Source organism: Prionailurus viverrinus, chromosome B1 (assembly GCF_022837055.1).
Source record: "Prionailurus viverrinus isolate Anna chromosome B1, UM_Priviv_1.0, whole genome shotgun sequence".
NCBI lineage: Eukaryota > Metazoa > Chordata > Mammalia > Carnivora > Felidae > Prionailurus > Prionailurus viverrinus.
Window position 1 is genome coordinate 158,378,780 of NC_062564.1, and position 1,153,433 is coordinate 159,532,212.

Here is a 1,153,433-nt window from a genome sequence, read left to right on the forward strand (position 1 = left end):
TAGGAATTACCTGACAGTTTTCAGAGGCTGTAATAAAATGATATAGAGAGTAGCGAGCAGTAAAAAACAAACAAACAAACAAACAAAAAACAAAACCTGAGCTAGATGGGTGCATGTATACAGAAGTTTGAGGATAGAGGTTCAGAGGAAGATGAATGAGCAAGATTTACAAGTTGAATGGACATACATTATAATAAGAAACTCTGAACCTAGTGATAGGGATACAGACATGTCTTGCCCAATCACTGAACTTTAAATATCACAAATTTTCCAGGGATGTACAAAAAAAATGAAAAAAATATCAGACAACCTCAGATTTCAGCATGGTAAAAGTCAATCATAAGAAATAATGAAATATAACACAATTTTTATACCCAGCCATTATATCATTTAAGTGGCAAGGTAATGCAGATTTTCAACTAAAAACCTATCTTTGGAAACTAAACAAAGCAAATTGATTGGTAAAGATTAATAAAGGAGCGCCTGGGTGGCTCAGTCAGTTAAGCACCAGACTTCGGCTCAGGTCATGATCTCACAGTTCATGGGTTCAAGCCCCATGTCAGGCTCTGTGCTGACAACTCAGAGCCTGGAGCCTGCTTCAGATTCTGTGTCTTCCTCTCTCTTTGACCCTTCCCCCCTCACATTCTGTCTCTCAAAAATAAACATTAAAAAAATTTTTTTAAAGATTAATAAAAATAGAGCATATGGGTGGAGAAGCTGTGATAAAATGACTAGTATGAAAGTATGGTTTTAGAAATGAATACTAGTGCTAGGTAGTAATAATATTTTTCCCAAAATCAAAAAAAAAAACAAAAGAGATAGATGTCTGTGAATGCTAATAACCTGTATTTCATAGCATAGAAAAATTTGCAACTAAAATATTTTTAAAATGCAGTTTAATGTCTCTGAATTATTGATGTTTTAAGTTGATTTAAACCTTTGAAATTATAGGAATTAATATCTCCTGGGTGATTAAATATATGTATATATACACACATACACACACACATAAATATATACATAAACACATATACATATATATGTACATATACACACACATATATATGTACATATATATATATATATACACAAAGTATAGCAATTCTTTCTATCTCACCACAGTTTTATTCTCTTATATTAAATGACAAACTAAAGTACAATTTAGTCTGACAGTTACATCATTTTCATTATAGGGTAGCATGTATTCTATATACTATAATATAATTAATATGTTCTTATCTCTACACACAAAAAAATGTAAGAAATAGTCATCCACTAATGCATTCAATATTTCATCTTCTTCTATCAATATGTATAATTATCCTCCAAGTACTGTAAAGAATATATACAAAAAATAGGAAATATACATCCTTTATATTTTACAGATTCATGTGAAAATATTAAATGCCAATGTAATATGATTTATTACTAGGTGTCAACTTACTACTACTACCAATATTAATAGTAATAATAATTACCATTAATTTACTAATTTATCCATTTAGGAAACAGATATATACTCCATCATCATCAAATTACACATCGTGGGTATGGAATTTGTAAGACTTGCAAAAAATGTAAGGAAGAAAATTCCCAGATTTTCCTAATTGTATTTTTATTTTTATTATGATAATGGTAACTTAATCAGTTATGCATTGGTTGGTTTTGAGCAATGAGTTCTTGGCCTAAAACATAAAGAGACATTTTTGATAATCATAATTAAAAATTCATCTAGGAGAATACAGAAATGCAATGAAATGATAAGTTTTATTTCTTCTCTTTCCTGTCTTCCACTGTATTTACTTCAACGCAAAGCTAGCCCTCTTTGAGAAATCAAAAGTATACAAGCACCTTTGGGATCTACATATTTCTATTTTTTACATCAGTCAGTAAAAAAAAAAAGAGAGAGAGAGAGAGAGAGATCTCCTATATGAAATGATCAGGACATATTTTTCTTCCTGAAACCATCGATGACTATTTCTCAGGTTTCTTGTACTCTGAACCAATTATCATGGCCAAAGAGATAAGAAGTACAGATCATCTTTGCTAATTTGAGATTTTTTTCTGGGTTTGAATTACATGGATTATTAGTAGATGATGGTGTTCACCAATGCCAAATTGGGATTTTCTCAACAATGGAAAAAAGAAAAAAAGAAATGACACAGACTGTCAAAAGTAGAAATAAAGTATAAATATATGCTTTCCTGATTCACTAAAGTCCTGGCTTATTGTTTTCAATGGCACAGTACACAAGACAACTGGTTTTATGTATATAGTCATGCTCAGTAAGACTCAATAAGGCTGTCAGGTAATAATAAGTTCAAAGAAGCCATTTATTGGCCAGTGGGATGAGAAGGTGAGTCAAGAAATGAGAGTTACTTAGATGTTCAAAAAAATTAAAAAGACCCATTGACTCAATAGATTTTCTTAATTTTAAGCTAGTTTAAGAGAAAAGTATATGAATAATGTTTTGTGCTTAGGATTATTATACACAGTTGACCCTTGAATAATGAGGGGGCTCAGAGTGCTGACCCTCCATACTGTAAAAAATCCATGTATAATTTTTGACTCTCCAAAAACTGAACTAATAATATCCTACTGTTGACTGGAAGCCTTACTGGTAAGATGAAGAGTTTATCAACACATATTTTGTGTGTCATATGTATTATGTTATTATATCATATATTATATTGCATTCCTGAAATAAGGTAAGCTGTAGAAAAGAAAGTGTTATTAAGAAAATCAAAAGGAAGAGAAAATACATTTATAGTACCGTACTGTATTTATCTTTAAAAATCATGTATATGTGGGGGCGCCTGGGTGGCTCAGTCAGTTGGGTGTCTGACTTAGGCTGAGGTCATGATCTCACAGTTCATGAGTTCAAGCCCCACATCAGACTTTCTGCAGACAGCTCTGAGCCTGGAGCCTGCTTTGGATTCTGTGTCTCCCTCTTTCTCTCTCTGCCCTTCCCCACTCATGCTCTCTCTCTGTCTCTCTCTCAAAAGTAAATAAACATTAAATTTAAAAAAATTAAGACAATAACAACAACAACAAAATCATGTATATGTGGATCTGCGCAGTTCAAACCTATGTTGTTCAAGGGTCCACTGTAGTTATGATATCTATAAGTATACTCATATCTATTTTTTCTATTAATTTGCATATGTAAGCCAAAAAAGACTCACTATTTATGTTATAAGGTTGGACACCTTAATTAAATTATGCTAAAATGTTAAATGGAACTTTTGAAAAGTTCCATTTGGAATAAACACCCAGAAAGTTTTATCTTATCATACTAAATCTAAACAAAAATAAATCATTCTGTGAAAGTGCTAATGTGACATTAAACATAACCTTTTAAGCAACTGATTGAAATGCAAGTTACAAAAAAAAAGCAGTAAGCTAAATAATGTCACATCAAATACTGTATCAATTTATGTCACTTTCGTTAGAAATGCAAAAATAAGTTTTTGGTTTAATGGATTATTAATTTAGAATATATGTTTGTATGGTCCTACATGTTTGAATTATGAGATGACTTACTCATCTGGGTTTTTTTATACCCATATGATTTTGATAATAAGTAGTTAACATATTGTGATATATGTTGCCTCAGATCCTAAACATAATATCCATGTGAGACTAGAATTAAGGTGCTAGGCTAAAGCTTCAAAAATCATTGAAATGAATACATACAGAAACACAAGTCATATGCATTAACACCGGACTACCTTAGATGAGATCAAAGATAACCTTTACCATGATTATTCTGAGGAAGCTGCTAAATACCCAATATCCCCAGAAAAATGTGTACACCTAATCAGCAACTGATTGTTCACTGAGAAGGGAAGAAGGCACAATAATCCGAAATAAATGTGTTGATTATGAACTATAGAAGACGATTTGCTAAAGAATTACATTGTTGATTCAGGGAAGGTCTATTGATGCTTTTAGGGAAGTAGAATTAGCCCCTGAATTGCTATACAGTTAACCTTAAATGGGAATTGTTCCATTCCATTCTATTCTATTAGATTGATGGTTTGTGTATCTCTGAGTAAATAATCATGCATAAATAAAATGTAAAATATTTTAGAAATTTTACTGTTTATATATTATTTCTTATACTTTGACTCCTTCATCTACTCATGGGTTAATTAGAATTTTCTTTCTCAATTTACTGTTATAAACATGAGAACACATACATGGAAAACTACATCTAAGATTCAGTGCATACTGACTTAGATATGAGAAAAATATATCTATATATCTATCTCTCTCTCTATATATATAGCTATATAATTTCAGGTCAGTTACCACTCTTTTATTTAGATTGGATCCATCAGCTGTTATTTCTTCATTCCTAGTGTTTCAACTCTGGGCTAAAGAAGGCTTACGACAGTAGTGGAAGATATGGAAGTAATTTACAGTTCAACAAGAACTCAAAATTTAAACTATATCTTGGAGTTCCATAGTCACAAAATATATATTTCTTAAATATATGGCATTCCAGTCAATCACAGAAATATGCTAACACTGTCTATTTGAATTTTAAGGACAGCTTCTTAGAACATTGGACTAATACTTTATAGTTTGAAAATTACTGTATGTGCAGTAGACTGGATGATATAAAGATATCTACAACACTATTCTAGTATTGGAGAAATATTTAAAAAGTGTATACATTTTTCTATTTTAAATAATGCTCCAATTTTTTGAATATTCTTGGTATTAAGAGGGTCGTGGCCATGATATTTATTTATTTATTTATTTATTTATTTATTTTCAAAAAAACAAACTAAACTGCTATTCTTTTTTTTGTTTTTTTTTAAACTGCTATTCTTAAGAAAATCCATTCCTGGTGCTACAGAAATTCTCAGTAATTCCTTTCAGTATTGTCACATCACAAACTCTTTCTTCTAACCTAAGTTTATTTTACTTTTAAAAGTATCCAATTTTTATTTCTTCTATTCTTAGCATACATCAGGACCATTAGAAAAAAAAAAGCCTTCCTCAAATAAATTCAGAATACTAAGGTGCTATCCAACATTCAATTTTCTTTTCACCAATGGAATACTTTTATATCTTTTAGGTACTTTCTCATTAAGAATTAGTTTTATTTTTTCTGCTGAAGTATTTCTTTCTCACTGGTCTTTTAAGCATCTCAAAAGCAAATGATATGGTATCATATGATTTCACTCATATGTGGAATCTAATAAACAAAATAAATGAATAAGCAAACAAAAAGCAGAATCAGACTGATAAACACAGAGGACAAACTGATGGTTGCCAGAGGTAAGGGGAAGGTGAAGGGATGGGCAAAATGAGTGAAGGGGAGTGGGCATACAGGTTTCTAGTTATGGGATGCATAACTCATGGGAATGAAATGGACAGGACAGGGAATATAGTCAATGATATTATAAGTGTATGGTGACACATAGTACCTATACTTGTGGTGAGCATAGCATAGCATATAGAGAATTTGAATCACTGGGGTGTGCACCTGAAATTAATCTAACATTGTGTGTCAACTATGCTCAATTAAAAAAAAAAAGCAAATAAAGTCAGGTCAGATCCTAGGAACTTACCGTAACTGAATGAAGTTGTAACTCATAGCTAAGTAGAAGTCAATGAGGAAGAGGTAGGTTTATGGAATACTATGGAATCTGCTCCTAATCATTTCAAATTTAGGATTTTTTGGTCTGTTTTTAAGTTTTTAATGCTCATCTGATAAGACAATATATATTTTCTGGTAAAATGTTGCTGATATGGCGACATTTTTCTCTTCTAATGTTTTTTGTAGGGATGTAATTTAGAGAAAAACAAATGGCAACAATCTAAATGGCAAAAAGAGTGAAAATAAGTATGTTTAGATTCATTTATAAAAGGAGATATGCTACTACTCAAATATTTATTAAAAATTGAAATAAAAAGTGGGCGCCTGGGTGGCTCAGTCAGCTAAGCATCCAACTTCGGCTTAGGTCATGATCTCGCATTTGCAAGTTCGAGCCCCACATCAGGCTCTGTGCTGACAGCTCAGAGGAGCCTGGAACCTTCTTCAAAGTCTGTGTCTCACCCTTTCTCTGTTCCTCTCCCACTCATTCTCTCTCTCTCTCTCTCAAAAATAAAGATTTAAAAAATGAAATAAAAAATAATTAAAAACTAAATGTAAAGCAATATGCAGTGACTCATAAATACCATGATTTTAAAATGTAAACAGGGAGTGGCAGCAACAAAATGGCAAAATTAGAATTTTTCACCAATTTCTGCCCCACCCCCCGCCAAAATAACACAAATTTTGATAACCATCTATGGATGAGAATCCCTTTGCAGAAGCCTGGAAGTCCAGTACAGAAGTTCCAACACACCCCTGGAGCCAAGAAAAGTCTGGGACAGACATGCTAGGTAAAATAATGATTTTATTTTACCCATGTCACCTTTCCACCAAGGCAGCAAAGCTCAGTGCCAAGAGAGACCTGCGTGGCTGGCAATTTCTCCCACAGTGGAGAATAAGAGCATGCAGTTGAACATGTGGTTTCTCCGGCTGCACATACAGGATGCTGCCAAAGAGGCCCAATTCTTTGTCATCCTGTCCAAAGCACTAAAGTGTGCTGCATTACTGCTGTGGGGAGGGAGAGCTGGGGACTATGGCTCCTGAAGGGATTGAATGGACTCATATCTTACAAATTGTGTGATGGATTACATCAGAAGCTAGACCAGGAAGCACTGGTATGCCTTGCCCATGGATTCCCACAGCTATAGTATGGGCACCTCCAATGCTGTGTGAATCTTACCTGCTTCCATAACACAGCTGTCTCCCTGTGCATGTTCCTTAGGACAGTGAGTGTGAGCTTCTGCAATTGGCTAATGAGTGTGCATGGAAAACTGACCCCACTCTGGGAGAAAGCCTGCAAGTTTAAGCATGCAGCAATGCCCTATGGTAAGTAAAGAGGACGCTGTCAGGTACTGGCCTGGCTTTGTAGGATTGAGAGGATATCCACCCAACCCAACCTTGTCAAACAATAAAAATACTTTATCGGGCAAAACTGTCTCTCAGAAATGAAAGGGAAAGAAGAATTAATACCAATCCTTCTCAAACTCTACCAAAGAATAGACAAGGAAGGAATATTTTCTAATTTATTTTACAAGGCCAGCATTACTTTGATACCAAAACCAAATAAGAATGCAACAAGAAAAGAAAATTACAAGCTGATATTCTTGATGAACATAGATTAAAAATCCTCAAAAATATTAGCAAACCAAATTCAACAATACATTAGAAAGATCATACACCTTGATCAAAGGGGATTTATTCAGGGATGCAAGAATGATTTAACATTCACCAATCAATGTGATACACCCATTAACAAAATGAAGGAGAAAAATCACACGATCATCTCAATGGATGCACAAAAAGCATTTGACAAAATTCAACATTTATTTATGATAAAACTCAATAATGTGGGTTTTGAATGAACTTATCTCAACATAATATAGGTCATATATGACAAGCCTACAGCTAACATCATACTTAAAGGTGAAAAGTCGAAAGCTCTATCTCTAAAATCAAGAGCAAAGCAAGGTTGCCTAAAAAGCAAACAAACAAATAGACAAGCAAACAAACAAGATTGCCTATTCTTATCATTTCTGTCAACATACTACTGGAAGTCCAGAAGAAGAATAGGCAAGAAAAAGAAATAAAATGTATTCAAATCAGAAAGGGAAAAGCAAAATTGTCTCTGCTGTTGACATGATTTTATATATAAAAAACCTTAAATACTCCATGTATTAGAACCAATAAATGAATTCAGTAAAATCTCAGGATACAAAATCAATATGCAAAAAATCAAGTGCATTTCTATATACTAACAACGAAGTATCAGAAAGAAAGAAGAAACACAATTCCACTTTCAAGGTCATCAGCAACAATAAAATATTTTAGAATAAATGTAATCAAGAAGGCGAGTCACCTTTACAGTGAAAACTATAAGACATTAATGAAAGAAATTGAGGCAGACACAAATAAATGAAAAGAGATCCTGTGTTCATGAATTGGAAGAAATAATATTGTGTGTGTGTGTGTGTGTATATATATATATATATGTATATCCTAAAGCAATCTGCAAATTCAGTGCAATGAATTGCCTAATGTAACCTACAGATTCAATGCAATCCATATCACAATACTATGGCATTTTTCAAAGGAATATAAAATATGATGCTAAAAGGCCTATGATCCCAAAAGACACCTCAAATAGACAAAGCAATCTTGAGAAAAAAGAAAAACCTGGAGGCATTACACTTTCTGATTTCAAACTATATTTCAAAGCTATAATGATCACCACAGTACAGAACTGGCATAAAAACAGACACAGAAAGCAATGGAACAAACTGAGAGCCTACATATAAGTTCATGCATATATTGTCAACTAATATTTGACAAGGGAACAAAGAACACACAATAGGAGAAAAAGAGTCTCTTCAATAAACAAAATTGGGAAAATTGACTATTCATATACAAAAGAATGAAAGTGGACCCCTAATGTACATCATTCACAAAATTTAATTCAAAATGGACTAAAGACTTACATTTGAGACCTTAAACCATAAAACTCCTAGGAGAAAACATAGGGATAAAACTTCTTGACATTGATCTTGGCAATGATTTTTTAGGATATGACACCCAAAGCAAACATAAGAAAAGCAAAAATAAACAAATGGAACTAAGTCAAACTAAAAAGCTTCTGCACAGCAGAGGAAGCAAGCAGGAAAATGAAAAGGCAGCCTATGGAATAGGAGAAAATATTCACAAGCCATATATCAGAGAAGGTGTTAATATCCAAAAGATTTAAAAAAGTCACACAACTCAACATCAAAAAAAAAAAAAAAAAGAAAGAAAGAAATAACCCAATTAAAACTGGGCAGAGAACCTGAATAGACATTTTTCCAAAGAAGATATTTGAATGGTCAACAGGTACATTAAAATGTGCTCAACATCACTAAGGAACAGAGAAATGCAAATAAAAATCAAGATAAAGTATCACCTCACACTTGTTAGTATAGGTTTTACCAAAAATACAACTGATAACAAGCAGCATGGAGGATGTGGAGAAAAGAGAACTTTTGTTCAAAATTGGTGGGAATGTAACTTGGTACAATCATTATTAAAAGAGCATGAAGTTTCCTCAAGCAATGAAAAATAAAACTACCATATGATTAAACAATCTCACTTCTGACTGTATATCTGAAGGAAAGGAAAGCAGTATAGCTAGGAGATATTTGTACTCCCATGTTCATTGCAGCATTTTCACAATAGCCAAGATATGGAAACAACCTAAGTGTTTGTTAGTGGATGAACAGATTAAGATGTGGTATTTATATTCAATAGAATTTTATTAAGTCATAAGGAAGAAGGAAATCCTGCCAATTGTAACAATATGGATGAATCTAGAGGGCATTATGCTAAATTAAATTAGCCAGATAGAGAAAGACAGGTACTGTATGATTTCACTTATATGTGGACTCTAAAAAAATGTTGATCTCATAGAAACAAGAGTAGTAAAGTGGTTACCAGGGGCTGTGGGGGATGGAGAGATGCTAGTCAGAGGGTATAAGCCTTCAGTTATCAGATGAATACATTCTGGGGATCTAATGCACAGCATGATGACTATAGTTAATACTATTTTTGTGTATTTTAAGTTTGTTAAGAGAGAAAACCTTAAGCATTTTCAGGACACACACACACAATCTCAAGTGATAGATGTATAAATTAACCTGATTGTGCTAATCATTTCACAAAATATACATATATCAGATCATCATCATGTTGCACACTTAAATATATGCACAATTTTATGTGTTAATTATACCTCAATAAAGCTGAAAAATAAGAATAACAATGTAAGCAGATCAAAATATGCATGAATAAAAGGCTAGAAGAAACATAGAAATATTGATTTCTATTGGGATTATTTTCTCTCTTTGTTCTACTTTAAATCCCCCAACTTTAGGGCAGCCCATGTGGGAGAACTTCTGCAGAAACCCTTTGGATTTTGGAGAAAAGCCCTTACATCTTGCAGATAACTTGTCTCCTTTTGAAAAACAGCTTTTGGCCTACAACTAGACGTTAGTAGAGAGTGAATACTTAACCATGGATCACCAAGTTATCAAGCAACCTGATCTATCTATCATGAACTGGGTGTTGCCTGACTCACCAATCCAAAAAGTTGGGCACACATAGCAGTATTCCCTCATCAAATGAAGTGGTAAATTTGTGATTGGACTTGAACAAGACCTGAAGGCACAAGTGAGTTACATGAAGAAGTAGCCCAAATGCCCAAGGTCTCCACTTTTGGTACATTAGCTTCTCTCTCCAAACCTGCACCTACAGTCTCATGGGGAGTCTCCTCGGATTATTTGACAGAGGAAGTTTGGTTTGCAAATGGTTCTACAGACTATGCAGGCATTAACCAAAAGTGGATAGCTACAACACCATAGTCCCTTCTCAGGGATATCCTTCAAGGACTGGGGTAAAGGGAAATATTCCTGGTGGGAAGAACTTCAAGCAGTTCACTTAGTAGTGCACTTTTCTTGAAAAGACATGGCCAGGTATGCAATTACATACTAATTCAAGGGCTGTGACCAATGGTTTGCCTGGATGGTCAGGTATATGGATGGCAATATAATAAAATATTGGGAGACAAGAAAACTTGGGAAAGAAGTACATGGATAGTCTTCTCAAAAACATGAAGATATTTGTGTCCATGTGACTGCTCACCGAAAAGAACTCAGCAGAGGAGGATTTTAATAATCAAATGGATAGGATGATCTGTTCTGTGGATACCAGTCAACCTCCTTCCCTTCTGTCATTGTCCAATAGGCTCACAAATAAAGTGGCAATAGTGGCAGGAATTGAGGTTATGCATGGGGTCAGCAATATGGACCTCTGCTCACCAAGCCTGACTTGGCTATAGTCATGAACAAATGTCCAATCTGTTAACAGCAGAGACCAACCCCGAGCCTCCAATGTGGTCCTATTGTCTGGAGTGAGCAGCCAGTAACCTTGTGGCAGGTTGATCATATTAGACTGATTCTATCATGAAAGGGTCAGCATTTTGTCCTGACTGCAGTAGAGACTCTGGATAAGAGTTTGCTTGTCCTGAATGCAATGCTTCTGCAAAATTATTAACTGTGGACTTAAAGAATACCTTATTCCCTGTCATGGTATTGCATATAGCATTGTGTGGACTCAAGTAACTCTCTCTTGACAGCAAATAGATCTTTTAAAATATATTGCCATTTTTAGTGGGTTGTTTTGTTTTCTTCTTAAGTTTCTATAGTTATTTAAATTTCTGAATATAAGTGTTTTATCATATTGTTAGTTTACAAATACTTCCTCCCAGTCTATGACTTGTGTTTTCATGCTCTTATCAGGGTCTTTGGAATGGCAGAAAATTTTAATTTTGATAAAGTTCGATTTATCAACGTGTTCTTTTATGGAGTGTACTTCTAGTGCTCTATCTTAGATATTTGCCTACACCATGGTAAAAAAAAAAAGTTTTTTTTTCCAATATTTTCTTCTAGAAATTTTATAGTATAGCTCTTACATTTAATTAAAAACCATTTTAGCTAATGTCAGCATATATTGTGAGAGTCTTGCAGTTTATTTTTGGCATATGGATATGCAACTGTTTCAGCATTATTTGTTGAAATTGCCTTTATACTTTGGTCAAAATTCAGCTATTCATATCTGTGTGGGTGTATTTTGGCTTGCTATTCTATTTCATTGATTTATTTGACATTTTTATATCACTACCACATTGTCTTGATTAGAATAGGTTTATAATAAGTGTGGAAGTCAGAAAGTATAAACATTCTAAATTTATTCTTATTTTTCAAAGTTGTTTTGGGTATTCTAACACCTTTGAATAGCTGTATGAATTTTAGAATCAGTTTGCTACTTTTTACAAAATAGCTTAAGAATAATTTGTCTGTATAAAGGTCTTTTATATATTTTATCAAATGTATTCTTAGGTCCTTCATATTTCTTAACATTGTAAAGGGTATTTTTAAAATTTCATATTCTGATTGTTTATTGCTAGCATATAGAAATCAATTTTTTAAATATTGGTATTCCATCCTGGAAGCTTTACTAAATTTCTTTGTTAAATTTATCAATTCTAGGAGCTTTTTGTAGGTACCATTGGATATTTTATATAGGTGACCATGTGGTTGGCAAATAATAATAGTTTCACTTCTTCCTTTCTAATAATATGAATGGGTTTTCTTTCTTTTTTTCTTACTTACTGAATAGAACCTCTAGTGGAATGTTGAGTAGAACTGGTGAGTACTGATACGCTTGTATTATTCATGATCTTGGTGGAGATGGGGGTATACTTCAGAATTCCATGATTAAGTGTGCTATAAGCTATAGATTTTTCCTAAATACACTTACCAGGCTGAGGAATTTCCCCTCTATTTCTAGTTGTCTGGAAATGTTTACAGAAAATGATGTTGTATTTAGTGAACTAATGATTTTGCATTTCCAGAGATATTCATATGAATTTCTTTTTTTTTTTTTTCTTTTTTAAGAGTCTTCCTGGTTCCACCTGGGTTCTTCTTCTCCTGAATTTCAGCCTGGACACGTCTTCAAAGCAGTAAATTGAAGCAATGGTAAGGCTACCTTTGTTGTTTCTTATCTTTCAGGAACCATTTGTCTTTCAATGTCTGAAGTCTGATGTCTTAAAAACCACTGATTCTTAATTTTCTCTGTTTTTCCCCTTTGTTCTGTGGTTTTTTTCATTGGAAAAGTAAGTCCAAATCTTGATACTCCCTTTTGGTTGTGTGCAAAAGCTTTCATTGCCTAGATATGATGATCACTATAAAGTGATACCAAATCTGGCATTGGGAAGCTGATTCTGCAAAAACTCTACATCTTGAAAAGATAAACTGTTGCCACATATGAGGTAGTTTAAAATAATACAATTTAGGGTTTAAGACAACCTTAAAATTAAAATTGATAGCCCAATCATTTATTTAAAAACATATTTAAAAACACTGAAAGAACTTCTGTGTGGGTGTAGAGACTCAATTATTTCAGATTAAGAAAAATACATCTGACTGTTGTACATCTGGGTTCTCCAACCAGCTGACTCTGAAACACAGTTCAACATATAAGATGTTTGCTAAAAGTGCCTTGGAACCGATACCAGTGTGTTTTGCAATGTTGGGGGAGTGAGATTGAGCAGAAGGAGAAGCTGAGCTGCAAAAAAAAAGCTCTGCTAAATCTTTGGCTAGCCCGACTGGGAACTCAAAAACTAAGGTGTTGTTTTGCTTTATGGTGGAAGGACAGTGGATGCAATCCCTGCATGAGAAGTAGCTGAAGGAAATCTGCAGATGGCTCTCCAAAATGAGGATCTCCATACTCATGCTTTAACACACACACACACACACCATATTCACCACTCCAGTTGGCAATAACTGCCTTATTTTCCCATGTCAGTGCACCTTCAATCATGCATTGAAATATTATTCAGCAAATTTCTTGAATGTGAAAAAATGACAGAGTCAAGCAACATAAATAACAATCCTCTAACTGTTCACTGCATAAGTAGCTTCGTGTCCAATAGAGGAGACAACAGCTATAAACATCTAGGGAGTGAATAACACTGATCTATATATCAGGGTTTCTCAGGAGCCATTTATTTTTCTACTTTGGGAAATGAGCCTTATTTAGTAATTTTCTGGATTCTAAAATATTTTAGATGAATAAGTCTAACATATTATTGGCAAAACCAAAAGGAGACGAACATTTATTGATTAATTCTATATCTTTTTATGATTGTGAATACCTAAACCTTAATATTTTGCACTTAAAATTCTGTTATTTGCTTAGATATGTAAATCTTCCCACATAATTCATCAGTCACCATCAAAATACTATATGCTTAATAAAAATGTATCTCACATAATTTTAAACAGTATATATTTCACAGGGTAAAAGTGTCAGCTTTTACAGGTAGACTGTTAACTACGTAAGTTTTAGTGGAGGAAGAAGTATTTGCCTCTAAGTCTTGAGTCACAGTTCTCTTCCCTAAGATAAAAAACAGGTAGAAAATCACCAATGTATTATTGTTTTGTTTTGTTAATGCTTCATTTAAAAATAATTTTAACCTACAAAAATTGAAAGAGGAATAAAATAAAAGTGATTATATTCTTTAATTGGATTTACCAAATTGTTAACATTTTGCTGTATTCTCTCATTATTCTCTCTCTCATTACTTAACACCTTTGTTTTATATACACACACCCCTCCATAATAATTATTTGCTATTTGAAAGTAAGTTGCAATCATTTCAAATTAAAATATATTCACATGCAACCAGTAAGAACCAATGCATTCATCCGTATAATGAATATATCATTATCATATCCAACAAATATTAGTAAAATAAATGATATTTAATAGGTACAGTCCATATAAAATGTTTCCAACTGTTTGTCACTTTAAGTGACACTTTAATGTCACTTTAACTTTTCTCCTCCATAATCCAACCAAGTGTCACTCAGGGCATTTAATTGCCATGTCTCCTAAGTATGTAATGTCTTTAGTTCCCCCCATAATAGGACAAGTGGTGGTTCCAAAAAGATATGTTATGTCCCAGAACCTATGAATATGCCCTTATTTGGGGAAAAGAAGGGTATTTTCAAATGTAATTAAACTAAGGATTTAGAGAAGAGATAATCTTGAATTATCCAGGTGGGCCCTAAAACCTAAATCCTTATCAGAGATGAAGAGACACGAGGTAGAAGGCTATGTGAAGACATAGCCTGGAGTGATTCCAACACAACAAATGGATAGCTGGAACCAACAGATGTTGTAGGTGGTGAGGAAAGATTCTCCCCTATAGCCTACACAGGAAGCAGGGCTCTGATGACACCTTGATTTTGGACTTCTGGCCTACATAACTGTGAGAGGACAAACTGCATTGTTTCAAACCACTTATGGTAATTTGTTAGAGCATCCCTAGGAAACTAATTACCCCCCACCTTCTTTAAATTCAATAGTATCATTCATGGTATTGGATTTTATTTGTTTTCAAACCCATAACTGTTGTCTAGTAGAATGTGTCAAGTGTACCTTTACTTTATTATTAGAAGTAATTGTTATTATTCTCCTATGTGTGAGATAAGACTTTTTGGTAAGAATATTGTATAGGTGGTGATGTGTTACTGTATACATTGTAAGCTCACTGTCCTATTTATGTGCCAAGGTTTTTTCTAACACACTTTTATTTTGGAATAATTTAGATTTATAGAAAAGTTTCAAAGACAGGTCAGAGTTTTCATATAATCTTCAACTTGACTGTACTGTTAATATCTTATATAATCGTAGTATATTTATCAAAAGTATAAATTGATACTAGTTTAATGCTATTAACTAAACTACAAATTTATTCTGATTTTACCACTTTTTCTATTAAGGTTGTTTTTTTCTTTTTTCTGTTCAAAGATACAATCCAGGATACAACATTGAATTTAGCCATTATGTCTCCTTAGTCTACTCCTTTCTGTGACAATTTTTTAGTATTTTCTTGTTTTTCATGTCCTTGACACTTCTGAAGAGATTTGGTCAGAAATTTTTTTAAAAGTCATTCAATTCACATTTGTTTGATGCTTTCTCATGATTATACTGGGGTTATTAAGTTTTGGGATACCATACAGATAAAGAATATATGGGAAGAAGTGAATATTATATGACAAAAACATTGGTGATATTAATATTGATTGAAAATCTGACAATTTTCTCCAACTTAAAGTTACCACTTTTGGGGCTCCTGGGTGGCTCAGTTGGTTAAGCGTCCGACTTTGGCTAAGGTCATGATCTCACAGTTTGTGAGTTCCAGCACTGCATCGGGCTCTGTGCTCACAGCTCAGAGCCTGGAGGCTGCTTTGGATTCTGTCTCCTTCTCTTTCTGTCCCTCCCTACTTGTGCTCTGTCTCTCTGTCTCTCAAAAATAAATAAATGTAAAAAATACATAAGTAAATTAATTAATTAATAATAAATAATAAAATAAATAAGGTTACCATTTTTTTCCATTTTATGTTCTATTCTTTGAAAGAAAATTACTTAGTTCATACTCAAGGGGAAGAGAATTAAGCTCTCCCTCCTAGAAGAGGAGCTATTTATCTTTTATTTGAAATTCTTGAGTAGGAATGATGCATCCCTTTTTCCTCACTTTTAAATTGTGTCAATCATTTGTGTCAGTATGGATGCATGGATAGTTATTTAAATACTTAGGTAATAATGAATTACTACTACTACTCTACTACTGCTACTATTCCTCAGATTATTCCAGATTTAATTATGGGGAATTCTTTCAGGTTGGCTCCTATGTCCCTTTGTCATGTCCCTAGTGTTTTGTTTTTAAGCATCTTCTCAATTGATAGAATAATAAGATACTCCAGACTGATTTTTTATTTTCTGTGCTAGAGTTCTAGAATCAGCCATTTCTCCAAGGAGCCTTGGCTCCTTTTTGGCATATAGAAACCTGATGTGCATATAGACACTTGATGTGCTTTTTGTTATGAAAGATGATATAAATAGATAGATGATAGATATTTTTAGCTTCTATCTGAAAAAAAATATACACAAAGATACACATCAAAATGAGTTTATACTGATACCTACAATTATAATTGCATAGAAGAGTTCATTTTAGCCTACACATGTTTTTATATGAAAAATTTTAACTAATTTTCAAACTGGTATTCAGAGATTGAATAACTTGACTTTGATATATTTAATTTGTTCAATCCTGTTATACAAGTAAAATGGTTTCATAATTTCTGACATGTATCCCTGTGTGTGTGTTTGGGTGCATGGTGGGGTGGGGGAAGTTTACACTTTATATTTCAGTGTTTATGCACATTTTATTTTGTCAATAGCCTTATAGAATCCAGTAGAAACATATAATTTTCCAAATTCGTATAAATAAGTGATATTGTATTCACCCTTCAGAGGCAGATAGACACCCTATCCTAGCCACAAATGGTTCCAATGTTGATTGATAACACCTCATATGCACCAAGAGGGTATGAAGAGATTTATTATTCTCATAATGAGGCTTTCTGGGAAGAATGGGGTTAATATCCAAGTAGGTTCAAAACCGCTGAGAGAAAGGAGGGACAACTGTGTGTCTGTGTGTATGTGTATGTACATTTAAGTGGTGGGGCCAGATTGAGAGTTCCCATATGACTATAAGCTGAAGCTTACATGGTTTGAACTTTCCACTGGTGTTAAGAAAGAGAAGTTGTGGGCTTAACAAGTTGATGTGGATATAGGACAAGAGGGGAAGACAGAAAGGTAGGGCTTGAAAGTGGTAAGTAGTGTAATGTCAAAACTGAATTCGACCTTACAACCACCTCCTTTTCCTTTACCCCCCATATTGAGATTGTAACATACATTTGTAGTAGAGTTGGATTCTATCCCAGGATCCCCAACATCTTGGTTGACTTTTTACTTTGTTTACATATATTATAGTTCATTCATTACTGGTTTCTCCATTTTACTTTTTATCTATCCGCATCGTTACATATGAAGTGGGTTTCATGTAGACAGCATAAAATTGGGTCTTGTTTTTTATCCAACTTGAGATTTCTGCCTTCTTATTTAGATAATTTTGTCATAAAAATATATATGCAAGATAAAATATATCATTTTACCTATTTTAAGTGTTATTTACTGGTTTCTCCATTTTACTTTTTATCTATCTATATCATTACATATGAAGTGGGTTTCATGTAGACAGCATAAAATTAGGTGTTTTTTTTATCCAATTTGAAATTTCTGCCTTCTTATTTAGATAATTTTGTCATAAGAATATATATGTAAGATGAAATATAGCATTTTATCTATTTTAAGTATATGACTTAGTTGCACTAATCACTGTGATATTGTGATTTATAAGAAATACATATTTAGTCTTTTTCTCCCTTCATGGCACAGAGCTCCTAAAACCCTTGAAATTTTTTAAGTGGTGAGAGAAATAAAGATGTCTTTAATTATGTCAATGAGGTGACTCTTCCCTAGGTAATTTAAGGATTAAGACTGGTTGCCAGAGGAGCAAACAATGTGATTATAGGGTTAGAACTTCTAGTACCTTGCTTCCCCCCAGCATCCGGAGAAAAGAGAGGGGCTAGAGAGTGAGTTCAATGACCAGTGATCAGTGATGTAATCAATCATATCATTGCAATGAAGCCTCCATGAAAACCCAAAAGGATAGGGTTCAGAGAGTTTCCCAGTTGGTGAACATATGGAGATTTGGGCAGAGTGGCATACCTTGAGGGCATGAAATCTTCTCACCCTTTCTCCATATCTTGCCCTATGCTTCTCTTCTATATCTCTGTTCCTAAGTCCTTTCAAAATAAAATAGTAATCTAATAAGTAAAATGTTTCTGTGAGCTGCTGTGGCAAATTAATCAAACCCAAAGAGGGGGGGCCATGGGAACCTCTGTTCTATAACTAGTTGGTTAGAAGCACAAGAAACAAAGTGGACTTTCAATTGGTGTTTGAAGTTGGGCAGGGGTGGGGGAATGTTTAGTAGAACTGAGCCCTTAACTTGTAGGATAAAACACTATCCCCAGGTAGATAGTTTCAGAATTGAGTTGAATTGAAAGACACATTTATGGTATCAGAGAATTTCTTGGTGTGGGGAAAAAACTCACACATTGAAATTGGTATCAGAATCATAATTACATTCACAATGTTGTGTAACTATTATCACTATTTACAAAACTTTTTCATCACCCAAACAGGAACTTTGTATCCATTTATTAAGTAATAACTTCCCCTCTCCCCCAGTCTCTTACAACCCCTACTCTATTTTCTGTCTCCATAAATTTGCCAATTCTAGATATTTCACATAACGTATTTCATTTAATCATACAATAGTTATCTTCTTGTGCATGGCTTATTTCACTTAGCACATTTTTAAGGTTTATCCATTATAACATCTATTATAGCTTCATTCTTTCTATAACTAATATTCCATAGTGTGTGTGTGTGTGTGTGTGTGTGTACATATATACACGCTGGATTTTATCTATTAATCTGTTGATGGATACTTAGGTTGTTTCCATCTTTTTGTTATTGTCAGTAATGCTGTTATGAACATTGGCATACCAGTATCTGTTTCAATCCCTGTTTTAAATAATTGAGACTATATACCCAGAAGTGGAATTGCTTGGTCATATAGTGAGTCTATGTTTAACTTTTTGAAGAAGCACCAAACTTTTGGCCAGGGTGTCTGCTTTACTTTTAAAGTATTGTTAACATGAATAGATTTATATCAACCATTTGTTGTTTCTTTTTAAACAGTTTTCTGCCTTCTTTGAATTAATTGAGCACTTTTTTTTATTCCATTTTATGTTCTTTTGACTTACCACTTACATCAAATTAATTAATTAATTAATTAATTCATAGTTATTCATTCAAAAACTATTTCCTGAATACTTAATAAGTTCCAGGCACTATCTAAATGCTGGGAACAAAATGTTTAAACAAACATGCACACACTTGTTGCCGTCATATTTGCAATCCAATGGAGGAACTGGATATGAATTAAAGAATCTTATAAATGTATAATATAAATATATAATTTAAAAAGAGATAAGTGCCCTGAAGAAAAGGAAGAAAGTGCTGTGGCAGGATGTGTTAGAAGAAATGAGTGGTTAATCTTATTAACATTTAAAATTACTTCTATGGGATTTATAATATACCTTTAAAACAGGTTGACTCCATCATTAAGTAATAAACTGCTTCTCAAATAGTGTAAGAAACTTAGAAAAAGTATCTTTCTAATTCCCCTCCATCCCTTGTACCACTATTGTCAAACATTTCGCTTTGATGTACACTACAAACATACATTTATTTTTTACTTTTATTGCTTTAAGCTGTCAGAATTTTTAGAGCAATTAAACACAATAACACATTCTATTTTATCTTAATTTATTCCACTTTAAACACTCTTCATTTCTTCTTGTAGACACAAGTTTTGACCTATAGCATAATACCTCTGCCTGGAAAACTTCCAATTTAAGCCATTAAATTTGTATGTAATTTATTATAAAGTAAAGAAAACTGAAACATCTATGGAGATGACTAAATTATTTTTATTTTTCTCTTGTTAATATGATGCATCTATATGATTATCTCAATAGATGCAGAAAGAGCATGTAACAAAGTACACCATCCATTCATGATAAAAACTCTCAACAAGTAGGTATAAAGGGAACATATATCAACATAATAAAGGCCATATTAAAAAAAAAACACACTTAACATCACATTTACTGGTGAAAAGCTAAAAGCTTTTTCTCTAATATCAGGAAAAAGGTAAGGATGTCTACTCTCACCACTTCTATTTGATATAGTACTGGAAGTCTTAGCCACAGCAGTAAGATAAGAAAAAAATAAAAAATAAAAGGTGTTGCTACAGAAGAAGTAAAACTTTTACTATTTGCAGATGAAATGATACTATCTGCAGAAAACCCTAAAGACTCTATCAAAAACTATTGGAACTGATTAATGAATTCAGTAAAATTACAGGATGCAAAATTAATACTCAGAAATCTATTGCATTTCTATACACTAATAGTGAAGTAGCAGAAAGGAAATTTAGAAAACAATACCATTTACATTTTTGCCAAAAATAATAAAATACCTAAGAATAGACCTAAGCAGAAGATGAAAGACCTGTACTCCAAAAACAATAAAACGTTGATGGAAGAAACTAAAAAAGACATAAACAACTGGAAAATATTCTAAGCACATAGATTGGTATAACCAATATTGTCAAAATGTTTATACTAGCCAAAGCAGCCAACAGTTTTAATGCAATCCCTATCAAAATACCAGCAGTGTTTTTCAAAGAGCTACAACAAATAACACTAAAATTTGTATGAAACCACAAAAGACCCCAAAAGCCAAGCAATCTTGAGGAAGAAAAACAAAACTGAAAGTATCACAATTCCAGATTTCAAGTTATACTACAAAGCTATATTATCAAAACAGTATAGCACTAGCATGAAAACAGATACATGGATCAACAGAACTTAATAGAGATCCCAGAAATAAACCCACACTTATTTTCACAATTAATCTATGATAAAGAGTTGAGAATATACAATGGGGAAAAGACAGTCTCCTCAGCAAATTGTACTGGGAATCCTGTACAGTTACATGCAAAAGAACGAAACTGGACCACTTTCTTACACCATATACAAAAATAAACTCAAAATGGACTAAAGACCTGAATATGACATCAAACCATAAATAAAACTCCTAGAAGAAAACAAGCAGTAGTTTTTTTTTTCCCATTGTCCACAGAAACATCTTTCTAGATATGTCCTTTCAGGCAAGGAAAACAAAAGCAAAAAAAAAACTGAGATAAACCAAAATAAAAAGCTTTTGCACAGTGAAGGAAACCACCAACAAAACAAAATGACAACGGGATAAGATATCTGTAGGTAATTGTAAATGATATGTCAAATAACCAAAATATTTAAAGAACTTACACAACTCACCCCCCAAAAAAAACAACAAACACACACACACACACCAAAAAAACCCACAAAAGAACCCCCAAAAAACCCAAAACACTAAATATTCCAATTAAAGACATGAACAGACATTTCTCCAAAGAAGACATACAGATGGCCAACAGACATGAAAATATTGAGGCACCTGGGTGGTTCAGTCAGATGAGTGTCTGACTTTGGCTCAGGTCATTATCTTACAGTGTGAGTCTAAGCCCCACATTGGGCTCTGTACTGATTGCTTGGGATTCTACCTCACTCCCTCTCTCCCTGCCCCTCCCCCATGCACTCCCCCCTCAAAATAAATAAGTAAACATAAATAATATGCTTAACACCACTCATCAATAGAAAAATGCAAATCAAAACTATAATGCGATAACACCACACACCTGTCAGAATGGCTAAAATCAAAAATACAAGAAACAAGTGTTGGCAAGTCTGTGGAGAAAAAGGAACCTTCATGCACTGTTGGCAGGAACGTAAACTGGTGTAGCCACTGTGTAAGACAATTTGGAAGTTCCTCAAAAAATTAAAATTTGAACTACCCTTTGATGCAGTCATCAAACACTAATTTGAAAGGATATATGCACCACTATGTTTATTGCAGGATTATTTACAATAGCCAAATTATGGAAGCAGTCCAAATGATCCAATGATGTGAATAGATAATGAAGATGTGGTGTATATATATACAATGGAATATTAGTCAGCCATTAAAAGGAATGAAATATTGCCATTTGCAAGGACATGGATGGATCTGGAGAGTATAATGTTAAATGAAATAAGCCAATTAGAGAAAGGCAAATATCATATGATTTCACGTATTGTGGAATCTAAGAAACAAAACAAATGAACAATGTGGGGGGAGGGGAGAATAAACTAAAAAACAGACTCAACTATGGAGACCAAACAAATGATCACCAGAGGGGATATGGGTTAGAGGATGGGTAAAATGGATTAAGAGGATTAAGAATACACTTATCTTGAGGAGCAGTGAGTAATAGAGGAAATTGTTGAATCACTATATTTTGCTTCTGAAATTAAATTCACATTGTATGTTAACTACACTGGAGTTAAAATATAAATAAATAAAATAGGGGTTCCTGGGTGGCTCAGTTGGTTAAGCATCAGACTTCGGCTCAGGTCATGATCTCAATGTTTGTGGGTTCAAGCCCCGTGTTGAGCTCTGTGCTGACAGCTCAGGGCCTGGAGCCTGCTTCAGATTCTGTGTCTTCCTCTCTCTCTCTGCCCATCTCCCACTCATGCTCTGTCTCTCTCTCTCTCTCTCTCTCTCTCTCAATAAATAAATAAATAAATAAATAAAATAGATGAATGCATAAAGAAGAGGTGGTGTGTGTATGTGTATATATATATAAAGAATGCAATCTTGCCATTTGCAACAATATGGATAAACCTAGAGGATATAATGCTAAGTAAATACATCAGATAGAGAAAGACAAATACCATATGATTTCATTCATAGGTAGAATTTAAGAAACAAAACAAAAAAGAGACAAATTCTTTTTTTTTAATGTTCATTATTTATTTTTTAGAGAGAGAAAGAGAGACAAAGCACGAGTCAGGGGAGGGTTAGAGAGAGAAGGAGACACAGAATCCAAAGCAAGCTCCAGGCTCCGAGCTGTCAGCTCAGAGCCTGATGTGGGGCTTGAACTCACAAACCAGATCATGACGTGAGCTGAAGTCAGATGCTTAACCGACTGAGCCAACCAGGTGCCTCCAAAGAAACAAATTCTTAAACACAGAGAACAAACTTGTGGTTGTCAGAGGGGAGGTGGTCAGGGGGATGGATGACACAGATGAGGTGATCTAAAGTTAGGGGCGCCCGGGTGGCTCAGGTCATGATCTCACAGTTCGTGAGTTCAAGCCCTGCATTGGGCTCTGTGCTGACAGCTCAGAGCCTGGAGCCTGCTTCAGATTCTGTGTCTCCCTCTCTCTCTGCCCCATCCCCACTCATGCTCTGTCTCTCTCTGTCTTAAAAATAAATAAAACATTAAAAAAAAATTTTAAATAAACTTACCATAATGAGCACTGGGTAATATATAGAATTGTTGAATCAGTATATTGTATGCCTGCTATAAAAATAATATTATATACCTAATATTAACACTGTATGTTAATTACACTCCAACTAAATATAATTTACATCTTTAAAAAGACTAAAAAGGAAAAAAAAAAGAAAACAAACACCTTTAGCATTAGGAGTATCGTCCTTTCCTAGCTCCCTGTTTTCCAGATCCTAACATTGTCTATATTACTATCAGAATTATTATTCTACAATATCATTCTATTTCCTTCTATATCTGATCATTTCATAATATTCTGTCCCTTGGGAATTATGGCACCATGAAGTATTTGCCATTAGAAATCACAAAGTAAAGTAAAGTAAAGCATGGTTCTCTCCTTCACTGTTTATATAATTCTTTATTAAGTTCTTTGATAATAATTTCTCTTGAGGGAAAAACACATATTTGATATTAATTATGAGGACTTAATATTTGTATGCCACATTGCCTCTTTTCATCATGCAATGTGCTCCAGCCACACCAGTGTGGCTTCAAATCTTCAATTTCTCAAGCCAGTTGCGTACCATCCAACTACATAAGAAACATTATTCTGCCACCAACAATGTTTCCACCCATCTTAAGCTCCTTCCTCTTAAGATCTAAATTTAATGCTCATTTCCTTAAGAAACCTTCCCTGACTTCTTCCACCATTTATTTATTCTGATGTATGCTATCACAGCACTGTCTTCCTTTCTATCAGAGTACTTATCTGTTCTTAAATTCTATTTTATATGAATTTATATTAATTTTATATGAATTTATATGAATTCTATTTTATATATCTATATATATGTTCATAAGATTATTTAATTCATATCTGATTCCTCCATCGGATTGTAAACTCTATGAGAGAAGCAAATGTGTGCATGTTTGCTTGACATTATATTTTTAGCATTTAGACAGTGCCTGGAACTTACTAAGTATTCAGGAAATAATTTTTGAATGAATAATTATAAATAAATACATGAATGAATGAATTTTCAGAAATCTTTGTATCACTCTACATAACTAAAATATAAAGCCCAAACAGCCAAGTTTGAATTAAAGAACTTTCCACTTTCATTGCTGGTCATTTCTTCATATTCAGCCTCTGCAAAATCATATCAAAATAAATGTCCTTTCTAAAACACTGCCAACACCCACAGCACCCAATAGATTTACTCAGACACATAAACAGAGGCAGTATTTTTTTTTGGTCAGTGAATAGAATCACATTGAATAGATATGCATGTCATCTAGCTACAGCCAATATAGTTATTCTGATAGAAATTTTTCTTCTTAGCTTGTGAGCTTTTGGAAATCAGGGAACGTGTATACTTTCTTATGGGTACCCATAATCTAATCATTTGTTTGATATATAGTTGATTTTCCATATGTATTTTCTGCATTGATAAATGCCCTTACACCAAATATAAGCAAATGCAATATAGGTTTTCCATAGTCACTAAGGGGCTTATTTATTTATTTATTTTTTTAAAAACTGAGTTGAATCCTCAGTAGCTTTTTTTTTTATTTATTTTTGAGACAGAGAAAGACAGAGCATGAATGGGGGAGTGGCAGAGAGAGAGGGAGACACAGAATCGGAAACAGGCCCCAGGCTCTGAGCCATCAGCCCAGAGCCCGACGCAGGGCTCGAACTCACAGAGCGCGAGATGGTGACCTGAGCTGAAGTCGGATGCTTAACCGACTGAACCACCCAGGTGCCCCAATCACTAAGGGCTTTAAAATGAGATTATGGATTTGTGCCCAAAGAGGGACCACACACTTACAAATTCTGGCTATACTGTAAATGTTGCTCCCTTCCGGTAACCTGTGCTAATAAAATATGACTTTTATATACACTAGTGTTAAACACTTCATGGTGCTTATCAGGTAATAAAATGTGTTTCGCTGTTTTCCACTTTAATCTTGATGGATGCAAATAAAATTATACAAACTATTTTCAGACTTTCCACCCACCATTCTTGTCATGTATAATAGCTTTTTATTGATGAATGTGGTTACTCCAGAGCATCTTAGGTCAGGAAATAAAGATGAATCGCATATATATTTGACAATGCAAAATGGATTTAGATTAATAAATATGTTAGCATTAGAATTTAACTAATTCTGGTAAAAATAAGTTTGTAAACATTTTTTTTACCAAGATAATCATGCTCCTCTTTCAGAATAGTTAAAAAGGATACTTATATATGATGATGATGGTGATGATGACATTTATAAGAACCCCCAGTTATTGATCATTTTAACTTTTTTTAATGTTTATTTTTGAAAGAGAGAGAGACAGAGAGTGAGCGGGGGAGGAGCAGAGAGAGAGAGAGAGAGAGAGAGAGAGAGAGAGAATCAAAAGCAAGCTCCAGGCTCTGAGCTGTCAGCACAGAGCCTGATGCGGAACTTGAACTCACAAACCATGAGATCATGACCTGAGCCGAAGTTAGATGCTCAATCGACTGAGCCACCCAGGTGCCCCTTGGTCATTTTAAATGTGTTTAATATACTACAGACCTTAACTTATTTAACCTTGTAAAATTTGACAGAGAGCTCAAGATATTTGGGTTCAAAAATATTAGGTTATTTGGACAAGAGGGTTAAATACTTGCTTTCAATGACAGGTCAAACAGAGAGTATATAAACCCACCCCATATGACTTCATAGTTGCCATTTTAAACATCTGCAGTGCTAAGAACCAAACTAGTTTAGTGCCTTTCAGAATTTGCAAATGAATGAGTACACAGTAATACCAATACATCACAAGAATGGCAATCACTGTATAACCTTACTATATTTGAGAAAAAAACACATTAATTTATTGAAATTAACATTCAAAGTGTCCTTGAAATATTGCATTTTTTTAAATTTGGACAATTAAAAAAATTTAGAGAGAGAGTGCAAGTGGGGGAGAGGGGCAGAGAGAAAGTGAAAGAGAAGCTTAAGCAGTCTCCATGCTCAGTGAAGAACCCACCGTGGGGCTTGACCCCATGACCCTGGGATCATGACGTGAGCCTAAATCAAGAGTCGGGCACTCAACCAACTGAGCCACCAGGCACCCCTAATTTGAATAATTTTTATAGAAATCCTGGAATAATTACGTAAAGGCAAACAGTGGAGTTTTTTATTTACACATATGTTCATCTCAGAGAGGCTATTTTTCACTTGCATATGACTAATCTCCTTAAATAAAGATCAGTTCCATGACTCCATTCTAATCTATCACTTAAGTTTGAATTCTAAGAATAGTCACATACAATTAATTAATATGAAATGGAGGGTTTTTTAAATTATTTGTTAAGTAGTCTCATGTTGTTTTTTTATCTCATTCTGTGTTAGTAGTAGAACAAGTTTTCTAAACCATAGGAAAGCAGAAACTCTTTTTTTCTCAGGGAAAGCAAAAGCGACAGTAATACTGATGAAAAAAATCATTACAGTATGTAGCCAAAAAATCAGGCTCTGTACAGTTGGTTTCTACGCAGTATACTGCCACAAAGGCAATTTGACTGCAATAACTCAGCTCAATTCTGTGCTGGTGGTGGTTGTATGATTGAAAGAACTTTTCAGCCTGCGAGACCAACTTCACCAGCATCGTTTTTATAGTACTGCAGAATCTAGAAATGGACTGACTTCCTAACTCACCCCAGAGATTCCTTAGCCAGTTCTCAAGTTTCCATTTAGAAGAATATTTGCATTATTTGCCTGGCATTTAAGAAATCCAAAACATGTTTCATAATTTCTCTGGTGATACGTCCTATATTTAATGCCATTCTCACAATTTCTATTTTATGGTCTCTAGTATTTGCTTACATATCAATTAACACATAACCAAAAGAGACAGGGATACAAGCTAATTATTATTCTGTATATAATGACCCTGAATACTTTTCAAGAGAATTTCCCTTCATCTATCAAGCTTTGAATCTTTCTGTGCAATAAAATTATATCAACTATTGATGTTTACCATTGATTGTTTGGTTATACTTTACTCAGATAAATCAACCAGAGGTTGCTTCCTGTGAAGACTGAGTCCCTCTGTTTGACTAAAAACCACACATACAGGAAAAACAAAACAAAACAAAACAAAACAAAACAAAAACATGGATACAAGAAGGACTAAAGTCAGATGTGTATAAAGTAATGAAACATTTTCCCAGATAGATCATTTGAAAAATGACAAAGTCTTTGGGTATATACGAGATAAATAAAGTAAAAACAAAGGAGACAATGGCAAAACAGGTTAAGCTAAAAAACAAAAACAAACAAACAATCAGGATAGGGTGGAATGAGCCACATGGCCAAAATATTCAATGAAGAGGAGCTAAGAGAAAATGACAACAAGCAAGGTAGGGGAGGATTCTGAACTGAATTACTAAAGTGCCAGATTTAGAGTGCCCACATTAATGGCAAACACTTGGGTTAAAATGTCCAGCAGCAACTATGGCCTTCAGTTATTCGATCTGCTGGGTTTAATTATGCTACTTTTGAGTATATTCCAGGATTAATATCTAAAAAGATAAAACTTATTTATATTATCATTTTTATTTTTATTTAAATGGCAGCTCACTAAAAGAATGGAAAAAGTAAAAACATTTACTTAAGTATATGAAAAGTGCCTTTTTTTTTTACATGAACTTCTTCAATGAACTTTAGCCTTGACATATACACCAGAATCTTGGTTTCTAATATGGTTTTGACTGACTGAAGGAAGTTATATGTTATTTGCCTGGTCAGATTAGTACATAGCCTAGATCTACTAGGTAGTAGAAAAAATGAACATCTCCTCTCTCAAAAACATATTTTCAGAATCCACGTCATGAAATAATAGCTAACATTTTTTGAATACCCAATATTTATCAGTATAATTTTACTTTAAGATCAGCATATGTCCCTAAACATGTGTTGGTTCAGAAACATTCTCTACATTTTTAATTTATGCACAATGAGTACACATTTTGTTTTGTTTTGTTTTGTTTTGTTTCCTGTATGTATGTTGTTTTGATCAAACAGAGGGACTCAGTCTTCAACAGGAAATGGCCAAGGGTTGATTTGTTGGAGTAAACTATAATCAAAACAATTAATGGTAAGCATCAGTAGTTGGTATAATTTTATTACACAGAATGAATCAAAGATGGACAGATGAACGAAATTCCCATGAAAAATATTAAGGGTCATTATATACAGAATAACATTTAGCTTGTATCCCTGTCTCTTTTGTTATGTATTAATTTATATAAACAAATACTAGAGAACTATGAAAGAGAATATGTGAGGATGGCATTAAATATAGGAAATGTTCCCAGAGATTATCACAAAGGATTTCACTAGTGCTCTATTAACACTTTTAAATATCAGTGTTCTATGAATACCTTCTTTTTTTAAGGCTTCAATTCATGTTGAATTAGGTTTGATAAAAGATTCACATTCATTTTAGAATTGATTCAGTCTTCCTTTTTCACTCACATATCTTAGAAAATCATATTGGAATCCTGAAGAGATAGCAAGGCACTTCCAACATTTCCTTTTTTTACAGCATCTAAGTTACTCAGAGTTTTATCTACAACTCTTGGGACCCAACTGTCCCAGTTCTGCTGAAGGTATATGATGGCCTGTCATGGTTCAAAGACACTATTTCTGATAAGTCACTGGTTTCTGCTTTTTCTCAGAAACTCCATACCACTGGGACTATACTGAACAGCATTTCATTGATTTAGTAGAATGTCATCTCTAACGTAACAAAACTGGAAGACTAAAATTGTGGGGCATCAGCCATAGTTAAAAAAAAGTGATATTTTAATACTATAATATGCATACAATGATATTAAAATAATTCCAGGCAAATCGGGTAGCATGATATCTCCCCCCACCAATTTTATTGATTCTAGGTTATTTTGCAAAATGTCATTTGTCTAAATACAAAACTTAACCTAGTCAAATGTAAAAACTAAAGGTTATTTAAATCACAATTAAAAGCAAATTTATCTTTTTATTGCCCCTCTCTTCCTGGGAAAAGGCCACGTACACGGTATGAAGGAGGAGAATTTGCAGCCAAGGACCTAGTGAGGCTGAAAAATTGGAGTGCCAACGAGTTAATGGTGGCAGGCAGTGGAGTGAAAGAGACAGCAACATGACCAGTGGTTGAGGCTGTGAAACAGACCGGAAATTGGTGCATCTAGGGACAATGAGCAACTAAATAAATATACTGAAATATTAGGAGCCAGGATCTATTAAAGAAAGGATTTACAAATGTAAAAAGGGACAAGGTGTTGGATTGGATTTGATTGTATTGTTGTCAGTAGATCTCTACAGATTTACACATAGGAATAAATACATGAATATACGTATAAAAAATGTGTAGTTAGCTTTGTCATCTAGAGGGCCTGGAGTCTAGGATATCTCTATAGCAACATGGACACTAAGTGCATAGATCTTGGTCCCTAAAAAACATCAACTAAAAAGAATCAAAGCTCTTCAAAAAAATGGCTGAATGGCTGATTTCAAGCAGGGAAAGTAGAAGATGAAACTAGAATACATGTTCATGACAAAAATTAAAGTTCACAAAGATGTATGGAGACATCAAAAGAAGACATAAGTAAGTTTCATGTTCCTACTTACTAAATCTAGGGAGATTTGTGCATAAAATGTGTCAATAGTAATGGCTCACATCCCATTTGATAAAATTATAATTCATAACTTCATACAGATATAAGTAAATAGAAACCTCAGCCTTATGCTATAGTCAAAATACATATAGGAAGAATGAGAGAAATAGAAAATAGCCTCGGGGTGTGTGGGTGGCTCAGTCAGTTAAGCGTCTGACATCAGCTCAGGTCATGATCTTGCAGTTCATGGGTTCGAGCCCTGAGTCAGGTTCTGTGCAGACAGCTCAGAGCCTGGAGCCTGCTTCAGATTCTGTGTCTCTCTCTCTCTCTCTCTCTGCCCCTACTCATGCTCAGTCTCTGTCTCTCAAAAATAAATAAAATCATTAAAAAAAGAAAAAGAAAATAGCCATTATAGTGGATATTGATTCAGGTAGGGAGTACCAATGTTATAAAGCTGGTGGGCAGAAGTTTTATGATAGACTATTAAGGCAGATTCACAGTAATTTACCCCCAAATATTTAGAAGTTAAACATGGAAAAAGCATGACTTTTCAGAAGAGAAAATTTGTGGAGAATTTTTCAACTTAGCCAGCTGATCAGAGAGGTATAGCTTCAGTGGAGGATGAGATGTCCTGTTCCCATGACGTGATGCACTGAAAGCCAAAGCATCATTGTACAGTATTCTTCCCAAAAAGTCATGAACTGGTACTATATATGAAGAAAAATTGCACAGAACCAGATTAAGGGAAATCCTCCAGATGGAAATCCCTTAAAAGAGTCTGGGTCGTGAAAGACAGTGTAAGACTAAGGAAATGTTACAGATTGAAGAAGAATGAACAGACATGAAAGTGCATTATGTGATCCTAGATTAGATTTGGAAAGGAAAAAGTCACACTGTTGGACTACTAGCAAAATTTGAATGGAATATGTAAATAACTTGTAGGATTAATTCGATTTCCAGATTTGCATGGTTGTACTCTGGTTATGTAGGAGAATGTCTTCTTTATGTAAAGTATGCACTGTAGTATTAAAGATTGATGGGGTATCATGTTTGGAACTATTTTCCATGGTTCAAAAAGAAAGAATGAGGGGCGCCTGGGTGGCGCAGTCGGTTAAGCGTCCGACTTCAGCCAGGTCACGATCTCGCGGTCCGTGAGTTCGAGCCCCGCGTCAGGCTCTGGGCTGATGGCTCAGAGCCTGGAGCCTGTTTCCGATTCTGTGTCTCCCTCTCTCTCTGCCCCTCCCCCGTTCATGCTCTGTCTCTCTCTGTCCCAAATAAATAAATAAACGTTGAAAAAAAAAAAAAAAAAAAAAAAAAAAAAAGAATGATAATAGGGGGTCATAGGTAATTCTCCATGGGTCTTTGCATTTCTATGTATCTTGAGAAAGATTTTACCCTATCACATCTTTGTCAGGATGTTTGTGTGGCAAATAGTTCTGAAAAAGAGCTAATGTCTCCTTCTGCTGGGAAGAGAGGTCTGTTTTATGACGAGGATAGCAAAGTTAATGTGTCTCCCTACTGTAAAGGTTGGACAGTATAGTTGCACTCTTCTTAAAAGATGAATATGTTTCAAAGTTTGCAATTACTCAGTCATAATAAAGACCCACTGTGTGGTATCATCCATCTCAGCCTGCCTTCTCCTCACCCTCCTCCTCATCATCTCCATTGTACTGAGCAAAAAGAACCAATGGAGGACATGACGCTAATGCTGCTTGCTATGTCTTGAGTAACAAGGTTTTGATGAATAATAATAGTCTCTGACCCAAGTCTCTTGATATCTGCCAGAGTCTATGAGAATGTAGCTGGAGAGGGACAGAGTGTGAGTGGGGGAGGGGCCTAGAAAGAAGGAGACACAGAATCTGAAGCAGGCTCCAGGCTCCGAGCTGTCAACACAGAGCCCCATGCAGGGCTCAAACTCACGAATCAAATCCTGAGATCATGAACTGAGCCAAAGTTGGAAGCTTAACTGACTAAGTCACCCAGGTACCCCAGACCCTTCATAATTCTTGACATTTATATTCAGTGAGTAAAAAAGTGATGATTAAATAAACGGGGAAAAATATTCAGGTAATCTGGGTGACGAGTATATGTATGTTCCATTGCAACATTTTTGTAAGTGCAACTCTTCTGCAATTTGTATGCCATTTGAAACTTATTCAAAAATAATTATACAAAAATCCATTTACATTATTTCTAAAATAAAATAAAATTTCTGTATTTTTAAGTAAAATTTTCAATTTTCAAGAAAAATGTTGTGAAAAATCATCTAAATCTTAAATTATTTTTTAGTCTGCATATATGCAGGCCTTATCTATCCATCAAAATAGAGCCAGATCAGTCACAAAGCAGTTGGGCAGTTATTCTCACTTGGCCTATAATATAATATGTAGTATAATATATACATCATACTAATTTTCAGCCTGCCACTTATACTTTCAAAACTAATTATCTTTCTACCATTCAAAGTATAATGAATATCTAGAGACTTGAAAATACCAATGACCATCTGGGAATTTATTTGCATTTTAATTTTTTCAAAAAGATGCAACACTATTTTAAAAAAGACTACACACATGCAAAACACAGATGCAGGTAGAGAATGAGCTGTCTTCTACAATGCTAATGTTTCCACTGTTTTCCCTTTGTAATCACCCTGAATTGTGCAGGCATACCTTTAGATATTTTCATGATGTCATAACTGTTTTTAATCAAGAAAAATATTGCCTTTAGAAAATACATAGTAAACATTAAACACAAAACATTAGTATTTTAATTTGCATGTATTAGGAGTGAAATATCCAAGGTGACAGTAAAGTGTAAATGTAGAGTCTGAATGGAGAGTGGAATTTGATCTTGTGCATGTTACTTCTCTCATCCCCAATTTTCTCACCTGTACAATGGATAATTATAAGGCCATGGAAAGAAGAAAAGTAAAGTATTTGGTACACTGAATTTGTATTTGTATTTGTATTTGTATCTGTAAAGTATTTGGTATACTGAATAAGAATTCAGCATATCATCTTTTGTTATACCTGCCTATATTTCCCTTTGATTGCATGTGGAAAATATATATTGCAATAGCACTGCTCCACCTTCTTACAAAATCAAATTTCCTTGCAGGAAATTCCTTATTCAGCACAGAAAGAAATCTGTTTCATTCCCTGGGTCTCTTGTCCAAAATCTCCACTTTAACTGAACTGTCTGATATGGTTGAATGAAGCTATCGTATAAAAGACTGATAGGACACCAAGTTAAAGAGAAGGATGAGCCTGGGAACAAAATAGACCATAGTAAGGCTGTTCTGAATTTAAATCTGTCTCTTTATCATTAACAAAAATGTCATGCAACATTTGTCACAGAACTAGAGCAAATAATAGTAAAATTTATGTCGAGCCACAAAAGACCCCGAATAGCCAAAGCAATCTTGAGAAAGAACAACGAAGCTGGAGGTATCACAATCCCAGATTTCAAGATATTCTACAAAGCCATAGTAATCAAAACAATACAGTATTTGCCCCAAAACAGACACCTAGATCAATGGAACAGAAGAAAGAGCCCAGAAATAAGCCCACACTTATATGGAAAATTAATCTATGACAAAGGAGGCAAGAATATGCAATGGAGAAAGACAATCTCTTCAATAAATGGCACTGAGAAAACTGGGAAGCTACATGCAAAAGAATGAAACTGGACAACTTTCTTACACTATGTACAAAAATAAACTCAAAATGGATTAAAGAGTTATGTGAGACATAAAACCATAAAAATCTGAGAAGAAAATAGGCAGTTATTTCCTTGACATGAGTCTTAGTAACATTTATCTAGATATGTTTCTTCAGGCAAGAGAATCAAAAGCAAAAGGAAATTGCTGGGACTAAACTATGGGAAGGAGAGAAGATATTCACAAATGATAAATTTGATAATATCCAAAAATATGTAAAGAACTAATACAGCTCAACACCAAAAAACCCCAAATTACCCAATTAAAAACTGGTCAAAGGACCTGAATAGACATTCTTCCAAAGAAGACATACAGATGGCCAACAGATACGTGAAAAAATGCTCAACATCACAAATCATCAAGGAAATGTAAATCACAACTACAATGAGATATCACCTCATGCCTGTTGGAATTGGTACACTCAAAAATATGAGATAGAACAAGTGTTGGTGGGGATGTGGAGAAAAAGAACCCTTGTGCACAGCTGGTGAGAATGCAAATTGATGTAGCCATTCTGAAAATAGTATGGAGGTCCTTCAAAAAATTAAAAATAGAACTACCATACAATTCAGTACTTTCACTACTGGGTATTTGTCCAAAGAAAATGAAAGCACTAATTTGAAAAGATATAAGTATCCCTCTGTTTATTGCAGCATTATTTACAATAGCCAAATTATGGAAGCAACCCAAGTGTCCGTTGACAAATGAATGGGCAAAGAAGAGGTGAGATATATACATATACATATACATATACATATACATATACATATACATATACATGTATATGTATATGTATATATATGTGTGTATATATATGTATATATGTGTGTATGTGTATATATATATATATATATATATATATATATATATTACCCTGCTGTAAAAAAGAATGAGATCTTGCCATTTGAAGCAACATGGACAGACCTAGAGGCTATTATGCTAAGTGAAATAAGTCTGACAATGGAAGGACAAATGGCATTTGATTTCACATGTATGTGGAATCTGAAAACAAAAAACAAAAAAACAAAAAACAACATCAACAAAAACAAATGAATAAACAAACAGAAAGCAGAAAAAGACCCATAAATGCAAAGAAAAAACTGATGATTGATAGAGGGATGGGCAAAATGAGTGAAGGGGCATAGGAGTTATAGGCTTCCAGTTATGGAATGAGTAAGTCATGGGGATAAAAGGCACAGCATAGGGAATATAGTTAAAGGCATTGTAATGATGTATGGAGACAGATGGTAGCTACACTTGTAGAGAGCATAGAGTAATGTATAGACTTGACAATCACTATTATGTATACCTAAAACTATGTAACATGGTATGTCAACTATACTCTAATAAAAATAATGGATAGATATAGATAGACCATACAATATATGTTCATCATGCAATTTTTTTTTGCTTACTTTTGATATTGATATATATTGTCTGTATGGCATGCTCTTTATCTTTTTTCCTTATTTTATTCATGGCAGTCTTATTTTTATTTTTATTTAGTTTTTTAAAATTTTTTAATGTTTATTCAGTTTCTGAGAGAGAGAGAGAGAGAAAGACAGAGTGTTAGCGGGGGAGGGCAGAGAGAGAGAGAGGTGGGGAGACAGAATCTGAAGCAGGCTCCAGGCTCTGAGCTGTCAGTTCAGAACCCAAGGCAGGGCAAGAACTCAAAGCCATGAGATCATGACCTGAGCCAAAGTCAATCACTTAACCAACTAAGTCACCTAGGTGCCCCATGTCAGTCTTATTTTTTAAAATTACTTATTTTTATTACTTCAATGTGAATTATCTCTTATTCCCAAAGCATTAACATTATCTTTCTCATTTTTTCCCTCAGAGTCAGAGAAAAAAAATGTGCTTGCTTTATTCTTCCAATGCCTTCCCTTGTGAATTTTGATTTTGTACCTCTAGAGAGACATGACAGAGGTAAATAATATTATCCATTTCAAATTAAATTAGCGATATATGTTTAATTATAGCTCTCTCTTAGGAAAAAAATTCACATTAAATATTTCAAGTGCTAAAAGCAGCTGCGTGTCAATATATATTTTATTTATTGACTTTCTTGACTACCCTTTGAGTAGAAGTGAAAGTAAACAGAAAAGAATGCCAGAGGGTTTATTAGAGAGGTAAATGAGATTCCATTTTCTTTTGTTCTCAACGCAAAATAAATGAATTATGTCAAGCTAGCTTTAGATACCCTCTGTATCCACCTTTTATTCTCAATTTTCTTACTACTACTGTTCAGATCTGAATTACCTCCTACTATTTGTGCCACCCAAGAGTCTCTGTACTCTCTCTCCACCAATATCCATCTACAGGGCCTCAGAGGTACCTCTCTATAATCCATCTTTAATCATTCTATCCTATCTCCTTGTATGTCCTCTGTTGGCTGATTAGTTGGATTTTTTTTAAGACTTCCAATCAATGTGTCCTTGTTTCCTTAAAATACACCAATATCTGACTGTATGAGTTTTCTAAATTTCCCCAGCTATACCATAAAGATAATGAGAGTACATTTAGTGCTTGGAGTTCCTGATAGACAGTCAATGTTCAACAAGTGTTAGGTATCTTTATGGCACACATTTAAATTAGAAACATATTGCATGTTGGAGTTTAAATTTGAACAAAAAAAAATGATAATAAGCTTGGCTTCAATTTTAAATTTTATAGGACTCTGTGTCTTTGTTCCCAGGTATTTCTGGTTTGCTCAGGTTTTCTCTAAACTTCTAGGGTGAGAATTCCCCACAAACTTAGAACATGCCTAGACATGTCTTCAGGGGCCTCCTTGGGAACTTCAGAGAAGGTGTACTCAGAAGAATATTGAAGATACAGCAGGCAAAAACTTGACCCAGAAAGGATGTTACTTTCTCTCAAACATAACAGAAGCTTTCATGGTTGGATGCCTTGTTTGTAGGTGATAGGAAATCTCTAATTCTGGCAACAACTTCTGTGTAAAAGACAATGAAGATTTATAACCTGCTACATTCTGTTTAAGAAAACATGTTCATTGAATTTAGCTTCTTAATAAGAAGCACACAAGTGCTAAAAGTTAAGTATACTTTAAAAATCCCAAGGAAATTTAATTGATCAATAGCTGTTAATGGTCTTAATTAAGATATGCTCCTTTCCTTATAGAGAAGAGTAAGCTTTCAGAACGAAAATAAATAGAGCCTTTATTTAATAAAGAGTTCACCATTTTTCTTGCTTGAAACATTATCCAATATTTAACCATTAGCAATGAAATACCTATGACATAATTCAACTATTCAATAGTACAGAAGTTTTTGCTGTAAAGCAAGTCCTACAGAATCCTAAGTTTAAAAAGTTCCTTTAAAATAAATTTTCTTTTAGACATACAAAAAATATAATTTGGTCTCAGAGAAACAAATGCCTTTCAAAACAGCTCAAAATTTCTTCGCATGCTCTGTAAACCTATTCCCGAACTCTTGGAAACACAGATAAGGGGTGCCTGGGTAACTGAGTAGGTTAAGCAACTGACACTTGGTTTAAGCTCAGGTCATGATCTTACAATTTGTTAGTTTGAGCCCCATGTCAGGTTCTGTGCTGACAGTATGGAGCCTGCTTGAGATTCTCTCTCTCTCTCTTTTTCTCTCTTTCTTATCTCTCTCACTCCCTCTCTCTGCCCCTCCCCTGTTCTCAACAACAACAAAAAAGAAAACACCGATAAATCCAAACTTCTTCAAAGCCTTAAATAATTCTTTATCTAACAAAATAGTTAAAATTACCATGCAAATTTTAAAAATAGTCTATTTTTTTACACACTAAAAATGAGATTTTTTGGACTATTAAAACAAATCAAGAAACAGTAAATCAATTAGTGTAATTTTAGAAGCATTATTATCGGAGTAAAAATATTTTTCAGTATACACTTCTACAGGTGGCTTCTACTAAGACCGCTCTCTTTTGCAAGACTCAGCTTTAGTTAAATGCTTTTCAATCATATTCATTTTTAACTTGCCAAATAAAAATTTTTAAAGAATGGTTTTAAGTACAAAAGGAGAAAGAATGAAAGAACACACACACACACACACACACACACACACATACACATGGAATGAGAAAGTCAAGAAGAAGGAATAAAGGAAAATAGAAAGGAAGGAAGGAAGGAAGGAAGGAAGGTAAAGAAGGAGAAAGGAAGAAAGGGACAGAAAGGGAAAGAAAATATTACATGATGCAAGTGTGGATCAAATCACAAGGAAAGTGCTTCCAGATTCAGTGTGTTTAATCTATCCAAAAATATTAACACATTTCCCAATATAACTTTACAGTATTAGAATTCTGATACAGTATAAGAAATATGTATTTCAAAAAAAGAAAGAAAGAAATTTATATTTCAAAACCAAAACTTCAAATTTGATAGGTAACCGGAAGTTGTGCTTACCAATTCAGAAACACTGCCATCTGCTGACCAAATAAAATTGATATGAGTTCTGTATTTGTTTTTTCTAAATGTATAACCAATAACATTGTACACTTCATAATGCATCCTACAAAACTTGTATTTGGTAATAAGTTACTAATGCAAAGACTTTAATTTACAAATATAACCAACTCTGAGAAATTTGAAATATGAAAAAGTGCAAAAGGAAGTATTTTGGTTTCTAGCAAAAATCCAATTAGGATTTTAATCAGTAATCCAAAATATGAATAAGTAATTTTTCTGACACTGTCCACAATTATGTAACAAATTAACAACTGTTTGAGCATTAACTCAAGCCACAGCATTTTTTGTAATATACTGCCCTGATGTAAGAGATTTCTTCTAAATGTTTATTATCCACTAAAAGTCTCAACACTCAAGAAAATGCATCACATTGATGCAATCACAAGACAAAGTGTCCAGATCCTTACATGTGGTTTTATTTCCTTCTTACGCCATCCTTATTCCCATATTAATCAGGGGAAGTAGTAGGAAAGTACAGATTTTGACATACTTAGGAGGTAAAGACACAGTGTTTTCTGGTAGCTCATGTTGGGTAAATGCATGGGTTATTTCCATAGTTTATGAAAGTGATCACAAAGTTACCAACAAGATTTCTTTCTGTGAGTGTCAGTGATGTAGGGAGTCTCCTAATTGACCTGGTCTTATGTGCAAGGTCTTGAATTGATACAACGTGGAGCTAACAGCATATTTATTCTCTGCGTACTGTTCTCTTCTTCTACATTTCCAGATTTATCTCTTGTGATACTAGTCTTGCCCTCATACTCCAGTTATGGGAATTTGCTTGCAGCTCAAAGGAAACTTCATATTTCACCTCTGTGCTTTTGTGTAAGCTGCTGTCTGTCTATGATGCAATTATCTTCCTGAGGATGTTCTGACCTGCTAACACCAGGAAAGCTGATTTTCTTTCCCCTCTGTTCCCAGCCTGCAGTGTTTATGTTTACTACTGCACTTACTAGGAGAAAGTGTTTTCTGTTTGTCAGTCTGTTATCCTTGCTTCCTAGTAAAGTCCATCATATGAGGGATGTTGACTTATTTCTCTCCAGATAATCTATGCATGGCATGACACCTTCTGAAGAGAATTTTTTTAAATCTCCCAATATTTTAAGAATTCATACATTTCCCTGCTCTTCATCATTTCTGCAATGACGGACACGTTTCCATAGAAATTATCAACAGCATGTTGGGTTTGGTAGCTTGGGCTATTCTGTTATATATAGTTTAATGCATTATCTTGTGATTAGAGCTTTCCCCTGTCCCAACTAGTCTGGAAACATCTGTGGGATTGGGCAATTTCAGACTGCATATTGCCCTCCAAACTGGACATTGTGGGGGATGCCGAGTAAATTCTTATCAAATATTGCATTGTTATATAATCTCAATTACATTAATAAAAACAATGCAAAATAACAGGTACTATACAATCCTAGTATATAAAATGAAAATGAAACGAAGAGGATGAAAAATCTGTTTGGGGAACTTCTTGCTTCAAAGTGAATCTCAAAGTATAGTTAGGAATGGACTGAATTTACACAGGGATTCTCTATAGATTTGGAAGAAGCAGGAAAATGTGTAATCAGTCTAGTATCTAGCAAATTGAACACAGATAGGAAAAATAAGAAAGAGGAGTGAGAAACATGTTGATGTTCCTGAATTATAAAAGTTAAAGAGAACATGAAAGTATAAGATGGTAGATATTTCCTGAATGCCTGATCTCTGGGTTTATAAATTGAGCCACATATCTCCAAGTTCTTTTGGGAAAGAAACATCCCAGATTAATCAATTAATTTCCTTAATACTCATTTTCAAGGTGTTGCTGGAAGTCAGTGCTGGGCACTTCATGTAGTCAAGGAAACAGGCAATTAATGCAGTGTTCGATGAGAAGTATGATAAGTTTTTTCTGCCTCAATGTGTCTTCCTTGCCAGGTCAGGAGTTCTTACTTCTATATTATGGGACTAGATATCAATGGCATTGTCATTAAATATTATTAAAATTCATAATTCTCTAGGAAGTGCTGTACCCCACACATCTCCCAAATTTTTAATGTTCAGATTAACTTGTAAAACTGGCAAGAAAGCAAGGTGGTCCTTAGGGGACTAGATCTACGGTGGCAAGTTTCTTTCTTTTTCTTTTATTGTCATAAAAACACTTAACATGAGATGTATCCTCTGAAAAAAATTAAGTACACAATTACAGTACTTTCAAGTATAGGCACTAAGTTGTACAGCAGATCCCTAGAACTTATAACTGAATCTTTGTATCCATTGAATTAGGCTCTCCCATTTTCCTCTTCCTGCAGGAGAGGGTAATCACCATTCTACTCCGTTTCTGTGAGTTTGACTATTTTATTTTATTTTTATTTTTTTTTTTTTTCTGAAATTTATTGACAAATTGGTTTCCATACAACACCCAGTGCTCATCCCAAAAGGTGCCCTCCTCAATACCCATCACCCACCCTCTCCTCCCTCCCACCCCCCATCAACCCTCAGTTTGTTCTCAGTTTTTAACAGTCTCTTATGCTTTGGCTCTCTCCCTTTCTAACCTCTTTTTTTTTTTTTTCCTTCCCCTCCCCCATGGGTTCCTGTTAAGTTTCTCAGGATCCACATAAGAGTGAGACCATATGGTATCTGTCTTTCTCTGTATGGCTTATTTCACTTAGCATCACACTCTCCAGTTCCATCCACGTTGCTACGAAAGGCCATATTTCATTTTTTCTCATTGCCACGTAATATTCCATTGTGTATATAAACCACAATTTCTTTATCCATTCATCAGTTGATGGACATTTAGGCTCTTTCCATAATTTGGCTATTGTTGAGAGTGCTGCTATGAACATTGGGGTACAAGTGGCCCTATGCATCAGTGCTCCTGTATCCCTTGGATAAATTCCTAGCAGTGCTATTGCTGGGTCATAGGGTAGGTCTATTTTTAATTTTCTGAGGAACCTCCACACTGCTTTCCAGAGCGGCTGCACCAATTTGCATTCCCACCAACAGTGCAAGAGGGTTCCCGTTTCTCCACATCCTCTCCAGCATCTATAGTCTCCTGATTTGTTCATTTTGGCCACTCTGACTGGCGTGAGGTGATACCTGAGTGTGGTTTTGATTTGTATTTCCCTGATAAGGAGCGACGCTGAACATCTTTTCATGTGTCTGTTGGCCATCCGGATGTCTTCTTTAGAGAAGTGTCTATTCATGTTTTCTGCCCATTTCTTCACTGGGTTATTTGTTTTTCGGGTGTGGAGTTTGGTGAGCTCTTTATAGATTTTGGATACTAGCCCTTTGTCCGATATGTCATTTGCAAATATCTTTTCCCATTCCGTTGGTTGCCTTTTAGTTTTGTTGGTTGTTTCCTTTGCTGTGCAGAAGCTTTTTATCTTCATAAGGTCCCAGTAATTCACTTTTGCTTTTAATTCCCTTGCCTTTGGGGATGTGTCGAGTAAGAGATTGCTACGGCTGAGGTCAGAGAGGTCTTTTCCTGCTTTCTCCTCTAAGGTTTTGATGGTTTCCTGTCTCACATTTAGGTCCTTTATCCATTTTGAGTTTATTTTTGTGAATGGTGTGAGAAAGTGGTCTAGTTTCAACCTTCTGCATGTTGCTGTCCAGTTCTCCCAGCACCATTTGTTAAAGAGGCTGTCTTTTTTCCATTGGATGTTCTTTCCTGCTTTGTCAAAGATGAGTTGGCCATACGTTTGTGGGTCTAGTTCTGGGGTTTCTATTCTATTCCATTGGTCTATGTGTCTGTTTTGGTGCCAATACCATGCTGTCTTGATGATGACAGCTTTGTAGTAGAGGCTAAAGTCTGGGATTGTGATGCCTCCTGCTTTGGTCTTCTTCTTCAAAATTCCTTTGGCTATTCGGGGCCTTTTGTGGTTCCATATGAATTTTAGGATGGCTTGTTCTAGTTTCGAGAAGAATGCTGGTGCAATTTTGATTGGGATTGCATTGAATGTGTAGATAGCTTTGGGTAGTATTGACATTTTGACAATATTTATTTTTCCAATCCATGAGCAGGGAATGTCTTTCCATTTCTTTAAATCTTCTTCAATTTCCTTCAGAAGCTTTCTATAGTTTTCAGCATACAGATCCTTTACATCTTTGGTTAGATTTATTCCTAGGTATTTCATGCTTCTTGGTGCAATTGTGAATGGGATCAGTTTCTTTATTTGTCTTTCTGTTGCTTCATTGTTAGTGTATAAGAATGCAACTGATTTCTGTACATTGATTTTGTAGCCTGCAACTTTGCTGAATTCCTGTATCAGTTCTAGCAGACTTTTGGTGGAGTCTATCGGATTTTCCATGTATAATATCATGTCATCTGCAAAAAGCGAAAGCTTGACTTCATCTTTGCCAATTTTGATGCCTTTGATTTCCTTTTGTTGTCTGATTGCTGATGCTAGAACTTCCAGCACTATGTTAAACAGCAGCGGTGAGAGTGGGCATCCTTGTCGTGTTCCTGATCTCAGGGAAAAAGCTTTCAGTTTTTCCCCGTTGAGGATGATGTTAGCTGTGGGCTTTTCATAAATGGCTTTTATGATCTTTAAGTATGTTCCTTCTATCCCGACTTTCTCAAGGGTTTTTATCAAGAAAGGGTGCTGGATTTTGTCGAAGGCCTTTTCTGCATCGATTGACAGGATCATATGGTTCTTCTCTCTTTTTTTGTTAATGTGATGTATCACGTTGATTGATTTGCGAATGTTGAACCAGCCCTGCATCCCAGGAATGAATCCCACTTGATCATGGTGAATAATTCTTTTTATATGCCGTTGAATTCGATTTGCTAGTATCTTATTGAGAATTTTTGCATCCATATTCATCAGGGATATTGGCCTGTAGTTCTCTTTTTTTACTGGGTCTCTGTCTGGTTTAGGAATCAAAGTAATACTGGCTTCATAGAATGAGTCTGGAAGTTTTCCTTCCCTTTCTATTTCTTGGAATAGCTTGAGAAGGATAGGTATTATCTCTGCTTTAAACGTCTGGTAGAACTCCCCTGGGAAGCCATCTGGTCCTGGACTCTTATTTGTTGGGAGATTTTTGATAACCGATTCAATTTCTTCGCTGGTTATGGGTCTGTTCAAGCTTTCTATTTCCTCCTGATTGAGTTTTGGAAGCGTGTGGGTGTTCAGGAATTCGTCCATTTCTTCCAGGTTGTCCAATTTGTTGGCATATAAGTTTTCATAGTATTCCCTGATAATTGTTTGTATCTCTGAGGGATTGGTTGTAATAGTTCCATTTTCATTCATGATTTTATCTATTTGGGTCATCTCCCTTTTCTTTTTGAGAAGCCTGGCTAGAGGTTTGTCAATTTTGTTTATTTTTTCAAAAAACCAACTCTTGGTTTCGTTGATCTGCTCTACAGTTTTTTTAGTTTCTATATTGTTTATTTCTGCTCTGATCTTTATTATTTCTCTTCTTCTGCTGGGCTTAGGCTGCCTTTGCTGTTCTGCTTCTAGTTCCTTTAGGTGTGCTGTTAGATTTTGTATTTGGGATTTTTCTTGTTTCTTGAGATAGGCCTGGATTGCAATGTATTTTCCTCTCAGGACTGCCTTTGCTGCGTCCCAAAGCGTTTGGATTGTTGTATTTTCATTTTCGTTTGTTTCCATATATTTTTTAATTTCTTCTCTAATTGCCTGGTTGACCCACTCATTCGTTAGTAGGGTGTTCTTTAACCTCCATGCTTTTGGAGGTTTTCCAGACTTTTTCCTGTGGTTGATTTCAAGCTTCATGGCATTGTGGTCTGAAAGTAAGCATGGTATAATTTCAATTCTTGTAAACTTATGAAGGGCTGTTTTGTGACCCAGTATATGATCTATCTTGGAGAATGTTCCATGTGCACTCGAGAAGAAAGTATATTCTGTTGCTTTGGGATGCAGAGTTCTAAATATATCTGTCAAGTCCATCTCATCCAATGTCTCATTCAGGGCCCTTGTTTCTTTATTGACCGTGTGTCTAGTTGATCTATCCATTTCTGTAAGTGGTGTATTAAAGTCCCCTGCAATTACCACATTCTTATCAATAAGGTTGCTTATGTTTATGAGTAATTGTTTTATATATTTGGGGGCTCCGGTATTCGGTGCATAGACATTGATAATTGTTAGCTCTTCCTGATGGATAGACCCTGTAACTATTATATAATGTCCTTCTTCATCTCTTGTTACAGCCTTTAATTTAAAGTCTAGTTTGTCTGATATAAGTATGGCTACTCCAGCTTTCTTTTGGCTTCCAGTCGCATGATAAATAGTTCTCCATCCCCTCACTCTCAATCTAAAGGTGTCCTCAGGTCTAAAATGAGTCTCTTGTAGACAGCAAATAGATGGGTCTTGTTTTTTTATCCATTCTGATACCCTATGTCTTTTGGTTGGCGCATTTAATCCATTTACATTCAGTGTTATTATAGAAAGATACGGGTTTAGAGTCATTGTGATGTCTGTATGTTTTATGCTTGTAGTGATGTCTCTGGGACTTTGTCTCACAGGGTCCCCCTTAGGATCTCTTGTAGGGCTGGTTTAGTGGTGACAAATTCCTTCAGTTTTTGTTTGTTTGGGAAGACCTTTATCTCTCCTTCTATTCTAAATGACAGACTTGCTGGATAAAGGATTCTTGGCTGCATATTTTTTCTGTCTAGCACCCTGAAAATCTCTTGCCAATTCTTTCTGGCCTGCCAAGTTTCAAAAGAGAGATCAGTCACGAGTCTTATAGGTCTCCCTTTATATGTGAGGGCACGTTTACCCCTTGCTGCTTTCAGAATTTTCTCTTTATCCTTGTATTTTGCCAGTTTCACTATGATATGTCGTGCAGAAGATCGATTCAAGTTACGTCTGAAGGGAGTTCTCTGTGCCTCTTGGATTTCAATGCCTTTTTCCTTCCCCAGTTCAGGGAAGTTCTCAGCTATGATTTCTTCAAGTACCCCTTCAGCACCTTTCCCTCTCTCTTCCTCCTCTGGGATACCAATTATGCGTATATTATTTCTTTTTAGTGTATCACTTAATTCTCTAATTTTCCCCTCATACTCCTGGATTTTTTTATCTCTCTTTTTCTCAGCTTCCTCTTTTTCCATAACTTTATCTTCTAGTTCACCTATTCTCTCCTCTGCCTCTTCAAGCCGAGCTGTGGTGGTTTCCATTTTGTTATGCATTTCGTTTAAAGCGTTTTTCAGCTCCTCGTGACTGTTCCTTAGTCCCTTGATCTCTGTAGCAAGAGATTCTCTGCTGTCCTGTATACTGTTTTCAAGCCCAGCGATTAATTTTATGACTATTATTCTAAATTCACTTTCTGTTATATTATTTAAATCCTTTTTGATCAGCTCATTAGCTGTTGTTATTTCCTGGAGATTCTTCTGAGGGGAGTTCTTCCGCTTGGTCATTTTGGATAGTCCCTGGCGTGGTGAGGACCTGCAGGGCACTTCCCCTGTGCTGTGGTGTATACCTGGAGTTGGTGGGCGGGGCCGCAGTCAGACCTGATGTCTGCCCCCAGCCCACCCCTGGGGCCACAGTCAGACTGGTGTGTGCCTTCTCTTCCCCTCTCCTAGGGGCGGGATTCACCGTGGGGTGGTGTGGCTCGTCTGGGCTACTTGCACCCTGCCAGGCTTGTGATGCTGGGCATCTGGCGTATTAGCTGGGGTGGGTAGGCAAGGTGCAAGGGGGCAGGAGGGTCAGGCTTAGATCGCTTCTCCTTAGGTGATCCACTTCAGGAGGGGCCCTGTGGCAGCGGGAGGGAGTCAGATCCGCTGCCGGAGGTTTGGTGGTTTGGCTCCGCAGAAGCGCAGAGTTGGGTGTTTGCGCGGAGCGAGCAAGTTCCCTGGCAGGAACCGGTTCCCTTTGGGATTTCGGCTGGGGGATGGGCGGGGGAAATGGCGCTGGCGAGCGCCTTTGTTCCCCACCAAACTGAGCTCTGTTGTCAGGGGGCTCAGCAGCTCTCCCTCCCTTTGTCCTCCAGCCTTCCCGCTTTCCGAGCAGAGCTGTTAATTTCTGACCTCCCAGACGCTAAGTCGCGCTTGCTGTCGGAACACAGTCCGCCCGGCCCCTCCGCTTTTGCAAGCCCGACTCGGGGGCTCTGCTTGGCCGGCGAGCCGCCCCTCTGCCCCGGCTCCCTCCCGCCAGTCCGTGGAGCGCGCACCGCCTTGCCGCCCTTCCTACCCTCTTCCGTGGGCCTCTCGTCTGCGTTTGGCTCCGGCGACTCTGTTCTGCTAATCCTCTGGCGGTTTTCTGGGTTATTAGGCAGGTGTAGATGGAATCTAAGTGATCAGCAGGACGTGCGGTGAGCCCAGCGTCCTCCTAAGCCGCCATCTTGCCCCACATCTCGAGTTTGACTATTTTAGATGTCTCATACAAATAGAATAATTCAGTATTTGCCTTCCTCTGACTGGTTTAATTCACTTAGCACAATGTCCACCAGGTTCAGTCATGTTATCCCATAGGACAAGATTTTTTTTTTCCTTTTTTAAGTAATAATATTCCATTTTCCATATATACCACATTTTCTTTATTTATCGTGGATATTTATATTGTTTGCATATCTTGGCTATTATGAATAATGCTGCCATGAACATGGGGGTGCAGATATCTCTTTGAGATCTTGATTTCTTGCACAGAGGAATTAGGCAAGTGAAAGAAATAAAGGGCAGACACATAAAAAAGGAAGAAGTAAATTATCTCTGTTTGCAGATGACATGACCTTATATGCAGAAAACTCTAAAGACTGCATGCACACACACTCACACACACACAACCTATTAAAATGGATAAAATTAACAAATTGGCAGGATATACAATCAACATATGAACATACAGAAATCAGATGAATTCCTTACACTAACAATGAACTATCTAAAAAGGAAATTCATGAAACAGTTCCATCCTTAATAGCATCAAAAAGAGTAAAATACTTAGGAATAAACTTAACCAAGGAGGTGCAACAAATGTAAACTGAAAACTATAAAACATTGATTATGGAAATTAAAGACACAAAGACATCCTTTGTTAATTAATTGTTAGAATTGATATTGTTAAAATGTCCATCCATACTACCCAAAGTAGTACGGGTATACTATATGTACATATGCAGCACAATCAGTGTCAAAACCCAGTGGCACTTTATACAGAAAACAAACAAACAAACAAACAAAAAACTCCTAAAATCCATATGGAACAACAAAAGACCTCAAATAGCCAAAGTAATCTTGAGAAAGAAAAACAAAGCTGAAGGCATTAGAATTCCTGAATCAAAATATTTTACAAAACTACAGTAATTGAGATGGTATGATACTGGCATGAAACAAATCTATAAATCAATGGAACACAGTAAAAAGCCTAGAAATAAATGCAGGTATATACTGTCACTTGATCTTTTAGAAGGATACCAAGAATACCCAATGGAGTAAGGATAGCCTCAATAAATGATGCTGAGGAAATTGCATATCCACATATAAAAGAATGAAATAGACTCTTATCTTACACCATACACAAAAATCAATTCAAAATGCATTAAAGACTTAAAAGTAAGACCTGAAATTGTAAAATTCCTAAAAGAAAATACAGGGGAAACATGTATGACATTGGTTTTGGCAATTATTTCTTTGGTATGACACCAAAAACATAAAGCAACAAAAACAAAAATAGAAAGTGAAACTATATCAAACTAAAAACCTTTGCACGGCAAAGGAAACAATCAAGAGAGTGAAAAGGTAACTTATAGAATGGGAGAAAAAAAATGTAAACCATATATCTAATAAGTGGTTAATATCCAAAAATACACTAAACTCCTACAAGTCAGAGGGAAAAAAACAAAAACAACAACAACCAAAAAAAAAAACCTTAATTTAAAAATGGGCTAAGGACTTTATAAACACATAACATTTCTTCAAAGAAGATATACAAAAGGTCAACAGGTACATCATCAGGAAAATGCAAATCAAAACCACAATGAGCTATGACTTCACACCTGCTGGGATGGTTTCATTCCCTATGTGCTTGCAGATCTTCAGAATGTAAGAGTGGAGGGGGGAAAAGCCAAAGAATGTGCTAAAGGAATCATCGAAATCACTTACAAGGACATATTGGTATAGAAAACAATCAAATGGATCCAGTTGCCCTTAGGTCCCTGGCCACTACTACTACTAATAATAATAATAATTAATTAATAATAATATAAATGGTTTTCTTAGTTTATGACGAGACTCAATATCCTCGAAATGGTTTGTAAAAAAAGACAGAGTACAAGGAGCAAGCAAGGGCAACAGACAGCAAGCTTCCACTGAGACACGGAGCGGTAGCAAATGGGTGAGGGAGAAGAGAAGGAAGGGTGCCTGTAGATGACCAGCAGTGGTAGTAAAGCAGGACTGGGATATTTTCAAAATTCTCTTTATTTCCTTCACAAAATGCTTCTTAGTGTATTAAAAAATTGAAATCACACACACACACACACACACACACACACACACACAAAAGTCTCTGAAAACAGAAGTGTCACCCCTGATTAGAAATGGCATAAGAAGCAGCAGAAAAGCTTTAGGCACAGCTTGAAGTCTTGGGGAATAAGAAAACCTTTCAGGAGCAAAAACAAAACATAGCAGAGGAAAGGCAGATTAGTGTGACTTCAGAAATGAGTTCCAAGACTACTGAAGCACAGTGTATTAGCTTTATGACGAGAGCCATTAGCTCTCCACGGACAGGCAATATTTCTAAAGAGCTACACTATGCAGAGAAGATGTGAGGGATCTAGAAGCAAAGCTCTGCTTTCTCACAAGTTATTAACCTCATTTATACCACTGAGTCCCTATCATTATGCTCATTGCCTTGACATGGTTCAGTGCATTGATATTTCATTCAGCAGGGTGCAAGTTGTGACGACAGACACGGGGAGCCCCAGAGGCTTGGCTGCAATTGCCTTTGTTATGACCAGCTGCACCTCAGATGAAAGTAAACGTTTAAGTAACTATTCTGGGAAAGAATTCCCTAAAAACATTTTCAGTCTTTTATCCCGAGGCCAATTCACCAAGTATCTGTGTATAAACCTCTGTAGGTTTCAAGTTCATTTTTTAAAAGCAGTTGTACATTTTCATTCTACAGCACAGGCAAACAGAAAGTTGTATTCTAGGAAAGTCAATGTGGATCTTTCCATTAGCTTCTTTAATGGGAAATAGCTTTCCATGAATTTGAAGAAATCATCCATGGGGATGGTAAATGGATTGGAAGGGTGGAGAAGGTAGCATTTTAGCTACTTAAAAACAAAAACAAAGAACAAATGCTCCCCATTTGAAAACTATCCTTTTAGAATAAATACCATTTGTTGGGATTTGATTAGCTTTAACGAATCCTAACAATGTGTGCTTTTGATTTTATGAGTATATTAAAAGAGGCCCTACAAAAGCAAGCAATATGTGTCTACTGAAGTAAAATTAATCATAATAATTGATTATCAATAATGATCTTTGATAATAGATCATTAACTCATTAAATGAAATATAAGATCATTTTTAAGTATAAACATGGTAGCAGCTATTTCCTACAAAATGAAACTTAATGTAAAATTGGAAGGTTTCTACTCATTGAAAATTCCTGACCAATCACATCTAATACAATTTGTAAGATGTCACTAGTATAGATAATTAGACTTGACCTTTGGAAATAACCTTATTTAAAGTTCAGGTATTCCTAAAAGAAGCACACTTTTGAACTTCAGTCCGAAATAATGTAAATATCTGCATTCGTGAAGGACACCAGAAAACCAGACTTCTGAGTAGAAGGTAAACATTACATCTATACGAGACACTACAATTTGAAAACTAATAAGACAACTTTATGTATATCTAATAAAAAGACAGTAATATGTGATGAAATGACAACATGAATAATTTGGCATATATTATGTGTAATACTAAAACATTGTTATAAATGCCAGCATTTCATTTTAAAAGAACTCACAATTAATAGGAAAAACCATGAAACTATGTTTAATATGGTTGAAATAAAAATATAAACTCATTATTCATATTATGCAAAACTTGAAATTGATTTATGATATATATTTAACATATCTTAAAGCTTTAATATAAATTACTAACCACTAATAACTCTGCTATTTCTTTTGGCTTCAAGCCACTTTGTCCTTTGGTCCTTAGAACAACTGGACCCATTTGGCTTAAATGCTTATTCCGCCAAATTTAGCTTCCCCTCTGTGGAGATTTTTAGACAATCTTTTCAGGGGTGTTTCTCTGCTCTGGCCAACAGATCTGCTCAGCAATTCCCCTTCCAAAGTAGCAACAACAATAACAAAAAATCTTCTTCATTGAAGGAAGAGAGTTAAAATGGGGCAACAAAATTAGTAAAGCTTAGTGGTAATGTGCAAATGAGAAGTCTGAGATGAGAGTCTCAGCAATGTGGGGTGCAGGGGGGGGGTAGAGGGAAAGGCAGAAGTGAAAGGAGGAAGGATTGGTAAAAGAGCAAACAGATTGAAGAAATCTCTTCTGCAGGATCTGAACCAATATCACAACCATAACAACAAACATTTTAGCCCCCTAAACTAGTAGTGTAGTAGAATACTGGAATACTAAAAAGCCCTTAATATGATCAATAATCATCACTTAAAATTAACTTTATGAATCGGAAAAAAGTATAGCATAAATAAGAAATCTGAACTTGAAGAAACTTCAGCTTAAGTTCCCTTAGGTAGTCAAGGTCAACAAGCCCAGACTTCTCATTCCTAACAGAAGATGGAGAAAACATTGATATCTATCTAGTTAGAGATGCAATGAGGGCACCTTGACTTATGTGTTTTTCTTGGAGATGTAATTCCCTCAGTTTCTTAACTCACCTCTATCTCCTTTGAAACTCTTTAACCGTACATCCACATTTCTGCCACTTGTGTTTTGTGTTGCACCAAAACTATTCCTCCAGTGGGAGACATAGTGAGTGAATTCTTCCCTGCAAACAGGTTATATTTAATGAGAATGGCTTCTGTGAAAAGAACATATCCATGAAAAAGGTACTATTAGAACCAGAAAGGTTCCTGAGATTTCATAAACAATCAAAGATCAAGACTGCCAGTCTTTTGTGGCACACCTGAGTGGCTTAGTTGGTTGGGTGTCTGACTTTGGCTTGGGTTATGATCTCATGGTTCTTGAGTTCAAGCCTGGTGTCAGGCTCCATGTTGACAGCTCAGAGCCTTGAGCCTGCTTTGGATTCTCTGTCTCCCTCTTTCTGCGCCACCCCCCCACTCATGCTCTGTCTCTCAAAACAAAACAAAACAAAACAAAAAAAAAAAAACAGACTGCCAATCTTTTGTGTACAAATTAAGTGAACACAATTGGCTAACAGTCAAAGAAAATTCCCTGTGACAATTAAATTCACAATTGCCTATTGTAACTGAGATCTCGAAGAGCAAGTTTTAAAACTTCTCCATTTGAATTGTGGTTAGATAATAATTATATAGTCATGTAAAGTGAAAGACAGCTTGGTGACCGGAATGAATTTGACAAAATGATATAAATGAGCTATGATGTAATTCCTACAATAATTTGGATTATGTTATTTTAATTAAGAAAAGATCCCTGTGGAGTAAAAAGGAAAAGAAATCAAAGAGAATATGTTTTAATATTAAATTTCCCTGCAATTCTTTAGCTAAGCAAATAATACTTTTACATGTTATATTAGATACTTTTCTTGATTTTACAAAATCATAACCCCCTGGTTTTAACAGCATTCTTAACTACTTCCAGATGTTTTCAACATAATTTATGCAACATTCTCCAATACAGGCTTAAGATTTTGATGAGGTTTCTAACATTTTTTTTATAAGTTAAAGAAATGAATTTAATGGCTAATATTTGGGAAATCATTTGGGAAAAGGCATATTTCAATGTTAATCATGGACAATTATATCACAACATAATAAAAATGCTGTTAATTAATAATGATAATACATTCCATTTATTGAATATTTTCTTGGTACTAGCAACTTCACACGTATTTTCTTATTAATTCATCATTAAATTTCTCTGATTAAGATTATTTCCTATTTTATAGATAAAGAAACTAAGGCTCAGACATTTTATGCAAATTGCCCAAAGCTACATGAAAAGTTTGGAATCTAAATATATGTATATCTACCTGAAACTTAACTCCTTCAAAGATGTATATGTAGTCTTAAAAAAAATGAATAGAATGGTCAAAACAAATATCAACAACTAGATAGCTGTCCAAATGCATTAAGTAAGGAACATGTGAAGGAAGGAAGGAAGGAAGGGAAAGGTAAAGGGAAAGGGAAAGGGAAAGGGAAAGGAAAAAATGAATGGATTTGGATAAAATTCATAGTAGAAAAGCAACATTTTAAATTCTTGGTTTTGATCTGTAAACATTTATTAAACTTCTTGTGTACCATTTTTGGCACTCAGAATATGCAATTGAACAAAACATATAAGCGCCCCTAAAACTGGAAAAATACAACTGCCATTGACTGAAATGAGAAGACAGCTTCCCATTGCACATAGAATAAAAGCTACATTTTCACCATAGCCTCCAAAACCCCAAGGATATGGCCCTGCCTGCCCATCTCTGCAGCCTCAAATTCTCATACTAGCCTCATGGCTCCTTCAGTATCAGCTACAGTGACCTTGTTCCACATCCTCAAAAACACAGTGCTCTTCTCTATCTTAAGGGTCATCTCACATTCTGTTTTCTCTATAGAATATCATTTCTTATCTTTTTTATTCTTTTGAACATCTTTAGGAACACAGGGTAGGTATTTCTTATTTGAAGAGAACTTCCCTAAACCCAAGTATAAAGCATCCTCCACTCCCTTGTTTTCCTTCTATTTTAATCCTTTTCTGTCACTTTGTCTTTTTCTCTATATTATGTAACACATTTTGATACTCTTTGTTTATTTAAAAAACATAAAGATAACAAATGTGTATTTTATTCTTCACTGTGAATCTACCATATTCCTTAGTGTTTGGTACCTGTCAGACAGTAAACATACATTTGTTGAATATTTGAATGAACAAATCTATATTGTTTTATAGTCTATTGGGGATTGAATATCCTCTTCGTGTCTTATATATTTGCAGTTTATATATAATTTTTGTAAAGCAGTTACTTAACACAAATAAAGGATTCCTTCACAGAATAAGTTATGGAGAGACATTATAGACTAGTTTATATTATAGACTAGTTTATAAACATTACATACAATATCTTTATATAGCGACATCAAATTAATGTTTTAAAAGAACTCTTCCATAGTTGTAATTTGATGTGAGTTGTTGAGATTTTTACATGGTGAGCATAATATACACCACTAAACGGTGATTGCCTTCTCAGCCAAGCAAAGCTTATTGAACAAAAGGAATTTATAATAAATCCAAAAAAAAATTAAGTTAAAAAAAAGGTTATTTCTAGCTTCTGCTTAAGATGCAGAAATCTGGAAAGAACATCACCCCCACTCTAATAACAAGAAAAAGCTCGAAGAAAAATTCTCAAAGTCGTAATTGCTTTAACCTCATCAAAAATCTGAAATCACAAGGCAATCAAAAGCATGAAATACAATGGCATACAAACCCCACCAAAGAGAAACTCAGACACATACACTGGCTTACCTGGGGCAGAGCATGGAAACAAGATAAGGGCACTATAGAAGCTAAACTTTTTAAAACAAATTTCTAAAAGTGTAATGAGAGCTAGTATAGCAGTATGAAATTAGTGGGAATTTCAGAGGCAAGTGGAACTTGTACCAGTCAAAGGTTTTTCTGTATGGACCTTAGTATATGCTCACAAGAAAGATTTGTGCAGAACAAGAAACCAGTTAAAGCTTTCTCAATGTTGCAGGCCTGAGGAAGGGGGACATTCTGCAGTGGGAATGGCAGAAACTCCATTTGGATCTATCACCCCAACTCCTCTGTGGAAAGATAAGACAGAAGGTACCTTTCTACTGACGGTAAGACAGAAAACCTTGTCACTCTCAGGGTATAGGTAAGGACCCATAGAAGCTACGAGAAGGGAATAAAAAATATCTTCTATCCAACTAGACAAAGGTAAGAACTACTATCCTAGGCTCAGACCATGAGAGGTTTTCTATCAATAGAGAAGAGGCAGAAAATCACATCCCTGAACCCTAGGGACCCCAAATATACCAGATTCTGGGTCTAAATCAAAGCACAACAGAGATTACCTTAGCCTAAGGCAAAAAAAATCAGAAATATATTATATATTTATAGCTTATGCAAAAGTAGCACTTACGACAATAATATCATTAATGATCAGAGGCAGGGATTGGAAATGTACCACTGTAAGGTTCTTACACTACACATGAAATGAAATAACAGTATTTAAGTGTATACCATGATTAACTAAGGATATACATTTTAAACGTAGCTTAACAACTAAAAACAAACAAATAAAAGAAAGTATAAAAAAGAAGCCAAGAGTGGAGAGAAAAATGAAAAATGAAAACAAAGGTTAACAACTAAAAACAAACAAATAAAAGAAAGTACAAAAAAGAAGCTGAGTGGAGAGAAAAATGAAAGAATAATTCAATTTAAATAAAGGCAGAAAAAAGCAAAAGAAAAATAGAAGAAACCAATAGTAGATAACACCAATAGAATACAACTAACAAGATAGTAAGCTTTAATTCAAATATACTAATAATTTAATTGCATACAAATGGTCTAAAATCAATTAAAAGAAATTACTAAGTTGGATGAAAAACCTAGACCCAACTAAATCTTTTCTAAACAAAATTCATGTTAACATAAAGATACATATGCATGCATACATGTTTATATGTATATACATATATGTACCTATAAAAGAAAAACTTGGGAAAACATACAGCATATAAATATTAATCAAAATTAGTCTGGAGTGGTCATATCATATGAAGCATTTTATAAATATTACCAGGAGGGGCACCTGGGTGGCTCAGTCAGTTAAGTGTCCGACTCTTGGTTTCAGCTCAGGTCATGATCTCATAGTCTGTGAGATAAAGTCCCATATCAGGCTCTATGCTCACAGAAAGCCTGCTTGGAATTCTCTCTGTCCCTCTCTCTCTCTACCTCTTTTCTGCTTACATTCTCTCTCTCTCTCTCTCTCTCTCTCTCTCAAAATAAGTAATAAACTTAAAAATTTTTTTTAAATATTTCCAAGAAAAGAGATGGGGCTCCTGGGTGGCTCAGTTGGTTAAGCATCCAATTTTGGCTCAGGTCATGATCTCATGGCTCATGGGTTCAAGCCCCATGTGGGCTTTGTGCTGACACCTAGGAACCTGGAGCCTGCTTCAGATTCTGTGTCTCCCTTTCTCTCTGCCCCTCCCCTGCTCATACTCTCTCTCTCTCTCCCTCTCTCTCTCTTTCTCAAAAAATAAATAAACATTATTTTTTTAAATAAGTAACAGAATAAATATTACCAGGAAAAGAGAGACACTACATAACTTTCTGACCAAGATTGTGCTTAACTAGAAATGAATTGTGCAAAGATATCTCACAAACATTTGGAAATAAAACACAATTCCCAATAACCGATGGGTCATTAGGAAACCAAAATGAAATTAAAAAATATTTTGAATTAAATGAAAATGAAAAAATATTTTTCAAAATGTGTGGAATGCTACTTCAGGGAAAGATGGAAGAGTAGGAGGACCTTAAGCTTACCTTGTTCCATGGATACAACTACATAACACCTACATCAATATACATAACCCAGAGAATGACCCAAAGACTGACCAAAACAGAATTTCCATAGCTAATGTAGAGATGGGGCCACATCGAGAGGGTAGGAAGGATGGAGATGTGGTTGGAAACTAAAGAGACCCACAGGACTATCCGTGAAGGGGAGGAATGTCATGGACATGGAGAGGGGAAATAAACAAGACACTCACAATAGGCACCCAGGCAAGGGGACATGCATGGGGAAGACAAATCTCCATAACATTTGGCTTTGAAAATTAGATGGACATAACGTCACAAGGTCTTACAATCAGTGGGGCTTAACACTTAGAACCTTAAAAGTCAGTGGGCATGGCTCTGGGAGAGCTAGGAGGGCAATAGGAAACTGACTCCCCATCCTTAAAGAGATAACAGGACAGAGTCCTGAAGAGATATAGCATAGAAGCAGCAGTGTGAAAATCACCTGGAGTATACAGGAGGAAGATATGTTTACTAATCTCAGGGCTTGCACCAGAGGGGTAGGGATCTTGGGAAACTTCTCCAAGGACAAAAGAGCTAGTGAGCGTCACTTCCCTCCTTGTCCCCCTAGCTTCGACACATGGACACCTGCAGAAACCAGAACAGAGCCAATACTCACTATCTAAATTGCTAACAGCATACCCTGCATCCAAGTTCTCCTGTTGACATGCTCCCTCCAGGCAGGCTGGGCTCCAGGTGGCCTCCCACAGGAGACCTGCACAAACCTTGCTAACACCAGAGTGCTAACACCCACTCCTGTGGACCTGCTATCCTCTCCAATAGGCCCTTGGTCAGAGCCCATCCAAAGTGGTAGCACAAATCTGAAATCATGCAAGCATCCCCAAAAAGGACCAACACGACTCCAGAATGACTTCTGCCCTGAGGAGTGGGAATGATAACCACATACACCACTCAACTGCACACCACAGTGGGCTGTGGGGAGACATCTGGTCTAACTGTAGGCCACACCCACCAATGAAACTTCAGGAAACAATAATGGAAACAATAAAGTTGCTACCACAACTCTGGCAAAGGCAAAAGTGGCTTAGACAATAGTAGTACACATGTAACACAAATAGGAAATGCCCCTGAAGCACTAGGTTCTAAGGGACAGGAGACATTACACTGCAGGGCACTACACAATCTCTTCATAAGGTCACTACTTTCAAGAGCTGAAGACACAGTAATTTTCCTAATACATAGAAACAGACACAGGGGGTTAGACAAAATGAAGAGAAAGGGAAATATGTACCAAATGAAAGAAAAGGACAAAATTATAGCAAGAAAGTTAAGCAAAAGAGAGATAGGTAATATGCCTGAAAGGGACTTTAAAGTAATGATCATAAAGATATTCACCCGGACTTGTAAAATGAATGGAGTGAGAGAGAGACAGAGAGACAGAGAAACACAGAGGGAGGGGACTCAAATGAACAAAATCAGAAATGAAAGAAGAGAGAAGAGAAATAACAATTGACACCACAGAAATACAAAGGATTATAAGAGAATGTTATGAAAAACTATATGTCAAAAAATTGGACAACCTAGAAGAACCAGATTAATTCCTAGAAATATATAACCTACCAAAACTGAAGCAGGAAGAAATAGAAAATTTGAACAGACTGAATTTCAGCCATGAAATTGAATCTGTACTCAAAAAACTCTCAACAAACAAAAGTCCAGGATCAGACAGCTTCACAGTGAATTCTACATTTTTCTTAATGTTTATTCATTTTTTTTTTTTTAATTTTTTGTCAACGTTTTTATTTATTTTTGGGACAGAGAGAGACAGAGCATGAACGGGGGAGGGGCAGAGAGAGAGGGAGACACAGAATCGGAAACAGGCTCCAGGCTCTGAGCCATCAGCCCAGAGCCCGACGCGGGGCTCGAACTCAAGAACCGCGAGATCGTGACCTGGCTGAAGTCGGACGCTTAACCGACTGCGCCACCCAGGCGCCCCAGATGTTTATTCATTTTTGAGAGACAGAGAGAGACAGAGCACGAGTGAGAGAGGGGCAGAGAAAGAAGGAAACACAGGATCCAAAGAAGGCTCAAGGCTCTGAGCTGTTAGCACAGAGCCCAACTTGGGGCTGGAACCCACTAACCACAAGATCGTGACCTGAGCCCAAGTCAGATGCTCAACTGACTGAGCCACCCAGGTGCCCTTAATTCTACCAAACATTTAAAGGTGTGTTACTACCTATGTTTTTCAATGTATTCCAAAAAATAGTACAGGAAGGAAAGCTTCCAAATTAATTCTATGAAGCCAGCATTACCCTGATACCAAAACTAGAAAAAGAGATCACAAAAAAAGAGAACTACAAGCCAATACCTCCAATGAACATAGATACAAAATTCTTCAACAAAATATTAGCAAATCAAATTCTTTTTTCTTTTTATTTTTTTTTCCAACGTTTATTTATTTTTGGGACAGAGAGAGACAGAGCATGAACGGGGGAGGGGCAGAGAGAGAGGGAGACACAGAATCGGAAACAGGCTCCAGGCTCTAAGCCATCAGCCCAGAGCCTGACGCGGAGCTGGAACTCCCAGATGGCGAGATCGTGACCTGGCTGAAGTCGGACGCTCAACCGACTGCGCCACCCAGGCGCCCTGCAAATCAAATTCAATAACACATTTTAAAAAAATCATTCTCCACGATCAAGTGGCATATATTCCTGGGATACAATGGTGATTCAATATTCACAAATCAATCAATATGATAGATTACGTCAACAAAAGAATGGATAAAAACCATATGATCATTTCAATAAATGCCGAAAAAGAATTTGACAAAGTACAACATCCTTTCATGATAAAAACCCTCAACAAAGTAGGTTTGGAGGGAACATACCTCAACATAATAAGGGCCATATAAAAAAACCTACAGCTAACATCATACTCAATGGGGAAAAATTGAGAGATTTTTTTCTCCTAAGATCAGGAAAAAGACAAGAATGCCCACTCTGACCACCCACAGCAATCAGACAACAAAAGAAATAAAAGGCATATAAATTGGTAAGGAAGAAGTAAAACTTTCACTATTTGCAGATGATCTGATGCTATATATAGAAAACCCTAAAGACTCTACTAAAAATCTACTAGAACTGACAAATAAATTCAGTAATATTGTGGGATAAAAACCAATATACAGAAATCAGTTGCATTCTATACACTAAAATGAAGGAGAAGAGGGGCGCCTGGGTGGCTTGGTTGAGCGTCCGACTTCAGCTCAGGTCATGATCTCATGGTTCATGAGTTCGAGCCCCACGTCGGGCCCTGGTGCTAACAGCTCAGAGCCTGGAGCCTGCTTCAGATTCTGTGTCCCCCTTTCTCACTGCCCCACCCCTGCTGTGCTCTGTCTCTCTCTGTCTTTCAAATTTGAATAAACATTTAAAAAAATTTAAAATAAAGGAGAAGAAAAAGAAACTAATAAAACAATAACATTTACAATTACACCACAAATAATAAAATACATAGGAATAAACTTAACCAAGGCAGTGAAAGACCTCTGAAAACTATAAAACACTGATAAAAGAAATTGAAGACATCACAGACTAATGAAAAGATATTCCATACTTAATGGGTTAGAAACTAATATTGTTAAAATAGCCATACTACCCAAAGCAATCTATAGATTCAATGCAATCCCTATCAAAATACAAACAGCATTATTCACAGAAGTAGAACAAACAATCCTAAAATTTGTATGGAACCACAAAATACCCCAAATAGACAAAACAATCATAAAAAGAATAACAAAATTGGAAGTATCACAATCCCAGATTTCAAGATATACTACAAAGTTGTAATAATCAAAACAGTATGGTACTGACACAAAAATGGACACATAGATCAACAGAACAGAATAGAAAACCTCGGGGGATGGGTAAACAACAGCCTATATGGCCAATAATCTTCAACAAAGAAGACAAGAATATGCAATGGGAAAAACAGTTTTTTCAACAAATGGTGCTGGGAAAACTGGACAGTTACATGCAAAAGAATGAAACTAGACCAGTTTCTTACATCACACACAAAAATAAACTTAATGTGAATTAAGAACTTAAAACATTAAAAAAAACCATAAAACATTAAAGACAGTGCAGGCATTAATCTCTCTGACATCAATAGCAACATTTTTGTAGATATGTCTCCTGAGGCAAGGGAAACAAAAACAAAAATGAACTATTGGGACTACATCAAAATAAAAACTTCTTCACAGCAAAGGGAACAATCAACAAAACTCAATGCAAAGCCACTAAATGGGAGAAGATATTTGCAAATGACACATCCAATAAAGAGTTAGTATCCAATATATAAGTAAGAATTTATACAACTTAACACTAAAAAACCCACAAACAATCCAAGTTAAAAATATGCAGAAGACACAGAAGACATACAGATAGCTGACAGACACGAGAAAAGATGCTCAACATTAAATAATAGGGAAATGAAGGTCAAAACTGCAATGAGATATTACTTCACACCTGTAAGAATGCTAAGATCCATAATACAAGAAACAAGCGTTGGAGTGGATATGGTGAACTGCACTGTTGGTGGGAATGCAAACCGGTGCAGCCACAATGGAAAACAGAACGGAGGTCCCTCAAAAACTTAAAAATAGAATTACCATATGATCCAGTAATTCCTACTGGGTATTCAGCCAAAGAATATTAAACTAACAAATCAAAAAGGAACATAGGAAATAACAGATGTTAACAAGGATGCAGAGAAAGGGGTACATCTTTGAACTGTTGGTGTGAATTAAAACTGGTGGAGCCACTCTGGAGAATAATATGGAAGTTCTTCAAAAAATAAAAAAGTAGAATTACTCTATGGCCCAGCAATTTCACTATTAGGTATCTATCCAAAGGATACAAAAATGCTGATTCAAAGGGGCACATGCACTCCAATGTTTATATCAGCACTATCAACAATAGCCAAAGTATGGGAAGAGCCCAAATGTCCATTGACTGATGAATGAATAAAGAAGAATGTGGTATATATCTACAACGGAATATTACTCAGCAATCAAAAAAAATGAAATCTTGCCATTTGTAACTACATGGATGGAACTAGAGTGTAGTATGCTAAGCCAAATATGTCAGTCAGAGAAAGGGAAATATCATATGATTTCACTCATATGAGGAATTTAAGAAACAAAACACATTAACATAGGGGAAGGGAAGGCAAAATAAGATAAAAACAGAGAGGGAGGCAAACCACAAGAGACTCTTAAATACAAAGAACAAACAGGATTGCTGGAGAGGAGGTGGCAGGGGGATGGGCTAAAAGGGTAATGGGCATTAAGGAGAATACTTGTTGGGATGAGCACTGGGCATTGAATGGAAGGGATGAATCACTGGGTTCTACTCCTGAAACCGACACTACATTGTATGCTAACTAACTTGAATATAAATAAATAAACAAACAAACAAACAAACAAAATATATAACAAAAATGTGGGAAATGCAGCTTTTATAGTATTAATGCATATATTTGAAAAGACTCTGAAATTGGGGCGCCTGGGTGGCGCAGTCGGTTAAGCGTCCGACTTCAGCCAGGTCACGATCTCGCGGTCCGTGAGTTCGAGTCCCGCGTCAGGCTCTGGGCTGATGGTTCAGAGCCTGGAGCCTGTTTCCGATTCTGTGTCTCCCTCTCTCTCTGCCCCTCCCCCGTTCATGCTCTGTCTCTCTCTGTCCCAAAAATAAATAAACGTTGAAAAAAAAAAAATTAAAAAAAAAAAAAAGAAAAGAAAAGACTCTGATATCAATGAACTAAACTTCCATCTAAACAAACTAGAATAAAGAGCAAATTGAAACTAAAGCAAATAGAAAATAAAATCACTAAAAACAAAAATCAATGACATTATAAACAAAATAAAAAATTAATAAAATGGATACCTTATAGTGAAATTGATCAAGTAAAGATAAGATATGTATTAGGGGCTTGGGAAATGGAGGGAGGACATTACAATGACAGACATTAAAATGATAATTATATATTAAAAAATTTATAGCTATAAATTAGGTAAAAATAAATGAAATGGGAAAATTTCTTTAAAAACCTCAAACCAAGCCTACCAAATAAAAATATATGCAGAATAATCTTACATCTATTAGTGATACTGATTTGTATTTAATAACATCCCCACCTTCCCAAACAAGCAAACAAAAAATCCAAGCTAAGTGACTTCACTGATAAATTAAATCATACATTTAACAAAGAAAGAAGACCAGTTAAACCCATTCAAGAAAATATTTGAGAAGGAAATAATTCCTAACTCATTTTATAAGGCCAAAATCATTTTGATTCTAAAATGAGAAAAAGGCATTTACAAAAAAGATGTATAGACAGTTATTTATAATTGACAAAATTCTCAAGAAAATATAAGCAAATATAATCTAGCAACATATATAAACAAAATACAGCACCGGAAAGTGGTGTTCATTTCAATCATAAAGGCTGGATCAATAATACCAAAAGTCAATCAAAATACCAACAGATAAAGAAAAAAATCATAATTTCACTAGATTTAAAAAATCATGAATTTTGTCACTATTTATCATTCATGACCAAAAGCCTAAGCAAACTAAGAATGGCCATGAATTTCCTTGGAGCAATAAAGAGCTTCTGAAAAAAACTCTACAGCTAACATATTTTAATGTTATATACTGAGTACCTTTTCCCTAATTTCAGGATTAAGAGTATCCACTCTAACCACCACTCTTATTCAACATGATACAGGAAATTCTAGGCAGTGCAATAAGGCAGGTAAATAAACAAATCAAAGGCATACCATTTGGAAAAGAAGTAATAAAACTGTATTTATTCACAGACAACACAATAGTCTATGTGGAAAACTATAAAGATTATTAAAATATAAAGAAAATAGTTTTGTTTCATAATTATTTGTGGACTAACTTCTGTGTTTTGGACTGTGTTCATGTGGTCCCTCTAGCTGTTTCCTTATAGCAGTTAATCTTTATACTCCTCGAAATTAGATCCTAAAAGAAAGAATAGATAGAATAAACAAATTTTCAAGAAGTTAAAAGTAATTTTTTTCAGGAAAATAAGCTGGAGAATATGTATAGGGAAGGTAGAGAGGTGGAGGGCAAAGTGAATTTTCAATGTGGTGGTTAAGGAAGTTCTCACAGAAAGGCTAACATCTGAACATGGAAATGAAATAGGGGAGGAAGCCAACCATGTGAATATTTAAAGGAGTTTCCTATATAGTGGGACCAGAACTTGTAAACGTACTGAGGTGAGAATAAGTCTTACATACAGACTAGTGGGAAGGCCCAAATCCTATTTCTTTTTCTTCTCAGTAAAGTCACTGCCCTCAGCATCCCACTCCATCATCAAGGAGGATCCAGAGGGACTCCAAATAATGAATAACAAATATGGCTCAAAAGAGAGAGGAAGAGAACACACCACAGAATGAAAACCAGAGGAAAAGACAGAAGTCTGCACTCTTTAGAGCAAGACCAACTTTAGCCTTTGTCTTGCTTTGTCTCAAAAATGCCTGCAGCCAGGCATACATCTCTTAGGGATTGAAGGACTATTTGCTGAAGGAAATTAAAAGTCTCACAGCAATATCTTCAAAACACTAACATTTAGAGTCCATAATAAAAAGCTAGATTATTACTATCTTCTCCTGTTACAGTGTAGTTCACATGTCAATTTTCTCTACTCAGACACGCAGACCTGTCAATGCATCATTAATGTCTCACTGTTAATGATGAATGGACCACGAATAAATGCAAACCATTAAAAAAGAAGTCTCCAACAGAAAACATAATCATGGAAAAGAGGGGAGGGGTTCTAACCCAGATGAAACAATCTTCATGCATAAGGAATATATGTACAGTGTACATCCAGGGAAAAGTGAGGCAAATACTGCATTTTTAAAGTAATGACAGGAATACATAAAAAAAATGAACAATCACTAAAAAATAATGAGGTCTTGGAAGTTAAAACTTTAATAGCATACAAAATTATTCAACAATAGGATCAGACGATAATGTATAAAAAATCGAAAAGAACAAACAAAAAATAGAACAAAATGGAAAAAAGACAAGCTAAAATAATTTACAGAATCAATTCAGAAGCTCTCATTTGACAGTTTAACAAAGTAAGAACAAATAATAAATAAGCACGTAAATTGTTATAAAAGATCATATTTTAAAATTGCCAAGTGAAGAAGTCTCCTCAGAGAAAAGTCTATCCTACTGTGTACCCAAATGCCCAACACAATGCATGAAATGATACATAATACATATACTATCTGAGGCACCTAATTATGAAGCCTAGAACATAGGAATATGAGGAACACCAGAGAGAAGTCATATTGCAAATCAGGAAACAAATGCAAATTGTATCAGATTTCTCTTTCACAATAGGACTAAAATTTCTGAAGGAAAATAATTTTGTTTAAAATTATTTACCCAAAAAAGTATCAGTCAAGTTTAAGAGTAAGAAAAGAAGATATTTTCAGTAATACATTCACAATACATATTTATTTTCCATTCTCCCTTCGATATGAAGCTACTATAAAATGTAAAGTCCAGGGAACAGGAAATGCTGACAAGAGACAAAGGATGATATAGAATTAGGTAAGAACAATATTAGAATGATAACTGTGCCATCAGCTATGAGAATAGCCAGGAAGCTTCCCTTCAGGAAGAAGGGAGCTTCTGAGAGGAAGAAAAGCCTTTGATTATCTAATATGTTCAGACACTTTAAAAACACATTGGTAGGTATCTACTATATCTAATGGAGCATATGGAAGCAATTAAATTAAGATACAAAGAAAGCCAAACAATTCAAAACACAAGGCAATCGCAAATGCCAGAAAAATCAGTAAGTTTTATATCAAAAAAAACCCCTAAATGTGCTTTAATATTGTTGCAGAAATAAATAATGTAAGCGTATAGTCAATATAAAAAAAAACACAAAGTTGTTGTTTTAAACAAAAAATACTCAGATAACTATACATAGCAATATGCAGGGAGTTGAAGTTGAGGGAGCAGTGGTATAATAAAAATTCACCTTCCTTAACAGGGACTTATAACTAATTTAAACTGTTAATCAAATTACTAATATGGCACACTCTTGGTAAATATTGGTAATTTTTTATGAATTTCTTGCAACTCTTTCACGCAATTGAAAGTACTATATATAATAAAATAATTTACTGCATTATTCTGAAAGCAACTCATAGCAATAAAATAATATTTTAAATGAAAACTTTAAAACTGAAAATTTAAAGCTTGTGACTGTCAAAAGACACAGGGAGGAGGCAGGAAAGGACAGGCATAAAATGCTTTTAAATATAAATATGATTGCATGCAAATAAGGTTGAGCGTTATCTTTATTCCCTGCCATAAACATTTCAATTTCTATTTCTGTAAGTATTCATTCATTTCCACATATTTTGGGGATAAATATTTTGAGTAAGTAAGGAAATAGAAATTTCTTCCTCTAAAGCTTCCTTGCAATTTTCTCACATTATTGCCACAATCTTATGCTAAATTATCCAGCAGTTGTACCCTCAAAACACTTTCAAAAATTTCCCCAATCTACAGTTGGCTAGTTTTCTTTAAGAATGACACTGTTAACCTTGACGAAATCCTAGTGTTTTAGAATAAACTGTGTGTATTTCCTCTAAGTGGTAGGAGTCTAGTTTGGTAAGCAAATAAACTACAACAATGAGAAAAAGCACATGATAGATAATCATTACTTACTTGCTAAATGAATAAATGAATGAATTTTCCATCAACAATTAAGAAAAACTCCAAGTGTGTATTACATTGTATTCAAATATCCATTTCCAGCATCTTCCTTTGGAAGCCTAGCAATCAGCTCAGCAAGTTATTTTAATCATGGGAGGTGGAGGACTGGGGGGAGACAATTGCCAAACCTAGTACAGAGGACCCACAAGTGAGTTATCTGGTTGTCATTGCTGAATAAAGAATTTATGTCAATAAAAAAATTTTGTCAATTTTTTTATAAAGGCAAGTTGTTTTGGAAGAAAATATAAAGTCAAATCTGACATCTACTGCTATGTGACATTTGGGTTATTTTATAATAATCATTTTCTGATTATAACACCTTATTTATTACAAAAACATTTACCTTACCTTACTATCTATTACTCTACAAAGAATACCAATAAGTAGAAATTCCTCATGGATCTGTTTTAAGTCTTCTTGTCATATTTCTCCATAAATTTAATCTGAACCATCTCACCAGATCTGAATTCACTTTCACCTCTGTTTGGCATGATTGTCAAATCTGTGTTTCTAGCTTTGACTTATGTGTTTTCAGTCCTGAATTTTCAGTTCCTGTTTCTGGGTAGCTCCAGATATCCTATGACTTCCTACAAAATATGATGTATCTTTCCTCTCAAACTTCCTTAGTTTCATACTTTCCTTATTTCTGCTCATGATACCCAGATCTACCGAGTCACCCAGACTCAAAATCTGTGTGTCTGCCTTACTTGTTGTCAATACAGTGTATTGCCAATAGTATTTTATCTTTCCTTCACAATATTTTCACACATTACCACATATTTGTTTCCATTCCTTCTCTCATAGTTTACACTTTTATAACCTTTCATCTTGTTTCTAACAATTGTCTTCTGGCAAGTCTCTAATGACTTCATTGTTATCTGATCAAAAATCACCAATGCTTCTTCAGCATTTCAAAAAGAAATGCAGTTTCCTTCCTTGTAATTCAAAATTCTCCAAGGTTTTGCCTCAAACGATTTCCAATCTCATTCTCAGGTGTCCACCTGCTAGTATCCTACTTCCTTGTTAAATTCTTTAAATACTTGTGCCTTCTGGCCTCACTTCTGCCACACAGTCATGCTGATGCTTCTGTTTGGCATTCTCTTTCACCCTTAGTTCCACCTAAACAACAAATCCAATCCATTTTCTCAGGCTCATTCAAATGTCAGTTATATCAAAGTTTTCTAGGTTACACTACTAAGAAATAGTTTTATATACATTTCAGTCCTCACAATAAATTTCATTTCCCTAATTGCCAGGCTTTTTATACTTTTTAATCTCCAAAGGCTAGGATTTATACTGGATTTCTTATGTGTTATTTATCATATCGAAAACACCTGCCACATATGTGATACTGTTTTAGGTATTAAGACCAGGCCCCAATATCATAAGGCCTTCATTCCTTTAATAGGAGAAACAGATATTCACCAAGAATGTGAATACAAATTAGATAATTTAGGAGAGTGGGCAGTGTACTGAAGAAAATAATGCAGATGAATATAATAGTATGTGTAGATAATTGTTATGAAAAAATTTGACTTAAAACAATACGATAGTATGGCAGGATAGAGAAGGGGAAAGAAACAAATAAGGATGCATAAATTGTACTTCTATCAAACTGTATGGGATAGTTCATTCATTTATTAAAAATGAGTAGTGTGCAGCTAGAATGTGTCTGAACTATTATAATCACTGGTAAATAAAACATCGTACAAACTTGAGTAGCTCACACGGTGGGGAGACTTAAGATCACATAAGGCTTCATGAAAATTTCTGTAAAGGCATAAAATGACTATGAATGAAGTTCTATTGTGCATAAGGAAGCAAGCAGCAATTAGTGGGTTTTGAAAAATCTGACGAACAAAGTGTTTGTCATGTTAGACCTTAAACAACTTAATGCTTAGTACTCTACCTTCCTTTCTGATTTATAGACATCCCCTCACTTCAACAATTTCATGCTCATGGAAATTTTAATGTATTTTTTTTTCCTTTTTCACTGCTTTCCTGGCCACATGGTTGGTCTCCAGACACACTTGTGACCCACACTACACTTAGGTCACAACTGCTTAGTTCCAGGATGGATATCTAGCCAAATCTGACCCTCTTTAGTAAGAATACTAAATTTGAGATTAAAGATAATAATACTGTGTTTCCTTCAATGACAAGGCTGACAAGTATTCATCAAAAGGCTTCTGAGAGTTTTATTTACAAATGCAAACAGGCTGTCATTCTGAAAGAATGAAAGGCACGTGAAGAGAGAAACAGATATTCGATAGGGAAAGAACCAGGTTTTTCAAAGATTCTGCTCATCCCTAACATTTAGTTTAATTCCTAAACTTCCATTGGTTTGATTTTTTGAACTTACATTTTTCTTCTCTGGTTCTCATTAGGATTGTGTTGTTTAAAGCCAAAACACGTCCACATTGATGAAAAGGAAAAGGGGTCATTCCAGGGAAAATAAGCTTTGACTTCATGGTTTGCCTATTACTCCTTCAACATTTTGTTTCATCGAAACTCTTCCCTGCTTTTCTTTTTATTCTTCTCAGAGACATTTTTCCCAAATCACCAATTCCACAGGAAAAGTCTTAGCGTTAAATTGATTTCTTAGGAAAAAAAAAGAAATGCTGGATTTCAACAAGAAAAGCAACACCAAGCCCTACAAAACAATTTTACGACATTGATTGGAAAGGAAAGGAAAATAAAGGACTGGCAAGAATGGTCAATTATATAGACATAAGTCTTGTACAAAGGTGGGTGTGGTAGGTTAGGATGAGAAAACACGTTTCATTTACATCACAGTTAATATGAAGTGATAATATTAATCTTTGTAACCAGTTGTAACTTACAGAACTTGAAAATCAAGGATCAGTTTACATGTGATGAGAGTAAAAGACAACACTATTTTATGTTTTGATTTTTTGTTTTTTACTAGACACAAAAAACAGTCATGACTCACCCAGAATGAGTACAGTATTATTCTCAGTTGAATTCAAATTCAAATTGAGTGCACTACCATTATGCCAATATTCCCTCATTTTAATTTTATTGGTTTCTGACTGCATGAAAAACGTTATATATTTTGTCTTGAACAATGGATTTTAAATACAAAAATTATTTAAAAAAACAAACCAAAAAAAGTAGACTGAAGCTGCTGGGAGGTACTGCAAAGGCATTACATTCATGCATCACAAAGAAAGTATGTGGTTTAAAAAAAAAACTGAATACAACATGCAATGTTTAGAGCTGCATGATATTCCATATTAGACTGCAAATCCGTGCTATAGGGAAAGCCTTGTTTTAGCCAACGGGACAGAAATTTGAAAATTAATGCACTGATGGCAGGAAAAGAATTATAAGCAAAAATATTAGGAAACATTTGAAGTATTTATAATTGCATTGAATATTTAGAAATTTTATTTACATAACTTTACTGATACCTATGCATTTTCTTTGTATTTTTGCACTAAAATTTTTGAAGAGGGATCTTTAATACGTAAATATTATAAAATCTAATAAACTAAAACTGTCATGATTTAATATTGCTACCTTTAGATAATGTAATTATTCCATGACACATTAAACAGATGAAAAAAAGGGGCTTCTGGGTGACTCTGTCAGTTAAGTGTCTGACCCTTGATTTTGGCTCAGGTCATGATCTCGCAGTTCTTGAGTTTGAGCTCCAGAGCAGGTTCTGCGCTGACAGTGTGGAGCCTGCTTGGGGTTCTCTCTCTCTCCCTCTTTCTCTCTCTCTCTCTCTCTCTCTCTCTCTGCCCCTCCCCCACTCGTCATCATCATCATCTCTCTCAAAATAAATAAACATTAAAAAAAACAAATGAGAAAATAATTGCCTACAGAACATGAATTGTTCAAAAGTCTTTGTCACTGAGACGTTTTCATAGTTGTCTACAATGAATACAGAAACAAAAATAATAATTTTGAAAATCTCGAATATGAAGAAATACAACTAAAGTCTGCAGTCAGTAATTAGTAATAAAAGATAAGTGAGAAATACTTAAAGGAGTTTAGACACACAGAGGAAATGTTTCAGAATGGACAGATGACACAAAAAGTGTGAAATCCAAAGTAAGCACCCTTCATCTTAGCAATATTGGGGGAAATCAGAACATAGTGCCACCAAGTATATCTCTCAATAATTGATGTCAGGTATGTTTCAGATGTCCAAATGACCAGAATGGTTGTATAATGCGTTTATTGTGCTGCCGGTTGTATTGATTCCACAACCTGTTTCCCATCAATACCCTACACCGGAGGATTATTTGGTTTGGGGAAAGCCTTTTTTTTTTCCCCCTGTTGATGCTTAAATTTTTTTTTAAGATGAAGCAGACACATAGTTATGAGAAAATCAGTAGAAATAATTATGAGATAAAGATAACATATGGACTCAAATTCACAGAATTACTCAGTTTACACCTTTCAACAAAGAAGTTGGGGAGGGCTTAATTATACATGAAAGTTATATACTAATCTTAGACTACTTTGTGAGTGTAAGATCAAATAGACCTCAAAACAGAGGATAGATGTAGATATAGATAGATAGATCTTCGCCCAGGTTTTCTTTGTTATAAATATTAAAGCTCAGATATCCTAGAATATATTCTCGAAAATGACAAAACAATGATGCACCTGGGTGGTTCAGTCGATTGAGTGTCCGAATTTGGTTCAGGTCATGATCTCACAGTTGGTGAGTTCGAGTCCCACATTGGGCTCTGTGCTGACAACTCAGAGCCTGCAGCCTGCTTTGGATTCTGTGTGTGTCTCTCTTTCTGCCCCTCCCCCTCATGTTCTCTCTCTCTCTGTCTCTCTCTCAAAAGTAAATAAACACTAATTTTTTTTTGATGACAAAATGAAAAATATCAGGTTTCTATGAAACTTGATCACTGTTTAGGTGGTCCAAATTACTACCCTGCATCCCAAATGCACTCATACATGAATTAATTATTCCATTCAACCAGTAATCATTCTAAAATAAAACTGGAATAAAAGAAAACAAAGCAGTTAAAACACAAGGTCTCAGTTAAAAAAATGTTCTTAAATATTTATTTATTTTGAGAGAGAGAGACAGAGAGAGTGAGCCAAGGAGGGACAGAAAGAGGAGAGAGAATCCCAAGCAGGCTCCACACCATCAGTGCAGAGCCAGATGCAGGGCTCAAACTCACAACCATGATGAGATCAGGACCTGAGCCAAAACCAAAAGTTGGACACTTAGCTGACTGAGCCACCCAGGCACCCCGCAATGTCTCATTTAAAGAAGAACAACAAAAAAGAAATGAAGTTGTGTGAGTAGTCTAATATTAAACAAAATTTTTAAAACAGTATTTAGGGGCCACCTGGGTGGCTCAGTTGGTTGAGCGTCAAACTCTTGATTTTGGCTCAGATCATGATCTCAGGGTCCAGCTGAGCTTGGAGCCTGCTTAAGATTCTCTCTCTCTCCTTCTGTCCCTCTCCTCCATTCATGTGCTCTCTCTCTCTAAAAATAAAAAGAATAATAAAATCTAAACATTTAAACAAATAAAATAGTTTTAATAAAATGTTCTTTCTGGCAGTTTTTATTAACTTTTTGACCCATTTGCAAATTGTTGTTTGTTTATTCATTTTTCTATAGTGGCATTTAAAAAGTTCATCATAGGGCACCTGAGTGGCTCAGATGGTTAAGCATCCAGTTCTTGGTTTCAGCTCAGGTCATGATCTCATGGTTTGTGAGTCCCAGTCCCGCACCGGGCTCTATGCTGACAGCATAGTCTGCTTGGGATTCTCTCTCTCCCTCTCTCTGTCTTCCCCTCCCCTGTTCACTCTCTCTCTGTCCCTCTCTCAAAATAAATCAATAAACTTAAAAAATTAAAAAAAAGAAAGTCCAATATAAGTTGCTTATGGTTTATGCTCACATGTAAAACAGAAGTGCAATAAAGTTGACAGTCAGAAATGAAAAAAAAAAAAGAAAAAAAGAAAAAGAAATGTAGAGAAGGAGTAGAAAGGCTGATTGCCCTATGAGTTTGAAGAGCAGTTACAGTGGAATAAATGAGTGAGGTGGCTGGAAAGAATTTAAGGTGAAGTCAGGCAGGTAAGTGGCTGAATTTATGACTACATAACAATGCAATTCTGGGTGTTGGTGAAGTCCCCAGTGGTGTTATGGGGATGAGTGGTAGATACCTTAGTGGTAAAGGTCACTGGAAACTTACAAAGATAGAATGCTAAAGGAAAAAAAAATGACAGTAATAGAAATATGATAAATCTAATTTTTTCATTTTACAATTCTAGCATATATTTCAGTAAAATTTCATCCCCAGACTCTTTAAATAGTCAACGTCTGCTATATGCCAGGAATTGAGCTAAGTTCTTTACACACATCACTTCGTCTAATCCTCAAAAATATCACACATAAAGACATATCACTATTACCTTCAGCTTATGGATGAGAAAACTGTGGATCTGAAAATGTGAGTAATTCTGTCCAAGTTGCACAGATGTAAGTGATGAAACAGAGTTCAAAGCCAGACAATCAGATTCCAGGCCCTATATTGTTAAGCATGATTGCATTATACTATTATATAAAAATAAAATCAGAAGGAAGGGCTTTTATTGAATATCAACAGCAGAAATACCAATTGTATTTAAGTACAAAAGGAATATTTTCCTGGAGTGTTTATTCAATTTTGGCCATTGCAGATCCATTAGCAAACCTAATTATATCTAAGAACATTTTCTAAAGAAAATGCACATACATATATGTTTAAAAACTGGTTTGTATAGTCCCTTTGAAAGACTACAAAATGACAAATATGAAACATTCATTAAAATGATAGGCACATAGAAAAGATACACAATTTAAAACATTTGGGAAAAATACTTTATACTTCATGAAACATGGGGAGATTTATCTACGAAACTGGTTACATTTTTTGTAGTCACTCTGGGCTTTAAGGATTTTAAAATATAGTTGTGATCAGAATTAATGAACTCCAGTTGACAGAGTCATCCATTGCATTATGATATTCTTTTATGTGAGACATGAAAATTCTAAACATCCTGTACTCTACTAAGGTTCTGTCTGGCAGGGGATTACCATTGAGACACCTTTATGAGTTGTTTGAAAATTTCTTTGCAAAGGTCAGTTCCCCACAGGATTGATATTGGTAATTGGCTCAAAAGCAAACCACTTCTCCAAAATGTGCCACTTTCTGTCTGATTAGAACTTAGAGGCCAAAACAAAAGAGGGTTTTAAATGATCTTTGTTTCTAAAACAGACTTGTTCAGAGTCAGTTTCAAGGGCACATGAATCCATATTCCTCAGCATATTGTTCTGAAAATTCTGTGGCGAGGCAGAGTTCTTACCTTGTGAGAATTATAGATTTCTTTTTAAGTTAAAATTGGCATTTTTAGAGCTTATCATTTGCTTCCCTCTGGCAGCTGCCATATTGCTATGAACATTACTGTGTCTGCCATCATTTGTGACATACTCTGTAGGAGGCCTGTCAGGAAATTTTGGTCTCAGACTCTACCGTAATGCAGGTTTAACAATCAGAAGAATCCTACATTTTAATAAAACATTAAACGCATTCTTGGCAGCATGAGGATGGAAGCAAGACAGTGGTAAACTCTGAGCTGTGTGTGGCATTCTAAGAGAATCAAAATGAGAGCACTTCCCCGATTTTATAGCTCCAGACATGGTCAAATCATTCTGGAACTGGTTTGTGAAAATATATATTTACTGTATGACCAAAATGGTAAAAGTATTTAAAATAAGCCATACATGAAAATTATAAGAATAGTTCAATTCTACTGTTATTGTTTCCAGAAGAATCACAGAAAGGGAAATAATGTCAATATGTTTCTTCTTCCTCCTTTTTATCCTTTAAATTATATGATATTTCATGCCAATTAGTACATTCCTACCTTATCTTCAAACGGTTACTGGGGAAACCATATGAAGAAAAGAAGATAGACTGAAAAATAAGAGTGAAGAAACCAAGCCTGAATCAGAAGGATATAAATTGACCACTCGTTCACTATTGCTATTAGTTGTGTAGAACAGAACCCAGAGACGATGAAAACTACAACTAAACTAGTTTTTAAAACTTAAACTGATCAAATGTATTTATTGTTTTAAGCAAATGATGGGAATAAAACAACAATATAGCCCAAGTGCCTCCCTTAGACATTTACAAATTCCTAGTATACCAATCAGGCTGTATGGAACGACTATCTGGGATTATAATTTGAAGTGATTATTGTACTTCAGAGTGACTATAATTATCAAAAATTTAATCATTGATACTGACCCTATTTAGGGGAATATTATGCCAGAAGTTGGTTACATGGTCTCATAGAAAAGGGTTATCCAATTTCCACAGATTTCCATGTGCTCATTCACGTATTTTTAAGACAGGTACCCTGAACTGAAAATATGAATTCTTTGGCTCTTATGTGGGTTATGGTATAAACATTGCCTGTATTGGTTTAGCCCATTAACTTCTGTTGTTCTATCTCTATTTTTAGCCTTTGATTATAATTTTTCTGACAAGGGAGCTCTCTTCTGTGTAGAGAAGATACTGATCTCATCATTCATATCATAGTCTCCTGGATGTTTTTTTTTTTTCCTCGGTACAAATGACTAGATTATAATTCTGTCTGGATTATAATACCACTATATGTGAAAATAGATAATATGATTCTTCTTCCTGAGAATCATTTGTAATTTCCACTTTTGGGGAAACAAAGAAAAGAAGAAAAATGTTATCGTGTTTAGAAGCATCAAGTCAAATTTGCAATATGGTTAATTCAATAAAGTATTCTCCATTGTTGAGAGGTGCATTGTCAGACAGACAGTCAATTAGGTCCGTCAGTACGTTATCTTTTCTTCATGACTCTAAGCTTTTGTGAACTAAACTAAGTCAATCTGGCCACTTACAATATTGATTTGGGGACATAATCATAGGCTTCAGAAATTAGACATGAGGGCTCTAATTCGCCTCCCCCACAATCTCTCTAAGTGGAGTACCAGATGAGAGCAAACCTCAGAATAAATTCTGCACCAGCAAGCAGGCAAAAACTGCCACACAATGTATTCTTGTGAGCTCAGCAAAGTGGCAGGCACTCCTAAGCACATGATTCAAGGCATAGGCCAAGGGTATTTTAGTAGAAAAAGCCAGCTAACTTTTAGTTGAAATCTCATTACAGAATTATCCATTAGAGGCAAAAAAAAAAAAAAAAAAAAAAAAAAAAGCAAAGGCTAAAGATTGTTATATTTTTGTTTATATGAGGGCAAATGTTCTTGAGCAATTTTTAGAGCCAATTCATATATGGAGAACAGCAAAGTTGAAGTATTTCTAACACTAATTTTTAAAAAAATCTTTATTTATTTTTAAGAGAGAGACAAAGACAGAGTACGAGCAGGGGAGAGGAAGAAAGAGAGGGAGACTCAGAATCTGAAGCAGGCTCCAGGCTCTGAGCTGTCAACACAGAACCCTATGCAGGGCTCCAATTCAGTGAGATCATTACCTGAGCCGAAGTCAGGCACTTAACCGACAGAGCCACCCCGGCATCCCTCTAATACTTCTTATGCTGATACAGTCTTGCTGTCAACCCAGCGATCATGATAATAATGTTGACTATCATTTTGCTTGAGAAAAGATTAAGTTGTAAGATTTGCCTAAATTTTCATCTCTTCAGCCTTTTTGTGCACAACATCCACTAAGAAGTTGCAATCCAATAAAATTATGGTTCAGATCCAGGGAGGTAGGGGAAAAGCTTAAAAAATAAAAAAAATTAAATTAAATTAAATTAAGTTAAATTAAAAAACACTCTGTGTTAGCACTGCCCAATTTCCGAGTGTCGGTCTTCTGAAGCCACAAGAGAGGAAAATAGTTATAATCTTGCTAGCTGGTTACCTGTGTTTTGTTTCACATCAGTGAACGGTTGGCAAACTAGGAAAGGCATATCTTACAAGACAGTTACTTTTACCAGTCTTAGTGAGGTGGCAGATTACTGAGGGATGAGCTAAACTTGATGCTCATGGAAGCAGCTTAGGAGACAGTGGAACCCTCGGGATCAGTTGCATCTAGCTAGATAGGAAGACAGTGATTCCTAGAACAAGCACGAAGTTGTTGATACCAGTGCTAACTCCACAGAGCTAGCTAGCTTCATCAATGTCAGCCCTTAGGCAGAAAATTGTGAACTGATTTGAAACTTTAATATCCTTATTTAGCATGTCAGAGAAGAACACAGTGAATTTTTGATAAGCCAATTACCACCCTCTAGCACAGGAAGATGTGTGGATACAGTAAAGTATTTTTCTTGCTTTTAGGGATAAATTCTGGGTTAGTGCTCCCGCAGCCAATCCTAGGAGACTAAAAGAGTTCTCTGATAAGGGGCCCCCATCTGCTCTTGCATCAGCCTGGCAAGGAACAGTCTAGTGGAAAGTCTATGCCATCATCCTCTTCATGCTGCCATGACACCTTTATGGCTTTCATTCTTTCTGTTTTGCTTTTTACTTCACTGGAAGGGGAAAAAAAAAGTTTATAAAAGGATTGATGGAAAGAGGGCAAATTTTCTTCTTCCACAGATCATTCTCTCAAAGCTGTGGGACTTGCTTCAGCTTTTTTTCTTTTTGATAAATAAGGATCTTCAATCTTAGGCACTTGGACCTTGGATGCTTTACGGCAAAACCTTCAGCTTCCCTCTCTTAGGATCTTTTTGGCTGTCCCCGGTGATTCTCCCCTTCCTAAATTCATTTCCTATCCCATTTCCCTGCTTTGTTCTAGGCCGCTGTTACTGCCCCAGTCCTAGCTTCCTAAAGTATTAATTAAAACAAAGCAAAAGAGAAGAGGTAAGGCGGTCCCTTCCGCAGTCCTGACTCTGCTTCTCTTCTATCATCCCCTCTCCCTCACTCTCACTAACCTTTTTCCAGAAAGGAGCAGAAACTAAATAAAAGCATGCATTCTGAATCGCAATTGTTTAAGTAACAAGTAACAATGCTTAGAGTGTGTGTTTCTGGGTGTCTTAAATTGCCTCCCTGGGATAGGTAGAGTAAAGCAAGCACTTTACATTCACATTGGACTCTATACTGAAGCATTTCAGACTAAACTAGAGCAATATAACAATGTCATTACATGTCATTTTCAATTTTAAATACATAAATTATACACTAATATTGTATAATAATTTCTTGATATCCATTCTAAATGCTTCATGAGTTGGTTCAGATTTTTTAGAATGGACATTGCTAGCTGTGAATTCATACCACTTGCTCTTCTAGTTTAAGATTGCCCAAATATACCAGACAGTATGACAATATGAAAATCACCAAAATAGATTATAGTTGGTTATTTACTTTTATTTTATTACTTATATAGTTGTGATTAGCTGTTAATTCAGAAAGATAAATTGATCCACTTGTATTACACATTTACTCTATAATCTAAAATACTCTCCATCTTTCCCATACTTTAACTCATTTAAAACATACAGTAAATCTTGCAGATCTGTAAGACACATTTCAAATAACAGCAAACTGATACTTATTAAGGATATATTTTTTAGAGACATTGTGAGATTTTAACAAGATTAAAAATAATGCAAAAATGAGGCTAAGAAGCTTATCCAAACCAAATTGTAAGCAGTTGTGACTAAATCAAATTCTATCCTTGGCAACGTACTCCAAAGCCTATATATAGGATCCTTATTCTACCTTGGTCTTTCTGTTTTGCAAAATAAAATATAAGGATTGGAAAACTAATATGCCTAAGGCAAAATCACTTCTTTAGTGGTAGAGAGGGTATATAAAACTGATTCCATATTTAGTGGTTTTCTACCTGTTTTAATACATTCCAGAATACTCCAAGTCAAACTAATAAAAATATTTATGCTCTTGTTTATGAGCCTGAAATTATATTCAATATTTTGCTGTGATTAGCACAGCTCATTTCAGGATACTACTTCCATATACTTCAAAAGTACCATGTCAATGCTGCATATAACTTTAAAGGTTATTAATCGATGGGCTTACCCCATAAATAAATAATCCAATAAAATTTAGTAAAAATGAATTGGCAACAAATTTTTCTATAGGGTCTTATAAAATGGAGCTATAACTATATAAAAAATAGTTATTAATCAAGGTTTTCAATAATTTTAGGACAGAGAAAAGGTAAATAATTAATCTTCTATCTGTTGGTACATAATTTCCCATGGGTCTCTTTTGTTTCTGTATATCTGGCCAGCGGAGGCACTGACAGCCATTGTTTGGGCTTTTCTTTTAGGGTTGTTTATATAATCCCACTTTGGAGTAGATGGCAAGGTTGTTGACTGTGCAGAATACTAAAGATGATGACATCTCCTGGATGTCTCTCCTGGAGCCAAGATTAGGCAGTTTTTCTTCAAATCCATTTTAAGATTTGGGTTTCCTAAGGTCAGGGTTATTCAGGTATGATGTAAACCGACTGTATGCACAACATCCACCTGGGCCCCTTCAAGTCATACATGGGACTTGGAGGTCAAGGGGAACAAATGCAAAAATAAAACTCAGGATGCTCATTGTGCCATTAGTAATAAACTCTCTTTGTCTCTGACCCAGGAGTCTTTGACCTCTGCCAGCATCCGTTAAACTGTAGAAAGCTAATTTGTGAGCTTGCAAGTAACTTACAATTACAATTACCTTCAGTTATTGACATTGTCATGACTAAATCTCTATTTTTCCCTTTTAATATAAAGCAGAGCTATATTATATGTAACACAAAAAAAGTATTAATCTCCCAAAGAGAAGAACAGAACATAAAATGATACAAGCATTTGATACACCCTTTCTAAAAAAATTTTTAGATTTTTTTTAACTAAGATTATCTTAAGTCCATAGCTCATAAACAAAAAGTTAAACTTTGACTTGTTTTTGAATGGTTTAAAATTATGAAGGTGAAAAAAAAATTATCCCACTTCTGTTGGGTATATCCAAGAGTGGAATTCTGGGTAATAGGACATTCGTATGTTTAGCGATGGTAGATATTGCCAACCATTTTTCCTGGGTGGTTTGGTAAAATTACACTCCCAACAGCAATGTCTGAGAATTATTTATGATACCTTAGAGGTGAAAACAACCCAAATATATTTTGAATTAGAGGAAAGCAGAGGGAGACCATCCTTCCATTATAAATGAATCAGTATCCCCCAGAGTATAAGAAACATTACAAATCTTAACTTGTAATCAGAAATCATGTCATCATATCTAACTCCAAATATTTACATTGTCATAAATAGGCATAAATGTGAAGAATTTCATACTTAAGCAATGCTGTATGACTTTTTAAAAAATGTGCATTTGTTTAAAAAATGTTAAAAATAATAAAAAATAAAAAATAAACTGTTACAGTGCTTAATTTTTCACAAATACCACCACTCTTCAACACAGGTACAATTAAAATACATAGTTGCCAGTCTTCAAAGATGCCCCAGAAATTCATCCTCTCTTAGAATCCTTGAATGGATTTGATTAATAAAAGCAATGAAAGTAATGTTCTGGAACTGCCAAGTCCAGGCCTCAAAAGGACTGGCAGCTTCTACTTCCTGTAATCTCTCCAAAACTAGTCTCCATGTTCTGAGTAGCCCAAGCCAAATGAAGAGGCCACATGGAGCATAACCAAAGCACTATTTTCAACAGCTCTAGATGAGCTTCAAGCCAACAGCAATAGGAGCCATATGAGTGAACTATTTTGGATGGCCTAGTCCTGTTGATCTTCCAGATAGATACAGCTCAACTGACATCACTTCCATCACAAAATTACATGGGCCAAATCCGATCACCCTACAAAACCATGAGGGATAAAAAGGTGGTTCTTGTATTCAGCTATTAAGTTTTGAGGTGGTTTGTTATTCAGCAGGGTAAACAAAATAACATATGTATATGTGTTTCTCAAACTAGAGAAATAAGGGAATTGATACCATTATATGTATGTACATACACATACGAATTTTGGATTAACATTTTTTTAATGTTCATTTTTAGGTATCTCCCTGGCAACATAGTTAAGGAACACTGACAAATGTCCATGGGAAAGCAGTATGATTACTCCCAGAATGATAGAAGTGATTTTCAGGCCAGTAACCCCCACTTTCAATTGCCATGTAATACCATGCTATATGCATGCATTGAAATTGATCTCTGTGTACTCAGATGTTTCTCAGATTTTAAATAAAATCAGAACTTGAACTATGTCAGACCTGCTGGCAATTAAGCTGCATAAGGCAGTAGAGGTATTACGTTTTGAGATATTAAGGGATACTTCCTTCACTGGAATTCTATGCTTCTTTACTTCTGTCCATTATTGGGCAGTTTGAACCATAGTGTTCATTTCTCCTGGGGAAACAGAAGAGGAAAATTCTTGACCTTTGATATTCAAACCTAATGTGAACACATAAAGTGAAACATTGAGAACATGATTTGATATATAAAAAGAAGAGAGAGGACAAAGAAAGAAGGAAAGGGAATGGAATAGGATGGAAGAAAGAGAAAGAAAGAGAAAAGAATGTGAGGGGAAAAGAATGGAAGGGAAAAGGAGGAAGGGAAGGGAGGGGGAGGAAAAGAGAAGGAAAGAAGAAGAAACTGAATTGAAAAGTTAGATAAGAGTATATGTATCAGATGTGAGGGTCTACTTCCTGTGAACTTCAGGCTCTATCAAGCCAAATACAGAGTGGGGTAAAGGATAAATTTGTGGGTCAAGGATGAGAGAAGATTTGTACTCTTAATTTGCAGAGAAGAACCCAGGTTGTTGATGAGGTTCCAGAGATTTCTGTTACTGAACTAGTCAGGAGCAGCAGAAAATAAACGGAGGCAGGTGAGTCGAATACATACTTAGAATGCAGTGGTTCCCAACTGGGGTGACTGCCAATGACTGGAGACTTTCTAATTGTAACGACCCATAGTAGTAATGGTGGATGGGATGGGAAGATTCTAGTGGGTACAGGCCAGGGATATTGTCTCCTTACAGGACAAAAGACCACAAAGAATTATCTAGCCAAAGTGTCAATAGGGCAAGGGTTGAGAAATCTTGTCATAGAAGTCATTCAAATTCCAATGTGCTGCAAATAGCCATGGAATGTATAATACTGTGGGCAAGATTAACATGAAGGTAATGAAGAGCTTTATACAACTGCACTCTTTCCTTCAGCTCCCAAGTGGATTGGGAACACCATATTTTTCTTTTGTTATCTAAGAAGGTAGGACAACAAAGAGAGAGAATCCTGAAAAGATCTTGCATTTTTCAACAGAGGAGAATGTGGCACTTGAGAAATACTGTGTAAAGCAGCACTCAGAACTGGGTGAAATGATATTCAATGATGGACAACATAAAAGATCCAATGGTAGGAATTCCCAACCCCTCCCCAGTGACTGCTACATTATATGAGGCGCTCATTATGGTCTAAAAGAAAAGGAGAGTGGGGAGAAACTCTTGCCTGAACTCAAGTTTTCATGACCAACAAAATGAGGGCTTGATCATGAAATTTTAGAAATTTTAGTTCAATTTTACAAAACTGAAGTTAAATGTTTAGCACTTGGGAATTTGTAGAATGAGTATCATATCTGTTTCTAAACTATCATATTTAGAGTTCAAATGAATGTTATCAGCTACACTGAGTCATCAACCTGTGCTGTATCTTTCATCGTCTTGACAACAGATTGAGAAATATTGATAGACAAATATTAAGATAAAAAAAAGATAGATCTGGGGCACTGTTGAATACGAAAAACACTCCATGTTTAAGAAGACCTGATCTATGATAATAAAAACAGAGTGTTGGTAGTGTTAATTAATGCCATGCAAGATTTCATTAAAACTGTACATAATTTTTCTTTTTCTTTAATCTACAAACATTTTCTATCTAGTTGTCTTTTGCCATTGATTGTTTCTTTGGTATCATGTTATATGTGAAATGAAAAAGAAAGGGTATGAATGAAATTGCTTTCAACTCGCTGGAATATATTTACTAAGTGCTCATTCATTTTTAATGGAGAGGATGTGCAAAGATAATGTGAGGACAAGGACCAGAGTGTGAAGTTACAGTTTCTAGGTGGACTAGGAAGGAAATAAAGTCAGTAGAGAGTGGCAGACTTTTGGAAAAGAGAAGAACTCAAACCAGCAGTTTAGAAAAATGTAAAAGCGAGAGAGGTGGGGGGATGGGAGGCTGCGGCTTGAGATTCTCAGAGCTCAAAATTGGTGGATACAGATGCTTTTAGTGATGATAAAGTTTAGAGCATGGCTGTGGGGTGGGAGGGGCGGCTACTAAAATAAAGCCAAGGGAAAATATATAAGAGAAAAGAAGACCAAGGAAGTCAATTGATGGAAATGTCCGTGTATTCTAGAAAATTACAGTTAATTGTGGCTGCATTATTTTACATCTATTAAAGAAAGATGTACAATGCAAATTTCTTTTAAAACTTTCTACCAGGAAAAATTTTTTTTCTCAGTTGAATTCTTTGAAATTAGGAAATCTGCATCATCTAAACATTGTGGGTTTTTTTTTCTTTTTTACTACTGTAATAATAATAATACAAATCCTAAAAAGTAAATGAGTAAGAAAGAGGAAAAGGAAGAGGGGGAGGAAAGCAGAGAAAGGGAGAGAGGAAAAGAGAGAGAGAGAAAGAGAGGGAATGAGGGGTGGGGAAGGGAGACAGAAATGGTAATATCCCTTCTCAGGAGCTCACAGCAGGCTGAGATAATGAGTCATGATAATCCTTCCCTCTGAGGCTGGGCACAGCTGAGGTTCTTCTCAAGTTGGTACTCTGGAAAATCATTACCAATTTACTGAATGTGGCAAGTGAAATAAAATGTATTTTCTATTGTCAGCACAGAGCATGAAGCAGGGCTCAAACTCATGAACTGTGAGATCATGATCTGAGCCAAAACCAAGAGTCGGACACTGAACTGAATGAGCTGCTCAAGTGCCCCTGAATTTTCTTACTTTTTGAGAAATAATTACCAAACAAAAACTGATACCTAGCTGTAATTATTGGAACATCAATTCACATTTTTGTCCTCATAGGTTATCAACATATACAAAGTCTTTCATATATTAAAAACACATAAGTCAAAATTCACTGTGCAGTATGCTTGAGATACACAGAATAATATGATTGTTCTGGTCATTGAGGAATTTAAAAACTAGTGTAAACAAGAGGTGGTAAAAAAGAAAGGGAAAGAGAAAGAAGAAATATGGAAAAGGTGAAGTGGCTACAGGAAGAAGAGGAAGAGAAGAGAAGACTATGCTTGAGCTGAACTAGGTTTGGGCCAGTTGGACAATGCAGCAATGACAGAGGAAGGGGAAGCAGGGAGGCGAGGAGATGGGGGAGAGAAGGAAATAACTGAAGACAAGAGGAAAATACTGCAATTTCAGCAAGATTTGGGAGTGTTCTTACTGGCACATCTCTATTCCTAGATTAGTACCTGGCACATAGTAGGTGCTCAATAGTATTTCTGACTGAAATTATACCTTCTCATATTCTCTTCTGAAGTAATTTCCAAGGTGAAAGGGAAACAAGAATTTAAAGATGCCTTTTCTTTGTTACCATAGTTTTACACAATGAATTTAACACTATTTTTTACACTGAGAAATATTTCAGTAGGTATGAATTTTAAGTTGTTAGTTATGCATAACTTTCATTATCATTTCATAACATTGTCAAGCAGTTGGAGAAGGAATTTACTTTGCTTGAGGCCTGGCTTAGTTCTGTCTGTGTATTCTGCTACTGGGTAGTCAAGCATATTTTTTTTTAAGCTATTTCATAGTGTTCTTCAGAATTGAGCAATACCCTAGGGAGCTGTCAAAGCATTGCCTGAGGTGATTTCATATGTTTGTGCTTATAATTGTGAAAATGTAACTGCAGTTGCACAGCATGAATTTGTACCGGGACAGGTCTGCATAGTTTTACATCTGCTGCAACAGTACTCTGCCATCCAGGAGCAAGAGAAGAGGGAGTGGGTATGTGAGTCATTGCAGCTGGGTGATTATTGCAATGGGCAAAATGGAGAGCCACTTGGGAGCAAGAGAGTAGTACTAAGGACAACAATGAAATAGCAATCTAGGCAAACACCAAGGAGAAGTCAGATGGAAGTGAAATGTCATAGGTAGTTGAGTGGATTGAGCAGTGTATCTATCACCCAGCTGCCCCATTTAGTGGCTGACAGCTCTCGGCTGAGCACCTCTAGAGGCATAACTCTCAGGCTGAGAAATACCAATCATCTAGTCATGCCCCTTTCTCCAGGGAAGTCCATATTCAAAGACTGGTACTAGAAAACTAGGATTGTTCTTGGAAACAAATATGGATGTGGTAGGACAGTGGTGAACTTGCCTCAAGGTAGGTCAATCTAAACACCCCAACTTCCCATGGACCAACTAAGCCCTCTGTGACCATATCAGTTCACCTCCTCCCTCTGCCCAATCCTACTTCTTTACTCATCCACTATGTATTGGGGTAAAGACAATCCCCAATACTACTGCCTATGGTAGTCTTGCATGCGTGTCTCTATTGCAAAGTCTGTTTCCAGGGAACCTGAACTAATACACTCAGTGCCAAGAATTATCTGATGAATCAGTCTCTAAGAATATTTGGAGACTGGCAGACAATAAGGACCTCATCACTGGTAGTAGGTAGAGCCCTAATAACACCTGGCATGCTGTAGCAGTACAGTTGTTAAAACATTTATTGGTGGAAAATTGATTATAAGACATCAGGGCAATGCACTGTACTGGTGGATGCAATATCTCAGGCCTTCAAGAGGTTTAGGACATTCTAATTATAAGGACAATGGAATCAGACAGCTATGTAGAGTGCCATTGATGCTTTGGAGGAAGAAAATGAAAGGCTGAGGGTGATTAATCATCAATTATAGATGCTTTAGCAATACTGGCTAAAAGTCAAAGTGACTCTTTGGCAGCATAAAAAGAGATACTTATCTCCCACATTTAGAGGAAGATCATAGGAATAGCAGAGCTCCAGAAAAAAAGATGAATTCTCAACCCTACCCAGAGTGTTTCACCAAGGTCATGGTTCTGATTGAGAAGAAGTGGGACACTGAGACTTGAGGGTGTGAACACCTGACTTAGTATTCTTGGAAATCTTGAAACTTTGCATCTCCCTAAACCTATTAGGTATGCAAAAGTAAGTCACTCTTTTCTCTTAGAGGCCAGAATTCCTGCCTCAATTAGAGATGATGTAAAGACAATAGGATCTAACCTCACTTCCTCTTCTGACATCTATTTGACTGCTAACTTTGGGCACATTACAATGTAATTCAATTAAGGAAGTGCCAAGCCTTCTGAGAGAAAAAAGGGTCTATATCCCAAAGGAGCTGCAGAACCTAGTCCATACATACTGGAAGGAGCTCTGAAAGTCTATATAATATTAGATCCCAATGCAGCTGTAGTAAGGTGGATGGAAAATAGGGGTAGAAAATGAAAAGCTTATTGATTTGAGAGTGTTCTTCCAATATAAGGATTTATACCCAGGATTTAATATCTTGGGGAGCTAATACTGCTAAACTGCCGTTATAATCTTGGAGAAAGCAATGTACCATATTAAGTATAGCAGATATATCACTGGCTACTTTGGTAGACAATAGAAAAGGGGTCAGAAAGGCTAATAAAAGTAAGAATGGATGCTCAAATCACTATACTTTGTGAGGCCAGAAAACCCAGCAACTGATTATGCTTCCAGAGGAGCCTAGATGACATCCCATTTCATAAAGTGATAAAACATATGCTAGTGGGAGTTGCATTGTGGGTACCTTAGTGAAGATCAAGAATGGTTGTACTCTTGTAGGTCAGGCTAACGGTAGGGGAAACTGTAACAGAACCAAGTTTGTTGAATTTGCAATGTTGATGGTAGGACTCTAACATAATAGAACCAAGTGTGTGAAAAAAAGTGAATGAATATCAAAATGGGCAGCAAGGTTAGGCCAGGCAGCTAGGAAAGCTTGATTCACAGATTGCTAGCTATGTAAATAGTAAAGAGAATATAGGGGCAAGGCTGATAGGCACAAAATAAGGACGTTAGTCAATCCATACAATCAAAATAAATAAGGATTGGATGATCAGAAAACTACATAGCAATCCCAATAAAACGTCACACCTTCTGAATTTAAGCCAGTTTTTAGACCTAGAACCCACTGGAGAAAGAATAGGCTAGATCCTCAAGAAACAGACCTGTAAGTTTATAGCAAGTGTATACTGTTTATCCTGCCACCAACAAAGAGCAAAGATGACAACTTCATATGATATTTTTCCTCAAGATCAATAAGCCACTTGGTGGTAAGTAGATCCAATTATACCCCTTCCAACCTGGAAATAATATTTCTCTTTGCGCATCTGCCAGCACCACTATCCATGTCAGTGTCAGACACACAAACATAGGATCTTGCATCACATCTGACTGAGCTAAGGAGCCCACTTTAAAGACACAGAGGTACGACATGGGGGCCAATGATCCTCCCGTATAACCTACCTTTCAGAAGCTGCAGGCCTTATAGCATGTTGAGATGTGGGATGACCTCATTAAGGTATAACCTGGGCTCCAGGTTAGATGATACTTGGCAAAGATGAGAAGACATCCTGCATGGAGAGGGATAAATGTATATTTTAATGAATATTTACATTTATAAATTATGTATGTATTTATAAATTATATAATTTGTACATTATATTATTACATTACATGCATATGCATATATTTGTATACATTATAATATGTATTTGTATGTATACATATATTTATACATATGCATATATAAATGTATATTTATACAAATATATATAATAAATATATTTGTAAATATGCATTATTTCATATGTATGTGTGTGTGTGTATGTATATCCTAAATCAATCAATCATAATTATAAGGTATTCCCAGTAGGTAGAATACATGGTTCCAGGAACCAAGGGGTAGGAGGCAGAGGTGATGATGATGTTCACCATCACTCCCAGTGGTCCACTTGTAGAAAGTTGCATCTTATCTGAACAACTCTGGGCAAATCAGATCTAGAGGCCTAAATCTTCAGATTTAGAGACCTGTTGTGAGAGAGACAATGCTTTCACAAGGAAACTGAGCAAGAGTCCTAATCCAGTCATTTCTGGATCCTCACACCATGAGTGCAGCTGATAAGAGGAGAACCACCTTCCAGGCAGAATTGTCCCTGATCATCAAGAAGGGAGGTCTGCTGTTCCATAGTGGAGGCAAACAAGAACATGTTTCAGATCCTTGTGATCTATTAAGGTTGTTCTTGATCTACCCTTGCCCAATTTTAAATGATAAAGAGGAAAATGCAGCATTCATGGCCTGGGAATGTTATGGTCAATAGAAATTCAGACTTCACAGAGATAGCGACTGAAGTCATCCAGCAGGTAGGTTGCCTAGCCCAGCAGAGGTGCTAGCTTGTGGAAGGGGTAGCTGTAAAGGATAACAGAGTAAGGTGGCCATTAGTATCAGTGGTGTCCTTGAAACAACCTGCAAAAGCAGAGTGTAGTTTCCCCTAAGGTTTTTCCTATTTTTAGTTTCCATAGGGAAATGATTGAAAACTTAGAGGAGCTTTTTCCAGAACTTTCCCATGAAGCAACTGGATCCAAGTTGGGTAAGAGGTACATTGTAGTGGTTATAAAGCATGTCACCCTGAAGTTCTCTGTAGGCCAGAGAAACTCCCATTGAATGGGTCTTAGGTGAGTCCTTCTCTGAGAATTATTCTTAGCCTAAGAGAGGCACATCACACATGGTTCACCTGCCCTAGGGCAGCTCACATTCAATGACCTGATCTGAGTATAGAAGGCTAAGGCCTCCTTACTCAGGGCACACCATTTTTTGAAGGGCTGCCAAATGTTCTGTAGAGACAGCTCCTTGCGTGGCCAATGCCTTTGTCTTGTTGCCCCATATAACGTTAAAAAAGATTCCAATTAAATAATGACAAATGCTCCTTTAGTTGTAAGTTTTATTTTAAAGAATTCTTTTAGACCTGTTTAGACTTCGTCTTTTAAATCAAGCATCATTATTGATTATGCATAGAAAGGAAACATAAATATACAATTGAGTAAGCAGCACCCAAAACATGTTTTCATTCCAACTCTGCCTCTTCTTATTCACTGTCTTACATAGCCATTGTTCAAATTTTCGTGCATAATATTCTCTTCCATGCTATCAACAGCTTTGCAGATACAGCATTTCTCAAAGGAACATTGTATTGTTCTCTCTGGGTTTCCCTTATATGCTGCTGACGATCATGATGCGGGTCTTTTTCCCCTACAACCCATATCATATCTGAGACGATTGTGAAAGTAGGGGACACAAAAATTCCCCCAAACAAAAAAAAGATGTATTTAAAAACAATATAAAATATTTGTATTGTGGGTCATTAGCAGGAACATATTTATACATATAGTTTTATGGTATGAGTATGTATAGAGAATCACTTTGCTATTGAGTAGATGATAGCCATGGAAAACAAACAAACAAACAAACAAACAAAATTAGAAGGCCACATTTTCCTGGTCCTAATATGATCCAAAGAAACTACATTATTATCTGCTTACCACTTATATTAATTACAAAGAACTCCTTAAATCTGAATTCTTATGGTCTGTCATTTCTTAGGAAATGGTCTGCTCCATGAAGGATACCTAGGTCCCTACATCTAAACTAAGTTAGAAGCCTTTTGTCTGTTTCTTTGCCCTCACACTTGTCTTTTTGGTATGAATATAGGTAGTTTGGGCCCACCTAAGGACTTGCTTGAGGCATATTTAGAATCCAAAGATAGACTATAGAAGAGGCAGTCTAGACTAAAAATAGCTCCATATAATCAATACATGGTCAATCATTAAGATTAGGTAAAGAAAAAGAAATAATCAGAAATGGTTCAATACGTGGCACAGCACAAGCAGGGGACAAGAGAAGATTCCAAAGTCAGGATTCCAGGACATCAAACAGCCAGAGTGAGCCTCGACACAGCTCCAGGAATCCAGAAATGTACACAAGCTAAACAACAGGCTAAATTAGATGGGGGTTGGGGGGGTGTCAGGAAAGACAAAGCAGAAACACATTTCCTGGAGCATAGACAGAAGCCTTATAATGTTGGGCAAAAGATCCTTTCTGGGCCTGGTTCTGGGCAGCCCTCGCAGCGCCCACTCTTTCAATGAGATGTCTGAGGCTTCTGACAGGGAGATGGATAATGACTGTAAAACAAACACTATTACTACTAATGCTGAAAGCGTTAACAATATTGCAGCTTAAGCCATAAGCAACCATGGCAACTGGGAAGTGTAACTCCAGATGCCTGCAGAGCTGTGATGGATGGGAGGCCGTCTTCTCAGCTGAGAGGGATTCACACTCCTTGATTTTTTCATTTAATCAACATTGATCGAACACCGATAAAGTGCCACACGCGTTCTAGGTGCTGACGTTAAAATTTAAAGATGAATAAATAAAATGTAAACTTTTATCTAGAGCCATACCTATAGAGCTTCAAACTATTCACTGAAAACAGCAACTCTGCACACACACTTTATCAAATTTTGTGCAGGAATGATCATTAAACTCTGAAAATTATGTAGGGAATGAATCATTACAAAATTCCTGGAACTTGTTTTGGAATTGTTCTATAGTGTTCACTGATATTCCATGTGAGGCTCTTTTCTTCCTGGGGCGGTGGGGGGTGGGGGGAGGGTGTATAAGCTATATGAGAGCAATGTAACTCATTTTTTTTGTCTTTGTCTCTCATGGAGTGAAGAATAGAAATTTAAAATGTATGAACAAGTGCTTCATCATTTTAAAAAGAAAGCAGATTCCTATAAACGTTAAGTGATGGAATATTCCTAACGATAATTTGCATTGAAAAACTAGGGGAATAGATATCTATGTTCTGTATATTTCCTAGTGGTTCAGTACACAAAGTTCTCATTTTAAATATGTAGACAATTATTATACATGACTCATTTATATGTAACTGGTTTGTATATTCCACAGCTGATCCAGTCATACTGATTACACCCTAATTTAATCAAGATTGGAAAACCAGATGGTTCGGAATTTACTTCATTAATAATCCATTTCAAACTGTTGACTCATATGTACATAATATTTTCCTATCTTTTGTTTGTTCTAGTTCTTTTTATAATTAGACACTTATATTTATTCAATGAATTCTGGGGAGAATAGAGAAAAATCTATCACCAGTATTTTAAACCAAGTTTCATAAAACGCCTTAATGTCCTTTGATATTTTGCAGCTCAACAAGGAAAAAAACAAAGGCCAAACATTGTTTCTTTAAACCTAAGCTCATAGATGTTTTTTCCCAGGAGAGTTTTCCCTAGTGGTTTATTATAAAGGACTCCAGGTTGAAACCAGATTCCTAGACAGACAGAAACATACCAGTAACCCTCTTTTATTTTCTTAGTACTCTAGAGCAATACTCCATTCTGAAGAGAGTTTCAAAAAATACTATTTGTTCACAACTTAATCCAATTTATTTTTAGTAATCTAGAGATGGTGAGATTTAAGGCAGTAGCACAAATGCCTCCAGTTGTTATCATCAGAAGTTTCCTAAGGAGGACAGAATGTATTAAACGCAGCAAGAAGACAGACTTCTCTTGTGCACATTATGGGAAGACCTATGTCTAAAGGATATATCATTTCACTTGTATCTCAAAATGCATGGCTTCTTCCACAAATGTCCCTCAAGAGAATTTCTTTGGTTTAAAAAAAAATTTAAAAAAGAAGAAGAAAATCACCAGTAGCTATAAAACAAAATAAAACAAAACAAAAAAACAGCTCCATGCTGCACATAGCTATTTCATTTTTAACATTCTAATTTTTTCTGTGTTTTCCTGCTGTGTGGCTTTGTATTCATCTGTATGAAGCTACAAAGTTCCAAAATGGCAATAGGCCGGTAGTACCAGGTGAATAACAGGGTTTAGAAATACAATTTGATTTTACTTTTTAGGAAAGTAGTGTGACTGCCATATACCAGTTGACTAATTCAGCATCTTTTTTTCTTTTAACCAGCACTTTGAATTAAGTTGTTTTGTAAATGATTCTTTTTTATTAACATGGGACAAGGGCTCTAAATGGATTCTAACACTGTATAGTCTGAAGATCATCACTTTAAGTATCTGGCATCCTTAAATAGAAATATATTGATCAGGCAATACCCCATACATAATCATAATGTTCGCAGGAAAAGGCCTTTCCATGGCAGGTAACAAAGATGGATGAGACAACATCCCCTCTTGGAGTTCTTTAAATGCTTATCCATGAGAAGAGCTTCAATAACTAAGAGACCAGCCAGGTTGTATGAACATGGTAAAAGCCACCTTTATATAAAATGCCATTGATGTAGACAAAAGAGCTGAGGATTTCCCTCTACCAACCTGCCACTATATTTATTGCATTTCCTAACACCAGAAAATACTCTGGTTTTAGTACACACAAAGTGATTTACATGCTTTTAGAGAGACCTTTCCACTGCAGGTTGTGTCTGTCTGGGTGTTTATATAAAATAGATGGGGCACATTAAAATTAGAATTATCCTAGAAGTGTTCAAAAAGGGACCACTTAAAAAGGTGTCATTTGGTGTAAGGGAACTACAAGAAATAACACAGTTGTCTGGGGCAGGGAACACCAAAATGATGGTTCCTAGAAACTAGAAGGAAAGTATACTATACAGAGGAGAGCCTTGAGAGGAGCAGTGACCTTCAGGAAAGAGACATGACAGGCGTCCCCTCAGCATGGGAGCCAGAGCAACACCTAATAATTACCCTGATCTTACTGTCTTCTCCCTCTTCCATCTCTGCCTAGGCTCACCATTGCTCTACCCTAACCTGAAGCTAGAAGTCAGGGGATTCGTTCACATATGTCATGCAAGAAATCATCCCAGGGCAGACAGCAGTGTGGGGGAAAGTGGGGAGCAGATCTGGAAACACATATGGACAATATCTGGAACACATAGGAACAAATGAAGGACACTTGGAATGCTTTCATTGCCTTAAAAATAATCCCTACCTAAGTAATCCTTGGTTTGTTTTTGTGGCACCAGACACTAGCAAAGGTTTATCCAGGTGAACTTAATGACTCCTCCTCGGAGGAGGTCTGTAGAGGGCCATCTTGGGCCATAATGGTCAGTAGAGGGCCATCTTGGGAAATTATGAAGCTGAAAGAGGAATACTCCTAGGTACCTAGTAGAACACATTTCTATTTCCTTACTAGAGAAATAAGGAATATGAGAATATAACTGTATATAATGTTCCATAGTGCACATTACACTGTACATGTAGACTGCACGGTTCAAAATTAAATGGAATATCAGAAAGAAACCTTAATTCATAGTCTACAGTATAAATTAAATTATGGTAGCAAATTAAAAGCAATCATCTTTAAAAATTTTTGAAATTAAAAAAAATGCTAGTTTTTAAAGGTTTTTTTTTATTTATTTTGAGAGAGAGTGAGATGGAGGGAGGGACAGAGAGAGAGAGAGAGAGAGAGAATCCCAAGCAGGCTTCGCTCTGCCAGAGCTCAATGTGAGGCTAGATTCCACAAATGGTGAGACCATGATCTGAGCTGAAATCAAGAGTTGGACACTTAACTGTCTGAGCTACCCAGGCACCCCAAGAATGCTATTAAGTTATGGAAAAAAAACTAAGCTTAGCCTCAAATTTATATTACTTCACAAATAGAATCACTGGTTTACTTTTATTCCCAATTTTCTTGTGTGTACATTAAAATCTTTAGGCTTTATTCCAAAATCTGAGTTTCTTAACTATCCTTTTAATAAGTTCTTATAGAGAAGGACCTTTGGATTTCTTCAGAAACATTCAACCTTAAATCCTTCTTCTGGATGGACTAGACGTATATCTCATAAGGTATATTCTTGTCTTATAGTCTCCCTGCCCCCACCACCAATTATAAGAACTTCCTTTCTCCCTGCCTTCAGTAATCTGTGTGACCAGAGTTTATGATTTGTAGACATATCTCTTCATTCACTTTTCCTCAAGGAAGGAAAGTTGTCTTATTTAATCGATATATGCAAAAGTAATGGGGCATGTGTGGCTCTGCTCTTCTATTTTCTCTATAGTGGGGCAGAGGGATAGCTGCTGAGTAGGAAGCATCGAATCCCACCTTCTAGGCTGGGAAGAAGGTAGTACTAGGCTGAGTGGGGCAAGATCTATGGCAGAAGCCAGTATCTAGGGGAGGATAATTTCAGCTGAGGGAGTGTTAACGTGACATTGGACCAGATTTATCAACCTATACCATTTTACTTTATCAGTAACAAAGTTGACATTTTGATTTCTGGAAGTTTGATTCTTGTCTATGTTTCAGGTGGTTCTGAATCCAGATGATATAAGAGGGTCCTATTTATTGGGCCTTACTAATATCCAAAATATCTAATATGTTTGGCTTGGAACCTGGAGAACATACAGGGGATAAAATTAAGCAGACAATGCACACAAGTGGTGACAGATAATACCTAGCTAGAGCAGCCAGAAACAGTGGCTGTAAGACTTAGCGGTGCTATAGTAAAAACAAGCATTGGGATTTCATGACCACGTCAGGTTATCAGATTACAATAACTTCTCTTTTGCTGTTTTTGTTTGTTGGTTTTGGTAATTATGCATTGGTGTTTAATGTGGCCTGGATGACTGACTTTAAAACTCAGTTACACGGAATTGTGACCTTGGCAGTTAACTGTAGCAAATAGCAGCGCTGACTGGCCAGACCAGCTACATAATTTGTGGTGCCCAGCGCAAAACGAAAGTGTGGGCCCTTAGTTAAAAATTATTAAGAATTTTAAGATAGTGACAGCAGAGAATTGTCTCGTGCAGGAATCTTCTGAGTGGGGAGCCCTATGCAATTGATATAGGCAGTGCTACACTAGTGGATCTTAGCCACACTATACAAATGATAGGGGGACCATGCTAGGTCTTAACGAAAACATGCATGCTGCCATGCTAGATAGGTTGTTAGGCCAGCTAAGGTAAAACATAGAGAAAAAACACTGTGTACATTAGGTTAGAGATGAACTTTTTTTTTTTTTTTGGTCACCTTTAGTATGTTTATGTACTTAGATTACAAACCAAAACTTGAAACAACAGAGATAGGTGGGTTCCAGGGTAAAACAGGTAGGAGTAGATGGGGTGTACCATATTCAAACTGCTAACGCAATCCCTAGCATTGAGCATTGTCAGGACCTAGCTTCGTTAAAGACGTGTGTTCTCCTTATCACTTTAGATTTCAGGCACACGCAAAATGGAGCCTTAACCAAAGAGGTATGCTATATTTTTTTTAAAAACAAACAAACGAATAAAGAGAAATGGAGGCCATTGTTTTAAGGAGTATAAACCATAATCTTAAGTGGATGTGAAGGGGAATAAAAAAAGCAAATAAAATAAGCACACCTAAAATTGAAGAAGACAATTTTAAGGGCTCTGGCAGAACATTTGGTTTCTCTGCTTTATTTTTAAAAAAGCTTTCAAAACATATGTGTTTCAAAACTATCTCAAGCACAGGAGCATCATAAGAATGAAAACAAAGTGAAGAAATGTAGGCTGATAAAAAAGGAGAGTAATATCTTTAAGATAAAATGAAATTAAAATGAAATAAATGAATAAAGTCTCTGGTTTCTTACTGATGTTAAACTACTAGAAAAGGAGTGGTATCAGAGATACTAGAACAAAAAAGGAAATTAGATCCCAAAGAAACATAATAAAAAATATGAATAAGATGTCAGAGACATGACTTACAACTAATACCAAAGGGAACTAATGTCTTGGCAGGAAGAAGTATTCTCTTAAAATTGTAGAGCAAGTGTCCAGGGTTATATCAGCTGGGAGCTGACCCTTAAATCAAGAAACAGGGGCACCTGGGTGGCTCAGTCAGATAAGCGTCTGACTTTGCTCAGGTCATAATCTTGCAGTTCTCGAGCTGGAGCCCCGCGTTGGGATCTGTGCTGATGGCTCAGAGCCTGAAGCCTGCTTCAGATTCTGTGTCTCCCTCTCTGCTCCTCCCCCACTCACACTCGGTCTCTCAAAAATAAATAAATGTTAAAAAAATAAATCACGACACATAAAACAAATAGCTCCAAAAGTTGGACATATTTGAAAGGAAAAATTCAGAATGAACAATGTAAAATAATCAAAGAATAACTGGGTGAGTTTTAAGGAGGAATAGTCACCAAAGAGTAGTGTGCAAGGACTTCCTTTATCCTGAGGGAGTCACACATGAAGTTTATGGAACCAAAACTAATAGAAGGCATAAGAATAAAGAAGCATATTAGCTTCTCTGAAAATTTACAACTTTCTATGCTTCTATTCTTCAGGATGACGTGAAATCCCTCATGAAAAATGTTATAAAAACACTGGTATTGACATTTTTAACCCCTACTAAAGAGCCTAACAAATGAAATTCACTGAGTTTCCTGTTTATACTTGCCTTATCTTTTGTCTCAAAAGGGATCTTGATTGAGTGAATGAATTAAATGTTCCTGAAGAATGTCAAAAGTTGATCACTTGGGATGTTAATATGTATTAATTAGGGAGAGGGAAAGAAAAAGGAAAACGGTGGTAATTGCACGCAAGGGCATAAATAAAGTCCTGCTCTTCATCAAGGTTCAGACAAAATCACAAATAAAGAGGCTTTGACAAATAAAATGCAAAGTCTATTTCATAAACTTTGTATTAAGCACTCACTCCGGCAATGATGAGTACCATAGACTAATTGGTTATTCATTGCACTTCTTAAATGTTCCAATACAATTTGTAATAGTTAATGGGTATTCACAATAACATGACTCCTCTATTTGTTTTCTAATTACATAAAAGTGATGACTGTTTTGCCTGTATCTTGCCCTTTATTTTACCACTGAGGATGATGCTTCTAAGCTGCTCTGATAATATATTCTGTACCTTATTTTTGCTGTAATTGGTCCTCTGAATATTTGTATGGCCGTGATTCTCTTTCTCATGCAAAATGCTAAATGTTATTGGGCATATTCCTTTGCTCATCTTATATTTTGAACTTTATTAAATATTAATATTATGGCAAGTTTTTTTTTAAATAATCAAAAGAAATTCTTGTTCTACTTCCGAAAGGAGAAAAAAATAAGAAAAATAACATTAAAATAAAGCTTCTTTTGTTTATTCTATTCTTCCTTTAGAAAAGTTTCTGAATTCCTCAAGTATTATTGCAAAGCTAACTAATGCTTATGGAAGAATACATCCTTTTACACTACTCCTGCTAGATCTCCCTCTGCAGTTGTGTGTCTTGAAAAAGAAACGCTTTTCATTTTGTAATTCACTTTTCACCTCTGCCTCACAAACCCAATCACTTTGGAAAGTATTCCTAGCATTGTAAGCTAAACTTCAATTGGTTATGCTGTAAATCTCTTTTATTTTTCAATGTATTACAATAATCCTCTTTCTTACTCAGTCTGTCTGTAGAAGAGCATCTTTTATATCCAAGGATATACATTAAATCAATTTTAGCTGGGCACAAGTATGCTTGAGATTTACCTGTAGCTGCCACACTTAAAAAGTTTCTACTAATGAACTTTTTGCTAATGTCAGAAGAGAAAACAATCCTTGATATATGAAAGTTTTTTTTTAATTAACTCTACTTTAAAAAAATTTTTTTTAAGGTTTATTTATTTCTTTTGAGAGAAAGAGAGAGTATGAGCGGGATAGGGACAGAAAGAGAGGAGAGATAGAGTCTCAAGCAGGCTCACAAACTATGAGATATGACCTGAGCTGAAACCAAGAGTAGGACCCTCAATCGACTCAGCCACCTAGGCGCCCCTGACTCTACTTTATGAAACTAAAATGTATGACAGGAGTATGAATCAGTGCCTACTATGTACAAACCACTATCAAATTCAAGTCCTTGTGATAGACTGTATGTACTGAATTAGTTTTCCATTGTTATGCAACAAAATTCCACAAGCTTGAAACAGCATACATATATTATCTCACCTATTAGATCAGGAGTCAAAGCATCTGAACATGGCTATGACCAAGATGCTGCCTGGGGCTGTGGTCTCATGTGAGGCTCAGGGTCTTCTTCCCAGCTCACATCCTTGTAAGTAGAATTCATTTTCTGGCAGCTGTATAACTACTGACAGCTTGCTTCTTCACAGCCACTGGGATAGCTTCTCAGCTGCTTCTGAGTTTTTACAAAGGGCTCAGCTGATTAGGTCAGGCCCACTGAGATCATCTCCCTTTGATTAAATCAAAGTCAGCCGAATAGCTTTATATCTACAAAATTCCTTCACATCTGCCATATAATGTAATCTATCATAATAGTGGCATTTGTCATATTCATAGTTCACATCCACACACGAGGGGAGGGATTATACAGAACATGTACACTAGAGGGCACAGTCCTCGGGCCCATCTTAGAATTCTTCCTACCACATGCCTCTTTCCTATAGTGGTCAAAGTAGCAGCAATAAATATTTTCAAACTTGTAATTAAAATATAAATATAGACACATATACGGTCAGTTTGTGCACACCTTCAATTTGAGAAATTTAGAAAAAATATCTTTGCCTATGTTCCAGTTAGGAACACATAAGCTCAAATGGCACTGAGTTCTTACTTACTATATCTACTGCAAAGCTATTGTTATTGTCAACTAGAGATGGAGGGATGAATTATGTAAGCATCTGGGTCCTCTTTTTCCCATCCAGAGCAATTAGAAACAACCAGATGTTCCTTTAAATTAACTCCTTGTTAATGTAGTCAAACCTGAGTACCTGTATTTCAAATACTCCTATGTTTTAAGAAAGGAAAAATACTACAGTTATTAAATATACTGATAAAGCAATTCATTTCCTTTTTATTTTCATCATTAAAAGGTTGTAGAGGATATGTTAACATAAAAATGAATTAATAAAAAATAATTTTGAAGACAGTCAATTAAAAAAAAATACCCAACATTTATCTTATGTTATTTTAAGAAATTCAAGTCAGATTAGAGTCTGGGAAGTTGGTGGAATAGGAGGACCCTAAACTTACCTTGTCCCAGAGATACAAGTCGATAACACTCACATCAGTATAAACAAACCAAAATATAACCCAAAGACTGGTAGAACAAAATCTACAGGTAAAGGTAGAGACTAGGCCACATCTAAGGGACTGTAGGGCATGCATGGGAGGGAGGGAGGGAGCTGCAGGCATGGAGAGGCTAGAGAAACAGACCCTCACACAGGGAAGCACACACAGGGAAGACAAATCACCACAACATCTGGGTTTGAACAATTGAAGGCCCAAATTTTGTGAGTTCTTACAACTAGTGGGGCTTAAAGCCTAGAATTTTAACAATCAATTAATTCAGCTATGGGAGATCCCTGAGGGCAAATAGAAACCAAGCCCCCACCATTAAAGAGACAGTGCAAAAAGCAGGCAGCAGAGATACAGCTAGAAGCAGCAGTTTCAAAACTGCCTGGGGCATATGGGAAGGAGCATTATTTAGTAATCTCAGAGCCTGTCTCTAAGGGACAGGATTCACTGAGGGACTTTTCTAGGAAGAAAGGAGCTGTCGGATGCCATTTTCCTCCCCCACACCCCAACATAAACACAGGGCCACCCGCAGGACCAGTGGGGTGTCAACACTGGCCACCGCAGATCTGCCCTTTCCAGTCATGCTTGCCTAAGTCCCAGCACTGGGTCCCCAAACCCAGAAGAGCACTACAAACATTGTCAATACCTTGTCTCATGACCTGTGCACTTTGTGACTCCTTGGTCCTGGCAGTAGTGATGGTGGCTATGGGGTGGCAGGCCCTCTCCTACAGAAGAGTTGGGAGCACCTTGTTAAAACTGTGTGCCCTTCCCTAGCCAATCCAGACTGGTTGCAGCACATCCACTCCTATAGGCTCCTCACCTGAAGCCCATTCACAAGGCTGGCAGTGTGCAAACCATCCTGACAGGGACCAGCACCACTCTGTAACCACTCTAAAGTTGATTCCTTCCCTAGGGTGAGAAGGGGATAACCACGCACCAGTCAGCCTGTGGCCCCAGCCATGGGCTGGGGGCAGGAAGTTGGTCTGATTATAGGCCCTGCACTCCAATGAATACTTCTGAGGGGACAACACAGGAAAAATGCTCAGCAGTTTGGAGATACTGTATCTCAGGCAAATTCCAGGTCTGACTAAACTAAAGCCCAAGACAGCCTGAGACTATTCAACTAACACTACAGGAACCAAACACTGCCCATGTCAGGCAAAGACATCCACTACAGATGACTAGACTGAATGAAAAAACAGACAAGACACAACAGCAGGGAATAGGCAACACATACTGGAGCCACCCTAAAGCTCTAGGTTCTGGTGAACAGGGGACACTGCACTGCAGAATACCACAGGACCTGTCCTCCATAAGGCCATTATTTTCAAGAGCAGGAGACATAGGAGACTTTCCTAGTACACAGAAGCAGATGCAGAGAGTCAGACAAAATGAGAAAACAGATGAATATGTCCCAAATGAAAAAAAAACAAAAACAAAAAACCAAAAAACAAGACAAAACCACAGCAAGAGACCTAAGTGAAACAAATATAAGCACTATGCCTGATAGAGAATTTAAAGTAACGATCATGAATATACTCAGTGGACTAGAGAAGAGTGGAGGATATCAGTGAGACCCTCAACAAAGATATAAAAAAGAACCAATTACAGATGAAGAACACAATAATGAAATTAAAAATACACTAGACAGAATAAAGGAAACAGAAAAACAAATCAGTGACCTGAAGGACAGAGTAATGGAAAGTAATCAAGTGGAATAGGTAAGAGAGAAAAAAAATTGTGAAAATTGAGAATCGACTGGGGTGCCTGGGTGGCTCAGTCAGTTAAACATCCAACTCTTAATTTAGGCTCAAGTCATGATCTCATGGTTCATGGGATCAAGCCCCACGTCTGTGCTAATAGCACAGAGCCTGCTTTCGATTCTCTCTCTCCCTCTCTCTTTGCCCCTCCCTTGTTCACACTCACTCTCTATCACTCTCTCTCTCAAAATAAGTAAATGAACTTAAAAACAAAAATAACAATAGACTTAGGGAACACAGTGACACCATCAAGTGTAGTATTCACACTATAAGGATCCTAGAAGGAGAAGAGAAAAGGGTGGGGAGAATAAAATTTATTTGAATAATAGCTGAAAAATCCCTAATCAAAAGAAGGAAACAGATATCCAGATCCAGGAGGCACAGAAGCCCCCAAGAAAATCAACCCAAGGAGGTCCATACCAAGACACATGGTAATCAAAATGGCAAAAAGTAAAAAGTAATAATAAAGATAGAGTTTTAAAAGCAGCACGAGAAAGAATGAAGTCTTGCCATTTGCAACTATATGGATGCAACTAGAAGGTATTATGCTAAGTGAAATTAGTCAGTCAGAGAAAGACAAATATCATATGACTTCACTCATATGAGGACTTTAAGGCACAGAACAGATGAACACAAAGGAAGAGAAACAAAAATAATATAAAAAGGGGAGGGGGACAAAACATAGGAGATTCTTAATATGGAGAACAAACAGAGGATTACTGAAGGGGTTGTGGGAAGGGGGATAGGCTAAACAGGTAAGGGGCATTAAGGAATCTACTCCCTGAAATCATTGTTGCACTATATGCTAACTAACTTGGATGTAAATTAAAAAATAAATAAATAAATACATAAATAAATAAATAAATAATAAAAATAAAAGCAGCAAAATAAAACAAAATACTTACATACAAGACAAACCCCATAAGGCTAGTAGCAAATTTTTTAGCAGAAATTTCGATTGCCAAAAGGGAGCAACATGATATATTCAAAGTGCTGAAAGGACAAAATCTGCAGCCAAGATCCAACAAGGCTATTATTCAGAATATAATGAGATATAAAAAGTTACCCAGACAAACAAAGGTAAAGTAATTCATGAGAACTAAGTCAGCCCTACAGGAAATGTTAAAGGGGACTCTTTGAGGGGAAATGAAGACCATAAGTGGAAGTAAGAAAATTAGGAAGCATGAAAGTAGTAAAATTAAGTATAGCTGTAAATACCAGTCGAAGGACTCACAAAGTAAAAGGATATAAATTATGATACCATATGCCTAAAACTTTGAAAGGAGAGGAATAAACTTAAGTGACTATCAACTTGAAATATAGAATCCTAAATGCAGAAGATACTATATACAAACCGAAAGGTAACCACAAATCAAAAACCAGGAACAGATATGCAAAAAATAATGAGAAAGGAATCCAATATATCACTAAAGAAAGCCAGCAAACCATGAAAGAAAGAAAGAGAAAAAAAGGATCAGAGAAAAACTACAAAAATAACCACAAAACAAGTAACAAAATGGCAATAAATACATACCCATTAATAATTACTTAGATGTAAATGGCCTAAATGCTCTAATCAAAAGACATATGGTGGCAGAATAGATTAAAAAAAAATGCTCATCTATATGCTGTCTACAGGAAACTCGTTTCAGACCTAAAGGTGCATCCAGACTGAAAATGAATGGATGGAAAAACATTTATCATGCAAATAGATGTCAGTAGGAAGCCAGGATAGCAATACTTATATTGGACAAAACAGATTTTAAAACAAAGACTGTAATAAGAAACAAAGAAGGACACTATATAATAATAAAGAAGACACTCCAACATGAAGATATAACAAATGTAAATATATATGCACCCAACATGATAGCACCCAAATACACAAACAGTTAATAACAAACATAAAGAAACTAATGTACAGTAATACAATAGTAGTATGGGACTTTAACACCCCACTTATACCAATGGATATGTCATCCAAACAGAAAATCAAAAAGGAAACAGTGACTTTGAATGACACACTGGACAAGATGGATTTAAAAGATATATTCAGAACATTCCATCCTAAAACAGCAGAATATACATTCTTTTCAAGTGCACACAGAACATTCTCCAGAATAGATACATATTAAACCACAAAACAAGTCTCAACAAATTAAAAAAAACTGAAGTCATGTCATGCGTCTTTTCTGACCACAACACCGTGAAACTAGAAATCAGCCACAAGAAAAAAAATCTGGAAAGACCACAAATCCTTGGAAGTTAAATACCATGCTACTAAACAATGAGTGGGCCAATCAAGATATCAAAGAGGAAATCAAAATTACATGGGAGAAATGAAAATGAAAAGAAAATGGTCCAAAATCTTTGGAATGCAGCAAAAGCAGTTCTAAGAAGGAAGTTTATAGCAGTACAAGCCTATCTCAAGAAGCAAGAAAAATCTCAAATAATCTAATCTTATACCTAAAGGAGCTTTAAGAAAATAACAAACAAAACACAAAACCAGCAGAAGGAAGGAAATAATAAAGATTGGGGGAGAAATAAATGATATAGTAACTAAAAAAAAAAAAAAAACGGAACAGATCAATGAAACCAGGAGCTGGTTCTTTGAAAAGATCATCAAAATTGATAAACCTTTAGGCAGACTCATAAAAAAAAAAAAGGCTCAAATTAACAGCATCAGAGATGAGGGAGGGGAAGTAACAACTGCAACCACAGAAATTCAAATGACTGTAAGAGAATATTATGAAAAAGTATATGCCAACAAATTGGACAACATAAAAGAATGGATAAATTCCTAGAAACATAACCTGCCAAAACTGCAGCTGGAAAAAATAGAAAATTTGAACAGACTGATTACCAGCACTGAATTAAATCAGTAATCAAAAAGAACACACAACAAGCAAAAGTGCAGAACTACATGGCTTCAAAGGTGAATGCTAGCAAACATTCAAAGAAGAATTAATACCTATTCTTCTCAAACTTTTTCAAATTCTAGAAGAGGAAGGAAAGCTTCCAAATTCATTCTATAAGGCCAACATTACTCTGACATCGAAACCAGAAAAAGACACTACAAAACAAAACAAAACAAACAAAAAAAAGTGAGAGAGAGGGAGAGAACTACAGGCCAATATCTATGATGTACATAGATGCAAAATTCCTCAACAAAATAGCAAACTTAATCCAACAATACATTTAAAAAAAAAATCATTCGCCATGATGGAATAGCAACTATTCCTGGGATGCTAAGGTAGCTCAATATTCACAAATCAATCAATGTGATACAGAACCTCAATAGAGGCACCTATAGGGGCACCTGGATGGCTCAATCAGTTAAGCATTCAACTCTTGGTTTTGGCTTAGGTCATGATCTCACAGTTCCTGGGTTCGAGCCCTTCATTGGGCTCTGTGCTGCCAGTGTGGAACCTGATGAGATTCTCTCCCTCTGTGTGTCCTCTCTCTTTCTTTCTCAAAATAAATAAGTAAACTTAAAAAAAGAGGAAAGATAAAACTATATGAACATTTCAATAGATGCAGAAGCAGCATTTGACAAGGTATAATATCTATTCATGATAAAAACCCTCAACAAAGCCACCAAAAGCCTACTAGAACTGATAAATGATGTTTAGTAAAACTACGTGATAAAAACTCAATGTACACAAATCCTTTGCATATTTATACACTAACAGTGAATAGAAAGAAATTAAGAAAATAATTCATTTATAATTGTATCACAAATAATAAGACACATAGGTATAAACTTAGCCAAAGAAGTGAAAGATCTCTACTCTGAAAACTATAAAACACTGATGAAAGTTATTGAAGATGACGCAAATAAAAGGAAAGATATTCCGTGCTCATGGATTGGAAGAACAAATATTTTTTAAATGTCTATACCACTCAAAGTAATCTACATATTTAATGCAAGCCCTATCAAAACACCAACAGCATTTTTCACAGAACTAGAACAATCCTCAAATTTGTATGGAACCACAAAAGACCATGAGTAGCCAAAGCAATCTTGAAAAATAAAAAGAAAACTTGAGGTATCATGATTCCAGATTCAAGTTATATTCCAAAGGTGTAGTAATAAAAACAGTAAGGTACTGGCACAGTAACAGATACATAGATCAAGAGAACAGAATAGAAAGCCCAGAAATAACCCCCCCCCCCACAATAATATGGTCAATTAATCTTCAACAAAACAGGAAAGTATATCCAATGGGGGAAAAGACAATTTCTTCAACAAATGGTGTTGGGAAAATGGGACAGCTATACACAAAAGAATAAAACTGAATCACTTTATTATACCATATATAAAAATAAACTCAAAATGGATTAAGGAACTAAATGTGAGATCTGAAACCATAAAAATCATAGAAGAGAGCACAGGCGGTAATTTCTCTGACATTGGCTGTAACAACATCTTTCTAGGTATGTCTCCTGAGGCAAGGGAAACAAAAGCAAAAATAAACTATTGAGATTACATCAAATAAAAAGCTCTGCACAGTGAAAACTAAACTAAAAGTCAAACTAAAGACAAAACTAAAACACAAACATACTGAATGGGAGTACATGTTTGCAATGACATATCTGATAAAGAGTTATTATCCAATGTATAGAGAGAACTTATACAAATCAACACACACACACAAAACAATCAAAAATAAAAACAAAACCACAAAAATAATCCAATTAAAAAATGGGCAGAGTACATGAACTGACATTTCTCCAAACAAGACATACATATGGCCAACAGACACATGAATAGATGCTCAACATCACTCATCATCAGAGAAATACAAATCAAAACCACAATAAAATATCACCTCATACCTGTCAGAATGGCTAATATCAAAAACACAAGAAACAATAAGTGTTGGTGAGGATATGGAGAAAAAGGAACCGTTGTGCACTGTTGGTGGGAATGGAAACTGGTGCAGCCACTGTGGAAAATGGTACGGAATTCCTCAAAATTTTAAAGATAGAACTACCCTACAAAATTGCACTACCGGCTCTTTATCCCAGGAATACAAAACACTCATTTGAAGAGACATATGCAGGGGCGCCTGGGTGGCTCAGTAGGTTAAGCGTCCGACTTTGGCTCAGGTCATGATCTCACGGTCCGTGAGTTCGAGTCCTGTGTCGCTCTGTGCTGACAGCTCAGAGCCTGGAGCCTGTTTCAGATTCTGTGTCTCCCTCTCTCTCTGCCCCTCCCCCATTCATGCTCTGTCTCTCTCTGTCTCAAAAATAAATAAACATTAAAAAAAATGAAGAGATATATGCATTCCTATGTTTATTCCAACATATTTACAATACCCAAATTATGGAAGCAGCCCATATGCCCACTGATAGATGAATAGATAAAAAGAAATGATGAATGGATAAAAAGAATATATATATACATATATATGTATATATATAATATTGAATATATATGTGTGTGTGTGTATATATATATATATATATATATATATTATTCAGCCGTAACAAAAATGAAATCTTGCCATTTGCAACAATATGGATGGATCTAGAGAGTATAATGCTAAGAAAAATAAGCCAGTCAGAGAAAGACAAATTCCATATAATTTCACTCATATGTGGAATTTAAGAAATAAAACAAATCAACATCATCAACAACAAAGACACAAACCAAAAAGCATACTCTTAACTATAGAGAACAAACAGATGGTTACAGATGGTTACCAGAGGGGAGGGCGGGGGTGAAACAGGTGAAGGTGATTAAAAGTACACTTATCTGTGTAAGCACTAAATAATATATGGAGATACTGAATTACTATAATAGTAATTATAAACCTGAAACTAATATAGCTAATATAACTAATATAACTAACTAATATAATATAGTAAACCTGAAACTAATATAACACTTTAATTAAAATTTAAAAAATTCAATTTAGCATATAATTATTTAACATCTGATATGTTAATGGTAATATCAGTTTTCATTCATATGTGTTTTAAGGCTTTTAAAGCTTTTGAAGAATCATTTTATTTTATTTAATTTTCATAGAATAAATTGAGAATTAACTTTATTGAGGCATAAAACTTAAAATGACCAATATTCTGCATTTTTAAGTCTTCTTGCAAAATATAAATTGGAATAGTATTTTCAAAGTCTTGTCTGTTTCATGTAAGGTTGTCTTTCTACCATTAGCATGTTTCTGAATTTGAAATGGATATTTCTTGATAACTATAATTCATGGAATCAGCAAGAATTCAAGTAGTCCCAGAAAATCATTTGGTCACTTTTTATTCAGGATAAACCAGACAAAACGATTATTGTGCATTCTGCAAATCAAAGTGTTACTTAAATAGTCATGTTTACCTTAATAGGCTGATCTAATAGTTCTTCTCACCTCCTGAAATTTTTATTTTATTGATTAAAACTTTTCAAGGAATCAAATTTATTTGAACATGTAGGAGGTTTTTTTTTTTAAGCTAATTCTAATCATTTGGAAGAATAAATTAGGTTTTTTTATATTATCTTGGTAAAATATTTCATGCAGCTGTGTCATCGAAAGATCATGGATTTTGTTGTCAGTTGGACTTTGGTGTGGATCACAATTTTATTATACTCTATCTGATAACCTTTGGAAAGTTATTTCTCTAAGACTCAATTTCCTTTTGTATAAACTGAAAGCAAAACCTGTTTCCTCTTGTCACGAGAATTACAAAAGTTCATCCTTTTGGAAAGTCCAGCATAATATCTGGTCCATAATGTGTGCCTAAGAAATGGCCTTCCTTTCACACTTTCTGTCTTCCTTCTCCCCTTCATATTTTTTATTTCCCCTTTTTTTAAACAACTTTATTGATATATAATTCACATGTCACCAAATTCACCTATTTAAAGTACACAATTGGATATTAAATACTTTTAGCATACATACAAAATCTGGCAACTATCATCACTATTTAAATTTAGAAGAATTTTAATGCCCCAAAAAGTCACCTTAACTCCCATTAGCAGGTATTCTAAACCACCTCTCCCAGTTAATCCCAACGACCCCTCCACTAACTTACTTTTTTTATCTCTATAGATCTGCCTTTTCTGGATGTTTCATATAAATGCAATCACACAACATATGACTTTTTGTGATTGGTTTCTTTCATGTAGAATAATGTTTACAAGGTCTATGCACATTGCACCAGGTATCAGCATGTTATTATTTTTCCTGGCTGAATAATATTTCATTGGGTATACCACATATGTTTATCAATTCATCAGTTGTAGACATTTGGGTTGTTTCCACACTTGGGATATTATGATAAATGCTGCTATGCCTATTTATGTATAGGTTTTTATGTGGATACATGTTTTCCTATAGGGATGAAGGGATATACCAAGGAGTATAATTATGGTATACCCATATGGAAACCATATGTTTAACCTTTTTCAGGATCTATCAAACTGTTTTCCAAGTAGCCATACCATTTTACCTTGCAACCAGCAAGAAATGAATGTTCCAATTTCACACATCCTCACCAACACTTACTATTATCTATCTTTTTGATTATAGCCTTCCAAGTGGGTGTGAAGGCAGTATCTGATAGTGGTTTTGATTTCTATTTCCCATTTTTAACTGAGTTGTCATTTTATTAATGCACTGCAAGAATTATTTATATGTCCTGGATATCAGTCCCGTATCAGAAATATGATTTGCAATTATGTTCTAACTTTGTTGCATTTTCACATTTTTGATATATTTTGTAGCAAAATTTTTTCAATTTTTTTGAAATCAAGTATTTCTACTTTTTTCTTTTATTTCTTATGTTTTGTTTTTGTTGTTATACCTAAGAAATCACCATTCAACCCAAGGTCATGAAGATTTACTCCTATGTATTCTTCTAAGAGTTATATAGTTTAGCATTTACATTTAGGGCCTATGATCCTATTTTAATTAATTTTTGCATATAATATAAATATTTCTTTTTTTTTGCGGTGAATATCTAGTTGTGTCAGCACCGTTTATTGAAAAGAGATTCTTTCCTCATCAAATTATACTTCCACCCTTGTCAGAAAACAATTGACCATTAGGGGCACCTGGGTGGTTCAGTCAGTTAAGTGTCTGACTTTGGTTCAGGTCATGATCTCCCAGTCAGTGAGTTCGAGCCCCATGTAAGGCTCTGTCTGACAGCTCAGAGCCTGGAGCCTGTTTCAGATTCTGTGTCTCCCTCCCTCTTTGCCCCTCCCCCACTCATGCTCTGTCTGCCTGTCTCTCTCTCTCTCTCTCTCTCTCTCTCTCTCTCAAAAAATAAATAAAGGTTATTTTTTTTAATTCAGTTCACCATAGATGTCTGGGTTTATTTCCATACTCTAATTTATATCCCATTGATCTCTATGTTTATCCTGCCAGTGTCATACAGTCATGATTACTGTGTTTTTTGCAGTAGACTTAGAAATCAGGGATTCCTAATCTTCCAATTTTATTCTTCTTTCATAATCTTTTGGTTATCCTAAGTGGGTCTTTTGCATTTTCATGTGAATTTTAGGAATCAGAGTGCCAATTTCTGCAAAGAACACATCTAGAATTTTGACAGGAAATGCACCAAATCCATAAATTAATTTGGCAAGTACTGCCTTAATGATATTTTCAGTTTAGAAGTCTTGCACTTCTTTAATTTATTTCTTAGTATTTTATTCTTTTTGATGTTATAGAAGGAATTATTTACTATTTCATTCGTGTTCACATTGTTCATTGGTAGTATTTAGAAATACCATGAATGAATTCTTATAATTTCTTTTATTTTGTTTTCGACACATTCCTTGGAATTTTCTATATACAAGGTCATGTCATTTGCAAATAAATGTAATTTTACTTCTTCTTTTCCAACCTGTATTCCTTTTATTTTTTGTGTTTTTAAGTGTGTTGGCTAAAATCCCTTCCTTCTTTCCATTTTCTAATAAGCCTTTGAAATATTTTTATGTGTTAGAAACTGAGATAGTTTCAAAGCATATGAAAAATAATTTTGATTTCCTTTATGAACTGATAGAGACTGAGCATGAACTTGCATGAGAAATTCCTAGAGGTGGCAGTCTTACAGGGGTCCCCACACTTCTGGGGCAGGGGGGAGAGGTTTACCTCCAGGAACCCAATAAGGTCCTCCTGGTGAAGATTTGGCAAAAATCTCTTACTGGCCCAGGCTCCTGGTTAGGGAGGAAAACAGGTCATAACAACATTCCATTCTTCAGAGTAAAATAATTTGCCAGAGCTTTGTAACACTTGGGGAAAGGACATTTCTAATGCCCTACTCCTTTGATTCTTTTCTAATCTAAAGGTGGGAGAAACCTAAACCACTGGGAAAAAAAAAAAGAAAACAAAAGAAAAACAAACAAACAAACAAAAAACCCAAACACTTGTGGAAGTCACAGCTCAGGGACACAGACCCACTAAGACACTGAGATTTAAACATTCAATCATAGAATGCTCTTCCTCCTTTACACCTTATCATCAACCAGTAGGCCTCAGTTAAACAGCAGTGTATGAAAACTCAAAGATTTTAATATCTGAGGAAGAGTACTTAGGAAAACCCAAAGTCAAAAGGTAAGATGAAAACAAGGACACTAGAGGAATTGCTTTTACTGGACCGGTATCCCAGACTCCTTGCCAGAGTAATGTAAATCCTCACACTAAAGGCCTTTTTACCGCAGTTTCTTTACCTGATACAATATGTCTGGCTTAAAATAAAAATTTTAAAAGGTACAAGGCATGTCAAAGGGCAGGAAAGGAACACGTTCTAAAGAAATAAAACAAGTATCTGAACTAGATTGAGTTATGACACTGATTTTTGGAATTAACAGAGAGAAAATTTAAAACAACTGTTATTTAATACGTTAAGAACTTTGATAGAAAAGGTAGACAACAGATGAGAACAGATGATAATGTGAGCAGAGAGACCAGAACTCTAATAAAGAAAAAAAGGGAATGTTGGAAATGAAAAACATTGTGACAGGATTGAAAAATCCTTTTTAGTAAACTGTGTCAGTAGACTGAAAACAAGAGTGATCAGTGAGCTTGAACGCATGTCAATTGAAACTTCACGAACTGAAATGCAAAAAGAGAGAGAGGGATTGAAGGAGAGAGAGAGAGAGAGGGAAAAACACTAATAACAGGTGTGTGCCAAAGAGACACAGAAGCAACTGAAAGACCTCCCAATGGCCAAAGCTGGAATACATCAAGCAACAAAAAATTGACCTAGTATTGAATTGTAACCCACGTATAAAATCAATATTCATGAGTCTATATTGACTCACTGACATAAACAAATGATGCAAAAAAAAAAGGGGGCAAAGAGAAATTTTCAGTGCAAAAGAATTTCAAATATTTTTTTTTTCCAGACACTCCATCCTCAAAAGAACTGGAGGGAGACAACAAACTGCCCATCATCTAAGTGTGAGCTCTGCATAGTGACTTCCTTCCAAAGAGTAAAGAATGTAAAGTGGAATAAAAAGAGTAACTGCATCATGGAGAAACCTGATAAACATAACCTCAGCCAGGTGAACAAAGTCAACATCAACAATGATAACCCATATTAACATGATGTTATGTGATGATATGATGTGATGAAAATGTCATTTTACCTACCTCTCCAAGTCTTTCTCTCAAAAATCATAACCTCGGTCTAACAATGAGAGAAATGTTGGCTAAATCCCAACTGAGGAACATTCTACAAGCTATCTAACCAGCACTCCTCAAAACTGTCAAGATTCATCAAAAAGAAGGAAAGTCTGATAAACTCTCACAGCCAAGAGGAGCCAAGGGAGACATGATAACTGAACAACATATTACCCTGGATGGAATCCTGAAATAGAAAAAGGACATTAGGTAGAAACTAAGAAAATGTGAATTAAATATGAACATTAGCTAATAATAATGTATCAGTATTGGTTTGCTAATTATAATAAATATACTAATGTAAGATCTTCATAAGGGAAACTAGGTACAAGGTATATGGGAACTTTCTCCAATACAGGCCCCCCTTTCCCCATGACATGGCTATCTTCCTTTGGGGGGGCATAATGTTGCATAAATGAGATGTCACTGCACAAAACATCATAGGTGTCTCTTACTACAGACACAGAAAAGCAGCTAGGCAATGTTAATAGCACAAGCAGACTGATTTTAACTAATTACGAAGTTGACACATTGTTCTTTTGGATGCTTTGACTAAGTGTTTCTGGTTTTCTAATTGAAGTGTTAAAGGGCCATGTGTGCTCATTCCTGAGGTAACACTAGTTTTCACTTTCTTCTAAAGTCATGGCTTTGTAAACATTTGCTCTTCAGGAGCATCATTTGTGTCTTTTTTGGCTGTTTTTTGTGTGTTTTTACATAACACTATTTCCAAATTTCTGCGATAAGACTAGATGGTGATCTTTTTAGGGTGGCAAAGCAATCTAAAATATTGATGGCTAACATAATATAAGCCAATACCAAATATAATATAAATATGGCCTTACATAATAAATTTCCTCAAATATACAACATTAATTAAAGTAGAATCTTAATATATTTAACAAAGGATATAGCTGGAAGACAGAATGAGATTCAAAATTTACATTTTAACATTATATTATTTATATTTATTAAAATGAAATAAAATACCCATGCACATATCCTGGCATAATAACAATATCTGACTGAAAAATATCCCACCATTGTGGTTTTGCTTTTTTATTTTTATTTTTATCTTTACAGTTTTAAAGTTTATTTATTCATTTTGAGAGAGAGGGAGAGAGAGCGAGCAAGCAGGGGAGGGGCAGAGAGAAAGGAAGAGAGAAAGAATCCCAAGCAGGTTCCGCACTGTCAGCACAGAGTCTGATGCAGGGCTTGAATTCACAAACTGTGAGATTATGACCTGAGCCAAAATCAAGAGTTGGATGCTCAACCGACTGAGTCACTCAGGTGCCATACGGTTTTGTTTTAATGTGCATGGGCACAAAAGAATGGACCATTTTGTTTCCTTTCATTCCCTTAATGAACACATCAGAGCATGGCCTTTGATTTCACAGACAGAGTCTATTTCCAGCTCCATCACTCAGTTGCTAGATCACCTCAAAGTCTCTTTGGGTATCTCTTTTACCTTATTGAGTTTCAGTTTCCTCATCTGTAAAATGTACTAGTAATGAAATAGTAGTAATGATTAATAGATTTGTGGCAAAGGTTTGCAAAATTTGTGTGTAAATTCCACACTACAGCTCTAACCAGGTTTTGTTTGTTTGCTTATTTGGCTTTGGTTTTATTTCAGAAAGTAGAGAAAGCAAGTAAGAGGAGGGTAGAGGAATAAGAGATTCATCTTGACTTTGAGCCCAAAAGACAATGGCAAATGAACACTGGTACCAACATATCCCTTTGTACATGCAGGTAGATCACCTGAAAACATTCTTCTTAGGTATTATATACTATATACAGAATGGATTTATAGATCTGTCCAATAATCACTGTTCATGTGGAAGCTCCCAAGTACCTAATGCCTGCTAAAAATGATTTGGCTATTTAGATCCTATCTCTCCGGTGAATTTTGTTTCTGTCCTTTCACAGTTGAAAGCCTTTAAATTTATCTTCTCAGGGCTCTGGAAATGAAGTGATTTGATTACCTTAGTTTAATGGAGCTGAAACAACCAAGAAAGTAAGAGGGTTAATTAATTTGTTTGGAATCCAAGTTTTATTTGTAAATTGAGTATAAAAGAAATAAGAAGCAAAAGCAAAACTGCTTGATCAGCATGGGACAATTTTAAGAGCACTAACTAATTAGATTATAAACCTGTTATGGCTTTGCTAGCTTGTAGAAATCTCTAAACCCAGTTGTATAGTAATGAGCCTTAATTGCATGCCTAAATCCACAATTTGTAGTCAGAGATTAACTGGAAATAGGTTGTCAGATATGTGTGCATTCTTATCTTTTATTATGGGAGATTTGGCCGTATACTTTTGAATTTATATTTTATATCTTATAGATTTTAAAATCCCTCTCTCAACCTTTATGAGTCTTATCTAAATTTTCCAATGATTCTTATAAGAAGTAATCTCAGTGAGTTGGATACTTAAAATATAAAAACTTCTGATGGAAAATAAGAAAACTAAGCAAAATGTATTCGATGAACATTTAAGAAATCCATTAAATTATTTTAATTAAGTTGTCTACTTTATCCTAAAGTTCTAAGTCTCCTCTATCACAGGGTATGGAAATTAGAAAAGTCTACTGATATATCTTAACATCAATAATAGTAGCACAATTAGATAGTAGGTGCATCTTGATGTACTATAAAGTGAATTCTTGACAAAAAAAAAAGTTTAATTTGAATCTAACCAATCAGTTGGATCTAACTCAAGTTTACATTAAATAAGAATACTTTAAAATTAGAACACTTTAAAAGACATATGAGAAATCAGACAAATTCAGAAGGCGGGACCTTCTAGAAGATAATCATGTTCTCTTCAATAAGTTAATGTCATGAAAAAAAGTGGCATTGCTTATATCAAAGAGATTTAAGGGACATAATAGTCAAGTGTAATGTGTAGATTTGGGCAGATAGTGGTTTGAACCAACTAACTGAGAAAGTACTTTAGGAAAATCTGGGGGAATAGGAATATATACTGGAAGTTAGATTATATCAGGAATTTTGGGGGTTTTTGATGGGAAATGTTCTGATTAGGTTACATAGGAGAATGCCTTAGTTTGCTGATATTCATATACTGAAGTATTTGGAGTAGATAACATGAAGTTATTTTAAAATATTATGGCAAATGAAATGAAGTTAATATAATGGAGAAGATATTTAGAAGTAGAATCTAGGACTATTTATCAAATGTAGGAAGAAGAGAAGAGTTCAATGTCATATAAATTTCTGACTTGAAAAATTAGGTAGATAAAGAGACTTTTAATGTTTTTCTAATGTTATAGTTATCTTCTCAGCAGTATCTAATTCATTTTTTTTTCAATTTCACTGAGGTAGAACTGACATCTAATTCATAATTTTGTTTGAATAACTGTATTTTCTGAATTTTCCAAGAAAATTAATGCCATTATAACAGTAATTTGTTTTATAACTAATTTTCTGAATAATTTTTATTCAAATTGCTATCTATATTGAAAAAGAAAACAAATGTCAGATATTATTTTTCCCTAAATGTAAATCTTTTAAGTCTAGTTAATTTTTCTTCATGAATACTAGTGGATTATATAAATAGCCCCAAATGTCACAAATCATAAAGCTCTCATCAGTTTTCCAAATGTACTAAATCAATGTAGAGCAATCCAGACAACTGAACTACAAAAGTGGAAAGTTGTATAGCCTTGATTTAGTTTTATTTGAATAGTACAGTGTATTGATTGACATTTGAGAAATGTAGCTTTCAATAGCTATTCTCCTGAGAAGATAAGAAATATCCTCAAGTTCAATAACACCCATTTGGACCTAACTGGGCTATTGCCTCAAATTTATCCTAAAAAGTTTGTGTTTTGATCTCAGGTTGATCTGATTATGTGAGGAATCCTACATTTTATTAAAGTGCAATGTCATCTTTTAACATTATTACATTTTTTATTGTCTACAGAATTTCATAACACACAAGTAGATATTTAGAGAGAATTTAAAATTTCATAAGTTTTTAGCTATGAGATTATAAAAAATATTCTACATCATCACTTTTCATATGGCTATTTTTAAAGCCTCTCTGTGTACCTGAGTAGAGGGGATAAAGCCTAGAATTAACTTTTCTTCTTACCACTCACTAGAGACTGGAGCAGCATTCAAGATTCTTTTCTATTCTTTATGTGCTTTTTCAGCCAGTGATGCTGGGCTTTGGGAGGAAAGTATTTTACTGCTCCTCACCACCACTCTGGATCTCCTTCCATTTCTTTGATTGTAAGAACCACAAAAATAACAATGATTTAATGAGTGCTTATTATATGCCAAGTTCTATGTTAAGCATATGGCAAACATTATCTCTGTTAATCTTACAAATACCCTGTGAGGCAGGATATTAGTTTATAGATGAAATTAGTTTGTAGATTACAAAAAGCAAACAAACAAACAAACACAACAGATGTTCATTAAGATCATATAACATGACCTAGGTCACACAGCTTGTAACAGAATGCTCCAAAATTCACATTTGCATACTTCTGATCATAAACTACCATGCTGTCCATTATTCTCATATTCCTTGTGTGAGTATTAGTTTTGTTAGCAATGAAGAGGGAAAACAAACAAACAAACAAACAGATTATTTGGAAGGATTTTAGATTTTCCCAGCTTGTAAAGGTTATCATGTCAATATCATAAAGAATGACACAGTATACCTTGAGGGATCCATTTTCATTTATGCAGTTTATTTAGATAGTATAATTTATGAGTAACTAATGGCTAGATACAATTTAACATTGAAAGGAAGAGTAATAAGAGGGAGAATGAGAGAAGGCAATAACAGAGTTTAATATTTTTGCATGCTACTTTTGTACAAAACTCCATAAAACTTTATAATCAGTTACAGTGTTAGAAAATACTGAATTCATTTAAACACTTTAGATTTTTAAAGCAAGAAAAAATTTTCTCTATATAATTAATGTATAACCAATGTTCTGACCTATAACTAACAGTTATTTTCCCAAGTGCTATACATGACAGTATTATTTGGGGAAAAAATATATGTATATATATGTATACATACATACGTATATATATATATATATATATATATATATATATATATATAGCAAAGAAACATACATACATATATATATATATAGCAAAGAAATACATTCCTTTGAAAATCATTTCTTAAAAAAAAGATTATTTCCTAAGATGTATTTTCTACTATAAAGCTACTTCAGAAATTTACTCAACTTTGAAATTTGACAGACAAAACTTTTAAAATATACTGATTGTTGAGATGGTACTTTGTAGGAAGACAGCCATATCATTACATTTAAAATTATTGTCTGAATAGATGTAAAATAATACACATTCTGGAACACAGAAGGCTGACATAAAAAAAAATAGGTATGCACATTCAGAGTTTGTTGTAATAAATGACAAAATTCCTATCCACTAAAGCCATTCATTGAAGAAAAGTATACTGTTTCTAAACAGATATTGATTAAAGTAGGAAGCATAAAACTGACAGGTCTATAAAGGGCAGAAGGAAACTGTTATAGGAAACAGATATGACATGAAGATATGATAGACAGATGGGAAGTATAATGAAATATAAATGGAATACAATGGAGCAGAAAAAATGAAATGTTGAAAACATATGTAACGATTAAAAATAGGAAAGCTTGTAATAAAGTAAGGACAAATTCTTTAAAAGAGTCTTTTAAAGGGAGGTGCTGGTGGCTTCTAACCAGATGGGGCAGAGAGAAATCCATCAGAGAGCATATGGGATTAATGAGTCTATTCAAACAGAGTTTAGGATGAGTTAAATCACATGTGTTGATTACAATATTTAGGACCATGAACTTCCTCTCTGGTTTGTGACCCCAGAAGCTGTGCCTATATAATGTACACTTGCTGTGGTACAAGTAAGCTATGGTACACTTACTGTGGCTATCAAAAGAATGCCAGCAAGAACACTGTAGAAGTATGAAATGTAACCCTTCCTTTGGTCTATGATTCTTAATTGTTAAATTTATATTTTTACCTGAAGTAGTACAATTAAAATACCCGTTGTCTGTTACCTTTGTTGTTAATGGTTTTCTTGTTTGGTCACTAAAAATGAACAATGCTAAATCTTCATAACACTACATTATATTGAGTTGTTTTTTTATTTTTCTTCTTTCACAAAATCCAAAATATTTCCAGTCAAAACAAACAAACAAAACAAAAAACAAGCAACATATTTGCAAGAGCTTCCTGCTTTCTCCTGTCTTAATAGCAAGCCAGTATCTGTCAAGTGGTAAACTGTGTGCAAGTTTTCTTGATCCTGTGTGCAAGTTTCCTGCCTTCCAGGGGCCGTTGCTTGCCTGTAGCTGGCTTGCTCACTGGTTTTCAGGCTCTAGGCTTAGAGTTAGGACCTAATAGATATGCTTTGAGTCTCACTGCTCCTTAGAAATGTGTTCCAGAAAAATGAAAAGGTCCTTCTATACAATCCACAAGTTTACTGAAATTATTTTAACAACAACAACAACAACAAAAAATTCTTTAAAGGAGAAGTAATTGTACAAATAAAAGATTTTTTTCTCATTAAGTTTTCACTCTCTGGGCAACAGTTATGATTCCATATAAGTCAAGATGACATAATGAAGAAATTTTGTACCATGGTATCTGAATGACTTGAATTCAATTCTACATAGACTTGAGTAAATCACTGAGACTTTCTTGCCTTTATTTCCTCTTCTGTAAATGAAGAAAATTGTGGAGATCTCAAACACTATGTGAAAGTTTCCAGTACAAAAGAGAAATTAAAACATTGTCTAGTGGAGACTGAACTAAAAATTTCCATACTGAGACACTTAATCTTCCTTTTTTAAACCAAAATTTCCAAAAAAGTTATAAATTTGTTTCAATTTTTTATTATTATAAAATGACTATGCAGAACTTAAAGTAGTAAGTATGGACTTTTATAGATAGAAAAGCACTCTCATGGATGTTGAGGCACAACTAAGGTCACATGAAATGTAATTCAGAATAATATCTCTAATTCCATATGCCAGTTCCTATCACTTCCTTAAGACGATTTTTTAAAAATTTTAGGATGAGGAAATTAAGCTTGCTAAATAAATATCAAATTATGTAAAAATTCTTCTTTAATAATTTGGAGAAATAATAGAATTATTGAATACTTATAATCTCATTATTTATATAGGAATTGTTCACATGTTTTTTAATTTCCAAAACAGAATGAGGTTTCTGAGGAGAGAGCTGCATTACTTGTCCAGCACCAACTTACTGTCAGTTTTAGACCTTGTCTTAGTAAAATAAACTTGTTTTAAATAAAGTAAATAAAAGCAGTGCCTGGTTGGCTCAGTCAGTTAACATACAACTCTTGATTTTGGCTCGGGTCATGATCTCATGGTTCATGGGTTCTAGCCCTGCATTGGGTTCTGTGCTGACAGCATGGAGTCTACTTGGGATTTTCTCTCTCTGTCTCTGCCTCTCCCCCACTTGTGCATGTGCTCTCTTTCTCTCTCAAAATAAATACATAGATAGATAGATAGATAGATAGATAGATTAGGTACATATCAGGGAGCTTTATTATTAAAAACAATGGCAGAATCTTTGGTATGTTTCAGGACCCAGGAGAAACTAGACACTGAAGCTAAAACATTTTATGAACCCAAAAGCTGCCCATGTCATCTATCATTTTCTCCAAACTAGTGTGGTTTCTTATCTCTTCACTTCCTTCACGCTTACTTAAAATATTGGCTGGCACACAGTAAGCATAATATACCTGTTCGCTAAAATAAAAATAAGTACTTCTTACATATGTTCCTTTTTCTTTTAGCTCATCAGGATTCACAGAATCCGCATTTCATTTTGAGAGATCAAATGACAGTAACCTGACTGATGTCTCTGAATCCAAATACCCAAGAGAAAGAATCTGATTGGCCCCACTTGAGTCATGTGTCCACTCCTGGTTAAATATACCGTGTTTAGCCAGCAGGATCAAGAAATACACACATAGACACACAAAGCAATGAAAAGGATGGGCTCAGGGCTGGAACTTCAAGAGATGTTTTACTGTAGAATGTAGTGAGCCATTAGGTCTATGTACTCCATCAGTACCCATGTGCCATGCAAAAGTAGAAAATATTCAATGGAAAGAAAAAGGAAAAATTCACTGGGTATCCCCTTTTTGTGTGTGTAAATTTTATAAATCAAGGAAATCTCTTAGATAAATTGTATCCATCATATTGAGCACAGAGAGCTATCACAAACTGTTAACAGCAGTAAATAGAAAACAGAGCCCCTGAAAATCTATTGCTCACTTCAGTTACATCAACTTCTGCTCAGTGTGTAGTTATATCAATGTTTAGCTTGTACATTCATAACACTAATTTGTGTGTGGTTTGTGGGTGTGAAGGTCTATGTGTCTCTCTCTGTGTGTGACTCCCAGCCCTTTTTAACACCAATTAACATCTTTAATTTTTTTTTTTTTTTTTTTGGTCATGTTCTTTCTCTTCTTTAGGTTCTTAGTACCTTTTTTTTTTTTTTTTTTAGGGGGAGGGAGTTGTTTTCTGTTTTTTAGCCAGAAACAGTTCTTCAGTATCCATTCCCTTCCTTCACATTCTTTTTTTCACAGCCAGATAAGTAATTAGACCTCAGGGTGTGACAAAGAAGTCATTTCCTTTTTGTGGGAGGGATCTTTTCTGGTCCCATAAGTCTATCTTGGGTGTTGCAGTGTTCACTACATTGAAAGGAAATTTTGTTTGTTGTTTACACCTTCATTATATCTTTTACAGTGTTGTGACTTTAGTACCTGTCTGAGAGCCTAGCACATTGCATGACTCTGAAAATATCTGTTGAATACATGAATAAACAAATCTGGAGAAAATATTTCAATCATATTAACTACAATGAAATCCAGGGAAAATAACAGTTCATATCACTGCACCTAGAGCTTCCTATAGAATTAAGTAATTATATAAAAATAATGTTTATCGATATTGTCATGGCAATCATTGGGTCACTGAGGTATTTTCATGTGCTAGACAGAATATGCTAAAACTCTTTATTCATTCTTATTTACTTATTCACTTGGATTTTTTTAAATAAGATTAGCCCTCTCTCATTTTCTCCAGAGGTAGAGTTTGTTTTTTTTTGTTTGTTTGTTTTTTCAGTGATGCTTTTTTTAAAAAATATATGAAATTTATTGTCAAATTGGTTTCCATACAACACCCAGTGCTCATCCCAACAGGTACCCTCCTCAATACCCATCACCCGCCCTCCCCTCCTTCCTACCCCCCATCAGCCCTCAGTTTGTTCTCAGTTTTAGAGACACTAAGTGAAATAAGCCAAGAGGTAGACTTAAGAATGGATTTGGATAGCAGTCATTCCTTGCATTCAAATTCCTTGCATTCAAAATCTCTATCCTCATCAGTAACTAAGACTTTGTTACCAATCAGGCTCATTTTGCTTATTTGATTGAATTATTTGTCAGGAGACTCTTTGGAGTCTCTTTCTCAGGAGTCCCTTTGGAAAATATACATTTGCCCAACAATTCCTTGGATTTTGAGATATTTCTGAACACCAGCAATGAAAACACACTGAATACCTACCTTCACTTAATGTATGTGTGTGTTTGCTTGCTTGAGGTTTCTTCTTTTCTCTTAGGTCTCATGAGTCTCAAACAGATAACATTTGGTCAGTCATAGACCAAATATGTCCACCATGTAAAAACCCAGAAATAAATAGGAATTCTGGAACATTATTAAATTTTAATCTCCTATTAGGCTATGATACCTCAATTAATCCTGGATCAGGGTTGTAAATGTATGATATGAGGGCCAGTTCACAAATTTAAAGAAAACAAACAAAAAGAACAAAACAAAAGAAGAGAAAAAAAGAAAGTATGGAAGGAAGGAAGGAAGGGCAGAAGGGAGAGGGTAGGAAGGAAGGAGAAGGAATGCAAGCAAACAAACAAGCAAACAATAACAGAAAATTGCCCATTCTAACTATTAACTTCTTAGAAGCAAGTATAATATTGTATTCTTCTTATAGCTTACACTGGAAAAACTATTGCAGTATGCGGGGCATATCAGCTAGGGCTCAACAAGTTTTCAATCACAACTGTAGGAAGTCAATAGGCTTGCACATTTTTTCACTCAGTAAACATTTATAGAAGACTTCCTTATGTTTAGTCTCCTGGCATATCTTCTGAGGGAGTAGGAGCTTACAGAAAAGAGCCAGTGTTCATCTAAATGGATCTAGGCAATATACAACTTTAAATTTCTTAGAAATTGATTCCAATAAAAATAAATGATTAAGATATCTTTAATACAGAAATCATTAGGTAAGATATCTGTAAAACAGTCCCTCATTCTTGGCGAGATATACCATACCGATTCTAAATTCTTAAGGTCATGATTAAACACATTTAAAGTAAAAAGAAAAAAAAAAAAACGAGAGAGAGAGAGAGAGAGAGAGAGGAAGAGACAAAATCCCCCCAAAACCTCCAAATCTAACTTAGTGAAGGATTAAACTGATTAGTTAAAAGCAGAATTACTTTTAAAAACTCAAAATAATATGGGGCTCCTGGGTGGCTCAGTCAGTTAAATATCCAACTTCAGCTCAGGTCATGATCTCGTGGTTCGAGAGTTCAAGCCCCGTGTTGGGCTCTGTGCTGACAGCTCAGAGCCTGGAGCCTGCTTCAGATCCTGTGTCTCCCTCTCGCTCTCCCCTCCTCCACTGTTTGTGCTCTTCTCTCTGTCTCTCAAAAAATGAATAAATGTTTAAAAAATTCAAAATAATATACCTCAGATATTACACTACATATTCTTAGAAATCAATGGGCAGCACGATAAAGTTTTTTCTATACCACTGGTTTCCTAACCTGATTCTTAGTTAGAATCCCCTATGGATCTTAGTTAGAATCCCTCCTGGTTAAAAGAGACATCTGGAGGGGCGCCTGGGTGGCTCAGTTGGTTAAGCATCTAACCTTGGCTCAGGTCATGATCTCACGGTTCCTGAGTTCAAGCCCCATGTCGGGCTCTGTGCTGACAGCTGAGAGCCTGGAGCCTGCTTGGATTCTGTGTCTCCCTCTCTCTCTGCCCCTCCCCTGCTCATGCTCTGTCTCTCTCTGTCTCAAAAATAAATAAAACATTAAAAAAATTAAAAAAAAAAAGAGACATCTGGAGATCCTGATATAGAAGGCTGGGGATGGTTCTGGTAAATATTGTAAAAAAAAGAAAAGAAAAGAAAAAAAGTTTCCCAAAGAATTCTCATAATCAGTCAGATTTAGGACCCAGTGCTCAATTACTTTCTGTAACATATTAGCAGCAAAAGATACAAAATAAATTGCCAAGCTTTAATCAGTTCCTTTGTCCTGTCATCAATCAGCAAAATCCTTAAAATATCTTTTTTACTTCAAATATTTGAATCAAAACACACTGTCCTTCAAATTTTCAATATCCCTTAATCCTGATGGAAAAATAAATAAATAAATTGAGCCTGGGGAAGGAAACATAAGATAGGTGTGCCTTTGACTCCTTCTTGCCTGACTTCTTGCCTGCAAGGTCAAAAATTTTGAATGCACAAGTCTGAACATGTGAACAGTTTGATTTCTGTATAATGTAGACTGGGACACTGTTAGGGGGATAACATTCTATTGTACCTGTGGTTTCCTTTTGTCCTATTATCCATGAAGCCACTCACACCTACAGCTAGACTTAGAACACCAAGATATCCCCAGAGCTCAAGCAGTTCTTTGAACTGCGGTCTGTTACTGTCTGGAAAACTGAGGTGCCCACTATCCCCACACACTGGTGACTATTCACTATGAAATGCTCACAATAGAGAGGTTAAGGGGTGGCCTAAAGACACTGTAACCCCAAGAACAATTTTGAAATGTGAATTAGATATACTTCGTGTATTAACCTCATGAATGAAGAACCTATCCATCATTCTAGACATGATGTTGTGGTTTTTTTGTTGTTGTTGTTTTTTGGGGCAGAGAGGCTGGTGCAATAAGCACAAGATTATCCTAAAATTCCCATTTTATTGCCAGTACTTTGTCTCTTGGGAAACCCCCAAATCATTTTCATACAATGTTATCCTATTTTCATCACTACAAGAGAAAGGCAGTGTGCAAGGGAGAGATACATAAGTAGCTGGAGGTTTAGTCATTAACATGTACTCAAATAAATTGTTGACCCTCACAAACAATTTTTCTGACTTTCACAAAAATTAAATATAAATGTAAAATCTACTAGAATAAAACTATTTAAATAAAATATTCAAATTCTAATATTAGGGTATAATATGAAAAAATCATGAGGGCCATGATAGTAAATTTTTGTACTGATTTAGTACCAATGTTTAATTTGAGATTTACAAATTATTCACATGTTTGTATGTTTACTGAATTAAGTTTTTGTTTTTCTTATGCCATTAGAACATGAAAGCATTTAAAATAGCTTATCACTTTTTCCCTATCCAACTTAATTGTGAAACTGAATAGATGGAAAACAAATATATATCACATTTTCCCCTAAATATAATTCTTCTGCACTTTATATCAGTGTTCAGTATGAAATATAATTGACAGGTAAGTAATTAAATTTCAATTCTTATACATTATTTTATTTTCTGCTTAACTTATGTGTTTCTTTTGTATATATATGCTTATGTATAATACTTTTCAAAATTGTGAATTCCACTTCGCTACAACTTTCTTTCAAAATATTAATGTCTGTATATTCAGCATTCCCTACAGACTCAGTCTTGTTCCCTGTGTGAGCATCAAACGTGCCTGGAACATAAGAAGCACTTAACAAATCATTGTGGTATAAGTAAACCGATTTAACCAAGATCCCATATTTTCAAATTTTGGCTGTTTTCAATTCCATAATATTAAAAACTGACATGTGATGACTACAGCTTATGCATGGAACACAGACATGATTACTTTCTTACTATTAATTCCTAGCTGCAGGATAACCCATAGAGTAGGTCTTACTGCTTTTAATATTTACATTTGAGCTGTAGTCACCATTGAGATATAAAAAAGACAATCTACATGAAAATAGCATTTTGAGGGAAGCTGGTTTCAAACTGAGAGCTGAGACTACTGTATGTCTTTTGTATTTCTAATCTGATTTACTGGTTTCACTTAATCCATGGTCCTTTCAAACTGGGGCATGCAGAGATGAAGAAATGAAAAGGTCCCTGCACCGCATGTTTAGATATTGAGCAGAGGCTGGTACTGAGTAGCTTTGCCAATTAACACCTGGGCCAGCAGTTCGGAGGAGACACGGGGCACTATTGAACCTTTCAGGCATCCAGTGTTTGGAAAGTTAAAAAAGATTAAACATTTCATTCTCAAAATTATATTGAGTTTCAAACAAATTGAAGACACTGCAAGGGGTATCATGTTCTGCATCCTTCAGAGATCCACAGTCTAGTATTTGTTTATTTCTTCCTACCCCTTAGATGAATGCTTTGATGTATTATATGAGAGCTCTAATTTTGGACTGGAACTGGAGTTCAAGTTACACCACTTAGTGGAGCAACAGGGTCTCAGCTGAAGTGGTGAGAACACTCATTGTCTATCAGTTACCTGGAAAAGCAGGGCTTTTCTGGTTGGCCTGCCTTCAGGTAATCTCACTTTTTAGATCTTTGTCACAAAAGCATCAGAGAAGAAGAGAGCAAAGCGATGGGGCAGAAATGAAGCAAAAGCGACTTTAAATGATACCTACAAAGCAGTGCAAGCTCTTTGAGGCACCAACAAACTTACCGTATCCCAATGAGAAAAGGAACAGGGTCTTTCGGCCCTGAGAGCAAGCTCTCTGTGGGAGTGCAATACACTTGTTCCTTTTAAGCTAGTCTATATTTATATTCTCATTTTCTCTTTGACTCCTTCTCTGTTCTTTCTTAATATTTATTGAAGTACATATTTGTTTGTTTATATTCATAGGCTGCATGTGCTGAGCTAAAATTGAATAAAGGGTAGAATTAAGGTACAAATGTATACTGAAACTACACAGTGAAAAGTCATGAGCTGTTGGGGTACCTTCATATTGGATTGCCAGGTATCAAAGTGTGAGAACTCCAAGAAGAGACAGTTCACACTGGGAAATACTGGATTGATTAGTGAGGTGTCCCTTCCCACCTACAGATTCATCTTTTAAATTTAAATAACAGAAAAGCTAAGTCTTATTATAAAAGCTGAGGCAAACAGACATATACATATAGACATAAATAAAGACAGTACAAGGAAATTTTTGGTATTTGCTATCCTGAATTACATTTTGGTAACATGTACTTACAACTTCTTAATCGAATGACATCGGGTAGATCTGGCACATTTCATTCTATTCCTCTGGCAAAATGACCAAAAGGGAATTTTTTTTTCATTCTCTAATAAAGAATAAACTGGGGGGCAGGGACGGGAAACGCCTGGGTAGCTCCATTGGTTAAGCTTCCGACTCTTGGTTTTAGTTCAGGTCATGATCTCACATGTGGGTTCGAGCCCCACATCAGGCTCTGTGCTACCAGAGTGGAACCTGCTTAAGATTCTCTTTCTTCCCCTCTCTCTCTCTGTCCCTCCCCCCTTGCTCTCTCCCTCTCTCTCAAAATAAATAAATCACTTAAAAAAGTAAACTAGGATAAGTTACACATTAATTATGAGGGTGGTATTTTCAAGATATGTCCCACAGAGCAACATTGAGACAGTAGATTTAGCTCCTGAGAAGCTAGAATTGCATAGATTATCCCTTGGTCCACACTATTTATTGATTTTGCAGGTGAGGGAAGGAGGGCAGCAAAACACAGACAGGGGTGAGGTTGGGTACACTTCACCTGGGAATAAAAAGGGAGTTGATGGCAAAGAGTTTGATTTTTAAAGATAAATGGTTGTGTGAAGTCTGAGTTCTCTAAGAGACACCGAGCTGAGAACAGAGCTGAAAAGGTTTCATAGGGTGACTGCGTGAAAGAATATGAGAAATCTGAGAGAAACCAGACCACAATGCAAGTCTGACCCAAGGGAAGAAGGGAGGGAGAGATGTTGCTAGAAGTGTGCTAGACTGCCATATAGTCTAAGGAAGGTTTGACAAGGTCTTCAGAAGCCTTTAAGCCAAATTTTTTTTCAAAAGGGTCCTGTGTCAAAGCATAAGAGAGTCTTAAAAAACTGAGAACAAACTGAGGGTTGATGGGGGGGTGGGAGGGAGCGGAGGATGGGTGATGGGTATTGAGGAGGGCACCTTTTGGGATGAGCACTGGGTGTTGTATGGAAACCAATTTGACAATAAATTTCATATACCGAAAAAAAAGGGTCCTGTGTCTCCCAGAAACCTGCTGCCTTAGTGTCCTGCTCACGTCCAGCTTTTGGCTGGGAGCAGCCTGCAGGAAGCATGCTCTCAGTGCTAACATGTCTGCGGATTTCCGAATACAGCAGCTGGGTCCTTGGTCCACACCACAACCTGTAGCCAGAGCTCTGTGAGATGCAATAAAAAGGAGGAGAGGAAGATCACCTAAGAATTTTCATTAAGTAATTTACCAAATGCCTTTCATGAGGGCTTCATATGAATTATTACATTTAATGGTTACAATAATCAATCGAGATCAGTACTTGTAAGTCACAATTTTAAAAATGAGGAATCAAACGTATGGAGAGGTCAAATAATTGGCCTAAGGCCACAAGCTAGTTAATGGGGGATAAGCAGGAGTGAAGGAAGGTCTAACTTCCATACCCAAGTTTTAGGTTCTGAAGGGGAGCGTGGGTGGCTCAGTCGGTTAAGCATCCGACTCCAGTTCAAGTTGTGAGTTTGAGCCTTGTGTTGGTCTCTGTGCTAACACCTCAGAGCCTGGAGCCTACTTGGGATTGTGTCTCTCTCTCCCTCTGCCCCTTCCCTGCTCACACTCTGTCTCTGTCTCTCTCAAAAATAAATAAACAAACAAAAAAAGTGATAACTTCTGGAGTTAAGTGGTTGAAAGACAAGGAGAAAAACAACCAAATGAACAAGAAGGTATAGGAGAAAAAAGAACTATAAGAAAGAAGTTCATGTTCATCTTTCCAAACACTAAATCCTTTAGCTAGCTTAGGTGAAGAAAAATGAGTGAAAAGAAGAAAGATTCCAATTTCATTTTTCGCTCAAACTGAAATTGTGAGGCCATTTCTGAAACGTCTGAAGAATTAAAATGTGTCTGGATGATGCCATCAATAGTTTTCTGAGGTCCTTCCCTATTTTCAGTATCAGTATCTGTCCAAAAGGAGAACAAAACAAAGCAACACAAAACCTCTGAAAATATTTTAAACACTTTGAAAGACTGCTAAAGTATTAGCCTATTCAAGGTTTCAAGGTGTCATTTTGTCTCAGGCAGACCTCCCATGGAGGGATGAGAAACAAAAATACATACTCCAAACACATTTTTAGATGTAGAGCCATCCTTTCTAATATATAGCTGAATGGGTGATTTTTAAATGGGTTATAATAAAATAATACTTACGAACTTTCATATTATCTTTGTAAAAGTAGTACTTATATAAGACAGTCTCTTAACTTTCACAAACCTCTGTTTTGTTTTATTTGATGAATTTAAAACTGTCAGAAATAAAGATGAACACTTTTTTATGATACAAGGTAGTAAAATTTACCTATCCTTTGCTAGACATTGAATATCTGATTGAGTTGTAAATAATTGTAGATAGATAGGATCATATTAAATGTAATCTTTTTAAAAGCAGTTTTGAGTTACCTGAGCTAGGGAAAAGAATAGATATGCAAGCAATTAAAATGACTTACAAGGCAGAAGAACAATGGCTAAATCTTAGAAAAACTAAGAACCAGGAAGAAGCCCTGTACACTGTAATGATTCAAGTGCACAACCTGACACCTGCTTGCCTGGGTTTAAATTCTGATGCTTAACAGCTACATGCTTTTGGACAATGTGCTTCAATCATCTCTACCTCATTTTAATCAACTGTAAAATAGAAACGACAATTCATGAGATTTCTGAGGCAATTAAGGTAGGATATAGTATTATTCCATCATGAAGAATATTTAGAGATAATTATTAGCAATGTAGTTTTAACAAAAAAAGGAGAAAGGGTTAATGTTGAATTCTAAATAGTAGTGAAAAGGATGGCCGATGGCTAAAAAAGTCTAAACTAACAACACTTTGTTGAAGATTTGTTCATAAGATATTTTTGAAAAGTGATAGTAGTAATAATAACATATTAAACTGATACCAGTAAGATAGGTTTCTAAATCTTTTCTCTAACTTGGATATTTAACAGTTCTTTCTATACATTTTGGTGTGTTTTTCATTCCAAGATGTGTTTTTTTCCTAGTTCTCAAAAAATTTATTTTAAAAAAGAAAAAGACAAACCTTATACCCACTGTTCAAAAAGTGTCAGGTATATCTTATTCACAGAATATTCAATTTGGGGTTTTAAGAGGGCAGTTTACCCATCAGTGTAATGAGTAAAGCCAAAAGCTAATTATTCTTGAATATAATGGATGTCTTTAAGACTTGATCAGTGTCCTCCAGAAAAAGACCACCAGATATACACCAGTAGTCCAACAATGTTGGGTTTATTACTTGTTTCAATGAAAGAAATAATACACTATGGAGAACAATGAATCATCTCAACCTGAGGAGGTTACAAAACATTGCTATTTCAGTATGATCATAGGTGATTATGACAGGTGATTCAAGTATATGGTCTTTACTCTGATCGGGTGCTGTCAGGAAGCAGAAACAATTCCATGATTTGATATCTTAATACATATTTTCTGTAAGACAGGAGAAATGAAAAGAAGTTACATTTCCAATTAGTAAAGAAGCAGCAGTCACTCCTGTTCCCTGGGGTTGGTGAGGAGAGGTTTGGTATTTTCGCGGGTTATACTGTGAACTTATGTTTGTTTGTACTTGGACAAGATCACAGCGTGGCCTTGTTTTTTGATTAATTTCAGCACAGACACAAAGTGTCCTTTTTGATTTTCTTGTTCTCTGAGATTATTTATGTTCTAAAGGAGAACACCTCGGCCTAGCTGTAAACATCTGGCCAACTCCTAACAAAACCAAGGACTAGATATTAGTGTTAGGTCATTTTCTGGTGGCAGGAGAAGCTTTTTTCTTTCTCAAATCCAAACAGAAAAATCACAATAGCATATATCTAAGTGGTCCGTGTATATTAGCTGCTTATTATGTGTAACAAATAACCCTGGAAGTTAGCAGCTTAGAACAATGAATACTGGTTATCTCAGAGTTTGTGTGGGTTACGAATTTGGGAGTGGGGTAGGTGGGTGACTAGGGCTCAGTTACTCTGTAACTGTATGATGTTACAGTGAAGATGTGGGTTGGGGCTACAATCATGAGAAGGCTTGACTGGGATTAAGGGATTAGTTTCCAGAATGATTCACACACATGGCAGTTGACAGAGTTTCTCAGTTTCCCACCCAATGCGCTTATCCATTGGATTGCTTGAATGTCCTTACAACATGACAGTTTGCTTGCCCCAGAGAAATCAAAAATCAGGATGAAGTCTACAGCATCTTCTATGACCCATTGTTAGAAGTCACAGTCATGATTTTTGTAATATCTTACTGGTTATTGATATGGACTGAATGTTGATGTCTGCAAAATTCATATATTGAAGTCCTAATCCCCAATGTGATGGCATTGGAAGGTGGGACCTCTGGGAGGGAATTAAGTTTAGCTCAGGACATGAGGTGGAGCTTTCTTAATGGGATTGGCATCCTTATAAAAAGAGGAAGAAACCAGAGCCCTCTCTCTCTGCCCTGTGAGGATACAGTAAGAAGACTGCCATCTGCAAACTAGGACAAACTCTCATCAGACACCAAATCTGCCAGCACCTCTCAGCCTCCAGAACTGTGAGAAACAAATGTTTGCTGTTTGAGCTACCCAGGTTGTAGGTTTTTGCTAAAGCATCCTGAACTAAGACAGTGATCCAAGTCACCTCAATTCATTGTGAGAGGGAACTATTTAAGCACATGAATACGAAGATTCAAGGAGCGTTGATGGCTATCCTAGAGGCTGGTTACTACACATGTCCCAGAGTAAACAGTACAGGAAGTTTGTACTATATGGTTTTTGGCATACAGCAATAGGTATTTTCCCTTAACAAAATGACTGAGTAGAAATCACAAACCAAGTGGGATCTCACAAAGCACAGAAACATATAAACAAGTAATACCAAAAGAATATATCTACAGTAATAGGAAGCCCCTATTTTTTTTAATATGAAATTTATTGTCAAATTGCTTTCCATACAACACCCAGTGCTCATCCCAACAGGTGCCCTCCTCAAGGAAGCCCCTATTTTAAGTAGCCTTGAGGATTCATAATGTATAGGATGATGATGTTTTCCATGTGCTGAAATGAGAACTCGGGCAGACAATAAAGGAGACTATCTGGGGATATTGCCTTTACTACTGAATTTATTATGTCAGTAATGAGCAAACCCAAACAACTTAATATGAAAATTAAAAAGCTTCCAAAGAACCTATCTGACTGACTTAGAGAGATAAAAGTTATTCTGATGGCATTTACCATTCTGTCACCTGTGCCAAAGGCTTATATTAGTAGCATGAGAATTCAGCATTAAATTCTAACAAAGGAATCCTGGACCACCCAAACTGAAATACATTTTCTTCCTGTCCCTTCCAAAAGCTGAAGATGTAAGAATGTTGAAGTTAAGCTACCCAAGAACAAAGAGACATGTTAAAAGGTGAACATAGTTGAAACAAGAGCTTATCTCAAGGGCAGTGAGAAATCTTATTATTCAGTATATTGGGGGAAGTTACAACACATTCACTTTCCTAGTAAACATATTAATGCCACAGGATTGTATTGTTCAAGCTTGAGGGATAGGAAAACCCCACTTCAATGGGAAAAATTATTTTCATGAATTCCTGAGTGCTGATTTAGATTATGTTTAGTTTAATCGTCTTAAAATATGTAAAACGACAAAATTAGGTGTAAACTCATAGCTCCTGTAAAACAGTTAAAATAAAACATGTTTTAAAATGGAACATGATAAAGTGCTTAGTATTTAAATTAAGAGAAGATGGTGTCCAGAAAGGGAATCACTTACAAAATAAATATTATACGGCATGCCATAGGACTGGTTTCATTAAATGCAGCACATCTCTAGAACCGCATGCCTTGAGATAACTCAAATGCTCCATTACTTCCTATATGCAGAGTATACATGTATCACAAAAAATTGAGTCTTTCTCTGTCTTTTGACAATAGCTTATTGGAGGTAAACTATTATCATTGCCAAAATAATTATAAACAAAGATACAGAGAATATACTGTGATGACATGATTTTAGTTAATTATAAAATGCTGATGCAGACATTATAACGCACACACACACACATACACACACACACATCCAGCATGTAATGGATATGTGTGATATTGTGTGTATATATTTAGATTGGCGTTAAAATACACAAATTTGGAAAATAAACAGATAAACCCTGATGATCCCTACGTATGTCTTTCAGAGGAAAAGCAGGGGTAAAACTTTTCCCTTTGTTTGAATTGAAGTGAAGGGGGGAGGAGGTGAAAGACTTAAAATTTCACTGAGGAAATAGTTATTATTAAGAAAATGTTAGGGTGAGAATTAAGATGAAATATATACTTACAGGGGTATTATACACAAAAGCTATAGCACCTGTGTCAGGTAAGTATCAACAACTGGAATCCGGTAGCAGAGTCTAGTTTTATACATATCTATATTTCTTTTATACTAAGTGTATTGGTTGGGGACAGATATTCTGCAAAATCCATATATATTATGATCCGTTAAGAAACTTCAGTGGAGAGTAAAGGGTAGAATCTGCAAACAGGGATTGCTTAAAAACTCACTAGATTTATATTCCAAAGAAAACCAATTCCATTTAACAGTGCCAGATACTGTATATACAGAATACCATTACATGTGTTGTTCGTGAAGCTGTTAAGTTCTAGAATTCTAGAATGTATTTTGGTGCTTTGTTTCCATTTTAAATTTAAACAAAAAAAAATGACAACCTCCAGGCTTCCTTTTTTATTTGTAACATCCTGCTAACAAAGCATTTCCCACTAGTCCAAATGACAAGGTAGTTACAACTGAGAAGAGTTCACAGGCTAGAGCACCTGTCAGAATTATATCAAACCAGCATCCAGCTCATTTACAATGGACAAAAAAAAAAAAAAAAAAAAAAAAAAAAAAACCCAGGAAAATCAAGAGCAAGTCTTTTCCTCTTACTTTCAGAAGGTTATGTCTTTTGAACCAGAGGGAGTACACACTTTTAAAACTTTGCTGGCAGTCACAACAGCCAGCTTTATATAGGAGATTCTCTAATATTTGTAACTCAGGAAAGTGGAAAGAACTATTTTTGATATAAGAATGCTGCCATAGTTGTGCCCTCCTGTATAGAAGCTGGCTTTAGTACAGCAATTTCCTCTGCCCAGTACTGTAAAAGGAGCTTCGGTTTAATGTGAAATACGCTGTTTACTTATAAGTTTTCTGGCTTTGAAAGCCTAATGTGCAATCAATCATCTAAAGGGAAGAACTTAAAAGATGGGCAAGTCTAAGTAGATGCCATTATTTTCACTGGCAAGCAGATGTCAATTTTTTTTCCTTGTATTTGAGTTGAAATATCCCTATTGTTGAGTAAAGTTGTGATTTAAGCATTCACTCTTTTAGCCTTATCTTTTAGAGAGATGAATTCTTGCACACTATGTATTTTGTGACAATGAACAAAGCAAGTGATTCAAAGAGGTGAATTTTTGTGTATTCATTAACTTAATTTTCATGGTTCACTTTTTAAGGATTTGGGGAAAAATCTTTTTTTTAAGATTTAAAATTTGTTTTTAATGTTCATTATTTATTTTTGAGAGACAGAGTGTGAGTAGGGGAGGGGCAGAGAGAGAGGGAGACACAGAATCTGAAGCAGGCTCCAGGCTCTGAGCTGTCAGACCAGAGCCTTATGCAGGCTCGAAACCACGAACTGTGAGATCATGACCTGAACTGAAGTCGGACGCTTAGCCATTCAGGAATTGGGGAAAAACTCTTTTAAACTGCATACACATATAGAAGCTTGAAGAAAAACTATTTTAGCTATTTAAGCATATTATAAAGAGTAATAAAATTATTAAAATGGATATGTACATTCATTTGTGAGATTCCTTACTTCTATGTCCATTTCACTTCAAAGATAAATCTAATAGTTTTCTATAGACACATAATGTGCACATAACACAGATTTAAAACTAAATTTAAATATTCAATTCACTGGCGTGCTTCAGTGGCTCAGTCGGCTGAGTGTCTGACTTTGGCTCAGGTCACGATGTCATGATTCATAAGTTTGAGCCCCACGTCAGGCTCTGTGCTGACAGCTCAGAGCCTGGAACCTGCTTCAGATTCTGTGTCTCCCTCTGTCTCTGCCCCTCCCCTGCTCATGCTCTCTCTCTCTCTCAAATAAAACATTAAAAAAAAATTCAATTCACTGTAAATTCACATCACCAGTCCTGGTTTATAAAATCATTTTTTATACCCTTATTAGCCAAATCAAATTTCATTGTAAATCAAGGAGTTGGTTAAAAAAAAGACACATTCAAATCTCAAAAATTCTCTTCAATTGTTATTAAACTGATAATAAATATAATAATGGTTCTTTGTCTTCTATGTTTCTTAGGTTATGCTTAATTCTAAGTCTTCTGATACTTCAGAGTATACACCTTTTTAGGGAGTGGCTAAAATTATCAGAAGGTCTGAATTAAACATTATACATACTTTTCCATGAATTATACTATTGCTATTTATTGAATCAACACAATTACCTTATATTTGGAACTAAAAAGTACAATTGCACCTCATTTATACAAAGTTACTTGGAAAGATTTTATAGAACTAAAATCTTACATTCTTAAGCAGCAAAACTTGTTAAAACGTTGATTACTTTCATAAAAAATGCATAAATGCAAAAACTTCTGTATTATCTTAATTCAAGTAAAATAAATTCCAAACAACACTTTCTGAGATTACTTTCTGAGAATAACAGGTTGCTAAACCACATGCCATCACCAAGGCATGCTGTTTTTGAGAAGGCCTGTAACTTTCCTGGGTCTTAGTTGCCTCATATGTAAATTATAACAGCTTCTATAAACAATTTTTGTATCTCTAAAACTATATATGATTTCAGTGACACCCCCCCCCCAAGTCTTGGGAAACTCCATTCTCTCTCTCTCTCTCTCTCTTTTTAATGTTTATTTATTTTTGAGAGAGAGAAAGAGAGACAGAGAACCTGAAGCGGACTCTGCACTGAGAGCAGAAAAAAACGACACAGGGATCGGAGTTACAAACCTGCGAGATCATGACCTGAGCCGAAGTGGGATGCTTAACTGATTGAGCCACTCAGACACCCGGGAAACTCCATTGTTGTAAAAGCAGCAAAGCACTATATTTCCTTGATGGAAACATTCCAGAATAGTGATAACATTTACTGAAATCTTAGTTTTGCCAGGCAATGTTTTAAGTAATTTACATGTATTAATTTGATTAATCCACATAGCGACTCCATGAAGTAAGTGCTATTGTTACCCCCAGTTTACAACTGAGGGAACTGAGATCTAGAGAGTATAGGAAGCATGCCTGAGTTCATACAACTAGTAAAGGGAGTAGCAATCTGACTCCAGAGCCACTTTATATGACTTCACTGGAAAAAAAATGACATGTTTTAGTTATATGTGTTATTATCACACTATTTCAATTCAACAAACGTGAACTGATTTCCAGTTATTCAGAGGTGCGATGGGAGACATAATGACAAAAAGCCATCTTTAAACTTGAGAATATCACAACAGTTGAGTTATGCCAATGCTTAAATGTGACAAGAGATCTGTACCAAGAGGTACAAGAACTTCCATCCCTGGTCCCTTGACTTACTAGCCAGGCAATGTTAGGGAACTCAGCTACCTTAACTACCTTCTCAACTACCTTAACTACCTTTTTTTTTTTTTTTTGCCCTCTGTTTTCTCAATGTGTGCTATGTCTAAAAACACATGCCCTTTTATTTCTACAAATATGCTTTTTTTTTAAGTATATTTATTTTGAGAGAAATAGTGAGAAAGTGCAATCAGGTCTCACTCACAAACTGTGAGATCATGAGTTGAGCCAAAGTCAGATGCTTAACCAACTGAGCCACACGGGCACCCCATACAGATATGCTTTTTTTTTTTTCAAGATTAAAGGAGGGAGCACCTGAGTGAGTCAGTCAGTTAAGCTTCCTCCTTTGGTTCAGGTCATGATCTAGTCATCTGTGACTTCAGACCCTGCATTGGGCTCTGTGCTGACAGCTCAGAGCATGGATCGTGCTTCGGATTCTGTGTCTCCCTTTCTCTTTGCTCCTCCCTTGCTTGTGCTCTGCCTCCCTCTCTCTCAAAAATAAGTAAACATTAAAAAAATAATAATAAAGATTAAAGGAAATGATGTACTTTGCAGAGTAAAAGGTAAATGTTAGTTATCTTGCTCTTAATAACAGTTATTTAATTACTAATTAACAAAAGAGACATAATGTAGCATACGACTTAAATTGGGAAGTTCAGATATACTTTCAATCAAGATAGCAGAAGTCTTTCCCCACAGCATTTAAAACGAAGTCTCTGAACTCTCTGGGACTTTCACATAGTGAAAGCAATTAAACTTATTAATTTATAAAGTATTTTGTGCTTCTTGGATGAAATTGATTAGGAAAACTTAAATTATTATAACAGTTTCAGATTTTACCAAACATATACATATATGCACACATTAATTTCCTGGCATTTATGTCATGCCATGACTTTTCTCCAAAGACCCCACAGCTTTTCATAAATTTGAATTTAATTTCATAGTTGTGAATTTTCACAACTGAAGAGTTACAGAAGCACCTGCAATGTTTTTTTGGTATAATTCTACTGCAGTATAGGTATCTAGTATTCTGCAAATTCATGAGGATCACTTCAAAGTAAACCGAAAATCCCTGTGCAAATGTTACACATGGCGAACTTGCAGATAGTGTAAGACGACTGCCATGTACTTTCTAAATCTTCACTTTTTCATGCAAAGTGCCCAATGCCTTTTCATCAGTGCGTCCTACACTTCAGACCTTTACCCTCTGGCCACTGTCCTAAAGACCTGCTCTGACATCTACAATTTCTACTTCCTTCCTTTTAATATAGGCTATAGAAACATTGACCTATCTAATTTTCCTCCCATACCTTGCTCTTTATCCTGCCATGCTATGTTGGTACAGAAAGGTTGGCATTACACAGTCCATCAGCTATTTACCATAGAAATGATACCGATCCCATTGACAAGCTAAACAAATTGTGTTCTATTCAAAGGAAATGGTTGGCTCCTACCCCAATGAGAAAAGAGTAAACCACTATACACATTTTGTATACTTCTTTACCCATAGTGTAGCTATGTAATACAGTCTTGATCAATGAGGGACAGACTTTGCCTCAGAAATTCTCAATGCTGGTCCATGGAAAAATAATTCTATTATATCCAGGGCCTAGCCATTTGTACAAAAATCTGCAGGAGTTTGAATGCACTCATTGCAACCCAAGGTCAAATTCCTTGCTCAGTTCCAGATATCAGCCAGATTTTAGATATGGAGTCAATTGTTTAAAGTTGCTATATCATGGTGAGGAAGGACCTCCCAACGCCATAAAAAGTATATACAATGATGGCTTTCTCACTCTTGGGGAAAGGGAAATAGCCAGTTATTTCAAGGATTATACACCCACGGTCTGACTTCACATTGGAACTAAGAGACCCAAAAAGCTATCACAACTGCCCTATAATGAGTGAGAGCTTACAGAGACCAAGTAATAAATGGGGTCCTGGCTAAGATTCTGGCTCAAGTGGGCCCACAAGGTCCATGAACCCAACAAGAAATCAGTTCCCCAGTCCCCAAATATATAATTGGAATGGATATACTTAGCAGTTAGAGTAACTCCCACATTGAATTCTCAGACTATGAAATAAGATAAAAATAGATTAGTGCCATCAGTAGACTCTTAAAAGAAACAGGACTGTGTCTCTATCATATCTCCACTTCATTTGCCACTCTGGTTTCCACAGAAACCAGATGATTACTGGGGATGCTACAGAGCACTGAAGGCTTAGCCAAGCAGAAATCTAGGCCCAGGTGCTGTACTGGTCATGGCATTTCTCATAGAGCACATTAGTAAAGTCTTATGTACATGCAGTGTGATCACTGACTTGGTAAATATTATTTTTTCCATTTCACTTAGATAAGAAAATGACAAACAGTTTACGTTCATGTTAGCTGGACAATAATTCATTTATAGTTTTGCTTCAGATTTATATTAACTCTCCCACTCTGTCACAATCTAGTCCAAAGCAGTCTGGACCATTAAGGGTTGTGTTCTGTTGGAAGTACTAAATGTAAAATATCCGATGAGTGTAGTAAGCAGTCATTTTAAGATGAAAATATTTTGTCCTGCTCTGAGCCTCCTAGGATGAGAAGGTATGAGTAAGCTGCATGATGAAATGCCCACACTGTGTTTGCAGAAATGGGGAGATTACTCTCTACTATTTGGGTGGGAAGATGGGTAGATTACTCTCTACTACTTGGGTGGGCCCTATCAAAGCACATAAATTCTTAAAAGGGGAGAATCTTTTTTTTTTTTTTTTGGTTGTGTTGAGAAGGAAGTATGACAATGGAAAAGCGTAAGAAGGATGTAACCTGGCTGGCTTTGAGGACAGAGAAAACAGACTACAAGTTAAGGAATGTGCAAACCTCTAGAAACTGGAAAAAGCTAGAAAACAAGCACTTCCCTAGAATTTCCATAAAGGAAGTGGTCCTACCAAGACCTTTATTTTTAATATAGTAAAATGAGGGTCAGACTTCTAATCTACAGAACTACAGAAGAATAAATTTGTATTGTTTTACACTGTTGACTTTGTGGTAATTTGTTATAGTAGCAGTAGAAAATTAATACAACTAGAGATAAAATCTGTGGTACAAACATGTGGATATATATATGAGAATGGGGGCACAGTAGAAAGATTTTTGTAGTATATGTTAAAGCTTATTAGAAAACATATATCACGATGAAACACTGAACAAGCACATTGACAAAATGACTTTTCCAGCTGATGTTAGCCAAGCATTTTCATCCACCATTGAAGAATGTACCCTCCAGGCACAAAAAGGGACAAGGTGGCAGAGACTGAGGCTATCCACCAGCATGAATTCTTACTAGCTATTGCTGTGTCTGAAAGACCAAGAGTTCAGAAAAAGGCCAACACTGAATCGATAACATAGCAATATTCCTCAAAGGAATCAACCAGCAACCTGATGGCATCTTGACTACAGAGGGCTCAATCCAGTTTGGACTCAGAAACCCATATTCTGAGAAAGAGACACATTATGAGTATGCATTTACCTTTTCTGCTTTCAAAGGGTGATCCAGAACCACTGTATAGGAGCTTATATAATACCTGATCTAAAGGCATGGAATCTGACACAGCATTGAATATAATCATTAGACTCACTTCACAATGAAAGATTATAGTACACAATGTACCATCTGGAAATAATTGGTCCCATAAAAATCTGGAACAGCTTAGCTTTTTAAATGCACAGCTGAACTACTATCTCAAAAGCAACAATGTGAAATGATGGGATGCTATATTTCCAAATAAAGCATACACATTGAATCTGAGGATTTTATGATTGTCGTGTCTCTGGTAGGAAGACTGCATAGATCCCAAAATATGGCTACAGATATTTTTATTCCTAAAGATCCATTAGGGAAATGTATACTTCCTCTTCCCACATCCCTGGGCTCTTCAAGGTTGGAGATCATCATTCACAAAGTTGACACACTCTTGTAAGGAAACACAGCAATGGTTCCATTGGACTGCAAACTACAAGTTACATCAGGGATTTTAGGACTCCTTGTGTTGGGACCTATATGAGAAAAGGAGAGTTGCCATGCTGGCATGGGAAATTAATCCTGACCAGCAGAAAGAAGTAGGGCTTCTTGTATACAACAGAAGAGCAGGATGTGTGAAACCCAGCTGATAAATTTTGGTGCCCCCCGATAATCTCTTGTCCTATTTTAACTGTGAATTTGCATATACAGCAACCCCATCCTGAAAACAAAATGACCCTGTGAGAATGACATTTTGGATCACATTACTTAATAAACTACCAAGATATACTGAGGTGATAGCTGATGATAATTGAACTTTAGCATGGATGATATAGGAAATAAAGGATGAGTACAGCTGCAACCCCAAGATCAAATTCAATGATTAAAACCAGATTGCTCTTGGGGTGCCTGGGTGGCTCAGTCGGTTAAGCGGCCGACTTTGGCTCAGGTCATGATCTCACAGTCCGTGAGTTCGAGCCCCGCGTCGGGCTCTGTGCTGACAGCTCAGAGCCTGGAGCCTGCTTCAGATTCTGTGTCTCCCTCTCTCTCTGACCCTCCCTCATTCATGCTCTGTTTCTCTCTGTCTCAAAAATAAACATTAAAAAAATTTTAAAAAAATAAAAAAATAAAACCAGATTGTTCCATTAACACCTGTCTGTTTTCCTTGAGGAAAAGAGGTACATGGATGGGAGAGCTATGGGGGAGCTATTCCCAAATTTTCATGTAAAATAGATCTTTTTCATAAAAAGAATGAATTATAACAGCCATGCATCTCGCTCTCCTGCTTCAGGGCGTGTAACTGACCAACAGCCCGAGGTGCTGCCCTCTGAAATCACTAGTATATCCACACTGATGCCCATGGACTACGTCCAACCAATGAGTGAGTATGCAGGCCTGGGTTTTTTAGTTTGTTTTTTTTTTTTGTTTTTTTCTGAGATATAGGACACAGTCATTGGGTGACTTTGACTTGAAGAATCCCAATCAGCTTGACCAAAGTTAGTGTTGTAGTCTGTGATTCTTCCAAACCCAATTACATTTCTTTCTTTCCCTTCCTAGGGTATGAATACCATGACAGTCTCACAACTTTCCCCACCTCCTGTGACTCTCTCTCCTTTTCCCCTCAAAAATATTTCCTCCAATAAATGTTTTACACAACTAATCCTGTGCTCGTGTCTTCTAAGAGGAAGCGAACGAACACACTGTGTGTGAAAGTACATGCATACACAGGCACACATGCACACACATTCACACACACTTATCCTTCTCTAGCATTCTTTTTCACCCAAAAATATGACTGAGAGATCTTCCATATTAGTTCTTAGAACTGCTTAATTTTGGAGTGCCTGGGTGGCTTAGTCAGTTAAGTGTTGTACTCTTGGTTTTCACTCAGGTCATGATCTCATGGTTCATGAGTTCAAGTCCCACATCAGGCTCTGCACTGACAGCGTGCAACCTGCTTGGGATTCTCTCTCTTTCTCTCTCTGCCCCTCCCCCACTCACTTGCTCTGTCTCTAATAAAATTATTTTAATGTTTATTTATTTTTGAGACACACACAGAGAGAGAGAGAGAGAGAGAGAGAGAACAGGGGAGGGGGCAGAGTGAGAGACAGAGGGAGACAGAATCCGAAACAGGCTCCAGGCTCTGAGCTGTGAGCACAGAGCCTGAAGTGGGGCTCGAACTCACAAACCATGAGATTATGACCTGAGTTGAAGTCAGACACTTAACTGACTGAGCCACCAGGTGCCCCTGTCTCTCTCTAATAAATAAACTTAATGAAAATTAAATTTTAGAACTGCTTTTTTAAAAACATGTGTATAATATGGCATTGTATAAATGTATTATAGTTCATTTAATGAGTTATATTGATAGAAATTATATACACTCTTTTATGGTATTAACATTGCTCCTATGAGTCTTAGTTTACATACACCATTTTGCTAACATGCATTACTATATATTTAGAATAAATTTGTGGAAGTATAATTGCTGGACTGTATACCTTCTCAGTTTGTAAATTCAAGCTTTCCTTTCTCTGTGGAAAATGTATGGGATTATACAATTAGGATTTTCTTCTCTTCCATTATTTTATTTCCTGCCTTCATAGACACCAATTACTCATACACTTTGGAACAGTTTTCAAATCAATCATTTTCTTCTCAAATCCCTTATGAGTCATTATTCATTTTCATTCTTATCTCAAGATTTCTGTCCATGCCATTAACTGTGTTTGCTCAGCAGTGCCTGTTCCTTCTGCTGCTTCCAAAGTGCCATTCATTTAGAGAACCTCCCAAAGCAAATAAGAAAAAAATGAATAAGAAATAAGTGCACATTATAACTCAAGTTGAATCAGACAGATCCAAAACACTATCTGAGGATGACTCCAAATACAAATACTATAGAGATCAAAGAGTGACAGAAGACACTGGGAGAGCAGTCCTGTGACTATAGATCTGCGATCACAGATCTCAGGCAAAGCTAGTAGAAGGTAGTAAATGAGGTGCACATTCCGTTTAGGTACAGCCTAATGTTACCTCCTTCTTTTGACTCAACAGCCCCTGTGGACTAGGATTCTCTCTCATTCTCTATCTGGAGTATTTTAATAGTTTCATCAATACTCTGCTTTCATTTAAAGCTCCAACTTAATCGGCCCCTTGCCTACCAGTTCTATATTTTATCCTTATATTTTCCCTCTACTTCCTCATACTCACTTTTAACTCATGGCCTTATTGCCTTTATTTCCTCTGACTGGAACATTCCTCCCACTGACTTTTGCATGTCCAATATCATGCCTCTCAAATGTGTAAAAAGTATATGCATTCTACCTATATAGTTGAGCTATAAATTCTGAGATATTCCAATAAATTAACTCATTAAATTTCAGGGATAAAGAAGTCTACACTTGCATAGTGCTTTCTACTTTATAACATGCTTTCATGTAAATCATATCACCATGTTCCTTTATATGAAAATCATTTATTTCCTACAACCTCTCTGTCAAGATGATCAAACAAATGTGTCTCTTTGCCAATGCTGAGGGTACATTTTTGGCAAATGCTATCCACCCAAAAGAAGTGCTTCAAGCTTTCTCTTAGGACCCTGGCCTTACTGCAAATATATAAAACTGATTTCAAGTTCTCCTAGTTTCATAACACTTCAATAATTCAGCATCATTTTCACTGGCCACTGCCCTTTGTTCGACCCTACATAAAAACCTGTATTTTCTATCTTCTTTCTGCTGAAGAAGCAACTCAAAAGACAAACATCAAAGTCACAAAAACCTTCTTATTCATAGATTGTATGAGCCATATCACATCTTTCCCCAGTAAGTACCTCAGGGAAATATGTGTAGACCCATCCACATAGCAGTACCTAGTTCAATTATGCTTCCAAATTTGAATAATAGCAATTAAAGGAAAATAGTCCAGGTCTTCTAGATAGTACCTGACATAGTTTAAGGTAGCCTATTATTCAGTAGATAATATATTAAAAGTAATATGGTATTTTCTAAATGTCTACTTAAAATCTTCAAACAGAATTTCTGAGTTAAAATCTTGATGCTGTTGATAAACCCCATCATTCTATGTAAGTTCAGTTTATTCCTAACTTTTACCCCAAATCAATTTTCTCTATATCATATTGGGGTTTTGATCTGAAACACAAAACTTCATCATTATAGAGATATTAACCAAATTTCTGGTTCTTCCCTTTGTAGGCACACAGTAGGATCTAAAAAGGCTAGGAGTAGCCAGTGAAAAGCGAGCTTTCATGGGCAGTCTTTAAAGTTAATGGTGTAGGGGCGCCTGGCTCAGTAGGTTAAGCATCTAACTTCAGCTCATGTCATGATCTCATGGTTTGTGAGTTCGTGCCCTACATTGGGCCCTGTGCTGAAACTGCAGGGCCTGCTTGGGATTCTCTCTTTCCTTCTCTCTTGCCCCTCCCCCACTTGCTCTCTCTCTCTCAAAATAAATAAATAAACTTTTAAAAAATTAAAAAAAAACTTAATGGTGTTCATTCACACAGTCCCCCACAGTGCCAGGCCATATTCCCAGGAGTAAAGGCTCAGTCATTCTGAATCCTTGTATAAGGACACTGACAGATATGTAACGTGAGAGAAAAATAAACACTTGTTGTTTTAAGAAACCAATATTCTCAGGCTTTTTGTTACAGTACCACAATATAATTTCTCTTGAGTGACTCATTAATGAAAATGAAAATTAATCATGTGTTGCAAGGAAAGTGTAGTAGACTGACTAATGGCCACCCAAAGATATGAGGTCCTAAGACCCAGAACCTATAAATGTTGCAAAAGAAAAAAACGTCATTGCTGATATAATTCAGTTGAAGATCTTGAGGCTAAGAGATTCTCCTGGATTATCCAGCTGGCACTAAATTCAATCAAAGAAGTCTTACAAAGTCTGAGGGTGATTTTACACAGACACAGAGAAGAAATATATTTAAATGGAACAGAGAAAGATGTGAAGATGATGGTCTTAAAGATTTGAGTGATGTGACTACAGTCCAAGGAATCCCAGTAGCCAACAGAAACCAAAAAAGCCAAGGAATGTGTTCTCCCATCAAGCACTGGGAGAATGGCTCTTCTGATACCATGATTTAGTGTAGTGCTATTGACAGAGCTTCTAGCCTCCAGAAATGTGAGAAAATAATTTCTGTTGTTTGAAGACATCAAGTTTGTAGTAATTTGTTATAGCAATCAGGAATCTAATGCAGAGGGTATATATTTCAATAAGCAAGCATTCCTAAATAAAATTTGTCTTTAAGTTTTTCTTTATGGTAAATATTAGCCTCACATAAAATTTATTAATATTGAATAACTTAGTAAGTATAAAATAGGACAAAACAATAAAAACGAGCTTTCTGGTTTATAGTAAGTGCTTTATTTTACATTTAGAGCAAAGAGATGTTACAAAATACAATATACGTACACATGTAATATTACCTCTCAAACCTGTTTTCAATACTGGCACTCTTAGTATACTGTAAGTGGCACTTTAAACAAATTATATTTCCATGTAAAGCCTTCTGGTAAAAGTGATCTCAATATAAATTGATAGAAAATATAGAAAGATTTTAAAAATATTTAATTCTGCTTTCTCTCAGTGTAGGTTTTCAGAGGTCTTTCACTAACCATTGCTAAATGCTTCCATCTGTCACAAATTACTGAAGAGTTTATGTTACTTCAGATCTCAAAGGAAGACTTTTCCCATGAGGAGAAAGACCTTATGTGTACAGTGGGGAAACAGATCTTCACTTTAAACAACCCAAGTCATTCAAATACCACTGCCTCTGAATTAAATTATTGGTGATAATGGCCCTATAAAAAGCATAAGGATGAGAACCTTGTGTGTCACTTTCACCAATGTATCATTAAAGCCTGGAAGACAGCATGACACCCAGTAGATATTCAGCAAATATTTATTACATTACTTTTTAAAAACCAAGGTGGAAATTATAGAGCAAAATGTAATTTTCATCTCTGGATATTTAGTTTCTTATTTAGGATATTCCCATTGTGATGGTTAATTTAATGTATTGACTGGAGAATATTTTTTAGCTGAGACTAACATTTAAATGGTGAACTTTGTGTAAAGCAGATTGCCCTCCATAATGTGGGTGGGCCTCACCCAATCAGTTGAAAGCTTAAAGAGAACAAACAGAGTGGCCTACCCTAAGCAAAAGAGAACTCTCCAGCAGACTGACTTCAGACTTCATCAGCATTGTCAATTCTCCTGCATCTCCAACTAACTGGCCTTTCAATTAGAACAGGAACACTGGCTTTCCTGCATCTCCGGCCTGGCAGCCCACTACAGATTCTAGACTAGCCAGTCTCCATAACCATGTGAGTTAATTCTTTATAATAAGATAATAAATCTCTATCATCATATATATTTATTTAATGTATAATAATTTGTAATAAAAATATAATAAAGTAATAAATATTAAATTTATAAATAAATATAGATTTCATTTCATTTACTTATTTAACTCCTACTGGTTCTATTTCTCTGGAGAACCCTGGGTAATACATCTTTAAAATGCTTTGTAAAGGAATGTTCTGTAGCTTACCTGACCAAACAGAATGATGATGTAAAATTGACCAGTAGCATCAAACCTATTGCCCATTCTCCCTTTTCATGTCTCACAGAGCTTTTCCACCACTTATATCTTTTTTCCCCCCAAAATATATTCTGGAGTATCATTGTGACATTTCTGGATAATATCCATTTTTATGCTCTCCTAGTTTAGTTTTGTCTGCTTGTTTGTTTATTATACTTTTTTCTCTAATTTTTAAAAATGTATATTCATTTTTGAGAGAGAGAGAGAGAACCAGGGTGGGGCAGAGATAGAGGGAGACACAGAATCCGGAGCAGGCTCCAGGCTCTGAGCTGTCAGCACAGAGCCTGAAGTGGGGCTTAAACCCATGAACCATGAGATCATGACCTGAGCTGAAGTCGGACGCTTAACCGACTGAGTCACCCAGGCGCCCCTGTTTATTATACTATTCTTATTACATTCACCCTAATTTGTCTTTCCTGATGCACCTGGAGTTGTAGTGTAAAAATAACAAGAGGTCGAGATAGAAGGACAAAAACCAGTTTTCTAGTCCCATTTCCATTGTTTATCACTGCTTTGCCTTAGGTACCAATTTCATCACCTGTAACATGTAACACTTGCCCTGTATACTCCTAGGATTGATGGGATAATTAGATAAAAAAATGTATGCTAATATAATTTACAAATACCTTTATAAATCAAGGGAATTAATTTTATTACCTCAGGGCTCTGTGTTTTGCTGTACCATCAAATATATATATATATATATTCGAATGTACATATACATATGTACATTCATATATGTACATATATGTATATGTACATACATGTACATATATGTACGTGCATGTATATGTATGTTCATATGTATATGTACATTCGAATATATATATATATACACACACACATATATATTAAAATAAAATTGAAATAAAATGATTAAACACAAGGAACTGATTTTGTTCTGGTAGAACACTAAAGGTTTTCTAAATTGCATGATATACCTTTCCTGTTTTGTCTACTCATGACTCACTATCTTTTTCTCCTTCCTCTTTATAGATTTGGCTTCTTCATCTTCAAAATTTTCTTCTGTATTGTGAATTCTCCTTTCACTCCATTTCACTTCCATCTATATGCACACATATTTTTTAATTTATCTTTGATACTTCTAACTTTTTCATATTTTTGTATTTGAATGCCAGGGAGGGAAACACATTAAAAATAATTGTACGTCTGTGGGTTTGTGTCTCCTCCATCAGTCTCAGAGACAAGTCCCATCTATCTATAGGAAATATCTGTAGTGCTTGTCCCTTTCCTTCAAATCTCATTGGCATCTGGCACATGAGAGCACTGCAGTAATTTCACAGAAAGGCTGTCAACTATGACATGAGAAAACGTATATGTCCTTTCTTGCTACAAAAAGCCCAAGGCCTAATGACACCCTAAATGCCTGGAGAAAGCGAGTGATGGCATGACTGCCAATAGAGGTTGCCTGTTGTCAAGTATTAGATGAAATGGCCGGAAGATCTCAGGAGGAGAAACCGCCCTCGTGGGTAGGGCACTTTCTGCTCATACACACATAAGCAGGCCAGCTATTTTATAGAGCAGTTACTACCGCAATACTTAGACTATGCAATTTCAGTATGACAGAGAACTCGAGGGATTGCTTTTCCCCACCAAATGGAAAACGCAGAACAGAGTAGAAAAACGTAGCCCTCGCAATTTCTTTTCACAAAAGTAAAATACTACTTTGCATTAAGTGATGTTTTGTCCTTTTCTCTCTTGTACACTGGTTTCCATTCCTTTCTGCCTCTTGCTTTCACCATTATTTACCTCTGTCTCCATCATCATCAGTATGTATTGTCTATAACATCCACCTCTTCCACATTCAATTATGCATTAATTTGCATCACTTCAAAAAAACCATCTTTCTCCCCTCAATACTACTAATTTCCTTCCTTCCTTTGACATTTTCTTTTTCATAGTGAGAAGCCTCTGGTGAATTCTTTGTTGACCTGAATATTATCGCTGGATATTTGGAACTTTTCATAGGAATTCCTGATTGGGAGGAGGGGTGGTAACAGATTTAACTGGGAGAATATTTTTCTCCCAGTTAAAGAGAGAGTCTCACATGGGACTGACTCAGCATAATTTGGTCAGAATTGATTCACAATAATTTGTTTCCTCCAGGCATTATTTTCTTTTTTCCCTGGGATCTGGGAGTTCCTGCCTCTAATTCATGAGCTTGGAGCCTTCTCTTAGAGTCTAAGGACTTATGATCTCCTCCATTCATCAATTATCTTCTGGTTTTGTTGCTCTTAGTCTTATTCTAAGCAGCTTTTTTTATTCACTTAGTACTCTCAATGAGCCATGTCAGATTTTGATTAATGTTCCTACATGCATGCTTTAATGTAAAATGGAATTTCATGTATTTTAAATATTTCTAGTTTGTTTTGGAGACTAAAACTTGATTTTTATAAGGTGTTTTGAAATAGGTCATATCTTATATATATACTCTTTTCAACCACAAAAGAAATTACAGTGTGAGGAAACCATGTGAACAAACTTTGAAGACTTTAGGGCTTTATCCTTATGGGCATAGGCACGGATCAAAGGGTTTTGCGTAGTGGAAATTCACAATCAAATGCACATTTTGCATTTGCATTCGGTGATATATACTGGGATGTTTTAAGAAGCAAAGAGAGGCTCCCAAGGTGGAATGCTGCTAAGGGATCAAATGACTCATTAAATCAAACATAGGCCATCAGTAACTTTAAAAAGGGTAGTGGAGGCAGATAAGAAGTCAGATAAGAAGAATTTGAGAGGTGAGGGGGAAAAGGGAACGAACGTCTAACTTGAATCATAAAAATTAAGATTCACAGCCCTTCAATCAATCCCCAGAGTTGAACTAGTTGACATACTCAATGCCCCATGGATGAAGAGGAGGTGGGGATCCCTTGAAGAAGGATCCCATTACACTGCCAAAAATGCATGCTGTTAATCTTTCTCCCACCTTCCCCAAAGGGATTTATGGCTTTTTGCCAGAGCAACTAGACGCTGGGAAAAAGGAAATAATCAGACCTTTTGGGGATTGCTGAACACTGGCTCTGAACTAGCACCGATTTCAGGAAACCCCAAACATCACTGTGTTCTACTAGTGATGGGGCTTATAGAGGTCAGATGATCAATGGAGTTGCAGCTTAGCTCCATCTCACACTGAGCCCATTGCCTCCTGGAACCCATCCTATAGTTATTTTCCCAGCTACAGAGTGCAGAATTGGATAGACATACTGGCAACTGGCAGACTACTCACAGCAGGGATTCTTCTCCTTGTTGTTCACCATTTTTACTCAATTTCAATTCTCACACTGAAATTTCAGTTCTGCAGAACATTAATCCTGCCCTGCCCTGCCCTACCAAATTATCTTAGATCTCTTTATTATGTGATCCCATAGCAGCTTCTCAATTTCTCCTTTATGCCATTTTGTCACCCATACCTTTTTAATCACTGGCTATTTTTAAGTGTTGTCTTATCTGCTAAATTGTACACTCCAAGAGGGTAGGGACCTATTTGCCTCATTCATAGCTAGACTGTAAACATGTGTACAGTATGTTTCAACAGGGAGGACATTTAATCAGTGTTTGTGAACTGGATGTCAGCATATATCATTTCAACAATTTCTTTTAAGCTTCAGCCATATGTGTGTGTGTGTGTATGTGTGTGTGTTTATAATAGATATAGATGCAGATACAGATAGAAATATAAAGAGATATAGATAATCACTTTCTATTTTATTCCAAGTTTCCTGTTTACTGCTCATTACTTGAATGTCTTATCAAGACTTCCATCACGTCTTTGATTCACTCTTAAGGATGATCACTCACTGCTCTTTGTCTCCATCTTGCTTTTATGGTCCCATTTGTACTTGGAGATGTTTCTTCTCTATTTAAGTCAATCTTGTACTTCTCTTTTTTCTCTTAAATATCTAAGATAGGAGAAATTGCTTGACTAGAGCTGAGGAATCTTGGAAGGCTGATAAAAAGGAAAACACTTCGGACAATATACAAAATCTGTAAAACATTCCAGTTCCAGGCAAGTGAAAGATTCCTCAGCTTTAGGAAACAAGCTTTAACACTTTCAAACCATTTCTTTCTGCTCAGGTAGACTCTTTGTTTGTTTGCTTTAGTTTTTCTGATTATGTCCAAATTTGTTTTTAATTCTAAACTCTTTCTTATTTACCTTGTACTGTCTCATCTTTTCCTATCATAGTTTTTTTTGTTTGTTTGTTTGTTTTAATTGATTGGAGCCTCACCTCTACTAACTCACTTCCATAGTACCTTACCATTGTATCATTCTCTCCTGATCTATGTGCTGAATCCTGTGAAGTGTTTTGTGGAAAAATATATTACACATCTTCTTGTAGAAAAAAAATTTTTCCTTTGCTTCTGTTTTTCAAAGAAGAATCAAACTGAAACATCTTACAAAGAGGAGATTGTTTCAGTTAATAGTGTGTGTTATGTTCAAGAGCAAATGAACATGTTAAAAACAACATAATTTTAAATCAATTCAAATAATTCTTCTCATTTTAGTACCTAATGTAAAAACTGAGCTGCTGAATTCAGTTACAACATATAATTTATACATATTATCTATCTTTTTATTTATTTGCAGATTACATTATTAAAGAGTTTCTTTCCTGTTCTCACCGCATTCACAGGATGCAAATGAAATGCTAAAGTATTCCCATTATTTGGAAGAAAATTTCTGAATGTCACTGGTACTTGGTTTCAGAATCAGTAGTAATAAATGCATGGACCAAACCTCCACATTTAAGTCACTGTATTTTTATGAAAATTTCTGAAAAGATTGTGATGAATTGCTCAGGTTGCTTTATAACCTAACTCTGAGTTCCCTGTTTCCTATACTCTAAATATAGCATCAGAATGTTATCCTTTAAGTGTGGCATTTCCAATCACTGCATTTGTAGATAAAGTATATATTCTTTGACGGAGAATATTCACCTTTGATTATTCATATAGTATAGACAGTCGATTACATATAATAACTTGTAAATGGCAGAATTTTATCTGTCACTTACCTGCAAAAGGAATTTTTCCTTGTTAGCCAATACATGTTTACTTATTATAAGCGGCCCTTGCAACCTTCATTAAAGAAACATAACTAATGCTTTGTAGGTAAATTCCAACCTGGAATTTTCAAGGTGGTTTAATATTTCTTAGATGTCTGTAGGATGTATTGAATAGCTGATTTGTATATCTGATGTCTCTCCATGTTTTAACAGTCTCATAAATCGAAAACTTGCATTATTCTTCTTATACAAGTAATTGTTCCTTACTTTAGAAGAAAAAAAAAATTACAGATAAACAACCACACAATCACCTGTAAGTTTACCTCACAGACAACCAGCTAAGTTTTTGCATGTAATATTTTGATTTTTGACTTTTTTTCTAATCCTAGCAATAACTTATAATGCAATAGTTGCTTAATACAAATAATATTTATTTTATTTAAATTATCCTCATCATGCAAAGATGTATAAAAAAGAGGTAATGCAAGTACATAGACAAGCAGATAAAAACCTCTTTAGGTGAACGAAATCTAGTGTCTGTTCAATAAGTATATAGTCCAAGTAAAATATCCACTTATTACCATTATGTTCAGTTCCAAATGATACTTGGGATAGTTGGGAATATTTGGGATACATTAGTGAATGAAAGATACAAAAAATTCATTATTTCCTGGAAATGACCCTTTAGGAAGGGACAAAGACAATAATTAAAATTGAATATAATTTAAAAAGTTGTGCCTGGTTGGTTCAGTTGGTTAAGCATCCAACTCTTGATTTTGGCTCTGGTTGTGACCTCAATGTTCGTAGGATCGAGCACTGCATTGGGCTCTGCACTGACAGCATGGAGTCTGCTTGAAATTTTTTCTCTACTTCTCTCTCTCTCTCTCTCTCTGTCTCTCTCTCTCTCTCCCTCTGCCCATCCTCTGCTCATGCATATGCTCTCTCCTCTCTCTCTCTCAAAATAAATAAATAAACTTAAAAAAAAAAACTTAAAAGAGGTTATGTATGTTAGAAGGTGATAGGTACTATGGAAAAATAAAACAGTATCAAAGGGGTCTGAATCATAGTGTAGGGTTGGAAGGGTAGTTAGCTCATAATTTAAATAAGGCATTTACACCAGAGCTCATTCAGATGATAGTATTTAAGCAAACATATGAAGGATGTGAATCAGTTGACCAAACAGAAAACAGCCAATGCAAGTTCCCTGAGGTGGGAGCATACAAGAGGTCAGTGAGATGGCAAGTAAGGTGAAATAGTAAAAACTGAGGTCAAAGAGGGAACAACACACGGTGTAGGGAAATAAATACAGGTAGAGATTTCTAAAATACTTAAAGAAACACATTGCATGCTGAAGAAAAGTAAAGTAATTTTGGTGTAGGTCCATTTAGAATACAGAAAAATAAATTTACATTTCCAATCTTCCAGACATTTACAGTATGGAGCACAGCTACTTAAAGAACAAGACTTTCACATTTGAACATGATCAGTAAGATGCTCAGTGACCATCTTTCAAGAAGATGAGGACCAAGGTAACCAATGTTCTCACTGCTAATATTCTATGAGTTTTTGAGGAAAATATTTGCTATTAATGGCTGGTAGGACAGAAACAGATACTATAAGTCTATCTCACTCTACCTTTTCTGAGTAGCATAATAAAAATTATATAACAAAAATATCAAGCAAGATCAAGTAAGAAACAATATAGCCATTTATATTTTAATACATGAAATATAATCTGAATTAGTTCTGGGGTTCCTCTAGTGGAAAGATATAAATTTCTATTACTGTTTGGTAATGCCTGATAAAATGAATATTATTCAACAAAGTCAGATAAATTAACAATTGGACAGAAATGGTAAAATGTTTTAGTGTAATTTTGACTTTTCATTTCTGTCTATTTTTAAAGAATAGAATACCTCTCAAGATAAATTGTGTTATTCTGTGCCCACTGTTTGGTTCCAGACTTAGAATATGGTAGACAGAACTGCATTATTATTAACATAAAACCTTAATCAGTAGCCCATCAGAATGACTCCTTTTTTAAAATGTAGATTACCTAATTCCCCTTCAGAAATTCTAATTCTATAATTTAAAGAAACTGCCCCATATCATCTATATTAATTTCTATATCTTTTAACATTCTATCTTTTTGAAGATGTGAATAAGGGGAAAGAAAAGACTTCCATAATTCTGTAAAGAATCTTACTGCAAATCAAGAGAATTAAGTTGGATTAGGAAGTTCAAAAGAACGGTTTACATATATTAAAAGTAATGACAAATGTATTCCTCAGAAATCAGAAATAAGTTTCAGTTTCAGTCTTTACTATCACCTGTGGGTAGTGATACTAAAGATCACTACGGGTCATCAATATTCCAGAAGCAATATGGTGGCATGATAAAGAGCATTGCCCAAGAGATCAGTGAGCAAGGATCTCAAATCCTGGATCTGTCTCTGTTGGTATTTCCCTGGGCAATTGATCCTTCCTACCCTCAACTTTGTATCAGGAGACAGGAGGAAACTCATCTAATTTCGTCACAGAGCTGTCTGAAGCATTAAATGAATTGGTAAAGGTAAAGCCCTTGGTTAGGTGCCTGGCGTATTGCAGGCATAATGTATATTCCCTATTTTATATACAATAGGAGAGTATTTGTCAATGGCTGTTAGACCAAAAATGAAAACAAAAACAAACAAAAATCTTCTAATAATTTCCTGTTTGTATATTTTAAAAAGATTTTATATGAAAGGAGAAATTCTGAGAATCTGAAGGTTCTTCCTATTCCCTTCAGATGTTTTTCATCTTTTCTGACTTTGAAGAGTGCACACCCCATAGGAGTACACAAACATACAGGCTAATCAACTCTAGTTGCATTAGGGGGTCTTCCTTCTCTCATGTAAACGTGACTTCAGATTTTTACTCATAAACATTATCTAAGGTTAAATACATAAATAAATGGTCCACATGCTTCTCTCTTTTACGTGTTTTAAAAATGTTCTCCCTAAAATGTAAGGATGAATTTTGTTACATAATAGAGATAAAATTCTACCAAAAAAAAAAATTTTTGATGGTTCAATTGTCTCTATACATCACAAGGAAAAAGAACCAGGCTTTGAGAGCTGAGACTATTATTTTAAGAGTCCTTCCTAACAGAACTCCTGGTTCCAGTTTCCCATTCACTATTTCATGTTAATACACAGGGTAAGGGTCATCAGTGAAGAAAAGTCAGATTGAATACAATTCCTGCCCACCCCAGGCCCTCACAAATGCTTGCTACACATCTCTATTTCAAGTAAGAAAATTGCATCCTTTGATTTCAATGTTTCCTGCTGAGATGCATGAGAATAAAAGCAATATTGCAGTAAGGTTGTCAACAGAGTACTTTGCCATCTATTTAGCTTAAGTATGTCAATAAGAATATAAAAGCACATTTTCTTCAAATGCGTAAATCACAGTAGAAATGTTCCTTCTGTAGATTGTCATACTTTTTAAAAGATGTATATGTCCAAAATACACTGGACATTTTAGATAGCTTTGCCCTAAACTTTTCATTTTTATCATTACCAGTAACCAAGAAAATGACTTTCTTACATTAATATAGATTCTTCCTTAATTTAATAATCTTTTATACTTGAGAATGGCCATCAAATATTGTTTAACTTTTTTTTTTCACTTTGCCATTTGCCTGATTATGTTCTCTTATCTTGGGGTAAAGATTTCCTCCAATTATTAAAAAATTTCTATTTCTAAATTATGATTTTTATACCTTATTATGATTTTAATGTCTTTATTTTCTTGAACCTACCATTTTGCTTGTACTGAAAAGGATTCAAGCATACTCTGAATGCCTTGAAAAGAGAAGCTTGGCATGCAAACCACTTCTAATTAATGTGTACTTTGAAACCAAATTGTTTTTACAAATGATGGCAGTAGAAAGACTTCTAGTCATGGCTAGGAGCTAAATGATATTCCAATATATTTATAACCTACAAAGGTACAATATTTTAGCGCAGGAAATAGAGCAAACAGAGAAACTTATTTTTTTTTAATTTTTTTTTTCAACGTTTTTATTTATTTTTGGGACAGAGAGAGAGCATGAACGGGGAAAGGGCAGAGAGAGAGGGAGACACAGAATCCGAAGCAGGCTCCAGGCTCTGAGCCATCAGCCCAGAGCCTGACGCGGGGCTCGAACTCACCGCGAAATCGTGACCTGGCTGAAGTCGGACGCTTAACTGACTGAGCCACCCAGGCGCCCCCAGAGAAACTTATTTTTAATGAATGGGACTTTCAGTTTTGATACAGATGGTAAAAGATGGAAAGATCTTTTGGCAAAAGATGAAAACAGATCTTTTCCTTTAAAAACTTAATATTACTGGGGTGCCTGGGTGGCTCAGTCAGTTTAGTGTCCGACTTTGGCTCAGGTCAGGATCTCAGGGTTCATGAGTTCAAGCCCCTTGTCGGGCTCTGTGCTGACAGCTCAAAGCTTCGAGCCTCCTTCAGATTCTGTGTCTCCCTCTCTCTCTCTCTGCCCCTTCCCTGTTCAATCTCTGTGTCTCTCTCAAAAATAAACATTAAACATTTTTAAAAATTAATATTACTAATAATTAAATAAATGCTCTATTAAGTCAAAAATTATGTGACTGTGGTAGATATGGTAAATTAGCTTTCTCTATATTTGCCAAAACTTCTAGTGGGCCTTGCTGAACTGCATTCACAGGAGAACCAAAACTGCATTTTTTAGGCTCCTTCTGGCTACATTTCTAGCATTCATTTGGAAGGTATTTACCTAAGTCCTGAATTCAGAACAGAGCTAAATGGGGAATACAGCAGGAAAGGACCATCCGTTTTACTCTACGTAGTGCCAGCAGACAGGGAATGGCTCCAGGACCAACAATTTTGAGGGCTCATTCTCTATGTTCATATTGCAGCTATGATATATTTGTGGAATCAGCACTTGTGTTTGGATATGTGTCATTGGCAGTGCTTCCCGATTATGACAGAGGTAGCAATTACCTTGTTGGGTGAGTTTTGCCATTGAAGGCTCACACACAATTTATTCTTCCAACCCTTGGAACATTGTTGTAAGTATTTCATTCCCAATAGCAAAATGCATTCTGATTTAAATATCTAGAATGATTTCTGTTTTCTGTGAGCACTAAATGATATGGTGATCCATAAGAAATAGCACTTATTGATTGAAATGATATGTTATCATAGCAATGTTGCTTAAATATAATAGAATACACAAAATAGACTTCATTTGAAGGATTCTGCTAAAGGAAAAAAAAAGTTTCACTGCATTACAACCTCCCTGAGTTATAGAAATACAAAAATACATCCTAGAAATTATTTTCAAGCCCTCTCATTTTTCACATGTGAAAACTGAATCCTAAAAAGGTTTGCAATTTGCAGAAACAAAAATAAATTGTGAATAGTCAAAGGAATTCAGACTTAGAACATTTAACAGCTCTTATCTTCACACTTAGAAAATAATTATAGAAGAAAGGATCAAACCAGGCAAGCAGGAAGAAAGGCAATGCAAACAGAGTCTTATTTGGTGCCTTTCTTCTTTTCAAATAATTTTTTTAAGTTTATTTATTTATTTTGAGAAAGAGAGAGAGAGAGAGAGAGGCAGAGAGGGAGGGATGGAGAAAGAGAATCCCAAGCATGCTCCACACTGTCAGAGCAGAGCCCAACGTGGGGCTCAGACCCATGAATTGTGAGATTATGACCTGAACTGAAATCAAGAGTTGGACATTCAACCAACTGAACCACCCAGGTGCCCCTCTTTCTTCCTTTCAAAAAAAACTCTTCTAGATATGTCAACAGAAGTGCTTACCTATATCTTACTTTGGTCACACAGTATTAACTAGTTAAATTTTAAAATGTGAAAAAAATACAATTACTTAGAAGATGTTAGAACATTATATTAAGTGACCCTAGTCTGCAATAATTCACTTCCCATGCCTTCCTCCAATTTCTCCTGCTTTGCCACTTCTACTTTTATTTTTTTATGTGATTTTTGCTCAGATTGTCTTTATTTTGTAAGGAAACAATCATTTCTATATTAAACTTCTGTGCCCTTATCAAAAGTATCAGTATGAATGGAAATACTGAACAAATGTTTAAGAACTTCTCTATACTAAGTAAGGCAGTAGCTCCCCCACCTCCCATTGCAAAGTATGTGTCATCTTCTTCCTTCCTTGACAAGCTAAAAACATAGTAGAAAGACATAAAAAGGGCAAACTACACCATGGTATGAAAGAATCAATCACATTATATTGAATCCTAAAAGAATCATAGAAGACTGACGTGAATAGACTGGTAAGAAAATAATGTACAAAAAGAAAATATGTTACCATGTGAGTTTAGGTAAGTATTCACTCATACATTGCTATGGAGCCACTACCTTGGCCTTCATGTTTTATGGAAAGGAAGTACACGCAATAGAGAAGTTATTTAATTTTTAAATCTTTGAAAGTCTACTAATGTATCCCTTCAAAGTGTCTGTACTCTTTATGTAAAAAATCTATGGAAAGAATTATCTTCTTTTATGTATTTTCTGTTTCTTTTAACTAGTTCACAGTGCATAGACTCTCTAGGCTATATTATTACTTGAATTGACATGTAATATTTATTTCTATATTTCTGGGCTAAATTTTCAGGCATGTATCAATGTTAATATATCAATACTGACACTTGTCCCTCATATCTCCTTATATTACATTGTATAGTAAATTCTTTTTACATTTATTTATTTATTTATTTATTTAATGTTTATTTACTTTTGAGAGAGACAGAGACAGAGTGTGAGCAGGGGAGGGGCAGAGAGAAAGGGAGACAGAATCCGGAAGAGGTTCCAGGCTCCAAGTCATCAGCACAGAGCTCAACGCAGGGCTCGAACTCACAAACCTTGAGATCAGGACCTGAGAGGCACTCGACACTCAACCGACTGAGCCACCCAGGTGCCCCAATTCTTTTTACTTTTAGAATTTAAAACTAATGTTTTGTTTTGTTTTTACTTTATTAACACAATAACAAGATTATAGCTAAGATTCTGTGTGACTTTATCTTCTATCTTATTGTATAGCTATGTTTAAGAGCCTTTATATGTTATAATCTTTTAAAAAATATATAACTCAAAACTTCTAGTAATCTACTTTAGCTTTGAAAACATTACATGATGGGTATTTATTGGGTATATATATATTTATAGATGATTCATTTCCTTTACCATTTATATATATGGTAAAGAAAATGAATCCTCACTAAATATCCTCATACACATCCCCACACATAAATACATCATCAAAAACAACCAAAATAATTCTGGGCACAGCATATGTTAAAGAAAATAATGCCAACAAATCTCATAGCAAGTAGAATCCCACTGTTACTGTTCAGGAATAATCAGAAACCAAAGTAAAACCAGTTTCTTATTTCAAATGCTTATGAATACTTTTTTTTTTTTTTACCTTGAATTCAAGAATTTTTATTTGGGCTGTACAGATACTTTCTGTGTAGCACCCTTCAGGAATGTGGGCAAGAAATACAGCCATACTCTGTGTGGAGTGTACCAGAAGCACAAAAAGAATATCCCTATTTTCATGAAGAAAGAAAGAAATGTCTATTTATATGTATAATAGCTTAAATCTTGTATGGATAAGCTTTCCATTCTAGACTTTAGAACACAATCCATCTGATATACAATGTATCATTGACTGAAGTTGAATTTATGATCTGATGGAATCAATTAATCTCATATCTTAAAGTTAACATAGGAAGGGAAACAAGTTTTCCTAGTGAACAATATCAATATTTACTTAGGAGAGAAACACTTTATATATTTAGTAAGTCTCTCTTCAGTTTTGAATCTTTCAGTGCATTTTCCTACCGAAACATTAAGCCACCTGTAAGTCTGGATATGAAAAATAAATCCTTTCACTTTTAGGTTAATGATTTCAAATTTTAAAAATTCAGGTTACCTTTTAGAATTATTTCCAATTCTCTTAATGTTAGTCAGTCATTTATCACCATATAGCACAAAGCTGAGCATAAAATATTGACAAAATTCATGTGCTTTATGAGCAATGCAAGTATTTACTGGAAGAAATCAAACCACAAATGACTAAGGCACTATTACACACTGAGATTATGTATAGAGTGTGAAAACTATGATTGAAAAGCAATTTCGGAATCAGCATTTTCTGGTACAGTAATACGTCTCTTTATATCAATTTCTACAATATATATCATCTCTACCATCGAAAACAAACCTCTCTGAGGCATGACAGCACCTGATACAATCAGGAAATTTGTGCTGGAATAACAAAATTGCATTGATAAATAAGCTTTCCAGTTTAGTGACTTCTCAATTTTCACAGTTATTTTTTATATCTGTTTCTGACAGCAAACTTAGTGTTGCACAATTAAAAAGATTAAATGCATTGGCTGATATGACTTTGAAAGACATTCAATTAGAACTTTATAGAGTTTCTAAGCAAGGGGGGAAAATGTGATGCTGTGACACATTTTCAATGTGCGTGGTTCCTAAACACTTGAAGAAAAATGGTCAGAGTTCAAGGCTGATAGACTACAACTATTGTAACACTGGCAAATCACAATGCAAACTTTCACTGGAATTAAGGTCAAGTATTTTTGCCTGCCTCTCTTTTTCTCTCAAGTTCTCACCTTTTGTTTATTGCTCATGTATTTTCTTTGAGGTTGAAAAATGGGTTCAGCCATTTGACTTAGATAGGCAGTGATGAATTCTATCATACCCTCTTTTGTTTCATCAAAGCAATAACAATTTTGATAGACCAAACAAGAAAAATATCATATTAGTTGTAAAGAGACAGAAAAAAGTCTGTTTAGTTCATTAAAAAAAAAAAAAAGGGTAGAGTAGCATCCCTTTGCTGCTGTGGCCAGTCTTAAAACTCAATTTAATGATGATGATGATGGTGATGGCGATGATGACGATGATGATTATAATGATAGAAGGAGGAGGAGGAAAAAGAACTTTTTTTTTTTAATGGCAGGACTGCCCTACCAGCATTAGCCAATTTTTTTTAAGCTTGATTATTATAAAAACCCTATGTGGAAGATAATTTCATGATGGCCTAGATTTTCTGCACATATTTTTTGAGACAAGTTTTTGAGGAACAATGAGTTAAAACATTTAGAAATTATGATTCTGTATGTAAGTGTAGGGTGAACTTAACTTTATTAATTTTCCTTCTGTTCATTCATCAATTTTGCATTATTGAATACCAACTACGTGTCAGATATTTTGTTTAGCACCAAGTATGTATCAGGTAACAAAACAAAAATTTTACTCACATTGAACTTACCTTTCAGTGTAAAGAAATAGAAAGTAAACAAGCAAAACACCCACATAAGGAACTAGGTTCTTTGATAAATGGTGGATTCCGGATCTGTGCCAGGGGAAATTTAAGATGACCCTGTAGTATCTTATACTGCCAGAATATGGGGAAATGCTAAACCAACCAACCAACCAAGAAAAATAAAGCACAAACTGATGGGGTTGTCAAAGCGACACCAGGGCCGGCTAGAAAGAGCCTTAAAAGTGGAACAATTTGAGCACTAAAATAAATAATGGTAGTATTTTATTGTAACCCAAAGAATAAAATAAAAATTAAAGTTTTTAAGGATATAAATAAAGGATTGAATAATAAATGGAGGACAAGAAACACATGGTTTCTTACAAAGGAATTCTAAAATCTACCTATAGATAATCTCCCTTTCAAGAGGTAGAGCTTAATTTTCCTCTCATTAGTTGTCGGCTGCACATGGACACTTGATAGAGTATAGAAATATAAACTCCACAATGAAGAAATATGTGAGAAACTATGTTGACCACATTTTCAAGGTTAGTGCCATCAGTGTAAGTCATGTTGATACCATGTATCTATGATATGAAGCTACAAAAGTTCTCCTCATCCCTATGGTATTCTTCCCAAAATCCAGAACCCTAGTCTAATCATAAGAAAACACCAGACATACTCAAACTGAAGGGTGTTCTATAAAGTACCTGACTCAATCTCTTCTAAAGGGTCAAGATTATGAAGAACAAGGAAAGAACTCAGAGATGGGAAGGACTAAGAATACATGATTTCTAAAAGTATCATGTTATCCTGGACTGGATCCTAGAACAGAAAAGGATATTAGTGAAAAAGCTAGAGAAATCTGAATAAAGTCTCTGGTTTAGTTAATAGTATTGTACCAATGTTAAGTACTTAGTTTTGACAAACTCTCATTATGAATGATGCTAATGTTAGAGGAAGTTAAGGGAAATCTCTATTACCCTTGCAACTTTTCCATTCATATCAAAACTTTTTCAAAATAAAAAAGGTTTTGTTTATTTTTGTAAGTGAACTATATCTCTCACATGATGATAACTGATATGGAGTTATATAAAACTGGAGAAAGTGCTAGGGAATGCTTGGTCACAAAAGCCCTCAGTGAGAAGGTAACACCAAAAAAAGAAGACACACAAAAAAGAGGAAGACACACAAAAAAAGGAAGAATAATCCACTCAGATGTCTATATTCAGATATCTGCCATCAGGAAGATAGAACAGCCACAGGAAGGGTCCAAAGTTTTTGTCTCTGCTGATTTATTCATTATTAACAACTCATTATGAACTTAAAGAAAGCAATCTAGTTTTCACACCACTGCTTTCAGTTTTCTTCAGTTCAGTCTTTACTTAAATAGAAAAAATATGTAATGAATCATTTATTTAGTTATATATATATATTTTTTTTTTTAATTTGGGGGTTGAGGTTGAACTATCTTTCTATTAAAAATTTTTTGACCCTTGAATTGTTTGTTTTTTATTTTATTTTTTTTTCCATTTTCAAGTTTTTATTTAAATTCCAGTCAGTTAATATACAGTGTAATAACTGACCCTTGAATTTTAAAATAATAATAAAATCCCTTGAATTACTCTAATTTTTCTAAATCCAGTTTAAAATAAGGGGCGCCTGGGTGGTGCAGTCAGTTAAGCGTTCGACTTCAGCCAGGTCACAATATCGCGGTCCGTGAGTTCGAGCCCCGCGTCAGGCTCTGGGCTGATTTGAAAAAAATAAATAAATAAAAATAAAAATAAACAAATAAATAAATAAAATTATAGCCTTTATTTCTAAACATACGCATATGTATTTTTTAAATATTATAATGTAAAGAGCAATTTATCTTTAAAATAATAAGCCTGAGACTAATGAAATGATAAGCCATCTGGCATAAACATGGATTAGAAGTGCTTGTTATCTGAGTTCTGGCTGTCTCAAAGCTTTACATATTTATTCAATAGCCTCTTCAGACAGCTGCCTATTAGTATATGTTAGAAATAGTGGTTAATGAATATAAGAACATTCATAGTAAGTATTGGCTAGCATCTCATTTGACTAAACTGACTTGCCGGTAATTGCAATTTTATTTTTGGTCCCAGTGACTATTTTTTTTTTTTAGGTATTAATTGGTTATCATTTGGTTGATGAAATAATTTTGTTTATATTCTTGTCATAGCTATACTGCAAAGCCACATCTATAGGCAAGTTTTTCAGAATCCCAGAAGTTATCAACACCCTAAATCAAAGTATTTGTGTTCTTCATAATAAATCTTTACTTCATTGCAATTGTAAAAAATAACCATAGATTTTTAAAAAAGTCCATTCACTTAAAAATTACAAATCTTGGGGCACCTGAGTGGCTCATTTGGTTGAGCATCTGACTCTTGATTTCAGCTCAGGTCATGATCTCACAGTTTGTGGGACTGAGCCCTGTGTCAGGCTCTGTGGTGACAGTGGAGCCCACTGGGGATTCTCTCTCAGGTCTCTCTGACCCTTCCCCACTCTCATAGGTATGTGCATTCTCTCTCTCTCTCCCTCTCAAAATAAATAAGTAAAATTTAAAAATATTATATATCTTCAACCAATAATACTGGGAGACTTGAATGACCAGATATTAAGGAATGAAATTGGACTTCCACCTTACACCATATACAAAATTTAACTGAAAATAATCCAATGACCTAAAAATAAGAGCTAAAATTATAAAAAACATTAGAAGAAAGCATATGGGTATAAATCTTTGTGTTCTCATATTTGGCAATAGATTCTTAGATTTGATATCAAAACATAAGCAACAAACAAAAAAATAGGTAAATTGAACTTTAAAAAATGTATCTCAAAGGATATTATCAAGACAGTTGAAAGAAAACCTCCAGAGTGGGGAAAATATCTGCCTAGGATTTGTAAAAAATATTTGCAAAAATATACTTGATAAAGATTTAGTATCCAGAATATATATATTTAAAAAAATTACAACTCAACAACAAAAGATAAAAGTCCCATTAAAAAAAATGGGCAAAGGACTTGAATAGGCATTTCCCCAAATAATTTATACAAATGTCCAACACTGACATTAAAAGAAACTCAGTATCATGACTTCCTAGACAAATACACATCAAAACCACAGTGAGATACCACTTCACACATACTAGAATGGCAAGAAAGAAAGAAAGAAAGAAAGAAAGAAAGAAAGAAAGAAAATAAGTGTTGGTAAGGATATGGGAAAATAGAAAACCATGTATATTTCTGGTGGGAATGTAAAATGATACAATCATTGTAGTTCCTCAAAAAGCTAAACACAGGGGAGTCTGGGTGGCTCAGTCAGTGAAGTGTCTGACTTTTGATTTCAGCTCCCGTCATAATCTCACATTCGTGAGATCCAGCCCGACATTGGGCTCTGGGCTGATAGTGTGGAGTCTACTTGGGATTCTCTCTCTCCCTGTCTTTTTGCCCCTCCCCCACTTGCGTGTGTGTGTGTGTGTGCATGCGCATGCGCTCTCCCTCTCTCTCTCTCCCTCTTTTTCTCTCTCTCTCTCTCAAAATAAATAAACAAATTTAAAACAAAACCTACACACAGATAATTCTTAAACACTGACCCAGATATTCCACTTCTAGGTATATTCTCAAAAGAAATGAAAATAGGTACTCAAACAAATACTGATTCATGAATGTTCATAGAAGCAATAGTCAGCTAGCCAATAGGCAGAAGCAACTCAAATGTCATCAATGGATAGATGGATAACAACTTTTAGTATTTCCATGCAATGGAATATTATTCACCCAAAATATAAATGAAGTACTGGTAAATGCTTCAACTTGGATGAATCTTGAAAATAGTATGGTAAGGGAAAGAAGGCATACATAAAAGGTCACGTATTGTACAATTCCTTTTCTATGAAATATGCAGAGTAGGCAAACCTACAGAGACAGTTAGCAGATTAGTAGTTAATAGAGACTAGGGAGGGACTGATTAATGAGGAGTTCATCTGAGATGATGAAAAATTTTGGAACTAGAGCCGGTGGTTGCATAACACTGTGGATGAACTAAATGCTACTAAATTGTACACTTTAAATGGTTAGTTTTATGTTATGTTAATTTCTAATTCAATTAAAAAAAATAGAGATCTTGAAGTATGATTCTGAGTTGTCATTTTATTTTGTGATTTTTTTTAGAAAAAAATCACCTTTCAATTAGAAATATTATCTCCAGATTGAGAAATAATAAACAGCCAGTTTTCCAAGGAAGTAATGATATATGAAATGACCAATTCAATGAGCGATTTAAATGTTGGACTCTGTTTTCACTGAGACTAAGACTATTTTACCTGTTTTAAACTACCTATAGAATACTTATTTCAGTATTGATCACTGAAATCTATTCAGTTTACAGATATTATCCTAAATCTCTCTTTTTTTTTTTCTGATGCCACCCAAAATAAAAATGAGGTTTCAGGGGGAAAAAATCTATCTACAACAGATGAGTCTTTGTTTTGTCACTACACACTGAGTCTCAAAGAACAGTTAGAGATGGGTCAAATCTTAAGTATTTGGTCCCAAATGGGAGAGAAGATAAAGAGCATAAATGGAAAGAGACCAATGTCCACCAACTGACAACTGGGTAAAATAGATGTAGTGTGTGTATACATACATATATGTATCTATACATATATATATATACATACATATATATATATATACACACACACATATACACACACACATATGTATATGTTATGTATATATAATATATATATATATAGTATATATATATGTATGTATATATAATGGAACACTACTCGGTGATCAGAAACAATGAAATCTTGCCACTTGCAACAACATGGTTGGAACTAGAATGCACTATACTAAGTGAAATAAGTCAGTCAGATAAAGATAAATATCATGTGATTTCACTCATATATGGAATTTAGGGAACAAAACAGATGAACATAGGGGAAGGGAAGGAAAAATAAGATAAAAACAGAGAGGGAGAAAAACTATAAGAGACTCTAAAATACAGAGAACAAACTGAGGGTTGCTGGAAGGGTGTTGGGTGGGGGGATGGGCTAAAAGGGTGGTGGGCATTAAGGAGGGCACTTGTCGGGATGAGCACTGGGTGTTATATGTAAGTGATGAATCTCTAAATTCTACTCCTGAAACCCTTACGACACTCCATAAAGAGCACAAAATCAGCACAACAAGCAACTATTTGCTTTTGACTCATTCATATCAAGTTTCCTCAAAAGCAGCTACTGTGCCCCGTCGTGGTCTAAAAATTGATATTATTACCATGCCTATGGATTAGAAAGTATTTTGTAGTATTTGTTAGATACACTGATTGAAAACTTTGATGAATGAATTTGGGGGAAGGATGTTAGTAGAAGGTAGAAGTTCCCTAGTTACTTAATAGAATGTGGGGGCTAGGACTGGAGGATATGGCCCTGTAGCATGTATATAAACACTTCTTTGGTTTATTTGATATTTATGGAACCTACCATAAAAAATATTTTTTCTTTCCTCCAGCTTTGACCCTCTTCAAAGAGGTGCTAATATATCTGCCTGAATCCTCACTACTGTCACTATTGATACAAATTACCATTTGTCACACATGAGGTCTCCTTTGGGTATGATTGCCTCACTTGCTGGTACCACTCCCTCCAACGTTCTAAAGGTGTTCAAGGTACAGTGTTCCATGGAAAAGTGAGATCTAGTGATTTCAGTGTTACACTCCTTTCCATTGTGTCATAATCAGATTTCAGGGGCTTTAATTTATGAAAGAGATCAATGTTATAATATTTCACTTTTAGGCACACCATTTCCCCTCTCCTGTTTTGCCACAGGATCTGGGGAACCAGACTGGGAAATATGACTGTGTTGGTATTTTTCCTTCATATCTGTCCCTAACAAGCAGCCTCCCAGTCCCTCATCCTAACAGATTTTTCAGGGCCAGATATACCATTTCAATAGTGATCAGGCTTAGGAATGCGTTTCCCTAAAACTTCATTCTAATTCAGTACAGAAATAAAGATAATACTTGCCGAGGACATGTTATAAATATAATTTTCCAGTAGTTTCAGTATATCAAGTGCTTTTGAGGATTTACTTGTAAAATTGTTTTAGAAACAGAGATCTCTCATCAGATCTAACCCATTATTTTTAGTGTGAATGATTAAAACTTTTAAAGACAACTTCAGTGACAAAGAGAATATCAAAGGAAATAAAAGAAAGCTATTGATTTGCAACACACATTGAGGGAAAAAACTGAGATGTGGTATAATATATAAAAAGTAGCTAAAAGAGGATAAAGGAGCAGCCCTAAGGTCCAAAATATATGTAGAGATTTTTAAGACATACACACACTCAGTCTCTCTCTCTCTCTCTCTCTCCAGGAGCAAGGAGTTTATATCTTATAAGAGTTCCAAAAATATCAACTTATCTCTACTTGAAGGCAAAGTGTTTACTACTTTTGCATGACAATCTGGGAATTACAAAAATTTTCCACATAGAAATAGTTTTACATTTGGTATTTTATCAAGTAATTTATTTCAAAAGCACCTCAAAAACTAGTATGTGTCCTTTCTTAATATCCCAATGTTCAAAGTTTAATACAATATAAGTTCTGTCCAGGTTGGCACATCTGATTACTCCCAATACACGTTGTCCATTTTTGTTTTCTTTTGTTTTGTTTTGTTTTTAGTAATAGTTCAACTTAGCTGGGTACATTGATAAACAGGTAAAATCTGCATTGCCCACTTTCTTGCAGCAAAGTATAACTATGTGATTTAATCTGATCAATGGTATAAAGTGAAGTCTGTGTGCAATTTTCAGGTTATGCTTCTAAAAACAAAGAAACATTCCAGATATTGAAATTCAAGAAGCCAAAAAATAAGAAAGCACCTTTTCTTATACCCTGGGGATGTCATATCTGTTCTGAAATGTTTATACCTTATTATATGAGAGAGAAATAATCTTCTATATTGTCTACCATCATTTTTCTTGGGTCTTTGTTGCAATAGCCAATATATAACTGATACAAGAGACAATAGCTAAGTAACTATTTTGTGGAATGTCTTGGAAATTTAGTTTCTGGAATTATAGAGTCCATAACTATTTCAAAAAAAAATTGCCTTTAGGAAATTTGCCCTCAAAGGGGCTTCAGTTTCACAAAATAAGTCAAATGCATTCTTATGTTCTTGGATAAGTAAATGCAGAGCTGCATATAAATGTTAGATATTGAGTTGTTATTACCCATAAGTATAAATTATAACTAAATAGTGAGACACATATCTGTTTGTGTTAATGGAGACTGTTAAAAACACAGTTACCCATGAAGTGTTCAGATATAAGAATTCCCCTGTGTGATGGGGAAAGTGGAGTTTTCTCTTTGTAGTTAGACAGGATATTTATCTAAAACAAAATCCCTTTGGGTTGAACATTGGGTCTGGTATTTAGGTGAATGATAGGACAACCTTGTTCTCTGGTACTGCAGAACTGTGAGGCTCTTCAGTGTAATATGAAGACACTGACATCTGTTCCTTCATTACAGAAGTAAAGAAAGCCTCTTGATAGATCTTTAAATTTACAAATTAAATCATTTGTAATCATGACAAACGATTCTCTAATTTACCCTCCATGCTATGTTTCTAATGTATGCAAAGTATTCAATGAAGCTTTATTAAACACTAGTTTAGTTTCAGGGATATTTTGGTGAGTGTAGGATAAACTACGCTTCAAGAAAAATACTGAGCTAGTAATCAGCTTGACAATATGACATATGAGTAATAAAGATGAATCTACAAAAGTCATGAATAAGCAATACTCACAGAGCTGTAGACAGAGCTGTGCAAGACACATAATGGTAGAACATACAAGCATTATGTGAGACTGCCTAGAAGAACTTGACACAGGAAATGACAAGAAAAATATTGGACATTCTGCAAAATGAACCAAGAACAAGTGAAGAAAGAACTATTCACTTGTAAATCATATTTAGAAGTTTGAACAATTCTGAGGCACCTGGGTAGCTCAGTCAGTTAAGTGTCTGACTTCTGCTCAGGTCATGATTTCACGGCTTGTGAGTTTGAGCCCCATGTTGGGCTCCATCCACACTGCCAGTGTAGAGCCTGCTTGGGATTCTCGCTCTCTCCTCTCTCTCTGCTTCTCCTCCACTCATGCTTTCTCTCTTTCTCTCTCTGTCTCTCTCTCTGTGTCTCTCACTCTCTCTCTCTTGCTAAATAAATAAACTTAAAAAAAAGTTTCAACAATTCTTAAAATAGCATTAGGGTGTGACTAACATACAAACCACATTTTCTCCCAATATCCCAATATAATAACCATAGGTACATGCTCTGTGTGTATGTCTTTTTCTCCCTTTCTTGCTTTTGATCTCTTGCTCTCTTTCCACATCTTTTCTCTTTCTCTCAAGCTGATTTTGTACAAAATTCTCAACTTTTCTTATGTTCTGTCCTTCTTCATTTTTAATAGTTTATGTTCTTTAGAATCCCAACACTTTTTGTCATGTGGATTACAAGCCTAGATCAATTTTGAACAGAGAAAGGATTTGCTTTAGGCATGATAATCACAGAACAAAGAATATAGTCTAAATAGCATGAAAACCTTACCTGAAATGTGTTCACTGTCAAGGATCTGGAGCCATTTGTGAGTGGAAGTCTTAAATTCTTCAACATAGTGGAAGACAATCACTGTCAAAGAACAATGAAATACTTTCTAAAATAACTTCATTCAATATTACTTATAGCTAATCTAAAGGGAACTATGCACTGCAATTTTGATTGATTGATTGATTTTTTTTTTTTTTGAGAGAGAGTGAGTATGAGTGGGAGGGGCAGAGACAGAGAGGGAAAGAGAATCCCAAGTAGGCTCTACATTATCAGCACAGATCCCAACACAGAGTTTGATCTCACAAACCACAAGATCATGGTGTGAGCCAAAATCAAGAGTCAGATACTTAACTGACTGAGCCACCCATACACCCTAGATGTATTTATTTTTTAAATAAAGAATATCAAACTAATGAAAAGGTGTTAGGGTAACAAATCTTTTAGCCAAAAAAGATTTTAAAATTGATTGTAACATATTTTAAATGTGCAGCCTAGTGTTTTGGAGGCAACCTTTAATGGTGGAAGCCCAATATTGGGCTTTTGTGTATGTGAAACATTCTAGGTTGTCTACCCTTTAATTTATTAGAGCCACACTCCATAACCATGTTTTCTATTTGCCAAATTGGGTTTTCTAGCCCCCATCCATTCTTTGCATCAGAGTCCCCTTCCATTTGGGATAACACAACAACTGAGAGGTGAAAAATCACTATTAACAAGAAAACTCTATTTACTATTGTAGTATACATTTCATAATAACACTAGAATTAAAATAGCCATTTCTCTCTATGCCATTTTTCACTTACAGAGCCTTATGTGCATTCCATTTGCTCATGGGAAAAAGTAGATGGGCCCAACTGATGAGCGCCTACACAAAGGCTGATCTCAGGAAGAGGAAAAGGGCAATTTTAAGGCATTTGTCAGACCAAAAGGAGTGAGGAAAGAAAGAAAAGATGCCAAGATGACTATCTAGAAGGTCCAGAATGGTTAACATACACTAGAATGGGCAAGTAATTACCCCATTAACACTCAACTTGAAGAAAGGGATCCATAAAAGGGAGGGGCAAAGTTCGAAGCCTACCACACAATGTCATCTAATACTGAATCACATCCATCATGGCCCTGGACTTTTTTGTCAAGGAAGGCACAATTTACAGGAGTGCACTAGATGGCACAAACTTACTTTCCATGTTTGTTTATTTCTGGCTTATACAGGAACAAACTTGCAAAAAGGCATCGGTTGCATTTGGCCTCACACATTGTCCTTTCATGGACACTTCAGTATTCACCTATCTCGATTTCAAATTTGCCTCTAAATTTATTCTTATTCAGAAATTACATAGCCTCCATTCTATGACTCTGCCTGCTACAGGATTTTCAAACGATTTCATACAACCTAACTACTTTCTCACACAGTCTGTCTAAAAAATACACTTTTTTTTTCTTTTCTTGGCATCAAAATTTTACAAATCTTTTTGATCTTTAAAAGATACAGGCAACATTTATCAAGTGTAAGGTAATATTCTATGCATTAATGATAGATTTAACCCTTCACAACTCTAAAATAGTTGTTATTATTAATTCTTAATAAATAAGAATTAATAAAATAAAAAAAATAAGGACACGGGGTTCAATTTGCTTAAAATTAGCTGTATTCTATTATTAACTCTTTCTACCTATTTTGATTATAATTGCAATTCCATTCAAATCATTCATTCATTTTGAGACTATAATTTTAGGAAATTAGGTCTGCTCATCCAAGATTATGGCATATCTTTTCATTTGTTACATTTCTTATTGTTTTTTGTTTAATAAGATACACATTTTTCATATAAGACCTGCAAATGCAATTGTGATATCTTTATTCGTATTTTATTTTTTAATTTATTTTATTAATTATTCATTATTATGGAGTATATTAAAAGCAGTGACTCAGAGTTGTTATTAGGATTTTATGAGTTAGTATTTATAAATACTGAGAACAGTAGCGGGCACAAACTATCATGTAAATGTAAATCAAACAATATAACCCCTTCATCAATTTTGGCTGCAACAAATTAGGTGCATCAATTTTGTAATATTGAATGACTGATGATCTGAACCCTACATAAATGAAGTATGCTGCTGGATATTTTTGCTAATATTTTATTAAGAATTTTGTGTCAATATTCATGAATACTTTACATAAAATTTCTTTCCTTTTTCTTTTTTGCTAATGACTTTATGAGGTCTTAGTGTTTAGTTTGGGCTGGCCTCAAAATTACATTGGGGAGATTTTTATCTTTTATGGTCTGTAATTTTTGAGTAAAATGGAATTAACCACTCTCTAAAGGTCAGTATATCCCAGCTCTGAAACCATCTTTTCCTAGGGCCTTTTTTAAAATGGTAAAGCTTTAACCACCTTTTCAGTATCTCTACTAAGCTATTCAAGGATTCTTCTTATTCTTAGATGTGTTCGTTTTGCCAGGAAAGTAGCCATTGTCCTTAGTGTTCAAATTTGTGGCCAAAGTCTCAAAAGTAGTATTCTCTCAACATTTTTTGAGCTTCACACACATCACTTATTACTCTTTTTTTTTAAATTTTTAATCTATGTAAATATGTTATCTTTAATTTCTACTCAAATTTACAAAAATTTTTTTTGTGATTTTAACTTTTTAAGGAGCCAGATTTGGGATTTATTTTTCTCCATCTCCTTGCTTTATTTCTATTGACTTTAGCTTCATTAATTCTCTCTTCATATCTTTGTTTTCCCAAACCTTACATTGAATGACTAGTTGCTTCATATTCGTTTTTCTCTTTGAGTATATATAACTTTGATTACGTCTCATTGATTTTGCTATGAAGTATGTGGGTGTCTCTTAAATGCCTTCATATTTTTATCCCTGTCATGATGACATACATTCTAGGCAAATGCTTCATTATTAATTTCCAGCTTATGAATTCACATTATGATTGTGCCCTTGGGACCACATCCCTTGTTTGTTTCATGATTTATTCTATGGACATGGTTTTCATTTGATTCTATTCTATTCAACCAGATTTTGTTGAGTTATTTTTAAAGAAAAATATTGCTTTATTTTATTCCTTTAAATAATTTCTATTTTTTTAATGTTTATTAATTTTTTGAGAGAGGGAGAGAGACAGGTCATGAGCAGGGGAGAGGGAGGGACAGAGTGAGGGAGACACAGAATCCAAAGTAGGCTCCAGGCTCCAGGTTCTGAGCTGTCAGCACAGAGCCTGACACAGAGCTCAAACTCTTGAACTGCAATATCACAACCTGAGCCAAAGGATGCTTAACCCACTGAGACACCCAGGCACCCCTCTCTTTATCTGTTTTTAAATCTTGTAGTCTCTTTTACTGTCTTCTGAGCTCATCTCTCTTGTTTGCACTTGCCTCCTCCTGGCTTTCCAGATTCTGGGTCTACCAAAAATTTTTATTGTCTCTTTAGAATTACTGTCTTGTGATGACTTGGAGTTATCACAGATAATGTCGCTAAGGCTGCATTAAGTACTGTGGTAGCATGGGAGCCAAGGTCAGTAGATGGAGAGAAGAAATGTACCAGTTTTGGCTTTAAACAGTGAACCTGCATTCAGTACTTTGTCATTTGACCATTTTAACTTTCTTTATCTTGCAGAAATTAAAATTTACTGCCTCCCACACATGATTTGACACACACAGCCCATCATATTAACTTCTGTTTTCTTTCTTACAGAAATGTTCACTACTTATTTTTTTTTATACTTTGTATTCTACTGCTATGTGTTTAGAGAGGATGACACAAATATTAACTCACTGTATCATTTTCACTAGAAGATTTTGTTATTGTTTGGTTCAATTATAATAGCAAAGAAACAATCTATTCCTGGAAGGTTAGTAAAAATGCTCATCTGTACTCCATTTAAAAACAAACAAATAGGGGTGCCTGGGTGGCTGAGTTGGTTAAGTGCCCAACTTCAGCTCAGGTCATGATCTCACAGTTTATGAGTTTGAGCCCTATGTCAGGCTCTGTGCTGACAGCTCCGAGCCTGGAGCCTGCTTTAGATTCTGTGTCTGCCTCTCCCTCAATTCCTCCTCTGCTCGCAATCTGTCTCTCTCTCTCAAAAATAAATGAGCATTAAAAAATATTTAAAAAATTAAAACAAATAAGAAAAGACTTCTAAACTTTTACCTTGATATTGGCAGCTTCTACTCTATTTAAATTTACTATTGTAAAAAGAAAACCATAGACCAAAAATGGCATCACTTAGGCCCAGTCACCAAACCAGGGTTTAATGCTTAACTTAAAGAGAGTTTCAACCTCCCCAGGAAATATAGTCTTAACTTGTCAATCAGGAATTTTCTGATCAGCAACAATGAGATACTCTGTCACATGAGCCTTCTCCATCCCACAATGGAAGATAAGAGCTCCCTAGAAGATAAGAATCCCTGCTCTTCCCCCTAAGGGAAAATGACTTTGCCTCAAAAAGTCCTATTTTCATTACTAGTAACTTCCTTGCCCTACTCTCATTTCCTATAAAAACCTTTCATTTTGTACAACTCCTCAGAGCTACCCTCTATTTGCCAGATGAGGTACTGCCTAATTCGATTCATGAATCCCTTAAAAAAAAGCCAATTAGATCTTCAAATTTACTCAGGTGAATTTCTATGCTTTAACACTTTCACATTATTGTTACATTTTACTTTCTAATTTTTCTCCGATTATATTTGAAAGTTTTATTTTTATGGAAATCATTCACTTTACAGATTTAAAAATTTATACATTATATTTATATTTTTTTAATTCAAAACTATTTTATAATTTAATTTTTCCATTGGTCTTATAAGGGAGGAAAAATAATTTACCCTCTGCTCTTCTAAATTATTGGCTGAGACATCCTGCCCCCAACCCATAATGAAAGACAGAGTAGCAGGAGAAAAAAAAAAAATTTAATAACATGTAGAACTCCTTTGTACTTGGGATAAACCCAGGAAAACTGAGCAACTCGCTGAAATGGCCCAAGCCACCACCTTAAATATCATCTCCAGCTAAAGACAAAAGAAGATGCTGGGGGTGGGGGGAAGAAATCAGTTTGGGGAGGTTACCAAGGAAAGCATAATAAATAAAGTTGTTATGCAGATTTAACTTCCTGCCCTTTCCATTCAAAGAGTTTCCAGAGATTTAATCTTCCTCCTCCTCCTGAAACAAAAGAGAGAGACACCTCCTTTACAAATAGAGAGTTCCCTCATAAGTGTAGATGTATCTTACAAAAAGGTAATTTCTATTTCTTTTTCAGAGCTTCTCCCCAATCAGTTTTTTTTTAATAAACAGCTAAAAATAATTCTTATGTCAAGAGGCAAATTTTGGGGTGGAATATTCTGTTTCCCTTTATTATTTTGTTTTGATTTGGTTGATTTTGATAGTCAATACGCTCATATTTTTGTTAGCTTTGAGGAGCTATATATCTATACATTTTTTTCATTTCTTCATTATATATGTATAATGTCTAATCTTTAGAATTAAATAATTTATAATTTACACATAATGTACATTATATGATTTATAATTTAGATATATGTTAATGAAGGGTCAAACTTTGCAAATATGCAAAAGATATTTGGCTAAAATGCACCTCTTTTCTGACACAAAGTTAAATATATAGTAAAATGTCTCTATGCATACATATTTTTGAAATCAAAATCAATCTTACAGAAAAAATAGCAAGAATAAGGAAATATCAAATAATACCATTATATCATTTAACCAGATATACCTATTGCTAACATTTTACTTTATTTTACCTCCTTTGCTTTGTTACTTGCTCTGTATGCATGTGTATACATTTAATTTATTTTTAATTATTTAAGATTGAGTTTCAAACATCACAGCACCATATCCCTGAAGAATAGTTCAACGTGTATTTCCTAAGTATAGGGATATTCTGTTACATAATCACAATACGGTTATCAAAGAAAATTGTAATGTTCTACTTTAGTGTCCATATTCTGATTTTTTTTTCCCCAGTTGAACCAATCATGTGCTTTTTTCATTTTTCCCCACTCCTCTAGGGGATCTGATTTTTCACTAGTTGCCATGTCTCCTTAGTCTCATTTAAACTGGAAGATATCAAAATCACTTTTTGTATGTTTTAGGAAAAACATTTTTTAATAGAAAGTTCATTATTTGGGGTTTGTCTGATATTTCCTATGAATACATTCAGATGATGTATTTCTGGACAAAGTACTACAAAAGTACATTGTGTCCTTAGTGTGTTAGATCTAGAGACACATGATATTCATCTACCTCTTATTGGTTATGTTAATTTTGCTCATATAGTCATGGTGTTGAGCAAGTTCTTCACTAGCTTATTATGTATAAGACCAAATAAATCATTCTTTTTGAAACAATTCCCTTATATTTAACATCAATGATTCTTGTCTAAAAAAATGAAAATTAAAAAAAGAAAGTTTTATTAGTTAATTGCAGAAAAAAATGATTTTACAACTTCAGCAGTCCCTTAACATTTAAGATTGACAGTAGGCATTTCATACCAAGCAAAGTCCTTCCTTCTCCTTCATGTCTATCTATCACCATAAAAAAGTATGCATATTAGTATTGGTATAAATGCAAAGATTTATATATTTTTCCTTTACAATGGTTTATGATTCATTATTGTACTTAACTTTTTGAAACCCATATTGTTCAAAATTTGGCTAATGGGGGACTCTTCTCATTTCACTGATAATGAAGAGAAGTATTGGGAGCTAGAATATCCTGTCCCCAAGGTCCTTGTAGCTGGACAAACATCAAATTGACATGAAACAGATTAACAGGAGAAAATCACATTTAATAGTACACATATAAGGAATCCACATAGACATGAAAATGAGGTATATATATTTTGAACTAAATTGAAGAAGGTAGGGGACTGGGTCTTCAAGGGGAAGGAAGGAATGCAATCTCAGGAAGAATGAAAAAGAAGTAAACAAATGTTTGCAGGGTCACTCAGAAAATATGGTTCAAAGAGAAGACTTTGATCAAAGTGGTTTTGCTAGGTAGTCCCTCTTTACCATACCTATTTCATATCATAATGTAGCTATCTATGGTGACAATTCTCTTCCCAGAGCAAGTCCTCTATCTGAATTTTTTTTAAGTAGTAGAGGGAAATAAAGAGCTTTTCTTCAGTAAGCTGGGTCTTGATTGTGTTTAACTCAAATCTTTCTACCAATAAAGATTGCCAGTCTTTTTAATCTTCCTGGCTGAGTGGCCCATCTTGGAGGTGCCTGCCCTTGAACCCTGTAGGAACAAGGTAAATGTATATAATCTGGGTTGTCATTTAGAAATGAGAATCATTGTGCATTCATTTTCTTTTGATTAGGGAGCAAATGGCAAGCTGAGGACAAAGCACAAGCTAAACACTGCAATCCTCTTTCCCCCCAGCTGGAGTATGTGCGGCATTCCTCAGGCACTCCTGTCCATCCAAGAACAAAGGAAAGGGAAAAACAAATGGCTAACTCATAGAGATCACAGTCATGCAGGACATGAATCTTCATCAGTTTGCAACTGTCTGAATGATTTACAAGAAAAAGCAATCTCCAGAAACCTATAGTTTAACATCACCCTCCCTCCATAGGACAGAAGATCTTATATAATCAGTCACTTCTCACAACCCCAATGCAGCAATTTCTGCCCCATGGGTCCTGTCCCCATGCTATGATAAAAACACCCTTTGGGCAACAAGAAGTCCCAAGAATTCTTTCATGGCTATTTGGCTCACAGACCCAAACTTGAAACCACATCATTTTAATTCTCAAAAACATCTAACTAAATAATAAAGTTTTGGGATACAGGGGCGCCTGGGTTGCTCAGTGGGCTAAGCATCCAACTGCAGCTCAGGTCATGATCTCATGGTTTGTGGGTTCAAGCCCCGCATCAGGTTCTGTGCTGACAACTCAGAACCTGGAGCCTGCTTCAGATTCTGTGTCTCCCCCTCTCTCTGTTCCTCTTCTGCTTGCACTCTCCCTCTCTCAAAAATAAATAAACATTTAAAAAATTAAAAAAAAAATAAAGTTTTGGGATACATTCAGATCATGTCATGTCCTTTAATTACAATCATCATGATCAAATTAAGCATTTAATTTTCTTTGTTCAGTGCCCATAAGTAACAAAACACCAAGATTCACCCAGATAGCCTAACATTTCCAATCCGGAAGAACAGGTATTCACACTTAACAGTGTTATTAAAAATATGTGGTCAGGTAATTTGAAAATTCTACAACCTATGGCATGCATTCTTACTTTTAATAATTTATTTAGTAAAAGTTATTTTTTTGAAAGAGAATTTTCTACTAAATAATGCATGCCTTGATTTTAAAAATCTGATATATTTATATATCATAATTAACAATTCAAGTTATTAGGCTATATCACATAGAATTAACATCTCTTCAGTTGGCTCCTTCTCTGTAATCCTATTTTAAAGTACTAAAAAAAAAGTATTAACTGCAAAAATTTATATTTTCAACTTTGGGCTGACAGAATATTTTCAAACAATATGTGATCTTTGGATGTAAGAAGACTGAAGTTGGAAAATAGATCTCAGTGTCCTTTATTGGGAATGTCCCTATTTATAAAAGTTGATGTGATTTTCTCTCAAGACTATGTAAAAGTGACGTGAAAGTGGGAAGACAGAGTTGAGTCTCAGTATATATGAAATTGAAATTGAGAATGAGATTGAAAACATGTTTTATTTTGTTTTGAGAGAAGCAGAGTCTGGGAATATATGCTATGGCATACAGTGACAAATAAAATAGTATTAAAATGTGTTATAAATATATTTATACAATTATATAGAAATTGAGAAACAAAGTCTCAGCAACTTATAGCCCAATAAACAAATTTGAAGACAAGAGTGGACTCACATGTAGCTCTAGGAAATTTCTAATCCAGATACATATTGTGGAAGGTACAATGTTTATTCAGGAAATACATCAGACCTTTGGGACTAATCCTCTTGCTGACAGAAACTTAAAATGCAGGATTAAAAGAAAAAAAATCTTAAATGAATAGAAGGCAGTAAGTCATTATGATATAAACTAAGATAAAGTAAGATTCTAGGTAAATCAGCAATATGGGCTTTGATACATTTTATGAGATACAGACAAAAAGCCTAGAATGCTGTCTACTACTATTCTTTCAAAACACACCCCCCCACCCCCAACTGGAAAGACATTTTCTTTGTTGTTGAATAAAGGAAAATATGTTCCAGAGAAACTGGAGCCAAAAGCTGGACTTTGCAGTCCCAGTTTATAATACCTTTGGGATCCAATTAAACCTTCAAATTATATACTTAGATTAATTTGATACCTGACTGGATGTGCCCCTATATACTTGGCAAAAGCAAGTGCATTCTCCCTAGAAAAACATGTCTTTATCCTAGGTTCCCCAAAGCCCTACAAATATTTTTAGCAGCCTACGGTTAAAAAAAAAAAAATCCCTAAATGTGTGTGAACGCTGCACCATAACAAAAACCAGCAGTAACAACAGACACCAAAAACAATCCGATGCACTATTATAAGATTTGGATTACCAATCCCAATTTAACTTAAAAAAAAAAATCCATTCTGTACTTAAAGAAACAAAAGCTGGCTTAAAAGAAATAGGATACCATAAAACTTCAGCTCCTAGATGAGAAAAGGAATTAAACAAAATTTCTAGGACATTCAAAAGAGTAATGAAAATTACAACAAAATGTCCAGCTTTTGACAGCAGTATACAGACATAGCTAAGGCGGCATTTGGAAAACTGGAAACAGGTCAAAAGCCATTATCCAGACATCAGAGAGAGACAACTGGAAAGAAAATATTGAAGAAATATTAAGAAATATCTACCAGAAAGGTTTTTTGTTTTTGTTGTTGTTGGTTTTAACGTTGCAAATGTTGAAGGAGACAGTATAATAGGGAAAGGTAGGATAAAACAGGCAGAGAGGGAAAGGATAGGACCTGAGGTCCCTGGGTGGGGAAAAACACCTATTTTGGAACAATACTGGCAGTGTCTGACCACAGCAAACCCCCTCAGGCTTAAGGTTCCTCTTAAGAATGTCACGGACACCACCTGCTACCCTTCAAGTTTCCCTTAGGAATTTGACAAAAGACCTGACTAAAAGTAAGTAGACCCTAAAGTAAGACCCACAAGGAATGATATGGCCACAGGCTACTCCTTGTACAATGGAAACAAGCCAATCAGGAATAGACAACCCAGCACCTAGAGTTGTCCAGCCAATAAGAGTAGAACCTAAGAAGGAACATGTGTGAAGGGAACACCCCCCACCCCAAAACCTTATAAGACAAGGACCCTTGACTGTAGCCCTCAGGCAGTCACTTTCAAATATCCCCTCTCTGTAAAGAGAGCTTTCCTACTATTCTTCCTTTCTAATCTTAAACTCTAATAAACTTTTGCCTGCTGCTCATTTTGTGTCCACCTCTTCATTCTCCGAAGAGGGGAGACAGCAAATCCCCAGTATTGTGGCAAAAAAATCCTACAACAAGAAGACAAAGGCAGTGTTTGAGGATATAATGAGAAAAAATAATGGCGTTTTCAGACCAGAAACTCAGTTTGTTATAAGTAAATAATGACTAAGGAAAGTTATAGTGACTCTTTTGATAGAAGGAAAATAATCACGATGGAAGTTCAAGTTATTTCAGACGGAAGGCATGGAACACAAAAAGAAATGCATTAAGGGGTGCCTGAGTGGCGCAGTCGGTTAGGCCTCCGACTTCGGTTCAGGTTATGATCTCACGTTTCGTGGGTTCCAGCCCCATGTCAGGCTCTGTGCTGACAGCTCAGAGCTTGGAGCCTGCTTTGAATTTTGTGTGTTTCTCTCTCTGCTCCTACCCCGCTCACACTCCCTCTCTGTCTCTCTCTTTTGCTCGCTCGCTCAAAAATAAACATTAAAAATTTTTTGAAAAAAAAAAAAGAAATGGATTAAAATCTGGTAAACTGGTAGGTAAATTTATGAATGGAAATACAGTTTTGGAGTTAAAAATAGTATAGTATGTTAATATGCTTTAGAGAAGTTACATGTAACTTGAGTGGAAAGCAAACAGTTAAATTTCTCAATAATTTTCTATTCGTGAAGATAAAGGTGCTGACTATGATGTTGATAACTTCAAAAGGCATGGTGTGATTTCTAGAATAATTACTAAAAGAACAGAAATAGCTTTCATAACTTCAAAACATATAAAAAGAAAACAAATAAATCACAAAATAATCAATTTGAAAGAAGGTAAGGGAGTAGAGAAAAAGAAGCAAAGAATTAGGTGAGACAAAAAGAAAATACAAACTGTTTCAAATTCATTATTTTCTACTTTAGATTTAATTATTACCTTTTCCCCTATAGTTCGGGTTCGTTTTATTGTTCTCATTTTAATCTCTTGAGTGCAACATACAATCTTTCACTTTAATACATTCTTGCTAATTAGCAAAGAAAGAAGTCTTCGTTTGAAGAAATGATTATTTTCTAAGAAATATAATTATAGTTTTGATTTCATTCCATCAGTTATTATTACTGTTTTAAATTTTTTCCAAAGGAATATTTTATTAACTTCAAGGTTAAAGTTATATTACATTTTAGAAAATATCTTGTGTGATTTCTGCTTTTTATCATGTATTGACTTTTTTCATAACCAAATACGCAATACACTTTCATAAAAGTTCTAGGACAAGCTGTGTACTACGTAAGGTATGAATTTTAAATGCTGAGTTATCACTGCTATGTAATTGGACTTACTAATTCTATTATTGAAATTTTGAGCAACATATAACTGAATCCCACCTCTGTTTTTTCTCATTTGCTTTCTCCCTGATTTCTATCCATTAAAAAAAAAAAACCTTAGATATTTAAATGTGCTTTTGTGATTGGCAGAAAGGTATTTGGTTTTTATACTTTTCATGTTTACTTTATTAATTTCACTGAACTATTTTTTTTAACTTTATTTACTTATTTTGAGAGAGAGAGAGAGAAAGAGAAAGAGTGATGGGGAAGGGCAGAGAGAGAGAGAATCCCAGGCAGGCTCTGCACTGTCAGCATAGAGCACAGAGACACAGGTCTCAAACTCATGAGCCACAAGATCATGAACTGAGTGGAAACCAAGAGGCCAACGCTTCACTAATTGAGCCATAAAGGCGCCCCTCACCGAAACTATTTCTTAAGGAATATTTAATGAATGATAAGGCTGTTATTAAAGTGTAATAACCTGTTTAACATGACTCCTAACAAAAGAGAACAGAGTACGACAGAGTAATAATGATTGAGTCAGGTGTGTGGGGTTCCTTCCATGCCCTGTAGAGGTACAGTCCACTCTACCCTGCACTCCTAGAGGCTACGTGCACTACCTATAACTCTCTTTGGTCCTCTGACTTAAGTTCATGCCTGCTCAATGGGAAGCACCAAACAGGAGATCAGAGAAAGGAAGAAAGTGAAATTAAAGGTATCCTTCAGGGTTGCTTCGGTTTGCTTCTTCCTGGTTGAAAGGTCTAAGCAGCCTTCACTATATATCTCCTCTCTACTTCTTCCCTTGAGGCTGAAGTGTGTTTATTTTAAACAGCTGTTCCCAACACAATGGCATTGCAATACCCTTCATGGTTTCCTCACACCAAGCCCACAGCTTTTGTACACAACACCTTTAAAAACAGAACTTCTCTTCAAACCTTGGATGTACCATCTGTTTCTGGCTAAGACTGATTGATACACCAGGACATTTTCCTGCAAATGACTGGGCCTTACAGAAACTATATAACTCTTAGCAGTCAGATTCTTGGTAATCAATCAGCTCCATGTTTGCTGAGAAGACGTTTGTTCCAAACCCACCATCTGGGGCTTTCTTTTTAGTATGGAAAATTAAAAACTCTCTTCCAGTCCTAGATGGATTCTAAATTTGAGTATTACCATTATCCCAAACACATACGTGTTCTAAATAATTTTCATTCTTTTCAATGGTGTCTCCATGTTAATGTATGAAAAAAGGAAGTAAAGGTTTTGGAGAAGAGACTTGCCATTTAAGGTCTCCAATTAAGTAATCACAAAGAATAAGACTGGATAAAAATAAGTCAAGAGGAAAAAGGCATTGGGAAGAAATAAAAAAAGGTTCTAAGATTTGAAGGAAAGGAAAAACTTGTAAGATAATGAAAGTCTCTAGAAAAGGCCACTGAAGATGGATAGCTGCTTTTAACAAAAGTGAACCATTTAAACATGAACGGGAAGAGATTAATTTTTTTCAAGGGCAACATCATTAGTATTCAAAACCTATAATGAAATGAGCACCAAGGCAGCTCAACTAATTATGAATAGGACTGATTCTGATTGGAAAAATGTTTTTTATTAGATAATTCAGAAACAAATAAGTTCCCATGTACCAATACGTAAGAGATACACCAAGGAGTCCTTGCTCTGATTTTAAAAACAAGAGAGATTTCCTTTTAGAACCATATTTATAGGCCGTATGCTTCACAGAATCTTTCAGGAATTTACATTTGAACAGGAACCTAACAAACCAGAACAAAATGACAAGTGTTTTGGTTTTCATTTTTTTTTTCTTTTTTGTACATAGGAGAAAGGCAATTTGATGGTTTCATGTAGCTTTAAAAAAAAAAAATTGTTTGTTTATTTATTTATTTATTTATTTATTTATTTATTTATTTTGAGAGAGAGAGAAAGAGATGGAGGGAGAGTGTGGGGGAGAGGCAGAGAGAGAATCCCAAGCAGGCTTTGCAGTACACTGTCAGTGCAGAGCCCCATGCGGGACTCCATCTCACAATTCATGAGATCATGACCTGAGCAGAAATCAAGCTTAACCGATTGAGCTTAACCGACTGAGTTGCCCAGGCGGCCCTGTATGTTATACTCTTAAATGCAGATGGGATCTGCATTTAATGGATCATGCTCTGGGTACAGCATGATTATTACTACAAATTGTAGTTTGAACCTTAGCCACACAGCGTAAATTTTGATTGCCTTCCCTTTTTGTATCCCTTTGTATTTCTGTTGTGTTCATAAAAGTTTAGTTCATTTTCACTTAGCTGTCTAAGTGTTCCAGGTGGGTTTACTCCCAACTTTCAACAGTCATAAAAATTTTCTCAAAATTGTCAAAAGCACAAATGTGACTAGTTTGTCTGTCTTCTGGTAGCATCAGTCATGAACTTATCAACCCTCCTGCCCCAAACAATATCAGTGACCCTAGAGGTCTGTCTCACAGATGACTTTGGGGGTTTAATGTTTCCATTGTTCAAGAAAATTCTTTTGCCATCTTTCTGTTGGATCCACTGTTTCCTGCATGTATTATCCTCCTATGCATCAGTCATGCCTTGTTTTCATGGAGCACATCTCCAGGAACTTCTGGAAAAAGGGTACATAAGAGGAAGTTTTGAAATGCCTGTGTCTATACCTTTACATTCCTTTATAGTCTATGGATAATTTAGCTAGTGTACAATTCTAAATTCCCTCAAAATTTTAAAGTATTTTTAATTCTCATTTCCCACATTTCTCTTAAGTTAATATGATTTTGATTTTTGTTCCTTCATATCATGATCTTTTAGTTATTCTGTCCTCTCTACAGAAGCTCTCAGGAACTCCTCTTTATCCTGGTGTTCTGACATCTCTTGGTGATACGCTTTGCTGTGTATCTTTTAAAATTCATTTTATTGGGTATCTATGTGGGTCCATTCAATTGTGAGAAATCGTCTTCTGTTATTTTTTAATGATCCATCCCCTCTGCCTTTCTCTTTTCCTATATAAATCCTATGATTAGATATTAGATCTCCAAGACTGAGCTTTGTTTCTTATGCTTCATACATTTTCATCTCTATTTCCTCCAACTTCCCCATACTCTGTTTTGTAAAATTTTTTAGAAATCTTTTCATTACAAATAGGGTCATGCCAGGGGCACCTGAGTGGCTCAGTCTGTTGAGCGTCTGGCTTCGGCTCAGGTCATGATCTCACGACTCATGGGTTCGAGCCCGGCTTCAGGCTCTGTGCTGACAGCTTCGAGCCTGGAGCCTGCTTCTGATTCTGTCTCCGTCTCTCCCTGCACCTTCCCCACTCACACACTGTCTCTCTCTCTCTCTCTCTCTCCCTCTCTCTCTCTCTCTCTCTCTCTCTCAAATATAAATAAACATTAAAAAATTAAACAACAACACAATAAAAAAAAACAAAAAATAGGGTCATGCTGGTAAATATTCGACAACCAGCTCTGTGACAGAATGTATGCATGTAGATATGCATGCATGTTTGATGTAACTTTTACGGCTTTAAATGATGTGTAATATTTAACTTACAAATAATGAAATATAAAATATCTTAATTTTTGAATTTCAAATAGCAATAGGTTCTCACAGAATGCTTCAGTTGATTTTTGCAGCTTATATTTGTATCAAATCTATGGTTGCAATATATAAATCATTGTTCTGATAGGAATGTTGTTTGATGTACTCATTTACTTTAATAAGTAAAACAAAAGTGAAACAGTAAAGATAGATGTTGGGAGCCTCCCTCATTCATCAATGACATGAGGAACTTCTTGGTTGAAGTGGGTAATTTTTTTTTCAAATACTAGAAAAATTGTTTCATAAGTTTTCATGTTATTCATAATGTAAAAACATGACAAATTTTGAATGTAATGTACATTCTTAACATTTTATCTATCTTTTTAAAAATCTAGACATTCTACAAAGTAATAAATCATGTCATGATTTATATGGTTTGCCAATTTCTATGATATAAATATTTCCACTACAGCCAATTTCAAGCCACCAACCTGAGATCGTGAATGGGTATGTGGAAAGAGATGTGTTATAATTCATTAGGAGCATTTCCTATATACTAATACAACTGATAAAAATAACATCAAGAGCACAGATAAGAGTGAAATGTAATAAAATAATTAGGATGATATGTGTTTCAAATGTCTTTTATCTTTCTAAATATAATTTATTTAACTATAAGTTTATAATTCAATATTTAACTGCAGCTCACAAAATTCCATGAAGATTTACAGAGTGGCTCTCATGAGCTGTTACAGCTGGTTCTAGCACAGCACTGATAACATTGTTTCTCTTGTTTTTCATTTTTTAAACATTTCAATTCCAAGAGCTATCAGGTGCTTTCTAAATGTTCCTTATAATAATATTATTTTCTGTTTTATGCACACATATTATATGTAACTTCTAGATCAGGGTCTTAGGATCTCTGTGTGCTTACATAGGGCTTGTTTTCTAAAGGGCTTTTTTATAAGGTGATGAGATAGCCAGTTTCATATGAAGATTTCACTCAGCACAGTTCCTTTGCGATCCGTCCAAGATTTTCTGTATATCGATAGTTTGTGCTGTGTGGTGCTCCATGGCAAGTTTGTTTAAGCACTGACTCATTGAAAGGTACTGAGTTTGTTTCCAGGTCTTGGCAATTATGAATAAAACTGTTTTGAATACTTGTGCACAGATTTTTGCATGAGTGTGGGGTTTTGTTTCTTTCAGACAACTGTCCAGGAGTGTGATTGCTGGGTCATATGATAATTGCATATTTATTTTCTTAAGAAACTGCCAAACCAATCTCCAGAGGGGCTATACCATTTTACATTTCCACCAACAGCACATGTTTCTCAGCATCCTCACCAGCATTTGGTGTTATCACTATTTTTTAAATTATGATTTTAGCTATTCTGATAGGTGAGCAATGATATCTCATTATGGTATTGATTTGCATTTCCTTAATGGCTAATTATGTTGAACATCTTTTCATGTGTTCATTTGCTGTCTGTATATCTTCTGAGTAAAATGTTTCTTCATGTATGTTGCCCACTTCTTATCTGGACTTGTTTGTCCTATTGAATGTCAAGGGTTTATTATATTCTCTAGATACTAGTCTTTTGTCATATATGTGGTTTGCAAATGTTTTCTCCCATTCTATGGCTTGTCTTTCTATCCTCTTAACAAGGTCTTTTGCAGAACCAAACTCTTTTTTAGCTGATAGGTTTCCAGCTAAGAATATATAGATCCTACTTTCTTTTTATTTCAGGAAGACTGGCAACACTGCACAATCACTCTGCCTGGCACCACCAGGAACAGCTAACTCGTGGCTGTCCCAGATAGAAGAAAAGAGGAGAGTGTCCCCTTCACCAGAGCCGTATGCCCTAACTTGAATCCCAACAGGTTGTTTTAGTTCACGACCCCAAATCCTGCAGCTTATATGGTCTATACATAGAAGGCAAAGAAATTCATGAAGTGTTTTTGTTCATAATATCAATGTTAGACATTTTCATGTAACTTAAAATGAGCTGTATTAATCTTGAAATAAGAAAATTTAAGTTGTGGAAACAAAGCTTAAACAAATAATAAAGAGAAAAAGAAATATATTTAAACAAATATCTAAAGGTTTTTTTCATCTAGACCACTCAGTAAAAATTTCAACACTGCCTACTGTGCTAACACAATTATCACTTTTTTAATGTTTTCATTTATAGCATTATTGTATTGTTATTTAATCTCGTATTCACTTTGTTATTTGGTATTGATGGTTTTTAAATCCATTGCGCCTATCAAGAGGTTTTTCTAGAAGTCAACATGTGGATATTCAATTTGCCATGTTTAATTGCCATGTCCAATTTCTTTTCTCTTTACTTTATTCTGGCTTTTATCAACACTAGTTTATCAAAACTGATTTTTAAAAAATCACCAATAAGCTATCTGTTGCCAAATCCAATGGACACTTCTTTGCCCCAATTCCCTCTAACTTCTGGCAATATTTAGCACAACTATTCTTTTCTTTCTTGAAGTTTATACTTGACTTATGTGACTTTTTTTTTTCAAATTTCTTACTGACTCCTACTCTAAATGATGTCTAACTATTCTTCTTTAAAAAATATTTTGCTCTCTATTCTTTTTTTCTTTGGAGATAGATCTTATCACATCAATTCACATCAATTCACAGCAAGTACAATAGTGATGACTCAAATCTCCAGCCCTGTACCTCTTTTCTGATCTTTGAATTTACTTGCTATCTCCAAATTGTATCACCCGAAGTGTTGAATGATACTCTTTTATCTTCCATTCACCTTTATCCCAGTCAATAGGATTCACCTCTCAAATCTAAAACCTGAAAATCCTGATTCCTCTCTCTCCATTAATTCCCACATTCAGTTCATCAGCAAGTCTACTGATGCTGTTTCCAAATACAAAACTCAAGTCTACTCATCTCTTACCCAGATTCTTGCAAGCTGTTATCAAATGTTTACTATGCTTCCCTCTTTCTCCCATACCCACAATTCATTTCTTCCATAATAGCATACGTGTTCCTAAAATGTCCCTTAACATGACTTATAACACAGAATGATTTACCTAATCTTTAGCTAGTCTCCCAAATTCATTTCTTTTCTGCCTTAATTCTTCAGGCAGGTCTCTGCTACCTTCATCTTGGCTCTTAAACATGACGGGCTATCTTCTTAAGGATTCTGTATATGGACTTTATTTCTTCTACTTTCTTTGTCTATAATTCTTTTTTCCTTACTATTAGAAGGACTACAATCATTTTATCTTTCAAGATTAAGTTCTCTTAGTCATAGAAACTACTCTTAAACATATTTTTTAAAAAACTTTATAGCATTTATCGTAACTTACAATCATTATATAAATATGATTATTAATGCAAAATCTTTTCCTGTTAAAGGTCCATCGGTGAAGGAACACTGTCTATCTAATATCTCATTTTCAACAATTAGCCCATTGCTTAATTCATAGTAAGTTCACGTCAAATATCAAATAATGAAAAATAGCACGTTTTGTCATAGATGAATGTGACATTGCATAATACATTTTGTATTGTAGCTATTAAAGAGGAGATCCATGTGACTGTGACAATTATTTGCCACTCCTTATTAAATAGCTCTTAAGTAGAGGGAAGTCATAATTGCTAATATAAAATATTATGTATTACTTGAACTTTCAGTGATCTGTGCTTGTGTTAAACTTTTCATTGGCCATAACTGGAAACCAATAGTTATTGAGAACAAATTTATAATTGTTTATATTGGAAAGAAAAACAAGCAAGTAATGTCTCAGAAAACTTGGCCTAGCACATTCAAGTCTATTGTGTCTCATGGTATAGTGTCTCTAGAGACAGCAAACTATTATTACTCCCTTTGTATAAGAAAACTTCAGTGAAGTTCGCAGAGTTAACTCTTGTGATTATCATCTTTCATTAGTGACTCTGAAAATGTAAAGAAGGTACTACTTTGAGGCATCAGTTAGAATTGCACCCATCAAGTTGGAATGCAGCTTACAGAATCTTACTGGTGAACAAATCTAATTTTTCAAAATTATCTTATTATCTTTCCTAATATCAGGTCTCTGCATACCAAATAAGTTTTATTGTTATCTACGTATCAATAAGGATGTTATCATCTTTAGGATCATTCTTTGAAAGAATCACTTTTTCATCGTACCGAAGTCTAGTACAAACTTAAGTTAAAAGAGCAATGTCTCAGAGCAGACACAACTTAGAGTTGACTTCTGAGTATCTGTCCCTTATTTTAACAGTGTAACATAGTAATAGTTTGGAACAGAGGAAAACTATGGCCCATGGGCCAAATATGGTTCACTAGCTATAAAGTTTTATTGGAAAAAATCCACTCTCTTTGATTTTATAATCTCCATGGCTGCTTCTGTGCTAAAACAGCAGAGTTGAGTAGTTGCAACAGAAACTGTATGGCTCATAACATCTGCAACACTGTCTGGCCCTTTGCAAAAAAAATGTTTGCTAATCCTTGGTTTACAACACTGGCCAGGTACCTCACTTGTGTGTATCTCAGTTTCTTTGGCTTTAACTAAGGGGTTGTGCTATGTGAGCTCCAAAGTCTCTGCCATCTCATGTGCCTTTATTTCATGCTCACTCATTCAGCTGTGTCTGGCTTTATGGATCCAGACTGCATTAACATTCACGTCAATGGTATAAATTTATTTTTCTGCATTTTCCTTTTCTAGTATGACACATTAAATAAATATGGTCTTCTTAGCAGAACAAATATTAACTGCAACAGGAATAAAGAATTGATATTTTCTGTCTCTAGTTTTCATTCTTTCCAGAAAGGAAAGGAGGAGATCTCAGGTAAAGACAATAAGTCAAAATTCAGGACATAATCATAGGACTATAGTTCCTGTTTATTTTCTTATCTTAAACATCTTTGGCAAAAGACACTACAATCAAGATGGCACTCAATATCAATATCCATTTATATTGTTTCAGTATGTAAAGAAATTATCCTTGTTCATCATAGGTAATATATTTGAGTGATATGAGTATAGAGATTACTTTTAGCAAACCTGTTCCTAAGAGGTGAGATTTTATATACACACAGTGATAAATTAACAAGGTTGACTACCGATAAAATGGAAGGAACACTTACAAGATTTCTATATAAAATGTTTGTAAATGAAAGGACCTCGAAATTCATGACAGCACAAAAATGGAACACCATATTACTGATTTTCAACATTTTTATTCCTTTGCACATTTAATCTTCAAGTTTAAAAGACAATAAAATCACCTATTAAATTATGAAGTAGAAGATATATTAAAACAATTCCCTACACTTTATATGCATGTAATCCTAAAACAATTTTTTGTGTGTGTGTTTTTCGTTGTTATTGTTGTTGTTGTTGTTTCTGTTTGTTTTTTAAATAGTGCTAAATGAATGGTTTGAAATTTGGCTTGATTATATCTGAAAGCTGAGGTCACATTGCACATAAAAGGATATGCCAAACCACGAGGGAAGAGCTATACTTCAACAAAGAGCCAAAAAATAGAACAAAGATCTCTTAAAGCAAAGATAAAATAAACAAAACAAACAAACAAACAAACAAACAAACAAACAAAAAGCACTGTTTCTTCAGTGTATAAGGGAAAAAAGAAGTAACTTTTCTTACTAGCAAACTGATTTAGAATGTCATCTTGACACTCTTTAAAACAAAGTTTTAACTATATTCTATATGGGCATGATTACACAAGCGTACTCTAAAAATCATCCTTCTATGGTTTTCCACCAGGAAGACACTGATTTAACAACAGAAACGCTACTCAGACTTGTTTGATTCACAGTGTTGGTTTTTGCTCTTCTCAGTGACTATTTTATCTAGTCTCTTAGCTTATTCTTGGATGAACAATGTTTTCTCTGACAAGCTTTGGATTCCTCTAAGAGATTAGAGTGATTTAGTGCAGAAGAGATTGGTGCTTTGCTGCCCTTAAGAAAGGAAGATGCAGATGTGAATGACCTTAAAGGTCTTTGTCCAAATCAGCTTCTTTCCCCCTCCTTTCCTTCCTGCAGGAGGAAAATCAGTCATGTCTACACAAATCCCAATTCCATTAACCTTTCAGCTACTGCCGAGACGTAGTTGTACTAAGGTCCCTAACATTATATATGTCAAGAATTGGCTGGCATGTCCTTTATAAGTCTCTCTTGTAATATCTTGACTATTTCAGATAGTTCATAGTTCAGTTACCTGAGAATATTAAAGTGTGATGAAATTTTTATTTCTAGAATTAATGCCTGAACTTGAGGTTCCCTGGAGGGGTAAAGAGGAACAAAAACACACTTTCTCACACACACTTTATATTTAGCTCATTTATGTTATGTTCTTGTAAATTTTCTATGTTGCAAAGTCATAGACAATAAAGAGGAAGAAGTACTACTCCAGAAGTCTCTCTTGGAAATGTGTAAACTGAAGATATGTAAATTGAGTCCTACTGTTGGGCAGCATACTATAGCAAATATGAGTGAAGACTGAAGACTCTAGAAACCAGGCTACTTAGCCTCTATACCAAATCTCCCTTTAAAAAAAACCAAAACAACAACAACAACAACAAAACAAGTCACTTTGGGATAATAAGCTAACTTTTCCACACATCAGTTTCCTCAAATATGGGGAATAGGAATAAGCCTAACTAGTGTAGTCACTGTGATGACCACATGAGTCAGTATTTGCCTAGAAATAGTCAACACTTCTCATACCAGGCAGCATGGCAAACATTAACAACTCAGGCAACAATAGATGTTGGTGAGGATGCAGAGAAAGAGGATCTCTGGCTGGTGCAGCCACTCTGGAAAACAGTATGGAGGTTCCTCAAAAAATTAAAAATAGAACTATCCCATGACCCAGCAATTGTACTAACACATATTTAACCAAGAAATACAGGTGGGCTATTTCAAAGAGGCACATGTACCCCAATGTTTATGGCAGCACTATCAACAATAGCCAAAGTATGGAAAGAACCCAAACGTCCATTGATGGATGAATGGATACAGAAGATGTGGTATATATATACAATGGAGTATTACTCAGCAATCAAAAAGAATGAAATCTTGCCATTTGCAACTATGTGGATGGAACTAGAGGGTATTTATGCTAAGCTAAATTAGCCAGGCAGAGAAAGACAAATATCAGATGACTTGACTCATATGAGGAATTTAAGACACAAAACAAATGAACATAAGGGAAGGGAAGCAAAAATAATATAAACATAAGGAGGGGGAGAGAACATAAGAGACTCTTAAATACAGAGAACAAACTGAGGGTTGCTGGAGGGGTTGTGGGTGGGCAGATGGGCTAAATGGGTAAAGAGCATTAAGGAGGACACTTGCTGGGATGAGCACTGGTTATTATACATAGGGGATAAATCACTGGCCTCTACTCCTGAAATCATTATTGTACTATATGCTAACTAACTTGGATGTAAATTAGATAAGTAAGTTAATTAATTAAATTTTAAAAAATAGTATGGGGCGCCTGGGTGGCGCAGTTGGTTAAGCGTCCGACTTCAGCCAGGTCACGATCTCGCGGTCCGTGAGTTCGAGCCCCGCGTCAGGCTCTGGGCTGATGGCTCAGAGCCTGGAGCCTGTTTCCGATTCTGTGTCTCCCTCTCTCTCTGCCCCTCCCCCGTTCATGCTCTGTCTCTCTCTGTCCCAAAAATAAATAAACATTGAAAAAAAAATTAAAAAAAAATTTAAAAATAGTAAACACTCATTAAATGGTAGCTATAATTATATTTAAGTATGATCACCAAAAATTTAAAAAATACTGATAAAGTTAATATAGCTTATTTTTAATAATGGATCATAAATATCAATTCTAACAGGATAAAAATAAATAGATTAGAAACTAAAAGGCAAGATTTTTGAGACCTTTCCAAAGTTATTACGATTTCTTATAATCATATTAACCATTTTGAATCTGATAATACTGTATTACTGTACAGATTACAGAACACCAAAGCATACTGGGCTTATAGTGGGATATTTGCATCTCCATTACTGAATAAATAATTGGGTAAACTGCAATGGAGGAAGTGGAAAGGATTCGTGACAGAAGGAAAAGCTGACAGAATGGGCCAGGGAAATATGATTTTTGCAACTATCCTATCATCCAGTATGGGGTCTCTTCTCTCACTTATATTGTCAGCCTTGTTATTCATGTAGGTCCTTCCTTCTCACCTGATACATACTATAAAGACTGTTCCCTTGTTGAAAGCAAAACACCACTTCTCATGGCCTGCACTCCATGCTAACATAGTCTCCTTTGAGTACAAACTGATTTAATATTAAGCTCAAGATCTAATTTTTCTCTTTACTTCCTAATAATCTTGTTTTCAATCTTAATAATTTATTGAAATTACTTTTTTCATGATCATTTTTTTTGGAAAATCAAATGAAAACTCTTTAAGTTTTATTATTTGCTTGTGTTTTGTTTTCATCTTTTACCTATCTCTAAGAGTTGTCTAGGCAACAGCTCATCTTGATAATCTATATTCCCAGTGTTGATGTCGATATCACCATTCAAGTTAGTCTCTCCTCCTGTGATTTGGTTACTCTTTCTCTCTCATTGCATAACATGTGTTTCCTCCTCTGGAGCCTTCAATATATGCAGCATCCACCAAGGTTATGAACGTAGTACTCTACACTTTAACAAATTATTCTCCTGTGCATTGCATACCATCCCATAACTTCATCTGTCACATCTATGCAAAGGACTAGAATGTCCCTGACCCATTATGATATCTAATATACTGTGTGACAGAGGACTTCATGTAGAAAAGACTGAGGCTTTGCTGCCCTTAAGAAAGAAAGCTGCAGATGTGAATGACCTTAAAAGACTTTAAATCAATTTCTTTCTCCCCTCTTTCTTTTCCTGCAGGAGGAAAATCAGTCAACAAGAATAGTAAGTAATGGCCCACTATTGTCTTAAATTCAAATCCAAATACATTATCTATCTTATTTCCTTTTTTGACTAATGGTTCTACAGTTACCTAGTGACTCAGGCTTTAAGCTTGGAGTTGCATTTAGTTCTTCTCATTTTCTGTTATGTTTAACAATTATTTGTGCAATTGAAATTTGGTTTACTCTAAATGTGTGCCCTACATTAAAGATAATTTAGGGGCTTCTGGTGGCTCAGTCAGTTGAGCGTCTGACTTCATCTCAGGTCATTATCTCACTGCTCATGAGTTTGAGCCCCACGTAGGACTCTGTGCTGACAGCTCAAAGCCTGGAACCTGCTTCAGATTCTGTGTCTTCCTTTCCCTCTCTGCCCCTCCCTTGCTCATGCTCTGTCTCTCTCTCTCTCTCTCTCAAATAAACATTTTTTTAATAAATTAAAAAATATAAGGATAATTTAATTATTGCTGCTATGGGATGAACTATATCCCTCAAAAAGCTGTTACAGTCCTAACTTCCAGTACCTCAGAATGTGACCTTCTTTAAGAATTAGAGTCATTGCAGAGGTAGTTAATTAATATGAGGTCATACTTCAGTAGGATGAGCCCCTCTTCCCATATGACTGGTATCCTTATAAGAAATTGAGAAACAGACACACAGGGAAAATGTCATGTGATGACAGAGGCAGAGATCATAATGATGCAGCTGCAAGCAAAGAACACCAGGGATTGATGACCATCACCAGAAGCTAGAAAAGGACAAATAAAGATTCTACCTCAGAGGCTTCAGAGGTAACATGGCAGTAACAACACCTTGGCTTTGGACTTCTAGCCTCCAGAACCATGAGGCAATGAATTTCTGTGGCTTTAAGCTATCCATTTGTGGCATTTTATTATGGTAGCCCTAAGAAATTACTATAGTTGCACTATTCATTTTCCAATCACAAAATAGTTTTGAACTCACATGGTATTCTGGACATTTCACTAAAATTATCTACTTGCTCTGAACTACAATTGTGATTTCATCTATTTTTCTTTGTAGTTTTATCAAATTTTGTTGCATGTATGCTGAAACTTTAATATTAAGTGCATACATGTTTATGATTATTAGGTTTTCTTGATAAACTGACTCCATTGTTATGAAATGATCCTCTTTATCATGTGTAATAGTCTTTTCTCTAGAATCAATTAACTACTCCAATTTTCATTTGATTAGTGTTAGCATGGTATGTCTTTTTCTATTATTTTAATCTATTTGTGTCTGCATATATAAAGTATCTTATAGGCAACATAAGATAACATTGTGCCTTTCATTTTTAATCCCATCTGGCAATCCCTGTCTTTTAATTGGAGTGTTTAGACCTTTTAAATTATTATAATTTACTTTACATAAATCATCTTGCTGTTTGTTTTCTATCTGTCCCATCTGTTCTTTATAGATTTTCTTTTTCTGCCAAATTCTACCAATAGCCTGTTTTAATAGTCTTACAATAACAAACAAACAAACAAACAAAACCTGTTTCTCACCCTTTTAAAAGGTTTTAAATAGGTGAAGGGGATTAAGGAATGCACTCGTGATGATGCATGGAAGTGTTGAATTATTATATTGTATACCTGAAACTAATATAACACTGTATGTTAATTAACTAGAATCAAAATAAACAGCTAATAAAAAGGTTTTAAGCAGGATAGAAGAAAAAAAATGCAATAGAGACCAAATGTGTTTCTCAAAGACTACTTATTCTCTAACCTTGACAGAAGATTCACAGTATATTGTTGTGATGTTTACTTTAAACAATACATTAACTTTTAAAGAGATTTAATATTTTAATGTCTTTTAAATATACCCACATAGTCACTATTACTGCTTCTCTTATTTTCTTTGTATAAATCCAGATTTCCAGTTCGTATCATTTTCCTTCTATTTGAAGAAAGACTACTTTTCTTGAAGTGCATGTCTTCTGGTGATGGCTCCTTTTCAATTCTGTTTTTGCATATCTTAGTCTGTATTTCCCCCTCATTTTTGAAAGGTATTCTCTCTAGGCATAGAATGTACCCTGTTAGTTGTGATAGTTGTTTTGCTTTGTTTTGCTTTGTTTTCACTCCTTTCTATACTATAAAGGACGTTCCTTACTGTCTTCTGGCTTGCATTATTTTCAAGAAATCTGCTGTAATTCTTGTATTCTTTCATTAGTATGTGACCCCCCTAGGCTGCTGTAGGATTTTCCCTTTATCACAGATTTTCTGCAATTTGATGGAGTTTTATTATTGTTTCTTATGATTATTGCTTGTAATTAGTGTTCTTTAACTTGCTTGTTTTGTAATTACCTTCAACTTTGGAAGATTTTTGACTCTTATTTCTTCAAACATTTCTTCTGCCCTTGACCTTCTGAGGAAATATTACATACATATTAAGCTGTTAATACCTGTGCCCCATATCTCAGATATGCTCTGGTGTTTTCATGATTATTTGTTCATTTTCTAGTCATTCTTTTTATTATCTTTTATTTTGCATCATTTTGATTACCTTCTCTTATGTTCACTAATCTTTTCTGCTGTAGTAACTAATCAGTTATTAATTCTATCTACTCAGTCATTGTAGTTTTCATCTTTAGAAGTTTGATATGGATCTTTTTTATATTTTATGTCTCTAATTCACATACTTAATTTTTCCTCTAGCTTTTTGAACTTATGGGAAACAGTTATACAGTTGACCTTTGAACAACATGGGTTTGAACTGCACAGGTCCACTTATATATGGATTTTGTTAATAAATACAATACAGTATTATAAATGTATTTTCTTTTCCTTATGATTTTATTAATAACACTTTCTTTTCTCTAGCTTATTTTATTGTAAAAATACAGTATATAATACATATAAGATCCAACATGTGTGTTAATTGCTTATGCTATTGTAAAGACTTGTGGTCAACAGCAGGCAATTAGTAGTTGAGTCTTGGGAGAGTCTAAAGTTACACAGATTTTTGACTGCATGGTAGATAGGTACCCATTGTTCAAGGATTAGTTATATCTGTTTTTAATCTTTTTTATGCTTATCATACCATATTTATCATTTGTATCAATTTGATTAATTGATTTTAATCTCATAATAGGTTATATTTTTTAGCTTCTTCACATGCTTGGCCATTTTAATTAGATGACAAGCATTGCAAAGTTTGTCTTGTTGGCTGCTGGATATTTTGTATTCAGACAAGAATTCTTCAGTTTTGTGATAGGAGCCATTTAATTCATTTATAAATAGTTTGTTCCTTTTGTAATGTTTTTACTTTTGTTGTTGTTGTTGCTGTTGTTAGTTGGATCAAAAGCAAGATTTATTCTATGTCTAATTTTCCTCAACTACTGGGGTAAGATTATTCTGAGTATGATACTTGTTTCTCTAAATTCTAAGGGTTTAGCCTCTGCCTGGTAGGAACAGGAAATATTCCCAACCCATAGGAGCTTCAGATATTGTTCCCACTAATCCTCATAGGTGATTTAGCACCCAATCCTGGATAGTTCCCTCACACCCATGGGATAATTAAACTCAAAGAATATCCTTTGAAGATTTTCAGAGCTATCTCTCTGAGCAATTCTGTCTTCTCAGATAGTAGGGCCTGCTAATTGTGGTTTCATTGATGTCTCCAAACTTTTAGCTTCATCTCATACTGTGAAGGAGAGTCTCAGGCTACAACTGGGTTTCTCCTCTCTGCAACATAGTTTTAAAATAATAGGCTGTAGCAATTGTCAGCTCACTTTATTTGTTTCCATATCCCAGGTATTATTGTCCGTTACTGCCTGCTAGGATAGTCTTGGGAACTATTGGGGGTTTTGGTTTCCTTTTTAGTTGTTTCTAGCAGAAGTATTAATCATATGTCAATTATTCCATATTGATTGGAATAATTCTCAATATTCCATTTTAAGTTTAGTTTATGGTATGTCATTAGTGTAGGCATGAAAAATATTACTTTACTTTCAAATTTAGATAAAATATATACTATTATACTTCAGCCTATTAAAAATATAGTAATGCTCCTAGAATACTCAAATGAATACTAGTAAGTCCATAGGTATAAGGAAACTACCAATGGCCAACAAAATCAAGGTAGAATTTTAGCATAATACAAATAAGAACAAATATGGTAACTTAACACATAATAAGTATACCAATCAATAAACACAATTCTGGTTTGAAGAAATGAAACCAAAATTGTTAGCCATTTAGGAAATGGAGTACAGAGCTAAGATGGAAGATACTTTTTTAAAAAAAAGTTCTGAAATAAATATCCTTGTCCTTTCTGCGCCTTTAACTACTCAATCATGTAGAAGAATAAAGTTGGAAATATGGTTTATTTATTAAGAAGCACAATTGTATGTGACTACCATTTCTGTGTAAATGGTTGAAAGTATCATTGAAATCTTGTTTTAAAATCATTTAAAATCAGAAATACTTATATAATTAATTCTTAAACAACTAACAAACAACAGATTTGTTTATGACAAATGGATGTTACTATATACACATTATATATTACTGATATAAAAGCAAGAGAAGGACCCAAATTAAATTTTAATATTAATTACACTTTAATGAGTATGGCTTTTTTCTCAATTTTTTTTAGAATTTTTAAATATGAAGAATTTTACTACCAGTGTTACTTATGATTTGAAATTAGATATTTCCCCTAAAAATGATTGAGCTTCAGCCTGTAGAAAATATGTTTTCAGTATTTCCTTTCTCTCACCCAAGACTTTCTTCTAATTTACACCTATCTGACAATACCACCTGTATAATGTCCACAATATAGAGTAAGAACCATAGCGAAGGGTTTGATATTAACCTGGAAAAAGAATATGCATTTGTCATGTCAAAAATCCAATCTTATTTCATTTTTACTAACATTTGTTCCAAGTTGTCATCATATCCTGATTTCAGTTCTGAATCCTAGGAGAAAAAGGCTAAGTTACATGAAAATCCTAAGAATTTCAGACTCCATAGGAGATTTTTATTAATAAATAGTTACCAGATAACCCAATGCATATTTCTCACTTATATTCACAGCACTATCTTCATTGATCTTAAATAATTAAATTTCATGCAAAAAGTATCTGGTTTTGGTAAAAGTTTTAATAGTATGGAGAAAATTACAATATAATTTCCTTTGTATTCCTCCATTTATTCCATAAATATCTTTCAAGAATCTATTTTGCCAGAAACATAATAGGTATTGGAGATTCAAGAATATCTTGCACTGTTTTAAATTCACATATCTTGCTTTCAGTGAAAAATAAATGTATTAGATAATTTATTCAATAAAGTATGAAAATGTTGACATAGGATTATATAAGATGTTATTGGAAAATATATCAGCATGACTAACCTTGTCTAGTGGAGTGAATCAAGGCCTCATCAAAGAAGTCATCATTTTTATCCACAACAGAAAAAAACTATGTCCCTGAATATGTGGAAAAAAGTTAGTAATGAAACTTTGAACAGTTCTTGAAAACTTTAAAACAATATGAAAACTTGAAAACAATGTACCTAAGATGACCACCATAATTTGATGATAAACCTTTTCTTTAATTACTTCTCCTTACTTCACGCTATTAGATTCCAGGTAACAATGAGAGAATCAATTAATATTCTCAGTTGGAGGAGTTCATTTCTGTTCTTAATATAAATATGCATGAAAGCAGATGGAAAGAATTATGTTTAAACTTAGAAAATCAAAAGGAAGAAATAAGACCACACTTACTATTTATTTTAGTATCTTGCAAATACTCTCACTTCTCCTTTGCCCAAATCCCATTATCTTAACTCACAACATCCTCACCTCCTCCTGTATCATTGCCGTGGCATACTAACTACTTTCCCTGGCTCCAATCTTCACTAATTCCAATTTATTTTGCACTTCATTGTATTTTTCTGAATTGCAAAGTGAAAAATTATTTCCCCCCATTGTCAAATAAACTTCAGTGTATTTTTCTGAATTGCAAAACGAAAAATTATTTCCCCCCATTGTCAAATAACCTTCAGCGAGTCCCCACAATTTGCCAAATAAAATTCAATCTCCGTAAGACGATACAAAGGGCTCATTAAAATCTGGATTACAAACAAATAGATGAAAAAAATAAATTAATATCTTCATCCTTGTATCCTCAGATGTTGGAATGGTGACTCCCATTGTAGGTGCTCAAAATTACTTGTATTTAAATGCTTGGATATTTAATGGATAAGGAATTTTCCTTGTGGGATTTTTAACAGGTTGTTTCAGTGAAGAACAATAGCAAGATTATTACTGCTGCAGAAGGCGAATGGAATATTTCATCTCTGAGCCAAGCACAGAGCCTGCCATATAGTTTGCACATCATCAACATTTATTAAGTAAATAAGTCTCAGGGGCGCCTGGGTGGCTCAGTCGGTTGAGCGTCCAACTTCAGCTCAGGTCATGATCTCACAGCTCGTGAGTTTGAGCCCTGCATCAGGCTCTAGGCTGACAGCTCAGAGTCTGGAACCTGCTTCAGATTCTGTGCCTCCCTCTCTCTCTGCCCCTAACCCACTCACATTCTGTGTCTGTCTCTCTCAAAAATAAATAAACATTAAAAAAACATAATAAGTCTCAATAAATTTTCAGACATCCAGGTAGATAGATGGTGAATAAGTGTGATAAAGCAATGGTGTGCATAACACCAGTTACCAAACTAGTAATCAGGGATAGGACTTAGAAACTTAGGAAAATAATTAGAATACTTATAAGTAATAGGGGGTGTGTATCAAGGCAAGCGTTTCAGGCAGCGGGTAGCAAGGTAGAAATGTGAAAGGGAATGAAATCTAGGTAGCTCATTAAAGTTGCCACACTTGACAGAGATTATCGCTCTCCAAAGATATATCTGATTATTTAATTGGTTAATGTAATTATATTCCTCGAGAGCGATAACACATTTGCCAGCTCACTTATTAAGGTCAGTTTATCTGGAAAAACTCATTCATTATTGTCCATTCCCACCACCAGAGGTTTCAGGCAATTGGACAAAACCCAGATGGATATTATTGCAATTACTGGGTGAAACTACTTGAGTATAACTCAAAGGGACCTAAAGTAGCCAGACACAATATGAATGAGGGATGCGAAAAAAAGAAAAGATTCTACTCAAAGTAAATTGTGCTTGACCTGGGAGTGGTACTGCCTAAAATATTAAGTAAAGCAGTTTATATTCTGGACACAGTACCATCCAAACAAATGTTGCCCACGAGGCCTCCAGCACAGTTAACTTCATGTTAATTCACGTTCCCGACAAGCTTATATAAAATAGCACTTCTCTCACATGATATCATCATCTTTTTGTGTTTCAACATACGTTGACTTGCTTTTATTACTTAGCATTATGTTGTACATAGGCCTTTATAAGTTTTATGAGTACAAGGCCTTTATAAGTTTATATACTACTGTATGTCCAGTAACTAAAATAGCACCTGGAGTATGTAAGTGTTCACTAAATAATTACTGAATGAATAAATAAATAAATGAATGGAGGTTTTTAGGGCCCTCCTCTTTTAATTTTTCATTAATTTCCATCACCATTAGAACCAGAAACTATACTAAGCCCAATTTAATAGACGGCATGAAAATTAGGAGACATAATTGTAGATGGAAGGCAACGTGTTTAGCATCACTGAAGATCACTGAAGCTTGGAAGTCATACCTTCAGGTATTTGATAACCCCTACAGCTTTTCCACAAGTGAAGTTCAAATCCTATGAAAAATCGTGCTTATTCTTCATAAGGAAAACTGGCATCGTCTAAGAAATATTAAATCAAACTAAGGGTCATCAGAAGTTTTGTTACCTTTGACATGGATATTGTTATATTTATAAAACTTTTACTCTATAATTAGGTACACTCTAAACCTGGTAAATCTACTAGGTCACAAGTATAGTCTTTTAAAAAAAAATTATAACTTATGTAATCAGTAAAGTTATGAGTCCACAAACACATTTAGACAGAAGAAATTTATGTATGTTTGATCTCTTTTCTTCCTAACAGTTCAATATGCTGGAAACAGGTATGGTAGAGAAAAGACAAAAAATAAGGTAAATCTACTTGTGATAACACTAGCATTGTGTTTTCATTATTAAATGCAAAGAGCTGAAGAGGAAAGGGTAGGAAACACTGTCATATGTATTAATTACTATACTGATTTAACTGCTTTCAGTAGAAAATATATTTTAGGAAATGTTTTCAGATAGATGATCTCAAACTTTTGTTTGTTTCTTAATAGATAACTGATGTCTGCCTTTAAATATGTAAAACTTATGAAACAAGCTACCTGGTGTATTTTATTTATTCAACTTCCAGAAGATAGGATTTTAATATGACAAGAATTGAAACACAATGGTATATATTTTTACCTTGCCTTGTGATTAGAAGGTTGATCTGTACCTATTTATTAAAAAATTGGGCTGTACCCATCATTCTGATAGAACTTTTTTAAGTTGGGAATCTTTGAAAACATACCTCTTATAATACTTTTATATAGGCAAAACTGGTTGAGCTATTCAATAAAATCTCTACCTAAGCAAAAGGGGGAATATTCAAATTAACATTATTTTTAAACATCATTTCTCTATTACATTATTTGCTGCATTACACTGAAGTGAGTTCATTTGCCTTTTTATAACAAAGGTATGCAAAGGTATGCTCACGTCTCCTTTATTTAAAAAAGGAAATCACTTTCATGATAGATTTTCATGTCAATCTCAAAATACCTTCTGATTATCACATATATTTAAACTTACATATACCTTAATTTCCTGTCCAGGATATAAAATAAACACTTTCAATGAATGGATTAATGTAAAATTACTGTGAGCAGTTTAGAGTGAAATTCCATTACATCCCCTTAGTGTTAATCAATTAGTCATTTTCATTAGCTACAGGTCATAACCTTGAGTGGCCCCAAAGAATTCAATCCCTAGTCTTATAAAACTAAAATATGCTTATAAATTCAATTTGATAAAACATGTCATATGTATGGTTAATGTAACCTTTTCCTTTTTAGGCTCACTCAAATCCTCCCCCTCTGCCCTTTGGGCGTGCACAAAAGCCTACCTCTGCACATCCACCTATGACATGTGATTAAGCGTGCTTCTAACTGCTGGCATGAGCTGTATACTAAATATTGTACCTATCAAGCTTTTACATGTTTTCATTTTGAAATTTCCATTTAAATGCAAATTCTGCCATTTAAATAGAGTCCTCGTGTGCTTTATTACACTATAATTACTATTTCCCATCTTCCTGGGACCAACTGCAAGAAAGGCCATAGGTCACTTTACCAGCCCTCTAAAGTGCAATTGAAATCAGAAAGTCATCATCGCCAGCGTTTGTGAGTGACACCCATTTGTTAAGGGAGACCTGAGGGACTGATTCAAACAGTGCCCTAAAACCTGTCCTGTCCTGTGATTTACAGGAACAAGAACAAACAAAGCCCACAGCTACAATTTCTTTAGGTCCATGTGAATTAAATAGCTTAGCCAGGATTTGGCACAAATAAATAGCAATTGAAATGCTGCCCTCATTTTGAAAGGAGACACATGCCAAGTGATACAAGCTAATTTCAATGTCAAGGGACAAGCAAGAAACACAAATATATTTAGATATTGTCAGTTCTTATTGAACAAAATGCAATCAATCATGGGTTCAACTGAATATAAATGTTAGAACTAAAATTTTTTTATAGATTTATCAATACTATAGGCACAAATATAAAGATATATATATATATATATATATATATATATATATATATTTGAAAGTCCATAGGAAATACAATGAGTTTATAGCATTTTTAACATTTAACTCTTAGCATTCAATAAAGCCTTGAAATTATATATTTCATAAGTATATTTTGTGGCATGTATGTTTTTGTGTGTGTTTTATGGTGGGAGGGAGCATGGATTGTGGATGACAACCAGGAAAAAAAAAGGTATCTATCTATAGGAGGTATCTCCAAAATGCTTGTTCAGTTTATGTAAATTTTCTCTTTGAGAGGCTATGTTATACAGTAGAAAGAATATGGATATGTGAATCAGACCAACATGGGTTCAAACAAGATTGCAATTACCAAATTAATGTCCTCAAGCAAGGTATTTAATCTCTCTCTCTGAAATTGGAAACTGAGAACATAAAATATCTCAGAAGCTAACATATAGAGGCATAGACACATAGATAGAGATATAAAGACAGGTGTAGATACAGATAACTTGAGATAATAACATCATTGAATACAAGACACATAACACCTTTGGATCTTCAGCATTCCCATGTATTTAGTTCATGGTCATTATGGCCATGCATTACTATTTGAACAGAGGGAAAAGAACCACCACTTTTCTCATATCTTGTTGATTCTTAAGCCTCTCTAATAATAACATGTTTTCAGGACAACTGAGTGGCTCAGTTGGCTGAGCATCCGACTTCAGCTCAGGTCATGATTTCACAGTCTGTGGGTTTGAGCCCCGTGTTGGGCTCTGTACTGACAGCTCAGAGCAGGTAGCCTGCTTCAGATTCTGTGTCTCCTTCTCTTTCTGCCCCTCCCCCATTCATGCTCTGTCTCTCAAAAATAAATAAATGTTCAAAAAAAAATTTTTTTGAATATGTTTTCAACCCATTTCATTGGGTTACAAATCCTAGGACCCTGAGTATTGACAGAGTTAAGCACAATCATTTATATACAGGGTAGGTACAATTTGAGCCCTGTCATCCTTGACACTATCTCTTTAAAGTGCATTAAATCACTAACTGGAAATACATTCCTTGCTACTGTTTGCTCTTACCTTGACTTCTTATGATCTTGTATCTAAAATAAAGGTAAATCAAGTTTCATTTTCCAAGTTGAATTTTAATATCATACTTGATGTAATAAAAATGTTAAGGCAATTTAAATGTTACATAGCTCTGATTTTGGTAATCATTGGTCCATGTTGAACTTCTTAAAGCACATGATGTCAAATTTGCTTGTTCTATCAACTATGTTATTTATTTTTCATTGTCATCTGGAATTATTTCCCATATTAATATTAAGATAGTTGTTTCCAAAATGTTCTAATGATTACTCTAGAATTTATAACTTTTCATTTAGCTAATCTATTGAAATTTAAAATGCACTTATGAAAATGTAAGATCATTTTATTTTATTTTTTTAATATTTATTTTTGAGAGAGAGAGAGAGCAGGGGAGGGGCAGAGAGAGAGAGAGGGAGACACAGAATCCAAAGCAGGCTCCAGACTCCAAGTTGTTAGCACAGATACAGGGCTTGAACCCACGAACCATGAGATCATGACCTGAGCCAAAGTTGGATGCTCAACCAACTGAGCCACTCAGGCACCTCTAAAATGTAAGATCATTTTAAAACTTAGAGCATTCCTCAGCATGTGATAAAACTATTTAGCAATTGATATATTTTTAAAAAGTCATTTAAAAATTCAATTCTCTCTTTAGAAGAGGAAAAAGGATCAAATCACTCAGGCTCCATATTTCTAACCATCTGGCTATACTTACAAAGCTGATAAGGTTGCGACTGTCAGAGCCCTTGGGGAACTTTTGGTAAACCAGCCCACAATGTTCAGTTTTCTACTTAATGTACAGAGTTGAATTAACAAAAAGTGTCATTCCTTGACTTAAATTCTATTCAGATACTGTCTGCAATGAGTGAGTCCTACAGGTTTAAATTTTGTTCATTAAATTTCCTCCTAGGATTACGTTCTGGAGGAATTTTACTTCCCACTTATAGAAATTAACAACATGGACCACGTACACATTTCTGTACAGAAAATAGATAAATATTCTTTAAGCCTTATGCTGTGGAGTTATCTTTACCCTTATTCTATTTTCTAGACAACAATATTTGAGCTCTGTAAATTGTTTCAGAATGTCAGCAGAACTCAATTGCTTTTGTCAAGATATTAACAGTATCAGTAATTGAATCTTTCTCCTCTGCATTCATGGTACTGGCTACATTATGACATCTCTAGTTTCTGGCAGTACACCATATTACCACTTAACTTACTTAAACTTCAAAAAGTGGGGCATCTGTAGAAGACTCTACTTTCATCCACCTGTATTTCATGCATTTATTTGTTCTTTCACTCAACATCAATATGTCTTCAGTGCCCACTCTATTCCACGCACTATTTCAGGCACTGGGGATAGAGGTATGCGCCAGTCAGATAATTCTGTGTCCTCATAAATTCTTAAATTTAGTGGAGAGGAAGAAATACAAAAGTAAATATATCCAAATGAAGATAATTCATGATGTCAGCCGTAAGTGTCACAAAGGAAATAACGAGGAGTGAAGTGAAAAAGTACTGCAGGTGGGCGTGCAGAGAATACACATGGAGTGTTCAGAAATGACTTTTACAAAGAGATGACTTTTGAGAAGACACCTGAATAAGGTAAGTGAGGATCTTTGCAAGTATTTGGGGGAAAAGACTGTTCCAGACACAAAAAATAGGGGAGAAACCTTGGAAGGATATTTGTTATGTTCAAAGAGCAAAAATGCTGGCTGATTGAAGATGAGTGAGCAAAGGAAGAGATCGATTTTAATGAGGTAAGGCTGTTGCCAAATGTTGAATCAAATGGAATCTTTGAAATCAAAGCAAAAGCTTTAAAATGTAGTCTCTGTGATAGGAAATATTTTCAAAAAGAGCATTTGGTCTACTATATGGAGAATTGACTTATCTGCCGAAGAGTGGAAAGAGTTACACCAGTTGAGGCTGTTGCAACAGTTGTGGTAAGGTGGTGATTATGTGGACAAGAGTGGTAGCAGTGTGGAAGGTAACATCAGAGGGCCAAGTAACTATATGTATTTAATGCTAGAGCTTTTAAGACATACTAGCCCTTTAGTTTCCCTGATCTTTGATTTCTTCCTTTCTCTCTCTCTCCACATAATTTTTATCAGTAAACTATCCTGGTTCCACCTACAAAATACAATTCGAATCCAGCTGTCACTTTTGCTTTACTGATACCAATATGGTTCAAGCCCATAGTGTCTTTTGCCTGGATAAATGCCTCCTCATTGGGTATCACCACCATATTCTCTACTGGCAACATAGCACTCAGGAAGATACTGTTAATATCATTAGGAAAGATCATTTTACTTTTCCACTCAAACCTTCCAAGCAATGTGGTTCATGGTTTCATCTTCAGTTAGTTCTTTGTACACTCTCCCAGCTCACTCCTCTCTTGTGACACTAGCTTCCCTATTGTTCCAAGGACACACAACACAGATCTTTACCTTAAGACCTCTGTAGATAATTCTCTTCCTTGCACATGACTCCCCATCTTATCCTTCTACCTAGCTCATAACTTTGTTCCCTGATTTACTATTTAAAATTATACCTCTGGACCTAAAGCTTGTACTCAACTTTTATGTTTTATTTTACTCTATAACACCTATATAATCTGTATATTTTGTTTATTTGTTTTCTTATTACATGCCAATGCCCATGTGGTAGTAATTTGTACTATTCACAAAGCTTACCCAGCTCTCAATCTCCTGGATACATGGGAGGATTACAATTCCTGGCCCTTGATCCTGGTTAGGATCATGTGACTGGCCCTGGCTAATGAGGTATGAGCAATCCTGCTGTGTATTATTTCTGGTCAGGAGCATGTGATCACTGGTATGAGGTCCTACATAGTTCTCTATCCTTCTTCCTCTGTGACTGGCAGAAACAACAGTGGCTACACCATTGGCCTTGGCTACAGAGTGAGTACATATAGAAAAGAGCCTTAGCCAACCTGCAATAAAGATTTCACTTGTATCAGAAGTAAACATTTATCCTTTTAAACTTCTAAGAGTTTGGACTTACTTAATATGGCAGCATTACCTAGGTCTATGTAGTCAGGGGTTTTTTTTCTCTCACTGTTGCATCCTTAGCAGTTAGAAGAGTATCTTGCATATAGTAACTTCTCAAAAAAAAAAAAATTGCTGAATGAATAAATTAGAAATTCAGTGACTACTAATTGCCAGACTCTATTTCCCTGTGCCGTTCCTCACCAAACACTACTATTGACCACCCACCTTTTTAGTTTCCATGGATAAAAGGTTTTCCATTGGAATATCTATGTGATTATAATGCTGAATAGCATTTATGATTTGGAATGTTTGTTACCCTTGGGGGATTATAGGGGAGCCAAAGCATTTCTTGGAACTTGATCTGTACAGTTGTACTTTCAACCACAATGACTACTGATGGAAAAAAAGGCTAGAGAAGATGGAATTAAATGAGAAATTAGGAATGTTTGCCAAGTGCCCTACATTCTGTTTTCAGATATTAGCAAGGAAAAACAAAACAAAACAAAACTTTGTTCAATGCTATAATCGCTATGGAGGAAAGACAGTCTTTTAGAACAAAAGACCTCACTCTGAATGAAGAGGCAGAGAGGACTGTGTTGCCCAGATTTAAAAAAAAAAAAAAATCATCTAGGAGGGGATGCTGCATACTGCTACCTAGGCTGGATCATAATGTTACTCTAGGGTAATTTTGGAAAAAAATTGTAATGAGCTATAAATACCATAGCTATCACTAGAAATCAGGCATAGTTAATGATCCAACATGACTGTGTAAATGATTCTAAATAGCCAGCTCTGTGGGAATAGGCACAGCTTGAAGCAGTCGGACGCACTGAGAGATCTCTGTAGCTGATATTAGAGACCACTGAAAGAAAACAGGGAATGATTCAGTTGCTTATGACAAGTTATTAGTAAAATCAGCAATTTTGTTTTTCTCTCTTTCTTATTCAGACTGCTTCTTAAGTCGCATTAATTTCTGATATTTCATTAGATTTTAAGCCACTGCTCAAGAGATGTTATTACAAAATGATGACAAAAATCACCTCTAACAATGTCTATATTTGGGTAACAGAAAGGATGTTAAACTCTGGAAGTCTTCATGGATCTCTGCATTGCCTGCATGAGGCTCCCTCATAAGAACAGATAACCTCATATATGTAAAACCACAGCCAAGCTGAATATAACATACTTTTGTTGTTGTTGTTGTTGTTATGGTTGTTGTTGATGTTGTTGTTGTTGTTTTCCCAAGTAAAATTCTGGATTCAGATATCCAAAAACTGTGAGTGGTGATATGGGCTGTATTTGAGAACCAAAATTGAAGTTCGCCCCCTAGTTTTCTATCAATATGCAATAGACTGAAAAATAAGTATCAGACATTTTTGATCTTAATTATATGGCATTTAGCATCATTCTAAATCATGTTGAAGTACAAAGGCCAATCATCTCTCCTATCTTTTTGTTATATAAATTTCTTGAATAAATTTTGGAGATTTTCAGTAAGTCTATCTTATTGAGTTAAACTGTGGATTTCTCTTCAATACTGTGTTTCCCTGCCCTGTATCCAGGTTTTTCATTCATTTCATTTCATGCATGTGTTGTTTGTCTTGTCTTTTTTGCTCATTTTTAATTTCTGGATATAATTCAGGGATTTCCTCAGTACTCTGCCTATTTTATGTTTCTTCCTTTTGAAGGCCTCACATGAGTACTGTCAAGGTCAAGGATCTCCCTCTTGGCTGAGCTTGTTTTACTGCACTGAAGGAGTCCAGGCTTGAGTTAGGTTTGTTCTGTCACCAATATACCATGTGTGTTTTCCTCTATGACCCTGAATATCAGGATCTTTGCTTTAACAGAGGCATAAGCAGAAACAGTAGCAAAGGCATTTTTTAGGGTCCTAGTAAGACATCTGTTTTAAAGACTGTGACTTCAACACACCACATGGTAACTGCTTTTCACAGAGGAAACCACCCAACAGGTCCATACACTGCAGGGTATCAGTCTTGCCTCTGAGAACCCTTAAAATGGGGGATAATTCTATCTGATACACTATCAACTGTCATGGGTTAGAGGGTTTTTTCCTGAGATGAGCACATTTCACAATTTATGCTAGAATTAAGACATATAATTTAATCTGAGATGCAAAAATAGGACTGGGTCAAGACATAATCAAGGATACTTTAAAAAGGGCCTCCTGGGAATGCAAGCTAGTGCAGCCATTCTGGAAAACAGTATGGAGGTTCCTCAAAAAACTAAAAATAGAACTACCCTATGACCCAGCAATTGCACTACTAGGCATTTATCCACGGGATACAGGTGTGCTGTTTCGAAGGGACACATGCACCCCCATGTTTATAGCAGCACTATCAACAATATCCAAAGTATGGAAAGAGCCCAAATGCCCATCGATGGATGAATGGATAAAGAAGAAGTGGTATATATATACAATGGAGTATTACTCGGCAATCAAAAAGAATGAAATCTTGTCATTTGCAACTACGTGGATGGAACTGGAGGGTATTATGCTAAGTGAAATTAGTCAGTCAGAGAAAGACAAATATCACATAACTTCACTCATATGAGGACTTTAAGAGACAAAACAGAGGAACATAAGGGAAGGGAAACAAAAATAATATAAAAACAGGGAGGGGGACAAAACAGAAGAGACTCATAAATATGAAGAACAAACTGAGGGTTACGGGAGGGGCTGTGGGAGGGGGATAGGCTAAATGGGTTAAGCCATTTAGCTATAAATACCATAGCTATCACTAGAAATCAGGCATAGTTAATGATCCAACATGACTGTGTAAATGATTCTAAATAGCCAGCTCTGTGGGAATAGGCACAGCTTGAAGCAGTCGGACGCACTGAGAGATCTCTGTAGCTGATATTAGAGACCACTGAAAGAAGGGAATTCCTTAGTGGAATCTACTCCTAAGGAATCTACTCTTGAAATCATTGTTGCACTATATGCTAACTAATTTGGATGTAAATTTAAAAAAAAGGGGGGGGGGGCTCCCTCTCATACTCCTGTTCTTTTTCACCAATTACCAAAACTTCTGACTCAGGTAGGTTAAGTCTGTAGCAGAGGCTTAGTAGGACTCAGCCAGTGCAGCACAGAGCAATATGGTTGAAAGTGCAAGCTCATTAATAGGCAGTGAAACCAATTAGCGAGCCATAGCCAAGAGAAGATACCCACAAGACCTACATTAAATTTCGTTCACACATTGAGACAGATGACCCTACACTAGTACCAAGAAGGTATGACAAGGTTTACTACCATATAATAAGATTTTATAGAGAGAGCAGGTCTGGGTCTAAAGCTGGCTTAAAATGGTTTAAGGAAGCTGGTAAATGAGATTGGCTTGTTTTTTATGGTGGTTAGTGCATGGGGCTCTGGGGGGGCTGGGCTCCCACTCTGGCTGGGACTTACATGGATTAAACTTCCCACTGGCACCAAAGGAGGGAGGACCTGGACTTTCTTATCAGCTTGGTAGATTTAGGCAGAAATGGAGAGGGGAGTGGTTAGGCTTGAAATCTGTCAGTCATCAAAAATGAGAAGCACATTGAGACTCATTATCATACTTAGCCAACTTTAGTTCCTTTTGTTTTATTTTCTTTCCCAAACCAATCCCCATAAATTCAACTCATGACAATCAAATTCAGCACAAGAACAAAATATATCATAATTCAAATCATTTATCAGTATCCTTAAGAAGACAGACCATCCATGTCACTACTGGCTCTCAGGTGTATCACATAACTGGTCCTTGGTTTCTCTTTTGTCCTCCTAAGACCAAGCATAGCTTAGCACTTACACAAACCCAGTTGAGCACAGAAAAGAGAAATAACTAAAGGTTCTTAAAGCAGGGAATATTGGGTAGAGAAATTAGATGCTTATAGAATGTTTGGAACAGCTCTAAGGAGTGTATTCTAGGCCAGATCATAAGAAATTACCTCTAAAAATATACAAATGACCCAACAAATGAGCTACAACCTAAAACCTCTTATTGAACCTATGCTTTAAAAACTATGTACCATCAATTTTCAAAATATGATTGCTGTAAGGAATTAAAGGAGTAATCCACATAAAACATTCTCTCATCACATTGGAGCATAGTAACAATGATGGCTCATTTTCTTTTTGCCAACCATAGTTTAAATCACATGAATGTTTTGCGGTATCTATTATTTTATTTTCTCAATTTTGAAATATTAACAGTGTAGTTTATATTTTTTGAGGAGAATATACCTCTTTCAGTCACATTGTTTTACTTCTGTTTATTTCAACATAAAATATTTTCCAAAGTATTTTAGCCTTGGAGATCTAATCAATCAACTTTCTAAAAGACTTCTTTACTGCGTCATATGCTAATTATTACTATATGCTGATTCACTTTATGGGTATGAACCTGATATTGCTGGAGAGTGATATTAAGCTTATATATTTCCCCATGTGGCCATTAAAGTTTAGAATTCTAATATTCTTTGTAATTTCTAAAAATTATTCCTGATAAATTGAATCATAACCTAACAATTAAAAGAAACAGCATATTAGAACATATCTTGTGATCTTGTCTACAGAAATAATATGGGGTTAGGAAATCAAAACTTAAGAGAAAAATGCCCTCACCTTCTATATGATAATGATGAATGCTCAAATCCAAATCTCTCTATACATTCTTCAAAAACATACATGTCAACATGAAAAGCAAATAAGTCCTTATATCACCAACGTCTGGAACATCACTGGAAGCAGAGAATACTTACAATTATATGTAGGCAGACATATAAACTTTCTGAAACCATCAGAGACATAAGACTTTTTTTCTAAACATTTGTTATAATGAATGAAAGCATATAGACTCTCGTTTTCTATAGCTCTTCTACTTAAATTATATGTTAAAAATTCTACATTAGCTGCATTCTATAGATTTGTATACATTGTATACATTTAGTAAGAGTATAAGTAGCAGACTTCAATTTAATTTAAAAAACAATAAAACAGCTACTTCTTGACACAGTTTGAATTACTCTGACATTTCTTGAGAAATGAAACTTTTTTTTCTTAATTTTTTAAGTTTATTTATTTATTTTTGAGAGAGGCAGAGAGAGAAACAGAGACAGAGACAGAATGCAAAGCAGGCTGCAGGTGTCCCGAAAAATTTAACAATTTTGAAGAAATGTTTAAATTTTCAGAATAGTTATTTTTCTACCTTCCATAGTAAGTATGCATCATATGCACACTTATGCAAAACTATCACTGAAATACAGAAGTTATATTTTTATCAAATATCATATTTTTACAGTTTTGTATCATTTTAGATATTATGGCAGATTACAGATCACCACAAAGTAACTTGCTCCCCACCCCGCAAATATTTATAAACTTTTCAAGTATTGAGTAACCAGCTAGATTACCAAATCCAGAAAGAGAATTAAATTTTTCCTGACTTTAAATATATTTCAATTTCTGAAGTTTAATTCCTAAATTCTGAGCAACACAATTCTAATTTCATGTTTAGAAAGAAAAAAATTACATTTAGAAAAGACCATATTCTAGTCTCATGAGAAAAAGGGTGTAACAAATTTCTGTGAAGGATGTGAATGTGAATGAAATTAACTGAGGTTCAGAAATATGTAGACAAGTTTTGATCTCCTCATAGCTAAGGTAGAAATAGGGCTGCTGATAAGAACAAAATGGTATTATTTAACACAAAAGAAAGGATTTAACTCATTATAGGAAGGTCACTCCCAGGACTTTATACAAACTAAACATAGAGAGTTAGGAGTTACATAGGATAGGAGATATGTGGAAAGACCTTTTCTGAGAAACTCAGTTGATGAGAAACTTCCACACTGCTTCCCCAGGAGGGCAGGGGTTTCAGAGTATGGTATAGTGTGGACATACATCAATGTGGTGCTATGGCTTTGATGTAGGTAGAGTGCAGACTCTATTTCTTGCTTTTAATCTCAGGCAAGTTATTTTACTCTCACTGGTCCTCTGTTTCCTCAGTATAAGAAGACTAACACTTACATTATGGATTAGTTGTGAGGATTAAAATATTCTCTGTAAACCATTTTACATAGTGGCTGGTATATAGAAAACTCAATGAATGGTAGACTGGTAAGTGTTTTATTTAGAAATTATAGTATTAGAATACATCCTCTTTATTGAAAGGAATTCAGTGTTATTTTAGTTTCAGCATAATTGTTTTCTTTACTTTAAGCATATTTTAGTATACTTCTAAATTAAATATTCTTATTAAGTTTACTGTCATTGACAGGCAAATATCTGTGCTACATTCAAAAGAAGTTTTTTGTTTTTGTTTTTGTTTTGCTCTGAATACTTTTGTTATCATAAGAGACTTAATTTTTCATTGCTTTGTGGTTGTCTTTGGCACAGTGTAAATGTAATTTAGGTACTGCATCACATCGATATTTATAGAGTATATTGAATTTTATGATCTCATAATGAAATGCAAGCATATGTAATCTAATAAATTTAATTTGGGAGAAAAACACACAGGCACAAATATACAACACTGCTTTTTATAGTCCCCAAAGAAATGTTTCCTGCTTGCAAACTAGCAACTGAGCATTGGTGACAGTCAAAATAGCATGAGAAAACTAACAATATTTTATGTCACAAATGGGAAAATAGTGAATCCAGGGTCAGAAGTAATTAAGTTATGTCTAGATTATTAACAGTGAACTAATATTGTTAAGTGATTTTGCTGAATGCAAACAGACATGGCGAACACACGCACAGCTTTTAGCTTCTGAAATTCCAACTAACTTACACAGTCCCATTCTGGTTTCAGAGATCCTTCCTTGGCAGATGTGTAAGGTTCCAGAGAACATTACAATATGACCAGCTAGTTTGACTTTATATAATACTGTGAATAGCCAGACGCTCAGTTACTAGCTACTGTTATTAGAGTCTGTTGGTTTCAACAGATTTGACCAATCCTCAAGCAAAGAGCTAATACTGTTGCAGGATTTTTTACCTCAATATCCAGAATTCCTTGTCTTTACCTCTTCAAAGAATGAAGAGGTAGACACAAAATGAGCAGCAGGCAAAGTTTATTACAGTATTAAGATCAGAAAGGAAGAATAGTATGAAAGCTCTCTTTATAGAGAGGGGGGCATTTCGAAGTAAATGCCCCAGGCTATAGGCAAAGGTCATTGTTTTATAATGTTCTGGTTACCCTCCCCCACCTTCCATTCCCCCTTGTTCCTCTTCAGGTTCTACCCTGATTGGCTGGACAACTCTAGGCGCTGGGTTGTCCATTCCTTATTTACTCATTTCCATTGTATGAAGGGTGGTTTATGGCCATATCATTCCTTGTGGGTCATAGTTTTATGGCCTACTACTTATTTTTAGTTAGGTCTTTTGTCAGATTCCTGAGGGAAAAACCTGAGGAGGAGTGGGGGTGTCTATTGTATTCATAAAAGCAGCCTTGAGCCTGAGGGGGTTTGCTGTGGTCAGACACTCCCAGCATTGTTCCAAAATAGGTGTTTTTCTCCCACCCAGGGAACTCAGGTCCTAATCTTTCCCTCTCTGCCTACTGAATCCTATCTTTTCTATCACAATATTACCCTCAAGCACAGCCATGCTATCCTTGAAGATGGAAACTCTCTGGCATAGTGGATTACAGAATTTTTTTACCCACATTATCTTATTTACACAAAGCCTTATTATTTTTCCTCTAACATTATGGAAAATAGATCTCAGTAGATAGCATGCAATATCTTAGTTTCCTCAACAAGCAAAGAATGAATTTAGAATATAAGCCTGGGCCTTCTAAGCCCACTCCAAGTTTATTTTCTCTGTTACCTTGCCTTTATTGTGGCTAACAAACACTAGACAACTCTGTTATGTGATGTTGAAAAATATGTCATCATTTTCCTACTGTTATGTCTGAAACAATATCTTTTCTTTCCTTAGATCCAGGATTTTTTGGGGGGGGCAATCACAGAAGAGCATATTTATATGAGAATGTTTCCTAATACAAGGACACCACTAAAAAACATGCTCATATCTGAATGTGACACCTGTATCCCTTTCAGATTATAATAAATGACACTCTTCTTTGTTGACCTGTGATATTGGAAAAATTATAATGCCATGAAGGACCAGCTACCTGTTTGCCTTGCAAACAAATTCTGAATTTTTTGACCCATTACTTTATTACTGGCTATAAATTACTTAACATTTTGATGTTGAAGATTAGTGGCAACGTTCAGCTCATTTTTCCCCTGGTGAATCAGAACTATGTATGGTTAGAGGTTTTTCCTGAACAATGCTTCCCTGGATCTGAGAAATAGAGAGAAACATAAGAATTACTTATTTTTATTCTTCAGTAACTACAATAGTAAACAAGGAGAAAGGAAAAATGAAGGTCCTTTTTCTCTTGTTTCTCAGTCCTAGAACAAGTTGTACACTTCATAAACTGTCTCCTAGGCTCTTAACTTACAGAGGAACAGTGATGATCTCTAGGCACAGCCACCTTTAACCAGGAAAACTACGTGCATGAATGCCTGTCCATGTGACCAAAAAGTTTCCTCCATCTGACAAGTCCTCAGCAGCATGATAGATCCTTCTTACTAAAGAATAAAAGCAATCTCTCCAGATTCTTAGTTTTGTTAAATCCTTCCCTATCTAAGGCTCCACTCTTATCATGTGACATCTGGATTTAAGGGCAAAGAGGGAAAGGTAGAGCATTAACAAATATAAATATGTACTTAAAGAATATATGGTTATCTCACTAATCTCAAATTATATTATTTTAATTATTTCTAATTTTATTCTGTCTATATATTTGTTATACATATTCTAGCATTATTAACCCCAGTTTCTGTTCCTATGCTTAACATCTTTTTATGCTTTATATCTACTTTCAGATCCCCTAGTAGGCTATAGAATGGTGTTTACAATGTCTACAATGGTGTTTACACTGAAATACATAAAAATTTTACCTGAGCATGCAGCCTATTGTTGATTAATAAACTATTTTCTCTTGGCCTTCATGGAAGAATGGCAATGCATACAGCAATTATTTCAATAGCAAAACCAAACAAACCAAAAACCAAAAACAAACCAAAAAATACACATTAAAAAAAAATTTTTAATATTATTATTGAGAGAGAGACAGAGTACAAGTGGGGGAGGGTGAGAGAGAGAGAGGGAGACACAGAATCTGAAGCAGGCTCCAGGCTCTGAGCTGTCAGCACAGGGCCCAATGCAGGGCTCAAACTCACAGACCTAGAGATCATGACCTGAGCCAAAGTTGGATACTTAACCAACTGAGCCACCCAGGTACTCCCAAAATCCACATTTCTATAAGGTACCTAATATTCGCCACGTTCTCTTGTGTTTTACAAATATTAACTAATTTAATCTTTACAACATCCATTTAAGGCAATCACTATTATTCTTCCCATTGAACAAAGAGAACTCTAAAACACAGAGGTTAAATAATTTGCTTAAGTTCATCTAGAAAATAAGCAGTACAATGAGATCAAACTCAGAAAATTTCTCTGAGGGCTACACTCTAAACCATTATACCAAACTCTAAATGGTAAATAAATTCATTTAAGATTTCGCAACCTCCAGACTGGAGAATTTTCTAAAGATCTGATGAACTGCTTTACAATAGAATCTAGCCCTGTCTTTCTGATTTTATATTCTACAGATTCAATTCTGTTTCAGTACAAATCTCAGCAAGTTTAAAAAAATTGGCAAGGCTGGTTTCAAAATTCACCTGAACAAAGAAACTACAGGAAACAAAATAATTTTGTCACAATAAACAAAGCTGAAGGACCTATAATACTTGAATTCAAAGTCTACTATAATGCCACTGTTATCAAGACTGCGTGGTATTTGTGAGAACAGACATGTGTATCAATGAAATACACTAGAGAACTCATAATACATGCTCACATTCGCTGTCAATTGATTTCAACAAATATGCAAAAATAATTCAGTGTATAAAAGATAGTCTATTCAACAAATGATGTTGAAGCAACTGGGTGTCTATATTGGAAACAATTATGAATCCCCTACTTCACACCGTTGAAAATATTTACTTGAAACTGATTCAAGTTCGTGATTATGAACATGAACCTAAATGAAAAGCCCAGACTTACAAAAACATCTTTGTCGCTTTGGAGTAGGCAAAGATTTCCTAACAGTACACAATAAACACAATAAAAGAAGAAAATTGAATTTAAAGTCTTATGTCATATATAAATCATAAATAATAGTAATACATATAATATTGGAATTTATCAAAATTAAAAACACACTCTTTGTAAGATATGTTCAAGGAAAATGAAAGCCTTAGACTAGAAAAATATTTATATCATTATTATAAATTAGTGAAAATTATAAATATCACTATAATTTATAAATTATATATAACAAAGGACTTGTATTCAGCATATATAATTATATATATATATGTGTATATATATATATATATATATATATATATAAATATAAGGACATACAAATAAGCAATGAGAATTCAAACAACATCATAATGGGGAAAAGCCCTGTACAGTCACTTTGTAAAACAAAATATAAAAATAACCATACACATCTGAAGATTGCTCAACATTATTAATTGGAAGAACTAAAATGTAAACAACTATCCACCTATCAAAATGGCCCAAAATAGAAAAAATTACAATGTCAACATTGGCAAGGATGTGGAGTAACTGGAATTCTCAGTGTTGTTGGAAAGGTAAAGTGATAAAACTACTCTGGAAAAAAGTTTGGCATTTTCTTATCCCAGCCAGTGTACTCTGAAGTATTATCTAGGTATCATCCTAGAGAACTAAAGATTTTAACACAGATTTTCTTAGCAGCTTTATTCTTAGTCCCAAATTGGCCATAGCCCAATTGTCCATGAACAAGTGAATGGATAAAAAACTTCTGATATAGCTAAAGAGTAGGACACTGCTCATTAACATAAAATCACAAAATATTCACGCATGCAGCAATATAGCTAAATCTCAAAAACACTTTGGTGAGTGGAAGAAGCTGGATACATTAAAGGCAAACTGTATAATTCCATTTATGCCAAATTATAGCGCATACTAAACTAATTTATAATGACAGAAAACTGGTAGATGGCAGGGGCCAGAGTCAGGTTGAATTGATAGAAAATAGTCAGAGGCATATGTGGTGATACAATATTCTATATCTTGATTATGATTATGGTTACTTGACTGATTACAATTATCAAAACCAATTGAACTTTATACTTAAAATGAGTACCCTTATTATATGGAAATTGTCGCTCAATAAAGTTGATTAAAACTGTAAAGTGAAGAACTCTGGAAGCATTAAGTGGAAAAAAATAAAGAGGCAAAAAGAAGGGAACTACCAATCTAAATTAGAAAGTTACTATGAGCTGACTTAAAATATGCCATTTATTTGGGCACCTGGGTGGCTCAGTTGGTTAAGTGTCCGACTTCAGCTCAGGTCATGATCTCACAGTTTGTGCGTTTGAGCCCCACATCGGGCTCTGTGCTGAAAGCTCAGAGCCTGAACCCTGCTTCAGATTCTGTCTCCAGTGCTCTCTGCCCACCCCCCACAACTTGTGCTCTGTCTCTAAAATAAATAAACATTAAAAAAAATTTTTTTAAATATGCCATTTATTTGATGTGTATAATTAAATGTAGATTTAGCCAGTCACCATACAGTTGGAACTTGCAGTGTGATAGCACGAATGGAAAAATACTAAGTACAGTTATAAATCATTTTCCTTTATGTAGTCCCCGACTCTTATTAATTTCAGATTAATTTGAAAAAAACAACTGATAGAAGCAATCTCTCCCTCCCTGTCTCCTAGCCTCGCTCTCTCTCTTTTTCACTGTTAAGAGTTTAGCAAAACCCGTCCATGATACTGTTGCCTCTGTATCCATTCTGAGTGGCTAAGTGGCCTGTAGCAGGCTTAAGTAGACACCAGCCCCTCCTGCAAGTATATGCCCTGGATTACAGCCCTCAGAGTCACAGGTAAGTTCCTGATACAAGTCCCTTGATGCCCCTTGTGATAAACAGTGTCTCTTGTCTCCTGGATTTTTCACCTTGAGCACCCCTTGGATAAGATTCCCTTGGAGTTTACCTATCTTTTTGTTTTGAATTAACCAATTTAGACTTTGCGCTTTTACCTCAGAGCACTCCACCAAAAGACCCTACTAAAGACCTGGATCCCAGGTCCTACTGCTTACTCTGCCTGCATGCTGCCTTGACCTCCCAGTGTGGCCCCTCAAGAAATGCTCTCAACTTCTTTAAAAAAAAATTTTTTTTAACATTTATTTATTGTTGAGAGACACAGACAGAGCACGAGCAGGGAAGAGGCAGAGAGGGAGACACAGAATCTGAAGCAGGCCCCAAGCTCTCAGCTGTCAGCACAGAGCCTGATTCAGGGCTTGAACCCATGGACTGCGAGATCATGATCTGAGCTGAAGTCAGACACTTAACTGACTGAGCCACCCAGGTGTCCCTTAATGGTGTCCACTTCTAAGATCTGTAATATGTTTCTCTATTTCACTTTCCCTTGCTGTATTTTGTTGAGCCTGTAGCTCATCATCCAACCTCCAGCATTCTGCTCAACAAATGTTAATTTAACAACACAACAAAATCACAATACAAACACACACACACACACACACACACACACCCCTCCAGATGCTCAGTGAATTACTGATGAATGGAGAGAAAGAAAACAAAGAAAATGATCAACTAAGTAAGGTGAGAAAATCCCTCTGATGCCAAGAAAGAACATGGCAAGACTATTTCCAATTCTATATATTCATTAAGTAAAATATTGGGCAAGAAAAACTGTCCTTGATAGTTCCGTTAGAAACAGATATTGAATACCGATTATCTCAAAGGACACTAAACAAATACCCAAAGCCTTGTTGAGTTACTGCAAGTCTACATTTTATTTTCAATATCCATGCCTTTTGTGCAATTGATTACATCTGACCTGGGCTAATAATTTAACCAGAGTAAGTGAATTTCAGTCAAATTATTTCTCCAAAGCTAAGGTTGACAGGTCACTGCTGCTCCTTCCTTCTAGAAGAAAATTGAAGAGACACGGGAGTCACAGAAAGAGAAAGTAGAAAGTACTTGTAATTTCATTCAGTTCAACCTGTTCATTCTGCAAGTAAGAACACTGGCATGTGGAGGAAGAGAAAGAAATCAAGAAGATTGTTTGGATAGAAGTTATGTAATTCCCCTAACGGCATATGTTATTACTAAGGCTTATGTCAGAATCCAGATCTTCTGATTCTCAATTCAGTATTCTTACCATACCTTGGTTACCAGGAAAATAGTTGTGTCATCTAGAATAACTAGCACTTTAAAGGTATTATTGTATTTTCTACAACATTTACATCAAAGCCTTAATTAGAAACTTCTTTGCATAGATTTCTTTCACAGAATTAATTCACTAAATATTCCCATTCATGTGATATACTTGTAAATGAAATCTGATATACACTGGCCTTACTCCATGTTGTTAACAAATTAAACCTTTGGGATTCTCTGTAGGAGCCTATTTGGTCCTTGAAGAAACCATACATCTGAGAATTTTGTAATTTTCAATGTTAATTGCTAAGATTCAGTGAATTGAATGTTGAATATGGTATAAATTTCTGAAGTAATCTAAGAAACTAAAACAGAGATTTGGTATCTCCCCAGGTGATACATTATTACATTTAATTATTTTGAAAATATTCATTATAGAAATGAGGAAGGCAAGGCCCTAGGACCTTAAGGGACTTTCTCTACTTATTTAGACAAAACCTGTGTATTCTGGTTCTGTTTGTACTGGCTACATCAAGGGCTTTCTAACAACCTAAGTTGTCAACTTCTATAACTTCTTATGTAAGTGTGAATAAAAAGAACTCTATGCCTTGTGTTTGTTTTTATTTCTCATCCAATCCTGAAAAAAATGGGAAAATTTTCATCTTTAAATGGAAAAGGAAACATCTTTCACTAGCAATAGAAACATGAAGATTATGAAACCCCTTCACTCAGCACAGATAATAAACTCTTTCCCACTCTTTGCTGTTACATATATAATGTATGCTTGGGAGATTTTTGGATTAGTGATAAGAAAATTTGTAAGAAAAATGTCTATGACATTAGTAATAGGCTGTGCTTCTATTAACTTTGGTGTCTATCTGTTTCATGTCAATGACAAGCTATGATACATTTCCCACAGCATCTTTTTTTTTATCTAAGTATTTCATTTTGAAAGAGAGTAGGAGCTTCCAAATTTTATCAAGGGTGGCATTGAATATTTTTTGCTATATAGCAAGAAAGATTCAACTAATTTCAGTAAAAATGATAACTAAATATTTATTTACAACTAATCTTATAATATTGTTCTGTCATAATATGTTTACATTTGTATCTCTACCAGTATACTTCTAAATTCTTGAAGGTAAAAATAATTCTTGATCTTTGTATAACAAGTTTCACGTACATATAAGATATTCTAGTGATATGCCTTTTTTTCCCCCAAGAAACTTTAGGTACACATGTGGGCATTTATAAAACAAAATGTCATGCACAATTGAGTCAAATTCCTGATAACATCATATTCATCCATGGCCAATTTAGGGTGGCTAAATGGTCCTTAGTTTAGATTACTTTGGTGTTTTTTAAGGATGTGTATGTATGAATGTATTTATTTATGAATCATATATGGTACACTGTTACAATAATGATTCTTCAATTTGTTCACACACCCCTGTATTAATGCAGCTGGATCGCCCTACTATACTGATACTTATATGCTGACAATTCTTGTTTGACCCATAGTAGAGTAGCAAACATAACACAAACAGTGACTTGGAAAGTGCTTTAATGCTGATCTTTGCTCTGTTTCTGTTCTTGAAACATTGTCATCATGTAAATCATGGCAGGCTAGCCTGCCAGAGGAGAGGAGACCAAGTGAAGTGATTCTCATTTGGGAAGTCAAGGCTAACATAAGCTAGTTGCTTCACACAGTCTACCAACTCATCACAGATGGGTGAACAGTAAACAGACCTAGCTGAGATGAGGTGAATGAGGTCCAGATGGGAACTTCCAACCACCTGGACCTGACACAAATTCCCAAATTCCCAAATTTTTAATTTGCAGAGATGTAAGCTAAGTACATAATTGTGTGTATGAGTGTGTGTGCTGTGTGTGTCTTTAAACCACTGCATGTGGAGTGGTTTGTTATGCAACCAATATTATCTGAAATATTATCTGTCTTCCCCAATTGATTACAAATTTTATTGGGTAGGGAATTTATCCATCTTGTTCTATTTATATCTCCAGCACCCAGAACAGTGCCTGCTGTACCACAGATTAAAAAAAAAATGCATGAATAATAGTGAATGAAAGAATAATTTAATATAATTCTGCACTTGATCTTGGCCAAAAGGACAAGAAATGATTATTATTCTGGATTCTTAAGATTCTTATCTGTTATAGAGGGATCAATAGTCATGTGGTTAATATATATTATTGTTTTTAAAATTTTTTGTCCTTAATTACACTTCCAGAAAAAAACTATGTGGCTTTTCAAAAGTAGCATGACCTCTTGTTACTTTTCTCAGGTTCCTCATTCTATTACCATACAGGATGGGGTAGGGCTGGGGAGTGTGCTACAGATGGTAACTGCTCTGTTTTGTTGAGTACAAATAAGAATACTTTCTTCCAAGAACAGTATTAATGTTTACATGGCATAATGTATAGGAGAAAGCATAGTTTATTTAATTGTTTAATATTTCATATTGTCAAACACATGGGAAACCATTAAAACATATATAAACTAATTACAGTTCGCCCTTGAACAACAAAGGTTTAAACTGCATGGGTCTACTTATAACATTTTTTTTTCAATAGATACAGTTTAGTACTGTAAATGTATTTCCTCTTCCTCATGACTTTCTTAATAACATTTTCTTTTCTCTAGTTTATTATAAGAATATGGCATGTAATGCTTATATAAAATATAGGTTATTCAACTTTATGTTATCAGTACGACTTTTCATCAACAGCAGGTTATTAATAATTAAGCTTTGGGGGAGTCAAAAGTTATATGTAAATTTTTAACTATGTGGGATTGGCACTCCTAACTATTGCATTGTTCAAGGGTCAACTGTACTGATATTCTGAGAGAGATAATAGTATGCATTGGTAAAGTTTTTAACATATAAAAATGGATAATTCCAGTTTATCAACCTCTTGATGCTTAGTGTTTTCCAGATTAGTTTAATTTCCCATGTTACAAACTCAGAACAGCTGCCACAGATTATCTGAATACTGACAGGAATATACCAGGAAGAATTTTTTCTGACATCCCTGTTCTCAGCTCTCACAACATTTGTGCAGTGATCTTTTGTTTTTTTAATTTTTTTTAATGTTTATTTATTTTTGAGAGAGAGCAGGAGTGAGGGAGAGGCAGAGAGAGAGGGAGACACAGAATCTGAAACAGGCTCCAGGCTCTGAGCTATCACCACAGAGTCCAACGCAGGGCTTGAACTTTGAACACCAAGATCATGACCTGACCTGAAGTTGGACACTTAGCCAACTAGCCACCTAGGCACCCTTGTAGTGATCTTTGACAATAATGTTCCTGGATGTGAGAACATGATTTTGCACAAGATGGCTGCTCTCATACCAGGGTTTGGCTTGTTATTTTACTTTGGGGTACATGTGGTTTGTTTTCTGATAACCTTTTGTGTTCTTTTAGCTATTTGTACATTTTATATGGTGATGTTATGGAACCTGGTTTTGATCACCCTGCGGAAGAACCAAGTGGCACTGGGAGATCTTGGAAGGCAGGAGGGTTATTTTACACTGGCAGGCTCAGAAGACATCACTCTCCAGAGGTTTGAGTCCTGAGCATAAGCAGAGGGAACAATTTATAGTCTGTTACTTCCACATTCCACATTAGTAGCAATTTGGTGTGCAGGGCAAGTAGAATAGGAAGAACCTAGAAGGGGAGTCTTCTGGTAGGGACTGGAATTCTCCTCTCAGACCTGTCGGCCATCTTATAACAGATTTTTCCCTATCAGTAGTACCCATAAGAGAGTTAGGCTTAAATCAATTTACATTTGAAGGATAAAAAAGAACTAGGCTCTTTATAGTGGCTACAGATAGCCAGGGTTTAGTTGTTGAAGGAACCCATAACTTCCTAGAAGCTGGAGACCGCTATGGTTGAGACTGAACAGAATAAGAATATATAGAGGACACCAATTTAACTACAACGCAGATTATAAAAATGTAGGTGTCTTGTCACTAAAAGCTCTCCTCAGTTTCTCTCACATATAGTATCTTCTACATGGACCCCAAAGACATGCACAAGAATGTCCATAACATCATTATTAATGATAGCCAAGTAGTTGAAAACCATACAAATATTCATCAACATTAGAATAGATAGTTGTATACTCACTGAATGGAATATTATGACAATAAAAATATATAAGCCATTGATACATACGAAAAAGGTGATGGATCCCATAAAATAAATGTTGAGATAAAAAACTTAGCAGTATAAAAACACAGACAACATAATCCCATCTCTATGAAGTTAAAAAAAAATGACAAAAGCAACCTTTAATAATGTTAAATGTCAAGAAAACTGTCATCCTTGGTGAAGATATAAGGAAAGCAATTGGATAAGGAGAAAAGCAGTGTCTTCAAGAATGATGGCAATTTTACATTTCTCATTATATTCTAATTCCAATAATTTTTTTTAGCTTCTGCACATTCTAAATCTTATTTTTATTATATTTCCTAGTCATTTTTTATGGTTTTGCTGTTTATTGTTTTAAGAAATATTGATATGTTTAATCTCTTTTTAGTGTATCTTTTAGTGTATCTAGTGTATCTTTCTAGATTCTGAAACTACAGATGTGATTAAACAGCAGACAACAATCAGAGCTCCACAAAACTTATATACTAGTTAAAAATAAAAACAAAATCAAATTGATAAATTATAGATTACACTAACAAGCAAAACAGAGATAAAGCACAGAAGGTGGAAAAAGTATGTATATCTAATGTGTTGTTTTAATAGGATGGTCCTATGCTTGACTGAGAAGACACCTGAACAAACACCTGAAGGAAGCAACAGTGTGAGCTCTCAGATATCTGGAGTAAAGACAGTCCAGGTAACTGGAAGATCAAGTGCAAAGGCCTAGGCTAAGAACATTCCTGGATTATAAAGGATTAAAAAAAAAAGCATGGAGACCATTGTGGTTTCAGCAGAGTGAACAGGGGGGAGAGTAGTAGATGATGAAGTCAGAGGAGTAATATACAGTGCATACAGAAGATTTAAAGCCTTGGTTTTACTTCATATGACTTGGGAAGCCATTTGAGGTGTTTAGCAAAAGATCAATGGGTTATTTCTTTCATTGAAAAATAGCACTCTGGTTGTTTCCCTGAGATTTGACTCAAGGATAAAGGATAAAAAGGCAAGGGTAAAAAGGTATAATGAAATGAGAAACGCTACCAAGATATTAAAATATTCCAGAGGGGCACCTGTGTGGCTCAGTTGGTTGAGCTTCTGACTCTTTATTTTGGCTTAAGTCATGATCCCAGGGTCGTGGGATTGAGCCCTGGGTTGGGCTCCACACTGAGTGCAAAGCTCACTTAAGAGTCTCTCTCTCTCTCTCTCTCTCTCTCTCTCTCTCTCTCTCTCTTTCTGTCCCTGTCCCCCATTTGTGCATGCTCTCTCTCTCTAAAATATAAATAAATAAATAAATAAATAAATAAATAAATAAATAAATAAATAATACAGAAAAGATGATGGTAGTCTAGACCAGGAAAATAGCAGTGCAAGAGGTAAAAAAAGGTCAAATTCTGGACTTATTGTGAAGGTAAAACTGACAAATGGCATTTGCTGACAAATTGTATTTGAGGTTTGAAAGTAAAACAGGAGTCAATGATGAATCTAGACATAAGCATCTGATCAGCTAGATTTGGTGTCAATAACTGAAACAAGAACAAAGGACTGGGGAGAAAATATACAGATCTTGATTTCCTGTCACTGGTTTTAAGATGCTAAATAAACACCCAAATGAAAGGATGAACAGGTGAAAACGAACCAGCTTGGAAGACTGAGACTGAGTCAATGAGTGGAGGGAAACTTAAGCAAAGAAAATGTTTCAAGAAGGAATGATAGATAGTACATGTCTAATGTCCAGATAGGTATACCATAGTTAATTTCTGTGATATGAACTGCTATCTATATTAAGATAACATAGTCATCACTTGTATACAATTGAGGACAGCAATGTCTCTCAAAGGCGAGACAGATTTTAGTAAGACTAAGATGGTTAAAGGAAAGATCTCAGAATATACTGAGATACAGGGCATTTTAATAACTGACCCCCTATTCTGAAGAAAGAAAAGGCTTAGAAGGCTGATAAAAGGAGGTGATATCCATGAGAATCAAGACTTTCTTTGAAGGACAGACACCAGCAGGGATAAAAGGCATGCTGACACAAGGTGCACACCTTCCTCTTCACTCTAGCCAACACTGACATAGAGGCTGAAGACTGAGGTGGGAGCCAAAAACATATGGTATTCTGTTGCTCCCACATCTCCTGTCTATGCCTCTGAACAGTTTTCCTCATGGATGCCTTTTCATAAATGTCTCAACTCCATTTCAAAAATATTTTCCTTCTGTTCATCCTCCTAAACACATCTCGAGTGTCAATTCCTCTGGGAAAACTTCCCTCAACTGATCCAGCAATCTCAGCTGTGTCATTTTTCTCTGCTTTTATCTCATAAATCATAGTGGTCATTTATTTCTATGCCCTTCCCATTACTTTGTTATCTACTGAACACACTTGAAAACCATGCTTAATCTCCACATCACCAATACCAAGTATGTAATAGGCTACTTTTTGAATAGAAGAAAAAATCATGTTAATTAAAAAGGACACACTTGAAAGTAACAGAGAACTATAAAAATGACCAGAAAATAATTAATACAATGTCAATAAATACATACCTATCAGTAATTACTTTAAATGGACTAAATGCTCTAATCAAAAGACATAGGGTGGGGTACCTGGGTAGCTCAATTCATTGAGCACCTTACTCTTGATTTTGGCTCAGGTCATGATCTCACAGTTCAAGGGATTTGAGTCCCACATTGGGCTCTTCACTGACAGTGAGGAGTCTGTTTGGTATTCTCTCTCCTCCCCTCTCTCTGCTCCTACCATATTTTATGCCTGCCTTCTCACATGCATGCTCTCTCTCTCTCTCTATCAATAAACATTAAGAAAAAAAAAAGTGACTGAAGATCAAAAAAAAATCTATATAAGTCTACAAGTGAGTCAACTTAAGACTTAATAACACACACACACTGAATGTAAAGGGATGGAAAAAGATATTCCAAGCAAATAAAAGCAAAAGAAAAAGAAAAGATGGGGCACCTGGGTGGCTCAGTCAGTTGAGCATCTGACTTCAGCTCAGGTCATGATTTCACGGTTCATGAGTTCAAGCCCCATGTCAGGCTCTGTGCTGACAGCTCAGAGCCTGGAGCTTGCTTCAGATTCTGTGTACCCACCCCCCCCCCCCGCTCCCACCCTGCTTGTGCTCTGTCTCTCTCTTTCAAAAAAGGAATAAACATTAAAAAAATTTAAAAAAAAAGAAATAAGAAAAAAAGGGCTAGGGAACCACTATTTACATCAGACAAAATGACTTTAAAACAATGATTGTAACAAAAGGAAAAGAAGGGCATTACATAATAAAAAAGAGATCAGTTCAACAAGAGAATAACAATTGTAAATATCTATGCACCCAACATTGGAGCACCTAAATATATAAAGCAAATATTAATTACACAAAGGGAAAATTGACAGTAATGCAATAATAGGTGACTTTACTATCCCACTTACATCAATGGATAGATCACTCAGGCAAACTCAATAAGGAAACTGTGGCTTTGAATGACACATTAGACCAGGCAGACTTAATGGATGTACACAGAATATTCTATCCAAAGAAAGCAGAATACATATTCTTTTCAAATTTACATGGATCATTCTCTAGGATAGATCACAGATTAGACCACAAAACAAGTTTCAGTACATTTAATACTGAAATCATAGCAAGCATCTTATCCAACCACAAGAGAATGAAACTAAAAATCAATTATGAAAATAAAAAAAAACTAAAAACAAAAACAATGTTTTTATGAAGGCCAAACAACATGCTACTAAACAACCAATAGACCAATGAACATATCAAAAAGAAAATTAAAAAATACCTAGAGACAAAATCTGAAAACACAATGGTTCAATATCTCTGGGGTGCAGCAAGAGCAGTTCTAAGAGGGAAGTTTATAGCAACATAGGACTAAGTTAAGAAACAAGAAAAATTTGAACAAATAATCTAACTTTACACCTAAAGGAACTAGAAAAAGAACAAAGCTCCAAATTAGTAAAAGGAAAGAATAAAGATGATAGTGAAAATAAATGAAAGAGACTAAAAAGCAATAGAAAAGTTCAATGAAACTGAGCTAGTTCTTCAAAAAGATCTTTAAAAATTGGAAACCATTAGCCAGATTTATCAAGAAAAAAAAAGAGTAGACTTAAATATATAAAATCAGAACTGAAACAGGAATTACACCAACACCACATAAATACAAAAGATTATGAAATTACTATGAAAAATTATATGCCAGCAATATGCACATCCTAGAAAAATTGATAAATTCCTAGGAATATACAACCTTTTAAAACTCAATCAGTAAGAAATAGAAAATCTGAACAGAACAATTACTAATAATGAAACTGAGTCAGTAATAATAATAAAAAAAAGTCCAAGATCAGATTGTTTCACAGCTGAATTTGACCAAAATTTATGAAAAGTTAATACCTATCCTTTTAAATTATTTTTAAAAATTGAAGAAGAAGGAATGCTTCCAAATCCATTTTACAAGGCCAGAATTACCCTGATGCCAAATCAGACAAAGACATTACAAAAAAAATTACATGTCACTATTCTTTATGAACAATAGATGCAAAAATCTGCAACAAAATATTGGCAAACCAAATTTGACAAACATTAAAAGAATCATTCATCATGGTTAAGTGGAATTTATTACTTAGAGATGCAAAGATGATTCAATATCTGCAAATCAATCAGTGTGATACACCACATTAAGAAAATTAAGTATAAAAACATATGATCCTTTCAACAAATGCAGAAAAAACATATAACACAATTGAATATCCATTCATAATAAAAACTCTCAACAAACTGGGTTTAAAAAAAATTTTTTTTTCAACGTTTATTTATTTTTGGGACAGAGAGAGACAGAGCATGAATGGGGGAGGGGCAGAGAGAGAGGGAGACACAGAATCGGAAACAGGCTCCAGGCTCTGAGCCATCAGCCCAGAGCCCCACGAGGGGCTCGAACTCCCGGACCGCGAGATCATGACCTGAGCCAAAGTCGGACGCCCAACCGACTGAGCCACCCAGGCGCCCCAACAAACTGGGTTTAAAGGGAACATCCTCAACATAACAAAGGCCATCTAGGAAAACCCCAAGAGCTAACATTATACCCAGTAGTGGAAGGTGACAGCTCTTCTTCTAAGATGTGGAACAATAGGACATTTGCTCTCATCACTTTATTAAACACATTACTAGAAGTTCTAACTTCATCAATCAGACAAGAAAAAGAAGCTAAAGGCATCTAACTTGATAAGAAGGAAGTAAAACTGTCACTATTTGCAGATGACATGATACTATATACTGAAAACCCTAAATATTCCATCAAAAAAGTTATTAGAATAACTGAATTAAATTGCAACATACAGGGGTGCCTGGGTGGCTCAGTCGGTTGGGCGTCCGACTTTGGCTCAGGTCATGATCTTGCAGTTTTTGAGTTCAAGCCCCATGTCAGGCTCTGTGCTGACAGCTCAGAGCCTGGAGCCTACTTCAGATTCTGTGTCTCCTCCTCTCTCTGCCCCTCCCATGCTCATGTTCTGTCTCTCTCTGTCTCTCAATAATAAACGTTAAAAAAAAATTAAAAATTGCAACATACAAAATTAATATACACAAACCTGTTGCATTTCTATACACTAATGATAAACTAGAAAACAGAGAAATTAAGAAATCAGTCCCATTTACAACTGGATCAAAAAGAATAAAATACCTAGGAATAAACTTAGCCAAGTAGGTAGAAGATGTGTACTCTGAAAACTAGAGGATACTTATGAAAGTAATTGAAGACACAAACAAATGGAAAGATATACCATGCTTGTGGATTAGAATAATTAATATCATTAAAATGTCCATTCTACCCAAATTAATCTACAGATTAAATTCAATTCTATTCAAAATACAAACAATATATATATATGTATATTTCTACAGAACTAAAAAAATCATCCTAAAATTTGTATGGAACCACAAAAGACATTGTTATTTTGCCAAAGTAATCTTGGAAAAGAACAATACTGGAGATATCACAATTTTAGATTTCAAACTATCCTACAAAGCTATAATAATCAAAAAAATATGGTATTGGAAAAAAATAGACACAGATCAATAGCACAGAATAGAGAGACCAGAAATGAACCCACACTTACATAGTCAATTAACCTATGGAAAAGGAGGTAATATACACAGTGGGGGCAAATAACAGCCTTTTCAGTACGTAGTGCTGGGAAAACTGGACAGCTACATGCAAAAGAATGAAACCGGATCATTCTCTTGTATCACATAAAAAATAAACTGAAAATGGATTAAAGACCTAAATATAAGATCTGAAACAATAAAACTCCTAAAAGAAAACAGACTGTAAATACATGGAAATTAGTTATACACACACACACATATTATATATTCACATATATTAGACATTTTATTTGTATGTTACATATATATATATGTATATATATATATATGTATACATATATATATATATATATATATATATGAAAAGCAACCTGAGTGAGAGAATATATTTATAAATGATATATCCAATAAGGTTATATCCAAAATATATAAAGAACTTCTTTACAGTTCACCAAAAAAACAATCCATTCAAAAAATGGGCAGAAGACCTGAACAGACATTTTTCCAAAGAAGACATACAGATGGCCAACAGACACATGAAAAGATTATCAACATTGCTGATCATCAAGGAAATGCAAATCAAAACCACAGTAAGATACCATCTCACATCAGTCAGGATGGCTAGTACCAAAAAGACCAAAACTAAAAAAGCGTTGGTGAGTATGTGGAGAAAAAGAAATCCTTTTGCTCTGTTGGTAGGAATGTACATTGGTAGAGCCACTATGGAAAACAGTATGGAGGATCCTCAAAACATTAAAATTAGAAATACCACCAGATGCACTAATTCCACTACTGGTTATTTACCTAAAGGAAACAATAACACTAATTTAGAAAGACATATGCACTATGTTTATAGCGGTATTACTTACTTACAACAGCCAAGATACAGAAGCAACCTAAAGACCCATGAATAGAAGAATGGATAAAGAAGATATGGTGTGTATATATACATATATACATATATATGTATGTATATATACATATATACATATATATGTGTGTATATATAAATATATACATATATGTGTGTGTGTGTGTGTGTATATGCCATATATATATATAGGTAAAAAAGACAATCTCTTCAACAAATGGTGTTGGGAAAACTGAACAGCGACATGCAGAAGAATGAAACTGGACTACTTTTTTACACCATACACAAAAATAAATTCAAAATGCATGAAAAACCTAAATGTGAGATAGGCAACCATCAAAATCCTAGAAGAGAATGCAGGAAGCAACCTCTTTCACCTCATCCAGAGTAACTTATTACTAGTCACATCACCAAAGGCAAGGGAAGCAAACGCAAACATGAACTATTGGGACTTCATCAAGATACAAAACTTCTGCACAGTGAAGGAAATAATCAACAAAACTAAAAGGCAATCAATGGAATGGGAGAAGATATTTGCAAATGACATATCAGATAAAGGGTTAGTATCCAAAATCTATAGAAAACTTATCAATTTCAACACCATAAAACAAATTATCCAGGCAAGAAATGGGCAGAAGACATGAGTAGACATTTTTCCAAAGAAGACATCCAGATGGCTAGCAGACACATGAAAAGATGCTCAACATCACTCATGATCATGGATATACAAATCAAAACCACAGTGAGATATCACCTCACACCTGTGAGAATGGCTCATAAGAAACAACAGGTGTTAGTGAGGATGCAGAGAAAGAGGAAGTCGTGAGTGGTCACACTGTTGGTGGGAATGCAAACTGGTACAGCCACCCTGGAAAACATTATGGAATTTCCTCAAAAAACTAAAAGTAGAACTACCTTATGATCCAGCAATTGCACTATTAGGTATTTACCCGAAGTATACAAAAATACAGATTGGAAGGAGTACTTTCACCCTAAAGTTTATAGCATCATTATCAACAATAGCCAAACTATGGAGAGAACCCAAATGTCCATGGACTGATGAATGGATAAAGAACATGTGGCATATATACAAATGGAATATTACTCAGTCATCAAAAAATGAAATCTTGCCATTTCCAATAACGTGAATGAAGCCAGAAGGTATCATGCTAAGCAAAATAAGTCAGTCAGAGAAAGACAAATATTATATGATTTCACTCATATGTGGAATTTAAAAAACAAAACATATGAGGCAACCTGGGTGGCTCAGTCAGTTGAGCATCCAATTTAAGCTCAGGTCATGATCTCACAGTCTGTGAGTTTGAGCCCCACGTGGGGCTCTGGGCTGACAGTTCAGAGCCTGGAGCCTGCTTCAGATTCTGTGTCCCCCTCGCTCTCTGCCCCTCCCCCACTCATACTCTGTCTCTGTCAAAAATAAACATTAAAACAAATTTTTTTTTTATTTTTTTTTATTTATTTTTGGGACAGAGAGACAGAGCATGAACGGGGGAGGGGCAGAGAGAGAGGGAGACACAGAATCGGAAACCGGCTCCAGGCTCTGAGCCATCAGCCCAGAGCCTGACGCGGGGCTCGAACTCACGGACCGCGAGATCGTGACCTGGCTGAAGTCGGCCGCTTAACCGACTGCGCCACCCAGGCGCCCCAAAACAAATTTTTAAAAACAAAACATATGAACATATGGGAAGAGGGAGGAGGAGAGAAGAGAAGGAAACAAACCACAAGAGACTCTTAACTTTAGAGAACAAACTGATGGTTGATGCAGTGAGACAGGTGGGAGATGGATGAGACAGGTGATAGGTATTAAGGAGGGCACTTGTTGTGATGAACACCGGGTGCTGTATGTAAGTGATGAATCACTGAATTCTACTCCTGAAACCAATATTGCACTGTATCTTAATTGTCTAAAATTTAAATTTTAAAAGCTCATAAAAAAAGTCACAGCCTGAAATAGTGTAAGAAAAGTAAAAGTTCATAATCAAATAAGGTTTGCACAAGATATTAATCAAGTTACAAATAGATTCTAGGTTCCTTTCAAATCAAGAAGTAGAATAAATAAGAAGTAATCTTAAAGCTTAATGCGAATTTAACAGGAAAATCTGTTCCAAATATGTTCTCTCTACAAGAGAGACAGAAAGAAGGAAGAAAATAAGGGAGAGAAAATCAGCATTAATCTGGATAAGTAAATCAAGCATTGACAAAGGCAAGTTGAGCTTAAGGTAAATATGAGACACAATATGAAGGTTTTGACCAATAAAATAAGCCAACACACTTAGTCTAGACATTCGATGTTCAAGGATACCAATAGTCTCATTAACACAATCATTTATATATAAACAGTCATTTACTATTATCCACATACTGTACTCTATCTTTTGAAATACTATGCTATTACCTGGGCCCTATTCATCTAATTCTTAAGATAGCTGTCTGAGAAATGTATTCTCATTTCCAGTCTACAGATAACAGCAGCAGCCATAGCTGACTTGCCTTAAGATCCACAGGGGTTAAGCAATAGATCCAAGACTTAAAGCCAGGAATTCAGAATCCAAATTCAGAATCTTTTCTGTAAGACAGGAGAACTTGCAAATATATGCTCAAAAAATAACCCTTTGAGAAATAATGAAAAAATGGTAGACACAAATATGCTAATACCAGTCTGTATACTAATTTTCAAAAAGGAGAAATAGACAATGAAAACTAAAGAATTAAAGCTATTAAGTTTGATGCCAAGCCCTAGTAAGATTCAAAAAGGACCAGTAAGCAGTTGCTTTCAAGGCATTAGAATAAAATATTAGAGGAAAATTACCAAATCCTGGCTTGTTAAAAATACAATGCAAACACTTTTAACATTATTCTTTAGTATTGTATTTTTATATACATATGTCTTTTTTTCTACTTGGGGTGGGGAAATGTTATAGATATAATGAATGTTGAAAAGACACTTAATTATTTTTCTCAATATACCTATATGGGTAATATGAAGCTGGTTATATAATTATTCCTAGGAAGTACTGAACAATAAAGCAAGGTCAATCTGCTTTAAGTACTCCTATAATATGCCTCAAGGATCCATTCTTGTATTTATCCTGTAAGTGTGAAATACATCAGAGGAAGAATGTGTCCTAATGTCCAACTAAACTATTTGGATAAACCACCTGTCTAATAATATCCTGACTCATTTCCTTCGGGAAGAGCTGAAATTGATTTTCATATGGTGTTGAAAGTTAGGATTAATTGATCTCTTACAAGTAACAGTGAGCTAACTCAAATGACTGGGATAATCATCTAAATGATATTAAGAGTGAGTTGGGCATAGCTACATTTCCAGGGACACAATTATTCTTCCCCTTGTAGTATAATAAAATAATTTCAAATGATTCTCATTTTCTTTAAAATGATAAACAACAAATGTAAGGGGAAAGAAAGGAAAAACAACAGAAATCACCCTTCCATTTTTCAGCATGGCAGCTTCTTGATATAAGTACAGCTGCTGCTGCAGGCAAACCTATTACAAATGCAAGTAAACTCATTTTTCCCCACAAATAATATTTTCATTAATTTCACAGTGTTTTAGGAATAAATCATATCATACTAGATCCTTTGGAGCTTCAAAGAAACAAAACTGGCCTTCTTAAATAGATTATTGACCAAACAAAAGGTTTATTGAGTATTAGTCTCTCTGTTATTACAAATTATGGGTTTTTATTTGTTCCTTTTTAAAATTACATTATCAGACTGGTCACAATCACTATAATTCATATAAAATTACTTACAGCATAGTTTTTATCAGAATAGGAAAGTGGGCAGATGCAGCAAAACTGATCATCTTAAATTCAAGGAAAGATACTATACGCACTCATATAATAGCCGTTTACAGGATTTAGAATATTTCACTTTAGTGGTAAGGAAATGGGATTTGAAGTCAGTAAGGTCAAGTTCAAATTCCTGTTCATTCACAGTTGTGTGACTTTGTACAAATTACATAATCTCTTTAAGTCCTCCTACTTCATAATAGAAAGAAAAGAGAAGAAAATAGTTACGCATATTGACAGATTTGTGGTATGGTCCTTGGACATTAAAATGGTTCCCATCTCTGTCAGGATTTTCTGGTTTGGTTTGGTGAAGTGGTATATGAAGTCATTTTTTTCAGAATGAAATAGTAACATGACTTATAGGAAGTTTAATGACAGTTGAAGGAGATTGATATACTTGTGGAAAGTGGAAAATGAAATGTTTTAGAAATATGTTATAGAAACACTTGCTTAGTGGAATTGGACACCTAGTTGAAATTGTTAATAATCCTTAGCTGCAAATATGCTCAATTGATTTTTCCCTCAGAAATACTCCAAAGCCCAGTTTTGGACAAGACAATGCAGATAGTTATCCAGGATTATGGTTTTGTTCTGTGATGTAGTGAAAGGATAAAGGACAAGTAGGGTTAGAGAGTAGGTGACGTGACAGTGAGTGCATCAGAACTGTGAACACAATAGAAGTCAATAAGCTAGCAATCCATAGGAATTGGGTATACAGTTTTCATGGGCATAAGTTTACAAAGAATTGAAAAAACAATACAAACAATGCAAAGCTAAGGTCATAAGGCAAATGTCTGAATTTATGGGTTTTTGCTTGTTTGTTTGTTTGTTTGCTTTCATGTTGAACAGTATAACAAAAGGGCTCAGTCAGTATATAATCATGGATTGTCTGGCCAAAGGATAGAGATAAGAAAAGTCGTGATATTTAAGATGTTTAGGAAATTGAGAGGTCAGTTTTTTGTTTTTGTTTTTTTTTTACAAGATCTCTATATACATTTAATATAGATTTTGAAGTCACTCATGATAGTTGGGGTTTCTGCAGAAAGACTATACACTGTACTAAATACTCCAAATTTGTTGAAGAGGATAAAATATATAAAGATGCTCTATGAGTGAGATAAAAGTGAGAGTCATACAGGCAAGATGCACAACTCACAAAGAAATGAGGTTTTTATTACAGAATAACATCACAATGTTCTATATTTGGTCAGTAGGAGATAGGTCAGTAGTAAGCAGGTTAGTAGGAGGATTTCAAATGCACATAAATATCATAAGACCCACACAGTATGAGAAAATTTACATTTTCAGCAGGAGGAAGTGTAATAAAAGTAGGATCTTCAGTTGAGGATCAAGTTTCAGATAAGTCAAGAAGGCAAAGGGAATATTTAGTTGAAGGACTGAAACAAAAGATATGTTATTAGTTTGCATCAAGTTTTGAAAGAAGTAAAGAAGAATGATTGGCTAAGAGGAGAAAAATAGGAGTAACTGCATAAAAATATGTGAGAATAAAAAGCTTTCTGTTTTGAATGAAGAAAAATGGTCCTTATGGGTTCAGTTACAAAATAGACATAAACCATTTTGTTGCAGTTCACTTTGTTGTGCTTTCCATATATTGCAGTTTCTTTTGTTTTGTTTGCCAATTGAAAGTCTGTGGCAATCCTGCATCTTGCAAGTCTATCAACACTTTTCCAACTGCATTTGCTCACTTCTTGTTTCTATGCCACATGATGGTAATTCTCCCAATATTTCAAGCTTTTCCATTATTATTATATTATAGTGATCTAGAATCAGTGATGTTTGATGTTACTATCGTAATTGTTTTGGGGTGCCACAAAAGGGTGACCCTTTAGGACAGAGAACTTGATAAATGTTGTATACTCTGACTGCTCCACCAAACAGCCATTTCCCTGTCTACTTCCCTGTCCTCGGGCTTCCCTATTCCCTGAGACACAACGGTATTGAAATGAGGCCAATTAATAAGCCTACAGTGGTCTCTAAGTGTTCAAGTGAAAGGAAGAACTACATGTTTCTCACTTCAAATCAAGCTAGAATGATTAAGCTTAGTGAGGAAGGCATATAGAAAGTTGATAGGCCAAAATTTAGGCCTCTTGCACCAAATAGTTAACTATGTTATGAATGCAAAGGAAAAGTTCCTGAAGGAAATTAAAAGTGATATTCCAGTGAACATGCAACTGATAAGGAAGCAAAACAGCCTTATTGCTGACATGGATAAAGTTTGAGTGCTCTGGAGAGAAGACCAGACCAGACAGACCATTTCCTTAAACCAAAACCCAATCCAGGACAAGGCCCTAACTCTCCTCAATTCCATGAGGGCTGAAAGGTGAGGAAGCTGTACAAGAAAAGGCTGAAATTAGCAGAGGTTGGTTTATGAGGTTTAAGGAAAGAAGCCATCTCCACAACATGAAGTGCACGATGAGGCAGCAAGTACTGATGCAGAAGCTGCAGCAAGTTATCCAGATCTTGCTATTTTAAAATAATTAAAGGGGTGCCTGGGTGGCGCAGTCGGTTGAGCGTCCGACCTCAGCCAGGTCACGATCTCGCGGTCCGTGAGTTCGAGCCCCGCGTCGGGCTCTGGGCTGATGGCTCGGAGCCTGGAGCCTGCTTCCGATTCTGTGTCTCCCTCTCTCTCTGCCCCTCCCCTGTTCATGCTCTGTCTCTCTCTGTCCCAAAAATAAATAAAATACGTTGAAAAAAATAAAAAAAATAATAATTAAAGAAGGTGGCCACACTAAATAACAGACTTTCAACGTAGACAAAACAGCCTTCTATTGGAAGAAGATGCCATCTAGGACTTTCATGGCTAGGGAGGAGAAGTCAATGCCTGGCTTCAAAGCTTCAAAGGACAAGATGACTCTTATGAGGGGTTAATGCATATGGTGACTTTCAGCTGAAGCCAGTGTTTGTTTACTATTCAGAAAGTCCTATAACCTTTGAAAATTATGCTAAATTTACTCTGCGTATGCTCTAGAAATGGAACAACAAAGCCTGAATGAAAGTACATCTGTTTACAACATAGTTTACTGAATATATTAAGCCCACTATTGAGATCTACAGAAAAAAGATTCTGTTTAAAATATTACTGTTCACTGATAATGCACCTTGTCTCTCAAGAGCTCTGATGGAGACATACAATGAGAAATGTTTTACATCTGCTAACAGAACATTCATTCTGTAGCCCATGAATCAAGGGGTCCTTTCAACTTTCAAGCCCTATTATTTAAAAGATACATTTTGTACAGCTATTGCTACTTGAGACAGTGGTTCTTCTGATGAACGTGGGCAAAGTAAACTGAAAATCTTCTGGAAAGGATTCACCATTCTAGGTGCCATTAAGAACATTCTTAATTCATATGAAAAGGTCAAAATATGAACATTAATAGGAGTTTGGAAGAAGTTGATTCCAAACGTCATTGCTGATGATAAGGGGTTCAAGAATCCATTGGAGGTAGTAACTGCAGATGTGGTAGAAATAGTGAAATAACGAGAATTAGAGAATGAGCCTGAAGATGCAACCTAATTGCTGCATTGCTATGATGAAACTTTAACAGATGAAGAATTGCTTCTTGGGAACAAAGAAAGTAGTTTTTTGAGATGGAATCTACTCCTGGTGAAGGTGCTGTGAAGACTGCTGAAATAGCAACAAAGGATTTAGAATATTTACATAAATTTACTTGATAAAGTAGTGGCAGGGTTTGAAAGATTGACTCTATTTTTTTTTTTTTTGAAGTACTCTTGGGGCACCTGGGTGGTTCAGTCAATTAAATGTCTGGCTTTTGATTTCAGCTCATGATTTGTGAGGCTGAGCCCTGCGTTGGGCTCCATAATTATAGCGCAAAACCTGCTTAGGAGTCTCTCTCTCCTTCTCTTGCTGCCTCTCTTCCTCTCTCAAAATAAATAAATAAACTTTTTTTAATTAAAAAATTAAAAACATACTACTGTGGGTAAAATGCTATCAAACAGCATTACATACTACAGAGAAATCATTCACGAAAGGAAGAGTTAATGAGGCAAACTTCACCATTGTCTCTTTTTAAGAAATTGACACAGCCACCCCAAACTTCAGCACCACCACCCTGTTCGGTGAGCAGCCGTCAACACTGAGCAAGGCCCTCCACCAGCAAAAAGATTATAACTCACTGAAAGCTCAGATGGTAGTTAGTATTTTTTAACAAATTATTTTTTAATTAAGGTATGTAAGTTTTTTTAGACATGATGTTATTGCACAATTATTAGACTACAGTATAGCATAAACATAACTTTTATATGAATTGGGGAACCAAACTACTCATTTGACTTGCTTTATAGCTATATTTTCTTTATTTCACTACTCTGGAACCAAACCTGGAAATCTTCAAAGTGCAGCTGCATTCCTAGAAAGTATATTCAAGACCCACAGAGTTAAACTATAGCCTAAAGAGAAGCTGGGTCATAAGTGATAGGGAACAACTGATCAGAAGCCACATTAGTTTTTAAATATAGATGAGCTCTAGCAATGAGCATCCTTTAAAAAAGTATCATTAAAAAACAAACCACACAAAAAACTTGGGCACACTGTGTGATGACTGATCATAAGTTTTAAGATAAAAAAATACAATTTAACCTCTCTCTTTGACACTTTCTAGCTTTAAAAAGTTCAAGAAATTACATATTCTCTTAGTCTCAGTTTCCTCATCTGAGGAGGGGGAGAATATAGACAGAGTTATTACACCAAGGTCAAATAACCAGCAAATAAGATTCTAAACCCAGATTTTCTAAATCCAAATTTTGTTCTTTCTGTTCTGCTATAGCACCATCACCTACAGTTAAACATCTAGAAAAAGTGATAAAGAATTCACGACTCATATGTAAGGTTTGGGAAATTCAGACGAGATTTATGTTAGTGCTTATCTCTACCAGCTGTCTTTAAATCACAAGACTAAACACAGGCAACAGTTTGCTTGGATTTTCCATTTTGGTTACTTAAAACATATTGCAAGAAGTTTCTGCAAGTTTCTGCACCTGGGTTTAAAGCACAGTTTAGTCAGTGGCAAAGACTAACTGTTCTTTGCAAAGAATCTAAACAAGTACTAGGCATTCCTTCAGTTTTCCATCAACTATGCTACATGTTTAAAATATAGTTAAAGCAACAGCAAAACTAGAAAAATGGCAGAATGTGAAGAGGTAGGCAGGGCCACTTTGCCACCACAAAAGAAAGCAGATGGAGTATCATATAACTAGAAAAAATCAGAGCCAGCCAGAGGACACAACAGAGCCAGACTGATGAGCATAATGCCAATGAAGTACACAGGCAGATTATTAAAGTCTACTGGTGCTGCAGCAAGGTACTAGAGACAGGCCATTGGGGAAGAATTACTCCCTGGGACTGTTAGACCATGTAGGACAGAAAGACTAAGAATATGCTAGTGTTAGAGCACGGCACAACACCGATGTTACATCCTCTAACCTGAAGTTCTTCCTTCCCTGGGACTCAGTGATCTATGCTTCAAATGTCTCATTCTTGCTCCTTATTAAATACCTATAACAAACCTAGGTGTCAGTAAATCTACATAACCTTGATGATTTAAATGCTCTCTATTTGTATTTCCCAATAAACAATTCTCAGGTAGTTACAATAATTTTTCACTGTGCTTTTCACTTACATGTCTGTCATTTTAACTGTTTAAGGTTACTGAAAGGACAAAAAAAAGTCAACAAATATTTCTAGGTGGAGTAATTGAATTATTATATATTAAAGGTAGTCTTCTAGTCCTTAGTTTACCAGCCAGTAAAGTATCCAATAAACCTAAAATAACCAGTCATATGATATGAAGGGCTAAAGACATCAACAATAACATCATCATCATCATCAACATCATAGTCATTTTGTGAAGCAATTCCTAATAACAAATATAGATTCTGTTCTACTTTACATAGCAGAGAGCCAATTACTTAATCTCTCATTTCTTCTTTTTTTTTTTTTTTTAGTTTATTTATTTATTTTGACAGAGACAGAGAGAGTGCAAGTGGGGGAAGGGCAGAGAGACAGGAAGAATCTTAAGCAGGGCTCAAACTCACAAAACTGTGAGATCATGACCTGGGCCTAAATCAAGAGTTAGATGCTCAACTGACCGAGCCACCCAAGGGCCTCTGCAATTTCCTTTTTAAATGACAACTGATTCTTCCTTCTACACAGATTATGTCACACATAGCCTTCTATGCTTTTCCAATTAAGTTGGGTAATGTTTGCGATGATTTCTTCACTTGACTCTACTGGTTATAGAACTTAAGTTCCTACTTATCTGGGAAACACAAAGAACCAGAGCAAAGTATCATCTGGTGGCTTATTATACTTTTCTATATAGTCTATTCCACTATTGTGACATAACTATTAGTTTCAAGTAATATTAATTTTTAGTTCTTTTGCAAATTACAGAGTTAACTACTACATACCAAATTTTGCATTTGGCAACATAATCAAATTTGAACTTTGTGTAGACCAAAAGCGGAAAAGAGGCACAGATACATTGAATTGATTTTGTTTTCCTCTCAACACTGTAATGCTTTCTTCTCTAAAACCTAAATCACTTAAAACAGAAATTTAATATTTTACAAAATTTTGTCACTTTGATTGTTGACACTAACAACCTTTCCTCCTACTTTAAACAGAAAGTGAGATTATCAAATTTAAAGACCAATTTTTGTGTGTATATATACACACCAAAACCATCTCTATTTCCCTGCATCTTGTCTCAAGTGGAAGAATCAAACTTTTTTTTACGACTAACATGAAAGTTTATACCTCATTAGGATTTTTAATTTTTTCTTCATGTTTATTTAGTTTTGAGTGACAGAGAGAGGGAGACAGAGCACAAGCAGAGACAGGGAGACACAGAATCCAAAGCAAGTTCCAGGCTGGGAGCTGTCAGCACAGAGAGCTATGCAGGCCTCAAACTCATGAGCCGCAAGATTATGACCTGCACCGAAGTCAGACACTCAACCAACTGGGCCACCCAGGCACCCAGGATTTTTCCTTATAATTTATCCTTTCTCTCCTGTATATTAGTTTCTCTTTTCCTCTGATATATTTTTTTCAGTTTGTAAACATGATCAAAGCATTTATCTCAAATGTCTCCCCAACTTGAGAACTCATCTTGATGTAGTTTAAAATAAGTTGTAATCTGGGGCGCCTGGGTGGCGCAGTCGGTTAAGCGTCCGACTTCAGCCAGGTCAGGATCTCGTGGTCCGTGAGTTCGAGCCCCGCGTCAGGCTCTGGGCTGATGGCTCAGAGCCTGGAGCCTGCTTCCGATTCTGTGTCTCCCTTTCTCTCTGCCCCTCCCCCGTTCATGCTCTGTCTCTCTCTGTCCCAAAAATAAATAAATGTTGAAAACAATTTTTTTAAATAATAAAATAAGTTATAATCTAAAGTAATGAAAATAGCCTATTATTAGAATACTAATTGATTGCCAATAAATAATCACTACTAAAATGTATACACTTAATATAAAATACAGAGGACCTTGAAAAATAATTGAAACCCAAAGGAAAAAGAAAAATTACTATTTGTAAAAAGATATTCTTTAATTTACCATCATTCAAAAAATATATACCAGGTGGATAAAGGGTTAGAGAAAAATATATATGTGAATATATATGTAAAATCTATTTGGAGAAAAAAATCCTCACTGACAAATTCCAATACAAAATAATATACACTTTACAACACAAATTTTCCTGAAGAAAAAGACACTGTTTTGAAAGTTAAAAGACATCTTAGGAGTAAAAAATAAAGGAAAAAAATTCAGTCTATTTTCCATATGCAATGCCTCATTTATCAACTGGAAGAGTGTATTGTGTATATGTGTGTATATGTGCATGTGTGTGTGTGTGTGTGTGTGTGTGTGTTTAGAAAGTTGTGACAATATTTTCTATTTAATTAATGCTTAGCATATGAATGATCTTAAAATGAATAGAGATTTGCCACTGAAGGAATTTGCCTAACATATTAACAGAGGTAATTTGATCTTATATACTACATTTTATTGATATTTAATAAAAGGAGTTGGTTCAAGAGAAAAAAACACATTGGGAATCTCTATACCCAAAGTAGTTGATTTTTCCATATACATCTTTTAATATTATAATATAAAGCTATATTTTTTTACCAACTTCCTAAACACTGGGAGTGAAGCTAATAAGGAAACTGTCATGTAAACTGTGATTCGAACTATCAGACATATGTGATACTTTATATGCATGTTGTCTTCAACAATTTGGAAGGATTATATAATTCAATTTCTCATTTTATGTCCATTTCTAAAATTTAGTAGGAAACAAATATGTTATTTTTATTTAGGATGTTTTATTTAATGAATAAAATGTCTGAGTTTTTCTGAACCCTGTAAAAATAATTATGCTTCATTATCCAATAAATAATGTGAACTTTAATATTATCTGCTTAAAAGAAATGGGCACTTTGTCCTTTACCTAAGTCAAAAGCATGCAATTTTTTCTAAGGATGGTATCTCTACCAGTAATAATATGTTTTATATATCAGGATAACAGCAAGAATAGACCTACACTACATAACTTCTCTTGAGATTTTTTTTTCTGTGAAAAAAAAAGAGCAATAAAAGGTATCTAATTTTCTAGAAGAAAATAGGAGCTGTAAAATGTGCTATTTCATTTATAATAATTCATCAATTCATGAACATGAGATTATAAACCAAGCACTATTCCAAGAAATTGGAAATAGAGCAGTCAAGAAAGCTGACAAAAGTCCCTAACTTTGTGATGTTTAGATTCTAATGGGAGAGGCACAAATATTGAAGAAACTAGTAAAACATATAGTATTATGAGGTAATAAAAAGAAAGCTATGGGCAAGAAAAGTGGATGATGGGATTGAAAAAGGGAAGTGATTTTAAGTAGGACAGTCAAGGAAGGCCTCACTCAAAACAGAATGGTTGCTCAAACACTTGAAGGGAGTGAGAGAGTAAGCCATGAATGAAAGTGTTTCTATAGAGTGAAATCAACTGGGAAGACCCCCAGTCCAAAAAAAAAAAAAAAAAAAGGAAGAAAGAAAGAAAGGAAAAAAGGGGGGTGGTAGTCCTATTGTGTTGTGTTCCCAGAACAAAATGAAATTCTCTGGGCAGGAGTGAAGTAAATGAAGGCGAACATGATAGATAAGGTCATGAAAGTCTTCAGGAGACAGAGATGGCTGGAGTTTGAAGATCATTCTGAACGAGACATAAAAGGACTGAGGAGTTTGAGCAGAGAAGCCACACAATTGGGACTGTTAAATTATATTAGGCTGGCTATTCTGTGGAGAAAACAAAGTATGCGGAACAGGGACAAGGTGAAGATTATTACAATAATCCTCCTGAGAGATGATGGTGACTTGGAATAAAGTCACCACAGAAGGCGGCAAGAAATAGTCACCATCTGGATATTTTTGAAAGTATGCTAATTGGTCAAGCGTTCTTTGAAAGATCATGGGATGAAGGGTAACCAGGAATATTTTGACATGAACAAATTGGAGGTTGAATTTGCAAATTATCAAGAAGATATCCAGAACTTCCCCTGGACTTTTATTTACATAAACAATTATATGCAAATAATGCACATAGGAAAACAATGGACCTGTTTATTTTTCTCTACATATTAGATGGCAATGCAAACTGACTATTGAACACAAACTAGAAACTTATAAAAACAGAGCTTAATGGTTTCTATGAGTTTCTCCAGAAATCAGATGGTAACAACACAAATTGTCTCTGTCTTCACATAAGCACAAAGATGTTTTTTGAAATTTCACAAGGAAAATTTATTTTAAAAACTAAGAATTTTGTTTTTAATTGTACTACCTCAGTTAAGCCAAACTTGGTGAATTTCTATGCATACAAATGAATTGTGAGATTTAAACATATGGGTGGACAGAAGTATATATAATTATTTTAGCTTTTGGAAAATGTTGTGGTTTTTTTTTTGGTAGAAAAAAATGATAAAGAATACTGAGGACAAGATAGAAACAAAGTTCACTAGATTTTAAAGTGTTCAGGAATAAAGTAAGGTTGTACTATATTTCCTCACAACGTCTCACTTCCTGTTTATATTAAGAGTATTGTGTGGGTTCCTTTCAAATATTAATTTGAAGGACAACATTTCACATGCTAAATGATGAATCACCCAACTCTGCTGATACTTTGTAACTATAGTGTTTTTCGTCAGCCCAAATCAACTTAAGTCAGTAGAAAAACAGTAACAATTTTTCATGCCAATAATATTGGAAGAAAAATTGGAAGATATTACTTAGAAATATTACCAGAGGGGCTCCTAGGTGGCTCAGTCAGTTAAGCATCAAACTCCTGATTTTGGCTCGGCTCATGATCTCAAAGTCATGGGATCAAGCCTCACATTGGGCTCAGTGCTGAGCATAGACCCTGCTTAAGATTCTCCCTCCCTCCCTCTCTCTCTCTCTCTCTCTCTCTCTCTGCCCCTCTCCCTGCTCATATGCTCTCTCTCTCTTTCTAAATTAAAAAAAAATGCATAGTAAACATTCAATAAATATTTGTAAAAAAGGGAAATATTATGTGAACTCACAAATAATGATCTGAACTTATACATTTTAATGAATCCTATGTATTGAGTAAAATTCTTACATGTATTACAATTCATTGCCAACTAAGTAATCTAATAACCATACATATATTATCTGATAGACCCCAAATCCTCCCTTTTAATCTTTAAGAAGAATATACTAGCATTTCTTTTACAAAATGGGTTTGTAATGATAGGTTTCATTCATCATTTATAATATTACTTTAATTTTCCAGACATTTATAAAGTTATTATTATTGCACTGTGATTTTTCCAGATAAGAATAGTGACCATTCAACACTGAGAGAATGGTCCTGGGAGAGAGATCTTTATCATCTTTAGAGTAACACAGTTGAGTCCCATCTATTTCAAATTATTAAACTTTCAAATAATGAAAGGTATTGTATGAATTTGTCTTAAATTAAACTCTCACACAGAAGACAACGAATCTATTTAACGAATCATGCTTCTTTCCCACCAGTATTCTTACATTATAGGTAGAGTTCTTTAATTCTTCTAAATCACTAACATATTTACACCTCTTCTACTGAAAATAATTACATATTGGGTTTTATCTTTGGTGCCATTTACCTGTTGCCTAACCCATAGCTAACAGATGCTAAAATTTTAAGTCATAGTTGTGAGATAAGGCTCAGGAATGAGTATTTTGCAAAGGTTTCCTCGACAATTTTTTTTTTTTTTTTTTTTTTTTTTTTTGGTGAGAGAGTGTGTTAGGGACGAGAGGCAGAAGAGGAGGAGAGGCAGAAGGGGAGAGAAAGAATCTTAAGAAGGTTCCATGCTCAGTGTAGAGCTTAATGCAGGAATCCATCTCTCGGCCATTAGATGTGAACTGAGCTGAAATCAAGATAGACTGAGCCACCCAGGAACCCCATTAGACACTTTGAGTAGATTAATACCCATGGTTTGAAACTACTGTTCTGAAGGACAATGATGAAGACATTTAACTTGAAACTAAGAAGCATGTTTGTGTTAATGTGATGAAATTGTCAACAACTTATTTTAAAATCTTTATTATGTTTCTATTTCCTATTTACTCTGTTTCCCACCAGGCTGCATACTAGTATTTTTTAATTTATTTTTTAATCTTTTTTTATTTTTGAGAGAGAGAGAGAGAGAGAGAGAGAGAGAGAGAGAGAGAGAGAGAATGAACAAATGAGTGGGGGAACAGCGAGAGATGGAGACACAGAATCCGAAGCAGGCTCCAGGCTCCAGGCTCCAAGCTGTCAGGCTCCAATGCGGGGCATGAACTCACAAACTGTGAGATCGTAACCTGAGCTGAAGTTGGATGCTTAACCGACTAAGCCACCCAGGCGCCCCATACTAGTTGTATTTTGTGAGAGGAATACATATATTTCAGCGCTCCTTTTCCATCTTGTCCCTTCCTTTAATGATGGCAACTATCCTTGGATCTAACTTATATTCATTCGTGACTTTGATCTATGGAGATTACAATTTAGTTATAAGAGATAGGAAATAAATGTACAATCAAATAATTATATGGTGTGTCAGATAGTGATAAGGACTGGGAAGAAAAGTAGAGTCATCTTGCAGTAACTGATAGAAAATGCCACCATTTAATGATGATAGAATGGCTTTTCAGCTCTGAAAGGTACCTGAACCAAAAGTTCTTTCTTGTTGTAGTATACTTTACTATTTTCATTCAAAATATTCACAAGATTTTAAGGATTGTAATTTAAGATGAAAAACAGTGTGACTATATTTTACAATTTATAAATGATCTTAATTTTTAAATGTAATATTAAGCTGAATCTTGTTTTATATTACTTTCTTTGTACTTAAAATTATTACCCCAAGATTTTTTTATTCAAATATTTACTATCTGTGCTCTGTATCATGTGAGGTCATTGTACTGTGCTCTGCTGGGCTAGGGAGCATGATTATAGCATAATCTACATAGTCAAATGCCTGGGTATGCCTGCATCAGATTCCTGGCTATGCAGATCACCAACTGTGTAAACTTAAGCAAGTAGCTTAATTTCTGTTCATTTCCCTTTCCCATCTACAAAATACAGATAAAATTAATAATAAAATAATGTTATTTTGAAGGATTAAGTGACATAAGTTATGCATTTAGAAACAGCCTGACACATGCCGAATCCTAACTAATTATTAACTGTCCTTATCATATGAGGATATATAACTAAACACTGCTTTCAATAATTTTATAAACTTATTAAGAGAAATCAATACAAATATTATGAAGCAATTAGCAAATGATAAATAAGTGCCAAAATTAATTAGAAGAGAAAGAGGACATAGTGAACACAGTACTGGATTGGTAGAACCGTGATAGATCCTGCACTGTTTTAGAGAAGGTTATTTTACACATGGGCTAAGCAAGTACAGTAAAACCTTTGATAGGGAGTAACTTGTTCTGTGAGTGTTCTACAAAATGAGCAAACATTGCTACTAAATGTTAACTTGATAAACGAGCTTGTCTTGCAGTATAAGTAGTACGTGATGCCGAACATCACATGATCACAACTGAGCCAACAATTCTTGAAATTCGCTTTGGATTACAAGCATGTTTCCAGAATGACTTATGCTCCCAAACCAAGGTTTTGCTGTGTATTTGTTTGCTTGGGCTCCCACAACAAAGTACTATACACTGGGTAGCTTAAAAACCAGAAATTTATTTTTTCAGAGTTCTGGTGTTGGCAGAGTGTTTGTTCTGAGGTCCCCCTCTGGCTTGGGGGTGACCACCATCTTGCTCTGTCCTCCTATGGTCATCTCTTGGTCATCCTAATTTCTTCTTTTTATAAGTACATTAGTCAGTTTGAATTAGGGTTCTCCCTAAAAGCCTCATTTTAACTGAATCATTCTTTAAGGGCCTTATCTCCATATACAGTCAGATTTTAAGGCATTAGGATTAAAACTTCAACATACAAATTCTGCGGGAACACAATTCAGTGGAACTCAGGAGTCTGTTCTCTCATCTCTAAATTGCAGATGATATGATACAAGTTTCATGTATATGCAAGAATTATAAAAATTTATGTAAGGCTTTTAACATAGTGACCATGACTTATTGCTCAATAAATATTAGCACCTCTATCAGTCATTATTGCAAAGGGGGACTGAACTCATTCCAGGTTAGTTTAGGGACATCTTATTTACAAAGGGATAATTGCAAAGCTGTTAGGGAAGTATAAGGAAAACTATAAAGGAAAATGGGTCTAATAGCCCAAAGCTGTTACCATCCTTAGCCATTAAGATATGAAGAAAGACACAAACTTGACTTCAAGTCTTTTCTTCCTTCAGATTCAATGCCAGCGTTCCCCACTGGGGGAATTCAAATGGAATCTATAGATTATGGGAGCCCCTTGATGACATGGTCCATACATGTCATTCTCTTGGAGTCCTAGAGAAGAGTGGAGAAGGAAGGAGAGTGTTTCTAGAGGAGCAATTGGAAAATAAGTAGCATAGAATATTTGACTAGGAGGAGGGAAGTGGAGAGAAGAATATCCTTAGCATATTTCTCTTGTTTTTTCTCTACATAGATCAATACAGATACAGGTAAATATAGATATGAATATAGGTATGGCATACATATAGATGCTGATATAGATTTAGAGAAATGTAGTAATATAAATTTGCATACAGATATAGAGACATAATCTATTTTAGTTCTTTTCTGAACTACTTGAAAGTATATTTTAGACATCATGTTTCTTTACCCCTAACTATTATGACATATAATTCTTAAACAAGGACATTAACTTACATAACCACACTATGGTGATACCCTTGAGGCAAGTTAACATTGCTATTATCTGTATGTTCTATATGTTTGTTTGTTTGTTGCCAATTGCTCCAAAATGTCCTTTATAGCATTTCCCCCCCTTTGATCCAGGACTCAAACAGTATTGTGCCCTAAATGTAATGGCCCTGAACTACTCTGCATTTTAGCAATGAGCATTCTGTCTCAAGCAAAAGTCTCTCCAGTTTTCACACATTTGAAAACCATCTTAGATTTCCATTGCTAATGCACATATGATTTTGTAGTTTATATTATTTATGTCTTTTCATTTTGAAATAAGAGACTGAGGGGTGCCGGGGTGGTTCAGTCGGTTAAGCATCTGACTTCGGCTCAGGTCATGAGCTCACTGTTCATGGGTTCGAGCCCCACATCAGGCTCACTGCTGATGGCTCAGAGCCTGGAGCCTGCTCTGGATTCTGTGTCTCCCTCTCTCTCTCTGCCCCTCCCCCACTTGCACTCTGTCTGTCTCTCTCTCAAAAATAAATAAACATTAATAAAAAAAAAAAGAAATAATAGATTGAGGAAAAGTTCTATGTCTGTATTCTAGAACTAATATTGTTTGAAAATGGTCATCAATGATCTAGAAGAAAATCGGTAATTCAGAATTTTTACATGACAATCATAATCAATCATGTATTTTGTGAAGCTGTTAATAGGACAACAGTGAGTTGCAGTGAATATATGCTGTACAAATCAAGTCTGTAAATTTTTTTAAATGTCTATATTTTGCTAAAACTCCTTTAGGATATGATTTAGGATATAGAGGAATACTCAGTAAGGTCGCATTGCATAGAGATTGGGTTTCTTTCATTTTTCTCTCATTTAAATATGAGTGGTTGGTCTTGGTCTACATTACTTTAGAACTAAATCATTTTTTCAATAAGTATTGGATTCAAGTTTAAGTGCCGTCATGTAAAATACGATTTTAGTAGAATAGTCAGATTTGGAAGCCTGAAAAAATGATGATGTTTGAAGTAGAAGTTTTCTTAGACTGTTAAGGTTAACTTTAGTAGAAAAGCAGTAAAAAGAACCTGAAATCTAAAAATATAGCTTTACAGACTTACATTTCATGTTTTTTCCTTTAAAAGACTATCTTAAAGTACACACATACACCACACACATTATAAAATATAATGCACTTAGTTTTGTCTTTTATACATAAAGCTTGACAAGAAACATACTAAGATGTGGGTATTAATATCCCATGGGGACTCAGTAAAAAGAATTTTAGAGTAAAATATATATACACTCTCTTTAAAATCAAAACTCCATTAGATGAATCTTTCTTTTTCAAGCCTTTAGAAAACCATTTTCTTTATCAAGTACAACTGAAAATATACTCATTTTGAAAAGTAGCAGTGGAAACATTAGTTCTCAGAAATTAGCAAAAATATCTATTTAGAATAAATATGTACATATACAAATTATTTTTGTTTCTTTTACAACTATGTCAAAGCTATTTTAAAATATTTATAGTCAATTAAAACTTATCAAATACTTCACATTCACTTTTTCTCAGAATCGAACCAGACATAAAAATGAGATAGATGGATGATGAAAACCGATGTGAATAAAAAGAGTAATGGCACAAAATTTAATGTATTGTGAGAATTCAGTGAATTGGCTTACCTTGATAAACAAGACAAAGGGTGTATTTTCCCTCTAACTCCCATCCATCTAAATTATTGGAAGAAACAAATTTATCAGCAGGTCCATTACTCTCCTAAACTTTAAAAGCCCTTCATGCTGAAGAATAGCTATTCATTAAAATTTCTACTACCCAGGAAGAGAGGAAAGCTTCCTGTCATATTTGCATGGAATGTCTCTGGTGACACCAGGTTCATGAATTTAAGAGAGATTATTACCCATGTGCAACAGTTGGCTATACTTAAGATTAGGGTTGAGAAGGACAGAAATAAGGAAAGGATTTCCAATACCTTTTCCTGGCTAAGTCTCCTTAACTGCAAGCATCTTAAAAATAAAGTATGCATTGATTACTTTAAATCCATGAAAACGAATGACAACTTTTTTTAGAGTTAAAGAAATATATGAGAATCTCTGAAACATATATATAAAATCTCTCATATAGTAAACTAGACTCTAAACATGATTATAATTCATCATATCTTTAACCCATGATTGGCTGATTTACAGAAGTTAAAGTATCTGCAATAGTCTGAACATCAGTGCTAACTAAACCAGTACCTTACTATTTCCATATTTAATCAAAAATTTAAGTGTGTTGTCTTTATATTATACTACACATGGCATATCACAATTGTGTATTAAAAAAAGGCAGATACTGGTAGTCAAATGAATTTTTTTATAATCAAAATATTATTTTTAGATATTTATTTTCGTATAATCTACCATCTAAAATGAATATAAAAAATATAGACCTGTCTATGTGTTCCTTGGGAAAAAAAAGAATTTAAGTGGTGATTTCAAGGTCATCCAGCAGCATTGTGGTCAATGATGACATTGCGCACAGTTGGTATTAGATGTCTCTAACTCCCATGAATGTTTGTTCTGGGATGTTTCCATTCTATATGGAGTAATTCTTCCAAAGGTAGCCTCACTTGAGTTCTATCAGAGAACAGACATAAAAAAAGACATTCAATTTCTTTAAAAATTCTATGAGTGTTGTTAAACACCTAGTTAGACATGATCAAGGAGGGATAAAGTAGATGGTGACCACATGCTCACAATCACCCCTTGAAGGTGAACAGCCTCATCTTTAGAGTCACCTCCAAGGTGCTAACAGAACACGGAAGTCTTGGCGACAGACCTGGGTCAAAAGCCACAAGAGGACTTCCAAGAGCTGAGCATGCACACAAAAGGTACAATTTGTTCTCAGGTTACCCTAAAGTCACAACAAAGCTTATTAGACACTCATATATACACAATACATAAATAAATACAATTATAATAATGCCTCACAGGTCATGGATGTACAGAAGCCAGAATGTTATACAACCACCACTGTCAATCACAAATATCAATCAAAGCCAAATTTAATATACGGAAAGCAGGCTTAAAAGGATGCAGCTAGAGTTTCTGGGACATTGCCACTCTTGCTCAGGCATTGGCCCGCTTTCTCTCTTGAAAGTGTGCTGTATGTATTTACTCAACAAACTCTATTTCCCCATCCTGGTCTGCGATCTCCAATTCTTTGGTACATCTGGGACAAGAACTGAACAACCCAGTAACTGATTATTTTAATCCATTGTGATATTTTTACAAATGTAGAGTTGAATGTGTCTGTTCCCTTCCATTTTAAGATGTATAGTGAAGATAACCTTGTAGTATTTGTATTAGACCAGCCCCTGAGTAAGCTTTTCAAACCAACCAAGAAAATATGCCTGTTGCATAAAATGAATTACTTTTCATAGGTTGAGCTTTAATTCTATTTTATTGATGATCGGAGAGTCACTCCCTTCTACACTGAAAAAAAAAAACCCTGAAATTTCTAAAGATAACTATTCCCACCATATTTATGTTTTATGACTCATACTGCATTTGTCTTTAATTTGTTGTATGAATATATTACATAAAAGTAATGAGTAACAACATGAGGGAGACTCTTCTGTAAAATTGCTAGGCACATAACCCAATTTCACAACAGCTTTTTCAATCACCAGAAACTGCTTACTCAGAGGCCATACGTGGCATAAGTTAATGTCAAATAGCCTCGAGTGTACTCCTTTTTTCAATTTGCTTCTAAAGTTTTTAATCAGGTTTATTTCCTTGAGCCTTCTTATCAATTGCTATGTGTTTATCAATTGCTATCACTACTCCAAGACCTCCTGATACAGATCCCTTTATCAAGCTGCTACAATTATACATCATTTGAATAACTTGTTTAAAAAATTGCATAATCACCCTTCTGAGGCCTCACCTTTTTCCCAAATTCCCATTTCAACTAATAAAATCATTCTCTCCAATAACCTTCATTTAACTGATCAGCAACTTTCACTGATGCTCTCTGGAAAATGCTGATTTTTTTCCATTTTCCTCATTGCACCTCTATTGACATGATTACCTTACTGCTCATTGCTAGTGTGATGGTTAATTTTATGGGTCAACTTGACTGGGCCCTGAAGTGCCCAGATATTTGATTAAATATTATTCTGAGTATGTCTGTGAGGATGCTTTAGGATGAGATTGCCATTTGAATAGGTGGACTAAGTAAAACAGATTGCTTTCTCTAAGGTAGGTGGTTCTCATTCATCAGTTGAAGGCCTGGATTGAACAAAAAGTACAACTCTCCCTTAAGGAAGAGGGCAGGCACTAAGCCTGCCTGACTGCTTTGAATTGGGACATCAGTTTTTCCCTGCCTTCAGACTCAAACTGAAACATCAGGTCTTTTTGGGTCTCAAGCCTACTGGTTTTTGGACTGGAACTTATACCAGTTGCTCTCCCTCCATGTTCTCAGGCCTTCAGACTTGGACTGGAACCACATTATTCACTGACTGCAGTTCTCAGGAATTCTCAGCATTTGTAATATGTGAATCAAAAATTTATAATCAGTCTTTCTCTTCTTCATCTCTCTGTCCTTCTCCCTCCCTCTCTTTCTGTGTGTGTGTGTGTGTGTGTGTGTGTGTGTGTGTGTGTACACACACACATACATACATACTCTGTTTCTCTGGAGAATCCTAACTAATATGGCTAATATTCTACTTAATCTCTTATCTTGCCTCCATACCCATTATCCCCTTTTTTCCCAGTCCTTTCTCTGAACTGTGGCCTGAGTTTTTTTTTTTTTCATATTGACACATCTGAATAGTTCATTCCCTTGCTTGTATTTTTAGCTTTTTTTAATAATTGTACACTGATATTATAACAGAATAAATCTGGATATTGAATATTTGGATATTGTAACAGGATAATATCTCCTTTGTACAAATTAATTAATTTACTAATTTATTCATTCATTCAACAAATGTTTATTGCATGTTTACAATGAATTATGCACTGTGCTAAACAAATACGTTATAGTAAGGTATATACAAAACTCCTTTCCTCATTGAACTTACATGTGGATAAACAGTAAACTGTTAAATAAATGAAATATATACTATAATTTCAAACACTGATTAATATTATGAAGAAAAAGAAAAGGTATAAGGGGATTAAATCTAATGGAGTATTACCATTTCAGATATAGTGGTCAGGAGGAAACTGAACAAGTAAATGATAACTGAGCAAAGGCAGAATATAGCCATATCACTATCTAAAGAAAGAATGACAATTCTAAGTAGAGGTAAAATTAGTAAAATGTCTTTCTGATTTATTATGATGATAATACTGAAGAGCAGTGGGAAATTGTGATCATCACAATACTTAGAAATGGGTCTTTTGGGGTTCTATATGGAAAGCCAAAATGAAAGTGCCTATAATATACTCCATATCCCCAGATAAAATTTAAGTATATTATACAGGGAAATCTTCAAAGGCACACTAAAAAGAAAATATAGGCAAGTGTCTTCATTATGTTAGTTCAGCAAATACTTTTTTAAACAAGACATAAAAACATTGACTAAAAAGTCAATGATTGATCAATCTGACTACATTAAAATTAAGGAGTTCTAGTCATCAAAAGAGAGTTTCAAAATCATAGAAAAGCAAGTGTTGAGTTTAATAATTGTGACCCACAAACCAACAAAGGCTCATATTCAGAATATATAAACACTACTATAAATCAATTAGAAAACAATAGTCACCCAGTAGAAAAATGGGAAGATTACTCAAAAGGGCAGTTCACAATAGAGAAAATCCAAATATCAAATAGCATATGAAATGTGCTTAACTTCTTGTAAGTAGGGGAATGAAAATTAAAATCAGAATGTTAGGTACCACTCCCTACTCACAAACATTAACCGATAGAACCAAGTATTAGAGAAAATGTGAAGTGATATAATGCCATTGGAGTAGAGATTGATAATATTTATTTGCAAAAGAGTTGGGCCCATTTTCTCAAATTGAATACCTCATATTTCACTAATTTAACTCTTTGTTATATAACCTATGGTATCGCATGCTTATGTGAGGCAAGTTAAATGTATAGACTATTTATTCATAATTACCCCAACTGGAAACCAACCAAGTGTTTGGTGGGAGAGTGGATTAATGAGTTGTGGTATAGCTATACAATGCTGTAACTACAGTGAGAGAAGTGAAAAAATATGTTTATCTATCCTCAATATACAGATAAAATTTGAAAACATAACTGCCACCAAAATCCAGAAAAAAGGAAATCCAAAACTGCATTGTGGCATGAATGTATTTACATAATTTTAAAAAAGCATCAAACTTTGTTTACTGATACATAATTATATAGGTATACGAAGTATAAAGAGAAGCATAGAAGTAATTATCACAGATATCAGAGCAGTGGTGACTTCTATGAAAGAAGAAAGATATTATGATGAAAACACACATAGGAGTTTTCTAGGGGTGCTGGTAATATTCTATTTCCTTATCTAAATAATGGTTACATGAGTTAGTTTTATATATTATATAAGATGCACATTTATGTTTCACAGATTTTTATGTTATATTCTACAATAAATTATTATAGATTGAATGTAAATGTCTCACTCTCAGTGAAATGGGGTGCTGTTAGTTGGCTACAAAGAAGGGATAATATGACTTTCCATTAATTTAAGCAGTATTTATTGACCAACTATAATGTTCTAGTTGCTTGTTAAAAGTCCACCGGGAAAATCATGAAAATAACTGCTCTAATGGTATTTACATGGGTGCGCTTGTGTAACCATAACATAACATATATGTAAATTATGTATTATGAGATTTGTTTGTTACAAGATTCAAGACTGAGTAAACATGAGGTGACAGGTGCAATGTTAAATGGCATGATCACGAAAAGCCTTTAAGTGAGTTATGTGTGAGCAGAAACTTGAAGAAAGTGAGGGAGTCTGCCACATGTGGTCTATAGCCAATGCAGACACTTATGCAGAATAGAATAGAGGCCCCCTCAAAATATATTCAAGTCCTAACCGTCAGTAGCTATCAACGTGAAATTATTTAGAAGTAGAGTTTTTACAGTAGCAATTAAAGTAAGAATTTCAAAACAAGATCATCCTGGATTTGGAGTGGGTCCAAATCTAATGACTGTTGTGTTTATAAGAGAAAAGAAAGGAGATTTGGGGCACAAAGATACCCAGGACAGGGAATCATGTGAAGATAGAATAGAGACTGGAATTATGGTGTCCCAAACTCAAATATCCCTGGAATCCCCTGAACCTGGAAGAGACAAGGAAGGATTTTCCCCTGGGGTCTTTAGCAGAAGCAAAGCACCTAGACACCTTAATTGCAGAATTCTGGCCTTTACAGCTGTGAGAGAATTTTTATTTTAAGCAACCAAGTTTGTGGTAATTTGTTATAACTGCTCTAAGAAATTAATACAAGGGGTTTGCTGGGAACGTTAATGTTATTCTTCATTTGTTTTCTTGATTTTTAATATTTGCTCATATCATCTAGAGTGGAAAGTTACTGGCCTGTGAAAACCTTTACATTTCCATATTACATTAAATATTTTTCTGGATATATCCATTTAACTCAGTAAAATATGAAGCGTGAGGACACAGGAGTAGTTTCTTAGTTATTTACTTATTTATTAATTGAACATTTCATGTAACATTGAATATTGAAGAAAACATACTGAATTTTAAATTTGTTTATAACCTAACCCTACAGAGGTCATCATTTTGGTATATTCTCTTCCAAATGTGATACTATATATTCAATAAAGTGATAGTGAACATAAACTTTTAGTATCTTGCTTTTTAACTATGAACATTTTATCACACAATTAAGAAATCTACAAAACGTGATTTTTAAATGGAAGCATAGTGCTTCATTCTTTGAATATAACATAATTTATTTAGTTAATCCTTTAGCTCTGAAATTCAGTTTTTTCCAGCACTTTCTTATTGTAAAAACTACTGTAATAATCCCCTTGTTTATAACCCTGTCTATAGCTTTTATCGTTTCCATGCAATGAATTCTTAGATTTAGAGTTATTCTTGGGCACCTGGGTGGCTCAATCAGTTAAATGTCCTGTCCGACTTCAGTTCCAGTCCTGATCTCAAGGTTGGTGAGTTTGAGTCCCCCGCCCCCGTGTCAGGCTCTGTGCTAACAGCTTGGAGCCTGGCACCTGCTTCTGATTCTGTGTCTCAGGCTCTCTGCCCCCACTTCCCCAAATGGCATTCTGTCTCTCTCTCAAAAATAAAGAAACATTAAAATTTTTGAATTATTCTATCAAAAGATATGACCTTTTAAAAGATCTTTTTTTTCATTTTCCAGGAAGTCTATCTCAACAGAAACTTACCCCAGAAGAAGTGCATGATGGGGCAGCATGCAGGGTTTCAAAAGTGACTTTGTAGTCTATTCAAATCCCAGCCATATCCCATAGTCTTTCATTGTGGGAAGATAATTGACCTCAATTTTTTTTTATTTGTAAATTGTAGAAATAATACAACCAACCACAGAGGATGTTTTTGGGGCTTAAATGTAATTCATGTAAAATATGTTGACTCAATGCCCAGAATATGAGTAATCTCTCAAAAAAGGGGTTCTGTCTAAAGAATTGTTGATCTGTGCCACATATTATTTTTTAATTTTTTTTAATGTTTATTTATTTTTGACAGAGAGGGAGACAGAGCATAAGTGGGAGAGGGGCAAAGAGAGAGAGAGACAGAATCTGAAACAGGCTCCAGGTTCTGAGCTGTCAGCACAGAGCCCGACGTGGCACTTGAACTCACAAACTGCCCCTCACAAACTGCGAGATCATGACCTCAGCTGAAGTCAGTTGTTTGACTGAGCCACCCAGGTACCTGGATCTGTGCCACGTACTACTGCAAGTGCCCTGTGCACTGTCTGTCTGCTGCCTGGCCCTTGGTTCTCTAGCACATTTGTCCACAGTATACACTGAGAGTGGCATCCTGTGGGAAACTTTTCTAGTTACTCTCAAGTGCCACTGCTGCTTCTTGGCTGATAAATTCGCCCAGGTCTCAGCAATACAGCAAATCTCATACTCCTTTCCATGGCTACCTTGTGTCACTCTTTTCCATGTGGATCAGGGACCATGGTGCATACCAATCCTACCATTTTCCGTGAGTTTTCATTTAATTTCTGTCTTCTGAATCTAGTAATTTCCACAGAGTAGATACCATTCAGTAGTTATTGCGTGAATAAATGCCAGGAAGAATTTTCACATGTTTGGAAAGCTATGACTAATGTCACTTTTTCAAAACTGCCTGCCATATATGCCAATAACTGAATGTTCTTGCATATATAAACATAAATACTTCACACTACATTGTTAAGGAAAGCTACATTTTTTTTCTGATAAACATGTTACTCAGGGAATAAATGTACTAAGGCAAATAGAAAGCATCCATGTTTTAAACAAAAATCAAAATAGTATTTTCTATACCCTTGAACATTTCCAGAAAGCTAGAAAAAGTAATACCTCATTTGAATGATTCAATAATTAACAGCTACTTCCTTAATTCTTATGGTTTAACCAGGGCTGTTTTAGACATCACACACGAACATCCAAAAGAAGACCAGACCTTTGTCTACTGTTTGATGATGCTCTAAGCCCAAGCACATTATAAACAAACAGAAATCCAGGGCAACCTCTCCGCTTTCAGTAACACATACCCAAACTGAAATCCATGTGGTAAACAAAAGAAAAATATCTGTGGTTGATTTGAACATAATAACAAAGCAGATTAAGGATACACAGAAGTAGTGACCACGATACACAAATCGAAATCTGAGCACAATGATCTCTTTCAGGTTCTTAGCAAAATGAAAGGCCCACTTTGCTTTATAAACTCATCACCAGAGAATGCTTACCAGACTCTTAAACTACTGCCCTCATAATTACTTAGGTGATATAAAATGAAAGAACATTAAAGAAAGGAGAACTGAAGAGAAAGTGATCCAAATCAAATGGCTTTTGTGGACATTTTGAAAGGGAAGAGAGAGAAGCAAGTGGAAATAAAGCCTTGACATCCTGATGTGTATTCTACACAGTCCCCAGCAGAACTGTGCCCCAGTTCCCTACAGAATCAACAGCTCCTTATACTCTATATGTTGCTTGACTCACTCTTCTCACACATCCGTTTCTGCTCCTCGGTATCAACTTCCATAAAAGCACCCACATGCAGCACTTACGTAAGCAAGAAAATATATTAAGTTACTCTGTGGACACAATGAAAAGCTTAAGATAAGGTTGGAAGTCATTCATTCTCTCCTTACCCAAATACCCAAAGCCATATACAGATAACAATATTGTGCCTGGGTACCAGAATTATGATTCTTCATTCCATGCTCTTTCTTCCTACATGTCTTTCTTCTTGAATATCTCTATCCATGCCCATCTGCCTCAATCCTGTCCACTTTTAAAATCCATTCTCAAATGTTATTTTCCTCTTCCTGTCAACTGGATGTTAAACATCAACCCTTAAGGTTGTATCACTTTAGAATACTTATGTTATTCAGCACCATATTGCAAACTTGCATCATTCATTCATTCAAGAAATTCATTCAAGAAATAAATACAAGACCTTGCTACCTGCCTGACAAGGATTAAGGCAGACTTTGGGGATAAAGAATAAGCAAAGCAGATATAACCCAGGTTGTCATGAAACTTATAGATTAATGAGGAAATAGATATTATTGGCCATGTCATAAGTGCCATTTTTGAAGAAGAAATTTAAAGTTCTATGGCATTAAGAAGGGGGACCAGATTTGTACACTAGCTCATGATCAGTTCTTTTTCATTAGGGAACTCTGTTTTGTTCATCACCATCAAACAAATACCATAGTGTCATGTATACAACAGATAATTTATAAGTATTTGAAACAAAGTAGTTAAAGAGTTAAGAGGCTATACAGCAAGGTAAGAGACTTACAGTATACAAAGGTATTCTTTGTTTTCTTTGTTCCTATCGATGAAAAAAGGTGGACAGTTTGATCAGTTTAAAACGCGTTTTCGCTGCGTTTTCACTTTCAGCTGAGATGGGATAGCAGAAATAGTTTTTGATTCTTAAGTTACATTTATGTGTAAATGTGCATTTTGTGTGTGGGCTCCACTTCAAATTTAGTATAGATTTTGCCATTGATTTTTGAGAAATGGGCTATAGGAATTTCTATTTAAAAAGCTAAACCACATGTGTAATTGAAAATGTTGCAGAGCCTCTACTGTATTCCTCATTAGATCACCCTTTGAATTAAAATTGAGTTTATCACACTAGGTCAATACCTCCCATACAAGTAATTAGAATTGTTTGGGCAAAAGGTCAGAGTTCTAGAGTCTAGACGATACCATCCATCAAAATTATGTTTTCAATTCTTTTTTATGTGTTAGTAGAAATATGAGAATCAAATTTTATAATGAGATTTCCACATATTAAAACAGAAAATAACCTGCTAGAAGACACCCTCTCCTGAGACCTTTTTTGTTCATTGTCTTGTTTTATATTTTCCAAGCTTCAATATTCATAAATGAACAAGATTAATGTTTTTCTCTCTGGAGTCTGGAAGGTAGATCATATGGCTATTGCCATAGCACAATCACAGAGTAGTAAGACACTGAACTAATTGCTAACACTGGAAGTTCCAACATTTCAACTTTACTGGTTGTGAATCAATGCTCTTCCAAGATTTTAAGACCCATACTGACACTATGTTAGTGCTGTCTCTCATGGTATTTGCCAGGGTATGAAACCTGTGCATCATGGGTGAATGTGTTCTTGTTATGAAAATTACCAGTGTTCAACTTTAACTTCTATCCCTGTTGATCCAAGAACTTCTCAATCTATTCCCATGCATATTCTCCCCACTCAGGCTTGTATATATAAGCTAGACCCTTCAACTCCTTTAATGTGAGGTCTCTATTCTCCTTTAGCAATCAGTCCATCCCTAGGATGCAATACTGGGATTCACACATGTTATTGCTCTGGTTGCAGGGGGAGGAGGTTGCAGTAAAAGTTAAGGACAAGCATTGCCTTACAAGGCACATGCCTCACATGAGGCTTCCGCATAATTGCAAATCAAGGGAGTTCAATATATTTTAAGAAGGCAAGTTAGCCATTTTTGTTGGTACAATGGGTTCAGGAGAATATAGGATTCTAAGGTTCTTAACTCTTTCTATCCAGTTGCATACATCCGAACTGTTAGGGTCTCTTTCCTTATTTTTACCCCGACTTTGGTGTAGAAGGATGCAACCTTAACCTAAAGTTCTGATACTCTCATAATTACCCTGAGCCTTGTATGTTCTGTCTGATCATTAATTATTGGAAATCAGTTTCCTAAACTGCTGCCAAGGAAACAATCTGACTTTCATATTTTGCTTGAATTGTTGATTAATTACACTGAGCCTCTCTTTATTTCTCTCTGTTGAACCTAATGCCACCCAATTCCACAGTTCTTATAGTCACTATTTCTTGATACTTCTCTAGTAACATATATATTGTGCCAGACGGTGGTGTTTTTTTTTTTTTCCTCAAAAAAGTATCCCAACCAAACTCCTCACAGCTAAAAGTTTCAACAGTTTCACTCTACCAGTAATAGGGTCCTTATTGCTAGCTGACTTATTGCTAGCCAACTGACAAATGATCCATACCCTAAATCTCATTTTTGAGTCTGTTTCTAGGACAATTTCTGGTGTCCGCTCTCTTACACAGATTTTGTTGAATCAGTGATGCAGTTGTGTGTGAAGAGGTTTGCTGGAGTGAGCTCTGGGATACACTTGTGAGAAAGTGAGGAGTGATGAGCAGAAAGAGAAGCTGACCTACAACATGGTTTCAACTGAGGGCTCAGGTGATCCATTTTGAGAGTTGTTCAAAACTGAGGCAAGAGAGCCAGGGTTTTGAATTCCTACATCAACCAGGCATTTTCTGGGAGCCTCCCATAAAGAAGCCTGTTCCCTAAATTGGGGGTATTCTTTATGGGGACACATCTGGGAGTCACCAGCAGGTGATAATCCCAATAACTGGAGGGTGAATGAGTTTTCCTATAGCGAGGAGATGAACAAGGGGACAGAGGATGTCAGTCCATTTGCGTTGCTATAACACAATACTAGAGACTGGGTGGCTTACAAACAACAGAAATTTACTTCTCGCAGTTGTGGAGGCTGGAAGTCTGAGATCAGTATCAGCCTGGTTGGGTGAGTGCCCTCCCATGTCACAGACTTCCTGTATCCTCCAATGGTGGCAGGGCCTAGGGAGCTCTGTGTGGTCTTTTTCATAAGAGAAGTAATCTCATTCATGAGGGCTCCAACTCATGGCATAAGCATTTCCCAAAGACCCCATCTTCTATGCCTGCACAGCAAAGGAAAGAACAGAGTGAAAAGGCAAGTTATAGAAAGGGTGAAAATACTTTAAACCATTTATTTTGTAGGGAGTTAATCTCGGAAATATATAAGAAACTCCTACAATAGTAAAAAACAAATAATTTAAAAATGGGGAAAAAACTGAGTAGACATTTCTCAAAGAAGATATACAAATGGCCAGTAGGTATATGAAAAGACACTTGTCATTAATCATCTAGGAAACGCAAAACAAATCAATGAGATATCACCTCACACCCAACAGAATAGCATTTATTAAAAAAAAAAAAGTAACACTGTGTGTCAACTAAGAAAAAACAAAACAAAATGTAATTGTTGGTAAGAATGTAGAGAAATGGAAACACTTGCACACTGATGGTGGGAAAACAAAATGGTGCAGCCACAGTGAAAACAGTACAAAGATCCTCAAAATGTGTTAACTAAAATTATCATATGATCCAGAAATCCCATTTTTAGATTTTAATCCAAAACAAATCAGGAATCTTGAAGGGATATTAGTGTTCTTATGTTCTCTGCAGTAGTATTCACATCCGTCAAGATTTTGGAAACAATAAATTTCCATTGGTAGATGAATGGATAAAGATAATGTGATATATACATATGATGCAATACTATTTAACCTTTAAAAAGAAAGAAACTTTGCAGTAAGGGACAACATTGATGAACTTTAAGGACATTATTCCAGTGAAATAAGCTAGTCACAGAAAGATAAATATGGTTTTACATATCCAAAGTTTCTAAATCATCAAATTTATAGAATCAAAGAGTGGAATGGTGGTTTCCAGGAGCTGGAGAGAGAAATAGAGCATTTCTAATGGAAGGACATGACATTTTAGTCAAGCAAGGTGAGTGTAAAATGTTGTGCCTATATTCAACAAAAAAATTATACTTGTACACTTAAAATTTTGTTAAGAGACTAGATCCCATGCTATGTTCTAATCACAATGAAATAAAATTAAAATATAAAATAAAATTAACTAATACAGGCTGTGTGTTCAAGATCCATAAAAATATCCCTTGGCCTAATAATTCTACCCCTTATCATAAATAATTTATTGTAACTAGAGAAATGTGTTATGGTTAAATATACAAGCAGGTGAATATCTATATCAAAATCACTTCCTAGAATTACAAAAGTGCTGCCACAGTAAATGTTTCCCCTTTTCAAGAAAAACGGAAATAGGGGCGCCTGGGTGGCGCAATCGGTTAAGCGTCCGACTTCAGCCAGGTCACGATCTCACGGTCCATGAGTTCGAGCCCCGCATGGGGCTCTGGGCTGATGGCTCAGAGCCTGGAGCCTGTTTCCGATTCTGTGTCTCCCTCTCTCTCTGCCCCTCCCCCGTTCATGCTCTGTCTCTCTCTGTCCCAAAAATAAATAAACGTTGAAAAAAAAAAAGAAAAAAAAAAGAAAAACGGAAACAAAAACAAAATAAAACACTACTGATATTTGACATTTGTGCATTGGACTGTTTTGATTGGCTAAAAAAGGTTTGGTGTAATCCTCGATAGTTTGTTATCTTTCATGCCACAGTTTGTGACGTGTAATTGTGGTTTCCCATTTAATTATCATAGCCAGTCAGAAATTAAAAAAAAAAGTTTCAATAAAAATACAAAGAACTGGTGAAGCAAAAAAAAAAAAAAAAGTATACATTTAAAGTTTGTAAAGTTTATTTATTTTCGAGAGAGAGCAAGCAGGGGAGGGGCAGAGAGAGAGGGAGAGAGTTTTCCAAGCAGGACCTGTGCTGTCAGGGCAGACCCCAACACATGGCTCGCATCCATGAACCATGAGATTGTGAGCTGAGTCAAAATCAAAAGTCAGACACCTAACCATCTGAGCCACCCAGGCACTCCAATTTTAAAATTTCTACTATTTCCCTAAGACTATATTCTTCACTTAAAAATCCAAACCCCTTATTTTTAGAACCTTTAGAAGCCTAAATATAAGATCGCTATTCAATATTGTTTATTGTACAAAGGCATAGCCTGATATTACTTAACGTGGCACGCTTTTATTTCTTATAAAGAATCATTACAGACTGTTCTTTGCATTCATTTTAGAATATGAATCACATATAGGAATATACAGAATACAGAACTATTGACATATTAGTAAAACTAGTACTGAATTCTTTGAGTTGGCTATTTTGTGTGGTCTCACACTTTTTAAAAAAATTTTTTAAGTTTATTTATTCACTCTGAGAGAGAGAGAGAGAAAAAGAGAGAGAGAACATGAACAGGGCAGGGGCAGAGAGACGGAGAGAAAATCTCAAGCAGCCTCTGCACTGTCAGCACAAAGCCCAATGTGGGGCTTGAATTCACAAATCATGAGATCATGACCTGAGCTGAAGTCAGATGCTTAACCCACTGAGTCATCCAGGCACCCCTAGGTCTCACACTTTCTTAAAGAGTCATAAAATTAATTAAAATTTATTTGCTCATTTAACTTCACCTCCCACCCTTTCCATTCATGCTGAAAGATCTCTTACCCTTTAACCTCTTCTCCATGACCATTTCCTCTCTTATGTCAATCTTATCTACTCTTGTGCGACCTCAAATTTCCAACACAATTACTTCATGCTGCCATCCTGAGTCCCATTCTTTGCTTTTGGCTTGTATTCATATCTTGTTTTTTTGCCCCTTTCTTATATGTTTTTTCTAATTAAAAAGATTCTGTATTTCTTGACATTTGTCCTTAAATTAGACACATGTGGTCAGTGGAAGTAGATTACCAAAGAAAAAAGTTTTTTCCTCTCAGTGCCGTATTCTCTCATGTCCAGATCCATTCTGGATTAATTTTATGTTCATAGTATTTGTGTGTGGAATGTTAGACTATAAGTTGGGAGATAATAGACATTTAAATCATTTGCATTTGAAACAATAAATAATCAAACTAACATCTTCCTTCTGGCTCCTCCAGAAACAGATAAAGACATCTATTTTAGAAGATGTTTCATCCTAACCATGGTACTAGCCAGGATACTGAAACATATTTACTGACGTTGTCTGATAAGAGTACACTTGAAGAGCATTGCGTTATATGAAAAATAGCACATGCATTTTGGGACCACTTTTTATTGCATTTTCCTAAAGTGCCTTTCTTTTCACTTCTCATTTAGCAGCTAACAAGAGCAAATGCCTATTCATAAAGTGGCACCCCTCCAAAAGAACACTTCTTTGGGATAAAACTCTGATGAGGTCATTAGAAGTCTTTTTTTCTTAATGGAAAACATGAAAAATTATAAATATATAGGATTATAGTTTTTAAAGAGATCATGTACTTACCTCTTTGTTTATCTGTTAGCTTTAAGGAAGAACTACATAGAGTTTTCACAAATAGGCTTATATTTCAAATACAGGGTATGGAAGACCTCTAATGGATTCAATATAGGTAAAAATACTAAGAAAATTTACTTTTGAAAATAAATTTTATTGATATTTTGTGATCTAAAGAAATCTATTCACTTTCTAAGTGAGTGAAAAAAAATATATTTACCATTAAACAAACAACTTCTCTTGTTTCAGGAAAAAAAGAAACACAGAAATTAATGGGTACATTTTAGGAAGTGTAAAGCAGGACATTGCTACCAAATATGTAAATATATATATAAATATGGAAATATACATATATAAATTATTTCATTTAACTTAGCAGAGTTCCAATGAGATGTCACCTATTACATTTTTTTTCTAATGAGAAAGAAACGGAAAGTTAGGTGGGTTCAATGGCTTATCCATGGTTACATAGCATAAACTGGAAGCCAGATTCATATACAAAAACTACTTGACTCCTACTTTAATACTGTTTTAAAAAATGTACACCACAATGATTCACAATGAAATTGTAAATGTTATGCTGAGAAAAAACATGCTAATGGCTATAATTTGAAAACAGTTGCACATGCTCTTTATTTGTTTTAAGTTTTTAATGTTTACTTATTTTTGAAAGAGAAAGAGAAAGAACAAGCATGAGCGGGGGAAGGACAGAGAGGGAGACACAGAACCTGAAGCAGGCTCCAGGCTCTGAGCTATCAGCACAGAGCCTGATGGGGTGCTCAAACTCATGAACCGTGAGATCATGACCTGAGCCAAAGTTGGATACTTAAGGTCCTCCAGTTGTACATGCTCTTTAATAATAATAGAGGAATGATAGGGACAATTTTAAAAATAGAGAATGGAGTTGCTAATCCAGCAAAACTTGAATATTTTGGACATTTTCCTATGTCCAAGTATCCCCCTACAATGATTTATCAGTGTTTGACATTCCATCATCAGGATATCATTCTTCATTCAGGAAGACCTTCTTAGAAGGAATATATTCCTTGTGGGACAATATATGAAGTATCCAATACTTAGCTGTGTTATGATTTATAATATTGCTGTTCCCTACGAGAAGAGGCATTAATGAAGCCCTGGGATGAGGAGGCACCTAAATAAGAAGGACAATCAGAAAAGAGAACTTTTCTGTGTAACATTGTGTTTCTGTCTAAATGTAAATAAAATGCAGCAGATCTCACCACAAATTACTAGCCCTTCCTGTATAAAAAAAACATAGACTTAGTCTTTAGCTCCTATCAAAATACCAAAAGCATAGTAAGTGGTGGCTAACTTATGTTTCCCTTACTTAGGGATATCATCTATACCTCCTTCCATGACTTATGATAACATTTACTTAGTTAACCTCTTCAAATCTTTAATACATCATTGAGGACATTGTTGTAAGATGGAGAACAAAAGGACAGAAGGAATATAGAGTTAAGCACAACATGAGCACTTTGGATGTTTATACAACACGTTCTTTGCTTATTACTATGAAACACTGCATCTAACCAATCCTCAGAAACTATTTCTCAGTTCCACACCCTAGCCTAAAAACTCTGTCCTCTTTGTGACAAAATGCCCCAGAAAACCATGGAAGAACATTTTCAATTGTTGCTATATAAACTTCCTTATGCTAGAAGTCAGAATCTATGTTCAAATAAGAAGCCTACGCTAAAAAGACACGGATGCCAGGTAAAGGGATAAGAACAGTGATATTATGGGGATGTTGCATGGCATTTGGCAAAAAATAAATACGTGTAACTATCCTAGATCATGATGCATGGGGAAACCTCTTGGGATGCAGGGACACACAATATTTTAGCACTTTGCATAGCAAATCCTTCACTGTGGTCAAATCTAAAAAGTATAGAGGATGGTACAACCAGGCTCCTGAATACTGGAGCACATCAAATCGGGTTCTAACTGGTCATCTGGAAACACAGGTGGTTCCAAACTCCAGAGAGATCTTAGAGGAAGCAAATTTGGGCCAACTCAAGCAAATTCACAAACTCAAGCAGATGCATTTGAATGCGATCATACTTAAATAAGGATCCTCCAAGAGTGTGAAAAAGAGTGACTAAAATAGATAATCCAACTTTCCCACTTTATGGGATCCAAACCAAGTCTCCTCTCTCATTTCCTCCAACAATTCATAGAGGTGTTTGGGTGAGAGCTGGGAAGAAAAGAAGCAGGGGATATAGTTAAAAAGAAATCTAAATGTATTAAGTCATCTTTAATTTGAGGGCTAGACCAAGTTTTGCCATACCAATTTTAACATCGTAACCACTTTTTCTAATTACACAGAACAAATGCTTATGCTTTCTATAGACCTTCTACTTGTTCATTCACTCTATTAAGATTATTATTTGAGACAAAACTTATCATCCCCGGTTTCTGTAGGTGGGAAATTTTGGAGTGACTTAGCTAGGTGATTTTGACTCAGGGTCTTTTAATAGGTTGCAGTCAAAATGTCAGCCAAGACTATAGTCAGCTGAATCTTGATCAGAGGGAGAGGATCTACTTCTAATGTGACACACTCACATGGCTGAACAATTAATGATGACCATGGGAGGGGGGACTTAGTTTCTCCCAAACAAGGTGCTTGATTATCTTTGTAGCCTGCCAGCTGCCTTTCCCAAAATGAGCAATGAGAAGGAGAACCAGGCTGAGCTACACCGTTTATAACCTAGCTTTCAAAATCACATTGCTTCACTTTTCCCAGATTATGTTCATTAAAAGAGAGTCATTAAATCTAAGCACTTTGAAGGGAAAGGAAATCAAACTCCATCTTTTGAAGAGTGGAATATCAAAGAATTTGTGAACAAATTTTAAAACCAGCACATTCATTCGATCAACATTCTGTCTATCCATTTATCCATTCAACAAACATGAATTCAAAACATTCCATACCTTCAGAATCTGGAATGAATTCTAAAATAGCAGCACAACACTGATATTCATCCCCTTGGTCAATCGTAAAATTACACTTCGCAACAGGAATGAACATTATCGCCCTTCAGTTGATCCCCCAAAGGTAAGATAATCCTACTGAGAAAAATCCAATTCAATAGTTGATTTGGATTCATTATGTCCTCTGACATTTTAATGGAAAAATTAGTAGTTTCTTATGTTCCAATTTTGATCAAGAGATGACCAAACAAGGTATAGAAACATAATGGGAATTATGAGGAAGGTTCTTTGTAGACTTGTATTCAAACTTCATAATTTTATATTTGCATAATTTCCCTCATTTTACAGTGAGCCCTGGAGTCAGACTCTGAAATGTCAAATAATCATGATCACACATAAACGTAAGAATTTACGAATCTGAAATCCAAACATATTTGTTTTCCAAAGTTTATGTTCTTTTCACTTCTCAGTGGACACAGGTTGAAAAAACAAAGTGGCCCCTTTGTCAATAAATTATTTAGCAAATATTTATTTTAAAATATTGGTTCTGATTTATTGAAAGAACTTTCCAAACCAAATCTTGCACCCTATCTTAATTGAGGCATTTTTCTAAAATACTACTATCTCAAACTTATAAAATGCACATGTACCAACTCTTACCATCCTAAGAAACAAAAGATTTTAACGTGATGAAGTGTACCTGCAATTTATCAAAAGGTCAAAAATAAAGTAAAGCAGTAAAACAGTAACAGATTAAGTGAGTGGATTGCCTTAAACAGTAAATTAAAATCAGAGATTAAAATCAATCTCTGATTGAATTTTAAAAATCATGGCGGCCCATTATCTTTATCAATAGCTCTTAGATGAATGGTTTTGTTTTTGTTTTAAGGATGAAGATATTTCTATAGAGATGAGTCAATTTATCATGGCCAAAGTAGAATTCTAAAAATTTTGTATAAATGATTAAATCTTTCTATTTGGAAAATGTGATCATTAAAATATATCCATTTTATTTCATCTTATAATATCTAGTCAGTGATATTTATGAGAGTGAAATCTCATGTATGTATGCTTAAAATATATGTGACCAGGTGACTCCAAATGAAGAAATCAGGAAAAAATGGAGTCTCCACACAGCATTTGTATATTTCTAATAGAGTCTGAATTCATAGGTTTCCAGAAAATGCAAGCATTTAGGAACTTATATGAACACATATGAACATTTAGTTCATGTTAAAACAAGAGCCAGAATTACAAGAAGTAATAAAATTAGTAAAAACTCTTTATTGTAGTTTCCTTTTAAATTTCTCAATTTAGGCCATTTATCATCTTTATTTATTAATACAATGAATGACAGCATAGATAGTTGGAAAACCATTTTTTTCTTTATGGATATGAATGCTTTTGTTATTTATTGCCATAGTTAGCATAATAAAGATAATTATTATTTATATTTTAATGTCTAAATGAAATGGATTCATGTATGAGAATAATTGCCAAATAAACAATACCTGCAAAATACTGTTTTTATTTTCTAAGCAAAGGATCTACTTGAATTTCTGTAACTCATTTCATAGCACAGAGAGTATACAACATTCTGATAGTTTACTGACCTTTACTCTCTCCAGAAATCTAAAACATCAACCAAATAACCATTAGAAGTAACAATGTATAGGTAGACAATGGAAGTAACCATTCCTTCATATACTCATTCATTTATTCATTCATTCTTCACAAGTGCCAGTTCATGTAGGAATATTTTTGGTAAGCATAACAGACAGGTGCTCAGTATTTAGGGGCTTAAAATTTAGGAAAACCCACAACTCAAAAATTCAAGTAATTTATCAAATATTTATACTAAAGAAGAAATTTTTCCCAGAAGCAGTTCTGATAAAAAAAATTAAAAATATTAAAATTGCTATCAACAAAAGAGAAAAACAGAAGTTAATTTAAACAAAAATAAAAGAAACAGGGGCATCTGGGTGGCTCGATTGGTTAAGCATCTGACTGGCTCAGGTCTTGATCTAACGGTTCAGTTCATGAGTTCAGTTGGAGTCCTGCACTGAGCTCTGTGCTGACAATTCAGAGCCTGGAGCCTGCTTTGGATTCTGTGTCTCCATATCTCTCTGTTCCTCCCTGCTTGTGCTCTGTCTCTGTCTCTCTCTCTCAAAAAAAAAATAAACATTTAAAAAAAAAAAAGAGCATAATACCCTCCAGTTCCATCCACATTGCTGCAAATGGCCAGATTTCATGCTAAGTGAAGTAAGTCAGGCAGAGAAAGACAGATACCATATGTTTTCACTCATATGTGGATCTTGAGAAACTTAACAGAAGACCAAGGGGGAGGGGAAGGGAGAAAAAAAAGTTACCAAGAGGGAGGGAGGCAAACCATAAGAGACTATTAAGGACTGACAACAAACTAAGGGTAGATGGCGGGTGGGGGAGAGGGGAAAGTGGGTGATGGGAAGGGAGGAGGGCACTTGTTGGGATGAGCACTGGGTGTCGTATGGAAACCAATTTGACAACAAATTATATTATATTAAAAAATAAGAGAAAAAATATAAACTTTAATTTTTACCCCTTTTATTTTATGTTTACTTATTTATTTTTGACAGAGAGGGAGAAAGAGAGATTATGCATGTGCAACAGAGAGTTGGAGAGGGTCAGAGACAGAAGGAGAGACAGAGAATCCCAAGGGGGCTCTGCACTGACAGTGCAGGGTGGGGCTTGAACCCAAGAACCCTACCGTGAGGTCTACCAGTTTACTGTGAGCTCTTGACCTGAGCCAAAACCAGAGTTGGAGGCTTAACCATTGGAGCCACCCAGGCACCACTACCCTATCATTAAACAAAAAATACATGTGCGAAAGATACATTGAGATAAATATATCAGCTGCTGCAGCAATTTTTAAGTTACAGTTTCGACTAGCTTTAAAATTTCTGGGTCAAAAGACTGTGATTATTAGGTAGCATAAAATATCTTATCTGTAGTTATAACTTAATCTTCTGTCTTCTTAACTGTAGTACATATCTTAACTTTGTGAAATTGAAATTAGGCTAAAGGAAATGCACTGGAAGATAAATGAGGGACAGGGAGGATGATATATCACGTAAATGACAAGAAGATTAGAATCCAAATTTGGAAACAGATAAAATTCAAGGCACCTACAGGATTTAGAAGGAATAACAGTAATAATGACTTCATAGCCACAAGTATACTATCCAGATACTGTCACATTTTTTTTCTCTTTTCAATTTCTTTGTCCGTTTAGTGATGATTCAAAATCTAATAATGGAGTATGCACTGACAATTTTGGGGTGATACGCCTATCTACTAACTTGGAGAATATATTTTCCTGATCTGCACTTTCCAGAAAACCGTTAGTTGGGTTACTCAGTTGACTGAATTATCCATAAATTTGATCTCTATACATTTACTGCCTTTCTGACATGATTCTACCATCTATTTCACCTCCTTGTCTCCTACAGATGTTCCTATAATTCAATTTTGACCGGGATTAGTTTGTCTTTTTTTTTCACCCTTGAAATATCTCCCCAATCTTTGCAACTACATCAATAGATTCTCTGTGTTGGCAACTCTCATTATCTTACTATCAGCTACTTCACCCAACTCTCAGTCTTATGGAATGACAATAAATAACTCTAGAAAACATTAGTGCTTGTTGCTACATTGTTACCTATATGTCTGCCACACAATTAAGATTTAAAAATTGTTTAGACATTCTGAAACAATATATATTTGAACTTTTTGGTATACTCTGTTTTACCTGATGCCTAGTAAGAATGTTTCCATTTCTAAAAGATGAATATACTTATATCCTTCTGCCTCACTGTTCAAGCAAACACTGTTCAAATGAACAAGATAATGAACAAAAATAATGTTTTTCTTAGGAGAAATATTTCACCCAAGACCACTGTTCTTTGCTTGGATTTGAAAGAGGCATCCTTTGGAAAACTCAAGTATTCCACTTTGTTTACAAAACTCATTCATATATGTGTTATTTTATAAACATAGACAATGTTCTAAATTATAAATCACCATTAGCTTAAGCCAAGTCTAATGTGAGAATTCTATTTAACATTTTAAGAGACAATTGCTGATGTAAAGGCGTTCCAAACTGGTTTTTAAAACTCACAGGATGTGAAATATTCTCTTAATAATTCCCATAAAGATACCAAAGTTCTTTCCTTAGCTTTTTAAGAAAGAAAGATATTGGCAAATGAAATTAAGGGTTTGGCAACTTAAATTAAGAATAATGTTGCCTGGGACTATTTGTTTGGCAGGGTACTAATCAACAATCTTGCCATTCTGAACACATGAATCAGGCTTGTAAAAATAAGGTATTTTTTCTAGACCACAGAAAATTCAGGCATAATATTTTCTACATAATCACTCAGTATAAACCTAGAATGTACAGACTATGAAACACATGTACTTGATTAGACAGAGCATCGATAATCACCTTCATGAGTATGTCCTAAAATTTCTACATTTCAAAGGCTGCTGTGCTAAGACTCACAAAATTCTAGACACCAACATACACAATTCTAGAGATTCTCATTCCCAATTGAAAAGATGTAGGAAGAAGAGCAATAAAAGCAGAATCTCAAATAATCATATAATCATGTTAAGAGAGATTCTCAGTCAGATCTAATCCTGTCAAAACCGGCCAAGAGGAATTAGTCACTTAAAATCATATAAAGTCAGGCTCCCATGGGGTGTGTGAAATAATCTGTACAGATTTTTTTTTTAACCTCTCCTTTCACCGCCTCTGATATATGAATAGGGTTTATTAGAATTAGCTAAAATTAGAATGCCACAGTGAATTCTTCAACTTCCTTTTTTCTTAGCAAGTTTCGCAGTTGTACAGAGCTGGGCAGAGAACATAAAGGCACAGCAGCAGTTGCAGAGAAAAATCACTTAAGATAGAGGCACCTAGCTTTAAGCCACTGAATAACCTAGCATAAAGGTAGGTCAGAGATACAGGCAGATTGGTAGGACAGCAAATTGGTCAAGTCAGTGGATAAATAGACCTCGATATAAGTAGGTAGGTTTGCAATGTCTTTCACACTGTATTCAGGTATCAATCATAAAATCTTCCTTATTAAAGTAGCAAGATTGAACACAAAAAAGTGCATCAATTTCATGATTTATCTAGTACTCACTAATCTAACAATTACTCATTAATTTCTATGCACATGCAGGACCTTCAATTAGATAAAGAAATGCAGGGTTGAACTAAAAAAAAACTAAATGTATTCTTCCATGGAAATTATACTTTCATGGCAAAAGACTGAGAGAAAATAAATGACACACAGGCACACACATCAGGTAGTGAAATACAGATATTAAATGTATGATATTCATAAATACAAGTATACTAGGAGTATAAAATATATAGTTGTACTAGGTATGTATGTATACATACATATGTGTGATCTACATCTGTATATGTACACATACATGTATGTATGTATGCATGTGTATTTATTAAATGTATATATATAAGGCATATGTACTATATCACAGTATGAATCAGGTAGCAACAATTCCAGTGATTAAAAAATAAAGCAGATTAGAAGAGACTGTGAGTTTTCTGTGGGTTGGGGGTGAGAGAAGTTTTTGTCATGATGTGATTCGATCACAGAATTGGGTGGAAGAGGGGTGCCTGGGTGGCTCAGTTGGTTAAGTGGCTGACTTCAGCTCAGGTCGTGATCTCACAGTCCGTGGGTTCGAGCCCCACGTCAGGCTCTGTGCTGACAGCTCAGAGCCTGGAGCCTGCTTTAGATTTTGTGTTTCCCTCTTTCTGCTCCTCCCCTGCTTGTGCTCTATCTCTCTCTGTCTCTCAAAAATAAATAAATGTTAAAAAAAGAAAAAAAAGAATTGGGTGGAAGATGTTTCAGATCCTATAGAAGGACCATGTATACAATGTTAAGAACTTTTGATTTTTGTCCTAGGTGATTATAGGAAGTCCTTGGAGAGTTCTGAGAAGAAAAATGACCGACTGTAAAACCCTTCTGGCTGCCTTGTGGAGAATAGATTATGGGGGTAAGTGTGCAAACAGGGAAATCAACTGGGGACCATTGTGGTAAATAGTCCAGCCAAGGGATGCTGGTGATTTGGGGAAGGCAATAGCTTTATGAACCTGTGTATTTTTTTAAAGTTCCGAACCTTCGCTGTACACAACTGTATGTAGCATACCATTTTACATCAAATGTTTCCTTTCTTCCCTCATTCAAATCTATACACTAAGCTATTTCTGTCTCTGTATAATTCCTTAAATATCTAATACTGAAATACATCTTACTTATACTACTATATGACTATATAAGTCAAGCCATGGCTAGCCTGATACTTCCAATATGTAATAATTTTATAATATTTGGAGGTAGAAATGAAAGGCAAATAAACATCATATTTAATTCTACCATTAGGCATTAGCATTCTTTTACTCTATATACACACAAACATATGTGATGATTCTGATCACTATAAATATACAATGTTGTGTTGATTTCTCACACACATACATATACGTTTATACAAACCTACCTATAATTAAATATCTCATGTTTTATTTTGAAAAACAAAATTATGGTTTGTAATATTAATTATATTTATAGATCATTCTTATATTTTTGATATTTTTTTTATTCACCAAATATTTACTGAGTGCTTCCTATAGACAGGCCTATTCTTGGCACTTGGAATATATCAGTCAACAAAATTTTATTAAAAAAATCTGTGGACACAGAGAGCTTATATTCCCATGCTACGAAATAGCCAAAACATAATAACAATAGTAAATTAATAAATTATAATAGCATGCTAGCAGGTGAAAATTATCCTGGAAAAAAAGGGACTGTATAAAAAGGATTACAATGAGGTTGAAGTGAGATATGATGGTCAGAGTTGGCCTCGTTGAGAAGGAATCACTATTTTTTTTCATTATAAAGAGCCATGCACATCTTTGTTCAGAAATCCTTATCTAAAATTCTGAAGTTCTTCTTGGATACATTCCTAGAAAGGGAATTAATAATGGGTTTAAGAGAAAGACTCTTTTTTTTTTTTAAACCAACTTATGCACATACCAGCAGAGTTCAAGTTATTATTTGAATGCCCCTTAATAACTACTAATCCTTAATCACTTTTAAGTACATTATTAATGTCTCACCACTTTGTTTTTTGATTGCTAATATTGGCATTTTCATTGCATTCCTTCAATAACTTTGAAGTTCCTCCAAAGATTTTAAGTATCTCAATTTATTATTTGGTGAAATGACAATTTTGATGTTCCTTGCTTGCTTTTCTATTATATTTTATTTTTCCAATTTTGATGTTCATCTGTATGCACCACCCCCTTTTTTTGCACCACCCCCTTTTTTCTAAAGTAGAATTAAGAATTTTTTTAAGGCTTTATTTTTAAAACAGCTTTAGGTTGCAACAAAATCAAAGGGAAGGCGCAGAGATTTCCCATATACTTGTCCATTTCTGATAGACGGGTATTAAAGTGTCCACTATGGCAGTAGATACATCTATTTCCCACAGTTTTTGCATGTACTTTAGACACTGTTTGTATCATGTACTTTAGACACTGTTACTAGGTGCATACTCAATGTCCCTACTCTGAAGCCTGCTCTTTCTGCAAATTAGCAACCCCCTTTTTTTTTGTTGGTGTTAGTATGGTTCATCCTTCTTCACTCCTTTACTTTAAACTGTATGTGTCTTTATATTTAAAAGGAGTTCTTTGTAGAAAATACATGCTTGATTCTCAGTTTTCAATCCACTCTGTCTCTACCTTTAAATTGGTACATTTAGGCCATTGATATTTAAAGTAATTATTGATAGATTAATAACTACTATATTTATTACTGTTTTACTATTTCTTGCCCTTTGCTCTTTGTTCATGTTTTTGGCTTCCACAATTTTTCTATTTTTTGTAGTTTTAAGTGAGCATGTGATATGATTCCATCTCCTCTACTTTAGTATAACAATGATATATTTTTTTATATTTTTAAAAGTATTTGTCCTAGAGTTTGCAACATACATTTACAACCAACCCAAGTCGACTTTTAAATAACATATGCCTCCTCATGGGTAGTCCAAGTACCTTATAATAATAAAATATTTATAATTCCTCCCTCTTCTTGCTTGCATTATTAATATCTTTATTTCACTTCTATATAAGCATATATAGATGCATAAGCATACATAATTGAATATAATCTTATTATAAACACATTGTTATCTGTTGGGTTAATTAAGAATAAGTTTCTAGGGGCATCTGGATGGCTCAGGTGGTTAAGCATCTGACATTAGCTCAGGTCAGGATCTAGTGTTTCTTGGGTTTGAGCCGTGTTGGGCTCTGTGCTGACAGCTCAGAGACTGGAGCCTGCTTCGGATTCTGTGTCTCCCTCTCTCTGCCCCTTCCCCGCTCACACTCTTTCTCCCTCTCTCAAAAATAAATAAAATATTTAAAAAAATAAAAAAAAATAAGTTCCTATTTTACCTTCATTTATTTCTTCTCAGATGCTTTTACTTTCTTCATGTAGATCCTAGTCTCTGACTTATATAATCTTCTTTCTCTTTAAAGAAATTCTTTTAACATTTCTTTTGAGGCAGATGTATTGGCAAAAAAATAATTCTTCTTCATTTATTTTTTTCTGAGCAAGTCTTTATTTCTCCTTCAGTTTTAAAGAAAAATTTCACAGGCACAGAATTCTAGGTGGTGGTTTTCTTTCCTCAACACTTTAAATATTTCACGCAACTCTTCTCACTTGCATGATTTCTGAGAAGTCAGACATAATTCTTCTCTTTGCTTCTTTATTCATAAGGTTGGTTCTTCCTCTCATTTTTCTCCTTTCAAATTTTTTCTTTACCTTTGATTATTTACAGTTTGAGTACAATACGTCTAGATTTTGCATCATGTAATTTTGAAAATCCATTTTACACCTTTAATAATTTATCTGTAAATTTTTTTTGAGATCATCTAATCTGAAATCTTATTTTAGAAAATAATTCCAATGAGTTCAAGCAGAACAGAAACTTTTCTAAAGAAAGTGACAGAACTAGGGTGGAAGAAACCTATAATATGTTGATATCAGTTTATTTTGCTTCCCACTAAAAGCATATAGAATGTGTTTCTTCATTTGAAAGTAAAGTAGGAAGCATACAGGAAAGTACTATTTTAATTTATTTATCAAAGATGTTAGATAACAATCTCACAAACAGCCAAAGACTTTGTCTATTCTAGAAGTAAATCTTAATCATTAATCTAAATATTAGTGTATTAAAAAAAAGCTTTCAATACTATTTCATGTCATTCAGAAAATTGGTTTGGTTTTACTGAGATGTATTATCTTTGTATTCATAAATATCACAGGCATTATTAGGTAATATCTTCATTAAAAAAACTGAGAAAATACTTTACTTATAGTTGCTAATTTTCAAATTGTAATAGATAACCAAACTGCAATTTAACCCCTGATTATATGTAGCCACATATCTTCTATCAAGGTATAATGTGCACATTATTTGTCTGCCTAAAGAGTTCTGCATTTCTTTTAGCATAGAGAATATCTGATACATAGCATGAAGCACTTAACATTTGTGTATAAATCCTCCTTGGATGACTAAATGCTTTTGCTATTCCTGTCATTATAATAAATTGTAAAATTTAATGTGGCTTAACATATTTAGTTCAACAAAATGGGGTTTCAACTGATTTAAAAATATATAATTTATGTTTGTATTCTAGTCCTAAATTTCTCAGAATTACAAGTACCACCTTCATTTTCCTTTAAGGTATCCAATGGTGGCTTTTGGGGGCACAGAAATAAATGATAACTTATTCTCTCAAAACTCGACATCACTGTAAGGTCTACCTGTGGAGATAATTTTAGATTGGCATGAAGAACAGAACAGTTACAAGTAAGCCACTTACCTTTCAGGATAAGTGTTGTAAATATTCTTTGACTGAAGTTAATTAGGAAATTTGAGGAATGGTCATTTATCTGTGTGGCTCCTTCTAGCGAAGGAGACAAACTTGGAAGACAGTTTCCACTTGTAAAAGAAATAGAAACTACAGACAATTTTTAGTGAATATTCTTAATCTGAAGAATGAATTAATATTTTATTGATGAAACAATTGTGTGTGTGTGTGTTTGTGTGTGTGTAGAGAAATTATACACGTTACATAATTATTTAGTTATATACATTATATGTTATGTTATATATAGAGACAGCAAGATAAGGTTTTATATATATAGTTATATATTTAGTTTTTACTTACATATATATGTATATATATATATATATATATGCAAAGATGAGAAAATAATCTGCTGTGCTTCCTCAAGTGTAAGCAGAAGGGGACACATTTTGATTTTCTGCCATATTATTTATATACACGATTGTCCTATTTGCTGACTTCGATTTCTTTGTTCTTCAACTTATTATGCTCATTTCAGTTTAAAAATTTTTTTAACATTTATTTATTTTTGATAGAGAGAGACAGAGCACAAGTGGGGAAGGGGCAGAGAGAGAGGGAGACACAGAATCCGAAGCAGGCTCCAGGCCCCGGGCTGTCAGCACAGAGCCCGTTGCAGGGCTCAAACTCACAAGCCATGAGATCATGACCTAAGTCATGAGATCATGACCATGAAGTCGGACACTTAACCAACTGAGCCACCCAGGCACCCTTGCTCATTTCAGTTTAAACGTCACAGTTCTTAAGGTTTAGCCAATCAAAGCACAACATGCATGATACTAACTTTAGGGTTAGAAAATCAATATTGATGTTTGAACTGAGCACATTTACAAAGCTTCAAAGGAATTTTGGTCTCCAAAGAATGCCAGTGGAAACTACAAAATAATAGTGGAAATAATAAGAAACAACCACATCTTGTGTTTTACAGAGGGCACATATATATAATGCTAAGAGTGGGTTTCCTATGTTTCAGGTACTGTTCCAAAAATTTTACATATTTTGAATCATTTCATCCTCACAAGAACCCCATGATATACTTGCCATCAATATTTTACAGGTAAAGATAGCAAAGCAGAAAGATTAATTCATTTGTCTAAAGATCTCACAGCAAGCCAGCTCTAGAGCTTGATTTTGATTCCCATCTGACTTCACAATCACCACACTACGTCACTGTGATATCTTCTACTGACTCCGTAGTCACAACCAGAGAAATGTGATCTTATAGGCACCTTATAGCTAGATGAGAACAGTTGTTTGATATGCAGTGACAGATGCTAAAGATTTGATAATAGGACTGTGTTGAAGATATTGATTTCTTATGACCATATCAAAAGACATGATTTTGTATAATAATTTATTGTTTTTATTTTTTTTTAATTTTTTTAACGTTTATTTATTTTTGAGACAGAGAGAGACAGAGCATGAACGGGGGGGGGGGGGGAGGGTCAGAGAGAGGGAGACACAGAATCTGAAACAGGCTCCAGGCTCTGAGCTGTCAGCACAGGGCCCTACACGGGGCTCGAACTCACGGAGATCATGACCTGAGCCGAAGTCGGCCGCTTAACCGACTGAGCCATCCAGGTGCCCCTATAATAATTTATTTTTAGATAATAAGGAAACTATTATACACGCTGATAGTAAGAGGAGTTATATTTTTAGGACAAAAATGTAATTAAAAATAAATATCTGCTTACATTCAATGGATAGAAATTATAGGTAATATGTATATAGGAATTTGTTTTATCAAAAGTGATCAAAATGTTATTTAGTAAGTTTTATATATTTAATTTTTTTTTCAACGTTTATTTATTTTTGGGACAGAGAGAGACAGAGCATGAACGGGGGAGGGGCAGAGAGAGAGGGAGACACAGAATCGGAAACAGGCTCCAGGCTCTGAGCCATCAGCCCAGAGCCCAACGCGGGGCTCAAACTCCCGGACCACGAGATCATGACCTGGCTGAAGTCGGACGCTTAACCAACTGTGCCACCCAGGCGCCCCAAAGTTTTATATATTTATATAAGCATTTCACAAAATAATTCCTGGTTAAGTTAAACTTCCATGGGTAAATTATTAAATTAAATAAGTTTAATACAGAACAGGTTTACTATTTGGGGGTTAAAAAGTTAACTCTGATATTATTGAATATTTAAAATAATAACATATAAAATTACTAAATTGTCTTTTTAAAATATAATTAGTATTATCAGTTGTTAAATAAATGACATATAAAAATGACAATACGAAGATTTTGGATAATTCCCGGACCAGAAATTGAAGTAAAAATAAGCTTTAATGTGAAATTAGAAAAAAAAAGTACAGGACACCTAAAAAGAAGAACCAAAAATTCTGCCATTAGACTGTGTACTAAACACATTTGAAAGCCCCAAATTAATTATCAACAATTGCTTGATGAAAGATTATCAGAATATGTCCAGAAGAAAATAGAATGAATTAAAATATGTATTAAGAATCAGGTAGAGAATACATATACAGTAAAACCATGGTTTGTGAGCATAATTCATTCCAGAAACATGCTCATAATACAAAGCACTTGTATATCAAAGTGAATTTCCCTATAAGGAATAATGGAAACTAAAATCATTCATTCCAAAACCCAAAAAATATTCATATAAAAATAATGTAATATAAGATAAAAAGAAAATATAAAATATAAAGGAAAATAAATTGACCTACACTTAAACCTTTGTGGCTGGTGTGAGGGAGACAAGAAAGAGGAGAGTTATTGTGTAGGATGGCTTTCACTATCGCTAACGGAATCACTGCTATTAGCTCAATGGAATCTTTTTCTTTTCATGAAACTTTATCCTATCCAATGACGTAGAATATGGCAAAGGAACCTATCCAATGACCTAGAATGAGGCAAAGCATTCCTAAGTTTACTCTTGTATGGAAAAGCAAAACACAATCCATAGGTGCTTTGAGGTGACAAAAAGTACACTACTGTCAATTGTGGGCACCTTCGAACGTTCAGAAAAATCACTTATTTCAACCAAACACCATGGCCTAAGACTGAGCATTTGAGTATGGAAGATGATCACCCACGAGAAAGAAAGAGAGAGAGAGAGAGAGAGAGAGAGAGAAGAATCATTGACTCAGTTGTGATCATTTGGTGTCACTACTATTGCAAGACATCGCTCATTTATCAAGTTAAAATTTATTAGAACTGTTTGCTCATTTTGCAGAACACTCACAGAACAAGTTACTCCCAATCCAAGGTTTTACTGTAAGTGTAAATATCTTTCATAAAGATATTCTATATGCCATATATGTGTTAGACTGTTTCCTAAGACTGTTATAGTGTATTCTATACTAGTTACACAGAGAATTTTGGTTCAGTGTCAAACTTTCTGAAAGTCACCACTTGAAAATGGAACACCAAAAGCAAACAAAGTAATGATATTTTTTTAACTTTCAAAGAATTGCTTATTTGTATGAGTTAGAATTAGGCTGTGTGCATATTTTTATAGCATTATCATATTCTATTAGTTAAAGAAGACTTATAGACATAAAGGTGATATTTTCTTTTCTTTTATATTTTGCTAAATATGTATACAGTTTAAAATTCTATTTAAATTTATTTTTATAGTACAATTACATTAATTTGTTGCAATAATTTAACCCTTGTTAAAATTCAAATACTGATTTTCAAAATTAAAATACTAGGAGTTATTGAAAAAATATGAAAACATGACTCTACAAAAAAGTCAACAAAAAATTGTGACTTAAGCATAGTGACTTGATATTAGGTTTTATGGGGAAAAAATAACTAATATTTCTAATTGGCCCATTTCATTGAAGTTTACTTCATTTTACCCTAGAATATACATACCCCTCACTAAAGGCAAAATGTATAGATGTCTCACTGAAATAATATTTTTTATCTTTTGGACTAAATTTAGTGATTTGATTTTATGGAATACAAACAGTGTAAGATCAGAAATTACCTAAGCATTATCTATGCTAAGAGAAAAAGCTTTGGCTTTTCTAATATTTTATTAGGGAAAAACATAAATTTGTGGTTATCAGTGTTCTGATTAGGAGAGCAAGTGACTAGATATGTCATATGTCCTCAAGTCAAACAAAAACTTCTTTAGCAGGAAGGTATCCGTATACAGTAACATAGGCTCTCTATTTCTGCTATTTTTTTTTTAACGTTTATTTACTATTGAAAGACAGAGAGAGACAGAGTGTGAGCAGGGGAAGGGCAGAGAGAGAGGGAGACACAGAATCTGAAGCAAGGCTCCAGGCTCTGAGCTGTCAGCACAGACCTCACGCGGGGCTCAAACTCACAAACCGCGAGATCATGACCTGAGCGGAAGTCAGACACTTAACCGACTGAGCCAGCCAGGCGCCCTTGTTTCTGTTAATATACTGGACATTATGCTATTGTTTCAAAGGCAACTCTGAGGAGGATCCCTTGCATAACCTCAACAAGAAGTGTGGCAAAATTATCTCAGTTCTCTGGTTTCCTTTTAGCATTCTTTGATATGTGAGAATTTGGCCTGAAGAGGAAAAAACAAAAATATTTCAACAACTTCTCCAGCTTGCATCTTTCAAAATTCTTTCAGGCCTGCACAGGCAGACCTTTCTTTTCTTCCACAACATCTTCTGATTCAACTGTCTATCTTTTACACACAATAAAACTGCTACAGCTCATTTTAAACTATATAGGAAACCTAAAGTTTCCATTATGAATTAATAAAATTGAATTATAGTTGAAATGCTTTTCTCAAAAATTCCAAGACAAGATAATAGAGGTAGTATAAATCTATCAAAAATACAGGAAAGAAATAATATCAAATCTACACAAATTAGTAAAGAATATTTTGCAAATCATTTTGTAGGACCAGTTATACCTTGGTACCAAAACCAGAAAAAGATAAGCAAGAAAAGAAAATTAAAGAGTAATATCCTTATAAGAGCATGGAAGCAAAAATCTACAACAAAATCCTAGTAAGTCATATTCCACAATATTGAAAACAAATAATAAATCATGATAAAGTGAGATTTCGTTAAAATTAGAAAATCAATTAATGTAATCCAGTATATCAATGGACTATTAAGGAAAAGGCATAGAGCCATTTTAATCGATAATAAAGAAGATTTGACTAAACTCAACACTCATCCATGAACATAATCTCATCAACTTCATTAACCTATCAAAGGGTTTGCTATGGGCTAAACTGTGTCCCTTCAAAAGACTGAATCAGGAAGAAATAGAAAATCTGAACAGATCCATTATAAGACTGAATCAGTAATCACACATCTTCCAACAAACAAAACCTCAATACCAGATGGATTCATTGTTGAATTTTACCAAATATTGAAAGATAAATTAACACCAATTCTTCTCTAGCTCATTTTTTAAAATTGAAAAGGAGGGATCACTCCTAAACTTATTTTCTGAGGCCAGTATAACACTGATGATAAAGCCAGATAAGGACACTAACATAGGTCAATATCCCTCATGAGTAGATTCAAAAATGTTCAATAAAATATTAGCAAAACAAATTTAGCAGCACATTAAAGAAGCATACACTATGATCAACTGAAATTTATTCCCTGGATGCAAGGATGGTTCAACCTATGCAAACCAATAAAGGTGATACATTGCATTAATAAAATAAAACATATCAATCATATGACCATCTCAACAGATGCAAAAAAAAGCATTTGACAAAATTCAACATTGATTCGTGGTAAAAACTCTTAAGTTAGATATAGAAGGAATATACTTCAACCTAATAAAGTGCATTTATAACAATCTCACAGCTGACATCAGACTCAATGGTGAAAATTTGAAAGCTTTTCCTTTATAATCAAGAACAAGACAAGGGTACCCACTCTCACCACTCCTATTCAAAATGTACCAGAAGTCCTAGCCACAGCAATCAGGCAAGGAAAAGAAGGAAAAGACATCCGAATTGTAAATGAAGACGTAAAACTGTCTCTACTTGCAGATCACATAATTTTATAGACAATCCTAAAGACACTACCAAAACACTCTTGGATATAATCAATGAATTCAATAATGGATTGAATTCATTACAAAATCAACATATAAAAATCAGTTACATTTCTCTACATTCACAACATATCATCTGAAAAAGAAACAAACAATCTCATTTATTTTATTTATTTTTTATGCTTAGTTATTTATATTGAGAGAGAGAGAGACAGAAAGAGAACCCAAGTGAGCAGGGGAAGGGGCAGAGAGAGAGGAGATAGAAAAACATCTTCTTGCTATGGGTCTTAACAATGATTTCTTTGGATATGATCTTAAACCACTAGCAACAAAATAAAAAATAAACATGTGGGACTACATTGAAGAAAAAAATCTGTGCAGCAAAAGAAGCAATCAACAAAACCAAAATGTAACCTATGGAATGGGAGAAAACATTTGTAAATTATCTATGTGATAAGGGGTTATATCCAAAATATATTAAGAACTCATACAATTCAATAGCAAAAAAAGTAAGAAAATAAAATAATAATTCAACTAAGAATGGTCAAAATACCTGAACATTTCTCCAAAAAAGAGATTTAAATGGCCAACAGGTGCTCAACATGAGTAATCATCACGGAAATCAAAACCAAATGTATCACCACACCAGTTAGAATGGCTATTATTAAAAAGACAAGAGACAACACGTGTTAGTAAAAAGGGAAACTTGTGCACTGTTTGTGGAAATGTAAACTGGTATAGGCACTCAGAAAAACCGTATAGAGGTTCCTCAGAAAATTAAAAATAGAACTACCATATGATCCAATAATTCTACTTTTGGGTACACATCCAAAAGAAACAAAATCCCAGTGTAAAAAGAGACATTGGCCCCCACCACGTTCACTGCAGCATTATTCTTGGCAATAGCCAAGACAAAGAAACCACCTAAGTGTCCATGGACAGATGAGTAAAAAAAAAAAATATTACACACACACACACAGAGGAATATTATTCAGTTATTCATGACAACACAGAGGGACCTTGAGTGACAGGAGTCAGAGAAGCACTGTATAACCTCACTTACATATGTAATCTAAAAATTAAATGAATGAATGAATGAATGAATAAACAAACAAACAAACAAATAAATAAATAAATAAATAAATAAATAAAATCTCAAACTCACGATGCTTCCCGGAGGCTGAGACCTACTGGAAAGACAACTCTGTGCTGCCCCGCTGGTGCGTGCGGGATAAAGAGAACGAGAGAGACAGAGAAACCCAAGAAAAACAGCCAGAGAGGAAAACGTTGAGAGGAGCCGCCCCCTTGTAGAAGGCGGTGCTGCAGCGCCAGTTTCGCGAGGTCAACTCCAGGATTGCTGTAGTTTATAGAACGCACCTGGAAAGGCTCCCATCAGGCCTCAGGGATCCAGGTGCGGCTCTGCTTGCCTCTGGTGAGTTCCTGCGGACCCGGACTAGGCCTGGAGAGCTCCCACCAGAGGCACAGCGGGTGGGGCTAGAGAGGGTGCATGTCACCTGCTGAGCTCCGCAGCTACCTTCCTGGAGTGGGAGACGGGGAGAGAAACCTTAACAATCCTCCGTTATTCCAAAGAGGCCACAGATACCTGCAAGTTACCGTCCTACTCTGGAAGTGTGTCTTCCCACCGGATGTAAAGGAGTACCCTAAGGGACAGGTTTACTTTTCTTCCTGATTCCACTGACAGTGGAACAGTGAGTGCCACATTAGATCAATTATATGGAAAATAAAGGAACCACATTTTCATGAAATGCGTGACTCTGGTGTGTTCTTTTTTAATTTTGCAAGGCACAATTTGTGTTAAAAAATACGGAAATGTAGAGTGAAAAAAGAAGTTTAAAAAGATTAATCTAGAGAAAAACTCAGTATTTGGTATATTTTCTTCAAGAAAGTACACAATCGTATCATGAAGTTTAAGTCATGCATTTCTTGTCTCAATTTTTATATTGAATGCTTTATTTTGAGTGTTTTTCCAATTCCTCAAATATCCAATGTCTATATTTTGACTGCATTCTTCATCTTCCTCCTCCCCCCAAAATAACAACAGAAACAAACTCATGTATTGAAGTCCCAACTTTAATACCTCAGAATGAGAGATCCATTCTCCATATTTGGAGATAGGGTCTTTACCGAGGTGATTCAGTTAAAGTGAGGTAATTGAGGTGGGCTTAATCTAGTATGACTTATGTTCTCATAAGCAGAGGCGATTTGGACACAAATGTGCAGAGGAAAGATGATGGGATGACACAGGGTAAATAGAGCAATATACAAACCATGGAGTGAGGTCTGGACACATCCTTCCCTCAGTGACCCTCGGAAGGAGCTGACCATGTGAACACTAACGTCTTGGACTTTTTACCCTCCCAAATTGTGAGAAAATAAATTTCTGCTGTTGAAGCTAATCAGGAAGTGGTACTCTCTTATAGCAGCCCTAGCAAACTAATATAGGCATTTATGAAAAACCTGTGATTAATATCACACTTAATGGTGACATACTGAATATTTTGTTTTGTAAAATCTGCACTAAGAGAAGGATACCTACTCTCTATTTAACAATTATAAGGGAGCCCCCAGCCAGGGAGATTAAAGCTAGAAAAAGATATAAAAGGCATAACAGTAATTGGGGAGGAATACTCTTTTCATTTATAGGTAACACAATTGAGTATGCAGGCAACCCTGAAAAATCTACAAAGGAGTTATTAGAACTAATTCATGACTATAACAAGGTCACAAGGTACAATGTCAATGTAGAAAATCGATTATTTTTGCCTGGACCAGCAATAAGCATTTGCAAATTATATAATTTACAATAACATAAAATATACAATATGTGTGGATATATTTACATAAATATGGGCAAGACATTGTTGAATCTGCAAAATATTGTTGTAGATTAAAAAAAATATATAAATGAAGAGATATGCTATATTAATGGACCAAAAGATTGTACAGGGTTAACACTTCAATTCTACAGAAATTGATACAGATTTAACCAAATTCCAATGAAAATTTAATTATACTTTTATAGAAATTGTCAAACATTTTCTAAGATGTATATGCAAATGTATATGCAAAAAATAGTCCTAAGGGACTAGAATAGCTAAACAATTAATATAAAAAGAAGTATGGGGCGCCTGGGTGGCTCAGTCGGTTAAGCGTCCGACTTCGGCTCAGATCACGATCTCACTGTCCGTGAGTTCGAGCCCCGCGTCGGGCTCTGTGCTGACTGCTCAGAACCTGGAGCCTGCTTCAGATTCTGTGTCTCCCTCTCTCTCTGACCCTCCCCCATTCATGCTCTGTCTCTCCCTGTCTCAAAAATAAATAAAACGTTAAAAAATATATAAAAAGAAGTATCTAGTCAGAGGACTTACTCTTCAAAGCTCACTGTACAAGTACAGTCATTAAAACAGTGTGGGATTGCAGAAGGATAAACATACAAAGGAGTGGGACAACGTAGAGACCTGAGAAATTAACATGTACATACTAAGTCAAATGATTTTTACCAGCAGTGCCAAAGTCATTCAAGAGAAAAATAATCATTTTTCAACGAATGGTACTGGAAGTAATTGAAAACAAAGGAAAAAAAAAAGAAATACTTAAAACTAAAATTTAAAGTGAAGCATAGACGTATATACATAAGTGGTGGACTTCAAAAATTGCAGAAGAACAAACACTTAGGAAAAACAAACCAGTGTTTTGACATTGAGTTAGAAAAGATTAACATGAGGGGCCAAGAGGTAAGCTATAATTTAAAACAAATATAAGCTAAAAAATAATACTAATAAAAAATGAAAGATAAACTGAACCTTATTATTATTATTATTATTATTATTATTATTTTGGTTTTCAAAAGATAACTTTAAGGAATTTGAAGAGCCAAGCACAACTGTGCAATTATATTTACAAATATAAATGGGTAAATCAATGATATCCAGATCATGAAAAACACTTAAAGCTCAATAGAAGGGAGATTTAGCCATAAACAGGACTGACATTTAACAAAGAAAACATATAAACAGTAATAAATAAATAAATATGTGATTAAGACATTTAATGACTGGGAAATTCTAATTGAAATGTCAATGTGATATCTCTACACGCCTAAAATAACAGTTAAGATTTTAAAAACCTGATAATACTAACTGATAGAGAGGATGCAGAGCAACAGAAACTTCCAGACACTGAAAAACTTTCTGAAAGATTTGTTAAGTTCTACAATTGCTGGGACTGGATTACTTCCTGCTATATCAAAATATATTATGTTTATGTCTGTGCCACAATTTAACAGTGTGTTATTTATTCAATGATGGTTACATCTATCTATGGAACAGAGTACATAGTAGAGAAATAATTATACTGCACAAAATACTTCATAATATTATAATAAATCAGTGATGATCGATCAGGTCATTCAGCTATGTTGAAGGGACATTTGAACCGTTATTTCATGAAAAATAGTGCTAAGTCAGCTCCTCACGTAGCAATTAAATATCAGGTATATTAAAGAGTAAAATAATAATAGCAAAAAGAAGAAAAGGACCACAAACAATAAATTCTAGATGAAAATATGTGTGATATTTGCTCTCAGGATATAGAAAATTTTCTAAGCAAGCTATACATAAAATCCAAAGAGAAAAAAACAAATCAAGGAGTTTCACAACATAGGGATATATTTGAGATCAACTTCTCCAAACTCTTTTTAAAAGCAAAGGAAAAACTAGGGAAAAATCTTTTATGTGTGTCATACATAGAACTATTCCCTTAATAAAAAATGGAAACACAGAAAGATAACTGGTAAATTAAAAACTATGTAGAGATTAAACAACAAACTTCTACATACCTCTGGCACTTAAAACTATAAGACTTACTATATAGCTACAGTAATCAAAACAAAATGGTTATCAGTCAAAGAAGAGACAAATAGATCAATGCATCAGTATAAAGAGCCCCAAAATAGACTCAGATAAACATAGTCTATCAGTTTTTGGCAAAGGAGCGAGGCAATATGATAAGGTGAAGACAGTCTTTTGCATAAACAGTGCTAGAACAACAGGACATCCACCTGCAGATATAGACACAGATCATACACCCTCACAATTTTGACTCAAAGTGGGTCACAGACCTAACTGTAAAATGCAAAACCATAAACCTAGAAGATAACATAGAAGAAAACCTAAATGATGTTGGGCATGGCAATGCCTTTCTAGTCCTTGAAACAGGGACTTCATTAAAATTTTAAAGTTCTGCTCTATTAAACTCTATATCAAGAGAATGAAAAGACAAACCATAGACTGGAAGAAAATATTTGCAAAGGAGATATTTGATAAAGGACTATACAAAACAAGTCCAAGGTACACAAAGATTCTTAAAATTCAACAATAAGAAAATATGCAATCCAATTAAAAAGCAGGTGAAAGATTTGAACAGATATCTTATCATAGAAGATATACAGATGGCAAGCAAGCAAACATGGTAAGATGTTTAACATCATATGCCCTTAGGGACTTATAAATGAAAAGGACATTGTGAAATTATAAATCGAAGCAATGAGATACTACTAGACACCTATTAGAATGACCCAAATCCAAAGCACTGACCACACAAAACACTGGTAAGGATGTGGAAGAATAGGAACTCTCATTCATTGTTGGTGGGATGCAAAATGGTACAGGTACTTTGAAAGAGACTTTGGCAGTTTTTTTTTTTTTTATAAAACTATACTTTTATCATTCAATCCAACAGTCACCCTCCTGGGTATTTATCAAATGAATTGAAAATTTAAGTCTATAAAATAGAGGTTTATTGCACATAGATTTTTATTGCAGTCTGACAATTTATAGCAAGTTTCAAAATTGGAAACAGCAAGATGTTCTTCAGTAGCTGAATAGATAAATAAATCTTTGGTACCTCCAGACAATGGAATATTATCTAATGCTAAAAAAAAATGAGCTATTATGCCATGATAAAACATGGAAGGACCTTAAAAACATATCACTAAGTGAAAGTAACAAATCCGTAAAGGCTACATACTGTATGATTCCAACTATATGGCATTCTGGAAAAAGCAAACTAAGGGGAGAGTAAAAAATTAGGGTTTGGGGAGAAGAAGGGATGAATAGGCATAGCATAGCACAGAGGATTTTTAGTGCTGAAACTACTTTGTACAATACTTCAATTGTGAGTACACGTCATTACTAATTTGTCAAAATCCCTAGATGTACAATAAGAGTAAATCCTAATGTATATTTTGGACTTTGGATGATTATGTGTCAATGTAGGTTTTTTTATTGTGACAAATGTACCACTCTGGTGCGGGATGTAGATAGTGAGGCAGGTGAAGTTTGTGTGGAGGCAGGGAGTATACGTAAACTGTATTTCCACTCAATTGTACTGTGAACCTAAAACTGCTCTAGCAAATAAAGTTTATTAATTAAAATATATTTATAGGTACATATATTTATATGTATGGTTATATTTTCGTGATTCTGGAACCGATTTTTAAATTTTTTTTTAATGTTCATATCTTTTTGAGAGACAGAGAGAAAGAGATTGAGACAGAGTGAGAGAGGGGGAGGAGCAGAGAGAGAGAGAGAGGGAGACACAGAATCTGAAGCAGCCTCCAGGCTCTGAGCTGTCAGCACAGAGCCTGACAAGGAGCGGGAACCCACAAACCATGAGATTGTGACCTGAGCCGAAGTCGGATGCTTAACCAACTGAGTCAGGTGCCCCTGGGAGGAATAGATTTTTAACAAGAACTCAAAAAGTGCTGACCTTCAAGGTACAAACTGAATAACTGGACAAGTCAAGAAATATTCTTTAAAGACAGCACTAAAGGAGATGAAATTTAACTCACAGAGTGGGAGAAGCTATTTTAACACAAATATTCAAAAAAGATTTGTGTGTAGACTGTATAAAGTAATCTTACAAATCATGAAGGGGGAATAAAGAGCAGACAAGAAAAATGAGAAAACCAACTGAAAAAGGAGGCTTATGGTTCAGATTGATACTTCACTCACACACACACACACACACACACACACACACGCAAAAGGACACTCAATAGCCAAAACACACATGAAACATGCTCAAAGTCAGTACCCCTGAAGGAAATGTAAATTAAAATAATATAACACATCCATATACACTAGCCTGACTAATACAAACCATATACTTCCAAGGTATTTTATAAGCCAGAGGAGTAACTGGAACATTCACATGTTTCTGGTAACAGTTTAAGTTGGAATGAACTCTTCAGAAACTACTTTGAATTATCTACTATGAACTAATAATTCCTAACTGGAGGACATACACAAAACACATGCTTAAATATATTCACTAAAAACATGTGCATAAGAATATGATACTAGTATAATATTTAATAGCCCAAAACTGGAAATTTCAAAAATGCTAATCAAGAGCCAAATGGATAAATTGTGGTATCATTGTACAAAAGAATCAGTGAAAATAAATAAATTATTGATATATGCAATGACATTTATGAATATCATATGTTAATGAAGAACAGGTTCAAAAAGAGCACCTGTTTGATTTCATCTGTATAAAGTTAAAAAGAAAGAAAATCTACTATTTGATAGTAGAAGTAAAAATAATGTTTCCCTTTGTGGAGGCTAGTGACTGTGAGAAGGAATAAGGGAACTTCTGGTGTGTCAAATATGTTGTGCATCTATGTGTGTTCTGTAAGCTCAGTGATTTCACTGGTGAATTCGCTTCTGAAATTCATCAAGTTTTGACTTCCAGATTTGTGCACTTTTCTACGTTTATGTTTTATAATAAAAATGATATGTGAATAACAAATCATAGCTCAATGTAAAACTGACAACCTATGCAAAAAAATATTAAAAAAGAATTATTTGAAAAGCAAATAAACAATTATAGTGTATTCTGTGCCATATATATGGAATATATACATATATATACATTTTAAAAATTAAATCAAATAAATTTCTCAGCCTAAATTTCATAAGAGTTGAATATTTGTTGGATGCCTCCCAACCATATTTGAGGTTAACCAATTTAGCAAATAATAAAGCATATAGATAAAGTAGAATTACATTAATAATTATAAAAATATAATCACTGGTTTATAATTATATTGCCCCATATAAACATGGGATATAGGTGTATCATCAACTCAGATATGATTTAAGGATTTTTGTAAATGCTCTGCTGTTCTGTAGTCTTCCAAAAAATGGTAGGTTCAAGATATTCTACATATTAGAAGAGCCACAAATTTAAATTCATCAAATTAGACTATTTCTATGTTGAATTACTTTTGGATAGCAACATATAGCATTTGCTAATTCAGAGAAACTTAGCCTTTATCATTTCCACTTAGAAAATACTCAAGTATCAGATAACCAGAGTCAAATGGTAACATTTGATATTTCATACAAAATCTAAGAATTAATTTAATCTGTGAGATCTCAGGTGACAGTAGTTACAATGACTTTTATAACTATATAGTATTTTGTATCATGAAGTTACAGAGCAAACATAAACAATGCTTTACTGAATTCTAAACCTCAGACTTCCTTCCAATTATCATTCTCCGCCATGCTTCAAAAACATCCATTCAAATACTTAATGCTTTTTGTAAGTTAAATGTCTTCCCGATATTCATGAAATGAGCTTTAGCAGCATAAACTAGAATGCATAAATTAGTTTGTGATTTATGTAAAGTACAAAATAGCAAATGTTTTCTAAATTAGGCCACTAGTCTCTAATGTAAACATATTAAAATGCTGAAAAAAACATCCATTTTATTCAGTGTAATGAAAAGAACATTGTTACTATATTTTGTATACAATTTATTATAACTCAAGAATAAATAATTCCTTAGAAAGAGATGCCATCTGAAAAGACAGTAAATTATGCTTCTAATTTTTTTATATATTACAATTAAGCATGGGTAAAAAATGTCTGTTTTACTCAGAAAAGGATAGAAATTATTGTAACAAGTAAAAGTACATATGTAGCTGAAGAAGTTATCTCTTTTTTTTCTTCATGAATGCATAACATGGGTATTACTATCTATCACAAACACAGCAGCTAATCTTTTTTCTATTAAAACATCCTGAACAAAGGATCAAGGGACCTAGCATTTATGAAGCATTTTCTACTTATTAGGCACTGGGATGTAATTAAATGTTGTTTATTCCATATAACAATCTTACAATGAGAAACTGATATTCAGGGGGAAAAAGTTATAATCCAAACATACTGCAGCTAAAAATTAAAAAAAAAATGTTAAACCATTGTCTGATTACAAATTTCACATTTTCCCCAAATATGCCATTCTAAATTTCTACACTAAGGCCCCACTAAGCTGATACTCATTCACATTAGAGGGTTGGCATAGTTAGACAACAGGGTATTTGGCCTAACAATAGACATCCAACCAAAAAAAATTCAAAAATAGATTCACATAAGCTATTGATTGCTTAAAAATTTTTTAATGTTTAATTATTCTTGAGAGAGAGAGAGAGAGACAGAGTGTGAGTGGAGGAGGGGCAGAGGGAAAGAGATACACAGAATCCAAAGCAGGCTCCAGCCTCTGAGCTGTCAGCACACAGCCCAATATGGGGCTTGAACTCACAAAATCTGAGAACCCACTAAATGCGAGAACCCATGAAACGTGAGATCATGACCTGAGCTGAACTGGATGCTTAAACAACTGAGCCACCCAGCATCCCCAACAATCCATTGATTTAAAGAAAGATGTCAATCCAAGAGGAAAGGATTGTCTTTAGAGCAAATAATGTTGAAAAATTGGATATACCTAAGCAATAACATGATTCCCTAACACCATAAAATGTATTTTAAAATCAATCAGAAACCTAAAGTAAGAACTACAATTATAAAACTCCTAGAAGAAAATCTTTGGTATCTTAGGCTGTACATAGGAATTACAAAGCCTGAAAGAAAAGTGGTAAATTGAACTTCATCAAAATTAAAAAATATATATTTTTTTTCTTAAAATACAATATTTATTAAGAAAGTAGAAGTGAAAACCAGTAATTGGGAGAAAATACTTGCAAAGCATAGAGATGATAAAGTACTCTTTCTAGGTATTCAAAGAAGTATCACAACACTAATAGTGAATAAACTACCTTATAGAGAGATATAAAGTCATATCTATCTATCTATCTATCTATCTATCGAGTGTGGACAAAATTTCATGCACACTTTACTCAAAACAAGCAAAGGCCAATAGGTATGTGAAATGATACTTAACATAATTTATCATTAGAAACATGCAGATTAAAACCATACTGAGTTACTACTGCATAGCTACTCTAGTGACTACAAAAGAGAACAAAACAAAAACAAAAACTTAACAATACCAAGCACCAGCCATGATTTCGAGCCATTCAAACTCTTATATATATGAAGAATATGTATAATATATGTATATCATATATATTATATATATATGAATAAATTTGACATGTAACAATGTATAAGTTTAAGGTATACAGTGAATTACTTTGATACATTTATATATTGTAATATGATGGCCAACATAGTGATACTTATATTACATAATTATAATACAATATTATTGTCTATGTTCACTATATTTTTTCATTAACTCTCTATGGCTTATTTACTACTCATTGTTTTTATATATTTCTCATGAGAATGTAAGTGGTACAGCCACTTTGGAGAACAATATGGCCATTCTTATGAAGCCAAATATATTTTCATCCGGCAATCTCAAAAATCCTTTCAATAGAGGGGAATACATATAATCACACAAAGATTTGCACTTTAATGTGTATAGTAAATTTGTTTCATAATAGCCCAAACTGGAATCAACCAAATAATTGCATTTAATAATATACTACTTGTCAGTAAAAAGGAACAAGCTGCTGATATGGGTGTCAACTTGAAATAATCTGAGATTATTATATTATGAATCATATAAATGTGATTTCATTTATATAAAAAATTTAATGATAAACCTATGGTGGAAGAAAGAACAGTGGTCAGGAACTGAATATGTAGAGAGAAAATTTTATGACAAATGATTATGAGGGAATTTCATGGGGTAAAGAAAATGTTTTACATAATGAATGCCATTGTGTTACTACAACTGTATACATTTTTCAAAATTCATGAATTATATATTTGAAACTGGTAAATGTTGCTATATGTAAACTTATGCCTCTAATACTGATCAAGAAACAAAAAGAAAAAAAAGGGTGAGGACAACTATTACTCATAGCTATGAACAGTGTCATGAGAGATTGGGTAAGGTAAGTTCAACTTTCTATAAAGCCTTGAATTTTCTGGAATCTCCACATAGTAGAAAGAAAGATCAAAACCCAAGAATATCTTCCCTTTTAGAAATCAGAGACTGACACATTAATTTTTTTTTTTTTACATTTTTTTGTTTGTTTTGAGAGAGAGAGCAAGAGCAAGCCAAGGAGGGGCAGAGAAAGAGGGAGAGAGAGAATCCCAAGAATGATCCATGCTGTCAGCATGGAGTCCAATGAGGGGCTTGAATGCATGAACCATGAGATCATGACCTGAGCCAAAACCAAGAGTCAGACATTCACCTGCCTGAGCCACCCAGGCACCCTTATTTTTATTCATAAAGTCTCTACATACAAGGAAAGTCAGATAAATACAAGCTATTTTCAGTGAAGTATAAAGAGAGATTTAAAAATATGTTCCTAATTTGATGTCTAACTAAATGATGCAGACAGGGAAAATGCTAACCTAAGAAATTATTGCTATGAAGTTGTTTCAATTTGAAAGAAAACTTCTAAAATTTCAGAGGATACTGGCACAGCTTAAACAATTTCCTGTAATTCTTTAATCATGTATTCTATTCTAGTCTAGTGGGTAATGACTGCATTATTTCTAATTACTCATCTGGTAGGATGCTGGACTAGATATTATAAATTGTTTTTTCAACGTTTATTTATTTTTGGGACAGAGAGAGACAGAGCATGAGCAGGGGAGGGGCAGAGAGAGAGGGAGACACAGAATCGGAAACAGGCTCCAGGCTCTGAGCCATCAGCCCAGAGCCTGACGCGGGGCTCGAACTCACGGGCTGCGAGATCGTGACCTGGCTGAAGTCGGATGCTTAACCGACTGCGCCACCCAGGCGCCCCTGGACTAGATATTATAAAAATATCTCATTTTACAATGAAATTAGAATACAGGTTATTCTATAACACAATTGTACATGTGTTATGACATAAGAAAGTGAATAAAATCTTGAGAAAAAGAAGGAGGCAGGCAAAAAATAAAGGGAGAGACAGAGAATGAATCTGGAAGGAAGAAAAAAAGAACACATGAGAAGAAAGAAAAGAAGAGGACGTGGAAAGGAGAGATGAAGATTAAAAAAAAAATAATGAATCAAAATAAGAATGAAGTGAGCTATAAAGACTCAATCTGGGACTATACCCAGGCATAAATGCTGAAACCCATAACTAGAGCTTCAGTTTATTACAGGTGGCCATCCATATGAAACTAGCACTCTAAAGCAACATCACATACCTAAGGACAGTGGCAAAGGCATAAAGGAAGCGGAATCTTCAATCCTCCCTCACACTTATTTAGCTCACTTATTTGGCCTATGCAGAAATTGGACAGCAGCTGTGGTGAATGGCATTGGATTATCAAAACAGGTGGTGACACCAATTACAGCTGCTGTTCCAGATTTTGTCTCTTTTATAGAGCAAATCCACATAGCCCTAGCACATGGTATGCAACTAATGAGCTGGCAATACTTTTTCTTTCATGTCGTTTAGCATAGACTACCAGAAGCAGTTTGGATGGACAGCAGAAACATGTCACTGTGTTACATAGGACCATGTCAATTCTTTCTCTGTCACTATCCAGACTGGAGTGAATCTGATCATTTTATTATTTCACAGGACATATTGGCTTCATGAATGGCCTCATGCTGAATAAACCTAGAGAAGAGGAAAGACCAAAAAGTCTTCATATACCGCATGCATGAAAGAAAGTGAAATATACCTTACCAAATTCTTTTTTTAACTTTTTTAATGTTTTTATTTATTTTTGAGAGACAGAGTGAGAGAGAGATACAGACAGAGCGAGTGGGGGAGGGGCAGAGAGAGAGAGGGAGACACAGAATTCGAAGCAGGCTCCAGGCTCTGAACTGTCAGCACAGAGTCCGACTCAGGGCTGGAACTCACAAACTGTGAGATTATGACCTGAGCCGAAGTCAGACGCTTGACTGACTGAGCCACCCAGGCGCCCCACCTTACCAAATTCAACTTCCATCTCAGTAGTTTCTACAGACCCAGTGTCTAAGTCATATTAAAATATCCCTTCATAATGAAAACTATAATAATAGTTTCAGAATTCAGTAAACGGACTTAAAATCATTGAATGTACACTCCAAGTGGATGGATTTTATGATATACAATTTAGGCCACAATGATTTTTTTTTTTTAAGTTATCCTCTCAGAGCAAAAGATAAAACTGTAATACCTACTGCTAAGAAAGAGTGACTATACTTGGGGCACCTGGGTGGTTCAGTCGGTTGAGCGACTGACTTCAGCTCAGGTCATGGTTTCACAATTTGTGGGTTCAAGCCCCATATCGGGCTCTGTGTTGACAGCTTGGAGCCTGGAGCCTGCTTCAGCTTCTGTGTCTCCCTCTCTGTCTGCCCCTCCCCTACCTGCACTCTCTCTCTCTCAAAAATAAATAAACATTTAAAAAAATTAAGGAAAAAAACAAAGAAAGAGTGACTACCTTTCATGGGCCTCTGGAATTTTCATGCAATATATATAATGTTATTTCAATATGCTGTGATGAACGATTTGTGAAATAGCGCATAAGACAACCAGTTTGGGGTTGGACTCAGAATAAGAAACAGTTTTGATGAGGATTTAAATCACTGCGCAACAAGTTCTACAAGTTTGGGCTATGACCTTGAAGATACAAGTGTCTGTAGCAGACAGTAATGTAATATGGAGCTTATGCTAACGTCAATAAGACAATCACAGCACAGAGCCTTATGGCATTCTTCTAGAGACAACTATTCTTTTGAAAAGCCATCCAGAGTTGCTGAGGTGCTCTTGCAGAGACTGGACGTCTCACTATGGAACCCAGAACGACCATGCTGGATGAGTGGTCATCCATGAACTGGGTAGTGGCTGAATCATCAAGCTGCAGAGTTGGTCTTACACAGGAGCACTTTCTTATTGGAGAATAATTATATATGATAGAGTTTGAACAGACCTTGAGGACACAAGTTCCGTAAATGGAACACAGATTCTCAGAGACTCACTTGTGCTTTCTCACTTGTACCTTTATACATTTGTATATTGCTAGGAATATGTAGGCTGTACTTTACTAATAGCAGCAGCAGTGACAGCTCCAGTGGCTTATGATAGTAAAGTAAATACCACAGAGTGAGATGGTAGAAATAAGACAAAGTATCTCATTCACCAAGATAGAGATAAATGGTCTAAAGTCACCATCTTAGAAATGCAGGTTTTCATATTGGATATAAGAAATAAATAAACCCAGCTAAATGCTTTTCAAAAATTACATACTATAAACATAAAAACACAGGAAGTTTAAAAATAAAGGAAATTGAAATAAGTTTTGAAAATCAGGATTATATCTACCACCAGGCTAATTGTAAAAATAGCATTGAACAACTATCTTATGTTTATTTTTATATTATTTTTTATGTTCTTATGTTATTTTTTGTGTTACTAAGGATGAAGAGAACCATACAATGTTCGTATAACGTATATAATGATATAATATATATATTATATATAATATATCGTATAACATATATAATGATATATAATATATTATATATTATATAATATGTAATATATAATAACATATATAATGATAAAGTCTCAGTTTTCCAGGAAATGTTAAACATTCTAAACTATTATATTCTGATAACACAACCTAAAAATAAGTAATGTAATAATTTATGAAAATGCAATGAAGAATTGACAATTTCCTACCATGATTGCATATTGGCACCTACCACTCTCACATAATGTAAATAATATGAGCTCCATGAAAGCTGAAGCTTTTGTCTCTCTATTTACTTTCAACATTCTCATTTGTCTTCGTCTATTTGAGCTGTTTTAACAAAATATCACAGATTGGGAAGCTTATAAACAACAAAAGTTTATTTCTCACTGTTCTGGAGGCTGGAAACCTGGCATTAGGATGAGAGTATGATCAAGTGAGGGCTCTCTTGCAGATTTCTTTTTGCATTCTTATGTGACAGAAAGGGCTAGGGAACTCTGTGGGGGTCTGTCTCTTTTATTTAAATGTATATTTAGTTGAGAGAGAGAGAGAGTGCCTGTGATCCAGGGAAGGGGCAGAGAGGGAGGAAGGGAGACAGAGGATCCTAAGTTGGCTTTGCTCTGACAGTAGAGGGTCCAGCTGATGTGGAGCTCTAACTTACAAAAAAAGCCCTGACATCAGGGGCCTCTGGGTGGCTCAGTCTGTTGAGTGTCTGACTTCAGCTCAGGTCATGATCTCATCATGGTTTGTGAGTTCAAGCCCCACATCAGGTTCTGTGCTGACAGCTCAGAGCCTGGAGCCTGCTTTGGATTCCGTGTCTCCCTCTCCCTCTGCCCATCCCCTGCTTGTGCTCTCTCTCTCTCTCAAAAAAAAACATTAAAAAAAAAAAAATAGCCCTGAGATCATGAACTGGGCTGAGGTCCACCTCTCAAGAGACTGAGCCACTTACATGCTCAAGGGTATCTTTTATAAGAGCATTAATCTCATTCATGATAGCTTAACCTTCACAGTTTCCTCCCAAAGGCCACACCTCTTAATATCATCATTTTGGGGGTTAGGATTTCAACATATAAATTTGAGGGGAAAAATTCTGAGGCCATAGTATCGTTTAACACCAAGAAGGTACTCAATGTTTATGTGCTAAAAGAGTAAATTACTGATGAGTCCCACACACAAAAATATTAATAGAAGTCTAAAGTATAGAAAATAAGCTTGATTTAATAAACATAGAAATTTCTGCATTCCCTTCTAAGAGGGTAAACAGTCTTTGTATGTAAAGTAGACTATTTACAAAAATTGATCATTAACCAAATCTTTGAAAGAGCTATCAAAATTTGCATCATAAAATGCACTTAAAATTCATGCAATTAATTCAGAAATAAATGACTAAAGTTAAAATTTAAAATAAAGCTTCAAAAAGAAATATTCACTCATAAATAATTCAGAAGTCAAAAATAAAGAGACTTTTAACTATCTAGAACTTAACACTATGTTAAACAATATATATAAATTAAACGTATAGCATTCACTGTAAGAAGTAAAGAAAGTAACAACTAAGCAAGTACGAGAAAAATTAGAGGAAAATAACGAAATAACAGAAGTGTGTAAAAATTAACCAATAATAAAAAAAAGACAAAATTGATGTTGATTATCAACAGAAACAATAGTTGGTTCCTTAATGATAATAAAGAGCAAAGTAAAACAGAAGGTGCAAATAAAAATTGTTAAAAACAAAAAAGGAAAAGGGCGCCTTGGTGGCTCAGTTGGTTAAGCGTCCTACTTTGCCTGAGGTCACAATCTCACAGCTCATGATTTCGAGTCCCAAAATGGACTCTGTTCTGATGGTTCAGAGCCTGGAGCCTACTTCAGATTCTGTCTCCCTCTCTCTCTGCCCCTCCCCCACTCATGCTCGCTCTCTCTCACTTTCTCTCTCTCTCAAAAATAAAACATTGATTTTTTTTAAATAATAGAAAAAATAAAAATAAAAAAAGAAATATAATTAGAGAAAATTTAGAATAAAATCCCAGGAATGTTATGACATGCATTTGAAAATTTAAAGGAAATAGGAGTTCTAAGAAAATATGACCCAGTAAGACTAATTTGAGAAGAAATAAATGTCAAGGTATTTTCAGTATTAAAAAAAAATAAAAGTATCTATAATTAAAGAATTCATTCAAAGCAAAACAAAATGGAAACAAAAAAAGGCACAAAGTTTTTTAAAATGTACTAAACTTTTAAAAAACTTATGATTCCCATATTATATAGACTTTTAGAAAACAGAAAGAAGATTCATCTACCTTTTAAATTTGAGGCCATTATGAACATAATTGCAACAATCCTAAACAAAATGTTAGAAACCAAATTCTACAAAACATCAGGTTCATTATACATCATGACCAAGTTTGATTCAAAGAACTCAGTTATTTTAATATTTAAAAATTCATCAGTATAATATACTATGTTAACCAATTAAAAGAGAAAAATAGTATGCTAAGTAAAAAGTGCAATTAAAGTATTTGAAGAACATACCTCCTCATAATTAGGAAAACATTCTTAATAAATGAAGACAAGAAAACTTATTATACTTAATAATGTGTATTTACAAAGAAAGTTTAGTTGATATCGCCCATGATGATAAAGTGTTAGAATCATAGCCCTTATAATCAGCAACTTGACAAGGATATCCACTCTGCTATCGCACATCTACCGAATATCATATTTGTGATTCTCACTAATGTTATAAAAGAGAAAAACAACAGGCACAGAGTTGAAATGGAACACAAACGACGTCATTATTTGTAAATATCAGTGTCTTCCTGAAAAATGTGGAGAATCTCCAGACAGAATATTACAATTCATGATAGGATTCAGATAAGCAGCTGGATGTAACATCAATAAAAAATGAATTATTATAGTCCAGCCACAAGCAAATAGAAAATAAAACTTTTTGAAACATTTTTGGAAGACATAAATGAATGAAGAGATAATATTCATACATAGTTTGGTTCTCTCCAAGTAGATCCACAAGACTATGGAACTTTACAATCTGTCACTAAAATTTATATTGAAGATCAAAGAGCCAAGAATGGTCAAGATATGACTGAAGATAAATAATTTTTTGTTCTCTTGCTATTCCCGAGAGCAAGACTTAAGACACGATGGCATTGACAAAGTAATAAACAAATAAACCAAGAGAAAAGAAGGGAGAGTCCAGAAGGAGCCCATAAATATATGGAAACCTGACAAGTGAAAAAACTCCCATTACAGACCAGTAGGAAAAGAAGAGGAGACTATATAATAAATGTTATATTGATACTATATTTACTGTTTATATTCTTTGTGAAAATGGATCCTTACCTTCAATGACATCCAAAAACACGTTTAGTGTAAACACATTTCATGTGAACACCCAAAACTTTATAATAAATTATTGAAGAATAGTGTAGAAATGAATAAATATTTTTTAAAAAGTTACTCCAATAAGTGAAAAGATTGGTAAAGTGACAACATTAAAAATAAATAAATACATACATCTATAAATGTAAACTTCTGTTCAACCCATTAGATTGGCACAGGTATGTATTATCCAAAATTGTAGTTGACCTAAACATTGTGAATGTCCCAAATGGCAAAATCACCAAGAGGGGCAGTAAAATCAAAGAATGTACAAAATTGCAATACATTATAAACATTAGGAAGACTACATATTGGCTGGATTCCCTACTCATCTTAATGTAATTTGTAGAATCAGGTAAGAAAAGATAAAGGGTAAGGTCCATGATAGGGAAACTGGCTCAAAATATGTGGTTTTCAGAGCATTGCAAAAGTAAAGCCAACCCAATCTGGGATTGACAGCTGACTAGAACATCTTGTTCTTCAGCATTTTACAGGATGCTCACTCTTTAAATGTAAATACATTTAAATGTAAATAATACCAAAATATAGTGAATCTCAAAAAGCAAAACAGTGTAAATATTTTACAGCCAAATCCACAGTAAGTAGTGACTAGCAACATTTAAATCAAAATTACTGTTATATCTGAATTTTTTCTAGACTATATTTCTGATAAATGATGCCTCTTTTACAAAATGGCTTTTGTTTGCTAATATACCTCTTTGTTTTTTTTTTAAATTAAAGATATTTATTCATTTATTTTGAGAGAGATAGAGACAGCATGAGCTGGGGAGGGGTAGAGAGAGATGGAGAGAAAGAATACCAATCAGGCTGCACACTGTCAGCACAGAGCCCGACACTGGGCTTGATCTCAAGAACCATGAGATCATGATGTGAACTGAAATCACAAGTAGAATGCTTAACCCACTAAGCCACCCAGGCGCCCCATCTTTTTGTTTTTCATTTAAGTTTTATTTATGTACTGTTTTCTAATGTATTTCTAATATGTAATATATATTATATGCAATGTAATAGGAGAAAATTCATATTACCTGAAAAACAGTCCCCATATTTAATACAGAATATGAGGTTCAATTTTTATTTTATTTTATTTTCCTCTTTTTGGTCTCAAAATCATGATATTTGAGCCTTTCTTTTTTATTTTTGAGAGAGAGAGAGATAGCACATGAGCTGGAGAGGGGCAGAGAGAGAGGTAAACAGAGGATCCCAAGCAGGCTCCATTCTGACAGCAGAGTCCATTGGGGGACTCAAACACACAAACCGTGAAATCATGACCTGAGCCAAAGTTGGACGCTTAACTGACTGAGCCACCCCAGGCAGCCCTATTTGAGACTCTTTTTAAAAGAAATAAAAAATCTAAAAAACAAAAACATTTAGTAATTTAAAATGTGTATGATAATTAATACACACAAATGCACCAAACACAACTTATATGCCAAAACACATGACTACAACACACTCCACATTATACATAAAATTCTAGAGTAATTATTCAACGTGTTTGAGATTAAACACAGTAAGATTAAAATGTCAACTTATTTGTTGACAATAGTTTGTTAATTATTAAAAGTGAAAACTTTAACTTTAAGGCCCTAGTAACCATTTAAAATACATATTCATGAGAAAAACTACCAACTAAACTATATTCTTGCTTAAGACACTAGTTTCCTTTTTCAAGTGATTGATAAAATATCCCTTGCCTGTCATATCATATTTTGTAGATTTAGAAAGGGTATGTTTTCAGCTGTCATATCCATGATACACACAATGCTTCAAATTTTAAATCTCCTTTTGATTATGTGGTATAAGACTACAGTCATTTTAATGTGCCCATTAGATATTCATGTGGGATCTCTGTGATAAACAGAATGACAAAATAAGAGTCACTTTGTCTTTGATATATGGGTACATATGTGTGTATATTTTTTGTCATGAGATAGATAATAATGTCCCACTTTGGAAAAGAAATATCCAAGATCAATTAAGATGATATTTGAATAAATACTTCTGCTAGATGATCTAAGCTTTCTTACATATTTCAACTGAGTTAGTCATGGCCCCTTTTCAGACTTCTCCCAAGCTAAATGATATAATGACAGAACTATAAGGACAAAATTGATGGTATAATGTACGTGCTTTTAAACTTGATGATGGGAACTGAACTTCATATGCAATTAAATGCATCTAGACACAGACCTTACACCTTTTACAAAAATCAACTCAGAATGGATCATAGACCTAAATGTACAATGCAGACTATGGAATTTCTAAAAAGTACCATAGGAGGAAATCTAAGTAACATTGGTTTGGGTAATGACTTTTTAGATTCAACACCAAAGTGCAAACTATAAAAGAAACAAGTGGTAAATGGGACTTTATTTAAACTGAATACTTCTGCTCTGCAAAAGATACTTTTAAGATAATTAAAAGACAAGCCACAGACTGGGAGAACTTCCAAAAGACACATATGATAAAGGATTTATATCAAAAAATACTCAAAAAACAAATATCAACAATAAGAAAATAACCCAATTAAAAAATGGGCTAAATATCTGAACAGATATCTCACCAAAGAAGATCTAGGAATGGCAAATAAGCATATGAAAAGGTGGTCCACGTCATATATCAACAGGAAAATACAAATTAAAACAGCAGTGAGATACCACTGCACACCTATTAGAATGGCTGAAATATAAAACACTGACAATATCAAATGTTGATGAAGATGTGGGGCGACAAGAACTCTCATTTATTGTTGGTACAATGGTAAAGTCGTCTTGAAAGACAGTTTGGCAGTTTCTTACAAAGCTAAGCATAGTCTTATACAATCCAGGAATCATGTTCCCTGTTATATACTCAAATGAATTGACAACTTTTGTTTGTTTTCCACACAAAAACCTGAACATGAATGCTTATAGTAGTGTTATTTATAATTATCCAAAATTTGAAGAAACCAAGAGGTCTTTCAATAGATGAGCCGATAATTAAACCATGGTGTATCTATATAATGGAGTATTAAAGAACAATAAAAGGAAATGGGCTATCAAGCCACTGAAAGTTACAGAAGGGAGACGCCTGTGTGGCCCAGTCAGTTAAGTGACCAACTCTTGATTTCAGCTCAGGTCATGATCTCACAGTTTGTGAGATCTTTTACTTTTACTAAGTAAAAGAAGTCATTCTGAAAAGGCTACATACTATATGGTTCCAACTATATGGCTTTCTGGAAACAACAAAACTATAAAGATAATAAGGTCAGTGTTTGTCAGGGATTCAGAGGAAAGGGAGGATGAACATATGGAGCACAAGTCATTTCTAGGGCAGTGATACTATGGTGTATAATATTTTAATGGTGAATACATGGCATTATGCATTTACCAATACTTACAGAACTGTATGATACAAAGTGAACTCTCATATAAACTGAATTTTAATTAGTAATGTATCAGGATTGGCTCATCAGATGGAAAAAAATGTACCACACCAATATAAGATGTCAATACCAGGAAAAACCACGTTGGGGGACAGTTGGTATATGGGAACTGTCTGTACACATTTTTCTATGAACCTAAAAGTGCTCTGAAAATAGTCTATTAAAGGAGCGCCTGGGTGGCTCGGTCAGTTGAGTGTCTGACTTCGGCTCAGGTCATGATCTCACAGTTTGTGAGTTCAAGCCCGTGTTGGGCTTTGTGCTGACAGGTTGGGCTCTATTATTGCAGGTTAGGGTCTGTGGAGTCTGGAGTCTGCTTTGGATTCTGTGTCCCCCTCTCTCCCTCTCTCTCTCTGTCCCTCCTCATTGTGTGCTCTCTCTCTCTCTCTCTTGAAAACAAATAAATAAACATTTTTAAAAAATAGCCTATTAAAGGGAAAAATTGTTAATGGGAAACAAAAGATAATGAAATGGCCCTAAACAAAATCGGAATTCAATGGAATTGGGTTGGACAAGTGTAATCAGTTTCCCCAATATTATGATAATTTATTTTGTGTGAATATTTCTGTAACCATAATTTTTTTAATCATGGGAACATTTCACCATCAAAGCTGAACACTAGTTTTCCTCAGGTGTGTACATATTTATGCAGTCAAGGAATGGATGGGTTTTCTGATGGGAAGTCAGAATTCTACACTACAAATGAGAAAGACAATGTCTGTACTTGCCTTTTTTCCCATCTACTGCACCCAGATTTTCAGAAAAATATACAGCATCACATGGGAATTTGGATGCAGAGTGATAAGAGATCCCTCATGCAAAAAGGCAAGTCAAAAACATGTAGGAATGAGACCAACAAGTCCTAGAAAATAAGTTATAATATTTAAGTTAGAATACTTACTTTTACATGGTTCTGTACTATATGTTTTCTCATAATGTCACCTACGGTGTTATTAAAAAAGAAAAAAATTAAAAATTAGAAATTAAGCAAAAAGAGCAACGGTACTTCCCCACTCACACACCCTTCCTGGGATCACCAATGTTCTGATAACAAGAAAGAAAAGAGATATTTTCAAGGTGAAAGGAAATCCAAGGGACAGGAGTCAGCATTTTCAGGTAGACTTGCCTGTCCTTAGTTGAAGAACATTCTCTAGAATTAGTAGTAGGGAGAAGCACTTTCTTTTAAATATATTGTTTATGACTTCTATTTTTTTTTTAATTTTTTTTTTCAACGTTTATTTATTTTTGGGACAGAGAGAGACAGAGCATGAACGGGGTAGGGGCAGAGAGAGAGGGAGACACAGAATCGGAAACAGGCTCCAGGCTCTGAGCCATCAGCCCAGAACCTGACGCGGGGCTCGAACTCACGGACCGCGAGATCGTGACCTGGCTGAAGTCGGACGCTTAACCGACTGCGCCATCCAGGCGCCCCTGTTTATGACTTCTAAAGAAGGTGAAGATTTCCTGTGTGGCACATTTTCCAGAGTATAACTTAGAAACCAGTCTCTAATGGCTAAAATTTCAAAAAGGCTTCTGTACCCTAAAGGTGTATAACACAAGAGACCCTAACCTGCAATAAGGGACTTGCTTTATTATGTCATCTGTACACAAATAGTTCGTCTGTTTGATTCACAGCATGGGATGGATCTGAATTTGGGTTTTTTTGTTTATTTTAAAAATTTTATTTTTTATTTATATTTTATTTTAATTCCAGTATAGTTAACATAGTGTTATGTTAGTTTCAGATGACAATATAGTGATTCAATAATTCTATGTGTTACTCAGTGCTCATCATGATAGATGTACTCTTAATTCCCATCACCTATTTCACCCCTGCCCCCACCCACCTCCCCTCTGGTAACCATCAGTTTTTTTTCTCTACAGTTAAGTGTCTGTTTTTTGGTTTGTCTTGTTTGTTTGTTTGTTTGTTTTGTTTCCTACATTCCACATGAGTAAAATCATATGATATTTGTTTTTCCCTGATTCCGCCTAGCACTATACTCTCTAGATCCATTCATGTTTTGCAAATGGCAAGGTTTGTTTTTATGGCTGACTAATATGCCATTGTGTATGTATACAACATCTTTATCCATTCATCATCTATCCATGGACACTTGGACTACTTTGATAATTTGACTATTGTAAATAATGCTTCAATAAACCTAGGAGTGTATATACTTTTGAATTAGTGTTTTCACATTCTTTGGGTAAATACTCAGTAGTGGAATCATAGAGTAGCTCTACTATTAATTTTTTGAGGAACCTCCAGTTTGCATTCCTACCAACAGTGTACAAGGTTGAGCTTAGGGTCCTCTTTTCCATCTTCCCATAAGTCCTAACTTTGTTTTGAATGCTTATTTTTGTTCAGTCTTCTACTAGATAACCCAGATTATTTAACTCCTATAATTTTCTCAGAACTTCTTCCTACTGTCATGAGAAAACATGAGAGAATTCAGAATAGCTTTCCTGTCATTTTTAGATTTACAATGAGATTTGAGTAAGTTTGTGAAGCTCTGGGGTTCGTAAACATGGGATTATTTTTGTATGGGTTGATCTAAGTGTGCTTTCTCAACAATACTGATCTCCAAATCTATTACACATACTATTTACACTACCAAATCTTTAGACAAATATTGACAATAAATATCAGTCAAGGGTCTGAAAATTTTTGAATATCAAATATTTGTTATTATATGGAGAATAAAACAAGGAAAAACAATCTATATATGTATAAAATAAAAAACTTAAAATACATAGAGATGTCCAGTTAATGCATAGAATGCAAAATGATGAATTGTATTAGAGAACTATCTATCCATTCAGTATATTCCTATTATAAAACATGAGCATGTGCAAAACAGGTAAAACAATTTTAATTAGTTGTCTCAGTTGCTGGAGATGATCCTTTTACATTTTCTGATATTCAGAAATTAAAATGTAATTGTCTCTTCAAAGCATATGAAGTTTCTAATAATACTGTTAAATTATTACCTTTAACATGACTTAATATACAATTTATTGTTAATTTCCTTTTTTCTGCCCATCATCTACTAATTTTCTCTTTGTGCATTCATGCTTTGATTACACATTTGCTAAGCAGGACTCTAAAGGCAGGAAGTGGTCAGGTTCTCTGCCTTTCTGAAAGGTGTTTTTACAGTTTTAGGTGAATGAATACTTGGTGGATCTATTCCATGCACGTTAAAGATATAATATAATCACAGTTAGGAGTTATAGTGATGATTTTTGTTCTAGAGCACATACAAAAGCATACATGCAAACACACACACACACACACACACACACACATGAGTTTTCTTCAAATGAAGTCATCTCCAATGACTTAGAAAGTGAACAAATCTGATTTAAATAACTCTAATTTTGAAACTGACCTCAAGTATTTATTAAACTATCATTTATTGAGCATTTATTTTGTGTGAGGTGTAGTAACGTTCTGGGAACGTAAGATGAACAATGCGTAATTACTGCTTTTAAGGAAAGGAATATCTAATAGAGAAGACATATGTTGATAAGTTATTACAATAGACTTTAATGATATACTGCTATATTACAGTTATGTTATAATAACCCTGGGATCCTCTTAAGGGATTAACTCTATCTTGAAAAATTCTTCACAAAGGAGTTAGTATTTGTATTATTTCTGTAGTATGGGTAGGTCTTCATGAAAATATACTACCACTCTAAGCAAAAATAAAGCATGCTATATAGCAATACCTAGCTTCATATTTAAGCTCGGCTTAGATGTAACCTCAGCCATGTTTTCAGATAAGAAAAATATGTCTTCTTCAATGTTATTACATATAAAAATAGGAATAATAGTAATTCCTACCTCATATAACTATAATTATAGAGTAATTATAGGTATTACTCTAGGTACAGGTATAGGTAGTTAAAAATGTGTAGACAAATTCCTGGAACATGGATGTTAGCTTTATTATTATTATATTATTATTATTATTAATTATATTGTTATTATTAAGTACAATAGATACCATTTTACTGCAGGTTACAATTTTGGCTCTGCCTTATTTCAGGCATCTTTCCAGACTCTGGAGAACCCTATACCAACAATTCAGACATCTTTCTTCTAGTTTGGTTGTATCCTTGTATCCTCTCCCTAGTATCAAGAATACTATTATTTTCTACATCCAAGAATTTAAGCTGTGCTCTGTTCTAATAAGTCTTTCACTGATTATCCTTTTTCCTTGGGTCCTTGCCATAATGAACCCAGATGTGCTATGCATTGTACGAAGCTTTGAGAAGACCATGGTAAGCACAAAGATATGATGTTTCTTTCTTCATGAATCTTAGAATCTAGTTAAGGATGTCTACAATATACTTAGACTCTGGCAATATAAAAAAATGGGAGGGCACCTGGGTGGCTCAGTCGGTTAAACATCTGACTCTTGATTTCAGTTCAGGTCATGAACTCATGGTTTGTGAATTTGAGCCTCGCATTGGACTCTGCACTGAAGGTGCAGAGACTGCTTGGGATTCTCTCTCTCTCCCTCCCTCCCTCCCTTTCTCTGTCTCTGTCTCTCTCTCTCTCTGCTCCTTCCCAGCTTTCTTTCTCTATCAAAATAAATAAGTAAACTTAAAAAAATGGATGATGTTATTACAGTCTATTACAGTCTATAACAGGTGGATATGACTTTCTAATTTCAGGGGATGTTTCTGTTAGGAAGCCTTAGATGAGATTTAAAATGCAATTTAGAATTTACAAGAGAAAGGGAAGAGGAAGAATGAAGAGGTCAGGGGTTTGCATTTCAGTCTTTGTAGCTACAAATGAGTAGATGAGGGGGAGCATATGGTGAGATGGGGCTGAAGGCGGCAGCCACGTTCAGGTCATGCAGGGTTTTGTAGGCAATGCTGAAATCTTTAGATTTTGCTATTATTGTTTTTGTTTGCTTTTTTAAAATTCTAAGAGTCCTGGGAAACAGTTAAAACTGTGTGTGTGTGTGTGTGTGTGTGTGTGTGTGTGCATATTCATGCATGCCTGGGGTAGAACAGATGACAAAATTAAATTTGAGTTTTAGAAAGCTCAGTATCCGACTTATATAAAACTTAGATCCCTGCAAGCTTTGGTCAGATTTCTTCAGAAACATAGAGGATTTGCATGTGCTGTATTCCTCTCTGGCTTCTTTTACTCTTCCAAATGATTAGAGTACATTCAATTCCCAAATGTATTGTCCACGTGTACCTGCAGACATTTCTTCCCATAGTGGGTATTGGTGACACCATCTTCAAAAGTACATCACTTAGTGTTTGTTATCACTCATTTGGGACACCAGTCTATACATGTCTTCCCATCTTTCCTCTCATCATCTGGTTTGAGTCCTGACCCAGATGAATCAGTCTAATTTTTGATATTCATATTTCTTATTTTAATCTACTTATCTCACCACCCACTTAATTTCTCAGATCCACTTTGGTATCTTGAAAAACCACTGATATCTGAGCTCAAAATATAAGTATATATGTTCCTGCTATAAAGGTTTTTTTTTCCCAATTTGTACTGTATGAGAAGACTTTTAACCTACTTTGCTGTATTTTTAAAAATCATTTAAAAGCAAGAATTGGAACAAGAGTAACTACTGAGAATTAGCCTAAATTCATGGAAACACTTAATTTTTCTGGATCTGATTGTAGCCCTTGGGCAATGCTTTTGACAGCATATGGTTTAGATTTGGCATAAGAGTGGAAGCATGCTGAAATTACTGCCTAGGGATTCACAGTCCTTTAATACAGAAGTGTTCCAGTTAGATTTGGTCAGAGATCACAGAAGCATATTTCCAGAGAATGCTACAAGGCGTGAAATGTACTAAAGAATACAGCAGTGAAACCCCAGGACCACAATTCAGCAACCATTATTAGGCAGCCTACTATATTTCAGGTAATGTATTACACATTGGGGACATAAAGATTTTGAGGTTTTGGTCCCCTATTACAATTACAACTTTGACCTAGTTCTTTCCTCAAACAGCTCATATTATAAAGGGACAAGAGATACCTAATAACAGAATGTGAAAGTACTAGCCAAGCAATTTTGTTAAAAAGGCTATGAGAATCTAGGGAAATAAGCTATTTGCTCAGACAGTGGGAGAGAAGGAAGGTATTACAGAGTAGTTGATATTTAATCTGTGATATAAAAAAATGAGCATGATGTTTCTAGGAGTGTGTGATGACATTTCAGGCAAATGGAGAGATAGGGGCCAAAGTAGGGAGATGGGAAATTGCATGGTCAGACAATATCATTCAGATGTACTAAAAATTACATGCAGGCATACAATCAAGGATGTGGGAGTTAAAAAGACAGATCTGTACCAGTTCGGAAGTAATACGTTATAAGCACGGATGCCTAGCTTTAAAATATTCTAAGCTTTGATTGGATAAAGGTGACCTTGGGTGCAAGTAACCCTAACTACTTTATAATCACACACAAAAATACATTCTAGAAGAAGATGAAAATATCCTAGGGCTCAATTTATCTCTATATCATTGTCAGTGTCCAATGCAAAATAAACAGGCACACAAAGAAGTAAGTTTTCACAATTGATGCCAAGAGCAAGATGGAAGATGGAGTTATCAGATATGGATTCTAGAAACTACTATGTTAGCTATGCTTGAAAACACACAGTATAGAGAGTTTTCACAGTTAAATGGAAACTATTTTAAAAATCTAATGAAAATTCTACATTTAAAAAGTTTATAGGTGAATTTAATCATTTAATAATGGGTTTCATATGGATTAGATGCAACAGAAAAGATGGTCTGAAACTGTAATGTAGGTAAGAAGCAAATAAGGAAAACAAAGCACAATAAGATGAAAGTTAGAAAATAAGAGAAAAGTGGGGCACCTGGGTGGCTCAGTCGGTTGAGTGTCCAACTTCGGCTCAGGTTATGATCTCGCGGTTTGTGAGTTCGAGCCCCTCATCAGGCTCTGTGCCAACAGCTCAGAGTTTGGAGCCTGCCTCAGATTCTGTGTCCCCCTCTCTCTCCGCCCTACCCCTGTTTGTGTTCTGTCTTTCAAAAATGAATAAACATTAAAAAAAATTTAAAAAAAAAAGAAAATTAGAGAAAAGTGAGAGAGATGTAGGCAATATCATTACTGGAATAACACACTGATAATCTAAGTCTTCAAAAAGAAGAGAGAGAATGAAAAGAAACAATATTTTAAGAGATTATGGCTCAGAATTTTCAAAAACACAAATGACAGAAAAATATAAAATCAAGAATTATTACAGACTCAAGAAGTATAAGTAAAAGGAAAACCATATTTAGATAGATTATAAGCTGCTAAAATATATTAAAAAAAATCTTTAAAGCAGCCAGAGGAAAAAAGATATATCTGCACATAAAAAAATAAATAAATAGAAGTGATAATTACCTTCCCAAGAAATAATGCAATTTCAGGGATTCCTGGCTAGCTTAGTCAGTGGAGCATGGGACTCTTGATCTGGGGGTTGTGGGTTTGAGACCCACCTTGGATGTAAAGAGTACTTTAAAAAAAACAAAGAAAGCAAGGATGAAATTTCAGGAGATAGCAGCATATATAATAAAAAGCTGAAAAAGTAACTGCCAACTGTAGGCGTCTCTACCTAGTGAAAAGTATTCTTAAAACAAAACTAAACCTGACTTCTGCTTCCAGCTTAACCAAGATTTACTTGGAATGGGATTTCTCTGCCGTCAGAATCCATGAAAAACCAAACCAAATTTATGACGCAGTTTTCAAAATCTGGACATCAGGCAACAAAGGAGAGACATCCCAGAGAGACAGGAAAGAAATAAGGTCAGCCTTACGGTTGCCCCGGGTTACTGTTTTGACACATTCCCAGGCTGTGGCATGGGGAGGTGAACACATGCAGATAGAGGTAGACTTGCTGAGTTTAGAAGACAGAGTTTAGGGTTTTGGGGAAATAAGGTAACTAGAGATTAGTGGACAGAGTACCAGAGATGGGAAAGCTGACAGAGAACACCAAATATTTGCAGAAGATCTACCCCAGATTTTCATCAGAGTATCCTTAGTGCATACATGTGAGAAAACTACTTGATGTTAAAAAAAAAAAATCCAAAAGTATCAGAAGAAACATACCTGCCATTCACACATGGCAGCTGTGCTCATTTTCACCAGCCAGATGGGAAGATCTCAGAATTCATTTGGCATGGGGCGGAGTACACAGAAAAGTCTTGCCTCAGTAGTAGGAAATAGTTAGGTCAAGATTAAACAATGATTGTCTTCTGCCAAATAAATCTTAAAAACAGACATGGAAGGATCATAAAGATTCCAAGGAAATTAATTGTGTTCTAGAACAAAACTCAAGAATATTTATAATAATGCAAAAGTATCTAACACCCTACTTCCCAACAAGGCAAAATTCACAACCTAATCATGTATCTAACACCCTAGTTCCCAGCAAGGTGAAATTCAAAACCTAATCATAGATTATCAGATACAGGAAGAAGCAGCAAAATATTTTAGGAGAAAAATCAATCAATCAACATCGATTAAGAATTAACACAGAGGGGCGCCTGGGTGGCTCAGTTGGTTAAGCGACCAACTTCGGCTCAGGTCATGATCTCGCGGTCTGTGAGTTCGAGCCCCGCATCGGGCTCTGTGCTGACGGCTCAGAGCCTGGAGCCTGTTTCACATTCTGTGTCTCCCTCTCTCTGACCCTCCCCTGTTCATGCTGTGTCTCTCCTTGTCTCAAAAATAAATAAAACGTTAAAAAAAATTAAAAAAAAAGAATTAACACAGATGTTAGATTCAGCAGATAAAGATATTAAAGCAGTTGTTACAACATAACTCAATATGTTAAAAAAGTAAAGCAGAAACATTGAAAATATTTATAAAGACCCAAAATAAAACTTCAGAGAACTAAGAGGTAAAAACTCCAATAACTAAGAAGAAATTGCACTGAATGAAATAAAGCCAGATAGAAAATTTCAGAAGAAAAAAATAGGAAACAGCAATAGAAGCTAAATTAAATACACAGGTTGGGGCACCTGGGTGGCTCATCAATTAAGTGTCAGACTTTGGCTCAGGTCATGATCTCATGGTTCTTGAGTTCAAGATTCTTGAAGCTTCGGATTCTTTGTCTCCCTCTTTCTCTGTTCCTCCCCCACTCACACTTTGTCTCTCTCTCGCTCTCAAAAATAAATAAAATATTTTTAAAAAAAAATTTTAAATTAAACACACGGGGCAAGGGGGTGGGGAACCTTTAAGAATAAAGAGTATCTGTGAACTGTGAGGCAAATTCAGGGGCCTGACAAATGGGTAACTGGATTCCCCCAAAGGACAGGATAGAGATAGGAGACAATAAAACATTTGCTGGAGAAAAAACAGCCCATAATTATCCAAATCTGATGAAAACTGTAACTTCAGATCTAAAAAGTTCAGTGCAACAAAGTACAGCACTTGAAATGATATAATGTTACATATGTACAACAAACCCCAAAGCAGGGGTGCTTGGGTAGCTCAGTCCGTTGAGCACTTGACTTTGGCTCAGGTCGTGATCTCACAGTTCATGGATTCAAGCTCCATGTCCAGCTTTGTGCTGAGAGCACTGAGTCTGCTTTGGATTCACTGTCTCCCTCTCTCTCTGTCCCTTCTCTGTTCACGTTCTCTCTTTATCTCAAAAATAAATAAATATTTATCTCAAATATATATAAATAAATATATATATAAATAATATATAAATATATAAATTTATATTTATAGAAAAGTAATAGCAAGATGATCAACTTAAACCTATCAATAATTACACCAAATATAAACATAATATATAATATATAGGCACAGATAGTTGAAAAGTAAAATAATGAAACATATATGCCATGTTAACTTTAATCAAAAGAAAGCTGGAATAGCTATAACAAATATAAAAAAAAACCCTAAATTTTAAGGCAAATAATATTGCCAGGGATAGACAGAGATATTCTATAGTGATGAAGGGATCCATTTATCATTTCTACCATAGCCACAGGCATCTGGCTTTAAATAGTATTAGATATGTCTGTATATTTACATGTTGTGATTCATATGTATCCAGTTATAAAATTTAATTTTATTCTACATTAAATTATGGACACACCTATAGATCATTTTATTATAGAAATGGAGCATTATAAAATATTTGCTACTAAATATTTGTGTTGGTACATCATAGATGAACCTCAAAAAACATTATCAAAGTGAAAGAAGTCAGATTAAAAAAACATTCTGTGTGGTTACAATTATATGAAATTTAAAAAAGATACAATTAATCATGGTGAAAGAAAGTATGTCAAAGGCAGTCTGGGAGAAGACAGGTCCCCACTGACTGCAGTGGAATACAAGAATACTTTTGCAGGTGCTACAAATGTTCTGGCTCATGATTGTTGTGGTGGTTGGATAGATATAAATTCACTTTCACCAAAACTCATTGTATTGTATGCTTACAGCATTTCCATTTTATCTTAGGTAAACTATATCTCAATAAAATTTATTAAAACATTTATGATAGAATAAATAAAAGGAGGGTGTTGTTTCTGACAATGGTGAAAGCTGTTGACTTAAATCTCCATATTCTCAGGCATTTATTGAACTTGTTTTTTTTTCTCTCATGTATGTTCACCCCTTTTTTTTCACCACTAGAAGTTGATGGAAAAAAATTATTTTCCTTTATTTTTTCCATAACAATATACTTCATTCCAGAAATTCTCTCCCATTCTATTTCAGAACAAGTACAATTCTCTGGGCTAAGAAAACTTCAACCACGTGATTTAAAATTGAAGTATATTGCCCCCAGTGATACAAAATAAATTATAAAAGGAAAATCAAAGTTGTTTTAAGAACTTTTGGATTCTATTCCTTTATATATACATGTCATAGACTCTGGGTCTAAAGTTCTTTCTTGTCTAGCAAGGAAGTGGGACGCAGGATTAAATGTGAGAGATGGCTAATGTCCGGGAAAAGACAAGAGCCCTGAATAAGGGTCCTTGCCCCATTTTTATTAGGATCAGAAGGCTTACAAACATGGCGATGGACGTGCACAAAAGGACAATGAATCTGAGAACAATAACTTATGGACCTGAGGGAAAGAAGGTCTTGAAGATATTCAGGTTTAGGGGTTTAGGTTAATACAAAACAAAATCTTGGCGCCTTGGGAGGCTGGGTGGAAGGTTATTTACAGGGGACATGAGGCACCACCTCTGTTTACCTTAGCTAGCCTAGGGGATGAGACAGGAAGGGCACATGACCTCAGGGTTAACAAGGCACCTTTTCTTTTGTTAATCATCTCAATCTGGGCTGCTTAACCTGCAGGGCAGGGGACTATTGCCATATTTACCTGTTTACCTAACTTGGTCCTTCCTTCCTGTGAAAGCAGCTTTTTGTTACAGTACTAAATTGGGGGGCGCTTTTGTCCTGAATACTTAGTCTTGTTTACCTCATATACCTTTGTATTGGGGGCCTTTGCCCCCTCTCTCTATTCTGGGGACCTCAGCCCCCATTCTCTATCCTTATTCACCTAATCTTGTTTATCCAGATTTAGGTTTGGGTGTGATCATCCTATGGCTTTGTACTTCTTTATGCCTTGTTAACCCATCAGTGAAGGTTCAGGGAATTCCTAAGCTTATTGCCCACATATACATACAGAGAAAAAGGCTTTATTTACTTTTATAGATGCAGGCAATGACAGAACACTGGTAAAGTATAAAACATAAGTAGTTTTGTGCTTTAAGAACTTGTGATTTACTCATTCCCCATCCCTCATTGTGGTCAGTAGCATTAATTTCCAAAATAGTTGTCAGAATAAGAAGGAAAGATGGCATATGCAAAAACTACACACATGGTTAATAGAGATCTCCATTCGCTCACTTACAGACACTTGCAGCTCAGCAGTGTTCCTTTCTAGATTGAACTTCTCAAGGAGATGATTATCAAATCAGAAAATGATGTCCCAGGTTTTAGCCTGGCATTTACAAGAACTGTTGAAGATCTATGATTGAAAATAATTGCAAAATATATCAGAATGATTGCTGAGCCAAGCTGTGCTGTAGCTGTCACCAAGTTACCACACATTCCAGATTAGTTTATACTCAGTCTTTATTCAAATTATGCTTGTGGGAAACATATTAATATATTTTTGATAAATGTTATCATGAGCAAAAACTCTGACATTCCAAATCAAATACAATGCTTATTAAAAATCATATAAAATATTAACTACATTCTTTGCTAACTGTCAACCAGTCAAACGAACAAACTGACCACAAGTGAACCTCATTTTAATCTAAAATCTAATGCATCCTTGGTGGGGGCTGACATTGTTTTGGAAAATTCCATGTGCTTGGAGGATAGAGCATCGCCATGTTATTCATCTTTAAAAGTACTTCTTAACAGAATTTAAGAGATTCTGGGATGCAACTTCTAACAGCCAAAGAAATTAACATTCTCATTTAACTGTTTTAGGTTTTGTTTATTGGTAGCATAAACCACTGAGCAGAAAGACAGAAGTATTTAATATGCATATGCTGGAATCTTTGTATGTTGATAGTATCAGAGATATGTGTTGCACATATATATGGTTAAACCTGTAATATATATTTTATTACATGTAATTATATTTCATGGGGTCCATTAATACCTGACACATATGATATATATATATATATAATCATATTGTAGCATATATGTTTTATATGTATACTTGTGTGTGTATGTGTGTGTGTGTGTTAAAATGTATCTTTTGTATGTTTTCAATTCTTTATATTCCATTGAATAGAAGTTTAAGGGAAAAAACAATAAAAGGGATAAGAAGAATGAAAAATTAAGACATATTTACTTTATATTTGTTATTTCATTTCATCCTTTTAACAACAAGGTGCTAGAATTCGATTTTGCAGATAAATAAATAGGGATTCTAAAATAGTTAATAAGAATAATAGAAGGCTTCAAACTCATGCTTGTAGGCTGCTATGAATTCCAAGCTAGGCAAGTACAAAGAAAGCACAGCATAGTGATTAAATAGGCTTGTCATTCAAGCCAAATGCTTAGTTCTTAGACATCTCCAACACTTGAAATCATCATGGCACTTCTTTCTAACCCTGAGATAATCAGAGCCAAAGAAGTTTAGTCAGGACACTCAATACATCTAAATGTTCATTAACAAAAATAAAATGTATCAATACCAATATCGGGGAACCATGATCAAAAGACCAAAGTAGATACTATTGAATGTCAGCATTCCAGTAAGATTAGGAAGACTAAAATAAATAACACTCTGTTATTACAACAAATCATTAAAGCTAGCATTATGTCTTTAAGTGACTACTATAATTTATAGCAAAAACATATGAAGGCTATCAATGGGGAGATCAGTATTGAAAATCAAATGCATATACATTTAATTACTTAATCAATTATTTATTTATTTTTTAAATAATGTATTCACTTGTTCTGGAATACTCAGAAGCTTCTGATATACTTCTCAATTACATCTTGTTCTCTCAACAGGTATCGTTAGTATGATGGAGTCCCTTGTTCTTTTCACTAATGTAGTGAAAGACTAATGTACTAAAGACTAATGTAATGGGCTCTATTTGGGAATGCCCTGATTTGAAAAGCCACCCAGCAGATAATACAGTAGACATCTATAATTTTTGTTGTCTAACTGTGTTCTTGGTGGTTGATGATTCTAGAGGTTTGCCTCATTGTTTGATACTTTACTGGGTCAATGAAAATAGACAATCTATGATGTCCATCTTTTTTTTTCCTATCATTTTAAGAAACGAAGTAGTATGTGATCTTTCCTGTATTACATTTTTGTGCCCATAAAAGTCTGTATTTCCTGGGCTCAGCATAATGACAATGTTTGTAGTCTGGTTATATAGCAAACATCATACAAATATTTCTTAAAAGAACTAAAGAGCACATGACAAAAAAAAAAACACAAGAAGTCCTCAGAAATGCACACAATCACATAAACATGCACATCTATTTTATTCAATTTTTGGCTTCTGTGGGTTTCAGTTGTTAGTTGTAGTAATTTTATGAAATTGTTTCTATAAGATTATCTTCTCTCATGGCTATCAGAACTTGTATAAAGAAAGAGTTAATGGCTTTAAAAAATAAACCATCAGTCTTAGAAAATAATTATAAATGAATTTCATATGTGTTCTGTGAACTTCACCAAATCTTTCACATAACTGCTATTGTTAGACTCATTTACAGGTAAGAAACTGGAGGCTAAGAGTCTGTGTATTATCTTTGCTCCAATGTAATGAAAATGTTAAGGGTTGAACTTGAATCCAAGTTTTATGTGTCTATAAGCAGCACTTCACCCAATGTAACATAAATAGAAATAGAAAATATTTTCTTTTTTCTTCTGTTCTTTCCTCCTTCCTTCCCTCTCCCTTCCTCCCTTTTTACTTCCTTGCATCTATCCTTTTATTGATGACGTTTTTGCAAACATCGAATAATATATACAGGTAAACTATATTTATATCTATATTGTATTCATTATTTATTAGGAAATAACTCTTCCATTCTAGGTGTTGTTCTCTACCCAGAATCTGAAATACTCATAAGTTTAATTTTAAAATTCTATTTATTATGAATTTATTCAGCTAGCATATGCAACCAGAAGATACTCCAAATCAAGGATACACTTGCATCCTCTGGCACGTAGTAAGTACTCAGTAAAATACAATTTAGACTTTGAACTCACCAGAACTGCTTAAACATAACAAGTCAGCTTTATCAACCGTTCCCTGGTTGATATAGTAGTGATAATAGAATATAAACTAGAGAGCATTAACTACCTCTTAAGGAATATAAATTGGCTGTAACAGAAAAGGTGCAAGCTAATACTATCGAAATACAAATACAATTCACTATTTTGATAGCGAATATTATCAAAATACAAAAGAGAGTTGTGCAGACACCAAATGCTATTGATTTATAATATAAGCCTTACATTTATGTCAGTGAGAAAAAAGTAAAGATTAATAGCTATATATATTCTCAAGTAAAGGATGCTACAAAAATGTACCACCCTATTGTCATCGATGCACAATATGCTTGACAATTTATTGAGTTTAGTGAAATATCAATTTATATCAGTACTAAAAAATGAAAGTTTTCAGTCAGAGGCAAAAATCTACTTATCTACTGCAAACTGATTGCATAGATCCCACTGAATGTCTCATGCCTTGATTAGGAAAATATCTACATGAGAAAAAGTAAAAAAAAAAATTAACTATAAACTTATCATTGTTATGAGTTTGTTCTTAGCATCTACAAATCTGCCTCAAACAGAAATGAAAGACAAACCACACACACACACACACACACACACAAATCCATCAAAATGATTTTGAAAAGTAAAAAAAAAGAAGCTGTCTTTTTCAGGTGTTAAATTCAAATATATTGTGATTTAGAATAGAGTTATACTTGTCTAATTTGATTTTTTCTGATTATAATGAAAAAATATGCCATAATCAGTATTGTTATTAATGTGTCATAATGAAATTAGGTTGTATACTTTTATCTATCTATCTATCTATCTATCATTTAATATTATTTTTTTCTTTTATTTTAGAGAGAGCAAACAGGGGAGGGGGCAGAGGAAGAGGGGGAGAGAGAATACCAAGCAGGTTCCACACTCAGAGTGGAGCCTAATGTGGGGCTTGACACGGGGCTTGATCCCATGACTCCAGGTTCATGTCCTGAGCTGAAATCAAGAGTCAGGTGCTCAACTGACTCAGCCATCAACCGAATGAGCCACCAAGGCACCTCATAATTGGGTTGTATACCTTTGGAGATACATTTTTGCTTCAAATTTGAACACTTTTCTGGCAAGTAAAGAGGAAGGTGAGAGATAGGTGGCTTACCTTTGGTTGGTTGGTAAAATAACACAATATTTCTTTCTTTTTTTAACATTGAAATATAAAGTACTGATTTACTTAACAATATTACTTATATTTCAATGATTCATGGTATACTAGTAATGTCAGCGTCCTTCATCACTTTATTCACTCTTAAATGACAAATTTGAAATAAAGAAACTCATATCACCATTTTGACTTTTGCATGTTCTGCTACTTCAAGAAACTCCACCCACAGGTCATATAAACATGATCAGGAATTAATGTTGGGGGTGGGATAAGTATCTCAGTATGGCATACAGTCTTTAGAGAATAAGAGAAATTACACAGATGAGTTCTTTTCAAATTGCAGTCTGGGGGTGGCTAGTGGATATGCCCATGGACACCTACACTCACTCACCAGTGGCCAATGGGAATAGACTAGAAATAGAGTGCAGAGCTCTTTTCTCCTGCATCCACTTCAGCCCAGATAGTTGCCCTTTACTATATATCTATATCTATATCTATATCTATATCTATATCTATCTAATCTATCTATATCATCTATCTATATAAATTTCTGGAGCTAAAAATCTGAAAACACATATTTAGTTAAATCACAATTACTATAAATAATACATTAGTAATTTTTATTTCTTAAACTCTTCAAATACCAGGAATATACCTATATTCTCTTATCTAATTTTGTGGTACTTACACAAATGAAAAGAGATACTATTCTTTCCATTTTCCTAATGAAAAAAAAATTGAGGATTAGAGAGTTTCAGTAACTTGTTGAAAATTTCACTGTAATTCCAGTAAGGCTGGAATTCCAATGCAGGTCTCTCTGATACTGTTTTATTATTATTATTATTATTATACCATTCTCCTATTACCTATCATTTAAGTAAATAACCCAACAGTACATATGACTAAGAAGTACTATCTGGTTATGGAATGGGAAATTCATAGTAATACATAATAGCACTTATATGACAGAGGGAATCTAATTATAGTACTAACAGGTGGAGCTTAGTGGCTCTGGAATTCAATTACATAAGACTGAAACCCAGCTTTGCCACTTAAAACTGTACCCTAAGTTAATACATACAGCCTTTAAAGAGTATATAGTATAAAGTGTTCCAAAAATATTATCTATTATTATTATTATTTTTTAAACATTTATTTTATTTTTGAGACAGAGAGAGAGAGAGAGAGCATGAACAGGGGAGGGTCAGAGAAAGAGGGAGACACAGAATCTGAAACAGGCTCCAGGCTCTGAGCTGTCAACACAGAGCCCGACGCGGGGCTCAAACCCACAGACCGTGAGATCATGACCTGAGCCGAAGTCGGACGCCCAACCGACTGAGCCACCCAGGCGCCCCAAATATTATCTATTATTAAGAAAGTGTTTGTGGGGATTGTTACATTATGCTTACTTTAATAGAATTCCAAGTATATGTGAATGGGAACACATAAGAATAAATTTTTCCTCTTAGTTTTTTATATGTATTGTATAGATATTTAATGAACACTAAAAAATAAAAACAGCCTCAAGGCACCCTTTAATTAAACTTGAATTAATAGGATGCTGACGTTGTCATTTCTAAACTTTTTTTTTAATTTATTATGGAAAACTTCATTTAACCAGTATTTACTTTGAGTACAGCTCTATGACACAAATGAAATAAACCTCCCAACATTTCCTTCCATTGATTCACGAAACATTGATTCAGAAAGTTTTATATAAATAGAATTCACTAATTTTATATAAATAGAAATCACTGGATTTTTAATCCTAATTTTATTTTATTTTTTGTAGTTTCAAGTTTTTATTTAAATTCCAGTTAGTTAACGTATGGTGTAATACCAGCTTCAGGTGTAGAATTCAGTGACTCATCACTTACATATAACACCCAGTGCTCATCACAAGTGTCCTCCTTAATACCCATCACCCATTTAACACATCCCCAAAGCCCACCTCCCCTCCAATAACCCTCAGTTTCTTCTGTATAGTTAAGAGTCTGTTTCATGGCTTGCTGTTGTCTTTTTTCCCCCTTATGTTCATCTGTTTTATTTCTTAAATTCCACATATGAGTGAAATCATATGGTATGTGTCTTTCTCTGACTGACTTACTTCGCTTAGCATAATATACTCAAGCTCCAACCACGTTGTCTCAAATGGCAAGATTTCATTCTTTTTGATGACTGGGTAATATTCCATTGTATACATACACCATATCTTTTTCATCCATTCATCAGTTGATGGCCATTTGGGTTGTTTCCATAATTTGGTTATTGTTGATAATGCTGCTATAAACATTGGAGTTCATGTATGCTTTTGGATCAGCATTTTTGTATACTTTAAATACCTAGTAGTGCAATTGCTGGATGGTAGGGCAGTTCTATTTTTAACTTTTTGAAGAACCTCCATACTGTTTTCCAGAGTGGCTGCACTAGTTTGCATTCTTACGAACAGTGTTAAGAGGGTTCCCGTTTCCTCTTGCACTGTTGGTGGGAATGCAAATTGGTGCAGCCGCTCTGGAAAGCAGTGTGGAGGTTCCTCAGAAAATTAAAAATAGACCTACCCTATGACCCAGCAATAGCACTGCTAGGAATTTATCCAAGGGTTACAGGAGCACTGATGCATAGGGCCACTTGTACCCCAATGTTCATAGCAGCACTCTCAACAATAGCCAAATTATGGAAAGAGCCTAAATGTCCATCAACTGATGAATGGATAAAGAAATTGTGGTTTATATACACAATGGAATATTATGTGGCAATGAGAAAAAATGAAATATGGCCTTTTGTAGCAACGTGGATGGAACTGGAGAGTGTGATGCTAAGTGAAATAAGCCATACAGAGAAAGACAGATACCATATGGTTTCACTCTTATGTGGATCCTGAGAAACTTAACAGGAACCCATGGGGGAGGGGAAGGAAAAAAAAAAAAAAGAGGTTAGAATGGGAGAGAGCCAAAGCATAAGAGACTGTTAAAAACTGAGAACAAACTGAGGGTTGATGGGGAGTGGGAGGGAGGAGAGGGTGGGTGATGGGTATTGAGGAGGGCACCTTTTGGGATGAGCACTGGGTGTTGTATGGAAACCAATTTGTCAATAAATTTCATAAAAAAAAATAAAAAAAAATAAAGGAAAAAAAAAAGAGGGTTCCCGTTTCTCCACATCCTTACCACCATCTGTTGTTTTCTGTGTTAATTTTAGCCATTTTGACAGGTGTGAGATAAAATTGCATTGTAGTTTTGATTTGTATTTCCCTGATAATGAGCGATGTTGAGTATCTTTTCATGTGTCTGTTTGCCATCTGTATGTCTTCTTTGGAAAAATATCTATTTATGTCATCTTCCCATTTCTTAACTGGGTTGTTTTTGGGGTGTTGAGTTTGCTAAGTTCTTTATAGATTTTGGATACTAACACTTGATTAGACGTGTCATTTGCAAATATCATCTCCCATTTCATAGACTGCTTTTTAGTTCTGTTGATTGTTTCCTTCTCTGTTTAGAAGTTTTTATCTTGAGGAAGTCCCAACAGTTCATTTTTGCTTTTATTTCCCTTGCTTCCAGAGACATATATAGTAAGAAGTTGCTATGACTGATTAGTGTCTGTGTTCTCCTCTAGGACTTTGATGGTTCCCTGTCTCACATTTACACTTTTCATCCACTTTGAATATATTTCTGTGTATGGTGTAGGAAAATGGTGTAGTTTTATTGTTTTGGAGGTTGCTGTCCAGTTTTCCCAATACCATATTTTTGAAGAGACTATCTTTTGGATTGGAGATCCAAGAATCATTGGAGATTCTTTCCTGCTTTGTCAAAGATCAGTTGACCATATAGTTGTGGATCCATTTCTGAATTTTCTATTCTGTTCCATTGATCTTTGTGTCTGTTCTTGGGCCAGTACCATACTGTCTTGAACACTACAGTTTTGTAATATAACTTGAAGTCTGGAATTATGATGCCTCTGGCTTAGGATCCAGTAATAGTGTCTGTTCTTACCAGTTTAATTGTTAATTTTAGTCTACCAGATAACTAATTCTTAGGACAAAGAATCTAAAGACAATATCTGAAAACACTATTCTGGATATAAGAAAATTTACCCTTATAAGATTACCTAATATATGTTGACTTACGATTTCTCCTTTGATCAAGACAACAGTTGATGCATTTCTAAAGGTTCTCAATCACCTACATCCAGGTTTAGGCATAGAAGTGAAGTGAAATAGGGATTAGTAAGTTTAACTGTTATTCACCTGGACAGATGTGTGTGTGTGTGTGTGTGTGTGTGAGAGAGAGAGAGAGAGAGAGAGAGAGAATGATCTTTTAGGATCATTTGGCAATATTAACCTGTGTTATTCTCTAAGCACCCTAAACATAAATTCAACAAACCTGAAATGGTCCATTACATCTTTGAGAATGGTAACACGGGGATACAAATTGAAATGTGTAGGCGTGTCACTGTTGTTCTTCATTGAGCTAGATACAGCAAACTGGATGAGTAGATCCGCAGATGGAAATCAAGTTCCTCTTTTTGAGAAAGGTATTTGGTGAAAAGATGACAATACATATCTATAATATTGTGAAACTTCACCACGGTTATGAAAGTTTACCAGAAAAAGAGGCAGGACTGGGGAGTCCATGTAACAGAAATTTAATAGAACATTAGTTATTGTGCAATTAGTGGGAGTAATGAGAAGGCGTGGGTAGAGGACAAATATAAACTCATATTGTGGTTAAAGAAAAGCTGCACTAATCTCTTGATTATTGAGGGAAGATTACTTGGTTAAACCGCAGCAGGCAGCTGATTCTAGAGCAATAATGAGGCTTCTGTTGATTACTGCTGTTTACCAGCCATGTGGTCCAACACCTTTGGGCTGATCCATATTTGTATCTGATGAGAGTAGAGGAGGGGAAGTAAGAGGTAGGAGGGGAAGTGAAAAGGAAGAACGGGCAAGTTATAATCAGCTGTAATCAGATGCTGCCTAATCATGGAAGAATCCCCTGTGTCTTAGCAGAGCTAGTTTGCATTCTTTAAGTATTCTATGGGTAAAGAGTTTGCCCTGTATAAGAATGCAAAATATTGAATTATTAACACACAGGACAAGGTAAGTTCTAGTCTTCTGAATTTCCAGGTGCTCACACACGTATGTGTTCTACTTTCAAATATAGTCTCCACAGGTAAATCTATCGACTCTAACTCATCTCAAATTCCTTTTTTGTATATCATATTTGCTATGCTAATAGATGGCAGGTAATTATAAATAATATGTAGCATATAAGGCTCTCAGAGCCAAAAATAGTTTTATATTTTTACGTTAAAACTTTTAACAAATTGGCAAGTCATTAAATCATGCATCAAAAAAGACATTTATTGATCCATTCAACAAATAACGATCATCCCTATACTTTGCAGCCAGGATCTCTGTTATGAGCCAGAAACATGGATAAATAAAAGAAATACGGCCTCAGTATTTACATAGATTAATTTTACTGGGAGAGATGAAAATATCAACAAACCATGTGAACAGACACATAAATTAATTACAAATTGTAATAAGTGAGTTATGGGAAATATGCTGGAAATCAGTTTGAGAAAAAATGTAAGGACCTACTTTGGATAGACTCATTAGGAAAAGACCATCTGAGAAAGTTTCACTGCCACAGAGACCAAATCATGAGATGGATCCATAAAAGATCAGGGGAAGGGGGAAAGCTACCTGCAGAAGCTCTGAGGATCTAAAATACATTACATTTCTAAAAACTTAAAACATACCAGCGAGTCTGAAGCACAGAGAAATAGGCAGAAATTTTGCCCAATATCATTAAGATTTGTCAAAGACTAGGTTCAAGTGTGATCAGCAGACATTTAAGGATTGTAAGTGGGAGTAAATCAATCAGATTGATACTTTAATGAAATAATTAATAATTAATTAATTAAATTATTCATATAAAAATTCATTAATAATTTAATGAAATGGTGAAATAATTAGCTGCTCTGGCAAAAAAAGAGCAAAAGAAGGGGACAAAAAAATTTAACCTTCTGAGAGATCAGTAAGGGAGTTACTGCTTTATGGTGAAGAGACATAAAGACTAAGCACCTGACAATGGAGATAGGCAGCTGTTGTGAAGTTGACATTGTTTTCAGTTAGAATCGGTATGAGCTACTGTTGGGTTGCATGTGCAGAATAAGGTAAAAGGACTCCTGTTTCCAGCCTGAGCACTGAAGTGGTGATGGCCATTGACTTAGATGGTGAAGGCTTAGGTATAAACAGGTTTGTTTTTATCTGTGTGTGTGTTGCACTGTGTGGGAATGTCTGTGTGTGTTGTTTAAGAATTAAGAGTTTAATTTTGGATGTACATTTTGACTTTTATGAGATCTCTAAGTGGAGATATCAAGTAGACAGCTGGAATGTGAGTTTCTGGAATTAAGATAACTGGTTGGGACATACATATTTTAGAATAGTTTGTTTGAAATGGTATTATGAGCATAGATGAGATCACCCATGGAAGAAATGGAGAAGGTAGTATAAATGAGAAATTTCTTTCTTTCTTTCTTTCTTTCTTTCTTTCTTTCTTTCTTTTCTTGTTAATGATAAAGCCAATCGCTGCTCAAAGACATAAAGACAATTCAAGATTACATATACAATAATTATTTATTGATTCAAACAGCTTCACCATTCTTTACCATGAATACACAAGTGTTGATGCTTCATAAAACCCTTACTTCTGATTTAGGGAAAACTTTAAGGGTACAAACACTGTATACTAAATATGCAATCCAAACTCTAGGCCCAGAAATTTCCCTCCAACTAAACTTTTAACATACTTACACATGTGCTGAAATGTGTATTTTGTCCACATGAAATTAAGAACCTTTCAAAGACAATAAGTAGATCTCAAATAGTAATATAAATGATCACCATAACTGATTCTGGTGTGTTTTCTCAATTTATTCAAAGTGAAAAATTGATAAAAATGTATACATTGGTTATAAATGATAACTACCTCTGTATAACTATTTTTATGCAAAACCTTTAGGAATTAAAAATTTTGTCTACTAGACAAAGATGATGTTTTTTTAAATCTTAGAATGAAGGTGTGGGTTTGGTTCTCAAACTTTGCTAATCATGGGATTCATGTGTTAGAGTTTTAAAAAGAGTGATTGCAGATGTGAGGGTCAATATCTCCTATTAAGATAAAAAATACCTCACAGATTTTTTAGCATACCATTCAGGTTTTAACCTCAACAAAATCATATTTCTCCTATAAGATTTAACAGGGCTATCTCATTTCCAAGGTTTCTGTACATATACTATGAGAGGGAGAGGACCCATCGGGTCCTGCAGAACATTTACTGATTAAAGAAACCATATCCATGTTCCAACATATTCCTAAATTGTTTGATAAAATTTTTTCCTGCCATTGACCGATCAGGCATACAGATATAGGGCAAATATAAATGTTTAATAAAGATTCTTGAAATCACACCAAAAATCCTAGAGAAGAGAAGTTCTTGAAAGTATCTATTTGTCCCATTTTTCTAGAACTAGAGAGGACCATTTTGAAGAGATTATGTTAAACTGCTTTTGTAAAAATGTGTGTGTCTGCATGTGTGTGAGTGTGCACACACACATGCTTTTAGTTTTTAAATCCACTGAATAGTAGATTAAATCTCCCGGTACTTTGTTCTAACCTTTCCTCACTAGCGTTTTAAGTTTATCCAAATATTCTTTTTTGTCTTTGCCATATGTGCATAATCACTTCTGGAGTTTAGTAGAGAAAAGAAAGGAAAAAAATAAACAGGTAAGTAATTGAAGTAATGCATTCTTTTTTTTCCCCCTAATATTCGTCTCAATCAAATTGTGAAGTGTAAAACTTGAAATGTGTAAAAGAGTTTGTGGTTATCTGGTATCTTCACACTTGGCCTGAAAATGAAACTATTTTCACCTAATTGCAGTCACAGCCCGCCTCCTTAAATGTGCTCTATACATCACTTCTACTGCTGATTATGCCCTAGGCAGCACCACACAGTATCACTAAATTTTCTGTCCCTAAAAATATAGATGCCTGGTGTAATACCAAACACTGTTAGAAAACAAATAGTAGGTTATTCAGCTGTCACCCTGACTTCCATGCTATTCCCTAAGAGAATAATTTTCTATTATTTGTCACAAGTATCTTACTCCCTCGAAATAAAACTTTCCTTGAGGTGTGAGTATATGCTCCCTCTTGAAGTCAATAGAATTTAAGATTGTGTGTTGAAGGGCATAACTTAAGTGGTGAATGCCACATCACTTTGCCAGTAACTATTAGTTTTCCCTGTGTCTTTGCTGCGTTCTTATTTTCTCACACTTTTTAATGAAATTTTCAAACAAAAACAAATATGATATGATATAATATAATACAATATATCAATGTACAGTGGCACCCATCTCTATCAAATATTAATATTTTATATATTTAATTTCCTTTATATATTTTATTTTATATTTTATATTTTTTCCTTTATTATTTATTTACTTTGAGGGGATAAGAGGGAGAGAGAGGGAGAGAGAGAGAGAGAAAAAGTGAGAGAATCCCAAATAGACTCTGTCAGTATGGAGCCTGACTAGGGGCTCCAAGTCACAAACTGTGAGATCACGACCTGAGCGAAAATCTAGAGGTGGACGCTTAGCCAACTGAGCCACCCAGGTGCCCTAAATTTCCTTTATTTTTAAATAAATAATGGATTACAGAATCAGTGGAAGTCTTCTCTACATCCTTTCCAATCCCATTGCTGCCCATGATCCCCTAAGTAGATTGCTAATATGAATTTAGTGTTTAAAATTCCAAATTCTACATTTATATTTATATATACATACACAACATATAGAATTGTAATATGTACGTTAAATTTTATGTAAATGGGAAGATGGCAGAGTTGGAACACACCAAGCTCACTTTGCCCCACGGATCCAACTAGATAACATCCACATCAGGGTAGATAACCCAGAAAATAACCCAGAGCCCTTGCGGCACAGACTCTCCACATCTCAGTGTAAAGAGGCTGCGTGGAGATGGTAGGACGCGCAGAGATAAAATGAGATACTAAACAGACTCGTGAACCTGTCTGCAGTTGGGAAGGAAGTCATCAGTGTAGAAAGAGGAAAAAAACGGACCGTCATACCAGTCACCCTAGGCACGGGGAAGACGAATCCCTGTAACATTTGGCTATGATATTCAGAGGGGCATAATTCTGACCATGACCTATAATAAAAACAACACATACTATATTATAATCCCTCTAATATATATGAGCACACTCACATGCAAACACTGAAACAAAATATTCATGGTATAATCATTATGATTATTTGTCATATATCCTGATATGTTATTTTGTATTTTATTTCAATAATATAATTACCTAAACTGCTGGTCAAGACCCATTCATTTGATTTATAACCCAGCAGTGAGGTCATAAGTTACAGCTGGAAAAAGACTGTTCTAAGAATAAACTTAGAAGAGACATTGCCTCTTCTTGTGATACACTTCAAATTGAAAGAAGGTATTTACAGACAAATTCTTCTAATGTAAGAAAAAGGTAAGGAATTTTCTTCCCAAAGAAAATTTAGTCCCAAAGGGGACTAAACTAGAGATGGAACAAGAGAGGGGCGGAGAGAAAGGAGCGAGAGAGAGCGAGAGAGAGAGAGAATTTAATGCTAAATATGCGACCTGCACATCCAAACAAATGGGTCTGCTGTTCATTTTCTGATTGAGTTGATGCAAAATTTTTGTTTGTTTGAGGTATTTTTTTTTACTTTAAACAATCTCTTACCAAAATTTTGAGAACTGATTGCAAGCAGAATTCGTTTTCTTTCCGTCCTTGAAAATACACTTCTTATCTAAAGCTGGAGGCATACCCTATCTACTGTATGACCTATCCTATTTCAAATGCTCTCCACCCCACAGCACTTTGTTTTTCTTCAACTTAGCAGAACCATGTTGTTTTGCTGATTTTTTTTTTTTCGGAACACCACACTTGATCAGAATTCTAAATTCTCTAGCTGTTGTTCTTTCTGGCCAGATAATATTAATGTAGGCATTTCCATTGTATTCTACAATATCACTAAGAACATATTGCCTAGAACAGTAACATTTTCATTAGATTAGTAGCTTTGCACTTGAAATGGAACACATTGTAACATTTGGCTTTGTCACAAGGCAATACAACATACAGCCCTAGTCACATTTTCCCTCCATGAACTTAAATCTCCACCGATTACAGACACAGGAAGTATAATAGTCTACATTCTGACAAATAGGTAATATGTAAAGTCTCTATATATCAACACTGTGCAGAATTACTTTGATTAATTTACATTCACCTCCCGTAAATAGTAATTCCCGATCCCATAAACAGGGATTTACATATACAATAGCACAATAGAATGGTACTGTCAACATGTTGATCTCATAGCTCTGCAATTTGTGGGTTTTCTAAGGCAATTATTGTAGCATGTCTATCATATTGTGATTATACTTCTGGAGAACAGGTGGCATGTTGGGAAAAGCTATATATACCATACAGAAATATATCAGTTCAGATAAAACAATGAATCATTCTCTTTAAATTTCTCAGTCCATCTTATTTTAATTTGAAACAATTTAAATGAATACAACATTAGTTTCCCAGTGATACTGCACTCAAAATGTACCATATTTCTCACCTGAAGGCATAAACTTTAGTGACATCCTAATCATTTTCACTGCTACCGATGCCTGTGCTATAAACTGAGGATTGAATAGTAGGTGGAAAATAAACAGCAGGAGCAGATGAATTCCTAAAAACAAATGATCTCTATTTGAATGCAAATATCCCCATTAATAAAGAATGAGAGAGGAAGCATTTTAAAAATCAGTAATATATTAAAGTGAATTATTTCTGAGCAGGTTATTTTCCAGCAGCTCTTTAATGAGCTATTTCTTCATATGTTGGTAACTAATTATTACATATATTTTGTATGTATTTTTAGTATCCATAAACTTGCACTTGATCTTTATTTCTTGTCAATGCATTTGAAAATAATTTGCAGAATCACATTTAAACTGTTGGGTTTCATGCTAAATAGAAAACAATGGATTAAAGACTTAATTTACTCTGTAAACTAGAAGATAAATAACAGTCTTTAAAATAACATAGTGAAAGTGAGGATTTGAAAAGCCTGTATCTCGCCTTCTTTGAAATATCAGAAGCTATTAAGTTTTACACTGGTAGTTGATGATGGACAACAATCTAATTAAAACAAAATGCCTGTTTGATATTTTGAAGGTACTATATTTTGGGTGAAATGTGGAACTTTTATTTGAAAATTTGGAAGAAAATTAGAATCATCACTTTGTTGGGGCGCCTGGGTGGCACAGTCGGTTAAGCGTCCGACTTCAGCCAGGTCATGATCTCGCGGTCCGTGAGTTCGAGCCCCACGTCAGGCTCTGGGCTGATGGCTCGGAGCCTGGAGCCTGTTTCCGATTCTGTGTCTCCCTCTCTCTCTGCCCCTCCCCCATTCATGCTCTGTCTCTCTCTGTCCCAAAAATAAATAAAAACGTTGAAAAAAAAAATTTAAAAAAAAAAAAAGAATCATCACTTTGTTAATTGCATATATTATGGTAGGAGACAAAGGAGGATGTAATGGATTTAGATGCTAATATTTTGGTTACCTTTTTGGTAGATGGTGTTATGGTAGTTCTGCTACCTTCACAATACTTTATAACCTAAATCCAAACCACATCTCTTATCTTGATCTATGTCTTGTCTTTTTCCAGTCTGAGTTCTTGTGCCTGTTGTTCTTTCTTTTTAAACTGCTTTCTCTCCTTTTCTCCTACTGCTGTTCATCTTTAACACCAAGGGTCAAAGGTAACCTTCTCATCAAAGGTTTCTCTGCCTGCAGTATACAATTATTTCCACTGATTGAGTGATCAGTAGATGATTCAGTGATTGGAGCTTCAACCATGCCTTTATTAGAAGATTTACATTTTACTTTAGATTTATCTGTATTTCTACCACCTAAAGTTTTGAATTCTTGAAGTGCCTCTTCTCTAGTTATTTGTTTACTCTAAAGAACTGTAATACAAACACAGGAAACAACAGATGTCGGCAAGCATGTGGAGAAAGGGGAACTCTCTTACCCTGTTGGTGGGAATGCAAACTGGTGCAGCCACTTTGGAAAACAGTATGGAGGTTCTTCAAAAAACTAAAAATAGAACTACCCTATGACCCAGGAATTACATTACTAGGTATTTATCTAGAGGATACAAAAATACTGATTTGAAAGGGTACACGCACTCTGACATTTATAGTAGCATTATCAACAGTAGCCAAATTATGGAAAGAACCCAAATATCCATCAACTGATGAATGGATAAAAAAGATGTGGTGTATGTATATACAATAGAATATTACTCGGCCATCAAAAAAGAATGAAATCTTGCCATTTACAAAAACGTGGGTGGAGCTAGAGTATATTATGTTAAGTGAAATGAGTCAGTCAAGAAAGATTAATACCACATGATTTCACTCATATGCGGAATTTAAGAAACACAGCAGATAAACATAGGGGAAGGAGGAGAAAAAAAAAAGAGCAAGCCATAAGACACTCTTAGCTTTAGAGAACAAACTGAGGGTTGATGGAGAGAAGGTGGGTGGGAGAATGTGCTAAATGGTTGATGGACATTAAGGAGGGAACTTGTGATGAGCCCTGGGTATTATATGTAAGTGATGAATCACCAAATTCTACTCCTGAAACCAATATTACACTGTGTGTTAACCAACTAGAATTAAAAAAAAAAATTTTTAACGTTTATTTATTTCTGAGAGACAGAGAGAGACAGAACACAAGGGAGGGAGGGGCAGAGAGAGAGGGAGACACAGAATCTCAAGCAGGCTCCAGGCTCTGAGCTATCAGCACAGAGCCCAATACGGGGCTCTAACTCATGAACTGTGAGATCATGGCCTAAGCCAAAGTTGGTCACTTAACCAACTGAGCCACCCAGGAGCCCCTAACCAACTAGAATTTAAATAAAAACTTGAAACAACAACAACAAAAAAGTAAAAATCACCTATAATACCACCTTTGAAAAACATAAATAAAAATTTTAGTTTAATTTTAAAAAATAGTCTGTAAGACATTGATGAAAGAAATGGAAGAGCACACATACATGGAAAGTTATCCCGTGTTTATGGGTAGAAGACTTAGTATGTAAATATGTAAATACTACCAAAGATAGCTAAGGATAGATTCAATGCAATCCCTATTGAGATTCCAATGGCATTTTTTACAGAACTAGAAATCTTGATTTTATATCTGCCTATTTCGCTCTTTGCTTACATGGCAAGGAGTGTAGATTTACTCCCTGAACATTTCTTTAATCTAGACATATCTTGCCATTTCTACTGCCATAATCATAGTTCAATTTATCATCATCTCTTAACTGGACCACTGCAATAGTCTCTTCACTGGTATTCACTAGGTAATTTTGCCTTATGTAGTTTCTTCTTAACACAGTACAGCTGGACTGAAATGTGAAATTGTAAATCTGGTATGAGGACATCACTGTCAGGAGTATTTTAATTTACTTTAATAGAGCTATTTCTTTGATATGCAAATATCCCTTCAATGGCCTAATTGTCTCTTAAGGAAAAGTCATCAAGAGGGAAAAGAGTTTTTATTGTATTGAATTAAAGAAATGCAATAATTATTCAAGTAAATGATTCTCTATAAAGTGTTTATGTATCCATCTCTTACAAGATATACTTGATGAATCTTTCACATGAACATTTGAGATCTTTATATTCTAAACACCCACAAAAGCTATCTAAGAGCCCTAATTTTTCATCCTGTAAATAAGTGGGATATTTTCCTTGGAAAAAAGTATTGCACTGTAGTCACATCAATATCATTAATACTTAAAATGTCATTTACATTTGTAAGCAACCTGAATAATTAAAAAAATGCAAATTTAGCCTACTTAGTAGTAATAACTTTATATGTAAGTTTTATGAGCTAAATGTCATTACTTATTCATGATATACTAACAATTAAAAAAACAAAGCACTGTAACAAAAATGTAAAAGTCAATCCATAAATAAGTGGCCCTATGGCAATTTAAGCAGAGTGAGATATTTTCTTTTTATCTATTGGGGAACAGAACTTATCTGGGAAATATCCTCTGCTTCCAACCAAAAGAAATTATCTTAGAAATAAAATGAAATTGCAGAACAATTTTCTTAACTCACTGTTAACTAACACTCAATTACTGGGCATGCTATAAACCATAAAAATATCAAATTTCAGAAAATTGAACTTAGAGGTAGGTAGCATTCTTTCTTTTTACTAACTTCGATCTAAATTTTACCTATTATTGTAGCCTATTATTTGAATACCATACTGCCAGATGAAAGCTAAATAAGGAGCAATAAATACAGTCACTTATATTTTCAAATCAATTGTGCTTCATTATTAAGGTTACAAACTACTTTAAGGGTAAAACAGAAATGCATAGTCAATTTAAAACCTTATCAATTTGTAACAGTCGTGTGTTCATCTTTAATGCAATTCAAAAAAAATGTTCCTCTATTCTTTAAATTGTTTCCTAGAAACTCTGCCAGGTTACATAAGAAATCCTATCAGTTCTGTGTTCTATGCTATTTTGTTAATATTCATCATATTTAAAATTATAATATTTTTCCCTGAATATTATCCCTATCTCCAAGCTACCTTCTCCTTCTCATCAACAACCATTTTTTGTCAAGATTAATACCTTCAATTTCTTCTCTATATAAAACCTCTCTTGAGACATGAATTTGATCACAAGCTGAAAAATAAACATTCCAGAGGATCATGATTAATGGTCCACAGATCTTATTATCTGTTTTTAAATTTAAAATAAGAGTTTGACTGGTTCTCTCAATTTTACTGAGATATTAGATATTAGAAGAACCGGGCAGCTCATCTCTTCTGAGGACAATGTACACAAAACCCTATAGACACCTCACAATTCAAAGACAGTGACTCCATTACCCTTGCCCCGAAAATTGTGCCCAACATGAAATTCACCACTGTTTTCTGTCATTAATGGAAGAAACTTCATCACAGCTGAGATTTGCATTTTGAAATCTGGAGATTTCTAACCAAGTTCTTTTTGTTAGATGCAGAGTATTACAAATTTCAGAATTTTCACTAACAAGTCAGATTAAGATAACAATGAATTCATAGTGATTATAAATATATTTTACGAACACTTAAATACATGTCTTTGATGTAAATCAATTATACTCAGGTTAATTAAATAATACGATGTGTTGGACACATTTTTTTTTATCTTTTACCTCATCTTGGAACAAATCCAGGAAGAAGAACAAGGATAAGTGGTAATAGAATATATTTCCTACTACTCCAGATGATTCTGCTTTTAGGATCTTGGAAATTGTTTATAGAGAGTGGTGGAGGGGAGGGAGGGAGAAGGGTAATATAGTACCTATACCTATTTTGATGGCACTAAAAACATCTATACGTTTGTTGAGTTTTTCTTAAGTTTCATTGATGAACTACTGATATATACAATGTGGACATTTCTCAAAAACATTCTGCTTGATGAAATAAACAGATTGAAATGAGTGCATATTATAGAAGTTTATTTTATTTTTTCATGGTTATTTATGTATTTTGAGAAGGAGAGAGAGAATACACAAGCAGGGGAGAAGCAGAGAGAGTGAGGGAGTGAGAGAACTCCAAGCAGTCTCTGCACTATCAGTGCACAGCCCAGTGCTGTCTTGATCCCCTGAACCATGAGCCAAAATCAAGAGTAGGAAGCTTTCAAGCTATACTACAAAGCTGTAATCATCAAGACAGTATGGTCCTGGCACAAGAACAGACACTCAGATCAATGGAACAGAATAGCGACCCCAGAAATGGACCCACAAATGTATGGCGAACTAATCTTTGAAAAAGCAGGAAAGAATATCCAATGGAATAAAGACAGTCTCTTCAGCAAGTGGTGCTGGGAAAACTGGACAGCGACATGCAGAAGAATGAACTTGGACCACTTTCTTACACCACACACACAAATAAACTCAAAATGGATGAAAGACCTAAATGTAAGACAGGAAGCCATCAAAATCCTCCAGGAGAAAGCAGGCAAAACCTCTTTGACCTTGGCTGCAGCAACTTCTTACTCAACACGTCTCTAGAGGCAAGGGAAACAAAAGCAAAAATGAACTACTGGGACCTCATCAAAATAAAAAGCTTCTACACAGCAAAGGAAACAATCATCAAAACTAAAAGGCAACCTACAGAATGGGAGAAGATATTTGCAAATGACATATCAGATAACGGGTTAGTATCCAAAATCTATAAAGAACTTATCAAACTCAACACCCAAAAAACAAAGAATCCAGTGAAGAAATGGGCAAAAGTCATGAATAGACACTTCTCCAAGGAAGACATCCAGACACATGAAGAAATGCTCAACATCACTCATCATCAGGGAAATACAAATCAAAACCACAATGAGATACCACATTACACCTGTCAGAATGGCTAACATTAACAACTCAGGCAACAACATATGTTGGCGAGGATGCAGAGAAAGAGGATCTCTTTTGCACTGTTGGTGGGAATGCAAGCTGGTGCAGCCACTCTGGAAAACAGTATGGAAGTTCCTCAAAAAACTAAAACTAGAACTACCCTACGACCCAGCAATTGCACTACTAGGCATTTATCCAAGGGATACAGGTGTGCTGTTTCAAAGGGACACATGCACCCCCATGTTTATAGCAGCACTATCAACAATACCCAAAGAATGGAAAGAGCCCAAATGCCCATCGATGGATGAATGAATAAAGAGGTGGTATATATATACAATGGAATATTACTCAGCAATCAAAAAGAATGAAATCTTACCTTTTGCAACTATGTGGATGGAACTGGAGGGTATTACGTTAAGTGAAATTAGTCAGAGAAAGACAAAAATCATATGACTTCACTCATATGAGGAATTTAAGAGACAAAACAGATGAACATAAAGGAAGGAAAACAAAAATAATATAAAAACATGGAGGGGGACAAAACAAGAGACTCATAAATATGGAGAACAAACTGAGGGGTGCTGGAGAGGTTGTGGGAAGGGGGATGGGCTAAATGGTAAGGTCACTAAGGAATCTACTTCTGAAATCATTGACTCACTATATGCTAACTAATTTGGATGTAAATTTTAAAAAATAAAAAATAAAGTTAAAAAAAAAGAGTAGGAAGCTTAACCGATTGAGTGACTCAGGCACCCCAGAATTTTATTTTTTAAAACAGACAAAACTAGTGAACAATAATATAAAACTGATTGGTGATTGTTTATGTTGGGGTAGACGATGGTGATTGACCACAAAAGTATGCTGATGTGATGGAATATTCTATGTAGTGTCTCAGTCATAGTGATGTGACTATATTTTTCAGAAGTCATCAAATTATACTTTTAAATATTTGCATTTTAATACATTTAACTTATGTACCTAATAAGTTATATTATATAAAATGTGACTTTAAATTTCAATATATTTTTGAGAGACGGCAGGTAGATGAGTGGTAATTGCCTTAATGTACAATGCAGGATGCTAAGATAATACTTCTTCCTAGGGAAGATATTTATGAAGTAGACTGATGAAACTTCATAGAACTTGAGCAACCACAAGGCCCTGACAACAAGTTATTACAGAAGGCAGGAATATGGTGCAGAACTACAAGATTGCAGAGAGCTTGATTCCTTAATCAAGTTTCTACAAATTTAATCAAGTTTCTACAAATTTACATTCCTTACCCATTTCTCCCTCTCCCTTTCCATTCTCAGATGTTTACCAAAGAGCAAATGACATGACTACAAGCATACTTCATTTTATTGTGTTTCACTTTATCACACTTCACATATACAACAGATTTTACAAATTGAAGGCTTACTGACAACCCTGTATTAAAGCAAGTCTATTGGTGCCATTTTCCAATAGCATTTGCTAATTTTATGTCTTTGTGTCATGGGTAATTTTTATAATATATCAAACTTTTGCATTATTGTTATCTTTGTTATGGAGATCTGTGATCAGTGGTTTTTGATGTTACTATTATAATTGTTTTCAGGTACCATGAACCATGCCCATATAAGACAGCAAACTTAGCCAATACATGTTGTATGTGTGTTGTGTGTGTTCTGACTGCTCCACCTACCAGCCATTCCCTCTCCCATCTCTCTCTCTCTCTCTCTCCTTGGCCTCACTATTCTCTGAGACGCACAATATTGGAATTATGCCAATTAATAACCCTACATGGTCTTTAAGTGTTCAAGTAAAAGGAAGAGTTGCACATCTTTCATTTTAACTCCAAAAGTGAAGAAAACATATTGAAAGCCAAGATAGGCCAAACAATTAGCCAGGTTGTGAACACAAAGGAAAAGTTCTTGAAAGAAATTAAAAAGTGCTACTCCAGTAAACACACAACTTAAGAAAGTGAAAGAGCATTATTGCTGATATGGAGAACGTTTGGCTCTGGATAGAAGATCAGGGGCACCCGGGTGGCTCAGTTGGTTGAGCACCTGACTTCGGCTCAGGTCATGTTCTCACAGTTTGTGAGTTCGAGCCCCACGTTGGGCTCTGTGCTGACAGCTCAGAGCCTGGAGTGTGCTTTGGATTCTATGTCTCCCTCTCTCTCTGCCCCTCCCCTGTTCATGCTCTGTCTCTCTCTGTCTCAAAAATAAATAAAACATTTAAAAAAATTAAAAAAAAAGAAGATCAAACCAGCCACAGCATTCCTTTAAGCCAAAGCCTAATCCAGGGCAAGATCCTCTCTTTAATTCTATAAATGCTGATACAAGTGAGGAAGCTACAGAAGAAAAGTCTGAAGCTAGCAGAGGTTAATTCATAAGGTTTAAGGAAAGAAGCTGTCTCCGTAAAAGTACAAGGTGACATAGCAAATGCTGATGTAGAAGCTGCAGCAAATTACCCCTAAGATCTCGCTTAGATAATTCATGAAGGTGGCTACACAAAACGATGGGTTTTCAATGTAGACAAAACCACCTGCTATTGGAAGAAAAAGTCTTTCGAGACTTTCATAGCTGGAGACAAGTCAATGCCTGGCTTCAGAGGACAGGCTAACTCTATAAGAGACTAATGCAGCTGGTGACTTTATTTTAAAGCCAACGCTAGTTTATCATTCCAGAAGTTCTAGGGCCTTCAATAATTATTCTAAATCTACTCTGCTTGTGCTCTGGAAATGGAACAGGAAAGCCTGGATGACAGCATGTCTGATTACAGCATGGTTTACTGAATATTATAAGCCCACTAGTTAAAACTAATACTCAGAAAAAAAAGATTTCTTTCAAAATATTACAGTTCGTTCACAATACACCTAGTCACCCAAGAGCTCTGATGGACATATACAATGAGATTGAAATGTAGTTTTCATGCTTTCTAACACAATAACCATTCTGTAGCCCATGTATATCAAGAAGTCATTTCAACTTTCAAATCTTATTATTTAATAATACATTTCTTAAGGCTATTTCTTCCATGTAAATGATTCCTCTGATGGATCTGGGCATAGTAAGTTGAAAACCTTGTAGAAGAGAGTCACCATTCTAGATATTATTGAAAACATTTGTGATTCATGGGAAGAGGTCCAAATATCAACATGAACAGGGGTTTGGAAGTTGATTCCAACCCTAAAGGATAACTTGGAGGTTCAAAACTTCAGTAGAGGAAGTAACTGTGGAAGATATAGTGGAAACACTTATTTGGAACTAGTTGACATTCTTTTTGATACCTCAGCTTCTATTAGTTTGTACCATTTGAAAATGTTATTTTTCAGGGTCAAAAATTTTTGACTATAACACTGGCATATAAGGCTTTACTTAATATTTTAAGATTCTAATACTTCAGATTTATCCTAAGTATTTGGAGCCTATGGGGCCACTAAAAACACATTTTCATCTTTTCATTAGACACAGAAATACTTTTCATGAATTTTGAAATTTCAAAAAGCTGCAATTCAATTATGTGTGTGCATATGGTGCTTAATTATGTTATGTTTATAACTTACCACAGAAATTTTGGTTTATTTTTATTTGTAATATGGTTATTTATTGACTCCACTAACACTTAGGAAATTGAGATCATGATAATTAATTTCTGATTGATGGAATTCTCAAAAAGGCTTATTTATAGAGGAAATGTTATCTTTATGCATTTTCTTACAACATTTTATGATAATTACATATTTTACAGAAGTGTTAATACTGGTTCTTCTCCATCTGTCTGAAATGTTTTTAATATCTGTTCATTATAAAATCTACACAAGGATATTTTGAGGATGGACTTTTCTTAAAAACCCAGAGCTTTTTCTTTCAGCTTCTTATTATTCCAAATTCTTGTGATAACATATGCACATACACAAAAAATGATCTAAAATGCCAGTGTCCTAAAATACTTTCTCTTATGGTAAATTTTCCATAAAACCATGCCTATTGTAAGAACAATTATTTGGGTAGAATTCTAAAACAAAATAAATATTATGTTTTTTGGTGAAAGAGAAAGAAAGTAATTATTCAAAATTTTGTTAAAAAATCATTTCAATCCACTGCCATATCTACGTTCCAATTCCTAATTGCCTCTACAAAAAGGCTACAGATGTATTCGCTACTGAGTTGACTTAAAGTTTTTAAAAAATAAAACAGTAATGATTTACACAAGGTTGAAATTTATGTATCCAATAAGGAATGTTTGGCTAGGAGTTATATCATTTGTTTGTTTCAATGTAACATTAATAGAATTTATAAAATATCTGCATTTAATTAAAACAAACTCTGTAGATAAGATTTAAGGCAATTTCCCCTTTAAAGCATTTTATCCTACCATGACAAGGTTTTGGTGGGGTTTTATTTTCTCTCTCTCTCTTTTTTTTTAAGTTTCTCTCTCTCTCTTTTTTGCCCATAGAATTGTGCTACAGCATCATTTATATTTGAGTCAATGTGCTTTGGAGACAGTCCTGGGTTTGCACGTCAGATTCACAACTTACTAGGTCTAATGACTTTTGTGTACCTCTGTTTTCTCATTTATAAAACAGTGATAGTATTCCCTCTCTCAAAAAGTTCTTATGAGCATGAAAAGAGGTTTTATGCATAAATATCTAAAATATATAATATATAGTATATACATATGCATATCCAAATATATCCATCCATCTATTCAATTATCTATACATCATCTCTCTATCTGTGGCACAAGTTATGTGACCAATAGCAGAATCTATTATAACCTAATTCCCAACATTCTCTTAGTTATTTGAAGTATCAGAGCAAGAAAAAGATTCCTACCTACTGGCTAATGCTGTCTCTTCAGTAGAAGGAAAACTGTCCTGTAACAAAGTAAAATGTCAAAATTATAAGCCAATTTCATGTTTTCTGGTTTAACTTTATCCTCTCAATTGCATTTCTAAAAACAGATTAAAGATTCCTTTCCAACCCACAGAACCAATGACACGAGGATGCCCCAGAATTGACTAAGCCATCCACAGATATGTTGAACATTATGTATTCTCAAATGAGTCACTGACTCATGTTGTGTCTGTTCTAAGGTACCATTCAAAGTGTAGGTTAACTCCATTATACAGTTAGAAAATTAGCAAAGATTTTAGATTACTGAGTTACCATAGAATTAAGATACACACACTTTTATATATTAGTCAGTGCTAATATTACAAGATACAAAATAAAAATACTAACTCACAATTGTCTGTATAGATGAAAATATGCAAGCAAATATGGCTCTCATGACCTCCATCTTCCACCTGGTGTAATAAAAGCACTTAACAGTGGCACAGGGCAGGCTCTTAAAGCAAATAATACTGTATTTGAGGCAGAGTAACATTTTAATTATACATTTTAAAATAATCATCCTGGTAGCAGTAGGGAAGACGGATAAAAAAAGGCTAAAGTTTGTTAGTGATCAATTTAAAGACTATTAAATACTGAGTCATTTTTTGAAGGTTATAATATATTTCAGTTTGAATTCCTACTACACTATTTCTTCTACCAGCCATCTCTTCACCTTGACCTCCAGAACTACTGACCCATGCTTCAGCATGGCTCCCCAAAGCCTGCACACTGTCTATGTTCTCAGAGACTTTGCTAGGAAAGTAAGGGAAAAGAGGAGACTATGAGAAAGGGAGGATGGGAAGGGGACAGAAGAAAAAGGAAAGATAGAGAGATGGAGGGAAAAAAGAAAAGGGCAAAAGAAAAAGCATGGAAAAAAAACAAGAGAAGGGAAAGTAAAGCGGGCAGGGGAAGAAGTAAAAATATAAATGGGACAGCTCAACAACTTTTGGAAAACTTAAGGTATATCAGAAACTTGGCATTCTGCACCCAAAACCTCGAATAATGGCAACCATTTCAGGGAAGAAACAATGTATTCTGCAGTTGCTGAAAATCACAAACTGACCTTGGCTTTGAGAACACATCTGATTGACACTGAGAACAGGAATAAGCTAAAGAAATATTTTGAACTTACATAAGGATTTTAGACTGTTAACTCACAATGGCAAAAAAAAATATTAGGGTTTCGATTCTTTGAACATTGATATGTTATAGTTCAATTCACCAGGTATTTATTTTTGGTTTTAATTTCTTTTTGAAAAATTGGCATTAGGAGCACTTTCTCAAAATCTTTCTCTTCTCCCCTTTTAATTATTGGAGTGAGTTAAGCCTTTGTTTTTATGTCTTAAAACCTTATTGAGATTATCTTATATGTTATTATGGACAATGTGGCTGCGTATCATTTGGCATTGAAACCAGAAAAGGGCTTACATTTATATTGTGGAAAGTAAACATGGGTTTGTATTTGAGTTAATTTACTATACTTTTCTAACTCACATTTGAGTTTTATAGGGTAGCATCTGAATTTCCATTACTAGTTTCAGAAGGATGCCTAAGAGAGGAGTGGTCAACATTGAAGTGTATGAATGTGCAAGCTAGAATGGTTCCATAGACTGCTGTCCTTAATCCTGAAAGTGCAGAATCACATCCTTGGTTATGGACGTTGTGTTCAAGGAGTTAAAAACAAAATTTAGGTAACATTTCTTCTCAACTGCTGATAATTCTTTCCTGTCAAGGGAGCTTAATGGGAAGGTGGACTGACAGGCTTATTTCAGAAATTTAGGAAGATAGTGTGCTTAGCTCAACTCCATCATTTTCCTTTCTCTTAGGAACCAGCCTGTCCAGTGACAGCATCCATTGTGTGTCTGTTTTTCCCAGAGCTAATGGAGAACATGCACATATTTTGTTATAGTCTAGGCTCTGTGAGCTAACGTATTTGGCTTTCACATCAGATTATAACCTAAATTACTGGTATTAATAATGAGGCAGTCGAGGAGGGCACCTGTTGGGATAAGCACTGGGTGTTGTATATAAGCAATGAACCACAGAATCTACCCCCAAAACCAAGAGCACACTGTACACACTGTATGTTAGCCAATTTGACAATGAATTATATTAAAAAATAATAGTAAATAAATCAGTAAATAAGTAAATATAATGAAGCTGATGGTTTGGCCTTTGTTGAGATTAAAAAAAGAAAAAAAGTATTAATGCTTAAATTGCAGTTCAATCAGGAAATCAAAAAACCAAAAAACACCTAAAATCATCCATATATTTAAGAATTAAAACTCAATTAATAAAGTCTCAAATTATTCAAACATTTAATAATTAAAAGTAAATTTAATTCCTAATGGATAAAGGAAGATATAATTAAACTTTAAGAATACTTTTTAAATTTTTTTTACATTTATTTATTTTTGAGAGACAGAGACAAAGTGTGAGCGGGGGAGGGGCAGAGAGAGAGGGAGACACAGAATCGGAAGCAAGCTCCAGGCTCCGAGCTGTCAGCACAGAACCCCACATGGGGCTCAAACCCACGAAATGAGAGATCATGACCTGAGCCTAAGTTGGACACTTAACCTACTGAGCCACCCAGGTGCCCAAAAAATACTTCTATTTAAACAATAATACAAATTTAATGTATCAGTAATTGTAGGAGAAACGTACCTTACATATGCAGAGTCCAGTTATAATTTCATATATTTATAGAAGGTTAAAAAAGAGGCTAAAATTTGGTGCCTGAGTGGCTCAGTCAGTTAAACATCTGACTTTGACTCAGAACATAATCTCATGGTTTGTGAGTTTCAGCTCCACATTGGGAAGTCTGCAGTGAGCCTGCTTGGGATTCTCTCTCTCTGTCTCCCCTTCTATCGCTGCCCCTCCCCCACTCACATGCCCTCTCCCCCCCTCTCAAAATAAACTTTTTTTTAAAAAGGCTAAAATTTAATAAACTAAACAACTAAACAAACAAGAAAGCATGAAAAAAGTAGCAGAAAAAAGCTAACCTGAGAATAGAAATTAATTAAATAAGGCATATTTTCTAATTTAGAGGATAAATAAAGCAAAGCATGTATTGGAAACACTAACAAAATAGATAAACCTTTAAAGATATTTCTCTGGGCTAGGGCCTACATAGTATGTTTTTAAAGTTCCTTAGATATTACTAATTTGCAAGCAGTTTTCAGGCCCACTGCCTTAAAAGAAAACATTTCTGAATTCTGTATAAAATTTTAACATGTATATTTATCAAAGCACACCATAAAAATTAAAAGATAAGTTATAAATTGGGAGAACATAATTATATCACATTAATATCCACATGATATAACAAACTTTTAAAAGTCTATAAAAATTATAGATCAAGCAATACCAAAATGGATGAATAAGCCTTTCATAAGACAGATAATACAAATTATCAATAATAATTTGAAACACGTTCAATAGTACTTTGTGTCCAAAATGCAAATTGCTGTCTAATGTGGTATAATTTATGCCCACCATATATTCTTAAATAAAATATTAAAAATTGGATCATAATAAATATTGACAAAGGTTTGGCATGAAGGCAATGTTTAAATATTTCATAGGAGTATAATGGTAAATCCACTTAGGAGATTTATTGGCAATAAATAAGTCTGAAGACACTCTTATCCCATTATCCTACAAAATATATTTTTGAAATATATTTTATGTATATGTATTTCATTTGATATATATTCTTTTCAGATAAAAAATAAAGATAAAAACTAAAATTTACTCTGATAAGAGATACTTTGCCTATTCTTCTTGTTTTTCTTCCTTTTTCACTTTGCTAAGGTTTGTCAGAATACAGTAATGACATCTTTCGACATGTCTTAGAGCATATTTTCAATCAGGAAGCAAGAGAGATTTTTAAATTTCATCAAACATAGATATTGTGTCACTGATGAATGATTACACAAAATGAATGATTTCTGACCATTCTTCATGGCTATCAGTTCTAGAAATGAAAATCTAAACTGATTTATCACAGAAATACTTTTGTAGTGATTGATGCTTCCAATTCAATTCCTCCATTTCTCCAAAACTTCACCTATAAGAAGAATAATGTTACTCATTCCTATTTAAAAATGCCTCTTCCAATTTCAACAATAATAGATTTTCCTCAAAACCTTTAATATGATTCATGCTATTGTATGTTTTTAACTCTTTAAAAGAATCAATATAGAGAAAACAAATCAGAGCACACAAAGTTTCTGAGAATTAAATGGCAAAATAAGTGATTTGTGTGGAAAGTAATTTTTAAATATATAATGCTCTCTTTAAGTCCTTAAAACCATTGTACACCTTGATTTAGTAGATGCATGTATCTCCTATTTCAAAAAAATATATACATATATCTATATACATATATACATATATATGTATATATATCTACGTAGATATATATATATTTTTTTTGAGAGAGAGAGAGAGAGAGAGTAGGAGAGAAAATACTCATGTGCGAGTGGGAGAGGGCAGAGACAGATAGAGAGAGAGAGAGAGAGAGAGAGAGAGAGAGAACCCCAAGCAGGCTCCATGCCCAGCACAGGGCCCAACATGGATCTCAACCTCACAACAGTAAGAACATGACTTGAGCAGAAATCAAGAGTCAGATGTTCAACCTACTGAGCCACCTAGGCATCCCCATGTATCTCCTACTTTTTACAGAGAACAGTCGATCAGGCACAATATTATATTTTTTTCATGTCATATATTTAGCTACATCAAACTACCCATCTTAAAAATCAGTTTCAAAGCTCATGTTTCACTCTATCACCCTAAATACATCCTTTGGTCAAGATATTTGAAGAATATAGCTTACATGTTTTGGATACCTTTCATTTACTTTCCAGTTTATGGCAATTATACTTCTGTTTGCCTCATCTATTGAAACTCTTCTCAGTTTTATTACCAATGAGAGCCTCATTGACAAACATAGTGGATTGTTTTTAGTCTTCAATTAAACTTCCTGGAATATTTGAAGCCTTTTCAACTCCTTTTCCTTGACACTGACTCTTCTACTTTGACTTTTTTGAAAGGTGCACCTTTGTTATTTGATTTTGTCTTTTCCTATTCCTTATTTCCCAGAATCCTCTTTTCCCCCAGGATAGTCAATTAAATGTTGCTGCTTTTAAGACTATGAACTCTTTTACTATTAAATCACTATAACACTGAGTATAATATTAGATGCAGATTTTTCATAAACATTCTTTACCAGGTTGAGAAAGTTACCTTCTATCTCTACTGTACTGAGAGTTTTTACCAGGAATTGATCTTGGAGTTTGTCAAATGATCTTTCTGATACTGATGGACTTTTGTATACTGAATCATATTTTCACTCCTGGAGTTAACCCCACTAAGTTTGGTTGTAGTGAATGATGCATCCACACCCACACACATTTTGTTTTATACAATTTGCTAATATTTTGCTTTGTTGAGGATTTTTGTGTTCATGTTCATGAAGTGTATTGGTCTGTAATTGTATTTTTTTTTTGTAATTTGCTTTATACTGTCTTTGTCCAATTTTGATGTTACAATAGTAATGGCTTCATAATAGAGTTGGGGAGTTTTTCACCCTCTTCTATTTATTGGAAGAGGTTTGACACAATTGGTGTTTATTCTTCTTTAAATCTTTGATACATTCCCCAGATAAATCATGTGGGCTTCAATATTTCTTCTTGGGGAACTTTTTAATTACAGATTAGTCAATCTGTTATAGTTATAATACCATTCACAAATCTTTTCCATCTTGTGTGAGTTTGGGTAGTGTGCATTTCGGGAATCGGTCTAGCTTATCAAATGTAGATGTGTCCATATTATTCCATAATTATCCAATTTAATGTCTGTGAAGTCTGCAGTCATAGATCCTCTTTCATTTCTGATTACTGATATTTGTAACTTGTAATTTCTCTGTTTTTTTTCAATCTTACAGAAATTTCATGAAATGTATTAATAAATAATTCAGAGGGTTTTTTTTTCTTAGAAAATTTATACATTGTGACTATCTGTTTTCAAAATCATAAGGGTAATTGTACCAAGTTTTAGTGCTGACACCATCTTTAAAGGAGATCCGTGTGATCTGCAAATGAAGAGGTTTTGGGTCTTGTCTTTCCTCTTTAGTTCTTTTCTCATCCTGGCTCTCCAGACTTTCAGGAAATTGTGTGAGCATACAGATATTCTTCAAATGAATGTACTTTCTGTTTAAGTTAATCAGAGTTGATTTCTGCTTCTGAGAAACTTGATGTGTAATTACAAGTTTGCATCATAATAGTTCTAGCTCTGTTTCTGGTTCTCATTATATACTTATATGCATCAATTATGGATTCCCAGTGGTAGAATATGTTTCTTTGTCTTTATCTTAGTGACTATTGCATAGAAAAACTGTCAATAGATGCTGGCTGAATGAAACATACTCTGACTCACACACACTAAGAAATAAAACTGAAGTAAAAACTTTCAAATAAAAATGCTTATGATGGCACTAAATGACTTCACTGCACAAATAGTTAAAAAAATGAATAAAAATAAAAATATTATGGGATTACTCTTCTTTACTTCAATTCTTTTAAAGTATTTCATTTCTGTACCACGACTCTATTTTCTTATATAAAATCAAAATAATGAGAAAAAATAAGGGAGGATATCACCATGCCAGGAGTTGAAGAACCAGGGGGAAAAAAAAACAAAAAATAAAAAACAAAAACAAAAACACACACACGCAAAACAAAACGAACAAAGAAAACCTTCCTGGAATTAAACAAAGGGAGGATTCAAGGAGATAGGAATACAGAGAAATTCTTTCCATTCAATACAGTTTTCTAAGAATCTATCAAGTACCACTTATAAAGTAATTTTACAGAAACTTTAAAGTTCCTAGAATATTAAAAAAAAACAATCCTGAATAAATGGAAGTTACCTCTATCCACATTTTATGATTTTTTTCTTTCATTTATACTCAGCCATCATGAGAGAAACAGAACTAACATTGTTTAGGAAATATAGTTAAATCACATTTTATCTAATAAAATACACATTATATCAGTGAAGTATGAGCATAATCTATTTGCCCTTCTGCTATGCAATATTTATCTTTGTTTCTCCTTATTGCATTTATGGGTATTTTTGTAATATTCTCCTACATGCAACACTCAGTCAAATAGATAAAAATTTCCAAGACCATTCCTGTGGTGATAAAACTCAATTGCCAGGAGAACAAATGCAATCACAGGATTTAATTCAAATAATTTAAAGTCTGTGGCTTCAAGCCACTAGTCCAATCACGAGTGACATCATAGCCAAGTAAGTAGGACAGCATAAAAAACAAAATGAGGCAGTCTTAATAGGAAATGATATCAACCCCTGACATTCAAAAAAATGTAAGTGCATACTCTAAATATTTATGACAGTAGTTTATTTTAAATATATGCATTTCTTTTAAAAAGTGCTTGTTGAATACTTGAATACTCTTTCAAGTAATTAGAAATCCATAATATGCTCCTAAAATTCTTTATCTTTACTGCTATTACTCAAAGAAGACCCCTTAGGCTAAGGAGAATTATGGAACTCCCAGGTGCTGTCCCTGTCTTGTAATATTATTTGATAAAAGCAGTATAGTCAATAAATTACCTCAATAAGTATGCTGATTTTGGGGCACATGAAAACAAAATTAAATTTTGCACCCCATCACATAATCTTTGGCTACTGGTTGACATTTCAATCCTGTACCTTCATTCACATCCTCCCCAGTTCTATTTTGCCCCAATGAATGATATCACTAAGTAAAAGAACTGGGAAAGTTATAATCAGAAAAAAAGACATTATCAAATGAGGTGATAGCTTCTGGTATGCAGAAGAAATGGGTTTCAAACTAATGAGGCTATATGACATATTAGGGTTGAGTTATTCAATAACGCTCCAGTTGGAAAATTGCCCCACAGCTACCACCCAAATCACTGCCCAGGGATGGCCTGGCTGTAGAGGTGTAGAGAATATTTTCTCTGAGATTTAGAGAGAAATTATGTTCTTTGGGAATTCTTGGAGTGCCCTTCCCTTGCTCCGATTTTAGCAGTGGAGTATTAAAATATAAAGTCAAAATATTAGACTGTGTCCTTTGAAAGGAGGAGGCAAAGGGCTGATTAGTCTCTGCTGCATGAATACAAGGACACTTTGAGCTCTGTATCATTCCTGTAAGGTAGAACATCTACCTAAGATATTAGAAGTAAAAGAAAACTAAAATGTTTGCTTATGGTGTAGATCTGTGTACACCTATATCAGGAATTTATGGCAACAAATATAGGACAAAAGACAAATGAGTAACGAGGGGGAAAAAAAAGAGGGAGACAAACCAAGAAACAGACTCTTAACTATAGAGAACAAACCGATGGTTACCAGAGGGGAGGGGGAAGGGGAATGGGTGAAAAACATGGAGGGGAATAAGGAGTGCACTTACTGTGATCAGCACCAGGTGATGTATGGAAGTGTTGAATCACTATATTGTACACCTGAAACTAATATCATACCGTTAACTACCTGGAATTTAACAACTTTAAAAAAAGTATACAGGAATAGCTGTATGTGTAAGTCATTGAAATTATGCTGTGAATAAATTTTCTTTCAAATAAGAAAAGATTCTGAATATTAGGTATTGGTCATTTTCTACATCTTTTTAGAAATACAAATGTGTTATTTGACCCCATGTTAAACACATATTGTTTCAGCCCCTAGTTTGCCTGTCATAAATCTGTCCAATAACATATATTTTCTGAATGTAGATATTAGCAAAACTATCTTCCTTTTGTATTAGAAAGGTAAGGTTGAAAGGTAAATTAAAGTTAAGAGACAAATTTAGATATATTCATTATGTATGTAATGTTGGAAAAGTCCCCATTAATAATGCCACTAGTAGTTTGATAGTTAATAAAGTGTCCTTGAATTAATCTTCTTACTTAATTGTATTTATATCCCTACATAATGAGGTTATATGGATAAATTCAGAGGTGAAACTTCAACCTAGTCTTTCTATTCAAAACATTTTTTCTGGGCTCACAGCCATAACACAACCTAGTAGTCAATTGGCAATACTTTTTTTTTTAGATATAAAAATATATCCTCAGATACTCAGGCACAAAAGTCCAACCTAGATAGGATTCAGAGCCTGTGACAAAATGAAGAGAGAGAGAGAAGTTCAGGATGTATATGTACTTGCAGTGTAGCTGGAGTGTGTGTGTGTGTGTGTGTGTGTGTGTGTGTGTGATCAAGGGCAGATGAATGCCAGCCTAAGCAGAAAAAAAAATTCAAACTAATAGATATACTTTAAAAGACTTCTTTAGTTTTGAGTCATTTTCTTTTACTTTTTCCTCATTTACCTGAGTCATTGTTTATCCCATATCTGCTAAATCTAGACTAAAAACCTGAAAAACCACACCAATTCCAAGTAAAGGTGAAAGGGTAACATACTGGTTCTCAAATTTAGGTAATAAGAATTTTGCAATAGATTGAAATAAAACTATTTCAATGTTAATAGTACTTAATAAAAACTCTATAGATACTAATATACAGAGTTTTGTCTTAATATAAATTTTCATTTCTCTTGGACAATACTTAGGATTGGGATTACTGGGTAGCATGGTAAATTTAAGACTACATTTATAAGAAATTGCCAAACTGTGGCTGTACCATTCAGCATGTCTACCAGGCATGCAAGAGGGACCAGGTTTTCTGTAACCTCACTAGTATGTGGTTTACTACAACTATTACTACTACTACTACTGCTAAGAACAGTAATAATAACAATATTGTTATTTTTATTTTGTTTTTGAAATGTTGTAAAAACTGTGTACTAGTATCTCATTGTGGTTTCAATTTGTGTATCTCTAATGATTAATGACGTTTCTTCATATGTGCATATTTGCCACCAATATAGCTCCTTTGGTGATTTGTCTAATCAAACATTTTTGTTAAGTTTTAAAAATTCCATTTACAAGAGCCAAGATATGGAAGCAGCTCAAGTGTCCATTGACTGATGAGTGGATAAAGAAGATGCGGTATGTATGTGTGTATATACATGTATATGTGTATATATATAATGGAATATTATTCAGCTATAAAAAAGAATGAAATCTTGTCCTTTCCAATGACATGGATGGAGCTAGAGTGTATAATGCTAAGTGAAATAAGTCAGTCACAGTACGACAAACACCATATGATTTCACTCATACGTGGAATTTAAGAAACAAAACAGATGAGCAAAGGGAAAAAAGAGCAAAAGAGACAAATCATGAGAAGACTCTTGAATATAGAGAACAAACTGATGGTTACCAGAGGGGAGGTGGGTTGGGGGATGGGTGAAATAGGTGATCGGGATTAAGGAGAGCACTTGTTGTGATGAGCACTGGGAAATGTATGTAATTGTTGAATTTGTTGAATTGTTGAATATATCAATTGTTGAATTGTTGAATATTGTACACCTGAAACTAATAAAATGTTCCATCACTGTTTATTGAAAAGGCTGTTTTTCATTGAGTTCTCTATGCATCTTTGTTGAAAATCAATTGGCTAAATACATGTAGTTCTATCTCTAGACTTTATTCTGTTCAGTTCTTCTATCATTTTGCTGATATTACACTGTGATCACTTCAGGTTTATCATAAGTCTTAAATAAAGAGATGTGTCTTCCCACTTTATAATTTGCTTTTCAATATGTTTGAGAATAAGATTGCTAATTTCTAAATATTCTTGTTGGGAAATGTGTTTTTTGTATAGATAAATTGGGGAAAAATTGATATAGTAGCAGTATTTAGTGTTTCAATGCATGAAAATAATGTATTTCTTAATTTATATTCTTTCATTTTTTTCATTTCTTTTATAGTTTTGACCACATAGGTCTTGCCTGTTGTATTTAATATTTTGACCCTATTTTACATGGTACTTTAAATTTTTCAGTCTAAAATTTCAATTCATATAAATGCAGGATAAACATACAAAAGCAAATTATAAATAATTTTATATATTTACTTTTTTTCCTACAAACCAGCTAAACTCAGTTATTAGTTCTAATAATGTTTTAGAGATTTTTTTTTTACATAGCCATTAGATAATTGCAAGTAGAGAACATTTTATTTCTTCCTTCAAACCCAAATGACTTTTGTTGATTTTTCTTACCCTATTGCTCTGGGTAGGACCTTCAGTACAATATTGAATACGTCTATCTTTGCTCCCCATGTGGAGAGAAACTCTCAACTTTCACTCTTTCTATGTCACATACATTAGACATAAGTTTATTGAAAGTGCCGTTTATTACACTGAAGAAGCTCTACTTTATTTTCAGTTTGCTTAGAGCCTGTGTATGTGTGTGCATGTGAGTATAAGAATGTAAAAATTCGCCAAATGCACTTTCTGCATCTATGGAGGTGATAACATCGCTGTTCTTTTTTAGTGTGTTCATATGGTGAGTTACATTGATTGGCTTTCAAATGTTAAACCAACCTTGCAATCTCAGGACAACCTCAATTTGTGACGTTTTATCCTTTTAACAAAATGTTGGAATTATTATAAATATTTTGTTGAGGATGTTTATATTTAAGTTAGTTAAAAATATCAGTCCAGGGGCGCCTGGGTGGCTCAGTTAGTTAATTGCCCAACTTCAGCTCAGGTAATGGTCTCATGGCTTGTGAGTTGGAGCATCTTGTGGGGCTTGTGGAGCCTGCTTCAGGTTCTGTGTCTCCCTCTCTCTCTGCCCCTGCCCCAATCGTGGTCTGTATCTCTCAAAAACAAATAAACATTAAAAAAAATTTTTTTAAATGTCAGTCTGCAATTTTCTTGAAATATCTCTTTTCAGTTTCAGTATTAGGGAAATGCTGGTATCATAAAAAGTGTTATCTCTTTTTCTTTTTTGTAGAACAGTTTGTATAGAATTGATATTATTTTTTAAGTGTTTGGGAGATGAGCATATGGACATGTTTTTTATTTGGAAGACATCTACATAAAATTCATTTTAAAGTAGATACAGGAATATTCAGATTGTATACATTTTTAAAAAATCATCATAAATTGTCTTTCAAGAAAAGTGTCCATTTCACAGGTCTTAAATTTATGAGCATTAGGTTGTTTTTGATATTCTATTATTATCCTAATAATGTCTGTAGGATGCAGTGATGTTGTCTGTTTCATTTTTGATGATGATATACATCTTTTTTTTCTTTTCTCTTGGTCACTTCTTTTACTATTTTATTAATTTAAAAACTAAGCCATTGCTTAATTAACTTTAAAAATATTTTCTCTGATTTTAATTGCCTTGGTTTCTGCCCTTTATCATTTATTTCCTTCCAATTTGGTTGAGTTTAATTTATTCCTTTCTTTATAGTTTCTTAATGTATAAGTCTATATCATTTATTTGAGACCTTTCTTCTTTTCCGGTGTAAGCACTGGATGCTCCTACATTTTAATATTTTATTATTTTTTCAATATTAGATAATATGAAGGCATAAAATCAGACTGCATAAATAAGACAATATCATGTTATAAAAAGTAGTTTCTCACTAAATCAAGCTATCAATTTAGTAATATATATATATATATATATATATAAGTTCACAATCTATGGTATAGATTTGTGGTAAACTTACAAGAAACTTGTTTGGAACTAAATAGCTAAGTTTTTGTTTGTTTGTTTGTTTGTTTGTTTGTTTGTTTTTAAATAGAAGAGCAAAACTGGAAAACTTACAATACCAGGTAAAAAGATACAAGCTACCAAGTTTTAGGAATAAATGTTATATGCTATTAAAGTAGAAACATCCAAGTAGCATAGAGAATCCAGAATACACTTGTGTATAAATGGGATTCTTGTTTACAACAGAGATGTGTTTATATATTATTGAAGAGGGAAAGAAATATTATAGTAAACTTGGGGAAAGTGTCTACTTTTATATATTAGATATATCTAATATATCTATAACATTTACTTATACTATATTAAACCATGAAATCAAAATAAATTGAATATAGAGTTTAAAATTTATTGAAAATAGAATAAGATACTGGTAGAAAATCTTGGGATAAGGAAGAATTCCTAATTGTTAAAAAATGCAACTGTGAGCTTTACTTCTACTTTCCTTCGGTTTGGAATTCTTTTCCCCTAGATATTCAAGTAAAGTGTATCTTCTCTATTTTTGGTTTTCTACTCATATATCACTTTCTTTGATCTCCTTTTATAAAGTAACACACTTGGGGCTCCTTGGCAGCTCAGTTGGTTAAGTGCCCTACTTGTGTCGCCCTCCCTCTCTGTCCCTCCCCCGCTCATGCTCTGTTTCTCTCTCTCTCTCAAAAATGAATAAACGTTGAGAAATGCTGGTGTTATTGTGATAGGTACTGCATTGAATATGTAAATTGCTTTGGGTGGTACTGACATTTTAACAATATTTGTTCTTCCTATAGAGGAGCATGGAATATTTTTTCCATTTTTTTGTGTCATCTTCGATTTCTTTCATAAGCTTTCTATAGTTTTCAGTGCATAGATTTTTCACCTCTTTGGTTAGATTTATTCCTAGGAATTTAATGGTTTTTGGTACAATTGTAAATGCTATCAATTGCTTGATTTCTCTTGCTATTGCTTCATTATTGGTGTATAGGAATGCAACCGATTTCTGTGCATTGATTTTATATCCTGCAACTTTGCTGAATTCATGGATCAGTTCCAGCAGTTTTTTGGTGGAATCTTTTGAGTTTTCCACGTACAGTATCATGTCATCTGCGAATGGTGAGAGCTAGAACAAACAATCCTAAAATTTGTATGGAACCAGAAAAGACCCTGAATAGCCAAAGCAATCTTGAAAAAGAAAACCAAAACAGGAGGCATCACAATTCCAGACTTCAAGCTGTATTATAAAGCTGTAATCATCAAGACAGTATGGTACTGGCACAAGAACAGACACTCAGATCAATGGAATAGAATAGAGAACCCAGAAACGGACCCGCAAATGTATGGCCAACTAATCTTTGAAAAGTAGGAAAGGATATCCAATGGAATAAAGACAGTCTTTTCAGCAAGTGGTGCTGGAAAAAATGGACAAAACATGCAAAACAATGAACCTGGACCACTTTCTTATACCACACACAAAAATAAACTCAAAATGGATGAAAGACCTAAATGTAAGACAGGAAGCCATCAAAATACTCGAGGGAGAAAACAGGCAAAAACCTCTTTGACCTTGGTCACAGCAACTTGTTAATCAACACATCTCCAGAGGCAAGGGAAACAAAAGCAAAAATGAACTATTGGTACCTCAACAAAATACAAAGCTTCTGCACAGTGGAGGAAACAATTAGCAAAACTAAAAGGAAACCAATGGAATGGGAGAAGATATTTGCAAATGACATATCAGATAAAGAGTTAGTATCCAAAATCTATCAAAAACTTATCAAACTCAACACCCAAAAACCAAAGAATCCAGCGAAGAAATGGGCAAAAGACATGAATAGACACTTCTCCAAGGAAGACATCCAGATGGCCAACCAACACATGAAAAAATGCTCAAATCACTCATCATCAGGGAAATACAAAACAAAACCACAATGAGATATCATCTCACACCTGTCCGAATGGCTAACATTAACAACTCAGGCAACAACTCAGGCATCATCAGGTGAGGATGTGGAGAAAGAGGATCTCTTTTGCATTGTTGGTGGGAATGCAGCCACTCTGGAAAACAGTATGGAAGTTCCTCAAAAAATTAAAAATAGAACTACCCTATAACCCAGCAATTTCACTGCTAGGTATTTATCCAAGGGATACAGGTATGCTGTTTCAAAGGCACATGCACTCCCATGTTTATAGCAGCACTATCAGCAATAGACAAAGCATGGAAAGAGCCCAAAGGTCCATCAATGGATGAATGGATAAAGAAGAGGTGGTATATATATACAATGGAGTATTACTTGGCAATCAAAAATAATGAAATCTTGCCATTTGCAACTGCATGGATGGAACTGGTGGGTATTATGCTAAGTGAAATTAGTCAGAGAAAGACAAATATCATAGGACTTCACTCATATGAGGACTTTAAGAGACAGAACAGATGAACACAAGGGAAAAGAAGCAAAAATAATATAAAAACAGGGAGGGAGACAAAACATAAGAGAGTCTTAAATATGGAGAAAAAATAGAGGACTACTGGAGGGGTTGTGGGAGGCAGGATGGGCTAAATGGGTAAGGGGCATTAAGGAATCTACTCCTGAAATCATTGTTGCACTATATGCTAACTAACTTGAATGTAAATTAAGAAAAATTTTAAAAAATACCAAAAAAAAGAATTTTAAGCAGAAAAAAAATGAATATGTTAAAAAAATAAAGTAACACCCTCTACTACAACTCTATATATTTACTGTGCATAATTTGTTCTCATAACTCTTATAACCACCTTATATATTTTAAGTTTATATGTTTGATGATTAACAATATCCCCACAAATATGTAAACTCCACTGAAAAATGGATTATTCATTCATTCATTCATCTATTTATACTAGTTATTTAAATGCCTAAATTTGAGCCCAGTCATAATGGCACTCAAAAAGTTATTTGTAGGGTTAATGAATAAATCAATGATGTGGAAATTTTTGAAACCACAGGAGAAAAGATTAATTATTTAATATGAAAAATTTGTTTATAAGTAAAACATTATAACATAATAATTAGGAAGGGTTTGGGAAATAAGAGTTCCAACATCTAAAACTAATAATACAGGGGTGCCTGTGTGTCTCAGTCGGCTAAGTGACCGACTTCATCTCAGGTCTTGATCTCACAGTTCGTGGGTCCAAGCCCTGCCTTAGCCTCCTTGCTGCCAGTTCAGAGACTGGAGCCTGCTTCGGATTCTGCGTCTCCCTCTCTCTCTGCCCCTCCCCTGCTTATACTCTGTCTCTCTTTCTCTCTATCTACAAAATAAATAAACTTTAAAAAAAGAAAGAAAATAAAACTAACAATACATTACTCTACATTTAATCCTGAAAACAAATTTTAAAAAGATAGGAAATATATTAGAAAAATATCCAAAAGATATGAATGACCAATATATAAAAAATAAGTATAAGAAACATTTAATAATGTTCTTAAAGTTATAAGCAATACAAATTTAAGCAACATAAATAGAATTTCAGTTCCATAAGGTTAGAAGAAATAAAGTTTGGTAACTCTAAATACCTGCAATTAGACAGGTATTTGAGAACACTTTGTTTCCTAGTGTGAGTGGAATTGCCTAGAGATAAGTGTGGAAATATCTACTAATATTATTGTGAGTTCTATACATTCTAGCTATGTTAAATTACATTTACATCCTGTAGAAACTTAAAAAGAAACTTACCTCCTGTTGAAATTCTTATGACAATATTGAAAGAGTTAGTAGGAATTTGAAGACAACATACCTGTTTATTACTAAGAGTAAGGATAAAAATAGTGTGCTAGATGTATAAAATGGAGTACCCTTGCAGCAGTCAAAATCAACTGACTAGACATACATAAAATAATAAAGAGCAAAATTTAGTGTTGAGTTGAATATAAGCAAAATATGTTTAATAACACAATACTAGTTATGAAATTAAAATGTAATTCAATACTACCTCTTCAGAAGATATTTAAATATCCAAGGCCATATCTTAAATAGACCAAAATAAGTTATATGTGGATGAGGACAGAATTGGGTTTATGGATGAAAGAAACCAAATAAATTTTTTAAATGAATAAATGAAGGTCTTTGACTAGACAAATGAGAGCCCATAACCTGAGGTTCAAATTAATTCAACACTTTGAATCTGTGGTCTTAACAATTTTTAAACAGAGTTTATATATCCAAGACAAAGAGAGACAAGTGCACATTGATAACATACCTCAGGGTGATTTAGGTGAGAGCTTGTCGTGTGTTGAGTGCTTGATCATTGTGGTAGAAAGATCACTACATCGAAGATGAACATGTCAGTCCATGTTAGATTTATGATACAAGCCATCAAACTACTTTCAAGTTACTTCAATGATCACTGAGCAAAATTCTGATTATAATTGGCTAAGCAGTTAGACTGGAATGTAAGGACAGGAAATGCTAATAAGTGAGCACAAGTGTCTTATGTGCTTATTATCCTTCATTTTAAGTAAGAAATATGACATTCATATTTAATTTTAGGATTTAAAAAAAATTAACGTTTATTCATCTTTGAGAGAGAGACAGAGCACGATCAGGGGAGGAGCAGAGAGGGAGGCACAGAATCCAAAGCAGGATTCAGGCTCCGAGCTGCCAGCACAGAGCCTGGCAGGGGCCTCAAATCCACGAATGGCAAGATCAGGACCTAAGCTGCAGTCAGAGGCCCAATTGACTGAGCCACCCAGGCGTCCCATGACATTCATATTTTAAATACATCTGTTTCTTATTGACTATAAAGTCCTTGAGAACCTTTATTTTTCAGTAAAATAATCCCTTATAGTCTAGGCTTGCAATGGTGAAGAACAGACACTGGAATTTTGGCCATACTTTCGGCAAAGCTGACTTTTCCCAGGTGAGATGTCCCCTTTGATTTCAATATTTCTATTCCATTTAAGACACCGTGCTCCCCTCTGCTTTGTGAGAATGAGGTGCAGGTAATATAGTCATTACTGGAATCAACATTAACTAACACTAGTAACCACTTCACACCTGAGCCAAAAAAAAAAGGTATTAAAATGAGAAAAAAAAAGATGAAGAAGAAAAAATATCAAATTATTTTTTTCACAGAGCTTGCCCAATAAGTTATCTGTATATACGAAGGGCTACACTCCACATATCCTCATTTAGCATGAAAATTTCTATTTATATATATTATTCCAACATTATGAAAATATAAAATCACAGATTGTTAGGAGAAATCTGAAAATTGATCTCTTATAGTATTTAAAAACTGGTGGCTTTTTGTCCAAGTTTGAAATGTATGAATGTTTTATATTTCTTCTTTTAAAACATTCAGACTGATATTTAAAATGAGATATTTTAAATTTAAAAAGTTACTGGACACATGGAAAAAAAATGAAAAAGTTGCTGTACTGGCCCAAATTGCTGCGTGGAAATAATTGCAGAAGATTATTTTTAGAAGGGATATTCACTCTTCAGTTTGCTGAAATAGTTACCTGATACATTTAATTAACTTAAATTACCTGTTGGATCCCTGTGGGTATTTGAATCTATGACTCGTATTCAGACCATTCCTTTAATTTCACAGGTGAGAAAGTAGAGTTTAATTGTGATTAGAAACAGGTGAGTTCACAGAAGACGGTGGTGATGGAGGCTGGCTAGGAAAGAAGTCTTCTGCTTTGATTAATTTTTGCATTGGCCATGGTGATTTCCCCTATTATGACAGCTTGAAAAATATAAGCAATATCTTTTAATTATTCTAACACATAAACTATATTTTAAGTGTTCATTTATTCATTTTGAGAGGGAGAGTGAACATGAGCCAGGGAGGGGCAGAGAGAGAGAGAGGGAAAGAGAGAGAGAGAGAGAGAGAGAGAGAGAGAGAGAGAGAGAGAGAGGGAATCCCAAGCAGGTTCCATGTGGTTAGCACAAAGCCCAATGCAGGGTCAATCCCAAGACTTGAGATCATGACCTGACCTGAAATCAAGAGTCAGACACTTAAAAGACTGAGTCACCCAGGTGCCCCAAACTGTATTTTAAAAATAGAAATTTAAATCTTCCTAACATTGTCATTCACTTTTTTATCATGAAGTGCTTGGCCAGTGCACAAGTGCCAGTTTCATTCACATAACTTAATGAGCAATAGACTAACATTCTGCATTTCTGAAATTCATAAAGATTTCTTATACTAACATGATGAGAGGTAAATTATTCTAGTATTTAATGATCAATGAAATTAGTTTTTTTAAAGGTGCACTTCATGTCCAGGCATATATCAATGAGATATGGGACGCAGGTTTTGTATTTTGTTTAGTTTTGCAGATGAAGGATTATGCTGATCCCATTTTAGACATTCATCTTAGTTTTTAAAGTTTTGAGTATAATTTTTCCTACTTGAGCCTTTGTACCGAGGAAAAGGTAAAAAACAGTCTTCCCAAAACACAGCAATTCACTTACTTTTAATAAGAGCAGCCGTCCTTTCTAAACCTGTGTTCTGTCCTAATTTAATGGCTAGGCAAACCTAGGTTACAGACAATTAAGTAACTTACCCAAGTTCACAAAGCAATTCAGAGTGCATGAAGCAAACAAACACACACTAAAAGCTTTCTCATAGCTCCCAACCATGGCTTCCAGTTTTCTCAAGGATTTTATTCTTTCTTCTTCCTCTGGACTCTGTCATCACCCAACTGAAGTGCGTTTCCCATAAACCTTCCTTCTGACTGGTTTGTAGATAAGTTTATTTCTCTCTGAGCTCTTATTTATTAATAAATGATACAAGATGATGTTTAACTCTATAATGATGTAATTTAACTTTAAAAAAATGTTTGAGATGAATTTTGCATTAAAAATGGTATAAAAAGTAACATTTTATTGTATTGCATTATGACCAGTCATTAGGTTTGGTGAATTGGTCCTTCTTGCTAATGTTTGTGTTAAATTAAAAACACTAAATTGAGATAATCAGGCATGAATCCTGCATGAAGCATTAACAACAGAATGCAGGAAACAAACCTGATATCAATTGCACTATAACTATTCAAAGGGGGAAAAGGCTGCAAGCAATGTATGATAATTTCAGTTCCTCTGGAAAGAAAAAAAAATGTACTGGTTCTACTCTAACTATATTAATGCAGTATAATATAATTAGGGGGGGAAAAGGTAAGTAATTACATTCAGGTGAACTGAAAACCAATGTTCTTATAAAATCATTAGTTTCAAATAATGGAAAGTGATTTAACTATGAAGCTCTGCTACTTCAACTTTTTAAAAATAGAAGATGAAAAAAAAAAAAGAGTAAAGGTAAACCCATAGCAGCTGAATCCCATGGCATGCTCCTAATAGATACAAATCTACTAATAATGCATTTGCCCTTGGGAGCTTTGAAAAAGTTTATAGTACTTCCTCATGCCAACAGAGTCATTTCATTCATCTGTTACCGTTTTGGTTGTTTTCCTGTCTACTGACTTTTAATAATTGAGATTGTATATTGCGCCTACTCCTTCCTCTGCAAACATTGACCCTTAGCTTCTGTGGCACTAGCCATCTGGAACTGTCTGCCCTCTTCTCTCCACATCACTGGAAACCTAATTCGCTGCTTGCTAAAGTACAAAACTCCCATTTAGCTCAGTAGGAGTTTAAAGAAAGATGAGTGGTAGATTGAACACTCATGATCTCCTGCGCAGTTTTGAAACACAGCCAAAATATTACCACTCTTGTGAAAAGAATCTGTTTGCCATGTTAAGGATGAGCACATAGTCAAAGGAAATATCAAATCAATGATATCATATATTCATATCATATATCACTTTCCTATCAGCCAATTGGAAACATATCCATCTAGATTGCAATTCTCTCGTAAGCAAGAATTTTATATTCAAGCCAGAGTCATAATGTCTCCTTCCTATGACCAAAGCAGTAATCCAAAAAACCACTACATCACAGAGTAAGTACCATAAATTGTGTGGGTCAGGTGGGTAGTCCCTTGTGATTTATTAACCACCACTATGTTTGTTTAACTATTTTGGATTCAAGGAAGGGGAGAACTTTCATGTAAGAAGACTTTTCTAACTATTTAGAAATGAATTTTGACAACACAGTAGATTTTTAAGTGACCCACAATAAGCAATACAACCAAGCCTCGAAGGAAGAAATAATCCGCAGTGTATCTGGGACTTTTAGAGAGTCTATCTTAAAGGATATTTAGAATTCATGACAGCTTTACCACATCAGTCTCTTTACCCTAGCACAAGAATATGTCATTAATTGTAAATTATGAAATAAACTAATTAATTGTGTTTCACATTTTTCTCTTGTTCTCTCTCCCTCCCTGCCCCTGTCTTTCTCTCTCCTCGCCTCTCTCTCTCTCTTTCTCCCTCCCTACCTCCCTCCTGTATTCTCTATCTCTGTCTCTCTGTGTCAAGCCCAACTCTAAAATGTGAGAGGTCAGGCAAATATTTTTTACCAAGATGATGGTCTACATCCATGGCCCATGTGAGTATGGAGATTAATCAGTAAAAATTTAGAATGATTGGTGGGAGGGACGTTCTTATGTATTCAATTACTGTCCAAGCCGTGAAGGTGAATATTCTTCATAGTGTTGAGATAGCATCTCTTCTGGATATTTATTGGAGAATACAAATTACCACAGGCTCTTGGCTAACTCCGTGTATCCCACCATAATGAAAAGGAAGCAATACAATTAATATTAACAATGCTATGACTCTTTGGTACTTGTTTGTATTAAAAGTATATATAGCTTGTCTCTGTTCCCTAACAAACACTATTTAATGCTGGTTACAGAATTACTTGTATGCTGCACCATTCATTGTGCCACCTATGAATTCTGCCTTCCACTGACTCTCTCAAGGGTTACTGCTCTGTGTTGACAATGAGCACAAATTCAATTCTTACCCAGAGTATGCAGGAAATACAGATGATTATTTTCTGTTGATGTATATTTACTATTTGGATTTTTTTAAAATCACAAATGCAGAACAACACATCTTCTAACCATTTCTTCTCTTGAAATCCTTAGACTGTAATCACTGCATTATGTTGAGAGAATATAATTCTCAGTATTGGTGGAATCACAATTCTGCCACCACTTGGGAGAATAAGGTGAGGAATTCATGGACAAACCAAAACTACCAGTCATGTTCATTCAACATGTTCATCTATTCAGTGTAGCTGAAGATCCTCCCAGTATAGTACATCATCACTGCACATATCAAAGATGAACATCAAGCAAACATCAATCAAAGGGCTCACTGGCTTTGGAAAGCTATGTTCTTGAAAGTCCTCTGAGGAAACAGATGTGACTTGAATGATTGTAGAGTCTGTGGAAAGATTGGACTAATTGCCCTGGGTGTCAACAATAGAGGACATACACAGTCAACATGGCCTTCCACCACATTTGCTGCTTTGGGCAGCCATAGATTGGAGGCAAGATTGCAATCAGAACACAGATGAGAAAGAGCCAAGCACAGGCCCACATACGTGACTGCATAACTCAAGCCCAAAAGTTGACAGTAAAATATTGGCAGCCATGTGCAATGTCCTCCTTTTTGCCCCCTGCCTCAGAACAATGAGAAACAATAGCCTAGGATGGGAAATCTTTCTCATGTGGGTAGCCATTTTAATGAGCATAAGAGTTTTTTTGGTCAGGTTAGAAGGAGAATGAAAAAATATTTATGGTGTGGCCAGCCTTCTCCCAGCTTTCAATTTTATTGCATATTTTCTCTTATTTATTTTTCCCCATTAATTTTTAGATTGAAATGCTGCAAAATTCATCATTAGGAGACTCTATTCCAGTGAACTCCATTGAGGCTGTCAGTATAACACTAGTAAAGCTGTTTGTTTGCCCTTTGTGTTCACATGGGTCAGCCTGAATCAAGGTTTTTCTATTTTTTAGTTAAAGCTTACTTAAAAACAATTGGTAAAGAAAGTCCAACAACCTAATATTTACTTGATACATGCCTGAATAGTATAAGCTCCTGGATACAGCAGGTACAAAAGGTTACTGTGCCATTTTGCTTCCGTGTAAAATGTAGTGTCATTCTCACAACTCGGAATCTCTGGACTGCCTTCTACCTACCTAATTTAGAGAAGCCTATGTATAAAAAGTTGTCAATGGGATCTTCGCTTTTCAGTACCCCTGCGTGGGATCCTTCTGGTTAAAGATGTAGAAGCACAAGTTTAAAGAGGTGGCTTACTCAGGCACTGCTTGAGATCCAGAGGCTCAATGTCATCAGAAATAATTTCCTTGCTCCCTACTTTCATCTATGTTGGCTTTATTCTCAGGCATTTGAGGAGTTCAGGCAACTGTGGACATATATTATCTTTACAATTAGCAAACTCTTTATTAGAGAATGAGAACATCTCTTTCTCATTGTCTGCACATGATTCTCTACATAGATTCATCCTGACAACTTTGGACATTGATCCTATTGGACCTAATTGCCACAACCTTTAGGATGAAAACAAACAAACAAACAAAACAAAACAAAATGAAAACCTTAATGATAGAGCTGTGGCATATACCCAAACATAAATAAATATATGTGTGTTTGTGGAGGGAAGGTTAATGAATCACATTAATAAACTAATTGAAGAAATGATGGTATCCCACAAATGATCCCAACTAGCCAAAACAATCTTGAGAAAGAACAAAGTTGGAGATATCACAATCCCAGATTTCAAGATACACTACAAAGCTGTGGTAATCAAAACACTGGAACAGAGGGGCACCTGGGTGGTTCAGTCAGTTAAGTGTCCAACTTTAGCTCAGGTCATGATCTCACGATCCAGTCTGTGAGTTTGAGCCCAACATCGGCTCTGTGCTGACATCTCAGAGCCTGGAGCCTGCTTCAGATTCTGTGTTTCCCTCTCTCTCTCTACCCCTTCCTTGCTCATGCTCTGTCTCTGTCTCTGTCTCTCTCTCTCTCAAATATAAATAAAAATTTAAAAAATTAAAAAAAATACTGGCACAGAATATGCACATAGATCATTGGAATAAAATAGAGTACAGGTAGGGACTTATGCTTACATGGTCAATTAATCTAAATCAAATGAGGCAAGAATATACAATAGAAGAAAAAGTGTCTTCAACAAATAGTTCTGATAAAACTGGACAGATACATGCAAAGGAGTGAAACTGGACTAGCTTATTACACCATACACAAAGATACACTCAAAACGGATTAAAGACATACATGTGAGATTTGAAACCATAAAACTCCTAGAAGAAAACATGGGCAACAATTTCTTTAACATTGGCCATAGAAACATTTTGCTAGATATGTCTCCTCAGGCAAGGGAAACAAAAGCAAAAACTATTGGAACTATACCAAAATAAAAAGCTCTTGCACAGTGAAGAAAACCATAAACAAAACTAAAAGTTAATCTACTGAGTAGGAGTATATATTTGCAAATGATATCTTCAAGTAGAGGTTAATATCCAAAATATATGAAGAACTGATACAACTCAACACCAAAAAAAAAAAAAACCCAAATAATCCAATTAAAAATGAGCAGAGGAAGTGAATAGACATTTCTTCAAAGAAGACATACAGATGGCCAACAGACACATGAAAAGATGTTCAACATCACTAATCATCAGGGAAATGCAAATCAAAACCGCAATGTCAGAATGGATAGAATAAAAAAGACAATGCATAACAAGTGTTGGTGAGCTTGAAGAAAAAGGAACTCTCATGCACTATTAGTAGAAATCCAAACTGGTTTAGGTACTATGGAAAATAATATGAAGATTCTTCAAAAAATTAAAAATAGAAGTACCATATTATTCAATAACTACTACTGGGTATTTACCCAAAGAATATGAAAACACTAAAAAGACATATGCACCCTCCATTTACTGCAGCATTATTTATAATAGCCAAGATATGGAGGCAACCTAAGTGTCCATCCATAGATGAAAGGATAAATAAGATGTGATACATACACACACAAAGGAATATTATTTAATAATATTTAATATTATTTAAAAAGAAAGAGATCTTGTCATTTGCAGCAACATGGATGGACATTGAGAGCATAATACTAAGTGAAATAAGTCATACAGAGAAAGACATATGAAATAAGACATAAGAAATAACATATGATCTCACTGATATATAAAATTTTAGAATCAAAACAAATGAACACACAGAGAAAAAAGAGACAGACTCTTAAATACAGGAAACAAACCAGTGGTTTCCAAAGAGGAGAAAGGTGCAGGATAAGTGAGATAGAAAAAGGGGATTAAGAGTGCACTTATCATGATGAGTATTGAGAAACATATAGAACTGTGGAATCATTATATTGTACACCTGAAGCTAATATAATACTGTGTGTTAATTATACTTCAATAAAAAAAGAAATGATCTCAAAGAGGAAATCAAATATGATTTACAGAAAAATTGAATAGGTACTGGGTTTTTTATTGCAACAAATACCTATTGTAAGAACTAAAAGTGTATTATGATAAATCATGTGAAAAATGTTAAATATTACACATGAAGATTAAGGATTAGTATTAGCAGTGTAAAAAAACCCTCTATATTCTATTCCTTACTGCATTGGTTGGCTAGTATTAAACGTTCCTATATAATTTGCTGACTCAGTTTCCAAACCTCCTACAGAAGAAATGAATCATAGAGACTGTAAAAAGTAGAGAAAGGGCTTCACTTCTGAGAACTTGTGAATGAGCTCTGTGATGTACTTATAAACCCTCAAGGGAACTCAGGGAACAGCTCTCCATAAATCAGTCAAGATATTCTTAGGACTGGTGTACAGGGCATGGATAGCACATTCACATATCAAAATTTCGTTATGACTTTGTTATGACATCCATGATGTCCCATCTAAGATTCTATAAATACTTTATTATCAGGGAGTTTGCGTGGCTCAGTCAGTTAAGCATCTGACTCTTGATTTCAGCTCAGGTCATGATCTCATGGTTTAAGAGATTGAGCCCCATGTTTGACTCTGTGCTGACAGTGCAGGACCTTCTTGAGATGCTCTCACTCTCTCTCTCTTTCTGCTCCTCTTCCACTCCCTCACTCACTCTCTCTCAAAATAAATAAATAAACATTTAAAAAATACTTTATTATGACATTTAAGAAACAGATGTTCTAGTAAACCAAGTATTTCAGATATGAAACTATCATATTTTTGTATTTTAGTCTTTACCAGTTAAAATATGAAAAAAAGATACTCAATATAAATATAATCAGCACTTAATGTGATAATTCATATGGGGATTTTTTTTGATGCAAGCTGGATGTTATTTACAGCAAACTATTGGCTACTATAGGTTTGTAAATGTGGCCTCTCCATCTCATTAATCCACCTACGTTTCTTGAAAAGTCACTCCTTTGTTTCAAGATGATGATATGTAATCTAGAGAAATACCAATGATGATGTCTAAACTAAGGAAATATTGTTTATGTCTGGTTTGCCTTATTTTTGAATATATCCTCTTTTTCCATAAGTAATGGCAAGCTTTCAAAGAGTATTCTTAATAAAATGGAATGACTCTTATCCACAAGAAATACATTCTAAGACACCCCCCCCCACAGTGGATGCCTGAAACAATGAATAGTACCCAACCCTATATATACTGTTTTTTTCTATGCATACATATCTATGATAAAGTTTTATATATAATTTAGGCACAGTAAGAGATTAATAATAACTAATAATAGAGTAATTATAATATACTATAATAAAAGTTATATATGATATGCCCTGTCTCTCTCAAAATATACTACTGTATGTTACTCACCCTTCTTGTGATGATGTAAGATGATTAAATGCCTATGTGATGAAGGGAAGCAAAGTGAATGATGTAAGCATTGTGATGTAGCGTTAGGCTAATACTGACCTGACAACATGTCAGGAGAAGGATCATCTGCCTGTGGATCACAGTTGGCTGTGGATAATGGAAACCATGGAAGACAAAGCTGCAAACAAGGGAAAACTACTGTATACCCAAAATTTACAGAATAGCAGTACCATTATTATGAAGATCAATTTTTCTCTACAATACAGTAGTGTAGAGACGTCGGTTAATAAAGACTGCTTCGTAATAAAATGTGAGCAGAACCAGTTTCGTATGACTGAAGTTGCACACTATTTTCTTTAATTGTACAAGCCCTAGTATCTTATCTTAATCTTATGAGTTTCTTAGTATAAAATTCGATGTTGTTAAGGAAGCAAGATAAGCTAGTAAATTACTCTGCATTACTCCACAGAAAACAAACAGATGGAAATATTTGTAAGGGAATAAGGGCGGATAGAGCAATGTAATGATTTCCACTAAGGGAAATGCTAATCTTCAATGCTTTTCTTCCTCAGCATCTTCTCCTTTTCTCCTTAGAATCCACACACAGAATGCCTATCATAGGATTTTAACTTGTTGCATATTATGATCTGCTCCTCAGGGCAGTAATAAGAATATATATGTTATACTTCTTGGGATTCTCTCATTTACATGCATTTGGATGGCCAGATTTCAAGTTACGAGAATTATTTTTTAGTGTTTTACTTTGGCTTTTCAGTTACATTTTTTCTCTTTTATGAGAGCCAACTTAGCTTTTCCATGCCCCCCAATTTGAGTGCCCTTGGAGGGTGCCACCTGGTCACTGAATATTGTATGGTTCACTCTAGCAGCTTAAGTACCTCCTACTTTACTCCATAGTTTGTATCATTTGTATTATTTTCATAATGTCTCACATATTTCTTCTTTTTAAGTTAAAGTCCCCATCATATAAGTATTGGTTAACAAATTTATGTTTATGCCTATTGTGTACCATTATTTTAAAAAATTATTTTATTTCAAATTAGAAAAATTTGTCTTGTGAGAAGTTTTAGGAATTATACTTGGGGGGTCTTCCTCCCCCAAACTGAAACACCAATCAAATTATGAGAAAAAAACATCAGACAAGTGTGTATGAAGGGACATTCTACAAGAAACCTGACCAGAACTCCCCAAAACTGTCAACGTCATCCAAAAAACAAAACAAAACAAAACTCAAAAAACAAAAGCAAACAAACAAAAAAGGAGTCTGAGAAACTGTCATAGCCAAATGTCATAGCCATTATATCTCTGAGGAGATATAATAACTAAACATATTGTGTTATTTTGAATGGGATCCTAGAACACAAAAAGGATATCAGGTAAAAACTAAGGAAATATAAATAAAATACAGATTTTAGTTAGCAATAATATATCTTTATTGGTGCATTATTTGTAAAAAATATAAGAGACTGATATAAAATGTTAATAATAAGGGAAACTATGCAGAAGACCTGGAAACTTTCTGTACTGTTTTCATAAATTTTCTATGAATTCAAACTGTCCTAAAAATCAGTGATGGGCATTAAGGAGGGCACTTGTTGAGATGAGCACTGGGTGTTGTATGTAAGTGATGAAGCATTAAATTCTATACCTGAAATTAATATTATACTATATGTTAACTTATTGGAATTTAAATAAAAAGTTGAAAAAAATTAAACTGTATTAAAAATAATAGTTAAAACATCGATCTAATAAGATCTACATTATAAGCGAATAATAGTAATGTAAAATGTTGAGGCTCCTGGGTGGCTCAGTCAGACTCTTGATTTCTGCTCATGTCATGATCCCAGGGTCATGAGATCAAGCCCTGCATCCGGCTCCATGCTGAGTGTGGATCCTGCTTAAGATTCTCTGTTTCCCTTTGCCTCTCTCCCCCACTCTTGCTCTCTCTCTCAAATAATAATAATAATAACAATAATAATTTAATAGTAATAATTTAATAATAATAATAATGTAAAATATCAAAGCAAATGTTAAGAACTACTTAGAAAAATTAAGCAAAATAAGATGTAAAAACAATGATTTTTTTAAGATTAACTTTACAACACATATTGATTCAAAAACATAATAATCACATCTAATCTATTTTTTTCTAAATATAATTTATTTTCAAGTTAGCTAACATACAGCGTATACAGTGTGCACTTGGTTTCGGGAGTAGATTCCCATGATTCATCACTTACATACAACACCCAGTGCTCATCCCAACAAGTGCCCTCCTCAATGCCCATCACCCATTTTCCCCTCCAACCCCCACCCCCGCCATTAACCCTCAGTTTGTTCTCTACATTCAAGAGTCTCTTATGGTTTACCTCTCTCTCTGTTTGAAACAGAGAGAGACCCCCTTGGTCTTCTGTTAAGTTCCTCAAATTCCACATATGAATAAAAACATATGATATCTGTCTATATCTAATAACCTAATAATCACAAAATAAGTAACAAAAAATAAATTACAGCTGGTATATGCAAAATGAAATATTCAAAACAATATAAACACAAAAATTATGCTTTGAGCCAAAGCTGAAAGTGCAGGATGAAAAATTTGGCTCCCTTCATGGGGTCCCTGGGAGTGGAGATGGTCAAACAGGCATTTCCTGAGTAAAATTCCAGAAAGACAAATTTGGAGGCAGAAAGAAAGATTTGAAGCCAGCTTTGAGTTTATGCTAGCATATTTTGCTGTGGGCGAATTTAGCTTTATAATGGTAAGATTTTTGAATAAGTGAGCATCACGAGTGAAGTTTATACCTCAGCCTCAAGCAGCCACCAGCAGGGAAGTGTGCTAAGAACCTCAAGGGAGGAAAGCACTTAGGCCATGTATGTACATACTGGCTGCACCGGCACAGCAGCTTTCTCACAGATAAGCACATCCTCAATGGGGAGACTAATGATGGATTTTGCAAATTTCTCTGTAGAAATACATATATAGTATCTATAAAAGGTTTATAGTCTGATTTTTATCCATCAACTTAGTGATCTTATCATACATGGATGTGTATGATATGCTGAATTGGGGGCACCTGGATGGCTCAGTTGGTTAAGCCTCAGACCTCTGCTCAGGTTGTGATCTCACAGTTCCTGAGTTTGAGTCCAGCATCAGGCTCTCTGCTGTCAGTACAGAGCCCACTTGGATCCTCTGTCTCCCTCTCTCTCTAACCCTCCCCTGCTTGCACTCTCTCTCTGTCTCAAAAATAAACTTAAAAAAAATGCTGAATTGTTCCACTACTGACTGCTTTTAAAGGTCTATATAGGTTTGTGTGTGTGTATTATATTTTTAAGCCCATACATGTATAGGTATATAGTATATTTTGTTATATATTATTACATTACTATATAATATACTATCAATAATATATACCATATATTATAGATAGTATATAAGTATGTTATATTATAGATAGTATATAAGTATATATTATAACATAATGTGTGTACAAGAGTTACATATATATTTATAAAAATCTAAGAAGTGTACTGAGGATCAAGGAAGTTGTATGTCTTTGTCCGAATATGACATTTCAGTCATTCCCAAGCACAAGTAAAAGTCTTCTAGCATAATCTCCTTCCACCATTCCACTCTGATCAGAGTTCATACTCAGGCTTAAATGCTTTCCAATCAATTTAAGTTTGCTTTATAACCAAGCATACACTTACTAGGTAGAGCTACATAGACTTTACAACTTTCAGAACATATATAATAAAAGTATTAGTCATAAGGAAATTAACAATAAATGATAAGTCAATAGCATAAAGAAACAATGTGGTATATATATATATATATATATATATATATATTTTTTTTTAGAGAGAGAGAGAGAGAGTGCAGGGCAGGGTGGGGGAGAGGGAGAGGGAGAGAGAGAATCTATCCAATGTAGATCTCAGTCTCATGACCCTGAGATCATGACCTGAGCTAAAATCAAGAGTTGGATGCTTAATCAACTGAGCTACAGGCACCCCACAAAAGTGACATATATTTTTTTAAAACTTTGAGAATCATATTTAAGCTTTGTTTTACATTCTGTTATATTCTTTCTTTAGAGAATATATTAACATTTCTCTCTTGTGTCGTTTAGGGTAGATAATATACATTCTCTCCATAATCAGTGGCATGTAGCTGACAATCTGCCTAGCTCATCCCTGCAACATTCCTCTAATCCACTGTAATGAAATGTTTAACTTTTACTTAGATATGTCTTGATGACAAATGCTCATTCCCTGGAATCTGAATTAAATAATGGAATTATAAGAATTCTTGAAAATTATCTAGCAATTTTTACATTTCCGGTAATGAGAGTGAATTCCAATGGTGATATGTGCAATTTCCAAAGTCTTATAGCTTGTTATTGGCACAACTGTCTGGAACCCAGGCTTCTAGCTATATTCACTCATTAGAACATCAGTTTTATTTGTAGCTGATACATATCATAATAAATATCATGCATATTTATAAGCATCTTAGTTTTATGAGTAAGTGAACTAATAGAAGAAAACTCACTAAAAATAAGAAAAGAGAGAATTTATATTATATCCCTCCTGCAAATGATATGACAGAGATCAGAACATAACTGTAAATAAGCAGAGAGCAGGATTTCTCCCTGGCATTATCTAGTGAATGAAAGGAAGAGAAAAAGGGAATTAAGAATGAAATTGGATGAATATCTCACACCATATGCAAATAACAATTCAAAATGAATTAAAGGCTTAAATGTAAGACTTCAAACTATAAAACTCCTAGAAGAAAACACAGGGAAAAAGCTCTATGACATTGGTCTTGGCAATGATTTTTTATTTTTTTATTAATTATTTTTATTTTACATTTATTTATTTTTGAGAGACAGAGACAAAGCACAAATGGGGGAGGGGCAGAGAGAGATGAGACACAGAATTGGAAGCAGGCTCCAGGCTCCGAGCTGACAGCACAGAACCGGATGAGGGGCTTATACCCACAAACGGTGAGATCATGACCTGAGCTGAAGTCGGACGCTCAACCGACTGAGCCACCCAGGCGCCCCGGCAATGATTTTTTAGATATGACACCAAAAGCTCAGGTAACAAAAGCAAAAATAAATGAGGGAGATTAAATCAAACTAACAAGCTTCTAGACACAAAGGAAACCAATCTACAAAATGAAAAGGCAACCTACGGAAAGGGAGGAAATATTTGCAAACCATGTATCTGAGAAGAGGTTAATATCCAAAATACAAAAGGAACACAGAGAACTCAATAGCAAACGGACAACCCAATTAAAAGTGGGCAAAAGACCTGAATAGACATTTTTCCAAAGAAGACATACAAATGGTCAATTGGTATATGAAAAAGTGTTCAACATCACTACTTAGAAAAATGTCAATCAAAACCACAATGAGACATCACCTCACAATGGTTAGGACAGCTATTATAATAAAAAAGACAAGAAATAACAAGACTTGCCTACAATGTGGAGAAAGAGAACCCTGTGCACCATGATGGAACTGTAAATTAGTACAGCCATTATAGAAAACAATATAGAAGTCCCTAAAATAAAAACTAAAAATGTAACAATCACATGATCTGGCTACCTCTCTTCTGGTATATATCCAAATGAAATGAAGTCAGTACCTTAAAGAGATAGCTGTGCTCCCATGTTTATCGCAACATTATTCACAATATCCAAGATATAGAAACAACCCAGTGTCTTTCAGTGGATGAATGGATAAATAAACTTTGGTTTATATATACAATGGGATATTGTTCAGCCTTAAAGAAGAAAGAGATCTTACCACTTACAACATGCATGAATCTGGAGTATAGTATACTAAATGAAATAAGCCAAACAAGGACAGCAAAAAACTACATGATCTCACTTATTTGTGGAATATAAAAAAGCCAAATATGTAGAAACAAAGAGTAGAATAGTGGTTACCAGGGATGGGGAGATGAAGTAAATGGTTGTTGGTCAAAGGTATAAAGCTGCAATTATAGAAGAAAAGTACATGCACAGATCTAATGTATAGCATGGTGGCTATAGTTAATAATACTAGATTAAATATGAGAAATTTACTAAGATAGTATATTTCCGGTGCTCTCATCACGCACACAAAAATGAATAACTAGGTGAGGAGAGGATATGTGAATTAGCTTGGCTAATTTCGCTGTGTATGTGGATACAAATCATCATGTGGTACCCTTTAAATATATATAGTTTTTATTAACAATAAGATTCAGGGGAACCTGGGTGGCTCAGTAGGTTAGGTGTCCAACTTCAGTTCAGGTCATGATCTCACGGTTCGTGAGTTCCAGCCTCATGTTGGGCTCTGTGCTGACAGCTCAGAGCCTGGAGCCTTCTTCAGATTCTGTGTCTCCTTTTCTCTCTCTCTGCCCCTCTCCTGCTCACGCTCTGTCTCTCTCCATCTCTCAAAAATGAATAAATGTTAAAAATATCTTTAAATAAAATTCAAAAAGAAAAAAATGAATGGATTTGCAGAGGAAAAAATAAAATAATCAGTAAGATAACATTCAGATTAATTAATCCAGTACTTACCATTTAAGGAACAACATAAATACGAGATGGAATTAGTGAGTTCCTATGAATTAAATTACGTTGCAATAATTGTGGGAAATTGGCATTTTGCTTTATAAACTTTGAACAGCATTTTTGTAAATACTACATAACTCTCAAGTACCTTTTTACCCACTAAGCAACTTATATGATTTAGCATCAATGTCAGCAAGCCATTTCATACTCATGAATACATTTTACTCCTCAGGACAGCTCTATTCATTGCAGAGTTTTAAGCTAACAGAACCAGAGAGAGTAATATCAAAAATTAACTTTTGAAAAATGAAGATTATCATAAGAAAAACTCAGTAAGGAAACCATTTAGGATCACACAGGAATCTTAATGAACAAGTGGAACATTTTGTACAACTTGAATAAATTGCTTCTTGGGTCAAACAAATCAGATGGGATAAATGAAAAGGCATACTAGACATTGCTTTAATTATTGAGAAAGAAAAAATTCTAAATTTAAACTTTTTCATTTCTTATAACTTTCTCACAGAATTGAGATAGAGTCTCCAAAGACCAGGCATAAAATGAAAAAGTTGAACACAGGTATTTATTCTCCCATCATTATTAGCCTAGCAGTACAGCTTATAAAATAGAGGTAAATATTTATTAGGCTTGTTATGACTTTTACTGACATCTAAGAAATTCTGCTCTTTGAGGCCAGCCCACAATTATTTTCTGATCTCTGTCAGATCATTTACTTGAAGGGCATATATAAATTTCTCCTTGGTATTTTTTAACTTTTTTTTTAATGTTCATTTATTTTTTGAGAGAGAGATACAGTGCGAGCAGGGAAGGGTGAGATCATGACTTGAGCTGAAGTCGGATGCTTAACTGACTGAGCTACCCAGACGCCCCTCTCCTTGGTATTTTTTTGTCCAGATGTATCACTTAACAAAACACTATGCATTTTGGTCTTAAATTTTCTTTGATTCTTGTATAAGAGAGTCCTATGATGCTCATGCAATCTTGTTCAGTGCCAAGTAGATCTCGCTCTATCCATTTAGCTAGCTAGAATCAGAGCAAAGTCTCTTTGAGCTTTCAGTTGACTGGCACCACAGCAACACCAAAATGAACTAAATGAATTATGGATTTGGAACAAAAGAGTTTATGAGCAATATCATTTAATAAAAGAAAACATGATACCGATTTGAATCAGCAATAAAAATAAATTAGTGTAAGTAATATATGATTCAAGTTATAATAATTATTTCTAAATAAAATGCTGATGGATATTAACCAATAACAAAATTTAAGATGTATAATTTCTTTTCATATGTTAAAAATCAGGTTAACATAATTTAATGTAGTAAACCACATGCTAACAAGTATGTGAAATGTTCATGAATATGCTGGGCTCTTTGACAGTGAATTGATTTTAAGAATGTTTGTTTCATTTACTAACAAATAATGGACTAAATACAATGATATCTTTATGTCTAGAAAGAATTGAAAAATACTTTAAAGTGTCTAATTTTCAAGGAAAATTACTTAGTAGTTTGTAGGTTCTTATTTTAGAACAAGGAATGATGAATTAGAACTAATCACAGACCAATGCTTTCATGGGCATAAACTATTTATAGTATTTCAAGCTATAATATTTGATTTTGATTCTAACTATGTTAGCTATGATTTTTGATATTTATAACTATAACACCATTTTTCTACATCTGTGGGGTACATGGAAAATTATTTCCCAATTTCATGCAGTTGGAAGCTGCATTGTGACTAGTGTTAGCCAATAGGGTGTGATCAAAGGTAGTATTTATTGCCTTTTAGGCAAAGTATTTAATTACCAGGTGAAGACCTTCCAAAATTCAGTAATCTGCCACATTGAATGGGAACATGATTCAGTGACAGGATAATGAAGACTTTCCTGGGATCCATGATTATTGTATGGAAGATAGATGTCCAGGAGTTTTGCTAGAATTTCATGAGTAAGAAACAGTCTTCGGTGTGCTATACTCAAAATTTTTGGGTTGTTGCATAACAAGTTATATCCTAACCTATCCTGACAAATATAATAGACAAATAGTAATTCAACTCATTTTTTGCTTAGTTAACATTATGGTATGGTAACTGCAAATCAGTTTATAAAAATGTAATTATACATACTTGGCTTCAGTTGTTATGGTATGAATATACTATGTGTTAAAAGCAAACTTGTGTTTTAATTATATTCATTTAAAATATGAATTACGCAGCACTCAGCTGGCTCAGTCAGTAGAGCATGCAACTCTTGATCTTGAGGTTGTGAGTTCAAGCCCTATGTGTGGTGTGAAGTTTACTTAAAATTCAAAGAAAATAAAAACAGAAGTATATTTTAAAATAAATAAATAAATACAGGTTATGAAAACATTACAAGATGGCTTATACAGAAAAAAAATCCATAAGTAAAGTGCAAAAACTGTGTTTCTTAGCTTTGATAATTTTGGTTTACTTGTCAATATAATGTGATAAATTATTTGGAAAGAGTACTTGAGTTTTACATAAAACATGTTTTAAAGGTAGAATTGTATGGTGGATATCAAAGCATTGCATTGAGGGTCTTATGTAACACATCTTGTTTTTTGTTTACTTGCAGTATTAAGCAGAATATAAAATATCCAAACAGATTAAGAATAAAAAATATCTTAAAAAATAATTCCAATTATGCAAAATATTTCAAAGTTTATAACCAGCGATATCTTTGCTTAGGAAAAAATTCCCCACAACTTTAGAAGGTCGGGAAACCTGCAAGCCACTGTGACACTGAATTAAAATGTACCATGAATGCAAACTTTAGCTGTAAGATTAGAGTATTCAGGATAACTGTTATTTTCCTACAGTGAAATTACTTGATGCCATAAAGCATGATGGCACAAATACTGTTCATTAATGTCACTATAAAGTGAACTTTACTGTGGAACAATCAGTACTACTTCTTATAATATCTAGGCTTAACATTACTAATTGTATCACTATAAACCAATTTTATAGTGAAATAAACAGTAGAGATAATGTTGTCAGGCTTTGGTATTAAAACCCCAAATAAAAACACTAATATATCATTTGACTATATCTCTTACAAACTGATATGCAAAGAACAGGTGGAAAAAAAAGCCAAAACAGACTGTTATAGCTCCCTGCAAAACAATATAGTCAGTGTCTATCTCTTTTAAATGTTTTGTATCACTTCATTTAACAAATATCTGAATTTATTTAACATGAAATGATGGCATACAGCAATCAGAGCATTCTTTCCCAGAAGTAGAGAAAAAGCATATATCTTCTCCTAAGTCAATATTTATTTGATTGGAAAGAACCATGATAATTACTTATTGATTTAAAAATTGTTTAGAGTAATCCTTTAAAAAATCTATGTCAAAAGAGAATGCAAGCCTTCAAGAAGCTATTCAAAGCTCACACACTTTCTAAAATCCTGTCCACATGGAAACAAAATTAAATTTAAGACACATGCATGAGTATCTACAACCATTGGTCATTTATTAAAAACAAAACACCTTGCTTATAATGTAAAGTATTGATTTACAGTTAGTCATCTTTTCCACCATTTGTGAGCTATATTTCAATTATAAAATGAAAAGGCACACTACTGAATACTACTTAGCTTGCAAAACAGAAGAGCATTAAAATAGCTCCACAAAAATTATGAGATATTTTGCTTAATACTGGCTATTTTCAGTGAGAGTCAAGGCAATCATCACACTGCTGTGGAATAAAATGTTATGAATGAGCAAGACATAGCTCTAAAAGGTGAAGTCTATGAAAAACCAAGCAAACAAAAAGCTAAGATGTGTTACACAAGAGCCTCAATGCAGTGTTTTGGTGTTCATCACGCATTCCCATCTTTAAATGTGTTTTATTTAAAACCCAAGTACTCTTTACAAAAACATATCACATAATACTGACAAGTAAACCCAGACTGTCAGAGAAGTTGGGAGACATTCCTAACGGCCACTTAGATTAGGCTTGAAATAATGAGCAAAACCTCCTTCATTTTTTATTAATGTTAGGCTACCAAGTCATAGAACATACAATGACATCTATTGTCTGAGGATAGAGGAGAAACTAACTGATTCTGGGTGCAACTGCTGCGAAAGAATATTCTAATGCAGTCCTATATTCATGGGGATTACAGATTATTAATATGATACCTTTCTTCAATAGAGGGTGTTTACAGCTATAAATATCCTGCCAAGTATTGCTTTTGCTGCATCCCAAAAGTTTTGGAATGTTGTACTCTCCTTTTAATTCATCTCGAAGTATTTTCTATTTTTTTTTTGTGATTTCTTCTTGGACCAATTGATTATTTAAATTGTTGTTTAATTGCCACATTATTGGGAATTTCCCAAATTTCCTACTCTTATTAACTTCTAATTGCATTCTGTTGAGATAGAAGAACATACTTTGAATAATTTCAGTACTTCCAAATTGCTGAAATATATTTTATGGCCTATATTAAGGTCTACCCTGGAGAATGCTCCAAGTAGACTTGAAAAGAATATATAGTTTGCTATTGTTGGTGGGAGTGTTCAGTAGATGCCCTTTAGGGCAACTTGGTTTACAGTATTATATAGTATTATGTTGTGTATATTATGAATCAGTTTTCACTTCTACAATCTATTTTATGTGTTATCTAATTTATATTTTCTCAGAATTGATTGAAAACTTGATACACTATTGTTGTTTGTTTTTGTTTTTGTTTTTGTTTTTTTTGCTTTTTCAATAAAGTTTAATTTTCCTTTCGGGAAGGTCACTCAACTTTGAACACTTACATAAGAGCTCGGTGTCACAACATCTGAAGAAAGAGTGGGGTTTAATATCACATGATCTGTATGAATGAAGCCATTTTCCTAAAATCCTAATATTTTGATTATAACAAATCAAAATTCTAATTGTATTTTCGTTATCACGATTTTCCATCTTATATCAATAAAATAATATTCTGTAAAATTAAATGTTTTAAAATCACAATAACCAAAAAAGCATCGCGAGATGCCTTCTATTAGCACTCAAAGCTTTCTTCCATTCTGGTATACCATTTTCTTCTTTTCATCATAATATCCTTCTAGCCTGATTTATCGTTTCTTTGTCCCTAAAACTTTCAACCCACTCTCCTTTGCACATAGATTGTGATAACAAAATTTCACTTTTACAATGTCTACTCTAAACTGAAACCCTCTACCTTTCACTCAGTATGTATTTTAATCCCACCCTCTCTGAAGCTTCTCTTAATTTCACTGGAGCATATGTGAGTTCTCACTTCTAAAGCTCTATGATCCTTTTATACTTATGAGACTTGTTACTATTATCCTAAAGGGAAAAAGAAAAAAGTATAGGGAATTAAAACCAAAATTAGTTCTCTGACTTTCAGAAAACCAGGTAATTCATGTATTTTTAACTGGCAATATGGCTGTATAAATAACTACATCTGGTTGTCAAATATGCAAAATGAAAGTATGCACATACATGTGATTTCAAACAATAATGAAAAGTTATTAATAGCATATAATATATGATCTATATGATCACATTTTATATTTCTCTATCTGTTGTACTTATCACTATGAATTACATAAATATTGGTTGATTCTTATTAGATGAGAAATATTATTTTCATAAGTAAATAAAGTGAGATATTGTCTAAGGTCCCATTATAAGTTGGATCCTTTAGAACTTATAATTCAGTAAAACTTATATATATGAATATAATGTGTATCTATATATCATATATAAGTAAAAATAAAATAGTATTCCAATATAGATTTCCTACCTGCTATTATGTAAATTAAATGTCAGAAATATTCATTTACAATCACCTGCACAGTTATGGATGGTCTGGTTTAGTATGGTAAGATATATAAGAAAGTTGACCTACAAACATTAATGGGACTTTTCATTAACAAAAGAAAAAGAGAAAGGAGTTGCTGACATCACTTTTTGCCATTCTTACTATCTTGAACATGTACATGAAGCCTAAGCTATGACACCCATCTTTCAATCCTGAGGTTACAATCACAGAACCAGAAAAAGGAAAAGGAATGTACACCAGAGTAAAAGGAACAAGGTTGTGTTATTGATGTTATCACAAAGCTGCTGCCAAGTCAGAAATGTCTACCTTAATACATCCTGAAATTTGAGCTTATTAAAATGTATACTTTATTATGGATCTCATAGTTATTTTGTTACATGAAGCCTAAAGAGTTTCTAACATATACAGGATCTTTCACAGTAATCCAAAATGAGCAATGATAATACCCTATGACATATACAACTTTTAGCTAGGACAAATTACAGAGATTGCATAAGCCTGGTCTAAAAGTATCTCATATGAAATATACTACAATGTCAGGAAAATAACCCTAATCATGATGGAGGTATATTTTGAAAAGATCAATCACACTGGAAGGTAAAATGATTATATATATTGTACAAAGCAGAACACTTTTGAAGTGAAGAAGTCCTGTAAATAATTACATAGTATAACAAGTGAAGCAAGTGAATCAAACTGTCAGGGGGAAACCAGAATATATGGTCTCACTAGTTTAGGTCTAGGATTATAATTCTTCCAGGATATTTTAGATGAAAAATATAGATTGGTATCTGGTATACACACACACACACACACACACACACGCACACACACGCACACACACGCACACATTTTTGTCTGGGAAGTAAATAGACCTTCTTAAATGTTTATTTATTTATTTTGAGAGAGAGATAGACCAAGCTGGGGAAGGGCAGAGAGAGAGAGAAAGAGAAAATCCCAAGCCAACTCCATGCTCCGTGCACTGAGTGTGATGCAGGCTCCATTTCATGACGCGAGATTATGACCTGAGCCAATATCAAGAGTAGGACACTTAACTGACTGAGCCACCCAGTCGCCCCTAAATAAGCTTTTTTAAAAATAAGGAGTTATTTTATTATTTTATTTAGTTACAAACTAGAGGATTCTCCAAGTCCCTGTACAACGACAAGCTCTGTCTTTACCTGTCATCAACTTGTGGTCCAGGTGGCTCTTGTTCATTTCTGTGATACATATATTGACATATATCTTTGCTGTGCTAAAGACGTGAGTTCTTATGATAATTATGTTTATTGGTGGATACTGCTCTCAACAATTGAGGAAAGTTAATGTTTCTGAAAAAACAAGCATAACAGAAAAAGAAAACTATTAAGCAGATGACAATTATAGGCAATTCAGTAACTTTATATAACAAACACCCATTATCCAAATGTTGTAGTTCCATATTTAAAAGTCACATGGAAAATAGAAGACAAGGAAAAAACCTAATGATTGCTAACAGCTCATATAGATTGCTCAGCTCTGACTCAGCACAGATTGACAAGACTAAAAATTCTAAATTACTATTGAAATCTACCTTCACCCAATTCCCACTGATCGTGCATTTGCAACTTGATTTTGTTATTCTGATATATAGTACTAAAATGTTAGTAACTAGGTGAACATTTTGAAATTAATAATGCTTTCAAATATCTTACATAAGAATGCATATCAGTGTTTTCCACAGATTAATATTGATCCTGTAGATCAAAAATAAAACTGTCTTATTTTATTGTACACATATCTTCAATATTCCACCAAGTTTTGGTAATATAATTGGGGAACCTGAATATTCACAGTCTACGTCAGGTAAGTTAAATCTTGATTTTTCCCCTACCAATTTTAGAAAGTTTCTTTTCATTAACTTATTTTCTCCTGTTTCAAAAATGTCTTGAATACTCTGTCTTGACTTTCATGAATCCTAAATGTTTAGCTTTTACTTATCTGTATCACAAATATTTATATTATATTTCCAATTATATAAATATGTTAAAAATACAAATATTTTAAAAATGCCTATTTTTCTATTCCTAAAATGAAAGAACCTCCATGAGTATATTTTTAGAAATGATGGGTTTTGGGTGGAGTTGTATATACTTTCTTATTAAAGAGATACAGTTTGACCAAGTAGTATTTTATTTATTTGTTTAATCTCTATCAGACCTTGAAATGTTTATCAACACTCTTGTCACATTAAGATAAGATTATTACAGCTTCCTCAGCTGGCTCCTCTGATAAGAATTTGTTTGAACTCCAGTTGGCAAGGATTTTTGTTGTAAAAGAGGATAAATCATTTTTGCCCATATTTCTGTCTGTTCAAAAGCTTCGCACCCTTTTGTCATTTGCTAGTGCAACGAAACAGCCACTTCAGAATTACCTCTCAGGCTTAAATCATTTTATGGCTTCAGTCCATTATATTTAAGAAACTCCTAGCTTCCTATGCTACGAAGACAGAATTTTCTGTTTATGTTATGTGCAGAGTTTGGAGAGACAAACCTTTTTAGGCCTTATGCATGCAATCTTTGGGAACTTCTATTCCTTTAAGTGTGCACACCGTTGGATTTAACTGCATTACACAGGGTCTCTGTGTTAGCTCACAGTAGTGGGTCAGAAGAGCTGTTCAGTTCCATTCCACAAAGAACTTTGGAACAGATAAATACGAATTTTTCTCATAAAATTCTTAGGAAAAATTAAATAGAATATCAAACTAAAGGTAATAACTACTCATAATTTCAAGTTTCTATGCTCAGTTTTATGTTCAGCTAAATAACTTATTAACAAAATCCCTTTTTTATGGAAAAGTATAAAGAGTAGAGGCCTGGGAACCGGAAGATTTAAGGTAATTGATTTTTTTAATTTTGTTAAAAAAATTTTTTTAATGTTTCTTTATTTTTGAGAGAGGCAGAGACATAGTGCTAGTGTGGAAAGGCAGAGAGATTGGGAGACACAGAATCTGAAGCAGGATTCAGGCTCTCAGCTATCAGCACGGAGCCCAACGCGGGGCTAGATCTGAGATCATGACCTGAGCCGAAGTTGGATACTTAAACGACGGAGCCAACCAGGCTTCCCTAGGTTAATTTATTACTCTCGTTTGTCACTACCTGGTTATAATTTCACTCAGAGGCTCCATTTTCAATTTCATCTGAGTGTTGGAATGCAAAAGTTTCAAAAGCCCATATTTCTACTGTTGTCATTGTCTCATCCCTAACAAGCGGCCATCCAATGTATAACAGAGTTGGATGTAGGGGGATACTTGTGAACATGGAAACATAACCTGTTGACTGCAAACTAGATGAAACAACAGTTTTCTCTTTCACATAGGAATGTCTTCAAATTTTACTTAGTATCCCATCCAAAGGGTTCACCATAATTGGGGCTTTACACATTCTTCGTTTCCATTTTGTAACCAATTCCTCTTTTTTAATATATTGTCCTTATTGTGTTCATCAAATCAGACCTATGACTCCCTGATGATCTAGTGCCAGGTCTCAGACTTCAGACTCTTATACTCACCAAAACTTTTCTAATTTCTGCATCTCTCCCCTCTATTAAGAGAATTATCCCATAAACTTGCAATAAATTCCATTTTTATTGTTAGCCAACATCAGTTTTTGCTGTTTACAATCATTGCAACTTGAGCTAATATAAAAATTGGTGTTTGATATAAAATGTTTGTATGAAAGGCTCTTAAATGTAAAACTGACCAAACTGAGGGGTTGGAAAGGGATAAATAATGAGGATTTTTCCATCTGGGGCTAGGAGGACAATCATGCTTTTTATGTTGTGGCAACGCAACTGTTTAAGAGATTGTTACATGAATTTTGAATTTCAAAATATATCTTCAACCAACTTGTTAGGGTAGTATATATATATATATATATACACACAAACACACATATATATGTTTACATTTGTTTATATATGTATATATAATTAGATACTTGTATACTACTAACTATATTAGATACTTGTATTGAAAAAATAGATCTAGATAGATAATAGATAGATAGATTTTTTCAATTCATCACAAATCAAGAAAATTTCATTTGCTTATGTCACTAAATGAACATCCTAAAGAAGGCCAGAGACTGGTCCAGAGTCTCTACAGTTCTTGTTTCTACTACACCACCTGAGGACTGAGGGAATAAACATCTGAGCATACATGTCTTAATTGGAGAACACTGTTGGAGAACTTCACTATAGAAACCTGATACAAAAGGTCAGGACACTGGAATGCTTGGCTGCTCCTTGTACCTTCTATGAGATTTTTCTACAAAAGGGCTACTTTCCTCACTGGCCTACCTGAGAGCAGAAAGGAAGAATAAAGAGAAACATTCGAGGAACTGATTCCACTAAAAATGCCTTTACTGCTCAGACCCGCTATTTATGAATGCAGTGGGGAAAGAATCCTACATCTTTGGATTATAAAAGCTATATCGAGTGCTCCTTGGTAAAATTAGTGTGAGACAAGGCAGAGAGGTAGAAAATTCAGGATGTAAGGTGAGCACTCAGGAAGACCCAGAGAAATAGAGCAAGCATGAATTTTCCTGGCTTTTCAAACTAATACTGTAGACAAACAAGTTCTCCTCTTTCCCTCCTTCTGAAAAAACCCTCGTGAATATTATTCCCTGAAAAGCATATCCATGGAAGTGTAGCCTTGGCAAAGTCAAAGGGAGATCTTCCAATTAACTGGGTTTGCTTATAGTTTCACTTTGCTGCAGGGCAGAAGTGCAAACTCTTCTGGCACTGATGTCTGGGGGTTGTAGAGACCCCCCCCCCCCACTGTCTTCTGAAGTAGAAATCCCAAAGGTAGGACTTAGGTTCAAATAAATCAATAGGCAACTGGTTTTGTTTTGTTTTGTTATTTTTGGTGTTGTTTTGCCATGGAAACCATAAACCTGTAAAAAGAAGTTTTATGATTGCTCCATTACTAGAGCAAATTTCAGGCTATCATAAACATGACAGAAATAATTTTGGCTGCTAAAGCTATATAGAATCCATTAGAAAAATGCTACCCAGTGTCCCACTCTCATGTGTCCACTGACAACAACCCCATGGAAAGGAAATCTCCCCAGTCATAAAGCCTGACCAAGGGTGTCACTCAACAATAAAGGAAACCGGCAAAATCCTGTTCAATGAGCTATGATATTTGAGTTGATCTATAAGGAATGTAAGATAGGATCGCTTCTTGTTTTGTCTACATAGGAGATTTTAACATGCTCGCAGTTTCTGTGGTACATATGTAGATGTGTATTTTTGCTATAGGTTGCCGTATCATGATAGGCCACTTCTAGATATAACTGGGAGGAATTCATACTGAGTTCATATTGTTGATTTGGTATTCAATGAGTTATTACATATTATTATAGAGACTCTATCTTTGGGGCTCATTCATGACTGTGTATTAGATAGTTGTATTGAAGTTGGGGGGGATGACTTTTTTAAAAAAAATTATAGTGAGAGAAACATATGTTTATGTATGTGGTCACGTGTGTTGGGTAACCAAGGGGTAACATGTGACTATTTTTTTTTCTGCCAGCATCTCCAACCACCAGTTTCTATTAAAAGAACTTACTTTTCTGACCACTTAGGGCTGGTAATGTGGCCAATGTTGTGAAAATCAGAGTTCCCAAGTCCCTGAACAAAATGACTGATCAAAGGTGTGCCTGAACCTTAGGCCATGACAACTGGAATTCTTCCATGGAATTTCTCTTCCTTAAATCCCCAAGAAAGTATTCTCCTACAATTCAATAACTGCCTGTAACTCTGCTAAAACACATATACTCAAAAGTCATGAGCATCAAGAATTAAATCAGAAAAGAGATGCAGACAATAACCCAAGTATTTAGTCTCTGACAGCCCTAAGGCTTCCCTGCTTCCTAAAGCTCTGCCTTTAATTATCTGAGTTATCCAGTGCTCTTCAAATAAAATGTGTGTGTGTGTGTGTGTGTGTGTGTGTGTGTGTGTGTGTTTAAATGATTCTTTCTTAGGTTGAATTGGGTTTCTGTCACTTGCAACTGAAAATTCCTGAATAATGAAGTTAACTTCTAACTCTGATTCTAGGACACTGTGTTTATCACTGGAGACATACCCAAGACTATTTCAGTATTCAATAAACATGAAAAGGTTAATAGTCAAAGGCAGCCCTTCCATAATTAAATTTGTCATTGGCCTTTCAGATTGTACTATATTTAGTGATTCAATCATAACAACCACCTGAAATAGCTATCTGTAAAAATGAAAGTGATGAAAACATATGATTAAAAAATTATTTCCTGCCTTTATTCATCTTCCTTAATCCACTTAAAATAAATTGTGAGATTAAGCCTCATTGGAATAATATAGTTGACTGTAATATTAATTTTTACTAAACTAATCTTTGTGAAGGACAAGATCACATCTGTTTTGTATAAGACTATGTCATACAAAAGACACTCTGTTAACATTTCTACAACTCATAAATTATTTTAACTCTGCTACTTGCCTTCTTGTCATCCTGGGCTTCTGACCTCTCTTGTTTGAGCCTCGGTTTTTTCGTATATAAAAAAGGATATAGGATAGTGACATGTTTTAGGTATTCAATAAATGTTTTCAATCTCAGAGTACAAACAATTGGCAAGATAAACTAATAAGGACTCACAGATCCATCTATCACTGAATATGTGACCTAGAACAAGTTACTTTATCTGTACCTTGTAAGAAAGATGTGGTGACTCTCTTTTATATTCCCTTCTCCATCAGTCTTGACATCAATGATTTATTTCTTTGGCACATGTACTTCTTCAAGAAAATAATTTCAAGTAGTGAATATGAAAACATAGAAAATTAAGTTGCTATATATTAGATTTTTTATAAAATAGTTTAAAAAGAGTTGCTATGTGGTTATATATTATAAATTACACGTGGAACTCAATATTCCTAAAATTAGTATTATTGATTTTTTTTTACCTATATAGATATAGGGTGAAAGTAATATACCCAGAAACCACAATAGAAATAAGGTAAGATTTACAAGGAATATCTTTGGAAGGATGAGTAAGAAGATAGAAATTAATATGATATGAATAAATAAGAAGCATCTCCCATTTTTAAAACTGAAGAATTGTGTGTGTGTGTGTGTGTGTGTGCGCACGCTTATTTTAGAGAGACATGCAAGCAAGCAAGGGGCAGAGGGAGGGAGGGAGGGAGAGAGAGAGAGAGAGAGAGAGAGGGAGAGAGAATGTTAAGCAGGCTCCACACTCAGCATTGACCCAGACACGGGGCTTGATTCCAAGACCCTGGAATCATGACCTGAGCTGATATCAAGATTTGGACGCTCAACCAGGTGGGCCCCCCAGGCGTCCCTTGTGTGTGCTTTTAAATTATTATTTCAAAAGTGGAGATATAACTGGAACACAATTTCTAAATAATCTACATATTGCAGAATTCTAAAAGATTGGAAGAATGAATTATCAGTCAACAATGAAGAGCAAATGTAGTAGATAAAGAAAAACTGGAGATATTTTATTTTCTCGTCTTGAACTGCTGAGTGGAGAGCAAACCATAGAGGAATATGACTGGAAGTAGATAATTTATGAAGGCATAACGTTAGTCTGGGCTAGATAGAGATAAGGGAGCCTGGGACTGGACGGTAAGAATGAAAGTGTTGAGAAGTAAATAAGTAAATGTTTTTAGAGATAAACTTTGAAGGTGGATCAAAACAAGACTTGTCATTGGATTGTGAGTTATAGATGATAAAAAGTGAGGAATAAAGTTTCAATTCTATGATCATGGCTTCATCACATATGTATGAAGCACAGATGAACAAGACTGGGAAAACAGGTCTGGGGAGGGAAAAGGAAACATAAATTCCTTTTTAGCTATCTTCTAGGTGGAAAATTCAAGTAAATGGATGTAACACATTAAGTCTAGGACTCAGGGGCAAAAATGAGAATTGTCATATGAATTTGGAAATTATCAGTATATGTAGTATTTGAAGCCTGAGATCAAATGTTATCACTAGTGAGAGAAAATTGCCCAGGAAGAGAGCCAAGGATTAATCCTTAGATTATGCAAACACTAAGAGATCTGTAAAAGAACCTCCCAAGAGAAACTTCAAGTGTCCAGAGAGATCAGAGAAAAATTAGGATAGTGGCTTTTCCTAGAAATCAAATAAAGACATTGTGTCATGGATAGTGTGTTTAAAATCTGTTAGAAGTCAAGTCATGATACAATGACATAGAATTGGCCATTGGATTTGGAAAGGAATCCTTGGAAAAACTGACAAGAACATTTCCAATAATGTGGTTGTATTATATCTTTATTGAAAATGGAAAAGGGAGATGAATAAGACTAATATATAAAGTCCATATATATAGAAAGTATTAAGAAAAAAAATTTTAAGATGGAAAAGATAAATAAGTTAGGAATTTGTTTTATGGGAGGGGTTTTTAATTTTTAGTGTTTCGTGTGAGATCACTTTGTGTGTATATGTATATACACACACACAGACAATCAGAGCTTGAGGCACAAAATCTTTTTGCTGGTAAAATGAGATTTATTCAATATATAACAGTCTCTGCTCTTAACTAGACTGCAATACAAATTTCTATTTCTTTTCCTTCTCCTCCTCCTCTTCCTTCTTTCTTCCTCTCATCCTCCTCCTCCTCCCCCCTACTTCTCCCCCCTTTCTCCTCCTCCTTCTTCTTCTTCTTCTTCTTCTTCTTCTTCGTTCTCCTTCTTTTCTGCAAATACTACATATACTGATAATTTCCAAATTCATATGACAACTCTCACTTTTGCCCCTGAGTCCTAGACTTAATGTATCACTTCTCTTTACTTGAATTTCTAAATTTCTATTTGCCTGAAAAAGGTAAATATATTGAGGTATACAATTCAAGTCCTATTTTGAAGCATTCCTAAAGTAAACCAAACAATTGGAAAAGCATGTCTTAAGTAAAATTCATGATAGCTTTCCTCATGCCTATGTAAATGTTCAGCAAACTGTTTCACTTTTGGATATGCCATTAATTATGTAAGTCCACAAAATAGCAAACAATTTACGAGGTACCTTTTTAATAATCTTATTGTTTGCTACTGATGGCATTTCCTCTAAATTACCTCTGGATGTATATACTATTATTTTTCTTAACCATATATGGGTAATGTGCTATAGACAAAAATGTAAAAATAAAAATATATGAAATATTTACTTTATGAAAATAAATGGAAGTACCACTGTCCTTACTTTTAATTAAGTTAATACTGGACATGTCCATATGTTTGAAGGCTTGCCTTTATACTGTGATCTGTTCAAATCATAAAATAAATCTATCATTGGCTTCAATGAGATTCTGTGATTATCGAATATATTGACAAGGTAGAACCATATGCCAACTGTATTTATACATCATTCTCAACTTAAAATGTTATGTTTATAAAAATGTTTCCTATCAGGTAGAATTCTTAGGAGAGGTAAAACATTCACATAGCAAAAGTGTTATTATATAAGTGTCAGTTAAATTACCATTTAGCTTTCAAAAATCTAATTAACCAATACCTTGACTGAAAGTACATATTTTTTAAGTGGACCCATATACTAGTACTTAAGTCCAAAATATTTTCTTTTCTTCTCCCACAAAATATAAAAATTATAAGTTTCAGAGGATTTTATTCCCATTTTATGACCTCATCACTGTTTATAGCCTATCTATATGAAGTAACATAGTTCCTAGACAAGTGAAATACATATGTTCTTTGTTTTAGAGAGTAGTGATCACCAGATACCTCAAAAAATGAATATCGTTGTTAAGTAAAAGATTTCCTTCACTCAAGTTTGCAATCTATTTAGTCAATGGACACTGTTAGAAAAACATTTTAGCCAAGTTTAACTTCTAGAGTAATATAGACTTGGAACATAGAAAAGATTTTAGGAAATGGGGAATACTGCTTTCTTTCTGATATTTTGTATAGGTTCTCTTTCTGCATGCAAACAGAATTTACAAAGTTATTAAGAGTCTAATTTTCCTTTGGAATATTTAACATAAACATATCTACTTTGAGAACTTCTTTGCCAAAGAAACTACCTTGTGCTAGGAATTTCCACAACCTCATAAAGGGTGTCTACGAGAAACAACTAAAATCATGCTTTATGGTGAAGGACTAAAAGCTGTCCCTCTAAGATTAGAAATAAGGCAAGAATGACTGCTCTGAGATATTCTATTCAAAATAGAACTGGAGACTGTAGCCAATGTAATAAGGCAAAAAAAGAAAGTGTTGCCTCTCATAAATTTTGATAGCTGTGTGCCAGTTCCTATTTAGTTTTAAGTATTTTCTACTTTCTTTTGTGAGTTTTCCTTTGGCTCATGGAACACTAATTATTATATGGTTAATTTCCAAATTGGGAATTTTCCAAATTCATTTGTGCTGATGGTTTCTAAATTAACTATATTGTGTTCAAAAAACATTTGAACTATTTCAATCTTTTTACATTTTTGAGAGTTGTTTTATGGCCTCTCTTGTGGTCTGTCATGGAGAATAGTTCATGTGTTTTCGAAAAGAATTTTTATTCTGTGTCACTGGAATAAGTGTTCTAAAGTTAACAGTTGTGTCAACATAGTTGATAGTTTTACTTCAATCTTAAATATACTTATGGATATTTTGTCTAGTGTCTCTATCAAAAATCAAGAGCAGAGTGTTCATATTGCACTGTAGTCACTTTGTTGTTTGTTTTTCCTTTCAAACACGTCACTTTTTGCTTCATGTAATGTGAAGATCTATATATCTTTATACTTGTTATGGCTGCCAAATACATTCACCCTTTTATTATTGTAAAACACATCTTTATATCTCTATAAATATTTGTTTTTTAAAGTCTGTTTTGTATGATCAATTAATATAACCACTCCTGCTCACTCACCATTTTTAAATGCTATTTTCCATTAAAAACATTTTCAAACATATTTGGAAAGATAGTTGGATCCTACTTTTAATCCTATATGACAATATCTGAGTTTACATGGAAATGTGTATTCTAATCTCATTTAGTATAATCATTCATATGGTTGTATTTATGCCTGATATTTTGCTATTTGTTTCCTTTATTGTTTATATCTACTTTGTTTCATCTGCTGATATACTAAATACACTGTGTTAAATAAATATTACTGGTATACAATTCTAACTCTTCTGTTGATAGTTTATCTATATTTGTACCAATTTTCTTAGTGGCTTATCAAGAAATTCCAATATCTGTCTTAATTTATCACTAATTCAGGTAAGTTATTTCTTTAAAAATATAGTAATTTTGTTCAAATGCACTACTGCTTCCCTACTTTTGTTTAATTATACTTATACACATTATCTATTTGTATTATAAACCCAACAAAATAGTGAAATATTTATTGATTTATATAATCTTATGTTACTTTAAAAAATTAAGTTTTTAGAAACTTAGACATTTGAAAATATTTCATGAAGTCTTTTACATTTTCCAATATATTACCATTTCCTTTTGCTCTTTTATTTTTTGCTATGGATTGGAGTTACTGTCCAGTGATGTTTCCTTTTAGCCAGAAGGAATTCCATTGTTATTTATTGTACAACTAATTTCCTAGTAACAAGTTCCTCAGTGTTTTTTTTTTTTTTAATTCTGGTAATGTATTCATCTTACTTTCATTTCAAAAGGATTTTTTGACTGATAGAAAATTCTTAGATGAAAATTATTTTCTTTCACAACATAAAATGTGTTATTCTATCGTCTTCTGAATTAAGATGAGATTTCCTCTGTAAATTGTATAGCTGTTCTTTTGAATATGACACCATCATCCTCTGTTGTTACAAAGGTTTTGTCTTTGAGCACTTTGACAATGATGTGTTTGGAGTGAATCTTTTTTGTGTCCCTCCTACTTGGGATTCAGTGAACTTAAATATTTATATTTTTTTAAGAAGTCAAAGTTGTTATTTCAGTCATTATGTCTTCTAACATATTTTTCCCTCTCTTCCTCTCTTCTTCTCTGGGAGACCCATTACACATATATTGTTATGCTTTTTTTTTTAATTTTTTACGTTTATTTATTTTTGAGACAGAGAGAGACAGAGCATGAATGGGGCAGGTTAGAGAGAGAGGGAGACACAGTATCTGAAACAGGCTCCAGGCTCTGAGCTGTCAGCACAGAGCCCGATGCGGGGCTCGAACTCACGGAGTGCGAGATCATGACCTGAGCCGAAGTCGGACGCCCAACCAACTGAGCCACCCAGGCGCCCCTGTTGTGCTTTTTAATTTCATCCACAGATCTGAAGCTCTGCATATGTGTCTTCAAAAGTGTTGTTCATGTTTTATAATTAATATTGATCAAAAGTCAAGTTCACTGATTCTACTACCTGTCACTTTAAATGTGTCTGGCATGATTCATATTTATCACAATAATTTGACAGGTGCTTACAGTAAGTTACAAAAAATAAATATATGGATAGGTTTATCCATAGCAAGCATAATCACAGGAGGGTTGAAGTGGGAAATTGTTACTCTCCTTTGAAATTGGAAAAGATAATGCTTAATTTTTCCAATGCTACTAAAAACTTGGAATTTTGTCTTACAGTGGAATAATCTTTCTATTTTAAGACTAATTATACACTTCATTTGGGTGGTTTTGTGCACAAAGCCATTATTTAATAAACATTTACTAGTGGCACATATATAGTTTAGAAAGGCATCTATTCTTTTATTTATTGGATAATATTAATTTTATCTTTTTTTAAAAATAAATCTGTGGAATCTTCAAATATTTAGGTATTTAGCCTATGATTAAATATTTCTGGTAACAAGAAATCAACTCTTAGAGTAATAAATCTGACGGCAGACACAAAATCCATTAGAAAGTCCTTTCTGATACTGAGCCAAAAATGGTGGCACCATTAAATTCCACCTGTAAATCTTTTCTTGAGCTTCTGTGACCATATATACTTGTGTGTGTTTGTGTTTTTTTATCTCAATTTCACAAAATAGACAAAGATTTTGGGAGAGGATCAAACCTTTTGAATCTCCTTTGTATTTCAAAATATTTGCTACTATGTTGGTTTTTCTTCAAAAGATTTATTTATTGCCAATAGCAAGGGAAAGGGAACACAATAATCCAGGAGGTGTTTTTGTCAACAAAATGAAACAGAAGATTCAACTCCCTTTTTATGAAATTTACACTGTTGTTAATGTAATCTATTATCACATTATCCACTTTGCTAAACACAACTTCTTTCTTCTTATAGATTGAAAATGAATCTAAGTCCATTTGCTTTTTTCCAGAAATATCTATGATAGGACATTGTATATAGTGTCAAGAAATGCTTTTGTATAATCAAATGAATTGTTAGTGACATGAATCTTGCCATCTGTGTGTGTCTCAGTCTAAGTCTTGAATTATTGAGCAGAATAGGCACAGAAAAGCTTATTCAAAGACTGAATTATAATAAAGAAGTGCATACTTAACCATTCTCTATTTTATCTGCATTATAATTATAGGCGTGTAAAAGGACCAGTCCACAAAAAAGAAAAAATGAACAAAGTTTATACAGAGCGTATCTGAGTGTTGGCAAACATACCAAGCATGTGGGCTTCCACCCACTGTATTCACAGCCAATATTTTTCAGATCATCTTCTGTCCTTAGCCCTCTTAAATATGTTCCTTTAAAAATTAACAAAAAAATATGTCTTTGTTAAATCTGAAGAATAAATCAGCTATGTTTGAAACATAGTAATTTATTCTGATAATTTCTTCTACATCCCCCTTACATTTTTACTTGGGTTACTTTAATAGTTTATTGTCTATAACCTGATTCCTGTCAATTTGTCTTCCACCAAAGTATTCATTATATATATACATATATATGTATGTATATATATGTGTATATATATATGTGTGTGTGTGTGTGTGTGTGTGTGTATATATATATATATGGCCACTCCATTATATATATAATTTCTCTAAAAGCGTTAAACAGTTTTAGATACTTACTGTACAGTGTCATTACTTACAACAACCCCTAAATGCAGGGACTATAGGTATTTCTTTTTTTATTTTTATTTTTTTATATTTTAAAATTTACATCCAAATTAGTATATAGTGAAACAATGATTTCAGAAGTAGATTCCTTAGTGCCCTTACCCATTTAGCCCACCCCCCCCCACAACCCGTCCAATAACCCTCAGTTTGTTCTCCATATTTATGAATCTCTTCTGTTTTGTCCCCTTCCCTGTTTTTATATTATTTTTGTTTCCCTTCCCTTATGTTCATCTGTTGTGTCTCTTAAGTCCTCATATGAGTCAAGTCATATGATTTTTGTCTTTCTCTCGCTAATTTCACTTAGTATAATACTTTCCAGTTCCATCCATGTAGTTGCAAATGGCAATATTTCATTCTTTTTGATTGCTGAGTAATACTCGAATATATATATATATATATATATATATATATATATATCACTTCTTCTTTATCCATTCATCCATCGATGGGCATTTGGGTTCTTTCCATACTTCAGCTATTGTTGATAGTGCTGCTATAAACATGGGGGGTGCAGGTGTCCCTTCGAAACAGCACACCTTTATTCCGTGGATAAATGCCTAGTAGTGCAATTGCTGGGTCCAAAGGGCAGTTCTATTTTTAGCACTTTGAGGAACCTCCATACTGTTTTCCAGAGTGGCTGCACCAGCTTGCATTCCCAACAACAATGCAAAAGAGATCCTCTTTCTCCACATCCTCGCCAACATCTGTTGTTGCCTGAGTTGTTAATGTTAGTAATTCTGACAGGTGTAAGGTGGTATCTCATGGTGGTTTTGATTTGTATTTCCCTGATGATGAGTGATGTTGAACATTTTTTCATGTGTCAGTTGGCCATCTGGATGTTTTCCTTGGAGAAATGTCTATTCATGTCTTTTGCCCATTTCTTCACTGGATTCTTTGAGTTTGGTAAGTTCTTTATAGATTTTGGATACTAACTCTTTATCTGATATGTCATTTGCAAATATCTTCTCCAATTCTGTTGATTGCATTTTAGGTTTGATGATTGTCTCCTTCACTGTGCAGAAGCTTTTTATTTTGATGAGGTCCTGGTAGTTCATTTTTGCTTTTGTTTCCCTTGCTTCTGGAGACATGTTGAGTAAGAAGTTGCTGCAGCCAAGATCAAAGAAGTTTTTGCCTGCTTTCTCCTCGAGGATTTTGATGGCTTCCTGTCTTACATTGAGGTCTTTCATCCATTTTGAGTTTATTTTTATGCATGGTCATGGTGTAAGAAAGTGGTCCAGGTTCGTTCTTCTGCGTGTCGCTGTCCAGTTTTCCCAGCACCACTTGCTGAAGAGACTGTCTTTATTCCATTGGATATTCTTTCCTTCTTTGTCAAAGATTAGTTGCCCATACGTTTGTGGGTCCATTTCTGGGTTCTCTATTCTATTCCATTGATCTGAGTGTATGTTCTCGTGCCAGTACCATACTGTCTTGATGATTACAGCTTTGTAGTATAGCTTGAAGTCTGGGATTGTGATGCCTCCTGCTTTGGTTTTCTTTTTCAAGATTGCTTTGGCTATTCGGGGTCTTTTCTCTTTCCATACAAATCTTAGGATTATTTGTTCTAGCTCTGTGAAGAATGCTGGTATTACTTTGATAAGGATTGCATTGAATATGTAGATTGCTGTGGGTAGTATCGACATTTTAACAATATTTGTTCTTCTTATCCAGGAACATGGAGTCTTTTTCCACTTTTTTTGTGTCTTTCTCAATTTCTTTCATAAGCTTTCTATAGTTTTCAGTGTATAGATTTTTCACCTCTTTGGTTAGATTTATTCCAAGGTATTTTATGGTTTTTGGTGCAACTGTAAATGGGATTGATTCCTTAATTTCTCTTTCTGCCACTTCATTGTTGTCACTTATTCATTGTTGCTGTCACTTCATTCTGTCACTTCATTGTTGTCACTTATTCATTGTTGGTGTATAGGAATGCAACCGATTTCTGTGTGTTGATTTTATATCCTGCAACTTTGCTTAATTTATAAATCAATTCTAGCAGTTTTTTGGTGGAATCTTTGGGTTTTCCATATAGAGTATCATGTCATCTGTGAACAATGAAAGTTTAACCTCCTCCTGGCTGATTTGGATGCCTTTTATTTCTTTGTGTTGTCTGATTGCAGAGGCTAAGACTTTCAATACTATGTTGAATAACAGTGGTGAGAGTGGACACCCCTGTCTTGTTCCTGACCTTAGGAGGAAAGCTCTCAGTTTTTCCCCATTGAGGATGATAATTGCATTGGGTCTTTCATATATGGCTTTTATGATCTCGAGGTATGCTCCTTCTATCCCTACTTTCTTGAGGGTTTTATCAAGAAAGGATGGTGTATTTTGTCAATTGCTTTCTCTGCATCTATTGAGAGGATCATATGGTTCTTGTTCTTTCTTTTATTGATGTGATGAATCACGTTAGTTGTTTTGAGGATATTGAACCAGCCCTGCATCCCAAGTATAAATCCCACTTGGTCGTGGTGAATAATTTTTTTAATGTATTGTTGGATCTGGTTGGCTAATACCTTGTTGAGGGACTATAGGTATTTTTATTTCATGAGTGAAAGAACTGAAGTATCAAAAAGTCATTTGATATGCAAAAGTTTTTTTTAATTTAATTTAACTTATTAAATGACATTTATCAAATGACAGAACCAATTTGGAATCAATGTTCACAGATTCTAGTACCTATGCTCCTAACCCCTTCTGAAAACTGAAAAATGTACCATTACTCTTTATAGTTAATTAGACTTTTAAAATGGAAACATATGAATCCAGTGGTATCTTTGGATTAAGAGTTATGTTGTATTAATGAAGCACTAGATCACACAATTAAGACAGGAAACACATTTCTCTTTATTCTGCCTATAAGCAATCCTGGCTTTGAAGTTAATTCATGACATGAGCTTCTCCTTTAAGACTGAATGGTAAAGATTCAATTTACCATTGATTGAATGTAGAAAATAAGTCAAAACTGCTTTGACACACAATTTTATAGAATGATGTAATGTCACATAAAATTAACTGAATATGTTTTAGTATTCATGAAATAGAGAAAATAGTAAAAATAGATACATGTAAAGATATACACTAAATTATTAAATGTGTTCCATACTGGACAAAGCTGGGTGGGAGTGATATATAATGACTTTCTCTTTCATTTTCTATGCTTCCTATTTATTATATTTTTTACGATGTGCCTCTAATACTTTTAATATTAAAATTAAAAATTTAAATTAATGAATACAAGTGACTCAAGGGAACATATAAAGTACATATAATATCTAGAGGGAGCAAACATATTTCCTAAGTTGACTCAATCATAAAACATGGTATTTCTTTCCATTTTTTTAAAGACTATTGTTGTTAATTGTGAGATTTTTAAAGAAATTAGTACATTTTGTTTAAATTTGCAAGTCAAGACATGCAGGAAAAATAAAAACAAGAATTACATGAAATATATATGAATAAACATCTTAAAAATATTTTTTCCAAATATTTTCACCCAGTTGGTGGGTTGTCTTAACAGTTTCTTTTGCAGAGAAAAGTTTTAATTTTAATGAAGTACAGTTTATTAATTACTGCTTTTATGGATTGTGTCTTTCATATACCTGAAAAGTACTGCCATAGCCATGGAGCCTGCTTAAGATTCCCTGCCTCACTCTCCCTCTCCTTCTGACCCTAGTGCACTCTCATTCTCTCTTTCTCAAAAAAAAAAAAGTATAAGTGAAGGAACAATAAAAAATTTTATTGCTTTATACTTTTTTTTTAAGTTTATTTATTTTGAAGGAGAGAGAGAGAGAGAGAGAGAGCACAAGCAGGGACGAGGCAGAGAGAAAGGGAGAGAGAATCCCAAGCAGGCTCTGAGCTACCAGCACGGAATCCAATGCAGGGCTTGAACCCAAGAACCATGAGATTATATGACCTGAACTGAAATCAACTGACTAAGCCACCTAGGTGCCCAAGTCTGATGCTTAAGCTAGTTGTTTGAAAAGATGGATAAAATAAATAAATCTCTAGATAATCCAACTAAGAAAAAAGAGAGAAGACACAAATTACCAATGTTAGATAAAAGAGAGAACATCAGTATGGTTCCTGTGGACGTTAAAAAGACAATAGCTGAATATTATGAAGTACTGTATGTCCGCATATTTAATCACTGAGGTTAAATGTACCATTTCCTTGAAAGATACACTCAGCTAGAATTCACAGAATAAATAGACTATCTGAGTAGACCTAATTTATTAAGTAAATTGAATAGATAACTAATGACTTTTCAAAACAGAAACAACCAGGTGTGGATGAGTTTACTGGTGAATTCTATCAAACATTTATGGAAGAAATTATGTCATTTCTCTGTATTGTAGTCCATAAGATAAATAGAGTGGGAACACTTCCTAACTCATTCTAGGAGGCTAGCATTATTCCAATACCTAACCCAAATAAAGACATTACAAAAAGAAACTTACAGACAATATGGAAATCACCTCCTTTATTCAGCCTGATTGAGATGGGACATCTCATCTTATCCTCTCCAGTACTTGGACTGCGAATGACATTATTGACTCCAATATTTCTCATGATTTCAAACTTTGGATGAATTATGCTCTGGATTGCCTGTTTTTTTCTGCTTTCAGATGTTAGATGAAGGGACTTATCAGCCTCTGTAACCACATGAGCCAAGCCCTTGTAATAACTAAATAAATTTCTCCTGCTGGTCTGTTTCTTTGAAGAACGCTGACAAATAGAATCTTCAAGTATTTTGGGATTTCCTACCTATCTTCCTGTTACTGATTTATTGTTTAATTACATTTGGTCTTCAAGCAGACATTCTATGATTTCTAATTCTTTAAAAATTTTTAAGCTTTGTTTTGTGGTTTTATGTGTATTCTGGATGAATAGCATGGAGCCTAACGGGGGCTTTATCCCACGAACCTGGGATCCTGACCTGAGCCAAAATCAAGAGTCAGATGCTTAACTGACTGAGCCACCCAGGTGCCCCTACTTATATCGTTTCTAATACTCTGTTTTAATTTATGTACATATGAGTTCCTGACCTATACTATTTTCATTCTCTTTGAGGAATTTTTTAAAAGATTTCTTGCAAAGTACGCCTACTTTCTACTGGCAACAAATTCCCTCTATTTTTTGTTTTCCTGAAAAAGTTTTTATTTCTCCTTCACTTTTAAAAGATAGTTTTGGGGCGCCGGGGTGGCGCAGTCGGTTAAGCGTCCGACTTCAGCTCAGGTCACGATCTCGCGGTCCGTGAGTTCGAGCCCCACGTCGGGCTCTGGGCTGATGGCTCAGAGCCTGGAGCCTGTTTCCGATTCTGTGTCTCCCTCTCTCTCTGCCCCTCCCCCGTTCATGCTCTGTCTCTCTCTGTCTCAAAAATAAATAAACGTTAAAAAAAATTAAAAAAAAAAAGATAGTTTTCCAGGGTACAGAATTCTAAGTTGCTATTTTTTTTCTCTCTCAATACTTTAAAATATTTCACTTCAGTATTCTTGCTTGTATGGCTTCTAAGGAGAAGTAATTGTTTATTTCTAGGTAACACATTTTCAACCCTCTGGCTTCTTTCCAAATTCCTTCATTTTTTTTATTTTCTGCAGCTGAAATATGATATTGTTACAGGAGGTTGGGAGAAATGCTGGTCCTTGTCTCATGGAGTCTAGAATGAATCTTATGGACAACAGAGAGTGAGCAAAGTGATAGATTTTATTGAAGGAAAGTATAAAGCTCTTAAGAGTGAGAGGGATCCCAGCTGGGTAGCCGCTAAGTATTTTTGTCCCTGGCTTTTTTTTTTAATTTTTTAAAATATTTATTTTTGAGAGAGAGAGAGAAAGAGAGAGGGAGAAGGGGTGAGAAAGAGAGAAGAAGACACAGAATCTGAAGCAGGCTCCAGGCTCCAAGCTGTCACTCAGCACAGAGCCCAACGTGGAGCTTGAACTCATGAACCACAAGATCATGACCTGAGTTGAAGTCAGACACTTAACTAACTGAGCCACCCAGGTGCCCCTATCCCTGGATTTTTACTGGGACTTTATCAGAAAGTTTGTGAGACTCCATGCATGGTACTTAGCCTGGGCAGGTCCAGAACACATTTACCTTATCCTCTTTTCCCCCCAAACTCCATTGCCACTGATACTTGCTCAGCTTCCTACTTGTAGATACACCCTGCCTCCCTGAAGGTCCCTTATCTTTCCCTGCCTAATGTTAAGTCTTTCCCTACTTAATATGTCTAGAGATAGATTTTGGTTTTGCTTTTCTTTGCTTCTTTCATTTATCCTGTCTAGTGTTCTCTGAGCTTTCTTGATCTGTGCTTCGGGGTCTGACATTAATTTGAAGGATATTCTCTGTCATTATTGCTTCAATATATATATAATATATATATTTTTTATTCCTTTCTCTCCTTTTTCTGCTTCTGGTATTCCCACTACATGTAAGTTATGGAGGTAGCTGTCCCACAGTTCTTGGATATTCTGGTACCAGAATACCGACCAACCGAAGTCGGTCACTCAACCAAATGAGCCACCCAGGAGCCCCTCTCATTGTGCTATCATGTCTACATTTTTTGTGTTACTTCTTATTTGTTCTTTATTTATGAATTTATCCTTCTTTCTTTTCATTTCGTTAGAACCCATTTCACATTACACTGCTGTCTAGTCATCAGATTCTACTTTCTGTCGAACTGCTATTTGAGTTTCTGTATATTTACCCTTGGTGCCACTTCATAAATCTGACTGCTTCATTAAAAACAAATGATGTTCGAAATATGTTACCATGTTTTTGCTGTGATTGAAACTTTTTTGGTGATATTTTATTATGTTTATGATTGCTCTACTGATCCTTTTAAATATTTTGCCCCAGACGACTTCTATGGAGCTTTGGGTATTCCTTTTCTGGCACTTGTGTTGGACTGAATTAATTTCTCTGTACTAATAGGAGGTTTCAGTGGAGGGTAGGAAGAGGGGAACTTTCCAGGATTCACAGTTTCAGGTCTCCCTCATCTGTCATTACAGTGGTAATTCATGCCACTTCAGTGTAGCCACCCCTCCTGTGACCCTTAGAACCTACTCAACTTCATGGGGACTTCTACTGATAAGCTAGGTTTCCTTTGATTTTTTTTTTTTTTTTACATTCAACTGCCACCAAGAGACACAGCCCTTTCTTCAAGTGTGAAGCAGTCACTTTTTAAAAGAGGTATTTGGTAGAGACTATGATGACATTAGTCACCTTTGGGCACTCCCACACACTTTTCACCTTCTTTGTTCTCAATTCACAATGGTGATACTACACTTCCTGCAGATTCCTATCAGGATGAAGCATTTTGTTTTCTTCTGGAAGTGAATATATGCTAGAGAGTTCTGAAATATGCAATCACAAAATGCTTTTCCTCCTCAAGGCCCTTCCTTGACTGCCTATGTGATCTCACTGGCTGGCTTGGCTTTTTGGCCACATTTTTACCACATATGGGATTTGGAGGCATTTCTGTGTCCTGATTTAGCTAAGAATGTAGTTTTTGAAATCATTTTCATTATCCTTGATGACCTAGTTGCTTTTTTGAATGAGAAGTGAAAAAATTAAAACTAAATTGCTGCTTATCCAAAGAGGTACATTTCACTTACAAATGTATCTAAAATATACATTTAAGTTTTGGTACAAACTTTCATGTAAGTTCAACCTATTTACATATATTATTCAGAAGAAAATTTGATATATTCTTAGCACTGCAATGGTTCAGGATAAAATGAAACCAAAGGCCAGATATAGATAGGTCCTAATTGCTCCCAACAGTCTATTATCATTAATGTATATATGTATGTAAGAAAAATTTTTAATTTTATTAAAAAGAAAATATTTTACCTCATTTATATTTATATTACACTTAAAACAAAATATTCAACCAGAATTTGTACTATTGAAATACAAAATGGAATTTACATAGTGGAGTACAGACAGAAATCTAGTCATGCATTAAATATTGGGATTTGGGGAACATTGCAACTATTCATCAGTCTGACTTAGAGTATTTTAATTTTATTAACTTGATCCCAAATTATTTTAGCATTAAAAAATAATATATTTTGGGGCGCCTGGGTGGCGCAGTCGGTTAAGCGTCCAACTTCAGCCAGGTCACGATATCGGGGTCCGTGAGTTCGAGCCCCGCGTCAGGCTCTGGGCTGATGGCTCAGAGCCTGGAGCCTGTTTCCCATTCTGTGTCTCCCTCTCTCGCTGCCCCTCCCCCGCTCATGCTCTGTCTCTTTGTCCCCCCCAAAAATAAATAAATGTTGAAAAAAAAATTTTAAAAAAAATATATTTTATTGGGGTGATTTTTCAAACTTTCTTTTTTGTCTTTCTTTCTGTATTTTTCATACTACTATACCAATTAATGTAGCTTTTATTACCAACCCCAATAATTTTCTCTCTGTCTCTCTGACTACTATTCTAATTAATGCAGCTTTAATGATAAACTGCAATAATTATCAGCAGATTTCAATATCATTCATCATCTTACATAACATATTGTCAAAAATTTAAATCTGTTGTCTTTGAAGTTACTTATTGAAAATTTAAATGGTAGACACAGGTAGAAATACAAATAAATTATTTAACAATAATTACTTTTGCCTAGTTTAAGTCATTATTATCCCAATAGCTTGGAAAATTCTTCAACTCACTTTTTGGCAAAGAATAGTGTTAAAATCCATAGTATCTCCAGAGGCAGGCAGATAAAACATTAATGGTAACACTAAAACTAAATTTTAAAATGTAATTTTATAGGGGCAATTGGGTGGTTCAGTCAGTTAAACATCCAACTCTCAGTTTTGGCTCAGGTCATGATCTTGTGGTACGTGTTTGAACCACGCATCAGGCTCTGCACTGATAGTGAAGAACCGCTTGGGATTCTCTCTCCCTCTCTCTTTCTGCCCTTCCCCTGCTTATGCTCTCTCTCTCTCTCAAAATAAATAAAATAAACTTAAAATATCACTTAAAATGTAATTATATATATATATATATATATTATACATAACACTAAAACTAAATATTAGAATGAAATTATAAAAATATAAATATATACATACATGTATATATATGTATTTATAAAACCATGGAGGAAAATAGTCATAGTGCTTTGTGCTTACTTCATGCTATATAATTTTAGTAGAAAGGATTCTTCATGTGTGTAACTCTCAATATTAGATTTTTTCATAATATTTTAAAAGATATTACTGCTCTTTTAGAGTTGAAAATATGGTATTTATAAGTTATATTATTCTGATGTGTACAAAATATAAAGTAGAAAGCTACCTGAATTAGCATTAGCATAAATTAAATTCTGTAAAATATCTAAGATGATGAGACAAAAGTTCTTATCATCTAAATACAAGTTAGGACAAAGGGAATTTCTAGAAAAATTATTTGTAATACTACGTAAAAGCCATCTGTTAATGCAGAGGTGGAGCTTAGAAAAAATATGACAGGAGGCCTAAGAACAGGTGAATAATATTGAACTCCACCTGATTACAGATGCTGAGGTCTAATTAAAAGAAGAAGAAAAAAAATCAGGCTAGTCTGAATTTTAAGCTCCAAAGACCACTTTCTCCTCATCCATAATGTCCATTCATCTGCTTACAAGCCTAGAAACTGGTTATAATTTGGTCTTGTCAGCATGGCTAGCTGTTTTCTTTCTGATCATTAGCTTGTTTGGAGTTTGGGGGAGATTCTATGTTCTTTTCTTACAAGGTAAAAGTGTCTTACATTTTTTTTTATTTAACTATAGTTGACACACGATGTTACATCAGTTTGAGGTGTACAACATAATGATTCAACAAGTCTGTATGTTATGCTATGCTCACCACAAGTGTTGTTACCTTTCATTTCAGCTTTATTTGTCCTTTTAATAATCAATTTAAATGAATGAAAGAAACATCATAACCTTTTAAAGAAGATAGGAATTATGAGTTTTTTCAACTTCATCCACCCAAAATGGCATTAGATAAAAACTCACCACTACGGGGGCCCTTGGGTAGCTCAGTGGGTTAAACAGCTAAGGTCATGATCTCCTGGTCTGTAGGTTCAAGCCCAGTGTCTGGTTCTGTGCTGACGGCTCAAAGCCCGGGGTCTGCTTCAGATTCTGTGTTTCCCTTTCTCTCTGCCCCTCCCCTGCTCTTGCTTTGTCTCTCTCTCTCTCAAAACTAAATAAACATTAAAAAAAAAAAACAACTCACTACTACTGATGAAATAAAAGGGGTTCATTTAAATTTAAAATTAAAACTCGCACAATTATTTCCAATGTTATTTAATATCCATAAGTATATATGACCCTCTTGGTTCATAAGATAGGCATCGTTCAGGAGAAAACCACATTCCCAGGGGTTGGTGACTTGTCTATCGTCATCACACACAGTATAGGAAGAAAAGGAATTGAAAATGAGGCTTGACTTAAGAATTCCAGTTCAGAATTCAGATCACCACAGTGATTCTTGAAATCATATTACTATAACATGATTTTGTTTTGGATTCTGTAAAGTAGCACTACCTTGAGAATAATCTGTCCAATGGGATTGCACCAGGTGTGTATAAAGACTACAAATCACACAGTTATTCTGTTTACCTCATATATCAAATAGCTGGCTTCACACATAATCTTCAGATGCTTTATAAGTACCTATCAGCATTTCTTATAGTGATGTTTTTGTACCATCACAGTTTTAGCCAGCACCAAACAAAAATCAAAGCTTCAATTTTTTTTTGCTTTAGAATTGTCTGGAGAGTAGGGGTGCATGGTAGATATAAGTTGCACAGACCTTTTCAAAATTTGTCACATCTGACATAAGCATGACAGTAGGAATTGTGGCAGGGTGATGGCAATTCTATAGTTGTTACAGCTTTCCTCTCTCTTTGGAAAAAGTAGTACTTCCTCTCCGGAGTTCACTAGGTGAGGAAAGATAGAGCTTTTACTTCAGAAAGCACAGGATTTTTATCCAACTGACTCCACTATAAACTTTAATAACAGTTTTTAAGAATATCTACCAATTCTCTGCCTGCCATGTCTTTTTTCAGAAGAATGTGAAAAAAAATGGTAAAATGTATAATATGATTATATGTTTGTCATGTTTTAGTGAAAAGAAACATCTTTCAAACATGTTCCACAATGTCAACGTACAGGAGTATTTTACTTGACAAAGAATTTTAAGTTAGAAAAGATGTTAGAGATTATCGGCAAACTCACCTATAGGTTAAATAGTTTCCCTAAAGTTTTACGATGTATTAGTAAGAGGGTTATGAAAGGAAAGTTGGTTTCTTGATTCCAAATTAGTTTCTTAATTATCTCCCAGTCTGCTCATTTATGACCTACAACGTTCAAAAAACATGGAGGAAAACACCAACAAACTGAGAAAAATAAGTTAATGACAAGGATTTTTAATGTAAAGGTAAAAGATAAGTAGAAAAATCTGTCTTGAGAAAAATTCCCTAAAATGTATTTCATACCTTGCTTTTAACCACAAGGGATGGCATAAGAGTGTTTTTATAATATTACAATTACAAATATTACTATATACGGTATAAAAGCGGACCCTTGTCATGCACGTGAAACCTCCTCCCAAATGACAAAGCAAATTCCAAAATATAATTACACTTGGATAGCAGATAAATAAAAAATTATTATGGGAAGGAGCTAAGTGATCTATAATGCCATCTAATCTCTCATCATTAGATGTTAATGTACCTATGGAGTCACCTATAAATAAAAACTGCATGTTAAAGCCACAAAAAATTCCACTTACTCAAATGTGTTCTTTAATGAAAGCAAAAGCAAAATTAAAGAAGTATTGAACTTGTACTTTATATGTTATATTGTACACATCAAAAATTAAAGACTATTCAGTGGATTTTCAATAAAATTCTAGTTCCTTTTCATAAAATTATTTAAAACCCTAAAAGGAAAAAAAAAACAATGCCTGTTTTCTTTCCATTATCCAAGTTTGGCTGACTTTTTCTTGCCTACCAATCTGACCTTCTACATCACTCTCTGCTTGGATGTTGATTTCTTTTAAGAACTTATTCTAAATATTTTAGGGTTTATTTAATCAAATTATTTCTGAATAAGGTTTTAATCTATTGATATTAATGGACACTTACCACTTCCAAAATTTAATTTGCAGTTAGTTCAGCTAGTTTTAAAGTTTGACTTTTTTCCTTTTTATAGTTTGCCTCTATGACACAGATATGAATGGGAGTGGTTGAGAGTTTTATTGAAAGGTGAAAAAAACAAGAAGAAGAAAATTTGTCTAAAAAATATCTTTTTTGCTTATTTATTTTTGTAGCTTGTTTATTTTTTTTTACATTTTTAATCCATTGAGGACAGGCTTTTTGGTTTTCACTAAGTTTAAGGTACTGGGGAAATGTTAAAAGTTGGTAGGGATGGGGAGGGGGAGTGCCACGGGGAGAAAATGGAGAGATTTTCCTTTATTGTGATCTGACTTGAAATTTTCCACATTGGGCAGAAATGTCATCAAGATATCATTTCTGAATAAACATTCATCTACATTGTAGCTTTAGAACATTAGTTTAGATGCTTTAATTTACATATTTGGCATGCTACACATTGGGATCTATTTACCAACTGTAAAATGCACTGTTAATACATCATATGTATTTCTATGTGAAGAGAGAATAAGATGACCACATTGGGGAGGTTAATGAGAACAGCTAACATTTTAGAAGTAGATGTTCAAGGTAATATTTTAATCATTTGGTGTGTCTTATGAATTTCATCCTCACTATAACTTTTTGAACTAGGTGTGATTATTATCTCCATTTTATAGAAATTGAAGCAGTTATATATAGAAAAAAAATCTAGAATATCAAAAGCCAAATGAATGCCTGAGGACCAAGGTATCTGTGGTAAACTCAGAATATGGGTATTTTGAAATATAGAATCTTTCCATCCATTCATAGTAAGAAAGCTTGAATGTATTCCAAATCTCCTAATGGTCTCAAGGCTTGTGTGGACAAAAATGTACCATGGTTGGCACATAAACTGGATGAGCTCATTATAAGCAGCTCTGGGTTCTGTAGAGTTTAAATAAGATTGAATTAATGACTGTTAAAGATGGAAGGCCCCCAGAGAGCCCTTGTACTACTTTCTAAATGTACAGATAACCTGAGACCCAGAGAGTTTGAATGTTTGCACAAGTCAAGGAGCTGGCTGGTGGTAAAGCTTTGATTAATTCAGATTTCCCATTTTAGGATCATGGATTCTGCATGCTTCTACCTCCCAGGTTAAAATTTGGTTGGAAGAATACTCCGGATATTTAGTAAAAAACTAGAGATTATAATTTGCTTGCAATGCCTCATGCAGTCTATTTCCATTCTTCCAAATGAAAGTTTCTTGCAAAATAAATGTGTATATAAGTTATAAAGTTTCTTTGCAAAATTAATTTAAAATGGAAGCTGTCAGGAGTTTTTAATGTCATGTATCAGAATTGTATTGAACTCCTTGACAAGCAATTTAGGCTTTCTGCTTCTTTTTCACTTTTAGGATACTAATACTAATAGTGGTAGTAGTAATATAATAATAGCTATTGATTAGAGAGATTGTGGGACTCAACAGTTAACATATGCCAAGTGCTTAGCAGTGTATTGGATGATATTAATTGCTTAGCAAATGTTAGCTAGTATCAATAATGTAAGGGTAAAATTAGACATTTTATCATCTCCCCTTTAGTGTGTCTCCTCAGAAGCATAATGGGCATGGTAGTAAGCCTGGTCTATTGTTTTTCAGGTCTTTTGGAATCACAGAAATGTAAACACAAGTCTCTGAAATAAACTCAAGTGTCTCTCAGAAGATACAGGAGACTATCACAAGGTACAATCATGTGTCTCTCAAGGATACAAGAAAAGTTTTCATTGTTCTTTCTTCTGTTTTACCTACCTAATGTGTGTAAAATTCTGTCTAAACTTTGTAGTCTCTTTTGCAGACTGCCTATAATGTGCATTACACTATACAATAAGCCATTTTGTAATAAAAAAGCTTTCTTTCTTTTCCCTGTTTTGTGGAGAGAATTCTGTTTTGATAATATTTTTAATTTCTTAGCACTATATTTTCATACATTTAAAGATCCATTTAGTAAAAGTTATGAGGGAACACCTGGGTGGCTCAGTCGGTTAAGTGTCTGACTTTGACTTAGTTCACAATCTCACAGTTCGTGAGTTCGAGCCCCATGTTAGGCTCTGTGCTGACAGCTCAGCCTGGAGCCTGCTTTGGATTCTGTGTCTCCCTCTCTCTGTCCTTTCCCCACTCATACTGTCTCTCCCTGCCTCTCAAAAAATAAATAAATGTTAAAAAAAATTTAAAAAAAGTTATGGGGAAAAACACTAAAAATTAAGAGTGAGGAAGATAATAATAATAAAAAAATACAATTAAATTGGGGGAAAAAACAGTAGAAGAAAGATGCCTTTAGCCAAACAGAGTTGTCAATTTAAAAGTACCCAATTAGTATCTTTTTAAATAAATTTTTAAAAAAAGTCCATACCTAATCTAATTATGATGAAATTTAGGAAAACTAAGACTTAAGATTCAAGTCTAAATATTCCCAGAGAGAGAAAAAAAATACTACATAAGAACAAGAATCAGAGTTTTATCACAATTTGGCAAACATTAGTTAAGGATAACAGACCCAATGGAGAGAAAAATCTATGATGAATATAATAATGTGGCATATGGATTTATTAATTCTTTTTTTCTTAAGCACTGGTAGAAATATTTTATCTGGGTTGACTAAAATAAATTTCTTTATACTCATATGACCTCTTTATCTCACTTCTGACAATATGTTTCATCTACTTCCATGCTTCTCCATTACTTTTTCATCCACATAGCTCTAGGATTCCTCAAATACAACACTCAATATTAACTCAAGAAAATTAGGTTCTATAATTAGGTAAAGGTGAAACTATAAATTAAAAAATAAAAACTCTTATCAATTGGTTTCTAAGATGGTTTTATTTCCTTCTTGTCAAATAAATATACATCTAATGTATTTTACCACATACTGGAGAGTGGTTTCTTTTTTTTTTTTTTTAAAGTATATTTATTTAGTTTGAGAAAGAGAGGGGGAAAGGAAGAGAGAGAGAGAGAGAGAGAGAGAGAGAGAGAGAGAGAGGAAAACAGGGAGGGGCAGAGAGAGAGAGAAAGAGGGAAAATGAGAATTCCAAGGTGGATCCGTGTTGTCAGCACAGAGCTTGACATGGGGCTCAGTACCACAAACCATGAGACCAGAACCTGAGCCGAAATCAAGAGTTGGACACTCAACTGACTAAGCCATCCAGGTGTCCCAGTGGTTACTTTTTAAATTTGTATTGTGGTCTAGTAGTTTTTTCTTGTAATTGTGCTTTTCACTGATTTTTGATCATGTTTTTTCTTTTGAAGGAATAAGTGGTGTTTTTCCAGGTTGTCTTTTAGAGAGGAGAATAGACTTGAGATAGCTCAGAGCTGAAAATAAATTTCTAATTACATAGAAATATTCATGCCACAATACCTGTTAGAAACTATCATATTTTTCTTTTATTTGGAAAGGCTCTGGGTAATTTTTAATCATTTAAGATGCATTTTCATGTCACTATCATACATAATGTTAGTGGACATATGTTTCTTGGTCAATATCCATTCCTTTAGGGAATCAGCCTTCCTGAACTCCATATGGTCTAAGATGATGTGTCAATGATCATCACTATCATTCTCAAAAGGGACACATTATCCCGATGGTCACATAATCATTTCAAGAAAGAACATCTGACTGAAGCCAAGTCAATTATGTGTTTTCCTCCCAGGGTTGGAAAGATAGACCCTCTCATTCCCATATTTTACAATGTAGATTGCATTTGAATTTGGACCATCTGAAATCAACTTCCTTACTGCATCTAAAGAGCATAATTAGAGAATGAAATCTACATACAGAATAAAGGTAGAATATAAACGAAATGAGTAACAAACTTTATAACATTATTTGAACTCCCAGAACCTGGCATTCTCAACCAATACAGAGATACTATCTCAATTTTACATAAAAAGAGACTAAGATTAAGAAATTAAGTAATTCTCAAAAAAAGAATTTAAATAATTATCTCAGAGTGCATACACTCATGAATGTAGGTGCATGAATGTACACTTATTTATCAACATCAATCATTTATCTGTTTTAAACATTCCTATTACCCCCAACGTTGCAGAACAAATATTATATAACAGACACCATGTTAGGTAGGCATCTATATTTCATAATCTAATATCCTTTCATCACAAAAGCACATAAAATAAATATGTTGATAGATGAATAAAATAATGTAATAACCAACTGATCATTTAGAATTAGTCCTTTCCCCTTTCCTCCAAAATAATTTAGCCATTAAAACCATCTTAAAACATTAATGTCTCTGGGGCACCTGGGTGGTTAAGCAATTGTGGCTCAGGACATGATCTATCTCACATTTCATGTGTTCAAGCCCCACTTCAAGCTCTGTGCTGACAGCGTGGAGCCTGCTTGGGATTATCTCTCTCTCCCTCTGTCTTTGCTCCTCCCCTGCTCATGTGTGCTCTCTCTCTCTCTCTCTCTCTCTCTCAAAATAAATAAATAAATTTTAAATTTTTTTTCATGTTTATTTATTTTTGAGAGAGAGAGAGAGACAGAGACAGAGCATGAGCAGGGGAGGGGCAGAGAGTGAGGGAGACACAGAATCTAAAGCAGGCTCGGGGCTTTGAGCTGTCAGCACAGAGCCTAAAGTGGGGCTCGAACTCACAAACTGTGATATCATGACCTGGGATGAAGTCAGACATTTAACCGACTGAGCCACCCAGGTACCCCATCAAAATAAATAAATAAGTTTTAAAAGAACATTAATGTCTCAAGATATACTGTAGTGAGTGGAATTTTGTTGGAAGATTCCTTAAAGGAATTATCCTGCTACTTTTCTCACTATTTGATACACCAGCCCAATTCCTAACAGTAGCAGCTTAACCCTTTCATGGTTTGTAGTATCAATAAATATCACTGAAATGTGGAATAATGAGACAGAATGTCCAGAGATTCACTTAATACCCAAATCAAATAATTATTTCTGAGGTCATAATTGGGTGCTTCCTCAGAGGATATGTCTTTATATATAGTTATTACTTAGCCCTTTAGTCAGATCTACTAGGAAAATACAAACCCTCATTTCTCACTCACTGGCTTTTCTGTGTAGAGTCTTTCAACATGTGTTCTTGATTTATGGGTTTCAGCTGCTTAATTCCATGGCTAGTCATGCCCTGTATGTTTTTGGATGTGGACCAAATACTTTACCACACTTGACAATGACACATGATCTCCCATGGCCCCAATATATTTCCCAAGACTAAAGTTCCTAAACTGTCTGAACTCCAAGTATTATAGACTCTTCTATGGTTTATATACATGATTTTCAATGGGAACATAGTGATTTACCTTTTCCAAATTGGCTTCCTTAGTCTTATAATATCGTAAGATCCTTAAAGTATCCACAATCAAATGCAACATTTGGCAATGTCACATATAGAACCAAGTATCTATCCTTGGAATTGAGAACTTTTGAAAATACTTTTGCAAAATTTTCTGCAAAAATTGTCAAATTTGTTCCCAATACTCATGCCTATCTTCAGTTCTATACTTAACAACATCTCCCCAGTTGAAGGAGTACACTTCTCACCACAATGACTTTAGGAAGAAACATGCATGGAAGGGACATAAGTCACATCTGACCCAACGTTCCAACTGGCAAGGTTTTTATTTCAGTCTGGACCTTGAATGAAGACTCCATAAATGGAGCCAATTTTGACCCATACCAACATATAAAATGAACAAGAAATAAATTTTGATACTGTTACAATTTGGGAGTTATCATTGTAGCATAACTAGAGAAAGATAACTAATATATTCATATTACTTACAATTCCCAGTGATTTATTTTTGGTGTGTGACACCAACTTTGGAAATCTCTTGGCAATTATTTCTTCCAATATTTTCTTTTCACTTTATAAATATTTGCTTCATCTCACAAATTTTAATTCTTATAGTGATTAATTACAGTTTTTGCTAATTTTTAAAACTATTGTGATTAGAAGGATCTGGCCATTGATGTTCTCTGATCCCTTTAAGGTCTTTGGAACATATCTGCTTTCATTTAATATTAGTGTTGGGGTGGTCTTTAAGAAGATGTGACCGATGGTTGTCCCCTGAGCTGGATCCAGGCAATTAGCAGCTCCTCACCGCCTCTCCCATCCTTGGAATGCATGTTCTCCTTACCTCTCCTGCTTCCAGAAGCTTCCCCGAGATGCAAGGATACAGCCTTGAGATAATAATGTGGTGGCAAGACTATCTGGACTGTGTACGTGACTGAACCCAGATATAAGGCATCGAAATTAACTTTTAAGATTCCGGTGGGCAGGTGCAGAAACCTACTCATCTTGTAGCCACCCAAGACAATTCTCATAAGTAAGTTCCTTTGCTTATTAAGCCTGCCACCTACCAATCTGGAGTGGTCTGCCTCTTTCTTCCATCTCCCCTGTCCTCTGCATACAGGGGCCAGTTTCATATTACACCCAGGAAGCTTATGAGGTTGAAAAGCAACAATAACAATTAGAGACATTTTCAGTATGCTTCTACTCATTCAGATTATACTACGGATTGTTCAGATTAATTTTGCAATTTACACTAAGTTTCAACTAAAATACCTAAGAATTTAACATACTTTCAGATTCCTATATTAACGTTTTCTGTTCTATACTCCAGAATGTCACAAAAGTGTTTCAATAGACTTCCCTATTAATATGTAGGGATTGGGGTAGCAATATTCTCAAAAATATTAATCAAGTTGAAGCTGGAATAGTCAAGACAATTCATTGGAAAATAAATTTTAATTTGTTTTGTCTTTTGTTATGTCTTTTATTTCAACTTATTTTGAAGATTATTTTATATTTATTTATTCATTTAGAGGGAGAGAAAGAGAGAGAGAGCACAAGCAGGTGAGGGGCACAGAGGAGAGACAGACTTCCAAGCAGGCTTCACAACATCAGAGCAGAGCCCGGCGATGCGGGGCTCAAACTCACATGAGATCATGACCTGAGCCCAGACCAAGAGTCAGATGCTTAACCAACTGCGCCACCTAGTCATCCCTGAAGATTATTTTTATATCTAATGTCATGATGTTACAAAATCAAAAAGCCTACAGTTTTATTCCATCTTTTTTTGGTGGGTAGTTACCTAGTACCTTCTACGTCTCACAGGTTATGTTGTTCTTAGATTTGTAAAAAAATAAAATAAAAAATATTCCTGAGAAAAATGAAAACCAATACATGATTCAGTGATCAATTTATAAGGTTAAGGCTCAGAGATTAACAAAATCTATGTAAGTATTAAGAGGCACATGTCATTAATTCTTCCACTAATATATATGTCATCTTGGGGAAGTCACATAAACTCTATATCGTTTAGTTTTTCCAAAATAAAAGAAAATGTTAATATTTTTAAGCTTCAAATAAATGGTTGTAAAGCAAAAGCAAATAAATATATCTATAATACATTCTAATATATGAATGCTACAAAAGAAAGCACAAATTATCAGATTAAATAATTTTTACTCTGGATTTTTTTTATAGTAATCTGTAAAGATGTAACATATGCCTGTATTCTTTATAAAGTAGTTTCAACGGTAGGGGCAGAAAGGTTTTCCTTTCTTCCCTTTTACATTCTTTGGCGGGTCTAATAATTAAATTGGCATAAGGCAGATTAATAGGAAAAAATTATGTATGCACAGGAGTTCATAAAAATTTGAGGTTCAAAGAAGTGACCGAAGCAGGCAGCTTTTATAGCTGTAGGACGAAGAAACAATATGTTTCGTGAAGAACTGATAAGACAAAGAAGTTTGGGCTTGGGGTACTGAATTAGTAAAGTAATAAGGTTGGTTTATACAGCTTCTCGGCCTTGAATTCTTATCTCTGTCAATAAGGATACCTCCTTTCCTCCTGGTACAGGGAGGGTACCTTCCACATGGGAGATTTATTTTCCACTTCCAGGGAGGTAAAGAATGCTCAGAGTCTCCTTGCATTGGCTATTTCTTAGTTAATTTTAGTTCCAAATAACCAATATGATAAAGTGGAATATTTGGGGGAAGCTTGCCCTGAACCCCATCCCAACAAAAAGTATGATGGAGAAAGTGGAAATTTGATTATGAAAATGCTTTCTAGTCCTGTGTGTATACATGTGCACATCCACACGCAAGTACCTGTAGTCTTCCAAGCATTAGCTTTCTAGAAACTGCCTTATAGACACACAACTCTCATTATCAAATCCTGAGCACTAGCACAGCTGTTCATGTCAGTATTAAAATGACTAGGTTCAAACAAGTTTTGCATGTGTAAAATGTAAAAGTTTTTTCTCTCATCACTGCCAAGTTTCTCACTAATCTACCCTCATTTTATTTGAAGTATGTCAGGATAAAACCATAAAAGGTAAAACTATGGGTTTGACTTCCAGCTGTTAGTCCACATATAATAATTAGAAAAAAATGTGAAAGAAGTTTCAATTTGTTCTCAGATTCATCGTACTAGGAGGTAGAGGATTATATGTACACAATTTAATACCGAGTTGATATATTTTAATCACCCCCTATATAAATGTATTTATACATGATAGATGCATATTTATGCATATATATGCATGTATAAATATGCCTATTTATTTATGCATAATACCAGAATGCAATATGCATAAATGATAATGACAACTTGTTACATTTTTATTCATGGTTACATTATTGTGCAAAACCCATTTTCCATAAGTAATGTTTTTCCTTCCTGGAATATATGTCAATACAAATTTTTCTCAGATCATGTTATTTTTCACTGTTTCCAGAAACCAACAATAGGTGACCTGCCTAATTGGGAGGTTGTATGTCAAAAGTACCTTTAATTCTACAGTATAGCTCTGCATTCTCTAGATTGCTTCACACCATTGACATTCCCTGGCAGATCTGAATGACAAGTCCAAAAGCCACCATTTTAAATTTTGTATAAAGAGAAGAAAAAGCAGGCAATTTTATAAATGTGTTTCTTCCTTTCCATAATAAATGGGGTGAATTTGTGCAGCCCAGTTAAAATCTATAATTAGAATGACATGGATGCATCAAAGAGGATTCAGCAAACACCAAGAAACCACTAAGTGTAGCTGACAGGTTTATGAATACCAAATTAATACCCACTATGGAACCACCTTTAAAGTCACATTTACTGAGAGAAATGTAAACTTGCTGAATATTACTGAGAAAGCAAACATTTCAAGCTCCAGGCATGAAAGTACAGAACATTAATAACCACCTATTTCTAGCTTTAATCCAAGCAATTAAAAAAGTCAAAAGTGTTAATGTTGAAAAAGGTCTTTTAGAAAGAGAAATAGTAGATGAGACTATAATTATTAATCATTATCAAGCAAAGTCCTGACAGCAATTACCACATGATCATAAAATAAGTATCTCAAAGGACTCCCAAGAGCATAAGCACATTTAATACCCAAACAAACTCAAATTTTACATTACTGAAGACATAAGAATGAAGGTGTATTTCATACATCTAACAGAACAATTATGCTAAGATTCGCAAAACATCTTCACAGATTGAGTGTTTAGTCTGAATTATATTAAATAGTGGTTCAAATGATTTTTTACTATTGATATGTTCTCTCAGAAGGTGCACTCTGCACAGGGCACAATATTTGCAAAAGCAATCAGATATTTGATTTGAGTTCATTATTACTGTAATCTTTTGGTGATGAAATGGCAAGGTTTCCATTTTAACAAAGAAGAACCTCAGGATTATTATAAAATTTGTGCCCACAATAAATCTCTAATTTAGAAAAGGAAACTCAACATTTAAATGTTAAAATACAAACTATGACTCTGAGGTGATGAATTTAAAGAAGTTAGAATTGTGGGATATCTTCTACACATTAGTAATTTCACAGTTTGAAAAGTGAAATAAGGAAAGAAATTTAGTAATGAACGTAAATAGTCATTCATTGATTCATTTACCTAGTGAGGCTCTACTATGTTCCAGTAAGTGTACTAGGCCTTCATTAAATACTTATTATACTCAATATGGTGTAGTAATATTGGATGTCAATAATAATATTTTTTTTTAATTTTTATTTGAGAGAGACAGGGCACACGAGTGGGAGAGAGGGGTAGAGGGAGAGAGAGAGAGAGAGAGAGAGAGAGAGAGAGAGAGAGAGAATCTTAAACAGGCTCCATGCTCACATGGAACCTGACATGGGGCTCCATGTAGGGCTCAATCCCACAACCCTGGGATTATGGCCTGAGTTGAAATCAAGAGTGTGACGTTCAACCAACCAAGCCACCCAGGTGCCCCAATAAAAATATTTTAAGAGTTATATAAAAATGTTGGATCAAACTTCATTAATTCAACAAACATTTATACCAATCATTGTGATAATTTCTAAGCATTAAAATAAAGGTAAAACAAACTCCCTGCCCTTAGGTAGCTCTAGTTCTAGTGAAGTTCATTGAAACATAATTACTTTTACAGAAGTGTGTTAAAATGCTGAGACCTCAAATGTTATTCTGCCTTAAGGTATCCAAGAAGGACTTTAGAGGCAATATCAGATAAGCAATTCAATATCAGATGAGTAACATCAGTAGAGGTGTGAAAACTCTGAGAAATAATAAAATTGGAACGCTAGAAATAACAACAAAACACTAAGAGATATTTTTTAAAAATTCAACAGAATTATCAGTAGATTCAACATTATTAAAGAAAAGAATTAGCGAATTTGAAGATAAGTCAATAGAAATTGCCCAAGTACACTGTAAATAGAAAAAAGGTAAACAAATAAATAAGCAAACAAAAACAAAACAAAATCCCCACACTATCCAGGAGTTGTGACACACTACAAAATGTCTTATTATATAAGAATTGGGAGGAAGAAAAACTGGAAGAAATAATAGTTGGGAAATTTCAAAAATTAGTTTCAGACTCTAATGTCTTGTTAATATCAGGTATTATCTAATGTAATACAGTGAGAAGGGCACTTCACCTCCCTGTATTCCCCAAATCCCATACCCCACTTTCATAATGAGAAATCACACAAAGCCAAATCAAGGGACATTGTACAAAATGCTCAACTACTGGCTCTTCAAAAGTGGCAAGGCTATGAAAAATAAGGAAAGATTGAGAAATTGAATACATTGGGATTTTAAGGTGACATGAAAACTAAATACAATGTGATAATCAGGATTGAATCCTAGCACAGTAAAAAAGGGACATTATTGGCGGGGGATTGGGGGGGAGGCGGAAGGGGAACCACCTGGCAAATTTGACATTGTACCAATGTTAATTTCTTGATTTTGATAAATACACCATGATTATGTAAAACAATAACATCAGGAAAAGTTGAGTGAAGGGTATAGAGATCTTTGTGTACTATCTCTGCAACTTTTTTGTAAATCTAAAATTGTACTAGAATAAGATGTTAAAGAAGAAGAGCATTAAAAAATAAACGATGCAAAATATATAATTATATGTAAAACAGAGGTACAATGACAATGAAATTCTGAAAGTTTTCCGTATTATACAAGCCATTCTTTATTTCCATATTTTTCTGTTCTAAAGACTAATATTTATAGAATATAATTAATTCTGTATTAAAATGTTTCTTTATTGTCACAATTTAATAACAATAACATTTAAGAAAGTGTGAATCAAAAGCCATTATCATGATTAGAAAATGTTAAAGTCTAGGGGCAACTGGGTTGTTCAGCTGGTCAAGCGTCCAACTCTTGATCTCTGCTCAGGTCATGATCTCATGGTTCCTGAGATCAAACTATGCCTTGGACTGCACTGAGAGTACTTGGGACACTCTCCCTTTCTCTCTGGCTCTCCCTTGCTTGCACTGTCTCTCTCAAAATAAATAAATTTAAATATATGTAATATTAAAAGAATATCCAATTTTAGTTCATTCTAGTTGTCTATGTATTTCTGTCCTTGTGCGTGTTCATTAGTCTTAAATAATTATTTATGTACTATAGATTTGATCATCTCTATATCTCTCAAATTATTTCTGCTCTCTTCCTGTTGCCATCTCCTATTAAGAACAATAAATTTTTTTCTGCAAAATTCAGCAAGATATGTGAATCAATAGTCATTGCAGAAACACATTTTTATACAGACAATGAGTAAGAAGCACATTTCTTCAAACATTTCTTATATCCACTGTTTCATATTCATACTGCTGAATTTTGCTAAACAAAGATAATTGCAGTATACTAAGAAAAATTAGCAGGGTATTTAACAAGCAGGGGTATCCTATTTGCACTTCATACCAAAACTGTTGGGCTTTGTCTCTTGCTTTCAAATCTTAGAGAGAATGCAATTTTATCACTGGTCTCTTTCATTTATCACATTCTTCAATATCTTTTATTAATTCTTAACTTTTCTATTAAGACTCAATAGCTCCTTAACTTTTGTCTGGAATTATAGCACCCATTGCCTCTGCTATTCCTATTGTAGCAACTCGCATTGGTCCTTGTACTGACCTCTTTTGTGTTTTACTGTGTTATTTCAGTTGTCATGTGACCCTGTTTCTACACATTGCTATTAACATCAGAATAGCTCAACTGTATGTAAGTGATGAATCACTAAATTCTACACCTGAAATTGATATTACACTGTATGTTAACTAACTGGAATTTAAATAAAAACTTGAAAATAAAACATTATGATAGGTCAAAATACAAATATGTAGTGGAATAAAAATATTATGTAAGACATAAGTAACTGTTGCAGAATACCTAACCCACATGGTTTAATACTATTAATTAGAATGTGATGCATATGTATACATTATTGGTGATTCCAGCATATGCCATGAGTGAAAAGTGTAATCAGTGACAGAAAAAATAATCTGTTGCATATATTGTAGGGCATTGCCAAACCACTTTAGCAATAAAACTGGCATTATTTGGGGTTTATTATTTTTTGTACATGCTCAACATTCTATTTTAGCCACTCAGAACCTTAGAATTTTCTTCATCAGAACATTCATTCCAAAGACATGTGATAGAAAGTATAATAGACTTATTTCAGCTCTAATGAGAAGGCAATAAGAAAACAATTGTAATACAATAAGAAAAAAAAATGGAACAAACTGAAAATCATTAACTTTCTCTGTAGTCATCAGGGAACTGAGGTTGCAGGGCAGACCCCTTCCTGTAATCTAGAGAGACAAGTGAATCCAGATTCACAGCCATGAACTGATTACCTTGAGCAGAAGTCACTGAAGCCACAGAAACAGGTAAATAGTAATTTTTCTAATTGTTGGAGGCTAGCTTGTGGACTAGCTTGAGAGTAAAGAAATCCCAGAGGTGACAGTGTCTGCAGGGGAGCCCACATTTTCATAGGTTTTACCTCCAAAAACATGTCACATTCTCATGATTAAGAGACAGGAAAGATGTCCTCATGGGTAGGGCAGGGCTAGGGATAAAGTAAACACTGTGAAATATGTCTAGAATGTTCTCCAAAACAAAACAAAACAAAAAAACTACTCTCCAGAAGAAAAGACTTTAAAAAACCTTCTATCAACTGAAATAAGGAAGTCCTCCCATTCCAGACCCCTCTAGTCTTCTGCACCTACAGAAGAAAACAAGGTAAGGAACATCCATGAATGGCACAGCTCAGTGAGAGGAGCCCACTAAATGACTGAGGTTTAATTGTAAGATCATAAAGCCCCTCCCTCCTCCACCTTTTACCATCATATCAGGACTCCAGCGTAATAACAGCAATTACAGCTGAAAGAATGAAAGAGTCATCCTGAGGAGAACTTCACAGGAAAGTCCAAAGAAAACAGAGGGCAAAAAAAACACAACAACAACAACAACAACAAAAAAAAGCCAAGAATCCTAAAATCTGAAGCCTCTGACACCTTTGCTACGGCAAACACTGAACAGTTCTCAACTCCTGACTAGATTAATGTAAAACCTCACACACTAAAGCCCAATTTACTCAATTCCTTTCACCTGCTACCTCATGTTTGGTTTCCAAGAAAAAAAAATCAAAAGCCATGCCAAAATGCAAAAACAAAAACAAAGAAAACACAGTTGGAAGAAAAAAAGCAAGCATTTGAACCAGACTCAGTTATGATCCCATTTTGGAATTATCTGACAAGGAATTTAAAATAATATCGCTTATATGCTAAGGACTATAATGTAAACAGTAGACAACTTGCAAGAACAGATGGGTAAAATAGCAGAGAGATGGAAATGCTAAAGAGAATTAAAACAAGATGCTAGAAATAAAAAAACTGAAACAGAACTAAAGCATGCCTTTGATGGGCACTTTAGTAGACTGTATGACTAAGAAAATAATCAGTGATATTAAAGAAAGAACAATAGAAACGTCTTGAATTGAAATGCAAAGACTTAAAAAATATCATAACAAAAAAAAGACCAAAACATCCAGAAATCACGTATAACATACATATATCTGTCGTACTAAAAGGATAAGAGAGAAGCAAAAGAAATATTTGAAGTCATAATGGCTAAGATTTTTTTCCAAAATTAATGACAAGGCACTGAACTTCAGACTCAGGAGTTTCCAAAAGTACCTATAACTAAGTTTATCATATTCAGTATGCATAAAACCAAAATAAGAAGAAATCTTGAAAGCATCCAGAGAGAAGTGTCGTAAAGACATATAGGTCTTGAGTGAATATGAATAAAACTAAAATTGTCATCAGTCTTGGCAATGATATTTTGGATATAACACCAAAGGCACTAGCAACAAAATGAAAAGTAAACAAGTAGGACTACATCAAACTCAAAGGCTTCTTCACAACAAAAGAACCAATCAGCAAAATTAAAAGGCAACCTAAGGAATGGGAGAAAATATTCACAAATTATATATGTGATAAGGATTTAACATCCAAAATATATAGGAACCCATAGAACTGAATAGAGAAAAAAATGTAACTCAGTTATAATATGGGCAAAGGATCTGAATCTGTGTCTTCCAAAGAAGACAGAGAGATAGCTCTCAGATATATGAAAAGGTACTCTGCATCACTAATCATAAGGGAAACACAAATCAAATCATATTGAGATATCATTTCAGACTTATTAGAATGGCAATTAATGGAAAAATAAGAGCTAAATCTTGGTGAGCATGTGAAAAGAAAGGAACCTTTGTTTACTGTTGATAGTAATGTAAATTGTGCAGGCACTATGGAAAACAGTATGGAGGTCCCTCAAAAAATAAAATAGAATTACCATATGATCCAGTGATTCTACTTCTGAGCATATATCTGAAGGAAATAAAGTCACTCTATCAGGAAGATTATCACCACCCCTATGTTAATTGCAGCATTATTTAGTTAGCCAAGGCACAGAAACCACCTAAGTATCTAGGGACAGATATATGGAAAGGAAATATATATATATATATATATATATATATACTCACATAGTTTAAAATGGAATATTATTCAGCTATTTGTGACAACATGGATAGCCCTTGAGTGCATTATGATAAGTGAAATAAGTCAGATAAAGACAAATACCGAACAATCTCATTTATATGTGGAATCAAAAAAAAAATTGAATCACTGTGCTTACCGAAGTTCAGGCACTGGAAAGAACATGCCACAAAGGCTCTGCTAGGCAGGGTCAAAGACAGGAGAGAGGAATGATACAGAGACAAAGAGACAGAGATACAGAGAGAAGGCTGGGCAGGCCCCACACTGTGCAAGGTCTAAGAGTAGGGGCAGTGTTACAGGGAGCCTGTTGTCTGTTGCAGGCAAGGCTCACAGGTAAGGCTGGGAGCTGCAGGGCCAGCTCCAGGCTTGCCCAGGCACATAGAAGACCTGGTGAGGTGTAACTAACCTTATTGTGGTGATCATTCACAAAATATACTTGTACCAAATCATTATATTGTACATCATAAATTTACACATTATATGTCAGTAAAGTTGGAAAAAAAAAACTTTTGGTTTTTTTTAGATATTTTTTATTACTTAATTTAGTTTTTTGAGAGAGAGAGAGGCAGAGAAAGAGGGAGAGAGAGAATAGAGAGAATCCTAAGCAGATTCCATGCCCAGCCTGGAGACCAACGTGGGGCTCAATCTCACCACACTGAAATTATGACCTGAGCTGAAATCAAAAGCCAGATGCTTAACCAACTGAGCCACCCAGGCACCTCCAAAAAAACTTTTGAAAAAGTTCACAGCAAATTTGAACAAAGGTAAAGAAAACGTAAAACAAAAATATCAGAGAAAACTAGAAATAGATATATATTTGGGCTGCCCCAGCTCCATTTTACTCAACAACAGATCAAAGAAGTGACCAGTTTGAAATGTTACTCTCCAATATAAGGAAGCAAAAGATCAGAGCAGCATCCCAGTGTCAAACTAGGCCTTTTTGTTACCGATTCCAAGAACATGCTGAAAGATTTGACCTACATTCCAATATCTCCCCTGACAACAAACACAAGAACCACAAAAAACTATGGGACTCTCTTGACAGGTCACAAACATAAAATTAGCTTCTAAGAGTATATTCTGTATTACCCGCTGTCTACACATCACAGGCTTGCTAAGCTCTGCATGTAGCAAGAGGTTAAAGCTGGACTGTATTTAGTGGTCTATTTTGAAATCTATTATCAAACAAATGTATATTTTCTTTAATAGCACCAGTATCATGAACATATTATCCAAATGACTTCACAAAGAATGGATTTTAAATCCTACTATTGACAGCTATGAATTTCTAGCATCAGTTTATGTTCAAATGGGAATATTCTGGAAAGTAATTTATCCCTCACAGAATTATTATTTTGGGCACATAAACTTGTACCCAGTTTTTTTTTTTTTACAATATGTTTTGAATTTTGTATGCAAATTTCTTCCTGGGCCCTCTTTACCATTTCTGGTATGTAGTTCTCATCTGTGGTATATTTGTAGTAAGCGATCTTTATTGACCAAGTAGTAGTTAAGTATTCCATGTCATTTTTCTCTGGATAAATTCTAATTCCATTAGAACTTAAACTCAGTAAGTAGTATGATGACTACAATTTTATTTTCACACTAACCAAAAAAACCCACAAAGATATGACTCGAGTATTAAATATCTATAGAAGAGCATAACTAAATTAGTTAATCCCCTAAGAAAGATTCATGCTAATAAGAAGTTTGAGGAACAAGTGTTCAAGGATCTTCTACTGAAATAACAGCAGATTTTAAATTTAAATAATGCTATACTTTTTAAAAAATGAGTGTATTATATGGTTTGATGTATGTGTATATAAATATTGATACAGATATACTGACCTTAATTCATGTTAATATTCCTAAATTTGATTTATATTAATAAATTACTATTTTTGATTATTATTAGAGAGATAAACTAGATGAGTGGTTGCCAAAGGATGAAGGGACAGAAGAATGGGGGTGGACTATTCCTTGGAGTGATTAAAAAAGTTTTGAAATCAGAGGCACCTGGGTAGCTCAGTCAATTAAGCATCCACTTCTTGGTTTCGGCTCAGATCATGATTTCAGTGTCATGGGTTCAAGATCTGCATTGGACTCTGTGCTAACAGTGTGGAGCTTGCTTGGGATTCTCTCTCTCTCCCTCTCTCTCTGCCCCTCCCCAGCTCATGTTGTCCTGTCTCTCTCAAAATAAACAAATAAACTAAAAAAAAAAACCATAATAATAACAAGGTTTGAAATCAGATGGCTGGTGATAGCACAAAATTGTGAATGTATTAAATACCTCCTCATCAAGACATGTATGGCCACTGAAATTTAAATTTCATAGAATTTTATTTCATAAAATAAAAATATTTCATGTAAAATATTTTTCTTCTGATTTTTTCAATCTTTTAAAACATAACATCCATTTTTGGCTGGAAAGCCCCTATAAAAACAGGCCGAGGACTGGATGCGACCTGGTCTATTTTGCTGACTCCTAGTCTGGAGACACAACATTTCTACATTTCTGGAAATAAACTCTTGTCCACAGGCAAGTCACTAACTCCTCTGTTTTCTCTACTTACGGAAGTTCCTCATGTTGAGGGAAACAAGTGGATCACTCTCATTTCTGCTGAGTCAGTGTAACTGCAAATCAATGCTCCAGTGTTATTGAACTTGCAAATAATTGCTTTAAAATAGAAAATAATGGGGCGCCTGGGTGGCGCAGTTGGTTAAGCGTCCGACTTCAGCCAGGTCACGATCTCGCGGTCCGTGAGTTCGAGCCCCGCGTCGGGCTCTGGGCTGATGGCTCAGAGCCTGGAGCCTGCTTCCGATCTGTGTCTCCCTCTCTCTCTGCCCCTCCCCCGTTCATGCTCTGTCTCTCTCTGTCCCAAAAATAAACGTTGAAAAAAAAAAAATTAAAAAAAAAATAAATAAAATAGAAAATAATGAGTTTGTAAATATTGATTTTTTTAAATAATGTAAACTATTTTCTTAATTACCTGTCAAAATGTTAAAAATTTTTAAAAACTTTATAAATTCATTTCTACTAATGTAATTCAATTTTTTTTCTACAATTGATTTTTTTCTACAATTAAATTGTATTGAAAAGAGAAAAAAATCCAGACCACCATCTGCCTACACCTCCTCTCCCATTTTAATTGTTGTTTTAGATTTGATGTGCATATTGAAAATTATCACTTCCAAGCATTGTATTTAATTAGGATAATGCTATATATACTTCTTAGCAACTTAGTTTTTATGTGTACTGGTCCTTGCACATCCCCTTGATAAACATTTCACAGTGTACAATTACATAGGTGGGTGGATGATTATTTGAATTAACTCATTTGGCTGTATGATCTATGCACACAGTATTAATGACTATATAGTATAGATCTTGCCACATACTAGACAACTTCCTCTTTTAAGGCTTCTTTTTCTGCTATTATATATATATATATATATATACACACACACACACACACACACACACACACACACACACACACAACCTTTTATTGATGTACATTTGTATAGTGTATGTCACCTTTACTGATTTACAATTGGGTTATTTCAACAGTTTTTATCACAAACAATGGTGTAACAAATATTGTGGTAAAAATATAATTGCCTTTTAGAAGTAGATTTACTAGGTAAGAAGATAGTCACATTTTACTATAATACCATTATCAAGCTTTTCTTGATACTGTTTTGAGAATAATACATAGATAAATCTCAATATCCCTAACATACAAGGTGATTCCTATCATATGCCTTTCTATTTTCTCCAAGAGGCCTTGAAGTTGAAGGGGCGGGTATATATAAAACCATTGATTATCATGCTTTATAATTTTGGGAGATTATCTAAATTGCATAGAAGCATTCAGATAAAAGTACTGAATCAAAACAAATATCATTTGAAAATAAACTTGACCCCATGATGCAGCATTGCTTCCGTAAAAAGAAGTTTGGAATTTAATTACAGAAGAGAAAATTTAACAGGTTTCTGGCAAAGGCCTTTTACAGATGGTTCTTTGTGAAAACACCTAGATTGTTTCATACCGAAATGTTTCTTTAGCAGAGTTAAATAAAATCACAATGGTAACAAAGAAATATGAGCCACAGCTAGAGATTCTAGATTCAGAGCCAGGTGGTAATTTTGTCTGATTGAAAAATACAACCACAATGCCTAGGCCCATTCAAAATCAGCTAAGCAAGAAAAGTAATTCAAACTGGTGACTATAGACATATAAGAAACTGACTTGCCTCCACCTACTGGCTTTCCACAGTGAACTTATAAATGATGTATTTTGTGGGTGGGAGGGGTTTCAATTTGTTCTAAGAAACTTCCAAAAATCCATTTTTATGTTTGGAATGTACATAATATGGTCTTTTATATCTGGAAACATCAACCAAAAATGTGCTCCTAAGTATAATACAAACACAATGATAGATATTTAAGAGTTAAGTGGTACTTGATTGTGTTACATATCATATCACTCAAATTGCATCTTATTAAAATTAAAATGTGTATTTCCCAAAGAAATGTAAATAGCAAGAAAAAGCATTTGAAGAAAATGCAGTAGTCTGATTATAAAGTGGAAAAGTATATGTTTCACTTGGTTACAACCAAAGTAAAAATGTTCAGAAACATTGCAGATACAAGAAGTCATATATATAATATAAACTTCAAGGACACTTCATGTAACAATTCATTTCTGTTTAATAAAGCAGTTCTCTACAGTCTTGTCTTTGTGATATTCTGTTATGGAGCATTCATAATTTGGCTGAAGCCATTAACATACTTAACTCAGATTAAAATGTATGCACAAAGCTTCAAAAAACTTACTGGACTGTGCACTGATTGTGAATCTAATAGTTATGAACAATCAAGTATATTTCAGTTTATTCATAACTCAATTTGAATTTCTTAACCTTTCTTCATAATACTCCATACATTTGGAATTCATGTTAAAAAAAAAGATGCCTAATACCTTTTTTTGTACTTGTTAAATGTATTTAGATTCGTAGTATTTTGAAAATAATAAAAACAATATAGACAATAAAATATATTTTTAATTTTTTTCACAGATGATATGGATATCTTGTAGGATACACCTGGTGTTTCTGCAATGTGGACATGTATTTGGGCATTTATTTTAAATTAGATGTTATTCATGTAGAAGACCTGAACTTTAGGGGCGCCTGGGGTGGCGCAGTCGGTTAAGCGTCTGACTTCAGCCAGGTCACGATCTCGCGGTCCGTGAGTTCGAGCCCCGCGTCAGGCTCTGGGTTGATGGCCCAGAGCCTGGAGCCTGTTTCCGATCCTGTGTCTCCCTCTCTCTCTGCCCCTCCCCCGTTCATGCTCTGTCTCTCTCTGTCCCCCAAAAAATAAATAAACGTTGAAAAAAAAAATTAAAAAAAAAAAGAAGACCTGAACTTTAGGGCAGAGGAATCCCATTATAATAAATTTTGATTTATAATTAAGATCAGATTATATTATAGTTAAAATTAATAATGTTTGAAAATGCTTAGTGCTTTTTAATTTTAAAAGTAATATACTAGTTATTTGAAAGTTTCAGAAAATTTTAAGAGAAAAATAAACAAGAGCAATCTTACCATTCAAAGGTAACCACTGCTGTCATCTGTGAAACACTGACAGACATGGGATTCCTGGGTGGCTCAGTTGGTTGAGCATCTGACTCTTGATTTGGCTCAGGTCATGATCTCACAGTTTGTGAGACTGAGCCCCTATGGGAAGCTGCACTGACAGCGCAGAGCCTAGTTGGGATTCTCTCTCTCCACTCCTCCCATTGTGCACTCTCTGTCTCTCTCAAAATAAATAAAACTTTATAAAATACACACACATATTGACAGACTTTGTGTGCTTCTTATTTCTTTAATAATAAATTTAATAATATACTCAACTCTGCAATCCAGGTTGTTCATTTCACATAATATTGTGTACTGCTCTATATTAATAATTACAGAACAATTCTGTATATTAATCAGGATTCTTTTGTTTGAATATGAGATAACCACTCACCTGGAAGATGCTAAGGGAAAGAAGAACTTATTACTTCAACCAAATTCTCAAAAAAAAAAGGTGAGAATGGGTAGCTGATTCTCAGGGATAACTACAATTTTGGTGTGTAACTTCTTTCCAGGAAATCCTGGAAAGTCTTCTCTTTGATGCTCTTTAACTTATATTTAGTTTTTACTGGACTTTACATAGGAAGAGGTCACCATTCCCATAGAAATTGCACAGCCCTACAACGACTGGCATCTTCATCAGGTAAGTCTAATTTAAGCAGAAAAGGTAAATTTCCCACCAGAAGGTTGTGCTGTTTCCGTATGATGGTGGTATGAGCAGCCTAACAATTGTTACCTATTATATTTAGCTACCGTTATTTTACCTACAATTGAAAAAGTCTTCTAGCTAATAGCCCTTTTCTATTCTAACCCCCACCACTAAATTCCTCACAAGCTACCAGAGTTGGCTTTTTAAAATATAAATCAGATTACATCACTTCTCTTAAAATCTTCCAATGGTTTTTCTTTGAAGCAAGAATAAATCAAAATTCCTTACCATTAATTGACATGGTCATATATGATTCTCTTCTGCCTACATCTCTGGTCTCATGTCCTTTACACCCCCAACCTCACTCTTTCTCATATTCCTCCTGCAAAATCATCTTGTATCCTTTTCTCATATACATTAACTCTTCTCAGGATTACGAATCTTAAATCATGGTCTTTGTACCCCTGGAGACACCAAGACATTTTCAAGAAGCCCTCAAGGTGAAATTTATTTTTATTGTAATAGTAAGACATTATATGCCTGCTAAGTTTCATTCTCTCATCTGTGAGAACTTTTCATGTCAAAATTTTCAAGAGTCTACATAAACTATGATATCCCACAGACACCTTCTATCAAGGCAGAGATTATAGAATTTTGAAAAATGCACTACACTGACATTCTTCTGCATACTTATTTCATTTTAAAGATATTATCATTAAGTTAAAAATATTATTTATTTTAACATGTAAGGAGTTTATTATTTTTAAATAAACGATTAAAATAATATTTTTCATTGTCAATTTTAATTTCTAATATGGCAAATAGTGATAGATCTATCCCCCAAAACAAAAGCTCTTTAGGTCCTCAATGATTTTTAAGAGTGGAAAGGAGATCTTAGGCCAAAAAGTGAAAAGCCACTGCATCAAACCTTTGAGTTTACTCTACTTCAGTTTCAAATATTCTTTGCTAAAATTTTCACATGGCTCTTTAACCATGCTATTTCCATGGATTATTTTTCAACATTCAGATCTCACTCAGATGTCAACTCTTCTGAGAAGCCCCTCCAGTGAAAGAATGAAGGGAAAGAGATTTATAAAAGCTGTTCCTTTGTGTCAGCTGAATGTGGTATAGATCTTCAAATCAGATATCATAAATCAAAGATAACATCTAGTATCAAAGGCACAAGAAATCAACTGTCATGGGCAAATCAGATTTGTGAGACTTTGATGGTGACTCCTGGTCCTTCACTACCACAGAAGACATTCTTTCCCTTAGTCCAGAGTAATAGATGAGTTCTCTAAGTGAAGTACCTGATTGCTACTGATACCACTTTATACATCAAAGCATTGCATAGCCAACACGGCATTTTCTTGGGATCCAGGCCTGAAAAAGTGTAGATTCTAGATTTGTTTACCATAAGCAATCCTACTCAGGGACATCCTGTTAAATCATCCCATGTAAGTATTCCCTTCATTATTAGTCTATGTGTTAGGGAGTCTGTTTATCAACATATTTACAAGGAGATTAGATGGGGTCACTTTCTTTCCCCATGAGTAACCCTCTTAATAAAGACAGAAAATAGGCATTAATAACTAATTAATAACTACTACATTAATAACTTTCCTCCAGCAACTGAAACGTTAGCTCTTAGAATACAAACCTAGAATATAGTCTTTATTACTACGATACTACACAAATCATTATTTCAATGCCCTTTTAATATTTCACTATGTAATTTAATAAAATTTGTGCCTTTTTAAAGACAAGTGGGGGCCCTTTACATACCATTGTGGTGAATATTCTTGCACATATTTCTTGGTGCATTTACCTAATTCTTTCCTTATGTTAAATTCTAAAAAGTAGAATTCTGGATCTAAAGACTTCATATTCACAGTTTTAGGCATGTGACAATCTGCCATCATAAAGATCATACCACTTTCCCTCTCTGTTAGTAATATATACAATTGTCTACTAAGTCATACTCTCATGTATATTGTGTAAGGACAGACTTTAAAAGATGCTAATGCTATAAGCCAAAATAAAGCAAGCTTTTAAAATGTGTATTTCTTTGATTACTGATAAGAAAAATATATGTACTGCATATGATTATAACCATCTTTGACTTTTATAAATTGTTGATGTCTTTTTTTTCTATATTTTTTCCTTTATATTTTTCCTTTTCTAGGTTTATATATACAATTTAACCAGCTATGTGCTTGCATACATATATACATGCATATACATTTCACTCTTTGTATATATATACATATACACACACACACACACACACACACACACATAGAGAGAGAGAGAGGATTTATAAATATACACACATACATACTTTCATCTGTGTTACATAAGAATTAAACAGAGACCTGGGGCAAGATGGCGGCTTAGGAGGACGCTGGGCTCACCTCACGTCCTGCTGATCACTTAGATTCCACCTACACCTGCTTAAATAACCCAGAAAACCGCCAGAGGATTAGCAGAACTGAGTCGCCAGAGCCAAACGCAGACGAGAGGCCCATGGAAGAGGGTAGGAAGGGCGGCGAGGCGGTGCGCGCTCCACGGACTGGCGGGAGGGAGCCGGGGCGGAGGGGCGGCTCGCCGGCCAAGCAGAGCCCCTGAGTCTGGCTGGCAAAAGCGGAGGGGCCTGACGGACTGTGTTCCCACAACAAGCGCGACTTAGCGTCTGGGAGGTCATAAGTTAACAGCTCTGCTCGGGAAGCAGGAAGGCTGGAGGACAAAGGGAGGGAGAGCTGCTGAGCCCCCTGACGACAGAGCTCAGTTTGGTGGGGAACAAAGGCGCTCGCCAGCGCCATCTCCCCGGCCCATCCCCCAGCCAAAATCCCAAAGAGAACCAGTTCCTGCCAGGGAACTTGCTGGCTCCGCGCAAACACACAACTCTGCTCTTCTGCGGAGCCAAACCTCCGGCAGTGGATCTGACTCCCTCCCGCTGTCACAGGGCCCCTCCTGAAGTGAATCACCTACAGAGAAGCGATCTAAGCCTGCCCCTCCTGCCCCCGTGCACCTTGCCTACCCACCCCAGCTAATACGCCAGATCCCAAGCATCACAAGCCTGGCAGGGTGCAAGTAGCCCAGAGAGGCCATGCCACCCCACAGTGAATCCCACCCCTAGGAGAGGGGAAGAGAAGGCACACACCAGTCTGACTGTGGCCCCAGCGGTGGGCTGGGGGCAGACATCAGGTCTGACTGCGGCCCCACCCACCAACTCCAGTTATACACCACAGCACAGGGGAAGTGCCCTGCAGGTCCTCACCACGCCAGGGACTATCCAAAATGACCAAGCGGAAGAACTCCCCTCAGAAGAATCTCCAGGAAATAACAACAGCTAATGAGCTGATCAAAAAGGATTTAAATAATATAACAGAAAGTGAATTTAGATTAATAGTCATAAAATTAATCGCTGGGCTTGAAAACAGTATACAGGACAGCAGAGAATCTCTTGCTACAGAGATCAAGGGACTAAGGAACAGTCACGAGGAGCTGAAAAACGCTTTAAACGAAATGCATAACAAAATGGAAACCACCACAGCTCGGCTTGAAGAGGCAGAGGAGAGAATAGGTGAACTAGAAGATAAAGTTATGGAAAAAGAGGAAGCTGAGAAAAAGAGAGATAAAAAAATCCAGGAGTATGAGGGGAAAATTAGAGAATTAAGTGATACACTAAAAAGAAATAATATACGCATAATTGGTATCCCAGAGGAGGAAGAGAGAGGGAAAGGTGCTGAAGGGGTACTTGAAGAAATCATAGCTGAGAACTTCCCTGAACTGGGGAAGGAAAAAGGCATTGAAATCCAAGAGGCACAGAGAACTCCCTTCAGACGTAACTTGAATCGATCTTCTGCACAACATATCATAGTGAAACTGGCAAAATACAAGGATAAAGAGAAAATTCTGAAAGCAGCAAGGGGTAAACGTGCCCTCACATATAAAGGGAGACCTATAAGACTCATGACTGATCTCTCTTTTGAAACTTGGCAGGCCAGAAAGAATTGGCACGAGATTTTCAGGGTGCTAGACAGAAAAAATATGCAGCCGAGAATCCTTTATCCAGCAAGTCTGTCATTTAGAATAGAAGGAGAGATAAAGGTCTTCCCAAACAAACAAAAACTGAAGGAATTTGTCACCACTAAACCAGCCCTACAAGAGATCCTAAGGGGGACCCTGTGAGACAAAGTCCCAGAGACATCACTACAAGCATAAAACATACAGACATCACAATGACTCTAAACCCGTATCTTTCTATAATAACACTGAATGTAAATGGATTAAATGAGCCAACCAAAAGACATAGGGTATCAGAATGGATAAAAAAACAAGACCCATCTATTTGCTGTCTACAAGAGACTCATTTTAGACCTGAGGACACCTTTAGATTGAGAGGGAGGGGATGGAGAACTATTTATCATGCTACTGGAAGCCAAAAGAAAGCTGGAGTAGCCATACTTATATCAGACAAACTAGACTTTAAATTAAAGGCTGTAACAAGAGATGAAGAAGGACATTATATAATAGTTACAGGGTCTATCCATCAGGAAGAGCTAACAATTATAAATGTCTATGCGCCGAATACCGGAGCCCCCAAATATATAAAACAATTACTCATAAACATAAGCAACCTTATCGATAAGAATGTGGTAATTGCAGGGGACTTTAACACCCCACTTACAGCAATGGATAGATCATCTAGACACACAGTCAATAAAGAAACAAGGACCCTGAATGAGACATTGGATCAGATGGACTTGACAGATATATTTAGAACTCTACATCCCAAAGCAACAGAATATACTTTCTTCTCGAGTGCACATGGAACATTCTCCAAGATAGATCATATACTGGGTCACAAAACAGCCCTTCATAAGTTTACAAGAATTGAAATTATACCATGCATACTTTCAGACCACAATGCTATGAAGCTTGAAATCAACCACAGAAAAAAGTCTGGAAAACCTCCAAAAGCATGGAGGTTAAAGAACACCCTACTAACGAATGAGTGGGTCAACCAGGCAATTAGAGAAGAAATTAAAAAATATATGGAAACAAACGAAAATGAAAATACAACAATCCAAACGCTTTGGGATGCAGCGAAGGCAGTCCTGAGAGGAAAATACATTGCAATCCAGGCCTATCTCAAGAAACAAGAAAAATCCCAAATACAAAATCTAACAGCACACCTAAAGGAAATAGAAGCAGAACAGCAAAGGCAGCCTAAACCCAGCAGAAGAAGAGAAATAATAAAGATCAGAGCAGAAATAAACAATATAGAATCTAAAAAAACTGTAGAGCAGATTAACGAAACCAAGAGTTGGTTTTTTGAAAAAATAAACAAAATTGACAAACCTCTAGCCAGGCTTCTCAAAAGAAAAGGGAGATGACCCAAATAGATACAATCATGAATGAAAATGGAATTATTACAACCAATCCCTCAGAGATACAAACAATTATCAGGGAATACTATGAAAAATTATATGCCAACAAATTGGACAACCTGGAAGAAATGGACAAATTCCTGAACACCCACACTCTTCCAAAACTCAATCAGGAGGAAATAGAAACCTTGAACAGACCCATAACCAGCGAAGAAATTGAATCGGTTATCAAAAATCTCCCAACAAATAAGAGTCCAGGACCAGATGGCTTCCCAGGGGAGTTCTACCAGACGTTTAAAGCAGAGATAATACCTATCCTTCTCAAGCTATTCCAAGAAATAGAAAGGGAAGGAAAACTTCCAGACTCATTCTATGAAGCCAGTATTACTTTGATTCCCAAACCAGACAGAGACCCAGTAAAAAAAGAGAACTACAGGCCAATATCCCTGATGAATATGGATGCAAAAATTCTCAATAAGATACTAGCAAATCGAATTCAATGGCATATAAAAGAATTATTCACCATGATCAAGTGGGATTCATTCCTGGGATGCAGGGCTGGTTCAACATTCACAAATCAATCAACGTGATACATCACATTAACAAAAAAAAAGAGAAGAACCATATCCTGTCAATCGATGCAGAAAAGGCCTTTGACAAAATCCAGTACCCTTTCTTAATAAAAACCCTTGAGAAAGTCGGGATAGAAGGAACATACTTAAAGATCATAAAAGCCATTTATGAAAAGCCCACAGCTAACATCATCCTCAACGGGGAAAAACTGAGAGCTTTTTCCTTGAGATCAGGAACACGACAAGGATGCCCACTCTCACCGCTGCTGTTTAACATAGTACAGGAAGTTCTAGCATCAGCAATCAGACAACAAAAGGAAATCAAAGGCATCAAAATTGGCAAGGATGAAGTCAAGCTTTCGCTTTTTGCAGATGACATGATATTATACATGGAAAATCCGATAGACTCCACCAAAAGTCTGCTAGAACTGATACAGGAATTCAGCAAAGTTGCAGGATACAAAATCAATGTACAGAAATCAGTTGCATTCTTATACACTAACAATGAAGCAACAGAAAGACAAATAAAGAAACTGATCCCATTCACAATTGCACCAAGAAGCATAAAATACCTAGGAATAAATCTAACCAAAGATGTAAAGGATCTGTATGCTGAAAACTATAGAAAGCTTATGAAGGAAATTGAAGAAGATTTAAAGAAATGGAAAGACATTCCCTGCTCATGGATTGGAAAAATGAATATTGTCAAAATGTCAATACTACCCAAAGCTATCTACACATTCAATGCAATCCCAATCAAAATTGCACCAGCATTCTTCTCGAAACTAGAACAAGCAATCCTAAAATTCATATGGAACCACAAAAGGCCCCGAATAGCCAAAGGAATTTTGAAGAAGAAGACCAAAGCAGGAGGCATCACAATCCCAGACTTTAGCCTCTACTACAAAGCTGTCATCATCAAGACAGCATGGTATTGGCACCAAAACAGACACATAGACCAATGGAATAGAATAGAAACCCCAGAACTAGACCCACAAACGTATGGCCAACTCATCTTTGACAAAGCAGGAAAGAACATTCAATGGAAAAAAGACAGCCTCTTCAACAAATGGTGCTGGGAGAACTGGACAGCAACATGCAGAAGGTTGAAACTAGACCACTTTCTCACACCATTCACAAAAATAAACTCAAAATGGATAAAGGACCTAAATGTGAGACAGGAAACCATCAAAACCTTAGAGGAGAAAGCAGGAAAAGACCTCTCTGACCTCAGCCGTAGCAATCTCTTACTCAACACATCCCCAAAGGCAAGGGAATTAAAAGCAAAAGTGAATTACTGGGACCTTATGAAGATAAAAAGCTTCTGCACAGCAAAGGAAACAACCGACAAAACTAAAAGGCAACCAACGGAATGGGAAAAGATATTCGCAAATGACATATCGGACAAAGGGCTAGTATCCAAAATCTATAAAGAGCTCACCAAACTCCACACCCGAAAAACAAATAACCCAGTGAAGAAATGGGCAGAAAACATGACTAGACACTTTTCTAAAGAAGATATCCGGATGGCCAACAGGCACATGAAAAGATGTTCAGCGTCGCTCCTTATCAGGGAAATACAAATCAAAACCACACTCAGGTATCACCTCACTCCAGTCAGAGTGGCCAAAATGAACAAATCAGGAGACTATAGATGCTGGAGAGGATGTGGAGAAACGGGAACCCTCTTGCACTGTTGGTGGGAATGCAAATTGGTGCAGCCGCTCTGGAAAGCAGTGTGGAGGTTCCTCAGAAAATTAAAAATAGACCTACCCTATGACCCAGCAATAGCACTGCTAGGAATTTATCCAAGGGATACAGGAGTACTGATGCATAGGGCCACTTGTACCCCAATGTTCATAGCAGCACTCTCAACAATAGCCAAATTATGGAAAGAGCCTAAATGTCCATCAACTGATGAATGGATAAAGAAATTGTGGTTTATATACACAATGGAGTGCTACGTGGCAATGAGAAAAAATGAAATATGGCCTTTTGTAGCAACGTGGATGGAACTGGAGAGTGTGATGCTAAGTGAAATAAGCCATACAGAGAAAGACAGATACCATATGGTTTCACTCTTATGTGGATCCTGAGAAACTTCACAGGAACCCATGGGGGAGGGGAAGGAAAAAAAAAAAAAAGAGGTTAGAGTGGGAGACAGCCAAAGCATAAGAGACTGTTAAAAACTGAGAACAAACTGAGGGTTGATGGGGGGTGGGAGGGAGGAGAGGGTGGGTGATGGGTATTGAGGAGGGCACCTTTTGGGATGAGCACTGGGTGTTGTATGGAAACCAATTTGTCAATAAATTTCATATATTAAAAAAAAATAATAAAATTTAAAAAAAATGGCTAGAACTACAAATTTACAAGAATAAAAATTTTTAGATGACAAAAAAAAAAATAAGAATTAAACACACAGGGGCACCTGGGTGACTCAGTCAGTTAAGCGTCTGACTTCGGCTCAGATCATGACCTTATGGTTCATGAGTTCAAGTCCTGCATCAGACCCTGTGCTAACAGCTCAGAGTCTGGAGCCTACTTCAGATTGTGTATCTCCCTCCCTCTCTCTCTCCTCCTTCCTTACTCTCTCTCTCTCTCTCAAAAATAAATACACATTAAAAAAAAGAATTAAACATGCATAATTCTACAAATTAATTGGTTAATATCTGATTTTCTTGCTACAATGACCATCATTCTATGAACTTTTGACAGTTAATTATACCATGAAATATGGCTTATTATTAATATGCATTGTCATCACAGTGTAGATATTATATAGTCATAATATCCTAAATTGTAATTCAGCTCTGGATTCTCCACTCATAATTTTATAGACAAATTTTAGCTCTTTAAAGTAGATTATTTGAATATTTCATTGTATTCCTGAAAAAAGTTATTTTTTACAAATTTTTAGAAATGGTTTTGCTTCTGTTCTTCTAAGACTTAAAAGAGAAGTCATAAATGCCTTCAGGGACAGAAAAATAGTTTTAATGTTTAAAAAAATAACATTATAAGGTGTGGTACTAATGGTGGCCATCTAAAGGATGTTAGGTCCAACTATGGGCAAATTCATTTTGTATAATTAATGTGATCAAACAAAATCTATTTACTGGCTGAATCCAGAATCAGTCCAATAGTTCTCAACCTTTAGAGAATAAGAATTCTAGACGTTCAGTGAAAATTGTCATTCCTTATAAATTTCATGGAATAAATTCCTCTTTGCTTTAAATAGCCACACAGGCACACACATACCATAATACACATGGACATATTTATGTATGTATATTCATATATATAAAATATTTTTACTATCAATTCAAGTTAGACATGTAGATATTTTTGGTCTTGGTATTCTGTATATGCTGAAATTTTGAAATTGGCAATAACAGAACAGACTAAAGCCTTACTTGCAATAAAAAATTTGGATGTGAGTCCATTTTGTATCCAACAGAAGAGTTTTTACATGAGATTCATTTGTGTATTTGTTTAATATCTTCTTTCCCAACTAGAATAAGTGAAGAAATCAACTACAAATAATTAATATTAATTGTAATTATCTCTCCATGTCTCCCTTAGATATCTTTCTCTAAATATTTGATTTTCTTTGCAACCACCTCATTGAATGTAAGTCATTTTTTTTTTACATTTATATATTGGCTTTTAAATGATATTCGTCATGGCAGGTATTCAGAACCTATTTATGAGATATCAGTTTGAAAGTACATGAAGAAATGTGGTATCTCTAGATGCCAAAACATTTGTTTGTTTTTTTTTTTAATTTTTTTTTCAACGTTTTTATTTATTTTTTTGGGACAGAGAGAGACAGAGCATGAACGGGGGAGGGGCAGAGAGAGAGGGAGACACAGAATCGGAAACAGGCTCCAGGCTCCGAGCCATCAGCCCAGAGCCTGACGGGGGCTCGAACTCACGGACCGCGAGATCGTGACCTGGCTGAAGTTGGACGCTTAACCGACTGCGCCACCCAGGCGCCCCTAGATGCCAAAACATTTGTGTACTTTAGTTATATAACTTTTCAGTTAAGTGCAGATTAAATTGAAACTCAGCAGACATGTCTCAAAAGAGATTTTTCTCTCTTTCCCAAGCATTTGAAAAACTTGCTATAAACTTCAGGTCTTCTGATAATCAACATTGGTAGCTAACTTGTTAGAAGGGTTGGAGTTCCTTGTACTTTTTCTTAAAAAATTTTAGCTTTCTAATGGCCTGAGAATGATTTAATCTTTGATTTGTGGTATACATAAAAAATATTTCCATTTATCTTTGGCTTTAACAATAACTACTGGGAGAAATAGAATGTTAGTGATTTTTTTCATATGGCATTTCTCTTTTAAACATGATATAAAATGAAATACAATAAAGATGGTTACATTTGACAGTGTTAAGGATAAAATGGAAATACGCACAGGCACGAAAGAATACACGCCAGTGACCATATATTTGAAGTAAATGAACAAAATAAAATAATAATCATAAAGAGATTTGACTCAATACTTAGATAACAGAATTAAATGTACCAATTTGGTGAATATTTATTAAATAAGAGTTAGATATTTATTAAATAAGATACTTAGATAGTCTTATTAAATAAGAGTTAGAGGCTTGCTCATTGACACTCATTTCTTTATTCCTTTTCTTTTTTTTTCTTTACATGGTGAAAAATATTACATTTATGTTAGTGATGTAGAATTTTCTAATTATGTAAAGATTAATGATCCTTAAAATGTTACACATTTCACATTTTTGAAATTTGGTATTTATGGGCCAGAAATTTTTTGAGAAAGAATTTGGAGGATACTTTCAGATTTGGCCAAAAATAATGAAATAGATCCAATAAGTTGGAGATCTGAACATTATTTTGACAGGTGTGGGAAATGAGGGCTGTACCTGCCTATCTCAGCCCTGGTTTTCAATGCTTCACTTGCACTGGCTTTCAGCCATTTTCAACCATGGTATGAATGAGGTATATAGTTAACATTAAGTGACAAGGTCACTGCTAATGATGTCCTGGAGGGCAGCCAGTCCAGTCCTAAACTGTGAATTGGCCATGTGGAAAGAAATGAGCATGAAACACAAAAGACTGCTGCATCTAAATTCAGTGCTAATAATACAAATAAATACATACCTTCTATGCTTTACACAGCACATTAACATATAGAACTTCTTGTGAGAGTCACCATTAAAACAATGAGGAAGCACAGTACTTTTAGCCATGGTTACAAATAACAAAACTCATGTTCAGAATGAAATGGCATGTTTAAAGTCTGAAATTAATAATAATAAAAGATGCTTTCTTAAGCAAGACAAAGAGAAAGAAAAAGGAAGGCCTGAGTGATAATTTGAGTTTAAGTGATAGCCAATACAAAATGTCAAAGTACCTCAGTACATAAAAAATAATAGTCTTGATTGTAGAAGAAAGTAGAGGGAGGAAAAGCCAAGGCTCTAGTGATAGTAAACCTGATGGTAGATGCCCTTTAAGATTCTGTTTAGATGTGTGATTCAGTAATCCTCGATTCTATGGTTTGTTAAAGAAAAGTCTGCAATGAAATAAAAATTACATAAATTTGACTTAATTCACTAGTATTTTCTGCAAGTCTACTAGCTGCTCTTTTTTTAAGTTTATTTATTTATTTTGAGAGAGAGAGAGAGAGAATGTGCTTATGAGTGCCTGAGCACAGGAAGGGCAGGGTGGGAGGTGGGGAGAGAATCTCAAGCAGGCTCTGGACTATCAGCATGGAACCCAATATGAGGCTGAATGTCAATAACTGTGAGATAATGGCCTGAGCCAAAATCAAGAGTCAGACACTTAACTGACTGAGCCACACAGGCTCCCCTAGCCTACCAGCTGCTCTTAACTGTTAACTATCTCTTCTTTGTGACCCTGTTGAAAACAAGTTTGTATCACTCTTTCACTGAATAATTACTTATCTGCACTGCAAACTATTGAGTTCCTGTCCTCTCAATTTCTTTTTTGTTTTAAAAAGGAAATCACTTAATTTTTTTTTTTTTAGTTCTTCACACAGTGACTTTACAAATATAAATTTAACACCTATGTCCTGTGGATTCTTAACTATCATTTCTTTCGCTCTTATTAGAAGCTGTCCTTTCCCTCCCATTTTGTCATAGGTTATATAACGTTTGAGTGGGAGAACCCCCAGAAACACTGAAGGCCACTCACTTTACTTTACAGATGAGACATGTTGGTTAAAAGATTAATCCTCACCTTAACTGTCACTCTAATAATTCAAAAGAAAGAACCCTCACATTCCAGTCACTATTGTGCCACTATTATATGCAGCATAGCACTGAAAACCAGGCAGCTAATTTAACAATTCAGGTCTGGATTTTTTCTTAGACAAATACTTAATTCTTCTTCAGCTTACATTAAGGAGGAAATATATTATTAACAAGTTAAGGCTATTATGTAATTCGGAAATGAAGGCACAGGCCTATTCTTGAGTGCTGAGTTGAGTGAGCCTGAAAATATAGGGCACTCAACTCACAATTTAGCAAAAGGCAAAAGATTTCTAAATAAACCCCAAAGCTAATCATCTAAAATCATGTAGATTTACCAACAGAATATGTAAATAAGCTACATATATAACTTTAAATATTCATGGCTATATGTGATCTATGACAACAAAGTATGTTTTTTATATCAAGATAGAGAAAATAAAAGCTATAGTCTCTCTCTATTTTTTTTTAATTTTGAAAACTTTACATTTTAAAAGAGAATAGAGGGAAACAAACCACAAGAGACTCTTAACAATACAGAACAAACTGAGGGTTGATTTAGGGAGGTGGGTGGGAGAGGGACTAGATAGGTGATGAGCATTAAGGAGGACACTTGTGATGAGCACTGGGTATTATATATAAGTGATGAATCACTGGTTTCTACTTGTGAAATAAATATTGCACTGTATGTTAAGTAACTGAAATTTAAATTAAAAAAAGATTTTATGTTTTAGAGTAGCTTTAGGTTTAGAGCAAAATTTATAGTTTTAAGTTTATTTTGTTATTTATTTTGAGGGAGAGAGAGTGAGTGAGCAAGTGTGAATGGGGCAGAGAGAAAGGGAGAAGGAGAATCCCAAGCAGACTCCACAATCAACACAGAGCCTGACATAGGGCTTAATCTCACAAACCATGAGATCATGACCAAAGCCAAAATCAAGAGTCAGACACTTAACCAACTGAGCCACTCAGGTGCCCCTTAGAGAAAAATTTAAAAGAAAATATAGATTTTTTTCCTAAACACCCCCTGATCCCACACCTACATTGCCCTCCCCATTTTTAACATTCCCACCACAGAGAACATTTGTTCCAATTGATGAACCTCCACTGACACACATAATCACTCATAGTCCATTGTTGACATTGGAGTCTATATCTGAGGTTGTACATTTTACAGATTTGGAAAGCTATATAATGGCATGAGTCCATCACAGGATCATAAAGAGTATTTTTCACAGTCCTAAAAATCCTCTGTGCTCCACCTGTTTATCTTTCCTACCCTATCCCACTCCTGATGACCACTGAACTTTTTACTGGCTCCATAGTTTTGTCTTTCACAGAATATTATATAGTTGTAATTATACAGTATATAGTCTTTTCAGATTGGCTTCTTTAATTTAGTAATATGCATTTAACTTTCCTCCATGTCTTTTCATGGCTTGATAGTTCATTTCTTTTTGTCACTGAATAATATTCCTTTTTTAGTCTGTTGATGTGATTCATCACATTAATTGATTTTTTTTTGGCTTTTTACAAATTTTAATTCTTGTTAGTTAACATACAGTGTTATATTAGTTTCAAGTGTACATGACAGTGGTTCAAAAATTCTGTACATCACCAAGTGCTCATCACCACAAGTGCACTCCTTAATCCTTCTCCTATTCTTTCATTTGGTATAAATCTCTGTCTTCTCATTTTGTCTAAGTCTCTGCGCTTGTTTACTGGGTTAGAAAAGTCAGTTATGTCTTCTGTTCTTGAGAGGGATGGTCTTATGAAGAGGAGATCCTGCAGGGCCCTGCCATGTAGTGCCTCCAGTCCCCAGGGACTAGAGCTTCCAAGAGTGTCTCCAATGTGTGCTGTATGTGCTCTGCTTCTTTGTCCTGGATGTTTTATCCTTCAGACAAGTCCTCTGCAAAGGCTGTCTTTGTCTGTTGTGTGCAGAGTTTGGCCACTGGCCTGAATATTTTAACTAAATGGGCTGTGGTCTGTTTGTGAAATGAGATCTACCACCAACTGCCACCAGAACCAAGATTCCACAAAACTTCCCAGTTGGATGACGTGATGTGAGCAAGGATTTGGGCTGGTCTTTTGGGGGAGGGAGACTGAGGCAAGCTTGACTGGAAGGGGCAGTTCCATTGGAGCCCAGGGGGTAGGGCTTGGTGAAACCAAGTTAGAGAGTGTTCCCACTGTTCTGGTTCTCACTGGTGGTACTGTGCGTATGCTGAGGGTCAGGGAAGGGAAATGGAGCCAACCAGTTCCTTTGTTCTTAGTGGGGTTTCTCCGTGGACACAGTCTCTCTGGTACACATTCCAAGATGAAGGGAAACCTCCCCACTGTGAGCCCCAGGCACTCTTCAGATTGCTGTTTCTACCCTGAATGTCTGCCCATTGTCTGGCTGTCTTCTAAGAGCAGCACAATACCCTGTGAGCTCTATCTCAGCCAAGTCTGCTGCCCTTTAAAACTTCAGGCTTTAGGGGTGCCTGAGTGGCTCAGTCAGTTAAGCGTCTGACTTTAACTCAGGTCATGATCTTGTGGTCCGTGGGTTTGAGCCCCACATTGGGATCTGTGCTGACAGCTCAGAGCCTGGAGCCTGCTTCAGATTCTGTGTCTCCCTCTCCCTCTGCCCTTCCCCCCTCTCAAAAATGAATTAACATTTAAAAAAAAATAGATAAAAAGAGAACAACTTCAGGCTTTAAAGCTTCGATGGTTGCAAGAACTCACAAAATTCACCCTCTCTCACTTTCCAAGCCAATTATTATGGGGATGCGATTGGGCTCCATGTTATTCTGTCTCATGCCCTTCTCACAACTGGGGTTCCCTCCTCACCACAGTGGCCAGGATCTGTTTCTCTCTAAACCGCATCTCTGCACTTCCTACCTTCTTCCATGTGACCTCCTCTCAACCCATAGTTGTAGAGTTTGTTCTGCCAGTCTTCAGGTGAATTTCTGGGGTATTTAGGATGATTTGAAGTTACTTAGTGGTATTTGTGGGATGAGGCAAGCCTAAGGTCCTCCTACTCCACCACCATCTTCCAAACACTCCTACATTAATTGATTTTTGAATGTTGAACTACCCTTTCATACCTGGGATAAATCCCACTTGGGCATAGTGTATAACTATTTTTATACATAATTGATTTTACTTGCTAAGACTTTGTTGAGAATTTTTGCATCTTTGTTCATGACAGATATTGTTCTGTACTTTTTGTTTTTTGTAATGTCTTTGTCTAGTTTTGATATTAGGGTAATGTTGGCCTCATAGACATGTCCACTGGCGACAAATTCCCTCAATTTCTGTTTGTCTAAGTTAGTCTTTATTTTACCTTCACAGGAGAAGTAATCTCACAGAATACAGAATTCTAGGTTGGACTTTTTTTCCCTCTCAACCCTTTAAATATTTCTCTCCACTCTCTTCTTGCTTGCATGTTTTTTGAGAAAATATTGGATGTGATTTTTGTCTTTGCTTCTCTAGGGGTAAGGTACTTTTTTCCTGTGGCTTCTTTCAAGATTTTTTATCTTTGATTTTCTGTAGTTTGAAAATAATATGCCTAGGAGTAGTGTTTTTTGACATTCATTCTGTTCAGTGTTCTCTGAGCTTCCTAAATCTATGGTTTGGTGTCTGACATTAATTTGGAGAATTTCTATCATTATTTTGTTCCAACATTTTTTTTATGTTCCCTTCTCTTTATTATATATCTGGTATTCTCATTACGTGTTTATTATACCTTTAGTAATTGTCCCACAGTTCTTTCTTTCTTTCTTTCTTTCTTTCTTTCTTGTCTTTATTATCTTTGCTTTTCAGTTTTAGGTTTCAACTGATAGATCCTCATGCTCAGAGACTCTTCCTTCAGCAGTATCCAATCTGCTAGTCATCCACTGGGATGGTTAATTTTGTGAGTGAACTTGATTGGGCTAAGGAATGCACAGATGGCTGACAAACAGTTTTTTTCTGGATGTGTCTGTGAGAGTGCCTCTAGAAGAAGCACGTGCATCAGTAGACTTAGTAATTAAGATTACCCTCTCTGGCACCATCCAAATGGTTAAGGAGCAAAAATAAGGGGAAGTGGAAGAGGAAGAGGCAGAAGAAGAAGATGAAGAAGAATAAAGAGAGATAGAAAGAAAGAAAGAGAATGAGGAGAAAGAGAAGAGAAGAGAAGAGAAGAGAAGAGAAGGAAAGGGAGGGGAAGAGGAGAGGAGAGGAGAGGAGAGGAGAGGAGAGGAGAGGAGGGGAGAGGAGGGGAGGGGAGGGGAGGGGAAAGGGGGGAGGGGAGGGGAGAGGAGGGGAGAAGAGAAGAGAAGAGAAGAGAAGAGAAGAGAAGAGAAGAAGAGAAGGGAAGAGAAGAGGAGAGAAGAGGAGAGAAGAGAAAGGAAAGAAGTCAAAGGAAGGGCTGGTTCTTGCTCTCTCCTCTTGAAATGGGAAATTCATCCTTTCCTGCTCTTGGACATTGGAACTCCTTTTTCTCAGACCTTCAGACTCCAGGACATCACAAGTGTCCCTTCCAGTTTTCACACTTTCAACCTTGGACAAGGAGTTACACCATCAACTTCCCTGATTCTCAGGATTTTTGACATGAGCTGAATTATATCACCAACTTCTCTGGTTCTCCAACTTGCAGAAGACAGATTGTGTGATTTCTCATCCTCCACAATCAGGTGAGCAAAATTCTTTTTTTTTAATGTTTATTTTTGAGAGAGAGAGAGAGAGAGAGAGAGAGAGAGAGAGAGAGATTAGGTAAGGGGCAGAGAGAGAGGGAGATACATAATCTGAAGCAGGCTCCAGGCTCTGAGCTGTCATCACAGAACCTGATGTGGGGCTTGAAGTCATGAACAAGGAGATCATGACTTGAGTGAAGTTGGACATTTGACCGACTGAGCCACCCATATGCCCCAGGTGAGTAAATTTCTATAATAAATCTACTCTTATACATATATCTATGTATTTTGCTGGTTCTGCTTCTCTGGAGAACCCTGACTAATACATGCACCAAAGGCATTCTTCATTTCTTTTACAGTATTTTTGACCTCTAGTATGTCTGTTCGGTTTTTTCTAGGATTTCCATCTCTCTGCTTATGTTGCCCACCTGTTTTACATGTTATCTACTTTATGCATCAGAGCCCTTTGAATGTTATTCACAGTCATTTTCAATTCCTGGTCTGAAAATTCCAGCATCCCTGCCATGTCTAGTTCTGAAGCTTGCTCTGTCCTTTCCAGTTCTGTTTTTTGCCTTTTATTAAGTCTTGTAATTTCCTTCTGAGAGCTATACATGAAGTACTGGGAAAAATGAACTTCTTTAAATAGGCCTTTAATAACTGGTAGTAAGATATAGAAGGAGGGGAAGTGTTCTATAGTCCTGTGATTAGGTGCCGGTCTTTGAGTGAGCCTGTGCCTCTGGACTGTAAACTTTACAAGTCTTTGTTGGGTTTTTCTCCCCCACCTCAGGTAGGACAGAATGGCTACAGTGGGCTGGAGTTGGATATTTCCTTTCTCCCACTTGGCAAGATAGTGCTGACTGGAGTTGGATAGTTTTATTCCCCCGGGTCAGTAAGGCTCTGATTAACAAATAATCTAGTAGGTTAGGCTCTGGTTAACTAGTTTCCCCTGAAGGTGTGCCTTGTTAGGAAGAACAGAATTCTCTTGTATGTTTCAAAATGTTTCCTTTTCTCTTCCTCCTGCAAGAAGCGGGAGGGGGTTTTTCTCAGATATTTACTGAAAGAAACTGCTTGAGCTCCTGGAGGTAAATCTCACAAAAATTGTGGGGGCATTTTTATGACACAGTCCCCCTGGAGTTGTCCACATTGATCTTACAGCAATTTATCAATTTCAGTTCAGGTTTCCCTACCTGGCAGTTCCCATTGCAGCATCCACTCTTGAGTCTCTGTTCTGTTGAGTTGTGCCTTCCTTTTTTGGTCTATCTGAATCTCTAATCTTTGGCTGAGCAGTTTGTCAGGCATCCTCCCCTCTTTTATGGATCCAAGATGAGTTGTTGAATTTTCAGCCTGTTCAGATTTTTACTTGTTGTTGGGATGGAGTGGTGACTTCCAAGTTCCTTAAATGCTGAACCAAGACCCAGAACTGATTTATTTTTTATAACGCAACTCTATGTCTCTGTAATCTGATTAGAGTTCTATGTGTCCATCCTCAGACCATTCACGTTCATGCTGACACTTGGATTGATTTCTGATATTACACATGTTTTTAACTTTCATTCTGATATTTGATGGTTTGGATGTTACAATTAATGGCTTCTATCTTGTTGACTTCAATTATTTGAAAATGTGCTCAAAACAAATGTTTCTCTGCCCCACTACCCAATAGGTATATATATCTTAAAATCTATTGTTCTTCAGTATTTTTAACCCAGTTGTCCCTTTTCTTGTCTCCTTTTCCTTTTCCTTCCGTGGCTTAGAATTTCTGGTGGCTGTTAGATCTGAGCTATCAGGAACTTGATTATAAGAAAACAACAGTGCTGTCACGGCACCATGCAGAAGCAATGACAATTGTCTCTATTGCCATTCAGCATTCAATCCCCCTAATATTTTGTTCACTCCATGCCAATAAGGGAATAAAGTTATAGCTCCATATTTCAAGGAATTTGGAATATAATAGTGGAATAAAAACATGTACATATTACTATAACAGAATGTCATTTAAAATGTGGGCCAACAAGGTAAAAGTGTTATTCAATTTAATTCAAGGAATACTGAGTGTATTAACAAGCACTGTGCTGCGGGCTCAGTGGAAAATGATGTTTTCTTAGCAGCTCTCTGTCTAATGAGAGAGACAGGAAAGTAAACAAACCATTATGATACACTGAGGAAAGTGCTATGATAGGAAAATGCTATAATAGTTCAAAATAGAAAGAGTCACATCCCACACACTACTCTGTTGTAATGCAGGTTTTTGGTTTTGTGTTTAAAGATTTTAGAATAATAGGGGCAAAAAAACTTCTAAAGATCCTTAATGAGAAAAGTTGCATTAGATACTTGGCTGAATCCAGAAAATGGTACATATGTTGACAAGTTCTTTTGCTAAGACTTACTGCTTTGAGAAGTGCAAACTCAGGCAGAAATATTCTCAGAGACTTTCATCTTTTAAGATAGCCTCAATTGTCTCTAAAACTTACTTGGTCAGCAAAATTCTATTAATCAAAACATAGAAGCTTACACATTTGCCAGATAACTTCTACAGAAGGATAAGCCATAATGTTAACTATAATCAAACACAAAATTTTAGAAGCATAAACAATTAAAGCATAACAGAGAGGGAGGGAGGCAAACCATAAGAGACTCTAGAATACAAACTGAAGATGGAGGGGGGGAGTGGAGGAGAGGGGAAAATGGGTGATGGGCATTGAGGAAAATGGGCACTTGTTGGATGAGCAGTGGGTGTTGTATGTAAGCCAATTTCACAATAAGTTATATTTAAAAACAATTAAAGCAGGAGGATTTGGAATAGATGAGCTGGAGAAGTCCTGTGCATGACACTTCAGCCTCTCAGATTTGTTCTTTATTTCAAGTTACACTGGACATAGCTCTAATAATTAATACTTGACATAATTCAATGAATATCTATATTTTTACACTTTAGAATTTATAAAACTATGTAATATAGGTTTCCTCATTTCAGTCCCATAAATAAACTTTGGAATAATCATAATTCCAATTTTATAAACAAGAATAGAGATTGGAGAAGATAAGAAATAGCAAGCTGGCTAAGTCACACCTTGAGCCATCTCTTCTAATGTCAAGTTCAGTGATTTTTCTAAAACATTTTATGTAGCTCCTGGCAAAATATTTGTTCTAGATTTTGTGATTTAACTTTAATTTTGATTTATTTTTACCTTATAAGCTGTTAGTTTTCTGCAGAAATATCTATCCAGTCTTTCTCATCTTATCATTAAACTTTTCAAAATATTAGTTGGGATAGAAATTTTCAATACATAAAACCTAAAATAAATAAAAGTTCTAAAGTACTTGAAGCCTTCCAAAAGGGCTTTGCATTAATTTCATGTAGATATTTCTTTCAACAGAAAGAAATTCATTAGTTTAAAAATGTATGTTTGTGACCATTCACCATACCCACATCCTCCAATTTGTATTGAATACTAAAAAAAATCCATTTGATTATTTAAAGATACTTAAGAGTGATCTAAAACAGTTAAACTGATTAAGGTAGGACAAAATGGCTTAAATGACACACCAAATAAGTTTGTTTTCACATTGTCACATTGGTAGACATTTGTATTCTCTAATTTAAGCACGAATGTTCAATGTGAGTGATACAGCTTCCAAGGGGACAAAAATTGGTTCTTGCGGTATAAAAAATGTCAGATATTATAATGATGTGAAGTCCTCCAAAGAGCCTCATTCTATCAACATATATACGTACATCTTTGGCATTAAGTGTTATAGAGATGGGCAATTAGGGGGAAAATGGTTAAAAAAGGCTAGTTGGAGAAGGGGACAATAATGAAAAAAAAAGGTTGAGATATATAGTTCTAAAGATTATACCTGAGAAGATCTCAGTGTTCTGTATTGTAAAAATAGAGGTGATGGTGGTGTCAGTTGTGGGGAGAGATTGCTTAAATTGTTGAATTTTATAAAATGGAAAAGACAGGTTCAGTATGCCGGTCTACTGTATAGTTATCACTTACCCACAATTCCAAAATCCCACAACTGCTTTAAAATTTAGAAGTTTTTCATAAGTTGATATCTAAAAAATAACAAATTTAGATATCCCTGAAATCTCATTTCCCACGTTTCCTTTGGTAGACTACAAAGTGCTGTTTCAGCAGACCTGAGTTAACTCAATAGAAGAACACACTAATAACCTCCAATGCTAGCTCCAGAGCCCCCACTCCTTGCCAGTGAAGACACTTCCTTGACCTCAGAAACTTCCGTTTCTTCATGGTCACCTAGATGTCCCCTGCCACCTGCACTTTTCATCATGTAAGTGATGAACATTTTGGAGGCTGGGGGCTTCTTCTAGATTTAATTCCACACTGTGTCCAGCCCAGTTATATCAGACTAAACATAACCCTGACTTGAATTGATGTGAGGCTATTTACTACCTATATTGATACCACTTAATGTAAAGAACCATTCCTGAGACACCAGAAAAAAAGAACATATTTACTTACAGAGTGCTGCTCCAAATGTCACTGGAATGTTATTAAATATATAGAATATCAATGGTAATTACCTTTCTAAAATTCAAAAAAATTCCTAGTTTCAAAACTCATCTGGCCCCAGGGTTTCAGATAAAGGTTACAAGCATGCAGAAAAAACAAAGTTTTGCTAGGGAACTTGAGATAACATAACAAGGTGTACGCGGTCCAAAATAGGAAAGGAAAGAAACTATTTCTGTGAACAGCGGATTTGTGCTCAAAGGTGGGTTGGATATGACCCCCAAATGTATGTGATATGAACTTTAGAGATTATTTCCTTAAAGCTATGGTCCTTTACTATATATATATATATATATATATATGTATATATATATATATATTCCACAGGCCTGCACACCTTCCAAGTGGTAGTATTTACATTGTTTTGCCTTAGGGTTTCCTCTGAAGCCAAGGTAGGTTGTTACCCCTCCTTAAACCACCAGTCTTTCACAGATGGCTGGCAGTATTTGCTATATAAATCTTCTGATTCCTTTCCTTTTCTTTTCATTTTTTTTGTTTTGTTTTTGTTTTTGTTTTTGTTTTTAAATAGGCTCTACTCCCAGCATGGAGCCTGACATGGGGCTTGAACTAGGGTCTCTGAGTTCAAGACCTGAGCTGAAATCAAAGGTCAGATTCTTTAACAGACTGAGTCACTCAGGTGCCCCTGATTCCTTTACTTTTTGAAGTAAGTGGGTTTTAATAATGTTCCCATGGGGTTAAATCCTAGTTACCCACAGCATAGGTGGCTTGATAGCATATTCTATAAGCTGCCTCACTGCCATTTTTACTTCTGTACTTTTTTTAAAATTTTGTTTGTTTATTTATTTATTTTGAGAGAGAGAGATACAGCACAAGTGTGGGAGGGGCAGAGAGATGGGGAGAGTGAGAATCCCAAGCAGGCTACACACTGCTAGCACAGAATCTGACAGGGGCCCGAACCCACGAAACCACAAGATCATAACCTGAGCAGAAACCAAGAGTCAAATGCTTAACTGACTTTTCTACTGGTACTTTTCTGCTGGTGTTTACTACCTCTTCCAAATACTATTTGTGCTTTCTTCTCTCTCAGTCTAATCCTGGGGGAACTCAAACTAAAACAAAAGCGTTTAATTTTTCCAGTTTTTACTAAGAACTGAAGTTCTTTGATTGAATCCCACATTAGTGTCAGGGCTTCTGTTACTTACAGTATTCTAATGTTGTCTGCCTGCCTGCCTGGCTTTCTAAAAACTTGATTTTACAGTCCTTATGATTTTCCATCTGCCCCTTAATGTTTTTGCAATATCACCTTCAGCCAATACTGTTCTCTTCAAACTGCTTGATTATTTGCCTGTTGTCTAGTCCCATAACCTACTGATAATTAATGATATACCAGCTGGATTAAACACCTATCAAGAATCTCCATTGGATCCAGATGCTTCTCTATGTCAGAATATCTTGGTTTCAACAGCATAGATTCAAGCCCAATAATGATCAGTTTGCTTTATTCCACTCTAATTAAGTGGGCTGTGTCTAGCCATGTTCTGAGATAATAAGATCTTATGAATCATGGTAATTATCATCATCATAATAAAAAAGTTATGGGAGACTTACTAAGTGTCATGACCCTTGTTAAATGCTTTACTGTTGTGTCTCATATCTATGAACCAGCTCTGTTTATCATCACACTGAGACCTAGAAAGTGAAGTAACATACTCAAAGGCATATAACTGGGAAGATAGAGTAACAATTAGCCCCAGGACATTTCATTGCAGAATCCAGGCTTTTAACCAGTATAGTGTGATATCTCTCTAAATTCTTTCAAAATAAGGAATTCTTGCCCCTTGGAAAAAAGTCTTAGTCCAGTGTTAGTCATTAGATGCCGTTTAGCCATGACCTCAGGGCCCTAAAAGACTCCTTTTATTCAGGATTTGCCAAGATTCCCAAGATTGGTAGCCTACAAATTTGACCTTTTTTTGCTTTTGCTTACTGTCTTTTACGTATCAACAGCAATAACCGAGCAAGAGATACAATTTCTACTAAAACTCCAGCTTTTGAACATTTGCATTATATGACTTATGAATAACACGTGTTAGAAGCAGTCTTAAGATGTTTAAAAAAAGAACAAGATAAATATGTCATTAAAAGCAGGGCTTATTTTGTCTCTCAAGACATTGTTGTATTACAAATGCTTGTTTAATAGTTTAATCATTACAAGATGCTTGTGTGATTAATATCTACTTATTATTCAAATCCTCAAATGGAGCTTTCCTTGCAGATAACCTCCCATCTAAACACTGATGTTTAAATTTTTTTTTTAACATTTTCGTCTATTTTTGAGAGACAGAGAGAGCATGAGCAGGGGAGAGGCAAAGAGAGAGGGAGACACAGAATCCAAAACAGGCTCCAGGCTCTAAGCTGTCAGCACAGAACCTGATGTAGGGCTCAAACTCATGAGCCGTGAGATCATGACCTGAACCAAAGTCGGACGCTCAACTGACTGAGCCACCCAACTGCTTCTAAACACTGATGTTTAGGGGCGCCTGGGTGGCGCAGTCGGTTAAGCGTCCGACTTCAGCCAGGTCACGATCTCGCGGTCCGTGAGTTCGAGCCCCGCGTCGGGCTCTGGGCTGATGGCTCAGAGCCTGGAGCCTGTTTCCGATTCTGTGTCTCCCTCTCTCTCTGCCCCTCCCCCGTTCATGCTCTGTCTCTCTCTGTCCCAAAAATAAATAAACGTTGAAAAAAAAATTAAAAAAAAAATAAAAAATAAACACTGATGTTTAGCACACAGATGTGTGATGAACATTGAAGCTATCACTGCATGCCTATCTTGAGTCAGACATTTTTACATACATTATTATGATAAAGCCTCCCAATAACCTTGGAGAATATAGATCATCTACATTTTCCTTTTCAGAGAAACTGAAAATGAGAAGATTTTGACAAGCTGCTCAAAGTCACAGCTTTGAATTAAGAATTCAGTTGGATTTTAAGTTTCCTTTTTAGCCAATGTTCCCATTTAAAATGATAATAATAGGGGCGCCTGGGTGGCTCGGTGGGTTGAGCGTCCGACTTCGGCTCAGGTCACGATCTCGCGGTCCATGAGTTCGAGCGCTGCATCCGGCTCTGTGCTGGCAGCTCTGAGCCTGGAGCCTGTTTCAGATTCTGTGTCTCCCTCTCTCTCTGACCCTCCCCCGTTCATGCTCTATCTCTCCCTGTCTCAAAAATAAATAAATGTTAAAAAAAATTTAAAAAAATGATAATAATAATTGTGATCAAATATCCATGATAAAAAATTCAGTGTTAACCATTTTTGAGTTTATAGTTCAGTGGCATCAAGTACATTCACACTGTTGTGCAACCAGCACCTCTATCCATCTCTAAAACAGTTTTTCTACCTTCCCAAACTGAAACTGTATCCAGTAAACAATAATTACCCATTGTCCCTCTCCATGGACCCTGACAAACACAACTGCATCCCCATTTCTATAAATTTGACTACTTTAAAAACTTCGTGTAAGTGCAATCATACAATATTTGTCTTTTTCTTACTGGCCTATTTCACTCAGCATAATGTCTTCAAGGTTTATCCAAAATTGCAGTAAATTTCAGAATTTCCTTCCCTTTTAAAGCTGAATAGTATTCCATGGTAAATATATGTCACATTGTGTTTATCCATTCATTTATTGACTTGCACACTTGGGTTGCTTCCACATTTTGGCTATCATGAAAAAAAGTGCTATGAACATGGGTGTGCACATAACTGTTCAATCACTGCTTTCAGTTCTTTTATGCATATACCCAGAAATGGAATTCCTGGATCATATGGTAATTTTTTGAGGAAACGCCATACAGTTTTTTACAGAGGCTATCCCATATTACATTCCCGTTAGCACTGTGCAGGTGTTTCAGTTTCTTCACATATTCATCAACGCTTTGCTTTTTTGTTGTTTTGTTTTGTTTTGTAATAGCCATTCTAAGAGGTATGAACTGGTGTCTCATTTTGGCTTGAATTGCATTTCCCTCATGATTCCATTCTAAGAGGTACTAACTGGTGTCTCATTTTGGCTTGAATTCCATTTCCCTCATGATTCCATTGGTCATTTTAATCTCTTGACAAAACCCTTTGATATACAAACATTTTTAATTTTGATATAATCCAATATATCTAATTTTTCTTTTGTTGCTCATGCTTTTGATATCATACCCAAGAAATCACTAACAAATCCAAGAGCATAGCCTTCCTGTGCTGTTTCTCTCTTTTGCTCAGGCCCATGGCACGGGAAGGATGGGCAAGTGTCACAGCCTTTGTGCTGCCAGGATAGCTCCATCCTGGAGATGAGATCAGAAGTGGCATGATAAACAGTACAAGAAAGTCAATTTGGGCACAGCCCTGAAGGCCAACCCTTTTGGAGGTGGTTGCCATGCAAAGGGAATTGTACTGGAAAAAGTAGGGGTTGAAGCTAAAAGTCCATATTCTGGCATCAGGAAATGTGTCAGGGTCCTGCTGATCAAGAATGGCAGAAGAAATCACAGGTTTTGTACCCAAATGTGATTGGATTTACTGAGTAAAATGATGAAATTCTGGTTGCTGGATTTGGTCACAAAAGTCATGATGCTGGTGACTCAAAGTGGCCAATATCTCTCTTTTGTACTTCTACAGAGGAAAGAAAGAAAGACCAATATAATAAGTTTTGATGGTGAAAACATGACAACAATAAATTTTCATAAGCCAAAAAAAAAAAAAAATCCAAGAGCATGAAGCTGTCTTTATTTTCTTTTAAGAAGCTTACAGTTTTAGCTCTTATGTCTTTGATGTATCTTGAGTTAATTTTTGCATATGGTATGAAGTACAGATCCAAATTCATTCATTTGCATGTAGATAATCCAGTTTTGTCAGAACCAGTTGCTGAAAGAACTATCTTTTCCCCTATTTAATAGTCTTGGCAACCTTGTAGAAATCATATGACCATATATGAGAAAGTTTATTTCTGGGATCTCTATTTCATCTGTTTTTGTTCCTGTTTTTATGCCAGTACTACCCTGTTTTGTTTACCTTATAATTAAGTTTGGAATCAGAAAGGGTGATACCTCCAACTTTGTTGTTTTCAGGGTTGTTTTTAACTATTAAGAGTCCCTTAAGATTCCATGTGAATTTAAACAGGGTGCCTGGGTGGCTCAGTCAGTTAAATGCCTGACTTCAGCTCAGGTCATGATCTCACAGCTCATGAGTTCAAACCTCACGTTGGGCTCTATGCTGACAGCTCAGAACCCGGAGTCTGTTTCAGATTCTGTGTCTGTCTCTCCTTCTCTCGCTCTCTCTCTCTCAAAAATAAATAAACTTTAAAAAGTTGAAAAGATTCCATGTGAATTTAAAAAATTTTGTAAATATTTTTGCAAAAAACACCACCAGGATTTGTATATGGATTACACTGAATCTGCAGATTGCTTTGGGTGTGTTGACATCATAACAATATTACATCTCCCAGTCAGTGAACCCAGGAAATAAACTTTCCACTTATATTTGTCTTTAACTCATTTCAGCAACGCTTGGTATTTTCCAGTGTACAAGTCTTTTACCTCCTTGGTTAAGTTTATTCCTAAATATTTTATTCTGTGATGCTATTATAAATGGAATTGGTTTCTTAATTTTTATTCAGATTGTTCATTGCTAACATGCAAAACTGCAACTGATTTCTGTGTTGATTTTGTATTCTGCAAATTTGCTAAATTTGTTTATTACTTCTAACTGCATTTTCGTGGAAGGTTATTTCTTTATGGCATATCATTTTGTTATGTCACACTGCCTTTACTGTTGGCTTGAATTCCAGTGACTATCCATGCAATTGTGGCAAAGACATAACTCTTATTTGTTTTTTAATCTTGGGACTATGAAAATAATGATTAAACAATAACAATAACAATGTGATTAAGAACATAGATTTTGGCAAAAGTTGATTCGGCCCTTTATTTGCTTTATTTCCTGAGCATCTTTTATTTATTTATGTTTAACGAGGCTTATAAGTATCGTCACTTGCTAGTGCTTAATATATGAGCCTCAGATTTCTCTTCTATTACTTGGGTATGATCAAAAGTTGTAAGGATTCAATAAAGTGTCTGGCTTATACATCAGTAAATGTTAGAAAATGTCATCTCACAGTATCCCCATATCAAATGAATCAAATGAAATAATATATATGAAAATACATTGTGACCCAATCAACTCTCTTATAAAATAATACTTTTTAAAGCATATATTTTTTAATTTACTTTTTCCCACAAGACTGCTGCAGGAGAAATGAGTTCTTAGTTCTAGAAGACAAAATGATCATTAAATATTCTCTGCTCTTGCCTTCTCCCACTGGACCACTAAAAATCACCCACTGATCATGAGGAACCCCATTATTTCTACAATCCCTCTGTCAATACCAACAAGTTCTTTCTAAACATGTAGCTACTTCAGGGCACCTGCGTGGCTCTGTTGGTTAAGTGACTGGCTTGGCTCAGGTCATGACCTTGTGGTTTGTGAGTTCAAGCCCCGTGTTGGGCTTTGTGCTGACAGCTCAGATCCTAGATCCTCCTTTGGATTCTATGTCTCTCACTCTCACTCACTCTCTCTCTCCCTCCCTCTCTCAAAATAAACCTTAAAAACATTTTTTTAACATGTAGCTACTTCCAATGAAAGCTACAAAGTACATAGTAGTTCATCCATAGCTTAGTATGAATTAATGAGTTTCAATTTGTAAAGTACTTAGAATGCTGCCTGATATATAGACAGTATTATGTGTTTATTCAATAACTGAAATAGTTATGTGAAAAGCTGTGTCCAGAAAACCCCAGGTCTTTGTGTTCTTCTTAAAGTGGTGTGATTTTGTGTTTATCTCTCTTACAAAATTCTAATGAAAAGAATATAAATGTCACAATAGAATATTTAGCAATTTTATTCTTTACTTCTATCCCCTCAGCCTTAATTGAGAAATAGCTTTATAATTTTTATGAAATATTTAGATATTTTACAAATTTTGCCTCAAAGATTCTAGAAGCTTCTTTTTTATCTCACACATCTCATGATGAGTTATGATTACTTAACTGTTTACTTGTAAATATTACAGCAGTTAAAACATGGATATTTATTAACCCCTCAGGGTTAAGCATGGGGTAGTTACCTATGGATCTACCACTGGTTAGTGAAGCAGTCATTCTGAAATAACAATTAATAAATTTAAGAGGAGATTTGGTCAGGGCAGGAAAAGTCAAAGTCTTGGGATTACCACAATGAAGTTTTGATGTTACAATTGCTAGAGAACAAGATTCCTCATTCACTTTATGACACTCACATAGGCTAAAATTATGCTTAGTGTACAGATAATCTCAGGTCAAAATTTGAGAGTTTAATAGGATGTTCAGCTCATAGAGTAGCTTATGAAGATGGAGAATGATCAATTTGGAATCACCTCATACTCTCAAGCTGCATTATGAAATGTATACTTGAAAAAAGCTTTAGATTAATGTGGAGAAATAACAACATAAAGAAGGAAAAAATCAAGCATCTCTCAAGGACACGTTTTAATGAGTCCTTAAAAGAACATCCATGCCGATATGTAAAATAGTTGCCCCTTCACAAACTACGTGTCCTCTAGGAAAAAAAAAATCTGAGACCACTTATATTAAGAAAAGGGATAACAGGTGGTCATACAAAATTTAATTTTTTTTCTGTGCATATAGGCAAGGTGAACAGAACCACTATTAACTTTGGCAAATGTTCACAGTTATTAGAGCATCTATGGTGAGCCTGAATGCTAGCATGGCTAAGTAGAATTGTGTTTTTTGTTTTATGATAATCCTTCATGTTTCTATAATAAGAAAATAAGCCACAAAAAAGAAACAGTTAGAATGTAAAGTAAAAATAGTTATTACAAATAAAAACAAAACAATTTAAATTTTTTTCACTGATGTGCCATAATAAAGATGTGTTTTTTAACATGCCTTGAAATTAGAAATGTCTTATGTTTTCCTAAAATGTAAGCCCAGCTGCCTATGTCGCACATAGTAGTCACTCTGTTTGAATGTCATTAATATTAACATGTTTGCTGATGTAATTTTTCTTCTAAGAATTACAAGCTAACTTCTGCATTAAACACTTATTAAGGTTCTATTTTACACAATGTCTATATAATGTTGTTAATATGGTATAGTTACTACATTACTACCATATTAATCTGTCTAAAAACAAAGTACAAAATTGTTGTTTATGAATTATAATTGTAAAAAATGAAAGTAAAAGCATGTTAATATAAAATAATCATAAGGGGAAAATATGAAACTCTATATCACAGGAAAATAATTCCAAAATAATTATAAAGAAAAAAAAAGACCGTGAATCATAGGGTTAAACAGAGGAAAGTAAAGGAAGATCATTACAGGAAGATGGTATTTATACAAAGATCATCAAAATGGTTGAGTCATTTACTGAGTATAAAAATAGAAAATAAAATTAAGGCACTCTAGAACAAGAGGGAGATAATCCAATATGGTATTCCTTTCAATGGTTCCCATCATACACAAGATAAACTTAATTACTTCCTTGGGGCCAGAAAAGTCATTCATGATCTGGCCACTGCTCACTTTTTTCTCTTCTATCTCTCACCAGTTCCCTCATCCTGCTGTGTGACCCACCTCTACAACGAGGCATATACACCCCACATTCCAATTTTACTGAGATGCAGTGTACTGGTAATAATAGTCCTGCGCTAATGTAGTCTCAGACTCTCATGCTGTTATACATTGATTTTCTCTGCCTGAAATCCCTTCTCTTTCTTCTCTGTTACTTTCTTGTCTTGGTTCTATTTGTGAGATACTTGATGGCAGGAGCTGTGCTTCATTCCTTTCTGTATTCCTAGATCAGCCCATATTTTAAAGCCTAAACAAATTAACTAACTAAAATCAAGTGTCTTATTAAAATTACCAAACAAAAAAGTAAAAGATATCAGAGAGATAGAAATTATTCTAATAGATACACAACACAGAATTATTTCAATTTAAGAAATAATGTATTTCAAGCTAAAAGGGGACTTTTGGCTGAATTACTATTGCTTATTTGGTCAAGTTTCTAGGAGGAAAGACTAAAAAGCATGGAAAGAGTTGGGATTTGAAATACCGGGGAAGTCCAATATCTGCTATTAACCAATTCTCTGATGAGGGAAATAATACATCATCTGTACCATCATGGAAAAAAAAATCTCCTATATGCCTTTCTTCATTATATATGAGTTTATATCATATTTCAGTTAAGACTATTGATTTTTACTATATCATAAATTGCAAGAAGTTTCATAAACAATAATGCAGTTAATAAATAGAAAATTTGAAACATTTCAGTTTTGGTTCTTTTCACATGCTTACTTTAATGATAAAATATGGTTGACAATACGTTATGTTGAAACAACAGCACAATTAGCAGGAGATGTCCAGAGTAGCCTAGGAGATCAATTTTTGATCTCTTAAGTTTGACATTCCTGTTATACTATGTGGGAGTCTTTTGTGCTACTCACTTACAAACAGCTTTCCACTCTTTCTAGATATATGGAAGACTGCACCTGCTGAATCCCATAAGTTTGGGTGTTTGTTCCATTAGCTATTGAGGTAAGAGAGGGAAATGTCATGTTATTTGCAAACTGTAACTTTTAATTCCCACTGTGATGAACTCCTGAGTTCTCTTTCCTCTGCTCGGATGATTATGGGAACACATGTCAGATGGAGCTTCATCAACTGTGTCCCTGAGTAAACAAGAGGGGAAATGAATAAACATCTTCTCAGTGCTATCAACCCCCAAAAAACAAACTTGGTTTGTTTATTTTAAACCACTGAAATTTTGAATGTGTCTAATTCCACAGCATAACCTAGTATATCCTGATTGTTAGGGAGATTGGTTCATACATCTGAAATTCTGACATATATAAAAGCCTAAAATGTGTAGCAGTAGATTAGGTGTTGTGAGGCAGGTGACAAGGTAAATGTTAGCAAAGGCTGGAAAGGTGGGAATCAGGCACAGGTTAAATATGAAGTTAATGAAACAGACTTCAGTTCCCCCTACCTACATAAGTCCATCCCAAAGCCATAGAAGGGAACCTACTAATGTGTTCACATGGATTTTACAAGCAGACATCTTTGCAAAATGTTCTAACTTTGGTACTATAAACTCACTTTATTAAGACCACTGTCTCTTTTTACTCTACTTCTCCATCACATTCTTTATGTTGAGTGAAATTAGTGTTACCACAATCATTTCTGGTATTTGTCTAAGGGAAAACTGAGTTGGAGATACATTTAGTTTGAGAAAAAGAGAATAGAAGAATGTAACAAAATTTATAACTAAGTTTTGTTGGTCATGCCAGTGGAGAAATGCTTTCCAGAATATTCCTGCCGCTCTCTGTGCCAATTCACCTGGTATTATGCAATAGCAATGTGTCCTATAGCATCTGTCACTGGAAGAATATGAGTTGTGGAGGAGTAATACGATTAGTACATATGGAGTTAGAAACTAGTATATGGAATATTTTTTCCAGTTTTCCAATTATAAAATTGTAAGCAAAAGATTTTTTTATAGAAGCCTAGTCAAAACTGAAGTTCTCTCCTGCATGTATCATGGAATAATGTGATATATATAACAATAAACACACAATGCATTTTTAAGTGGAATTATAGAATGTATCAGAATTACCTTATTTTGAAGGGCAAAAAGATGTACTATTACTACTAACAGTGAGTATTTCTATGCATGAAGTCTTATGTTCTATGTACCCAAATTGTCAAGAATTTAGAAAAGAATCTACCATGGTAAAGGAAAGATAGATTTACTCTTCTATTCTATGAGGGAAAATAATATTATAAAAATTCAATGTAATATTAGGATGCATTAAAAGAGGGGCACCTGGGTGGCTTAGTCAGTTAAGCATCTGACTTCTGCTCAGGTCATGATCTAGTGGTTTGTGAGTTTGAGCCCCATGTTGGACTCTGTGCTGACAGCTCAGAGCCTGGAGCCTGCTTCAGCGTCTGTGTCTGCCTCTCTCTCTGCCCCTTTCATGCTCATGCTCTGTCTCTCTCTCTCTCAAAAATAAACAAACATTTTTTAAAATGCAATAAAAGTCAAAAGGCAGAAAAATTATAGGTATATCATAAATAAGTTTTTAAAAATTTGTGATGCTTCTGGTATTTATTATATTTTTATTTGTAATTATTTTGTGATTTATCTTCTCGCTATAAATATTCAATTTTATACCTAATTTTGTGTTTACAATTTGGTGCCATTTTTTTTAAAGAGGACTTCTAAGCACTTCTCTAAAACTTCGATCCACACCATCATACAGATTCACATTTTACAGTAATAAAACTTTCAGCAAAACTTGTTTTTTACCATTTGGGACTCAGGTTATCTAATAAACTAATAACACTGGGCTACAGTTTGAAATACAAAATGTTAATAATGTATGTTTACTGTTATTGTCTACATTTGGCAAGGTATTAAGAGAGATGAACCCAGGAAATGACTGGCAGTAATGAATGAAAACAGATAAAACCCTTAAATTCAGAGCCCTATAGATGTTGGATGAAGAAACTGCTATTCAACCACAAATAGTAAAATGTACCATTTAGAACAGAAAAGAAAGATATTTTTGAATGAATATGCAAAGCAGTTTTATAAGCAATAGACAAAAACTAGAAACAACTCAAATGTCTGTCAGTAGAAAAAATAAGGGGGTACGTCAGTGGCTCAGTTGGTTAAACTGACTCTTGGTTTCAGCTCAGGTCATGATCTCATGGTTTGTGGGTTCAAGCCTCACATGGGGCTCCACAATGACAGTGTGGAGCCTGCTTGGGATTCCCTCTCTCCCTCCTTCTCTGCCCTTCCCGTGCTCATGTTCTCTCTCAAAATAAATAAAAACTTAAAAACAAATAGAAAAATTGATAGAAACATTTTAAAAAATGCTTAAATGTTTATTTCTTAATTTTGAGAGAGGGGGCTGGGAAGGGACAGAGAGAGAAAGGGAGAAAGAGGCTCCACACACCAGTAAGGAGACTGATGCAGGGCTTGATTCCATGACCAACTGTGAGATCACGACCTGAACTGAAATCAAGAGTCAGACGCCCAACCAGCTGAACCACCCAGGTGTCCCTAAATGAATAAAAACATTTTTACACATCCATAAAATTGAATACTACTCAGCAATAGAATATATAATTATGCTAAGTGTAATGAACAAAATTTGATTTATGTAAAGTAATAGACAATATGTACTATAGTCACAAAAATTAGATCAGTTGTTGCTTGGGGATTAGTAATAGAAGGGAGGATACATACAAAAAAGCCTGAGTAAATGGTTGCAGGTGATGAATATGGACATTATCTTGACCGTGGTGATGCTTTTGCAGGCGTATACACATTTAAAACCTAACAAACTATACATTTTAAGTATGTGTAATCTATTGTCAATTATATCTCAATGAAAGTATAAATAATTACTATGGGAAACAAAGGCTGATTAAAACTCAGTTTCATTACAAGGATCAAGTCAAGACTGTGTACATCCATTCACTGTTTAAAGTCTCTAATGAGATAGAATTGATTCCCAGAGTATCTTCACAAATGGAAACATGTATCTGCACAGAGAAAATGTACTGCATGAGTGGATTTCCCATGGAAGCCTGGGAGATGAAGGTATCTATAAATAAAGTATATGTGAGAGTGAGAAAAAGTGAGGGAGAGCAAAGGAGAGAGAATTGTATTCAAATGGATATAAATCTTTAAAAAAAATAAAATGAGAAATATTCTAGAAAAGAGCTTGGGTACGACCATTAGCATATGTTGCTGAGTTAGAATCAACTAGATGAGAGGTGCACTGAGGTTTTAGCAGTTTAACACTACCAAAGAAACATAGAACATAGAGTAAAAATGGGTCTATGTCTGAGGCATAAAACAATTTTTGATTCCAAACCCACAGAATGTACAACACCAAGAGTGAACCCTCATTTAAACTATGGACTTTAGGTGATTATGATGTATCAGTATAGGTTCATTAGCTGTAACAAATGTGCCACTCTGGTGGGCGGTGTGGATAATGGAGGAAGGTATGCGTGTGTTGAGGGCTGGGAGCATATGGAAAATTTCAGCACCTGCCCCTAAATTTTGCTGTGAACCTTAAACTGTTCTAAAAATAAGTTTTAATAATTAAAAAACAAAAACAAAAACAAACCCTGCACAACAAAAACAACAAACCAACCCTTGTGTTGCAACTTTTTACAAGCAGGCTGCCAGCTGAGAGTGCTCCTTACCTTCTCACAGCCCCCAACCCACCACTGCCACTCACACACAGCCAGGAAAGCATTCCCGTCGACATCTACTCTCTTTGTGTTAGATTAGTTAAATTGGCATTAAATTAATTAAACACAGAGTTCATCAGACTGAGATGGTGCAAATGTCTTGATAGCCTTTGTAAGCAAACCAAAATTTAAGCCTGTAAATACCTCAAAACTAAAGACAACCAATCACAAACAGACAACTAGACTTTAAGCAATAGCTAATCAATAATTCCCTTGCCCTGCTTCTGCCTTTTCTTTATAAATGTCTCTCCCTAAGCTCCTGTCATGGGAGCACTCTTAACTACTTCCAGTTTGCCACTGTCCTGATTGGAATTGATTTTGCCCAAATAAAGTCTTGAAAATTTTACTATACCTCAGTTTATCTTTTATAGTAGCTAACAATGTTCTCTTTAAATACACACACACACACCAGAAAAACAAAAAAGACAATGGGACAATGGTATGAAATGATGAAGAGTCTGATTCTGGTCTCCACAGGTTTGGCAAGGAGGGATTGGTGAGGAGCAGGAAAGAGGACACCCTCCCAGTACTTTGAATGGAAGAAACAAAGAAAGCAAACTACCTTTTCTTGGTAAACCAGCTTGTCAATTGGCTGATCCTCTTTGCCCTGCCTTTCAATACAGTAGGGAAAGAAGCAGTGATTCCAAGAACTAACAATTCAGATGAATTCTATTATAGGATTCACATTTAGTTTCTTATGGCTTAGAAAAAAAAATTTGATAAAACTATAGCCTTCCTGCCCTTTGAACTGACAATATCCTCTCCCTTCCCTAACTATATACACGTTCCCACACAGAAGCCGATGAAAAACAAGAGAGGTATTAGTTTCATTCCTTCACTTATGAAATATCAACATATGTTCATTGACATTAAACTCTCTTTCATCAATTATAAACTCACAGATTTAAGGATACTTTTATGACTTCTATTTATATGAATATACATCGAATACTCATAACAGGATACTATACAATATCATCAACGCTTAAAATTTATGCTTTAAAATAAGACTGACTATTTGGACATTCAGACTGTAATACTTATTGACTGTGTGACTTTGGATATGCCACTAAGCCATGTATGTCTTCAGTTCTTATCTATAAAATGAGCACAAGAATATTATCAAATATTGTTATTCAGAGGATTAAATGAAAAAAAGCAATTTTATGGGATCAGCTTAATGTCTGACACATAGTGAACACTCAAAAAGATACTATTATTTTTATTACATGAAGAAATAAAGTATTGAAGTTGTCAGAATTTTTTAAATGTCTCATATAATAAAATAAAAATTATCTTTGCCTATAGCCTACACACACACACACACACACACACACACACAGCCTAAAACTTTTCTTAGGAGAATAGCACTGTTGGATAGCTTCACTTTTTCATGAATTTCTTCAGAAATGAACTATGCTCTGAAGTTTTCTTTTTTATGAGTTATTCTGAAACTATCAGGAGGGTGAAGAGCTAATTAAAAGGCTTTTTTTTTTAAAGAAAATCTCTCCTTGGCCTAAAGCCAATAGATCAGAAAAAAAGGAAGACGCAGAGAAGAGATGATAGCCTGGTACTGATGAATTTCTAATGAACACTGAGGGTCAACAGGTCGGGCTACAAAAGTGTGAGGTGCCATAAATAATTTTTACTTGCTTGAACCTGCAGCCACTTATACCTTTTATGTTTTCTTCAAATGTGAATGTTTGTAGGTTTTGAAGAGTAAAATAATATCAACTTAAAATTCTACAGCATAATTCAGCTAACGATTAAAAATAAAAGATGTAAGTCAATATAATTATTTTGCCCCAAACATAGTGAGTGGTAGAAACAATATAATAATAGCAGTACATACAGATAGAGGGGCAAAGAGGACAAGTCAAATGCAATAACATTGTTAGCTTTGGTTGGGATTGATTCAAGGAATGAGTTTAGGATAGTTGTAAGAGATTTTTTCCCCGTGTTTTTGTTTTTGTTTGGTTTTGGTTTTTTGCCTTTAAACAATTATTATTTGTTATTATTATTATTTTGTAAAGAGAGATAAGGTGAAGCCCACATAAATTCAAGAAGGTCCATGATAAAGCTAAGCTGTTGGCCAGATCTGAATTAGAGGAAACTCATGGAATCTCGTCAGTAGATTTTGTGAGTCTTCATTTGAGGGTTTCTCCATGTTCTTAACTCATTTATTCCATATCTCTTCCAGCAATTGAACATGGTTCTGAATTCCAGGAATATGATTTGTAACAAAATGTTGCCTATCAACTCAGCATGAGTTGGAAGAAAGCAATGTATAAAATAAATATTCAAAGGTGCCTGAAATCATTCCTCATATGTGGGAATTCTAAGGTAGTAATAGAGAGAAGTTGTATATGAATTCATGGATATGAATTGTATATGAATATGTATATGTATATGAATTAATAAAAGGTGAGGTCTTTCCTCAGGAGGGTGTAGAAAGTCACAGACAAGAGTAATTATCTAAGATTAAGGTGGTGGATTTAGGATAGTGAAAACAGATCCATATTCTGAAACAAAATGAATAAAAGATGTAGATTTTCTTTCTCTCTTCCATAGAAAAAATTATTTTTGGAAATTGTTTCCAATTTCTATCCTTCCATTATCTCTTCAACTTACTCCTGTCAGGCTTTTATCCTTACCTTTCCACCTCGAAGGGTTTATCTGTCAAAGTTAGCAACAACCTCTACCTTGTTCAATCTCATGGCCAAATTTCAGCTGACATTTATTGAACTGATCAGTAGCATTTAACAAAATTGATCAAAAATAATTTTTTTACTGACCTTCCACTGTATTACAAACTTCTGGTTTGACCTGCTATGCTATGTCTCCATATGAGATAATGACAGTTCTATCCTTCCTTTGATTCAGGCCAAAGAGCTTGGACTTTTCTCATTTGCTCATGCCCTTCATTCAACTCATTAGCATGCCTTGTTATTTCCGTATTCAAAATATTTCTGGTGTCTAAACGTTTTTCAACAACTCCACCCACCACTTCTGCCCTGTTTACACCATAATTATCATTCATCCAGATTACTGTCATGGTCTCCCTCAGTTTCTTATGTGGTCTATTGTCAAGGCGGCAGTCTTTTTCTGTTGAAGACTCATCATAGCATGTTACTCCTCTTCACAGAATCCCCCAATGTCTTCCTTACTATGTCACTCAGATTAAAAGTCAAACCATTTACAATCTTCTGGAAGGCCCGACCCCACTCCTTACAGGCACTCTGGCCTCTTTTCCTCCTACTCACTCCACTGCATCCACACTGATTTCTCTGCTGTTTCTTGAACTTGCCATATACATGGACCATCTCAGATCCTTAGAAATTTGCTGTTTCAACTGCCTGGAATACTATTCCCCCAGTCATCAACATTACTTTGCTGAGTTTCAACATTACTTTCACACTTTGCTCAAATGTTACTCTGGGAAAGAGGGCTCCTTTTACTAGCTATCCAACTTAAATTTGCAAGTTCCTCACTTCTCAACACATTCTAGTCTTTTTTCCAAAGCATTCATACCATTAACACACTACGTATTTTACTTATTTTTATTGTTCAGTGTTTATATGCCACTATTTCAACATAAACTCCTTCAAGGCAGGGATATTTATCTCCTTGGTTTCTTTTTAAATGTTTGTTTATTTTGAGAGTAAGAGAGTGCAAGAGGGGAGGGACAATACCACAGGATTTCACTCTTAGGTGGGATTTAAGAAACAAAACAAATGAGCAAAGGGAAAAAAAAAAGGAGAGAAAGGGAAACCAAGAAACAGACTCTTCACTACAGAGAACAAACTGATGGTTACCAGAGAGGTAGGTGGGGGGATGGGTTAAATAGGTGATGGCAATTAAGGAGTTTATTTGTTGTGATGGGAACAGGGTGATGTATGGAAGCATTAAGTGACTATATTGTACACCTGAAGCTGATATATAACACTGTGTGTAACCTAACTGGTATTGAAATAAAAACTTGAAAAAATAAAAATAAAAAAACAAATGCACACAGTGTCCACTTGTCTAATAACCTAACATATTTGCTGCCTTCCCTTCCCCATCTCACTGTCTTACTGCCACACAAGTGTCTTAGGATCACTACAGACTATTCACTTTCCAATACTCTTACATTAGTGTTTGCTATTCAGACACACTGAGTCTTTCAGAGAATTTTGTAGATAAAACAGAACAAATCCAATAAAGTATTGAGTTTATCAGCTATAGTTTTCATCGATGATCCTTAGTTACTCTATTTTAATGTTAATAAGTCTATCTTGTTAAATAGGGTGATCATCTATACATTAATGAGTGCGTGCCACAAATGTCCGGTGCAAACACCACTTTAGTAGTGGCAGAGAGGAAATGAGTGCTAAAGAAATTAGCAGCCTACACTAATAAAAACGCAGCAGGCAAGTCTTTTAAAAGCTTTCTCCTCTTGTGCTGACCCTTGCTACCTCATTTGTGAAATTTGGTTTCATTATATCATCAAGTGGTATGGACAAAGGCCACATGGGGTAAATATGCACATTAAAGTCTTAACACACTACCATTGTAATTAATACTTTAAACCTTCCTAAGGTCATTTTATGTCATTTTTCTGTTTTCATAGACGGCTGTCTTAACACATAACCATATTTTTTTAATTTCAGTTTTACCATAAGTTTTTTTCACGTTTCACATATTTATTTTTCAAGTTTTTGAATTGTAATATTATAGATTGACTAATTCCTACTTACATTAATTGCTAATGAGAAGTACTTATAATTGTCCATATACAGATGATTTCATTCTTAATTATGTGACTTGGGATCGTCACAACCCCACCGTACTTTTACTGATAAAAAATAAACTTACCCATATACGAAATAAGGTGGGTTTTTTTTGAAATTTTTTTTAACGTTTATTTATTTTTGAGACAGAGAGAGACAGAGCATGAACCGGGGAGGGTCAGAGAGAGGGAGACACAGAATCTGAAACAGGCTCCAGGCTCTGAGCTGTCAGCACAGAGCCCAACGTGGGGCTTGAACTCACCGCGAGATCATGACCTGAGCCGAAGTGGGCTGCTTAACCGACTGAGCCACCCAGGTGCCCTGAAGGTGGTTTGAAGAAAAGTTAATTTCAGCAGAAACACACAGGTATATGTGTAAATCAAATTTGAGCTAGGTAAGTTTTTTCCTTCTACTTTTTAAAAATACCACTACTGAAACTTTCTGCATAGAAAACTGGCTAATCCTGCACTCATCATTCAAATGAGAAAAAGGAGATAATTAGCAAACACCGTATCAATTTAGTTTAATAAAAACCAATTTGGAATAATGGTTTTAGGGGCAATGTTTTTAATTTGAAAACAAAATCAGACTAGTGATTCCCAAGGCTCCAGAAAAGAAAGAGAAACCCTAACATTGACCAAGTGAAGCTATCTTATGTAAAGTATTTTGATTTCAGCATTGATTGCTCTAGAATAGTATTTCTAGAATATTATAGAAAGACAAATGACAGTAAATTCAGAATCTTTATTAAAAAATATATTGTTGAGGGGCGCCTGGGTGGCGCAGTCGGTTAAGCGTCCGACTTCAGCCAGGTCACGATCTCGCGGTCCGTGAGTTCGAGCCCCGCATGGGGCTCTGGGCTGATGGCTCAGAGCCTGGAGCCTGTTTCCAATTCTGTGTCTCCCTCTCTCTCTGCCCCTCCCCCGTTCATGCTCTGTCTCTCTCTGTCCCAAAAATAAATAAACGTTGAAAAAAAATTTTAAAAAAAATCATTAAAAAATATATTGTTGAAAAACACCCCATCTTTTATCTCATTACAAAATAGCAATGTAGTGATGAAAGAACCATTAATATAAAGGGCTCATTTAAAATATTCTATATTACTACTGCTACATAGATTGCAAAATGCAGTTGTAGACTATAGAACATTTGAGTTGAAAATAAAGGATAAGAGATTCATAAGCTCAGAACAGTTAAATTAAAAAATATCATTTTGTCATTACTTTTCCTAATGTATTTTTTCTCACTCAAAATGCTCAATTGTATTATGTTTTATATAGAACGAGAAAGAACGGGAAAGTGGGGTGCCTGTGTGGCTCAGTTGGTTGGGCATCGACTTTGGCTCAGGTCATGATTGTGAGTTTGAGCCCCACATCGGCTCTGTGCTGACAGCTAGGATTCTGAAGCCTACTTTAGATTCTTTGTCTCTCTCTCTCTCTGCCCCTCCCTCGCTAATACTCTGTTTCTCTCTCTCTTTCAAAAATAAACAAACATTAAAAAATTTTAAAAAAGAAAGAAAGTAATTTGGCATATTTTTGTATTGATTTTAATATTTAATTAAGATATCAATTATTTAATTAAGGATTTAAAATCTGTTTAAATTTTGTTTTTTAAACTTTGTAGTATTTTGTATATTAGAAACAAAATCCCTCAAAGAATTCTCTGTTAAATATTAAAATATGAAACATACTTATCTACTTTACAGAGCTTGTATGTAACCGGATTTCATTTTCATAAAAACAGATTTTCATTAAAAATTTATTCATCAAATACACTTGGGAAATAGTTGCAATAATTAATTCTAATTTCCTGATTCTGGAATTTATAAAACTCATTTATAAGCCTATATATTTGGGAAATTTCAAGAACGTATTATAATGAGCAACATCTTTAAATTTATTTGATTGAAAATTTTTTTTCCCTTTCTTTAATCTCCACTGACACCCAGTCGTTCAATGAAATACTATAAGAATAAAAATGTTTATAAATAAGATAGTTTGACCAAATAAAATTTTTGGAATATAGACCACCCATATGGCAGTGCAGAGAATATATTAGAAACGTAAGACACGGCCACCATCAAAAACAACAACAGGCTTGACCATTTTCTTTTTTGCAAGTTCTGCTTAAAAGTACAGCACATCACTTTGAAATGGTAGAGAAGTTGATACCTAGTATGCTGGTCTCAATTTTGGATATATCAGAAATGGAAACAAGCTTGTAACAAGGACATTTCAGTTAGAGGTGAAGATTTATTTTGTCGACAAGTTTATATCTCACACATACATTGCTCTCAATGTATGTGTTTAAACTCAATTGCCACAACACTACCTATAGTTTGGAAATCAAGTAGGATGTGTGATAGCTTCGTACTTACATATACATAGAAAGAGGTTTCATGTGGTTTGTGCTCAGCAGAAAGTAACAGCTCTCCCAGATACATGGTTCCCAAAGTATAAATCAAGAAAGAACTTCATCTGCAGAAATTGATGAAGAATTAGAAGAATTTTATAGTATATATTTTTTTCACTTAATAGACTATATTATAGCATGTGCAGTTACAGAAAGAAGTGATCCAATAATGCTGTCCCAATAGTGAAACTAACACACCTCTCTACATTAGCTTAACATCCATACACCTCTACAAACACATATGCACACAGATATAATCTTTGAATCTAAGTATAATCATTAGAACTGAGTAAATCAGCTTTCATTCAATTGTCATAATTACTTGCCTTATAATTAAATTAGAATCAATGAAATAATATGCAAAACTACTTTTGATTCACATTTAGAGATCCTTAAATCTTGGCACAGTCATCCATTTGTTAATTAATTGATAAAATAAGCATGGACCTAATGTGGCAGAAATATCCATGCCAAATTGTTACTTTGTGTACTAAGTAAGAAATGTGAACAGGACATTTCTTACTTATTTCATGATCTAGGTAGGAGCCCCTGAACTTGGTAAGATATTGGCAACTAAACATTTTCTAACAGTTTCTGACATTGGTGAATTTTTGAAATCTAAAAATACACTCTAATTTTAGGGTGTAAGACCATGTAAGAACATATTCTCCCAAACAGACTTCTCTGGCAGTAAGGCTGTTTTACTGAACTTATGGTAAACTTGGTGCTATTTATCTCTTAACACATAAATCAGGTCTAACCTCTGATGGAAGATCTCAATGACCTCAGTCTCCTGATAGGGATAAAAGTAACAGATGGGTCGTAACATTTTGAGGAATGATATAAATGATGTTACATCCCCAATATAACTTTGAAATCTGCTCCCATTTGGCAAGATCAAGTGTAGTCCATATCTTCTTTGAAAGTAATCTATTTTTAAGCTTTCACAGCCTATTTGTTATTGTTTCTGAAAGATGTTTTAAAGAGCTTCAACCAGGACATATTTCATGGGTTCTTAGTTTAGAAATTTTTAATTAGGAAAAAAAATTAATTTCCTTTTTGCCTCAGACTATAAAGGTAGAAATTACTTGCTACCCCTGGATTTCTCACTGAAGATTACATTTTTAATATGAGATAATATGAAATTAAGAAGAATATTCCACACTTCATTATTTTTAAAAACAATATCTTAAATGGTCAACATCAAGCCAATTCCTAATTATATCCTTGTCCTAGACCATTTCATATTATGCTGAATAAAACTACAGATTTCATGGTTTAGATTTGTAATTTTGAGTAGCTTTATGGGGTACATACGATGCTATATTTTGTCTAACACACATCATCTGTTACATTTCAAATCAGTTTTGATGTAAAAAATGAGAACAATAAACATGATTATAATTAGGGAGAGTTTGTTAAATGTGCTTTAACAGGTCCTATTGTGAGATGTGTCTGGTATACAAGCAGAAATCAAGGCTAGCATACTGAAGAAGAAAAGATAAACAAACCCCATGGTTAGTAAGTACACATAGAGCTTGAAATTGTTTGGTCTAGAAAGACATCTAAAATACAATTTGGTACATACAGAAAATGTAATTAAACAATAATTGCACTGAAGCACAATGAGTGTGGGATAAACAGCTTGTGAATCAATAAACCATGAGGCAGCAGGCTGAGGTATTTATTGATTTATGATTCATTTAGTCCAAGTTTACTTCATTTCTAATTCAATTGGAACTACAGTATTATCTTTAATCAGGAGAGCTGGGTGGGGTGATTGTGTCACTTTATATGAGAAAAAGATTATCTGAATTAATATCATTTTTAGCTTTATGTGGCTAAAACTCCTAGGAGTTTTTCCTAATTTCCTAGGAGTATTTCCTATTTCCTATTACTCACCAAATCTATCGGCTATACTAAAATTTGTCTATGAACATATTAAGATTTACATTAATTGAGAAACTTTAGGACAGTCATACACTTCTGATGACTGAAAATCCTGTGCTTTCATTAAGACATGAGTATTGTGATGCACATCCTATCATGGGTTCTCACTCGAAAGCATTCTGCATGTTAACCTAAGAAAACTGCACATTTTAAGTAAACCAGACATTCTTATTATTGCCACGGAGTCTCATTACTAGATTCTACATGGACAATTTTTTATATTTATGTTGTTACCTTGAGCACCTTCATAGAGGAATCCTAAGGATCTGTTTCCCCTCACTGATCACAAGGAGACCAAAAAGCGTAAGTTCAGCTTTTCCCTCCAGCAAGCTGCTGAATTAAAACACTTTCTAAGTACCTCTCTTTGAGAGTGTGTGCAGTATGTAGAAAGTACAGTCAGTGAATCCTTATCACTGGTCACTTAAAAAAATAAACAAAACTATTATTGTGTTCCATGACAAAAATTTTCTCAGTTTTATCAAGGATAATATGGGGGGAATGAGAAATTTGCTGAAGTAATCAAGAGCTATCCAACTTATAATTGAATTTGTACAGTTAAATAATTCTCAAACAAACTAAGAAAAATGAAGCCCAAAGGCTTATTACTCACAAAGGGAACATTTATAAGTTGATCATGTATCCTTTGACTCAAATTGTAATTTCTACCTTTTATGGTTATCACTTCTACATAATTTTAATAAAATACTGCTATTTTCATCAGTCTTAACCTTACTAATTATTTTAATGGACCTCCATTGAGTTGAGTTTCTTCACAGTAAGTGTAACACATCCATTAAAAGGATATTCTGGAGTGGATACAGGTACTTGATTAAATACTTGCCAACATATGACATGACACCTATCCTGGCATAAAACATTTTTCTTGTATTTTGCCAACTGAGGCCTAAAAAGCTATTTATATTTAATACTGTGACATCCTCAACATAAACACATCTCTATTCCCCTTCCCCTACTGGCAAGATTTCCCACCAAGGAATAATTTTGATTCCACAATAATAGAGTTTACTATCCAATGGTGTTTCAGAGCTGAAAAGTGGACATTGTAGGAGAAGACTTTGTTTTAATGTCTTGCTTTCTTATATGCAGATCCCTGCAGAGTATTTAGAAATAAAATGTTGGACTTTGTTGTTTGGTGTGCCTTTGTTTTTGTGCCTTGAGCATGTGCTTATACAATATAAAACAAAAATGCATTATATTTTGGCAGGAAATACACAGATGATTTATGAGCAATGGTGGCAGAGTTTTTTGAGTAAATCAGTTTCCCACAATAAATGTTACTAGAAAAATGACTTGCATGTAAAACCAAAGTGGCAACAAGGGTTATGCTATACCTGAAAATATAGGTATGCTTGGCTAAGTGATAAAACCCATGTCTTGAATCAAGTTATAAATTGAAATAATTCATGAGAGGTTTATATTTGCATGGTTATCTCCACCTCTGAGCCACTGTTCCTATTGATTTGGATCCTCTCTTCCTTCTGGGAATCCTGTGTCCCCCTTTTGCATTGCACACATATAGATACAAAAGTCAAGCTCTCCCCTCAACTCTATTACACTCTAGTATCAGCGCACACACATTCGTACACACATATGCACACACACACACATTTTTGTAGCAAATTTACTGAAGCGTGTTTATATTACAGCAGGTCAAGAAACAAATGGTAATGTGAAATATCCCTGTTCCTAAAAAATACAAAACAAACATCAAACAATGTATAAGCTATCCATCTGCCTTTTTTAAAAATTTTTTTAACGTTTATTTATTTTTGAGACAGAGACAGAGCATGAACAGGGGAGGGTCAGAGACAGAGGGAGACACAGAATCCGAAACAGGCTCTAGGCACCTAGCTGTCAGCACAGAGCCCGACGCAGGGCTCGAACCCACGGACCGTGAGATCATGACCTGAGCCAAAGTCGGACGCTTAACCCACTGAGCCACCCAGGCACCCCTGATCTGCCTTTTCTAAGAATTTTGGTCCTTCTCCTCTTTGAACTTTACACTAAGGAGAGAGAGAAAATGAACAAATTCTCAAACAAAAAGCCAGCTCATTTTGTTAAGGGCAATTTTTTGTAATTATGGAATAATACCTTCTACACAAATATATGGAGACATTATAACTAGAACATCTATACCTACCAAGCATAAATATATTCCCGTATTTAATCCAAATACTATTTTTAAAAGTATGATTATAAAATTGGAATCACCTAGCCTATATCATATTGGTGCATACCTCTCCAGTCCATGTATATTTCTACTAAATATGCATATTTTAAAAATTAAATTTATGTATATTATATATAAATCATATACATAAATCATATCATAGCTTGAAAATTCTTTTTCAGCCTGCTTTATTCACTCAACCTGTTTCAAGATCCACCCATTTGAATCCATCCATTCCAACAGAGCTGGTATATTCAAATTAATTGTGAATAGTATTCCATTACATAAAATGCCACCATTTATCTGTTTTCCCCTATTGATGAATATTGAGGTTGAGTCTATTGTCTATTACCAGAAATTGTGTCGTGACAACACGTGTTCATGGATCACAGTGCAGTTTATACTTGTGAGATGTTCTGTAGGCTATATAAAACCATAGTGTATACAAATATTCAATTCTATTGAATATTGCCCAATTCTCTCTAAAACTGATATAACAGGTTACACTCCCAACACTGTACATGCTTCTGCTTTTTTGCATCCCAATACTAGTCTCACAATTTGAAATTTTTCTTTTCATGATGGATATTGAATGATACCTTGTTTTAATTATATTTTTGTTCAATGAGGTAAAGAGGATTTTATTATGTTTTCTGACCATTCTATGATTTTTTTGTTTATATCATTTGTAAATATCATGTTATATCATCTTTATAACATCTGTATAAATTGCAAACTTCAAGGAAAATAGAGTATGTTATATTGGTAATATATTACCTGGGTACAAGTGTTTACTTAAAGAATTCCCCCTAAACTTTTAGTGGAAATTCACAGACTTTTCCAAGAATACTAGGTTAGGGATCTAATGGTAGCTGTTATTTTTCTAACCTGTCAGATTGTTTCATCTCTCTTCTAATGTCTTTTATGTAGATGCCTAATCTCAGTTGTGAATAAAGTTAAACAAGGGCATAGGTGTCTATTCCAATTAAATACTTGAAGACAACCACAATAACACACTCAGAACACTGAAAGTTTATCTCAGTTCACATTAAACACCCTTATGGTGGGCTAGAAAAAATGTTTATATCCTCATATGGAATATTTCTAGGAACTTCAATGGTTAGTCTTGAAAATGTAGGACCAAACATTTTTTTACATATATGCTAACCCCTCCTCTCTCCCTAACCCCATTGCAAGTATACATATGTATTTGGTTTATGTGCTAAGTAACCAAGTAAGAAAACATGTATATGGAGGGTATGGAGATTGCCTCTATATACCATATCTGTGTAAAAGATGACACCTTAAGGTCTCATAAAAGAAGAAGCTCCTAAGAGTGTTCTCTTTAGCCTGTCTTATCAATGTGAGAGAAGAGTGCTTATTTAAGTGGGGTTAATACTAGAGATGGGGGAAGGAAAGAAGAGTGCCACAGAGCCAGATGACCAAGCACTTGCTTAAAAGTAGCTAAGGTCCCCTTCTTACCTCTTCCAGCTTCTGGAAGAAAGCAAGTTATCTCAGTAAGATACAGACAATTCATCTTGCCCTGTGATGTAATTATACCATCTTAGATCAATTCATTATATTCCTCTTTTTTAAAAGCAAAATACCTTCTTGCTTCTGATTTATCCTTTCAGAAGTATGATATGCAGAGTGATACTTAAGAGGAGCTTTTATCCCCTTCAAGGCTAAAAGTTAACTTATGTGCCACATAGCATCTCAGAAGGAATAAATTCTCACCCCAACACATACCCCTGATTCCCTGGAGGAATTACTTAAACCTCCAATTTGGCTATGTTATTATTCCAAATGGCAAATCATTATTCCCATGCAACAATCTTGAAGTTTCTGCATTTATCTTAAAAACTCAATTTAAAAATTTACTAATTAATATGTATCCTTGATAAAATATAATACTATAAGAGTTTAGGTGTATTTTCCTTCAAGTAATTAGTTACATAATCAATTACATTCATAAATGTTTATTTACTATCTAGTCAAGAAAACTGCTAGGCGCTAGGGATACAAAAATGAATAACTTAAGTGTGATCTTTGCCATCAAATTATCATGGTCTATTTAATGGAGTGGTACACAAAGAAATGCCTGGAAAACAAGTAGATAGGATTTCACTAAATGCTGAGCTTTTCCAGGGACAGAAATTCACATTAAAATGAATTTCAAGTATCAACTTATGTCAAAATCAGAATGCATCAAACATACATAGTAAGTACACATGAAAATTGCAATATCTAATGCAAGAATTCAATCTCCTATCTAAAAGGATGCACAAATATACATATTCAATAGCCTAACCATATTTTTTTAGAAAACGTATTTGTGAAATATTTATGTGATGTATGGTTCTAGGAATGTTCAGTGTCTTTTTAAACCTCACATTGTATGTTGAGTTAAGAGAGTTACAGTGTAATAAGCCTACTGAACTTATAAAATATTTTCCTTTCGAGAAGCTTAACCATACTGGCAGTTTCCTGGAGAGAGGTAACACTCAAAAACTTCAGATAAATGATGTCAAGAAGTAATCATTAAAAAACAAACAAAACAACTGTACTCATTATATGTCATATGGCTTCTATTTATAATGGAACAGGTGATCACTGAATTTAACATCTGTTCTCCCTCCCCGCACTGGTAGAAGGTTGAGGGTCAGTAATGTATCCTCCCTCCTGAGCAGGTACTTGAATACTGAAAAATGAAGTGAGCCACTCCATACCATTTACAGAGTTTTAACTCAGGGTAACTTACTGTGGGGGCAATCAGGTGGGTGATCCACAGGGTACTACAGCAGCCATATGACACAGCCCTTCTCCATCCCACCCTCCAGACCTTAATCCCCAGCTTTTATGGAGGGAGGGGTGTGGTGATGAGGTCACAGGATAGTTATCTAAAGTGGTGCCATCTGTGCGCCAGAATATCCCTACTACTTATGTAAAGCACTCCATCTGTGTGCCAGAGGGGAGAACAAGATGGAGGTCCAAAGATGGAGTCCATGTTGTCAGCACTCCCACACCCCACCTTTAAAGGAACCACTGTCAAATATTCCATTTCTTTCTGTAGTCAGGAATAAGTGGTGTAGGTAAAAATAGTGTCAGTGACTAAATAACATTGAATACTCAATGATAGTGTGTTAGTATTTAAATGTTATAAACGTGCCAGTTTTTTAAAAAAAAGTTTTTGTTTTAATTTCGGTAGAATTAGCATAAGGTGTTATATTAGTTTCCAGTGTGCAATACAGTGATTCAGCAATTCCATACATCACCTAATGCTCATCGTGACAAGTGCCCTCCCTATTTCATCTATCCCCCCAACCACCTTTCTTTTGCCAACCAGCCAGTTTTGATAAAAAATGAGTCACCATTTGGCAGTCTATCATTTTGCAAATATTTCCCCAGGTATCAATTCACCACTGTATTTTGGCATGTAGGTGGCACAGAAAAATCTTGTGTTTATAATTTTGAGTCTAGAGTGGCATCGTCTCACATTCGTCCTTGGTTTTTCATTTCTTAATGTATAAATGTTTTATCTTAATAATATTGTGTTGAATGGTCATTTTCATCAATATTTTAAAATTATATTGTTTGCTCGTTTCTTTATTATTATTATCTTTGAGACAGAGAAAGAGCACAAGCGGGGGAGGGACAGAGAGAGAGGGAGACACAGAATCTCAAGCAGGCTCCAGGCTCTGAGCTGTCAGCACAGAACCCAACACAGGGCTGGAACTCAGGGACCAGATCATGATGTGAACTGAAGTCCGATGCTTAAGTGACTGAGCCACCCAGGCGCCCCTGATAATTTCTTGAAGTTTGATAGAAGTTTCTAATTTCATATTACGTAGAAGGCTTTATAGTGTAATACCACTGTTTCTTACATGTTCGTATTTTCTTGTGACTTAGGAGCAGAGTGAGAGTATTTTTCAAGTGAACACAAAATGAAAAAAAGGGAAGTATAAGTTGATATAGAAATTATTCCCATGAAAGTCAAACCAGTAGGTACTGTAAGTGCCAGATTCGAAATCTATATCTGGTATCTTCCACAGTATATAAAAACTCATTATAGCTAAGCAACGGATGGAAGCTAAAATGGAGTAACACATGTTTTACTTAAATTTCAATGGCCAAGAAATCTTGCTGCCATCAAACCTGATGCAATGCAGATGATAAGAGTTTTTTCTCTAGACCAAAGAATGCTGTTTAAATATACAACTGATGTCCTTTACTTTTACCATGATCTAGTTACTGTCTTCAAAATGCCAAGCACTGAGTCAGTCGAGGCAATTTACTTCACTGGCTTCCTTCTTCATAAACCAATTAGATATGATTAGTCTTTATTTGAAGAAATGAAGTAATTGTGATAGTACTAAAATATGAGCCTGGATACGAAAAAAAGCAAATATTTTGGTCTTTAGGAGGATTTCTACCTTAAGTTGAAAACAAGTATCAAGTTACTTTTATATGATAAAATCAGGCAATAGAAAATACCAGAAAATTTTTAAAATCAACTAGCAAGTGATTTAAATATAAATTTGAGACATTAAAAAAACCTGATTAATTTAAAAGCCATCATGTGTTCTAACGTTTGCATATTTTTATTTATAACACTTTTTGAAATGTACTGGTTAGTTTTTACCTTACTTCATTTTGTGTATAGAGCATAATAATCAGTGAGTACAATCACTAAATAGTAAATTAATAATCTGCATTTTAAAAATAACATAATTACATAAATTCTAGTAATGTTCCAGTGGTTGATTTAGTTAATTCAATACATAAAACTAACAGCGTTTTCTCATTATAATTATGAATACCTAACTTTTTTTTCTTCTTGGAGTCTCAGTACAAGTGATTACCAAAAATGTATCCATGGAGAATTTCCATGCAGTTTCAAGTCTAGATAACTTGATGAGTGACCTGTTCACAACCCCCTATCCTTTCCATGCTTTCTTGACCAAGGTGCAATTTACTATTTCTCTCACATTTTTCTGAGCTATGATGTATCATAGCATGAAGATTAAGAGCTTATTCTCTAAAGCTACATGACTGTGCTTCTAAACCAACTCTACTAATTCTCAATTATCACTAATATTTCTGTACCTCTGACACCCTGTACGTAAAATATTGAAACTTTATGGCTTACCTTATGCAACTGCTCTGAGGGTTAAATATATGTGCACTATCTAGCTGGCAATCTGGTTTATAATTAATATTCCAAAAATATTTCTTAATAAAATGTAATAATAATAGACAACTTAGATTGACATTTCATTAGTTCACACTGAGATACCAAATCTGTTTACAAAAAGGCAATCATATTATTAATTTAACATATGAAAATGAAATGAAATGGTTTGGGAACTAAAGTCTCTAGCTATTTGATTTCCTGGATAAAATAATCAGTGAGAATCTCTGTATGGATTAGATTATGAAAGAGATGGTTGGAAAATGACAGAGAAAATACAAATATCTGCCCCTGAACAATTTTTTTCATCAGAATAACAGAAAAAAAATTTTAGAAAAGATTTTATACTGTGGAGTTTGTTTTTAGTCTTACTATCTTTCCACCAAATTCTTTCTCTGCCTCCTGTTTAGTAGATAGAATTGGGTGATAGATATTAAAGATACCAAGTATTACATATACCTTCAAGCACATGGGTGCGCTGTTTTCACTATTTCCTAATATTTCCTAATATGGCTGAAAATTATAGGGCGTTGTAAGAAATCTCTTAAGGGTGTCTGGTGACTCAGTCCGTTAAGCCTCTGACTCTTGGTTTCCGCTCAGGTCATGATCTCAGGGTTGGTGAGTTCCAGCCCCACATTGGGACTCTGTCAGTGCAGAGCCCACTTAGGATTCTCTCTCACTCCCTCTCTCTCTGCCCCTCCCCAATTTATGCATGCACTGTTTCTCTCCCTGTCTCTCTCTCAAAATAAATAAATAATTAAATAAAGTATATCTAAAGGAATCTCTTAAATAACTGAATTTGAATGATCTAATTAATTTCGATTTTAATATTTAATAAATTAAAATTTATATGCTGATTATAATTATTCATATATATGCAATAACATATACATAAAAATAAAACTTCTCTAAGATTATTAGGGATATAAAATTTTAAATTATTAAGTAAAGAGTTCTTCAACTTTGAATTAGACATCATAGGTAGACAACTACATCCCTTCTCTCTCCTAGCCCCTCCTGGTACTAGACATTAAACACTTCTGTTGGAAAAGGAAACCTTTACCATTAGTCTCTGATTATTATTCAAGGTGCAAAGAATCTGGAAACCCCTTTTAGGTTGAATTTTAGGATTCAAGACACCACAAAAAACAAAACAAAACAAAACAAAACAAAAAGAAAACACTGTTGACACTGTTTTACTGTTTGACTTATGATTATTTCTATTAGTCCTGCAATGTTTACACAATACGTATTGATTTAAACTATAGTGAATCACCATTGTTACAACTGAATATTCAATGTCACTCTGTTTTTTTACTCTACATAAATTCTGGGTGATTATCACAATTAATTTTTTTTTAAATTTCAGTGAATGGGGAATTTTAGAAAATCAAGAGATAGAGATCAGTGAAAAAATTCTCTATGCCATGTTTTCTATATTCAAACCAAGATCTGGCAACATTAACAGTCATCTATGTTGCTTTCAGCCTTCTGATTTCACATGGAGAATATCCTTTGTGCTAATATTGGGGACAGTTAAGTGATGAGGATAAAGGAGTATGAAATAGCCTAGGGATAATCTTCTGTAGGGATATAGGTCACAATCTTTGAGAATTATAGGTAATGTTCTCACCTCTGTATATAAACTTTCCTGAGGCTGAGAGGGAAGATGATTTCCTGATGATGAATTCTCCTCAGCCCCATTGATTAATCCCATTAACATTAGCAATAGGCCAAGTCCCAGGTATGACAAAAATACTAACTTTTCCTTAAATAGATTATGGACCTGACAAATAATAGATGGAAGCTACAGGATTCTGTACAAAAGAACAAAAGGAAGGAAAATAGAAATATGTACATGCAAACTTCTTCATTGCAAAAATGAAGACATGGAGGCAGCTTACAGATATCTGTAATGCCTTGTTTATGAATAATAATGACGAATTCATTAATAATTTTATTTCCAGAAGAAATAAAACATTTCCAGAAAGACTGGACCCAAGGCTTCCAGTCTCTAGAGAGGGAGAGTTTCCTAAAAATCCCCTATTAAACAACTTTTGGGATAACTGTGGATTCCCCTGGATATAACAAATTTAGACTTGTGTAATGAATGAAGCCTAAAGTTTTTAACAGTCTCAGTTCTTCAGCTACATCAGAACTGTATCTATCTCACCACAATGGTTGAGGAAAGTGGAACAGCTTCTACATCCCACTTTGTGTAGCCCTTCCTACCTAATTGCAACCAGTCGTGCCTTTACAAAGTCACTCACTCTGGTGTTGGTGATCTAGTGGTGAGAATAGCTGCCTTCCAATGTCCCTTGTGCTCCCTCTCTCACACTCCAAGCCTCCCTATCTTCTCTCCTACAGCACTGTATCCCTGCCATGTGCATTAATTAACATTTACCCTAGGAATTGTTAAATTACAGATTACAGGGCCCACCTGCAGAGAGTCTGATTTCGAAGGACCACTTTGTAGCCCAAGAATTTACACTTTTAACAAACCCCTTAGGTGATTTTAATTCTGTTAGCCACTCATATTTTGGGACAGTATGTCCCTCCACTAGAGCTGTGCTCACAGGCTTGGCCCCTTGCCCTAGGTCATCATCTAGCATTTTTCTGACCTCCTCTAGTGTGCACGCTACCTCCTGGTGTTTTATTTGCTCAAGATATTTCTTTATGCCGTGTAATATTCATGAATATTTTCTCTTGTGTTGCTTGCCTACTCAATTTTCCAGGGTGCCACTGCACACATGGGCCAATTTTTCACTTTTTCCAAGCCCTGATCCCATGGCCATGACCACACTTTCTTTAGGTATCTTAGCTTTCTATTTTCCCAAAATGTAAGGTCTATCAATAATACACTTACTTCTTCAAACTCCCTTACTCCTTTTCCTCTCCAATGGACTATATCACTAGCTCTTAGCAGATTTTTAAACATGAGTTATAGAAAAAAGTGCTTCTGCATTTTTCCAAGGTTTGCCTCCTCACCTGTTTTCTGGATCTTATGTTTTTTGTTCTCTTTCTAGGAATCTCATTAAATTAATTTTTTTTGTATGTTAACCAAATAGAATTTATTTTTTTATTGTTAACCCAACTTTTATTTTTAAAAAATTTTTTAGCTATTGAAAATGTATTTTTATTTATTTTTTCCCTTTTTTTAAAATATGAAATTTATTGTAAAATTGGTTTCCATACAACACCCAGTGGTCATCCCTACAGGTGCCCTCCTGAATACCCATCACCCACTTTCCCCTCCCTCCCACCCATCAACCCTCATAAGAGACTCTTAAATTAATTTATGTAGGATTTTATTTGATAAATAATTACTGAAAGCAGACCAGGAGTCTGATCCAAAGACAAGGAAACTCTTCCTCTCACAAGTTTAACTTTTTCTTGCCTATAACCTTTAAAATTTAGTTTTTTAATGTTCATTTATTTTTGAGAGAGAGCGTGTGTGTGCATGCATGAGCAGGGGAGGGGCAGAGAGAGAGGGAGACACAGAAACCAAAGCAGACCCCAGGCTCTGAACTGTCAGCACAGAGCCCAACACGGGGCTTGAGCCCATGGGCCATAAGATTATGACCCAAACCAAAGTCGGAAGCTTAACCAACTGAGCTACCTAGGAGCCCCACCCATGACTCTTTTAAAAACCAGACTCAAATTTCTGTTACAGTCTAAAATACTGTCCTTCCCTCCTTCTACTTCCCAAATGACATAAATTTCCCACCCTCTTCCTGTTAGGAAACTTCTTCGAAGAGCATCCCATCCCTGTCGTAATCAACTTTAGCTATCTGAATTGTCCACACACTGCTGCCATTCTTCTGTTTGATTCACGGCCCTTAATCACCACCTCCCCACATCCTCCTTTATTTCTTGGTACCACTTGATATTTAGGCAAACCTTCATGTATCTATCCTCATAAGTTCTGAGAGGTTGTACCTTCTATAGCATTTTAAGCTTTCTTTCCTCATTGCCATTCCCGAATGCATGATTGTGTTCCTATGCTGTAATTTTTGAGATTCCCAAAGTTCTGTCTCTAACCTCAAGCTTTCTTTCCAGGATTTCTCTCCCTCAACAATCTCAGCCACAAAATAAATGCAATTATCTGTAATTCAGTAAAGTTACATCTATTAAAGGAAACCCTGTAGGTAATGTTTATTCAAGTTTCTGGCATACATAGTGCATTCATAATAGATATTAACAGCTATGATTGCTATGGATGTTATTAATAGTAAATCATTACTGTGATTACTTCCAAAGTTCCATTGTCTTTCTAAAGCTCAAATACACATTTTCTGTTTTTACCACTTATCCCTGAAAGATTCATTTGTGAGTCAAACTTAATAAAAGCAGCTATGCACAAAATGCTATTGGTTATGTCATCATCAGTTTTGAGACTTCCACTATTTGTATGGCTTTCCATCGTTACATTCTTTCTGCTAATTACTTAAATACTCTGTAATAAACCCACAAGTATTCAGTTGGAGGAATACATTGCATTTTTCCAATGTACCTGGAAAATATTTCTGCCAAAAAAATATTTAATACTAGATTACTACCATATGGGAGGACTAAGCCAGCTGGATTCTTCACAAGAAGCGTGTTCATGTCCCTGACTTAATAGCACAGAAGGGAACCTTGTTGCTGGAACATGGCTTATGCTCTCAGAGGAGATCTTCTAATTGAATACCATATGGGACACTATTTATAGAAATGTTCTGAAGGACTTCTAAAGGTACTAGTTTTGTGGCATGAAAACCTTTTCCACTAATTTAGTTTTAGTTTTGTCCACCTCACGTGAGAAATTAATTGGTTTGATAACTAAGGGTAATGAAACATATAGTACAACATTCTTCTCAATATAAACACATGTGTATTTTGAACCATTGGACATTAATTCATTAAACAATGTTTTTAAAAAAATTTTAATGTTTATTTATTTTTGTGAGAGAGTGGGGGTGGGGAGGGACAGAGAGAGACAGAGACAGAATCTGAATCAGGCTCCAGGCTCCAAACTGTCAGCACGGAGCCCGACGTGGGGCTTGAACTCACAAGCAGTGAGGTCATGACCTGAGCTGAAGTCGGATGCTTAACCCACTGATCCACTCAGGAGCCCAACAAATGTTGCTGTTTATTTTTAAGTCGTTATGTGTCTAGAACTCTAGCGTGCACGCTACTTCCTGGTGCTCAATTTGCTCAAGATATTTCTTTATGCTGTGTAACATTCATGAATATTATCTCTCTTCTTGCTTGCTGATTCAATTTTCCAGAGTGCCACTGCACCCATGGTCACTAGGAATTAATTGACAGACATAGCAAGATTTGCATTCTGTTGAAGGAGACATATCAATTGCAGTACTGAGTGATCAGTTACATAGCTGAAGTACAAGATGTTATAAAACCAAATTAAGACTTTTTTTTGCTAAATTTACAAGGTTGTATTCCCAAAGACACAATCTAAGGTGTTATCTGATAGATGAGAGGAAAATAGCTAAATGAACTATAATCTGTACCATTAATGCTCCTGTGAGCAACATTACGGCACTGATGATAAAACTCTTTGTTATCAGAATAGAAACAACCATACCGTGGATCAATCCAGGGTTGTAAACTGTACCAGTATCTAGAGAAATATTAATGTACTTCAAATGTTCAACGAACTGCTTTGAAATGTTTTCTGGTATAAACTCAAAACTTCACTGAAGTTTAAAGACTGATTCTTATGAAATGCACTAAAAGATTCTCTAAAGTTCATCTCTGTTCTCTGTTCCTGTCCTAAGTCAGTTTTCCCTCCAAGGGGTCTTTGTTTTTGTTTTTGTTTTTAATTGGAGAATGGTATTAGAAACAAAGTGCTGGGTGGGCTTGTAGCTATCAAGTTGTTACTACTTCTAGGCCCTCCAAGTGGACAAAATATGTATGTATTTTAACCCAGGTACAAATATCCATAATTATTTCATCATATGTTGATCTACAAAGAGTCCATAGCCATGTCTCCAACTCTATTTCAGTAGAATATGGCTCATTCCTGTCTTCTCCCTCGCTTACTTGCAACTTCGCGGTCCAACAGTGAGAAATATGACTTTACCACTCACCATCTATGATCTTTTACTTGTTTCCTCAACCCCACTATAGACGGAAATGTCTTTCAGAAGTGTTAACCCATATCCCTGTGAGAAACAGCTTTAGTAACTAGTGTTTATGGACAGTTCCTTTTATCTTTACTGTTACGGTTTCTAGTGGAAACACTATTTTCCAAAGGAACTTAAGTCAGTTCTATTTTTTATCCACACCTGTCAGTGAGGTTATGCTTTATACCTATAATGCAATTAGATTCTTTTGTTACAGCCTGCAGTCTCCAGAAATCATTGAACCCTAGTTGATTTTTTAAATTTTGGGTGCTAAAGTTAATTCTTTGTGGCATAGAGTTCTAACATTTTGCAAAATATATAAAACTTCAGAACCATAGGCAATAGTTTCATCATTCTAAAAATTAGCCTGTGTGTTTGTTGTCTTCTAGTCAACTACTCCCAATTCCCAAAATCCTGGTAACAACTTTTTGGTTGCCACCCATATAATTTGGCTTTTTCATAAATATCATATGAATGAATTGCTATACCACTTAGCTCTTTGGGTCTGTCATCTTTCTCTTACCAACACAAACTTTAGGTTCATTATCTTAGAAGACATTGTTTATTTTCACATATGGATATATGCAACTGTTCTAGCATTCTTTGCTGAAAAGACAATTATTCCTCCACAGAAATGACTTTGCATCTTTGTCAAAAATCAATTGACTGTATTTATGTCACTCTATTCCTGGGCTCTCTATTCTTCTATCCTGTCACCAAAAACACACTGTCCTGATTACTGCATCTTCGTGGTAATTCTCAAAACACAGCAATGTGAATCTTCTGACTTTGCTCTTTTCCTCAGAATTGATTTGACTATTATAGCACTTGACCTTTCCACATATATTTTAGAATCAACTTGTTCAAAAATACAATGGTGAGATTTTTTGTTGGGTTTGCATTGACTCTTTTTTTAATGTTTGTTTATTTTTGAGAGAGACAGGAGACAGAGTGTGAGCAGGGTAGGGGCAGAGAGAGAGTAGGGGGGAGAATGTGAAGCAGGCTCCAGGCTCTGAGCTGTCAGCACAGAGCCTGATGTGGGGCTTGAGCCCACAAACCACAAGATCATAACCTTAGCTGATGTCAGATGCTTAACTAAGCCACCCGTGTGTCCCTTGCATTGAATCTTTAAATAAAAGTAGGCTGAGGCATCTGGGTGGCTCAGTCCTTTGAACATCTGACTTTAGCTCAGGTCATGATCTTGCAGTTCGTGGCTTCAAGCCCGGCGTCAGGTTCTGTGTTCACTGCGGACAGCTCAGAGCCTGGAGCCTGCTTCGGATTCTGTGTCTCCCTCTCTCTCTGCCCCTCCCCCCCCCCCTCTCTCTCTCTCAAAAACAAACATTAAAAAAAAATTAAATAAAAGTGGGCAGTATTGAAATCTTAACGATATTGAGTTTTTAAATGCTTGAATGAGATGTACCTCTCTATTTATTTAGATGATCTTTTATTTTTTCACCACCATATAAATTATATACTTATTTTGCTAGACTTATACTTCAGTTTTTAATTTATTTATTGCTATTGTATTTTTTTATTTCAAATCTTGTTTGTTCATTGCTGGCATGTAGCAATACAATTGACTTTGTGTCTTTTGACCTCTGTAAACTTCACTTCATTGTTAAGTCTATGGAATAGGAATATATCATCTAGGAAGGATATATCTCTTCACTTACCAAATAGTGATAAAATTTTTTAATCTTGCTTGTAAAAGTCATATTTTTCCATTTTGTCATCATAAACTTTCGAGGGAAGGAAAAAGGGAAATCTGTTTATATTAATTTTATTTGCAAAATAATGCAATGTATATGTATTGTTTATTTTTAAAATGGAGGAATAGTATGTTAACTAACTGGAATTAAAATAAAAACTTAAGGGGTGACTGGGTGGCTCAGTCGGTTAAACATCCAACTTCGGCTCAGGTATGACCTCAAGGTTCATGAGTTCAAGCCCCATGTCAGGCTCTGTGCTGACAGCTCAGAGCCTGGAGCCTGCTTAGGATTCTTTGTCTCCCTCTCTCTCTGCTCCTCCCCTGCTTGCACTCTGTCTCTCTCACTCTTTCAAAAATAAATAAACGTTAAAAATTTTTAAAAAACAAATAAAAAATTTAAAAAATGGAGAAATAGACAAATATAGTACTATTGGAAGACAGTAGTATAACAATTCTGAATATAATGAGAGCATGATACAAATGATTTCTAGTGCTCTCAAAAAAGAATCATATATATGTGTATGTATACATACACATGTACATATATATATACATACACATGTATATATATATTCAAAATATGTTAATTTTATTTCTCTATAGTCATTAATGCACTTTGAGACCATTAATGATTCACTTACATATCCAATCAATCTGAATTTGGGAAGAATGAATTTGGAGAGCCTTATTGAAATAATGGCCTAATGTAATTGTGTGTGATATAAGTTTTTTCAAAGACAGTTTGGATGGCTTCCTGCAGTGTCCAATCCAATAGCCTGATTATTAAACTTTAAACAAGTAACTCTAAACTGATTGAGGATAGTGTGAAAAAAATGTATCTGAATTTGGTTAAATAGGTTGCCAGTTTAGATGCCTTTGGCAAAACTTAAAATTTAAGTAGGTAAATATGTCACTTCTCGAAACAGAAGGATATATTCCATATACACAACTATAAATGAAAGTCAAAAATTAATTTGAGCCATAAAAGGTATCAATTTGATAAAGTAATAATAAAGTAATAGACTTTAATACAATTCAATGCTATTGTTTTGTAGCAATTAAAACTGCATTGAGTAGTAAAATCGGATTTAATTTTTTTCAGTTAGATCTGACAACTATATCATAAAGCTAAAATGGCTAATTTCATGGTTTCTATTTTGAAAAATCTTTATACATAATTTTTCTAGATATGTGAAATAAACATAAAATTGGCTTTCCATGGCATTAACACAAGTAATTACTTATGATCATGGGCATTTTAAGCTACTTAGTTGATTATCAACTAGCTGTTTTTGCTAATTTTATTATTTCTTTTTAAGCTTAGAATTTTGAAATAGCAATGGCATTTGTCTTCAAGGTCAAATTAACATATACATTTCACACAAAATTTAAGATTAAAATTTTTCCTTACAAATAAAATGGATCAAATTGTCGTATTCATCACAGAATTATTGTGAGGTGGGGGGATGTGGTATGAGTAGCTATAAATGTAAAAAAAATATTTAATTCAAGAATTACGTGGTGAGATACAATTTTGCACCATTAACCAATGCAGATCTATGTATTTTCTTGGCTATGCTATCTTTTAATTTCCCTTCATTTATCCTATCAGCCTTCAACCATTCAAACTATAACCTTGGCCTCCATTCTCCAGAGAAGTTAGACCACAGCTCAATGCAAAACTGAAAACAAACAAATCATGTTGTGGCATTCTAGCTTCCAAAGTCAAAGGCCTCCCAAAATAGTAGTTTGGGTAGACCCCTTGCCTAACCTTTTCTCTTGTGATTTTTGTGTTCTCTACTGTGGTCTGGGAGAGGCATATAATCAGAAATAAACTTGAAGACTTATTTCTAAGGTTGGACTCAGAACAATCCTAATACCCTACAGACCAAACTTTAAAGGTGGTGATATAGATAGTTTGGGGTGTCAAGAAACTAAAAAAAACTTGCGCCTATTTCTCATCTTTGACTTGGCAAGCAATGGAATTTCAGATCCCCACTGTATTAGTCAGGGTTCTCCAGAGAAACATCACCAATAGGATATATACAAATGATACAGATATAGATAAAACAAGATTTACTCTAGGAATTAGCTCACACAGTTAGGGAGTCTGAGAAGTCCCATAGTCTGTCATCTGCACACTAAAGAAACAGGAAATCTGGTAGTATAAATCAGGTCAAGTTCAAGGACCTGAGAACCAAGGGAGCTAATAATATAATTTCGAGTCTGAGGCCAGTCAAAGGCCTGAGAATCAGAACAGGCTACTTGGTGTAAGTCCTGTACTTTGAAGACCAGAGAACCAGGAGGTCCAATACCCAAGGGCAGGAGAAGACAGATATCCTAGATGAAGAAGACAAAAAGAATCCACCCTTCTTAGCCTTTTTAGTTCTATTCAGGCCTCCAATGAATTGGGTAATACCTGCCCACATTGGTAAAATCTTTTTACTTTGTCTACTGAATCAAATGTTAATCTCTTACACAAATACCCTCACAGACATACCCAGAAATAATTTTTTACCTATTATCTGGGCATACCTTAGGCCAGTGAGGTTGATACATAAAATTAAACATCATACCCAGTACCACCCAGCAGAATGTATAAGCAGAAGATTAAGCATGGCTGTAAATTGCAGCACAGGCATCACATCAAGTATTTCCAAGACTTCCTTATCCTAGAAGGTAGATAAATTCTTTTGTTTCTCGGATACATAGTTACAAATTTATTAAAAAGAAAAAAATTCTAATGAATATGATGAGAAGTTGCTACAATAGAAAGCAGTATGAGCTGTTCAGCTGGGAACACAGACATCCTAATGGATGTCAATGGGAAAGTTTGAGGATAGTGATGAACCAGACTGGTAATGTTACTTTAAGCAAATGCCTACATATACTGACATCAACCAATGTCAGGTGACTTGTCACATTAATGCCCTAAACTCTGAAACTTGGATGCCATGCCAGGAGGGCCGGGGGCGGGGGAGGGGGGAGAAGAAGAAGGAGGAGGAGGAGGAGGGAAATCATGAACTTGGAGATACTATGTGAAATTGACAAATATTATATTTGGAGAGAATACGTGAAATTGATAAATCTATTTTCTGCCATCAAGTCGATTTGGCATTTAAATGTTTATTTATTTTTTTGAGAGTGTGCAAGCAGGTAAGGGGCAGAGAGACAGGGACAGAAGATCTGAAGCTGGCTCTACTCTGACAGCAGTGAGCCTGATGGGGGACTCAAACTCATGAACTGTGAGATCATGACCTGAGCTGAAGTTGGGTGCTCAATCAACTGAGCCACCCAGATGCCCCCAGGTGACTCAGCATTTAAAATAGAGTTTAAATTAGGGGCACCTGGGTAGCTCACTTGGTTAAGCATCCAACTCTTGACTTTGGCTCGGGTCATGTTACTACTGTTGGGCTCTGTCTGACAGCACAGAGCCTGCTTGGGATTCTCTCTCTCTCCCTTTTTCTGCCCATCCCTATTTGCTCACTCTCTCAAAATAAATAAATAAACATCAACAGATACAGGAGACCTGGGAAGATGGCTGCATAGGACAATGCTGGGCTCACCTCATCCTGATGATGGCTTAGATTCCACCCACATCTGCCTATATAACCCAGAAAACCACCAGAAAACTAGCAGAATGGATTCTCTGGAGCCAAGCATACACAAGAGGTCCACGGAAGAGTGTAGGAAGGGCAGAGAGGCAGTGCGAGCTACACAGAATGGTGGGAGGGAGCTGGGGTGGTGGAGGGGCAGCCTTCCCCGCAAGGCAGAGCCCCCAACATCTGGCTTGCAAAAGTGGAGGGGCCAGACTCCATGAGTTCTGACAGCCAGCAGGACTTGACATCTGGAATGTTAAAAGTCAACAGCTCTGCTCTCGGAGAGTGGGGAGGGCGAGAGGATGCTAGAAGGGAGAGTTGCTGAACCCCGGAAGACAGAGCTCAGCTCAGCGGGGGAACAAAGGAGCTGGCAAGCACTATTTCCCTCTCCCATCCCCCAAACGAAATTCGAAAGGGAACCAGTTCCCATCACCGAAATTGCTTGCACTGGGCAAAGGTCCAACACTGTCCTTCTGTGGATCCATCCCTCCCTCCTGGTACTGCAGGGCCCTTCCCACAGGGAACCACCTATGGCAAAGCAATCTAAGCATGCCCCTCCCACCCCTGTGCACCTTGTGAATCCACCCCTGCTAATACGCCCTTGGCCAGATCCCATCAAAGCAGCACCACAAGCCTGGAAGCTTGCAAGTAGCCCAGATGGGAGCCACACCACTCCAAGTGAGTCCTACCCCTGGGAGAGGGGAAGATAAGATACACACCAGTCTGACTGTGGCCCCAGAGGTACACTGGGGGCAGATATTGGGTCTGACTGCGGCCCCTCCCACCAACACAAGTTACTCCTGACAGCACAGGGGAAGTGCCCTGCCTTTTGGAGCTACCACCAGGACTACCCAAAATGATGAAACAGAAGAATTCTCAAAAGAAATTACAGGATGTAGCGACAGCTAACTAATTAATCAAAAACGATTTAAGCAATATAATGGAACAAGAATTTAGAATAATAGTAAAAAAATTAGTCGTTGGGCTTGAAAAATGCATAGAGGACAGCAGAGAATCTATTGCTACAGAGATCAAGGGACTAAGAAGTAGTCATGAGGAGCTAAAAAATTTCTATAAATGGGGTGCAAAATGAAATGGAGGCAGCCATAGCATAGGTTGAAGAGGCAGAGGAGAGAATAGGTGAATTAGAAGATAAAATTATGGAAAAAGAGGAAGCTGAGAAAAAGAGAGATAAAAAAAAAATCCAGGAATACAAGGGGAGAATTAGAGAACTAAGTGATGCAATCAAATGGAACAATATCCATATCATAGGAATTCCAAAAGAAGAAGAGAGAGAAAGGGACTGAAGGTGTACTTGAACAAATCATAGCTGAGAATTTCCCTGATCTGGGGAAGGAAAAAGACATTGACATCCAAGAGGCACAGACAACTCCCTTCAGACATAACTTGAATCGATCTTCTACACAACATATCATAGTGAAAGTGGCAAAATACAAGGATAAAGAGAAAATTCTGAAAGCAGCTAGGGATAAACAGGCTCTAACTTACAAAGGTAGACACAAAAGAATAGTAGCAGACCTATCTACTGGAACTTGGCAGGCCAGAAAGGAATGGCAGGAAATCTTCAATGTGATGAACAGAAAAAATATGCAGCCGAGAATCCTTTATCCAGCGGGTCTGTCATTCAGAATAGAAGGAGAGATAAAGGTCTTCCCAAACAAACAAAAACTGAAGGAATTCATCACCACTAAAACAGCCCAACAAGAGATCCTAAGGGGGACTCTGTGAGTGAAATGTTGCAAGGACCAAAAAGTACCAGAGACATCACTACAAGCATGAAACTTACAGATCACAATGACTCTAAACCCATATCTTTCAATAATAACACTGAATGTAAAGGGACTAAATGCTCCAACCAAAAGACATACGGTATCAGAATGGATTAAAAAAAAAAAAAAACAAGACCCATATATTTGCTGTATACAACTCTTTTTAGACCTGAGGACACCTTCAGATTGAAAGTGAGGGGATGGAGAACTATCTATCATGCTACTGGAAGTCAAAAGAAAGCTGGAGTAGCCATACTTATATCAGACAAACTAGACTTTAAATTAAAGGCTGTAACAAGAGATGAAGAAGGCCATTATATAATAATTACAGGATCTATCCATCAGGAAGAGCTAACAATTATAAATGTCCATGTGCTGAATATGGGAGCCCCCAAATATATAAAACAACAATCACAAACATAAGCAACCTTATTCATAAGAATGTGTTAATTGCAGGGGACTTTGATACCCCACTTACAACAATGGATAGATCATCTAGACACAGGATCAATAAAGAAACAAGGGCCCTGAATGATACATTGGATCAGTTGGACTTGACAGATATATTTAGAACTCTGCATCCCAAAGCAACAGAATATACTTTCTTCTCGAGTGCACATGGAACATTCTCCAAGATAGATCACATACTGGGTCACAAAACAGCCCTTCATAAGTATACAAGAATTGAGATCATACCATGCACACTTTCAGACAACAATGCTATGAAGCTTGAAATCAACCACAGGAAAAAGTCTGGAAAAACTCAAAAAGCATGGAGGTTAAAGAATACCCTACTAAAGAACAAATGGGTCAACCAGACACTTAGAGAAGAAATTAAAAAGTATATGTACACAAGTAAAAATGAAAATACAACCATCCAAATGCTTTGGGATGCAGTGAAGGCAGTCCTGAGAGGAAAATATGTTGCAATCCAGGGCTATCTCAAGAAACAAGAAAAATCCCAAATACAAAATCTAACAGCACACCTAAAGGAAATACAAGCAGAACAGCAAAGACACCCCAAACCCAGCAAAAGAAGAGAAATAATAAAGATCAGAGCAGAAATAAACAATATAGAATCTAAAAAAACTATAGAGCAGATCATGAAACCAAGAGTTGTTTTTTTGAAAAAATAAACAAAATTGATAAACCTTAGCCAGGGTTCTCAAAAAGAAAAGGGAGATGACTCAAATAGATAAAATCATGAATGAAAATGGAATTATTGCAACCATTGCCTCAGAAATACAAGCAATTATCAGGGAATAGTATGAAAAATCATATGCCAACAAACTGGACAAGCTGGAAGAAATGGACAAATTCCTAAGCACCCACACACTTCCAAAACGCAAACAGGAAGAAATAGAAAACTTGAACAGACCCATAACCAGTGAAGAAATTGAACCAGTTATCAAAAATCTCCCAAGAAATAAGAGTCCAGGACCAGATGGCTTCCCTGGGGAATTCTACCAGACATTTAAAGCAGAGATAATACCTATCCTTCTCAAGCTATTCCAAAAAATAGAAAGGGAAGGAAAACTTCCAGACTCATTCTATGAAGCCAACATTACTTTGATTCCCAAACCAGACAGAGACCCAGAAAAAAAGAGAACTACAGGCCAATATCCCTGATGAATATAGATGCAAAAATTCTCAACAAGATACTAGCAAATCGAATTCAACAGCATATAAAAAGAATTATTCACCATGATCAAGTGGGATTCATTCCTGGGCTTCAGGGCTGGTTCAACATTCGCAAATCAATCAATGTGATACATCACATTAATAAAAGAAAAGATAAGAACCATATGATCCTGTCAATTGATGCAGAAAAAGCATTTGACAAAATTCAGCATCCTTTCTTCATAAAAACCCTCAAGAAAGTCGGGATAGAAGGAACATACTCAAACATCATAAAAGCCATTTATGAAAAGCGCACAGCTAATATCATCCACAATGGGGAAAAACAGAGAGCTTTCCTGCTGAGATCAAGAACACGATAGGGATGTCCACTGTTGTTTAACATAGTGTTGGAAGTTCTAGCATCAGCAATCAGACAACAAAAGGAAATCAAAGGCATCAAAATTGGCAAAGATGAAGTCAAGTTTTCATTTTTTGCAGGTGACATGATACTCTACATGGAAAACCCGACAGACTCCACCAAAAGTCTGCTAGAACTGATACATGAATTCAGCAAAGTCACAGGATACAAAATTAATCTACACAAATCAGTTGCATTCTTATACACTAATAATGAAGCAACAGAAACACAAATAAAGAAACTGATCCCATTCACAATTGCACCAAGAATCATAAAATACCTAGGAATAAACCTAACCAAAGATGTAAAAGATCTGTATGCTGAAAACTATAGAAAGCTTAGGAATAAAATTGAAGAAAATACAAAGAAATGGAAAAACATCCCATGCTCATGGATTGGAAGAATAAATATTGTTAAAATGTCAATATTACCTAAACCTATCTACACATTCAATGCAATCCCAATCAAAATTGTATCAGCATTCTTCTTGAAGCTAGAACAAGCAATCCTAAAATTTGTATGGAACCACCAAAGACCCCGAATAGCCAAAGTAATTTTGAAGACCAAAGCAGGAGGCATCACAATCCCAGACTTTAGCCTCTACTACAAATCTGTAATCATCAAGACAGCATGGTATTGGCACAAAAACAGACACAGAGACCAGTGGAATAGAATAGAGACTCCATAATTGGACCCACAAAAGTATGGCCAAATAATCTTTGACAAAGCAGCAAAGAATATCCAATGGAAAAAAGTCTCTTCCACAAATGGTGCTGAGAGAACTGGACAGCAATATGCAGAAGACTGAAACTAGACCACTTTCTTACACCATTCACAAAAATAAACTCCAAATGGATAAAGGACCTGAATGTGAGACAGGAAACCATCAAATCCCTAGAGGAGAAGCCAGGAAAAAAACCTCTCTGACCTCAGCCGCAGCAATTTCTTACTTGACATATCTCTAAAGGCAAGGGAATTAAAAGCAAAAATGAACTATTGGGACCTCATGAAGATAAAAAGCTTATGCATTGCAAAAGAAACAATCAACAAAACTAAAAGGCAACCGACAGAATAGGAAAAGATATTTGCAAATGACATATCAGACAAAGGGATAGAATCCAAAATCTATAAAGAACTCACCAAACTCCACACCCAAAAAACAAATAATCCAGTGAAGAAAAGGGCAGAAAACATGAATAGACACTTCTCTGAAGAAGACATCCAGATGGCCAACAGGCACATGAAAAGATGCTCAACATCACTCCTCGTCAGAGAAATACAAATCAAAACCACACTGAGATACCACCTCACACCAGTCAGAGTGGCTAAAATGAACAAATCAGGAGACTACAAAGGCTGGAGAGGATGTGGAGAAACGGGAACCCTCTTGCATTGTTGGTGGGAATGCAAGCTGGTGCAGCCACTCTGGAAAACACTGTGGAGGTTCCTCAAACAATTAAAAATAGATCTACCCTATGACCCAGCAATAGCACTGCTAGGAGTTTACCCAAGGGATACAGGAGTGCTGATGCACAGGGGCACTTGTACCACAATGTTTATAAAATGTTGAAAGCAGCACTTTCAACAATAGCCAAATTATGGAAAAAACCCTAATGTCTATCAACTGATGAGTAGTTAAAGAAATTGTGGTTTATATACAGAATGGAATACTACTTGGCAATGAGAAAGAATGAAATATGGCCCTTTGTAACAACGTGGATGGAACTGGAGAGTGTGATGCTAAGTGAAATAAGTCATACAGAGAAAGATACCATATGGTTTCACTCTTATGTGGATCTTGAGAAACTTAACAGAAAACCATGGGGGAGGGGAAGGAAAAAAAAAAGGTTAGAGAGGGAGGGAGCCAAAGCATAAGAGACTCTTAAAAACTGAGAACAAACTGAGGGTTGATGGGGGGGGCGGGGAGGGGAGCCAGGGGAAAGTGGGTAATGGACATTGAGGAAGGCACCTGTTGGGATGAGCACTGGGTGTTGTATGGAAACTAATTTGACAATAAATTTCATATTAAAAAAATAAAGCAGCATACTGAGATTCGGAAAAAAAATCAACATAAATAAATAAATAAATAAATAAATAAATAAATAAATGTTAATATATAGAACAGTAAGTGTGCATTGTATTTTTCACATCTCAGTATGTATATTATAATCTCTATGCCAATTTAAGCAAAGACAATCAACACTAGGAAACAATTGTTCTGGAGAATAAATGTTAAACTCACAATAAAGAAAATAATTCTCACATTTAGCAACATTTAAAAATAGATATTCGTATAGATATACAAAAAAACAGGTAAATGACTTTTATGTAAATTGTCAAGTAATTTAAGAAGGAACATGGCATATTCTTACTAAAATTTGTACAATTACAATATTGTACAGGTACCTGCATTTTACAATGTTACTCAAAACGCCAATTTTGTATTTTACCCCATCATTGAAATTAACATAACAATAATGAGAGTCAATTATCTAATGAGAGTTCTCATATATTTTAGTGGTGGATCTCACAGTGAATTATCATCATAAACTCTGTTTGGATAGTGCTTGAATTCTGTAAGTTTCTTTAGTCACTAAGGATAGCCAAGTGATTTAAACAATTTTTGTAGTGATATTTATTGTATACATGATATTATATACATGTAGCATGTAAATGATAATTGTAAAGAATTGTTTGTAAAACCCAAGTATTCAGTATTGATTCAAAAATACTTATTTGACTGACATATTTAATTTTATCTAATGTTAATAAATCTAGACTTCACTCTACCTCCATTAAGGTAATACGAAAGGGAACTAACTTTAGCAAAAGTAGTCAAGGATTTTAATGATTTTTATTCATAGTCGGTGACTTGAACAGAGACTAGGAACTTCTATCACCTTTCTGTACCTACTTGGAGATACTAAAGTCACAATAATAAACTCCTATTCCCTAATGCCAGTGTCATGAAAAGGTCTCAATCTATTATATTGCTATTAAACACTTTAAAATGTTCAAAGTCTCCACACAAATAATAACCTCTGATAAATCTAGGTAGATTAGATAGATGGAAAATGGATAGAGAGATAATAGGCATATAGATATAGAACACATTAATAAGATACATGAAAACCATAGGTAAACATGTTTTATTGAGTTTTATTTCAACTGTCAAATAACCTAAGAAGCAAGATTATGTAGCAATGGATCTATTGGTCTATCTATCAATCTGTCTATAACTAAAATATCAGTTTTGTAGGAGGTAGTACCATTTATTTATTTTGTTAAAGTCTTTTTCATCTCATTTCTGAAAGAAATGTTCTTCAGCTCCAATGTTCTATGATTTGCTTACTATTATTTGCTAGCAGACTTTGAGAAAATCAGTTTTGTCAGCTAGAATGATAATCTTAATTGGGGGGTAGGTAATTTTTTCCATCAATAGAAAACTGCTTGACATAATGATAAAAGAACAATTGTAGAGTCAGATATAATTGAATTTGGTTGCCAGCACCAACAACACTTCCTAGCAATATGAATTTGGGCAGCCTACTTTAAGAAAACCTAAGGTTTCTCATACATAAATTTATCTGAGATGTTTATTGTGCATAAAAAGGAATTAAGCTCAATGAATCACTCAAGATTGACACTCAGTAAGTGGCAACTCTGGTTATAGTGTCAGACCATAGTGATTAAGTATGGCAAACATTACGTAACACATAGGTTTTCAACAGATCGTTATTGAATGAATTGAGAAAAGGTAGCAATACTTGTATCAATGGTCAATACTATTTTAAGAAGCTTTTATTATATCGAGTTACTTTTTTTTTTTTTTTCAACGTTTATTTATTTTTGGGACAGAGAGAGACAGAGCATGAACGGGGGAGGGGCAGAGAGAGAGGGAGACACAGAATCGGAAACAGGCTCCAGGCTCTGAGCCATCAGCCCAGAGCCCGACGCGGGGCTCGAACTCACGGACCGCGAGATCGTGACCTGGCTGAAGTCGGACGCTTAACCGACTGCGCCACCCAGGCGCCCCTCGAGTTACTTTTTTAAGAGACAGAACTTAACCTGCAGTATATTTAACTGCATGTGAATTATGTTATCAGGGATCTCTAGTCCCACCTCACAGGTAATGTTGGGAGGATTTAGGAGCTCTAGTAAGTTTTTTGAGCTCCTTAGGGCAATGGTGCCACAGAAATGCAAAAGGTTATTTACACATGCATCACTGAAGTACCATGGGGACCCATGAAATTCTATCACAGTTGGCCTGCTATCACCGTGGAATGACATTAGGAATTGACTATTGTGGATGAATGCAGGCTCCCAGTGCAATATGGGTTAATAGGTAGAAAAGTCAGAGGCGCCTGGGTGGCTCAGTTGGTTAAGCATACCACCAGCTCAGGTCATGATCTCGCTGTCTGTGTGTTCGAGCCCCAAGCCAGGCTCTGTGATGACAGCTCAGAGCCTGGAGCCTGCTTCAGATTCTGTGTCTCCCTCTCTTTCTGCCACCTCCCCCACGTGCACTCTCTCAAAAATAAATAAACGTAAAAAAAAATTTTTTTAAGGTAGAAAAGTCAAACAACAAGTCCAAGGAAGGTATTCCCAGAGTAATGAAGAGCTTTTTTGAATGCTCTGCATTTCCTATCCTGTGAGCACTGAACAGCTTTTATCATATGCAAACAACCAGATTCCAATAATTGCCTTTTCATTTGATCTAATGATAAGATTTAACACTTCAAAATCATATCTGCCTCAATGGGTAAATTCATTTACTGAAGGGTACTGAGGGCTTTATAAAGTTTTTTGTAAGAGTGCCAGCTAACCAAATGGCCATTTAGAACAATCTTTCACTGCACCATATGTATTTTAACGTTCCTTTTCATACATTAGAAATTTATGGGTAATTGGCTTTTCAATATTTCTTTACTCTGATATGACACACAAAAAATGATATAGTCCTACTATTAAAACTCTTTCTAAATCAGCCATTGCCAAAATATAGTAATTACACTACAGAAAAATGATTTGTGAGATCATGGGTAAAAACACACAATACACATCTTATGTGTCCCCTCATTCTTCTGGCTTATGGCCTTAAATTACAAAGTTTATATTGTCAAACCTGCTAGGAATTTTCTACACAAAAGGGGAAATCTCTTTTCTCTACACATGTTTAGCTTCATTGTCATTTCGTTAATTAGACATAGTTAAGAAAAGGAAAGAGATTCAAAGGTGGCTGAAGTTCACCACTGTTAAAACTGTTGCCCAGTTGCAAGTAATTGGGTAAGATTATATCAATTACACATTATAGGAAATTTACTTTGTTTCTTTTAAGATCACAATTGAAAAGATGGTGTGATCATGAAGAAACAAGGTAGATCAGAGGAGGAGCCAAGATGGCGGAACAGCATGGAAGCTTTTTGTGTGTCTCGCATCCATGAAATACAGCCAGACCAACACCAAACCATCCTACACACCTAGAAAACTGATCGAAGGATTAACACAACAATCTGCACAACCTGAACCACAGAATTCAGCAGGTACATGGTGCGGAGAGGTGAACTTGGGGAACAAGAAGCCCCGAAAGTTAGGGAACCCTTGTTGCAGGCGGAGAGAGGACGGAGACTGGGGAGTGGGGGGAGCATACGGGAAAAGCATCCCTCCCCAAAAGCAGCTGGAGAGAAAGTGGAAAATTGGAAACAGACGCAGGGACTAAACTAAGAAGGGAGAAAGGAGAAAGGAGAGGGTTTAAATTCCATTAAGACTGTAAACAAGGGGAGAACAAAGGCTGCAACGCCGCAGCTCGATACCTGGCGGTGCTCTGGTGAGAAGGGTGAATCGCCAGGAACAGAGTGGGGTCCGGGAAGTTCTCGGGCCACACAAGGAAAAGCAGTTCCACTGCTGGAAGGATATTTGGTAGAGACTGCTGAAGTCACCTGGTCCCAGCAGACCCCAGAAGGCAGCCACATTCGCTGGTGCTGGGGCAAGGTCGTTAAGGGTGAAGCCTGGTGCCACATGTGTGTTGTGATTTTCCATGGTCCCTGAAATGCTGAGGCTAAGCTGTCTTGCGATTTTTTGGGGGGGGGGGGGAGGCGGGCTGGCACCTGGCTGCAGTCTCAGGGCACCCTCAAAAGCAGGATCCAGCGGGCATTCCTGGGTGCAGCCGACATTCGGCCATTGCTCATTCAGCCATTGCTCGGTGAGACCCTCCCGCAGAGCGGCAGAGAGGGTCAGAGCCTCAGTCCTTCAGAAGTAAGGGGCCGGGGAACACCAGCCGCATCTGAGACAAAACTGGGGAGAGAGGCACTGCCTGGGGCCTGGTCATGGAGAGTGGAAAAGAGGGGAGTGGACGAGAGCTGAAGACAGAGGACGGATGCGCAATTGCAGATCCGGAAGGACAGACTGGGTGGCTGGCCCACGCATGCACACCTACGAGCGCCGCAACAATCCACCCCAGTAGGGTAGCAGCGCCATCTAGTGGAGAGTGGAGCTGTTACACTGAGCCCTGCTCAACTGGGCCAACTTTGCTCTTCAAGAACACAAACCTGACCTCAGGCTTAATTTATGGACTATAAAGAACTACATGGACTGACCTCTAGGGGAAAATGAAGCAATTTCAGTCCTTCTTCAATCTGTTAGCAAGTTCATCTATTCAGTTTTTTTTTCTTTTTTTCTCTCTCTTTTTCCTTTTCTCTTTTACAATTCTTTTCTTTTTCTTGAATACAGAAAGAGAAAAAAACTCATTTTTATTTTCAATTTTTATTAAAAATATCTGTCCTTAATTTTTATTACTATATTTTCTATTTTTGTGTAATTTTTTCAAATTCTACTTTATTTCCATCATTTTATTTTAGCTTACTTCAGTGTACTCACCTTTTCAAATTTTCAATTTCCTTTTTTTTCTTTCTTTTACTTTTTTCTTTTTCATTTCTTTACTTTTTCTTGAATGTAGAAAGAGAAAAACTTCATTTTTACTTTCAATTTCCTTTTAAAATATTCTTATTTAATTTTTATTACTATATTTTTTGCTTTTATATAATTTTTTTCAAATTCTATCTTACTCCCATCATTTTATTTCAGTCTACAGTGTATTCACTTTTTCAAATTTTCAAATGATTTATTTTTTTGTCTTTTCTTTTTTCTTCTTTTATCTTTTTTCTCTTTTTCATTTCTTTTATTTTTTCTTAAATACAGAAAATGAAAAAAATTCATATTTCTTTTGTTATTAAAAATATTTTTCTATATTTTTTCTACTATATTCCCTACTTTTCTGTAATTCAGTCTACTTTAGTTTATTCATTTTTTCAAACTCTCAAACGATGTCCTTTTTTTTAATCTCTCCCCCCTTTTATTTTTTGTTAGTTTTGTTTTGTTTTTGTTTCTCTAATCTGTCAAACCACTTTCTACACCCAGACTAAAACACACCTAGGACCTAGCATCATCTATTCAATTTGTGTGTGTGTGTGTGTGTGTGTGTGTGTGTGTTTCATTTTTAATTTTTAATTTTAATATTTTTTTATTTTAATTTTTTTATTTTAATTTTTCTACCTCATTAATTCCTTTTCTCCCTTCAAAATGACAAAATGAAGGAATTCATCCCAAAAGAAAGAGCATGAAGAAATGACAGCCAGGGATTTAACCAACACAGACACAAGCAAGATGCCTGAACCAGAATTTAGAATCACGATAATAAGAATACTAGCTGGAGTCAAAAATAGATTAGAATCCCTTTCTGCAGAGATAAAATGAAATGAAGAATACTATAACTGACCTGCAATCACGGATGGATGCAGCGGTGGCAAGGATGGACGAGAAAGAACAGAGAATCAGTGATATAGAGGACAAATGTATAGAGAGTAACAAAGCAGAAAAAAGAGGGAGATTAAGGCAAAAGAGCATGATTTAAGAATTAGAGAAATCATTGACTCATTAAAAAGGAACATCAGAATCATAGGGGTCCCAGAGGAGGAAGAGAGAGAAATAGGGGTAGAAAGGTTATGTGAGCAAATCATATCAGAGAATTTCCTAACCTGGGGAAAGACACAGACATCAAAATCCAGGAAACACAGAGGACCCCCAACTGACAATCAACAAGGCATATCATAGTCAAATTCCCAAAATACTCAGGCAAGGAGAGAATCATGAAAGCAGCAAGGGAAAAAGGTCCCTAAACTACAAAGGAAGACAGATCAGGTTTGCAGCAGACCTATCCACAGAAACTTGGCAGGCCAGAAGGGAGTCGTGGGATATATTCATTGTGCTAAAGCAGGAAAATATGCAGCCAAGGATTCTTTATCCAGCAAGGCTGTCATTCAAAATAGGAGAGATAAAAAGTTTCCCAGACAAACAAAAATTAAAGGAGTTTGTGACCACTAAACCAGCCCGGCAAGAAATTTTAAGGGAGGTTCTCTGAGGGAGAAAAGATGAAAATATATATAATACATAATATATATGAAAAAAAATATATATATATACACCAAAAGCAACAAAAGGATAGTAAGGACCAGAAAACACCACCAGAAACTCCAACTCTACAAGCATCATAATGATAATAAATTCATATCTTTCAGTACTGACTCTAAACGTCAATGGACTCAATGCTCCAATCAAAAGACATAGGGTAACAAAATAGATAAGAAAACAAGACCCATCTATATGCTGTTTAGAAGAGGCCCACTTTACACCTAAGACATCTTCAGATTGAAAATAAGGAGATGGAGAAGCATCTATCATGCTAATGGTCAACAAAAGAAACCCGGAGTAGCCATACTTATATCAGACAATCTAGACTTTAAAATAAAGACTGTATCAAAAGATGCAGAAGGGCATTATATCATAATCAAGGGGTCTATCCACCTAGAAGACCTAACAATTGTAAACATTTATGCGCCAACTGTGGCAGCACCCAAATATATAAATCAATCAATCACAAACATAAAGAAACTCATCGATAGTAATATCATAATAATAGGAGACTTCAACACCCCAGACACAGCAATGAACAGATCATCTAATCAAAAAATCAACAAGGATGGGGCACCTAGGTGGCTCAGTTGGTTGAGCGTCCGACTTCGGCTCAGGTCATGATCTCACGGTTTGTGAGTTTGAGCCCCGCATCGGGCTCTGTGTTGACAGCTCAGAGCCTGGAGCCTGCTTCTGCTTCTGTGTCTCCCTCTGTCTCTGCCCCTAACCTAGTCACATTCTGTCTCTATCTCTCTCAAAAATAAATAAACATTAAAAAATTAAAAAAAAATCAACAAGGAAACAATGGCTTTGAACGACACATTGGACCAGATGGACTTAACGGATATTCAGAACATTTCATCCTAAAGCAGCAGAATACACATTCTTCTCCAGTGCACATGGAACGTTCTCCAGAATAGACCATATAATGGGAAACAAATCAGTCCTAAGTAAGTACAAAAGATCGAGATCATACTGTGCATATTTTCAGACCACAACACTATGAAACTCGAAATCAACCACAAGAAAAAATTTGGAAAGGTAACAAATACATGGAGACTGAAGAACATCCTACTAAAGAATGAATGAGCTAACCAAGCAGTTAAAGAAACTAAAAACTATATGGAAGTCAATGAAAATGATAGCACCACAACCCAAAACCTCTGGGACGCAGCAAAGGTGGTCATAAGAGGAAAGTATATAGCAATCCAGTCCTTCCTAAAGAAGGAAGAAAGATCTCAGATACATAGCCTAATCTTAGGCCTTAAAGAGCTGGAAAAAGAACAGCAAATTACACCCCAAACCAGCAGAAGACAGGAAATAGTAAAGATTAGAGCAGAAATTAATGCTATCGAAACCAAAAAAGCAGAACAGATTAATGAAACCAGAAGCTCGTTCTTTGAAAGAATTAACAAAATTGGTAAACCACTAGCCAGTTTGATCAAAAAGAAAAAGGAAAGGACACAAATAAATAAAATCAAGAATGAAAGAGGAGAGATCACAATAAACACAGCAGGAATAAAAACAACAATAAGAGAATATTATGAGCAATTATATGCTAATACAATGGGCAATCTGGAAGAAATGGACAAATTCCTAGAAACATATACACTACCAAAACTGAAACAGGAAGAAATAGAAAATTTGAACAGACCCATAACCAGTAAGGAAATCGAATTAGTAATAAAAAATCTGCCGAAAAACAAGAGTCCAGGGCCAGATGGCTTTCCAGGGGAATTCTACCAAACATTTAAGGAAGAGTTAACACCTATTCTCTTGAAACTGTTCCAAAAAATAGAAATGGAGGGAAAACTTCCAAATTCTTTCTATGAAGCCAGCATTACCTTGATTCCAAAACCAGACAGAGACCCGACTAACAAGGAGAACTATAGATCAATTTCCCTGATGAACACGGATGCAAAAATCTTCAACAAGATATTAGCCAACCAGATCCAACAATACATTAACAATATTATTCACCACGACCAAGTGGGATTTATACCTGAGATGCAGGGCTGGTTCAATATCTGCAAAACAATCAACATGATTCATCACATCAATAGGAGAAAGGATAAAAACAGTATGATCCTCTCAATAGATGCAGAGAAAGCATTTGACAAAATACAGCATCCTTTCTTGATAAAAACTCTCAAGAAAGTAGGGATAGAAGGATCATACCTCAAGATGATAAAAGCCATATATGAGCGACCCAAAGCTAATATCATCCTCAATGAGGAAAAAAGTGAGAGCTTTCCCCCTAAGGTCAGGAATAAGACAGGGATGTCCACTCTCGCCACAGTGATTCAACATAGTATTGGAAGTCTTAGCCTCTGCAATCAGACAACACAAAGAAATACAAGGCATCCAAATCGTCCAGGAGGAGGTCAAATTTATACTCTTAGCAGATGACATGATACTCCATATGGAAAACCCAAAAGATTCCACCAAAAAAGTGCTAGAACTGATTCATGAATTCAGCAAAGTTGCAGGATATGAAATCAACGCACAGAAATCGGTTGCATTCCTATACACCAACAATGAAGCGACAGAAAGAGAAATCAAGGAATGGATACCATTTACAGTTGCACAAAAAACATAAAATACCTTGGAATAAAGCTAACCAAAGAGGTGAAAAATCTATACACTGAAAACTATAGAAAGCTTATGAAAGAAATTGAGGAAGACACAAAGAAATGGAAAAAGATTCCATGCTCCTGGATAGGAAGAACAAATATTGTTAAAATGTCTATACTACCCAAAGCAATCTACATATTCAATGCAATGCCTATCACAGTAACACCAGCATTCTTCACAGAGCTAGGACAAATAATCTTAAAATTTGTTTGGAACCAGAAAAGACTCCGAATAGCCAAAGCAATCTTGAAAAAGAAAACCAAAGCAGGAGGCATCACAATCCCAGACTTCAAGCTATACTACAAAGCTGTAATCATCAAGACAATATGGTACTGGCACGAGAACAGACACTCAGATCAATGGAATAGAATAGAGAACCCAGAAATGGACCCACAAACGTATGGCCAACTAATCTTTGACAAAGAAGGAAAGAATATCCAATAGAATAAAGACAGTCTCTTCAGCAAGTGGTGCTGGGAAAACTGGACAGCGACATGCAGAAGAATGAACCTGGACCACTTTCTTACACCATGACCATGCACAAAAATAAACTCAAAATGGATGAAAGACCTCAATGTAAGACAGGAAGCCATCAAAATCCTCGAGGAGAAAGCAGGCAAAAACTTCTTTGATCTTGGCTGCAGCAACTTCTTACTCAACATGTCTCCAGAAGCAAGGGAAACAAAAGCAAAAATGAACTACTGGGACCGCATCAAAATAAAAAGCTTCTGCACAGCGAAGGAAACAATCAGCAAAACTAAAAGGCAACCGACAGAATGGGAGAAGATATTTACAAACAACATATCAGATAAAGGGGTAGTATCCAAAATCTACAAAGAACTTACCAAACTCAAAACCCAGAAAATAAATAATCCAGTGAAGGAATGTGCAAAAGACATGAATAGACACTTCTCCAAAGAAGACATCTAGATGGTTAACTGACACTTGAAAAAATGGTCAACATCACTCATCATCAGGGAAATACAAATCAAAACCACAATGAGATATCACCTTACACCTGTCAGAATGGCTAACATTAACAACTCAGGCAACAACAGATGTTGGCGAGGATGCAGAGAAAGAGGATCTCTTTTGCACTGTTGGTGCGAATGTAAGCTGGTGCAGCCACTCTGGAAAACAGTATGGAGGTTCCTCAAAAAACTAAAAATAGAACTACCCTTTGGACCCAGCAATTGCATTACTAGGCCTTCATCCAAGGGATACAGGTGTGCTGTTTCGAAGGGACACATGCACCCCCATGTTTATAGCAGCACTATCAACAATACCCAAAGTATGGAAAGAGCCCAAATGCCCATCGACGGATGAATGGATAAAGAAGATGTGGTATATATATACAATGGAGTATACTCAGCAATCAAAAAGAATGAAATCTTGCCTTTTGCAACTACATGGATGGAACTGGAGGGTATTATGCTAAGTGAAATTAGTCAGAGAAAGCCAAAAGTCATATTACTTCACTCATATGAGGACTTTAAGAGACAAAACAGATGAACATAAGGGAAAGGAAAGAAAAATAATATAAAAACAGGGAGGGGGGCAAAACAGAAGAGACTCATAAATATGGAGAACAAACCGAGGGTTGCTAGAGGGGTTGTGGGAGGCGGGGTGGGCTAAATGGTTAAGGGGCATTAAGGAATCTACTCCTGAAATCATTGTTGCACTATATACTAACTAATTTGGATGTAAATTTTAAAAAATAAAAAATAAAGTTGAATTACAAAAAAAGAAGAAACATGGTAGCTCATAATGGATATGTTGACAATACTAAGAAGATGGACTTGATGATTATAGCTCTTTAAAACGTGTATTAGCTTGAAAAAACATTCTATCCATCAACATTTAATCCTGTCTCATTACAACGGCATAAAGTATATTATCACCACTAAACAACAACAACTTCATCTGTAAAACGCAATAGGTATGGGGCTCCTGCTCTTATCACAGAGGTTTCTTCCTTTGGCCTTTAGCCACAGGATTAGCTGGGACTGTCTGAACCCCACACCTGGCCATTGTGCCTTGCTCAGTGTTGATCTGACCTGGCAGAACTGATTTACCTGCCTGATTAATTGTCATAGTTCCAAACTCTGCCTCATCTTCATCCTCCTTATCCTCTCCTAAACTCTATCCCCCTCTTTGTTCCAGAACTTCTGTGGAGAGCTGTTGCTGTCATATATTGCCCAGGAAAGTCTGGAACAGATTTTACTCAGAAATGTGTCTGCATTTTTTTTTGACTTTATGTGAAAAGTCCTAACATTAGCATGTATATGCAATTTAGTTTTTCTCCATCCTGGTGTAAAAGAACACAACCACAGGGGAAGGTTTATTATTGCCACAGGGGTTCCTCAGGTGATATATTAATCTCTCTCCCCACCCCTACCACTTCCTCCAACCAAACCTGAAAAATAAAAATGATGCTGCATTAAAGTCTCATATTCAGGAAAATTCTGTTAACTGTATTCTTTTCTATAAAAAGCCAGGAAAAGGAAACATCAACAAACTGTGGCAATGATAAAAAAAATAGTAACAATTAATGTCTTATTTTAAAGACAGCGTAGATATAAGGAGGAGAGAATAAAAAGAAAGAAAAGGAATATCTCAGATTGTCTGGGCATTTAAATTATTCCTAAAGGACATATGTACTGAGCACCCAGGTTGAAACTACAAAGACAATTTTCTATAAACCAATGTTAAGTCTTGCATTACTTTTTATAACTCATACGTGATTATAAATTATATGTTTGATTGGCACAATGCTATTTTAAGAACCATGGAGCCAAATGCTTTTAGAGCTAAATTTTTCTGTTCTTAGACTTGCTTCGGTTTTTATTTCAACACATATTAAGTGATTTTAGATAAGAAATTCAAGCATTTAGCTATTTAATAAATACTAAAGAGTTTAATGCACATGGAGAAGAATATACAAAGCAGATATAACACTTGCCTTCACGGACATTGTAATCTGAAGAAAAAAATAAGCCAGAGATAAAAGCTTTTGTTAATAGAACATTATATGTGCCAACCATATGTACATGTTAGGTACATTACCACTTTTAATCACCAAAACAAACCTATGAGGTGCTTATTCTAATAGTCCATTTTTATAGATATGAAAACTGAGGCTTATTAAATCACATACTTAGAAAATTTAATTTATTTCTGAGAGAGACAGAGGCAGAGCACAGGTGGGGAAGGGACAGAGAGAGAGGGAGGCACAGAATCCGAAGCAGGCTACAAGCTCTGAGTTATCAGCACAGAGCCCAACGCGGGGCTCGAACTCATGAACCACAAGATAATGACTTGAGCTGAAGTCAGATGCTTAACCAACTAAGCCACCCAGGAAGCCCCTCAAATGCTGGGAGGAGAGAAAGACAAAATGCAGGAGGAATCACCAGCCAAGCATTTTCACAATGTAGTCAGTGCTCTAATGTCACTGCACAAAGGGGTCTGTGACTTAGAAAAACAGATTGGGGTGGGGCGCCTGGGTGGCTCAGTAGGTTAAGTGTCCTACTTTGGCTCAGGTCATGATCTGGATTTGAGCCCCACATCAGGCTCTGTGCTGATAGCTCAGAGCCTAGAGTCTGTTTCGGATTCTGTGTGTCCCTCTCTCTCTGCCCCTCCCCTGTTTGCACTCTGTCTCTGTCTCAAAAATAAACATCAAAAAAAAAAATTAGAAAAACAGATTATACTGTATCATGCAAGATACAAGCATACAGGTATACAAGATCATACAGTATCACCAGGCTCACAAAACAGAGGTCCCTATACCTACAATCATTTAGGAGATACACACATACACAAAAATGTGTATGAGCCAATCTTTTTTAAGCTTCAGTCCTATTCTAAAAAAAATGAGGATGATAATGTTAATTACTCCATAAGCTTATTATGATATTAAATGAAATAACCTATTAAATGGGTTCATACAGTGCCTGGAGCATAAATAGTGCTTGATCAATAGCATAAACCATGATTGTTACTTTTATTACTAAAATGTTAAGGTAGTTGCAGACTAATTACATCAGATTCTCAGGGAAACACATACAAGACTATAAAGGTAATTACAGGGATTCCTTACACCTACACCTAAAACTTAATCTCAGGTTGGGTTTTTGGGAAACCTGTATGGAAACACTTCAACCAGTCACATGATGTGTCTTGTCACAGTTTTCCCTTTTGCAAAACTGAGCTGATACTATGCTTCTTTTTTTTTTTTTCCATCTCTCACAGTATACTCAGAATACTGCTTAAATAAGACAGCCTCCCTCTCCTATGGAAAACTCCCTCAGAGAATTTCCATTTGAGCTGCATGTATGCTGTATTATCTTATACCCACATTTTTCCTTTACTCAGACTTGGTTTATACTTAGCTTCAAAGCAGATATTAATGTATATTTATTCATTAATATTTATTCATTAGTTTATTCAGCAGATTTTTATAGAATACAATTTAAATGCCTGACATAATGCTAGAATAAATGGTTAACTGATCTTAGTTTCAGTTTATAAAGAATGTGTAGTCCATTGGTAAAGACTGATAAGGGACTGGAAAATGATAACATATAAAAACAGGGGGCTAAAAAGTCTCATTAGCTGTTCTGTGGGACAAAATACAAAAGGTTCTCAGTTGCAGGAATAGGAAAAGACTTTCTTGGAGACAATTCTAGATTAGGAACTGAAGAAAGCATTCCAAACACTGGGAAGACAAGAGGTAAACACACAAGCCCTGAAGCCTCTGAAGAACATTCAGATAACAAAGTTCAATGTAGATGACATGAATACTGACTTATGCAAGATTAAATAATTCATGGGAAATTGCTCTTAAAGTGAAATATGCTATGTATGCCTGTATGTTAAGGGATTATTATCTCTAATAAATTCTCTCTAGTGGGTAAAAGTCAAAAATTATACAGGATTAAAAGTCTATTTAATTTCAAACATACAATTTTTCCCCCCTAGGCCATAAGCAAAACATCTAATTAAGTTTATTTTTTTTTATTTCTTCTAAATTCCCCTTCTATTTTATACTGTGATATTTTGGCACTATTCTAGAAACAAAAAAGACTGCATATAACTACTTTTCCCCATAGCGATTTTCTAAAATTTAGTTACATTTGTATTTGGCCCAATTATCTAGTAAAAAGAAATGTTATGAGTGGTATACACATTTATTCAGGGCAAAGTTGTCATAACTGCCTAAGTAACAATCAGAAACTTATACATGATAGAATATTTCACTGATACATAATTTACAGAAAGATCAGAGAGGAAAGTGAGGGAATTGACTATCTCCTGAGAGAAAAGTCAGAATATCATAGATTTCCAGTCCCATGGCTGGGAAAGTGCCTTCTGATAATGAAGTACTACTGGGATGGATATAGAACAGAGATTCAGAACTCCAGTAGCATAACAGGCTACACTGGTATCCCCTGTGTGGTTTAAAATTACAAGTCCTTTCCCTTCGCGATGCTGCTTCCATTCCTGGGTCTGGATTCCTAACGTAAGGTCCAAGAATTTGTGGTTTTAAAACAAAAAAATTGGGAATACTGAAGAACGTTTGCAAGAGCTGCGACACTTAATACACTTCAGGTTTAAAATACCACCTGGTACTTAGTAGGACAGCTACTGTTAAAATCCAAGAAAATAGCAAGTGTTGGGCAGGGTTGTGGAGAAATTGGAATCCTTATGCATTATTGGTGTAATAATGATGCAAACTGATGCATCATTAATATGCATGCATAATAATGGTGCAAACTGATGCAACTGCTATGGAAAACAGTATGGGGGTTTCTCAAACAATGAAATATGGAATTACCATATGATCCAGCAATATCACTTCTGGGTATATACCCACAAGAACTGAAGGCACAATCTCAAAGAGATATTTGTATACCCATGTTCATAACAGTATTATTCACAAAGCCAAAAGATGGAAGTAACCCTTAAGTCCTCTGAGGGACAAATGGATAAACAAAATGTGGTATATACACAATGAAGTATTTATTCAGCCTTCAAAAGGAAAAAAAAATTCTGATATGGATGAGCTTTGAGGACATTATGGTAAGTGAAATAAGCCAGTCACAGAAAGACAAATACCGTATGAATCCACTTATATGAGGTACATAGAGTTGTCAAATTCATAGATATAGAAAGTAGAATGGTGTTTTCCAGGGGATGGTAGGAGGGAAGAATGGGGAGTTACTCTTTAATAGATAAGGAGTTTCCGTTTTGCAAGATAAAAAGAGTTCTGGAGATTGGTTATACAACAGTGTACTTAACTGTACACTTAAAAATGAATAAGATGGTCAATTTTATGTTAGTTGTCTTTCATCATAATTAAAAACAAAGAAAACCCAAGCAATAAATAAAACATACTTGAGTTTGACAGTCTATCTCCACTTCTCTGCTGCCTGTTGGTAGGAAGGAGACATCCTGCACTTGTGAAAATAGAGTTTACGGATTTGAATGACTCTCCCATCTAAAGAATTCTGAGCCTGAAAAGATTTGATGGTGATGTTTATGCCAGTCATAAGCACATGCAATGAGAAGTGGTTCAGAGGAATGTTCTGTAGCTTTCTGGGAGAAGAACCTTTCATTAGTTTCTGTTGCTGAGGCTAATGGCTTGGGAATACACACAACTATAGATTGTTTATTGTTTGACATCCAATTGGAGGCCTCAATTTTGCAAGTGGTTTAGTCATAATGGGCTCACATCGTTTTCTGAGATATGCAGAGATGTGCCTTTGAGGAGGCATTTATTAGTTAAGAAAATGGGCACAGTTTAACATTTCTGAAATGGTAGACTTTACAGCTATGAGGGGAGAATAACATACTATAGTTAAGATAGGAAAATATCTGTGAGGGGGGAAGGCCAACTGACAATATTAGGAAATATTTATTATTTACTATAATTTCTATCACCAAAAAAGCAATAAGCAATTAAGAATATGTGTTTTCATCACTGAGCTGAAAACAACATGAATGTTGGAATGCTAACACAGCTTGTTGAAGTTTGATATACACAAGTGTGGGGGAAGAAAAAATTTCCCTTCACTCCTCAAGATTCTTGGATATGACATCCTCCTACACACTGAAAGAAAAAGGCAGAGTACCAAGAGAAAAGTACACAGAAAAGTATACAGAAGTTTAACAACCTGTATTTCCTTCAGAAAACTGAGTAACTCCCTGGAAAGGCCTAAGCCTTAAATACCATCCTCAGATAAAGACAAAAGAAAGGTATTATGGGGGCCTGTTAATGGGAGGCCATCAGGAAAAGCACAGGACAAGTAACAAGAGTATTGTTATACAGATTTAAGTCCACTCGTTGATTCTCCTTTGGTAAGAATTTTTAGAGATTTAGTTACTCTTCTCTTCTGGGTACAGAGGAGGACACATGCATACACATGGAGATTTCCACTACAAATGTAAATGCTTTTTTTTTTTTTTTTTAAAAAAGGGTATCTATTACTTGGTTTTCAGAACTTTTCCTGTGTATGCAGTTTCTTAAAAAGAACCAATTCAAGGTAATCATTATGTTAATAAGGCATATTCTGAAGTGGCAAATTCTGCTCCCCTTCATAAGGAAGTCAGTGACCACTGATCATCTCAATGCATAAGGTCATAAAATTGCAGCAGCATCAGGATTTTAGTTCAATATGGTTCAAATACTATGTATGGTTTCTTCCATGTTCTAAAGACTGTGATTCTTTGGATACTCAGAGGATAATGTTTACAGCATTGATGTCTGCAGTTTTTTGGAGTAATTGCCCTAGTCCTTAAATGTATAATTGGAAATGATAAGGTGTTTCATCAGGTAACAGAAATTGAGGTAGATGAGAATTTAATGGGAGAATATATGTTAACTTGAGTAGGAGTTGGATTGTGCTTAATGTTTACTATAATTTTGGCAGTACCAGAGGCTTCAAATCCTTCTAGTGTTCTTGCTTATGTGTCCCCAGTTGTTTTTGGGATTCTCTGAGAACCCCTCTGATAATCTGCATCTTGTAGTCCTGTCTACTGTAATCACCTATTACATCGGAGCCCTATTTTATGGTGGTAAGATGAGAAGGGGAGGCTTTCTATAATTCTATAATAACTCTCAGTCTTTGAGTTAGTTTTCTCTGTACTCTGACATTTTCAAACGTTTCCAGTGCTCTTTGTCCTTTTCTCCCCAACCTTAGGTGAGACAAGATGGCTAACAGGAGCTTGAGTGGGAGGAAATTCTTCCCCCTGTAGTGACCTAAGACCTTAGTAAATTCTTTCTCCCTGGAGAGTAAATCCTATTTATGAAGAAAGTGGCAGTCTTTTCACAATGGTTCCTCTTCCCCTCCCCCAGCTAGAGCAATAAGCAAAAGGATCCCTTTTTCAGATACACAATGTGAAAATGTAACGGAGCTTGTGGTAGCACAAGCCACAAATCTCAGCCCTCCCTGAGACTGAGGCCTCCAGGACTTCCTCACTTTTATGCTAGCCCACATTTAGTTTCAACCACCCATCAAAATTTCCACTTGTGTGTTTCTAGCAGTTCATGACTCCAGCAGCTTCTGCTTCACAACAGGAAATTTCCACTGTGACTATTTGGATTTAGCCGTCTCTCTGTATTTCCCAGTGGTGATTTGCCCAACAACCTCAATTCCCCTATGCGTCTAAGAAAAGTTGTTGATTTTCCACTTGTTCAGCTTTTTCTTTTCTTAAGGATAGGAGTAACATTTTTCAAGCTCTATATTCCAGAACTAAAACAGCAAGTCCCCTTTATTAGGATTTAATATGCATTAACCTAATGACTACTGACATTGAACATTTTTTATGTTTATTGGCTACCAGTATATTTTTATTTCTTCAAGTATCTGTTCAATTTCTTCACTCATTTTTCTTGTGTTATGTTATGGACTAAATTGTATCTTCCCCAGAAATTATATGTTGAAGTCCTGATACCCTCATCATACCTCATAACTTGACTGTAACTCCTCAAATGCCTCATAATTTGACTGTATTGGGTTATCAGGTCTTTAAAAACCTTTAATTAAATTTAATGAGGTCATGAGGGTCAGTCCTAATCCAATATGATTGATATCCTTATAAGAAGAAATTAGGACATGGGGCACCTGGGTGGCTCAGTCAATTAAGTGTTGGACTCTTGATTTTGGCTCAGTACATGATCTCACAGTTTTGAGATTGAGCCCCACATCCAGCCTCTGCTGGGCATGGAGTCTGCTTAAGATTCTCTCTCCCTCTTCTATGCCCCTCCCCCACTTACACACTTGTGGGCTCTCTCAAGTCTCAAGTCTCAAAAACAAAACAAAGAAGAAGAAGAAGAAGAAGAAGAAGAAGAAGAAGAAGAAGAAAGAAAGAAAGAAAGAAAGAAAGAAAGAAAGAAAGAAAGAAAGAAAGAAAGAAAGAAAGAAAAAGGAATTAGGACATAAACACAGAGATAGGGATGGCCATGTGAGGGCACAGTGACAAGGCAGTTATCTGCAAGCCAAGGAGAGACCTAGAGAAAACCAAACCTACAGACACCTTGATCTTGGATTTCTAGGAGCCAAAACTGTGAGAAAATTAATTTATGTTGGTTAAGCCAGCCAGCCTTGTAGTACTTTATTGAATAGGGTTCCCTCTAAAAGTGATGCTCACCCAAAACCTTTATTTTATTTAGAATGAGACTTTATTTGGAAATAGGGTCTTTACAGATGTGATATGTTAAGAATCTCAAAATGAAATTATCCTGAGTTTAGATGGGGCCCTAAATCCAATGACCCAGGTCTTCATAGTGAAAGAAGGGGACAGAGACACAAACAGAGCAGAAGGCTGGGTGGAAGTAGGGTCAGGAATTCGAATGATGGAAAATGTTGCCATCAACTACCAGCATCTAAGAGGGAGGCATGGGATAGTTTCTTCTCCAGAAGCTTCAGGAATTAACCCTGCTGACACCTTGATTTCAAATTCTTATCTTCTAGAATTGTGAGAGAATAAATGTCTCTTAATGTCTTTTGTTTTCAGTCACTAGCTTGTGGAAATTTGTCATAGCATCCTAGACAACTAATACAGTTGTCTAAATACATTTTTAAATTTCTTAATGGATAACTCCACTCATATTTTCATATTTCATGGTCCAAAATCACATGACAAAAGTTGATATCAATCCATAGGCATAAATATATAATTCCCTCTGGGAGGGGCAGTGGACATTAGTACTTCTGTACTAATTTCCTATGGATACCTAAGACATACAGAAACTTCTTGGTAAAATTTTTATCAAATCTGATTAGATTGTTCTTATTTAACCCCATAATATTTCCAGTGGAGAAGTTTTAGTAAGTTTTATTGTCACTACTATCATTTTCTCTTTATATATTTGTTTTTTCATGAAATGTTTCTTTACAAGAATTATTTTAAGACAGTCTTGTGTTGTGAGAGTCAGTTTTCTTAAAGTTTTGTGATATGATATGTAAAACTGCATAATTCAAAATACATCACAACAGGCTACAAATGAGCAAAGAAAGCACTGTGCCACACTCCAGGCCTCCCACAGGACTTGAAGCAGCTTGTCATGACACGTGGTCATCTCTCATGTAGACTGTTGTTTCAGATCTAAACAAATTGTCAGAAGAATTTGTGGTATTCTTTCTCCCACCAACTATCATCTTGCAAACCTTGACAATGTTTTATAACCCAACTTTGGACACTCTGTCCCTAAAGGGAATTTCAGGTTTCCTACCTTATGAGATCTTCTCTTACAAGATCAGCTTCTACTGTACTCCTTATTTCTCATTCTGGTCTAAGCTACAGAAAACACACACACACACACACACACACACAAAGAACTGACTGAACCACCTAGGTGCCCCTGCTTTTAAATTTTTAGATTGGCTTGTTTTAACAGTGTTAGGATACAGCACACATACCGTATTATCACTCTATTTAAAGTCTCCAATTCAATGGCTTTTAGTATAACGACAGAGTTGTAAAATCATCACCACCATGTAATTTTCAAACATTCTTATCTCTGTACTCAAAATACCCTATAGACATTTGTAGTCGCTGCCCATCTCCCTACCCACACCCCTCCCCACTCTCAGGCCTAAGCAACCACTGATGTTCTTACTGTCTCTGTAGAGACTTCCTTATTACAGATACTTCATTTAAATAGAAGCACACAATATACATACTTTTGTAGCTGTCATATGTTACTTAGCATACTGTTTTCAAGGTTCATTCGTGCCATAGGAGATATCAACACTCCACTCCTTTTTTTGGCTAAATAATATTCTAATATATGAATAGACCACATTTTGGAGACTCATTCATCATTTGGTGGTTATTTAGGTTGTTTCCACTTTATGGCTATTATGAATAATGAAGCTATGAACATTTGTGTACAAATACTTACGTGGATATATGTTCTCATTTCTGTTGAATATATACTTAAGAATGAATTGCTGGATCATAGTATTGCTAACAGTATAAAGAACTGCCAAAGCAGTTCCAAAGCAGTTGTACCATATTATATTACTACCTGTATACATAAAAATGTAGGATGGTTCCAATTTCTCCGCATCCTCATCAATGCTTATTATTATGTCTTTTTTTTCAGAGCCTTCCTAGTCTGTGTGTGAAGTGTAGCCCATAAGTCCAATTTGCATTTCCATAATAGCTAATGATTTTGAGCATCTTCTCATGGCTTTTGGATATTTGTGTATCTTCTTTAAATAAATATCTGTTCAGAGGCATCTGGGTGGTTCAGTAGGTTAAGCATTCAGCTTTGGCTTAGGTCATAATCTCATTGTTTGTGGGTTTGAGTCCCATGTCAGGCTCTGGGCTGACAGTTCAGAGCCTGGAGCCTACTTGGGATTCTGTGTCTCCCTCTGTCTCCACCCCTCTCCCTATGACATTCTGTCTCTGTTTCTCTCTCAGAAATAAACATTACATTTTTTTAATTAAAATAAATATCTGTTCATATTTTTGCCCATTTTGATTGACCTATTTATCTTTTTAATATTGAGTTATATGTGTTTTTATATATTCTGAATAGAATTTCCTTATCAAATACATAATTTGTAAATATTTCATCCTTTCTGTGAGTTTGATTTTACTTTCTTGGTGGTATATCGGTAAGCCACATGAATGAATTGAATGGGGAGTAAACTGGATCAAGAACAAATTCAAATTAACTTTATTTTGGGTGACTTGAAGATAGGAGGCTAAATATAGCAGCAGTTGATACCTAGCTTTAAGCAATCTAAAGATGGAAATCAGTGATTTGTAATTTTTTAATTATTCAATTAATGGAATTATTCAATTAGTGGAATGTAAACATAGCTGCTACTGTTTGCAATAACATTTTTTGTGGCAAAGGATGATAGCTGATCTGGGCAAAATATTCAGAAGGAAAATGAGCCAAATAGGAATCAACTTTATGTCCTTTCTTGTGGCTAGCAGGAAAAAAAGAAAAGGCTTCCCTAAACCATATAAATTTCCTAATCCCTGGAACAACTGAATACTATGGTCTCTGGCAAAAGAGTGACTATTACCTTTCTATGGAGAAAAATGTGATCAAGTTAAAAATCTCAAGAGTAGATTATCCAGGTGGGTCCTAAATCCAATGATAAGTTTCCTTGTAAAAGACCAGAATAGGAAAAGACCATGTGAGACAGGGGTATAGATTGGACTAATATGGCTATAAGCCAAGGAAAAAGAATTGCAACAGTCCCCATCATCAGGAGAAAGCAAGAAAAGATTCTCCTCTAGAGCTTGCCCAGCAAGTGTGGCCCTAACAACACCTAGGTTTCAGAATTCTAGCCTCCAAAACTATGAAAAATTAAATTTCTGTTTTCTTAAGTCACTAGGATAGTATTAACTTGTCACAGCCGTTCTAAGAAATGAATACATTTCCTCTCATATATTTGATCTAGATATTTCCCAACACACCTATTTTTAGATTTATTATAAAATTTTGAAAATATTTACTTATGTGGTCCTTAAAGTATTAATAGTTACTTAAACTTTACCAAAGATATTTAGTATTGTATATGAATTCTGATATTAATATAAATTTGATTTCTCAAGGATAAGCTTTTGCATTTTGTTTAAATGTGGTAAAGTTCAAAATTTGAAAAGATATTTATACATGTACATGCAAGTTTTAGTATGTATGAAATTCACAGAATTAAGAAATAACAATATTAACAAAGATTATGAAACATTAATTAATAGATTCTACTGGCCACTGCGTGTAAAATTAACTGAGGTAATATTTAACTTAGAAACAGAATATTAACATCTGTGAAAATTTAGTTATATATTTATACTAGAAATAATGGCCACCTTGTTAATATACTCCATATTCAGGTTGCAGATTATTACAATATTGATGGCTTCCATAAAAAAGTCAGATTTTGAAATGTTATTTTATGCAGATTTTGAAATTCTATGTCATTTGTACCTTAGTATCAATGTATTTCTTTAAGAAATAAAATTCTGGATTTGAATTCTTAAAATAATCCTAACAGAAAAATAAAACACAATGAGAAAAGTGCATTATTATTTCAGATTTTTATATTTGTTAAGTGATTGATAATATAAATTCAAAATTGTCTTACCAAATTTTCTTTGATTTAGAGATTAAAAGCAAATTAAAAAGTTTGTAACTGTCTTGACTTTTATTCATATTAAAGTATCATATAGACATATGTTAGCCCTCATTAAAAATTGAACTCCAATTACTTAGAAAAAGATGATAATTTTCAAATGTGTCTTTGAAATGTGTCAATATGAAAGTGAAAAAAAAAGATGTGGGGAAATGAACACACTTTGACCTTGAAACCATAACTATAATGTATTCTTTGTTCTGTCTTCAGAGCTCTGAACCCTGGCCTGGATAATCTTAAAACCATACAGCCTTGTGCCATTCTACGATACTGAGCAATCACTTCAGATGGACCATATACAACATGGCAATACTTTTTCAATAGACTTTCCCATTTCCCTCTAGGTAATGTTTACAAATCTCCACTGAATTCTTTTCTCTCTATTCACGGAACATCCTTCTCTACTCATAAGCCTTTGTACTTCTGTACTCATTGTTCCTTTCTCCTGTCCACTATATGAAAGATTCTGTACAGATTATACCTTAAAGCTCTAATGATAATCTAGGTTATGTCTCTTCTTCACATATGATATGCTCTTTCTATCTCTCTCTTTACAATTTGCTTTTCCTAGAATTTTGGGTACTTTCAAATTTCCATCATCAAACTTCTGCTACATTGTATTGGTTATTTTGGCAAGCTTACCCACTCATAAATGTGAAATATTACCTACATGTTCATAATTCCTATCTGCATCTCCAAACTGACCTCCCTTATGTCTTGCAGGTTTATGTAACAAATCGCTTGCTGAATTTCTTCACTTGGGTATCTCACAAGTAGCATGTTCAAAAATTAGCTCATCATAGTTTCCCTTAAAATTAATCTCTTTATTTCTTCTCAGTCAGGTGACTTCAACCTGGTAACTCAAGTTTAAAATAATGCTGGTGACCTATGCTCTTCCTTATCTCTAAGACTGCATTAAATCTCTAAACAAGTTTTATTTTACCTGAGCATAGACCTAAAAATTGATTTTTTAATATTCTTTCTGCATCATAGATTTTTGTGAGGATTAACTGAGATAATTAATGCAAAGTACTTAAAATAAAGGGTAGTTGATGATATAGTGTTCAGAAATGTTGGTTGCTCTCATTATAATTTTTGGTATTGTTATTTTTTAAAATGCACTGAATGGAGTTATTCAAAACTAAAGTGAACAAGCCTTAAATAAGCAGAGAGAACAGCAAAAGTAAAGCTAGGAAATAATAAAGGTGAAATGTGTTGTAGAAAAATGCATGGTTCAATGTTATTATATTATAAAGTACTTAAAAGAAAGAAGAAAAATGAGGCTGGAAAGACAAATGGAGGCCAAGTTTCAAAGTGTTCAGAAATCCATAGTAATAAGTGATCACAGGAAGATATAAAAATCCCAATGAACATGTTGAATGCCTGGAATGACATGATAAAGACCTCCAAAATGTGTTCTTCCACAAAAACAATGAAGACAGGAACAAAAATGATTAAGATCAATATTTTCCAAACTCTGGAAATTAAACAAAGTTTTGGAAAATCTGAAGGATGTTTCTAAACAATTACTGAATTACTCTAAGAACAGTGTTTATTTTTAGAAATCTCATCTGCCCTATTTTCATCATCCTCTCCCCAGTTTTATAGTATCTTTGAAACTAGTATCCCAGCATACACTAGAGATGGAAGAACAGGTTTGGAGCTCTCTAAAAAGCCTCATCTCCCTAGAATGAAACAGTTTGATTATTTGGCAACTGCATGAACAATCCCCATTCACAGGTTTTGTCTTTAATTGTCCTGGTTAAGATTTTGCTCTGTGGGGAAAACTGTATTGTCTAGGATTTTGTCAAGGTAGTGACACTAGCTGGAGAAAACAAGATGCTGGTCAAAGGCTTAAAAGGGAAATTCTGGGATTATAATGGCTGCAAGGGACTTTGAAAAGCTGTAACATATTCTTGGAAATCTGGAGACCATGTCATGTACAGGGCTGAGAAGGATTTAATCTCTCACGTCTCTTTGACCTTGATTCTCCCTATAAGCAAGAAATGAAAGCTAACACAGAATTGTCAAATGTAGGTGTTTTGAGTCTTGTCTAAGACAATAAGCCTGTTAGCAATGGGTAGGAGACTAACCAGTAAAAGGTATTGAAAAATGCCTGTCTAATCTTAAACTGAATATTAAACTCACAAAAAATGACTTCAGTGGTCTCAAGAGACAAGTAATAGAAACTATGCAGAATTAGTACAGGAAAGTCACTAAACAAATACCAACAGACCCTGGAGGAAAGCAAGAGGATATGATTTTTAGCACTTCCATATTATCTTATTTAAGTATCCTTTTTTAAAAAAAATATGAAGCTTGCAGAGAAATAAGAAGTTATGGGGCACTGGGGCGGCTCAGTTGGTTAAGTGTCTGACCCTTGATTTCAGCTCAAGTCATGATCTCCCAGTTCATGAGACAGCCCTGTTTTGGGATCTGCACTGACAGTACTAAGCTTGCTTGGGATTCTTTCTCTCTGTCCCTCCCATGCACTCTCTCTCTCAAAAATAAATAGATAAACAATAATTTTAAAAAAAAAGAAGCAAGAAGACATGGTCAAGTCAAAGGGGAAAAAAAATAAATCCCAGAAACTGTTCCAGAAGAAGCCCAGGTTTTAGACTAGTTAAATCAATACTTTAAAGTAGTTATTATAAATTATGTTTAAAGAACTAAGAAAACTATATCTCAAGAATTAATGGAAAGTAAGAGAATGATGGCTCACAAATATCAAATATCAGGAGAAGACAAAAATTATTAAAAAATACCATAATTCTGGAGTTGAAAATTATAATATCTGAAATGATTTGAACTACTAGAAGAAAGAACTGACAAATGTGGATATTTTTATCCACAATTGAGATGATCCAGTCTGAGGAACATAAAGAAAAAAAAATGAAGAAGCATTATTGAGGAGGTAGAGAAATCAGAACCTTCAAAATTACTGAGTGGATTATAAAATGACACAGCCACATTGGAAAAGTTTGAGAGCTTCTCAAAATATTAAATATAGCATTACTATGTGATCCAGCAATTCTACTCCTGAATTTAAAACCAGGAGAAATTAGAACGCACACACACAAGAACTTTTGCATGAATGTTCATAACAGCATTATTTATAATAGTCCAAAAGAAGATACAACCCAAATGTCTACCAACTCACCAACTGATGGATGGGTTAATAAGGTGGTATCCATACAACAGAGTATTATCTGACAACAAAATGGAGTAGGAAAATGTGCTACAACATGGATGAAGTCTGAAAACATGATGCAAAATTAAGGAAGCCATCACTAGAGAACACATATTGTACAATTCCATTTACATGAATTTTCCAGAATAGGCCAACATATAGAGAAAGTGTATTGGTGGTTGCCAGGAATTAGGGGGACGAAGGAATGAGAAGTGACTGCAAATAGGGAGTTTCTTTTTGTTCTGGTCAATAAGCTCTGGAATTAGATATTATGATAGCTGCATATCTCTGTGAATATACTAAAGAACACTGAATTATCCACATTAAAGGAAGAATTTTATGCTTTATGAATGTATCTCAATAAAATTGAACAGAAAAATTCTAATGAACACAAACTGCTTTGTTGTAAACTAAGCAATGGTTTTCAATTTATTATTTTGTTACTTTAAGGCAAAATTTAGTGTAAGAAAGAGATGAGTAATATTAGGTTGTAGTATTTTTGTTTGCATGTAATGTGCTTTAAAGAGACTTTTTTTCATGCTTTGCTTAGTTATATGCTTTCTTTTGTTGAGAAAACTGAAAGAAGGTAGATTTCAAAAAAAAAAAAACTTGCCATGTCTCCCTTTCTACAGCGATAGGTGTTTTGTGTGTTTGTGTGTGTGTGTATGCTAAAAAGATTTAAGGGAACAGCAATAAAATGGGTGAATAAACTGTATATATGTGAATAATAGAACATTACATACAAGTGAGAATAAAAATCTATAATCTTATGCAACAATATAGATGGATATTGCAAACATAATTATGAGCGTATACAAGAGAGTACATACAGCATGATTCAAATTTCAAAGAGTATACAAAGGCAGACATAAGTAATAATTTATGCTATTTGTAGTCAGTAGAAGGATTATCATGGTAGAGAATAGAGTCTGGAAACCTGGATTTTGGTGGTCTTGATAATGAATACTCTGTTTCTTGATCTGGGTGTTGGTTTTACGATTATGTTTGTTTATGATAACTCATTGAGCTGTTTATTTATGGTATATAAACTTTTTGCATGTATATTGTACTTCAAAGAGAAGTTTAAGAGTAATTATATGTTGCCATGTAATTTACTTAATGTTTACACTATGGAGGGGCACTTGACTTTGGCTCAGGTCATGATCTCAAGGTTTGCGGATTCGAGCCCCACATCAAGCTCTGCACTGGCAGTGCAGAGCCTGCTTGGGATTCTCTCTCTTTACCTCTCTGCCCCTCCCCTGCTCATGTGGTCTGTTTCTCTCACTCTCAAAATACATAAATAAACTTTAAAAAATGTTTATACGATGGAATTTAGTATAAAATTAAAAGAATCTAAGAATTGCAAACTGTTCAACATCACTTAAGTAAGGTTGGCAAGGACACAAGTAATTGTATAACCTTAGTTAAATAACCTGTAATGGTTAAGTCAAAATATTAACAAAAATAATGAACCTATCTCTTCATGTTCAGTGTTATGACAGTGTCAGTAAATAATGTGGACTTGGGGGGGGGGGGTTGGGAGGGAAAGTCTTCTGACCCTTAGCATACTTTTTTTTTGTCTTCAGCAGTTACCTCAATACATTTATCTTCATGATAGGGTTATGAGTTATTGCATTAATTATTTTATAATATACTCAATTCAGAGGCAGGCATTTAAACATTTGGATGCTTTCTTTAGTGTATAGACATAGTCAATTTTTTCTGAATCTTGGATATCTGAGAATATTTGATTTCTCAAAAACACCAGGGCTCTGAACATTTGTAGAGTTATCAAAATCTTTCTATTTTCAGAAAAAAACTAGGCCATGTTTGGCTAAATGATTCTGGAAAGGACATAATAAATATAAATGGATGGCTCTGATAGATTAGTAACAAATAGGAGGCTTTGATACATATATTGAATACAAAATATAAATTTTAAGACCAATTTGAATTTTATTTTCTCCTAGTCTCTAATCTCCCAAAATAGCTGTGACACATTATACCACTGTGATGCTTTGCAACAGAATCGACAGCTTTAATTCAATATGCATATAAATCAAAAGGGACACTCTAACATTGCTCAGATATTAACAAATTACTGGATATCCACCAGAGTATTCTATTTCCAGAGTAAAAGCATATTGCTAAATATTACCCTTTCCATGTAGACTCAGGCATTTGCTAAAACCACTCTGTAAGTATAGTGCTAATTGTATAGCTCAGATTTGCAAATATTATTTAATTTAGACTAATACTAATAAAAAGCATGTAAAAATTTCAGACAACATATGCAACCTGAGTGCCTTTCTAGTAAAAGGTTATCACCAGAGGGTCATTGTAAGATTCTCTCTTATATGCAAATTCGTTCTTAGAACAAAGACACAGAAAGGAGGTTTGGGAAGAAGTTACCAGGTTAACTCATTCGCAGGTGCTTGAGTTCAGAAAAGTTTATGAAGTCCTGAATCAGTTTGAACTTGATAATTTTTTTTTCCTAGATGGTAGCTATTTGCAATTTAGTAAATAATATATTTATTCCTATCTGTAATTCCTCTTCAGCATGTTAGGAACTACCTATCAGAAAACGTGTAATGCATTTGTATTTTGTAATCCCTCTGAAGCACCCGTACAGATTATTTTAATCATAGAAACCTGTGATTGACTAGGGTGAGTGTTAGTTAGATCATTTCTTGTGTAGACTACTCACAAGCCTATTTCGTGTGAGTTGAAATTAGGCAATCAGTACTTTCAGGTCAAGCCTCTTGTCTTCATTTTTCTTATGAAAAAAGCCTAGCACCACACCCACCTCAAAGCAGATATTTGAGTTACCACTGGCTAAATAATTCAAGAGTTTACTTGCTGCTATTACTGAAATGCTTGTTTTATTGTTAATGTTTTGTTCAGCCTTAACATAAAAAAAACACTATTTCCCATTTATAAGTTTAAAATGAGAGATCCCTCAAAGATTGTTCTTAGAGTAACAGTTTTGGTAACATTGAAAGCATTTAATTTACGAATTAATTCTAAGAATCTTTGATGCTGGAGTTTTCTTGATCTTAGCAGGAATCAAGAATAGATTTTCACAAATCTGCTACCTGGCTGACTGACAGCAACTGAAAACACCATTAACTGAAAGACACATCCTGTGTTCAGAGAAATTAAAATGAAAACTTAAAAATGAAATGATGAAATAGGATGGATATAACTGTCTTTTCTCTCAGAAAAATAGCAAAAGGTATGTTGACTTTGTCCCCTCTTATTCACCCTGTGACCTTCTTTACGCCCACATAGCTGAAGGTCTTGCCTGCCTCTAAGGATCCTCTCCTCACTTTGCCCCCAACACTCTTCAGTTTTCAGTTAGTCCTGTAATTATACCCAATCTCCCAAGCTCACTCTGTGTTTGCAAACTTAACTGTTCTTTGGAGCTCTGCTCTAGTTTCTTTTCTTTCTTTTTTTTTTAATAGAAAAATCTCATGGCAAAGTTTCATGGCAGATGAGAGAGTAAAATTTTTAAGAAAAGCTTTGACAATCTATCCAGGCAGTTATACAACTCAGCTCCATGTAGAATAACTAGCACTAAATAGATATTTTCTCGCCATTTTCTGAGGACCAACTGGTGCCTGGCACTGTGACAGATGCTCAGGACTTAGGAGCAAGATAGACATATGTCCTGAACCTATGGTCTTTTATATTCCAGCAAGACAAATTTCTGACTTTTAAAACTCTTCTTTAAAAAAGGCACTATTTACTTATTTATTGCTTCTAAATGCAATAGTAATATTTGCACAAGGTAATAAATCAAATACGTAAGCATTAAGGATAATGATAAATCTCTTCTACTCTCCAGTGGAAACTAGCTTTAAATGCTTTGGTGTATAATTCTGGATTTTTCTCTGTTTCTCTCGCGCTCACACACACAATTTTTCAGAAAGAAAAAGTTATTTTTCTACCTCTATGTCTCATTATGTACTTTTTTATATATAGCATTTTCCTTCTTGTGTTTATTTAACAAATCTACATTATGGAATTTTCTCTGTCAGTACTTACTGATTTATATCACTGTTTTTAGTGGTCTTATGATGGTTCATAGAATGGCAGCGACACTCACCTTAATATATTTCATTCTTGGTTTGTTTACAACTTTTCCTTATGCAAGGTATGTCACGATGGCCATTGTTGATCATACATCTAATAAAAATAGCTACATATGCATACATGCATATGCATACATGCATACATATTTGGCTACGTGTGCAAAGGCTTCTCTGTAGGGTAGAATGCTACTAAAATTATTGGTCAAGTGGTATGTTTTTTTGACATTTTGTTACACTGTATCTATTAGCCTTTATAAATGCTATACAATTTATGCTTCTAACAAAGGGCGTAAGAATATGATTCCTGATGCTTTTTCTAATGCTAAATATTATTTTAATGGTATATTTTAGATCAATGAAAAGTGATATCTGTTTTCTCTAATATATGTATTATTACTATTGTTATTGCTGAAGTTGTATTACTCCTTTATATGTCTATGCTATAATGTATACTTCTTCTGAGAAATGACTCTTCATTTTTATCAAGCATGTTTTTCTACTATTTTTTTTTTAATTTTGGATGTTTATGTATTATATGTATCAAGCAATTATTTCTATTTCCCAAGAAAAAGAAAGACAATCCAAAGAATTATCATTTATTGCCTATTAGGAACCAAGAGCTATGCTAGAGTTTTTACAGATATTATTTGTGTTTCTTGCAACAACTCTATCAGGGTGAGATTATTAATTTTCATTTTACAAATAAAAACTAGGTATCAAAGAAGCTGACTGAAGTACCTAAGATCAGAGATAAAAAGTGACATTCATGCTATATGTAGATAAGAGATAAAGAAAGAGTAATCAATCATCCTGGTTTACTTGGCCTTTTGCAGTTTTAGTTCTGAAAAGAACTGCATCTGGAGAATCCTCATAATGTCCAGACAACACAGGACATTGGTCATCTGGTGAGGACATGTTCACTGAGTTGAAATAAAGCAAATGACAGTGACAAATCTTGAGACAAGCATAATTTGAAGATTAGAATTCTAAACCATTTTCAGTTACTCTTTTTTTCTGGAACCATCAGAAGAATAAGACAGGGTTCTGTACTATTCTGCTATAAAGTCGGAGTCAGTTGAGGCAGGTTTATAATTATAGACCACCAAATCATTTCCATTGGAGAAGGCACATTGTGTCTAGAAATAGCAATGTTCTGACTATGTAACAGTAGATCTTAAGACCTTGTGAGGTAAGTAAATCTGTAAACTAGGTTTTGTGCAATGAATTGTTAAAGGGCAAAATAATTCTGACATGAAGCATTTTGATGATTTTACAAATGAGACTATCTCCACAAGGTTGTCACAGATTGAGTTTTACCCAATATTTTTTTTTCTTTAAGATTAGATCCATAAAATACGTTTTTCACTCTGTTAATTTGGTCATACATTTTTGGAGTTTCTATTTTGGGAGACAGAGGGACAGAAAATATTAAATAGCTAAAAAACAAGTGTTTTCTGACCTCTTGAAAATAACACCCTATCATAAATACAATCCATGATACAATACCTCAATTTTTTGTTAGCAACCTGAGAAATATGAGAATACTTCTCATTATCAGGTCTCTTTGGGCTTCAGAAAAAAATTCATTTTAGATCTTTTCTGTTGTTGACAAAAGGTCATTTTCATCCTATAGTTTCAACATCAGGACTGATTTTGAAGAAATAAATAAGCAAGGTAATAAGATCAATATTAAAAACACTATTGTGTACACAGTTGTCTTAAAGTGACAGTTCCTATAATTACCATTATTTTCATTTTTGTGTTTTTAATTATTTTGCTAAATCCATTTTGTTTGCATTGTTTTGATTTAGATTTATCTGGATAAAAGAGCCGATTTAATTATTGTTCTTAGCAAGTAATCTCTTTCATTCTAGTTAGTCTTCGTTTAAATTTCTCAACAAAGTGTTAAAGTTTTACTCACATGCAACCCTGCTATTCCTTCTGCCCACCCCTATCCCCAGGAAACGGCTAGATGTGTAATGAATATATTAAATCTGTTTGTTCAGTACTTGACCAGAACTAACTATAGGTTTATGGGACATCTGGGTGGCTTGGTTGGTTAAGCATGACACTCTTGATTTCCGCTCAGGTCATGACCTCAGAGTTGGTGGGATTGAGCCGAGCCTCACTCAGCACTGACAGCACTGAGCCTGCTTGAGATTCTCTCTTTCTCTCTTTCTCTCTCTCTCTCTCTCTCTCTCTCTGCTCCTCCCCCACTCATGCTGTCTCTCTCTTTCCTTCTGAAAATAAACTTAAAAAAAATAGAACTAACTATAGGTTTCTTGGTCTGTAACTTTGGCAACATTTAACATCTTTTTAAGTAACTCCTATTCTTAATGCACTATTATAACAAATCAAAAGATTGAAAGTTCTATACGAGTAAATAAAAAGAAAAACATATTGTCTAGGAAACCTTCTTGAAGAAAGAAAAATAAAAGTGAATATAAATACATATATTGGAGATAGTGTACGTAATTTAGGAAAATTTTCTCCCTAAATAAATTAAAAAATTGCTCATCTCTTCCTCCGTTTTCATTGTTTTACTGTTGCTATTAAAGTTTTCTGTTTTTGTAAATTCCTAAAAATTTAATATTCTATACATTGATAGAGTTACAAGAAAAGATATCTGGAGTTGTCAGAATGTTGTCCACAGGTCTAAACATTTTCATAATAGTATACTAAAACTCATTTTACTTTTCACTGTGTAACATTTGCAGTGACAGTGACAACTGGTGCCTTAGCACAGTGGCACCTCATTACACGGGTGTTCATTGTAATCGTCACTGTCACATACTCACAGTTAATGAAATAGCTTTTTAACTTAAGAATGGTCTTGAAGAAAAAGAAAAAAAACATTAAATATGAATTCCTGAGCATGTCACTGTGTCAAATAATCTCTGTGACAAACTTAAAACAAGAAAATATTTTCTGTTGCCTGCTGAAGTACAATGATTATCTGCTAGCAAAGCACTTGTGTAAATGTTTGAGTTATGAGCTGAACTGGATTTTTTCATGAAACAATATGTTTAATGGAAACAAAGACTTGATGCATAAACAATGGGTTTCACAGTTTGGTAGCTGGCAGACATTTTCTTGAGAACGAACAAAGGAAGCATATCCCCACAAAGAACATGGCCAACAGTATTATTACCAATTAAAAATTTGAGTTTTTAAGCAAAGATTCAAATGTTATAAAACTTGTATCTGCCATGATAGGCTTTATATCTTTTCAATATTTAAAAAGGTTCCTGAGGAGACAGGTTGACATATTAACAGATATGATTATTTATTTAATATTGTATTATAAAATATGTTCATATTTAAAAGACATGGATAATTCAGGGAGCCAATATTTTCCAAATGGTAAATGCATCATATAATTAAAAAAAGTTATGTATGGGTTAAAAATTGATACCAAGGACAAAATGCACTAATGGAATCTATTGAAACTAAGTACTAAAACCCTGCTGATATGGTTTTAGATTCGACATTACAAATAACTTTTAAGAAATTGCCAATAGTCAAGTTTGGGTGTAATATAAAAGTCTCCTTTACAACTATCTGAAAGGCAATTAAAATACCCTTGCATTTATTTTATAAGTATAATTCTGTAGGAGGCCAGATTTTGTTCATATACTTCAACTAAAACAGCATAGGGCAACAGATTGAATTCGGAGTAAATATGAGAATCTAGCTGTAATTTAGTGTTCTGAGACCAATTCCAATGTGTATGCATGTATGTGGGGGGGGGGGGGAGCGGTGGTGTCCCACACATACAACCAAGCAATTCTTGAACACCAGCAGGGTGGCTGAGGATTCAACTCAATTCTGACACCATCTACCCAAAGATAGTTTTAGATCTCAAAGGTGAAGGGGTCAGTCCTACAAGATGCCCCCCACCCACCCAAACACACTTCAGACACCAGCCACAAGCCCATGTCATTACCTGTGCTTCTGACCCACTGTCTATATATAGACTGTTGGTTCTCACAACCTCTTCCTTGGACCTCAGACACAAATCCAGGTTGTTACCTGCACTTCTGACCAACTGGCTATAAATCAGATGTTCCCAGAACCTCCTCCTCAGGTTCAATTAATTTGCTAGAGCCACTAGGAGAAACATTTTATTTACTAGATCACTGTTTTATTATGAAAGGATGTAACTCAGGGACAGCCATATGAGAGAGTGAATAGGACAAGGTATGAGGAAAGGGTGCAAAGCCTCTGTGCTCTCTCTAGGTGCACCACTTTCCCAGGGAAACCATTTAAAAGCATAAAGTTGAATAAAAATTAAAATGATGGGGCACCTGGATGACTCAGTCAGCTTAGTGTTTGGCTCTTAATTTTGGTTCAGGTCATGATTTCATGATTCTGGGTTCGAGCCCTGCATTGGAATCTGTGCTGACAGCTCAGAGCCTGCTTGGGATTCTGTCTCCCTCTCTCTCTGCCCCTTCCCTGTGTTCTCATTCTCTCTCAAAAATAAAATAAATAATAAAATAAAATAAAATAAAATAAAATAAAAACGGCTACATTAATACTTCCGAGAGGCTCAATTTTAAACTAAGGAAACTTTTTCCTCTCTTCTACAAACATTCCCTCCTCCCTTCTTAACATTTTGGGAAAATAAGTAAAGTTATGCACCATAAAATGGCCAACCGGATAAAACTCTGATCCACCAAGATCTCAGAGTGCCGATTGGTTTTTCTGCCAGTAATCAAGTGTGGTTCTGTAACAAACCTTTTGTTTTAGGAACCTAGTACGACTCTGAAAATAACTAAGGAGGCTGCGGGCACAAACACAACTCCTGTTGAAACTGGCTAGATCCTGCATTTTCCTATAGACCCTTCCAGTCCCTGCCTCTGGGTGGGCTTGCAGTTTTGAAGGACTTACTACGGCCTCCTTTGCCTGGCAAAGCAATACATTTATCCTTCCTCTTTATCCCAAACTCTGCCTTTGCCTTATGTTTTGACTCCAAAGCACGAAGGTCAGTTTCAATAACACCAGCACCTCCTCGTGTTTACCAACCTGAAAGCTCTCCAAACCTTATCCTGTTGGGTTTTTATGGAGGCTTCATTATATAGGCATGATTGATTTACACACTGACCATTGGTGACTGAACTCAATTTCCAGCTGCCTCTCCAGAAGCAGGGGGTGGGACTGAAAGTTCCAACCCTCTCAACACCTGGCTGCTTCCACTAGAAACCAGCCCCTATTTTGGGTGTTGTCCAAAGTCATTAACGTAACAAAAGATGACATAACAAAAGACACCTTTATCACTCAGACACTTTAGCAAATTCCAAGGATTTGGGGAGCTTTCTAACAGGAAAAGGGAGAAAGACCAAATACATATTTCTTATTATAAATCACAATATCACAAGCTGTATTCTGTTTAACCAGATTCAAAGAGATTTGCAAAAATAATAAATACTTTTCTCACATATTTTTGGGGATAATTATTTTTCACAAAAATGTGTTTATTTGTGTGATGTTAACTGAACTAATAAATATTTTAAATGTTTTCTCATTTTATTTTCTAATTGGTATATAGAACTCACATAAACAAAAGTGATTCAGAGTTCTTATATTTTTTAAAAGTCTGAAAAGTTCTTGAGAAGCTTTGAGGGTATGAGAAGTTTGAAAACATCTGCACTAGGTATTTGGAGAAAGAATATGGTGGGTGTCTCAATGGCAAATAAATATTTGAAAAGGTTTTCAAGCTTCTTAGCAGTAGCTATTAGGGGAATCTATATTAAATCTAAATCTGAATCTAAATGTAATCTAAATCAAAGTCTATATCTGGGAAATATAAGCTAAATCTAAAGCCAATTTAATTTAAACCACAGGTAAATTAAAACCTAACTAATTTATATCAAAGTAGTAAGATAAGGGGATTTGTTAGACAAACAGAGAAATTACAAAAGTGAATGATTAGAATATTCACCTATTGTCTGTCCAAAATTATTTTATATCACTGAACGTGGAAGAGACCAAGCCTGGATGTTATAATAACAAAGAGGAATTTTAATAATGCGGGAAAGAAATGATGATAGTATGAGCTAGAATAATAGCAATAGAGAGGAAGAGAAGTAGACAGCTTTAAGAAGTATCCACATAAAATGACTCAACCGTGCTTTATGATTTATTCTAAGTATTTATAGAGTGAGAAAGAGTTGTCTATGATGTCTTCCAAATTGCTTGCTTGGGACACCAGAAGTAAATGGTATCATTTATTGGGATAAAATTATGGGAGGTAGGACAGCCTTGAGTGGTAAGATAATCTCAGTTTAGAAATGTTGAATTTGAAGTAGAAATACTCATCCATTTCTACATAAATATTTAAATAAGTGCTTGGAGCCCAGGAAACAAGTCTCAAAGGAAGCAATAGATGTTGGGAATCATCAGACACTGATGATGACTAAAACCACAAGAACAAATAAAAATAGAGATTTTATAAATTTTTAAAAATGTTTTATTTATTTTTTGAGAGAGAGCTTAAGTGGGAAGAGACAGAGAGGGTGGGGGGGGGGGTGGGCAGGGGATCTAAAGAGGTTTCTGTGCTGACAGGCAGACAGCAGTGAGCTACTGCAAGATATTGACCTGAGCTGGAATAGGATGCTCAACTGACTGAGCCACCCAGGTGCCCCAAAAGTATAGATTTTAGAACAAGAAGGAAGAAGATGTAAACCGGAAGCCTGTGAGGTGAGCAGAGGGAAGAGAGCACTTAAGGAGACTGAGAATGAGCTTCAAAAGAGCTAAGATGAAAACAAGGAAGGTATAACTTCAAAGAAACAGACAAAGACAAGGATGGTAATCTATTTCACATGCTTCTGAAAAATGAAGGTGTAGACTGAGAAATATCACCCACTGTGGGATCCAAATATCATTAGTGACTTTGACAAAGAGAGTATCAGAAGAATGGCTGGGGTGCAAGTGATTGGGAATACAGTGAGAAGGAGTAGGAAATGAGTAAGAGAAAGCAGGTGTACTAAGCAGAACATAAATACCAGAGTAACAATTGCAACTTATCAAGACTTATGCTATTGTGGGGAAAATGTACTTTTTCAATGCTTCTCAAGCTAAGATCTTTCATATATAGATCTGTGATATGTCTCCTAATAGAGATTCAAACTCCCTTGAAATATAAATAGCCTAACATTTACAAGGGAGGGGGTTTCTTATTCACATATGATAAAGTTGATAAATGGCTTAAATGCTTGAATATGTCAAATTCAATTGCTCTCATATCTACAACACCATATATATGAAAAACAAAATACAAAGAGATTGTTCTAGCATTTTCTGATTGCTTTTACTTGAAGTTAGAAGAATGAAAAGCATCCAAATTCATATCACATCTTTCATTATTCAGTTTTCTATACTGTTATAAATAAAATCTCAACTGTCCTTCCAATACCCTATGCTACAGATAGGAAATATTATTAACCCTGTTCTAGACAGAACTGATATGTTTTTTCCAATTAAATCTCTATTGTATATACATGGATTAATACTTACTATGTTGAATTTTTCTAAAATTAGTTAAGTGAAAAAATTACACTTTCTATGAAATATCTAACATTTATTGAATGCTTACTAGATTCAGGCATGCGTTAAGCATTGTTTATGAATGATATCATTTAATGCCCAAACTAACCCTTTGTGGCAGGGTTTTTTATTATTATATGACAAAACTGAGATTAAGAAATTTTAGGGAATTTGTTCATATCACATAATCACTAATTAAAAGATCTGGGTTAGGAATACAAATTTGTCTGAACTCATTTATTCATTCAATAAATGTTGATTGTATCCCTATTATATGCTAAGCACCAGTGTTGTTTCCTGGCACATATTAATGAATGCAACAAAGATTCATCTCTGTCATTATGCAGCTTACTTTCTATTGGGGAAAATGAGACAACCAACAATGAACATTAAATAAGTAGATAAGGCAGTAGAACAGGTGTTGGCAAACTTTTTCTAAAGGCCAGACAGTAAATACTTCAGGTTTTGTTGGCAATAAGGTCTTTGTTGTAACTACTAAACCTTGCCATTGTAATGTGAAAGTAGCTACAGACAATATGTAAACAGATGAGCATGGCTGTATTCCAACAAAACTGAATTTGCAAAACAGGTGGTAATCTGGACTTTGCCCATGGGCTGTAGTTTGCCAACCTTTGTGTTAGAAAATAATACATGTTTGTTCTGTGTGGTGTTTTTGTTTGTTTGTTTTAGATTTTATATCTATTAATCTATTAATCACACCCATTAATTATAGGGCCAAACTAACAACCCAAATTGTTGACAAATCTCCTGCAATCTAGGTTTCACAGGCAAATGACATCAAATCCTAAACCTTCTAACCAATCCTGAGTGCATACCCCAAATTACCTTCTTTATCCAACTCACACACCTAGTCAATACTTCCCCTGCCATAAACATCCAGGTCCAGGTGCCAGACGATTAGACACCATCTTTATAGCTAGAGCCTGCTGACATTATTCAAACTAGCCAACTCTAAGCCGCTTCCCTGCCCCACCATGACTTTCCTGCAGAAAATACAATGAAGGCCCTGAGCCATGCTTTCCTTTCATTCTTCTTTCTTCCTCCTAACTGAACCTGGTGCTTCCCCTGTAGCCCTGCATAGTATAACACATCCCCTCCTCTCAGGAACTGTGAGTAATAAAAATCTTCTTTCAATGATATTGACTTCTCTGTCTCATCACTCAGTCATCATTATAAATCAAAATCCAGGGGCACCTAGGTGGCTCAGTCGGTTGAGTGTCTGACTTTAGCTCAGGTCATGATCTCGTGGTTTGTGAATTTGAGCCCCGCATCGGGCTCTGTGCTGACAGCTTGGAGCCTGGAGCTTGCTTCGGATTCTGTGTCTCTTTCTCTCTCTGCCCCTTCCCCGCTCATGCTCTGTTTCTCTCTGTGTCTCAAAAATGAATATACATTAAAAAAATTTTAAATCAAAATCCAGGCACAAATCAATGCCATGGAGAAAAGAGAAAGTATAGCAAACATGTTTGTTTAAATCTTCTAAGAAGCAGATGTCAAGTCAGGAATAGACATGCAATAAATTTATTGGGAAAACTCTTGTGAAGGAAAAAGAGATGGAATCCAGAGAAGGCAAGAAGAGCTTTCAAACCATAATGCAGGTATGACTCTTGTAAAGGAGAGAAGAAAGGAGGGGGGATTGAGGAGGAAGACTCTTGAATATAACACAGTTCTAGGAAAGGTTTGGTGAGTCTGATGGGGAGTCCTTAAGGCAAAATCTGCCATTAAAGGAGCCCCATGCCTTGCTAGAACGAGCCTTCATTAAACCTCCAATGATGTTCATTTACTATCTAGGAGCCAATGAGAATCTTGGAGAGAACAGAAGAATGGAGTTATCATCTGAGATTTATCGAGAAGGGTAGTGACTGAAACATTAGTCAATCGGTGCTGGTCTGCAGGGGATCTCAGCAGGGAATTTTCATGGCCACCACTACATGGGGGTACTAAGGTGATCGAGTGGGGTAAAGATAAGTAGGTTGATCACAGTATTAAAAAGCATGGCCAGAACAGAATTCATTGAAAAAGCTAATGTCTGAGCAAAGATTTAAATGAGATATGGGGTTTGTGAAGTAGCTACGACAGGGAAGAGCATTCTAATACAAAGAAATCCTTAGATTAATATCTCAGAGGACAAAATGTGCCCAACATGATCCATAAGCAACAAAGATGCCAAGGTGGCTGGAGCAAAGTTAGTAAGAGAGAGAGGGCTGGAAGATACGATGGCAGATCATAAAAGGCCTTATGTGCCATAGGAAGGATTTCAGGTTTATGCTCCAAAAGAAGCATCCAGTAGGTTAGAACAAATGAGTAAAATGATTTGGCTTACATTTTAAATGATTTTTTATGTCTACCATATTAAAAAGGATTTAAAATTAAAATACTGTATTAAAATACATAGAGGTCAATGGTAGAAGCAGGTAGAACCAGTTTGGAGGTTCTTATAAGAACTGAGCCAGGAAAGGATGGTAGGGCAGACAGGGCCAGAGTTGTAGAGGTGAATGGTAAAAAGTGATCAGATTCTGGAGATATTTTGAAGTTAGAACTGATGAGGTATCCTGATCCCAGTACCCATGTTCTCATTTACTACATACTACTGAATTGGTATCTTTCTGTCTATCTGCTTCTTCTACTAGTTCTTGCATTGAAACAATAGTGTTTGCATTCATTAATTCACACATTCAGCTAGACATGTTAATTAAATACTTGTTACAATCCAAATGTATTCTTACTTTCTGAGAGAGTAGAACATGGTCATTGGTTTTAAATGATATCCTAACATACCCATTACAGATTATGCATAGATGATTTAGATAGATATAGATAGATACAAGTATATATAGATACAGATATAGATGATATAGATATAGATAGATATAGATATAGATATAGATAGATATATACATGAGATATAGATATAATTATAGGTGTATATATAGGTAAGAATAAAGGCAAAAGTAGAGGTAGAGAGAGATAGAGCTAGAGATAATACTAATACAAAACCAGTTGTGAAGGGCGGCGTGATAGACGTTTCACCCTGGTATGGTAAAAGCAAAAATGCAGGCACCATACTTGTCATTTCCACCCGGGTGAATAGACATAGAATACACTTTATATAGAAAAAGACATGAGCTGAATTTTTCAAACAGAAAACTGGGAGGTAACAGAAGGGGAGAAAGAGGAGTATGGGCTGATCTGAGAACATTGCAAGCCATGGATCAACATGATCCAAGGCACTGAGGCAAGAAACAGACTGGGAGGAAGAAAGAGATAAATCCAGAGTTTAGGCAGGAGCCAGATTACAGAGAAGCTTGTAGGTTACACTAAGGAATTTAGGTTTATCCCCTAGTTATTTACAGAACCAGTGAAGTTTCAAGCAGAGAATTAAAAAAAATAATAATAACAATAGCAATTATATTTGTAAAAAATCTCTTTGGGGGTGCCTGGGTGGCTCAGTCGGTTAAGCATCTGACTTCAGCTCAGGTCATGATCTTGCAGTTCGTGAGTTCAAGCCCCATGTCGGGCTCTGTGCTGACAGCTCCAAGCCTGGTGCCTGCTTTGGATTCTGTGTCTCCCTCTCTCTCTGTCCCTCCCCCGCTCGTGCTCTGTCTCTCTCTTTCTCAAAAATAAATAAAGATTTAAAAATGTTTTAAAAAATCTCTTTGGCAGCAAGCAGTATATAGATGGGATTGGATAAGAAGTCAAAGAAATGTGGAACAAAATATACACGTTTTTCTTTTTTTTTTCTTGAAAGATTACAGTCTAGAATGAGAACAGTGTATGTAATCAAATGCAAGAGAGCATGGGAAGTATGGTGGATATTCTAGGCAATCAATATTTCACATTCATGTGCGCACACACACTCACGGTTTTTCTACTAAAGCATAGAATTTCCAAAAAATAAGATAGAAAACCTTGTAACAATGCCCATAGTGATAACTTACTAGTTAATAAAAATACGTGTACATTTATTTAAGAATGAGAACATAAACCCCCAAACAATGTGGTGAAAAAGCAAATGGATTTATGATTTAGGTCATAACAACGTAATGGAAGCATTTGTAAGATGACCAACATGGTGTTTCTCAGAAACATAAATACTTTAATGTCAAACAGATTGATTATATAGTGATTACCCATTTACAGCATAAGAAAATAAAGAAACAGAACCTACATGTATTTAAAGGCAAAAATTGTAGAACTGCTGGCTTTCATAGGTTTCTATTTATCTTAATGAATCAATTTTTGTGCCGTAAATGGATTTGTTACAGAGCCATGATGTTGAACAAGCCACAGAATCTTGGCTTGAGCTGTGGTTAAATTTGATATTATGTATCTGTGTCCACATGGAAAATTAAGATGACCTAAATGATGAATGAATTTCAGATGATGTATTTTCTAGGTAAAGTCATATTCCGATAATATTTTTTCTATTTTATTCTTACTAAAGCACAATGTTATAATTTCAGGAAGAAAAATTAGAGATATTATCCAGCATGTGTCAATTCAAGTGTTGATTATTTTTAAAGTCACACTTTTGTTACAGGGATTGAGAATATATTTTATTTTATTCTCTGCCAGATTTGCCAATCTCTTTGATCTTTCTCCTTTTTCTCCCCTTCTGTACGCTTTCCTGAGTGTTGCTTGAATATCATTCATTCATGCTTGCAAAAAAATGTTATTTAGTTCTTACCCTAAGCATAATTATTACTGGTGCTAAACATATGATGATAAATAAAATATAATATATAAATAATTAAATATGAAATTCACAGTCTCTTTTTCTTGTGACAGATGAGAAGAAAACTAATTATTTGAAAGAAGTCTTAAGAATAATTGTTAGAGGCTTCTTATCATTTTCCTGTATCTGTCTTTTGGTGCTCCCTGTCTCTGTCTTTATTCTTACTTTATTCTTCCTGGGGAATGCCATTTGGGAAAGGGTTCAACACCTAAACGCATGATGCTTTCTGCTGAAATCTGTATCCAAGCCACCAGAGTTCTGTAAGTAACTTCCTACTGAACCTGGCTATCCCTTAGATAATTGAAACCTAGCATGTTAAAAATGAACCTAAATGTATACTCAGCTCCACTTCTACTTCCCCTCATCTCAGCACCAACAACCAAATCTGATTCTTCTTTAATTCTTATGATAAATGCCATCATTATCCATTAAATGGTACAAGTTCGGAATCTGAGAGTCATTTCATACTCTTGCAACCCTATATGCTTTTCCCCTTCCAAATGCAATCACTTAAATCCTTGCATTTCAAACACCTCAATATTTCTATTATTTTTCATTCCTACTTGTTTTAGCCTTGTTCAGATCCTATTATCTCCTTTCATTATATTTTTGTAAAAATCTCCCGTAAGTGGTCGATAATGATCATTTTTAATACCTCACCAAGGGGCGCCTGGGTGGCGCAGTCGGTTAAGCGTCCGACTTCAGCCAGGTCACGATCTCGCGGTCCGTGAGTTCGAGCCCCGTCGGGCTCTGGGCTGATGGCTCGGAGCCTGGAGCCTGCTTCCCATTCTGTGTCTCCCTCTCTCTCTGCCCCTCCCCCGTTCATGCTCTGTCTCTCTCTGTCCCAAAAATAAACGTTGAAAAAAAAAATTAAAAAAAAAAAATACCTCACCAACTTTACCTCTATTTAAAACTCAGTAGCTTTACATTGCTTAAGGGATAGAAGCCTTAATCTCCTCACAGACTCAATGACATGGTCATGATTTGTGGGCTCTCTCTCTGTCCATTCTCATCTTCTGCCACTCCCCGGTGTAGATTTTATGCATGAGGAATATTGAAATCTTTGTGCATTCTTATATGTGTTGAATTTGCATGCACTACTCTTTCTTTCAGGAAGGACCTTGTCCCTCTTCTGACTGCTGTTTCAACTTCTTCAAGAATCACCAGACGTGTCACTTTGGCCTTTATGCTTTCTTTAACTTCCTCCAGTGGACTTAGTAGCACATAACTGTGATCATATCATGCTGTAATATATACTATAAGTGTCTTGATAGTAAGTGCTTTCTCTCTTCCCTATAAATCCTCAAATTCCAACTAAAAATAAAAAAGTGGTACTTATTACTAAACATAAAACTAATCATTGAAAGACTAAATAAAATCTTCAATGTGGTTTGGTTCCTTTATGTATAGACACAATGTCAAGGGTCCTTGACTTTGTATACTTCACATCAGGACTCAGCAGAGTAACACAAACTACATCTAGTTGATACTAGGCTCTTAGTAAGTATTTGTTGGAAGGCAGTGAGCCAGAGTTCAAGCTCTTCCATAGACCAAGCGTGCAAGTTTTTATTCGTCATTCATTTTACACAAGTTCCAGTTTTCTCATTTATAATTGGAGATGCTTGTATTTGCCACGCTGACCTCAAATGACTGCTATGATTCAAATGAAATAAATAACATAAAAATATTTGGAAAAGAATACAACTCTCTATATGTTCTATTTAAAACACTCTGCCATTGATATATTTGTCTTTAAAGAGAACTGTATCTGAAACTGTCTGGAGTTACTGGTTTCCAACCTTATGTAGTGTCTCCAGTCAGATAAGATTCCGTTCATGCTACAAATCGATGCCTTACAATAGCTACTTACAATATGAAAAATCCCTCATGCTAGAATTTAAAATCACATGAATAAAGATCTCATCTTGTGACAGTGGAAAGGGCAACCCCCAAATAAAATAGAGCCTTTGTTTGGACTAAAAATTTAAAGAAATACATCTTAATTAGGAACAATTAATTGAAAGCATAATTGCTTAAATATTCTTGATTCTCCTTTTTATTTAAGGAATGTTCTTTCTTTAAAAAAAATTTAATGTTTATTTTGAGAGAGAGAGAGAGAGAGAGAGAGAGAGAGAGAGATGAGGAGCAAAAAGAGAAGGAGACACAGAACCTGAAGCAAGCTCCAGGCTCTGAGATATCAGCAGAGAGTCTGAAGGAGGATTCAAATTCACCAACCGTGAGATCATGAATTAAGTTAGTTAGACACTCAACCAACTGAGTCACCCAGGTGCCCTGGCATGTGCTTTCTAAGAAGTCCCATTAGCCAATGAAAATGATTATGAATTGTACTGAATCTTTCTTTCAAAATTAGTGCGCGTGTGCGCACGCACACACACACACACACACACGCCACAGTAGTTGCTAAAAATACTGGCTTTCATCATTTACTATGATACTTACTGGTATTTTAACTAGATATTTACTGGTATAAGTATCAACCAAACGCAGTATATTGAGTGCCAATTGCAGATTGGATTTAATTTACAAAGAAATATTTTCTTTCTTTATTTAAATCATCCTTCAGTTATGACCTAATTAAATCCTACATTCTTTACTGTTATTTCAGTGGAAATTAGTTTTAAAAATAAAGTTCCAAAAGATGATAGTCTGAAACCATGGCTGAAATCTGAATTAAACACCCCAAATCTTCTAACCTACATAAAGTCCCTGAATAGCGTTTTGTAAGTCATGACCTAGGAGTTCTTTTTAAATTCCAATATCTTCAAAATAACATTATCGGCATGTATCTGTCTAATTAGAAATGGCAGTTAATAAAAACACTTTATATTAGGTTGCCAACTACCAATTTATTCCAGTGTTATATTTCAATAATCTGAACCAAGCAAAGATTTTGCCTGCACAGAAGTGGCCTTGCCTATCATGATAAGCAGCTGAAAAATACACATAAGCTGTATGAACCCGGCAGAATCCATCTGGTGAACCATCTGTGTGAGGACTCACAAATATTATACCCCATCTGTTGTTTCATCTTTGCTAAGATTGCCAACCTTGTCTTCACTCTATTATCTGACTATTTTCCTTCCCCATGGACTTTGTCTGTACATTTACTTTTATTCCCCATTGGCACCATATATCTAATTTTCAAAGCACTTTCCTCATTTTTGAAAGAAATTAGTTTAAGCATTTAATTTATGCAACTAACAGTCCTCTTGGAAAATAAAATAATTGAAAAGAATTGCTGCAATATCCGTGTTCTTAGCAAATGAGTGCATTATTATAAACACCAATTTCTTCTTGGTAAAGTCTAAACATAGAACTTCCCACCAAATTAGCAAATTTCAATGTCAAGATAGTGTTTAAAATATAATGTTATCTGATTGCCTCTCCCCCTTTCTAATCTGCTCTCCATTTCATTGCATGATGTTATTTTCTAAAATGTCCTTGTCCCACCTCCTCCAGTCATTACCCATCAATGGCTTCCCATCTCCCCAAATGAACTCCTTTGAGATTTTAGCTCTAGTTCTCACGTATTTGCCAAAGCTTTCTTAACTACAGCTTGTGATCACTGTAGGCACAGTCTATACCAGTAATACTCCCTTGGCACTTATTCTAGCTTATTCTATCTTGTCATCATAGCTCCTACATATCATTTATTTCTTCTGTTTACATGGTTTTTTTCCTTTGTGTGTCTTATATCAACAAAAGGATATTAAGCCTGCAGAAAAGTGTGATAATGTCACCCAGTTTTTATTTTTTTTAAAGAAAAATATTTATTTACTTTGAGACAAAGAGAGAGAGAAAGAGAGGGAGAAGATGTATGGGAGGGGAGGGCAGAGAGAGAGAGAGAGAGAGAGAGAGAGAGAGAAGGAGAGATAGAACCCTAAGCAGGTTCCATGCTGTCAGTGTAGAGCCTGATGCAAGGCTTGAACTCAAGAACCTCAAGATCATGACCTGAGGTGAAACCAAGAGTTAGGAGCTTAACTGACTGAGCCACCCAGTACCTTGTCTTCTTTAACATGTATACAAATAGCTCTGAGCCCTGTCCTCTTAACTGTGTTTGTTTAAAGAATGAAGACCTAACTTACGAACCATATTCTGGTTCTATCAAAATGAAGTTAAATATTAAAATAAAGGATTATGCTGTCTGAGAAATTTCAAAATCTGTGTCTATAGACACCCAATTAAAATGAAATACCCTCACCAAGGTAGACTTGCTCTCTCTTGACTCTGGCTTCAGAAGAAACAGCAGCTGCATTTGCTCTGGACTTCTGAAACAACAGCATTGATCAGCACACTTCTCAGAGTTAGTCTTTCTCAAACTCTGTACAGGTGAAACCACATTTTGGGAACTTCTCCAACCACACATAATTTCATGATGTAAGACCACATCTGAGGCCAGAGACCATTATAGAAAATTGTAGCTGCTGATCTCTATGTATGTCTATGTTGGTCTTTTTATCTGTATCAAGAATAGCATGCCTTTGTTTCTATATCGATTTATATAGACTGTAAGTATATGAATAGGAATATATATATCTGCTTAGGCATAGCTAAATAGCTACAAATAAGTAAGATTATAAAATGGAACAGGAGACAGAATATATAAGTGTAGTTAGGAAGAATGCAGACCTGTTTGTAAGTAGAATAAAATCTTACCCATCTAAAGACCTGACACAAAAAAACTACATGCATTCAAGAGGAAAATGAATCAATAGTTTTATGTGTTCCACTGTGAAACAGCATTCAATTTGCAAAGTATGCATATGCCATGGGAATTAGAAAGAGACATATAAAGTAGTTACAGCAAAATCATAGTCTTTATAAAGAGCAAAACTGCTAAATCTCACCTACGGATTCTTACCATGATCACTGGCTCAAAGAAGCCTTCCCCAGCCACCATATCTAAAATCACATTACTTGTAACTTTCTGGTAACTTATTCTTGTCATTCTTCATAATATTTTTCAATATATGATTTTACTTTACATATTAAATTGTTCACCTGTTTGTCACCTATCTCCTCCAATCGAGTATAAACTTTCTGAGAGTGGGGACTTTGTGTTGTTCTCTGTAGTTCTCATACTTGGCCCATAGCAGCCACTCAACACATAAGTTATTATCTAAGGAAATGAACGTTAAAGTTCTCTCAGAAAATCACTTTTTTTTCCATTTGAGGACACATCCCAGTTCTGTATGCTAAACCCAGGTCATACTCCTACTGAGTGAACAGCTCTACATTCAACCTAACCTCTTGCCTTAAATTATTTTAAATAACATTAATATTGTACATATATCCCAGACTTTCTGGCAGAAGAGTGAGAATAGCACCACAATAATTAAAATCACTCACTGTATTTCTCCCCTACACACTACAAAATGTGAGATTTCTTCAGCTTCCTGCCAGGTAATTGTTCTAAATCTCCAAGTCTGTGGTTGCAAATGTATTTCTTGGGCCAACTCTTTCAGCCCTTCCCCCTCTAATTCCAGGTCTCTGTGATACTGGTGTTGCTTGTTACTCTCAATGACAAAAATGGGACCCATGTGTCGATGTTCACCATCGACCAAAAGGGACAAGGCCTTTCTTATTGAACTCTATTAAAGAATACACCGCTGCTGCCGATGGTAGTTGCCAAAGCACCAAAAGCAAGGCTTCTGCCAAAGGGTTGTTTGCACTGATTTTCATGGTGGAGCGGCCAGGGCCTAATATTAAGGGCACCAATGTTTGCCTCCTGTTATTGCAGACATCAGTGTTTTTTTCTTCCCAATGTTGTAGAAGCTGCTGGCAATAACATACCTGACAGGTATGTGCTCAATTTCTTAAGTAGATAATACTGGAAAGAACAAAGGATATCTTTTTGAAACTCATCTTTCATTTCTCATGGACTTGCCTAAAGACTGAGGTATATGTCACTGGAAGCTGGGTTGAGGGATTAACTAAGTCAAAGCTTTGACCTTTTTCTCTGATGCTGACCCACCATCCTTGAAACAAAACTCTGGATCACAATATCCTTAGTACAAGTTCTCTCTCAGGAGGCACCTTGTTCCCTCATATAAATCTTAGTGTGAATATAACTTACTTTCAAGCTGGGATGCCTGCTACAGAAAGTACTATGACTGAGCAGCTCATCAAATCATCAATGGATTTTAAAGGCTTTAGGATGTGTTTCAGAATAAAGGGTAAGCATGAAAGGACAGCAGCTAGCAGCCTTCTCAGGAGGAACAATATTCAAAGTCCCTTTGATAAAAACCAGGTGACTTTTTTTTTCTTTTCATACCTGGAGTTGGGCGACATAGCAAACACTTTCTCCATGCCTCTGAGCCAACCAAATCAGGCACATAGCAGCAGACAGCTGTAACCCCAGGACTCTGATGTTCTGGGATATTTGGAGAGTGGAATATGAGGTAGCTTCTTTATTTAAAGAGTTGTTACAACAGGTCTAGTTCGTCAGTTTGCAGATTTCAAAGCCCCTCACCTGTAGGAGGGCAATGTGTGTTATTGGAAGAGATATGTGGTGCATCTAAAAATAATAACACCAACAGAGAATTAGATAAGTTTAGGATTTGGTGTCACAACACATTTAAGCTACAGGGTGGTGCCACTTATTGCTTTGAGACATCTGACAACCCATCAGGGATTGGATTAAGGACTTCAAAGGAAAGGTTGGACGCTTCCCCAAGTACCTTGTTGGCAAAATGCAACCAAAGTGTTTGGCTTACTCTTTATTTTAGTGTAACTCAGAGATATTTGTAAAATACTCGAGTCATAAAGAAAAAAAAACACATTATCCAGATTGTACTTGAAAGTACATGTATTTTTTTTATATATACAGGTGAAGTCTTTTTTTGTATTTGTTCATTTTCACCTCTTTTTGGAATGTGTCAGGATATACTCTTGGCTAAGCAAAGACATCTTCTCACTTCTGTTCCCAAAGAAAACCAAAGCACAGAATTGGAAGCTGCATTTTTTATTTGACGCTTTTTTTTTTTGTATACAAAGCATGAAAGGGGTTCTTTTTTAAGGCAGGGAAATTAAGAATTTAAAGAAGATGAAAGTTATACCACAGGAAATATACGACATTCAAAAACCTATAACAACATTTTTACAGATTGGAGGGGTCATCCATAAAATGTTATCATATTCTCACAGTCAAGAGTGGAAAATGGACTATTAAACTGCTGTCCGTAAAAAAGTGCCCAATATATCTGGCATACTCTATTTTGTAGTTTATTTGGAAGTATTTTTAGAGTTATTTCCCATGCTTTAATGGGATATAAAAGCATAAGCCTGTCAGGAAAGCGTAGTGCAATGCCATATAATTGTTAGATGGATCAGCATTGTCGATGACTTTATTTGAACTTTATTGATTCACCTTATATTAGGTGATACTCTGGTCCACATAATGTATCTAGCTGTCAAGTTGTAGTAGCTTCCAAACAACCAGATTTCACAATAAATCTACCTCATAGTTTGAGGGAGAGTAAAAATGTGATCGAAGAAGTAACTGCAATAATTATAGGGTCATTAATTCATATCTCGCTGTCTGTCTACATTGCTCTCACACCTAGACATTTCCCTAAGTAGAATTCCTAGATCTTCTTTTTAGAAAATGACATAGGCCATCCAACTCTCTCTAGCTCTCATTTCTAATTAAGAGTGTTCAAAGTCAATGGCTCGGTTAAAGTACATAATATACTGGTCGATTGTTTATTATGTGTCAAGCCACATGGATAAAACAGTAATTTAAAAATTGTACCAATATGTGAAGAAAGTACAGTCTGCTGAGAAAAAGGCATATAAGCACATAAGTATAAGGGCACATGAAAATGCAGTATGAATGTGAGAAAAGAAGTAAAGTTAGTTATTTTTAAAACTAAAAAGCTCTCAGCAGGGCACCTGGGTGGCTCAGTAGGTTAAGCATCTGACTTTGGCTCAGGTCATGATCTCATGGTTTGTGAGTTCAAGCCCCGCATTGGGCTCTGTGATGACAGCTCAGAGCCTGGAGACTGCTTTGGTTTCAATGTCTCTTTCTCTCTCTCTGCCCCTCCCCCACTCACACTCTATCCTTCCCTCTCTCTCAAAAATAAATACACATTTTTTTTAAAAAAAAAAAAAAGCTCTCAGCAAAGTGCCTAGCACACAGTACATGTTCAATAAAGGTTAAAAATTATATTGTTATTAAGTATATCATTAAATGAGTAGTTTATGCTCTGGGATACCTGGATAGCAAAGGTTAATCAGTTGCTATTAACAGCACTATTTTCATCTGTTAAAGAGTTCAGAAATTATTTCTTAGGTAAAGCAGTCTCTTTTGGCTATCATATTTGTATTGAGAAAGAAAGTAACAAACTATTTGTTTTCATTTTCATGTCATTCTAATTTGTAAATCTGTATAATTTTTCACAGTACCAATGATTCTAATAGTGTATCATGAAAAATACAAAAGGACAAAACAAAAGGTGGAACATTCCTTCTTTAAAGGACTTCTTATTTTAGAGAACACTGAAGATTAATTTTTGTCTCCATGAATTTATGAAAGCCTATATGCAGCCTGTAAAATGCTAGTCAGGATTTCTCTCATGTAGCAAAACACCCATTGTTGTGATATATTCAAGCATTATGGTCTTGATGCACTCTTAATTATTTAACACTTTCTTTTATTTATTGAAATTTCCTTTTGCCATTTGACTTGTACCCTTGGTACATAGAATATGGTTAACAGCTTTATTAATAACACAATATAAACATGAGATGATTAATGTTCTCCAAAGAAACCTAGGTCCCACACCTCCCAGTGTTGTTTCTTTAGTCTAGATGAAAGTTTCTGTGTGACACCCACCTGAGGGAGGAAGTGTGTCCATTTAAGCAATGGTTTTGCTAAATATGAATGGCACTCACCTGCAAAGGAGAGCTCACCATGGGATGAGAGCAGGGTCAGTCTTTGAAGGAGCCCAATGAACAGCATCTATCTTTATTGCCTGATTCTGAACAAAATGACATATAGGAAAAGGAGTAAGGCATTTAAGGTGAAACGTAAATTGTTATTATTGCTAATACTGACAAAGACTAGCTAAGGAATATAGTTCAGGGATGAGCAGATGAGACTGCAGACTGGGGCTTGCCAAGACAGAGGGAGTGGCCCATCCTATATGGACCCTGTAAGAGGGTGGAATGTTTATAGAGTTTTTAAAAACAATAACACAACGGGCTAAGCCTTGGTCTGCTTTTTAATCAAAACCATTCATCAGCAATCTTGAACAATGTCACTAATATAGAATTCCTTCCTTTTCTTTCCCCCACTTCCCTCCACCTGGGAAAACTATCACTAATAGCAAACTTATTGACTTAGAGGTAATCATGTATGAGGGTGGAAAGAGCCTACCTCTAGAGGAATAGAAGGGAACTCTTGCTTCCCAGGAGAAAGAAGAGAGAAATTGAGCTGGGCCTGCTCTGGCCTTTCTTTCCCAACTTAACAACCATATAAATTGTTCCACTTCCAGTGGGACAAAATAAATAAAAAGAGAGTGGACAGGAGTATTAAGTAATCAGAGTCCTTAATCATGGTAGACAACATCAGAAGTGGTAAAGAAAGATCCTTGAAGATGAGACAGATTAATGTAATAAGCAAAGATGGAAAGAGGTGAGATGGAAACAAAGTGTGTAGCCTAAAAGTGACTATTCACAAACACAAAAAGAATATTTTGCTTATTTATTTTGAAGAGGAATAAAATATGTTGGAATCTGGACTATTTGATGAAATGGTCAATGGTGAACAGAAGGATCAAAATACCTGTTGGTATATTTAAAATCATTAGTAAAAATAATTTAATGACTCCCGCTGCAAAAAGAAGACTGATAAGTAAATAGAATATTAGAAAATGGGATACCTGGGTGGCTCAGTTGGTTAAGTGTCGGACTTTAGCTCAGGTCATGATCTGACGGTACATGGACTTTGAGTCCTGCTTTGGGGTCTGTGCTGACAGCTCAGAACCTGGAGCCTGCTTCAGATTCTGTGGCTCCCTCTCTTTCAATCCCTCCCCACTCATGCCCTATCTCTCTCTAAGATATTTATTTTGTATTTAATAACTGAATCTCAGAATTTGCCTCAGCCTATGACAATTCTCATGTTTTATTACTGGTATATAAGAACATACTTCTTTCAGTTTTAGTTGCACGACTTTTAGGTTTTTATCTTAAAAGAGTGTTGTAGGATTTTGAATCTCTATTTCTCTCCCTAAGGGATCTTTCACTTTAAAAACAGACTAACAAGTAGCTATTTGACATATACTTAAAAAATCTATTTAGGGGAGGAGCCAAGATGATGGAACAGCATGGAAGTTTTTGTGCGTGTTGCATCCATGAAATACAGCCAGACCAACACTGAAACATCCTACACACCTAGAAACCTGATCGTAGGATTAACACAACAATCTGTACAACCTGAACCACAGAATTCAGGTACGTGGTGTGGAGAGGTGAACTTGGGGAGAGAGAAGCCAGGGTGGGCAGGGAGCTGCTTTTGCAGGTGGAGAGAGGATGGAGACTGGGGTGGGGGAGAATACGGGAAAAGCACCCCTCCCCAAAAGCAGCTGAAGAAAAAGTGGAAAATTGGAAACAGCTGCAGGGACTAAACTTAAAAGGGAGAAAGGAGAAAGGAGAGGGCTTAAATTCAAGACTGTAAACAAGGGGAGCGCAAAGGCTGCAACTCCGAAGCTCAATACCTGGTGTTGCTCTGGTGGGAAGGGCGAATCCCCAGGAGCATAGTGGGGTCCGGGAGGTTCTTGGACCACATGGGGAAAAGCGGTTCCACTGCTGGAAGGACATTTTGTAGAGATTGTTGAAGTCACCTGGTCCCAGCAGACCCCAGAAAATGGCCACATTCGCTGGTGCTGGAACAAGGTTGTTAAGGGTGAAGCCTGGTGCCAGATGTGTGTTGTGATTTTCCATAATCTCTGAAATGCTGCTGCTACACTACCCTGTGAACTTTTTCTGGGACAGACTGGGACCTGGCTGCAGTGTCAGGGCAACGGCAGCAGCAGGCATTCCTGGGTGCAGCTGGCATTCAGCCATTGCTCGGTAAGACCCTCCCACAGAGGGGTGAAACAGGTCAAAGCCGCAGTCCTTCAGAAGTAAGGGGCCAGGGAAAACAGCCACACCTGAAACAAAACTCAGGAGAGAGCTACTGCCTGGGGCTGGTTCACAGACAGTGAAGAAGCAGGGAGTGGATGAAAGCTGAAGACAGAGGACGGGTGCACAATTGCTGATCAGAGAACAGAGTTCCTATACTAGAGACTGGGTAGCTGGATGACGCCATTTTCACCACTCCCATGCATGCGCATATACACCTATGAGCCCTGCAACAATCCACCCGGTAGACTGGCAGTGCCATCTAGTGGAGAACGGTCCTATTACACTGAGCCCCACCCAACTGGGCCAACCTCACCCTTCAAGAACAAAGTCTCACTGCCTACTTAGTTTATGGACTATAAAGCGCTACATAATCTGACTTCTAGGGGAAAACGAAGTAATTTCAGTCCTATTTCAATCTAGTAGCAGGTCCATCTATTCAATTTTCTTTCTTTCTTCTTTTTTTTTCTCTTTTACACTGTTCTTTTTCTTGAATACAGAAAGAGAAAAAATTCATTTTTATCTTCAATTTTTATTAAAAATATCTTTCTTTATTTTTTTACTATATTTTTTACTTTTGTGTAATTTTTCAAATTCTATCTTACTTACATCATTCTATTTTAGTCTACTTCAGTGTATTCACCTTTTCAAATTTTCAAACAATTTTCTTGTTTTCTTTTTTCTATTTTTTGTTTCTTTTCTTTTACTTGAATGCAGGAAGTGAAAAACTTCATTTTTGTTTTCAATCTGTATTAAAATATTTTTGTTTAAAATTTTTTACTATATTTTTTACTTTTATGTAATTTTTTTTCAAATTCTGTTTTACTTCCATCATTTTATTTTAGTCTACTACACTGTATTCACTTTTTCAAATTTTCAAACGATTTTTTTCTCTTTTTCATTTCTTTCCTTTTCTTGAATACAAACGAAAAATCATTTTTACTTTTAATTTTTATTAAAAATATTTTTCTTTAATTTTTTTCTACTATATTCTTTACTTTTGTGTAATTTTTTTCAAATTCTATTTTACTCCCATCATCTCATTTTAGTCTAGTTCAGTGTATTCATTTTTACAAATTCTCAAACGATTTCTCCCCCCCCTTTTTTTTCTCTAATCTGTCAAACCACTTTCAACACCCAGACCAAAACACACCTAGAATCTAGCATAATTTATTAGATTTTGTTTTCTTGTGAGTGTTTTTAATTTTTTAATTTTAACATTTTTTTAATTTTGATTTTTCTACCTCATTAATTCCTTTCCCCCCTTCAAAATGACAAAATGAAGGAATTCACCCCAAAAGAAAGAGCACGAAGAAATGACAGCCAGGAATTTAACCAACACAGACACAAGCAAGATGACTGAACCACAATTTAGAATCACGATAATAAGAATACTAGCTGGAGTCAAAAATAGATTAGAAACACTTTCTGCAGAGATAAAAGAAGTAAAAAATAGAATGAAATGAAAAATGCTATAACTGAGCTCCAATCACAGATAGATGCAGTGGCAGCAAGGACGGATGAGGCAGAACAGAGAATCAGTGATATAGAGGACAAACTTATAGAGAATAACGAAGCAGAAAAAAAGAGGAAGATTAAGGCAAAAGAGCACAATTTAAGATATAAGAGATCAGTGACTCATTAAAAGGAACAACATCCGATCATTGGGGTCCCAGAAGAGGAAGAGAGAGAAATAGGGGTAGAAGGGTTATGTGAGCAAATCATAGCAGAAAACTTTCCTAACCTGGGGAAAGACACAGACATCAAAATCCAGGAAACACAGAGGACCCCCAACTGACGATCAACAAGGCATATCATAGTCAAATTCACAAAATACTCAGGCAAGGAGAGAATCATGAAAGCAGCAAGGGAAAAAAAGTCCCTAAACTACAAGGGAAGACAGATCAGGTTTGCAGCAGACCTATCCACAGAAACTTGGCAGGCCAGAAGGGAGTGGCAGGATATATTCAGTTTGCTGAAGCAGAAAAATATGCAGCCAAGGATTCTTTATCCAGCAAGGCTGTCATTCAAAATAGGAGAGATAAAATGTTTCCCAGACAAACAAAAATTAAAGCAGTGTGTGACCACTAAATCAGCCCAGCAAGAAATTTTAAGGGGGAGTCTCTGAGGGGAGAAAAGATGAAAAAAAACCAAACAAACCATATATATAGAGAGAGAGGCATAGAAATAAATAAATACATAAATAAATAAGTAAATAAATAAATATCAAAAGAAAGATTAGAAAGGCCCAGAGAACAACACCAGAAACTCCAACTCTACAAGCATCATAATGGCAATAAATTCATATCTATCAGTATGCACTCTAAACGTCAATGGACTCAATGCTCCAATCAAAACATACAGTAACAGAATGGATAAGAAAACAAGATCCATCTATATGCTGTTTACAAGAGACCCACTTTAGACCTTAAGGCACCTTCAGATTGGAAGTAAGGTGATGGAGAACAATCTATCATGCTAATGGTCAACAAAAGAAAGCCGGAGAAGCCATACTTATATCAGACAATCTAGACTTTAATATAAAGACTGTATCAAGAGATGCAGAAGGGCATTATATCATAATCAAGGGGTCTATCCACCAAGAAGACCTAACAATTGTAAACATTTATTTGCCAAATGTGGGACACCAAAATATATAAAACAATTAATCACAAACACAAAGAAACTCATTGACAGTAATACCATAATAGTAGAAGAATTCAACACCCCACTCACAGCAATGGACAGATAAGCTAATAAAAAAATCAACAAGGAAACAATGGCTTTGAATGACACACTGGACCAGATGGACTTAATGGATATTCAGAACATTTCATCCTAAAGCAGCAGAATATACAGTCTTCTCCAGTGCACATGGAATGTTCTCCAGAATAGACCACATGCTGGGACACAAATCAGCCCTAAGTAAGTGCAAAAAGATCGAGATCATACCGTGCATATTTTTAGACCACAACCCTATGAAACTCAAAATCAACCACAAGAAAAAATTTGGAAAGGTAACAAATACCTGGAAACTGAAGAACATCTTACTAAAGAATGAATGGGCCAGCAAAGAAGTTAAAGAGGAAATTAAAAAGTATATGGAAGTTAATGAAAAGATAACACCACAACCCAAAACCTCTGGGACGCAACAAAGGTGTTATCAGAGGAAAGTGTACAGCAATCCAGGCCTTCCTAAACAAGGAAGAAAGATCTCAGATACACAACCTAACCTTACGCCCTAAGGAGCTGGAAAAAGAACAGCAAATTACACCCAAACCCAGCAGAAGACAGGAAATAGTAAATATTAGAGCAGAAATTAATGCTATCGAAACCAAAAAAGCAGTAGAACAGATTAATGAAACCAGAAGCTCGTTCTTTGAAAGAATTAACAAAATTGATAAACCACTAGCCAGTTTGATCAAAAAGAAAAAGGAAAGGACCCAAATAAATAAAATCAAGAATGAAAGAGGAGAGATCACAATAAACACAGCAGGAATAAAAACAATAATAAGAGAATATTATGAGCAATTATATGCCAATAAAATGGGCAATCTGGAAGAAATGGACAAATTACTAGAAACATATACACTACCAAAACTGAAACAGGAAGAAATAGAAAATTTGAACAGACCCATAACCAGTAAGGAAATCGAATTAGTAATAAAAAACCTGCCAAAAAAACAAGAGTCCAGGGCCAGATGGTTTCCAGGGGAATTCTACCAAACATTTAAGGAAGAGTTAACAACTATTCTCTTGAAGGTGTTCCAGAAAATAGAAATGGGAGGGATAACTTCCAAACTCTTTCTATGAGGCCAACGTTACCTTGATTCCAAAACTAGACAGGCACCCCACTAAAAAGAACTATAGATCAATTTCCCTGATGAACACAGATGCAAAAATCTTCAACAAGATATTAGCCAACCAGATCCAACAATACATTAAAAAAGTTATTCACCATGACCAAGCAGGATTTATACCTGGGATGCAGGGCTAGTTCAATATCTGCAAAACAATTAACATGATTCATCACATCAATAAGAGAAAGGACAAGAACCATATGATCCTCTCAATAGATGCAGAGAAAGCATTTGACAAAATACACCATCCTTTCTTGATAAAAACCCTCAAGAAAGTAGGGATAGAAGGAGCATGCTAATATCATCCTCAATGGGGAAAAAGTGAGAGCTTTCCCCCTAAGGTCAGGAATAAGACAGGGATGTCTACTCTCGCCACTGTAATTCAACATAGTATTGGAAGTCTTAGTCTCTGCAATAAGACAACACAAAGCAATAAAAGGCATCCAAATCGGCCAGGAAGAGGTCAAATTTTCACTATTCGTAGATGACATGATACTGTATATGAAAACCCCGAAAGATTCCACCAAAACTGCTAGAATTGATACGTGAATTCAGCAAAGTTTCAGGATATAAAATCAATGCACAGAAATTGGTTGCATTCCTATACACCACAATGAAGTGCAAGAAAGAGAAATCAAGGAATCGATACCATTTACAGTTGCAAAAAAACAATAAAATACATAGGAATAAATCTAACCAAAGAGGTGAAAAATCTATACACTGAAAACTATAGAAAGCTTATGAAAGAAATTGAAGAAGACACAAGAAAAGTGTAAAAAGGCTCCATGTTCCTGGATAGGAAGAACAAATATTGTTAAAATGTCAATATTACCCAAAGCAATCTACATATTCAATGCAATCCTTATCAAAGTAACACCAGCATTCTTCACAGAGCTAGGACAAATAATCCTAAAATTTGTATGGAACCAGAAAAGACTCCGAATAGCCAAAGCAATCTTGAAAAAGAAAACCAAATCAGGAGGCATCACAATCCCAGACTTCAAGCTATACTACAAAGCTGTAATCATCAAGACAGTATGGTACTGGCACGAGAACATACACTCAGATCAATGGAACAGAATAGCGACCCCAGAAATGGACCCACAAACGTATGGCCAACTAGTCTTTGACAAAGAAGGAAAGAATATCCAATAGAATAAAGACAGTCTCTTCAGCAAGTGGTGCTGGGAAAACTGGACAGTGACATGCAGAAGAATGAACCTGGACCACTTTCTTACACCATGCACAAAAATCAACTCAAAATGGATGAAAGACCTCAATGTAAGACAGGAAACCATCAAAATCCTTGAGGAGAAAGCAGGCAAAAACCTCTCTGATCTTGGCCGCTGCAACTTCTTACTCAATACGTCTCTGGAGGCAAGGGAAACAAAAGCAAAAATGAACTACTGGGACCTCATCAAAATAAAAAGCTTCTGCACAGTGAAGGAAACAATCAGCAAAACTAAAAGGCAACCTACAGAATGGGAGAAGATATTTGCAAATCACATATCAGATAAAGGGTTAGTATCCAAAATCTATAAAGAACTTATCAAACTCAGCACCCAAAAACCAAAGAATCCAGTGAAGAAATGTGCAAAAGCCATGAATAGACACTTCTCCAAATAAGACATCCATAGCCAACCGACACACGAAAAAATGCTCAACATCACTCATCATCAGGGAAACACAAATCAAAACCACTATGAGATATCACCTTACACCTGTCAGAATGGCTAATAGTAACAACTCAGGCAACCACAGATGTTGGTAAGGATGCAGAGAAAGAGGACCTCTTTTGCATTGTTGGGGGAATGCAAGCTGGTGCAGCCACTCTGGAAAACAGTTTGGAGGTTCCTCAAAAAACTAAAAATAGAACTACCCTTTGGGCCCAGCAATTGCACTACTAGGCATTTATCCATGGGATACAGGTGTGCTGTTTCGAAGGGACACATGCACCCCCATGTTTATAGCAGCACTATCAACAATACCCAAAGTATGGAAAGAGCCCAAACGCCCATCGATGGATGAATGGATAAAGAAAATGTGGTATACATATATACAATGGATTATTATTCGGCAATCAAAAAGAATGAAATCTTGCCATTTGCAACTATGTGGATGGAACTGGAGGGTATTATGCTGAGTGAAATTAGTCAGTCAAAGAAAGACAAAAATCATATGACTTCACTCATATGAGAACTTTAAGAGACACAACAGATGAACATAAGGGAAGGGAAACAAAAATAATATAAAAACAGGGAGGGGGAGGGGCGCCTGGGTGGCGCAGTCTGTTAAGCGTCCGACTTCAGCCAGGTCATGATCTCGCGGTCCGGGAGTTCGAGCCCCGCATCAGGCTCTGGGCTGATGGCTCAGAGCCTGGAGCCTGTTTCCGATTCTGTGTCTCCCTCTCTCTCTGCCCCTCCCCCGTTCATGCTCTGTCTCTCTCTGTCCCAAAAATGAATAAACGTTGAAAAAAAAATTAAAAAAAAGAAACAGGGAGGGGGACAAAGCAGAAGAGACTCATAAATATGGAGAACAAACTGAGGGTTGCAGGAGGGGTTGTGGGAGGGGAGATGGGCTAAATGGGTATGGGGCACTAAGGAATCTACCCCTGAAATAATTGTTGCACTAATTGGGTGTAAATTTTAAAAAAGAAAAAGAAAAAAAAATATGTTAATTTAAAAAAAAGAAAAAAAAATATTTGTTATAAGGTAGTATTTATATTTAAAATTTTAAATGCCTAGGTATGTTATATAATCTGAATTTTTATGGCTTGTGGTATTTAAAGTTTTTCTAGGACTAGTTTCTAATGTTCTGATATTTAGTTTTAGATTGCATGTATGTATGTATTATGTATGTATGTATATAGAATTAGGATTAGACTTTCCTGTTTTGAGACAATAGTAGCTTTGGAATTAAAAATTAATCCAAATGAAATTCTTTAAGTCCATAAAGGGGCTTCAAGAGTAAATATTTATTGGTATATATTAAGTTATGAAATAAAAAGTTTTGAGGCAAATGCATGTTAATAAATGCATAATGCTTCCAGAAGTTATATTTTATAAATATTAGATGCCATGAGAAAATGGAACTTTGTACTGATTTCTTTCTATACAATCTCAAAACATCTTCAGCTCTTCAATGCAAAGAGATGCATAGTCAGTTTATAATTGTTTTCTGCTCTACCATTATTTACTTTTTAATAACATAAGAAAAGTCTGTCTGAGCCACTACTTTATTCATTTGCTCAATTTTTTATTGAACATCTACCATGTGTTTTGAGCACTCTTCTAGGTATCTGAGAACAAAAAGGAAAGTCATCCATGTCTTATGGAGCTCACGTCCTAGTTGAAGGACACAGAAATAAAAAGTAGTAGGTGTAATAAATAAATTTCCATGGATATATTACAAAGTGGTAGTTTCCAGAATATAAAATAAAAAGGTGCAGAATGAGAGGGATGTGGAATGTTGGAGATGGGATGGCACAATTACAAATAAGATGGTCAAAGCAGTCTTCACTGAGAAAGTGACATGTGAACCATGACTTTATAGGAGATGAGAAGGGTGGAATGGTAGAAAGCAATCCCAGGAAGGGGGAGTATGAAGGCTCTCTGTGAGAGGTTTACAATGAGGTCAGTTTGATAGGAGCAGAGTCAGTAAGCAAGAGTAGTAGAAGAGGGTTTAGGATAGGAGAGGCCAGATCAAACAGAGCTTCTAAAACATCATATGAACTTTAGTCATTACCAAGTATAAAAGAAGAGGCCATAGAATTCTTCTGGAAAGATGGAACTATCAGCAATAGTGATTTAAAAAGTTTGTGAGAGAAGCAGAGTTTTGAACGGTGGAGGAAGAATTTAATTTAATATTAGACATACTGGGTTTGAAAGATCTTTCAGACATCTAAGTGGAGTTGTCAAAGTAGGGGGATGGATATTTGTCTGCAGCTCAGGAGAGTGGTGCACCATGGAGATAAATGTTTGAGACAAGTACACAATATGGATAGCCATTAGAGTGGATGAAATTAACAGAAAAGTGAGCATAAATTAGAAGATGAGTAGACAAAAGAGAGACCTGGACCACTCTGACATTAAAGGATCAGGGAAGGAAAACCAGAAAAGGAAGCAGGGAAGGAGCAATCTCTGAGGAAGTTTGCCAACCTAAAATCCAGAGAAAGAAAAAAAGGGAGAGTGACCAACCAATATGTCATTGGCTGCCATCTTCTATTAAGACAAGGACCAAGAAATGACTTTATTAACATGGAGATCACTGCTCCAATTGAAAAGAACTGGTTTTAAAAGGAGACAGAAAACTAACTTGGGTAAGTTTAAAAGAGGTTAAGAGAAGAAAAATTTAGGGCAGTAAATACAGGCAACTCTTGTAAAGAATTTTGCTACAAACATGAGCTTGAACATGAAGAAACAACTAAAAAAAGAATGAGAATCAATATCACTTTTGCAATATGGGAAAAACAAGAGCATGTTTGTTTGCTAATAGGATTGATCCAGAAGAGAGGAAAGAAATTGTGATGTTAGATGCTAGAGGAGAGAACTGCTGGAGAGTTGACCTGGAACAAGAAATCAAGCTCAGATTGAAGGATTAGCTTGAGATTGGAGCAAGAGTTCATTCACTACTACACCACATTCATGGATATAGATGAGAATAGAAAAATAAATGTGAATGTGGGAATCTGTGGGTATTTTAATTATTATTATTATTTGCTTTAAATTCTTCAGCTAAGCAAGGAGCAATTTCAAGAGCTGAGAGTAGGATGACAGGGAAATGGTGGAGTATGAGAAAGGGGAAGATGAGTAATAAATCTCCAGAAAAAAAAAGGGGACAAAGAGCTGAGGGCGGGTGGGTGAGAGAAGCTTGCTATTACAGCCAGAAAAATTAAGAAAATAGTCCAGATCAATGCTAATAAAATTAAAGGGAGAGCTATCACATATATCATCCTATGTATGCAGAAGTTCTCAAAAAAGACCTTGGGCTAGGGGAGTATAGGTCAATGTGACAGAAATTCCCTAACTAGAAGAGACCTTAGTGCAGGAATGGAATTAGAATTAGAATTTAGAATTAGAATTTAGTTCATGTTCGGGAACTATTTCGGGGCCACGGTGATACCATCACTGTGGCCGCTGCACCATATTTAGAGCAGTGCGTATGGGTCAGGTGCTGAGCTGGAGTTTAGAATTATTACTTCATCTATCCTTCACTGCAAAATTACAAAACAAAAATAAATATATTTATTTGTAGACTAGCAAAGTGACATTTAGAGGAGTTCAGTAACTTGCCTAAAGCTCAAGCTTGTAAGACGTTGGCACAGCCTCAAATACATGCAGTTACACACACTTTCACTTCTCAACTACTTCTTGAAGAATAAATTTTCATTTTACCAATAGCTTCTTTCAGAATCTGATTTACTTCATTTAATTAGTCTAAAGCCACCCCACTTACTCTAAAATAATCATTTGGTCTTTTGAATCCCATAAGTATTCTGTTTTGTGGAGATGTAATTCAAGCATAAGTAATCATGTATAATTTCATGTGTTGCTACTGAAAAATTTGGAAAATACATTCATATTTATTTTTCCATTTCAACTGTACTTCAGCAAAAATGAAATAGAATAAAATAAAATAAAATAAACAATACATCCATATTTCCATCAACATCTTAAGACCTTTATTCATATCCCCTCTTGGAAAATATCTACCCAAACTGAAAATCCTGTCTCTCTTTGTCTCCGTCTTTTATCTCTTTGCTTCTTCTGTTCTTTCTAAAGACCTGGTTGTACCCTGACATTTCCTAATTCATTTTTGCTGACCTTCTACCTTTCAGTTTATCCTTTCCATCCCCACTGTTACAGGTCTTTCCTTGATAATCAGTCTCCATATATGTCACTTTGAAGATTTCCTGCTATGATTTTCAGAAATAATGGCTCAAAAGTCCTTTATCTGCTGACATGGCCCCCTTTTCTTCCTTTGTTATCATCACTATGACGCAGCTCAGACCCTAAATTCCAGTGTTAGGAAATGCCCTAGCTAACTTATATGTATGCATGTAGCATTTATCCTGAGCAATAATTTATTTAGAATCTACCCTTTGCCAGGTAGTGACATGCCTGGATAAAATCACATGCTTCTGTATTACCAAACCAAAAATGCTTTAAATAATAAAAACCAAGAGATAAGAAAGTCACCCCAGAATCGGGCTAATATTAGAAGTTCTATGATCTAAATTCAGCAACTGGTGTCAAAACCAAAAACAAAAAATGTATAGTCAATATCATCTTAGAAAGAGATACAAATTCTCTAATAAGTCTACACAGGGAGTTTTTTTTTGTTATGGTCTCTTCAGTTGAACACCAGAATGCCTTAGACCTGAGAGTCAAACAGTATGAAAAATAAGTATCTTTATTACTCAAGATAGTGAGGTTCTCAGATGATGAGAAGCACATGGGAATTGAGACTGACTGAGGGAAGAGCAGATCCAGGCCTGCCCTCTTAGATTTATTTGGGCAGAAGCTCATTAGATAGAATGGCAGCCAGGGTACTACGGATACTATATATACCCTATATGGGATTTAGGGTTTAAACCGTTATAGCTTTTTCTGTTTATTTATTTTTATTTATTCATTTATTTGTTTACACCAGGAGCCAAATTAAATGTGCCTATGCTTTTTTTTAAGCTTTTATTTTAATTCCAGTCAGTTAACAGACAGTGTTCTATTAGTTTCAGCTGTATGATACGGAAGCAACACTTCCATACATCACCCAGTGCTCCTCATGATAAGTACACTCCTTAATCCCCATTACCTCTCTAACCCATCCATTCACCCCCGTCCCCTCTGGTAACCATCAGTTTGTTCTTTATAATTAATAATCTACAGGGGTGCGCCTGGGTGGCTCAGTCAGTTAAGCGTCAGACTCTTGGTTTTAGCTCAGGTCATGATCTCACAGTTGAGCCGTGAGTCAGGCTCCTTGCTGACCATAGAGCCTGCTTGGTATTCTCTCTCTCTCTCTGTCTCTCTCTCTCTCTGCCTCTCTCTGTCTCTCTCATTCTCTCTGCCACCCCCCCCCCCCACTCATGCTCTCTCTCTCTCAAAATAAATAAACTTAAAAAAAAAGTCAGTTTCTTGATTTTTCTCTCTCATTTTCCCTTTGTGTGTATTGTTTCTTAAATTCCACATATGAGTGAAATCATATGGTATATGTCTTTCTCTGACTTATTTCACCTAGAATTATACTTTCTAACTTCATCTTTGTCATTGGGAATGGCCATATTTCATTCTTTTTTATGTCTGAATAATATTCCATATATATGTATGTATATATATATACACACATATATATATATAATGGTGTATATATATATATATATATATATATATATAATGGAATTAGAGAAAAGTATTATATCCACCTCTGAAATCCTAGAAGACCCTTCCCAGCTGCCTCCTCAAGACAGAACAGAAGACACTCACAGAGCTGCCAGAGAAAGCTCAAACCTGCTCACTGCTTCCTCAGGCATGGCTACTTTGCTCCCTGGTACTCACCCCAAAGGAGTATGTGAAGAAGGGCCCCTCATAGACATGCCTGGTGAGGCCAGCCAGCCCTGAAGACACTTCTGGTTCTGGTAACATTATCCTGACCAGCCCTCTGAAGCCTGGAGGGGCCACATCCCCAAGTCCTCAGAAGGAAGAAGCTGATGGACAAAGGGCCACCTCTTGGAGGAGCCGGCCCATAGGGCTAGAATTTGATTTCTCTGACAATCTCATCAGCAAAAGTTTGCCCCCACAAGGAAACTGAGGAAAAGACGTGGCCTTAAGCCTCCTTCTAGGATACCAGAGGCAAGGCAGGAAAATGCACCTGAGGAGGTGGGTGTGGGACCTATTCCCCTTCTCCAGGGGTCTTACAACCTGGACTGAAACAAGCTGGATGACCTGAACTTTAAGTCATTTGAAAGTGGAGGAGAGGCCCAGCCCCCAGAATAGGCCAGCAGGGCCTGTGGCCAGGCATCTGCATGCTGGTCTGGAGGCCACAGGGCACTTTCCTCCAAGCCATAAGGTGCCTTCAGCCTGGGTAGATGACACACCTGGGATGCACACCGCCTCAGGGACCCTGGGCACAGTGGGTAAGGAAGAAGCTGCCAACTGTGCCAGTACATCAGTGTCCCCTACTCCTAGGCGTGAACTGGAGCTTGCCACAGACCTGGTCGAGGAGCACTTCAGAAACCCAGCTGAGGCTCAGGAGCCAATGTGGATTATCTGGAGCAGTTTGGGAGTTCCTCATTTAAGAAGTCAGACCCGAGAAAAGAGTCCTTGTAACTCAAGTTTGACCCACTCCTGAAGGATAGTCCTCACACCGGTGCCTGTGGCTCCAGGGACCAGAAATGCACAGAACATGGCCGTGCCTTCCTGGGTAAGCCCTCCTGAGGGGAAGCTAAGGGTACTTGACTTCCCAGGAGCCCTAGGTACTCCCGTGCTGGACACCCCTTGATATGTCATTGGATCTAGGGGTCCACTGCTGCCCGTGGGGTCCATCATGGACTTGCTACAGTATAGCTAGAAGGATGTGGGTAGAGCAGTGGAAATCATGCGAGAGGAGAACATGTTGCTAAGGAGCCAATGTGAGGCATTCCATGCAAAGAATCCGAAGATAGGGAAGATAATGGGCAGGTTTGAAGGAATTGTGTACCAGGCAATGGAGGAGGCTCAGAAACAGAGGGAACTTGCAAAAGCTGAGATCCAGATGATTCTGAAGGAAAAAGACCAACTCACTGCGGACCTGAGCTCCATGGAAAAGTCTTCCTCTGACCTCTTCAAGAGGTTTGAGAAATAGAAGGAGATGATCAAGGGGTATCCCATGAATGGAAATCACTGAAGAAGTGTCTCAAAGATTACATAGCAGAATTGAAAACGAAGGCCAGAGGTACCAGGCTCTGAAGTCCCACGCAGAGGAGAAACTCCAGCTCGCAAAGGACAAGATCACTCAGGCGTGCAGTAAGGCCCAAGTCAAGGCCTTGGCCTTCCAGGTAAGCCTGAGAAAGGAACAGATGCACATCCACTCACTGGAGAAGACATTGAGCAAAAGACTAAGAAAAAGGAGGAACTACTTGAATCTGTGATGACTTCATCTCCAAGATGGGAAAGGTCTGATGTGGAAGCCCCTTCCCCAGCCCCCAAGTGCCTGTGTCTGTGTCTGTCTGATTGTGTGTCTGTGGAAGGTTTCATGTTCTTTCTTTTCTCTTAACCTCACCTCAGTTCTAAAATTGATTGCATTAACAAGAAGACTAAATAAAGTTTCCCTTCAGTTTGCGTGTCTATATATCTACTATCATATAGTAGATAGATATCACTTCTTTTTCTTTATCTATTCATCTATTGATGGACAAAGGCTGTTTCCATAATTTGGCTATTGTAATAATGTTGCTATAACCATAACATAGGGGTGCAGGTAACTCTTTGAATTAGTGTTCTTGTATTATCTGGGTAAATACCAAGTAGTGTGATTGTGCGATTACTAGGTCATAAGGTAGTTCTTTTTTAACTTTTTTTATCTATCTATCTATCTATCATACCATACCATACCATATACCATATATATATATATATATATATATATATATATATAAAACTTTTCAACACGCAAACTGAAGGAAACTTTATTAGTCTTCTTGTTAATGCAATCAGGTTTAGAACTGAGGTGAGATTAAGAGAAAAGAAAGAACATGAAACCTTCCACAGACACACAGTCAGACAGACAGACACAGACATAGTCACTTGGGGGCTGGGGAGGAACCTCCATACTGTTTACCACTGTGGCTGCACAAGTTTGCATTCTCATCAACCATGCACGAGGATTCCTTTTTGTCCACATCCTTGCCAATACCTATTGTTTCTTCTGTATTTTATTTTAGTATTCAGACAGGTTTGAAGTGATATCTCATTATAGTTTTGATTTTAATTTCCCCAATCATGAGTGATGATGAACATCTTTTCATGTGTCTGTTGATCATCTATATGTTTTCTGTGGAGAAATGTCTGTTCATGTTTTCTGCCCATTTTTTAATCTAATTTTTTGGTTTGGCTGCTGAGTTTTCTAAGTTCTTTATAGATTTTGGATACTGACCCTTTACTGGACATGTAATTTGCAAATATCTTCTCCCATTCAGTAGATTGACTTTTAGCTTCATTTATTGTTTCCTTCTTTGGGCAGAAACTTTTTATTTTGATGTTAGTCCCCATAGTTTATTTTTGCCTTTATTTCCCTTACCTCAGGAGATATATCTAGAAAGACGTTGTCATGGTTGTTAAAAAAGTTACTGCCTGCATTCTCTTCTAAGATTTTTATGGTTTCAGATCTCACATGTAGGTCTTTAATCCATTTTGAATTTATATTTGTGATGGTGTAAGAAAATGGTCCAGTTTCATTCTTTTGCATGCTGCTTTCCAGTTTTCCCAACTCCATTTGTTTAAGAGACTGTCTTTTTCCTATTGTATTTTCTTGCCTCTTTTGTCAGAGAGTAATTGGCCAGATAATTGCAGATTTATTTCTGGATTTTGTATTCTGTTCCATTGATCTCTGTGTTTATTTTTGTGCCAGTACCATATTATTTTGATTACTACAGCTTTAAATGTAACTTGAAGTCAATATTTTTACGCCTCCAGCTTTGCTTTTTTTTTTCAAGTTTGCTTTGGTTTTTGTCATTCTGTACAACTTTTAGGATTGTTTTAGTTCTGTGAAAAAAATGCTGGTTGTATTTTCATAGTGATTGTATTAAATGTGTAGAATGCTTTGGGCAGTATAGACATTTTAATAATATTTGTTCTCAGTCTATGAACATGAAATATCTTTCCATTTCTTTGTGTCATCTTTAATTTCCCTCGTCAGTGTTTTTTATAGTTTTCAGTACAGGTCTTTCTTCTCTTTGGTTAAGTTTATTCCTAGGTATCTTATTTTTCTGGGTGTAGTTGTAAATGGGATTGTTTTTTTTTTAACTTCTCTTTCTGCCGTTTCATTATTGGTGTATAGAAATGCAACAGATTTCTGTACATTGATTTTGTATCCTGTGACTTTACTGAATTTGTTTATCAGTTCTAGAAGTTTGTGGGTAGTGTCTTTCAGGTTTTATTTTTTATTTAAGTTTATTTATCTACTTATTAGAGAGAGAGAGTGGGAGAGAGCAGGGGAGGGGCAAAGAGAGAGAACCCCAAGCTGGCTTCTCACTGTCATCGCAGAGCCTGACGTGGGGCTCGAATTCACAAACCATGAGATCAAGACCTGAGCTGAAATCAAGAGTCGGATGTTTAACCGACTGAGCCACCCAGGCTCCCCTCTTTTTTTTTTTCATACTATCATGTTATCAGCAAATGGTGAAAGTTTTACTTCTTCCTCAATGATTTGGATGCCTTTTATTTCTTTCTATTGTTAGATTAATATGGCTAGGACTTCTAGTACTATTCCAGTTGACTAAAGTGGTGAGAGTGGATATCCTTGTCTTGTTCCTGACCTTAGGGGAAAAGCTCTGAGTTTTTTCCCATTAAGGATGATGTTAGCTATGGATTTTTCTTAGATGGTCTTTATTATGTTGAGGTATGTTCCCTCTAAACCTACTTTGTTGAGGTTTTCTAACACGAATGGATATTGTACTTTGTCAAATGCTTTTTCTGTGTCTTTTGAAAATGATCATATGGTTTTTATACTTTCTCTTATTGATATGATGTATTACATTGATTGATTTGTTAATATTAAACCACTCTCGTAGCCCAGAAATAAATCCCACTTGATCGTGCTAAGTGATTTTTTTTAAAGTATTGTTGAATTCTATTTGCTAGTATTTTATTTACAATTTTTGCATCTATCTTCATCAGGGATATTGGCCTGTAGTTTTCTTTTTCAGTGGTGTCTTTATTTGGTTTTGGTATAAATGTGCCTATGTTAAACACAATTGTATATCTACAGGCACTTATGAAACTCAAATATAAAACAGGCACTAGCCTTTGGTCACCATTATCAGTCAGAAAAGCCAATGTTCTGATTCCAGGCCCATACTTTGCTAGATACCCAAATTTAGTTTCTAGATATCTATTTTTATTACTTCCCAAGATGTTTTTAAAGCTAGCTTATAAACTCTGAAGTCTTCTACAATTATAAAACTATTATCATGGTCTTCTCTAATGGATGTGATATTATCAGAAGTAGATTGTTTTTTGGTCTTACGTTGTGTCTTATTTTCTGCAGGGGTGTGAAGAATGTTTATGAAGGGCACAGAACTCATTCATGGAGAAGGAAGAGAATTTTTTAAAAGCCTGTTGGCCAGATTAAGAGTAAACCTATTGTGAATAAAAATTGTGATTGAATATGTGCTAGTAGAGTTATCAGGAAAGTTTAATCAGCCAGTTTAAACCACTTCTTAATCCCTGCCAGCATCTTACCCTTTACACCACTGTTTAATAGGAAAGCATAGGCATGTCAATAAAGGACATCACCACAATCAATGATTCCATGAAATGCTGGCTGTCACACCAGCTGCCTAATCCACTATTACTCCACTGCCAATTCCACCTTCAAAGAAAAATGATAACACAGATATTTGATTGAATTTAGACGTCAGTCCTTCCTAGCATGTCAGTTATAAATTGCAGAAGCTAAATTGTATGACTTTTCCAAAATAAAATCAGTTTTCAATGGAACTGTCCACCTTCATATCGATTCAGTTGGAATAAAACACAATCTTTTCACTACAAGTAATATTTCATCTTGGAAAATGATGCCATAAGAAATAATGTAAAAGTACTAATTAAACTCAACTGGCATCTATACTATGCAGTAAGCATGGAAATGTACTTTTGCAAATGTTTTGTGTTTTTTGAGCCTCTTTTATGATTCTTATATTCTTCCAACCTTTTTCTCTTCAATGTACACTCAGGTAATGATCTTTCATTCATGTGGAGTTGTAAATAATTGAAAAGGTATATTGTTCCTACTGAATTCTTTTTATCTCAAAGTGTTAAGCTAAATAAATGAATGTCTAAAGGTAGACTATCAAGGGACAAACAACGGAATTGTTATCTACTTTGCTGAGCAAAAGACCAATTTTTTGTTGACAGACTGATGCTTGCCAATGCTAATTTACTAAAGAAATTGTCACAGCAGACATATACAGCAAGCCAGTAACATTTGGTGATTGCATAAAAATTTGCTGATATTGGATATTTTGAAGTAAAAATAATTGAATAAATAACATAATGGACAACCTATATCACATCACTCAAAATAGCTCTTTAATGTGTTGATTAAGTGAAGAATATGGGTTTTCAGAAAATCCCTGGAAAGTCATTTATTATACTTGGCTAATTTTAGTGACACAAATTTTTAGTGCCCCTAACCAGCCTCATTTTGCAAATTTTCTTCTCAGTGTCTCTATTCTGACTGCCAACGTGGGTGCTAATTAGCATCAATTTTGCTGGTAATATTTTTCTCCTCTTGGGGACGGAGTACAGCTGTTCACTAGGAACATAAATGAGAGGACCCCCTGATTTCTGTGGACCAGTGGACTGTGATAATTGATTTTAGTCATAGCTAATCCAAGCTAGTTTAGAACCCCATAACTGACTGTATATCCTATTAGCGATCCCATTAGCCATTAAGCTTGCCTAAGGTGACAAGGAAAACAACTCAACAGCACCAAGCTCAGCCACTGTGGAAAATAAACTCACCTACTGTGGAGTGACAGGACTCACTTGGGAACCGGGCTTCTGTAACTGAACACATTTCCAAGAAGCTCTCTTCAAGCACTTAATGAAATGGAGTTTTCTTTACGACTTTCATTTAAAAATACATTATGAAAGCCACTTGGCTCTTCTTTGCTACTGCCAAGTTTTGAATACCTGATTGCCAGACCCATAGCACAGCTATAACTAATTTCATATATTATGAAGATGTGTTTTCATTTCAGTTTATGGCAGTGAGTATCCAGGTTTGAAACTTGTTCATCACAGAAGACAAGCAATATTATCACCTCAGGATACTGCAAACAGAAGCGTTTAATGAAATATCGGTGTCTAAGATGAATAAAAGTTTGTTTTTAATGTAAAAATGGAACTTGGATTTCTATGGGGGAAATGGATAATTTTGAGTATGAAAATTTCCATCTGCCTTTAAAAAAAAATCTCTTCTTGAATGCATTACCATCAAATCAAATAAATCATGAGTACTGAAGACCTCCCAAACATTTCCCCATAAATATTCCACATATCCACCATTTAGTCTGGAACATTGGGAATCTCTTATCCATTCTTTGTTTTCTTCCCTATATCTTCTTTATCATTGAACACTGACATTTCTCCTGTCAAACTGTACAGTTTGTCCCATTCCTCATGCCTAAATCCCTTTCCATTTTACCCTCGGGCTGCAGGAGCCACCTCACGATCAGATTATCTACATTAAATCCAGTGGTGCCACACCTTGGCTTAGCCTGGGAAATTTTGAAAACTATGGATACTTGAGATCCACTGGGATTCTGACTTAACTGGTCTGTGGTGCCACCCAGGCACTGGAGTTCTTAAAACTCCCCACATGAACCTAATGTTCAGTCATGGCTGAGAACGATGCATCTACTCACATGGGTAATGCCAACAGTTATCACAGCAGGATTCTCACTTGAGAAGGAACTAACAGTGGTCCTCTATTTGCTATGGTAAATACAAGGTTTAAATACTTCCACCTGTGTTTTAATCTGTTTTTTTTTTTTTTAAGTAAGCTGTACCCTCAATGTGGAGCTTTAACTAAGACCCGGAGATCAAGAGTCATGTGCTCTACTGACTGATCCAGCCAGGAGCCCCTAAATCTGTCTCTCTCTTTTAAATGTTTATTTATTTATTTTGAGAGGGCAGGGGTGGGAGGGAGGGTCAGAGAGAGAAAGAGAATCCCAAGCAGACTCTGTGTTGCCAGGGTAGAGCCTCATTCAGGGCTCAAACTCATGAACCATGAGGTTGTGACATGAGCTGAAGCCAAGAGTTGGACACTTAACTGCCTGAGCCATCCAGGTGCCCTTAAGTCTGTCTTTATTATTATTATTTTTTAAACAATATCCTTAACTACCTAATTTTATTTCCATCTATACCTACCACATTTGCTCTCCTTGAGCCAGATCTTTGCACACAAATGTTTATAGCAACTTGACTTGTAGTAGCCAAAAACTGCAATCTGCCCAGATATCCAACAGATGACTGGTTAAACCAACTGTGGCTCATATATACCAGGGAAAACTACTCAGGAATGAAAAGGAACAAACTACTGATACATCCAACAACTTAGATGAATCACCAGGATGATATCCTGAGTGAAAAAAAGTCAAAAAGTTACATAGAATACAATTCCATTTATATAATATTTTAGATGTGACAAAAATTTAGAAATGGAAGACAGATTAGTGGTTACCAGGGATTAGAGAACAGATGAGGGTGGGGGGGAAGGAGGGAAGGAGAGGAGTTGGGTATGGTTATAAAAAAGTAAAATAGAGGACTTGTGATATTTGAGCTGTTCAGTATCTTGACTGTGGTGGTGAATACATGAGCCTATATAAGTGACAAAATTGCATAGAATTTTACACATACACATACATACCCTTACAACCAAGTTAAACTGGAAATTGTGAATAAAATCACTGGAATGTATCAGTGTCGATATCCTATAATATTATTCTGTGATTTTACAAAATTTTACCATTGTGAAAATTGGGCAAAGTGTCAGAGCCTCTATTATTTTTACAACTACATGTAAATCTACAATTATCTCATAAAATTGAGATAATTTTTAAATTCCAATTTAAAAATAGTCATTAAATTTTTCAATTAAATTAAAAATTTTAGGGGGACCTGGGTGACTCAGTCTGTTAAGCCTCTGACTCTTGATTTCGGCTCAGGTCATGATCTCATGGTTCATGAGTTCAAGTCCTGCATCGGGCTCTGCACTGACAGTGTGTAGCCTGCTTGGGATTCTCTCTCCTTCCTTCTCTCTCTGCCTCTCCCCTGCTCGCTCTCTCTCTCTCTCTCTCTCTCTCAAATTAAATAAACATTTAAAAAGATAAACTAGGGGCGCCTGGGTGATTCAGTCGGTTGAGCATCCGACTTCAGTTCAGGTCATAATCTCACAGTTTGTGGGTTCAAACCCTGCATCAGGCTCTGTGCTGACAGCTCGGAGTCTGGATCCTGCTTCAGATTCTGTGTCTCCTTGTCTCTCTGCCCCTCCCCAACTTGTGCTCTCTCTATGTCTCTCAAAAAATAAATAAATGTAAAGAAAAAATTTTAAAAGATGAACGAAAACTTTTAATTAAATTCCTACCCATCCTTCAAGGTCCAGCTGAACACTGGACATCTGCATAAATTCTGTCATTACTCAGCATCATCTCTGGATAATTATCAAGGTTAAGAATAGCATATAACATTAAATCTGTGTGTTAATGTTGTCCTCATAAAAGCAGGAACTGTGTGCTACTCCTTTCTTTGATGTGGAGTAAGCAATTGATAAACTGGTATCACTTGATTAGTAAATTAAATCTGTAAAAGGAAACACAGTAGATTTCACTTACATTTTTTTTTTTCTGAGAAAATCATCTGCTTGAAATGGGAGAAAGGGCACTTGGTTGAACTTTCATCTTCTTTGTTGATATAATTAGTTCCTCTCTTTAGTTTTAACTTCTTTTTAAATAACAATGCGAATACAGAAAAAATATACACATCCTAATAGACTCAATAGACTTTCACAAGCTGAGATTTTACATGTCCATGTAATTGAAACCCAGATCAAGAAACAAGGTAACAAGTACTCCAGACATCCTCTGTGTTCCGTGCCAGTGGCTACAACCTTAGGATAAACCAGTATTCTTTTTGTGAGTGCATCATACAATATATAATGCTTTGTGGCTGGCTTCTTCTGCTGGAACACTGTTCAATTACATGCGCATTGTGCGTGTTGTGCTTTATTATATTGCATTGGGTGAATTCCTACAATGTATCCGATTTATTGTTGACAGACATTTGAGTAGTTCCTGACTGTGGATAATATGGATAGTGTTGCTGTGAATATTTGAGTCTGCACTCTAATTAATATTTCCAATGAATATCAGTTTGCTCTGGCTACTCATCTTCATTATTTTTTAGGTTGTCCTTGGAAAATGACACTGTCTCATGAGCAAAAATGATCCCTTTCTGAAGATAGTAGGTAGTCAAGCAGATCTGAAAAAGAAAAGTAATTCAGAGATTCGTTTTTTAGTTTCCACTTTCCTGAAAGATATTTGACACCTAAGCCCTTAATTATCTTTCCTATTTCAAGAGGTCGTATGAGACAGAGCAGAAGCATAGATACAGAAAGTTCAGGCGGCAAGAGTGAGAGGTGATTTCTGTTGGGTGGCACCAGGGACTCAATAGGGATTTCAGGAAGCTCTCCATTCCTTTGTGAGGCAGACCTAACAGGATACATGATCTGTGTGCTCTGAAATTCATAAACAACCCATGCATCTTCTAGCAAAAAGAAAAATAATTATAAAAAGACAGTGGATTGCTCCCCCAGGTTATGACTGACTTCTCCTACTTAACACAGCTAATGCAATTGAGGGTCAATTGCAAATGGCACTAATCAAAAAACAAACATTCAGTTAGCATGTATCTGCTTAATCCATCTTAAGAATGGCAAAAGATTGGAAAGACATGATTCTTCAAAGAAGTAAGGGAAAGATTAATTAATCTAGTTTTCTTAAATGTTTATTTATTTATTTTAGAGAGAGAGCGCGTGCAAGCGTGCGAATGGGGGAGGGGCAAAGAGAGGGAGAAAGTGAATTCCAAGCAGGCACTGGGCTGTTAACACAGGGGCTCAATCCCAGAAACCATAAAATCATGACCTGAGTTGAAACCAAGAGTCGGACATTTAACTGACTGAGCCACCCATGTGCCCCAATAATCTAGTTTGAAAAAGATCTAATATATCTAATACCAAGAATACCATTTTATATCTGTAAGACACAACAATTCACTGTTGAGTTAAATACATCATGAAACAGTAGTGAATAATGACACATAATATGATTTAAAGCTAAATAGTATGTCCTATAGTTTACAGTTAGGGTTCAATGAAGGCTGGACTAATCATGAAAGTCCTCCAGCAGTTAAGCACTTACTGGAGAAAGATGATTCACAGACACAAAGGGGGAACAAGGTGACAGATTACTGAGGAAAGGTAACTGACTCGAAACTTAATTCCCATTCTACCATGTGTTAACTGGTTTTTACACATTACTCAAGTATGGGTTAAGTGGCACAGGCACAAGGGAAAGTGCTACGTTCAGGGTCCGCTGTGGAAATTGGTCTAACGTTGTAACTAAAACAGTGGTTGGTTACTCACTAGGGAAAAAGAGAAAGTAACTTCAGGGATCTTCTGTGTGTTCTTTATTTTTTCAATATTAAGGCATCATCCCTAATACTTCCATAGTCAAATGATTTTTTTTTGCTTCCAGGCTTTATTTCAGATGAAATCACATTCTAGAACTTCAACCTGAAAGCATTATGCTGTATGAGGATCTACATCAATTTATTCACATCAATGTAGTTTTTTGAGACTTTCTTAACACGCTGCAACCTGATGCTTAATCAGTTAATTAGATAGTAAAATCAACTGTAACAGTTTATTTTATATCTTCTCAATCAAATGTACATATTTATCACAATCATTAAGCAATATGAAGTTTCTGGGTCACTCCCTCACATTTCTTCCTTTCCTAACAAGTTTGGTATGTTTGTAGTACATATACTTTTTTAGACTTTTTCTTCTTGGTGAATTCCCTGAGGCTCTTTAAGGTATACACAGAATGTGTATTCATTAGATATTGAGCTCCTCAAAATGAATATTCTGTTGGGCGATTCTATCCCATTCCCACCTAAAAAGCACTCTGAGCACAGTAAATGTACAATAAATGCTAAAAGCCATACCTAACAACCAATAAACAAACTACCTTCATGTAATGACTATATAGCTGGGCATTGTGTTAACTTACACCAACCAGAGTAAAGGCTGAATAAAAAGTACATTGATGTCTTTAAATGTTGAACTACTAACCACACAGCTAGACTTTCCCACAAGTTAGTACCTGCTCATAGGAAATTTCTTGTGCTCCTGAACAGTTCTGAGTCAGCAACATGGTCTTCAAGCTATTTTGACCTTCTAGACCTATGCAGATTGTCAGCTTCACTTTTAAAAAGTGTGCCCATCCATAAATTTAGATAGGGAGCTATGTCAATTTGAAAATATTTTTCCTCTATTTTGAGGTTGTTTGGAAAATAAATATTTGTCATTCTTTCAAGTCTCTCTGAAGACATTTCTCTCTATTTCAAACACTTCCACTGATCAGTTCCAGCTTTGAAATTGCTATCAGTTGTATTTGTAGGATTTCAATCAATGATAGGAAGTCAAAGTCCAGGTAGCACAGTAAAGAGTTAATCCATAGCCCTCAACATAACATGTTTTCGTTTTATGTTAATTTACGTATCCTCTAGGATATATGACTTCAAGGCTGCTCTTTAGAACTAACACCACTTTGCATATCATACAGTGCCTTGTACACAGCATGACTGTAATGGAGAATTGGGAGACCAAATGAAATATTCTGTTTATGTTTGAGGTTCCATATTACTAATGCAAAGAGTTTCTACTAATCCTTGAAAAAATGATGCATTTCTTGAAGCTGGTTGAGTTAAAAATTAGTCATTAGAATCGACAAATATTTATAAGATTTTTTTTTGTTTTGACTACAAAGGAAAAAATGTATCAGCTTGACAATGATGGAATGCAAGGAGCTGAGGAGAATGTACTTGCAATACAGAAAAATAAATCCTAGGGATTTAAATAAATAACATAGGAGAAAAGCAAACAGCTTGAAGGCTCCCGGTTAGGTTTTGGTCACAGTATTGAAAAAGAAAATCAAAATTCTTTTTGCTCTTTCCTTCTTTGGAAAACATATTTAAAAGATAAAGTTTGAACTAAAAAGATGCCTCTTGGTTTAAGGGCTCAGTTATAAAAACCATTCCCCTTTCTCAAATTTTACTTAAAATCATTGTCCTCTTTAATCTCTTTTTTCCCACTGAACTCCATTAGAACACAATAAGCTTTCTTGTTATGTTTCTGTGCCCATTTCCTGAGTAGAAATTACAGTGTTGATGGTTTGGGTTCCTCAAATGAAATGTCTATGAGCAGAGTTTTGAACCCATGTATTTATAATCAAATGGTTCTCACCAACCAATGCTATTAAAAGTCATAGTGGAAAGCACACACTATTCAAACTATATCTGATAATATAGTATTGCCCAACCTGAAACTGAAGAGATGTTTGATATCCTACTGGTCATGTCCTCAATAAGCACCAGTCTCCAGGCTCCAATTCAGGGTGATGGTTATAATTATATTTGACTATACGTGTGTGTGTACATACATATATAATAAGCTGTATAATATATACAATATATTATATGATAAATGAATCTGAAGCATAGTTAGAAATACTTCATTCTATAACCTTTTTTTCCACCTGAACCAGTTTTCCAGGAATCTCTTTTTGTGAATAAATATATATATATATATATATATATATATGTAAAATCATGATTTTGTATTTTAATCAAATTAATCTATCAATAAAATTATCAATATGCCCTTTTATTTGATTAAAAACATAATTATATTTATTAAACACATAGAAGATATCTTTCTTACAGAGAACTCTTTTCCCTTAATATTTGATACATAAATTAAATATAATAACACTGAAAAAACATTTCTCTGTGATATTCAGAATGCAGTAGATAATCCATTGGAAGAAAGAGTTTGGGGATCTATTTCATTTAAAATATTTTCATTTTACAAATGTTGAAGAATTTTTTCCCTATTTGTTATTCGCCATATTGTTGTAAATTTAGTATGAATTACTATGCACTAATTAGTATTAATGTTAACCATTTCATGTTTATTATACACCCTGATAAGCGTAATGCAACCTTGGAATTGGACCAAAACTTTTTTTAGACTAAAATTTTTAATAGACAATATAACTGCCCTTTGGAACCATTTTAAAGTGCTTTATATTCCGAAACCAATTTTGCTGTAGTAGGTGCAAAGTTAACCTCATTGATGCAAAGCTAGCATTGCTAGTATCAGATTTTCAGGTATATCAATACAATGTAATTCACTAGTAGCTTTTCTAAAACTGCAACTTTGTATCATATTTCAAATTATGTAACATGACTCTCATACAAAGGAATAGAAATTATCTGGGGAATTGATTTCCAATTGTTACCTGCCAAGCTGCTACGGTTTTTCCAGCTAAACAATAAAAATGTAAGTACAAAATCTTTTAAATTCACTTAGAGACTAATCACCACGGAATCCTGAGATCTCTGTTTAAAAAAGTTTCCTTTTACTATTTTAAATGTGTTTCTTCTAAAAGTAACAAATTGAAATATATCATTCTTGATTCTGAAGTGAAGAAAACTGCCCATATGACATATTTTCACAGATGAAGACAGAAGACATATGGAAGAGTGTCTCTTTGAGAATTTCAATTCAGCACAATATCTCTAAGGGATAAGGTTTTGAAATTTCTTATTTTGCTACAAGACATCTAAAAGGCACATGTATGTAAGTCATTGTTCAAATATTATAAAAAAACAAATACACGCTACTAAAATATAGTAGTTATAAAATTATCTCTAATAAACTAATTTCAATCATTAGTGTAATGTGAGTGCTCCATAGTGGAATAATGTCTTTTAGGTAAAATATGAATGTGTTCCTACAACAATTACATGAGCTAAGTGAGGAAAAGCATATTTGGGAAGTTAGTTCTTTGACAGTCTTTTAAAACATTCTGGTAGTGTGTGTTTTCTGGGAAAAAAAAATATTTTTACCCAAATCACAGTTAGCATATGTTATATGGGAGTTGCGGTATTAATATAAAAGTATTTCTGTAGACTGTTTAACTAATTTGTCCTCTTTTTAAATATGCCTATGCATATTTACTGCAAGCATAGATGTCTGTACTGATAGTTCCCAAGTATTATTACTAGGTATTCTGTGTGATGGGATTTAAAATGATCATCACTCTTATTTTTGCATGTGCTAGTGTTGCTAGAAAGTTAGTCATGAAATTTACAAAAAAAAATGAGTTCAATACTAGTGTTTTTGTCTTAAATTCTTTTTTGCCATTTTTGTTTGTTTTGTCTTCTTTGAATGCACATACTGCATTCATGTGTCTGTTTGTTCAGGATACTGTTCTTTGCTTGTTCTTTCCACTGTTGGGTCATTTTGTTTTATCGTATCACTCTCATATACAAAAGATGATGAATTAGCTGCGTTGTCCACACTCCAGTTTATTAGGATCTGCTCAAGTTCCCAAATTCCCTAGCTGATTGGACACATGGGTTAAAATTTACCCACAAAAGAACTATCCACAGGATGAGCTGTAAATAAGATTCTCTTTCAGGAAAATATGAATTGAGATACAGAAATGATGGACATTGTTCCATGGCCAGTGTTCTACTGGGGCTCAGCAAAGGTTTATAAACATGTACTTTTGCCATTCAAAGAAAGTCCCACCTTCCCTAAAATGCCTATTTTAACATTTCCTTGGTTTTCTGGAATCCAAGTATAGTTTCTACTCTCAATTGCACATTCAAGGGTTTTTTTTTAAACCCTTTTTATTTATTTTTGACAGAGAGAGAAAAGGCGAGCTGGGAGGGGCAGGGAAAGAGAGAGACAGAAAATCCAAAGCAGGCCCTAGGTTCTGAGCTGTCAGCACAGAGCCCGAAGTGGGGCTCGAACCTATGAACTGAGAGATCATGACCTGAGCAGAAGTCAGACACTTAACCGACTGGGCCACCCAGGCACCCCAAAGTTTTTTTTTCTTTAATGTTTAGTTTTGAGACAGAGACAGAGAGACAGAGACAGAGAAGACAGAGTGCGATCGGTGGAAGGGCAGTGAGAGAGAGAGAGACAGAATCTGAAGCAGGCTCCAGGCTCCAAGCTGTCTGCACAGAGCCCCACCCGGAGCTTGAACTCACAAACCGTGACATCATGACCTGAACAGAGTTGGAGGCTTAACCAACTGAGCCACCCAGGTGCTCCTCACATTCAAGTTTTTAATTATTGCTTCCAAATATTCTCTGGCTGTGAACAACTTGTATTATTTGGATCTGTTTAAAATATTAGTTTTATCATTTTTTCTGTTTAAATTTTTTAAATTATTAAAGTTTTAATTTTAATTCCAGTATAGTTAACATACAATATTTTATTTCTTTCAGGTGTAGAATATAATGATTCAACAATTCTATACATTTCTCAGTGCTCTTCATGGTAACTGTACTCTTTAATGCCCATCACCTATTTCACCCATCCCCCATCCCCTCCCCTCTTGTGACCATCTGTTTGTTCTCTATAATTAAGAGTATGTTTCTTGATTTATCTCTCTTTCTCTTTTTTACGTTTGTTCATTTGTTATGTTTTTAAATTCCATGTATGAGTGAAAAAATCTGGTATGTCTTTCTCTGATTGATTTACTTCACTTATCATTGTGATATAGATCTATCCATGTAGTAGCAAATGGCAAGAATTCATTCTTTTTTATGGCCAAATGACGTTTCATTGTGTGTGTGTGTGTGTGTGTGTGTGTGTGTATATATATATATATAGTGTGTGTGTGTGTGTATAGTGTGTGTATATATATATATATATACCACTTCTTTATCCATTCATATATCGATAAACACTTGGGCTGTTTCTACAATTTGGCTATTGTAAATAATGGTGCTATAAACATAGGGGTGTGTATATCCTTTCAAATTAGTGTTTTTGTATTCTTTGGGTAAATACCCATCAGTGAAATTACTGGATTGTAAGGTTGTTCTATTTTTAAGTTTTTGAGGCACCTCCATACTGTTTTCCACAGAGGCTGCATCAGTTTGCATTCCAGCCCACAGTGTATGAGGGTTCCCTTTTCTCCACATCCTCACCAACACTTGTTTCTTGTGTGTGTGTGTGTGTGTGTGTGTTTTATTTTAGCCATTCTGACAGGTGTGAAGTGCCATCGCATTTTAGTTTTGATTTGCATTTCCCTGATGATGAGTGATGTTATAAGCATCTTTTCGTGTTTCTGTTGGCCATTTGTATGTCTTCTTTGGAAAAATGTCTACTCATGTCTTCCACACATTTTTTAAATGGATTGATTTTCAGGTGTTGAGATATGTAAGTTCTCTATATATTTTGGATACTAACCCTTTATCAGATATGTTATTTGCAAATATCTTCTCCCATTCAGTGGTTGTCTTTTAGTTTTGTTGATTTCCTTCACTGTGCAGAAGGTTTTTAATTTTGCTTTTATTTGCCTTGCCTCAGGAGACATGGCTAGAAAACTGTTGCTACAGCCAATGTCAAAGAAATTACTGCCTGTGCTCTCTTCTCGGATTTTGATGGTTTCCTGTCTCACACTTAGGTCTTTAATCCATTTTTAATTAATTTTTGTGTATGGTGTGAGAAAGTGGTCCAGTTACATTCTTTTACATGTCACTGTCCAGTTGTCCCAAAACCATTTGTTGAAGACACTGTCTTTTCTCCTTACATATTCTTGCTTCTTGTGTTGAAGATAAACTGACCATATAATCACGGCTTTGTTTCTTGATTTTCTATTCTGGTCTATTGATCTATGTGTCTATTTTTGTGCCAGTACCGTACCGTTTTGATGACTACAGCTTTGTATAACTTGAAATCTAGAACCATGACCCTTGCAGCCTTGTTTTTCTTTATGTTAGTTTTTTTTTGTTTTAATGTATGAAACTTTGCCTTTAATAGGGAAGCTTTACCCATTTATATTATCATAATGCAAAATGTCTTTATTTTTCCTTTTTAGTACATTATCTGATTTTCTTTTCTCCTTGTTGCTGTGTTTATTATATTTGCATAGTTTTTATTTACTGAGATGTTTTAGAAAGCATATTAGCATATTTTATATTCTAATCATGTTTATAAAAATTTGTCAAAAATTTCAAAATATTAAATTTGTTCTCACTCTGAATATCCAAGTCTATTGTGAGTGTGTGTGTATGTGTGTGAATATTGTATGTGCATTTCCACACTTGTGTCATCCATAGATTCTGTGTTGGCAGATTTACATTTGTTCCTGCTATAATTAGGCAAATATGTTCCGCCTATGATTCAGTAAATTAACCTTATAATTTATGGTAATATATTAAATGCAAATCTTGAGTCCTTGAGATAAACATCTCCCAGTTCTTTTTATATATCACTCTTCTTTCTCTTGCAAGGCTTTGTAGAGAGGTATTTCCCTCATAGTGACTATGTTATTAACATCCTATCCTTCTGTACCTTTCCAATTGTCTTCTGCAATTTGAGATCTCTGAATAGATGCACAAAAATTAGCTAAATATGGACTTTGGGCATTACACTCTGACAGTGTCACTGAGCAATATCTAATATATAGAAATCAATATATTTTTTTTCAAATTTTCTATGTGGTACAAATTCTAATATTTCCAGGAGTAGGTGGCATATAGATGATTATTTTGCTATTTTTATTATAACCATCTATTTTAACAAATTTATGCCATGTGCTAGATACAAAAAAAATCTTAAATTCAATTTATCTATCTTATAATTCTAGCTAATTTTTTCTTGGTTTCTGACATTAGGTTGTTTGGTATTAGGTTTTTTTTTGTTTGTTTGTTTTTTGTTTTTGTTTTCTTGCTGTTATTATGTTATTACTGTGAGTTCTGCTGTGTTTTTTATTATGACAATCCATACTTGAAGGCTATTAAAGAGATCACTTTTGAATCAGAAATAGACCAATACATGAAACATTATTTTTCACATTTGGTTTCCTTCTCACTTTTGGGAGCCCCTTGTCCATAATTCACTTACTTTGGTTAGGTATTTTCCCTACCAGAATTTCATGAAGCAATTATGAAAGGATGAACTGAGAACTTCTTATGCTTGAGTGAGAGCAACCTCTACATGTCAGGATACCTTTAGAGCAAATGAACAAAACAAAACAGATCAAGCAATCAAACAACCAGTAAAAAAATAGAGGATACAGAGGCATAATTCAGAGAGGATGCTTTAGTTTGACTCTAGCCAAAAACATCATTCTGAGGGACAAAACAAGTCCTAACAGTCCTCGATAGGTTCAGCTCAATCCATCAGAAGAGAAAATTACACAGGAATTTGCTTGTCAGAATCCCCAGCAGTATGCACTTGTGTGGAGGACACTTTGTGGGTGATACCTCTCAGGAAACTATAGGGGTGGTAACAACTGGTGTGATTTAAGATGCTCTAGGGCTGATCCTGGCCAGAAGTGCCTCAACCACCAGAACTGAATCTCCTCCTCAATGTTATCAAATCAAAGAGATTTCTGGCCGACTGACTTCTCTTCTTTTTTTGCTTAACCCTATGTTCTGCACTATAATAGTGAGAAAGAAAGGTGGGAAGGTGAATTCTGAACAGGGAGGAAAGTATTTCCCTATTTGTTTTATATTCAAATACCTTATATCTATGCTTTCTGTCAAAGCCACTTCTTGGTATGGATAATGCTGTCAAACAAGAAAGATGGAAAAGGATTAATTAATCGATATCTCCTAAGGGTTTTTAGCTAAAAGGCTAATGCAAAGGCCAAGCACTGTCATTACCACTATGTGGTCTGATTATGGTGATTATGTGACCTAGAAGAAAAATGTCAAAAGGGAGACATTGCCATGAATTTGCATTGTTAATATAATTGTTGACAGCAAAGAGAAGTTTGCATATTTGAATAAGATCCCTCCCCACAAAATCTAGCTGTCTCATAGACTGATATATTTGATTAAGCTAAATTGTCACAGCCAGACTCCTTATTGTCATTCTACACTAACATTAAATGTCTATTCAGTATCACTCCAAGAACCATGCATGTGAAGTGTAAGGCTCAGGAGGAAAGAAAAGCATTTTTCATCTTTTCCGTGAGTGTACAAACAACGACTCATATTCTAAAACAGCAGTTTTGCAAACCTTTAGCTTTTCCCAAGGAAAGGTTACAATAGCACCACTATAATACAGATTATAATCAGGTAATATCCACTAATGAACAGATAAATCTACAAATATGTAAAGCAGAGCTAGAGGAAGGAAAACATTGTATTAAAAATACTCTGGATACCACTTAGCAAATTCTTCTTTAATCACACATTAAGTATGGCCTTCAAGGCTTTTATGAAATAGTTTTGCAAAGAAAATACACAGAATGCATTGATTTAATTGCTTATTATCTTGATTTATAATCTTTCAATATTTAGAACTATAGTAGGTAGGTCTCAATTTATACACTTTCCCCAGTTGTGTGCTTTCAAGGAGCAGGTCTGACTTAAATTTAGAATTGTCTGACTTTTCTTAGTTTCGAACAAGATTGTAGTTTCACAGCAAAGCCTAGCTCTGAGTGTACAAAGGCCTCTCCCTCTTCTACCCTCTCTTGTTTGTCTACACCTGCTTCCATCACATGAAATTCATGACTTTCCCACCTTGTTTGTATTTACAACATCATTCTCAGCAGCTATTAGATCCAAACAGGAGCTAAACAAATGGATAGAAGATTTCTATGATTTATTTAATAAGCACAGAGCAATATGATATTATAATACTTTTAGTATATGAGCATATACCATATACTATTATATATATTACATGGAATGGTATAAATATGGACTATTATAGTATTGATGATGTGTGGAGAGGCAGAAAGAGAGCAAGGGAGAGAGAGAGAGAGAAAAATTGTAAAACCAATGAATGCAGAATACAAACTAATTTTTAAAAACAAGTGGAATACAGGGAGGCATCAGACTATGTCATTTTACCATAATTCATTGAAATTAGATATGAATGGTAAAAGAAAGATTAAAATGTTCTCATATTTAGAAATTAACTAAAACCAAAAGTCCCCAAAACTAAAATTATACCTGTGAAACACAAAGCTAAATCTTCTAGGAGACAACAGGAGAAAATCTAGGTTACCATGATTCTGCTGATGACTTTTTAGGTACAATACAAAAAGCACAATCCATATAAGAAAAAAGGATCAGTTGGACTTCATTAGAATGAAACACTGCTCTGTGAAAGACACTGTTAAGAGAATGAAAAGACAAGCCACAGACTGGAAGAAAATGTGTGCAAAACAGATACCCAAAAAGGACTTGCATTCAAAGTTCAAAAATAATAAAACACAATTAAAGAGAAATCAAAAGATCAGGACACCTCACCAAAGAAGATACACAGATGGCAAATAAACATATGAAAAGATGCTCCACATTGTATGTCATCAGGCGATCGCAAATTCAGAAACCAATGAGCTACCAGGACACAGCTAAAAGAACGGCTAAAATCTCAAACACTGGCAACACCAAATTTTGACAAGGAAGCGGAGACACAGGAATTCTCCCTCATTGTTAGTGGCAACGTAGAATGGTACAGCCACTTTGGAAGACAGGCGAGTGAGTTCTTAAAAAGTGAAGCATAGTCTTATACAATCCAGGAGCTATGCTGGATTTAGCCAAATGAGTTCAAGACCTATATTTACACAAAAACCTGCACGTGAAAATGTTTATGGTAGCTTTATTCATAATTTACAAAACTTGGAAGCAGCCAAGCTGTCCTTTAATAGATGAATGGATAAAATATTGCACTGCATCCATGTAACAGAATATTTTTCAGTGATAAAAAGAGATAAGGTATCAAGCCACAAAAAGACATGGAGGAAGCTTAAATGCATATTTCTAGGTGAAAGAAACCAGCCTGAAAGGATTGCAGACTGTATAATCTTAACTGTATGACATTGTGGAAAAGAAAGCAATGAAGACACTAAAAAGATCAATTGTTACCAAGTTTTGGGGGCAGGAATGAGGGTAGGAAGGAATAGGTGCAGCAGAGAGGAATTTTGACCAGTGAAACAATTTTGTATGGTTCCTTAACAGTGGATAAAAGACATTATGCTATGGCTAACTTCATAGCACGGTACAATGCAAAGAATAAACAGTAACTAAGCTATGACTTCAGTTAATAATAATGTCTCAATATTAGCTCATCAATTGTAACAAATGTACCATGCCAATGCATGATATTAATAATAGGGGAGACTGAAGGCTGAGGGGGGGGAGGAGAGGGGGGGGAGAGAGAGGGAGAGAGAGAGAGAGGGAGAGATAAATCATATGGGCAGTCTCTGTACCTTCTGCTTATTTTTCTACAATCCTGAAACTGTGTTAAGAATAAAATATATACTTTAGAAAACAAGATTAATGAAGAGCACATAAAGCAATAACAAACTATTTAGAACTACATTATGAACACACATGTTAAAGGCAATAAAGGAAGAGAAAGTTTTTAAAGCAAACAGAAGTTGTATAATTTGTAAATTATAAGTGAGATAGATGATATATGATAGACATGAGATAGAAAGATAATCAGTTGACAAGACTAAATACTCCAATCTTGGCCTAATTTGACTCTGATGATAGTAGGTCGTCTCCAACTCAGTGATGCCATGAATAATGCCAAGATGAATGTCTTCATACATGTCAACTTGCTTATGGATGATACATGCCTATGGATGTATCAAATGTATTAGTGGTGTGGATGACTATAAAGGGGGAGGGAATGGAGTGCAGACTGAGATTAAGGGAAGAACAAATAAATACTGTACACCCTGGGCTGAGGAGCATGTTTAATTCAAGTTTTTTACTTTTTAAAAAATGTTTATTTATTTGGTTTTGAGAGAGAGCATGCAAGCCAGTGGGGAAGGGGCAGAGAGAGAGGGAAAGAGAGGATCCTAAGCAGGCTCTGCACTGTCAGCACACAGCCCGACACAGGGCTCAGTCTTATGAACTGTGAAATCATGACCTCAGCTGAAATCAAAAGTCTGATGCTTAACTGACTGAGCCACCCAGATGCCCTCAACTTTTTACTTCTGTGTTAGTAAAATGAGAGAAATAAAATGTTTTGTAATAAATTAAAAAAAAACACACCAAAACTCTGTGCTTCAGACTTGTTATAACTTGCAAAAACCTCATCCTTCTTATCTCTATCCTTTATTCAGCCATGTTTCTTCATGCTTGCTTTTGTCCATAGATACACCGTTCAGTTTCAGCCCAGACCAAGACTCCATGCATACCCTTTCTCTTCCAGAAATCATACCCACACAATTCTGACTTCCTTTCATGACACAGCATAATCCATTTCATCTTAATATGCTACAGCATTTGATTATATATCACCTGTGTTTCTCTAATTTTTATTTGCATAAGTATTCTTTCAGTGATATCGTATATTCCTTAAAATTTATTTATTCAGGAGCACCTGGGTGGCACAGTCGGTTGAGCATCTGACAGCTCAGGTCATGATCTCATGGCTCATGGGTACGAGCTCCATGTCGGGGCTCTGTGCTGACAGCTCAAAGCCTGGAGCCTGCTTCAGATTCTGTGTCTCCCTCTCTCTCTGCCCCTCCCCTGCTCATACTCTGTCTCTCCCTATCTCAAAAATAAACATTAAATAAAATAAAAAATAAATTTACTTATTCATTCATTCATTCATTTAACAAATCCTTATTGAGACCTAACTATGTTCAAATGCATTGGAAAACTTTGAGGAAAGATAAATAACAATCCTCATGGCTTAATGAGTTCATAGTCTAGAGAGAAACTCAGAAAAAAATGTGGGTAAGGATTAAGTTTATCAGAGGGTGGTATGCATGCTAAAGTACGTATTGTGAAGATTACATTATGTTCTCTAATAATTGTTAATATTTTACATAAACTATGTAATGATTAATATTAAGTGCTGATATTAATGATATTATACCATGTTAGTTACACTAATATTCATCAATATTATGCCAATAATATTAAGGGCAATATTAATAATACCATACCAAGTTAGTTTACAATAAATTTAACCAAGTAAATCGTGATGCTAAACCTGCAAAAAGTATTGCTTATTTCACCTGCTCCTCTGAAATCTTCACATTGTTGCCTCCTTCCATTATTGCAAATAATCAGAACTTGCCTATTTATCAATTAGCCCAAAATTCATAAGGTAATCTCTAGTAGTGATTTATACTGTTGTCAGAATATGCAAGGAATAAATATGCCTACAATTTTGTTTCTATGACTTGCAAATATATTTCTATATTTATGGTTCAAGGTTTGCTGATTACTTACAAGGTAGATGACAGCAATGTTGGGAGATATAAATCCCTAGTGTCTCAAGGGCGGGATCAAAGCTGCAGTAGCACTAATCTCCAATCAGCCCATTTTTTTCCAATTTGCAAAAGGAGTCTAAAATGTATCAATACTTCTGCATTAATGAGACAATTTCAAGTGGAAAATGACAAGCAGTAAAGGGTATGTCTTAGGAAAGTGTTAGCAAGTATTCAGTGACCAATTTACCTAGATATGCCTATGCTTCAAATCTTCTTTAAGAACTTATTTTAGTAAAGCAGAGTAAATATTTCCTGCTATATCCTGTAGTGATTGCCTCTGACCTACTCTTCAGGCTTTCACTTAAGTAACATTTTATTTCTCCAATCTGTTCTTCCCTATTTCTGGGATAGCAATTCGTTCCTTATTAGTTTCAGCCTTGTTTTCTCTCTCTTAACCATATGTAAATATGGATTCTTAATTCCTTATGTGTTTATTTCACTGTCTGTTGTATTCTTGATATGTGGAGATGGAGAGTACCTGCAATATTTTCAAAACTCATGTCACTGAATTTTTCTCCATATTTTTAAGATATCTTTGGCTTCTCCGATAACTCCTGTTATTCAACATTCACTCATTCAGTAAAGAAGCTCGGGCCAGCTTCATGGGTGTGTGACCTGGCCAAGTCACATGGGGTTTCATGCTTAGGAGGGCTTTGCACTTGGTTTAGTGCTGTTGTCATCCTGCAACTCTTAAGGAGGGGTCCCGGGTTTTCATTTTTCACTGGGCCCTCAAAATGACATAGCCTGTCTAATATTCGTAGATTGTACAAAATAAGTATAGATGATAATGGAAAGATACACATAAATGTTCACTGGGGTTGTCCTTAGATGGTGGTATTAAGGATAATTTTAATTTTAATTTTAGATTTTAATAATTTTAATTTTCTTCCCGTATTTCTTCATTTTTAAGTTTTCCTGATTTTTAGAGATAAAGGAGGATAAGAGTCCCAGAAATCCCTTGGGATTCAACATGTAGAAGTTATGAGACCATCCTTTGGGGCTAAAATATTTTAATCTGCAATAGACAAGATATTTTCATTTGTAAGTGTACAGATAATTTTACATTCAATAGCAGTACTTCACAGCAAATGAAATACAGTATGTAATTAACTAAGCAGCATCTATAAGCTATTGGTCCCCCTTCAAAAGTTCCTGAAAGTCTTGAATTCTCATGATGGCACTGGATCCCTGCCTATAACTTCGTTTTACCCTATATTCACCCAACACCTTCTGTTTTCCCACATTTGTCCCTATTTCATACTTTCATGACGGTTTTAAAAACTAGAGCAAAATTAATAAGGAAAAATATTCACAATTAGTTGGATAACTGTGTAGCTTTGAGTTCTGAGTGTGTAGAAAACAATTGGTTTACAACATCTGATGGATTTCATTTTCATTGCCATTTTAGAGTAACTGTACTTCTCCCCAAGCAGGAGAGATTCAACAAGTATTTAAAAAGAAGAAAAAGGAGGAGGAAGAGGAAGAGAAAAAGGAGAAAGAAATTTTTGTTCTGTTCTTGTCTTTGTCTATTCTTGTTGTAGTTGGTTTTCCTTTTTATTTTTTAAAAGTAAACTCTACCCTCAACTTGGGGCTCGAACTCAGGCTCAGAGATCAAGAGTCCAATGCTCTTCCAACTGAGTTAGCCAGGTAGCTCTGTTTTAGTCTTTTAAGGTGAATATGTTCATTTTCATTTTTACATATGAATTGAAATCACTTCATCTTTTTTAAAGCCAGGAAATAAAATAAATAAGCAGTGTGGGAGCAAATTTGCAATACCCCCTTCAATGTTTCTCTGGAACACTATGTATAAGGCAGAAGTCGAAAGGGGGGGAATTATGTAACTTCACTTTCAGTTTCCAGGTACAGTAAGCAACCAGGACATTGAGACAAATTGCTTTGCCTTTCTTGGAGTTACGCAGAAGGGATTAAATAGTCAGCATAACTTCTTATTTGAAAGTGTGTACCCACTGGTGCCAGAGCGTTGAGGTCAAACCCATAATTGTATGGCTTTTGGCGAATAACCCTTTCTCTGAGCTTCATTTTCTCATTTGTATGATGAATATGATAAGAGAATTAAGTTAGAATAGTTCTTGGCACATCATTAAACTCTTCAAAAGTGGGAGCAATTATTACTATGCATTTTATTTTCATTTAAAAATGACTCTAGGAGTGCCTGGGTGGCTCAGCCGGTTAAGCGTCTGACTTTGGCTCAGGTCATGACCTCGCCATTCAGAGTTTGAGCCCCGTGTTGGGCTCTGTGCTGACAGCTCTGTTTCAGATTCTGTGTCTCCCTCTCTCTCTGTGTCCCTCCCCTGTTCATGCTCTCTCTCTTTCTCTCTCAAAAACAAACATTAAAAAAATAAATAAAAAATGACTCTTAATTAAATTACAAAAACTCATCTCCTAAAGAAGAAACTTCAGGAAAAAAAAAGATATAAAAATATTTATATTATGAAGCTCAGGGCAAAAGGATCAATAATATCCTAAGACACTATGATACGGAAAACTCACATTCGATCTTTTATAACTGAGGCAATGCTTTCAGTAAATAAACATATACACTAATTATAATAGGTTTTCAGGTTTATTCCTGTACAGGGTCCTTTATTCCTGGAAGTTGCTACTCCTCGGACTTATATGAAATGTAAGTATCTGAACAATGTAATGGGAGAAGATAATTGATGCTGCCTTTTATTTCCCCAATATCCCTCCAGGAATAAAGGATTATTCCCTTAGCTGCTGGTCATGTTGCTCGTTGAACACTCTCAGTGATCTGGCCTCTTCTAGGACTGCCTGGGCTGGAGAGAACAGACCTGCCCAAACCCAGGCCTCGTTGGGGGCAACCACAACCAATGACTGATAGATAGGAGCATTGAATGCTTGGCACCCTTGCCTCTACACAAACATTTAAAAAAATTTTTTTTTCAACGTTTATTTATTTTTGGGACAGAGGGAGACAGAGCATGAACGGGGGAGGGGCAGAGAGAGAGGGAGACACAGAATCGGAAACAGGCTCCAGGCTCTGAGCCATCAGCCCAGAGCCTGACGAGGGGCTCGAACTCCCGGACCGCGAGATCGTGACCTGGCTGAAGTCGGCCGCTTAACCGACTGCGCCACCCAGGCGCCCCTACACAGACATTTTAGATGACTGTGGGACGTCTACATGGGATGGAGTTAAATGTGTCTTATTTTCCTGTGTGGTAGTGGTGGTGAGGGGTGCATGACGAGTATATAGAGACGGTTTCAATAAAAAAAGACAGACTTTTAAGAGAATTAGCAGGCAATGTAAGGAAATTAGGCAGGGGGAGCTAGAGGAATCCCTCCCTGTCTGTTGGAATTTGGAAGAGTGATAAAACCATAACAGTGCTGTCGCTATACAGTGAGTGCAGGCTGCTGTAACCAATTACCACAGATTAGGTGTCTTAAACAATAGACATTTATTTCTTACAGTTCTGGAGGCTGGCAAGTCCAAGATGAGAGTGCTTATTTCTTACAGTTCAAGATGAGAGTGCCAATCAGATTTGGAGTCTGGGGAGAAACCTGGTTTACAGACAGCTGCCTTCTTGCTATATCCTCACAGGAGAGGGAGGGCTCTGATCTCTTCCTCTTCTTATAAGGACGCTAATCTTATCTTGGGGACTCTACTCTCATGGCCTCATCTAAACCTAATTACCTCCCCAAAAGCCCACTTTCAAATACCATTGTACTGGAGATTAGAGCTTCAACATATATAGAATTGGTGGAACGGGAGACACAAACATTCAGTCCATAGCAGGTGTGGAGAATAAAACCTTACCTTAACTGGGGAAACATAGTTTCCAATTAAGACGAAGAAATGTGGTTAACATTCTTTTTACAAAGCAAAAAGGTTAAGAATATTTATTAGAGGGGCTCTTGGGTGGCTCAGTTGGTGGGGCGTCTGACTTCAGCTCAGGTCTTGATCTCCCGGCTTGTGGGTTTGAGCCCCGCATCGGGCTCTGTGCTGACAGCTCAGAGCCTGGAGCCTGCTTTGGATTCTGTGTCTCTCTCTAGCTCTGCCCCTCCCCTGCTTGTGCTTTGTCTCTTTCTCTTTCTCTCTCTCAAAAATAAATTTAAAAAACTTAAAATTTTTTAAAAAAGAATTTATTACAAATATAATAAGTATTTTAAGGAAAGGCAAAGGAAAAAGTTCAAAAAAATATAAAAAAGGGCAAGCCATCCAGGAAAGCAGCAGGACAGGGCTGAATAAGGATGAGTAAATATGCAACCAGGGGTCCCTATAAAGGGAAAATTATTGTGTGGCTTCTACAGTCTGCGGATCTTACAAATAAAGGAAGTAGGAAATTAATTTTAAAACATGCCTTCGGCTGCAGTAACAGAATACCCTGTGAAAATGATTCAAGTGGAGAAGCCATTTAGTTCATTCACATAATTAGAGCAATGACTTAATGATGTCCGGAGACCCTGAACACCTTCTACCTTTTGGTCTAGCCTTAATCTGCAATTTACTCCAGCCACAGGTTTTCTTGGCCAAACCTGTTGCCTCGTGGACACTGGAAGGCTGATGCAGTCACTGGAATGTGACTCTATCTCAGATATGCCCTAGTAGACATCTTCTACCCCCGTCTCCAAAAGCAGATCAAGAGTGAAACTGTAGAAGTGACTATCTAAGTATCTGGCAGACAATAGACAGTAACTGTGCTGGTGGAGTTAGCCAACAAGTATTGTTTGCATACTCTCCGTGGATGCTCTCAGATCATGGTCTCTCAAGTCTCTCAAGGGATCACTATTCCCTTACTATCTGGATAATCAGGGTGCAGGTAGTGTAGAAGCTGGGAGTGTTCACTGCCATGCTGGGAATCTAGGCTAAAGGTAAAACAAACAACAAATAAACACCACATTTTTTGTTGTTATGATTGTCATTGTTTAGAGCGGTATTATTAAAACAAATATGTTCTCATTTAAATCCAAATATCGGAACACTACATACAATTCTGAGCAGAAAACAAGGCAATCCTTTGTTGAGTGAAAGGAGAACAGAAATAGGCTTTACATTTAGAAACTCATTTTTGGCTTTACCATCTACTTGTAGTGTGTTCAGAATTACCACCTAATCTCTCTGAAACCCGGTTTCCCTCATGATCCAGCAATCAAAATAATAGCACCAACAACAGTTTACCTGAGAGGTTTGTTTCAAAGAGTAGTAAGATTACCTCTAAAAGGTGCTGTGCTGCTTGAAGTCCGGTGCTATCGGATTACTTCTCTTCTTTTTTTACCCCTAGAATTTCTTCATTCTATGAAGTGTGTGCAGGTTTTGTCAGATGAAATAATTTTAACCTGAGAGTGAATCCAAAAGTGAATTTTTATGGTTGCCTCATCTTTTAAAACATAGATATTCAATATAGACATCTCTGAGGGAGAGATAAAACTGGTATTACTTACCAGAAAGATGGCTGAAAGATGGCTTGGATTTTAAGTTAACAAGAAGCATTTATTTCTGCTCAAAATTGGCCACCCCAACTACTAATGTAGAAAGAGATGTTCAACTGTAATAAGTGCTCATCTTTGCAAGCTATGTTCTCTTCTCAGAAATTCCCCCAAGCATATTTTAGGTAAAACAAACAAATAAATGGAGAACACATAAACAACCATGAAAACATTATGTTGGATTACTGTTTTCCTGTCAGAAATACTAAAATGGGGGGCGCCTGGGTGGCGCAGTCGGTTAAGCGTCCGACTTCAGCCAGGTCACGATCTCGCGGTCCGTGAGTTCAAGCCCCGCGTCAGGCTCTGGGAGGATGGCTCGGAGCCTGGAGCCTGTTTCCGATTCTGTGTCTCCCTCTCTCTCTGCCCCTCGCCCGTTCATGCTCTGTCTCTCTCTGTCCCAAAAATAAATAAAAACGTTGAAAAAAAATTAAAAAAAAAAAAAAAAAAAGAAATACTAAAATGGTTTCATCAACCATAATATTTTATGAAGCACTTGTCTGATGGCTTCTCTTTTGCACGTGATGCACAAAACATCATCATACGAGTCTTTTATATATTTTTATTTTTTATTAAGAATTTTTTAATGTTTTTTTTTTTATTTTTGAGAGAGGCAGAGACAGAGCATGAGTGGGGGAGGGGCAGAGAAGGAGACACAGAATCCAAAGCAGGCTCTAGCCGCCGAGTTATCAGCACAGAGCCCAACTTGGGGCTCGAACCCACAAGCTGTGAGATCATGACCTGAGTTGAAGTCCTTTGCTTAACCGACTGAGTCACCCAGGTGCCCTAATATATCTTTAACTTTTTAAAATGTTTTTCCATTTATTTTGTGAGAGAGAGAGTGGGAGTGGGAGAGAGGCAGAGAGAGAGGGAGAGATAGAGAATCCCAAGCAGGCTCCTTGCCAGCGTGGGACTCGAACTCACAAATTGTGAGATCACGACCTGAGCCAAAATCAAGAGTCAGACTCAACCGATTGAGCCCCTTCATACAAGTCTTTCAAAGATGATGTTGCTAACACTTTATAAACCTGTACAACATACAGAGGGAAGAAGGGATAAACATCATTCTGCTTCCGTGTTACCATTCTTACTTTCTAATAAATTAAATGATTTGCTAAAATTTTATTATGATGTTACATCATAGATCCAAAAAGAAAAATAGAAATTGTATCCCTCCTTAACCCAACCCTCCCACTGCATCTGTACTCATTTTCCTTTAAGTGCTAGGGGTATTGTCACTTACGTGACAATTTTGCTCCACTGTGATCTGGCTCTTTGGGAATGGGCACCAGGTGTCTTCCATCAAGAGATCCTGAGCCTCTCACAATTACATTGTGTCTTATTCATGTCTGCATCTCTAGCACCTAGGGCAGTGTTTGGCCCAATGCAATGAATTGTTTCCTTATTTAGTAAATATGCAAGAACTACTGATGTCATCAAAACCAGTAACAAAGTACGTTTTCACTCTGGTTCTCTGCTTTGATAAACAGACACTAACTGCAAGCATGTATATCTGGTAAGTGGTTTTCCAAACTCTCTATGAAATATAGAGCAGATCCTCAATTTCTCTCAGCACAACTCCCATGTCTGAAAAGAAAAGCACACAAAATTTTATTTTTTTACTAGTAATGAGGGAAAAAGTCAAAACAGGATGAAGATATAAATAGCAAATAGGGAGTTTTGTGTATAACGAGAAACCTTCAGAGAACTAATTAATGTCAACACCAAAAGATAAATGGTGCTTGACTTACACCTTTTTAACTCCCCTCCTGTTCTTCCGTTTACTGTCCTAGCCATTCTTGTCTTAAATGTCAGTCAATCCAGACCATCTATCGCTTTAATTCTCCAGTCTATAATCCTGCCTCTCACCACCCGCTCCAACTGTCCCTTGAGACCAATGACAATTCATGGTATCTGGGAGATGCACACCAATGTTCAGGTACTGTTTGAATAATAAGAAACAATATCTGGTGTAATAATTTCTGTTTTTTAAGATAGACTCCTTAGACCTCAAAGAGATATGGTGTGAAATGGAGCGGCAAGCAGTTAATGGCTGGCACATGGCTCCATATGAAAGGGGAAGGCATTAAAAAGAATCTATGTCGAATAAAACTAAAATTTATTGAGCACCAACCAAATGCCAGGCTCTTTACAAACGTCATCTCACTTAATTATTCCATAGCAATATATTGTAGTATTTATCACCACTTCACACAGAAGCACAGAGGAAGCAACAGAGTTTCAGAAAGGTTAAAATAACTGCCTGAAGTTACACAACTCAAGATTTTAACTTAAATCTGTTTGGTTCCAAGTCTCTTCTGTCTTCAAGAGAATTACCCTGCTTCTGAAAGTTCACTCCTGCAGTTTCAATAATAATTTCTAAGTCATGTTATAAAGCCAGTCTATGTTTATTTGGAGGAGAAATAATGTAATATCAACCCTATACAAATGCAAAGCAAACCAGATATTACTTTTATTTTTTTTTTAGTGTTTATCTATTTTGAGAAAGGGAGAGAGAGAGCGAGCAGGGGAAGGGCAGAGAGAGAGAGAAAGAAGGAGAGAGAGAGAGAGAATCCAAGAGAGAGAGAGAGAAGGAGAGAGAGAGAGAATCCCAAGCAAGTTTCATGCTCAGCACAGAGCCCGAGGCAGGCTCTATCTCATGACCACGAGCTCATCACCTGAGCTGAAATCAAGAGTCGGACGCTTAACCAACTGAGCTACCCAGATGCCCCATCACTTACTCCTTTTGGTTAAAGTCAACATATACCATGCATTTATATTGTAAAATATAAAGGATTAAAATAATATTATGACACCAATGGTTGTCAAATAAGTAGTTTGAAATTTAATATCTCAGAGCTATAATTTAAATACTTTTAATCATCTCTGGCCCAGTTGTTTGTTTTAGCTACTTGGGCATATTTCTGTGTCTTCCAGAAGGTTGTGAGCTGCAGATTCCAGAAAACTTGCTTTTTAAAATTATTTTACCTCCACCTATTTCTGAACATAGTGTCTGAAATAGAGCTGCTAATCAACAAACAATGAAGAACCTGGTTTTCTATAGTTCTGCAACATATTCTATTTCTGCCCTAAAAATCATTGACCTTGCTATGTCAAAAAACAGCTCAGAAGTACTCTTTGAGAACTACAGGTGAAACATGGCCTTTTCCTTCCTCAGAAAGGACTAGTACATGACCATGAGGGGTTGAATTCAGAGAGAAGAAATAGGGGGAGAAAGAAGAAGAACAAAGACCAAGGTCTATTCTTTTAAAAAGTATTATTTCCACTCATATTTGAGGATTTTAGTCATGCTTTCCATTGAAAAACAAAAGAACTTATATATTTCTTTATTGTAGCAGAGGACAAAAATCAGAAACATTTGTTCTTCCACATCCTTTTGATAGATGAAATAATGCTTCTCACGCATTGACTTTGGCATCTGAAGTTCAGCATGAAGAGTTATATTTGCGGACCAAAAAATATAAAAAGGAACTTTAATGTTACCCAAAATGTCATTTCATACAGGGCTAGCATCTATTCTGCATGCTTAGGGAAGGTCAAAGAATAATTTTACCCTACACACGCCACAGCAAATATAACGCTTCTTTAGAAATAGATGAGCCTACACATTCATTGGAAGCATACGAATAATCTCAAACATGAACCTCAATATCACCTCAACTGCTTGATTCACACCCAAGGGATTTCTCATTTATGTGCAACACAAGAATCTACAATTTCATCTGAGCACCCATCAACTAACCTGTGCCAAATGATTCCATGTAAAGTTCAATTGCAACAAGCTATGTTACAATCCCCCAATCTGACTAATTGGTTTGCAAAAATGAGGAAAGAACATATAAGCGTCTGAGACAGAAAATTATAATTTAGCAAATTTTTGGAGCAATTTTCTTATTGCTTCAAACTGGATGCTGGTCCATATGCATATTCCATAAAGTCAGGAATGAATCTGTAATTAGATCACTAAAGTGAAGCCAGCAATAGAGAATAATTTGAACTGCATGGGGTTTATTTCTGCTTCTATATCATCTAAAGATTTTCACAGATAAAGTTACTGTTAAGTATGGAATGTTAAGTGTCGCCCTCTTCTGAATATGGTCAATAGGTGAGATGTCCTAGCCAGCATAGACCAAGTGTGCTTGTACAGTTTAAAGCGATGATACTCAAACTTTATCATGCATCACAATCAGCCAAAAAGCTTATTAACACACAAATAGCTAGACCCAACCCCCAGAGTTTCTAGCGGTCTAGGGCGGAGCTGAAAATTAACATTTCTAACAAGTTTCCAGGTGATGGTGATGGTGATGCTGGTATGGAGGCCACATATCAAAACCCACTCATTTAAAGAAATATGTCTCAAGATGCAGTCTACCCCCTGACTTCATCAGAGTAATGAAGGTGCTTAGTAAGGTAAAGAAAGATTCCCAGATTTACTACTTCATGCCAGATTTACTACTTGGGAACATCCAGGATAGGACTCAGATGTCTGCATTTTTAACAAGAATTCAAGATAGTTCTGATCCGCTACAATTTGAGAACCTCTGTTCTTTTGTCCACTTCTGACATTTTACTTGCGTTCCAACATGCAATGTACCTTCAAGGTTCTGTGCATTATTTGGAGTTCCCTGTCATAAAATTCTACTTGACTATATATATATATATATATATATATATATATATATATTTTATTCTTCAGGATCCAGGTCAGGTATCCCTTCTTTATAAGACTTCCCTTCCCTGTCAGGGAGATTGATTTCTCTATCAATTCTAGTAGCAGTCACTGCATTATACATTCACATGTTTTTTTACTGACAAAAGATGAGGTTCTAGATTGAGAAAGAGAGGATATATTTTTTTTTCATTGAATTTTACCTCATTAGGGAGGGGATACATCAGCCATCAGGAAAATATTTTGACTCTAATGAAAATGAAGACAAACTTGAAAACTGAACAAAACTGAACTTTATATTTTGCAGTGTAGAAAGATTATAATGACTACACTATTTCCAATGAACACTTGAGAATTTTGTTTCAGTGAAAGTTGTTTTGAGAAAGTATTTTTAATGAATGTACATGTGCAAACACATGTGCATCTACACCTTTATTTATTGTTGTTGACCTTTTCAAAACTTCTCATTGATTTTTAAGGGTTTGGATCGTTTATTTAAAGAGTTTCTGCCCTCTTCATTTGCCAATTTTTCCCATTTGTCTAATTGTACCAGCTGCTGCCTTAGGTAACATCTGTTCTCTATTAACTCCTCCGAAAGACATTTTGAGAGGTCATAAGGATCATAGCTGTGATACACCTAGAGACATGGCCCAAAAGACTTGATCAGTGGATTATGGTGTGATTTTGTATCATAAGATGCTTTAGGTATTATGACATATCTACAGTTCAAAAGAAGCCTATGAGGATTTCAAATATGATATGATCATTAACAGAGCAGAGTAAAAATTTGAATAATGCCCAGCTCTTACCATTTCAATTTCATTTCTATTATAATGATAATGACCTGCTCAGTTGGTAATTATTACTGTGGTTTCTTTCTTTCTTCTTTCCTCTTTGAGATGAGGAGAATCAGCAAAACAAAGTCAAGGATGAAAACATTAGAACAAGAAGCAAAGAAGCTACTCCTTGAGAATGAAAAAGGACATTTAGTCAGTGTTGGAACAGTACTGATCATTATAGATCAGAAATGCAGTACTGTATGGATCCACCGTGACATCAATGATTCCGATATGTTGGTTACATAATTGAGTAAATAAATATCGGCCACAGAAAACATGATAAATACATCTCAAGTAAATCTGGTGTTCCAAAGTAAGGGAACTCTGAGCTAAAAGATGCACCAATATCAAAGCTTGTTTTTATTTGTTTAAATTCCTCCATTATTCATAATATGCCAGTGAAGTAATAAAAATCCACCTTTCAAATAAATTTGTAACACTGAAGACTTTACTTATATTTCATTGAATTATTTCAATTCATCCCTAGCAGTTAACCGAGTGCAGAGGGGACACTATAAGTGTTCATAAAATGAATTTTAAAGGTAACATCCTGTAGATTTTAAGACCTGAATCCTTAATGGAAAACAAGAATTACTGTTCCTGACAAGTTTTATTAACTTCAGAATAGACACATTCAGTGAGATGTCTCGGCTCTCTCTAGTGTTCTCTGTGGCATAATGATGCAGAAACCCATCGAGGATATTTGTGAATCAAAAGAAAAGTAAAAATCAGGAAGTCTTGAAGAGACAATTCATCTAAACAAGACTTCACTTTCGCATTCAGACATACCTGGGTTGGTTTAGTATACTAAAGATATTATATATGGGTTATGAATGTAAACCCATATAAAATTAGTTCTCCCTCCTTCCCAAAATAGAGAGATACTGAGATCTAATGGGAAGAAGGTAGAATTTCAAACTTGGAAGTATGCATTTAAATCAGTTTTGTCACTTAGAGGCTATGTTTTGTGGGACTAGACACTTATTATTCTTTTACTATAGGTGAGCACAGCATTCTAATTTTATGTGAGACAAGGAAAACAATATATAATAAAATATTTTATAAACTATAAGCAACTATATAAAGCCACTGATAGTTGGTTAAAACTTTTAACAATTTGCTATTGTGTAAAAAAGGACAGAGACAAAAGAGTACATAATTTAGGATTCCTTTATATGAAATTCAGTAATTGATCAATAATTGATTGTATGAGAATCAGAATAAAGTTATTAGAGCACCTTTTTGTTTTTCCTGGGCCACTCAATATCTTAAGGTGAATGGTTTACCAACATCCACTGTCTGATCTTCAACCCCCCCCTAGCCTCTACTGTTCCTCTGACATGAGATTAAAGGGACCCTCAGAACTCTGCATGCTTCTGGAAAGACACTATCACTTACTCACAAGTATTTACAGCCTTGACATCCCTTTTCACTTCAATACTATCAGCATTAATATACTTACACTCTTTACAGCAACTCAAACTGATAACCACAAGATCAGTTCTTCCAACTTATTCTTCAGCTCTTGCATGCAAATCCTGATAAGACTTCAAAGCCCACTTTCTTTCCCACTTTTTCTGAGTTTTTGAAATCTTTTCACTGTAACTTCTGATAGGGATTCACCAGCAAAATCATGTCTTTCCTACACTTTTATACATTCTTGCTCTAAAGGAAACCAGCCTCTCCCCTAAGGACACTGATTATCCTGTAGCCTCTGAAGTGGTGTTATATAATACAAAATTTGTCTAGTCTTTATCCCACATTCCTGGGATTAAGCTTCTAAACCCTTGGAATTTTTCCAAGTGATAGTGCCTTTTCTTTTTCATGGTAGGTTCCTACGACCACATCTGAGTTTTTTCTAAACAAATAACTCACGATGGATTCCTAGATTGTTTCAGGATAGTGGTTGACCATGCAGGAAAGACCAACTATGTGATTAGAGGGTTGAGGTCTTGAGCCAGATGATATCAACCTGACTTACAATCTCCTGAGGGAGATTGATTTCCATTATATAGCCAATAATTCAACCAATCATGTCTATGTAATAAAAATCCCAATGACATTGGCGGTCAGAACTCAACTGAGCTTCCTGGTTGGTGAATACATCAATGTGCCCCTTGATTCCAGGGAAAAGACATAAAAGCTCTGTAGTTGGGACCTCAAAAACTTTCTCCCATGTGTCACTTTTTTTTTTGGGGGGGGAGCTTGTTCCTGATTTGTATTTTTATAATAAAACTGCAGTTAAAGTCCAGTGCTTTCCTGAGTTCTATGTGTTGTTCTAGGGAGTTATTGAACCTGAGGTGGTAAGAGGAAATCCTGTATTTGTAGCATTTTTCAGAAGTGCTTGTATCCTGGGGAGCCCCAAACTTATGGCTGGTGTCTGAAAAAAAGGGGGAAAATTGTAGAAGTCTTGTGTCCCTAACCTGTGAAATCTATGCTACAAGTTAGCATTAGAATTGCATTGCAGGGTGGCTGTGTGGCTCAGTCAGTTGAGCATCCAACTCTTGATTTCCACTCAGGTCATGATCCCAGGGTCATGGGGTTGAGCCCAGTGTTGGGCTCTTCACTGAGCACGGAGACTGCTTGGGATTCTCTCTCTCTCCCTGTGTCCCTCTACTCTGCACATGTTCTATCTATCTTTAAAAAGTAAAATTAAAAATTATATATAAAAAAAAGAATTGCACTGCAGGTGCTACCAGTTTTCTCCAATTCTATAGGTGCAATAGCTATCCTGTGTGTCCCTTATTTACCAGTCAAGACCATTTTCAGTACCTCCTCCATCAAAACAAACATCTTTGGTTTCAAAATATTAACTATCAGTATTCCTTACTATTACCATGACCCATAGGACCTCGGGTTACTATGTCATTTCTTAGAAATTTTTACCTCCTGGTTAACTGTCACTCTTGATTATTTCAGTACACAAATTATTGATCTTGGCAGTGTTCTGATCTCTCAGTTCATTAAATGGCACACCCCCATTAACATTGTTATACTATTGTCCATCACACTAGACATTCACCAGCATGGTCATTTTCTAAACTGTCATTACTAGTAACTTTAACCCCTCCATAATCTCAGAGAAATGCACCTACTCTAGGACCACAATCTTGTGTCTTTTTAGTTCAGCTCATTTGATGCCTGAACTTAAATAATCCTTTGAAACCACTAAGACAAACAACACTGCCCATAATTTTTTCATCATTTCCTATTACATTCACATTCCCATTTTCCTCACTTCAACACCTCTTTCTCCATTCACATTCCTTGTGGATGAAATTACTTCTCATTTTAGCAAGAATATCTAAGCAATTATCTCTATTTTAAGATTATAAAAGTAAGTCATGGAAAGGTTAAATAAATTTCTTATGGTACACAGAATTGAACTCAAGTTCTCTGCTCTTAATATTTGTGTTAGCCACCTGCAGCCACAATGATGCTGCATAACAAATCACCCCCAAGCTCAGTGGCTTATTTTTAAAAAGTGGTTATTTTAATATTCCTGTATCTACGTTTGCTACAATTAAGCAAGTCTGGAACTGACTTGGCTAGGCAACTCTGCTTCATAGTGGTTAATGTCAGACTTCTGGTTTGGGTCAATTTTATTCTGCATGTGCTTGTTTCAGGGCCTGGTTTTTCTTTTTTGGAGTCAGATATTATGGATGTTTTTTAGAAGTGGATATAATGCCCATTTTTAGATGATAAATCTCAGGAATGAAGAAAATACTCAATTATTTCTAACATTACAGGGGAAATATATGTATCCAGATTGGAATTCTCAAAATTCTGACTCTTAACCTAGTAGTCTTCGGTGGATTATAGTTAACTTATTATCAGCTTTGAGTTTGTTAACAGCTTTACTGTTGCTTCCCATAGACACTATAAGCTAGCTGAAAAAAAAGAAAAAACAAAAACAAAACAAAAAACCAAAAATTAAAAAAAAAAACAGTGATAGATCTTTCATGATACTTTTGGAATTTTATTTATTCAACTCCTACCTTCACAAAAGTCCGTTCACGAAGCCAAAAAGTTGATTTCATAAAAAGATGGTTTCACTTTTCCTCTCTGTCAAGGGCAAAAATGGAACAAGGTGGTGAGAAGGTAATCTAATCACCAGTTCTTTATGAAGGGTCATGAGTTAATTTTTTATGACACAACTTGAGTTTTTTCACCCAGAAAGACCAGTGGGTAATATTCCCTCCCTCCTTCTAGGCAACACAGCGCACAAAACCATGGCCAGAGATCCTTTTAAAATACACTCCTTCTTTTCCTTGGCCTCTGTTTTGGGATTAGTGGGTAATGAGTACGGCAAAATAGGTCACACAGTCCTGACCTTATGAGATATAGCTCATAATACTGAAATGTCATGGCTGGGAAAAAATGGGGATCATCATTTTCTCATCCTGACATTTTTCCACATCATAACTCACAGGTACTTCATTAAAGATCAAAAATGAAATAGAGTAATAAGACTGTATTGACAACCACAGTAAATAAAATTAAAATCTATGTAATATATTTGAGGCTGGATCTTGACATTAAAGTTTAGGAATTTGACATTTGGTTATATAGACATTCATCATGAAGAAATTTAAAATATATACTAACCATAAACAGAGTAAAAAAAAGCTATGAAAGTGTTTACAATCTAGACTGTTATTATTAACTAACATGGTGGTGGTGGTGGTAGGAAACACCTTCTTTTCCTGATTTTCATAGGACAAAATATAGGGTTTAAGTGATATATATATATATATATATATATATATATATAAACATAAAGACATATGACCCAAATAAGGATAGTCTACAAAATATTAGTATATATTAAGAAGGGCTAGAACAAAATCAGTCATCAGAACAAACATGGTATTATTCTATATTTATCCCTTAAAAGAAATTTCAAAAATACTTGCAACAACAGAGATCTATCAGTTTATTTTGTTAACATATATAAATGTATTATTTTAACCTAATAAGGTAGATATCCCTACATAAAAAATTGATATAAATAAACTATATAAATGCCAATGGAGAGATATGTATTTTAAATTTCTGGTAACATCTATGGTTTTATTCATTGATTAATTTAGTCATTTATTTTAAAAATATCAGTAAGTACTATGTGTCAAATATGACAATTCACAAAAGCCTATTGATTTGTAAACCTCTTGGATCAGATAGGATCTATGAGTATACTGTTATTGTTACTGTCAATGATTCCAGTAATCTCTCTTCTAAGTAAACCACTGAAAGATAAAAAAAAAAAATAATAATAATAATAATTATTATTATTATTATTTTGTGGTCTAACACTGCATTATGGATTTAAATAAAGTGAATGGGCTAAGCAGCCAGCAGACAACTTACAACATGTGCTCATGCCTTAAGCCAGACTTCTTTTCACTGGTACACTGAAAAAAAAAATCAATTTTTATTGAGAAAGAGTATCTTTCCCACTGAGTTTCTTCCCTTTACTCAGTGTGCTAGGAAAAAAACATCTTACCTTTATTTCATTTTATAGATGGCATACATGGACTAAAGAGCTAAAGAGCACAGTCATTGCTAAAGAGCACAGTCAAATTCAAACTCCCTGGCCTCTCATTTGAAATATAATAAATAAAACAAAGTATGAAATCAGACAAATATAATTCCAAGAAGACATATTTCCAAAGCTGATTAAAGCAAAGAGAATATATTTGAGTTAAGTGGTAGAAAATTTTCCCAAAGTATGTTTATATAAAGACAGAAGCTTGTAGCTTTGATTCTGAAACTGAAACATCTCTCATTCTTATGGTGCTAGCTTACCAGTAGTTTGGAATAAAGCCTCAGGGTGCTACACACCTTTTTTTTTAATTTATTTAAGAAGTTAAATGTTAGGTAGGGGTCACCTGGCTGACTCCGTCAGTGGAGTGCACAACTCGATACTGGGGGTTGTCAGTTTGAGCCCCACATTGGGTGTAGAGATTACTTAAAATATTTTTAAATTCTTTTAAAAAAATAAGTATTAGCTAGGATTTATTAACACAAAATTTGGAATTATGTTATTTGGGATTTGCCTCAAAATTATAGCATTAGCAAATATATATATATACACACACACACACACACACACACATATATATAAAACAAATATATATATATATATATGTATATATACACACACACACACACACATATGTATGTATAATATATGTATTGTATATGTTATAGTTCAGGACTAGCAAAAAGAATTCTCTTTGATTTCTATGTGATCACTCTTTACAAATTTTTCTATTCTCTTTATCTCCACTGACACCTACTACACCTCATAGATAATTGGCTTTTCCTGAATTGCTGAATAAAGTCTAAAGTTCAGCAGGCTAACATTCATTGTCTCCATCCTCAACCCTGTGGCCGAGCAGCTAGGATCACAGTAGTATCAGAGTAACCCCAGGGACATGAGACAAAGTGTGATATTTTCGCCCTTCCAGCTCATCACAACATTTCCTTTCACGAGCTTCTTCACTTGATGAATATGACTTGACACAAGTAAGACATGGAAAGGGATTTGGGACTTTTCCTAAAGAGGTTATTGACTGAAAAAGAAATTCAAGTTATATTTATGTTGACATGATGAAGGTTATAAGATGCTAACTGTTCTGAAGCTGTTGAGGTAGCTTTTTCTCAGTAGAATTTCTATATTTACATTTGGAAAATTGGGATATTGCATAACTTTTTGCTGAGGTATATGCTGAGAACCTTCTGAATATTTGGACAATTTTGGAATTATACATATCAAAATGAAGATTAAATCCTTCCCCTGTTTCGCAAAATTTGGAGTGTTTATTTCACTACCTATAATTTTCTGGTTCACAACCAGGAATTCATGTTCATTTTTATAAAACAGTGAAATTCCTGGAATTTTCATCACAATAGAACAAATATTTAAATATTTTTAAAATAGCTATATACATGCGTGTGCATTTTTCTGTATCATTTATGTTCTTTTTTTCCAATTAGCACAAGAGTGCTCAAGAGCACAAATACCAATTTATTGATCAATAATTTTCCCCTGTTAAAGCTATTCAACAAAATTACTTAAGAAGAGAAACAAAGAAATTAAAACCAACATCAACAATAACAAAAAACCTTACGTGATTATTTTGCCCAAGTGAAGCCATATGGACCATTTACCTTCAAAGAGCAAATTACAAAATGATGATGAGCTACATTTCTTCCTAACACCCACCAGAAATGCTGACCTAGTGAATGGAATAAATGGGGTTTTTAGTACCCAGGATACACATCACTAGAAAGTTAGTCTCTCTCAGGGTTCCTGGGTGGCTCAGTCAGTTAAGTGTCTGACTTCTGATCTTGGCTCAGGTCACGATTTCACGGTTCATGAATTCAAGCCTAGTGTGGGTCTGTGAGCTTATAGTTCAGAGCCTTCTTCAGATTCTGTCTCTCTTTGTCTCTGCTCCTCCTCTGAGAGTGCTTGCTCTCTCTTAAAATAAATAACTTAAACAAAAAAAGAAAGTTAGAGTTTGTCTCTCTCCTTTTGTCCTCTCTTCACTCCTTTTCTCCTTTTACTTTTCTCTTTCCCTTTCTCTCCCCTTTTTGCCTAACTACCTATCTATAGAAATCCCCCTGTTAATTGAGAAAGCTATCAGGATGATTGTATTATTGTTTTCTTTTACTTGTGCAAGAAAGAATCATTAGAAAAAGAATTGGATAACTCTTTGCCAATTTGTGTTCATAGGTAAATTATATTTACATGTAATATATAACCATTGGAATATTCTAGTTTCAGAATTGTGAAATATTCTTAAAAGCAAAGGAAGTATAAATAATAGTAATAGTAGTTAACTTGATTAATTTGCAAAGTGGTGTATGTGCACTATCTATTTTAAGATACAGAAATAATTCTTTGAATTAACTACTATTCTTTTTGTCACTATAGATGAAGATATAGAAGCTTAGAGAGGTTCTTGTCCAATGTCATGCAGCTAGAAAATACCAAAGCCACTGTAGAATACTGAGAGCCTATTTCACACCACTCTTAGATACTACACAAACTTCCCTTGATGTATTAAAGAGCAAGTATTTGGTCAGAAGGATTTAAAACTAATGTTCAAGATATACCTCCCTGGACTTCATGAAAATGTTTCCTTAAATGTAGAAACATTCAAAATAATTAGTTTTACAATCTATGATACTTCTTTATAATTAAAATCCTTTTAAAGCAATCAAGTAAAAATCTTTCCTACTTTAAAATTCTATCTTCAAAACACATTGCTAATTTGCTATTGTTAAATTCTATATTTGGGAATCATTGAAAGTGATGGCTATTTTGTTGGTCAGAACATATAATTGAAGTAAATGCTTCAAAAAATATTGAGGACCATAATTATACATGCCAGAGACTGCAAGGATTCTGAAAATTGCCAGAGGTGTCCCATGATTAATGTCTATCATTTTCTGCCAAATTCTTCAATCTTGTAACTATTCCTCTTCTTCCCAGTGGGGTCACCTAAGCCCTGTCTGAAAGTCCTGACCTAGTCTTTGTCTGGACCTGCTCCTGAACTTAGATATTAGTTCTAAAATGTTAACATGTGGCCATATTTGATTCATTTTTCCACTTTTATGAAATGTTAAAAAGTATCACCAAACTCCCTCATTTCTCTATCCTGTACCTTTCCCTCCCCACCTAGAGGTTAGCAACATCTTAAAGTGGGTATAAATTTGTGTTTTAATATATTTTGATATATGTGTGTGTGTTATTTTATAAGAATATTTTAGATATTCAAAAGAAATATTAATGCTATTAGGCTTACATATTCTCCTGCAACTTGCCTATTATAGTCAATGTTATATTTCTGGAATTGAACAGTTTATTTATTTTATTTTATTTTATTTTATTTTATTTTAGATCATTGTGTTGTTATACCACAGGTTGAAGCAACATAAATTTCCACTGATGGGTGAACGGATAAAGAAAGTGTGGTTTGTACATAAAACACAATGCTATTCAGCTTTAAAAAAGAAGGAAATCTTACCATTTACAACAATGTGTATGAACCTGGAGGAATTTTGATAAGTGAAATATGCCAGACATTTAAGGAAAAATACTACATGATCTCATATGATGAATCTAAATAGTCAAACTCATAGAAGCAGAGTGTAATGGTGGGTGCCGGGGACTGGCAGAAGGGGCAATTGGGGAGTATTTGTCAAAGGGTACAAAGTTTTTGATATACAACATAAAGAATCCTTAGGGATATACCACAGAACATAGCGCTATACTTAACAATACAGTATTTCATACTTAAAAATTTGCTAAAGGGGTTAGATCTAAGTGTTATTATTATCATCAATAAGAGGTCAGGAGGAAACTTTTGGAGGTGATAGATTTATGGCATAAATTCTGGTGATGATTTCATGGGTATATATTTATCTCCAAATTCATCAAGTTGTGTAAAGCTTTTCAAATGCTAATAAATAATTAGGTAACCAAACAAATACTGATTATATGTTCCCTAATCAGCATTTCATGTTTAACATAGCTAAAACTTTTGATTTCTCTTCAAGCTGTTCCTCTAAAAGCCTTCTTTTTTACCTTAGTATATAGTATCATCAGCCACTGACTTATTCAGGTGAAAGATATATGCATCAACTGTAATTCTTCCTTTTCTTTCACCAATAATAATCACCAAGCTCTTAGAGATCATTCTACAAACCAAATCCTAAACATGTCCACTTTGTTTAAAGACTTGCTGAAGATATCGTCGTCTATCACCTGGACTACTGCAAAATTTTCTTAACTGAATTTCCTTTCCACGATTCTTCTAAAGTGTATTCTTCAACTAATAGCTACAGCAATATTTTATTATAGTAAGCCTGATCATATCCCTTTACCAATGGCTTCCTATTTAAAATTCACACAGCTGCCCCACCAGAGTTTAAAAAGTCCCAATAACCTGGACACTGATGGGTCTTCCAGTCCTCACTTATACCTTTCTGCAGCTATTCCAACATGCTTCAAGCACACCGCTCCTGCTTGCGAGGCCTGGTCTCAGGCTCTGCTTTTCATCCAGGAACAAACTAAGACATTGGCCTTGATGTTTCTCTCTCTCTCTCTCTCTCTCTCTCTCTCTCTCTTTTAAACAACTTGTGATGTAAATATTTTATGAAGTAATTTAATACTCCAAATACACATAAATCATTTTAATTTGGCCTGGCATCATCCATCCACTCTAACACTCTTAGAAGTTAATTATTTTCAGACTTATTACCAGTAAACTGATCATTACTACATATGAAGTATAATCATTAATATTAGCCTGCAGATAGAGGTTTTCCTTTTGTTCCCACCCGCCCCCCCCCCCCCCCCGGTCAGCAGAATAAAAGATACAGAATATAGCTAACATCCATGATAAACATGGATTGGGTACTTGAGAAAATAATGTCTTCTTTGATAGAGGCAGAGACAGTACAGAATGCAAAGAAAGAGTAACTATGGACATTCAACATTTCCCTTACTAAGAAATAACAGTAAACTCACATTTATGATTTTATGTGGTTTGTTAACAGATTTTAGGTGCTTTGCCATAATTCTGTCTCAATCTAGAGAACTATATTTCCATTTTCCTAAAAAGCTTAAAATTAAAACATAAATGTAATTGTTTAGGAAAGATTAATATTCTAGTTTAAGAAGATTAAACTAATTTAATCTGACTAGTAAAAAAATGTTCCCTTTGGGAATATGTTTTACTATTTTATTTATTATTTTACTTCTACACTTTATACATATCTTCAGTGCCACAAGATTTTATATTCAGTGTTTTTGGATTCAAAAAGAAAAGCATTGAAGTATGCATAATTGAATCTATAAACAAATCCTTGTAAGTATAAAGGCTTTCTTGGTGATATATATTTAGATGAGGTTCTGTCATTAGAAATCAATAGTGATGTGGTCTCCGTGACATATAATTATTCATTGAAGTCATGAAATAGCAATGGAAAAAAAGCTAATATAAAAACAAAAGAATAATCAGAGAACATTTAACCTATGAAATGTATTATTTTAGGTACAGCATTATTTTATTCATAATTGTCAGCCAGTGAAATTTAAAGGTGTGAGGTGGTAGGCTCATTTCTGAAATAACCATTAAAGATTTATGCATATTCATGAGCTAGTATATTTCTGCTAAATCCAAAACTCTGCTCAAACATTGAGTATCCTCCTTCTGATATTGTACCCAGAGTGGGTAGAAAGAACTACTAACAAATACAATGCCCTCTACATGTAATAGAACTAAACTAAAAGTTTAGCTTCTTCATTTATAATTTTTTTAGCATACTAGGACACATCTATCCATTCACATCTAACCATCCATGTGTATGTTTGTAAATTTTAGACATATAAAATTGCAACAGATTTACTCATTACTTTCCCTATTATAATTCCTGGTACCAAGTAAATATGAACAAGTACTTGTTAACAAATGAATCAACAAATGAATAAATGAGTTAAAATTGAGGTCTTGAATATTTTCTTTGATTTCCTCTTCAGGTATTCCTTGAGTTGAATAACGTAACTAATTTTTTCTAGCGCCAATTAATTCAGCCACAATCATGTAATGTTATACAGACCCTGTGTTAGGGGAATAATTCCATGTATATTAATTATTTAGGATGATTCTTATTTGTTATATAGAGCCAGAATATTCAGATTTCTGACCTCTGGCAATTTTAACGTAATGGTTGGACTTGTCAGTAAATGTGTATGTGGTAGGCAACAGAATGTCATGATTTTTATTTCCAAAATGATACTAAAAACTTTTAAGGATGAAAATACCACTCCTCTTAGACAGACCTGCAATTTCAAATGTATTCTGTACCCTTCACCCCAAATAATACAGTACATTAAAATAAAATTAATTTAATTGAATACCATCTGAGATGACTCCAATTAAAATTCAGCCTGCTTGAAGAGGCTAATATAGGATTACCAATACTGAATTTATTCTAGTCCACATTTCAGGATACCTTAAAATGGTCTAATGCCAAACTTTCCATATTTCACATTTTATTAACAAGTATATTCATGAAGTAATCTTGTTATTTGATACTAAAAATATATTTATGAATTTCCCATACACTCACCTGAAAATTAAATATTTTCATCCAACACTACCTCCAGTCTGTCTTACACATGTACTCCTCTTCCATGAGGCCATATTTTTAGCTCATTACTATTTTAGTTAATTACTACATCACTCATATGAAATTACTGATTCCTGATTAAAATGGAAAACACCCATAAAAAAGCCAATGTATAAATATAATTTAAATTAGAATTTTGTATTTTATCAAATTCTAGTGTATTAATTTTCCTCATTAATTTTCCTCCTCATTTAATCTACTATTAAATATAAGTGTGTTCCCCCTAGATAAAACTCTTGAAGCTATTCAAGGTACCTAAAGGAATTTTACATATTTCTGATAAATAATTATAATAACTTTTAAGAAATTGTTTTTCATCTTTTAAAGAGTAGCATTATTAATATATAGATCTGTCATAAATAAAACCCAACTGTATCATGGGACATTAGAGGATGGATACCAAATAATTTGGTTCTATTAGCATTTCTATATTAAATATCCTTCAACTTATAATTTATAATGTTTATATGTGCATAGGTTAGAAAATATATTAATTAAAAGTATAATAAAAAGCATACAAAAATTGCCTATAATCCCAATGCCCAGTGTCAGAGTTTACTTTTGGAATATTTCTTTCCAATCTTTTTTTCTTTCAATTATATATTTATTTATTTTTAAATTAATGTATATACAGATACATACTTCTAGAAATACTAAATATACATTAACTGTTAATTAAGTATAACCAATATTAATGATTTTGTAAAACTTTATGATGATATAACATCACATGTATTGGAAAATGATAAAAATACTACAAAGAAATGTTGTATAGCCTTTACTCAGACTGGCCAATTGTAATAATTTTGCCTGTTCACTTTAGCACTATCTCTCCTATTTCTTTTCCCCTGTCTCTCTTTCTTATTCTCTTACTCTCCTGATTGAATGATAGAGATACAGATATAAGTATACAGAAACACATAATTTTCTTCCTGAACCATTTGAGAGTAAGTTGTATTGTCATCCCCTTTACCTTAAATAATTCAGTGTTTGGTTCCTGAGAACAGCATTCTATGACAGTTGTAATACAATTAAAATCACAATTTACTACTAATAAGATGTTATTATCTAAAATATATATATTTACATGTTATGAGTTGTCTCACTAATGTCCTTTGTATCTATTTCCTTTCCCCATCCAGAACCAAATTATGATTACTCTTTGCATGTGGTTTTATTTCTGTTTAGTCAGTTAATTCCAACTTAAGTTTCGTCTCAGATTTATTTCAGTGGGCTCCTCCACTTCCAAAGATGACCCTTGTTTCTTCCTTTTATACATATCTCAAGGAAATATTTATTGTAAAATGGGCATCTTGGATGGTGTATTACACAGACTGTTTATTCTATTATTAGCCACCTGGAAGTTTTAATTTTTGGTTTTGTAGGCATTAATTCGGCTCAATTCAACTCTGTTTTCCTGTGGCAGATTGACCCTATGTTCAAGCCTCCACTTTAATAGAATCTGTGACTTACTTCTAACCAGTAGAACATGGCAAAGGAGGTGGGATATAATTCCCCTGATTATGTTATATGACAAAAGTGATAGGGTGCTACCCCATCATCTACTAAATTATGTAAGATTCTGTCTTTACAGACTAGGGAGATCCTCTCCTGCTGGTCTCAGAAAGCAAAACTGCCATATTATGGGGAGGTCATGTGTCAGGAAACTGCAGGGGGTTCTAGGGTCTAAGAGGAACCCCAAGGAAACTAATCCTGCCAACAGACAGTGAGTTTAGAAGATGATTCTGATCTTCAAATGAGACTCTGGCCCCAGATGATTCCTTGATTTCAGCCTTTTGAGACCTGGGGTAGGTCACGATCAAACTTTCCACTTATTTCCTCAACTGTAGACTGCTGGCACCTTCCATCAGAATCTTCAGAGTCTCCTATTCACATGCATAGCTCTTGGACCAGCCAAGACCTTGGGCCTCTTTCCTAGAAGATTCTGGTGCTCTTTCTTTGTAAGATTTCTCCTTGCCTCTTCAGATTCTTTGGCAATCATATATTCAGGCCACTGATTTCTCAACCAAAACCTTATCTTTTTGCCTAATTTTCATTTGCTTTTCCATATAAAACCATATAAATGCAAACCATATAAATGCAAATCTTTCCTGGTGCATTGTTATTATTTTAATAGTGAAGGACTCTCTCCCTCTCTTGTTTCTATTATTAATAACTCTACAGTGCCTTCAAGTAGTTGAATTTTTAAAAAAATGTCCAAAGTTTATATTTATTATCTGAAGAAATTTTAGTCTTGTATAAGCTATTTTCTTCATTTCCAAAAATAATCATTAATATTCTAATAGATATGCTTCTGTTCTTTTTCCAAACATACAGATTGTGAAATAAGTCAATTTAAGAAATCTGAAATTCTTAAAACTCAAAATCTTGCTGGAAAAAGGAAAGGGCACATCAAAATGAAATATGTTAAGTGGAAATAAAGACAAAATAGAATCTGGGCTCCTGTTTTTATTTAAAAAACCTAAAGATGAAAATTACCCATGTAATGGATTTGCCACCACTGAAGTGAGACGAGAAGAGATCTAATTGTGAATACAGACCTTAAATATTTTTTGAGGAAAATGTCCTTGCTGGATAAATGTCTGTGGTGGGGTGTGGGGGGGTAAGCAATTACCCTGGAAGATTTCTCAGGCCAAAGATTCTCAGAGAAGGAAGCAACATCAGAAGTTACTGTGTCATTAGTAGATTTATGGTTTTGAAAATAAGGAGATCTGGAATGCCTGGGTGGCTCAGTTGGTTAAGCATTGGACTTCAGATCAGGTCATGATCCCACGGTTTGTGAGTTTGAACCCCACATCAGGCTCCATGCTGATTGTGTGGAGCCTGCTTGGGATTCTCTCTCTCTCTCTCTCTCTCTCTCTCTCTGCCCTTTCTGTGCTCTTCCTCTCTCAAAATAAATAAATAAATAAAAAAGAAAAGAAAATCAGGAGATCTAACTTTCAATAGAAGACACATTTTTGAAATAAGATCAGTAGAATGTTCAAGACTTTGCTTGGAGACATTCTTTTTATAAATGTGAATACCTTATAAAATAATAAAACAGAGGATTCAAGAACCAGTTAGAAGGAATATAATATGGTGCCTTTCAGGGTCCAAGAATTAATTTTCTACCTTAACTACATATGTGATATTGAGAAAGTTATCACTTCTGAACTTCTCACTTTTAACTGCAGTTATCTGACAGATGGAATTGATTTATCTGAAAAATGGAATAGGTAAAAATGCCTGCATCAGTAACTTTTCTAAAGATAAAATAATTAATGAATGCAAAACATCAAGGGTTCTGCCTACATGTAGAAAATGCTCAGGAAGGGCTGGTTTTAACAATGCTGCTGCTGTTGTTTATAACTAAGTGAACGTTTTCCTTGGTGCATAGTATTTTGCTTTGACCTTCACTAACAGAGTTCCAATTGACTTTCTGATCCAATTAACCATTTTTCTGGCCTTTTGCTCTGTATTTACATTTCCCTTGAGAAGCTCATGGAATTGTTATGTACAACTAAACCCAGATTCCAGTTTATACTAGATATTCATATGTGATCTTCTAGACTGATTTACTTAGCAATTTTTTTTTCATTGCTCCAGGTCTAAGGATCTGTAAGGAGATGAGCCTATTGAATTTTCCAATTTCTCTTGATATCCTTCTAACATAAAATACTCCTGTAACCTTAATATCTAACCTTTTCTTTACATTTATTTTCCTCAGTTAACAAAGTACCCAGTGATGATTTTTATCCCTGCTCATCTCTAGCACATTTGGGTCCTAATTGTTAATAACTGTTGGATTGATGTAGGGACAAACTGAAGAGGTCAATGATCACAAGAAAGAATCAGTCAATAGGTCAATCCCTGGAATTTCAAGACTAAAGAATTGTGTTTATTATTTTTGAAAATGTATGTCCCAGAATCATGATTAGACATTAGGGTTAATAGAACTCTATTCTTTTCTACAAGATACAAAGTCTTCTGTGCTCTTTTGGTCAGAAGTTGGGGTAGTGGCTGGGGCACCTGGGTGGCTCAGTCAGTTAAGTGACCAACTCTTGATTTTGGCTCAGGTCATGATCTTGCAGTTCCTGAGTTTGAGCCCTTTGTGAGCTCCAGCCCCTTGTGAGTTTGAGCTCTACCCTGACAGTACAGAACCTACTTGGGATTCTCTCTCTTTCTCCCTCTCTCTCTGCTTGCCCCTGTGCATTCTCTCTCTCTCTCTCTCTCTCTCTCTCTCTCTCAAAATAAGTAAAATAAAAGAAAAAAAAAGAAGTTGGGGTAGTGGAAATGATCAGGAGCTCACTGAGAATGTGCTTGCATATGTGTAGCTCAAGAAAGATATTTTTAATTCTCCTCATTGACTTCATAATTAAAAGAGATTTCTGCCAAGATTTTGATAATTTTTTAGCTTTAGATTACAATATTTTTCCAACAAGATTTTCCTCCTTCGTTCTATATCCTTAAATAAAAAAAATAACACAATTGGTTATTTCAGAAAATAAAAAATGTGAACAACTTTCATTAATGTGAATTAGGCAGAAATTTTATTTGAATAACTGGCAGGGTAAATAAATACAATTAATGACCTTCCTTTTCATCATTGACATCACTAAGAGTTTGGACTTTAGCTGTCTTTATACATTTTAAAGAAAAATGGAAAGGGATAAAAAGAGTAAGAAATTTGTTTGCACATCACATATTTAGTAAAGCCAGTTATGTACAATATAGTACAGATCCTTGTCACAAATAAGATGGTTTGGAGAACTATCAAATTTTGGATGTCATATCTAAATTCATATAAGATAGATATAAATAGCATATTTCTTACATATATGCCTTTCTCATAATCTAGAAATCCAGAGAAGTGACTGAGTAAGCATTGTATTTATATATTGGCATGTATTTAGGAAAGAAGCTTTTTTGAAACTAAAGGCTTCAGTAATGGTGTTTGAAACATAATTACCAAGGTTTTCCCTAAAATGTATGAGAAGAGTCATTAATGCAGACAGTGGAGAAATGCATGCACACACCCACATGCTCACACACAGAGATATAAATCAGTAATACTTTCCAGGCTTGCTTCCTCTTGGAATGGAAATATTTTTAAAGTATTAACCATTGAATATCCCTAATCCAAAAATATACCAGTGTAATGTGAGTGCACGGAGGACCCTGAGCCCTGTAATGATACAGGCCCACACTGCAACTACAAGGAGGGAATAAGATGTGGCATCTTTAATTGTCCATCTAGAAGGCTCGTACTTGTAGGTGCCAGAAGCAATGATTTCCTATGGTGTCCTTGTTTTGTCTCTCTCGTTGCCTTTAGGTTTCTCTAGAGACTGCTTCCTAAATAGGATCTGAGCCTTGTAGTTATTTCCGGATACAGTTCTCTTATTATATAAAGCCCTGTTGATGTCATGGTAAACTGTGGGAGAAAGAGCTGTGTTCTCTAGCCCTGTAATTAGGTCTTAGTCTTTTAGTGAGTTTGTGCCCCTGGACTACGATCTTTACTAGTATTTTTCAGGATTTTATTTATTTATTTTCAATTCTTAGCCTAGAGAGGACTGGAGTTCTCCATGTCCAAGGTTAGAGGAGGTTTGAGTTAGTTATTTCCCTACCCTCACACACATTAGGCTCTGGTAAGACAGCAGGAAAACAGAGTGCTCTGAGAATGGTTGCTTTTCCCCTCATCTTAAGGAAGGCTGAAGGGATTTTCTCTGATGTTTGTCCTGGGAACTTGTTTGGGCCTCTAGAGTTAAAATTCACAAAAGCCTCCCCAATGGCTGAGCCTCCCAGAGTGTATATTTCTCAAACTAATTCCGTCTCACTCTCCAGAAATGAATCACTCACCTCTAGCAGTAGGTCTGCTCCCAATAAGTGGTGATCCTCTGTATCTCTCTCTCTTTCTACTTTTAAGGCGGTGGTTTGTCCTGTGACCTCAATTCTCTGATTAAACTAAGAAGAATTGTTGGCTTTCAGTTCATTTGGCTTTTTTCCTGTTGTGAAGATGGGAGTGATGACTTTCAAGCTCTTTATATGTGGGGCTGGAAACCTGAAGTCCAAATGTCTATAGGGACCATATTCTGATTTTGAAGACAATTCCACATCAATGTTCTAGAACTCCAATACTGTAGCCACTACCCACTTGTGTCTACTGAGCCCTTGACTTTTGGCTAGTTCATATTGACATGTACTGTTAGCATAAAATATACATAAGATTTGAATACTTTGTGTAAAACAAAAGAATGCAAAATATCTCATTGATAATTTTACTTTAATTATGTGATAAAATGTTAATATTGGATATATATTAGATAAAATAAAATATGAAAACAAACTTTAACTTCCTTTTGAATTTTTAAAAAGTGTTTGCTTGTTTATTTATTTATTTTGAGAGAGAGAGAGAGAGAGAGAGAGAGTGAGTGTGAGCAGACAGACGGGCAGAGAGAGAGGGAGAGAGAGAATCCCCAGCAGGCTACACACTGTCAGCACAGAGCCTGATGTGGGGCTTGATCCCATGAACAATGAGATCACAACCTAAGCTGAAATCAAGAAGTGGACGCTTAACTGGCTGAGACACCTAGGTGCCCCCCTTTTGACTTTTTTAACTAGAAAATTTAATATTTTATAATGTTAATATTTAGATGTGGCTCACAGTTTATTTGTATAGTCCATGATCATCTACAAAATAAGGAGAGATCATAGTGTATTACTGGCAAAGAATGGGAAGGATTCTCTTTTCCTTGTCCTGAAATTAATTATAGGGTTCCATTTAGAAGATAGGATACAACAAATTTAGCATTGCAAAAGACAGATATCAACCATAGGGTGTTTTAAAAACAAAGTTCATTGTACACAAGTGACCACAAACAAAGGGTCATCGTCAGGTGACAAATGGTAAGGAGAACCTGTTGCTGCATAGGCGAGATATCCACAGATCCACCAGCACATGTATCTACTGTTGTCCCCTGTCATTAGGCCCAGGTTTCCAAAAGCTTAATAACCCCTACCATAAGGCCCTTATCCAAAGTCAAATAATAAGGTGACCATCTGGCTTGGCAATAGTATGAGCATAATACAATAAAGACACTTGATCTGGTAAAGATAGGAGTTAAAAGGGACCGGTCAAAGCTGTATTTGCAAGGTCTAAATCTTACTTATATAATATCAACTACAGCTTCCATGAGGGTAAGGATTTTTTTGTTCTTTTTAACCACTATTCAGTACTTAGAAAATAGCAAAATATATATTAGATACTCCATAAATATTTATTGAAAAAAGAAAAAAATGAGTTTTTCTTGTTGGGTTTATTTCATCTCTACCTCTGTGGACCCTTTTTCTGTCTAATAGTGGCAGATAAAATGGTTTCTATTATATTTTGACTTGGATTAAGATGATCTACTACTAAAGTACATTTCAATTTTCAGATTTTGACCTGAATTTTCTTGCTCTTTCTGATATTCACCCTTTTTTCCTAGCTAGTAAGATAGTATTATTATTTAGGGTATCTATCACCATGTAAGATATGGGTCTAAAAGAACTATTGAAAATAACATTAGTTAATTAATTAGAGTTATATAATATTTCAAGTAATATTAGTCTCATAATTAGAATAATGGTGTTATGGTAGCCAATATTCCCTGAACAAAGCAAGAAACTTTTAATGAACCTGCATTAAACAGAATTCAAGCCCTTCTAAGCTGAGCCATCAAATGTAACCACTGTAGATTGTGATGAACAAAGAATTAGCACTAATAAGTAGGGCAGCTAATAATATTAACTAAGCTGGGAGAACAAAAGTGAACTCAGTCTATGACTAATTATTCTATTCAGTCATGTTATAGAGTGTTTATTAGATGAACTATAAATGGTACTATTTTGCAAAAGGGGGAATATTCTTGATTTCTAGATCCCAAATATGTAATAAGTTGGGTTTATCCAGGTGAAGTGCAATAGTAACTCTAGCCTTGAGCATCATAAGAATTAAAATTAACATATTTGGGGATCCTGGGTGGCTCAGCTGTCTAAGCGTCCGACTTCAGCTCAGGTCATGATCTGACGGTGCGTGGGTTTGAGCCCCCCATCAGGCTCTGTGCTGACAGCTCAGAGCCTGGAGCCTGCTTTGGATTGTGTCTCCCTCTCTCTCTGCCCTTTCCTCGCTCACAATCTCTTTCTCTCTCTCTTTCTCAAAAATAAACATTAAAAAATTTTTAAATAAATAAAATTAACATATTTATTGAAGCTTAAAAAAATAAAATGAAATAGAGGCACCTGGGTGACTCAGTTGGTTAAGTGTCTGGCTTTTGGTTTTGGCTCAGCTCTTGATCTCATGGTTTGTGAGTTTGAGCCCCACACTGGGCTCTGTGCTGACAGCACAGAACCTGCTTGGGATAATCTGTCTCTCTCTCTCTTTCTGCCTTTCCCCTACTCTCTTTCGTGCACACTCTGTCTCTCTGTCTTTATATCTCAATATAAATAAGTAAACTTTAAAAAAAATAAAATAAAATTTCTTGATTTTGTGGCCTTTATTTCCCGAATCCCCATTTAGCTAATGTTCAGAATTGCCTAGTTTTTTAGCTACTAAATCACCATTTTTTGTTTTATTGTTCTGTAGAGTTAATTTAATCTTTTTTAGCTCATCATTAGTTATGAGTGTTAGTGTATCAGTGTGTGTTGTCATCAATTTATGTCCTCATATTATGTGAAGAAATATAAATATGGTGATTTTGTTAAATATATATTTGATTTGTCTGTTTCCAAGTTCATGGTCATCTCTGTGAACCATATAATTTTGGTTCTAATCAAGCCAATGATGTCTCTAAGTCATTACTTCCTCCCCTATGTCATAAAGTTTCAGGTCTTCGTATTTGGATTTTTCAGTCTTTTCATGGTGGACATGGTAAAGTAAATTTGGAGGTCTGGGACATTCATTGACTACACTGCTACCTATAATCTATCAGTTTACTTGGTTCTGCCTGCCATCAAGATATATGGCTGGAGAAATAGCACTACAGAGGAAATAGTTACAGAGAAATAAATGACCTGTGAGAGAACTACAAGTCTCTAGAGTGTGGAGCAGAAGGCAGAAAGTTATCTTGGTCAAAGTTTTTGTTTGTATCCATATGTTCAGGCAAGTTTGGAACTGCAGGAATTATGTTCCTGACTCATAACCTTGCCCACTACCCAACTTCATTCTTGTTCTCTTAGTCATGACTCCATAGAAAATGTTTCCAGCCTCAGACTGGGATTACTCTTTTGCTCTACTGGGAAAATTTTCCTCATTCACGTGAGGTCCTTCCTTCCTTCCTTCCTTCCTCCTTTCCTTCCTTCCTTCCCTCTTTCCTTCCTTTAATATGGGAGGAGTTTTACTCCACCCTTCTAAATTCTTGGCTGAGACAACCCTGTAATAAAAGATTAGTAGAACAAAAACAAAAAGGTGCTTAATAACATCAATACCCCTATGCACATGTAAGATACCCAGGAAAATTAACTTCTTGAAATGGCCCAAAGAGATAGATCAGTAGGTCATATCTTGGAAATGCATCTATAAATTGTAGTTATTCCAAAAGGAGAAAACGAGGCAAGTGAATCAGAAGATATATCACAGTATAAGCATAAGTAAAATTTTCTGGGCTGAAAAGAAACTAGGCTTGGAAACCATGGGTTCTCATTCCTTCGGAAACAAAGCTCATCCAATGAAAGCAGATATAACCTGATTAATAGATACATCCTTTGAGCCCTCAACATATTCAAAGACACTGAAAACTTTCATATGCAGCTACGCTGAAAAAAAAATCCCAAGAGTCACCTATTCCAGCACCTTTTATAACCCAAGTCCTGGAAAGAGTAGTAAGACAGCCATGATCCTTCCTCTTACAGGCTTTTCCAGGCTACTGTAGGGAAGGGACAAGGTGCTCAGAGAGCAACACAATAATGGCTGATATTAACTGAGTGCTTACTCTGGGCCAGCGCTTGTTCTCTGTGCCTTAGATACTTAACCCTCATTAACTAGTTTACAAATGAGGAGGCTAAAGTGCAAAGAGGTGAAGAGATTTGCCAAAGTCACAAAGTCTTTAGGTGAGAGGATCTGGGATTTGAGCACAGACTGTCTAGTTCCACCATTCTAATTCTTTTCTACACATCTTAAAAAGGAAAGGATTTTTAAACTGAGGCTAGCAAGTAGGTAGTAGGTGACTGTGCAGATGTAGGGGGAGGCAGACAGTAGCACTTGCTAGATAGAGAAAATAATCTATTTCAGAGACCCTGAAGTAGGAAGAACTTAGGTGTAGGGAAATTTGAAAGAAGACTCACATGGTAAGCCTTAAAACTATAAAAGGAAGAAATTAATGGGGTGAAATCTTTCTTTTCTTGAGGCTTTTAGACACTATCATGATGTGACTACCATATATATAAAATTTACTTCAGAAATCTCTGGGATTATAGTAAAACAGCTAGTTTCTCTCTTTCTGTCTCCCCTTTCCTTCCCTTCTCTTCTCTTCCTTCTCTCCTCCTCCCTACCCCTTCAACATAAGTGTGATTGGTCCAACTGCCTTCTGGGTGGTTTCATTAAGATATCCCACCAACACCTCATTATACCCCAATTATCCCCACCCAAATTCGATTTGCTTCTAGTATTACATACTATTTCAGTGAGCAACTTAGCCTATCAAAGGCCCAAGAAATACCTGTATACCTAATACTCAACTTTGGTTATCTTCATGACTTACCATGCTCGTTTATCATCAATCATCAAATTCTATACAGTCTACTTCCTAGACGGGTACTGAAATCATTTGGCATTCCCATAACCACTGCTGAGGACTAAAGTTTTGACACTCATCATTAGTCATGTGGATTTCTTTCAGGAAAACTCAAAACTACAGAAATTCTGAATGATCCCTTCCTTCCTTTTGTTGGGGATTGAGCTGAGCTGGAGAGAGCTGAGAAGCCAGGTGTCAGAGAAACCAATTAAAACAACAAACCGAAATAAAAGTAACGACGAAGACTTTAGTCACTTACTGTGTGTGATAGTATCAGTAAGAGGTTAAAGCAGAGAAAGTATTGACTCCTCCACTTCCATTTTCCCCTGGGATTGTAGCAAGAGAAGGGCCATTGTATCAGCACATTTGTGGAGAGTAGCCTCACTATTGAGGGAGCCCGGAAAAAAGCCTCCTGCAGTGTAAGGACCTGTGGGCTAGGAGACGGCAGGGGGAAGGACTAGGAGGAGAAAAACATGAACTTCTGAGTGACAATGGGGAAAGGTGTCCTCAAGATTTCTTCTCTCCCCCGATACAAGTCCCTGAGGAAGGCCTCTGCCTGGGCTAGGAAAGTAGATATGCCTAAGAGCATGGTAAACCGGGGGCCCCCACTCCTTGTCCTTGACTGCTTTCAGAGACTGCCCTGAACTTCCCCTGCAAGAATCTGGTGTGGGAAAGGCAGCTTTTCCCTGTAAGACCTGCCAGATTAAATGCCTATGACTGGGCCTGGAAAAATATGCATAGGGCTGTGTATTTTAGCCAGGTGCCAGCCTCCTCACTTTCTGGATTCACTTCTCACTGTCATCTTCAGTCTACAAACACCTTCAGTTCTCTACACTTCTATGCTCTTATGTCTACTTACTTGTCTGCTTCTGCCTTGTCTGCTATCTTAGCCATTTTTGGTGTATTTATTCCTTCCTTATACTTCAGATCAGTTTCTTTAAATGTTTATTTATTTTTGCGAGTGGGGGGAGGGGCAGAGAGAGAGGGAGACAGAGAATCCAAAACAGGTTCCACACTGTCAGCACAGAGCCCACTTTGGGGCTCGAACTCACCAACAGTGAGATCATGACCAAAGCCAAAGTCGGACTCAACCAACTGACCCACCCAGGTGCCCTTCCAATCAGTTTAAATACCAACCTGTTTGGGGCGCCTGGGTGGCGCAGTCGGTTAAGCGTCCGACTTCAGCCAGGTCACGATCTCGCGGTCTGTGAGTTCGAGCCCCGCGTCAGGCTCTGGGCTGATGGCTCGGAGCCTGGAGCCTGTTTCCGATTCTGTGTCTCCTTCTCTCTCTGCCCCTCCCCCGTTCATGCTCTGTCTCTCTCTGTCCCAAAAATAAATAAACGTTGAAAAAAAAAAAATAAATAAATAAATAAATACCAACCTGTCCAAAAATCTTTTCCAACTTGCTATTTAGATTTCCTCTAGCATTTTGAGCTAGGTCAATCATCAGGGTTCCTGACCATGTGTGTATATCAAACATTTCTTGTGATTACTTGTATCCTTGAACTAATGGTAAATGTAAATATTATTCCAAATATAGTGCTTTCCAAACTTGCTTCAGTATTTACCTATGCCTTGAAAACAAAACACATTTTTAAAAATGGTATAGAATTTTTTCAAATAAAGAGTTTCTCTAAGAAAGAGATATTTTTCTATCCTCTGGCTGAACAGATCTGTGACACAGGATTCATTTTATAACAATTATAATCATTAAAAAACTGCTTATTAATATTGAACAGAAATCTACGATACTTTCAAGTGCTTCAAACTTTTGATACCTAATCCTATGTTTTGTTTGTTTTCTATAATGGGTATTCAGCTACTTGAGAACAGATACTAGCACACCTAATAAGTATTCTCTCCTTCTTTAGCTATTCTTCAAATGTGAATGATTTTTAGATATTTTCCTACTCTGAACATTATCCTTTGTATGGGCTCCTATCTCTAAATATTCCTATAAAAATGTAATCCTATGAATGAACAAAATAAAACTGATGTAATCTTAGTTTAACACATTGGAGCTATATTAACTCCCTTGATCCTGTTACTTAATTCTTATCTGGATTTATTACATAGTTCTATAAATTGTAGTTCACATATCTGAAAAATCCCCATGTATGTTAATAGCTTCTTTCCCTTTAACACTACAGATAAGTGAACTATTAAAATATATGTGCATATTTGAAGATATAAACTAAAAGTTTTTCTTTATCATCTTCAGCAATACTGAGACACATACTTAGACACTAAATCTTTTTATCTCCTCTACTTACATTTCCCTACTAATATTTACCCTTTATCTAAGAAATAACTTTGCGATATTATCAGTGAAGCATATCCTGTGTGGAGGATTCATTGGCATCTATTGGTGCCGGGCTCTACTGACTTGAGAGCCCAGCCGGAGGAAAAGAAAGGCATATATCAGAAGCTCAGGGTCTCATGTTCCATAAGTCTCAAAAGGATGCTGATACAATCCCAATGGGTGTGCTTAGGCCATGGACCACCTCTAATAAAAATTATTTTTAAATAAGTGTTTTAAAATTGACCTTTTAAAAGCTTTATTCTAAAACACTGTGTCTCTATGATGGAATTCATTTGGAAACTGAATTTGCTTTACAGAAATTCTTGTTAAATATATGATGGAATCCAGTAAAGAGAAATCAATGCTATATATACATATATTTCCAATACCATTTAGTCTACCACTAGTCTATGAAATAGAGTTCATGTAAAAATCAATTTGGTCATTTCCAAGTAAGATTTAATAATCTGGTATGTCAAACATGTTTTATTAGATCCAGCTATAGTTCATCGCTAACAAAATTACACATGAAGATTGAAGTCTCTTAACTTGCAGAAGAGTTGTACAATCATTTGCAGAATGATTTAAGAAGAAAAAAATGAGCCTCTGTTGATAGTGACATTTAAGGATATATATTTACTCTTGAGCCAGGATTTGAAGTAATTTGATGAGTGACTTAAATCTTTTTTTTTAATAAGCTTGGAATATCGCTTATACAAAGAAATAACTAGAGAAGATGGAGACACCTTGTGACCATGGTTCTATTTCAAAGGTCTCTGAATTGGAGGTCATGCTCTTCAACATAGTGGTAAGGACAAAAGGTTCTGAAGACATGGCTGGGTGTAGAGGTTGGCTTCATAACTTGATGGATATGTAGCTTTTCCTCACATTTACAGTGAGAATAAAAATTGTATCTACCCAACAAGTTTGTTGAGAAAGTAAAAAGAAACATCACATTTAAAATACCTACCACAGGGGCGCCTGGGTGTCTCAGTCAGTTGAGGGTCCGACTTCTGCTCAGGTCATGATCTCTCGGTTGGTGAGTTTGAGCCCCTGTCGGGCTCTGTGCTGACAGCTCAGGGACTGGAGCCTGCTTCGGATTCTGTGTCTCCCTCTGTCTCTGCTCCTCCCCTGCTCAGACTCTGTCTCTCTCTCAAAAATAAATAAAGATTAAAACATTTTTTTAAAAAATACCTACCACAATATTTGACATATAAGAGTTACTCAAAAAAAAAAACCATTATTAGTTGTTTAAGGTTGCATAAGAAACAAAAACCTCTGTTCCTTTTCTTACTATTTTGAAATATTCGTATTTTGCACTGTCATCATTGTTTAGAGAATACTTTTAAACAGCGAACTATAAGACTTAAAAGCTCAGCTCTTTTGAATAAACTTCCTAATATGGTGCCTGCCATAGAGAAGGCAATAAGTAGGTTTTTAATGGATGAAGGGAGAACTGAGCATTCTGAGGCATGACTTCCTTTGCACCCTGACTTTCTTGAGGCACCCTCTAAGATCTTGCACCATGGAATACTTTTAGAATATTTGCACCAGATATTCCTTAACTTTGGATCTCTTGTCTTAGGAGCAATTGCAGCAAGACCGGTAAATGCTAGATTGTAGGATTTTTTAGGGAGATTTATCAAACTCACAGGTGAGAGGAGACAGCCCAGTGCACTAAAGAGGCAACTTTAGTCCCGAGTCCCAGTGTGAGTATTTGAGATGCCTTGATCTTAGCTGAAAGACAAACTATGGATTTTGGTGAATTATGGAGCAGGGCTTATTCATACACACAGGAAGCAGTGTCTTGTCATTTGCCAGGCAGTGGCAGGACTGCAGACACACGTGTGTTTTGGCAAAAAATAATTGAAAGGCCAGATCAAGGCAAGACAGGAAATGGGTCTCAAAGAAATGGGATCTTAGATGTGTTACTAACACAGGAACTTGGGTATAAGCAACCAGTTAGAAAGCCCCCTACCATAACAAATTAGAGATGGGGATTTAGGGCAAAAGACAGAAGCCATGTTTGAAGAATTGGGCCACAGGATGAAGGATGACTGGCAGTCAAGTGTAACGTGATTCGGAGTGTTACCATGTTAAGCAGCAGCTTTTAAAATCCCTCTGCTGAAAGTTAAAATCCATCTTAAGAAGGAAGCAAAGCTGGATCTGTAGGTAGGATTTAGCATCTCTTTGGGGGAAAGAAGTCTCTGGATCAGGTAGCACCCAAAATTCTCCAACAGCATTTGTAATTAGACTTTAAAATATGCTTTATTCTTATAATGACAACAAGAATTTTCACATCGGTTGAAATACAGCTTCTTACAAAAGTGTTTTAACTCTGATTTGATGTAACAATTCTTTCCCTTAAAGTTTCTTGTTATGTTTATCATTTGCTATGAATCCTCATGTACTCAAATATGTAAATACATTTAGTAATCCTTTTTTTTGTCCCTCCCTGTTAGAATGTATTCAGAGATTTTACACACAATCCTGTCAAATGACCACATTGCCAGAAATCTTTTCAATATAGTTTGATGTTCTCTAGACAGATCAATAATCTGGGGCCTTGGATCCACTTATAATACCAATATAGACTCCGTGAGCTCCTAATCTCTGTCATACCCTTGCCAACTCTGCAACAATTTAGTGACATTTTCTTGCCATATCATCTATGATCATCTCTGGCACTGGACTTCCTGAACATTGCTCTAGTGTCTGGTAGTGTGTAGCCTATGCAAGCACTTTCAGACTTGCTTTTTGTCTTGTACTTTGTCAGCAGCCTTGTCGTTGGTGGATCCCACTTCCAAGCATATCTGCTACATAACTCTTCCCCCTTTCCAGAAAAAGACTCAAATTTCCTAAGAAATTGTGAGTTTACAAAGGCTGAATTAAGCGTAATTTCTAGCCTGCAATGTTGTGAGAAAATTTCTTACTTAGACTTTTGCCACAGGAAATAATCTTGCATGCTTCTGGCAACCTTCTGAATACCCACAGCTGCAATATAAGCTTTCCAAACTGCCAAGTATGATCTTAAATGACTTTCACCATTTCTCTCTTGTTTGTTTTTTTTTTATTTTTTTTAACATTTATTTATTTTTGAGACAGAGAGAGACAGAGCATGAACGGGGGAGGGGCAGAGAGAGAGGGAGACACAGAATCGGAAGCAGGCTCCAGGCTCTGAGCTGTCAGCCCAGAGCCCGATGTGGGGCTCGAACCCACGGACCGCGAGATCGTGACCGGAGCTGAAGTCAGATGCTTAACCGACTGAGCCACCCAGGCGCCCCACTTGTTTGTTTTTTTATATTAAATATAATTTATTGTCAAATTGGTTTCCATACAACACCCAGTGCTCATCCCAACAGGTGCCCTCATCAATGCCCATCACCCACTTTTCCCTCTCCCTTACCCCCATCAACCCTCAGTTTGTTCTCAGTATTTAAGAGTCTCTTAGGGTTTGCCTCCCTCCCTCTCTGTAACTTTTTTTCCACCTTTCCCTCCCCCATGGTTCTCTGTTAAGTTTCTCAGGATCCACATATGAGTGAATACATATGGTATCTGTCTTTCTCTGCCTGACTTATTTCACTTAGCATAATACCCTCCAGTTCCATCCACGTTGCTGCAAATGGCCAGATTTCATTCTTTCTCATTGCCAAGTAGTATTCCATTGTATATATAAACCACACCTCTTTATCCATTCATCAGTTGATGGACATTTAGGCTCTTTCCATAATTTGGCTATTGTTGAAAGTGCTTCTATAAACATTGGGGTACAAGTGCCTCTATGCATCAGCACTCCTGTATCCCTTGGGTAGACCACTTTCTTACACCATTCACAAAAATAAACTCAAAATGGATGAAGGACCTGAATGTGAGACAGGAAAACATCAAAACCTTAGAGGAGAAAGCAGGAAAAAACTTCTTTGACCTCAGCCGCAACAATTTCTTACTCGACACATCTCCAAAGGCAAGAAAATTAAAAGCAAAAATGAACTATTGGGACCTCATTAAGATAAAAAGCTTCTGCACTGCAAAGGAAACAAACAGCAAAACTAAAAGGCGACCAATGGAATGGGAAAAGATATTTGCAAATGACATATTGGATAAAGGGCTAGTATCCAAAATCTATAAAGAACTCACCATTTATTTTGATCATGAGTTGAACAGGGTATTGTGATAAAAGAAAACTCTTGAAGTAATTTAAGGAGATTAAGAATAATCTGGGGACACTTGAGTGGCTCAGTCAAGCATCTGGTTTTGGCTCAGGTCATGATCTTCTGGTTTGTGGGTTCAAGCCCCAGATCAGGCTCTGTGCTGACAGCTCAGAGCCTGGAACCTGCTTTGGATTCTGTGTCTCCCTCTCTCTCTGCCCCTCCCACGCTTACACTCTGTCTTTCTCTCAAAAATAAATAAACATAAAAGAAAAAAAAAGAATAATCTCATGTGCCTTTGCATTAAAAACCCCTCTGAAAGACAATTACTGGAGTTCCTGGAGGTATAGATTAAGGATTAGATTACACATCACATAACAAGTCTTCCTAATTTTTTTCAACATCTCTCTGGCCACTTGTCATCTGAACCTCATCATCTGTGTCCCCTGCTGCCATCATCTCCTGTCTGACCACTGATAGCCTTTATTATTCAGAGCAACTTCATTTTCTCTTGATTTTTCCAATTAGCTCCTCCAGCTATTGTCCATTTGATTAATTTCATTGTTTTCTTTCTTTCTTTCTTTCTTCTTTCTTTCTTTCTTTCTTTCTTTGTAATGGTTAATTGTTTTTGACAGAGAGAGACAGAGCGCAAGCAGGAGTGGCGGGGGGGGGGCGGGCAGAGAGAGAGGGAGAATCTGAAGCAGACTCCAGGCTCCGAGCTGCTAGCAAGAGCCCTGCGGGGCTCAAACTCACAAACTATGAGATCAAGACCTGAAGCTGAAGTCAGACACTTAACTGACAGACCCACCCAGATGCCCCTCTATTTTTTTCTTAAATGGTTGAAGTAGAGGTAAGAAACTTAAAAAACAAATAATATATTTTGTTCTTCTAGTTTTTTGATAGCAAGATCATAATCAGATTGTTACCATTTTATGACTGATATAAGATCTTCAAATGTTTTCCTTTTTTTTCAATATCATACAAGTATCACTTCCTGAGGCTCATTTTGAGGACAATTTTTGAATGAATTCATGCCTCAACTCAGCTCACCCTTTTGCTGTCAGTGAATCCAGATATTGGCATGGGTAACTGGATGAAATACTAATTCATTGCTGATGCCAACACTATTTGAGGACTGAATTTGCTTGACAAGATCTCAATGGGCATGTAAAAAAAAATCCCATACTTTTTTTTTCCTCTCTGAATGCTTATTTTAGTTTACTTTTAATATTTCATTTTTGACTTTTGTTTTATTTATTATTTATTTATTTATTTATTTAAATTCAAGTTAGTTAATATATATGTAGTATTGGTTTCAGGAATAGAATTTAGTGATTCATCCCTTATATATAACATCCAGTGCTAATCCCAGCAAGTGCCCTCCTTAATACCCATTATCCATTTAGCCCATCCCCCCCACCAAACACCCCCTCCAGCAACCGTCAGTTTGTTCTTGGTATTTAAGAGTCTCTTATCATTTGCCTCCTTCTCTGTATTTACCTGGTTTTTCCTTCCTTTCTTTATGTTCATCTGTTGTGTTCCTTAAATTCCATAAATGAGTGAAATCATGTGATATTTGTCTTTCTCTGATGGATTTATTTCATTTAGCATAATACACTCTAGTTCTATCCATGTTGTTGCAAATAGCAAGATTTCATTCTTTCTGATCACCGAGTAATATTTCATTGTATATAAATATACAACATCTTCTTTATCCATTCATCAGTCAATAGACATTTTGGCTGTTTCCATAAGTTGGCTATTGTTGATAGTGCTGCTAGAAACATTGGGGTGCATGTGCTACTTCGAATCAACATTTTTGTATCCTTTGCATAAATACCTAGTAGTGCAATTGCTGGGTTATAAGGTGGCTCTATTTTTTTTTTATTTTCTCAGGAAACTCATGTTGTTCTCTTGAGTGGCTGCACCAGTTTGCATTCCAAGTAATGGTGCAAAAGTGTTTCCCTTTATCTGCATCCTTGCCAGTATCAGTCGTTTCTTGAGTTATGAAGTTTAGCCATTCTGACAAATGTGATGTGATATTTCATTATGGATTTGATTTGTATTTCTCTGATGATGAATAATGTTGGGAATCTTTCCATATGCCTGTTAGCCATTTATATGTCTTCTTTGGAAAAGTGTCTATTCATGTCTTTTGCCCAGTTCTTCATTAGATTATTTGGTTTTGGGTGTTCAGTTTGATAAGTAAGTTCTTTGTAGATTTTGGATGCTGATTCTTTATACAATACATCATTTGCAAATATCTTCTCACATTCTGTCTGTTGCCTTTTAGTTTTGTTGATTTTTTTCTTCACTGTGCAGGAGCTTTTTATCTTGATGAGGTCCCAATAGCTCATTTTTACTTTGGTTTCCCTTGCCTCCAGAGACATGTCTTGTAAGAAGTTGTGCGGCTGAGGTCAAAGAGGTCACTGCCTCTGTTCTCTAGATGGTTTCCTATCTTACACTTAGGTCTTTCATCCATTTGGAATTTAGTTTTTGTGCATGTTGTAAGAAAGTGATCCAGTTTCATTCTTCTTCATCCCACTGCCTAGTAATCCCAGCACCATTTGGTGAAGCGACTGCCTTTTTTCAATTGGATATTCCTTCCCGCTTTGTCGAAGATTAGTTGGCCATACATTTGTGGGTCCATTTCTGGGTTCTCTGTACTGTTCTATTGAGCTATGTATCTGTTTTGTCTTGATGAATACAGCTTTGTAATATAGCTTGAAGTCTGGAATTGTAATGCCTCCAGGTTTGGTTTTCTTTTTTCAACATTACTTTGGCTATTCAGGGTCTTTTCTGGTTCCATGCAAATTTTAGAATTGTCTGTTCTAGCTCTGTGAAGAATGCTGGCATTGTTTTGCTAGGGATTGCATTGAATGTACAGGTTGCTTTGGGTACTATTGACATTTTAACAATATTTGTTCTTTCAATACATGAGCATGGGATGTGTTTCCATTTTCTTGTGTCCTTCATTTTTTTTAATAAACTTTCTACAGTTTTCATTGCACAGATCTTTTACCTCTTTAGTTAGGTTTATTCCTAGGTATGTTATTATTTTGGGTGCAATTGTAAATGGGATCAATTCCTTGAGTTTTCTTTCTTCTGCTTAATTATTGGTGTATAGAAATGAAACTGATTTCTGCATGTTGATTTTATATCCTGCATCTGCACTGAATTCATATATCAGTTCTAGCACTTTTTTTTGGTGGAGTCTATTGGGGTTTCCATGCAGAAATCAAGGCATCTGTGAAGAGTAGAAGTTTGATTTCTTCCTTGCCAATTTGTATGCCTTTTACTTCTGTTTGTTGTCTGAATGCCAAGTCCAGGAATTCCAGTACTATGTTGAAAAACAGTGGTGAAAGACAGTGTCATGTTCTTGACCTTAGGGGGAAAGCGTTCATTTTTTCCCCATTAAGGATGATATTAGCTGTGGATCTTTCATATATGGTCTTTATGATGTTGAGATATGTTCCTTCTATCCCTCCTTTCTTAAGCGTTTTTACCAAGAAAAAGTATGCTATATATTGCCAAATTCTTTTTCTGCATCTATTGAGAGCATCATCTTCTTATTGTTTCTTTTATTAACTTGGTGTATCATGTTGGTTGATTTGCAGAGATTGAAACAGGCCTGAAGTCCAGGAATAAATCCCACTTGGTCATGGAGAATAATTCTTTCAATGTACTGTTGAATTCTATTTGCTAGTATCTTGTTGAAAATTTTTGCATCGAGTTTTTTCTGGGATAATGGCCTATAATTCTCCTTTTTAGTGGGGTCTATGTCTGGTTTTGGAATCAAGGTAACACTGGCTTCATAGAATGAGTTTGGAAGCGTTCCTTCCATTTCTATTGTTTGGAACACTTAGAGAAGAATAGGTATTAACTCTTCTTTAAATCTGGTAGAATTTCCCTGGGAAGCCATCTGGCCCAGGATTCTTGTTTGTTGGAAGATTTCTGATTACTGATTTCTTTGTGGGTTATGGGTCTATTCGAATTTTCTATTTCTTCCTGTTTCAATTTTGGTAGTTTGTACATTTCTAGGAATTTTTCCATTTCTTCAATATTGCCCAGTTCATTGGCATATAATTTTTCATAGTATTCTAATTGTTTGTGTTTCTGTAGTGTTGGTTGTGATCTCTCCTCTTGCATTCATGATTTTATCTATTAGGGTCCTTTCTTTTTTCTTTTTGGTAAGTCTGGCTAGAAGTTCATCGACTTTGTTAATTCTTTCAAAGACCATCTTGAATTTCACTGATCTGTTCTACTGGGCTTTTTTTTTGTTTGTTTGTTTATTTCTGTACCATTTATTTCTGCTCTAATCTTTATTATGTCCTTCTTCTCCCAGATTTAGGCTTTATTTGCTGCTCCTTTTCTAGCTCCTTTAGGTGTAAGGTTAAGTTGTGTATTTGGGACCTTTCTTGCTTCTTGAGATAGGCTTGAATTGCAATGTACTTTCCTCTTAGAACTGCCTTTGCTGCATCCCAAAGGGTTTGGACTGTCATGTTTTCATTTTCATTAGCTTCCATGTATTTTTTAATATCTTCTTTAATTTTCTGGTTAACCCATTAATTCTTCAGTAGGATGTTCTTTAACCTCCATGTATGTGAGGGCTTTCCAAATTTTTCATGTGGTTTACTTCATGTTTCATAGCAGTGAGATCCAAAAATATGCATGGTGTGATCTTGATATTTTTGTACCATTGAGGGCTGATTTTTCACCAAGTATGTGATCTATTCTGGACAATGTTTCATGTGCACTTGAGAAGAATTTGTATTCTACTGTTTTAAGGTGAAATTTTCTGAATATATCTGTTAAGCTCATCTGGTTCAGTCATTCAAAGCCATTGTTTGCTTGTTGACTTTCTGCTTAGATGATCTGCCCATTGCTGCAAGTGGAGTATTTTGATTTCTGCAGCAAGGGTTTGGTTCTCTGTTGTCTTCTATGCTTTTTCCAAGTCCAGCCAGTAGTTTTATGACTATTTTTCTAAATTCTTGTTCAGATATATCACTTATATCTTTTTTGAGCAAGTTGCTGCCTGTGATATCTTCTTGACCTTTCTTTTGGGGGAGAATTCTTCTGTCTTGTCATTTTGGTTAAGTTCTGTCTTTTGCATGTTTTAAAAGCTTACTATGTTTCCTGCACCAGAGAGTACTGCTTTATTAAAAAGGGGTCATACACTGTCCAGGTTCGGGCACTTCAGGAAGTGTTTATGCTGTATGCTCTGTGCACTCTGCAATTGCTTTGTGGCTGTTCTTTCCAACTGGCCAGTCCTGTGCAGAGCTCCTCCTTGCTTGCAGTGGGGAGTGTTTGGCCCTTTAACTAGGTGTGCTTTGATTTGTTTGTTAGAATAGCCTGGAATAAAAGTAGGCTGCCATGGCTTCACAAGATAATCAAAACCGGCACTCCCTGTATTTCTCATTCCCAGTCCGTGGTCCAGAGAGTTTTTCCCCTTGTGCTAACTCAATACTGCCATTTCACAGCCCCTTTGTCTTTCTCTCCTTTTTGTCTTTCTAATGGGTTCCCTCCCCTCTGCAGTATTGCCATTTTTTCCCTCATCCAATTCACTTCCATGCACCTCAAACTCCCCATGCTATCTCCCCCCAACCTTGGAGATCCTCATGCCACACCACAGATGGATTTCCTGGGTGTTCCAAGTGATCTGACCTCAACATAGCTGTGGTTGAGGGAGGAAGAATGCCCAGGGTCCCCCTACTTCTCCGCCATCTTAACTCCTCCCTTAACTGCTTATTTTAAAAAGATGAAATGTTGGAAGGGTATTCCCAATGTGTTTTTGTTAGTGATTAAATCAACTTGCTTCTCAGAAAAAAGTACCAGATTATGTTATTGATTTTTTTTTAATATGCCATAAGCATGCCTATATCACATGCCTGAAATCTTTCAAGTAAAAACGCCATTCTAAAGGACCTCATATATTTGAATCCCTTTCAAATACTTCAGTACTTGAACACTTTTTAAAAAAAAATTACTTTCATAACTTCAGGATCATATATAAATACATAATTATTCATATAATTTGGGGTTTCCTTATTGTCTATTTGCAAAGAATTTGGAATTTGGCAAATATGTTTACAACAGATGTCAGGACACATGCATATAATTTACCTCCCTTAATATCAGAATCTGAACACATAATCCAGAACTGGATGTTTAACAAGATTTTTGAGTCCACAGATTTTTTTCTTAATATGATTATACTTCTACTGTTAACATAATGAGAAGAGGATGATTGAAATCTGATAAATTACAAGCTGCAGCTAAGGTGCCTTATTTATTATGTCCTCCTGTCAAGATTTTCAGGTGTAAGTCATGGAGATATTCCACAGAGATAACAGATTTAAATTTATGAGCAGTTTTTTTGCCCAAAAAACAAATTATCACACTTCTGTAAGCATTTAATACTGATTTGAAAGTAGGTCAGGAAATCTCTGCCATGTGTATAAAATGTTCAGAAACTTTATTTATGACATCAATATACTGTATATATTTTAATTAAAAAAAAATCAATGCCACAGTTCCTTCAGGCTGGGATTGAAACAGGAACACAGCAAGGCCTCCAAATCAACCTTTTTCTGTTATAACTAGATGAGGCCAGTGTATGCAATCTTGGATGTGGATTCCAAGTTTAGGCATGAATATGACATATTATATGATAATGAACAAGGCTCTTGGCCTTTCTACCCCAACTCTTCATCTATAATATTTACAGGCTGGACTAGATGCTTTCTCTGTCTCCTTAAACACTTTGGTTCTAGGTTCAAATAAAGAAGACAGAGGTATGCTGTGAAAAAAAAAGGCATTTAGAATTAAATACATGACCTTGGAACTATCACTGCTTTTTTATTAATGCATGTATAATAAAGTTTAAAGATGATAGTTCCATTGTCATTATTATAAGACCACTTCAAGCTATATTTGTGCCATAAATTTATCTGAATTTCCATTTGAGTAAACTTCTATGGAGTACTCTTAAGTGGGTTGGTGAAAATTAGTTTTTTCGCAAGCATTTAAAATTTTCTAATTATGCAAGTCTTGAAATTCTCATAATATTTCTTAAAACTTTAGCATCTTAGCAAATTTTAAACTATAACTTCATAATTAGTGAAGTAGCTTCTTAGCCCTAACAGCTCTTGTCTCACTAGTATTTTTTATGAATAAAAAAATCTTAAAGAAGAGAAATACTAAAAATTATTCTATTTTTTTTCAAACAAGGAATCTTACTTGAGCAGATGATCATAATGAACTAGTGACCAGAAACAGGAATCCTTTATAAAATTATAAAAAAACTAAGAAATCTGCAAAGCAGAGAACAGTATGGTTTGCTTAATAGGAGTCTAAGCTTGGCATTTATATATGAATAAACATAATTTAAAGTATTCTTTTGTCAAGAGAAATAAAGGCACTCTTTTACTTAAGTACTTAAAAAATATTTATCTCAATTTAAAAAAACCTATAACTCTTTTAAAGGTAAGGAACAGAGGAGGAAGAAGGAGAAGCAGAAATCAATTCTGTAGGTGGTGATAGCGGACACCAACACAAGTAAGAACAAAAAGAATCCTGTTTCTACAGAGCTCTCTGTAAGTCAGATGATTATTTACAACCTAAGGTTAAGCCACCTTAAAAAATTTTAAAACAACTACCTGGTTTAGGAAAACAGTTTTCTAAAATTATGGATTGCAATTGTTTATTGTCCCATTTCATTTTCTTCAATAGTCATCTTAGTTTTGTTAAATTAATTCATAATTGCCCATGTTAAAAAATGAATATTGAATAGAAAAAGACTAAGCCAGGACTTATGCAAAAATAACACAAAAGGAAACATAGAATAATCTATATATCAAGATAAAGAATAAAGAATCTAAAAGTAATCATCCTAGTAAAACATTGTATAGATAGGTATTTCCTTATATTATGAAAGAAATCAAAGAACTGGGAATATTTTGTTTAAAACATTCAAGGGGCGCCTGGGTGGCTTGGTCAGTTAAGCATCCGACTTCGGCTCAGATCATGATCTCACGGTCCCTGAGTTCGAGCCCCGCGTCGGGCTCTGTGCTGACAGCTCAGAGGCTGGAGCCTGTTTCAGATTCTGTGTCTCCCTCTCTCTCTGCCCCTCCCCTGTTCATGCTCTGTCTCTCTCTGTCTCAAAAATAAATAAATGTTAAAAAAAATTAAAAAAAAATAAAACATTCAAAAAATAGGTATGTTAAGTAGTGGAAATAATGGTCTACTAGAGAAAAGATAGAAAAGATTGTTGTCTGAGGCCAGATTCCTTAGATGCAAACAGTGAGAGACAAGTTCTTTGCAAGCAATTTAAGACACTTTCAGAATACAATAGTAAGAGGAAGGGAGCAGGGGATCAGTAATAATAGTCCAAGAACATTAGTAGCGTCCCTGAAATCGTCTTGGTCTGTATTCCCATAAAAACAAACTCTGAATCAAACACTCAAGTGTAAATACTTTATTTGGATAGTGATCCCAAAAAGGGCTGGTAAGAGAGCAAACTGAAACATTGAAAATAAGAGTTTAGGGGCGCCTGGGTGGCTCAGTCGGTTAAGCGTCTGACTTCAGCTCAGGTCACGACCTCGCGATCTGTGAGTTCGAGCCCCCCGTCGGGCTCTGGGCTGATGGCTCAGAGCCTGGAGCCTGCTTCCGATTCTGTGTCTCCCTCTCTCTCTGACCCTCCCCCGTTCATGCTCTGTCTCTCTCTGTCTCAAAAATAAATAAAAACATTAAAAAAAATTTTTAAAAAATAATAAAAATTAAAAAAAAGAAAATAAGAGTTTAATCCTATCAATGATGAAATATAGAGTTGCATCCTTAGATACACTTGGTGTTTATGTTCTTTTCTTTTTAATTTGACCTATTCTCATGTTTGATTATACATCAGCATGGTTTCATATGGATATCCTTGATAACTAAATGTGTATCATATTTCTCTGGATGCTTTTAAGATTTGTGTTATCTTCAGTGTTTGGCTATGATGTGACTGTCTTCTTTAAATTTGTCCCACTTGAGTGTGTTTAGCTTTGTTGGATTTGGATACTTTGTAAAATATTGGGAATTTTCACTATTATTTGTTCAAATACTGTGTTTTTTTTCTGAATCATTCACTCTTTCTTCACTTTCATGGATTCCAACCTATTTACATCAGACTTCTTAATATTGTCTCACATAATATTGAGCTCTCTTAATAGTCTCCCAACTATTTGTTTGTCCCTTTTTAAATACGAGTTGGGTCATTTCTGTTGTGTGTTTGTTTATTTATTTATCTACTTTGCAGCTGCTAACCTTCTGGTAATCCCATTCATTTGTTCATTCTAGATATTGCGCTATTATATCCTGGAATTTCTATTTCCATTCCAGACATTTGAACAGACTTGATTTCCCATCATTTTACTCATCATGTGCATCTTTTCCTTTATTACCTTGTACCTATTCATGTTAGAGTTTTAAAATCTTTTCTGCTAATGCTGACATCTCAGTTATTATGGGTTCTATTTCTATTAACAATTCCTCTTATTTTTAAAATTGATTTTAGACTAATTTTTCTGAATATATATTTATAGTTATTTATTTCATGTCATATATATGTACATAAAATTATGCTGGACTTTGTGGATATGTTGTGCAGAGTTTGACTCTTCTGTCTCTCTTTAAAGGTCATTGAATTTTATTCTGGAAAGCACCTACATCAAGCAGTATTCAGTGCTACCATTTCCTGAGTGTTTTGGAATTTTCGAAGTCTTTTTTTCCATTGTTCCTTTAGGATCAAGTTTGCTTGTCTGTTTGTTTGGTTTGGTATTTGTGAAGTTAATCATCACTTATCCATTTTCCTTTTTCAAAATATTTCACTATTATCTCTTCATTCATTCTCTTTGTCCTATGGAGGTGTTCCATTTCATGTCATTTATGTCTTTTATATGAGACTTTGGCAGGGAATGAAAGAAAACACTTGTATCCAATCTGTCATCTTTGAACAAATTCTTCAAACAAATTTAAATATTCTAAATTCAAAACTTACTTCATCCACTGTGCACAGATGCCATTTGGTTTCCCATTAGCCTTTATACTTTTAAGGTTTAATGGTTTAAAATACTCGTTTTCCTCTGACTGGAATTAATTTCCCCACTTTCACTGCATTCTTTTCTTTATTTCTCTCTCCTTGAAGCCTTCCCAATTCCTACCAAATTAGAATTAAATGGTTTCTCAGAGACTAAACATATATATACATAACTTTATTTTATAATTTATTGTATCTGTTTGCATTATACTTAATATTTATCTCCTAAAATACATTGTAAGCTTCTTAAGCATAGGGATAATGTTGATCTCCCGCAATTTTTCAGTCATACTGATTAAATATCTTAGAGGTGTCATATTATTAAAATATATTCTGACACGTATTAAAATGGCAAGGGACTTTTTGCAAGACAATTGCAATAGGGATTTTGCAGTAGGGGAGAATTGATTGCTTACAACTCCAAATACAGAAATGCAGCTGGGGATTTAGAACCAATGAACAGAGTAAGTGGTTAATGGATTGAAAATTACTAAGAAGAGATATAGGGTGATTCTTGCTAAACTGTCCTAACACACTTCTTGCTAAAGGCAGGCAAGAATTTATATATCAAATCACCAAGGGTGGTTAGATATTAACAGTGGGAAGACTTGCTAAAACTCAGCTGAGCAGGCCAAAGACTGGTACAAGGACTAGGGTTCAGGCTTAATAGGAAAGAGAGTTCAGAGGAAACTGATTAAAGTTTGGTCAAGGAAGAGTCTTTGTCAATATGCTCTTAGATTTCCATTTCTTTGTAACATTGTTAACCCTCTGTATGAAATAGTTTCCCCACCTCTACCCAGTATTTAGGATATCCTTTTACTCTTATCCAAATACTTTCATTATATGGTATTTTTCGTTAACTGCCTCAGAAATAATGAGATATAACTTAGTCTTGTCTTCTCAGAGTAATTTTTGCTAAGCCCGTTAGAATACTTATCATAGGGTAATGTGCTTGAATCTTCTCCTACAGTAGACTCTACCTTAAAGCACTAAGAACATATCTTATCAACATTTTAGTTCCCACAGTATAAGAAGGTACATTAAAATGTTTATTGAATTGAACTTCTTGACTGTTTATAGTTGGATAACCCTCAAAAATATCTGGATTTTTGGATGTTAGCCAGATGATCTGTGAAACTTGTCACTATCAGCTATAATTACACATTTATTTATAAGCACTCTTTGAATTTAAATGAATGTTTTGGATGAAAAAGTGGTAATCTTGATCAAGAGACAGGTAAGGCCAATTCCTATTTGAAGGATTTTGAACTTGGTTGTTATTTAAACATGATGGTAACCTCCCGATTGTCATTTACATGTCATTCTTTATTTTACACTTACTTTGGTTTTATAAATATAGTTTATTGCAATGACATTTTGAAAGAAATTTTCTTCAAAGTAGTTTTTGATGTGAACAGATGCTATCAATTGTAAGAAACACCATATATTATATATTGTTTCTCTAGCTCCTCTATATTTCACATAATATATAGGTACATTGTATTATTTTTTGTTTATTATATGTTACTATTCATTGTTAGTATAAGTCTAATATACCTCTAATGTCCCTTAATTTGCATATAAATTCAGAATAATTTTCTGGTTCCAAAGGATTCTGGACTTTATTACTTCTGAAGTGGACTAGTTCTTAAAAGCAAATGGTGATAGTATGAAACAAAATATAAGAGATGGAAAATCGTGACTATTGTTGTCCTTGACTAATGTAAAAAAAGCATAGAGTTTCTCTATTCTGTGGTTGGAATTTGTCTAAACATATTAAGTTTACTAAAGTTGTTTGACCTGACTATAAGTTGTGGAAGATATTTCAGAGAGGAATCTATTTTTATTAGATCTGGCTAAAGAATGGATACAACCAAAAAAAAATGGTAGCAGAGTAATGGAAAGAGTACTAAAGGAAATAGGGAATATAATGCCACATAAGATGGAAAAAAATGAGAAAAAGTAAACTGAATAAAATTTGATAGAATATTGGATGGGGGTGCAGTAGACAACAAACAGAGAGATCTAAAGGGAAGAAATGTAAAAACAGAAAAAAAAAGTCAAGAGGATTACAGTCAGAATGTTTTGAGTTGCAAGTAAGAGAAACCCAAGTGAACTTGAGCAAACAACAACAAAAAAGATTCTGGGGAATAAGGGGCAAGAAGGGGACAGGTGTTGCCTTAAGTAACTGAGTGGTCCACAACCTAAATCATGTTGGATCCATATACTTTACTAAAGTATCAAAAATCTATTTTCATCTGTCTCTTATTCTGTCTTCATTCTTCATCACACTCTCCTCCTGTTGAAACAAAGATGGCCACCAGTTATTATGATCAGCCTTTAGTAGTTATTATGTAGTAGTTATGATCAGTCTTTAGTAGAAAGAAAATGTCTGTCCTAGCAGGTCTGTAGTCTTTCCCAGATCCTTTTCTTTCTTTCTTGCTTTCTTTCTTTCTTTCTTTCTTTCTTTCTTTCTTCTTTCTTTCTTCTTTCTTTCCATTTAATTTAAAATTTTTATTTTTTCTTTTTTTCAAATATAGTTTATTGTCAAATTGTCTAGCATACAGTGTATACAGTGTGCTCCTGATTTCAGGGGTAGATTCCCGTGATTCATCGCTTACATACAATACCCTGTGCTCATCCCAACAAGTGCCCTCCTCAATGCCCATCACCCATTTTACCCTCTCTCTCTCTCTCTCTCCCCATCAACCCTAAGTTTGTTCTCTGTATCTAAGACACTCTTATAGTTTGCCTCCCTCCCTCTCTGTAACTATTTTTTCCCCTTCCCTTACCCCATTGTCTTCTGTTAAGTTTCTCAAGTTCCACATATGAGTGAAAACATATGATTTCCCAGATCCTTTTCATTGGCTAAATGCATGTCACATGCTCAACCCAAACTAATTATAGTAATCACAGGAATGGATTGTATTGACTGAACAAGTTAGATTGGGTGACCAACGTTGAAGATTGCCACCTTCATCTGAAATACATGAACTACAAGTCGATGAAAAAAAGGAAAATCTGGGTGTTGTTGTTTGAGAATAAGGTAATTAATTTTGATCAGTTACCAATAAGAAAGTAAATAATATATACAGGAAGAAGGTAGTGAATACAGTGACAAAGAGACCAGGCTGTGAAAGAAAGTACATATAAGAAAGGAAGGAAGGAAGGAAAGGAGGAAGGAAGGAAGGAAGGAAAGAAAGAAGGAAAGGAAGCAAAGAAAAGAAAGAGAAAGAAAGAAAAAAAGAAACAAAGAAAGAAAGAAGAAAGAAAGAAAGAAAGAGAAAATATAAGATGAACTTGAAGAAAAAAATTTTAAAAATCTCATCAGAAACAGAAGATATATAGATGTATATATAATATACATTTTAGATATACATAAGATATATAAATTTAAGATATATATTATGATATGGCATGTGTGTGTGTGTATATATATATATACACACACACACACAAATATATGAATATAGATACATAGATTTATTTTTTTAACCTCATGGTAAATTTACCATGGGAATTAGTGTTTTATACTAGTGATTGGAAATCTGATACACAATGTGAGCTCCTGAAATTCTGTCTTTATCCAGCTAGTTTGATCAGATGCTGCAGTAAATAAAACAAAAAGTAGCCCAGTTTCCCTTTTCAAATATACATTTGCTCTTGCAGATCTGCTAAAAAAAAGATATATTCACTAAGTGGGAGGAGATATATATATATATATATATACACATATAATATATTTAAAATAAGCACATATAATAAATATGCATTGATATGGCTAAATTCTTGGCTTCAAACGTAGCTAATTCCAAACTTGGAAACAGTACACTAACAAAAATAACAGATTTGTGCATGCCTACATATGGATGCTGTTTTATTATATATAAAACACTGCAAACCATTTTGAAGTGGATGAGGGCTAAAGGTTGAGTGGTTGTAATGAAGCAAAATTGCAGGTTCCCAAGGGCAGGGTGGAAAAGCAAATGAACTGTGTTTTTAGTTCCTTAGAAATTACTTTAGCAATTAAGAGGTATTCATATATGTGGTTTCACTGCAATCAGGGCACCCAGTGGAATACCCAGACATTTCTTAATGTATGTTGGCCATTATTTCAGCAATTATAAAAGAGATATAAATGCTAACACGCACATTTCCAGTAATCTGGCTTTCAGTCCCCACACCATCATTGTAGAAATGTATTATGTGGCTTCTTTAAACCCAGCTTGCTCTGCAAGGTCAGTGCAACCAGCAATTCATTCCTTGCAGAGTAACCATTTTATTAGGTAGCGTGGAAGTCAGAGCTCCCTATTTCATTAAATGGCAATTAAGTAATTTAAAAATAATACTAAGCCTCTTAATCAGCTTGTTTTGCCATGTGTTCCACAAGGGACTTTGGCATTCTCCAACAATTAATAAGAAAAGCACTTCATGAATGCAACCAATGCTTTTAAGCTTTGATTTTTCCTGCCAAATCAGAGGTTTAAAAATATTTCTTTGATGAAAATGCTGTCTTTTAAAATGCATTCTCTCAATAAGAAAAAAGCTTTTAACGAGTTAATGAGGTAATTATCCATTGTTAGTGTATATTTTATTTTACAATAGTTTAGACAAAAAATGGTCACATCTTAGGTGAGAAGTTATGAGTGTGAGCAATAAAAACCCTTAAAATATCTATTAAATCATTGTGTTGTTTTACCTTAAATATATAGAATTTAAAACACTCCTTGGAGAAAATTGTATCTTAGGTTACTGTTTGAGTTATCTGTTGCTGTATAACAAACCACCCAAAAGCTTAGTGTCTGAAACAACAACAATAATTTGTTCTGATCCCAAATATTCAATTTGGACAGGGCTCAACAGGGCTCACAGTCTGTACTATGTGGTGTCAGCTGGCACAAGGGCTGGGGGATGCACATCCAAGATGGCTCACTGACACGGCTGGCAAGTTGGTGCTGGGCTTTCAGCTCTGGGAATTCAGATGGTGTTGTGGGCCCTGGTTACTCTCCTTGGAGTGTTTGGGTTTTCTGAGAGAATGGTGGCCAGGTTGCAAGAGTAAGGTCCCATGAAAACCATGAATTGTCTTTTTGAACTTGGATGAAGAAGCAACATAGCATCATTTCTGCCAGAGTCACAACCCTTCCTTAACTCAAAGGGGGGAAACCTAGCCTCCGTCTCTCAATGGGAGAAGTGTCACCACGTTGGAAAAGAGCATGTTGAATGGGAGACACTATTGTACATATTTATGAAAAATACTATCTCCCAATATTCATGAAAAAGATAGAAATATGCTCAAGACCACATGATAAAAAATACATTCCTTTCTTTCAGAGTAACAGAAAAATAAATTCTTCTTAGACTTTTAAGTTGTTGGTCTTCGTTCTATATACCAGATATTCAGTATAATATAGTGGGGAAAGAACATGTGTTAGAGTCCAACATTGTATTCTAAATCCTGTAATGACTACCTAGGAGTAAAGTCACATAAGCTCTCTGAGTACTTTGTGATTCATCATCAAAATTAGGTCTAATAACAATGATTTTACAGGAATAATTGCAGTGAAGTTTAAATGATGTGATAATATAAAGAACTTACACATCAGAGTCATTAATTTTTGTCTACAGTAAATATATTGACAATGTCATTGTGTTATTAAATAAGATGAAAACAGCGATAATTTCTATCCATCAAAGAAATGCCAAAAATGACCCTGTATAACTTAATAAGCTTGATGATGTACAGAGAAGATGTCTGCATAGGTTGATTCATATGGGGTTATTTTGAAAGAATATGATTTTCAACCTACATTGCTTTTAGTGTCCTATCTCCTGATACACTTAGTATCTGGCTTCTCATATTCTGCTGGAAGGTAAACAAAATAGTTCTTTTTGGTTTTTTTTCTTAGGACATGGAAAAAAATAAAATGACCTATCACAAAAATATGTTAAAACATTTTTGCTGTTGTTATTACTGCTAATTCACAAATTAAATGGATCTGGACAATTCAAATATGATAAATTGAATACATTGTTGTAGTTCTCTTCAATAGTAGTTATCTTATTTGCCAATCACCTATGGAACAGTTTATAAATATATCATTACCGAATCAAATATGTTGTCATTCAGTGTGTTATGTAGATGATTATGTTCAACAAACCAAATGTCCAAATCAATCCATTTTTTACTATGTTAACATGCAGTTTATCAAATTATTAAGGAAACTCATATTCACTCACTATTCTATTTTTCCATGTGCCCATGCCTCTTGCACACACACACAAAGACACACTGAAATTCAGCAGCAGAATGCCATATAAGGAGTGATTATTCAGTTTTCTAACCTACCTATTTATACTAGAAATGCTACATCTAAATTCATACTATGTAAACATTTAAAATGTTAACTCCTTTCTAGCTGGTTTTAAAGGAAGAAATTTATAAAATTAAAAATTCTATAAAACAAATATAACAGTAAATTAATATAATTATTTCCCTAAAGCCTGCATGGAGAAACAATACTATTTAAAACTATGTAAGGTGGGGCTCCCGGCTGGCTCAGTCAGTTGAGCGTCCAACTTCAGCTCAGGTTATGATCTCATGGTTCGTGAGTTTGAGTCCTGCGTTTGATATCACAGAGGGATTAAAGACTCTTTAAGGATGTTAATGCAACTAATTTTTATTACTCAGAAAACAGAAACAGAAAAAAAAACAGGATTTGTTTTACTCTGGAGCTGTATCAAAAGGTTGCTTTCCCATCACTCCCGCCTATACTCTAAGTTCCTGGAAGAAAAATATAGATTAAACCCACTGTCTAAAAACTTGAACCAATAGCCAAGGTGAAGTAAAGGATCCCCGGTGGAGAAGAAAAAAAGAGGTCCCAAATCCAAGGAGTCCAGGCAAGGTGGAAGAAGGAGGAGGGAAGGAAAGCAGAGGAGAGAGACCCAAGGCACACACTGAAGATAGACTTAGCCCTGCCCATCTAGTTGGAGGGAAAAGTACAGAACTGTTCTGAGATAATAGAACCAGAATTTAACTCAGAAAAACCATTTTCTCTATTACAGCACAATGACTCTCTACTCCTAATATATCTCATTTTATTGTATTTATTCTAAGAAAACAAATATATGTATTTATTTTATCTGATTTACTTAGTCTGACTCCATCCACAAAGAACTGAAAATGTCTTAACCAGAAATTATAAATATTCTGAAATGTTTTTCCATAAAATGAATATCACTGAAAACTAAATGCAGTTTTAGTACCATGGAACTCTTAAATTCAGAAAGAGGATGCTTGCTCTGGGCCCCATATTTTACAAGTCCCCACATGTGTTACTGCAAAACCATTTATAGAACCAATGTCACTTTCTGTCACTTAAGATCTATCTTTCAACACCAACACTGTTTACCCCAACCAACCCTAGATACTCAATCTCATGGTAAACCTTGTTAAAACCCCAAGGGGAGGCTGGTTTCTTTTTCTTCAACAAGTCCCATGACCAAAAGCATCTGAGTAAAGGATTGAGGGCTGAACCACTGCCAGTATAGGGCATGAAACTGCTCCGAAGGGCAGTGAAGAGTTATCAGCAGAACTTGCATGTAGAAAATTAATTATCAAATCTTGTCTCTTAGGTAGTTGTTCACACAATGGATTTTTGCATAGGAAAGAATAGTTTTTCAGTGGTGCTGTGTTTATTTTCTTGCCTCTCTTTTTCCAGTTTGTAATTCCAGTGGTACTTATGGATAAACATACCACTGGCATTAGATGAATTAGCAACCGAGAAACATTTTCTAAAAAGTAATTGATGTATTGATATTCCTTTTAAATTTGTATAAGACCAGATAAAACACATAGGAAGCATGATACCATTTCCTTAATTCATAATGTGTCATTTATTGTTAGATTTAACTAATAGTTTTCTTTTTATGCAGATTATACATTTTAGTTTAATTTTAAAAATTAAATGAATTATAATTTTCAGATTTATTTAAATAAATTTAATTTTAAATGTTAATATTGAATTATAATTTGAATGGATTTGAATGTCTTAGATACTTCTAATATATTAGAAAAGAAATTATTTCCTTTGTAAATGTATAAAATGTTTTACTTTTTAATTTTATACTAACTTTATTTCTGATGAATACATATTTACATATTATACACTGAATGCAATTAACTTTTATTCTTCACATTATTTAGATTATTAGTAAGAGTATAAGTCAAAATCATGTTAGAAATATAGAAGAGTAATTCCATTGAATAAAAATCTAAAATGTGAGAGTGAATCTTCAAAAAAGCAGTCTGCTTAAATTTTTTAAAAATGGAGACAATAAAGGTGAGCAGATTTCTATCCAACATCACTCACATAAAATTTGCCATGAGGATATTACAAATTCATGATTTAATTATGGTATAATTACTGACCAAAACAATGAAAATTAGCAAGAATATTATTCTCATTAAGTTCTCAAACAGGTCAGATAAAATTTCTGCCATTACAGATTCTTTGTAAAAGGAAGATTTAATTGTCAATCATGAAACGTTGCTTGCACACAAATAAGCATATGCAATTTTACGACTGAAAAAAATAGTGATATAAACTCCAAACAATTCACAGAATTCAACAAAAACAAGATGACACTAGGAAAGATTATAATCATGATGGACTTTAAAAAATAATATTTTCTTTTTATATTTACATTTTAGTGTTACTGGAGGCAATACATTTATAGAAAGCAATAAAAGGGGTAGATTTGATAAAAGTTATTTTGGAATAAAGTGCTAGAATGGCTGAATGCATAGGATGGATACAATAATAATGAAACAAATAGTTATTTAACCTGAAAAAGCAAACATACAACTATTAATTTATCAGGTAATATACTGAGAAAAGTTATACATAAAATTGTAAATGTAATATTATTTACTTCAATTATATGGTATCAGTGATAAAAATATTACTGAACGACTAATGTTTATTTTGCACATTGTTGAACTATTAGAAAACAAGGGGCGCGTGGGTGGCTAAATTGGTTAAGCGTCTGGCTCCTGGTTTTGGCTCAGGTAATGATCTCACAGTCATGGATTTGAGCCCTGAGTCCTGATGATTGTGCAGAACTTGCTTGGAATTCTCTCTCTCTCTCTGCCTCTTTCCCACTTGAGTGTTCTTTCTCTCTCTCAAAATAAATAAATAAACTTTTAAAAGGAATAAAAAGAAAACCTGGTGTCAAAACCCCAATGTCAAAAAAATGTAGGTTTGGGGCACCTGGGTAGCTTAGTGGTTAAACAACTGACCTGAGCTCAGGTCATGATGTCACAGTTCATGGGTTCAAGCCCCACATTGGGCTCTGTGCTGACAGCTGAGAGCCTGTAGCCTGCTGCAGATTCTGTGTCTCTCTCTCTCTTTCTGACCCCACTTTGCTCACAGTCTGTGTCTCTCTCGCTCTCTCAAAATTAAATAAACATTAAAAAAATGTTAATGTAGGTTTGACTTAAGCTAAGAACTGAAACACGAAAACTTAATTTTTGAAATTACTACAAATATTTGTTGAGGTTAAGCTTATTATAATGTTTCCACTATGGTTGATAAAGAAAACAAGAAAGGTGTAGAAGCAAAATTGTGGCCAAAAATTCATGATGTTTTTTAATATTTCATCTGTGTTTAGAAATAATGACATTTTTTGTAACAATTCAGATTTTTTATAATTTTTATTTCAATTTTTTATCTGTGTACCTGACTGAGACAACGTGGGTCTCCTGGGTGGCTCAGTCATTTAAGCATCGGACACTTGAGATCAGCTCAGGTGGTGATCTCATAGTTAGTGAGTTCGAGCCCCACATTGGGATTCTCTCTCTCCCTCTTTCTTTCTCAAAATAATAAAAAAGCTTTTTTTAAAAAGTGAGACACCTTGATGAAACATACCAAATTTTACATAGTAATCATTCTTAGAAGAATTATGATAATCCTGCCTAATATCTGTGAAAGTAAGAGACTTAATTCAGAAACGATATAAAATGCAGAGAAATGTTAAGAGTAGGAGTGGAGAAAGAAAGTGTACAAAGAGTTAATACTAATTGTGGTGTTTGATCAAAAAATTATATTAACGTTGAATTTTCTCTGTAGCTACTTAGTATGAACTATTGCTTTCTACGGCAATTGTTAGCAGTAGCTTATAAAAGTTCAAACCATCCTAACTCTAAGAAAATTAAAATACATAACGTTTTTAAATTCCTTATACTTAAAAAAATCTCCATAGGGAATATGCAACAAAAGTGACATTCCAGTAATACAAAACACTGCAAGTAAATAAAACATTTGCATGGCTATGAAGAAAAAGATTCATGTACAAATAATTACAAAATTTCTTTCTACAATAGTTTTATTTTCAAAATCATTTTTTTCCTATAAAATCCAGCAGTAAAAATGTTGAAAGAAGAATTTAATAAAGAATACATAGATCTAGACACTTCTTCACGAGATGGTGATTATCATGATGCATGTGATGGCAACTGATATGATTAAATTAAAGCGTGTTATAATGACAACAATGGCCAGCTGTATCAACACAGGACAACTGTTTATTTCAGTGTATTCTTCCACAGGATGATAAGACTGCAAATTAGTATACCACTTCACCTTTCCTTCAAAAAATGCCTGCAAACATTTTTCCAGACAGTTCACTCTTAATGAGATTGCAGCGTCCACTAATACTAAGCTATTATATGACAAAGCGGGCTAATTCCCAGTTTCCTGAGTGACCCCCTCAACCATTGAGTCAAGGCCTAAATACATTCCCTCTTTATATAAATATATAAATGTATAACTATAACATATATAAGTATACTTTTTATATAAATAAATTCATAAATAAATATAAATGAACATTTATGTATAAATGTAAAAATAGACAATATATAATACAACACATCATATTATGTTATATATCCATATATGTGTAAATCCTATGTAAGTCCTATACATCATATAAAAACATAAATTATACACATTCTTCAGTGCTGTTATTATAGAAGTTTCCTGTCGGGATAAAGGACAGAACATATTTCATTTAGCAATTTGGGGCCTCCATTTGTACTCTTGCCCTGTTCCCCTCCAAAAAAGTATTTGAGGTGGCCCTTTCAGTGAAAACAAGCCAATTTTCCATAATTAGAAAATTATTGATTTTCTGAAACATCATACACCCCAATAATGGCAAATTATTGAAGTGCTTTTGAGTTCTTTCTGCATTGGTGATCTTCCTTTTTTTAGGAGCTATCATCTATCTGGGTGAAGTATGGCAGATTTGACAGAGTAATTATGAATAATATTCAGTTAGCTCCAGACATTAGAGCTTGATGTATAGAAGAGAACAGTGGTACTGGGGCAGACGTATATGTGAGTCTAATCGCATGATGACATTAATAGAACAATGATTGTATCTAAAAATTTTAGTGTTTAATTTTTGAAAGTGTGTGCTTGCATATTTAACCATGTTGACATGAATTTTTGGAAAAAAATAATGGCCTATTTCTGTCAATTATGTGTTACTTTATACCTGAAAATAATAGGAGCTATCCAAAACTACCACTATGCAGTGTTTCATTGAATCAACTGTTTGAGAGTAAAAACATACACTGCCTTATTCATGGAAAAACCTCTCCAAGCCAATAGTCTCATTTCCTTTTCATCATTTTGCATTTTTATTTTTATATAAAGTCTACAAGCAAAAATGGGGGCTCAATGATAATTATTCTTATCCCAAAATCATTGCTTTTGATAGGTAGTACACTGAAATCAGTGGCCTTATATCAAATTACTTCATACAGCAACTCAATTTATTTAACTATGTACAGGAACAGTTTGCTCATAATTAATCCTGGCAGGAGCACTAAGAAACCAAGTTGCTTAAAACCAGATAATCCATGAGAGGTGTATTGATTTTCTTCCCTAGTGTTCTAAAGACTACTGAAAATTTCCAAACATTTCACTGTCCACATTTTTGGTTTAATGCCTCTGATTATTCAACTGAGAGTCTGCTCACAATGGAGAATAAGTGTAGAACTACTCCACACAAAAGGAGAGTTTAGGTCTGTTTGCTTGTGTGGCAATGCTGATGCAATGCTTTGGAGAAAGCAGACTAATTTAAGTATTTATTGGGGTCCCTGGGTGGCTCAGTCAGTTAAGCGTCGGACTCTTGGTTTTGGCTCAGGTCATGATCTCCCAGTTCCTGAGTTCAAGCCCCACACTGGGCTCTGTGCTGACAACCTAGAGCCTGCTTGAGATTCTTTGTCTCCCTCTCTCTCTGCCCATTCGCCACTCTTGCTCTCTCTGTCTCTCTCAAAATAAATAAATATTTTAAAAATAAATATTTATTAAATTAATGAATATAACTCACCTTTCCATAGTTATTTGGATAGTCTTTAATTCCATCAAGAGTTAAGTAAAGTTTATAAACTGTTAATAAAATCTGATTTTGAAAACAAAATATGCTACATTCATCCAGCATTTAAGAGTAAAAGCAATACTAGAAATGAGTTTTTTAGGAGTCCCATCATGCCCTCTCTCCAATTACTGTCCCAAATCTAGACAAGACAGAAGAAATACAGGGAAGACTTGATAAAAGTCTTTATATAATTTTGAAATTGAGGGAGCACATACTTAACGTTCTATATGAAATTTATTACAAATTAACTACATGTTTGTCATAGAAAACTAAGAAAGAACAGAAGAGGGGCTCCTGCCTGACTCAGTCAGTAGAGTATGTGAGTCTTGATCTTGGGGTCATGAATGCAAGCCCCATGTTGGGTGTAGAGCCTACTTCAGAAACAATAGAAAAGTAGAAAGAAGAAAATAATACTAGTTATTATTATAGTAATAATATAGTTCTACTAACTATAATGAAAAGCTGTTATAATTATATAGTAGAATCACCCTTTTTTCATCATAATGCCCCATTAGGTCATCATTACTCATTTTTTTTTCTTGCTTGTATTGCGACTTACATAAAATATTACATAAAGGCTCTGGTTTCAGTTCAGAAGAGTAAGACCTTGGACATTGTCATTCTCATTCTTACAGGAAGAAGCTGGACAAACTGAAAAGCAACAACTCATCTTGGACCCATTAGAGAAGTGAGGTCACAGAGAAAGCCACTATCCTGAAATCTGGATAAGTTTCTATTATGTGCTTACTTTATTGGCATCTGATGGTTTACATGTATATCTGAGTTGATATAAGCCCCCAAATGAAATTCCTAAATCATATTTGTTTTCTAAATACACATCTAACTTTGTGAGGAGTACCAAATTAAACTGAATAAAAATTAACAAAATCAATATGTAGTTGATGAAAATCATATTTCACAGTATTATATAACATAAAGAAATCAGTAACACTATTCACTATATATCCACTCGAAAACCACCTGCTGAGCATATGTGTGGAATAAAATTCCTCATTCAAAATTCATCATTTTGGATCTTAAGAAGTTCACAGTCTAATAAATAGAGTGATAAAGTATGGATTAAGAGATTTCTTTTTTACTTTGTAATCTACATCAAGGAAATTATCTTTTTGTTATCCTCCTCTGAAAGGTGTTATTCTTTAGAATACCTACTATGACTTTGGCTGCTTAGAGCTATAGTTACTATTTATTAACATGTTGAATACACACACAGTAACATTAACCAGAAATAAAAATCACTATTAAAAGCATTTGTTACTTCATTCTCACCTCCCATTTCACTAATTTCTGAGATATTGCATAAACCACTAGTTTGCCTTTCAGTATGAAAACATTGCATTAAAATATGAAAAAAAAATGATGATGTATCTTAACTACGTATTTATTTAGCTGAATTTAATCTGCATTTAATCCTATATCCATGCTCTATATCTAGCAGGAAGAAAAGTCATTCTAGATGAAGACTAGAAGTCAACTGTTGATTCATGGTTTAGTTTATATTTCTTCCAATGTATTTTTGAAAGAAACATGAAGAAGCAGTATTCATAATTACCTGACTGCAAAGCAACCTCATATTAAGAAGGTTGTTTGACACCTTTCAGAATTTTATCTTCCAAAAGTAGATGGTAATATTAGACAACATACAAGAGAGAATAGCTCATATAAAACTTCCTGATATATATTTATATAACATTTCCATATTATGTAAAGATATTAGGAGTTATAAAATCATCAATGATCGTATACATGTGAACTATAATATGGGTATTCATGATGTTTGATAAAACAGAAAATAATGTTTTTTGTGATGCTAGTGTATGTACACCTGAAAAATATATGTGAGAAAAAAAAGTACATTTCTATGTATATAGTTACTTTGTATAACTTCATACTAAGTAGACTGGTATATATAAGAATAACCACAGTCTTATAATTTAAAATTTCCTTTGCAATCTTAATTATTCTAAACAACTGGAGGTTGAATCCATGTGCATAGCCTCTGGGACACATAAGTCATGTTCCTGAGGTCCCAGGGGAACCCATCACTTATAATCAATCAAATGAGTTTTGTACAAAAATGGCAAAACACTTCACAGCAGACAATCTAAAGTAATAAATATGATGAATTCTCTACTTCGATTTAATTTTCTCTTTGATTGTATAAGGCTAATCATAACACCAAACTCACAGAGTTTTGTATTCGTTATTGCTTTTATGCACTTTTCCAATGCACATTTTTTTCTGAAATTGAACAGTGACAGTGTCTTAGATGCCTTGGATACTTCATGAACAAGCTCCCCCCCCCCCCCCATCTTCAATATAGGGTAAGTGTTTCACTGGGTACATGTAATCATTTTCTAAGAGACACTCAGGCACATAAAGTCAAAGGCATTGATTTTGAAATACCCACTCTGCCTTTACACTCCTCTAAAACTAAATCTCCAGAGAAAACATCTGATTTTGTCTTTTCCTATCTCACATTCACAAACCACATTCTAAAAGGAAGACATATTTTTCACACATTCCCTAATATTAACAGGGTGCTTTGCTGAGGGGTGTAGAACCCTCAGGATGCCAAAAAAAATTACAACATGAAATATTGGCATCAGTAGCAAGAGAGTGAATGGCTCCAATGAGTGAGTAACAAATCACTCTGCAAAGCAGGAGGTTTCCAACTCTTTGCTTTCAAGAAAATTGAAGGAGAAGATCAAATTGTCAGCTAATAAATCATTAAAAATAACATTTAATGATAGAACACTATGTGATTTTTGTCATATAATTGATATGGTGACCAAAATAATTGAGTTACATTGCTGTAACCAGATTCCTTCTAATTCCAACTACTTTTATCATATAGACAAGGCTTCTCAGGACTCATATCCATAAAAACCAAATATGATAAAATAAATAATAGTGAAATTTTTATCATCCTAGTATAATATATGAACTAATTGAAGGAAAACCAATCCATCTAATTAAAAAATACATTCCAAATTAATAATTTAATTCATAATAATTGCTTGTTTAAATTAGCTCTATATGTAGGAATGCCAATAGTATATTGATAATAATTATAACTTTAATTATAATTTTAACTCAATCTAAAATTTTAACGTGGAGGAAATTATAGTAGCAAAAATGTGTTTGTTGGAGAATATGTATAGCCTAGAAGAATGTAATGTATTACATTAGGGTAAAATTCTGAGTAAAATCATATGGAAAAAAATAGTTTAAAATCTTAGAGATTATTTGCCTTAGGTAAATAAATGGATCATTCCATATCTACCATTACTCACTATCACAAATCTTCTGTTTGTGTCTCAATTTCTCTTTATGAAACAGTTGAGTGCTCTTTCTGTGTGTGACTTTACCCAAAAAAACTAACACAGTTAATTAAGTATCCCTTGACTATTTTCTTTTCTAGGTTAAATAGCCAGAGCTTTACAATCATTTCAATGACACGGCTTCAAGGCCATTTATTCTTATGCCTGTTCCACTACACCACACACACACTACCCTAGTTCTCTCTCTTAAAGTGGTTTGGGTATAGCCTATACCAATCCAGTTGCACACTTCACTTTAATCAATTCTGTATGTTAGAATTCTACATGATAACATTTATTTATTCTCCCTGTGCTGCTATACCAAAACTCCATAGATGGTGTCTTAAACAAGAAACATTTATTTCTCCCAGTTCTGGAGGCCAGGAAATCCAAGATCAAAGTGTCAGCCAATTCGGTTGCTGCCGAGAGCCCTCTTCCTGGCTTGCAGACTACGACCTTCTTGCTATGCCCTCAAAAAGTAGAGGGAGAAAGATTTCTTTGTTTTTAACCTTACAAAACCACTAATCCCATCATGAAACCCCACACCACCCTGAGGGCCTCTAACTCTAATGACAATAGCCCCTTCACAATAGCCCCTTCTCCAACTACCATTACATTGGAGGTTGGGGCTTCAACATACAAATTTTGGGGGAAACAATTCAGTCCCAGCAACATACAAATGTATAGTGTCTGGAGACTCATCAAAGAGGAAATAGCAAAACCAAAAACAAGTACTTCTAGATTTTTATAAACTTTGGATACGCCTGTTAAAGACTTTGAAAAACATGCAAATACCATGCAGATTTCTGTCTGGTAGAAATTACACCCCTAAGGCTACAATTTATTGCTTTGTAGATCATTAGCCACTTTTGTGGCTAAGCTAACACACTTACTTTAACATTCACCTTTTAAGTCGCTTATAAATACCCACGCCTTCAAATTCATTTTAACTCAAACTTAATATCTTACTGGTTCAATCACTAATGTGTTGAACGAAATTTTTACCACATTTCCATATTGTATTTTCATAAGATCCATGTTTCTAACTTTTTAAAAATTGTACTTGACAACATAAAATTTATATATAATGTTTAAACTGTGATATTGTTTCATTTGTGATTGCCCCAGTGTAGTTTTATCTTTCCAGCTCAGTTAAAGAATGGTTTTTTGTCATATTACCCTTTATCATTGTTCTATATCTGTACAAAAGAGAAAGTAAGTGTCTTATTCCAAGACATAAGTGATTAATAAACTACATAACTAAGAATACGCTTTTCCAGAGTTCTATGGCTCAACTTTTGGAGATGTTTTCAATATTTCACTTAAATAGGGATACAGCCTCTATGGATGCCATTTGTCATCATTATTAATTAGTTTTATTATTATCTTTACCATAATTGTTATAATGAATATATTTCTTCTGTATGGTCATTTAACAAAAAATTTATAAAAATTAGTTCAACAAATATTGATTAATTCAGAATATAACTGCAAATGAAATCATTTACATAAAAAGAAGTTGTAAGTTTAAAAATTCTAACAAAATCAGTAAAAGCTCACGTTTGCACTTTCGGGAATAGAAAGCATTTTCCCATGTAGTATTTATTTTAACCCTCAGAACTACTCAAGCATTTACTAAGAAGAGTATAATTCACTTATTCGAGAAATAGATTAGCTGAGATTTACCCAAAGTAACATAATAAATAACACTTTGTTCCAGATTTTTTATTTCTAGTTCTTGGAATTTTCATTTTAAGAAGTGTTAATATTAAGAAGTTCTTTCTTCATTGAAAATAAATAACATCACTACGTACAATTCTTGAAGTTTGCCGAGGCAAATGAATATTTTATTCTGTTTTATTGCCTATTGAGGTCTGAGGGTGAAATTGCTACAAAAAAATAATAATAAAAAACTGCATACCCATCTAGTTGATAACTAGTTTAGACTCTCCATAAGGCAAATGATCAAGACAGACTGGAGTGAAATATTGCTTAGAATTCTTCAGAAAACATCCTAGATTCAGATATAAATAAAGGACTATTGCAACTATAAGGTGTGGATTATGGAATTTAAGTATTGGAACTATCCTAAAGATTAAGTACCTACAAGGCCTTTACTTGAACCAGACTTTATAAAGCACTTGTAATAGTATTGTATTGCCATTGAGACAGATATACAATTACTCAAACCAACTGTAAAGAAATAGTACTATTAAGTATAATTATCCTTAGCAGCTTGCTTTAATAAAGAAAAACCACATATTGCCTAATATGTTTATTTAATCTAGCAAACATTTCCCCCTAAGCATGTGATTTATATACCTTCTCATTGCTATTGATATTTGTTCTATTGTCTATTATTGAGAATATATTATAAGAAATCTTAAAACCTTTTATATATACTAAGATCAAGAACATTTTTTTGTTTTAGTTAGCTTTTGTGTGGCTGTTTTTCACAGAAAACTTGATTGTGCATAGTATGAAAAAAATAATAACTGTAAATGTCAATAAAGAAACACTAGCTAATTAGCTTATAGCAAAATATAATTTAAAATATATTACCAGATTGTTCTACCCTTAAGCCCAGAATTTAGACAAGTGAAAATATGTATAGTCTCTCCACTGAAATACTAAACTTACCAAAGTAGGGTTTACAGGTTAGGTATAAAAAGAGTGATGTTTATTTTTGTGAAAATTCTCAGTCAAAAACATCATAATTAGTGACTATACCTATCTATTGCCTTGGTTGTTTTCCAGGTAGAATTTCAATTTTCCTTTAAAATTTAAGATTTGAAACTTTACAAACTAATATTTTATAAGCTAAATATCATTCCCAAGTACTTGCACTGAATGTACTCTGAATTAATTCTATAAGCCAGTCACAATCATACCCTCACCATTAGTATTATATATTACACTGTGTATGCCTCCTATTCTTGGGCAATTTAGAGTGTTATGTCCTGAATGAGTCATAGATGCTCTTTTGGTATTGAATTTAACAAATTGTGGTTCTCTATATCATTTCAAAAGAGTTTTTATTATTTTTTTTCCTATTTTAATAAAAGATCATAGCATTTTACAACTTAGAGAAATAAGATGATATTGAAAGTGAAAGGAAGGGCAAAATGACATAAACTAGAGATAAAAATCAGGCCACAGATGATATTCCAATTCTCCAGAAAATTCAATCCAAGACAGTGATAATCAAATATACCTATTTTAATTATATAAGTGTACAGATGTATATTATCAATAATTTGAAATAGTGTAGTAAGATAAGTGAAATGTAATATCACAAAGCTAATAATGAGAGTAGATATTTAAAAAATGTTAGCATTATCATCCAATGTTATAAATTATAGGCACATTCCAATGTGTTCTCTAGAAATAATGACTTATTGGTGTGCATGGGTCTATTTTATTTTAATTAAATGATATTATAATTTAATTAATTAGTATTTAATATTAATATTTAATTAAATGATATTTTAATTAAACGATATTTTATTAAATGATATTCTAGTTTTGTTAAAATCCTCTTTTAATCTAGTAAAATGTAGCAGAATATGCTACACCTGCTTCATAACTTATTTATACTATTGATTAGGTTTATGTTAAATGAAGGAAGAATGTCAAATGGTAGTTATTGTACTAATGAAGAACAAAAACATATTGAATTAAGTTAAGCAAAAATAAAAGAAATTTGTAAGTGTTCAGAAACAATCTGATAGAGAAAACAACATGAGTTTTTGAGTAAGACCAACAGGAGTAAGAACACAATATTTATACACACACACACACACATACACACACACACACACACACTACAGTATAGTATATAGTATACATATATATATACACATATGTGGGTATATATGTATGTATTTTTTTTCAGAATAAAAAAAATTCTCTCATTTAAGTAGGATACAAATACTAGATAGTAACCACATATTACTATAATTGAAAATTTATAGTCATATAGTTATATACTTTATAGTATATAGTTATATACTTAAATTTCCTCATCTGTTTATTTATTCTCCTTTCTTCATACAATATTCATCATCAGTCTTCTACATACTAGGAAATGTAGTGTTCCTCCCTTCAAGAAGTCCAGTGACAGAGACTGATATAAAAACATAATTTTAAAAAATATAAGTGAAATCGTAGAAATATTTTCATACTCCTTAATTTATTCATTCATCCAAAACACATTTATGAAGCACCTATTACATGGTAGAGACATGTTTTTGTTCTGGAGATGAACTGATAAAAGAAAATAAATCTGTACATCTGTACTCATATGGCTGTTGGCTTAGTGAAAGACATAGGCAATGAACAAATAAATATGTTAGGAAGATACACACACACACACATACACACACATGTGTATATATATATATATTCAAGCAAGGCAAGCAGATTATAACCCTCAATCCAATAGTAAACACCCTAACACAGGACTTAAAGGGTAGTTATAAAAGGAGAGACATATTATTTTTGTGAAACAAATATTATATGTTAGGGGATTTTTTTACATATATAGTAAAACCTTGGTTTGTGAGCATAATTTGTTCCGGAAACATGCTTGTAATCCAAAGCACTTGTGCATCAAGGTGAATTTCAAGGCTCGGTTGTAATCATGTGACATTTGGCATCACATACTACTCATATTGCAAGATATCACCCATTTATCAAGTTAAAATTTATCAGAAGGGTTTGCTCGTCTTGTAGAACAGTCGCAGAACAAGTTACTCACAATCCAAGGTTTTACTGTATATAGTTACGTATATATGATAGTTATAGAGAATAATAAAGCAGAAAATGGAGCAAATAAAGTGCCAAGAAAAGCCTCTGTAATAAAGTAGCATTTGAGTAATTATAGGAATAAAGCAAAATGAGGGAGGCAAGTGCGTGTCTAGAGAAATGCAATGGCATTTGGAATTGCCAATGCAAAGATCTTGAGGCAGGAATTTATCTGAGTATTCCCGGAAAAACAGAGGTTAGTATGGCAGAGCAGCATGAGACAGAAAGAAGTGATAGGTTATTATAAAGGGTTCAAGCTGATTACCCAACTCTTTTCTGGCCATACAGAATAGTTTCTCTGCCTCCTTTGCAGAAGTGATCTAGTATGAATTTAAGCCAATGGAATGCGAATTACAGCAATATGTGTATTTCCAATAGAACCCTAAAATACTGCCTCTTAGTAACACTCACAAGCTCCTTCCATCATGATACCAGGGAACTTACAACCTAAGAAGCCACGTGCTTGAAAATGCCAGAGCACAAGACATCAGGAGCTTGGTCACGAATCACCACTTGCAAAAGAAGCTATCATTCATCACAGGTATCCATTTTCAAATTTGAATGAGTAAGGAATCATATTGTGTCAAGTCACAATTTGAGAAATTTGAGATTTTTCTGTTAAAGCAGCTCTTGTTATCATAGCTAATACAGGAAAGGTCATTGATTAAGAATGCAAATTGCCTTCAAATTGCTTAGGAAATACAGGCTATTGTAAAATGTGTTTTTTTAATTTCAACAAAATAGAAGGCCAAGAGTCTTGAACATTATCTGTCTTATGTTTTAAAGGGATCTCTCTATGTTTTTATCTATTAGCTATTATTTCACAGTTTGAGTTCCTACCCTTATCAAAACTTAAACCCTCACCTTCCTTGTTCAGGTCCCCCTAATCCCTCTTACCCTGCTTTAAACTTCTTTTTCCACAATGCCTTGTCAGATTCCAACATATATTTTTATGTTAATTTGTATTATCTGTTTCCCTTGATCCAGAGTGTAAATGCCATGAAAGTAGAGATCTTTGTTTATTATCTCAATCACTTAAATCAGGTCCTCATACATAGAACCTATTCAGTAACATTCTAAGAAAATTGGTAACTCATTTAAAAAAAAATATTTGTGTCACTTTTATTTAAATTCCAGTTACTTAACTTACAGTGTAATGTTAGTTTCAGGTGTAGAATTTAGTGATTCATCCCTTAATTACAAACCCAGTGCTCATCACAAGTGCCCTCCTCAATACCCATCACCCATTTAACCCATCCCCTGCCTGTCTCCCCTCCAGTAGCCTTCAATTTGTTCTCTACAGTTAAGAGTCTATTTTCTGGTTTGCCTCTCTCTTTTTTTGCCTTCTATGTTCATCTGTTCAGTTTCTTAAATTCCACATGAGTGAAATTATATGGTATTTGTCTTTCTCTGACTGACTTATTTTGCTTTGCATAATGCTCTCTAGCACCATCCATGTTATTGTAAATGACAAGATTTCACTTTTTTATGGCTGAGTAATATTCCATTACATATATACACATACCACATCTTCTTTATCTATTCATCCATTGATGGATATTTGGGCTCTTTCCATAATTTGCCTAACAACTTTACTAAAATGAGGTATTTACTTACCAAACCAAACCAAAACCAAAATGAAAAAACAAAACAAAACATAAACAAAAATCACACTGTATTATATACACTTCTCTAATTCCATACCAATATTTTTAAATATAATTTATTGTCAAATTGGTTTCCATACAACACCCAGTGCTCATCCCAACAAGTGCCCTCCTCAATGCCCATCACCCACTTTCCCCACTTCCTCACCCCCCATCAACTCTCAGTTTGTTCTCTGTATTCAAGAGTCTCTTATGGTCCATACCAATACTTTTAATAATTCCTCCAATGTTTTACTTCCAACATTTTATAAATGTCAGGATTTCCATATCTGTATTTTTGTCTACATAATTTCATCCTCACAATCTCTGAGATAGGAAGGGCAGTTTGTTGTTTCCATTGAGGAAACAAGCAAATGGGGACAGAAACCTTAAATAACATAATCTAATTTGCATAGCACACCATAAGACAAGATTGGCTCCTAGTGTGGTGGCCTTTCTATTTCTCAATGTGCCTTCTCCATTTCTCTTCTATACAGGAAAAGGCTAAGAAATTATTTGTGAAATGTGTAAACAAGCCAAAAATTTGGGTGTGTAATAGGTATTTATGATTGTACTTATTTAAAAAAGAAAAAGAGGGGCATCTGGGTGGCTCAGTAAGTTAGGCATCCAACTTTGATTTTGGCTCAGGTCATGATCTTATGTTTCATGGAATCAAGCCCTGATAGCAGAGGGCCTGCTTGGGATTCTCTCTCTCCTGCTTTCTCTGCCCCTCTCCTGCTCATACGTTTGCTCACTCTCTCTCTCCAAAAAATACATGAAAGAAAGAAAGAAAGAAAGAAAGAAAGAAAGAAAGAAAAGGAAATAAGGAAGGAAGGAAGGAAGGAAGGAAGGAAGGAAGGGAGGGAGGAAGGGAGAGGAGAAGGAGGGAAGGGAGGAAGGAAGGCAGGAAGGGAGAGGGGAAGGGAAGAAGGGAGGGGGAAGGAGAGAGAAAGAGAGAGAGAGACAGAAAGAAAAACGAAACAGAGAGAAACACTATTAAGGTCAGAGGGAGTAACATGAAATCTAATTGGTATTAAATGATAAAATTATTGCTAGAATAAAAGTGCCAGGAAATAAGAAAATACGAACATAACTGCTGATCTTTTAACAACAAGTATAACTTTTTTAGCTTTAATATCTAACCAATCTTTGAAAGTCAACGTTAAAATATATAAATCCAGAATAAATAATTAGTCATACCTTAAAAATAAAAATAAAAAGTAGAAATACATGAATAGTATAAATAAGTTTTATACCATTCTCTTCAAAGTAACATAATTGCTTCTCTTTGTCTCATGAGAAAGTGTTAGTCTATTCTTGTGTGTACTTTAAGGAAGCCTGAGAAACCTCATATAGGTAACAAAAATAAAGAAAAAAATGTTGACTTTGGGAGATAGTCTTTAATTGGTCAAAAAGTACATGTTAATAGGGCATAGAAACCATGACCTTTATCCATAATGTTTTCCTAAAGACTTATTTAGCAGAACTTCTTATTGACTTCCAAAAGAGAATATACAGGATTTGTCTTCTGAAATGCCAATAATCATTTTCACGTATTCAAATGTGTAAATGTTTCACCGGAAATGAATTTGGGGTTTAGGAACCAACAGAACTGAATTCACCTCCTGATGCAATCATGGGATAGTCTAGTCATTTAAGTTCTATAGGCTGTTTCTCCACTTAGTGAAACCAGTAATGTTAATCACTTTTTCTTGCTGTAGAGGTCGCCTGAGATGATGAATCCAAAAGACCTGGATATAATACATTTTCAATAAATGTTAGCCATTACTAATTAGAATGAATCTGACATTTTGAGCCTAATTATTTGGTCACAGTTTAATACTTTTCATAAAAATAGGGAAGCAGCAATGAAATTTTAGATGAAATTATGTAAACGATTTGGATTTGAGATGCCAGTGAGGAGCTGGCCATTCTTGGGAGTAATTGCAGGAAAAGAAATTTAGATTTAGGAGACCATTGGAAAGATGATATTGTAATTTCATTAGTGTCCTCAAAAAGTAGGTTTTACCAAAAGTGGTCATTAAAGCTAATGTGTTAAGAAAAGAAAGAAAAAAAAAAGCACTAAAATGACATTAAAATTCTTTTATAAATAATTTTCTAAGGTAATTTGCATATTTCAAATTTCACAGATTATAATTACTATAAAATTACTATTGCTTAGTGATTTCAATCTATACATCTCTGATATTATCTGCAAAGTGCTTAAAATGGTGCTTGATACACACAGTAGCATGTGTGTGTGTGTGTGTGTGTGTGTGTGCATGTGTGTGTGCGTATACACACACACGTATCTATATAACCAATACATGCCATGTATGAATATGGGTGTAAATGTATCCTCTCTGTACCTATACATATAGATAGATGAGTAGATAGGTAATGTTACATGTACATCTTTTTTTTTCTTAATGAGAATCCTTACATAAATAAAAGAACTTGAATTGAGAGTTCTTTGTTCTAGTCTCCATAGGGACATACTAATCATACTAATCAGGGTATTTCCTGATCCTGCTTTTTTCCTAGAAAAGGCAAATAAAAAGTTCCCTTTCATGATAGCATGTCTCTTTCTTAATTTGCAATGGAGACACAGGCACATCACATTATTGAAATCAATGAGTTGGAGATTACCAGATAAATTTCACATGTTTGAAAAGATAACTCAAATGTGCCAGTTTTCTGATTCCTCCAAGGTATAAGGGAAGCACTGATATTAGGCAAGAATGTTTTTTATTGCTTTTTGTTCTCCCATAAAGTGATACTCTTCAACATTTATTACCTTTTGATATTTTTTTCTCTTATAAAAGAATTTAAATATTTAATTTTTTTCACCCAACTAACATTATGGAAAAAATAGGTGGATGTTCAGAAAAGAAAAAGGAAAAAAAAAGAATTGTGTCCCTCATCTATGAATGTTATCTTTGTTAACATTTTTTCAATTAATGGTATTAGATCACACCTATCTTTCATCATCATTTAACAAAAAAACAAGACATGCTAGCACAAGCAGTAGGAAGACCATAACCCCTAAAAAAAATGAAAATTTTGTTTTATGAAAAATTCACCAGAGGGTATTTATTTTTCTCATTGTACCTCTAGTGTCAATTAGCATTTGAGAATGACTGGTTTAAAGCAAGTTTTCCTTTTTTTTTTTTTTTGGAATGCATAGCCTAAAACATGTTTATCTCAGAAACCAGTGTCTCAGTGAGTGCATAATTAAAGGAATATATACAAGTCATAGAATCTCATCCTATGAAGAAATGTTGTTGAGATCCTAGTGTTTCACTTGCCTCCTAAAAAACACCATCAAGAAGTTCTTGTGTCATTTCATATTTCTACAACAAAAACTCATTTCCACACTCATCCACCTACTTGTCTTCCTGCTACACTGAGTGATTTGACCCTGACATTCTCTCTGAGGCCAACATCTCCACTTGTCTTATGAAACTACCTATTGTCTCCTTCTGAATTGCAATCGGCCACCTCTCTTCTGCAACACCCTTTTATGTTGGTTGGTTTCTATACTTAAATAAAATGGTTTTATAGAGGTTTCTATTTTATTTTTTTAAGCTTAAGTGACACCTGATTTTGTTTGATCTCCATCTGATGTTTCATTTTTTTTAATGTTTATTTATTTTTCAAAGAGACAGAGACAGAGTATGAATGGGGAAGGGGCAGAGAGAGACACACACACAGAGAATCCAAAGCAGTCTCCAGGCTCTGAGCTGTCAGCACAGAGCCCAATGAGGGGCTCAAACCCACCAAACGCAAGATCATGACCTGAGCTGATGTCAGATGCTTAACCAACTGAGCCACTCAGGTGTCCCAAGTTTTCTATCTTAAAAAAAAATACCTTCACTTCACAGCCCTTCAAGGCACAGGTCCTCTGCCAGCAAGACTTCACACAAAAAGCAGTCTCCAGTTCCTGCCACTCTCCACATAAACACTTTCTAATGGCCCCCTGTTTCAAGTAGAATAAACCTCAAATTATTTATAGAGTCCACAAGACTCTATATTAAGTGTCTCTATGGCTTGTGCAAATTCATCTAGACCACTCCACATCCTTCACACACTATGTACATGCTCACTAGTCTTTAGTCCTCAAGCACACTGGCACCTTTAGTCCCCAGGCAGGCTGAAGGTTTTCTGCTTTCAGGGACATTTGACTTGCTTTGCCCTCTTTTCAGAATACTCAGCTCTCAGTTAATAACGGAACTGTCATTCAGGTCTGTTCAAATATTGTTATCCCCTGAATCCTGCACTACAAAACCAACCTTCAGAAGTGTCCCCACTGCTATGTCCCATCACCTGCTTTTACTTCTCTCATATCACCATCTGGAATTGACTTCTGCCTTTTTGCTAGTTGTCTCATTATCACTCTGGGATACAAACACCATGTGAGAAGGGGCATTTCCTGTTTTATTCGCTGCTACATCTGTCATGCATACAACAGTTCCTGGCACATAGTAATCAACAACAACAATTTCTGCTAATATATGCAAATTTTTAATTATGTATCAATGAATATTGCTCATATTCACATACATACATTTTTAGCTATATTAACTAACCAATGCATTGTATTGTTCAGGGATTTGACCCTTTCGTAGTTGCTTTGATATGGAGTGATAAATAATTGCAAATATCCTCCTTTGTAATTTTCAAATAATTAGAACTTTGTAATAAATTGTTTTTAATTGTGAACTGCACTAAAATAACAGAAATGAGCAAAGACACCTCTAATTTTTTAGCACAATTAATAAGCATCAGATTAAAAATGTATATGTAATGGGGCGCCTGGGTGGCGCAGTCGGTTAAGCGTCCGACTTCAGCCAGGTCACGATCTCTCGGTCCGTGAGTTCGAGCCCCGCGTCAGGCTCTGGGCTGATGGCTCAGAGCCTGGAGCCTGTTTCCGATTCTGTGTCTCCCTCTCTCTCTGCCCCTCCCCCGCTCTGTCTCTCTCTGTCCCAAAAATAAATAAACGTTAAAAAAAAAAATTAAAAAAAATGTATATGTAAATATATGCAAACTTTTACGTTCAAAGGGCAATTTGGATTTTTATTGGTAGGTGGAGGTAAATTATAATATTTCTAATTTTTGAGATCAAAGCTATAGCAGTAGCTATTTATAGCATCTTGAGAGCTCCTCCATCATAGATATGCACATAAGCTCTAAGATGGTCTGCAATGATCCCTTTCGGTATTCAGGCCTTGAGAGTGGGATAGACTTGGGGACTTGCTTCTATCCAATAGAATATAGCAAAGATAATGAGTCACTACTTTCATGATTAGGTTACAACAGATTGTGATTTCTGTAATGTCAGCAGACCTACTACTCTCATGTTTTGGCGTAATTTATTACACAGCAATAGATAACTAAGACAGGCTTCTTTACATTGAGTCAATCTTAAAATACACTTAGAAGTGCCACCTTTATGTTTTAGTTCTTACTCTACTGTAAGTCATTTAAATGTTTTCCTTTGAATTATTTTTTTAAACCAATGTTTTTTTTTTCTTTTTAGTCTAGTGAAATGATAGCCACTTTAAATTTAACAATACAATTATCTGATCAATCTTCAATTTATTGCAGTAAGAACTGAATATCATTGACCATCTAGCCCTATATGCACATCAACTGCTAAGTTCTTGTGCATAGATGCTTGTGCATTAGGTTGAGGAGCTGAGAAGAATGGCACACATTTCAGTGGCATATGGATTGAGGAGGAAGCAGAGCTTGGCATAAATAAATTGGAACTTCTCAAGACTTGGAAGAGCTTGTCAAAAATAGTTTTCCCTAATCACTTATTTTATTATGTTTCTGTCAGGCCTTGCACACAGATATTTTGAAATTGGATGCTGCAATTTGAAATGATCACATCTAGTTTCAAAGAGTAGTGCAAAGTATATGAAAATCAATATAGGGCCTCAAAGTCCCACTAACCAGTTACCTTGGGAAAATATAGGGCTTAGACTCAAGCAGCTGAAGTTTATTGTGGCTTTTGATGTGTTCCTGGTACACAGCAAACATTCAAAAATTGTTGATTCTTGAATTTATAAGAAGTGTTGCTGTATTTCTACTTAAATATAGTTGTGTAACACACAATGTGACCTTGTTACTATTCTCTTAATTCAATGAAATTTATATTAAGACACATTTATTACTGTATTTATTTGTTTTATTATATATTCCTTACTAGATACATAATAATGACAAGGACAATCTACTTTTTAATACACCATGTACCTCTTAATAAAAATGAGGCAATATGTATAAAATGTATCCCATATATATTTTTTATCAAAAAAGGTAAATAATTATATTCATATTTTCTAACATTTATTCTAATATCACATTATTTTTAAACTAATTTGAAATTACTTCAGTTTCTCTTAATCTCTTACTGTGTTCAACATCCCTTCCATAAAAAAATCCAATCTTGCTAGATTTCTGTTTTTGTTATTTTGTTTTTGTTTTCAGTGTGTGTGTGTGTGTGTGTGTGTGTGTCTGAAATCAAGTATAATCATGGTTCTCCTGATTATAATGTATCAATACTTGTCTATAGAATATGACCTTAATACAGCCTACCAGTTCTTGCTAGTACAGAGTATGAAAAGATTTGCAAGCTTGAATCAGGTAGTCGTGTCGGCAAAGCTACGGGATTTCATTTATCATATATAAATCACATTGACTTTGTACATATCTTCTTAATTACCAATGCCATCATTTATCAAAGTGAGGATAAGATTGAAAACCTTGATATTTATTTAGAAGACTAAATAAATAAACATATGTAAAAAACATATTCAAGTACATGATCCATAAAATCAGGGGGTAGTTGTCATCAATAATTTTATTTTCTATCTACTCAGTTTCATTCATTTCTCCAGCCATGCTACCACAGAAAAGTTAGGGACATGCTAGGGTTTCACTTAACATAACACTCCCTGTATCAAGTCCCCTTCACCTATCTTCCCCCTTGTGATTTCCGATTCTTTCTTTCAGACCCAATTCAAATTATATTTCCTACAAGTTATCTTCCCTCATATTTCCCACAGTTTTTACCATTTTACACGTCAACTTATTCAATTTTCAAAATATCATTTTATATATGATTATCTCCCATTTCTTAATAAGTGGTTAGCATTTCAAAACCGTAAAAAAAAGTTTTTATCTTCTCTGCATTTAGCACAACACGTAGTAGGCATTTAATATCTGAGTGAGTAAATTAAATTAATTAATCATTGAGAAACTACTTCTAGTTACTGGATTTATGTAAGACATTTATTGTAAACAACAGCAAAATAAACCATTCAATTGTTGTTCGTTTGCCATAAAATTAGTTAAATAAATAAGAGTAGCAGAAGAGATACAATGTTTTGGTACAACGGTTTACAGACAATTCTTCTCCCAAGGCCTAATTGTATACTTTATTGACTTCTTATCACATAAAAGAAATACAGGTCTCTCTACTCTGATGATAAGTTTTGTGGTCTTGTCATGGCCTCTAATTTTACCTTCAATTAAATAGTCAAAAGAGCAATTAGATTTAAGGGATTTCTTTCCTAAGTAGACCACTTGGCTCCATCTATCTTTTCATTGGGAGCATTGATATAGTCTTAGATTACTTGGAAAAATTGGTAATGAATTATGCTCCTTGAGGCTGTGGTTAATTAAATTGGCTACCCTTTTGTCTTCAGCATGGGCAGCTGGGGCACTGGACTACAGAGGACTAATGAATCCTACTTAAGGTAAGTCCTCAAGGGATTTGAATTCCTGCTGTCAGACAGGAGTATGATTCAGATCACAAAGTTCTCCAATCTGCTAAGTAGGTCAAACTCTCTAAGGGAAAATATAAAGCAATTTCAGGTCTGTTAAAATCAGAAACTATGAATTTAATTAGTTATTATATCCAACAAACTTCTTTTTAATGCTGCATTGTGAAGAAGCTCTTCAGAAATCCTTTGTATTTAATAGAAAGCATTTGGATCAAAGGATAGTTCTGTTAGAAGCCACATATCTCAGAACTCAAGGACTTTCAGAAAAGGATACATGCCCAAATAGGTCATAAGCTTTATACTCAATTTGTAAAGTGCTAGTCAGGTGATTAAAAACACCATACCTGGTAGCCAATTACACAGTATTATGCATTTTTTGGTGTTATACATTATATATGTATCTACTAGGTTGATGCTAAGGATAAATAAATCAGTTGTAGTTTTTTTCATTTTTTCATTCCTATTTTGCTTATAATTTTTCAGCATAATCCTATGTAAATCATAAAAACACATGTAGACTTTCCATATGTGTTATACACTGCCATGAAAAATGTATTAAACTGCTTTAATATAGGTCAAGCTAGAAGGAAAAGTTCACAGTACTATTATTAATAACAGTAATATTAATAAGTTATTAAATACTTATGACATGGAAAATACTATAAAGTTATTCAGATTTAATTACACTGGAGGTGGGGGGAGTCCCCACATGAACAATTAATTCTTTTGGAACACCACCTGGGTATTCTATAATTCAACTCAATTCAACTAAATTCTGACACTAACTACTCAGAAATAACAGCAGATTCCACAGGTTGAGGGCTCAGTCCCACAAGACTGAACCCTTCCCCACATCAGATATCATTTGCAAGTCGAGACTGTTACTTGTATTACAAATTAGAGATTCCCACGACCCCCTCCTTGGGTTCAATTAATTTGCTGGGTGGCTCACAGAATTCAGGGAAACATTTTATTTACTAGCTTACTGGCTTATTAGAAAAGGGTATAACTCAGGAAATGCCAGATGAAAGAGACACATAGAACAAAGCCTGGGGAAATGGTGCAAGCTTCTGTGCTATCTCTGAGATCACTACCCTCCCCAAATCTCTACATGTTCACCAACCTGGAAGTTCTTTGAACACCATCCTGTAGGGGTTTTATGGAAGTTTCATTACATAGTCATGATTGGTTAAATCATTGGCCACTGGCAATTGAACTCAATCTCTAGCCCCTCCTTTCTGAGGTCTGGTTGGAGGAGACTTGAAGTTTCAACCCTCTAATCACATAATTGACAGCCTCCATCCTTAGGGGAGGTCCAAAAGTCACCTCGTTAACATAACAAAAGTATAAGGTTCTCATCACTTAAGAAATTCCAAAGGTTTTGGAAGCTGTAAGGCAGGAACTATGGAAGACCATATATACATGTGAAATACATCTTGGTCATCTAACTGACCAAATACATATTTCTTATAATCACCATATCACACACTGTAATAATCATTTTCCATTGAGTAGTTTATTAAATATTCACAAAATTATAAAAGGTAGTTATCATTATGAAGAAACTAGACACAGAAGGAGTAAGAAATTTGCTCAGGATGATACAGTTTATCACAGTGAAACAAAATTTCAATCCAACCTAACAATAGAGCCTGCCCTCTCATAGGCAAAGTGATATTTCCTCATTTTGACCATGAATTAAAAATTTTCATAGAATCATGTATTTCAGATATGGTAGTATGTTAAAGATAACATAATACTTTACTATTCAGTATCTCCTGTGGACCAACAACATCAGCATCATCTGGTAGATTGCAAGGATTGCAGAATCCAACATCGACTGGACACACTGAACCAGAGTAGCACTTTTTCAGGATCCCCAGGTATTTTAAATACACATTAAATATGAGAAGCACTAATCAATTACAATTTTTCTCAAACTTAAAGACACATTTGGAATCCCCTGGGAGACCATATCCATGTGTATAGACTATACACACCATGTCTGTGTGTGTGTGTGTGTGTGTGTACATATATATATGTAGAGGGCACTCAATTTCAGCACAATTATTATAAATCATAATCTCTTGTGGGGTTGCCAAAATACCAGTATTTTTCCAGCCTTTAAAGTGATTCTAACGTGTAGTCAATGTTGAAAAACATCGCACAAAACATGATATTCTAATAGGGTAGTTTTCAATTTTTGGTTTGTGTAAGAATAAGCTAGGAAAATTTCTAAAACACTGATTGCTGTACCCACTTTTGGAGGTTTTGATTCTGTAGGTCTGATATGGGGGCCAAGGATTTGTACTTCTAACATGTTCCTAGGTGTTACTGATCTGGGTACCACACTTTGACAACCACTGATCTAACAAAATCTTGGACTTTATAAGGGAAGTAATTAAAATTGCCTGGGGAATGAAATGAGTAAGGTATTGAAAATTCAGACTCTGAATCAGATACATCTGGTTTAAATTTATTTAAATGTTTATTTATATTTGAGACAGAGAGAGAGAGAGAGAGAGAGAGTATGCAAGCACAGGAGGGGCAGAGAGAGCTGAAGACACAGAATCCAAAGCAGCCTCCAGGGTCCGGACTGCCAGCACAGAGCCTGACGCAGGGCTCGAACCCACGATCTGTGAGATCATGAACTGAAGCAAAGTCGGACACCCGACTGACTGAGCCACCCAGGCGTCCTAAGATACATCTGGTTTAAAACTTGTTGTCACCTATTACCTTTATAAACTTGGGCAAGATACTTGCACTTAACCTGTTTGAGAAAATCTTCTTACACACACACACACACACACACACACACCAAAGATGATAAGACTAGTTTCACAGACAGTGGTAAGATAAAAATGTATATAAATACATAGGATGGTATCTGATTGACAGCCTTATTTAATCCATCTCGTAGCTAATAATTGTTAAGAATGAAACTGGGGGAGGGGCGCCTGGGTGGCGCAGTCGGTTAAGCGTCCGACTTCAGCCAGGTCACGATCTCGCGGTCCGTGAGTTCGAGCCCCGCGTCGGGCTCTGGGCTGATGGCTCAGAGCCTGGAGCCTGTTTCCGATTCTGTGTCTCCCTCTCTCTCTGCCCCTCCCCCGTTCATGCTCTGTCTCTCTCTGTCCCAAAAATAAATAAACATTGAAAAAAAAATTAAAAAAAAAAAAGAATGAAACTGGGGGAAAAAAAGAATGAAAGTGGAACGCAGGGCTTCTAATTTTCCCTCTACATCCTACATCCACTAGTATTAAAATAAATTTTATATTTCTAATTAGAGTTTTGCTAGTTATTAGAGCTAATCAAACATATGGTGACAGAAATGGAGAGTTTGAGTTTTTCTTATAGGTTAGTTATCCAAAAGCTAACCACAGTGGAAAATCTCAAGCATATCATACAGCTAATTGAAATGTTTCTCTCTGGCTTTTTAAATATATCAATGGTCAACAACCCTTTTATCATAAATAGAACCATCTATGAAGAACCCCACAGGTAGTATGTTTATTTTTATTCTCCCTACCTTTTATTATAATGTTTAAACTTTTTGCCTTGGGCTCTTCCAAGCTGATCCCTGCCTACCTCTCTTTAAGTCGACACCCATTCCCCACATGTAATTTTCACTCCAGCTTAAAGAAACAGTTTGCAAATCCCTAATACCACAAAGTTTTTAAAGATATCTGGCCTTCTACGCATCAATTTTCTACTGCACTTACTGCTCGTGATTATTCTATAAGCCTGCAGTGCCCCATGTGCTTATGTGGAATGGACTTAGCACTGCACTGTATGGAAATATTTGATGTAAGTTCTATCTTCAATGTAAGCCTTTGAGACGGTAGATCTACCTTCCCAGCTTCTCACAAAGGTTGCTTTATTGTAAATACTCAATAAATATTTGTTGAATGAACAATGCAGCAGTGCACTCCAAAGTGGGATAGACACTTCATACACACAGACACACACACACACACACACACACACACACCACGCACACACACACACATCAAGGAAAAATACACAAGTACCATACTAATATGGCAAATATGCCTATATGACTGGTTTAATGTATTGATTGGCTGGCATTTTCAAAAACAGAGCAGCAAATATGGAAATTCGTAAAATAAAAATTTTAGGTGAATAGTAATATTCTCTGCTCTTAGACAAAGAAATTATTTCAATCCTATATGGAAACTAATCAAAAATACCTATTTAGACATTTTGTGAAGCCAAAACTGTAAGGTATATGTCTCCAAGAAAATCACTGGATATAAACAAGGAGTAGAGAAGATAGAGAAAGAAAAATGTGAATCACAGTCACAAATATGCTCTACTCTGTATGTGGAGAAAGTGCATAAAACAAAACTTTAAAAGTATTTAAATAACATTCCAAATTCACTTTATTTTAAAGGAGCGTTGCAATTAGGACAGCCAACAAGGTTATGAGGCAAGAACATTTTACGAAATTGCAGAGGAAGCTGTGAATCTTGCTGTGCCAACATAAATAAACCACAAGATAAAAATAACTCAGAAATAGAACAAGCAAGAGAAATGATATCATTAACAACTTACTTTGACAATTACTTTTCTTCAGGTAAAGCTAGGATATTTTTTTGCAAAAACATGATAGGGCATAAAGTAAATAATTGAGGATGCCAGCAATATAAACATAATATTAAAATATAGGCACGAAGTATCCATTCTATTTTAGGTCATCAAAAGAAGTAGCTATGATATAGGAGAACAATTACTGGACTTTGAGGCAGAAGACCAAAGCATAAATACAGCTTTGAACTTACTGGTTTTGTGAACTCAAGCATGGTATTTAACTTCTGAGGTTCAATCTTTAATCTCATGTCTGTGTGTGTGTGTGTGCGCGTGTGTGTGTGTCTGCATGTGTGTGTTTGCAATGAATTAACAGATACAAAGCTCCTAACCCTTTGTCTAGGGTATGGTGTACAATTAATCTATTTCTGTATTTGACATGTAAATATGTATACTTCAATTTTTCAAATTTGTTTAGCATTTATATGTCAGAGAGGGAATCTTAAAAATATTTTAGCCCCTTAACAATTAAAAATCTACTGATTTGGGGTCACATGGGTGGTTCAGTCAGTTGAACCTCCGACTTTGGCTTAGGTCATGATCTCACAATTTGGTTCCTGAGTTTGAGCTCCACATGGAACTCTCTGTTGTCAGCACAGAACCCACATGGGATCCTCTGTCCCTCCCTGACATGCACGTGCTCTGTCTCACAAAAATAAACATTTTTTAAAAATCTGCTAATTTTACGGCAGATGCCTGGAATTCCATGTTGAGAATGTGCTGGTGAATATTACCCTTTTTATTTAAATTTTTCTTGAAAAATACCTAGATAAGTGGTAATCTTGTCCTAAGGCGTTAAGGAGAAACCTTGGCCTCCACTCTTTTTGAAGCTCCTGCATCTGGTCTCTTACCTCATCTCAAGAGACTCCTTTTCCAGGGCAGTACTTTCCTGAGATTCAGACAGGTGCAGTAGCAGCAACATTCATCTAGATAGACTCACCACCTTGGAGGAGAGGATATGAAGCGCAGCTCTCCTGAGGTTTTTTTTTTTTATCATCCAGTGCTTCCCATAAGTTGTTGCTGTGTGAGGTGGACAAATTCTATCATTCATAAAAATAATTCAAAGCCAATTCTCAAGTACTCTACTCAGTATTTGTAACTAAACAACCAAATTAAGCAGGGATTAGAAGGGAATTTATAGGTCAAACATCATCAATATTGATAATAATGAACATGAACAAGCTTTGGTAAGATGAAAATGTTTTAAGATATACAGAGAATTGTCATTATTATGGAATTATCGAAGTAAACATGCATTCAAATACACAAAATTTTAAGGATAATGAAATCATCACAGGTGCAAATTTTAAAATGGTAAAGGTTAAGTGTTAGGCTTTTTAAAAAGATATAACAATACTGAAAAAATAATAATCATCTGTCTAGGAATAATTAGACATAGCCTTGCTAGAGGTAGAAGAATGGCTGAATTCAGCGTGAAAATATGATTCCTACTAAAGTGAGTTGCTAGAGAAGTGTTAGACATTCCTTTTCTCAGTTTAAGATAAGTTCCATTATATCAAACAGCATTAGACCTTGACTCCGGAATTCTTCCACCAGTCCGCCAGATGGATGTATTTTGTTTCCCCTTCTCTAATAACCTTTATGTTAATGCACTACTTTATAACAAAAGACTGTTCTTTTCCTCTACTTGTGCCTGGAGTATTCTGTATCCTTTTCCTATAACATGATAGCTAAAAAACTGAAATAATCATTGTAATAGTTCTTTTATTTTTTTCAATTTTTAAAGTTTACTTGTTTATTTTTGAGAGAGAGAGAACACGTGCACACGAGTGGGGAAGGGGTAGAGAGAAAGTGAGAGCACGAGAGTCCCAAGCAGCCTCCACAATGTCAGCATGGAGGCTGACGGGCGGCACAAACTCACGAACCATGAGATCCTGACCTGAGCTGAAATAAGAGTCAGAGGCTTAACTGACCAAGCCACTCACGTGCCTGTAATATTGCTTTTAGAACACAGCATTAAAATCATCTGAAATTCATCAATTATCTAAAAAGTTAATAAGCACCCACTATTAGCCAGAAACTCTTTTGGGTATTAGGAATATAATTGTAAATAAAACAATGTCCTTTGATTCACTGAGCTTGCTTAGTGAAGGCATGCACTGAGGGTAGAGGGACAGATAATAGCAAGGTAAACATGTTTATGTCAGAAGATGACAAATTCTACAGAGAAAAAAAGGAGGGAATTAAGGAGTAGCTACAAGCAAGGCTGGATGCTCTTTGTACAGGTTTATCATCATAACAATTATGCAGACACCTGTAGGAAATGAAAGAGAAGCCATGTATCTAGGGAAGGGCATTTGAGACAAAGGGAACAAGTGCAGAAACTCTGGAACAACAGTGTGAAGGAAGACCAACGTGGCTGGAGCAAATGGACAAGATTTCATTTATCTGAATAGAACACATTGCAGGGTTCTTATATAATTGCCTGCATTATTAAAAATATAGTAACCTAGAACTACTTATACTGAATGTTGTTGGGATCAGGGTAGGTCCCAGGCTTTGGAATGGGAGTAAATCCACATGTGTAGGTGAAGAGGTCCTAATTGCCAATGGGCAAAGACTCAGGGGTGAGGGCAGAGGCTGATGTGCCTGTACAGGCTTGTGTGTTTCTGTATATGCATGTGTATGATCCTGATTAAATGGGTGAATTTGACAAATAATACATTTCAATGATTAACTAGGCCAAACATCGTCAATTTCTCCTGTGATTGCTTAGTCATGTTTCCATAAATGCCACAAATCTGTCCCATTTTGCCTGTATATTTATTTCAAATCTTCACAATTTTTAATTGTGTAAAATACAAAACTCTTTTGTACAAACAAAAGAGTTTTGTATTTTATATGATAATTTACAATACTTAATTTGTATTTATAATCATGGTTAGGATCAGCTGTAAATTCATTATGCATACCAAGTTTAAATAAATAGTTAGAAAATTACCTGCACAAATCAGCAGAACAACCAGGCACTTTGTATTTTGCAATTAGTGGTAGATAACGTTCTTAAAATTCGGTTTGTTTTGCACAAGGAAAAAAATATATGTAATTATGAGACCCCTTTCTAAACTATCTAAATCACCATGATTGGCAACTTATTTTTTTTTGCATAGAGTTCTATTTAGTTGATTTTGCATATTCTGTGAATTAAATGTGCTAAGAATTCCTCCCATAAGCTATTTCAATAAAGGGGGTTATGAAAGAAAACCCAGCCCTAAACCTCAGGACAAGAACACTACACCTGTACCACAGTGATTTGACTCCCCAGAAAAGAATGTAGGTTTTACTTTAAACAAGGACTTGAAGAAATCAGAGCTCTGTATTGACTAGAGTGTGCATATGTTGGCTTACCAACAAAAATAATCTCATAGGGCAGCAATATCAGTGCTGTCTATAGACGGGCAGCTTGACTGTTATACATACATTATTTTGTCCAGGCTATAATCTCAGCAATCTCTCCTGACGGTTTCTATGACACGAACCTTCCAAGAACCACTGTGTGACAGAAAGTAATTAGAAGATGAAAGAATGAAAATTCTTCTAACCAGACCCTTTAACTTAATCACAAAAGTGTTACTAATAATCCCAATAGCCTGATGCCTCCTCCCTTTAAACAACCCTCCATGAAGTTATGCTAGGATTAGTTAGACTGGTAGTCTTTGATACATGTGTGTGTCAGGGTGATAACCATACCTTTTGCTGAATGAATAACTGAAGAAAAGTGTTGTGCTAGCCTGTTCTTACTACTTAAACCCTGCTAAAAGTAAGAACTCTGAAATCCTGTATATGTGTATGCATGTGTGCATATATATATATATATATATATATTAGTCCAAAGGTATTCAAGTTGGGGGAAGAAAGTTTTTGCCTATTACAGAGGAAAAATAAGAAATTATTTATTGACATTATATTTTTTAATTTATATCTTGATTATTTTCTTTATTATAAAACCTAGATTTTATTTATTTTTTTAAGTATTTATTTTTGAGACAAAGAGAAGACAGAGACAGAGCGTGAGCAGGGGATGAGCAGAAGCCATCACTTAAACAACTGAGCCACCCAGGAGCCCCACAAAAACTACATTTTAGAAAGACAGAGACTTTTATATCACTCTAGAGATCTTACATTCTGATTTTATTTTATCTCTATCTCTATATCTATCTATATACAGATATAGACATATATAGATAGATAGACATATGTGAATATATACATTATGTATATGTACATATAAATATATATAATATAGAGAAATAAATCACTTTAAATCTTAATCATAGTAATATATTTAAATAGATATAAAGTATTCTCTAGTTGGGGCACCTGGGTGGCTCATTAGGTTAAGCGTCAACTTCGCCTCAAGTCATGATCTCACAGTCTGTGGGTTCCAGCCCCTCATCGGGCCCTGGGCTGACAACTCAGAGCCTGGAGCCTGCTTGCGATTCTGTCTCTCTCTCTCTCTCTCTGCCCCTTCTCCATGCACATTCTTTCTCTGTCTCTCAAACATAAATTTAAAAATAATTAAAAATAAATAAATTATTATCTAGTAAAGAGAAAGATCCTGAGAAAATGTGGGAGTGGGGTGAGCACAATAAACAAGGTTTGAAGAGTGACAGTATTTAAACAATGAAAACAGACCCTTTTGTGGACCTCAGAAAGTAGGAGCATACCAGCGGTTGTGGGTATAGATCTAGGACAAGTAAATACTATAAGAGATATTTTAATAAGACAAGATAAATGCTGCATATTTTATAGTATATTAGGACTGATACAGTTATTTTGTCTTTGATGTAATATGGGCTCAAGGTTCAGAAAACAGCATTACAATGTTGACAGTCTAACCATCAATCAGGCTATTAAGATTATAGTACAAGTCACAATTCTCACAGCATACACAGAACCAGCACCTGCTGTACATATAAAAGTGAAATAGAGATTCATTAATCACATCAGTGCTATCAGATGAGCTTCTGAAATTTAATATGGGCAAATGGATTTGATTTACTTTGTTGGCTGTGTTATCTATAGTATAAGCATCCATTTTACCTCTGACTTTCTAAGTCAGGCTTACTCATGTATACACTATTCTTCATACCAAGTCTTTAAATAAATATATAGACACCAATAGGTGTTTGCACAAATGACCAGAATTTTATTTTCCTGTTCATTTCTACCTCACTATGCCCCTAACCATTATGACCTCAATCACACACACACACACACACACACACACACACACTGCCCTATTTGTATACTGTTTTGTTTTCTAGGCCATAAACCTGACTCTATAAACCGATTTTAACAGTAACTTTGCTTCCATTCAGTTATGCTGACTTTCCACTATTCATTAACCCTGTCCTCAGACTTGATTGGACTTCTGAAGTTATTATGGTTTTGCTCCAGTCTTTAGTTTCTTTGGTCACTGTAGTACTATATGCAAAATCCTAAATATAATCCCTGGCAGTAAAGCCCTGTTCCTCACCCTAACCCTTACTACCTTCATTATTCTGAGAATTAAAAAGAATAGAAGGAATTTGGTATATGCATACTTTAAAATAGTAAATTCATAACATTTATAAAGCTAAAATATAAAAAATTAATGTGAAAATACTAGAAACACAGAATTTAGAAAATCTTAGCCATTATTTTCACTAACTCAAGTATTAAAACAAAGACAATAATAAGCATGTAAAATAATTTTTAAATAGAGATACAATTCAGCAACAATATCAAAAGTATAATTGGTATTAAAAAGTACAGAAATAGGTCAAGACCTAAAGTGTCCACATTAAAGTGTTCATATTATTGAAAAATCAATCTTACCTAAAATTTTATATTATTTTATAAACGTACAAAGCGACATCACAAGTATTTTCTTGTGTATTAATAGTGAGATTACAAATTCACAGCTTAAAATATGCAGTATAAACTTTTTACTTTGTACTGACATGTGAAATTATAAAATTTCACATAAAATTCTGGATTTTCAGTTTATCCAGAAAAAAAATTTAAAAATCTAGCTACATGGGCACATATTTTTATATGTCAACATTTAAGTCAAGCAGAGGCTGCTTACTCTACCAGAAGTTTGAATGTTTTTCACCATTCCAAATTAAATGTTTAAATCAATCTTTTCTAATACACACAGGGGCGCCTGGAGGGCTCAATTGGTTTAGCATGGTACTTCAGCTCAGGTTATGGTCTCACAGTTTGTGAGTTCAAGCCCCACATCGGGCTCTGTGCTAACAGCTCAGAGCCTAGAGCCTGCTTTGGATTCTGTCTCTCTCTTTCTGCCTCTCCCCTAGTGGTGCTCTCGCTCCTCAAAAAATACATAAACATTAAAAAAATTGTAATACACACGTAGTTATACATTCAGCTCTTGCACTCTTTTTATGCCTTGTATATTTTTATGAATTTCAAACTTATAGCAATGTTTTAGTAAGAGTAACAGGATTCTTATAAACCCACATGTATATATCGACATATTTTTTCTAAACCATTTAAAAGTTACAGACATCGTATCACTTATACCTTCAGTGTGTATTTCCTAAGAACAATGTCATTATTTTACATAATATAATTATTAAGTCCAAATTATTAAGTGGTTATTATTTAAACACAAGTATGTTATCTTTTGCACAGTTGTTTTCTTATCTGTAACGTACCATTTATTTCTGGATGCTTTGAAGAATTTTTTATTCTATTTACTTTTCAGCAATTTATTACTTTTTTTTTAATTTTCTTTATTTTTGAGAGAGACAGAGACAGATCACAAGTTGGGGAGAGGCAGAGAGAGAGGGAGACTAGAATCCGAAGCAGGCCCCAGGCTCTGAGCTGTCCAGTACAGAGCCTGACATGGGGCTCGAACTCACAAGCCGTTGGATCATGACCTGAGCTGAAGTCGGACACTTAATCGACTGAGCCACCCAGGTGCCCCTACTTTTCAGCAATTAAAATACAGTATGCCTAGGTACTATTTTCTCTGGGTTTAAGATGTTTAATTGTTAGAGATTCTTGGATCATAAGTTGATATTTCCCCTCGGTTTAAAAAATTTTTTCAGCCATTTTATTCTCAATTATTTTTTGTAATGTCCTTTAATCTACTTCTGGGACTCTAATTATGTGTATGCTAAGCCAAACAATATTGTTCCAGAGGTCATTGAACCCTGTTTATTTTAGTTTTCAATATTTATTCCTTTTGTTGTTTAGATTGAATAATTTCTATTAATCTACCCTATAAAAATTGACCCCATTTTTTCCTGTCCCCAATATTCTATAAAGTTCAACCAACAAATTTTACTTTTCACTGTTTTCTTCATAATTTTAATTTCTCTGTCAATAATCATATCCATATACACCTTATAAACATATTTTCCTTTAACTCCTTAAACTACTTATTATGGTTGTCTTATTTTTTTTTTTGTCTACCAATCTCAAAATTTGACTATCTTGTGTTTTTCTCTATTGACAGACTTCTTTTTATGATGGATTAAATTTTCTTATTTTGTTTCATGAACAGAATTTGTATTGTTCACTGGACATTGTCCATCACACATTGAAGTGACTGTGGATCTGTCATCCTCTCTTGGCAAAAATAGGATAAATTCCTGAATATATTGAGGAAGCAAGCCATGTAAGTATCTATGGAAAAGGCATTATAGACAGGGGCACAACAAATGCAGAGACTTGGTGCATTCAAGAAAGAGAGAGGAGGCTAGTGTGACTAGAGCTAAATGAACAAGAAAGAGAACAATTTTCTGTGTTGTTGTTGAACAGTCCAATGACTGTACATATCACTTTTTTCTCTATGGAAGACTTTAAGGTCCTTGTGCTTGAAACTTTGTGCTTAAGTTTCAAAGTAAGTATGTGGCTTTCAATACAGAGGCCCTATACTTCAATTATGAAACATGGGCTTTTTCAAAAAATGCCGCTTTTAAAATTCCCTGCTACACTTTACTTCTGTTGCCTTTTTTATGGAATTCTTATTAGATGGAAGTTAGATCTCCAGTATTTACCCTTCTATTTTCTTGTTTTTTTATTCCATTCTCCATGTTTTTGAATTTTCATGTGTTTTCTGAAAGAATTTCTTTGCTTGGTCTTTCAATGTTTCCATTAATCTTAGAATATTTTATTTTATGAGATAAAAATTGTCCCTTTTTATTTTCACATGCTTCCTTGTAGAAAGCAGTTCTTTTTCATTTCATCAGAGCAAAATCTTCCATCATCTCTGTAAAACCTAGTCTTTGGAACTATTTTGCCCCACATTTTCAGTCTGATATCTTATCTCTATGCTATATTGTGTTTGCTGTCCCCAAACTCAGAGTCTCATTTGTTCGGTTTTCGTATGGAAAAATCACCTAGTCTTTGGAGTCTGCAATAACATAGTGTCTGTTGCAACTATTTAGCTCTGTCAATGAAGTATAAAAGCAGTCATAAACAATATGTAAATAAATTAGTTTTACAGTGTTCCAAAATTCTATTTATAGACACTGAGAGTTAAACTTCATATATTTTTCATGGGTCAGAAAATAGTATATTTTAAATATTTTTCAATCATTTAAAAATATAAAATACAGCTTGTGGATCATACAAAATAAATAGCAAGTTGAATTTTGCCCACAGGTCATAGTTTGCCAACCCCTATGCTGGAAGAAGAAATAATTGTCTCAGAGTGTATAACTAATTTGATTCAGGCTTGGGCATAAATCCTTCACATTACAAAAGTAATTCTGCTTTCATTGCAATTCCTATATGATCCTACCAAAACCAAAGTCAAGTATTTCTCATTTCTCTTTGCAAAGCTCTGATTTAGTCTTTTTTCCCCAAAAAAGATAGAAATGTCAAAATAGAAGGAGACAGAAAACATCTAAAATTATTTTTATTCTTTTTTTGTTCCTTTTCAAATACAGTGTCAAGTGGTATCTAGATATCATTCACTTTTCCCTGCCCTCTGTCTGAAGGTAAAATTCTTCAAAGGTCTGACTATCTAAAATCCAACAGTTGGCATAGTTCAGTTGAATTGGAATAGAAGATGGCTTTCTAAGGAAAGAAGTGAGCCAATCACTTTAATTACTTCATCCAAAGCAGTTTGAATATAAAAATATTCAAATACGTTTCCCTGATATTTGAGACATTGATGGTAACAAGAATTCCTTTACAGAAACATAAAATATAAGCATAATCACTCTTAAAAGGCGATGCTAGCAAAACACTTTAGACAGTGCAGTTCTCTTTTTCTAAAAATAAATGGTCATAAGGGACACAAAGGCCTTGGCCAACTATGGTACTTATTACTGTTGTTTGCTAGATATTTATGTCTTCTTGTCATCTGGTAGCTTTTTATTCCCTGTCCCCCTGTGCTTTGGTCAGGGAGGGTGCATGTGACCATTTTACTTCATGAGTTATGAGGAGAAAGTGTAGTGTGTCACTTCTGGGTTGAGTATTTAAATAGTTTTGCAGCACCCTCTGCTATTTAAATGCTATCAAAGCAAGTGGATATATTCTTGGTATGACTCCTCCAACAGCCTGGGACCCACAGTGAGAATGAATATTTAGAGTGAATGACATATAGAATAAGTAAGAAATGAGCCTTTGTTGTTTTAGGGAAATAAAGTTTGGTGTTTGTTTATTACTATAGCATACCTGGGCCTTTCCTGACTGACGTTATCTATTGTTTCAAGTGCAAAATCTGTTAACCCTATTAGTCATTTGTGAGGACAACTATTTACTTGTGCCTATTAGAATTTTATTATGGAAACCAATTTGACAATAAATTTCATATTTAAAAAAACAATTATTATTCTAAATAAATAAGGAAAAAGCTTTAAAAAAAGAATTTTGTAATGGATTTTACTGAGGATGTCTAATTGCACATGCTATTTCCCAAGTGAATGTACATGGGGATATATTTTGTCTACAGCAGTCCTCCAGACCTAGGTGTTCTACTTTGTCCTGGAGTCTCCAGAGTGGGATTATTTTCTATGTACTACCCAGAACAAAGGAGCAGGCTTGAGAGCATAAGTTTTCTCTGACCCTTGATTTCAAGAATTAAACTCTGGCAATATTATGTACTGATTCATCATATTTGTTACTATCAGCTTCTTAGAATCTATTTTTTTTTTTACAAATTACAGCAAATATAAATACAAGGCAGATATTAACTGAGATACCCCATCTTATGAGATTTAAATGAAAATGCCTCCCATGCCACCAGTCACTGGAATGTCCCTCCCAGGATGCCTAGTATTTTTGAGAAGGATTATTGTGGGACATTTATATTGAAAAAAAATAACATGTAATGTTACCAAAAAGGAACAATTATTCTTTGCTGCTTTGCATTTTATCTTTTATTTTAAACATCTGCCTAACAAAATCTACGGTCATAGAAAATTAAAGAAAATATCATCAAGAGATGCCTTGTTTTTCTGATACTATGTTGTTAGTAAAATAATGTGGTAAAAAGAAAGCTCCTCAATGGGCAGGCTGATTTCAAGATATATATATATATATATATATATATATATATATATATATATGACTGCTATAAAAGAAAAGAAAGAGCATGTTAGACATGCACCAAAATATTATAACTATGGATAGTAGATTTTCAAGTAGTAAATGATTAGCATATTTCTTTGAAGTGTACAAAACCAGTTAGAGGCATTGTTTTTGCTACTGAATATTTTAGACCCTGGCAAAAGCCATTATGAAAAGCAATTAAACAGTTTATACACATAAGATATCTTTTCATGCCAGAGTTAAATCCCCAAGGCCAGGCAGGGCAGGGGGACTTAGAAGAATCCAATGGGGGAAATTGCATACGTTTCTTCAGAGCTTCAAGTGCAAGGTAAAGTATTACACATGAGAATACAGTAAACTCAGTATTGAATAAGGAAGGAAACCAGCAGATCAGTAGGGAAATTAAACTAAACACTGGCTTAATAAGTGTGAAACTATAGCACTACACATCATACATCTTTTTTAAAATGTCATTTCCAAAATATTATTACACTCTGATATATTCTTCTCATTTTATATAATAATAATGCATCTATTTAAATATAATTATGATTATATGTTTTATCTCCTTTGTCCCTGGATTGCAAATACTCTTGTTTGCAAATATAGAATTTCAGTCATAATATCTACTAACAGATGTTACAAGAATTTTTTTGAGGTTGCAAACTCAATCTTTTTTTATTTAGTTTAAATATAACACAAAATAGATCTAGAATACATGGATGGTAAGCCAAATATAGCAATAAATTTTTAAAACATATGAAGTCTTAGGAATCAGTATTTGAAAGAAAGATGAAAAATAATCCAAATTTATTTAAAAGGAAACAAATGCGGATAACATCCTGCATAAGTGAGGAGCCAAAAAACCTACAGGCACCTTTTTGAACAAGGTGATTAACAAAAATAATGAGAAAATGCAAAGAAGTACTATTTTCTGTATTCATAAAGCTTGAAATAAATAAAATGAAAATAATTACATGAAAATCATAGATAATTTACATAAGAATAATTATTGGTTTAACCATACAGATTATTATAAAATAATGACATTGATTTCACTTTATAACAAGTTACCCTGTATGTCACTGTAAAGGAAGACACTTGTGATGAGCACTGGGTGTTATATGTAAGTGATGAATCACTAAATCCTATTCCTGAAATGAATAGTATACTATCTGTTAACTAACTAGAATTTAAATAAAAACTTGAACCATTAAAAAAATAAATAAATAGGCTACAAAGCTCCTCGATTTAATCACTATACTCCATCCTAAAGAAATGAAAATAAGTGACATTTTCCAGATGCCATTGTTTTAATTTTATTTTTTATTTTTTAAAATTTACATCCAAATTATTTAGCATATAGTGAAACAATGATTTCAGGAGTAGATTCCTTAGTGCCCCTTACCCATTTAGCCCATCCTCCCTCCCACAACCCCTCCAGTAACCCTCAGTTTGTTCTCCATATTGAGGAGTCTCTTCTGTTTTGTTCTCCTCCCTGTTTTTATATTATTTTTGTTTCCTTTCCCTTATGTTCATCTGTTTTGTCTCTCAAAGTCCTCATTTGAGTTAAGTCATCATCAGGGAAATACAAATCAAAACCATAATGAGATATCACCTGACAGATGTCATTTTTTTTTTTAGTATTGGTAATATTCGTGATGCTTAGCAAAATATTTTAAAAGTAATCAAGGTGTTAAAAAATGTGTTTCAAAAGATATACCCACATTCTCTTAATACCCCTTTACACAGAAGAATATTTGTTTTATTGGCTCAAAGAGGACAATATACTCTGCCTCAAAATGTCCACTTAACAGGAACAGAAGATGAAAAGGAAGATTCATAATAATGAAGTGGGAATCATCTTCCTAATTTGACTTAAATGAAAAGGCCATGTAGTAATTGGGAATAACCACTTTGAATATACAAACTTTACAAACAGTCAAGATAAAAGAGGTTCAAATGTAGCTGGTTGAGTGCAGCTTAGTGAGCTTGAGGGGAGACTAAAATTGGAATAAGAATTAAAACAATAACAGCAGCAACAATAACTGCCTATGTTTGGTATAAGTTCAGTAATAAAAGTAAAAATAAACTATGGTTTTAAAATACCTTCTTTGCATCCAACCACATTGCAAACCAAGATTTGCTAGCTTCTTAATCCCGTAGGGAAATAGTGTGAATATTGAGTTTTCTTTATAGCATGATTCATAATAGTTATTGCTGTCACTTCCCCACCAAAAATCAAGAACCATATAACTTTGTACTTAATTGCCAACAAATGTTTTCACTGATTTTGTGCTTCTTTTGCAAATCTTGTCAGCAATCAATGATAGGAAAAAAATTTTTTTTAAATGTATACTGTTTGGTTTTTCTTCAAAGAGGTATATATTATCCCAGGTATTAGACTGATATAGGATAAGACAAACTCAGTATATGTACATATGCAAATGATGATGACAGTCTAATGGGTAGAAAAAAGTTATTTGCCTTGAGATAATCATTATTCATGCTCCACAAATATTAGGCTTTCAGGCCTGTGTTATAATGTTTCAGTTTTAATTTGCATTACAGAGCAACAAAGAGCTGTAGATGTTACCATTCATAACTATTAGTTGTCCTCTACAACTGAAATCAAAGGTAGAAAAATTGTCTCATTGAAACCAAGAATTCATTATTGACTGCTGTCCATTATATCAGACATGTTTTTCTTATGTTTTTAAATGACATATTGTAAGAAAAACAAACTTTTTTCTTTATTTAAAAATAGAAAATGGTTTAAATAGTAATAATTCAATATTTTATATTGAATTTATCCAAATAAATATGTGTAATCATTTGTGAAAGTGTTGCCCATGGCACAAATATTGAATTAATTTTCAGGATTAGAATTATCTAGTCATAAATTAAGAATTTGGAAACTCTCAAGTATTTATTAGTAATCAACTCATGAAACCATCATCCTTACATTGGTAATTTATTTTTCATTTGGGCTCCCAATTTGCTGAATAGGTAGCTTAATATAATGTTTTAGAGGAATTTATTTGATGAGAGTAAAGTGTATAGGAAAAATAAGAAATTAAACAAACATTGCTCATATTTCATGGCCTTAGGTTAAAACTCTAATACTTGAAGGCCATCTTAAATCTTCCCCCACCCCCCATCCCCCCACCCCTTAAGTTAATTGGTTATACTGTATATGTTTTGGAGAAAACATCGCTGCTGCTAGGGTGACAAAACTCCATTTGCTTGCCTTATTGATGATAGTTCATTATTGCAATGCTTAATAGAATATAACATCGCATATGTTTTTCATGTATTAAAGACTATAACTTGTATTAAAAGTAACTTTTTTATAAGTCAGATGAGCAAAGAGTCAGAGAGAGAGGCAAATAACTTTTCTGGGAGTATTCATATTAACAGACAGCAGAAGGAGAAGTATGTGAAAAAATGCAGAAGGTTGAGAGCATTTGGCTAAATGAAGGAACTAAAACATGGTACAGTTGGAGCATAAGTCAGCCTGGACATGGAGGGAACAGAGGCTGGTTAGAAAGATTGTCTCACGAAGAACCTTCTCTCTAACCATATTTAGCCCATGAAGTGATAATCCATAAGTCACATTGTACCACACAGCCTTACTCACCTTGTGGGTGCCAGCTCTAAATAGCTGGTAACATTGTAACTGGGACAAAATGGCTTGCTATTGGAAGAGGTTCAGATCTTGTTTAGAAAGAATATATAAGAGGGGAACATGAAGCAAGGATTCTCTCTTCTTAGTCTATAGAATATGGGCTCCCCTGGGAGAAGAGAAAATTTAGAACATACATAGGTCAAATCTCATTCCAGTGACAAGTAGTTGGGGTTATGCCCTCTTTGTATTTGTGCTAAGATACCCAATCAAGGTTCCGGCCTCCTTTTTATTTTTAACTTAGGAAGATATGAAGAAAGTCTGAGAAAGGAAGGCACTTTCTCTACTGAATAACTTTTGACAGTGATTTTCAATCTAAATGATTTTTAAAAGCAGTGTTATTCTTGGCCATTACCTAGGCTCCTAAAATCCTTTCAGTTTAGTGCACTATTCATTATAATGATGTTCCTTGTGTAATGGATTTAGAACTTATTTGATCAGAAATAGAATAAAGTGGGATTGGATAAACACAAATTTCACTGAAGTTATGAAAAAAGATTCATTATCATAGAAGTTTCCAGGAGACAAAAAGTGTAACAAACTGGCAACATAATAGTTTATATTGTTTGTTCCTTGAAAACATCTTTACTTTGAGAATGCAATTTAAAGAGTTTATATTGCCATAGAAATACTCTAGATGGAAGAGCATTCGCAGCAAACATTATTTTTCTAATAATTGCAGAAGAATGAAAGTTCCAAAACCAAATCATAAATGGGAGCGTATAAATTCAGACCAAGATACTGTAAAATGTTTGACTTTTATTACACATTATTGATAACTCATTAAAAAGGAGAAAAATACATATGTTTGCAACTTTCAGTGCCGGATTTCATTTTATCTCTTTTATATTTGCTGTGACTTACTTTTTTTAGTATGACTTGCTTTTTGGCTTTCTTTTCAGATAAATTCTTCTTTTTTTATGTTTGCCCAAAATAATTATTTTGTAATTAAGAGAGAGATGATCTTCTTGACATCCACAGTGATGCTGAAAAGTATTTATGACTGAACTGTCCCTTTTTAAGATTGTACTCTCTAACTCAAACATTTAAACTTACTTCAACTATTTTTTTTAACTTTAAAGATCTTATTCCTGTTCTTTCTAGTTCATGACATTCCTTTCCTTTCTTAAAAAAAAATATTTCACAGTATTTTTCTAAGTGATGGCAATTTTACCTTCCAGTGAGCTGCTGAATGATGTTTCCATTCCTTTCTTTGAAGGATAAACATTCTTTCTCTTTTCAGACTAAAATACTTATCAATGCTTTTATGATATTCATTTATTTTGTAACAGACTATAGTAGTTTGTAGTGCAGAGGCCCAGGTATTATCCCCTTATTAGGGAAGAATACACAAAGAGTAAATTGGGAGAAATTTTTCCTCTTTGTTACCATTTATCTTTTTCTTATACTGTTTTTATTCTGAAGTGTGTTATCTTATTTGATGCATTCTGTTTTCAGGGCCCTCTACTATTTAGAGTAGATAACTTCCTTAAATACACAGATCTCCCTATATTGGGGTGTGTTTCCACCCCCCAAACTCTCTGTATGTTGAAAATATCATAAACTGAAAATGCATTTAACACACCTTACCTACTGAACATCATACCTTAGCGTGGCTTAACTTAAGCATGCTCAGAACACTCCCATTAACCCATTAACCATTTGCCTAGAGTTAGGCAAAATCATTAACACAAAGCACATTTTATAATAAAGTATTGAATACCTCATATAATTTGGTGATTACTCTACTAAAAACAAAAAAAACCAGAATGGTTGTGTGAGTGCACAATGGTTGGGTGTTGATTATTCACCCTGGTGATCATGTGGCTGCTGGGAACTGTGGCTCACTGCCCCTGTCCAGCATCCCAGGAGAATGTATCATACCACATATTGCTAGCCCAGGAAAGATCACAATTAAAAGTCTGAAGTACGGTTTCTACTGAATGCCTATTGCTTTTATGCCATCATAAAGTCAAAAAATTCTAAGTAGAACCATCATAAGTTGGGGACTGTCTGTATTTTATAAAGCAGAGAAGTTTTTTTTTTAACCCCTGACTTATTTTTTTTTCATTTTTTAAAGTTTTTATTTAAATTCCAGTTAGCTAACATACAGTGTAATATTAGTTTCAGGTGTACAATATAGCGATTCAACATTTACATACAATACCCTGTTAAAGCAGAGTTTTGTATTCCAAGATTTATCTTATTTTATACAGAATACCTTCACTTTTTGTCTCCTAAAATGGGAAACTCCAATTTGTTTACATTTAATATTTTATTTTATTTTTAAAAAAAAATTTTTTTTCAACGTTTTTTATTTATTTTTGGGACAGAGAGAGACACAGCATGAACGGGGGAGGGGCAGAGAGAGAGGGAGACACAGAATCGGAAACAGGCTCCAGGCTCCGAGCCATCAGCCCAGAGCCTGACGCGGGGCTGGAACTCCTGGACTGCGAGATCGTGACCTGGCTGAAGTCGGACGCTTAACCGACTGCGCCACCCAGGCACCCCGTACATTTAATATTTTATTTTAAAGGAAATCTGAAAGTAGCATGATACTTATTCTGACTAAAGACAGTGTCTTCAACTGATTTCCTCATTCTTTATCTGTCGTGTTGATTTGATTTACAGAATCAAGCACCATACAACATGGGACCCAAATAGTTTGTCTGTACTTCTTTATTTTCAAAAAGCATGATTTAATTTGTCCATAAGGTTTTGACAATCACTTTGGCTTCTATTCATTGGTCTAAGCCTGAGTTTTGATTACTAAAGAGTGCATATATAGAGAGACAGGTGAGAGGGATGGCATTTACTGAGCACCTGCTGCATATAGGATAACAGACACTTTTATACAAGATATTTTTTTTTAAACTTTTGCCCCAGTTCTAAAATACATGTGCTGGTATTCATCTGTATTTTTATTTTTTCAAGTCAGAAGCAAACACTTCAGCACTTCAAACTCATTAAATAATTAACGTTTTCAACAACAGTAAAATCAGAACTAATTACCCAATATCTCTGCACAGTGAATCCTGAATACTTACGGGAACCAAGGTCATTGTTTGCATTAGCTTATTCTACAGGCACTAATGATTATTTTTACAGCATTCAGCTTCTCTACTCAGACTAGAAACAGGTTACAAGAAATAAAACACTGTTGGAAACACTTTTGCAAAGCATTGAAATTCAGTTAAAATCATGTTTTTCAAAATTAAAAGTCTATTTTTATAGTTGAGAAGATACTAGTATAGCACAGAATCAATTTAATGTACTTACAAAGCAATGTTAATGACCAATTTTCTACAAGAACAAAAATATTGCTCTCCTTAAAACACTGGCAAGCACCAGTGACTTCCTAACAGAATTAATAAAATGATTTTTGGTGTGTCCTTACAACTCCCATGTTTTAATTAATTCAAATGTTGTTGTTTTCACTGCAAACACAGCAGGAAAACACTCATGTGAAAACATTATTCTATTTTCACAAAGGAAAAAGAAATGGCTAGATCCATATAAAGTGACTTATTGATTATTGTAATAATAGGGAATTTTATAATTCTTTATGTTGTAAATTTTCAAAATAAAATATTTGCCAATATTTTTGTTAGTTTTAAATATATAAATTCTACTGACTACTTTGTTTTACCAAAGATATTGCTATATAAACATGAGGAATAAAGATTTAAGATAGAGAAAGGAATTGGGGTGCCTGGGTAGCTCAGTCAGTTAAGCATTTGACTTTGGCTTAGGTCATGATCTCAAAGCTTGTGAGTTCCAGTCCTGCACTGGGCTTTGTCTGTGCTGACAGCTCAGAGCCTGAAGCCTGCTTTGGGTTCTGTTGTCTCCCTCTTTCTCTGCCCCTCCCTCACTTGTGCTCTGTCTCTCTCTCTCTCAAAAACAAAATAATAAACATTAAAGAAAAGATAGAGAAAGGAATGATCCATAAATTTTTAAAAATTCACTTGTTAAAACTTTATGTCTTTTAAGCTGTTTTAGATCACAGCAAAATTGAGGAGTGGGGGGAAGCACAGAGCTTCCACATATATTTTTGCCTCTACACACGCATAGCCTCCCCCATTACTAGCATCATTCAACAGAATGATATATTTGTTACAAAGGTTTACCAATGTAAACCTCCATCGACACATCAAAATCACTCAAAGTTCATACTTAGTTTACCTTCGTGTTTACTTGTCTTGTTGCTCATTGCACATGTTTGGACGACAAATGTATAATGACAGGTATCCATCATAGTGTCACAAAAAGCATTTTCGTAGCTCTTAAAATACTCTGTGTCCCACCTATTTATTCCTCCCAAGCCCTCATCCCCTGCAACCACTGAACTTTTTACTGTTTCCATAGTTTTGCCTTTTTCAGAATGTCATACAGTTGGAATTATATAGTCTTCCCAGATTGACTTCTTTCACTTAGTAATATATAAGTTTCCTCCATGTCTTTTCATGGCTTTATAGCTCATTTCCCTTTAGCACTCGTTAACACAATAACATTCCATAGTCTGGATGGCCTATAGTTTATCCGTTTATCTACTGAAGGGCATCTTGGTTGCTTCCAAGTTTGGGCAATTATAAATAAAGCTGCCATAAATATCTACATTCAGGGTTTTGTGTGGACATAAGTTTTCAACAAACCACATAGTTTAAGCCAACTTGACATGATAATTTGTTACCAAAGTGAATAATCACTTGTGTCATTAACTAGTTTCTATAATCAATTTGAAGCTGTGTCACGGACAGTAGAAGGGCCAAAGGAAAATGTAGAAGGAAATGTAGAAATGATGAAATCATCACTCCCTACAGAATGTAGGAAACAGCTTGCTTCTTTCAAAGAATAAGTAATATCCTGCAACTCATTTTACCATTAACATGAGCTAGTTTTTCCTATTAATTGATTTTTACTTCTTCTCCTTTCAGTTTTCAAAGTCCCTGAAGATATGTGGTATACAATTATATATTTAGGATTTATTGTGGTGATAACAACAAAGAGAAGAGCTTCCTCAGTCCTAGGAGCTTGTATTGGTTTTCTCAAATGTGTAATGATACCTACAACTTGGAAGCTTAAAATAACACACTTGTGTTATCCTATACTTTCTGAGGGTCATAAATCCAGTAACAGTTTAGCAGTTGCAAAAATAGCTGCAGAGCATCAGTTAGTTCTGGGTTCCCATCTATTGGCTGGACTATGGATCTAGCAATTCCATTTGTGGGTCTATACCCAAAAGAAATGAAAACAGGATATTGAAGAGATATAGGTACTCCATGTTATTGCAGTTTTAAGCTTTATTCACAAATAGCTAAGATATGGAAGCAACATCAGAAAATGAATGGATAAGGAAGATGGGAGATACACACAGACACACAGACACACAGACACACAGACACACACACACACACACACACACACACACTGGAATATGATTCAGCCATCAGAATAAAATCCTGCCATTTTTAACAACATGGGTGGACCCTGAAGGCATTATGCTAAGTGAGATTTCACACAAAGAAAGACAAATACCATATGACATCACTTATGTGTGAAATCTAAAATGTCAAACTCATAAAGACAGAGAGTAAAATGGTGATTACTAGGGGCAGGGGGGATGTGGCAGATAGGAGAGATTTTGTTTAAGGATGCCAACTTGCAATGAGTAGTAAATAACTCCTAGATATCTAAAGCCCAGTATAATGAATATAGACAACGATACTGTGTTTAAACATCAAACTTGCTAAGAGACTAGATCTTAATTTTTCCAATCACACAAAAAAATAAAAATCACATCACATGATTCACAATCACATCACATGATTACACATCATAATACGATATATAAGTGTATCAAATCAACATCTTGTATACCTTAAATTTACACTATGTTACATATCAAATATATTTCAGTGGAGGCAGGACTAGGAAAGCATCCATTTCCCTATTTCTGTGGTCATTGGCTTCATTCAGTTCCTTGTATCTAAAGGATTCCTAGAAGCTTGCTTCTTAAAAGCCAGACAGGGAGGAGACAGTCTCTAGATTGAGTCTGCTGGCAAGACAGAGTTTTACATAATATCATATCATATCATATCATATCATATCATATCATATATAATAACATATATAATATAATATAATAACAATAATGGGAATAAAGTCCTGTCACCTTGTGGTATTTGACATTGAAAAGTAAGGTAGGTCCTGTCCGTTCTCAAAGACGGAAGATTATACAAGTGTGTGAACACCAGCAGGTGAAGATCACTTTAAAGTCTTACTGCCCCTATCTTTTCCCTCTTCAGTCACCTCCCATTCAGAGTCTAGCTTAACCAAGCACTGGTGGAAAATAAAATAAAGGTATGAAGTGAAAAGTTGGCATTGAGAGGTTGCACCTTCTAAAACAACATTTAGACAGTTTCTTTTTTTTTTCCCCATGACAATTGTTTATTATAAAGGTGAACCCTGATCCTCATGATAGGCTTATCCTTTTAACATTTTTTAGTTCATATGCTATTTACTTTTATTTTAAAAATATGACATATGTATTAGTCATGCACCTAGTGATGAAAAATAATTTTTAATTTTTTTTAATGTTTATTTATTTCTGAGACAGAGAGAGACAGAGCATGAACGGGGGAGGGTCAGAGAGAGAGAGGGAGACACAGAATCTGAAACAGGCTCCAGGCTCTGAGCTGTCAGCACAGAGCCCAACGCGGGGCTTGAACTCACGAACCGCGAGATCATGACCTGAGCCGAAGTCGGACGCCTAACCGACTGAGCCACCCAGGCGCCCCGAAAAATAGTTTTTAATAAACAACTGGGACAAAGGCACAAATATTTCAGAATAATAAATTTTAACCAAACTCTTTCACAATTCTAAAATTGGGCTCAGACAATGCCTTTATTTAAATTTTAAATAGAATTTTTATTTTTAACAATATAAGAGAAGTTAGGTTTTCCACGTTTAACTAAAAAGGTCACAGCAAGTAGTTGCTGAATAAAAAATCCACCTTGCTCAGATCATCTATTTCATCTCTTAATTTTAGTAGGAAAATTTTTACATGATAAAATGTACTTTTCTATTAAAAATATACCCAAAACCTTATTTACTATTATTGCTTCAAAATAAAATATTTTTAAAATATAAAATAAGAAACAATTTGTAAAAAAGACAATTAGATTAACTTACTTTTATAAACTCATGCAGAAAATTAATAAAAATAATACACAAGAACTTTGTGGAGTGACCCAATACTGTTTAAAAGGCTCACGTTGGTTTCTGATATCTGGTTTCCCAAATGCAGGCTGTACAATGTCCTTCATTGAGATTTTATGTTCTACTTATTTCTTCTTCTCTTTTTTATTTTTTTCTTTTCTCTTCTTCAGAGAGACTTACTGCTTCCCAGCTCAGTTTGGTGAGATTTCTTTGAGTGCTTTCCTTAGTTTGTTTATGACTACTAATATCCTCTCATCACCTATGTTGCTCTTTTACTAATCAATTCCAGGTTGTGTATTACATTGATTTGTGGTTTTGAGATGTTGCCACTTAATCAGTAAGGAAACCATAGTTCTGTGTAAAATATTTCCCACATAGAAACAATGAGGGGAAGTTCAACATGAGAACTTGGTGGAAGGAGAGACAAATAATTCTTAAAAAAAAAGATCATTACGTCAATTCCTAAGTAGATACTAAATCTATTTATCAATCTTTTTAAAAATATGATATTTTACATTAAATTTCTGATTATATGCTCATATGGATGCAATGAAGGGTTGTGAATGGGGAAAAACAATAATAAGTAATCTATTAAAGTTTGGACAGAAATAACTCCTCCTTGGCCAGAAGCTGAAATGTGAGTAAAGACAGAGAGCATTCCTTTCCCTAAAGTGGAAAACTAATATTTTCCACCATTCTCATTCATGAGAGCAAAAGCAATGAATATTGGTGCTACTCTTGTAGACACAGGCATCTAAACCTGAAATGACACATTTAGAAGTAGATGACTCTAAAGCAAAACAAATCTGGCTGTTTTCTTTTCAGCCTTCCTTATTGGATACCCCTCTCATCATACCAGGACAAAATTTGTTTAAACTGTGTCACACTGCAAAAAATAATTTGTATGTTGATGGCTTCCATGATATCTTTGTGCGTCCTCAGTGCGTGTCAGTGGATACAAAAGAGAACAGGGGATCATGGTATAGATAAACATTTGGAAATCCATGTGTCAAACATTACAAGTCTGTAAACTGTTTGTATTTTGCTTTGTGGGTTATTTATTTATTTGTTTATTTATTTATTTATTTATTTATTTATTTATTTATTTATTATTTTGCTTCATGATGATGAACGTAGTTGATTCTAACCTCTACTTTCACATCTCCCATGTAGTAGATAAGATAAACTCAGTGATAGATTCACAATTTCAACAGCCCCCAACTATACTAAAATTCAGGTTACTCAAACTGTGATTGTTCTATGCTACTATAAATTTTCTCCATAATGTTTGCAGTAAATATATTGAGGTGACTCTAGACTATAACTCTAGTCACTATTATAAACCTCAATTTGGAATCTGGAATATATGTTGGAGGAATTTGATGCAATATGGTTTATAACTGCTGAATCATTTAAGTTGACTTTTAACACATGTTTACACTTCTGATGAATAATTTTCAGAGTTTTAGAATACCAGAAAAGAATCTAAGTACTTGTTTTAAGTTCCTTTAATTATCAAATTTAGAAACAAATGTATATTCCTTAAAGAAAATTGTGTTTTACGTTTTCTAAATTGCCATCAATATTTCAATTAGTCTAAGAACATAAGGGAATGGGTTTTAGAAGAGATACATTTCTCTCAAAATTTTGACTAAAACAGTTATTAAAATTTTTTGTTTTTTCTTTCCCTCAGTGGGCAAATAAAACTGTGTCGATTACTCATTTGTATAAATCTTTCATCGAGGGGGAAAAAACATAGTTAAGCACTTGAAAACTCATTAAATAATTAACACATTCAACAACAGTAAAATCAGAACTAATTACCAATATTTTGCTCAGTGAACCTTGTACCCTTACTCTGGGAATCAAGGTCATTGCCAGCATTTGCCTATTCTACAGACACTAATGATTATTTTATACAGAATTCAGCTTCTGCTTTCAGACTACAACCTGATTAAACAAGACAATAACACAACCATTTTTACAATATATTGTGATTGCATCAACACATACATAAGCAACCTGATAATTTAAAGGGAGAGTTTTTGTTAAATCATTTGCTTTATATTCTGAAATCTTAAGTGTTTTTTTTTTATTTTAGGTTCTAGTGCTTCTAGATTTTGTCAGAAATGTTGCTTTGGTGGGGTGCCTGGGCTCCTCAGTTGGTTAAGCATCCCACTTCAGCTGAGGTCATAATCTCGCGGTTAGTGAGTTCGAGCCCCACATCGGGCTCTGTGCTGACAGCTCAGAGCCTGGAGCCTGCTTCGGATTCTGTGTCTCCCTCTCACTCTGACCCTTCCCCACTCACATTCTGTCTCTCTCTCAAAAGCAAATAAACATTGACCAAAAAATTAAAAAAAAAGAAATGTTGCTTTAGTTCATAGGTCAGATATTCTGAAAAGCGACACTATGAAAGTTCTACTTTTTATGATAAAATTTCTATGAGGACCATTATCCTTAGTACAATTGTTTATCATTGAAATTGTATATACATATAAGAATATCAATTGTACTTTTGTCTTTATGAAAGCTGACTATAAAATATCCAACTGTGTTTTTAGTCTGAGAAATAAAAAATAGTTTTTTTATTGTTTTATAGCAGAACCCAGGTAATGTAAGAAAAGGATAAAAAGAAATTTGATATAGACAATTATATGACTCAAATGACTGTATGCCATTACTAAGAAATTAATTTAAGACTGACAGAAATTCTCACAAATTGGAAGGCAGGGTTTAACTCTCTTTAAGTAGGTCATTAAAATAGCCTCCAGAAAAAGAAAATCATGCATAGAATTTTAGGGCATAATTAAACCTCTTGAAAGCCCATCTACCCCATCAACCACCAATACATGTTGAATTATGGCAATTGGCCCAGGCAAAGCATTGCTTCCTTTCTCAACACTTGAACCTCATTAAGTTATGCTCCTCTCTTAGAGGACACACCTCTAACTGAGTCTTACTGACTGTTTAAATTACTTGATTCCAGTCATAATAAATGACAAAGTGGGCAATTACCATACAAATTAATTCTTGTAAGGATTTTTCTAATGAACTCCATACTACCTGAAAGAATATAGACTATATCCATAAGACATTTTGTTATGTCCCTACATGCTACATTCTTAAAGACCTAAGGACTATACCATTCACCCAAACTGGAAGTTTCTCTTTACTTCATAGATGCTACTTTTCATAGGGATATAAACCTGTTTCTACCTCCTAAAAACTGGCACACAGTGCTAACTACTGGAGATGAGAAGATAACAGAATGAGATTAAAATGTGTGTGTATGTGGAGGGGTGTGCTCAGGAAGATTTGTAGCGAAGTACAATATCAAAATCAAAATTTGTATTAGAAGAGGTTGAGCATAGATTTGAAGCTGTAAATGACTGAGTCACTGATCTAGAAGACAAACCAGAAGTACTCACGTAGAAAGGAAGAAAACAAAGAATCCATAACAGACTAGAAACACTTACATGACATGTTCAAAACAGGCAAATCTATAGGAACAAAGTAAACTTGTGGTTTCTTAGGCCCAGGAGTTGGGGAGAATAGAGGTCAACAGTAAATGGAATCTCAATGGAATGATGAAAATGTTCTAAAACTGATTTATGGTAATGATTATAGAACTTAACAAATTAATTAAATATCACTGAAGTGTATGTTTAAAATGAGTGAACTGTATGATATGCAAAACATGTCTCAAAAGGATTATAGGGGCGCCTGGGTGGCACAGTCGGTTGGGCGTCCGACTTCAGCCAGGTCACGATCTCGCGGTCCGTGAGTTCTAGCCCTGCGTCAGGCCCTGGGCTGATGGCTCAGAGCCTGGAGCCTGTTTCCGATTCTGTGTCTCCCTCTCTCTCTGCCCCTCCCCCGTTCATGCTCTGTCTCTCTCTGTCCCCAAAAAAATAAATAAACGTTGAAAAAAAAAAGGATTATAAAAAAGTAGAAAAGACAGTTGATAAGCAAATGAAAGTAATACAACAAGCGTGAAGGAAAGAGAATGTTGATCTTTCATTCAGAAAATGTTGATCTTATGTTTTATCCCATTAAAAACAAAAAAAAAGATCTAAAACGTAACAAGTAACAATTAGAAGAAAACTGAGCTAAAGGTAAACTTGTGAATGTAAATTGAAGGGATCTTGGAATACTTGAGAAATAAATTGTAAATGTTTGAATAAAAGGAAAAGAAAAAAGGCCTGCTGATGTGCAGACAGAAAATAGAAGTTAAATTTAGGGCATAGAAAACAAGGCTGTACCAAAAACTGGGTTCATAAGCTTCCTTCAGTGTTAATAAGACAATAGGTTTGTGTTTTCAAATTTTGAAAGAATAAATTATAATTCAGAAATAATGTATCTAATAATTGCCAAATATGAAAATATCATTCCCTTTAAATATGCAAGGCTTTGGAAAACATACCAACCAAATATTTATCTTTTTAGCAACACTAGAATTATTCTGGTTCACCAGAGATGGAAGGAAATTAAAATTCACAAACAAATCATTTAAAAATACATTTTTGAATATTTTGTTAATTAGTTTAGAATCAGAAGTCAGGTATCATTAGATTCTGTCACACAAAGATGAAATTTTATTCTCTATTGCTTCTCTTAACTTTCTCTCTTAGGTAGTCATTTCTTTTTAGTTTCTAGGATTTTTTTCTTCCTGTACCAGCTTTGTCATTCTACTGCTTAATTAAATGTTTTGCTGTTTCATTAATAGCTACAACAATAATGATCTCCAACATTTTCCAAATTATGAAAAACCCAATTATTTTTACAGTGGCCTATGCTGGAAGAATCACTAAGCAAAATAGCTCTTAATCTTCCTTAGCATAAATATATTGATATTGAATATATTGATATTACAATGTTCTGCCCTTTAAAGGACATAGGAATATTCATTTTTTTTTTACTAAATTGGAAAGACCAATACATTCAACAAAGTGTCTTCAATCCACTCATGTTATAAATTTTAGCCCAGTGACAATAGTTTTGCATTATTTTCTAAAATGAAAATTTGTGTTATGAGCTCAGTTCTGGTCAAATATTCATATAAAAAGTCCGTAAGGAAGGACATTAAAATGTTACAAGTAATCATGTCTCCATATTAGAGTTATAGGTGTTTAAATATATTTTATATGATATTCACATCTCAAATTGTCCTCAGTTAAAGTTGTCAGACTTAGTAAATATAAATAATGTATATCGAGTTGTTTGTGTTTCAGAAAAAAACATTATTGGAAATTTTATTGTAAGTGTGTTTCAGATATTGCAAAGTTCATACTTATACTAACATTAAATTTGAATTGTTAGATAAGAACAAGTAATTCTTAGTATATGCCCCATGCAATATTTGAAAATACTTCTAATAATAAAATGTCCATTGGTAATTTGAAATGCAAATTTAACACCTGTATTTTCTCTGGTAACCCTATCCACCATGAGAAAATATGCTTCTTTTAGTTAGAAATATACCATTTAATTTAACACACTTAGCTTACTGGATTTGGAAAGAAATGCATGAATATGGTACAGGTATTTATTTCTCAGGTTCCAAGTTGCAGATAATGATCATGTTTTATATTTTATAGTGAAAAAGTCTATAGAAATGAAGACTATAAAAAGGATCTCTAAGACAATTAGAATATACGGGAGGGGCACCTGGGTGAGTCAGTCGGTTGAGCATCGGACTTTGGCTCAGGTCATGATCTCGGGGTCTGTGAGTTTGAGCCTCACATCTGTGCTGACAGCTAGGAGCCTGGAGCCTGTTTCAGATTCTGTGTCTCCCTCTCTCTCTGCCCCTCCCTCACTCATGCTCTGTCTCTCTCTTTCTGTCAAAAATAAACATTAAAAAAATTTTTAAAAAAAGAATATACAGGAAACACACTAATGAACCACAAAGTGAAAGGGAGGCAGCTAAAAACTAATCCATACTTAGTGGAGAAGAACCTGGAAAAATTATTTCCAATTTTTCCTCTCTAAATCTTTCCAAATGTCTTCAACTAACTGATATTTGTATATCATTATATTGTATATATATGTATATATATATACATATATATACATATATATGTATATCATATATTTATATATTTGTAGAAATAACTTCAGTAACAATAAAAAGAAAAGAAAACTGTTATCACTTAATGGTAAAAAGTCCTTGCAGATGACCTAAAAGCTTATGTTTAACTTACACTTAAATAAACATATATAAACATTGTTCCTCAGACTTTCCTATGAAACATCTTAAAAGTTGATTTTCATGCTTTTTCAGAAAGTATAGACATCTAGGTGGTAAAAGATACCATGTCTAAGATCTACTTTATTGATTTAGCTCTTTCCTTTTTTTTGTTTTTGTTTTTGTTTTTTGTTTTTTGTTTTTTTTTTGATTGATTTGACAGATGAATTGAGGTCTGACTGGCATCCCAGAGGGCAATAGAATACTCTGCATCAAAGGTATACAGGTGAAGTTCCCAGGAGGGAAAATACTAGAAATCACAACACAGCTAAAAACATTCCATAGTGATACTACTATTAAGAAATCCAAGTCTTGACAGTGTAGCTGCTGGGCCATATTTGTGTACTCAAAGACTCAAAAGACTCTTTTTAGGTAAACCAGTTACTTAAAGTTCTGATTACCTCACTCCAGTAACTAGACAGTGCAAGGCTCAAATCCACCAGCAGCTCCAACAAAGGGAAAGTTGTATACACTGGTGAAAATCATGCTAAAAATGCAGAGATCCACAAAGAAAATGAAATAAAGACCACACCAAATCTCTAGAATTAGGAAGTAGTCAAATTCATATAGTATACTTTTAAATAAAAATGGAGCATAAATTTTCAGTTAATAAACACAGCTGAAGTTCATTTTGGAAGTTATTAGCTACTAGAAGTAAAGGGCATTTTTAATTAAAAAGTTAGACAAATTAGCATGTGTTCATAAGCATGATGTAAAAAGAAAATAATTTTCTCATTTTATTGTCAAGTTTTTAATTTTGTAATCAAAGAATGCTTTGTAACATAATTCGGATAATGAAAGTTTTCTAATTTTCAGTTGAGAAAGAATAGATAGCAGAAAAAACTCATAAAGTAGGGCAGAAAAATACATATGGCTAGATGATTTTATTTTAGTTTCATTTTTTTTAAATGAAAAAAAAGTTAAAAGATACAATTTTATTGGCAGGGTACAATGCCAAAGTATTGTAGTCAAAAACTTCTTTTAAATTCTTTCATTTGGATCCTGGGAAAAGCTTTTTTTTTTTCTTTCTGTTTTAGTTAAACGAGGTAGGGTATTAATTTTCTGCTGTTATTTATAAATAAAAATATCAGGATTAATTATATTTCATTATAAGGTTTAAGTTATGTTGCTGTTGTTTTCTCCTACTGATTCATGCATTTAAGTGACACATTATCCTCTAGTACAAAAGACATGAAATAACGATTGTGCATGGAGAAGAGTTTATTAAATGTTTATCAGAAGACTCATGCCAGAGAAGACTTACATGTGAAAACTAAATGTGAAAGATGCTGTTTTCACCTTCCAAACTTTTCATGGGTAATCTTCACTGTAAACAAAGAAGGGAAGATTGTCTAATCTGAGAAGGCAACTGTCCAAAAACAACATTGCTGTGAAACACGGAGGCATTCTCTGTAAGGTAGACTCCCTTGTTTTTTATAAATCCAGGAACTTATTTTGAGTCTTGCCACAATGATATTTCTCTCTTCTAAATGAAAGTCTTCTCCTGGGTTCCATAAAAGATAGAATGGCCTTCATCTACATATTACAAAGTGGGCACATTGCCAGTTTAGGAAAGCTCTCTGGGAACTTTTACTCTATTATTATAGAACTTAGAAACATTGCCTGGCTACAGCAGAATGGATAGTGTCTTTCCACGGGAAAAAGAATCGATAAAGACTACAAAAAAGGAAAAAGGCAAAGTACTGTAGGTTCTTAAATGAAAATTGATTTCCACCATTGACCATGGAACAAGCTCATCAGTAACATCGCATTTAAAGGGAATCTAATTGTTTCTTCTTACGGTAGGGTTTGAACTTGGAAAGGAAGTATAAGAGGGAAATCAATCCTCTGTTCTCACAAGTAGCTTAGTCACAGCATACTGATTTCAAGAAAATACAATTGCTTAAGAGGGCATTGTAACCAGTCAATGGATTGCCTCAGAAAACCAAGCTGCATTCCTCAGGAACATATGGATTCAATTTTTAATTCTTTCTTTTTTCATGTACTTTCTTGACCACTGGAGACACCCTTAATTCCTTTCAGTAACGTAGTAAATTAAATACAAAAGAAAATAGATTAGTGAAAGTTCAATAGTAAAAGAGGGGTGATCATCCAGATTGTGGGCCATACTGATGATTCATCTCTGTATGTAAAGGAGAACATGTCATTTTATTTACTTATCACTTAAGTATAATAAGGGCACAGAACTGACCATGATACACAAATACTTTATTTCATGGTACTTATATTGTATATGTGAGTGAGAGAGAAGGCAGATAAATAAAGACGTAAAAAAAAATAATGAAGGAAATACTTTGTAATAGATGTAAATGTAAGACCTAACCTTAAAGCATACCATCACAGGTAAAAGGAATAGCAAAAAGTGGAAGCATGACTTCCATGGTCAAGGGACAGAAAGAAGAAAGACCAGTGTGGTCAAATCTGAATAAGCTAGAATAATATTATGAATTGATATGGGAGGGGAATGCACAAACCAAAACATGTATAACCATGGAGACCATGGTAAGTGGCTTAGGTCTCTTTGAAAGTAAGTTTAGAAACTTTGGAAGGTTTAAGGGGGCTGGTAGGGGGTCAACATTTTATTTACACTGTTCAAAATCTCATGCTGGCTGATATATGAAGAATAAACTGAAGAGGCTTTCGTAATCAGGCCTTTATAGTAGTCCAGGGGAGGAATGACTATGTCTTCAATAATGGTGATAAAAACTTTTGTTACAAGACTATTGTGTTTTCACTAAAAGCTTTTTTAAATTTAGCCATCTTGGCCTGGGCAATTGCAAAGAAAATCGCTGAATGTGGCTCAATGAGAAGAAGAAAAGTAGAGAGGGCTGTAAATACATCCTCAGAGGGAAATGAGCCACAGACTAGCAAACACTCAAAAATAAGTCATCAAGCCTTCCAAAAAAATCTCCCAATCCACGTATCGAATACTATGTTCCTTACATTCAAGTTCTTTTTTTTTATTATTTATTTATTTCTGAATAGAATATTTATTTATCTTAAGAGGGCTCTGAGCTGACAGCAGCAAGCTAGATGTGAGGCTCAAACTCACTAACCACAAGATCATGACCTGAGCTGAAATTGGTGTCTCAACTGACTGTACCAGCCAGGTGCCCCTTACATTCAAGTTCTTTTAAATGCAATAGAAACTATCGTCAAGACTACCTGTTTCCCCTGCTGACTTCCCTCCCTCATCCTTCACTGCAGGCATAGTTCATTTGTATTTCCACCTTACTTACAATAGTTCATGACTATCATTATCATACTCTCTTTCTGGCACAGTAGAAAAAGCATTGACTTATAAGCAGATGGATTCCAGTCCCGACACTTGCTGTCTGCAGTGACCTTATGAAATTCTTATTCTTCCTAGGTCTTGGTTATCTAGTGTATAAAGCTAGAACAGACCTTTCCAATACTCTAAATGCTTTAGATATTTAAATTTAATCTACAAAATAATTCTATGAGTTAAGTATTGTTATTGTTGTTGCTATCATTCCCATTTAATGAGTATGGAAACTGAGCCGTATAGGCAAGGTGAACAGTTCAAAGTCACTAACTAGTAAGTTGCAGAGCCTAGAGTCCAACACAATCTTCCTGATTACAGAACACACATTCTGAAACGTTGTATGTTTAATGAACTAATGTATCATAGATACTTAGTAAAATCTTCTTACTGCTTTCATATTTTCTGCACTTCCTCTCTTATTTCAACTTGTAGTAGCTGTATGTTCAGTAATAATTATATATACCAGTATTATACAGTATTTCAAACTGTATAATGGCCCAAACTGGTATCCTTCCTTCCTAATTTGCCATCTCTCCCAGAAGTCATGAATCAGCTGCCACCCATTGTTAACACATAACTCTGTTTATTTAATTTCTGTCTTTATGATTTCCACAGTTGTGTAATCTGAGCTGGTAATGCTAATTGAATTCCACATCTCATGGATGATTCTTCCAAAAGAAAATAATATGCATAATGTATTTGCAGGATTCAGAGAAAATGATACAATTTTCTGCATTTGATCGAGCAACTGATATATAGTTATAACTTTCTGAGTTCTGACTTTCAAGTTATGGTAAATAATTTTTGATAGAAGCAAACTAGGGAAAATGTCACAAATCACAAAATAATCTAAGCAATCACACACCTCAAATGTTAACCAAAGTCACTTTCTGTGCAGTTAATGGTGTTTCACTAGTCATGGACAAGCTAATGAGTGGTTGAAGTGGACATCAGAAACAAGTGAGAGATGGAGCATTTATATGGAAAAGTATTGAGGACAGCATTAAGGATTTGTTTTCAATGTCAGAAGTAGTAATGATGACCTTCAATATAGACATTGTTCAAACATTTTTTGTACATATTTTCTCATTTTATTTTGCTTTCAATAGCCTTAAGAAGTAGATGGTAGTGGGAAGGTGGGAGACAGTATCATTAGTAATGATAGTAGTCTCAGGAGAACTATTTTCTAGTAGTGAAAACTGAGAAAGAGATACAGGTAAATTACTTCAAATTCTATAGCTAGTAAGGAGTAGAACTGGATCAATTCCTTATACTCAAAATCTCTGGATTTTTCACTGTAAAAAGGCTTTCAACATAAATTAATTTTTCATTATGGTGTGTAACTATTTAAGAAAGACACTTACATATCTGAAAACTACACTCATGGTTTGGGTTATATATAATATGTACATTCTATTTTGAGCAGAGAAATGTTTTAAGTAGAATGTTGTGCTTTAATTTCTGAAGTGGGGTAAAAGTTATTGAGAATAATGCATTTAAAGAGGAAATATAACCTAATTAAATCTATTTAATGTATTTAATCTCAATTTATCTTTTACTGATCCTAGATATTAAATATTATCCTCATTTTTTTTGAGTAAGGAAACTGAGAGATCTATTGAGTGCATGGATGAGCTGTAAACAAAGTTAATGAAATCTAATTAGTTACTCTAGTTTTATCTCATTCATTGTAACATACATACTCCTATAAAATGAAGATTGTGTAATTGTCTCCAAGCATATTCACAATTTTGCATTTTTAAATTATAAAGGTAAAGGTTTGCCAAAAACATGTTATTCAAACAAGAATGGAACTAAGGACGTTATTAAATAATCATAGTGCCAATGAGGCACTAGTCGTTTTCATCTGCGTTATCTTATTTAACCCTGACAAATCTCCTTCAAGGTATGATTGAAATAATTTGCCAGAAGAGTAAACTGAAATTGAGGAAGATTAAATAGCTTGTCCACATAATGCTATTAGGAATTTTCAAAGTTTATATTTGGTCATATCTAGTTATCTTTTTGAGACCATTTAACCATGGCACTGGCTAAAAAGTAAAACAAAATAGAGCACTACAAAACAAAACATAAAACACAACAACAGCAACCACAATAAAAAAAAGCCAACACTCATTATCACCAACTGTTGAATAAATATTTCTCAGGAGAACTCACTGCTACTACAGAGTCATATTAACCAACAAATAGTAACAACAAGATAATGACCTTTGGGCTCAACAAACCTGATCTTCATAATGCTCTGACATACTGAAGAAGCATTAGATCCAGATCTCATTACTTTATCTGCTTGATCCATTTTGTGTTCTTGTGATACTAACGTGGCACTATTTCTTCACTTTCTATCATGTTGCAGTAGTACATTATTATAAGCTTTTCTTATACATTTCCACTGTAAGTACTAACAACTTCTCAAGAAGCTCTATCAACATTGAGCACTGCAGAAATGAGATAGGATTGCCAGTTACCACAATTTTGGAATACTCTTGAACTAATATTATAAATCAGATACTCAATGTTTTTGAAATCTATCATTTACAATAGATTCAATTTAAGAGAAGGAGCAAAACATATTTTTACCATTGACGACAGTCTTAATTCCTGTAAATAAATGAAAGATATACATTCACTTCAGATAGCAGAGTTAAGCAGGCAAAAAATTCAAAGTTTTATAAGTTAAATTTCAGAAAGTTCATTATAATTACATAAGTGTTCCAGGGACAATAGGTCACTTAGATTTTTGCCTGGTTATTGTTTTAACAATTAGGCACCAAGAGTAAGCTATTTAAATGAAAAAGCCTTAAACCACAGTTTGACAGAGCTTTGATTTGGAAATGAAGGGCAAGAAATTCTGTGTCTAAAATATTATTTTTAAATTTTAAGCAATTTTATAAAATTTGGTGATATCTTCTCAAAATGCAGCTTACATTATAAAGTTATCTTTAACTAGACATCATAATCCATATCATATCTAATAAAGTTCCAGTTAACAATAAAGCTAAATTTTAAGTTGCTATGTTAAAAATCTTAGGCAATTAGAAATCTTAGTATCTAATGTTCTGTTATGCCATTAATAGGTTACAATCAGTTGATTTATACACAATAACAATGAAGCTAAGGTCTTGGGATATATCCCAGTGTGAATTTACAATGATACATTCTACTCTTGACTACCATCAGTCATCTTAGAGGCATTTATTTCTTTTTTTTTTAATATTTTTTTAAATGTTTATTCACTTTTTTGAGAGACAGACACAGAGTGTGAGCAGAGTAGTGGAAGAGAGAGAGGGAGACACAGAATCTGAAGCAGGCTCCAGGCTCTGAGCTGTCAGCACAGAGCCCGACGAGGGGCTCGAACTCACAAACCATGAGATTGTGACCTAAGCCAAAGTCGAACGCTCAACTGACTGAGCGCCCCAGGCGCCCAGAAGCATTTATTTCTGATTCTAAAGATGGTTAAATCCAGGAAACAAACATGGTTCTTTATCAGTCAATTTACCATCAAAATGAGAAAAACAATTCCAGCTAATTTCTGCATTTTGGAAGTAGAATTTTTTTTTTTCTAAAAACCAATAGTGTTCTTTGTTTCTGGGACTAAAAGGCAGATACCTTGAAAAGGAAGTAATATAGAGACATGTCTTTCCAGAGTGAGCAAAAAGAAATCACAACTTGCAAGGATCTGTACTAAATGCAAATCTGGGATAAAAATGTAGTATCTAGAACGTCTAATGTGGAAGATGCTATGTTAAAGCACACATTTCTGATTGTATGGCTAATAGGATGTATACTATCAACAAAATTTTTACATGATCCATCTGTGATGAAACAGGCCCCCAGCCAGAAGCTAAAGATTTCATTTCATCCTTGTGAAAAAGTGATCCTGGACTCTAATGGCTGCCATGCTCTCTGCCAGGATCCCAGGAATGGCCAGTTCATGCATACTTTTTTGAGTAGAACATTACCCCCAAATCCCTATTCACTCTCCATAACTGGTGATGTGCATCAAGGAATGCAAGCCACATGCCATTGTTAAGCTAGGTCCACCTTGATTTCCATATGGAAATCTTGTCTCCAAGCAAGAGACATCTCTACGCCCCAAAGAGAGAAATCCAAGTATTTCCTCACCTGTGAAATAGGGCCATTAATAGGACCCTAAAGCCTACTGGGATAATTTATTTTGTACCTTTAAGAAATTTATTTTATATTTTACTCACAAGATAACTCTGTCTTGAAAGGTACATACTGAGGAGGGACAGACCTGTTAGCTCTTCTCAAGGCAAAGTTTCTTAATCTGAAAGTGAGCTTCAGGCAGGTCACACTGCATGGAACTTACATGCAAAATATGCCAGCTTTATAAATATGTCCTCTTAACTTCTGGGAATCAAATTTAAAGAGTTGGTAACTCTGAAAAGATTAATAACATGAGATCAACTGTTGTGTAAGATAAGAAAGAAATTTCTGAAGGGAGAAATATATAGAGAAACAATATTTGAAATACCTCTAGGTTTTGTTAGTTAGCTTATTTCCATTAAAATGTTATGTCTCACAATACTTTAAAGAAATCTGTACATTGCAAAATTATGTGAATGTCTACTTTGCCACAAAATTATAGAAATCCAACTTTTACCACACACACACACACACACACACACACACACACTCCCCTCCCCCCAGTTTATCCATTACATTGTCTAATTCTGCTGTTGTTCTAAAATGAATCCTGTGTCAGCTCTTAGTAGCATGGTACCTGAATAACACTATGGCCATTGAAGAGGTGGAAAGTCATGGTATTATTCAGGTCTGTCCAGGTTGGGACACAGGATTTAAAGAATTCACTGAGTTGATGAGAATCTTATCTAATCTTTCTGGAGATAAATGCCTGGCTGCACATGCAAAAAGACCTATATTCTTTCCTCCCTTTTCTAGCAAAACAAAACAACAAAACATACTCTAGTCCTTCTGAAAACATTACTTTGGGTCTCAATAAAGTTCTGAACTTGAATAAAACACATTCAGATGCTGAAAAATGTTGCATACAATTCTTTCCAGGAGAAATACACATGTATGGATGGTGTTCCCAGTGACTAGTTAGAAAATCTAAAGAAACTATATATAAAGTTTTGCGGTAATATAAATTTTGGTTTAGCACTATGATGATGAAATACAGTGAAATGAGATATGTTTCAGAGCTTTCCTAATCCTGTAATAAATTGATGGCTCCCCAAAGAGTTAAAAGGTTACAGTGTCTTCAGTGTTCCATTCTCTGTCCTATGGAGATGTCAGAAGGTCCTGTATTTGAGGATAAAGGCTTTGGCTCAGCCTGTACTAGATGAGGCACCAACATGGAGACCCCCGAAGATACCTAATAAAAGCAGTCACTGAGACTCATCACTAAGGAAAAGAACCAAAAATAAGATTTATTTGCCAGGATAAGAAGTCTAAGGGATGAGAAAAGCATTCTCTACCAGAATGTGACAGAGGTTAAAATGTGGATCTCAGGCAATGAGCCAAGATGACTTGGTTTATCCCATGCTGGTTCCTCACCAGTATCAGGCTCATGGGAGTAAAGATGCTGCCCTGGGCCAAGCATCATCAATGTTCAATAAATTCAAATGACTATATCGTATATTGTCAATAAGTATCACCTTGTATCATGAATAACTCCAGCAAGTTATTCAAAGTATGTGCTTTATCTCACTTACTTCATGAGTTCTGTGGGTCCCAAACTCTCCATATCAGTTTTGTTTAACATGAAGAACTTCCATCCCCACATTTAGGAAGTTATAGATTCCAGAGGATCTTAATTAAAAAAAAAATTAACATTTATTTATTTTTGAGACAGAGAGAGACAGAGGATGAGCAGGGGAGGGTCAGAGAGAGAGGGAGACATAGAATCCGAAACAGGCTCCAGGCTCTGAGTTGTCAGCCCAGAGCCCGATGCGGGGCTCGAACTCACGGATCGCGACATCATGACCTGAGCCGAAGTCGGTTGCCCAACCGACTGAGCCACGAGGCGCCCTCAGAGGATCTTAATTTTTAATACAGTAACTTGTATAAGAGCAAGCATTCAGAAGTGAAGACTCTTATATTGGAGGATTCTTTTCAATATGCAAGAAAGTTTTCCCTGCAACACTGGAGATAAATTGACTTATTAAGAACAGTTGTTTAACATGTACTTGGCAGACATGAATTAATTCACATTCTGTTTTGCATCATTCCAAAGCCTAATTTTTGAGCCAAGCCTATGCTACACATTCAAGGTAATAATATATTTTTAAAGGTATTTCAAAATCATGAGGAAATATATACTGAGTGCTTGAGAGGTAAACTGTGTTATATATCATACCCTAACTATGCCAAGGCCGAGTGATTTTAATTTGTTCACTTAGTAAGCTCTTTGGAATTTCAAATGTATCTTAAACAAGCTGATGATTGAGAATATACATTTTATTAGTGTGATTAAATATGACACTTTCATATATTGCTGTTTAGACTAGTCCTAGCTTCATAGCTCATATGTAAGAAATGAAATAATTTAATATACATACCATGTGCCCTGCACAATTTTTCTATATCTCATTGAGATTCTGTCACAATTTATCATTATTGAAACACCATAGAGTAGTAGTAGTCTATGAGATGTCTTCAAAGAAAAATAAAAAATGGGGTTAATAGCATGTATCTATCCTTGGAGAACTCCATATCTTTCTGATTCAAGAAAGGAATACAAAAATTTATGGAATGGACTAAAAATTCCAGAATTTAAATCATTTGTTACATCATGCAGAAAGAAACCCAAAAGTATATTAAGTTGGTCACAAATCATTGGAATGTATTTTATATGGTCTGTCAATATGTTAGTATTAAATCTTCATGTAAGGAAGAATTGAAGAAGTCCAAATTAAAAGAAGATCAAACATTGCTACTCTGCAAGTACCTTTGACATTGTGAAAGGTATATTCCTTTACAATTCATTCTAAAATAGCATCCTAAAATCCACATCTAACCCACATTCTAAAAACTATTACTAAATTTCTCAGAATGATCCAGATTCTAGTGCATTATTTCCATAATTTAAAATAAAACTCCAATTTCATTCATTTTTGAAATTTTCTAGCACTAATTATTCAAATAACATTTGATACTAGAAAAAGAATAAATCATTTTTTAGTTACAGGAAGTTAAATTATCTTGAATATATTTTCAAACTATGGAAAGAAATACTTCAATTCAGAATTTTTAAAAATGCAGAAATTTTACGAAAAATAAAAGTCATCAAATCTTGAAATGCATTAACAATCTCTGATAATATACTCTGTGTTCTATAATGAACTATACAAAATACAATAACTTTTGTGGTTCCGTACAAATTTTAGGATTGTTTGTTCTAGCTTTGAGAAGAATGCCAGTGCAACTTTCATTGGGATTGCATTGAATGTGTAGATTGCTTTGGGTCCAAAAAAGACACTGAATAGCCAAAGTAATACTGAAGAAGAAAACCAAAGTGGAAGGCATCACTATCCCAGATGTTAGCCCCTACTACAAAGTTGCAATCATCAAGACAATAGGGTATTGGCACAAAAACAGACACAGAGACCAATGGAATAGAATAGAGACTCCAGAACTGGACCCACAAATGTATGGCCAACTAATTTTTGACAGAGCAGGAAATATTCCAGGTATCCAATGGAAAAAAGACAGTCTCTTTAGCAAATGGTGCTGGGAGAGCTGGACAGCAACATGCAGAAGAATGAAACTAGACCACTTTCTTACAGCATGCACAAAAATAAACTCAAAATGGATGAAAGACCTAAATGTGAGACAGGAAACCATCAAAACCCTAGAGGAGAAAGTAGGCAACAATCTCTTTGACCTCAGCCGTAACAATTTCTTGCTCGACATGTCTCCAAAGGCAAAGGAATTAAAAGCAAAAATGAACTAATGGGAACTCATCAAGATATAAAGCTTCTGCACTGCAAAAGAAACAATCAACAAAACTAAAAGGCAACTGACGGAACGGGAAGAGATATTTGCTAATGACATATGGGATAAAGGGCTAGTATCCAAACTCTATAAAGAGCTTACCAAACCCAACACCCGAAAAACAAATAATCCAGTGAAGATATGAGCAGAAGACATGAATAGACACGTCTCCAAAGAAGATATCCAGATGGCCAACCGACACATGAAAAAATACTCAGCAATTTAATAGAATTATACAAATAGCAGAGGAAAAAAAGCATGATCTATTTCTAACACAAATGCATGAATAAATGTGATATGCAGTTTTAGCAATAAATTCTGCTGAGTGTACAAACTTATACATGTGTGAATCCCATTTTCTCTCTCTTTTCTACTCTTATGATAGTAAAATCTCTCTTTTCTATCAGAGTACTTCCTCCACTTTCGCTCAGATCCCATTCCTTATCTCATTCTCAAAGTCTCATGTCCTTGTTAATTCTGTCTCCCCATCCTATCAGCAAACTCTTTCCAGATTATCTACATCAGCATTAAATGGTGATCTACTACCCCACTTAAAAACAGCATCTAAGAATAAAGAAAAACAAAACAAAATGCTTCCCCGGATCAAACTTCACTCCCATCCCCTCTCCCTGTCAACAAAGCTGCGTTTCCTATTCAATCCATTGCTGACTGGATCCTGCCTCTACTACAGTCAACAACAAAAGATTTGTCCAGAACATTTGTCTATCTTCATCTCACTCAGCCTTCTAGAAACTATAACAAAGTGGCACATTAATCTCTTTCTCCTTGCAAAACTGTGTATAGGGGTGGGTTTTGGAGGGGAGCAGGAGCATCCTTTATACCACTGTGCCTTGTTTTCCTCAACCTGGATTTGCCTTGCTATCTGTTGTTCACTCCCTTCCTGTACAAAGCCTCCACATATCTGGGTTCCCCAGGGTACCAGCTTGGGTCCAATTCTTTGGTCTCTGAATATTTAACCTGTGATGATAATCATAAGTACCAGTGGATTTAAACACCACCTCTCTGCTGATGTTTCCTAATTAATTTCTCTACCCCAGATTCCTAGTCTTGATTCTTTATTTGCATGTCCACATGATCTCTCCAAAACAATCTGTCTGTGATCCTTTCAGTCTTATGCCCCAATTATGCCCCATGCTTCCTCTTTTACTCATCTCACATTTATAACTTTAGCCCACACCAGTAACATGCAAACTTATTTCCCCACCTCTATTTATCTTACATCCCAATCCATTTTTTATCCAGCTGCAAAAGCCACTTTAAAATCCAAATCACATCACATTTCACTGCAGATTAAGTGTTTCAATGACTTCCCACTGAAGTTAGGATCAAATCATATTATTTACTTTGGTCTGAAAGTTACCGTGTAATTGCGTTCCTCTGTGAATTTCCATCCTTATCTCTGACTACCTTCATCTTTTCTTCACTGTGCTTTAGGCACTCTAATATTCTTTGAGTTCTTGGAATAAGCCAAGTTCTTTCAGCTGCAGGACATTTGCACCTGGTGTGTACCATGCCTGGAGTGTTCTTCATTTCATCGTCAAAGAGCATCTTCTAATTCATTTTGGTTACAGCTTGAATTTTAACTCTTTAGAATATGTCATAACCACCTTCTATAAAATATCAATCTATTCACCCTGCAAATTTCTTTTAGTTCTCTTTGTTTTTCAACATATAGTTATTGTTAATATTAAAATATTGTTACTTATAATGATCTAATTTGAGTATCCATCCCCCACTTTTTTGTACTTCTACCTTTTGGCTGAAGGACTTAATGGATTATATTTGACATCTGTACCCCAATTAATTGGAAGATACAACTATTTTCATTTTAATTTTTAAATGACTTAGAAAGCCAGAATAACTTGGCCGCTGCTAAGTTGCTTTGGGAACATGGAAATGCAAAGATCTAAACAGCTAATGAACATTTGTTGACCCTTTTGGGAGGCTCATTTTCTCCAAAGGCAACATTTAAAATAAACATTCAGGTCCTAGAACATACATATGTAGATACAGATAATTGTGCCACTCTCTAAATTAAACCACACTCTACTGATAATGTCATTCTCTTTGGCATGGATATCCAGCTTATCATAGAAATATACAGTACTAAAGTCACTAGGAATTTGTGAAATAAAAAGAATAGACAAATAAATATTTCATCAAATGAAAGAAGTCTGGGGAGTCTGGGTGGCTCATTTGGTTGAGCATCTGACTCTTGATTTCAGCTCAGGTCATGACCCCAGGGTCATGGAATTGAGTCCCATGTTGGGCTCCATGCTGGGTGTGGAGCCTGCTTGAGATTCTTTCTATCTGTCCCTCTGCTCTTTCCATACTCCTCAAAAATAAATCAAATTAAAGGCATTTTTGTAAAATATTTTTGTAAGTAGATCTGTTAATATATCTTTTAACACAAGTAGCACTTTGGAAAAAGCAAGACTTTACATTTATGTGGTAACAAAGATTTCATCATTTATAAAACATAGAGATATTATTTTCCTCATAAAATTGATGTGAAGATTAAATGAGATATATAAAACTTAATATTCTTTTTTTTAAATTTTATTTATTTATTTTTTCAATATATGAAATTTATTGTCAAATTGGTTTCCATACAACACCCAGTGTTCATCCCAAAAGGTGCCCTCCTCAATACCCATCAACCACCCTCCCCTCCCTCCCACCCCCCATCAACCCTCAGTTTGTTCTCAGTTTTTAACAGTCTCTTATGCTTTGGCTCTCTCCCACTCTAACCTCTTTTTTTTTTTTCCTTCCCCTCCCCCATGGGTTTCTGTTAAGTTTCTCAAGATCCACATAAGAGTGAAACCATATGGTATCTGTCTTTCTCTGAATGGCTTATTTCACTTAGCATCACACTCTCCAGTTCCATCCACGTTGCTACAAAAAGCCATATTTCATTCTTTCTCATTGCCACGTAGTATTCCATTCTGTATATAAACCACAATTTCTTTATCCATTCTACAGTTGATGGACATTTAGGCTCTTTCCACAATTTGGCTATTGTTGAGAGTGCTGCTATAAACATTGGGGTACGAGTGCCCCTATGCATCAGTACTCCTGTATCCCTTGGGTAAATTCCTAGCAGTGCTATTGCTGGGTCATAGGGTAGGTCTATTTTTAATTTTCTGAGGAACCTCCACACTGCTTTCCAGAGTGGCTGCACCAATTTGCATTCCCACCAACAGTGCAAGAGGGTTCCCGTTTTTCCACATCCTCTCCAGCATCTATGGTCTCCTGATTTGTTCATTTTGGCCACTCTGACTGGCGTGAGGTGATATCTGAGTGTGGTTTTGATTTGTATTTCCCTGATGAGGAGCGACGTTGAACATCTTTTCATGTGCCTGTTGCCCTCCGGATGTCTTCTTTAGAGAAGTGTCTTTTCATGTTTTCTACCAATTTCTTCACTGGGTTATTTGTTTTTCGGGTGTGGACTTTGGTGAGCTCTTTATAGATTTTGGATACTAGCCCTTTGTCTGATATGTCATTTGCAAATATCTTTTCCCATTCCGTTGGTTGCCTTTTAGGTTTGTTGGCTGTTTCCTTTGCTGTGCAGAAGCTTTTTAACTTCATAAGGTCCCAGTAATTCATTTTTGCTTTTAATTCCCTTGCCTTTGGGGATGTGTCGAGTAAGAGATTGCTATGGCTGAGGTCTGAGAGGTCTTTTCCTGCTTTCTCCTCTAGGGTTTTGATGGTTTCCTGTCTCACATTCAGGTCCTTTATCCATTTTGAATTTATTTTTGTGAATGGTGTGAGAACATGGTCTAGTTTCAACCTTCTGCATGTTGCTGTCCAGTTCTCCCAGCACCATTTGTTAAAGAGACTGTCCTTTTCCCATTGGATGTTCTTTCCTGCTTTGTCAAAGATGAGTTGGCCATACGTTTGTGGGTCTAGTTCTGGGGTTTCTATTCTATTCCATTGGTCTATGTGTCTGTTTTTGTGCCAATACCATGCTGTCTTGATGATGACAGCTTTGTAGTAGAGGCTAAAGTCTGGGATTGTGATGCCTCCTGCTTTGGTCTTCTTCAAAATTACTTTGGCTATTCGGAGCCTTTTGTGGTTCCATATGAATTTTAGGATTGCTTGTTCTAGTTTTGAGAAGAATGCTGGTGCGATTTTGATTGGGATTGCATTGAATGTGTAGATAGCTGTGGGTAGTATTGACATTTTGACAATATTTATTCTTCCAATCCATGAGCAGGGAATGTCTTTCCATTTCTTTATATCTTCTTCAATTACCTTCATAAGCTTTCTATAGATTTCAGCATACAGATCTTTTACATCTTTGGTTAGATTGATTCCCAGGTATTTTATGCTTCTTGGTGCAATTGTGAATGGGATCAGTTTTTTATTTGTCTTTCTGTTGCTTCATTGTTAGTGTATAATAATGCAACTGATTTCTGTACATTGATTTTGTATCCTGCAACTTTGCTGAATTCATGTATCAGTTCTAGCAGACTTTTGGTGGAATCTATCGGATTTTCCATGTATGATATCATGTCATCTGCAAAAAGCGAAAGCTTGACTTCATCTTTGCCAATTTTGATGCCTTTGATTTCCTTTTGTTGTCTGATTGCTGATGCTAGAACTTCCAGCACTATGTTAAACAACAGCGGTGAGAGTGGGCATCCCTGTCGTGTTCCTGATCTCAGGGAAAAAGCTCTCAGTTTTTCCCCATTGAGGATGATGTTAGCTGTGGGCTTTTCATAAATGGCTTTTATGATGTGTAAGTATGTTCCTTCTATCCCGACTTTCTGAAGCGTTTTTATTAAGAAAGGGTGCTGGATTTTGTCAAAGACCTTTTATGCATCGATTGACAGGATCATATGGTTCTTCTCTTTTTTTTTTTTTTTAATTTTTTTTTTCAACGTTTATTTATTTTTGGGACAGAGAGAGACAGAGCATGAACAGGGGAGGGGCAGAGAGAGAGGGAGACACAGAATCAGAAACAGGCTCCAGGCTCCGAGCCATCAGCCCAGAGCCTGACGCGGGGCTTGAACTCACAGACCGTGAGATCGTGACCTGGCTGAAGTCGGACAGTTAACCGACTGCGCCACCCAGGCGCCCTTTCTCTTTTTTTTTTATTAATGTGATGTATCACATTGATTGATTTGCGAATGTTGAACCAGCCCTGCACCCCAGGAATGAATCCCACTTGATCATGGTGAATAATTCTTTTTATATGCTGTTGAATTCGATTTGCTAGTATCTTATTGAGAATTTTTGCATCCATATTCATCAGGGATATTGGCCTGTAGTTCTCTTTTTACTGGGTCTCTGTCTGGTTTAGGAATCAAAGTAATACTGGCTTCATAGAATGAGTCTGGGAGTTTTCCTTCCCTTTCTATTTCTTGGAATAGCTTGAGAAGGATAGGTATTATCTCTGCTTTAAACGTCTGGTAGAACTCCCCTGGGAAGCCATCTGGTCCTGGACTCTTATTTGTTGGGAGATTTTTGATAAGCAATTCAACTTCTTCACTGGTTATGGGTCTGTTCATGCTTTCTCTTTCCTCCTGATTGAGTTTTGGAAGCATGTGGGTGTTTAGGAATTTGTCCATTTCTTCCAGGTTGTCCAATTTGTTGGCATATAATTTTTCATAGTATTCCCTGATAATTGTTTGTATCTCTGAGGGATTGGTTGTAATAATTCCAGTTTCATTCATGATTTTATCTATTTGGGTCCTCTCCCTTTTCTTTTTGAGAAGACTGGCTAGAGGTTTGTCAATTTTGTTTATTTTTTCAAAAAACCGACTCTTGGTTTCATTGATCTGCTCTACAGTTTTTTTAGATTCTATATTGTTTATTTCAGCTCTGATCTTTATTATTTCTCTTCTTCTGCTGGGTTTAGGCTGCCTTTGCTGTTCTGCTTCTAGTTCCTTTAGGTGTGCTGTTAGATTTTGTATTTGGGATTTTTCTTGTTTCTTGAGATAGGCCTGTATTGCGATGTATTTTCCTCTCAGGACTGCCTTCGCTGCTTCTCAAAGCGTCTGGATTGTTGTATTTTCATTTTCGTTTGTTTTCATGTATTTTTAAATTTCTTCTCTAATTGCCTGGGTGACCCATTCATTCTTTATTAGGGTGTTCTTTAACCTCCATGCTTTTGGAGGTTTTCCAGACTTTCTCCTGTGGTTGATTTCAAGCTTCATAGCATTGTGGTCTGAAAGTATGCATGGTATAATTTCAATTCTTGTAAACTTATGAAGGGCTGTTTTGTGACCCAGTATATGATCTATCTTGGACAATGTTCCATGTGCACTCGAGAAGAAAGTATAGTCTGTTGCTTTGGGATGCAGAGTTCTAAATATATCTGTCAAGTCCATCTGATCCAATGTATCATTCAGGGCCCTTGTTTCTTTATTGACCATGTGTCTAGATGATCTATCCATTTCTGTAAGTGGAGTGTTAAAGTCCCCTGCAATGACCACATTCTTATCAATAAGGTTGCTTATGTTTGTGAGTAATTGTTTTATATATTTGGGGGCTCTGGTATTCGGCGCATAGACATTTATAATTGTTAGCTCTTCCTGATGGATAGACCCTGTAACTATTATATAATGTCCTTCTTCATCTCTTGTTACAGCCTTTAATTTAAAGTCTAGTTTGTCTGATATAAGTATGGCTACTCCAGCTTTCTTTTGGCTTCCAGTAGCATGATAAATAGTTCTCCATCCCCTCACTCTCAATCTAAAGGTGTCCTCAGATCTAAAATGAGTCTCTTGTAGACAGCAAATAGATGGGTCCTGTTTTTTTTTTATCCATTCTGATACCCTATGTCTTTTGATTGGCGCGTTTAATCCATTTACATTCCGTGTTATTATAGAAAGATACGGGTTTAGAGTCATTGTGATGTTTGTATGTTTTATGCTTGTAGTGATGTCTCTGGTAGTTTGTCTCACAGGATCCCCCTTAGGATCTCTTGTAGGGCTGGTTTAGTGGTGACAAATTCCTTCAGTTTTTGTTTGTTTGGGAAGACCTTTATCTCTCCTTCTATTCTAAATGACAGACTTGCTGGATAAAGGATTCTCGGCTGCATATTTTTCCTGTCTAGCACGCTGAAAATCTTGTGCCAATCCTTTCTGGCCTGCCAAGTTTCAAAAGAGAGATCAGTCACGAGTCTTATAGGTCTCCCTTTATATGTGAGGGCACATTTATCCCTTGCTGCTTTCAGAATCTTCTCTTTATCCTTGTATTTTGCCAGTTTCACTATGATATGTCGTGCAGAAGATCGATTCAAGTTACATCTGAAGGGAGTTCTCTGTGCCTCTTGGATTTCAATGCCTTTTTCCTTCCCCAGTTCAGGGAAGTTCTCAGCTACTATTTCTTCAAGTACCCCTTCAGCACCTTTCCCTCTCTCTTCCTCCTCTGGGATACCAATTATGCATATATTATTTCTTTTTAGTGTATCACTTAGTTCTCTAATTTTCCCCTCATACTCCTGGATTTTTTTATCTCTCTTTTTCTCAGCTTCCTCTTTTTCCATAACTTTATCTTCTAGTTCACCTATTCTGTCCTCTGCCTCTTCAATCCGAGCCATCGTCGTTTCCATTTTGTTTTGCATTTCGTTTAAAGCTCTTTTCAGCTCCTCGTGACTGTTCCTTAGTCCCTTGTTCTGTGTAGCAAGAGATTTTCTGCTGTCCTCTATACTGTTTTCAAGCCCAGTGATTAATTTTATGACTATTATTCTAAATTCACTTTCTGTTATATTATTTAAATCCTTTTTGATCAGCTCATTAGCTGTTGTTATTTCCTGGAGATTCTTCTGAGGGGAATTCTTCCGCTTGGTCATTTTGGATAGTCCCTGGCGTGGTGAGGACCTGCAGGGCACTTCCCCTGTGCTGTGGTGTATAACTGGAGTTGGTGGGCGGGGCCACAGTCAGACCTGATGTCTGCCCCCAGCCCACCACTGGGGCCACAGTCAGACTGGTGTGTGCCTTCTCTTCCCCTCTCCTAGGGGCGGGATTCACTGTGGGGTGGTGTGGCTCGTCTGGGCTACTTGCACACTGCCAGGCTTTGATGCTGGGCATCTGGCGTATTAGCTGGGGTGGGTAGGCAAGGTGCAAGGGGGCAGGAGGGGCAGGCTTAGCTCGCTTCTCCTTAGGTGATCCACTTCAGGAGGGGCCCTGTGGCAGCGGGAGGGAGTCAGATCTGCTGCCGAAGGGGTGGCTCCGCAGAAGCACAGACTTGGGTGTTTGTGTGGAGGGAGCAAGTTCCCTGGCTGGAATTGGTTCCCTTTGGGATTTTGGCTGGGGGATGGGTGAGGGAGGTGGCGCTGGCGAGCGCCTTTGTTCCCCACCAAACTGAGCTCTGTCGTCCAGGGGCTCAGCAGCTCTCCCTCCCTTTGTCCTCCAGTCTTCCCGCTTTCCGAGCAGAGCTGTTAACTTATGACCTCCCAGACGCGAAGTCTCGCTTGCTGTGGGAACACAGTCCATCTGGCCCCTCCGCTTTTGCCAGCCAGACTCGGGGGCTCTGCTTGGCTGGCAGGCTGCCCCTCTGCCCCGGGCTCCCTCCCTCCAGTCCGTGGAGCGCGCATCACCTCACCGCCCTTCCTACCCTCTTCCGTGGGCCTCTCGTCTGTGCTTAGCTCTGGAGACTCCATTCTGCTAATCCTCTGGTGGTTTTCTGGGTTATTTAGGCACGTGTAGGTGGAATCTAAGTGATCAGCAGGACGCGCGGTGAGCCCAGCGTCCTCCTATGCTGCCATCTTCCGCAGACTCCTAAAACTCAATATTCATATTGGGTGCACAGTAGGTTCTAGTAAGTGTTATTTGTATAATACTTAAATGTAATATAAAATCTCACTTATTAGTAATTTCAGGGAAAGCAAATATAATAAAGAGAATTTAAAATTATTTAAATAAGCAGTTTTATCATATTCAACTTCACATATTAGTAAAAATGTACTCAGGATGTGCTATGTACATATATGAAATTTTAAATTGTGAATTATTGGTCTTCCATTATTAGCTTAATAGAAAATTTAGTGCATTACTGTGTAAAAGTTCTTAGAGGGCTTGATTTAATAAATAGTCATTTTGATTTATAGTTTGTGGCTGTTTTCAATAACAAATATTTAAGACTGTCTTTTCCCCATTATATATTCTTATCTCCTTAGAATAATTGACCATATAAGCACGTGTTAATTTATGAGCTCTCTATTCTGTTCTATTGATCTATATGTCTATTTATGTGCCAGTACCATCCTGTTTTTAGTACTACTGCTTTGTAGTGTATCTTGAAATCTGGAATGTGATGCCTCCAACTTTGTTATTTCTCAAAATTTCTTTGGCTACTCAGGGTTTTTTTGTAGTTTCAGACAAACTTTAGTATTATTTGTTCTAGCTGTGAAAAATGCCATTAGTATTTTGATAGAGATTTCATTGATAGGTTGCTTTGGGTAGTATGAATAAGGTTTTAGAAGCATCTCTAAGCTTCCTTAAGAATAGAGGAGGTTTTGGGGTGCCTGGGTGGCTCAGTCAGTTGATTGTCCGACTTTGGCTCAGGTCATGATCTCACAGTCCGTGAGTTTGAGCCCCACATTGGGCTCTGAAGTTCTGACAGTTCAGAGACTGGAACCTGCTTCAGATTCTGTGTCTCTGTCCCTCTCTGCCACTCCCCCGTCATGCTCACTCTCTCTCTCTCTCTCTCTCTCTCTCTCTCTCTCTCTGTCAAAAATAAATAAACATTAAAAAAAAAAGAATAGAGGAGGTGGGGGAAGATCAAATAGAATTAGGCAGGCCAGTTATAAGGTATTGTAATAGTCCAGATGAGACAGATCTGCTCTTTTGAAAATGGGTTAACAATGGAGCTGAATAAAAGCGGTCAGGTTCTGAATATATTATGTAGTTACAGCCAACAGATTCTAGCAAGATTTTCTGATACTAGCATGTTTTGTTTCTAGAATGAAAGTATCAGTGTATCACAAGTGGTACCAAGGTTTTGGATCTGAGTAACTGGGAGACTAGATTTGCAATAACTGAGTTGGGATGGGAAAGGATACAGATCAAGAATATTTCTTTTGTTGTTTGAAAGTGACAGTGAATAAATATTGAATTTGAGATGTTGTATTTGATATAATACACTTTGATAAAAGTGATATGATAAAAGTGATAAAGTTGATAAACACTCTTTTTTTTTATAGTTGGGAGACCAGTAATTCAGGTTAATAATAATCGTTAACATTTATTTTTCACTTATTACATGCCAGATGTTGGTTTAAGCTTATTACTTTTCAATGAATGCCCATCCATATTGCTCAAAATTGATTTTCATAAGGATGTTTAAATTAACACTTGCTTATCCAAAGCCCTCCAGGCCAGAGAACTTTAGATTTCGGGAATTACTAGATTGTACAAAAAGTAGTACAGTGTACATGCAATCTATTTTACAATACCTTTCAGTTGGATCTAGGGTACTATTATTTAGTTGACCATATTATTATATCTTCAGAAAAACATATAAATATTCACAGTAGGAGGGATCAATAAAGACTATCATTAGCCTGCTACCTGTTCAGGTCAGGCATTCCATCAAATGAATTCAAGTCAAATCAGATTTTACTGCCAGATGAATTATTTAAAAAACCTTCAGACTTTCAGAATTTATTGGGTTTCAGATAAATTTTCAGATAAATCCCTGTAACCTACATTAACTGTAATTTTGGAAATCCTAAAAATAAAACACAAAGTCGATGGTGACAAATCACTCTTCTATACAGGTGAACTCCTTCTTTGGATTACAGCTTAAAAGAGATAATTTCCAGAAGATTCTTACAAATTTATTGAATATTTAATTCATTTCTGGTATTTTTGTGGCATATGTGCTTTTATGCACATTTTAAAATATTACTTATAAAGCTCTTAATAATAAATTAAATCTCATTTGATCCAATGATAAATACTAGTTGTTTCAATGCCTATTGTATTCTTTATTATTGGTTAAGAGAAATAATGGTTTTTTTATGATTAATAAAAGATAAATGGGAATAATGTATAAGCTATATGCAGGAACTACTCACAAATTAAAGTGTCCATTATAAATTATTTTCCTAAGCACTTTTCTATGGACATAACAATTAAAAATACTTTGGAATAGAATGGTTAAATAAATAACTTTAAGTGTTAGATCAATTTTATAAACATGTCTACTCACTTCAAAGAATGCAAGTAATTGCTATAAAATGTTAAACACCACAGTATATTTTTAAATGTTTTTAAAAGCATTATATGTCAATGTCTGCCTGTCAAGTACACCAAATTCCCAAGTAAATTGAAGAATCTACTCTTTTTTAAAAATAGACTCAATTTTTTAGAGTAATTTTAGGTTCGTAGAAAAACAGAGCAGAAAGTACAGAGTTGCTGTGTACCACCTGCCTTCTTTACACATGAATGGCCTCCCCCGCTGTCAACACCTTTCACCAAAGTGGTACATTTGTTGCAATCAATAAACCTACGTTGACATATCATTATTATGCAAAGCCTATAGTTTTCATTAAGATTCACTCTCTGTGTTGCACATTCTATAGATTTTGCCAAATGTACGATGACATGTATCTACCATTATAGTATTTTATAGAATACTTTCATTGCCCTAAAATTCCTCCAGGTTTACTCCTTTTTAATACATTAACATTTTGTTTGAAATGTTGTATGGAAAAATTTGTAGCTTTTTTTTCCTAAAGATTCCCAATACAATTTCTATTTCATATAAATGACCTCCCTCAGTCATGTATTATTTCATCTTTCCTGATATAAATCTGTTATGCCTCTCTATAGCATGAAATTAGAACCAGAAATAGTCAAATGACTTAAAACAGAAAAATAAGGAGAATATTAGCAGGGGATAGTAGTAACCATCATTTTATCAATTCATTTGTTTTGCATTTAATAAATATATATTTACTGTCTAGTTTATGCCAAGCACTCTTGAGGGTACTGCAAAATGTGAACATACAGATAAAATACCTTTGCTTTGGGAAAAAGAAAGACAATAAATATAAATAAATGATTAACAAAACACGTAGAAGTATTATGGCAAACATTACAACAAGAAACAAAGCAATGTAGGGGGGAAAATGCAGTGAGGGATTTTATAGATTAGTAGTTGGAAAGGGCCTCTCAGAGCCAATGTTCTATGAGAACAGACCCAGATCAACTGAGAGAGCAAGTCATGCATAGGTCTAAGAATATTCTAGGCAGATGGTAAAGAAATTGCTAAGTCCCCTAAGTAGGTCTGAACTTGGTACATACATTTAAAGAGTAGAAAAAACATGATGTTACCTCAGTAGAGTAAGTGGTCAGAGATGGGGTGCAAAGTAACAGAAAGAGACCAAATAATATTGGACTTTTACACTATTAAGAGCTTTATTTTGTTTTGTTTTTCTATTTTTTCTCTCCTGAGTGTAATGGGAATCCATTAAAGGTTTGAGTAAGAATAGAACAAATTTTAGTTCACACTTTCTAAAATATTAGATTGTATAGAGAATGGGCAAGAGTGGAAAATGACAGATGAATTGATATGTTATTGCAGTAGTCTTGGTGAGAAGTAATAGTATCTTAGACCATAGTGTTTCTCTTTCATTCTTTTAATATGGATAAATGTACTGAAATGTTTTTAGAAGTCAATGGATATCTTGCATTCCTAGGGAAAAAAAACCCTGCAGGCATAGTGTATTAGACTATGATACATCATTGAATTTTATATGCTAGTATATAATTATATTCTATATTAATATATTTCATTACATATTAATATATTTTTGTGTCAATAATTCCATAAGGTATTTTGCAATGGATTTCAATAGTGTAGTACTATTTTCTCATTTTAGTATTAGGGTAGTGAAGGCCTCATACAATGAATTATTATAACACTCCTTTTCTGAAAAAGGTAATATAGCATTGGTATTATTTTTTCATTAAAAGTTTAACAAAATCTACCAGTATAGCCATCTGGACATAATGTTTTCATTGTGAAAAGATTTTATACTATGAATTAAATTTATTTAATTGATGTAGGCTAACTTAAATTATTTATTTATTCTAGAGTCAGTTTTGATATTTGTATTAGTTTTCTATTACTGTCAAAACAAATTATCATAAATTTAGTGGCATCAAGCACATTTTTTATCTCACAGTTCAATAGGTCAGAAATCCAGATGTAGAATTGCTCAGTTGGATCATCTGCTTAACATCTCCCAAGGCTAAAATCAAGATGCCCTTCTGAGAGGTGCTGAGGATGAATCCACTTCCAAGCTTATTTAAGATGTTAGTCAAATTCATGGTTCATATTATTTACATCTACAAAGCCTCTTTAGCTATGTAACATAACAGATTCACAGATTCCAGAGATGAGTGTAGAGATGCATTTTGGGGTCAATTCTGCCTATTATAGTGACTTTCAAAGAATTTGTCCATTTTATCTGAGTTGCATTGAATCAGTTTACAAAATATTGTTTATAATATTTATTATCATTTTAGTATCCTTAAGACTGGTACTTATATACCCTTTTTATTCTTAATGTTTGTGAGGTTTTTTTATCTTGATTGATCTAGCCAGATATATACTCAAACATATTTATGTTTGTAAACAAAAAATCTTTTGGTTTTCATGATCTATTCTCATACATTTTCAATTTCATTATTTCTGCTCTTGTATTTAATATTTCATTTTTCTACACATTTAACTTTAATGTATTTTCTTTTCTAGTTTCTTAAAAGCAATGTCTTCAATCTTTGATTTAGTTAATAATGTTAATGGTTTCTATATCCCCACTGACTCTTTTGTCTATTTATTCTAGCAGTTACTGAGATAGGCTAGTTGAAATTTCTAACTATAATTGCCAATTTGTCTGTTTACTTAAGTTCTGCCAGTGTTTGCATCAAGTATTTTAATGCTCTGTAAATAAGTTTTGTGGAATTGTTATATAATAAGAAATACGTATTTTGGTTTTCATCACTGGCTTCTAGATAGAGCTACTGAACCTTTTGAATTTCCTAAGTGATGAGGGTGCTAGGAGCATTTTATTTGGTTTTTGACCCATCTCTGGCATAGAGCTCCTAAAACTTTTGAGATTTCCTAAACAATAGGGATGCTGGGAGTATTCTTTGTTCTAATATTTGGGCTTTGACTCCAGTTCCTATCATAGAACTTCTAATCCCTTGGAATTTTCTGGGTGATAGGAGCATTTTTTGTTCTAATGAGGCAACTCTTGGTGAACCACTGAATAGCTTCAGAATAGGGATTGGTCACCAGAAAGCGGACGCTTGGATCTTTCAGCCCCACCCTCCCATCATTCAGAGGGAAGAAGGGATGAAGATTAAGTTAATAACCATGTCTATGTGAGAAAGGCTCCATAAAAATCCCTAAAGTTGGGGGTTTGGAGGACTTATGGGTTAGTGAACACATCCATGTACTGAGAGGGTGACACAGCCCAACTCCACAGAGAGAGATGCTCCTGAGTTCGGGACTCTTGTGTGTGGAGGCTCATAGAGCCTGGCTGGCTAAGATTTAAATAAGCAATGTTTGCAGCCTGGGAAACAGCTGGTTGAGAAGCTGCAACGCAGTCCAGGAAAACTGAGCTCCTTTGAAATGTCAAGGCTGAAGACAGCCTGACCTTGCTTGTGGATCAACATGTTTTCCCACTCTGTAAATGCTTGATCTAATGTAGTAAAACTACCCCCTTCCTATGATGTATACACTGCCCCTGTGATGTATGTCTGCACGTCATTACCTTGATTGTACTGTTCCCTGATAATCAATGAGTATGCTTTTGCTTCTGCTTTTAATACTACACATTCCATTCCCCTGCATCCCTTGAAATGTACTGATAAGATTAGCAGTAAAAACTGGAGAAGAGCTTTGCTCGGGCCATCACCACTGGTGCGCTTGGCTCCTTCGCCCTCTCCTCTTTCTGATTCAGATGTCTGGAGTAATCTGTTAATCGGCCACCCCAGGGTTTGCTGGTCAAACCCAGCACTTTTAGACCCAGCCTTACCTATCTTTCCTTCTGGGTGTTTGTTTGTATCCTTTATCATATCCTTTATTGTATAATAAACTGGTAAACATAGTGTTTCCTTGAGTTTCATGAACTATTCTTGCAAATTATTAAAGCAATGAGGAGGCAGTGTGAGCCCTGATTTATAGCTGGTCAGTCTCAAATACAGGAGACAACCTGAGACTTCAGATTGGTGTCTGAAATGGAGGCCATCTTGTGCGACTGAAAACTTTAACTTGTAGAATCTGATGCCAACTCCAGGTAAATAGTTCCAGAATTGAGCTTAATTGCAGAACACCTGGATGTTTTCTGGAGGGTTGGAGAATTGGTTGGTGTGGAAAATCCCACACACTTGGTGTCAGAAGTAGACCGTTCTGAGAATGTCGGGAGGAGAAATAATTTTTCCTTTCCTTTAGTGTAGAAAAGACTTTTTTCCAGGTTTGTAGACAGTTAGGGTATTATGTGTTCTTTATAGATTGTCCCCTTCACGTTATGAAGTGTTCTTTTTATCCCTGTAATATTCCTTGTTCTGGAGTCTACTTTTCTGATATTAAAATAATCACTCCAATTATCTCATGCTTAGCTGTATCTTTTATATATCTTTTTATATATGGTTATAATTTTCTCATTTTAAAAAACTTTTAACTTCTCTATATTTATATTTAAGTTTCTAGTAGGAAGAAATTGGTATAATCTCTTTTTATTGGACAAGATTTTAATGTACTGTGTTTCATAGAAAAAAACATAAAATTAAATACTTTGCCACATTTTTGAACCACCCAAAGATCTATTATTAATATTAAAAAATAGAGATTCTAAAAAAACTCTGCTATGATTATCAAGTATAACAAGAGCAAAATTGTGAGCTATTGAAAATGGGCATATTTGTTTAAAAGTTAACTGTATTATGAAAAACTACTGGGCTATATTATGGATGAAATGAGAGAAAATATTTTTCTATGGTTCATTCTACGTTTTGATATCTTTACTTACAAATTACAGTTACATGCATTTATTTGTGTCTTTGTTTGATGCCTGTCTCCCCACTAGAAAGTATACATCAAAAGGCAGAATATATTTTTTTTATTAATTCCTTTATCCACAGTGTCTACCACAGTGCTTTGAATATTGTAGATGGCCAATGGATAATTGTTTAATAAATGATGACTAGTATTAATCTTGCATTTACAAACCTGTTAGATAATAATAATACATAACATTAAAGAGTTTGAAGTATGTAAATGTTATGACAAAAGTAAAAGGATGGATTTTCCAGAGAAAAATAAAATGTGTCATTTGTCAAAAACTATCAACAGTCAGATGGACTGTTGTTCTGTCTTGTTAAAAGAAATAAAATGGGAGAGAAACGAATTAGTGAACTTTAAAACATATTCTCCCCAATGTTTTGGAAAAGGTGATACTTCATGGGCCCTGCCTCTTCTAGGAAGGCTTTGTCACTTCTTGTAATTTGATTATCTCAGCTCTGTGAGGCCTTAAAATATTTTATAATTTCATAGATTTTCCAGTTTGTTCTTGTTAGAAAGGGACTACATTCTCTTGCTGCTTTCCATATTCTCAGCAGGAGCCCTCTTTATTCTCGGCTTTGGGTATTTTCCTTAATACACAGAAATCAAGCTTTATTTAAAACAATGATTTTTGTTAGGTTTCCATCATCCAGGTGTTCTCTATTGAAGTTTCTCCGCCCTCAGAATCTCTCTAATAAAAGGTGTAGATGGAAACGAAGTCATCTTCATTTTTCAAAGCAAAGTCCATAGATATTCCCTAACATTGACTAAAGAGAAAATAATTATACTATTTAGAGTTATGGATTTCAGTTTCAGAAGAAATTCAAACCCCAAATAAGCAAAAGTGGTTGCTACAGGGGAGTTCATTGGAATTTTGAACTGTCTTTGACTTTTTAATTTATACTTTTCTGTAGTGCTTAACTTTTTTTTAACATTGCTTATGTATTATTGTTTTCATATATATATGTATATACATATATACACATATATATGTGTGTGTGTGTGTGTATATATATATATATATATATATATATATATATATATATATTTTAATCTTACCTGTAACAACTACAGTAGGTTTGTGTGCTGAGTAAAAAGGTGTTAATTGAACAAAAGTAATTCTAGCTATTTAGGACTGGTATTCACCTGGCGTGCAGTTTACGCTAGGTCATAATCTTGCTACATATTAGATGGACCAGGGGACTAATCTGGATGGGGAAGAACTTTAAACATCAGAATGGCAAGTTATAAGTGAGGCAAAACAAGGTCTTAAGATTTACAGGAGTAAGAGACAGACTCTGAGTGTCCCAGAGTTAAAGTCTAGTTAGCAAGGACAACAAGATAGATTGGGATCAATAATGTGACATAAAGCTAACTAGGTTATTCAATGAAAACCCAGAGAAAACTTCAAAGGAACAAGGACTTAGGACATGACGTTTTGTTATATCTGTCCCCTCCGTCTCCATATGATACTGCATAATCTCTCTGCATAATACAAGTTTTGGACACAAATATTTAACACAAATTAGGGGAAAAAATCATTCTTGCTGTCAATTGGCCAATCCTAAAATACATAGTTTTTGAACATTTATGTAAAATATGCTGACAATATTCATAATCCATTTTCTTTCAAATCTATACTGAAGATAGTTACCATGAGTATGTTGTTATTGATTTAAGTTGTTAGACATACAGTATGCTGTATACTACTTTGTATTATAAGTAGTTATGCTAGGTCAATTGACCTAAAGTAATTAAGAATAATGGACCTTAGTGATGACTTCTTCCATCAGCAATTTTAAAAGATGCTACAAGATTAGAGAGGTAATTACTGTTTCAGCCTTGCAAATCACTGGGAAAAATAAATCCACGACACATATCTACTTTTAATAAATCAGAAATTAGTGTAGCCCCTATATAAATACCTTTTTTGATGACCTCCACATTTAGGTGAGGGAAGGAGCTATCAATAACAACCACTGGGAACCACAGGTATTGCCTGGCATTAAAATTATTATGTTAAATAATGTGTTATACAATAATTTCATTTCTAACACTTTATCATGTACTAGAAATATTAATTCATAAGTGATATACACTAATTACAGAGCTCTGGCAGGGTAAACAAATGATTAAAAATCACATGTGGTATTATTGAATGAGCACTTGAGAATGTAATCTTTGTCTTCAAATAAAGTATAAGCAGTGTTTAGTTTTACAATATGTGTGTGTTTGTAATGGTAATAAAAGCATTTTGTTTGGGACACAAGACCCCACATAAACTGAGGGCAAGCTGGGGACCAAAATTTTATGATTTGCTTGAATTATTATTCTATAGTTAGTATTGATGGTTTAAATGAATCACTGAATCAAAAATGTAGGGCTGGAAGCTATCTCAAAGTCACCTTTTCCAACAGTGCAGAAGCAATCGAAACAAATGAAGTCTATCAGATGGCTATCTGTCTTGTCATTAAAAATTCCCCTTAAGAGAAATTTACTGATCTCCCTGGGTACATGGCTCTGAGGTTTGGTTGGACAGATTACCTTGAAACAAAGTCTGCTTTTTGGCTAAAAATCTTAATAATGTTAAAAATATTTTAAAACCCTCTTAGAAACCTTGTCTCTTTTACTCCTTTGTATTCAGTATAACACTGACAATGAAAATAAGAGCAGAGCACAGAGGATTTTTAGGGCAGTGAAAATACTCCGCATGATATTGTAATGATAGATATGTGTCATTACACTTTTGTCCAAACCCATAGAATATACAAGACCAACAGTGAACCCTAAGGTAAACTACGGACTAAGAGTGATTATGAAAGTCAGTATAGGTTCATCAATTGTAACAAATGTACCTCTCTGGTGGAGAAGGCTTAGAAAGGGGGAGGCTGCGCGTGTGTGAAGGCAGAGGATATATGGGAAACTTCTGTACCTTTCTCTCAATTTTGCTGTGAACTTAAATCACTCTAAAAAAAATGAGGTCTTTAAAAAAAGAGACTCTTCTTTTTAAGATTGTCTTCACTTACATTTTATGCCCTCTATTCAATTCTTTCCTCCTTTGTATCATACTATATCTCTCCCCTGTTCTCTTCCAATTACTCTTTCTCCTCTGGCTGAGTTTATAGATTGGTTTTGGTTTTTGGTTTTTTTGGGTCTCCAAAACAACTTTTCCTTAACTGAGAGAACCTTTAAGAGGTATAGACCTATATATGATTTTCAAGTTAATCATACTATTATTTACTAACTTGTGCTAAAGATTACATATTACATTCAATTCCTCTCATTTTTAACATCCAATCTAATTTTTAACCTTTCCTATTCAATAATTTTTCATTCATTCATTAAATGATCATTTCTGAATTCCCGTTATGTACCAAAATCCAATCATGGTTAGCAGAGTGAGAAGATAGTCACAGGGTGGGAGGTAGGAAAAACAAGCTCTGCTCTGCAAAGCATATTCCATGATTTTACTAAAATCTCTCCTTCAAAAGTCATTGATAAGAGTGTAACTGTCATATCTAGCAGCCTTGACTCACTGCACATCTGATATGTTTTTTTCTGGAATGTGTGACCTAAGTGACTCTTTCCTGACAATTTTTCCTACCTTTGTTTCCATGAAAGGTTTCCATGAACATCTCAGGAAATACAGGAAACATATTGGTCCACTCCATCAATGAGACAAAAATAAAGTAGTCGATAGCAAACTGACTTAATTCCCCTATCTACACTGCTGTTGATGTCTAGATTCTGACAAAATAATGACATCAGATGTTTTCTCTGCCTCTTAACACAACTCTGTTGCTCAAACAAGCTTGCTGCTTGAATCTCAAACCATCTCCTAGCTTTTGTCATTCTCTCTTCTTATGAGTCTCAAGGATACCTTGTCACAAACTATCCTTTTATAGTACATCAATGGTTGTCATATACTTGCTCAAAATCATTATAGTTTCCCAGTACCAAGAATTGGTGACTCAATATATATCATTTTTCTCTCTCTGATTCAAAATTATATATGTTTTATCTCTTCTCAAACCCTTGATAAGCATATATCATGTTTGTTTGCCTGCACAAATGCATACACATATACATACACAGAAACACACAAGAACAAAAGCTCATGAAGAAAGGAACTTAATCTTGTTCACTGCTCTATGTTCAGAACATAGCACTATACAGGGCACATATCAAATGATTAACAAATATATTTTGGATGCATGAAAACATAAATGAATGAATGAATAAATGAATGAATGAAGTTACTGTATCCTTCCCAGGATTTTGAGTAAAGTTGGTATTTCAGAAGAAACCCTTAGGATACCATTGTGCACTGTTGATGTTACTCATATGTAGGCCCAAACTAGAATCAAAGCTTTCATGTAAATCTCCCCTTTGCTGAAGAGAAAATCAGGCTCAAGATCCATCAGACAACATTTCCAATATTTTATTCAAAGGCATAGATGGGTTTTGTTTCTGAGATGTTCTCCCTCTTCTTTTCTGCCAAATTATTAGTTGCTATTCCTTTGGTATTTTAAGTTCTAACTCACATGCTATTACTATCCTGTCTCTTCAGATCAGCTGGTGGAATTTTGTTTTTGCCTGTACTATAGAGAAATGAATATCTGGCTGGAATTGCAGAAGACCCTTTTTTCCTAACTTCATCTCTTATTGGGTGTGTTACTTTTTTTTTAAGTTTTTTATAGCTTGTATCCTTTATCTGCAAAATCTTAGTATTTCCTTTTCTATGTAACAGTGAATGCAGGTCTTCTTGGTTGACTACATATGGGGGGGATGTGTGTGCAGGGGAGTAAAGTATGCCATGTGGTTGCCAGATTATTGTCAGAAAATATTTCTTCAAATTCTCTTCTCTCCACAAACTATGAGATTTAGTACCGAGAATGACTTGCCCAAACTAACGTAAATAATATGACACTGAATGCAAACACTGATGCAAATACATTTTGCACACAGAGGTCTTCATTTTCGCATCTACCCTGATCCCCAAGAGGTTAGCCTTTTTTGATGTTAAGGATACATCAGTGAAAAAGTATAAGCAGTGTCCTAACCATTGAAATTGTTATGTACTGTGTTCTGAGGATAGAGCGGTAAACAAGACTAAAGTCCTTGTCTTTATGTATTTAAAACAAGTTTTTCTGTTACAAAATTGGATGCTGGCATTAAAACCTTAGAAGAATCAAAGGTGACTGTAAGAAAAGTTGAACAAATTCTCTTATTGCATTTATACGCTAGAGGCTATGTTAGGAGATATATTTCCATGACTTCATATAATGTCTCACTTATATATAACAACAGAATATATTTCTTTCAAGCCTACCTTTGAAGAATAAGCTGTAGATTCAGCAACTGTTTTTAAAGACATTCTGTACATCACTTTGAAAGTGCTTTTCAAACAGGAAGACAGCTTTGAACTCTTGCCTGCATGTTCAGTGTGTCAGCTCTCCTGTCTGGCTTAGATGTTTGAGCAGGTGTATGTATACACGTGTATTTTGGTATTATAATACTAGAGTTCATGGTTGCTGACATAACTTAATGTTCTAAATCTGAAATGATACTCAAGAGTAAACAATATGTGACATATATATACACACACAGAATATGTATATTGCCAGTGAATGATGAAGGTAAAGCTATTTTATATTTTATCGAAGATGTTATTTTATAGAAGGTGAAGTTCTATTCTATTATTCAAAAATATTTCAGTTATAACTCATAAATTAACATGTATCCCACTTTGAAAAAGTAAGTGGGATGATTTACAGATACTCCTTTGCAGCTCAGATTTGCAAAGAAAACCCAAGAAGAAAGCAAAAAAGTATGAATAATGGAAACAGACAAGGGATGAAATTGTAAAAGCAGAGAATATTCTCTCACATCTATTTTTTAATGTTAACTTGGAGGTTTAGTTTATTTATTTTTATAAACTCTGTACTTGTCCCCAAAGACTACACTTTATTTCTCTAAATTTTCATGGAATGGTGGTTAACCAAGTTAAAACCTGAGAATTGATAAAGCAATTGGAAGCCCATGGCATTTGTGCTCAAAAATTTAACTGTAATAAAACTTCTATATCTGAGCAACACAAATGCTATTCACCTATGTCTACTTAATTCCTTATGCATCTTCCCAAGGGATTCTCTTAGACAATTACTTAAATAAACCATGGAGGTTCTATTATCTGTGTGTGTACATACATTTATATGTGTGTGTTTCTATGTATGCATATAGTTATGTAAGTATATATGTATGTATGTATCTATGTAGATATAGGTTGTAGCATCTATATGTATGTATTTTTTCAAGAATCTGACTTGAAAAAATTTTTTAATGCTTTTATTTATTTTAGAGAGAGAGAGAGAGAGAGAGAGGGCACAAGTGGTGGTGGGAGCAGAGAGAGAGTGAGACACAGAATCCTAAGCAGGCTCCAGGCTCTGAGCTGTCAGCACAGAACCCGATGTGGGGCTCAAACTCACAAGCCATGAGATCATGACCTGAGCTGAAGTCAGATGCTTATTAACCGACCGAGCCACCTAGGCACCCCTAACCTGAAAGTTTTTTTTAACTGATTTTAATTTTTCTAGAAGGTTTCTTCTTATTTTATCTACTACAGTATTTCATATACATGCAGACTCAGCTCACAATTAATTTTAATTTTTTCTATTGCTAATAAATGTAAAAAATCTAAACACTTAATGAATAAAAGTATAATACCTACTTTTTTGCTAGCTTATTTCAACTCAAATTAGAAAGCTTGTAAGCATGTGATTGCTGCTACAGAAAAAAGCTGGTTTGAAAAAACAGTGTTCATTCCCTTTCAAAAGCCCCAGATCATCATTCCCAACAATTTCTTGAGAAGGGGAAAGCAAACCACAAGAGACTCTTAAATACAGAGAACAAACTGAGGGTGGTTGGAGGGAAAGCTAAAATGAGTGATGGGCATTGCACTGAAAAGGGCACTTCTTGGGATGAGAACTGGGTGTTGTATCTAAGCCAATTTGACAATAAGCTATATTCATAAAAAAAAAAAAGAAGAAGATTTCGTTGAAAGGAAGTAAGGAAGAACACCATGAAGGCTGGGTATTGGAGAAAGGAAGGAGGAAGAGGAGAGATAAAAACTGAAATAACCATTAACCTGCCATGTATAGATAACAACATTTTTCTAATCCTTTTGGAAATATATTTTAATTCTCAATTTAAAATGATGTCCAAAACTTGTAATCTGCTTTTATTTTCACTTCTTTTCTCATGCAGTTTACTTTCCTCAAACATAGGAGAGTTACTGTTCATAGTATTTTACTATATATTTAAATTTTTAATACAGGTCTATTGCCGGGTATTTTGCTTATAACTCTGTTGAAATCTCTGGTTATGTACAGAGGATTTTTTTCTAGATTAGAATTAAAAATGTGCATCTTCTAAACTTCTGATAAGCATTTAGAAATTACTCTTTAGAAATATCATTCCTGTTTGCTTTCTCAACAACAGTACGGGAAAGTGTCCACTTTGCAAACAATTGCAAAGATGGGGGATTTTTACAATAATAATAATGATTATCCCATAATGTAATAATAACAACTATGATTATCTGATATAATCATACACCATAATAATAATTATCATTATTACATTAGAAGAGAATCATATCTAAGTTTTGTTTTCATAGGCTTTATGGATCACTTGAATCACATTACTTGTAAAATACTGTTTGTGTTCCTTCTCAATTTTTTTTAATAATGTGTTTCAGTTTTTATAAGTTGTGTCAGTACAATTTAAACATTATGGACATTTATTATTTTTGTGGTCCATACATCATAAATATTCCTATCTGTCCTCGGCCTATACTAATAATATTTTGTTTGTTTTGTTTTCCATCTTTGGTTTTTGACGCCAGATTTTGAAAAGCCTTCTTCATCCAAGATAACTATGTACTCATAATTTCTTCATTTTTTTTAAAAATTTAAACTCTTTTATATTTAGTTATTTAATCTATCTGGAATTTTGTAATTTAAGATCAACTGTGATACTCTCACTGAAAGAAGTAATTGCACCGACCATTTATTAACTGAGTCAGCTTTTCCCTAGGATGGAGAAACTTGTTTGTACTAAATGCAGAAAAACATACACACATCCACACACATGTATTTATTTCTGAGTCTTCTCATTGATTCCATGGATCTGCTTTGCTACTTTGGTACCACTGTCAGATTTAGGTTTTCATTACTGAGACTTAAAATTGGTTTGTTAAATATAGTGGTAATGGAAATTGTTTTCAATTCTGAATTATTGTTGTGGTTAGTTACGTAGATTTAATACTTTTAAACTGCCTTATATTCATTACTAGAATGAAACATACTAAGTAATCATGTATTATCATTTTAATGTAGGACACAATTTGATTTACTGCTATTTTTAGGTAAGATTTTTCATCTATTAGACCTAATGTTTTAGGAATGTGCATTGGGGTACAAACATTGTAATATTCTGATATTAGGATTATTTTCACTTTATTCCAATCATGTAGTTGCTTCCCATTGCCATAGTATCATTATTTAAGCTTATATTTATAAAGTCACCCTCCACTCTGTTGAGATAGCTATTTTGGTGCAATAGTCTAAGTAGGCCTTACAGATCCTATATTTTGGTTCTGCTAGTTCACATCCCATGTTCAGCTATGGTTCCTCAAAGCAACCTTCACTGGGGTGGCTGGATCTCGAGAGATTATAGTCACACTCTGGCAATGTAGGGGAAATATTTTTGTGTTTCTTCAGAGTTATCTGAATAAATTTTGCGAAAATACAGGACCCTGGGCTAAAAGCAAGTATTGGGAGGTTAATATTCACCTACATATAGAGTGGGGTGTATTATGTTAAGCAAAATAAGCCCATCAGAGAAAGACAAATATCATATGATTTCACCCATATGTAGAATTTAAGAAACAAAACAGATGAACATAGGAAAGGAAAGGAAAAATAAGATAAAAACAGAGAGGCAAGAAAACCATAAGAACTTTTAAATACAGGGAACAAACTGAGGGTTGCTGGAGGGGAAGTGAGTGGAGAGTGGGCTAAATGGGTGATGGATATTAAGGAAGGCATTCACTGGGGTAAGCACTGTGTGTTATATGTAAGTGATGAATCACTAAATTCTACTCCTGAAACCAATATGACACTACATGTTAACTAACTCAAATTTAAAGAAAACCTTGGAAGAAAAAATAAATTCACATACATAGATAGTGAGAAAACTCCACAAAGAGTTACCTAGCTTTTGAGATATAGGTTTATATTTCAAAGGAAAATCGTTCCCAGGACCCTGGAGCCATCTCTAGGTAGTAAAATCCAGAAACACTCTAGGGTATATCTGGCCTTTAGGGAAATACACTCAATTCTATATTATTAGAGTGAGAACCTAGGATCATTTCACCCCATCTCCAAGAAGCAGAGGTTTTGTGCCTCCTTTTGGCAGAGAAAACAGGCAGCCACCTCATTCTCCTTAATATAAGCAGAGAAAATCCATTTTACTTCCTCCTTCATCTATGGACTATTTGGCCACACATGTCACTAGATGTTTTTCATGTTGTTTACATTGTGTCATCTCAGGTCTAAAACTGGGACAGAGATTGCCAGTGAAGTTACTGTCATTTAAATAATAATAACCAATCTTTCTGATCCAGAAGACCCATATGTGTATTCTGAATACAACTAATAAAAATAAATACTTAAAACACAATATTCGTTCTCTGTGCTTAGAAGAGCACTGGAACCTAGACAGTGAGAACCTTTCCCGAGATTCTTGTTCCTTCCTATAACCAGGCCTTTATTGAAAGAATAAAAATCAGGAATTGTGCTGAGTACAAGTGGTACAGAAATGATTTGTGATGTGATTTCTATAAACAATTTAACAAGTACTAGTGTGAGATAGTCATGCTAACAAATAAGTGCAAACAAGTTTTCCAGTACATTGTAGGAAATACTCAGAAGGAAGTAAGAGCATAAAGAGAGGTGGGAATTAAATTAGACCTATTCTTGGCAGGAATGAAAAAGCCTTTATAGAGGATGTTTCTATGGGTAACAAATATTTATTGTTAACTTGCTCAGTATCATACGCTGTTTTAGCCACTAGGTATGCAAAGACAAATGTGAATGTCTGTTCTTCAGAAATTCATTGTGTACTGAAAGAGTCAAAAAAGTAACCTTTAAGTGTTATGATAGGAGTATAGAGGTGGACAGATAAAATAAATGTTTAGAAAGCAAAATTGTCAAGGCTTGGTGTCAGCTAGAATGAAGGGCATAGAGAAAAAAGGAGTTTATATCTTTTCTGGCTTAGAGGATTAGATGAATGGTGATGTCACTTCAAAGAAAAATCTAGAAGTAATTGAATCTAGGGTTAGAGCTCAGAAGAGAGGTCAGGGCTGGTGATATGGATTTTTCCAGCATCAACGTGTAGATAACGGTTTCCCAAAAATACCACATTTTCCCCTGACCCTTTTTTCCATCACAAATATCAAAGACATTGATTGTTGCTACTAATCAGGAATACGAACTATGAATCCTTCTTAGTCTGAGCTTTCCAGATAGCACTATAAAATTATTAAATTTGACAGATGAGATAAAACTAATGCCTTTTTTCCCTTTCAAGCTGAAGGAATTATTTTAATAATGATAGAGCAAATATAAATAGAATATCAAAGGAGTTAAGGCAAAATTTAAAGCATAGAAAAATTAAAGAAGTGTGGGGTAAAAAAGAAGTATAAAACACCAAAATACATTAAAATGGGTTAAAATATATTAGTCATATTTTTAGAATATGAATCATTACTGGGGTGCCTGGGTGACTCAGTCGGTTGAGCACCCGACTTCAGCTTGGGTCATGATCTCATGGTTTGTGGGTTCAAGCCCCGCACCAGGCTCTGTGCTGACAGCTCAAAGCCTGGACCTGCTTTGTGTCTCCCTCTCTCTCTGCCCCTCCCCACTTGCACTCTGTCTCTCTTTCTCTCACAAATAAACAATAAATTTTTTTTAAAGAATATGAATCTGGCCCCAAAACAGACACTTAGTTCAATGGGACACAATAGAGAGCCCAGAATGGACCCACAAATGTATGCCCAACTTATCTTTGACAAAGCAGGAAAGGATATCCAATGGGATAAAGACAGTCTCTTCAGGAAATGGTGTTGGGAAAACTGGACAGTGACATCCAGAAGTATGAACCTGGACCACTTTCTTACACCATACACAAAAGTAAACTCAAAATGGATGAAAGACCTAAATGTAAGACAGGAAGACATCAAAATCCTAGAGGAGAAAGCAGGCAAAAGTCTCTTTGACCTCGACCACAACAACTTCTTACTCAACACATCTCCAGAGGCAGGGAAACAAAAGCAAAAATGAATTATTGGGACTGCATCAAGATAAAAAGCTTCTGCACAGTGAAGCAAACAATCATCAAAACTAAAGGGCAACCGACAGAATGGGATAAGATATTTACAAATGATATATCAGATAAAGGGTTTGTATCAAAAATCTATAAAGAACTTATCAAACTCAACACCCCAAAAACAAATAATCCAGTGAAAAAATGGGTAAAATACACAAATAGACAACTTTTCCAAAGAAGACATCCAAATGGCTAACAGACACATGAAAAAATGCTCAACATCACTCATCATCAGGGAAATACAAATTAAAGCCACAATGACACCCACGTCACCCAGTCAGAATGGCTAAAATTAACAACTCAGGCAACAACAGAGGTAGGCGAGGATGTGGACAAAGAGGATCTCTTTTGCATTGCTGTTGGTAATGCAAACTGGTGCAGCCACTCTGGAAAACAATATGGAGGTTTCTCAAAAAGCTAAAATCTCACCTACTCTATGACCCAGCAATTGCACTATTAGGAATTTATTCTGCAGGGATACAGGTGTGCTGTTTCGAAGAGGCACATGTACCCCAAAGTTTATAGCAGTGCTATCGACAATAGCCAATTATGGAAAGAGCCCAAATGTCCATCAAGAGATGAATGGATAAAGATGTGGTGTGTGTGTGTGTGTGTGTGTGTGTGTGTGTGTGTGTGTGTATTACTCAGCAATCAAAAAAATGAAATCTTGCCATTTGCAACAACATAGATGGAACTAGACAGTATTATGCTAAGTGAAATAAGTCACGCAGAGAAAGACAAATATATGACTTCATTCATATGAAGAATTTAAGATACAAAACAGATGAACATAAGGGAAGGGAAATAAAAAGAATATAAAAACAGAGTGGGGGGCAAAACACAAGAGACTCTTAAATACAGAGAACAAACTGAGAGTTGCTGGAGGGGCTGTGAGTGGGGGCATGGGCTAAATGGGTAAGGGACATTAAGGAAGACACTTGTTGGGATGAGCACTAGGTGTTTTACATAGGGGATGAATCACTGGAATCTACTCCTGAAAACATTATTGCATTATATGCTAACTAACTTGGATGTAAATTAAAAATAAATAAACATACAAAAATAAAAATAATATGAATCATTATCTACTTCAGCCAAAATAATATCATGTAAACCCAGTATTATGAAAGAAAAATATGAAGACATGTGTCAGTCCTGTTTCGTGACTGTAGTCTTTTAATAAGTTTACATTCTATTTATAAAACAATTTAGATGATGCCTTGCATGTTGGAAATGATAAAAAGCTAAGCTTTGTCATCAAAAGAGGATGCTTATACTGAGCACTGTGTAAATAATACTGCATCAGTTGGGTTCCCCAGCAAAAAATCTATATCTGTATCTGTGTCTATATCTATATCTATGAAATGAAGAGATTTATTTCAAGGAATTGGCTCATGTGATTGTGGAGACTGACAAGTTCAAATTTGTAGGACAGGTCAGAGGCTCGAAGCTTTCAGGTAGGAGCTGATGTTGCAAACGTGAGGCAGGATTTCTCTTTCTTCAAGGAGACTTAAATTTTTACGGTTCAGGCCTTTGAACCAAATGAATGAGGCCCGCCTACCTTATCACAGTGATTTCTTTACCGTAAAATCAACCAATGGTAGATGTTAACCACTTCTACAGAATATGTCCTCAGCAACAACTAGATTAGTGTTTGCTTGAGTAACAGGTATCATAGCCTGGCCAAGTTGACCCCTGAAAGTAACCATTGCAAATACTTTTTCTCCCAATACAGAGAAATCCTCAGTTGTTTCAATGGTCTCAATGTGTTATCATTTTGTTACCATTTTGTTTTATTGTAAACATGGCATGGCATTGATACAGGACCATGCTAAGAATGTTTCTGATAGGTTGCTGATGCCAGTCTTTTGCCCTGTGGGTTAAAACAGGGGCCCAGAAACTTCGAGTGTGTCACCTACTCAACTGGGTCCCAGAGTGCAGTTAGGACCTGGTGGGAACTGTCATTATATGGTTCAGATGCATGGTCCAGAGCAGACCAAACATAGCTCCTAGATGAAAGAATGATCAATACCTTCCTTTCCATTTGAACTCTAGCTTTAGGATAGGTGGAAAAAGGCAGAGGTAAAAAAGACATTTGCTTTTCCAGAGCCCCCTCAAGCAGTTTCTGGGGAAGGGAAATGGAAGATTTGAGACAGTTCCATGGCTGGACTCAGAAGCACAAATGTTTGAAAATATTTGGCTTTTCTAATGCTTCACACACTTAATCTGATGTTTTTATATTCCTATGGTGACTTAATTAAATATAAATGCTGATTTATTTCTCAAGTTGAAAAACACTCTGCTGAAACTGAGCATAAGTCAGTACAAAGTGTTTCTAAAATGCTGTAGCATTTATCTGTGTTAAAGATTTTTAAATGTTTTAACAGAAAGAGGAATACAGGAAGGAGGATAGGAGAAAAGGACATAGAGAAAATGGGAGAAATGAATACAAAAAAAAAAGCTGTAGATTTCCATTACATACTTTGTTCAATTATGTTTATAATTTTCAAAATCATCAAATAGCAAATATTATGTCTATTGCACAATGATTAAACTAATCAAAATGGGTAAAACTTTGTTTCTTCATGTTTATTGAAAAGTTTAAGATAATCTTTAAAACAATTCTATTCTCAGGATTTAAAGAAACTATGAAATAGTGTATATTAACTAAAAATAGTAAAAGAAGTAGACCAGGATAGGTAAAATGGAGGGAAAAGATTTAAAATGTAAAACTGAGACACTAAGCATCATAATAGTTATAATCAATACTTTAATTATCATGTTAAAATAATTATAATATCTAAGTGCACTTGGCACATTTTTCATCAAGGCAAAAGTGATACACAGTAACACCTTGGTTTGAGAGCCTGATTCATTCCGGAAACATGCCTGTAATCCAAAGCACTTGTATATCAAAGTGAATTTCAAGAACCATCGGCTCAGTTGTGATCATGTGATGTTCGGCATCACATGCTACTCATATGGCAAGACATCGCTCCTTTATCAAGTTAAAATTTATCAGAAATGTTTGTTCATCTTGCAGAACATTCACAGAACAAGTTACCCATAATCCAAGGTTTTACTGTATATTTTCCACATTTCTAATACTGCTACAGAACCCTTGTAAAGATATATTCTTCTCCAGAGAAACTTGACTACCTAAATGTTCAATGAAAACAACACAAAACCTCAAACAAACAAAGCCTGCCATTGAAATTGACTCCATTACAAATACTGCATTTAAGAAAATAATATGAAGTATCTATGATTTATGTTTTCACACCAGTTCTTATTATACCTTTTAACTTATATAACAAAACATTTGGAATATACATCCAGAAGGATGTTATAAATACTTACTGAGGATTTTGAGAATAAGTAGTACAATTGTGTTTTATAAAACCAAAACAAACTACAGTAAAAAAAATTAATTTCTAATTTATTTTACAGATCCATTATTTTAGATAGATTTCAATTAACATTTCATTGAGGATGACATAAAATTTGCACTTTGATAAATTTAAAGAGAATACTTGCATTTTGTGCTAGAAATATATCCTTTCTTTAAATTTTTTTAATGTTTATTTATTTTTGAGAGAGAGAGAGACAGAGACAGAGACAGAGCGCCAGTGGGGGAGGGGCAGAGAGAGAGGGAGACACAGAATCTCAAGCAGGCTCCAGGTTCTGAGCCTGACCCGGGCTCTAACTCACGAGCTGGGAGATCATGACCTGAGCCGAATTCAGACTTTTAACCTACTGAGCCATCCAGGCACCCCACTAGAGATATATTCTTGAAGAAATCTTGAAATTCAAAATTCATGTTATTCAAAACTTATTTTTTAGGTGAGGGGGATTAAGAGTACGCTTACCATGATGAGCATTGAATAATGTATAGAATTGTAAATCACTATATTGTAAACCTGAAACTAATGTAACACTGCATGTTAACTATACTGGAATTAAGAAAGAAAAAGAAAAGAAAAGAAAAAGAAAAAAACTGGGGAAATAAAACCTTTTATTCATAGGAATCAAGTATGGGAGAGGCACTCGCAGAGCTCATAAATGTACACAGTTTTCGTGTTGATAATGGTGTGGATCTTGCAGCAATATCACCGGCATTTTCCCATCATCCTTGCCTGCTTACATATTGGTTTTAAAATTATAAGCAGTTCTGCTTTAGTGTCCTTTAAAAATATTGGCAACATCACATCAGTATTTCATAGAGTATACAATTCCAAATTAACAGCAGAGTGTGTCACATTTTTTACTTGGTCTTTTCTTTTTTCTTGTGGTTTTTGGTTCACAATTTGGTTCACATCCAGTTTCTGGTTCACAATTAAGGATTTTAGGTATGATTTTTTGCAGTGATATTAGCAGTACTAAACAATGAATGTGTGGATAACCTTGTTACGGGATATGAAAGTCATTTAAATTGTAAAATTAGGTAAACATAAAAGAACAGAACAATAGGCATCAAAAATCATTCAAAAAAATCAGGTGCATGACAGCAACAATATTTTAGTCAAGACACTTATGTCATAGGTATTTTTTTTTCCAGCGTAAATGGCCACGGGTAGAACAAAATGCTTTTTTCCTGTCTACTTGTGCAATCCTTGATAATTTTTTTAATTTGTATGTTTACATTATTTCCATGTGCATAAAAAGTCTTTATTAATACTTTATCACACTATATATATTGTCCTGATTTTAAATCTAGTTCTTAGAGATCTAAATTTTATATCTCCTTCTTCATAAAGTTCAAGTTGCTGAGAATAAGCAAGGTAGATACTGTGATTGCATGTGTGCTGAAGATACTGTGTGTGCTACACATATATGTATAAGCTATCCATATAGTATACATGCTAGCTGTTCACACACTGCTTTTACCTCGTATGGCCTCACATAAAAAATATGAGTAGGTAAAGTGATAAGAAATAAAGTTCATTTTGCCTTTTTCTTTTCTTTTTTTTTTAATTTTGTAGGTGAGAATCATTTTGTCTTACAGGAATTTACAATGTTTTGTACACAAGAAATGCCTTAGTTGAGGTTAGCCTCAAAAGCAGATTTTTAGGAAAGGGTTGAGCACTCGTCATTTTGAGAGGAATGCTGACAGTGTCATGGAGAGGTGACACGGGGAAGGGAATGCAGACAATAAGGGATATACTGTTAAATGAACATCTGTGGTCACTGGCCATAGCTCAACTCCACAGAAAGCTCTGGGAAACAGTGCGAAACATGTTTCAGAATAGCATGGCCAGAGTCGGGGAGCTAGGGTATATATTCACTCACTCCCACCATTCTGTTATCCATTATGGGGTGGACTTCAGGGGAGGTATGTTATGTCTGAGGCATTCCCAGGCTACTGGGCTCCTGGGCAATGTAGGGTCCAGCAGTGTGAGGGCAGCTCTTCCACAAAGTGAGAAGTCATGCTCCTGTATGGAAATGCTAGGATGATGAATTCAAAACTGAATCCATACAATGGATAATCAGAAAACACTTAATAAAATAAATGAATCTAGTGAAATAATTGTTCAATATTAAATGGCTAGTGCTAGAAAATACAAATACTTTTTTTTAAAAAACAAGGATGTGCACTTTCAAGACTTCTTTCTTTTTTTAAGTTTATTTTTATTTATTTTGACAGAGACAGAGATGGCACGAGCAGGGGAGGGGCAGGGAGAGAGGCAGAGAGAGAATCCCAAGTAGGCTCTGTGCTGCCAGCACAAAGCCCAACATGGGGCTGGAACCCATGAAACTGTGAGATCATGACCTGAGCCAAAACCAAGAGTCAGACGCTTAACTGACTGAGCCACCAGGCACCCCACAAATGCTTCTATTCTATTTAAACTTCCTAAACAGTAAATTTGTTTTCTTATGTAATGATGGCTGCTCATTTCCATTAACTAAATATCATTTTTTTAAAGTTTATTCACCCACTTTGAGAGACATAAAGAGAGAGCAGGAGGGGCAGAGAGAGGGAGACAGAAAGAATCCTAAGCAGGTTCTGTGCTGTCAGTGCAGAGCCTGACGCAGGACTTGAATGCACAAACTGCGAGATCATGACCTGCAATCAAGAATCAGACGCTCAACTGACTGAGCCATACAGATGCCCCCTAAATATCAATTTTTAAAACATTATTTCTTGGGAGTCTCTCCCTGTGTCTCTCTGCCCCTCCCCTGCTTGGGCTCTGTCTCTCACTCTCTCAAAATAAATAAACATCTTAAAAAATCACAACATTTATTTTTTTACCTATTCTCATTTATACACTTCATCAAGTAATACTTATATATGAATAATTCAGTTTGATAAATAATGAATTTTTTATTTTTATTGATGATTAAATCAATATATGTAAGTGAACTACTTAGAAAAATAGCCTGACCTAAAGTAAGGTTTTAAAAAAATATTTTATTTAAACAATTATCATTATTATTATTATTATTATTATTATTATTATTTCATGTTAAATTCCTCAATCACAAATGGTCTACAACCCAGGAATTTTGATTGCATATACTACATGTGCCATTCATATAAGCTAACTCCTTAGAATATCAATTGCAATATATCCTGAAAAAGATAATGGGAGATTTATGGTGAATTAGCTCTTAAAACCAGAAATATATTATTAATTTATAATTATATTAATAATATAATTAATAATAATATTAATAAGGTTGACCAAACTTCACTTTGATTATTATTCTGATGTAACCTTGCCAAGGTTTATTCTCCAGCATTTACTTTGTAAAAAATATTTTTTTTGTTCTATTCCTAATAGGCCCCTCTCTGTCATTGGCTTCTGCCAAGACTAACCGATGGAAAAGCCCAGTGGTTGACTCCTCCTAACCAATGAGCAGATCTGTGTCTGTGAAGTACGTGTTTCCGAGTCAAAGTAAATTATGTAAATATTGAGCAACCAACATATGCAAAGTGGTTTGTTGCACACTGGGCCACCAAAACTAACAAATCATGAAAGAGTCATTGCTCAACTTCCTCGAGCTAGTACTTTGGGGCTGTGAATTCTCAGAGCAGCCACTACAAACAAATCTTTCTTGTAGTGTCTAACACTGGATATTGCAATGCTTTGCATGGAATAAGTAGGTATCTTTTTCTTGGAAAGCATAATGTCATGTTTTCAATGCAACTTAGCTAAGGCACAGGATTTATATAGCTTAGTTCTTTTATAAAGTTCAATAGAATGTTAATAGCCACCAAGTATTGAAATCTAGGATTTAGATTTCATTATAATGGGGCCAAATGGCATGCAGGAAACCCCAAGCGTCTTATTCAGTTTTGTAGTACTTGGCATACCTTGCAGGTGGTTTCCAGGAACTTGTGTGATAGAAAACTAAGGAAGAATATAGCAGATGGCAGAATGATAGGCATATTGAAATTCTTCTCAAGATTTTTAAAATATTCAAGTCTTCTTTGATAAGAACCTTTTGAAATTTTGCCCATAGTTCTGAAACAAATTGAAATCAAACCTTACATAAACTCTGTTCTATTTTTCTAATTTCAAGTTGATAGGTAAATAAGTACTATGAAATAAGTACTATAAAATATTAGAATAAGCCTTGAAAATATTGCAAGGCTCCCAGTTTAGCTAATAATAAACTACAGTTTCAGAGCCAAAAATTTCAAGATCTAGTATAAAATCTGAGAAATCTCAATAAACTTTAAGGATAATTTCCTATAGAAATTATAAAGCATCAATATAAAATACATTGCCATTTATTTGTGAGTCATAACTTTGATCAATATATCTTTCTGGGCATAGAGATGTGTAGAGCTTATATAAGATTATGGAATTAAAAGCCAGTGTTACTAGAAGAAAACTGTCTGTATGTTTACTAAGAGAAGCCTAGGAATCCCCAGACCCATCTAATTGTATATTCCCTGTGAAGGCCTCTTTTCTTAGCAGCTCTAGATCAGCACTCTCCAATAAAAATGAAAACCATAAATGAAAGACACACATGCCCACTTGATATGGCCACTTGCATAATGCGTAGCATAATGAACCAAACAGGTCTCGAACTTACATACACACACATACATAAAAACGCACATACACATTCCTTTTTCTCCATCAGTGTTCAACATCATGATAAATGGTTGTATATCCCCCAATTCATTCTCTACTCCCTATTACTCCATGTTTGACGTTGTCAATGGTTGACACCAATAGAAATGACCAGGAGGAAGTAGGAATGAGCAGAAGAATGTAGGGGACAGTCAGTCCATTGCCCCCACCCCCATATCTCCTTGGTAGTGGCTGAAATTCTCCACCTAAGACAATACTTTCTTCTTTATGCCAATCTCATGGTTAGAACTTTTTCCAGGTTTAATAGCACCACAATCTTTCCCTACCCTTCAGGAAAGCAACTGACTTTCTGTGATCCTAGTTCCTGGATGCTTTACCATCTCTCGTTGGATTCCTTTACTTTGCCCACATCCCTATACATAAGTCCTTTATTACCTTCTCCGCAACTAAACCTTTCAATGTACCATCTGTTTCTCATTGTGACACTAACTGATATAATGGTATAATAATTTACTTACTATGACTTATTCCATAAAACTAACATCATTTTTTACTCATCTCTGCCAAATTAGCAGGCTATTTAGCCATTAATTGCTTTCTCCTATTACTTTCCATATTTCCATCTTGGATTTAGTCACTTTCTAATAGAATTTGCCAAAATATTCTTTTGCCTCCTTGCCTTAACTAAAAAATTGGATTTCCTCACAAGATACCACATTTCTTACATCTGCTTTTTACTCTCATGCTTCTATTATAGGGGCAGAAAGCAGAGCCCACATTCTTATTTTCCAATTACCAACTTTTCATCATTCCTTGGTATTCTAGCTTTCATTCAACAGACATTTATTGAACATTAACTATATGTCAGGCAAATTTTTTCAAAAAGGAAAAATCAAGAACCAATTTTGCAAAATTCTGTGTTCTCATGGAGGTTATATATTGCTAGGGGAAACAATTAACAAGACAAGTAAATATTATATATTTTATGTTAAAGAGTGACATGGCCACTTACACATCATTTCTCTTCAGCAACTAGGCATGAACATTTCTCTTTTGAGGCTTATGTCACCTGAAATAATCATGTAGGAATTTCTGAGAAACAGGTTTACCCTATCACTCTCCATGACAGTTGTGGCCCTGGACTCACAACCCTCATCTTTCAACTCCAACTATTATTCTCAGTACTATCTATATTAATGTGTGGACACTGACACACTCCACCTTCAGAGTTCTTTGACCTTCTTTAAAGCCTCACTCTATTTCAGTCACTCTGACAACCAAACTTCATGAGTATATTTAGTATGTCACAGTAACATACAAATTCCATGTCCATTATATTAATATAACATAGCACTCTTTTACCTAAACTATCATCATTCTAGCACATGGACAGCCTTATTTTCACTATATCTACTGTTATTTATAAATAAAACTTCAGAATTTCTATACTCCTATGGGCTCTTGGGCACATACTGCTTTTGTTTTCTTTCTCTATCCAGCATGGGGTGCAAGGTTCCCTTTGCAGACCTTCTGGCTGGCACTTTTAACTTTTTCAACTGCAGAGACTCACTGTAAACCCTCTAAACCTTAATGAATCCAGGTTAAATGTTTTCTTTGCCTCTACAACCAGATTAACACACACACACACACACACACACAGGAGTGAACACAGGCACTACAACAACAACAAACCTGCATATCTGTAAATCACAAACAGTGTTGCCTATTTGTTTTTCTAGGTCTTTTTAGTTGACACGTGAAATATTTGAAACAGTTAGCTTTTTATCCAGGTCCTGTGACTCTCATAATCTTCGTTGCTCACTGCTGATGAGGCATATCTACCCAAAAGGAGCTGAAGCAAATACACAGAAGTTGCCTTATTTCTGCCTTGTAGATCTGGGTACCTCATTCCCATGCTTACTTTCTTGTCTTCTATCTCAGAGAAATAGATGATTCCATTGGCTACTTCATCATAGTCTATTCCTTATCCTCTCCTTCAAATCTTTCTTTTCCTTTGGTTATCCATTCTCTTTTCATTAGCTTTTTTTTTAAAAAAAATTAATGTTTGTTTATTTTTGAAAAAGAGGAGACAGAGTGCAAGCAGGGGAGGGGCAGAAAGAGAGGGAGACACAGAATCAGAAACAGGCTCTAGGCTCTGAGCCATCAGCACAGAGCCCAATGCAGGGCCTGAACCCAGGAACAATAAGATCATTACCTGAGCTGAAGCAGAATGCTTAACCAACTGAGCCACCCAAGTGATCCACCCACTAACTTTCTAATAAACCTTATGTTTGACATATAACAATGCCCCAGGTTGTTACATTAAAGTGCAAAACAGAACATGAACAAATAAATAAATCAAACACAAAAAGTAAATAACTTCTTATGTCTCCTCTTTCTTCCATTTCATATTTCTAGAATTCACCAGTAACTCAAAAAAAGAGGTGGAAAGAGTTTGAGGAGTCAATCCAAGGGAGCAGTATAAACTCTTCTCTTTCTGTGATTGTCCAGGTCAAGGTCTGAATCTATATGGGTGTCCAGCTTCATCACTTGTTTAATTGTGAAACTTTGGTAAGAAACCATCTAATTTCTCCAAACTTTCTTCTGGTCTTCTTATTGTAAAATGGGAAGAAAACAGTAACTGACAAATTATATTGCATATGCACTATATTAATATATTAGACAATATCTATTATAGTTCAGAAATCAATAAATGTCTCCTATCATCACTATCATTGTTGCCACCCAGAGAAACTATAATTACACATTACCATGGTATTCATGACATTTCAGAAAACAATCTAGAAGACTTCCTTTTTCTGAATTTTCTAAACTAACAGATTACATTAAAGAACTATCTTGTAGTCCATATACCTATCCCATTTGGGCACTATTGATTCAATCTGAACTGCAAGAATTTTATTTTAAAAAGGCTGGATATATTTCTAAAATTAAATGCTGTATCTTGTGTCCAAAATTGCCTCATGCTATGCTTGTGATTCTGTATTATGTGCTTAGACTTGATAAGCAGTAGTATTCAAGGCCTGTGATTGAAGATGACATCAAGACAGCTTTTATTTGCCTTGTAAGAATTTATTAGTCTGAGAGAATACTCCAAAGCATCTAGGAACAACATACTTATTTCCAGTGACTGATAGATGAAACAATGGGTGATAGGAATTACCTAGAGGCACTAGTTTACTTAAAACTTTTCATTGTAGTTGACATGACCTTGGAAGGATATGAATATTGGTTCCTTGGGGTGTTTAATCAACTAGGAAATAGAAACTTACAATTGTGCCTTGGCAAATATCAATTCACCATACCTCTCACATATAGTGTCACAAGAAGAGATAAAAAGCTCCTGAAAAATATCTCTGCCATGATCAGTTTATCATATCACAACAGATGTGTATAATTAAACATATTTTGAGGATTCAGTGGAAACTATGGAGGTTTGTGATTTATATAAGGATTTCCATGCAATGGCTTAAATTAATCAGAATTGGGGAATACATGAGGCAGGTAAAAATATAGAAAATTACCTTTTTGATGACAAACTAAGATGTGAAGAAATAGAAACAGATGGATTAGTTTTAGGCAAAAAAAAAAGGATTTCCTACGGTAAAGGATGTTGTGGTAAAGTGCAGGACCTCTGAAAGGCATGAGAATGATAGCATAGATTTTTGAAGAATGTTTAGAGAGAGGGAAAAGTATCGGATTCTTCTTCAAGAAGCCTGTGTGGCAAACAGGAAGCATTAGAACTTTATGAAATGTTACTTTCATATAAACTTGTAAAATGATGATATGGAGAATAAAGAGATAGGTCTGTGGCTTCTCCATTATCACTCTGTCACAGGGTTGGCAGGATTATAGTATCATTACATCAAGAATAATAGTTAGATTCCTCTACTGCTAAACAGTGAAGCCAGCTGAGGCCACCAGGAGATCCAGGATTTCTAGAGAGCATAACCTCGTGGCAAGACACATTTGATAAGGTGGCACGTTTAAAACAAAAAATAAAGGCTAGAAGTTGGTCACATATTTATTCTATCAACCAACTTTTGATTACTTAAGCATTGTGGTTCCACCATGCCTTTAGAACAATGCTAGACAGTGAAGATGGAGCAGAAAACCTTAAACCCTGCATATAGTAAACAGAATAATGCCCCCCTCCCACAAAGATGTTCACGGCCTAACTCCCCGAACCTATGAATAAGTTGCCGTACATGGCAAACGGAACTTTGTCGATGTGATTAAATAGTGATGTTGAGATGGAGGAAATTATCCTGGATTATTTAAGAAGGGCCTGTGTAATCACAAGGGATTTTATAAGAGAAAGAGGGAAACAAGAGAGACATAGTCAGAGAGCCATGATGACAGGTGAAGTTGGAGTGATGTGCTTTGAAGATGATGGAAGGACCATAGGCCAAGGAAACATCAGGAAAAGAGGTTCTAAAATGCTGTTTTATGATCCAATAATTCCACCTCTAGGTATTTACCCAAAGAAAACAAAATCACTAATTCAAAATGATATATGCACCCCTATGTTTATTTTAGCAATATTTATGTTAGCCAAGATATGGAAACAACCCAAGTGCCCATTGACAGAAGAATGAATAAAGATGTCACACACACACACACACACACACACACACACACACACACCCCACACTCTGGAATATTATTCATCCATAAAAAAGGATGAGATCTTGCCATTTGCAACATTATGGATGGACCTAAAGGGGATTATGCTAAGAGAAATAAGTCAGACCTAGAAAGACAAATACATATGATTTTACTTATATGTGGAATCTAAAAAAATCAAACCAACTGAACAAACACAGAAACAAAAAGCAGAACCAGAACTATAAATATAGAGAGCAAACTAATGGTTGCCAGAAGGAAGAGTGAAGGGGGGTGGATTAGCAAAATGGATCAAGGGGAGTAGAAAATACAGGCTTCCAGTTATGGAACAATAAGTCATGAGAATATAATATGCAAGATAAGGAATATAGTCAATCGTATTGTAGTAATGTTGTATGGTGACAGAGGGCAGCTACACGTGTGGTGAGCATGGCATAATGTATAAACTTGTTGAATCACTACATTGCACACCTGGAAGTAATGTAACATTGTGTGTCAACTGTACTAAAACAAAAACAAAAAGAGAAAAAATAAAATAAGATAAAAAGAAAACACTCTCCTTTGCAAACTCCATAAGGAATGTAGTTTTGCCAAAACCTTGATATTAACCTGTAAGTTTAATTTCAGATCTCTGACCTCGAGAATGGTGAGAAAAGTTTGTTGTTTTAAGCCATTAAACTGGTGGGAAATTGCTACAGCTGGAATATGAAAATAATAAAGTGCTCAAAAGAAATATATAGTCTGTATCTTATACAGACAAATTCTTCAATAATTACACACAAATATCAAGAGTATTATAGAGAGTTTTGTAGATACCAATGGCAGTCCAGGAAAGGGGCATTGGGCTTTTACTGGGGACTTATGGAAGGCTTTCTAAATAAAATGATTAATTTTTAATTATGAGTAGGAATTTACCAGTATCCTTAGTCAATATCATTTCTGTTCTTTGATCATTCCATTCCCAGTGCCATTTTTCTAAAATATAAATGTGATCACATAATTCCCACATTTAAATCCTTCAGAAGATTCCCAGTTTATAATCCTGATACCTATTTTTTAAACACTCTCCCCTCAATTTGTCTTGCTAATTTGTCTTTCTACAATAAATAGCAGGGAGAAAGAACAACAACAGAATACGCAGCACCTTCAATACCTGGGTTTAGAAATCCCCTTTTCTATACAACCAATGCCACCGCTTACCAGTACTGCCTTGCACTTAATTGTAGGAGATAGTTTCCCTAAATTCTGCCACTACAAAAGAACTCACTTCCTCCAGTTTCAAATAACATGTTCTTTCTGGGCTCTCACTGTCAGCCTACTTCAAGTCCAGACTTCTACTAATAGCCTGTTCACGGTGATTTAGGCTTTCTCTACCATTCCCCACAAATTCATTGCAGCCTCCGCCCAAAACCATGTCCACATTTTTAGGTATTTGTTATGGAAGCACCCCACCTCTGGTACAAAAACCAAATTGGTTTTCTATTGCTGCACAAAAAATTTTACTCAAATGCAGTGGCTAAAAAGCACATAATTATTATCACATAGAATCTGTATGGCATAGTCTGGTAGGGTTTAGCTGCATCCACTACTGAGGATCTCACAAGGGCTACAGCCCAAGTGTTAGGTAGGCTGTATTCCCATATGGAAGCTGGACTGGGGAAGAATCTGCTTTTAAATTCATTCAGATTGTTGGCAGAGGTCATTTCTTTGTGGCTATGACTGAAGGCCCCTGCTTTTTGTTGGGTATGGGCTGGGGGCTGGTCTCCTGTCCTAGAGACAGCCAACCATGCCCTAGGAACTTTCTGGACATGGACACTTACTTTACCAAGTCATCCAGGAGAATTTCATGCTCAGTCTGCTAAAATGAAGACTTATATAATGGAATGTAATCTCAGGGATAACATCCCATCGCCTGTCTTATATTTTATTACTTCAAAGCCACAGATCTTGCCCACACTCAGGGAGAAGGTACCACAGCACACATTGATACCAGAAGGTGAGAAATTTTAGGGCTTTCCCACAATTGATAATTTTCAACTTATTTTATATAGAAATGCACACATAAATAATGCATTCTGGGACTGACTTGCCCTCAAGGTCAAGAAAATGATTCCCCATCCTATTAATTACCAAAAAGAAATGTTTAAATTAACAAAGTCTTCAATATCGTCATTTATACTTTTTATACTAAATTAGTATACTTATATTCTTTGGTGACAGGGCAATGTGATGAAAATAGCTTGGATTATAAAGTAAAAGCTTCCAAGACTATGATGTGGATTACTGATTTGTCTGTAGCTCTTTTTTAATAATCTTATGTACCATATATGAGTCAATCCATTTTAACTCTCTGAGCCTAAGTTTCTTCATCATCCAAGTCAGGATAATAATCTACAATGTCATGAAAAACCATGTATGTGTATGTGTATGTGTATGTGTATGTGTGTGTGTGTGTGTGTGTGTGTATCAAGCGATCTATATATACATCTACATGTATATATATCAGTGTGTATGTGTGTATATATATATATATATATATATAAATCAGTGTGTATATATCTATATAAGCATTATATATATGTATATAGTCACACACATATCTTTTGTAAACTTTAAGGTTTTATGCATATGTTGACTTGAATAATATTGATAATCACAGTACTAATTATAATGTAAGACTTATGAATGTCATCTCAATAGTTAGTCTTTGGGAATCCTGAAAAAACAAACTGTCAGCACAGAGCACAGAGCCCGATGTGGGGCTTGAACTCAAGAGCTGTGAGATCATGACCTAAGCTAAAGTTGGATGCTTAACTGACTTAGCCACCCAGGTACCCCATCTCATTACTTTTCAGAAAGATTACTTGCAGCAATATCTGTTTCACACAAACTTATTTTTGTCTACACATGATGCCTCCTCTGAGTCTTTTGCTCAACAGCCTTTAAATTTTCCGCATTTCCTCATAAACATGTAGTAATATTAATGCCCACATTCTCTGTAAGTAATAGTTTACTTTTCCAGAACTAGTTACAAGACACTCAAATAAAAACAAACTTTTCTTTATCAGTCTTTCAGGTCAACCTTATTTTCCATCTTTCTGTGTTTGCCTTAATCATTAACTATATTCTTTACCTTAGCACAGATTATTTTCTCTTTACCTATTCAGTTCAAGCATATCCTCAGGTGTTAAAATCCCTAGGAGTAGTTAGGATTTTTTTTTTTACTGTAAGTTTTTACTGTCTTTGCTTTTCTTTATATGACTCTACTTTCATTAAAATGATAATAATTATGTATATGCAAGTTATATATTATATATATACACATATATATAATTTTTATTTATGAAGTGCTATATTTGAAAGAATTACCACAGTGAAAATTATTCTAGGTGACACTAAGCCTAAATTTTATTGTCACACAGCATAAACCAATTGGTTTATAACAGATGAAAGTTTAGCCTACTGAGAAAAATGAAACTTTTTAAGAATGTAAAAAAGTAAAATTTAGGAAAGGGAAGTAATTTTAACCACATTAATGAGCTTCCTAAAGGAATGTCTAAAGTAATTTTAAAACCTCATTTATAACAATTAATGTTTTTTATTTTTAAAAAGTCTATGAATTTTTTATATTCTTATTTGTTTAATTAAAACATATAGTCAATTCCCTCTGAACATCTTAATTTTGGCATTTCTAAAAGCATACTTTTTACTCTTGTGGTAAGAAGAAATTCTTGTCATTTATTTAACATTCTAATTTTGCTATTTATCATTATAGTTAGCCTACAAATCTACCTTAAAACAAAATTTTATGTTAAGAGTAGAACTCACATTACTTTTTTCCTTCATATTTATTTTCAGATTTGAAAGAGCAAAGAAAAATGTAAACTTTTGTTACTCTTCCATATAAGTCATTCACCTCTGTGATAAGATAAAGAACTGGTAAACACTTAGATTCTGGACTCTTTAAATTCTCAAATATTAAGGTAAAAAGTTTTTAAAGATTGTTCAACAAATGTTTTTAAATTACATTGCCTTGTCAGGTACCATTAATGATTACTGATGACCTTTGGCCCTCTTCAAATGGAGAATTATTCACACTAAAGCTTTAATCTTAAAGTTTCAAATACTTTCCCAAAACTTTTTCTCTGGGTTTACATTAATGGGACACCTGCTACCTTAAAGCAGCTAGAGTGTCAGTTCACCTGTAAGACAGGAAATAAATCAGACAACTGGACAGCTACAAATGAAATGGTGGGCTCAAAACAGAATTAGTAGTGGTAAAGTATTCTTCTTAGAGCGTTTCTCACTATTTAATAGCAGGTGTTTATTTCACATGTACTATCAGATGATTGTTCCACTGTTAATTATAATTTTAGAAATAAAATATCTTTTTGCCAATTGAATATATTTGATTGTAGAATATATCAAGTAATGGATCAGTAAATATGCATTTATTTAATAAATATTTGAGGAGATACAAATGGGCACAAGTGACTGGGCCAGCCAAGGAGATCAGAGGGAAAGATGAGTAAAGTCCAGTCTATGCTATTAAAGGATGTGTCACCTAGTTCTGAAGATATCTACACATAATTATAATAAACATCAAGATGCATGGGGCTCCTGGGTGGCTCAGCCGGTTAAGCGTCCAACTCAGGTCATGATCTCATAGCCTGGGTATGAGCCCCACATCGGGCTCTGTACTGGCAGCTCAGAGTCTGGAGCCTGCTTCAGATTCTGTATCTCCCTCTCTCTTGCCCCTCCCCACCTCGTATTTTCTCTCTCTCTCTCTCTCTCTCTCTCTCTCTCTCTCTCAAAAAATAAACAAAAAAATTAAAGAAAATAAATATCAAAATGCAGTAAGTGTGGGAAAAAGATATAAATGAAACCATTATGGTAGTTCAGAAGGAAAAAAAAACTTTTTTTCCCACGAGTGATCAGAGAAAGCTTCTTGAGGAGGTGGTATTCAGTTATACCTTGCATGGTAACAATTTTGTTCTTTTAGACATGTATGTAAAATTGCTGCCTGTGCAAAACAAAATGTTACAACTTTCAAAAAGCACTGAATACCTTCAATGTGCCAAATGCTGGTTTGGGTCCTTTATTAGCTTTCTATTGCAGCATAAAAAAATTATCACAAACAAAGTCTTGAAACATCACAAATGTCTTGAGGTCAAACATTCAAGTTGGCTGGCTAGGTTTTTCTTAGGATACCACAAGCATGAAATCAAAGTGATGTCTGGGCTGGGCTCTTATTTGTAGGGCCTGGGAAGAATCTTCTAAGCTCATTTAAAATGTTGGCAAAATCTAGTTCCTTGTAGTTGTAGATCAGAAGTCTTCTTTTCTTGCTGCCTGTCAGTCAGGGACCACTTTCTGCTCCTAGAAGTTTTCCATATTCCTTCGCATGTGGTCGCCTTCAAGTTCAAAGCAACAACAATGTACTGAACTCTTGCCATGCTTCATATTTCTGATAGCCCTTCTGCTGTATCCGTCTTCCCTATTTGTCTTACTTTTCTGCTATCAGCCAGTGAAAGTTATCTGTTTAAGGGATCGTGTGATTAATTTAAGCCCATCTGGATAATTTCCTCCCTTTTTTAAGAGCAATCATGCCACATAACATAACATAACCATCACCTTCACAGGTTCTGGGGATTAGGACTTCTTTGATTCTAATGTTCAGGTTCAAAATTCCACTACTTATAAAATTAGTAATGTTCAGAGTTGTGAAAATTATTTAAATCTCATTTATCCAAGTTAGACACATTGCATTTATCAAATAGACTTCTTCAAAAGAAAATTGTGATTCTGAGATATTTCCACAATTAGAAGTCCCTGATGATGACACCCTGAAGAAACTGTGTTTCCAGAGAGAAGTACATCAAGCAGGTGAGAAAATGGGCACTACACGGAGATTCAGAAAGACCGACCAAGATCGCTCTCCAGTACCCCAGTGAAGAGAGGGGCACCTGGGATTCCCCAAACCCCTCTTTTATCTGCATGGGTAATTGCAACTTGAGCATGAGACTACAAGACAAAGTGGGCCACAGTTTCATGACCCCTGATAAAAAGAATAGCCCCAGAAAATATCCAGCCAGATCCTTTTATCAACATGGATGATTCCAACACAAACTTGGTACTACAGGGTCCAGCTAGTCCCACATCAAAAAGAATAAAATACTAAAGAATAAACTTAAACAAGGAGGTAAAAGACTTGTACAATGAAAACTACAAAATGTTGCTGAAAGAAATTAGAGAAGACACAAACAAATGGAGAAACATCCCTTGCTCATAGATTGGAAGACTTACTACTGTTACAACGTCACTAGTACCCAAAACAATCTACAAATATAACATAATCCCCATAAAATTCCCAATGGTATTTTTTGCAGAAATAGAAAAATCCATCTTTTAATTTTTTTTTCAACGTTTATTTATTTTTGGGACAGAGAGAGACAGAGCATGAACGGGGGAGGGGCAGAGAGAGAGGGAGACACAGAATCGGAAACAGGCTCCAGGCTCTGAGCCATCAGCCCAGAGCCTGACGCGGGGCTGGAACTCCCGGATGGCGAGATCATGACCTGGCTGAAGTCTGACGCTTAACCGACTGCACCACCCAGGCGCCCGGAAAAATCCATCTTAAAGTTCATGGAATCTCAAGGGACCCCAAATAGCCAAAACAATCTTAAAAAGAACAAAGTTGGACATCTCATCTTTCCTGATGTCAATACTTAGCACAAAAGTACAGTAATAAAACAGTAGTTATTGTCATAAAGACAGATATATTGACCAATAGAAAAGTATGAAGAGCCATGAAATACACCCTCACTATATGGTCAAATGAGTTTCAAAAATGACACTAAAACAATTCAATGGAAAAAGATGGTCACTTTAACAAATGGTATTGGTAAAACTAGATAACCCTATGCAAAAGAATGAAGTTGTATTCTTACCTTACTACATTCAAAAATTAACTTAAAATTGATCAAATATGTAAATATTAGACCAAAAACTATAAATTTTTTATACGAAAACACAGGAGCATTGTTTCAATCTTGCCAGATAGAAAGAGTTCTGGAGATTTGTTGCACAACAGTGTGGATGTACTTTACTGAATTGTACACTAAAAAATGGTTAAGATGATAAATTTTATGTTATATATATTTTATCATCATTGAAAATTATATATGACTATAAAAAAAGTCCCTGATAAGTTTTAAAGAGATCCTATCTACCATTTAAGGAAACGTATGGACAAACACACATACACACACATACACACACATACAGATGCACACACAACACATGAAGTGTAAATATGGGGCGAGTCAGGGAGAAATCTATTCTTGGTTTATAGGAAGGACTAGAAAATTTTGAGAGAAAGTCAAAGTTGCATTGATTCAATATTGCTTTCACATAGCCTCTTTATTGGTTAATATACAGTTTGTCTATCATCCAAATTATTACTCACACAGTACCAAACAACTGTGTGTTTGGAAATGTGATACACTTCTGTTTCCCTCAGTCTCCTTGGATTGATAGGTAGACACAAAACACATTTCATGATTTTTTCTCAAGAGAAAAAAAAAATGGAAATGTTGGGTTGGGATGTAGAAGGTATACATTTTTCATATTTTCATTTTACACCTCTGGTACTGTTATAGTATTAACTTTTTAAAAAATCCATCACAATCTATGAAGAAGCCCTATTCAAAATATTCTTTTATCAACATTATATCTCTTTTTGATAACAATATCTGTATTTTCTGGAAGAAAGTTTTGTCTTTAACTGTAAAGCAGTAATCCCTCAACAAGATATTTTCAAATGGAAGCCTTACCTAATTTTTATATTTTGGGTTATTTCCATACAAATGCATGAGTCTGATGCTACTGTGGTGATCTTCAACAATGTATTAAGTTTAAAACCCAAGAAAGCTCAAATGTTCAAGTAATGCAGAAGTTCCAAGAGTAATAACAGTTGTTCTGGCTTTCATATTAGCTGGATTAAGGGCACTAGAAATCTAGTCACTAATAATGTTGACAACATTTTATATTTATGTACCACTTTAAACTTTGCAGTCACTCATTTATTTTCAGTATTTGCATACAATCATCCTTGAGGCTGTTGTCATCATTCACATGTCTACGATGAAAGCCCTGATAATAAGAGGTTGGGTAAGTTGCCAAAAGTCAAAGCTAATGAGTGGCAGAGTTGGGAAGAAATTCAGAGGTACTTGAATCTAATTTTAGTTTCTCTTTCTTGAAATATGAAATCTGTCATATTTCAAGACTACATAGACAGCCACTAGTTGGGTTCTTCTAGCAAACTCTGATTTGCCCATCTTTGCTTGATATTCTCTCTATCCCAGAAAAGGAAAGTTGCTCTTTCTTCTGACAAGGTGGCATGCTGCCATTACAACATCCTTTAATAAATAAACACATCTATTCAATGTCACAACAAATTAGAAAGTACTTATTTCTGTTCAGTGAGCCAGATGAAATCAATAATCACCAGGGAGTTCCCACTATAATTCGTTAGAGCCATTCGCTGGGCCTCAGTAATCTGCTCAGAGAATGGAGCCAAAGTCTGGGTTCACTGGGGAGAGAAAGTTAGGATCAAATATTTCAGCTCAAGTGAAAAAAGTATCAAATAATCATTGCATTTCAGCCTTCTTCACAGTGATGCATTTCCTTCTCAACAATGCAAGAAATGGTTTCAGAATCACCCACTAATTTTGAGAATGTATCCAGAATTTTTAAAAAACTTTCAAACGACATACGCTGGAACAAATAATGGCAATGATTTTTTTTTTAAGTACTGTGATAATCTGGTCTTTTTGGTCCCCTAAGTCCACCTCATTGGACTTAGCAGTTCCTCCTGGTCTATTTCACTACTTATGACTTTCAGTTTCCTTTCTTGAAAGCTCCTTTTCTCTTCTACCTCAGTGTTGGAGGCTTCAAAGTGCATTCTTTAGTACTCTTGTCTTCTCTACATCTAAACCCATTTCCCTAGTGATATTAACCAGTTTCACCATTTTAAATAATATTCGAATGCCCACAAATCCTGAATTTATAAGTCTAACCTAGATTTTCTTTTTCTGAACTCCTCACTAAGATATTCAACTTGACAACTGGCTACTTCATTTGGATTTCTAAAAAAAAAATTCAAATGCAGCATGTTCAGAATTGACTCTCATTTTTCCCTCCCAGAGCTACTTCACTCAACCTATCTCAGTTGATAGCATCCCATCCTTCAGCTGCTCAGTCTCTGAACCTTGAAATCACCTGAGTCTTCCCCTTTCCCCTTGCACCAGACTTGTATCCCAAGAAACCGTGGACTTTATCTTCAAATATACAAGAGTCTATCCACTCCTTACTGCCTTCATTACTACTTCCATCAAAGTTAATATTATTTTACCTGAATTAATGCAAGAGACACCTGAAAATTTTCCCTGCATCAAGTTTGCACTTTTCCTCTCAGTTTATTCTCAAAACAGCAGAAAGTGTAATCCTTTGAAAGTATAAATCAGAATAAATGAGTATTCTGTTTAAAATCTTGTTATGATTTGCACAGTATAAAAACAAGTTCTGAAAATGGCCTTCAAAGGCCTGCAGAATTTGGCCTATGTTTACCTTTTTACTCACTCACTTTACTCCATATATTGGCCTTGTGCAGCTCCAGGAAGATGCCAGCCCTGCTACAGGGTTTCGAACATTTGCACAGGCTGCTCCCTCTGCCTGCAATGCTCTAATTCCTAACATCTAGATGGCTGTCTCCTACAAACACTTCAAGTCTTTGTTCAATTTCCACTCACTCAAATGACCCTTTTTTAAGTCACAGCTTGTAACTCCAGCCAACTCCACTTTTCTAGTTCCATTTTTCTCCATAGCTTTTACTATCTTCTAATCTACTATGGAATTCACTTTATTACTATGATTATTATTTGCTCTCTATCCTTTGTTGTTACAATAGAAGTTCCATGAGGGACTGAATTATTGCTTTTTTTCAACATCGTACAGCAACATCTAAAGTGTCCGATGGATAATAGACACTCAGCAATGGGTGAAGTATTTTTTTCTAAAGAAGTTTATTTCTTTAAATTATCACAGTAACTGTTTCTCTAGATATCATATAAAGTATATATATATATATATATGTATATATATATGTGTGTGTGTATACATGTGCATATTTTATATGTTCCTAAGTTCTAATATTTTAAAATAGTTTTATGTGTCACTAACTTGAGTAAAATTGCCCTATGACTAATGCATGCAGTTGTTTACAGAAACAAGTTTGTATAAAACTCATTTCAAATCACTCAGTAATGATGAGTTATGTTTAATTAAAATTAAATGATAGTGTATATATAAAGAAAGAAACAAGTACTGTGTAAAATAAAGAATAGAGGCATCTAGAATTGGAAATGACAGGATGTAAACAAAAACATTATTAGAATTAAACTAGCCTCTTTTTTTCATGTTTATTTTTTTTACTTATGAGAGAGACAGAGAGAGAGACAGAGAGACAGAACCTGAGCAAGGGAGGGGCAGACAGAGAGGGAGAGAGAGAAGCCAAGCAGGTTGCATGCTGTCAGCTCAGGGTCCGGAGCAGGGCTTGAACCCACTAACTGTGAGATCATGACCTGAGCCAAAATCAAGAGTCAGACGCTCAACTGACTGAGCCACCCAGGCTCCCCAAAACCAGCTTCTTAAAATTACTTACATTAGGGGAAGGACAAAATTTCAGATTTAATTACTATTTTAACATTTTTTAACTCAAAATAATTTTTTTCATCTCATATAAATTATGGATACAGAAGATACAAAGTTCTATTTCAATAGCATGCTTATTCAGAAAAAAAATTATTTCTGAACTAATGTTAGGAAAAGGAACAAACTGATTAACTGAGTTTTTAACTTTTCAACATTTTTTAGAATGTTATAACCTATAGTTATCTTTTATTACTTTATTACTTGTTTGCCACAGTTGAGATAGGTCATATTCCATTGCTCCATGGTATATATAGAGAGAGGGTAACAGAATTGTTGGTTTGTCAGAGAAACTGTATAAGTTATCTATTTTTTTTATTTTTTTTAATGTTTATTTATTTTTGAGAGATAGACAAACACAAGCAGGGCAGGGACAGAGAGAAAGGGAGACACAGAATCTGAAGCAGGCCCCAGGCTCTGAGCTATCATCACAGAGCCTGACATGGGGCTCGAACTCACAAACTGTGAGATCATGACCTGAGCCAAAATTGGACACTTAACTGAGTCAACCAGGTGCCCTGTATAAGTTACCTATTGATGTATGACACATTGCCCCAAATTTAACAGTTTAAAAACAATAAACATTCTTTTTTTTTTCTTTTATGTTTTCTCTGGGCCAGCAATTGGAAGTGGTTTGGCTGAGTGGTTCTGGCTCAACATGTCTTTCAGAATTGGAGTGAATTTTCAGAATAGGCTAGGATTGCAGTCTCTCCTGAACACTTGATTGGAGCAGGGTATGCTTTTGTGTTCACTAACATGATTGTAAGCAGACCTCAGTTCTTCACTGGCTGCCAAATAGAGACTTCAAACCCTCACCACAAGGGTCTCTCCATTTGCTACCTGAGTGCTGTGGACATGTGGCACCTAGTTTTCCCAGAGTAAGTAAGTGATCTGAGACAGTGACTGGGGGAACAACACTCATGATTTAAAAAAAAAATCCATTTTATAATCTAATCTCAGTAGTGACATATTATCAATTCTGCCATATTCTATTCATCAGAGGAACATCATTAAACCAAATCAAATCCACATTCAAGCAGAGAATATTAGATGAAGATAATATCTAGAGGCAGGGATCATTGGGAGCAATCTTAGAGGCTGCCTACCACAGTCCAAACTCTAGTTTCTAAATATTAATGCCTTTTAATATGCAAAATACATACATCCCCTTCAAAGGGCCCCACAAAAGTCTCATTACAGAATTTACTCAAAATCTAGAATCTTTTCATCTAAACCACATTCAGGTACAGAAGAGACACTGGGTTTAATTCCTTAATTATGGCTCCTCAATACAGATACTCTCATTCTATAGACCTGTGAAACAAAAGGGACAAGATGTCTGTCCCCACACACCCAATATAGAATGGTAGAAAAGACACATAATAATCCCTGTGTACATTTCTGTTCAAAAAAGTAAAGTGTAAAGTACAAATGAATCTGAATTTAGCAATTCTGAAGTTCAATTGGACATATGGAAGTTTCTTGATTATGTCCAAAGGTCCAAGAATAATTTGTCCCCAAATCATAAGGGACAGTAGTAATCTACCTGCAGAAGACTGCTAAAGTCTCCAAAAGGCAACTCTATCTACCATTGACAATTCAAACTCAAGTGGGTATACTGAGTCATATAGAGGAATTGTTGCTTCCTGCTCACTAGGTCCAATCAGCATAATATTATCAATGTAATGGAATGGTGTGACGTCCTGTGGAATGAAAGGCAGTCAAGGTCATTGTGGATGAAATTATGACATAGGGTTTTCCGTAGGCAGAAAAATGATCTCCCCAAAATTTCCATGTCCTAATCTCAGAAACTTGTGAATATGTTACCTTTCATGAAAACAAAAGAGATATTGCAAACGTAATGAAGTTAAAGATCTTGAGATGGGGAAATTATCCAGGTGGGCCCAATATAATCACATGAGTCTTTATCAGAGGGAGTCAGGAAGGTCAAAGTTAGAGAAAGGGATGCAACAATGGAGGAAATGATGTTCACGTTCTACTCCCCAGAAGTTGTGAATGTTAATTCATATGGCAAAAGGGACATGGCAGATGTAACTAAATTAAGGATCTTGAGATGGTTGAATTATCCTGGATTATCTCTGTGGGTCCAAATAGTCAAAAGAGGGACTCAGGAGGAGTCAGAGTTAGAGGAGAAGCAGGTGTGATGATGAAAGTAGAAATTGTCGTGGCCCACCCTGAATGGAGGAAGGGACCACAGGGAAAGGAATACAGGCAGCCATTAGAAGCTGAAAAGGTAAAGAAAGAGATTCATCCCTCAAAGTTTCCAGAAGGAACAAACCCTGACAACACCTTGACTTTAGTCCAGGGAAATTGATTTTAGGCATCCAGCCTCCAGAACTGTGAAAGAATAAATTTGTGTTGGCTTAAGCCACTAAATTAATGGTAATTTGTTATAACAGCAATAGAAAATTGATACAATATGTAGAGAAAAAAGAACTTGCCAAATCAATAACTACATATTAGATGCCAGGGAATGTATTTATTTGCTCTTGCACCCAAATCTAATCTGGTACAGCAGCTACAGTGGGAGTTGCTACCTGAATAAGTTTATAAAAATCCACTATCATTTTCTAAGATTCATTTATCTTCTGCACAGGCTAAATTGGTGAGTTGGAGGGGAATGTGGTAGTATTAACTGCAAAAACTCTCGCACATAATGACTCCATCCAAAGCCTTGCACTGAGACTTGACCAAACTGTAGCATGTTTTCTAGCAGCTTAAGGCTGTGTCCCTACGATTGGGTCCTAAAATCCTTGCCTAAAAACACTAAATGTGAGGTGCTTGGGTGGCTCAGTAAGTTAAGCCTCTGACTCTTGATTTTGGCTCAGTTCATGATCACATGGTTCATGAGATTAAGCCCCTTGTTGGGATCTGCGCTGACAGTGAGGAGACTGCTTGGAATTCTCTCTAGTTTTCTCTCTGCCCCTACCCCACTCTCCCTCTTTCTCTCTCTCAATAAATAAACAAACAAACAAACAAACAAACTTAAACAAACAAACAAACAAAAAGCTAAATGCTGCCAGGAAAATGATGATAGACTCTTAGAATAGCTGCTTTGGAGGGCTTGCAATTATAAATCCTTTCTCTCCCCCTTTGAGATGTTAATCTTCTAACATCCAGAATTCTTACCTCAAGGATCTGAGAGTTCTCTCTTTGAGATGCAAACATTCAGGGAGATAACTCCCACTCTGTCCCCCCAAGCTCCCAAGGGAGAGGAAGGGTCCAAATTCTATGAGCAACTTGCTCCAACTTGCACAACTACCCTCTGCCTATCATAAAAATAGAAGAAGTGTGTTTCTCTTCTGGATAAATGCCAATTACACACACAGATGACCTAGTCATGTGGACCAAACCTCCCCTTTATGAACTTCGGTGTCTTTCCTTTAGCATATCCCAGCATTTAATAAGTCTCCTGTGGAGGAGCCAAGATGGTGGAACAGCATGGAAGTTATTTGTGTGTCTCATGTCCATGAAATACAGCCAGACTAACACTAACCCATCCTGCACACCTAGAAAACTGATCTGAGGATTAACACAACAATCTGCACAAACTGAAACAAAGAATTCAGCAGGTATGTGGCATGGAAAGGTGAACTGGGGGTGAGAGAAGCCGCAGAGGGAAAGGAGCTGCTTTTGCGTGTGAAGAGAGGATGGAGATGGTGGAGAGAATACGGGAAAAGCACCCCTCCCCAAAAGCAACTGGAGAGAAAGTGGAAAATTGGAAACAGCTACAGGGAGTGAATTAAAAAGGGACAAAGGAGAAAGGAGAGGGCTTAAATTCCATTAAGACTGTAAACAGGGGGAGCACACAGCCTGAAACTCCGTAGCTCGATATCTGGCGGTGCTCTGGTGGGAAGGGTGAATCCCCAGGAGCAGAGTGGAGTCTGGAAGGTTCTCAGGCCACATGGGAAGAAGCAGTTCCACTGCTGGAATTCATTTGGTAGAGGCTGTGAGGCCACCTGGGCCCAGCAGACTCCAGACAAGGGCCACATTCATTGGGGTTAAGCCTGGTGGTAGACGTGTGTTGTGATTTTCCATAATCCCTGAGGTGCTGCTGCTACACTGTCTCGCGAACTTTTTCTGGGGGCAGACTGGCACCTGGCTGCAGTCTCTGGGCAGCAGCAGCAGCAGCATGGTCCCACAAGCACTCCTGGGTGCAACCAGCACCCGGCCATTGTTTGGTGAAACCCTCCTGCAGAGGGGCCGAACGGGTCAAAGCCATAGTCCCTCAGAAGCAGGGGAAGAGGGAAGGCAGCTATATCTGAGACAAAACTTGGGAGGGACTTGGTCATGGACAGTGTGGAAGCAGGGAGTGGACGGAAGGCAAAGATGAAGGGTGGGTGTGTGATTGCTGATCAGGGAGAATAGAGTTCCAATACTAGAGACTGGGTAGCTGGGTGGTGCCATTTTCACCGCTCCCACACATGCACATAGGCACCTACAAGCCCCACAATAATCCACAGCAGTAGGCTAGCAGCGCCATCTAGTGGAGAACAGACCCATTACACTAAGCCTTGCCCAACTGGGCCAACCTTGCTCTTCAAGAACACAAGACTCATTGCCTGCTTAGTTTATGGACTATAAAATGCTTCATAGTTTGGCTTTTAGGGGAAAACAAAGTAAAGTGAGTCATATGTCAGTCTGTTAGCTGGTCCATCTATTCAATTTTCTCTTTTTTTTTCTTTTTCATTTCCTTTCTTTTTCTTGAATACATATAGAGGAAAATTAATTTTTATTTTCAATTTTTATTAAAAATATTTTTATTTTTTCTACTATACTTTTTACTTTTGTATAAAGTTTTTCAATTTCTATTTTACTTCCATCTTTTCATTTTAGTCTACTTGAATGTATTCATTTTTTCAAATTTTCAAATGATTTCCTTTCTCTCCCCCTTTTTTTCTCTAAGCTATCAATCCACTTTCAACACTCAGACCAAAACACACCTAGGATCTAGCATCATTTATTCAATTTTGTGTGTGTGTGTGCTTGTTTTTAATTTTAATATTTTTCATTTTAATTTTTTTTATTTTAATTTTTTCTACCTCATTAATTCATTTTCTCCCTTAAAAATGACAAGGAGAGAATCATGAAAGCAGCAAGGGAAAAAAAGTCACTAACCTATAAGGGAAGACAGATCAGGTTTGCAGCAGACCTATCCACAGAAACTTGGCAGGCCAGAAGGAAGTGGCAGGATATATTCAGTGTCCTGAAGCAGAAAAATATGCAGCCAAGAATTCTTTATTCAGCAAGGCTGTCATTCAAATAGAAGGAGAGTTAAACAGTTTCCCAGACAAACAAAAATTAAAGGAGTTTGTGACCACTAAACCAGCCCAGCAAGAAATTTTAAGGGGGACTCTCTGAGGGGAGAAAAGATGAAAATATAAAAAAGTAAATAAAAAAGACCAAAAGCAACAGAGATTAGAAAGGACCTGAGAACACCACCAGAAACTCCAACTCTACAAGCAACATAATGGCAATAAATTCATATTTTTCAGTACTCACTCTAAACGTCAATGGACTCAATGCTCCAATCAAAAAACATAGAGTAACAGAATGGATAAGAAAACAAGATCCATCTATATGCTGTTTACAAGAGACCCACTTTAGTCCTAAAGACACCTTCAGATCGAAAGTAAGGAGATGGAGAACCATCTACCGTGCTAATGATCAACAAAAGAAAGCCAGGGTAGCGATACTTATTTCAGATAATCTAGACTTTAAAATAAAGACTGTATCAAGCGTTGCAGAAGGATGCACTATATCATAATTAAGGGGATGCATTATATCATAATTAACGGGTCTATCCACCAAGAAAACCTAAAAATTTTAAATATTTATGCACCAAATGGGAAAGCACCCAAATATATAAAACAATTGATCACAAACACAAAGAAACTAATCGATAGTAATACCATAATAGTAGGAGACTTCAACACCCCACTCACAACAATGGACAGATCATCTAAACAAAAAATCAACAAGGAAACAATGGCTTTGAATGACACACTGGACCAGATGGACTTAATGGATATTCAGAACATTTCATCCTAAAGCAGCAGAATATACATTCTTCTCCAGTGCACATGGAACATTCTCTAGAATAGACTATATATTGGGACACAAATCAGCCCTCAGCAAGTACTAAAGATTGAGATCATACTGTGTATATTTTCAGACCACAACACTATGAAAGTCAAAATCAACCACAAGAAAAAATTTGGACAGGTTAACAAGTACTTGGAGACTGAAGAACATCCAACTAAAGAATGAATGGGCCAACCAAGAAGTTAAAGAGGAAATTAAAAGGTATATGGAAGCCAATGAAAATGATAACACCACAACTCAAAACCTCTGGGACACAGCAAGGGAGGTTATAAGAAAAAGTATATAACAATCCAGGCCTTCCTAAAGAAGGAAGAAAGATCTCAGATACACAACCTAACCTTACACCTTAAAAAGCTGGCAAAAGAACATCAAATAAAACCCAAAACCAGCAGAAGACAGGAAATAATAAAGATTAGAGCAGAAATTAATGCTATCGAAACCAAAAAAGCAGTACAACAGGTTAATGAAACCAGGAGCTGGTTCTTTGAAAGAATTAACAAAATTGATAAACCAGTAGCCAGTCTGATCAAAAAGAAAAAGGAAAGGACCCAAATAAATAAAATCAAGAATGAAAGAGGAGAGATCACAACCAACACAGCAGAAATCAGAACAATAATAAGAGAATATTATGAGCAATTATATGCCAATAAAATGGACAATCTGGAAGAAATGGACAAGTTCCTAGAAACATATACACTACCAAAACTGAAACAGGAAGAAATAGAAAATTTGAACAGACCCATAACCCATAAAGAAATCAAATTAGTAATCAAAAATCTGCCAAAAAGCAAAGTCCAGGGCCAGATGGCTCTCCAGGGGAATTCTACCAAACATTTAAGGAAGAGTTAACAACTATTCTCTTGAAGATGTTCCAAAAAATAGAAATTGAAGGAAACTGCCAAACACATACCATGAATCCAGCATTACCTTGATTCCAAAACTAGACATAGACCCCACTAAAAAGAACTATACACCAATTTCCCTGATGAAAATGGATGCAAAAATCCTCAACAAGATATTAGCCAATTGGCTCCAACAATACATTAAAAAAATTTATTCACCACAACCAAGTGTGATTTAAACCTGGGATGCTGGGCTGGTTCAATATCTGCAAAACAATCAACATGATTCATCACATCAATAAAAGAAGGGACAAGAACCATATTATCCTCTTAATATATGCAGAGAAAGCATTTGACAAAATATAGCATCCTTTCTTGATAAAAATCCTCAAGAAAGTAGGGATAGAAAGATCATAACTTGAGATCATAAAAGCCATTTATGAACGACCCAATGCTAATATCATCCTCAATGGGGAAAAACTGAGAGCTTTCCCCCTAAGGTCAGGAACAAGACAGGGATATCCACTCTCACCACTGTTATTCAACATAGTATTGGAAGTCTTAGCCTCTGCAATCAAACAACACAAAGAAATAAAAGGCATCCAAATCTGCCAGGAGGAGGTCAAACTTTCACTCTTCGTAGGTGACATGATACTCTATATGGAAAACCCAAAAGGTTCCACCAAAAAACTGCTAGACTTGATTCATCAATTCAGCAAAGTTGCAGGATATAAAATCAATGCACAGAAATAGGTTGCATTCCTATTCACCAACAATGAAGTGACAGAAAGAGAAATCAAGGAATTGATCCCCTTTAGACTTGCACCAAAACCCATAAAATACCTAGCAATAAATCTAACCAAAGAGGTGAAAAATCTATACACTGAAAACTATAGAAAGCTTGTGAAAGAAATTGAAGAAGGCACAAAAATATGGAAAAAGACTCCATGTTCCTAGATAGGAGGAACAAATATTGTTAAAATGTCAATACTACCCAAAGCAATCTACGTATTCAATGCAATCCCTATCAAAATAACACCAGCATTCTTCATAGAGCTAGAACAAATAATCCTAAAATTTGTATGGAACCAGAAAAGACCCCAAATAGCCAAAGCAATCTTGAAAAAGAAAACCAAAGCAGGAGGCATCACAATCCCAGACTTCAAGCTATACTACAAAGCTGTAATCATCAAGACAGTATGGTACTGGCACAAGAACTGACACTCAGATCAATGGAACAGAATAGAGAACCCAGAAATAAACCCACAACCGTATGGGCAACTAATCTTTGACAAAGCAGGAAAAAATATCCAATGGAATAAAGACAGTCTTTTCAGCAAGTGGTGCTGGGAAAACCGGGCAGCGACATGCAGAAGAATGAACCTGGACCACTTTCTTACATGATACACAAAAATAAATCCAAAATGGAAGAAAGACCTAAATGGAAGACAGGAAGCCATCAAAATCCTTGAGGAGAAAGCAGGCAAAAACCTCTCTGATCTTGGCCGCTGCAGCTTCTTACTCAACGCGTCTCTGGAGGCAAGGGAAACAAAAGCAAAAATGAACTACTGGGACCTCATCAAAATAAAAAGCTTCTCGGGGCGCCTGGGTGGCGCAGTCGGTTAAGCGTCCGACTTCAGCCAGGTCACGATCTCGCGGTCCGTGAGATCGAGCCCCGCGTCGGGCTCTGGGCTGACGGCTCAGAGCCTGGAGCCTGTTTCTGATTCTGTGTCTCCCTCTCTCTCTGCCCCTCCCCTGCTCATGCTCTGTCTCTCTCTGTCCCAAAAATAAATAAAAAACGTTGAAAAAAAAATTAAAAAAAAAAATAAATAAAAATAAAAAGCTTCTGCACAGTGAAGGAAACAATCAGCAAAACTAAAAGGCAACCAACAGAATGGGAGAAGATATTTTCAAATGACATATCAGATAAAGGGTTAGTATCCAAAATCTATAAAGAACTTATCAAACTCAACACCCAAAAACCAAAGAATCCAGTGAAGAAATGGGCAAAAGACATGAATAGACACTTCTCCAAGGAAGACATCCAGATGGCCAACCGACACATGAAAAAATGCTCAACATCACTCATCATCAGGGATATACAAATCAAAACCACAATGAGATACCCCTTACACCTGTCAGAATGGCTAACATTAACAACTCAGGCAACAACAGATGCTGGCAAAGATGTGGAGAAAGAGGATCTCTTTTGCATTGTTGGTGGGAATGCAAGCTGGTGCAGCCACTCTGGAAAACAGTATGGAGGTTCCTCAAAAATTAAAAATAGAACTGCCCTATGACCTAGCAATTGTACTACTAGGTATTTATCCAAGGGATACAGGTGTGCTGTTTCAAAGGGACACGTGCGTCCCAACGTTTATAGCAGCACTATGAATAATAGCCAATGTATGGAAAGAACCCAAATGTCCATCAATGGATGAATGGATAAAGAAGATATAGCATGCACATATATATATATATATATATATATATATATATACACACATACACAATGGAGTATTACTCGACAATCAAAAAGAATGAAATCTTGCAATTTGCAACTACGCAGATGAACTGGAGGGTATTATGCTAAGTGAAATTAGAGAAAGACAAATGTCATATGACTTCATTCATATGAGGACTTTAAAAGACAAAACAGATGACCATAGGAGAAGGGAAACATACTAATATAAAAACAGGGAGGGGGAGAAAACATAAGAGACTCTTAAATATGGAGAACGAATAGAGGGTTGCTGGAGGGATTGTGGGAGAGGGGATGGGCTAAATGAGTAAGGGTCATTAAGTAATCTACTCCTGAAATCATTGTTGCACTATATGCTAACTAATTTGGATTTAAATTTAAAAAAATAAAATCAAAATAATAAAAAAATAGGCTGCCAGAATCATGCTGACAAAAAAAATAAATAAAATAAAATAAAATAAAATAAAATAAAATAAAATAAAATAAAATGTCTCCCACTTTCGCGTCTGTGAAGCAGACCTCAGTCTATAGTGAGTTCTTTTCCTACCGCAGTAGTCACCACTAAATGAAACCTGGCTTTACCACCTTTGCTCCACCTTTACCACCTTTACCTTCAGCTTTGCTTTCTTTGACAGTAGTATTCACACTCCCTGCATTTTCAAGTCCTTGGTGGTATCTCCAATCTTTGTAATCCCTCCAGAAGTGAGGCATAGTTTTTGTTTTGGTTTATTACATTCATATGTAGAGGCAGTTCTAGTGGCTTCTATTTGGTATTTTCTATCGTAATAGAAAGGTCTTACTTTACAGGCTAGGGAACCAATGAAGAGATTCTACCAGCTACTGACTATGTCCATTTCAATTATATATCTGCAACTGGGGAAATAACCACAATGTGGGTTCAGGGACCTACTTGATACATTGTGAGATTAACTAGAGCCAAACTCCCTGAGGACCTGACCATTAGCCTCTACTCTGACCAGAGGACAAGACTGGTGTTTGGGTCTCCAGGACTTAGTTTCATTTGTTTTCCAGTATTCTGTAATACCGAAAATGTCTCATTGGGCTTCCTTCCTTAATTCAGTCATCCTGGAAGATAGCTGTGGTTCTCTTTAGGAAAGGCAGGGAGAAAAACTAATAATATAAAATCTGGGCAGTATAAGAGTCCTTCCTCAAGATGACCCAGCATTCCATTAATTCAAGGGGCTCCAGGTCCACGAAATGGTTCAAGTGTGAAAATTGAATGTGTGAGGGGCAATGGTTCTTTGTGCTGGTGATTCAAGTCAGACTTCTCTTCACTGGACCTAGAGTTTTCCCATTTATACAGATCAAGTAACACTTTAGTTTTCTTCCCACTCAAGGGACACCATAGATCAACTAGCCAATGAAAATATCTCTGCAGGTCAGAATATTCTGATTGCAGTTTTTGCTCCACTGTATATTACATCTTGTTTTTGGAGATTTGGCTCTTCCACTTAGACCCTGTAACCTGGGACCCAATTAACCCCACTATACTTAGAGATCGCAGTTTTATGGTAGCAGCAGTCACTACAACTTCTGATACACAGAGAGGAGTAGGCACAGAGCTCTTCAAGGATGCTGTGTCTTCTCTCTCAAATTCAGTTCTTATAGTTATGGTAAAGGGCATGTCCTCTGGATTCTCATGGGGTGGATTGGCAAGTCTTATGTGATAAACTCTCTCTAGCATTCTGAATCCCTAAGTCTTTGGATACCTTGAGCTGTAGTATACCAAAAAAGCTCCGGCTCTTGACTTCATTACTGTAGGACATCTTTGGATACTCATTTCAGTCAACCAATCAGGCAATCTATTAGAGCCATGATTAGTCTTGCAAGCTAAGACATTGCTTCTGAAGTCCAATTTCATATTCCTTCAATCTATAGCCTCCATTCCCACACTCAGTCCCAAGACTTCCATTGATACCTATTGGCAAATTTGTGTGATTATTTTGTTCCACATCACACTTCCTCGTGGGTCACACTTTGTATCAGATTCTTTGGAACCTGATGGGACTTGAATCTGATTATGGATCCAGATACAACGCCAGGTGGTAGAGAAGGACCCTGAAGAGGAATCAGCAATGTTTTTCAGATATTGAGCATGGTTTCCAGAAATCTCGTGCCTGCAGATATGAGATATAAGGGTTTCTTTCAGGGCACTCATAGAAGCTTTCACGTTCCTTGAGCTGAGAACTTAAAATCTTCATCTTATCATTTTCTTTCCCTAAATTCTCCAGTGCAGTTAGAAGCAACCAATCAATTCATTATCCCCCCCTTTCTTTACACATACGTGTGTATGGTAGTGAACATTTTGTTGCCTTGCTTTTTTTTTTTCCATAGGCAATTCATTATAGGTATCTACAGGTGATCATTTAAGTAACCATTTGCCATGCATGATATGGAATAGCCAGTGCCCCCTTCACCAATGGTAACATGAACATTGATGGCTTTAAAGCTAATAATATCAGAGAAACAGTTTCAGAAAACCATAAAATAATTAAGAAAATTCATCTTTAAAATTCTGGTTCTCTGAGGTAGATTGATCAATAATTCCAGTTTGCTCAGAACTGTCCCGATGATGGCATCGAATATCTTATATCCCAGAAGGGAATTCTGGGAAATGAATTCAGCTTAACCACATTGACAGATTTCAATGCAAAACCACTACAGTATCACTAAACAACATATCCTCCCAACTTTAGGAAAAATTATCAGTGCTTTCTGCTTTTTTAGTTGTTTGTAAGAATGCAATAATATCTATTCCATGTATATAGAACTTAACATGCAGACTTTTTTATTTCATAGTGCTTCTTCATACATATATTTAGAACTGAGTCTAATATGGAGTTTTTAAACATTATCTATGGTTATTTTGGTCACAACCATAGAAATTTGTTGCTGCCTAATTTATTAAGCTATGTAAAAATGTGACTTCCCTCAACAAACTCTAAATTTTCAATGAATTCACAAACCTCATAAGTGCTTTACTTGATTGAAATGTTTTTGGTAACATGGTATGGGGGGAATTTTGCATTCAAGGAGGTTTCATTACAAAAAGGGCAGTTATATGAGTATAGAATTCTAAGAAATTGCAGAGGCTGTGAATACATTAAGCAATCTGGTAATAAAAAAATCAGGAAAGGAACTTTATACATCCCCAGGCTCTGAAATCAGAATTTTACAATGGTGCTATTGGATCTCCCAGATCCAAAACACTCTGTAGGATATCATGTGAAAAATATTTTTGTTTTTGTTGTATATTTGATTTAACACAACAATATCTTTATTATAATGTTGTCTACAAATGAGGTGATTTCAGAGAATTTCTAGGTGCTATTTTCATTTCAATAAAAAATATTTAATGAAGATGTTTTCAATGACATTAGGTCTACAGAATTTCTATTTGTTCTACTGTCATCAAAAAATGTTCAGAGTCTTAATTCGGGATATCCACTGCCCACTTCTCTTGAGCAGGCATAATAAAAAAGATATTCCTTGTCCTGAGCACACTGCACTGCATTCAAGGAAACTAAAATGGGAACAAATTTGCAGGAACCTCTCGAGTCCAAGTCGAGGAATTAAAACACTGGGCAGTTTCAGCATCATCCAGACCAGATATTAGAACCTCTAAGTTAGGAAATAAAATTATGAATTATAAGTTCAAAATATGGGTAAACCAAGGTCCCAACCTTTGAAAATATCAAGACAATGCAGAAAGAGGAGGGTTAATTCAGGAAAGTACTCCTTCAGTGATAGGATTGAAGAAATTATCCAGTTATTCTCCACATTGCACTAAAATGCAAACCATATGAAATACTAGTTGAACTGACCTGTTTATATGTTCTGTATGTAGGGAAAATTTGCAAAGTATAATTTGGGCTTCAATTATGTGGAATCCAAAATATTTTCATTATACTATCCATTTATTTTTCTTAATTTTTAACTGTAGAAATTAGAGAAATTGTCGTTTTAAAAAAAAGTATTTTTAAAGATAACTTCTATTAGAGCAATTGTCATTTTAAGAAAACATATTTTTAATACTTTCTCTCAAATTAAAAAAATAAATGATATGTAAGAACTGCAACCTCCAGTTTTTGAAGAAGTACTTAATATGCATTGATGTGTATATATGGTCCTGTATTGCCACACATTTTCTTTATATACATCTCAATTAAATTGACTTAAAATATGTTGTAAAAATAAAATGTAAAATAATATACTTAAAAGTATAATTATTTAGGAACACCTGCGTGGCTCAGTTGGTTAAGTGCACAAGTCTTGATTTCACCTCCAGTCATGATCTCACAGTTCATGAGTTCAAGCCCCTCATAGGACTCCGTGCTGGAAGCACAGTGCCTGCTTGGGACTCTTTCTCTCTCTCTCCCCCTCCCCTCCTTGCACACTCTTTCTCTTTCTCAAAATAAGTAAACATTAAAAAATACTTTAAGTATAATTATTTAAAATGTTATATGAAAGTATTTTCATGAATTTTTTGGTAATTGAATAGATGGAATGTATCTTATTAAAGCTTTTTTTTTGTGATTATTTGAAAATCTGTGACCTTAGCTATAATATGGTAAAACAGCATCTATAAAATTTGGTGAATTAAAACAACTATACTAAAGTACTTTAGATTCGTTCACTGTGTCAATTAAATTACATAAATTCCTTAAGATAATTTCGTACTCATATGTCAATGTGCTCACTAAAAGAAATCTGGTTCCACAGATAATGAAAGGTTCAATTTCAGCCTTGCCTTTTCTCAAATTCTCAAATTCAGTTTTTCAGAATGGCCTGAATTAATGAGTCGTTTTTATGATAAAACTCTGAAGGAAACATTAAAATGATGAATGTATCACAAACTTAGGAGGGAGCTGGTGTCATAAAAAGAACTTAACACTTCTAATAATAAATAATTCTCTCAACTGCTGAGTTTTCAGTTCAATACCTTCTCAGGAAGATGTCAGAATGAAGCATTAAGGGTTGCTTGACTCCATCAGAATGGGAATAGAGAGAGTGGCAATCTTGAGGAGAAAGCGACCGGAGGAATCAATAAAGCTCCCCAGGACGGCTCCACAGTGAGCAAAATGGAATTAGTAGTATGAACACTTGAGACAGACTAGCCATTTTCAACATATTTTTCCATTTAGTTCCCACAACAAAGCTGGATATGATTTTCCTTAATGTAGAGGTGAGAAGAATGTGGCTTAAAAAGCTTCAATGACTTAAAATAACTTAACAATGATAATTATAATTTGATAAGCCAAGATTAAAGGTGAGATCTGTCGGAACCAGCTGCTCAGTGTGGTCCCCGGAACAGCAGCATTAGTACCACCCCAAAGCTCCTTGGAAATATCCACCTTGGCCCCATCTTAGATGTACTGAATCACAGTCCATAGGGATGACCCTCAGAAATTGGTTTTAACCAGCTTTCTAGGTGGTTCTGATGTATACAACAATTTTGCAGAGTATTGCCCTATACCACACAGGTGACTTGGAATTGGGCTGCATTTATCATATTTACAACTACATGTCCTTGTACAAATCACTGAACTCTATATTTCATTTCATCATCTTTTTAAAAGATGGAAAAAATACCTTCCATGCCTTTCTTGTAAGACCTTAAAAAAAAAGAACACTGTAACTACAAAGCATTATAAAATATAAATGTTTAAATATATTATTATCAATCATAATTAGTACAATTATTTTATGTCACCATGTATGAAATATTCATAGTTAAAATTCTTTAAAGAAAGAAGCTGACACCCTTCCATCTTTTTTCCTTTGTCAAGAGTTCTTAGCAGTTGCCTTTGACCACAATAATAACTGATGGCCTTGTAAAGATGATAATTCTATCCTTGGAGGGTCTACTTTCCCAACTTGAGCAATAAACAATTAGTTTCCTTAGGTTATTAAGATCAAAATTAGAACTTAACTATTCTTTTTTAGGAGAACAAGATTTTGTGATCTTAACAAATTCTGCCTCTAAAGAAAGGACAGTACTGAGTTAAAATTGGAATTCATCATTCATATCTTAATTTAACAGCAGTTTTGAGCTAGCTTTAGAGACTACACATCAAGCATTCAGAAGCGTGATCTGTCAGAAGTGAGATAACCTTGTAGAAATAGGAGTTTGTGCTTTATTTCACAAGGGTTAAGTCCCTCCCTCCTTCTCTTTCAGTATACTGGGAGTGTGTGTGTGTGCGTGTGTGCGTGTGTGTGTGTGTGTGCGCATGTGCAGATGAGTGCATGAATAATGCATAAACAAATTATGATTTTAGAAACTTCTAAATGAGGATAATTCTGAAATAGAGACAGTTACACTTTCTTAAGACTGCCTGTATCTTCTTTCTGCCTTTCTCAAATCCAGAATTTTTATTAATCCCTCCTCCATACCAACATTTCTCAAATTAGTAAATGAAATTTTCTCATCTCTTATTTTTTTAAATAAATAGACAAAGTACACATATGCAAGCCCACCCATTTTGTGCTTACTCTAAAATAACCTAGAATCAAGCATTTTAAATTTGGGGGGAGATAATACTGATTGTATATTGATACAAGCTGAAATCTGTCTCTTTGTCTCCGTGTGTGTTTCTCTCTCCTTTGTCTCTGTTGGTCTGTCTCTAATATGCACGTATGTGCACACGTGCACACACACGCACAGGTTTGGGGGATTTTATATGCTGAGGGCCATTTGTGAGCCTGCTACTGAAGGTTTGGGCTGCTCATGTTTGGATCTGGAAGGTCCCTGTTGCTGAGAGGAAGCATCTTGCAATTGCTAAAGGCCTAGTCTGGAATAAATTCCCTTGTAATTCTGTTCCATTACTTAGCAACTATATTAACTTTGGACAAGTTACTTAACCTCCCTAACTCAGTTTCCAGATCTATAAAATGGGGTTACCAACAGTACTTACCTCCAAAGATAAGTATTAAACAAGTATTAAAGTATTAAATGAATAAGTAGTAAGATAAATTTCCCTTATTCAAAAAAAGACTTATTTGGGGCGCCTGGGTGGCGCAGTCGGTTAAGCGTCCGACTTCAGCCAGGTCACGATCTCGCGGTCGGTGAGTTCGAGCCCCGCGTTGGGCTCTGGGCTGATGGCTCAGAGCCTGGAGCCTGTTTCCGATTCTGTGTCTCCCTCTCTCTCTGCCCCTCGCCCGTTCATGCTCTGTCTCTCTCTGTCCCAAAAAATAAATAAACGTTGAAAAAAAATTAAAAAAAAAAGACTTATTCAAAGTCTCATATTTCTCTGGTTCATCAGATCAATTTTTGAGTCGACTCTTATCTTCGCAACTTTACTGTTAAGTATTTCTAAAGGATGCACTTTATAAATGTGAGAAGCAACTGAATCTAGCAGTGTCAACGCAGTGTCCATACCTTCTAAGAGCACCTATTTTTTTTTTTAAGGTTTATTTATTTATTTGAGAGAGAGAGAGGGAAAGGCTGAGAGGCAGACAGGGAGTCCCAAGCAGGCTCCACTCTGTCAGGGCAAAGCCCAAACTGTGAGATCATGACCTGAGCCAAAATCAAGAGTCTGACCTTAACCTAACCCACTGAGCCACCCAGGTGCCCCACTTGAAATTTTTTTCTTAAAGAAGTACATCATGTTACAAAAAGAAGACTTGTATGAAGTGAAACCATAGTTTTTGTGTTGTGGTATATTTCTAAGAGAGGACATAAATGAGATAAAACCAAAGAACCAGTGTTAGACAAACAGCTGATAAATATCAGGCACTCTTAAGTAAACAACTGTAGCCTAAAGTAACAGAACCATAATTTGTTACTAAGTCAAAGATACTAAGAGAGACAGTGTGAGTGTATGAGTGTGTGTGTGTGTGTGTGTGTGTGTGTGTGTGTGCGCGCGTGCACATTGAGCGTGTTTTGAACGTGATTATTGGGAAAATGATGATTCTAAAAGCTCATAATGAACAGCATACAGTGTTTTGAGGGTGATAACAATAAAAGTGTTATATTGAAGAAAAGAATAAGCAACATGAGGAAATAATAAAGAAATTCAAGGAATACATAAAAGGAAGCAGGCTGAATTAAAGGTATACCCTTCTAATAACATTTTTACCATGCATGGATTTACAAAAGATTTGTTGAGCTTTGTAGAAAATATAAGCATAGTACAATATTATCCTTATAAGGAACCAAATATTTGGTAATTAAAAAAAAAAACATTTGAAAGACATACCTCGGATAAGAGTTTAGATTATTACAAACTTTCTGGAAAATATGTTAAAAGGTGAAATTAAAGTCTAAAATATGAATACATCTTATGCTCTACATCAAGAAACCTATTTTAAACTGGTAATCACCAATAAAATATATATGTATGAGAAGGTTTGTTGCAGGTTATTTACAAAAGTAAAAAAAATGAAACAATATAAGTAAGCAATGATTAATTATTAAATTAATTCTTTAGCATCCATGAAATAAAAACAATTCAACATTACATTTTGCAATACTTTTTAATGACTTGAAAAATATATATATAAACGTAATGTCAAGTGAAATGAGGTAAATCAGATGTAAGAATATAAAACTATATTTGCAATTTTTACTGTGCAGTTTCATACATGTTTGTAAGCAGAAGTATATATGTGAGCGAAAGCAAATAAGCAAAATGTTCTCAGTGGTGATTACAGATGAATCTGTAACAAAAAGTTACCATTTTTCTGGTATATAGATATTACTTCTTTAATGACAAATGAACCTGTTTAAAAATAGTTCGGTTTGGAAAATATTTGGAAAATTTGAGTATTTCAAAAATATATATTTAATTCATTCATTTAAAACATGACCAGTGGCGCCTGGATAGCTCAGCCTGTTAGGTGTCCGACTCTTGGTTTTGGCTCAGGTCGTGATCTCTCGTGTTCGTGGTTTCAAGCCCTGCATTGGGCTCTGCACTGACAGTGCAGGACCTGCTTGGGATTCTCTCTCTCCCTCTCTCTCTCTCCCTCTTTCTCTCTCTCTGTCTCTCTCTGTCTTAAAATAAATCAATAAAACAAAATTAAAATATAAAATAAAAATAAAATATGAACAAATAATATTAAAGCTTTTATTTATGTTAATAAACTATGTTAGTTATATAATAAAATTTTGCTTTATAACGGAAAATTTTCCTCAAAATAATTACTTAGTGACAATTCTATTTCATACATGTGTAGCCACACTTAATATCTCTATATGTCTCCCATTTCTCCTTTCCTCTTAAAAGGAATCTTTGAAATTGTATATTTATTTAATTAAATAAAGTTCATACAATATTTTCTAATAGTTGAAGAACTATCCTTATGAAATTTGGGCCCTTCACCATTTCTATCTATGTCCCTGGAGTGTAAAATACTTAGGTTCCTTGTGTCTGATTATTTCAGTTAGTGTTTTACATGCAGCAAGGCAATTAAGTTGTTTGTGCATATCCTTAAAAAAAGGAAAAAAGTAGTTGTTGTGGGATATTCTAGTTGAACAGGACCCTCAGGTGTCAATGAAAGAGATCCTGAAGTATCTTGTCCATTACTTGTAAGATTTGGTATTACTGACAAGTTTCTACACTCCACGGGCAACACCCTTAGATGAAAGAAGGTGTTATATTGACTGGATTTTCAAAACATTTTCCTACATGTTATAGTCACTATCTAGGAGTAAACAAAGGACAAAATGTACTTTTAGACTTCCTCCTTAAGATTAGAATTTCTGGAATCAAGATGCCCCATGGTAAAGATGAAATTTTCTCTGTAGAGTAAAGGGGCAGACCTATCTTTGATTAAGATGCTTGCAAACTCACATCTCTTTGCTCCATTTATTCCTCTCGATTTTACAAAGTAAAAATAAGTGAAATAAAATGTTTCACTGAGGTACTTGCTTTGAACTCTTTGAAGTAAGATAGACTGACATGAAAATAAGAATGAACATACTTTTAGGATACATAGACAAAATTCTGGAGATGCACTAAAAACGTGTAAACTGGCTGGCAGAGCAGAAATACGAGATGAAAAGATGAAAAATTGCTCAGGGATAAGTTGGGATCTTGAGCTTTAGAACTGAATGTGATAAAGTCAGTGGAATATTCCATTTAAGTTGTTCCTCTTCCTCCCCATCTCTATCGAAGGAGAGATTAATCCCTCAAAAAGAACATTGCTAACACTTCAAAAATCCAATTTGTGAACAATGTTCAAGTGTCTGAGAATACACATTTATAATCTTAACAACCTAGTCACTCTAAACTTGGAGGAACCTGTCATTCATTTTCAAATATCAGAAGATGTCATACCCAGAAGAGAAAATTAACGTCAGAAACAAAGGAAATTTTACGAAAATTTGAAGAAAGAACAGTTAAAGACATAGGTACTTTGGTTCCCCTGACAAAGTTTAGCCAGCCAGAACTATAGCAAAATATTTTAGACTTCATATTTTGGTTGGAAAGTTTGTAATAATGATGATCTCATGCTCTGTATTAAATACTTAAGAATATGGAGAAGGCCTGCCTCAAGGCAGATGAAAATGGCAGGAAAGCCTCAAAAGAAAAACTCTAATGCGTATGTTTCATATTTAAAGAATGGGTCTCACATCCCAAAATCCATCTTCTCCAAATATAAACTTAAAATACTTAACTGAATCTCACACACCCTTTAAATTATTATTGATGCCACTAAATTTTTGTTTTCTGATCTATAAAATGATAAGTTATCATAGTTGCTATGAAGATTAATGAGAAAGCCATAAAAGTTGTAGCAGAGTTCCTGGCACAGAATAGGTGCTTGTTAAATGTCAGCCACCACTGTCAGCACTTCAGAAGCCACCTCACCCCTTACTGCTATTACCAACATTAATACAGTAATAATAATTTACGTTGTTTTTTATTTTTATTGGTACTCAGTTTTATATACCTTTCTGTTTGATTGCTTGTTTGTCCATAAGAGCTTAAATATAAAACAGATGTTTATGACTATATGTCCTTGTTTTTCTTTAAATTTGTTACAAGACCCTATATCACAAAATCTCCCAAGCCCTTAATAAATAGACCATAAGGGTACTCGATAAGCCACAAAACTGCATCTCCTTACTCAACACTGAAGTCGCACAGATGCGCAAAACAGTTCTACAAGATAAAATGGCATGAAATGTTTTAGCTGCTGCACAAGGTGGAACTTTTGCTCTCAAAAAACAATGCTGTGTATACATTCAGGTTACTGCAAAAATATTTCTGGATTTCTAACTGACATGAATATTCGAATTGGTTATTAAATTAATTCGAGATTGGTTATTAAACTCTTGGACTGGAGGATTTTTGTCAACTACCAAAGGACTTTTATTGGGGTTTCTTTCTTGTTATTCTAATTATGTTTTGCTATAAACTCTTGGACTGGAGGATTTTTGTCAACTACCAAAGGACTTTTATTGGGGTTTCTTTCTTGTTATTCTAATTATGTTTTGCTGTTTTCTCCCATGTCTCTCTGCCTGGTGCCAAGACACCACCACTGCAATAGCTTCAAGTCAGAAGATCCTCTCTACTTAAGGAGATTCACGTATGTTGTCCACCTTGGATTCAGCTGTCTCCACCTTTTGCAAATCCCCTATAAGTTCCCCAACTGACCGATATTGACCCATAGGTAGGAACGTCTGTATGCCCCTACTTAGCTGGAAGAAGTTACAGAAGATGAGACCTTCCACCTTCAATAACCTTACAGATTTAAGGGTCAAAATTGTTCAGGGGGGATATGATGAGGGAGCATGAGGCAGGCTAAGGCAAAGCACTAAGCTAGGACCCTTACCCCCACTCCGTAGGTGGGAAATGTATGATATTCCTTGGACACTCCGGGCTACCCAAAAATGGGAAAGGACAAAAACACAAGGTCAAACTGATAAGAGTCTCCACCAATTTACCAAAAAAAGGCAATCCCATCAACAGCCTAAAGTCCAGGAACTCCCTACTGTCTTAATGTTAATGCTTGGCTAGAGGGAAAAACAACCTTAACTTGACAATGGCTAGGCCTCCAGTGAGTCTTTAGCATGTGAGAGTCTCTTTAGAAACTCTCTCTTGACTTTATCTCTCCCAACTCCACAAAACAGTCACCCCTCACACTTACAGTGCAGCTCTTTCTGCCCACGGGCTCTGGTCCTGCTCTTTAATAAAATTACCTTTTGCACTAAAAGGAAAAAAAGAAAAGAGAAGAAATGCTATCAAATAGCTAAAATTTAAAGAAAAAAAAAAAAGTCAGTCAAAATAGGTGTGCCTGGGTGGATCTTCTGACTCTTGAGCTTCTGACTCTTGATTTCGGCTCAGGTCAGGATCCAGCCCCATATCAGGCTCTGCACTGATCATGCAGCCTGCTTATGATTCTCCCCCCACCCCCTGTTCCTGTTCTCTCTAGAGTTAAAAAAAAACATGAAAAATAAAAATAAAATACACTGAGATATTATTTAACAGAATACTTTTCTGAAGCCCATGTTGGCATATATAGGAAAAGGTAATATTAAAGGAAAAATTTTACCTGTGTTATGAATGGTTTGTTTGAATTAAAAATAATTATTAAAAAGCCAGACACAATGTCTTGCTGACATTTTAACATAAGGCACAAAGTTTGGTTAGTTATTAATCCCGTTGACGTTCCTGTATGGCTTCATTTGAACATTCAACTCTGTGTAAGGCACATGGATCCCTATGTTACACGCATTTTGACTGTATAATGAAAGGAATTATAGTACACATTAAAGTAATAAAATCCTGTGACTTAAAAAAAATGTATATTCTCAAGTTAATAACTGGAGATAGCATAAGCAAAAAATGGAGGAAATAGAGGACAGGAAAAAAAAGAACAATTGTTATTGCCAGGAAATTGAAACGAAGAACTAAAAAGCCAAAATGAATTTCCTCTCTAAGAGTCGGCTCTGCCTTTCTCTATTATCTGCTTCAGTTTTTAATGTTAAGACCATATTGTTTCTCACTTTCATAGTTGAAGATGGGCACCCCACAGTTTCTAAGTTTATAATTTATTATTCCAGCTCATACAGAGACACTCAACAGTGTCTGTGAATCCCAATCCAGACTCCTTGGGGGGACAGAATATGATTGGCCCAGCAAGAGGCAGCAGTTTATCTCGTCTGATTAGTTGTGGCCAAAATGACAATGTCACATAGTAGTACAATAGCACTTAATCCCTGGGGGTTAGGGAGGCAATTCTCAAAAATAAGAGGTCATTGTGAAATGGCAAAATACCCTCAAATGTATCTATATCATTCAATATTATTTTTAACACTGAATACCCAGTATGTTGGCCTATACTAGCTACTTTCCAGAAACTCGTGTCCATGCCAAATGATTTCCAATGTAAGATCCCTCTTCAAAATATGCCCTATGACCAGTCTACACATACTGACCTCACTTTTCCCCATAGTCCAATAAATGCTTGTAAATCTTTTGCCCTTCTTCATGAGTTATATTGAGTGAAAGCAAATTGAAAAATGAAACTAAATTTTCTTGATGGTAGTTCTGTTATTGCCATTTGTTAAACATAGTTTATAGATGCTGATTAACAATGCCATTCATCTTTCACAGACAGGATTCCAGTTATGCCTGAAGTATAGCAAAAGACCCAATGATTTGGCTTGCCTAGAAAGTCAATTCAGTAAGAAATATAAAAGAAGTCAGGTCAGTTTTATGCTATTATGTGGACAGACCACAAAAAGCAACAACAGCCACAAAAATCAGATGATTGGTTGGCTGATTTTCTTTTTTTTTTTTTTCAAAAGTGAGTTGGATTGATGCAGAGACAATCCAATTGATGCAGAATTTTGGCATATCTTAGTTAAAATTCTGGGTGGTCCATCACAATGATCCAACTTGAGCTTTCATGATTCTCTCTGCACCTTTTTAAGCCCTTCCATTTCTTTTGTCCATTGTCTTCATTTTGTCTCACCAGGAATAAAAAGATGTTGAGTTATATTCTATAGTCTGATGACTTGAGTTTTGCTGTGTCCCTGCTTTAAGTGAACAGTCATAAGCTACACGCACTTGCCCCTCTCTTAAATGGAAAATATGGGCAACTGAGCAAGATAACCTCATTCCACTTCAAGATATCAAAATCTGATAAAGCTTAGAATAGTTAATATGTATGGTGTTAGACTAATATTTGAGTGCAGCATTTGGATTTTGGTAAGAATGAAGTTCAAGATTTCTCTGGGATCCACAGGAGTGCTTTTTGTTTCTATGACTAGTAATGGCTGCTTAAAATTGCATATGTGTATGACTCTAGAGGTGGCTGGCAACAGTGAACCAATCACTTGGAAATATTTACATTGTCAAAGAAGACAATTAGCCAAAAGCACTAAGTTGTGTAAGTGAATGTGATGTGGCTCATAGATGGAACACATATTAGAACACAGGGGTTGCTTCTGTTCATATCTCCACATACATCAACCTGCAAAACTGGCATAAAATGTTTTAAATGGTTTACAAAATAAAATTCTTCACTTATAAAATTTATCTTTATGTATTATATAAAAGCAATTTTAATGTATTAGGGTTTATCATAGATTCTTCAGTCATGTCTAAATTTGAATTGACATTTTAACATAAAGCATTGATCATATTGCTCACTTACTCCAAAAAATCATCTTCGGGGATGAATATGTTGAAACCTAAAAGCAGATAATTGTATGTGCATGGCAATTACTTTTGCAGCTCTGCTTTTGAGAGTCCGGAATTAAGATGCATTTTCTGATCTTTCTACGTAAAAGCTGTGACACTGTATTTCCTCTCAGTCCTAAACCCATGCTTTTTTGAAATGCTTTTTGTGATGATGACTCTGGGGCTAAATTCTGTAAACACTTCTGCTTTGATAACTAGAGCAATATTAAGCCTTTTCATACAGGATAGATGAGGATCATCGTGAGGCTATCCCAAAAGAAAAAAGCCTGTCTCCCTGGCTATGATGTGTTCTTGCTTTGTAGGTATGTCTGATATGTCCACAGGTAAGCCTGTGGGAGGCTCAGTGGTTCTTATCTTTGTGGTCCTTGCAGTATTAGTTCCAGTTCACCTGTACCCTTCAGGAAGTTTCTTGGTCATCCAATGGACTATTATTATGAATTAGCTTTGACCTGCCCACACTCCCTTGTGAGTTTCTCTATCTCCTAATGATTCACTCCTACAGTCCTCATCTATTCATCTGTCATGTTTCTCTGCCTTGGGTAGACTATGTGTTTCTGTGGCAGACATACATTCTTCACACATTCTTCTACAAGTTCAGGATCTCAGTTTGGGGATAGAATGAGGTGGGGCCAGCAGATGTTTCTCTAAGTTCTTAGTCTCTTCCTTGTCACTTTTTCTCAGCCAGGTGCTTCCTGAATTTACTTTTTCTGTATTCCTAGAGTCCTAGGTTGCAACGCATTCAATTACCCTTTTTCGCTAGTTAATAATGATCTACATTAAATTACCCCTGTTCAAATTGCTGATGCAGTTTCTTTTTACTTCATGACTGATGGAAATGCATATTGATATTTAAAAAGTCACCCTTAAAAGTTTCAGTTGTATCAGTGGTGAAATATCACTAGATCTCAAGATATGGTGTTCAAAATACCACTAGAAATATCACTTGATCTCAAGATATGGTGTTCAAAATACCAATTCAAATAGGTGAGATTCATTTGTTTTAATATTTGCGTTTTAGTGTACAAGAACATTTGCAGAAAGGAAAAGGCAACAGTTGGTCATGAAAATAAATCTATCCAGTAAACTATTGTACTTGTTACTTGACTTAATATAGTACATCTTGTCCATATTTGTTTCCTAAGTATTAGCAGCTTTGAGAAGGTTTATGTGACTATAAACAAGTCTCTCAATGATATTCATTTCCGTTACTACTATATTTACCTCTGATAAATGAGAGAACAGTAACTGAAGCAGCTTAAAATACTTAATGGGATACTGTTGCCATGTCAATAGAACTCTTATCTCTCAGGAAAGTACCCTATATCTTATTAGGCACTATTAAATCTTTTCTACTTGAGGTTTTAGTTATCTTACTTCCCATATTATTACTATATTATAGAATTAACATAAGCAACTTCAAAGCACTGATATTCTCACATGAGGTGAAAAGGATTCCAAGCCTCAGAGCACTTGGAAAAGATTATTAGAGCTTGTCTGATAAAACCTACCTTACTTCCCCAAAACAGAAGACACTCAAATCACCTCTAACAAATCAGTAGAAATCCTAGAATTACAGACCTTTCGAATGAAGTTTTGTCTTCAGATTTTCTTCCTCCCAGTATCAACTCAGGTCCTCATTGTAGCTTTCACTAAGCCATGAACCTCATTATTCTACAACCCATATTGTAACTGAAACAGAAAAATCTATGGATCTCTCTCTATTCTATATACTTCAAGTTCAGATGGTAAAGACAGTGTCCTGTCCTACCATTGCAGCAGTCTCCAAATTTCCCTATAATTGTCATTAAATAATTAGTCATTAATCATAAAGTCTTCTAAATTTATTTTTTCCAACCTAAGACCTGTCATTATTTTAACATATCAATGTCCATAAAAGTAATGTTTCCAAAGAATACCAGCAAATGATTATTTCTATATTCTTTTCACTCCCCATGACTCAGAAGTATTTCATTTCCAAAACTTTTAACGTAAACATGTCATTCTCTGGCCACAGTCTCTGCCCTCTTCATTTTCCTGTTCTTAGGTTTCACACAGACCACCAGTATATGATGGAAAACATGCCATCCTCCCTTTATATCCTCTGTGTCCAGCTTTAATTCCAAGTAAAAAGACACTTATTTCAATCACTATTTTGAAAATACCCAGATCTCTCTGAAACACGGTAATGGTAAACATTACAACCCAATGGCAAGTCCACATCCACAGTGAACCCAATCAGAAGCTTTGTCCATGACTACAATCAGGTAGGTGGACATTTCTGGAGAAAAATCACATATCTGGGAAGTTTATAATAATCTATGGTCTCACTTCAATATTTCCTAGAGATATCACAATGTTTCTTCAACAAGTTAGCTCTCCTTAAACCTCTGACATCCTTATTATATCTTTGTACTCAGAATATTACTTTTCCTTTGCTACACTGACAAAAATACAAGTTTCTATCAGATGAAAACTCTATCACTTTCTCTCCAATAAACAGAACTTTGTGCACTATAAACATTCTCTTTTTGCTCTGATGTTATAATGTGGGGAAAATGGCTTCTACTTAAATTTCATCCTTCTATCTTAGCTTTGGTCCCATATTCTTTGAAATTCATGAGATAATGTTGCTATAGATTATCTTTTCTATCTCTCAGAGATATTTTTAATCCACTTGGTTCTTCCCAGTAGGACTAAAATAGGATTTTTTTCAGCGGTTTTCATAATGTGGGTCTACGTGTTTCCACACCCACAGGTTCTGATCAATTGGCCAATAGCTGGTCCTGGACATCTGTTGTTGTTGTTTTTTTCTTTGTTTGTTTTGTTTCGTTTTTTCCCTAGAGGATTATTTTAATGTAGATAATTGAAAAAACACTATTCTAATCTCTCATATAGTTAAAATTCTTCCTCCCAGTACTACCCATCTCTTCCAGATACCACTGTATTATTTTTCTTCCCTTCAAAGTGAAATATCTCAAAGAGTAATTTACACTAGTTGTCTCAATGTCTTTTTTCATCATTGACTTATCAACACTCTTCACAAAATCTTTCTTTTCCAAGCACAAAAATGGTCACTATGTAACTAAATCCAATACATGCCTTCAATCCTTATTTCACTCAACTTCACAGCATTTGACATATGTGATCAGTTGGTATTCTTACAACACTCCTTATAATTTTCCCGCCTCTAGTTCTATCCACAATTCTGGAAATAGCTTTTGAAACTCTTTTATCATTGTTTCTATTATATACAATATTTACCTATCGGGATCATAATTCACTGGGATTTTTCCAGTATACAAAGTATTAACTTTGGATCAATAAACTTTTTATGTAATATTCTCAAAGTGTGGACTGAAGCATCCATATATCAAGATAGAATAGATCTGGCTGAAGGCTTAAAAAATTCATAACTTAAAATAGGAAAAGATCTATTTCTGATTCATACTTCATGATCATCAACAGAGGTTGGCAAGGAAGGAATCTTTGCTGATGGTAATCATTCAAGGAATCAGGCTGGCAGTTCAGATACTACCTCAAATGTTACTTGTCACTTTGCAAAAAAAAAAAAAAAAAAAAAAATATATATATATATATATATATATATATATATATATATTTTATACCAACCCATAAGTGACAAATACCATCTCCGTCTTCAACTTATGACCAGAACTAGTCACATGTTCCACCTAAACACAAAAGGTTTCTCTCTCTCTCTCCATATATATATATATCACAGGCCTGAAACCAGAACTGTATCGTAGTGAACAGCATTCAAAATTGCCACCTAAATAAAAAGACCTTTGTTACTCACAGCAAAGCTTCTGAACAAGACAGTTTAGAAGACATCCCCTGTATTCTGTATATGGTAGGTAACAAGCATTCAAGAGATCTGTATGCACACAAAAATTAGGAACCACTTCCCTGTGGGTTCCATTGATAGACTTCAAAGAGGCTTAAATACCATGCAAAAATGTATATCTGTACATAAGTAAGGTTACAATTATAATATGTTATCCAAAACAACATACTTTTGACAGTAAGAGGTGTATGATTAATGTTTTATTAGGACAGGGGCATAAACTAGCACTATCCAAAGTAAACTGGGATTGGAATGCTGTGGAACATACAGGCAGAATATAAAAAATATTAAGTAATTTTCCCAAAGCCCAATGGCTCATTTGTATGAAAAACTAGATGAAATAGATTTCCTGATTCTAGTGGACTTTTCACTACTTTATAATCATACAAAATCCCTGTCTGTCTTCATTGTAAATGTAGAATTTGTCATATAGTATTATATAGTTGGAATGACTAATGACCAGTTTCAAAAATAATGGAGTACTTTCCTTATAAATTCCACACTGAAGACTTTGAGTTGGGATTATTTTTACCCTACTTAAATTTTTAATTGCCATATGTCTCTGAGCTGGACTTTGCAAATGTAAATTTCTAGAAAAGACACTTCTCAGAATTTCTCCTAGCAACTGTAACCATCCTAATAATACAAAGGCTATAAAATTCAATGTAACTTTAATTTTGTTTCTAATGTGCCATATTTCTGCTTTATATGAACATAATTGAAATATTATTTCAACTGGACCTAAATTATAAGACAATGAAATCTGACAATTTCAGAGGATAATCTCAATTTTATAATCTTCATTATTCCTACAACATGCTAGTATTTTTACTATTCTTTCAGGTGGACGTCCCTCAGTCCATCACTTTATCTTGGTTATAATGGTTGTTATTGTACCTCTGTGTCAAGTGAGTTCTTGATGAAGGAACAAGTTGTAAGGAAATAAAGTACATAAAAAATATTCTTTTGATAAGGATTATGATTCCAAATATACAAAGAACTCTTAAAATATAACACTAAGAAACAGTAAGATTAAGCCAAATAAAAAATGGGCCAAAGACCTGAACAGACACCTCACTAAAAAATATACGAAGGCAAAAAATATGTGAAAAAATGTTCTACATCCTATATTATTGGGACATGAAAATTAAAACAATACCCCAAATTAAAACACATCTGTTAGAATGGCCAAAATCTGGAACACTGACAGTACTAAATGCTGTTGACCATATGGAGCAACAGGAACTTTTGTTCATCGCTGGTAGGTATGCAAAATAGTACATCCACTTTGGGAAATGGTTTGGTGGTTTCTTACAAGACTAAGTATACCCTTACTGCACTATTCAGCCATCATGCTCCTTTGTATTTACTCAAATGAGTTAAAAACTTGTGTCCATCCACGTTGCTGCAAATGGCCAGATTTCATTCTTTCTCATTGCCAAGCAGTATTCCATTGTATATATAAACCACAACTTCTTTATCCATTTGTCAGTTGATGGACATTTAGGCTCTTTCCATAATTTGGCTATTGTTGAAAGTGCTGCTATAAGCATTGGGGTACATGTGCCCCTATGCATCAGCACTCCTGTATCCTTTGGGTAGATTCTTAGCAGTGCTATTGCTGGGTCATAGGGTAGTTCTATTTTTAATTTTTCGAGGAACCTCCACACTGTTTTCCAGAGCCACTGCACCAGTTTGCATTCCCACCAGCAGTGCAAGAGGGTTCCCCTTTCTCCACATCCTCACCAACATCTATAGTCTCCTGATTTGTTCATTTTAGCTACTCTGGTGTGAGGTGATATCTCTCATGTGTGGATCTTGAGAAACATAACAGAAAACCATGGGGGAGGGGAAGGGGAAAAAAAGTTACAGAGAGGGAGGGAGACAAACCATAAGAGACTCGTAAGGACCGAGAACAAACTAAGGGTAGTTGCGGGGGGGAGGGGAAAGTGGGTGATGGGCAGGGAGTAGCGTACTTGTTTGGATGAGCACTGGGTGTTGTATGGAAATCAACCTGACAATAAATTATATTAAAAAAAACTTCACAAATAAATAAAACCTCTAACAAAAACAAACAAAAACTTGTGTCCACATAAAACCTGCACATGGAGAGCTTTATTCATAAATGCCAAATTTGGAAGGAACCCAGATAAAGTAGATGAATGGATAAATAAACTAGTAAATCCAGCCTCTGGGATATTATTCAGTGCTAAAAAAAGAAAAATCAAAAACAGCTATCGAGCTGTGAAAAGATGGGGAGGAATCTTAAATGAATATCACTAATTGAAAGAAACCAATCTAAAAAGACTGTAGACTGTATGGTTTTAGCTATATAATATTCTGAGCAAGACAAAACTATGGAGACGGTAAAAAGATCAGTGGTTTCCAGGAGTCTGGAGCGTGAGATGGATGAGTAGGGAAAGCACAGAGGATTTTAAGGTAGTGATGATTCCATAATGTAAATACGTGTCATTATACATATATACAAATACATGTCCAAATCCACAGAATTTCAATAGCAGGAGTGTGCCATACTGTAAACTACTGACTTTGGGTGATTCTGATGTGCCAATGCACACAGCTCATCTGTTGTAACAAACATACCACTCTGATTGGGAATGTTTCTAATGAGGAGGCAATGCATGTGTGGGGTTAGGCATATATGAGAAAATCTCTGTGCCTTCCCCTCATTTTTGCTGTGGACCCAAAACTGCTCTAAAAATATAAGGTTTTAATAAAAAAAAATTTAAAGTGTTCTTTCTAGCTTTTTCCTAAGGTGAAACATTTATTATCACACAGGAAACAAATACTAATAAATGTCTTATATAATATTCTTCCAAGTTTTCTGATAATAATACATTTTAAATCACTCTAAAAGAATGAATATTCATAAAGAAAATAGAAGTACACTCTCAATTTGTCAGTCTGTCACATGTGAAATGAGACTTCTGAAGTAGATGGAAAGATAATAGTTATTGAAGCATAAACGAATGTGACATCATCTAGGCAAACTACAAATGACAGCCACATAACCATTTCCCTACTTTAGTCTTCTACTGATCATCTTTGAAGCAATTCACATGACATATGTGTTATATACAAAGTTAAGGAATAAATTGATTGTTACATTTTTTAGCATCATGGAATGAAACCTCTTCACCACGTTTAAATAAGCTTGATTCATATTTTAAAGTAAAAATAATAGGCTATTTTTTTAATCTTTTTAATGTTTATATATTTATTTTGAAAGAGGGAGCACAAGCAGGGGAGGGGCAGACAGAGAGGGGAGAGAGAGAATCCCAAGCAGGCTCTGCGCTGTCAGCACAGAGCCCAACATGGTGTTCGATCCCACAGTGAGGTCATGACCTGCACCAAAATCAAGAGTCAGTCACTTAACCAACTGAGCCACCTAGGCGACCCTAGGCTTTATGTTTGGAATGGTTCACTAGCAGTCGAGGGTATCTTCTTTAAAGTTATTCTTTTTTTGAAAAAAATATTTTCAATTGTTTATAAATTTAAGTTTATTTATGCACTACATTTTATACAAATATGGGCTAATTTAACAGAGTTGCTTTGAAAATCATCTCTCTCCTCTCTCTTCTCCTCTATCTAAACCAAATTAGTAATGGAATGTATATATATATATATATATATATATATATATATATATATATTTCCATGTCTTTCTGTGCTTCTATTTAAATCTACATATATATATGTATATATATGTATGTATATATATATACATATATATATGAGAATGTTCATTATCATTTTGCCAAAAAATACAAGTTTGACACACTTTTCTGCATCTTAGGTTTCTTTCTCAGCTAACCTTTTAAAATAGCTTGAAAGTAAACTGTTAGAGCTTAAACTAATTCTTTTTAATTGCTGCATATTACCTCATAGTTGGATATGGCATCATTTGATAAACCATCACAGGGAATAATAGGCTTATATAGTGGCTCTACAAAAATGCTTCAGTAAACTTTTTTATATTTATGTTCTAGTTCTTGAACAGATTTATGTAATTAGGTTTGTGACAATGTTAGGTAATTTAAATTTTAATATACTTTTCAGATATTTTTTCAAAGTATTTGTAATTTCACATTTTTCAACACTCAGCAAGTGAGAATACCATTTTTCCCACCCTGCCAGTTGGCAAAAATTGTTAGCCTCTCTTTAATGTTTTCCAGTGTGATGCATATAAAATGACTTCATGTTACCGACATTGGTATTTATCTTATCATTAGTGATTGGAAGTATTTTTTCACATGTCTGTTAGCCATTTGAGTATGATCTTACAATTTTTTATTCAAACTCTTGTCCCATTTATGTATTGAGTTGCTTGCCTTTTGCTTGTCAATTTGTAAGAGCTGAGAGCTCTTTGTGTAGACTAAAAATCTAGACTTTTACCATTTGAATATTTTTTGTATTGAAGAATGTGTGGATATATAATTTCTCCAAACAGGCATGCTTATACCGTTTTTTTTTAATGGTTTGTAGGGTTCTACTTTTGGTAAGTAATATTTTCCATGCCTCCAAACTGTACAGGTATTGATTTAGATTTTTCTACAATTATACATTTGTCTTTTTACCTACATGTGTTTATCATGTAAAAAATCTTTCTTCTGTACTATAAAACTTTATTTTCTTCCAGATGTATTGTCATTTGGGCCAGAATATTTAACAAATAATGCATCTGTTTCCTACCAAAATGAAATACCACTTTTCATAGAATACAGTCTTGTATGCTGAGACCTATCTCTGCATATCATATTGTGTAGTTCTGTGCTATTCATCTATTCCAATGCTAGTGCCACATGGATGTTATTATGGTTATATTAATAGATTATATGATATTGACAATTTAGTACTCTCTTCTTGCTGAAATTTCTTTTTATATACTATCAGATGTTTTTTTTTAATGTTTATTTGTTTATTTTGTGAGAAAGAAAGTGTGCACGACCTGAGGGAGGGGCAGAGAGAGAGGGAGAGAGAGAATCCCAAGCAGGCCCTGCGAGGTCAGTACAAAGCCTGACATGAGGCTCAATCCCAAGAACTGTGAGATCATGACCTGAGCTGAAATCAAAAGGCAGTTGCTTAACCAACTGAGCCACTCAGGCGCCCCTAGATATAGATATTATCAGGTATTACTTTGACGTATGAATGTGGAAGTTAGTTTATCCAGGGGAATGAGGAAATTGTCTTGAAAACCTAAAAGTAATTAGAGAATTCATATATTTAAGATACTGGATTCATATCCAAGGACATATGTCTTGCCATATGTTTAGGCCTCTTTTATATATTCATTACAATTTTTAGTATAATTTCTACATTAAAAATATTTAATTATATCTCTATACATTTCTTCTTAAAACACATTTCTAAGTTTCAGAATCTATGTGGTATTGTAAGTTGTGTCTTTTTTCCAATTTCTATTACTGGGAGCATATTGCTGGCATAAATAATAATTGAGTTTACATGTTAAAATTATATACAAACAAATTATCAACTTTTTTTTTTCCTGGCAGCTTTGTTACTGGAACCTCTCAGGTTTTCTAAGAATTCAATCATAAGGAATTCAATCATAGCAAAGGAGCTAAATTTGCCTCTTCCAATGTTTATTCAGCTTATTTAGTTTTCTTGTCCAACACATCTGTTAGAATCCCTAAGACAATATTAAACAAGTGCAGGTGATAACTGGCATTCCTCGTTATTTTCTATTTTAATTGAAGTGTTTAAGATTTCAAGTAATTCTATATAGTCTCCTTCTATTATGTTTGTTTAGTGTTTTATTTAGGAAGATAGATAAATGTTATCAAGTCTCTGTTCTGCATTTTATGTTTATCTTATGTTTTCCCCCCTAATGTGTTGATGTAATTGATAATGTATGCTTCTATACATCTATTAAAACCACCCTTTGTCCTTAAAATTAAACCTATTTGGACACAGTGTCTTATTCCTGATACATGGCTGAACTATAGGGCTAATATCTTATTCAGAATTTTTGCATTTATTTTCACAAGTGATAAAAAACATGTTTATAAGGTAAATAAAATATTTCTAAACAATTTCTTGCTATAATGAATAAATATATCTTGAGATAACTTACTACAATAAAATATTTGACTTTTTAGTTTTACCAAGACTATGATGACCAACAGCATCACAGAAATCACTGAGATAAAGAAATTTGAAATTCATTGATTTTGTACTTGGTGGTTCCTTAGCTTATAACCCCAGGATCAGTGTAAATTAAGCCACATAAATCTAAACTCCCTAAATATCAATAATAAGACATCCAGAAAGGGTTCAGAGACATATCAGCCAATGAAATCCATGTAATTACACATTGTTTAATAGCTGACCCCAGAAAAAACATCTTACCTCTGATGTGATTTCAAAGGTGCTGGGAAGTTACCCTATCTCCCGATATATACTCTCCCAGGGTTAATGCCTGACACAGTAGAGACTACCCACCACTCTGTTCTAGTACCATGACAGCTGTTACTTCTGATTGGACAGAAGTACTATCTTCTATATGTTGTTAACATTTTGAACATCTTACCTGGTTATAAACATATATTTTATTTTTTAAAAAATTATGTTTATTTTTGAGAGAGAGACAGACAGACAGATTGTGAGCAGGGGAAGGGAAGAGAGAGGGGGGAGACACAGAATCTGAAGCAGGCTCCAGTCTCTGAGCTGTCAGCACAGAGCCCGACACGGGGCTCAAACTCATGAACTGTGAGATCATGACCTGAGCTGAAGTCAGAAGTTTAACTAACTGAGCTACCCAGGTCCCTCATGGCTTTTAGTGTTAAAATGGTGGCAGTCTTTCCCATGAGAAAGGGAATATATACCATAAAGCTGAGAGATGAGCCCTAACAATCTGAATACAGCCATGGATAAGGACCTTCCTTGCCTTGGTATTCTTCCTTCTGTGGAAAATCAGAAGTATCTCCCTTAGTGAATAGTTTAAGATACATGGTTACTTTCATATGCTTCTCTAGTGTCAGGATAGGAAGGGTATGCTAGAAAATGCAGAAAAGGGCAAAAACAAAGCTTAGGGAATATTCTCTATCAGTTTATATTAACTCAGGTCTCTGTTTTCCATAATTGTCTATTCTACCTTCTGGCCCTACAATTATTCTTCTTTTATATTAAAAAATATTCAGTGTATTCATGCCATCTTAATTTTTTATTAAAACTTACTTTCAGAAAATATATGTTTAGGGGCACCTAGGTGGCTCAGTCAGGTGAGTGTCTGTCTTTGGCTCAGGTCATGATCTCATGATTCCCCAGCTCATGTTCTCTGTCTCTGTCTCTGTCTCTCTCTCTCTCAAAAATAAATAGACATTAAAATTTTTTTAAATAAAATTAAAATCCATGATAAATTCTATGCAATTATAAAAATGTGCATATTTATAGTCTGCACTCACAAACATATATATTATGATTGATTAGATTAAAGGGGGCTTTAACTCTTTGATTATTTGATAGTATCATAAGAATTTTAAAAGAGAACTTTCCTCAAAAGTTGTCAGTCATATTGAGTTCACTTAGTATTCTGATACTGACAGCATTCTAATGTAGAACCCCGGATCTATGCTATTATTAATTCTGATGTACACATTGATTTTTCCTTTGGAAAAGTAAGGTTGGTTGACTCTCAAAGATTGATACCATCAAGGAGTCTGGAGGAAATCTTATAGTCAAATAGCTGAGACACTGCCAAGGAGATGGAAGTGCTAGCTTGAGCCATATCACAACTGTAAAGTTCTAGAAGTATCTCAGATATAGGAAAGGTCCAGGCAGAGCACTTGGAGCTATCTGAAAAACACTTTCAGTCAGAGTAATCGGATAGAATGGAAGAAAAAACATGCTACTGGTGAAATGGAAAAAAGTAAATACAGCTGTTTTTCTTATTCCCTTAATTTGGGCAAAACTGTCAAACAAAAATTATGGATCTTCTTCAATCAGCAATGCCGAATCTTTGGCCTTTAAGGCCACAGTTCCCCATAGGTTAATAGATTTTTTGACAACAAAAGAGAGGCTGGAATCGATTAGAGCACTTCATCATGTCGGTTTTTTTTTTCCAAAGAAGGAAGGATAATGATCATTTGTCAGTAGTCCTAGCCATTCCTCATTAAGAGAGGTTTATACGAACAGCTAGCTGTGGTTCCTTCCTTAAGATGAAGGCTAGCAACTAACAGGTTTGATATCAGAGAGGATTGGGAGGTAATCATTTTACTTATCAAAATGTCTGGTTTTTCACTTTGTAAAATGAATTACATGACTTGCCAGACATTCCACATAGTTTTCAGACAAATGTCAGTATTGATTTTATTCCTAGTTCTTTCCATGTATAGAATCAGCAGAATCCACATAGTTTCAGGAAACAAATGTAGACTATAGGTAGTAGAGTTTCAAACTTTGTTTCTCACAAGGGTGCTGATTAAAAAGACAGCCAAAGGAAAAAAAAAGACAGCCAAAGGCATTTTGAGGAGCTCTAATGAAATCTAAGAAACTAAGTATTTGAAATACGGACCAATATACCATGGCTGATGAAAGAGATACAGAGCTGTGATGCTTGACAGTTTTCTGATTTATTGTTTTGCATCCATCATCATCATCTCTACCCACTGGTAAACCTAAATGTGTATGATGGTCTCTTGTGTATTTAATATTGGAGAAGAGACACTGGACAAAGTCAAAGTAAGAATATAAAGAATTTTAGTAAGGCCTTATAAGATAAAAAGTTTATATCAAAATAGAAATAAAATTTTATATTCAAAGCACCTAATTTGCCATCCACCCCCCAGAAAAGCCTAGGAAATATACTAACGAATATATATATATATATATATATATATATATATATATGTACATATATATACAAATATATATATATATATATGAAATCAAATGTATATGTATGTGAAATGACCTCTTCTTTCTACTCTATTCCTTCCCTTCACCTGAACTAAGGATAGAATCATGTTTACAGGTAAAGCAGGTAACTGTTAATAAAATGGGTGGGCTTCAAAATGGAAATTATAAACATTTAGAAGACTATTTAGATTATTCTTTAGTTAGAATAAATGTTCTCTGAGATTTCACTTTGTGATGGGCTGTGTCATGGCAGCCAGAACTTACATATTCTTATGAGGGTAGGGACAAGATACCTAGCAGGTGGAAAAAAAGCTTGGGAAATTTCTGAAGCTGAGATGCAGAACTCCCTGAAAATTGCATGAAGTAATTGACCAAGATGAAAGAAAGAGAAAGATGACAGAAAAATATGCTGGAAGGAGAATGATTTATAAAAGAAAGAAGGTAGTAGAAGAGTGGTAAAGTGGTGAGGAAAACACAAAAGACAGGCCTATTGAGAAAGGAAGAAACAAGAGGAAAAGAAAATAAGTCATTATTTGATTTAAAGTTGAAGACTGAATTTAATGGTCATAATTGTCACCCCAGAGAATTTGTCACTTGAAGGTCAATACATTGTGGAAATGTGATTTTCAACCTAAGCCCCCTAGGGCCTTCATCTATCTATTTGAAAGACAGAACATAAAATTCTCTTCAATGTGATGATAGTGGGAAGTGATTTCATGTTTAACTAACAAGGTTTTCGGGGCGCCTGGGTGGCTCAGTCGGTTAAGCATCCGACTTCGACTCAGGTCATGATCTCACGGTCCGTGAGTTCGAGCCCCGCATCGGGCTCTGTGCTGACAGCTCAGAGCCTGGAGCCTGTTTCAGATTCTGTGTCTCCCTCTCTCTCTGACCCTCCCCCGTTCATGCTGTCTCTCCCTGTCTCAAAAATAAAATAAACGTTAAAAAAAATTAAAAAAAAGAAAAAACTAACAAGGTTTTCTAGACATGAATCTCTTTCTGTCCTTGCTTTGCCCTATCAGATTATTTTTCTAACTTCCTCGTTTCATCTTTTCTTCTGCTCTTTCTCCTACTCCATAACAGCTACTAAAATACTGGGCTAGAATAGTGTAATGCCAAAGGTGCCGAATTGCTCATCATTTTTGTATTGAGTTTAACCTTTAATTATTGAAATGTTTTTTGTTGAACTTTAGCTAATGATCTTAGACCATCAAATTGGCCCCATGATATCTTGGTAAATTTAGTAAAAAGAAACAAACAAACAAACAAAGTATCCTATTCAAGGCCCCACAGGATTTCCAACAATAAAGATCCATGAAAATTAAATATGCTAAATTTAAGCACTCAGGAAAACAACCCAAGGAGTTCATTTGTTCTGGCAAAAAATACACCTATAGGGATTAAAGACATAAGGAAAGGAAACAAAACCACACAAATATAAAAGTCAACTATATTTTTTAAAAAAGGTAAAAGAGAAATAGAGACAAATAGAAATCCTGGGAATACAATGGATATTGTTGAAATTAAAGATTCATTGTTTAGTTTCCATGACAGATAATGAAAAACATTTAGTAGGAGAATGATAATACTGACTACATACAAAGCAGAATTAAGGGTTAAAAAGGGGATAAAATATGAAAATGAAGATAAGAAACAAGGGAGATAAAAAAACAAAATCATTTCTGATAGCAATTTCAGAAAAAAGCTCATTTCAGCATTTTCTCGTGAATGTTCCAAAACTTTTTAAATGAATGACTTACTCATGCATATTTTAATAAAGAATCCAACACATTCTATTTGTTGATGAGAATTCAAACATATATATCTTGAAATTAAAGAACCTCTCAAAAAACTCATCCTTATAAATACCTGGTGAGTAAAAAAGTGATCACAAAGTTGCATATTATTTAGAAAAAATATGAGTACATTTGAAAACTACAGAATATAACAAAAAATACTTAGAATATTATAGCATAAATGCATCTTTTGAAACATGGACAATTTTTAAAAAATGAAGTCGCTGTTCACTTAAGAAGCTAGAGGAAAAGAAGAGAAAACTAGAAACTAGACAATCCAGAAATAAAGCAAGGGAAAAGAAAAGATTAATGAAATAGTAAATATAAACTAGAAATAGGTTTCCTTGAAAAATCTAATAAAAGTGGAACACTTCTATAAGGATAGATTAGGGAATACAGAAATGGTATGAAAAATACTAGATGACTTAAAAAAACCATCATTACAAGAGACTGTGAACAAGTAGATGCTATAAATTTGACCACAAAATGTACAGCTTTATTAAAAAAATAACTTTCAAAACCTAATTCAAAATTTTTTACAGGTATTAAATAATCAATTCAATATTTAAAATCCTTCCTCAAAATAAAGAATCAGACCTGGATATATTTATTAGCAAATGTTATCAAACTCCTAAGTAACAGATATTACCAATCTCATATAAACATTGAGATAATAGAAAAAAATAGAATGTCCCTCATTTCATTATATAGGGGAAGTACATCTTTGATGCCAGAACCAGTAATGAATTGTGTGATGAGGTGAAATTATTATCTAGTTTCATAAGTGACCATAAATGAACACATTGTACACAAAATATGAGCAAACTAATTATAATAAAGTTTATAAAATAATTATATATGATTAGGTTCAATCTAAGAAATACAAGCATAGTTTATAATTAAAATAAATATCAATGCTATTAAATATAATAACATATTAAGGTTGAAAATATAATTATAATGCAAAATACAAATAATAGCATTTCATTAAAATGCCTTAGTAACTTATTAATAGAAGGGGGCTTTCATAACTTGATTAAAAAATATCAAAGAGTTGGTGAAATGTGCTTAAAATCTATAAAGTAGGCAATTTCTCTCCTTCTGTTGAGAAATACAATGCAGATATGTAGCTGATGAAGTTAAAAAATGATAATCAATTTTGTTTGGAAAGGAAAACACAAAAGAGATTTTTTTCCCTTGGTGCCCAGAATTATCCTCACAATAATTTTAAGATTCTTTTTAGAGAATATTTGTAATATGTGAGATTATACAATGTCTATATCCAACAGTCATTAAGTCACAAACATCCCAATTAGAAAGATTTGTTATTTTTAATATGCATCATGTACACCAGCAAACAAAAAGGCAAATGAAATTTTAAGAGGTCTGACATGGAATTTCAATAAAAGACAGAAGAGCTTTTCAGAGGAAAGTATAAAAGCTATATCAATAGACCTATAAGAAGACCTAAATAAATGTAAAGTATATAAATTCTATGTAATTTTATTTAAATCCCAAAAAGGTTTTTTCATGAACTGACAAAGCTGATCTTAAAAATTATATGAAAAATAGTGGACCGTAAAGAACACCACCACAAAAATTGGAAGAAGTACTCTCTCTGAGGATTCTCTTTTCCAAATATCTATAGGCATTATTGACCATAAACCATCTCAACACAGAATCACTTATATATGAAAGTATAGTATAGAACAGAGGAGGCATTGCTGATAACGGTTACCTGTGACTCAATAAGTGATGTTGGAAAAATTGCCTATTTGTGTGAAAAAAAAGATAAAATCCCCAGCTTATATCACATAAAAAATGAAAAGTATAAAGATTAAAGACACGAATTGAAGAACAGAATTGTGTAACTATTAAAATCAATATACATAACAGTACAAAACCATAAAATTTCTAAGATAAAAATTTTGATATAGTGAGCTTCCCCTCCAATTTTAAAAAGCTGAGCAGTTGTTTTCACATATTTGGCTCTTCTACAAACACAGAATCTTAACAGTTAGATGAACGTTATCAACAAACACTTATTGAATATCTGGTAACATTTCCTTTATTTTTTTTAAATAAGCACAGCTAGAAAGGGATGTTGTATGAATACAAAAATACACCATGAAGATGGCACATATTAAGTGTCACTGAAGAACTGATATTATTTTTCAGATATGGATGGTGAAGTAGTTTCATCAAGTCATGAATAGTTTTCTACAAATGTAGAGTTGCAATCATAATTCTAGTATCTGTGGAGTGACATGATCTCCCTGGGACTTCAAAATATACTTAGACATTGGATAATTGAATCTTTATACATTTCTATTCCTTACCTCCTGCATTCATTCCATTGCCTGAGCCTATCTTATTTTGAAATCTGTCTTATTTCTTTTATTTCTCCTGCTGTCAGTATCGCCAAGGGTAGCTGATATCATGATGGTTCAAAGTTCAGCTACTAGAGAAAATGATCTATGCTCAGTCCTAGATCTGTCTCATGTCAATACATAACCAGGGAAAATCCTGGGCTTACAATTTTTCTTAGTAAAATTGAGGCAATCACGTATCATAGTGTTATTATGACTTTTAAATAAATATCTATATGTGTACACACACATACACACACACACACACACACACACAAACACACACACACACACACTTAGAACAATACTTTTTCCCATAGTACTCTCTCAATGATAGAATGTTGTTGGCTTCAATAGTCATGTCATTATCTCATGCCCTTAAGTATACCTTTCTACAATCTTTCTGACAAAAGATTGTCTCTACGGTATATATGAGATTGCTAATTAAAATCTATTTCTTCTTTCAAGACACAAAGCTAAGTTACATTTTTTTTTTATTTTGCTTTGCAATTAGTTTAGGCCAGGTGAGTGAGTTCTAACCAGTGGTCTGTGAACAGAAAGCACATACAATTTTGAGAACTGGGTAATAAAAAGCCCCTATACTTGTGCCACTTGTAATGTTTTTCCTTTCTGGCAATAATCTTGAGGGTGAGTTTGCATGCCATGTACATAGGATCACAGAGCAGCTATTACTTTGTGCGTCAAATGAACATTCACAGGGTAGCTTCCCAAGCCTGCAGTATTATATGAGAAAGAATTAGATTACTTTTGGAAGAGTTAAAATTTGAGTACTGTATTAGACAGGGTTCTTGAGAGAAGCAAAACCAACAGGATATCTGTATCCTATTTATTAATTTGTTATAAAAATGGGTTCCTGGAATTATGGAGGCTAAGTCCCACATCTGCTGTCTGTGAGTAAGAGAACCTGGAAGGTGGGTGATGTGATTCAGTCCAAGTCTGAAGTCGTGGGAACCAGGGGAGCTGATAATGTTTAAATCCCAGTCTGAGTTTAAAGGGCAAAGAAGGCAAGGTGGCAGGAGCAGTAGTAAGAGTCTTGGTCAGAGTCTGGAGGCAGAGAACCAGAATCCTTCCAATATCTGGGTCTGGAGAAGATAGATGTGCCATCTCAAGTAAGAGAAAATTTCCTCCTTCTCTGCCTTTTCTATTCAGACCCTTAATGGATTGGACAGCACCCACCTGCATTGGTAAGGGAATCTTCTTTATTCAGCCTGCAGTTTCATATGCTAATCCATTCTGGAAACATCCTCACAGACATACCCAGAGATAATGTTTTACTAGCTATCTTGACATCCCTTAGCCCAGTCAAGTTGGCACATAAAATTAACCATTACAGGCACTATATTTTACTGAAGTCTAGGTTATGCTGATACTACTTATTCCCCAAACAAAAATTTTCAGTAATTCCTAATTGGAAATTATACTCTAAAATCAAAACACTTTTGTCCCATTCTGCTTGGTACATTTTAAGCAAAGCATGGACCAATGAGTGTGCACTCAGGTGTATAATCAGATAGATAATAGACTTAATATAATAAGATATTGAAGAGCTAATGACTATTCAACTTGAAGATAATGCTACAGAACTCATGCCTCTTTTACTCATTTCCTCATTCAAATTTAATTTACTGATTGCCTATAAGTTTAAATTTTAATCCCTTGTGCTGGAATTGAAAAGAGGATTTAACCAATATATCTGTACCGAGAGCATTGTGGTAGAATAAGATTGAATAAATAATTGTAATAGATAATCTAAGGCTTGCAGAGAACTACAACTTGGTAGAAGTAATGAGTAACACAGCCAGGGTTTGAGGTTTGAGGAATTTTTATATAGATAATGTTTAAGTTTATCCATGTAAAACCTGTAGCAACTTAAGCTAAACCAGGCTTAGATGGGCCACTGAAACAGATCAAGTAATACTACATGAAAAGCATAAAACAGTTTCCTTCCAATATTTTTAAGTGCTGTCATGTGGAAGAGAGCACAGAATTATTTTGCTTTGTTCAGGAATATCAGTAAGAGCATTTTCTGTGGAAGACTGAACAGAATGTGTAAAGCCAGTCATTTTCATGGTACTAAAACTGGACTTGGTAGTTGAACACAAAAGGGCTTAGGGAAAAGACAGAAAACACCAGGAGTTGTTTCCTAGCTGACAACAATGAAGTGAAGAAGAAAAGTGAGCTTGAACCTGGTTATTTATTAAAGGAGCCAGACACATGCTAAGTGTGAAAACATACTCTAAACTTGTCGTATTTTGATATCAGGCTCATAATGACCTCATAAAAACAGTTAGTCATGGGGCATCTGGGTGGCTCAGTTAGTTAGGCATCTGACTTCAACTCAGGTCATGATCTCTTAGTCTGTGAGTTTGAGTCCCCCGCCAGGCTCTGTGCTGACAGCTCAGAGCCTGGAGCCTGCTTCAGATTCTGTGTCTCCCTCTCTCTGTGCCCCTCCCTCACTCACACTCTGTCTCTTTCTCTTTCATAAATGAATAATCATTACAAAAAATTTAAAAAAAAAACAGTCATCCCTCCTATTTTCTTAAAATATTTGTGTGAAATTTGTGTTATTTCTTTCTTAAATGTTTAATGAAATTCACCTCTAAAACCATCTGGGTCTTGAATTTTATTTTTGGACATATTTTTATAACAAATTTAATTTCTTCAATATAGATATAGATCTATTCAGGTTTGCGGTGGGTGTGTGAATTTTTGGTAAGTTGTATTTTTCAAGAAGTCTATCCATTCATCTAAGTTGTTATGTCAAATTTATTGGCATGAAGTTTTTCATAGTATTCGCTCATTACATTTTAATTTCTGCAGCATCTACATGATAGCCCTATCTATATGATTTGTGTTCCTTTTATTCTTAATTAGACTATATAGGGATTTATTTTATACTTTAATGGTTTTAAATGTTTTACATTTTAATCAATACTTGTTGATCTTTATTTTTTAGAGTGCTTAGACCAATAACATTTAATGTAATTATTGATACGGTTGAATATAGATCTCATATTTTATTTCTGTTTTCTGTGTGTCCCCTCTAATTTTTATTTTTCTGTTTTACCATCTGTTCCTTCTTTTGGATAATTTGATCCTTACATTTAATGTATCTAATGACTTTTGTGCCTGTATCTCTTTGTATAATTTTTGTTACTCTAGAAATTAAAATATACATATTCAAATATTCAGTCTACTAAGGTTAATGTTGCACTACTTCAATAAAATGTAGGAAGCTTGCACCATATGCCTTTTTTTAACCCCCACTAAGCTTGATCTTATAGTTGTTAAATATATTACATCTACATATATTGAAAGCTCCATGAGACAATGTTGTATTTTTTGCTGTCAACATATATCTTTATTTTAAAGAAATTAAAACAAAAATAGTCTATTATATTTAACTATATATTTATAATTTCTGATCTTTCTTCCCTCCTAAAAATCCAAGATTTTCTCTGATCTTTTCCTTCAGCTTGAAGAACTTTCTCGAACATGTCTTATAGAGTAAGTTTGCTGGTGACCGACCAGTGCTCTTACTTTATAATTCATTTCAAAATCCATTTTTATTTCACCTTCATTCTCCTAATGCACTCAATTAATCCAATTTTTTAAAAACTTTTTCTACAACCTGATTTTATTTGTTTACTTTTACCACAAAAAACAAAATTCTAAGGTCACAAGTAGTTACTTTTTGTATTTCATTCAGAGATTTAGTTGTAATAAGCAGAAAAGGCTAAAGTGATTTAATGCAGCCATACCACATATGTAGCTCTATATAAACTGATTTTTGTTAAGAGTGACATGGAAGAGGGGCACCTGGGTGGCTCAGTCAGTTAAGCGTCTGACTTTGGCTCAGGTCATGATCTCATGGTTCATGGGTTTGAGCCCTGCATTGGGCTCTGTGCTCATAGCTCAGAGCCTGGAGCCTGCTCCAGATTCTGTGTCTCCCTCTCTCTGCCCCTCTCCTGCTTGTGCTTTGTCTCTCTCTGTCTCTCAAAAATAAATAAAGGTTAAAAGAAAAAAAAGAGTGACATGGAAGAAAGGTGACCAAAGTGTGGGGTCCCAATACGGAAAAAAAGCAGGAGCTATTCAAAGTGAAAATCCATGTGGAAAAAAAAAATGGAACTTGTCACTCTAAATAGCATACATAATAAATGTTCTACATGTATCACCGATTTCCATTTAAATACACTAAACGGAGACACCTAGGTGGCTCAGTTGGTTAAGCATCTGACTCTTGGTGGTCACGAACTCAGGGTTTGTGAGTTTATGCCCCATGTCAGGCTCCATGCTGGCAGCATGGGATTCTCTCTCTCTCCTTCTCTCCCTCTCTCTCTGCCCTTTCCCTGCTCATGCTTTCTCTTTCTCTCAAAAGAAATAAACTTAAATACACTAAACAATAAAACGTTTACTATAATGCTATCTTCATTCTCATAAGATATAAAAATATTTTAAAAACAAGATGTAATAAGTACTAACTGTAAGTGAAAAAACAATAATTAGACTGCATTATAACTAACAGATGTCTATCAAAAATAGCAATAAGTAAGTGAAAAAGTAATTCATAGGGTGGGAAAAATATATGAAATATAAACACATGACAAATGATTCATTTCTATAATATGAATATATCTATCATCTCTACCATATACACACATATGTGATATATACAGAAAGTTCTCATATATAATATGTTACATAATATATAGTGTACATGCATATTAACCATGTATAGATGTATACATGGATAATATGTAAAACTGACCTACAAAATGTAGATAACTCAGTAGAAAAATGAGGAAAATACTTGAATGGGCACTTCATAAAACAGGATTTCTAAATGACTAATAAGCATAAGAGAATGTGTTCAACCTTATTAGTTACCAAGGCAATGCAAACCAGAGAACACATAAGCACACATACAGAATATGATACCACTTCTCATCCAAAAGAATGGTCATGATAACAGTTAACTATGGTCATAATAATGCTATGTAATAAGTAACCACATAATGTCAGCATCATACAACAGTAAGCATTAGCTCACCAGGTTTCAGGGCAGCTAGAAGTTAGTTAGTCTATGATAGGTTCCATTGGATAACTCTGCTCTGCTCCACATATCTTTCATCCTTCTCCCGGGATTCACATGATTAATTTCGGTATATATTTCTCATGGGAATTACTGAAGCACAATAGAGCAACTGAACCACTTTAACACATTGTTAAGCTAACATTTCATTGACCAAAGCAATTCACATAGCCAGGCCTAGAATCTAATGACCTTTTGGCCATTGTAACTCTAATGGAGTTACAGTCTACTCACTGAGGTGGGGGAAATAGTGTAACTATTAATCTAATCTAATAATCTAATTTTATTAATCTAAACTACTGCAATAATAATAATATCAAGTATTGGTGAATAATGTGAATTATCTGGAGTTATCACAATGATGGCAGAAGTGTAAATTGGTGTAACCACTTTGATGCTATCTGGAAAAATTGGAACAAATTATATTTTTGACCCAGTAATTCTATTCCAGTTATATACTGAAAAATGCATATATGTGTATATATGTATACATTTATATATAAATGTTAATACCAACTGTGTGTAATAGCTAAAGTATAATATGTATGCAAATTGCTATATATTCGTATCATGGAATACCATCAAACAATGGGAATAAATGAATTATTGCCTTATTGAACAACATAGATAAATCTTGGAACATAATATTGAACAAAAGAAACAAAACACTATATAAAAAATTATCTGTTTATATAAAATTCAAATTCGAGCAAGAGTAATACAGTACATAAGAATACATGCGAGTGGTTAAGATTTCAAAGAAATCTAACTTAAAGGGGGAATGAGGAATTTCTTTTTTTTTTAAGATTTTATTTTTTTAATGTTTATTTTTGATAAAGAGAGAGAGTGAGTAGAGGGGAAGGGATTTGAAGCGAGTTCTGTCCTACCAGCAGAAAGCCCAATATGGGGCTCAAACTCATGAACCTTTAGATCAGGACCTGAGTTGAAGTTAGATGCTTAACTGATTGAGTGACCCAGGTACCCCAAGGAATTTCTTAAGTAATAATAAAGTTCTATTTTTCCATCTAGATGTTATTTTTTTAATGTTTTGCTTTCTTTTGTTTTTCTTTTGTGAAAATTCAGCAAACTGATCACTTATTCTCTATTGTTTTCTATATGAATGTGACACTTCAATAAATATTAAAATTAAGAAGAAAAGAATGAGAAACACAAACTCTGGGGTAATAATACAAATAAAAGGAGGCTCTGGATGATAATTTGGAGAAGCACAGAAGATCATGCAATGCTATCGGCAAAATTCCAGTTAAGTTAGGTTGTGATTTGATGGGTGTTCATTTTACTGGTTTTTTTCACTAAATAGATATATGTGTATAGGCTAGTTCCATACCAGCTGTTACATAGCAATTAAAAATCAGATGATTGCATAATAACACAATAAAAAAAGAGACTCATGACTGACACTGAGTAGGTTCTCAAAATATTTATGAAATGAATAACAAAGTGTGATTGACTCATTTCAATGTTTTATATGTTTGTTTGACAATAAATTATATTGTTATTATATATTTCATTAAATGCACAATAATATTACACTTAATATTTTGCAACTTTTTTGCTTGCTTCACACTAAAGTCTAAACATCCATTTTTCCAGTTTTTTTGTTGTTGCCACAAACAGATATAGTCATAGGGGTGGGTCATATTTCATTTACTAATCTACTGAAGGAGAAAGAGCACAAAATATTCAATAAACAAAAACCCTTCTAAATAAATGTCTATATTTCCCCCATTGATGTGACTATGTTTGTGATATCAATTTCTAAACATGAAAGTGTGTCAAAGAACACTTAATGTTTAGCAACTAATAAATGGTGTTTCAAAATGAGGTAGCAACTCAGTTCACATTTTACCAGCAACATATGAAAGAGGCTTTTTTCCTCCCTGCCAACAATATAAGATAGGCACAGATAATTAACATTATTGTTGGCATGAAGTAAAAAGGCTTTTTTATAAAAAAGACTGCTGATGGAATATGAACATATACACTGATATAGAGAAATATAGATAGGTAAGTAGACAAATGCACATGTACTTTCTAAGGTCTATTTAAAGTTTTTTATTAGTGAAACAATAATTTGTTTTATAATTCATTTTATTTATTTGGTGTCATTTTCTTTGGGATGTTCCTTTCTAAGGATTGATTTATTGATGTTCCTTTCATAATAAAAATTTTTCACATTAACTCTTTTATTCACCATGCTAAATTTTTAATTTATCTTCTAGGATTTTTGTGATGATTTTATTTCCATATAAGACACCATGTATTTTGGAATTTTTGTATTTGTTTCCACAATCTGAATATTCATCCATAATGTTTTAGTCATTGCCATTTTTCTTTAAAATTTTGATTCAGCCCAAATTATTTTTGGTATAGACACTGAGAAATCCAGCTTCATTTTATTTTCCAAATGGCTAACCAGCTAGTAATAAGTGTTGAATACAACATTAATTTAATTTCCACTGATTTAAGTGGTATATTATATATTAAATGTATATATTTTGTATTCAAAATCTTTATTCAAAAAAGTTTTTTTTAATGTTTATTTATTTTTAAGAGACAGAGACAGACCATGAGCACAGAAGGGGAGAGAGAGAAGGAGACAGAATCGAAAGTAGGCTCCAGGCTTTGAACTGTCTACACAGAGCCCAATGCAGGTCTCAAACCCACAAACCACGAGATCATGACCTGAGCCAAACTCGGATGTTTAACCAACTGAGTCACCCCAGTACCCCCAACATATTCATTTTAAATAGTTTTAAATATATCATGATTATGCAATTCTTTTTAACTTTGTAGTTATAGCAAAATGTCAGCCATTTCATGTAAAAGAAAATTGAGCCTATTTTGAAAAGTATATAGTTGTACGTCATCATATTCAATACATACTTCCAGTTCCCCACCTTTTATCTTCCTGCACTTTGAAAAGCTTCACTTGTGTATAAATAGTCATAGTGACAAGACACAAACATCTAATATTGAAAAGGGAATGATAGATTTATAATAAATTTTGTAAGTGCTCAGGAAACATGTTTTCAGTCTTTTTTTTTTACATTTACCTTTTTATTTGTAATATATCTATAAAGGAAATAAAGCTTCATTGGTAACATAAATGTAGAATCTCTATTCTTACATATCCTTTTCATCTGATATCCAAACATGGTCTTGAATTCATTTCAGGAATGTTTACAGCAAACCTATCCAACAATACATATTCACCAATGTACAAATCACCTTGAAATCTTGTGTTCTTGCTATGTAAAAATTATTATTTTCTTCCTTTCATGATAGTCAGTTTGGAAGAAGCTATATAATAGGAAACAGGAAAAGTAATGAAGATTATATAGTTTGTATCAGTAAATGGTTGAAAATGGTTTTTGATTGAACCTTTCTTTATAAATACGATTTGGGATTTCAATAAGGGCATATTGCAAATGTCACTCAGTACATTCAGCAAATGTTACCTTCTATCACAGAACACCACTCAGGCTCCAATGTGATTTGAGTAAAAAGAAACCATGAGGGAATAGCTCGTAAATGACACTTTAGCTTTTCAGTATTGATTGATTTCAATACTGAATTTGAGAACAATATTGCTGCATTTGTAAACAAAGTTTACTTCTAGTTTTATGCAGCCATTAAGTGTTTTCCTTTAACATTCAGGAAATTATTGCTTCTTCCTCTAAAGTCTGTATTTCATTTTTGTACCATAATAGATTTTAAAACTTTGGATAAGCAGCTCTGAAATCCTAACTGTTCCTGAGGGCAGGACTTGCATTTCCATGAAATCAACTGTTCAGTGACACTTCAAGAATCCTTTAGCAGGATGACGCTCTCCTTTTCCAAATCCATGTGCTCTTAATACTATTGTTCACTGCTCTCACCATCAAAGATAGGGATGTAGGAAAATCCGGTAAAGCTTTCTTTTGCATTTGCCCTTCCACTCCATTATTGAGTCTTAATAATAAAGGCTCATATATTAAAAATCTGTACAATAAAAAAGCTTCCAAGTGACAATTCAAATAAAAATATATAGATTCAGTGACTCAACAAACTTCAAAGCCCTATTCTCTACACCCAACATAAAACCAGATCCTTCTCTACAGATTATTCTTATGTATTATTCTTCTCATTCACATTCTATTATCAAAAATTTAATTAGAGCAAATAAATTGTGATTATTTTTTAATCCCACTAATAATTAGAATAACTCAGGAACTTTGGATTACTTGAATCTAAATTCTAGTAATGATTTAATAACCTAGGACATCCTTAGGTATTGCAAGATGTTGTCTGTCAGTTGGCTTGGTAGTGGCCTAGGGATGCCACTCAAGGAGCAAAATCAGAAGGCTTAATAAGCTTGTCTCAGAAAAATCTCTGAGCCTCCTATTCATATAATCAACCACTCTCATCCTACTTTTAATTATTGCTGGCTGCTAGTTAAGTGTTGCTTTTAGCTCCTAGAAGCTGTTCTGTGGTCCTTGTACATGGCTTTCTATCTTTAAAGCTGGCAAAGATGTCCAGAAAGCTTTGTGTGTTTGTTTGTTTGTTTGTTTGTTTGTTTGTTTGTTTGAATATCTCTGGCTTCAATTCTGCTACTAGCTAGAGAAAGAGCTCTGCTTTTAAAAGGTTAACATAACTAGATTGGGCCCACCTGGATAATGTCCCCTTTGATTAATTCAGTGTCAACTGATTAGCAACCTTAATTACATCTGCAAAATCCGTTTTGTTATGTAGCATAATATAATCACGGGCAAGAAGTTTCTATACTTATCATTATCGGTGTTAGGGAGGAAAATCCTGGGAGACAATTTTAGAATTTGCCTACCACAGATATTGATCTCCCATCCCCCCTTGGCATAAAGAAGCAATGCTCTAATTCTGCTGTTGAAGAAATGTCAGTGTACCTATACAGAGAATTGGTCTTCATTCCTCCACCCAGCAGAAACAGATGGTGTTCTAATTCACCTGCCAGGGTCTTTTCATGGCAGTCCAACAGGGAGCTGAACGGCCAACCACACTTGGCAGCAATAGGACTTGGCAAGGTGATAAGAGATGGGCTAGTCAGTGCTTCACTTACCCTCTTCTGGTGCAAGCATGATCTAGTTAGGAGTCGAGTCCCAACTCTCATCTAGCAACAACAACAACACTGAATGAGGCTGTGTGAGGCAGGGCTACTCATCCCGCTGATCTCCATCCACCCCACTCTATGTGTCAGCAGGAACCAGTAGGAGCTGAATTTACACTCACCTAATACCAATGTACCCTAAACAGTGCAACTGCTAAAATAGATTATATAGGATCCAGAGTCTTAGAAAATTATACCCAAATATCTACAGTACAATAAAAAATAATTTACACTTTAAACCAATAACCAGGACACTACAACTAGAATAAGAACTTGTAATCAAAAAATGTTAATACTGAAGTTACTGAGATGCTGGTTATCTGACAAGGATTTCAAAGTAGCCAACATAAAAATGTTTCAGTGAACAATTATGAACACTCTTGAAACAAGTAAAAAAATAGAAAATATTGGCAAAGGAACTGAGAATATTTAAAGAACCAAAAAGAAATCATAGATGTGAAAATACAGTAACTTGAAAGAAAGAAAAACAACATATCAATAGATGGGCTCAATATCGAATGGAGATGACAGAGAAAAGAATCCGTGAACTTGAAGACATATCAATAGATATACCTAATCTGAAGAATCCGTGAACTTGAAGACATATCAATAGATATACCTAATCTGAACAATCTGAACAAATGAGAAAATATAGACTAAAAAATAAAAATTAATATTAAAAAATCTTCAAAGACTTGTAAGCCAATACACAACTATCTGTTTAGCATTCATATCATTAGAGTCTTAGAAAAAGAGGAGAAAGAATGTGGAGTACATATAAGAACTTGGATAGGGGCACCTGGGTGGCTCAGACAGTTGAGCATCCAACTTCAGCTCAGATCATGACCTCATGGTCTGTGAGTTCGAGCACCACATCGAGCCTGTGCTGACAGCTCAGAGCCTGGAGCCTGCTTTGGATTCTGTGTGCCCTCCTCTCTGTCCCTCCCCAACTCATGCTCTGTCTTGCTCTGTCTCTCAAAAATAAATAAGTGTTAAAATTTTTTTTTTTTAAAAAGAACTTGGATGGATCTCAAGGACATTATGCTGACTGGGGGAAGAAACCTACTCAAAAGGTTATGTATTGCATGCCATTTATTTAACATTGCTGAATAGCAAAATTATAGAAAATTATAGACAGACAATAGATTGGTGATTTCCAGAGGTTAGGAATGGAGGTGGGGAGGAGTTTGGGCATAGTGATAAAGGGTTAGCCAGATGGACCTTCTGTTGTTAAAACAGTTCTGTATCTAGAGTAAGGTGGTTAGTTACATGAATCTATACATGTGGTAAAAATTCATAGCACTACATATCACCCCCAACACTCTTAAATACACAAATGAGTTTATATAATAAGTTCTGTGGAACGTACGCCAATGTTGATCTCCCATTCTGATGTCGTACTATGGTTATTCAAGATGTTGCCACTGGCAAAACCTGTGTGAAGCATCCATATAATCTCCCTGTACTTTGCTGTTTGTTTTTTGTTTGTTTGTTTGTTGCAACTTGCTATGAATCTGCACGCATCTCAAAATAAAAGACTTGAAAACATTGTTGAACAAGTACTCTTTTAAATAATTTGGTTTATACTCTATACCTTGGTTTATCTTTCCTTTAAAATATTCTCATTTCAGGGTGCCTGGGTGGCTCGGTCAGTTAAGCACCTGACTCTTGGTTTCAGCTCAGGTCATGATCTCACAGTTTGTGAGTTCAAGCCCTGTGTCAGGCTCTGTGCTGACAGCTCAGAGCCTGGAGCCTGCTTCGGATTCTGTTTCTCCTTCTCTCTCTGCCCCTCCCCACTCATGCTCTGTCTCTCTGCCTCAAAAATAAATAAAACATTAAAAAAAAAAAAGAAAATCCATTTCAAATGCTTTAATCTTTCTTTATAGCTAAGTAAGTGGCACACTGGATTTCTGATGGATCAACGTGGTCCATTGGAATAGCCCCTAAATTTTGAATAGATCATTTGGAATTTCTAGAGTTGACACTTTATCCTATTGTTTCCTTTGTAAGCAGTGTTTTTCTTACCTTATAAAACTTTTGTAAGGAGTAGCTACTAAAATGTCTAATAAAATTTTAAGTTTGCACATAGTTTTTATAGAATGCTATAACAAATAAAACAGAGAGGAACAAATACTGACATTGTAAATACCTATAGATTCTAATACCAATGAAGATTTAACTTAAAAATCCTTAGTCTCATGAAAAAAACTAAAATGACATTCATAGACATGTTGAAGCAACTTGATAATTGGTCTTAAAAATATCTAGCTAATAAACCCTGTTGGTCACCCCTAAATTTAAAATAGTGACTAAAAAATAAAATTGTGTTGCACCCCCATGTTTATAGCAGCACTATCAACAATAGTCAAAGTATGGAAAGAGCCCAAATGTCCATCAATAGATGAATGGATAAAGAAAATACACAATGGAGTATTACTCAGCAATCAAAAAGAATGAAATCTTGCCATTTGCAACTATGTGGATGGAACTGGAGGGTATTATGCTAAGGGAAATTAGTCAGAGAAAGACGAAAATCATATGACTTAATTCATATGAGGTCTTTAAGAGACAAAACAGATGAACATAGGGAAGGGAAACAAAAATAATATAAAAACAGGGAGGGAGGCAAAACAGAAGAGACTCATAAATATGGAGAACAAACCGAGGGTTGCTGGAGGGGTTGTGGGAGAGGGGGTGGGCTAAATGGGTAAGGGGCATTAAGGAATCTACTCCTGAAATCAGTGTTTCACTATATGCTAATTTGGATATAAATTTTAAAAAATTTAAAAAAATTAAAAAAATAAATAAAATCAAATAAAATAAAGAAAAATAAAGAAATAAAAAACTAAAATTGTGTTTAACAAAATCTTTAACATTTTGTATTTTATGCCAATAGATGAAGAATTCTAGAGTAACCGGACAAATTTTTTTTTGTAAAGTTATTATCTTGAATAACCTGTATGAACACGATACAAATAGAAGTAAATATATTCAGGAATGCTAAAATCTTTTGAGAGGTTTGAATATCCACCCATCCATAAATTAGTGAAAAGAAAAGTTAAAGATTTCATGATGCATTCTGTTATCATATTTGATGGCTACATTTTCAGCTTGTTTATTGGGTGAACATAGCAGTGTCCTCAAATTTTATTAATGAGAAAGTTGCAGCCTAGAAAAGATCACTGTTTAAGTATTAGTAGACCTGAAACAAAGGCGAGAGTACAATATAATAGCATAAAAATTTCTTTATTTTACTATCAACTAAATATTCAGTTAGAGTTAAAAATAGAAGCAAACCATAAATTACTGTACTGAAGAATGTAGTTACCTTTATTTTTTTCCATTTTCTAGTAAAATTATGTATATAGAAGAATAACTTTCTAATTTGAACCCTTTAAGAATAACACTGCACACAGATAATTAGTCTTTTCATATTTGATGGTTGAGGGTCAGAATGCCTAATAACCCATTAATAAAATATCAAACTAGACTTTTTTTTTAAGTGTTGGGTTTTATTTATACTGTCCTATGACACCTAAAATCTAACTTTTGCGATTACAGGCTCTCAGACAGTCAAGCATTGACTAAATTAAATCTTATTATAGGTTATCGAGTTTGTAAATTCAGTCATCACCCGGACGAATGTTTGGAAAAGGCACAGAGAGAAAACACCTGAGAGAAGGCTGTAAGCACAAAGCATGCAAAAAAAATCATATATACTGTCAGCATCTAGAAAAATTGTTCACTGTTTTTGACAAGTGGGTCAATGGTGAATACTCACCTTTTGCCTTTTGGACTTAAAAAAATAGATAGTCAGCAAGCTGGCAGTTCTTAGTCACTATGTAATTCAATGAGGAACCAGGAGAAATACAGTTTCTTGTCTGTTACATTGTGCTTTACAATTTCATAAAATCTTGAAACACTTGAGCTTGACCTTCATATTCTCATTGTTATAGGATCAAAATAAATAAATAAATAAATAAATAAATAAATAAATAAATAAATGGAAGCAAGCTTTTGTTGACCCTTAAAATAACAATTTTATAGTAATTTAGCAGGGAGAAAGTACTCTCAGAAATTCAACTTGCTTTATTCGAATATAGCTGTGTTCTTCTCCACATAAAAATGTCTACTACCTTGTAACTTATTGGAAATATTAACCAAATATTTAACATAGTAAGCAGAAAAACCCCTCAAACTGCCAGCTGCAGTAATAAAAACAAGCTAGAAAATCCATACTCTAACTTTGCTAAAATCTCTCTGTGTCTTTATTTCCAAAATAAAAATCTCAGAGGAGAGGAAGAGTGAGGAAACTGAGAGGAAATGTTCTCTAGATGTGCTGTATAATATGGTAGCCTTGAGCTACTGAGCAGTGGTAATTGTAATATTACTAGTCCAGAATGACTTGTACTCAGGTGAAAATACAAAATGATTTGAAGACTTAGTATAGAAGACAGAATGAATAAATCTCAATAATAATTTTATAGTAATTAAATGCTGAAATTATAGTTTGAACATACTGAGTTAAAGAAAATGTATTTTTAAAATTAATTTCATTTTTTTAATCAGGTAACTACAAAATTTAAAACTATGTATGTGGCGTTCATTTGTGGCTTATGTTCTATTTCTATTGGACCATGCTGATCGATAGAATACTCCTTCCATTTACAAGTTCCGTTAACAGGTTTACCTGACTACCATCTTCCCAATCACTAAACACTGGGAAAGAATGTGCAGGAAGTATGTGGTAAGTTTCTACATTGTATTTTTGCTCTTCTACCAAGTTTTTGGGGGGTTTTGGTGTTTCTTTGTTGGTTTTTTGTGTTGTTTTTTTTTTAGTTTTCTTTTTTTTTTTTTTATCTTCCCTTTTTACTTATCTGTGCTTCCCACTGTGAATTCCCAAGGTGGAACACTTCTGTCCTCTTTGTATTACTAAGAGGTGAGATTACATTTGCACACAATAGATGTAAAATAAATATATGTTGAATGAATGTCCCCAACTTCCATTTGCTATTTTATTTGGAATGTTACTTATTTATTTATTTATTTCCTTATTTGTGTATTTCTGCCTCCCCCCACTAGAAAGTAAGCTCCCTAAAGTCGAGAACTTGATTTACTCTGATTATTGCTATTATATATATCTGGAGTCTAGAATAGTGCCTGACACAAATTGGTGCTCAAAAGTGTCTTTTGAAGAAATGAAAGTAGATCAGTTGAAAAGAACTGTGTGAGGAGTCGGTTCCAACAGGCAAGGCAAATACCCTCCTTCTCCCTTCTTTCCATAATGAGATTTTATTTCCCAAATCATCCTAGTTAAGAAGGTAGTCCTCTAACTTGTCCTTCTTGATGGCAAGAACATTTTTTTTCTTTTTCCAATCATCTGCTCTTTAATAGAACATTCTATCTCGTGTTTGTCTGGTTTAAGGGTCAGACTATAAATGCCAGTTAAGGCAAAACACTTTTACAGGAGATTGCCACATTGTTGTTTTCATGTGAATAGAGTGGTCCCACTGTGTCCTACTTCTGCTCTGTGTCAGGCCAGCCTTCAATTCCTTGAACAAGGAGAATGCATTTTAAGGGATATGCATAATTATCAAATACAGTATTCTTGAATGAATTCCTAAGGTTCTTCACAAAATATCAGTAGTACACTTAGTGTGATTAGGAGGAAAGGCAAGGGTTCTAAACATAGTATTTGTCATCATTAAGTACAACCAGGCTAAAATAAGTAATACATATTAATTTTCTAAATATAAGTTAATATATTTTATTATGCATGCTTGATATTAAAGTCTCACACCTGTGAATAAAAAAGATTGCATCAATTTTTATCATATCATAGATTTTCTGAAAACAAGATAAATTTTTTTTTGTTTTTAAAAGAGAGGAGGGCAAACAAAAATGGAAAAGCCAATTCTATGGAACTAAGACAATTTATTTTAGAAAACAAAACTTCTTCTCTAAAAACTTCATGTTACCTATCAAAGAAAGACAGAAATTTTCACCAATCACTTTTAAAAAATGACAATCTCAGGCAGGAGAATCAACCATAATATGCAAGATCAAGAATAATTCTAGGCAGAGTGTCAGATGCTAAGGATCAAATCTTTATTCAATTCTGAATTGTCACTGTGACAACTAATGTGACTTACTCAAAATGCAGTGCTTTATAATTCAATAGTAATATTGCTAAAATATGTTTCAAAGAAATGAAAATAATCCTATTATGTATGTAGCTGTTTAATTTATATATATTACTCATATAAAGAGAACTCAACCCTCTACAATAAAATTGACTTCTCAACTTCCCTCATTTCCCAAGGCGTACTCCCTAAAATTCAAACACTATAAAATGTTCAAGGCCCCAAATTGGATAAGCTCCCACATTCTAGTCTATACTAACAGAGAGGTTTAAGAATGATTAGATGGCAAAAGCTATAGCTAATACTTTCCAACTAAAATCATAAGGACAGTGAGTTTTCCAATGGCAGTTGAAATGATTTTACCAATAATTACACTGTCCAGATAGCAGATTCATGAAAGAAGATGATGAATTATTTAAGGAAAGGAACTTCTGTGCAAATGAGTTCTTACAATTAGTAGCAACACCCTTCTGCATACACCTTTCTTAACTGCTGCAACTGAGTTGATAACAATGCACAGTGGTAAGAATGGCGCAATATATCTGCCCTACTCCTAGTTCTGGCACTAATTAACTTGCCAAATGAGCAAGTTATCTTACCAGTATGCATTTCTGTTTTCTTATCTGAAAAACTATTGGGACAGATTAAACATTCCCTAAAGTTAATTTTTAGATGTAAATGTCTGCGGCCAAACAAATAAAAATAAAACAAACAGAACAAAAACTAGGAAATGACTTTCTCACTGCAGATGTTTCCAAAGTTAACTCAAAAGCTTTCATGAGTATCTTACAGGATCTATACTCAACAATAAGTTAGAGAATGTCATTGTTTATTTGATTGGCCATTTTCTGCACTGAGTATCTTTTATCTTGCTATTATAGAAATAATCACACTCATTTAGTAATAAATTTTGGTACTTTTTTGTCAGATTAAAAAATTAAAATAAAATCCTAGGTTAACAATGAAGCAGTTACATGAGCAACTCTATGCAAACGAATTTGATAATCTAGATGATATCGACCAATCCCTTCAAAGACACAAGCTGCTGAAAATAGGTAAACTGAACAGGCCTGTATCCAGTGAAGAAACTGAATCAATAATTAATAACTTCCCAAAACAGAAACACCAGGCTTGGTAGGGTCGCTGGTGAATTCTACCAAGCATTTAAGAAAGAAATTATACCAATTTTGTATAATGTCTTTCAGAGAATAGAAGCAGGGGGGACAATTCTTAACTCATTTTGTAAGACAAGCATTACTTCACTAAAAACTAAAACATGGGGCACCTGGGTGGCTCAGTCAGTTAAACATCTGACTTCGGCTCAAGTTATGATGTCATGGTTCGTGAGTTCGAGCCCCGGGTCGGGCTCTGTGCTGACAGCTCAGAGCTTGGAGCCTGCTTCAGATTATGTGTCTCCCTCTCTTCCTATCCCTCCCCAGCTTGTTCTCTGTCTCTCAAAAATAAATAAACGTTAAAAAAAGAAAATTTAAAAACTCCTAAAATACAACAACAGAAAAAACCTACATGAGCTTGTATATGGTGATGACTTTTTAGATATAACAAAAAGGACACAATGCATGAAACGATAAGCTGGATTTCATTAAAACTAAAAACTTTTGCTCTCCAAAAGATAATATCAATAGAATGAGAAGACAAGCCACAGCCTGGGAGAAATATTTGCAAAAGACACATCAGATAAAGGACTGTTATCTGAAATGTACAAAGAACTCTTGAAATTCAACAATAAGAAACAAACAATCCAATCAGAAAATGGGCCTAAGATCTTAAAAGATGATTCACAAAATAAAATATAAAGATGGAAAATAAGCATATGAAAAAATACTCCACATCATTCCTAATCAAGGAAATAAAACTAAAACAACAACAAAATATCATTACACATGGATTCGAATGACCAACATATGAAACACTGACAACATTAAATCTTGTCAGGACATGGAGCCACTATAACTCTCATTTATTGCTAGTGGGAGTGCAAAGTGGCACAACTACTTGGGAAGACCGTTTGGTGGTTTCTTGTGAACTCAGACATACTCTTAGCATATGACCCAGCAATTGAGCTCCTTGGTGTTGACCCAAGGTGTTGAAAATTTATGTCCACACAAACACCTGCACGTGAATGTTTACAGAAGCTTTATTCATAATTGCTAAAAGTTAGAAACGACCAAGATATCCTTCAGTGGGTGAATGGATAAATAAACTGTGGTACATCAAGACTACAGAATACTATTCAGTGCTAGAAATAAATGAGTTATCAAGTCAGGGAGAAACTTTGCATGCATGTTACTAAGCAAAAGAAACAAATCTAAAAGCTGTATGCTTTGTAATTCCAACTATATGACATTATATAAAAGGTAAAACTATGATGACAGAAAAGAACAACAATTGCCAGGGGTTAAGAGTAGAGGTAGGGATGAATAGGCAGAGCACAGAGGTATTTAGGACATTTAAGCTATTCTGTATGATACTATAATGGCAGGTACATATTATTATACATTCATCCAAACACATGTAATACACAACACTAAAAGCAAACTTTAATGCCAGCTATAGACTTGGAATGATTACAATGTGTCCATGTAGGTAAGTCAATTGTAGCAACTATACCACTCTACTGGGGGGGGGGGGTTGATATGGAAGGAAGCTGTGGGTGTGCTGTGTGAACAGAAAGTACACGGGATATGATTTCACTCTTATGTGGATCCTGGGAAACTTAACAGAAACCCATGGGAGAGGGAAGGAAAAAAAAAGAGGTTAGAGTGGGAGAGAGCCAAAGAATAAGAGACTCTTAAAAACTGAGAACAAACTGAGGGTTGATGGGGGGTGGGAGGGAGGGGAGGGTAGGTGATGGGCATTGAAGAGGGCATCTTTTGGGATGAGCACTGGGTGTTGTATGGAAACCAATTTGACAATAAATTTCATATATTAAAAAAAAAGAAAGTACATGGGAAATCTCTGCGCCTTCCCTAAATTTTGCTATGAACAGGAAATTTCACTAAAAAAAAAAAATCTTTCTTAAAAAGAAGTGTAGCAGAGATGCCTGGGTGGCTCAGTTGGTTAAGCGTCCCAACTTTGGCTCAGGTCATGATCTCACAGTCTGTGGGTTCCAGCCCAGCGTCTTGCTCTGTGCTGACAGGTCAGAGCCTGGAGCCTGCTTCTGATTCTGTGTCTCCCGCTCTCTGCCCCTCTCCCACGCACACTCTTTCTCTCTCTCAAAAATAAACATTAAAACAATTTTTTAAAGAAGTGTGGCAGTTATTTATTTTGAATGTGTAAAGATTTCTTTCATTAATTGACTTCAAAGACACAGTACTGAGAAATCTTGTTGATTAAAATATTCAGCTGTGAGAAACATTGCTGCTTGAAATAAAACCAAGGACAATGGAACATTCTGCCTTTGCTTAAAAGATCTGAACAATTTGGGTAACTTTGACACACTGAAGTAGCCTCATTTCTAGCCTCAGTTCTTCCGGTCAGAGCAATTTAGAGGGCTCATTTTTTTTTTTCCATGACATTCCTCGTTTATGTTAACTTTGCTGTGAAAGAAACAGAACCCCAAGTCTTCCCCTTAGTGCTGTTGGTAATCAGGCTACATAGCATTTCTAACAGGAATGAAAAGAGTGATTCCAAGTAGACATGAACAAAGCCACATAATTTGAACAGTTAATACTTCTTTACCAATGATTTCCTCTGCCCTGCTCTGTTTTTCCTGCCTCCTGAGTAAGACTACTGTGATAAACAGAGCTGTTTCATGCTTTTCCAAGTTGCTCCTTAGAAACAGTCATTAGGTAAGAACAAGCCTTATTGAAAGTCCCTTCCCATTCCCTTTTATTTATTTGATCCATTGATCCTCAAGGAGAATGTTTTTCCTTGCTGCAGAAATGTAATAAACCTAACTTTGTCTTACTGCAGGTGTTTTCTTGGTGGTATTTATCAGAAAGGCTCTCACAACATGAAAATGTGTATCTTAAAAGAGGGTGGGAGACATTTGTTGATTGCCTTTTCAATTCCAATTCTCTTTCTTTCATCAACACTTTTTGATCTTCCCTTTCTTAGCTACATGGCTTGAGTGGGATTGATTGCCTGAAACAAACCTCCTTTACCAATGAAAATTGATTCAAGTCGATGGAAACAGGGATTCTTCAAGATCTGAAGAAATAGTAAAAGATACATTCTATTTTATCCTGGATTGCAAAGTGTAAAAATGTATGGTCTGAATATGTTCTAGTGATATTGCTATCCTGATAGGACAATATGGAACTCTGGTGTGTAAACTAAAACCATTAAAAGCACAGTGAGGGGGTGCCTGGGTGGCTCAGTCAGTTAAGTGTCCGACTTCGGCTCAGGTCATGATCTTGCAGTTCACGAGTTCAAACCCCGCATCAGGCCCTGTGCTGACAGCTCAGAGCCTGGAACCTGCTTTGGATTCTGTGTCCCCCTCTCTCTCTGCCCTCCCCTGCTCACACACTCTCTCTCTCTCTCTCAAAAATAAACAAACATTAATTTTTTTAAATAAACACACAGTGAGAGACAGAGATATGAATTCCTAGAGGAAACTATATGAATAACTGGATCCAGTGTCACTTACTTGTGAACTTTTAATATAAGTAAGCCAATAAAATCCTTTCTTAAACTCGTTTTAAGAGCACCTGGGTGGCTGAGTCGGTTAAGTGTCTGACTTCTGTTCAGGTCATGATCTCATGATTCGTGAGTTCAAGCCCTGCATTGGGCTCTGTGCTGACAGCTCAGAGACTGGAGCTTTCTTCGTATTCTGTGTCTCCCTCTCTCTCTGCCCCACCTCTGCTTGTGCTCTGTCTCTCTCTGTCTTTCAAAAATGAATAAACATTAAAAAAAAACTAGTTTTAGGTATATTTTTTTCATTAACTGTACTTGAAAACCTCCTAATTAGTGTAATTATAAATGTAGTCTGACCTAAGGACAGAGAATGTGGCGAGAATTCAGAAGAGATATCAACTTTGGTGACTCCAGGTGCACTATCATCAAATAAGACCAATTAAAGACTAGCCTGTTCCCACTAACCTTGGCCCATCCACATGGCAAGGAAAAGACATAGTAATCTGGGAGCTGTGTGTTTGACAGTTTTCATTAATAACAGCAGAGTCAGCTCCTGTTCTCTTCATGAGGACAGTCTCTGATTGAGAATAAAATGAAAAATGTTAGCCCTGCAGGTTAAAAGAGTTGAGATTGTTTACTTATGTTGTGAAAGAGAAGTCGTAACATGGGAGACTCTAAATGGTGAGAGCAACTAATACCTCTTCTCTACCACCAAAGGGGAAAAAAAAATATTTGGAAATTTTGTTAATGTTATTCTTTAAGGATGAGAAAAGTGAGCTTCTGAGACTTAAATGGTCATTCCTAGCCTGTATCTCATGAAACAAGAACTAATAGTAAAAATGATAGCTAAATTTTATCATTCAGCCATTCTGTTTCAGGCCCCAAGTACACAGCTTTTCCCATTCCATGAAGTATAATTATCATAGTTTTGATTATATAAACGAGAAACTGAATTACTAGAAGCAACTTACCCAAAAGCACTGAAGTCATAAAAGTCAAACCTGGAAATTTAACCCATGTCTCTCACCTTCCAGGGAACATATACCTAATTACTAGCTATGTTTCACCACCAAAATCCAAATATTTTGATTCTCAATCCAGAGATTATAAACATCTCTAAAGATGGGATCAAAGTATCAGTTTGTTTCTCAAGGAAGTTATGGGAAAACAATCAATAGAAACATGAAATCTTTCTTACATGATCAATTCTATAACATATTGTTTTACAAGTTACATCGTATCTTTTTCTACTTGTATGTGTGTAAGCAGGATTATTCTAGTGGCTAGGGAGAAGTAAGCAATATGAAGAGGTAAAAGATGAGGCCAAAAACGTTGATAATTTATAAAATTGCATGATGGCAACTCAGGTTGTAATGGTTTTGTAGGACATGTTGATATATTTATATATTTTTTAAGTTTATTTATTTTGAGAGAGAGAGAGAGAGAGAAAACATATGAACTCATGTGTGCAAATGGGGGAGGGGCAGAGAGAGGGAGAGAGAGAGCATCTCAAGCAGGCTCCGCACTGTCAATGCAGAGCCCTATGTGAGGCTCAAACTCACAAACCATGAATGAGATCATCACCTGAGATGAAATCAAGAGTAAGATGCCTTAACTGACTGAGGCACCCAGGCACCCCAATATATTTCGATTTTTGTCAGAGTTTTGTGGAAAGTGACTACAGCTTCTGTTTAGTGTGCTAACAAATTCTAAATTTAATAATTAATTTTTAAAAATGAGTTGGAATTATAATTAATGCAGTAGAAAATCAGATCTTGAGTATAAAAATGTTTAATGTTATAATATTTTCTTAAAGGACAATTGCCATTTTATAATGCATTTTACCTTTACTTCTTTAAGCACTATTATATTATCATGTTACTTTTCAGTTATATTAGAAATATAAAATTGTATAAACTTTTCTACTTAAAAAAAGTCAGACCCAAAAATAAAATTATTTTTAGGAAATCACAGAAAGTTTCATTGCCCAAAGAGACATTTGAGAAAGTTATATGCAGTTCAAAGCAAGAATCTATAAATATAATCACATCCTCTCTTGGCTAGAGTGTTTACAACTGTAGATATAATGTAGTTTTAACTTTTTGCATTCAATAGACATTACCCATTAATCCCAATGAAATACATTTCTTCCTCTGGGTTTTGGTAGTTCCAAGTAAAATATTCTTTAAGAAAATAGAATTTAATATGCTATTTCGTGGCCTTATTATACTGCTTCAGCAGGTTGGCTAGAAGTCAACTTGATAGTGTAAGTATCAGAGGAAATAATGTCTACCACCAGAAAAGAATTTCTTCTGCCCTCATCCAGATTGTATCGTGATGCTGTCTCCAACTACTGTATCTATTCTCTGGCTCCCAGTATATTCTATGGAACCATAGCCATATCTGGGTTTCTGCACTCAACATTTTTAAGAATTGATTATCGGTTAGGAAAAAATTTAAACTACGTATCTGTATATTAAATATGCATATTTGTTAGAAGAAATTGAAGTGACTTGTGGCAAAGATGAAATAACTGATATGCTAAATCTCCCCCTAACTTAACAACTATAAAATCTGGTTAATAAAAACAGTGTTGTGAAGGCATCATGTTTTAAACACAGTGGGCAGTATTTGAGACAAACATTCTGAAGGAAAAGAAATAGAGTGACATTAATGCTAACTTTCCACTCATTCCCAGGCTTGACATTTGATTATTTGCTGTTCAGGGGCAAAGAGCAAAAACATATAGCAGTGAACTGGAACTTGCGGCAATCTCATCGGGCTGGGGAAACAAAAAAACGGCATTGAAGTTTAACAAACAAGTTTTAACTCTATGGGTCAAGATTCAGAGAAAAGGAAACCAGAGAATGATTGCAATACTTTGAAAGCAGTTTATTTTTATTTGTTCACTCCCAAAATGCTCAAGTCTGGGCTAATATTTGTGAAAATCACAGTGATAGCTTCTAAAAGCTATCCAAATGTGTTCGCAACTTTACCATACTGGGGAGATGAAAATTGAAGTTTAGGGGCTTTCAAGAATGTGGGGGCCAAGTAAACAACCCAACTGTTCAGCTCAGCCTTAGAAGTGCTATACTCTAGGAAAAAAGGCAAACAAAATTTACCAGCACTATCTGGGCAGGTGATATGCCCATATTCTATCTACTAGAAGAGAAATAAATATTTTCTGGAGGAAGATACCCTCATGCAAAGTCTGTATTCTTTTTCATACACAATGCACAGCATGTAAAGTAAAACTTATATATCATATAAGCAGACAAAATAAAAATATCACAAATCAAGAGAAATGGACAAGTAGAAAATAACAGATATTTACTTTTAAAACCCAAGGATCAGTGTGTTTTTTAAATGAAAATTTAAGAATTAAGAATTTCACACACAAAATAAACAGGAATAAATAAAGTAGCCAAAGGTAAATCCTAAAATAAAAAAGGCAATAGTTGAAACTAAAATTCAATAGATGGGTTTAACATCTGGTTAGACACAGTGGAGGAAAACATTTAAGACTTAGAATACATATCAGTAGGCTTAATAGAGATTGAAGCACAAAGCAAAAAAAAAAAAGGTGAAAACTGAGAAAAGGGAAATGATGGAAAGATATAATAAGTGTGTTTGGAGTTGCATGAAAAGATAAGGGTAATAATGGAACAAAAATAAAACTTAAGATGGTATTGCCCAAGAATTATCCAAAATTGATGAAATGCATTGTGGTACTCTGCCTCCAAGATGACCCCAGTGACCCCCAACTCCTGATATCCATGCCCCTGTGCTGAGTGTTCGCTGGATTTAGTGGCTCCCCTCCAACTAATAGAATGGAGCAGAATTAATGTTTCTGACTCTAAGACTAGGTCATAAGAGGCAGTGTGGCATCTTGTTTTTTTTTTTCCCTTGGTCACTCATTCTGGGTCATGAGGCCAGCTGCACGAAGATGCCTACAAAGCAAGAAACTGAAGCTTCTGCCAACTTCCACGGTTGTGAACATAGATGTGGAACTTTCAGCTCTTTCAGCTAACTGCTACCCTATTAAGAGTTTACCTGTAACCTCATGAGACAGCCTGAGCCACTCCTAGGTTTCTAATTTTCAGAAACTCTGTAAGATAAAAAATGCTTGTTTTAAGTAGCAAAATTTTTGAATAATTTGTTATTAAGCAATGTATAATTTATCCAGTTGCATGGTCTAAAACATGAAGCTATTAGTATAACTACAAAATCCTCTGTTAAGACCTTAGAAAGAACAAAAGAGGTGTCTGAAAGTAAAGTTCAGTCAGACTAAAGACTCCTACAGTAGTTCATTTCATCAATTTTGGATAATTCTTGGGCAGGACCATCTCAGGTTTTACTTTTGCTTCAGTATCACCCTTATCTTTTCATGCAACTCCAAATATACTTCTTATATATTTCCATCATTTCCCTCTAATTCACAGATCCTCTCAATTAAAAACATAATAAAAATAGGACATCTATGCATTATAAGGCTTTGTTCCTTAAGATAAATGTAAGGCTTATTCAAAAAAAAAATCTATTGGCACTTTTTGCTCAAATGGTGTGGACACAAATAAGATTCCTGGGAGATCTACAAAGTTTGAAAAGATTCCCATATTCAGCAAGATGCCAGCTTGAACTGAAAGAAGCAGAAGCAGTACAAAATGAAATCGTCCTTTAGACATCCAAAATTCTACTTGCAGGAAGTAGACTGAGGAAACTATTCCATTGCAAACACATACCAACTTTCATGAAAAAGGAAATATGGCTCAGAAGATGGATCAAGAGATAGACAGCAGATTCCAGAGACATGACTAGTCATTGCCAGGTATAAGTAGAAATGAATTTTAGCTTCCAACATAAGTCCTACTTTCTAATTTGCCATCTATTTAAATAACTTGACTTAACTAACCCCAATATTATTTTCTCCTGATCTTCAAAAGACATTTTATTTCTTTTAAGAATGTAAGTCCTTATGAAGTTTTATAGCCAATAGGAAATTTAAAGATCTGCTAATCTAACATTTGTCTAAAAGTTAATAGCTTCTGTACTCACAGAATCAGGATTAGGACTCAATTCAAAGTTGTCAGTATAAATGTCAGGAAAAATTAAAGAGATGTCCTTCTGACTTCACTACAGGCACACTTTTTTAACCTAATGTGCAATTTCATTAACCCCCATTAAATATTCTTCTAAATTATATAAGGGGATTATAGGTTTGTTATGAGGATTACATAAAACAAAACATTTAAAATACTTAGAGGAGTTCTATTGTATCAGCCAAATCATTATTTAAGATTAAATTACACAAAAACATATGGGTACATACCAGTAATTGCCAACATTTTGAAACACCAAAACTGAAATGAATGGACATTCAATAAAGAATATGAGGCAAATACATTATATGCTTCAACTTTGCAAAGAGATAAATTGTCAATTACATATTGACAGAAATGTCCGTGTGACTTTTCAATAACATAAATAGTAAGACAGACTTGTTCTTCTCTTGTTTATCTTTTAATGTCTTTCCATTTAAAATTAAAACTCAGCTCCTTATTTTAGCTGATTAAAGATGACTTCAACTTGCTGGCATTCACCTATGCGTTCTCCTCTTGAATCTTGGCAGTCTCTGTGGCCACTCTGACAAACAGCATACAGTGGAAGAGATAATGTGCCTGCTTCTAAGCCCTGGCCATGAGACTTGTGTTTTCTTCTTCTCTCAGACCACTTGCTCTGAGAATTCTGAGCAGCCGGGTAAAAAGCCCAACTTCCCTAAAGTTGGACACGATGAGAGAAGACCACATGGAGAAACCAAAAGAGGCCTTGAGACTACATAAAAAAGAGATTTCCCAGCTGTTCCAGTCCCCAATTGTTTGAGCTATTGCCACTGACACCTTGTATACTGTGGAGAAGAGGCAAGCCTTTCTGTGTGTCCTTGCCCAAATTCTGGACCCACAAAATATAAAGAATAATAACAAAATGAGTGTTAATTTAAACCACTAGATTGGTTTAATTTGGATAATTTGTGTTATAATAAAGAACCAGAGACTGACCATGATAAAATTTTGAATCAGTTATTAGTGAAAATAAAGCACCTATTTAAGGTGTTTTCTTAATAATACCATCCCACTCCCAAGTGGAAGAAAGTATATCAAAATTGCAAATAGGATCTAAAATTTGTGATTAGGCCATAATTTCAGTAGTATTATTTGGAAAGCAAAGGTAAATTAGCAAAACTTACTACAAGTAGGAAGACTGAAAGATCCTTAGGAATCTAGTCATCCTACTACCTGAGCGAGGTGGTTACAAGACATAAGACAAACACTTTAAAATGTCTGGCCCAGCTCTATATCCATGAGATATAATAATAGCTATTTATCTTAATTACCTTTGATGAAAATCCATTCAGCCAATACATATATTTATGGAACATCTATAGTATAACAGACATCATTAAAAATATTGGAGAAAAAATGATAAAACAGAAGAAAGATTACCCAAATCCATAGAATATATGCTCTAGTTGAGCATACAGACAAACAAATAAAAGAGGAAGAAAATGCTTTCAGGATAAATAAGAACTAAGAAATAAACCAGAAAGGTTAGAGATCACTGTGCAAAAGCCTATTTTAGATGGAGTAGTCAGGGAGACTCTTGAATAGAGGTCAAGTAAGAGGAGACAAAAATGAAATTCAGACAATCAAATGAAGAGGAAGCTGTGGGTGCATTTATACTAAAGACAGGGATCCAACAAGTACATTTCCATCAATATGAAAATAATTTTACGTATTCCAGCAACAAGAAAAGATCAATGGGATCAGGAAAGGAGATAGAGATCTAACTTGGAAGAGATTTCAGCGATTCAGCAGACTATAGTAAGAACGCTCAATTTTATTCTAAGAACTTTGGAAAACAATTCAAACTAGTAAGCAATGAAACAAGATGATCCAACTTACATTTTAAAAAGATCATTTTTGGAGCACCTGGGTGACTCAGTCAAATGAGCGTCTGACTTCAGCTCAGGTCATGATCTCGTGGTTCATGAATCCAAGCCCCACATTGGGCCCACCGATGTCAGCACAGAGTCTGCTTTGGATCCTCTGTCCCCCTCTCTCTGGCCCTCCCTCACTTGAGCTCTCCCAAAAAATTATATATATATATATATATAATCACTTTTACTGCCACATAGAGAAGAAATTGAAGCAAATTGACAGGAGGTAACTGCAGTGATTCAGATAATGGTTAACAGCAACCCAAGATAAATCATGTAGTAAAGGAATCTAAAAATTGGCAGATTTCTAAAATATCACCAGTATACAATGCAAAGATGTAATCAATACATTTCAGAGGTAAAATCAATACGACTTGTTGTTGAAAGGACAGAGGCAGGGAGACATTGTTAACATAAACAGATTATTACAAATATGGTTATATATAAATTATATAGTTATTTAAATTACTGCTTAATAAGAAGGGATTCCCCCTGAATTCCTAGCTTCAGGAGGGTGGTAGTGGTAATTTACTGAAATGAACAAGAAAAAAGTAGAGGGAGGTTAAAAAAAAGATATCAAGAACTAGAGATGTTGTCTAAAGGGTAGTTGTCTATGAGATATGCAATTAGAAAGAAACAGTACGCGGGGCGCCTGGGTGGCGCAGTCAGTTAAGCGTCCGACTTCAGCCAGGTCACGATCTCGCGGTCCAGGAGTTCGAGCCCCGTGTCAGGCTCTGGGCTGATGGCTCAGAGCCTGGAGCCTGGAGCCTGTTTCCGATTCTGTGTCTCCCTCTCTCTCTGCCCCTCCCCCGTTCATGCTCTGTCTCTCTCTGTCCCAAAAATAAATAAACGTTAAAAAAAAAAATTTAAAAAAAAAAAAAGAAAGAAACAGTACAAAGAAAATAAAACTTTTGAGCCATCAGCATGGACAGGACACTGGAATTCTTTGAAATTCATGAGATTACTGAGAAGTAATGAGAAAGAAATATTTAAAAGACCCAACACCAAATCTTAAGGATTTCAACAACTAAAGATTTGGTTTAGGAGGATGAGCCAGAAAAAGAAAATTGGATAAGCAATAGAAGAAAATGCAAAAGACAAGGGTTTTGTGGAAGCCAAGAAAGGAGAGTACTTCAAGAAGGAAAAAGGCATTCACTGAGTCCTGCAGTAAAAATGTCATTGATAACCTTAACAAGAGAAGATTTGATGGAATGTTGGGGGTAGAGTTAACCTTCAAGGAAAAGAGATAAAATCAGGAAATGAAGACATGGGAACTTTGTGAAAATAAACCATTTATAAAGTCTGTTAATAAACGGGAAGGTAGGGGATCATCCAAAATAAACAGAAAAGAGTGCACTTGTCGTGATGAGCACTGAGTGCTGTATGGAACTGTTGAATCACTGTATTGCATACCTGAAACTAACATAACACTGTATGTTAACTATACTGGAATTAAAAATTTAAAAACAAGAATAAGCAAATAAATGGGGTCAGATAAATGTGGCTATAACTGAAATGAAAGCACTGTTCACAGAACAAATAGAAGTTATCAGAATATGCTCTATGATTGCAGGGCTTATCAAATGGAGAGGAAAAATTCTGCAGGGAAGAAATAAAAGGTATGACTAAAAGACTGAACCTCTTGAAAATGGATTAGATCCACAGAAATGCAGGGAAGACTGCTTTTGAAAAGAAGAGTAGCACTCAAAATTGTAGTCTAATAGAGAAACGGGGTGTGGGATAAATTTGTAGATTTGGTGGCAGAATGTGGAGGAAACCGGCTTCTGATGACTTCTAACTTGTCAGTGAGTTAAAAGATAAATCTTTAGTTCAGATTAAAGGTGAAGAAGGTTAGGATTAAGAGACAGAAGAAAGTATATCGTGCAGCATAATATGAGCCCAACAAGAAAGCATTATTAGAGTTCAGTAGTTTTGAGGACCTGTTTAAAATGTGTAACATGAATTAATTCAGGTCAGCTGAGCAGTTATTTGCTAAAGTACAAATCTGGAGAAAATAAATGGATATTGGTATTTAAATCACTTTCATATCTTCAGGTGAGTTCTATTAATGTGAAATAAAAGAGATTTGGTAGGCTTTTCAAAGAAATAATGATAATGATGGAGTATGAATTGTAGGTTAGACAAGGAAAAATGAACCCCAGAGAGGCCTGATTAATAATGATAAAGTGGCATAATCCATGGATTAGAAATCTTGATGAAATCAAAGAATTATTGCAGTAGAGGTACTTCAATAAGTAAATTGGAAAATAAGATATAATCAAAAAAGACATTTTTTAGACTGCGATTTCAGAGATAGATCAAGTGCAATAGCCCAAGCAAATGTATGTAATTTGATATAAACTGATTGATAAAAACCTAGAAATGAATTCTAAAAGTATATTACCACCTAACATTTAGTTATATTAAGTTTCTGATTAAGTGCTATTTTCATGACTACTCTATAAATTCCAATAGAATATCTGGTTAGAACTGCTAATTTAACTAAAGAGATAGGAAGTGGATTCATATCATATAACCTAATGGCATGAGGACCTAAGTTAGGAGCCCTTAATATAGTTATATTCCATGAACTGAATATAAGTGAAAAAGATCTCACTATAACCATAATTTTAGGATAGTTTATTTTTTTCCACAAAGAAGGAGATACTTAGGGGTTTGATTTTGAAATTTAAGTAATACATTTAGTAACCAAAAAGTATCATCTGGAAAAAATGTGTTAAGAAAAATGTCTGAGTTTTGTTGACTTTTTTAGGTATACAAGAAAAAGCAAACCTAGACATGCCTTATACTTCATTGTTCCAAAAACATGTGGAATGTTTCTCTGAGGGAAAAGAGAGTATATTCATAGCAGGTGCAAGTCTCACACCACAAACATAAATATTCAAGAAATGTATTTTATTTTTTTATAATTCTGTATAATTTTCCTTTTAAGTCCCCTACTGAGAGAGTGGAGAGGAAAATATTTAACCAAAGCTAATTTCAATTCCCTCCCCTATCCCTGGGATTGTGCATAATTTCTAATATATTGCATAATGGCAAGAATTTCGTAGTTAATATCTGGTCTTTCTATGCCTTCAATCTCAGTTGACAACCACTAAAGACTTGTCATCCCATCTGATCATCCTTCCTTTGTCCATTCCAGGGTCTCCACTCCATATCATGTTAAAATGTGAATAGTTCCTTTATTTTTAGCAGCATTCCTTGCTGGCATTCACTTCACCTGCTTCCACACCACAACAGAACATGAGAGTACCTCTGTGGATGTCACATGACATCTAAGTCAATGCCACTCTTTAGTTTATTTGGCTTCATTCATGCTATATGGATGCAAGTGAGAACCGAGTAAACTCAGTTCTAGACCTATCATACCTATATTCCTAGATTGGGGCCTCGCTACTTTTCTAAGGTCTATTAAGAAACAGAAGTGTTCAACTTTTTTTTTTCCTCTTAGATTACACAGTCCTCACTGGTTTTCTACTGTTCCATTCCATTTGTGGCTCATTCCAGTTGAGGCTCAAACACTTTTTCTTTTTGTCTTTTTTTAATTTTTATTTATTTTTGAGAGACAGAGCACAAGTTGGGGAGACTTGAGCACAGAGAGAGAGGGAGACACAGAATCTGAGGCAGGCTCCAGGTTCTGTGCTGACAGCAGAGAGCCTGACGTGGGGCTTGAACTCACAAATCATGAGATCATGACCTGAGCAAAAGCCAGATGCTTAACCAACTGATCCACCCAGACGCCCCTCAAACCCTTTTTCAAAACTGCTCTACCTCATCTAAACTCTCCATTTCTGTTTTGACAATTTTTGTCTTCCATTCTGATCTAGTCTGAGGATAGCACACCCTGGTTTTTATACTGTAGATTTTCTCCTTATTTTTATTTTCCAAGATGTGAGTTCTTTGTATTTCCCTCTAAGTACCAAACCTTGGAAAAACTAAGGCAGTATTTGACCATGGAATTCTCTTAGCTACATTAACCTTTCTCTGAGGGGGGAAAGGGTCAAATCAGTCAAGAAAACACAGGGAGATATTACGGATTAATATTTTGAAATTGCGCCTTGCTCTGTAGTAATAATACAGAATTAATAAAATCTTTTCAAACGAGCTTTAAGTGATCTTAATTTTTCACCAAAATTCTGTGAAGAATTGTTAGAAATCTATAAAAATAAACTGCAGGTTCTGCTTTTGGGGGGAGGGTTATAAGAGTAGGGGAGTATAGACTGATAGAAAACAAGAAATTATATGGTATAATATTATGCTAATTTTAATTAAAAAATTAAGACCAGGGAAAAAACACAAGTAAGTATATTAGGTTATCTGTGCTATATCTAATAGATAACTGATAACATTGTGTCTTTGCGTTATGTAATAAGCTATATATAAACATCAGGCTGTTTAGGGAGAATAAGAAGTATTAGCTTTGATAAGGCTCTGGTATAAAGTCTGGTATGAAAGCTATATACTAGTACTGGAGTTATAGTAATGAAATATTAATGGTCACATTCTTAAGTGATTAACATGTGTGCTAATTAATGGGAAATAAGATAATATGCTTTTTAGATGGCCAAATGCATGAACTTAGATGTAAACTATGTTATTATGATATCATTGAGTATATCAAACTCAGTCAAGACATGTGTCAAAATATTATTCCCTTACAGTCTAACCCCCATGTTTTTCCTCATTTCTCTTTTTCCAGTCTTTCCAAGATAAAGTCCTTTTAACCCTAGAGACTTACTGAATATGGTTACTCTGTTTTGAATTCTTCTCACAATCTGTATTTTTTTTCTACAGAGTTGACACCTAAACATTTTTCTGATTTTAGCCCAATTATTACTTCTAGAAAATCTTCATGTTCTGCCAAGGGAGAGTTCAGAACTCGTTAGCACTGTTCTCCTAAGAGTGAAATATAATATTTACTCATGTTTTTCCCTCTTTCTAGACTAAAATCCTTAAGAAGCTATGACAATATGCAAGAGAAACTTTGACATATTTCAATATATCTCATGTTTTAAGAATCTAATCCATTAAGTTTTTAGTCACCTTTTAATAATGTAAATCAGACCATGTAACTTATCTGGTTAGAATCCTCTTTTTGGCTGTCTGCTCCTCTTAAGAATGAAATCCAAAATGCCATTTCTGAGCTGCAAGGACTCAGAGGTTTCTGCTTACAATTTGAACCTTGTCTTTTATCATTATACCACAACTCACTACACTATTATCTCTTTCTGTAGTTTCTTTTTTAGAGTCTTTGTACTAGATATTTCTTTTGCCTTGATCATTCCGACCTTAGAATTTCCCTATGGTTGACTCTCTCGGATCCCCAGAGAAAACTTTATCATTCCAACAAAAGTTGGATTCCTTTTGTTGGAATGATACCACTCATTGTGGTCAATTATTAAACCATCACATCAGTTTATTTTCTTCAAACCAGTTACTAATGGCCATTATTTTGAGAATTTTAATGCTTATTTGCTATTGATTTCCACTACTATAAACCCCACAAAACAGTATTTGTTTTCTTTACTCAATTATCTTTTAAAGAGTTATTAAGTAATAAGGTAAATAGTCTTTCCATTTTCAGATGCAGTTGTCATTTCTTCTGTGGTTCATTCTTTTATGTAGATCCAGATTTTGATTTGGAATTACTTTTCCCCCACCATCCCTTTAATATTTCTGCAAGCACAGCTTTATTGGCAAGTAAGTCTTTCCACACTTTTGTATCTGAAAAAAGTATATCATCCTTTGTTTTTTTGAAAGGTAATTTTGTTGAGTTTCTCTCATTAATTTCAAGATGTTACTTTCTGTATGTATCCTCAGCACGGGCAACGTCACTCTCAAGAAAATGACAGTTGATGGTGGAGGAGAGGGAAAAATCATGACAGTGGCTTGTGCTCTTCAAAAGAGCCACACTATATACAGTGCTGAACAGATACCTGTATGTATATCTGTATATATTAAACAGACATACAGTATATCTGTGGTGTTGAGATTTGATCAGTCAGGAGTGATTAGGAAAAAAAAAAGTATTTAAAAAGACTTCTGGGTGAGAATAATAATGAAACCAGAGTTGAGGAATACTGCTCTATTGTCTTCTCTTGCATTGTTTTTATGAAAAATCTGCTAATAATCCCTATAATCTTTCCTCCCCTTCTTATAATGCTTCAGAACAATACGACTATGCTAAGACTTAAGATAGTTTTCTTCATATTTCTTTGTTTTGGATTTATTGTGATTCTTAAGTATGGATTTTTTAATCTTCATAAAATTGGGAAAAACAGGCATTATTGCTTCAAATATTTTCTGCCCTCCCCCCTCTTTCAGGGACCCCAGTTACACATACGTACAGCAACTTGAAGTTATTCCACAGATTTTCTCTCTCGATTTTCTCTCTATTTCATTTTGGATAGGTTCTATAATTATCTTTGCAAGTTTACTAATCTTTTCTTCTACAATATTTAATCTTCCATTCATCTCACCTGTGATAAAGATAGTTATACAAATATGTGTGTGTGTGCACGCATGCATTTAAGTAAAAAGAACAGAACCATAAAAACTACATGCCTTAATAATGTTAATATTCAAAGTCAGAAATTTATACATCCCTGCATATAGGCCAAAAATTCTATGGCTGACTATAATGTAGATGGCTACTTTAAGGAACAATGATTTAACTCATGAATTAATTATATACCTTCATTGTTGAGCCATACTACAATGGGATTCTACATTCTATTTTAAAGTGGGTTTAAAAATACTATGAGAATAATAAGGCCATCTTATTATAAACAATTCATTCATACTTATAGACACACCTATATAAGCAAATGATTGAAAGGTGATTTGATTTGAAATTTAAAAAATTATTGTGACCAAAATCTATTTGAGTGGAATAATTAAAATCAAAGCCAGTTATAAAAGTTGGTAATGAAGATAAGAAAATTGTATCAATAATCCCTGGCTAAAGAATGAAACTACAGGGGTGTTTGGGTGACTCAGTTGGTTAACCATTGGACATACGGTTCGTGTGTTCAAGCCCCACATTGGACTGCATGCTGGCAATGTGGAGCCTGTTTGAGATTCCTTCTCTTTCCTCTCTCTGCCTCTCTCTCTCTCTCTTTCTCTCTCTCTCAAGATAAATAAATAAACTTAAAAAAAGAAAAAAGAATGCAACCGCAGATGGGAACTTCCTATCATCTATAACAAAGAAGAAACTAATGAGGTACATGCTATTGGTACATGCTGTTTGTCTTTAGAAAATTCCACTAAATATATGAATCTATGCATAAAGGTCATTGCAAACCAGATGATATCCTTAGAGTAGTTACATTTTCAAAGACAGCAAATATTCTCATGCACATGGCTACCACAACATTTCTACCTTGCTACTACTCTGCACTGTGGCCTCAGAAGTTGACTGTCAGGTGATTTGTCTCCATGGTGAAATAAAATATATAAGAAACTCCAATGTACGTTTGACATATCCCTTAGACCCAGAGATTTTTAAACTTACTTTTTTCTGTATGGAAGCACTTTTATTTAAAAATATATATTATTGTCAGTAATTTTTGTTTTGATGTAATTACATTTATATGATGTTTATGACGCTAAAAGTATAGTGTCAGCACTCTGGATGGTGACTTACCACCTTTTTTTTCCATGAAAGAGGAAACAGATAATCTAAAATATATGTTGAAAATTTCATATCTAAGTAAGGGAGAAATAGAACCATAAAAGTCTCCTTAAAATTATAGGAATTTGCTTTGCTAGAAAGTAATTGCTAGCTCCATTCCTTCCTAACCTGCATATAAATAATTCTTGTTGGTGGAGCTCTAAATAAATAAACACATGCTAGATCAATCATTGCACAGATGGTATTGCATTTATTTTTTGACCAAAGTTTTACCAAGTTAAAAAGAGGGTAACAATGGACCAAAATAAACTAATTATGCCAGAACTCAGCCTATTTCTTCCACAGGATATTAGACTAAAAGCCTCGTGAAAGAAGAAGCTGTTCTGAATTTTGAGGGGATAGTTAACAGCTAATGGCTCTGCATTTTGAACTAGTAAATATAATTTGAACGTGAAATGGACTATACTTTAGAAACAACCTCTGTTATAATCATTCCTTTTATGTATATTTCTTTGAGAAGATGTATTTGCTTGGGATGCAAACTGAAAATAGAAGGCGTACTCCTCTTCACTTTAAAAGAGAGATTGTTACCAAGGCTCAAGCATGCATTTGGTTTTTTAGTTAAATTCTTTCCACCACTTCTTTTGAGGAAATTGTTTTTATAGTAATTCATGTTGTTCTAATAAAATGACCTGTTAGAGTAGTTACATTACTACTGTTTTCAGGTGAGATTCTTGAGATTAGATTTCCAGGCTATTTAGCACTGAATAATTTCCAACTATAGTTCTAATCTGTTTAGACTTGTGAAGTCTTAAATTACCATCTAGGTATAAATGAGCAAACATTTCATTAAAAAATGAAGAGTTTTATGACAATACCTTTCCTTGGAAAATGGAGCCACCTGAGCTTTCCTAATAGCTGGTGACATCCATTAGTGGTTTTCTCTGAAATTGAAAACATTTTCCATCTGTTCATACACACTCATTACAAAGTAGTTAAGAGCCTGTGGGATCACAAAGGCACATTTTGGCAAATTACAAAATATCAAAATGAGTTATTGAAGAGGCAGCAATGACTATATAATAAGCTGCTCAAACTTGCAATTGTCTGGCTTTGTGTAAGAAAAGACATATGTATACTAAAGTCTATTTTAGCTTTTTTTTTTCTAATATATGGGACTCTTCCAATTGACGGTATTCATTTCTGTGCCTATGACCCAAATTCTTTCTTCTATGGGAATTGATATAATTTTGTGTATTTTAAAAATAAAGACTTTGTGTTTCAGTCTTTATGGAAGTGCTATTTAATGGATTCTCTTCAGACGAATGGATTGATGCAGTGGAATTAAATAAAGGCAGTAAAGGATTCAGGTGAGCCCAAGAAGAAAATCTTGATTGTCAGTCTACTAAATAATGGAAAATCAGGGGATGCAAGTAATAGAGACTTTTCATTTGGATACCTTTAGGAAGAGACTACATGGCCATCTCTGCTGGATGCTAAAGACAGTCTCTTGCCAAATGGATGGGGAAATTTCCAGATGATTTTTGGTGAATGTTTTAGTGATCTCTTTTTCTGTCTTAATAAGGACAATATTAGCTATGCACAAGTTGCTTACGTGTCACCTAGAAGCAGAGATCTAAAGGAATGTGATATATTGCAGCCAAAGTTCAGCCTAAGGTGAAGAACAGATCAGAGCAATAACAATCTCTATGAGACAAGAGAGGTTAGGCCTGAAATGGTAACAATAGGAGAACAGAAAATGGAGCAGGGGACAAAATGAAAAATATGGTTTCTATAAAGAAAACCTTATTTGGTTCGTAGTTTTCCCATGACTTATCTGCAAATGTCTACATAGATATAACCATAGAGATTTCCTCTAAAATATGGTATTTTTGAAAAAATACATATATAAATAATATTTATATTGTTATGTAAAATGGATAATAAAAATTTGATAAATTATATGTTATTTCAGATTCAATCTTCTTTTAGGCAATTTTGTCAATGCAACTTATTTTCATGAAATCATTCTAAACTGAGAGTCTATATTCATTTTATTTGTATTTCTTAAGAACTGAATAGGAAAGAAGGAAGGAAGGACAAATGGAGGGAGGGAAGAAGGGAGGGAGGGAAGAAGAGAAGGGGGAGAAAAAAGCAAATCCTATGCTTATGCATGAAATTCTGATACCATTATCTCTAGCATTCACTATTTAACATCATGCTCCAATAATTTTTTAGATGTTTTTAGGGATACAAATCAAAGTGAAACTGAAAGAAGAATGACAAAGGATTCTCAACAGTATTTCTCAGTGTTTGGTAGTCTTGAGCAATATGATTGCTTCAAATCCAAGCCTCATTCATTATAACAATCAACGATTAGTTTTATCACTTTTGCATTTTTTTTCACTTGCCAGACAATTAGATTTTAATGCCCTTGAATATTATAGAATTAGTTCAAATTGTTGTTGGAGAGGTAATATTTCTGCCATCTCGAAAACAGAAAGGTAGGGGCGCCTGGGTGGCGCAGTCGGTTAAGCGTCCGACTTCAGCCAGGTCACGATCTCGCGGTCCGTGGGTTCGAGCCCCGCGTCAGGCTCTGGGCTGATGGCTCGGAGCCTGGAGCCTGTTTCCGATTCTGTGTCTCCCTCTCTCTCTGCCCCTCCCCCGTTCATGCTCTGTCTCTCTCTGTCCCAAAAATAAATAAAAAACGTTGAAAAAAAAAAAAAGAAAACAGAAAGGTACAAAAATTAAAGATGTAAAAAGTCTCATTAGATGTAAACCAGGAGTGCCCATTCATGAAAGTGTAAATATTTTCTTGTTTCTTTCAAGATGGTTTTCCTTTTCTATATTAAACATTGAATATTTCCTTCTATTTTCTATACTGTTTCTTTTTTTTCCTCTTCCAATATTTTATTTAAATTTATGTTAGTGAACACATAATTTAGTATTCGTTTCAGTAGAATTTAGTGATCCGTCACTTACATATACCTTTCACTCATAATGCAGCATCTCACATATTTTTCTACCACCCTGTTTGTCATGCTACTCTGAACTAATAATAAAAGGAGAAACTAAGAGAGAAACCACCTGACTGATCACTCATTAGATCTCATTACACGTCACTCTTATCTGAATGGTACACTCTTGGAAGAAGGCTTCTTCTTCATTTATTTGAAAAGCACTGTGTGGATATTTGCTCTCCATACAACTGTGAATAGGAAGAGATATTTTCTGATGAAATCTGCTTTGAATATTTTCAGGAAGATTAACCTTTAAAAATTGAGGCTGTTTGTACTGAAATGTAATAAAATCATTAAACACAGGTAGGACTGCCGCTAGGCTGAAATGGAGATTTCAGCCCCAAATTCAATGCTAAACAGAATTCTGACCCAGTCTGTGGTAAATACCTTATGAATTTTTGTAATACTAATATCGACTCTTATCTGATGGAGTATAGCTCATTCTCACTCAAGATGGATACTACCAAGTGCTGTAAATTTGTATTTGGAGGCCATATTCCTTTGCATATTGTATATTAGAAGTGACTTCAAATTGAATTCAGTAGAAAACTTGCAAAAATCAGTATAATCATATAAATTCTGCCTTTATCAGCTGTGATGACAAATGCAGTCTGTATGCCAAAGGCTTAAATGAAATTGAGTTGAGCTTGATGGGAGTCAGGCAGGGGCCTAATAAGAATAAAGTAGCAAGCCCAAAAGAATTTCAAAGCACTTTTAAATCCACATTCTATTCACTTCTTGTTTGGTTTTCATCAGCATGTGCTAGAGAATTCTGAGCATATTTGCTACAGACAGATGCTAGTGTTGTTTGGGCTTATTGGAACAAGGAGCAGCAGGAGGTATGGATTAGGAGCTATTGATAAACAAGGGTGGGCTGAATGAGTTTTGAGCAGGCCAAAGACATATATTACAGATGTAGTGTTTTTGAAGATGATTTTAAATCTGTACTATACATATATGACATTATTAAACAAAAGGGAGTAAATATTAAAAAATAATTAAAGCAAATGGCATACTTGTTAAAGTATACACACAAGCCGAAGATTTCTGATCTTGGACATGCTTTGGTTGATGCTGCATAAATGTACCTTAAAATAATGTTATTTTTCTATAACAAAGTAGGTCTCCTTAAATAAAAACTAGATATCTTTAGCATTTATTACTCAAACACCCAAGCTTTCTTTTCAATATTCTTCAAGGAATAATGAGAACAATCCTAAAGTGCAGAGAAACAGATTCATAGATACAAACAACTCTTATTAAACATCAACAATAAATATTTATTCTCATAGCATACATTTGAGAAGATAATGTATAAAATGCTTTGAATTTATGGTTAAAAGACCCGGTTTCAAGCCCAAGGTTTATTACTTACTGATTACGGAATTCAGAGAAGTAAACTAACTCTTAATTCAAATTTGGGCGTATATAATAGTTATCACATATAGTGGTTGTGAAATGATAGCATCACCAATTATTGCTTACGTCACTAGTAATTATTTCATTCAAAAATTATGAAATAATTTTTCCTTATATTTTACCTTATAAAATTAGTATAAATAAAATATTTGTGATTGAACAAAGATTTGCTTATCTGAATTTTTTTCTTAAATTAGATAAAAAATAAAATATTATTATTAAGGAAAACTTTAAAAACCTATTGTTTGTGTGACATAGCAAAGAACAGAATTTAGGCATGATCTTTTATAGCCATGGAAAGCATATGATCACTTTAAGGAAAGCAGAAAGCTATTTTGTAGCAATAACATCAGGAAAATGAAAGTTATTAATGAAATATAAGAAAAGTGTCAACTATTCAGGAAAAGAAACATACTCTTGTCTAATGAAAAGAACAAAAGTGATCAAAGTGACAAACCCTATTTTAACAATAACCAAAATAAGGGTGCCTGGGTGGCTCAGTCAGTTAAGAGTCAAACTTTGGCTTGGGTCATGATCTCATGGTTGGTGAGTTGGGGCCCACATCAGGTTCTCTACAGTCAGTTCAGAACCTTCTTCAGATCTTCTGGCTCCCTTTCTCTCTGCCCCTCCCCTCCCTCAAAAATAAATAAACATTAAAATTTTTTTAAATAAAAATAACCAAAATAAAGGACCACAGATTTTGGTCATCATCTCTATTTGACTGTTTATACTTGTGATGAAATGGTGACATCAAAGCTACCTCAAAAAATTTTTTCTAGTAAGAATTTTGTTGAATTTTTTCACATCAGTAATAATAATTACAAACATTACTACATATGAATGAATGTAGGCATTAATTAAATAAAAAACCTTATTCTTTGGAAGCCTACTTTCATATAATAATTCCTTTAAACAAATATATTGCATACAACTCTATGCAACATATTAGCTAATATAATTATAGAGAAAGTAGAAAAAGTTATAAAAATTAAGTCAATTAACAAATAATTTGCTAATTCTCCTTGTGTTAATACTAAGAATATTTGAATAAAGGTAAATTCATTGCATGCTTTAGAGAAGATACTGAGCCCACAGACCAAAAGGCCTGAAGAGATGTTTATAAAAGGAAATAGACTATATTATACTTTTGCAACATGAAAAAGTAATTTTGAAAAAAATTTAGGTCTCTTGGTCTTTGCTAACCAAAAATATAGAATTATCTATCTGTTGCTTTTATTTTTTTTTGTTATTTTTTAAAAGTTTTTTTTAATATTTATTTACCTTTGAGACAGAGAGAGACAGAGCACAAGTGGGGAGGGGCAGAGAGAGAGGGAGACACAGAATCCGAAGCAGGCTCCAGGCTCCAAGCTGTCAGCACAGAGCCCGATACAGGGCTTGAAATCACGAGCCACGAGATCATGACCTGAGCCTAAGTCAGACGCTCAACCGACTGAGCCACCCAGGCAACCCAACTATCTGCTGCTTTTAAAAAGAATATTTTAAATATGTATGCATAACAAAACAAATTTGATATTAGTGAATATAAGTATCAAGTGTTGAGATATAATAATTTAAAAAAAAAGAACAAAGATTCTGAGTTTAGCAGATTTGATTCCATTCTTGGTTTTACTACTATTAAAGAAAAAGTTATTCTGACACTTGTTAAAATGGTAACAAAGACTATTCTAGACCACTGTGATAGGTTTCAGTACTATGGCAATAGGGATAAGAAATGAAGCTCAACTCCAACTATAACAAAGAAAAGGAAACATAGCCAAGGAGCAGGTTGGAGGGGGTGGTTTGTGGATGGAAAATTAACAAGGGGAGAAATCAAGCATACGGGGAATTCTCACTAAACTGATTTAGGATTTGTCTGAAGTCAGACCAACAATAATTACATCAAAGCCAAAGGATGAAGAATTTAACCAGGTATCAAGGGTGAGGGAGTGTCTTTAATTGGCTTAGCAGGATTCTTGCTAAAACACTGGGCTATTCAGGCCCAGCAGGACAGGGGCCATGGTCCAGGCCTACAGAAGAGCGCTCATAGGGGCCTGAGTAAAGTTTGATCAAAGAGAATCTTGGGGGAGAGAAGGAGTTAAGATGGTAGAGTAGTAAGGAGACCCTATGCTTGCCTCATTCCTCAAACACAGCTAGCTAAATATCACATCATTCACAGGGTGCCTGGGTGGCTCAGTCGGTTAAGCATCCGACTTTGGCTCAGGTCATGATCTCATGGTGGTTCATGAGTTCGAGCCCCGTGTCAGGCTCTGTGCTGACAGCTGGGAGCCTGGAAACTGCTTCGGATTCTGTGTCTCCCTCTCTCTCTGCCCCTCCCCATTCACACTCTGTCTCTCTCTGCCTCTCAAAAATAAAGAAATGTAATAAAAAAATTTAAATATCACATCATTCAGAACACTAGTGAATCGATCTGAAGACTGAGAAAAAAACTGCACAAGTAGAGGGAGAAAAGAGGCCACGTGATGGAAGATAGGAGGTGCAGAGATGTGATTTGGAGGAGAAAAGAATTGGGGGTGCTGTGGAGGGAAAGGGACCACGATCACAGAGAGATGTCAGGGAGGGAGAGAGAGACAGAAAGCAGCACACAGGGCATTGCACACGAACAACACTTCCCCAAAACCATTGACTTGGAAAACAAGAGGGGTTGATAACTGTAAGTTTTTACAAGCAGCAGTGAAACTCAAAGTCTGAAGTTTTAGAGGTCTGTGCCATGACTAGGGTGGAGCCCAGGGGCGTAGTGGTGCTCCAATGGAGAAGGAAGGCAGAGGCATAGGAGCAGACTACATGGTCTGAGGATCCCCTTGGTCACACTGGGAGACACAGTTCTCCCTCTTGGAGGGCATTTGGGAGAGGTGGCACTGTCTCACAAGGGAATAAAGATCCAGAAGGCACCATTGAGCTACCCTGTTTATTAGCACAGGAGCAGAAGCACCTGCTAACTGCAGCTAACCTGGACACAGGCTTTTTGCTGTGCTTTACCATGAACTCCAAGCCCCTGCACGTTCACACAACTGCCCTTCCAGGACAAAACAGCACAAACCACAGTGGGGCAAGACCCCCTCCCCTCGAGGATCAGCATGAGTCTGTGCCATGTTGGGTCCCTAAAATTTAGAGTTTTGATACCCAGTCAGTGCATCCAAAATAAAACAGAGGAGCACTGTGCTATCAGGCAGGCAGATGGCTTGGACACACAAAAGGTGAAGCCAGGGATCTGAGGGATGCCTGGGATACACAAGGGAAGATAGTTCACTTTTTTGTTCAGGCTTCCTGAATAGTGGCAGGTGTGAACTCCCCTCACTAGGGACGAGAGCAGGCAGATGCCATCCACCCCACCCCCATCAGCACAGACAGACTTCAGTGAGCAGCACAATGCACACAGTAGAGGCTTGAGCTCCCTACACCAAACCCCACCCTCCTACACTCTGAAGGTGGTTTTTAATTAGGGCAAATGTGCCTGAGAGTCAGAGCAGCAGTGCGCCCTCCCTGTAAGACCAGCACAAACCCCCACACCCACCAAGTCTACTGACTGTAGAGTGTTGCAGCTTCAGCTCTAGGGGAAACAGGATCAAGCCTCAAACTCTGCAGAGACTGACGTGATGTAAAGAGCAGCCAAAATACAACAACAGAGTACACACAGCATACACCAGAAACACTTCCTGAAGCACGAGGCCCTGAACAGTATACGATCTTTTCTTAATATAGCCATTACTCTCAGGAGCAAGAAGCATAACGGGCTTTCCTAACACAGAGAAGAAGATAGATACTTAGATAAAAATGCCAAGACAGAGAAATTCATCCCAAAAGAAAGAACAGGAGGAGGCCATGGCCAAGGATCTGATCAAAACATATATAAGTAATATGCCTAATCTAGAATTTAAAACAACAATCATAAGGATACTAGCTGAGCTTGAGAAAAGTATACTAGACACCAGGCAGTCCCTTACCACAAAGATAAAAGACTTTAAAACCAGTGAGGATTAAATAAATAATTCTATAACCAAGATTCAAAACCAACTGTATGTAATGAACAAAAGGATAAAAGAATTAGAGGAATGATTAAGTGATATAGAAGATAAAGATATGGAAAATAATGAAGCTAAAAAGCAGAGGGAAAGAAAAATATTGGATCACAAATGTACGCTTGGGGAACTCAGCAACTCCATATAGCAAAATAACATTTGTAACATAGGAGTCCCAGAAGAAGAAGAGAGGGAAAGGGGCAGAAGGTTTATGTGAGCAAATTATAGCTGAAAACTTCACTGATCTGGGGAAGGAAACAGACATTGATATCCAGGAGGCATAGAGAACTCTCATCAAAATTAATAAAAGCAGGCCAACACCAAGATATAGGATAGTAAAATTTGTAAAACACAGACATAAGAAAAGAATCTTAAAAGCAGCAAGGGAAACAAAAATCCTAACCTACAGCAGATCTCTCCACAGAAATTTGACTGGCAGGCCAGAAGGGGGTGGCATGATACATTCAAAGTACTGAATGGGAAAAATATGCAGCCAAGAATACTTTATCCAGCAATACTGTCATTCAGAATAGAATAGATAATGAGTTTCAGGGACAAACAAAAATAAAAGAGTTTGTGACCACTAAAGACCTGCAAGAATTTTTAAAAACTTTTTTTAATGTTTATTTATTTTTGAGAGACAGAAAGAGAGACAGAGTGCAAACTGAGGAGGGGCAGAGAGAGAGGGAGACACAGAATCCAAAGCAGTCTCCAGGCTCTTGACTGTCAGCACAGAGCCTGATGTGGGGCTCAAACTCATGCCATGAGATCATGACCTGAGCCAAAGTCGGATGACTAACTGACTGACCCACCCAGATTCCTGTAGACCTGCAAGAAATACTAAAGGGGACTCTTCCAGTGGAAAAGAAAGACCATAAGCAATATAGAAAGGAGTAGAGAAAATCTCCAGAAAAAATCGATTTTATAGGTAATAAAATGCACTAAATTCCTATCAATAATCATTCTGAAAGCATATGGGCTAAATGATCCAATCAAAAGGCATAGGGTATCAGAATGGATTAACAAAACAAAACAAAACAAGACCCATCTATTTACTGTCTATAAGAGACTAATTTTAGATGTAAAGACACATTCAGATTGAAAGTAAAAGGATGGAGAACGATTTATCATGCTAGTGGTCATCAAAAGAAAGCTGGACTAGCCATACTTAAATCAGACGAACTAGATTTTAAACCAAAGACTGTAACAAGAAATGAAATGAGCACTATATCATAGTGAAGAGATCTATCCAACATGAAAATCTAACAATTGAAAATATTGATTCCCCCAACTGGAAACACCTAAATATACAAAACAATAAATAATAAACATAAGGAAACTCATTAGTAATAATGTAATAATAGTAGGGGACAGTAACACTCCACTTCCAGCAATGGACAGATCATCTAAGCAGAAAATCAACAAAAAACAATGGCTTTGAATGACACACTGAACTGGATGAACTAAAGAGATATATTCAGAACATTTCACCCTAACGCAGCAGAATACACATTCTTCTTGAGTGTGCATGGAACATTTTCCAGAATAGATTACATACTGGGTAACAAATGAGCTTTAACAAGTACTAAAAGATTGAGTACATATCATGTATATTTTCAGATCATAATGCCGTGAAACTTGAAGTCAACCACAAGAAAAAATTTGGAAAGACCACAAATACATGGAAGTTAAAGAATATCTTACTAAAGAATGAATGGGTTAACCAGAAAATCAAGGAAGAAATTTAAAAAATACACAGAAGCAAATGAGAATGAAAACACAACAGTTCAAAATCTTTGGGATGCAGGAAAAGCAGTCCTAAGTGGAAAGTATATAGCAATAAAGGTCTACCACAGGAAGAAGAAAAGCCTCAATTACACAACCTAACCTAGAGGAGCTAGAAAAGGAACAGCAAATAAAACCTAAGGCCAACAGAAGGGAAATCATAAAGATTAGAACAAATATAAATGATAGAGAAACAAACAAAAAAAAAACACAGTAAGATAGGTCAACAAAACTAAGAGATGGTTCTTTGAAATAATTAATAAAATTGATAAACTCCTAGCCAGACTTATCAAAAAGAAAAGAAAAAGTATGCAAATAAATAAAATCATGAATGAAAGAGTAGATATCACAACCAACACCACAGAAATACAAACATTTATAAGAGAATATTATGAAAAATTATACACCAATAAACTGAGCAATCTGGAAGACATGGATAAGTGCCTAGAAACATACAAAGTACCAAAACTGAAACAGGAAGAAATAGAAAATTTGAACAGATCCATAACCAGCAAAGAGATTGAATCAGTAATCAAAAATCTCCCAACAAACAAAAGTCCAGGGCCAGATGGTTCCCAGGGGAATTTTACCAAACATTTAAAGACAAGTTAATACCTATTCTTCTCAAACCATTCCAAAAAATAGAAATGGAAGGAAAGTTCCAAATTCATTCTGTGAGATCAGCATTACCTTGATTCCAAAATCAAAGACCTCACTAAAAAGGAGAACTGCAGGCCAATACCACTGATGAACATGGATGCAAAAATTCTCAACAAGATAATAGAAAATTTAATCCAACAGCACATTAAAAGAATGATTCACCAGGATCAAGTGGAATTTATTCCTGGGTTGCAAGGGTGGTTCAATATTTGCAAATCAATCGTGATACACCACATTAATAAATGAAAGGATAAATCCATATGATGCTCTCAATAGATGCAGAAAAAGCATTTGACAAAATAAAGTATTTTGATAAAAACTCTCAACAGAGTAGGGATGGAGGGAACATACCTCGACATCATAAAGGCCATATATGAAACACCTACAGCAAATATCATCCTAAATTGAGAAAAACTGAGAGTTTTTCTTCTACAGTCAGGAATAAAACAGGGATGTCCACTCTCACCATTGTCATTTAACATAGTTCTAGAAGTTCTAGCCTCAGCAATCAGACAACAAAAAGAAATAAAAGGCATAAAAATTGTCAAGGAAGAAGTCAAACTTTTCACAGACAACATGATACTGAATGTAGAAAACCTGAAAAACTCCACCAAAAAAAAATTCAAGAACTGATACACAAATTCAGCAAAGTCACAGGATATAAAATCAATGTACAGAAATCTGCTGCATTTCTATTCACTAATAGTGATGAAGCAGAAACAGAAATTCCAGAATGGATCCCATTTACAGTTGTACCAAGATACAGTTGTATAAGATAACTAGGAATAAACCTAACCAAAGAAGTAAAAGATCTATATTCTGAAAACAATAGAACACTTATGAAGGAATTTGAAGGTAACACAAAGAAATAGAAAGATATTCCATGCTTATGGATTAGAAGAAAAAACATTGTTAAAATGTCCATACTACCCAAAGCAATCTATATATATATATTTTAATGTTTATTTATTTGTTTTGAGAGAGAGAATGAACAGAGGAGGGGCAGAGAGAGAGAGAGGTAGAGAAACAATGCCAAGCAGGCTTTGTACTGTCAATGCAGAGCTCAATGTGGAGCTCCATCTCACAAACTGAGATAATGACCTGAGCTGAAATCAAGAGTCAGTCACCCAACTGACCACCCAGGTGCCCCATCAATCTACAGTTTTTATGAAATCCCTATCAAAATACCACCAGAATTTTTCATAGAGCTAGAACAAACAATTCTAAACTCTGTATGGAACCACAAAAGACCTTGAATATCCCAAGCAATCTTGAAGAAGAAAAGCAAACTGGAGACATCACAATTCTGGACTTCAAGGTATACACAAAGCTGTAGTCATTGAGACAGTATAGCAATAACACAAAAACAGACACATAGATCAATGGAACAGAGTAGAACCCACATCTGTATGGTCAACTAATCTTCAACAAAGCAGGAGAGATTATCCAGTGGAAAAAAAACAGTGTCTTCCACAAATGGTATTGGAAAAACTGGACAGCAGTATGCAGAAAAATGAAACTGGACCACTTTCTTTAACCACACACAAAAATAAATTCAAAATTAATGAAAGACCTAAATGGGAGACCTGAAACCCTCAAAATCCTAGAGAATAACACAGGCAGCAACTTCTTTGACATTGGCAGTAGCAACTTCTTACTAGATATGTCTCCAGAAGCAAAGGAATCAAAGCAAAAATGAATGACAAGAACTTCAAGATAAAAAAGCTTCTGAACAAGGAAAGAAACAAGAAAACTAGAAGACAGCCTACAGAATGGGAGAAGATATTTGCAAATGACATATCTGATAAAGGGTTAATAACCAAAATCTATAAAGAACTTATGAAACTCAACATCCAAAAAAAATAATAATCCACTTAAGAAATGGGCAGAAGACATGAATACACATTTTTCAAAGAAGACACCCAGATGGCTAACAGACATGAAAAGATGCTCAACACCACTCAGCATCAGGGAAATACAAATCAAAACCACAATGAGATACCATCTCACACATTTCAGAATGGCTAAAATTAACAACACAGGAAACAACAGATGTTGCCGAGAATGTGGAGAAAGAGAAAACTTCTTACACTGTTGGTGAGAATGCAAACTGGTGCAGCCACTGTGGAAAGCAATATAGATGTTCTTCAAAAGGTAAAAATAGACCTACCCTGCAATTCAGCAATTGCATTACTAGGTATTTATCCAAAGGATACAAAAACACTGGTCTGAAGGGACACATGCACCCTGATGTTTATAGCAGCATTATCATCAATAGCTGAATTATAGAAAGAGCCCAAATGTCCATTGACGGATGAATGGATGAAGAATAAATATTATGAATATGTTATGTGTGTGTGTATATATATATATGTTATACACACACACACATACACACACACACGCACTCAACCATCAAAAAGAATTGAATCTTGCCATTTGTAATGATTTGGATGAAGCTAGAGTGTAGTATGCTAAGCAAAATAAGTCAAAGAAAGACAAATACTGTATGATTTCACTCAAATGTGGACTTCAAGAAACAAATGAGCATAAGGTAAGTGAAAAAGAAAAAAAAGAGGTAGGCAAACCATAAGAGACTCTTAACTATAGAGAACCAATGGAGGGTTGCTGCAGGGGAGGTGGGTGAGGGACAGGGTAAATGGGTGATGAGTATTAAGGAGGGCACTTGCTATGAGCACTGGGTGTTATATGAAAGTAATGAATCACTAAATTCTATTCCTGAAACCAATATTACACTTTATGTTAACGAACTTGAATAGTAAATTAAAACTTGAGACCAACAAACAAAAAAAGAATCTTTTTCACAACTTATCAGCTGTGTAGTCTTGTTAATTTACCAAAAATTGTAATCCTCAAATTTCACAGCAACAAAACTAGGGTAATATCAATCATGAAGTTTTTATAAGGTAAAGTTTCTTTGGTACTTCTGTTAGCATGCTGGTGTGGATAAACATATGGCTTTCACACTCCTGAATTCCTTGGGTTTTTAGGCTGAATTTCAATCAAGAGAAGTGAAATTCTTCTGACCACAGGCCTATTCTTCCATAAGATTTTCAATGAAACACTTTCAGCCCCCCGGCTTTAGCGTTTACAGTTGTTAGTATTTTCTCAGATAGAAACCCAACACAATATTTTAAACTCCAGAGGCTTAGTACAGCTCCCTGTTGCCCAAAGGTAAAGGCAACACTTAGTTTCCTACCAGATGAGAAAAGATAACAAGATTATATTAGCAAAACAGTTTTTTTCTCTACTCCCTCCAGGCATTATCTTTCATCTCATCTTCTGAGTTTATAAATGATTTGAAACACTCAGTGAAGATGAAGGAAGTACAATATTAGGGAACAAGCAAAACTTGTCTTACTTGACCAATATCAAGGCTTAATAAAGTAGGAATAAAGAGGAAGGTGGTAAGTACAGTCCTTCTGTTTGGCCTCCTGGTCACTGTTCATAGCAACTTTCATTAAAGTCCTCTTCTTCAACAGAGAGAAATTAGTGTTAAAGAACACTAAATGCGTGTGTGTGCTTTTATCCAGACATAATCTATTACATTTTATCATTTGTTCTCATTACAGAGGCTGAGCTGGATATTTTGAAGATGATTTTACAGAGTGTAAAATGAGAACAAGTAAGTCTCAAGGCATTCTGTTTTTTAAGGGTAAAACTCTATATTATTTTCTCTTTAGAGTATTATTTTACTCCATGTTATTCTTTATTCTTACACAGTAGGGGGAAAAATTAATTTTATTTAAATAGACTTATATAGCTTTCAAAAAATTATGACATATTGCAAACGAGAGAGAGTATTTATCCATGAGAAAGCAAAACTCTGGAAATCCTGTGTTCCTTAATTTTATGTATCTAAATTTTTCTTGTCTCAAACAATTTTGGCCATACAAGCAACTGCAAGTCAAATGATGGTTTTCTGAGTTTGGATGTCATTTTTAATCTGTAAGCTATTTTTATCTAAAAGTGGAGAAATTTCTAATGCAAGTTTTCAACAAAAATCTCTTCAACATTCTCTGTTAGGTTAGGAAGGAGGAAAATTCACATAAATAGAAAAATCTTGAAAGTCCTTTCCAGATCCCATTTTTTAGGTTCAGCAAAAATGCTACCTCTTCTGAATTTCCAATGCACTATTCACAATTCAACTACTTTTTTTTCAAATATTGATTCTCTTTTTATTGAAATATTTATGAGTGATAATAACATGGGAACATTAGTACTCAATGAATATTTACTATGTTCTAGTCACAGTATTTGGTGTTTTGCTTATGGCATTCATTTGTTCCAAACTCTCTATATGATAGGTAATATAATTTTTATCTTAAAGATGTGAAAATTTCAGCTTACTGCAGATAGGAAACTTACCCAATGCTGCATAGCAGCCAGGTGGCAAAGTCAAGATTTTAACTCATTGGGTTACTCCTGAGCTCTCTCTTTCCATTATGTAAAACCTGAAACAACCTTTGTAGCTCTAACTCTATTGTGGATCAAGCTTCAGCTGACCAAATCATTAACTCTCTGAGAAAACAACTTACAGATTTACCTTGAAAAGTTTGTTATGTTATGTTTCATTTTGTTGTTTTTTTTTTTTTTTTCTGGAGGGGTTAACTATTAAATGAAACAAGTAAATTGCTTCAGACAGAAAAGAAAAGAAACTGATATCTTTGATATCTTGTTCCCAGGATCAAAATAAAAGTCCACACTCTCCTTTTGTTGAAACGTGTTTCAGTCCAGCTTTCTAGCTCAAAAATAAAAGAATAATAAATGTCTTGGATACAATTCTAACCTAAGGTGGTTATTCTAGCCTAAATAGGACTTTGGGTCTTACCTGTGCCCTGAGAAAGGGATCTGAAATTTCTGATGAATGGTTATAATACCTGCAATGATGCCCAGTTAGCAGATTATTGATGATTTCCAAAGAAAACAATTGCAGAACAGAGAAAGTAATGCTTCCAAAAAAATGATTTATATGACCTACATATAGCAGCAAATACCACACATGTTCCATGAAAGGCTAAGATTCAAATATGTGTTCTATGAGGAGTGTTTGTTTTAGTCAACTCTGTATGCCTAGCATTCCAGCAGCCTCCCAGTAAACATTTCTATAATAAATGGTTTATTTTATTCATTTGCAAAAGCAGTTTAAGGATGCAAGTGTTGGGAGAGAAAAAGGGCACTATATTTTGTTTCTAGTCTCAACTGTCAATTGTATGGTAGTCAGATTTTATTCTAAAATGTTATTTTAATAGTCTTATAAGCAATGAAACTAAGGTCATCACAAATTGTGTAAATCAGTCTATTAAGGATATATGGGCATTTAGGGTTTCTGGGCTCTCTGCTGGAGGCACTCCAAAATAGACCTGAGAATTAGTGGCACGACACACTAGAAGATCTGAAGTTCAGGGATCATATCTTATTCTGCATTGTATTTCTAGCCTCTTCCACCTTGACTGGGAGCAGTATGAAATACAAAACTTTGGTTCAGAAAAAATGGAGAAGGTCAGTGGAAGAGAGGTCTGAGCTTAGCATCAAGCCTTGACAGAAAAACAGCTCCTGTTTCAGTTCCTAGGAGAACATGATGGAAACTTCTCACAGAAAAAAAAAGTAAGCCTGAAAGAGCAAGGTTACCCTGTGAGACTAAAAGAACATGAATCAGATAGGCTTTCCAACAGTACCTAAAAAGGAATAGTGTTCTTTCTATTTGGGGCTGAAGAATTTTTACTAATAGCTATTATAGAAGGCCTATTATGTACCCGGTGCTCTGTATCCATTATTTCTAATCTACCAGCCACCTTCCAAGGTTACATCTCCTTTTTTTCATAAGAAGAAACTAAAACCCAGTAGGTCAAGCAACTTGCTCATAGCCACACAGAGATGGGATTAGAAATCTTTGCCTGTCTGGTTTTAATGCCTTTGTGCTTTACATTATACCTTGATGCCTGTAAAATATGTATCACTTAGTAAAAGCAATCCTAGTGTATTGATTGCCTTGGATACTAGCAGGCACTTGCCCATTGCTGAAAGGGATCTTACAGACTGAGGTCTACTTAGATTTTTTTTTTTTTTACATTGCCCTTTCATTCAATACGTACAGTTTTGGGCATTTAATATCTATGATAGGCACATTTCCTTAAATAAGTTGCCCTTGATATTGAGACAGAAAAAGAGATTAGAAGGCATTCTGGCTTCCCAAGCAACTACTTGTGAAGGCTGGTGGAATTGGAACTTCAATGGAGAATTAAAAAAAAAAAAAAAGACTTTAAGTTTCATTGACTTAAGTTGAGTACTTGATATTTTTTTTTTTTTAGGTCTGAGTTAGTCTGTGGCAATCAAAGGTTACATTAAATAGAATCATCAACTCTTTTTTCTTGATTCCCCCCCTTTTTTTTACTCTACAAATTCTATTGTATAAATCTCACTGGGAAATATGAAAAACCTCTAGGCTTTGAAAAATGCCATTCAAGTATGCAATAAAGAATGCAGTAAAGACCAATTGTAGATGCTATGGTTTAAAACACTACCAATGATGCATTAACTCAAATATGAGGAATGGTAATAAAAGGAAAAACAAGGACATTGTATTTTAAAATCTATTTTTAAAAAAGCGCTGGAACCTAGTTGATTAGTTCTTGCAGTAAGAGTTAAAATAATTCAGGATTTTATTCTACTCTTTTCTGGATGACTGAAAATTTGTCTTAGATTTTATTTCTGTTCCTAATTTAGCTGCTTTTCTCCCAAGGACATCTAAGTAATGTGTAGGCATGGAAAAAAATAAGCGTATATCTTATTTAGCCATATAATTTAAGAAATCAATTATTTAATAAAAATTACATGTAGTTTCATTCTTCTTCCAAAAAATAGCTCGCAAATTTGTAACAATACTAACATATAGGAGAAACAGAAATTAATTCTTTATTGCTGCTTGACTTCTTATCAGGAACAAAATTCAAATGTAAGTTATCTTAAAATATTGATGCAATCACATAGTAACCCTTTGAAATTGGCTGAGACTTGAGTTTTAAGTTTATTCATGGGATAGTATAATATAGTCCATTATTTCCAGTGTTTCTCTAGACCACAGATAATCTTAACCATTAGGAAGATAAGTGAAGGAGTCCATCATCCATAAATCGCTTGGAATGTTCAGAGTATATTGGGAATACATTGGCATGAACTGTGCCTTCTCATAGTGCTTTCCAACTAGAAAAGATACTCAGAGGAGAATCTCATTCATAAAGTTTTACTGTAATGACTGGCTTTGGGAATAAATAGTTCAACTTGTACTTGTCTCCTTGGCTATGAGACACTCCATTGAGGCTTTCTATGCCCTATTTATCACAATCATATCAAACTTTTCTGTGAAATAAACAAGTGCAGTCATACTCATATGAGATGTTTGAAGATTAGTAAAATACTCATAACCTTTGTTTTTCAAATATGGAATGATATATGTGTATATCAAAAATATCTTTAACTTGTTATCAGAAAACCAGTAAAGGACAAAGCTGGTAAAAAACAGTATTTTGAGAAACTAGGTATTTTGGAGAACTGGAAAACTAGATTAGATTAAAAATTGATTAATGTTTGAAGAAAATTAAAAATCAAACATTTAAAATTATTTTGTACTAGACAGAAATTATGTGGAAGTCTACTGGACAAAATCTAGGCCTTTAATCAATAATGACAGTAAGGTAAACAAAGTACTCTCAGGACTTTGAGGACTCTTCAGATAAACAGGAAAGTACATTCTTCACTTAGAGCAGGGTTTGTAGGCTCATAATCATCAGCTCGAAGAAACTGCTTCCAGCTTTATAAAATAAAGGCATAAAATACCATTGAGGCAGAAGATTTGAATGAAACTTGAAGGTAGCCATTATTGTGCCGCCCCGATCTCAATGACTTTCTTTACATACTGACACTTTTTTAAAAAGCTAAGCGTCAAATAAATGAATGTATATCAGGAGTTTGTCACAAAATATTCTTTAAAAACTTTTTTTATAAAAATTTTTTACATTTGAGGAAACCATGGGACCAACCTGAATGATCCAGAAGTCCTAAAAAAAAAATTATATACTCATGAGTTTGTTAATTTTGTTGAGTATTTAAATATCACAGCAAGTGATTTTCAAATGAGGGAACATCTTATTAGATGTCATTTCTTCAAAAAATATATTTGGAGTGAAGAAATGTTTAAAATATCTGCTCTTGAAAATAACCAGAGAGGGGCGCCTGTGTGGCTTAGTTGGTTGAGTGTCCCATTTGGCTTAGGTCATGACCTCACCATTTGTGAGTTCCAGTGGGCATCTGGCTTGCTGCTATGAGCACAGAGACTGCTTTGGATCCTCTGTACCCCACCTCTCTGTCACTCACCTGCTCACACGGTCTCTCTCAAAAATAAACATTAAAAAAAAAACCCAGAGAGATTTGAATATGAAACTGAAACAATACATATCATTTAAATATCCTATTGTATTATAAAGATAAGCATAAAATTCAGTTAAAAAATAATGAGAAACAATCAATGCATAGAGATTTAAGTACAGTTCAGAGAAGATGTAAGATTTTACTCATGTCTTTATGTAGCTAATATAGTGCTTAACAACCATGTTTTGTGACAAAGTACACTTGTCACATACCAAAGAAGACACATTGGTTACTTTATCTTTCAGTTCCAATGCCACTACAAAGGCTCAGATTCGTTTACTCTAACCTGATGACCAGATGACATTTTGCTTATTATCTGTTCATATTCTGTTTGTAAATTTTTTAAAAAAGCATATATGTGGGGGGGGGGGCATGTGGGTTTGGGTGTGTGGGATGTGTTTCCATTCCAAAATTTTTAAAAAATTTCAATGGAAAATTTGAAATCCTGCCAATAAAACAAAAAATTATATAGATATGGACACCATAAGAAAGCTATTACTACTAAAACTATTAATAATACCAAAATACTCAAAACAAAATATATTCCTATCTTCAACAATAAGCCAAATTCATCATTATGAGTGCTCTTGTTCATGACACACAATTTGACAGTTTCAGTGAGAGACTGTTTTTTTTTCATTCTCTATTGTTTTTTAAATATTTTTCCCCACTAAAGTTTTCTTCTCATGTCATCTACATATACTCTTCTTTTTGGAAACCTAGAAAAATGAGGAACATATTATATGTTTTAACTAATTTGGCCAATGAATAAATTAGACAAACATAAATCACCACGTTCAAATAAAGAACTTCTGAAAGTAGGCACATATTTAAAGGTTGGGGACAATCTTCCTATACATTTGAAGTTTTCCTCCACACAATTAAACTCTTTATAAGGTACTGCATCATACTCAGAGTATGAATAAATCCAAAGGCATTATATGTGATTATTTTGACTTTGTCAGAGAAAGTTGAAAAGTGATATATAATAGTATTCAAATATAAAAAAAAGGTATTCCATAAATCAGATCATGTATAGCTCTTCTTTTCCATCAATAAATGCAATTTTCCTACAAGACACTCAGAAGGAATGAGAAATAAAAATGTTTTCCTCTATAAATAGTAAGCAAAGAGAAAATAGCTCATTCATTTATTTGCCTATTTATTGTACGTCTACCACATACAATCGCAACTTGCCAGAACACAAAAAACATATGATAAACCCTCTAAAAAAATCTAAATTTCCTATTGAATCCTAATATCATGGCATATATATTTTAAGAAATATCCCCAATGATCCTGCCAGAGCCAAGAATGATAATCATTGGTGCAATGTGTAGGGGGACATCATTTTGTTGCAGGGATACAGGCTGTATAAAATATAATCTTGCCTTCAGGAAGCTCATTGTGTAGTGGGAGAGATAACGGTGTAAGAAATGCAGCAGGAAAAATCTGGGTATAAGTAAAAATACAGTGGCCACACAGACATGAGAATGATTAATTCTGTCCAGGTCTGTCATAAAATAGATCTTAGAAGAGAATCTAGAAAATAATGAGTAGGATTTTTTTCTAGGCAATGATAAAATAGTAGCAGATATCAGTATCTTAAGGCTTTTCACATATTAATTCTACTTATCCTCTACAATATTCTATAATAACCCATGGAATGGAAAATTCTTCTTTTCCTTATTTAACAGTGAAGAAACTGAGGCACAGAGAAGTGGGGCACAGAACATACAACTCAAAAGTGTCTGCAGGGAGTTTGGAACTTTGGTTGTGTAACTATAGTACTACGCTCTTAACTCCATTGCACTCTTCTTTCAAAAGTGAGGAAGGGAAATATAAACAAAGGTAATAAAATGTGCAAAAGAATGTTTAAGGTACTATAAGCATAGACATATCCTTTTTTAAATCTTTTTTTAATGTTTATTTATTTTTGAGAGAGACAGAGAGAGCTCAAGCAAGGGAGGGGCAGAGACAGAGAGAGACAGAAAATCCTAAGCAGACTCTGTGCTGAGAGACAGAGCCTGATGCAGAACTTGAACCCATGAACCATAAGATCATGACCTGAGCTGAAGTCAGACACTTAACAGACTGTACCACCCAGGTGCCCTATCCTTTTTTTTAATATGAAAAGCATAGTAAAAAACAAAAAACAAAAACAAACAAATAAACAAACAAAACACTGTTTGCAATGACTCAAGACCACTAGAATTTACTACCTAAAGGTCAGAGAAGATGCACCAAATAATTCATCCTTAGGCTCCTCCTAGTTGTCTTTAATTTGAAAGATGGTAAGAGAAGAGACTAACTACACAAATTAGCCATCTAGCTGTAAAGACCCTGGAATTCTAATAGGTCTGTTCCTAATATTCTGAAACTTGCTGAGCTCTTCAAAATTCTAACAGGATTCAAATACTCACCTGTTTTGTCACTGTTGACTATACTCTCCTTCTTGAAATACCTGTTTTAGTCTTTTATACATCTATCTCGCTTTTTCTTCCCACCTCACTAACAATTTTCCTTTGTCAGACTTCTAAATGTTGAAGTGTTACATTGATTTTGGCCCTTTGTTTCTATGTAATCTTATCCAGTATCATGACTATAAATACTTTCCATCTATGCCTGACTCCAAAATATATATTTTCCAGCCCAAAACTTTCTCTGAGTTCCAAACTTCTAGATCTATTTAACTGCTTGTTATATATACTTGTCTAAAACTGACAAGTATAGACAGGTAGTGTGTGTGTGTGTGTGTGTGTGTGTGTGTGTGTGTGTGTATGCGCGCGCGCGCGTGTGTGTGTTTCACTCAATCTATCCCTTTCCAGGGATCACTCTTAGTAAATATCAGAACCCAGTTGTTCAGGCCAAAATTCAAGGCACCATCCTTATTTTTTTCCTTCTTCTATGTCTTGTGTCTAAACTCTGAGCAAAATGTATGGAATCAACCTCTTAAATATGTTCAGAATTTGGCTATTTCTCTCTATCCATATATTGACTGAACTACCATCACTAGTTTCTAGAACACTTCAACTCCCTTACAACCAACTTCTCTGATATCAGATTTGGTCTTCTACATCTCTGTCTCTCTCCCTTACCCCCTCCTTCCTTTCTTCCCTCCCTCTTGGCTCTCCTTCTCCCTTTTTCTCTCTTTGCATTAGTGCCCAGAGTGATAATTTGAAAGCACAACACTGATCATTCTACTACTCTGATTAAAACTCTTCAAAAGCATGTCATCAAACAAAATATAATCCAATTTTTTATTATGTTCTTACATTGTCTTCAATTCATATACTGCTTTCTTTTTGTAGAGGATATCACTACTTTACCCAGATCTCCACAGATCCTTTTAATATTTCTATGTCCCAGGAGCACTTCCTTAATAAATTGTTTGCTCATTAATTCTCTTTTCAAGGTCTGTTTCTAGAAAATGAAACCTAAAGATATCCTGTTCTCGTGCTTTAGCCATAAGGACTTTTTTTTTATCCTTTCAATAAATCAAGGTCATTCCCACCTCTAAAGATACTACACATACTCTTCCTTCTCCCTGGAATATGTTTTTTCGAGGTCTTTGCATGATCTCTTATGATTCAGATCTTAGCTCAATGGAATTTTCCTTTTAAAGACTTCCTGAGTAAGTCTGGTTCAGGTACATCTTTACCAATTACCTATTTTATTATCTTATTAGTGCCAATAAAGTAGGGCTCATGTCTATTTTATTCACTGTATCCCAGAAATTATAATGCTTGCAAGAACATTAGGAGGATTCTAACAGAATGTTGTTGAATAAATACTGAATGAGGGCTTTCACTAGCAGATGTATCTCTCTGTAAAACCTAGTATTATGTAATTTGGAAAAATCCATTTCACATGCAGTGCCATGTTTGGAATGTGAGCCAAAAATGAATCTGCAATTAGGTTATCACTTGAAATACATGTTTTATATCTTCCAACTACTGGGGAATAATGTCAAATAGTTGACTATTAAATCCCTTTATGCCCAATATCACATGAGGAACATTTTCAGTTGGCTCATTGAGTTAGTAGTAAATTAATTTACATGCATGTTTAGGATGGAAGATTAATATAAGGAGAAGAATTATTAAGAATTAATAATAATAAGTAATAATATACATATATACACATATATATACATATGTGTATATATGTATATTATATACATGTGTGTATATTAAGAGATGAATATATTTTGGTCATGAAGAATTTGATGCTAATACAATACTTTCAAGTAAGAACTCCATAGAAATCTGGAAATATGGGGTTTATATTTGGTTAAGAAATTTGGGGTATTTAGAAGAACATATTTTAAAATATTCGCAGATTGGACTCCATGAGAGACCGACTCTGAGACAATATTTTTTAGAAAATATACTTGGCATGAACACCTTTAGAGGAGATGTAAAAAAGCAGAATTAGGGGAGAGTTGAGCTGTAATGAAATTCCAGTGAAGACCTCTGCTGACTTGAATGAGGACCTTAAGACTTGGGATTCTCCTTCAGAGTTACTTCAAGACAGATCCAGTAGAAGCCTTTACCCCCACATTTTGGATTGTGATTGCTCGGGAAGGAGGTGTGGCCATATCTAAGCAGCTCTTTAGCTGATGCAATGTGCAAAGAAGAGAGACAGCTCTAAAAAAAAATCCCTAGCAGCATTCCCAATAGTTTAGGGAATAAGTCCTTCATTCCTGAAGGGAGATCTGGGTCCCACATCATGGCACCAAAACTTCCATTTTAAGTAACACAAATAGTGTGTAATTTTTTTAGGTAAATTACTTAGGCAGTTGGAGTTGAATTGACATTACAATATACTCAAATGAATAGAGTTCCTGCTTTTTGTTTCATCAAAGGATTATTTTATGTAGATTAAAATAGACTAATTGTGGAATATTCTTGCAACTTTTCACTGATATGCCCACTTATATAACAAAATACCAATGGCCATGTATAACTTAATTTTAGAAATCTATTCTCAACAAGTTTGACCCTGTTGCTCTCTTGGAACATACTTTATTATTTCTGACTGTGAGAATATTGGAGTCTGAGATTTTCAGCTTCTAAGAAGAGGTGTCAAACATGTTTCAAGAGAAGCCCACACCTAAATAACGTGAATGACATTTATACTGCTCAGGAAAGAGCTTCTCAGTCACCCTGACAATTAATCATAAAGTAAAAGGGAGTAGACACTTTTAAAGAGAGAATAAGAGGGGGGCGCCTGGGTGGCGCAGTCGGTTAAGCCTCCGACTTCAGCCAGGTCACGATCTCGCGGTCCGTGAGTTCGAGCCCCGCGTCAGGCTCTGGACTGATGGCTCAGAGCCCAGAGCCTGTTTCCGATTCTGTGTCTCCCTTTCTCTCTGCCCCTCCCCCGTTCATGCTCTGTCTCTCTCTGTCCCAAAAATAAATAAACATTGAAAAAAAATTTTTTTAAAAAGAGAGAATAAGAGGGAATAAATGAAATGGTTCAAGAAGATTGATATTCTCTTGTCTATTAGGTAAGGTGTTCTTCTTATCTCCTGCTTCATGTAAAGTTAAAATAGTTAACAAGGCATACATATGATTCTTAATTGTTTATTTTTTTTCATAATCATACCCACCTAACAGAATAATTTGGTCTCCTAGTACATATCTGTGAAAGGTTTTAGAGTCCTTGTCGGTATTCACTGATTTGGAGAAGTTGGGTCCAGCTTCTTAGTCATATCTGGCCACACTCCCTTTGCCTTCATCTCTTTCCATTTTTTTGAAATATATTATTTACTCCTCAGAAACCATCTAAATGTCATTTATTCTCTAAGACACATATATAAATTCACCATTTCCTTAAAGAAACACTGTTGCAACACTGTTCTAATCTTTAATCCTCTCATGAATATTAATAACAGTATTCTTAGTATCTTAATACTGCTAACTGTCTTGTATGTTCAATAAAATAGGTGATGGATATTAAAGAGTGCACATGTTGTGATGAACACTGGGTGTTGTATGTAAGTGATGAATCACACCTGAAACTATTATTGCATTGTATGTTAACTAACTGGAATATAAATAAAAATTTTGAAAAAGAAAAAAATCAATTATATGTTACGACATGTCTCTTCAACTAGATTATATATTCAGTGACAGCAAAACTCATGTCATATAAAGTGCCTAGAATAATGAAGACAGTAAGCTCTATAACTGGTTGATAATGATATGATTCACTGAAGCATTGAAACAAGTTGTCTAAATAGAAATAATGACTTTACTTGAATGTCAAGAAGTAATAGGAAAAACTAGTATGTTGTAAATATGCTACTTTTTCAGTTTCTATTTATTATAAAATTTAATCAAAGTCACCTTCTGGGTAAATCCAGTTGTGGTATTTAATTTTTTAAATTTTCTAACCAATAGCATCTAGCTGAAAAAAATAAAACTTTTAATTCTGGAGGAAAAAATGGGGAACTTGAACTTTATATAAATAATAGCAAAAAGATTAAAATAAAAAATAAGTTTTTGTTGTAAGCTATATCTTTGAATCATCTCATTATATTTCTCCCTACAGGCAGAAATCCCCAGGTGTTTGCTTAAACAAATATGAAATGAAAGGAAAGGCAAATTCAATTATTTCCACTCAGCAACTGAAATTAGCATGATGGAAATGTTCAGGAACAGGTATAATTAGAAACAACAGATGTGTTTTTATATATTGAGTTGCCATGTTGTAATCACAGAAATAATCACAATGTCTAAGAAAGTCTTATCATTTTTACATCATTAAAATTATATATATGTATGTATATATATATATATAATTTATATATAATTTCCATTGATGTTGATATGGAAACAGCAATAAAATATAGGCATTTCAGTAAAAGGAGTTTTTCTCCCAGTGACACTATTTTAAAAATATAATTTTTTTTATTAAGTCACCTTGCTTCCCACCAGATTTACTATGAACATTTCTCTCACTGTGATATGGAGCAAGAAATCTTACAAAAGCTATTCATTACAAAATCATGTTGTCTTCTAGCCTATTGGGTAGGTATGGGTGTTTAGGAAGCAGGTACTACCATTTCATTTGCTAAACTGAATAAGATAATTATCTTAAACATTGTTTTTTGAATTTTTAAATTTAATTTTAGAGAAAGCATCAGCATGGGAGGGGGCAATGAGGGAGAGATTCCCAGGCAGGCTCCACATTAAGTGTGGACCCTAGGTCATGACCTGAGCCAAAATCAAGAGCCCTGATGCAGGGCTTGATCCCGATCCCATGACCCTGGGATCATGACCTGAGCCAAAATCAAGAGTGAGGTGCCTGAGCAGCTTAGGTAGTTAAGCTTCTGACTTCGGCTCAAGTCATGATCTCACAGTTCCTGAGTTTGAGCCCCACATTGGGCTCTCTGCTGTTAGCACAGAGCCAGCTTAGGATCCTCTGTTCCCCTCTCTTTCTCTCTCTGCCCTTCCTAGTCTCTCTCTGCCCCTCTCCCACTCATGCATGAGTGTTCAGTCTCTCTCTCAAAAATAAATAAACATTTAAAAAGGTAAAAATAAAATAAAATTAAGATAAAAAGAGTCAGATGCTCAACTTACTGAGCAACCCAGGCAACTCTATCTTAAACATTTTTATAAAAATAGTAACTGATCAAGAACATAGAGTTCTAACTAGTAATAATAAGGCTGGCAACAATTATACAGATTGTATTATGCATTTGATTAACTGTGTATTTCAAACTAAGTTTGAGATAAGAAGAAAACATAAGAAATAGAATATATAGGAATTAATGACTATGATATCTGAAATATTTGACATTTATGGCACAGTTTATATGCGTGTTTTTAAATCAACATATTTCCCACCTGACATGTAAATCTCTGTGTCACATATATTTCTATGTCAAATAGCTTCCCCCTAAATATAGATATTTCTTTCCCTTTAGGAGACTAATAACAACTAATATTCTAACAAAATAAACTGCCAACAAAATCAAACAACTTGCTAGTGATGATAATTACAATGAAAGCTAAATAATGTTACTTCCTCCAAGCAGTGCAACAAAATACTAATTTTACCTTGATGACTTCTAAAATATTTAAGAAAATCATTATCACTCTAATTTTGTGGTGTGTATTTCCTACCAACTTGATTAATAGGTGTTAGATAATAAGATTTCTTCTTGAGTGCTGCTAGGACCCAGGACTAAAGACCATGTACTGTTAGCAAGATGACTTCATTCTATCTTTTGAACTATATTCAAGAAATGTATACCTTGTCCACATTCATGTTTTAATTACATGGTCTATTCTTATAAACCTTCTGTCAATGAAAAGTATTTTCATTCAGCTTCTATTGAAAGTCTATATATTTACTCACAAGTCTCTGTATCCAGAAACATACTATAAGAAATATAATTTTCAAATTTCAAGTTTGAACTTTTAATATTTCATGAACTTTGATTTTAGAACAGTTTTAGATTTCCAGAAAAGTTGCAGAGATACCACAAAAGTCCCCATATTTTCCATACCAATTTTCCCCACTTGTCAACATCTAACATTATTATGGTGCATTGGTCACAATTAATAAACCAATACTGATACATTAATATTAACTAAAGTCCATATGTTACTCATATTTCCTTAGTTTGTACCTAATATTCTTTTTCTATTTCAAGAACCCATGCAGGATATCCTATAATATTTTGTCATTATGTTTCCTTAGGCCCCTCTGGACTGTTTTTTATGATTTTAACAGTTTTTTTTTAAGTTTTTATTTACTTATTTTGGGGGAAAGAGAGAGAGAGGCAGACAGAGGGAGAGACAACCCCAAGTAGACAGAATCCCGATGAAGGGATTGATTCCATGAACTACGAGATCACAACCCGAGCCAAGATCAACAGTTGGATGCTTAACCGACTGGGTCACCCAGGGGCCCCTGATTTTAACAGTTTTAAGGAACATTATTAAGAACAAAAAAAGGAGTATTATTCATGTATTTTGTAGAATGCCCATCAACTGAGATTTTTCTGATGTCTTTCTCATATTTAGACCTAGTGTTTTATGTTTGCAGGAGGAAAACCACAGAGGTCAAATGTCATCCTCCTTACTTCATATCAAAGGTACACACTGTCAATGCAACTTAACACTGTGAATGTTAAACTTGATCACCTGAGCTAAGATAGAATTTGTCAGATTTCTTCACTCTAAAGTTACAATTTTCCCCTCTTTTTCTTGCCGTAGTCTTCCAAAGGTAGTCATTATATGCAGCCCAACATTAAGGAGTGAAGAGTTATAGTCCACCTCCTTGAGTATGAGTTTTCCACACAAATGATTTGGAATTCATCTGTCCAGGACACCTGTTTATTCTTCTCCATCTGCCTATTTATTTAATCATTCATTCATATCAATATGGACTCATGGATATTTATTTCATACTTTGGGTTATGACCCAATACTCCTTTTTTGTCATTACTGAAATTGTTCTGTATTTGGCAACTAGAAGCTCTTTCATTTGGTGCTTATGTCCTGAAATAATTCCACAATCATTTGTATTTTTAATTTTAATTTTCTGCACTATAATTTCAGGCACTATAATATGCCTTAGACTCATCTTGTACATTCCTTGCCCCGGTATTTAAATTTAAATCAGCCATTTCTCCAAGGATCCCTAATTCCTTTTATTGGAGAATATTAGAAACCAAAACCTGGGCACTGTGTGTACTCATTGCTATTGGAGTGTTGTTGTTTCTAGATGCTCTCAGCTGACTAAGTATATAGATTATAGATATAGATATAGATATAGATATAGATATAGATATATACAGATAGTATATATACATATTTATATACATATATATTGACCTAATATGTACACATATCTATAATTATTTCTCTATGTAATCACTGTACTTATACAAAGATAAACATGAGCTCATACTGTTGCCTACAGCTGAGTCCATTATGGCATAGATTGTTCTAGCCTCCTCTCCTTGCTGGCCTATAACCTTCCACTTTACCAGTGGGAAAGCTGGTTCTTACCATCTGCTATCCAATTACTTAATTGTTTAATTCCAGGACATATGCATTGTGGTTTCAGTATTACAAATCTTTATCTCCACATCAAACAACTTTATCAACTACATCAGAGTGTTATACTTCCTTTGCTTTTAGTCTTACATTTTCCATTCATTTCCAAAGTTATGTAGATCAGCAGGTTCCCACCCCCCCCCAAGCCTAATGTGAAGTTGTATTATTTTGCCACAGTCCCCGTTCTATCATAGCATCCATGTCCTCCTAATTTTTTAAGTTTACATACAATAGTATTCACTCTGACCTGTGACATTTTGTGGATAAATAGACACATGAATAGTGCTATATACTCACAGTTATACTGTCATGAAAATTAATTTCACTGCCCTTATATTCCACCGTTTCACCTATTTAACCTTACCCCTTTCTAAATTTCTGACAATCATTGATCTGTTTACCTTCTCTATAGTTTTGCCTTTTCCAGGATGTCATATAAATAGAATCATACAGTTTGTAGTATTTTCATACTGGCTTCTTTCACTTGACAATACACACTTAAAATTTATTTATGTCTTTCCATGACTTGTTAGCTCATTCCTTTTTAACACTGGATAATATTTCATTGTGTAGATGTATCACTGTTTGTTTATACATTCATCTCTTGAATGATAACTTGGTTGCTTCCAGTTTGGGGTGATTATGAATAAAGATGTGATGATCATTTGCACGCCAGTTTTGTGTTGACATAATTGCAAATAAGTTGGGTAAATACCCAGGAAACAATTGTTGGACTGTATGATAGTGTTCTGTTTAGCTCTTAAAAAACCGTTGAACTGTCCTCCAAAGTGATGGTGCCACTCTTTATTCTTACCAGCAATGAATGAGAGTCCCTCTACCTCTTCACTAGTAATTGATATTGCCAGCTTATTAGATTTTGGCCATTCTACTGAAAGAAGATACTTTAGCAGAAACTAACATGAGAAGGATGGAAAGAGTTGCACTGAATTTCCATAGACTATTTAATCTCATTATTTCTCCACTTTTAGACCATGTATATTGGGGACTTGGATTGGGAAAAAGGCTTGTGTGTTAGTGTTATAAATTCTGCTCTTGAAACTGTCTTGGATATTTTTTTCTACTTTTTAACATTTATTTATTTATTTTGAGAGAGAGAAGGGGGAGAGGGGCAGAAAGAGAGAGAGAGAGAGAGAGAGAGAGAGAGAGAGAATCCCAAGCTTGATTCCACAAACTTGGGTTCATGATCTGACCTGAAATCAAGAGTTGGACACTTAACCAACTGAGGCACCCAGGTGCCCCTTGGGTATTCATTTCATAAGAGAAATTATCACTGCAATTTTCTTCTGTGCAAACTTTAGACACTTTCCATGTTCCTAGAGCATCCTCTCTCTTTATCAGAGGTCCTCCATTTACCTCCCTAGAATTCCTGATTATAGTCCCCTAATCCCCTTTTCATTTTTTCTGGAGCTGTCTGGTTTTCTTTTTGATCTGCCATAAAACTTCCAAGCCATACTCAGGAGGGCTTATTTCCAAAACTAAACAAATTCATTAAGAAGGATTCTTACCCAGAAAATTCTCTTCTAGAACTCTGTGACTAACCTTTGATGTAGTAATTTTGTTTTTGTTTGTTTGTTTGTTTGTTTCCTACTACATGCATTATCACATAGATTGCCCTAAGGAACATATACTAACCCACCCAGTGACATGACATTCTTGGCCCATCCTGGGACTTCTCAGTCTACAGAGAAAAAAAAATAATAATTTTTCTTGAATGAGAGTGGGAAATACAGAGACTGAAATGGCTCTTTTGGGAGAGAAAAGAGGACTGACTAATCCAGACAAGGTGGGAATGAAATTTGGAATTGGCCATATTTACAAATACTAACTGCCCATGATTATTAGATGAACATTAGAGCTTCTTAAGGAAGTATCAGTGTGGCTCTGAACTTTCAGGAGATACATGTACTTTGAGAAACAGCTAGACTAAGAAACAATCACAAAGTTTTTCACGATGGGCCTCAACAGTGTCTTTGGTTCTGAAAATCTGTTGTCACAGTCCTGCCCACCGTTATTCCCCTTGAGATTTCCAGGGATGAGATTTCAGACTTCTTTGTAGGAGATTACTACAATAACATAGCTAGGTAAATTGTCAATTTGATAGATTTTAAATGGCTGATCTTCAAGGCCACCACAGAGTATCCTTTATTTTCAAGGTGCTGTATGTAGTTTTGAGTAATTGATAGATTATACACTTTATAAATAGATTTTCTACTATGTTTTTAAAACCATAAAACAGATATTTGATAAATAGTATTCAGTTAAGTTGATATGCAGATGCGATTCCTCCCCTTCTCTTATTTGCATTTTGGTAACACATTGCCTATGTCTTTCTTCTGATTAGCATCCCTATCTTTTTTCTCTTCTTTGACCCACTTTTGAATGTACAAATTCTCCCTACTTATAGGATATATGGTTATCTATGTCCATATTAACAGGAAGAAAAATCATAGAGCATTCTATTTTCCTCAACAATAATTCTTATTTAGTGGTAAAGTGACAACTTATAAATGAGAAAATTTCAAGTAGGGTAAGTTCATAGAAACTTTGCTTTTCCTTTGTTAATCATTCAATTCTGTCATCCTGTCACCACTAAAATTTTTCATCTTTAGAACCTAATTACCAAGGTCAATTTCTAACAATTCCTTTATTCTGTAACCATGAGAAAAATGAACCATTTGAGTAGAAGCTCTGATTAAAAATGAAACAGTCAAATAAATTGAACAGGTGACATTCTTTTCAAGGTTTTTAATTCATTTTTATTAGTAGAAATTGTGTTTCATATAATTAATAGAAAGTTTTTACTGGGCTCAGAAAGAGACTCAAACAAGAGTTTGTTAGTTATAACAGAGAAAAAATACTTATATTTGGTCAGGATTAATAACTTCTAAATGTGAAATTTGTTTAACTGCCAGTATGTATTCAAAATCCTAACTAAGTTAAAGATTAAATTAGAGCTGTTGGGAAATTTTGCAGAAACTCAAGCTTTAAAAGTGACTTATTTTCCATGTGTCCTTCATTTTCAACTGAAAAAATATTTTCTATTCACTCGTAGTTTACTTACAGTATAATTACAAACTCCCAGTTTTATTTAAAATGCTTGACAGGTGTCATATGAATTTTATGCAAGGTTCATTCTCATGTCATGTAAGAAAATTTTTGTTCATAAAGTATTTTAAGCTTCTTTAAACCTTGGAAGTAAAATATGCTTATTGATACATTACATCTATACACTGAAAACAAGAAAATGTGCAGGGTTTTTTCTCTTGTATTAGAACTTACTCTTTCTTACTAAGGTGTAACTGACATAACATATTAGTTTCAGGTGTACAACATAATGATTTAGTAGTTGTATATATTGCAAAATGATCGCTACAATAAGACTAGTTAGCATTCATCACCATAGATAGTTACACAATTTTTCTTTCTTGTGGTTAGAATGTTTAGCATCTACTCTCTTAGCTATTTTCAAATATGCAATACAGTATTATTAACTATTGTCATCATGCTATATGTTCCATCCAATGGCTTACCCATTTTATGAGTTGGAATTTGTACCTTCTCAGTCCCTTCACCCATTTCACCCACCCCCTTACCCTCTATCTCAGGCAACCACAACCTGTTCTCTGTATCTATGAGCTCAAGTTTATTTGTTTGGTTTTTTTTTTTTTTTGGTTTTGTTTTGTTTTTAGATTCCACATATAAGTGAGAATATACAATATTTATTTTTCCCTGTATGACTTATTACCCTGAGCATAATCCCCTCAAGATCCATCCATGTGGTCACAAATGGCAAGATTTCATTCCTTTTTTATCGCTAATAACGTTCCATTGTATATATTTACCACATTTTCTTTATCCATTAATTCTTTGATGGACATTTAAGTTGTTTCCATTTCCTGGTTGTTGTAAATAATGCTTCAATGAGCATGGAGGTGCATATATCTTTTCAAATTAGTGTTTTTGTTTTCTTCAGGTAAACACTCAGAAAATTGCTAGATTATATGGCAGTTCTATTTTTAATTTTTTGAGGAACTTCCATACGGTTTTCCATGTGACTGCATCAGTTTATACGGGGGTTAAGATTTCAACATATGAATTTTGGGGAGACACCAACATTTAGTCTGTAAAGAGTCACCTTTAAAACAGGCATTCTGATATTGGAAGCCTTGAATTTCAGGGGAGGGAAATATGGGAGGGATCCTTTGGGACTATCCTAAGTTACAAAATAATATTTTCACAAGCAATGTAACTTTGTGATGTTACAAAAGAAGAAAAAGATAAATTCATTACCATACAAAACATGATAACCCATGCAAAAGCTATGTCAATTGTGAAATATAAGTCATGGTTCAATTTGGTAAGTAACCATGTAAGAATCCAGAAATTTAGCAGATGCTAGCAAATTAACAAAACAAAGAAAGATAAAGTATCGGTGCCACATTACTGTAAGATACACTGATAAAGGTTCAAATTATATCTATTTAGTAAATTCTTTTTGATGCTACCAGCCAAGGAACACGAGAAAAAAAAATGCCCATGTTCCTGAGATAAAAGATGAAGTTTATCTGACTTTGTGTTAAGAACAGAAATGATCACCATTAGACTAATTCATTCTGATATTGGTTCTCTGTCCTGTTTTCAAATAAACACACTGCTAATTGTTGAGAATTAATGCTAAGGGAAATGCTGGTTTCATTAGGAATTTCAGAAAGTAAGGACTTTGTGATATGTGATTGGCCAAAAGACTGATTCTTTTGTAACAAGGTCAGTAGATCTTAAGCCATCTGTATCTTAAGGCTGATCATGCCTCACTCCTATTCTTACTTCCTGCTTGAAGGTTACATACTATTTGTCATTGTCACTCGATTCCAATAACGCTTTCTGTCATGTTGTTTCCTTTGTTTAGAATATTCTTCCTAACCTGCCTTTGCTGGGCTAAATCTTACTCATTTAAGTTGCTGTGAATGGTTGGCGTAATAATGGCCTTACAAAAGTACGCAAACCCTAACCCTGGAACCTGTAATATATTAGGTTACATGGCAAATGAGAAGTAACCTGTGGATGGAAATAAGACTGATAATCAGCTGGCCTTGATATGGAAAGATGATCCTGGATTATCCAGATGGGTTCAATGTAATATCAGGAGACAATAAAAGTAGAAGAGGGAGTCAGAAGGGAGAGAAGCCCAGGGATGGCAGCATGAGGCCAGTATGACAACCATAGTGACTCCCTTTGAATATGGAGGAAAACTGGCACAAACCAAGAAATGTGGTAACTTCTAGAAGCAGGAAAAGGTAAGGAATCAAATTTTTCCCCAGAAGGAGTGTGTCCCTGGAAATCTCTGGGCAAAATTACTTTGCCCAAGGAAGTTCCATTAGGTACTAGGACTTTCTCCTTGACTCCCTTGTGAATTGAATATTTCTTCTGTCTTTTGAAGGCAGAATATTTATTGTCTTTCAGTCCAAATTCTAATTTGTATAAATTTATCTGACTCAGAATATCACTTATAGGACTATTTAGAATAGCCCTAAAAATACATGGGCACTAATCCAATAGAACTGGAATCAGATAGATTAGAATCTAATCTGAAAGAAGAGAAAGAGACACCTGAGATCTCTTTTCCCATGCATGCACAGAGGAAAGGACACATGAAGACACAAAGAGAAGGCAGCCATCTATAAGCCAGGAAGAGGTCTCACCAGGAATCAACCCTGATGGCACCTTTATGTTGGACTTTCAGCCTACAGAACTGTGAGAAATAAGTATATATGTAAGTGTGTGTGTATCTTCTTAATATAAATATAGAATATTTATTTCATAAGCTTATATTGTTGGTGTAAGAAATTAAAACAATTTAACATTTCATACTATTTTTATATCAGTATTGTTCTCCTGATAGTTCCATGTTTAAGAATAGATAGTTAAGTAGTACAAAATAAGAAGAAAGAAAAAAACTTACTTCTTTCCTTACACCTAAACACAAAAAGGACTTAGCTGTCTGGAAACACTAATACTGTCAAGTCACAGAAGGATATTTAGGAAGTATCCAATCATTTGAAAGAAAATTATCAAATGCCATAAATCATGATTCTCTGAGGCCCTGTCATAGTTCAGGTTGCCAACAGACTGATATCTCTCCATGAAGAATTGGTTCCAAACTTTCTGAGCATAACCAAATTCCTAGGAAAAATGAGTAAATATCAAGAGAAGTGGCTGCTTTGTTGGCAAATTTACTGGGACGTCAACCAAATCAATTCAGCAAAGGAGGTTTAACATTACTTACAGCAAGTAATCCTTGCATCTGTTTCTTAGGAAGCTATATTCTGTTATTTTTGCTTATTGAAATTATTTTCAGCCTGTGGGTATCAATAAATTGTGTTGATTTCAAGTAGATCTTTTAATTTATGTATTACTAACCTCTGTGTTATAGTGACCACTAGCCAACGTCAATTTACCAAAACCTATTAATTTTTTAAATGTAAAAAAAGAGCATAGAAATAGTAGCTGTATGATTGATAGCCTTTTATTCTACTTGAAATTCTCATTAGCCATTTAAATTAAAAAATTCTTGAAATTTTCATTAGCCATTTAAATTTAAAAAAATTCATTATGACACAGAAATCTCTTTGTTAATGAGGCCAGATACTAAAAGGACACTAAGAACGTTATGTTCTAATATTCCAGATTAATTAATTTAATAAACGTGTTTGAGCATTTATGACGTATCATGTCTTCCGCTGGACTCCTAGAGCAACTTACAAGCAAATCAATCTGTATGATATAATGTCATAGAAACCACAAGAAGTGAACACAAATACAGTCCATTAAAACATATGAAAGAGAAAGAATTTACTAGGGAGGAGAGCACCTTAAAAAAGGAGAATTGAACTAAATCTTAAAGACAATGTGGAAAAGAGGCTAATCCATGTCTGAGTATGCCAGAGAGAATGCTTTATTTACTTGGCAGTGTTTGTGACAAAGCAAATACAAGATCCAAAGATCTAAAGATATTTTAGTAACAAAACCCCACTACTCCATATACAGTATAGCACTTTACTACTGTAGTGCTTACAAACCACTGGAGTAGGATCTGAAGGACCTCAAATGTGTGATTTATTCCATGGGCCCCGGGTCAAAGTTTGACATCATCTGCGCCTGAGGGACAAGCTGTGAGCACAGGTGGGATTTCAGGCCATCATGTGCACTGCCAGTACCATGTGCTGGGAGGGGACCCTGGCCAAGAAACTCTCCCACTTGGAGCAGTGTATCTGCTCAACGTGGGGCTCTAAAGGGTTGCACAAAGGCCCTGGGCTCCGCTCCCTTGGGGCACTGACCTCTCACCACCCCAGTGTTCCCTCTGTGGCTTGCCTCTCCTATGCAGCCACTGATGCCACCACAACTGCCTTTTGCCTGTCTTATCCAAATGCCCTTCCTCAAACCCTGAGCGGCATCTCCCCAGACTTATCTCTCAGTAGCTGAAGACCCCTGGGGTAGGAGTTTCGTCATCTTTCTGCCCCCTACCACTCCCATTTACAACTGGAACCAGACACCTGGACCCTAGACTCCCTCCCACAAAGCCTCTGCCATGCCCTAAGGCGATGGCACTGGTAGGATGAGAAGCAGTTGCCTGCTTGCCTGCTGAGCCAGCGCTCTACTAGTTATGGCACCCCTGGCATCCTGTCTTACTGGCTTCACTTTGACAGCGCTACTCGTGCCTCCTGCTCCCCTCTGCCCAACCTGGAACTTATGTATCCACTCCGATCCCGGTCCCCTCTAATAAATTCCTGTCCATAAGACACCAACTGAAAAAAAGAAAACTATATATACATATATATTAGTATATATAATTTGACATATCTATATAAATTTTACATTTTTAAGCAAGAAGTCTTTCTACTAAAATACACATGGCTTATCATAAGATTAATTTGTTAAGACTTCTCCTACTAGTTAGGATGTAGAAACTAAGTTTGTAAGAGACCATCCCTCCCCCCATAAACGTGTGGACAAGCCAGATAAGCCACAGAATCTTCAGGGTTTTTTTTTTTTGTCTTTGTGTGTGTGTGTGTGTGTGTGTGTGTGTGTGTGTGTGATGGTGGTGGTGTGGTGTTTGTTGTCTGTTGTCCTTTGCTCTATTTTCTTACCATACTAAGAAAATAAATTAATGTGTAACAGGCAGCCTTTGAGGTAGTCACTGATGATCCCTTTGTTGTTGATTCTGAGGGCATGTGAATCCTGTCTGAGTGCAAAACAGTGGCCCTTTGAGAGCTGTGCATGGGTGAAGGAAGCTAATAAAGGTCCCCTTAGCCACTCCAGACCTTCACCATGTACACTAAAGCCATATTCCAAGGCTGCAGACAGTGTGAAAGGATAGACAGTGATCTTCCAATTCCCAGGAAGCTAGAGAAAGGGCAGAAGAAAACTCAAGCCAATGATCAAACAAAAACCATCCCCGGAGGAAAAAGGCTGGCAGCCAAGCTGTAAAGCAAAGAGAGATCACTCACATTTGGGAAACCTGGAGGTAGTTTTACAAAATACAAAGGGATTTCGATAATCTCTCTAATGCTCAGAGTGCAAGCCTTGCTGAAGGAAAGTCTAGACTGTGTCCTGAAAATATGTGATGATAACAGTAAACTAACTAAATTTGTAACCAAGCCCATGTACAACTCAACTACAGAATATAAGGACTCAGTCCCTACTCACAACAAACCCTAATGGCCTTCTAGAAGGCACGGCATGTGCTTCCCTCCAAGTAAGTATTGTTTAGTTTAATCTCTTTTTTAAACACAACAATTGTCATATAACCAAAAATTATGAGAAATTTGAAAGACCAAATATATAGGATCCATAACCAAGAGTAAAAAAAGAAAAGCAAGCCTCTAGGTATCCAAAATATTGAAATTAGACAAAGAGATTATTTTTTGTAATAAATATGTTTAAAACTCTAACAAAAAGAGTGAACCACATATATAGAGTTAGTGATTTTCCAGCAGAAAATGGTAAGAAAAAAAAGGAAGCAATGAAAATGCTAAATAAAAAATATATATAATATTAGCCTTAAAGCTGACTTGATACAGTAGAATAAAGAAAAAAAATGAGTGAAGATGAAACAGGCCAGAAGGAGTTCTCCAAGTTGAAACACAAAGGAAAAAAAAATATGTAAAACATTGAAGCAACACATTTGAGATGTGTGGTATAAAATCAAATGACCGAACATGCATGAAATTGGATTTCAAGAAGGAGGGGAGAAGAAGAATAGTGCAGAGGAATTATATGGAGAGGTAATGACAAAAAATTTCCTAAAATTAATAAAAGGTTTCAAGCCAAAAACCTAAGAAATTCATTGAAACTCAAAGGAAAATACAAAGAAAACACCAAGGCACATAGTAATTGAACTGCTAAAAAACCAAAGATAGAAAGAAAATCTTAAAAGCATCCAGAGGAAAATGCACAGTTTATACACAGAAAGACACCAGTAGGAATCTTGACTGACTTAGCTGAAGGAGTTAAGAAGATAATGGAATGATACTCTTAAAGTCTCCTGTGAAAAGATTAGATTGTTAAAATATTGCGTTTTTTGTAATAAGACTGTTAAATCGCTGCCTCATTTTCTAACAATTTTTCTTAATTAAAATAAGAGATATTTTGTAGTGCATGGTAATCTTAAGTTTGGGCCTAGTAGAAAGAAGAAATCCATGGAAAATGAGAAAAATGAATATGAAAATCATGGTTATCTCTGTGCTGTCTTTGAATCTATGAACTTAGAGTAAGTACTTAGAGTATCCTGAAGAATCGGGAGGGGTCAGGAAAAAATGAAAAAAAAAATAAGTAGAAAAGTAAAGGTCAAAAATTAACAGTTTGGGAGCCTCCCTTCCAACCAGATGATGGCATCAGTAATTGGTTATAAAGACTCAAGTACCTCTGTAACTGTGTGCACTTCTGTTTTACAGATCTATATTAGGGAGTTATTTCAAGTGCTCTTTACCTACTGGATTGCGTCATTTACTAAACAACAACAACAACAAAGAGAATATTTTCCCAGTGTCTGTGGAAGTCTTTCTGGTAATCAACAACATAGCCCTAATCAAAGCGCTCAATAATTGAATCTTAAAAGACTACTGCTCCATGTGGATGTTTTTGTTTTCTATTTTGTTTAGTATTCTAGTGTCATTTAATGTAAATATTTTCTAATCCTTTATTCCTTATCTTTTTTTAATGTTTATTTACTTTTGAGAAAGAGAGAGAGCACTAGTGGGGAAGAGGCAGAGAGAGAAAGAGAGAGAGAATCTCAAGCAGGCTCCAACCTGGAGCCCTATGTAGGGCTCAAACCCACACACCGTGAGATCATGACCTGAGCTGAAACCGAGAGTCAGATGCTTAACCAACTGAGTCACCAGGTGCCCCTATTCCTTATCTTTACTGGGAAAAATAGTAACTAGCAGAGTTTGCTTCCATCCCTCACCTTATCCATGGATTATCTAGTGCAGTTGTCCTGACCCTTTTCCACTATTGTATGTTAGACATCAATGAGGGACACAACTTCATTTCTTTTTTTTACATTTATTTATTTATTTATTTATTTATTTATTTATCTATTTATTTATTTGTTTTCTTAATGTTTATTTCTGAGAAAGACAGAGAGACAGAGCATGAGTGGGGAGGGGCAGAGAGACAAGGGAGACAGAGAATCCAAAGCAGGTTCCAGGCTCTAAGCTGTCTAAGCTCAAACTCACTGTCCCAAAGATCATGACCTAAGCCGAAGTCAGAGGCTTAACCAACTGCGCCACCCAGGCGTCCCGACAACTTTTTTTTAGAGGATGAAATTATCTTCAGACTTTGAAGCAATTTAATGGAAACTTTTCAGTGGAAGAGATGAGTTTTGTCACATGGAAGGAATGAAATCTTTTGGGGAGAAGAATGTGAAATATTCTTGTAGGTTACAGACTATGGTCGTCAGTCTCCAAAGCTGGCTGCCATATATTTCTTCCCTCCCTATATGTTCATGCCACTCTAAGCAAGAGATAGAATTTATTTCACTGTTACTAATTTTTTCCATTTTCCTTAGGCTCTATTGTCTCCATATGACACTTTTTTCTTTAGTTTTTTTAAAATTTTAGTCATTATGGATGATTTACACTAATATTGATTATCTAAAATATTGTATTAAAATATTACCTGTTTTTGTTACTGAGGTGTTTGGAGCTTCTTTAAATTTTGTACCTGTGGTGAGTACATCATTTATCTTGTCCTGGTCCTGCATCTGTGAGAAGTATGGAGTGGTCAAAACACATCAATCCTATTAGAATATAAGCTGTATAAAGACAGTTTCAAATATGTTTTTATATTACCTTATTTATCTATTCCAAAAATCAGGGCTAATACTTGGAACATATTGAATAAATTTTTGTTGAATAGTAGAGTCTTAAGAACATTAACTATTTTTCTAATTGGAATGAACAATTGTTGAAATTTTAAAAATATTTTTTAACATTCATTTATTTTTGAAAGACACAGAGAGACAGAGCATGAGTGGGGAAGGAGCAGAGAGAGGAGACACAGAATCTGAAACAGGCTCCAGGCTCTAAGCTGTCAGCACAGAGCACAATGTGGGACTCGAATCCACAAACAGTGAGATTGTGAGGAGCCAAAGTCAGATTTTTGACTGAACCACCCAGGTGCCTCAATTGTTGAAATTTTTTAAGTAAGGTGTTTATATGATACAGCTACAAATGAAATTTCTTGTGGAAATGAGGACATTGTTTTACAAAACCTTAGCATTTTTTTTTCTGGAAAATGGGTGAGAGGGGAGCGACCCTCTTCTTCCTTTTGAACCACTGGAGCTCTTGCAGCTAGCTTCTCTGTGGCAGTCCTTTTCTCCTCCTCCTCCTCCTCCTCCTCCTCCTCCTCCTCCTCCTCCTCCTCCTTTTCAAATGTTTATTTATTTATTTTTGAAAGAGAGAGTGAACCTGGGGGTGGGACAGTGAGAGAGGGAGACAGAATCCCAAGCAGGCTCTGCACTGTCACCACAAAGCCCTACGTGGGGCTCAACCTCAGGAACTGTGAGTTCCTGACCTGAGCCAAGATCAAGAGTCTGTTTAATCAACTGAGCCACCCCAGCCCTCCTCTGTGGCAATCTCTTTTCTTCCTCTTTTCCCAGTACTAAGGCTTCCCTGCAGGTTACCTTAAATGACCCTTTACCTTAAGTTATCCTGATTCTTCCATCTTATAAATCCCTGGAAGGTGCTACTTGCTGACATTTGAAAAATAAATGCACTGCTAGGCTATTAACACACATTTCCTGGTGTCATTGTTACAAGACTGCATTTTAAAGAGACTTTGTAAAAAGCAATGCATGTGCCTAATTATTAGTAACAAATGCTGTGTATTTAGCAAATTGAAAATGCAATAATTTCTTACACTTCTAAATGCTAATGAATTAATGGAAAAATCCAAAGCTGAATTCCTTATTGCTCTTTCTATACATTTTTATAGAATTCTATTATAGGGTACCAATCAATTGAGAAAGCAATTCAAGTCAGAAATGCTAGCTTATTCATAGGAACATTATTAAATCAATTAACTTGCTAATGGCATCTGCCAGTTCATTTTAGGAAAGGCTCAGTAGCAATAAAATTAAAGTACAGTCATAAATTTTTCTTTGTTCCAGGTATTGAAGGAAGAAAAATAACTAAAAATGTTTTCAACTTTGTCTTTAACATTAATCAGATTGTGATAAGAAGCTCAGAAACAAGTTATGCTATCAAATGGGAAATCTATTCTGAAGCATTTCCCATTAAGTGAAAATTATTTTTATGTAACCTTTTTTAATTGCTGAAAGTGCAATTACCTTCACACATTTACTCTCTATTTAGGGACAAAATGAAATAAATCCACACTGCTACATTTTGTATCATGTTTCTTCTGACTGATTTTCCTGTATCAGTTTATCTCCAGTATTGTAAACAGTTCTGGTTACTGTCTCTTAGGAAGATGTAACATAAAAGACAATGTTTGAGAGCAGTGAGATAAGAATGAATAACCAAACATTAAGACATACTTACTTAAGGTGAAATGAATCTGCCCTATACTAGGTAGAAAATATGAAAGATTAAGAAATAGCTAATGTAGTCTTCCCTTAGGAAAAACTGTTTTGTTTTGTTTTGTTTCTGATGGATCAGAGCATATGTTAAAATCATTAGAAAAATTATGCATTTCCTTATAGTTGCATGGGAAAATACAGGTTTACCTGAGTATTTAAAAACCTAAAATATGGCTCATCATGGGCCATTAGATACAAAGTAATCTTCAATGTTTACAAATTAACAAGAGGTGAGAAAGAATAAAACTAATTGGTTAATGATAAGAAAAATCAAAATTGCATGAAAAGACATTGTTTGAATTATATTCAGAATGTCTTCTTTTAAGTATAGAAAGAATCAAGCATGCAACTTTTGTTTTTAGAAAGAGAATTAGCTATGCTTTTTAAAAAAATGTCTTTCTATCCATCTAAATGAAAGTGCTGTCAGCAACACTGAATTAAAATTCAGAATAAACACGAACATATCTCAACTCAAAAAAAAAACTTTCTATATACCATTTTTTACCTCCTGGTAGTAGCAATAAGCTTGAATAAAATGTAAAATTTGTGCTTCATACTGAAAGGAAAGGCAATCTTTTTTTCAGTCCTTTTGTTGATTATGTAGATGGCACAACAAGTTAATATATCAAAGATGAAAATTTCACATTTCAAATTGCTATAAAATCTCATCTTAAATGGACTTCTATTTCAAAAGACGTTTTTAATGTTTATAAGATCATAAGAAAAAACACTGGGTCAATTTCATCTGTTATTTGTCTAATGATTTATTTCCTTTTCCTAGAGTTTTGTTGTTTTATGCGTAGGCTGCTACATTTTAGCACAACGTATTCTGTGCTAATTAGACTTTTAGAAAATGCCCCTGATTCAAATGCTATTCCGGATGATGTTACCATTTATTAAATTGGTGCCACTAAAATATTTGAAACAGTGCTAAATTATAAAATATCCTGGTCCTCTAACTTTAATATTCTGGATGATCATGCTTGGGAGGTTTTGAATGTCATTGTTTGAGATATTCCAAATTATTTGAAATGCTTCAGATGAGAGGTATAATAGCTTCACAGCATTCATGCTCCCATGGCAATCTGTGAGAAAACCAAGCCTTACTCTTTCTGTTAAAGCTAATTTAATCCTTTGAATTAAATAGCTATGTCCAACCTTATAGCCACCGAAGTGTCAGGAAACATGAACTTTGGAACTCTGCATCAGGACATGATTTTAAGAGGAAAAGTTGACAAAATGCCATTTGTGTAATTTATTTGATCTCCCATAACCATTTCTGCAACAAGGGCATGCAAAAATATCAAGAATAGAAATTTCAGGGTTTATTGTCTGCCGCAAGCCCAGTGAACACTTGAAGCCAAAATGATGAAATACTGCCCTAAAAAAATCCAACCACAATTTTCTCTAGTCCCAGAAGTTGCAAGAAGGCATTTCTTTGTTAAAACGCAAATGCTCAAATTAAATATATGTTACTCAGAAAGTAGTGGTCTTTATTAAAATTCTGAAAATTGGTAATATCCTATAACCTGATGCATACTATTTCTACCATCAGATAAGCTTAAACCCCTTCTAAGACAAATCTCAGGATATTTTTAGTCTTTTCTTTTTGCTTTTCTTTTTTTCTAACAAAGGCAGCATTCATTAAGAATCAAGAAAACCTCAAGCTTTGTGCTGGATTTTGGGTTGGGTGAAAAGGTGTAAAAAAATAGTGCCCATGATTCTGAGAACACAGTAACTGGATAGAGAGAGATAGATGTGCAAACAATACTGGTCCAACCGTACATAAAATCAAATACTGAAATGCTATGTGGTACAAAGTAGAGATGAGGGCTTCATGCTTTGCGAATGCCAAGGAAAGAGTGGTTAATTCTGTTAGGTGGAGTTATGGAAGCCCTGAAGTCAGAAGAAGAGTTGAGCTGTAACTTGGGAGATGAACAGGATTTTATGAATCAGGAAAGAGACAACCATCATAGTCAGCTGGAACTATATACACAGGCATAAAAGAATGAGATTTGCTGGTTTGTAAAAGATCATCTGTGATGAGAAAGTAGAGGCTGTGTTTGAAGGACACTGTTGAGGGGTAAAACTGAAAAAGTAGGCAGGGCAAATCGAGAAAGAACACACCTATTAAGTTTTTTGCTATGTATTTGATTAATGGTGACTGAATGGAGGTTTTAAGCAGAAAAATCATATGATAGAATCTGTGTTTCTCAAAAGTTCTCAAAATACCATAGAGAGAAAACTGACATGAGAAGAGATTGCTCGGAAGGAAGGCAGATAAAAAGTGGCCCCAAACAATATATAAGATTCTGAACATTTTTTTAAAGTTTTGCTATTTATTATTTACTTAGAGAGATAGAGCAAGAGAGACAGAGACAGAGAGAGACAGAGAGAAGGAGAGACAGCATCCCAAGCAGGCTCCACATATTCAGCAGAGAGCTGGATTCAGGGCTCGATCACACGGACCCACGAGATCATGACCTGAGCCAAAATCAAGAGTTGGAGGCTTAACTGACTGAGTCACCCATATGCCCCAAGATCCTGAATACTAGTGCAATAAAGATAAAGAGAATAACAGGGATAGTGAGATTAGTTTGGGACAATTTAAGCTAGAAATGTCTTAGAGAAATATAAAAGTTGTCCAATAGACCAGAAGTCAGCAAACATTTTCCATAAAGGACAAAGAGTAAATATTTTTGGTTTTGTGGGATGGATATCTTTGCCATTCTATCATGAAAGCAGTCATTAATGATAAGTTTGTGAATAGGTATGATTGTGTTCCAATGAAATGCATTTACAAAACAGGCCCTTTAGCCATTGTTCACCAAACCCTCCTGTAAACTGTTGAAAGTATCTAACTGTTGCAGAAATGCCATTGTCATAGGGTGAGCTCCCTGGAAACAGATGCTTAGAGGGGGGTGCCTGTAGAGGGTTTATTGATGAACACACTGTAGAATGACAAATGTAAGAAAGTAAGGAATCTAAGCTTAAGCACAAGTAGAACTTGAACTTGTGGTATGCTGATATACAGGAAAAATAATCATTGATTTGTAGCATTTGCTGATTTGGATGGTGTATCTAAACCTTTCAAGCTACCATTTTCAAATTCACTGAATGCAGAATTAGGAATGAGGCACACAGTCGGCTCTTAGGAGCCATGTAGAGTTCGTTCCAGTCCACCTTTGAACTGAGCTATCATGTAGTTGCAACAGAGGCCGTGGCAGATCCTACAGAGCATTCTGGAGCTCAGACTCTCTCCAGTTACACAACACTCAAGCGAGAGGGTTAATCTTTATACCTCGATAGTCATTGGTTGTGAGCAGCCCAAGGAAAAGCAAAAGGGGTTCCCTTGAGGTAAGGACACTTCCCGGAGAGGAGTTATCTGTGGAGCTCAAGGATGGAGTGCTTCAACCATGAAAATCATCTATAATGAACACCATAGGACCCATCGATTATCAGGTAGCAGGAGTATGTTTGTGCAAAATTATATTATATCCAACTTTTTCACAATATTTAGCTTCCAAAAATAGTAGCAAATACAGTAGCAACTATATCTGTCATAAAGCTACATTTCATAAAATATTTTCTAACAATTGCCATTGATTATTTCATCAGCCAAATGACTTACTTTGTTAGATAAAATAGTTAGGGCATGAATAAATTAAGCCATTTCAATACTATTTGCAATGATAATTCCAAAATTAAAAATCATAATCATCATAGCTTCCATCCTTTGCTTAATTCAGTATTTTTCTTCTCATTAAGGATAAACCTTAAACATAATAATGAGCACAAGCTCTGCAGACAGACAGACTTGCATTTGAAATATGTCCACATCTTATTTTATAGCTTCGATAAAGTATCTTAACCTCTGAGACCTGTTTTCCAAATCTATACACTGAAAATAACATTTATTTTGTTAATGTTTGATTTGATATTATATGTAATTCATTATTTTAAACCTGTCCATCATCATTTCCCATGTGTTCAGTTCATGAATTGTATCTCTTCCTCCACCTATTGATTTATTTTTGTCCCTTCTTTCAGAGCCAACCTTCTAGAAGCTGGTGTCTCACTAATGCTTCTCAAACATTAATATTCTGGGCAATCACCTGGATATATTGTTAAAACACAGATTCTGATGCAGCAGCTATGAGGAGGTGTCTGACATTCTACACTTCTAACAAGTTCCTAGGATATGCTTATGCCATTGGTTCTCGGACCACTGTTTGAGCAGTAAGAATTATTCCTGGGGAGATAAATACCACCTCATCCCCAGCACTCCACAGCATCTAATGAAACCATGAACAATTGGATTCATTGCAATTTAGGAGATTTTATCTTATCCCTATGAAACCATATAGTCATATATTTTCTTATTTCTTTTCTTTATCCCTTAACATGTTTAATCTCTTCCTTTAGCACTAAATGTAGACTCAACACTTCTGAGAATTATTCCACTCATAGGAAAATGGAGAATGTTGTAAAATTAAAGGAGGAAACAAAAATTCTTATCTTTTTAAATCAGAAAACAATATATAATTCTTTGTCCACTAAAGCATGATTTCTTTAATTTTTCAAGAAAAAAAACTGTGAATAATTATAGTTAGAAAGTACAATGTCAAGTAAATTTAAGACATGGAGACATTCTTTTGATTTTAGAGGTAGAGAGAGAGCACATGTGTGAGTGGGGCAGAGGAGCAGTGGGAGAGAGAGAGAGAGAGAGAGAGAGAGGGAGAGAGAGAGAGAGGGAGAAAGAGAGAGAAAGAATCTTAAGCAGGCTTCATGCTCAGTGCAGAGCCCAACACAGGGCTTGATTCCATGACCCTGGGATCATGACATGAGCCAAAATCAAGAGTCAGACGTTCAACTTACTGAGCCAAGAAATGGAAAGGTTCTATTATCTGAGCAGTTAGGTGCCCATGATGATCTGAGAAAAAAAAGGGGGGAGGGGGCGGAGTATCATTACACCATACCTATCAGGATAGTTACTCTTTTCCTCCTCACATACCACTCACATACCGCCCCCCCACACACACACTCTTCAGCCTGAGTTCCACCAATTTTTATACTACCATGAGGACATTTAAAAAATGTAAAAATATGAGTAACATGAGACCCAAACTAAATAAAATGAGTAGATCAGTTATTTAAGTATTCAACAAGAAGGGTTTGAGGTAAATTTGAAAGTGAAATTTTCAAGTGGGCTATGAATTGGTAGGAGTAAACTAAAAATTAGATTGAATTTATGATCTAATTAGACAAGAAGGCAGGATCTTGCTGGAAGTGAAGTGATCATATACAACAGGAATAGAAACAGCCCAGATACAAATAGAGTAGCAGATCACAGTCACATTCTATATTTCAGGAAACTGAGGCATGAATAAATTAAGTAATTTACCTAACATTACACAGCAAGTAAGTGACATTGCTACATTCCCATTCAATTAATCTTATTCTAGAACCTGCACTTTTAACTCTTGGTTGTATCCCAGGCACCCTCCTTAGAATTGGGACTGTACAAAATATGACAAAACATTTAAGAGTCCCTGTTCTCATGAAATTTACAAATCTTATACTTGGATGTGATCTTCTTTTTGCTGAGACCTGTGCAGAACTAAATTAAATATATAACAGAAGATTGGTAGAAGAGTAAAGCTGGGCACATTTTAGTGGCATCTACTTGTCCCTAATTCAGACACACACTGATGGAATTAGAGTCAACGTGAATCCCTGAATTACAGGTTAAGTGTCCTGTACACACACACACACACACACACACACACACACACACACACACAAACACACCTTCAGACAAATGAACAAGGGACACACATACTTAATAAGTAGAGCCTGTTTCCCTAAATCATAAATATTCAAAAAAAAGAAGTTTAAGGTTTAATATTTTAAATGGCTACTCAGAAGTCATTAGTTGTAAGAATGACATTTACAAGACATTACTCTGAGCACTTCATTACCTTGGCCACATCCCGAAGCAATCTTTAATAATTTCTTTAATGGAATGAGCAGATCAGAACTGTAATGAACCCCTTCAACTTTTTTTAATGGACATTTTATTAGTTAAAATAGATATCTGCTTCTCTGTGTTTAAACCTCCTATGAAAACCCCACGTCAGTCATATTGGATATTAAAAAATAAAAATAAAAACTAGCTCTCTTCATTTTGATTAACCACTTCTAAATGTATTTTTGAGCTAGTGAAATCTAAGTATATTTTTGAGGACCCAACAGACGTAGAATGCAGAGCTAAAATAATTTCAAAATCCCCAAATTTTTCTTTCTTCCACCATAGGGCTTGGACATTTGTAATACTTACACATGTGTATATCAATTTCCATTGGGTCTACAGGACACCATATGGCATGATGACATTAGCACTGGTGGATTCCAAGTCAAAATGTATAGAAGCATCATTATGCCCTCATCCAAGAATAGAAGTCCTGAGGTGACACTTTTGTCTTAAATGTTTGCTAGAAATTAGTAAATTCACTGTTGTCAATCAACAGTTGGGGCAGATTTATAGAGTCAGTATATTAGACCCATAAGCAGTGTGGTAGAATTTTTACAGCCTGGAAACTATGACATAAAATGGAACAATAAGATTTACAGCTTTGAGACTGGCACAGTTTCTGGTGTAGGGTGGCAAAATAGTACTGATGAAGTTTTCAGATTGAAATTATAAAATCTATAAGTAGGCAAGGCCCAAGTTTGGTTTTCATAGATCTTCTAGTCACACACACAAAAAACAAAATCTCTATTACACAGTCATCTTCAAAACCATTATATTTTTTTGTTCATAACCACATATATATGTATATGATACATGTACACATCTAAACCAAATCAAATCATACCATGTGCTAAAAAACTATTACAGATGCATTATCCTTTATATGGCTTTATGTAAGTTGGCAACATATATCCTATAAAGCTTCTTTTATCTTAGATTATTAAAATGTGAGGGGTATACGCAGAGAGAAAATGATGGAAAACATGCTAGGTTAGATGACTAAACCATGAGATGTGTAGGAAGAGAGGAAAGGACGGAAAACACATATACAGTTTTGTAGAGCTGACTTTCTTCAAACTGTTTACAAGCTCTACTTTTAAAATGCAAGGACATTTTCAAATACAACATAGAATTGTAGTGCAATAAATGCTTGATAAGAACAATTCTCAGCTAATGGTTCAGTCTTAGTGAATTGTGTTTTTACTATAAGCCACTTCAAATCCTTTTAGCAAAAGGTGAAATATAAATGTAGAGGTAAATAAACTAAACAGAAGCACCATAATACTGGTTTATATTCCTTATTTAAAGTAACAGCAGATTCACTCCTTGCAAGAAAACAAAGAAATCTCACTAACTTTAACGTATTATTGATTCACAGATGCCCCTGCCTCTGAATACTCCTCCTTCCAATATAATGTTTTCTGCCTCGCCTTGGCTCCTCCAACTGTGCAAAAATGCCAAATAACCCATGAGAAGCTGTATAATAAAGGATTTGGGGCAGGGAGATCCATTAGCAAACCCTATTTCAACTTTACATAATAACAGGAGAGCAAAAGTGCTATTACTCAATTAAAGAGGGCTTGGGAATTGGTAGATTAAATAAAATCCACTTTAAATTGAGGAACAAACAAGAAAAAGAGACATTCCAAACTTAAATATTTTATTTTAACTTAAATAGGAAAGTATATATTTGTTTGCTAAACTTTTGATACACGGCCAAAGATATTTTTGAGTGTAGATTTGATTGGAGCTTAGAATCACCTATCTTAAGTAAAGCACACCCAAAATTTAACATCAGTTCACCATTTCTCAAATTGTATGAGAATAACACAGACAAATCAAAAATATAAGCAGAATGCTTTTGAAAAAACTATTTGTACCCCAACATTTTAGAGCTGACATTTAATTCTATAGCACATTTAAAAATCTTTTTTCTTTCTTTCTTGAGTCTTTCTGAAGTATTCAATTTAGTTTTCATGGCAACAGAAATTGTTTTTATTTCCACACTCATATTCCATTGGTTTATGTAATAGGTAATTGAATTTAGTAATTCATCTTGGTAACAATCAACCAGCAGAGTGGGGAACAGGCAAGATTGACTGGTTAAGCCCTGAACTCAAGGGCAGAGTCAAGAGGTGTGGAATACTAGACAGGAGCCTACGAGTCATGAGCACTCAACTGTGACTGCAATGGCAGTTCAGGATGCTTCTCAGAAGGAATTGTTGGTTAATCTGGTCAATCAATAAAGTGCAAATGGCTTAAGAGGGCTTCCAATATACATATGATTAAAATACAGTGGTCTCTTATGAAAGATAGGTTGGAGGTGTGGCCGGGACTCAGGCAAAGGCTAGAACTATTGACTGCAAGAAACCTAGGAGGAAACCTAGGAAGTTTCTGGTGGGGAAGAGTGGCCCGGCCACTCTTAGTGGTCCTGTTAATGGTCCTGTTAATGTTGTATTACTTACATGTGTCTTACCACAAATGAAATTTCTGTAACTTCTAATTCACCAAAGAGAAAATGATTGCTGCCAGCAGTTTCTGGGTTTAATCTCTTGTTTTACTCAGGAAAATGTATTCTAATACTTAAATATTTTGGTGCTACTTTCAAAGTTCCATGGAAGGAATTTTATTTACTATGTACCCAACTATTTGGCTGTCTGCTCCTTCAAAGTATGTAGAAGTAGGGAAGATACACATAACTTGGGATGAAGTATTAAGTATCTACTTCAGATAAATTTTCTCCAAAACTAGGAAAAGGGGAAATCACAAGGAAGACTAAGTTTAAATAAATAGAAATCAAAGTAGTGTTCCAGTCAGCAGGAAACCCTGAGACCCAGAGACTTAAAGAAAAACAAGCAAACAGAAAAGAAAGCAAGACAAGATCTCATTGCAGTCTAGGCCATGTGGGGAATTCTGCCAGGTTACTTTGAAAAAAATGAATAGCCACTGAAGAGTTTTAAGCAGAGGTATGACTTTATTTCAGTTAATGTTTTTATTTTTATTTTTTTCTTAATGTTTATTTATTTCTGAGAGAAAGAGAGAGAGCATGTGTACATGTGTGAGCTGGGGAGGGGCAGAGATAGAGCAAGAGAGAGAATCAGAAGCAGGCTCCAGACTGTCAGCACAGAGCCTGACCCAGGGCTCAGGCTCACAAACTGTGAGATCGTGACCTGAGCTGAAGTCAAACGCTTAACCGACTCAGCCCCCCAGCCACCCCTAATATTTTTAAAAGACCATTCTGGTTGTAGGTTCCAAGTGGTTTCAGTGAAGAATCTTGTGACAAAAGAGATGACTAACGATGAGAGACAGAAATCTTACATTTAAAGTAAAACAGTAAAACTAGCAAATCTTATGGCAAAATGTCATGGTTTATATTTGCAAAAATATCTTGTCTTTGTGGAATTATAATAAGAGGGAAAGCAACCAAAATCAGGATTTGTTGTATTCATTGGATAGCCCTGAAGAGAGATGGCTTTTAATAGAGGCAAACAAAGCACTTATTGGTCACCAAGTATACAAGAGCCATTCAGAGAATCTCATCTTTGACTCTTGTTCTACCTTAATCAATTTACCCAAACAGGTAGAATGGTAGTTGCCAAAGGCTGGGGCAAGAGGTGAATGGGAGTTGTTTAATGGGTTGAGAGTTTCAGTTCAGCAAAATGAAAAGAATTCTGGAGATTGCACATCAGTGTAAATGTGCCTAATGCTACTAAACTATATATCTAAAAATGGTTAAGATGGTTAATTTTATGTTATGTATTATTTTACCACAATTAATTTTTTTAAAGCCCTTGCTATTTTTCTGGACCCTCACAAATCCCTTACTATGATGAGAACAATGATATCCACCACAACTGTGGCTTACACATTACCATCTGCCACACACATCCCAGATCTCTCAAAGACAGTCTTCGAAACAGCTTTTATGTGAAATCCTTTTATATAATTAAGACCTAATCTCTAAAGCTGAGAGAAAAACAGATACCATAGCAATACACCATAAATAACCTCCCTTTCTCTTGGATGCCACAAAAACCTCCTTCCTGAATTTCTGCGACTGGACCAATCCTGAAAATGGATACCAGATAAGTCTGAAAGGAAGATGAGTGAGTGCTGATAGATTCACATGCCAGACTGTCTTCATCTCAGTTGAGCCAAATGTTATACCATAAATGGCCAATTCTCTTCCATTCCCTTTACAAAGCATTCATTAATATAAAATTTCACATATACAAATGGGATGGGGGTGCCTGGGTGGCTCCATTGGTTAAGTGGCAGACTACGACTCAAGTCATGATCTCACAGTTCATGAGTTCGAGTCCCGTGTTGGGCCCTGTGCTAACAGTTCAGAGCCTGGAGCCTGAACCAGTCTCCTTCTCTCTCTGCCCCTCCCCATCTCACACTCTGTCTCTGTCTTTCTCAAAAATAAATAAATGTTTAAAAAAATAAAAAAAAAACAATTGGGATGAATCTAAGAAGCCACTGTTCTTATTTTATACTCAGATCTTGAATCAATACAATATATCAATGAAATTTAAAAACTCAATTAATTCATGAAAGCAATGTAGCACATTAAAGCCAACAATTTTTAATAAATTTACAATGGACTAGGCACTATTCTAAACAGTTTAAATGAATCTACTCACTTAATCTTCACACCAACCTTATGAGCTGGAACTATAATTGCATTGTGAAAATGAGGGGAAAGTTCCAGAGACATTAGGAAACTTGCCTAATATGATACATAAACGGTGGACTGCAATTTTCACTTCAGCAAATCAGTTCCAGAACAAGTAATCTTAATCATTACTTGATACTGCTAGATGAAGAAAGTAAGATCCATAGAGGTGAAATGATTTCTCAAGACCATACAACCATGTAATAGAAGAGCCAGACCTCTTATTCCCAGTCCAGTGACTTTCTTCCCTTTTTCATATCAAAGCAATCAAAGTAACCATTTTGTAATCTCTCAATAAAACAAAGTAGTCCTAATGACTATGATATGACCATATTCCCTACTTGTCATGGTATAGGAAGTGAGAATTTAAAGGAGAGACTTTAGCAATCAGACATTTGGCCCCTCTGTTATATTATTCTTTTCTTTATATTGGTTAATTTATGCCAAATTACAGCACTTATTTATTATTTTTACTCTAGTTAGTTCAAGAGTTTATAATTCAAAGCAAACACCATGTTTCTTTTTTTATTTAATATCACCATTTAGACAAAGATTTTAAGAGGTAGAGTGAAAGCACAGCTAATATATAATTGTAACTGTAATAACATTTTAAATTAAAATACATTCCTTTTAATTCTATACATTAATTCTTGTCCAGCATATTAAATAAAAAATGCCTTACTTAGGTGGTTCTGAGATTTAATTAGGTGTGACATGACTAACTTTAAACACTTTTCTTCTTTTTGTATGAGACGACATTTTTTGGTTGTTCTTTGACTTAGTAGCTAATACATTAAATTTTGAAGTATGACACAGAATAAGATTCGTTAGGGAAAAAAGACACAATATAAATATAAGTTACTCATTCATCACTGTCATTTAGCTGGTACAATCATGCTGATAGTTTGGCACTTTTCCTTCTCCTAGGTGTTAAGAAATGACTTGATCTTATCGAACACACAAGTGTCACCAAAGTGAGTATGAGTCATACTGGTCTTAGCAGGCACTATCCCTTTGATAATGTATAGAAAACTATTTTGTTTTGTTTACTGTATATAAACATGCAAAAAAAATCTTACCAAAGGCTTGACATTCATTTTCAAGTACATGACTGCCTTAAGTCACTTAGAGTCTACCAAAACAAAATCAGAACTCTGTTATTTGAAATCAGATCACAACTGTGTTCACATGTACCATTACAATTTGATCAATACCTAACAAAATATTCTGAAATGATTGCAACCATTAGAGTTGTCTAAGCAATTCTTTCTCTCAAATCAATCCATTTATTAATAGAGAAAAAGAAGAGAAAAAAATAGGAGACTACTTCAAGTCCCCCCCCCCCCCCTTATCATTCTCAAAAGGGAATAGTACAAAGGTGAGGCAATGTACACTGGTCATAAAATGTTCGGACGAGAAAAAGAAATCATGGCATGAAGAAGAATCACTTTTGTTGAAACTAAAGTGAATAATACAAAACTCTGTTCTCTCAAGGCTGAGTCCAAGGCCCCAATTCTCTCACTATTGGAGAAAATGATGCAAGTTCAAGAGTCAAACTAGTTTCTACTATCAAAGCAGTAGATTATCCTGTGATTAGTACTTGAAACCACTAAGTTCTACTTCTGCTTCTATTGAGCAGTATTCTCAAATAACCTGGTTTCTGGTCACTCTCCCTATCTACCAGGGCATGTGAAGTTCTCTAATGGTCTACATAAATGGATACATATGAGTGAGGTAAATATTAAGCAATTTGAGAAATTGATTTCTTTTCAGGTAACAAATCTGAAACTGCAGTTCCTACTAATTTGTTGTTGAGTATGGAGGTGACACAGTTAAACCTGATAAGTAGAAGGTATGCATTACAGGCTTTTCTCTAGAGATGGTGATGGGCTTTACACTCACCCTCCTCTTTGAATGTAAGACCAGATCCACATATGCAAGGTTGTTGGCACTGCCTAGAAATTTCATCATGACCATTAAATAAGTTAATGTTAAGTAGTGGGCACAAGAAAAAAAAATCTCATGTTTCTGGTACAAATAGATGGATGTTCCAATTAACTAATCTAGCCGGATTCAGTTCCTGACTCATAAGGCAGATCTATAACACTGATACTAAAGAATTTAAAATAAAGAGGACAGCATTTAGGCCAGTATAATGAATTTAACTATAATAATATGCTAGAATTATCTAAGTAGAAATAGCATTGATAATGTACAGAAGTGCTAAAGTGGGAATATGGCTGAGACTGGAGCAGGGCATACTCAGAACAGCTTCATTTGGTAGGTAAATGTATCTTATGGGTTACAACATGTGAAAAATTTAATTATGCACACACACTGAATTCTAAAAGAATTCTAAAAAACTTCCTAGCAAAAAAAATAATCTGTATCTGTTATCCTGTTTTGTCCCAAAACAAAGAATTTTAAGAAACTCAATATAGTAAACAAAACAAAACAAAACAAAACAAAAAAAAAACCTCACGCCTATTTTACTGAATTACCACTATTGAAATTTGGACAGTTGAAATATCCATTTTTTTTTTAATGTAGAAGACAGGATACACAATTGTAGTCCATTGTGGGGTTTTGTTGTGTTTATCCTCTAGATCACACCTTAGTTGTTAGATCCATCTGGACCTTGATCTGATATTTAGTAAGTCAAAGGTAGACAGCAGGGAGGAATTTGAGGAAAGAGTCAGGAAATGTTTGGGGACTATAAGCTAGAATGCTTAATTCAGTGAGTGGTTATGGAAAAGTAAGAAGCTCAGCGGCGCCTGGGTGGCGCAGTCGGTTAAGCCTCCGACTTCAGCCAGGTCACGATCTCGCGGTCCGTGAGTTCGAGCCCCGTGTCAGGCTCTGGGCTGATGGCTCAGAGCCTGGAGCCTGTTTCCGATTCTGTGTCTCCCTCTCTCTCTGCCCCTCCCCCGTTCATGCTCTGTCTCTCTCTGTCCCAAAAATAAATAAATGTTGAAAAAAAAATTAAAAAAAAAAAAAGTAAGAAGCTCAATATTCTAGATTAGGTCATAATTTTTTTTCAATTGTATTAATCAAGGCCACCAAAGAAATAATTGGAATATACAAATTATGATAATTCAAGGAGGGTTTTGTAAGGGATAACACAAAATTGTGGGCAGAGTACAGGGAAGTTGTGAGGAATGGTGCCATGGCTAGCAAGAGTAGTGCACCATTCTACCCAATGGACTGTGGAAGGAAAAGTTTACCACTCTTCAGAGGCTGAAAAGTCTTTGTGGAAAGATTGTCTCAAGGAATTGAAATCTTTAGTCAAGGAACTCACTTGGATCCTGGCTGCACCACAGGGAGGAAGCAAAAGTAATGATCCCCATCTCCTTGTCCTCTTCCAGTCTATTGCTGAGATTCCCAGTGAATTAGCCCACTAGAAGTTTGAGGGAGAGAACCCATTAATGTAACCCATGTAGATCAATTCATGAGGCATTGGTGTATATGGAGAAGGGTGAGGAGAGGTGGAAGTGGAGGGGGGAAACATTCAGCATGTATAGCAGAACACAAAGTCATCCTTTCAAACCTTACTGACATGTAACAATTTCTTTAGAACTATGCCAGGAGATGTGTTTTGCCTTTCTTTTCTATTTTTTTTAATGTTTACCTATTTTTGAGAGTGTGCAAGTGGGGGAAGGACAGAGAGAGGTGGACGGAGGATCCAAGGTAGGCTCTGTGCTGACAGCTGTGAGCCCGATGTGGGGCTTGAATCACCAACTGTGAGATCATGACCTCAGCTGAAGCCGGACATTCAACCGACTGACCATCCCCTTATCTTTCATTTCTAGAGAAGAAAAGAGATACTTAAATGTACCGAGCATCCATTCCAGATAAGCTGTTTAAGTAATACACCTTAGGGGCTAAGCAAACAAGCTTTGGAGTCAAACTGTCTGGGTTTGAATTCTCTCCATCAACTCTTTAGCTGTTTGACATTGGACAAATTACTTAGCTTCTCTGTATATAAATCTCTTCATCTCTGTAGTAATAGTGTTATAAATCCTCATTCAGACAAGTATTTGGAGAATTCAAGGAGATAATAAATGTAAATTAATAAGCAGAATTAAAAGCAAACCTCAATAGATGAATATCATGATAAATTTGTGATACATTAGTAATAAAAAGAATGGGCACCAAGGATAAGCCCTGTTGTTTCAGAGTCTCAAAGCTTTCTCCTGCTGATTTTCTTCTAAGTTATTTTAGATTGAAGAGCCATTGCAGGTGAAGACACATTGCTGAGCTCAACAAGGTTCATTTGTAGCTTCTTGAAACCTTGGTGCAAATTGGAATTAACAGAGACTTTTTAGACATTTTCTTTCATTATCACAGAACATGATAATGACAAGAATAAGTGAAATCATGAATAAATCTATATCTGCTCAGTGTTAGCCTCCTGGAAGAGAAAGCAGTAGAATCTGCGAGTGCACCCCTATAATGGTTTTGATTGGAACACTGTACTGTCACCCCCTTCTGGAGTCAAATGATGCCATTTTTCATATTCTGAAAGGAGCACCACAAGAGGTCAATGCAGAAACAACTTCCCCTCATAAATCTTTGTTCTCTTATGAAAGTTAATCCAAAGAAACCTGGAAAACAGGTGGATTATCTGTACATAGTTTATTCCATGTGTTATAAGGTTTGTGAAAAAAAAAATTACCTGCTCACAAACTGCAGGATATCTAACACCCTTACTGGCTGTCATGTCCTCTTGAAGCTGTAAGCAGATTCGTCATTGCATAGGATGCCTGCCAAGTATACCTTTATATGCACAGATTTTAACACTATTTAGCTTCTCTTACAAGATTTGACTGAAGTATGTTTCTACTGCCTTGATTTTCTGACTACCCTGATTTTGTAATACAATCTAATATTGTCAGATAATTAACATTTCCACAGCTGTGCTTTGTCTAGTGGAGGTCTGTTTTGATAAGACTTCAAAATAACTCTTATTCTTATTAATCCAGACTAACATGTTTGGAACAGAAAATACAATAAAACATGACTGCAATTATTTGACTTCCTATGGATCCCCCATATCTACTCCCTATTACTAATAGATTTTCAGGAAAGCATAACATCTTACTTGGTACCCTACAATAGTGTCCTGTAAACAGGTATCTTTGGTTTCCAAAATTGTTTATTTTATACCTTAGACTAGTTAAAAGATTAATGTATCAGTTTTTTAGGGTTGCCACAGTAAAGTATCACAAGATGGTCTGGCTTAAAGAACAGAAACTTATTTTTTTCACACTTCTAGAGACTAAGAATCAGAGATCAAGGTGTCTGCAAGCTTGTTTCCTCTAAGACCTCCTCTCTTCTTGACTTGTAAATGGTCATCTTCTCCCTCTGTCTTCACATGGTCTTCCGTCTGAGTTGTCTGTGTCCTCTTCTTATAAGGACACAAGTCATACTGGATTGGGGTCCACACTCAGGATCTCATTTAACCTTAATTACCACACTAAAGACCCTATCTCCAAATAGTCACAATCTGAGGTACTAGAAGTTAGGACTTCAACATATGAATTCTGTGAGAACAAAATTTAGCCCATAAGAGTTAATTACTGCATGAAATGTTTAAGACATGCTTCTGAGACAACAATTTTAAACTTTATACCAGGAAGTATGGCAGAGTAAAATTCATGACTGATGAAATATAATATGCCCAATACTATTTCAGGGTTTGCATTGGTTCTTCCCTCTGACTGGAATGCTTTCCTAAGGATAGTTCCATGTCTCACTCACTTTTCTCCCTAAACCTTTACTTAGTGTCTTTGTCTCAGTGGGACAACCTTGATTTATTCTTGGACACTGTCCACAGAACTCTACACCATACTTTCCTTCTCTGATGTTTCCCTAAACACTTTCTGTCTACTAAACACCTTACATTTTACTTATTTTTTAATTGTCCTTTTTTTTTTATATCATCTAAACTTAAAAAGTTCTGTGGGCATAAGGATTATATTTATAATATATTTATAATAGCTTTTTGATATATTGAATATATTGAAAATAGTTTTTTTAATAGGATTTAATAGTTAATAGGATTTAATAGTTTTTATAATAGGATCTGGCATGTAGTAAGAGATTAGTAAATATTTGTTGAGTTAATGTAAAATAATTTCATAAATGCCATTATTTTTCTATTAAATAGGGATAAAGAATAATTTATTCTATTCAATTGAGTCTCCTAAGTACTAGTGGTACTTGAATGTTATCTGTGTGGTATTTTTGGAGGTATAACCACATCTAAGCTTTGTATTTCCGGATTTCTTTAGCAAGCAAAGAACCTCTTGCCAACATGTTACTAAAAATTCCAAGCACACTCATTGCAAACAGATACTGATTTAAAGTGCCTCTTCAAGTACCTTTGAGTGTAGAGAAGAATGTGACAATGAGTGTAATTTTTGTGAAGAGTGATATTGAGGTCTACACTGGGGTCAACAAGAGGATGGATAAAATGAGGTTGGTTGAGTTAAGAAATTACTTCCAGATTAACAATTCTGGGATCTGCTATTTGATGTACAATTGGTGCCATTCTAAGTTAATAAACAAAGTAATGGCTTGAGAAATGAAAAGAATGAATCAAATGTAAACTGAAGAAAATAAAGATGGAGAAATAGAACCTTTGGAGCAGTGGATATTTATTTAGCTGTCCTGCTTAGGTGACTTAGGAGATTTGTTGATTTGCATGGAAACTATGCCACCCATGCATATTTTCTAGAATATATAGTACAGCATACTAGTACTCATAGTTTGTACTTCATTAAAATTTAATGATGTAAATTTAAATTTTAATAATATAAATATAATTTTTTCATGGAAGTATATATTTAAATGATAAATGTGATTAGGTCATGGTTGATAATATAGTGTGAGTTCAAATTATAAGTGAAGTACCTTGGTTTCATAGGAAGATTAAAGATAAGGAGTCCTGAATTCTTGACCTAGTCCTGACCCATTCTAAATATACAATTAGATTTAAATTTAAAATAATCACACAGACTACTGTATAGAAAATACACCTATAGACATTTGGGGGTATGTGTAAGAGTAGAATCAAGAAAATAGTTAAAAGGTCATTCTGATAGTTTTGTTAAAAATTACAATACCTTGGACTAAGATGGTAGCAGGAAGCAGCTGAATGTGGAGCTTATGGTGATAGGGTCTGCCGAGGAATTGGTGGGAGAATGGGAGAAATGAAAGATAAATGCAAGGCATTTATTCTTTGACCCAAACATTTATATGTTGTTCCTCATAAAAACTTACATTATTAGCCAGCTTTTATTCAATATTCATTTCTCAAATGTTTATTCAGTGGTTACTTAGAATGTACCAACTACTAGATGGTAGGGTTCAAGTGATAAAAATTATCAAAAATAACATGGTTCCTATTAGACTATAGACTACTGGAAGCTCTCACTAGGCTCTTTGTAGTTACGCCAGCACATGGTACCATCTTTTGAATACAGGAAGTGCTCCCTAAGTTTTAATGGAAGAGAGGAACAAATGATTCAGTCACTGTTCTACATTGCTTGTTATCTAGACTTTTATTTCATTATGGTTAACTTAGATGATCTTTCATCTTCTACAGAAAAGATTTTTTTGAAAGTATACATATTTCTTTGTTCACGTTATTATATGAATTAGTTAGAACTAAATAAAGCTAGATCTTATAGATACTATACCATAAATACTCATCCCTACCTTAAATATTTCCAATATTTCCCTTATCTTTTTAGAATTCTTTTTTAAGCTTATTTATTTTGAGAGAGCTCAAAATAAATAAATAAGCTTAAAAAAAGAGTGAGCAGGGATGGGGCAGAGAGAGAGGGAGAGAAAGAGAATCTCAAGCAGGCTCCAAGCTGCCAGCTGCAGAGCCTAACACAGGACTTGAACTCACAAACTGTGAGATCATAACTTGAACCGAAACCAAGATGTTGATTGCTTAACCAACTGAGCCACCCAGGCACCCCTCCCTTTATCATTTTTATGTGTACTTGTAATTTCTTTTTGCTATAGATAATATGCTAAACCAATAACTATTAAGGTGTATTTGAGGTGTGTTTGGTTCTTTTGTCCAATTCTGCTATTATGTCTATGGATCATCATTATAATATTACCATCTTATGGTCTTAAAGCACCTAACAATTTGATATCCTGTTCTAATTTATGTAATTTTATCTACAGATACATTTTCCAAATTACTCCTCATCTCACCAAAAGAAAAAAAATCAACTAACCAAACACAAAAGAACCTTACATCAGCATACCATAACAAGTTAAACTATTTGTGATCACAAACTATTTGTGATGCCAAGGAAGATACTAATTGTCCTTTTTCCTTCATCTTTCCCTTTATCCCTTATAATAAACTAGAGACTACAATTCTGTGTGCTGGCTTTACCATAACATCCCTACTTTCGCCTTTTAAAAACTTCTTTGAAAACAAGAGGATGTTTATGAAGGCAGGAAACAGGAAAAGGGCTCTTCAATTATAAAAATAACCAAACATATTAACTATGTTTTGAGAAATTATGGACATCCTGTAGAAATACAGGGGCACAGACTTTTATTACTTGTTTTCTAATTATTCCCAAAAGGAGTAAAATCACATTTCCCAGATATTAGAATAAAAATCTCAAGAGTCCATACATGTAAATCTACATAAACTTGAATTTCATATATATTAAGCACAGTTAGGGCAAAATCTTAAAACAGTATTCAAGAAGAAAGCTAAGGAATACTCCTATAACTTAAGAATTATAAATTGTAGATGGCTCTTGCTAATTGTCAATACAGATCATTTTCTAGACTATGTTCTTACCTCTCTGACCTCCCATTTTACCTTACTATTAACAAAATGTCTTACCTTCCTAATGGTAGTGGCAATAACTTCCTTTGACCATCCCCCCTACTCAGTAATACTATTAAATAAGAATCAGAGTGCCTAGGTGTCTCAATGGGTTAAGCATCCAACTTTGGCTGAGGTCATGATCTCCTGGTTCATGAGTCTGAGCTTTGTGTCAGGCTCTGTGCTGACAGCTCAGAGCCTGGAGCCTGCTTCCAATTCTGTGTCTCCCTTTCTCTCTGCCCTTAACCCGCTCGTGCTCCATCTCTGTCTCTCTCTCTCTCTTTCTCTCTCTCTCTCTCAAAAATAAACATTAAAAAAAGATTAAATAAGAATAAATTATAAATTTATTTTCTGTATTTAAATACTAACTTTATATGGTTTCTGTAATGTGCTATTATAAATATTTCTTTATGAGGCTTTCTATTCAACTAGTTTGCAAATATCTTAAAGGAAAAACTGCTATTTTGTTCTCGCCCAGTCTTTTATTCTTTCATTCAGTAAGTATTCACTGACTGCCTCCCTCTGTATTTCATTGAAACTAGCATGTCACTGATGGTACGATATACCATATTATTTTATCTGCAAATAAGAAAGAGAATATAATCTTTTTAATGGATCTATGATCTGCTATCAGTGGTATAATGCATCCTGTTTATAAAGATATTTTAAAAGTTTAAAGATGTGCATTTCAGGCTAGATGAAATTTGGTATGTACAAGAGATTTTTTTTAGGTGGCCAGTGTATATCAGTGAAAAACCACAAGAGATTAAGTTCCCTCGGGTGATGACATCTGATCAAAGACTAAAAGAAATGAATAATTTTTCTTATGTGGATATTTTGTGATTGATCACTCCATGCAAAAAAGTAGAGCTAGTGCAAGTATCCTGAGGCTGGAGCACACCTGGCATGTTTGAGAAAAAACAGGGAAGCCAATGTGAGTGAAGTGTGAGAAAGAGAAAAAGAAAAAAGAAATAAGGTAGGTAATAAAGATAAGTGGGAGTCGGATCATGTGGAACTTTATGAACCATCCTAATAACTTTGGCTTATGCAATGAGAAAAATAGAAACCTTTTGTAGTTTGGAGCTGAATAATACGATTTTATTTATGTTGTAACAGGATAATTCTTGCTGCTAATAAAAAAGAAGGTTATTGTGGCTCAGGTGTGAATGGTGGTGAGAAGGAATATAACTCTGGATATATTTGGAAAGTAAAGCCAACAGAGTTTCCTAACAGATCAGATGCAGAGTTATAGGAAAAAGAGACAAGTGAAGGAATGTTTGAAGCATTTTGTCCTGAGCAAATGAAAAGATTCAGTTGTCTTTAACTGAAACAAGAAGGCTAGAGATAACAGTTCTGGAAAGTCAGGATTCACATGTCTCGTAGAACTCCAGATGGAGATATTGAGTAGATATTGAGAGATACTGAGTTGGAGATAGGAGTCTGGAATTTAAGAACAAGGTCTAGGGTTGGAGATATAAATTAGGCAGTTTTTAGCAGGTAAAGTGTACTCAGTCATTACACTGAGATCACCAAGGGAGGATTTATGGATAGATAAGAGAAGAACACCAAAGCCTGAGTGCTTGCATACGCCAACATTAAGAGTTCAAGGAGAAGAGGAGAAATCAGCAAAGAAATCTACAAAGGATTGTTCAGTAAAGTAATAGGAAAACCAAGAGTGCAAGTGTCCTGAAGCCAGATTCAACCTCAGGACACAGAAGGCTAAATAGTCCAGAGTAAGTTCTCAATAACTGTCAAATGAGTAAATTCCTTTTTACCCATTGACTCTTTCATGGCTTGAACAGCCTATTCTCTTACCCAATTAGAGTACAGAGTGATGATACCATAATTTCTAGTATACATTCTTCTACCATTGAAACACATGGAGGAGATCTATAGCAAGCCCTTCACAGAGATCAATTAGGTATGACAAGGTGTATTATATACAAATTTGTAAAGGACAGACAAGAAAAGAGAGAAGACATGAAATTAATTCTATCCAGTGGTGATATTTATGATCAGCTCTGCTACATTTTTCTAGGTGAGAAAGTTGATGACATTATTACCCATATGATGTTTGGAGATTTATAAATAGATTTAAATTATTTTCTTATTTCCTTTCATACTTGTCTTTTAATAATAAGAGTTGAAATGTATCCATTTAGGCAAGATACTAAAACCTCATAATTGTTTGTGGCTTTCTTTTTTTTTTCCTTTGGCCAAATAAATTCTAGCTCTAGTTATGCTCACAAAGAAGAATTCAAGCAGACTGGTTGAACATTTACCACCCTGATGACAAATGGTGCTTTAGGTATGGCATTTCAATTTTGGTGCTGTGGATAGAAATGTAATAAATCAAATATTTATATGCTGTTCATTTCTGACAAAGCCTGTTCAGCAGGGACATAGAAAAAAAACATCTTTTATGAGGAAAAAAGCCTAGATAAAAATCCCAGTCATATAATTTACTGCAGTTTAGAGTTTACTACTGCTATTAATGGGCATCCTCTATTAGATGGTATATTGAGATAGTATTAGACAGGTGACTAGAAGAGAAGGATTTATGAAATCAGCTAAGGAGAGATAAAACTGAGGTTACATGGAGACATATAAGTCAGAGAAATTGAGGAGTAGATAGAAATAGCATTACAAAATATATCAAGGTCAAGCAACTCATATTGTGGAATTGAGTGAATCAATCCAGTTGATCTGTAACTGTCAGAATATTCCAGAAACTACTGTGGTGATAGGTTAGAACAAACGATTCAAAATACATCATTGTATCTGTCTTATAAAAATAGTAAATTATATATGTGTGTGGATGTTTATATCTATATATGATGTAATCTAGTTTAAATGATTTCAATTAAAAGGGTTGAAAATTTAGAGTAACTGTAAAGAAAACAATAGTAAATGGATAGTTATTCAATTTAGGAAGAAATTTTAATATCCTTTTATGTTAGTAAGTAATTAGGGAGAGTTAGAGATTTGGGGTCAAATAATTCAAAGGTTTGTTTATAACAATCCTCTTAATGGTTGCCACATCTTCCATCTTCCTGCCCCTTCTATCTAATGAATTGATTCCATATAAAATATGGCTTTAATTATGTTATCTCTCCTTGCTATTACTGCTATTCACAAACATTTAATAACTCCACACAAAGAAATAAATCACAAATACTTTGGCCTGGCATTGAAAGCTGACACCACCCGTCTCCAGTCTGGGGATGAATCACTTATTACTGCTCAGTAAGACTCCTTAGATCCAATAGCTAGGTTTGATCTGCTTTGCTCTATAAAGCCTCTTGGTTTTCTTACTCCTTAATCTTCTTTGAACCAGACTTGGTCTCTGCTTCCCACACTCCACCACTGCTGCCTTATTTCTCCTCAATACCAACTCAAGCCCCACCTCCTCTGTAATGATCTGGTTACTGCAACAGAAGTAAAAACTTATCTCATAATTGGATGCAAATGTTTTATTGGAAGTAATGGTTCCTGTACTTATGTGTAACAACCGCAAGACCTAGAATATTGTTAGAATGTGAAGAATGTGATGAAGAATGATGAATTAATTTATACTGATGCTAGGAAAACTGATTTAGCCACAGTAGATATCTCATAGCCAAAAATAGTAGTATAGATATTTAGTCAATCATTTGATTAAAATGAGGGATTACCAAAAAAAATGGGAAATTCTAAAAGCATATAAATGCTTCAAACATTTTATGTGAATATAAACTATTGAATACACATCCATTCACCAATTATTTTTAATGTAGGTCCCAAATCTTTTATTTAAATGATTAAAGTTCTGCAGTGTCTTGTTTGCATAAACTCCAATCTAATGTGTGAATTTCAGCTTGAGTTTCTTCAAAGATAGCTGGAATTTAAGACAGTTGCTAAGCAATGTAATGTAGCATGCCTCCAGATTTTTCTGATTTTCTCCCAAGTTTTGGCTTTTCTGCCTATACATCAATTCAGCAGATTTTCTTTTCCTCTCATCTTCAAGTCTATCCTAAGCATTAAAGTTCATTTTCATGCAAGCATCCACACTTTGTCTTTCACACTCATATTTCATCTGAACAGACATACTTAAAATTCATAATTGCAAATGACAATGTTAACTGGAATAAATAAGTTCAGGAATGAACACAAATGATTTTTGGTAAATTCAACTCAAATGATACAAAAACACAGGCTTTTGATCCAAGACGTCAGGATGCAATGGGCCACCATCTGCATAATTTAGAGTTGACTAACTAAAGGTTCAGTTAAGGATTTTTTCCTATAAAATAAATACTCAACAAATATAAATTAATCACTTATTAGCTGAGCACTGTGACTATGGGTCTGTAGCTATCAAAATGAAAGACATGTGAAAGGGGAGGATACAGGAATGAATGAACCTGAGTACCAGCATCAAAAGCATTACAGTTTCTCTGGCGGGTTGTGAGATCCTAAAAAATAACACCAATAAACAAGCAAACAAATAAACAAACAAATATGTGAATGAATAAATGAATGAATGAATGAATGACAGTCACTGGACTTAAGGCATAAAAAACTGCACACATAGTTGGAAGCTGAAGGAATTATTCCAAGACTGCTTCCTACCCTGTACTTGGAACTCTTTCACTCTGGTTTGTTCCTTTTAAGTTCCAACCAAGTCCTTCTTACCAGTGCTGACTTCCTCTTCCATTTCTGCTACCACCCTAGGGAGGTGCAGTCATAATAAAGGCAATGTAAGTAATCAAGATGCCAACTATTATAATGTCTCTGACCCTAAAACAAGTCACACAAATATGAAGACAATAAGGTTCAGTATTTTCCCTAAGTTTCCTTAAAGGCTTAGAAGTAAAACAGGTGACACAATATAGGCAGGAAGCCACACAATCTGTTATCCACATGGATTTAAACAAAATAGGAAAAAGGATAGCTCAAAGGGATGTGAATACCTAGGCCTACATTAATATTTTTGTACATTTGTAAAATTATTTAATTCATGAAAAATACTTCCCAAACTTCTTAGAACCTTCTCCTTACCATCACTAGAACATAAGTGACTCTCCCTCTAATTATAGTTTACTTCTCTTTTGTAGGTATGTGCTTCCTCTTTTTCTTATCATAAGATCATTACCATGGAGAGGGAGCCTCATCACTTGAACAACTGGGATTTCCACCTATTCCATTCTGTGGCAGTTGACCTTCTATTCCATTTGGTCCAGCCTAACTATGTCTTAAGATCAATGAACTTTTGTGGTCACTTTGTCTGGTTTCCGCAAGGTGTCAGAGCTCTGTGATTTGTGAATTCATTGACTTTATATTTTCTGTTTCTACTAATATGATGTTTAATTTTATGGGTACACTTAACTGGGCCACAGGGTGCTCAGAAATACAGTCAAACACTATTCTGGATGTTTCTGTGAAAGTGCTTTACATGACATTAACATTAAAATAGGTAGACTGAGTAAAGCAAGCTTCCCTCCTTAATGTTGTTGGGCCTCATCCAATCATTGGAAGCATTTAATATAACAAAAAAGACTGACCTTTCCAAGGTAAAGAGGATTCCTTCTTGCCTGACAATCTTTAAACTGGAGCATTGGCCTTTTTCCTGCCTTAGGACTTAATTGAAATCAGATATTTTTGGGTCTAGAGTCTACCAGCCTTTGGAGTAGAACTACACCATTGATTCTTCTTGTTCTGAGGCCTTCAGACTTATACTGGAACTATTACTATCTGCTGTCTTTGGTTTCCAGCTTTCCAACTCCCCCTGAAGATGTTAAGAGTTGCCAGCCTCCATCATGCAAGCTGATACCTTATAATAAATATCTCTTTATATATATATGTATGTATATATATATATATATATATATATATATATATATATATATGCATCCTATTGATTTCTCTGGAAAAGCCTTATCAATACAACAAAAAATATTTTTTATAGTTCTGTTTTCAGAGGCAATATCTTCTCCCTCTTAATTCTTGCTCTGATTAATACTGCTTAGGTAATAAATTGTCTACTCCTATTTCCCTTAGCCTCTTCAGACCACCAATGTCAGAGTTGAACTGACTTTTTCACTTTGGTTTTCTTTTTACCCCAATAGTGACTCTCCAAATGCCTGCCTATATTTTATGCACTGAAATTTAGGAGCATTTCTCAGTGTTCCCAGGTGCTTAGTCTAGATTACTGGATCAACACATCCTAACCATGATAAGCACTCAAGCTCCTACATATGTGATTTTAAAAATATTACATATGGTTAATTAAAGGAAAAAAATGAGGGATATTTACTCTTTAAACATTCTCCTATCCTACACACACACACACACACACACACATACACACACACAAGCACACACATACATGCACACGAAACTTTGAAATGATTCAACATCAAGTCAGCAAGGAGTCTAAAATATTATGCATAAAATTATAATATGTAAACATTATGAGTGACTTTATAAAATAAGCTTTCATTGGAATTATTTGGAATTATTTAGAATGTTCAGAAAATTGTTTTTAAGTTCAGCATTTTATGCCACAGATGATGTGAGAAGATGTAGCTTTTATAATTAAAAAAAATGACAATCCATAAGAAACTTGGAAAATGGCCACTTAACCACTTTTATCTGGCATGTTAGGGTACCTCACATTAAATGGAAGGCCCATTGTCTGACTCCATCAGTCAAAGCAGATGAGAACCAAAACCCCCATACCTCAATGAAGTGCGGATATGAACAGCAGCTAATTAGGATTATAGAAGTTCTGACGAACTAGAAAGTAATGAGAACAAGGGTGAAAAACTCTGGAAAATGCTGGAGTTTCCTACACAGAGACTTGCCTTCCCCAACTCTAATAGAACTTATGTTGGTACACCATATAGACTGATCTATCCTAAAATCCCAACCCTAATTTCAAGAAAAACAAGGTTTAAAGATTCCATGCCTTTGAATATACTGTGGTTCAGTATCTAACACCTACCTTTATATGGGCCTTGAATATTTTTTTGGTCTCCTGTGTATGTTTGGATCAGCAAGAAGATTCACAAGTCACAACTCAATATTCCTGGCACCTCTAACTTTGTCGTAGAAAAGGAAGTGAAACATCAAAAAGCTCAGCTCATGATTAGCACTGAATGAATTTGCCATACCTTATGTTCTCTTTGTGAAGTGAGAAAGTTTACCAGAGCCGATGAGACACGGAGAACACTGTAAGAAAAAACAAAGATTATATGATGAAAAAATAAAGCAGTATTTCCAGTATTTATAATTAAAAACAGATGAACTTAGCATTCCATGGAATTAAACATGAAAATACAGCTGCTGAGAAGCACAAACAATATCTCATAAATCCAGGATTTATTTGAAATACCCAAGATCCATTTAAATATTATGCCTTATTTTTTCTTATTGGAAGAACATCATATGAATACAATTCTACATCATTTTCAACATGGAATTCACGAAATATTCACTGAAAGTCTATTATATGCTAGGTACTGTGTTAAGCACTGTGTGTGAAAGGATATATTGAATAGGGTACTAATCTGCATGATGCTAAGAGTCCACAAGAGAGAGACATGCAAACAATATACTCTGATAGGCTCAAATACATGGTTTTAAAGAGATTATGGAAACAAGGAGATTGAAATATTCACTTAGATTGAAATATTCACTTAGATATATCAATGATCACATCTCAAAGTCAAGAATCATCAGTAGGAATTTGCCAGGAAAATAAAGGTACAGCAAGCATTTCAAGCAGAAAGAATATTATTTAAATAGGCATGGGGGCATTCAATATTATGACATATTCAGATAAATACAAATAGTTTAGTGTGGATAGACTGGTTGATATGAATTACAAAGATTCACAGATGACCAAAGAAAATTGGAGAGGCCAGAATGTGAAGGGCCTTGAATTCCATGTAAGGATTCTGGCTTTTATCTTGGAAGTATGCACTAAAGATTAAGCAAAGGAATCATAATGTAAGTCAGATTTATGTTTCACACTAGCTGTAACACTGGCCGTAACATAGAAAATGGACAGGAGATTTAAATACGAGACACCTGTGTTTGATCAGGTGAAACTATCCATTTAACCATACTTCTTTACCAATACTTCTTAATAAGAATAATTGCCAGGCACTTTGCATATATTAACTCATTAAATTCCCTTAAGAGTTGCATGAGTTAATTACCATTATCCCACTCCTACATAAGGAAAGTGAGGTATAGAAAGTTAAAGGAGATATTAAGAAAAGTGTACATAAAGTAGGAATGATTTTAACTTCTGTTGTATTTTTTAGACTGACAAAAATCAAATAGAAAATATTCATATTTATCAGCTTTTATGTAAGCTGTCTAGAATTAATCTGTCTTTGTAAGACCACACTTACAAGCACAGTCTTGATTTTATTCAATACACTTAGTCAAAAGGTTTTCTTTGTTAGTGTATTTTATTCCTAATAATTTCATAAAAATAATCCAGTGTGGATATTTAAGCTATACATATACAATTCACATACCTAGATGCACAAGTATATATTTGTGAATATCACTGACCCACCATTACCTCCACCAATGCCAGTAACTATCAGATAAAACTTGTAATGTTCTGTGTTACATAGGAATGGTAGGGGTGGGAAAGAGTTCAAGAGGGAAATTCAGTACTTGCTATTTTAAATATAAACCTAATAACCCTTTCTGACTCTTTGGCAATGTTGTTGTTCCATTAAAACATTATTTTTAAAAACTTGGATTATTGGAAACAAATTCTTATTTAAACTTTGAGACACATCCCACATTCGTACTTTTTAAAATTTCTTTTCTTATTAAAATATCTAAATCAAAATGTACTTCTCATTCTTATCATTTTTAAAAATTTAGGTGCAAAATGAAATTCTGATACTGCCTTAAAAACTGATATTCAAAAAAATTAACATGAAATTGCTAAGTAATGCACAAATTAACACAAATCAGAGTTCATTACATGGCATTAGCAGCTAATTTATTGAAATCATTATGTCTGCTGTTAGAAAGAGCCATATGCCAACTCCAGAAATAACAAGCATTCAGAATCAGGGTCATTGCCTTCATATTTGCATATGTGATACATTAATTGATCTCATGTGCATATTAAAATTAAAACTGCATTTTTCTTGAATATTCCCTAAGAAGTTTGGAGAGCATTATGTTATTAAGGCAAATGTTTATTTCTAGATAATTTCTTTTGCATATGTAAATTTACTCATACAAATCATTATTAGTTACGTTTCCTTATTTTTCTTATATATCAAGTATGATTTCTTCTTCTTTTTACAAATGTGTTATTTTATGCTTTTATACTTCTATCTTTACCCTATATGCAGTAAAACGTGTAATAATTCAACAGCCAATTCTGAGATACATATTTACCTTAAAGTAGAAGGAAATAAATTATTATTATGGGTTTAAAAATTTAAATTGCTCTAAAATAAACAAATTAGAAAATATATTTTTTATAGTTTCTCTGAAGGATTTTTTTTTAATTTTTTTAACGTTTTTTATTTATTTTTGAGACAGAGAGAGACAGAGCATGAACGGGGGAGGGGCAGAGAGAGAGAGGGAGACACAGAATCCGAAGCAGGCTCCAGGCTCCGAGCCATCAGCCCAGAGCCCAATGCGGGGCTCGAACTCACGGACCTCCAGATCGTGACCTGAGCTGAAGTCAGATGCTTAACCAACTGAGCCATCCAGCGCCCCTCTGAAGGATTTTTTTTAAGTTTTTATTTAAATTCCAGTTAGTGGGGTGCCTGGGTGTCTCAGTCAGTTAAGTATCCAACTCTTCATTTCAGCTCAGGTCATGATCTCACGGTTCATGAGTTCGAGCCCCACATTGGGCTTTGTGCTGACAGTGCCGAGACTGCTTGGGATTCTCTCTCTCCTCTCTCTTCCCCATCTCCATTCTTTCTCTCCCTCTCAAAATAAAGAAATAAACTTTTAAAAAAGTAAATTCCAATGAGTTAACAGTAAAATATTAGTTTCATGTGTATAATATAGTGATTCAACACTTCCATACAATATCCGGTGCTCATCACAAGTGCTGGATTTGTTAAAGTGACTATCTTTTTTCCACTGGATATTCTTTCCTGCTTTGTCAAAGATTAATTGACCATATAGTTGTGGGTTCATTTCTGGACTTTCTATTCTGCTCTATTGATCTATGTGCCTATTTTTGTGCTAGTACCATACTGTTTTGATTACTAGAGCTTTGTAATATAACTTGAAGTCCTAAATTGTGATGCCTCCACCTTTGCTTTGCTTTTCAAGATCGCTTTGGTGATTCAAGGTTTTTTGTGTTTCCATGGAAATTTTTGGAGTGTTTGTTCTAGCTCTGTGAAAAATGCTGTTGGTATTTGACAGGGATTTCATTAAATGGGTAGATTGCTTTGGGTAATATATACATTTTAATAATATTTCTTCTTCCAACCCATGAGCATGGAATGTCTTTCCATTTTTTTGTGATATCTTCAATTCCTTTAATCAGTGTTTTATAGTTTTCAGAGTACAGATCTTTTATCTCTTTGTTTAGGTTTATTCCTAGGTGTCTCATGGTTTTTGGTGCAATTATAAATGGGATTGATTCCTTAATTTGTTTTTCTGCTGGGTCATTATTGGGGTATAGAAATGCAACAGATTTATATATATATATATTGATTTTGTGTCCTGTGATTTACTGAATTTGTGTATCAGTTCTAGCAATTTTTTGGTAGAGCCTTTCATGTTTTCTATATAGAATATCATGTTATCTGCAAATAGTGAAAGTTTTACTTCCTCCTTGTCAATTTGGATGTCTTTTATTTCTTTTTGTTGTCTGATTGCTATGGCAAGGACTTCCAATACTATGTTAAATAACAGTGCAGAGAGTAATGTCATTAAAGAGAAATTTAAAACTAGTGTCACTTAGGTTACTCACTTGATGATTTCATTATAAATTTCACACTTTATAATATGTAGAACACCCACAACAGATATCATATTAAGTCTTAAAATCACAAATTACATATAGGACTAACTTTCATACTGAATTTGAACCCAAAAACATGAGGTAAACTGAAATATTACCTTGTGGTATACAGACTTCAACAGTCCAATATGTAATTCCCTCTCTCACACACACATGCGAATGTTATGAATATGAACGGTAAATATTTCATTATATAGCTTGCTTACCATTTATCTTTTGTGATGTTGAATTATATTGATAAGCTATGCAATTGGTAAATTGGGGGGAGCTGAATTTATGTATTTCAATGACAGGAAAGTGGCACTTATACCACAATACAACATATCTCTGAAACAGTTTCAGGGTAGCCTATAGAAAACCAGTGCCGGAATGCCTGCGTGGCTCAGTTGGTTAAGTGTCCTACTTAGGCTCAGGTCATGATCTCACAGCTCCTGAGTTCGAGCCCCACATCAGGCTCTGTGCTGACAGCTCAGCCTGCTTCAGACTGCTTCAGACTCTGTGTCTCCTTCTCTTCCTGACCCTCTCCTGCTCATGTTCTGTCTCTGTCTCTGTCTCTCTCTCAAAAATAAATAAACATGAAAGAAAGAAAGAAAGAAAGAAAGAAAGAAAGAAAGAAAGAACGAACCAGTGCCTATTTCCCCATTTCTAAAAAATAAAAATAAAAATGTCTAACTTGAAGTATTACTCTAGGAAGACTGCTGCAGAATGCGTGTATATGTATGTGTTTATGTATCTCTGTGTGCATCTATCTGTTCGGAGGCTGCCTGATATAAATATTGCATGAGAAATTAGGGAAGAAAATTAATTAAGCAATTAAAAAGTAAAGATATCCACAAATGTGAAAAAGTATTTCCCATACACATAGGTGATAAAACGTTGAAATAAACCTATATATTTTAGGGATAAAAGCTTCAGGAATTAAAGTTGTTTTTAATCAAAAATAGAAAAGACTGGGTACAGTTTTATTGAGCTTGACCCTAGGGATAGAAAATAGTTATTGTACAGCATCTTATAAAAAATACATTATCTTAAGATTACAGAATACACAGATGATATTATATTGATTGATAGAGAAAGATACAGACAAGTAGGTATTGTTTAATGAAGAAGCAATCTTCTTAATTGTAGAAACACAGATACATATAATAGAAAGCACACATCCCCGTTAGAAACCCCAAATTCAAAGAGTAATTTATTGGGGCGCCTGGGTGGCGCAGTCGGTTAAGCGTCCGACTTCAGCCAGGTCACGATCTCGTGGTCTGTGAGTTCGAGCCTCGCGTCGGGCTCTGGGCTGATGGCTCAGAGCCTGGAGCCTGTTTCCGATCTTGTCTCCCTCTCTCTCTGCCCCTCCCCTGTTCATGCTCTGTCTCTCTCTGTCCCAAAAATAAATAAACGTTGAAAAAAAAATTAAAAAAAAAAAAAACAAAGAGTAATTTATTTACTCAGAATATCAGTTTAGTCTAAAATAATGCAGTTAAACTTAGTCTCTAAATTCATCTCCTGTTATTGAATTCTATGACTAAAGCCCACTATATCTATAACGAAAAGTGAAAATTCATGAGTAGAGCTGCAAGTGATCATATAAGGACATAAACTTATGTTTGGATTAGTTACATGAAAGATCAAAGGATTGCCCATTCCTTTCTTTCATGTACTTTCTTGCTGCCTCCTCCAACATGGTCATTTGCTAATCTAATAGGACAAAATCCTGTTCACTAATTGGGCCATATTGCTTAATAAGGAATCATGCTTATGCATGTGGGCCCTTTCTTCTGCTTATTCTTATGTTTTAAGATAAGAAAGCTGAGCCTTGTAGCCCATTCAACTTTTTTTTCTCTTTCTTTCTTTCTTTTTTTTTTTTTTTATTAAAGACCACTCAAATGTTTGACAGATTTCACCATGTGGGATTTTGGTGAACATGTGAGAAAGAAATTAGAACTGCATGAAAATTTTGTTCCCTGTTGGTCTTTAGGTTATAAATGCTGTGTGCTCCAATCTATTTTTGGCAAGTAAACCCTTGTGATAGCCAGCAATGATGCAGCCACAGAGGTAATATTTAATTTCCTATGTACTACCCTTTCTAGTAGATCAACATCCTTCAAATTCTCATGGGTGGAAGTGACTGTCAAGAAAGGATTCAGAAACATTTTGCCCCCCAGTTTTGCAACATCTTCCTTTTAACAAAACCTCCTCTTCACTTATTATACAGCTAAGTAGCTCTTATTTCACCTGGCTAGCCAACCAACCTAGTCACTACCCTGTGACTACAGGGTTTAGCAGGGGAACCAGTTTTGGTGCAGTCACAGTGCACCTAGCCATATTCATTTGTTCATGGTAGGCATGTGACTCAAGGTAGGTCAGGGTCCTTCCCAATAAGCAAGATCTCTCCTCCAGGACCACTATATAAGGTAGACATAACTCTGTGAACCAAGTGGCAAGTTCACTTTCTACATAAGACAAGGCTGTATCCAATTTGAGAGTTGAACACATGAGAGTCACTCAGAGAGAGTAAATGTCTTAGAAGCACTGGGTTGAGTAGAATCCCAAGAAGCATACTGGGGTCTTCTCTTCTTTTGATTAAGTAAACTACACCAATATCCTTTTACTACATTCTTTTTTAATTTAAATAAATTCAAATTGTGTTTTTGAAACTTGTATCCAAATGAATCATATTTCATCTGCCAAGTATTTGAATATTTCCCCATAATTTAAAAGTTTTTGAAAAATATTTATCAGTCATTTCATTATTTAACTTACCTTTCATATCCTGTAGCCTTTTTTTTCAAGTTTTGACACTTAAGATTTTTCTTAATTTAATAAATTACAAAGTTTTTTAAGGATGACATACAAGTAATTAACTATTTTTCAGCTATACATATTGAAATTATATTTTCTCAGCCTGCCAGTTATTTTTTTATTTGTCTTTGAAAATATAATATTATTTAAAGATTTGTGGTTTTCAGATCTACAAAAATGTTTTTTTCTTTGAATTCTTGCTCACTCTTTTAGTTTATCTTTGGTGATTTGTATAAATACTGTAGAAAGGAGAGCTTAGCTCTTTTCATATATACATATATATGGAAATACTTCTTTGGTATGGACTTTAAATGTTGCTTTTCTTTATGAAATAACATTTAAAAATTCTGGGGCGCCTGGGTGGCGCAGTCGGTTAAGCGTCCGACTTCAGCCAGGTCACGATCTCACGGTCCGGGAGTTCGAGCCCCGCGTCAGGCTCTGGGCTGATGGCTCAGAGCCTGGAGCCTGTTTCCGATTCTGTGTCTCCCTCTCTCTCTGCCCCTCCCCCGTTCATGCTCTGTCTCTCTCTGTCCCAAAAATAAATAAACGTTGAAAAAAATTCTTACAGGCTTCTAGTTCCAGTTATTAGAGTCAGAAATTTCATTAGATTCTTCTCTATCTCAAAAATCCATGGAGTGTTCAGGGAAGAAATATGAAAGTGAATAAATCTGCAGAGCTTCTGAGAATGGCAGCAGAGAAACATCAGCAGTCAAAAGATTAGAATAAATTTCTGGAAGACAGAAGACTGATGGGAGCACCTTGATGGATATATTAGAATAAAAAGAGCCATCGCTCAGTATATTCAACAGAAAAAGCTGCAGTGGAACTAGCAGCAATTTTGCACAGTGCAGCTCCCTAGAGTCAGGAGCTGAGGAAGAGAAGGCGTAGGAGGAAGGGCAGAAATCATGATGACTGATGGAGAATCAAACTGAAAGACATGTGCATGTTCAGGCCACCCCCATTCCTGTGCATTAGTAAGTGACATTTGCTTCAATGCCAGATATAGATTGAGTGATATGTTGAGGGAGACCCACAACTCCCAGATTGAGGGTTTGTTCACATTAGTCATACTGGCCTTGTTTTGGTATTTGAATATGTCTGAATTCTTAGCTATATGCCTGCTTCATACTTAAAACCCAGAAATATCACAGTAACACCTCAAAATACCACACACACACACACACACACACGCGCACGCGCGCGCATACACACACATTGTATACCTCTCCCTCATTCGAGGAACAGACCTATTACAGCAGAGGAAACCCCTGCTAGCCACATAGTTAATCTACCAGATCCTTTATTTTATGTTTATCAGTGACCAATTAAGAATCTGTTGCTATCCTAGAAATTCAATAGTTATAAAAAAAGAGTAAAGATGAACAAATGAGACAAACTAAACCTGAAGGAAAAACAATAAAATTCAGATTAGAGAAAAGAATACAATCAAATAATAAACTACTTCTAATTAATATGTCTAGAGAGTTTAGATAAGATATTGTTTCAATGCAACATAAACAGCCTGTTATGAACTGGAGTAATAGTTATCTAAAACCATACTTAAAGTGTGATTATTGAAAACTGAATCCAATAAAGTATTTGAAATGAAAATTTAGAAATTATTTCAGAACACAAATGACAAATGACAAATAGATAAAAAATGGTAGAGAGGATATTGGCAATCCATATTTCCATATTCTTCCACTGGAAGAATCATGAAATATTTAAAAACTAGAAAGAATGAAAAAATGAAGGGAACAAATTATCAAAGAAATCAAAGAAAGGAAAATTTCCAGAGGTAAAGACGAAGATATATGTCTTCAGATCAGAAGTTCTCACTTAGTATCAAGAAGGTTGAGAGGTGGTTCGGAAGATGGTGGCATAGGAAGGCGCTGGGCTTACCTCGTCCTGCTGATCACTTAGTTCCACCCACATCTGCCTAAATAACCCAGAAAACCGCCAGAAGACTAGCAGAACAGACTCCATGGAGCCAAGTGTAGACAAGAGGCCCATGGAAGAGGGTACTAAGGGTGGAGAGGCAGTGCTTGCTACACGGACTGGTGGGAGGGAGCCGGGCTGCAGAGGGGTAGCCCAACCGGCAAGGCGGAATCCCAGAGTCTGGCTTGCAAAAGCAGAGGGCTGGACTGGGTGAGTTCTGACAGCCTGGAATGTTATAAGTCAACAGCTCTGCTTGGAGAGTGGAAGGGTGAGAGGACACCAAGAGGGAGAGGTGTTGAACCCTGGAAAACAGAGCTCAGCTCAGCGAGAGCCATCTCCCTCTCCCATCACCAAGCCGAAATCCCAAAGGGAACCAGTTTCCATCACCCAACTTGCTTGCACCGTGCAAACACCCAACACTGTGCTTCAGTGGATCCATCCCTCCGACTGGCTGGCCTCCCTCCAGGTGCTGCAAAACCCCTCCCGCAGGGGACCACCTATAGCAAAGTGAGCTAAGCCTGCCCCTCCTGTCCCTGTGCACCTTGTGGATCCACCCTGTTTAATACGCTATTGGCCAGATCCCATAGAAGCAGCACCACAAGCCTGGCAGGGTGCAAGTAGCCAAGACAGGGGCCACAGCACTCCACAGGGGCCCAGCACTCCTGCCGCTGGGAGAGGGGAAGATAAGGTACACACCAATCTGACTGTGGCCCCAGCAGTGGGCTGGGGACAGACATCAGGTCTGACTGTGGCCCCGCCCACCAACACGAGTTACTCCAGACAGCACAGGCGAAGTGCCCTGAAGTCGGGCGCCACCCCAGGGACTATCCAAAATGATGAAACAGAAGAATTCTCCCCAAAAGAAACTCCAGTATGTAGCGACAGCTAATTAATTAATCAAAAATGATTTAAGCAATATAATGGAACACAAATTTAGAATAATAGTCATAAAATTAATTGCTGGGCTTGAAAAAAGTATGGAGGACAGCAGAGAATCTATTGCTACAGATATGAAGAGACTAAGAAATAGTCATGAGGAGCTAAAAAATGCCATAAATGAGGTGCAAAATAAAATGGAGGCGACCACAGCTCAGATTGAAGAGGCAGAGGAGAGAATAGGTGAATTAGAAAATAAAATTATGGAAAAAGAGGAAGCTGAGAAAAACAGAGATTAAAAAAAATCCAGGAATATGAGGGGGAAATTAGAGAACTAAGTAATGCAATCAAACGGAACAATATCCATATACTAGGAATTCCAGAAGAGAAAGAGAGAGAGAAAGGGGCTGAAGGTGTACTTGAACAAATCATAGTTGAGAACTTCGCTGATCTGGGGAAGGAAAAAGGCATTTAAATCCAAGAGGCACAGAGAACTCCCTTCAGACATAACTTGAATCGATCTTCTGCACAACATATCATAGTGAAACTGGCAAAATACAAGCATAAAAAGAAAATTCTGAAAGCAGCTAGGGATAAACAGGCTATAACATATAAAGGGAAACCCATAAGACTAGTGGCAGATCTATCTACTGAAACTTGACAGGCTAGAAAGAAATGGCAGGAAGTCGTCAATGTGATAAACAGAAAAAATATGCAGCCGAGAATTCTGTATCCAGCAAGCCTGTCATTCACAATAGAAGGAGAGATAAAGGTTTTCCCAAACAAAAACTGAAGGAATTCATCACCACTAAACCAGCCCTACAAGAGATCCTAAGGGGGATTCTATGAGCGAAATGTTACAAAGACCACAAAGTACCAGAGACATCACTACAAGCATGAAAACTACAGACATCACAATGACTCTAAACCCATATCTTTCAATAATAACACTGAATATAAATGGACTAAATGCGCCAACCAAAAGACATAGGGTATCAGAATGGATAAAAAACCAAGACCCATCTATTTGCTGTCTAGAAGAGACTCATTTTAGGCCTGAGGACACCTTCAGATTGAAAGTGAGGGGATGGAGAACTATCTATCATGCTATTGGAAGTCAAAAGAAAGCTGGAGTAGCTATACTTATATCAGACAAACCAGACTTTAAATTAAAGCCTGTTGGGGCGCCTGGGTGGCGCAGTCGGTTAAGCGTCCGACTTCAGCCAGGTCACGATCTCGCGGTCCGTGAGTTTGAGCCCCGCGTCAGGCTCTGGGCTGATGGCTCAGAGCCTGGAGCCTGTTTCCGATTCTGTGTCTCCCTCTCTCTCTGTCCCTCCCCCGTTCATGCTTTGTCTCTCTCTGTCCCAAAAATAAAATAAACATTGAAAAAAAAATTTTTTTAAATTAAAGCCTGTAACAAGAGATGAAAAAGGGCATTATATAATAATCACAGGATCTATCCATCAGGAAGAGCTAACAATTATAAATGTCTACGCGCCAAATACAGGAGCCCCCAAATATATAAAACAATTAATCACGAACATAAGCAACCTTATTCATAAGAATGTGGTAATTGCAGGGGACTTTAATACTCCACTGAAAACAATGGATAGATCATCTAGATACACGGTCAATAAAGAAACAAGGGCCCTGAATGATACATTGGATCAGATGGACTTGACAGATATATTTAGAACTCTGCATCCCAAAGCAACAGAATATACTTTCTTCTCGAGTGCATATGGAACATTATCCAAGATAGATCACATACTGGGACACAAAACAGCCCTTAATAAGTATAAAAGAAGTGAGATCATACCATGCACACTTTCAGACCACAATGCTATGAAACTTGAAATCAACCACAGGAAAAAGTCTGGAAAACCTCGAAAAGCATGGAAGTTAAAGAACACCCTAATAAAGAATGAATGGGTCAACCAGGCAATTAGAGAAGAAATTAAAAAATATATGGAGGGGCCCCTGGGTGGCTCAGTCGGTTAAGCGGCCAACTTCGGCTCAGGTCATGATCTCACGGTCCGTGAGTTCAAGCCCCACATCAGGCTCTGTGCTGACAGCTCACAGCCTGGAGCCTGTTTCAGATTCTGTGTCTCCTTCTCTCCGACCCTCCCCCATTCATGCTGTGTCTCTTTCTGTCTCTAAAATAAATAAACGTTAAAAAAAATATATATGGAAACAAATGAAAGTGAAAATACAACAATCCAAATGCTTTGGGATGCAGCGAAGGCAGTCCTGAGAGGAAAATACATTGCAATCCAGGCCTATCTCAAGAAACAAGAAAAATCCCAAATACAAAATCTAACAGCACACCTAAAGGAAATAGAAGCAGAACAGCAAAGACACCCCAAACCCAGCAGAAGAAGAGCAATAATTAAGATCAGAGCAGAAATAAACAATATAGAATCTAAAAAAAACTGTAGAGCAGATCAATGAAACCAAGAGTTGGTTTTTTGAAAAAATAAACAGAATTGATAAACCTCTAGCCAGGCTTCTCAAAAAGAAAAGGGAGATGACCCAAATAGATACAATCATGAATAAAAATGGAATTATTGCAACCAATCCCTCAGAAATACAAGCAATTATCAGGGAATACTATAAAAATTATATGCCAACAAACTGGACAACCTGGAAGAAATGGACAAATTCCTAAGCACCCACACACGTCCAAAACTCAAACAGAAAGAAATAGAAAACTTGAAAAGACCCACAACCAGCAAAGATATTGATTCAGCTATCAAAAATCACCCAACAAATAGGAATCCAGGACCAGATGGCTTCCCTGGGGAATTCTACCAGACATTTAAAACAGAGATAATACCTATCCTTCTCAATCTGTTCCAAAAAATTGAAAGGGGAGGAAAACTTCCAGACTCACTCTATGAAGCCAGCATTACTTTGATTCCTAAACCAGACAGAGACGCAGCAAAAAAAGAGAACTATAGGCCAATATCCCTGATGAATATGGATGCAAAAATTCTCAATAAGATACTAGCAAATCGAATTCAACAGCATATAAAAAGAATTATTCACCATGATCAAGTGGGATTCATTCCTGGGATGCAGGGCTGGTTCAACATTCGCAAATCAATCAATGTGATACATCACATTAATCAAAGAAAAGATAAGAACCATATGATCCTGTCAATTGATGCAGAAAAAGCATTTGACAAAATTCAGCATCCTTTCTTAATAAAAACCCTCAAGAAAGTTAGGATAGAGGGAACATACTTAAACATCATAAAACCCATTTATGAAAAGTCCACAGCTAATATCATCCTCAGTGGGGACAAAATGAGAGCTTTCCCCCTGAGATCAGGAACATGACAGGGATGTCCACTCTCACCGCTGTTGTTTAACATAGTGTTGGAAGTGCTAGCATCAGCAATCAGACAACAAAAGGAAATCAAAGGCATCAAAATTGGCAAAAATGAAGTCAACCTTTCATTTTTTGCAGATGACATGATATTATACATGGAAAATCCAATAGACTCCACCAAAAGTCTGCTAGAACTGATACATGAATTCAGCAAAGTTGCAGGATACAAAATCAATGTACAGAAATCAGTTGCATTCTTATACACTAACAATGAAGCAACAGAAAGACAAATAAAGAAACTGATCCCATTCACAATTGCACCAAGAAGCATAAAATACCTAGGAATAAACCTAACCAAAGATGTAAAAGATCTGTATGCTGAAAACTATAGAAAGCTTATGAAGGAAATTGAAGAAGATATAAAGAAATGGAAAAACATTCCGTGCTCATGGATTGGAAGAATAAATATTGTTAAAATCTCAATACTACCCAAAGCTATCTACACATTCAATGCAATCCCAATCAAAATTGTACCAGCATTCTTCTTGAAGCTAGAACAAGCAATCCTAAAATTCATATGGAACCACAAAAGGCCCCAAATAGCCAAAGGAATTTTGAAGAAGAAAACCAAAGTGGGAGGCATCACAATCCCAGACTTTAGCCTCTACTACAAAGCTGTCATCATCAAGACAGCATGGTATTGGCCCAAAGACAGACACATATACCAATGGAATAGAACAGAAACCCCAGAATTAGACCCACAAAAGTATGGCAAAGTAATCTTTGGCAAATCAGGAAAGAATATCCAATGGAAAAAAGACAGTTTCTTTAACAAATGGTGCTGGGAGAACTGGACTGCAACATGCAAAAGGATGAAACTAGACCACTTTCTTACACCATTCACAAAAATAAACTCAAAATGGATAAAGAACCTGAATGTGAGACAAGAAACCATCAAAACCTTAGAGGAGAAAGCAGGAAAAAACCTCTCTGACCTCACCCACAGCAATTTCTTACTTGACACATTCCCAAAGGCAAGGGAATTAAAAGCAAAAATGGGGGTGCCTGGGTGGCTCGGTCAGTTAAGCAGCCTACTTCGGCTCAGGTCATGATCTCATGGTCCGTGAGTTCGAGCCCCGCGTCAGGCTCTGTGCTGACAGCTCAGAGCCTGGAGCCTGCTTCCGATTCTCTGTCTCCCTCTCTCTCTGCCCCTCCCCTGTTCATGCTCTGTCTCTCTCTGTCTCAAAAATAAATAAACGTTAAAAAAAATTAAAAAAAAAAAATAAATAAAAATTAAAATTAAAATTAAAAAAAAAGCAAAAATGAACTATTAGGACCTCAAGAAGATAAAAAGCTTATGCACTGCAAAGGAAACAATCAACAAATCTAAAAGGCATCCAACAGAATGGGAAAAGATATTTGCAAATGACATATCAGACAAAGGGCTAGTATCTAAAATCTATAAAAAGCTCACCAAACTCCACACCCGAAAAACAAATAATCCAGTGAAGAAATGGGCAGAAAACATGAAGAGACACTTCTCTAAAGAAGACATCCGGATGTCCAACAGGCACATGAAAAGATGCTCAACGTCGCTCCTCATCAGGGAAATACAAATCAAACCCACAATCAGATACCACCTCACGCCAGTCAAAGTGGCTAAAATGAACAAATCAGGAGACTACAGAAGCTGGAGAGGATGTGGAGAAATGGGAACCCTCTTGCACTGTTGGTGGGATGCAAACTGGTGCAGTCACTCTGCAAAACAGTGTGGAGGTTCATCAAAAAATTAAAAATAGATATACCCTACGACCCAGCAATAGCACTGCTAGGAATTTACCTAAGGGATACAGGAGTGCTGATGCACAGGGGCACTTGTACCCCCAATGTTTATAGCAGCACTTTCAACAATAGCCAAATTATGGAAAGAGCCTAAATGTGCACCAACTGATGAATGGATAAAGATATTGTGGTTTATATACAGAATGGAATACTACGTGGCAATGAGAAAGAAAGAAATATGCCCTTTTGTAGCAACATGGATGGAATTGGAGAGTGTCATGCTAAATGAAATAAGTCATACAGAGAAAGACAGATACCATATGTTTTCATTCTTAGGTGGATCCTGAGAAACTTAACAGAAGGCCATGGGGGAGGGGAAGAAAAAAAATGGTTAGAGAGGGAGGGAGCCAAAACATAAGAGACTCTTAAAAACTGAGAACAAACTGAGGGTTGATGTGAGGTGGGAGGGAGGGGAGGGTGGGTGATGGGTATTGAGGAGGGCACCTTTTGGGATGAGCACTGGGTGTTGTATGGAAACAAATTTTACAATAAATTTCATATTTAAAAAAAATAATAATTAATTAAATTAAATTAAAAAAAAGAAGGTTGAATTCTTTTAACCCACATTCACCCAGAGATCTCATATTAAAAAAAAAAATATATATATATATATATATATATATATATATATATATATATATGAAAAAAATAAGGAAAATTCTCTATAAATTTCCAGAGGGAAAAATAGCAACCCATTATAAGGAAATAAGAATCACAATAAACTTTAGATTTCTCACAGCCTCTCTGGAAGCGAAATGACAATACATCCCCTCGATAGAGAATGAGCAAAATGAGATGCAGAAAGCTTACTTCCCATGCATCCTTTCTGAAAAAAATAATTAACATGTACTTCAAGAAAGAAAAGTCACCCAAGAAAGGGCCAGACATGGGCTTCAGAAATGAGTAGCTAAGACCTTCCCAGAGTAGTAACCATTTGGCATACCTAAGGAGGAGTCACTATTTATCAGAGCATTCATGAAACCATTACAGATTGACCTTACTGATTTGGAAAAGGCATTTGGTCCTGGGACAAAACAGCAAAATGTAAGCAGAAAATCCAAGAGAAAATACCGAGCTCTAAAGGAGGAAGAGAGTGCAAAGCAAACTAGCATATTAGATAATTTTGAATGATTAATATAGTGTAAAAAGAGCATGCTTTGAAGCCTTGGGGTTTTCCCCCTTTTACTCACAAAAATTCAGTGACATGGAGCCACCACTCCTCAGAGAATCTATCTGGTTCTGAAAAAAATTATATTGACCTAATTTTAGTATGGCAAAGACTACATCTCAGCTTTAAGTTTTCAGGGTCAACCTATAGGGAAATCATGGAAATCTGTAACATTACAGACCTGTAATCATGGAAGTGTGTAATATTACAGAATGCAAATTTTTTACAATGGAAAGGAGTACTAACAGATATGCAAGGTAAAGAAAGAAATGAGGGAAGAGGGCTGTTAAGAGATTTTGAGGTTGATGGATCAAGTAATAGAGTTTTAAGTATATTATTTAAAATCATATAAATAATCAATAGAACCAATATTTATTATAAAATATGGAAGATAAGAGGAGGAGGGAGTTTAATTGAAGTCAATCCTTAATAAATGGAATCAGATAATGCTTACAGTTGATGAATCAGGAAAATCTGGCATAAGCCTACAATTAATTTATTTTTTTAATATGAAATTTATTGTCAAATTGGTTTCCATACAACACCCAGTGCTCATCCCAACAGATGCCCTCCTCAATGCCCATCACCCACTTTCCCTCCCTCCCACCCCCCCATCATCCCTCAGTTAATTCTCAGTTGTTAAGAGTCTCTTATGGGTTGGCTCCCTCCCTCTCTCACTTTTTTTTTCCTTCCCTTCCCCCATGGTCTTCTGTTAAGTTTCTCAGGATCCACCTAAGAATGAAAACATATGGTATCTGTCTTTCTCTGTATGACTTATTTCACTTAGCATAACAGTCTCCAGTTCCATCCATGTTACATATCAGACAAAGGGCTAGTATCCAAAATCTATAAAGAGCTCACCAAACTCCACACCCGCAAAAACAAATAATCCAGTGAAGAAATTGGCAGAAAACATGAATAGACACTTCTCTAAAGAAGACATCCAGATGCCTAACAGGCACATGAAAAGATGCTCAGTGTCACTCCTCATCAGGGATATACAAATCAAAACCACACTCAGATATCACCTCACGCCAGTCAGAGTGGCTAAAATGAACAAATCAGGAGACTATAGATGCTGGAAAGGATGTGAAGAAACAGGAACCCTCTTGCACTGTTGGTGGGATGCAAACTGGTACAGCCACTCAGGAAAACAGTGTGGAGGTTCCTCAAAAAATTAAAAATAGATATACCCTATGACCCAGCAATAGCACTGCTAGGAATTTACCCAAGGGATACAGGAGTGCTGATGCATAGGGGAGCTTGTACCCCAATGTTTATAGCAGCACTTTCAACAATAGCCAAATTATGGAAGCCTACAATTAATTTAATATAGATGACCAAAAGAACTAAAATCAGAAACAGTTTAAAATTGTGTAACTAGAAATGGGAGACAGACATGTATCCTGGAGACAGACATTCAACTGTACCTCCTTCAGAAAGTATTGGAAATATATTTCCTTCACATGTCTTAATTTTACAATATAAAATAAAAATGAATAGGTTTAGAGATTTTGTTTTCAAATATTTTTTCTAAAAGATGAAATAATTTCTTCTTGCCATATGACTCTCTTTTCAATAAATATAGGTTATATGGAAAAATTGTAATGGGGCCTAACTTTAAATTAATTGAAATACACCCTATTAAAAATTCGATTAATAAAGTATTTAGACTTTTAGTTTTTATATTTTGCATTTATAAAAATAAAATATAAATTATAAGAAATAAGCCATTAAAGGTGATGTTAGATATTGCAAAGGTAAATTCAATTTATACTGTGGGGTTCACTGTATATTTTAGTGTGGGTCTTTGGATTTATTTTTTATCCATATCAATGTTAAGTGTAAATTTCAATTTTAAGTGATAATCATGAAACACGTAAAAGCTTTTCATCAAAAAAGAGAAGTGTCTTGGTTTGGAATGATTTTCAATAAGGCTTTTAAAAATGATTTTTATTCTTAACCACAATATTTTCCCCAATCATTCTATCCTATCAACTATTATTTAAGTGTTTATGCGTTAATCAGAAATTCATTCTGATTAGGTATCAGCACGAATATTTTATCAGGTGGCTTGACAATTATCAGAATCTGTTGCCGGGGTGGTGGGGGGAGGGGAGAAAGAGAGGGAAGAATTGGAAGAGGAAGTACATTATTATCTGTTTCAGTAATTGAATTCCAGAAGAACCTGAGCTCAGGGACCATGAGTAAAACCTGACGCTTTTAGAAGGTTTTCCAAAACTGGTTGACCTCATATTGTTATTGCTTTGCTATTGCATTACACATTAGAAAATGTGAATAGGAGTCTTAGAAATGAACCTGAGTGTTATCTGACTTTCCATAAAATCTGTAGCATATTGGTAAAAATGTGGGCTCATTTGGACTGCTAACCCTATTGCTTACTGACTATATACTAATCTCTCTGTGTATATCTACTCCTTCATCTATGAGATAAAGAATATTATAGCTTGGTGGCACTATGAGGAATAAATTGATGACACATAAAAAGCCCTTGAAACTGTGTCTAACTCAGTTGATGTTTACTCTAATTATTATTTGCTCATCATAGGAACTCATACAAAGAGGATTCAGAAAGCATCCCTAGATTTTTACAACATTCTCTGCTCTATTCAGAGGATGGCTCTGTGTGACAGTCCTAGTCTCTATTCTTTCATGTTGTTGGACATACGGGAAGGATGTAGGGCATCACCTCATGGTTGTCATAAATACCATTTTCATTTCCCACTATTTTCTATATGGAAGTCACAAGCGATTTTCATAAAATTTGTCTTTATCACCTTTTTCATGAAAGTCATTAATGGAAGGATGTTGGAGGAATAGAGCTGGGGTACAGAAATGTGAGATGTGGTGAGTCTCAGAGTTTTAATGCTCACACCCCCAGACAGGGAATCATAAAGTCAATTTATGGCTAGCCCTCCTGACAGCACATTATCTATGAACTAGGATGATTTTACTGGCTTGCCTACAGTCTTTCTTTCTTAATTTTCTCTGATATTTTCATATCTGGTATCCTGGCTACAGTATTGGTGGAGAGAAGTGAGAAGTACATTGTTTTCCAAGTTACTTGCTGTATTTTGTTTCAGCTTTAGCCTTTCCCTTCCTCTACACTTTCATCAATTCACATGTACCCATACACACACATGCACATACACACACATATACACACACTTCAAAAACCACATATACTCATATAAGTACATACATCCACATGCTTATAGCCAGAAACTATACTAATCTTGTAAACTTGTATTAGTTTGCCATTGCTGCTGTAACAAATTATCACAAATGTAGTGTTTTTAAACAACAGAAATTTGTTATAGCTATAGAGACCAGAAGTCCAAAATCAATTTCATAGGGCTGAAATCAATATACTGTCATAACTGTTCTCTTAAAGAGATTTTACGGGAGAATCTTTTCTTCCCTCTTCCTACTTCCAGCTTCTAGCTTCTGCTGGTATCTTTGGTTTATGGTTACATCAATCCAATCTCTGCCTCTGTGGTCACACTGCCTCCTCCTCTTCTTTCTGTAATCTTCTTCCTCCACTTTGTAAGGACACTGTGACTGCACTTAAGGTCTACCTTGATAATCCAGGATAATTTTCCCATCTCATAATCTCAAACTTAGTCAGATCTTCAAATTATTTCCTATATAAGGTGACATTTACAGGTTCCAGAAATTAGGACATAAAAATCTTATGCCCAACACATTTCTCCCTTTTTGGACCCTCTTGATAAGAATGGCTTCATTTTCTTCCTAATCACATAAACCAGAAGCTTCACTATAATCTTTATTTCTTTTTTCTCCTCTAACATTGACAGCCCACCATAAAACAAGCCCCCCTCCTTACCAGTGACTCTAAAATTTACAATATTCTCTCCATGTACACTACCACTGTTATAGAGATGTGCAGTTAGTCTCATCTGTATTAGTTCAGTAACCAAATGAGTCTTTGCCTACAAGTCCTTCCTCTTTTGTTCATCTTCCATGTGGTTTCCAAAATGTTTTATAACAAATACGGTCATGTTCTTGCCCAACTTAAAAATCTGTCAGTGGAAAAAAAAATCTGTCTGTGGTTCTTCACTCTTGGCAGAATGTATCTAAACTATGTTAATAAAACCATCATCCACTTCTTATCTCTACTTGCTACTTGACCATTAACTATGTATAGAATGTGTGCTTATACTATTGAGCATTTCTGCCATCTGGAGAACCCTTCTCCTTGGTGCATTGGACTTTCTTCTTCATCTTTAGGGTCTACATTGTCTATGTCCAACATTTCTTCTGTGATCCTTTTTCTAAATTGCTTAGGTAATATCTTTCAAATATTATTTAGCTCTTCATTTATCTTAACAGGGCATTGGCATTACTACTGAAATCTCAGAATTTTTATATATTATATATATTATTGTATATATTTATGGAATTTTGTTTTCCTAGTGCCAAGCAAAGTGTCACTATAGAATAGGAACTCAATAAACATTATGTGAATCAGTAAGGACATGATAGGTGCTCAATAGCTATACATCATGAGACATGTGCCCAAATATCCAACTCAACACACTGAACTTCAGAGCATAGAAAATGAACATAATTGCCATTTATATAAATACTAGGTTATGATAAAATAATAAATCCCACTAAAATATAAGTGGCTTTATAAAACAAATGTTATCTCTTATTTATGCAAAGTCTGATGAGGTTCAATAACTTTCCAGGGCAGTTTTTCACTAAGTGGTGTCTTGGGAGATCTGCCTAGTTTTTATATTATGATTTCTTCAATGCAAAGCATGGCTTTTAGACACTGCAAAAGGAAAAGAAAAAGAAGGTTGCAGAAGGATTTTACACAGCCTCCTTCCTAAGTTGACATCCATATTTTCTACTCATGTCTATTGACTACAAGGAGTCATTTGGCTTACTCAACTACAACTAGACTGGAAATGACAGACTTTCATATGTTCAGATAGGAGAGGTCAATGACATAAGCCTGAAGTAACTATTATTCATTCCCTTTAATTAGCTTATGAAGAGTTCCAAATCAACATTCAGACTGTACCCTATTTATATATCACTCTCTTCTTTTTTCTCTTCAAAATAATTAGCTTCCCCTTATAGACAGGAATAGAAGTCAATAACAGGTACATCCACTACCCAATAAAATGGTTGAAAACAGTTATGGCTGGTGGTCTTAATGTCATCATCATTTTTTTTTCACTCTAGCAAACCATTCTGCAATCTGAAAGTATATTCAAATAATTTTACATTTTTAAACAAATGATTACTCAAGCAAACCATGTGTCCTATTAAATGACATTTTTGTTTCCTTTTTCTTTTGAAAAATTATCTCTCAACTGTAACTTTTATCCTATTATCTAATGAACATGAATTGGATTTTGTGTGTGTGTGGTTGATGCTAAATGATTTAACGAAAAAATCAAAACTCTAACTCTCTAGAATGTATTCAGAGGATTTCCTGGGCAAGATGACTAACTGAACCTATAACGTTTTAATGATACATTTAGTAAGATAAAGAATTTATGTGGTCTGTGGATGCAATTCAGAACAGCTTCATATCAGCAATGCAGAATCTCATCTACCAGAACTCTTGCTAAAAGAACTTGACATATTTTCCACAGTCCTTAACAAGTAAGAAAGACGCCACTTGTTTTAAAATATCCAAGGGTACAGGACATAGGAAATATTTCTCCAGCCTGTTTTTTCTCCACATAATAATCTATAAACTTGAACAAGGATCTCATTCTCATTGTATTACACAAATAGGCTAGAAAAAAATGATCTATATGACATTTGGATATACTCTATTCCAACAAGAAACTTTCCTCCTGGATGTGTTACAAGTTGAACTCAGTCTAAATAAATGAATGATAAACTTCTATAAAGGCAAACAAACAACAAGAAAATAAAAATAAACATAAAATAGCAAGTGAAAAAAACTCCATGTCCATAATGTTATTTTTTAAAAAGTAGTTTTCTACTATTCCTTCTACCAGACATTTTATTTTATTCATTCACATATGTATCCATTCAACAAAAATGTGTTAAATATTTAATCTATTTGGATTCCACAAAATGTGTGATTTAAAAGTGAGCGAGAGGGGCACCTGGGTGGCTCAGTCAGTTAAGCGGCCGACTTCGGCTCAGGTCATGATCTCGCAGTCCATGAGTTCAAGCCCCATGTCGGGCTCTGTGCTGACAACTCAGAGCCTGGAGCCTGTTTCAGATTCTGTGTCTCCCTCTCTCTGACCCTCCCCTGTTCATGCTCTCTCTCTCCCTGTCTCAAAAATAAATAAACGTTTAAAAAAAGTGAGAAAAGATCTTGCTCTCAGGAGACCTTAGTCTTTTAGTATGGTAAAGGAGATTTTAGTATAGGAGATCTATGTTTTGAGTGTTTGTGTGTATCACTCTTCTAGAACCTATGATATAGACACATGGAAAAGTATCTGCATACATGCAGAGTTCAGAGAAATTTTTAAAACAGGATGCCTGAGATGAAAACAAGTCTTAAAATGAAATCACATCTGAGAGAAAAGAGGTGCTGATGGTGTAAATGATCTAGTCCCAGATTGATAGATTTTTGGAAAAGACCTGGGAGAAAATCCCAGTACAGTCAGTGGCATGAAGCTTAGTGGCAAAGGAGAGAAACTCCAGAGAGAGTTATAGACAAAGGAAGTTGCTGTAATAAAAAAATGTCCCCCATTTCATTGTTTCTCCTTAGAGAAGATAGGTTATGAAATAGTGGTACAAATATATTAGCAAATGTAATCTGTGATCACAAAACAGGTAGTAAATTAGCAAAGACACCAAAAAGTATACCTATTTATGAATAGATAGAAATACAAAATTAACAATGAATCAGAATTTTCAAACTTGGTCTATAATTCTGGCATTATACAGGAAAGAGAGAGAGTAGATACTGGTATCTCCTCACGCTTTCAATGATACCAAACAGATGCTAGGGAGCATTAGTTGCTGACTATTTATCTGTGGTATTTTTCTATTTTTCATTTTCTATTCCATGCCTATTCTATTCCTCTTCTTCCATTACTCCATATATTAACCAATACTCATTGAGTGCTTGCCAGGTGCCAGGTACTGTCTGGGGCACAAAGGATAGATAGAGCAATGCCTATAATTGACAAAGCCCTTCCCCTTATGTGGATTATATTCTAGGGAGGAGACAGATAATAAACAAATACACAAGAAATATAGTAAGTCAAGTGTAAGTATAATGAATGAAAGCAAAGCAGAAAGGAGGAGGGCAGTGAGTATGAGAGTGGCAGTAGATTTTGCTGTTTTGTAGGAATACACAGTGAAAGGAATACACATTTGCACAAAACTAAAGGAAGTGATGGAGCGACCTGGAGAAGTCCCTGAAAGAAGTGAGTTAAAAAGTTATTTGGGTTTCCTGTGTTCACTGAACCAAACTACCAAGAGGGCAGAGTTCCTGGAGCTAAATGAACAAGGGGGCTGGTGGTGGGGATTGAGTATAGAGAAAAGTTCCTTTCACACAAGAAATACAGGAAGCGTTCTTAAAGGGCTACATACTCCATCTAGTTTTAATGAGTGAGGCAGAGCTCCACAGCAGAATTTTGAGCAGAATAGTGATATGAACTGATGGCTGGTTTTTTTTAATCTCTTAGTTATTTATTTATGTGGAGAGTGGACTATCAAGGCAAGAGTGGAAACATGGAGGAGACATATTTGGAGGCAAACGTAATAACTCAGCTGAAAGAGAATGGTGGCTTAGACCAATGGTTACAATGGAATAATGGATTCTGGATTTTTTTTTAATGTGAAACATGAGAATTTCTGCTAGATTTGTCATGGGGTTTTTAATATCCCCCTAATATCTTCTCTATTTGCACACATATTCCATGTTCCCTCATTGAAATTCCTATTGCTTCAGTACATCTAATTTAAATTAGCAAGAAAGGAAAGGCTATTGTATATTATTGATAGTTTCCTTTCAACTGATTCAGGTGTACTTATGGTAAAAAAGAAACAGAACAAATATTAATTTGATTAATCTGAAATTCATAGGCTTTTGTGAAGTACATTAAAATGAAGTAGAATATTGTGATAATGTTGGGAGCATACTAAAATGAGGAGTGTAAGAGTCATTTGTACAAACAAGTCAATTAATAGACCAGTGTTTATAGGTCAGTTACAGAGGCCTCTATAATCATGTGCCATCACAAAATTTATAGTAAGACCTAACAAAATACATTAAAGAAAAGAGGTTAAGTGAATAGGCTTTAAAAAGATGGTCTGTGTTCTAATGCTGGCTCTGCAATTGCCTAGCTTTGTGACTTTAGCAAATAGCCCCCTTTATACATTTGTTTTCCCATCTAAAGAACTGAGGTGATGATAATAATGGCAATTACCTCATACAGCTGTTGTAAGAAGTCAATGAAGTAACAAATCACATTTATAATAGTGCCTGACAAATAATAAGTACTCATTAAATATAAGTAAGCATTCATTAAGTGATATTCACTGAGTGATTAAGTGACTTATTAATATATAGACACACACATACATATATACTAAACCTTCATCCCAAGTTTTAGATTATATTTTCTATTTTCTAAATATCTTTAATAACATAGTGATTCGTATAACAACGTATATGGCATTTTTTGGATGCTAATAAACAACTTACAAAAAGTTTAATCCCTAAAATTCCAAGAAACTAAATAGTATTACCACAATAATATTTGATGGCAAAACAAAGTCATTCAAAATTCTTTCCAGAAATAAAGCAATATATACTCATCCAAACACTAATACTGTAAATCTGCTCTCATCTAGCACTGTTAGGTCCTACTAATAAAAACTTGAATCAAGTCTGTATCACTAACACAAACACTGTATTATTAGGATTTGAAATAGATTTACTTTGGGGCATCTAGGTGGCTCAGATGGTTAAATGTCTATCTCTTCATTTCAGCTCAGATCATGATCTCATGGTTCATGAGTTCCAACCCAGTGTCAGGCTCCATGCTAAGAGCGTGGAGCCTGCTTAAGGATTCTCTCTCTCTCTCTCTCTCTCTCTCTCTCTCTCTCTCTCTATATATATATATATATATATATATACCCTTTCCCTACTCTCACTCTATCAAAATAAATAAGTAAACTTAAAAAATATGCTTTAAATAGACTTTGGAATAAATTATTGTTATTTTGCGTTATACTATTTGAACACAATGACCATATCTCTTCTTTAAAAAAGAAAGAAAGGGGCGCCCGGGTGGCTCAGTTGGTTGAGTGTCTGACTTCAGCTCAGGTCATGATCTCATGCTCCATGAGTTCAAGCCCCACGTCGGGCTCTGTGCTGACAGCTCAGAGCCTGGAGCCTGTTTCAGATTCTGTGTCTCCTTCTCTCTCTGATCCTCCCCCGTTCATGCTCTCTCTCTGTCCCAAAAATAAATAAACTTAAAAAAAATTTTTTTTAAAAAGAAAGAAAGAAAGAAAAATAAAAGCTACCCAAAATTCCACAGAGTACAACCATAGCTATGAAATCAGAGTGAAATATATTTAAGGTTATTTTCTTGATTGTTTGAACATCACTTTAACATGCCAGTATAAAAACATTAGAAATTGTTTTGGAGTAGAAAAATCATCGTTTTAGTGATCTGAAGTTGAATTTTGATGAACAACTTTCAGAATTAAGGACTATTGGTTTCTCTATCGTAATCAATTTTAAATATAAAAGTGCTCTAATTTAATGGTTTAGATTATGGTGACTTTTTAATCCTTAGAAGCAGAATCTGCCTTCTATTTATGTAGATTACTCCCTCCTCCCCCATATCCTCACAACATTGGTGATTGAAGAATTAGGCCAATTGTTTGCACCTGTACATCATTTGCACCTGTATCCAGGAAAGGTGGCTTCAGTGGGAACCAGCTGGAATAATTCTAATGACTCGGGTACATAGGAAAACACTACTACTGGTATATTTTCATTGTCTTTTAAAAATTCTGTTGACATTTTTACCCCTGAACAGTGTTCATTATGGTTGCAAAAGTGTACCAGGCCATTTATTTTATAGCATAAGAGATTTATTCTACTTGAAAGGCGTTCATCAAAGCATTGTCTTTGGCAACTGAAAATATGTCATGCAGAATTGCACTCTGTTATCAAATGACATTAATCTAAGATCTGAGGTTACCCTGAGGTGAGGAAATAAATTGAAATTGGGAGTGTTGAACATGGCACATAGAATGATGCTCTACACTGAACTAATAATAAATCTATTTGGGACATCATTAGTCTTTTAAAATAGTGAACAGTTTTGTTGCCTTTAAAACAAGAGTCAGGGAATATTAGATATTTAACATATTTGATATTTTTGGAGTAAGAAAAAAGGAGATGAGGGGCGCCTGGGTGGCGCAGTTGGTTAAGCGTCCGACTTCAGCCAGGTCACAATCTCGCGGTCCGGGAGTTCGAGCCCCGCGTCGGGCTCTGGGCTGATGGCTCGGAGCCTGGAGCCTGTTTCCGATTCTGTGTCTCCCTCTCTCTCTGCCCCTCCCCCGTTCATGCTCTGTCTCTCTCTGTCCCAAAAAATAAAAAAATAAACGTTGAAAAAAAAAATTAAAAAAAAAAAGAAAAAAGAAAAAAGGAGATGAAAAAACAGAAGCAAAAATAGATATTTTCTCCAAATTGCATATCTTTAGACATATTTCATGTTGTAAGAACTGTTCACTATATCTTTCATAAATGGCTAATTTAAGAGCAAGCCTAAAGTTATTACAGTTACTATGGCAGGTCTAAATAACAATTATATTTATAATGGTTATAATACTTTTTCACCTATCGCATTTAAATATACACATAAGATGGGAAATAACTAAGAATGATATGGGCTTTTTGGTTTTATTATATCTATATTTTCTGTTAATTAGTCAATGAATTAGAAACACATTAAAATTAAGGTTGCTTGTTTAAATAGAGCTTGGTATATTTTTGAAAACATGGTTCAATCATCATTAAAATAGATTAAAAATATTCTTAGACTCAAACCCTGAGTTGAAAGTCACATCCCTATGATTTGTCACCTTTAATTATTTTTAACTCCTTAAGTGCTTTCACCCGCTAGTGTATATTATTTAGTCCTGCTTTGCTATATTCATATGTTTACCTCGTCTTATCTCTGAATTTCTTCTACGTAGCTCTGTTTGTTTAAAAATAAAAACTAATACATGCAAAATTTATTAGCCTCCCTTGGTTCCCTGGGAATCCTTACTAACAATAGAGTGTGGATGGGCCAGTGCAAAGCCCTTTACATATATTCATTAAACAACATAGGACCTGAGCAAAGTAGGTTGTCATATTATCACAATTCCTGAAAACTCTGCTTCTGTTCCAACACTTACTCAAATTCAAATTCTACTGATTAATAAAAACTACCCACAGGGCCCCTGGATGGCTCAGTAAGTTAAGTGTCTGACTTTTGATTTCTGATCAGGTCATGATCTCACCATTGGTGCAACTGAGCTCAGCGTTGGGGTTTCCTGCTGACCACGCAGAGCCTTCTTGGGATTCTCTCTCTCCCTCTCTCTCTCTGCTCCTCCCCGCACCACTCTCTCTGGCACACGCACTCTCTCTCTCTTTCTCTCTCTGAAAATAAACTTTAAAAAATAACAAAAAATAAAAACCACCCACAAAGTAAAGATAAAAAACAGCTTTCCACACATATCCATAATTGGTAAATATCAATTTCTAGAATTTCCAATTGGGATATTTTTACAATTATTGTGAAATTATGCTATTTGGAAGGAGGACAACAGAAAAAAACAGAAAGGAAGAAACAAGAATGAATGGAGAAATTATTAGATAGCAAACTCTAAAAATAAGTTTAAATTCACTGCAAAAGACATATATACATGTAATTTTCATATACGTAAAAGTACATACATATGGCTAAAGGTACATATATATTTTACCAAATAAATAACATTTTTAATTTTATAAATTAATTTCATTTTCATTACTGTTTCATTTGAACATTGACTTACATTTTTTTTTTTCAACGTTTATTTATTTTTGGGACAGAGAGAGACAGAGCATGAAAGGGGCAGGGGCAGAGAGAGGGAGACACAGAATCGGAAACAGGCTCCAGGCTCTGAGCCATCAGCCCAGAGCCTGACGCGGGGCTCGAACTCTCGGACCGCGAGATCGTGACCTGGCCGAAGTCGGACGCTCAACCGACTGCGCCACCCAGGCGCCCCGGCTTACATTTTTAATAATAAGCTATATTGAAAATAACACAAATAAGCACTTTTAAAATGTATCTAAAATTCCAATGGCCCATTATTAGTTTGATTTTATCAGTTAAAAAGATGTATTCATTAACTGCTTATTCAATCCAAGTATAACCTAAACTATAAAATATCTTTCCTAATCATGAGAATAATTAAAAAAGGTAACAAACTTAGAAAATACACACACACACACATACACACACACACAGATTAATTTCCAAAAAATCTAGGGGTGCCTGGGTGGCTCAGTTGGTTAAGCGTCGACTTCAGCTCAGGTCAAGATCTCATGGTTTGTGAGTTCGAGCCCCACGTCGCGTTCTGTGCTGACAGCTCAGAGCCTGGAGCCTGCTTCAGATTCTGTGCCTCTCTCTCTCTCTGTCCCTCCCCTGCTCATGTTCTGTCTCTCTCTGTCTCAAAACTAAATAAATACATTAAACAATTTTTATTTAATCTAGAAGTTGTAAATTGATTCTACCTGCAATGGAAGCCAGTGAGGAATTTTAAGAAGTTGAGTGTCATGTAATGTATTAAGTTTTTTTAAAAAACTCATTCTGGTTGTTTTATGTTAATATTAAATAACTTGATTGTACTATGACATATTTTTATCAACTATATTTAATACTAATGTTGCTTTCACTTTGTGCTTTCTATATTCCTTTTCTGTCTATTCCTGTCACAATAGCTGTTACTTCAATTCTAGGACAGTGTGATGAATTTATGAAGGCACTTCATGACCTTTAAAAGTCATGCTAGTCACATTTTCTAGGGATGCTTTACCTACAGTACCCCCAAAGTGTCCTGGCCATTAAGAAAAAACCAATTGGAACTAATTGGTAATGTGAAAAAGCCTGAAAGTAAGCCTGTAATGCTAGATTTCAAAAAATGAACAGGCTGAGAAATAGAGCACAGTAAGAAAGAGGTCTTGAGTGTTAAGTACGCATACTTCAAAGTTAAAAGAAAATAATAGTAATAAGCATGTCTTTGATTATATAACCTTTTTTATGCTACATAAAGCTTTTGTATTAACTCATTTTATCCTAGCAACCTCTTTATGAGGTATTTTATCTCTATTTTAAAGTCAGGGAAGGGAAGCAAAGAAGGCTAAGTGGCTGCCTGTCATAAGACTTATAAGTGACTGAGCAAGGTCTTGGACCTAGGTCATCTGATAACAACTCTAGGACTATTTCCATCTCTCCACATAGTGTTCCACAGCTAATACCTGGAAAATTAAATGTCTCAGATGGATGGGAGCTCTTCAGGAGCAATCTCAATGAGGGGTTGAAGGAAAGTTTATCATGATTACTTGTGAGATTTTTTTTAACCATTCACAAACACACACATACACACATACACTCAGAGACTCAACCAAATGCTATGTGCATGGACTATATTATCCCTAGTTTGGAGTATCATCATCACGAGCCATTGGTATTGACGGAAATGACTATCAAAAGGTGTAAAGATGTTTAAGGACAGAAATAGTTGAAAATCAATGATCCAATAATTTCATTCTAAAAAATAATCTTGAGTAGTTTTTACCTGAAAGTAAGAAGAAATATGGTCAAGTAAATTAATATAAATGCCAAGCTGGTCACTGAGTAGATCAGGTATGAAATAAGCTTATGTAGAAAATGAACACAAGTCATATCAAAGGACAAAACAACAGAATTTTGTGGATCTAAGAGTGTCATAAAGATTTAGACTTAGAACACATTGAGACACATGAAATTAACTAGCAAAAAAAAAAGGAGATATTTAGCAAAGAAACAAAACTTCATTTTTAATTATAAAAGAAAATGTATTCATTATTTAAAAAGTTGGAAAAATACAAAGAACTACAGAAAAGAAATAAAATTTACCTAGAGATAAGCACTACTAATATTATAGAATATTTTCTTATATTAGATACTCATTATTTAACTGTATTTATTGTTTTTCAGAGAGGCTGAACATTTTTTATATGTTCATCATAAAAATTCATTGATACTTCTGTTAACATTAATAATAATTTGTACTGGGGTGCCTGGGTGGCTCAGTCAGTTAAGTGTCCAACTTCGGCTCAGGTCATGATCTGGCAATCTGTGAGTTCGAGCCCCACGTCAGGCTCTGTGCTGAGCCTCCCTCTCTCTCTGACCCTCTCCTGTTCATGCTCTGTCTCAAAAATAAATACACGTTAAAAAAAATTAAAAAGAAATAATGATAATAATTTGTCCTGTGGACTTCCTGTCTACAGACATACTACTAAATGCTTTATGTGCATTATCTTATTTAATTCTTTTTTTATTGAAATCTAATATCATATTGAAATATATATTGAATTATATATGACATTATATAAATTTAAGGTAAAATAATAGGTTTATTTGATTCATTTATATATTGCATTAGCTAACACCTCTATCACATCAGATAATTATCATTTAATGCTTTTAAATGACTCAGTGCCCTTTTTCTATTTTTAGAATAATAGTGCTTCTTGAAACTCTACTTGTCTGAGCTCATTTTAGTTTGCAATATAACCCTTTTTCTGGCATATCTAAAAGGATTTTTAATGCTAATATTAAAGAAAAATAATTAGAGGATCTTTGTATACATAATTAACATTTAGGGAGGAGTGTTAACAGATGACACAGAAAAGCAGATAAGGGGCGCCTGGGTGGCTCAGTCAGTTAAGCCTCTGACTTCAGCTCAGGTCATGATCTCACAGTCCGTGAGTTTGGGCCCTGCGTCAGGCTCTGTGCTGACAGCTCAGAGCCTGGAGACTGCTTCGGGTTCTGTGTCTCCCTGTCTCTCTGCCCCTCCCCTGCTCATGCTCTGTCTCTGTCTCAGAAGTAAATAAAAACATTAAAAAAATTAAAGAAAAGCAGGGAAGAGAATAGGTGTGTTCTGTGAATCTTCAGGAAAATTATTGAACTTTATTTATGTAAAAATATTTTAAAAGCTATAATTTAATATAAAATTATGAAGCCACTATTACTACTAATAGTATAATTTTTAATTATTACTATTTAAAAGTCAGATTTCAGATTATTAAAGGAAAAAATATTCAGGCATTTAAAGTGGCCTAGTAACAGAATTAAAAATAACCTGGATTAACCCCTTTCGTTACTACAAGTGTCCACCGAAAATGTAATGAGTACTTATGTATATATTTACATAGATGTGTAAATATATGTATATATGTATGTGTATTTACATATATGTGTATAAGAGTGGAACCAATATATCATTGGTTCATTCAGTTAACTTTTACACTTTCATTGAGAGTCTACTCTGTGTAAGATCCTATGACAGATATTTGGTGGAAAACATTGATAATCAATATTACCTTGTAGTCTAATAGAGGTGATAAAATATACAACAAAAAATGTAATATTAAGCATGATCACAGTTTAGGATGGGGAAATATTCCTTTTAGATAACACAATCAAGTAAAGCTCTCTGAAGGGATTACCATTACAACTACTGATGAATCAGGTTTTAGACATGTTAGTGGGGAAGGCAGAGGTAGTACAGACGAAAGATGGGAAAGAAATTACATAATTTAAGATAGGCAAATAAATACAGTAAACTAAATTCTAGAAGCAGCCATGGAAAGAAAAATAGGAGATTAAACCTCAATATAGGTTTAGTTCAACATATGAAGTTTGGGGAGTGAATAATATTTCACAAGAGATTGACATATTTGTATTCTTTGAGATGTTTACTCTTGAAAGAAAATAGGAGAAATATTAGAAGGAAAATTTTGAATCAGCAAGCCCAAGAAAACTTTTTAAATTATTCAAGGGGCAGAGAATTTGTGTGGTAGCTATGGAAATAAAGCCAATGAGATGGTGTAAAAGCTGTTGTCTATGTAAATTAAGAACTCTTTGTACCTGAGTGACTAAATGGCGAGTGGTATGTAAAATAAGAAGGGAGGGTGCTGAGAATCTAAGCATGTCAATGCTATCAAGAAAAACAATATTAGAAAGAAAAGCAAACTACAGGGGAATATATTGGTTTGATTTGGAGCACATATGACACAGATTACAGGTAGCCTGTCCTTAGATATTTCAATAAAAATGGCAAGAATATGTAAGTAAATGTGCAAAAGCTATTTATTCCTTTGGAAAAAAGGTAGTGAGGGGTGTGGATAATTTTTGTCAATTGTGTTTAGTTCTGTGTTTCATCTTCTGTTGAAATAATTAACTTTACAATAAATATTTCCATCTATATATGCTGATTATTCCTCACCATGTGCACACAATCATAAAATGTAGTACCCTGCATATTAAAATTTCTGGCATATTACCAATGACTTAAAGGAAAACTGTGAAAGAGAACTACCATGCACATATATACATAATGTTTCAACAAAATAACTTAATCATAAATGAGCCAGTCCTATAATTAAAAACATGTATTTTTGAATTTGTAGTGAATTCAATCATATACTACAATTAAACAATGTCACAAATTTTTAAAGGCTTTCTCAACCAACATAAGGGAGATATCTATCTTTTTCTAGGTCCTGAGTTAATTAGTCATTTGTTTTGATTGACAGAAATAAGCATTAATTACAATATTTTGTTTTCCTTGAGTGTGGTAGGTGGTCTCTTGGATGGTGTACAATGATCCTTGCCTCCTAATATTCACATGCATATCTGATACCAACTCCTTAAATGTAGGTTGGACATAGCGACTTTTAACAAATAAAATACAGAAAAAAAATAGATTATACCCCTTCTGAAATTAGATTACAAGAAAACTGTGATTTCCATGTGATTGTCTTCTCTTGCTCTGAGAAAAGCCAACTGCCATGTTGTAACCAAACCTATGGAGAATCCACTAAGCAAGAAACTAAAGGAGGTCTCTTGCCAATAACCATTGAGGCATTGAAAATTTCAGTCCAAGAGCCCATGAGAAACTGGGTCTTTTCAAAAATGACTTGAGTGACCTTAGAAGTGAATCTTCTCTCATTCAAGTTTTCAGATGAGACCACAATCCCAGCTGACATCTTGATTGCAGCCTGCTGAGAGAGCTTGAGGCCAAGGCATCCAGCCAGTACATGCCTGATTCCTGACCCACAGGAAACTAAATTTAACATTTACTACTTTAGCTACTAGATTTGGGGATGATGTGTTTAACGGCAAAAGACAACTAACACATTGGGGAATGTTTAGAGTTGAGCTCCTTCTATTCTGTAAAACAAATATTTCATAAACCAAGCATGTAAATGTCATCCTGGAACTGAACGAAATAAAGAGATGTCATTATCTTCTACATCCACTGCATCTACACTGCATCTACATCCACTGTAACTTATATAAATTAGCTCTTGGGAATGGAACCAGTCAAGCCTTGCTATGTTATATAACAAGTACTAGTTTATCAAGACTTTTTCTCATAGAAGACATAGTCTGCTTCATAAGATTGTCTGAGGATCTCTGAACACAATCAGATTTTTCAGAGGATCTGGAGAGATAAGACACATTTTATACTGTGGAAATTTCAGCAACATATACACAAATATTATTCATTCTGTTTTTTAAAAGTCCTAAGCTATCTCTCCCCTTTTAAGTTTCAGACTCCTACTGTGTTATTTCAACTTCATTTTCCTTCTTTGACCCACTCTGCTCATTTTCATCTTTTTCTTTTAGCCACCCTAAAATTATTTTTCATTTATTCTTAGAGCCAATTTGTTTTCATTACTTTCTTCATACAAATTTGTGCCTTCACTTTCTTATTCTCTACCCACAGGTTTCCTATAAATGTACTTTTTCAAAGGAGAAAATTTTCTTCCAGATGACTAATTCTAGTGACAAGTTGTTAAGATAATATTTCAGTTTTGCCCAGAACATTGGATTTGAGACATCAAACAAGTAACTTATCCGTTCATATTTTAGCAAAACTTGGTGATATAGGATAAAGTCATCCTCCAGTGAGAGGCCATCTTCAAGAGAGACTAATTTTTTTAGTTTAGCAATGGCAAAAGGAGATCTACTGAAGGTATGAAAAGACGCCCCCACCATTTTGTTTAAGAACATCCCGTTCACCATCAATTAGGATTTTTCTTCCTCCCAGTTTGACGGTAAAAATAAACTTCCTAAAAACAACTTAGAATGCCATTCCACAGTATAGTACCACTCAGAGGGTAAATCACTTCCAAATTGACACTGTAAATTTTATTGCAAGAAATAAAGAAACCTTTTGAATCTATGTGAGCCAGAGGGATGAACTCAAGCTAAGGTATTTTATAAAATATTGTGATAAAATCACCTTTTAAAAAAAATAATTTTTGGCTTCTAGCCCAGATGGAGTAACAGATCAGATTTTTCTCCTCTTTCATAAAACAACCAAAACTGTACAAAATATATAAAACAATAATTTGTGGGACACTGGACATCAAGAAACAAAGGACATAATCACTGAGACCAGGAAACAAACAAAGTGATTCTTGTGATTTCCCACAGCTTACTTCTTGAAAGAGTTTCCAGCCAAAATACAGGCAAAGGGAACCCAAGCATAGCCCAGCAGATTAACTGAGTTCAAATGAAAGAGATGAGAGGCTGGGGAGACTGAGGCAACGAGGCTTTGCAGGATAGAGTACTGGAAAGAAAAAAACTGCATGGTAAGAAAACTTCAGAGATCTGCAGAAAATTTTCCCTGGAGTATTTCTCTGAGTACTTATCATTATATATGTATTAGGAACTGACCTGAGACTGGGAAAAGAACCATGTGAAAGGGCTAGTGGTAACAGTGTTCAGGACTCACATGAGGCCAGGTATAGTGCTTTCTCTCACCAGCAGAACAGGCAACCTAACCTCAAGTTTTATGGGACATTGAGAACAGTCATAAAATAGCCTTCTCTAGTTAATGGGGAATAAATAGTCCTAGACTCACAATGCTCTGGTCCCACCTAATACATCTTAATAGGAAGACCTGAAAGGGTAAAATTGTTCCCAAGTAACTTTACTATGTCTGAGTACAATGCTTAAGAATATAGAAATACAGGGCTGCCTGGGTGGCTTAGTCGGTTGGGCGTCCAACTTCGGCTCAGGTCATGATCTTGCAGCCTGTGAGTTTGAGCCCCGCATTGGGCTCTGTGCTGACAGCTTAGAGCCTGGAGCCTGCTTCGGATTCTGTGTCTCCTTCTCTCTACGCGCCTCCCCCACTAGCACTCTGTGTGTGTCTCTCTCTCAAAAATAAACAAACATAAATAAAAAAATTTTTAAAAAGAGTATAGAAATACAAAAAATATTTAGCACAAAAATAGTTAAAATCCATGATGTCTTCAATCCAATAAATCGCTAGATATTAAAAAAAAGTAGGGAAGTCTGATTCATAGTGATGAAATAAATCAGTCAATCTTAAACTAGATTGGATTGATAAAGATCTTAGAATTAGCAGAAAAGAATATTAAAACATTAATTATAACTATGTTGCATAAGTTCAAATGTTAAATACATATGTAAAATATGTAAAAAAAGATCATCCAAATGGAAATTCTAGAGATGAAAACTACAGTATTTGTCATAAAAAATACAGAGATGAGATAAAAGGGAAGATAGATAGTACAGAAGAAAGGATGAGGAACTTGAAGATGAGCAATAGAGAGTAAAAATAAAATATAGAAATTAATAAAAATAAAGTATATAAAATTAAAAAAAGAGCAAAGAATAAGTGAACTGTGGGGAAACTCAAAGCTTCTCAATATACACAAAATAGAAGGCATTAAGAAGAGAACACAGAAGGGGCAAGATGACTGAACATTTCCCAAATTTGATTAAAGCTATAAATTTCTTGTAGGTCACTGAACTCCAAGCACAAGAAAAAGAAAGACAATTATAAAACAAGTGGTAAAGACAAAAGCTAAAATTCACTCAGTGTAAAAAAACAAGAGAGGAACAAAGATGACAGATTTCTTATTGGAAATAATACAAGTTACAGAAGTACAGCAATATCTTTAGATCACTGAAAGAAAAATTTAACCTACAATGTATACCAAGAGAACATATCTTTAAAAAAGGAAGGTGAGGGGCGCCTGGGTGGCGCAGTCGGTTGAGTGTCCGACTTCAGCCAGGTCACGATCTCGCAGTCCGTGAGTTCGAGCCCCGCGTCAGGCCCTGGGCTGATGGCTCGGAGCCTGGAGCCTGTTTCCGATTCTGTGTCTCCCTCTCTCTCTGCCCCTCCCCCGTTCATGCTCTGTCTCTCTCTGTCCCAAAAATAAATAAACGTTGAAAAAAAAAAAAGGAAGGTGAAATAAGGAGTATTTCAAACATACACAAAGAATTCATCACCACATTTCAAGAAATATTTTAAAAATTTATTCAAGAGGAGAAAAATTATACCAGATAGAAATATGGATCTACATACACAAAAATGAAGACCACAAAAAATAGTAAGGGTTTGGGTAAATGTGTAAGATATTTTCTTATTACTTAAAGCTCTTTTAAAGATAATTGACTGCTTAAACAAAAATATACATGTAGTACACAGTTTATAAAAAATATGAAAATAAAATACATACAACAGCAGCAGAAAGATCAGGAAGGGAGAAATGTAAATCTGTTACTACAGTATAAGGTTATATGATATTCATGAATGGTATAATATCACTTAAACTATGATAAGTGAAAAATGTACATTATAAACCATAAAGTAACCACAAAAATAATCAGTGATAGTTAATAAGCCACAAAGGAAAGAAAATGAAATTGTAAAAAAAAATTAGCTAATCCAAAATAATGAACAAAAAGAGTAAGAAGGGAACAAATATAAAAAAGTTAGCAAGAAGATAGACTTCAACCTAATCATATAAATTATCAAAGTAAATATGAATGACCAAACACAAATAAAAATCAGAGATACACACTTGCCCACTAGAAATAAAGTTCAAATATAAAACACAAATAGGATAAAAGTAAAAGATTGGAAAAACACATAATACGCTAACACCAATCAAAAGAAATCCAGAAAGGCTATAATATTATTAGACCAAATAGATTTCAGAACAAAGAATATTGCCAGGAATAAAGAAGGTCATTTCCACAATTACAGTTAGAAACTTCAATCATCCTTTTTCAATAATTAACACAAGTAGACAGATTATCAGTAAGAATATGTAAGATTTGAATAAGATTATCAATCCAATTGTTTTACTTGACATTACTAGAACACTCTATCCAACAATAACAGAAAACACTTTATTTTCCATTACACACAGAATAAGCTATATTATTGGCCATAATACCACCAGTCTCAACTAATTTAAAAAGGTTCAAGTCATATGGTATATATTCTCTGAATATGAGGATTAAATTAGAAATCAGAAAATAATGATCTCTGGAAATTCCTCAGACACTGCTAAGTAATCCATGGATCAATGAAGGAATTAAAATGAAAATTAAAAAAATATTTTTAGTTGGATAAAAAAGAACACATGTCAAAATTTGTGGGATGACACAAAAGCAATGCTTAGAGAAAAATGTAGTGTTACATGCCTTTATAAATATCAAATCAATAACCTCAGCTTCTACCTTGAGAAACTAGAAAAAGAAGAACAAATTAAACACAAAGCAAGTAAGTGAAAGGAATAATTTTTAAAATGGAATTCAATGAAATAGAAACAACTACAAAAAGGAGAGAAAAATTAATAAAACCAAAATCTTAAGAAGTTAAAAAGAATTAATAAGCCTCTACCTAAACTGACCAGGGGGAAAAAAAAAGACACAAATTACAAATATTAGGAAGAGAGAGACATGTCTTTAATACAGGCTTCCCAGATATTGAAAGGATAATTGAGCAATGCTGTGAACAAATTTATGCCAAAAAATTCAACAACATAGATGTCCCAGTTCATTAAGAAACAGAACCACAGTTTGCTCAAGAAAAAAGATAATCTGAATAGGTTTATATCTGTTGAAAATATTGAATTTGCAGATTAAAAACCTTCCAAAAAGAAAACTCCAGGTCCAGATGGTTTCACTAGTGAATGTGATCGAGTATTTAGAGAAAACTACAATACCAATACCACGCAAGCTATTTCAGAAAATTGAAAAGAAAGGAATACTTTAATTTTTTTTTCTATAAAGCAAGAAGTACTCTGATACCAGAAAGTAGAGAGATAAAAATAAAGGAAAACTACATACCAATCTCTCATGAACAGAGATGCAAAAACACAAACAAAAAACATTATGACTAATTGGGATTTACCCTAGAAATGCAAGGTTATTTTAATATTTGAAAACCAATGCATGTATTTCCCCACATTAAAAACCGAAAGAGGAAAATGCTTAAAAACATGTCAAAGAAAGGTGTTTAACAAAGTCTAACATTTCTTCTTGATTGAAAAAAAAATTAGCAAATGAGGAAGGAAACTGGTGAAAATGATCACAAAAACCTATAGTTAATATCACACAAAATGATGAAATATCAAATGCTTTCTCCTGAAGATCAGGAGCAACAACGTAAAAATATGTGTATTTTCTTCAGTTCTAGTCAATATTATACAGAAAGTTATGACCAGTAAATTAAAGGAAAATAAGTAACAAAATAATCATAACAAAGACACCCAGTCAGGAAAAACAAAGTAAAAATGTCTTTATTCGTGGACAAAATGATTTTCTATGTAGAAAATCCACTGGAATTTACTTAAAAATAAATAAATAGCTACTAGAATAAATAAGAGACTTTATCAAAGTTGCAGCATGCGTTAACATACAAAAATCAGTTATGTTTTTATAAACTAGCAACGAACAGCTGACAACTAAAATTTTTAAAAACTATCATTTACAATAGCACCAAAAATATTAAACATTAAAGGATAAGTTTGACAAAATGCAAACGTACTCAACGTTGAAAACTAAAAACACTAAAAACTAAAAACATACTTAGTCCATGGGTTAGAAGACTTAATATAGTTAAATTGTCAATTCTCCATAAATTAATCTTTAGATTTAATGCAGTCACAAAATCCCATCAGGCTTTTTTTAATAGAAATTCACACACTAATTTTAAAATCTATATAAAAATGCTAAGGTAAATACCTAGAATACGCAAAACAATTTTGAAAAAAAAATTGGAATATTCACACTACTTGACTTCAAGCTTAACAATAAAACTACAGTAATCAAGACAGTGTGGATCCTGAACAATGTGGGGGTTAAGGGCAGTGATCCCCAAGCATTCAAGAATCCACAGGTACCTTTTGACTCTCCCAAGACTTAATAGCCTATGACTGACCAAAAGCCATATTGCTGATACTATAAACACATATTTTATATGTTATATATAGATATAGATAGATATAGGTATAGACATAGATATAGATTATATAGTATGTGCTCACAATAAAAGTAAGTTAAAGAAAATATTGTTAAGAAACTCATAAGGAAGAGAAAACACATTTACAGTACGATAATATATTTAATGAAAAAATCTGCCTAACAATATTGTCATAGGATAGACAAATAAATCATGTGAACAAAACATGATCTAGGAACAGACCACGCATATATGGACAACTGTTTTTCCATAAAGACGCAAAGGCAATATGATGGAGAAAGTTTGGTGTGTTTACCAAATGATGCTGGAATATCTGGATATTCATATGCAAAAAAAGAAAAATCTTTATACACAAAGGACATTAAAAAATTAACTCAAATGGGGCAATTGGGTGGCTCTGTTGGTTAAGTATCTGACTCTTGATTTCAGCTCAGATCATGATCCCAGGATGGTGAGATCTAGCTCCACATTGGGCTCAGTGCTGAGCATGGAACCTGCTTAGAATTCTCTCTCTCCCTCTTTCTCTGCCTTTTGTCCTCTTGCAGTCTCAGTCTCTCTCTCTCTCTCTCTCTCTCTCTCTCTCTCTCTCTCTCTCTCAAAATAAGTGGATAGACTTTAAAAAATAAAAGTAACTCATGTGGATCAATTTATAAAACTACAAAAGTTTTAAAAGAAAACTTAGAAAAATTTTATTACCTTTGGTTAGCAAAAGATTCTTTTGATATCACCCCAAAGACACAACCCATTAAAGAACAAGTTGACAAAGTAGACTCCATTAAAATTAAGAACTTCTGTTAAAAAGATACTGCTAAGATAAGGGAAAGAAAATTAGGATACTGTATATTAATTCAATATTGGAGACTTGTATCCAGAATATATAAGGAATTTTTAACACTCAATAATACCAAATCAAAGCATCCAAAATAAAAACAAATAAAAGATTTAAACAGATACTTCACAATGAAGAAATATGGATGGCAAACTCATGAAAAGATGCTCATCATCATTTGTCATTAGGGAAATGCAAATTAAAACCATAAGAAGATACTATTAAACACCTGTTTTACAACGACTAAAGCTAAAAAGTCCATCTATACCAATTATTGGGCAGGACATGGAACTTTCATACATTGCCAGAAGGAGTTTAAAGTGGTACAACCACTTCAGAAAACAGTTTGGCAATTTTTTAAAAACTAAACATACATAGATCTTATGATCCAACCATTATGCTACTTCGTATTTAGCCAATAGAAATCATATGACCTTAGAAATACTTTTCCACAAGTGTTCATAGCAGCTGCATTTGTGATATTCAAAAACTGGAAACAATCCATATGTCTATCAACAGGTGAATATATAAAATCTGGTATATCCTGCAATGGAATACTTCTCCGTAATTAAAAGGGAACGGAGTCTTCATAGCACAAAAACTGAGTGAATCTCAAAATAACTATTCTGAGTTAAAAAGGAAGACTAAAGAAGTGCATGGTGTATGGTTTCATTTATATAAAATTCTAAAAAGTTCAAATTAATATGTAATAAAAGAAAGCAGGTTAGAGGCTACTTTCAGACAAAGCTCTCAAGAGTAAGAGTGGGAAAGGTAAGAGTATGGCATTAAAAATGGGAACAAGGAAGTTGGAGTGATGAATGATGTTTTTTTTTCTTCATTGTGGTGATTGTTTCATGTTTGTATACATTTGTCAAAACGAATCAAATTGTATACTTACAATATGCATAGTTTATGGTATGCCAATTATACTTTTATAAAAAATTATTTTTAAGACTACTTTGCTATTTAAAGCTAAAAAACATTACTTTTCCAAAAGATTTTATATTAATGTACCATAGAAAATAATATTAAAATTAAAAGTATATAAGTAGTACTGTCAGGATATAGAAATATAATTATTGTAAAAATACCAGAATAGTTATGTTTGTGTTATCCAATACATATTTATTAGAATTCAGGAGTTTGTGGACCTTATAAACATTTGGTTGATATTTGAAAAATAAAATGAACAAGCAAATTGATTATGAAATAGTCATTTACTGAAATGTTTATACTGTATGCACTATTGTTTTGTCTTATGTTGAATTACGAAGTTCTCAGATATGGGGAAAAACTACTTTATGACTTCCCTTCAACTTGAGTCAGGTTTCAGCCTTGAGCAAATTTCTTTTTTTTTTTTTTTTTTTTTAAATTTTTTTTTCAACGTTTATTTATTTTTGGGACAGAGAGAGACAGAGCATGAACAGGGGAGGGGCAGAGAGAGAGGGAGACACAGAATCGGAAACAGGCTCCAGGCTCTGAGCCATCAGCCCAGAGCCTGACGCGGGGCTCAAACTCACGGACCGCGAGTTCGTGACCTGGCTGAAGTCGGACGCTTAACCGACTGCGCCACCCAGGCGCCCCAACCTTGAGCAAATTTCTATGAAGAAGGTAGAAATGATGAGATGTCTTTAAATGCTGCAGATCAAACATTGCCACTACAATGAAACCCAGAATGGCAAGCAAACAACAGTTTAGAGGACGTAAAAGAAATTCTGAACTTATTCCCCAGAAGCCATTACATTAGTGAAGTTTATCTCAGTCTTGAAATTCGCATAAGTCATGCGCTGAATTGAATTTACCACTAAGGCATCAGCATCAACTACTGCAGTGTCATCTTGTTCCCCTCCTAAATCACCTTATTCTACTCAAAGATAAAAGGCCGCTTTCATTTCTGTAGGGGACAGATTAAACATTAGCAGTCAGAAGCAATTGCTTTTCCCTTCAACATCACCTCTAGCCTTTTTACGCACAATACCCTCTCCAGGGATTTCCTGCTGGCTGAAGAAGAGGCAAATAACATTTGTGCCTCTGCACAGGACAGTTGATTCCAGGCTTTAAAACCGAGTTCTTTCAAAACAATGCATGAGGTCTTAGCAGGTGAGAGGTAGAGTCATAGAATAGAGCTTTGAGAAGCTCATAAATCTTAATCCAGCTTTCCCAGAAGTCTCTGCATGTTGCTTAGAATAACTCATAGGGTATAAGTACATACATCATAAAAGACTACTTCAGCAGTATCTGACATTAGTATAGAATCTAACATTAGTCCTATAACTGTTGACCAAGACAGCCTTAACATTCCCTTCTGCTTAATCAGACTTTAGATAGATACCCCACTGACTACAGACCCCTGACCTCCCTTTTCTTAGAGGACTTTAGAAAACTCAGAATTGTCAATTCTCTTTCTACACCTTTGAAATATAAATATTCTCCTAAAAGGCAATGGTCAAGAAAGACAGAGCCCCTATATCCCAGTCTTCATGGGAAGGTAGGAGCGTTAACTTTGACAAGCGTCAATTAGCAAACACAGATGGCCTGGTCACATTGAACATAGCTCCTAACTAATGTCCTCTAATTCTCTTCTGCTCATCCCAGTGCTTAAAAACTCTTCTGCTTCTTGGAGTTGAAATGAATCTCTCTCCTCTTAACTAAATTCTTCCCTGCTTAACTTCCCTGCCTGCTTAACTCCACTTGGTACAATTTTTCTTTGACACTGCCCTTGAGAAACCACTCCTTGTCGGCAACCATTAGGGTACAAAAGAGATGTGATATAATTTTTAGTAAAACAACTTACATATTTTTCGAATTTGAAAATCAAATTATGAATTAACCAAAGTTTGAGTCACTCTGAATTGAGGGTGGTATGGCTGCCTGTTGTGACCTGAGTAGCTTGAGGGTTACAGAAGTCTTGAATGCTTTCTCCATCATGATTCTACTTGCCTGCACTCCTTATCTATTTAATAATATTCACTGGTAGGAGACACTACAACCCTTTTTGTATTAGAATATTTTGTCTTTACCTGTTATGAGATACCTCTGTGGTTTTGATTTCTGCCTGGACTATTGATCTGAAGATGAGGTAGGAAAGACAAAGGAAATACCCAATGGGAAACTACAGTGAACGCTGAATTTTATAGGGCTTGTAATTGAAGTATCCCAAATCTATGGGTAGATAAAGGAACTCAAACAACTCTAAGTTTAAAAATCACAAAAACAAACTACTTTTCCCAGTTTCTCCTGATCCTATTTTCCCCATTCTTCATCACAGAATGTGAATGTTTTGAATGTGGAGAGGGAATTGTAAATAGTACTGGCTGCTGTCATAATAGAGTAAGCTGAGTTGACAGTGGTCTCCTTTATGAACCTTGTTCAGATTGATCATTTTGGAGCTTGGCCTAAAAAGACTATGTTGGTTTATAAAAATTCCAGACCAATATTTGCTTTCATAAAGTTATTCTAGGACCCCAAAAGGCCATGACTACTGTGAAAATGTGGTTCTGGCCCTGTGATAAAATTACTGACTGTAAGACTTAAATTTAAAACTAATTAGCTAACATATTATAGGGATATTAATTTTTTTTGCTTTCAATTACTAATTGTTAACATTTAGCCTTGTGTTTTCTTTGATGGGTTGCTACTATTTTCTATACCACTGTCTCTTCGGATGTGCTATTGCTGATATTTTCAAACTGGCATTGTGCTTAGTCTGTCCAAACTAAGGGACTCTTAACTATAGAAAACAAACTGAGGATTGATGGAGGGAGATGACAGGGAGGATGGGCTAAATGGGTGATGGAGATTAAGAAGGGCACTCGTGATGAGCACTGTTAGGATTCCTTGGAACCACAGTAGAGGGGACGGCCATCTTGCCAGCGCAACCCAACAAAAAGCCCCTAGTAGCCTGCCAGAACGAATTGGAGGTCAACCAACCGAGAGACAGCACGACCTGACTCAAAAAAAGGCCCGCCTGGACCTAAACCCAGAACTGCTGCAGCTTAAAAACCCCACCCCACAACACCTGGGGGCGACTTCCCTGACTCCTCTCTCTCTCTCTCTCTCTCCCCCCCTGAGTCACGGAACCTCGCCCGAGACCTTAGTTCCCAAATAAAGCCTTTGACTGCTAAAATTTTTTAGCCTCTGACTCCTATCTATACCCTGCCTTATGCCTGACCCTAACAAGCACTGGCTGTTTTATATATATGATGAACCACTAAATTCTACACCTGAAACCAATTTTACCATATGTGTTAACTAACCAGAATTTGAATAAAATCTTGAAAATAGGGGCACCTGGGTGTCTCAGTCAGTTGAGTTTCTGACTCTTGATTTCAGCTCAGGTCATGATCCCAGCATGGTGGGATCGAGCCCCACGTCAGCATGGAGCATAGAGCCTACTTAAGATTCTCTCCCTTTTCCTCTGCCCCTCTCCCCTGCACATATTCTCTCTCTAAAACAAATTTTTTTTAATGTAAAAAATAAAGTGATTTATTAAAAAAAAACTTGAAAAGAAAAAAAAGCTTTAGTGTTATTATTGCTTACACTGTTATTCTTTATCTCTCAAGCCTTAGTATCTGTGAGCTCTGTGTAATGTTGGCTATGAAGTACATAGGTGCTACAAGCATATTTACACACACAGTCTCCTACAATGAAACTCAAAACCATTCTCGGGTATTCTACCTTGTTTACCATGAAAAACAAATTGCAGCTGTGGAGTAGGGCCTAAAAAGCCTGCAACTTTAGGATTTTTGCTCACAACCTTACTGTATTGTAACTCTACGTGAGTTACACCAGGAGTAAATATGTACCTAAAAATATAGAAAAGTGTTATTTATGTCCCTGGAAAAAATGATGTGGAGAGATGATTGAAATGATCACATGCAAATAGTGACATGATTAATATCAATGGCAACTACAAAATGTATGAACTCTTCTGAAAAATAGCATCTGAATTTGCATGTTTTAACCCTTTGAGATGCGCTCTACAGTACTAGGCCCAAGAGAACTAATGAAATAGTAGACATTATAGTCTTTGAGGTTTGCTGTTCAACGGAGAGATGGGATAAGAGAAAATGCAAATGTTTACATATGTATAGAGAACCAATATTCCTTAATGCTTCAAGAGATATTAAAGCAGTTTAACACCCCATCACCACATCTGGTTTCCAAGAAGCTTATAAAAGAAATAGAAGAGATTTAACTTTTTTTTTATTTTATGGCAAGGACTTGAGATCTCTGAGGAAATCAAATGATTTGTCCAAAGCCACGACTTATAAATTCTTCTTATTCTTGTTTCACTTTTTCTTATATTTTAGTATTATTATTGTTTTAGATCCCAGCCTCACTATAGCTTTTAAAAACTGAAGGGAAGGGGTGCCTGGGTGGCTCAGTCGGTTATGCGTCTGGATCTTGGTTTTGGCTCAGGTCATGATCTTAAAGTTCATGGGATCAAATCCTACGCTGGGCTTTGCTGCTTGGGATTCTCTCTCCCTTTCTCTCTGTCCTTCCCCCACTTGTGCACGTGCTGTCTCTCTCTCTCTTAAAGTAAATAAGTAAACTTAAAGGACAAAAACTGAAAGGTATATGAGAGGTTGATAAGTTTCTGGGGAAAACATATTGTGAAGGTCTTTAATCATGCACATTTTTATTAAACATGTAATGTTTGTTAATCATTAAACATTCTGGTACAAGTAAAATGACTTGAATTTTCAACAATTCAGTAAAGTTCACCATTCCTTTATCCTGGTAATACTCTACTTCCTGTAGCCATGAAATTTCTTTCCTTATTTCCCTCTTATTCACTTAGTCACAACATATTGGTGTCTTTTGCTTCCTTAGTCAGGTTTTCCATGGTCATATCCCTCAGGACTTAGCTTAGGTCTTAGCTCTGTCTTCTTTGTGGGTAGTCATACGGATGGACATATAATACCATGTGCAACTCCCAAATATGTATACTTATTGACCAGACTTCTTCCCAGAGCCACTAACCTTAATGACCTATAAGCACTGTTTTAGAGTGAGAAAGACAATACAACATTCACTCTTCCAGCTCTAGCTAAAAGAGTGTGGGGAAATTAATTAGCCTCTCTATATCTCAGTAAATTCATTTGTACAGTGGGGAATACAATAAAACCACCTCAGAAGTTCAATTACATGAAGTTTATCAGAGCCTAGACATCTCCACTGGCAGACTCACAGGCATCAGATTTAATCTACCCAAAATGACTCCTGCTGTTTCTCTGTGAATTCTAGCTCACCCAAACTTCTTTATATCAGAAACTGACAGGGCTTCCTTTTCCCACATATATCCGAAAGCTGCACTTAATTTTGCTCTTTCCCTTACCATCCCAGATACGAACTATTAGATTCGATCTATTGAATCCATCAATTCTACCTTCAAAATAAATTGTTACCATGTACCGTTTTCTCCATGTCATTGTCACAACTCAAGACCAGTCCTCATCCTGTCTTTCTTGGATTAATATACCAGCCACATAACTGATCATCCTATTGTTTTTACTATTGTATTCTCTTCCATTCATTTATCCAATGAACAGCAAGTCCTTAAAAAAAGAAACAGTATCATGCCACTCCCACCCTTAAAATTTTGCAGCAGTTTTATTTCACTAAGAATTATACTAAAACCCTGTATCATTGTCTACAAGAACTTCTGTAACCAACCTCTTACCCATCTTTCCCTCCTTATCTCAAGCCCCTGCCTTCTTCATTCACAGTACTATAATCACAAAGATCTGCCAAAAATTCTCAGAACATTTTAACGTTTTATGTATGTATGTATGTATGTATGTATGTATGTATGTATTTATTTATTTATTTATTTTGAGAGACAGAGAGAGATAGAGCATAAGCAGGGGAGGGGCAGAGAGAGGGAGACACAGAATCTGAAGCAGGCTCCCTGCCCTGAGCTATCAGCACAGAGCCCCACGGCACTTGAACCCACGAACTGTGAGATTGTGACCTGAGCCAAAGTCAGATGCTCAACCAACTGAGCCACCCAGGCCTCCCCAACAATTCTCAAAATTTAACAAGCTCTTTCATACTGTAGGCCCTTTATACTTCCTGTCCCTTTTGGTTAAATGTACTTCCTCTGGCTTTCAGCAAGGCAGTTTCCTTCCCATTCTTTAAGTCTTAGTTATTGTTTCAGAGAGCTCTGACAATCCTATTTACCACCCCTCACAGTTATTTTGTTTTTAAACACAACACTACACACTACTTTTTCCTTCAGAGTATATATTATAACTGTTATTATTTTTGTTTATTTCATATATGCATCTGTTACTATTTTATTTCTTGGTTTCATTTATTCATTTTTCAAAAATTTTGAGTGCTTACTACATTGTTTTGTTCTAGGTCTAAGGGTATAGTAATGCATGTACTCATAAGTCTTAGTTTCTAGCAAGAGAGATGGAAAATAATCAAGTAAATACTCTGAAGGGAAATACAGCAGAGTAAGAGAATGTACAGTTGAGAGAAGGTTTGACTGGGTGTCTAGGATAGGATTTTCTGAAGAAAAGATACTTGAGCTTACACTTGAATGACATAAAGTAAACGTTTAGCAGCTATGAAGGAAAAGCAACACATGCTATAGATTAAGAGTTTGGGTGCTGCATATGTAATATGTCTATAAAAAAACAAGTGTAAATAGGTAGTTGGATATATAAGCAATGCCTAATAGGAGATACAGAGAATGAGTAGTAGTCAGTCAGTTACAGGAGCAGTGTGGTCACTGAAACGGAGTGTAACTGAGATGGCATTCTAGTGCTAGTATTCTAGTAGGAGTTTTAGGGAGAGATATAGATAACTTTTTTTGTTTGTTGCAGAAAGGTTAGAGAGCAACTGGTGAGTACTTTTTTGTATTAATCAGTAACCTCCTTTGTGTTTTGACTTCAAGTTTCTGACACTTAGGTTTCTCACTAAATGGAACCCCACAGTTAACTGCCAAAACTTCCCAACATAGATAGCAAAGGATTTTTATTCTTATATTCATGGTTTTGATTTCTTTCCAGAGTGAGTCAATCTTCTTGCTTTTATTCCTACTCTCCAACCTCTGACTGTGCTCAGCTTTATGCCAATCACATGGTTTTTCCTTAAGAAACTTGCCAGGCACTTACCATGGGCCATCTTTGTCTAAAAGGCATATTTAGTCTGAAAGATTTTTTTTAAATTATCATTACTCTAAACATGTGACAAATATTAATTGACATTTTATAGCTAAAGTGGTAGGGAGAGGAGATGAATGATATTTTTATTAAAGTTGGATATTGGGGGGAAGTTTGCTATTTCAGGAATTTCTTATTGAAAGTAATCTTCCAAACATTTCAGGAAGCACTAGCTAAGAACATACTATTTAAAAGTATGTTATTATTTTTAAGAATTTTAAAAAAGAAGCTTAAGATGCATAAATGCAAGCACTGACTTATTTATAAGGACACATTTGGGAAAATGCTTCCGTAAAACTATCAAGTTTTTTTGGCTCCATTTAACAAAATTAAAATGAACACTTTTATCAGTCCACATTATGACTCTATTGTGATCTTAAAAAATTAGCCCCTAAAGCTATTTTAATTTGGTCGATGGATGTATGGAAAGATTTTTATGATACTTTTTTTTCTTTATGAAGCAGAAAGCATCAAGAGTTTCCAAAACTACCATAAACTTTCAAAAGAATCAAAAGAATAAGCAAAGTGCTTGGGGAAGACAGAGTGTTGGGAAAGACTAGAAGGGTAGGGTTTAAAAATAGATGCTTGAAAATATATTTGCTTTGGCCATTTCACATTAAGATAATTGGTATCAAACACACAGCTGCAATTACCACATAATCATTGTCAATGTCGTGTGTAGGCAGATGGTAGCAATGTTTGGGAGAGGAGATAACACTGAATTTTTAACAAGTGACAAAAGGATTGGCATGGTGCAAACAGAACACCACTGCACTTGGCCAACAGCCAGGCAGCCCCATGTGTTGCCATCCTGCCACTTCACAGAAGGCTTACATGGTAAACAAGACAGTGGACTTTTTTCTGAAAGACACGGACCCACAGAACGAAAAAAAAAAAAAAAAAATATATATATATATATATATATATATATATATATATATATATATGAAAGTGAATAAATGCTTGCTTTTATATTCTAAAGCTTACCGAACTTGAAGCTTTAACATAGTAGCCCAGTACGGTATTCTGCCCGTGGTAGAAAGTGGTAACTCCAGTCAGAGTCATATAGCATTCTGGTTAAGAACAAGCACTCTGGGGCTTGATTAAAATACCAACTCTCCTAAGTATTAGTTATATGACTTTCAGTAAGTTATTTTATTCATCTGTTCCTCCATTTGAACATCTAAAAAATGTGAAGAATAATAGGACGTACCAGTTTTGGGTAGAAGGAGAGCTGAAATGATGACTCTCGTGCAAGTGACTTACTGAAATGCTGCCCTGAAGAAAGGAGAGGAGGTGAGAAGCAGCATAGAGCTGGGGAAGAACCTAAGCAAGTGTGAGGGCTCAGCTGGTGTTCTTGTTATCTCCAGCCACATACTTCCTCCCAACTTAGTGGTGTAAAACAACAGTCATTTTGTTATCTCATGATTCTGGTGGATCAGGAATTTGAGGAAGATTCAGCAAAGTCAGATGGCTCAAATGACTAAAGGCAACTGGAACAATACAACTGGAGACAAGCCTGAGGTCCTCATTTCTTCCCGATGTTGCATCCACTGGAATTGGATAGCCCAAGAGAGTTTTTGCACCCACATGTCTAGCCCTTGGGCTGGGATACACCTGGAAACACCTGGACCTGGCCAACATCTGCTCTGTGTCTACCCAAATTCTACATGGCTTGTGCTCCTCACAGCATGACCTTCACAGGACAGTCATATGTTTTTACATGGTGGCTTACTTTCCCCAGAATAAACATTATAAAAGACAAATGGTGATTCAAAGATTCTTATAATCTAACCTCAGAGAGTTGTAGTGTTACTTTTGCCACATTCTTGGTTGCACAAGCCTAGCACAGATTCAATACAGAGGAAGATCACACGAAGACAAAAATACCAAGAGAAATGGGTTCACTGGAGAGCCATCTTGGAGAGTACCTGCTGCTGCTGGAGCCTACATCAGCTTGAACCTATGGGAAAAACATGGAGTTGGTCCCACCTAGGCAAAGAGCCAGACTTTTGTACTTTCATATGGATTGGGGCTAATCTCTCGAATAAGACTGTTCCAGACAGAGGGGAGGGCAATTCTTCAGAGATAAAGATATCTGTGAATAATTAGCACCCAGAACTCAACAAGTAAGGTATAAATGTACAGCCAGGAAAAGGTGAACAGAACAGGCCACAGATATTGTCTACACTGCTGTCATTGAGGGTTAATTTGAAGACTGTAGCATATACATGTTAATGAAATGGTCAATGAGAGGTCACTTTGATTTATATCTCTCAGTCCTCAGAAGCAGTTTTGCCTGGGATACTGTGTTTCGTAAGGGGCCTGAGAAAGCATATCTACAGATTAATACCCAACTAGCAAAAATTCCTTCTATTGTATATTTGATTATATTACTTAAGAATAGTCACAATTAAAGACTAATTATCAAACTCCTTTTACATTCTGTTACATATACAGAGAGGTTTCTAAGAAGCATTATGGTGTAAAAATTAAGGAACTTCAAATGACATTGCTTCTAATAAGCCACCTTAATTGGCACCTGGATTTCAAAGAAATTTTAAGATTATCAATAACCTTGTTGAGCTCCAATGAGGTGCCAATTACTGCAGGATTAGCTTGGTATGCATTATTTTATCAAGTCTCATAATATTCCCATGAGATGGATATTATTTTCCTTATCATACTGGTGCACAAGCTGAAAATCAGACTAAGTTTTAATGTATAAACATACATACTTGAGTAGTTATGAAGTAGTATTGGATCTGAACCTGGATCTCTTTAATTTTAAAACTCTGCTTGCCAATCATACAGTAATCTATGGTCAATACTCTGAAAGTGGTTATTTTGCAAGGAATATGGAAGCTTCTTTCTAAATGTCTATGGTGTCACTAAGATAATTTGTCTAATTTTCCTTCAGGGAAACAAAGGCAGATTTTTGGATCAAAGGAATTGCCAAAGGTTTTATTGATCATTCAGAGGAGCACAATAACTCAAGGAGAAAAATCTTTAGTTCCTTAATGAGTCTATTGATATAAATAATACCAGTGTAGCTACAGTATTCTGACCAATGAATTATTACCATGTTATCACAGTCAATACAATTTCTATGTTTTTAACTTTTTAAAAAAGAAAATGAATAATTGTTCTTACTACTGTATTACATAAATACTGGTTCTACTAAGCGGCAGATACATTACCAATATAAAAAAGGACTGGCTTTTCAACTCTGCCATTTTTCCAGTGAGTAGGATTTTAAATTTGGGGGGGAGGAAGGAAATGTGCTCTCTCTAATTAAAAAAAAATGTATTTAGTTCTAGTCTCTCAGTTACTAGTTTGATATTGTTACCTTACAAATTAGAAAATCAATCATTAGAATGTTTTAACATGTTTAAGTCATATTAGTAAGTGGCAAAAAATCATGGATATTTAGGGAGGTAAATTGCACATGTATTCTGTTGGAGAAAGAAGTAATAATTCTGCCAAAGAGAATACATCAATTCTACTTACTTTACAAATAGCATATATGTGGGGTGCCTGGCTGTTGTAGTCAGTAAAGCTAGAGATTCTTGATCTCAGGGTTGTGAGTTCAAGTCCTATGTTGGGTGTAGAGATTCCTTAAGACAAAACAAAACAAAACACCAAGAACAAAGAAATGATAGTATATATGAGTACTACCAAAATAGATATTAAAGTAAAATTATTTTTATAGCATTTATAAGACACAGTCCAAAAACAAAGAATTTAGGCACATTTGGAGCAGAAGGTACAAACGGGCAGGGGACTCAGCATGCAGTTAAGATGGAGCCTGGTGGTGAAGCACCGTGTAGACTGTGAAAAGGAAGTTTGGATTTTAAGCATTCTTTATTTAGAGGTTATTATATTAGCCTCTTGAATATAAACCATTTCACACACTGTCCTCAAGATCATATGAGCAACAGAAACTTCAAAGGAAACCATACATGACCCATGCCTTCAGCATCATTAGAAGATCAGAAATTCCACCAATTTCCCATCATCACAGATATGTAGAAAAACATAGTCCAAATCCTGACGGAGCTAATGCTGAAACACACACCATGACTGCAGGATTCTGTGCCTGGCGAGCAGACTAAGAAAGATTTACATGCAGAAAAAGAGGATAGCAGAGTGGAGACCTTAGATGTAGCAGAGAGAAAAAGTCTAACACCAAGTGCTAAAATACTGAACACAGATATCTCCGCCTCATTCACAGCACCACCTGTTGGAAAAGGGCTTCAATGAATGTGGAAATAAAAGTTTGCAGACTTGCAGATGCATCGCTCTGGGAGAGGATTAGATAAATGCAAGAAGAATACTGCGTCTTGGAGACTGGAAGTGGAGGGACAGAAAGAAGGAACGGGGAAAAATTCACGTGCAGAAACGAAAGAGAACAAGATATTGCAAACCCACTCTGCACTACCACCACCAGTATCAGCCATTAAAGAAACTGAATTTCATTATACAATTGCCGAGGGTGCTCTTCAGTTAGGATTCCTGTCCATGAAATACTTAGGAATAAAATTTAAAAAAAAACCCAACATTGATAAATCATACTTAAATGGCATGGAGTCCTTTCGAGAAAATATTAAGTCAAGTTTAAAGTTCACATAGAGTATGCTGTAATGTATATATGGGAGAAATGAAAACAGGTATCTGTTCAGTTTTAAAGAAAGAAATACAGGAAATAGAAACCAAAAAGTAATGAAATTAGTGACCTAGAAGGAGAAAAGTGGGTGTGAAATGGCATAAAGGAATAGGCGAGTGATGACACCTTTCTGAGTGTCATATTGTTGTAATTCTGTCTTTTGGAAGAATACTAGAGTTCTACGTACTCAAAACTAAAGGTAAATCAACAAGAATTGGATAAAACTTCAGATTTTATCAGAAGATGATGGTAAGCAATTGCAGGTGATTAAACAGGAGGAAAGAGTTGGTGAGTTTTTAGTTTTCAGAGTTCATGTTAAATGCAATGTGGAGAAACAGAATACCAACTAGGAGTATAAAATAGAGAAAATTCACTTTTCCCTTCCAGAGTACATGCCTGGAAGAGGCTTATTAGAAAGCTGATTTCTGGGGCACCTAGGTGGCTCAGTTGGTTAAGGGTCCAACTCTAGATTTTGGCTCAGGTCATGATCTCATGGTTGGTGAGTTCAAGCCCTGCATCAGGCTCTGTGCTGACAGTGTGGAGCCTGCTTGGGATTCTCTTTCTCCCTCTCTCTGCCCCTCCACAGCTCACAGTCTTTCTCTCTCTCTCAAAGTAAATAAACTCAAACAAAAAAGAAGGAGAAGAAGGAGAAAAAGAAAGGAGAAGGAGGAGGAGGAGAAAGCTGATTCTTGAGGGTAGTTTTTGAGGCCCTGAGCAGCTCAAATGCATGGTAGGTGGCATCATTTTCTTCAGTGTGAACTGACTGGTCTCTTGGTATGCAGAAGCAGTACAGAAGAATGCCTGTAGAAGCAGATACCCAATCCAGAGAAAGGCATGAAACAAGGTCTGGACTATGGACCAACTTCAGTTCCTAGACTGAAAAAGGAATCCAAAAACATTGGAATGTAGTTGAAATTCTGGAATCTGCCTGGGAGGCCAGAACACCCTGCTTTTATCAGGTTTTAAATATCCTCTATTTATCATGATACACCAAAGGAAGGTTATTAATTATTAGAGTTAAAGAGGTGAATGTGAAGAGTCTAATAATTCTTTTAAAAAGATAGAATATAAAGATATAGTGTATGTGTGTGTGTGTGTGTGTGTGTGTGTGTGTGTGTGTGTGTATAAATAGATTTATTGATTTGGGGTAGGCAGAAACTAGCATTTTCTTCCTAATTAATAAATGGGAAAATAACACAGCAAGGAGATAGCAATAAGTCATAAAAATCAAAGAGAAATGTTCTGATATAATTACATAAGGTCAATGTAATCACCACCATAAACTCAACTAGGATTCTTGCAATTTGACAGTAAGACACAGCAGATTATAGATTTTAGAACATGATTCTTAGAAGAATAGATCTGAAACAACCTGTCTAACAGATGATGAGCAAAATCATTCCAACAGAACTATTTCAACTATACTCTCACGGATAGAAAGAGTTCAAATTTACTGTTACTTTGATTTTCTCACCTGCTGGCATAGGTTGGTACTCAAATCAATGGAAGAGAAAGCTCTGGATTGTAGATTAAAGCCCTCAGGTGGGGGGAAAACTCAGAGAGTCATTCTGTGCTCATCTCCCCAATTCAGTAGCACAGTCAGAATGATCAAAGTAAAATTGGGCCTTATTGTTTTAAAAACAATAAAAATGTAAACTTTTAAGACACTAAAATTCTGTTCAATGTAATTCTCCACTCAGCCCTGTGTAAAGAATTGTGGTGATGAATAGCAAAAGTGTTACTTCTGAATCTGAAAGCCTCTTCTTGTAAAACAAATCATGTTTATGATATACATTGCTAGAGGGGGTTCAGTCCTCCAGGTCTCTATAGAATTCATGATGACATATCTAAATCTTTATCCTGTGGCAAGTATTTATATATATATGAAATGTCCAAACTAACATCACAACTAAAAGATTCAGTGTCCATAATTCAAAGATATAGGAAATAAGATGTTATCAAGTATATATGCATGGCAGATGGTAGTATTTATAGAGCATTCACTATTTTCAAAGAGAAAGTAGATTCTTTGAAGATGTGGGAAGGAAAAAAAAGAGAAACATTTCCTGTCCTTCACAATGTTAGTATTTGTTTGGTTATTCAGAACACATTCCTGATAAACTTGGAAGCAACTACAAAGCAATATATTAAAACTGCAAATTAAAATAATGTATACTGTAAAAGTGTAGGAAAAAAAAACTTTGAATAAGGGAGGAATTAGGGGTGGGTGTGTTTAAGTGGAGGAGGCTTCCTTTTAGAAGTAAGAGGAGCCGGGGTACCTGGGTGGCTCAGTTGGTTAAGTGTCCAACTTCGGCTCAGGTCATGATCTCACAGTTTGTGAGTTCAAGCCCTGCATCAGATTCTATGCTGACAGCTTGGAGCCTACTTTGGATTCTGTGTCTCCCTCTGTCTCTCTGCCCCTCCCCCACTCATGCTCTGTGTCTCTGTCTCTCTTAAAAATAAATAAACATAAAAAAAAGAGAAGTAAGTTTTAAAAATTGGTATAGAAGTGAAGGGAGCAGTCCAAGAAAAGAGTATGGTGTATCCCTAGCTATCTTAGTAGATATCTCTACAAACATTAATAAGGAAATACATAAAGTAAATTATATTTTTTTAGATGGAGAATGTATCAAGTGTCGATATGATCCTTAGGCCATTGGAATGACACGAGTAAACATGACATAAAGAAAGAACAATTAGTTGTATTTTAGTAGAAAATGGTCAGGATATTATACATTTCTCCAGGTGTGAAAGCATGGAAAATGAGTGTGTGGAGATTCCACTGATGATACTATCCAAACAGACAAAGAAGCCATTGACTGGAAGCCTTGGAGGTATCCAAGAAGCCAGGGCCTATAGTGATAGAAGAAACTGAGGATAGGACAGCAAAATAGCATGCTCCTCAAAAGAACAGGGTTTTGTTTTTTCGTTGTTTCAATAATAGGATGAAGAAGTAATGATCTGTGTTGGGGTATAAAGGGTGACCAAACATCACCTATCTTTTCCAACTGACCCAATTTTCACAGAAATTAAGAGATGAGATTCTGGCACAGAAAGATCAAGAGATCACACTGAGTTGTTTTGTTTTGTCTTTTGCCCCAGCACTGTACTTTTATTTCTCTACCAACTCCATGTCAATAGGTGGTTACAGGGCCCTGCCACTCTCCCCCACCTCAAGACCCTCTTTCCTCCAGCAGGAAAGAAGCAGAGAATCTCTGCGGGCTGGTACCCCCTAAGGATCACACTGGTTTTAAGTAACAGTTAACAATCACTATGGCCAAGTGCATTGTACAGTATTTTAAAGTTGTACTAAGTTACTTAATCTTCACAGTGCTATTGGATAAAATATTATTCTCTCCATGAAACACATGAAGAGATTGAGGTTCACAGTGCTAATTAAGAACAGAGCTAAGGGTCATCTGGGTGGTTCAGTCGGTTGTGAGACTTCTGCTGAAGTTAGGATCTCACTGTTCTTGGGTTCCAGCCCCACAACCAGCTCTGTGCTGATAGTTCAGAGCCTGGAGCCTGCTTTGGATTCTGCGTCTCCCTCTCTCTCTGTCCCTCCCCCACTCGTGCTCTGTCTCTCTCTCTCTCTCAAAAACAAATAAAAACATTTAAAAAAATTTTTAAAAAGAACAGAGCTAAGAGTAAAATTTGTCTGAGTCCAGTTGTTACTAGAAAATGTTGCCAAAGTTTATAACAACAATGGGCTTCCAAAAATTAGACTATGAAACTAGATTTACTCACTCAACTATAAACAGCACTGCAGTGTCTCAGACTTCTCCAAGGACCTTCTTTCTCTTCTCTAATAAAGTGAATGGAATGGAAGTGTAGACCAGAATGTATGCTTCCTGTGTGCACCTTACCTCCCTGGAGGAAGAAGTAGGAAGGGCCCATTTCTACTACTCATTCAGAGACAAGTCATGTTTCCTCCCTCTGGGCAGAATTAAGTAAGGTGGTAGAAAAAGATCAGTGTTATGCTAGTGGAAACCCCTGTCCTGCCTGTAGCAGAAAGCACAGTCTGTGTCCCTCCTTGCACACACTCAAAATGTCTAGAAGCAGAATGAAAGAAAAATAAAGACTTGTCTGACCTCTTGATCATGAGATGTGAGCTGAAGCAAAATAGGCCAGCAACCCCATCCTCCGAATGTTACCTAGAAAGTAGAATTCTCATGAAGAACTCTAGGTAGCATTGTGTTAAGCAAGGAAAAAATAAATAAATAAATTCAGTAAAGGTATGGATGATTTAGGAGAGTTTGAATAAAAAGAAATACATATACACATATATCACGCATATACATGTGTGATGTGAGATATGTAGAGAGAGAAAGACAGAGACAGAGATAGCAGTCTTAGAAGGCTCAGGTCCAGTAAAGAGGTCTGGGAGGAAAAGGAGAACTATAAGTTTGGGTTAAAGAAGTGTGAATATGACAAAATAAAGATGGCTTAAAAGGAGCTATTGGTAAGTATGTTTGGTTTCCTCTTTATAACCACCTGGTGGATGATGTACATGCTGGCCTCATTTAACTGAGGATCTGAGGACAATATTCCTTTTTTTTTTTTTTTGGCTTCACACCCAGCACAGAGGCCAATGTGGGGCACCACTCACAACCCTGAGATCAAGACCTGAGATGAGACCAAGAGTCAGATGCTTAATGGACTGAGCCATCCAGGTGCCCCAATATTCCTTTATCTCTTGACCTCCTGAGATTGCTAGTGTCAGGGGACAGCTCAAGCAAGGTGGCCTTGACACCCTCATGCATATTGGGTAGAGGGCCTGGAGGAGGAAGAGAAATAAATAGTTTAATACTTGGAAGCAGCATGACTGTTTTCTGTGGCTAGTGTAGTATTAATCTTCAGTTTTAAATACCAGGAGGTATTAGCAATGAATATATTTAGCAAAATGCCATGGTAGCTAAAAGTACAAACTGGAGATAGATATTAGGGCTAGGAATTGAGCCTAGGTTAACATTCTAAATGGAAAGATTAACTGGAACTACAGGAAAGAGGGCAAAGAGGGGAAAGGAATAAGATGAGAAAGGGTCAGAAGAAATTGTCAGAGAGAAGGGAGACAATTTAACAGAGTACAGTTTAACAGAGTACAGTGTCCAGGGTTCACAAGATTTTCAAGAAGGTTTTTTTTCAAGAAGATTTTCAAGAAGAAACACAATCAGAACAACTGAACCCAATAATACAGGGCAAGGCATGTTTCAGAACTAAATGAAGCCTGTTAAGAAGGAACTGCAGATATTCAAGAGAACATTTTCCATTGGGTGGTTAAAGAAAAAAAGTTCCGGATTCAAGCGGATAAGGAGATCATCTGAAATGAAATGATTGGCTAAGAGAATGGGAAAGATTGAGATCATGATAAAAGCAGTACATAGATGCAGTGAATGATAGAAGGATGGGAGGCTGTAGTCAGAGAAACATGAGAATCTGAGTGTTTGAAAGGGAAGACATTGTTTTTCAAATATCATTTAAATTGTGGTCTTGGTTTGCACTTCCACTAAGTAGAAGTCAAAAATAAAGATTATATGTGACACTTAAAAATTGGGGGTACCCAGTAAACCTTAATTTTTTTTAGCTTGACTTCAGAAAAAATGGATTTGACTTAAAAGTTACTACCAGTTTCCATCTCAGATTAAGTGGTATATACCACCTTGCCTTTAAAATCATTTGAGAAACTCACCTAAATAGCAAATGTAAAATAATTGAAAACTTCTTGCTGAAAAAAAGCTATAAAAGGCACCATTCTCTGGCATGTGAGAGTTTCAGATTGGATGTTTTACTTGCCAATCATCCAGGATCAGTCAAGAAGTCTAGCTTTGAACCAGAGTAGAGAGAGGCTTCTCTTCTCTCTAGGCCCAGGACACATTTAATTTAGACTTTAGGCAGGGGAGTGTGGGCAAAGGCACCTTTTTTGAAGAGACTGGTTAATCACTATACCATCAAGACAACGCGGGAGCCACAGATAAAGACCAATAGAGGGCACCCCTATGAGAGGCATAATCTCAGGACTCCAAGAGCAGTGATTAGAATTCAAAGTTTCCTTTTTCTTTCATTTAAACCCAAGTTTTCAGTAAAGTTCATTAAGGTCAGTAAAGTTCATTAGCTCTGCACTGAACAGTGAAGAGACTGGCTAGTGCCCACCCTTGGAGAAGGGATGATAGTATAACAGAGCAGAAGCATCTTGGAGACATTTATGACACAGTGACAAGAAAGGACCTATAGAAAGCGAAAGCAAATATTCAAAAAGAGAATAGGTGTAGATGACAAGTAACTACCACCTTTTCTTGAGGAGTCCCAAAAATTTATCATGGAAAAAAAGCAATTTGAAAATATAAACTTCTTAAGCTTTCAGGATGCAGGCTGTGGGAAACATGGCTGGCTTAAAGACTGCGTAATTTCTGAGTTCCAGATACATAAACAAACTCCAATTATAAAAAACCATATTGTTTTCTGATAACATGCTTATGTATCAACTGGAATTTATGATACATTTTTCAATAAAAATCATTTCAAATGGTTTTTTTTTAATTTTTATTTTAAAGTAGTCCACAAAGCATCTCTAACTCACTGCATTTGATTTCTGGTGCTTATGATGATGCAATCACTCTACTAAATATCTTTGTCATATTATCTCTATTAATTCTCATAATAATTTTATGAAGTGGCTACTGCTATACTATTTTTCTGTAGATAAAGTAACTGGCATATTCAGCAGTTTTCAATGCTCAATGTCACACAGATAATGTGGGGTTCTGCTGGGATATGAACACAAAATATCAGACCTGAGAATTTACACTCTTAAATATTACACATAGTACTGTAATACACTGTAATTATGAAACCAAATAATTGTGTATGTATGGAAATGTGAATGTCAGTGTGAGTGTGTGTGTGTGTGTGTGTGTGTGTGTGTGAGAGAGAGAGAGAGAGAGAGAGAGAGAGAGAGAGAGAGAGAAGGCACATAATACAAATTGCAACCTTAAAATCCAGGAGTATACACTACCAAAAGTAGTAAGAAGGTCCCCTCCCACACACACACTTTGCAGTGATGGTTGTCAGTCTGCTATGTCCTAACTAAATGGTTATTACTCTATTCAGCTGAGACAGCAACCTAGTAGATGGGCATTCATGTAATGGGGGGGTCACTGAATTGAGGCTCAGGAAGCTTCTTGGTCTAGAAAGCAGATTGCTAGTATAGTGTCCAGAGTGCAGCAAATGATAAAAAAAGTTAATTAAATGAGTGAAGAAGTAAACAGAAAAGACCCAGGGGCAGGGAGAAGTGTTGCCCTTGCAATAATTTCTTCATACATAAAGAATTAGATAAGTAGAATTTTCTACTTGCTTAAGAGTAATATATGGGAAACCATGAAGTGGTTATATATGTAATATATGTGAGTATATACATGAGAGTAATATATGTGAAACCATGAAGTATATGTGGATCCATGCTGGAGTGGGAACAAAATGAAACAGTGTGGGGTGATTGCAATTGTTATAGGCTGAGAAAACAAAAGAAACAAAACTGAGTCAAAAGAAAAGAACAAAAGGAGTTACTATCCTAGAAGTCATGGATTTCATGATTTCTGTGAAGATGCAACTTCTTGTTTATTCTGTTCATTGAATAGGTGTGAATGAGCTTTGTTTTACCTTTACCTTATCAGAACAACGTTGTCATTATTGATCATTTTAACTACATATGCAGCATTTATAATAGATCTTTCTGGGTATTGGCATGCAATACCACCAAGGATATTTCACAGGCAAATTTTAAAGAATGTGAATATTTTCCAGTGTATTAATTTTGGTTTGCTTATGTTCGAATGACTTCCAGATTAAATATTAGAGAAAGAAGTCACTCTTCCTAGTTTCATAAAGCCTGGGGAAAACACAAACAAGAAGCTGGAAATATTTTTCAAAATTCCTAAACCTCTTAAAAGAGCTAACAGACTCAAAAGACTAATATCATTCTAAAGTTTATTCAAAATGAATTTTAGATTGGGCAGAGACAGTGATTGACAATAGGAAATATGAGTGAAAAGGAGCTTAAATAATTTGGTACATCATGACATGTCTCTGCCAGCATTTATTCTACAATAAATAAATGCAAGGTCTATAAATTATTTAGTTCCAGAGTCTGATTTTATTGTTAAAGAATACTAACTTTTAGAAAAGTAGTGACACAATCCTTCCCATTTCTTTTTTTTTTTTTAAGTTAATTTACTTAATTTGAGAGAGAGCACACAAGTGGGGAAGGGGCAGAGGAAGAGGGAGAGAGAATCCCAAGCAGGCTCTGTGCTGTCAGCTCTGAACCCCAGGTGGGGCTTGAACTCACAAACCATGAGATCATGACCTGCTCCAAAATTAAGAGTCAGATGCTTAACCGACTGAGCCACACAGCCTTCCACCTCCATTTCTTCTTCATTGTACATTTTTTCTTGAATATTTTTTCAAAGGGATTTGTTCATACTTCAACAATGTCAGACTGAAAGCTGAGTTTCCATGCTACTTAGGAAAAATGTAATTTGCTTTCTCCAATAACTTAGCTCTTGAAAATCATCTCTAAATCAAATTAGTAGTAACCAATAATTTAAAATGCAGTAAAGAATGTCACAATTAAAAAGACAAGTCAACAGTGGATTATTTTGCAAAGTAATAACTTTCTTGAAATGCTAGTCATTTTCTAATGTAAGTTTCCTGTATATGTGTTTTCTTAATATGGATAGATGCACATTCACTTGCATAAGATATTTTATCTCACATAAAATCTGTACATAATCAGCTTTTATATGAGAATTCTATATCAATTCTTAGACTAGAGAGCATGGAAGTCACAAATCTCAAAAAATTATTATAAAAGGCTGACAATTCATGAAGATAATAAAAACCAAAGGAGTCTGTATAAGGTCGAATCATTTTGAAATCACATATGTGAAAACACTCAGCTGAATTGCTTCAGGTAAAGAAATGAACAAAATATCAGTGACTACAAAAATAATCATTCGAGTTGCCCTTCCCTGCAACCTTGAAGTTGAGTGTTGGCACATGACTTATTTTGGCCAATGAAATGTATGTGGATCTGACATGTGTCACACTTGAGCAGAAACATTTAACAGCAGAGTGCAATCATCCGTTCTTGTTCTTCTCCTGTCTTGACAAATATGGAAGTGCATATTGATTTGGAGGTGCAACACTGAGCCATCTTATGGAGCACAGCTGCCCCAGAGAGTTATTCAGGCATCCAAGGACTCTGTGTTAGCAAGAAATAAACGTCTGTTGTTTTAGCACAGAGAGCAGCAAGCTTTATCTATAAGGGTAAAATAGTAAATATTTTCAGCCTTGTGAGCCAAATGCTCTCTATCTCAACCACTCATTCTTTCCATTCTAATGGGAAAGCAGCCATAAACAATATGTAAAGAAGTGGGTGTGGCTGTGTTTTAGTAAAACATTATTTATAAAAACAGGTGGATGGCCTGATCTGGCTTTGTTTTGAGCCACTGAGATTTTCACGTTGATTCCTGCTGCAACATAATTTATAATAACCTAATACAAGCATCTTTTACTCTTTGTTGTCCAATACTGTTCTATCAGAGAGGAAAATGGTTGTGGTATGATATGGAAAGGATGGGAATGTATCCCTGAGAGGGAAGGAGAATAGTCAGCATGGCATCCCACTCTTCTCCAAGATAACCGTTTTCCTCTCCACAACTCATAGATGTTGATCAGTGCCCAAACTAATTTTTGTTTAATTTTTTAAAATTCATTTATTATTTTGAGAGACAGAGACAGAGAGCTCGTAAGTGGGGAAGGGGCAGAGGGAGAGAGAATCCCAAGTAGGCTCCTCAGCATCAGTGCAGAACCCGATGTGGGGCTCACACCTGCGAACTGTGAGATCATGACCTGAGCTGAAGTTGGATACTTAACCAACTGAGCCACCCAGGCACCCCCAAACTGATTTTTTAAATAACAACTTTATTGAAATATAATTCACACATGATAAAAGTCACTCTTTGAAAATGGCTGACTCAATGGTTTTCAGTATAGTCCCAGAGTTGTGCAATCATTACCACTAATTAAGAACATTTTCATTATCTCCAAAAGAAACTCTGTACCCATTAGCAGTCATTCCCCTTTCTCTCTTCCCCTCAGTGCCCAGCAGTTACTAATCTTTGTTTGGAGTCAGTAATTTGCTATCCTCAACCCTTCATATAAATGGAATCATAAAATATGTAGTATTTTGTAACTGGCTTTATTCACTTAGCACAGTGTGTTTAAGGCTCATGTATCTTGTAGCATGTACGAGTACTTTATTCCTTTTTATTGTTGAATAAGCTTTCATTATATGGATATACCAATTTTGCTGATCCATTAATCAGTTGATAGATATTTATGATGTTTATGTTTTTTTGGTTATTGTGAGTAATAGCAGTTATGAAATCTGTGGTCAAGTTTTTGCATAAAAATACACTTTCCTTTCTCTTGAGTACATATCTACAAGAGAAAATCCTGGGAGAATTGGTAACTCTGTGTTACCATTTTGAGGAATTACCAAACTGTTTTCCAAAGTGGTTGAATCATTTTACATTCCTACCAGGAATGCAATGTTTCCAAATTCTCATCAACACTTGTTATTGTCTGCCTTTTTAGACATCCTAGTGAGGATGAATACTAGCTCTTTGTGGCTTTCACTAGCATTTCCTAATAACTGATAATGTTGAACATCTTTTCATGTGCCTTTTGGACATTTGTATATCTTTTTTGCAGAAACATCTATTCAAATCATTTGCGTATTAAAAAAAATGTTTAGGTATCTATTTATTTTTGAAAGCAAGAGAAGCAGAGCACAAGTTGGGGCAGAGAGAGAGACACACAGAATCTGAAGCAGGCTCCAGGCTCCAAGCTGTCAGCACAGAGCCCAACATGGGCTAGAACACAGGAACTCATGACCTAATCAGAAGTCAGACTCTTATCCGACTGAGCCACCAGGCGCCCCAATCATTTGCCTGTTTTTATTAGGTTATCTTTCTGTTGTTGAGTTTTAAAAGTTATTTATGTATTCTAGTTACAAGAACCTTCTCAAATACATAATTGACAGATATTTTCTCCTTTTCTGGGGTGTTGTCTTTTCACTTTCTTGATGGTATTAGTAATGCACAAGATTTTAAAATGTTGATAAGGTCAAATTTATCTGTTTTCTTTTCTTTTCTTTTCTTTTCTTTTCTTTTCTTTTCTTTTCTTTTCTTTTCTTACTTGTGCTGTTGTTGTCATATGTCAGAATTCTATGCCAAACCCAAGGTCATAAAGATTTACCCTTATATTGTCTTCTAAGAGTTTTATAGTTTTAGATCTTCAATAGCAGTGTTTTTAGTGTAAACCCTGACAGTTGGCTTTTCTTTTTGTAATGCAAGTGCCTGATTTAAGCTTTGATTGCTGAGGCATCCACTTCAAAGAGGCATCAACTTCAAAGATGGCTATCTGGAATAAAAACATTGCAAGCCACAGGACTAGATAAAGCTAAATAAATTTTTTTTTCTCAACGTTTATTTATTTATTTGGGACAGAGAGAGACAGAGCATGAACAGGGGAGGGGCAGAGAGAGAGGGAGACACAGAATCAGAAACAGGCTCCAGGCTCTGAGCCATCAGCCCAGAGCCTGACGCGGGGCTCAAACTCCCAGACCGTGAGATCTTGACCTGGCTGAAGTCGGACGCTTAACCCACTGCGCCACCCAGGCGCCCCTAGATAAAGCTAAATAAAGAATCAAGTCTACATCCCTGACCCCAGACTCTTTTGTTTTAGTGATCTTGGTTAATTTCAATAACTGACCATCGAGGCCACTTGTTTTTTCTCTTCTTACATTTTGAATTTCCACTCTTACATTTTAAATCCACCAATAAGAAGTGAGATCTTGCAACACTAGACCCCCACTTTCAACCCCAATGAAAGCAGAACCCCAGGCCTGTGCGCTCGCTCTCTCTCTCTCTCTCTCTCTCTCCCCTTCACCTCATTGTGTGGCCCCAGATGTGCTATGTAATTTCCAGAACTTGTTAAGTAACCAACCTTGTCTCTTTCAAAGGTTCCTGATGGTTATTTCTGAAGGCATCTTGCAACCATAATAAGAACCACAGGGGCTTGATCTCACCACAGTGCTGGTTATTGATAGGCTGAGAATGACACAAAAGAGTGTTTTATCCATTTTGAGTTAATTTATCTAATTTAAGTTAATTTAAATTTATAAATATAAATAAATACAAATATAATTTGTTGAAAAGACTATTTTTCCCCACTGAATGGTCCTTAAATTTTTGTCAAAAATGAGTTGACTATGGGGCACCTGGGTGGCGCAGTCGGTTAAGCGTCCGACTTCAGCCAGGTCACGATCTCGCGGTCCGTGAGTTCGAGCCCCGCGTCAGGCTCTGGGCTGATGGCTCAGAGCCTGGAGCCTGTTTCCGATTCTGTGTCTCCCTCTCTCTCTGCCCCTCCCCTGTTCATGCTCTGTCTCTCTCTGTCCCCAAAAAAATAAATAAACGTTGAAAAAAAATTTAAAAAAAAATGAGTTGACTATACACACATGAGTTTACTTCTGGACTCTCAATTCTATTGCTTAGATTTATGTTCTATCCTTATGCCAATAGTACACTATCCTTGATTATGGTAGGTTTTTAATAAGTTTTTAAATCATTAAGTATCAGTCTTCCAACTTTGTTCTTTTTCAAGATTGTTTTGGCTATTTTCAGTCATAAATTCTATGTGAATTTTAGAATCAACTTGTCAATTTCTACAAAGACGACGGTGAGATTCTGATAGATATTGTATTGAAACTATAGACCAATCTGTGGAATACTGTCCTCTTAATGTTAAGTCTTCTAATCCATGAATACACCATGTCTTTCCATTTATTTAGGTCTTCTTTAATTTCAATCAATAGTATTTTATAGTTTCATAGTATTGTACTTCCTTTGTTAAGTTTATTCCTAACTATTTTATTCTTTTTGATGCTGTTGCAAATGCAATTGTTTTCTTCACTTCATATTTGCATTGGTAATTACAAATATATAGAAATACAATTAATTTCTGTATATCAATTTTGTATCTTGCAACCTTGCTAAATGTATTTATAGGTTCTAATAGTTGTTTAGTGGATTCCTTAGGATTTCTATGTACAAGATGATGACATCTGCAAATAAATATTGTTTTACTCCTTTCTACATTTTATAGAGGAGAAAAATTTTGGAGGTCTTTACTCTGTTGTTCGAGAATGCTTCTTCCATCCAGTTTTGAGATAAATGGTGCCATTATGTATGATGTAAAATAAAAACTCAATAATAATGAAAAATGGGACTTAAAATAACAGTGAGATATCCAGAGGATATTTTCTGAACATTTTTCAAATAAAAGTAATTTTTTATATTCAAAAATTGAATTAGCTTATAATTCTTCGGGTATCTCTCAAGATGTAAGTGATTCAGTGTTCAGATTTTTAAGTCCTGAACTAATGTTTTATACCAACAAAAATACCAGTATTTTCATATTTACAACTAGCATAGTATATGTATATCTGAAAAGCTGTATTGCTAACAATAAATCAGTCTTATTTACAAGAAAAAGGGCAACTATGGGATACATGCCAAGGAGGAGGGAGAATATGCTTATTGTATTCTCAAAAGCCTTTTGGGTGAAGCTAAATTGAGGAATGACAGAAGAGACAACATGCAAGGATCACAGGAAGTGGGCAAAGTGTCAGGAATTCAATGAGTAAAGGAGGGAACTCAGAAACTGATTACTCCTCATGGGACATATTCACCTAAATTTAAAGATAATTGACTGGAAAGATGTCTAAGAAATATATACTTTTATTAAAATTTGTCTCACTCCCAAAATCCACCTACTCTGAATGTTCTTATAATTTTCTGACTGCTGAAAAGTAAACTATACTAGGAAAAATGAAGTCAATTTAAGCTACTGCTCTTGTTAATAGGACAACCCCCCACAATTCTACAGTTAGCAAGCTATTATAGGCATTCATGTTTTATACTGGTAATTACAGTATAATTCATGTTAATTCGAAAGCATGTTATGCTGATAATGATACCAGCAACTTGTGTCACTGTTTCATGGAAGAATCTTGCTAATTATTTAATAATTCACTAACTGCAAAAAATAATGGTGAGGACTCCAAACTCCAGGTCTCGGGATATTTTAGAAAATCGTATCCACTTTCGAATTAACCTATGAAAACCTTAGTGATGCCACCGTGCTAAAGAACAAATGCACACCAGGAGTGGCTAATTTAAACTTTCAAACATATTATCCATGACTTTAAAAAGTCCTGTGACACATGTGAATTGAGATATCAAATTCTAGACACCATTAATATAATAGATACTCTTAGGGATCCCACACAGGTCCCCTTACTGCTTGCTAAAGCAGGTATTCCTCATCTGCCGGGTGCTGGGTGCTTATGATACCCAGTTCCCGCTTCTCCAGAGAATTCCTATTGGATGAACAGGAGCCACCTTGCTCTATAGAAAAAGCACATTGCTCCTCATCCCCATCTTGCCCTTGTAGCTGGGAGCCAGGACTGGTCATGACAGACACAACTATAAGAACAGATGCTCCCTTTGCCTCCTGGGGTAATTCTCAGGTGTGATTGATGCTGCAGAGATTCCGTGCAATCAGGCTAGGTTTAAACTCACATTCTTGCTTAGCAGCTTCCCCTAATCTTACTTTGCTTACTTCAGTTTCTTTCTCCTAAAGGACATCCTCAATCACTTGCACTTGAATCCCATCTCTGGCTTTCCTGCTAGAGAATCAGACCTAAGACAATTCATTTCCCTGATTGAAGGTGATGGAAGAAATCTTACATTTTGGAACACCTACGATGTCCTACTCTGCACAAGTGGTACTGTTATTATTCTCATTTCATACTGAAGAAAACAATCAGAATATCCAAATCCCATACTATATCCACTGACTCATGTGATTTATAAGAAAAACTCTGAAACACCAAATTTGAGAATTTCATTATATAAAATATCTCTCTAAATCTTCTTTGATCATGGCATCAAATTCACTCAGAAAAGCAAACAGAGAACAAGTAAATAGGGTTGCAGCACAGAGGGTAAGAGACATTTGAGAGTGAGACTGAGTCTGTCATGATCTTTCTGACTGTAAGTCAGTTAATTAACTTTTCTGTATCCTAGTTTCCACATTAAAAAATATGGATGAGGGTGCCTGGGTGGATCAGTCACTTAAGTGTCTGACTTCAGCTCAAGTCATGATCTCGCAGTTTGCGAGTTTGAGCCCCTTGTTGGGCTCTGTGCTGACAGTTCAGCGCCTGCTTCAGATTCTGTGTCTTCCTCTCCCTGCCTCTGCCTCTTGCCCACTCTCTCTTGAAAAGTAGATAAACATTAAAAAACTTTTTAATAGGAATAATTAGTGTATCTTCCTCAGATTTACTTTTAAAATTCATGAGTCCATGAATGAGCCTATAAAACTGATGACCTTTTGGAAAAGCATCACAAATCTGCTACATTTGGAGAAATAAAAAGCAGATCTTTTTTTTCAAGATCATAGAAAATCGAATTTGGTAATTGATGATTTCCTTGATTGTGAAAAATCCTAAAAGCTATTCTGTGTTTTATTGCATGCATTTGCTAAATAAAGTAAGAAAGTTCTGGAATGTCCTCTCTGCATATCTGAAACCATAATTAGGTACTAAATAATATAGAGGCTTTGTACTATTAACTCATACAGTTATTTAAAACAAGCAAGTTTCTGGGGCACCTGGGTGACTCAGTTAGTTAAGCATCTGACTTGGGACTTGACGTGGCTCAGGCCATGATTTCATGGTTCGTGGATTTGTGCCCGCAACAGGCTCTGTGCTGACAGCCAGGGCCTGGAACCTGCTTCAGGTTCTGTGTGTCCCTCTCTCTCTCTGCCCCGCCCCTGCTCATGCTCTTTCTCTCAAGAACGTTAAAAAATAAAATAAAATAAATAAATAAAACAAGTTTCTTTTGTCACTTCCTGAATATCCAGGAAAAGATTTGAGACCAAAGTAATTGAAAAAAAAAAAAATTTAAGGCAATTTTGTTCACAGAAAATCAATGCCCTAAGAGCCTTACTTGCTTGTGAAATCTGATCCCATTTTAGAAAATAAGAAACAAAAGATGACTGCACCAAAGAGATAAGGTCATCAACTTTTAGTTTAAATCACTGTTCATAAAAATATTTCAATAAATGTAAAAAAATCCAGTTTTCCTTCAGGAAAAATCCCTACACCACACCCTCTCCTTTAATTGCTTCTAATAACATCTTCAGAGCAAAATGTTTTATCTTCCTCTACACTTCACTGAAAACAATCTGTATTCAAAGGGATATAAAGTTTGAGCAAAAACATAAAACTCAGATCAAGAAGTTCCTAGATTACTCTCTTCCTGGGAAATACTGCATATTAATTTTATCCAAGAGCAATTTTTAAAACCTGAAGGATCTCATGCTTCTACAAATTGGATGTTTCTTTTCATTCATTACTTAATTAGGTATTTGGGTAATTGCTTCATTCGGCCAGGCCGCAACAGATGCAGCAAGTATTGACCAAGCATATTCTAAGTGTATGGTACTTCTCTAGATATCATCACAGTGACAGACAAGGCTCTTGTTTCTCGGAGATCACATCTCTAGTGTGGAAAATTTATATTGAACTCATAAATGATTGAACAAGAAAATTGTAGTTTGTGATCATTTCTATGAAGGAAATGAACTGTGTGCTGTTTTAGAAGAAGCAGGAAGGTCTGGGTAGTTCTGAAAAGCTGCTTTAAAGAGCTATGGTTGGGAGGCTGAAAATAGTTGGAAGCTGAAAATAAGCCATTCAGGAAGATTTGGAGGAAGAGCTTCTGAGCAGAAGAGCAGGGGCAAAGGCTCTGAGTGCCAAGAGACTTGGAATGTTCACGGAGGTGACAGAAGAGCATGACCACTCTTGTTTTGTTTTTAAGGTTTTTTTTTATTTTATTTTATTTTATTTTATTTTATTTTATTTTATTTTATTTTATTTTATTTTATTTTATTTTTGAGAAAGAGAGAGAGACAGAGACAGAGTGTGAGTAGAGGAGGGGCAGAAAGGGAGACACAGAATCCAAAGCAGGCTCCAGGTTCCGAGCCCTCAGTATAGAGTCCCACGTGGGGGCTCAAACTCGAGCCACAACTCCAAGATCATGACCTGAGCCAAAGTCGGATGCTTAACCAACCAAGCCACCCAGGTACCCCAGATCATCATCACTCTTGAAGCACAACAAGTAAGTGGCAAAACATAAAGCTGGAGAGGGAGACAGGACTTAGGTCATGCTGGTTCATGGAGTCTGGTAAAGGATTTTAATTTTATTAAAAGAACAATTGGCAGCCACTGAGGTTTTAAGTAGCGAGTGACATGATTTAATTAAAAATTAAATTTTAAAAATTGATTCTGTTGCATCTGAAATGAATTGGAAAATAATAAGACTAAAACTAAGGAAGATAAGTAGGAGGTTAGCAAAGAAATCTAGGCAAAAGATAATGCCAGTTTGGAAGTACAATGGAAGAGGTGGAGAGAAGTATACAGAAGCAAGATACTTTGTGAGTTAAACTGAAAGGCTTATTGATGTTTCAAATGTGGGTAGGGAGATGAGATGAACAGAGGAATTAACTAGATTTTTAACTTAAGAATTGATGTTAGTGAAGCCACTTCCAAAATACAGATGATTAGGGGAAGTAGAGGCACACAGAGGAAGAAATAGAGAACCCCATTTTGGCCATTCTAAATGTGAGATGGTTCCATTTGGCATCCAAGTGGTGATATCAAGTAGGGATTTGGAAATAAAAACAGCACCATCAGGAAATAATCCAGATTGAAGACACAGAATTGGGACACATCCATATACAGATGATTTTCAAGTCATGACATAGGACAAGATCATCCAAAAAGAGGAGTGTACATATATGTATAGAAGGAGACAAGTGAAGACTGTGTTTCAAGAAGGAATGGTCAACTTTTAAGGCTTTTATATGAACTCCAGGGAGAGAAGGATAAGGATGTAGAGGTGTCCATTATGTTTGGAAAACAGGAATGTTCAGTGCTCCCTGACAGGAGCAGATTCAGAAGAAACAGAGAGATGAAAACCAAGAAGGGATAGATGAAGAACAAATGAGAACTGAGGTAGTAGAGACATATCAGTACAAGTAACATATCAGCATTTTTTTCTGGGAAAGGATGCAGAAAAAACGGCCTGTGACTGAGGGGACATATAGAGTGAATTAATGATTTTTCTTCACATAAGAAATACTAGTATATACTATATGCTAATAAAAATGAAAGAGTAGAGAGAGAGACTATTGATTCAGGAGACAAATACTGGAAATTAGGAAAGAACACAGTCTTTAAAAAGAAGTCATTGGAAGCATGAGAAATAAAAAGATTTGGATTTCACCTGAACAAGGTCATTTCTTCCATTTGAACATCAAAGAACACAGAAAATAAATAGAGGTAGAGGTTTTGACTTCAGGCATGACTAATGGAGATGAAATAAGTTACCTGTAATGACTGGAAGCCATGAAATTTAGAGGAAGGAAATCCTTGATAAAGAATGATGCTGTTTTGAAGAAGTTAGGGTTGGTTAGAGAATGAGATATGTAGTGGTAATAAAATGATAACCAGAGAAGTTAGTGGGCCAGCTATTGTGAAATACTTATAACTGGACGTGTTACTTCATTTTTGGTATTTGTCAAAAGGGGCAACTCTAAAGATAATGTGAAAGAACAAGAAATATTTCAAGGACACTTAGAGCAGAAAACGAAGGCCCTGAGTTCCTCTTAAAATGTCTAACATTTTAATTTATTATGATGCACTAACTCCTAATCTTTCTGTTTTACTGAAGAAAGCACCTTTCCTCAAAATCTTCACAGAATACACTCCCTAAAATTTTTAAATTCTGGCAAGCCTACCAGCTGAACTCTTCATCACAAGTGTTTCCTTCTGGTTGAAGACTTAAAAACTTTTCAAAAATTAACATTTTATCAGTATGTCAATTCCATTGTATTTAGTACACATAAGATAACTTGTCTGTTTTTTATATTTTTTTGAAAACATAATACATTCAGAAGAAAAGCTAAAATATAAATATATACTAGGATGAGTTATTGTAATATGAATACCTATAAATACTAAAGCAAGAGAGAAAAAATATTGCCAAGCCTCCAAATGCTCCTTCCTGATGACAACACTCTTCTTCCCTCCCAAAGTTAACATGTCTTTACAGTTTTATTCTTTAATGGTTGATCCCTAAGCTATACAGTTTTTCTTTGACTGTTTTGAACTTTATATGAATAGAATCATAAAATATGTGCTCTTTTATATTTGAGCTATTTTGCTCACATCTATGTTCTTTGTTAAATGTTTATTTTTCTTATTTTTGAGAGAGAGAGAGTGAGCAGGGAAGGGGCAGAAAAAGAGAGACAGGATCTAAAGCTGGCTCCCTGCTGACAGCAGAGAGCTTGAGGAAGGGCTGGAACATACATTTCATGAGATGAGACTTGAGCCAAATTGGACACTTAAATGACTGAGCCACCCAGGTGCCCCAAAGCTATGTTCTTAATACCCATCCTTGTTGGTTTGGTGTATCTATAGTTAACTCATTTTCATAGCTATATGGTATTCTAATTCTAAATCGTTTTATTTAACCATTCTGCCATAATACAAGACATATTCACTTGGGGGCTATTATTGAAAAAAATGCTATGAACATTCTTGAACACACATTGTGGTGAAACTAAGCACTTATTTTAGTGGTCTGTAAAATAAGTAAATCTGCTAGGTCAAAGGGTTTAAATATCTTCAGTAGATAACATCAAACTGATTTCAACATAATTGATTTATGTTTCCACCAACATTTTTATCAGAATTCCTATTGTTCAATACTTGATATTCTTGCCAACACCTGATAACACCTAATAGTTTCATTTTAACCAAATCTGTTGTGTGTATAATCAATTGTATGTCATTATTTTCATTTGTATTTCCCTGATTACTACTGAAGTGTGGGAGGGGTAGGGTGAAAGAAGAGAGACTGCTCTGGGTGTCTAGTTGGCAGAGGACAGAGATGCTGCTAAAAATCTTGTAACGCACAGGACAGCCCCTGCAATTGTCTGGTCCCAAATGCCAATAGTGCCAAGGTTGAGAAACTCTAACCTAGAGGAAACCCTAAAATTTTTGAACTATTAGAATCTGATCCTAAAATTTCTACACTACTAGAAGCTGTACACATGGATGACACTAAGTTTATGCTATTTTGGTTTAGAAAAAAAATTCATTGATCAAAGAAAATGAAATGTCAGAGCTGGCAGGGAGCTTTAGAAATCATCTAATTCAGCATTCTTATTTGATGCTGAGGAAACATGAAGCTTAAAAATGATGAAGTTATTTGCCCACTTAGATACCAGCTTCCTTCCTTATGATAATGCCTTCCGTTTCCAGGGCTATGTTAGCATCTGTGTCACCACAATTCAATCTAGTAGATAGCTTTCTATTTCAGAGAAGAAAAATGCTTGTTTTCTACATAATAAAATTCTCATTGGAAAACAAGACAAAATAAATACTTCATTGGTCTTCAGTAAATGTTGCCTGATAATTATGAAAATAAACCATTACCACTGAGTAAAACAAATCCACTAGCATTTATTCACCAGATTTGACGTGAAGTGCAAAAAAAAAAAAAAAGACCAAAACAAATTTTGACCTCAGAAGTGAATTACACACAAATGGATAATCAAGCTTCATTTTTAGACTAAAAAAATATTCACATCCAATTTAGATTTAATCACCTGTGTTAATTTTCAATATTCTCAAAAAGTCCCCAAATTTTGTTTCTAAGGACTGAGTAGATACCTTAGAACACATATAAACTAGTTTAATATTTATTAGAAATACAAGTAAAGCATATCAAAAAAGTCCATACTTGAAATATTTCTACATAATTGCTGGTAACCTCAGATGGAAAGCTTTTGGGGAAGAATTCTACATCATTCAATGAATTTTAGGTTTTTTAGAAGTTTTCTGTTTCCAAGAGGTCCATCTGCATTAATGACTTTTATGTGGTCATTTAAACTGCCATTAAACCTCAGAATGCAATGATAGGGTTCCATTTGACCCTGGATAAAACACATTCTTCCATTCTGACCTTGTTTTTGGAAACTTCTCAGTAAAGCCTGACTGAATCATAAGCTTCTGACCTAGCTTAAAGATGCGCTTGAATCCTGATACTTTTAGGAAATATTTTATACAGCAATATGTCCTTTAAGTGTTATTTTCTAAAAGGGAGAAATCAACATCAAAATTATATATATTTGAAATGAGCTGACATATAGCCACTTCGTTTGTCTACATGACACTAGCCCTAAATGCAGAAGTCTATTTGAAAGTCCTTATCTAGTTTAAATTTATACTAACTACAACCTACCCTAAGGGTTTATTTTCATCAGTGTGATCAGTAGCCCTTTCTTGTTGTCTGTCCAGAGAGCAGCTTGCAGTTATTACTTCCACCACTGAGCTCTGACACTGTATATCGTCTAAATGGGACAGATGGAGCTTGTCTAAGGTTGTGTTTCATCAACCATATCCTTGGCAGGCGTCCCATAGACATCAGAGTGAGGCAGACTGATGCCCGATGTGTTACTTATAAAAAATGATTTAATATTAAATTACAAAATGCTATTGACACAATTATAGGAGAGAAATTAATAGTGTCAGATTCAGTAATATAAAAGTTTCTCTGACATCATAAAACCATCATCAACCACTTTATTCATGCACCTGCATCCCACAAGCAAAGAAGTATGAGAGTGAGGCCCTTACTCCTATTAAGTAACAGAGCATTTGAGAAGGTAACCATGGTAGTGTTTTTTTCCCTGACTCTCTTCAAAGAGCAAGTCAGGCTTGAAAATGATGACTTCACTGCAGATGAGACAACTTTCAGTAAGTGGATCCACTGGTTCTTGAGTATTAAATCTCACAGACTGACTGAGAGCCAGAGATGAATAGTGACAATGGCCACACTATTCTACAGAGATGTTTTATTACCTCTAGTTTTCTGCTTCTAATTTTTCGTGGAAGAATGTGTTTTCAACTTCAGTGTGGAAATTAAAAGGTCAGAGGAATTTCCAAAGATTAAGTTACTAAGAATATTGTGCAAAGCAATGGATACTGGTACAGGAAGAACATAAAAGCGAACTTTAGCCCCCCGAAGGTCTTCCATATCACCCCCACCCCCAGTTTCTGTTTGCCATTGGATATTCTTCTTCATCTCCAAAAATCCCATGTTATTAACTTTCTGCATTGTTCAACTTGGCATTTAACTCGGGTTCTGTTTAGTGTAGTCTGATGTTTTCCAGGAATGTATCTTTTATCTCTTTAAAGAGTAATAAATTCCTTGGAGGTAAATACTCTATTTAATACTATGTGATCTCCTCTATGGCACCAAGCAGAGAGATGAGCACAGTGGTAGCTATTTAAAAAATACCTATAAAACCAATGAAAACTGAGTGATTGAATTGTTTAAGAGCAGTGCTTAAGCAAATGTTTAAAACACATCAACATATTAATAGATTTTAGTGCTATTAAGTAAAATAAAAAACCAAGATATAAAAGAGCTCATATTTCTCCCACAGTCTTTTTCACTTTTCCCTTCTGCTTTACTATATATTGAGAAGCAAATACCAAAAGAGGTCAGGAAAGAAGGGTAAGTGAGACCAAAATAAAAACATAAAATAATAATAGAGTGTGACATATATACACAGGTAATGGTATGTACCACACCCAAGTGGGGCACGAAGTATGCAGTGATCAGTTTTCTTGGATGAATCAAAGAGTAACTACTTGATCTGGATCTTGAGGCATGAGTAGAAATTCAGCAACTATATGGAAGAAAGAATCTAAGTGTGATAGCTATTTCTGGCTCTGTGTATTAAGGTATAATGACAGAGAGGCATTAATATTTACTGAAAATCAATGAGAATTTTTAAGAATCAAGCATCAATTGAACCCTTAAGGAAGTATAGAATTTAAATAAATGTAGACATGACTTTATGTAATAAACTTACTTACAAATGAGCTTAATTGTGGCTAGTGTTCTTAAAGTGAAGAGAGGCTACCCAAAAGAGCATGTACAGCACTAAATCCAGACCTCAATTCGCATCTATCATCAAACAAGCATAAGTCCCCAAATACTAATCTTGGTACATTCATTTTATTGTTACATGTTTTGAACTCTCTGGTATTAGTCATTTTACACAGATGGAATCAATGAAAATATTTTACTGAAATATACTTGCACTATTTACTGAATTCACCAAGACAATATCTACTGAAAAATTCCAAAGTCAAGCAGATAAAGTAGTTTACCAATATACCAATATCTGCTAAAAGAATCTATCTCTAGTATTGGGTCATATCATGCAAGAACAACTTTCATAAACATTTATTCCGTAAGGAAACACCTAAGAAGCTTAAATTGGAATCCATTTCTAGACAAACAGAGTTGAGCCTATGTGAGCTGCAATGAATCAGCAATAGCAAAAAATATATATAATCCACAAAAGATTTATTGGCATAATCTCCTATGGTACATCTGGTGCCTTTAGATAGCTAATAGAACCGATTTACCAGGAATGACATGTCAAAGCCTTAAGAGAAAATGACTCCTGCCAGATGCCACCTATAATCACTTTCTGCTGGTTCTAATATCTGTCTCTCTCTGGATGGCCTCAATCCATTCTGGCAGACACAACACAGAGAACAATGTCAGTAGACATTAGAAATGAATGGGAAGTGTAAATGAAAATACTGCCGTGGAGTAGGTCACATTGCCATCTCAATACACAGAGGCTTAAAAGCAGTAACAATTTGGTTCCATTTCATTTAAATGTCATCCCAACTGTTTTAAGTATTTCATAGTAAGAGTGACTTTGCAACAAGAGATTTTTAAATCCCACATTTAGGCTTCAAGTTTGTGGCCTTGAGAGCCAAGGAGACACTTGGTCCTTGCCTTTCATCCCTCTTATTCTTTTATTATTACAACATGAGTTATTGTGTTCTGTACCTATTATGTGCCTATCACTCTACTAGCATATTTGAGGGATACACAGATAAAAATACTGACCTTATGGGGTTTGACTTAAATTAGCAAATGGACCCACAAAAAACGGGAACACTAATAGTTGCCAGTCACAGGAAATTCTTTCTGGAAAAAGTTCAAGTTGTACAGAACTTGAACTTCCCACTACAGTGGGAATGCCCTAGCCAAACCTTCATTTCCTGATATCTATTCAATTTTCTTCAGATGCTCTAATTTCTGACTTCTATTCCTATTTTCTTAATAGACTTTGGAAAACTCTTGAAATAATTCCATCAGCAGTGAGTATTGTTTTTCAAAATTAAAAGGATGATGAATCCCAGACTCCGGAGATATATCTGTATTTGAGTGTGTTGTCTTAATCATGACATTTTTGCTTTCCTCTAGACACTGTTTCTCATGTTTATTTTTTGACAACTACCCTGATAAAATTCATTAGGGTGTAAAGCTCCAAATGTAATATTTTGAAGGAATTTATTAAGCAAAATATAATTAAACCTCAAAGGAGAACAATTATTTTACATTTATGACAAAGGCTCTTTTATCTTCTTTATACTTTATTCATCCATTAGCCCTCAATCATATCAATGTGTGTTGAAAGATTAGCTCGTGGGACAAGAAACACTATTTCAGTCCTGTGTTGCTCAGCATCCAGATCACACTTGACATTCCACATGCACCAACTGGTCTACTTTAATAAGCCTTAAAAAAAAATAAAGACATCATATGTACTCCACTGAGTTAAACTATATTCTCTTCAGATTCAGTTGCAACAATACTGGGACCTGTTGAATCGATGAGATGTTCTCATCCTGACAGCAAAAATCTCAAGTTGGACATTGTTTGGCTTTACAGTAAAGATTTATTAAGTAGTAGCAAAAGATTCTATTATAAGGAGGGCAATCAAACAGCCAGGTAGTTCTCAAAATGACTAATTTATAGAATGATAATGACTCAATTCTTCTTTCTTGCGTGAGTTCAGAAGCAGAGTGTTTGTATGAGTATAACAACGGCCTTGTATTTCAGTCTTTCAGAGTTATACATCTCAGTTCCTGGCCCTTATAATCCTTCTCATGATCATTCTGCTGACTGGGATGAGAATCAAGGAAAAAAAAAAAATCACACTACCTCACTCCCACCATAAATGCTCTGTTTTTTATTTGATTATTATTTTAATTTTAGTGCTCCTTCTTTCCTGGTCAACCCACATACACAAATCATTAGCTGAATTTCCTATCTTCCGGGCCTTTGTCCCAGGAGTGAGCACAAAATCCCAAAGAGAGACACAAATGCCAAGCCCAGCAGGTCTGTCAGTGTGAATTGTGGGGATAAGCTGAGATCAGACATAGGACTGACTGTCCTGAGAGAAGAACATATGACAAGTATTATAAGATTATATTCATCTGCATCTGAGATGCTGCCCTTCACAAGCATGCCCATAATTTTACAATGTTTCTTAAATCTAAGATTGCATATATCAAAATGATTTTAGTAACATAATGCTTTGGCAGGGTCCTTCTGGAAAAGAACACATTCTGGGTATTCCATTAAAAAAATTCATTTTAAGGTTACAATAGAATATTTGGGATAAGGAAATCACTGTGAAGTGAAAGCCTTTATTATTGTGTTTGCATCACTTAACTTTATCATTAGGTGTGCCTTTTAGCGATTTACATTATTTTAGTTTACATAACAGATTTAAATAAAACACAAAGAACATCACACATGACAGTTTTAGGTTTGAATTCATTGTGTGGTGCAGCAAGAGAGCAGACTTTGGAGTCAGACAGGGCTGACTAGTTCCAGTTCCTTCACGTAATAGTTCTAGAACCTTAAGAAAATCACGAACTAGTCCCTACCCGAAATGATATTGAATATTAAATGAGAGAACATACATTAAAGCCTGTGCTTAAATAGATTCACAAGATAGTAGAATGTGTGTTGCATGTCCGTTTGTAGGAATGTACCTGCATGTAGGTCAGCGGGCAGCATCTTTGTGAAAAAAATACTGTGTTTTTAAACTTGGAAGAAGCAGTTAATACAAGCAGTCTCCAACTTACTAATTGGATAGGCTCTATACAATATTAGAAATATGTGTTATTATTATTATTATTATTATTAGAAATATGCATTAGAAACAACAAATTACAACAAACTTCATGGCTTAAAACAATATAAATGTATTGCCTTATAGTTCTAGCAGTCAAAATGTGAATGAGTATCAGTGGGCTAGAATCAAGGTGTGGGCATGGCTGTGTTTCTTTCTGAAAGCTATAGGGGAGAATCTGTTTCCCTGTCTTTTCCAGCTTCTAAATGCCACTCACATTCCTTAGCTCGTGGGTCCTTTCCTCTCCCTTCAAAGCAGGAACACTGCATCTTTTTGATATTCTTCCATTATCACATCTCCCCCTGACCATACCGTCTGCCTTAGCTGGGAAAGGTCTTTTGCTTTCAGAGATTCATAATTAGATTAGGCCCATCTGGATAACACAGAATCATCTTTCCATCTTGATCTCCTAACTTTAACCACATCTGCTAAGTCCCTTTTGCCACGTAAGGTAAAGTATTTATGGATTGTGAGGATTAGGCTGTGGATATCTTTGGGAGGTCATTCTGCCCAATAGTTGTATATAATATTTGATTAAAATTCAGAATATATGTCTCCATGTGAAATAGTGTTATATATGCTAGCTATGCCCACAGATTAATTCACAAAATGTTTAAGTCATAATGTATGTCAACTCTAAAAATGCCCTAAATGAACAAATAGGGAAAACATAATGCTGAAAAATGTTTGTTAAATTTACCTTTAAGAATTGCTGCAAAATTCACCAACTTTAAATCCTTGAGCGTAATGATCAGGATTGGGGTGAAGAGATAGAGCAAACATAGGATTTAGGTACAAAGACATAAGGAGTTGTAATGAATAATTTTATGTATCAACTTGACTGGGCTAAAGGATGCCCAGATAGCTGATGAAGTATTTTTTCTGAGTGTGTTTGTGAGGGTGTTTCTGGAAGAGACTGGCAATTGAATTAGCAGACTAAGTAAAAAGATCCTCATCATCTAAGCCCTGTGGGCCTGAAAAGAACAAAAGGCAGAATAAGAGTGAATTCTTTCTCTTCTTGAGCTAAGACATCCTGATTCTCCTGCGCTTAGACAGCAGAGTTCCCACTTTTCTGGCCTTCCGACCCTAGAACTTATACCAGCAGCCTGAGACCTTGAACTCATACTGAACTGTATCACCAGCTTTCCTAGTTTTCCAGATTGCAGATCACAGACCGCGGGACTTCTCAACCTCCAAAATCAGGTGAGCTAATTCCTATAATGTGGGAATACAGAGGACAGGAGAGATAAAAGTAAGGCAAGTGCAGGGCGTGCTGAACGCAGCACACGCCGGACACAGTAGCTGCTCAACCAAGGGAAAAACAAGACACGGTGAAAAGAGTATAGGCTGAAAACATCAGAAGTGTTTTTCCTTCCAAGATGAAATGCTTAGGTTACTAACGGATGCTGAACCCACCCTTACCCCTTTGCCCCGTTCGTTCTTGCGGAGTTTGCTAATGTATATCCGTAGGCTGTTAGGTAGAGTCGTGGTATGTCTCACGTGATTTATTAACTTATTTTTCTGCTTTCATTTCCACATACTATTGTTCACACCCCAATAAATACAAGAGAGCTACCCAGGTCGGGGGCCGCACCCAGCCCTGTGTTGCAGAACAGAGTGTTTCTTGGTGCAGTCCCTCAGCGCCGCCCATTGTTCCAAACCATTTAGACTCTGAGTAATCTTTTCAGTCTCACGTGGCGCCAAGCAGCGCAACACTATAATAAATTTCCTCTTGTATCTCCATATATCCTGTTGGTTCTGTGTCTCTGGAGAGCCCTGAGTAATATAGGAGTTTCATCCTTGCCTGTGGTGACCTCATCATTATCTCGTGACAGGTCTTCCTCTGCCTCGATAGATGGCAGGACAACATGCTTCCGTTCCCTGTGCCAAAAGCTTCCCTCTAGCTTAAGCCCAGAATATTAACACACAGCTCATCCCTGCAGCTCCTCTACTTAAAATCCACTCTGAGTTGTCATTACGAGGATCAAAGAGAAAACTCAAGAATCAAAGAGAAAACTAAAGAATCAAAAGGCTTCTCGGCATGCCTCTCCCTTTGCTTTCTTCTCATTTTGTTTTTATTTCCTTCCATTACTCCTGCCTTCAGGAAACACAGCCCTTTCCCAAGGGAAATTTAAGAATCAGGACCTTGGGTGTATTCCTCTTCCTAAGCAGTGGAGGTCAGGAGAATAGAGGGGATTCAGGGGGATGCAGACTAGTGATGTTTGTGAGCTATGTAGCATTGCTGATGATTTCTTGGTGATCATTCTTGCATAAAAAGTGGTCATAAATCTGGTGTAAACTTTGAAATAACAGACAGTATGTGTATCATTTTTACAGAAAATACAGGCTGGAAAAAATAACCTATATTTCATCAACAGAGCATCTAAAGTGGGAACATCATAATCGTAATCAAGTCTATCTTTTCCCATACTAGGTAATACAGGACCTCTAGCTTCTTGTCAACAATAATTTCTGAGATTCTATGTCACACGGTTGCTGATCATAAGCCCTCTCTATCTCAAAAGCATCAGCCGTGATATCTCCATGTTGCCCATGCCCTCCACTACCCTGAAGCAGGGCAGAGGTAACTTCATGCTACCTTGAGCATCCAACCCTCAACCATCTCCTGGCTGACTCCTATGTCTTCCCATAAAGCACTTCCAACCTCCCGCTCCGGCTTCCCCTGCTATTGCTGCAGCAGATCCTCAAATTCCTGAAGTAGCCCTGCATTTCCTCGTGCAGAGAAGCCTCACTGAATCCTCATTTAAAAAAAAATAATAAAATAAATAAGTTTCTGCCCTGCCTTAACTCATATATTGGTACTCAGCACAGGGGTTCTTCTGCCACAAGCAGCTCAAGTTTCCTTGGTGACAAGGCCTTTCAGGTCCCATTACAGCAGTTCTCCCCACAGGGTTAGAATCTGGGGATGAGCTTCTCTGTTGAGCTTCCAATCACCCCCTCCTTGGATATTTGTGAGCTTTCTTTCTAATATCCTCATGTAAATTTGATTCCAGGCAAAACATGTCTGAATATGTTAGGAATGGCTTAGACTAAAGCTAAAACTCCCATTATGGAAAGAAAAAATCAGATAAAAAATGATAAAAAATACATTGGAAGTGTCTCCTGGCTTTATTAGAAATGGACATATTACAGCACTAAATAATACAAAGTGATGCCATGTTTGGGATGGAAGTGATGCCTTCTGTGGTGATAAGGGTTGCCAAGGTTTATCACCAGTTGGATTCCCATTTTGTTGTGACTCGTCACTATAATAATTAGGTTAATTTGAACACGAAGGTTCTTCAAGCATTGTAGTTACATTCCGATTCTTTTTATAGGCTATGATGTAATCCTCCTGCTGAGTACATTCACTTACGCTCACTAAATTAAATGTGTACAAGTAACAATACTATGAAACACATACACTTGATGCTCTTAGGAATAAAAAATGAAAAAGACTTATATTCCCTGTCCTCAAGATCATAATTTTGCAAGAAACTATATCCATAAGACATACTAAAGTTGAACTACTTAAGACGTCAGGGTTTAGTTACATTAACAAACAGAAATTGAAACTGAAAAGCATTTTATAAATATGTTATTAGATTAATAAAATAAAAATGTGCACGCAATTAACGTAGAGGAATATTCTTTTCAAAGAGAAGTAAAAGAAGCAGACAAAGTTTAACTAGCAACTTATATTCGGTTCTTGAAGACAAATACTAATTCATGTACAAGTTCAGGTGTGTTTACAAGTGCAGGCCTGCATACAAGTCCTGGGATTTGCTTATAAAAGGCTCTAGCTGTGTAGTGGAGCATTCACTTTGTCCACAAAGAGGTCTGACATTTGCCTTAGGCTACCACTGAGAGGTGATCTCTAGGCCCCTGGAATGTCCTGCTTAATAAGAATGTTCCTGTCTGCCTGGTTGCTTTGGCCAATAGGCAGTCTTAAAATGTGACCTGTGATACTAAAATCCTTCATTTGTTAAACCCTGTCAACACAAAGGAGGTTTCTTAATTCTTAAATATTGTTTGGTGATAATCAACCTTAACCCCAGGGAAGAAAAAAGAAATGAGATACATATTTGAATTCTGTTATCCAAAATAAGGCTGATATATCCCAAATACAAGAAAAAAAATGCCTCTATGATAGGGGCTTTGGAATATACTGTATCAGTTGTGATCTCCAGGAGAAGCTGAAAACCAAAGGTCAGTCATGTGACTAAAGGTCATGACTAAAGGTCAGCAGCATGTGATGGAACCCCAATACAAGTTCAGGACACCAAAACCTTAGGTAAGCTTCCCTAGTTCATAATACTGAGTACTGTGGACAAGATAAGGTAATTCTTTCAGGAATGCAGAGGGAGAGGGCAACCAGAGGCTCTGTATTTCCTTTCTAGACTTCACCCTATGCATTTCTTCCTTTAGCCAGTTCTAATTTGTATCATTTAATATATTAAACTTTAATTGTAAGCTTAGCACTTTCCTGAGTTCTATGTGTCATGCCAGTAGGAACTCACAAATTGATAGCTAGGTACTCAATAGTTAGGGTGGCTTATGGATCCATGAATTGTGGCCTCTGTCAATAGTGGGGCCAGTCTTGTGGAGGACTGTGCCCTTAACCTGTGAGGTGTGGCCCAGCTGTAGGACTTGGTTTCAGAATTTATTGTAACTGCAATTTTTTTTCTTCATGATTCATAAGCAAGATAAAGGACAAAAAAACTGGGTAGAATAATACGTCGCTGCCAATTTTCATAAGAATTGCTGAGGTTTAAGATGAGAAAATTAGTTCCCCAATTATGATTGTGACTTCTCACTCATTGTAAGGTACTGCAGCCAATTAGGATTAAGATGTGAGGAGAGAAACTCCATCTCCTTATTAAATTCTTTAATAGACCTCCAATAAGCCAATATGAAGTGTGAGGACTAGAGCAATCAGCAAGGTGAGGCACTATTTCCCCAATGCCAGTTACAGTACTACACATGGCAGGTTACTGCATTAGAAGAAAATTTTCTAAATTATTTTATTTCCTCATTAGTATTTAAACAATCAAGTCTGGGACATCTATGTACATGGAATTCCCTCTAAAGAAATCTCCCAAGGTTAGTCAGCTATAAAAAACAAATGGAATCTTGCCATTTGCAATAACATGGACCTAGAGGGTATTATGCTAAGTGAAAAGAGTCAGTCAGAGAAAGTCAAATACTGTATGATTCACCTATTTGTGGAATCTAAAAAACAAAACAAATGAACAAAAAAACAAACAGACTCATAAATATAGACAACAAACTGGCAGTTGTCAGAAGGAAAGGGGATAGAGGGATGGGCAAAATAGATGAAGAGATTTAAGAGGTTAAAAAAAAAAAAAAAGAAAGAAATCTCCCAAGACAAAGAAGACCTTTTGACATGTCTATTTCAAGCTTTGGATTTAGAGGGAGAGAAAAAAGGAAACAGGAGTTAAAAGGTTATTCATATGTATCCCCAAATTCCCATTTCAAGACTTTGGCTAAGTGATGGTGAGTTGTATTGGATAAATGTGGATAATGTCAAAAGCAAAGCTAATGCATTATTTTGCCATCCTCACCTCACCCCTATGTACTTTCACCCCCATATATCCTCAAAGAGATTATATTTCAGACTGCCTTCTCACCTAGATGGGGTACAGACCTATCAATTTAGTTACTGTAGTCTGGTCAGAGAATCCATATTGACAGTCTGAATTTTTACCTTCTTGTGTCACCATGTAGGTTATAGGAATAGAGGGGACCCAGAAATAATGGAGATACCAGATGGAGGACTTCTTAGAAGAGCAGATGGCTGTGGATTGAGAGCTACAGAGCAGATCACCCACATCAGGACTGAATGAAATTCACAGCTAGACACATTCAAGGAGTCTCCAAACCCTACTGGAGACAGAATGAAACCTGCTGAGCCAGACAGTGCCTCAGGATTATCATTAAGCCAAAAGACCTGACCAGTGGTAGACTTCAGTTTCAGTGACCAGAAGACTACCCAGCCATAAAGTAGGTAAGAAACATATCCTGGAGATCAGAGGAATGAGGGGTCATTCTATTCAGTGACTCATCTCTTCCATGCTAAGATCACCTGAGCCCCAAACGAGATCTCCTTAAAGACAGATGATATTGTAGAATGTCTATAAAACTTTTGAAGAACTTCTGAAGTATCTGAAGTATATCTGAAGTATATCTGAAGAATCTGAAGATATTATTTAAATTTTTTAAATGTTTGTTTATTTTTTAGAGAGAGAGAGAGGCAGAGAGAGAGGGAGACACAGAATCCAAAGCAGGCTTCAGGCTCTGTGCTGTCAGCACAGAGCCCCAATGGAAGGCTCAAAGTCATGAACCGTGAGATCAGGGCCTGAACCGAAGTCAGATGCTTAACCGACTGAGCCACCCAGGCACCCCTGAAGATATTATTTAAGTGACTGGATTGGGCTAAGATTTAAATAGGATTGGAAATTTAAAGTTTTCTGGTAGTGTTAATGAGTGAAAGAGGCTTAGAAAAGGAAGAACAGATTGTTCATACCCCAACTAAAGATATATTTTTCTGCACTATTGTATTGAAGATCAGGTTCAATTTTGTGATGCACTAGACAAATAAATGATTAATTTTTCATCTCCAGTTATCTTCAATATATAGATCCATATCCAATACACACATATAATTACTCAGAAAAAGATAAATGATAGATGGATGAATGGATAGATAGATAGATGATAGATGGTAGATAGATAGATAGATAGATAGATAGACAGGTAGATAGATAGAAAGAATAGAAGAACTGGTATGAGAATCAAATTGCTCTAGATTTCTTACCCTAACTAGTTTGAAAGCTTAGTAAACTATTTGAATCACCATAAAGGACTTATTTCTAATTAACAAATGACACGTACCCAGACCAACAGAGTTTAACTACAGCAAGCAGAGCTTTGGTGCTGGCAAATGGATGAGAACCAGGATTTCAGATCTGTTGAAAATGGGTGGCACCATCCTGTTATACTAGAAAGAGCACTTTGTAAAGGGACGCCTGGGTGGCTCAGTGGGTTAAGTGTCTGACCTTGGCTGAGGTCATGATCTCACGGTCGGTGAGTTCCAGCCCCATGTCAGGCTCTGTTCTGACAGCTTGGAGCCTGGAGCCTGCTTTGGATTCTGTGTCTTCCTCTCTCTCTGCCCCTCCCCACTCATGCTCTGTCTCTCTTTCTCTGTGTCAAAAATAAATAAACATTAACAAAATTAAAAAAAAAAAAGAAACAGCACTTTGTCAGGACAACAAACATAGATAGACAGAACTGCAACTGGTAAATTATAGCTTGGATACTGTCATAGCCGTTCAATGCATGTGCCATTTTAAACATTAATTTAATCTACTAAATGAACACTCTTGTAATCAACACCCATTTCTCCTAGGAATATAAAGTCAGTCTTGGCATCCTAGTATCTGACTGAAAATAAACACTACTGTTTATTTTCATAAAGTGAACTTTTGAGTCAAATATCATCAATGAAGGCAAACTAATCTCATGTCTTCAAGGTAAGTCCCACCGAAAGAACTCTACAACTATCAGATATACCTCACATTATTGATTATGTGATGTTTGCAGTCTAGCAACAACCCGAGGGAAGGTTTTGACATAGTTGGGTCTTTGGTATCTATAGTAACATTTATTATTTTTCATAGTCCCCAAACCATGGGGACAGAGGTTTTGTTAGCAACCAACTCATCTATATATCAAAATCCCCTTTACCTGATAAGCCAATAATGGACAGCTATTTATAGAAGTAGATAATTCCTATATGCAGAATTTATAAAAACAAGCACAAGTATAATCTGACCATTTCTGTAGATTCAGAGTCCAAGTATTAAAAAACTCAAAGACTTATCTAAAGAGAACACACCAAACTAGACTTTGAGGTAGCCATGGGCAGCATTCAGGGAATAACATTTAGGAAAAAGCAAATGCCTCTCTGCCCAGTCATACTGAGATTTTACCACAAGTAACTTGGTAGACATCCCTGATATTTACAAAATAGTTGACTTATAGATGCAGTGTTGTTGGTTTATTTTAAGTTTTGCTGAAATTCTGTGAGCAGAATTTTGAAGTTAACCTGACATAAAAATATTTTTAAAAAAATGGTGGTGCTTGTACTACATAGAAACAAAACTTCATTTTTATTGTGTCTCTATAAGTCCACATTTATTTGAGGGTAGATGACTCAGAAATATAGCTCTCAGAAATTGATTTCAGATTTTCTCCACTTGTGACCTAAAAATGCTCAGGACAAATTAACTAGAATTAAAGCTCTGTTGCATTTCTCTTTCCTCGGTCTTCAACTTCCCTAACCTACCTATTTCAAATGGACAAGCCAGGGGGAGGTGACAATCCTACCTACCTAAAAGGAGAATAGCTCTGGTGAAGAGCATACTAACTCGTAAGCCCATGTTTCATTCCTGGGAAGAAATTACAATGCATTCCTGAGTAAAGATGCTTAAGGATCCAAGACCCTGGGTAAAAATAGACTTTCTTCCTGGCTTCACCTAGAACTGCCCATTGGTACCTTGTTCAAAGAATAAAATGTAATTCTTTTAAGGACACAGTTCAGTAAGTTTTGTCATTAATAGATCTGAAACTGCCAGCTTGACCCCAGTGAAACTGCCTTTTCCTAAAATTCAGATTGAGACCCTACAATTTTAAAGTCAAAGATTTTAAGCAAATAGTATATATTGAACATGTATATTATATTGAGTTTATGTGCATTATCTTATTTAATTCTCATACTATGAGATAGGTGCTGTGACTATCTCTGTGCACAGATAAGGAAACCAAAGCTTAGAAATGTTACCTACCAGCCTCTCCTACCCGCGCTGATGCAGGACTAGGGCTGGCACGTGTGGTCTTATTTAACCACTGCTCTAAAGATTAAAGGCAAAGAAACAAAACTGGTAAACTCCATTAAAATAATCATTTTTTAAAATTTAGTTATCAAAAAGGGTAGGTAGCAGGGAAAGAGAAATAAAGAATTCATTGGAGGAAAAAAGAATTTGTTGGAAAATATAAACATAAAAAAGACTTAAATTAATGTGGGTGTTTTTTTTCAGTTTTGTTTTATCTTAACTTTTAAACTAATGTGTTTTTTTTTGTCTCTTTGTTTTATAATTTGGTTACAGTATGGTTAACAGGTTTCCTTCACCTAATTAGCAAGAGTTTTCATTTTGAATATGAGCTGTTTCTTCTTACCCTTTCTTTCTTGTGAACCAATTGCACATCATGTTTATATTGAACATTTATGCACCACAATCAGAAGCCACACAAAACAAAACAAGAGAATAACAGTGTTCTAAATCAAAACTCATTTTTGTGAGTCAGTAAAACAACTATGATCAGGATTAACACTTCAACTTTTATCATAAATTTATACTTGTGGGTTCTAATGTGCTAATTAGTAAATTTAATCTGATCTATTTTTTTACCCCAGAATTTCCTAGTATTAAAGAAATGCCTTAAGTCCTTTCATAACTTTGCATTAAGTGAATAATATTGACAGATGAATTAGTTCAATGTGTGTTTTAATTGCCCAACAAAGCAATTTGTTTTTATGTTTAAGGGAATCTTCATTTAAAAAGGTCCTTCCCATATCAAGTTCTGATTAAAACAGGTATATGCCTTCCCTTCCAAATGCAGTTCTTTGCATTCTATTAGCCTGAAATGTTTTTAGGATGCACAGACATTTATAATGAAACTCTCCAGACTAAATACCTGTTCTAAGTTCTTTGCCTGGAAATGGTTTCATTATCAGTATATTGCTTCTTCAGTATTTAAATGCTGCACTATTTTAGCAAAGCACGACAGAATTAGCTTTGGATGTTGAATAGTTCAAACTATTTCACATAATAAGTGTCTGCTTTCAATGTTTCGTGAGAGGTTATTTCACTTCTTGCTGCCTCATGAAGAGATGAAACTGTATATAAAGTCAGAAATGTGTCTGCCCTGTGGATTTCACAGCAAAATAAATCACAAAGGATAAATCATCCCCGATAATGAAAACGATGTTCTCTGAAGAACTCTCCTTACATGATACAGAGGAACGACAGTAAACATTTTAATTTTTCATCTGAATCTATTACTCCAGGCCATTAGCAAAGATCATTACAGCCCTACGCGAAAATCAAACTAATGTTGCGTTGTCACCTTTCAAATGAGCAGGAGCCATTCATCATGTTCAGAGACAGAAAGTGATGTTTCTCTAATCAAATAGGCATGAATAAATTCATAATCTATGATATGAATTAGAAAGGGTGCTCTCCCAAGAAAAGTAGCTTTAACAGTCAAGACAATAGTTTAATTCTTTAAAATTAAAAAAAAATTCTTCTTTATTAAGTGGGTATCATTAGCATTTATATAAATTTAAATCATCAACAGACATTTTATACTGGGAATAGCAAAAGAAAAAATCACTGATGCCTTTACACTAAGCCAGGACTGTTCCAAATGCTTTACATGTATAAATTCGTTCAAAAGAAGTGCACTTGAAAAGAAATCCCACTCCAATGTCATCTGGCACACATACTTCTGGAAAAACCTTTTTAATGATTTATTTGTAATCAAAGGAATACAGAAAGACTATGAGTCAAAGGAATGCAACTAAAGATTTTAAATTTGCTTCATATTTTCACTCATTTAACAAATGAGAGGTCACTACATACAAGTCTCTGGGAGTGTAAAATTTAGACTCTCCCTTCAAAGAACATGCGAACTAGTAGAAGGATGGGTATTGTAGTGGGCTTTTCCCATTTTCAAAAAGTAGGACAATTAAAGCAACCTCTCAAAGTCTTGAGATCTTCGAAACAAAAACGAGGATAATTACAGATTCCTGTTATAAAGTGTGTAAAAATATTATGTAACAAGTCTTCACTTAGAGGATACTTAATAAATGGCAGTTCAACTTCAACAAACCATTGAACTATTGTTCTTCTCAAAAGCTTAGAAAACTCATAGGGGAAGCTTGTCAGAATTGTAGCGTTCTGAATTTGAACAGAAGAATATCTGGAGACCAATGTAAGTAAGAAACCGACAGGCATAGCATCTAGAAAGTAATGATAAAAACCTTTATTTCAACAATTTTTTTCTCCTTCTAAAGATAAAACATGTTCACATGTAATAAGCTTTACATGAGAAAGTCTTCTCCCTCTTGACCCTTTCCTAATGTTATGAGTGATGGGAAATTGTCTTGGGTATATCTCACATAGGCATTTTATTAGGCTTTGAAGAGCACAGGTCCTCTGTATGCAAAATATACAGGACAGTAAAATATATATATATATTTTATAATATATATATAAAATATATATATATATATATATATATGGATCTTGAAGCCTCACTTGTTAGGGTTTTATTCCATTTGAAGTCACACTCACCTTTCTTGGTTACATCATCTCCAACAGTTGCTGAATGCTTACAAAAAACAAAAAAAACAAAAAACAGAAGCAAGGCCAAGTTCCCCATTCTTTAAAAAATTTGCTGTTGAAAGTTGTCCTTCCCATTCTCCCCAGTTATTTTGTACTCTACTTTTGTTTTATGAGGCCTAGAGAGACACAGAGTTCCTTTTTATAAAATATTGGGTATACTTTAATATGTTTCTTCTCGTAGGCTTACATAATATGATGTTCTCTGACATGTTCTTCCCTAAACTTCAAAAAAAGTGAGTAGGTAGCCTTAGGTCATAGAAGCAAAAAGTCAAATTGTAATACAGTTTCAAGATTCAAAGTTAATAAAGTATTGAGGAACAATTCATGGGAACCTATGACAAAACAGAAACCTCAACTTTAAAGGAAAAAATCTCAACAGTAAAAGCAGGAAGACAATGAGAAGTTGGTAATCATCACTCACCAAGTGGCAGGGGAACCAGAACATCATCAAAGATGATGTATGAACTTCAGATAATTGCATGAGTGAGTTTTAAATTTAAGACAATGAGATTTGAGGGATTGAATTTTGCAAAAGTTTGGGCATTTAGTGAACAGATTATTTATGATTGTTAAGAAAACATTGTGGACCATTTGTTACTGAGACAGGAAAACATGAATAACTTAATAAAATGTACATAATCCAGAGAAGATTTGAGGAAAAATATCTCTGCAACATAAGGAGACACTTTAAATAGACCTTGGCCCAGAATCATTAGAATTAAAAGTGTAATTTCTGGCCAGTGAAGTGTAATAGAAGCATATTTAAGAAAATGAGATTTTAAAGTGATATGTTGTTCCCCATATCCAAGGCCTCTATAATGCAGTTTCTTTAATGTTTACCTTTGAGATGGGACTATAGGCAGGAAACAGAAGAAGAAAAGAAAAAAAAAAAGCTTGTTTGCCTTCTCTTTCATTCAAGGAGTTTCTCTTATAATGCAATGCATAATTATGTCAAACTTTAAATTAGTTTCACAGTATAAGAAGTATTCCTCAAAAGAGTTAACTCTCCACAATTCACACAACAGGTCTACTTTAATAGAGTCACTGATGAATAACCCCACAAGCAAATTTGATAGAAATCCTTGGTTGCAATGTCAAAAAGCTAGCTTAGGGAAAAGGGAAGATTGAATAAGCAGAGCAGAGGACTCTTAGGGCAGTGAGACTACACCCTATGATACTATAATGATGAATCCATGCCATTATACATTTGTCCATGCCATTATACATTATACATTGTCCATGCCATAGAATGTACAACACCAAGAGTGAACCCTAATGTAAACTATGGACTTGGGGAGATAATGATGTGACAATACGGGTTCATCAATTAAAACAGATGCACCACTCTGGTGGGGATGCTGATAATGGAGGAGGCTATGTGTGCACAAGGAACGGACTACGTGGGAAATCTCTGTACCTTCTGCTCAATTTTGCTGTGAACCTAAAACTTCCCTAAAAAATAAATTCTATTTAAAAAAAGAAATCCAACACAAATTAATTTAGGCAAATTGTGCGAGTTCTTAGTGTATATAGCCATGATAAGGGTGAATGGTCTTCAAGACAACAGAAACAAGAGACTGGACTGCTACCCATCTCTCTGTCTCCTCTCTTTCCTTCTGTCCTTATTCCTCCACACCTAGGCATACATTTGTGATTTTCCTTGGCAGAGTCAGTCTTTAAAGCAGAAAACAACTGTTACAGCACATTGATCTCACTAGTAGATATGAGGTAGTGAACACATTTCTCCATTCCTAGTTCAAGACTCCCAAGACATGCCTCTGAAGATCTGAGCCAGTTTGGGTGGCCATTTTCATTGAAATTAACTATTGCCAGAAACCCAGAGTCATATGAAAATATAGAAGTCCCACTAAAACCACATGGCTGGAGTAGGAGAACTAGCTTTTCCCAGGAGATGTGGGAATGAATGCCAAACAGACCCACAATTCAATTTCATTCGGCTCTATCCCCTATTTCATTTCAAAGGAGAATAGCAGCACTCATGGAAATTCTGTTACAAATTGGCCATGCTAGATGTACATTTAGCCTTGCTGCCTATAATGGTCCCATGATGTTCTCTTTTTGATCACCTTTGCCTGGTGTTAAGAATATAATAGCTTGTGAAGCCATAGGTATAGGAAAAGCTCCAGAAGGATTCTGTGTAGAGCGTTAGTTTTTAAACTGCTGAAATATGCCCAAAATACTTGGTTAAAGGTGTTTAAGTAATGAATGATACTGAGAGTCAGCTTAAAATTCATGCTGTTTTTCTCCAGGTCAAGAATCAAAGGTAGAAATTAGCATTATATATTGTTTCTTTCTAACAACAACTTGTTAGAAAGGAGAAGATTTGAGTTGTTGAAAATGTTCCTTTACCAACTTAAAGAGAGCAAAATTATCTTCCTTTCAATTTTTCAAATAGAGTAAATGAAGCTACCATTTATACCTAATGCAGAATTTCTCTGTGTGGTCTTGGACCACCTGCACTAGAAGTGCTAGTATTCTTGTTAAATCTATTGAATTGAACCTTTATAAGTTGGCCTCAGTAAATGTGCTCTTTAAAAACAACAACAACAAAACACCTGAAGTGATTCTTATACACATAAAATTTCAAAATCCACTGAAAGTATGAATTTTCTGCATATTTCAACTCATCACTGCCTTTCACATATCTAGTGCATGGTCAAATCATATCTGTTTTTCTCACTGCAGCATTATTCAGTACACGATTCTTAAGTGACTAATGTATGTTGTATAGTCTGTATTTCTCTTTATTTCCCTTCACCTGCCTCAGTTTTAACTAAATCATAATCTAACATGACTGGGTTCTTCCACTGACTCATTTGTTCATTTATTTGCTCATTCTGGCACTCAGTAAATATAACACACTTATTTCATGCCACATACTTTGTAGATAACGTGCATACAAATGGTTCAGGCAGAATCACTGCCTGGGCTCCCAATACAGAAGCAATGACAGATTCTGCTGCAGAGGGATGAATGCTATAATGCACAAGATACAATGGGGCAAAAGAAGCAATTAATGGAAAACCATTATGACAGTTTCTTGAAAGCATGTACCTACTCCAAACATCATAATTGCTTAGATCAAGTTTTACTAAACCTATACTATGAATCATTGTTTCAATCAATCCACAAAACTTACCTGAACACCTGTTATGTTCAGGGCAGTGTTCGAAGTACTGATGGGAAACACAAAATTATAAGATTTGTTCTTAAGTTTTTTGAGGTTGTTAAAGAGACAACATACCATTAAATAGAAACATATTTAAACATCCTATAATATATATCTACCATTTAGTGGATTGAGTCTAAAATATTCACAGTAACTTCAAAGCCCTTTGTTAGAGCACAGACTTTAAATCTCTTTGTTCTGTTTTCTAGAACTCTGACCTAAACCTTCCCAAGAATTCTTGCTAATCATGTTTTCTGCCTTTGAACTTTCCCTTATATTCATTAGTCCCAAGACATCCACTAATTTTCTGAACAAATGTAATGTGAGATTCTCATTTGCCCCTATCTATTGGGGAAATCTAAAGAACGAGTTATAAGAAACCACACTATTGTGTCTCTAAATGTCTTTATTTACCTGTTCTAAGCTATTCCCTGAGATGCATATCTTTCAAGTTCTTTCTTCTTCCAAGGATGCTCTTCACCTCAGTCTTTCTTTGACAAACTTCTACTCATTCTTCAGATTTCAGCTGAAATGTCTCTTCCTTAAACTTTTTAGTTCTTTTCTTTAAACACAAGTCAGTTTCCTTGTTGCACTTTTCCTAGAAAGTTAGATTTTCCCTTCAGAGCACATATAACAAGTTGTACTGTTGGTCAATATACATATTTGTTTAATATATCTCCTCCTGTAAACTATAACTCCATGTGAACCAGATGGTATTTTTTAGTCACCGTCATGCACGCAGTACTTAAGGCCTTGGCTGGCGTCCTGTAGGTATACACAAACTAATTTAGACAGGATAAATTATAAAAACAAATTTCAAAATTGTGTTATGGAGGACTTTTGTATGTAAAAAAGTGAATGTTACACTTTGTTTTATAATATCTTAAAAAAAATTTTTTAATGTTTATTTTTTTTGAAAGAGAGAGTGTGAGCAGGGGAGGGGCAGAGAGAGTGGGTACAGAATCCGAAACAGGCTCTAGGCTCTGAGCTGTCAGCCACAGAGCCTGACATGGGGCTTGAACTCACAGACCGTGAGATCATGACCTGAGCTGAAGTCAGATGCTTAACCAACTGAGCCATGCAGGTGCCCTGTTTTCTAATATCTTAAGTATAATTGCATTTATTATCTCACTTTTTCCAGCTAGGAATTAGAGCATATATTAACTCAAATTGTTATGCAACTATTCCTTGAGTTTATGTGTTGTATCTGCAATTAAATTATGAAACACTTAAGGATCAAGGATTCTGCCTTATGCATATTCTGCACTGTCCAGAGTATGTAATATGACTTTGAGAATATTGTAGGTTTTTAATACTGCTTAGTGAATCAAATTGAGCAGAACTGAATTGAAATGAATAAGAGAAGAAACTTGCCTAACATTTTGCCTTCTGGGTTTTGCAGATAGAACACTGAAGTACTAGTTAGAATTCCTATACTTAGCTCTCAACTAGCTAGTGATTTGGAGCCATTTGAAAGCTTTCCAATTCTCCATGTAGAGAATAAGGATAATGCCTCTCATCTTCAAGAGGATGCTATGAAGATTAGGCACTATCTTTACATGAAAAAAATTGTAATATATATGAAGTATTGTCATCTGATACCTGAGCAGGTTAAGCACAGATCTAGTGATAGAATTGAGGTCTTATTCACATAGATGGAAATCTGTTAGGGTAGAGAAAGGTATGTAGAGAAAGTTGTGAGATAAATTTTTTGTGATATGACTACATCTTATCTCATTGGCTTAGTAATTCCAGGATGCCTTTGGATCCTTACCTGTTTTTAGATCTTGGGGGAGAATATGAGGCTCGCACTAATATCATATAAAATTAATCCAACCATGATGAAAGTCTGTTGTTGATATTCTCTTTATCCAGTTGTATCATGCAAACTCCAAAATTAATGAATCCAGCAGAATTGTATTTATAATAGTCTTATTTCTAATAGGCCAATACTTTAGCCTCCTGAGCAATCAGTCTATTGGGGAAATTATCCCTCCCCCCCCACAGCATGATACTACTGGTCACACCCCCCACCTATATTACAATCTCAATCATAACTTTGGGCATACAAATGTACACACTCTCCAAAGAGAGCCAATCAGAAGCATGTTGAGTGAATCAATAAGGATTTTATGTGGAAGAAAGACTCCTTCAATGAAATACTGCAAAGTCCCTTGGACATCTGAAGACTGAACCAACTACAGGATCTCATTGTTGCCACATACAAAGAGGCTGCCTGAGTATAAACTCACCACAGCAGAAAGCAGAGCTGAGATGAGAGATGGAGAGAGAAAAAGGCAGATACTTGATGGGATGATTGGAAAAATATGAGTATCTGTTCCTATAAGATGTATCCATCATTAGACTTCCACATAGTTATGTATAAATGCATTGCCTATATCTTAAATAAATTCGTGTTGGTTTTGTAACTTACATCTGAATAACCCCTTCTTATAAATTCTACTTGCCATAGAATAGAAATCGTCTTTTCCATATTTATTTTCCCCATTCTGTATCATAGAAATAACAATCTTTGTAATTTGTAAGTTTTATGGATATAATCTTTATGGATATAATCTTTAGGAAGCCTAAAAATAGGATTTAATATTGATCATCTTTAGTCTGAGTTTACTCATGAAAAAAAAAATGCTTCCTGTTTGGTTATTTTATTATCATAGCATTTCCTTTGAGTTGTGCCTACTACATTGTCTTCAACTAACAGGACTGAAGTAAAGACATATTCACAAAATGATATAGAGAGGAAGACTTCACTCAGTGTTTAAATTTCCAAACAAGTGGCCATCTGGTGCCTGTGATCCCTCTAGAAACAAACACAGAAACAAGAACATCAGCCCTGAGGAATCCATTCCATTTGGGAGCAGGTCTGTTTGAGAAAGTTTTCTTTATAATGATCTGAAATCTGCTTGCATTGTGTTTGTTTTGACCCATGATATTTATCTTTTCATTTTATAATCTCAAATAGACCAGTGACCATGTCTCTTTTGTTCATCATTGTATTATGATTACACAGTGTGTGGATCATTATATCTTCCAATAAATATTTCTGAATAAGTAGAATCATAAATTAATGAATGAATAAATAAACAGATGGATATATAATCTCTGTGATTATGAAGAATAATTCCAATATTGAAAAATAACTGCTGTACTAAGGCTTTGGTTTTTCAAGTTCAGTGGTCTTTTATTTCAGAGAGTTATTCAAACTCCTCACTATCCTGTTTGTTCTTCTAAGAATCCATTCTAATCTGCTAATGTCTCCTTAGAAGTGTATTCTTCTAAAATTCTATGACTGCACTCTTAAGGTCTTACTAATTGTTGTTTTGTATTTTTATTTTTTGTTTACTTATCAATGCATAATACTGTCGACTCAAAATGAACATAGAGTAAGCTAAAACCTTAGAATATTCTCAAATACTATACTTGTGCAGGTCTTTATATATATATAAAGACTATGAGGATATGGGATATATATACAATCAAGATTCCTAATGCTAGACTAGATCCATTTATCCAGTCTTCCAAAATAATTTTTCATATTAACTCTGTTGTTCATCACATTTGTCTTTCAGTTTGATGAATTTGGTAAACTTTTACCTATTGTGAGATTTATACAAAAATATATTGAATAGAAGAAGAAGTCTCAAATATTTGTGAATTAATGAAATCAGTGAACCTAATGAAATCAATGATATATCCAATGCAATTCAAACTTAGGATGAGCAGGAAATCAGAGCTGTTGGGAATCACAGGTTTGGTGTTAATCATTGAGAATACTTTTTTTGTCATATCACTTTCTGCACTCAGCATTGCAGTATGCTAATAAGAACATAAATATTCTAGCCAGGACATCTATCAGGAGAAGATTTGGACTTCTCATCTTTGAGCTTTATTTTAATCAGTGGTACTTTGTTTTTACCTGATGTGTTGCCAATTTAGTGTTTGACTGCAGTAAATTTCCTTTGACATGCACTCAATATGAGCTTTTAAACACATATTGCATCTTAAAAAAACAGGGAGAAATGCTGTTGCTTTGGTTTTCTCTTCTATCCCACGGACAGAATTTGGGAAGAACAACAGGAAACATACAAGGGAAGCATATGCAAAAAGGAAAGAAGTAGGTCTTGAAAATATCCAAGGGGAGTCCATGCTGAACGACTAATTAGTGTCTTCATTAATGCTTCACAATAAGAAATATGAGCATGGAGGGAGGGAACTCCTAGATTTCTCCGGAGAGATTATAAAACAAAGTGCTCCTTGATCTGATCTCATCTGTTCTTCTCTTTTGTCTTTACAGACAAAGAAGAGACATAAATAAGCTCCCACCTTCTGCTAAGGGCTGCAGTGCTTGCCAATTATTTAAATGATTAAGGAGGAGAGATGACTATTGGAAAGTGCACTTAAAAGGAGAGAAAGGGGCCAAAATACCTATATCATGGTAAAAGATTCATTCCCCCCTTTATTCCAGATTTGGGCACATTTAAGATAGAAACCGAGAGGCTCTGAGCTGTAAATCCTTGTCCCTTTTCTTTGCATAGGCTTGACTGGATAAGCACTTAGAAGTACCAGCTACCTGCCTAGACATGGCCCTGAAATGAGTCAAAGGGAGGAGAATCTGGCAAGCTCCTCCAAAAGCACAGTCAATCCTTCAGAATCAGCAGAGTCCTGAAAGGATAGGTAATATTTTAGTAAAACATCCTTATTGCCAGACTTTTAGGAAAAGTGATAGAATTCAGATTCTAATCCCAAGATTTCTCAGCAATAATAATAATAGATGATATTGTGATATTTGCAATGTGCCAGGCAGTTTTCCAAGTGCTTTGTATGTATATCAATTCATTAATTCACTCAGAGATGAGGAAACTGAGAGTAAACAATTCACCCAAGCTTACACAGCTGGTAAGTGTTGGAGTTGGAGCTGGAAACCCTGCTTGGGCTCTTAACCATCCTGCTAAACTGTTGCTATAGTGATAGTGATCAACATACTTTAGCCATGTGACAGGCACAGGCCACCATCTAGACCACGGGTATGTGGGTTCACTATAGGGAAGTTACTATGTAAAGCTTCTATTTACTCATTCACTACATAGAACTGTCACAAACAAATACTGGCAGTGGCATCAAACTTAAATCAAGATTTAAATATCTAATCAAGCCTTTTCATATCCATTGATTTACATATTATGAGTAGCTAACAATTTTTTTTACTCCCTCCTTTTTTTTTCAAAATTCTTACTATAAGGTACACGTAGCAAAAAATTTACCATTCTAATAATTTAAACATACCATCCAGTGGCATTAAGCACATTCATGTTATTGTGTAGCCATCATCACTATCCATCTCCAGAACTCTTTATCTTGTAAAACTGAAATTCTATACCCATTAAACAATTCCCCGTTCCTCCCTTCTTCCATCCCTAAGCAACCACCATTCTACTGTCTGTCCCTGTGAATTTGGCTACTCTCAGTACTTCATATAAGTGGAACCATACAGTATGTATCTTTATGTGACTGGTTTATTTTACTTAACACAATGTCCTCATTATTCATCCATGTTGTAGCATATGTCAAAAATTGCCTTTGTTTCTAAGGCTGAGTAATATTCCATTGCATGTATATATACCACATTTGGTTTATCCATTCATGTGTCGATGGGCACTTGGATTGCTTCTACCTTCTAGGTATTGTGAACAGTGCTGCCATGAACGTGGGTGTGCTCTGCCACTCTTTAAGTTCCAAAGAGAATCCTCAAATATTACTATATAAATTAAATAAATAACTATATTAATTAAGTTTTTGAATCAGTGATCAAATTATAAACTATTATGCCAGCTGGTAATCAAAAATACTTTTAAATTTATATATACATTTGTATCATTGAAAATATTATAAGTTTAAAATGCATTCATTTCACAAGCACTAACAAATGCTTATTTTGTGCAGGGTACTAAGTACAGTTGGTGCTTGGATGAATTCAATGATGATTAAAGAATCAATGGCCCCTTCCCAGACAGGATAAATATAAATTCAGTAAAAATAAAATATACATGAAATATTTAGTTTAATTAATTCATTCAAAAATAATAACATAGCATGTAATATTTTTAAATGAATTATCTCTGTCAAATATAGTCAGAGTAAGAAGAAAACTGCAATAACCAAAATATAAACTAAAGCTATGTTAGTATAAGTGAATCTGATTGCCATTGCTGCATTAAAAACCACCCCAAAACTCAATAGCAATCTAAGCTATGCTTGGCTGGGGAGTTCTACATGAGACTTAAGCAACTAAGTAGCTCTGTTTCTCACTGCAGGTACCTGGACTGCCCACTAGCCATAGCATGTTGTTTTCACAGCAATGCCTATGTGCATATGAAGCCTCTAAAGTCTGAGCTCAGAAATGGTACATTATCACAACTACCTCATCCTGTTGACCAAAACAAGCCATAGAACCAATATCAAAGCCAAGAGAGATGGAAATATATTTGATTCCAGGTCTGAAGAACTGCAAAGCCACATAGCAAAAAGTATGCATATAAGGGGGTGCCTGGGTGACTCAGTTGGTTGAGTGTTCTTGATTTTGGCTTAGGTCATGATCTCACAGTTGGTGGGATCAAGCCCTATGTCAGGCTCTGCACAGAACCTGCTTGGGATTCTCTCTCTCCTTCTCTCCCTGCCCCTCCCCCACTCGTGCTCTCTCCGTCTCTCTCAAAATAAATACATAAAAATTTAAAAAATTATGGATATAGAGAGTTGCGGCAAGATGGCGGCTTAGGAGGACGCTGGGCTCACCGCACGTCCTGCTGATCACTTAGATTCCATCTACACCTGCCTAAATAACCCAGAAAACCGCCAGAGGATTAGCAGAACGGAGTCGCCGGAGCCAAACGCAGACGAGAGGCCCACGGAAGAGGGTAGGAAGGACGGCGAGGCGGTGCGCGCTCCACGGACTGGCGGGAGGGAGCCGGGGCGGAGGGGCGGCTCGCCGGCCAAGCAGAGCCCCCGAGTCTGGCTGGCAAAAGCCGAGGGGCCTGACGGACTGTGTTCCCACAACAAGCGCGTCTTAGCGTCTGGGAGGTCATAAGTTAACAGCTCTGCTCGAAAGCGGGAAGGCTGCAGGACAAAGGGAGGGAGAGCTGCTGAGCCCCCTGACAACAGAGCTCAGTTTGGTGGGGAACAAAGGCACTCGCCAGCGCCATCTCCCCCGCCGATCTCCCAGCCGAAATCCCAAAGGGAACCGGTTCCTGCCAGGGAACTTGCTCGCTCTGCGCAAACACCCAACTCTGCGCTTCTGCGGAGCCAAACCTCCGGCAGTGGATCTGACTCCCTCCCGCTGCCACAGGGCCCCTCCTGAAGTGGATCACCTAAGGAGAAGCGATCTAAGCCTGCCCCTCCTGCCCCCGAGCACCTTGCCTACCCACCCCAGCTAATACGCCAGATCCCCAGCATCACAAGCCTGGCAGGGTGCAAGTAGCCCAGACGAGTCACACCACCCCACAGTGAATCCCACCCCTAGGAGAGGGGAAGAGAAGGCACACACCAGTCTGACTGTGGCCCCAGCGGTGGGCTGGGGGCAGACATCAGGTCTGACTGCGGCCCCGCCCACCAACTCCAGTTATACACCACAGCACAGGAGAAGTGCCCTGCAGGTCCTCACCACGCCAGGGACTATCCAAAATGACCAAGCGGAAGAACTCCCCTCAGAAGAATCTCCCGGAAATAACAACAGCTAATGAGCTGATCAAAAAGGACTTAAATAACATAACAGAAAGTGAATTTAGAATAATAGTCATAAATTTAATCGCTGGGCTTGAAAACAGTATACAGGACAGCAGAGAATCTCTTGCTACAGAGATCAAGGGACTAAGGAACAGTCACGAGGAGCTGAAAAACGCTTTAAACGAAATGCATAACAAAATGGAAACCACCACAGCTCGGCTTGAAGAGGCAGAGGAGAGAATAGGTGAACTAGAAGATAAAGTTATGGAAAAAGAGGAAGCTGAGAAAAAGAGAGATAAAAAAATCCAGGAGTATGAGGGGAAAATTAGAGAACTAAGTGATACACTAAAAAGAAATAATATACGCATAATTGGTATCCCAGAGGAGGAAGAGAGAGGGAAAGGGGCTGAAGGGGTACTTGAAAAATAATAGCTGAGAACTTCCCTGAACTGGGGAAGGAAAAAGGCATTGAAATCCAAGAGGCACAGAGAACTCCCTTCAGACGTAACTTGAATCGATCTTCTGCACGACATATCATAGTGAAACTGGCAAAATACAAGGATAAAGAGAAAATTCTGAAAGCAGCGAGGGGTAAACGTGCCCTCACATATAAAGGGAGACCTATAAGACTCGTGACTGATCTCTCTTTTGAAACTTGGCAGGCCAGAAAGAATTGGCACGAGATTTTCAGGGTGCTAGACAGAAAAAATATGCAGCCAAGAATCCTCTATCCAGCAAGTCTGTCATTTAGAATAGAAGGAGAGATAAAGGTCTTCCCAAACAAACAAAAACTGAAGGAATTTGTCACCACTAAACCAGCCCTACAAGAGATCCTAAGGGGGACCCTGTGAGACAAAGTCCCAGAGACATCACTACAAGCATAAAACATACAGACATCACAATGACTCTAAACCCGTATCTTTCTATAATAACACTGAATGTAAATGGATTAAATGCGCCAACCAAAAGACATAGGGTATCAGAATGGATAAAAAAACAAGACCCATCTATTTGCTGTCTACAAGAGACTCATTTTAGACCTGAGGACACCTTTAGATTGAGAGTGAGGGGATGGAGAACTATTTATCATGCGACTGGAAGCCAAAAGAAAGCTGGAGTAGCCATACTTATATCAGACAAACTAGACTTTAAATTAAAGGCTGTAACAAGAGATGAAGAAGGACATTATATAATAGTTACAGGGTCTATCCATCAGGAAGAGCTAACAATTATAAATGTCTATGCACCGAATACCGGAGCCCCCAAATATATAAAACAATTACTCATAAACATAAGCAACCTTATTGATAAGAATGTGGTCATTGCAGGGGACTTTAACACCCCACTTACAGAAATGGATAGATCATCTAGACACACGGTCAATAAAGAAACAAGGGCCCTGAATGAGACACTGGATCAGATGGACTTGACAGATATATTTAGAACTCTGCATCCCAAAGCAACAGAATATACTTTCTTCTCGGGTGCACATGGAACATTCTCCAAGATAGATCATATACTGGGTCACAAAACAGCCCTTCATAAGTTTACAAGAATTGAAATTATACCATGCCTACTTTCAGACCACAATGCTATGAAGCTTGAAATCAACCACAGAAAAAAGTCTGGAAAACCTCCAAAAGCATGGAGGTTAAAGAACACCCTACTAACGAATGAGTGGGTCAACCAGACAATTAGAGAAGAAATTAAAAAATATATGGAAACAAACGAAAATGAAAATACAACAATCCAAACGCTTTGGGACGCAGCAAAGGCAGTCCTGAGAGGAAAATACATTGCAATCCAGGCCTATCTCAAGAAACAAGAAAAATCCCAAATACAAAATCTAACAGCACACCTAAAGGAACTAGAAGCAGAACAGCAAAGGCAGCCTAAGCCCAGCAGAAGAAGAGAAATAATAAAGATCAGAGCAGAAATAAACAATATAGAAACTAAAAAAACTGTAGAGCAGATCAACGAAACCAAGAGTTGGTTTTTTGAAAAAATAAACAAAATTGACAAACCTCTAGCCAGGCTTCTCAAAAAGAAAAGGGAGATGACCCAAATAGATAAAATCATGAATGAAAATGGAATTATTACAACCAATCCCTCAGAGATACAAACAATTATCAGGGAATACTATGAAAAATTATATGCCAACAAATTGGACAACCTGGAAGAAATGGACAAATTCCTGAACACCCACACTCTTCCAAAACTCAATCAGGAGGAAATAGAAAGCTTGAACAGACCCATAACCAGCAAAGAAATTGAATCGGTTATCAAAAATCTCCCAACAAATAAGAGTCCAGGACCAGATGGCTTCCCAGGGGAGTTCTACCAGACGTTTAAAGCAGAGATAATACCTATCCTTCTCAAGCTATTCCAAGAAATAGAAAGGGAAGGAAAACTTCCAGACTCATTCTATGAAGCCAGTATTACTTTGATTCCTAAACCAGACAGAGACCCAGTAAAAAAAGAGAACTACAGGCCAATATCCCTGATGAATATGGATGCAAAAATTCTCAATAAGATACTAGCAAATCGAATTCAACAGCATATAAAAAGAATTATTCACCATGATCAAGTGGGATTCATTCCTGGGATGCAGGGCTGGTTCAACATTCGCAAATCAATCAACGTGATACATCACATTAACAAAAAAAAAGAGAAGAACCATATGATCCTGTCAATCGATGCAGAAAAGGCCTTCGACAAAATCCAGCACCCTTTCTTAATAAAAACCCTTGAGAAAGTTGGGATAGAAGGAACATACTTAAGGATCATAAAAGCCATTTATGAAAAGCCCACAGCTAACATCATCCTCAACGGGGAAAAACTGAGAGCTTTTTCCCTGAGATCAGGAACACGACAAGGATGCCCACTCTCACCGCTGCTGTTTAACATAGTGCTGGAAGTTCTAGCATCAGCAATCAGACAACAAAAGGAAATCAAAGGCATCAAAATTGGCAAAGATGAAGTCAAGCTTTCGCTTTTTGCAGATGACATGATATTATACATGGAAAATCCGATAGACTCCACCAAAAGTCTGCTAGAACTGATACATGAATTCAGCAAAGTTGCAGGATACAAAATCAATGTACAGAAATCAGTTGCATTCTTATACACTAACAATGAAGCAACAGAAAGACAAATAAAGAAACTGATCCCATTCACAATTGCACCAAGAAGCATGAAATACCTAGGAATAAATCTAACCAAAGATGTAAAGGATCTGTATGCTGAAAACTATAGAAAGCTTATGAAGGAAATTGAAGAAGATTTAAAGAAATGGAAAGACATTCCCTGCTCATGGATTGGAAAAATAAATATTGTCAAAATGTCAATACTACCCAAAGCTATCTACACATTCAATGCAATCCCAATCAAAATTGCACCAGCATTCTTCTCGAAACTAGAACAAGCAATCCTAAAATTCATATGGAACCACAAAAGGCCCCGAATAGCCAAAGGAATTTTGAAGAAGAAGACCAAAGCAGGAGGCATCACAATCCCAGACTTTAGCCTCTACTACAAAGCTGTCATCATCAAGACAGCATGGTATTGGCACCAAAACAGACACATAGACCAATGGAATAGAATAGAAACCCCAGAACTAGACCCACAAACGTATGGCCAACTCATCTTTGACAAAGCAGGAAAGAACATCCAATGGAAAAAAGACAGCCTCTTTAACAAATGGTGCTGGGAGAACTGGACAGCAACATGCAGAAGGTTGAAACTAGACCACTTTCTCACACCATTCACAAAAATAAACTCAAAATGGATAAAGGACCTAAATGTGAGACAGGAAACCATCAAAACCTTAGAGGAGAAAGCAGGAAAAGACCTCTCTGACCTCAGCCGTAGCAATCTCTTACTCGACACATCCCCAAAGGCAAGGGAATTAAAAGCAAAACTGAATTACTGGGACCTTATGAAGATAAAAAGCTTCTGCAGAGCAAAGGAAACAACCAACAAAACTAAAAGGCAACCAACAGAATGGGAAAAGATATTCGCAAATGACATATCAGACAAAGGGCTAGTATCCAAAATCTATAAAGAGCTCACCAAACTCCACACCCAAAAAACAAATAACCCAGTGAAGAAATGGGCAGAAAACATGAATAGACACTTCTCTAAAGAAGACATCCGGATGGCCAACAGGCACATGAAAAGATGTTCAGCGTCGCTCCTTATCAGGGAAATACAAATCAAAACCACACTCAGGTATCACCTCACGCCAGTCAGAGTGGCCAAAATGAACAAATCAGGAGACTCTAGATGCTGGAGAGGATGTGGAGAAACGGGAACCCTCTTGCACTGTTGGTGGGAATGCAAAGTGGTGCAGCCGCTCTGGAAAGCAGTGTGGAGGTTCCTCAGAAAATTAAAAATAGACCTACCCTATGACCCAGCAATAGCACTGCTAGGAATTTATCCAAGGGATACAGGAGCACTGATGCATAGGGCCACTTGTACCCCAATGTTCATAGCAGCACTCTCAACAATAGCCAAATTATGGAAAGAGCCTAAATGTCCATCAACTGATGAATGGATAAAGAAATTGTGGTTTATATACACAATGGAATATTACGTGGCAATGAGAAAAAATGAAATATGGCCTTTTGTAGCAACGTGGATGGAACTGGAGAGTGTGATGCTAAGTGAAATAAGCCATACAGAGAAAGACAGATACCATATGGTTTCACTCTTATGTGGATCCTGAGAAACTTAACAGGAACCCATGGGGGAGGGGAAGAAAAAAAAAAGAGGTTAGAGTGGGAGACAGCCAAAGCATAAGAGACTGTTAAAAACTGAGAACAAACTGAGGGTTGTTGGGGGGTGGGAGGGGGGAGACGGTGGGTGATGGGTATTGAGGAGGGCACCTTTTGGGATGAGCACTGGGTGTTGTATGGAAACCAATTTGTCAATAAATTTCATAAAAATAAATAAATAAATAAAATTATCATGTCAATTGGAAACAAAAAAAAAAAATTATGGATATAGGAGGAGAAAAGCTGGCATCAATGAGGCAAACTACCCAAGTGGAAAGTAAACATAAAGTCTGAATAGAGGACTAGCAGCTGGCTCCCAGAAGAGGAATTATCTTGGTAGGGAACCAGAATTGATAAAGGTTATATGAAATTAAATTGTTGTCAAGGTATTAGATATGCCTTGAAACAAATAGCCATTGCAAATTGTGATTATACATCACTCACAGTTTTCAGTGAAGCAGTATAATACCTGAATTTACAGTCTCTGGATTCCTTTAAAAATCAGAAAGGACTGTAATTGGAGATGTGAGGGATGGACAAAAGCAGGTGAAGAAATGTATACCAAAAATCCAGGGAATGTTCAGTTGTAGAACAAATGATTTGTGTAAGAAAATAGTAGGATAATGGGAGACAAGTTACAGAATTTAAGACTTCTTTTCAAAACTATTTAGTTTTTTACTCAATGGTTTTTGTGGAAAATTAAAGACTTTTGAACAAATGCTTAAAATAACCAAATAGTGAAGTGGGAGGAAAAATCTGCCTGGGCATAAAAAATTGAGAGAAACAGAAGAGTTTAGAGGCAAAATTCTAGGTAGAAGGCTGTCAAAATGATGGAAGACATGGTCCTTGACTGGGGAAGAAGTATAGTGACAGAAGCATAGTGACAAAGGAAGGAAGAAGGTTAAGTGAGAACATCTGGCATGTGATAAGATTGAGAAGCTGTAAAAAAGAAAAAAAAATGTCAGAAAACTCAAAGATTTCAACTCAAAGGTCTCAAGGCTGAGTGACCAGAGACAGGAATATATAATTACTTAACAAATATCAAGAGAAGAATTTATTTTAGTGAGAATTCTGGAGAGATTATGTGTCTTAAGGTGAGAGGGTCTGTGATCAGTTCAAGAAATTAAAAAACAAAACAAAAGCAAAATAGAACATGAAGAAGACAATATACAGTAGTTCCTGTGTATCTGAGGTTTTTGCTTTGCACAGTTTCAGATACCTGTGGTCAACTGTCTTGGGAATCAGATGATCCCTGTTCTGACATATTGTTAGAAATGTCCACAATGGCCTAATGCTACATCAAAATGCCTATGTCATTCACCTCACTTCATCTCATCACAGAGTCATTTTATCATCTCACATCATCACAAGAAAAAGGAGAGTAAGAACCATACAATAAGATGTCTCTGAAGATAAGAGGAACTACTAAAATTAGGATTCTATAAGTTAGAAGTGAGAAAGTAAGAGAGAGAAGGTGTCAACATTAAGACTGTCGAAATAAGCAGAAATTTGAGAGTACGGGTTTCTAAGTAGGTTGAATATTTGAAACTTTGTGTAAACAACAGTAGAGAGTTTTAAGCACAAGAATAAAACATGATCTGATCAATATTTTTGAAAGACCAATCTGACATAGGTAAGGAAATTACTAATTAAACCAGTTATATACAGTGTACACAATATTTCAGCATAAATGTGTCATCCCTGGAATTATGTCAACATGTCTCCTGTGTAAACAAGATAATTAAAATGGGTTAAACATGTTTTTTGTGTGTGTGTGAATGCAAAAAGAAAAAAAGGCACACTTTCTAGTCTAAAAGTTGAAATACACATCTTTCTTCATAGTAATATCATTAACTACTTGGGGATTGGTTAAGTGTCCATGATTATTAAAAACGCAATGCAGCTTGTGAGTAATTGAAGTGATAATCAAACACTCAGCTATATCAAAGATTATTTCCTAAGAAGCAGTGCCAATATGGTTTTCTAAGAAGGAACATGTAAGTCTTAAGAAACACAGTAATTTTACCTAATCAAAACCCATTATACTGGTCAGAACACATTACTTCTGACATGCAAACACTGCTGAAACTCTATTTCAGGTTGGAGAAATGGGTATATTATTTAGGTGATCATTAAATATTCCTTTATTTATTGGGCATAGTTTCCTGGTCTCTTTGTGGACGCTTTGACACAAAATCAGAATTCACAGAATATTTAGGTGATATTTTGAAAAGAACATTTTGATTAAGTACTGATTGGATGGAAAGGAGAGCAAAATAAATAGCACATCTCAATTTTCTGAATAACCTACACATTTTCCTTTTTGTCCATAAAATTGACATTTACGTATATCATAACTTTGTGTATTATTTCTCATTGAAGATTTATCTTCTCCTGAATAAGATTAAAGATTGTGCAGATTCATATACATATAAATGTATCTCTTACACCTTTATTTAAATATGAAATAGTGATTTTTTTTACTTAACCTTCTAAATTAAACTTATGAAAAACTGTAAAGGCCAAAGTTGGAGTGAACTTACTCTATTTTCATCTTAACCAAAGTTGAACTTACTGTCATTAAATTACTTAAAAGGAAGAATCAAATATTATTTTTATAATTAAAAGTTATTTTTAAGAGTATCAAAGTAAACACAGTAGCAAAATACACTTAAACTCTACAAAGGGCAACCATTAAAAGCAAAGGAATCACAATAAGGAAATAAGAGAAGTAATAAACATCAGGTTCTATTTTAGTACTTTTTCTCTCCTATGTATTACAAATATTTTGGTTCTCAAGTTTTGCTCATATTTTGACTTCACTTAAGGAATTTTTTTCCACAAAGAAATTTTGTAATGCAATTTAACTCAACAATTGTCTCTATTGTTGTTTCTGGATATTTTGCAATGCTTACAAATAATTGATTAAGTTCTCCAATATTTGCTTCTTGTACTTTTTTTAATGGCTTCCATTTTATACTATGATACTCATCTTCACTAATCAACAGGAAAATGCAAATCAAAACCATAATGAGTTATCACCCACACACTTCAGAATGGTTATTATCAAAAAACAAAGATAATAAGTGTTGGCCAGAATGTGGAAAAACTGTAATCTTTTTAGTGTTGGTGGGAATGCTATGAAAAATAGTAAGGAGGTTCCTCAAAAAATTAAAAAATGGAACTGCAATATGATCCAGCAATCTCACTTTTAGATATATATCCAAAATAATTAAAGTGAGGATTTCAGAGATATTAGCACTCTCATGTTTACTGCAGTGTATCCACAAGAGCTAAGATGTGGAAACAACCTAATGACTGGGTAAAGAAAACATGGTATATATACATACAATGCAATAACATTCAACTTTAAAAAGAAGAAAAATCTATAATATGGGTCAATATAGATAGAACTTGAGGACTTTATCTTAAGTGAAATAAGCCAGTCACAAGTACTGCATGATACCACTTTTATGAGGTGTCTAAAATAAACAAATTCATGGAAGAGTGGAATGGTGGTTGCCAGAGGCTGGGGGGAAAGAGAAATGAGTTTTATTAATCAACAGGCATGAAGTTTCAGTTAAGTAAGATTAATAGTTTCTAAATATCTGTTGTACAACACTTACCTATAGTGAACAACAATGTATTGTGCACTTAAAATTTGTTAAGAGGATAGATCTCACATTAAGTGTACTTACAAGAAGAAGAAGAAGAAGAAGGAGAAGAAGGACAAGGACAGGGACAAGGACGAGGAGGAGGAGGAGAAGGAGAAGGAGAAGGAGAAGGAGAAGGAGAAGGAGAAGGAGAAGGAGGAGAAGAAGGAAAGATGAGAAGGATAAGAAGGGAGGAGGAGGAGGAGAAATTTTGTTGACTATAAATTTACTGTGGGATAATAATTAACATAGGGGGCCCAACTTGCTATTGTTTTCCCATGAGCAATTTCAATGTTTCCAGTGACATTAACTGAATGATTGACCCACTTTAATCAATGCTACTTGTATCACATATTTATTTGAATAAATTTCTGATCTCTATTATGTTCCATTGTTGTGACTTTTTATTTTTGAGTCAGCTATACTATTTTATGTATTGTAACTCTAAAATTTATTTTAAGATTTGTTAGCAATAGTTTCCTACATAAATCATTTAATTGACAAATGCTGATAGTAGGTCCAGTTTGAAGGAGAGACCGAGAAATAGACTTTAATTGGGTAAATGACACAAATTTGACTAAAGATACATAAAGAAGTAAGCTTGGTAGGTTTCACAGGAAAGAGGGCAGAACTATTCTTCGGTGATGGGTGAGGGATTAATTTTTTGGTTCTCTAGAACTGATACACTGTTGTAGATCCTAAATATGAGTCTGGGAGAGCTAAGAACTTGAGGAAGGTCGACTACCCCCCCCCTTTTAAGTTTAGACTTACATGCAAAAGGTAATAGCACCAGATTCCTGTCTGGAAAGGTCACCTACTGGAGACCACTGACAATGGCTGGGGCACTTCTTAACCTTAAACTTATGCAGTATACTGTTTGATCCCCACTAGTATGTACATGGCATGAAGGCAGGAACTGTCTGTTTTCTTCATCGCTTTATTCCCAGCATCAAGAACTGAGCCTGGCATGGAATAAGAATAAACATGCTGAATCCTGAAAAAAAATGAATGAAAAGATTTCTGGGATAAAGCACACTATATACTTTGACTGAAAGCAACTCTTTATCCATCACTCTCAACACCTTGAGTTAACACAGTTTGGCTGACCTTGTGCCTACAGAAATGGAACAAGGGTCAGTTTTGTCACTGAGAGTTATGCTAATCAGATCCTGGAAAAGCTATAAGGTCTATTGTGAATTGCCTGTATTTTTCAGTTTCAGAAACTGCTTGATTATTCAGGCAAGGTTTTTTATTTTTATTTTTTATTTTTTGGTATAAGAATTTAAAAGATTATCTCATTTTTGAAAACTCAGTATTTAGAGGGTATCTTGTTAAATCAATAGATTAGTTGAGAGAAGTGACACATGCCCAGACCAATAACAGATTATGCCTTTCTATTTATTAAACCTCTATTTTATGATCTTAAGTAGCTTTATAAATTAGTTTTTCTCATGGGTCTTGCATACATTTGTTAACCTTATTTCCAAGTATTTTATAGATTATTTGCCTACTGTAAATATTTTCTCATTGGATTTGTTTGTATATAGAAAGATAAATGCTTTTATATGTAGATACTGGATGCAGCTACATAACTGAATGTTCCTATTAATCATCATAATATTCCATGTCATTCTCTTGAGTTGTATAATTATATATTCAATGATAAATATCTTTTTATATATATTTTTACAACTAATTACAGTGCTAGTAACTCTAGAGCAATTTTAAATTAATTAAAATTAAATTAAGCTTTTTTGCTCTACCTTGATTGTGAAATTCTGGTATTTCATTATAAGACATAATGCAAAATGTAGATAGATACACAGATACATAGATAAGCTAACTATCCCTATTTTGCTAAGAACTTTTTAAAAATCTAAAACAGCTAAAAAAATTTTTTTAGCCAATGCTTGTTTAGTATTTCCAGTAATCATATGATTTTTATTTTGAATTAACATTTTGAATTATTAACAGATTTCCTACTATTAAAACATGATTTCATGCCTGCTATGAGCCAGAATTACTAATGACACATAATAATATTATGCAGTATATTGTGATATATCATAATAAACACATGAGTGAGTAGTTTATATCTTAATAACAAAATTTTCATAAGTTGCAATTGCTCTGCTGATGTGTTTTTGTATGAGAGAATGTATGTATCTGTGTGGATGTACAGATGTGCTGACATTGTGCCAGCCCTGAAAATGCACTTATCAAATCTCTGACTTCAGGAATATAATTAAATGATGGCCCCAGCTGCTACACTCTCAAATCCAACATGGCATTTGCTCTGGAGCCAAGCATCCCATGGGATCCTCCCAACCAATAACTGAGCACAGCAGGGATACTAAAGTGACTTTGTTCAAAGACCTCCTATGGGCCTTGCTGAACTCTTTAGAACTGTGTTGAAATCTAAGACTCATCCTTCCAACCTAGATTTCCTTCTCTCCTCCATAAGGATCAGATATGGGACAGACTCACGCCTCTAGCAACTTTGACGCACTCCCCATTCTCTTTCACATTCATGTCTCCTACTAAATCTTTCTCATGTTTAATCCCATTTTGGTATCCACTTCCCAGAAAACTCAAGACTATCATAACTGTACCCAGAGTGGTCAGAGAAAACAGGCAGTTAGATGGAGACTTGGGACTGGCTCACAGTGAACAATAGATTCTAAGATGGAGTTAATGGCTATGTATGAGATCAGAGAACTTTTGGGGTAATTTCTCTAAAGGCCTTTATCTCATGCAGTGGAAAGACAGGCTCAGTTGAGCCACAGGCTGATGATCTAATTGGTAACATTCCAGAGCTCCAGATATTTAAATGTTCAAGTAAGGCAAGTCTGTTATACAAAGGTGAGGACTCTGGTGGGGAAATCCAAGAACCCGACATGCTGGATGGGGCCATCTGCCTAAAGACTTTGAGGATGTTGTCTCTGCATCTGTACCCCTAAACTCTCTGGGCTCGAGTCAGGTGCTCTCTTCAACAGCTACCTCCACCTTCTTTCCAGGTCAATAACCCAAGTTAAATCCCACCATAATCAGGCTGAGAATATTCTGTGACTGATAAAAAGAAAACAGACTACATGAAAAAAATTTTGCATAAATTAGGTAGGTAGCATGTATCAGGAGGAGCCAGGGAAATATACCTAGCATTGGATTTTTAGAGTGCTTGATCAAGGTGTCTAGAATATAAGACTGGATAAGAGTTCATTGATTTGGGGATGTCTTCTCAGGACATGGAATTAACAGCTCAACAAGGATACCAGGGATGTGCCTAACTCTGCTGGCATGGCTCTTCAAAACATGGAAAAAGTGATGGAAAGCACCCAGAAAAGAGTAAATGTCTGAGTTTCCCAGGAAAAAATGGCAGAGAAAGAGGAGGAGGGTGGTAAGTGTGCTAGAATAATATATATATGAGATCAGAAAACTCATCAGAATGTGTTCCATGGGAGGGCCAGAGAATGCACCTTTCATTAAAGCATTCAGGAACTATGGGTGACAAGGGCATCAGCATGACATAGAAGTTTAGTGAGGCTGCAGGCCAAGGATGATGGTAAGAGTGGTGACCACAGAGCTGGGCTCATTAACATCTATAGGGATGATATGGCCTCAAAATGGTAAAAGTTAAGTTGCAGTATTTAATTGCCAGAAGCCAGGAGGTCATAATTACTAGAAAATTGCTAACATAGGAGAGGCAGACAAGGAGGCCTGACATGAAGGAAGTTTTGGAAGTGGTTTATGAAACAGGGAAATCATAGAGGCAATAGGACAGGTAGCCAACAAAGGTGCCACGACTTCTACATCTGCAACCAGAAAGAGGCAAGAATGGACGAGTAGGAGGCTAAAGGTTATTGCTGCAATGGAAAATTATAATCCCTTGCCTAGCTCTCACACCTAAGTCACTTTTTAGGTCGAGAACCCACTGACTGAAGAGGAAATATTCTGTAGCACCCATAATGATTCCCTGCGTCAAAAAGGGAATATGGCAATTAACTCAGATTGCATTGAGGAATAAAAATTACCAAGATATTTCAATGACTATATGACACAGGCTCTGAGTTGGCATAGATACCACCACAGACCTCATTGGCACAGAGATTTGTGGGGTTGGGTAATAATAGAGTCCTGGCAAAAGTCTAGCTCCCAGTGGCTCACCCAAATAGTGGCGTAGACCCCTAGTACACCACTGATATTGATAAGCTTGGCAGTTGAAGTAACTCCCACATTGGGTTCTTGTCCTGTGAGGTAAGAGCTCTCACAGTAGGAAAGGTCAAGTCAAAATCTCTAAAACTTAACCCCATCACCTTGCCCAAGATGATGAGTGAAACACAGTATCACAAGTCTAGAGAATAACAGAGACTGCTGATATGATTAAAGACGTAAAAAGTGCTAGGGTAGCAGCTCTTTACCATATCTTCATTTAATTCACAAATCTGGCCCCTGAAGAAACTGAATGGATCCTAGAGAATGACTGCAGACTACCCTAGGCTTCAACAAATTGTAGCCCCAATCATAGCAGCTATGCTAAACATTGTATCAGTGCTAGAACAGATTAATAAAACTATTGATTTAGTGACTGTGTTCTTTTCCATTAGAAGAGAGGATTCATTAATAGGGCTCTGCCTCAGGGTTATGGAAATCTCCTGCCATGTGTCATAATATAGTCTGAAGAGTAAACCATCTGAACATTTAAGAAGAAAATTACACTGACTCATTACATCAATGACATCATACTTATTGATAAAATGAGCAAGAGATGGCTGAAGCCCTTAGTGAATATATGATGTGCAGAGGGTGGGAGCTAAACCATATGAATTCTTGAGATTTGCAGCTTCTATGAAGTTTTTAGAGATCCAATCATCAGATGCAAGGTCAAAGTAAATGACGGATTGCTGCATCATTCATTTCCTACCACTATGAAGGAAGCATAGCACTCTTTGGCACATTTCATAACAAGCCAGCCTGTATACTGGGTTACATGGAAGGCCCAGCTTTGAGTGAGTTCCAGAGAAGGAAAGGATTCTGCCACAAATTCAGACTGTGGTACAAAGGCATTATTGCTTCAGTCATACTATCCAGCAGACACTATGATGTTAGTGTTGTAAGTGTTGGGAAAAGATACCATATGGAGCTATGGAAAGCCCCAGTGGGAGAATCACAACCACTGGTCCATGGGATTCTAGAACAAGGCTATGGCCTCTTCAACAGAGAATTATATAGCCTTTGAGAAACTCTTCCTGACATGTTAATGAGTCCTAGTAGAAATGCAATGCTTGACCATAAGACATAATCTGATCATTCACCTACAACTGCCATTATAAACTAGATTCCATGGCACTTTCCAAGTCATAAGTTGAGTTTGCTCCATAACAGTCCACCATAAAATAGAAATAATACACCTTGGAATGAGCTAGAGCAGGGCAAGAAGGTACACAAGTAAGCTGCCTGGGAAGTACCCCTCGTTGGACTTGCACTTAGAGGTAGGAGTGTGTCTCAAACCAGCTGAATGAGAAAGAAAAAGACTGAGATTGTTTTATACATGGGTTAGCTCACTATGGGTGCACAGCCAAAACAAGATATGAATGGACTGCAGGATCCAGAATGAAGGATCCCGCTGAGAGACTGCGGAGAGGAGAATTCTCCCCAATGAGTACAGCTGATCCAGTGTATCTGGCCATCAACTTTAGGTGACAGTGGCTAGAAATGAGAATATACAGATTCTTAAGCACTACTTTGTCTTGGATTTCCTCATGAGTTTGCCTACAAATTTTGATGTGATAACTATTGTACTTGTATAACAGAAAAGATAATCAGTTTAGATAATGCATTTTTCCTTTTCAATCTTTTTTAGTCATGTACCTTGTTATTTTCAACAGAAATTAACTTATCTGCTATTAAAATAGTCACTCTATTTTTTTAATTAAAAAATTTTTAATGTATATTCATTTTTTTAAGAGACAGAGACAGAGTTCGAGTGGGGGAGGGGCAGAGAGCGAGGGAGACACAGAATCCGAAGCAGGCTCCAGGCTCTGAGCTATCAGCACAGAGCCTGACCAGGGGCTCAAACCCATGAACTGCGAGATCATGACCTGAGCCAAAGTTGGAAGCTCAATGGACTGAGCCACCCAGGCACCCCCCCCCACCTTTTTTTGAGAGGGAGAGAGAGAGTGAAAGCATACACTTTCATGCCCAAGTAGGGGAGGGGCAGAGTGACAAAGAATCTCAGGCAGGTTTCATGTTCAGCATGGAGCCTAATGCAGGGCTTGATCCCATGACCCTGGGCTCATGACCTGAGGCCAAATCAAGAGTTGGAGGCTCAAGAGATTGAGCCACCAGGCACCCTTCTTCTTTATTTTTATGATTTTGTTCCTTAATCTTTTCATGTTCAACCACTCTGAGTCCATTTTATATATTTCTCTTAAAAATGACATACAGTTGAGATTTTTGTTGAGATCTGAACATAAAATAATTTTCTTTTAATAGAAAAAGTTTAGTTAATTCACATTTATGGATATAATATATTTCATCTTAGTCCTGATAAATTGGTTTATATTAGGATGGCTGTTTTTAATGAGATTCTTGTTTTTATCTTTTATTAAATGTCACCGTACTTCCTTTTCCTGAAGATTTTTGTAGATATAGTCATCATCACATTCTAGCACGTGGCTGCTGTGGTAGTTTGAGTTTTGAAATTTTCCCCTTTGTAGGTGACATATTTTGCCTGAATGATCATCTCATTTTTTGATGTATAATAATTTACTATATTAGGCATAAATTATATGTTGCTTCCTTTTTATTACTTAGAGTGCATTTAATTCTGTATGGAAAAGATTACTGAAGCAAAAGAAGTTGAAGCAACTTCTTCTGAGTTCAGCAAGTAACACTGACTTCAGAGCAAAGATCCTTAAATACTGGCTTGTGGATGTTGGTTTAAACTACGATTTTTCTCACAATTTTCTGGGTTTCTGAGGCTCTTCTTTCAATTATCTGAACAGTTCCAGTGTCCTCCGGATAAAACTCAATTTTGTTTATTTGTTTTATCTTCTTTTTGCCTTAAACTAGATTGAGTTGGGTTTATTTAACTTGCAGCTGAAAGAAAATGGATCCAGTTTTCAAAGTAGACAACATGGACATTTGGAAGTGACAAAGGTGAAGGTTAAAACATCTTAGCTCCTCTTTCAGAACAGTAGAACAAAAGTTTCAGACCTTTGAATGATGGCACACTTTCATGTCTGTAGTTTGTAGTAATATGCCTGAAGCACTTAATATATCCCTAAGGCCTTGCATGGTATCTGGTTCTCACAGGAAATTAATAAAGTGAGAAAGTTCCTGAGCCTCAGTCAGCCTCAATTACCCAATATGTGAAATGAGGGAGAGAGTATAGTAACACTTATCTTTCAGAACAGGCATAAGAATTAGAAGCAATGAATGCAGAACAATAGTTCAATGCATGGCATATTATATAAAGAGTATAAGCAGTATTGATTAATAGTAAAATACTATTAGTAGTAGTATTAATGAATGATTAAATCAAATTTGAATGGCAGCTTCCTAGTGAGTGGTAATAATTTCTTAAACTGCTTAAATTTCTTAAATGATTAAACTGAAAGTCACACCATCAAGTCATCTAAGACGAACTTCAAATGTGCATGGCCTGAAAAAGGAGGTTTGTAAGTGAAAAGATAAGAGGCAGGAGTTTAGAATATTCAATATTTGGCTTTCGATGATCCCCATGAATGATTACTTTTAATACAATTTTTAAGAAAACGTGTGTGGATGTCACAATAAAAGTGGGCTCTAGGAATCAGAAGCACTCTGGTATTGGATAAAAGTAATGACTATGGTCTTTGAATAAAACCTCAGAGGTACAATGAGGCTGAAATCAGTCCCATCGGCAGGTACCTAACTCCTGCTAAAGACTTCCCAGTTCAGGAGCATTAGGATGACCATTGGCCAATTAAATCCACGCAGAATTTTAAATGTCATTATGAATGAGTAATCACACACGCACACACACACACACACACACACACACACACACACTTGACTGAATTCACCAATTAATCTCAAGTTGAAGCATAGTCAAAATTTCTGTAAGGTAGGAGTAAGTTAAAAGTATGAAAAAATCCATTATTTTGATCAGTCTCTCAAAATAATCACAGGAGGATCTAGGAGGTAATTCTTTCCACTCTCCCAAGCCCATCCTTACAGCAAGTTATTACAGATCTAGCCTAATATCAGTGTGTGCTTTAAACACATATTATACAGTAAGTAATAAGTTATATTCCCCAGTAAAATCTTCCAACTTTTCCCATAACTCATTATTAACACTAATCAGCTAATCAATATAAGAATAAGCATTTCAGAAATGCAGAATTTCAGCCAGTATAGCTTTTCCGATACATGTTCACTATGTTTTGTTTTATACTGATAGAGGATCAACTACATAATGAGATTTTTATTATCCTATTTCTCCTTATTTTTACTTGCTTCCTTTCTTCTCTTAAAGATGTTTTACACTGTATATAAAAAATATGTTTTACATTATAAATACAAATGTTAACTCTGGCTAACTGTAATTAATTAAAGATGGAATTCAAAGAATGTATTGGTGGCCTCAGAGTAGAAGGAACTATTGAAAGACTGTGCTGGCAATTACTATTTTGTGTGCTCAAATGAAAACTCAAAAGCATAAGCCAAGTGCCTGGGGCCTAGGGGCTGGCAAGATAAAATGACAGCAAGATTATTTAGAAAACGATATCACCCAAACCTGAATGGCTCCTTGTGATACAAAGCATTGGTTAAAGCCAAGAAATACACTTGGAACCATACACCATCCTTACGGTCCTCTGATACTTTTGAATACACAGAACATGACAGATATATATTGCCCTCATCATTCACTCCCCTCCCACTTTGCTTTGGAAATAATTTTCCAGTGAAGGGTTCCTTGCCAGTGCATTAAGGCCCATTTAACCACAAGCAGTCCAAACTCTCTATCCATTGTGAGTTAATTCTTGTTCATTATGCTTCCTAAAAGAATGGGTCAATCAGCACCTAAGATGCAATGTTATTATTCATTAAAGCTATTTTTAATTGCACTCATTAAAATGTATCTTGCACATCCATTGCAAATTCCTAAATTTTAAGAGATGAAACTCTTCTGATTCACATAAAAAATCTTTGACAACTTCTCCTCTCTTCACATTCAACATTTAATGAGGGCCTCCTATGTGTCAGGGAGTCAGCTGGACAGTCCCACACGCACAGTGGCATATCCGCTAGATTTTGGCTTTTAGCCACATATAATGTCCCTTATGTGGAAATAGGTAATGTAACAAGCAAAATATATTGATGTAGATTAAATAATATCATGAACATTGTTACAAATAAATACCATAACAACAATATTTATATATTAAAGTAATTTTTATCCACAGTTCATTCTCCATCATTTGGTAGATCCTGTGTTCTCAAACATCCCTGATTCAGATTTATAGTCATTGTTATATTCAGACAAAAATAATTTAATGGTCCAGGGACATAATTCTTGAATTAATAATAAGTCATGTTATTATTGAAAGCAATAACCAACATATAATAAAAAGCTACATAAATGCTTATGTCTAAGGAATAGTAATTGATTTATAGAACAGTCTAGACCCTGTCCCATTTCTGTTCTCTGGTGTGTGTGTAAAGTATTTTTATTTACTATCCTAATTCCCTTTTTTTTCTTATTAAAATAATATAAAATCTATAGCATATATAAGTATATTTTTTGTAAGTATGAATGTGTTTCCTAAATCGTGGTTAAATAAATAAATTATAAAATATTGAGAACATTAAACATTTAATTTTATCTAAGTTCAGAGAAAAGATATAAATTCAAAAGGTGAAAAATGCATGAAAAAATAAACACACACCTCAAAGTATAATAAAATACTTATGCCAATATTTTTTAAAAGGTGGGGAGTAATTCTTAGGGATAATAAGATTGGTTTAAGATTGTATGTCTCGGTCATTTAAATACAGTATAACTTATATTATAAAATTAGTTACTGATCAGATTTAAATATAAATCTTCACATCTTATTATGATGATTTAACCTCCTCAGGAATCACCTATATTAAAATTTGGACAATAATAAAATTAGCTTACATAAAGCTTTAGAATTTATAAAGCCTTAGAATTTATAAATCATGATCATACACATTCTTCATTAAATTCTCACAATGTCATCTTGATTTTATACCAAAATGAGCCATTCAAGTCCCCACCAATAGTTGGTAATGGAGAAGGAAATTAAAACCCGATCTTCTAGCTTCAGGATCTCTCTGTTAACTTATGATGTTTCTGGATACAATTGCCATCGAATTCCCTTTTATAACAGTACATTCCTCCTCATGAAGACCAAACACAAGGTGGTATTTAAAACAAAAACAAAAACAAAAAACTTAAAAGTCAGAAAGCCAGGTTCAAATCACACCCATGCACTTGTATGGCTTTGAACAGGCTATTCAACTTTATCTTAGACTCTAAGGTTTCTTGTCCCTAAACAGAGATACAGAATAACCACCTTATGGAGATGCTGACTCAAATAAGAGTCATAAAGCAGCTATCCTATTATAAATTCTCAAAAGAATATGAATTCTATCTCTTTCTTTTGTATGTTTGTTTTGATACTGAAAAGTTTTCAAATTAAAATCATGACTTTATTCCCATGTAATATATGGTTTCATTTTCCCTTAATTTCATTCTTATTATATTTTAAAGCAAAAGAAGTAACAACAAAGAAAAGAAGTCTTCAAGAACAGAACATAGGAAACATTGTGTGAATACAAGGAAAATTTTTTTTAGAAATGTGGAGGTAACTAAGAGATAAAGAATAGAAACCCCCAGCTAAGGTATGTGTTTTATTTGTCCACTGAGGATGCAGATTTGAACCTTCTGTTTAATCACAAGAGTATCTCCATTGATTTCCTCAAAACTCCTAGTTCATATCATTAACATTGAATTACAGAACAAGGGGCAGATCAGTGTGTGGGAATATCATATTCCAGAAAAAAATCTTGAAGTGTTTCTTGACATGTAGCAAATTTCATTAGTGTCACCTCACATACATGATTAGTTCTTAATGACAACTCAGGGGAAGTACTACAGAATAGCCAGATAAATGGAACTAACATACTAGGGGAGACGAAGTACAGGAACTCAGAACAGTGTGCCCAGAAGAAATGAGAGCAAGAACTCTAAGTGGTTTCTGTGTGGGATGCTGACTTGGGATGAAACTTAAAAAGGGTGGTCACAGAAAATGTGCTGAGGAAAATGTCAAAACATGGTTTCCAGCAAAATGAGACATTTGGATTTCCACGAAAGGGCAGTGTTTCTTCAACATCCTCTGACCTTTGCTTTAGTTAGAAGCGTCTGTAATGGTTTAGAATGATTATTTAGATTAGTCAAACAACAAAGGAAGTCTCTAGTAAGAATTAGAGAATGTGTATCAAAGTAGAGGAAATAAAAATATCAGCTAGGCATCAGATCCTCTCTTAAGCACTCCTTAAATAATCGAACAAAAAACTCCTCTGCCTTCACTCTGTTAGCAAATTTTAGTTCTCTATATCTAATGCCACACACTTTCCCTCTTTATGAAGTTAGTCTCTAAATCCTTTGTTGCTTTTTTAAAAAATAAGTTTTCTATCCCTTCCTGTCCCTGTAGTCTGACCGTACCCACACTTACCCAGCCCATTGTGATACCAGACCTGAATGGCTAGCCCTAACCCATCTTCCTTGATGATTGCAGCCTTCCATCGCAAAACCCAGTGTTACTAGTTTCTAGGTCTTTCTAGGTCTTTGGAGAAACCAGTTTTTTTTTCCAGCTTTCAGGTGCCTGGGTGGCTCAGTCAGTTGAGCGACTTCCGCCCAGATCATGATCTCATGGTTCCTGAGTTTGAGCCCTTTGGTTTGTGAGAGTTGTGCATTCTGCAGACAGTGAGGAACCTGCTTTGGATCCTCTGTCCTCCTCTCTCTCTGCCTTTCCCTGCTTGCACTCTCTCTTTATCAAAAACAAATAAACATAAAAAGATCTTTATTTTTCAGCTTTTTCCATGTATTCAGAAAATGCCTCAAGTCACTCAGTTATCACTCGGCTTTTTAACAGTTTCCCAAAATATATTGCTGTTGTGTTACCTCCTTTTCTTTCCCTCTTTCCCTCTACTCATTCATTCACCAGATAGTTATTTTGTACCTCTTATTTTCAATATACTTTTCACATACAGTTCATAGTATTAAAGTGTTAACTCATGTAAGGAAGCTAAGGCAATCAAATGGTCACTTTGGTACATATTTTAGAAGTTTTATAAACCATACGTTATTTTTTTTAAGGACTAACTGATGGGTACCCGATTGGCTCAATCAGTTGAGTATCCATCTCTTGTTTTCAGCTCAGGTCATGATCTCTGGGTTGTGAGATAAATCCCTGGGTCAGGCTCCATGCTGAGCATGGAGCCTGCTTAAGATTTTCTTTCTTTCTCTCACCCAACCCCCCCCCCCCGCCCCTCTCCCCTGCTCACACTCTAAAAAATCAAAAAAAGTACCTTTTTTAAAGGTACTAACTGACTTTACAACAATTTACAACAAGGGAGATGACTTCTGGTGGAGGGCATCAGGGAAAATGTTGCAAAAAATGTGGATTTGAACTGCACCATATAAAAGATAGGATTCCTACATGAAGATTACTGTCTGCTCTGTACAGATAGTAGTCTATGTACAGCATCTGATACCCTTTGCTATAGCATAATGAATGTGAACACGTTTTTCTTCCAATTCCACCTCTGCTACTAGTTTATATAATCATAGGCATATTACCTGAGCTCTTGGTACCTGAGTTTCTTTACCTATAAAGTGAAGATAAAAATATTTACTGCATGGTGTTGGCACATATATTCCATTTGTTAATGTATGTACAAGTACCTGGAATCGGGTCCAGCACATAGCTGCCAATACACGGTAGATGTTATTTGTATTCAAAATTCTATTGCCTATTGCATTGCATCCTCAGGTTTTGTTCTATCTTGTTTTTAAGTTTCCATCTCTAACTCAACACTCTCCCTTTGTTCCAGAATACTCTGGCCCATATCTTCTCTTTTAGCCACACCTCCTCTTGCTCCCTGTACAATTTTAGGTTGCAGAAATATTTGCAACAACAAGCAATATTCTATGTTGCTAATTGTTTTCCCCGGGGCGGGGGGCAGATTGGGGGCTGCTGTTCTCTGGGCTTGGAATGACTATCCTCACCCTTTCCTTGGTGATAAATTCAACCTCCAAATCCCACTCTAGACATCATCTAATCTGTTCGGTCTTCATTGAGCCCTTTTGTCCCCAAATTTGCTTTCTCCCTCTTCTGTGCTTCCTCTGTATGATATTCCCTTATATCACAACTTATATCACAAATATTCCTTTATATTTCTATTACTCTACCTAGTTATTTTTTCACATGTATATTCCATAGGAAATCTCAATGAGTTTTGTTGACTAATAGTAGACACTCAGTATAGTTTAATTGATTTGTAGTCAAATAAACAAACGAGTCTAATAATTTTAAAAGAGAAAAATAGAATACTTGGATTTCAAAGATGTAAAGCAAATGAGAGAATGTTGTCTGACCTCTTGATTTTACAACCAAAAATACTGTGTAATTTGCATAAGAAAGAAGAATGGTAGTAACAGGTCTATGCTCCAGGCACTTTGCTAAGTATTTTATGTGCTTTACCTTATTTAATTTTCTTAACAACTCTCTAAAGTAGATGGTGTTACCATATTTAATTTACACTTATCATGCCTTCCCAAACCCCACCAATTCCAGGAGGAAACTGAAATATAAAGGGTATATTAGTTTGTTTGGGTTAACTTAACAAAGTACCAAAAACCTGAGTGGCCTAAGCAATAGAAATGCATTGTTTCACAGTGCTGGAAGCTCTGACCTCCTTCTCAGGGAGGCTAGACCTTCAAGATCAATGTATCAAGAGGGCTGGTTTCTACTGAGTGTCTGGAAGGAGAATCCTAACAGAGATCAACTCCTATCTCCCCATTTCTGTGGGAAGGTAGGAGCCTAACTTTGGTAGGGCCTTGTTCCAAGTTGTAAAACTACCTGCTGTCATAAAGATAAGAGAAGTTTGGGGCGCCTGGGTGGCTCAGTCGGTTAAGCTTCTGACTTCAGCTCAGGTCATGATCTCTCAGGTCATGATCTCGCAGTCCATGAGTTCAAGCCCCACATCAGCCTCTGTGCTAACAGCTCAGAGCCTGGAGCCTGCTTCTGATTTTCTTTTTCTCTCTCTCTCTCCCCAACTTGTGCTCTGTCACTCTCTCTCTAAAAAATAAACATTAATTTTTTTTAAAAAAAAAGATATGAGAAGTTTGTTTTCCTTCTGAATAAATCCAATTAGCTAGCACAGACAGTTGCCCCAATTATCAGTCAGGTAAAGTTAAGAGGAACTCTGTGTGACAAGAGGTGCTATCAAGCTCTACTACTGGACTAGTCATTGTTCATCTTGAAAACATGTGTGTAAAGGGTTGTATCTGCTTGGTGATATAAAAGGGTGAGGATTTCTTTCTGTTTTTGAAATCTCTTAGCAGATTGTCTGTGATGCACAATCCGTTCTAGTTTAAATCACATTCAATAATAAAACTGTTTTCTTTACAAACTACTTCTATGGAAGGGTTCTTGAGTTGGGAGAAGAGTTTCTTTCAAGTTATATTTCCCCAACTGTACCTCTGTGTCGAAACTGCCTTCTTCCATGACATCAGTCATAGTGGATTAAGGCTCGCACTAATCACCTCATCTTAACTAATTACATTTTGAATGGCCTTATTTCCAAGTGAGGTCACATTGTGACAGACTAGGGGTTAGAACTTCAACACATGATTTGGGGGGAGGGGAAAAAATTCAAACCCATAAAAGAAAACTAATTTATCCCAAGCTTAATTAGTAAGTAAAAGGACCAGAACATATGAACCACGTATATCTCATACCAGTGCTTTTAAGCCCTATACATACTTATTCCAAGTGTTTTTTCCACTATGTGGAAACCCAAAAATAAAATGACTGAATTTCACATCAGACTCTCTCAAAATGAACTGCAACTCCAGGCTAAAGCGTCCTAATTGGTATTTTGCTGATGAAGAAATTCTAGTCATTCTCATTCTTTCACTCTCAGCTTCACAAAGAGCTTATCATCAGTGGAAGCAGCTTCAAACGCAAAATACATTTTTAGATCTTTTAATACGAATTTAAGATGACATTACATGAAAGTACTTTAGAAAAACAGCAAGTTTTTGTTTCTTTTGTGTTTATTTTTTAGAAAAATAACTGCCTGGTAAATTGTATATGGGTTCATAATCTTGTGATTATAAGTGTAATTTTTACTAGCCTGAGACTTTAATAGAAAGAAGGAAACAAAGGCAATGAGCTCCCTGCTTCCCAGACACAGCCTCTGCTTCAAGTCCAACGATGATCTCCTTTTTCCTTTTCAATTTATTAGAAGTCCTGCAACTCTTTCATTACAGTATCTCTGCCATACAAAACCATCTGAACATGAATTATTTCTAATTCTTAATAAGACTCTCAATTGAAAAAATGTGTTTATGGCCTTTATTGTTGCATTTCATCTCTTCTCAGGCCAGACTTCACTGCTGGCTTCTTCTTTATTGGTACAGGAGAAGTTTATTGCATAATTCATAGCCCATTAATGATCTGGCAACCAACAAAACTCTTAAGGCACTGCAAAAATAGCCATGTCCACTAAACAGAGAGATTAACTGCACTTGGATGCTGTGAACAACTGTGCGGGGGAAACAGGTACATCTAGGTGGAACATGCTTAAGCAAAGAAACTAAATTCACAATTCCATCTTCTTCATCAGAAGAGAATTTTCTCTTAAGTACTTTCTTCCTTAGGGCAATCTAAGAAGGAGAATATTTCTCATGTATTACACAAACACAGAAATATTTACTTGATAATTAATAAGTACTTCTGTACATGAAAGCATAAATCTTCTATTACTGCCTATGGAAATAAAACTGTGAGCATGCTCTAATTAATTCTGGTGATTGGGTAGATCACCATTTAAGATATGACATCAGTAAAGTCCATCACCTGTTCAACAAATATATTTTTTATGTAGTCAGTAAACAGCTTCATGAGGTAAAATTTATATGTTTCAGCTTTTAGCCATTCCTTATGGGCCCTTCCACCTAAGTATTTCATTTTTCATTGAAATGGATATAATGATTCTGCTGGCTTTCAATAATATTCCTCCTACCAGTGCAAGTCATCTCGGCACAGACAATACTGCTTGCATGAACTATTGGACAATCAATCTCAGATCACTCTCTGTTCCACCAGGTCTTACCCTGTTTCTGCAGTAATTTTCTCCAGCTGTGTTGCTGATACAGGTAATATAGCAAGCATTTATAAAATATTTGAAATCTTTCTTTTGTAGTTGAAGTCATGTTCAGAGCTTTCTCCAAGTCAACTCTTGGGACCTTTGACACATTGTGTACTTTCTAAAATAACTTAGAAGTTTTTGGGGTTTTCTTTTTTAAAGTAAGTTGGAGAACTTCAACAGAGAAAAAAGAAAGAAAACTGATTGTTTCAGTTCCATCCAGACACATACGCCATGCATGCTAGGCTTGCAAAGCAGAAAACCATGAAGTAATGTCTGAAACATTTTTTTTTTACCCTACGAGCAGCATTGTGCCTTATAAATAGCCTTTCTCTTCCAAATCCTTTAAGTTTACATCTTAAGTACCTGCCCTCTGCATGTTGGTGATGGAAGTATTATACAGATCTGTCCCAATATCACTTGTCCAAGCTTATGTCCCATCATGCCTATTTAAGAAGCCTGCAGCCATACCAGGCTAATCTCCTTATAACATTTAAATATAGACTATTTGTTGTTTTCTTTCAGCTATTTATTGTGAAATCACCTACCACCTAGAATCCCTTCCTTTTGCTTGATGACCTTTGAAATTCCTTAATACTTAAATGAAGTCCCATTTTTTTCATGCCTCCATGTTAATACATTTCTTCTCTGTATTCCCACAGAACAAAACATAAGAGAAAGAATTGTGGTGGATACTGTAGAACAACACCTTCATTTTATAGGAAAAAATTCTGAGCTTTGTACATGACTCATTCATGAACTCATTCATTTTTTTTTAAATTTTTTTTTCAACGTTTTTTATTTATTTTGGGACAGAGAGAGACAGAGCATGAACGGGGGAGGGGCAGAGAGAGAGGGAGGCACAGAATCGGAAACAGGCTCCAGGCTCCGAGCCATCAGCCCAGAGCCTGACGCGGGGCTCGAACTCACGGACCGCGAGATCGTGACCTGGCTGAAGTCGGACGCTTAACCGACTGCGCCACCCAGGCGCCCCTCATTCATTTTTTTTAAAGCAAAATCTTTAATTACATCAACTTCCACTGGCTTCCATTCCATCTTTATGTTACCTATATGGTTATTTTAACATTGTCAAAGTTTGCAGCTTCTAGAGTCTTCTCATTAAATATATTTCTCTTCTGTGTTTTTCTATAGAAAAAATTGAATACTCTTAATATTTCTATCATTTTCATGTCACCACTTTTTTTGCATTTTTTAAATTTATTTTTTAATTTACATCCAAGTTAGTTATCATATAGTACAATAATGATTTAAGGAGTAGAATCCAGTGATTCATCCACTACATATTAACACACAAGTGTCCTCCTTAATATCCTTGCCCATTTAGCCCATCCCCCCACCCACAACCCCTCCAACAACCCTGTTTGTTCTCTGAATTTAAGAGTCTCTTATGTTTTGTCCCCCACCCTGTTATATAAATATTGTTTTTGCCTCCCTTCCCTTATGTTCATCTGATTTTCATCTTAAATTCCACATATGAATGAAGTCATATGGTATTTGTCTTTCTCTGACTTATTTTGCTTAGCATAATACTCTCTAGTTCCATCTATGTTGTTGCAAATGGCAAGATGTCATTCTTTTTGATTGCTGAGTAATACTCCATTGTACGTGTATGTATGTGTGTGTATGTATGTATATACACACATATATATACATATATACACACATATATATATATATATATGTATGTATGTATGTATGTGTATACATACATACATCTTCTTTATCCATTCATCTGTCAATGGACATTTGGGCTCTTTCCATACTTTGGCTATTGTTGATAGTGCTACTATAAACATTGGGGTGCATGTGCCCCTTTGAAACAGCACACCTGTATCCTTTGAATAAATACCTAGTACCGCAATTTCTGGGTGGTAGGGTAGTTCTACTTTTTAACTTTTTGAGGAACCTTCATACTGTTTCCCAGAGTGGCTGTACCAGTTTTCATTCCAACCAACAGTGCAAAAGGGTTCCTTTTTTTACACATCCTTGCCAACATCTGTTTCCTGAGTTGTTAATGTTAGCCATTCTGACAGGTGTGAGGTGGTATCTCATCATGGTTTTGATTTGAATTTCCTTGATGATGAGTGATAATGAGCTTTTCATGTGTCTGTTAGCCATCTGGAAAAGCCTCTATTCATGTCTTTTGCCCATTTCTTTGCTGGATTATTTGTTTTTTGGGTGCTGAGTTTGAGAAGTTCTTTATAGATTTTGGATACTAACCCTTTATCTGATATGTCATTTGCAAATATCTTCTCCCATTCCATTGGTTGCCTTTAGTTTTCATTAGTCATGATTTAAGAATACTTCCAAATCCTTCGAGCAAAAAATAATCCAATATTATAATTATATTGTAATCTCTTAAAAGTAATGAAATAGTACTTATGTTGTTTTTGTTCAATCAATTAACCAATCCTCCAATAAACATAAAATGAAAGTCTACTATTTATTAGTACTGTATTAGGTGTTATAGGAAATACAGAGAAGTACACATGTGATGTCTCTACTCCAGACACTTCCAGGTTACTTGATAGATAAAATAATAACTAACATAAGATGTGAAAAGAATTACAAAAGTGAATAAGAAAGGTCTCTGTGGTCCAGAAAAAGGCTTTGTAGAGATAATGGACACAGATGAACCTTGAATTAATGTGTTGAAAACGGCCAGATAATGAGACAACAGTAATAAAAAAGACATGAAAATGGCAACGTATAAAGTCTGCTTCATGAACATACTTGCTTGAAAGTTAATACAAACAAGTCTAAAAGAATAGGTTTTAAAAGTTAGCCATCAGTCCCATTGAGTCAGCGAGGGCAATATGGCCCAATGACTAACAGTGCCATCCATGCGAAAGCTTTAGTGGATTCCATCTAAGGGTTTTCTTTTATACTTAGCCAAGTGTTTAATAAATTTGATAGCCTATAATGCAATAATTATTATACAGTTTATGACAGGTAAAACATATAAGTGATAGAGTATAAATATGTCTAATACTTTCTCAACAAGTTAAAAATACGAGACAACACATTAAAATAATTGCCACGTTGTGTCTTTAACTCATACTCTGCATTCTACTGAGATGGTCAGTAAAAACACTGAAATAGATTCAAAGTGTTAGTAGTGCTGAAACTCTTGAATGAAGTATAGAATAGTACTTATAAATACGGACTTTGAAGCTGGACAGGCATGGGTCTAAGTCCCACGTATGCCATTTATTAATCCATTGCCTTAGGCAAATACATGGAATGCTTTCACCTTGCATCATTTTAACATGGTAATTGGTGTTATAAGAACCATTATTTTAATTAAAAATGAAACACTAAAGCAATACCATCATGATTATGTACCATTTTCTGTCATTTCTAATCAATGCAGTAACATATGAAATGCAAATGAGATAATAAGTAATACAAATCAACAGAAAGTAAAAGAATACAAGAATTGCCAGGCAAATCAATTGAAGTCTGTATTCCTCCAAAATGGTATAATGTGTTACTTGATAAACTTGGCAACACAAGTCAATGAAAAAGATGAGGTTACTAAATTGGGAAAATTGGTAATATTTATAAAAGTTTTAAACCAAATATGTTTCAAATGAATTAAAAACACAGAGGAAAAATAGATACAAAAAAGAAAGTATAATAAACATTTTTAAATCTCTCATTAAGAAAATATTTTTAAGGTTAATGGAATAAAACATGCAAGTCAACAAATCCCTGAGTCCCTATACCATTTTTAAATTAAAAAAAAAAATTAACATTTATTTTTTTGAGAGACAGACAGAGCGTGAGTGGGTGAGGGGCAGAGAGAGAGGTAGACACAGAATCTGAAGCAGGCTCCAGGCTCTGAACTGTCAACACAGAGCCTGATATGGGGCTTGAACTCAAGAACTGCGAGATCATGACCTGAGCTGAGGTCGAACAGTTAACCAACTAAGCCACCCAGGCACCTCCCTACAGCATTTTAGTGCCTTTTAATTATATCCCACTTCAATTCTAAAAGTTATAAGAAAAAAAAACTGTGGAGAGCAAAGTGATGAAGTGTACAGGCCCAGAAGCACACCTTTGCTACGTCCTAGCTATGCAACCATGCTTGGCAAAGCAAGTAACCTTCCTCTACCTCAGTTTCTACATCTTTAAAATGGGGGTCATGATAGTACCTACTGCATAGGTTTCTTTTGGAAATAACAGAGCACCTAAACAAAGCCTAGCAAATTGTACGTACTCAGTAAATGCCAGCTAGCTATTATTATCATTTTATACATTTAATACACTTATACATACAAAATGACACCTAAAAGAAAACATGATGGTATCATGAAATAATAAATAGGAAGAAAGAAAGAAAGAAAGAAAGAAAGAAAGAAAGAAAGAAAGAAGTAAAGCCAGTAGTTTGCCTCAATGGGTATAACAAAATTATCCTCTCTTATGTTGGTAGGACTTCAGATTTAGCTACACATTCTCAGCCAACCCACAAAAGAAACATTATCATTTACACAATTCCTGAGTTGTGTGTGAATGCTACTCCTCTGAAGTAGCATTAAAAAAAATTTTTTAATGTTTATTTTTAGGGAGAGAGAAAGAGAGAGAGAAAGAGAGAAACAGGCAGAGAGAGATTGAGACACAAAATCCAGAGCAGGATCCAGGCTCTGAACTGTCAGCACAGAGCCCAACTTGGGGCTAGAGCTCACCATTGATGAGATCATGACCTGAGCCACAGTTGGGGGCTTAACCGACTGAGCTCCCCAGGTGCCCCAAAGTAGCATTGTTTTTAACTCTAAAGTCACTCAGGGATTTCTGCCATGAAAATACATTCTGTACCATATCCCCCTTCAGATACAGTCATTTCAACATTATGCTCCTTACATAAGCCCTCGCTGCTATTAAAAGGGTGATTGATTGCATGGTACTTCCCATCAATTATAAGTTTATTTTTCTGGGTGGATTTGAGTGTTTTCCATTTCCTTTTTTTTTAATTTATCTTTTATCAGCATTTCCCATGCACCACGAAAAGCCCTCAGAGCATCTCATTGAATCTGATGTTAAGGCCGATACTCCTGCATGACCAGAGGCCTCATTTGTCACTCCTCTCCACCACGAGGACACTGTGGGTACAGGCCATTAATAGCTGATTGACATCCTCTCAGTGTTTCAAGTTCACTCACTGTTCAGAGCCTTTACAGGTGTCTTTTTCTTCATCAGAAATGTTTCTTCTCCCCAATCCAATTAGCTATCTCATCAACATGCCTTAAAAAATCAAGTTCCCTCCTCTGAAAAGTCTCTTCTGACTTCATCAACCTGAAGGAGATAGAGCTCCCTGCACGGATATCTTTAATGCCACAGATCGTATAAAGGCACCACTTATGTAACTTTCCCAAGAGATTTCACGCTCTTTGTGGGCATCATCGTGCTGTATCTTCTTTTCTCTACTTTGAAACCCACATGCATACTTGCTAGGTATTTGTCAAAATAATTATTGAGTGAGTAAATGAGTCTGTGTGAGTATATCAAGTGAATGAAAACAAAACTGTGTGAACAAATAAATGTTTCTCTTCCTGATTTGCTGCCACTGATTTTCTCTCTTATCTGATGGATGTCCTATATTGCATTTGTGATTCAAGTAAAATTTTTAAAATATTCAAGGACACTTGAATATACCAGGTTAGAAAATGGGATAAAAACCTCCCCACTGTACTTGAACTAATGATGTGGCTATTTAATGGTGAGGCATTTAACACAATGGGATTTTAAATAGAGACAATTCTAAAGTTCTTAATCTGAATGATGCAATTAGTTTAGGATGTTAGAAGCTAAATAATAAAGAAAACATTTTATTAGTCTTGAATAAACTGCCAATCATTTGTTATTTACAAAAAAACAGATATTTTTGAAATATGGCATTTGATTTAACTATCAGACATTAATGAGATTAAATAATTTACTGAAAGTGACAGCTTTTAATGGGCACAGTTTCAAGTTGCAGCCCCTTATTCCATTTTAGCAATGCCCATCGTTTCTCTAAATTACTTAATATGGAACTTTAATTTCCACTGACCAGCCTTTACTTAAATAAATTTGGAATGCTACCATTGTGATAGAAGACAATGTCAACGTTTTGTGCAAAAACACATACTTGACCTGCTGTAACACTATGTGTATACATTAGAGCAAGGTCCATGATGATATCCTCTAATAGTTAGAAAAGAGGAACAATTAGACATCCAAATAGTGTATATCTTATTCCGCAGTTAAAAAACCAATAAAAGTCAATTATCTAGTCATTTTAATTTCATTTAGATACTAGAAGAAAAAACTGGTGTTGAAAAAATATGTTGACACTTCGACTGGAAAAATCAGAAAAGCAATCATGATGGTATGAATGAAGTAGTTAAACACTTAACACTTTTTGGACTAGCAGTGAACAACTAGTAAAAATTATGTTAGAGCTATCACACTGGCACAGACAGAAGGCTGTGTGAAAACTATCTTTAGACATAGTGTGCCCACATGGAACTCCACTGTAGATGGTCACTGAACCTCCCTCATCTTTTGAGACATACTCTTCATCAAAGTATTCTATCCCTTTTCCCATAAATACTATGGCAATTATCAGAAAATAAATTTCAATTCTGAATCCAGATGGTTCAGAACAGCCAGCGACTCAGTCTTTTCTCCAAAGCATCTGAATTTCTTAGTATTTACGAAGTCACTCTGGGGGCACCTGGGTGGCTCAGGTCACTATCTCACAGTTTGTGAGTTTGAGCCCCGCATCGGGCTCTGTGCTGACAGCTTGGATCCTGGAGCCTGCTTCGGATTCTGTGTCTCCCTCTCTCTCTGCCCCTCCCCTGCTCATGCTCTGTCTCTCAAAAAATAAATAAATGTAAAAAAAAAAGTCACTCTGTAATGTCTCTGGAAGCTATCCACTTCTCTCCAACCCAACTTCCATCTGCCAGGCCAAGCCACCATCACTTCTCTCCTGCAGGGAAGAAAGTCTCCAGACTAAAAATATTTAAGTCAGTCATGTCACTCATCTGCTTAATACCTGCAGGGAATTTCTACTGCCATCAGAGTAATAATATGCAAAAACTTTTCATACCCTCTAACACCTCAGTATTCTGGCCCCTACCTACATCCCCCACTTCAATTACATGCCACGTTCGGTCTCATACCCGTTGCCCCAGCAACACTTCCTCAGTTCCTTACTATATTATGATCTTTCCTGTCATAGAGGTTTGCCTGCCCTCACCTGGAATTTTCCTCCCACTCTGTCCTTCACTTGCTAACTCTTATTAACTTTCAGGTCTCACCTTAAATGTCACTTCTTCAGAGACTGTCAGTCTTTTATATACATCTACATTTTGCATTTCTTCTTTACCACATGTATCTCACTTTAATAATTTTTTATGTACCTGTCTCCTGCATGAGACTTAAAATGCTGTGATGAGAGGAGCCATGTCAGTCTTGTTATCTAATTGTAGGCCCTAACAAAATACAGAAGAGGTATACTGGGCTACCTCTGAGCAGGAATGGATCAAACACTAGCACCTGAGTTCTACTGCAGTTCACTGCACTGAAATATGATTGTCCTGAGTCAATATCCAAGGTCAAGACAACTGAAGGACACCAGAAGTTGAGGTTAGTAGGTCCCTCAAGGTGTCATTCTACAACAGAAGGCATTGATATGCCACATGCCCTAACAACCTGAGTTCATATAACACAGAAAAAGAATAAAATCAATTTAATATTAAAAATGATTCAGGTTAAAAGTGAGAATGACAATTTTATGACTTGAAGTAGAAAAGCAACTTTAGGCATTGTCTGACACAATTTACTAAATAATAAAAAAATATTCTATCGCATTTCCCCCTTTTTAATCCTTCTAATGATGTTCCACCCTCTAACAAAAAACTGTGTTGTTAAAGTCCCTGAGGATAGGGCCTCATGGAGACAAAGGAATCTCGCCATGTTTAGAGAAAAAGACAAGCTGGTAGGGAAAAAGTTCTCTTAGGCAAGTGCTCCTTGGCCAGGTTAATTGCAAACCTCACTTCCTCATCTCCACATATTGCTCTCCCATTTATTTTCCCTTTCTTTCATTGTATTCCCTCTTTCATTATTCATCTCTCCCCCTACTTCCCTAGCTCTTTATCTCTATATTGCCTTCTTCAATCTTACTGAATTTTCTTTAATCAAAATCACTTCAATTAAACATGTTTTTTTTAATTTATTATTATTATTATTATTTTAGAGAGTGAGTGAGTGGGGGTAGGGGGTAGGGGCATAGAGAGAGGGAGAGAGGGAATCCCAAGCAGGTTCTGTGCCATCAGTAGAGAGCCTAACATGGGGCTGGATCTCACGAACCATGAGATCATGACCTGAGCCGAAATCAAGAGTCAGACGCTTAACTGACTGAGAGCCACCCACGTGCCCCACAACATGGTTTCTATTTCTATCTTACCGGGCCTAAAAATAAAAGATGATGACCAAAGTAGGAGAAAAATGATGAATTAGGGGCAAAAAGATACGTGGGAGAAATTTGACCCTGTGCACTCTACCATATTTCCTCTGTGAATTGGATCCTGTATAAGAATGGTGAGGGGTGGCTGACAGACAGCATAGCCAGAAAGGGATGTATGACACAAATGTGTATGACACATTTGTTCTGTGTTCAAATATAATATACAATGGATTGTACTGAGCACAATGAATGAAAAGTAATAAAAGAATTGAGAGTTAATCTATAATTACACAGATCATAAGGTAACCAATATTTCTTCCTATAAGTATTTAATTTGAAAGGTTACTACACCACTTCAGAAAAGAAGTCTTTCCTGCAAGCAAGTTACATTTGAATGTCATGAATAATGAGTTGTTTTTAACATATCACACTCATAATATCTTGCATCCATATTCACAAAGAACTCATGGGCTGAAGAACCTTCGGAGATCAGCAGAGACAACTGCTTCACCCATCACAGAGATGGAATCTCCTCTGGGAAAGGAGCTGGCAGCTCTTTAACAATGCATAATGCCGCATGACATTCTAGAAGGGGTTTGAAAGCTGAATTCTGACTGTGCTGTGGCATATCCTCCAAGTTCTGTTACATCATACTCAACAGTTAGTTTCTACCACATAGATTTTATTTTTTTTCTCTGAGCACAGCATCTTATAAATAAGGCAGCTTATTACTCTGCCCTTTTGTCAGGTGTCAGAAGCTTTACTGATTTATGGTTGGGAAGTATGTCCAGCTGATTCTCACTCACAAGATGTAAGAAAAATAGGGGAAAAATTCTGAAGGCAGGGTCTCTAGACTTGGTTCTATCTTTTTAATGTGTAATCTCCCACAAATCCCTTGACTTCTGTGTCAGGTTCATTAGCAAATGTTAGATGTTAGTGTTTTTATCTACCAGTGATTGTCTAGGTACCTATACCATAAAATCAGTGCATGTTACTTCTGTGTTGAGAAAATGCATTTATCCAACAGATTTTCATGATGGTTCCACACTTTTCCAAAAATTAGGAATACAGCTATGAACAAAAGGAAATTCTTGTCCTCCTTGAGTTTATACTCAAGTGGAGGCAGATAGACATTAAACAATGTCAGAGTAAGAGAAAAAAGTGACAATGGTAGGAAGTGGCTGTTTTATAGAAAGTGATCTGAGTTGTATTTCTGACGAAGTGGCATTTTAGCAGAGACTTGAAGTCAGTAAGACTGTGGGTCATGTTGGTATCTAGGGGAAGAGTATTCTAAGCAGTGCATAAATTAAAGTTGCAGCAAGGAGGCCAGTATTCTTAGCCAAAAGAGAGAAAAGGCAAAAGGGGGAATATCAGAAGATGAAGTCAGAAAAGTAGCAAGTATCCAAGTAGGATAGAGCTTAAAGGCCATGAAAAGATTTGGATAGAGCACAGGAATGACAGAGTCTCATTTACATTTTAACAGGATCACTCTGGCTAAATGGTAGAGAACAGACTAAAAAGCAAGGTCAGAAGTAGGGAGACCAATTTAGGAGGCCATTGCAGAAGCCCTGCAGAGAGATGATGGTGCTTTGAATTATGACTTAAGACAGTATATGCAACATGATATTCAAAAAGGAAAAATGTTCAGTAGAGGGGCGTGTGGGTGGCTCAGTTAAGTGTCTGACTCTTAATTTCAGCTCAGGTCATGATCTCACAGTTTGTGACTTAAAGCCCCATATTGGGCTCTGAGCTCACTGCAGGGAGCCTGCTTTGGATCCTCTGTCTCCCTCTTTCTGCCCCTCCTCGCCCCCCCCCCTCAAAAATAAATAAATGTTAAAAAAATGTCCAATGGAAAGCTTATCATAACTCAAAGAGTTGACTATGGAAAACATAGTAATTTTTTTTAATTTTTTAATGTTTATTTATTATTGAGAGACAGAGACAGAGCATGAGCAGGATTGGGGCAGAGAGAGGGGGAGACACAGAATCTGAAGCAGGCTCCAGGCTCTTAAGCTGTCAGCACAGAGCCCGATGTGGGGCTCAAACTCACAAACCTCAGGTCAAGATCATGACCTGAGCCAAAGTTAGAGGCTTAACTGACTGAGCCTCCCAAGAGCCCCAAAACACAGTAATTTTTATCACAAAGGAAAGATTTAAATTTTTTCACCTGAGATATTTATCATACCTGGGATGTATAATTTATTGTTATTATGTCATAGTCTACCAGTTGTTTCTCAGTGGGTGACTTTTTTTGCAATTTAGGAAAAAATTTGGAGTTTCCCTTTTCCATCTTTTGGTCAAGTCCTCTCCTTCAAAAACTAGTTCTTTCTTCTTTTAGAGCATAAATCTAAACTCACAAACAATATATATACACAGAGATAGGCACAGTACACATACACAAAACCATCTTCTCTTTACCATCTGACCAGCAACTCTACCTTCTTAGGAAAATACTTCATGTAGTTTTGAGGATAAAACTAGTATAGCATTCCAAGAAACACAATGAAGCAGTATTAAGTTTATAAAAATACATATGGCATTCATGACTGGGCATGTTATAAATTTATTCATATATGTGCACAATTTATTCTTACATGTGACAGTTATTTTTGATTACCTATTAGGTACTAAGGGGTTGCTGAGACACAAATAAATCCACATTCTAGGGAACAATTAGCTAGAATTATAAATAAATTCCATGATTGACTATATATTAACCATCTATTCTTTCTCCTACAAACATTAACATATTACTGGATTTTTCAATGTTTTAATGTGGTGTCTTTTTCCTCCGAGGCAATGAAGGTAAACCAGGAATACTAGAGAAATGAGAAATACTCAAGAATTGGGAGATACTTGTCTTTCCCTCTTCTTTGTTTACATTTTCTTTTTCTCAGGACTGAATTTCAAAAACTGATGTAAAGAAAAGCTTTCTCAACTTAAGTTGGGAAGTTAATGGGTTTCTTGGATCTAGACACCCATGAAATTATAAACAAACTTTATCAACTAGTACATGTGTTAGCGAAAAAAATAAACCCAGTGAAAACATTTTTTAAATTAAAAAGGCAATTTCTTAGATCATGCTACCAAAAATTAATGAACACAGCTGGCTTCAAGAAATTCTTGTTCCTGGGGCACAAGGAAAATTACAACTCTGTCTTTTCCTTACCTCTAGAACAGACAAAGGGTGGCAAAAGTTATCTTCCACCTGCTCAAGACTCACATGTTGCCACCTGAGAATCTGAGGAAAAGAGAGTATCCTCCCCATGTCTCAGGAGAAAGTTCCATGGAGGGGTGTGATGAATAATTTTCTGTGTTAACTTGACTGGGCTAAGATATGCCCAGATGGCTGGCAAAACATTATTTCTGGGTGTATGTGTGAGAGTGTTTCTGGAAGACATTAACATTTGAATTGGCACACTCAGTAAACAGAATCCTCCACAATTATAGTGGGCTATCTACCCTCCTTGAATAGAACAAAAAAGGTTGAGAAAGGGAGAACTGGCTCTCTGATCAGTTGGAACATCCATCTTCTCCTACCCTCAGACTTCGAAACTCCTGGTTCTTGGGCGTTTGGACTCCAACTGGGACTTTTGTCATTGGCTCCCCTGGTTCTCATGCCTTCAGAACTGGAACTACACCATCAGTTTTCCTGTGTCTCCATGTTGCAGAAGGAAGATTGTAAGGCTTCTCAATCCCCATATTACAAGAGCCAATTGCTCATAAACACATCTTTTTCTATATATCTCTGAATGTCCTATGGTTCTGTTTCTCTGGAGAACCCTGACTAATAAAAGTGTACTGGATTTAGCTTAGGTTGTGTACCCATACATTAATGAATCACTGAGGTGAGGGAGGTGGCATAGCTGAAGAGTTAAACCTAGGTAACAGGTCTAGTCCTATTTTTAACTTTCATTATGGTAAGAAGACTTAACATGAGATCTACCCTCTTGACAAATGTTTAGGTATGCAATGCAGTATTGTTGACTATAGGTACAATGTTGTACAGAAGATCTCTAGAATATATTCATCTTGTTTTAACTGAAACTTTATGCCTGTGGATTAGTAACTTACCATTTTCCACACCCCCAAAACCCTGGCAGCCACCATTCCACTCTTTGAATTTGACTATTTTAGCTACCTCTTACAGGTGGAATCATGTAATATTTTATTTTCTGTGATTATTTTATTTCAGTTAGCATAAAGTTCTCAAGGTTGTTCCATGTTGTTGCATATTACATATTTTTTTCTATTTTAAGGCTGAATATTATCTCAATGTGCATTCCACATTTTACATAGCTTGGCTATTGTGAATACTGCTACAATGAATATGGGAATGATAATATATCTCTTTGATATCTTAATTTTAATTCTTTTCTATATATAGCCAGAAGTGGGTTGCTGGTTCATATGGTTGTTCTATTTTAATTTTTTTGAGGAATATCTATACTTTTTTTTCATAATGGTTACATCATTTTGCAATTCGACCAATAGAGTGCAGGACTTGTAATTCCTCTATATCCTTGCCAGTACATGTTGTCTTTCGTCTTTGTGATAATAACCATCCTGACAGGAGAGAGGTGATAGCTCATTGTGGGTTTGATTTGCATTTTCCTGATGATTAATAAAGCTGAGCATTTTTTCATATAATTATTGGTGATGTATTTGTCTTCTTTGGTGAAATGGCTATTCAGGCCCTGCATCCATTTTTTTAATTGAGTTAATAGTTGTTTTTCTGTCAAGTTTTAGGATCTACTTATATAATTTAGAGATTAACTTCTTATCAGATATATGATTTGCAAATATTTTCTCCCATTCCTCAGGTTGCCTTTTCATTCTATTGATTATTTGGGGGGGTTGGGTCAGCTCCACAATTAAGTGGGTTCCACCACTGAAAAGGGGGAAATTTTACTCTAAGAAAGAGAGCGACTAAAAGTGGCAGATCAGCCTTAACTACATCTGTGCATGTTTATGAGCAAGAGAAGCGATTTCTACAGATTGTTAAAGGAGTCCATGATGCCCTCTAAAAAAAAAGTTTAAATAGCATTGCACTGAGTATAGAGCTATACTTAGAGGTACAGAGAAAGAAAATCCCCAAGAATGAAAAAGCAGGTATTTTTCAATATCAATTGGATTTTGACCAGTATGAATTTCCTTTTGTCAAATAACCTTGTTAGCATTAGAGGACTTACTCAAGTTCTTATAGAAATGGAGACAACAAATGTTCAGAGCCTAAATCATGTGGTGAATATAAACTCAGCCTCTGGTGGGATGATTTTGTCATTTTTCTTCTTTTTGTAACTCGTAGGTCTTATAATCATGATACATAGTATATAATCACAAAGAGACTTTATCTCCCAATTTCTCTTTGAAATTCACCTAGTCTAGTAAATCCTTCCCCTCCTCTTGCATGAAAGAAAACTCAAGTACTGGCATGACTTATATAGTGACGCTTAGATTATAAGATCCATGTTTTTTTTTTTTTAATTTTAATTTAGAGCGAGAGAGAGAGAGAGCACAAGCCAGGTAAAGGGACAGTAGCAGGGGAGAGGGAGAGAGAGAATTCCAAGCAGGCTCCATGCTCAGCATGGAGCCCAATATGGGGTTTGACTCAATCCCACAATCCTGAGATCACCTGAGTTGAAATCAAGGGTCACACTCTCAACCAACTGAGCCACCCAGGTACCCTAGACTCACAGTTACTTTAAATCATCAAACACAGCAGGACTTGAAAAGTTGGGATACCCATAATAATTAAAATTCTGATCTTCATCTAATTGCCCTTAAACTTCTGGCTCCATTTTCATGTCTAAGGAATTTTGACGAGCATGCAACATACATTTGTTGTCATGTATGTAAACTGCTAAAAAAAGAAATCCTGAATGGAGCCAACATATAACACAACCAAACAATGAACAAGCAAGACTAGTGGAATCCAACTGCAAAGCCACTTTATTTTCCTCTTCCCTGGTCTTTTACCTTTGTTCAAGAAAGCTAGCTTTTCTTGGGGCGCCTGGGTGGCGCAGTCGGTTAAGCGTCTGACTTCAGCCAGGTCACGATCTCGTGGTCCGGTCCGTGAGTTCGAGCCCCGTGTCAGGCTCTGGGCTGATGGCTCAGAGCCTGGAGCCTGTTTCCGATTCTGTGTCTCCCTCTCTCTCTGCCCCTTCCCCGTTCATGCTCTGTCTCTCTCTGTCCCAAAAATAAATAAACGTTGAAAAAAAAAATTTTTTTTAAATAAAAAAAAAAAAAGCTAGCTTTTCCTACCTTGGGTAAAATTTGCTTAGGACTCAAAACTAAGATAATTTAATATTTCTTTAAAGCAACGAATATGTAGACTTTATTCATTTCTTACCATATCTAGACTAACTTAATAATCTAAGATTCTACTTTCATTCAAAGTTACGGATACTATGCTCCTTGCTAGGGCCTACAGCAGAGAGAAATATAAATGGTCCAGTGAAGAAGGTATATTCAGCTTATGCTTTTTCCTTCCTTCCATCTTCCATTATATTGCTAACCATGATTTCTCAATAATCTGAAATTGGAGCATAGGGAATGAAAGATATTAGAGAGGGAAACATTTGTACTTGTCATAAATGGTTCTAAATTCTCTGGACCTAGCTGCTATTTAAAGTTGATTTTTCTCTCTCTTGTGGGTACATTTGTTGGTCCCGTCCCTACTGCTGAGGCTCTCTCACCTGCAATATCCTTGATTTGGGCCACACACTCACTCTATCACTTCCCTCTTCCTCCACCTATCAGAATCTGGCAATTCACATCCAAACTTTTTCTGCTGACTTTGTTTGCTCATCCAGGCAACCCACTTTATGAGGACTTGAAATAATTTTACTCAAGTTTGATCTTACCATTGCCCACATTGGCTGCAAGTGACATGCTCACCCATATGCTTATGCCCTCATATGCTCATGCCCTCGGATGCTTATGGAATGCAGGCTCATTCCCACAGAGCCACTTCATCACTCACCATTTAGGTGTCTTAGATGGATGCAAACACCAGTCCATGGTACTATTTATTCCTGTTCTTCCAATGCAGAGGGCACATGCCATGCTTCCCTCTACATTGGATTAGAAGGTGAGGCTAATGATAGAGTCTTTCCAAGGAAATTCTTTCTCAGTCTGTACTAATCTGACCCTTGATACTACCAGGTTTTGGCAAAGGATCATGTAATTGATTCTCAAATATTTCCTTACAAATTTTGCATTTTGTTTTGCTCTTCATTTTGGCATATGTAGTTTATTTGATTTTGGTGACTCAAATGTTCTTTAACAACTTGTTAAAATAGTATGTGTTATTTTTAAATAGTTCTCATTTTGTCCAATAATATAATTAATTCTAAATAAAATGAAGTAGAGAAATGCCTATAGGATTGTATTAATCACAGCATTTACATATTTACTCCAGTTACAGTGTCTGTTTACTCTAAAATTATTCAACAAGAATGACTTAGGTGGATATATTTGTCTCACAGATTTAGGCTCTCTCTAGAATATTTATGATTGTCACTCCTCCAAGTCACAATACAAAGCCCATAAACGTGCACACCACCCACTTCATCCTGCTCACCTTAAATGGAACTTTCCTGCACATGGACATTGCCCCTCACTTACTGTGTATTTCCATCCCCAGAAGTAGCCTAGACAACCTTACCCTGGTTTCCCTTGCTTCTTCTAATCCTCTTATCTCCCCATCTTAGATCCTGGCAATAACTTGGTTTAAAAGATTTTCGAAGGAGCTATCCTGATTCCCATGGTTATGGAGGTGTGATCTGACTTCTAGTGACCCACATCCTGGCACTCTCATCAGTGTCTCAGGCTAATCAGTTAAGAGGGATTAGAAGACAAAGAGCTAATTCTTCTCATCTAATGGCAGTGTTTGTGTGTCTGTTTTTGTGGCGGTATTAATTGCTATCATAAGACCTAAGGATCCGTTACAAGTTAGTTAGTTATTTGATAGTATCCATTTGATTAAGAGATATTTATTTTTATCTTGAAAGCAGAGTGCAATTTTTAAAGTGAATCTGTCCTTTCACTCTTTAACTAAAATAGGGAATGATTTCTTCTTCTCATTCCATCAATCAAAGCATCACAAACAGAGCTTTGATGGATGACCAGCCAAGATGGATTAGAATTATGTCATTATTAGAAAATGTCTCATCATCACTTTTCCAAGTGTTTATCAATTACAGAGTCTCAGAATTTAGACGTGATAACTGGGAAAACACCTTCACACAGATTTGCATCTTTAGAAGTTCACTCTTTCTTTGCTTTGTCCCTAATGGCTCTGATTTTTATACCGGTGTATCAACCCAAATAATAATTTTGGCTTCCTCTAAAGACATTCTTTTTGACAGTCTTCTTAATCATACTGCTGGATTCCTCCAGTACTTTCTAACACGGAGCAACCAACTGAAACTGAAGTGGAGAGAACATTTCATTCCACATCTAAACCATTGTCACTCACACTAGTTGACATTTTGAGTCTCACTTTACTGTTTGAAGAGTAAGTCATGCAATTACGATACATTGTCTCATAATATTTTACCAAAATGCTTTCAATCTGTATGATACAATAAAATTTCTTGGTACTCCACCTGCCAATATTCCCCCTACTTAAAAGAAAAACCAATACATTAACCATTCATTGAAATGTGTTCTTTGTGGAGGCAGCAAAGCCTGATGGCATTTATGGAAGTTGAGCCACAGTGAAAAGTGAATGAGTTTTTGAGTCAAAAAGAATTGCTACATCTTTGATGCTTTTGACACCTTCTCTTTGCAAATTCTCAAAAACACATTTGTTTTATTTTATTACTGACATTTTTGATATCTGAAAATTAATACATCAAATATGTATGAATGCCCAGCATGATTGAGAAATTATATTTAGCCCATTGAAGTTAATGATAAAGAAAAAATGTTTTCCTTGTAGAACTCAGTATTAGCATATACTATATTCTTAAATGTTTTTCAAACTGGACAGTATATACAATATATTGCTTTGGTAAAGATGCATGAAATGTAAAATGTTGATCTGTCTTCAGTGCCTGGAGGAAATTATAGAGGAAAATCAGGAAAAAGTTATACCCAAAGTTCCACTAAAGTGAAAATTGTGGCATAGAAAAGAACATTTTTTCTGCTTTGACAGAATTGTATTTAACCATATTGAAGGTATTATTTTTATAACAAGAAAATATAGAAGTGATAAACTAGAATACATTGTGCCTTATCACAATTTCAGAAGATAGTTTAATCATATAAATGTTGTGTTCTCTCTTTTCAAGGAAAAATAAGGTTCATTTGTAGAAATCACAAGATTTCTTTTTATTATTATTTTCAAAATTTCATTTTTAAATAAACGTTGATGAAGTAGTTGCCAACAAATAAATCTATATCCATGTGGAATTCTCAATTTCTCAAGCTTCTTGTTAGCAACTACTTTGCTTCATAATTGCTGGGTAATAAACAGATGGAAAGAGGACTTTAGTCATGTTTTCAAAGTAGGTGAAATTCACTGAAAGGAACATTCTACTGAGGATGGACAGGACTATATTCTATCTCCCCATCTCTTATGAAACCACTGATTTTCCTTTCCTGTAATTTATGTGTAATATCACTTGCCCTGGATATCTCTCAGGATACCTATAAGTAAAAAGAAAAAAAAAGAAAGAAACAAACAAAGAAACAAAGAAGCTCTAAAAAGTGTAATATACAACCCAAGTATAAAATATATTAATTGCCGAGCTCATTACTGTTGTTCTAGATTTTCTAACATGGTTGCTATTCATCAGAATGTTTTTGGCATTTATGTTTAGCAAAAGTAAAGAAAGTTAGATGACAGGTTAAATTCCGAAAGAGATACATCCATGCCACATGGCTGTTGTCTGGCTGTGACAACAATATTACATCAGCTGATGTGGAAGACAGACTCCAGGCCTGTTGCCCATGGTCCCTGCCTCCTAGTAGGTGCATCCTTGTGTAATCCCCTCCCCCTGATCATAGGTGGGGCTTGTCACTTACACCTAGGTGATAAAATACTACTTTTGTAATTGCTTACTATGTATGAGACTCTGTCTTACTAACAGACTCTCAAAAGGCCCTCCTTGCTGGCTTGATGAAATAAGTGGCCATATTGAAACAGCCACATGGCAAGGAACTATGAGTGGTGTCTATGAATTGTGAGCAACTTGTAGAAGGAAATTGCAGCCTCTGGCAGATAACCAGCAAGAACCCAAGGCTCTTGGTGCAGAGATATAAGAAAATAATTTCTGCCAAGAGCCTTAGTGAGCTTGGAAGTGGGTTGATTGTTCCTCATCCGCAGACAGGAATACAGCCCAGCCACATCTTTTTGTTTGTTTGTTTGTTTTTAAATTTCTTAATGTTTTATTTGTTTTTTGAGAGAGAGAGAGAGAGAGAGAGAGAGAGAGAGAGAATGAGAATGAGCTGGGCAGGGGCAGGGAGAGAGGGAGACAGAATCCACAAAGCAGGCTTCAGGCTCTGAGCTGTCGGCAGAGAGCCCCACACGGGGCTTGAACCCAGAAACCACAAGATCATTATCTGAGCCGAAGTTGGATGCCCAATGACTGAGGCATCCAGGCATCCCCCAGCCATATCTTGATGCAACTTTATGAGACCCTGAGCACAGAGATCTCAGCTATTCTGTGACTAGCCTCTTGAGCTGTACAAACTGTGAAATAATAAGTGTGTACTGGTTTAAGCTGCTAAGTTTGTGGTAATTAGTTATGCAGTAACAGAAAGTTAATACTCTTGGCAAAGGATTTGTTATTACCCTGATCTAGTTAGTGATAACTGTCAAACCAAGAGGTTAAATGATATTTTGAGAAGTTTCAACCCTGTACTGATCATTATTCTCCCTGAGATACTGATTATAAATTGAATACTTAAAATAGTTGCACTGAATCGACTGACCAAACCCTAAAATTTAGACATGTAAATCAAAAGATTATTCACCTTTAACTATTAGCTCCATGTTGTTTCTCACGCTAACTGTAAGAGATATCAAATAGCGTTGGTTCTAAAGATGTATAAGTGAATAAGAAAGTATCTGTAAATTAATTATGTCTGTTCTTTCCTCATCACTGTTTCATCACCAAGAAAGCCACTATTAACAGAGTCTTTTGTAGCTGAAACAGTAAAAACTTGTGCATGTGATTTAAGCAGAGCATATTAAGTACACTCAATATGCCTATTTTCCAATAGCAAAAGACACTGTTTTATTTCCATTTTCCCATTATCTTGTATTATTTTACTCATCATTGGAGTCTTTTCTGTTAAGACGATAATGAGGAAGTATCTAATACCAATAATTATTCTTCTGGCCCCTACATTATTATTCTAAAGAAATGAGAGGAAATCTGTTAGGTCCTTTCCTTATTTGAGGATTCAATGAGATTAACTCTAATGTGAAATGTATCCCCAACCATCCAAAACCATGTGAGTTAACTCCCTATTTGACTGCTAAAATACAAACAATAATATAAAATTCCTTTTTAAAAAAATAAAGTAACTTATTCAATTAAAAGAAAAGTTTATGTTATAATTGGACATGTGTTGCATATTTGCAATGGCCAAGGATAGTTCCAACAATCTACTCACTGAACTATTTTCATCATATGTTCTACCAAGCTGCATTCATCAACCCTGGCTCGTGACTGGTCCTTGGGAATGCAAATGAGGAGTTCAGAATTTGAATTCTTGCCAGTTAGTTAGCATATGGACCTTCCTTTCCTAGCAGAGAGACATCAGAGAGAACTTTAGGTCACTCAATTGGAATGTTTCTATTTAAGTCCAGATAAGGTAGTGAGCGATAAAAAGAAAAAATCCTCATTTCTAAAAGTAAGAGCTCCTTCCCAGCAAGCCACGCAGTGCTTTCCTGAGTCACCTCCCTCTATGATCCTCTATTCTTACACCAGACTAAGTGCTGCAAGTTCAACGACTACTTTCTAGCATTCTCCCCCCACCGCCCCACACATACATAGTTTTGTACAGATTCACGTCACGAATGTCCAAGTAAGTACCCAGCAAAAGATTAGAGAGTCACATGACTGCAAATCTCCAGATCTAGTTCTCCCTCCTCTCCTGTACTGTACCCTACACATTCAAGACCCCTGTCTTTTGACATCTATGTTCTCACTTGGGGTGATTTCTAGGCTGCTTAAGATCTCTCTCCCTCTCCCTCCCTCCATACCTCCCTCCATGGCAGCCTGGAAACTGCTTTTAGACACTAAAACAAGGCAATACTAGACTAGCCTAAGGTTTTATCTTTACTTGGAGATAATACATATGCACTGCCTGTTGTTTAATGTTGAAAAAAATGGTTGTTTCACATATTTTCTTCTGTTTTTCTGGCTGAATTAAAGAAGTGCAATCCTAATGGCAATATTTCTTGGCCAATAGCAGAAGTCCTCATTTTTTTTCCCCTATCCTTCACAAAATTCAGGATATCAAGTATGACTTGGCATTATCATAGACAGTGCCAGTATCACACAATTGAATCCCAAACAAATGATAAGCTGGAGAGAGAGGTTTTCACTCTGAGGGAAGCAATTTGGAGGCATAATGGAAAAGAGCACACATTCTATGTTTATATCCTGGCTTGCTATCTATTAGCTACATGACCTTTTGCAAACCATTTAAACTGCCTCAGTTTTCCAAGATGTCAAATGTGGATAGCAATAATAACTCTCATTGGAGTTTAGTGAAGATGCAATAATTTGGTGTATGTAAAGTCCATAGCACGTTAATTATTATGTTACTTATAATTATAATTATTATTACTAGTATTATTAGTTTCAGGAGATAAGAAAAATGGTGTTGAGAAAAATGAGTGATATGATTGTTTATTCAGTTGGAGAGTAAAGACAGTAGTCTTAAATACATGTGAGCTAATATGTTACCAAGGATGGTTTCTTCAGTCCTACATAAAGCTAAAGTTTAAGAAAATCTCTTGCAAGTATACACAATTACAGCTAGAGGAGAAAAAAAATGCCTTGATAGAAATGGTGATTGAACATTGAACCAGAAAGTTTTGTGAAATACCCTTCTCTGATGGCCTCTAAAATTAGGATCCTATGAACACAAGAATAAAGTTCTAATTTGGCTTGACAGCAAGGTGTTGCCCATTCACCATGTCTTTGTTTCTTCCTTATAAAGGGTAGAATAGCATCTGCTATGGGTTCTGTTTGAGATCCTTGTTTGATATGAAGATGAAACATTTGATCTCCACTCTTGAGGAGTTCATGATGTAGAGATAAAGAAAGATACAGAAACATAACCTTAAGGCTATATAATCAGACTTCCAACCAGAGTAAGACCAAAATGTAATGAAAGAATCAAAAACTGAAAGGGGAACCCCCTTGCCCTGTTGGTGGAAATGCAAACTGGTGTAGCCACTCTGGAAAACAGTACGGAGTTTCCTCAAAACGTTGAAAAGAGAACTACCCTATGATCCAGCAACTGCACTACTAGGTATTTATCTAAAGAATACAAAAATACTGGGGCGCCTGGGTGGCGCAGTCGGTTAAGCGTCCGACTTCAGCCAGGTCACGATCTCGCGGTCCGTGAGTTCGAGCCCCGCGTCAGGCTCTGGGCTGATGGCTCAGAGCCTGGAGCCTGTTTCTGATTCTGTGTCTCCCTCTCTCTCTGCCCCTCCCCTGTTCATGCTCTGTCTCTCTCTGTCCCAAAAATAAATAAACGTTGAAAAAAAAATTAAAAAAAAAAAAGAATACAAAAATACTAATTCAAGGGGATACACGAACCCCAATGTTTATAACAGCATTATCTACAATAGTCAAATTATATAAACAGCCTAAGTGTCCATTGACTGATGAATGGATAAAGAAGATATAATTTACATATAATATAAATATAAATATAAATATATAATGGAATGTTACTCAGCCATAAAGAAGAATGAAATCTTCCCATATATATAATGGAATGTTACTCAGCCATAAAGAAGAATGAAATCTTGCCATTTGCAATGATATGGATGGAGCTACAGAGTATGACTGAAATAAATCAGTCATGGAAAGACAAATATCATATAATTTCACTCATATATGGATCTTAAAAAACAAAACAATTGAGTAAAAGGGAAAAAAGAGAGAGAAACACAGAGAGAGAGAGAGAGGGAGGCAAACCAAGAAACAGATTCTTAACTATAGAGAACAAACTGATGGTTACTAAAGGGAAGGGGGGAGGGAGATGGGTAAAATAGGTGATGGTAGTTAAGAAGTGCACTTGCTGTGATCAACACCAGGTGTTGTATGGAAGTGCTGAATCACTATATTGTACACTTGAAACTAATATAACATTGTCTGTTAACTAACTGGGATTTAAATAAAAACTTAAAAAAAAGAATCAAAATCAATTGTCTAAGAGTACTTAAGGCCTTATTTTAAGGTTGAAAGAAACAATGTTGTTGGTTTATTTTAAAAACTTAACTTCACATTATTTTCCTACAACAGTCTCAAAAAAAAGGAGATGTTTTGATTCATTGATAACTAATGAGTAATCATTATATGCCAATAAATGTATTTAATCATCAGCTAAAAATTAATCTCCAAATATTCAAAGATAGCATAAAAACAAAGATAAACAATGTGTTCCTCCACTTTGGTGTCCCTTAGTATGTATTGCTAAACTCTATGATTTCAAAATATGAGAATAATGCCTAATTCTAAATATTCCCATGATGATCTTGATCTTCAAAAAAATCCATCTAATTTCATTTATTGACCTAATTTTCATCATGGTGAACTGAAGATAGGTGTGTCAAGGCAATAAAAATGATAGCTTTTATTATTAAAAATGGGCTGCCTGGGTGGCTAAGTTAATTAAGCATCCAACTTTTTATTTCAGTTCAGGTCATGATCTCATGGTTTGTGGGTTCAAGCCTTGCACCGGGCTTGGTGCTGACAGCATGGAGCCTGCCTGGGATCCTCTCTCCCTCTCTCTCTGCTCTCTGCCCCTCCACCATTTGTTCATTTTCTCTCTCTCTCTCTCAAAATAAACAACAACAACAACAACAAAAACTTTAAAAAATGATGGCTACTATTTTTAAACACTATTATGGACCAGGAACTGTTTTAGACACTTAAGATCATTGACTCCATTTCATTTTCATAATCTTAATCCAAAGTAGTACTATTATTTTTCCTTCTTGGGAACAAGGAAACTGAGTTTTAAGGGCAATAAATACATATGGGTTATGTGGCTCCTAAATGGTGAAGCTGGGATTTGAAACCAGAGCCATGTGTCTCTAAATCCCTAGCTCTTAACCACAATACCTACTACCTCCAGACCTGAATGGCAAATGTGGCCTAAACTGCTGCATTTGAGCAATAAGTAGTGAAGCCCTCAAAGGGACTCCTTCCTCCTCCCAAGGCTTTAAGGTACAGGCATAATGCAGTGATTTAAAACAACAAATTTTTTAGGAGTTTTATTTAAATATCATATAAAAATTAGTTTCTTCCAACTTTGTTTCGCCCCATCATTTTTCTCCACTAAAAAGACTCAGTATTCTTACAGAGAAATCAAAAAATCAAATTACTTTGATAGACAAGATTGATGGGACCTCGGAAAAAAAAGTAATGATTGAAATTCTCAGCTGCTCTCCAAGATGATTAAATCCTAATTGAGGGAAGGGCCTTGTGTGGAACCCTCAGGCTATAGCAGGATGGTTCTGTTGGCTCTGAAAGAGATACAGTTGGATCTATTGCATTCAGCAATTGCTTTAGGCAGTTCCTTATCGAGTGGTTACAATTCAATAATAGGAAGGGCTGACATTATAATGATTTCTACTCTCCCTAATTATTCTATGGTGTTTGTTGATGTGCATAAGCAATGATTGTGAAACACTATTTAAGAGGGCACAGAGGACCTCTCATTTAGGTACACAGAGCTCAATTTTAGGAGGGGTGACATTCTATTACCCTCTTAAAATGTATTGTATATCCAACATTTGAGCTAATACCCTCTAGCTGTTATTACTTATCAATACAAGATGACTATTCAGGTGAAGGAATGACAAAGTCCTATTAATATTTGAGTAGTAATTTGTCGTTTAGATTCCCTCCAGGGACAAAATCTTGGAGAAAATACACACAGGTTTTCAGGGCAAGGACTTTCCCATTTTGCAGATTAGGAAAACGGGGTTCAAAGATGTTGTATGGTTTATCAAAGACAACATAGGATATTGGGATCCTGAGAGATCTTACATGTTTGTACTGCTGTTGCCAGTGCCTCTACCACCAAAAAAAGACCTTGATCTGTAGGTTATAGGAAAAAATACCTCTGTCATCCCATGGCCTAGAATCTTTTACTGCCACTCTTGTTAAAGAACTGGAAGATACCATACCCTAATGGATAATTGTGAAATGGACTGATACAGGCTCTGGGTTCACCTAAGTGTCAGTGCTTATCAACATGTCAAGGGGTTAATTCCAACTCAATTTAAGCCTAAAGAGTACTTAAATTCCAATAAAATAATAATCACCAGGGAGAAAACTCGTAACCCTGACATTGGGACATTCTGGAAGAAGAAACTTATAGATATGGGCAGAGAGGACCTCCTGATATATCTAGTAAGCATGTGCATGGGTACATACACACACACACATGCACAAACACACCAACCTTGATACCAAAGGAGGAAACAAAAATTGAAAAAGGTCTCTTACTTGACCTAGTTAGAAATCCAAAATTTGCTATGCTAAGTGAAGGAAAACTATTTTGAAATCACATTACCAAATCACTGGGGGCTTAAGTCCATGTTGCATTAAATCTTATTCTATTAGTGCATTGAGAAGGTAATCTTAGAGATGATGGGCCTTGCAGTTCTTAGTCTAGCAAAGTATGGTTAAGTTTTTATGCAATGTTTTTCTCTAACCAACTACTGGTTTTTATATAAAATTCTTTGATCCACACAGAATGTGCACAAATTTCTGTTTTCATTTTCTTCTGTCAAATAGGAATTACCTTAAACATTGGCTAAGCATCTTTTCATGTTTCAAAAATAAGAAACATTGGGTGATTTGAGAGAAAACTTTAACTCCAGACTTTTTTCCTAAATAAGTAAAATGTTTGTTAAAAAATTGCTTTTGTTTAGGATATGTTTCATGTTACAAGTAAGACAAAGTGTCCATTCATTCTTTAATGTACATTTATTGTCTGCTTACCTCTGCCAGGCATTATGCTAAGTATATAACCATTCAAGACAAGGCCTATGCCTTTAGGAGTTTATGATTAGCTGCATGTAAACTAGCTATACACAGGTGCTATTCTTCCTTAGATATATTTTAGTGCAGCAAGGTTGGTTCTTCTAACTATACCTATATGGCCACAGTTTTGCAAATTTAGGCAACCCCAATAAATTGCATCTGTGAGCATCTCATCCCTGGGTCTTGGGATCCTAATTCATGCACTTTATGTGCTTCAGTACAAGATATTAATTCCCTTAATAGAGTGGGAGTTTAAAAGAGGAACTTAAATATGCTTGGTATGTCAGGAAAGATTGTGCCTGGTATGTCAGAGAGTGGCATTCAAAGAAGCATGAACTTATCAGGAAGCAATGTCGCCGAGATGTTATGTTAAAATCGGAGAGGTGTTGCAATTTGACTGTGGTTAGATTTTCAGTGACTATATAATTTATTCTTTAGTGTAGATGAATGGGAACCACTGAATAATTCTGAGCAATTAGCATAGTCTGATTTGTACACGTGAAAGAATATTTTGGCGGCTTATGTGGAGAATTAATTAGAAAGCAACAGGGGGTTGAGGCACCTGGGTGGTTCAGTCATTTGGGCGTCCAACTCTTGATTTAAGCTCAGGTCATGATCTCATGATTCGTGAGTTAGAGCCCTACATCGGACTCCACGCTGACAGTGCAGAGCCTGCTTGGGATTGTTTCTCTCTCTCTCTCTCTCTCTCTCTCTCTCTCTCTCTCTGTTCCTCCTGTGCTCTCTCTCTCCCTCAAAATAAATAAATAAACTTAAAACAAAAAGAAAACAGTAAAGATATTGTGATAGTCTGATAGCATTTCTGGCATGTTTTGTGTGTGGACTTTCTATGCTTACTTCTGTAGAGCACAATATTAGAAGAGAACATAAAAGGTACACTGATGACTTCATACAAAATGGTAACATTAAATTAAGCAAAGCAAATTATTTACTCAAATTTAGGTGTAATTGGCTTGTCTAGATTTCACTCTATATGCCAAACATTCTTTTAAGAAATAACAATCCTGTAAGCTAGCTACCTTTATCTCCATTTTATGGATGAAGAAACCGAGACTTGGAGAAGTTAAGTCATGTCATAAATAACAAAGCTGGGATTTGAATCCAGGTCTATCAAATCCTTAGGCTCCTCACACTCCCCCGACTCAGGCCTGCACTACACCATGCTGTCTGCCGAATACCACCACACTCCCAGTTTCTTATTTAGAAATGACAGCTTTTCGATCACATTCTTAGTGGCTTGGCTGACAGATGTGATGAATTCAAATGATGTACTTTAATGAAAAGGAGAAATGATAAAAATATCATTACTAACCCACTGTTCAGGCATTCACTGGCAATTGTGTGTGATTTATTTTCTTTTTGAGGTAAACAACAATTAAATTCACAGAGATTACAGAAACAAGGTCTGTGAACATGGCTACCCTCAGTTAAATGGAATTTGTTAAAAACCATCAAAAACAACAATTAGGTTGAGAATTCAGAGAAGATACAATCACAAATACACACAAAATAGCTGAAGTTTGGCAAATGCTTTGCAATTGAGTGGTTGTCACTTGCTACTTCAAGTCACTGCCCTAGAGGCCAGGAACTGACTGTTGGAAATATAATGAAATATCAACATGCACCTGTATTCTTTGGTATATTATGTTTTTGTTTGAGAATGCAACAACCCATTGGGAAACTTTCTTTTAAAAATTAGGCACTATGAATTCTTTACCTGCACCTCTTCCCATTCCTTTCAGCAGCATGATTTTATCAGGAAAATGATAAGTGGACTTCTATTGAGTTCAACAAGAATTCACACTGAGCGACTGCATTTCAGCAGTGTTTTATAAATTATTTTGAAGAGTCTTGTAACACCTGTTAACCCCAAGAAAAATATAAATTATTTGTATTTTGCACAAGAAAGGTATATTGGGAATAGAGATGTTTTTCTCTCATATGATAACTTGCAGAACTCTAGTTTATGATATATAAACAGGTGACATTTGGGTGCCACAGAAAGATTTATCTAGCAATATAGTAGGGATTAATGATCTTTTACTCTTATAAAGGAAAAAGTTGCCTAGGAAACAGAGGCATAAGATTCATGCTCAGGATACAAATAAATGCCTCCTTAGCATTCACAAAATAATCATGCAAACAACAAAAATGTTTGGAGTATCCAATGTACAATAATGTGGTTTGTTAGAGGATGAGTAGATTATTAAAAAAGAATTAATTATTTTATTTTAGAAAACTTACCTTCTAAGTCAAAGATGAAAAGTGTGTGTCACTCATGCTGCCCTTCACCCTTTCTGGCCCAAGGCAATCGTGATATAAAAGACACCGCCAGGGCCCTGACTAACCTACCTAAACCATCTCAACACAATGAATCTTCTTGGCCTCAAATGAAACTAAGATTTGGCTTATAAACTGAAATCTCTTAGCTAGCCTGGTGAATACATTGAAGATAAGATGGTAAAAAAAAAAAGAGACCAATATTTGAGGGATACCTATGCTGCACAACATGGAGTCTAACTGAATTTGGATAAAAATAAAGGAATAGTTCTAAATGCTATCCACTCATGCAGTTGAGGCATGAATAAAGAGAGTCAGGAGAAAAACGCCTAATTCAATATCATCTTTTAGCTAGTCAACAATAAAGCAAAATAGAAATTAATGAGTTTCCCATCAAGTTTAAATAAAAAACACTATTGTCTTGTATTTAGCTCATTTTTCTAAATGATGCTCCATGAAACATTAGCACTGTGGAATGTTCCATAAGGAGACTTATTAATTAAGCTAAGGGAACCATATATGTTATTTACATATTCATTCAGCTAATAAATACCTAGCACCCATTTTGTGCCAAGTATCTTTTCAGTTACTGGAGATCCAACAGTGACGTAATAAAAGTTCCTAATTAGGGTATGTTGAAAGCATACAATAACAAAACAAATGCACACATATAATATTTCAGATGATGACAAATTCTATAAAAAAGCAAGTGAGAGGGGTGCCTGGGTGGCTCAGTCAATTGAGCATCTGACTCTTGATTTCAGCTCACATCATGATCTCATGGTCAAAGGATCAAGCCCCACATCTGCCCCACCATACTCCCCTGCTCATGCTGAGCTTGGCAGTCATCAGTGTATGGATGCAATGTAAAGTCAAGAGCCTCAATGAGATAATCTAAGAAGTAATAGCAGACAGAGATGATGGAGGAATAAGCCTGGAACCATTCAAACTTTGGAGAGAAAAGGTTTTAGGACTGCAAAAAAAGGAAAAGTCAGAGTGGCAAGAGGAGAAACTAAGCAGGTTCCAGAAGCTAAGCAAAGAAAATATTTCTAGAAAAAAACAATTCATTTACACAAAAACACATTTACAAATTACAACATCCATTCATGTTAAACATTCTTAAAAATAGGAATTTCTGTTCACCACCTGAATGTAGTGAATATATAGCAAAATGTGTATACATTAATCTAAGTCAAATTCTTATTTAAAAAGGAAACAATAACAGCTTTCTCACTAAACACAGGAAGCAAGAAAAGGATGTCTACTATCCTATTATTTGGAATAGTTCTGGAATGTTAGTCAATGCAATGAGAAAAGAGAAAGCAAACAGAAGTATAAAAATGGAAAAGAAAACAAGAGAAGTCTCTACTTGTAATGATGGGAAATCTATCTATCTATCATCTACCTATCTCAATATATCTTATACTTATGTGTGGATACATGTATCTATAGGTAATAAATTAAAATTCAAATATGCAAACAGAAGCCAATTGTAAGATATAGAAGTTAAGATGCTATTTAAAATAGCAACCATAAAAATAAAGCACTTAGACATAAATTTAACAAGATGTGTCTAAAACTTACATTTATAAAATCATAAAATACTCCTGAAAGACATATATATAGACCCAGATAAATAAAAAAATATGTGATATTCTTAGACAGAAACACTAAACATAATGAAGATATTGGATTTCCCTATGCTAATTAATCAACTTAATGCAATTCTATCAGTTTTGTTGATACTTTACATTTTTGAAACTAAACTGATGATAAAATTCATTTGAAAAACAAATTAGCAAGAATAACCAAGGAAAACACTGGGAAAAAAATCACTTCAATGATAGGGGTACAGCCATACTAAATATTGACATTATAGAGCCTCCATAATTTTTTTAAAAATCTGGTATCAGTGCATAAATAGAGAGACAGATCAGGATGGAAAACCCAGAAATAGTCTAACTGTCTCTGAAATTCAGAATATAATAATGGCAGCAGCTCAAACCTCTGGGAATGATTACTCTTTTTTAACAGGTAGTGTTGATATAACTGAGGATTCTTATAGAGGAAAAAATACAACTGGATGAATTTCAATTTGTAAATTCCAACTGCATCAGAGAATTGAAAGTAAATAAATAAAATTATACAATAGTAGAGGAAAATATGTGATTTTCTCTATAATTTGAGCAGAGTAAATTTTACTAATTGTGACACAAATTATAAAATCCAAACTCAATAAGAGAAAATATCAGTTTTAATTACATAAAATTCTAAAAAAGAAAATTTCCTGTATGGCAAAACACACATAAGCAAAGAAAAAAAGATCGTTGGAAAACTGGGAAATAATGATAACTTCTACCCCAAAGAGTTGATATGCCTAATATGTAAAGAGCCACTAAAAACAGAAGACAAAGGCCAACACCATTAGAAAAATAAGTAATTCACACAAAAAATGCAAATCAACCTTAAGAAAAAGATGTTCAGTCTTCTTGTAATAAGAGAACCACAAACTAAAGCTACATTGGTATACTCAATATCTACTGTCAGTTTGGAAAAGTCTAAAGGTTTGAAAGTATATTCTTTTTTTTAAAAGTTAATTATTTATTTTTTAGAGAGAGACAGAGTCAGCAGGGGAGGAACAGAGAGAGAGGGAGAGAGAGAGAATCCCAAGCAGGCTCCACGCTGTCAGCACAGGGCCCGATGCAGGGCTTGAACTCACAAAACTGTGAGATCATGACCAGAGCTGAAACCAAAGGTCAGAGGTGTAACCCACTGAGCTACCCAGATGCCCCAAAAGCATATTCTTTAGGTGATACTGGGGTAAACAAACCCTCTTGGATACAGTTGGCTTGTCAACACTTAGCAAAATGAACATATGTACTTTACCTGTTGAATCTGCAATTCTACTTTCAGAAATCTATCTCAAACATGCACTGGCAAAAATGTGAAAAAATGTGTGTGTGAGACTGATGATCATGGCACCATTTTATAAAACCAAAGTGCTGTATAAACTATTGTATATTCACATTATGGAATGCTGTGCAACTTTTTAAAAGATCGTGATCTCTGTATACCACCATGGATGATCTTTGTGCTACATTACTAAGTGTAGTAAAAGTGGGGCATATAGTATTCTGTTGTTTATAAAATAAACTCTCTCTCTCTCTCTTTCTCTCTCTCTCTCTCTCTCTCTCTCTCTCTCCACACACACACACACACACACACACACACACACACACACACACATTTGTACTCTGCTCTGGATATTATTCCACTGTAGTGTACAACAGAAAACACACCCATGCATACACATGCATACGTATGACAGTGTTCCAGTCTTTCCCAGAGTCTTCTTTTGGGAGTCGGATCAGGGAAGAGAAGGAATAAGAACAGGGATGAGACATACTCTATGGGAAGGAAATACTCTTGTCATTTCTATTTAAAACAGTTTGGACTGGAAGAAACAACACTGGGAAACAGATTATTTACTTTCTTAAAAGATCACTTCTGTTTGGATTTTCAATTTATGTACATTAGTTTGCAAGTTTTTATGATCTCCCGCATAAGGTGATTCTTTTGCATGTTTAAAGAAACCTAATGCTTTTTAAAGCTGATAATTTTAACATCTGCATTAAAAAAAGACTTCTCACATGCGATGCATTAGCAAAGGAATGTTTCTTTATATTCTTTTCTCTTCTAAATAAGCAATGCCTTCTTTACACTTTTGATAGTTTCAGATTAGTTGGTTAACTAACTGGAACTAAAATATTTAATGTGTATATAAAAATGATAAAAGTCAGTCATAACACAATCATATAAATAAAATAAGTACTGCATTTTGGTGCCCAGTGGTAAAAGGTTTCCTTACAAATATAAATGAGATGAAATACTGGTGAAAACTTCTCTAACTTGCTACAAATGAACCTCCATAGAACAATCTGCATTTCAGAGTTGCATGAGGTAAGAACTGTAAGGAGTGGGGCTTGCCCTGGAACTCTTGAGGGCACTGTGCATTTACTCTCATTACACGGGTTGGAAATATATTTCAGTGGTATCTTTATAAATGTTAAATTTTATATCACAGGTATAAAAAATATCATGACTTTTTTTCCCAATCTGATATATTTTCCATCCTAGTTGTTACCTGGTCCTGAGTCAGTGAGTCAATACTTATTTAGTGAAAGTGTACTCACGTCAGGCACAGTGGCAACGTAACAGTAAAGAAGAAATATGTGGTGTGTGCACTGGCTCAGCTCTGTTCCTATACCAAATACCTCCTGGAATTGAGCCCCCACTTGTGGGCTTCCTTTGGGGTTTATCATGTCTGGATAAGTGTTAAGGAAATAGACTCGTGTAAATCCATGAAGAGTATTTCCTAAGAATCAGGAAAAATGAGGACAATTGAGACCTCAACCAGAGAGCGTGAATGAAATTCTCAAGGATAATATTTCCTGGAGCAATGACATATACTTTGAAGTTCATCAAAATTACCTGAATTCCTTACTAAATACAGAAATTCTGCTTCTGTGTATATTATGTATACGGAATCAGAATACATCTATTCTATTCACTAGGTATGTGCTGGGACCCAGAAATAGGTCTGGGCCAACCTCCCAGATGATTACTATGTAAACTAAAGTTTGAGAATCATTACGTATGATCAAGTATTGACAAACTATGGCCTGTGGGCCAAATCTGGCTCCAAACCTGATTTTGTAAATAAAGTTTTATTAGAATACAGCTACACTCATTCATTTACATGTTATCTATGGGCTGCTTCTAAACTACCATGGCAGAAGTTAGATAGTTGCCACAGAGAACTTAGCACCCACAGAGCTTGAAATACTTAATATCTGGTGCTTTACAGAGAAAAGTCTGCCAACTCTTGGCTTAGAGTATGGCAGAGAGGAAGACTTGTCAGGTGGAAGAGGTTATATTATCTTTTGCCAGTCCAGACAATAGGAAACTGAACCATTTTCAAAATATCTAGATGAATTAATTTTTAAAAAATGACACACTGTGAAGAGCTTCTTCCAAAAGGAAAGAAATGAGAAGAGCCCCCAGAAAATCCATTTCTCTTCACTTTGGCTGGGGGTAACACAGAGTCAAACCAAGTGGGGAACAGCTTTATGTTATTTTTAGCATTTGAAAAAAAATTTAAGGGTACAGTAGCTATAAACTTCATTTTCTTTGAGAATAAATTGGCAATAACTGAAATCAAACATAGGATGGGAGTTAATAATGGGCATTAGGGTTCAAAGGTTTTATTTTAACAGTAGTTTGATTGAAGCCAGATGGTAATGACACAGTGAACTATTTTTAAAATATCACACTCCATCAAAAAAACCCACACTGATTAATTTCAAAATTATTGTTTCTTATAACATTTCTAGTATTATCCCCTGCTTGAATGAACACAGGAAATCGCTCTGGATGATAAAACAAGTGCTCCCGTTCCTCTATCTGCTCCACATATTTCGCATGAACCTGAACACTGCTTGGAAAGTCAGAATTCTATGAGAGAAAGTATTGATTTTTATCAACCTGGAAAGTGAAACGAGAGAGAGAATGACATTGCTAGCCACAGGGAGTTTAGTTCGGGTCAACAACCCCTAAGTTTTATGGGAATTGTTCAGAAATTACAAATGTTGCAGTGCTAAAGGACTCTGACATAGGACTGGAAAACACATTTTGACATTGGGTAGTGTTCAGCCTCTGTTCTGCCATGGTCACTGAAATCCAGAGCATATTAAGTACACCACAGACGTTCAAATGAGGCTGCTTTCTGGAATGGCATTTGGCCTAGATGTTGCAAAAATTCACATGCGAAGTTAATTCCATTGCCGCAAAGTGCACTGTGTAAATCAGCCCGTTTGCTGTCGCTGCTCTATTTGTGCTTGTCCGTGTTATCCAAGATGTCATTACATTAGGACATAATGTGACAGACCCCAACAGATGAAAATGTGAACCAACAGAGCATGGGAAATAGCTTTATAAGCAATCTTTTTTATGTTCTTCTCTTTTTAAATCTCTTGGTTTGTTGGTTTGTTTGAACTAAACCTAATCTCTTTGTGGAAATGATAAAGCCATGTTTTAGTTTTGTTTGCTTACATTTTTCTTCTATAATTACAAGTCAGCCTCTGCAATTGGTTACACAGAAGTAACTATGAGACACGTTATTTTTACTCTTTTCACTTTGGTGTGTTTTATTATTATTGTTATTGTTATTATTATTATTATTATTATTATTATTATGTAGTGCTCTAACATTGTTAGTATGTCTTAAATGCTGCCCTTTACAAGTCTGTGCAAAGGAAATAAAATTTAACACCTCAGTCTGGAAAAACTTTTCACTCAAGTGGCTTGTAGTGTGCCATATTATTCAATCAGTGCTCTTTTAGAGTTCATGGGCTGCCATCTCTGCCAAATAACAGACCTTCTTATTTGTTATAATCCCACTCACTTATCAGACCGTATTGAGTTGACTAGCTGAGATTCATTAAAAAAAAAGTAAAAATAAAAATGTAGGCAAAAAAGAAAAAAAACAGTCAATGCATCTTGAATGTCTCCATTAAAGGACAGAATTGTCAAATCTCTTAATCAACCAATAATTTATTCGAGTTAAAGCAAATCATTATGTTAATGGAATGTGTAACAGGCTGGCTAAATCAAAGAGGTCTTAAAATGGAGATTTGTGGGGCACCTGGGTAGCTCTGTCCATTAAGCGTCCAACTTTAGCTCAGGTCATGATCTTGTGGTTTGTGGGTTTGAGCCCAGCATCAGGCTCTGTGTTGACAGCTTAGAGCCTGGAGCCTGCTTTGGATTCTGTGTCTCCCTCCCTCTCTGCTCCTCCCCGATCATGCTCTGTCTCTCTCTCTCTCAAAAATAATTAAACATTAAAGAAAAATTTATGAAAAAAAGAACTGAGATTTGTATTGGGATCTTTATACCAATTCAGTGGAAGGGTAACAAGAGTTGCTCATGAGAATTGGGATTCAGAATTGCTAATTTTTTATTCTAAGATCACCCCTCTCCAAGGAATGTCAGTGCCAAAAACACATTGTGTGGTCAATTTCAGGGGCTTTGAAGATGTTCTAAAACCTGGCCTGAAGTTAAGAAGCCTGCCTATATCACGTGTCCCATACATCACATGGTATGTGGTACAATAACATATTAGATAGTATATTAAATTGAGTCAACTTTGATAATCAATAAAAAAAAGTACAGATAATTCATTTTTAATGGTTATTTATTTATTTTTGAGATAGAGAGAAAGAGATAGATTTTGGAGGAGCAGAGAGAGAGAGGGAGACACAGCATCCAAAGATCAGTCAGGCTCTGAGCTGTCAGTACAGAGCCTGACGCTGAGCTGGAACTCAAACTGTGAGATCATGACCTGAGCTGAAGTTGGATGCTTAACCAACTGAGCCACCCAAGTGCCCCCAAGTACAGATAATTTACAGGGCACTAATCAGTCTACCCCAGAGAAGAAGTGTAGATAACAACTTAAACATGTGCCCTTGCTTACATAAAATTATGAAATAAATGAAATGTCTTTAGAGTATTAAGATTTTTCTTATATATTATATAATTGTTTATAGCTGTTATTTTCCATTATATTCTACTGTATCATTACTATCTGTGATGGAAGGTTTTGACCATAATAACCATTTAAAGAATTAGATCACAAAGCTGAGAATTTCTTTTTTCCTTTATATAAGTATTTTGGAGATTTCAAAGACAGTTGCTTTATGGATATGCAAGAACAATTACTCTTATTCTGATAATGTAATTAGAACCACACTCTCTTAATTGCACTAAATTATTCTAATGATCAATTTTAGACTTGGGTTTTTATTCAAAATTAGTAAAATTTTCCCACAAGAGGAGATAGCACATTGAAACAGATACATGAATAAATAACAAATAAGTTAAAGTAGAAGCATCAAATATGTCAAGCAGAAAGAAAATTTAGTAAATATATTAATTGTTTGGCTTACTTATTGCGAGGAAAATGGCTTTTTTCAGATGAAGTAATTCTAGGCTGAGCCATTTATTATAATTTCCATTATGAAAAGCATTTAGTGATTTTGAGGCACTCATTAATTGATTCATTTATTCATTGGACAAATATTAACTGAAAACCTACTTGTGCCAGACACCATGATAGAAGCTGAGGATACGAAAATTAAAATGACAAAGACCCCACATTCCAGCACAGGAAGTAGGTATGTAAGTAGCTAATCTAGTGTCCTCAAATGGGCTGATAAGGACAAGTGCTACACATAGAGAGAACCCATCTGAGCAGAGTTGATTTGCTTTGATGTGACAGGTCAAGAGGTGGGAAGGCTCCAACCAAGACTTCACAGAGGTGTTTCTGCTGAGGCAAAGGAAAACTGATATTTTCATATACTTATAGAAATCTAAGCCTCGTCTATCTAATTGACAGGCCCAGAATACTGAATCTATTAAATATGCCTTGTTGCCAGTAAAAATAATTCAGTGGAAAATTGAAAATTGAAATATAAATATGACTTGTTTTGTGTGTTTCCTAATAGTTTCATTTTTCACTGTTAAATATCTCATGAATGTCAGCCTTTTGCAATATTAATTTCAGTTCAAAAAGCAGAGTTTAAAGTCTGTTATACACGAAGCACTGAGTCCAGTACTGGTATCAATGTAAAAGTAAATCAGCCATTCACAAGCATATTCAACCTGTTATTTATTGAAAGTGTTCTAAGTGCCAGGCATTGTGCCGAGCAATAGAGGTAAAAGGAAAAGCACAGAAAATAAATCCCTGCCAGTAGATAGTTAAACCCTCTTGGGGAAAGATGGGCACTAATAAAATAATCAGAAAAATGTGTAATTACAAAGTGATATGAAGATATAGTAAAAGGGGTATCAAGGGAATATAAACTAGAGAGTTAATGTAATTTTAGGGCCAGCGAAGCTTTCCCCAATAAAATAGTATTTAAAGTGAAAGCAAAAGTATGAGTTAAGGTAACAGGGAGAAGAAATGTGTGTGTCAGCATTTGAGGAGAAACAAGAGTAGAGGTAGAACAGGAGAGGCCATATCAAACTGAAGAACAGCATCTGCAAAGACCTCAAAAAAGAGATCATATGATTACCCCCTGCCTTGCTGGTCATGATAAAGATTTCCATTACCCATCCTCAGAACAATAAGAAGCCATTGAAGAGGGGAAGGAAAAGAACATAACCTCTGCCTCATGGAACTCAGAGTATGGCAGGAGGAACTTCAACAGGTAATAAAATTGATGCTATAAAGAAGTTTGCATTAAGGGTTAGAGAAGCACAAAAGGGGACATTTAGCTCAACCTGGGGAGCCTCAATGCTTCTCTGGGGAGTAAAATGCCTGAATTGAGCCTTGAAGAATGACTAAAATTATCAAGAGAAAGGAAGATGTATAAGTGCTCCAGTCAAAGGAACAATCTATATAAACAAATGAAAACATAAAATAAATGGCATAAGCAGAACACACAGACATGTTTTCCTTCCAGGGAGTAAAAGGCAAGAATGCCAAAAGGAGTGGAAACACTTACGACTTTAGAGAATCTTCATGGCTGGGGCCATAAAACCATGATAGGATTTAGTAATTCATTCTACAGGCAAGTTATTAAAGAGTGTTCAGCAGGTGATTATACGATTACATCTCCTGTAGTTTATTCAGAATAGAGTGGTGAGGGCAGATTTAAGGTGGTCAAGAATGAATGCATGGAGACTCTTGACAATGCCATTCTAACAGGGCAGGAGAGGGAAGCTGAGAGTCTTAAGTAGAAGAGTGATAGTGGGAGTAGGGGGAAATACAGAGATTTCAGACTTATCTAGGAGGTAAAATGGGCAGGAATTAGTCATTAATTGGCTATGGAAGTGAAGTAAACTGAGAAATCTGGGAAAATCTACAAAGTCTATTGCTTGGATACCTGGGTGTACAACAGAGTCATTTAGTGATATTAATAATAGAGAATCAGGTTTTTGGATAAACCGTAATGAGTTCAGAGGTGGGACTTCTAAATAGTACTGTGAGAAGCTTGAGGAATCTTATTCCCCGGAGAGACATCTATTAAACTAATCAAAATTAGCAAAGTCAGTCAATCAAAGGAGATTCTCTGGAGATTGCTCAAAGGGCTTACAACTCAAGAAACATTAATTCAACATAGTCTATGGAGCCTACTACAAGGGATGGGATACCATGGCACTCAAGCTAAAGGCTGTATCCATACCCCCGCAGCTTTGTGCTGCAGAAGACTGTACCAGCAGTTCCCATCTTCTTCAGGTCCCTGACGTGGAAAAGCTGTTCTGGGTGGATTCCACAGCGAGTAAACATCAGTATACTCTGCTTCCCATAGTTCCATGCTGTAAAAGCCCTCTACCAAGCAGCTAGTGGCATCAGGGCAGCATGACAATTTCCCTCCTCTTAACTTCCACTACATAGAGAGGATACAGATGAAAAGTACATGTAGTCCCCTATTTCCTTAAAGCTTTGTGTTAGGTGAGAGTTGCTGGGGTAGGCTTAGCAGCCAAAATACAAATTCAATTTCCTCAGCTCCCAGGGTGGAAGGGCCATTCCAGGTAGATTTGACAGCCAGAGAATATTGGCAGATCCCACTTCCCCTAACTCCGAACTGCAGAAGATCTATACTATGTGGTAGCAACAGCCACGCAGCAGCAGTTTCTGTTGCCACCTCCCAGCCAACACACACCGACCATCACACCAACAGGGAGGATGCAGATGGGGAAATTGGTGAAGACTGAGTTCACACTCCACCCAGCTTTTATTCTATAGTGCAGAGATTCTGTACCATGCTGCATCCATCCTCCCTATCCATCCAATGGAAAGGTGGAACGAGCCTGAAAGACTGGTAACACTCTGATTGTACCAAACAACATAACTTTATTTGGTTCAGACTGTTACAAAGTATAACCCTGAGCATTGTTAAAAACAAGAGAACGGTCAGCTAGAAATTAATGGAGTCTAACAGCTGGGTGTGATACCAATAAGACCTGCCAGAGCTCAATGGTAAGACCAGGGAAAGAGACAATCAAAGAGAACCTGCTAAAATCTGAGTCATCCTGGTGGTCATACTTCATGCATGTCCTCTGAGAAGCAACCAAAGAAAGAAATCCTGAGCTGCAAGTCCCTGAACGAATGCAAGGCAAACTTGTAGACACCTTGAACAGTGGAAGTAGTCTCTAAACCAACTACCATTATGTTGAGGAAATGATACATAAGAATTAAAAAAAATATTTGGCAATTATGTGTAGAATAAGCAGAAACATGTAGCTTTGATAGCAGGACTAAGGTATCTCAGGGTTCTCTGTTGTAGGAACCAGTGCTGCTTAACATCTTTGCCTTGGAGGTTTTAGGAAAGGGGGGGGTACATTCTGATATCAATGAATTTGGGGCAAGGGAATGAGGCAACTGACACTTAGAAGCCTCAAATGTTTGGAAGTAGGAAGTATGAAAGTAAAATCATCTGCTGAGGGAGAGCAGCTAAGTGAAGTGTGGGCACAACAGCTGGGCAGAACAGAAGTAATTAACCAAGTATGAGTAAAACCATTGTTGTGCGAGGTTGAGGTACCATCTGACGTTGGAGTACATGATTTTGTGGTTACATCAATTTTGAGGGCTGATTTGTTTTATTCAAACTCTCTTAGCCCCAGGAAGTCATTATCATGCACCCAGGGTTGTAGTTTTGCTGGAAGGATGCAACAGAGGCAGGTATGCAACATCGTTGATGGTATTGATCAGGGTCCATAAAACACACCCTGAGAGCAACAAAAGTAAAGCCAAAAGAGAGATGAATTACTGAAAGAAGGTCGTGGCATCAAGGAAGTAGAAGTGGATATGTGATTAAAAAAAAAGTTGGAGTTTGAGTGTCTGAAAGAACTGAGAGCATGAAGACTATAAATAGCGAGTAAGACACCGGAGTTTGGTGTTTCTGATTATCATAATGAGAGTCACAGAGTATGTATGTTGACTACAAAAGCCAGGATAGAAATGAAACTTCATTGAATTCAGGATATCACATGGAGCAGAAAGAGCTAAGGTACTGGATTCATCATCAACATGAACACTGAAATCACCCTGACTGATGATTATGAATTATGTGGTTGAGAGAAAACATTAATACATCGGATATAAGGAACTGCCTATAACATTGGTTAGTGATTGCAATGAGACCAGATGCAGTGACAGACATGCAGCATTGAACACAGAGGAGGGAGACTTTTCCCCCCAGGGGTAGAAGAAATGGCAATAAAAAGGTGGAAAGGGGCGCCTGGGTGGCGCAGTCGGTTAAGCGCCCGACTTCAGCCAGGTCACGATCTTGCGGTCCGTGAGTTCGAGCCCCGCGTCAGGCTCTGGGCTGATGGCTCAGAGCCTGGAGCCTGTTTCCGATTCTGTGTCTCCCTCTCTCTGCCCCTCCCCCGTTCATGCTCTGTCTCTCTCTGTCCCAAAAATAAATAAAAACGTTGAAAAAAAAAATTTTTTTTTTAAATAAATAAAAAAAATAAAAAGGTGGAAAAATGTTGAACTCACTTTCAGGCATTCGACCATGTTGGGAGTGGCAAAAAGTATCCTTCTGTGCCTAATAATAATAATAATAATATCAGGAATATCAGTGTATTAAAAAATCTTTATTAATGCAGGGGACACCTGGATGGTCAATGAAGAGGCTGAAGATTTATGGAAGGCTTCAGAACTTAAAGGGCAGAATAGTGTGGAAATGTGAAAAAAAGGAGATGAAGGACAATTGAAGGGTATTATGATTCAGATGAATGCTAAAGGGAGACTATGATGCCAGGAAAGTTTAGTTAGCCATAGTCCTCTAGATGTAACCTTGGTGTGTCAAACCATGGAACCACAGTAACGGAGGTTCAGTGGGGGAGAGGGGGATGTGGAGGAGGGGGGACAGGAGTGGAAGGTGACCTCAGTAGGAGTCTCAGTGCTGTCATCTTTGCAGATATATGGCCAGGAAATCTGCAATGGTGCATTCCAGGCTCAGATTTTCAATAGTGTGTGTAATTTATATCCTATTGCAACATCCCCTAAATGGATAATTTATAAATAATTGTTCCCTGACTGCAGATGTTAGGGAACAAATTCTATTGAAGTCATTATTTCAGGAAGAGAAGCAGAGTTGGAGGGAAGGTAGGGACAGAGAATGAGGGAGAAAGGGAGAGAATTGAAAGGTGAGGAGTTAAAAAAGAGAAAGAGAGAGAGAATCAAATCATTCTATCAGTAATTGCATGTAATCAATAGGGGGACCAGAACTAACTTGCAGAAGGGATTCTTTTTGTTTTCCTGTGAATGTTGACAGTCTCTAAAAATGTTGACAAGTTGAGAATGCAGGTGTGCTGTTCAAATATTTGCCTAGTGGCTGTGGGAGAGAACCTTGGATTAAGGAGTCCCCAAGTATTTATGTTGCTAACATTAAGTTAATCAATGTGGTATAAATCAGGATGCTTATGACTTTGTCAGAATATAAACTCCTCATGGGTAGAATCCATCTCTTTTCCTACTCAAAGAAGTGTTTTGCATTAAAAACATACATAAAAACACCTTCAATAAGTGCATTTGATAGCTTGATAATACCTACACTTTACCTTCTAAGGCAATCAATATTTAATCCTAGACTAAGATATGTAGAATCTTCCTTCTGTTGCCCTCGTATAGAGTAATTTCATTGTTCAACAGCACACACATATGCATGCGCCTCCCACAACTATACACATAAAGGTATGCTTATACCACCACACACAAAACTATGCCTAGGTAACTGGATATATGTATACACAGATAAGCCATGTTTCTACAATTAAATTAGAAGGGTACATGTTTTCCTTCATAGCTATTATATTTTATGCTGGGTGACATTGCATGCCATATTAAAGCCTGATTTCTCTTAACTTTGTATAAAGCACTGTTTTTTTCAAATGCCAAATAAAGCCACAATTTCATTTTAAGATAATTAACATGGGTAATAGATTTCTTCCCACAAGTTTACAAAGCAACATTAAAATGTTATGTGTATTTTAACATGGAGGAAAAATGTTTATTAAACTAGATTCAATGAGATTGAAGATTCATCTTAGGACCAGTCAGGGCACTTTGGAAGGTACATTAATTCCTCAGGACAATGTAAAATATTCTTTAGCTATTTTAGACTGAAATATATTTATAGAACTACTATTATTTATGTCTAATAAAATAATTTTTTCTCTTATGAAAAGCTGATTTCTCTTTCACTCTTGTGAAACACGTTGTAACTATTGATAAGACATTCAATTAAAAAAAACATAGCTAGAAATATTACCACAATTCATAATTTATCATCTCTTTCTGAGTATCTTATTCAATAATTCAAATTCCCTGTAGCTTTTATTTTTGCCATTGCCATTTTTAAGACTTACAGAAGCCTGTTGATTAAGACACACACACACACACACACACACACACATATATATATATATATATATAAATTTTAGATTTAGATTAAATTTTAGATTTAGATTAGATTTATATATATATATAAAATTTAGATTAAGACATATATATATATATAAATTTCAGTATGTCAGTGTTTTATTTCTTTCACACTCTGGACATCTGTGTACAATTATCCATTGTTGAGAAAAATCTCTCTCTGTAGTGTGAAATTTGAAATCAGTTGTTTAATTATCTTTTGTGTTGAATATTTGTGGCCAAGGATCACTGACTAGTGTCAAGCTAAAAACTCTTCAATTAAAGTGACTCTTCAGGGAACATACACTATCTTGTATTATAAATGTGACATGACAAGAAAGGAAAGAAAGGGGACAGAGTTGTTCACATCTCTACAAGTAAGTGGAATCATTCTTACAGGTAGTGGCTTATTCAGGTGCCCTGGAAGCCAACTCCATGATGGAGATTTAAGTGCTGGATGGAATTGAGGAATGGTCTAGAGAATGATGCCTGAAAAGAGAAGGGAGCAAGACTGAGATGAAGGTGAGTTCCAACTGTAATGCAGTTGCTTAGAGGCTTCAGCTGGTCTCCAGGGAGTTCTGGTCCTTCAGAGTCTTCTCAGATTGAAGCCAGAGGCCAGGCATTTGCACCTGGTATATACTGGTCATTGGATGCAAAACTCCCCCGAAGGCAGGGAGAACATTTGGTGAGGCAGCCCCTTCCACAGCCTGGAAAGGGATTCATGTGTGAGCCATCAGCCAAAAGGAGGAATAATCGCTGCCATCCTAAAAGGGGATCTCATTAATGCACTATAGTATCCAGCACTTTAACAAAAATTATAATTGTTATTTTTAGCCCTCAGTCTTCTCTGATTCTAAAACCTAAATGGTGATACTTCCTCAGACATCACCTGATAGCCACTGATGTCATTCTTATATTTGTCACCTCCTAGAGGTATCAGTATATTCCCATGCACTGGCTGGATTTCTATAACAAGTTTTCTGTCAAAATCTCAAAATGCAGAAAATTTAAGATAGCAATTCAAATAATGTTACTTCTTAAACTTGAAAGCAAAACAAAAGAAAACATGAACAACATAAGAAAACATTTCTTAGACAGAAATCAACGTAAGGATTCTACTCATTGCCATCTTACTAATGGCAAGATAATATCTAAAAAAGAGGTCATGCAGCATGAAGAGAAGCCTCACAGATTTCACAAGAAAACATGAAAGTTTATTATACACAGATTTTGTGAGGAAAAGAATTTCAAAAAGAGTCAGAAAATAAATTTTTTGGATAGATGTCTATGGGCTATCTTCTCTCATACACAAAGTAAAAGCAGAATACTTGAAATTTAACATATTTTGTGGATGCCACCAAGACGTTTTTTGACTGGGAATCATAAAGACAATGCTATGATGATTCTAAGTCATTGAAAATTTTGCATGCAAAATTCACTTGCATCTCTCCACAACTATAAACCTCAGAAAATGAAGTACCTCTCTACTTAGCCAAACATTCACTCATCCATTCATTCAACAGAAATTTAATGAATACCTGCTATGTGTCAGGCATTGTTCTCAGATCAGAAAACAGAAAAGTGAATAAAAAATACTGTTGTTAATTGTGTTTCTAGTCTTCATTTTTTTCTTCTGTGTTACTATATGCTTTGAAAAATTTAAAGTGCTCTTCCGCTGTGGATGGAAAATACTTCCTTGGCTCTTGACTTTGGAAGTGGCCATGTGCTTTGATTTGGCCAATAGAAGAAGACAGGCAGGGTTGATGGTGTGTTAGTTTCAAATCTAGTTTTCAAGAGACCTTTCCTGTCTCCATGTGCTCTCCTCACCTCTGATCAACACAATGAGAAAAATATATCTGGACTAGTTTTCCAATCTAGAAAGAAAGACATAGTAAGAAGCACCCCAGCTAAGCTCAAATTAGATCAACTGATCCCTAGACAACCCACAGTTTTAGGAATAAATAAATGTGTATTATTGTATGCCACTGAACACTGGAGTTTTGTAATAGTTGCTAATTGAAAAAATAAATACCTTTAGGCATTTCATAATTAAATGTGATAGAAAAACATATGGATTTAACACACTTTGGTAAATAACATAATAGAAACAAGGAGCTGAATCCTGAGAGAAATGAAACAAAAAATAACTGCCTGAAATGATCAAGTACATGAGTATAAAATTGTGATATTGTGAGAACAGGCAATAAATTACCTAACATTATAGAGAATGTAGATCCACAGATTGTTTTTAATATAAAAATCACAAAACTGGCACTAATTCAGGATATATAAAAGGATAAGCAACTACTCAGACATCTAATTCTAATTCTGCTAAAAGCAGATCATCCAATAAACAAAAGAAAAAAAACAGCATTATTTATTTTTCAGCCAAGTTCATTTCTCAACAGATTGAAAAGGGCAATGAGAAAAACTGCTTACTCTGGATTTAATTTTTAACTAGCAAAGAATGGCTTGTTTGTAAACTCAACTACAGAAAATAATACCCATATGTTGGAATCTATCACATTAACTTTTTAAAATAAATGCTTAATTTAGAATAGTTTTAGATTATGGAAAAGTTGCAAAAATAGTACAGAAAGCTCACAAATACCCCACACCAAGTTTCCCTTATTTTTAACATGTTCCATTTTTACAGTGTATTTGTCTCAATTAAAGAATATTTATAGACTATTGTTTTTTAAAGTCCATATTCCATTCAGATTTCCTTAGCTTTTACCTAATATTCTTTTTCTGTTGCAGGTTTTCACCCAGCAAGTCACATTACATTTATTTGTAGAATCTCCTGAGGTTCCTTTTGACTGTGACAGTTTCTCAGATATTGTTTGTTTTTGATAACCTTGACATTTTGAGGAGTACTGGTCAGGTATTTTGTAGAATGTTCCTCAGTTGGGATTTCTCTGATGTTTTCCTCCTGATTAGATGTGGAATTATGGAATTGGGGAGAAAGACCACACGGGTAAAGTGTCATTCTCATCACATCATATCAAGGGTATATGCTATCAATATGACTTGTCCCTGCTGATCACCTTAACCTTGATCAGCTGCCTCCAGCTAACGTAGTGGTTGTCAGGTTTCCCCACTGAAAAATTACTTTTCCTCCCCTTTCCATATTGTACCTTTTGAATGGAAGTCATCATGTGCAGCCCACACTTAAAGACTATGTAGTTATGCTCCACCCCCTTGGGGACAGAGTATGTACATGAAATTATTTAGAATTCTACATGGTAGATTTGTCTATGCTATCCTCCACTATCCTATCCTATTTATTTTTTTATTTATTATTTTTATTTAGTCATATATATCAGTATGGAGTCATGGGTATTTATTTTATACTTTGGGTTATAATCCAATATTATTTTATGCTCAAATTGTCTTTAATTTCAGCAAGTATAAAGGAACTCTTTCAGTTGGCACCTATACCCCTCTCACATATCCCACTGGTGTGTGTGTGTGTGAGCATTTTCTTACTTTCTGGCACTGCACTGGAGAATGATACTAGAAATCAAGTTATAGGTGTTATATGTACTCATTGTTACTGGAGTATCATTGTTCTTAGCGCCTCGCAGCTGAAATTAGGTGAGTGTGCCAATTCATGTATAAACACATACCTGTCTATCTAAGCCAAAACTTCAGGTCATACTAATGTGTCAAACTTGAATCCATTCCCACATGGATCATTTTATCCTCCTCTGCTTGCTTATTTGTAAACTTCTACTCCAACAATGGAAACCTGGCTCCCACTATCTACTATCCATTTACTTAATTTTTAAATCGTTAACCCATACACCCATGGGACACCATTTTATCAGCTGGAAGACATTGCCTTTTAGTTTTGCAAACTCTACTTATTTCCAAAATTACATAGATCAGCACCATTCTTCCCACCACCTTCAACGAACTGTTTTATCCATTTGTACAAAAGACCATTCCTTTGTCACATCATACATCCCATAGTGAGATTCTTTGACCTGCTAAACACTTTAAGCATTTTTTTCATACATTAATGGCCATTCTTTGGCCCATAAAATTGTACAGGTTTTGACATATTCACAGTGTCATGTTTCTACCATTAAAGTACCATACAGAGTACTTTTACAACCTTGAAAATTCCCTTTCCTCTTCTATTCAACTTCTCTCCAAAACATTGTCAAACATAGATATGTTTACCATCTCAACAGTTTTTCCTTTTACAAAATATCATATAAATGGAATTATACAGTATGTAGCCTTTTCAGATTGGATTCTTTCACTTAGCAACATAAATTAACAATTTGTCTATGTCTTTGGGTGGCTTGATAGCTCATTCCTTTTTATCACTAAATTATATTCCATTGTACAGATATACCACAGTGTGTTTATACATTCACTACTGAAGAAAATCTTGGTTGCTTCACATTTTGAATATGAATTATGAATAATGATATTGTTAACATCTGCATACAGGGTTTTGTGTATACAAAAGGTTTCAATCACTTGGGTAAGGAGTGTGATTGATGGGTCATAGAGCAAGATTATGTTTCACTTTTTAAAAAAATTACTTTAATTCCTATCTTTGTTCCCTTGTTCCTCTATAAGCAAGGTGTTTTTATTGTCTCCTTTATTTAATTTTGAGAAAAAGAGAGAGACAGAGAGACAGAGCATGAGGAGAGGAGGAGCAGAGAGGGAGACACAGAATCCAAAGTAGGCTCCAGACTCTGAGCTGTCTGCACAGAGCCTGACGTGGGGCTTGAACCTAAGAACCATGAGATCATGACCTGAGCCGAAGTTGGATGCTTACCTGACTGAGCTACCCAGGTGCCCCATGTCCCTTTTAGAGTCTTTCAAAATGTTCTCTCTCTTTGGCTTTCTGCAGTTTGAATACGATATGCCAAGATTGAGGGAGTTTTTTCTGGGGATTCTTTTGTTATTTTTTTGTTTTTATTTTTTTCTATTTATTCTGTTTTATCAGCTTGATATTCTCTGAGCTTTCTGGAACCTGTTTCTTGGTGTCTGTCATTAATTTGGAAATTTCTCAGCCATTATTACTTCAAATATTTCTTCTGCCCCATTCTTTTCTTCTCATTTGGAATTCTAATTATGCTTGAAATTGTTGAAAGTCAAATATGTTGTATCAGGTAATAGAAACTAAGATAAATGGGACTTTAAGTATTTATGTTAATTTAGTTAGAAGTTAGGCTGTGTTTATTGTTTGTGATAGCTATAGATGTCCAAGACCTCAGTTTCCTCTATTGTCTTTATTTTTGTCCTCCCTCTGATGTTGGGACTCCATAAATATTCCTCTTCAGAGATAGAGCCTGTATGTTACAGATTTTGAGGTGTAATCCCCTGTTGCTATACTGGAGCCACATTTATGTGATGATTAAGTGTGAGTAGGTGGAAACATTACATAATTTTCTGATTCAATCTCAGTCTTTTAGCTGGTCTATGTCTCCAAATTGTGACCTACAGAATTGTTTCTCTGGTGGTATAGCTACCCTGCCCCCAACTCTTTCCTGCCTTAGTGTTCACAGTCTGTTTTCTTGTACCCCAACACCCTTTGACTCTGTTTCCCCTGCATACACTTTGGTGAGACAGTAAGGTTAGATTGTGCTGAAGTGGAAACAGTGTCCATCCCCAAGTAGGATATAACTTTGGTGAAGTGTTTTTTTTGTTTGGTTTTTTGTTTGTTTGTTTGTTTGTTTTTTCCCTAGAGAGTAAGTCTTTGTCATGGAAAATGCTCTAGGTCAATTCACAGTATTTACTCTTCTCTTCCTGCCAGAGCTACAAAGGATCTTCTTCCAAGGTTTACCATGGAAACCTGGTAGGATTTCTGGAAATAAAAGTCAAAATAGTGTGGGGAAACACCCAAGACAAAAGTCCCCAGTTGTTTCTCACTCTTCATGCTAGCCTCCACCCAGCCTGCAGCAATTCATCAGCCACTATTTAATTGTTCCTACAAGTTTGTGGTTCCAGAGGCTTCTGCTCTGGGTAAGCAGATATCAGCTATGACTCTGATGTTCCTATCTCTTCAGACTTCAAGGAGATAGTTGGCTCTTTGATCTCAGTTCTCTGGGGGGGGGGGGGGGGGGGGGCAGGGGGGGGTGTCACAAAGAAGTCACTGATTTTCAGAGTGTCTAGCTTTTCCTTATTTTAAAGATGAGAGTGATTGCTTCCAAGCTCTTATTATGTCTGAGTTCAAACCAAAGTCTCAGATAATTTTTAAATAGCCAGGATCTTTCAAAGTAGATGTAGTGCTTAAGAGATTGTGACTTCACTCTAATTGAACAATAAAGCTTATCATGAAAGGGGGGAGCATGTGGAATAAACATGATAGAAATAATTCATATATTACGTACGAAATTGGACTGAATGATATTTGGAAGGTGTTCCACTCTTGAGATTCCATGATTCTCTAAACTTTGATGAGACAGAGCAAGTCAACCAAATGAGTAAACTCTCCAATGGTATGTTTATCAACATGAGAATGCCTTAGAGCAGTGGGCTTTAGCTAGAAATCCCTAAATTGAATTCAAGATTATTATGAACTTTCTGAAGCTGTATAAAACATTGTGCATGTAGGATCATCCATGTGTTTTATCATGCAAAGAGAATCTGTAGCTTTCAACAGATTCTAAAAGAGGGTCATAATTTCTGTAAAATACTAAGAATTAAAATTTTCACTATTATTGCCTATATCTAGCTTCGTTCAATAAACAGAGGATATGAGTGGTGTAGAAGTTTTATTGCTTCCTATTAAGTTACATTCAATTCAGAAATCAGGTATTACATATCAGGTATCAGGCACTGATGACTGAATGCAACGGATCCTGCCCTAGTAAGGGAGAAAATGGAGTAAGCAGACTATTATACATTTTTGGTTATACGTTCAATGTGTTCAAAAGTCCAGAGATAACAGAAAGGTTGACCTTTGAAAGGAACTACAAAGAGTTCAATATGTTGGGGCAACGTGGGTGCTCATTTTGTGAATAAAAGGATGTTTGCGTGGAAATGCTGGCAGAGGTCATTTCACGAAAGGCCTCTGTGCCATGTTAAGGATTTTAAACATCCTGAAATCTATGAAGAGTCACTGGAAGGTATTTTTAGCTGACTAGAGATACACTGTCCATTTAAGTAATAGAAAATTTACTCTAGCACTTACTGTGAGGAATATATAGGGTGGTATGGTAGGACACTCAACCAAAAACTAGACTGAAGAAACCCGACAGATAAATGTGGAGATGATTCAAATTAAAAAGGAGTTGGGCACCTAGGTGGCTCAGTCGGTTAAGTGTCTGACTTCAACTCGGGTCATGATCTTCTGGTTTGTGAGTTCAAGCCCCGAGTCAGGTTCTGTGCTGACAGCTCAGAGCCTGGAGCCTGCTTCGGACTCTGTGTCTCCTCTCTCTGACCCTCCCCTGCTCATGGTCTCTCTCTGTCTCTCAATAATAAATAAATATTTTTTAAAAACTTAAGAAAAAAGTATTACCTGAAATATGGATATGGCAATAGGATGGGAAAAAATAATATGGATTCCAGAGGCATTAAGATGAGTACTGGATGTGGGGAGGAAGAGGAGAAAGAAACACAGCATGACCTTTCTTGTTCCTAGCTTTTGCATTCCCAGGTAGTAATTAGGAATTATCTTATTAATTAATTTTTCAAATAAAATAACAATTTTACTCTAAATTATAAAAAAGTTTCATAGATTTTATTTCAAGCTATAGTGTCAAATGAAATATCAGGTAAATACTTAGGTATAGAGCAGGTGCTTGTTTGTGTATTTGTTTGATTTGGATTTACTGATGCAAATATGAATAGTGCCTCTAGGACAGATTTTTTTTCATTTTTTGCACCTTTCTGCTAGATTGTTCATCTAAACATGGTTTAAGGATAAAACAAACACTTGGAAATATTAAATCTGTATCTTTCATCTGTACAGAGAAAAAGAAGACCTGCTTTCCTCTGGTTGTTGCTTCTCTAGATTATTTGAAGTGATGGCTGAGTCATTGAATATGCTGCTCACTGATGCCACGTTGTGAAATATTGATGATGTATTACTGTGAAGCAATTTGAGGCACTGATGTGAAAGGTGCTATTCAAACTGAAGTTAGAATTTGTTCTTAGGTAACACATGGTAAGGTTTACCAGCATCTGTAAGCAGCTAATCTCAAGTTCAATTATACTTAAATTGAAAGAGAGATACCTGCTATCACCATCAGAGGCCAAACTAAAAAGAAAAAGGGTAGGGGTGGGGTTAGCCACTGTAGTTCCTAATGGAATATCAAACATAGAAAATACAAGACTCCAGGACTGAGTTTATCAGCTTGTAGCACATTTGCAACAAAAGATTCCTCTAAGCAATGAGGGCAACTTCCAGAGGATAAGATATTGGCTGAGGCACTGACAAGAGCAAAGTAAAATTTTCCTGAGCGAATGACTCTTCAGTGGCTGTTTGTTCTTTCACAATAGTTGTCAGGTTCATACTGCAGGGTTTATATTATAAATTGGTATCTGGATACCTATAGAAATGTGTAATGTTCTGGTGGAGATAATGTTGAAGAGAATGCAGGAAGTATTTTACTCCATCTTACTACTTTCTAATTTTGGACTTGCAAAATTAATAGGTCAGCAGTGGAGGTAAGACACATTTCTCCCCTTCTGGCCCTTGAAGGTAAACTTTCCTTAAAATGCCACAAAAGAGTCCATTTACAAGAGTCTAAATTATAAGAGGAGCCTGGAAATCATCTCGGGCCATCCAGTTGTAAAGGGAAAGCCCCAGGAGAGAAGGGGATTCCGGACACAGTTAATGCTAAAATGGACCTAAAACTATTATAAACTAGGCACAAAGGATGCATTATACACATGTGATAACAACACACCCCATTTCCTCTTTCTAACACACTACACAAACTGCCCTATTTTCTCCCCCATTTAATTGATCACGTTAACCAGTCTTCACTTCTTTAAAGATCTTAGATGGGAGGGGTCAAGATGAATGGAATGATTCTGTTCTAGGCCACCTCACCAGTAGATCACACAGTAAAGAGAATTCCAGAATCTAAATGAGCTCTAATTTAGGAATCGGTAATGTTCCTACAGACGTTTGTAGTGTCCACCTGTCTTCTCCATCACCTGTGTGGTACTCAGCACCCCGTAACCTGGGGACGTCCCATTTCCTTTGTTTAACATCTACCTCCATTTGGTGGCAGTCCACTCCTCAAAATATGTTACAACACAGAATCTCAGAAAATGTGGCTCTTTGTAAACAAGGCTTCTGTAAACCACCTTCTCCAATAGATGACAAAGGATTAACCAGTCTTAAAAAACATTCTACCTCCAGTGAGGAGCCCATCAACCATATTTGCATAAATGAAGGAATGGAGGAATATGTCCTAAGAAGAATTGTGATGCATGATGTTTCTTTTTTCCCCCCGAAATCCTCTGATTTTAACCATGTGGAAATATCAAGTAATTTGTTTAGGATGTCAAACAAATTCAATCTATCTCAGTAAAATTTTCATAGTGCCTACTATATGTCATGTGCTGTTCTTAGCAAACAAATGTAAAAAAGACATGGTCCCTGTCCTCAAAACCAGCAGCAGCTAGGTATGAAGAGGGTCACTACACACTATTGTGATATGTGCCATGACAAAGGGTTGCCCCAAAACCTTAGACTATACAAATAAGGCGATAGCTTTCTGTGCCTTGGGGATACAGGGAAGACACACAAATGGAATTTATGCTGCATTTTAAAGATTATATTTATCAGATAAAAAATTAAAAGCAAACAAAAAATATATATACATAAATATGTATTTGTATATATAAATGATATATACAAATATGCATATAAATGATATATACAAAAGTCATTGACAAGAAGGAATAGCAACATGCTTAGGGCTTTAAAGTGGTACAGTGTATCATGTATTCAGGCTATTTGGCACATGCTCTCTAGAAGGAGACATGACTGGTCAGGTTGTGGGTAGATAATGATGGTTTTTATATGCCAAAGGAGGAGTACAGATTTTATTTTGAAGGTAGATTTTAAGCATGAAGTGATAAAGTAAAAAACTGAATATACAGGGTAGAGGAAGACAAACTAGAACAGGAAAGATATTGACAAAGAGAAACCACAATATCCTTTTCTAGCTAAAAGCAATGGGCCCTTCAATTTCCAAAGTAGTACATACATACACACATACATGCAAAATTATAAGATTAGTATTTTATAATAAAAATTTAAATTTAGGCATGAGATTTGTTGTTTAAAGATATAAATATAAAACATTATAAATATAAATATAAATATAAATATAAATATAAATATAAATATAAATATAAATATAAATATAAATATAAATATAGGGCGGAACACCATAGAAGCTTTTTGTGTGTCTCGCGTCCATGAAGCACAGCCAGACCAACACTAAACCATCCTGCACACCTAGAAAACTGACTAGAGGATTAACACAACAATCTGCACAACCTGAACCAAAGAATTCAGCAGGTACGTGACGCAGAGAGGTGAACTTGGGGAGAAAGAAGCCCTGGCGGGCAGGGAGGTGTTTCTGAAGGCGGAGAGAGGATGCAGACAGAGCGAGAATATGGGAAAAGCACACCTTCCCAAAAGCAGCTGGAGAGAAAGTGGAAAATTGGAAACAGCTACAAGGAGTGAACTAAAAAGGGATAAAGTAGAAAGGAAAGGATTTAAATTTCATTACTGTGTGTCTTACATCCATGAAATACAGCCAGACCAACCCTAAAACATCCTACACACCTAGAAAACTGATCGGAGGATTAACACAACAATCTGCACAACCTGAACCACAGAATTCAGCAGGTACGTGGTGCGGAGAGGTGAACTTGGGGAGAGAGAAGCCAGCGGCGGGCAGGGAGCTGCTTTTGCAGGTAGAGAGAGGACGAAGACTGGGGTGGGGGAGAATTCGGGAAAAGCACCCCTCCCTAGAAGCAGCTGAAGAGAAAGCAGAAAATTGGAAACAGCCGCAGGGACTAAACTAAAAAGGGAGAAAGGAGAAAGGAGAGGGTTTAAATTCCATTAAGACTGTAAACAAGGGGAGTGCAAAGTCGGCAACTCCGCAGCTCAATACCTGGTGGTGCTCTGGCGGGAAGGGCGAATCCCCAGGAGCAGAATGGAGTCCAGGAGGTTCTCGAGCCACTTGGGGAAAAGCGGTTCCACTGCTGGAAGGACATTTGATAGAGACTGTTGAAGCCACCTGGTCCCAGCAGACCCCAGAAAATGGCCACATTCGCTGGTGCTGGAACAAGGTCGTTAAGGGTGAAGCCTGGTGCCAGATGTGTGTTGTGATTTTCCATAGTCCCTGAAACGCTGCTGCTACACTATCTGGCGAACTTTTTCTGGGGCAGACTGGCACCTGGCCATAGTCTCGGGGCACTGGCAGCAGCACGGTCCTGCAAGCATTCCTGGGTGCAGCCGGCATCCGGCCATTGCTCAGTGAGACCATTCAGCAGAGGGGCGGAACAGGACAAAGCCACAGTCCTTCAGAAGTAACGGAGCCGGGAGAACAGCCGCATCTGAGACAAAACTCTGGAGAGAGGTACTGCCTGGGGCTTGGTCACCGACAGTGAAGAAGCGGGGAGTGGATGAAAGCCGAAGACAGAGGACAGGTGCGCGATTGCTGATCAGGGAGAACAGAGTTCCTTCCAATACTTGAGACTGGATACCTGGGTGATGCCATTTTCACCATTACTGCGCATGAGCATACACAACAACAAGCGCGGCAACACCCCACCCCAGTAGGCTAGCAGCGCCATCTAGTGGAGAACAGAGCCATTACACTGAGCCCCGCCCAACTGGGCCAACCTCACTCTTCAAGAACACAAGTATCACCGCCTACTTAGTTTATGGACTATAAAGCACTTCATACTCTGACTTCTAGGGGAAAACAAAGTAATTTCAGTCCTATTTCAATCCGGTAGCAGGTCCATCTATTCAATTTTCTTTCTTTTTTTTTCTCTTTTTCACTACTTTTCTTTTTCTTGAATACAGAAAGAGAAAAAATTCATTTTCTTTTCAATTTTTATTAAAAATATTTTTCTTTACTTTTCACTATATTTTTTAAATTTTTTGTAATTTTTTTCAAATCCTATTTTACTTCCATCATTTTATTTTAGTCTACTTCAGTGTATTCACTTTTTCAAATTTTCAAACGATTTCTTTTTTCTTTTTCCTTTTCCTATTTTTCGTTTCTTTTCTTTTTCTTGAAAGCAGAAAGAGAAAAACTTCATTTTTACTTTCAATTTCTATTACAAATATTTTTCTTTAATTTTTTACTATGTTTTTTATTTTTATGTAAATTTTTTCAAATTCTATTTTACTTCCATCATTTTCTTTTAGTCTACTACAGTGTATTCACTTTTTCATATTTTCAAACGATTTCCTTTTTTCCCCTCTTTTTTCTCTTTCTCGTTTCTTTTCTTTTTCTTGAATACAGAAAGAAAAAATTCATTTTTATTTTTAATTTTTATTAAAAATATTTTTATTTAGTTTCTTTCTAGTATATTCTTTACTTTTGTGTAAATTTTTTCAAATTTTCTTTTACTTCCATCATCTCATTTTAGTCTACTTCAGTGTATTCATTCTTTTCAAATTCTCAAACGATTTCCTTTTTTCCTCCCTTTTTATCTCTAATCTGTCAAACCACTTTCAACACCTAGACCAAAACACACCTAGGATCTAGCATCATTTATTCGATTGTGTGTGTTTAATTTTTAATTTTAATATTTTCTTAATTTTAATTTTTTTATTTTAATTTTTCTACCTCATTAATTCCTTTTCTCCCTTCAAAATGACAAAATGAAGGAATTCACCCCAAAAGAAAGAGCACAAAGAAACGACAGCCAGGGATTTAACCAACACAGATACAAGCAAGATGTATGAACCAGGATTTAGAATCACGAAAATAAGAATACTAGCTGGAATCGAAAATAGATTAGAATCACTTTCTTCAGAGATAAAAGAAGTAAAAACTAGTCAGAATGAAATGAAAAATGTTATAACTGAGCTGCAATCATGGATGGATGCCGCAGCGGCAAGGATGGATGAGGCTGAACAGAGAACCAGCAATATAGAGGACAAACTTATGGAGAATAATGAAGCAGAAAAAAAGAGGGAGATTAAGGCAAAAGAGCACGATTTAAGAATCAGAGAAATCAGTGACTCATTAAAAAGGAACAACATCAGAATCATGGGGGTCCCAGAAGAGGAAGAAAGAGAAATAGGGTAGAAGGGTTATGTGAGCAAATCATAGCGGAAAACTTTCCTAACCTGGGGAAAGACATAGACATAAAAATCCAGAAAGCACAGAGGACCCCCATTAGATTCAACAAAAACCGGACATCAACAAGGCATATCATAGTCAAATTCACAAAATACTCAGGCAAGGAGAGAATCAAGAAAGCAGCAAGGGAAAAAAAAAAAAGTCCCTAACTTACAAGGGAAGACAGATCAAGTTTGCAGCAGACCTATCCACAGAAACTTGGCAGGCCAGAAAGGAGTGGCAGGATACATTCAATGTGCTGAATCAGAAAAATATACAACCAAGAATTCTTTATCCAGCAAGGCTGTCATTCAAAATAGAAGGAGAGATAAACAGTTTCCCAGACAAACAAAAATTAAAGGAGTTTGTGACCACTAAACCAGCCCTGCAAGAAATTTTAAGGGGGACTCTCTGAGGGGAGAAAAGATGGAAAAAAAAAAGACCAAAAGCAACAAAGACTAGAAAGGACCAGAGAACACCACCAGAAACTCTAATTCTACAAGAAACATAATGACAATAAATTCATATCTTTCAGTACTCACTCTAAACGTCGATGAACTCAATGCTCCAATCAAAAGACATAGGGTAACAGAATGGATAAAAAACAAGATCCATCTATATGCTGTTTACATGAGACCCACTTTAGACCTAAAGACACCTTCAGATTGAAAGTAAGGGGATAGAGAACCATCTATCATGCTAATGATCAACAAAAGAAAGCCAGAGTAGCCATACTTATATCAGACAATCTAGACTTCAAAATAAAGACTGTATCAAAAGATGCAGAAGGGCATTATATCATAATCAAGGGGTCTATCCACCAAGAAGACGTAACAATTATAAACAATTATGCACCGAATGTGCAAGTGCCCAAATATAAAAATCAATTAATCACAAACATAAACTCATCGATAGTAATACCATAATAGTAGGAGACTTCAACACCCCACTCAGAACAGTGGACAGATCATCTAATAAAAAAATCAACAAGGAAACAATGGCTTTGAATGACACACTGAACCCCATGGACTTAACAGATACATTCAGAACATTTCATCCTAAAGCAGTGGAATATACATTCTTCTCCAGTGCACATGGAACATTCTCCATAATAGACCATATACTGGGAAACAAATCAGCCCTAAGTAAGTACAAAAAGATCGAGAGAATACCATGCATATTTTCAGGCCACAATGCTATTAAACTCGAAATCAACCACAAGAAAAAATTTGGAAATGTAACAAATACTTGGAGACTGAAGAACATCCCACTAAAGAATGAATGAGACAACCAAGAAGTTAAAGAGGAAATTAAAAAGTATATGAAAGCCAATGAAAATGATAACACCACAACCCAAAACCTCTGGGACACAGCAAGGGAGGTCATAAGAGGAAAAGTATATAGCAATCCAGGCCTTCCTAAAGAAGGAAGAAAGATTTCAGATACACAACCCAACCTTACACCTTAAAAAGCTGGCAAAAGAACATCAAATAACAGGAAATAATAAAGATTAGAGCAGAAATTAATGCTATTGAAACCAAAAAAAAAACAAAAAAAACAAAAACCAGTACAACAGACCAATGAAACCAGAAGCTGATTCTTTGAAAGAATTAACAAAATTGATAAACCACTAGCCAGTTTGGTCAAACAGAAAAAGGAAAGGACCCAAATAAATAAAATCAAGAATGAAAGAGGAGAGATCACAACCAACACAGCAGAAATAAGAACAATAGTAAGAGAATATTATGAGCAATTATATGCCAATAAAATAGAAGAAATGGACAAATTCCTAGAAACATATATACTACCAAAACTGAAACAGGAAGAAATAGAAAATTTGAACAGACCCATAACCAGTAAGGAAACTGAATTAGTAATCAAAAATCTGCCAAAAAACAAGAGTCCAGGGCCAGATGGCTTTCCAGGAGAATTCTACCCAACATTTAAGGAAGAGTTAACACCTATTCTCTTGAAGTTGTTCCAAAAAATAAAAATGGAAGGAAAACTTCCAAACTCTTCCTATGAAGCCAGAATTACCTTGATTCCAAAACCAGACAGAGACCCCACTAAAAAGGAGAACTATAGACCAAATTCCCTGATGAACATGGATGCAAAAATCCTCAACAAGATATTAGCCAATTGGCTCCAACAATACATTAAAAAAATTTATTCACCACGACCAAGTGGGATTTATACCTGGAATGCAAGGTATGTTCAATATCCACAAAACAATTAACGTGATTCATCACATCAATAAAGAAAGGACAAGAACCATATGATCCTCTCAATCGATCCAGAGAAAGAATTTGACAAAATACAGCATCCTTTCTTGCTAAAAACCATCAAGAAAGTAGGAATAGAAGGAGTATACCTCGAAATCATAAAGGTCCATATATGAACAACCCAATGCTAATATCACCCTCAATGGGGAAAAACAGAGCTTTCCCCCTAAGTTCAGGAACAAGACAAGGATGTCCACTCTCACCACTGTTATTCAACATACTGTTGGAAGTCTTAGCCTCTGCAATCATAAAACACAAAGAAATAAATGCATCCAAATTGGCCAGGAGGAGGTCAAACTTTCACTCTTAACAGATGACATGATACTCTATATGGAAAACCCAAAATATTCCACCAAAAATCTGCTAGAACTGATTCATGAATTCAGCAAAGTTGCAGGATATAAAATCAATGCACAGAAATCGGTTGCATTCCTATACAGCAAACTAGGTACAGCTACTCTGGAAAACAGTATGTTTATAGCAGCACTATCAACAGCACTAGAAACAATGTTTATAGCAGCACTATCAACAATAGCCAAAGTATGGAAAGAACCCCAATGTCCATCAATGGATGAATGGATAAAGAAGATGTGGTGTGTACACACACACACACACACACACACACATATATATACACAATGGAGTATTACTCGGCAATCAAAAAGAATGAAATCTTGCCATTTGCAACTATGTGGATGAAACTGGAGGGTATTATGCTGTGTGAAATTAGTCAGAGAAAGACAAAAACCATATGACTTCACTCATATGAGTACTTTAAGAGAAAAAACAGATGAACATAAGGGAAGGGAAACAAAAATAATATAAAAACAGGAAGGGGGACAAAACAGAAGAGACTCATAAATATGGAGAACAAACTGAGGGTTACAGGAGGGGTTGTGGGAGGGGGGATGGGCTAAATGGGTAAGGGGTACTAAGGAATCTACTCCTGAAATCATTGTTGCACTATATACTAACTAATTTGGATGTAAACTAAAAATAATAAAAAATTAAAATTAAAATTAAAATTAAATAAATAAATATAAGTAAGCCAAAAGAATTGAACTTCTTGTTCACATAAAGTGACCGTTGAAGTATTACCTTCATTTCCCTAAAAAATGTAATTATGGCTTTAAAAACATTGAAGAGCAATGCAGGATTTTACTGAATTCCCTTGAAAGGTGGTGGAAGGTCAGCAAGAAAGGCAGGGAATTAAACTACACCAACACAGCAAAATTTCCTTAAAAATATTCTGTAGACATGTTTCTTCTGAGAGTTTGTCTTGTCATAGCAGTTGCTTACAAACTTATCTCTTCTCTATTTCTACCTCCCACACCACTCCTCACCATCTCACCCACCCATTCATGCAGCCTCCTTCCACAAAGCACTCTGTCTTTTCTAATAGAAATGCTAGTTAACTCTTTTGACTGGTTTCTTCCAGATTTCTTCTGGCCTCTATCAGCGCTAATATCAGATATTCACACTTATTAGCAAAAGCCTGGTAACCTATCAGCATGATGAGTACTATATCTTTAGAAGGCAGGAGATGAGGACAGCATTATGAATTCTTTGACATTCATATTTTGTCCTGTTACCAAAGGGAAAAAAAGGAGTAGAAAGAGGGAGTCATATCCCTGCTGTTAACTGGGTGTGCAAGGAGAGCATGGATGCATAAAGCACTCATTCATATTTGTGTTTGTGTATAGAGAAGAGGTAAGTAGGGCTGTAGTTAGTGTAATGCACACTTGTGTGGAAGACAGGAGATTCAAATTCTGTTCCTTTTAAATTTTTGTAATTTTAACTATCGTGGCTTCAGTTTCTTTATCTATAACTTGAAGGTCATTATAGAATATTTTTCAAAGGCCCGTCATGGCAAAGCTACACTTTAGGCATTGATTTTGGTGTTAGAAGACCTAGTTTTGAGCTCCTACTCCACTATTATTAATTATCTGTGTGGCATTGATTCATCTCTCCAGGTGTATTTACTCTACTGGAATATGGGGAGCCAAGCATCCATCTCAAAATGAAAACAAAATAATGATCTAAAGCACTATCTAAACACATAAACTATTATTCTAGGAATCAGCTCTCTAGGATTCCAAATTACAAAAAGAAATACTGATAATACTTATAGAAGATAATTTTTGAATCTATCCCCCTAGCCCAATATAGACTTCAACTTAAAATGTTCTTGACAGATGAATAACCATTCTTATTTATGTTAAAGTCTTACTGGGAAAACATTACCATGTCTTTCAATAATATAGTCCACTGATATTTAAATCCAGATCATCTTTTCTCTGTGCCTACTTGTGATGGAGAACAACCAGTCATCATTCTCTATATAATAACCTTTCATAAGATGTGCTCAGTATAAATTACTTTTTTATTATTATTACCAAGCTGCTGCTGTTATAGCCATGGTACTTAAGACAACAGTTATCCACAATTCTCTTCTCCCTCCATACAGAATCCATTTACTGCATTGCCTCCCTTCACTGATGATTACTTCAAAGGGATGAAGAGAGCACAGGGAGGCTATGTTCCTTGTTAAGATTAAATAATTAATTGAGTAAATAAAATCAAGGCCAGGAAGAAAGGAACTAACTGCTCCTTATAAATGTTTACTTTGTTTGCCTTGATGCCCATGGGTGATGGTTCCTTATCAAAACCTGGATGCTATTTATGACACAGTAAGTTATTAAATGGTGAGAAGAATAAACAAGTGAACAAAACTCTCATATCATTAGCCTTGGTTAGTGAGAGACCATTTTTCAGCATCCTCTGCTGACCACAAACAAATACAATTTTAGAGATTTTCTGAACTTGTCTACAGATTTTGGTGTCATTTGTACAATTTCATGTGCTGTGTCTTAGTTTGTACTGCATTGCTCATCTCCTTTTCCTGATTATCTATACCCTCATCTGTTTTCAAAGACTAACCAGAATATTCTAGTATTCTAGTTTACATTGAGTTCTGCCTTCTAGCAAGTTCCATCATTCCTAACAAGGTAGAATGTATTTATTTAATATGGTGCCTCACACTTTTCAAACACATAATGTAAATTTTGTTTCTATAACCTTGCCTAAAAATCCCCAGTTCAGGAAAGCATATCTAATGCTTGTTTTTGTATCTCCAAGGCATAGGGGACCTAGCCCAGGATTGGCCCTATACCCAATCCTCTACAAATACGTTTATTGGTTGTTTTCAACAAGGATACTCTATTGTCCAAATTCAATGGATGTTATTCATTTAGTATACAGTCTGAAAACATTAGCACTGTGAAAATGGGAGTGGTCAACAAGACCAAATGCAATAAAATAAAATATTGGTAGGGACCCTGGAGGTATTCAATGCTGGCAACTGTGCATATATTGCATTAAGGATTCTTTGAAACTATAGATGAATGATAAAGAAATAATCACAATTTTAAGAAAAGCGACCATATAGCAACTACTTTTTTAAGAAAACATAGAACTTCTGGGGCACCTGGGTGGCTCAGTCGGTTAAGTGTCTGACTTCAGCTCAGGTCATGATCTTGCGGCTCTTGAGTTCAAGCCCCACATTGGGCTTTGTGCTGACAGCTCAGAGCCTGGAGCCTGCTTCAGATTCTGTCTCCCTCTCTCTCTGCCCCTCCCCCACTCATGTTCTGTCTCTCTGTGTCTCTCAAAAACAAATAAACATTAAAAAAATTTAAAAATATATATAGCACCTCTGACATGATTCAAATTTTACAGAAACTTAAACTACCTACATTTATGAAATTATACCCGATTTAAAATTCAATTAAGGGGCGCCTGGGTGGCGCAGTCGGTTAAGCGTCCAACTTCAGCCAGGTCACGATCTCGCGGTTCGTGAGTTCGAGCCCCGCGTCGGGCTCTGGGCTGATGGCTCAGAGCCTGGAGCCTGTTTCCGATTCTGTGTCTCCCTCTCTCTCTGCCCCTCCCCCGTTCATGCTCTGTCTCTCTCTGTCCCAAAAATAAATAAACGTTGAAAAAAAAATTTTAAATTCAATTAATCTATGAATACATCCTCGCCACCTTCTCAGTAGCAAAGGCAAAGGGTTATTTCTCTGTGTTCCCTTAACACTCTTATATATTTCTGCTAAGGCATTTTATCATCTCCCATTCTAAATTTTATTTGTCCTCTTCAGAGTTTTAGCTAGTCATAATTTCAGTATTAGTCAAGTCCATTGGAAACTCAGCTGCATGGTCTAATAGGAGAGAGAAGTAAGGCAGAGTGCTGCCTGATCAAGTCTGGGGAAGTGACTACAATCAACACCTAACTCCTAAGAGAAAAATCAACAAACTACCAAGGCTACTCAGGCTTAGTTCCAGCATTCAGCAAGTGATAGGAAATACCACTAACTGAAGTAAGTTCAATACAGTAGCAGACAGAGGTACAACAGTTAGTATACATAGAGTATTATGTGGAGAAGGCAAATCTAATCAAAGCATGTAGCTAACAGACAAGAGGGTTAATAGAGAACTCCAGGGATAGGAGGTACTTGAACTATTCTAAAAGGAATAAAGTTTAAAAAGGATTCTAGACAGGCAATAGCATAAAGATAAGAGATAGAACACAGCATGTATGTATAGGAACTACAAGTACTCCAGAGAGATGAAGAATAAATTCTGAGTTATACATTACTGAGAAAAAAAGCAGATTATCATGGGTTTTTCATGCAGTGTTAAGAGCCTCAAACATTTTCTTGCAGGTAAAGGAAGGCATCTAGGCAGTTAGAGAAAGAGTGACCATATGTCCTGATTTCCCTTCAGAGGGAAAATGGTGAGTTTCCTACAGGACATGAAGATTAAGTTGTCCAGCAGATGGAAAGATATTGGAGACCAGCTACTGAGGAAAGAGGAAAAAGGGGGAAAGACGTTTGCCAGGGAATACACATTTGGGCATATCACTTTGTAGGTGGTGGGCATAACTATGAGGCTAGATGAGATCACTAGGAGACTGTGTAATTGTGGCTTTAAAAAACTACATTGGTTTTAAATCACTGTGGGAGTTTAAAATGCACATTTCTAGGTATATATAATATCCCTACCCTAGGTATTCTGATTCTATCTTTGGGGTGGGTCCATAGCAACTGTAGTCTTAAAAATACCTTCAGTTAATTCTGTAGTGCAAAAAGAATCAAGAACCAATGTTTTAAGGGTTGAATGAAAGAGGGAAATCTGCCAAGAAAACAGAAATGTTATAGTAGGAGGGGTCAATGGAAAAAAAGAAGGTGTAGATTCCCAAAAGATAAGGGAATGGAGAGCTTTAAGAGGATCTAGGTTCAGCTCTGGCTTTGCCATTTAGTAACTGTGTAACCAAGCAATTTACATAATCTCTCTGACTCCCAACTTCTTTGTCAGTAAAATGAGAATAATAATAGTAACTCTCTCATAGAGTCACTGCGAGGATGGAATGAGATAAGTATGAAATGAACAGTATCATCAAGACATATCAGACAATGCTCGTAAATGTTAGTTTCATTAATATATTATTATGGATATTGTGATTAAGAGTCTCAAATATTACAGCTCTCCTTTGGAGTTAAGTGTTAATAAATTATTGATGGTTTTGTCAAGAGTAATTTTGGTACTGTGCTAAGAACAAGAGCCAAATTATAATGGACTAGAGAGTGAAGGAAATAATAAAAAAAGTAGAAATGAGTCACAACCATTTTTTTCAAGTTTGGGTAATACAAGGTCACCTGGGTGGCTAAGAACTACATTAAGGGGTGCCTGGGTGGCTTAGTTGATTAAGCATCTGACTTCGGCTCAGGTCATGATCTCATGGTCTGTGACTTCGAGCCCCATGTCGGGCTCTGTGCTGACAGCTCAGAGCCTGGAGCCTGCTTGAGATTCTGTGCCTCCCTCTCTCTCTGCCCCTCCCCCGCTCATTCTCTCTTTCTCTCTCTCTCTCTCTCTCTCTCTGTCAAAAATAAATAAACATTAAAAAAATTTTTTTTAAAAGAAGTTTGGGTAATACAGATAAAAAAAAAGTTAAATGGGTAACCTAAAAGACATAGATGATATAAGCAAGGCTTTTTTAAGGAATAGAAAATATTTGAATATGTTTCTAGACAAAGAGGAGCCAAGAGTGATTAGACAGGAGAGATACATGAGACAGAGAAAATATTTTGTTTCTAGTCCCAAATGTGCTAGATTTAAAAAGGTAAAGATCTCAAGTTTGCAGGACCTGAAAATAAGGAAGGAGATAAAGATGAATATGGTTATATTTGTGGAGAAGGGGGAGAATGTGGAAAAGTAAATGTGGAAATATTATATATGGAAAAGACCACATTGGAAGACTTTGAAAAGCATGTTATTTTACTATTTTTCATATCTTTTTATTTATCTCTTTTAAAAATGTTTTTTGTATGCTTTATAAAAAATGCCTGTAGAGCTTAAATTGTTTTTTGCCCCTCAGCAGTCGGTTCAGTCCTCTTTGCTATATGTGCTAAACTCAACTAACATTTCTAAGGAAGTCCAGTTGCATTGAATGCAAGATTATCACATGGAGTAAAACCAAAAAGTGTGGTGAAGGTTAATATCATTGTTAAGAAAAATAGTTACTGACCATTCCATGTAAAATGATAGATGATCAGTGCTTCAGTTCAGCTAAAGGACATGAATATTTGCAACAGCTGACAAAAATTCAGGTGCAAAATCAAAAAAGAATTACAGCACTGATCAATGAATGCAATTTTTCTGACTAGGTCAGAAGGAAAGCTAAGGGGACAAAGGAATTAAAGATGTTGGTGGGAGTATGGCTCAAAAGATTAATCATCAAGTTTAGAATAGACAGGGAAAGAAGAGAAAGCAGAAAGTGGTTGATGGATTTGGTAGGAAAGGTAGCATGCAGACAACTGTGAGACTAAGGAGTACATGTAGGGACAGCAATAAGTAAGGCAGCTTTGATCAATATTTACCATCCCATTCCCAGATGCACTAGGCACCATGTCTAAAGTAATGAGATGAATTATAGACCCACTGACTGCTGAGAGAAAGGTAAAACCAAAAGAACTGAGGCATCTGCCTCACTCTTTTAGTAAAGATTTTGGTTTCCTCGAGGTGATCTCTCAAGGCCCATGTCAAGTGAGACTTCTCTAGCCCTCCTTCTATTTCCTCAGGTACGAACAATTCTTTCTTTTCAGAAGATCAGAGTTCCAGAGTTTCTATGCCTTTACTTCCACTAAGGCGACATCTTTATTAGCTTTAAACATCAACAGTGAATCTTAGAACTCAGGGCATTATACCTTAATTACAAAGGAACATGATAGAAAAGACCCCCTCAATCAAAACTCTTGGGGAAATTGAAACTTCTTGCTCAAAGCTATCCTAAGCCCAGTGTAACATTAAAGACTTAAAATTCTTCTGGTGTAATCAAATAACCATGTAGCATATATATTTATTTCTCCAATAGTTGAATGGACTTTTACCTCAATCATTAATCCTCTTGTAAGAGAATAAAATGGAATAATAAATCACTGGTACAGATACGCTGATTTGATCAATGTTTCTCCTCAGAAGGAGTAAATAATAGAGCAACATCCACTCTGCAATATTTATGTACCACAGCATTCTGTCACGCAGGTATGGGGATTGATATAGACTGCTGAGAAAAAGCAAGACCTCCTCTCCCCTACAGAACTGCTAAAGCAACAAGTTATCATTTACAGGGCAAATGACACCTCATTCCAGAGCAGTGTAATACGTTCTCAGGAAATAACTGCCCTAATCCTCAACCTCTTCCTCCCATAAGGAAACTAACAGTTGCTCATTTCATTAATCATTCTAACTGGCCAAAGAAAGGAAATAGTACTTAGAAAGGAACTACTCCACTACATATGTTTTTTGAAGTAATCCTTAAAAGGCAACTGTAAAATTACAACACCAGTTTCCAAAGAGGAAGACTTGAATGTAGAAACTTGATATAAATTCTAATGTCACACACAAATCAAGTTATGTTGGAATGCTGATACTTCTGAATATCTCGCCCCAAAGTCCATCTATCTGCGGTCTTCTACAATGTTTTTTATTAGGAGAAAACGTTTTATTCGGAGAAAACGTTTTATTCAGAACCCCTCATTCCTAAATCAAGTGGAATTGGTTATTTCTATCTAGTAAATGCTTTAGAGAATATAGTCATATCTAGTAAAAATAACCAATGAATAAAAATGTTTATGGCCATGTACCTCACAGGAAACTATCAGAACCTTTAGGGGCCAGAATGTCCATGAGAAGATTCAGGGATCCAGTATGTGTATTTTGCAAAGTTTCCTAGACTCCCCGGGTGATTTTCATTGCGTTAGTGCCCCGCCTTCCTCTTCAGGCCACACTAGCTGAAAAATCACTTTTCAAATGAGCTAGGTAAAATGTTGTTAAAATGGTTGTCCCTTCAGGGTGCCTGGGTGGCTCAGTCAGTTAAGCATCAAACTCTTAATTTCAGCTCAGCTCATGATCTCACAGTCATGAGACCGAGCCCTTCGTCAGGTTCTGTGCTGAGGATGGAGCCTGGTTGGGATTCTCTATCACTCTCCCTCTGCCCATCTCCCCTGCTTGTGCACACTGTGTCTCTCTCTAAAATAAAATAAAATTTAAAAAATGGTTGTCCTTCTCCAAGCAAGATAGCAAGTGCTGTAAGGTTTCACTTCATAAAGAGGCTGCTAAGTTGAAAAACAAAGTGGGAGGTGAAGAACAGTGAGTGTGCAGTAATTGAAGAGCATGAGGCTGGATCATCAAAAATAAATATTACCACAAACATGAGCATGGCAACATATCCATTATCCTTTCCAGAATTCAGACACCTTATCTGTAAAATAAGGAATTGGATGAGACGACCTCAAAGCCTGTTCCAACTGGTAAGAATCCATGAGGAATGATGCCAGAGGTTTTGTTTTGTTTTGTTTTATGTATTAGCACGTTAGGTAACTATGTAGACTGCTTCTTCTCCTCCTACAATATCTACAATGTAGAGTAGCATTTAAAGCCACATTCAAAGAGCCATTACATTTTGCTTAACCTCATTTTTTCCCAAGTATATTTATACTTCTCTACTTTAGAGGAAAGTCTGTTCATACTTAAATTATCTGCAGAACACAGTTTAGGAAAAGCTAGCTTAGAAAATAAGAATATAGAAAATATCGATAAATATCTAAAACTATTTTCAATGTGATAGCAGATAGAGTGGACTGATGAGGCTATGACTTGGGTAGTATACACGACAATTTCTTAGAATATGTGTTTGGGACAAGTTTGAAACTCAAATGCCTACGGGGCCTGGAAGTCAATGTACATCAATGAAGAAGAGCAAAATATAAGATGATAAATTGAAACTGACTTCCATCTGAGACACAAAGGACCAGGAAATAGCGCATACTTCAGTAAAGTGGATAATGTAAAGCTTCCTTTAGGAGAATAGTTATTACTCATCTCAAGTACCTGTTGTCACATAGGAACATGGGTGCTGTTTTACCAGTGTTTCAATTTCAAAGAGATGATGGAAATGCTTGTTTTCAATGGAAAATTCCCACTTTTTGATATTGGAAAGTAATTTAAATTAAAACACTGTGTTTTCCATTACTTTGGAAGCAAACGGATTGAAGATCAGAAAATATGCCATCAGGTCATTTTTAGCTCATGAGCCATCTGCCTGTGGTGACTGCCTGAATAATCATATAAAAATATTGAGCACTTACTCTGTGAATCACCATGAACAAGCACAAGTGAGAGAAGAAGCAATCTTTAAGGGAGACTTTATGGTGAGATTATGTTACTTGCCAAAGGGAGAGAGAGAGAGAGACAGAGACAGAGAGACACAGAGAGAGACAGAGATTCATTTCAACTAAAGTTAGAGAAGTGTGATGGGAAAGTTTGAGGGTGCAGAGTTTGCTCACAGAGTTTCCACAAAGCTCAGCGGAATAAGCTTGTGTGTAGTGAGATTGAGAGGTAGCCACAGTTGTAGTGAGGTTAACTGGAAGAGAATAAAATCGAAGGAAATGAAATTTGAAATAAATCAGCCACACAAGCTAAAACATCAAACTGTCCTTAAGGAATAAACACACAGGGGGTGCCTGGGTGGCTCAGTTGGTTAAGCATCCAACTCTTGATTTTGGCTCAGGTCATGATCTAGCTGTTTGTGAGTTTGAGCCCCACATTGGGCTTTGTGCTGACAGTGCAGAGCCTGCTTAGGATTCTCTGTCTCTCTCTCTCTGTCTGTCAAAAATAAATAAACATGTAAAAAATAATAATAAACATGCAGGGCACTATGCAGGTGAGTGGTTTACCAAAAGTTGTGCTCCTTGTAATAGCTAAAGTTCAGGGTGTCACTCAAGGCTTCCAAACCCAGTCTAGGCCTTTTTTGTCAAACTATGATGCTTTTATTATTTTAAAACTATACTTTTACCATAAATTTGTTACAGGTATATTTTAATAAATGTGCTTTTTGATAATACTTTTGTCACCTTCTTCCAGACCATAAAAATGATATAATAGAGTGTCCTTTAAAGCTAACCGCAGGCAGCCAATACTATACATGATAGGATATTAAAATGAGATACATTGAGTAATTAAATTTTTCTCTCAACACAGTTAATGCAATTCTGAATTCTGAATCAAGATATAATAAAGCATGAAATGAGAAGTTCTGTTAACCCTACTCTCAGTATTTGTTTTAAAGTTATTCCAGATGCATTGCTACATTGAAGAATGGATACAGAGCAGAAGAGAGGTTGAGGAATTTTCAAAAGTAGTCCATAGTAGACATTTCCAAATCTGGTTGCATAAGAATCACCTGTGGACCTTGTATTAAATATTGACTATAGAAATTCACTGGATATTCTGATTCAGTAGGGGTTGGATAGGCTATAGAAATTGTATATAGAACTACATTTTAAAAACCGTGATAAAAATATATAACGAAATTTACCACGTTAATCATTTTTAACCATGTTAAAATTGACCAAGTACAGTTCAGTGGCATTAAGTACATTCAATTGCTATAAAACCACCACCATCCATCTCTAGAACTTTTTCGTCTTCCCCAAATGACATTTTATGCCCATTAAACAATAATTCCCCATTCTCCTCGAACCCTCTATGGACAACTGGCATTCTACATTTTGTCTATATGAATCTGACTACTCTAAGTACTTTGTATAAGTGGAACCACACAGTAAGTGTCCTTCTGTAACTAGCTTATTTCACTTAGTATAATGTCTTCATAAATTCAACCACGTTGTAGCATGTCAAAATTTCCTTATTTTTTTAAAGACTGAATAATATGCCATTGTATGTATATACCACATTTTGTCTATCCATTTCCCCACTAATGGGCATTGGGTTGCTTCTACTTTTTGGCTATTATGAGTAATGTTACAATAAACATTGGTGTACAACTATCTGTTTGAGTCCCTGCTTTCAATTCTTTGGACTATATATTCAGGAGTGGAATTTCTGGATCATATGGTAATTCTGTGTGTAACTTTTTCAGTAACCACCATATCATTTTCCACAAGAACTGCACTATTTATATTCCTCTCAGCAATGCACAAGGGTTTCAATCTCACCACACTTTCACTAATACTCATTATTTTGTTTTTTGTTTTGTTTTGGTTTTGTTTGTTTTTTTATAATAGTGCTCCTAACAGGTGTGAAGTAGTATTTTACAGTGGTTTTAACTTATATTTTCCCAATAACTAGTGATACTGAGCAATTTTTCATGTGCTTACTGGCCATTTACATATTTTCTTTGGAGAAATGTCTATTCAAGTTCTTTGCCCATTTTTTAAAAATTTTTTTAAACGTTTATTTATTTTTGAGACAGAGAGAGACAGAGCATGAATGGGGGAGGGTCAGAGAGAGGGAGACACAGAATCTGAAACAGGATCCAGGCTCTGAGCTGAGCTGTCAGCACAGAGCCCGATGTGGGGCTCGAACTCACGGACCACAAGATCATGACCTGAGCCAAAGTCGGCCGCTTAACCGACTGAGCCACCCAGGCGGCCCTCCTTTGCCCATTTCTAATTGGGTGGTTTGGTTGCTGTTGTTGTTGTTATAGAGTTTTAGGAGATCTTTATATATATTTGGCTACTAATCCTTTATCAGATACATGATTTGAAAATGTTTTTACCTATTTATAGGTTGCCTTTTCATTCTGTTAGTAGAATCATTTGATGCACAAAAGTTTTTAATTTTGATAAAGTCCAACTTATCCATTTTTTTCTTTGTTGCTTGTGCTTTTGGTGACATATCCATTCCCCTACGCTTTTTTCTAAGAGTTTAATAGTTTTAGTTCTTACATTTAGGTCTTTTGTTCATTTTGAGTTATTTTTTAATGTTTATTTATTTTTGAGAGACAAAGAAAGACTGAGCACAAGCAGGGGAGGGCCAGAGAGAGAAGGAGACACAGAATCTGAAGCAGGCTCCAGGCTATGAGCTGTCAGCACAGAGCCCAACACAGGGCTCAAACCCAGTAACCATGGAATCATGGCCTGAGCTGAAGTCAGAGGCTTAACCAACTGAGCCACCCAGGAGCCCTGAGTTAGCTTTTATAAATGGTGTAAGATAATGATCCAACTTCACTTTTTTCCATGTAGATATATCCAGTGTCCCTAAGATCATTTGTTCAAAAAACTGTTCTTTCCCCATTAAATGATCTTGGCATTCTTATCAAAAGTAATTTAATTGTAGGGGTGCCTGGGTAGCTCAGTCAATTGAGCATCTGACTCATGATTTTGGCTCAGGTCATGATTCTAGGGTCATGGAATCAAGCCCTGTGTTGGGTTCTATGCTGAATGTGAAACCAGCTTAGGATTCTCGCTCTCTCTCTCCCTCTGCTCTTCTCTCTCTAAAATAAAACAAAAAAAGTAATTTGACTACATATTCAAGTGTTTATTTCCGTGCTTTCTATTCTATTTCATTGGTCTATGTGTCTGTCTTTATGCCAATAACATACCATTTTGTTTATAATAGCCTTGAAGTAAGTTTTGAAATTCAAAAGAATTTTGTTCTTAATTTTCAGGATTGTTTTGGCTATTTTTAATTCCTTGAAATTTCATATGAAATTTTGGATGAGTTTTTCTATTTCTACAAAAAGTTAGTGGGATTTTGATACAGATTGCCTCATATCTGTAGATCACTTTGGGAAGTATTGATATCTTAACAATAATAAATCTCTAATCAATGAATACAGAATTTCTTTTCATTTATTTTATGTCTTCTTTAATTTCTTTTAGCAACATTTTGTAATTTTCAATGTATAAGTCTTTCATATCCCTGGTCAAGTTTATTCGTAAGTATCTTATTCTTTTTGATAGCATTTTAATTTGAACTGTTTTCTTAATTTCCATTTTGGATTGTTCATTATTAATGTGTAGAAACACAATGGATTTTTGCGTGTTCATTTTGTATCCTATAACTTTACTAAATTTGTTTCTTAGTTCTACAGTTTTGTGTGTGTGTGTGTGTAATTTTCAGAGTTTTTACATTTTAAGATCATGTCATCTGCAAAGAGAGATTATCTTCTTCCTTTCCAATTTCCATAACCTTTCATTTCTTCTTCTTGCCCAACTGCTCTGGCTAGGACTTCCAGTACTATGTTGAATAGAATGGCAAAAGTGAGCATCCTTGTCTTCTTCCTGATCTTAGAGCAAAAGTTTTCAGTCTTTTGCCATTGATTATAATGTTATCTATGGATTTTATATATATAACCTTTATTATGTTGAGGTAGTTTTCTTCCACTCCTAATTCTTTTAGTGTTTTTAATCATGAAAGGATATTCAATTTTGTCAAATGATTTTCCTACATCAATTGAAATGATCATGTTTTTTTCCTCCTTCATTCTGTTAATATAGAATATTACATAGATTAGTGTTTATATTTTGAACGATCCTTATATCCCAAGGATAAATCCCAATTGGTCATGCTGCATAATCCTTTTAATATGCTGTTGAATTCAGTTTGGTAGTATTTTGTTGAAGATTTTTGCATCAATGTTCATAAAGGATATTGGTTGTAGTTTTATTTTCTTGTAGTGTCTTAGTCTGGCTTTGGTATTAGGAGGATAGTGGCCTCATAGAATGAATTTAGGAATAAAATTGTATTTCAATTAAAAGTCATCTATGGATCCTGATGCTCAGCTTCTGTGAGAAACCATTGTTCTGCTGGCAGATATAATATTTTAATGTTATTTACAAATCCTTTAAATAAGCTTTAACAATAGATATTTTCTACATTGTTAAGAAAATCCTCCTTATATAGGTTTTTTTAATTTATTATTTTTTTAATATATGAAATTTATTGTCAAATTGGTTTCCATACAACACCCAGTGCTCATTCCCAAAAGATGCCCTCTTAAATACCCATCCCCTACCCTCCCCTCCCTCCCACCCCCCATCAACCCTCAGTTTGTTCTCAGTTTTTAAGAGTCTCTTATGCTTTGGCTTTCTCCCACTCTAACCTCTTTTTTTTTTCCTTCACCTCCCCCATGGGTTTCTGTTAAGTTTCTCAGGATCCACATAAGAGTGAAAACATATGGTATCTGTCTTTCTCTGTATGGCTTATTTCACTTAGCATCACACTCTCCAGTTCCATACACATTGCTACAAAGGGCCATATTTCATTCTTTCTCATTGCCACATAATACTCCATTGTGTATATAAACCACAATTTCTTTATCCATTCATCAGTTGATGGACATTTAGGCTCTTTCCACAATTTGGGTATTGTATAGGTTTTAAAATTTATAAAGCAGCTTCACAAAAGTTTAACTTCCCAGCAATTGCACAAAAAAGAAGTTCATTAGACTCTCATTTTACAGATCACAAAATGTTGATACAAAGAAAATAGTTTAAATTTTGCTAACAAATGATAGAGCTGAGAGATGACTCAAGGATTGATTTGTCACTTAATATCCATTAAATATGCTGCCTTGTAAAAATAATTGGAGTAGATAAAAAAGGTAGAATGAATTTGTAAACTATGACTGTATCATATGGACATTTTAATTGTGATGATATATATTAAGTTTATGAACTTGTCATGAGTTCATAGTCACAAAGATCATGGATACTATATAACACCTTAAAATAGTAAATAATGTTTTAAGTTGATTATTTCTACAGTATTATCTCAAGTTGGCTTTTTTGATTTATAGTGTTTTCTACAAAAACAGTGATGAATACTATTGCTGGTTGGATTTCCATGTGCACAATGTTAAAATATGAGTAAGAGAAGGAAAGAAACATAATCAGATAAGGAGAGATATTATGACTTGAATTTTTCCATGCCCCCAAAATTCATATGTTGAAGCTCTAACTCCTAATGTGATGGTATTTGGAGGTAGGAACTTTGGAAAATAATTAGATTTAGATTAGATCACAAGGGTGGAGGCAAGGATTGGATTTGTATTCTTACAAGAAGAGGAAGAGAGACCATAGCTCTCTCTCTCTACCAGGTGAGGGGGTGAGGGTACATTGAAAAGGCAGCCATTTGCAAACCAGTAAGAGAGTTCTCACCAGGAACTCAATCTGTGAGCACCTTGACCTTAAAATCCCCAGCACCCGGAACTGTGAGAAATAAATGTCCTATGTTAAGCTAACCAGTCTGTGGTTATTTTGCTATAGCAGCCCAAGCTAAGATAATTGTAAACAGGTGTTAACAATCTTAGACAACTCAGAGAGAGTTTTGGAGCCAGAATGGCCTTTCAGAATTGTCCCTAGTTGTGTTAAAATGAGGGGTTTATAGTCCCTAAAAGTTTTGGCATTGATGTGAGCTGCAGTGGTAAGGGCCATGACATCAGGCAAGGCAGCTCTCTGCAGCTGAGGAAATCAGTCCCTCATTGAAAGGATCTGCCTAGTGTGTCAGACTATTCTATTCAGTGAGGTTTTCCAGGATTTATTCAGCTGTATTTTCCTATCACCTGTAAGTTTTACACTATCATGCTTTAAAATCGAATCCTCTATTTTTGAAGTTGTACACTGAAGTTTCTATATAGGTAGGATGTTACACTTTAGAGAATATACTTGGCAAAATGCCCCCATGTTCATTACCTTAAGAGATGTTATTTCCTGTTCCTGATGTCAAAGAGAAAAAAATATGGTTCATTATCTTACAAGCCTTTTCTTAAAATAAACTGAACTACCTGCGGTTTTTCAGATGGTATGCTTTTTTCTAGAGACTGAGTTTTTATATATTTGATGACATGGGATATATACATCAAAAACATAAACTTTTCTCTATGAAAAGAGAAAACTGTGAAGTTTTTATTGTCTAAGGAATTAGTTGGTGGCATTTCAGAGCAACCATAAAGATTGCCTTGTCCCAACAAAGTATCCACACATTTAGATATTTTTTCTTAATTTTTTCCTTATACGTTTTCTTACATTCTTTTAACACATATTCATCTATTATTTACTATATATTAGGTACTACACTACATATTAAAACACACATGACTCAATCATATAGTACCTTCTTTCACAGAGCCTACAGTCAAGTTGAAGAAATATACAAAAAATAAAACAAGAGCAAAAATGCAGTGCAGAATACTATACATTGAGACACTGACATAGAAATAGTGAAATGAGACAGGAAATTAACCAATAACACCTCATAATATAATTAGAGACATATGCAAACCATGGAATTGTTGTCAGGATAAATCCTAGGGGTCATTTACACAAACCTACCATCTGATATTTGAGTACCTTCAACAATTTCTTTGCTCAGAGATAGTCAAGCTAATGTTCATGACTTTCACTGACATATAATTCCAATTCAATCTTCAGCTAGCTCTGATGTTAAAATAAAAATTGAAATGAAGAGAATATTAAGATGGACTCTGTCCCTTCAAAGTTGATACTCATTAGTCCTTTTTTATCCTCTGGACAATGAACATAATCTCTTCTTCCCACGTCAGCCCTTCAGGTACATAAACACAGCAATAGTTATTTGGTTTATTTCCTTCAAACTGCAAAACATCACAGGATAGGAATTAAGACTTTATTTTTTATATTAAATAGAAATTTGTAGGAGGATAGAGAAGGAGCAAATATCAAAGAGAACATATACATAATTCAAACATATAAAGAAAAATATGCAGTGAGAAAAATAATAAAATTAAACTAATAGAATCATAAATTATGATAAAATATTTTCAAAATTTTAAGAAAATATCAATCCCTCAATAAATAAAAATAAATGAATATCAATTCTTAGAAGAAGAAACAGTAAATATGCATACAGAAAAAAAATCTCACTTGCTAGAAAAAGTGACATTAAAACAACATATAGCACCATTTTATAAGGGCTAAATGAACAATTTCTTAAGTTTATTTATTTATTTTGAAAGAGAGAGAGAGCAGGGGAGGAGCAGAGAGAGAGAAGGAGAGAGAAAGAATCCCAAACAGGTTCTGCACCAGCAGTGCTGAACCTGATGCGGGGCTTGAATTCACGAACTGTGAAATCATGACTTGAGCCAAAACCAAGAGCCAAATGCTCAGCTGACTGAGTAACCCAGGCACCCCAACAATTTTTTTAGACAATTTTCTTGTGTACATGGTTATGTTTTAAAATGATAATTCCTAGTGCTGGTGTGGTTAAAGTTAAATGATAAGTACTAGATGGAATTTTAAATTAGTAAATTGTAGTTTAAAATATTTGTACTTTGGAATAAAAATAATAACTATATATAATAGTTATTCAGTATTTCCTATTGCAATATGTGAGATTTGTACAGATCTCATATAAATTCCATATGAACCCAATAAAGTAGGTGTTTTAATATTACTCTCATTTTATAGATAAGATTTCTCAAAGTCATATATATCATAAGCAATGGAACCAGAACTGATACCTAGAGCTAACATCAATTACTTTCCATGTTAACTAGTCCCCAGGTAAATAATGCCACAGAAGGAAAAGAAAAAAAGAAAAAGCAGTTAAACAAACAAAAGTGTATTGATCATAGTGCTATATGTAATAACTAAAAAAGTAACCAAATGTAAAAAAATAAGAATATGCACATAGAAAGGAGTGTCTAATTTTTAGTCATCACTCTAAGGATAATGTAGAAATAAGGAATGTTAGGGGTTAAAAGTTGAATGCAAATGGTATGTACATTGATGACAAATACATAAATATATATTGGCATGTGGAAAAGGAGAGGAAGCTACTATGTAAAATAAAAAAGATATGTCAGAGATGATTTGCTCAAATCTGATTTTATTTTTAATAAAACAATTTTTCAAGAGTGTTACATTTCTCTTGCTTTAGATTTTTACCTCATTAAATTACACAGATCTTGAAGTAGGTGTGCAATAAGCCATGTTAGTTCTTTGTACCTTAATATTGTATAATTTTGAAAAAAATGGAGAGAAAAGACACTTAAAAACAAAGCACAGAAAAAGGGAAATGTGAAGGAAAGACTCAAAACTAATTTTATTTTTTGGTTTTACTATGAATAGTATTGGGTAAAAATCACACATAGAATTATGTGTGACCTTGTTTGACTTTTTTTAACTGAAAAGTTAGTTTGGTCTTAAGTTGAACTCAATCTTTGAGTTGACTACTAAGAAAAACATTAAGAATTTTTAATTTTATTTCAAATGCCCTGGCAATACTGTCTTATTTCCTAAAGAGATAATAGAGGTAGAAAATAATATCTAGCAATATTTTGTAAGTTAACTGTAAAATATGTAACATTTCAATATAGTGGTATCCTGAATCAACTGAGTGCTGTGTAAGTAGCAGCAGCTGCTAAGCTTTTCTTACCACACTACATCTACTAGGCCAATAAGGAGATAACAAACTTTAGTTGATTGTGACAATTTATTACTTACACTGACAGTGTAAGCAATATCAACATGGAGTGATTCTCCCAAATTCCACAGGATGGCACCAAACTGGAGAGGCCAGATGAGAGATGTCACAAGTGATTGGTTTCCCTATTGTGGGAGAGTCGATTCTGTACCAACTCATGGAAGCATCCAGCAGGATAGGGCATCTCCCCCCAAACAGAGAAGCAGTTGGGAAAAGGCCAGTGAAAGTGTATTAAAGGATACCTATTTTGCCATACATTGGTGGGATCACAGGGCTTTCCACCAAGACTTGGGCTCGCTGAGTGTTGAAACTTCCTTTTGTGGCCAATGTAGAGATATGCAAAGTTGCCAAGTGGCCAGCACACTGGGGTGGAGCCATTCTTCCATAGGCATAATAATCTGAAGATTTTTAAACTGGGATGAGGGTCTCATAAGTATATTTTCTGTGAATTTAAGATTGATGGAAGTAATGAACATGTAATGAGGGAGAGAAACATGAAGAGAAATTTTATTAAATGAAGATGCTTAGAGAATTTACTACATTCGTTAAAACTCAGTACTATTTTCTTTTTACTTATTTTCCCACAGTTAAGGGGAAAAAAACTGAAAAATACTTCAAATCTGAAAAAAAATACTTCAAATACTGAACTCATTAGAATAGATCATTAAAAATCTATACATGAAAGTCATGTACCTATGAATATATCTGTAAACCAATGTGTAGCTCTAACCCAAATGATAGGTATGAGAACTAAATCAGTGCTTCTTAAACTTTAAAATGCATGTGAATCACCTGAATATTTCATGAAATGCACATTCAGATGTAGTAGGTCAGGGGTGGGGTCTAAAAATTTGCCTTTTGAAGAAGTTCCCAGGTGAAGAAACTAAATTGTAAGTGATAGTGACATGGGTGTCTTCTTTTGTTTACCTCTAAAAGTCTTAAAAATATAAAAAATAAATAAATAAATAAATAAATAAATAAATAAATAACAGTATCCTTAGATTACTGGGCTGATTTTTTAAAAATAGGACTTATGATCAAAGACAATTTAAAATTACGATGTTAAAAATATATACACAGCTTGGGGGGTAACATTTACCACTGACAGTGCAGTTTGGATAAGAAGGCAGAAGTTGAGAGTATCAGTTTATACAGGAAATTCAGGCCAAAGAAGGGGAGGCTAGGATTAGTGACTGAAGACATCCTGGGAGAAGGTGACTCCGAAACCATTTTGAGTGATATCAAAACCATTTTAGATTCCATTAAGAACTTGGAATTCTACACTACACTAGGATTTCCCATTAATTAAAATATGGACTTTAGTGAAATATAAAAACATTCATGGAAAAGAAGTGTTGCTTCTGATTGATGGCTAAAAAGAGAATATCAGAATAAAAGTTTAGGAATTTGTAGTTACATATGTTGTTCTTTCCTAATCACAAGAGATTTGGGGAGAAGAGTTTAAGGGTGCAAGTCAGTGAAAGGGGTAGAGGGAGGAGAGAATCTTAAGCTGGCTCCATGCTCAGCACAGAGCCTGATGTGGAGCTCAGTCACACAACATTGGGATCATGACCTGAACTGAAATCAACAGTCAGAAGCTCGAACAACTAAGCCACCCAGGTGCCCCCAACTAGCTCTTCATCAAAATAATACTAACTAGATTTATTTTAATTTAGACATTCCAAGCTTTGGCATAATAATACACGGCATCAGAGAAGTAGGAAAGGAATGCAGTATATATTTGAAAAAGATAAAAGATGTAGTTTTTAAAAAGGCTTAAGGTAAATTTTAAATTTCATATAATGAGCAAATAAGAATGTAAAAATTTTAATATATTGAATATATACATTATGTTATTAAAAAATAAATAGTAAAAGGCAGAACTTAACTGGAATTAATACATGTTATATATCATATTTCCATAATATTGTCATATAAATATAATGTAAAATATATAATATATAACAAATATAATATGTAATATTATAATATAACTATTAATAGATTCATTGTAGAGGTAACTATAATACTTATAAGTATTATATCAGTAATATTTATCAGTATTAATACCTATCAGTAAGTATTTTTTGAAGTATAGTTAACAATGCTATATTAATTTCAGGTATACAGCATAGTGATTCAACAATTTGGTACATTACACTATGCTCACCACAATAAGTGTTCTTACTATCTGTCAGCATACAACATTTTTACAATATTTTTGACTATATTCTTTATGCTATACATTTCATCCCCATGATTTCTTTATTTTATAATTGGAATTGTGTACCCCTTAATCCCCTTCATGTATTTTGCCAACTCCCCAACCCCCTCCACTCTGATAACTACCAGTTTGTTCTCTGTATTTATGACTCTATTTCTGTTTGTTTGTTTGTTTGTTTTGTTTTTTAGATTTACATATAAGTGAAATCATATGGTATTTCTCCTTGTCTGATTTATTTCACTTATCACAATACTCTCTAGGTTCATCTATGTTTTCACAAATGGGAAGTTCTCATTTTCTTTTATAGCTGAGTAATATTCCACTGTGTGAGTGCAGGGGGGTGTATCTCATAATTTCTTTAACCATTCATCTGTTGATGGACACTTAGGTTGCTTCCATAACTTGGCTATTGTAAATAATGCTGCAATAATTACATAGGGATACATATACCTTTTTGAACTAGTGTTTTATTTTTCTTTGAATAAATACCCAGTAGTGGACTTAATGGATCATATGATTGTTCTATTTTTAATTTTTTGAAGAAAATCCATTCTATTTTCCACTGTGGTTGTATCAATTTACATTCCCACCAACAGTACACAAGTATTCCCTTTTCTTCATATCCTAGCCAACACTTTTTATTTCTTGACTTTTTGATACTAGCCATTTATTTTAACAGGTATAAGATGGTATTTCATTCTGGTTTTGATTTACATTTCCTTGATGATTAGTGATGTTGACCAAATTTTGCTAATATGTTAAATTGTATGTTGTAATATTACTAAAAATATTAAATAGTAAAAGGAAGAAATTGACTATTTGGAATTAATATATTTCACATTTATATGATATTGTTACATAACTATAATGTATATCAAATATAACATATAATATCATAATTATTAACTGATTTATTATAGAGATAACCACATATCAATAAGCATTATATCACTAAGTATTTACATAAGTACAGAGTTCAGAATTATTATAAATGACTTTAGAACATAGTACTTTAATTATGCACTCAAGGTGGCATGATAAAAACAACTTCAAAAATTTTTAGCTAAATTCTACATTCTCTATAGCTGGTGGTAACATTGATATCTTTATGATGCAACATTTTTATACTGTAAATAAAACAAACAATTGTTCTTATTTTTAGGAATCAAGATTTTCAGTGTAAGAGTTCAATGAAAGAATCAAAGACATTAAGAAGGAACACTATAAAATAGTGATTTTTAGACATACATTTATCTTTTCAAACTCTGTTTCTATCTAAAGAGCCTAGGAGCAAATGCCCACTCAACAGTAAAACTGATAGAGCAAACTCTAGTGCCCAAATTTTGGCCCTAGCACTATTTTTTTTTTTTTAAGAACCGGGGCTTCTCTGGAGAAATAGCTGATTTCATGTCTATTGCAGATGATGCAAGCTGAACCTAAAACATCTTGCTGAGTGAGAAAGCAAGAATATTTTCAAAGATTAAATGGGTCATTCAGTAAGGACACAGGGGCTAAGGAGCCACATTGAAGAGGCTAAAATGGAGCAAAATTATGACAATTTGGGCATCAAAAAAGAAAAGAAATTTATAGTTATAAGAATTGAATCTATAAAAAGCCATGACTTCATGAGACTAAAAGAAAAAGTCTTAATAAGATATACAATTATCACATAAAGTATATGAGATCACATATAATATCTTTTTGCTAAAAATATTAATTAAATATTAATTAAACTTTTTAAATTTTTTTTCAACATTTTTATTTATTTTTGGGACAGAGAGAGACAGAGCATGAATGGGGGAGGGGCAGAGAGAGAGGGAGACACAGAATCGGAAACAGGCTCCAGGCTCCGAGCCATCAGCCCAGAGCCTGACGCGGGGCTCGAACTCACGGACCGCGAGATCATGACCTGGCTGAAGTCGGACATTTAACCACTGCGCCACCCAGGCGCCCCTTAATTAAACTTTTAAATTTAACTTCTGAGTCAAAGAAATTTGAGGAACTATTGGGAAAAAGTAGTCAAGGATGACTGGCCAAATCTGGAAGGTGGAGGTGGAACATTCTCTAGGACAACTGACAGTCTTCAGGTCATGAGTGTTTCTTCATAAAAAGGGAAGAGAAAACTAAAGAAAGGGACATAAAAGATGTGATTAAGATGTTGGTTAAGATAGGTAATCAGCAAAGATTCAAATTAGGGAAATTTGAATATGGATGGGTATCAGTTAATATTAAGAATTTTTAATCCATTTTATGGTCATTCTGTTATTTTGACTATGAAAAATATATTCTTATTTTCAAAGAAGCAGTCTAAGATATTTAGACATGAAATGTTAACTGATCCATAATTGATGTTAAAATGTTATAGCATAAAAAAGTAAGTAAAATAAAATATTATATAACATGGAGTGAGATATAAATGTGTGTGTGTTATTTTTATTCTATTCCCTCAAGGTAATCAATTTCCCTTAATTTGGAATACATATTTCAAGTACAATTAGCTAGATTTTTATTCCAAAGGCCAAACTCCAAGGCAGATGATGAGAGCATTCCAACTATATTTATCGTCAGTGAATCCCAGAAGTTTTGTTAATTAGCATAATTAATACTAGAAATGAATTTTTACAATTAAAATTATTGGTTAGTTAATGAAAAAAATGGATATTAAAGATGAGTTTTCATTAGTGAATTAGTAATTTTCAAGATATACAGATTTGGGTAGAAGTACTTTAGAGACATTCCTGCTATTGAATAAACAGAGATATTCTTGCCCTCGCTTAAGTAAGCAAGCAGGAGCAATCCATGCTCTTAGAAATGTTACTCTAAGCTTGATTCCTAAATAGTCTTATGTTCATCTACTTACTCTAGAGGGTTTTTGCTTGCCTGACTTCCATGAGTATGGCGAGCTGAATCTCGCCACTAGATTTTTGTCACATTTAAAACACTAAATATAAAGCTAGGGCTTTAATGAGGCCATAGCAGTTTGATGGAGGACTTCGTGTTGTCATGAATTTTTGTGTCAGGATTATGTTCCAGATTTGTATTCACTAATACTTGGATTGAAGTTGTTGGAGAACCCACAACCGTCACTTGCCTTTAATGACTGGAAGCTACTTACATTTACCAAAAGGAATCTAGTAGTTGTGCATAGCCAAAGTGGCTTAGATCAGTTTGCAACCCCTTTCTTCTTGTCACATGATTGATTAAAAAATGTAACCTGAATCAGGGCAGTAAGATTAAACTGTGGGAGTTTCGCAGAAATTATTTAGAAAGTGCTAATTTTCAAAGAAATTGTGAACACACTAGAATTGCCAAGCTGGTTAAATAGAATCCTGAAGTTTCTTAGGGCCATATTCACAACTGCATGTGAGAGTCTGTATGAGAATGAAGCCAAGGCTAAAGAAAAAAAGACTTAGAAGTGGACAGGTTTTTGAAGCTTGAGCATTTGAATCCAGGAACACCAGAATTTACTTTCATCCATGGGCTTTTCAATTATAAGAATGTCAAAATTATCCTCAACCATTTGGATTACATTTCTGTCATGGCAACCAGATCTTTATAAAACATAAAATTACATATCTCCTGAGAGTAATAAAGGAGTAAAACGAATATCTAGTTCTTTTTTTTTTCATACTTAGCTGTTTTCTGTTTTCAGTTATTTCTTGGTTTGATGAGGCTCAAAAGATACTTAGTTCTGTTCGAAGTTTATGTTATGTGTAGGCCCCTGGTATCACATCCTTAGTAACACTAATCCGGGCTGACTGAACAATGCAAATGCTAAGTAATACATGCATAAGAAGAACTTTGTTCAGAGAATCTATTTGAAATAACTTAATAAATGTTCCTGGTTTTACTTGTTTGATATCCAGACTATCTTTCTTGACTCACTAATTCATTTCAACTCACGTTGTCCACATACTAGGAGGGCAATGAAGCAGGGTAGCTGAGGACAACAGCAGAAGAGTGAAGTGTTAGAACATTATATCTTAAGCTGGGATGTGAAGAAAATTAATGCAGAGGTAACTGAATGAATGAGGATAGTTATAGGAGTCAATGAACTGGTTTTGTAAGATCAAAGAATTATCATCTTGAGAACTGCTGATTAAGAAGGTAGGAAACACAGGAGTCTAGGAGAGTGAATGTAAGACAACACCTCTATCATCACTCTGAAGCTTAACTGATGAATGGAATACATTCATGACTTCTTTAACACAATAAAAAATAATTTACTCATTCATATTTTTTAGACATTTGACAAGGTTTGTATATTTATCTGCTATAATCCCAATATGCAAACCTATACTATTTATATAAATTGGGATTAATGTAGCCACATGACATTTCACATATACTTTATTCCCTTCTATGACATTTTTTTTGTTATGGAAAAGAAGAAAAAACACTATAAAAACAAACAATGAAGAAGTAAGTTGCAAGTCATAATTAGGAAGATATTTTGACATTTCAATACCCACCTTATAAATATCAAGAAGCATATTTACACATCTCTTCTTGGTTGTGTGCCTTTTATTGTAAAAGAAACTTTAAAACTCTTGAGGACCAGTGCCTTGAATTAAGTGTTTTCTTCAAACACCATTCATTGTGGCCCCGTTTTGTACAACTGCTAATATCCATTAACTACAGGAAAATTAGTAGTCTGTATCTGAATTTTTGCTCTCTATATAAAAGGTGTATAACTTAACAAGAAATGATTCTTGTTTTGGGTAGCTAATAAAAGTGTTCTTTTCTCATTCTTTCCTCCCCAAAGGCTAATCATCAAATCATTTACTTCTCTCTTCAGTATGAACCATTAGGAAGACAGTAAATAAATATTAGGATGTGAATAAGTTTAATTCAAAAATCTATTAATTTTTATTACAAATAAAAAGTAGGGTCAGTATACAGATTATAAATACCCTTTATCTATTGTCAACTATCTCTGATGACATAAATTTACTGAACCAATATTTGTGGGTGAATTGTCTTCAGTGGGTACATTTCATTCATTCTTCAAATAGTCTAAAATATACCCCTAGATTTAAGTTAAGTATGTGGAAAACTGATATATAGACATTGGACTATCAGTTATTGAATCATGATTTAATGTAATCCCATTAGAATATATTGGAACTTAATTTTAAAATATTCTAGAAATTTGTTGATAAATATATTGTTCAGTTTGTTATACATAGTACATATATATATATGAAAACCCTTAAATTCATATCTGATTTTAGGGTTAGTTATAGTTGTGCCTTTCCTAAGATATTGAATTGATCCTAAATTTATGGACAGTGAATTATGCAACTTCCCCAATTTGTCACCAATAGCTATCAAGAGCACTTTTTTTTTTTTTTTTTTTAGGGAGAGAAAGAGCATGCAAGTGTGGGAGTGGGGCAGAAAAAAAGAGAGAATCTTAAGCAGGCTCCATGCTCAGCTTGGAGCCCAGCATGGGGCTTGATCCCACAACCCTGGAATCATGACCTGAGTCAAAATCAAGAGTTGGACGCTCAACCCACTGAGCCACTCAGGCACCCCTGAAGTACTTTTTAATAAGCACATTTGGTGTGGCTTATTTGCTGTTAGCTTTTTTGGTCACAATTACTCCTCATTTACATTAATTTGTTGTTGTTTTTTTTAATATCTGTTCAGAAGCCATTGGTGTCTCCTTTTAGTTTGGAAAGGAGATATTTAATTAAAAAATTAATAAAGCAATCAATTATAGAAGTGCCTGTATGAATATGTCTATATGAGTACATTTCATATATGTGTACACACTTAAATATATTCCTGTCATTCTTGTTTCTTTTATTAATGTCTTATATTCCTCGATCAAATTTAAATCAGATAAGCTAGTTATTCCATGTGAGTGACATCTACAAATTTGTTTACATTGTCCAATAGTTATTTTTAAGAAACGTTGAATTTCCCTTTAGCAGTAACTGTTTCATTTTTGCAGTAATTGTCCCTGTTCAAGACAATTAGGAGTGATGGGGGCTTTATTAGTTAATTAGCAAGGCCTGAGGAACATTGCTCAACCAGCCTAATTAAATCCATTTTTAAAATACACAAAATAAACTATAGCTGGCTGATAATGATCAACACATCTTGTCTATTTGGTTCTATTTTTTCCTCTAAATCTTTTCTTTTAAACCTGTGAACTTCCAGCTGCTTCCTGAAAACAAAGTGAAACAGATGCTGAGAGACATTAACTCAAACATCTAAAAGACATTCAACACCTTCAGATTTCCTATTTCCTGTATTGCTATTATGACATTCACTTTTAAAGATACCTTTTTTTATTACTTGTCGCCATTTTTCCAAGTAAAAATTTTTCCCTAAAATAATGAGTTATTCAGGAAACAGGAAAATATTCAGGAAAGTATTTGGTTCATTCTTTGAAAAAAATAGATAAATTAGTTAATTATATTGATTACAAAGTACTTCTCTACTTCTTAATGACTTGAACAGCTGAATATAAAAATTTCCTATCCTTTGGCTTTTACTTAAATTTAACTTAGGCTTTTTTATTTGTCTGTTACCATTTTTTATTGCTTTCATTTTACTTTAGCTCCCTTTCTCCTATTATTAATCTCTTGTGTAGCTACCCTAACATCTTGGTTTGTCCTTGATTATACAGATATGTGTATCTTATGTGAAATGAAAGAGAAGAGTAAATGAAATAGGATGGCCATTCTCTTGTATATAAAACTATGATGAGCTTGAAAAATACTGAAAAAGGAGACAGAAGACCAGCAAACAAAGAAGAAAGGACAGGCATCCCATCTATGGGCTCGGAATCCTTTTGTAGGTTCTGGGCTATTGTACTGGAGGTACTGGTAACAGCCAGACAGTATTGTCAGGTCACTCTGGTTATTCTGTGTACAATAGTTTTGGAGAGGAGTGTCAGAGACAGCTAGTTGCCCATCACTAGCCATTGTATATTTTTCCTCCATAAATAAAATCCTAAATACATATTTTTTGCAATATTAATATAACTGAAAACTATTCCTCAGTCTGCCTTGCAGATGGGAGTGGTCACGTGATAAAGTACTGGACAGAAAACCATAGGAAAAAGGTTTAAAAATGACTTTCAGTAATACTCCTTTAAAAGGGAGAGACTAGAATATGTCTTTCCTTTTTCCTTTCTTTTGCCTCGAATGCAGATGTGATGGCTAGAAATTCAGCTGCACTTTTGTGACCAAATATACTTGTTCACTGCTGCATCCTCACCTCTAAAACAGTAGCTAATATGGGGCTCAAAAATATTTGCCAAATGAACGAATTAATGAATCAATCAATCGATAAATGAAGGAGAATGGTATCTCTTCTTCAATAGCTGCCTCATCTTTACCTCTTACTGAGATTTCTCTTGTTAGTTTTGAAGATTAGCATTTTTAAGGCCAGATTTTGGAATAGGTGTCTATAATTTTATTAGTTGCATGCCCTGTAGCAAGTCTTTTACTTTTCATAAACTTTGGCTTTATCATATGTAAACTGTGATAATAATATCTATTATGTGTGGTTGTTGTAAAAGCCAAGATAGCTTATTATATACTTACCTTGTTGCCCTGCATATTATAATTTGAGTAACTCATCCATAAATGACTTTTAATCTACATTTTTCCAATAAATTCACTAATGAATATAATGCAAATTGTATTGAATTCTTACTGATTGACATTTTATGCTAGGCACACAGAATTTCTTAACTATATACTCCTTCCATTTAAGCTACTTCTTACTTTATCATTACCCTATACTCATTTTCAGAATGTCATTAAGTAACTTAAAAAATATATAATTTAAACAAAAATAACATCTTGGAAAAACCTTCATTGTTTTCTTACATTGTTTTCTATTGACAAGATAGAAATTATAGCTAGATTCTTAGAGTATATTTTCATATTAAGGATGGGACACTACAGGGGATTTTTTCTAAAGCAGAGGAGATAATCATGACATAAGGTAAAATATGAGTTCCATCAGAGAGAGAAAAAGAACAAGAGAAATTCAAAGGAGCGAGAGAGATATCTTTTGGCTGGGAACACCAGAAAAGGCTTTGGAAAAGAGGCACCACAGTTGCCAGGATCTAACAGATGGAAGAAGATGGAAGAAAGGGCATACTGCCTGGCAGAACAGCATGAGAAAACACAGAAACAGAAAACATATCCAGGTAGCAATCAATAATTTGGTGTGACTGGAAGAAAGAATGAAAGAATAAAGAAATGTAAAAGAAGTAGTAGAAGATAGAGCTTGAAAGCCATCAAGACATAAGCTTAGTTGGATAAAAATACTTAACTGTTTCTCAAAAGGAAGATATACATAAAACTGTGCTCATCTATTGCACTTATTAGGTAGGTGAGTTTCTGGAAATGGGAGAGGTGACTGAATCAGAGGCATTGAAAGGCATTTAATGTTGACCCTGTGGCCATGCATCCTAGAATCTCTCACTGGCATTTGTTCATCCTTTCCTTCAATCACCTGGACTCATGACAGGCTCCAACTACCTTTTCTATAACTGGTCAAACACTCCAGGATGCATAGATATTTCAGATGTCTTTTATAGTGTTTCCAGAAATCCCTACTATCCTTATCTTCTTATCCATGAAATGGACAAGAAATGTGCCTCCAACCTATCCCACTTGATACACTTCTTTTGGTTCTTTACAACAGCTCAACCCTATCACTTAAGCACTTTGGGGCAGGTATGATGGATCAAAACAATCGACCAGACCACATCAGATTTGACAGCGGATATTGTAGAACACACACAACATGGAGGGGACCTTGGCTGAGTTAGTGTTAGCACAGCCCCCCCAAAATAGGGGCTCCTGGGTGGCTCAGTCAGTTGAGCACCTAACTCTTGGTTTCAGCTCAGGTCATGATCTCACGGTTCATGGGTTCAAGCCCCATGTCGGGCTCTGCACTGACAATGCTGAGCCTGGTTGGGATTCTCTCTCTCTCCCTGTGTCTGCCCCTCCCCTACCTGCTCACTCACTCACTCTCTCTCTCAAAATAAAATGAACTTTAAAAACAGTGAGAGAGTGGGAGAGAAACAACCCCCCTCCCCGATTTCAGGATATTACATTTTTTTCCCCTAGAAATGAATTTTTCTTCTTTACAAACTTTTTTTTTCTATTTCAGAAACTGAAATTCTTGTCTTATCCAAGAAACTTTGGACCTTTTTGTTACATTTAATTACTCTATTCTTAAGGGAGGGAAAAGAGAAAAAAGGGGAGAAAGAAAAGAAAGAAAGGCATTACATGAGCCAGTGATTCCACATCTCCTCCAAGTCTCTTGATAGTTTGCCTGACAACTAGAATAATGCTTGTGGAAACACTCTTCCCTACACTCAGTCTGCTTCTTTGTCAACTTCAATAGCAAGGTTCAATGAATGGTTTCATCGTCTATAAGCAACTCCAGAGCCCCTTAAAACTCACCAGTCAGGCTGGGAGAATCAGTAGACATTTGGCCTTTTATCACAGGATGGATCCATAGCCTGACATGCCAATTAAGCTGGGTAGAATAGGAAAATGCGGTCACTTGAACAAGTCTCATCTGTTAATGACACTCCAGCCCTCAGCTATTCTATAGCTGCTAAAATGTCAAAGCCTGAGAAATCTTTTTTGAGTATCTTGTTCACTGGTGGAGTCAGGTGGCCTCAAATATGATGCAAATTGCCTCTGGGGCACAGCATGAAGCAGTTTACCTCCTGCTTTTTTCATATACTTTGTGGGACTAGTTAGTTAATCAAACCGCCAGACTCTGTACATTAGGAGGTATAGTTCTTCAGAAAATATTTGAAAAGTCAAAACTCAAAAAACTTATGCAGTGGCATCTTTAATCTCCCTTAGGTACTACAGCAACATCTAAGGGTAATCTTCATCATGCTTGAGTCAATTGAAAGAATTCAAAGTCTAAGAGGACTCAGTTCATTTATAACTAAATGCAATTTGGAATGGTTTATAGATGATTGAATATTGAAAATAAACAGACCCCTAATTAAAAATGCTTTGCTGGTATAATCAGCACAGCTTTGTTTCATGAAACACACACAAGAGTACTTTGAAATATCTTCTCTCCTGCTTTTTTCCCCCACATTTACTACCCTCTATTTCATGTGAGTACTATAAAATGCCAAATCTCTTTTATACCAATATGCTACTCTCCTACCAGGATTCTTTTTTGAAAAGACTGATTTTCAGTGATGAAGGTTAGAGTTCTGAGGGATTTTTTTTAATGTTTATTTATTTATTTTGAGAGACAGTGAGACAGCATGAGTCGGGGGGGGGGGGGGAGGGCACAGAGAGAGAAGGAGAAAGAGAATCCTAAGCAGGCTTCTCACTGTCAGTGCAGAGCCTGACGAGGGGCTCAATCCCACAAACTGTGAGATTATGACCTGAGCTGAAATCAAGAGTTGGACACTTACCCAACTGAGCCACCCTAGTGCCCCAGATTTCTGAGTTTTTAATAGCATTCATAAGAAATACTGTTGAATTTTTAGCTAAAGCAACCTTACTCTGTTTTCTAATCTTAATCAGTAACTGAATTTGCCTACATGCCGGTGGTTTTGTTTTGTTTTGTTTTTTGTTTGTTTGGTTGCATACTTTCACCAGAAATATAGAGAGGGATATTTATCTCCAAGGAACATAGTAACACCTTCCTGGGACTATTTGACTTTTTTTGTTGTTGCTTATTATATTTTTGGTGGTTGATGGAGAAGATATTCTAAATGACAGAATAATGTTGTCATTAGCTACAGAAATATTGGAGTCACCAAAACATGGTTTTAAACCTGTTTCCAACATGTGCTATTTGTGTAATTTTGGCTGAGTTATTTATCTTCTTTGAGTCTCAGCTTCCTTATCTGCAACAGGGCAGTGTCTACATTATAGAATCATAATGAAAATATAAAAAGACAGTAACATTAATGGTTTTCACACCATGTCATGTACATAAATCGTAGGCACTCAACAATAGATAGGATGCAACAAATAAATTACTGCCATTCTTCATTTTTGTCTCTAAAGCTGTGAAAAACATCAGGAAGCTCACAAATTATGACACTGTAGTCTCATCAAATCATTAGAAATCATCCCCTGCCCATTTTCGTTTGCCATAATATATGACAAAGGATCTCGCAGGTTGAGTCACACATGTGGCCCCTAGGTCATCCTAGTGTCCTAAAAGATCAGACTTTGATGTAGTTGACCCAAAGTAGAAGAAGGAGGAACCAATGATCCTGAGCTCCTAAAGTTGTGGTGGATGGAAGAGCAGGACAAAACAGAAGGATACCATGACAAAACCCTGCCTGCCTCTAACTGACCACACTTCCTTTTTGAATATGACTTTTACTTTATGAGTTAGGAATATTGACCTGGAAGGAGGATGTATGTAAAGCCATCAAAAGAAGACTTCATAAAATGGAAAAGATAGCCTATTCTCTGTTACTTTCAACTCAATGCAGCCAAATGAAGGCTATATATAACATACCTTTAACCAGTTTTGGAAACTCATGCCTGTAATATAGTGAAGGGAGATGTTGGTCTGTTGTATTGCCAGTTTCTTTGGCTGATATTAAAGCCACTGATATAAAGTCCTTTAAGGCTGTATACCATTCTCCATTTTTCTTTTTTTTTTAATTTTTTTTTCAACATTTATTTATTTTTGGGACAGAGAGAGAGAGACAGAGCATGAACGGGCGAGGGGCAGAGAGAGAGGGGGACACAGAATCAGAAACAGGCTCCAGGCTCTGAGCCATCAGCCCAGAGCCCGACGCGGGGCTCGAACTCACGGACCGCGAAATCGTGACCTGGCTGAAGTCGGACGCTTAACCGACTACGCCACCCAGGCACCCCCCATTCTCCCTTTTTCAATCTGTCACTTCATTTTTTTTCTAGTGCATGTCTTTGATATTTGCTTTAGCCAGGTATGTTTGGTCTTGTTCTCATGGTTTTGTTCTCTTCTCCCACAGTAAACACTTTTTCTGTGAAGCTCCTAGGAAACTAGTAGGTTTACCTTTTTTTTACTTCTTAAACATTAATTTAATCACATCCTTTTTGTGATAACAAGAAGCAGTGATTCTATATGTCACTAATGAAGAACCTGAAACCCAGAAATGTTAAATGATTTTAGCAGAGGCAGGAGAGGGAAACATCTAGGGTTTAAAACAAAGCTTGAAGCCCTGATAGAGCTGTCCTTTAAAGAAAGGTGAGAATCTGTTTTTAAATGTACTTCTTTTTATCTTTTACTAATAAAATATAGCATGTAAAGGGCACGTAGCCCATTATAATTTATGACAGTGTTGTCAAACACATAGTTGGTATTAACCTTCAGAGCAGCCCTTTAAGGAAGACTTACTCCCTCCCCTTTTACCTGTGAAGCAATGATTGTAGACACTTGGCCAAAATCACATTATTGTAGTTATGTCTGACCCCAGAAACCAAAACCATATGCTCTTTCTATATGATAAGTCCCATGACCAAGGTTAACCCCATGCTTAAAGTTCTTTCAGGGACTTTAGGAAACAACCTGTCTCCTAAAATATCTCTTCACTAATGCCTTGCACTGGAATCTAAATTCTGCATATTACTAATTTCCTTGCATAAAAAGCACAGAAGGACCTGTGAGGTCAAAATGCCATCAAAAGTGGTAACATATCAGGGCCCCTTGGTGGCTCAGTTGGTTAAGTGTCTGCCTTCAGCTCAGGTCTGATCTCACAGTTCATGAGTTCAAGCCTCACGTCAGGCTCTGTGCTGACATCTCAGAACCTGGAGCCCCACTTCAGATTCTGTGTCTCCCTCTCTCTCTGACCCTCCCCCACTCGCACTCTGTGTGTTTCTCTCTCAAAAATAAATAAAATTAAAAAAGTTTTTTAGAGAAAAAAAGTGGTAACATATCAAGATAGCTTCAAATCATTTCAGTCATTATCAACCAAGTTTGACTGAATTCACTAAATTAAATCAGCAGGTATATAAGTTTTGCAGATAATCAATATGGAAAATAACGTTTGCAGGAAAATAAGCTGTAAATCAGGTATGCTTGGGTCTAGCCCCTTGAGGAAAGCAGGTATAAGAGTGGATAATTTTCAAGTCCCTGCATCGTGAGATGGTGGTATCATGTAGTGAGAATGATGTCTATACCAGAATGACTCTGAGGTTTTCTTGGGTGTCACTCCTGGTCCCAAGGTTTGAGTCTGATTTTGATTAAAGCAGAGATATTAAGATACTTTAAAAAATTCCCTTCCTACTTAAATTGTAGCAAATACTGATAGATGCTTAATAAACACTTATTTCTTCCCTTTCCATATTAAGAAATTATTCTGGGTTTTTTGGAGTGGTAAGGTGCCAATTAAAAATCAAATAGCCTACAGGTCCTATGCTGTCCTTATAGCCATTGGTGGCCATAGATTCAAGTAGAAGTTTCCTGGAGACTTCTGGGAATGTTTGCCTTCCAAATATAGGTATTGCCCTTCCTATTTTTTCCTGCCCAAAAATGAGATGGAAATATGTAAATTGGGTAGTTGTTTTGAAATTATGAGGAAATCGGGAGAATTAAACTACAAGCTAGAGACAGTGGAACAGAAGGACAGTAGGAGCCTGAAATACAGATGTTTTAAAGCTCTCATATCATCACTATAGCGCTTATTTGCAGACTTACTTATCTAAGAAACTTTTATTTATGCTTTTATTTGGTTAAACCACTATAGTCAAACCTTTGATTACTGCAGGTGATGCACTATCCAGAAAGATTCTTCTTTTTTTGTGTGTTTTAATTTGTACATCTTTAAAATCCACATAAACAGGCTGGAAATATAAATGTACATGATTTATTGACATAAGTCTCTTTTCTACTACTATTTGACATAGGACAAGTAATTTTAATTTTCAGGATCCTATCATCCAAAAATGAGGTAGTTCACCTAAGTAATATTTAAGATGATTTTATTCTTCTAAAGTCTACATTCCAGTAAATTTCAAAATGGAATTTAAAAATAAGTATTTCTTCACTTGTAATTTCTCTCTAAATTGAATCCATTATAGCTGAGAGAAGAAAATGAAAATGTTTCAGAGACATTACCAAGGATTTGACTTTGTGTAACTGGGTGAATTTGGGACAGGACTTCATACACTCTACAACTGGAAGCTAAGTGGAACATATATCTAATTACAGATAACAAAAACAGAAATATTATTTTTAAATGAGCTTAAGATAAAAAATTAGGACAGAGTTCTGGAAGGTAATAAGGATTCTAAAATGTCAGAAGCTACTCTTTGATGCAAAACTACATATTGGTCACATTGTAGTAGTGCGTGCTCATACATACTTCAAACATTCATCATTTATTGGGAAAATACCTTTTTCAAAATGTACTACACACAAATCACCATGGGAAACAAATGGAGTGTAGAGAGAAATAACACCAGTTCAGGTATCTTTCAGCTACCAAAAACACATCAAACAGTTTCATAAATAACCATGAAAAATAGCATGGAATGGGATAAAGGACATAAAAGCAGGTGTAAAACCATGCATTTGGTTTATGTAGGAAAATCCTGGATTAATCCTGTTACCCTGGTCTAATTATTGGCATTGTCCCCTTCCATACCCAAAAGTCCCCCACAATGGTTATATGGGTTTGAAATTGAAATGTTACTTCATATATTTATCAACGCAAAACACTGATTTTTATTCCCATTCCTTTGACAATAATGTAAGAAGAAGAAAATTGTAAATCTCTAAACTTATCCTTCTGCTCTTTAATTCACCAACTTGGTTCTTTTCCATCTATCCTGGTCATTAGCAACACAAAAGGAATCTAAACAAAATCTGAAGCAGCAGTATTATCAAGAATGGTGAGGGGCGCCTGGGTGGCTCAGTGGTTAAGCGTCCGACTTCAGCTCAGGTCACGATCTCGAGCTCCGTGAGTTCGAGCCCCCCGTAGGGCTCTAGGCTGATGGCTCAGAGCCTGGAGCCTGCTTCCGATTCTGTGTCTCCCTCTCTCTCTGCCGCTCCCCCATTCGTGCTCTGTCTCTCTCTGTCTCAAAAATAAATAAACTTAAAAAAAAAAAAGAATGGTGATAAAAATGGTCCACTATAGCACCTTTAGAAAATATACTGAATAAGGCTAAATTAAAAAAAAAAAAAGATCAAATCCAAAGAACAAAATGAACCTGTAGGGCATACATGAGAATATTAATAGATTAGAGATTAAAAGCATCCTCTTCGCCTAAGGAAAGATGCTGTTAATGTGTTCTCTGATTGTAAAAGATAAAACTTTGCTCCCATTAAAAGTGCCATTTTACCAAATTTATTTGTGATATCCTACTTTACATTATTAGTGGTAGTATTAGTTCTTCTGGTGGGAGCTAACTTCCAGAAGGCACAACAGGTGATGAGATGTGATTATGAAAACAGAACTGTGTTGGTTACGTGTGGTGACCCTGAAAGAGCACACAGTGAAAGACAACTAACTGATTCCTCATTGGCTGCAACTGCCATGTGCTTAGGGCTCATTCTTGTGCACAGGAAACTCTTTTTAGGGCTATAGAGGACTTGTATGATTGGTTTTAGTATTCCCCTTTTCTGATTCGATTAAATAAAAGGTAAAAATGCTTTTCATATCCTTGACACCCACTAGAGAAATTATCTTTTTTGCTAATAATAATGGGAAGTGTTGAATTAAAAGCACAGAGATTTTATTCCTTCCCAGTGATTTGAGTTACCATAAATCCCTGATAATAAAATCATTTACCTATGGTTTGTTGAGACATAATTAGACTTAAAAAAGCAGTTTTGATTAATAATACAACACTATAAATTGACCAAGATTAGTCTAATCCATCATTCTACAAAATGAGGGGCAAGAAAACTGAATTTTCACTGAAGTAAGCCATCCTACTTGAATCATTGTTACCTGAAGTGACCCTAAAGAGATTTATAAATTTTATAAAAATGTTTCCAGGTTTTGACAAAACATATTAGAAGATTACCAAAAAAAAGTGTAATTTGTAATTAACTGGGCGTAGGAATTAGATTGAAAGTAAAAGCTGGTTGAAAACAAACCATAAAATAAAATTGTTGCTTTCCATCAATTCTTGAGGCTCTTGTCTCTCAAAATTTAGAGACGAAGATTAAGTTTGAACAAGTCACATCTAATAGTGGCAAAGTGAGGATTTTTACCCTTTATCTCTCTGATATCTCAATTAATAAGGTTCATCCTCTTTGCCCACCTAAGTTATTCCATCATTAGGACCATTTCAGCTTTCACACGGTTAACTGGTTAACTTAACACACCAATATCATTGTTCCTTGACATAGAGAATCCATCATAATTCAGCTTTGCAATTTAAGGAAGGACTCTCAGGACCTCAAATAAGGATTTTCTAACACTTTGATGTTCTTCATCTTTGAAATCTCAACCTCCTAATTCCCACTTTCTGGCTATAGCTTCTCTTCTTTTACAACCCTTGTGGTTATGCTCCAAATGCACCAATTATTCCATGACATTTAATTACCCTTTTCCTTGACCCTTCTCTATTCTGTTCCTTCAAAAGCCCTTGTATATGTTTCATCTGCTTTTCACTCCATCTAGACCCACTGCTTAATGATTTCAGATAATTCCTAATTCTTACGTAGCAAAATTTGGTTGAAAGAGCACCAAATATAAAATAATACATACACAGGTTAAAATTCTGTTTCTGCCATTTAGAACTTGTGACTATCTCAACTTCAGATTTTTCTTCAGTGCAATAGAAATAATGTCTACCTCTAAACACTGTGTGATGATTAAATGAGATAATGTGGGTAAAGTTGATTGGTAGATTCAGAGGCTAAAGTTTAATTCTCCATTCCGGTCTTCCTTTCCTTTGTCCTTCTGAAGAATTCATACTGCGAATTCCCATCCCAAGATCTAACCAACTAACATGTCAGCTTCTGCAACTATGCTATCAAACCATGATGTGACCAAAAAAATGTGTGTGTGTGTGTGTGTGTGTATATATATATATATATACATATATATACAACTAAACAACTCCAATAAAGCTTGAAATTCCTTTTACTTCTCTCTAAGCTCTTCCCTTTAACATCCTTTTTTTTTGGCTATTCTAAGTCCTTATTATATTTTTACAAACCCATTTCAGTCTTCTTCTCTCAATCCTAGCAAATTGTCTTGCCCATACACATCTGAGAATCTAAAAAGCTATGAAACATAAACTCCATCAACTACTCTCCTACCACATCCACACCCATCTATCTCCTATCTACCAACCTACTAGTTTCCCCTATACCTATTCTTTCATTTCTCATTTATGTCTCAAAACAAGAGATGCTCCACCTCACTTCCAAGACACCTCCTTCTATGTTGAGATCTCATTCCCTTATTGCTCCTTCCGGGATCCTGTTTGATGACACTTCCTTTATCTTGGACTCTGCACTTTTCTTCTCAGCATTGAACATATTTATTCTTTTTCATCAAAATATATTTTTTGGTCATATGTTACTCTAAGAGCATAATCCTTACTCTGTAATTCACTATATAGCACAAACTCTTGAAAGAACACACTATACTTATTTTCTTCATTTTCTCACTTAGCATTCCACAGAGATGACTTTGGCCTTTATTACTTAAGAAAATAATTTTTGATAATATACTTAGGTGCTTTTTATTTCAAACTCTGGTGGGAATTTTTAATTATTATTTTGCTTGATCTCTTAGAGGTACTTTCCACTGTTGTCTTAAGAATTACTTTCCCTCTTGACCTGAGGATATAGTTCTCTTCCTAAGTCTATTACCAATTCCCTCTTCTTCCAGCATTTTATCCTACCTCTTAACTGAGCCTTAAAATATTTGTTTCCTAATGTCTATCTTTGATCTTCTCTTATTCTATACATTTGCCTCTCAAGATCATTTTCATGCTAATGACTTCAGTGGCCATATATAGAATGTGAGAATATTCATATTTGCATTTTTCCCTGTACTGGTTCTTAAGCTACCAGATAAATTTGTAATTGGCATTAGACATGTGCAACTGGATATTCCCTCATCAAGAAAGAATCTACATTAATCCAATCATCCAATATAAAAACTTGCCATACTCTTTTTGGGTAGATAAGGCATATTTATGTTAGAGTTCAAGCCAAGAATCTAGGGAAACAGTGGTCCTGTTTCCAGACAGTCAAGAGGAAATGAGTGCTGAGCCTGGAGCGAAACCAAAAGAAATACCCTAAGTTAAAGCTAAGGAAAAGAAAATTACAATTGGCAAAATACTAAAAAAATATCCGGGTGATTGTTTATAATGGTACAGGAGTATCCATGGTTTGTGGTTAATACTACCTGCCCGATTCTTTATGAATAGACCATGTTGACCTAAAGGCAGACTCAGTCAACACTGATCCTTCATTCCTCAGTTTCTAACATCTTTATATAAAATCAACCCAATTACCAAATCCATTTACTCTTAACATATCTCAGAACAATTCTCCTCTCTCTCTTCTCTCTAGGGATATATCTCTATCCCATTGTCACTGATTCAGTTCAGGTCATCATCATTTGTCACATTCACAACTGCACCAGCTGGCTAAATAGGTCTCTCTTGGTCTCTCTGCTACTAATGTGTCTGAAGTCTAATAAATCTTCCACACTGCCTTCAGAATGATCTTTTCACAACACAAACCGGATCAAGTCATTGCATTGCTGTAAAAGTCTTCTACTGAAAAGTCGAAGCCTACATCACTTAGCATGCCAAACAAGAATATTCACAAACTCGCCCCTGACTACTTTTCTGGGCTTTTCTCTAAATGCTCACGTCAATTGTGTTCCTGTTCTCCAATCGTAAGAATCATTCACACCTTGTATTCTCTGTGGGTCCCAACTTCTATGCCCTAAAATCTACGTTAATAATTCTTTAAGTTTTAATGAAAATATTACGTCTTTGCCATGGCTCCCTGTACTGTGTTGCAAGTGCAATCAATTAATATTGTCAAAATTGAATATTGTATCCCTAAGATTCTGTGATCTACTTGAAGCCAGGGACCACATTTATTTACATTTGCATGCCCCATATTTAAATGTGTGCCTAACACCAATAAATGCTCAAAAAATATTTGTAGTTCATTTGGATGCATGGATGAATTGAAGGATGACAGATTATTATAAAATTTACCATGTCCCATATAAATTCTAAGCTGATTATGAGTATATTTTACTATGGGAAAAAAACTTTTAGTGCTTTAAAAAAAAATCACAATCATACAGAATGAAATGAATGGCCAGCCCCACGTACTAGATGACAAGATCAATAATAGTAATGTTTCTTTTGTTACTATTTTTTTTAATGTGTAAATTATATTTAAATATAAAAAAAATGCTACTTCTCCTATTGTAGATTCAGAATTTAATGCAGACCCAGGGGATAAATTACTATCTGGCAACTAATCGGTAATTATGAAGGGAGCGAAGCTGATTAATCATCACCCCTGCTCCCCTTTGCCCCTCTAAATAGGTATTGATATCTTCCCTTGACAGTCTCAGCACCACCCCTCCCCCAGATAGTATTACATGGGGCATGTTTAGCCACAGAAGTTACCATCACACACAGTCCAGAAGTACATTGGAAAGCTTTCATCTTGCGTTGTTAGCTCATTCTATGCCACAAGTCAGGTCTCAGCTTCTTGGCTGACTCACCCAGAGCTCTAGCCCAGTCTGTTCAGTAAGGCCCTGAGACTTCACTTATCTTTTGTAAGCTTTCTTCCACTTAGGCTGAATGAGCTTTCTTCCACTTTGGATCATTCAAATTAAATCACACTTGCCCAGTCCAATGGCTTTAACGTTTATTTTGAGAGAGATAGAGTGTGCACATGGGAGAGGAGCAGAGGTAGAGGGAGAGAGAGAATCCCACAGGCTCTATCTCACAATCTCATGAATTGTGAAATCATGACCTGAGCTGAAATCAAGAGTCTGATACTTACCCTAACCGACTGAGACATTCAGGCGCACCTGCTCCAATGGCTTTAGTATTACGTGCCATCTGAAAACTTCTTGAGCCTTGAATCCTGTTTTATTACAATGGTTCTGTAAATCAAGCTAGTGTTTGCATCTTACCTTTGGACATTCTATTCATGAAGCCGGATCCTCCTCTGAAGTATCACTTCTAGAATTTAGATGTTTTTAGTCTCCTTTTTTCAGTTTACATCAAGAGCAGTGATTCTTTTTTTTCTATATATTAAATTTATTGTCAAATTGGTTTCCATACAACACCCAGTGTTCATCCCAAAAGGTGCCCTCCTCAATACCCATCACCCACCCTCCCTCCCTCCCACCCCCCATCAACCCTCAGTTTGTTCTCAGGTTTTAAGTGTCTCTTATGCTTTGGCTCTCTCCCACTCTAACCTCTTTTTTTTTTCCTTCCCCTCCCCCATGACCTTCTGTTAAGTTTCTCAGGATCCACATAAGAGTGAAAACATATGGTATCTGTCTTTCTCTGTATGGCTTATTTCACTTAGCATAACACTCTCCAGTTCCATCCACGTTGCTACAAAGGGCCATATTTCATTCTTTCTCATTGCCACGTAGTATTCCATTCTGTATATAAACCACAATTTCTTTATCCATTCATCAGTTGATGGGCATTTAGGCTCTTTCCATAATTTGCCTATTGTTGAGAGTGCTGCTATGAACATTGGGGTACAAGTGGCCCTACGCATCAGTACTCCTGTATCCCTTGGGTAAATTCCCAGCAGTGCTACTGCTGGGTCATAGGGTAGATCTATTTTAATTTTTTGGAGGAACCTCCACACTGTTTTCCAGAATGGCTGCACCAGTTTGCATTCCCACCAACAGTGCAAGAGGGTTCCTGTTTCTCCACATCCTCTCCAGCATCTATAGTCTCCTGATTTGTTCATTTTGGCCACTCTGACTGGTGTGAGGTGATATCTGAGTGTGGGTTTTGATTTGTATTTCCCTGATGAGGAGCGATGTTGAGCATCTTTTCATGTGCCTGTTGGCCTTCCGGATGTCTTCTTTAGAGAAGTGTCTATTCATGTTTTCTGCCCATTTCTTCACTGGGTTATTTGTTTTTCGGGTGTGGAGTTTGGTGAGTTCTTTATAGATTTTGGATACTAGCCCTTTGTCCAATATGTCATTTGCAAATATCTTTTCCCATTCCGTTGGTTGCCTTTTAGTTTTGTTGGTTGTTTCCTCTGCTGTGCAGAAGCTTTTTATCTTCATAAGGTCCCAGTAGTTCATTTTTGTTTTTAATTCCCTTGCCTTTGGGGATATGTCAAGTAACAAATTGCTACGGCTGAGGTCAGAGAGGTCTTTTCCTGCTCTCTCCTCTAGGGTTTTGATGGTTTCCTGTCTCACATTCAGGTCCTTTATCCATTTTGAGTTTACTTTTGTGAATGGTGTGAGAAAGTGGTCTAGTTTCAATCTTATGCATGTTGCTGTCCAGTTCTCCCAGCACCATTTGTTAAAGAGACTGTCTTTTTTCCATTGGATGTTCTTTCCTGCTTTGTCAGAGATGAGTTGGCCATACGTTTGTGGGTCTAGTTCCAGGGTTTCTATTCTATTCCATTGGTCTATGTGTCTGTTTTGGTGCCAATACCATGTTGTCTTGATGATGACAGCTTTATAGTAGAGGCTAAAGTCTGGGATTGTGATGCCTCCTGCTTTGGTCTTCTTCTTCAAAATTCCTTTGGCTATTCGGGGCCTTTTGTGGTTCCATATGAATTTTAGGATTGCTTGTTCTAGTTTCGAGAAGAATGCTGGTGCAATTTTGATTGGGATTGCATTGAATGTGTAGATAGCTTTGGGTAGTATTGACATTTTGACAATATTTATTCTTCCAATCCATGAGCATGGAATGTTTTTCCATGTCTTTATATCTTCTTCAATTTCCTTCATAAGCTTTCTATAGTTTTCAGCATACAGATCTTTTACATCTTTCGTTAGATTTATCCCTGGGTATTTTATGCTTCTTGGTGCAATTGTGAATGGAATCAGTTTCTTTATTTGTCTTTCTGTTGCTTCATTGTTAGTGTATAAGAATGCAACTGATTTATGTACATTGATCTTGTATCCTGCAACTTTGCTGAATTCCTGTATCAGTTCTAGCAGACTTCTGGTGGCGTCTATCGGATTTTCCACGTATAATATCATGTCATCTGCAAAAAGTGAAAGCTTAACTTCATCTTTGCCAATTTTGATGCCTTTGATTTCCTTTTGTTGTCTGATTGCTGATGCTAGAACTTCCAACACTATGTGACACAACAGCAGTGAGAGTGGGCATCCCTGTCGTGTTCCTGATCTCGGAAAAAGCTCTCAGTTTTTCCCCATTGAGGATGATGTTAGCTGTGGGCTTTTCATAAATGGCTTTTACAATGTTTGAGTATGTTCCTTCTTTCCCGACTTTCTCAAGGGTTTTTATTAAGAAAGCGTGCTGAATTTTGTCAAATGCCTTTTCTGCATCGATTGACAGGATCATATGGTTCTTATCTTTTCTTTTATTAATGTGATGTATCATGTTGATTGATTTGCGAATGTTGAACCAGCCCTGAAGCCCAGGAATGAATCCCACTTGATCATGGTGAATGATTCTTTTTATATGCTGTTGAATTCGATTTGCTAGTATCTTATTGAGAATATTTGCATCCATATTCATCAGGGATATTGGCCTGTAGTTCTCTTTTTTTACTGGGTCTCTGTCTGGTTTAGGAATCAAAGTAATACTGGCTTCATAGAATGAGTCTGGAAGTTTTCCTTCCCTTTCTATTTTTTGGAATAGCTTGAGAAGGATAGGTATTATCTCTGCTTTAAACGTCTGGTAGAACTACCCTGGGAAGCCGTCTGGTCCTGGACTCTTATTTGTTGGGAGATTTTTGATGACCGATTCAATTTCTTCACTGGTTATGGGTCTGTTCAAGCTTTCTATTTCCTCCTGATTGAGTTTTAGAAGCATGTGGGTGTTTAGGAATTTGTCCATTTCTTCCAGGTTGTCCAGTTTGTTGGCATATAATTTTTCATAGTATTCCCCAATAATTGTTTGTATCTCTGAGGGATTAGTTGTAATAATTTCATTTTCATTCATGATTTTATCTATTTGGGTCATGTCCCTTTTCTTTTTGAGAAGCCTGGCTAGAGGTTTATCAATTTTTTTTATTTTTTCAAAAACAAACTCTTGGTTTCGTTGATCTGCTCTACAGTTTTTTTTTTTAGATTCTATATTGTTTATTTCTGCTCTGATCTTTATTATTTCTCTTCTTCTGCTGGATTTAGGCTATCTTTGCTGTTCTGCTTCTATTTCCTTTAGGATTGCTGTTAGATTTTGTATTTGGGATTTTTCTTGTTTCTTGAGATAGGCCTGGATTGCAATGTATTTTCCTCTCAGGACTGCCTTCGCTGAATCCCAAAGCTTTGGATTGATGCATTTTCATTTTCGTTTGTGTCCATATATTTTTTAATTTCTTCTCTAATTGCCTGGTTGACCAACTCATTCGTTAGTAGGGTGTTCTTTAACCTCCATGCTTTTGGAGGTTTTCCAGACTTTTTCCTGTGATTGATTTCAAGCTTCATAGCATCGTGGTCTGAAAGTATGCATGGTATGATTTCAATTCTTGTATACTTATGAAGGGCCGTTTTGTGATCCAGTATGTGATCTATCATGGAGAATGTTCCATGTGCACTCGAGAAGAAAGTATATTCTGTTGCTTTGGGATGCAGAGTTCTAAATATATCTGTCAAGTCCATCTGATCCAATGTATCATTCAGGGCCCTTGTTTCTTTATTGACCATGTGTCTAGATGATCTATCCATTTCTGTAAGTGGAGTGTTAAAGTCCCCTGCAATTACCACACTCTTATCAATAAGGTTGCTTATGTTTGTGAGTAATTGTTTTATATATTTGGGGGCTCCTGTATTCGGCGCATAGACATTTATAATTGTTAGCTCTTCCTGATGGATAGACCCTGTGATTATTATATAATGCCCTTCTTCATCTCTTGTTACAGCCTTTAATTTAAAGCCTAGTTTGTCTGATATAAGTATGACTACTCCAGCAGACTTCCAGTGGCATGATAAATAGTTCTCCATCCCCTCACTCTCAATCTGAAGGTGTCCTCAGGTCTAAAATGAGTCTCTAGTAGACAGCAAATAGATGGGTCTTGTTTTTTTATCCATTCTGATGCCCTATGTCTTTTGCTTGGCACATTTAGTCCATTTATATTCAGTGTTACTATAGAAAGATATGGGTTTAGAGTCATTGTGATGTCCGTAGGTTTCATGCTTGTAGCGATGTCTCTGGTACTTTGTCTCTTAGGATCTCTTGTAGGGCTGGTTTAGTGGTGACGAATTCCTTCAGTTTGTGTTTGTTTGGGAAGACTTTTATCTCTCCTTCTATTCTAAATGACAGACTTGCTGGATAAAGGATTCTCAGCTGCATATTTTTTCTGTTCGTCACATTGAAGATCTCCTGCCATTCCTTTCTGCCCTGCCAAATTTCAGTAGAGAGATCGGTCACGAGTCTTATAGGTCTCCCTTTATATGTTAGAGCAGGTTTATCCCTAGTTGCTTTCAGAATTTTCTCTTTATCCTTGTATTTTGCCAGTTTCACTATGTCGTGCAGAAGATCGATTCAAGTTACGTCTGAAGGGAGGTCTCTGTGCCTCTTGGATTTCAATGCCTTTTTCCTTCCCCAGATCAGGGAAGTTCTCAGCTATTATTTCTTCAAGTACCCCTTCAGCCCCTTTCCCTCTCTCTTCCTCTTCTGGAATACCAATTATGCGTGTATTATTTCTCTTTAGTGCATCACTTAGTTCTCTAATTTTCCCCTCATACTCCTGGATTTTTTTTTTATCTCTCTTTTTCTCAGCTTCTTCTTTTTCCATAATTTTATCTTCTAGTTCACCTATTCTCTCCTCTGCCTCTTCAATCCGAGCCGTGGTTGTCTCCATTTTATTTTGCAACTCATTAATAGCATTTTTTAGCTCCTCCTGGCTGTTCCTTAGTCCCTTGATCTCTGTAGCAATAGATTCCCTGCTGTTCTTTATACTGTTTTCAAGCCCAGTGATTAATTTTATGACTGTTATTCTAAATTCACTTTCTGTTATATTGTTTAAATCGTTTTTATCAGTTCGTTAGCTGTCGTTATTTCCTGGACGTTTTTTTGAGGGGAATTCTTCCGTTTCGTCATTTTGGATAGTCCCTGGAATGGTGTGGGACTGCGGGGCACTTTTCCTGTGCTGTCTTGAATAACTTGCGTTGGTGGGTGGGACCGCAGTCAGACCTGATGTCTGCCCCCAACCCACCACTGGGGCCACAGACTGGTGTGTGCCTTCTCTTTCCCTCTCCTAGGGGCAGGATTCACTGTGGGGTGGCGTGGCCCATCTGGGCTACTTGCACACTGCCAGGCCTGTGGTGCTGGGGATCTGGCGTATTAGCTGGGGTGGATCAGCAAGGTGCACAGGGGCGGGAGGGGCAGGCTCAGCTCACTTTTCCTTCGGTGACCCATTTCAGGAGGGGCCCTGTGGCACCAGGAGGGAGTCAGACCCACCAGAGGGATGAATCCACAGAAGCACAGTGTTGGGTGTTTGCGCGGTGCAAGTAAGTTCCCTGGTAGGAACCGGTTCCCTTTGGGATTTTGGCTGGGGATGGGTGAGGGTGATGGCACTGGTGAGCGCCTTTGTTCCCCACCAAGCTGCGCTCTGTCTTCCAGGGCTCAACAACTCTCCCTCCTGTTGTCCTCCAGCCCTCCTGCTCTCTGAGCAGAGCTGTTAATTTATAACCTTCCAGATGTTAAGTCCCACTTGCTGTCTGAACACACTCCGTCCAGCCCCTCTGCTTTTGCCAGCCAGACTCAGGGGCTCTGCTTTGCCAGTGGGCTGCCCCCTCTGCCCCAGCTCCCTCCCGCCAGTCCGTGTAGCGCGCACCGCCTCTCCACCCTTCCTACCCTCTTCTCTGGACCTCTGGTCTATGCTTGGCTCTGAAGAATCCGTTCTGCCAGTCTTCTGGTGATTTTCTGGGTTATTTAGGCAGGTGTGGGTGGAATCCAAGTGATCCGCAGGACACGGTGAGCTCAGCGTCCTCCTACACCGCCATCTTCCTAATCCCTCAGAGCAGTGGTTCTTAATGAAGGGACCGTGGGTACATTGTCCTCCATGGGACAATGGATGTGTACCGAGACACTTTTTGGTGGTCACAATTGGGGATGCTACTGGCATCCACTGGTGTCAGGGATGCTGTTAAACATCCTTAATGCATCAGACAACCCCAGCTCCAACCCACAATAAAGAATCATCTGGCCCACAAGGTCAATCAATAGTGTAGAGGCTGAGGGATACTGCATCTAGCATTTCCCCCTTCCTTGCACACCTACTAGTGGTTAAAATACCAACATACCACATGGCTGTGCTGGCATCAGTAATAAAACCAGGGCAGAAAGCAAAGTTTGCCAAATTTTGATACTATAAGCTAGCCACTTGGATTCCTTTTTTCCCAGGTTTCCCATCTTGATAAATAACAGCTGACCATCCCTCTTCCACAGAGGGCCCTGGAGGTTTAATAAATCTATCTTAATGAGGTGCTTTGCCATCCTCAGGTGAAAAATGTTCCTCTAGTGTTACTTCTATCACAAGAAAGAGCAAAGATTGCTTTGCAGATTGGCACATGAAGTTCATTCCTGCAACGCACCTGCATCCCACAGCTCCAAAAAGTACAAAATCTGCTCATAAAAAATAGAAGTGGACTGACAACTTCAGCATTTTCTTTTACCTCTGTCAGTAGAAGTGAAGTCACTGAAGAATCAGTTGTCAGGTGGCTGCATCTCTAAATTATCCAGTGCATCCGCCACCACTGCTTTTGAATTCCTCTCTTGGTCTAGAGAATTCCCTAATGTATGAAGCAGGCAGTGGATGACTACCAAAAGGGGGATTAAAAAGTTCCTTAATATGCTCACCCAAACTGTCAATCTGGCAAATGTGGCATATGGATTGGGAAAGCAGTAGGGACTGGGAGAGAAGAGATTAAAGACTTCGTCTCCGTGCTTAGAAAAAGGCATAGTTTTACCCATCCGAAAGAATTTAAATGTTGATCTGTCTCTGGGAAGCTGCCTATATACAGTAGTCTAGATGGATGAAGTTTGCTTTCACTTCCAAAAGAAACTTTGGGCCAGTGAAACTTTAAAGAGCTAAATTTAATTTTTAGTCACTTTTTAAATTTTAACTAGAAAGGCATTAATATATAAAATTGACATAACTATGTTCCTTTTCATATATTATTTAATTATTATATATATTCTAACATGATTGCAATCATGGTGAATTTTAGTTTTGTGGTTTTTTAACCACCTTAATTATCACTTTAGTAAATTATTCATTCATTCATTCATTCATTCAGTGTTTCTTTCAAGCAAATATTTACACAGTTCATTCTCCAAGCCAGCATTACACTGAATTACCATCTCCATAAATACCAGTGTCCAAAACACTACCTTTCATTTGGACCACTTTGATAACCCTCTGACTTATCTCTATTTCCTTGTTTTTTAAGTTTATTGATTTTTTATTTTTATTTTTTATTTTGAGAGACAAAAAGCAAGCAGGGGGCAGGGCAGAGAGAGAGAGGGAGAGAGAGAGAGTCCCAAACAGCTCTGTGCTGTCAGCCCAGAGCTGGATGCAGGGCTCAAACTCAGGAACCAGGAGATCGTGACCTGAGCCGAAGTCAGGAGTCCGATGCTTAATCGACCAAGCCGCCCAGGCGCCCCTCTAGTTTCAATCTGAGCAATGACATTGACTACATATTGAAAAATAATTCAAATAAAAGTGGCTTGGATAAAAGTGGAGCTGGTTTTTCTCTCATAAAACTAGAGATGGAATGTAATAGTCCAGGTCCTCTTCGGTAGCCCCTGGTCCCTCACACATTGTGTCTCTTAGATATCCTTGAATTCTAAATTCCAGATCTCCTTACAGGGGCTATGTGGTCTTTGAATCTCCATCCTTTACCTACATGTTCTGGGGAGGAAGAAGCAGCCGCAGAAGGGAAGACTGCTGCCAGCTGAGTCAGCTCCACAGAGATGGCTTTTTCCCCAAAGTCCCACCCACACACTTCAACTTCTCTCTTATTGGCCATCACAGCTACATGACCACTTCAAGCTACAAGGGGAACTGAGAGATATAATTTTTACTGTGTGCATTGCTACCTGAAAAAATTGGGGGTTATGTTTAGTAGGAAAAAGAAGAGAGAACAGATCAGGTAAGCCACTGGCAGTTTCTTCTGTATCTTGCCTCTACTCTTGTCCTCCTATAGTCTTTTTACAATATAAATCATATTAAGTCATTTTCTGGTAAAACAGAAGTTCTTTTTCATGGCCTATATGCCAATCCATAGTTTGACACAATTTCCTACTATTTTCCCCCCTTATTTCCTGCTGTAGCCCCACTACTTTTTAGTATTCAAACAACCCTAGTTTATTTCAGCCCCCATCCCATAATCTTGCTATTCCTTTTGCCTAGAACTCTCTTCCACAAGCAGTTTTTAATGGCTTGATCCATGTTATCATAGTAAGTTGACTCAGAGAGATCACTGATCAGCCAGGAGAGGGTTGAATTCTGAGTTTGTACTTCCTAGATTCAAATCCTGGGTTCAACCATAAGTTAGCTGGATGACTTTAGGCAGGTACAGATCTCTTCCTTGTTTCAGTTTGCTCATGTATAAAATGGGTTTAATTGTATCTATTGCATAGGATGGTTGATAATATTCAGTGAGTTAATAGGTATAAATTGCATAGAACAGTATCTGGCACATTGTAGTCATTTGATAAATCTTGGTAAAAAAATTTTTTTAATGTTTTATTTATTTTATTTTGAGAAAGAGAGAGAGAGAGAGAAAATCTCAAGCAGGCTCTGTGCTGACAGTGCAGAGCTGAACGCTGGGCATTGGTAACAATTAATGGTACTTCCCAATCTTTCACAAGCCAGGAGATAGGCTTTCAGTTTGCTTTGTTTATTTTAAAATATAGATTACTATCAAAACTAGCTTGTTCGTGTGACTACTTATTGATTAACCACTCTAGGAGACTGTAAGTTACATGAAAGTTATCACTGAATAACCATAGTTCCCAAAATAAATCAGGTGCTCAAAAAGAAATAATTTACTGACTAGCTTATGAAACAATTGATATATTCATTTTCCTGATATTATAAATTAGGTCACACCTGATAGATTATTAATGGATTATTCAAATACTTGTCACTTGATTATTGAGATCCTTTTTCTAGTTCTGATCTGGTTTCAAAGGACCCTGTTTGTCAAGAAAGAAAGAGAGAGAGAGAGGGAGAGAGGGAGGGAGGGAGGGAGGAAGGCAGCAAAGGAGAGAGGAAGGAAGGAAGGAAGGAAGGAAGGAATCATAAGATCTCACAGCTGTATTTCTGAAAGTTTAGAGCAGGGTCAGCAAACTTTCTGCAGAGAGCCAGAATGTAAATGTTAAAAGCTTCAAAAGGTCTATTTTATAATATTAGACTTATCTCATTCATATTATCTGTGAATATAGAGGTATATTTATTATAAAACATTATCTTAGTGAAAATACCAAAGAAAAATTTAGACTATTACTCAGTTGATGTGAAGTGATTGCTGTGCTGATATTCTAAATTACCGATGGAAATCAGAAGAGAACTGTGTCATCCAGAAATGAATGTAAGATGTAAAAAAAAAAAAGAAAAATTATCTTAAGTTCTTTAAATGCTTAAGTTTTTTAGTATAATGATGCATATATTCTTAAAAATTATATATTGAAATAAAAAACTATATTTGGATTCTTTAAATGATTAGCCAATAACGTTATACAGGTTATTTCCCTTCTTAGTCCTCAGTTTCTTGTTTTTTTTAAATGAAGGAGGCGAAATGGATGGCCTTTGACATCTTTTCAACACTAAACATCAATGGTTTTATGATTTTTTTCCTACTAAAGGCATGCTCTAAATTTATTACACAACATAAGTAATGAGTTGATTGAAAAAATATTTATTGAGTATGTGTCAGATACCATGATAATTTCTGACCTGAATGCAACCGAAGTTCAATCAGACATGTAATCCCAGGGGTATCTCAGAAAGCCTAGCTTTGCAGGCAACATTTGTAATAAAACTTGTCAATCAGCAAACCACAAGGAATATTATCAAGCAGCAATTGGGTAAAAGTAATTATTTTTGTATAAGAAATCAAAATTAATCAAAATTAATAGCAGAGTTAACCAAATAATCCCTAATCACTTTAGAATGTTGTAATGGAGGGAAAAGGTTAGATTTTCAAAGTTTATTGTAAATATCTATGTCCATAGATGTATTCAGAATTTTTAAAATATCTTCAACTTATTTCTTCTCAAGACAAAGACTTAAAACACATAATGCACTCCAGCACTGTCTTGTTTTCAAAGGGCAAAAAGTGACATTATAACTATGCAAAAGCTTTAAAAACCCATTTTGATTGCGTGGACATTTAACATGTGCACCTGCTGTTGTGCTGAATTGGCAGGTGGCTAACAATTTTTTACCACTGTGAACCTTTTTCCTTAATGCCTTGCTTGCAGTTTCATGTCATTTTCTGCCCTGAGGAGAAGAGTGTACCTGCTGTTTAATCTGCTTAACTATCCTGCCTGATGAGCTTGCCATTTTGTGCATGCCTGTATTATAGCTGTAGTTTCATGACACGTTCTGGAGTTGCCTTGTTCCCAAATGGTCTATTCTTAAGGTCATAATGTGGTTTCACAGAGCAATTCAAAAGAGAGGTAGTAGCAATGTGACACATGAAGATTGTGAGAAGTCATGCCTTCATGTGGTCACCACGGTCTAAGGGCTAGTCTCCAGGTTTGCTAATCCAAAATCTAGTTTTATCACGTCACCAAGAATTGATCAGTCTTTGGCAAATAAAGTCAGAGTGTGAGTAACCAAACACATGAAGCATGATGTTTCATTAACACAGAATGGAACTCTGGATTTCATAAACCTAGCTACACCAGTATCTCCATTCAAAGCACCCACTGTCAGAATCAAAGCAACTGGAAGAATTAATAATGTATGAATGTGTTTTTAAAGTTTTTATTCATTTACCTTGAGAGAGACAGAGACAGCATGGGTGGGAAGGGGCAGAGAGAAGGAGAGAGAATCCCAAGCAGGCTTCACACTGCCAGAGCAGAGCTGGACATGGAGCTCGAGCCCATGAACCGTGAGATCATGACCAGAGCTGAAATCAAGAGTCTGACGCTTAACCAGCTGGGCTACCCAGGTGCCCCAGAATTTATAATGTAAAAGTAGCTTAATGAATGTGGTTAAAGGAGTTGGACATTTTTGAAAGAAGCTTTATCTATTAGAAAATGTGAGGAAGTAATACTATCTCTAGCAGTAAAATAGGCCAAGAAATTCACACCTATTAATTAGGGTTTACACTGTGTCTGATATCATATTATGCATGTATATAATTTCACTTATTTGCACAACAATCCAAAGTGGGTGATGGTGTTATTTTCACTTACCCAGAGCAAATGTGAAGTCAAGAGAAAGTCTTACTACTTTAGGGAGTGGAGCCAGAATGTACATTCAATCCTGTCTGACATAAAAGCCCAACCTAGAATTTCCTATTTCATGCAAAACTCTTGACCTCTATTCAATGAGATGCCTTTCCTGAATATGTAACACCAAGTGGAAATTGACAAAAAGTTTTGTTTTTATTTTCTCTTTCCTAACTCAACATAAACACCACTCCACTCTGGTTGACACTTTAATTCTCTTAGACACTTGTACAAACTATAAGTTTTGTTATCTCCATTCCTATCCTGAGGCTTCCTTCTTCATCTTGTTTGGCTTGGGTATTTCCAAATCTCTAGAAACACTTTTAGAAATTGAAATTATATTATTGAGACATAACTAGCCCTCTGTGAACTCCTATTGCCTTCTAGTGCTCAGTATTTTCATTCAAGTAAACTGGATTTTAAAAAAAAAGAATGCTCGACTTGATAGCATAAAATATAAAATGGTTTATTTTTCTTTAATCACTGCCTTCCAAAATGTTCTGTTGAATTACTACTCCCCAATGGGAAGCAGATTCTTTATTGATCATCTTAAGAAGCCTCTGTAGCCCTCTGGACATTGTTGACTATATAGTCAGTCCAACTCAGTTTAAAATTCCACATGATAATCTATGTAAAACTTTCATCTTTCCGATTGTTGGCTATAATTGTGATTTTAGGAACATTAATTGGACACAAGATATGTCTTTTTCAGTCCTTCCCTGTCTTCCCTCTTTAAGGACATAGTTCCTCTAATGATGAAAATAAAAAGAAAGGAAGAGAAAAGGGTGAACTTAACTGCAAAGAGCTGAAATTCTCTCCATAGTGGCTACACTGCTTTTCTGGCCAACACTGACTGATATCCCCTGCTGGTGGGATGTGTCTCTTCCATGAGACACATCTGTCTTGAGTATCACCCACTCCACAGTTCCTGCATATGGGAGTTCAAGTTTATCTTCTTCCACCGTGATCTTCCCAGCTTCCACTCCCAGCTATACACCTCATGCAAAGGCATCCTCCTTGGCCATCAGTTCTCCTGAGCCAGTTCCTACAAGGCTGGCTAAAAACCTTCCCCACCATACACTTGACACAAACAATTCACACATCCTTAACATGGCAGGAAGCACACAGACTGCTTCACGCCTACCCCACCCTGCCCTGCCCTTTCTCTCCAATTCTTTTCCTCTGCTCAGAAAGGCAGAAGGCAAGTCAGAAATCTACCACCTAAGTATATATTCAAATAAGGACAAACATCAGTCTCTTTTGTTGTAGTAAAGGTATGTGAGTGATTCTTTTAGAGTGTCCCCATGATTTGCATTGGTGACAGAGTGCCTACCTTTCATCCCCATGGTAGAAAAGCCTCTCACCACCCATAACTCGCTTCCTGTGAGGCCAATAAAGCTGATAACATGCTTTTCAATCTCTCACCTCCCTACACTGTTTATATATATTGGGCAGGAAGTAAGGTTAAAGTGGTAAGTGGTAAGAGGATAACTGATTCCTATAGCACTTACTAAGGTCTAGTAGGAGAAATATCCCTGATTCAGTTTTGGCTGAAAAAAACAAAAACAAAAACAAAACAGAGAAAGTTTTCTCATATTCCCCACTACACATTTATTTTAAGATATTCAAAAAATTACTAAATGCCTTCTCTAAGACAGCCATTGTAGTGAATGATAATATCAAAAACATATAAAAAATAGTTACCACCCTCACAGTTAAGAGTCAGGTGCATTAGTTCATGCCCTGTCTTTGGCCACAATGCTCACAGCTGCCTGCTAACTTGAACTTGAACTCTTTCTCGCTGTAATGATAGTATTTATTAAGTGTGATAGGAGCACCTAGAAGGGTGAGAATGGTTCTCTGTGGGAGGCGGTAGGTCAAGGAAGGCTTCATAGATAGAGAATTGTTCCAACTGCCTCTTATAGAACAAGTAAGAATTAGCCAGATAAAAAGGAAAGAATGGGCATTCAAGAAAGAAGGAATGGCTTGTGGAAAAAAGCAAGAAGGTATAAAAGAAATAGGAAAATACAAGTAATCAAGCATGGCTTGAACAGAGAGTCCATAATCATAGTAAAAGTATGAGCAAGGCAATCATATATAATGACTTATTTTTTTTACTGTCTTGAAACTAGTGGTTCTTAAACTTTTTTGAGCATAAGAATTTCCCTGGGTTCTGGCTCAAATGCAAATGCAAATTTCCAAACCCCACCAGAGATTGCCTGGTCCCATCAGAAATTCTCAGCCAGTACTTGTATAGCAAAGCCCTGTATTCAGTCTTTAGATATTCCAGGGAAATCTAAGCAGGTAGCTTTTGTAGTTCACTGTCATAGACTCTGGGATGTTATTGAAGGGTTTTAAGCAAGTGGGTAACATTCTTAGATTTGCATTTTAGGCACATACCTCTGGCTACCCTGTGGATGAATGACTGGAATAAGTAAGACCAGAGGCAGGAGACTAATGGCTATTCAGTGGTCCAAGCAAGATATGACAGTGGACCAAACTGTCAGATTACAGGATGGACCAGTCAGGCAAATGCCTGAGATACCAACATAAAAGGGTACTAAAATAATCAGTGAACAGAATTGAGAATATGATACAAGTTAAACAGAAAAGATGTATAATATAATTAACAAAATGGCAAAATGCACACTGATCATGCTCCTTTCTGAATTAGAGAGTAGCAATTTTCAATAACTCTTATCTTTGTCCAGTATGTTTGTTTGTTTGTTTGTTTATTTGTTTGTTTTAGGGCAGATGTTCAAATTGGGGGTTGCAGCAATAAGTCAAAATCCAGCCCCGAAACCTTGAGTCCAAAATTGTGATCAGTTACATTATAAAACCAGAGGGTATATAGCACAAGCTGAAAGATATATTTTATTGTCTAAATTAACACCTTTGATATTCCTTCTGAAGACATTGTGATATATAAGGAAATTATCAAAGCATAAAAAACAGAAACCAAAATCTATGAAGAAATGAGAAAAAAACTTGCTAATAAGGGAAACAAAAATAACAAAAAAAATACAAAAGAAAAAAGGAAGTCAATATTCATTTCATTTCCTGTATATCTAATAAATGAAAATAACAAAGATTGAAATGAGATAAAATCATGTTTAGTTGGGTGCACATGTATCTTGAAAATATTTTCAGACTTTACTCATGTTATTTTCTTTCATCCTATGTTTTTTTTTTTCTTCCAGGAGATAGGATCTCTTGGTAGAGAGAAGTGTTAATGCCAGAAACTGGAGAGACAGAGAAAGACACTGAGATTTGTGGATTCTGAATTTCTTAATTCTGACTGTAGGGGTTATTTCTTCAGAGAAGTGGCAAGACTCAGTTTTATAAAAGGTTTTTTACACCCCTAGAAAGGCATGCTAATATCTGAAGGAGTCATTTAAACAGTCATTGATACTTCTCAGTTACCTATGGGGTTCCCTCTTAATTTCCTCTCAATTCCTGAAAGGCTCTGATACTCCTGATAATTTAGACAATTAAATCCTCAAGAAAGACTAACGTTAAGTTTTCTGCCAGCCTTGAACCAAAAATATACTTGAGTTAGAAAGAATGGAGAAGCTATATTTATTGAGGAATTCAGCTTGCAGAATGAGATTCACACAATGGAGAAGAGGAAACTTCTCCAGGAGTTCTAGAGTTACCAGTTGTGTTCTAATGAAAATGGCTTGTAAATCAAGAGACGTGCCTATGGCACCACCAGCAAGGAGGCTGCGCTGAAAAAGAAGACTTATGTAGGAAAGTTTCAAAGACAGCTGCCTGGTCTTAGTGGGTAAACATTCTAGAGCAGTAAATAGCAATTAGAAAACTGCATAGATTCCTCTTTGATTTGCCTGTGGAATAGAAGAACATTGCATAATGGATTGTGCATGGTGGTTGGGAGGGCACAGCTAATGATGTGGAAGTTAAGGCCTGTAGGGATGGTCTCAGGAATCCAAAGATGAATTAGCAGTGGAGCTTCTCTATTCCATAAGAGTCTAGTCTCATTTTGGTCTAAAATCTCTACTTAGGTCAGATAATGGTGACAGAGGCAGAAATACCCAGATGGAAACGTGGAGGTGGAAGGACCTGATCACTTGCTTGGTTGTTCTCCTTTTTTTCCAGGTCCCCTTGTGGGGAAATTAAATGGAGACAAGAGGTTATGAGGTTATGTCTCAGTCTGAGAAGTCCAGAGACTAGGTAGAAAATTACAAGTCTGAGAAGAAAGAGATAGGTAGGATTTTAGGTGAGTGATAATGCCATTGCCAGCTTAACACCTAAAATTCCCACGTGGCTGGCATAAACTAGACATAGATGTTTACCCTTGAGTCCTGCAGGGAGAGTTCTCCTTGTCTGTCACTGAGCTTTAGAAAGAGCGGTGACTGTAGAGGGCCAGTGCTGGGAAAATAAAGGGTCTTATGGGGTAATGGGGCTGCATCTTCTGATGAGGAACCTGCTCAACCCTATTAAACTTCCAAAGCCTGGCAGTTACTCTCTGGGACAAAAAGTCATGGCTCATCTTCTTGGACAGCTCTAAGAAAAATAACCTAGGTGAGAAACTTTCATGACTATACAACAATTTACTGAAAGCGAATGCGGCTGACATAATATTCTGAGGTATTAATTTGTGCACACTTTGCTCCTATTTTTTTTCCATTTCTTTGATTAATATTCAGTGTGTAACAGTACCTGAAAATCTAATATATTCTATCCCTTTCTTCTCACCATGTGAAACCTTGGGAAAGCAGGAACTCCTGGAAGGCCCAAAGTTTTTCATCAGTCCAGAAGTAACCACATATTCAAAAGCAGAAATTAAATGGAAGATGTGAAAATTTAAAACATTAAATCTTACATGTGAGACTGTGAACCAAGATGCATTCATCCTGACATGTTATAGCTTATTTTTTAAGTATTATGTGATTTTTATTCTTTTTTTTAAAATATGAAATTTATTGTCAAATTGGTTTCCATACAATTGGTTTCCAGTGCTCATCCCAACAGGTGCCCTCCTCAATACCCATCACCCACCCCCCATCAACCCTCAGTTTGTTCTCAGTTTTTAAGAGTTTCTTATGTTTTGGCTCCCTCCCTCTCTAACCTCTTTTTTTTTCTTCCCCTCCCCTTCTTCTGGTCTTCTGTTAAGTTTCTCAGAATCCACATAAGAGTGAAAACATATGGTATCTGTCCTTCTCTGTATGACTTATTTCACTTAGCATAACACTCTCCAGTTCCATCCACGTTGCTACAAAAGGCCATATTTCATTCTTTCTCATTGCCACATAGTATTCCATTGTGTATATAAACCACAATTTCTTTATCCATTCATCAGTTGATGGACATTTAGGCTCTTTCCATAATTTGGCTATTGTTGAGAGTGTTGCTATAAACATTGGGGTACAAGTGCCCCTATGCATCAGCACTCTTGTATCCCTTGGGTAAATTCCTAGCAGTGCTTGTTATAGCTTATTTTGAAACTAAAAAAAAAAATATGCTTTTAGAAAATAGGAAATTAATTTTCTTATCCAATCAACTGTTAAACAAATATTTAAAGATTATCAATTTAAAAGTATGCCAAGTCATTTGGCTGTCCAGGTGGCTACATACCCCAGCCACAGGCCTACATCTGAACTTGGGAAGGCAAGAATAGTTTTAAGAGATACTTGGAAGGAAAGTCAACACGTGCCCTTTGATCTTTGATCCAATGTTTCCTTTCAACAGCTATTATGTCTTTCTCTCCTCTTTGTCTTACATTAATATGAATTGTGTATATGAAGCTCCTTGGGGACAGAAAAGGTGACATTGCCATGTACACACTCCTCCGAGGTGCAGTTCACATAGTAGGCACTAAATAAATATTTGCTGAATGACGGGATGAGATGAAATTTAAAGTGCTATATAAATACAAGATATTGTTTTGACCCAAGCTGAAAAACTGCAAACATACCACATACAAAAAGTAATCTGCCTCCTTTGATTAAACAATGAAACAACAGATAGGGATTGAAACATGTAATTTCAGATTTCCGTTGTTCCTGTGACCTTGGTTATAACTTTGGGTAGCTGGCTCAACCACAGTTTCCATCTATTTCCATATCCTTCAATTCTTCTAATCATAGAATCATAGTAATAAAGATAATTCTTACTGACCTCATAATGGTGGTAAGAAATAAATAATCAAAGCTACTACAGTGAAGGACTTTATGACTGCAACATAATGTGCCTTCCTAAATGTTTGTGGAAGTGGTCACAAGCTGACCTTTTGGCAGCCACCTAATTATTCAGATTCCACTGTCATTCTAAAGCAGTCTGGATACTGCACAGCAGATATGATTTGCATATATAAAATAATTTCATACAATATTTATCATATTTCAATTCTGGAAAAGCTCTACCAAAAACAACCCAAAAGATAGTATTAATATGAAAAACTAATATAATGTCAAAAGCTTAATTAAAATGTGAATGGTGGCAAAAATGTTAGGCAGGAGAGCAGCCCAAATGCTAAAAACCATAAGCTTCCAGTTTTAGACTACATTTCTGACAGTTACTGTACTTGGCTACTGCAGTTTAAAAATGATGATGAGGTTTAAAAATCTAGTTGAAATATGACAATTTAGGTAAACATTTAACCTGGGTCCTAAATTCAAAGCCTCATTTCCAGGCAGAGGCCCATCCATCCAAAACGACAACAACAACAACAACACAATGGGACAATACTAGTAGGAGAAAAATTAACTTAGATGTACAGTTAAGATTGCTCTTTTCAGGATACTTATTTTACAACCCCTTTTCACCTCCACCCAAACACTCAAAATAAGAAATAAAAAGAAAGAAGTAGAAACTCCCTTTGTATGTTTGATAAAATGAAAAATATTGGGATTATCTAAAAAACCAACAGGAAATCCGTCCAGAGCTTAATGATGATGATGACATTATCCTTGCTCTGCCGAAAGGATGATCAAAGGTGGTAATAAGAGACAACATAACCTTACATTAGTCAGATTATAAAAGGATTCCATCTAAAGATGAAATTTCCAAAGTGTAAAATTGTAATGTTACAACTTGTAGAATACTGTGTCATCTTTTTCCTGCAAAGGCATTAAAATGTCACAACATCAAAGAAAAGGAGAATGTATTATTACTGACTTGTGATAATGTTATAGACAGAATGTACTTACGTGAATAATGTGCTGTACAATAATGCTATATGATAATGTATATATTTATAATGTAGGATATATTACATATATAATATACATATTTATGTAACTACATTAAACCACTCTTTTTTTGTCTATCAAACTAAACAGATTGACTATGCCAGAAAGACACAGCTATAATTGGTGAGTTTGAATTCACCATATTTGTGAGCCACATGGCACTGATTCTTTGGAAGACTGAGGTGAACTTTATTCTCCTTGAATTTCAAGTAAATTTATTCATATCAGCCCAGCACTTTTATTTACTAGAGCAAGAAGTTAAGATTTCTCCCCATTCTAGTAATTCACAAAAGCTGTAGTAAGGGTTTACTGCAGAATGCTTCAATTGATCATGAAGTATTAAAAGAGAGAATATACAAAATTCCCACCTTAACGAAGACAGCAGAATAAAGAATCCTAACTGCTCGAGCCTATTTGCTCTATGAGACCCATGCTGTTTAGGTAAGGCCTAAATAAATTCAGTTTAAAGAGCATGCATCAAATACTATGAGTTAAGCATTGTGATACATTCTAAAAGGGAAACAAATGACATATATGGTTCCTTAGGAAGTTCAAAACCCTAAAGCTAAAAGTTTAAAACCTAAAAGTTTGCAGATTTGCTGCTTTTTCAAATTTTGAAAATCTCCTTAGGGAAATGTCATGCTGGAAATGACCATACATCTCTTAATTAGTTCAGCACACTCACAGAAGGAATAACCTATTGAAATGCTTCTTTATCATTGGCCTAGCATTTTGGGACATTGCTGAAATATACAAAAAAATGCTCTATCCTCCCAAACTAGGTCCACATCAGGCTATAACTCAGCACAATGCTCCTATCAAAAGCCTGAGGGAACTGAGACCTATATGTGGAACTTAAAATCCATGACTTTCAACTCATCCTTTCTTTGAAAAGAAAGTTAGTAGAGATGAATTCAACAGTATTATTAAAATTCTGAGCACATATATAGATGATTGAGTAAGTTAAATGAATCTGTGATAAAAC

The 1,153,433-nt window shown here is 35.4% G+C and overlaps 2 pseudogenes; both read left to right on the top strand.

Moving 5' to 3' along the window:
• The first annotated feature begins 455,316 nt into the window (after positions 1 to 455,316).
• Positions 455,317 to 455,716, top strand: LOC125164886 (40S ribosomal protein S23-like; annotated as a pseudogene).
• A 107,204-nt stretch (positions 455,717 to 562,920) lies between these two features.
• On the top strand, positions 562,921 to 564,684 carry LOC125164887 (transforming acidic coiled-coil-containing protein 3-like; annotated as a pseudogene).
• Positions 564,685 to 1,153,433: the final 588,749 nt, after the last annotated feature.